This window comes from Diprion similis, chromosome 8 (assembly GCF_021155765.1).
Source record: "Diprion similis isolate iyDipSimi1 chromosome 8, iyDipSimi1.1, whole genome shotgun sequence".
Taxonomy (NCBI): domain Eukaryota; kingdom Metazoa; phylum Arthropoda; class Insecta; order Hymenoptera; family Diprionidae; genus Diprion; species Diprion similis.
In genome coordinates, this window is record NC_060112.1 from 2,026,361 (window position 1) to 3,135,435 (window position 1,109,075).

The window sequence follows — 1,109,075 nt, forward strand, 5'->3', positions numbered from 1 at the left end:
GGAGGAGCATAAATCTTGAATCTTGTTGGCCTACTCCCGCTCTTGCTGCTGCCACTACTTGCGAGCAGAGCGAACGCGTTAGAGCACAGGGACTCTCAACCGGAGGCCGATACCTTGGTTTGGTCGCCACCCACACCTTCCTCCGCCATCCATTCCTACGCTACACCTAGTGTCTGCAAATCTTACTCCCTTCCTCTTACTCTATCTTTCTCTCTTCTCTGCTGCACAGACCGAACCTTAGCGGTCGCCGACCCGGGATCCAGATTCTTCGAGGCACAGTTCCATACTGCCGAGCAGCCTGGTGTGGATCTTCTCATGTTATCTTCTGCTCTCGTCTTTCTTCCCGTGAAACATACTCGTGCCGCATCAGGATCTTCCACAGAATCAACCCGAAACCTCATCTCCGGGTATCAGGAAGGAATCCCCAGAGAAATTGGAAACGAACATCGGACCCCATGTAATAGTTGACCGATTCATGTGCGCAGTGAGTAATCAATCGAGCACGCAAAAGTCACGTGCTGCTGAATCCCCGAAATGTTTTTGATGTACCGTGTTTTTGCCTGGGAAAACAATTGGTTAATAGTTGTAGATCATTCTAGAACTTGAGATGAATCGGATTAATAACTGGCTGAGTTCCAACCAGTGGTGATAATAAATTCCGTGAATGAAATCTTGACTGCGAAACTTCTTTTTCCTCTTGCTTTTCAGATGTGAAGAAACGGATGAATGCACCGAGGTTTTACGAGTTTCGGTCTTCAGGCACTCGAGCTGAGCCAGACGTCGTTGAGCTCGCCAAGCGTCGGACTGATTATGTCGTCGAGGAACGCGGAGATACATCTCTGGTTTGATTGCTCGGAGAGTTTGACAAAAGTGGGGAAAAATAACGTCAACAAACAACCGCATGACGCCTCGGCGTCAGATGAGAATCTCTGCACCATGCGCAGTATGTAGGTACGTACCATCCATACATATAAACACCTCGTATCTCCGCGTGATCTGAACCTCAAAAAAACCGAGATACTCGTTCTTCTCTTCTTCTGCAGTATGAGAAACCCACGTTGTATACAGCACGCATAAGCTACGTGTTCAAGATCAGTTTCTCAGATTTTTGTAACCCGCTTGCTCGCTTGCTCACGGCTCTTGGCCACTGTTTGACCCTCCGAATGGACCACGAACGCGTGAAATTTCGTCAAAATCAACCTTCTCCTATCATCGCTTTTACTACATCCGTTACTACATTACACCACCGATTGTGAGTAAAAAAATAAAGAGCGTCACCAATCTACTCGTAGTTCTTGGTCGTGATAGGTTAATTTTACGGTGTTGAACTGTATCTTTGTGCAAGTTCTGTAGCTTCTACTATTGCTGCTGCTGCATCATCTCGATGGACCGAGAAAGAGCGATTCTCACCGCAAGTGTAGCTTGAGGATGAAACCGATCGACGGACGGTTTTGCGTAGGAGGAGAAGAGGGACGATATGGGGAAACCCCTGAGAATTCCACGCGATCACTTCTGTCCGTTGTTTTCTCAATGCCTTGGTGCAATGTGCACAAATACAACGGCTCTCGAGAGCACACCAATACCTTCAGTTGAAGACCGATAAAGATTGCTCGGAGAGCCACTTATATAAGAATACCAGTATCCCGTCTGTTATTTCATTCGGAGAAACTGTAAGTTTCCTGCGCAACTATATATAAGGATTTGGTACCATCCTGACACGAAAAATATATTTGAAACACAGAAGGATATTGAAGAGCTGACGCACACGCTACCTGTCACGGAGACTCAATGCTAAAATTTAGATTTACAAAATGGTATTACGACGTCGGCGTTGAGCAGGTTAGCGAACTCGACTTGCAATGCCTATTGAGGGAGAAAAAACGCCGCTGCTGCATAAATCCGGAGTTAATTCCGAAACCACAAAGAAGATAAAATTTGCTCAACGGGCGGGAACTTTTGTAAGAAAGATTTTGAAACATCCGCAGATAGTGATGAGTATGCCTGTTAAAACGGGAAGAATTTTCTTCTTTTTCTCTTTATTATATTCTTCATTATTTTTACCGCGCATCCTCTCGTCGCGTCGACGGTTGCCTTATTAAAAGATGACGTAATCCGCAAAGTGTTAAAAGCCCAGAATGGCGGCTTAGTTGTCGCATAATCTTGTCGACTGTGTAACGTATATGCACGTATGGGTGTACATTTTATACATACGTTTACATAAAAGCCTGACTAACACACACAACGAATCCAGCGAGCGAACGAAGAAGAGACTCGAACCAATTTGTGTCAGTGGTATATGCTTCTTTGTGTTAATGCCCTGTCTTCGGTAGATACATAATGCACGTGTATACCTATACATGTGCATACTTCTGCGTGGCGGAAGTGGGCTTGGCCTACTTTGGTACCGGCCACAAAGAACCCAACTCCTTGTGCCTTGCTCGGAGGTCACGGAAGATAATCCCACGACTCTCGACGGCGTCGACGACGACGATGGCCCTCTCTTTCTCTCTCTCTCTTTTTCTCTCTCTCGTTCTATGTAGGAATAGGAATAGCTAGGATATGTACATTACCACCGTGTTTAGTTATTTACTTGTTTATTTGCTCATCCTCAGTCTCGTCCGTGCGCGCTTCTTCATGGGCACTTCAGACCGTTTACAAATCGGTTAAGTAAACTAAACTCGTCACTTCAGTCTCTGTTCCTGCGGATGCTTTGGGGGCCATCAGCTCGTTTGGAGAACAAGATTCTCGGTGGACTCTAAAAGCGTCCTTCCGCCGAACATATACTCGTCCGGAAACTTCCAATCCATTTATCCATCCATTTATTCCAGGAGTGCAAATGACGAATGACACTGCGACGTCGGGCGGGAATCGAAAGCACTGATCGTTGATATTTCCGGAGAGTCGAAAAGCTCGCTCTTTTTATTCTTCACACAATCGCGGTTGCATTGTGTCAGTTTTTCCAAGGCGCAGTTGGCCCCTCTTTCTCCTCGTCCTGCTGCAGCAGCACCACCTCGTAATAACCAGGTGCGTGGGTGCGTGGGTGCGCGTGCACCGGGCATCTGCGTTAATAACGGAAGTTTCGAGGCCACTATATGGGAAAGACATTTGTACATAGGTGCGCACACCCGTCTCTCGTGGCCTCGAAATTGTCGCGAGCAAACATCGCCTATAGGTAATCCTAGCGTTGCAGTTAACTGGGCTTAGGTTATACATACACCATGTGCTGAAATTCAAGTTTCGAGTTTTTTTTTATCTTAGAAAGCAACACACGTAGAAGTAATACGGATAATGTGTGTAATTTAAGATCCTGTAAATTATTAATAAATTTGCTATTCTCTCGGTGGTTCTCGTGACGTAAACTCGACGCGGTTGGGTATTTCAAGGAATAATACACACAAGTTTCGGCAGGAATGCGTGCTCGCGTTTCCTTTCCCCGTGTATACATGTATATCGGTATGTATGTATGTATATATGTATTATGAATAAATATACCCGGCTTGAAAACCTTTGCCCGTGTAGCAAATCTATGTGTAGTGCTAAAAGCACGAAACGCCTCTGCGTAACCGAAATTTAAATCCGTGTTAAAGGAACACGTCTGTTCGTATGCATATTGCAATGTGTTCAACTCAAGACGCTTACGCGAACCGAAAACCCTGAAGGGGAGAATTCATCTCAAGAATCCAACTTCTTCGTCAGAACGGCTTCCGTATTTTACGCGAATGAAGTACAATAACTCCAACTTCCATGTCACCTACATTAGATTTTACTCGATGAATCATGAATAAAAAATGAAATTGAGCAGCACATTATTAGTCCAACGATATCAGTTGTGCATTTCTTGCTATAAGGAGGCCAACTGGAACAACTTACTAGCAAAACTGGTCAGGTTCAGGGTGGTTTGTACAGTACCACGATAATCATGGCCCCGTTTTGGACTATGACCCGGGATAAGAGAAGGGCTCAGAGATGATTGAATCGGTTATTCCGGTGCCCCAGGACCGAATCCAGGCGCAGGGTCGGGGGTAACTAGAGACGGCAGGCGTTTGTGAGCGAGACGAGAGGCCCGAGGTAAGACGGAGATACCACAACTACAGAGAGGAGCAAACCTCGGTCGTGCCGAAGCGAAGCCTCTGCAGTGTCAGTGACCGGAGTATGACCCCTGGCTCAGGATCCCCGTGCACCACCGAAGCTCGAGCAGGCAACGTCGTCGGTTCGACTCACTTCTGTCGGTCGGTTCCTTGCTCGTTCCTCCTCTTCTCTATTCTTCTCGTCTCTTTTTTCCCTTCACCTTTCCCTTCGGCCCTCTCGAACCACCGCAATAACCGCGGCGCAACGCAGTTGTCGTTGTCTCTGGTGTCACGTCTAGCTGGACCCAAGGAGCTCAACTGGTGATGATGCGGTGCTCCTTCGGGGTCGATTCCTCCACTTGCGGTTGTTGCGCCGAGTCAACGCGAGCCGCGACTGTCGTCCTTTCGCTCGAGGACTCGCCTCCTAACTCTCTAGTCCTCTTTTGGGTTACCGTACTCTACTAGGATCTTGAACCTAAACACGACGGTTCAACGTCGTTATCGCGTTGTTGTAGTTTTAGATGATTTCATGTGGCAGATAAGTTTTCATTATTTTTTATACAGCTACGGATGGCAGACTTCATCATTCGTCAATGAAGACAAGATAAAACCGTTCAAGAATATGATCAAATTCATTTCGGATTGATCCTCTGTGTCCCTCTTCTGATATTGAATGTATTGTTTATTGATCGAGGTATACGCGTCGCATGGCCTGTAACTGTGGTACTACTCAGAATTGAACACTGTTCGAGTGTATTGGGCAATACCGCAAAACCCCGAGCAGTAACAGTAGCAGTAGCAATTAGTATACAGAATGAGTCTACTTATTTACTGTTTTTGTTATGTGTTACAGATCAATAGCCTCGTTCTTAGGCGGGGGAATCAAAGAGGATGAAAACGTGGAGCAGCCCTGAATGTGATTCTACAATACGGTTGCTGGGAAACTGGAAAGTTCTGCACCTAGAAACCTGAATCTTATCGCGTATTTTTATATCTTTGTATTTTTTATCTGTATCTCGAGGGTAGAGAGATTCGATCGATCGATTGATAGATACCACAGTTAGGCCTGAATCCTTGCTCTGCCCGTGATTTTAACAACTGGGTGAGCAAAGTTTCAGGTGTGTCTGCGGTGTTTTAATCCTCACAGATTTGATCGTTGCGCAGATTTTAATAGTGTATGAATCTCGACAATGGAGAAAAGGGAAATAAAAAGAGTAGCCGTGATACCGAAGGACTGGAGAACAGGATACTAGACAGTTTATATCGCCCGGTGTACAAGCTGCACGTTATCCAGAGCCAGCCAACCGACCAACCGAGTTTCAAATCGGGTAGCGGAACAGAACGGAAACGACTTCCTAGACAATTGGGCTCCGTCGGGATCGCTGGAGCATGTAACGTTCTTCCGGTGCCATAATCGACTAAACACAGCTGAGGGCGACAGGTCAAGGAGAGACGGCCATCAACTGGCTCGATGAAACAACTGTACACTCCTCGAAGTGCACACCACCGAACCGTAAAACTGTGAACCGTGAAAACGATTGACGGGGGCTGGAGGAGGGTGAAATCGAAAGGCTTCGCAGGCCGCAGACGGTTGTTCCGTATCAGTATTCGAAAATTTTCATCATGCCTGTTGCGACAGAGTTTCAGTCCTCAGGTTCTAGTTGCCACAAGCGTTCCAACATAATGGAAAACAAAAAGATGGCGTGGCGAAGCAGGCGAACGATGGGCGGTAGCGGCGTTGCAGCGGACCGTGAATAAGGGAATCGAGTAAAATGAAATTTGGCGGAAACGGAACTCAGCCAGTGCAGAAAAAGTGGCGACGAGGAGGAGGGACACCTCTTCAGTCAGTCACTCAGTATGACTGTCTGTGTCTCTCTGTCTCTGCCTGCCTGTCTCTTCGAGCGCGTTACAAAGAGATTGTACGCTGTACTCTAGTTGCTAGATCCTGCAATGTCGCTATTACGTGTTCACCGGATAAATTGGATGACATCAGTTGCTACACACACACACATATATGTATATATATCTGTATATATTTGTATATATACATACATACAGACATACAACGACGAACAGAAGCCGAGAACTGTCTTTCACCGCGTCGCATCACACAACATTCGATTTTTACTCTTACGCCTGAAATTTGCTTTTGACCTGGTAGCAAGGCTCTTGTTTTTTGAGAATATAATAAAGGTGAGCAAAGTTTCAGGTGTGTGAGTTCATCGAGGTCGACGATTCTTCAACGTTATACGCTCTTGATTCGATCTGTTAACCGATCAACTCTTTTCTCCTTGTCTTCGGTATTCTTATTCTCCTTTCTCTTGTTCACCCCATAGGATTTTTTGTCACGAATATATCAGTACATTGTACACAGACATACACGGGTTATGAGATAAAATTTACGGAATCATGACATCCCGAACAGCCGTAGTGGTCGGTCTAAATAAATCATAAGCAAATTACCGCAATTGACCGATGTACTCATGTGGGCGGGGACACGGTGACGAGCTGCTCCGGTTACCGTGCAATATAATGGAATTCTTGGAGAACGTTTATTACTCATGATGTTCGGTCATAGATAGCTATAAAATATGGATGACAAGGAGGGAAGCCTGTGTTATTATATACTTGTATGCGAATGGTTCGTATCATCATTTGTTCATCCCTGATTTATCCCAATTCTTTCAGTTATCGTGTTCTGCACAGCACCGTCCGTCAACTGTTGACGAAATTCAACACCTACTGTACCCTTGTTTCACCCAGTTGCTATATCAGATGATATACACATCACCGGAGGACGGAGACGCAGAGGGTTGCTGAGAAGCGGGGCGTCTCCTTTTTGCAAGACATAAATTGCTTAGGGACTTCATACATGCGAATTGTCGACTATTGTGGTACCCATACTGTAACGGTAGCCTTGTTGTAGAAGGCGCAGGATATAACGATAGATAGATACATACATAATTGAATAATAGAACTGAGCTAGCATAAGGACGATATGTACTATAGTCATGTAATACCACGCAAATAAACTGATGGGATTCCCGATACTATTTTTTATGATTCCGTGAAGTATACTTCGTATGAAAATCGGTCGTAACGTAGGACATCGTATGATAGTGACGAGTTAACGAATAATGCTTGAAAATTCGACAATGAATGATTGTAACATGCTTGACTTAGAGTTCCTATAAAACATATTTTGTAGGTGTTTTGTAGGGACTTTAGCTTGACTGATTCACAAGCGTCTCGCAGCGGAAAATTTCAAAACATTTTAAAACTATACCCTAATCCTTCATACAATCAATTTATTGCAACACGATCAAGTACGACCCTGTTTCCCAGCTGTTTATCCTCGAATATTTTAGACATGTATTTTTGGTATTCCTGAGTGTCAAATTAGTCAAGCGAGAGTTTCAAATCGCAGAACAAGTAGAGCTACCCGCTTTGAATTATATTGAATAATTTTTATGCAGATTTTCAGAAAATAACTTAACGAAATAAACTTAAACTTAACCCTTTTGTGTTTTTCAGTCCACTTTCCGCGGTATATGAAAAATACTGAAATTAAAATTTTTAGAGATTCCATATCGTACTAATTTTGCAAGAGGAATCGATTGCGCGTATTCTAAACTCGCAACGAACAGCCGAACCGTAATTACAGCCAAAAAACGGTCAATTTCTTTATTATTTTTTCAGCTGTGGATCCTACGATGTTTTTCATACCTTTCTGAATTTCTTGGGGTTTAATTAGTTTGAAAAGGTTGATTGAAGGGGATTTTCAAACGAAGAGTTATTGGTTCGGTAAAGAAAGGAAAAAAATCACTATTTCTTAATTTTACAATAATTTTTAAGGAACTAAGATTTCGAAATATGAGTGCGTTTTGTTTTATTACGGTTATTGTTTTGTTTTATTAGTCAATTTCAGACCTTTCCAAAGTCGCGAAATAACGGGTTTTCCTCAGCATACATCGTTACGATAAAGTTACTAACTTCAATTGAAGTTTAACACGATTTCGCACAACTTACTCCTGAATACATTCGGAAAAATAGGTATCCGAAGCAAAGCACAGAGCTAGTTCAATTCATATGTCCGAAATAGACAGCAACGAGTAAAGATGCGTGAATCCAACAGCCGGCAAATAGAAGTAACATGTGGCATTCCACAAGGAACCATTTTATCTGCGTTACTATTTATATTTTATTTTATACTACGACGATACACTAAGACTCAACATACTATCCAGGATAATCTTATACGCAGATGACACAGTCTGGAGAAAAACGACAAATTCGTAGGAAGAGGCACACTTAAAAGTTACCGGACTGAAGACAATTTTGCTGAAATAAAGTTCCTTGTTTTCAGTTAAAGTTAAAGTTAAGGTTTTCTCGTTAAAAAATTCAGAATTTCATGATCTTCTACGACGAAACGTAAGTAACGTTGGGTAGTTTGTATGACCAAAAGCTCAAGAAATTTTGCACATACAATAAATAAATATGGATTTAAAAACACATAGTATTTCGTCGTTTGGCACAAATAACTAGAAATTAGCTGTAGAAAGATAGCTTAGCTGAATTTACGAAGCACAGTTCAAGTTTGAAAACAATTTATAAAAAAAAGTCCGTTTTTTCCTATGTTCCATCATAATTCCATGATTTTTCCCTGACTTTTCTCGATAGACGAAATGAGATATCAACATGGACTGGAATTTAGCGGGGGAAAAAATAGCAAGAACTGGAGTGGAGAACAAAGAGACTTAACTACACAACTGCAACCAGACAAACCTTATAAAACTACCAATGTATTTCAGTAAATAGAGCCACAGAACAAAAATACTAGGGATGAAACTCCAGGGATTTTTAATAAACAGATGACATGGATTACCCGAATAACACGTACTGTAAAACAAACTCAAAAACTTATATCATTTAGTGATAAATACATAAGCCGCATAGTCAACGAAACCAGAAGAGAACTCTACCATGCTATTGCATAGTCTATCATACAATAACTCTGCATGGGGAAGCACGTACGTATAAAGAACCTATACCAACCGAATCAAGCACAGTAGGTCTGATGAAACCTGCACTCAACTTGGACCGAAGTTACCGAACAGATAAACTGTACAAAGAAAACAAAATATTCAACATACACCAGCATTATCTGAAAGATATAGCGATCAAGCTTCATAAAAATTCAAATGAGATCTAAGAAAGAACAAAAAGACACGAATATCAAATAAGAACCATGACAGCTGGAGCTCTACAGATCGATCGAGCTTACACTACACATGGTGAACGTGAAGAGAAAATCATCGCAAGTTAAATATATACACGGCCTATTACTATCTATCTACCCCCCCCCCCCCCACCTCACCGCGCGGAAATTACAGAATTTCTGTAGGGCCACCATGTCAATGAGATGAGAAAAAAAATAATAGTAAAATGAATGAAATAAAAACGTACAGACCACACAGTGTCATACAATGTTTTAAATACTCAAAGAGAGGGTTTTAAGGATTAGAAAAATTTTAGAAATCATATGATTTCAGTTTTTTAATTTTCGTTTGTTAAGGAATAGTGTTTTGTTCATGATCCATGCTGTGATTTTTTCATTTTTTTTATGTCGTCAACTTTTTCACCTTTCATGTCATCTGCTTTAGTACAATCACACCACGGTGTATCAGTTTTGTTACAATTTAATGATATCTTTAACACAGTTATTGTAGGTGTTCCCGCAATCGTAAGTTCGGTGACGTCAACCAATTCATAGGACACATCCTTGAGGCCAGTTCGTCGATCCCGTCTGCGAGTAACTTCACGTTGATTGTAACACTTGGTCATGTCTCGTTTTTTCCTATTCCTATCGTGTATATGTCTATAACGGAAAATTGACAGAAAACAACAATATAAACCTGAACAAACACATTACAATTTGTTAATCGTTGAACTATTACTCAGTAAAATGTTAAATTTCATTATGTGCGGGTTCTAATCGTCCAGCATGTAAAAATAATTGTCAATTACCGTCTTTATATGAAAATAAGACGCATCTGAATATAAGATGCACCCCGTTTTTAAATAGGGTCATTTTAGGAAACACATCCTTACACTATAAGACCGGCGTTGTGTCAAATAAGCATCATCCATAATGCAAGTTGCCGATATTCACTATTCTACACAACACAGATATAATTTTTTCATCACTGAAGTAGATTTTCAAGTTGAAAGTGCACAGTTGATACACTGATCGTTGTGCTCTAGATGAAAAAAAACTATTTGATGCTGTATTTCTATAGTTTTCACTAAATTATTGCTATACTTTCATACCCACCCGTTATCTCTAGCTGTTTCAAGCCCTCCAAAGCGTTAAAGCGCACCTTCTAACATTTTATTACGATTTCTGGCATTTTTATCCCCGCATAAGATGCACCCACATTTTGAGCGATTAGAACAGCGAAAGAAAGATGCTTCTGATTTACGTATAAATACAATACTTTATGAAGAAACGTACTTAAATGTGTTGTGCGTTCCGGTAGTTACATTTTCTGGCCGGCCAATGTTCAAACCAGCTTCTTTCAGTCTCACGTAAAATTCGTCGTCTTCCAGACCCCAACCCCAGTATTTGTTTGACATTCCATTGACTTGTACAAAATGTTCTCTAAAAGAAAAATTGTGGCTACTGTGTAATTATAAGCTGATCATCTCGTTTACAGCAAGTTTTCATGCAACAGATCGTTTCATTGTCAGAAATACATATATAGGATATAAATTAATAATCTCCAAGAACAAGTATTTGAAGTCTGTAACATAAATTGCTCACCTATTTACTAGTAAAATACCACCAACAAAAGTAGGATAATGGTATCGGGGATGGAGGTCAGGCGAGGCGATGTGGTAAGGTCCTTGTGCTGGGTAATGATACAGCAGTTCATCGGTCATGGGTAACAAGTCAACATCATGCATCGCTATATAATCAAAGTCTTTTTGTACTTCCAGGAAACCTGCATTAATGAGCGATGCTCTATTGAACCTATAGTTATCAATCTGAAATTATAATTAAATTATTGTAAACAATGAGTAAAGAGAACTGTCATTCAAAGAGGAAGCTGTTTCAGTAATTGTAAGGCTACACCTTACAAAAGAAGCATGAAAATACGGACAAATATTAATACCTGATTCACTATAAATATATGATACCGAATGTTCTGTTTACTAAGAAACTTATGCATGTGAGGGACAAAAGTGAGCAATTCATCAAAGCGATCCCTGAATGGCACGAGTATAGCCAGACGATGCTTGCCACTTTTGATTTCATTTGTTCGCCAAACTTGCCTGATTCGTCTGGAAGGTGAATCTTGGATATCGCATTTGCATTCATCTGGAATAAGATGACAAAAGTATACTCAATGAACCAAGGCAATTGTTAATTATATTATGCATTTCATATATATTATAAATTAATCAGAAAACTCTGGATTCCGCATTTCCCTTGAATAAAAGATATACGGGATCTTAGTATTTAACAAAAAAATGAAGATTTTATGCAGGACTGCGAAGCTCGAGCGTGCAAAAACTAAAGAATGCTTTTGGAGGATTGTGAGGTGAAAAAACAATAGCACACATCACAAAGAATTGTCCTTGCTATAGATGTTTCCTTTATTATAACCTAACTATAAGATACGAATTCGGACCACAGCAATTGTAGCAATGTTATGAATGAAAATAAATGACACTAGTATTATTCTTACCTAAGCTAATTGGTGTAATACCGATTATGCAAGATACGACGAAGGTGATTAATATGCATAGGAACAGGTACCGAACTTTGGGATTCTTGCAAAAAGCCTTCATTCCGTCAATGCTACCTTCGTATGTACAGAAATGGTCACAAAAATTTCAAACCAATATCCTTTCAACAGATTCACCGGAAAAACAAGACATCTTTGGAGTCGCTTGTCATTCTTGACATCCCTGTTGTCAACCCGCGGCTCACGTTTAACGTAAAAAAATTATTTTAGCTGCTTTAAACGAGCCATTACAGGTCGGTTGCATTCGCAAATCCACACAATCTGCACTCATGGTGTATACCGTACGAGCGTAGAGCCCTCGGGTGTTCGACAGGAACCTGAAAGAGTTGAAAAACTTTGAGAGAGTTCACGTTCGTGCTTTTTGTGTCCCCCTTACTCATCTCTACTATACATTCTTGGTCCACCGCAGACGATAAAACATGTGTTCCAAAACTAGTCTAAAAACTCCTTAGACAGAGGCAGAGCTAGCCGTGAACTTGGCAACGCAAAAGAGATAAAAGATGGTTGAAAGCACTGGAAGCTAATTTTGGAACGCATCGATACTTGGGCCATCTACGACGAAACAGGTTTTTGGAACTAATTTTCAAGGAAAATGTAGGTTGGTAAGTGACTTAATAGGTATTCGACCATATTTGACGTTGACTGAAAATGTATAAAGACTGCTAGACTAATGAGACTTTACGTAAGCGAAAATGCACGAGATAAATTCATTGTTAAGCGACGCCTTCGACGTCATGCAGTTCAGGTCGGTAAGCGGTCGGTATGTAAAGACGACAAAAACTAACGTTACCATCACATGTGACCAGATAGATAATGTAGTGTCGGATATTGTTATGACTATGAAGTGATCACCGATTTAAATTTTCTTCTATCGTCATATAGACGCCATATACCCCCCACAACTGTGCAAATTCATTTCAGCCAAATTCAGCAATGTTGATCGAACTAAATCTCAGTCGCATCGACGAAAAAAATCTTGGTGGAAGACGCGCATAATATTGTATATAGGTATACACATTTGACTGTTGACATCGGTTCTTGATAAAAACAATAGCAACATATCCGAAGGACTTATGATTAAGAGATGAAATTATAATATATAAATTATAATAATAGTTACTTATACGTAACTTATGTACTTATAAGTCTAAGATAGATGACTCATATTTTCATCGCCAGCAAAAAGGGGGCTGATACAGAAAATCAATTTTTTTTTAATTCAATTTACGTTTAAATTTCGAGGCTTATTTAGTCAGTGCGTTTTAATCGCAAACTGAGATTTTTTAAACAAAAATAGTATTTGCACATATTTATTTGAAATTAAGAAATGCACGATCTTTGTGAATACATGAGTCCATGCTGCAACAAAACCCGGTAAACTTTGGGCAATCATTATAACAAAAGTAATAGATAAATAAATTTCAAAATAATCTGAGTATTTTTTCACCTGTATTATCACTTGATTGATTGGTGAAATCGGCTGCTGAGTTTTAAATACGAGATTGTTCAGAAATTCATTAGTTAAATGGCCCGGAGAATTACTCATATTTTTCCGCTTTACTATACACCTGAGGCAGCCTCCTCCCAGTATTCGCTATTAGGACATTCGAGTTTGAGAATATGTAGTCCCGACAAAGTTGATACAATTTTACTCGGAATTTTACCAATTTTCCGATAACCCCTAATAATAATATTACCCAGAGGATACAATTTTGTAATAATTTCAATGCCTGAATTTTGCGTGTGGAATAGTGAACTATTATCATCAAGAAACTTTTTGTAACAGGAATCCCCATACTGACTAGTAATTTGCGGAGGCCTCGTCAACTTTGACGATATTTTTTAGTCGGAATTATAGGAAACGCTAGTAACTTTGTGAAGTTATTCATGACAAAAATGTTAGCTTTTCCCATTTTTACCAAGAAATATCGTCAAAGCGCACGAAGTATCCACAAATTACCATTCAAGACGGAAGTTTTGGTTACAAAAAGTTTCTCCGTACAGCAATAATAATATAATTAGGATGTTCGTCGTTAACGACGAAAGTTGAAAATTTACCGAATGTTTTCATGTTGAAAAGGTCATATTTAGAAATTAATATTATTATGAATAAACGTCAATGAAAACCATTCATTGACCAATTCGGCAGACAAATATTAGGTAAATGTTGAAAGTCCGAAAGATGGAAGTTACAGTATCAATCCAATTGTTGGAACATGTAGTTCAAGTATACACAGACAAAAAGTCAGATTGATAAATAGTAGATATACAAATAAGGTTTCGCCGATGCAAAGTAAATCAAAATTGAACGGACTTCAATGCACATCAATCCCTCGTTCCACTCATGAAACTGTTTTGAGAAGTGTGAGATACTTGGGCTAGTTTCTGTTTTTCCTTCATCTTTGAGCGCCCATTGCGAAAAGCAATAGATATTTTAATCGGAGAGCAAAGAAGAATCACAGGGAGTTTGGAATTCTTCTTCGGGCCTAATTAAAATTTCTTGTTCATAAAGATGGATGCAAGAAATACTTTCAATGATACAACTGGGTTAATATTACAGAATTCAGGGCTCTTATAAATTATAAAGAGAAATATAATTGAATCCTCAATTTCCATTTGTATTGAATGTGATTTGATAGGAAAGGTTGTAGGATCTTTCGGGAATTCCAGTAGTGTTCTACTTCCAACAATCCATTGATCTTTTTTGACAAAAGATTCTGACGTTACTATGTCACCGCCAATAGGTTGAAACCTTTGTCATTGATTTTTTTTTAAATTTGTGACGTCGCCACTCATTGGAGACCAACGTGGAAAATTCATAAAAATCAAAGCCTTTGTTCTAGAAATTATACATTGTTGAGCTGATGCGGTTCAAAATTTTGAAGAACTTCGAAGCTTGCGTCGAAAACCAAGTCACCGGAAGTTTAAAATGAAGCTATCAGACGAAGCTGAAAATTTGAAACAATGAATTAAAAATTAACATGGTTTAGTTCATTAAAATTTTATTAATAAGTACTGCACATATAAAATACTTGTCTCCTACGGAAGATTTTTTCATATTGAGTCAAGGAAGAACTCTGAAGTGCAAGAATGACGAAAATGCACCAGAAATAAGGTATTTGACCTTCATACAAAAGCAATCGAATATATGTACATTAGACTGTATTAAAAAAATTGACTATTTTTTTTTTTAATGGTATACTGAAAATATTGTTCAAGATGACGAAAAATAAATACCATAAAAATTTCAGATTTTAATATTGATATTTAGAGGTGCCTTATCGCGATTTTCTACTTTCCATAAGAATAACATGGCAAAAATGGTTCTTGCTCCTTGCGATTTTTATAAATAGATAACAACGCGTCGTACAGAAAAATCATAAGCATGTTTTTGTAGGAAATTGAACGTTCTACAAAAAAGGTCTCTTGTCATTTTACGATAAATCTATTTTTTCAAAAATTATTTCAGGTTAAACATCAACAAAGGACCTCAAATAACTTTTGAAGGAGTAGATTTATCGTTAAATGACAACAGACCTTTTTTGTAGAACGTTCAATTTCCTACAAAAACGTGTTTATGAATTTTTTGTACGACGCGTCGTTATCTAGTTATAAAAATCGCATGGAGCAAGAACCATTTTTGCCATGTTATTCTTATGGAAAGTAGAAAATCGCGATGAGGCACCTCTAAATATCAATATTAAAATCTAAAATTTTTATGGTATTTCTGTTTCGTCGTCTTGAACAATATTTTCAGTATACCATTAAAAAAAAAATAGTCAATTTTTTTGATACAGTCTAATGTACATACTGTTTCTGTGTGTACATTCGCTGTTTTGAATTAAAAAATGTAGAGTAATTGTAATTGTACGAACTTGCTCATTGAAGAATTGGAAATAATTCTGAATTAAATTTTTCTAACTATCAAAATGAATAACTGATTCTTTATTCAATGTTTCGAATCAAGAGAATAGAAACAAATTCCCATTTGAATTATTCGAATTTAAAAATGAAACTTGTTCTGAAAATTGAAAATAATTCCCACTTCGATTTCTTGGAGTACAAAAAAAGAATCACTCATCAAATTTTTTGCCTATCATCGCTGATCTGTACTCTCTATGTAAAAAAGATTTTGGGCTTGTCAAATTTATAGATTTATAAATAAATAGATTCCTAATTCTAATTGTGTTTTAAGGGCATTGAACTGATTCCGACGAGCGGCTGTCGAACTCACAGGTTGAACTAGACCTTGAATGGACGAACGTCGTCTACGAGTAATTACACGTCACACTTTTGCATTTCTTTTTGTCTGTCACTTTGATTCTATTCGTCAACTTGTTAAATTGTTACACACAGACACCCAACACTTACCCTAGAATTAAGGCATATTAAATACTGTACTGGAATGAGTCTGAAACTGTGTGGCTATGATTATTTGATGTTTTTTCCTACCTCTGTGAAAATTCTGTGTAGATTGGATGTATTTCAGACGTTACTCTTGATCCGTTATTCTCAACGATTCCAGATCATGTGCAATCGATTCCTCTCGCAAAGTTACGTCGATGTAGTACATCGAAGAATTGATTTACCTATTCTTTAAAATCGGCCACATTTCAGCTGGGAAGATTGAAAACTTTAGCCCTCCTTTTTTTAGAACGGAGAGCTTTTCATTTCAGAATCGAATCGAACGACCCTTTCTAGACTAATTGAACCCCAAGGCTTGCAAAACAGGTATTTGGAGCATCGTGGGACCAACCCCATGAAAAATACGAATAAAATATGCAGAAATTTATTGAGATGTAATACCCATTTTATTCCAGCCATTCCAAGTTAAATAATATTATAGGTAATAATAAGATATCGTACATATCGTATCCGTCAGAGCTGCGTGGCACCTGTATGCAGGCAACGACTTGAACTGAGCCCACACATCACAATAATAACTATCGGATGCACCATTTTTCATATTCTGCTTATGCACTGTATATGGCAGTCGTTTTTCTTGGACAGTAGTCAGACATCTTACATAATGTTCGTTTATTGTATTACATTTTGTGGCTTGAACTCCAATACTAATGAAAAGATAATAGTAATTATATCAATTAGTATAATATTCTTAAAATAGTTCATAGAATACATCGGTAATAGTGCAAAGTATTAGTATAACATATTATAACCACACTATTCGAATAATGGTAGTGAAGTAGTATACACTGACACTTGAACACTTGTACTAGAACTAAGACATAATGAATAAACTGTTACTGAACCCTTGTACATATGAGATCCTGATTTTTTTCTTCCATTTTTTGGAATACCCGAGAAGTTTTCGTCTCGAAATTGATTTGTATGACCCTTTCTCGATTATTTGGACGCCCAGGAACTCGGAAAACACAAGAAGAAGAGCGTAGGACCGACAGCAGAGAAATTACGACGCCAAAACCAGCAGCAAAAAAATGTGAAAATTCATCTTTCGTTTTTCGGCTGTAACTTTTGATCCGTTGCTCGCTGCGCATTCGGACTGCGCTCAATCGATTTCTCTCGCAAAATTACGTAGGAATAGTGCCTGAAAGAATTTATTGCAGCACTTTTCAGAATCGTCGAAATTTTCGCAAAAAATCCAAAGGGGTTAGCCTTACTTTTTTGGTCATTTTTGGAGTCGAGAAGTTTTCGTCTCCGAATCGATTTGTATGACCCTTTCTAGATTATTTGGACGCCCAGGAACTCAGAAAACACGAGAAAAAGAGCGTAGGACCAGCAGCAGAGGAATTACGACGCCAAAACCAGCAACAAAAAAATGGTGAAAATGCGTCTTTCGTTTTTCGGCTGTAACTTTTGATCCGTTGCTCGCTGCGCATTCGGACTGCGCTCAATCGATTTCTCTCGCAAAATTACGTAGGAATAGTGCCTGAAAGAATTTATTGCAGCACTTTTCAGAATCGTTGAAATTTTCGCAAAAAATCCAAAGGGGTTAGCCTTACTTTTTTGGTCATTTTTGGAGCCGAGAACTTTTCGTCTCGGAATTCATTTGTATGACCCTTTCTAGATTATTTGGACGCCCAGGAACTCAGAAAACACAAAAAAAAAGAGCGTAGGACCAACAGCAGAGAAATTACGACGCCAAAACCAGCAGCAAAAAAATGGTGAAAATGCGTCTTTCGTTTTTCAGCTGTAACTTTTGATCCGTTGCTCGCTGCGCATTCGGACTGCGCTCAATCGATTTCTCTCGCAAAATTACGTAGGAATAGTGCCTGAAAGAATTTATTGCAGCACTTTTCAGGATCGTTGAAATTTTCGCAAAAAATCCAAAGGGGTTAGCCTTACTTTTTTGGTCATTTTTGGAGCTGAGAACTTTTCGTCTCGGAATCGATTTGTATGACCCTTTCTAGATTATCTGGACGCCCAGGAACTCGGAAAACACAAGAAGAAGAGCGTACGACCAACAGCAGAGAAATTACGACGCCAAAACCAGCACCAAAACAATGGTGAAAATGCGTCTTTCGTTTTTCGGCTGTAACTTTTGATCCGTTGCTCGCTGCGCATTCGGACTGCGCTCAATCGATTTCTCTCGCAAAATTAGGTAGGAATAGTGCCTGAAAGAATTTATTGCAGCACTTTTCAGAATCGTCGAAATTTTCGCAAAAAATCCAAAGGGGTTAGCCTTACTTCATTGGTCATTTTTGGAGCCGAGAAGTTTTCGTCTCCGAATCGATTTGTATGACCCTTTCTAGATTATTTGGACGCCCAGGAACTCAGAAAACACAAGAAAAAGAGCGTAGGACCAGCAGCAGAGGAATTACGACGCCAAAACCAGCAACAAAAAAATGGTGAAAATGCGTCTTTCGTTTTTCGGCTGTAACTTTTGATCCGTTGCTCGCTGCGCATTCGGACAGCGCTCAATCGATTTCTCTCGCAAAATTACGTAGGAATAGTGCCTGAAAGAATTTATTGCAGCACTTTTCAGAATCGTTGAAATTTTCGCAAAAAATCCAAAGGGGTTAGCCTTACTTCTTTGGTCATTTTTGGAGTCGAGAAGTTTTCGTCTCCGAATCGATTCGTATGACCCTTTCCAGATTATTTGGACACCCAGGAACTAAGAAAACACAAGAAAAAGAGCGTAGGACCAACAGCAGAGGAATGACGACGCCAAAACCAGCAGCAAAAAAATGGTGAAAATGCGTCTTTCGTTTTGCGGCTGTAACTTTTGATCCGTTGCTCGCTGCGCATTCGGACAGCGCTCAATCGATTTCTCTCGCAAAATTACGTAGGAATAGTGCCTGAAGGAATTTATTGCAGCACTTTTCAGAATCGTTGAAATTTTCGCAAAAAATCCAAAGGGGTTAGCCTTACTTTTTTGGTCATTTTTGGAGACGAGAAGTTTTCGTCTCGGAATCGATTTGTATGACCCTTTCTCGATTATTTGGACGCCCAGGAACTCGGAAAACACAAGAAGAAGAGCGTAGGACCGACAGCAGAGAAATTACGACGCCAAAACCAGCAGCAAAAAAATGGTGAAAATTCATCTTTCGTTTTTCGGCTGTAACTTTTGATCCGTTGCTCGCTGCGCATTCGGACTGCGCTCAATCGATTTCTCTCGCAAAATTACGTAGGAATAGTGCCTGAAAGAATTTATTGCAGCACTTTTCAGAATCATCGAAATTTTCGAAAAAAATCCAAAGGGGTTAGCCCTACTTTTTTGGTCATTTTTGGAGCCGAGAAGTTTTCGTCTCCGAATCGATTTGTATGACCCTTTCTAGATTATTTGGACGCCCAGGAATTCAGAAAACACAAGAAGAAGAGCGTAGGACCAGCAGCAGAAGAATTACGACGCCAAAACCAGCAACAAAAAAATGGTGAAAATGCGCCTTTCGTTTTTCGGCTGTAACTTTTGATCCGTTGCTCGCTGGGCATTCGGACAGCGCTCAATCGATTTCTCTCGCAAAATTACGTAGGAATAGTGCCTGAAAGAATTCATTGCAGCACTTTTCAGAATCGTTGAAATTTTCGCAAAAAATCCGAAGGGGTTAGCCTTACTTTTTCGGTCATTTTTGGAGCCGAGAACTTTTCGTCTCGGAATCGATTTGTATGATCCTTTCTTGATTATTTGGACGCCCAGGAACTCGGAAAACACAAGAAGAAGAGCGTAGGACCGACAGCAGAGAAATTACGACGCCAAAACCAGCACCAAAAAAATGGTGAAAATGCGTCTTTCGTATTCCGGCTGTTACTTTTGATCCGTTGCTCGCTGCGCATTCGGACTGCGCTCAATCGATTTCTCTCGCAAAATTACGTAGGAATAGTGCCTGAAAGAATTTATTGCAGCACTTTTCAGAATCGTCGAAATTTTCGCAAAAAATCCAAAGGGGTTAGCCTTACTTTTTTGGTCATTTTTGGAGCCGAGAAGTTTTCGTCTCTGAATCGATTTGTATGACCCTTTCTAGATTATTTGGACGCCCAGGAACTCAGAAAACACAAGAAAAAGGCGTAGGACCAGCAGCAGAGGAATTACGACGCCAAAACCAGCAACAAAAAAATGGTGAAAATGCGTCTTTCGTTTTTCGGCTGTAACTTTTGATCCGTTGCTCGCTGCGCATTCGGACTGCGCTCAATCGATTCCTCTCGCAAAATTACGTAGGAATAGTGCCTGAAAAAATTTTTTGCAGCACTTTTCAGAATCGTCGAAATTTTCGCAAAAAATCCAAAGGGGTTAGCCTTACTTTTTTGGTCATTTTTGGAGTCGAGAAGTTTTCGTCTCCGAATCGATTTGTATGACCCTTTCTAGATTATCTGGACGCCCAGGAACTCGGAAAACACAAGAAGAAGAGCGTAGGACCGACAGCAGAGAAATTACGACGCCAAAACCAGCACCAAAAAAATGGTGAAAATGCGTCTTTCGTATTCCGGCTGTTACTTTTGATCCGTTGCTCGCTGCGCATTCGGACTGCGCTCAATCGATTTCTCTCGCAAAATTACGTAGGAATAGTGCCTGAAAGAATTTATTGCAGCACTTTTCAGAATCGTCGAAATTTTCGCAAAAAATCCAAAGGGGTTAGCCTTACTTTTTTGGTCATTTTTGGAGCCGAGAACTTTTCGTCTCGGAATCGATTTGTATGACCCTTTCTAGATTATCTGGACGCCCAGGAACTCGGAAAACACAAGAAGAAGAGCGTACGACCAACAGCAGAGAAATTACGACGCCAACCCAGCAGCAAAAAAATGGTGAAAATTCATCTTCCGTTTTTCGGCTGTAACTTTTGATCCGTTGCTCGCTGCGCATTCGGACTGCGCTCAATCGATTTCTCTCGCAAAATTACGTAGGAATAGTGCCTGAAAGAATTTATTGCAGCACTTTTCAGAATCGTTGAAATTTTCGCAAAAAATCCAAAGGGGTTAGCCTTACTTCTTTGGTCATTTTTGGAGTCGAGAAGTTTTCGTCTCCGAATCGATTCGTATGACCCTTTCTAGATTATTTGGACGCCCAGGAACTCAGAAAACACGAGAAAAAGAGCGTAGGACCAGCAGCAGAGGAATTACGACGCCAAAACCAGCAACAAAAAAATGGTGAAAATGCGTCTTTCGTTTTTCGGCTGTAACTTTTGATCCGTTGCTCGCTGCGCATTCGGACAGCGCTCAATCGATTTCTCTCGCAAAATTACGTAGGAATAGTGCCTGAAAGAATTTATTGCAGCACTTTTCAGAATCGTTGAAATTTTCGCAAAAAATCCAAAGGGGTTAGCCTTACTTTTTTGGTCATTTTTGGAGCCGAGAACTTTTCGTCTCGGAATCGATTTGTATGACCCTTTCTAGATTATCTGGACGCCCAGGAACTCGGAAAACACAAGAAGAAGAGCGTACGACCAACAGCAGAGAAATTACGACGCCAAAACCAGCACCAAAAAAATGGTGAAAATGCGTCTTTCGTTTTTCGGCTATAACTTTTGATCCGTTGCTCGCTGCGCATTCGGACTGCGCTCAATCGATTCCTCTCGCAAAATTACGTAGGAATAGTGCCTGAAAGAATTTTTTGCAGCACTTTTCAGAATCGTCGAAATTTTCGCAAAAAATCCAAAGGGGTTAGCCTTACTTTTTTGGTCATTTTTGGAGTCGAGAAGTTTTCGTCTCCGAATCGATTTGTATGACCCTTTCTAGATTATTTGGACGCCCAGGAACTCAGAAAACACGAGAAAAAGAGCGTAGGACCAGCAGCAGAGGAATTACGACGCCAAAACCAGCAACAAAGAAATGGTGAAAATGCGTCTTTCGTTTTTCGGCTGTAACTTTTGATCCGTTGCTCGCTGCGCATTCGGACTGCGCTCAATCGATTTCTCTCGCAAAATTACGTAGGAATAGTGCCTGAAAGAAGTTATTGCAGCACTTTTCAGAATCGTCGAAATTTTCGCAAAAAATCCAAAGGGGTTAGCCTTACTTTTTTGGTCATTTTTGGAGCCGAGAAGTTTTCGTCTCCGAATCGATTTGTATGACCCTTTCTAGATTATTTGGACGCCCAGGAACTCAGAAAACACGAGAAAAAGAGCGTAGGACCAGCAGCAGAGGAATTACGACGCCAAAACCAGCAACAAAAAAATGGTGAAATTGCGTCTTTCGTTTTTCGGCTGTAACTTTTGATCCGTTGCTCGCTGCGCATTCGGACAGCGCTCAATCGATTTCTCTCGCAAAATTACGTAGGAATAGTGCCTGAAAGAATTCATTGCAGCACTTTTCAGAATCGTTGAAATTTTCGCAAAAAATCCGAAGGGGTTAGCCTTACTTTTTCGGTCATTTTTGGAGCCGAGAACTTTTCGTCTCGGAATCGATTTGTATGATCCTTTCTTGATTATTTGGACGCCCAGGAACTCGGAAAACACAAGAAGAAGAGCGTAGGACCGACAGCAGAGAAATTACGACGCCAAAACCAGCACCAAAAAAATGGTGAAGATGCGTCTTTCGTATTCCGGCTGTTACTTTTGATCCGTTGCTCGCTGCGCATTCGGACTGCGCTCAATCGATTTCTCTCGCAAAATTACGTAGGAATAGTGCCTGAAAGAACTTATTGCAGCACTTTTCAGAATCGTCGAAATTTTCGCAAAAAATCCAAAGGGGTTAGCCTTACTTTTTTGGTCATTTTTGGAGCCGAGAAGTTTTCGTCTCTGAATCGATTTGTATGACCCTTTCTAGATTATTTGGACGCCCAGGAACTCAGAAAACACGAGAAAAAGAGCGTAGGACCAGCAGCAGAGGAATTACGACGCCAAAACCAGCAACAAAAAAATGGTGAAAATGCGTCTTTCGTTTTTCGGCTGTAACTTTTGATCCGTTGCTCGCTGCGCATTCGGACTGCGCTCAATCGATTCCTCTCGCAAAATTACGTAGGAATAGTGCCTGAAAAAATTTATTGCAGCACTTTTCAGAATCGTCGAAATTTTCGCAAAAAATCCAAAGGGGTTAGCCTTACTTTTTCGGTCATTTTTGGAGCCGAGAACTTTTCGTCTCGGAATCGATTTGTATGATCCTTTCTTGATTATTTGGACGCCCAGGAACTCGGAAAACACAAGAAGAAGAGCGTAGGACCGACAGCAGAGAAATTACGACGCCAAAACCAGCACCAAAAAAATGGTGAAGATGCGTCTTTCGTATTCCGGCTGTTACTTTTGATCCGTTGCTCGCTGCGCATTCGGACTGCGCTCAATCGATTTCTCTCGCAAAATTACGTAGGAATAGTGCCTGAAAGAACTTATTGCAGCACTTTTCAGAATCGTCGAAATTTTCGCAAAAAATCCAAAGGGGTTAGCCTTACTTTTTTGGTCATTTTTGGAGCCGAGAAGTTTTCGTCTCTGAATCGATTTGTATGACCCTTTCTAGATTATCTGGACGCCCAGGAACTCGGAAAACACAAGAAGAAGAGCGTAGGACCGACAGCAGAGAAATTACGACGCCAAAACCAGCACCAAAAAAATGGTGAAAATGCGTCTTTCGTATTCCGGCTGTTACTTTTGATCCGTTGCTCGCTGCGCATTCGGACTGCGCTCAATCGATTTCTCTCGCAAAATTACGTAGGAATAGTGCCTGAAAGAATTTTTTGCAGCACTTTTCAGAATCGTCGAAATTTTCGCAAAAAATCCAAAGGGGTTAGCCTTACTTTTTTGGTCATTTTTGGAGTCGAGAAGTTTTCGTCTCCGAATCGATTTGTATGACCCTTTCTAGATTATCTGGACGCCCAGGAACTCGGAAAACACAAGAAGAAGAGCGTAGGACCGACAGCAGAGAAATTACGACGCCAAAACCAGCACCAAAAAAATGGTGAAAATGCGTCTTTCGGATTCCGGCTGTTACTTTTGATCCGTTGCTCGCTGCGCATTCGGACTGCGCTCAATCGATTTCTCTCGCAAAATTACGTAGGAATAGTGCCTGAAAGAATTTATTGCAGCACTTTTCAGAATCGTCGAAATTTTCGCAAAAAATCCAAAGGGGTTAGCCTTACTTTTTTGGTCATTTTTGGAGCCGAGAAGTTTTCGTCTCTGAATCGATTTGTATGACCCTTTCTAGATTATTTGGACGCCCAGGAACTCAGAAAACACAAGAAAAAGAGCGTAGGACCAGCAGCAGAGGAATTACGACGCCAAAACCAGCAACAAAAAAATGGTGAAAATGCGTCTTTCGTTTTTCGGCTGTAACTTTTGATCCGTTGCTCGCTGCGCATTCGGACTGCGCTCAATCGATTCCTCTCGCAAAATTACGTAGGAATAGTGCCTGAAAGAATTTTTTGCAGCACTTTTCAGAATCGTCGAAATTTTCGCAAAAAATCCAAAGGGGTTAGCCTTACTTTTTTGGTCATTTTTGGAGTCGAGAAGTTTTCGTCTCCGAATCGATTTGTATGACCCTTTCTAGATTATTTGGACGCCCAGGAACTCAGAAAACACGAGAAAAAGAGCGTAGGACCAGCAGCAGAGGAATTACGACGCCAAAACCAGCAACAAAGAAATGGTGAAAATGCGTCTTTCGTTTTTCGGCTGTAACTTTTGATCCGTTGCTCGCTGCGCATTCGGACTGCGCTCAATCGATTTCTCTCGCAAAATTACGTAGGAATAGTGCCTGAAAGAAGTTATTGCAGCACTTTTCAGAATCGTCGAAATTTTCGCAAAAAATCCAAAGGGGTTAGCCTTACTTTTTTAGTCATTTTTGGAGCCGAGAAGTTTTCGTCTCCGAATCGATTTGTATGACCCTTTCTAGATTGTTTGGACGCCCAGGAACTCAGAAAACACGAGAAAAAGAGCGTAGGACCAGCAGCAGAGGAATTACGACGCCAAAACCAGCAACAAAAAAATGGTGAAATTGCGTCTTTCGTTTTTCGGCTGTAACTTTTGATCCGTTGCTCGCTGCGCATTCGGACAGCGCTCAATCGATTTCTCTCGCAAAATTACGTAGGAATAGTGCCTGAAAGAATTTATTGCAGCACTTTTCAGAATCGTTGAAATTTTCGCAAAAAATCCAAAGGGGTTAGCCTTACTTTTTTGGTCATTTTTGGAGCCGAGAACTTTTCGTCTCGGAATCGATTTGTATGACCCTTTCTAGATTATTTGGACGCCCAGGAACTCGGAAAACACAAGAAGAAGAGCGTAGGACCGACAGCAGAGAAATTACGACGCCAAAACCAGCAGCAAAAAAATGGTGAAAATTCATCTTTCGTTTTTCGGCTGTAACTTTTGATCCGTTGCTCGCTGCGCATTCGGACTGCGCTCAATCGATTTCTCTCGCAAAATTACGTAGGAATAGTGCCTGAAAGAATTTATTGCAGCACTTTTCAGAATCGTCGAAATTTTCGCAAAGATCCAAAGGGGTTAGCCTTACTTCATTGGTCATTTTTGGAGCCGAGAAGTTTTCGTCCCCGAATCGATTTGTATGACCCTTTCTAGATTATTTGGACGCCCAGGAACTCAGAAAACACAAGAAAAAGAGCGTAGGACCAGCAGCAGAGGAATTACGACGCCAAAACCAGCAACAAAAAAATGGTGAAAATGCGTCTTTCGTTTTTCGGCTGTAACTTTTGATCCGTTGCTCGCTGCGCATTCGGACAGCGCTCAATCGATTTCTCTCGCAAAATTACGTAGGAATAGTGCCTGAAAGAATTTATTGCAGCACTTTTCAGAATCGTTGAAATTTTCGCAAAAAATCCAAAGGGGTTAGCCTTACTTCTTTGGTCATTTTTGGAGTCGAGAAGTTTTCGTCTCCGAATCGATTCGTATGACCCTTTCTAGATTATTTGGACGCCCAGGAACTCAGAAAACACGAGAAAAAGAGCGTAGGACCAGCAGCAGAGGAATTACGACGCCAAAACCAGCAACAAAAAAATGGTGAAAATGCGTCTTTCGTTTTTCGGCTGTAACTTTTGATCCGTTGCTCGCTGCGCATTCGGACAGCGCTTAATCGATTTCTCTCGCAAAATTACGTAGGAATAGTGCCTGAAAGAATTTATTGCAGCACTTTTCAGAATCGTTGAAATTTTCGCAAAAAATCCAAAGGGGTTAGCCTTACTTTTTTGGTCATTTTTGGAGCCGAGAACTTTTCGTCTCGGAATCGATTTGTATGACCCTTTCTAGATTATCTGGACGCCCAGGAACTCGGAAAACACAAGAAGAAGAGCGTACGACCAACAGCAGAGAAATTACGACGCCAAAACCAGCACCAAAAAAATGGTGAAAATGCGTCTTTCGTTTTTCGGCTATAACTTTTGATCCGTTGCTCGCTGCGCATTCGGACTGCGCTCAATCGATTTCTCTCGCAAACTTACGTAGGAATAGTGCCTGAAAGAATTTATTGCAGCACTTTTCAGAATCGTCGAAATTTTCGCAAAAAATCCAAAGGGGTTAGCCTTACTTCTTTGGTCATTTTTGGAGTCGAGAAGTTTTCGTCTCCGAATCGATTCGTATGACCCTTTCTAGATTATTTGGACGCCCAGGAACTCAGAAAACACGAGAAAAAGAGCGTAGGACCAGCAGCAGAGGAATTACGACGCCAAAACCAGCAACAAAAAAATGGTGAAAATGCGTCTTTCGTTTTTCGGCTGTAACTTTTGATCCGTTGCTCGCTGCGCATTCGGACAGCGCTCAATCGATTTCTCTCGCAAAATTACGTAGGAATAGTGCCTGAAAGAATTTATTGCAGCACTTTTCAGAATCGTTGAAATTTTCGCAAAAAATCCAAAGGGGTTAGCCTTACTTTTTTGGTCATTTTTGGAGCCGAGAACTTTTCGCCTCGGAATCGATTTGTATGACCCTTTTTAGATTATTTGGACGCCCAGGATTTCAGAAAACACAAAAAAAAGAGCGTAGGACCAACAGCAGAGGAATTACGACGCCAAAACCAGCAGCAAAGAAATAGTGAAAATGCGTCTTTCGTTTTTCGGCTGTAACTTTTGATCCGTTGTCCGCTGCGCATTCGGACAGCGCTCAATCGATTTCTCTCGCAAAATTACGTAGGAATAGTGCCTGAAAGACTTCATTGCAGCACTTTTCAGAATCGTCGAAATTTTCGCAAAAAATCCAAAGGGGTTAGCCTTACTTTTTTGGTCATTTTTGGAGCCGAGAAGTTTTCGTCTCGGAATCGATTTGTATGACCCTTTCCAGATTATTTGGACACCCAGGAACTAAGAAAACACAAGAAAAAGAGCGTAGGACCAACAGCAGAGAAATGACAACGCCAAAACCAGCAGCAAAAAAATGGTGAAAATGCGTCTTTCGTTTTGCGGCTGTAACTTTTGATCCGTTGCTCGCTGCGCATTCGGACAGCGCTCAATCGATTTCTCTCGCAAAATTACGTAGGAATAGTGCCTGAAGGAATTTATTGCAGCACTTTTCAGAATCGTTGAAATTTTCGCAAAAAATCCAAAGGGGTTAGCCTTACTTTTTTGGTCATTTTTGGAGACGAGAAGTTTTCGTCTCGGAATCGATTTGTATGACCCTTTCTCGATTATTTGGACGCCCAGGAACTCGGAAAACACAAGAAGAAGAGCGTAGGACCGACAGCAGAGAAATTACGACGCCAAAACCAGCAGCAAAAAAATGGTGAAAATGCGTCTTTCGTATTCCGGCTGTTACTTTTGATCCGTTGCTCGCTGCGCATTCGGACTGCGCTCAATCGATTTCTCTCGCAAAATTACGTAGGAATAGTGCCTGAAAGAATTTATTGCAGCACTTTTCAGAATCGTCGAAATTTTCGCAAAAAATCCAAAGGGGTTAGCCTTACTTTTTTGGTCATTTTTGGAGTCGAGAAGTTTTCGTCTCCGAATCGATTTGTATGACCCTTTCTAGATTATTTGGACGCCCAGGAACTCAGAAAACACAAGAAAAAGAGCGTAGGACCAGCAGCAGAGGAATTACGACGCCAAAACCAGCAACAAAAAAATGGTGAAAATGCGTCTTTCGTTTTTCGGCTGTAACTTTTGATCCGTTGCTCGCTGCGCATTCGGACAGCGCTCAATCGATTTCTCTCGCAAAATTACGTAGGAATAGTGCCTGAAAGAATTTATTGCAGCACTTTTCAGAATCGTTGAAATTTTCGCAAAAAATCCAAAGGGGTTAGCCTTACTTTTTTGGTCATTTTTGGAGCCGAGAACTTTCCGTCTCGGAATCGATTTGTATAACCCTTTCTAGATTATTTGGACGCCCAGGAACTCAGAAAACACAAAAAAAAGAGCGTAGGACCAACAGCAGAGGAATTACGACGCCAAAACCAGCAGCAAAAAAATGGTGAAAATGCGTCTTTCGTTTTTCGGCTGTAACTTTTGATCCGTTGCTCGCTGGGCATTCGGACAGCGCTCAATCGATTTCTCTCGCAAAATTACGTAGGAATAGTGCCTGAAAGAATTTATTGCAGCACTTTTCAGAATCGTTGAAATTTTCGCAAAAAATCCAAAGGGGTTAGCCTTACTTTTTTGGTCATTTTTGGAGCCGAGAACTTTTCGTCTCGGAATCGATTTGTATGACCCTTTCTAGATTATCTGGACGCCCAGGAACTCGGAAAACACAAGAAGAAGAGCGTACGACCAACAGCAGAGAAATTACGACGCCAACCCAGCAGCAAAAAAATGGTGAAAATTCATCTTCCGTTTTTCGGCTGTAACTTTTGATCCGTTGCTCGCTGCGCATTCGGACTGCGCTCAATCGATTTCTCTCGCAAAATTACGTAGGAATAGTGCCTGAAAGAATTTATTGCAGCACTTTTCAGAATCGTTGAAATATTCGCAAAAAATCCAAAGGGGTTAGCCTTACTTTTTTGGTCATTTTTGGAGCCGAGAACTGTTCGTCTCGGAATCGATTTGTATGACCCTTTCTAGATTATTTGGACGCCCAGGAACTCGGAAAACACAAGAAGAAGAGCGTAGGACCGACAGCAGAGAAATTACGACGCCAAAACCAGCAGCAAAAAAATGGTGAAAATTCATCTTTCGTTTTTCGGCTGTAACTTTTGATCCGTTGCTCGCTGCGCATTCGGACTGCGCTCAATCGATTTCTCTCGCAAAATTACGTAGGAATAGTGCCTGAAAGAATTTATTGCAGCACTTTTCAGAATCGTCGAAATTTTCGCAAAGATCCAAAGGGGTTAGCCTTACTTCATTGGTCATTTTTGGAGCCGAGAAGTTTTCGTCCCCGAATGGATTTGTATGACCCTTTCTAGATTATTTGGACGCCCAGGAACTCAGAAAACACAAGAAAAAGAGCGTAGGACCAGCAGCAGAGGAATTACGACGCCAAAACCAGCAACAAAAAAATGGTGAAAATGCGTCTTTCGTTTTTCGGCTGTAACTTTTGATCCGTTGCTCGCTGCGCATTCGGACAGCGCTCAATCGATTTCTCTCGCAAAATTACGTAGGAATAGTGCCTGAAAGAATTTATTGCAGCACTTTTCAGAATCGTTGAAATTTTCGCAAAAAATCCAAAGGGGTTAGCCTTACTTCTTTGGTCATTTTTGGAGTCGAGAAGTTTTCGTCTCCGAATCGATTCGTATGACCCTTTCTAGATTATTTGGACGCCCAGGAACTCAGAAAACACGAGAAAAAGAGCGTAGGACCAGCAGCAGAGGAATTACGACGCCAAAACCAGCAACAAAAAAATGGTGAAAATGCGTCTTTCGTTTTTCGGCTGTAACTTTTGATCCGTTGCTCGCTGCGCATTCGGACAGCGCTCAATCGATTTCTCTCGCAAAATTACGTAGGAATAGTGCCTGAAAGAATTTATTGCAGCACTTTTCAGAATCGTTGAAATTTTCGCAAAAAATCCAAAGGGGTTAGCCTTACTTTTTTGGTCATTTTTGGAGCCGAGAACTTTTCGCCTCGGAATCGATTTGTATGACCCTTTTTAGATTATTTGGACGCCCAGGATTTCAGAAAACACAAAAAAAAGAGCGTAGGACCAACAGCAGAGGAATTACGACGCCAAAACCAGCAGCAAAGAAATGGTGAAAATGCGTCTTTCGTTTTTCGGCTGTAACTTTTGATCCGTTGCTCGCTGCGCATTCGGACTGCGCTCAATCGATTTCTCTCGCAAAATTACGTAGGAATAGTGCCTGAAAGAATTTATTGCAGCACTTTTCAGAATCGTCGAAATTTTCGCAAAGATCCAAAGGGGTTAGCCTTACTTCATTGGTCATTTTTGGAGCCGAGAAGTTTTCGTCCCCGAATCGATTTGTATGACCCTTTCTAGATTATTTGGACGCCCAGGAACTCAGAAAACACAAGAAAAAGAGCGTAGGACCAGCAGCAGAGGAATTACGACGCCAAAACCAGCAACAAAAAAATGGTGAAAATGCGTCTTTCGTTTTTCGGCTGTAACTTTTGATCCGTTGCTCGCTGCGCATTCGGACAGCGCTCAATCGATTTCTCTCGCAAAATTACGTAGGAATAGTGCCTGAAAGAATTTATTGCAGCACTTTTCAGAATCGTTGAAATTTTCGCAAAAAATCCAAAGGGGTTAGCCTTACTTCTTTGGTCATTTTTGGAGTCGAGAAGTTTTCGTCTCCGAATCGATTCGTATGACCCTTTCTAGATTATTTGGACGCCCAGGAACTCAGAAAACACGAGAAAAAGAGCGTAGGACCAGCAGCAGAGGAATTACGACGCCAAAACCAGCAACAAGAAAATGGTGAAAATGCGTCTTTCGTTTTTCGGCTGTAACTTTTGATCCGTTGCTCGCTGCGCATTCGGACAGCGCTTAATCGATTTCTCTCGCAAAATTACGTAGGAATAGTGCCTGAAAGAATTTATTGCAGCACTTTTCAGAATCGTTGAAATTTTCGCAAAAAATCCAAAGGGGTTAGCCTTACTTTTTTGGTCATTTTTGGAGCCGAGAACTTTTCGTCTCGGAATCGATTTGTATGACCCTTTCTAGATTATCTGGACGCCCAGGAACTCGGAAAACACAAGAAGAAGAGCGTACGACCAACAGCAGAGAAATTACGACGCCAAAACCAGCACCAAAAAAATGGTGAAAATGCGTCTTTCGTTTTTCGGCTATAACTTTTGATCCGTTGCTCGCTGCGCATTCGGACTGCGCTCAATCGATTTCTCTCGCAAACTTACGTAGGAATAGTGCCTGAAAGAATTTATTGCAGCACTTTTCAGAATCGTCGAAATTTTCGCAAAAAATCCAAAGGGGTTAGCCTTACTTCTTTGGTCATTTTTGGAGTCGAGAAGTTTTCGTCTCCGAATCGATTCGTATGACCCTTTCTAGATTATTTGGACGCCCAGGAACTCAGAAAACACGAGAAAAAGAGCGTAGGACCAGCAGCAGAGGAATTACGACGCCAAAACCAGCAACAAAAAAATGGTGAAAATGCGTCTTTCGTTTTTCGGCTGTAACTTTTGATCCGTTGCTCGCTGCGCATTCGGACAGCGCTCAATCGATTTCTCTCGCAAAATTACGTAGGAATAGTGCCTGAAAGAATTTATTGCAGCACTTTTCAGAATCGTTGAAATTTTCGCAAAAAATCCAAAGGGGTTAGCCTTACTTTTTTGGTCATTTTTGGAGCCGAGAACTTTTCGCCTCGGAATCGATTTGTATGACCCTTTTTAGATTATTTGGACGCCCAGGATTTCAGAAAACACAAAAAAAAGAGCGTAGGACCAACAGCAGAGGAATTACGACGCCAAAACCAGCAGCAAAGAAATGGTGAAAATGCGTCTTTCGTTTTTCGGCTGTAACTTTTGATCCGTTGTCCGCTGCGCATTCGGACAGCGCTCAATCGATTTCTTTCGCAAAATTACGTAGGAATAGTGCCTGAAAGACTTCATTGCAGCACTTTTCAGAATCGTCGAAATTTTCGCAAAAAATCCAAAGGGGTTAGCCTTACTTTTTTGGTCATTTTTGGAGCCGAGAAGTTTTCGTCTCGGAATCGATTTGTATGACCCTTTCCAGATTATTTGGACACCCAGGAACTAAGAAAACACAAGAAAAAGAGCGTAGGACCAACAGCAGAGAAATGACAACGCCAAAACCAGCAGCAAAAAAATGGTGAAAATGCGTCTTTCGTTTTGCGGCTGTAACTTTTGATCCGTTGCTCGCTGCGCATTCGGACAGCGCTCAATCGATTTCTCTCGCAAAATTACGTAGGAATAGTGCCTGAAGGAATTTATTGCAGCACTTTTCAGAATCGTTGAAATTTTCGCAAAAAATCCAAAGGGGTTAGCCTTACTTCTTTGGTCATTTTTGGAGTCGAGAAGTTTTCGTCTCCGAATCGATTCGTATGACCCTTTCTAGATTATTTGGACGCCCAGGAACTCAGAAAACACGAGAAAAAGAGCGTAGGACCAGCAGCAGAGGAATTACGACGCCAAAACCAGCAACAAAAAAATGGTGAAAATGCGTCTTTCGTTTTTCGGCTGTAACTTTTGATCCGTTGCTCGCTGCGCATTCGGACAGCGCTTAATCGATTTCTCTCGCAAAATTACGTACGAATAGTGCCTGAAAGAATTTATTGCAGCACTTTTCAGAATCGTTGAAATTTTCGCAAAAAATCCAAAGGGGTGAGCCTTACTTTTTTGGTCATTTTTGGAGCCGAGAACTTTTCGTCTCGGAATCGATTTGTATGACCCTTTCTAGATTATCTGGACGCCCAGGAACTCGGAAAACACAAGAAGAAGAGCGTACGACCAACAGCAGAGAAATTACGACGCCAAAACCAGCACCAAAAAAATGGTGAAAATGCGTCTTTCGTTTTTCGGCTATAACTTTTGATCCGTTGCTCGCTGCGCATTCGGACTGCGCTCAATCGATTTCTCTCGCAAACTTACGTAGGAATAGTGCCTGAAAGAATTTATTGCAGCACTTTTCAGAATCGTCGAAATTTTCGCAAAAAATCCAAAGGGGTTAGCCTTACTTCTTTGGTCATTTTTGGAGTCGAGAAGTTTTCGTCTCCGAATCGATTCGTATGACCCTTTCTAGATTATTTGGACGCCCAGGAACTCAGAAAACACGAGAAAAAGAGCGTAGGACCAGCAGCAGAGGAATTACGACGCCAAAACCAGCAACAAAAAAATGGTGAAAATGCGTCTTTCGTTTTTCGGCTGTAACTTTTGATCCGTTGCTCGCTGCGCATTCGGACAGCGCTCAATCGATTTCTCTCGCAAAATTACGTAGGAATAGTGCCTGAAAGAATTTATTGCAGCACTTTTCAGAATCGTTGAAATTTTCGCAAAAAATCCAAAGGGGTTAGCCTTACTTTTTTGGTCATTTTTGGAGCCGAGAACTTTTCGCCTCGGAATCGATTTGTATGACCCTTTTTAGATTATTTGGACGCCCAGGATTTCAGAAAACACAAAAAAAAGAGCGTAGGACCAACAGCAGAGGAATTACGACGCCAAAACCAGCAGCAAAGAAATGGTGAAAATGCGTCTTTCGTTTTTCGGCTGTAACTTTTGATCCGTTGTCCGCTGCGCATTCGGACAGCGCTCAATCGATTTCTCTCGCAAAATTACGTAGGAATAGTGCCTGAAAGACTTCATTGCAGCACTTTTCAGAATCGTCGAAATTTTCGCAAAAAATCCAAAGGGGTTAGCCTTACTTTTTTGGTCATTTTTGGAGCCGAGAAGTTTTCGTCTCGGAATCGATTTGTATGACCCTTTCCAGATTATTTGGACACCCAGGAACTAAGAAAACACAAGAAAAAGAGCGTAGGACCAACAGCAGAGAAATGACAACGCCAAAACCAGCAGCAAAAAAATGGTGAAAATGCGTCTTTCGTTTTGCGGCTGTAACTTTTGATCCGTTGCTCGCTGCGCATTCGGACAGCGCTCAATCGATTTCTCTCGCAAAATTACGTAGGAATAGTGCCTGAAGGAATTTATTGCAGCACTTTTCAGAATCGTTGAAATTTTCGCAAAAAATCCAAAGGGGTTAGCCTTACTTTTTTGGTCATTTTTGGAGACGAGAAGTTTTCGTCTCGGAATCGATTTGTATGACCCTTTCTCGATTATTTGGACGCCCAGGAACTCGGAAAACACAAGAAGAAGAGCGTAGGACCGACAGCAGAGAAATTACGACGCCAAAACCAGCAGCAAAAAAATGGTGAAAATGCGTCTTTCGTATTCCGGCTGTTACTTTTGATCCGTTGCTCGCTGCGCATTCGGACTGCGCTCAATCGATTTCTCTCGCAAAATTACGTAGGAATAGTGCCTGAAAGAATTTATTGCAGCACTTTTCAGAATCGTCGAAATTTTCGCAAAAAATCCAAAGGGGTTAGCCTTACTTTTTTGGTCATTTTTGGAGTCGAGAAGTTTTCGTCTCCGAATCGATTTGTATGACCCTTTCTAGATTATTTGGACGCCCAGGAACTCAGAAAACACAAGAAAAAGAGCGTAGGACCAGCAGCAGAGGAATTACGACGCCAAAACCAGCAACAAAAAAATGGTGAAAATGCGTCTTTCGTTTTTCGGCTGTAACTTTTGATCCGTTGCTCGCTGCGCATTCGGACAGCGCTCAATCGATTTCTCTCGCAAAATTACGTAGGAATAGTGCCTGAAAGAATTTATTGCAGCACTTTTCAGAATCGTTGAAATTTTCGCAAAAAATCCAAAGGGGTTAGCCTTACTTTTTTGGTCATTTTTGGAGCCGAGAACTTTCCGTCTCGGAATCGATTTGTATAACCCTTTCTAGATTATTTGGACGCCCAGGAACTCAGAAAACACAAAAAAAAAGAGCGTAGGACCAACAGCAGAGGAATTACGACGCCAAAACCAGCAGCAAAAAAATGGTGAAAATGCGTCTTTCGTTTTTCGGCTGTAACTTTTGATCCGTTGCTCGCTGGGCATTCGGACAGCGCTCAATCGATTTCTCTCGCAAAATTACGTAGGAATAGTGCCTGAAAGAATTTATTGCAGCACTTTTCAGAATCGTTGAAATTTTCGCAAAAAATCCAAAGGGGTTAGCCTTACTTTTTTGGTCATTTTTGGAGCCGAGAACTTTTCGTCTCGGAATCGATTTGTATGACCCTTTCTAGATTATCTGGACGCCCAGGAACTCGGAAAACACAAGAAGAAGAGCGTACGACCAACAGCAGAGAAATTACGACGCCAACCCAGCAGCAAAAAAATGGTGAAAATTCATCTTCCGTTTTTCGGCTGTAACTTTTGATCCGTTGCTCGCTGCGCATTCGGACTGCGCTCAATCGATTTCTCTCGCAAAATTACGTAGGAATAGTGCCTGAAAGAATTTATTGCAGCACTTTTCAGAATCGTTGAAATATTCGCAAAAAATCCAAAGGGGTTAGCCTTACTTTTTTGGTCATTTTTGGAGCCGAGAACTGTTCGTCTCGGAATCGATTTGTATGACCCTTTCTAGATTATTTGGACGCCCAGGAACTCGGAAAACACAAGAAGAAGAGCGTAGGACCGACAGCAGAGAAATTACGACGCCAAAACCAGCAGCAAAAAAATGGTGAAAATTCATCTTTCGTTTTTCGGCTGTAACTTTTGATCCGTTGCTCGCTGCGCATTCGGACTGCGCTCAATCGATTTCTCTCGCAAAATTACGTAGGAATAGTGCCTGAAAGAATTTATTGCAGCACTTTTCAGAATCGTCGAAATTTTCGCAAAGATCCAAAGGGGTTAGCCTTACTTCATTGGTCATTTTTGGAGCCGAGAAGTTTTCGTCCCCGAATGGATTTGTATGACCCTTTCTAGATTATTTGGACGCCCAGGAACTCAGAAAACACAAGAAAAAGAGCGTAGGACCAGCAGCAGAGGAATTACGACGCCAAAACCAGCAACAAAAAAATGGTGAAAATGCGTCTTTCGTTTTTCGGCTGTAACTTTTGATCCGTTGCTCGCTGCGCATTCGGACAGCGCTCAATCGATTTCTCTCGCAAAATTACGTAGGAATAGTGCCTGAAAGAATTTATTGCAGCACTTTTCAGAATCGTTGAAATTTTCGCAAAAAATCCAAAGGGGTTAGCCTTACTTCTTTGGTCATTTTTGGAGTCGAGAAGTTTTCGTCTCCGAATCGATTCGTATGACCCTTTCTAGATTATTTGGACGCCCAGGAACTCAGAAAACACGAGAAAAAGAGCGTACGACCAACAGCAGAGAAATTACGACGCCAACCCAGCAGCAAAAAAATGGTGAAAATTCATCTTCCGTTTTTCGGCTGTAACTTTTGATCCGTTGCTCGCTGCGCATTCGGACTGCGCTCAATCGATTTCTCTCGCAAAATTACGTAGGAATAGTGCCTGAAAGAATTTATTGCAGCACTTTTCAGAATCGTTGAAATATTCGCAAAAAATCCAAAGGGGTTAGCCTTACTTTTTTGGTCATTTTTGGAGCCGAGAACTGTTCGTCTCGGAATCGATTTGTATGACCCTTTCTAGATTATTTGGACGCCCAGGAACTCGGAAAACACAAGAAGAAGAGCGTAGGACCGACAGCAGAGAAATTACGACGCCAAAACCAGCAGCAAAAAAATGGTGAAAATTCATCTTTCGTTTTTCGGCTGTAACTTTTGATCCGTTGCTCGCTGCGCATTCGGACTGCGCTCAATCGATTTCTCTCGCAAAATTACGTAGGAATAGTGCCTGAAAGAATTTATTGCAGCACTTTTCAGAATCGTCGAAATTTTCGCAAAGATCCAAAGGGGTTAGCCTTACTTCATTGGTCATTTTTGGAGCCGAGAAGTTTTCGTCCCCGAATCGATTTGTATGACCCTTTCTAGATTATTTGGACGCCCAGGAACTCAGAAAACACAAGAAAAAGAGCGTAGGACCAGCAGCAGAGGAATTACGACGCCAAAACCAGCAACAAAAAAATGGTGAAAATGCGTCTTTCGTTTTTCGGCTGTAACTTTTGATCCGTTGCTCGCTGCGCATTCGGACAGCGCTCAATCGATTTCTCTCGCAAAATTACGTAGGAATAGTGCCTGAAAGAATTTATTGCAGCACTTTTCAGAATCGTTGAAATTTTCGCAAAAAATCCAAAGGGGTTAGCCTTACTTCTTTGGTCATTTTTGGAGTCGAGAAGTTTTCGTCTCCGAATCGATTCGTATGACCCTTTCTAGATTATTTGGACGCCCAGGAACTCAGAAAACACGAGAAAAAGAGCGTAGGACCAGCAGCAGAGGAATTACGACGCCAAAACCAGCAACAAAAAAATGGTGAAAATGCGTCTTTCGTTTTTCGGCTGTAACTTTTGATCCGTTGCTCGCTGCGCATTCGGACAGCGCTTAATCGATTTCTCTCGCAAAATTACGTAGGAATAGTGCCTGAAAGAATTTATTGCAGCACTTTTCAGAATCGTTGAAATTTTCGCAAAAAATCCAAAGGGGTTAGCCTTACTTTTTTGGTCATTTTTGGAGCCGAGAACTTTTCGTCTCGGAATCGATTTGTATGACCCTTTCTAGATTATCTGGACGCCCAGGAACTCGGAAAACACAAGAAGAAGAGCGTACGACCAACAGCAGAGAAATTACGACGCCAAAACCAGCACCAAAAAAATGGTGAAAATGCGTCTTTCGTTTTTCGGCTATAACTTTTGATCCGTTGCTCGCTGCGCATTCGGACTGCGCTCAATCGATTTCTCTCGCAAACTTACGTAGGAATAGTGCCTGAAAGAATTTATTGCAGCACTTTTCAGAATCGTCGAAATTTTCGCAAAAAATCCAAAGGGGTTAGCCTTACTTCTTTGGTCATTTTTGGAGTCGAGAAGTTTTCGTCTCCGAATCGATTCGTATGACCCTTTCTAGATTATTTGGACGCCCAGGAACTCAGAAAACACGAGAAAAAGAGCGTAGGACCAGCAGCAGAGGAATTACGACGCCAAAACCAGCAACAAAAAAATGGTGAAAATGCGTCTTTCGTTTTTCGGCTGTAACTTTTGATCCGTTGCTCGCTGCGCATTCGGACAGCGCTCAATCGATTTCTCTCGCAAAATTACGTAGGAATAGTGCCTGAAAGAATTTATTGCAGCACTTTTCAGAATCGTTGAAATTTTCGCAAAAAATCCAAAGGGGTTAGCCTTACTTTTTTGGTCATTTTTGGAGCCGAGAACTTTTCGCCTCGGAATCGATTTGTATGACCCTTTTTAGATTATTTGGACGCCCAGGATTTCAGAAAACACAAAAAAAAGAGCGTAGGACCAACAGCAGAGGAATTACGACGCCAAAACCAGCAGCAAAGAAATGGTGAAAATGCGTCTTTCGTTTTTCGGCTGTAACTTTTGATCCGTTGTCCGCTGCGCATTCGGACAGCGCTCAATCGATTTCTCTCGCAAAATTACGTAGGAATAGTGCCTGAAAGACTTCATTGCAGCACTTTTCAGAATCGTCGAAATTTTCGCAAAAAATCCAAAGGGGTTAGCCTTACTTTTTTGGTCATTTTTGGAGCCGAGAAGTTTTCGTCTCGGAATCGATTTGTATGACCCTTTCCAGATTATTTGGACACCCAGGAACTAAGAAAACACAAGAAAAAGAGCGTAGGACCAACAGCAGAGAAATGACAACGCCAAAACCAGCAGCAAAAAAATGGTGAAAATGCGTCTTTCGTTTTGCGGCTGTAACTTTTGATCCGTTGCTCGCTGCGCATTCGGACAGCGCTCAATCGATTTCTCTCGCAAAATTACGTAGGAATAGTGCCTGAAGGAATTTATTGCAGCACTTTTCAGAATCGTTGAAATTTTCGCAAAAAATCCAAAGGGGTTAGCCTTACTTTTTTGGTCATTTTTGGAGACGAGAAGTTTTCGTCTCGGAATCGATTTGTATGACCCTTTCTCGATTATTTGGACGCCCAGGAACTCGGAAAACACAAGAAGAAGAGCGTAGGACCGACAGCAGAGAAATTACGACGCCAAAACCAGCAGCAAAAAAATGGTGAAAATGCGTCTTTCGTATTCCGGCTGTTACTTTTGATCCGTTGCTCGCTGCGCATTCGGACTGCGCTCAATCGATTTCTCTCGCAAAATTACGTAGGAATAGTGCCTGAAAGAATTTATTGCAGCACTTTTCAGAATCGTCGAAATTTTCGCAAAAAATCCAAAGGGGTTAGCCTTACTTTTTTGGTCATTTTGGAGTCGAGAAGTTTTCGTCTCCGAATCGATTTGTATGACCCTTTCTAGATTATTTGGACGCCCAGGAACTCAGAAAACACAAGAAAAAGAGCGTAGGACCAGCAGCAGAGGAATTACGACGCCAAAACCAGCAACAAAAAAATGGTGAAAATGCGTCTTTCGTTTTTCGGCTGTAACTTTTGATCCGTTGCTCGCTGCGCATTCGGACAGCGCTCAATCGATTTCTCTCGCAAAATTACGTAGGAATAGTGCCTGAAAGAATTTATTGCAGCACTTTTCAGAATCGTTGAAATTTTCGCAAAAAATCCAAAGGGGTTAGCCTTACTTTTTTGGTCATTTTTGGAGCCGAGAACTTTCCGTCTCGGAATCGATTTGTATAACCCTTTCTAGATTATTTGGACGCCCAGGAACTCAGAAAACACAAAAAAAAGAGCGTAGGACCAACAGCAGAGGAATTACGACGCCAAAACCAGCAGCAAAAAAATGGTGAAAATGCGTCTTTCGTTTTTCGGCTGTAACTTTTGATCCGTTGCTCGCTGGGCATTCGGACAGCGCTCAATCGATTTCTCTCGCAAAATTACGTAGGAATAGTGCCTGAAAGAATTTATTGCAGCACTTTTCAGAATCGTTGAAATTTTCGCAAAAAATCCAAAGGGGTTAGCCTTACTTTTTTGGTCATTTTTGGAGCCGAGAAGTTTTCGTCCCCGAATCGATTTGTATGACCCTTTCTAGATTATTTGGACGCCCAGGAACTCAGAAAACACAAGAAAAAGAGCGTAGGACCAGCAGCAGAGGAATTACGACGCCAAAACCAGCAACAAAAAAATGGTGAAAATGCGTCTTTCGTTTTTCGGCTGTAACTTTTGATCCGTTGCTCGCTGCGCATTCGGACAGCGCTCAATCGATTTCTCTCGCAAAATTACGTAGGAATAGTGCCTGAAAGAATTTATTGCAGCACTTTTCAGAATCGTTGAAATTTTCGCAAAAAATCCAAAGGGGTTAGCCTTACTTTTTTGGTCATTTTTGGAGCCGAGAACTTTCCGTCTCGGAATCGATTTGTATAACCCTTTCTAGATTATTTGGACGCCCAGGAACTCAGAAAACACAAAAAAAAGAGCGTAGGACCAACAGCAGAGGAATTACGACGCCAAAACCAGCAGCAAAGAAATGGTGAAAATGCGTCTTTCGTTTTTCGGCTGTAACTTTTGATCCGTTGTCCGCTGCGCATTCGGACAGCGCTCAATCGATTTCTCTCGCAAAATTACGTAGGAATAGTGCCTGAAAGACTTCATTGCAGCACTTTTCAGAATCGTCGAAATTTTCGCAAAAAATCCAAAGGGGTTAGCCTTACTTTTTTGGTCATTTTTGGAGCCGAGAAGTTTTCGTCTCGGAATCGATTTGTATGACCCTTTCCAGATTATTTGGACACCCAGGAACTAAGAAAACACAAGAAAAAGAGCGTAGGACCAACAGCAGAGAAATGACAACGCCAAAACCAGCAGCAAAAAAATGGTGAAAATGCGTCTTTCGTTTTGCGGCTGTAACTTTTGATCCGTTGCTCGCTGCGCATTCGGACAGCGCTCAATCGATTTCTCTCGCAAAATTACGTAGGAATAGTGCCTGAAGGAATTTATTGCAGCACTTTTCAGAATCGTTGAAATTTTCGCAAAAAATCCAAAGGGGTTAGCCTTACTTCATTGGTCATTTTTGGAGCCGAGAAGTTTTCGTCCCCGAATCGATTTGTATGACCCTTTCTAGATTATTTGGACGCCCAGGAACTCAGAAAACACAAGAAAAAGAGCGTAGGACCAGCAGCAGAGGAATTACGACGCCAAAACCAGCAACAAAAAAATGGTGAAAATGCGTCTTTCGTTTTTCGGCTGTAACTTTTGATCCGTTGCTCGCTGCGCATTCGGACAGCGCTCAATCGATTTCTCTCGCAAAATTACGTAGGAATAGTGCCTGAAAGGATTTATTGCAGCACTTTTCAGAATCGTCGAAATTTTCGCAAAAAATCCAAAGGGGTTAGCCTTACTTTTTTGGTCATTTTTGGAGCCGAGAAGTTTTCGTCTCTGAATCGATTTGTATGACCCTTTCTAGATTATTTGGACGCCCAGGAACTCAGAAAACACAAGAAAAAGAGCGTAGGACCAGCAGCAGAGGAATTACGACGCCAAAACCAGCAACAAAAAAATGGTGAAAATGCGTCTTTCGTTTTTCGGCTGTAACTTTTGATTCGTTGCTCGCTGCGCATTCGGACTGCGCTCAATCGATTCCTCTCGCAAAATTACGTAGGAATAGTGCCTGAAAAAATTTTTTGCAGCACTTTTCAGAATCGTCGAAATTTTCGCAAAAAATCCAAAGGGGTTAGCCTTACTTTTTTGGTCATTTTTGGAGTCGAGAAGTTTTCGTCTCCGAATCGATTTGTATGACCCTTTCTAGATTATCTGGACGCCCAGGAACTCGGAAAACACAAGAAGAAGAGCGTAGGACCGACAGCAGAGAAATTACGACGCCAAAACCAGCACCAAAAAAATGGTGAAAATGCGTCTTTCGTATTCCGGCTGTTACTTTTGATCCGTTGCTCGCTGCGGATTCGGACAGCGCTCAATCGATTTCTCTCGCAAAATTACGTAGGAATAGTGCCTGAAAGAATTTATTGCAGCACTTTTCAGAATCGTTGAAATTTTCGCAAAAAATCCAAAGGGGTTAGCCTTACTTTTTTGGTCATTTTTGGAGCCGAGAACTTTCCGTCTCGGAATCGATTTGTATAACCCTTTCTAGATTATTTGGACGCCCAGGAACTCAGAAAACACAAAAAAAAGAGCGTAGGACCAACAGCAGAGGAATTACGACGCCAAAACCAGCAGCAAAAAAATGGTGAAAATGCGTCTTTCGTTTTTCGGCTGTAACTTTTGATCCGTTGCTCGCTGGGCATTCGGACAGCGCTCAATCGATTTCTCTCGCAAAATTACGTAGGAATAGTGCCTGAAAGAATTTATTGCAGCACTTTTCAGAATCGTTGAAATTTTCGCAAAAAATCCAAAGGGGTTAGCCTTACTTTTTTGGTCATTTTTGGAGCCGAGAACTTTTCGTCTCGGAATCGATTTGTATGACCCTTTCTAGATTATTTGGACGCCCAGGAACTCAGAAAACACAAGAAAAAGAGCGTAGGACCAGCAGCAGAGGAATTACGACGCCAAAACCAGCAACAAAAAAATGGTGAAAATGCGTCTTTCGTTTTTCGGCTGTAACTTTTGATCCGTTGCTCGCTGCGCATTCGGACAGCGCTCAATCGATTTCTCTCGCAAAATTACGTAGGAATAGTGCCTGAAAGAATTTATTGCAGCACTTTTCAGAATCATTGAAATTTTCGCAAAAAATCCAAAGGGGTTAGCCTTACTTTTTGGTCATTTTTGAAGCTGAGAACTTTTTGTCTCGGAATCGATTTGTATGACCCTTTCTAGATTATCTGGACGCCCAGGAACTCGGAAAACACAAGAAGAAGAGCGTACGACCAACAGCAGAGAAATTACGACGCCAAAACCAGCACCAAAACAATGGTGAAAATGCGTCTTTCGTTTTTCGGCTGTAACTTTTGATCCGTTGCTCGCTGCGCATTCGGACTGCGCTCAATCGATTTCTCTCGCAAAATTAGGTAGGAATAGTGCCTGAAAGAATTTATTGCAGCACTTTTCAGAATCGTCGAAATTTTCGCAAAAAATCCAAAGGGGTTAGCCTTACTTCATTGGTCATTTTTGGAGCCGAGAAGTTTTCGTCCCCGAATCGATTTGTATGACCCTTTCTAGATTATTTGGACGCCCAGGAACTCAGAAAACACAAGAAAAAGAGCGTAGGACCAGCAGCAGAGGAATTACGACGCCAAAACCAGCAACAAAAAAATGGTGAAAATGCGTCTTTCGTTTTTCGGCTGTAACTTTTGATCCGTTGCTCGCTGCGCATTCGGACAGCGCTCAATCGATTTCTCTCGCAAAATTACGTAGGAATAGTGCCTGAAAGAATTTATTGCAGCACTTTTCAGAATCGTCGAAATTTTCGCAAAAAATCCAAAGGGGTTAGCCTTACTTTTTTGGTCATTTTTGGAGCCGAGAAGTTTTCGTCCCCGAATCGATTTGTATGACCCTTTCTAGATTATTTGGACGCCCAGGAACTCAGAAAACACAAGAAAAAGAGCGTAGGACCAGCAGCAGAGGAATTACGACGCCAAAACCAGCAACAAAAAAATGGTGAAAATGCGTCTTTCGTTTTTCGGCTGTAACTTTTGATCCGTTGCTCGCTGCGCATTCGGACAGCGCTCAATCGATTTCTCTCGCAAAATTACGTAGGAATAGTGCCTGAAAGAATTTATTGCAGCACTTTTCAGAATCGTCGAAATTTTCGCAAAAAATCCAAAGGGGTTAGCCTTACTTTTTTGGTCATTTTTGGAGCCGAGAAGTTTTCGTCCCCGAATCGATTTGTATGACCCTTTCTAGATTATTTGGACGCCCAGGAACTCAGAAAACACAAGAAAAAGAGCGTAGGACCAGCAGCAGAGGAATTACGACGCCAAAACCAGCAACAAAAAAATGGTGAAAATGCGTCTTTCGTTTTTCGGCTGTAACTTTTGATCCGTTGCTCGCTGCGCATTCGGACAGCGCTCAATCGATTTCTCTCGCAAAATTACGTAGGAATAGTGCCTGAAAGAATTTATTGCAGCACTTTTCAGAATCGTTGAAATTTTCGCAAAAAATCCAAAGGGGTTAGCCTTACTTTTTTGGTCATTTTTGGAGCCGAGAACTTTCCGTCTCGGAATCGATTTGTATAACCCTTTCTAGATTATTTGGACGCCCAGGAACTCAGAAAACACAAAAAAAAGAGCGTAGGACCATCAGCAGAGGAATTACGACGCCAAAACCAGCAGCAAAAAAATGGTGAAAATGCGTCTTTCGTTTTTCGGCTGTAACTTTTGATCCGTTGCTCGCTGGGCATTCGGACAGCGCTCAATCGATTTCTCTCGCAAAATTACGTAGGAATAGTGCCTGAAAGAATTTATTGCAGCACTTTTCAGAATCGTTGAAATATTCGCAAAAAATCCAAAGGGGTTAGCCTTACTTTTTTGGTCATTTTTGGAGCCGAGAACTGTTCGTCTCGGAATCGATTTGTATGACCCTTTCTAGATTATTTGGACGCCCAGGAACTCGGAAAACACAAGAAGAAGAGCGTAGGACCGACAGCAGAGAAATTACGACGCCAAAACCAGCAGCAAAAAAATGGTGAAAATTCATCTTTCGTTTTTCGGCTGTAACTTTTGATCCGTTGCTCGCTGCGCATTCGGACTGCGCTCAATCGATTTCTCTCGCAAAATTACGTAGGAATAGTGCCTGAAAGAATTTATTGCAGCACTTTTCAGAATCGTCGAAATTTTCGCAAAAAATCCAAAGGGGTTAGCCCTACTTTTTTGGTCATTTTTGGAGCCGAGAAGTTTTCGTCTCCGAATCGATTTGTATGACCCTTTCTAGATTATTTGGACGCCCAGGAATTCAGAAAACACAAGAAAAAGAGCGTAGGACCAGCAGCAGAAGAATTACGACGCCAATACCAGCAACAAAAAAATGGTGAAAATGCGTCTTTCGTTCTTCGGCTGTAACTTTCGATCCGTTGCTCGCTGCGCATTCGGACAGCGCTCAAACGATTTCTCTCGCAAAATTACGTAGGAATAGTGCCTGAAAGAATTTATTGCAGCACTTTTCAGAATCGTTGAAATTTTCGCAAAAAATCCAAAGGGGTTAGCCTTACTTCATTGGTCATTTTTGGAGCCGAGAAGTTTTCGTCCCCGAATCGATTTGTATGACCCTTTCTAGATTATTTGGACGCCCAGGAACTCAGAAAACACAAGAAAAAGAGCGTAGGACCAGCAGCAGAGGAATTACGACGCCAAAACCAGCAACAAAAAAATGGTGAAAATGCGTCTTTCGTTTTTCGGCTGTAACTTTTGATCCGTTGCTCGCTGCGCATTCGGACAGCGCTCAATCGATTTCTCTCGCAAAATTACGTAGGAATAGTGCCTGAAAGGATTTATTGCAGCACTTTTCAGAATCGTCGAAATTTTCGCAAAAAATCCAAAGGGGTTAGCCTTACTTTTTTGGTCATTTTTGGAGCCGAGAAGTTTTCGTCTCTGAATCGATTTGTATGACCCTTTCTAGATTATTTGGACGCCCAGGAACTCAGAAAACACAAGAAAAAGAGCGTAGGACCAGCAGCAGAGGAATTACGACGCCAAAACCAGCAACAAAAAAATGGTGAAAATGCGTCTTTCGTTTTTCGGCTGTAACTTTTGATTCGTTGCTCGCTGCGCATTCGGACTGCGCTCAATCGATTCCTCTCGCAAAATTACGTAGGAATAGTGCCTGAAAAAATTTTTTGCAGCACTTTTCAGAATCGTCGAAATTTTCGCAAAAAATCCAAAGGGGTTAGCCTTACTTTTTTGGTCATTTTTGGAGTCGAGAAGTTTTCGTCTCCGAATCGATTTGTATGACCCTTTCTAGATTATCTGGACGCCCAGGAACTCGGAAAACACAAGAAGAAGAGCGTAGGACCGACAGCAGAGAAATTACGACGCCAAAACCAGCACCAAAAAAATGGTGAAAATGCGTCTTTCGTATTCCGGCTGTTACTTTTGATCCGTTGCTCGCTGCGGATTCGGACAGCGCTCAATCGATTTCTCTCGCAAAATTACGTAGGAATAGTGCCTGAAAGAATTTATTGCAGCACTTTTCAGAATCGTTGAAATTTTCGCAAAAAATCCAAAGGGGTTAGCCTTACTTTTTTGGTCATTTTTGGAGCCGAGAACTTTCCGTCTCGGAATCGATTTGTATAACCCTTTCTAGATTATTTGGACGCCCAGGAACTCAGAAAACACAAAAAAAAGAGCGTAGGACCAACAGCAGAGGAATTACGACGCCAAAACCAGCAGCAAAAAAATGGTGAAAATGCGTCTTTCGTTTTTCGGCTGTAACTTTTGATCCGTTGCTCGCTGGGCATTCGGACAGCGCTCAATCGATTTCTCTCGCAAAATTACGTAGGAATAGTGCCTGAAAGAATTTATTGCAGCACTTTTCAGAATCGTTGAAATTTTCGCAAAAAATCCAAAGGGGTTAGCCTTACTTTTTTGGTCATTTTTGGAGCCGAGAACTTTTCGTCTCGGAATCGATTTGTATGACCCTTTCTAGATTATTTGGACGCCCAGGAACTCAGAAAACACAAGAAAAAGAGCGTAGGACCAGCAGCAGAGGAATTACGACGCCAAAACCAGCAACAAAAAAATGGTGAAAATGCGTCTTTCGTTTTTCGGCTGTAACTTTTGATCCGTTGCTCGCTGCGCATTCGGACAGCGCTCAATCGATTTCTCTCGCAAAATTACGTAGGAATAGTGCCTGAAAGAATTTATTGCAGCACTTTTCAGAATCATTGAAATTTTCGCAAAAAATCCAAAGGGGTTAGCCTTACTTTTTGGTCATTTTTGAAGCTGAGAACTTTTTGTCTCGGAATCGATTTGTATGACCCTTTCTAGATTATCTGGACGCCCAGGAACTCGGAAAACACAAGAAGAAGAGCGTACGACCAACAGCAGAGAAATTACGACGCCAAAACCAGCACCAAAACAATGGTGAAAATGCGTCTTTCGTTTTTCGGCTGTAACTTTTGATCCGTTGCTCGCTGCGCATTCGGACTGCGCTCAATCGATTTCTCTCGCAAAATTAGGTAGGAATAGTGCCTGAAAGAATTTATTGCAGCACTTTTCAGAATCGTCGAAATTTTCGCAAAAAATCCAAAGGGGTTAGCCTTACTTCATTGGTCATTTTTGGAGCCGAGAAGTTTTCGTCCCCGAATCGATTTGTATGACCCTTTCTAGATTATTTGGACGCCCAGGAACTCAGAAAACACAAGAAAAAGAGCGTAGGACCAGCAGCAGAGGAATTACGACGCCAAAACCAGCAACAAAAAAATGGTGAAAATGCGTCTTTCGTTTTTCGGCTGTAACTTTTGATCCGTTGCTCGCTGCGCATTCGGACAGCGCTCAATCGATTTCTCTCGCAAAATTACGTAGGAATAGTGCCTGAAAGAATTTATTGCAGCACTTTTCAGAATCGTCGAAATTTTCGCAAAAAATCCAAAGGGGTTAGCCTTACTTTTTTGGTCATTTTTGGAGCCGAGAAGTTTTCGTCCCCGAATCGATTTGTATGACCCTTTCTAGATTATTTGGACGCCCAGGAACTCAGAAAACACAAGAAAAAGAGCGTAGGACCAGCAGCAGAGGAATTACGACGCCAAAACCAGCAACAAAAAAATGGTGAAAATGCGTCTTTCGTTTTTCGGCTATAACTTTTGATCCGTTGCTCGCTGCGCATTCGGACTGCGCTCAATCGATTTCTCTCGCAAAATTACGTAGGAATAGTGCCTGAAAGAATTTATTGCAGCACTTTTCAGAATCGTCGAAATTTTCGCAAAAAATCCAAAGGGGTTAGCCTTACTTTTTTGGTCATTTTTGGAGCCGAGAAGTTTTCGTCCCCGAATCGATTTGTATGACCCTTTCTAGATTATTTGGACGCCCAGGAACTCAGAAAACACAAGAAAAAGAGCGTAGGACCAGCAGCAGAGGAATTACGACGCCAAAACCAGCAACAAAAAAATGGTGAAAATGCGTCTTTCGTTTTTCGGCTGTAACTTTTGATCCGTTGCTCGCTGCGCATTCGGACAGCGCTCAATCGATTTCTCTCGCAAAATTACGTAGGAATAGTGCCTGAAAGAATTTATTGCAGCACTTTTCAGAATCGTCGAAATTTTCGCAAAAAATCCAAAGGGGTTAGCCTTACTTTTTTGGTCATTTTTGGAGCCGAGAAGTTTTCGTCCCCGAATCGATTTGTATGACCCTTTCTAGATTATTTGGACGCCCAGGAACTCAGAAAACACAAGAAAAAGAGCGTAGGACCAGCAGCAGAGGAATTACGACGCCAAAACCAGCAACAAAAAAATGGTGAAAATGCGTCTTTCGTTTTTCGGCTGTAACTTTTGATCCGTTGCTCGCTGCGCATTCGGACTGCGCTCAATCGATTTCTCTCGCAAAATTACGTAGGAATAGTGCCTGAAAGAATTTATTGCAGCACTTTTCAGAATCGTCGAAATTTTCGCAAAAAATCCAAAGGGGTTAGCCTTACTTTTTTGGTCATTTTTGGAGCCGAGAAGTTTTCGTCCCCGAATCGATTTGTATGACCCTTTCTAGATTATTTGGACGCCCAGGAACTCAGAAAACACAAGAAAAAGAGCGTAGGACCAGCAGCAGAGGAATTACGACGCCAAAACCAGCAACAAAAAAATGGTGAAAATGCGTCTTTCGTTTTTCGGCTGTAACTTTTGATCCGTTGCTCGCTGCGCATTCGGACAGCGCTCAATCGATTTCTCTCGCAAAATTACGTAGGAATAGTGCCTGAAAGAATTTATTGCAGCACTTTTCAGAATCGTCGAAATTTTCGCAAAAAATCCAAAGGGGTTAGCCTTACTTTTTTGGTCATTTTTGGAGCCGAGAAGTTTTCGTCCCCGAATCGATTTGTATGACCCTTTCTAGATTATTTGGACGCCCAGGAACTCAGAAAACACAAGAAAAAGAGCGTAGGACCAGCAGCAGAGGAATTACGACGCCAAAACCAGCAACAAAAAAATGGTGAAAATGCGTCTTTCGTTTTTCGGCTGTAACTTTTGATCCGTTGCTCGCTGCGCATTCGGACAGCGCTCAATCGATTTCTCTCGCAAAATTACGTAGGAATAGTGCCTGAAAGAATTTATTGCAGCACTTTTCAGAATCGTTGAAATTTTCGCAAAAAATCCAAAGGGGTTAGCCTTACTTTTTTGGTCATTTTTGGAGCCGAGAACTTTCCGTCTCGGAATCGATTTGTATAACCCTTTCTAGATTATTTGGACGCCCAGGAACTCAGAAAACACAAAAAAAAGAGCGTAGGACCAACAGCAGAGGAATTACGACGCCAAAACCAGCAGCAAAAAAATGGTGAAAATGCGTCTTTCGTTTTTCGGCTGTAACTTTTGATCCGTTGCTCGCTGGGCATTCGGACAGCGCTCAATCGATTTCTCTCGCAAAATTACGTAGGAATAGTGCCTGAAAGAATTTATTGCAGCACTTTTCAGAATCGTTGAAATATTCGCAAAAAATCCAAAGGGGTTAGCCTTACTTTTTTGGTCATTTTTGGAGCCGAGAACTGTTCGTCTCGGAATCGATTTGTATGACCCTTTCTAGATTATTTGGACGCCCAGGAACTCGGAAAACACAAGAAGAAGAGCGTAGGACCGACAGCAGAGAAATTACGACGCCAAAACCAGCAGCAAAAAAATGGTGAAAATTCATCTTTCGTTTTTCGGCTGTAACTTTTGATCCGTTGCTCGCTGCGCATTCGGACTGCGCTCAATCGATTTCTCTCGCAAAATTACGTAGGAATAGTGCCTGAAAGAATTTATTGCAGCACTTTTCAGAATCGTCGAAATTTTCGCAAAAAATCCAAAGGGGTTAGCCCTACTTTTTTGGTCATTTTTGGAGCCGAGAAGTTTTCGTCTCCGAATCGATTTGTATGACCCTTTCTAGATTATTTGGACGCCCAGGAATTCAGAAAACACAAGAAAAAGAGCGTAGGACCAGCAGCAGAAGAATTACGACGCCAATACCAGCAACAAAAAAATGGTGAAAATGCGTCTTTCGTTCTTCGGCTGTAACTTTCGATCCGTTGCTCGCTGCGCATTCGGACAGCGCTCAAACGATTTCTCTCGCAAAATTACGTAGGAATAGTGCCTGAAAGAATTTATTGCAGCACTTTTCAGAATCGTTGAAATTTTCGCAAAAAATCCAAAGGGGTTAGCCTTACTTCATTGGTCATTTTTGGAGCCGAGAAGTTTTCGTCCCCGAATCGATTTGTATGACCCTTTCTAGATTATTTGGACGCCCAGGAACTCAGAAAACACAAGAAAAAGAGCGTAGGACCAGCAGCAGAGGAATTACGACGCCAAAACCAGCAACAAAAAAATGGTGAAAATGCGTCTTTCGTTTTTCGGCTGTAACTTTTGATCCGTTGCTCGCTGCGCATTCGGACAGCGCTCAATCGATTTCTCTCGCAAAATTACGTAGGAATAGTGCCTGAAAGGATTTATTGCAGCACTTTTCAGAATCGTCGAAATTTTCGCAAAAAATCCAAAGGGGTTAGCCTTACTTTTTTGGTCATTTTTAGAGCCGAGAAGTTTTCGTCTCTGAATCGATTTGTATGACCCTTTCTAGATTATTTGGACGCCCAGGAACTCAGAAAACACAAGAAAAAGAGCGTAGGACCAGCAGCAGAGGAATTACGACGCCAAAACCAGCAACAAAAAAATGGTGAAAATGCGTCTTTCGTTTTTCGGCTGTAACTTTTGATTCGTTGCTCGCTGCGCATTCGGACTGCGCTCAATCGATTCCTCTCGCAAAATTACGTAGGAATAGTGCCTGAAAAAATTTTTTGCAGCACTTTTCAGAATCGTCGAAATTTTCGCAAAAAATCCAAAGGGGTTAGCCTTACTTTTTTGGTCATTTTTGGAGTCGAGAAGTTTTCGTCTCCGAATCGATTTGTATGACCCTTTCTAGATTATCTGGACGCCCAGGAACTCGGAAAACACAAGAAGAAGAGCGTAGGACCGACAGCAGAGAAATTACGACGCCAAAACCAGCACCAAAAAAATGGTGAAAATGCGTCTTTCGTATTCCGGCTGTTACTTTTGATCCGTTGCTCGCTGCGGATTCGGACAGCGCTCAATCGATTTCTCTCGCAAAATTACGTAGGAATAGTGCCTGAAAGAATTTATTGCAGCACTTTTCAGAATCGTTGAAATTTTCGCAAAAAATCCAAAGGGGTTAGCCTTACTTTTTTGGTCATTTTTGGAGCCGAGAACTTTCCGTCTCGGAATCGATTTGTATAACCCTTTCTAGATTATTTGGACGCCCAGGAACTCAGAAAACACAAAAAAAAGAGCGTAGGACCAACAGCAGAGGAATTACGACGCCAAAACCAGCAGCAAAAAAATGGTGAAAATGCGTCTTTCGTTTTTCGGCTGTAACTTTTGATCCGTTGCTCGCTGGGCATTCGGACAGCGCTCAATCGATTTCTCTCGCAAAATTACGTAGGAATAGTGCCTGAAAGAATTTATTGCAGCACTTTTCAGAATCGTTGAAATTTTCGCAAAAAATCCAAAGGGGTTAGCCTTACTTTTTTGGTCATTTTTGGAGCCGAGAACTTTTCGTCTCGGAATCGATTTGTATGACCCTTTCTAGATTATTTGGACGCCCAGGAACTCAGAAAACACAAGAAAAAGAGCGTAGGACCAGCAGCAGAGGAATTACGACGCCAAAACCAGCAACAAAAAAATGGTGAAAATGCGTCTTTCGTTTTTCGGCTGTAACTTTTGATCCGTTGCTCGCTGCGCATTCGGACAGCGCTCAATCGATTTCTCTCGCAAAATTACGTAGGAATAGTGCCTGAAAGAATTTATTGCAGCACTTTTCAGAATCATTGAAATTTTCGCAAAAAATCCAAAGGGGTTAGCCTTACTTTTTGGTCATTTTTGAAGCTGAGAACTTTTTGTCTCGGAATCGATTTGTATGACCCTTTCTAGATTATCTGGACGCCCAGGAACTCGGAAAACACAAGAAGAAGAGCGTACGACCAACAGCAGAGAAATTACGACGCCAAAACCAGCACCAAAACAATGGTGAAAATGCGTCTTTCGTTTTTCGGCTGTAACTTTTGATCCGTTGCTCGCTGCGCATTCGGACTGCGCTCAATCGATTTCTCTCGCAAAATTAGGTAGGAATAGTGCCTGAAAGAATTTATTGCAGCACTTTTCAGAATCGTCGAAATTTTCGCAAAAAATCCAAAGGGGTTAGCCTTACTTCATTGGTCATTTTTGGAGCCGAGAAGTTTTCGTCCCCGAATCGATTTGTATGACCCTTTCTAGATTATTTGGACGCCCAGGAACTCAGAAAACACAAGAAAAAGAGCGTAGGACCAGCAGCAGAGGAATTACGACGCCAAAACCAGCAACAAAAAAATGGTGAAAATGCGTCTTTCGTTTTTCGGCTGTAACTTTTGATCCGTTGCTCGCTGCGCATTCGGACAGCGCTCAATCGATTTCTCTCGCAAAATTACGTAGGAATAGTGCCTGAAAGAATTTATTGCAGCACTTTTCAGAATCGTCGAAATTTTCGCAAAAAATCCAAAGGGGTTAGCCTTACTTTTTTGGTCATTTTTGGAGCCGAGAAGTTTTCGTCCCCGAATCGATTTGTATGACCCTTTCTAGATTATTTGGACGCCCAGGAACTCAGAAAACACAAGAAAAAGAGCGTAGGACCAGCAGCAGAGGAATTACGACGCCAAAACCAGCAACAAAAAAATGGTGAAAATGCGTCTTTCGTTTTTCGGCTGTAACTTTTGATCCGTTGCTCGCTGCGCATTCGGACTGCGCTCAATCGATTTCTCTCGCAAAATTACGTAGGAATAGTGCCTGAAAGAATTTATTGCAGCACTTTTCAGAATCGTCGAAATTTTCGCAAAAAATCCAAAGGGGTTAGCCTTACTTTTTTGGTCATTTTTGGAGCCGAGAAGTTTTCGTCCCCGAATCGATTTGTATGACCCTTTCTAGATTATTTGGACGCCCAGGAACTCAGAAAACACAAGAAAAAGAGCGTAGGACCAGCAGCAGAGGAATTACGACGCCAAAACCAGCAACAAAAAAATGGTGAAAATGCGTCTTTCGTTTTTCGGCTGTAACTTTTGATCCGTTGCTCGCTGCGCATTCGGACAGCGCTCAATCGATTTCTCTCGCAAAATTACGTAGGAATAGTGCCTGAAAGAATTTATTGCAGCACTTTTCAGAATCGTTGAAATTTTCGCAAAAAATCCAAAGGGGTTAGCCTTACTTTTTTGGTCATTTTTGGAGCCGAGAACTTTCCGTCTCGGAATCGATTTGTATAACCCTTTCTAGATTATTTGGACGCCCAGGAACTCAGAAAACACAAAAAAAAGAGCGTAGGACCAACAGCAGAGGAATTACGACGCCAAAACCAGCAGCAAAAAAATGGTGAAAATGCGTCTTTCGTTTTTCGGCTGTAACTTTTGATCCGTTGCTCGCTGGGCATTCGGACAGCGCTCAATCGATTTCTCTCGCAAAATTACGTAGGAATAGTGCCTGAAAGAATTTATTGCAGCACTTTTCAGAATCGTTGAAATTTTCGCAAAAAATCCAAAGGGGTTAGCCTTACTTTTTTGGTCATTTTTGGAGCCGAGAACTGTTCGTCTCGGAATCGATTTGTATGACCCTTTCTAGATTATTTGGACGCCCAGGAACTCGGAAAACACAAGAAGAAGAGCGTAGGACCGACAGCAGAGAAATTACGACGCCAAAACCAGCAGCAAAAAAATGGTGAAAATTCATCTTTCGTTTTTCGGCTGTAACTTTTGATCCGTTGCTCGCTGCGCATTCGGACTGCGCTCAATCGATTTCTCTCGCAAAATTACGTAGGAATAGTGCCTGAAAGAATTTATTGCAGCACTTTTCAGAATCGTCGAAATTTTCGCAAAAAATCCAAAGGGGTTAGCCCTACTTTTTTGGTCATTTTTGGAGCCGAGAAGTTTTCGTCTCCGAATCGATTTGTATGACCCTTTCTAGATTATTTGGACGCCCAGGAATTCAGAAAACACAAGAAAAAGAGCGTAGGACCAGCAGCAGAAGAATTACGACGCCAATACCAGCAACAAAAAAATGGTGAAAATGCGTCTTTCGTTCTTCGGCTGTAACTTTCGATCCGTTGCTCGCTGCGCATTCGGACAGCGCTCAAACGATTTCTCTCGCAAAATTACGTAGGAATAGTGCCTGAAAGAATTTATTGCAGCACTTTTCAGAATCGTTGAAATTTTCGCAAAAAATCCAAAGGGGTTAGCCTTACTTCATTGGTCATTTTTGGAGCCGAGAAGTTTTCGTCCCCGAATCGATTTGTATGACCCTTTCTAGATTATTTGGACGCCCAGGAACTCAGAAAACACAAGAAAAAGAGCGTAGGACCAGCAGCAGAGGAATTACGACGCCAAAACCAGCAACAAAAAAATGGTGAAAATGCGTCTTTCGTTTTTCGGCTGTAACTTTTGATCCGTTGCTCGCTGCGCATTCGGACAGCGCTCAATCGATTTCTCTCGCAAAATTACGTAGGAATAGTGCCTGAAAGAATTTATTGCAGCACTTTTCAGAATCGTCGAAATTTTCGCAAAAAATCCAAAGGGGTTAGCCTTACTTTTTTGGTCATTTTTGGAGCCGAGAAGTTTTCGTCTCTGAATCGATTTGTATGACCCTTTCTAGATTATTTGGACGCCCAGGAACTCAGAAAACACAAGAAAAAGAGCGTAGGACCAGCAGCAGAGGAATTACGACGCCAAAACCAGCAACAAAAAAATGGTGAAAATGCGTCTTTCGTTTTTCGGCTGTAACTTTTGATTCGTTGCTCGCTGCGCATTCGGACTGCGCTCAATCGATTCCTCTCGCAAAATTACGTAGGAATAGTGCCTGAAAAAATTTTTTGCAGCACTTTTCAGAATCGTCGAAATTTTCGCAAAAAATCCAAAGGGGTTAGCCTTACTTTTTTGGTCATTTTTGGAGTCGAGAAGTTTTCGTCTCCGAATCGATTTGTATGACCCTTTCTAGATTATCTGGACGCCCAGGAACTCGGAAAACACAAGAAGAAGAGCGTAGGACCGACAGCAGAGAAATTACGACGCCAAAACCAGCACCAAAAAAATGGTGAAAATGCGTCTTTCGTATTCCGGCTGTTACTTTTGATCCGTTGCTCGCTGCGCATTCGGACAGCGCTCAATCGATTTCTCTCGCAAAATTACGTAGGAATAGTGCCTGAAAGAATTTATTGCAGCACTTTTCAGAATCGTTGAAATTTTCGCAAAAAATCCAAAGGGGTTAGCCTTACTTTTTTGGTCATTTTTGGAGCCGAGAACTTTCCGTCTCGGAATCGATTTGTATAACCCTTTCTAGATTATTTGGACGCCCAGGAACTCAGAAAACACAAAAAAAAGAGCGTAGGACCAACAGCAGAGGAATTACGACGCCAAAACCAGCAGCAAAAAAATGGTGAAAATGCGTCTTTCGTTTTTCGGCTGTAACTTTTGATCCGTTGCTCGCTGGGCATTCGGACAGCGCTCAATCGATTTCTCTCGCAAAATTACGTAGGAATAGTGCCTGAAAGAATTTATTGCAGCACTTTTCAGAATCGTTGAAATTTTCGCAAAAAATCCAAAGGGGTTAGCCTTACTTTTTTGGTCATTTTTGGAGCCGAGAACTTTTCGTCTCGGAATCGATTTGTATGACCCTTTCTAGATTATCTGGACGCCCAGGAACTCGGAAAACACAAGAAGAAGAGCGTACGACCAACAGCAGAGAAATTACGACGCCAACCCAGCAGCAAAAAAATGGTGAAAATTCATCTTCCGTTTTTCGGCTGTAACTTTTGATCCGTTGCTCGCTGCGCATTCGGACTGCGCTCAATCGATTTCTCTCGCAAAATTACGTAGGAATAGTGCCTGAAAGAATTTATTGCAGCACTTTTCAGAATCGTTGAAATATTCGCAAAAAATCCAAAGGGGTTAGCCTTACTTTTTTGGTCATTTTTGGAGCCGAGAACTGTTCGTCTCGGAATCGATTTGTATGACCCTTTCTAGATTATTTGGACGCCCAGGAACTCGGAAAACACAAGAAGAAGAGCGTAGGACCGACAGCAGAGAAATTACGACGCCAAAACCAGCAGCAAAAAAATGGTGAAAATTCATCTTTCGTTTTTCGGCTGTAACTTTTGATCCGTTGCTCGCTGCGCATTCGGACTGCGCTCAATCGATTTCTCTCGCAAAATTACGTAGGAATAGTGCCTGAAAGAATTTATTGCAGCACTTTTCAGAATCGTCGAAATTTTCGCAAAAAATCCAAAGGGGTTAGCCCTACTTTTTTGGTCATTTTTGGAGCCGAGAAGTTTTCGTCCCCGAATCGATTTGTATGACCCTTTCTAGATTATTTGGACGCCCAGGAACTCAGAAAACACAAGAAAAAGAGCGTAGGACCAGCAGCAGAGGAATTACGACGCCAAAACCAGCAACAAAAAAATGGTGAAAATGCGTCTTTCGTTTTTCGGCTGTAACTTTTGATCCGTTGCTCGCTGCGCATTCGGACAGCGCTCAATCGATTTCTCTCGCAAAATTACGTAGGAATAGTGCCTGAAAGAATTTATTGCAGCACTTTTCAAAATCGTTGAAATTTTCGCAAAAAATCCAAAGGGGTTAGCCTTACTTTTTTGGTCATTTTTGGAGCCGAGAACTTTCCGTCTCGGAATCGATTTGTATAACCCTTTCTAGATTATTTGGACGCCCAGGAACTCAGAAAACACAAAAAAAAGAGCGTAGGACCAACAGCAGAGGAATTACGACGCCAAAACCAGCAGCAAAAAAATGGTGAAAATGCGTCTTTCGTTTTTCGGCTGTAACTTTTGATCCGTTGCTCGCTGGGCATTCGGACAGCGCTCAATCGATTTCTCTCGCAAAATTACGTAGGAATAGTGCCTGAAAGAATTTATTGCAGCACTTCTCAGAATCGTTGAAATTTTCGCAAAAAATCCAAAGGGGTTAGCCTTACTTTTTTGGTCATGTTTGGAGCCGAGAACTTTTCGTCTCGGAATCGATTTGTATGACCCTTTCTAGATTATTTGGACGCCCAGGAACTCAGAAAACACAAGAAAAAGAGCGTAGGACCAGCAGCAGAGGAATTACGACGCCAAAACCAGCAACAAAAAAATGGTGAAAATGCGTCTTTCGTTTTTCGGCTGTAACTTTTGATCCGTTGCTCGCTGCGCATTCGGACAGCGCTCAATCCATTTCTCTCGCAAAATTACGTAGGAATAGTGCCTGAAAGAATTTATTGCAGCACTTTTCAGAATCATTGAAATTTTCGCAAAAAATCCAAAGGGGTTAGCCTTACTTTTTGGTCATTTTTGAAGCTGAGAACTTTTTGTCTCGGAATCGATTTGTATGACCCTTTCTAGATTATCTGGACGCCCAGGAACTCGGAAAACACAAGAAGAAGAGCGTACGACCAACAGCAGAGAAATTACGACGCCAAAACCAGCACCAAAACAATGGTGAAAATGCGTCTTTTGTTTTTCGGCTGTAACTTTTGATCCGTTGCTCGCTGCGCATTCGGACTGCGCTCAATCGATTTCTCTCGCAAAATTAGGTAGGAATAGTGCCTGAAAGAATTTATTGCAGCACTTTTCAGAATCGACGAAATTTTCGCAAAAAATCCAAAGGGGTTAGCCTTACTTCATTGGTCATTTTTGGAGCCGAGAAGTTTTCGTCCCCGAATCGATTTGTATGACCCTTTCTAGATTATTTGGACGCCCAGGAACTCAGAAAACACAAGAAAAAGAGCGTAGGACCAGCAGCAGAGGAATTACGACGCCAAAACCAGCAACAAAAAAATGGTGAAAATGCGTCTTTCGTTTTTCGGCTGTAACTTTTGATCCGTTGCTCGCTGCGCATTCGGACAGCGCTCAATCGATTTCTCTCGCAAAATTACGTAGGAATAGTGCCTGAAAGAATTTATTGCAGCACTTTTCAGAATCGTTGAAATTTTCGCAAAAAATCCAAAGGGGTTAGCCTTACTTTTTTGGTCATTTTTGGAGCCGAGAACTTTCCGTCTCGGAATCGATTTGTATAACCCTTTCTAGATTATTTGGACGCCCAGGAACTCAGAAAACACAAAAAAAAGAGCGTAGGACCAACAGCAGAGGAATTACGACGCCAAAACCAGCAGCAAAAAAATGGTGAAAATGCGTCTTTCGTTTTTCGGCTGTAACTTTTGATCCGTTGCTCGCTGGGCATTCGGACAGCGCTCAATCGATTTCTCTCGCAAAATTACGTAGGAATAGTGCCTGAAAGAATTTATTGCAGCACTTTTCAGAATCGTTGAAATTTTCGCAAAAAATCCAAAGGGGTTAGCCTTACTTTTTTGGTCATTTTTGGAGCCGAGAACTTTTCGTCTCGGAATCGATTTGTATGACCCTTTCTAGATTATCTGGACGCCCAGGAACTCGGAAAACACAAGAAGAAGAGCGTACGACCAACAGCAGAGAAATTACGACGCCAAAACCAGCACCAAAAAAATTGTGAAAATGCGTCTTTCGTTTTTCGGCTATAACTTTTGATCCGTTGCTCGCTGCGCATTCGGACTGCGCTCAATCGATTTCTCTCGCAAAATTAGGTAGGAATAGTGCCTGAAAGAATTTATTGCAGCACTTTTCAGAATCGTCGAAATTTTCGCAAAAAATCCAAAGGGGTTAGCCTTACTTCATTGGTCATTTTTGGAGCCGAGAAGTTTTCGTCTCCGAATCGATTTGTATGACCCTTTCTAGATTATTTGGACGCCCAGGAACTCAGAAAACACGAGAAAAAGAGCGTAGGACCAGCAGCAGAGGAATTACGACGCCAAAACCAGCAACAAAAAAATGGTGAAAATGCGTCTTTCGTTTTTCGGCTGTAACTTTTGATCCGTTGCTCGCTGCGCATTCGGACAGCGCTCAATCGATTTCTCTCGCAAAATTACGTAGAAATAGTGCCTGAAAGAATTTATTGCAGCACTTTTCAGAATCGTTGAAATTTTCGCAAAAAATCCGAAGGGGTTAGCCCTACTTTTTTGGTCATTTTTGGAGCCGAGAAGTTTTCGTCTCCGAATCGATTTGTATGACCCTTTCTAGATTATTTGGACGCCCAGGAATTCAGAAAACACAAGAAAAAGAGCGTAGGACCAGCAGCAGAAGAATTACGACGCCAAAACCAGCAACAAAAAAATGGTGAAAATGCGTCTTTCGTTTTTCGGCTGTAACTTTTGATCCGTTGCTCGCTGGGCATTCGGACAGCGCTCAATCGATTTCTCTCGCAAAATTACGTAGGAATAGTGCCTGAAAGAATTCATTGCAGCACTTTTCAGAATCGTTGAAATTTTCGCAAAAAATCCGAAGGGGTTAGCCTTTTTTTTTCGGTCATTTTTGGAGCCGAGAACTTTTCGTCTCGGAATCAATTTGTATGATCCTTTCTTGATTATTTGGACGCCCAGGAACTCGGAAAACACAAGAAGAAGAGCGTAGGACCGACAGCAGAGAAATTACGACGCCAAAACCAGCACCAAAAAAATTGTGAAAATGCGTCTTTCGTATTCCGGCTGTTACTTTTGATCCGTTGCTCGCTGCGCATTCGGACTGCGCTCAATCGATTTCTCTCGCAAAATTACGTAGGAATAGTGCCTGAAAGAATTTATTGCAGCACTTTTCAGAATCGTCGAAATTTTCGCAAAAAATCCAAAGGGGTTAGCCTTACTTTTTTGGTCATTTTTGGAGCCGAGAAGTTTTCGTCTCTGAATCGATTTGTATGACCCTTTCTAGATTATTTGGACGCCCAGGAACTCAGAAAACACAAGAAAAAGAGCGTAGGACCAGCAGCAGAGGAATTACGACGCCAAAACCAGCAACAAAAAAATAGTGAAAATGCGTCTTTCGTTTTTCGGCTGTAACTTTTGATCCGTTGCTCGCTGCGCATTCGGACAGCGCTCAATCGATTTCTCTCGCAAAATTACGTAGGAATAGTGCCTGAAAGAATTTATTGCAGCACTTTTCAGAATCGTTGAAATTTTCGCGAAAAATCCAAAGGGGTTAGCCTTACTTTTTTGGTCATTTTTGGAGCCGAGAACTTTTCGTCTCGGAATCGATTTGTATGACCCTTTCTAGATTATTTGGACGCCCAGGAACTCAGAAAACACAAAAAAAAGAGCGTAGGACCAACAGCAGAGGAATTACGACGCCAAAACCAGCAGCAAAAAAATGGTGAAAATGCGTCTTTCGTTTTTCAGCTGTAACTTTTGATCCGTTGCTCGCTGCGCATTCGGACAGCGCTCAATCGATTTCTCTCGCAAAATTACGTAGGAATAGTGCCTGAAAGAATTCATTGCAGCACTTTTCAGAATCGTTGAAATTTTCGCAAAAAATCCAAAGGGGTTAGCCTTACTTTTTTGGTCATTTTTGGAGCCGAGAACTTTTCCTCTCGGAATTGATTTGTATGACCCTTTCTAGATTATTTGGACGCCCAGGAACTCAGAAAACACAAAAAAAAGAGCGTAGGACCAACAGCAGAGGAATTACGACGCCAAAACCAGCAGCAAAAAAATGGTGAAAATGCGTCTTTCGTTTTTCGGCTGTAACTTTTGATCCGTTGCTTGCTGCGCATTCGGACTGCGCTCAATCGATTTCTCTCGCAAAATTACGTAGGAATAGTGCCTGAAAGAATTTATTGCAGCACTTTTCAGAATCGTCGAAATTTTCGCAAACAATCCAAAGGGGTTAGCCTTACTTTGTTGGTCATTTTTGGAGCCGAGAGTCCGAGAGCCATTTTTGTCCTGTGAGAAAAAGATTTTTTCTAGTCTATTTCAGCACTTTAAAGACGCATGAATAGACAACAACCATATTTTAACATTTCAACAATTTAGAAGAAAAATATGGTTTGTTAAGTACGTCAATATTATGCAGAAGGTAAGATAATTTCTTTTACCTATTTTTCTTCACGTCTCCAAAAAGTTGTATTACTGAAAGACAATGTCAACAGCTTATCAAAATGTAAAATAAATTCACAAGACTTTCATTCTTCATTCCATTCTATTTGCAACGAACTCATAATAATTAATTTCTCTTAATTAAAACCCAAAGAAAATTTTTGGGATAAACTCAGAAAATATGTCCAGCATTCTACATATTTTTAACGTACTTTTAACAAAGAGAAAAGTGTTTCAGAATTTTCCGGATGTTTTTAACAGTTGAAACATTGAATTTCTTCATTCCATAATTTCAAAAGTGCTCAAGAAAATAACAAAAAAAATTTCATAGGATTCTTGAAACGATCGGAACTGAAAATGAGGTAGTTCAAAATTTTTCGACATATTTGCAGCCTAAAGTTGTCTTTTTATAGAACTTTGAAAAAATAAAATGATCGAGCATCTTAGAGATGCTACTTTCGCCTTTAAAATATCTGATATATTCAGGTAAATATAAACGATACACGTTCATGTATTTAATTGACATTAATTTTTCCGTCGTATAATTTTGGCGTACATAATTATTGTGCGAGATTTTCTCAACTTATGAATTTCGTAATTACGACGCTGTGTTAGCGACATTTTGTACACGATAGTTGTTGGTTATGAAGAACTTCCTTTACCGGCGTGGTCAGTTACTTGGTTGATAATACATGAAACTGTTGATCCAAACCTGTCTAGACCCGCAAAACTGTTACGAAAAATAACCCAGGACTGTAACTTTATTAAGATGCACCCACGTTTTTAGAGGTTAGGAGGACTAGAAAGGCAAAAAAAGGTGATTTGTGGCAGACACTGAAATAGTTCAGCATCAGGTAGAAAAAAGCAGCTTGTCGCAAGCACTGCATTTTTCCGTGCCAATGGCAGGGCTCAGCTTCGCTTGTCGCTGAAATAAAATCTAGCCTTGAGTCCCGAAAGTCTGACACTTGAGTGAGACTTGACTTCGTGGGTCACTGATATATATATTAACTTCGACTCTCATCAGGTCTCATAGTCTCATAGTTCATACTCTCGTTCTCTCAGGTATTATTGGGGTATCGGTGGCTTCGCTCGCGCGACACGTGCGTGCAGCTGCGTGGAGCCTGGTGGAGCCTAGGAAAACATGAAAAAATTCTTGCGTAATAAACTGAGAAATTACGTTGACTGTTGTACTAATTTAAAAATAAATATTCTCTCCGATACCGATGATAGTAGCTAGATAAATTCCTCGCGAAATGGATTGCGACGGCAGACTGTTCTTAGCGGTAAGATATGTACTGTCCCCACCTTCGTAGGTATAATGCTTGAGATATACTTCAGAAGCTGATTAATGCATAGCAGATTCTTTATAGAGGTTCAATTTCCGTAAAAAAAAATACCAAATTAAAAGAAAAAGGAAAAATAAAAAACCAAACACGCGGGACACCTCGATCTAATTTTTTTAAACAATGTTTTCAACGACATTCTCGCACCACTTCCGCTCTTTGTAACCTACAAATAGCGCATTTCGGTACCTAGTATGTAATTAGTTCATATACTTGCTGTTATAGTTTTTTGATTTCTTTTTTTTCCCCCTTATTCAGGATAAATTTGTGGACACTGACAACAACGACGACGATGATGATAATGATGATGATGATGATGATGATAATGACGAGGAGATTGAGAGAGATCTAGAGGACAAATTATACGCTGCTGTGTTTCATTCCAACGATGTATCATCATCTATGAGCAAAGACATTCCAGCATATAGCCGTGTCACTTCTTTGACAGACGGGATCACATCGTGGAAAAGTAGTTCTGGTGAAAGTAACAATTCCGCGAAGACGAAGCAGACCTCACGTACGAATTTATTTGAAGCACCAAACTCTGCGGAAATACGTAACACCAGTTCTGGAGGTTCCTGTGAAAATGTGTCTTATAAACGTGCCCAACCCACAATCCGTTATGAATGTATTTCATCTAAAGAGAATAGTGAATTGAGTTCTAGAGATGAATCCAGAGTCGGTGCGCTCATTGTTAATCATATAAATTTCAAGAATTCAAACCTGACCATTCAGAGTAATAAAGCTAAGCCCTGTATTGACATTGATGACAATGAATTAGTGACTATTAAGCACCGCAAAGGAATAAGTGCTGCAGATTTGTACGGGAGTGATGAAACAATTTCTGTATTGAGCAACACAGACAAGGAGAAAAAATCGCTTCAATCAAAGGTTGCGACAAACCAGAAAGCTTCTCCTAAGAAAAACCCTTACTGCAACGAATTAAACGCCGGAGGTTCACCCAGCAAGTTGTGGAAGCAAAGTGATACAGCCGACAAAGCTGATACTTGGGGTATTTCTTCTCTGCATACTTGATTTTTAAACAAACAATTAAAAAATTTTCCCATAATTAGCAATCCCGAAAATTCCTGCTTTGACAATTAATAGATTAGCTTATTTCGTGCTTTTAGCTTTATTAGAATTGAATTACAATTAAGCCAGATTTTTTTACAGCTACCATCCAATTTCCTGATACAGCGGCAAATGCATCACCCAAAGACCCGGTTGAATCATCGAATGTTAAAGCTGAAGATAAGGTTGAAAAGACTGAATCCGCAGAAACTCAGCCTCAAAATGATTTAACTTCTACTGCAGAGAAAGAATCTGATAGATCGGCGAATATATACCCTGAAGACGAGATTGGGGATGATGCTAAGATGGAGCATGAAGCTTCATGCTCCTCCTCCTTCAGAGATTGCTCATCAACTGTACCCTCCAGCAGTACTTCAAGCAAGGATGAGTCAAAAACGGATGGACATCTTGACGAAGCTCAGAATATAGGAAATGAATGGAGTAGCGTGATAACAATTGACGATTCAGAGGATTCGATTTGCGAAGTTCCTGTCCCACCAAAACCTCAGCCTCCCACAATTAATTTGGATGATTCCAATAGCTCAACATCCTATAATAGTGATAGTGGCTCACATAAAATATCAAGGAAAAACCAGAAAAAACGCCACAAGAGGGCTATGTCTAAATCTATCACTAGTAGTCAGAGTGCAGGATGCACAGAATTAACTGAAGCTAGAAAAGAGGTATCTATAGCACAAAAAGAAACTGAGAGGAGCGAGAAAATCTGTTCCTCAGATTCCTCTATGTCTGATAGTGACGACAGCATGACCGAAAGTGAGGAAGAACACTGGGGCATCATTGCTGGAGATCAAATGAACAAAGATCAACCTACTCGCATTTTCAGTAGTGATACCAGAATGTCTGAGACTGTTGAAGAGTCGACTATGGATGTCCAGCAAGAAAGCAGCAGCCATCCAATTCTTGCTCACAGAGATGGAAATAGTGCAATCGTATCTGAAGAGCAGGAAACACAAGATGGAAATTATCTAGACGAATTATTATCACGATATTTAGAAACTAGCAAGAGAATAGGTACAGACACATCGTCATCAGTGAACTCAGCTACTCTGGAAAAGGAATCTGGTGGTGTAAGAGAATTGTCATCACTGAGGGCACAAACGTTATCCACACCTAATGAGAAGAAGAAAAATTCTGAGTATAGTCAGGATCTAATTAGTGATGATTTGCTAATAATTAATGTAGCAGAACACGAAATAACTCAAATATTATCTAGTCCTGTAGCAAATCGAGAACCACAAACATCGACAGGAACACCGGAGAGTAGAAAGAGACCTATGATAGATAGACGAAAAAAATCTAAACAACTAAATTCCCCAAAAAAAGCTAGAAACTCTAACGAACCTGTCGAGTCGACTTCTTCCTCTACCAAATCTCCGAAAGAGAATAAGGAGAATACAAAAAAACACAGAAACTGTGCTGCCGATTATTTTTTCACACCTATGAATTCCGAGATGACAGATTATTACAACAAGGCAGACGGGTCTGAAAACTTTAACATTGATGATGTTAGAAAACAAATGCCCAGTAAGTTGGGGTGAATTTATTTTAATATAGTTACCAATTTCTTAGATTCAAGTGCTTCCAAGCATTATATGCTCTTATTCTCAATTAACTTTCATTGGCAAGTGCTGTAAAATTCAGTATTCTGAATAATTTTACAGATTGTATGGAAAAAGTGTAATTATATTTGTGAAATCAAATTTATATGAACAGGAGACCCTCGATATTGGGCCATTTCCGATGAGGACTTGCTCAACTACCGGCAACGAGGCTCAAGATATTGGACGCGATTGAAATGCAGGAACTGTAGAGGCAGTGATCACACTACTAGCGACTGTACATCAAAAAGAAAAATCCCGTGCTGTCACATGTGTGGTATCTCAGGCCACAGAGAACCGAGATGTCCACACAAAATGTGTCTTGGTGTAAGTTAATATTAGAATTTAGTTATTCGGATAGTTTTCAGAGAACATCTCAGAACAGATCTTCAGTGGTTGAGTAAAGATAGCAGTAACATAATTTATGCTTTCAGTGTGGCAAAAAACAACTGACCTACATGCAAATCTGCAACGAATGCAAAAGAGCTTGGTGCAACGGTTGTCGGTCCTATGGACATATGGAAGATAGATGCCCAGATCATTGGCGACGATATCACCTCACAGTAAGTTTGGATTATCTTACTTTTCAAAGGCAGCATCATCTAGTAGATTAGAACAGTAAAAGAATTTGTATCTCAGCAAGAGGATTTCTTGCAATAGAATATTCTATAAGTACATGTATAATTGATTGTTTCATTGCAGACAAGCCTGAAAAATGTGAAGACAAACCTGAGTGCCACCAACGTAATGAAACCTTCACACCAACTTAGCTGCTGCAATTGTGCTAAACGTGGTCATGATTCTGCAACATGTAAAAATTACCGTTGGTCACGACACTTTCCTACTCCGTCATATGTAACCAATTACAGTACAGGACCTGCTTACGCAGACCACGTTGTTTTCGAGGATGTAAGCTCTGATTTCAATACTGAAGATCCATCCACACCAGTTCAAACACTCGCAGATACTGACGTACGCGTTCGCAACACAGACTTGCCAAGGAGTCAGAAAAAACGGAAACAAGATAAAGTGCCTCAAGAAAATTTAAGGACGGATATTGTTGACGAACGTATTGACAAGTCAAGAAAACAGTCAAAAGACCATAGCAAATCCAATGTAGAGAAGTCTCATAAAAGTACTGAACTTATGCCGATGAATTCTAAGACCACACACGAAAAGGAAACACTCCTGAGGCTCGAATCTGAACTTTTAAATGATAGTTTTACACAAGCATCAGATTTAAGTAAATCTGTAGAGTCATTATCTACTGATCAGTGCAAAGATTTGGTAGAATCAGATTTAAGTCGTCAATTTTTGCACAATTTAATCACACAGTTTCCTGTGATATTGGTAGTTGAACGTTTCGGAAGAGAAGAAGTTGTCATGACCATTACTGGAACAGAGAAACTTCCTGGTGCGTTAAAACCAATTATCATGGATTGGTTGAGTTGGCCAGTTGACGAAAGAAGCAGATTTGTAGACCTAAATTTACCAAAGACCAAGAAAGCACTGATAGATTTGTTGTGGTGCAAGTTAAATGAATTGGAACAAGATCTAGGTGATCCAATTGAAATATTCAGGAATGTAAAATCGTTGAAAGACCGATTACAGAGTATGCAACAGCAATTACCAACTGGGAAAATAGTTGCCTCGTCAAAACGTGTGAATGTTGTCTCGGAATTGGCGAAGTCACAGTGCAAGCTTAATATGATTTTAGTTGGGCAATCTAAAACAAAAAAATCCGAGAAGAGTTGCAGATATTTAAGGCAAGCTCTACGCAGTATGCAAGAGAACGATAATACAAATCATGTCAGCGCCCACAGTAGTGACAGTATGCAACAGATCGATAATCAAAATCATGTAAAGGCCTCAATGTATCTTCAAATTGTCCATCATTACAACAAAATATTTGCAGCATACACACCACCTAACATTTCACATTTGCTCAGTCACTATAAGCAAAAACAGAAAAGTGGTCAAGTAATATTAAAGAAGAGAAAAGAGAAAAAGAAGAAAAAAAAATCCAAAATGAAAATGCAACCAGATTATAGAAATTACATTATGTCACTTAACAGAGTAAATCAGGACCATGATATCAATTCCACATCGTCGGCTGGCTCCAACGTTTTATTCGCTGCAAGTAATCAAATCTCACCAAAAGGTGTAAACAGTAGCAGAGAGGGTAAATGCACTACTGTTAACAGAAATGTCAACTGCAACATTGAAGTTCAGTTGCAAGCCTCGAGTACGGATGTTAATAAGACCAATCGCGATCTGGAGCGCAACTTCCCACAACCTCTGCCTCTGTTGATACACAATCAGAACAGTATGGAGAAAAATTATTATAATCTGAAGTACAACTTTGACAATATTTCGGCTACAAAAAAACAAGGAGGACGCACAAGAGTTCCGGAAAGTGTCCAACATGCCTATTCCATAAACAATGTAGATCGCAGTTTGCAGAACCGCATTGAAAATAATTTCAGGAGAACATCGAAGGGAATTGATCGAACCGATACATTACAAAGGAGTGGATCATCGAAGGCAACAGAAAATGAGTTTTCAGATATTCCTGAAGTTAGTTTTCAGGGAAACTTGTCGTCCGAAAGGAACAGATGGCAAGACAGCTATGCTCTCCGTAAAAACTCTATCCAGGATAATTTTATATCTGACAGGCAATCTGAAACATCTGAATATGTTTTTATAAACAATACTCACGATTTCCCAAATATTGAGTATGACAGACCCAATGCACACACTACTTCAAGCCTTGCTATGTATAACCATTCGTTAGACACAGCTATTAATGAAAGTCCTGGTTTTACTACTGAAACTGAAAGACATAAAGTTAATAAGAAAGATAGAAAGAAGAAACCGAGTCCTGATGGAAAATTGCCTCTGTACTTGCAGAAACGTGTTGCAAGAAAAGTGGAGAAATATATAAACTCCGAACACCCCAGCATTGCCCAAAAAGCCAGAGAGCTGCAACACAAACTTGGACAGAAATCTCTCACGTTGCACTGCACATTAGACTTTGAAAGATTGATCAGACGTCAATTAGAAAAAAATGACCACTTGTTGTCAAAAAGATATTAGTAACTGCTACTAATCACAAGTACAATTATTCCCTTTTTTTTTCTTTTTATTTTTGCACAAAGTAATTTTTTATTAAGTAATCGCACCGTACATTTTTCATACCGTTATAAGTGGATTACACAACAAATGTGTTATTTTACTTACTCTGTACGTACGCAAATGTGCAATTAGCGATAAGATGTTTTTTTCTTTTTTTTTTTCGTTATCACTTTTGTACATGAGAAATGTATAAGAAAGTTCTGTGATTGGGAATTTAGCAGTTTTACGTTACAAATTATATTTCATATACAATTACTATTGACAAGATGATCACTAGTTGGTAGGGAATTTCTTGTTCACCTTTTCACGAGAAAACTGGTTAAAACACTGTTAAAGAATGTATATAAATACATAAAGTGTAAGCAATAAAAACCAACAAACTATTTTAATTTGTAATGCGTCTTCAATCTGTGTTTATTGTTAATTACCTTTATAAGCATCCCATTTTTATCGACAGAGTAAATAAGAACAAACCAAAAAAAAAGTCAAACACGTGCATTCGGGTATGGTTTGTTCTGGGTTTGTTTCACACGCTAACTGATGGAGCTAACCTCACAGTAGTGGCTGAAAGTTAGTTTTATACTGCGAATAATTAAACAACACCAAATGGAAGCGTTAGCGAAAGGTGCGGAGGGCAAACATCTTGACGAAATTGTCACGATAGTAGACATGAGCCCTTCGAAATGGAAACGTAGACGTGATGACGTGAGATCGTTGAGGTTAAGCAAGAGAGGTAAATATCCAGGCAAGGCCCCAGTGGCCAAGGAGAAGGTAGAAAAGTACAGCAGAGGGCCGGGGATAAATTTGAAATCGAAACGCGGTAGAATTCGTACTAAAGTCCATAGGGATCGTTTGGAAAAAAAGGAACGTGCCATAGAATACTCGGCCGAACAGGCAGCGCGTACAGAATTGCTTCTGACCGAGGCGCAAGGGTTCCTGGAAGCTGATGCTGGGGAAACTACGACCCAGTATACACAGGGTCAGATTGTAGAGAATGTCGATATCACTAGTGCGTCTAAACAATTCAATCTTAATCTGGACTTTGGCCCCTATCGTCTTCGATACACACGGAACGGAAGACACCTCATTCTCGGAGGCAAACTGGGTCACGTAGCAGCCTTCGATTGGGTGACCAAGACTCTGGCATGCGAGATGAATGTTATGGAGTCCGTGCACGATGTCGCGTGGCTCCACATTGAAACGATGTTTGCTGTTGCCCAGAAACAGTGGGTTCATATTTACGATAACCAGGGAATTGAAATTCATTGTTTAAAGAATATGAACAAGGTTACACGGCTTGAGTTTCTTCCATACCATTTTCTTCTGGCAAGTGCCTCCGAAGAGGGATATCTTGCCTGGCTCGACGTATCCATTGGAAAAATGATATCGCGCTATAATACAAAACTTGGAAATTTATCGGTAAGTCTGAAATCAAGGAAGAATGAATTTGGATACATGAATACTTGACATGATTATGAATTTCCGTTTCAGATAATGACACAAAACCCCAGCAATGCTATTTTGTGCATCGGACATGCAAAAGGTGTAGTCACTATGTGGTCCCCAAATACAAGAGAACCGGTGGCCAAAATGCTATGTCACAGGCAGGCCATTGCCGCGTGTGCAATTCATCCCCACGGCACTTACATGGCAACTAGCTGCCCGGATCGTAGTTTAAAAATTTGGGATGTACGCAAGTTATCCGGCCCTCTGCATACTCTTGTATTACGCTCTGCAGCTCAGGAGTTGTCCTACAGCCAGAAAGGGTTGTTGTCTGTTGCATCCGGCAATATAGTGGAAGTTTACAAGTAATTATAGAAACGATTTAATGAACCGAGGTGTAGATAGAATATTCTACCGTATCATAACGATGTCATGTCTGTTTTAGAGACTGGGTTGAGAATGGAAAACCATATTTGCGCCATAAAAGTTCTTGGGGAATCACAGGGCAACAATTTTGCCCATATGAAGATGTCTTGGGCATAGCTACAGCCAAAGGGTTTCAATCTCTTCTTGTTCCTGGAAGTGCCGAAGCCAACTTTGATGCTCTTGAGAGTAATCCGTTCCAGACAAAGAGCCAACGCCGCGAGGCTGAAGTGAAAGCACTTTTGGACAAAATTCAACCAGAATTAATTACCCTTGATTCATCCGCAGTTGCTGACGTTGATCTTCCTACAATGAGAGACAAATTCGAAGCAAAGAAGAAACTTCTGGTAGGCAAAAGAAAAAAATTTTTAGAATACATCTAGACTAAAATTCAGTAGATAACGGACTTGATTGTATTAAATTGTGTACGGATTCTTTCAGCACTTAAAGCCAAAAAGGATTAACTTTGAACCACGGAAGACAAAGGCTAAAGGAAAGGGTGGAACAGCCAAGATTATCAAAACTAAGAAGATACTGAAAGATCTAAGTCGGCGGGTATGTGCAATTTTCATTGTTTAACAACTTGCTATTATCATTTTTATCACTGTTAGTCATGAGTTCAATTTAAGACTCGCTAAATGACGCTAATCATTAGATTATCTTATGCACCTTGTATGTGCCATTGAAAGCGTGGTTACTTATCTTCCAATAATCTCCAAAATGGCGATAAAAATTATGATTTCGGTAATCAGTGATGATAAATTTCATTCATAGTAACTTATACACGTTACTCATAATTATAATAGACTCACTTCTCTAATGGATAAGTATTCAAAATTGATTTAAAAAAATCCAGCATATGTGCTTACCATTAATAATTTATTTACTCTCCTTCACCTTAGGAGACAGTCAAGACGATCCATGAAGATCAAGCACTTAGACGTGTAGCAAATAAGCCATTGACAGGAAAAAACCATGGAGTTCTAGACAGATTTTTACCTAAAACAATGCAGAATACTAATTAATATATATACGTTATGTATAGACTGTTTTTATTCATATAGTCATTTTTTGACAATACCTTGGCATTTAATAAATAACTACCACACTACAGATCCAAGCATTCAACATTTGGTGATTTTAATTTCTATGTTATAATACCAAGTAAATTCTCACTTTATCTCAAAATCGCAATGGTTTTTGATCTGGGATGAATACCTGATAAGAATAATATTACCGTTGTATCAATTTAATAACCCAGTAGTTTAAGACAACCTTATCTAAATTCCGGCACAGCCATAATATGATACGTTTTCCGGAGAGATTTTTTTTTCATGTTTCATGTCTATACTATACAGATAAATTGACTCTTATCGAATCATACGTTGCTGTCAATCAACGTATGTTGATAAGTGTTAGGAAGTAAAAGTTCCCGCATCACACTTAGAGACCACAAACGGGGAATTCCTAAAAACAATAATGCGCATATAATAGGGATTTCAGTTGCTCATATAATGCTGAGGTTTCATGTGGTTCAAGTTACTGCTGCGTATATTTTAATTCAATACATTTTCAGCATATCCTCTAAAGAATTTGCTATTTATTAAACTCAATTAAAAATTGATAAAATTGTTTACTTCCGGTGATTCATACTTCGCTGCTAAATCTCATCTTATCAGATTAACGCGTTATCAGTACAAGTGTTACCTGTTACTGAAAGCATATGGTGCCCAAGTATTCGTTAGTATCTTGAACCAAGAGCCTGAAACCATTGCGGAAGAGATAATATGCAGACCTAAACACTTAATGCGTAAAGGAATGAAATTTCTTATAACATTGACGAGTTTTGTACAGAAAGTAAATAAAGTCAGAACAATAACGTCTATTTGAAGTACTGTATAAAGTGCAAACAATGGTCGACAAACATGGTACGTATGCTTATTGTCTCATTGTATAGAAACGTGAGTCACCCCACAGACTGCATTGAATTCTCGTGTCAAAAATGTCTTGTACATGTAGAGTTTTGTGTGGATTACCAAAAAAGGATCACACCAGATCGAACAATCCACAATTGTTTTCAAATTTTGAACAAACAACTTCTGCATAGTGCTCACTGCCAATGTAATGTGTATACTTTGTTATTAAGAGAAGCTGTTAATAAGATTATTTGAGTGGCACGACGCATTGTCAAAATGGGTAAGCGCCAAAACTATTGTAACGAGTTTGTCAACTAGATGACTGTTTGAAATGTAAAAGGCCCAATATTGATTCAAGTACATAAATTACCAATTTCAGGTGATAGGATGCAGTACGATCCAAAATATCGGGGACCTTTGAAGGGCAGATCATGCACAGATTGCTTTTGCTTGGTTATCTTCTTGGCATTTGTGATAGGATGGGCGGGTATTGGATATTACGGTATGCAGTTTTGAATCACCACAAGGAACCAGTACATTTTTTTTACATCCATGTGATTATATATAATTAAAGGTAGCTTTGAAAAATACTGATAAAATTATTTATAATTCCAGCGTATACTTACGGAGATATTGATACGTTGGTGTACCCAACTGATAGTGAAGGAAGAATATGTGGTAGGGATCCAGATGTCGCGGACAGACCATTCCTGGTATTTTTTGATCTGACAAAATGTGTAGCGGTCACGTCTGTGACCCAAGGATGCGATACGCCACAAGTATGCGTGCCGCAGTGTCCGACAGATAATTTTGTGTGGGAGCTAAATTCGACACTTTTGGCGAATAACTTGACTGCATTAAGAAACGCAATGATATGCAAGATTGAAATTAATTTGGATATAGCGACGGCAGAACAACTGAGTACCTACGTTTCAAACGACGTCTGTGCTCAGTGGTATCTGACCAGTACTTCTGTTACTGATCGTTGTATTCCAAACGGAATTCCCGAACAGTTTGTTAATTTTACAATGACTGTAGCTGACCTAGAAGAAGCGTCCACGTATATCCAGTTGCTGGTTCAGGTTGAAGAAATTGTGCAAGACATCTACAAAGATATCATAGCAACCGGGTGCGGAAATATATACTTGTTTACTCACCATGAAGTGTTAATAGCTCTGAAAATTTGAAATTTAATTTTCATTACGTACTTTGTCATTTATAGGTGGACCATTGCATCGATCCTTGGTATCAGCGCTGTCATATCTCTGATCTACATAATATTACTGCGCTGGTTGGCGACTCCTGTTATTTTCGTATCAATCGTTGGGCTCTGCTTGCTACTTGGATATAGCACTTACCAGTTTTACGTATTGTATGCAGCCGAAGACTCTACTTTTTGGTTGGTACTTACGATAATCTGTGCCATAATCCTAGCTATAGTTCTGCTGATAGCAATCTGTCTTCGCAACAGAATACGACTGGCCTGTAAGCTGATCGGAGAAGCCAGCAAGTAAGTCACAAACTGAATACAGGGTGACCCAGTACCCGCGAACCACCGGGCACTGACGTATTCCTTGCAAAGAAATAAGACTGAAAATACTCTTGACAACTTTTTTTCAAAGCAACGGTTTTTGAGTTAGTGAACTTCAAACGGCTCTAACTCAAATACCGTTGCTTTAACAAAAAATTGTCAAGAGCAATTTTAGTCTAATTTTTTTAGTCTGGGTCACCCTGTATACATACATCTAATATGTCTGTTTAATTGTTAATTTCAGGCAGTAACATCGTTTCTCTATCCCATTTTACAGAGCAGTAACCAGCACTACTTCAACACTAATATTCCCAGTTGTTCCGTGGGTTATAGAAATTCTAGTAGTAGTATACGCGATACTTGCCGCGATATACTTGATATCAATAAAAGTACAAACCTACTCTGTGAAACTTGGTGGCAACTGTTCTTGTCCCGAAGATTTGGGTTATACTAACGGTACGACTTGTGACCAGACAACGTTCAATGAAAGTTGCACAGAAAACGAGGGTTTCTGTATATCCGGTGGATGTTACTTGAACACCACAAGCAGACCATGGTTCTCGAATTACTTGCACGCTTACAACATCGTTGCAGTATTATGGATGGTTTTCTTTGCCGCAGCTTTTGGAGAAATGGCATTGGCTGGAACTTTTGCTACTTGGTACTGGACCTTCAAAAAGTCCAAAGTACCTTTCTTCACACTAACCAGCAGCTGCTGGCGAACAGTCAGGTACGGTAACACTCCGCAATGGTTGGACTAACTTGATATGTCTAAACATGAATTACTCTATACAGTATTTTATCTTTCCCTTTCAAATCTCAGATATCACTTGGGCACCTTGGCAGTTGGATCCCTAATCATAACAATTTGCCGGTTGATAAGATGGGTGTTGGAATGGATTGATGTAAAGCTGAAGCAATACGACAATGAAGTTGTAAGATTCCTTGTAAAATGTATGAAATGTTGCTTCTGGTTGCTGGAGAAGTTCCTTAAATTCATCAATAGAAATGCATACATAATGTGTGCAGTACACGGAAAAGGTTTTTGTGCCTCAGCAAAAAATGCCTTCAATCTGCTCATGAGGAATATTTTGCGAGTCTTTGTCCTCGACAAGGTATGCATGTAGTAAAATGTAGATTAAATTTGTTTGATCTCCGTGACTTCACCAATTGGCGTTGCTAATCACTCCACTTTGACGACAGATTACAGATTTGCTGCTCCTGATAGGAAAGATATTAGTCACTGGTGGTATGGCTTGGGGAACCTGGTGGTACACGAAAAATTATTTGATAGTCACTTATTGGTACGTCCCAGTGGTTCTGGTCGGCGTAGGAACCTACTTGGTAGCATCAGTATTCTTCAGTGTATATTCTACAGCAGTTGACACTCTGTTTCTCTGCTTCCTTGAGGACTGCGAGCGCAATGACGGAACACCTGAAAAGCCTTACTACATGAACAAAGGTCTGCTGAAGATTTTACGTAAATGATAGATTACAATTTCTGTGCTTTTGAATGAAAAACGCATAGTCCCAAATTGGAGAAGAACAATTTTCATTGTTACTTTTTCCTATTTATTCGGTTTAACAAAAAACGCGTTCCTATGAATGATTGTGATTTAGCTTTTAAAATCGAAGTGACTATAAGTACGTGTATGAGTTATATATGTATACACCAACAGTTTTACGATGTCAGAGATACAAGTTTATAGCGCTGGAAGATAGAAAAAAAAAAGAATTGCATTAGTGACAATTTATGTGTTGTAAATAAAAAATTACGTACCTTCCAATTTTCATCTACTTTCAATCCCATAGACAATTTCAACTATTGACTAGACTACCATGTAGCAGATTTTGAATGTATTGATAACAAACGCACCTGAGCTGACCATATTTTATTAACCAGATTAAAATGCCATTAAATAAATATTAGGCTACTGCCTTAAAAAAAATCTCACGCCTCTACACGTTAATATTTCTGAACAACTGAGAAGCTGCTAGTTAGATTATGATAAGACTCATCTTTATATAATTGAAAATAATAACCAAACATTGTTAAATTTTTGCCAACATTAAAAATAGCGCATCTCTTGGTCACGTTGAATTGCTGGATAAATGGAATAGACGTGTTACAAATACAGATAGCAAGAATACTCAGTTTTCCAAATAACAGTTTCTATGTAGTATATAGCGTATATTCAGAATGATTATGACGCAGAAGCATGTGGATAACCGCGAGCTAAACATTATGACTACTTAGCTGTCTAAAAAAGCATCATCATCCGTATATAATTAATTCTGGAAAAGAGTCCGCGTGAATTCGATATAATCGAGAGCTCCCGTAATTGGTCGCTCCGTCTTTGGATCGACGTAAGATTTCATACGGGCGACACAGTAATCTGCCATTTCCTTTGTGAGGTTCTGTAATAAACATAGAACAAAGATGTATTAGTTCATCGTTAATAATTGATGAAAAAATCAGTATATGCAACGTTAATTTACTAACTGCATAAAGTTCCTCTTTTGTAACGTATGGCCGATCAGCTGCGGTGATAGCTCTGAAAGCATTCTCTATTTCTTCTGAGCTTTGAACGTTTTCTGTTTCCTTGCTGATCATGAACGCCATGTATTCCTGCAAGGAAACGTAACCATCCCTGTTTGGGTCGACGATATCTGCAAAAGTCAAAATGGTAATGTTACGATACAGTGCAGTCTTCAATTTGCCAGTGATTCGAGGAGTAACTGAAAGTGAACAAAATCAGTGTCAAATGTAGCAGATACAGTGAATTTACTACTTAAACTGACCGAGAATGTTTTCGAATTCAGGATCTGGTTGACCTTCTTCGACCATAGGTAAATCATAACCGAGAGCTCTGAGACAGGACTTAAACTCTTGCTGGTTGAGCCGTCCGCTTTTATCTTTATCAAAGTGCTTGAACATCATTGAGAATTCCTTAAGAGCATCCTCAGATACTCCCGATTGATTGCGGGCTTGAATTTGTTGCTCCAAATTGTGTTGCATACGCATTCCCAATTGATCCAACTGATCCCATTGTTGTGCAAGGCCTACAGTACTGTGTTCTGTATATCGGTTATCAAGAATCAGATGTTCCTCTAATATTGCACCGAGGTCTTCTATCTTTTTTAGGTCTTGTCTTCGAGCCCTCACTTCTTGAGCCTTGCGCTATAATTGTAATTTGAATGATTAATTGATTTGTTTAATTCTCAAAACCATAAATACAACGGTAAACTATACTTCAATTACAGTTATAACATGATGGATTACATTCATCCTACCTTGGTTGCTTCCAGCTGTTGCTCCAGTGATCCTGAGCCCTCCATCATCGATGTTCTGTAGAAGAAGAATGAAAGAATTTTCTATTGTAAGAAATCAAGTAGATTTAAAGAAATAAAAAATAGGAAGAAGCACGATTATTTCGGCAAAATTACCTAGTCTCAGCTAACCACTGATGGAAAGCGTTGGCATGCTTTGCAAACTCTTTTCTGAGCTTGTCATTTTCTTCCTGACGTTGGGCTTCTTTGGCCAATTCAACATCGCGCTCTTTGATTATTTTCTGTAAGTTGCGCCAGGTGTCTTCAAGGGCTTCCATTGTAAACCAGGTGTAGGGATTTGGACCGACATTGAAACTCTTTATCTGCCTGTCAAGTGCAGCCAAAGCCTGGAAGTCAGCTTCAGCAGACGAAAGGCTAGCTTGAAATTGGGCATGAGCCTCGCGAAGGGCACGAATCTCTTCAATGCTGTTACAACGTACAGGATCAGTGAGATCCTCCTCAGCATTTTCGAACCAGGAATTGAAGGCTGACGCCTTCTTGGCAAAAGTAAGATAGAGCTCTTCTATCTGACGGAATTGGTCCTGCATGCGCAGAAGCCGTTGTTTCCTGGCGTCTGAATCGGCAAGAAGTTTTTGCCACCTGGCGATGACATCGGCATGACGTTTTTGAATGCTGGGTGTTTGTTCATGGGCTGAATCCACAAGCCTATCCTTGAGGGTAGCGATGTTTTGGATTCCCTCATGTTCGAAAGCGTGTAGACCTGCATCAAAGGTTTCCTGTTTGGTCAGTAAAGTTTGTACAGTTGATAAATCTCTGCCAAATTCCTCGGAACGCACGTGCGTTTCCTTGTCAGCGATCCACGATTCCACAACATCCGCCTTCCACATGAATTGCAGGTATGCAGAATTGTCATTCAATCGCGCCTTTCGTCTGGCTGCCAGGGCGGACAGCTGATCCAATTTGTTACGGAGCTGAGAACACCTCTGGCTGATGGAATCGGCTCGGTGATTACCAGCTTCGACCAGTGCTGCTCCGGCGTCACAAATATCTTTGCAGCGTTCTCCGTGTGCTGCAAAATCGGTTTCGAATGCGTCGTGCTTCTTCAGCAATCCCTGAACAGCAGCCATTGTGTCGCCATAATCTTCCACAGAGAGGAGCTGTTGTTTCTCCGTGATCCAAGCCTCCTCTTCCTCAACCTTGGCCAGGAATTGTTGATAGGTGAGTGACTCGTCGAGCTTTTGACCCCTGGTCGCAGCCAATTGCTTCAGCTCTGCCCAAGCTTGATTGAGAAGTTTCAGACGCTGCTCTATTTCCGGAACTCCCAAGTTTGATACGTCCATCAGTTTTTCTCCAGCTTCCTGAACAGCCTGAATAGCTGGTTCATGGCTGCCAAGTTCTGCTTCTAGACGCTTGTGCTTCTTCTTTAAATTTTGCACACCCGTTAAGTCACGACCATAATCATCCGAACCAACGAGTAATTTCTTTTCTTTGATCCACGATTCTTCGTCGGCAATGTCGCGGAAGAACTGATGGAGAGTGTTAGCCTCATTGAGTCTGGCTTGCCGGTGTGCGGCCAGATTTCTTATACGCTCGTAGCGTTCATTTATGCTCTGACGTTTCTCCTGAATACCAGCAGCGTCAAACTGTCCACTCTCAATCAAGGAATCGGCCTGACCATTCATGTCCTTTATTCTCTCTTCGTGAGCTTGAATATCTGCTTCTACCAACTGATGTTTCTTCATAAGATTTTGCACAGATGCTAGATCTTTGCCAGCATCTTCGGAAGTCAGTAAACTCTCAACTTCTCCAAGCCAGAAGTCTAGATCTTTCACCGCAGCAATGTACGTCCTCTGTTTGTTAGCCTCTTTTAGTTTCAAAGACTTCTCAGTCGTCTTTTGGGTCAAGTACTCCCACTGATCTGCAATAGAAGCAAGTCTAGCCTGTACAGCATCTTCTGAACCTGCGCACTGATGTTTGTCTATCAGGTTAGTGCCCATAGCCAAGACGGACTGAATTCTGTCGGCATTGGCAGCAAGCTCAGCTTCAAACGCTTGGTGCTTTTGATGTTTGGATTGAATATTAGCAGGATCTTTGTAATTCTCTTCAGTAGCGAGTTGAAGCTTTTCAGCGATCCAATTTTCCATCTCGTCGGCATCCCTGGAGAATTGTTGCAATGTCTGAGATTCACCCAATTTAGATCTTTTTTCAATAAGCGCATCTTTCAAATGCTTCCAACGATCCAAAACCTGGCGACGTCTTTCGTCAATTGGCTTGGCGGCGTAATGTTCCGCAGCTATTAATTGATCGGCAAGCGTTTGCAAGGCCGCGATTTTTTCTTCGTGAGCATTGATAGCCTTGTCAAAGTCTTCGTGTTTTTTAATCAGAGCTTCGACGTTATCACCACTGTCTACAGCATCCGCACTACCTAAGAAGGCCTCCCTAGCGCTCATCCAATTTTCAGCCTGCTCGCAATCTCGGCAGAAAAGTTGGAGTTCCAAATTCTGATCAAGCTGCATGCGGCGCTGGATCCATGCTTTCTCAAGTTCTTGACGAGCCTCCGCCATTGCTTCTAGTTTTTCCTGAATTTCGACACTGGCATAGTGACTCGACTGCAGCAGCTGCTGTCCAAAAAGTTCAAAAGCTTGGAAGGTACCAGCACGAGCATCGATTTCAGTGCGATGTTCCTAAAAAATTTTTCCTGTGTTATTTACAACCGCAACAAATTTGAAATATCAATCGCAGCTTTAACACGTGATTGCACCAAAAGCAAGTGGGCAGCCAAATTCATATTATAAAATGATTAAGCAAAAAATTAATAAGCACCACTCTCATTCTCAAAGAGCTAACAAACTACATATTCTGTTACACTGGATTTTTTAAGAAAAAATTGTTTTTCACATAATATTATTATACTCTGACAATATGCGTGATATTTAAAATTCCCGAAATACAAAAAAGTTTAAAAATGTTACACCTGTCATTTGCTTGGTTGAAAAAACAGATAATTGTCTATCACTTGGAGAATATTGTTACTTTGCGCAACTGTGGTGGCACTGTTACAATTAAAAAATTCTCAGCAATGACTTGTGGTGTAGATACACATACCAGTAGCTATACATTGTATACATGATTGAGACAAGATTAGAAATGACAAGGCAAGCGCAGTTGATCTGATTTATGATACACATATTAATAGTCTAAATTTCGTTAGTTAATAATGGACTCGGAAAACATGTTACAGAATTATTTCCATGCTTAAACGCTTGGATACCTCTGGAAGGATGCCGTAACGCGCATCTATCTCTGCCCTGTGGCTCTACAATTTGAATGATTTATGAATATCAAATATATTATAACATCTAAACTCCAGAAAGGTATTGATGCCAATTACATACCTGATGACGTTCCAGCAGTGCTTCGGCCCCAGTCACGTCACCAGCGAGTTCCTCAGATGCCACCAGTCCCATCATCGAGTTTATCCAAGCCATCAAATCTCGGTAGTCGCTTAGGAATCTCTGCAAATCATAAGAGTCCAATAGTTTTTCCTTTCTACTATTAGCTTTGGCCGTCAGCTGTGTCCATTCCTCGTTGATTTCTTTCTGTTTGGCATAGGTTTGTTCTGCGGTATCAGGATGCGACTGCATCAATCGATTGGCTATTTCATCAAGCTGCCTTATTTTATCACCAAGAGCAGCCAGGTCACGTTCAAGACCCTCGTGTTTTCGTTGGAGAGCTTGAACGCTGCGAAGATCCTTTCCAAGGTCATCGTTGTTCAATGCAGCATCCTTCTCGCGAATCCAATCTTTCGTTTCGTCAACATCACGGTGGAATCGTTGAACTTCGTGAGCAGAGCCCAACTGACTGGCTCTCTCCGCAGTCAGGGTTTGAAGACTGGTCCACTTTTCGTTCAAATCTTGTATTTGGGTTTGAATTTTGAGAGCAGCTTCGGTTTGTCCAAGACTCATCAGTTGAACGGCGATTTCATTCATCTCAGCCAATCGGACTTCGTTTGCCTTAAGATCTGCCTGGAAGTCGTCGAATTTCTTTTGCATTACTTCAACTTGCTCCAAGTCTTCGCCAACATCTTGAACCTGGGCATGATTTTCCTTTGCCTTGATCCAAGTGGCTAATTCCGCTGCTTCTCTGACGAGTACGTACGCTTTGGCGGTTTCGTTCAGTTTATTCTGACGCTCGTGAGCCAAATACAATAAGTCATCATACTGAGCTTGAATTTGAGCCTGCCTAGCCGCAATTGAGCTCTGCTCTCTGGCAAGATTTTGCTGAGAGGCACTCAGACCAGCCTCAGGCTCGACCCGTTTCACATAAGCAGCTGGGACGAAGCCTTGCCTATCGTTCACCTCGACTTTCCACCAATCTTTATTATTGGAATTGAGAAGCGTAAGAGTATCGCCTTTCTTCATAGAGACTTCCCTTGGTGATTTTTCTGCATAATCGTAAAGAGCGACTACGCATTCTTTGCCAGCTATGTCTATAGTCGGTGTTTCCTGCTGTCTGCATGCAGCCGCCTGCTCTCTCAGGGCGCCGATAGTGCTGGCAAAAGCCTCCAAATCGCTGACAAGGGCTTCGTGCTTTTTGAGCAAAGCTTCCGAGCTATCTTCATCTTTGCCATAATCGGTGTTCAAAACGATCGGACGTTTCTCTTTCATCCATGATTCCGCCTCATTTGCATCGGCAAAGTACTGATGCGCTTGCAGGGAGTCGTCTAAATCTGTTTTGCGCTGACGAGCCTTTTCTTTTAATTGTCCCCAGTGATCGTCGAGAGCTGCCAGCCTCTGGCTAATTTCTTCTGCTGCAAAATGTCCATCGTTACGCATTTTTGCTCCTGATTGGCAAACAGCAGCTACTCTGGGCTCATGATTATTTACTTCCGCCAGAACGGCCTGATGTTTTTTCTGTAAATTTTGCACACCAATGAGATCTCGGCCACGGTTAGTACTTGCTGCGACAGGCTCTTTCTCCCTGATCCATGCTTCCTCATCCTCAATGTCTCGGAACAATTGCTGCACTTGAAGGGAGTCAAGAAGTCGCTGTTTCCTAATGCTCATCGGTCTTTGCAGCGCGGCATATCGGCCCACAAGTTGATCTTGCTTTGTTTTAATATTATCCGCATCGAAATGTCCTGAACTAACAAATTGTTGCGCAGCTTGAGCAATGCCTTCAATACGATCGGCATGGGAACCAACGTCAGCTTCAAGCAGCGCGTGTTTCTTCTGAAGATTTTGCACACTTGTTAAATCTTTACCGTAATCTTCGGACATGAGTTGGCCCTCAACTTCAGACAACCACAACTCAACATCTTCAACGGTACGATTGAACTGCTGCTGCTGTGCAGCCTCTTGCAATTTAGATCCCTTTTTGTCAGTTGCTTGAACAAGACTGTCCCAAAGGCCACTGATTTCGTCAAGACGTGCGCGAATGCGATCACTGGCATAATGTTCTTCGTCAATCAACTTTTGCCCTGTGCTAAGAATTTCCTCCATGCGCGTGTTGTTTGCGTTCAACTCCTGCTCGAAATTTTGATGTTTCTGTACTTTGCCATTCAAATTTGTTGGGTCTAAGTAGCTGTCGTCAGTGGCGAATTTGAGTTTTTCATTCACCCAACCCTTGGTTTCGTCGCAATCTCTCTCAAACTGTTGTAGTGTGTAAGCATCAGCCAAACGCTGTCTTCTCTGAGCAGATTTATCCAGAAGGGCACCTCGCCGCTCGAGCAACAGCTGCCGACGTTGGAATACATCTTCAGCCGCGTAATGATCGCCCTCGATAAGTTTACGGGCAAAGTCATCCAGCACTTTGATTTTTTCATCCTGAGCAGCCAGAGACTTGTTAAAGTCATCGTGTTTTTTGATCAGAGCTTCGACACTGTCCAGAGAATCTCCAAGGTCTTCGTTAGCCAGGAATGCTTCCTGCTTTGCCATCCAGGCATCAGCCTGCTCCGTGTCCCGATAAAATAGCTGCAAGTCCATGCATTGCTCATACAGAATGCGACGTTTTTCCCAAAGATCTAACAGGGACTTCTTATCCTCTGCAAGAGACTCCAACTTCCTGGCTACCTCATCTGCTGCATAATGTTTCCTATCAAGAAGTTGTTGACCAGCGCGAGCAGTCGAGTCAAAACTGTCCTTCCGTGCGTCAATTTCTCCCTTGTGTTCCTGGTGCCGCTCTAGCAGCGCCTCTGCTCCCGCAACGTCTTTGGCAAGCTCGTCAGCAGATATAATGGCTCGCATATCGTTCATCCATGAAACAAGATCCCTGTAGTCGGTCAAGAATCGATGAAGGTAGTAGGACTCGTCCAACTTAGATCTTCGTTCTTTTGCCTTAGCTGTCAAGCTCTCCCAGAGCTGCAATATTTCCGCATGTTTTGATTGGATTTGCTGGGAATGATCAGCCTGGTGAATAGCAGCTAGCCGATCCGCTTCGGCACCGAGAGTGGCCACCTTGTCCTCCAGAGCAGCTAAATCGCGCTCGATTCCCTCATGCTTGCGCTGAAGTGTCTGAACGCTAGCCAAATCGCGGCCAAAATCATCAGAGGACAGAACAACATCCTTCTCCGCGATCCATGCCATAGTTTCGTCGGCGTCTCGGTTAAATCTCTGTATCTCATGGGCGCCGAATAATTTTTCCTGCCTGAGAATAGCGAGCTGCTTCAACCTCTGCCAAGACTCATTTAGCTCTTCCTTTCTACGAAGAATAGTGTCACGCTCAGGATGCCCATCCAGTAGAAGCTTATCAGCGAGCTCGTTGACCTCTGTTACTCTGTACTCTTGGCTAGCCATATCTTTCTGAAACTCGTCAAATTTCCTCTGGAGAACTTCCACATGCTCTAAGTCATGCCCAAACTCGTCTGTAGTGACAAAAGCTTCCTTGTCGTGGATCCAGAACATGACCTCATCACAGTGACGAAGAAACTGCACAAGAACGAGAGCTTGTTGAAGTTTCAGTCCCTTGTCAGCCAAACGAGACAGAAGCAGTTCCCAAAGTCGATGCAGTTCCTCTGATATTACAAAAATTACAGGTAAGTATTGAGAAATGAACACAGGGTGATTGTTATATTTGGGAAAGAAATGACAGTCAACTGATAATCTATTCTTACCAAGCCTCTTGAGAATAACGTCAGAGGAGAAATGATGCTGAGCTATCATCTCTGAGCCTGTGTTGTCTAGCAATACGATGGCATTGGAATGCGCAGCTACCTCAGCTTCGAACGCTTGATGTTTCTGAATCTTAGCTTGAAGATTCGTCGGGTCTTTGTAACTCTCGTCAGAAGCGGCCTGGAGCTTCTCGTAAATCCATCCCTCGAGTTCGTCCGCATCTCGCTTAAAATACTGGAGGAAAAAATACGCAAAGTACCTGTCAGTGTAAGCTTTCAATCAAGAATCGAAGAACTAGTTTAACTTGTTTCAGCGATTATTTGGAAATAAATGTAAGCCGAAAATACACGTTAGATCGGCCAAATTTCCGCCTGTCAAAAGGCCCGGAAACACCCACATACACATACACGAGCACCAAAGTGCATACCTGAAAGCGACGGGAGTCCTCAAGTTTGTCGCGCTTCAAACGAGCTTCGGATTTAAAATTAGCGTAGCGTCCAAGGACCTGATCTCTCCGCTCCTGTATGTCGGCAGGATTTTCAAGGATCTTAATTTCCTTGGGTGTTATTTGATCCATGATTGATACTTTGTGCACGGTAGTTATCCACCAAAATGGCCGCGGGGTGTGGCAGTGGGCCGAATAGTGTTCGAAATATCGAACGGACTGTCAGCACCGTTGTTTTTTCGGTTAATTATCGTTTCCCACACCAACTCTAAAATCTAATTTTCAAACGGTTACTTTACAGTTCACAATTGTGCACTCTAAACGGTAACAAAACAACACACCCTGCTCAGAATTACTTCACCAAAATTCTCCTTTGGGACGTTCGTCGTCGTTGATTCCACGTTCGATACTATACTAACTGTACGCGAGTGCGGAAGAGCGACGGCTGTCCGTAAGTGTCATGGTGTAAGAAAACAGGGTGTGTTCTTGCGCATCGACTGCCGCTCCGGCCATTGAGAATGTGCCAGTACATGACGTCATTCACATTCAACTACAATAGTCGTGACGTCACCTACGGCCTATCACGTGACTTTGCTACTGCGCATCTCCGTTTAGAGCACACCTTGTTTCCCTACTCCTTGGTAATGGTAACTCGTGTAGTCACCAGGTGTTCCATAACTCCGCGTTGCGCTGTCCGCTCGATGATTTCCGTTGAAGCGTGGGTTCTAATTGGCTAGCGAGTCGACGATTATCCAGTTAAAAACCTGCGCGATATATTTAAGTGAATATGTTTCAGCCCACATGAAATAATGGGTCAATAGGCCCCGTATAAATAGGAATTACGTCATATTGCATATAAGATTAACTGTACACATACATACACTGTTTCCCGGTAGTTGTAATCGAGTTTGAGCCCGCAATGTGTAATCTCTCTCACATTTACTTATCAGTCAACGCTTATTGGTGGTATCGTTAGCGTGGTGAGCGTTAAATAGTCGCTATCGCGATGATTCAATATTATAAAATGTATACCGTATGTTGTATACAATGTATACTTACACAGTCGCTCTCCGATAAGGTTTCACAATGTTTTTACCGCGAATTTTCTATTTTCGAAAAAATGTAAATAATAGTACAATGAAATATAATTTTTTGTTGAAATATACTTGATAATTTCTGAGTATGTTATTATGATACAGTATTCATTTATTAAATTTCACCTACAAACAACGAATCACAGAACGTTACATTATAGTTCCTTAACACGTAAATTAATTTATCCATACTTAATTATATATTACAAGTAAATATAATCATATCCTTATTACAGTAAAATCTTAATTTTCTAAAATATCATCATCATATCATCACCATCATCTTTATCATCACCACTGTCACCATAATCATCAGCATCACCATCATAGTGTAGTCAAATGGTTATGTTATAATATAAATTTACTTTCCCTGAAAATAAGAGATTTGAAAAATTTGTATTATTTAATTTTAGTGTCCATTCATTGTTTATAAGTATGTGTTATTATGTATAGTAGTATAATAGGTACTTGCTTCTGTTTGTTGTACTGTAATTTCCACGGTATATAAGTAGTAGTAAATTTCTATTTATCTATTTATTTCAGTGTTTTTCAATTTTCTCTACAGGCACGTAAGACTGAAAATTAAGAGAGGAGCGAAAATTTATAAACGACCGTATAATTTATGTAACATGAATAACAAATGGCAAATTAAGTACCAAAAACAAATTTATGTAAAAACGACATATTAAAGGTTGCTATTATATTTTTCTATTTTTGTCAGAAGGCAACTCGTCAATTTTTTCTATATTTTTTTTCATTCATTGAAGGCAATCATTTTTGTATCATCTGTCACAGTTTTGTATATCTGAGTCCCGATGCATAGAAAGTGTACAATATAAATACGCAACACTACATCAGAGAATATGTGTAGTACGTACGACCAGAATCACATGCATGTATGTACACTGTACGTAACATTTACCAGCTGCAAACCTTTTCCTTTTCATTACAACTTGATCAACCCGTCAATTAACATGTCAAACGCACGGGACTGTTCAGGCATTACTGGCAGCACAGGTTTACTGTATTTGTATTATTCGTTTCATTTTTTTTCTGTAATTTTTTCTTTGTTTGTGTTTATTTTTTTTGTGATATTTTCATTTTCATTTGAATCTATCTTTTCAACTGTACTGTTATAGTGAAATGTGCAGGGTCGTTTAAATTTATCAAGTTTGTTTCGCAGAACCCTATATTTTATATTCAGTATAATTGATTTGCAAAATTCCAGTACATGTTTCAACGTATAGATATATGATTAATTCTTAAACAATATTCTTTATATATATATTTATATATATATATATATATATATATATATATATATATATATATATAGACGTGTGTGTATATACAAAACTTAAAATTAAGGTGATATATTCCGTATGCTCGATTCATACCTGGGGGCGACAATAAGTTGAATTTTACTCTGGATATTTCAATGTTATCAGAATCATCATTATTATGATCATTATTCAGTATTACTATTAATATTTTTACTATTAATATTATCATTACCATTATTACTATTATTATTGTTTTTTTTTTTTATTATTATTACACCCTGGGCTAAAGCTTGGTAATTTTCTTTCGCAGTTTTCAATTAAACTTTGCACCAACTTTTGCACAATGCGTGCAGGTCGTTTAACCGGTCATTCTTGTATCTTATATATTCGTCTACTAAATTTTTTAATGAGATTCTTATCAACGAGAGACAAAACTAAAAATAAAAGGAAAATAAAAACGCGAAAATCGGGCAAAGTTTAAATTTACCTTGTTAGAAAATCATACTTCTTCGTTGCAATTCAGATTCATACACAATGCACAGTTGCCATCTACTACGTAACATACAATATACCTATACTCATATATATAATAATATATATTTAAATATTGTAATAAGTTTTAATATATAGATATATATGTATTTATATATGCAATGGTATACTTTGTATATATACAGAGATAGACAAGACACATATTTCTTGTTGATTTCCTTGAAACAAATTTTTGTTTTCATCTTCCTCTTCGTTCTTTATCTTTGATAATTTCTATTATGTGTGTGTATATATATACACATACATACATATAATATACTATATCATTTTAAACGCTATATAGTTGTTTTTTTCTTCTAAATAACATTGTTGGACCTCTTGTGTGTATAGCCAGCACCATATTCACGTCGATTAAACGGACCTCAGCAGTTTTTTTCTCATTTGTGTAAGCAGTCGCGCGTTGTCACCGTCATTATTAAAAAAATATATATAATATCCCCCTTCCTCCCTGAGCTCGCTCCATCAAAACTTTAACACTCCTTCTATAAACCATTTCACAGCCCTTATATTTCGTTTCATTTAAACTTTCCGTTTTAACAATTTTTTTTTTTCTTTTTTTTTTTTATCATTTTTAATCAAGTATATTATATAATCATCTAAATATACAATAATAAATAATTTACCATTTTTCAAATGTACAATTGTTGGTTAGTTATTATTTTTTTTTTTTTGTTGCTGTTTGTTTTGTTCTGTTTCGTTTTAACTTCATCCTCATCGTATATACGTTAAGTAATTTGTCCTTTACTACATAATACACAATCTTTATATTTCCGACCATTCAACTATTATATAATAATTATTATTAGATATTACTATTACAATAATAATTATTATTATTAGTATAATACAATAACTAAATTTTGTACAAATTTAAAAAATTCTAACCAATATATAAACTACTAATTTATACATATACATATACCAGGGTACGTGGATTCTCGTTTCTGTGTCTTGGCGTACATATATATAAACAATGTAGATATATAATATAATATTACGTAAAATTTAAAAGGTATAATAAAAAATGTTACCGCTTTGTCATTATTATTATATCAATCATATACAATATTCATGCGTGTTTATATATGTATAATATATATAATAACAGAGTCAGGGGGATGATTTAGATTATCTGAGGAATATGCCAAGCGGGCGGCAATTCCGATTCCGACCGACGAGGCGGCGATGAGCTCGTAGACGAGTCAAGTAGATCAGCCGTTTCTGGATTTCTCTCGTCTTTCATACGGTCATTGTCTTGTAACAATAATCTCGCCCGTAATATTCGCTGCATTTTAATCCTATCGTTGTGATATTTGCCAAGGTTTCGCCAGGGCGAGGCCTGATCTCACGCCCCCGTACAATCGATCTCAACAATGTCCTTAGGAACGTCGACGAACTGGTAGACCAGCCGTTGACCGTCGACCTTGGCGAGTATGCCCCTCTGATAATAGTACCGAAGGGCGCGTCCCATTGTCTCGTAATTCATGTCCGGTTTATTCTTGTGCAATCCCCACAGCCTCGACACCGCCTTGCTGTCGACGAGCTTGAAGACTCCCCGATCCCTGTTCGTCCACTTTATGTAACGCGGACAGTATTCTCGATCCTGCAACAGCTTGAGTAAAAACTCCCAGAGGTAGGTCGTCGAGCCCTCCCTCGATTTCCGCTTCACCGCCGTCCCGCCTTCGCCGCCCTGCCGGGGCTTCTTCAGCTTGCTTTTCTTCGGCCGCGGCTGAAAGCCCAACTCCAGGAGGTAAAGATCGTCCGAAACCGAACTCGTCGCCGCCTGGATAACGCTCGTCGGAACGCCTCCCGGTCCTCGCGGTGGACTCGGCGTGCAGGGTGTCGCAAACTGTCCTCCACCTCCGTACATCGAACTCACGTAGTTGCTGTAACTCTCGGACACTGGAAAACGACAAAGGAAATACCAAAAACTTTAGTCGTATTATTTTACACCAGATACTTACAATTATATTATATCCATAATATTATATGTATAATATATCGGGAGAATTCGTGGTGGAAATGTCAGATGGGTAATTTAAAAAATATGTTAAATCCACGCTGCGGTACTCATATTATTACCGATCAACGTCTCGTTCGTTTTTCAAGATCGAAGGAATTCGTCACTTTCTCCGATCTGCATTTACCGCGAAACAAATGTCGATCGGTAAAATGTTCGACCGATTCCTCCGTCAATTGTTCGTAAAATGTACATTTTCGATAGAAAAAGTTGCATGAATTTTGTTCAACCGACGATTCGGAATTCGATTCTCGTCTGCGTTGCGATACAACTATAAAAATATTGTATAAGAACATATCGGCAGAAGGTAGAAAAAGATTTATAAGAAGAGAAAAAAAGAAGCTCGAATATTATCAAGAGTCTGCAAGGGTGACTGACGGACACGAAGATAGCACCTGATACATAAATCGGTTTGGCAATACGCGTACAACATATAACAGTATACGTGTATATAATTCAGGGGATAATAATTGCGGTCAGCTGTATCACAGCGAGAGGTTATCACACTCTCACTTGAGTGTAAGACGTTTAAAAATTTGCTCAAGTGGTAAAAAAATATGCATGAATTAACGCTTCCGCGCTGGCATTGGCACGGCTCGAAGCGACTATCTTCTATACTCGTCTTATTTTGTCTCTCGTCTTTATATTTCGCGTAGTCTTTCGCTACCACCTCATCATTCCCCTTCTCCATATCTTATCTGCAGCCGCATTGCAAGAAGACATAATGCGAGCAAACGTGTCGTTGCTGATCCTTACACACTAGCGTAAATCAAGTATGCGGATGCATGGTTGGACATTCTATGCAACTGGTGTGCGTAACCAGATTGCTAACAGAGCTCTATAATACATGTTTCGTCTGCGTTCCCGTTCGGTTTCAGAGGTGGCGCTAGGCGTTCGTTTGCACTAGCCCAGACTATTCTCCCTGAGCTATTGTACTGAGCACGAGACTGTATGCATTTATTTATTTTTATTATTTTCAACCACAGCATCAGTTCAAAGAAAATGATACAATTAATTTTCATGAAAAAGTAATCAAACACGTCACTTTTGCGTTTGCTTGGCATACGAAATTCGTTAATTTATCCCAAAACGGGGATTCCGTAAAAAAATTGATGGAACCGATCATTGTACTGAAAAAGATTGATACACAAAAAAAATAAATGTCACTGATAGGCTATCGATGTTGATTGATCACTGTAATTTTTAAAGTTAATTTTTTTGTTGTTTCATACAAATTACGACGCGTGTAATATATGATTGTTCACATTACGGAGAGAATAAATCGTGCAACGTTGGGTATACAGCTGAGTATACTATACCAGGTACACATATAGTGTTGTCGAGTGGGATAATTATTTTCGCACGTAGGTATTAATACACGTTGTATATGTGCATCGTGCCCGACTTGAGAAGCGCGGTTGAGTGCGTAATCATTTTTTTTTTTTTTTTGTCAACAACTTGAGACCGTGCAAATATGAAAAAAGAGGCCAGGGAGGAATGGACTAAGACGTTATGCATACATGCATTAAAACAGAAACACACGACGACGAGGGAGGCAGAGAGAGAGAGATAGAGAGAGAGAGATGAATAGATAAATAGATAGACGGATAGATAAATGGATGATTTTATTCTTGTCCATAACAATATTGGATAATGTCACCATATTATATACGAGTTTATATGCATTATGTGGTGATCAATAGAAAAGAAAACAATAACAAAAATTAACACAAAGCAAGGCAAAATCTTAAAACTAACTTAAAACTAAAACTAGCCTAACGAAAGGGTGCTCGAGAAAATCGAACAGATACTGCCGAAGGGAACGCTTAAAGCTCGAGTACAAACGGATTTCGCGAAGGCCAGGAAGAAGCGAGTACCACAGGTACAGAGCCAAGCCCGCGAAGAGAAGAAAGAAAGAGAGAGAGAGGGGGGGGGGGAGACTTTATCTTTCTAATAATCACCTATATACCTATAAAACCGTGTACCTTGTATACCATGTAACGAGGAAAAAAATATATGTTGAGGTCGTCGCGTGTGCTACATATATGACGTAATTACGATAAACTGAAATAACATCTTGATCTTAAAAGCCGCGTCGTAACAGTGTTAAGGAGTGCCTCTCGTGTTTTCTCGTTCCTGATTAGGTACGCCTAATTTCCCTCACCTTGTTAACTGACATAAACAAGCGATCCTCCAGCTTCAGCACCCAAGCCACTATACATACTCTCACTTTCAGTACACGAGCGTATCATAGTTGCAACACGTGACACGCGTACTGGTGAATTTCACATGTTGAATTCGCGGTACCCAGAGACATTCGTCGAAGATAAAACTACCACAGAAGTAATCCTGCCATCGCTTTAGTCGTGCTGAAGTATCGCACGATATTCAAATAGTTCCCAAGACAATCGTATAACCGAAATAAAATCGCAAACGAGTAGCGAAAAGGCGGCCATGTTGATTTTGTCCTCAAATATTGTGATAACTTAGTCGAATCTTTATTTTTGCGATCTCCATCATCCCATACGAGTAGGTACTTATAAAATTTACTGGTGTTAAAAAATAAATCTTCTCTCCCGAAGATAATCGACTTTATTCATTCGTTTCGTTATTTAATTACCACCCTCCACAACATAACTTATCTCTATTTCTGCCCCCAGAGATCACTATAGTCGCAAGTGGCTTTGGAAGTAGAATCGTATATAATGGTTTGTAGAGCTCCAAGCAGCAACGAAGCTACTGGACAAGGCATCATCATCACCGTCTCTCACACACACACACACACGCACACACACACAGCCAACACAGGCAGGCAGCAGGCAGAAAGTCAGACAGGGGCGCGATGCACCGACCTCGTGCAGTTCTCTTCGTGCCGTCGATGCATGTGTGTATTTTACGTGCTGCTGGGCGGGCAGAGAGGAGAGCCTTTCCTCGCTCTCCGCTCACGCCTGCACCAGCAACTGCATGCAGCAGTGCAGCGGCAGCCAGCAGCCTGTAGTATGATAGAGGACTGACCCGAGCCAAGGTTGTTCCACTGACGTCACTAGCTAGTAGTGCATAATGGGCACCTGGACAGAGTCTGTATTCCGCACGTATAATATAAGCGGTATATGCTGTACGTATAAAGGCTTCGCGAGTTGTCCTGCAATAACAGGAAGTTGCAATTCAAGTATCTATCGAGTATGCAGAATTAAGAGACAGTTCACTTCCGGGAATATTCAGAAGCGATATGGAAAGTCGGGCGTAACGAAGAAGGAAGAAGAGGAGAGAGAAAAAAAAACGGATAAAATGCACCACAAATTACACGTCTGTCATCTCTTTTTTCCAGCTTCATTATGAATTCAAGTTTTATTATTTCAAAAGACATGATAATGCAAGCGGCAGTGTCTCTGCAATAATTTATATCACGTCTATAAAGAGGAGGCACAAAAATATTTCCGCGAGGCCACCGTTAATCGAAATTTCCTCTTCCCCCTTCGACAGGCCTTCTATTTATACGTGTGTATGTGTAGGTGTGTCTGTGTGTGTGTGAGAGTGTATATATACACATAATATAACATTATAACGAGACTAATCGTCGTCCCTCTCACGATCCAACAACGATGTTTACGTTTCCTATGACTAGTCGTAGATGAGTCAATGCCTGTACTATTATACCCCTTCTTGGCGTCTAGCTCGATATGAGAGTGAGAGTGCGAGTGAGAGTGAGAGCGAGAGTGAGAGTAAGAGTGGTGGATGCTGACCTATACTGCGCGACTCGATTGCGCTCACTCTCGTAGGAGGTTGCATACCGTTCATCGGGTGATTTTCGCGCGTGGATGTAAAACGGGTATACATAAAAATAATTCGACAAGACCGATCTGTAAGTTGAAATCAGAGATAAAAGAATGAAATGACGATCCATCCTATCGCATATCATGGAATATGGTGGCAGCTAATGAATAACACGGACGATGAACCAGGCCCGCCTCGTTCTCGCTCACCCGTTTAATACGCGATATACCAGATTCTTCTCGGCTCAATTCTCGCGTCCCCGTCGCCGTCGCGACGGCGAGACCCTCTTCTGTTCGCTATACTTGTACTTCCGGCGGGCGCGGCGGCGGCGGTAGCGGCGGCGGTGGCGGATAGCTAGCGCGAAATTTCTCACAAAATAAACGAACTCTCGAGACCCGCGGCTTATACCCCCTCGTTGGATATTTTTAACTATCAGCTTGTTATACCATTTCGACTTTGCAAACTTCCTGCTGCTGCTGCTGCTGCTGCTACTGCTGCTACTCGTGATGCCCGAATATACTGTGGCTACACGTACTGGGAAAAGAGAGAAAGAGAGGGAGCGGGAGGAATCGGAACGTATCCACCCCATATTCCTCATACAGTTTCATTTTCTGTTTCATTTTTGAAATATTAATATCTGTCGTCTGTAGCCTAGTAATTATTACAATTTTAACCCTCTTGTGAACAAAGAAAAGAAAAACTTCATTATATGAACAAAAGTTAGTAGCATATGTTATTCATTTTATCCTCATTTTATCTCTACGGTTGATCATGAATGCGGTTCGCGGTGCACGCATTGCAATCCGTTTGTATCCTCCTTTATTCACAGTATCGTTGGATGGTCCATAGTGGTGCAGTTAAACTATTCCGAAACTTTAAGCAAAAATCCACCTCACTGCGATAATCGAATAGTGTATTATATGCGAAAGTGATTACTGCATGGACACTCTTGTATGTCATACAAAAGTTTATAATGATAATGTATTTATCATGTATCTATATATATGTGTATATATACATATATACACACAAGTTACGAAAGTTAGTAGCTGATAATCACGTTACTCGGTGCACGTAAACATAGATAGACGATAGACGAGTAGTAGAGCACGTAGGTTGACGGCGAGTGCAGCTCACCTGAATTTTTCAGATGTGACCCGTAACACTGTCTATTGTCCCCGGCTAAAAATATACCGAACACACATGTGTACGTATACATTTATACAATATATATGTATGATTATTTAAATATATACAGTATCTCTGTCGATACATGCGTATGTATGATACATGTAGAAAATCAAAGGAATGGAAAAAGAGAAAAGACAACAGACATTCGACGAAATGAAAACAAAGTGGTTTAATATCGAAAATAAAGGGAGAAAGAAAAAACGCTGCATTGTTGCGGATCATCCTGCATCCATATCGTTTGATTATACAAATTTTGTCGAAATTTGAACGAGGGGAGAAAGAGTGTATTACAAGTCGATAAAGGCCGGCATTGCTTGCAGGGGAAGAAGAGAACACACGGACGTACCTACACATATATGTATAATATATTACGTATACTTGTATGCGTACATAATGCAAGATGCATATGTACTACATTATACGATACGAGACATGCGTGATTGCGAAACAGCGTTGAGGGGGTCAACGTTCAAGGATAATATTGCGACTCTTTCTATCAGAGCGAATCGTAGCGATCGGCAAAGTTTCACTGCCGTGAGCCGAGCCGAGCCGAGCCGAGACAAGAGGACGAGGACGAAGGCGATGACGACGACGACGATGATGATAAGGATGATGATGATGAAGAAAAGTGGCAGGCGAGGGGTTGACGGAATGACGTGTCGATTCGCATTGCGAGCAAAGCTTATCGGGTTATTTACATACACGCACGCGCATTGGCCAATGCACGGAAATTGGCCTGCAGCTTCGTTATTGCACCTACAACATTACACATTATAATAGTTGGTATTATATGCACCGCACGTACGTATGTGTACATCGAAAAGGAAGAGAATCGGCGTATAACATTAGCCATGTGTATATATACATAGCACATAATAACATAGTGATGGGAATTACAATCGCGTTTGTTATAGAAACGAAAGTGAGAATAATAGTATATCCACCGCGCGATGCGGTGCACTGGCCGAGAGACATGCATGCACATGATGCACTTGGCCTAGGCAATGAGGAGATTCCGTCGTATTGGCCTGGGGCGTACAGGCGCGCACAATAAACCCCCCCCCCCTCCCGCCCCCCACCAGACTATAAATAATAAATATGAGTTTAGATTTAACTGCACTCGGAGCCGAGTCGCACAGCTCGGAGATGCACTCCGGAGGAAGAGAGCCCTGGGAGACCGCGAGGAGGGGGGGGGGGGGGGGGGGGAGACAGAGGAAGGGGGGGAAGTTGACCTTCAGCCGCGGCGGGAAAGTCAGGCAGTCACTGACCGACAGACTCTCGACTTAACTGCTCTATCCTCTGCCTCCTCGCCGTCTCCTCTGCACACTTCTCTTCTCTTCTCTTCTCTTCTCTCTTCGTGTTGCTCGCACTGCCTGCTGCAGCTCGCCGCTGCTTAGCCGCCCCCCCCCCCCCCCCCCCGCCGCCGTCTCGCCACATCTGCGCATATAACGCGTACATGCATGCACTCTCACTGTTACTCTTTCTTCTTCTCTAAATTTCTTTCTCTCTCTCTCCCTCTCTCGCGGTCCTCATCCTCGTTAACTCTCTCTCCTCATCTTATTTCGTAGGAGGGTATACCCTACTGCCTTGGGCACTATCTTTAACCCTGCAGCGCCGGCATCGCGGCTCAACTGCGACGACTCGATTCGGTCTCCTCTGCACTCATGCACAACGTCGCATTATGCACTCTTCTTTCTATATTATCGCGGATTTTAACACCGATATATGATCATGTTAGTACATTATACACATACACATGGATATATCCGTTAGGTTGCTTCGGAAGACGATTTGCCGTGTACGGAAACGGCCGCCACGATAATATTGACAATACAATATCATCCGTTGTGAAATTTCTTCTTGTCGTTAATTCAATGTAGAGCAAAGAATCCTTTTGCTCTCACCATCTCTCCCTCTCTCTCTCTCTGTAATATAACGGATGACCGTGTAAACCCGCTTCAGACACAAAGGAAATTGAGAAGTATGACAATACGTTTTTCCTCACATATTACATCCATCGCATGAAGATGTGAAAAACGCGGGGTTATAAAGCAGAGAAAGGGAACAAGCTATGAACCTACAAAACTGTAATGTGATATTATACTTTATCGAGATTATTATACGTGAAAACGAATTTCTTACATACCTAAATGACAACCATTATTGAGTATGACTCACATCCCTCTATGCATTTATATAAATCGAATATTCATATTCCAAGTATCGCTGCACTATTAAACCGTCCATCCCCACGGGGTAAAGAAGAGAAATTGTTCGAACAAAATACGGAAGAGTATAACAAGCATATTATAGCAAGAAACTAAACGAACTCATAAACGCGAGATGAGAAAACGTCGTGCAAAGCTACAGTATACGTACAATAACGTACCAGATTCCGGCCTCACCCACTTCCGCATCGCGCGCGAGCATATACATACGACATAACGCGCCGATGAATACACCATATATAACGCTATGGGCAAGTACGCATGCGTGTACGTGTGTATAACGCATCATCTCCCGGCGCAATTAGCTTGTTATAAAATAGATATCGTGTACGTGTATAATACGCATCCAAGTTAACGTTCTCTATAGACAATGTATGCGGAAGCGCGCGAGTACACGCTGTGCGCATAGGCAAACGACGAGAGATGTGTGTGTGTGTGTGTGTGTGTGTGTGCGTGTGTGCATCAGCAAAAGTGACATGATTACTTTCTCCGATAGCGTTGCAGCAGCCAAGACAGCCAGCCATTGCAGCATTACTGCTCTACTCAACGAACCCCTTCCACTCCACTCCACTCCATTCCATTCCATTCCATTCCATCCCATTTCATTCCACTCCACTTCACCCCTATTCTATCCTCTCCCCTCCCCATTCGGAGCCAACTCTTGACTAGGTCTAGGATAGCATTCTGGGTCTAGGTTGGATCGGCATACCAGTGCGGCGGTAGATTATACGCACGACGTCGTTGTCGTCATGCATCGGGTGGACGAACCAGTGCGTTAGCGGCTCGACGCACGCTGCAAGGCTGCATAAGAAGAAGAAGAAGAAGAAGAAGAAGAAGACTAGGGTGTACAAGAAGTACAACAAAAAGCCGTTGCGGAGCGGCGCAGCGATCGCTTCGAGAATTATATTTAGAAAATTTGGTGCGCTTCGCGACGGCCTACTACTGCAGGTCGCGATCTCGCCTCCTCTTCTCCTTCCTCCCCTTCTTCTTCTTCTTCTCCTCGTTCTTCTTATTCTTCTTCTCTTCTACCCAAGACCACGCGCAAGAAGCGATCAAGTGCGGCAGCAGCAGCAGCATCAACAACATCAGCAGCAAGCCGTGCGTTATAGGTATACTATTTTCGCTTGCAGTTTTTCAGCACGGAACGAACGAGGATTGCAAAGAGCTAAACTCCTCTTCCTCTGTGCCCCACATAAACGCTTGTCTGCCCGCCTCTGTCGCTCGGCGCGCGGGGAGCCGGAAACGAGTTATTTTGTACCCGCACACGCACACAGACAAACCGCCCCGCAGCGCAACCCTCTTTATCAAGTATACGTTATAATAATGTACACAGCTTGTATCTATAAAGATGAACATCGTATGTATGTACAATTGTACATACACCCTTCCATATTATACATGTATTGGGAATGAAAGTATCTTCTATCGTATAACTATCTTATCTGATTAAATTGTTGCATCGATACCAGTTTTATATGAATCTCCGATTCTATTCGCTGACTGATTTTTTTGTTATTATTTATATCCGATGAGCGTGCGCGAATGATTGCAGTGAGGTGTATAAGTATACAATACCAACGAAAGCACATGATACTCTCTTCGGCATTTCGAAATGCGAATAAGAAAACGATAAGACATAAATCGTTTCAGCGCAGCCATAACACGTCGCGCCCCCCGCATGATGCAGATATTGTTATATGTTTTCGCAAATTCCTTATATCACGTTACAACAAACTGCACCAAGTGTAAAACATGTTATCTTCTGTTTGTATGTACAAAGTCATACATATATGCGCAGAATCCTTGAAAATACGCTCTCCGTATCGTGCTGTCTGAGGGGTAAGCCAATAGTATAATATAAAACTATACCTAATCGTGGTGTCGAAGAGCGGAAAAGAAACGAATTTACACACACACACACACACACACATTTTGAGAAGCTAAAAAGACAGCAAGAGATAAAGAAAGGGAGAAGTAGACTGCAGAGTGAAAAAATTGGACCAAAGAAGATGAGGAAAGAAAGAGAGAGGAATAAAGAAAAAAATAAACCCAAGATCGTGATGTGTGTATGTGTAACAGTTTGCAAATGCACCGGTAGCACACCACTGGGGATATTTATAACCTCCTACATGAATGTCAGTAATAAGTAGATACGTATAACAGAGCGCTGCGTGCATACCTATACGGTGCGCAGAACTCTTGTAATCCTTGCTATCATCGACCGCATATACATATACCTATACAGCTAGACGTACCGGTATAACATTAACAACAGCAACAACAACAATAATAATAATTATAATTACGATATTCAAACGACGGAGGCTTTATTCACGTACAACAGGAAGGGAAACGCAGGTTGCGCACGCACGCAACAAAAAACATTCGCTCGATTCTACGTAAGTATGTATATATATGTGCATGCGTATATCTAACTAGCGCGTTGGCTCTCGTCTCGCGCGAGTCGTTGCAGCAGCAGCAGCAGCAACATTGCAAGATGACGCATTCCGTCTGTATAGGTATAAAAGCCAATGCATACGGATATGGGGCAGGCAAGCAGGCAAGCAAGCAGGCAGGCAGGCAGGCAGGCAAGCAACAGGCAGCGAGAGACGTTGGATGGGGGATGGGGAAGGAGGGTGAACGACGAAGAGCTGCATCGTCGAGAGTAACGGCGGAGGCGGGGCGAGGAGGAAGGGGGGAGGGACAGACGGGGTGAATTGCCGCCGACAAGGCCACTGCATTATACGTACCTCCGCCTCGCCTTGTCTCCTCTCTCCTCTCCTCCCGCCCTCTTTCCGTAAGCCGCGATACCAGCCACCTTCCATCTCCTCCCTAACCTGCTGCACCGCGCGACAAACGCATCGAGCGAGAGTAAGAGCGAGAGCGAGAGCGAGAGCGAGAGCGAGAGCGAGATAGAGATTGGGGGGGGGGTTCACACGGACACAAGGCGCCTTACACACAACGGAATGCAACCACCCTAACGACTAATACATCCTTTACTCCTAAGCTTGACGCAGTAGGTACGCGGCGATTCTCGCCTCTTTCCTTATTCTTCCCTGCTGCATACCGCACATGATATAATATTAACCTGTGCTAGGTATATTCAACTACCATGCAGAATCTCTTCTTCGCACTGTTTCGATAAGTTTGCACGAATTGAGTTTCACCGCAATTACAGTAATCCGTTGCACGTGTGTGGTTGTGAGACTTGAAACAGGAAGAACATCAAATACGCAACTGTATGTACAATAATGTAAATACATTACGGCAGCAATTACCTATACATTCCTTTGTTAAATTGAATTTAATTTAATTGTCGCTCTATACTGTATAATAAAGACTTTCGGTAATCCAATCGTCCGATTATTTTTTTTTGTTCATTAAATCATAACTGCATAGACGATATTGCATCGTAAGAAATGACCACGAACTGCATGATAGATACAGCAACGCCGATGTAACTGTACACACGCCTGCAGTGATTCTGAAACAGTCGATACTTTGGGCCAAGACGGTTACGTTGTCGCTGGATAATTTCAACCCGCAGCGCCATCGGTGGGGACGTGAAACAGGCTCAATTTTCGTTAACATAACATTGTTCGTATTCTTGGGCATTCTTGGGTTAGATTCGACGGTTATGCTATCTTTAAGAGGAATGAAACCGTTTCGCGGCGATGGCGCTGCGGACTGAAATTATCCATTACCAACGTAATCGACTTGCCCAACAAGTTAGCCGTTTCGGAATCACTGCGGGCGTGGATGATGATACTATCACTTACTGTTACATACATTGTAAGATGAAGGAAGATATTTATCCTATTGATGATAACGGACATTTCCGTATGCGGCACGACGGTTGAGAACCGCGGGAGAAGAGTTTTGTAGATACTCGGCTGCATTGGACACAGTTTACACCTATCTACGAGTATATTTCTACGTTTTTTCTCTATTTTGACATCACCCGATGTAATAATAATAATAAAAAAAAAATAAAAAAAAAGAACGGCAGCATTCATAGCAACAGTAACAATAACAACAACGGATACGTGTATAATGGTATTTATTAATTTTCATTTTTCTAAATTATCGTCATTGATTTTACTTCACAGGCACGGTCGGGTAGGGCGAAAACGACGCCATTTCAGCGCTGATGCTGATGTTCGCGACCCGCGATAATACGTATAGGTTGTAGCAAAGTACACAATACCTCTACTACTACCACTATTACTACTACTACTACTACTACTACTACTACTACTACTACAGTAAAATCTACTTGCCGACGAGCGGCCGACGCGTCGACGGTAGGGGGCAGAGACCCAGGAAGGACGCGGATACTGCTGCTTCTTATCTACCTATATATGCGTTCACGCTGCCGCGTGACTCTGTGCAACGCTCCGCAGACAATATACAAACAAACAAGCAAGAAGCAAGAAGCAAGCAAGGCAAACGGATATATACATAGGTAGACACGCACACACTAAATGTTGTTGATCCCTTATGTACAAGCCCTTAGATTCATTCTGACACATTCAAGGTCATCAGTATAATCTGCTGCCACTCGTTTAGCATGGAAAACAAATGCCATCGGTGGCCTATAATATCTCAGAATCAATTTAAGAGTCCGCAAATATAATGTACGCGAAAGTCTGAAGGAATTATATATACATATATATATATATATATGTACATACTTTCTATCCATTTATTAATTTTCAAGCGATAACCCCCCCCCCCCCCCCCACCCCTCTCCTTCCGCGAGCAAAGATGAAAATCGTCGTCAAGTTTTCAGGAGGAGAAAAAAACCGTTCAGTACCGTGCAAAGCATGTTTATTATACCGTTCGATATACATGTAACGGCGCATTTGTCTGTTTTTTTTTTCTTTTCTTTCTTCCTGTCCTTACTCCCTCTTTTTATCAGCCCGGATGGTGGAAGCGGCGGTGCCGCAAGTCAAAGGCTACCAGTTCACACGTGCAATGCAACGTGGTTATAATATGCAGTGTACATTGTTTATGAATAGACAGACAGAGTGTGCGCAGCGCGATCGCAATACATAATAACGAGAAAATGATGCAATACTGTGCAAAAAGATCCTAAGTGGAAACGTCTGAGAAAGTGAGATATTTATGAAATATAAATGAGACGGCAACAAAAATAAGAACCGGCATAACGACAATACGCGACTTCTCAAACCTATGCAGTATACCATATACCTGTTATACATGTATACAAAATACATAATACCGGGTGATCGAGGAGAACGCAGTATTTTACGTAAACGACGGGAAAGAAGAAAACGCTAATTTACGAGTGGGATCTTCCTATATCATAAAATGTCCTCACGACATCAGAGCCTGGTTTTTGGCGTCATTTTATCACCACATAACCTAAGTTCTTAAATTTATCTAATCGAGGCAAATCGTAATTATTGGTATTTCAAATTATTCATGTCACGTGAATTAATGAAACATAATCAATAATATATCTGTTCCACCATCCACACGCGGAAAAAACACGGTCAACGGTCAGATGTCAGCCTGTTTGCATTAGTTAAATGTTTTTCCACCAGATGACAATCCCAGTATACCTAATGATGAAAAGAATGCTGCACAATTTCGTTCAATATATACCGGCAACTCGACTTGTTATAATCGAGTAAAGCGAGTGTGTAGAGAGTGTGAATGCATAAAATGGTCACATGTAACATATACCTATGTCCATCGGTATAACGCAACACCATGTGTAATAAAAACCACTCCTAACCTAGCCCAACGCAATTAAATCATAGACATGCAGGAAGTTGATACTGCACAAACACATATTTACACATACGCATATTATAAGATGAGTACGATATATTTATAGTTTCATTTATCAGTTAATAAATAAATGAACATAATAATATTAATGAAGCGGGGCATCGCGGTCTCACTGCTTATACTCTATTATAATAAAGCGTTACGCACACGCCCATTAATGTGAACGAATCATATATCGGCATACAAGGAACGTTTTCTCTTTTGATTAGAATCACTTCGTTTTTCAACAACGATATTTCGAGCAGCCCTCGCGTTTCACCGGTGTAAAAAGTCATTGCACTCTTTCTTATGTACATACATACACCTACGTAACTTGTTGCCGCAGCATGTGCAGCAGGGTAATTGAAAAACGGTCTGGAAAACAACATGTTATCATAGCTGTATGCGCGTGATGTGTAGTTTAGTTAGGTTAGGTTGGGTTAGTCGCCGAGGTGATTCATCTTTCGTTAAATAACATTACTCGCACCTGCAACGCTAATATTTTCTACGATAAAACATTAACCGAGAAAAAAATACGACGATAAGTCTCTACAAGAATCGCATTCGATTATTATCCTGCAACAAATCTAAGATGTTGAAATAGTCTCGACCATTTGCTGCAGGACGAAAATAGTCTCCAAAATTCCCATCTCATGAAATTCTGCAATGTAACGTACTCGGGATTACACAGAGTATCCGTATATATACATATCTCCATCGAACGCGTTAAAATTTTTCAATGAAAAAAAAATTGTTATAAATATTTATAGAAAAGACGGAAATCCATCACACATTTCTTCACGCTTTACGACCGATTTAAGGATATATTAAACGTACGATTATAAATACACCTGGATTAACTTCAGTTGCACTTTCAAACTTTCGTTGTATCGTATTTCCGTCCTCATTTCCCGTTTCATGCAATATGCTTGCGCAACGAAAACCCGGCGAATCCAGTATATGTATAGAAATGCGGTGTGAGCAATTGTGCTGCGCGAGAGAGGTGCTCGAATTGAAAATAAAACGTCCATGACGATGATGATGATGATGAGGAAGAAGAGAAGGAGGAGGAGGCGAAGCTCGAATCCCCCCCCCCCTGCCCTTCCCTCACTTTTCCTTTCCTTTCCTTTCCTTTCCTCTCCGCTTCGCTACTATTCTATCGCGCTTCCCGCGGCGCGCGGTGTCTAGGACTAGGACTAGGACGACGACTAGGTCTAGGTCTAGGTCTAGGTCTAGGTCTAGGTCGCCGAAGCGGTGGGGAGGCTGAGGGCGTGGCCCGTTATCCCCTGCTTAGCGGCGGCTCGGCTCACTTCCCGTCCACACTTTCTTCTTCTTCTTCTTCTTCTTCTTCTTCTTCTTCTTCTTCTTCTTCTTTTGCTTCTTATTCTTCGAGTGGCGATGCGCGCGAAATAAACCGGCGACGAGCGCCTCTCTTGAGCTTCCTTTTTCACACACACACACGCATGCAATACCCTAATCTTTATTATACGGAATACGCACGCAACGCGATGTCGCAATTTTTTTTTCAACATAGATAAAATCAAATCAAACTAGATTCGGGAGTTATAATTTTTTTCATATTTATCCAACTATTATAAGTGTTTGTTATACGCGATATTTTAAACATGTATAAAAACGAATTTGGAGGGGACATTCGTACGTGTACTAACTCTTCCGTTTCATCGAGTGATTAGCGAATTTTCAAGATAAAAAGAAAAGAATAACGATACAGGAAATATTACGAAAATTTTCATTTCTATATACAATAAAATTTCGTATCAACCTTCTTCCAAACATCAAAACTTTCCTGCCTGAGAAAATCTTAGTTTTTGAATTTCGTTACATCACACGTACAAAATTACACCAATCACTCACATATTTATAACGCAATTCCGTACGCATTTATAATAACGTAAAAACCAAAGAAATAAAATAAATAAATCAGTCAAATATACCCGGAATGTAACATTTTTGCGAGCCTGACTATAACGATTTCTATACTGTTTATTCTGCTGCAGTGATGAAATTTCTCTCTATAAAATTCCTGTAGCTCAGATATGTATCATGTGAGGATGTATAAATACGTATTATCCGTATCGTCGTTGACCCAGTGGGTAGTGGGTATTCCTATACATACCTCACAGATCCACGCCCATAAACACACGCACGCACACACGCACACAAACAGCTGTACAGGGATTTGTTGTAAAGTGAAGTAGAAAAAAAGAAAGAAAAAGAAATAGAGAAAAAACTATTATTTTTAAACTGTCCAATCATCGTATAACCGGTGCACGTCGGTATGAGAATATAACGCGCACACATTTACAGTCCGTACATATTTATACCTGCGGTATCCAAATAAGAAACGAGATATACGAAGTTTAAACCCGTCCGAGTTTATTTATTTAATTTTTTTTTCTTTTCTTCTCCATTTCCTCCCTCTTTCACTTTTTCACCCCGCGTTTCCATAAAACGACAAATTTCATTGTCTGCAGTGATTGTATTTCTGATAACACACATAAACAATGTGCTGGTGTAATTAAATATAGCAAAATGATGGGAAAAAAAATAAAAAAATCTCGCCCCCTTACCGAATACAACATATAATCCAAAGCGAAATTCACTCATGTGTATAATAATAACAATTATACAACTACGAAGGATTCAAGCTAAATGTATTAATATGCAAGATTTGATACTCGGCCTGATTGGAGGTATAAGAAACAAATGACATTTTTTCGACATGACAAAACGCGATCCGTTTTAATATTATCATACGCGTTACAGCCGCTGCTGTGTATACATTATATATGTAACCATCCAATAAAACACACGGTATTTGTATTCTATCATCGACTAGAAAATCGCTAGACAAATTTTATTTCTATCCATATAGATACCTGCACCTATAGAGTTGTCAGCGTACAGCTAACGCACAGTTTCGCCGTTCGATTAGTAACCGCGAAAGAATAAAACAATAATAATATTATAATATCTTATTGCGCAAGCATCTGCACTAGCGGCACCTCGTGCGCAGATTTCACTTTTTCAAGGTGTGATATTGGTCAATTTTCTTTGGTCAGAGGCCGCGGCTACGATCCTTCGACGGTAACGACACAACGTAGGTAAAAGTTTATTATGGTTAAGAATTTTCGTAACACGTTTCGAAAAAACAGTTATACGATTTTTTTATAACGTATAATTAACATAAAAATGTCACGCTCTGCTTGTATGCCGAATTATAAATATCGATTCAATATTATCATTCATTTTCTACGTAGTATGTTCAGGCATTTTTTCAGAAGGTACTGCAATTAACAAAGAATTATAATACATCTATATTGTGTTGAAAGTGATTGTTGATTGCTGGCCAGTCGTTGCAAGAAAATCTAATATACATCATCATCATCATCGTTAATAGTATAATCAGCAGCAATAGCATCAGCAGCGTGGTAAAATTTTTTTCCATTTTTTCACCAATCATCGTGACGTAGTGTGCAGTTATATATATAGGCAAGCAGAGAGTATAATTATATAAATATAAAGATTATAAACCTGTGTAAGTGACACAGAAAGACATAGATTCGAACGGACGCAGAGACGCGGAGATGCGGAGATGCGGCGTTGTAGAAGAGAAAAACCGTGTGGCGTTGAGCCATGAGTCTTATTCTCGCGGCAATTTAAACTTTAGGTTACATAGGTATACGAGTAGGTATCTACAACTAAAGTCGGCTGACGCCGCGTCTCTTGCTTGCGACTCTTTAAAAATACACCGGCGAAATACTTGATCTAGGGCAACCAGGACATCCATTTCTATCCCTCTCTCTTCTCTTCTCTTCTCTTCTCTTCTCTTCTCTTCTGTTCGCGACCGTCACGCCATTGGCAGCAACAACCGCGAGAAGTCACATTTATTTATTTTTATTTTTTTCAAACAAATTCCCTCCACCCCTTTCTTTTTTCTCGCTCTTTCTCTATTTTTTCTAGCTCGTTGCCGTGTCTCCTTCTCTCTCACTCTCTCTTTTTTTTTTTTTTTTTTTGTTTTTTTTTGTTCAACACATACGTACTGTATCAATGCATCGCGTTTATATCGGTACGGGAAAACACACCGCAAGCTTGTGCCAGAAAAAAAAGAAACACGTAATGTTAAACGGCATGTATAGTGCGGAAATAAGTATAGGTCATGTATTCGTACTTGTGCTTGTCTTTTTCTTATTCTTCTTCGTCGCATTTTTCTTGCCTCCCCTCCCCTAATTTTCTGTTCCATAATTCACTCTGTCTCAGTTTCTCTCGTTCGTTCGTTCGTTCGTTCGTTCGTTCGTTCGTTGACATTAAAGATCGCATTAATATACAAAAGCTTTTCCAAAGCTTATACAGAATTTTTATACGTATACTAGGGTGGTCGTTAAATAGAAGATCATAATGGATGGTCATAAATAGGCTCGAAAAATGTCGAAAAAAAATTGCTTTCCAATTTTTTCAGATTTCTATTCTCAGCCTTTCGTCTCCCTGGGTGTTTTAATCTAGCATCTTATTTTACAATAATTTCTCAAGCTACACAACGTCGTGTTTTATATATATATATATATATTTTTTTTTTTAATCTTCTTTGAATTTCGAATCGTCGTTATATTCGATTGCACAGAAAGATGTGTAAGAATTTCCAGGATTCCAGTGATCAAGAATTAAATACAACAACGAAAAAAAAAGCCCAGCAGGGAGACTCAGGTCTTGAAATAAAAATTTGGGAAAAATTAGATTCGTTTTTTCTTTATTGTACATTTAAATCTCCAATCTACGACCATCAACATTGGAATTCCAAAAAAAAAACAAAAAAAAAAAAACATTTACCGACCACCCTAAGGTGTATACCTCTATATGTGTAATTAAACGTAGGTACTTGTGAACATGTGATGTTAACACGTAAACACTTGTGTATACGCAAGGCAATTATACTATGTTATCCATCGACAAGATATTAGAAAAAAAAAAAAGAAGAAGCAAGTCTTTGATTCGAAGAAAGAATAATATCAAAAATCAGAAAAAAAGATCGATGAATCATAATATGTATCGTAGAACATGCGATACACAAGATATAACTACGTGTATTAAAATTGCATACGGGTATCATCAGAAAAAGAAAGAGAGAAAGAGAGAGAGAGAGAAAGTAAAGTGTAAACGTGCCCGTTGCGAGGATTGTATAATAATTACCGTGACTAGGTACGTGAGTGGCTGTAGCCGAGTTGCGTCACAATGATTTTGTAATTTGTATACCTGTACAATATAAATTGAAGGTATAAGGGGGAAGCGGCGAGTCTCCACCGGACTTTCCCCACTTTGCACTGACGGTTGTACGACCGCAACGCGGACGTGCGAACGAATATATCCGTAGGCCTGTGAAAAGTTGCCGTTTTTGCTTTTATCGTTGATATTTTTTTTTCTTTTCTTTTCGTTTCCTTCTTATAAGAGGATCAAATTATTTTTCTTCCCAACTATAATGAATTTCGGACGAAAAATTCACCATCGAGAGGGTTATAATTATTATAGGTACCCTTATAGACATCAATAATTTAACCTGAATTTGGAGAAAATATTGAAAACTGCAAAATTCTATACAAACAAATGAGGCATTCCACCTCAAACCGACCCAAATCTGACTCTAACGATCCGGGATTTTTTGTCTCATTTTTAAATATGGTTTGCAAGAAAAAAAAAAGAAACATCTTGCACCGAGTCTGATTTTAATGCTCCCAAAAACACGAAAATCCAATTATCGAATCCAAGGCCCTAATCGATTGTCTTCAAATTTTTTCTCACAAATTCTTATTGATAGTTATAAAACAAAAATTTTGAGGCCACGATGAAAATGGGCAAAATTTTGGTACAGAAGCTACACACGAAACTAAGTATTTAAAAAGTTAAATTTAAGAAATACAAGTTTATATTTCATTCCTTTTTTTCTCCCTATATACTTATGTATAACGATCGGTCATATAGCGACGGAAGTTGACAGTTTTTCGCAATTACACGATACCAAACTGACTTAGTAATAATGTTGTTACACACACACAAGTTGCATGACAATATACAACACTGTGCAACTATATATAGTGAGCTGCTGAGCTCGTTTGAAGTATCACTAAGTGAAAGGGAACCCGTTGCAAGTTTACGATATAATATAATATAATATATATATATATATATATATGAATATGTGTGCCTGTGCATGCATACACATATTTGTAAAGCAACAGATAGACGCAGACACAGACACAATTCTGTTTCTGCTGCTGCTGCTGCTGCTGCTGCTGCTGCTACTGCTGGTGTATGGTAGACGGTGAATACAATTCCACAATACCGGTGGCAAACGGAGATTGAAAATATCGCCGGCGAGTCGCTCGTGACCCAGTTACAACTTGTGGTACAGGTGTACAGTATACTAAGACGATCATCTTGCATGATGATGATGATGATGATGATGATGATGATGATGATGATGATGATGATGAGAGTTTGTTACCTACTACATGTACTTGTGTACACCTATAAGAAAAGTCGACTATGTACTCTCGACGTCCCAGATTTACTTCCTGCAAAACGCGTTGCATGCAGTTTTCTTTTCTTTTCTTTTCTCTTCTTTCCTCCGTGCATTGCGCCACGAGACAATGCGTACTATAATAAGCAACTGGCAACCGGTCACGTGTTCTCTCCGATGTAAATAAAGATAGAAATACCGAGAAGAGAAAAAGAAAAACACTTCAAATCCATTTACATTCGTATGTTTTCGGAATTTCGGGGTAGAAAAAAAAAAAAAAAAAAAAAAAAAACTGGTTCCAGTCTATTACACTGATAAATCACAGACAAATCACTGGTACATTGATGATAATAAATAATGTTTAAACTAGCTTTGGAAAAGATTCTCTTCAACATAGATCATCTGGAAAAAAATCTATCCACTGAATCTGAGAACCGTTACTATATTCCGAACAGCAGGTTGAATGATATTGATATTTCGCATGATCGATACAACAACAACAACAACAACAACAACAACAACAACAACGCAGGTACCACGAATCCGAGCTTAAAACATACCGCACAAACACACCGTATATAAAGGTAAAAGATAACTCACGTGTCGGTGGTTGGCGGTAGTGAATATGCTGTAAACTTTGGTGCTGATGATGATGATGGTGGTGGTGATGGTGGCCGGGCGGTGGTCCCATCGCCGGTCCCATGCCGTGATTATTACCAGCATGGTGGTGATGAGGAGGGCTACTTCTGTGCGGATGGTGATAGCTGGCCGGGGCGTGTTGGTGATGGGGATGCTGGTAAGAGGGCGTAAGGAAACCGCCGGCAGTCGTCTGGTAGACGCCCGGACTGTGACACGCTGACCGTCCCAGAGCTGCGTTCAAAATTCAAGTTTCGACAATGCGGAATGCGATATGCGGTTAAATAGACTATGAATTACACAGAGTAGAGAAAGAAATTCAATTTCAGACTGCCGAATTCCCAGCATCTTCTTCTTCTTCTTGTTGTTCTTCTTCTTAGTCTCGCAGCATAAAAATTGTTTCATCGACTTACCTGTCGTCAAGTGGGAGTGATGAGAAGCCAGCGTAGATTGCAGCGCCGAGTTTGGATTCAGACGCGCCTTGAGCAACATATTAGCGTCGTCGTTCCCACCCGATGATGTGCTGGATTCGACATCACTGACACCGCTGTCAGCCGGACTCGCCGGCAGTGATCCACCGCCTGTGAGAACAGAAGAATAAAACTTTTTCTTAATCGTTGTTTTATTATTTTTCATTTTCTCAACCCCTCTGTTACAGCCGAATGATTCTTACAAGTAAATCCTTATTCTCGATGTCAAACGTTAAGTAGGTACACCGTAATTGATTGAGAAATAAAAAATGAAATGGAATTATTTCATACAGGTTAAAATATTTAAATATGGTTAAATAAGAGATATATGTATACAGTTTGAAAAGAAAATAGTAATACTTATATAATGAATGTATATATATGCGAGAAAGCAAAGCTGCATCGCATCGCGGTCAATATTCTGTGCACAGGATGGAGATAAAAAATATTGTTCCAAGTACTGTATGCGTATAAATTACGCTGAACAACATGGTGCAAAACATCAATTTATAGAATAATTGCTCGAAGCCAATTACGGATAAGGTAATATTAAAAACCACGTATACCACTTCCGAGAATCCCAGTTCTAGAATAACGAGAGTGGAAATATTATACAGGAAGAAGAAAACATAACGAGTGAACGAGTAAACGCAAACTGGTTGTTGTTGTTAGTATTAAAACCGCGATGATCGAGAAAAATTATGATTTAGTATATCAGTTGTGTCGCTAGAGGATTTGAATTGAAATTTAAAAAAAAAACATCACAATACCGTCTATTTATCAAAATGTAATATATGTATATGTATGTGTGGGTGATTATACACATACGAACACCAAATAAGTGGGAATGGAAAAGAAAAAGTCCCGCAACATGGTTGAGCTATAAAAGAATAGAATCGGATTTGACTAAGGAAAATTTAATTTTGTTGCAATGACTGTAAAATTCTACGATAAAATGAATATCGTTATACCGGAGTGGCTAAAAAAAAAAAAGTTTAGTTTTCCTATAATAATGATAAATATAATGATAAATTGTACATTTTCCGGTTACTAATTGTAAGTATCGATATTAAAAAAATATATTTCTCCGCAATACTTGACTATATTCCATTGAAAATAATCCTTCAAACATAATCGATTCGTAGTACGTGAAAAGAATGAAATCATCGTAAATTAAATCAAGTAAATCATCGTTAATTTTCTAGCTAAAACCGTGATGTCTTCCAGCCTTAGTCATGGTAGAGTGAAAAGACGGTCAGAAGAGAACATAAGAGGAGCAAAGAAAAAAAACCGTCAACAACAACAACAGAACTACGAATGCATGAGGATAACTAACCAGGGGTGTTCGTCGTGGCGAGCGATCCATTCGAATAGGGTTGCTGTCCCATCTGTCCATGGGCAGTGGTTAAATGACGAGCATACCCGTTCTGTAATCCAGCAATACCATGCTGCTGGGGATGCTGAGAAAGTATGTCGTGAAGTAGTCTCGCACCGGTTGTCGAGCCGGGTTCCGCCTTGATGCTGGCCAATCCAAGGACCTCTTTATCCCCAGTGTCGTGTGCCGGTTGAAGTTCCCTCGTGTCGACTGAAACGAGAAAAACATTGGCGAACCGTTAGCACATTTTTGGTTAATTTTTATTACAATAGTTACACGATTCCGAATGAAAAATGCAACCTCTAGCAAAGAAGTTGAAGTAGAGAAATAAATTTTACAAATTACATATGTGGCATGCCCGTAAACTGCCTGGTTTTTTTTTTTTTTTTTTTTTTTGGCAAGGATAAAGATTTCAGGACGAACTGAAGGCGAGCCGGAAGCGAGTACTGAAATTATCCGAGCCAAAAAACGGTTTACGGGCATGCCACGTACAATATTTTTTACGATATGGGCATTGAAAAGCAAAACGAAGAGTGAGGTTATGTCGCGATCTGTTCGACGAAGCTACTTTATAAGGCAGTTTGGTATGCGCACTTCGAACTGCGCATCAAAACTACGGAATAAAGACTTTATTCCGCAACTTTGTTCGCTGCCGTATAAAGCGTCACTTTACGGAACGATAATTACCACAAAAAGTGGACTTTTCAATGCCTATGCCGTAAAAAGATATATTTATTTCGTTTAATCTACTTGTGGAACCCTATAATTCTCAGAGTGTAATTACGGGTACACATCGATCGCATACAAATGCAAGTTATTTCTTTGTATGTAACAACTGTTTCTTGTTAAATCATTGTCGTTTATTTCATTATAAAGATACAAGAAGAAGAAAAGAATACCCAAACGTTAAAAAACCGTCAACTATAAAGAGCAAATAAATTGGTTCAATATGATTATCCGATGATACGTCCGTGTGACATTTGACACCTGCGAGCACCTGTCTTTTGGTAGAAAAAAAGTTATTTTCTAAATATTGTTACAACTAAGAGAGTAGTTGAAGAAACGCTTCGTTTCGCTATAAGCGGTTGTGAGTACCGATTCGTTTGTATGTGTGCGTACGAAGTAAGCGTACATATATTACAGCTGCAATCCAACGCAGCGTCGCGTCGCGTCGCGTCGACGAGTCTCGTGTAGAGGAAGTGAAAGCCCAACGCTTGCGATTCTCCTTGACCCACTCACGTACATACAATCCTCTTTTTAATGCAATAATTCTCCCTTCCTTAGACTCGCTGTTCTAGCTTGTGTTGTTGTTCTTATACATAGAGAGGCCGGAATTCCCGGTGGCTGGTGCTTAAAAACGCGTCAGTTTCATTGAGCAATGTCATTCTATCTCTTTTTTCTTGTATCTCTCTTCCTCCCTATTCGTTAGTCCATCTTTGCCCAAATTTGCCAAATTTTTATGTCAAGAGAATAAATCGTAGCGATAAAAGAACGACGAAGGTTAAAAAAAAAAAGCTTTCTTCGATCCGTAAGAAAAAAAAAAAAATATAATTTAACAACACGATAGTATCATCTCACCGTAATTTCGTCAGTATAATCAAGTGTTGAAAATTGTGAGGATTATGGTGTGTTGATACTAGCCGCTGAATCACGAAAAATTCTCAAACGTATAAGTGATTTTCACCGCAAAAACCACTCCGACAATCGACGACGGTTCAACATTTCTGATAAACCATAAAGATAAGCTTTCGTTGAAACTTTTCCCTTGAATCATATATCGTTTTATCAGATAAATTTTCCTGCAATTAACGCGTCATTTTGTATCTGATCACGCTCGACGTCATAATCGGTTATGCCTATATACAAAACGAAGTATATCAGATTTCTTGTACAAGGATGAGAAAAAAAAAAATATATATATATATATTTACAACATATCCGCATCGTTTCTTCCTTACTTCCACAAATTTCAAATCGATTCGAGAAGTGAAAAAGAATCGAAGAAAGTACAAAGGCGAAAGGGTAAGAAAAAAAAAGTGACCAAAAGAAATAAATAAAAAGTAACTCCAGTTACGTCAAGTCCACGACATTCGGAAATATCACATAATATACGCCTGCGGCAAAATGTTGCGCCACTTCTCCTCTTGTTCTTTCGCTCTCTCTCTCTCTCTTTCGTTTTCTTTATAAAGCAAGACCGACTTCCTTCGCCAGGATGGTTTCAACGTTGCGTTATTATAATAACCACAGAATAGATCATTTCGATCACATTCCGATCGATATCCCGCTGCACGTATCTATACAAGCGTTGCTAATCGCGCTTGTAAGTTTCCGGTTTCAAAATTCCAGGAAGTACGGGATCAGTGTGAGTAGAGGGTATAAAAAAAAAAAGAAAAAGTAAAGAAAAAAAAAAGACCAGAATTCGGGGAAAAAGTGAGAGTGAGATGACACATCTTTTTCCTTTTCTTCGTCTTCGAGGTTCCCTGGGTGTTCCTCTTCCACGTCCGCGTTATCGATCGATCCAGAGCTACGCCGACCCATCACCCATCACCCATCACCCAGACCTAGCCAACCGGCTCGCCAGAGACTTTATGCACATGTTATATCGACACGCGCGGTTTTCACTCTATTTCTAACTCCCCGGTTATGAAAATGTTCGATTTACGTTCGCGAATAAGCGACAATTGTTTTTCCTACACCTTCCGATACTTTCTTCGGAAAACCTTATCATGCATACCTGTATACAATATCTTAATGTCCATATAAGTTGCCACATTTTTTCCCCATCGATATTGCATTAAGGATTTAGATACTATTATATTCCTAGATGGATTTTAAATATATAAAAAGAATAGAAAAAAATTAAATTAAAAACAAAATTGAACTATAATATACGTGCAACGTTCATTTGTACATTCGCATTGTGTAAGTTAAAGCGAAACTTACATGCGGATTAATTTCTATTTATCATCTCTTATGTATACATAAATTATTGTTATTATTATTATTATTATTATTATTATTTTTATTGCTCCTATTATAGAATCAAGAATAATTTTTCGTTCGCGAGTATAACGGTGCAAATCTTTACTAAATGCATTATATTAAAAAATTTCTACAAGAAAATAGAAACATTCAACTATGTATTATATATACCTACACACATATGTATAACATGTATACATGTACATATTAACCGCACTAATAAACATCAAGTTTAAACGTGACGAGAGTAATTACAATACATAGATATACAGTTTTCCTTCAACCTATATTAGATTTTCTATTTTCCTTCTTCAAAGTTTCACCGAACACTACGTACGTATCGGTACTAATTCGAAAATCAAAAAATAATATATAGCTAATTTTGATGTATAGCTTGTAAAAAAAATTGTCATACATCGATTAACCCTCACATAACCGGAAAAAAAATTAAAAAAAAAAACAATGCGAAGGTCCGGGTAAGGTTCAACTGTATTACGGCCGTACATATAATAAGTAATAATAATAATAATAATAATAATAATGTATTGCTATAATTCGATCGAAACATGAGCAATAACACGTGTAATTATTTTCCCAAAAAAAACGTAACATAACGGGACGAGACGAGACGAGACGAAACAAAAGGCAAGGAAAGCGATGGGAAGGAAAAGAAAGGAAAATAAATGAAAATAAAGGAAACGTCGCCGTTGCCGGGTCACATGAAAGCCTTGCGCACTGTATCCGGGGGCAATCAAGGCAAGGCAAGGCAAGGCAAGGCAAGCCAAGCCAAGCCAAGCCAGCAGTCGACAGGCAGCAGACAGATCGCGTCGACGATCTTGTACATAGCGTGCGGATGTACCTACTATACGAGTATGTATATACCTAAGTCTGCGTCTGTGCGTGTAGACACACGCGCGCACGCACGTACGCACACGCGCACGGAATACCTGCCTGGCAACAACCCCCTAGCACTCGGTGAGTATAACGATACGAGAGAACATGACCAACGCGAGGGAAAAGCGGGTGCTGCTGCCCCCATCGGTGGTCCCCGTGTTTTTTGTATCATTCCACTTCATTTCATACCATTTCATTACATTTCATTTCGTTCCTATCTCTTATTATTTATACTCTTTAATAATATTCACGTCTATACGGGAATTCGATTTTTCACAATTTTGTCATTTTTTATTACTTTTTATTTGTTTTTATTTATTTTAACTTTTCTCTCTTCAATTTTCCAACCAGCTTTGATAAATAAAATTATTAGTGTATATAACGTAAGGTATGATATATACCAAACTGAATATAAAGATCCATCGTTTTACCTATACATGCGTTTAATCGAGTCGAATAAACACTTGTCTTGCAGCTGATTTTTTTTTCTTTCTTTTTTTGTTTTTTATCTTATTTATTTGTTTATTTATTTTATTTCCCTTCAATGTTTTCAAATATGGTGTACGTATAGTTTCGCTTAGTGTGTGCGTGTGTCTGTGTGTGCGTGCGTGCGTGCACGTGGCACGAATTTAGAGAAAGAACAAAAAACGAATGCAAAGAGAGAGAGAGAGAGAGAGAGAGAGAGAGAGAGAGAGAGAGAGAGAGAAAAGACTCGTTTCTTTATTTTGTTATTCTAGTTACACTCGCGGGTATGAAAATACGTATAAATATATATATATATATATGAAAATATTGTATTGTATTGATACATACGTACGTGTTTATAGATCATACAGAAAACGACATACGTGTATGTGTATTATATTATATTATATTATATGCATGTACGAGACATTTAAATAGAATGAACGGAGAGAGAAAGAGAGAGAGAGAGAGAGAGAGAGAGGAATAACGAGCGAGCAACGCAGCCAAGGGTAGGTGGTAGGAAAGGGCTGACCTTGGCCGACCTTGAATCACGTCGACGACTCGCGCGCAGGAGAGAAACGACGAGGTGAAGGAGGGCACGTCTAGTCGCATCGACCGAAACGCCGAGTCGCTTCCACTTCCACCCCCACCCCCACCCCCACCCCCGGCCGACGAATTTTGATCCACCCAGTGCTTTTCCAGACTTCCGTTTCGCTCGCCCAGCAGACACAAGATACACTATACCTATATATATATATATGTATATATATATATATATATATATAGGTATAGTGTATTTTGTATATATATATATATATATAAATCATATATTTATATTTAGTGACGCACGGAAAAGTTGCACAAATGTGAGGCATTCGTGTGTTTTAAGTGATTACCCTGACATGCTTGTGAGAAAATTTCAATTTTCTACAAGCTTCAATTTGTATGTCGTTGCATGTATGTGCTTGGATGTGATTTTAATTTTTAAAGTGCGAAATTAAAAACTGAATCCTTGTTATTATACATTTTTCATCTTAATTTTTTTTTTTATCGGTTTTCTCATCATTAATAATTAATAAATGTTTAGCAATATTCGATAACTCTTTGAGGCACACTTCATTGCGCTGACAATGAGTCAACTTTTATAATAAGATAGTTGTTTTTTGTTTTAATCATTGTTTTCGGAATCACTGATTACGAATCTGAAATCAGAGTTTCAAAATTCAAGATGTTGGATCCAATATGTTGGACAAAAATTTTAAATCTGATCGAATACGGTTAGAAAAAAAGAAAACTTCTTTCAAAATCTGCTTTCAGATTCGTAATCAGTGACCCTGGAAACTTCTAATTTATGTAAAACACGTATACGTGTAGAAGGGTAACTAACGTTCTCGGCAATGAATTATTCCTTCAATCTTCACGATTTTTTTTCAAACAATTGGTTTCTAAAAAAAAAAAAAAAAAAATGAAAAAAAAAAACAATTTACATTACATCGCAATAATTGCACTCAATTGTTGAAAACCAATCGTTACCCGGTATGATAAATGGCAAATAAAAAAATGAAAAAAAAAAAAAATGGCAAAGCAATACGTTAAAAAGTTGTCTAAATATATAAAAAAGAAAAAAAAAAAAAGAAATAAAAATGTGGATATAAAATAGATGGTAAGAAAACTAGCCACTATGACTCAAAGGGTTTAATACCAGCCCACTTCCGGCGAACTATACTAACTGCCTGGCGCTAACGCAGCCGATGCGACGTTCGAGTCATCGCTGAGCGCATAGAATATATAGACTATAGAAAAAGTTAGCCGGAAATGGGAAGACATTAATGAAATATTATCCGTACGTTCTTTGTGGTCTAAAAAAAAAAAAAAAAGCATGATTCAAAGATGGGGGAGGGGGATAGAAAAGGCGTTAGAAAATCTTTAACGTCACGTTTACAAGTATGTATAGTAGTAGGTATAGGTCTGGGTTAGATGGATATAGGTATGTAGGTACGCGTACGTACGAGTATAATAGAAAACTTGCCGATTATAAGAGAAACTATCGACGTTCTAGTTTATATGGTGTTTAATGCATACGAGAGTAACGGGGGGAAAGCATTTCATATCGTGTGCAGTATATAATTTCTATAAAAAAAGAGACAGACGATATGGTCTCGGGTATGGTACGTGCATTACCAACAGGTTACACGCGACGACACAATATTATACTATTTATTTATACATATATATATATATATTTGTAACGCTCATTACAGACGACATCGAGAACAAGAAGTTGTTAAGAGACGCCATGAGAAGACCTGATTGACATAAAATGATAGAAAATAAGAACCGCGTCTCTCCTTTTCTACACCATCGTATTCCATTGTTTCGAAAAGGAAGAAGAAGAAGAAGAAGAAGAAAAAAAAAAAAAAAAAACTTGAAGGGAAAAATATAAATACTGATAAGACGTGTTGAAATTCTATAATAGAATTTTCAGTTGTGTCTGTTTATCGCAGTAACGCTGATTGATGAAAAGAAGAATGAAAATAAATAAATTATCAAAAATTTCTTCATACAATGGTATTTCTTTACCTCCCTCCCTCCCTCCATATTACTATCATCATTCTCATGACATATTATAACGTCTATATATCGCGTATTTCGTTAATATTGCAAAATCTTTCACACATGTAAAATAATTATACGACACACACACAGAGATAGAGAGAGAGAGAGACAGAATACGTATTGCAATGCGTAATACTCGCGATGTGTGAAGTAAGGTCAGGCATTTCGGCGATTCGGTCGACTCGACTTTCTCGCAAGGCTCTTAGCAAGCAAACGAGCGAGCGAGCGAGCGAGCAAAGTAGCCGCAAATAAAGTGAGAATACACAACCTGGGCGTGTATAATAAAATTCGATTGCACAATTACATTAGTTCTGGGCAAGCACGGCGTGCACTCTCTCTTTCTATCTGACGTCACGTTGTCGGCTGGTCAACGGCGGCACGGATGAACGAGCATTTATTACAACGACGGCGCGAATGAATAGCAATGCGGACCGGAATTCGTACCAACTCATGCCCGAGGTGTAGGAAAATCGCGAAAATCGCAAAATTCGCATTAAGTTCTACTGCTCGATCGATCGATCGATGCGTCATATTATATTGGCCAAATTATTATCATTATTAATAAAGTTAAAAAAAATTTTCGCTATGCAAAAAGGATAAATAAGTAGATAAAAAAGAAAGGACATTCGCAATTAATTATAAACAAGAAACAAGAAGAAAAAAAACAAACCTCTACACCTCTCCCTACGTTTACATATACGTATATATATATATTACAATTATGCAAACAACAATAATAATCCGTATATGCACTTTCGATTTCTGGCAAAGGATGCGGAGGAGAAGAGGAATGAGAAGAATAAGAAAATAAAAAGAAAAAGAGGAGGAAGGGAAAGGAAGGGAAGGGGGTCGTTCGAACACACCGACATGACAGGAAAGAATACGTCGAGTAGAACGTAAACGTGGAGTGCAGCCGCGAAGCGGCGGCGTCGTGTGACCCACTTTTACGCTTCGAAATCGAGAGTGAATACGTCTCTCCTACACACTCTACCTACCTACCTACCAACCTACCTACCTACTACCCATAAGCTTGCGTTAAGCCAAACATCCATCAGCAGGTTAGAATTTCGTGTGTGGAAATGTTTGTGGCTGCGAGCGTTTGTTATTATACAATAAAATATTATCCAAGTATAATATATTCATGGATGTTGTTATTATTGTTATTATTATTGTAAAAGAAGAAACGTAGGTGGAGGAGGAGGAGAAGTGGCGTTACAATGGAAAATAGAACGTACAAGAAGAATAAGAATGAGAATAATGGGAATGAAGAGAGTAAGGATAAAAAAAAAAGGAAGGAAGGAAGGGGGAAAAAAAGAAGAAAAAAGGAAAAGAAAAGTGCAGGGATGAAAAGGAAGGCGGACAAGCTTGCGGCACCGTTGCAGCCATGACCCAGAAATATCGAAGGCATCGTTTTCAATGGAAATCATCGGGTGAGGAGAGAGAGAGAAAGAGAGAGAGAGAGAGAGAGAGACACGTTAGTACCTATATATTGTAAAATATTATATACTAACGCAAACTTCAGAAAGCGCATACGCACAGTTATAAAGCAGTTAAGTAGCAGCTCCGAAACGGAAATCTGTTTTCCGGCACGCCTAGTACGATTGTAATTCGAACGTTTGAAAGTTCGTTGTTGCAATAATAAGATATTACCAACCGATAAACAATAAAAGGGAGAATTATTTTGGGAAAGAAATTGATAAGGAAATCGCAACTCGGAGAAAACGTTTGACTTTTCTTCTTCATCTTCTTCTCAAAAAAAAAAAAAAAATCAATTTGTAGACGCATTTTGTAGAAAATATTATCACGGAAACACAATATTTCCTTCTAAATACCAAATTAAATCAAATGATTTTTACAAAATTGCAAAAATAAAAAAAAAATTTTTTTTTTTTTTTATTTATTAAAACATAAATTATAAAAACGAAATTTCGCTTTCAATTTAACCAATTCAATGAACTCATACTTTTTCCATCGCGTTATCAAAATATTGAATACCCTCTTGTACATTCGACTGATGAATTCGCTTCATTCAATTTACTAAATCCGCTCGGTGAATAAAGGTTCACGCAAAATTCACGCAATCGCACCATAATCTATGGGATTATTCTAATTTCTGATCGCGACTGTGAGCGGTTCTACCCTTTCGACGTATCGTCGTAGGATAAAATAAAATCTATCGGACTAACTGGACTGCATCAGCATCGCCATCATCGTTACACGAATAAGGTGAACGGCAAGGAAAAAAATAATCCCGAGGGTCGAAGCTGTGGTACCGTTACGCCCTCCTCGCCCCCTTCGCACCCCTTATACCGAGCACATCAGCAACATAGTTGGAATCCCTAGGACCTGGTTATCCTAGTCGAGCAGCGTCAGCAAGGTGGTTCGCTTTTTTTTTTTTTTCTTTTTTTTAATATATATATATATATAACGCATCCTGACCCGTTATATTCAAGTGTGTATGAGTGCGTGCGTGCGTGAGTGAATGGATTGATGGAAATCTTTTTTCTAACGGTATGCGAGAAGAAGAAAAACCAACGAAAGGATCGTTGCAGCAGGTATAATAATGCCAGATTAGGAGGAAAAAAAAAACTTGGGGCATTATGTTATATTATATTACAACGGAGACAGATGAAGAGAGAGAAAGAGAGAAAGAGAGAGAAGCTTCGGATTCCACCCCCCCCCCCCCCGCAGATGGTTGGTCATAGATTTTTTTTTTATTCAAAAATTTTTTTATCCTCTTTCTCACTTCGTCGGTTCACTCTTCTTGCCCCCCCCCCCCCCCCTCCCCCGCCCCTGTATCGTCGCCTCTATATATCCCCGTCAAGCCCGAATATCGTGAAAATACATATTGCATAGGCTTAATAATATTTTCTATCATTCATTTGATTAAATGGAAAAATCGATTCTGCATACCCAATAATAATTTCTCAACTGTATTCGATTTATACGTAAATCTTTCGTTTAATAAAAATAAGTAAATGATTTTCACGATGTCGCGTATAATCGCCAACAAAAAATGGTAGTGAAAGGGTGATAAAAAAGCGACAAAAAATTCCTGTAAAACACAAGCGCACACATATATATATATATATATATATATATATATCTATACACATAATATGTAGGCATATACCGGCGTGCGATAACAGCGTGTAACAGAATGACGACACAGTCATTGGCCATAGGATAGGTAGATTGATGCCCGTCTCTCTCGATGAGTTATATACACACCCGTATGACTATGTATCCACGTAAATACGCCTTGCCGACTATGTAGGTCAGGGCTCGCGCATCGAGCGCGTCCGGGTCTTCCTCCTCGCTGCACGACGAGACGAGACGAGACGAGACGAGACGAGACGAGACGAGACGAAATATAGAGGTGGGTAAGGTAGGTAGTATTTTATGAACGTGTATTAACCACCTCACACGCAACACGCTGCTGCTGCTGCTGCTGCTGCTGGTGCATTAATTGAAGAATTTTATCCTCTTTTTTTCTTTCACGTACTTTTTATTTGCAAATAATTGAAAACAATTATTATTTTTTTTTTTTCTTTATCTTTATCTTTATATTCGCTGACAAACGTTTCTCGTTCACTTTCAGCATATATGCGTATGTAATATATGTGTGTGTTGTACAAGGTATATAGATCGGCTGACCCGGTGACGTTGTGCACAAGATATATAAACGCGTCCGTGCCAATGCTCTACAAACCGAACGAGGCACAAGGACGGACTACCCTAGATTTTTCCCTCTGAAGCAAATTGAACTGCATTGTAAATGCATGTATGCATACGTTATGTATATATACATATATATATATATATACTATACACGTAATTGAAACGAAACTACGTGTGTAATTGTGTTACGGAACAGTTATTGAAGATATATGTCAATAAAAGTTTGATAATAACGATAAGCATATATATATATATATATATATCAATAAATGGATAATTAATTTGAAGCCTCATAAAAGGAGGAAAAGAAAAAACAAAGTTTAATAAAGGATAAGAATAGAAAGAGAAAGAGAAAGAGTAAGAATTCATACTTGTCGTCAAAGGATGCGAGGATTATATATACAGTATGTATGTACGACTGCATACACGACGACGACGACGACGACGACGACGGACGGACGGAAAGAGGGAATCTTAAAGAGGAGGGAGGGAGGGAGGGAGGGACACAGGAAGCGAGTCCTTCCTTCCGCGCCGGGATAATATCCTGAATCGTAATGAGGTAAAACGCCGCGATCATTCCCCGAATCATTAGTTATTTAAATAAGTCTCTAGACGTCGCCGTGGTTTGTTGGAAAAGATAGAAAAGCGGGGGAGAAGGTACGTTAGTTAAATACAACGATGACTCCGAGGCTTTTATGCCGGAGTCATGTATACATATATAATACACGTATTATATATACTTATTATGCGGATACCGGGAAGCGCATAGATTCCACAAAGCTACGGTTTAAAAATAAACAAGTAAGTTCATCATCATCATCATTATTATTTTCATCCCCAATACATCAAATCCTTCCAAATTGCTGCAAGTGTAATTGAAACACTATATTATTGTATAATAACAACAACCACAACGATGACAATCATAAAACGATTTATATCGACGATTATTTCTCTTCCACTTCTTTCTCAATTCCATTCAATAAACTTTGTCCTATCATAATCAAAAAACAGGTGTAATTATACAGTTGAAAGAGTGTCAACGAGAAAAAAAAAAAAAAAAACAGCGAAAATAGGAAAACATGAAAGAAAAAGAAAAGAAAAATCGTACATACATCTGCGACAGAGTTAAAACGGCATTGTGTGTGTATAATTATGTAAATAAAAAGTAAAAGTGAACCGGTAACCCGGCGACGTGTGAATCAGTGAGTAAGTGTCTGGGCTGGCGATGCGAATGAGTCTCTCCATCAAAGCCATTAGTTTGCATTGAAACTGCACACATTGGTGAATTCATTATTTTCCAACGATTTTTGTCCATCTATATAGCATTACTTTTCCCCGATTCGCTCTTCCATACTTATATTATTACACAGGTTATGTACTCAGCTAAACGGGAATTGACCCGAGTCATCGGAAAGTTCTGCACCACGTGTGTCACGTCGGATAAAAATATTTGCAAATAAATTTACACAATTGTTTTCCGAGACGGCGGTGCAATACGGTGATAATGATATATCGAGAAAAAGAAGAAATGAGAATGTGAAAGAGAGAGTGTGTGGGAAATGAGACCAGACAATCGTAAAAACACGACGTGTACCGCCTTCTTCGTCGCATTCCCAAGAGAGGTAAACGATCTTTGATAAACACCCGGGGGACGACGACGTAAATAACAAAAGGGAGGAGAAGAAAGTAAGTAAGTAAGAAGCTAATGAAATGAAAAGAGTAGAGAAAAAGTCAAACGGACTTACGTATGACGCAGAGAGCTGCTGCGAAATCGGTGAGAAAAAATCGAATAATCCAAATAAAGAAAATTAGGAATACATATATATATATATATATATATACATACGACTAAAATGAATAGTCAAGTAAATACTGTACATGTATATAAGACAAAGTGTATAAATCTAAATAATATATACGCAAAGATAGAAACGAAAAGCACAACTTACAATATATATATATATATATACACACCGTATTACTCTTGATCTTTTCTAGCGAGGAGAAGAAAAGCAAAAAAATAATAAAAGGGAAAAGGGAAAGAGAAAAAAAAGGTCAAGGTACCGTTTTGGGTCCCTCCGTGCAGACGGACCGAGAGACGCGAGGTATGCCGCCCAATTTTCTATGCATCTATGCTCAATCCTTTCTTTTCTCTTTCCATCCAAATCTTTCCATTCCCCTTTCTTTCGTTCTTTCGTACTTTCTTTTTTTTTCGAAATTTTTTTCTTTCGCTCATTTACGACAGGCGGCTACCGTCTGACTTCCAGCTCGGTTTACCCCTTTACCTTCTATATATACAAATAAATAGATACATATATGTATGTATATATGTATACACAACAGATACATACGCGCGTTACATGTATATTCAAAGTTCGGTTATGCCTATAGCATATATTCACCTTCGTCGTCGCTGCTGCTGCATACATGTTACATACATACATACACACGTAGTACGACTGAGTAAGAACTTTCAACCTCGCCCCCACCGACTGCAACGACTTCCGGTACTAAAATCATCGTCCAATTTCCTCTTTCCCTCGATATTATACGTACGTGTATAATGTAATCTAGTGACGGTGATTAGGACCAGGAATAGGAAAAAAAAAAACCTTAAGTTCTTGAAATTTTTCAGTATCAAACGCGTCACCGAGCTTTCGTCAAGAGAGACGAAATAACGAAAACAAAAAAAGAATAACAAAAAATTTCAGAAAATAATAGCAGAGTAGTGTTTTCCCACGAATTTTCATACCTCGCAACGAAACTTCGGTGTAAAAGGAGAGAGAAGACGAAAAAAAAAAAAAAAAAAATTTGACAAGCTATAACACGTAATCGATGTTAAAAAAAAAGAGGATAAAAAGAAGTACAAGTTGTTTGAATCCCATGAAGTTGAGAAACAACGATGGTTCCTATCAAGAAAAAAAAGTATCATTTCTACCCATGCAATATACATTATTAAACGTTTAATCTTATGTACTTTTATGTATACATAAATACCTACATATATATTCGTACATATTGTACGGAGGGGAGGGGGGAGGAGACCTTTTGACGTTAAAAGAAAAAAAAAAAATCACCAAGGTAATTCGTCTCACATGTACATTATAAGTAGGCATGCGTATTGCAGTCTATATATATACATGGGTGTGTGTGTGTGTGCGTAAAATAGTGTGCAGTGTGACTAAATTGGTAAATGGCGAGGTGAAAACTTGGTCGAATTTTCTTTTTCCGTAGCCTCCTTGAAAGATTAAACTTCTCTCGAAACTTTCTCTTCCCTTTTTCTTTCGCTCAATTCGCAAAGCGCTTCTTCCTCGCACTGTTGCGCTAAAATTTGTGTACTCAAACCATGCATGCAAGTAATGTACACGACACACACACACACGCAATCGTGTGTATTGTACAAGTAGATATACAGTAGGGTAGTACATATATGTATACTACACAGAGTGGCGTACAACAGGTCTGGCTGTGTAGCAGCCTTGACGCTCCCCCCCCTCCATCCCGAAATTGGTCATTCCGTTTTCAACGGGAATTTGGAAAAGTGAAAAGTGAACGACGACCCAGAGGGTTCCGGGTTTTGTCCCTCGTTCGTCCCGCACTTTCACCCCCTTTCTCCGTCAACTGACCGTCTCGCTATTTCCGTTTCTTTTTCAAATTCACATTGTCATTCTTCTTGGGAGGTCGACGCGTAGCCGAAGAATAATAATAAGAATAAGAATGAGGTGAGAGAGAGAAAAAAAAAAAAAAAAAAAAAAAAAACAAGCATAAGGGAAAAGAAATCGAAAGGGTTAAACGTCAAAGAGAATCGCAGAGTTACAAATATTAGGAACAAGTGCGGAGAGAAAAAAAAAAACGGACCACGAAAAAACGGAGAGAAGTCGTATAATGTAAGGGTGTTTTTTATAGCAAAAATCCGAAGAATGTAATTTATATAAGTGTATATAACGTATTATGTATACCCCCTCCCTCTCTCTCGCGAGACGTCGAACCCTTGATCCACATATACGAGGTGTTTAGCAGTGGCCGACCGGCAACAGGAGCTTCAAGATAGACGTCGGAGACGAAAAAAGATTTTTAATTTTAGCGGGGTTGAGGCAGGTCAAACTCTGCAATGTCGCAAGATTTATCAACGGAATATAATTGCTGGTCAAATGCGAGTCTGTGTGTATTATATATACGAGATGTGTGTACTTCTGTATGTAGAGAAAGAGAAAGAATAAAGTGGGTTGGATGGGAAACGAGGAAGAGCGAGAGAGAGAGAGAGAAAGAGAGAATGAAGAAGAGAGAGGATGAAAATGAGACGCGACGAGAAGCAAACGCTGCGACGACGGGGTCCGCGACAAACAAGATAAAATACAGATTGTGCGCAACAAGCGAATAAAAAAAAAATAAGGTATATTGTATATACGTATATTATAAATACTGTACGTAACGGAAAATAGAATATGGGAAGGTTAAGAGCGATGGGTGGATAGAAAGAAGAAGTTTGAGAGAGAGAGAGAGAGAGAAAGAAAGAAAAGAGAGAAAATCCCTGATCTAATCGTTTCGGTGGAATATTCTGTTTTTCTCTCTCTCCCTCTTTCTCCTTTTTCCATCTTTTTCCTACCTCCACAGACAATTTCGACTCGACTCGTCTTTTCCCGGTGTTCACATATACATATATATATATATACACACACACGCGCGTATACATATATACATACATATATATATATATAGACGTACGTATATGTATATTAATAGGTATGTACAAATGTGTGCTCCTCTCTCTTTCTCCGCGTACACAGTATTGCTGGTACTAGTATTGGGTCTCGACCTTCGCAAGGTGCCTTGCGTAATATTTTTATCTCCGAAATTACATCCTCGCTTTCTGCTCGCTTTAACTCGCACGCTCTTATTCGTTCGGCCCAATGGCTGCGGTATCCATATACATACACGATACATATATATATATATATATATATATATATATATTCGACATACGTCCATATAACATGCATGAGAATCATTTTATATTTTCTGTAAACGTAACATTATACTACATACATACAACTGTTGTTACACTATATACGTACACATTATGCTACTTATAAATCATTTTTATGTTGTGAAAAATTCGGCGAGAAAATTAATAAGAATATAAACGAAACAACACCCAAGTTTTCCACCCCCCATACCCCTCCGCCCCTCATCATTTCACCTAATATTACACGTACGTTATAATATGTATTATATATATATATATATATATATATATATTACACAACGGTATTTGTCGCGATAATGCAAAGAGCGTAGAAATCATTATTACATACACAAAGCGTTTAAATCTCACCCTCTAAAGAATTTCGGCACAGTTTCGTGATCTCACAAAGTTCTATGTTAATATTAATAATAATAATTTTGCGAACGTGATTGCGTTTCATTCTTTTTCTTCGTTTCTTCCTCCTTCCTCCGTACAATAATAATCTTTTATTGGGGGGGGGGGGGGGGGGGGGGGGGGGGTAAAATCGGCGAGGGTAGAGAGAGATTAAGAAACGCGTGTCACGTTTTATCTTATCCAAATTAGACCCGACTCTCGACCCTCCTTACAGATTTCTTTTCCTCAACAATACGACGTGGCCGAAACAAACCTGAAGGAGGCTGAAGAAAGTTTATTTCAATATGATAAGTTTCAGTTGCTCTGTTAAATTTTCGTTTTCTTATATTTTTTTATACGACAAATTTTTGTACTGACCGTACGTCTCATACCTACCCTTAAAAGTTATCGTTTTACATTCTTATATACAAACGAATCGAGCAATTAAAGTCCAACCATTCAATTTCTGTTCTCAAGACGCGACAAAAGATCTCGACGAATAATGTCCGCGATGATATGTAAAAAGTAAAAAGTAAAAAAAGAAAAACGATAACGCCGTACATTTATTTTTCTTTATATTTATTATCGGGGTGGAAAAATCAATGTAAAACATCAGGTAAGGATAAAGAAAGAAAGAAAGAAAGAAAGAAAGAAAGAGAGAGAGAGAGAGACTCACGGTATCGCCTCATGAGGTTCTTCTTGTAGGGTTTCGTGCCTGGAGGCCTGGACCTCGACCTGGTACCGGTGGAGTTCTTCTGGTTATTGTCGGAGCAGGAATCGTCCGAGTCCTCGGAGCAGGTCCTTTCGCCCTGAGACGAATATTCGGCGGCATTGCCCTGGAGTCTGAGGGCGGCCGATTCGTCGACGTCTTTGACTTCCGGTTCGAAGAGGTCGGCCGGCTCTTGATCGTTTTCGAACTCCGGATAGTCGCCAACCCTGACGCTCAGGTCGAGCGGCTGGTCCTCGAGCATCGCGGCGATGCTTCTCTCGGCAATAGTAGTTCTCGCAAAAATTCACCGGATAATCGCGCCCGCGAGTTCCGATTCTTTCCTCTCGTTTCTTTCTTGTTTCCTCTTCTTCTTCCTTCCCCCCCCCCCCCCACGTCTATTCGTCGCTACACACGCGATTCATGTTCCTCCTTGTTGAACACTCTCCTCTTCCTTGCTACCGTTTATGGTGCGACTATTTGTACCTATCTTTTGTCTATCTACCTATCTATCTATCTATCTACCTATCTATCTATGTATCTATCTATCTACCTTACCGCACACCCGCTGCACAAACATCCACACACACATTTGGACGATTGACGAGATAGAAACAACACCGCATGACGAACGGGAAACATTCGAATGAAAAAATTTGTTATATATCTTTACGATTTGTCAAACGAAAATTTCTAAAGTCGTGGATAATATATTGTACGTATAAGTGACACTGATATATCACAACACTTGTTTATCTTTTAGTTTTTTAGTCGTTGTCGTTGTTTTTTTTTTCTTCAAAAAAATTTCCTCCTCATCGAAGCTTGGTCGACATATGCGTACGTATAAGTATACGTATTCTCTCTCTCTTTCTGTGTATGTATATATATGATACTCGTTTGACTGTTGCAGCAGCACGTGGAGACCTCCGGTCCGTTTTTCTCAATTCTCCCGTCGGCACGTCGACGGTGTAAAATTCTTCGTCACGTGGGCGTTCTCCGTTCTTTCGGTGTTTATATTATTCGCCGTACTCGCCTTCACCACGAACGCGGGCAACGAATAAACAAACAAACAACAAACAAACAACAAGAACAACGAGATGACTGGTTTAATCTCTCGCTGTGTAATTTCAACAATTTCACTTTTAACTCCTCCAATAATCCGCCCTCGTCGATCAACGACAGGTATATTATTACGGTAACATAAAAACCCACCAACAACATCAACACCAACAGCAACAACAACAGACACAAAACTATATCTTTCTCTCGGCGCGTCGCCCCCCTCCGTTTATCTCGATTCAACCTTTTCTTCCATTGACCTCAATACCCCGAACACAGACCACAGTGTTTTTCTTAAATTTTCCTTCTCGTATATATCTCGTTACAATATAACGATACGAACGAACAGAGCGCTCTTCGATCGACCGAGATAAAACAAAGCAACAACGAAACGAAACTGATCACAAGGCGGTCAAATCGATCGGCCGGCCTTCGTTTCTGACGACCGAAGAATCGCGATTGGCGAGAGATGCTTCGCGTTAAAATAAAACGTGTCCCTGCGCTTATGACTCGCTCTTTCCGCCGTCCGTTTCGACTCGGTATGTATCTCTCTGAAGCCTGCGAAGCGGTTGCCGGTGGCACACTGACTGAGTCGCGACCTGGGACTTCGGGTCGGTCGGCCCGCTAGGCTTGCGCCGCGCCATAGACGATGCGAAACCAAGAGGCGAATCATTCGGGCGTTTCCGGCGCTCTTCGCGCCCCCACCGCCCGACCGGCTAGACAGTAGACACCTAGAGCCGAGAGCCGAGAGACGGAAAGCGATGCTTACCCTACCGCAACATCGCCCGTTCCAATTGAAAGGAAGCTATTTTCCGTCTATTGGGATAGGACAACCGCCCCCCTACGCCCCCGTCCGCCCCTCACGACGCCGCGAATCGAGCCCTCAGCCTCGGTAGGCGCGATGCGTGCGTGATGGATTGTATCCCTATCGGCATAGACTATGTTGCGAGCGATTGCGGTACGCGTACGGTTTACTCGTCATTGTTTCGCTGCCCAGCGTAACGATATACCGAGCATTCCAAGATCTGCCAGGTGCGTCGACGATGATGATAACCGAAACTAGGTTAACGTCGCGTCGGGTCGGCTTAAGGTTCTTTCCGGTCGGTTTACAGTCGGCCCGAAAAATTCTACCGAAACACGACGCGAAGGTTTTGTTTTTTTTTTTTTTTTTTTTCCAAAAACACCTCCGAGTTCAATCTTTATACATCGCGTTACTGATGCCAAACTGGGGTTCCAAATGAAATTACACTATCGAACTGATTTTTTTTCTTTTTTGATTCCAAAGCACGATTCATTTTATTCACAATTTTCATTTCTTTAGTTCAATTATCGCATAATTAACGATAGATAAACTTACGATTCAGTAATATTCAGTCATTATTCTTATGCAAAATCTATCAACTTACAACGATTTGCAGAGGATTTCTTTCGAATTTATAAGAAACAAAAAATTTTACAATAATGTGATATCACCTATTGCTTATTACAATTATGTGTTTACGTATAGCTCTAAAACTTGGTGTTTTAAAAATATTTTTTTCATATCACAAAGATTTTTTTTTTTTCTTTGTTAGATTTAACTATGTGATTGATTAGTTTCGTGGATACTATTTAAAGATTTGTTTCCCCACGATTATTTGTTTCTTTTTCAACGCGATAATGCGCACGTAAAGTACAAGTTCGATACACCTGTATACATATCTATAAAACACCGTCTATACAGCTTGTTATATTTAAAGACTTTCGGCTCGCTATTATACGGATCGATAATTTCAAGCTCATGGAATCCGGTTGTAGAGCAGCAACATTATAACGTGCAAAAATCGGAGCTCGACTCGCGTATAACCTGCACGCGCGAAATCTTTATAATCTTATCGCAAAATCCGCGGTTCCATGATACTATGATGATGTACTAACATGTGCATAATTGTAATACGTGTACCTTATATATACACACAAAATCCGCAAAGGGGAATTCCTCGGCTGCCTTAGTCTCTGAAAAATTAGATTTCAACGTCTCGCAGAAAAAAATATGATTAACAGCTGATCAACACGCCACTGTCTCCTGCTATATTCATTTCTATACCCTACACATGTAGAGACGTACATATATTATACAATTGGGCGTGTGTTTGTCTAAATGTTTTTCTTTATTCCAGTTTCACATACGCATACTTATGCATATATTTATTATACGTAGTAGACACATACATACGATTTAAACCACGCGCGGTTTGTTTCATCTCGTTTACCAGGCGACTTCATCGCTTGTGAATAGATATATATACATATATGTATAAACCGCGTCGAGATAGAAAACCCCATATTTCTTATCAGAACCTGGAAACACCCTGGATACAAACGTAAGATGATGTCTTCAGTCTCGACCGTCACGTATAAGCATCAAGTATGTATAATAAGTCATGCCACCGTACAAAAGCGTTACAGAAATCCCACCGTCAATTAAATAACAATAAACGTATAATTAATACCCTAAATTACGTAAATACCAGAAGAAAATCAGATCCTGTATCAGAAAAGCAATTTTTACACACCGACGATTTGTACATTGTTACCGATTATAAGCTCGGTTACAGAGAAGTGAATTAAATAACGAAAAAAGGTGTGAAAAATAATGAATCAAAACTGAAAAGGGTCGCCAAAATTTAAGCCCGATACAAGCAATGCTTACAAATGCCACGAGCAAAATTGCAGCTATTTCTACAATTTCGCGTTTTCTTAATTGCATTTGTACGAATATGCACTTACAAAGAAATGTGTATTGTGTCGTATACCACGGGCAGTGGTTATATGGAACGAGGAAGAAAGTGCAGCAGCATGACTGACTGAAAGGCGAAGGAAAGGACGCAGTCACTGCAATTCTAGGCGTAATGTGCGTGTCTGCAGGCTGCATCGCAGCTTTTCTCTCTCCTTTCTCTCTCTCTCTCTCTCTCTATCTCTCCAATATCTCTCTCTACCGGGTTCATCAATTTACCGCATGCCGCAATAAGAATTATTCGATCAGACGGCAAATTTGATTCGATTATGCGACATGATTCCCCAAAGCTATAATAATGCAATAATTCATACATATAATCCCGAAAGTCTGAACACTCAAAATCCCGTTACAGGACTCGTTTAAGTGTTATTATTATTATTATTATTATTGTCGTTGTTGTTGTTGTTATTGTCATTACGACCATCTCGGATATATTAGCCGACGATTCAGGCCGCGACAAACACTTATAACTTTTCCTGAGATGAACAACAACGTGGTTTCTCTAATCTTTCTCTCCCCTTCCTTTCTTCGCCTTCTCAAATTATATTATACATCCGTATTATTTCCTTTTTGGCTATATAATAATAAAGAGAGCACGTATAGTTAGACAGTAAGTAGCTACGAAGAAAATTTCATTTCTGCGCTACCACCGTCAACAACTTGACTTCAATTAGGTTTCAACGTGAGGTATTATAGAACAGAAAATAGGATTTCATAGGAATATACGGACAAAATAACTATTTTATCATTACTACGTTATAGATATTGGTATTCTTGTTGCGGTCGTCATTGAACCTGTGATGGGAATTGTTATTATTTTTTTTACTATCCATTTTGTTTATAACAACAGTTACACATGTACGCGCACGTGATGTCCGTGTACATATTATATATACTTATGTACAATAACTTGCACACCATAACCGTGCCAAGGCGGAAAAATTTATCTATCACGCGAATATTTGCATAGAATGTTATGCCACGTATAATAATAAATGACGAACAAGGCCGCGTGAGAGGAAATTTACAAAGCATTAGCTATACTTCTTATACTATTATTTATACCGTTCAATTTTCCCAATGATTATATTGAGTTTTGTTTTTCTTTCTATACTCATATAATCACGTCTCTTTTCTTTAAACTATGCAGAAAATCACTATAATTATACAACGATCAATTATTCACGTTTATTACATCTATAATGTTTACTTGCACGGAAACACTGCACTGTTTCGGATGAAATTATTGACAAAACAAAAGATTAAGCTGATAATATGTATGTAAATATATATATACCGATTTCGTTAGTTTTAAATAATTATAATAATCTTTGCCTCGTAGATGAATATAATATGCATATATATCTATATCTACTTATCGTTACAACATACAGGACAATGATGAGCAATCGTTCCCTTTATGATCGTCGCATTTATTATACCTATGTACCCCGCACGGTTTACGATATAAAACTATTATATATATACATTACATATATATGTCGCGTATTTATTACACCTACGTTAAAGTCATCGCATCGTATAAAATATACCTCGAAATATACATATAACAGCCACGCGCGATATGAAAAATTTCTAATTAATAATAAGCAATACATTCCTACTGTATGTATAATTCTTTTCATGTTTTCTTAGAAAAAAAAATTTCGTGCGATTTTTCTGTATGATTATAAATTAGTTCAGCGGTAAAATAATGATAAAGAAATGAGAAAAAGCAAATCTAGTATATAAATTGTATAATAGTAGTAGTAGTAGTAACACCGGACACAGGATGCGTTTTTCATTATTTCATATGCATGCATAAACATCATAGGTACACTCTCACACCCACTCACACACACACATATACATGCATAGATACATATATGTGCTATAATAATAAATACAGTAAGATCCGTGAAGTGCAGTCTACCGAACGCATGCAGTTGCCGTCGCCGTCTCGTTCTTGGTTCGTCGTTTAGTCGGGTTTGAAACTATATAAAGGGGGAAGTCAGAGTCCGAGTCGCGCGGGTGCAGCAGGGGGGGGAGGGGGGGGCGCAGTCCTTGGAGAGTTCGCTGCACCGGCTTTTGCCCCCCCCCCCCCCTTCGCCCTCTTCGTTAGCCGCCACTCTTCCTTCTTCTTTCCCGCCGGCGTTGCAGCAGCAGCAGCAGCAGCAGCAGCAGGCGTCTCAGACGCCGGCCACTATGCAACTGTACACATACATATATGTATGCCTCTATATCTATGTATCTCATAGATACATAAGTTGCTGATCGGTATTTCCTTGTGTAGGTATATCATAAACTGCTACATGGTATGTAGAATAAACTACAGCGCGTATATCGGCATCGCGAACTCACATTATTTACGTCTAGTGTTATGTATGTATGTGTATGTATATACAGATACATATATATATATATATATATATATATATATATATATATATATATATGACGTGCAGCAGGAGGTTTATGATTATAAATGAATCTGTATAACTGCAATGCAACGATTTGTAGCATTTGGACTTCGCATCGTTTACTTTTTCTTTTTGTTTTACCTGAGGTAATTGGGTAGATGTACAAGCATATTCCTGAACTGACATTCTAATAAGATCAGTCAGAGTGGAGATATCTCTTATACCTCCGCATCAAACATTACAGAAAAAGGTTTGTGTCTTAGCTGTCGTGTCGGTAAAACGTCGGTATAGGAATCTGTGTTCTGAACTCGTCTGTATATACATATATATTACTGAAATAGCAACGTTAAAATGCGTGTTAAAAGTGCGACGGAATTTTTCGGAGACATCATCCTAACCTTAAAGTGTTCATAAAAAACATCATATCGGATAGTTCGATCCTTTTGGTGCAACTGTGAAAATTTTCCCAATTTCGGTGAGTGATAACCGATCTGTAAATTTTTTTTAAAAGTCCCTCTACTTTTTGCCAAAGTAAGGCATCCATTGCCGAATTTTCATCCTGATCGCTTGAGCGGTAAAGAAGTTTTGGCTCGCCGCGTTCTCGAGGTTTACAACGCGACTTCATAAGCACCTTAAGGGTGGTATATATATAGAGTCCCATATATACATATACAATATACACATGCCGTATATGCATATATATGTATATTATATCGTAATCACAGATCCAACCTAGGCTAACTATACCGCGCGTTATTGTACAGCATGTCACGATGATGATGATTAAGGGGTCGCGTGACGTCACTTGTTAACACCGGCGCGGCGTGCGTGCTTACGATGGACGCGCAGAGTTGATGCAGGAACGCGAGCTGATTGTCAGCCGATAATTGTGCAGAGAATGCGGCGAGTATGCTATACACATGATGTATAATGGAAAACATATATGGAGCTTTCCACGTGAAATCAGACAAAATTTCGTAAATATTGAATATGTAATTTTATCACAGGAACTAGCCGATGAATTACTCTCGATAGTCGATTATTTCACATAACGAGCACTTTTTTTTTTTGGAAAATGAAGTCGGAAATATGATACAACGGTGGTTTGAAAGTGCAACTGAAATTATTCGAGTTATATTTACTTGGAGCAATATTCCATGGACACAATAGCAAGATTAAAAAAAAAAAAAAAAAAAAAAAAAAAAAAAAAAAAAAAAATTTCAGTTATCAATAGCACGATTATACACGATGACTTTGAAAAGATCCAATTACCAAATAATTTCTGTAATTAAAAAATCCCATCGTTCGAAGAACTTCAATAAACTTATGAGACCAATCATATTATTCGTGAATGAATTCTCTTCAAATATACAAAATCAGATTCAGTATAACAATGGAAAGTATATTTTTTAACTAAGCATTGCAGAATCACCGTTAATCGCAAAAAATAATTTCTTCAATCAAATTGTTTTTTGTTTTTCGACTTGCAGTGAAGAAATAAGATTTTTTTTCTTTTCATCGATAGAAAAATATCAAGTTTTCACCGTAACATCTTCCAAGAGATCTGCAATAAATTATTTCCCCCCTTGTAATCGGCAATGAAACAAATGTTTTTTCTCACACTTTCGAACGTTAGTCACGTGGTATTTCCGCAGCGTTTCCACCTCTCCGAACTGACTGTACTGTACTGTACTGTACAGATATATAGGTTCGGTAGATCGTTAAGGCATCGCGCGGTGCGGATAAGCGCGATTCGAGAAAGTGTAAATAGCACAGAGACGCCTTCGCGCCGATCTCCGGTGCACGTGCGTTCTACGTTACAAGTCTCTGTGTGGACGTAATACGGCTAGCCATGGCCTAGATAGAACGCGGCGGCGTGCCGGTTTGCACCCAGTGCAGTCTGCCGGTGCATCAGCGCGACGATAAGCTCGCGCTAAAACCACAGGCTTCCTATGCAGCCGGTAAAAGGGTGAAGAAAACACGCTGCATACCCACTTTAACAATTATATTCACCGGCTGCATCGACACGCATATACCTATATATATATATGTTAGCTGTAATATTCTTTTCTCCGTTTAACAAGTGAAACTTGGAAGTCACCCCCACCCCCACCCCCACCCCCTTGTAGCCGGCAAGTAACCAATTAACACACGCGTCACTCACTTTTTGCACTAACATACACGTATAAACAAATTCTGTACGTCGATTATCTGAATTCCTGATTAATTATCGTGCCCCCCCCCCCCCCCTTTTTTTTTTAAATCATTTTTGGTGAGTAGTTTTTAATTGTTATTCCACCTAGTTTCATAGACTTCTAATTCCAGATTTACCTCTTATGTTATGAACATTATAACGCATCATTTACGGCCGATTGGTTTTTTTTTTTTTTTCTTAATAATATATTCAACGTATGTATAAGATGATGCAACAAAATCGCTGATATGAGGTAATATAAGGGGCCAAGTGGTGTATATATATATATATATATATATATATATATATATATATATATATACATACACACAAACACACACACACACCCATGCAGGCGTATGTATACATATAAGGTGGACAATGTGACGTCAGTATTAACGAATCGGCCTAAAACGCCTGTGTATTACACAAGCCAAGAACTATATATATATATATATATATATATATATATATATATACAATTTCTCATATCATATCCTTAGTTCTGTAGACTGCGTATATGACAATATATGCACCTATGGATGTCAGATAAGTGGCATCGATTATATATAAATACACATACACCCCATCATGGAAAGCCGTACTTTAAAATGCAAAGAAATTTCTATGAAACGCATTGATATCGTAACACAATGAAAAGTGAAAAACAATCAAGGAGTTTCAAAGTGTATAATTACCTATAAGAAAAAGATCGATGTGTAAATAATCGTTAATCGGCGCTAATAAACGATGATCGACACATGTATGATAAATTTTTTGTACCACGATGTTGGTTTTTGATTTGTTTTTGTTTCTGTTTTTGTTTTTATCTCATTCAGTCTCGTGGTGAGAAAATAAGTTTGGAAAATCGAGCGTATACTACACGATGATGGGTATATAAATGAGAAAGTTAGAAAATCAGCCTTAAACAGCGTGTTTACAGCGAAATTACAACTCGCTAAAGAATCTCGAACTTGCGAAACGGCGTCGCTGCATGATCGTTGCAGACGAGAATCCAAGTCCAGGCTACTGACAGTGCAGTACGATGCACATGCAGAGATGATAGGTGCACCGACTACTCGTTGAAACGACGATCGGGGCTGCGATGCACAAATATGTGTGTCAAGGCGCGACCTGGATTTTCCTCCTTCTAGTTCTCTCTCTCTCTCTCCCTCCCCCTCCACCCTCGCGGTTTATATTATATACATATATATGTATACATACATGCGCACGGGCACACACACACACATGAATATATAAAATATAACGCATGTGCAACGAGTTACATATTATTTCTCCACGGCATAATGTTTGGTACATTGTACGATATAGACATGATATAGACATATATATGTAGGTATAAATGCTACAGGGATTTCTCGCATAAGAATCAATTATATATCTGTACAATTATTTATACGTACGATTAGATTTCTTGTTATAAATGGATTTTACCCCCCCCCCCCCCCCCCCGACGCGCCCTTCGCTCGCCAAATTTCTCTACGTGCGGCTATACATATTATATCTATACATCTCCGTTGGAAAATTATAATGCGCATTGTTTCCGGTTTGTAAGGAAATACGGTTGTTATTTATCCAAGTGAAAGACACCTGATGTTTAGATAATGATGACGACTAACCGACGGAAAATTTTCATCATCGCTATGTGTTATCGTTATTGTACAATACATACTGTAACATTGTAAGTGTGTATATACCTATATTATTATTATATATAACATGAGAACGATGCACAGTTCTATAATAATAATAAAATCTGTGTATTATAAAATTTATAAGGGAGAAAAGAAATTTCTGTATATAGACGGAGAAATGGAGAAAGCAAAAGAGAGAGAGAGAGAGAGAGAGAGAGGGAGATAGAAGTAAAGTGAAGTTAACTGGTATCGAGGGATAGATCATACACCGATCGTGTTTAGTAAATAAATTTGTGTTACAAGAGCGCATTGATCTAGTAGTTAGTTACCTTAATGTGCTGATCGTATGGTAGTCGAATTTTTTCATTATTAAGATTATCGTAACTACCCGTTACGTGAAAATCATACAAGACAATAAGGAATTTAATGCGAATAACCTTTGCTAAGTTACATAAATATCCACCCTTTCGGAAGTAGGTATAATTATAAATGCAATATATAACACACATATTATAAGCTATACAAATCGCATGGAATCGTAACGTTATATCGACAGAATTCGATAATAAAATAATGTAATAAATTTATGCAATCCAAGATTACAGGTACAGTACCCGTAATATATGTATATACAATAATAGAACACAGTTACATATATAAATATAAGAATAAATATTCATATTTAAATAATATGACCGGAAATAAAATGAACGATGAATTAAAATGAATGAGAAAAACAACAATTATATTCGATGAATAATAATTAAAAAAAAAAAAAAAAAAACACCATCATCAATTGTGCGTATCGTGTGAATCAAATTATCCCTTTGAAATTATTCTTTGGTATAAAAAAAACGAGATTAAAAAAAAAAAAAAAAAAAACAAAAAAAAAATAAATTTACCTTTCAAAGGGAAAAAAATAATATTCTCATTTCGTACGTCATGTAGACGATTTCTCGCATTCTACCTGTCTTCCATATGTATAATTACATGTAATAAGGTGTAAAAGATATGGCGGTCCAATTGTCGCAGGTTAAATAAAAGAAAGAGGAAGAGAGTGAGAGAGAGAGAGAGGGAGGGAGGATAGACGAGGACCCGGCACAAAGCCGGTTGTATTGATTAAAGTGCGTAGGTGCTGACCTACCCCTACCAGACATTTGGCGTCCTTCCACGACCTTCTGCAGGCGCGTCGACGTCCTACCCCAACCAAACTCGGCGCGGAGCCATTCGTCCCGACAACCCCTAGGCAACTCCCCCCCCCCCTCCCGTTCCCCCTTTTGCGTCGTCCTCCCATGCCGAAGTGAGGATCGGTGTCTAGACTCACCCCCACCCCCTCCCCCACCCCCGACCCGACTAACCCAGGCAAAAACTCACTTTCGCTATTCGTCCTCTGCGTGACTGTGTTGAGTGTACGAGAGAATGCGGCGACGCCTCCTCATCCTCCTCCTCCTCCTCCTGTTCTCATAATTTGCAACGCCATTGGGGAAGACTGTCGACCCGGTACCTCCTCGTCGTTACCCACCCTGTTCAACCCCCTCAATGTCAGTGACATTCGTCCAGAGGTTAAGCCGCGCTCTTGACGTGACATCCACATTATTATATACACACGTACTGTATATATGTATACATTTCTATACAATATGCGTATGTGCGAATTTATTTTGTATAAATATATATATATATATGTATATATATATGGTATACGTGTGCAAGGAAAAATAATTTCGATCCAACTGTATTGTGTTTTTCAATCGATCGATGATCGTTCTATAAATTATACATATTAGCAATGAATATTGAATTATTTTTAACGATCAAGTTATGCAGACACACACACATATACATAGTACAACTACAGTCGATGAATAGTATAGAATGTGTCATACTTTTATGTGTGTTTCAGTTCGAAGTTATAGAATTTATTTGCATTTTTTTCTTTATTTTTCTTCTTCTTCTTCTTCTTATTCTTCGTTTCTTTATTCAAACGAATTCTAAAAAAAAATTCAATAAAACGACTGTTTTTTCGATGTTGGCACCTTAATGAGAAAATTGAAAAAATGAATCAGTGAGATTGTATAAATAGAATTTAAATATATTAATTTAACTTGTGCAATAAATGCAATTAATAGTACAAAGTGATACTATTATAGTGTTTTCCTTTTTTTTTTTTTATATCCTACTTTATATTTCTTAGTTAGTCAGTTTTTCAATTCTTTTATTTCATATCATCCGGACTAACGCACAGATAATTGTATTTACTCTGTAAGAATTAGCGTATATATATATATCAGTGAATATTCTTCATACTTCTGAAATAAATTCAAATTTTGGAACGTACAAATATACATATGAATATATATATATATATGATAAATGGCTTAATCAATAATACCGCAAATATACCTATACATATAGTATACATATATATATACACTATAAACTGGACATACGGTGTAATCAATATCATTTTATACTCGGTTTCCTCTATCTCTCGACTTTTTTATCATTCGTTTCTTGATAATGAGCCTTTTTTTTTTGTTTTTGGTCGGTTCATTTTTTAAATACATTTATGTCACGATTATATGTCTCCCGGTGATGCGTTGATCAATTTCGCGCATACGTACATATACATACATACATACATACATATAACACATAATTTTTATTCAAAATTATTTCACACATTTAATGGAATATGAATAAACATCGTATGAAGACTTTCGCGGGGCTCAGGTCAAACGAGCCATCATCGATAATTATATTTCAGGGCAACGTGCAACGCTGACCACGGCAGCGCATAAATCTGCAGAATTCGTCGTCCAATTTATTCGGACATCGTTAATTTTATTTTATTTCGTTGTTTTTGTTTGTTTCTTTCTTTCTTTCTCTCTTTCTCGTTCATTATTCTTATCACCACGCATTACAGGCCTTTTTGCACGTACGCTTGATTATCAGTGAAGACAATGTATTTATATACATATATACATACATATATGTATGTATATATGTATACTGCCGTTGCTGCCTTTACGAATATATAAATGTATGTATATATAATTTTCTACAATTGTCAGCTATACGATGTGTATAAAAAGAAAGCAAATTTTTCAACAATGTTAGAAATGAAAAATACTTTCGAGCCAAAAATTTTATATCTTAATTGTTTCACGCACAATTATCATCAACAAGTAATTTGAATCTGCGGAGAATAAAATTCCGTAAGAAATGAAAATACAAATAATTCTACGGTTGTCGATTGTTATACAAATTTTTTTTTTCATTTCCTATACATACATACCACGATATACACATACATACACAAGCATGCAGCATATAAGGTACAATAATTGATACAATTCCTCTTTTGTGTTAAAATTTTATACAAATCATAATGATGACACAATTACTCTTTAATCGGAATTTCAAAAGCCGTGGAATTTCGGTGAGAATTTCTTTTTCTTTTTCCTTCTCTTTTTTCTTTCCCCCCAATTTCCACCCGTCGAAGACAAATTCGAGGACCAAACCTACGTCTGCCAACATACGTGGAACAACATATAGATAAAAAATGATCAACCCCCAACCACCCCTTTTCAGTATTCACCCAAGCCTCGCTAACATCCTGCATTTATAATTCCGCCTCTCTCTCTCTCTCGCTCTCTCTCTCTCTCTCTCTCTTCCTCTCTCTTCGGCGAGACGCTGATAGAAGAACAGCTGTCCAGGTGGGTGGGGTCAGGTTTAGGGGTCGCGGTCGAGGTCGACATCGGTTTCGTCGTTGCGGAGTGGGAGGCAAATTCTACATACATATACATGTATATCTATATATATAGTATATAAATATATATGTATATCGTCCGAGGCGTGCCGAGGTTGGGGCTGGATTGCAGACAGGGCGTGGCCGTCCTTGAACCTGCCTGCTTATCGACCGAAGCCGTCTAATTTCCCGAGCCTCCCCCCCGCCTCCGCCCCCGCCCCCGCCCCCGACCCCCGTCATGCTGGCGTCCCGGCGGCGCCGCGTCCTGACCCCCCGACTACGGTTAAGGTAGGTTAGGCTGGGACTCCCGCCTTCGAATTTTACACCTCATCCCCCGTCCCCCGCAATATCGCAAGTTGCAGCAACTTGTCATCGTGCAGGAATATGTTTTGCCGATTGTAGGTTATTTTTTTTTGATTTCTTCTTTCTTTTTTATGTTTGGGCAGAGAGTGGAAAGGGTGGGGTGGGAGGGGGGAGGGGGGGAGGGGGGGGTCGACAAAAAGAGGAAATTTATTAATTTATCAGTTTAAAATTCAATGGTTACAAAAAGTTATCATCATCATCATCATCATCATCGTTACCGTTATGACCATCGTTATATGATCGATTAGTTGCGCGATGAGAAATTTTTTTTTTTTATATTTTACATATTTTCATTATCAGCGTGTCACGTGATCGTGTAGCATTCGCTTTTGGCAAAATTTCGTCATCGATTTCAGGTATTTTTATTTCTCATGTTAGTTGTATTTTTATATAATAAGGTATTTGAGAAAACAATAACACTTGCGATTGTTCACTGTGGAATGATTAATATGAAGTTCGTTTAGGTCAATAGAAAGATTTGCTTTCTATAAAAAGCAAAAAAATAATTTATTCACGATTATTAATGAGTTTAAAAAAAAATTATTTACAAAATTGACAAATCAACTGAACGTGATCTTCCACATGACCTAGAACGCGCATCATCTTTTGCCAGAACCTCTATTTTAACCATATTTTAACCCATAACCATATTTTTATGGGGGTGCCACGCGGTGGTAAATCGCAAATCATTTTTTTCTAAAACACCCTAGTATACATATAATATGCAATGTATAGACCGCAGATTCGCAGATTAATATTGTTCTTTATGTCATTAATAAGTCTGATTTCAATTTTTCAAACACATATTACATAGGTATATTATAATATACACAATAGGTGTACCGTGCATGCACGGTATCTCTTTCTATAATCTGCAATATGTAATAATATATCATTTTCGTTTTTTACAAGTCAATTCTTGTATTTAAATATTATTGCATCTATCTCTTCTAACGCATCTTCGCAAAACATTGAATTAACAGCTTGACAACTGGCAAATTATTCGATTTTTCATATTATAAAATCGAATGCGAGTACTAAAATAATCATCAGTTTTGAAAATCTATTTTTTATCACGCATGATCACATGTAATTCGGAAAATATTCCTATATAAATTATCTGATATAATTCTAAGTTCTACTTATAAATTTCAATGTAAAATAGGAGTAAAAATCGTCTCATCTTTTGGCAAAGACGAAAGAAAAGGAAAAAAAAAGTGTAGAAAGTAAAATGTCCCCCCCCCCCCCCCCCCCACCCTCTCTCACTCTCTCGCCGCCGCGGCGTACGATGGACAAGGGCGCGGCGAAGGTGAAAGCGAGGGTTTCCTTCGATCGGGTCTCGATATCCTGGGGGTTGGGAGAGTCGCGGCGGGGGGGGGGGGGGGGGGGGGGCACGTCTCGACGGACGACGGAACGACAAGGAGGCGAGGAGGTCGCCGCCTCTTCCGCAGGAACCTCGAAACGACGAGGAACTTGACATAATGATATAGTCAAGGATATTATCACAGAGAAAAAGAGAGAGAGAGAGAGAGAGAGAGAGAGAGTAGAAGAACTGATTTTACTCAAAACCGTAGCAAGTGGGTGACAACATGTCGAAATTTTTGGTCAAAACAGCCCCCCCCCTCCCCCCCCCCTCCCGAAAAAAAATCAGCTCTTTTATTTTCTACGTAAAATGATCGGAAAGAATTTTATCCAATTTGAAGTAAAAATTTGATTGCTTCTGCACCTCTTTCGTTCTGGTTTTATGTACCTAAACTAATTTTTGCATCGCTATATACATTATAAATGGTATAATATGCACAGTCTCTGATAACTGTATGTTAGCCACAGATTGAAAGAAATTTTTTTCTAGATACCTAATTTGGCTAAGTATAAATTTGTATCGGATAAATAAAAATTTTCCTTCTCGTTTCGTGCAAAGAGCTGTTTTTTTTTTTCTTCTTTCGCGTTTTTTTTTTTTTTTTTTTTTTTTCCATACAACAATTCATAATTTTTAAACGGTACTTTCTTTGGTGTACTCTCTTTTTTCTACCCCCCCCCCCCCCCCCCTTTTCATTCTATCCATCAAAAATTCTTGTACGTACGTACGTACGTACGTATGTATGTACGTATCTACCTACGTATACATATATCAAGCACATATATTACATGATAACGTAAAAGTGCTGAACAGGTTAGTTAATCATATATAGACGTAAAAAATCTCCAACTATCCTTCTGTCTATCTATCTATCTATCTATCTATCTATCTACCTGCCTGCCTGCGGTACATACATACATGCATATACATGAGCGTTGTTATAGCATATCAGACAGACTACAGTAATTGTTCCAGGACGTCCCGGTTTTCGGGGCGAATTCCTCTAGACGTTTGGGGTGGGTTGGACCGAGGGTGTCATGTCGCGCAATAAGATGCGCGCGATCGACGCGACGCGTCGCGACGCGGAGTTTCGGGTTTTGGGGCTTTTTCGGGGTTTGGGGGGTTAGTAGAGAACGTTATATACGTATAGTACGATTCGGGCGGACGCGTAGCCATGGAGACTGCCGGGTTTGCGGCTACGGCGCTCGATAGGTTGTATTATACACACACATAACACACAGAAACGTTTATACATACAATTTACTACATAGATACACGCCTGGAGCTTCACGGTCAAGGTTATACGCCTTCATACACCCGAATTAAACGACGACGACGAGGACGAGGAGGAGGAGGAGAGGATCTTTGTCTTATTGTTAAATAATAATAGACGACTCATCGAAGGGTTTTCCTCTGGTACTTCGAGCACAGCCACAGCCACACGTTGTTGAGCAGTGCCTCTGATTCTTCCGTTATACATACGTAATATACATATATTTTAAGGTATACTTAGGCCGTCGCAAAACCCTGTTTCCATGCGGGTTCCTCCCTCCCCCCCGCTGCCTCTAACCCACCCTTACTTTCCTGCCTGCCTACCTGCCTGCCTGCCTGCCTGCCTGCCTGACTATTTATTCACAGAATTCGCGAATCGCGAACGAAAATTGACATTATAAAAACAGACAAGTTTCATTAAAAAGCATATTTTCCGGGTCTGACGTAATTTCGAAAATACACACACACACACACACACACACATGTTAATACGACGACAATTTATGTATTTGTCGTAAGAAACTTAATGATTCGATACAATCGTTTACTGCTGGATCAGTGGTACAACAACAACAACAACAACAACAACAACAGCGAAGAACTGTCCTCATTTTTTTCCTAATAAAATGATAAATATTAAATTTCCGAAAACTTTACAACGGATCTTTTCCTACAGAATAGCCCCCGGGGGGGGGGGGGGGGGGGGGGGGGCTTTTTTTTTATAATATAAGTGTATATATATTACAGTAATAACCGACGTTTTCTTTAAAGAAAAAACACATAAAAATTCGACTGCTCGGCGATGGAGCGTGTTATAAAGTTATAGGAAAAATTCGGGGATTTAAGCAGATTTTTTAATACATATATACATACACACACATGCACGCGCGCGAGCGCATATATGTAGTTATATGCATACACAAGGTAGGATAGAAAGTGCGCGCCAACCGACGGAGAATTTCGTTCGAAATGTGTTTCCTGAGAAACGGATGTATGTATATATATAAACACATATTGTTATATGTTACATAACGTAGGATATAATTGTAAGTGAAATTAAATGTATAAAATACGTTTCCGGTTTCCGTACTGCACGTCTTCGTTGCCGTTACTCGTTTCAACTTTTGAATCGTCACTTCATCGAATTGTCGATACCTTGAAAACGTTTGAATTTATTTATTAATATATTTATTTTTGTTTGTTTTTAATTATAACTGCCTATCCCGTTTTCTTACTATTTTATTTTCAATAACCGTAACGATGTTACGGATGATTCATTGAGAAAATTATTTTCAAACTGTATTCCTTTAAAATGCATTTTATCGTATTTATTATCTCTGCATATATAAGTATAAATCAAAATCGTACGTCGATTATTTGCCTCTTGAATGTGATAATAATAATACGCAGCATTATACATAAATACCGTATAATTTACACCGACCTAACATTTTCATCATCGTGTAAATCGGATGATTTTCATTACAATGATATGATACATGATTGAATTCTTTGATTATACGTATACATGATACGATCTAGCCTTTATCTCGTAATCCGAGAAAAACAATACCCGACTTAAACATATATGTAACCATAGAAATAAGAAATAGGCAAAGAAGAAGAATAAGAAAAAATACCCAATTATACTAAACTCAATTGTAAATCCGACTCAAAGTTAAATAAAAGGAGTAAAAATCAATAAGAACGGAAACTTTTTTCAAAGAAGAAAAAAAAAAGATGAAAAAGAAAAACAAATCGATAAATAATCATAAAAATAAAAATAAAAAAACTGCAAGAAACGTATCACCGAGAAGTACCTACACTAAAATCGAACTTTATAAAAATTGTACTCAATTGTATACTATTTAATACATGCATAGTCATTATTAAATATACAGCTTATTATGCATCTTAAATAAACATTTGTGTACATAAATTATGTATAAAAGGCGTTAAATATTATATGTAACTCATGTATAACAACAACCGCGGTATAATCGCGTTCTTTTAATCTTGTAACACATTATCTGAGCACTGTGGCGTTCTACTCTATATATATAATATAATATAATAATAAAAACAATAATATAAATATATACACTTATATATGAAAAATTCGGTCCGTCTCTAGGGTTGCATTATATGTACGGGAGAATTGAAGGTGTGGGGTGTTTTCCGCAGCCGCCACCGCCGCCACCGCCGCCGCCGCCGCCACCCCCGCGAGATCGTAAAGACAGAGCTGCTGGCGGCGGGGAATTCTGACCGTGACCTTGGCGCAGGGGTTATTGAGCGCTGGGGGACTTTCACTGCTTTCTCCCCGCGCGCGCCGTGAGTCTAGACGCTTTCCTACCCCTCCCTCCATCCCTCGCTCCCCACCCCCGGTGTATAAACTCATCCGCGAAGGGGCGGCGGCGGCGGCAGCCTTGCTTATACTGCGTCGCATCGAGGTAACGCCACCTCTACCCCCGACGAGTAGGTAAAAAATAAAAAATTCAAAAAATAACGTTACAAAGACCAGGGTATGAGGGTGGCGCAGTTGTAATATAGTCGACGTCTGGGTCAAAATCCCCACCGACGACAGAGGCAAGGGGATGGTGATGCGAAAATTCCGTGCTCGCCGCGACCGGAAAGCTGCGGGTCGTTATATGAAATTCGAAGACAGAGAGAGAGAGAAAGAGAGGATGAGGCAATCGCGCCGACACCTTCTCGTTGAACCGATATCACATACGTGTGTATATTTTTCTTTCTTTCTTTTTTTTTTTTTTTTTTTAATTTATTGATTCATCTTTCTTCTTTTTTTTTTCCCCCGCCACACCATCATTTTTCAGGTCAAATCTTGACATTCGTGCCGAGATGCAGAATATAACGAGTTTTCGTCACGGAAATTTTATACACAGGGGTCGAAACTGTAACGGCTAGCTGCTCAAAATCGATACAACATTGCGTTGATAAATTTTAACTGAATTTCGAAAAAACTGAGGGTGCGCGCGACGGGCGGCAGAAGAGGGGGGGGGGATAAAAAAAAAGAAAAGAGTTACGGAAATATCTTCAAAATCGTACGGAAGAAGATGGAAGAAGATGAAAAAAAAAAAAAAAATCAAAAATAACTTTTCAAGGAAACAATTAAATTACCAAAAAGGTGAAAAGGTGACGATGAACAGGGGAAGAAAAAAAAATTGTTGAATCATTTCCGGAGAATTGAAGTGAAAGAAAAGGAACCGGGACTGTCCTATATATACTACCCCTATACAATACATAACATTTTTCAATATTCAAACGACTCGACTACGATCCTTGGGCCTTGCAATTGCACGGCTAATAACTATAGAGAATAATGAAATCGAAAGGGAAGCAACAAGAAAAAAAAAGAAAGAAAAATGAAAACATAACAAAATGGGAGGAAAAATTTGATAAAACCGAGCGAAAAATGACGACCGCGTAGCAAATCTACCTATATACATATATACATATATATATACACACACATATAAGTAGTGTATATGCATGTATGTATATATATATATACACATATACAATATATATATCTACGTATTATTCGAGGGTGCGTTGCTCGGCACAAAATTTCCCGCCGCCGCCGCCGCCAATCGATCGATGGATGGTCTGCCCCAGACGACCTTCCCACCCCCGCCTCTACGGCTGCTCCCAGGCGTAATAAACGGGGAGGTAGAGGCGGAGGCGGAGGCGGAGGCGGAGGTGGCGTCGCGACGCGTCCTCGTCCTCGTCCTTGTCCTCGGCGTTTCTTCCTTCCCACACTGCCCTACCTCACTCTCTCCGGACAGCGGCTCTGACGAAGCCCCTGCCGCCGCTTTTCCTACCCTCCCCCGCCCCCTTCGCCCGCTTTCCACTCCCTTCTAGCCCCGCTACCCTTATCCGTCTGCTACAAGCCGCTGTACAAAAAAGCCATTTCTCAATTTTCCCGTGAAAATGTGTGTATGTATGGATGTATGAATATGTGCCGTGTGGATATATATGTATATATATTAGGGTGGCGCAAAAAAAACCGAGTTTTTTTTTTTTTTTTTGAGTCTCGTGTGACAAAATGTTAGTTTTTTATGTTTTAAAAGCCCACTTCAAAGGACAGCTCAAAAAAAAAATTTTCAGAGGTCGCTCCAAATTTTAAAAAATGTTAAAAAATTAAATTAAAAAAATTATATTTTCAGTATTTTGTTCGATTTTTAATTCACGTCATGGTGTATTGTTAACGATTCTTTGTTACTAAATTGAAGAAAAAAAATTTATGAAATTTTAATATCAATATTAAAAGGTCGCTCGAAAAGATCTAAAAAATGCACCGAAAAATTGAAAAAAAATTATGGGCGACCTTTCAAAATTTAAATTTTGAACTGAAACTTTCGGAAACTTATTTTTTGTTGTGTCGGTCGAAAAAAAATCGATTTTTTACGATTTCTTGAGTTCTAAAAAATGTGGAGCGACCTCTTAAAAATTTTCTTTTATATATGGCATAGGTGTATATGAATTTGGAAAGTTTTTTGTTTTTTTCTTTTCCACTTTTCCAACCCTTCGTCACTCTTGTCGAATAATAGCGTTCGCGGTTTCTACAAAACAAATTCGTGAGACATGGTGAGGATGAAATTAATGTTTGGAACCACAAGAAATAACGGAAAATGAATAACAACGATGGATTTTCAAATAATGCTGGAAATTCAAAATATAAAATCACAATATAGAAATGTCAGAATTCTGCCGTATCGTTCGTGTATTCATTACCGACAACGTGAATTCGGACTGAGAATTTCACATAATATTCTGGCTTCAGAGATTTTTACCATTCTATACGCTTTAAAAATTCCATAAAATGGAATATTGCGCGTTTTATGAAATTCGTACATACATATATTTTCAAAGTAGAAAATCAAACGAGCGCGATCTTCTACGTAACGTAGAATGCTAATCTTTTCATAGAATTTTCCTTTTAACCTAAATAAACTTTTTAGGGGTGTGCCACGGTGAATAAATTGCAAATTATTTTTTACCGAAACACCCAAAAATATATAACACTGGTCAACAGTGGTTTTAGAAAGACTTGATGTCAACGACGCTAGGAGTAAGTGTAACTTTTCGAAACTGATTAATTATTCATTTTGTCAACATTTTATCCGACATCCTACCCTAAAGTTTATCAAAAAAATACTTCTGTCTTTGTTTTGTTGGTTATTAGAACGGTTATTATTTCTAAACTATGGAAGATGGTGGCATGAGTTAGGGGTGGGGGTGTTGGTGGTTATGTTAGGTATTTAAATTAGTATTTAAAAGTATTCGAATCTTATCCCCCGAACCCGTAGCATCATCTTCCATAATTTATATAAAAATAATAACCGTTGTAACAACCTACCCCTGTTACTTCTAGTCCCGGTAACCCCTACAAGCAAGCGCACCCCTATTATCCGCATCACGAGGTTCGATCTTTGCGAGCGCAGAATTACCAAAGACAATAACTTGATTTACCTATTATAATAATTTTCCAACGAATTATCCATCATTATTATTATTACAGCTGTTTATCTGCCCCCCCCCCCACCTCTCTCTCTCTCTTCCCGCCCATCCGTCACGATGCGATCGCTCTTCTGAATTTTTCATCGTCCTTCTTCATCCATACAACCGGCATGCATTTCGCTACCTCAACGGCTACGTATTTGAAGATTGTTTTAATGTATTCGCATACATACACACGACATATTGCGAATATCAAGCGTATATAATAGATAGATAGATGGATGGATGGATGGATGGATGGATGGATAGAACAAGGGAATGAAGCTGCTTGCATGAGCAATCGAGTTTTCGAATTATCATGTCTGAGTAGCGAATATATGTGTGTTGTTTTTTTTCCCGTAATTACTCTTCTTCCTTCTCTTATTTATTTCATTCTTTTCTTCTTGACGTTAAGGCATATTACGTTCGTGCATAACGCGTTTGTAATGTTAAAATTGGCCGCGAAATTTACATTACATTATACAATATCACAGAATTAATTTTCACAATTATCCCGCAACAGTACCTCACCAGCCTTCAATATTACAACAATACTTTACAAACAATAATATGAAATATATTTGACTGCTGGGATCGGTAAAATAAATAAATAAAAAAAGAAGAAGAAGAATATTATTATACCCCGATGATTTTCGACAAAAATTTTTCACAGAATTGACACTAATTTTCCTACATATCAAACCTGAATATACATAAGCTGGGCGAATTTAACGTAATTACGGACAGACTGTTGAAAAATGTTTCATCGTAAATAAATCTGGGATGAAAAAAACCTTTTTTTTCAAATATTTTCAATTTTTCATGATGGAATAAACAACATGACGTATTGAAAGAAAAAAAAAACATACCCTAAAAATCAGTAAATAAATTTTCTTAAGGAAGACTGGAGTAAAAATTTAACAAATCAAAACAGTAAGAAGGAATAAATCGGATAGAAAGGAAAAATTTTGAAAAAAAACATTGTTTGAACTTTTTTTTTTTAACATCCACCCTAATATACATATATATAATATTATATATATAGACCGAAATGAGGATATATTATAGGTATATATAATATCGTATACAACACTCAGGGGTTGATCGAATATATCTAAATATTACGCAATCAACTTCCCATGCTAACGTTATGCAGCTAATTGGTTTTCCTAGTAATTTTATGAATATCTCGAATCCGTAACGGTTCGATTATTAGACTGACGTTAAATAGCTATTATTGTACATAACGAAGGAGAAAATACATTTCGGAGGTATAAATTTAAAAATTCAATCTGGTGTACTACGTTCCAAACATCATTTGTTGGAACTGTGTTTTTTAATCTAGAAAATAATTTTTAAGAACTATTGATATATGTTTTGCATATATGTATCGTATTGTCGTTTTCGTAAACAAACTCGACACCCTGTTTATTACGTGTTTTTTTTTCAATTTCTTCAGACAGACCTTTTGAATATGATACCACATAGGAGTAAGTTTTAAATACAGATAAATTATTTACTCGTGATTCCTCAAATTTGCCACATTTGTATAATTTGTCTACTCTGTAGATTGCTTGTAAATGCTTGATGAATTAAGACGGATATTCGTTTCGTTCTTAAAGTATCGAAAATCAATTCCAAATTTTCCTCAAACTTATCACGAGACTCTTTGTAAAGACTAAAGAATGTTGTTAAGAAAACTGTAAATAATTACCTGACCAGATTGGTTTTCTACACCGAGAAAATTCAGTGAGTTTTTAACCTCCGTTCCATACGTGAACTCTAATTTGGGGTGAAATTTATATGAAATTTGTGAAGCAAGTTATCTATATTTGCAATTAGTACCGAAATTATAATGTCGTCAACGTATCTTTGGAAAATTTTGACAAATACTACTATAATAAAAATTTTTCTGGAAGGAATTGTTTTTGATAATTTCAAAAACGAAAAACTCGATACCAACGAAATTTCACCTTAAAGCTACTAGTTTCATTATTTCAAACAGCAATTATTATTACTCTTGAATCGATTAGACAGAATTGATATCGTATTTTTTTTACAAAGTAAAACATACGCAAGAGTGTATTGAATGAAGAATTAAAGATATGAGAATATATATATATGGAATCGTGACAATTCAATCCCTTGAAAGGAAAAGCCACGTGCGCGTTTAGCGTTTCATTATAATTACAACAAACCTCGCGTCGTGACTATAGATACATACGTATAATGCAGGAAGTGTCTGACCTACATGTATTCCCTCACTTTAGAGATTAGCGAGTAATTCGCAGGCATGAAATGTAGGTCAAGAGATCGTTCGTCGGTGGTTAATTGCCGCTGTTGCCTGAATTATGAAAAAAAAAAAAAAAAAAAAAAGGAACGAGCTTCTGCTTCTTCCGTTGCAGGAATTCGCCATTACATCTGATTAAACACTAAACACATTAAACAAAAGTGTCCGCGAGAATTTTTAGCAAACGAAAGAATGAGACGATTGAAAGGAAGAAAAAGAGAAAGAGGATGAAAAAAAAATTGGAACGCATCGCGTGCCGACGACGACTCGACCGTATTTTACTTCGCGATTGTTCGCGAATTCCTCGCTGATTGTGTAGAGAGTTGTTGCGTCACTTTTTCGCGTTATAGGTACATACGTGTCGATCGGGCCGATCGAAAGAATATACACGTAATAATGATTGATCGAAGTCATCAATACAAGCCTCAATTCAGATCGATGATAAAACGATTCGATTGCTATCGAGTGAAAATCAGATCTGGATCATAATTTTGAAGAGGATGAATTCTACGTTGTTGAAAGTTAGGAACGTCATAAAGTGCATAACGAAAGGTCGATGTATATAATGACTGAATTTCAGACAATCAATTGGCAAAAAATATTACTCATTTTAGCCAGATTTTTCCATTCGAATTATAAATTTTGCGTCTAATAAGACTAAAAATGAGAAACAAAAAAGAAAGAAAGAAACAATTTAATCAACAGCAGCAAAGATTATAAAATTTTTTGTATAATTTTATCAAAGTCCTTTGTATCCAGTATCCCAAATAAGTACCAACCTAATTCAAACTGAACGTCTAATTTCTAAACTATATCCTTTTTTTTTTCCTGCATATAAAATTATGCGATTTGTCAAAATTTCTATAAATTTATCCACATACAGATATTCGTCTACATTCAACAATTAATTATTGCAGACTGTCGACTTTTCGATCAAATGTGAGAACGAAATAAAAACCAACGAAACCCATTGAGATAAATAATTTCACCAAGAATGTCCGGAAGCGACATGAGAGTTTTTCTCTCTCTAGGTTGAAGAAATGAAAGGATGGATGTGCTCGAGTCTGAAGTGAGCGCATAGTGAGAATGCGTGCACAGGAAGTCTGTTTCGTGTCAGGAACGTGTTGCCGCGATATTCAAGCAGCAACAGCAGCAGCAGCAGCCGTCTATTTATCCCTTATTTCGCCCCTTCGACTCTTGCAGTGTTTAAACACATATTTATACTAATACGCCAACCAACGAACGAACCGACCGTCTTGAAAACAAGACACACACTCTCTCTCTCTCTCTTTCTCTCTTCCGAGGGTGTGAAAAACCCTCTTATATATATATATATAGGTACTTGACTTGGCTCGACAAAAATCCTGTTGTGGCTGATTTTTTCTATCTCTTTTTCTCTTTCCTTTCGAACAGGAAATTCCCCATTATCTATATGCACCTCTTAGTTTCTGCCTCTTCCTCTCTTCTCTCGCCTGTTTTATTTCTGTTTTTTTTTTCTGTTTTTTTTTTCACGCACAGATTATCGGTTCGTCCCGCCCAGTTTGCAACTCATCATTTCTTATCTCCAATTATACGTTATATATGTTACCCCTCTTTCTGTATTCAACTTGATTTTATCTCATATTATTATATGTATTACATATATGTATATATATATATATATGGATTATTCCTAACTACACCATATTACGTACATCCACTTTTGCAACTTCCTCGTTTTATTCCATATTTATCAATATTAATCTTCTTCATAACAAACACACACACACACACACACACACACACACACACACACACACACACACACACACACACACACGCACACACGCACGCACACAAACGCACACGTATAGATTACATGATTACTCTGCGCGGTTATAATTATCTCCTTGTTATTTTGAAATATTACATATTATATATTCCGATGAAGATTAATATAGATAAATATGTAATAAAACGAGGAAGTTGCAAAAGTGAATATATACGATACACATATATATATATATGTATATATATAAAATTAAACAATCAATTAAAATCTCGATTAATCGATTAATCGCACAGCCCTAGAAAAAAGGTATATCTATGAATGTACGTTCAAAATGCTAGAAAGAGAGATAGTGAGAGAGAGAGAGAGAGAGACAGAGACAAGAGTGTGGGGAACACTTTGAACGACAAGGGCTCAAGAAATTAGGGGACGCGGGAATTGAACTTTGTCGGATACAAATACTGGCTAACCTAATTCACCCGGAACGTCTTAAAAGCTTACATCGACGTCGACGGTCGATTTGTTAATTATGTATTGGTAAGTTCCTTAGAGGCGATGCGTATGAAAAGAAATTCTTTTGCTCGCTGATGAGAGAGAGAGAGAGAGAGAGAGAGAGAGAGAGAGAGAGAGAGAGAGAGAGAGAGAGAGAGAGAGAGAGAGAGAGAGAGAGAGAGAGAGAGAGAGAGAGAGAGATACAGGTATAGTATATCTGGTATATAACGTATATAATACATTGCGAAATTGTTTACCTGTCGCGATTCACACTGCGCGGATAGACGCACGGATACGAATGCATTAAGCTCAAGGATAATATACATCTGACCGCTTACATTTTGTACGCATACCTATTAGGTATATAAATATATATATATGTTACGCTCGTACATGTGATGAGTTGTGTTTGATGAGAAAAAAAAAAAAAAAAAAAATTAAAAAAATTACACCTATATAACAGATTTAGAAAAATGTTCGTCAAGTTTCAGCGAAAACGATTTTCTTTTGTCGAATGTAACTTCGGTTGTTAGCGAATATAGTAAGTAATTACATACGTATATGTATATATACACGTAAATAATTACAGAGTAATGTGCTACAATTTAACGCGCATGCGATATACAATCCGTGAATGACTGTTTTCCAGGATGACCAACCTGGTCAGAAATTTAGACCAGAGTTCACCGTGATGTGTTTAACCTAAAATATTTGGACAGTTGTCGGTATTGAACACAACTACAAACGACAACAGTCAGAATTTTCTTTGAGGTTACGTTTACGAAGGTTGGTCGCTCTGGCAAACAATCGTTCTCGGATCGTAGAGCGTGCGCATTAAAAAATTTTCAGCAGACAACGGAGCATGCAGTCATTGCGAATTTACTCCGTAAATATTACATTCATATATAATTCGTTCATTCGACCACTAAGAGATAAAAAAAAAATAAAAAGAAAGAAAGTAAAGAAACGTAAGAAAGATGTCACAAAATCCAATCGCGATGATACCTATAAACGAAACGCGAAAGAAAGAATCCAGAAAGCAACAATTACGCGTATAGAACTAGGGATGATGGTTGGTCGGTCAAGCTTAATGAATTGAAAAAATACTCATCGAGTATAAAATATACGTGAGGCATAAAAAAGTAAAAGAAAAAGAAAAAAAAAACGAAAAGTATAGAAACTGTAGAGAAGGAGGATGCGTAACGTAACCGCGTAAAAGTGTGCAGCGATCATCTGATTAGACATTATATGACTGTGAAATAGGTTCGACTTACAACGTTGAAAATATGATAGGCATGAGGTTGGCTGTACTCAAAGTGAGAGAGCTCGGTGCATAATAATCGTGTTTGGTATAGTAGGGGGGTGTTATGCGGGACTGTGGGCAAGGAAGTGGAGGAGGATCAAGAGGACGAGGAGGAGGAGGAGGAGGAGGAGGAGGAGGTGGAAGAGGAGGAGGGAGGGGAAGGGGTTTTCGAGCGTTGCGGGTTACATGTACCTACGCGGCGCAACAGTTTTAGCCCGAAGTGTTACGTCAGTGAAAGTGTTATGCGAATGTGGGACGAGGATAACCTGTAGCCCCTGTCTCCACGTTCGGTATTACAGGTTAGCACAGCGTCTATGTATACGATTTTCAACAAACAAACGCGAACGCACACGTAAAATACTTATCTTAACTGTGTAATATACCTGATACAGGAATTCATATATGTATGTATGTATGTATGTATGTATGTATGTACGTAACGTTATGCGATCAACGAGCCTTTTAACTCGGCTCTGATAGGCCGCTCGCTCCTCTCCGCGGAAGGATGTATGCACACATACGTGCGCAAAACTCGGGTATACTATACTATACGCCAAATATGGAAATGAAGGAGAGGTTGTCGGGAGGGGGGGAGGCATAAAAGAGGAAGAAAAAACAAACGAATACCAACGCACCTATAATGTATAATATTAATTTCTATCGTGATTCTGACATATATACTTTTTTCATATTTTCTTATCATCTTTCAATTTCATAAAATATCAAAACTAATCAGGTATATATATATATATATATATATATATATATATATATGTTACAAATATTTTTATACAAGAAAAACGAGAATTAATATGGTATACGTATAGGTTGTATATATTATATATTATATCGTGAAAATTTTTAAATCCCGATTGAAAAAATCGTTTGTTCGTTTCAGCTAGAGAGTAAAACAAGAACAAAATGAAAAAAATAAAAAAAAGTAATAAACGGAGAAAAGAGTTAATTTTAGTACAGGATTTCTTATAAAATAATAACAAGAATAAGAATAATAACTACCGAAAGCAACGTGTTTTTTTTTTTTTTTTCTTTTTCTTTTTCTTTCTATCTCCATTCTGATCCTAAACGTGACCCTATTTCACATATTATTGTACGGAATGTATGTTATATGTACACAAAAGCGAAGCACAGATGTTCGACGACGTTTTTCAACGATCGTTCGAGTCTGCGAGAATCGCGACCGTTTGAGTATGCAAAAAAAGAAGAAAAAAGAAGAAGAAAGAAAAACGAAGGGAAAAGTAAAAATGAGGCCGTTCGATTACGAAGCGAGGTATTGAAACATTAAAGTTGACGTCATTATATATTAAACGAGTATGTGTAATTACAGGGGGGAAACTATATATGCGCAGACACGTGATTTTCACGCCTGAAACGAATGCATTCTACTTGCAATATATTTAATCATTTTTCTCTGATACAAATATATTGAGATAAAGTATTAATCCGTAGGAGTGGTTAGCGTGTAAATTTTTTTGTTTTTTGGCTTCTTCTCATTAATATTATTATTGAGATTGTTATTATTTTTTTACTTATTTTGACGCGAAATTGCAGATAATTTTTATAACTATATTATGTATATATATATATAAGATAGCAGTATATAGATTTTCGTAAATTCACGTTATTCGCGATTGACAAGAATGCAACAGAGTGATGCACACGATTGTGATACCGATCGATAAAAACAAAACAAAAAAAAAAAAAACGAAACCCCCATTATAATTATATACCGATGTTTATAGAAAAATTTTCATTGTACATATCGTGATTATATAGTTTATATTATATAACGAAAAGTACGGCTACTAAATTGGCGTTATAATGTCGCGCGCGGTTTCTAGAAGCAGGAACCAAGGACGGCTCGAACGTTATAGAGCGAAAAACCGCGATCGATCGTCACCCGCGTTTCCAAGAGTCTGCTAATATCCTTATAGTTTAAAACGACCAGCTGGACGTTATTAATTCGCCATTCATACATCCGAGTGTGTAAAATACAAATCTTATTGAATGAAAATGGAATTTAAAAAAAAAAAAAAAACAGAAACAAAAGCGGGAGAAAAACTTGACCGATAATGAGACAACGTTTGAGGGTGAAGCAGAGAAAAAAATACATTAACAAGTAGGGGGGGGGGGGGGGTCTAGATTCCAGAAAAAACCAAACCGGACGCGTTAAAAATACTTGAAATAAAAAAATTTAAAAAAAACGTTATAGGTACAACGTGACATTTTTCTTTCTCATCTTTTCGGCCAATCTCGGTGTTCCTGCGTAAATCTATTATTGTACGAATACATGTAGACACACGGATGTGCGTATAATGCGTATGGATAGGTTTAGGATTCCCCGGAGCTCGTGGTACGATAACAGCGCTTTCGAAAACTGCCTTGCATTGGAGTGACGAGGGACGACAGGTGTAGGGCTTGGAAGAAGAGGTTTGCTTCTATCCTTCATTCGACGTCGCGAGACCGCGGAGGGTTGACGAAAAGAGGCAAGAGAAACCGAGAGACGAGAAATAATAATGATAAGTTTGAAGAAAAAAGAAGAAGAAAAAAGTAAAAAAAAATTTAAGGAAGACACAAAACGAGAGAGAAAGATATTGTAAATGAAAATAAACCGTTAAAAGGGAAGAAGACATAGTGAGACAGAGAGAGAGAGAAATGGAACGGAGGCGAAGGAAAATAGAATAAAAAAGAAAAGCAACACCCTCCCCGTCTCAACGTTTTCGCCCTTATTCCAGCACCAAACATAACATAATAACCCAGATATAGGTATGTAAATATATCTATACACGCGTGTATATGAATCGTGTATGTATGTGTGTATGTAAGTATGTATATGCATGCACATAAGCCGCCCGCTGCAGCTTGCATCGAAACACGTGCAGCAGGCGCGACTCTCTGCAGGGAGGTTTTTGAAAATATACACAAACGCGATATTTGGATTGTTTATATTATAGACTTCCAGGGCGGCCGACCCTTTGCCGCTTTTTTCATCCCGCCGTCTCGATTGCCTGCGACTGACTGACTGACTGACTGACTTGCTTGCTTGCTTGCTTGACTGACTTGACTGCAGTCTGTCTATACAAAGAGTATAAAAGCTTTGCTCCAGCAGCAGCAGCAGCAGCAGCAGTAGCAGCCTGAAAGATGTTCTCAAATATTTTCTTTTCTCGTCGTTTTGGAAAACGAAATTCAAAGTTCAAGTTTGGCCAGCATTTTTATATATCTTATAACAAATCTTTGGCTTTACAACTTTTACATACAAAGCTTAATGTACCTACACATATTTTTTAATAAGGGGATGTTTGTGCGACTTCAGACGTTATATTCCATTAGGGTGGTCCTTAGTAGAGTTCTTTTTTAATTTTCATCCTCCCAGAGGGGGCTGAAAACCTTTCAAGTTGATAAAAAAAAAATTGCCTGAAGATTTGAAATAACATGGTAAAAACTTGATTTTGCTCTTCGGTAGTAATGGAAAATACAATTCAATATATTTTATCATATAGTTATTAATTTCGTAGCTATACTTGACAAAACGATAGTTTTATATTTGAATTAAACTTTGAACGTTAATAATTAACATATAAATGCTTTCATCAACGAATCTTATACGTCTGAGCTTTTTAAATAGCGTTCAATTCTCTATAAAAGTATATATTTTCCATTACCATCTTAGAGTTCATATAGACAGCTTAAATTTTCAGGAAATTCTTTTTTATCGATTTTAAAGCATCTCCTCGGGAGCATATAAATTAAAAAACGACCCTATAAGTCCCACCCTAATATTACATAGTAGAAAAAAGACGGGACGGTTTCAGATATAACAACAGACACCTTGGACGTATGAAATAAAAGGACGACAAGTAGCAAAGTGAAAATCGCTACCTGCCGACTAACTATACTCACATCGATCTCGTCTTACGGTCAAGTTTTTTAAACTTTTTTTTCTTTTCGGTTTGGAACAAACAACAAGCACGTATAACGATCGCAAAGACAAATATCAGATATAATCATAAAACAATCTGCAACGATATTAAGAGAAATGCGAAGAGTAAAAAAAAGAAAATGACAAACAAAAGAGAGAGAGAGAGAGAGAGAAAGATTTTAAGCGGATGTCGCAGGGCAGGTTAGAGGTAAATCGGTAAAACCATCAGCCGGGAGTCCCTGACCTGATTGCAGAAAATGTCAACACCTCACTCGCAGCTCGCTGCTGTTGCCGCTGCCTTCTGTGTGTAACGCTTTTACGGTAGTCGGATAACCGCCGAGCTAACTATCATATATACGCAATCATCCGTGTCTAGTGTATTTTTTTTCTCTCTCTCTCTATCTCTCTCTATCTCTCTCATCATACCTATATACTAAAAGGATTAATTTCCTTTTCCTATTCATACAATGAAAACAAAAAAACACAAATCGGCGTTCAAATACCGCAGTCTAGCGGCGACGATAGATTTCCGGTATCGTAAAACTCCTTCCGCTTGATATCGACTCAATGTTGAACAAAATTCAACGTTCGATTCGTAACGAAGGAAAAAGAAACAAAAAAAAAAAAAAAAACCAAATATCGTTCTCAAAAAGACCGATTAAAATTCGTCTTTTTTTTTTTTTCATTACATAATGGATTACCATTATTTATATTTCCTTTTTCGACGGATTTTCGAACTTCCGCGAAAGCGAAATTCATTATATGTATATATATATATATATATATATATATATATGTCCTTTTTTTCAATTATAGTTGCTGATTCTCGTCATTTTTTTTTTTTTTTTTACTTCTCTCTCTCTCTCATCGCCGAAAAATTTCAACTACCGCTTGTATCTCGGTTACGAAGGGGAATGGAAGTTGTGCCATCCCGGCGTGATCGTTGAAACAGCTTTCGAGCGTTCCGAAAACGCGTTATTATACGTTTGCGCTGCTACCGCGGTGATGTGGCAAGACGAGGAAGACGATTGCTCAACAACTATATAACTATAATATAAACCCAAAGAACGCGGCTATATGACAAGCATTGCGCATGTAATAAATAGTTTCGCACTTCTTTTCTACATAAATATGTTTGCTTTGCATCTTGTGTGCGTGCCCCCTCCCCCCTCCCCATGCCACCCTTCGCGCAGCGCTGTTTTATAAAATTTTCAACATACTTTAAAGAACTTCTCCCTGAAATCAGTTATTACAATTCTGGCATAATATATTCGAGAGTGTAGATAAAAAAATAAAATTAATAACAAACGAAAGAAAAAAAAACAAATCAAAATCAAAACAAACGAAATCGTAATTTGGATTATTAATTATAATCCTTAAATATATGATACGATATTGTCGATAGTTTCGCATTGTTTTTTTTTTCTTTACTTCTTTTTTTTTTTCAAGCGTGCACAAACACCTGTTCATCCTTTTCCTCTTTCTCGCCGGTTTTTTTTCCCCAACCACATTTTTTTTACACCTCGTTTTTGCTTTATTCCTGTCACCGTCTGCAAGAGTGGAGCTATTTTCGTATAACACTTATTAGGGGATTTATGTGAGGGTGCCCGAGGGTTCGCTTCTGTATAAGCCTAAGGGCAGGTCAAGGGAAAGGGTCGTGCCTCGGAGCGGTGTCTGGCTGCACATATGTATGAACACAAACGATGTATGTAATAGCGGTCTAGGAAACGAAACGGCAAGTGCATGGTATTCGACCCCAGTGAGGCAGTGATACCGAGAGACAGCGAGACAGCTGGACCCAGCGTGAGAAGGAAGAAGAAAGACCCCCGTAGAAACAGAGAACGAGTAAATAAAGTGTTAACAAAGGTGAAAATGTATACAGAGATTTCCGGGCGAATTCCCCGTCAACCAAATGGTTGAAGGAGGGGGGGGGGCAAAAACGAAAGAAAGAGGTTAAGGGTTTACATATTTAATACCACGGTGATATAAACGAGTCTATACGAAGACAATAATAATTATTAGCAAGTCTATATTATAGAAAGCTCAAATCTTATCGCTTGTATAATTTTTCATAAATACACACAAACGTTGAATATCTCGTGTCGTCTGTATTACTTCTCTATAAAATAAACTCAACGTAATTATACATATGCAATATACAATGTAAGATGTATTATAACATTGTTAAGCATGTATTGCATGCGTAGTATGGATAGTAAAGACGGGATTAACGAGGAATCAATTGAACGGTAAAGAGAAAAATTCCTTGCAAAGGAATAAACCGAAAATGGGCAATTGAAAATTCCCTCGGTCAAATGTAGGCTCCCAAAAGGGAAGCGTCAGAGCTCTGAGTCTGTAACGCGAATCGTTTATACCTACACGGTGTGCAGACTATATTATACCGATGCCATAAGCTTATAACACCGAGAGCGCGTTACGACACGGTTGTAAATTACAAGAATTGGGCCACGCACATATTGCCGCCGTGCTGCCGTGTCTTTCATCGCACGTTATAATGTACACGTTGGTCCGGTTACGTATGTGCCGTAGGTATTGCCCTGCGCCTATGTGTACGTTTGTGTACGCTTAGTATCAACTATTCGCCTACAGCGACAGCGACAGCGCGACAGCGGCAATAGAAATGGGTACATAGTAGATGGAATAACAGCGAGAGAATAATATATAATAAAAAAAAAAAAGAAAAAAAATAAATTGCTAGACTATACAGCGCCCACCAAGTCGCAGCGAGAATTATACATGTTGTGTATACCTATATCTTTCAAGTACACGGAACGCGTCTATACGCAATTATTATTGCTAACGCGGATGTGTGGTCGCAATTCAAGCGCGCTTGAGGGGCCTTGGCCGGTTTTCCCTTTCGAAGTTTCGAATCAACCGTATGTAAAACCACGCTATACCTATATATGCTTCAAGCGAGACGTGCGGTACCGCTAGTTTGCGCTGTGCATGTTGCGGCAGGCAACTCTCCCCAACGCAACCCGCTGATCGATTTCACGATCGGTAAAAAGAACTCAGATTACAGTTTGTCGCAGGTATTTTCTCTTATCTCCGTCAAATATGAGTTTCGCAGAATGAAGCTTGGTCGGTATGAGTTGAGTCGATAATGCAGGAAGATAACCTACTCGTCGCCGGTATTGACGAGTTCTCGTTATCGGCGAAGGGTAAGAGAGACTCTCAACCGCCCGTCGGTAACGCAAAGATCAAATGGTAACAATAATGTCGTGGTTCCTACCTTTACTCGTCTCGGGCTGTATGTGCTCAGTTTTAATCTCTGCTCTCGCCGCGTGCGCTATGGAGGTCGGTAAGCTCTGAGAAGAGGGTGCTGCCAGTTTTTCTATGGAAATAATAATACTAATAATGTATAAAACAAAGAAACGGAAATAAGTAAATATATCGCGATATTCAGAACTATACGAATTGACGCGAATTGAAAAATATTAATAAACAAATAAACTGTAACGATATAGCCTTGTTCTCACCTGCCAGTAAGGGATTAGCAGCGGCAATGTTGTACCTCTGTCTTCTGTAGGAATTAATAGGTGTGGTGGTGGAAGTTGGTTGACTGGCCTCGGCTAGGTCAGCTTGCAATTCCCTCAAAAACGTGTCCAGGGTGTCAAAGGGCTCCTCGCCCGCTACGCCAGACATTTCTTCGCCCTCATCTGACGGCCCCGAAGGCGCACCCGGAGCTCCAACAAGAACGCTCAACTCCATCGCCGAGAATTCGTCGGTTTGTCCGGCCCCGTTCTCCTATTTCAGGCCCAAAAGAAAATAAGAGAATGATATAGACAGTGTTTACCGATCGAGTAAATAGTCGCTTGTTTTCACTCTCAATCAAAGCCTTCTTGGTAAAAGTATCTCTTGTGCGAGAATGACGCCAGAAAACATAATTCATACATTTTCTAACGTCATTTGTTGAGAAAAACAGAAAATTTACTCGATTAAATTCGTTGCTCAAAAATGTATTTAGTTATCCTCTTAAAATTGAACTTCTTTTGCCCACCACGAGCAACGGGGAAAAGTGAAGAAAAAAAGGGTGCCAAAGAAGCGAAAGATAGCGAATCGGGGAATGGCTTGGTTTGGACATATATTGACCTGAAGACACTGGGTGAGATCTACCATCTTCCCGTCGTTGTCAGGGCACCAAAGTAACTCGTCGTCTATAAATGGCATCGTATTCTCCTCTTTGGGTATGAGGGATGTGGTTAGCGTAAGAGATTGCGATACGGGGACCGGCATTAGGACCCGTACCTGGCGGTGGGGCCTGACTAGCCACCCCTTCGCCTCCTAACATCCAAAACCACCTTCGATCCGCCCCCAACCTTCTCCGTCCGACACGCCACGTGGCAGATTTACCCCCTTCAGGCGATTCCCGTCTTCCTGAAACAAACAATCGAAGAAAACAAATGAAAGCTGGCCAAAAAGGTAATCCATGAGACTCCGATCGCGGCCGGTGAGAAGAAACCCGCTCTTCCTTATCGACCAGACTTACAAAAAAAAAAAAAAAAGAAATATCATCTTAATCAAATGGGCGCTCATTGGTGATGAAGAAATCGGACCAATTATAGACAAAAGAAAAAATCGGCGTGTAATTATACTTATATTATTGTAACCTTACAAACCAATAGAGGAAAAGTTGTTAAAACGACAAGTTTCTGATCGAGGGAGATAAAAATTAAAAGATAGCGGCACAACGGTCGTCGAGTTGGCATTTTCATGAAAGTGAAAACGTCTTACGCTTACGCGGTCGCAACGGATCGGTGTTGGTAGTTACAACGAGTATAAGCAAGAGTAGAAACAGCAAGCAGCCTGTCTCCGGTGAAAACTTTCTTTCTTGTCGATTCACTTCCTCGGCGATTCTCGTAACTCGTACCTACGATCGCCGATGCTGCTGTGCAGCAGAGCAGCAGCAGCAGCAGCAGCATTATTATAAGGTAGAAGGTAGAGAAATGCACAGCATCGGTTCGGTTTACGTAATTCACCGAGAAAATACAGTTAGAAGGAAAGTTTTCTCCGGAGGTTAACATCCTCCGACGCAATTTTCCTCCTTTCGCTACGCTTCCGCTTCGTTGATACGTTTCGTAACGTTTCCCTCGTTCTCCCGCGGCCGACTTCAACTCGCTCGGTGGGTAAAGAGGATCGCGCTATTTCTCGCAGCAGCTGCTCCGCGCTGTTAAAAATCCTTTCACCATGCCGTCAAGACTTCGACATCAAAGATGGAGACCGGCAGTTCGTCGTCGGACGATTCGTTGGACGCTTCAAGTGCCAAATTCGACCCGTTGAAGGCCCTCTACTCCTCGAAATTGCGGCTCCCTGTGCCCGGCGCAAAAATCTACGACAACCTGGGAAGCTACGAGTCCAACGCGAGGGGTCAACCGTGCCGAAATTCAAGAGTCAGTAACGCATCTTCGTACATTCCTCGTTCGATTGTCACCACTCCCTCACCCACGTGCGTCTCTGCGTCTTGTTTTGTTTCTCCCGACTGCGATTCTTTTCTTTCTGCCCCCCCCCCCCCCCCCACCCGCCGCCCTATGTCGTCGCTAATGAATGCTTGTTCAGGGACCCGGTAGCAAGAAAAATGCGGAACAACTCGCCGGAGCTACATCGAAGCGCAGATTTCTTCCTCATCAAGGTAATTCGATTCATATTTATCGCATAGTTTATACGTAGACACGGATTAGGTTAGGTTGATTTTCAGCACGCGATGCCCCGAGGTTCGCTCCGTCGACGCGAGATGGCGGCGATATCGGTTCAGCCGCGTTTTGTTAGCGCGGGAAAATATAAACGGAGAATAGAATTTCTGCGGGATATCAATGAAAGATCATTTCGAAATCGGTGAAAGATCGTTTCGTACTTAATTTGAAAGCCATAACTCACATGTGGTTAACGACGTATAAATAGTATAATAGCACGTATTTATTCAAACACGATATACGCAATGTTTATTATGCATGTCTGTTACGATAACCGGAGTAATTGTCATAACTTGTTTACGGGGTCTGATTAGTTTACAGAGGTGTATGTGTGCGTGTGTGTGTGCAATTTCGTGCGATGGTAACGCACAAAAGAAAATTATATGTTGTAGAAAATCTATAATACATAGAAAAGAAAACGGAATAGTTATTAGGCATTATCGTTACGCATTCGTCAAACAAACAAGGAACAAAATTTAAAAAAAAATTAAAAAAAAAAAACAGACGTGGGGTAATTTATTCGCGTCGTTGCGACAAGTGAATGATTATATAATTTATGTAGGTATAGAGAATTTTGAAATTACAATAGATTATGCTTATATCATTCTGAGACCAGTTGCCTACGACAATTCATTTGAAGAAAAAAAAAGACAAACTTGCTTGCGACTAATGGTGTAATTGATGTTAATTTGCAAAGAGAACGTGGCAACAAGTATGAATGAAACTTGGTCACTTTGCATCTCCCCTCCGCCCCAAAATCTTCTTCATATCAGTCTCAAAAACGTCTTGTTCAGCAGCAACAAATCAATCTTTCTATGCAGTGATTGGGGTTAAAATATTGTTTTAAAAAATTTTCGTATTCCCTGATTTTGTCGATCGTACACATGTCACTGTATACCTATAAGGAACGTGAATAGAATACAAGTTTAAATTGAAAAAATACCTGGGATCATGTATGTATGTATGCGTTAATATATGTATTCAAAATAGCCTATATTTTACACGTGAAAGCGCGTGTCCGCAGGGGTGGGAGAGCCAGTGGGGGTAAAAAGGGGGATCCGCGGCGAATGGCCGGGGGTGGGTTGGGTGTAATATATAGGTGGCGACGTGTGTGCGGAGTGCAGCACTTGTTGCGCCCGGACGTCGACCCTAGTCTCAACCAGCGGTTCGTCTCCTCTCCTCTCCTCTCCTCTCCTCTCGACTCGGACACAACGGCCAACAGACCCTCATGCCGGGTGCAGGCAAAGTACATCCGCGATATGCAACTTGCGAAATCGCAGATATTTGCGTGAGAGATTATCGAGAAAGTAAGTAAATGAATTCAAAAAAAGTGTTCGTTTGTTTGTTTGTTTTTTCTTTTTTTTTTTTTTTTTCTTTTTACCTTGCGAATTATCAATTATATAGCGTGATTACTGACGATAATCAACTGTTAGAAAGTATGTTTTCTTTTTTCTTTTCCTTTTCTCTATCCTTTCATTATCAGAGTCTTTTGTCACATAAGCAATCGCCCGATACAAGATTTAAAGTACTAAATATCTAGTCCATTCAAAAATTTGATTGTTTCAAAGTTTTGAAATTAAGACTGACCTCGTGCGACATCCGTCGTGTTTTATCGATAGTTTGTAATTTTTATTCTGGTCATGTTTTGTAAAGGACTACCATCCTCCTCCTCCTATTCCTATTCCTATTCCTCAAATCCAAGTCTCGACACTTTCTACACGGTTTATATTATTCTTTTCGACTACTTTTACACTTTACAACCGCGTGGTGTGCAGCGCGGTTGGATTGCAGGAGGTCAGGTTAGGATAGGCTAAGCTAGCCTGCAGTAGGTTACGTGCGTAACATCCATACCCTGCACGTTTACATATTTACCACGATAGGGTGAACATACAAAGTATGTAAATGAACAGGGAGGGGTATACATATAATATATAGAAACTAACGTAACTCCTACACATCGAACACCCAGTACTGCAATAAATATGCTATACATATCACCTGAACTGCACGGGATCAACGACAGAAAATATTATGTATACATAACAGGACTCTGTTAACCTAAACTTCGAAAGGATAAGGAAGAATGAAATTATTATTTTATGAAAACAATAATCAATGTCCGTATAAATTTTCAAACTTGACCGTGAATATTTTTCTTCGCTAATATTCTTTCTTTCGCCTCGACACTAAGTTGCACTAATTTTTAACGCTACTACATTTTTTAATCCTTCATAAATTATATACGTGTGTATAAACTTCGAAAGTAAGTTGTAAAAAAAAAATTGTTTATATATACGACTCCGCGGAATGTCTAACTGTCTGATATTCATTCCCATAAAAATTGTAGACATAATAAGAAAACGAAATGATTGATCCTTTTTTTTTTTTTTTTTTTTCTTCTTTCATACAAAACGTACTATACATATATCTACATATGTACATCATATACTGCATATAGGGAGTGAACTGTCCGTCCCAGACCGCGAGCGCAAAGCAACCGAGGGAGGATCGAGAAGATTATAACGGAACATTTGATAGAGCTCGCGCTATGCATATACTATACATAAATATATACATACATACCTACATTTATATACATATATATATTACGCAGCTTACCCTGTGAGACTGGACAATATACTACAACATATGGTATATTCATTTAATTAGATTGAAATAAACTGTAATTTATTTTATAGTTATATGCAGGTATAATAATAATCAAACATATATACATATAGGGTATAGAATATATATATATGTATACTGCGAAGCGTAGGATGAAAGAAAAATTGCGGCTCGATACTCGTACGGATAAGGTTGTTTGACTCGCGTGCCGTAAACCTCAAGTCTCGTCAGAAAAACCACTTATCCATACTAGTTACGAATTGTACTATTTCTAGGTGCTCTCTATTGGCTGAAAATTCTTCCGGTATTTACACATATCACGTAAGTTAAGAATTTTCTTATCTTCTTCTTTTAGGCCTACTTTCTTTTCACCCATGCAGTACAATTCTTTGGATATTCTTCAAGTATTAATGTTATTATTATTATTATCATCATTGTTACTAAAATTTTCGATTTATTTGTAGTGAAAAAAATTAAGGAAGAAAATCACACTTCTATTTTATATATATATATATATATATCTCAATTATAAAATTGAACCAATTAACGATAAAAACAAAACTCTGAATCACGTGACCGTATATAATCTGACTTTAGTAAATAAGTGATAAGAAAATAATTTACAGCGAATACTTGTCGAGATTTTTTTTAAATTTGTTTTTCTTTTCATTACTGGATAAAATACGAGTCGCGGATATCTGATTAAATTTGTCAAGAGCGTTATCGGTCATGCATCCGTGGATTTAGAGAAGGACACCCGTTACATGGAACGATCCAATTCCCGCGCGCGTGGTGCAGGCAAAGGAAGGCAAGGCAAAGGCATGGCAAGCCGGCTCCTCCTCGACCTATCCCAACGCCAGCAGATGTCTCTCTTTCTCTCCCTCTTTCTTTCTCTTTCTCTTCCTCTTCTTCTCTCTCTCTCTCTCTCTCTCTCTCTCTTTCTCTATCTCTGACTCTCTCGTGTATATTATAAATGTGTTTTCCCGTGGATCACCGCGTACCTACTAAATAAACGTATCAACGAACGTTCATATTTCCTTCTGCCTCCAATTTCGACCTAGATATTAATTATTTAGCCATCAAAAAAAAAAAATTAGTAAATAAACAAACAAATAAATTAAATAAAAAAATAAAATAAAAAAATCCCCATCCCCATCGGAGCGAGAAAACAAAACAAAAATTATTGCTCAATCTTCTCTCACTCTCTTCTTCCCATCGCTTTTCAGGTTTCGATTCGGTATACATCGGTCTCGCGCGTGTGCAGAAAAAAAAATGAACAACAAGAAGAAAAAAAAGAAAAGAAAAGAAAAGAAAAGGGAAAAAGGGCCGGGCAGCGCATAATCTCGCCTCGTCCCGGGCGAAACTAACAGTACAATTCCGCGCTGCTCGCGTTCGCGCGATCTCTCGCGGAAATTTGCGGAGCCGCATCGTATGCAACGTAATACATATATATATATATATATATATATATATATATATATAATACCTACGTATACACGTGCGCACGCGTGTGTGTGTGTATATGCATACGAATACACGTAGCATCTTCCTTCTCTCTGTTGGTTGCTTATACGTATACGTATAGGTATGCACGCGTGTATTTGCACGGCAGAAACAGCAGCAGCAGCAGCAGCAGCAGGAGGCAGAGAGACTCTCCTCGGGAGCGGTGGCCGGTCGGCCGTTGAACTCAGGGCGACTCAACCTGGGGATCGTCCTCATGATCGTCTAACGTCTCCCGCTGCTGTTGCTGATGCTGATGCTGATACTGATGCTGCTGATGCTGTTGCTGTTGGTGTTGCGTGTGAGGCAGTATTGCGGAAAAAGCCTTACCTACATCGTTGCATTGTAAATGGATATACATATACGAGTGTAAAAAAATTTCATCAGGTTTACTGCACTTTCGTACCAAATACGAAAAAAAAAAGAAAAGAAAAGAAAAGAAACGAAACAAAAACACACACACATACACACACGCGTATATTTCATTATTTAATCTGTCTTGAAACTCGAACCGCTTATCATCGTCGTCGGTCAACAAAAATCGCAACGTTCTTGCAATTTTTTTTTTTTTTTAATTGCATTTCGTTGCATTCTTCGTTTCCTTCTTCTTTTTTTTAATCTTTTTTTTTTTTCTTACCACAGCCGTATCGTTTATAGGTATTATCGATATGGGTGAGCAAAAAATAGGAAGAAAAAAGTTTAGAAAGAAAAAAAAAAAATAAAAACGACAAACGACGTGTTCAAACTTTCAACCGGACATATTCGATCCGTAACAATTACATAAAACGGTATATCCGAACTTTGACCCGTTAGGTATATATGTATATACTTGAGAAAAAATATACATATAATCCCTCAGTCACAGTCTCGAAGATGCGTAAGCACCGCGAAGCATGATCGAAAATAGAATAATAATAAAAAAAAAGCTGCTGCGCTAAATGACATCCTGCACGATTTAATAATTTTTTCTTATGACTGCGGAATCCGGTATTTTGCTGTTATAAATTACACATATTATATACATTATATTATATATAATCATCGCGCGTATTATAACGTATAATGTATTATAATTATAAACATACGACGACGAGGAAAAGGAAAGTATTTGCAGTGAACTTTTTTTTTCCCCCCCACTTCTTGTTAAATATATATTTAATAAGCATTTTCTCATTCTTCATCTCCTCTGTTTAAAAAAAAAAAAAAAAAAAAAAAAAAAATATCGCACGCACGCGGATCAAAACTCATCGTCGGCTGATATAATTGTCCGCATCAAATGTTTATGCATCCAAGAGAGAGAGAGAGAGAGAGAGAGAGAGAGAAATAAAAACAAGATGTTTCTTGCGATCAATTCCACGCCATCGTTCGAACATTTAAAAACACATTACTGTACGTATGTATGTACGAATGAATGTGTCATACATGTAGTATATACATATGCAACACACACACACACACACACACAAGTGACGGGCAAATTATCGAGATAAATTATATACACACCGCCGCCGGTGAGATTTTGGCGATGATTTTATATTCGACTGTCTTATTATATTATCGTTATCATTGTCTTTATCATTATTATTATTATACACTGTCTCCAGCATAGCGCCCTGAATTTTGCCTACATTAATACCTCATAAATGTATATATGGTATCCACGCTTGAGTCAACAGTATTTAGTCACGTATTTATACAAGTTTTTCTTATACATATATCCATATACATATATATAGTATATCTATACAGTACGGTATAATATTTGAATACAGGAGTCCTATACGTAAATTGCATTTTTTTTCTTGAAAATCTGACGAGAGAAGAAGAGAATCACGAAAAAAAAGCAACAGAAAATACAAAATAAATAAATACTCAAATAATTAAAGTTAAATAAAACTGTATAAAAGAAAGGAAAATAGTGAAAAAAAAAAAAAAAAAAAAAAACGAAAGGCAAACGACGATAGTGAAAGCAATCCCCCCCCCCCCCCCCCAGCCCCGATGCATGTAAGGTACGTTTGTAGGTACATACGTACAAAGTAACACGGCACTACAGAAAATAGGAAAAAAGTGGAGGTAGGCTAGTAAACTCGCCGTAGAGGGGGAAAATCGCCAAATGAAAGTTATCGGAGAAAGCCCTCCATTACAGTGTAGCCTATATATGCACTTTGTGTAGGTATGTATATATACGTGTGTATGTATTATAGCCACACAGGTATGTGTACATTGCAGAGATTGTAGCTTTGCTGCAACTGTAATTGAACGTTGAAAAGTAGTAAATCATTATTATTAAATTTAAAACGAAAAAAATAAATAAAAATCAGATCAAACTGTCAATAAAGGAGAAAAACAAAATCTGACAGTTCGCGAAAATTGATATAGTTATATATATATATATATACATATATATATATAATTATATTCACAATACATATATTTATTGATATCTTGTCTATTTATCTATCGATCTGTTAATCTCAGTATCTTTTTCCCTTATATTTCCTCGTATTACATACTTTTTTAGAGCCGGTGCCGGGCAGGAGATATCGAAATAAGGAGCGCGGGGGCGCTGCCGCCGAGAATCTCGAAGGAAGGAATGTCCTGACCAGGATGAAGGGCTCTCTAGGCCCGTTAGAAATGCTTGTGCGATGCATGGAGCAAAGAACCCGAGTCAAGGTGCGTATCGTTATATTACATGTATCGTAGATACGGTCGCGAGCATGGCGTTGAACTGAAAGATCAAAAATCCAGGTATAACGCAACCAGAAAACGCTATTAAACGCAGAAATTTAAAAACGTTCAACTCGCATATGTAAGTGGATTTTAAGTGTTGCAAAAAATAATGAAAAAAAATACCTTCCCTCGGCCCAGTTATAAAACTTTTAAAAAATTACCAATTTCAATTATTATCCGAAAGAATAACGTCAGAAATATCGCATTTTATTGATCTATTCATTCATGTTCGGTCATTCTGACAAAATAAACTTTATTGACAAAATCAAATACCTTGTACGTATAAGGGGTCGTTCATTAATTACGTAAGAATCTCAACGGGGGAGGGGGAATTTAAAAATCTTAAAGACCTTAAGACCTATCTCAGGGGCAGGGGGAGGGGGTAAAAGTTATTCTTACGTAATATTTTACAAGTCGGAATGCGCATGATAGACATTTTCCATTGCAAAAAAATGTTAGTACAGCAACGGTCTCAGTAAATAAAAATCGCACAGAAAATTAGAGGGCAGTTCCAAAAACTGGAAAAAAATTTCTATTTAGACGTTCTAAAAACTGTGAGATATAGTTTTTCATTTTTAATATACAATTTCACTTACACATTGTTATTTGTAAAAAAAATTTTATTTCATAATAAGTTTTTAAAATCGTAAATGTGTTCATATTTACACACTTTGAAGCTTATAAATGAAAACTATCGAAATAATTATCTTTTATGAAATAAAAATCTTTATAATTTACGTCAAATTATGAGTATTGGTACAACTGATCCTCTTCTAACGACATTTAACTGTAAAGGTAAACTGTAAGTAAAATCTTACGTAAGAAGTGGGAGGGGAAGTTCAAGAAATCTTATGTGTTCTTACATGGGGGCAGGGGGGGGGGGGGTGAAAATGGCTAAAATCGTCCTTACATAATTAATGAATGGCCCCTAATGCATATATTAAATTTTTTAAGAACTTTATTTCAACACAGACGAATCCTCGTGTATGTACGTCGGATGAGATTTCCAAAATTATATGGTTACAAATATGCATTATACATAGTTTACACAACGTGTATAATATACTAAAATTACATACGTGCCGTTGTTATATAACAACAACAACAACAACAACAACAACAACAACAACAACAACAATAATCCAGCGAATCCTCTCCCGAAGCCTGAACCACCCTGTACTCGTACAACCTAACGTTAAGTTGCCGCCCCTCCGCCCCCTTAAACTCAACAACAGCCTACGCGACGTCGCGTCGTCGACGACGTTTCGCAGCGATACGACGACGCAGTGACACAGTTTCGCGTATAAGCGCGTGCAGCCCTTCGGAGAGCCTCGCGGTGTGCGTACACACGTATAATATTATACCTAAGTTAGGAGGATGGAAAAGGAGGGCGGCAAGGGGGCGGGATGGGTGAAAAGGGTCAACATACGGCGTCATGGTAACGCCTCCCACCCCCTCCATCACCGCCCCGATTCGCAACCCGTCGAGCGCAAGGTCATACTTCTCCTTCCCTCCTTCGGAACACCACGTGCTGCACGATGTCCCACCCACCCCCACCTGCCCGCCTCCCGAAAACAAGACGACAAAGAAAAAAGAAAAAAAAAAAAAAAAGGAAAGTGCGAAAAAAGGACTCTCTTCTTCTCGCCCTTTGCGGGCTTCGGCTGCGCGCCGCAAGGCCGCGCTTCTCAATAATAACCACTTCTTCCCTAAATTCCCCGCCCTTCGCGCCCCACTCTAGGGACGGACGCGGGATCAGGAAGAAGAAGAAGCAGAAGAAGAAGAAGAAACAACAGCAGCAGCAGCAGGGGTGCCGATGAGGGCGGAAAGCACATCCCTACCTCTCCTTAGCTCTACTTTCTTTCCCAACCTATATGTATAATAGAGACCAACGGCGCGTGCGCGTAAATCGATATATATATATATATATATATATATATATACGTATACATACATGAACAATTAATTGATCTGCAGTTGCGCTTTCGCGGGCTCTTCGGTATGAACAATAATACGGATAATGAATATATTGGCAAACAATTTTTTTTCTGCGTTTAGTTGTTATTCATGTACGCAGTCGTGAGTAGACCCTTCCTCATTGGCGAGATGATATATTTTTGACTGTCACTTGTCGACCGTTCGATTCTAGGGAATTTTTATCCTCGTCAGCAGGGGTTTGCTTCAGGCTGTGAGAATGGATGTCAATAAATTAAAATTATAGTGGGTCTTATAAAAATGTTTAGGGTGCGTTTCGAAATTATATCCCATTGCTGTAAACAATTTTTTATATCTTTTGCGCAGCTCGGTTAGTCACTAGCTCTTCCTCTGTCCTAGGGAGTTTTTAATGTTGCTAGCTTGTTTCCGCGAGATGGTGTCGAATGGACCAGCTCGTAGCGCGCGCGATTCAACTTGCTAAATTCTGATTGGCTGACATCCATTCTTACAGTCTAAAGCAAACCTTCGCCGGCGAGAACAAATTCCCTAGATCGACAGGTTGACAAACGACAGTCAACCATAACGTCTCATTTATTAAGAACGTCCGGATCCCGACGGTCATTGTCATTCAATACACATCGGTCACTCCGCCGCCTACCATTCTAGTAACATTTTTACACGAAGTTGGCTACGCCTGTAGACTAGACGAGTTGGGATTTTCGTCAAACATATCCTTTCAAGAGAACCTCTCGGTATAAATATTCTCTCCACCGTTTCTCTACCGTATTGAAATTATTCTTTCACAGGTATACACGAGGGGAGCATGCAGTATTCGCGGATACGTCTTAGCATACGTCGCCGCCTTTGACAAGCACTGGAATCTCGCGCTTGAGGATTGCCTCGAAGTGTGGACGCGCAAGGTTAAGAGAAAAGCCCCGGCACTCGGTAAAGTAACATTTCTACGCGACAATCAGAAAATCATTCCTCGTCAAAATTCCTCCGGCTGTTTGATAACAATTATAACTAGCAATTATTCGGTATGTGTTATACCTATTGATTCACAATTATTTTACATTTTTTCGGCAGTAAATTCTTATTCGGTTTTCTCCCCTTTCGTCATTTGGTTGCGTTATATTCTGTTCTCCCCCCCCCCCCCCCTCCTCCCCCCCTCCCCATTACACGTATATATCGCGGCGAGTGTATACTGCGTGTAAATCATTCGAGTTATATCTATGCAGAAAATTTTCGTCTGTTATGATCAATTGAATTGTGCAGGTATACATATAAGTATATATTTAATCGCGATGTATCATGCGATATCATATAGATACAAGATATACATGCGCACGAGTAAACACACAATATGTATAATATAGTGTTCACATTGCAACTACGCACACGCATATATCTATTTATATATATAAATATAAATATATATATATATATATATACGTGGGTGCATATTGTATACGAGCAAGTTTCTCTTATCTGATGATACCTTCCTCGTGCAGCCTGCATGTTGCGATATACAACATACGCACGCACACAATATTATTTATATATTACGTAGAATACATGCAATCGTCATACGCGTATATGTGTATTTTAAGTTTCTACATTAATCTGCACGACCTCGGCCAATATCCGCGATGCAATATACTTATCTCGCGCCTGCGTGTACATATACATATGTATACAACTATACATATATATATATATATATCCCAAATAATAGCGATAGCGCTCATAGTTAGCAACGAGGCAAGTTTTCTATTCCCTCTTTCATGTATTTTGAAAATTTTAGACATCTTGTAGATTTTTTCATTATATATTCTGTTTGGAAGAAAAAAAATTTTTTTTTTTTTTTTTTTTTATATTAAAAGAAAAAATATTCTAGATAAAGGCCATTTGCTCCGGAATATAATTTTTTTTTTTTTTGTTTTTTTCTTTCCTTTTTCGTCATACATATTCATAGATAATCAATACAAGTAAGATTAAGGGATGGAGAGTGATTTAGAAAGAGAGAAAAGAAATTTAATTTTTGTGTTTTTTTCTTCTTTCTTAAATTATAGCAAAATAACGATGAATTTCTCTGAGAGAGAGACAGACCAAAACGACTTGTACCCGGTGTTCAAAAGCCATAAAAAAATAATTAGCGGCTTGGGGGTCGGTCGTGCTTCACGTTTCCCTTATACATACGTTACACGTATAATGCATCTTGTTCCGTTATGCGCGCACGCGCGCGCGCACACACACACACACACACACACACGATACAAGGTATATTGAAACTCATGTGCGACATGTGTGAAAATAGGTTGGGGGAAGGGGTGGGGGGCGGCTCAGAGACGGAAATTGTGGGTCCGGGTTCGGATCCAGGTTTTAGGTTATACGGGGTTTGAGGTTAAAGCCAGAGGTCGGCCTTGGCAACGTTCCGGGGGCAGTGGTAAGGTGGGTGAAGAGGGTGAAGAGGGCGGAACGGGGGATTGGGGGGGGGGGAGGGGGAGGCGTCATTCGTTCGATACGCCCGCCCGCCCGCCCGTCAGTCCACGTGCCCTATATATCCCAAGATGATCTTTCGCTCGATCTTCTACAATACAACACACTTTTATGAATAGCGGTTTGTTCATTTATTTTTTTATATTATTATTGTTATTGTTGTTATTATTATTATTATTATTATTTTTTTTTTGTCCATTAAATTTTCAAGAACATTAACATCACTCAATTAAGTGTTATTTATTATACACAGATTATTATATGCATGCAAGTAAAGGTATATGTATATATATCGCATAAACGGCTTGTAATATGAATAATAAAAACAACAACAACAACAACAACAATCACAATAATCACAACGACAATGACAATAATCTCAATATTTGTTTCAAACGTTTCCGTACGTGTACTAGAACGGACGAAAAAAGAAAAAAAATTAAAAAGAAGAAGAAGAACAAAAAAAATAACACCAGGAATAGAAGTGAAAGAGAGAGAGAAAAAAAGAAAAAAGAAAAAAAAAAAGGTGTTCAAACAAAAATGTCAGGGTTGGGCAGTAGGGCGAACGAGGCGTGGAGCAAAGCACCGCCGCGGGTGGCTGCTGCTGGATGCAGGGCGTTGTACCCGCGCCGCGGCGTCGATGTAGTGAGTTCAGGGTTAGTTGGCCTAGTGGCGTACTTTGGCGAGCGAAAGGGGGCGGGGGGCGGGGGGAGAAGGAGGAGGAGGAGGAGGCTCTTTTTGGGAGGGAGGGGATGAGGGCGAGGCAGGGGCGAGAAATAGACGGCCTTGAAGGGTGCCCGCCGGAGAGGATCGATGGCGTGGGCGCAACGGGGAAAACGAGGGGCGGGGGGAAGATAGGGGGATGGAGGGAGGAGGCGCTTGCACGTGTTCCATACAACACTGTACGAAACGCCCTGCCGCGCACCTTCGAAGGGACGAGGAAGCCCTGCCAGGAGTTGTACTCTATCTGCACACACACGCACACACGCAGGCACACAGATACATACATTTATCTCTATATAGGTAAAATTCGCGATTGTCACACACTATTGTACGTATAGGTGTAAGAAATATTTATATTTCCCCGCGTGGTTTTTTCGGCGAATGATGAAAATTTGAAAGGTTGGAGGGAAAGAATGATCATGATAATAATAATAATAATAATAATAATAATAGTAAACATCGTACACGAAAAATTATACGACCGATCGTTTGTGGGGTGTAATTATTGACATTTGTTTGGACATTATTCCATTCTGTTGTTGTTGTTTTTTTCTTTCTTTTCTTCTTTTTTTTTTTTTTTTTTTTTGCGCATCGTATTACATCAAAGGAACTGAATATGCATGTTTTTACAAGAGTTAATAGAATGGGTGTAGTTTTTCAATATTTGCTCTTTTTATTTCCATCCGTCACGCGTGTAAACTATTAAAGGTCAAAGTTTACGTAAGCTGTTGATTATTTGAAATTTATTGAAACTAATTATACAATTATTATTTTGTGTATTTTATGGCATATATATATATATATATTAGATTTTATGACGTGGATATACGGTATATATAATTTAATGTTATATATGTATGTATACACACATTCAATATAAAACCTAGAACAAGTAGTTGAACGATTTATAGAAAGTCGGTTGAGGTCAGTTCAAGTCAAGTGTCAAATAATTTCAAGTGTTTTTCTTACGCAAGTCAAACTCTCAAAAGTTTTTCAGCCTCGACAGCGATTACACGCCTCCCCCCCCCCCCCCTCCCTCCCTCCCTCCTTCCTTCTTTCTAATTATGTGAAAAATGACGAGCGTGCGTGTGTCTTTAAAAAAGTAAATCATAATAAAGTAGCAATAATAATGATAATCACTGCACCGCATCGATCCCTCGATTTTGTCATTTTAAATTATTATTATACATTATATATACACAATATGCACATACGACATGTGCAGTAATTTGTATTATTAGAATCAAATCATCGCTTCGCATGCATTCGTGCATTGCAAAATTAAGTAATATTTTCTCGTTAGGTTTTAAATATCAAATGATAAAGAAGTGAAAAAAAAAAAAGTTTGAAAAAAAGTGTAATAATTAAATAAATTTGAAAAAAATGTCACGACGTTTCGTGTATATTAGTATTGTACATTATTCACTACGTGAATATAAATAAATATATCGTCATTTTGTTCGTGTAAACTACAGGTACTCCTGCCGACTTGGATCAACGTCGCAGATCTGAGGCGAGGAAAATCGATGACGAATCATACCGGAGTACAATTATAAGTAAAACTGTGGTTAAGGAATCCAACGGTAAAACTGAGACCCTGGAACGACACGTTCCGCAGTTAATGATCAGGGGTGAACAAATCGCTATAATCGTAAAGATCGATTAAATAAATATCTGCATTGTATACATATATATATATATACACTTCCTTCCAATTTATTGCGCGTAATAATTCGATAAAAATAACAATAATCGATCTGAATTGGTAGACGCGCGGAAACTTAAAAGACAAAAAATGACCGGATACCACGGTGTTGTAAAAAATTCATGAATAAAATAAAAATAATAACAAAGAAATTGTGAAAGTAAATCCCTCCCCCCTCTCCCCCCCCCCCCCCCCCCCATCCCTTCACCCCCCATCAAACTGTAATAGGTGTATAAATAATTTTCTTTTTTCTTCTCCCCTGCAATCACGACGATAATAATTCCTCTGTATCGTGTTGCTGTTGTTGTTATAGAAGTAAAAATAAAAAAATTATAATCCGGTCAAAAATTGTACACGTATTACATTATACGTATATGTAAAACGATTTTGAAATGATAAGACAAAAAATTATTCACCTCCTTTTTGTCACCCCCAAAAATATATGTATTTATAATTTTATATTTATATATATATATATATATATAAATATAAAATTTATTCGGAATGATTTCGAGTGCATGATTAAAAATTGATGTGCAGTAGTGCAGGATTACTCTATCCACACTTATATATATATTAACGTCGGTCGGTCGGTGAAAGCCTCGAGAGTATATAAGCGACCAGAGAATTGCGGGATCCGCTCGCTGCTCACTTTCCCTCTCTGGAGAAAGTTGCGCGAAGCTGTAGAGATGCGTGTGCATATATACATACCTGTGCATACATACATATATATATATAGATATATATATACACGATACGATAGTAAATAGTTACAACCTGCACCACACGCACACACACACACACACACACACACAGACGCGCCATGCAATCTGAGAACCTGCCGCTGATGTTTCCACTGACACAAGGCACTAGAAGAATCAAGGCGAGTTCAACAGCTAATTACTAATTATAGCCTCGATCCATCTCTCTGATATGCACAAAACGTTCTCGAAGTCCTTCTCCTTCTCCTTCTCCTATACTAACTTTTATGTAGAAAATTAGACGCAAAGGTCAACGCCCTCTCGTAACACAACACATATATGATATGTATGTATGTATGTATGTATGTATGTGTATAACCATAACCTAGCCCACCATAATTGTGCATATATATGATACCTATACAGTGCAGGAATAATTTTTACGCCTAATTTGTCGAAAATATCTGCAATAAACAATTCTTTGTTTATACACCCAAACATACAGAATTTTATTTTCAACTTGATAAAAAATCAAATCTATAATATTTGGCTAATAAAAGTTTTCTAATAAATACGCATATAGGTATGTTACAAAAAATTCGAAAATATATATCTCACGTACGGTTAAACTCGATTTCGATATATACATCTAACAAATACCCATACAAACTATAAGTACATGGAGACTGTGTGTATATAACGATGACATAGGTGTAATAATAACGCATTATACTCATATGATAAGAAAAGCAAAGGAAGTAAGTAAGTAAGTAAGTAAGTAAGTAAGTAAGTAAGTAAAGAAAGAAAGAAGAAACGCGCTTGCACATCGTATTCCGAAGGCGAAAGGTTTAAAATAAATTCCTAAATGTCCCTGACGACGTTCGTACGTAGGTATACTGTATACGTACCTACCTACGATCTCGCGGAATTAACCACATACTATCACTGAAAAAGTATAGACGACAAGGTACGCAAATCGAAGGTGTTAGTACTGTACACACGCATACGTACACATATTAACACACAAACACAGACACAGACACACGCGAGTAAATCTCTCGAGAATTTGCACTTCCTAGTCGTATAGAGATCCATATATACACCTATACAGTATGATAATTAACACGTGTATATTCATTATTCAATGCTCATGCATTAAACGTAATAAATGCACGTACGTACGTACGTACATGTTATACTTGCGAATAGATGTGTGCGCCTGTTGCAATCTTAAATACAGCAGGATCGCAAGATCGGTTGACTCATGCCGGGCCTTCGCCGGTTAAAAGGGCCTTGGTTCGTGCCCCGGGCAAGGCGAGGAGATCTCTGTCTCATTATTTTGCCTTTATATTGCTGTATGTATACATATACCTACGAGTATACCAAAGCGCGGTACGGTATGATCTGAGTATACAATAATACGCTCGGATCTTGAAGAATATAACAATATTACATATGTTTTACGTATTATCCGTCTCTCTTTCTCTCTCTCTCTCTCTCTCACTCTCGGTGTGTAAATGCGTGTGTGGGAGGGGGCAGCTGTGCATACATATTACACACATACGTACGTACGTACATTACACATGCACAGTGTGAAGGAATTTTTCCAATGATTAATTACACGTGTACAATGTTGTATACTCGAGGTATGTATCGTATATGTATATAGATACGTGGAAATGATGAGAAGAGAGAAGAAAATAAAAATTTGATTTCCGAGAATGTAAAAAATTATAGCGTAAAGACGAGTGATTAAAATCGAGTGTTAACATATTATTATTTTTTTTTTTTTGCAAGTTTTTACAGAGGTCGTACTAACATAAGAAAGATCTAGAGAGAAAGAGAGGGAAACCGAAAACAAAGACTCGACCTTCGCGCTATTGTAACAGAAACATTTTATATACAATATGAATATATATATATATATATGTAAGTGTAAATTAAGTTGTGAGATGCACGCATCAAGTTTGCGAGCGCGTGAGCTCGAAGTATATAAAAATGATGTAATAAAATCCTTATAGAAAGCTTCGACTTATACGGTATATATAATAATAATAATAATAATAACAATAATAACAATAATATTGCCAACACTAGATACATATATTGGGACGAAATATAAATCCAGGCTGATTCGAATGCATGTATACGGAAGTAAGAACCGAATGAAAAACTAAGAAAGAAAAAGAGAGTGAGATATAAAGTGTGGAATTACAGGTACGTCGGAATTATAATTTTTGTCCTCCGTCGCGTTGCGTGGATTAAAATTGTACCTATACAATATAGAGAAGAGAAGAGAAGAGAAGAGGAGGAGCATTGCGATTGCAGGAAGAGAGGTTATGTAGAGAAAGATAGAGAAAGGGAGCACGCATGGCAGCAGGACGTGCGATTCCGCGACTTCGACCTCGGGCGCAGCCTTCCGCTATTCCGCTTCGAGCAATCCTCATATATATATATATATATATATATACATATACATATACATGTATATTGTTAAATTACATACATGGAAATAAAACAGCATTCGCAATGCGTGCACAGGAATTGCATTAGTAACGGCGTTGTTACGCGCGGGAAGAGGGAAACAAAATTTGAAAAAAGAAGGAAAAAAAAAAAAGAATTCAAAGAAATCTCACGATTTATATCCATAATATATTGTATAGTTTTTATTTTTCTTCAAATACAGGGGAAAAAAAAACAAAAAAAAAAAAAAACGCGCCCCTAATATATCTCCAATTCCAAAGTAGATACGAGAAAGTTTTACCGTCGTTATATATGATAACGATTACGTGCCGGGTGTAAAAGATTTTTTCGTTTCTTTTTTCTCTCTCTCTTTCTCCCTCTCTCCACCATCCGACAAGCTTCAGTAAAAGAAATCAATTCGAATAATAATTAATTCGGTGTGATTACCCTGTCGTGGTTTTATGTATATTTATGTATATATATATATGTATATAGAGATAGCGCGATCGGTGAGTGTTTACGAGTTGTTTAATGTTTTCGTCAAATTTTCATCTTCTCTATCCAGCGTGTCAAAGTTGGAGATGAAGAGTTAAGGAAAAAAAAAAGGAAAAAGAAAAAACTCACTCAGGATCAAGATCATCGTTTCAACAATACAATATTTAAAGTTTAAGAAATCGTTGTATATCCATACAATTATTACAGTCAGAATATATTACGCCCTATACGTATTACGCATAACTTGAATAAGTCTCGTTATTAAAATCCTGAAGCGCGATCGAACGATGACGATTTTCTCCCACACACATGTTCCTATAATATACATATATATATATACGTATAATGTATGTACACAATTTGAAACTCGTTCAGTTTTGCATTAAGTATATTGTAATGTAGTTTGTATACGGCTAATCGAGAGAGAGAGAGAGGAGGAGAGAGACAAGGGGGGAGATGTGGTGCGGAGAGGAGAGAGAAAGAGAGACACGCCGTGATCGTAATGATCGTTAGCCGCGTTATTATCCGTCCGGAGAGTCAAGGTCCTGTCCTAATTTGGGTTCACGGACCCACCACCAGCGGTTAGGTTAGCAAGAGCAAAAGTAGCAAAAGCAGCAAAAGCAGCAAAAGCTTGTAGAGCTTGGCCGGCATGGCACGCCGAACGCCGCCGCCATGCCGTAGTATAGTTATATATGCTATATAGTTATAGGTTCGATCCCCGCAAGTGTTTGTTAGTTATTTTAAGGTCATTTACTTTTACCACGGGGCTTCGCATCTCAAGGCCTGAAAATCATTCGCGTTGTATGTTTAATACACACGCTGCTGCTGCTTCATCTATCTCTCTCTCTCTCTCTATGTCGTCTAGCTCTCTTGTACTATTATAACACCTAGCACTATATACATACTGTACTACTATAAGTATTATAATATATAATTATTATATTCCGACATTCACACTTTTCTCCAACACCGGTGTAAACCTTTCGCATATGTGTGTCCAAAAAATTTATATTGCCAAAATATTCATATCACAAAGCGCGGTAAAGCCTTCGTCGCGTTTTTCCTATCATCTTTTTCTTATTGTCGTTAGATTTTCCTCGATTTTTCAATTTTTCTATTAGTTTTCAATACTAGTATCTGCGCGTACGCTCGTCAATATACCGAGATGATTTTCCCGCGCGTTTATGACCGTGTCTTGACCCAATATCGTCGAAGGTGACGGATCGACGAGAGAAAATGAGAGATACAGAGACGAGAGCCGACGCGACGGTTCCTTTAGCCGGTAGCCGCGACCCTCGGCGCCCTGCCTGCCCTCGAGAGAAAAAGGAGGGCTCGCCCTTAGGACGTGATGCGCGTATAACGCGACGTCTCTCTCTCTCTCTCTCTCTCTCTCTCTCTCTCTCTGTGCACAGTCTCTATGTGTCGTACATATTTACTACGTGCGACGGTGGTTTCGGCCCTGGGTCCCCGGGCCCCCCGGGCCCGCGGCGAAGGCCGCTACTCGACGTAACCAACTAACAAGCGAGAGTGACCGACGACCGCCATTATTATAGCCATCGACACCGAGTTGTAAGAAGCGTTTTTTTTTTTCCTCTGTTTTTCGCGCCTTCTAACCGATCCTTTTTGTTTTTGGTTTTTCTTGGTGCATATATGTATGTAGGCATGTTTAATGAATGTGCATCTGTATGCGTGTGTTTGTAAACATGTAAATAGATATAAATGATTTTGAAGTAAATATTTCCGCAAGAGATGTGCGATTGATCCTCTTTTTTCTTTTTTTTTTTTTTTCTTTTTTTTTTTATTCTTTCTCTCTTTTTTGATCAATCGTTCAACAATAGGTAAACTATTTATCCATCCGAATCCAGACAGATACGGAAACGATTGTGTGTTGAAAATATAACGTAGTTATTACAGAATCGACTCGCGCTAGATATATAGAAAACGATTACTATATCAAATTTCTCATATTATTCAACGTATGCTGTGTAAGAAAAATAATTGTTTAGAATTGTTACGGTTGAGATGTTACACGGTTATATTGATATTCGAAAGGAACGCGGCGCGTATGCGTTTTATTTTGGTAATCTATCGAAAAAAACCAAAAACAAACGGAAGTTCAGAAGCAGAAATAAAGAAAAAAAAACAATAGAGAGATTGTTACGAAAAACGGTAATACGTGTCTAAAGACATTCAGTTCGAAACATGAGTAATTAATTCTATTTGTTCTACATTCAGACCAGAAATGCATGTACAATAATAAATTTCCATTTCCACGATTCCTTAAAAATTTAAATATATGAATATTTTCGCAACACACATATATATATATATATATGATCGTTAATATGTAATAATAAAAGGTGAAGAGCGTTTGTAACTATGGTTTTGTTTTTTTTTTTCACATCAATTTGAAGAAACGATGGAAAGACAAAGATCAAATTTATAACACATATACAAATTTTTCAGTATTTTAAATATAGACGTATGTATGAATAAAAGAATGTTAAAGAAATTTCTTCGCAAACCGCAGAAAACTATGTATAAGAGAAATGAGACAATAAATCCGCGGAAATATAACATGCTAATTGAATTTACAATGATAATGAGTTCAACAACCGCGATAGGCGATTAAATTCTCAGATACCGAAATTTCTTTGCATGTATAGATTTTTTTTTCTTCAAATTCTTTTTATTTTCAATACGTATAATGTTTGTATGTTGATACTTGATAACTTTATTTACCTTGACAGATGAGAAAGAGAAATTTCGAAAAATCCTGCAGAAGTGCAGCAGCAGCAAATTGATTGTTGTTGATCAAATTTCAGGAATCTCGCACTGTTTGTTACTACCATTATTACTACTACTACTACTATTATTATTATTATTATTATTATTATAGTCAAATCAGTAGTACAATATAAGCAGATCTGATCCACTGAAGAAGCGTTTACGGCAGGTGCAGGTGAAGGCAAATCGCTTCAAGAACGTTAACGCAACTCACTGCAAGTGTAAGAATCTTGATCCAGAAAATGAGCGAATGCGTGTATTCGATTTGTTATAGTTATTGTAACGAAAAACGGCGAAGATCGACAGACGCGTCTGTCAACAATAACAATATCAATAATATCAATAATAACAACAACAACGACAACAAGGCTGGGTTGCAATATCAATTGTTAATAATGAAAAAGAAAATTTGTATACGGTAATTATATTATAGTCGTATGTTTGTAATATTTTATTGTTACATATACGTATGAGTATATATATATATATATATATATATATGTTTGATAACAAGACTGTTGTGCGGCAGTTGCACAAAGAGTGAGAAAATAAACAAACAAACAAACAGACCGAACGAATTGCAGCTGATTTGTCAAAACATTGATGACCGATAAATGATCGTTGTGCATAAACAAACGTTAAAGAGTCTCGCTTAAGGGGGGACACCTCGACGTATACGTCTTCTGAATACCTCAAACGCGAAAAGGGGTCTTAAAAGTCCCATTCTATACCCAATTCTGATCAAAAACACTCCGAAAAATTTTCATTTGACTCAGAAATAAAGAAATCGCAGAAATTCTACGAAATCGGAATAGTAAATCCGTAGAATTTCATGCAATTTCTTGCAACAAATGAAACTGCATTCGAGTATTTTTCTTCAGAATTGTGTATATACATATAATAGGACTTGTGTATACATAAACGCGGTCATTAGACGATTTATTTCGGTTACATGCACCCAACTGTTTCGTCATTTTTTAAATCTGCATCGAGATACGCGGTAGTTTTAAAACAAGATCCGACCAATTAACAGATCGATTCACGCCGTATAACTTTTTTCCAGAGAGGCAATGTTACATTAAATTAAATTTAAATTTAAATTTAGAAAAAAAAAAAAAAAAAACAAACAAACAAGATAATTCAGAGATGGAATGGAATGTGAAAATCAAGTGCTGAAAGAAAAAAAAAACAAAACACAGAAGTAAAAGACTCTACCTTAAAATAAAGATCGGTGTCACTGATCCTCTGTAGAAATCACGCAGACCTGGACATTATCAGGTAATTTCCTCTTCGTGTGATCGTGTTGCACAAAATAACAAGTGTAATTATATATTACATATATACAAATGTGTATATATGTAAAAGATATCAGTAGTTTTACCGCGCACAGCACGAATCGTTCGTTCGTTCGGTTTTATACGTAAACAGTTAGAAAGGTCCGAACGAGAACGAAAACGAAAACGAAAACGGATGTATAAAAGAAACACTTTCGATATACCTAATCAGCCGTCCGACTGATCGGCAGTTCTTTTTCTCACAGACGACGAGGTTTCTTGTCATTCAATATTTTCCTCCGCTGATCCGAATTCCCGCTTCGCGATGACGAAGGTGTATGTGTATATAGAGGGTGAGAGAGAATCTCTTCCTTTCTTCTTAGGGTTAGACGGCGTAGGAGGTTCGAGTGTAGATCCTTATACGTGGGTCGATCGTTCAATCCTCACTTAAATCATTGCCGACAAATACATTTGCGTCAATCAACACGTCTTCGATCCTCTCCGGTATTTTTCAATTTACACACACGCGCACACTCACACATATATACATATGTCACGAGAAATTTTTCAAAATTACACTCTTGTCCTTTATTTCTCTTTCTTTCTTTTCTTTTCTATTCTTCCGTCAAATCAACCTTACAAATCGAAAGCACGATTAAACAAACATCGAACGATATGAATAAGAAGAAGTGCAATCGGCTGTCGTGCAATGTATTATACGTACATACAACGAGTCAGTTGTCAAACGTACACAACACGGGACGTATGTAAACATATGTAAATGCAATGTACAACAGTCTTAATACGCGATACAACACTGCGCGTTGTGAATAAATATATAGTACTTATATATAGTACCATATACATACATACACATACAAATATATATATATATATATGACGAAGGGAACGATATTATTATACCGCGCGATTCGTGCGTGCAAGTCTCTCTATGACACGCAATATGTACAATGAAACTCCATATGACACGACAACGTACGATACATATGTTTAAACTCCAATAATATATATAGATATACACGTGTGTGTGTGATATACACATGCACATACATATACGTATCAAAGAGTTTTCGTGCAGAGACGACGACGACGACGACGAAGCGACGCGACGCGCGAAACCCGTTCGTGTCTTGATGTTTTGAACCGCGAATGAAGACTGAGCATTCGGAGCCAAGTAAACTCTTGGCTTGCCTAGGTCTCTCTCTCTCTCTCTCTCTCTCTTTCGCTCTCTCGAGTCGTCCGGCTTGCCCGCCTCTGCGCGCCTAGAGCTTCGACTCTGTGCAGAATACACACACACGAATATACTAACCGAACAAACGACGAACGTACAACCAGCAACAACGACGCCTAGACTAACAGCTAGCCTAGGTTAGAATTGCGATCGCTCTTTCTCTTTCCCCCCTCCCGATCTCCCCATCACCCCCTCTCTCTCTCTTTCTCTCTCTCTCTCTTCTACGATCTATCTCCATCTCCTTCCTACTCCCGCGCTCGCCGACCGCACAGCGATGATGTTATACCGTATACCGCATATTCGGGGCCAGGAAGGGAGTCGCGAGGAGGGCGAGGGCGGGGGGGGGGGGAGGCGCTGTAAGGCCACAGCCACGGTCACTAGCTCCGCACGCGCACATTCAAACTCGTAAACCCGACTTATATCACATCACCCGAAGGCGACATCTATATACATATACAATATACATACTCGTTAATAGCAGGCTGCTGCTGTTGCTGTTGCACTTGCCGGATCTTTATTCAATTATTTCTAATATTATATTTGTATATTTATGTATTTTTATACATATTATTTATATTAAATTGCCGAATATATATAATACACGAAAAACGACTGTGCGGACATCATAATGTTAATCCACAGATAGAATATTGTATACGTGGTAAAATTAGTATTATACACGTGTAAATCATGTACAAAATAATCATATACAATAATATATATAATTTATATTCACGACGATGATAGTTTCCGCTTATGATACTACATGCATTATTATTAAGAGGTGACGAAAAGAAGGAGCGAGAAAGATTTTGAACCAAAAAAAAAAAGAGAAAAAAAAACAAACAAAAAAAAACGGCAATTAAAATTTTTACGGTGAAAATATGACTGTAAAAAAAAAAAAAAAAAGAGGGATCACAACCCGTGAGCGAATGGTTAATCCGTGAACCATATTATATTCTTTTTCTTCTACTATACTATATATATTATACACGCATACTTTGACGCAGAAACTGCATACGTATGTATATATATATGGTGACTATAATTGTATTGTATAACAATTTTCTGTTACTGGTATTTAATATGATGTCGTTTGTCTGGGTATATATTTTACTGTGATGCGGTGCTCGTGTGTGTCTGTGACTGCATATGTGTGTGTGTGATGAGATTACGTGTTATATTTATATAGGTGCAGAAACGTGGAAAACTTAGACAAATACCAATCCTCGCGTGTTCGATACATACATACACATATATGATCATACTGGTCGTACACGACGTGAAACGTAACGTAACGTATCTTAACGTAACGTAAAGTAACATAACGTAACGTGTAACGTAAAGAAATTGTGCAACCGCGTGTGCCGCAGACGGGACGAATATCGATGCAGTAGGTATACATATATATATAATATACATTGTGTATATATATATATTATACCGCATATAGCGTCGTTACAATATAAGTATGCATACATACACTGGAAGCACAATACATACGTCATACGATTGGACGAACGATCGTTGCAACGTGAAATTTATATAACAATACGTTATATAGTACGCGAATAAACAAAAAATGAATAAAAATAAATATAAATAAATCAATAAATACAATACAATAAATGGTACCGTAATCAACGCATATATACATACATATACACAGTATATAGATATGTATAAATAATAAGTGATTTGGAAAAAATGTGTAACATAACAATACTGCAATAAAATAACGACGCGACGATTATAATTCCTACGTTTTGTCGTATACCTATACAAAGGAAAGAAACGAAACTTGCACCCCGTGTGTATACCTATGTATACACCTAATATATTTACGTATGACAAGTATATGACTATAATAAACTCTAAGCTTAAAAAAGAAAAAATGTAATATCGGCTAATTCATTTCAATTTGCACGAATAATTTTAGCGCAAGGTGATTCAAGTTGTTTCAACGCTCGATCTTCTTACCGCCCGGTGATCTACAATAAACTAACAGCGAATCCTCCGACGCAACGCAACGCAACGCAACGCAACGCGACGCAACGCAACGCAAAACGCGCGCCGCTACGAATCGACCTTGTGACGTCACCGCGAGCCTGCATTTACATAGTCAGTTCCGCGTGTCGACGCGAGGACGCGGCGGTTACACTCTGCTCCGTCGTACACGCACCGATGATTCGTTTCATCGAAATCCCTCTCAGCTCGATCCTCGGAACACCGATCTGCAGCCTCGTGAAAGGATTTGTCAGACGGTTCGTGTCGATTAGGTTAGGTCAGGTCGTAGATGGCTAGTTCGTGCGATGAAAGGAAAAATGATTTATTATCGATCGGTAGGAAAAATTTTGAAAGATTAACCATTGATCCGATAAATTACATACAGACACGAGTTGATGATCGTTTGAATTTTACTTTCACCGATTTCGAAATACGTACTTCGATAATCGGATGATCATAGTTTCAGTCGTCTCATAGAACTTTGATCGTATAATAATTAAATTAGTTTATACATACGAGTATAATATACATAACTGCATTTCGAATTCTTTCGAGTCTATTTTTGTGTGTTATTACTTGTCTTTCTTTCTTATACATATACACGTATTCACAAGTTTCTTACATTATTATCTCTCTATTCCAATGCACAATTACAATACATAAAGAGAGAATAAAATCTACACAGAACAGTTATCCTGAACGAAGGAAAAAAAAAGGTTATATATTATATAAGAAAAAACAAAATAATAATAACAACAACGTCAATAATAATAACTATATATATAGATATGAAGGTATCAATGTGCCGAATTTATATCTGCTTTCCATTTTTTGCTGTCACGTATGCATCACATGATACGATCTTTTTTTTTTTTACTGTTCAAAATTCGGAATTTTTTGTGTTTTGTTTTTGCATTTAGACTAGTACAATCTATTTATTTAAATAATATCTGGACGTACGAAAACCAGTTTTAACTGATAGAAAGATAAAGAAAGACATCGTCTAACGTTATTTTCACACCAATGCATGCCCCTGTACAACTCTCGTTGTGATTTCATGTCGCGCGCAGTACGAAAAGAAAAAAAAAAACCACAAAATAATTAGGATTATACTGGTAGATAGATTTTTTTTTTCAATAAATATTGTTGCTATCATTGCTATCACACGGGTATAATCACAATGAAAATAATTAAAGAACAAAATTTGATCAAGTTTAATCTAATTTGAAAAAAAAAACGTCATACGTTTCTACGTTAAATTTCAATTGTAATTATATTATTCCATTATTTGTTTTAATTTTCTATAAATTGTTTGATTGTGAGACGGATTTGATTCGTTCTTCGGTTCCTTAGTTAGTGAGAAAAAAAAATCCGATATGTAAAATCGTAGTGATTAACATCCCGTTGAAATTGTGTTTCAACAAGAAATACTTCGAAAATACGTTATTTTTAAACGATCTGTGCAGGGGAATTCATTTGCGAATAAAATCAGTTATTGCACAATTAAATCGGAGAATCGGTATGGATTTTTAAAACTGCATTTTATAGTAAAATTTGACAATCATTATTTTAACACGTTCTCTCGTTAATTAAATATAACTTATGTTATATACATGAGCTTTGCAGTAACATTATAATTGATTCAAAGCTCCGTTTCATCACGTATTTTTGATTGCAACACTTTATATCGTCCCAACTGTGAACCCTATACATCCTCAATACCCATCGGCCCAGATAAAAACACAGTCCCCATGCACATCGCCTTCGTTATAAAGATTCATGTACATTCTACCATCAAACCTTTTATTATGTGTATGACTGCACAGAATTTAGGCGAAGGATCGTTCGTTCCCGATATCTATGGTCATACGTTATGGTATAAGTTAAACGTGCAACACACGTATGCACATATATACAATAGTAAATACGAATCGGTGTGGTGCCGAAGGGCCTTTTCGGGGCCCAATGCCGCGAGAATCGCATCTTTCACTCTCTCTCTCTCTCTATCACTCCCCACCAAGTTACGAAGTAAAGGAAAAGGAGGGAGGGCCGATAGGGCCGCTAAAACTGAACAGTAGAAAAAATTATACGACTTACATTAGGCATGCATACGATTTTCGGCAACGAATCCGGTGGCTCTTGAAGCAGGATGGAAAGGGAAAGGGGAAAATGGAAGGGGAGATCATTTTTATCCGAGGCGAACGCGCAGTCAAGGCCCAGGCAATGACTTGCCGTGACATATATAGAGTCCGTAGGCCCACGCAAGCACCGCGCACCGATTTTATTCGACATCGCTACCTAAATCCGATATGTATAGGTGATGATGGTACGTAAATAACATACAAGTATAGCCTGTATGTCGGTCATAAAATTGAGAGGCAAATTAAATCGTGTGTATAAACAACAATCAGCTGTTACTCTTCAAGTGAGTTTATGCAATAGGCTTTACCGATTATCACCGATTATAACGAGCATTTTATATAACCATAGAAAATCCATGATACATTTTTCGAATCATTCATACACGCGTACACTGGATACCATAGCTGCGATATTGTTAATATTTGACTCATAATTACTGTAGTCGTGGGTCAGGTGAAGGGGGAAACGGCGACTGAAGTACCTTGTAATGAATTGGTAAGTTTGAAAATTTTTTCCGTGCCAAAACGCGTCATAACAGGAGGTCAGCCGGGCATTGAACACCCGGACTTGATTAGTTATAATCCTTCACCGATAACAGATTTCTTACATCACGTTTATAACCCGAGCAGTGTGTGTGTGTTTTTTTTTTCTTTCTACTTTTATCGGTCCCCTAGAAGTATTCATAATTATAACTATTATAACGCGATTCAATGCCGATCAGTGACACTAGCGAAGGTTCGGACCTCGCGTCCATTTATCTTTCAATCGCAATGAACTTATAATTATGTACCTAGATTTTATCGACGTGATACCGAGTGTAATCGGTGGAGAGCTTGTGAGATTATGGTCGATTATATGGTCTTATTGACATTGATTCATGCCGAAGGAATGACTGGTCCTTCAATTTTTCATGTAATATTCGTTTTTTTCATTTCATTTTATTGTATTTTTTATCGGTGTATGTGAGATATTCACCGTTAAAAATCTCAAAAATTTGATGAGGAAACTAGAGTTTTTTTATTCTTACAAGTCAATTGAAATTGGTATAATAATAACCGGCCGCACAAATATATAATTTTTTTCAATGATTTTTGATCGATACAGACGTATATTAAAGAATATTTTTCTTTTTTTTTTTTTTAAGTTGCTTATAAGCAAGTCTAGCAATTCTAAACGTGGGATCCGATCTCAACCCTCTCGAATCTTCTCGCAATTTTTTGAGCTGAAAATTCTCATCGCAAAACAGCATCCGAAATTTTCTAGATCTTTTTCATACGAAAAATTTCACAGAAATCATGAGACATGACGTAATCAATGTAAAATTCATTTCTCAAGAGTATTCTCGCTTAATCACTCTGTAAAATGTAAGTAATCGCGAAATACGTAATCAATGATGTCAATTTTGTTCCGATGAGAGATCTCTTGGTGAATCTATTACAACGAAAAGCTCAAAGCAACGATTTTTATGCCATACATATATTCTATCACTTTGGTTTTTTTCCCACAGTTTAGATTAGAATCGCATTTCCTTATTTCCCGTCGTCTCGATGAAAAAAGTTCAACGAAATTCCACACGACAACAACAACAACAACAACCACAACAAACCTTATGGAAATGAAATCAGTCTGATATAAATCGACGATTTATCAATATTCGAAACTTTAATAACGAGTGTAATATATTTAAACAAGCTAGACGAGTGCGTCAGAATATCGGCTGTTAAAAAACGAAAACTGATAAAATAGAAAAAAAAAAAACAAGAAGAACCGAAGTAAATGACCGGCAAAGTTGCCCTTTCGATTCCGTTCGCGTGTATGCGCATACTTATCTATACCTATATATGTAATATGTATAATGGAAACATGTGATCGAGGATACGTGAAATCTGAGGAGATAAAAATCACTGGCACCCTTGGACGAGTTCATGACTCGGTCGGTACCCCGGCTGCAGGTATGATGTAAACAACCTTGGCTTGACGGGATTCAAAAGGCGAAGAGAATTGGCAGATAAGTAACTTACTATTGTAAGAGAAGGAGTGCCGACCTACGCAAACAAGAGCCGTGGTAGGTATGACGTTCGGGGCGTAGGATTCGTCGGGTGTTAACGCACGTTTAGTGGGCCAGTGTCAGTCATCGACACCGGCTATATCATAAGGCCGAATCGGAGTTCGGAGGCCCAGCGAGGACTCAGGGGCCAGTGCCCACTATTCGGGCCAATGTTACCGGAGGCAAGGTTGCACCCGAGACGACGCAGACGACGTTAACCAACAGTCGAATTACACATCGACCCAAAACCCCCGACGAACGTGCCTATAACGCAAGAAATCCGCTCCCTTTCGCAACTATCGTATTTACATGCGCACATCTATATATTGCGTCATGTATGCCCATTCAATACCTGCTGCGACGAGACACGAACCGTCGTTGATTTCGAGAAATTGGAAATTTTATGAAAAAAATCTATCTACATGTTTGTTTGTTTTTGTTTATTTATCACTCATAAACGTCGTAGATTGTGTATATATATATACAATGTAGACGACAGTGTTATCTGCAACCGAGAATCCGTTGCGCAGGTTTCACTACTTTCCACTTTTCTCAACAGATTCATTTGAACATCTCAAGGTACTTGGATTCGGTGAACATCTCAAGTAGGTATGCAACATACTGTGCAAATGATTCAGATTCATTTACGTATATATGTATACCATATATCTGTACTATATGATGAACCGGTACTAAACTTATTGCAATATCGATGGTGAATGAAAGTGTTCGCAAGATTTTTATACAACGTATCTAACTATACGAGTTATACGAAATTTTGCTCGAAAGATTTTCTCTCTTCGATCATTATTTCACTGATTTCTATTCCACATTCAAAATAACTATCACTGTATAATAATATTATTTATAGTATAAAACTGAGAGTAAAATTTTTACGGTACATATAACATACATAAATAGCGAATGATTTTATTTTCTCTGTAAGCAAAAACTGTTGTATTATACATCACTGTGTAAAATAAATACAATAGACATTTCTTTCGCCAATTAAAGAAAGAAAGAGACACAACTAATATTTTTTAAGAAAAATAAAAAGATGTCTACGTCAATTGAGATAAAAAAAAAGAGTCGTTAAATTATATACAATCAACTGCAGTGATATGTAAGGTATATATACAATATCCGATTTCCGAGAAGGCGAAAATCTGAGAGGCCCCGCGCTGCTGCAGCGCAAGTTGCGTGTAGCTAGTAGTTATACGTATGTACATACATATAGGTATACATAGACATAACGACGGTACAGGCGTTGCTCCTTTCTATTCTTGAAGCAGAGGTTATACAGCTTGTGCACGGATCAGCATCGGCGGCGTAACCTAGCCTAGCCACACTCTACGACATCGGAGAAAGCTAACTAAGCCACTTTCTCGTACAATACAACCAACCGCAGTCGCAGCAAGCGAGCAGCAGCAGTTTTGCAGTTTGCACGACGGTGCAACAGCGAGTCCGCGTTTATGCGGATCAACTGTAGGAATACAAATCTAGACACTGTATGTATATGGATAGACAAGTGTGTACTGTACGATAAAATTGACACAAAACTCAATCAGTTAGTTGGTTACTTATAGTCGTGGCCGATTCAAGATTTAAGAGAGATGGGGACAAAAAAAAAAACTTCGCATACCTAGTAATCTAACGGAAACAATAGCGTACGATATAAAACGTGGAATCTAGTCGTTACAGTTAATTTAACTTTGTTTTCTCGTAGAAAATGGACAGTAAATCGAATATATTCAATGGGATTGCAGGCATAACGATATATAGCAATGAAAATTTCAGAAACGCAAAGCGCATCAGCGGATGGAAGATGAATAGTAAAAAGAAAAAAAAAAAAAACAGTTTACAATAGTATCCCGCAACTAATCTATCGCGTCGGGTTGATGAGTTGTGCAATAGTTAGGCGCGATTCCCTGCTGCTGGCCGAAAGCTGAAAGGTTCGCCCGCCGCATGTTCCGGGGTGGCAAGTCCGTCGGTCCGTCGTGACGTTGCGGCCGGTGCAATAGCCTGTGACGTCACTGGTTGGTTGTGTTTGATGACGTGTGGTCACCCGCGGTCATTGCACTGCACCGGCTCGGCTCACCCATCCACCTAGCTAGCCAGCCAGTCAGTCTTACCCCGGCGCTGTGCTGAGCAGTGTTGCACCGCTGCTGCTGCTGCCGCTGCTGCTGCTGCGCTTCTTCTTTTCGTAATTCCTTCTTTCCTCTTCCTCTTCCATGCCTCATTCCGCCGTGCGGTTAAACTCACAGTTCGCACACAACCCGCCCGACTTTACTGCGTGGCGGTGCGCATACGCGCAGGCGCTGACTGACTGGTTGGCCTCTTTTCACCGCACCTTCTGACTCTCGTCCGATTCCAGAGTTCTTCCAAGTACCGTACTACGGATTAATGAAACGTGCAGGGTTCCTTCTTCTTTTCTGTCTGATTGATTGTTGCTCAATTGAATCTCGCATGAACGTGCAGCATGCACGAATTAGTAGAACACCTATGTGAAGCAGGAGAAGGCGTTACTCGACGACCGACTGGACTTCGTTAACGGAAACGTCCGGATCATTCGGGACTCGAGTGAGGCAAAATCAAAGAGCCGTTTTGAGGCCGGGGGTGAGGAACGGCGAAGCTTGAAAGGGGGGGAGGCGAGTCGCTCGGCGGTCAGAGACCTCGCAGGGCCGTCGTCGACGCGGGGAAGCCCGGTTCGGGTCGTCGTCTCGTCCTATTCTCCTGCTGCAGGAGAAGAGGATCTCGGGAACGTTGTCAGGCTCCGCGGAAAACCTCGCAGATGTAATGACAATAGACGTGTTTATTACCGCTGTAACATCCACCGGATAGTAATTTTGGTGGTCTTCGCTGCATCTTCTTTACCTTTTTTCTTCTACTCGTACCACGAGATGATTTTCTTCGCAACCATCCCTCCTCCCCTCTCTTTTCGGACGGATTGATTCGTGTTTTCCACAAGCTATAGCCTAGCTTTGTTTTCCGCATTGCGAACACGTGCTTTATCGATTCATTCATGTATTTCACTCTCGCAAACAGGGAAAGAATGTGCCTATCATTATATACAGAAAGTGAGAATCATGGCTGATTGCTGATAGCTAATTTGGCTATTTTACTTGATGTATGACATGTTATAGCAAGAGTTCAATACTTTATCATATCATTGCTGTTATATTAGGGAATGGTTTTGACTCACCGATGGGCTTTATATTCAAAACACATAATGAAATCCTTCGATCGATGAGGCAAGGTTGGCGGATGATGGTAGGGTGTGAAGTGCAGTATACGCCAAGAGAAGAAGAAGATGTATCGCGAACTGTTGGAAATCCGTCACACTGTATATTATAGCACAAAACCTGCACACACAAATAGCAAACACACGTTAACTCACTAACTCACACTGTTATGCTCTTCAACGTTTTGCATTATATCATCATAATCATTATCCAGAATCAAGATCGACGTTCGTCGATACAGCGTATAGCATGCACAGAGTACATGTAATGTTTATATCGGTCAATATTTGTTTTCGGATATGGAAGAATGCTTTGCGATCTTTCTTAAGGTATAAGGCGTAGAATATTTGTTTTGACTTGTAACGACCAAAGCAACTCGGCTTGTCTCGGCACAACGGAAAATTGTCACGCGTGGCATTACAGTTCTGCTGGTCTCATCGTGTCGGGTCAAAAAACGGTCAAACGCAGACAAGATTGTTTTGTTTACGCGTTATATCCCGCACAATCGTTCGCGGCGATAGAAAAACGCATATCAAAAGAAAAAGAAGGAACAAATGAGAGACCACGTTTTAAAAAGCGAAAGAACGACGAGGCGCTCGTTCGATCTGTAATTTCCACGTGGTGCGGACGCCGACGGGATGCGACTGGCGAATACGCGAGTTTCGTTGTCCGCGCGCGACTGACTTCACGTCGAACGAGGAACGGTGGCCCAGGTTTCGCTTCCCAGTTTCTCCACCCGAGTGAATTCTCCCTCCTCCCTCGCCTCTCCCGCTCACCCGCGCTCTCTCAACCCTCGCCCACGGAGCACGCACCCTTCGACACGCTGCGAATAAGACGAAGAAGACAGAAGAGCCGCGAGGCTGCGCTGCGTATGCGCGAGTCGAGCCGCGTGAAGTGCAGCGCGTAACAATATTATTCATCCTACTTTCCCTGCTCTCTGCTGCGTGTACTGCGTGTATTGCGTGTACGCGTACCGCATGCACTCGTTGCTCTCTCTAGCTAGCCCTCTTCATTTTTATCACACGCACCTACATCTGCCGCCTGTTCCTCCTTCTCCCCGCTTCCAACGTCTTTTGAGGCAGGTTAGGGCGCCTAGCATTAGCCGCTAGGTATCCCGAGGTATCGACGAGGTCCGCGCTCTCCGCGGACTGCATGCTGCCATTAATCCGTGCAACTTCTTCGTATCTTGCGTTCGTTCTTTATCGAGTTGCGGAGCATGTCGGGACAAAACTGACATTTTCGTTGTATAAGTAAAAATTCATGTATATACACGCGAAACTTCACTCTATCTTATATGCAAAGAGCAACTGCCGCTTTCTTTTGTTTCTTCACTCTCGTCTTCAGATTCCGCATGACACTGGTTTTTTTTTATGAACCCATTGAACCGGGAGTACAAAGTTTATCTAGGGCACGGAAATCGCAAGGATAGTGGATAGAAGAAAACTTCGCCTTCGTATGCAATTTCCTTCTTTATCTCACCGGCTAATGACACTTCTGTTGTAAAGTAGAAACCTACTTTTCATTTTTTACCTATACCGGAAACCGCATCCTATCCAACGATATTTGAATCAATTGTTTCCGATCTTAAAATTGATAATTGGACATTCAATGATGATGTTGTACTGAACGAACGAACGCCGGGGTAAAACGCACGAGACATGTGACAAAATAGATAATCGGTGGGGGTTTGCGCCCAGAACTGGCGTTTTTTTTATCCGTTTCTCTCGTTATTTATTCATACACGTAAGATATTTTTTTATCTGCATCCTGGGTCGTTTGTGTTATTAATAGATTTTTACTACACCTCCGTACATCAAGCCAATGAGGCCCATAGACCATGTGGATATATGATTTCGTAAACATCCCTTGCTCGGGGTTCGGGTAATCCTAGAAGTACTCAAGTTTCGCCGATGATTTTCCCCTGCAAGCTCGCGACCCTCATTCGTATTTAAAGTAGTAACTGCACGGACTGAAGCTGCTCTTCGGCCCTTCGGAGCATCGGGAGCAGTTTCGAGGCTGCCTCTCGGATAAAAAATAAAATGGTCAAATTTTCACGAAGAGAGCGGGAAGAGAGCGGGAAGAGAGCTCGGCTCGATCGCGAGATCCGCACGTTCCTTTGAGGAGTCCGTCGGCTGCCGTTGCGTCGGCTTTTCGCTGTGTTAGGCGGTTACTCGCGCCGGTTGTGTCTTGGCGTTCGTTCACCCTGGCGGGGGCACCAACCTGGCTTTAGCTTTACTTCGCTTACTGCCTCGCAGAGGTACATGCATACCTCTATATAAACTCCTCTCCATACCTACGTACACTCGGCATACCCAGCCGTACGTTTCTCTACAGGGTGTTCGCCAAAGTATACGATAACGAACAACAATTGTTATACGCGCGGTGAATTTGCGTTGCCTACACACGCGCATACGCATATACATATATTATACGCGTCGAAATTCATGTCTAGCATTTCTTTATCAACGATGGTGACGTTTTACGGTAATTATATTGTATACCGTCGAAAGTCGAAGAACGATGAAAGCCCGATTATCTTTTACTCGCGGAGAAAGTTTACCACGAGGAAGTTTCCGACCTCCCCTTCATCCCACCACGTCACGATGCAGCAGCCGTAGGGAATGTGATTGTTTGTGCGAGAAAGAAGTCAAGATAATAAAAATAAATTGCAGGCTATATGGCAGTAGTCGAATCGTTACATACGTACTTTCGTTCGTTTAATTTTTGTAATTTTTGGTCGGTCTCTATTGTATTCTTAAAGATGAAAGAGATTTTCCGCGGTACTACTAGTTGGCCAGCACTGGGTCAATGGGGTCGTGACCTGCGTCCGTTAGAGCAGCAGTTACGTAATCGGAGGTGCTCGAATAACTGTTTTAACACTCACCATTGTGGTGTTGTGCTGTGCTCTGCTGTTCCACGGTCAAAACGGCGCTGTTACCCACAGACTCGTCGCAGCCGTTCGCTCGGTATCTTCACGTACGATCTCTGCGGCAAGTTTACAGGCTCATGCATGCATGCGTACAGATGACGCGTTGTATTGTCGAAAGCCGCGGCATTCCTACTGCGCCGGTAAGGTAGAGACCTGTAAAAATTTCAGGAACACATCAGGGTAAGTCTGAACAAAAATCTCTGAAACTATTTCTTACTCTAAATGAGACAGAAAGTGCAACAAAAATGTCGTTTTAATCCTTCTTACAGTTAATTGTACAGCTAAACGTTTCTTTACATCTTAATTTATTGTCTCAGAGGCAGATTCTAGGTGTAGTGAAGGGTGCGTGCGTTGACCATTCTGATGGAAACAGGATGTGCCTGGATATCAGGACTGGGCCCAGGACTAGCTCGCTGCTGTTGATGGGAGTAGCTGACTTCCATGTCAATCTCGTCTAGTTCTTCTTCCTCCTCCTCATGGGTGTCGGACTCCTCCTCCTCTTCTCCTTCGCCCTCCTCTTCTTCCTCCTCTTCTTCTTCGCCTTCGGATCCGCGGAACTGGAACAAAAAAGTAGTTCACATTTACGGCATTGTTTTCTTTCCTTTCCACTAACAGTGCAAATGGAAATTCATGACAGTCGTAGTAATTACAAAAAGGTTATGTTATGTTACGTTTGATTACATACATCACTAGCTGACTTTCCGATCGGAATCTGATTCCAGCGTTCGGCTTGTATACTGTCCATCTGAAATTAAATAAGACATCTTGTAATATGTCATGCAAATTCTCTGGGCAATGTGCCGGGTTTTTATTTACACAACAACGTAAATACCCATGATTGATGCTCAGTTTCTAATGCAATAACCTCACTCTCGTCGTCGCAGGGTTTGTCTGCGTCGAACCACAGAGGATCAATAGCTCTGGGTTGTAAATCAGGCCATAGCGGCATGAATGACATGTTTTGAAAAATTGAAGGTACAGTGAACAGCCCTGTCGATCTCCGCGACGCGACAGTTGCTGATTATATTTGTTATTATAACCTCAAAAACACTGTGGGTGAATTTTTTGACGTTTCTAGCATTTCTACTTGCCGAGATGTCAACCTTCTTCACGACGCTCCACGAACTATTCGGAAACCAGATTGCGCAGTCGAATGGACATACGCGGGTGTTCGGAAACACGCGATTTTACGGACTGAACGAGGCCGCGAACCACTCGACGAAGTCAGCCGCGACTCGCGAATCGAACATGTCAATGACGGTGACCTGAACCTAACCAAACCCAGCCTAACCCAACCTAACCTCGAAAGCAGACGACTCGTCCGACTCGTCGTGTCAGCGGGCAGCTTGTGATTTTTGGCACGTAAACACGGCGAGGATTAATCAACAGAATTGCACTACTTATGGGTAACGAGAAGAGCGCCCTGGGCGGGCTGGAGATCGACGAAAAGGCCGTCGAGATCACGGACTTTTGGCTACATCACAGCGCCAGCTTGAGTGAACCATGTCAGCAAACGTTATCAGTATTTGTCAGCGAGCCATCATTGCACTCAGGTGCGAATTTCGGCAAGCCGTCACCCCTGGAGAAAGCTGCTAAGGTGGGAGCATGCGACAACGATTTTAGAAAAAAATTTCAATTGCAGGCAATCTTGATCAAGGCGACACTGTAATTTGCAATTTCTAGGTGCACGTGCAACCGTCGTATAACATATGTTTACCATGAGCGCAAAGAACAGTTGAGGAATTACAGTGAGCAAATTATGATCGACACAATTTTCTTTCAGCACCTCATGCTGCATCGTCATCCCTGTATATTGAAATACGTTGCATCCTGGCACAAGGGTAGCAAATTCTTCCTGGCAACGGAGGAAGTCAAGCCACTTGTCCAGGTGATAGGAATGCAAACTACACTGCAGATTTGCATTGGACTGCACAACATCTTACGTGCCCTGATTTTCCTCCACGAAAAAGCGCTCGCTTCTCACAACAATGTTTCTAACAGCGCCATTTATGTCACACCTGATGGATTCTGGAAATTAGGGGGGCTGGAATATTTATGCCGATTCACCGAACTGACTCCTGCTTATTTACAAAAAACTAGAAACTACAGATATGAAAAGGCAATATCGCCCGAGGAGGATGGTGGAAAATCTGCCGTTCTCATGGAGCCTTCTGCCATCGATCAGTTCGCATTTGGAGTATTGGCAGAGGAGGTCTTGAGACAGAAAAGCGACGGTAAGCTTTTGCAATCTTGCGGAAAAATTCATCCAGCGTTATTTCAGTTTTGGATAAAATTCTGTTTTTTTTCTTTGCACAAAAGAAGATGTCCCTGCCCTGGCAGAATTCAAGGAGTTATCAAAGAAGCATTTGCAAAATGCCGATCCGACATTGAGAACCAAACTCTCGTCCGTCCTAGTTCACCCGTTCTTCACACATGAATTTATAACAATACACAGTTTCCTCATGGAATTACCATTGAAAAGCGATACAGAGAAGCAAGATTTTTTCTCGTAAGTTTGCCCACAGCAAAACGAGTTCCTTTTCGAATATTCTAGGCTCTAATCAACGCATTTGCTTTTTTTTTTTTTACAGAAATCTGGTGGTCCAATTGAAAAAATTTCCAGAAAAAATCGTCGCTGAACAACTTGGTGTATTGCTCCTCTCTAGAATGGTTCTCCTCGATTCTACTGCCCAATCTAAACTGCTACCATTCGTTTTGACGCCAAAAGGTGAGAGCGGAATGATCCAAGCTCATGCATCGTCAGAGATAGTGTAGTTAATATTTGAATCACATTTTAGTTACAGATGACAATAACGAGTCAGATCTCCTCTTCACGCTCTCAACGTTCAAGAGATACCTGATACCGAAACTTCTGCAGATGTTTTGCGTACGCGATGCCCAAATCAGACTTCTGCTTCTATCCCACTTCAATTCTTTCGTTACTGCGTTTCAGCTAGACGAACTGAAACAACACGTTTTACCGGAACTGCTGGTCGGTATTAAAGACACAGACGACCATTTAGTCAGCACGACACTGAGAGCCCTGGCCGATCTCATTCCCCTGTTGGGTTCGGCAACTGTAATTGGTGGAAATAGGGGGAAACTGTTCACAGACGGACGGCCAAAGAAGGCCCCCAGACTAAAAGAGGCTAAAGTACGACCAGCAGCAACGAACGGTGTGAGTGTGCCCGATGTTTTGTTGCAAACCAAAATGGCAGTCCTGGAATTACCGGAAAGACCGTCTCCGGACGGCGGAGAGGATCGAAACGATTTGAACTCCACTTCTCACGACGAAGACGGAAACTGGTCAGACTGGGACGCTCAGGAATCCGCCAACCCAGGAGCGAATCCTAGCGAACTAAGAGTTGCTGAAGACGACGAGAATCCGTTGGAAACGACAACGCAGGAAGCAACGAGAGCACATTCCAAAGACTCGGCATCTGTTAGAGCGGAAACCCCAAAATACTCAAAGAAATCGATGATTTCCGATATATCAGAGCTGGATATAAAGAACTCGAAACCTATGCACATACCGAAGGAAGAGATCGACTTTTTTACTGACATGGAACCTGTGATTAAAAAAACTCAAGTTCTGCATATAGATGAAAGTGCGGCGGTAGCGTCGAACAGTATGTTCGATGTAAAAGCGGTCGAAGTAGCACTTGACGAAGGTAACGGTGATGACGGGTGGGGAGACGATTTGAATGATTGGGGAGCAGAGGACGCGCCTCACACGAGGAATTAACGGTCACGCAAATAGATAGATACATACCTAAAATTTTCCTGCTCTTTCTCTTTTCCTTTTTTATATCTGTACATTCGAATTTTCCTGGTGAAGGATAATGCAGTATAATATAATTTTAAGTCATGTACATACATGTAATTGTTAAATCACAACTATGCCATATGGAAGACTTTTGAGATTGTCATTGTAATTCATTTATATCGCAAAAATTCTTGTATCCGCGATTGCGTTATTATCGAAGACCTGATTATTTCATTTAACTTACATCGGGCCATCGAGTTTGTCGTGGTGGGGGGTTAAATGCCAGTCGGTAAACGAAGTGAACGAAGATATCGGCTGGACTTTGGTCGGTAACGCCACGCTCTCTTCTCTCCGTTGCGAGAGATAAGCTAGATGAAATATTTCTGACGGTATTTCAGTCAACCATGCCGGCATTGTAGAATTCATACTAACGGCTGCTCGTGCCAGATGTTGGTAGCTTGTGACGATGAAGGACTCTTGCGTTATTGGACAGCAAAAAATAAAACCGGAAACTGTAATAGACACTAATATTTATCGAACGCAGCTCGATTAGAAACCAAGGTTTGTTCAACCGAGATCCAATTTCTTCGAAGTTAATCAAAGCTTAAATTAAGATCAGCATATCTCAAAACCCTACAGAAAAAATTGAACGCCGTTTAAACTATCGGAGGAAGCGAACAACAGCCGACATTTAGACACCGAATATTGAATACATCCGATGGACTAAAGAAATTAAATGAATATCCGAGAACTCGATTGAAACGAAAATTTCTCAGATGTTGAAAAGTTATGCTATAGTCGTGTTGCGGTAGACATAAGCTCCGCATTGAGTGTTTACTCATAATCAGTTCATAACGCTATAAAGATTTTTTAGGTCATGGTCGTATTCATGGAATAAGGTTGTTACTGATGCTGTAGTGGAGAAGAAAAATTCTATATGTACTGCGTGACCTTGAATTACACATCCCACTTGATTTAATTTTAACATATACTGCCGTATAAATATGTACACTGGAGTTTCCGTTTGCCGTAATCGGTCTGGAAATGGGATTCCACGTTACTCTTCCACATTTGACGCAGTTTGGTTTCAATCGAGTGTCGTATTCAATGTTCGGTATCCAATATCGCTGTTGTCTAATCGATCTGTGTCCAATCAATCTTGTGCCCAATCAAGCTTCCAAATTTTTTGGTGTCCAATAACCCTGGTGTCCTATGAGGTGGTGTCCAAACGGGCAATTCACAAAATGTCGACCAATCGACCCGAGTACAAAGACTAGGGGGTCGTCAAAGTAATGCAGGATTTGGCTCGATTTCGGGTTACAAAGAATGAAAATCAAACCGGATGATTTTTCATCTGAAACGCGTCGCGGTGTCAGTTAACCGCGGTGAATTATGCACCTCACAAATCCCATCACGCAGCGAAGTATAGATTATGATATAAGGTGTAATATTCGTAGCCAATTTGCTCATTTCCTTCGTTTTGAACACGACAAGTACAAACGGCACGAAGAAAACGCGAAGATTTGGCGATTATAATTTAGCGGTAAGCTATCAAGATCGCAGTGGCTAAATCGTTAGTCTATTGTTTATACTTATAGAGGCCACCTAAGCCTAAGTATGTAAGGAGCGTCATAACCTTATCTTATTTAGTCGGTTTGTTCATACATGGAATTGATGGATATTTACACTCACCATTATCTTCCTACTGTGGGAAAATTGCCATGCAGTTTAATCATGCTAATCGAAATCGTACCTTGATAGTCCAGAGAATAGGAGAATCGATCTACATTAAATAATGTAATTTGCGGGATACTGTAATTTGTTAAAGGGGTGTAATCTGAGCATAATACCAGAATTGAGGGATTCCCCGATCGTCGGTCGTGCCACTATCACGAGAAACGCAATTAATTCGATATCTCGAGAACGGTTCATTTTAGGCAAAAACTATGCAAATCTTTCTGCTTCTAAATTAAATTTCCTAAATTTTTTAACTGAAACATTTTTTTCTAACATCAATATTTTCCCAGTTATTTTCGTTCGAAATGCATAAACTTCACTATTTTCGTCTTTTTTTTTCGCCGTAACCGTTCTTTCCGTAACCGTTCACTTTTATCGAATCTTATTTATTATTAAACTCATATATCATTCAATTATCTACATCTTTTGTCTAATACTTTTTTGCTACTAACCATACTTTTGTAGTTATTGCTTAGTTTGTTGATCGATCTCCGCACCATCAACGCGATATATCAGTGTGTATTCAGTATTGAGAAAAAAAATATTTAAGTATTAATAGATGATTATTTATTAGTCAACTTACCTGTATAAAAAAGTAAATCGATTGAATAACTCCATCCGAGACCGCCATTTTTTCTTCAAAATTGTTTAAATATTATATTTTTCCGATTTTGGTATTTTTATTACATTCAGCAAAATAATAATTCAATTAAGGATCAGAAAGGGAAGGAAATTAATAATTAAAATTGTTTCACAAATTTATTAATCAGAAATAAGCCAATTAAAATTTCAAATTAATCCCAAGAGGTGGATGGATGAGATTCCTCTTATGTTGTTTTGAATTCATAACCCACGCGCCATAATATATGCTTCGGGAAACTTATGATTCTGCGCCGTATCGAAGGCAATTTTGTTACAACAACACTATAATCATAAGAGCCTAATTATAGGCAATATGTGTCGTCTTATCGAGTATTGAAAAACATTGATTCAATACGCCGAACTATAAATTTGAAAATCGATAATATGAAATACGAGATCCTGCAACTAGTTGAGAATGTATTTATTCGTATTTTCAATCTAACTAAAAAGATATTGTTTGTATTCTACACCGGAATCTCAACAACTCATGTGATGAAGATATGTATTCCATATGGAATACAAATGCGAATATTTGTCTGTACTGAACTTCTTTGTAATATCTTGTAGGTGTTGAATAAAGCTTGTACTCGTTTGTCAAGACAGCCACGTATGATCCTAGGATCTAAACGGCTGCATTAGCTCTCTGAATTTGGAATCATGCTTTGGTAGTGATGGACAATAAATCAAAGGCGAGGAAAGGGTTCGGGGTTGGATGAATGAAAATCAAAGATTCATATTCTATCATATTCATCGAAGCATGGTACGCATACCGTATCTGCCTACCATCTTTTGGAAACAGGTGAATAATTTGGCCAAGCCCTTTGCGAGCCTGGCAGGCCGGCGAAAGGATCAAAAGCATGCAAATACACGCTTCAGCAAGCCCAAAACAGCCGGTAAATTGACTTCTATATGAGTTACAGAGATATTTGAATAACTTACAAAGATGGGTTTCACGAGTGGGTTCATAAATTTATTTATTTATATACAAACGATCATTATACATGTTGCAGATTAATTTCCACTCCGGTGAAACTCAATTTTGTGTATACCAATTCTGCAACGGCATTTAGCCGTAATTTGTTTGAACAAAGCGTGGCCGGATAATTCTCGTCTATGTATAATCAACAGACGTTTTTGAACTTAATTTCCTTGAAGTATACTATAAAGCGATACAGCGACCACGAGGGCGATCGATAGTCGAGAATTAGCTCAGATTCCATTTCATCAAGCTAAACGCAAAATTGTGCGATGGTAGTAAAACGAAATATTTACCCCGTGGTAGCGAGAATAACGCGATATGTCAAAAAAAATTCGACGAGAGCTGTGCAAATCCTCTTGTCACAATTCTCAGCAGCGTTTTTCTGAGTGAATAATCTTGTTTTTCGGGGATGCGCGAGTGTCACTCCTTCAATTTTATTGTTATTTCTTATCTTTGTTTATTTTTGTAAAGCCCAGTGGCCCCTTTTTGGTTTAAGGTTAAACCTAGATTTTTCGTCCACCCTAGGTAAGCGTGGCTTTCGGATATTGAATTTCCGTAAACGAGGTGCGTATAAAGCGCGCGTGACCCGCGGACACATGTGGAGTGTGCGTGCCTGACGCCGGGAAGCAGGGCTTTACATCCGTTTCTTCATTTTTCATTTTTTCTTCCTCTATTTTTGCATATATAAAACTAGTACTAATATAGACCTCAAATTATCTCTTCCTCCTCTTCTTTATTTACTTTATTCTTCTCCTTTCCAATATCTAGAATCGGGGATATTGCGTTAAATTGCCGAGCAGTGAACCCAACAAAGCTTCAACATGGAATATTTAATGGTTCCGGTCTGATATTTCAAGTAACGGGAGAAATATCTTTTGAAAGGCTATTACTTTATACCAAAACCGTACATTTCATTCTGCATCGGTATTTCCCGATCAAGGGGATCGGTAGGATCTCCCGCCAACGATGTAACGCGTAGCTACAGTATATGTATATGCGTCACAAATGTAAGGTAATCTATGCAGACTCCTCTGTCACATCTTTCGATGCAAAAATTTTATTATAAAATTGGGAAAAGAAAGATAAGAGGGGTCAGGACTCGGAGGGCGTCCAAGGCGAGGGGGAGAAGTGGCTCGTTTAAATTTCGAAGAGGCTGCGAGGACAGTCGGCAGGCACGCACGGGCTATTTGGTCGCTAAGCGAAATGAAATTCCTAAGGTGGAGATCGTGGGGTGGCGGGGAGTCGAGGGGCGGCGAGTGAGCAACACCAAAGGTACAAAAAAGCATTATTATTTTTTCTTTTCCTTTCTTATGGCCGACCGAAGATACGTGGCTACCGCCGCGCCCAAACTCGGTTCGAATTACAACGCACCCTCTCAATAGGGCCACTCTTAATTAGGGCTGCTTCCCCACTGCAATGATTCTGTCATTTCTATTACCACATAAACAAACTTGTTCCCATTTAACACACAGTATTTCATGTAAAACGTTTACATGATTAATTTTGTATGAAGAAAATAACGGTTGTGTTTATCAAATATTAATACACAAGTATTTTTCCAGGCTAAAATAAAATGAAATGGGTGTCTAACCGATGTAAACGAGTAATCTGTGCGTGAATGAGAAGCTGGCCCTACTAATTGTGAGAGAGTTTGCAATTTTTTCGTGACACAATGCTCGCGCAAAGGTATCTGGTGAGGGGCTCAGATTCCTAAAAATCGTTTCCCCTATTGTACTGTTACAGCCCTATTGAAAGAGTGCACTGTAATTGGAAATTTGTACACGGTTTGCTGGAGGCGATACATACGGTGGAATCACGTACGCTATGATTTCAAGTATGCAGCCAAATCGGAATTCTTCCGGCATCGAGGAACACGGCCATGCGGGTTAGAAGCTCTTTAAGGTCATGTAGCAGTTCTACCCTTACCGATTGAGCAAACTCACCCGTTTTCTTCATGTATTAAGTTGACAAATAAACTGAAAGAGTTCAAATTTTGATGGTGTACCGCTCTTTTGTTGTGGAATTCAGGAAAGTTTCTCATATCCCGAAAATCGTGAGATCATCTTTTATTTACGAAATTACTGTATTTTCTATCTCTCGTGTAAGGACCTCTTTATTCCATGAAAACAGTTTCACTCCTGATTCTTTCCGGAATTGCGCAAAGTATCTCAACTATGCATTTTTCGGCACCTGAATTACGGGAAATATGGAAATAGTAACACGTGTCAAAGACCACACATTTCATTGACGGTTTTGGGAAGATGAGTAACTTTCCGTCCATTTCTTTATTTAATACAGGAAGAAAAAGGGTGAGTTTGCTCAGTCGGTAACGGTAGGACTGCTACATGACCTTAGGCTTCCGAGGTTTCAGAACTCAGGCATATGTTACCAGGTATAATAAGTTTTAATCGCGAGTCAAAAAACCCGCGACGCCGTTGAGCCGTATGAACGTTACACCGCGGGGCAGGTGGGTAGATTATACAGCGGTGAATGACGCCGCGAGTAAGTACACAAAGCCTGTTGATAATGGCACGTATGTTTGCAAAGCGGTAAAAGCAATACTCGCACGCAATGCCGCGAGCATCCCGATGAATGTACCAGCACATGTGGTCTCCCCTATTTCTATAGATATATCCTCCTGAGTGCTGCGACCGTTCCTTTCGCGTTTACTCGCTTCTCGATACCGTCACTATACTTCTCCTGATAATGATGATGACGATGACGATCATGACGACGACGACGACGACGACGATGATGATGATGATGATGATGATAATAATGATGATGACAATGACGATGATTACGTTCACCATGATGAGTGCATTGCTGCCTGCCTAACCGCACGTAAACCACCGCGTCAATTTCAATTAACACCGACGCCGCCATCGTCGTCCACGTATCCGTATTGATACTCTCCGCATTCTACAGCATACCTGAAATCCTGCGAACCTTGATCCCTGCATTGACGCATCGCTGTGGCTGCAGTGAAAAACTGCATTTGCAAGGTAACGCCAGTTCATGGTGTTATTTAGAAAAACTTCAAATCACTCTTCTGACTGATATAATATATTGCCAGATAGATCAGATCGGAAGTATTATATCTGGCAAATTTTCGTAACGATGAGATTGAAAAGAATATGCAAAACTGCTCGAATTCCAGTATATTGAGAATAAGCTGGGACAAGGGGCAGAGTGCATGATGGCTAGATATAAATTTTCACTGTTTTCACTTCGTTGAATCCAAGGCGCGATACATGACGATACCCTGTTTTCTAATCTGCAGTGTAAGCACGTGGGGTGTACGCTGCAGCAGTTCATGATGAGTCTGTAATCAGTTTGTTATTCGCTGTCTGGACCTATATAGATACGCGGGTATATTGTACAAGCTTTTATTGACGTCGCGACGAAGTCACTTACAATATGACTATATACCTATTCAACTTGCAGCAGTTGACGATACGACTAATGAAAGAAGATGAAGACCAAGAAGAAGAATAAGAATAATAAAAAGAAGTGGAGATAAAAAGAAAATGAGATTGATTAAGACTGAAAAGGAATTTTCTCAATTTACAATCTGGCCTCACCCTCGGCGAGAATAACCATCTCGTGCTCCGTAACGGAATTATTCGAAGAATCAAAGCCCCAAGTGCGCCGCGTTGTTCGAACGACCTCGGCCTGCGTCATAAAACTTGAACCAATCACGACACCCGAAAGCAAGGCTCAAGTTTATTCCGATGCGTCTGGGGGCTGATTCATGTGACGAAATTTGGGGTAGCTTATTGAAACACGGTTTATATTTGCAGTGGGGGTTCGATGTCGAATATTATAATGCAACAGCGGTACCTTTCCAGGCGGTTGAATTTCAATTTCAATCGAGGAATAAAAACCGCAAGTGCAAGGTCCCAGGAAGGAGAAACCGTTTTCCGCACTCTTCGGTATCATCCGAAGAAATAGAAAAAAGGCAATGCAAAAAATCGGGACCGAGATTTGGTGTGCTTCGAGTGGTCGGAGAGTCGTTTCTGGCGGCGTGCAGGCGTGAAGAGCCGGGCGAAGCGATAGGGTGGCGATAACGGGCGTCCAGACGAACGCGTTGAATCCATTAACGGCGGACGGCAATAATGGGTTTACTCTTTGGCGAAAGTGGGTGCAAGCGGAGCCGCCGTGCATCCATCCATCCATCCATCCATCCATCCATCCATCCATCCATCCACCTATCCAGCCATCCGGGTTATAGCGCTTGTTGATCCGGCGATAGATAGGATAGGCGGGGGAAGATAGCAGGTGTATTAACTTTCGTAGCGGGCAGCAAGCCGCGTGGCTCATCGAGAAGTAGGAAGCGGTTGGAATGCGAAATTTATCGCTGGACGGAAGTCTTCGCGCGAAGACTAATTGAAGAGTTTAATGGAGTTGAGACCCGAGGATCGCGAGGATTTGCAATTAATCGCGACCTTAACACTAATTGCTTACTGTCGGGCAGCGAAGGGCGAGTTTCGCGTATCGATTTTGCGATGTGGGATTCGCTCCATTAAGGCCCGCGGGCACGGCGCGACTCCCATTGGCCGGTCGATACCCCGCATCTGAATAGTGTCGCATTTTACTGCGGATGTAGGGGGGTGGGGGTAAAAAAAACATAAATATAGCTGGCCATCTTTCCGCGGTTCAATAAAACAACCTAACGAGCCCTTCGTCGCCAGATGCCGACCCTGGAGCCGACTCGTTTTAATCAACATTTGATTGACGCGCCACCCTCCCGCCAAGTTGTTGCTCATCCATTACTTCGTTTACCGCGAAACCCGGGCGCCCCGTTCTGACGTGTTTTTTTTTCACTGGCGTTATTTCCACCCCGCTCTCTCTCTTTCTCTCTTTCGCCAGCTTTATCACACTAAAATCACAAATCACTCCACGGCTCTGCCAAACTGATCGTTTGCTCGCTGCCCGCATACGTGATTGATTCAAAAATACGGCTCGAGTATCGCACCCCTCTGCGGCTACTCTCTCATTCTCCTGGTCTCTTGGCAGGATATTCGAATAGGCTTTCAAAGGCGGTCGAGATTTCAGCTGAAACAAGAGGCACGGATGTAAAAACACGTCGGGTCGGCAGAAAAATAATAGCGAAAGAATATAACGGTGAAAAAAATCAATGTTCACGAATTGTGCACAAAATTGCAGCGTTGATTTTACTTCGATGATGTAAAGTAATAAAAATTATGTCGTTTCTGGGAAACGCTTCACGGAACTAGCATAGATTTTCGCCGAGATGATATCAGCGCATCCTGGAATGTTCAGCTGGACCTCGAACCACAGACGACGCAATTAATCGATCCTACGAAGCACTTGTCACTCAAGAGAGTTGCGAGTCGATAGAATAACATGCAGCACGTTGGGTTCACTTGTCAGCGTTTATCGTGGTAAATTTCCTGATACACGTATAATAATAAGATTTTCACACAGCCTCGAGATTTCCCTCCAAGGATTTTGGTAAAGCTTTTATTGATACGGTAAGTTATAAACCGCGGTGAGATATTCGGATAAAAAAACTCCGACTACAAGCCTCTATAAAGATCGGTAAAAAAAAAAAGCTACGAGGTATGAAACGAGGGGAGGTTTCGATTTGAAAATAATTCGGTGGGCCAGACGGGGCGATAAAACGCGGATCATATAATGCGAAAACGAACGGTGATCCTCCAGAGCATCGATGCAGTTTACACATCGTCCGTTCGCCATTTTTCCGCGGACGATTCGACGCCGGGTTTTATCGTTGGCGGGATCGCGTTGTTTTCGTTCCTGTCTGCGGATCGTAAACAGTTCCATCCCTTTGCCCCGTCCAGAAAAAAGGGTAATTTGCAGGGGATCGGGGGTTCCGATGGTTCGCGGTGGGTGCGGAAAATGGTCCTCGGAAGTTGAAAATTGGAGGGTATAGCGTGTTTCCTAGGGGGGGGTGAAAAGGCGGCGAGGGACTCGAATCTCGTTCAGGAACGGAGAGTGACGAGAACAAACCTTGGCGCAGTTTTCAGTTTGCGCCAAACAAACGGGCCCCCCATAAAGGTCGTTAGAAGCGTGCGCTTTAAATTGCATCGTCTATGCCACCCCCTTGCGATTTTTTGATTTTTCGGGGATTTTTCACCCGGTGGAAAAGTCGACCGATGGCATCCCGGGTTTATCGATTCCCATCCCTCCGTGTGCACCGATACCAGCGACTCGCCGTCTCCGAGAGACGAGAAACCCATTTGTTCCCACTAATCCCGTTCCCCGAGCTGCTCTCTCTATCATCCAGTTTAAGTATCATTGTGACACCGGACACCTGCCGCCGCCATCGTCGACGCGGTTTCGGGGAGCGATGCTGGCTTATCTTCGGGGGAACATTTTCGAAACTTGAAGAGTGCAGAGTTACAATTCCGCCCCCTCCCTCCACCCTATTAAAACGTTATCTTTATATATTATATTATTATATATATTATCTTTATATATATGAGGCATTCCACGCCAACTCAGTAAACGGTTGACTATGACATTTTTTAATTTCACCAAGGATTTTTTCTACGTTAGTACGGTAACCCCTGAAATGCTTTAATAAGAAATTTCAATTTTTTTCAGTCACTCGTTTCTTTATCCTATCATTTTTTGAACCTATCCCAAAAACACACCTCAAATTGATTTTTATGAAACAAGAAAAAAAAAAACGTTTGGTTTCCGAAATCAAACATTTTCACGTAAGATTCAGAGTGGGATCTCGTTTTTTTTCCATTTTCTTAATTGCTTTTTCTATTTTTTTGATCGTTTTTTTCTATTTTCATACCTGTTAAAAATCTACTATAAAAATTTTGAATCAAATCGCGAGTATTTCTTAAAACCAGAGAAGTAATAAAAAAATAAGTAATCAAATCGGAGATGCGGTATGTATTATAAAAGATTTGTAACAAGTATGAGAAGGGAAAAAACGATTAAAAATACAGAAAAAATCATTTAAATAAATTTAAAAATCGAGGTCCCACTCTGAATCTTGCGTGAAAATGTTTCATTTCGGAAACCAAATGTTTTTTTTTCTTGTTTCATAAAATTCACCGGGTAAAGACGAGTGACTGAAAATTTTTGAAATTTTTTTCAAAAGTTTTTCAGGGACCGTACTAACGTTGGAAAAATTCTTGATGAAATTAAAAAATTTCATGGTCAACCATTTACTGATTTGGCATGGAATGCACCGTATATAAAGTTATACCGTTCCGCGTGGGGAAAACGCAGTAACGAAGTTATGCTTAGCATTTTACAAGGTATAACGGAGAGAGGAGATTCGTTACGAAGTCCCTTTTCCCTCCCGCAAAGAATATTGTATAATAACTTGGACAAAGATTAATTCAATTGCTCACCCGAATCTCAACAATTGTCACAACTTACTTGTGCAATAAGCATTAACTACGCATTTACCCTTTTGTCTGGATATAAAAAGATTCTTTCAAGGATTATTTTTACAACGGACAGATTGTGTGTACAACGTTTTCTCCTTTTCTTATCATATCTTACCCCAAATTTCGTGTATTTTTCATTTTTGTTATACCGTTCGGTTGTATAAAAAATCTGTCGATAAAAGGAACGTAATTATATGCAATGTTGTATACATGTAGACACGGTGATGATAACTGCGACATACAGGCATGGGTTTTACTTATTTACATGCAACGTGGATATTTAAGAGTGTTTAGCGATCGCCGCGAGCGCGTTGCAAATTCCAGGGATCAACGATGGGAAAAATATATTCTGGGTAAAAGGTATTAAGAAGGTACGTACGAGAAAATGTTTGGGAAATTTTTCCACACAAATAATAAAAATAAAATCACGCGAAAAAAGAGGATAGAGATAGATTGAACTAAGAAATTGCCAGCATGAATTTCAGCTTAAAAGCTCAACTACTCTGCAGGATTCCAGATACCTTGTGAGGAAATTTCCTCTTCGCGCCGATATGTGTAACACATGCACTGCCATTTTCCTTATTTACGATTTGTTTTATTTATCTTCTCTTCTGCCTTTTCCGACCTCTATACACAAACATTTTTCGATGTATTACAATATTCTACACACACATGCACACACACATACGCACAGGTAGACGCCGTTATACGACTGTCGTTTGCGCACAAGTTTACACGCGCACTGTTGAAAAACGCGAGTCTGCGATCATGGTGTGAAAATGGTAACAGTTTCTAAAATTCTGTGCGAAATCTGCGAAGAAAAAGTTATACGGGGAAAAGAGTAAAACATAAAAAAAAAAAATAATAATCAGTAGCGAATTGCGAGAAACGAGATTTTCAACAGTGCCAAGTATTATGTCACATAATCGTGCAGGTCGTCGTTACATCATCGTATAATCGCGGATATACTTTACATCGTTTCGCCCGTATAATCCTGTGGGTAATTATAATAATGCCACACAGGGAGAGATGGGGGCTAAATCTCTTCGTTATGCCGCTCTTGTTGTCTTCATCAGGGATGCCGTGCCGGATGGAGAGATGGTGAATCGAGCTGAGCAGAGTCGGGTTGTGGGTACGTGACAAATCCGGGACCGAGATCCGCACCGTCGGCATCGTTTTGGGTTGGGGGCGAGCCGAACCCCGTTGAGATCTCCTGCAGCCGTCGCCCGCCGAGATCGAGAGGGCAGGTTGCCTCGACGACGTCCCCAGCGGTCCCGTCAACGCCTGGAAAAGTTTCCAAAGCAACCCTTGCATTTACAGTTCGGGTATGTATACTCTCGGGAGAGTGGGATTTGCCCCCTGCGCAACCCCGTTGATTATAATCTACCCGGTTTCAGCCCGCCACTTCTCAAATCCCGTCACTGTCCTCACCCGAATTTCCAAACCCCCGAACCCTGGTGCTTCGGTATATTTTGCAGAGGGTGGCTGGTTGTGTGAATACCTATATATCAAGTAACCTGCAGTCAGAAGAAATCTCGACGACTATGTACTGACATTTCCTGCCATTTCGTATATTTCAACAGGTAACCGTTGATTAGCGCGCGGCTGAGAAAATGGGACCAAGAGATGGTTCTCCGAAATTTACTCGCGCAACGTCGTTAGGTACATATTATTTCTTGGAAACTTCCCTCCCGCTGATTATATAACTGGGGGCTAAATATACGACGTGTAAAGTTGAAAAACGGTCGCGGTGTGTCACTGCGGATTCGCTCAGGCACTTGGAAAATTCATTTAATTCCCCGCGCGAAGCTGTGGCAAAAAGTTCAAGTTTAGTCAGTCTGTTCAAATTATCTGAAGTTCCTATATTTTCATCTTCTTTTTCTTTCTCGTTAAACAGAGCCTTCAAACAAAAGTTTCACAATTATAGGAATGATAACGAAGGGAAATGTTTTTCTTCTCTTCTCTTTCTAAGTTATTATATTCAACTTTGACAAACTCTAGTCACTAATCTCAAGAGTCTTCTCTTTCCATAAATCAGATGCAGCCCCAGCCACTCCGTGATATACCGGTTTATTTCGAGGTAATTTAATACCGGGGAAATCTGCTTACATTTATGAAATTCAAAGTACTTTTACTAAACTCCGCCTGCATCCCGGCAACCGAGAGTACATTCCGGCGATCAGTAAGCTGGAAAAACGCAGGCGATTTTGATAAAGACGTAGTGTAAATTGCATAAATGCAGGCGGTTTTAGCCTGAATTAAATTTTCCACATTACATTTCCGCGAGATAACCCAGTTTGTCTATTTTCGTAAGAAAAAGTCTCGTTCGCGATTCCTGGGAGTTTCTGGAAGGATATTATTCGACTTGCCGTCTCTCACCTTGTTTTTCAGTGAATTCCTACAACGCGTCCTCAGCGATGTCACGAAGGGCGACAGAGCGTCGTTCGTCCTTGGGGTCGGACAAGGAGCTTGTGGAGCGGTCGAGGACGACGAGTTCACACCCCGTGGCGTTGGTATCAGGAACGCGAAGAAGCGTCTCCTCTTGGATGGCCTCCACGCCGATTCCGACGCCGTTTCCGTCAACGTCAGCCTCACCGTCGCAGGTTCGTTCGGTCCGAAGTCCACCGACGGATTTCCCGTTGGGATTTCGCCCTTCGTAGGCGCGTCTGAAGCACGGAATCACCTGGTGCAGATAGGTGCCATTCTATTGAGTTTTCTATCCCAATTTCTAGTATCCTTTTTTTTGGAAGGGGTGGGGGAGGGGAGGGAGCGGTCGTTCTATCGCAGGGGTTTTACATGCGCTGAAAGTCGGGAGAGAGCCACCCTCTAATCGGGTCAAACTCCGGACGAAATCACCTAGGATTACCACGGCACCGCTCGTTGTGGTCGCCGAAGTCGCGGTGAAAACCCCAAGGCAAAGTGGATTGTCTTGAATCAAATTTTGCAATTTATCTATGAATATACGAATACACGTCTAATTTAAAGGAAAATTTGCAAATAATAATGGTTATCATTTTTATCCGACTCATCGATTTGCGAATATTTCAGAAGAGTATAATCAATGTTATTCGTCGAACTTTGCGCTACTCCCGCGTCTTTGTTCGCCGGAGAAAATTAATATCCTGAGTTCCCTGCACAGGCGGGGCCTAAAACTGTTTGCGAAGAATTTATTGACCCAAAGTCACGGAAGTATTATTCGAACCTCTCTAATAACGAATACCCTCTGTATCGTGCACGGGTGGAAAGTTATATTGGATTATATACACAGATTCATTATCCCGCGTTAAAGGAGAGACGGTTCTAATACTATATTATATTACCTAATCCTACACTACAAATACATAAAACCTCTTGGCAGGCTGTTGCTAATTAATTTTCCATTCAACCAGTGTGAAACGGTTATTTCTATCTTGGTGATAAGGGCTTTCTTTGTTTTCTGTCTTATTGAAAAATAGCTACCCGTTACTTCCGGGCTCTTACACCTAATTCCGATATCCCAGAAGTTCTAATTTTTCTCTTCTTTCCGTCGTCCGAAAGAATTTTGATAGCGAAATTCCAGAGCAAACTATTCTTGCCATAATCCCGTTTCACATAAGAGGTAAGTAGAAAACGAACGAGGGCTAATCCCGAGTGTAGAGTAGAAAAAGAATTTTAGGCGAATAAGCAACAAGCTATTTTATTTCTAGAACGACGTTTTTTTTTTTCTTGCCGAATTTTGAACGAGTTATGAGCGGACATCTGCGTGACCCTTTTATTTTCACTCTCCGTCGAAATTACCCACATCTGATACACGATTCGCCCTTACATCCGCGGGAGTTTACGGCGCGATTCTTCGGCGCTAAGACAATCCGAATTCCGAAGGAATTACCGTCGGGACGACCTGAAACCGAATCTGAAACCGTAGTCTGAAAGGATTTACGTCACCCCATGGAGAGGGGAAGCCGCAACGCTGGCTCGTAAGGAATGAGGAATACGGACTAGGTTCGTGCGACATCTGGTCCCGGATATAGACGCGTATAGCCGTATCCGTTCGCTCGATTTGTCGGCACCCCTCGCAAATCCATTTCGCGCAACTGCTCGTAGATAGCGACTTTTTCACGAGCGTAGGCAGGCAGGCAGGCAGTCATTCGCTTGTCCGTAACTCAACGTCGTTGTACGCAATGTGTACTCTATGGGGTATAGCTGCATCTGTATTTCTCGGCTTGTCCCTCGAGGGAAGAGGTGGAGAACGATGAGAAAATGAAAACGAAGACAAAGAAGAAAGAAAAACTTTCGGTAAAAGTAATCAAGAAAGACACGGGGACGATCCGTTGACGTTATTATTTCGCAGGCGGGAAAATTAAGTCCATATAAAGGGCTACCAGCTCAACTTCAATCATCCATTGGCACTCGCCCCTGGGTTTTTTTTTTTTTTTTTTTTTTTTCTATCTCTCTTTGTCTTCATTCCGATTGTATTTCGAAAGCCTTCCATATACAACTATAATAAATATAACGAACAGATAACTACGATTCCCACGTTTTTAACGATGGCGAGAATCACCGTCGCTAACAAGAAAGAGACACACGTATACCTGCTTGAACTCCTTGCGAAAGTTTTCGTTTAGCCAGGCGTAGAGGAAGGGATTGTAGCACGTGCTGCTCATGGCGAGGCAGTGCGTCATGAAGAAGCAGAGCCTGTAGTACGACCAGTCCGTGACGGGTAAGTAGAAGTCGTTCAGGACGTTCACGATGTTGAGTGGAAGCCAGGAGACGCCGAAGATCGAGACCATGGCGATGAGCATGCGGTTGGTGCGCCTTTTCCGCTCCTTGTCGGCCTCTTCGCGTCGGCTGGTCTTGGAGCCGGGTTTAGCCTTGGCGCGGTCGTTTAGCCTGACGGATACGCAGACGTAGCAGTAGGCGATGACGAAGAACGGTAGCACGAATTGGAGAATCGACGTGAGGCTGCTGAAGACCATCCTGAAGTCTTCGCCGGGCCAGTTCTCCTCGCAGAGTTTGTATCCTCCTTTGTCCTCCTGCAGCTGCATATACATGCCGTATGGGAGGGTGAGGCCCAGGGCGACCACCCAGATCCCGGCGATGATGGCGAGGCAGGCCTCTACCCGCATCCGCGGCCGGAATGGGTAGATTATCACGGAGAAACGATCGACAGCGATACCGGTCAGAGTCAGGGTGCTTATGTAGATGCTGGCGCCCTGGGCGTAAGGCACCAGGTGGCAGAGCGTGTTTCCGAACACCCATCCACCGAGGAAGGTGTAGAGGGGGGTGAAAGGCACGGCCAGGATGCAGAGGAGGACGTCGCTCAGCGCCAGGTTCGTTATGAAGAGGTTCGTCACCGTTTGCATCTGCCGGTTTCGCGCCACCACGAAACACACTAAAGCGTTTCCGCACAAACCCAGGACGAATATGTTCCCGTAGAGGATGCAGAACGCCGCCTGGACTCCCGCGTTCCCCGTTAAGTCCCAGTCCGGGTACTCGAAACTCGTACCGTTACCGTTTACCACCTCCGAAGCGTTCTCCATCCTGCCGAGGACACTACCGATCCTGCAGCTTCGCGATGACGTCAAGACCCCAGTTGCAGATTATCTGCCTTGCACCAATGCATACTCGGACCAGATTATTCAACCACTCTGCTGCTACTAATGCTGCCGCAACTCTTTACCATTCACTGAAACAAATTTTCCTTACTCCATGTTGTTCTGGTACCTGCACCGCGTATCTTCACACGATTTCTTTCTCCTTTTTTGCGTAATATCTTGAAATTTCTTCCTCATTCAAGATTATACTGCGTTTCTTCCGTTTCTACAATGTCTTATACTGTTGTTACTTTATACACAGATATACGACGTTTACACTAAAGTTTTTTATACCTCGTTACGATTCATTTCACTGTGCTGTGTTTGACTGTTCTTGAAATTCTTTTCTTTTGTTTTCAATACTTCACAACTTGATTTATCAACTTTCAGGGAGGGAAAGGGGAAATGCAAAAGCGAGCAATAAGAGCAAAGAATGCTGCCGTAGTAATTCAGTTACTCTCTTCTTCTTGAAAGAGTAACTCGAGTCGTAATCACCCAATTAATTAACCGTCCGTTTCCGAAGGATAGTTGTATACATGTATATCTGTGTACATGTATACACTATACATACAACACCGTTTTCTGGAGGAATGAAAAAGCACGCGGCAACTTGTCAGTGTCAAGGTGTTTAATGCTCGCGTCTTGTGCCTGGCCTATGAGGCGAGGTACAAGGAAAGAGGGAGAAACGAAAGAAAAGAAGAGCAAACAGAGGAAGGGAGAAAAAAAAGGGTTTCAGTATTTTAATTAAAATTTATTGCCGCGTATACCGCTGCAAGACTGATTGAAGTATTCTCAAAACATTTCCAAGCGACCCGCCCGACCAATCAACGTTTCATTTGATTTTTTCCCCATATCTTTTCCTGATCTCTCATAATCTCCTTCTTACTCGTCTCATTGTTACGACCGTTTTTACATCGTTATTCACAACTTTCGGGTCTCGAAGCCTGTAGCGAAATTTTCCCTTATTAGACAATCGGTGGAAGCACAGGAGCGATTTGGCGGATTAAAAAGTCTAAATAACCGCCGAACCCTTAAGCCCGGAGTTTAAGGCCTCGACGAAAACTTTCCCTATAACTTTTCACCGAAAACTTTGAATTGGGAACGCGTTTCGATAGGAATAAACGAGGGTATAACAAGAGGCGAGAAAAAATCGGAAATCAATCATCGTGCGAAAGTTGTAAAATAACAAAAGGAGATGTGGACAAGGGACGGGGTGAGAGGATAAACACGGGTGGGGGTTAAAAAGTTCAATGGTAACACAATAGAAAGATCCCGAGATGGAATTTTTGAAGAGGTGAGTACCTGACTCATGAAAATTCGAAATGTAGAACGACGAAAAATGTAGAAAAGTCAAAACGTCAAAAAGTAAGACACAATAGGTATAGTCTCACCGGGAATTCGGATAATTTGATTTTTTGGTTTCATAAACAGGTTCGGGTATTCTATATTTTGAATTTGAACTTTCTATACTTTTCATTTCAACTCTTTGAAATCTTGGAAACCAGAATTTTCGTATCTCGGAAAACACGATATTGGAACCCTTCGATTTGTTAAACTTTCTAAATTTCTTACCTCCGTCTCAATAGTTTACCAGAATTTCTAACAATAAGCTCCGTACTTGAAACCGACAAACCACCGTGGTTCGATTATTTTTTCTTTATACGACTCGAATTCTTTCCACCACACCTCATTAATGGTGACCGCAAGAGTTCCAAAATTTTGGTGAAACTTTTCTAAAAAAAAAAAAAAAAAAAAACCAAAAAGAAAATGTTTACGATTATGATAAGGTCTGATGAAAGTAGAGCTGATGCGTGTATAGCGTTGCTGTTAAATCCAAGCCGTTTTATTACACAGCTGACGAATAGAGCGCGATGCCTCCGTGCCGGCGGTTTTAAAACCGGCGTGTAGGTGGTTATTATAGGCGCGAGTTAAGCCCCGGGTAATAACTCGGGCGGCGGTCGAAGGGAAAATTCGGTGGGTTGATTTGACCCGCCAACGCGGCAGTGGAAATCAGTTTTTCGGATGGGCAAAGCCTGCGAGGCTGGACGGATTACGTAATCGGCGACAAGATAAATATTTAGGGAAGGTCCGCGGAGCCGGCGTAATCGTGGTACTTGTCAGCGTCCGGCACGCGGTCGGCGGTCCGCGGCCGCAGTTTATCGCCTCAATCGCTGCCGTTCAAAACTGCAGAACCCACCCCCACCCCCGCCGCCTCGGGTTGTGTTCCAACTATTTACTCCAGCTCCGCTTTAATCGCCTCCCTGCGAAGCTGGTTCGTCGCTTCGCCCGATATTTCAAAGCCAAAAAACTACCATTTTCCATCAAAGAACCGCGCTTGTCGGTCCGCGACCACTCCGCTTTGCGCAAACGACCCCCGTTATTGCCCAAAGTATCGGAGGCCCGCCATCTGGTGACGGAACGTAAACTGCTTCACGTATTTAAAAATAAAAGTCGCATTACGTCCCGTGTTTCGTCATGGGTGTATTCCATTTCGGAAAATTAAGCTCTGATGGCCTGCACGAAGCTTATGCACCTCCGGTATCTGTGCAATTCTTCCGAAATGATCAGCTGATTGCTCGGCCCGACGCCATACTGCTTTCCTAGGCTCATGCCGCATGTGCTGGAATTTTAATCACGTTTTATTAAATTGCACACCTCCGAGAGTACTTTTCTTGTTCTGCATTTTGCCAAGCGATTTCATACGGGTTTTCCAAGAATTTAAGGCTACCTTAAAACAAAAAAAACATGCGGTAAGGAATTGCGGTATAGACAATCTTGAAATTTATAAGCTAGCCTCGAAATTCCAGAAGCATGGCTATCAACAAGGAGGATGAAGTATTCTGGCGATATGGATTTTAAGAAGGGAGGCATGTATAAGAGACGTTCGACGTTCTGTAATGGCGGCGGTATATCGAGGTATAATGTTTGAGCTTTTCACTCGGTGATGAATGCAAAAAGGTAGAGCTGGGTAGGTGTAGAGAGGGTGGAAAGCGTCGGTGTGTGAAATCTGAAAATTCTCAGGGAATTTGAAATCGTTCGCGCGATGCCCCACGGTGCGCACACCACCGGGTACTTACAGGATGTCAGCCGTCGCGCGTAGCCGATATCCTTGCCAAATAACTCGAATACGAATACGAATATCTCTGTGGATATGTATGCGCCTAAGAAATAATCGCTGTGCGCGTATCTTACTCAGAGGCAAATAAGACCTACGAGAAAGAAATATCTCCTCGGCCCCTCGACTCGTCGCGAAGTAAAAGGTACGACGGAATTTTCCTTTGCAAGTCCTGTCGGCGATTTTTACTTGCTGGAGATTAAGAAAATTGTTCGATGTAATATAAACACGCGTATATAGTTGGTTTAGTATAAAAGAATGAGAATATAAAAATAAGAGGAATACACGAGACGGATTGTTCGCGTACTGTTATTGAATAAATTTTGATAACATACATATTATGTATATGTATGTATTCATGAGACTGCATCAGTCGCGGCGAAACCGAGAATAGGGGAAATCATGGGAATCGAGTGGAAGAAAGGAGGCATGATTTTAATGGCACGTCCCTTTCTCGTTTCACCCGAAAGCGACCAACCTTTAACCTCGAGCGTTTATTTGATGAACCGTTTTTTTGTTTTGCTTTTTTTTCTCTTTCAGACGAAACATCACTCGGTATTTCCTTGCAAATTTTCTTTCCCTGGACCAGTTGTTCGTTTGCCAATTTCTCCCAAGCTTATAAAGCGTCAACGCTCGATTCAATTTAGTTCTTAGAAATAGATAATTGAATAGATAATCGAAAATGCAGACTTGTGTCAGGCTAACAATAAAAGTGTCACAAGAGTGGAACTAATTATTTCTATTCATAAGAAAAGATTCTCGAAAATATGGATCTAACGATTTAATCTCTAATTTTGAAGAGTGATATTTTTGTTGTAAAAATCGGTAAATTTTTACGCAACAAAAATAATTGAATTTACAAATATGTAGTGACTCTGATACAGGAATTGCGGAAAGAAAATTATCGAATGTAACTTCCAAGTGTGTATAACTAAAGTATATAATGCGAGTTGCTAATGTTCTTCTCTGCATTCGTGGATAAATTTTTAGATCGAAACTGGTATAAAATAAAATAAACTCGATGGTAAAAAAAAGTTTGATTAAGTGTCTGCGATTGTCTAAATTACTCAGTAGTCGTTAATGTTTTGGTTCGAATTGTACGAGCAGACAAAGCAGGCACCCGCACGAAAGGGAAAGAAATCTAAAAGCCTGGAGGGCGTTTCCGAGCCGAGGCAATGACGCGGAAAGCAAAGAAAAACGGAAAAAACAACCTTATGGACAAGATCAGGGACGGGAGGAGGGTTTGACGTAGATCGACTAGGCACGGAATTGCGCTCCATTGGCGCACATATTACCGGGCAAACATTGTATACTTCAATTACACGGGCGACGGTGGTGCGCAAGGCATACCTACGTACACATATAGACGCAGAATGTTTGAGCGCACCGAGGCTTGAATTACGACAATGAATTCACTCGAACAAGTAACCAATAACCTGAAATTACTATCCCGAAGTCGACCGGCTGTACGGTCACTGTGTACACCCATTAAGCGCGAGCGGCTGTGTGCACACAAGCATGATCGCCAGTTGAGGGTGAATCGGTCTCACCCTCGGAATTAAAAGTTAAAAAAACCAGTGTGAAAAATCTCTCGCAGTGTTCTTTGAGCCAATGATGATGAACTTGGATGAAACAACGTCCCTGTTAGGCGAATATAGAATCGAATCTGAGCAACTTGGAATAACACAAGCTGAGACATCAACAATTTGAAAACAGGTTTCATAATCAAAACGTTAAAAATAATTAAACTCTGGTGTTTTTTTTTTTTCTTTCTTTCTTTCTTCTTGCTTACCATATTTATAATTTTGCAAATAAGTATATGTTTAGAGTAGAAAAAAAATAGATTTGTACAATTACATCTACAAGTTATACAGTCTCTACTGTGATGATGAATTTCTTGGATATTTTTCAGGCAATTCGTGGAGATCTGCAGTCCAATGAGGAAAATGAAAGCGTAAGAAGTCTAAGCGGATAAAAGGTATCAGCGTTTAATTATCTTGAACATTTTGATTATACAAGAGCTTACATAAGGCCGCGAATCAATTGGTACCACGTGCCTAAATCTCTGCGTCGGCGAGTGATTAGGAGAACGAGACTCTGTCGAGTATCTTGTTGCAAGTTGACCCGTTGGCGAGCGCTTTTCGCGGGAAAATTATTCGGGAACGAATTGTCATATGAAATACACGTGTGTACCGTTGGAAATGATTTTATTGTCGATTTCGTCATGTGAATTATACCCGAGACCACTCAAGTTCCCGTTACCATGAATTTCACTCGAAGGAACAGAGATTTTTCGACAATTTTTTCATCGCTCCGGGTGAAATTCGATACAAATAACAGCGAATCGATGGCTCAACCAAGGTAAAATAAAAACAGGCAGTTGTAAATGTAAAAAACAATTTCCTTTTGATAGAATGAAGAAAAAAACTTGTAAACTCCAATTTTCAAACAGTAGGTATTTAATGATCTTTTTAGCGGCAAATATACATCATTCCTCTAATTTTAATGAAACGAAAAGTTAATTTTGACAGCAAATTTATTCTGTACAAGCTGTTAAATACAGACTTGTTCGTTTGCTGAAGAAACACGGTATTTAACGACGAGTTCACAAATGAAATGAGTTATTACTCGTCGTCATTAGAGGCTCTTCGTATTAGAAAAATCCAACAATCAAGCAGAACACGATTAACGAACCGGATTCGGCGAAATCGTCTACAGTTAAACCCCTTAAACCCTCGCTTGATAATTTTTCATTTTGACTTTTCGCTGACATACTTTCTCTCTACAGTTTGTGCTCGTCGCCGGGTGTCTGGTTATAAATATTAATGAACAAAGTCGGTACTCTGTTTCCCTTACTCCCTCTTTCTCATTCTCACCTTCCCTTTCTCTGTAACACTCTCCCTTCTGCTTACTTTATAAACCAATGACAAGGGTGTGCTGCGTATACATCGATTAATCTTAGTCAAATTTAAACGCGCGATAAGAATGCAATATCGAGTTTAAATTAGCGATGAACACAATATGCGCTATTATACAAATCAAAAATCAAATCCTCACATTTTTATCCTGAGTTGTTTTCACGCGTTCATTTACAGTGTTATTAGAATAATTTGAAGAAAAGGAAGACCGCGCGTCAAGTACGATGATAAAACATACAGTACAAAACGGGAAAACAGAGAAGGAGAAAGAAAAAGAGAGAAGAATGCAAAATTTAAGTTGCAAGAAATGGGGGAATAAGAATGAAACCGTTTTCGGGAACAAATCGGTGACCGGGTTTTGAAAACGCGACACGGCGTGCACCCGGCGTGCAGGCTCGCTAAACTTTGACGCGCCGATATTGGTGCGCGACTGGATTCGAAGAATTGCGAAACAACCGCGGATCCCAAGATCCTCTCTCGCGTTTTCCAACCGCGCAAGCGTCTCTCCGCCAGTTTGCGGGGTATAATTTACCCGGCACATGACATGCATACTCCTCTATACTGCGATAGCCAGTCTATCGCCGATAAATATACCTATCTACCTGCCTACATCCCCCCCCCCCCCCCCCTCCGTAAATTTACATCGGCTCCGTTCCCACCAGGTGAAACGATTTATCAAACGATTTACTCGGCGCCCTTTTTTATAGAATCTTTAAGTAAAAAAAAAATAACTAAAAAATGGGACACACCAATCCCCTCGGTATTGACACTATAGGATTCGACGGAACACAATTCCGATTCCTTCTCAACACGCCGGGGGCTAGATATTGATCTATAATAAGAGAGGATGAAAGTTATTTACGGTGTATCTAAGTACAACTTATTTGATATCGTGAATAATAATTGAAAATAAAATCGAGGAAGTTTTTTCACTCTTATTTAAACTTGGTAAGATTTTTTTCTCCCCAGTATTGAAACACGTTTAATTAACGGTGAAACGAAAGGATCTAGCGGTGAATTAGTCACGTATAGCGTAAATAAATTCATGCAGTGTTTAATGTTGGTAGAATTTTGTTAATTTTACACAAAGTCTTGGGTTCGACGAGTGAAAATGTGATTAGTAATTTGTTGAAAAGGATTGAACGATTGAGAGATAATGAACGCACATGTCATACATACTTTGCCACGTTTCAAGAGGCAGATTTGATTCTGAAGAGGATCACACTGAGTTAGAAGAGAGGGAGCATCGTGTGACGTTGTGCGCACGACGGATGTAAGCGCCGACTGTCGAATGCCGACGGAATGAAGGAAAAGCCGAGCGTTCATTAATTGCGAGTCTGTCGATATGCCTCGGGGGTGGCGATCCCTTTAATTTCGAAGCAATCAGATCGAACGGATCCCTCCGTGACTAGAGTACCAATTACTTGTTGATTAATAGAGAATACGGGGGAGGACAAAGACATAAAGGCGGAATTGATCACGGCAACGAGCTCGTTGTTGTTAAGACGCCGAGGCGAGTATTAAGCGTAGAGATTAGCCTACCCCGAGAGACCCGCGGGTCATCCTTGTCCGGTTTACTCGCGGATTTGAAATTTCCATTAAATTCCATTGTCGGAACGTCGTGCTATCACTCTCTGTCGGCTTTCGGGCACAATGTGTTCCGGATTTGCCTGAAAAATCGAGCACGCTTTATTTCAATTACAAGTTAGAATACTCTCTCGATAAAAAGAATCGAACAAGAATTTAAAAAGAAAAATTGAATAAATAAAAAACCCAAACTTTATTGCCTGAAATACGTAGAAGGAATATCATTTGACGTGACGTGAATGTTATATGACGTAAAAGTTGAACTATTCCTGCAGTTATTTTGAAATATGAAAAATAACGATCGATTTTCAAATTCGACTGTCAAATATTTCACAAATATTGCTTTTCTTTTTTTTACTCAGAGTTATAGCCTTACGCAAGAATCATATAATATTGTTGGTTCATTTCAGGGAATTTTCTCTCCACGAATAACTTATTGATAGGTGTGATATCCTGTTTGTTCGCTGTTAACGTCGAAAAGACAGAGTGCTTATCTACCTACCAACCATCATTAACTTGATGGCTTTTGATCGCTAGCCAAAATCCCTGAAGCTCGAAGTCGTTATAACGCCGTTTGTGTATACACAGAGCAGAATTTAGTTTGGGTAAAAGAAATAAATAAAAATAAAAGAAAAAAAAACAAATCCGAAACGATTCGGTAAAGTTGTAAAAAAGGCATATACATATTTAGGAAACTGTGTGTAATTCATACGCGAGTATATTCGGAAAACCGATGACTCATTTCACATCTGCACGCGCTGTCTCTGCAGTCTGCTTTTACGTTCCTTCTCCATTCTAACGGCTTCGTGCCAGTGATCAACGGCCAATTTGTCCATACCGTGTGACATCGACATCAATCTAGCGAGAACCATTAGCGAATGCAGATCCTCCGCCGATGTACTTTTGTCCAACTGACGCATTTCAACGAAATCATTTTGGATTACCTGCGAAATTAGAAAAAATCGTGTTTTACTCATCAAATGCTTCTTTTATCCTATACACCCCGTGCAAAACTCACATCTCCTATGCTATCCTCGGTTTCGATTTCGATTTCTCGTCGCCTCGATACCCTCAACCAGCTTCGAATGTTATTTATTCTGGTTTCATCCCTCAAGTACTGCCTGACTGCTTCCAGAGTTTCTGAATAGAGACTCTCACTGTCTGAATTCTTTTCCAACACGATTTGCCTATTACACTGAAATTCGTAAAGATGGAAAAACAAAATAAGATGTTGACTGACAATTGCACAAGATATCCTTTATACGTAACTGGGACTGGACAGTCCATACAAAACAACCGTACACGAAAGTACGAAGTAGGTTTTAGTTTTTGCTATTACCAGAAATATGACTTTCCTGTGAGAATGAAATTAAATATCATTTATTGAATCAGCTGCCCACCTGGCACTTGAGTGAAAAAAATGTTCTGGAGACTATGGAGATGTGTGAAATGTCAAGATACTTACGGGAATCATAGATTTTGATTCCGACAGTATGAGAACGGGTATGTCAGTCGGAAAATCCATTGTGTAATACTTGAAGTCATATGTGACCTTCTGGAAATTAATCAAAGTGGAGAAAGCTTCATAATTTTTCCTCCCGTTTGCTGAAACCTGACCGTTGGTCAACTTTGTTTCATCTAATACAAGATGCGTATTATCGCTGAGTTGCAATACCCCGCTAGTCAATCTGTTACAATCGTAGTCTTTTCTGAAACAATATGAACAATGAGTCCCGATAATCATAAATCGTCCAATATAAAATTGTTGATGTAATTTGAGTACCAATACATAAATGAATAAATAGATAACGGACTAATTATAAGTTCCCCTGGGGAAAGTACACGTACTTGGGCTGCAGATTCAGGTTGTTAAGTTCATCCAACGTCATGCCAATGAGGTGACTTTTCGGGAGCAACAATGATAATATTCCATAAAAATCTTCTGGAAAAGTTTTGCACCTTTCGAGAGGAAAATTCGTTATGTTCAACGGAAATGCGCCGAGGGAGAGAAAGTCCCGTCTCAAATAGCTGTGGAAATAAATAATAATGTTCTATAACGTCAGCTTGATTTCCGCTCGGCTAGCTGAAGTAGAATACGTATTTTAAATTGTAAATACACAACTAAGATAATTTATGATTTAACTATAATTTTTAACATGAAATTAAAAACTGCCAACTACTTACATGGAAGATATTAGGTGGCATATAACATATTCGGCTGCTAAAGTGTCTCCGAATAGAATCTGACTCAACACTAGCTTCAGGTCACTCCGTGTGGTGGCGGGAAAGGTCGAATTGCCCTGGATAGCATGTGGAATCTCCTCCTTGGACACATCCTTGATGTCGATTGCATGCAATCGAGGTATCAACGACACAGGTGGATTGTGGGATTGGAATTCTATGTCATCCATCAACTTGTCTGGATCGTGAGCGATGCTCAAAGCTGGGTCTAAGGACATGAAGCCTACAATGTCGATGATCTGGTTCAATTTGAACGACGTTTCATCGTATATCTGTAAAATTAAAAGAGTGTCATAGGTATTTCGAATTCTAACTAAGTAAACTTTTCAGCTAGACTGGATCAGCCTCTCCACTAAAAAGAATGTAAATTTCAAAAAGATATTCAAGTGAATTCTGCAAACTTGAATTATCAAGAAAGATAAAACAAGTAAACAATTAATTGTAGAACATTGCAGTACAGACACACCTTCACAATGCAGGCTATTCCATCATCATTGGGAAGTGGAAAGTTCATTGCATGTTCCCTGGACAGCAAGCGTGGTTCGCCCTCACCTGGGCTCAGGGTTGTTTGTGTGTGTTTTTTGCTACTGATTTCTGCACATTCCATTTCTTCAGATTCCAGTGAACGCTTGGTGGCAGTATTAGTTGAGACTTGAGGTGCAATTTCGCACACTGTACGCTGTTCCTTTGCCCAGCTGTTGACGCCGGGAACTGATATAACAAAACATGTCTGCCGCTCAGCATTGATATTCTCTTTGGAGTCAACGATAACAGTTTCTCCTGGCTGGTAGAGAAACAAACAAGTAAATGAATACAACGAAGATGCAAATCAATGCAGCTTGCGTCAAAATGACTTTCAGTACTATAGCAACAGGCAGCTTTGAAAATACTACAAAAAAAGTATATTTATTTGTAGGCAGTATTATACACAAAGCGAACAACACTTGTAGCCGCTCGCACCTGTAACTGCATATCATTATTTGCTGTAGGCCAACGTTTTACTACCATCGCAGCCAACAAAGAGGTCGACAGTACGGCGACGCTTTAACTCACAGCAGAAATATCAGGTACCTATGACGTTACATGAGATTTCTGCCGATTGTAAAGCACACAAGGCCACATGAAATATGGAGATCTGATGATGGTACGTACCAAGGAGTCCAGCATATCTCTGTACCTGCCACGGCAGGTCGTCGTTTCGTTAGTGGCGACATTTCGAATTTGAAAATGATCGAGGTAGTACTCAGGATTGTAAGTGTCCTGAATCATTCCTCGGAACCTGGCCAATTGTTTATCTCTAAACGAGTGTAAGGGTAGGGAGTTAAGGGATGGCACCGACAGCCGATCAGCAGTTTCACCGAGTACAAGGCGACACTTTGCTTCATTTGCCAAAAAAAAATCCGGGGTCCAGTTGACGATATCATTAGCTGGTGGGTAAAAGCCGTGACAATGATTAGACGGGGTGCTTAGGGTTGAATCGGTAGAATTCTCATCAGATTTTAACGCCGTTTTTCATAAATGGGTTAGGATAGAATCGTTGCTAAAATTTGCGCAGTACACTCACCGGTCATGCTGACTTCTTCGATCGAATGTTATTCGATGCGTTAAAGTTTCCAGACGAATAAATAAAGGTAAATAATACCCAATGCAGTAGTTTGCTGTTGTATGAAGTTTGCCACTGCCAATCCTTCCACCGTCTTTTGTCGTGCTTGACTACTTTTGGCGCCAACTGGGAAAAAAGCCCGATATTCACATTTCCGTGTATACTTATCCCCCGTGATTCGACGCCCTCTGGAACAGAAGTTTTAGAACTAATTTTTCGGTGGGAAACGAATGTCGGTAACCTGCTCATGTTTACTCTTTTTACTGACTGTAAATGACACTATTGATGGCACGATACGACGTTTGTGAATAGGTTACCGACATGCTTCTGTCTACGTAAATTAGTTCCAAAAATTTGGTCAAAAGTCGCTTTGGTATCGCTGCACAGGCGTCGTTGCAACAGCGCTACTTTCAAATATACTCACGGAATTTTGGGACGCCAAGAAGTTCAAACGTAGCGTTCAGTCAACGTTAACAGTGAGTACCTATGTAAAGATGATTTTAAATAGCGAGAGAAATGAGAGTGGAATGAGCGCGATACAACACTTTCATTTGAACCGTTTCAATGCTACTTTGCTGAATACTGCTACACCCACAAAATGAAGAAATAATGAAATCCAAAGTAAAAATTAGTTGAAAAGTAGTTGATGAATTTCACAGTTCAAAATAAATTTACAATGAAAAAAATCGTTTATCGCAAAATCAGCATTCCTTGAATTGTTGTGTCCTGAATATTTATTATTCTTACACCATGAGGAAAGCGTAGTATTGCCATTGGGCACATAATTGAAAATGGTCGTCGTATTCCGTGCAACGAGTCAATGGTGGAAATATAGCGGAGTCGAGTCGATTCGACGTTGACGTAAAAAGAGACCAAAAAAGCCTGACTTTTGAGAATTTTTTTCTTAGACAAAGAAACGTATCCTTATAAAACTTTTAAGGGTGCTCATTTAGTTATATTTTAAATATTCATAATTCCAGGTTGTAGTAACAATTTCCACTAAAATCTCGCAGTTACAAATTTTTCAAATTGAAAATTGTTACTTTTGTAACAAAATATATACCGAGAATATAGTGAAGACAAACGTATAATAATAGGGAAACAAACTGTCTTACAAACAAGGATTAGAGTTGACGGAAACTGATACTTCAATACTTTATAGTGCGTATGGAATCGCGACACCCTGGGATGTCCCTAGTTTAGGCAGACTGAATCCCAGTCAATACATATGTCAACGTGTCCCAAATATAGTAAAGAATTTCAAACTTTATAACAACCTACTGTACTTAAAAGAATCAAATTCGCGCCTCGCTAATTTATAATTTCAAAAATTACACGACAGCAATTTCCGTCGGTCAAGAAGGAGTATCGAATTACCATTCGGCAAGTCCGCCGCCATGGTGCACACTGTATAGCCTAGAATAGAAACTTAGTGTATAGGATGGACATGTGTATGTAGTGTTACCTGTATATACGACCGTAGCCATGACAACGTAGTAAATGTAGTACAAAGTTGGGTCAGATACCTACCCACCACCCAGTTTATGAGAATATATTCGTGTCGAGGTGAAATTATTATGAAATATTAAATGTCGACTCGAAGGGGGTTGTATGTTTCTCTCTGCTGGACGTTATTGAATTGCGTTCTCTGCGATTGACTGTCACGTTATGGCTTCAGTAAGTTCAAAACTTGTTAAACCTTCATCCAATTTTACAGAAAGTAATTTTGACATTGACACATCTTAAGGATTGCAGGTGCATTCAATAATTATAATTTCTTTTCGTTCTCACTGATATACTTGCTTGATATTTAATGATTTCTTTATCCAAGTTGTTCACTTCTTAGTAAATGTTAACAAGAATCACACATTTTGCCTATGTGAATACAACTGAGGAGGAACAATGCGAAACTAGAATACATTGGACGTCTTTTACTTTAGATGGAGAATCACTGTTGTAACGACGGCCTCCCATAATTCTATCAGAAAATTCAACGTCTGCATCGCTATCTCGATCGGCTGGTACATCTCCTGATTATAATATCGTCCAAATCCTTCGGGCGCAAATGAAGATGAATCGGTACATTACGTTACATCAGTTAGGAGATGGAACGTATGGATCCGTTGTACTTGGTCAGAGAATTGATACGGGTGAGAAGGTCGCAATAAAAAGGATGAAAAGAAAGTATTATTCTTGGGAAGAAGCTATGAATCTACGGGAAGTCAAGGTATCAAGTGATATTTCTGCTACATCAGTTTGTCTTTTTATTGTTCTCCACGTTGACCTCTCCGGCAATAATTTAATGTTTTTTTCACACATAGTCGCTGAAAAAACTCAGTCATGCAAACGTAGTTAAACTGAAGGAAGTGATAAGAGAGAACGATGTTTTGTATTTTGTGTTTGAATACATGAAGGAGAATCTGTATCAATTAATGAAAGATAGGTAGGTGTTTATCTTCCTAAGGAGGATTCGTTTACAGATTGATCTCCATTTATATAGTTCAGCTTAATGACATCGCTAACACGATTGATCAATTTACAATAACAGGGAGAAACTTTTTCCTGAACCTGTGATCAGAAACATGGTATATCAGGTATTGCAGGGTTTGGCTTTTATGCACAAACACGGCTTCTTTCATCGCGACATGAAACCTGAAAATCTGCTCTGCATGGGGCCAGAACTGATAAAAATTGCGGACTTTGGTTTGGCGAGAGAAATTAGATCAAGACCGCCTTATACAGATTACGTTTCTACCAGATGGTGAGTAGGGATGATTATGTCGTCGTGCGAAAACTGATCTTTCCTTACTTCGATTTCTTCCTTCGTTACGTGTACTTGCGAAAACAGTACGAACTGTCAAAAATCAACATCAATTATCTCTCCAAGTTCTGACGGCACTGTAATGTAATTTATTCTAGGTATAGAGCGCCAGAAGTTCTGTTGCACTCTACTAATTATAATAGCCCCATAGATATTTGGGCCGTCGGTTGTATAATGGCTGAACTGTACACGTTCAGGCCATTATTCCCTGGTAATAGTGAGATTGATGAGATATTTAAAATCTGTTCTGTCATTGGCACACCAAACAAGGTACTCAGGCAATTGTTGTTTTATATTTGGTCAAAGTGAGAAGCAGTGTTGCATCTTCGAATTAATTTTCACAACTGATTGTATCTATAGGATGATTGGCCTGAAGGTTACCAGCTGGCTGCTGCCATGAATTTCAAATTTCCAAACTTTAGTCCTACCCCATTAAGCAAGTTGATACCAAACGCCAGTCAGGAATCTGTCACACTTATGGAAGACATGATGAGGTGGAATCCGATTCAAAGACCAACTGCGCAGCAATCTTTGAGGTATAGAATAGAGATTCCGTGTCACTTAAGCTCTTATGTTCGGCTAAACCCACCTTATATTGTCTACTGCGTATCTCGTAGGTATCGTTACTTCCAAGTCGGCGGACCACGACAAGTCAGCAGTAAAAAAATGGCCGTAGGATCACAACGTGAACTTGTTATGAACAAGGTGAATCTGCCCGCCTCAATAATCACTTCAAACGGAACTTACAATCAACCGGATATGATCAGTACTGTTGTTCAGACTAGGTACAGTTGCCAATTCGCATGAGCAGTTTTTGAATTTATAATAAACCATGATTATATTGAATTATGTCGTCCGTAGGTTGCAGGAAAAAGTACAGGTTCAGCAACCTGTAATGCCGTTATACACTCGCAATAACAATACCAATAACAACATTAATAATAGTACTAACAATTCCAATCGGAAACAAGAAAAAAATATGGTAATATGGGACGATGACGAGTTTGCTGAACTTTTAGGGTGAGTTTTTTGATTACTATCTAACCACAGAAACTAAATCTTCACATTCTTCCGCATCAGCCAGATGTATTACATGTCCTAATCGTGCTTTGAAATTTATGGAAATATTATTGAATACAGTGGAAAAATTCTACCGGATAACATGAACGCTAAGCTGCTACCGGATCGAGTCTACAAGGAGAATCGAACTAATTGGAATTCCACCTATTCGAACAATGTTCAAGAAAACGTTAAACAGACAAATGCCAGGTGGACTCAGCCAGCATGGACCGAGTCATTGCCTGCCCAGAATTGGACTCGCGTTCAACCGAACCTTAAGAACTCTTCAAGAAAGGTCTCGGCGAAGCAACACTACCTTGGCGTAGCTCGGTACATCGCAGGACAGAGCACTGCCCTGCCATCCAGGTATACTGCAGCATTTAGAACCCGCTGCAACATCCTCCCGGCACTTGTCATCACCTTGGTTATTAGTTGTTTATTCTTTTTTCGTCAGAGCGCATGTTTATGTTTTCTTCAGCAGATTGTAATAGAAACTGCACGAGTCTTGAAAGCAACCAATGAAATATTATTCATGAAAGTTATTACTGATGTTCAAATTGTTGTCGATATATTAGGTGAACCGCTCATTGGAATATCTCCGATTTTTCTTCAACTAGGAATCGCAATCGCTCATCTTTTTCGCTCTGTCACCTGTTGCTTTACTTCACGGGTGTTCATCCTCCATCCTGCATATTTTCTTATCGGCACAATTCGCCACTCTTTACTACTAGTTGCACGGTTTTTTTGGCACAGTTTGCTGCGATTCTCTGCTTTTATTATCGATACAAAGTACATCGGACATGGGCAATTTTGTAACGATCAGCAAGCAGAAATTTCTTCTCGGAATTCTCAAGTACCTACTGAACTAGAGTTGAACTTTGAGTGCAAAAAACAGCTTCTGATCGAGTTGACTGCAATATCTCTTACTATCGTTTTGACAACCTTAATAGCCGTTAATAAATCCTATATTTTAAAAAAAATTTATAATACCCTTAAGACCTTTTAGTCAGGGCGTTACATCATTTTTGTAGTTCTAGTTTTACAAACTTTGTATCACGTTTATTTTCAACTAGATGCAATAGGATAAACCAAACAGCGTTTTTACCGATCGGACAGCAAAATGAAAAATTCACTTGTCATTCAGCGACGGCAGCACAGAAAGAATTTTCACACGGGCATAAGACATATAATTCGTAATAGTATCGTCATAGATCGAGAAACTGGTTGAAATGTGGAAAAAAAGTTGATTTTCTTAAACTATGAGCTGTCAAATCGAGTTCAAAAATGGGCTCCTGGGCATCGGACTCGCATGTTTACCGCATCATTGAAGTTTTATGGTCCCCAATGTTCGCATATCAACCTTAGTCCATTCTATGCCACTGTAGAAAGTAAACATCCAAAAATCATTATTTTTATAATTCTGCGTAAAGAATAGCGTAAATTACGGATCTGCATGCCGTTGTAATTCACGGCTTCGTGATAACAGATCTGGGTACGTATGTACCACAGTGATCTTTGGCCAATGTAACGATGGGAATCTAGATACATTCACCCCTCGTGAGATGGCGTGTGTATCGGGTTCTGTAAGCGTTTCGACTCAGGGCTGACATCGGTCGAGGCAGCCTTCGGATATGTATTCATTCTAGCGTTACATTGGCACGAGGGATGCGGCCCTGATTCGAAACGCCACTAGGGCCCAATACCTGCGCCATCTAGCGAGAGATCAATATATCTACATACCCATCGTTACAGATCACCATGGTACGTGCCCAGATCTGTTGTCGCGAAGCCGCGAATTACCACGGGATGCAGATCTGTAATTTAGGCTTCTAGTGACGCAAAATAACAAACGATAATTGTGTCGTTTACTTTCTACGGCGCAATGGAATGGCCTGAGGTTGATTCGCGAAAACCGGAGTTGATGGAAACTTCTATAATGCGATAAACATGTGAGTCCGATGCGTCCGATGCCCAGACGGCCATTTTTAGACTCGATTTGACAGTTCATAATTGAGGAAAACGAACTTTTTTTCACATTTTCTCCACCTAAGACGACGCTATTAAGCGTTATTCGTCGAATGCCTGTGCGAAAATCGGTTCTGTGATTCTGTCGCGGAATGAGTGAATTTTTCATTTTGTTGTTCAGTCGGTAAAAACGCCGTTTGCTCCATCTTATTGCATCCGTTGACGTTTTTATACTTTTTCAATTGTTTACACGCTTGTATCGTACTTCAGTTTCATCGTTGTTGAAGAATTTTTTTTTTAGTGCACTCTTACTCATTCGTTGTTATTAATCTTCTCAGCATTGCTCACATCGCAAAAGCCCATCCATGTTATACTCACAGAACTTTACTGCATTGTATTAAAAATTCTATCCCAATAAAATTCCATTCCACCTCCGATGCCCCTTGTTCATTTTATTCCTATAGACTTAATATCTGACAGATATATTGTTCTTCTGAAATTTTTTAGAAATGGAGATGCGGATGTTAACCGAGCAAGAATTACACTGAACGGGTCAGTTCCTCCTCCTGTTCCTAATCCTACGGAAAATATCGAGGAGAAAATTGACTCGATATGGGGATCTCAGGAAAATATTGACACTCAGGCGAAACAACATTACTTGGCGAGAAGTCGATATGTCGCTGGCCAAAGTACCCGAATGCCATACCCAAGCGTTTATGGTACGTCGCAAATTGGTGGTACAGGTGAGTTGCTTTTTCATCTCTATTTTTTTCCAAGGATAGCGAGCGGCAACGGTTTCATTAATTTGGGTAGCCTCAGAAGAGAGGGGTCGATTGAAAAGTAAAACTTACAGTACTTCTGTGCTTCCTGTCCAGCACTTCAGTTGATCTTTATTAACTTTTGTCTTGATGATGTTTCTTAAAAATTTCAGTCATACCAACTAACAAACCGTCGCCTCTTCAGGCGAATCTGTTCGGAAGCGTTTTGAACGCGAGATCTAGCGGAGTTCATGGGAGAACAGACTGGGCTGCAAAATACTTGAACTAACGAGGGTCAGAAGAATAAAACAATAGAGAATAGGGTAGACAATAGAATATAGGCTAGTCTATAGGATAGAAGAATATAGATTAGATTAGCTATGTATGTAACCAACTGTGATAGGATGTGTTTTTCGTTCATTTTCATTCCTTTGCTATTTTATCTTCGTCAAGTTCTTACTTTTCATGAAACTAGTAACTGTACATTTATGGTATGTATCATTTATTAGTTATGCGTATGGTAGATGCGTGTCTGTGCGTGCAAGCGTAATTTCTCCTATATCAATGATTTCTATCGACAGGAAATCGTGCTAGTCAGTGAAATTTTTTTTTCGTTAATCCAAAACGACTGTAACTGGTTGTCTGTCTATACGAAGAGTATATAATCAAATTTAGTACGTACAATTTTAGATCGATATATATATATTCGAGTAGCCACAAGTAAGATGATCGCACGAACGCGACATATTGACACTGGGAGAAAATTTAATATATTTTTGGGAGAACATTATCGAACTTCGTCTTTCAGACGGTTATTATACGCTCCAAACGTTATAACTATACTTAGATCCGTCCAAATTTTCATGTTAAAAATTTCATAACAAAAAGTTGCCGCTGTGAGAAATGCTGAAGTTTTATCACGCTCAAATTTTAACAACATGAGCTTGATTTTTTTTTATAATAGGTGCAACTGAATTAACATGTTCCCAAATAAAACCGCGATTAATTGTATTCAGATATCTTCACATTTTATTCGTTTAATATTCCACAAATTTTTCATTCAAAATATGGAAGGTATTAGTTACGAATGAGGTAAATATCAAAGAATCGAAGGGCGGCTGCTACAAACATTAACTAATGAAATCTATCGTACATTTGTGTATACACGATAAAATATAATATTAAGTATTAAATTTTTCACTTCCCGCGTCTTCGCTCGCTCGTTTCTTTTTTGTCCTCGGCTCTGCACAATCAAGAATAATCCGCCATTTTTCCTCGCTCTTTTGACCGTTTCGAATTGTAATTGTTCAAAATTACGTGATTTTATGGTAGTTTGTTGAAGAGGAGAGAGAAAGAGAAAGATAAACAGATAGATAGATCATATTTATTTTGCGTTAGTTCACAGCTGTGGGGCAAAAATGAAAGACAAGTAACAATATTAATGCGCTTGTTTAAATGAATTACATAAATTGTTAAAATGTGTGAAAATACATCGAATTCAGCGCTTGATAATCTAACAATAACAAGAGAAATGACGACATTGATAAAACGATGCTCGAGATAAAATTATCCCAAAAGTCGATGAATTTTGGCATAACTGCAATGAATAAGAACGGTGAAAAATAGTGATACCATTACCAATATACATAACGTAAATTAGAATCGCAAATCAAAGAGAAATGAAAATTATGTTCGTGTGGAAAAATCATTGGGCAACGACAACGTGGGGAGAGAGATAGATAAAAAAAAATAGATGTATTTATTGATGTCTATGGTAATGCTAGACAATATAGCCACAGATCGTTAGAATACGTTGCTCTATGACAAGAAGAGATAGATAGTACACTTTTGAGATAAAGCATTCGAGAGGGAGAGAGAAAGAGGGAGGCGGCGTGAGATGATGAAGGAAACGCGAAGCAGGAAGGAAAAAAATAGAATTTTTCAGAATTTTGCAAAGGTTTTGAACCAAAATTCGTTGGAAAAATAACGAGCACGTGTAATCGCAATACGCCCTACTCTATGCAACCCGTGAATCACGTGACGATACATTTAATAATTAAAAATCGTTCCGTACGGTGGCGCTCACCAGCTTGGTGACAGTTTCAAGAACTACTTTTGCCGCAAATAATCAGCCGTGGCGGCAGCTAATTCAAATTCTGCCCTGGTCTTTATCTTTTAATTAAATTCTCATTGTCACATCCTAATTTGGAATTAATTGCTGTTTACTGATTGCTATTTACGAAGCCAGTGCGAGTCCTTTTCTTTTACTAAAGTATAATTAAGTTCAAAGTAAAATCGGCAGAGGACACTTGGTGAAATTATTTTTAAAAAATTGAAAACTAATTTTTACGATTTTCATTACCGACGAGCTTTCACGAATCGAGCAGAATATTAATTTCCAATAAATATATATCAGATGGACAGAAATGATTGAAATCTTGACAGTCACTACCGATTCTAAAATTTTACTCTACTCTCACATCGACGTCCCTTAATAAAATTCACTCAACTTTAGAGAGGCTGATTATAAAAGGCTTAACTCTAGCGTGACGATCATAATTCAAGGAACTTTACGGACCTCGATGATAAGGCAGTTAACTCCTGTGTATAAACATAGAATATAATTGTTTTATCGTCGGGGTCCGTAGGGTTACTTTAATTATAATCGTTACGCCAAAGTTAGGTCTTTTATAATCAGCCTCTCTAAAGTTGAGTCAATTTTATTAGTGCAAGTCGATATGGACTGTAAAGCGCTGCTCTGATTCCTTCTGAAATTGCGTCTGTGTACAGTCGGTATGAAAGAAAAATCGAGAATGACAAGAATCGAAATCGAACAAACGCGCGTATTACACAAACATAAACGTGTAACTGATGGGCTTTTCACAAGAAGGTGAGATAAAAAAGAAATGCAAAAATATTTATACCAGCCATTTTTTTACAATATCTTTATTGGTGTTTCAATAATACAAAACAAAAAATCAAAAAATCAAAAATACAAAAATCACAGGATTCACAGGATGGTAAAGTGGGAGCTACAAAAAAAAAGCGCGTTCTGGTCGACATGTTTTTGACTCGTGTAGTGTTCCGAAACAAAAAATCCAAAGAAATTCTTTATTGGTAAAGACGTCTCAATAAATCAAAGCACCAAAAGTGAAAAAAAAGGTTTTTGTGCCGCTGTGTTTTGACCTTTTCGAATTTGAAAAAAATAGCAACAAATTTTTTTTTTAATTCCCTACTTCCAACCATAGAGAGATATACAAAGAACATTTCCACCAAATTTTAAGTAAATCGGTTTATCAGAACTTGAGATATGTCAACCGTATCGAAAAAAGTAGTTTCGAGAAAAACGCGATTAGAGATTCGTTCCGGCCGAACCGGTTTCATTGTTGCGTCAGAAAAATAACTGTAACTCCGAAAATAATTTAAATTTCCAAAAATCCTCTTAGATAATTATTCTTGAAGATCTAAATTTTGAAAATATGGAGAAAAAAAATCAATTTTTTCAAATTCCAGACCAGAATACCCTTTTAAGTCGAACGAAATATTCTGTCAAAATATGAGGGATTTGCGTTTTGTGGAAGATCGTGCTCATTTGATTTTTCACTTTTTTTACATTACTTAAATGCAAAGTTTTTCGGGGGTTCCACGGTGGTAAATGGCAAATAATTTTTTTCCGACACACCCTAGTACAATATTACACACTTTGACGCGTATCTGCAGCGTGGGAATCCAAATCCACCGTCGTTTAATATACATGCTTAAATATGTATTAGATTCGGGAAGGGGTTGTGGACGGATCCACGGCAAAGGTGGCCAGCGTGCAATCGTTGAACGCGTTGCGCACCGACTCTCATGCATTCATACATACATACATACATACACACCCTATACATATGTATAGTGCAGAGAGACGCGTAGAGAAAGCGTTGAAAACTACAACTGGCAAATGCAGAGCGTCGAAACCCCACCCACGAAATCCTCGTACCCTCCTCCCTTTGCGTTGGGTATATACATACAGCAATCATGTAGTTGCCGCCGAGGTCGTCTAGCCCTCGTCTAGTCTAGCCGCGTTCCGTTTTTGTTTTGTCTAGCCGGTCGCCATGTTTGGTGCACCGCTCCGGCTGGGAATGACCTATACCACTGATGCTGCTGCACTCGACGTCTCTGTGTCGGCAGAGACGTACGTGTATGTGTGCGTCCGATGTGCCCCTTTCTCCCTTACCACACTCCCTGAATATCTCCCGCAATTTCCCCTCTTCTATCTCTCAGGAAGGGAGAACCCGGCGACATGAGGTGCAGAGGAGGAGGGAAAGTTTGGAATGAGATAGAAGAACGGGGTGTGGGAATGAAATTGCGACATTCGTTTTCATCGTTTACCGTTTACCGTTCACCCGTGACGAAATGATAAGCGCAGGGTTAAAATCAGCCATTACACTTCACTTTTGTGATATTCAATATACATTCAGAGAAAACTTTTTGATTTTTTTGGAAAAGGTCTATTTGTAGACGCATTTTGTAGAAAATTTTCTCGCGGTGACACAATATTTTGGTACTGTATGGGTACTTATAAATACGAAGTCGCGATTTTTATTTAGGTAATTTAATAGAATAATACTTTTTTATGGTACTATCAAAATGTTGAATACATTCTGGTAAGTTCAACTAAATTGCTTCACACAATTCACTAATTCTATTCCATGGATAAAGATTTGTAAAACTTACGAAATCGTACTAATTGATTGACAATGAAACAATCATTTTTCAATCTTTACAAAATAATATCACTGTGTAGATCTGATTTCGCAATCGCAACAGATTCTATGGGATTTTGGTATCAAAACTTTTCTTAGATATTACTGAGAACATTTTGTTTTCCGCCCACTATCAACAATCAACTAAACTTGTTCGTTGTATGAAAATAACGTTTGATCGAAAGTATATATAAACCCTTCGTTATCAGGAACAAATTTTGGCCATTACGGTGAAATTTTTTTCTTTCTGGAATATCAAGTTTTAACCAAATGGAAGTAGGTAGATAAAGTCGCTCGACAAAGAGCTTGGAAAAGCTGCGTGATAAGAGCGATAACGGGCATCGTTCTCGTATAGATACAGCGAGATTTTAAAGAGGCAAAATGATCCTGCGACGCAATTAACGCGCCATTTTCAACTCTCGAAACCAGAAGGACCTCGAGAGTACAAGTATCTTCACGGCATGAAAATGCACACGTTGCATGTACCTACGCAAGCCGTGGTCACCTAATAACCGTAACGCGCCTGCCTAACGAAAGCTGACATTGAAATGACGCGGCAAGGGGAGGGAAGGGGGCTACCAGACGGCCAGGGGACGCCCGACGTCACGCGGCAACCTCCGTCGTCGCGACACCCGATGCAGTTGATCCGATGCAGAAACCCACCCGGTCCGCCCTCCACGCCCCCACGCCCCCACGTCGTCTCTGTACAGACTCCAGTCGCACTCGCCTCCTCTGCAATGCAATGCACTCGATGGATGCAGGAGGAGGTGAAGGAGGAGGAGGAGGAGGAGGAGGAGAGTCTAGGTACGTACCTAACGCTGGTGTACTACCCATACTCGTGCAACTTGTTCTGCCGCACACCCTCTCATCAAATCATTCCCAAGGTTCTGCGAACGACGAGATCCTCCACCGTCTAGACTGCACCGAGTTCCATGCATCGACGTTTCACCAATGATTATATACTTTTACGCGTTCATTACACGCTATGCGCGTGATGTGCAGTCGTCGTTTGATCGAAAAGCACCTTCACCGCTTGACATTTATACCGTAGTTCGTGAAAAATTCTATTTTTCGACCTCTTTTTTTGAGGATATATTTAGTATTCTTTAGAGGTAAATACTTGCGTTGTTTTAAGTTCTTGGGTTATTTTTGTCCCGCTATACGGTGATGAACGAATACAGACGGAATCCGTTGTTTACAGTTTACCATCGAGTGAACTAATTCTCTGCGATAATCGTGGCTCTCTTATTTTACAATATTACTGATATGAAAGATCAATTATATATCTGGTTTCATGAATGGTTTCATTTGTGATTCATAAGAAATCTGTTGAGTTAATTCAAGATAATTCTCCGCCAGTTTTACTACGAAGGCGAAAAGAGTTACTCTTCAGTTTGCATATTCATACAGAAGATTCGAGTCGATTATTATACATGCTGATATTGCGTATTCACATAATAGGTATAACCAAAGCTTTTAAGACCTTTTATACGCATCTTCTTGTGCATTGTATACATCGCGTTATATATACTAGATACAGTATACCATCGATTAACGAACGTTCAGTGCACACAGTATAATCTCTTCGAAGGTCTGGATAATGTATGAAAGGGGGACGCGATTATCTCTGTAGCAGGCAGCAGCAGCACCGGAGTATGTAGCATCAATACCTATATACGTATATCTTTCTCGTGCGGCAGCCGCGGCGGCATTTAACTGTAAACTGCGCGGCGTTGAATTCACTCTTCAGTCTCTACAGTGTTATACTCTAGCCACATTAAATCACAGGTATACGTGCCTTGCACTGAAAATATCGTGGACTCTGAGGACTTTTCGTCGGACCGTTGTACGAGTTGCATCTTCATTGTTTCCTAACTTCGATCCGGTCTACTTTTTTACCTATCGTAAAATGTCGCGAATTTCTTTGGGTTCCGTGAGTTTTCATTACAGTCGAGTGATGTATTGAATCCTCAACTGTACCTACCACCTGCGATACTTCGGCGTTCGTAATCGTCGTTTCTCTCTCCCAATTCGAGTCAGAAACGACGCCGCAAACGAAAGGCGGGAGACGAGCGTCTTCTCTGGAGTCCCTCGCCCGCAGCAGCAGCCAGTCTAGACCGACTCGACTCAACTCTAAGACTCGACTTCTCCACCAGTCACTCGATAAAAAGCATCGCCGCTTCTCGCTTTTCTGTTGCTCCTCGCCTGCACGAATGCAGCACGATGCGCCTTGCAAGAGAGCCGCGCTTCCACCTCCACATGCACGTGCACATGCACATGCACGCATGCCGCTCAACCTCGTCCTTCACTCTACCTACTGCATACCTACCAGAACCACGCACGTCTCTTTAGCCGAGGTGCAAACCCGCCTATCTAGCCACGCAACACCTTTATGCCTCAGAAGTGTCTTCTTACGTCTGCACTTGCCGCCCTCTTCGACTCTTATGCAATTCTATTCGAGTGCGTACCGTGTAAACTACGTCTCAGTCATTTCCGTACGCAATTTTTACCACTTGAAGGTCTTAAACCGCTCTTGTCCTGCACGGCGCAATATTTCCGCGGTATGGATACGGCGTAATATCGATGGGGGGCAGGGACAGAGAATTTGCGCGTCATTTTCCAACCTCGTCGGAGGGGAAGCGTAGCTGATGTATTTCACATTATCTAAATGCATGAGTCATATTTGGCAAATTTTATGTTCAGAATGTATTGTACGTTTCTTTCCACGATGAAATATGCTGTTCAGATTCTGTATATGTAATCACCGGTAAAAATGTATTTCGAATATTCCTACGTTGACCAACAAATTTGGTGATTTTATAATCATCTTGAACGAGGACAATTTTGGAAAAATCGCAACTTGATTACTATTCTATTTCAAATGACTACACGGTTAGAAAAAAAAATTCCCAGCAGGTCTACTGAAACTTTTCGCTTGATTTAACCATTTTTGAATGTAAGTAAACAAAAAGTATAAATTACAAATTAAATGTTGATTAAGGTGATTCAAAATAAAGAAAATAAAATTTTTTTTCGTTGAAACAGGCTGAAAAGTTTCATTTAGGTATAAAAGTAAGCCTGTAAAAATTTAAATTCTTAATATTAATCTTAAGATGCTCCGCATCGCACTTTTCTATTTTCCATAAAAATAACACGGAAAAAATGGATTTTGTTCTTTCTGATTTTTATGACTAGCCAACGACGCGACGTACAGAAAATTCATAGACATATTTTGGTAGAAAATTGAATGGTCTAGAAAAAAGATCTCCTGTCATTTTTTTTGATAAATCTACTCTTTCAAAAGTTATAAGGGTCAATTTTTATTCATAAGAATAACGCGGGAAAAATGGTTTTTGCTCCTTCCAATTTTGATAACTAGATAACGATGCGTTATGCAGAAAATTCATGGATACAGTTTTGTAGCGAATTGAACGCTCTACAAAGAAGGTCTGTTGTCATTTTTTGATAAATCTAATTCTTCAAAAGTTATAGGGGGTCAATTTTTAACCCTAGATAACTTTTGAAAGAGTAGATTTATCGAAAAATGACAAGAAACCTTTTTTATAGAGCGTTCAATTTTCTACCAAAACATGTCTATGAATTTTCTGTACAACGCGTCGTTGGCTAGTTACACAAATCAGATGAAGCAAAAACCATTTTTCCCGTGTTATTCTTATGGAAAATAGAAAAGTGCGATGCGGAGCATCTTAGTATTAATATTAAGAGCTCAAATTTTTACAGGCTTACTTTTATACCTAAATAAAACTTTCAAGCCTGTTTCTGCAAAACAAAAAATTATTTTTTTATTTTGAATCACAATAAATTGTTGATACAACTTAAATGTTAAAATTTTAAAAAATTGTGTCACATTTACTAACAGATATGTAAAAAATAACACAAATTTTAAGTGGACTTGTAGGGACATTATGTTTAGTCAAATTTTTTTATCAGGTATGACCAACGAACGAGTTTCAGTCAGACACTGAAATCAGTTTCTTTCGCGTCGGTCTGAAAGAATCTACAGTACAAGCTGCTTCGTGAGAAAATAATCACAATAACCTCTGCTGTGTTTGTAATAAATTCTCACTATTCGGATGGATATAAACGCAAGCGTAACAGATGATTATAAGTAGATAGACTCACTCTGCACCTTACATAGGCATCGTTTTGTACACGTATAAACACAACGTCGAGGATCTTATCGTCGGAGTTCTTATAATAAGTATCAGCTGGCAATACTACATATTTATATAAACAGTGCTATCGAGTGATGAATGCTAGAAGAGACGATGAAATGAAATTATATACAAGACACTACGTTGGGACAGGTCATCGTTTGCACGTGGATCTATCGTGTCGCTTAGTTACGTTGCATCGTACAAGTGTTCAATTTCTGTTCAGAATTAGGGTTCAAAATGCACTGCAATAAGTCAGATCGTCTTATCGTCAGCTCGATCCCCGCCATTACGAACCCTGAAAAAGATAACCTTCATCTCAATAGCAATTTTGCATCATCTTATCCACGGACGTAAAACCGTAGTCCGTAATTGTACCGCGCTGAGGGAAACGTCGAGCTCGAAAGAAAGAACAGAACGCTCGTCCGTGATACTGAACCCTTCCAGTCACACATTTTTCAGTTTTTGGGGTCGCTGATCACAAATGTCAATCGAAGTTACAATTTGATCATTTCTGAATCCGTCATGGCGGATCCAATATGACGGATGTAAAATCGAAAAAACTATCAAAATGCAATGATTCTGGCTGAAACTTGTTACTCGAGCGTTATTGGGGTTATATTAAGTAACACAGATCATTTGTAATTGTAAATAAACTCTGACAAGGTTATGGTTTGGAAAATTTTTAGGTGGAACGCTGAGCATTCCACGTGCTGTGATTAAAAGGGTTAAAATCTCGATGTGCCGATGTGAAGATGGGTGGACGATCGAGCCACCACTGAATTCAGTTGCTTGCAATAAATCCGCCTGAAATACAAAGAGAGTTGAGGCCGATCGTGAGTCACCTAAAATCCGCCCCGGGTTCCGCAGCGATCGGCCCTCATCGTTAGAGCTCCATGCTCCACTGTTGCATGCTGCACTTGCCGCTGCACTACGGCCCTACGCCAATGGGCCGAATGCGCCACCCGCCGCCGCTGCCCCCCTGGACCGTCTGAGCGGTGTCTAGCCGGCACCCCCTTGACCCCCGACCCTGCACCCCCTCCTCACTCGGCGGGGGTGCAGCAGCCAGTCTAGCCAGACAGAGTCATCGGGTGGCTCGCTGGCGAGAGAGCGAGAGAGAGAGAGAGAGAGAGAGAGAGAGAGAAAGAGAGATACATTGCCGCTACCGCCGAGTGCCTAGGTGTGTATAAACGGACGGATGTGGGTGTGTAACCACCCTGGCGGTACGTGGGCAGTGCTATAGCGACGGATTTGAACACCCCGTGCAGACACGATGCAGCAGCCCTTGTTGCACCACGTTGTCAATGAGAGAAAAACTTCATTGTTTATAATAGTAGTCTGATAAAATGAGGTTTGAATGAGGAAATTTGGTTAACTGGTGAAAAATGTCATGATCAAGGTCCTAATTGTATCAGAAAATTTATAGACGTCTATTGAAACGAAGAATGATGTAATCAACATGAACTTCTTGTGTTATATCTGTGGAAGATTACGTGGTGGAATTTTGGTTTATCGTTGCCAGGTGATAACGTTTCGAGTAGGTATATTGGTGGAATTGCACAGTAGATTTATCGTGATTATTATTGTTTTTACTACACTTATTGATTTTCTAGAAATAATTTTATTGGGACAACAAACATCTGTTTTTTTGTATTTTTATCACCACATTTTTAACTTCCCGTTTCTCTGTTCTCAGGATCGAGAACGAGTTACCGGATTTTAATGATTGAGACAATCGACGCTGTTTTTCCAAACTTAGAGCTGATTAAATTTTCGCTTTGACGGGTTCAGTACTTTTCAAATCATCTAAATAACAAGATTCCAAAAAATAAAATACAAATGATATCTTGAGAATGAAGGAACGAATTCGATTGAAAATTTATATCACAAGGTTTTTTCGGTCGCTGATCACGAATTTGCCATTGTGCTTCTAAAGTTCGAATAAGATGAAGACATCATTATTTTTATTATTATAATTATAATTATTTTAGCTCGTTGCGAGTTTGAAAATCGAAAGTTCAAACGCTGGATCATGGTCAACACAAACCCGCCTGTTTTATTTAAATAACGCCTCAGATTGTTGCATCAACATGAAATTACTATCGCAATTAGTACAACGAAATATACATTTTTTCCGCAACCATCACTTGAAAACAGAGTTAAACGTAGAATTGTTTAGATTTTGAGAAAAAAAATTTCCAAACAATAGTAACAGCGTAAAGTTTATCGACTGATATCAAGGGCTTCTCGATTTTTCATCATGCTTCTTTCGTCACACAACGAGCGTGTTTAGTGAATTTCTTTATCGTGATCAGAAAACGTCGTCCAGAGTATAATGGCGGTTGAAAATTTTTATCATCAGCGAGGTAATCGTCAAGGGAAAATATCTTTCTTTCTCGAAATAGTAAAAACTGCAAAGATTCACGTATCAAATCTTATCCTAATAAGAACAAAGATTATAAGAAATATTCCACGGTTATATATTCTAATTTCCTTCGTACCTGTATGTGACGTGGTTTTCACGAATCCATCTGAAGTGTTAAAATTGGAACGTCAAGTGCGCTTCACTTAAAATCTGAATCTGACGTGACGATAACACAACGCATGTTATACCTATACTAATAACACCAATTCGCGTAAAAAGTGTAACGTATAATAGCGTGACGGCTGGCAGTTAACACTCGAACCACTATCCGAGTAGACGTGTTTCAACTAGGCGATAGGGATAGGCAAGCATATATGGTGTTGAGGCAGGACCGAGCAGATGGTCTTATATAGTCGTTAAGTTCCAACTAGTATGCATACACATTAGGGTGGCGCAAAAAAACCGACTATTTTTTTTTTTTGAGTCTCGTGTGACAAAATGTTAGTTTTTGATATTTTAAGAGCCCACTCCAAAGGACAGTTAAAAAAAAGTTTTTGAGAGGTCGCTCCACATTTTTTAAAACGTCAAAAATCGTCAAAAATCGATTTTTTGGGGATTTTTTTTCTCGTTACGGTATAATTTTATAGATGAAAAAATATAAGTTTCCGAAAGTTTCAGTTCAAAATTTGAATTTTGAAAGGTCGCTCATAATTTTTTTTCAGTTTTTTGGTGCATTTCTTTAGATCTTTTCGAGCGACCTTTTAATATTCATTTTAAAATTTCATAAATTTTTTTTCTTTAATTTAGTAAGAAAGAATCGATAACAATACACCACGACATGAATTAAAAATCAAACAAAATACTGAAAATATAATGTTTTTAATTTAATTTTTTGACGATTTTTGTAATTTAAAAAAATTTAGAGCGACCTCTTAAAATTTTTGTTTTTGAGCTGTCCTTTGGAGTGGACTCTTAAAACATCAAAAACTAACATTTTGTCACACGAGACTCGAAGAAAAAAAATAGTCGGTTTTTTCACGCCACCCTAATACACATAGTTATGTCCATACATTCTACGCCTACACGTTTCCGAAAAATGACTGCATAAGTCTCGGAACTGCAAGGCGATGCGTCAAACGCTGATGAGGAACGAAGCAATCTGTATCTACGTTAGCTTGCCGACGAATACTCAACTGCAGGTATAATAATGTTCAGGAGAACCAAGAGGAAGTAGTATAGGAGCGAAAATCTGGATCCGCAGCAGCGAATCGCGTATGCAGCATACCGCTCTGCCATATCATACGCACATGTACATACGTATGCATGTGTAAGAAGAGAAAAAGAAACGTAAGGCGACCCGCCTGCTTGTGTGCATCGTCGCGTTGGCTGCACTCTCTGCTTCTTATGCCCCGTAATATAGGACATGTGTATGTCGTTTGTGTGTACAAAATTCTCTGAGCACTGCAGAGAGGCAGATGGTTGTCCCAGGTCAGTAATCGATAAAAACTTATTCTTCCTGAGCAATATGCGGCATGCAAGGGGAAGTGTTGTTGTTATTATGGTGGCCCTTCTGGCCTCGGGCTCCTGCTTGATACTCGCGATGGTGGTGCAGCTGTGCATTTCATATTACCTACCAGGCTCCGTACTCACTGCCTGTTCGAATGCTGCTTCTGCTGTTGCTACTGCTACTGCTGCTGTACGGCGGCTTAAGAGGCTTATGCTGTACATCGGTGTTTGCCTATGTATGTGTATGTATATGTGTATGTGTCGCGAGCCGCCGGTCGCCGGTCGTACGTATGTATACGTGCTGCAGGCAGTGCAGGGTGAACTCAACTGCATATCGATTCGAGGCTGCAGGGCAACCAGTCGTAGAAACCTTCTACGCAACTAGCCGGACTAGCTCGACTATCCCTTTGTACACTATCACCATGGACTCCGAGGAGAAGATTGAAATCTCCATGAATCAGCTGTAACCGGATCGCCGAGATGTAGATATATCCGTCGAAAGACTAAGTGGCAGAGTTATTATACTACCTACTCTCAAAACAAGAGTGCGGCAGGTGCATGACGCAGATCGCGGGATGAACGTTTTTCAATCTCCTCTCGAGTCCATCCCAAAATAAGGATGAGGACGAGGCTGAAGAGGAGGAGAAGTGACGAGTCCTTGGCAGGCGACAGACCCGGAGAACTACGCTGCGGCAGGAATCGGCAGCGCGGAGTCCTGAGGAGCGCCCGTATTCCGCGGCAGAGATCCTGCGGCGCGGCGAGGAAAAAGTCACGGGGAGTTACCCTCCTTGTCTGGGCTCCGTCTGGCTCGGCTTGGCTCGGCTTGGCTTGGCCGGCCAGGGCGACACCGGCAGGGTTAAGGGGAGCCACCACGACTACCGCGACTACCCGTGACGTTACGTCTAGACGCCCCCACCGAGGCGACGGCTCTCCTGCGACTCCGAATATCGTCGACGTATGTACGCCTGCTCTATGCCCCCGATGCCCGCGGAATAAACCGGCCACGCGCGTTACGTCCCATCGGCGAAAAGTCCTTCGTCTCTCCTGCGGATTAAATTAAACGCTAGGGTGTCCGACCAGGATGGATGTCATTTTTTTTTTTTTACCTTAACCAATTTTTTCCCCTTTCTTTTATGTTTTTGTCCGTGTGTGTCTGTTTATTTTTCGTTTTCTGAGCACGCAAAGGCGTCGTTACTCTCCTCACCCCCCCTCCCGCTTGTATCATGCTGCTCGTGAAACAATCCTGACTTTTGGAGAAATTTTTATAAGCCAATCGAGAGTCATTCTTTCGTTCATGCCGGGTATTGTATAATATATATGTTCGTACGCGTTGAAGCTGAGAATTATTATCAACTCTGGTTAAATGATATACATTATACATTTTATTAGAACTATTAATCTGACACAAGAATTGTTTTCCCCTGCCGACAGAATAGACGAATTATTAACAACTATTTTCTATTATTAGATGTTATCAATTGAATGGAAGATATGTACAGAATTTAATAGAATTTCGTGGAAATTAACTAAAATTCAATAATTGCGCGTCAGCTATAGTAATTTAATGAGTATTCAACTAGTTAATTATTTATAAATATTAACAGTGATTTTGAAAGGGACCTTTTTTAAAATTCTTTAAGAAATTCTCAATAATTGTATTTTCTATTCCAAACATTTGAAAACTCATGGGCTTATGGTGGGTTGATTTTTTCGTCATTTTTTTTTTTTTTTAACACTTAATTTTTTTGATCAACCAAAACATTGTTTAAACTATCTGAAAATTCCTAAAAAATTCTCAAAACTTCCATTTGTCACTTAGAATATTTCCAGACCGGTTTCATAATTAAGTTGATAAAAGAAATTGACTGTTCCAAAAGAATAGACAAAAATTGTTCCATAATGGAACCGGCTTAGAAATGTTCTAAGTGAAAAATGAAATTGTGAATTATCAGACCGTTCAAAGAATATTTTATTTGTTCAAAAAAATTGAAAGTACTGAAAAAGATGGAAGAAGAACTGGCCTATCATGAGTGCGGTCTTGAAGTATTTGAAAAAGAAAATACAGTTTCTGCGAATTTTTTGAGAATTTTAAAAAAGGCCCATTTCAAAATCACTTCAAATATCTGGTCGAATTCGTATCGGCATGGAATTCCCCATATACACTGCGCATCATTTTATACCTCTCAACAGATGACTTTTTGGCGTTTTACAAATCTACCTCCTCAGGTATGATACGTTGTTATACGTACACCAATCAATCATAGAAACCTGAACTGCCTGAGCTAGGAAATTTTCCGCCCATTCACTGCAGTGTGTAAATAACAAAGGTCAACAAGAAAAAAAATTTTTTTTCAAGTTTATATTTAAACGAATAAATTTTGATTCTATACATCGAATATATACTGACTAAAATCTTCATTCGTTATACTCATAAAGTTTGCTCTTGTCTTTTTTACCTTAATAAATAAATCTCGAAGTTTTTTGTTGATGCAGGTGTAAGCAGCATAATAAAACTATTTTATTTTTATTTATTTTTTTACTTTTTTTATCATATACGTGGAAGAAATCAAAACCGATGTTGACCGATGTAATCGCGAATGATATATCCACGTATTACCTGTTGAAATATTTCGTCCTCTTTTCGTAGTAAGTATCGACGTAAATTAATGATTGCTAAATTACTGCCAGCAATCTTCATCGATCCTGATCAATAATTACATCAGTTATCAGTAAACTATATGTACAGACACCGCAGGTAGGTTGAATACGGAACGCGAAATGAATATCGTCGATAAATAGTGCCGATATGCAATTACAACGTATAACAACCTATAACCGCAGAAACGCAGCAACTTTCTCCGCGTTTTCTTCCGCGTGAATGTGCAATGAGGATCGATTTTGATCGAGGGCCGAATCGGCGTGCGTGAGAGCGGGATAACCGCGGAATGGCTGTGCGCACCACATGCAGGCAGCAGCGGACGATGCTGCCGATATGCAAATGATTCGGGCAAGTGCAGCGGGCTGCTACGACATTGGGTGCAACCTGTCTGCTCGCAGTCTGAGGAGGGGGTAAGGGGTGGAGGGGGGCTCCCGTCTAGACTCAACCCCCTTGCCCCGTTCCCTGGGCCGCGACTCCCCCGCAGACAAGCCAACCAACGAACCAACCAAACTGTTCAAGTGAACTGCTCGGCTTCTATACCGCCGCTGCAACCCCGAGCGCCTCCCCATCGCACTCGCGTCGCCCCTAAAAAGTTAAAATACTCCGTTCCAACTCCCCAAACGCCCGCTGCGATTTTATTATTACTATTTCTAGTAGACACCTTTTTTTAAACCCTGTATACGGATTTATTTCTCGATCTAACGCGCCTCCGTATCTCTTCTTCTTCTTCGTCTTCTCGTTCTCCAACACCACTATACTGCGTACTCTGGGTTTATAGTATATTTATGTATAACTGTAATGCCTGCACTGCATAAGACTTTGTTTGTATTGTGTATAATGTAGATGTGTATATGTATACGAATGTTCTTCTTGTCTTCTTTCATCCCGTCATTCTTTATCCCATCGTTAGTCACCTGCTTTTACAAGCCAGATAATTTCGGGCTTTTGTCCAGACTGTTGCTTTCTTCTTGCTTTTCGAACACTTTTTTTTTCGCATTCTTTATTCTGTAACCAATTTCTCGGTCTTGATAGTCTTATTTAGGTACGACGAATTGTCGCAAAATAGCCAGTCTACGTCGATACTTGAATTTTAGAAAACAAGAAGTAAACGGTGAGGAAGACAAAAAAGCACGACTATCATCGCATTTGACGCAATGAAGAAATTTTAACAAATTAAACCCTGGCTGCAAGCCGATTATTTTCTTTTCTTTCTCGTGGACTGAATCTTGCGATCAGTTTTTTAAATCGTTACTTCTCCACCGATAGGGTGAATCGTGAAATTTTTTACCGCCATGTCTGCTTAATTAAAAGTGATTATTCTATGCCTGCGTGCATGCTATAGATTCCAATGAAAACTCGAGCGTGCACGCTGCTGCAATGGCAACATGGCGTCGCTTATACCTACCAACTCAACGGAAAATAACCTATGTATGTATACTCCGGTTGCGACGCAGAGTTCGAACCGATCGATTCCAATTTCAAATTGCAGCTCTCGTTACATTCTCGAGTCGCAAGCCCGACGCAGGCTATACGCTCAAGGTGATCTCGTCGAGCGTCCAAAGGTCAGGTTCGTAAGAAACGCACGCGTTGCATCCCGACGCCTGACTCTATCCCTCCCCCAATCCTTACACAGCTATTGGCTTTGACGTATTGTAGACGTAAGGTTCGTCGAATGTCAATGGCTAATCGGCCGAAGGAAAAGTGAGAGATTTTCTGCGATCGCGTTGTCCTCAGCGGACGTTTTCAGTCACTCCAGACGGACTAGGCGTCAAATTGAGCCGCGCCATCGGGCCGATCAGGTTGCACCGCGGCTCGAGTGAGTGCATGTGGCCATAAAGTTATCAACTATAGCTGGAGGAGACGGTGCACCGACGGTGCGGCTTAATAACGCGAGATAAGAGAGCACGGTTAAAAAGTTGGACCCTGTATACCGCAGGACACCGGTCGGGCGATGATGACGATCATCGCGAGGTCAACGAACCCGTGTATTATAACGCTGCTGGTGACCAAAGGTGACGACGTCGCACGATACTAGACCAACATCCAGACGCCGGCCAGACGGTCGGCTGCACTCACGTGCATCGCTCGACTCGTGTGCTTTCAGCTTTCTTTGTGTGCACGGCTCGTCGCACGTAGGTACCTCATTCTTCTCTTCGACTTCTGCCAGCTATCAGCGATTGGTATATTACTGTCGAACGCAATCGTGCGAACTCGCTGAAAAAAACGGTATTATAGACACGAACTTTCAAACTGCAATGGGTAGGTAGGTATAGTGTATACATATACGTATCGCTTACGTGCATGCTGAAGGTCTGACAATCGGTAAGAAAAATTAGACAAAATGAAGCTCCGAAAATTTTGACTCAATTGTTATATTCAATTTCAAAAGTCGGAGAAATCTTCACTATTTTTTCATTCGATGATCAGCTGTTATTGAAAAACAAAAGAAAAAACCGTCATGATTTCCTAATACGACTCATTGAAGAATTTATTTACAAATAAACCGAGCTATTGTTCGTAATAATCGGCCAAGCGATGTGAACTTTTCGCTGAACGATTTGTATAACAACGTGAATCATCCGGTTGTTTTAACATTTTTTCCTCTATCACGGAAACGTAATCCGTTTTCCTCGGTTAAATGCAACTTATACGCGGATTAACTTCGGTGACACTTAATTTCAAACCTTCAGGTTTATCGAGTGTTTTTTTCAACGCAATAATTTCCTGTCGGTTACGATGAGTCCAGAGTCGAATTCGAAAACAACAAACCAGCGTCAGACGGCTGTCCTAGGTCTGTGACACGCGATACGGCGCGATATGTATGTACATACATACATACATACAGCTCATGCCGATTACATACACGTGCACGTGGGAGTAAGCTAATAACAAGCATGCGAAGAAGGGAGTATGCAACCTCTCTCCGTGTCTTGCACTCCGAGAGTGCTGCAGCGACAGGGTCGTTGACCGCCTATCGTTAATGTAACGCTGTCCACATTATCCATGTTTGTGTTTATTTTTATTTACGGTTCTACTCTTTGCAACAACGCTTCCATATCGCGTGTTAAAATACAACAATGAGTCGATACTGGAGATCAGTTTCCATCCTGCAGATATCCGGATACACTGCGTATGAGGTATAATGCATGAAAACTGTACGGAAAGGCGGAGAATTACAGATACATAGACTTGAGTCTTCAAGTTTTAGTCTACCATTCCAAGTCGCGTATGGATTTTTTTTTATCGTACTACGTTTCTTTTCTTTGCTCGTTTACCGCAGGTGCATTAACGAAATGTATTATAATTGCCATCACGTACTGCCGCAGTTATTATTATACGCATCGCGCGCGTCGGTCGTCAGGTGAAGGAAAAAGTCTTCCAAAGAGAGAAAACGCCAAGAAGGGGGGAGGACAATACATCAAGTTTGCATAAGTTTTTCGTTGATCTATGAATTCATCGTTAGAGGGTGCAGGAGTACCGCAGACAACCTTGGAACACCCTCTCAAGTCTAAAGGTACCGCGTAACGAGCCGCGGAGGCCTATGTACTGGTGTATATAACTCTGTGAAAAAGACAGACAGACGAGGCAGTTCGCAAGAAATCCATCCTCGTATCTTAGATTTTCCGTTTGATCTCTATAGTCCCCAGACTTGTGCTATAGAAATATAGAAACGACAGTGTTACGTGTAACAGCTGAATACACCGTGAAAAATGTACTCACATCCTGCGTTATAAGTTCGCGAGATACTTTGGTTGCATAATTGTACCCACCTAGTCCGATTGCATGTAGAGCCTTAGGATAATTACACACATGTAAGGTCCATGCTGTATAAATGCTTTAGTCTGGGTCCTAGTCGCATATAAGTAAGTAAAGAACGGACGTCGTGCAGCGAATTTCATTCAATTATATTCATTGCTTCTGCCGTATGGGATGTAAATTGTCTTTTTAATGTATCCATGCCCTCAAGGGACAAATACAGCCTGAACCTACGTTGTGACCGGTATAGTAAATCGTTTGTCTGCACAACGTACCGACGAAAGACCTTTTCTTATTCAGGAGCATAGGTATTCGGTTTTTCTCGCATTTTCTTCTTCTTCGCCCGCTGTGTATAGGATTGATAAACACCAGATATAGAAACGGCGATTGAATAAATTATAGTATCCGAAGTATATACCGAAATGACTTTAAAGAAAAGTTGTAAAATCTTTGGAGTAAACCCTGAAGTTGAAACTCTTCAAATCCATAAATCTTCGTACAACGACTCGATGATTCGTTCCAAGCTCATCGTTTATACCTCAGCTTACTCGAGAGTTAAGGATTTCTCCTGGAACAGAACATCACTCTTGTCCGTTGATCGAGGAACGAGAGAAAGAGACACTCATCGTCATCGTGACCATAACCATAACCATAACTATAATCATAATCATAAGGACCAAAGAACAACACACAATAATTCTAACAGACCGGGTAAGTAGGATTAGTGCCCTTTGTGTACATTTCGAAACGGGTTCGAGTAGTTTTGCAGGGGGCGCGAAGTGCGCATTGTACATAACATCCACGGACCCGAGTCCAACTACAGTTTGTCAATTGCGGTAGGTAAACGACGGGGTCGTTAATACTCCCCCCCCCCCCTCCCCTCTCCTCCTCCGCTCGGGATTAATCCTACGCTGCACTGCAGTGCCACCAAACCAGCAAACCCGAGTACTACAGCCATATCCAACTCGCCGACATTGGAGGTTATGCCTAGTTGGTTTTCACGCAGTAAACGAGGAACCGTCCTCATTTCTTTGCACGAAAGCGTGGTACATACTGGGGCTGTCGCCGCTACTCTCGTCGTCCAATGGTCATTCGTCCGTTCGAATCGTCGACGGACGGAAGTTAGAGCGAGAGTTTTCGACGTCGCGTTGACGCGCCCCCCTCGACCCCGTCGGTCAGTCGTCGCCCGTCGCCCGTCGCCCGTCGGCAGGCAGCAGCAGCAGCAGCAGCAGCACCACCACCGCGGCGGCGGTCGAAGGAAGCTGGCAGGTCGGTGCGAGGCGAGCTGATCCCAGTATGGCCGTCTCCGGCTCGTCGCGGCGGGCGCGTCTACCGATTGATGCGCGAACGGTGAGCTGCGCCACGAAGCTGGGACAGGAAGCTCGGCTCTCGTTGTAACGCGATTGATATTCGCGTGATTGTCGTTGTCTTCTTCGCGCGGATATATCGGCAACGCGGAACGATACGGAAACACCGACACGCTCGAACCGCGCACGCTGCCCTTTTTCTTACCCCTTCCTCCCCCCCACCGCGACGCACGCCGCGACAAACGACGTCTCGCCTTCTTTCTATCTTCCATGCATTCGCCTCATCGCATCGTGTCATAGTTTACCCAGTTCGTTTCGCTTCTGTCGCCGCTGGCTCTCTCCCTCTCTCTTACTTTCTTCTCGTATACCGTACACGTGTTATGCTTTTCTTGGTGTGATACTAGGCAGTGCTGCTACCGCTGCTGGTGCCGCTGCTGCCGCCAACCGTATGTCGCCGGTTTCATTCAAATATAGAACGCCTCGCGGGCGCGTGCCTGGCGCATTTTTATCTCCTTCGTCGACTTAAAACAGAGAGAATTAGTCCCCGGGGCATAGAGAATTTTTATATATACATACATATGTTGAACCTTATCCGATCCGATAATACAATTTGGCATAGACTATGACTAAGCCGACGTCGGCGACCTAAACTCGACTTACACCGATATATATATATAGATATATATATATATTTTTTTTAGTATATACATATATATATTTACAACTATCTTCAGGGGTTTCGTAACCTCGTACCTGTATACCATAATTCACCGACGATTGGATTATTATACTTGTGATTTATACTTTGATACTTGCGTTGCTTTGTTTCCCTTCTTCCACGTCGTCTCGCTTGTCCCTAATTTATTATTATCGGGCTAGAGGAAGCTAGGACACGCCTGCACAAGTAGTCGAGATTCGAACATACCTAGAACTAAACCGCGGACGAACTTAACCTCGAAATGAATAATATCGAACACGTTTTCGTATCATTAAAGTTACGCCGAACAGCCAAACGAAGCGGAAACTAGCAGCCAGAATTAGCACCCAAACGTTGTATGTAATGTTCATTCGAATAAACCAGTGAAGATCGAAAATGAAGATTTTGTGAAATATCTTGAATTTCCAAAAGGTTTAACACGTTTGGCTGTCAACAACACGGTTGGCTGTTAGCGTCAGCTTCGTAAGAGCAGAGTTCGTTCTTTCTTTTTATCACGCGAACGAACCCCTCGATCCTACTTCCTGTACCCTACATACGATATTATACATATGTAATTTATGTATATACTCTTTCATCTTCTTTGATTATACCATTCCTCTATTCGCTTACCACCCCTCCACCTCACCTCTATCCGCAATTTCCCCTATCCTTCCACCCTCCCTCCTCACCCTCGCCTATACTCTCGATCGTAGGTCCGAATACCCTTTTCCCCTTCCCTCTTGCTGCAGATGTTGTTGCTGAAACAGTATCGAGGAACACTGGCCGCTGGATAAAACTAGGAGACAAAAAAACAGGCAGAGAAAAAGAGGGACGAAGTGAAGTTTAGAAAGTTAGAGGGCTGACGCGGAAAGGACGGGGAAGCGTTTGAAGAGGCGGTGAAAATCGTTGCTCTATCAATGCCCACGGGGCAATAGTCGCCTGCCGAACGTCGATCGATCGATCGATCAACCATCGATCTTCTCGAGAATAATGCGGATATTGTCGACCAACTACTGGTAAGACCATGACAATGTTTTCATGATTCGTTTCTTCGTTTTGCTTATTAATTCACGCGTGTTAAACACTTTGTGTGAAGTTGATTTCCTTTTTACATCATCTTATAGGATATGTTGCGTGAAGTTGAAATATGGAAGAAATGATAACTACGGAAAAAGGGAGAAGAGGGAAATTTTTTGTAGCATTGAAACTTTCAGCGAGGTGCAAGAAACAAAGCAAGAAAGAAAGAAACGAAGAAACTTGTGACGTGTATGATAAACGAGCAGAGAGACTCGATTTTCTGTCAACAACGATCGTTTTGTCATGCATGGTTGCAGGATTTGAATTTCAATTACTGAAAATAGAACATGAAAACAATAGTACGTAACTATTATTATCAATTCTTCATGGCAGTCACTAAACGCACTTAGAAATTAGTTAAATGGAACAGGGAAGAAAAATATCGTTTCAACCCTTTGAGAAGCAGTGGGACGTATACGTCTCACCTGTTTGGTCTCAGAGTTTTTTTTCACATTTCTAATATATTTTTGCACTTTTTAAATGCACGTAAACACTTTTCAGATTCATGGCTGCCTAAGTCATTAAAGTTTCATGCAAAATTGTAATAATTTATAGACAGCTGAGGCTCTGAAATTTTTTTTACGTATATTCCATACACAGTTTTATGATATATATATATATACGCTAATTTAAAAAAACAAAAAACTTCCTATCGAATTTAAGGGGTAATAACACCTGGTGTACTCAACATCAAGGGTCATTTTCTCCAATTTATCTAGGAAAAATGAATCAATATTTTTTAATTTTGTGTTTTATACCAGTTAATACAAGTCTTAAAGTACAAGAAAATAGTTTTTCTTTAATCATTTCATTTTTCAATCATCTATTCTTTAATCATGTATGTTTGTTAAAATTAATATTTCTAAAAAATCCTACTTACTTTACTAGATTTTGCCATCTTTTTTTTGAAATCCTTTTCGTTTTTTGTTCTACATTGAAAATTGCGACTTGCAGTTGATCGCCCGTAGAAAAAAAAATTTACTGTTATCAACCACTCCACCGCCATTTTGTATTAAAATAATAAAAATAAAAAATTGTCTTGTATTTCAAGCCTTATATTAACATTTACGAAAAACAAAATTAAAAAATAACAATTCATTTCTCTTAGATCAATTGTAGAAAATTACCCTTGATTTCATGTACACGAGATGTTGTTACACCTCAAAAAGCATCTTCTGCTCCACGCAGTATTTTAAATCAAAGAACAATTTGTTTGTGGAGTGGAGGGGTAAAAAACAATGTCGTCGAAGGGGAGGGGGGGGGGGGGGGGGCACTTGGCCATTCCACTCCATTTCGTCTCACTTCAATTCACACAAGATACAGCGTACATTGTATCAGCGAGCTTGTGTAAAGAACGAAACTATTTGAAACGCGAGGGCTTCACGCCTTTGTATTTAGCGTCGAATTCGTTTGTTTTTTTCATATGTTTTCTTATTTCAACGTGTATTTTAGATCATGCACGCTCCTTATACTTTCACGGAGATCTAAGGCTGTGTTGATAGTTGACGGGGATGGAAAACAACCAATTAGATATGTACATAGGTATATGTGTACATATATGCCGGACTCGGCTAGGCATTTTTAGGGGGGAAAATCTTATTTTAGATCTTGCACCGAGACGGTGCTCAAAAGGGAGAAGTTGTGGCGCGAAGAGGTTAGGAGCGGGAACGGCAAGGGTGGTTACCTCCTTATAAGCTGCACCACAGACTAACACCTTGTAATTGTATTTATACGAACCGACGGGATGTCGGCGGGAAAATAATGCGTCTTACTTAATCCCACGTCGGAGAAAAATGTTTCGGGGATGGGGAGAAGGGGAATAAAAAAAAAAACAACACGAGGAACGACGACGCTCTATATAAGAGCTCTTGCAGGAATTATAATGTGAAAAAACTATGCCAAGTGTGTCGGGGAAATCGTTATTTTTCTCGGTTTCTTTAACTCCAGGAAATAAATCGAACGAATTTAAAGTTTCATTTTATATATTTGCAGATCGCATCTTTGAATGCCACGGTCGAATTAGCCTTTGAAAGTTATCGAGATGGATATGTATTGCATAAATCATAATAATTTTCTTAATTTTTTTATCATCTTTTGAAATTTTTATCCAATTTAACAGTAATGTTGGGGTATTTGAAATTTTCAGTAGCAAAATACAGATCCGCGTTATATTTTCGCTGTCGTACATTCCCGCTGTAAAGTAAATAATTAAAGTAATTGTAAAATATTACAGATTTTTTTTCTCCTTCTTGCTAAACACGTTGATATTTATTTTTCAGATGGTTCATTCCGAGAAGAAAAAAGAAGCAGGAGAAGGAAAAGGAAAAGGAGGAAGGAGGAGGCGGATGGTAGTGTGTTAGTCCGAACCGTCGTTCACAAACAAACTTACCCTGCAGAAAGAAACGGCACCGCGTCTTGAAGAAGAACTGCAGAGAAAAAGAAAGAAGACTACCAAGAATAAAGAAGAAAAACGGCGAATAAAAAGATTGCCGAAGAAATTCCACCGACGTCGTTGTTCCTCTTGCAATAAGCGCCATCCACACACGTACACATTCGCACACACAGCATACGCGAATCGCCTACAAGCCGAGAGAATGCAAAGGAAAGTACCTCGGATACGTCGCGACCTGGAGGGTGAGCGGGGGCGTCGACGACGCGGATCCGCACTGCCACGATGATCCGGACAGTAGCTCGGTGCTGCTGTTGCTGCTAGAATCGTCCGCACGTTTGTCAATCCTTCCCTTGTAATCGAGCAGTGAGTCAGTAGTCTCGTCTCGTCTCGTCTCGTCTCATTTCATCACGTCTCGTCTCCTTTACCGCGAGTTTTGCGAGCGACACTTTCGGCGGAACGGCGAAAATCCCGTCCGAGGAACAGCGAGAAGGAGGGACAGCTGGACTGGACGGTCCCGCGAATTGCGGTGGGACGGCGCCCCGGGGGCGGTGCGGGGGGTGCGGGGGCCGCCACGGGGACGGGAGTGCACCAGGGGTTTCCGCCGACCTCGCTGACCGCCTTCCTCGGCCTCGCCGCCCTGGTCGCGGTCGTCGTTCTGATAACAGCGAGCAGAGTCTGCACCGATGATCGGGTCCAGGACGCGGAGCGGCGCGGCTCGTCGGCATCGTCGTCGTCTACGCACGCTCGTCGGGATGGAACCGCCGATTCCGCGACCCTGACCGAAGGCCAGCTCCACCGATTTCGGGGCGAGAGGCGGTGGCTGGTTTTGAGGAGGAGGACGAGGAGCGGAATCATTCGTCTTCCTCACCGCAGATTCGGACCTCAAGAGGATCAGGAGGAGGCAAAGAGGAGAAGGAAGAGGAAGAAGAAGAAGAACGAGGATCACAACTGCTTTCGAGATCGCGATCGGAAAGGGGAAAACGCTGCGACGACAGTGTCCGGTGTTCGGGGTTTCATAGGTGATCGTGCTCTTGGTGGTGATAGTGGTGCTTATAGTGCCGCCGCTGCTGATGGCGAGTCGACTACAGTAGCCGGGCCGATGTCACCTAGGTCGAATAGCGAAGAACCATCGGGTACCGAGGACGACGACGAGATAGTTTATCAGAAAGGGTCACCACGACGCAAGGAGGAAAACGAGACCGAGGACATCGCGCCTACCCAGCTACCTCCATCACAGACAAACCATTCCTCTATGGAATCACGTGAGTTTCAATTCACTGTGCATGCATACTATATATCTATATCATGTATAAAAACAAAAAAGCAGTCTATTTTGGCTCTTGGGAGTCGGTCAGTTGGGTTTTATATTGTTTCTCGACGATACTGGGAAGAGGACAATAACAATAGTCGATTTCGCGGTGTTTACTTCTTCTTTCTTCCGAATGCTGTCCTTCGGTTTTCTTCCTTGCCGCGGCGATGCGTGGTTTGCGGGTCTTGGGACACAATAAGGAGAAGAGATACTCCCCAGGAGAACCATTATCCGGCAGCGCACACGTGTACATATGTATACGTATATGCATGATACGGAGTCTCGGTGCATAAACACACAATTTTTATTATACTCCCTGTGCTGAGAGAGTGGCGAGGGTCAGCCAAGGAAGGGCGGGTTAACGTCCTTTCGTTTATTCTCCTCCGCCTGCCTGCCTTCCCGTCGTCGTGCTGTTGCCACAGTGCACTGCACTGCTGCTGGTCTTCCACACCGCGAATAAATGTGCGGAGCTCTTTTGCAACTCGACTCACGGTGTATATATCGCCACCACTGCGATTATACGCATAAAATCCTGCTGATGTGTATTGAACGCACACTTTTCAAGCGGACAGGTATCGTTCGAGTACACTTTTCAATTGATTATTCAACGGGTGAAGAATAATAAAAAATGAGAGGGAAGAGAGAGGATGATGCAGACGAGGACACGGTGATGTGTAGGTAGGCCTCCAACAGTCAAATATATATATATACACTGTACGATACTCTCTAGGGTATTTCGTTTTGAAGGAAAATTGTTTTTGTTTCTTGCGAACACGTCAAAGGACGTATCCTCGCGGCAGGATACTTCTTTAATCCAACAAGTCTTACAGGCGGGGGCTAAAAATAGATCGTGTTGATTAGAAATGAAACTCCCAGAATTTATTGATCGTACATACATACAAACCCGCATCGTAAACTTGAATTTGTTATCTCGTTTCTCTTCATCATGTTCTCCATAATTGTATATTACACGCCTCCTTGAACTCGCACGTTTCAGATAGAATTTTCGCATTGGAATCTGGTCGATTAAATATACAATATGGTTTACCAACAATGTTACATATTTTGTGCACATTGGATTTCAATCTCTCTCATTTTTCTCGGTGAATGCAACTGCCGCAATGGATATGTACAGTAATGTTCACTAATAAATCGGACTTCCGGTTAACTTGTTTTTGGTCCGAAACCTCTACGAATTATGTGTCAATGACTGGCGATACAGTCGACGCGGACACGCGACGTGAGATATTGGGAGTCATTGCCACAAATATTCGTACAGAATCAAACTCGCATTTTGTTTCGGACCGAAAAGATGTTAGCCGGAAGCCCAAGGAATTAAGGGGACACTTAGAGGAATTTTAGAAAATTCCTGGATATTTTAGTTAATTTTTTTTCTTATACAGGAAAAGTTTAAAATTTTTTAGAGGTTTAAAAAAGTGAAAATCCATTTCGCCCAAGGTTTCTCACTTGATATTTGTAGCACATCATACAGATTTTTCTGGCATAATCAACTTGCAAATGCTGACAAATTGTCATAGGATTTTTTCAAAAATTTACAAGAATTTAAAAAATCGAAAATCGGTTCACGCCTCTTTGATGCACATTACTTTACATGGAGTAAGTACATAGTCTTGATAGCAGATGGCAGTCCCAGTTGTTTGTAGCCTTCTAATCGCGTTTGTATCGTAGATACGTACATACATAAAACTACGCGATCGTAAAAGCTAGAATATTGCTTTCCACTGGAAACGCAACGCGGCTACAGTGAAGGAATATCAATCATTGGTTAAGAAAATAGAGACAATTCAAAGAAAAAACTTTTCCAGGTTGTACCAGACTTTCATCTGACCGCATAAATCTGAATATTCGACAATCCAGCTTGGTATCAATTCGGATTAAATAGTTCAGATTTATCCGGTTCACTAATATCATTTACAGGCGTCCATTTCCTCGATCGTTTTTATTTATTTACCTATTTTTTTTTTTTATTTGCCTCATCTGTAAAAAACAAATTGTCCGTTTCATCTGCTGAAATATTTCATTGTCATCTTTCAGCTGCCTAATACTTTATCGATTTGATATCACGTTGAAGAATAGATTGTAAATAATTACCAGGCAATATGAGAATGTTCACTACATTGTACGAGAGAGTGTCATGTCGGTGGCAGAAGGAATTGAAGCCAAGCGTCCAGGCTAGAAGTGAGTGTCTGCCACTCTATGTCGGCGGTGCCTCGCCGTGTCAGTTACCTTGGCTGAAGTAGGTCGTGTGTAGTGGCGACAGGCGATGCAGTCAAGCAACAGCAGCAGCAACAGCAGCAGCAACAGCGACTAGCCGAGAAGCAGGCAAACCTCTCTCAGGCGAGTGAGCCACACGGTTTAGTCACATTTCATCACCCATTCCATAGGTACCGTCCATATTCTCGTTGCGTAAGCGGATGGTTAGGAGGAAGAACTGGTGGAGGAGTTGAACGCCGCGTAGCTATTCGCGCCGAGGAACAATACCTGCGAACTTACTTTATACGTCCAGTATAAACCAAGGAACAAAAGTACAAGTCGGCGAATAGCTATCCCCAAGTTTTCATCTAGACAAGATGAGGAAAGGAAAATGTTACAGGAGTAATTACTTCGGTTTTAGTACCCTGGATGCTAGTGGGTGAGGGAGAAAACACCATTTTTACACTACAACTCACGCTGCTGACGATGAGGGTACGATAGGGACCGCTCATAAAGAAATGGGGTGCGGGATGATTTTCCGCACGGGTTGGAACTCACCGTTGTTGAATAAAGAGGAACGCCTCGGCTGCGAGGGCTGTGTCAGAGGGAAAGTGGTGCCAAGTGCAGAGCACTGGGCCATCGACTATTCGAGGAAGCCTACGACCCCTCGACGACCAGCCTCGCTCAATACGCCCCACGCGTGGCGTCGTCGTCGTTGTCGTCGTCGTCGTCCTCGTCCTCGTCGCACCCCTGGCTATATTCGCAAGTTTGAGGTGTTGAAACTAAACGCGGAAGAAAAGCTGCAGTTGGTCTTGTCGTTTTAGTCTCCTTTCTACCCTCCGAAGTCGGCTTACTAGTTAACCGTTTCCCTTTTTCTCTTCTTCTCTGTTTCTTTTCGTTTGATTCGAAGGATTCAGGTTGAGGTCGTACTCTGCAGTGACGGGCAAATCGGTCATATTATAGACCAGACTTACCTAATACACTTATACTTTTTTTTTTACCTTACCTGTCATTAGCCAAGTGACCAAGCGCATGCAGAGTCGGTATGACGGAAAAAAATTTCGTTCACATATGCAGGTTATAACCATTGTCTGATTTCTTTCGACGATATGCAGAGTGACGATCAATGACGTAAACTTTCTAGGCATAACAAGATCGAGCGGACCGCGGCTCTCGGCGACGTCCGAATTTTTATGTATGTACATACATAAATACATATCATGCATCTGAGACATATATGCATGTAGTGGAACGGAGGAACGGTATTATTTGAGCGCATTCATTCGTTCATTTCGTCATCTCTCGACGCTTGACTGTGTGTCTGTGCAATGCCGAATGTCTAGCGAGGTGTCTGGTACGCACGGTAATCCTTGAATGAAACGAAGACCTATTTTTAAAAGAGATCACACGAATAAACAACAAGGCTCTTCGGTGCTGAAGGAATTTGAAAGTTGGCGTCGTTTAAAGCGACATCTCCTCACCGCAACCTCTATTCTACATACCGCCATTCCGTTGCGGACCAGCTCGATCTTATTTTTCGACATACGTACCTACATCTTACATACCTACACGTAGGTATTTACTCGTGTAGGACGCACTTGACATATGCGTTTTACCGGTCGAACGGTTTATTTGTTATTTTACACTCCGTAGAAAGTTTCTCTTTCGATTAACGATCCGTACAGTTCAGAAATTATGATTTCTATTCCTAATTTCATCACGGCATATTGTGAGCACAAATTACAGTCATTGGTTAAACGACAACGTTGCACATACATATATATTAGGGTGGCGAAAAAAAACCGACGGTTTTTTTTTTTTAATTCTCGTGTGACAAAATGTTAGTTTTTGATGTTTTAAGAGCCCACTCCAAAAGACAGCTAAAAAAAAATTTCAAGAGGTCGTTCCAAATTTTTTAAAATGTCAAAAATCATCAAAAAATTATATTAAAAAGAATTATATTTTCAGTATTTTGTTTGATTTTTAATTCCTGTCGTGGTGTATTGTTATCGATTCTTTCTTACTAAATAGAAGAAAAAAAATTTATGGAATTTTAATATGAATATTAAAAGGGTCGCTCGAAAAGATCTAAAGAAATGCACCAAAAAATTGAAAAAAAAATTATGAGCGTCCTTTCAAAATTCAAATTTTGAACTGAAACTTTCGGAAAGTTATTTTTTTTTGTCTATAAAATTATACCGTAACGAGAAAAAAAAAACGACTTTTGACGATTTCTGACGTTTTAAAAAATGTGGAGCGACCTCTCAAAAAATTTTTTTTGAACTGTCCTTTGGAGTGGGCTCTTAAAACATCAAAAACTAACATTTTTGTCACACGAGACTCAAAAAAAAAAATTGTCGGTTTTTTTGCGCCACCCTAATATATATATATATATATATATTTATATATGCATAATACCCGGTATGCGAATTAGCTGTAGTTGGCAATCGCGAGGCGACTCGGCAACAACGGCATGACGACAAAGATAAGGAGAGAAGAATGTTGAACTGGTGCAGCAGTAGCTCTGCGTTTGCAAAAAACACGACTCTGTATTTCTAAATATAGTTCGACATCGAACGGTTATCGGTTCAGACAACGCTCGATGCGGTCAATGAAATCGGTTCACGAACGTATAATAATTGCGTCCATAAAAACAACGCGAATTCTGTTAAATCAAACGGTGTTACTCACACGATCGAGACGTTCGCAACCTTACCGACGATCCGATTGTACATATATACATCATTATCATTTTAATCAACGCGTAACTTGTGATTTCTGTGCACGTTATGATCGGGCTGCCTCGCGTTATTGTTCACGGACTTAAAATGACGGTGCGGGCGTTCCGTAAAGCTTTCTATCATCCTGCACACCGTCTGCGGGGTCTAAGACCTCTCCTAGGCGATTCTGTGAAGCTCATATTTCTCGTATTTCTTTTTCTCATCTTCGCTAGTAACAAGTATGAAAGGCACTTTACTTTAGCGTTTTTATTCGTCACATGTAAGTTTACTTCTCCGCATTTCGTCCTCGTCCTCGTTCTCGTCCTCGTCCTCGTCCTCGTCCTCGTCCTCAGCAACCAGATTCGGTCAGCACGTCGTTTCATAAATCACTATTACTGCATGATACTAAGCCTCGTATCCTGCGGTCGGTTAGTTTCGACACACGTTCATGCTGTTAAATAAGCGATCATTCTATTCTCTTAATTCTCTTACCTTTTTCCAATATTTTTCATGCCTTCCCATTCATCTTTGGATAAAAAAATTCTAGGAAATATTGAATTTTTTTTTTTTTTGTGGTTTAACGGCGCCGGTCGTTTATTTGCATATGCTCGACGTCAAGCGGAACATTTACAATTAGCAGCTGCTGATACGGGGGCTATCATCAATTTTATGTAACAAAACCACCGCACGTATAACGCAGTGCAGGACGTGACGCATTTCTGCCTATCTAATGTACATACGTAACAGAGAGGGGAGCCTTGAACTAGCCACGGCTATTAGGCACCAACAACGGCCACAGTATACGCGAACATCACGTATGTTTATATCCAGTCGCGAATGTATTATATGGCATGAGTTACGCTGCTCAATACCCGCAATTCTACCCAACCTAATCCAATCCAGCCTTGCCCATCTTCGTTGAAGCGAATCTCGCTACCAAGTACAGAATTCACATTCGTACAGTGAGAGAAATTTTTATTTTCATCTCTCACCATATTTTCATGTAACTGTAACTAGAAAATCTAGAATCTATTACTATTCTATTCTTTTTTCTAAATTTTTGATCACTGTCACTATTTTTTCTTGTAAGTGTTGCGAAAATTTGATGTTCATGTAACAATAAAATGACGTTAAGGTGTTATTTAACCCTAATTGGTTACTTGGGGTGAATATCACATGAAATATTTTTTAAACTTCTCCCAGAGTCCCTTGATACCTTGAATTTGCCGGTGTTTAGAAATATTTAACAATCAATTTTGGTTAGGAAAACTGAAAAAGCTTGCAATCCGAGATCCTTAAATAATACTTGAATATTTTTCTTAGAATTTTAGAACTCATTCACTCACAGGATATCACTTTTTTGGAGATGGGGTGAATTTCACCCTGTGTGACCGTTATGAGATTATACCAAAGTGTGACCAATTACGGTTAGCTAAAAAAATAAAGTGAACCAAGCAAACTGATTTTACTTTGCGGTTACAAGGCGATATAGTATCGACAACTAAAATTGCAAAACATAATTACTTGTAACTCGTTTTCTCGTAATCGCAACAATATTCTGACATCCGTTGTACAACGATACCTATTGCACTAAAATTTCTCAATAAATCTAACAAATGAAATTTTTCACAGTGTAAGACTTGATTTTTTTTCCTTCTTTCATTACTATTTCGTGTATACCTCCATAATAACGGGTTTTTTAGTCGCTATAGCACGATAGTGACTATGTTGATTGTAGGCGGATGGAATACAGCTATACAGGGTGAGTCAATTTAAACGCCAATAATGGGAGGAGCTCAGTTGCGTTGATCAAAACAAGGTTCGAAATCTACATGCAGGTAACCATTGTAAACGGAAAACAATAATGAAGATATGATAACAAAGAAAAGACGAGAGCACGAAATGTCGACAATTAGGTTCTACTTGTCTTCTTGTCATATCGTGACTTTATTTCTCATTACCCCTGAATACCTGTATATAGACTTCGAACCTTACTTTGACATCGACACAACTGAGCCTCTTCCATTCTCGGTGTTTCAATACACACACCCTGTATCACACATGAGATTTTATATTTTGTACGCAGAGCGCAACTACAGTAGTATAACTACTGTACCTAAAGAACGTGCCCGGACGTCCAAGATGAAATTATATATATATATATATATACGATGTATCAATTATTCGCGAGAATAAATTTTTAGAAAGTTAAATACGAACACTTTTTATGACTTGATAAATCAACGATGGATCCGGGAAACAAACCTGGCATCTAAGGATGCTTTGCCGGAGACTTACTCAATGACTTGCTAAAACAATACACAATTTTTTACAAAGTGAAGACAGGCGAACTATTTATTTAATTTTCAAGAAACCGAGTCGTCATATTCAAATATGGTTATCAGGATAGGAGATATTGAATCGATCAATCGAATTATCACCACCTTGTGAGATATGGGCTGTGTGACGAACGTTTCTGCTGCTTTTGACGGCGCCTCGTGTCCTGCTTTTGACTGGCGCGTGAGTCAGGTACCAGCAGGGCACGTGGATTCGAGGATGAATCCTTGTAGGATCGATTTCTCTACCTCGATATTATTCCACTCGTACAGTGTAGTAGAAGATTTTGACTGGAATATGTAAGGAATTAAACGAAAGAAAATTAGGAAAATTTTTTATTTTCATCACCTTTAGTGACACACTAAAAGTATTGGTTTCGGTCGAAAATCACTCTTTCTAATTTCAACGAATCTTTACGTTTGTGAACCTGTAGAATTTGAAAACAAGATTTTTAGAAAATTGTCTGTCTGTCAGATCTGTCCGACAAACTGTCCCGCAATGATCTCGGAAACAGCTAAACAGCTAAAAATTTGAAACTCACAGGATTTTAAAATCAAATGATGGGCACCAAAAATTTTATCTCCTGTTTTATGATGTTTAATTTGCACTTAAAATTCTACCGGAAATGAATCGATTCTCATTGTCTAACCGACAAACCTATACCTTTTCTTCTTTATTACTATTTCTAAGTAGATAATTACGTTTTTCCTAGTTTTAATATCTATTTTTTTTTCTAAATGTATGAAATTTATTCTACCCAATTTTTCTTTCAAATTTTTTCATTTGGCTACCAAGTCCTTTCAGTTTCAGATTTTTTACTCGACCATTTTTCTGTTCTGAAAAACTGTTTTCCTGTCTTGTTTTTTCTGTGTACCCATGTAACATGTTCGATCTTTTGAATCGATTTCCTTCTTCTCTATGCACAATAGAACAGAAAGAAGAAGAAAACTAAATGTACGCTTCAGATGGTCACAAACATTGCACATGCATGTCACACACTCTTGGCAACACGCGGATAGAAGACAGAGAGGCACGCGCGTTGTAATTACGCACGGATATCCTTCTTCTTTTTGCATGCTCCGCTGCCTTTATTCTTCGGAGTTTTTCAGTTTTCCCCTGTTTCGTTGCATCCTAGAATACCAATTTTCCAAACTTTAAATTCCATTGTTCACTCACAATTACTCAACAATTTGTGTAAATAAAGAAAACAGAATATTTAAAACTTGGCAATCAGATATTTCGTAAATTATTACACTCTCGCGTCTGCAGGTATTCAACTTTTCACACAATCTCCAATTTTATAATGTATACTCAACAATCGTTAAACGCACGGCATATGTATGTAGTATGTGTGTAATCTGCAAGCAAACAAGAAGCGACAGATAACTCGCACGTGTCAGCAATCGATGTTTATAATATGATGTATAATATGACGTGTCTGTACTGTAGTGTGTATCCACATAGTCGCAGCATGGCACAAGCTCGGCCTCCCGATATACTGAATAGTTTGGCCAAAAGTCGTGTATGTATACATATATTGTATATGCATATATATATATATATATATATATATATACACACACACCGAACAGTCAATGACATTCTATGTGTACATTGTATGTTATACGTTATATACTCCTGGTACGTTCAACTTTTAACGCACATACCGCGTGCCATCCATCTTGTATGACGATATATAGATATATATATATATATATATATATATATACACGTACATGCACACATACGCAGGCGTGTAAAACCGGTAAAGAGGGTCGTTCGACGTCACTCCTCTCCTCTCCTCTCATCTTCTCGTCGAAATTCATCCATCCCCCCTCCTATTCTCTTTATTCCGCGTATTTTCGCACGTGTGCAATCAGTTATTGAAATATTACACACATACACGTGTGTTTACATGCAGTAATAATTATATTACACGTATACACGTCTAATTCTCTCGGTTTACACGGAATTAAGTTATGTCTACGATTCTTCTTTCGTATACATATACATGTATAAGTACTGTAAGTGACCTTGCGATTCGAGGTTATTTTCATTTATTTACTTATTTATTTTTTATTTTTTCTTGCACCTCGTCATGAATTTCTGCTTCATTTTGTACGTGTATGTATATGTATCGTGGATTTTATGATATAATATTGCCGCTATACAATCATTGTACATAATGTATTTGATATGCGTATACGTATATGTACGTACGTACACGCGTGTACTTCGGTATGCTGCAAGCATGCGACACGTTTTCCCCGCTGATATCGTGACGCAAGGCACGTATATTATGTATATGTATACAGTTTCTTCGTATAACAACTTGCGGCACCGTTTGTCGCCAACAATAAGCCGCTGTGTTGTTTTGTCTACTCTATCGGCTGGCTTCTCCCCTTTTTTTTTCCCCCCGACAAAGTTGTCACCGTGTATTCTCGATGTTTCGATAATTTTTTTTATACCGCAAATAGAAAAAGCAATTCAGGAAAGAGGGAAAAAAAAAAAAAAGTAAAATTAAAAAATTTGGTGAAAACTTACTTTACAATTATGTTAAAGTATATAGAACAAGGAGGAATGTGATATTAATAAATTCGAACAAACTTCTTATCTTATCTATCCTCGTTCACTGTATGGCTGGGAAATTTAAAAAAAAAAAAGAAGAAAAAAAAACCATTCTTTCGTAATAAAAGCCGGACGTTCCGCGACACTTATCTGTAACACTTATGTGTATACGTACTGTTTAATAATTAATGTCGATACGGCGACAAGGTGTTGTCCTTGTAACGAGTAAGTAAGTCGACCAGTCACTCAGTTATCGTAGCAATAGCGTTTATAAAATATCTGAGGCTGGAAAGTAAGTAAAAAAAATTGAAACAACAAAAAAAAAAACCACACGCCACTGATAATCGTTGTTCTGTAAAAATTCGGCATGGTTTTTTTCTTGAGTATAATCAAGGCAGGCGCAGAATAAGAACGGTCGTAATGAAAGTAAAAAGAGTGATAAATAAAGGGAATGAGAAAAATGAAAAGGAGGAAGGAAAAATCTCGCCGCAAATTCAGAGGGAGGGAGGGAGGTAGGGAGAAGTGAAAGAAAGGGCGTCAGGTGGTGAAAAGGAAGGGGATTATTGTAAGAGGAAGCGACAGGAGGCAACCCTGTGTGTAAGTATAGGAATACTCACTCACCCGTTTTATACAGTGCTTTGGTAGAGACGGAGACGCGGAAAAAGTTGCTCGGCTTCACCCAGAGGGGGGAGAAAGCAGAGCCGCCGTGCACGAGAGGAGAGAAGACGGGCCGGTTTTGGTGGGAGGCTCAAGGCCGACATGATGCAGACGCGAGAACCGAGTGTGCCTATTTTTAGCGCTTCCTACTATTGTGCAAAGTTGCCAGAGTCTGTCAACTGTCTAGGTCCTCCCTCTCCACCTCCTCCTCCACCTCCGCCACCTTCTCCTCATCACGCCGATGATGCGGTGCCGCGATTTTGCCCACTCATCCGTAATTTATAAATTCTTTTGCCCCGCGCTCGGTTCTTCCACCTCCACCTCCTCTTCCTCCTCCTTTTTATTCTCTACCATCTTCTGCCTTTACTCGTAACCACCACACGCGGAAAAATATCGCTGCAAAAAACCGCTGCTATACTATTACTGTACAATAATTTACACGTGTGCAATCTGGCAGAGCTACGCAATGTCTTGTAACCATGAGTTGGATGTATTACTAACGCTGTTATAATACCTCGACGTTTCGGCAACGACGCTCGTTGTCGCTGAGCAAATTTATGTGTCAAGTGCAGAACCTAGTCTTGAGATATGCTGTAATACAATACAGTAAGATTATCCGGACACTGGTTCAAAAAATACATTTTTAGTACTAAAAAATTTGGAACAGCCGTTCGCCAATTGACAATAGACGACTATATAAAGACCAAAGTAGTAAAATAATCATTCGGTATTTGACAGTCGTTCAATATGTATTTTGTATATATTATTATAAATTCCGTAATCCCAACTTTCGATTGTCCACATGATACATGCGAAGTTTGGCAAAAGTTTCCTAAAGCTGGAAAAGACTGCAGATTCGGTCGAAGGTTAAAGGCGTGTACGAGTATTTCTGTCATCATCGTAATCATAATCGTTTTCTTAGTCTGCTGGAGACGATCATCATTCCTCGTTACAATTCGTCGCGATGCACTTAGACCGATGCCACATGGCCCCATCCAAATGACCATGGCGTCTCTACGTTGACCAAGGACGCTCTTTTCGTGTGCGTGATCATCGCCTTGTCGTCGTAACCAGCGAGTCGCAACAGCAGCAGCGGCAGCAGCATCAGCGGCGACTGTAACGTTACTTTATCTCAATTTAGTATTATTCCGCGGATTTGCACTGGGCGCAGTGCCGCTTCGAAACACACAAGCCTGGATCCAGTCCATCCTCCACCCACACGACTGAACGTTATATAAATTGAAGAATAATAGCTTCGAGCGCGCATTTGTCTGTAGCAGTCTGACCATGATTCACTAATCCCTCTGCGATTTATAGGGGATTTATGTATCATCCGAGATCACACATTTGTTCTGGATGTTAATTACTCATTCGCTTGACTTGGACAAGCAAGAAGCGAAATTTCGTCAACTCGTTTCGCTGGCTCTTTTTTCAGAACCATAACGATCCGATGCTTACTCGTCCCATTATGCGCCTTTGCTACATATCCTCCGCTCCATATTGCAGCGAGAATGATACGATTTAAGGACCGAGAAGGAGCTTCATTTGTCATCGGTATAAAATAACTCGAGTCCGTTATACGTACCTTAGAAAGAGAAACTTTTACTCCTATTCTCTGGGGTGATAATTTAGACGAAAAGAGGACTGGCCTGCGGGCCAGATTGCAGGAGCATCGTCATCAGCGAACAGGTTTGCAGTGTTGCCCACTTGAATCGCAGCTTAAGCTGTCGCCGTAGCAACCGACGTGACGTCATTGCTCGGGTCTGTTTTAACCGGGGAGGCTTCTCCTCCCGAGTTGCCACCGGTGTCTCTCGGGGTCGCGTACTCGGCATATCTCTTGCCTCCTCCGCACCCCTCGAGCCTCGAAATGTTGTTGAATTCGCGGTTATTTCTCCTACACCCAAGTAAAAGTCCAATCCGGACTTTAGGTAGAAAGCATGTCTGCTACGTGAGAACGACAACGATTGCCAGCTATTGGAGTCATCCGATCCTGGACTCGAGCGCTAGCTGTCCTTGATTGTCATTAAGAAGTATGTAACATATAGCCCGAAGCTCTAGTCATCGACACGTGCCGTCCGGACGGTGGCGGTTTGCACATTACTCAAGTGTAGGGTACACTACGTGACGAATGGCAGTCTCGAATGTGGTTGGTTACGCAACTCGCGGACTGTCTGCAACAGCACCGCTCTGCCACTGCTCGTACGTAATAATAATAGGTCTCTCATAATCACCGAATGCGTCGCCTCGCCTCGCCTCGCTTCGCGTCGCGTGGCGTGGCGTGGCGTGGCGTGGCGTGACGTTGGCCAGCCGTGTTGGGTACCAGTGGATGCAGAATCAGTGCAGGTAGGAGGAGGTACGTTAAGCGGCGCAGCTGCATCACCAAACGTCAGCAAGCACTCGGCGCGAAGATGTAGGTGACGAGAAGTTTACGGACTCGTGACTTTCCCAGTGTAACTAGTAGATAACTACTTTCGCCGGTCCCTCATCCTCGACTTTGCCCACCGCTCCGTGTCCTCAAGCCAATTCATCAACCCGACACGCACACACCAGACCATGGAGAGTACGCCGCCACTCACAATCAGCATTCCCTACAATACCGGCAGACCGGCCTCGACAATTCGGACACGTGTTTGACCCGCGTCGCGTGGCATGACGTGGCGTGACCCACCATGAACGAACGAACGACCGACCGTCGCGTCTTGGGTCTTCAGTCCGGGTTCTTCAAAGCGACGAACGAACGGAAAGGATGACGGGGATTACGAGAGGACCGTGGAGAATTCCCAGCCTTTTGTTTTCATCGACAATGCTTTCAGGCTATCTCTCTCTCTCTCTCGCTCTCTCTCTCTTTCTCCTTCTCTTTCTCATATTGTCGGCTTGGCTCGGCTCGACTACGGCGTGGGCCTCCTAGCTCCAGGGGTCTCCGGGTCTGGTCTGGTCTAGTCTCTCCTGCCCCCCATGGACTCTCCTTCGATTTCCTCTGTAGGTCACGGTATAGGTCGAACGGCTGGATTATCCATGTTTTCACAATTCTGCGTTAGTTAGGCTAGGAAAGTTTTTTCCATTCTTCGAATACGGCTAATTAAGACTGATCGACTGCTGTGAAAGACGAGCCAGTCACCTTTTGTTTCAAAGACTATAAAATTGTTTTGTCTTTCTCTCGATCTTTCGCTAATTGATACCCACTGTGATAATATTCTCTCTTCGATCAGTTCTTGTTAGTCCCTAGACATTCATTTTTAACCAATGTATAAAATTTCAATGTATACTTCGAATTACGAAATACGGATTGATTAATTATCTCACGAATTAAACTTTATACGTAAGATGATTTCAATGCAGATTTTCAACCAATTCTTATAGATTCATGACATTCTCTATACGCACGAACAACGTAACAAATAAGCATTTCTCTTTTCTGAAATAAGCGTTTAGAATGATTTCTCGAGATGATTTTATAATCGGGGTTGTTTACCTCCCGAAATTGTTCATCGGCTCCGTCGTAACCTGACGCGGGTTTCGTTGAAAGAAAGAAGGAAGGAAGGCACGCGCCAGTTGCTCCCTTCCCCTGTCTTGTAGTTAAGCAAGGTAATTTCCATTCCTAGGGCTGTGCAGCGGTGTTTATAATCCCCCTGTGGGAAAAATGGAACCTGGGCCCCGTGGGCTTCCGTTGTGCGGTATTTTATTCTCTTTTTCTTCTCCTCGTCTCTCTCCTTTTTCTTTCTTCACCTTGGCGGTATACATATACCTGCAGATATAACCACGGTGACACAGAATCAGACGCGGTGGCTCAGCGATCCGGGGATGCAGGGAAGAAGAACATAAAAACAACAAGACAGCGAGCGGTCACTCGCAGTCCGTGATATGGCAAAAGAGGAAGAAGAAGAAGAAGAAGAAGAAGAAGAAGAAGAAGAAGACGAAGAAGACGAAGAAGAGAGCAGAACTTTGTAGAGGATCAACGGAGAAATAAGGCGAACTCGGTGCGGTAGGTGGCTACGGCCTCAAGTCCCGCTCACGCTCCTTCCTCTCCTCCTTCTCCTCCTCCTCTACCGAAGACGACGACGACGAGGGGCCCATAGCGTGTTTTTGTCCCCCGTCTGGGCCCTCCTGATGCTCATCGTTTTTTGTCTGGTGTACCCGCGTGCGCCGCCGACGATGCGATGCCGCGATTCCGACGACGATGAAGACCCCTTACATTGCAGCGTCGATACACGGAACTGGCAGCTCCTGCTGTTGCTGTTGCTGTTGCTGTTACTGTTGCAGCAGCAGCACCTGTCCGAAGCAAGAGATTTTAGTCATCGCCTGAAGTATGCACATCGAATCACCGCATTGACGCGAGGTCAAGCAGTTATATGCGCCAGAAATCGACTGCCATGCACGTTTCTTCGTCGAAGTGAGTCTAAAATTTACTAACCTTCCAAACGCGCACTTGTACCATACATCTCGAAAATACTAAAACCGAAAGTTGTATCCGATCATTATTTGCGATCAGAGAAACACGCCGTACCTATACTTGCAAGGGTAACGGATACAGAAGACAGTTGGGACAAATTATACGTTCCATTTCCTGCTCCGGTAACTAAAATACTCGCATCCTGTACAGTCGAAAAGAATTCCACAATCGATTCGAAACTCCGCCTCGAAGTCACAGAGTTCATTCATATAGAAAGTGTAGAGAAATCAGAGTGTCGTATCTCGTTGTGCTTTATCCTGCGACAATATCCTGAACTACCACACCTGTGGCTAATGACCATTACCATACGCCGGATAAACGTAAAAAGTCTTTGATCGTTCTTGTGGCACGTTTCTCCTCCTCGCTACGTGCATACGATATATATAGGTATACCCTGTAAGTACAGTCCATGCACTGGACACTGTGCAGCCGCCACCGCGGCAACAGCAGCACGGCTGCAACGCGCTCTTTATTCAACTTCATTTTATTTTCATTCGAAAGTCGCCGCCACCGCACGATGCCTGAGGACCTGGTGAGCATGTGTATGTGTGCGATGCGTCCGTACCTACCTCCTTACCTGCAACGGACCGCAGGTGTCTCTTCTTCTCCTTCTCCTTCTCCTTCTCCTCCTCCTGCAACAGGACGACGCTGACACGTGTGCACGTCATACCTGCTGCTGCGCCGGTCCTGTAACTATAACCACCCCAAACCCTTCCTCACTTTGGTACGGACGAAATTCTGCACAGTGGGTCCGTCCTGGTCCTGATGACAGAGTGCAGGACAGGATATCATGGGAGCTAAATCGGCAAATTTAAAAATAGAAAGACGACAAAGAGAATGACTCAAATTTAAACGCTTTGTTGGTATTCAATTGCCTTGTTCACTTGCATTATATGCGTATGCAACGGAGAAAGAATAACACTGCGGTAGCTGTCTTCACTTGTTTTTACTCTCCGTTTTGCGGTGTACCTACTGGCGTACCTTGTACCAGTCGGGTTATTGTCCTGGTTTCGATCTCACTGATGCGGATTCAAGAAACATGTGTCGAATCGAACTAGTCGTTTCTATCGAATGTTTTTACGCCACGGTATTTTCCTGCCCGCCGATCGGTGTTTTCAAGTTTTTAGAGCATAACGACTAGGTTGAAATACTCGTACAATGTTTGGACGAAATCCTGAACTCCGAAAGAGCGGTTCACTCAACGATCATCGACGAACGGTACGGGCATGATTCACATGTGTGAGCTAGTGTAAATACACACGCTCACACGCTGACGAAGACGTGTAAAAGAAAACAAAATTCCTAGACCGTGACTCGACAGGAGAGTGAGTCGTGGCTTAGCTGCGCAGGCTTTTCCTTATACTCTTGTTTTGTTGTTTTCCTCCTCCCCGTGGCTCTGCCTCGGTACGTAACCACGTCACAGGGTATAACGACCGTCTCCTCAATAACCCATATTAAAAATCAATCATCACGCACCGCGAAGAAAACGATGTCCACCGAACGGATGCGACAACCACACCTGCATAAGGACATCTAATGACCATTTTACAACCGGTATAGCCTGCATTCTGGACGCATACACTTCGTCGCGTCGTTAGTCCCGATCAGTATTATATAACGTAATTTTCACAGGAAGATAAAGAATAATCAAGTACCTTGCAGGCATACCGGCAACATAAAAAGCGTAAAAGTTGGCCAGACCATGACGGTAAACAAACACGATCTATCTTCTTTCGATCGCCGCCACAACAACAGCGTCTGCGTTCGTCTCTACCGTCTGGCTAATTCAGGCTGCCTCTCAACTTGACCACGTGCCATAATCCAAATAACCCTCAATAAGCCAGCCTCCGTCTCATTATCATTTGCATGTCTTCTATCCCCGCCGTCATTGTATTTGAGTACCTGTTGTACGGATACAATCCGTATTATGCGCGCGTGCGTCATTAGTATGCGACATGGGAACCTACCTGCCTTCCAACGATACTGCAGTGACCGAGTTTCCTAGAGTAGAACGAAGTCCGCTTACTTATTTTGCACACTTGCACCGCGACCGTCGTCTTATGACTGACTCTCCGCATTGCCGTGTCCCGCGTTTGTTGTTGCTAGTATTTTCGATCATCTCTACTGCCTCCACACTCGTCGTCGTATAGATATCACTAGTAACAACGTGAACGTACATCCATAAATTATACCTTGTAAAGTGTAAACCCGGCGGCGTGCGGGTGCGGGTGCAGACAGGCAACCGGGGTACAACGCGACGTACCTACGTAGAACCTGCGTCACATCCTCATCGTTGATCACACACAGCCTAATTGCACCCATGCACGGCAGTCGGTCTGTTGATTCGACGAGCGAGTATAGGACTGAGTGCTGCTGACCCACTTCTCTATAATAACACGACGCCAAAATGATGCGTTAATATGTATCCAAGCGCACATTGATTCGCAACGTGTTTTCCGCTACGTCGGTTATACAATTACAATAATCATTCTTTGTTGGCACCGTACGTTGTTCCCATTACGGTCTTGCGTTATAACTGCAACTATAGTGACTCGATGTACGCAACAAGAAATCTATGTATTTATCAGGATAAACCACAAAACAATATGACAATGACAAGATGGGTGTTACACGTGTGTTCGCAGTGAGCCGTAGCGGGTATATTCTGTCCATCGTACTCGTTCTGGCGGTGGGGGGGATAGTTGGAGTACTGGCCACGGTGTCTCACCACTTCCATCGCCGGCATCAACGTCGCCTACCCGAAGCCCCCGGGGCTCCCGACGACGCACTCTCGACGACCGACGATCGCTACCAACCGCCGTCCGATCGACAACTTCACCATTCCGCCACGCCGGTGAGTGTTCGAACAACAACTTTGCCCTACCCCTGCATCGTAGACGAGATCGTAGATCAACAAGGCGATATGAAGTCTCCGCAGTCGGGGGTAATTTATCTCTTACATAACAACAATGTAATGTCGTAACAATTGCTGCGTGCACTTTAGTCCGGACCATTGCCTCCCACGTGCCTGCTGCAGGTTGCACCGGTGTAAACGAGCGAGCTGCTTGTTCACAATTGGTGAACCATGTATCATCGTATCGGCATGTAACGTACGAGGTATAATTATACTCATACGGTCATTGCACCGACGCTGTGCGTTGCATATGTAGTCTTGCGAAAATCGACGGGGTGCGGGATTACAAATAAAGAAGAAAACGAAAAAAAGAATAAACAATACAATGTACACAATTGCAGGTATAATCAAATAAATATATGTCTCAGGTGGAAGACTTGAGGCTGGATAAGTAAGTGACGGGTATATGTAAGGAGAAAAATATTGTATTGTTGTAAGCAGGAGAGGGAAAATAATCTTCGTTACACGCTGGGTAGATGATACAGGCGTAAACAATGCAACCAACCGACTTGACTAACGAACCAACGCGTTGCAGTATCTCTATTGCTTATATTTACTCACTTGGTTGCGACTTGTCATATGTATTTATGTATTTATATTATATTATGTATGCGTGCGCCTATACGTAGAAGCAAAACACTAGATGCGTGCATGCACAATAAGCAATGAAACGAACGATACCTACCGGTGTTGTGCCGATTAGACTGTCACCGTCTGCATGCATCGTCACATGCTCCGTTCTCCTTACTTTTCAGCCTCCGCCTCGGGTCCTCTGCCCGCGGTCTCTCCTCTCCTCTCCTCTCCTCTCCTCTCCTCTCCTCTCCTCTCCTCCGCCACGTTCACCAGACATAATATTTACTTCTTGGTGGAGCGAGAGAAAGAGAGAGTTGCTCGCGCCCACGCGCCGACCGCCATTTTGGATCGGGAAGGTCGGCCCGAAGGTCCGACACCGGACAACGTGGGCTAAGCTCTCCACCAACCTGTCTCCCTTTTCGTTACTTCCTTCCGCCTGTCTCTTCGTTTCATGTACTTCCTTGCCTGCCGTTTGTTTATACTTTATACATACTTACTTCCTCTGTCTGTCAGTCTGGCAGTTCAGGAATCTTTTCAGTTGTTGTGTAGATATGCGGTATTTGGATCATTATTTGTAAAATTGTTCCAACTAACTTTGGATACTTGTTAAAAAGTTCATAAACGTTAGGAATATGCAACACTTAAGGGGTAACCGGGGGGTTAATCACTCTTAAAATTTTGGTGTATACTTTTGTACCGGAAATCTTGTGAAATCTCTTGAAATTTTCTGAAATCTTCTGTAATTTTGGAAATCTCATGAAATTTTCTGAGATCATATGAAATCTTTTGAAATCCCCGAAATTTTGTTTTCAAAAAATACTTCGAAATCGCATGAAGTTTCGTGCAATCTATTGAGATCCCTGCGGTTATTTGAAATCTTTTGAAATCTCTGAAATCTTTGAAATCCCATGAAGTCTCTTGTAATCTTCTGAAACCTTATGAAATCATCGGAAATCTTTTAAAATCTTTTGAAATCCCTGAAATATTTTCAAATATTTGTAATCCGGAAATTAGGTGTACATCAAATCGACGAGCGATTAATTCCTCAGGGGTAACATCAGTGTAAAGAACCCCAAAAAATCACAATTTTTCTTGTCGGATGGAAGAAAAGGTAATAAGATATTTAAGAAAGTTATTAGGCATGTATTTAAGTATAATAATAAAAAAAAAATTACCATCAACAAATATTCAAAAATGACATGCGGCACGCAGTGTAAAAAAAAAACAAAAGAAAAAAATTAATCACTCAATCTACATATTAATAGCTACAAAAATGCGTAGAGGATTTTCGATAAGTTGATTTAAACATTATCTATTAAAAAATAAGTGCTCTTTCGTTGCTCGAAAATTAACATTTTCATTCAAATACTCGCCCATTACACAAAAATCAATATTTTAAAAATCCCCTATGCGTTTCTATATCTATTAATATGTAGATTAAGTGACTTCTTTCTTTTCCATATTCAAATTGTACACTGCGTGCCGCAGAATTCAACATGTCTCGCGAGAATGGCTCCAGTGTCGCCATTTTTTTTTTTTTAAATACTTGTTGATAATAATTTTTTTTATCATTATACTTTAATATATGCTTAGTAACTTTCTTAAATATTATTGTCTTTTTAACTTTTCCTCCATAAAAAAAAAACCCCCAAAAAAAAAAAAATCGTTAAAAAAGCGCTTTTCTTTTGTTCTTAAAGAGACCTTACATCTCAAGTTACTCGAAAGTCATTTACCTATTTCAATCGTAACACAAAATGCAGGAGAAATTCGTTACGTATTATTACATAATATACTAACAATAATTATTCTATTTCATAATACTCCGAGTAAAAAAACCCATATATCTGATCTATGGTTGCAACAAGGCACAATATACACAGTGGAAAAAACATGGAATAAACCTGACAACCGTGAGCACGTGATCGTTATGTCTCTGCCGCATGTAACATGATGGATAGATGGATGGATGGATGGATGGATGGATGTATGTAATCCTTTCCGACTCGGCAGACGCGATTTTGATAAAAATCATACCCCCGCGAGGGGTTGGCATCCTCCACGTGTTGTATATATTTATACACCCTCACCCCCCCCCCCCCCCTCTCCTCCCCCCCGCCCTTCATCCCCGCGTCGTCACTCCTGCACGAGTCGAAAGGCTAGAGGTTGGCTGCCAGGTTGGGCGATGGGGATGTCGGGTTGGGGGGAGTTCGCGAACAGCTTTTTTTTCTTTCCATTTTCGGGCGTCGCTGTCTGGGTCGCCTTTAAAGAGGACGGCCCCAGACGGACCGCGACAACACCGACGGAGAATCCGCTCGAGCACGTGCGACGACGACCTTCTCGTTACACAGATACACCTACATATATATACATCTATACATGTACAAGGTATACACACACGGTATCTTGTTGTACGTACAGAAAATTTTGCACAGGATTTGAATTTAAACTTCATCACCTAAATCCTGTTCTCATGCTGTTGTTTTTTTCTTCTTCTTTTTTGGTTTTCTAGTCTCTTGAATGAAACGATTTTATATGGTATACATTACTATCGTTACATCATATCTCCTGAAATTTATATACACGTATCGCACCTTTGTTTTTTTTCTTTTTTTTTTTTTTATATTCTTTTCCGTCACGAACGATATGCAATTATACACACCGAGAGAAATATTGAAAAAATGCGTATATACATATATGTATGTACGTACGTATGTATAGATTATGCAACTACTCCTGCAGCTTGTCCCTGGTGATCGCATTGTGACCTTGGCATTGAAGCGCGAAATTCGACCGATTTAACCATCGTCTCTATATATATATATACATATATATACTTACACACAACGGCAGTCACCCTCTCTCTTTCTCTCTGCGTATGCGAGAGGGATAATTTCTGTACAGACTCGAGCCTGGGGTTGGAGTTGGAGTTGGAGTTCGAGTTGGAGTTGGGGTGGCTCGACGGCGCTTCTCCTCTCTGTGTGCGTCAGTTATACCCGGCACGTGGCGCTTTATCGCTAGGCTGTACATATGTATTACGTATATAGGTATAACGGACTGACGACGCGGCGGGAGGAGAAACGGACTTGCCGAGGGTTAGGCGTCTATATCTATGTGTGTGTGTGTGTGTACCTATATACATAGGGGCGATTCGGCTCTGCCTATGCAAAGCTTTATACATATAATCAGATGCCCAAATTTTGATTTTCCTGTAGACAGTTTTGGTTACATACGATGTAGCAAGGGATAGCGTGGTGCCAAGGGTAGAAAATCACGAAACTTTCTATAGTTTTTCTCTTGGATTTGATATGTATATAACTATATGGGGTACATTTCCTGTTGTCCGAACCAGAAATTTGATTACACTTGTTTTTTTCGGGCGGGGTGGGGCGGGGGGGGGGGGGGGGCTGAGAGCGTGTTCGTGTGTTCAAAAACAAAAGTATGGTGCTTCCGAACTTTGGATATATATTTCAGGATAGCAACAATCTAAAGAGAAGAAATGTCTTATTGTGTGGAAACGTGTTTTTCCTGCGTCGTGTCTGACAATGAGATGCTTCATAGGTTCTTTTATTTTTCATCCACTTCTTCTCGGTTTGTTTTTCTTACCGTGAGAAAATAGTTACAAAAAAAATGAAAAAATATATACAGAAAAGAAAAAATTATCGAATGAAAAATTAACTTCGCTAACGAATGTTGTTATGAAAATACAATTATTCGACGATCACGATTTTACACTCCGGACGTGTCACATTAGGTTTCAACGCGTTGATTATTATAAAACTGCTTGCGAAAAAATTGTACTTTCACTTTGTCTGTTATAAATTGCATCTATAAGCTTATATATATATATATATATATATATATATATATATATATATATATATATATATATATATATATATGAAATAGGAAAAGAGAATCTGGAGAGAGAAAGATAGAGAGAGAGTGTCTATATTTTACAATACATATAGATATATGTATACCTATACAGTGCAGCGCAATTTATTATTACATACGCTTATGTCATAACAAACAGGTTATATTCAACTTCAAGAGAACATCTGCACATGTATATTGTATATTTGTTCATAACTTATACACTACATACACGAAAGTATGAGCATTATACACGGTTAATATCACCTATTCAAACTTTTCACGTTCCAACTTCAACATATGTTCATTGCGCAATAATTTCATTATCATTCATCTAATTTTCAATAATGCGCACATTTCGATCCTCTTTATCTATCTATCTATCTATCTATCTGTCTGTCTATTCATCTATCTACGTCTTTTGGATTCGGCACGTTTGTTCGCCCCCAACGATGAGTTCCGTTATTGCATTACTATTATTATTATTATTATTATTATTATCACAACAATACACAGTTTTTCGCGGTCGTCGACGCTAATCCTCGTAGTAGAATTCGTTACATGTATAATATGTATAGATATTATACATGTATGGATGCGTGTGTGTGTGTGTGTGTGTACAGTTATAATATGGTAACATAGCTGTTGCCGGTGGATTGCTCGTGCTGCATATAGCTTTGTTTTCCGTTAATGAATCAGCCTTGACGCTCTCCGATAAGATCGGCCGATAACAAGCGAGCATTCAATCCCTCTCGCCTCTCTCTGTCCTCTCGGTTTTAAAGTCTAGACGGTTACGTAATCTCTAAAGAAGGCGTTGATTAGACCTTCGCTTACGTAGTCACAGTATAAGTATATAACGTATTTATATATATAATATATGTATGTGTATACTTATCGGACGTACGTAGGTATATATGCGCACACAACAGGCGGTTGGCTATGGGTACATAATGTGTATGTACCAGGTAACGGCTTACCGAAATTACCAAGCGGGATTCCCATTCCGTATATATTATACGTAGATACGCGTTTAAAGCTTTTACGTACATCGACGGAAAATACTCACATACGCATGTGTATACATTAGGGTGTTGAAGAATTTTTGCCCCCTCCCCCCCCCCACCGTCCGCCCATCGAATCAACTTCAAATAATTTGAAAACAATTGGATAATTTTTTCAGATCTTTACCTCCACTCTGGGATAGTCCGCTTTGTGATCGAAGTTTTTTATGGAAATAATATGGGAAAAAGTTGTTTCATCGGTATATATTTTGTTACAAGAGTAATAATATTTTTTTGAAAATATGTTTTAGGCGGCATTAGTGATACTATGTGTAAAAAAAAAATTCACGACAACAGCATCCTGTCCTTTGTTGATGTTTGACCTCAAATAACTTTTGAAAGAGTAGATTTATCGTAAAATGACAAGAGACCTTTTTTGTAGAACTTTCAATTTCCTACAAAGACATGTTTATGAATTTTCTATACGACGCGTCGTTATCTAGTTATAAAAATCGCAAGGAACAAGAACCATTTTTGTCATGTTATTCTTATGGAAAGTAGAAAATCGCGATGAGGGACATCTTGAAATTAAAATTAAGAGCTCCCATTTTAACAGGCGCCTTTTTTCGGTATCCTGAACAATATTTTCTGTATATATTATACATGTAATAAAACGTACTTATACAAATTTACGTATGCATATAAGCGATAAAAACTCACACGTGGCGCAATATTCGGTACATCGACTGTAGGTTGGTTTTTTTCTCACCACCTACTCTCACCTATTTTTATTTCTTTTTGTTTTGTTTAGTCGCTCACTCGTGCAAACTTTCTTACCAACATTATTCATCATTTTTGCATCTATGCATATGAACATTGAAGTGTGTAAAAAAACTTCCGTTACACGAATAAAACTTCCTTCTGTATGGTTGGTGGATAATTCGATATCACACTTCTTCCCTTCGAATCAACGATTTCTTTGACCTTCTTATTCCGATGCATTTGGGAACGTGTGTCAATCTGAATAATGCTAAATCGTATGTAGTATGAAAAATCGATTTTCAAAGAAGAGAAAATATAGAGCGTTTAATTTTTTCGCTGTAGTATAATAATACAAGAATATTTAATTATTATAGAATCTAGTTACATTGAATTATTTTATTTTCTTCTCATTTTTTCTCAACAATCGTACACAATCAATTATATTTTAATCCCGGATGTGTTTCAACACCGCTGCCTTAATGCTGTGTTGCTGCTGCAACAAGCAAGCGGAGTCCCGGACATGACGCGGTTGACTCGTCTGGCCGAGTTCCGCCCGATATTTATCCCCGAGTGCATTTTCAATTGCGCCTTGGTTTTCCACCTCTCTTCGCAGAACCATGCGATCGGGCACAATCCGTAGCTCCTCGTTGATCAAACTCTGGCCATTGCAACGCGTATCTGGAAATATAGGAAAAATAATGTTAATTATTTTCACGTACTAACCGTCGGCTTACGTTAAACGTGATATTTGGTACATAAATGATCGATCGATCGATAAATCGATACATAATATATATATATCGGTAAAAAAGAATGTCTGCAGTGTTGTATTTTTTTTTTTTTTTTTTTTTTTCACCTCTTTGCTGATACTTGATCGGTTCGAATAAATACAATATGTGTAACTCGTATAATATCTGATCGTTATCTGTGGTTATGTGGGGTGTGAAAGTTTGAAAAAGCGTTGAAATAAAAACCGTGATGAAACAGAGCTTTGAATTATAGTTTCACCGATGCTAATCGACTTTCATTCGACTATACATATACATAAAAGAGTCCCTGTGATGGAGGAGAAGAAATTCAATTACGTCTTAGAAATCTCATTATTCTGATAATTTTTAAACCGAAGAGCAATAGCTGATTTTATTCGCGAATTAATAAAATGAGCCATTTTTCAATTGTACGACTATTTTATTGAAAAAATAGTGGAATAATCTGACGTGATTTTTCTAACGTTGTTATCAACAAGGTGTTTAAAATCGAAATTCAGAAGTCGGAACGGTTTCGTCTGGATCACAAGGAGACTTTCTCAAATCAGATTCGACTCTTGAGGTTTAACTTTCGTTTTGCTACGTTTTTAACTCGACAAGTTTTCGAACTGACGTGAGTATACGTCTGGCAGATCCTTAAAAAGGAGGATGAGAAAACGAGGACTTCTACAACGAGACCGATCGTGAATGAGCACAAGCAAGCATCGCCGACACGTCAGAGAGAATATAGCCGGTCTCCCCCGCGCGCACGTGTGTTTTCCTACTTGTTATGTCGATGAGTCAACATTGGCGGCGCGTCTCCTAGACGGCGGCCAGACGTCCCGTATATGTATGTATGCACGTATGTGTGTACATACAACGTAAACCGCGTTTCGTCTCTGTTGCTTGCCTGCCTGCCTGCCTGCCTGCCTGCCTGCGGCGTCTGAGGTCACTAGACTGGCTCTCCGATTATGCTTATTAGACAATTTTTAATTACGGATGACGAGAGTGAGCGCAGCCTCAGGTGCCTGACCCGCCGCCTGCTGTTTCCATTTCCCCGATCGATCATGCAGGCTCGAGTTTTATTCGCAATTTCGTACCTACAGTTCAATATCCTAACATGATGTTTTTATTACAATCAAGTAATTTTCGCAAACATTCACTTTTATTTGCAACGTCGTTTCTTATATTCCATCTTATATACTTACGTGAGTAATCATAGATTAGTCGAAAATCGTTGATTGCGGTTATGATGTATTGCACTAATAACACTTGTGTGAACTACGCCGAATATGAAGGCCGTGCTTAAGTTTGTGGGTATGTGGAAAATCACGGAATTAAACCTGACCGTAATAACTGTTTGGTATATGTATACCCGTAATTAATACAATTGTTATCACATATCATGTTATCCAAATGTCTCGGGGGATTTTTATTTTTAACACAATATCATACTTTCTTTTTTTTCTTCCTTTTTTTTTCGTTGTTTTTGTTGCTTTTTCGTATATATATATATTCTCTGTTTTCGCACGCGTCAAGATATTGAAAAAGAAAAGAAATATATGAATACGATTTGATGAACAAATTAATGAAAGACAAAATAAGTGTATTCCAAATTTTCACATTCCAATAATATAATAACCTTTCATTATGTATAGTGCGAATTCATAACGACAGAATGATCCGTCGTCTGCTATAGTTTGATGCGCATGCGCTACAATCGGAGAGCAGTTGTTTGCCAGGGTGACCAACCGTCATAAATTTCGACGATATTTCACCGCGATGTATCTAACCTTAAAAATTTTGACAGCTATCGGTGATTGATTACAACTGCTAGTGACAACTGTAAAAAAATTTTTGTGTAAAGTTCACGACGGTTGGTCATCCTGGCAAACAACTGCTCTTCGATTGTTGTAACGCACGCGCATTAAACTATAGCTGATGACGGACCGTTTCGTTTTTAATAATTCACACTGTATATTTGTTAGTAATTATCGACAGCTAATAATATAGATATACACGGTATATCTACTCTTAGGGAAAAAAAAAATTTATACGAAAGTAAGAACAGAAGATCGACGTGTTATTTTAATATTCCGTATGTTTTTCAATCCAATTTTATCATTCGCATTCATACGTATATTTCAATTCTTGCATTATTATCTTATCTTCCTCTTCTTTCTTATAACGCAATTATACACGTGCGATGTAAACACGCATACGCACACATAAAGTCACGCATGCATGCAAATTGTATCGTATAATAATAAGTCATGTATAAATTTTTCTCCCCGTTTGAAAAATTCTCACCCGGCCTTGAAGCTGTAATACATATAACCTGCCATTATATCTATCTCTTTAAATTTGCTCATCGTTTTTTCTCCCTTCGCGCTGGAATCACAGTCATGCCAGACGCTATTATGTATATCACATACACTATATAAACACTATCTATTAATCTCTAGTATCTGTACATGTATATACATATAGTGGTATATAACATACTAATTTAACACCTTCATATACATATATATTAGGGTGGCCCAAAAACACCGACTATTTTTTTTTTTTTTTTGAGTCTCGTGTGACAAAATGTTAGTTTTTGAGGTTTTAAGAGCCCACTCCAAAGGACAGCTCGAAAAAAAAATTTTAAGAGTTCGCTCCAAGTTTAAAAAAATGTCAAAAATCGTCAAAAAATTAAATTAAAAAAATTACATTTTCAGTATTTTGTTTGATGTTTAATTCATGTCGTGGTGTATTGTTATCGATTCTTTCTTACTAAATTAAAGAAAAATAATGTATGAAATTTTAATATAAATATTAAAAGGTCGCTCGAAAGATCTAAAGAAATGCACCAAAAAGTTGAAAAAAAATTATGAGCGACCTTTGAAAATTCAAATTTTGAACTGAAACTTTCGGAAACTTATCTTTCTTTTGTCTATAAAATTATACCGTAACGAGAAAAAAATTTAAAAAAAAAATCGATTTTTGACGATTTCTGAAGTTTTTAAAAATGTGGAGCGACCTCTTAAAAATTTTTTTTCAACTGTCCTTTGGAGTGGGCTCTTAAAACATCAAAAACTAACATTTTGTCACACGAGACTCAAAAATAAAAGTCGTTTTTTTTTGTGCCACCCTAATATATATAATATATATATATATACATATATTTAATATTTGATGTAGTATATAGTATGTATACAGATTAATAGATAGTGTTTGTGTATGTACATACGTGTGCCTCTGTGTATATAAATCCTTCGGTCGATCGATCGGCGGGAAATTGTTGCTTCAACTGGACTCGACTCGGCGTCCTTCCGTCATCCACCTGCAGAACGTCTTCGTCGGTGACGGCTGACGTTTGCACTGCAAGATGCAGCCCAGTGACGACGAGGACCCGAGAAGAGATGCAACATGGCAACAACTGCAACAACTGCAACACAGAGGAATATTATACGTACGCAATAACCTGTGAATGTATATATGTACGAAGCATGCACAGTCCTACACGGGCGTAGGAGACGATCGCATAAATTGGACCGCTCCAAGAGCAACCAAGAGCAACCAAGAGCAACCAACGCGAGGAGAGGAGGTCGGTCACCCCGCTATTCGCACACAACACAACACAACACGAGACACGACTCTCCCGGGCTGTACTCTCTTTTTTCAGAAGAAAGAGATGAAGGAGAAGAAGGAGAAGGAGAAAGAAAGCCGCGAGGCGTAATGGGGGGCCGTACGGCGGCATGAGGTGAAAAGAAATACGGACGGCGGGAAAGGGGGGCGGAAAAAGGAGAAAACACGACCGTCGGCTGACCGGTGTCTGTCTGTAACCCACCGACCCCCGTCCTCATGGCTTTGCCTGCTTTGCGCTCTTCGGTACTTACTTCGGCCGCTGCACATCGCTCGAGGTGCAAACTTGAGGAGAGAGTAAGAGAGAGAATTTATCTTCCAGGGTATAACACCTGTAACCATTGAAATTGTAAATATTGACGATGATTTGTAAAAGAGAAGAATATAAATTATACAATTACTGATCGGAGAGTATAATTTAGCTATAGTTTTGTCAATGTCGCTCCATTGATACGAGAAAATTGTTAAACCAAAGACGAAGATTTACGTATGGTACAGATTTGTTTATCCCTTCTTTAGTTGTTTTAAATTCAACGTCTTTCTGTCTGTCTGTCTCTCCGTATGTTGGCTTATAACTCGAAAACTATACTCAACCGATTTTTATTTCTTACTTTTCTGTGGATAGCTAGAATGTCTGGTTAGTTTTTAGGCTATATTTTGTTACAACCAGATCAATATTTGTCAGACAAATCGGAAGGGGATCATCACACGCTTATGCAAACGCTGAGGTTCAAGAGTTTTTCAAGGTCTCGATGAGCTCTACTAAAAAGTACACGAGAGCATATGGAGAAAACTATGTCTATAATAGTTTTTCTACAAGATGCATTTAAAAATATTTTAGTTACCACGCTGCGTACAGGGTGTTTATATTAACTCTGGACATACTTCTAGGGTGTGTACAGTTCGTAGTGTAATGAATCAGATGTGATCAATTTCGACCCAATATTTTATTCGGCCCTGAAGAACAGTACAAAGTTCTCGTGTGAAATGAAGAAAATAGATAAGCTTTAAAAAACGATAAACAATTTAAAGAATAACAAAACAATTTTCTGTATTTAGGAATATGGAGAATTTCACGACTTCAAACTGATCAATCACACTCGGTGTTCAAAGTGTCCGACACCTTAAAGAAGGCACTCCATGAAACTTTTGGTTGTTTTCCATAAGTTTTTTAAATTCTATTTACAAGCAATGGAAATTGTTTTTTTACATTTTTATTATCAAGTTTATCATTTTGTTGATTTCACACGAATTCTGTATACTGTTCTCCACACACTCTGAATAAAATGACCTGACCTGACTCAACTTTCTTGCCCCTTATTTTTTGACACTTGATTCTAATGGGAAATTTAATTCTTGGCAACTACTCGGTCTGCCCGTTACGTTTTCAGCCCCTGCGGAACCTACCCTAATATCTAATTTTAAATCCTATATAATCCATCGCAACTGACCTGCCTACGTTGTAAAGGAACCAGTAACATGTTGCAAGTGTTGTTTTGCGAAGTTGAAAAAAAATTTTCCACAACTGTGATCACTTTGCGGTGCAGTATATGACACAGGTATGTACGTACATATACGTCACTACGTATATCATCCACGTGTGTAACTCATTCGGAAATAACCGCGCGTTGAGTCAACAACAGCGGGCTTTATGTATTGTTTTCACATTCATTCAACCCCCCCCCCCCCCCTCCCCCCCTTATGCGCGAATAAAAACCACCGCGTGTCGCGTACATGATCATCGTATAATACACCGTTTCGAGTATTTTATACCTACACTGCAGTGCAGTCGCGGGTGGCGAACGATGACGGTGATTTCTTTTGTCAAATTGCCAAAAGGCTGCAGGTCCGTTCATATGATACGAATGATACGTTAAACGTAGGTGTAGGTAGATATGTATATATTTATATATATGAGTTCGACTACGGATTGGTGCGAAAATTTAATTCACGACTTTTCTAATTGTCATTCTCTCTGCATGTATAGCTATATATATGGTATACACGGGTGTATTCATTTTATATAGCTTTTGTAATTAAACCTTGTCTAGCGTATAAACTGCGATGTAATTTCTGTTTACACCCGTTTTTATTCTTCCGTATGTTGTTATTGTCGTCGAGATTAAATTATACAATCATGCCGCCGCCGCTGGAAACGCGCAATTATACTTGTAGGTGTACACCTTATCATAATAACGTTGGACAGTAGAAGTTAAAAAATTCAATCTCAACATCGCAGGAATTATTTGCCTCCGCGCACAGTCAATTACACGTAGAAATGAAGGTGAAACAAAGATATAGGACAACGAACACTGAAATAAAATCCTAATCACAAGCATCTGGAATTTAAGAAAAGTCATCAAGTATCATGATTTTTTTCTATTCTACTATAACGAAATACTTATCGTTAACTTTTGCCGTGAAATGAGGAAAAATATACCAACGTTGTGAGAATTAAATAATGCAGTAACACAATCTAGAATAACTTTATTTTAATCAGAGATATTAAAAATCTTTGGTCGCGATCTTGTGTGCAACCGTTGTAACCCGTATCGGATAAATTAGACAACTTGTTGAGAATTGCTGTGTAATTAGGATTTTACAATGCTCACAATTAAGAAATGGCTTATCTTTAATGTGAAAATATGAAAAGACTTTGTTCTTATGTTTTTGCACAGCAGATACAACGTTTAATATTGCCACTTTGGAGATTATAAGCTCTAGTTTTTTACTCGCAGTGTTAATGCATACTGTGTGCTAGATAAAAATTGACTCTCCTACTGTTTTTCCAATGTTTCATGCGAGATTTTATGCTCGGACTTTAAAAAAGAATAATACAACACTGTCTAGAAAATAAACCTTGTCATATATATATAAGCAAATATAATTACAGAAGTGATCGTGAATGTTTCTCGCGACCAAAGCTGTTACGTAGTATCAATAAATAATAGCGAAGTATCCGTTGATGTGCTAGTGCACGCTGCGATTTTCGTATCCCCGATACACAACAATCAGTTCCAAATAGCCACTAACCAGATGTATTTTCCTCAAGATAAGATGTCGGCAATTATTTGATATATACGGTATCGCTTTTCGAATCTCGAGATTCTTGATGAAAAAAAAAGCAGTCAACATATACATAGGTTTATAATTTTCTTTCCTTAATTATCAAGCCAGGTAAGAAAGAAATGTATCCACTATAAAATGCAGGAATTTAATGTGCTCACCAAGTACCTAGCTCTTGGAATGATGTTTCGATATCACCACAGTGTTGTCGATAAACGTGTGAAGTGCGCTGCGCTAGCAACTATTTTTCTCAACAAATGTAAATTTCTCATATCCTGTGCAAGATACAATGTAAACTATAAATCCTTGGTACGAGTATTATATATCGACTTAAGAGTTGATTCGGTCGACTGAATCGAAAGTCCAAAGCGAAGGACTTGCATGTGTCAAACTATATACGGTGCGCAGGACCTGGACGCCGAAAACCACGGCGCGGATGACCTGGATGTGTCAATCCAAGGAGCACAGGATTACGTTTTGTTAGGTGTAACGACCGATAGTGGCGCTACGTCCGCGCTCACAAGCGGCCATCTTTGGGTCTCGGGCGGCCATTTTTATGCAGTTTTATCAATTTCTCATTCAAAAATACCGGCTGATCACGCGTTCTGATTTACTCCAAAACCAATAGGAGATAAGTTTTCGACGGCACTTACTATTTTTTTAAATTCGGATGTCAATATGCATAACCGTTCGATACATAATGAGGTTCCAAGCAGCGTCCTGCGCCTCAAGATTTCAACAATTTTTTCCGTTCGAGTGCATCTTCGGATTCACTTCAAAATCAACGAAGGGCGAGGTTTCGATGGCATCGACCCTTCTTTTAAATTTCACCTCAATGTGTGTAACCGTTTGTCACTTATCGAGGTCCCAAGCCTAGGGGCCCACCCAGAGTCGGAGAAGAAAAAGATTTTTCATTTTACATCAACTTTGGCTGTTAATAAAATTAAAATTAGGGGACAGATTTCAATGTAATTTATACGTCAAAATCATATGGGCAAGATTTTTCGATCTTATGAGTTTCGTTGGAAATTATTCACTCAGCCCGGAGATATGACAGCCTGATTCGGAGCAAATCTTTATTGGAAATCATATTAGACAAGGTTTTCCTTATGGAGGAGGGGGGGTTACAGGCTACATTAAAAAAGACAATTTTCCTCTTAACCATTTACTATTATTATTGTTGTTATTGCTGTTTTTGTTATACCGTTTACTGCCCAATATAAATGCCCGGGTATATTGTCAATGCAGAGAGAGTTTATGCAAAATTAATATAGGCCATGTATAGCATCGAATATCCTCAAATGTGTCACGCGTCGTCCTCCTTCGTTCTGGCTGTGAAAGTCCTTGCTGTAAAAGGAAAATGTAAATGAATGTAAGAGAAAACAAATAATGAAAAACTAAAAATCCCGACGATTTCTGCATTGCAGGACGTGACGTAAAACTCTAAAAAGACCGGTACTAATCGTATTTGCGACAATCACGCACCCACTTTGGGGTCAGTCCCAGTTTTTGTTCTTTTGTGTCACTCGACCCCCCTTCCCCTCCTCTGTTTCTGTACCTGCACCGTTCAACCTCCAAGTATCACGAAATTTCGGGAACAATCGACACGGGAAATTGACACCGAAGCGACGACGACGACGATTCACCGCGACAGTGACAGTCATAACAAAATTATTATTTGCATTCTGAGTTAAACCGTGTGAACGAAACGGAATTTTTATTCTTATCAATATTATCATTATTCTCATTATGCCTGGGTCGAGTAATTTTATGACATAAATTAATTCTTCACCGAGTTCGTATTTTCGTATTGTTTGAATATCGTATCGAAAAAAAATTTATTTCGACTTACTTTTTACACAGTGCATACATACATGTAGCTTTCGATTTAGACTCGTGTGTATAATAACATGCGGTATAATGCATTATATGTATAATATATATGTATGTAGATATAATAAACAGGGTCACGGTGGTCATTGACATACGACGACGATCACAAGTTTTGCCTCTGACAAACGCCACGTGTAATTAATGTCCCGGTTTCGTCGCAGGATGGTATAACTGTTTATGATATATAGGTATATACATATTATATTCAACATCGTCCATATACCCAGCCGATACCCACTGATTGGCTTAAGTCGAGCGGAAAGACCGTCCGTGTCTCTTCTTCCTCCTACCTTCAAGCTTCCTTATCCCTTAGTACATCCCATATTGCAATATACCTTGTAGAGAAAGATTAGATTGGATCAGATCAAGATTTAGGTTAGAAATTTGGCCATATTTTATTACGATTACCATTCTGTACTTGAATTATGATCCAAATTGTCATCAGACTTTCAATTGATACCCTCCAATTCAGTCTAAATTATGATATACATATTTTCAACTGATTTTTGATTTTATCAGTTTTTCAAAAATAATATTGAATAATAATAATAAGAAAAAAAAAAGACCAAAACAAAACAAAAACGTAAAAGTAACAAAATCACCTGGAATTTCTGGCGGTTTGATAAAGCCAAGATTAAAAATTTCGACAATTGTCGTATCATTGCAAATCAATCCGCTCGTATAATGCTAAAATAAATTATCATACCCATGATATTGTTGTTCTTCTGTTTTTTTATTCTAATTTTTATCATCCTTTTTGTAGTTTTTCTCATCGAGGCCGGTCGGTAGAGTATCGGCTGCACGATGTGAATTTCGTTATACTTTATATCCGCGCGCGTTGCTCACTTCGCGTTCATTGCTGCGTTCGTTCGGATGCGCGTGATATAAATTCTCAATTTCTCCGCCGCGATGTTCGCGACGTACGGCCTTCGATCAAATCGTATACAAAGCACTGTACAACACGTTGTCTCTCTGACACAAAGAGTCGCAATTAAACTGCGAGCCGAGACGAATAAAGGAAGAAACTCTCTTATCATATTTCTTACATCTCGTTATACTCCGTTGACTCTATCCATTATACTGCGCGTATACTTACGGGACACATTTTGAATCGCGCGCCATCCTCCCCCCCATCTTACCCTGCCATGCATGTGAAAAAGAGACCTCCAGCGGTACGAAGTACTTCAAACTTATACCTTATACCTGTAATGTAGCACGGTGGCAGGATCTCATCGTAATCTTCGCGTCACTGACCGCTTAAACGGGACCGGCAAGTGCTTATACAAATTCAGTCAGTCCCTGAAGATCAGTGCAAAGCTGTTGCAATAGCAACAGCAACAGCAACAGCAACAGCAACAGCAGCAGCAGCGTAGGTACTTGCAAAGACGGCTTATTGAAGGCCTTCGGCCGCAGGCGAGGCCCGTTCCTGTTTCTATCTCTCTATGGCTTTCTTGGTCACTTTTTTCCGCTGAACCGCAAATCGCACGTACGCCACGTACGTACTCTACAGTCGCGATAAATACGGGCACGTAATGCGTGCTTACATACTTACTTACTTACTTGATGAAAGTAGGTATTATACGTACATGCATGCTGTACGAAACACGAGCCTGTTTCACATATTTTATGCATAATTCACCGATATACATTTGAGGAGACTGTATATAACGCGTGTAAACGCGATTGCGAATTATAGCTAAACTTTGCACCCACGATGTACCGATGAAATTCGTAATTCACGATGTACGTACACGTGTCGTGAAGACTTTAACGCGCGTTCTATGATCCGTGCCAAATCGATGCAGGGCCAAGCAGGAGTCCCCCCCCTTCTAGCAGCTGCACGTTATCGATGACTGCAGTATGTATAATATTATAATACATATTATACTGAAATTTCGTCGTGTGCTGTGCGTATCACGAGGATATCCATCGGTACTATCTCTCTGCAGACTCTATATCATAAAGAATGACTAATCGTAAAGAACTGCAGTTGCAGAAGAGGAGAAAACCGGAAGAGAAATAGACATGGTTTTACGGTATACTACACTGTTAAATATTTACTATATACAAAAGTGTGTATGAAGAAAAAATTTGGTGTTTCAAAAAGAATTGCTCAGCATACTTATCAAGCTTTCAGTAAAACCTTATTTTACTTGATTTGGGTGGGAAGAGGGAAAAGCATATTTTTTATTTAATAAATTATGTAAGAAATGTGAGAATCATATTTGTAAATTCAATATACATACATTTGATGTACGGTATTTGGAATTTACTCAACATACTGCTGTAAACTTACGTGATACATGTACAAAGAAATTCGATTACAATCTGTTAAAATTAAATATATACCCTGGCAAAAGTAATTAATATACATCTCTTATTAATTTTGTTCTGCGATTTCGAATATCCCATAACTGGATTTGAAAATCTTCCGTGTTTGGACTCTGAAATCTGTAGTCAGATTTTGAAGTTCCCGAACCTGATTTCTAAAATCACGCAGAAGAATTTTTGTTCTACTTTATAGAGTACATTAAACGTACTGTTTTTAAAAAATTTTACAAAACAATTTTCGAAAATTCTACAATTTTCTTATGAATCGAGTCAAGTTTTGCCGGTACAAATTTTATACAAAATCCTTAACAATATCAGTTTTCAGTACAAACCAAAGAATTACAATGTAAATTTTGGAATGAGTAATCAAATTTTCCATTTCAGACAATTACGCTGTTATAACATTAATCAAAACCCTTTATTCATCTACTTTTTCACATTACACAGTTTTAGTTTAAATACATTTACCATAAACTTACTAAACTCGTAAAGTAAGTTCAACAAACTGCGATTCAAAATTCCTGTATCGAATTCGCAAACTATAATTCGAATAATTATATTCAAGTTTACTACATTCATCGCACTAAATTTCCATAATATTGTAATAAATTTCATAATTCTGGTTTTCAAATTACTTACCATATTACTTACAATAAATTCACAATACCGTATCCAAATAATGCCCTCTCTACATGTTAAGCAAATTTATAACACAAATTTTTAACCATATGTATACCCATACATGTATACCAATGTAACGAGTTGGTAGTAAACAAGATGCGCAGAGAGAGATTGGTAGAAAAAAATGTTACGAGTGAATCTTGCAGAGGAGTAGAGGCAGGCAGTAAAAAAAAATTAAAAAAAAAAAAAAGAAGAAAAAAAACTGATCATTAGGTACCTACGAACAAGGAATCGCGCCTTATCACGTTCTTCCAGCGTCTCTGTCGGCTCGGTATTCTCAAAGATTCCAGCTAGCCGCCGCCGCACGCCGCGCCGGCTGGTTTTCCACCGCGGTGAGAAACTTCGTCGACGACGATGACGACGATGACGTCGACGACGACGATGAAGAGACGCGGGGCCGGCCCTCGCTCTCGGCCCTGAGATATGATAGCCCGGTTATCAAGCTCTGCTCCCTCCCTCCCACCCTCCCTCTCTCTCTTTCTCTCTCTCCTTCTCCCGCGCCGCGACGCTGCGCGTCTTTCTCCCTCTCACTCTTTCTCTCTGCCCCCGCCCACCGCCCGACAACGGATCTAACGCCCCCTCCATACTCCAGCCCCGGCAACCTCCTGTCTAGACGGTGCACACACACACACACGTGTGCTCGTCGAGCGAACGAGATAGAGAGAGAGAGAACGAGAGGGGGGAGAACGATGACGACGACGCGGTGGCGTGACGGCGTGGTGTTGCGACGGGTTTACGTACGTGTGGCCCCGGGGCTACGCTTCTGTGTTGGTGCACGTGTCCACGAAACTGAGAATGTGTTGGATTGTCTGTGCACTACGGTTTGGCGGCGGTTCACGGCGGCGGGACGCTCGTTGAGGGGCGGCGGGGGGGGGGGGGGGGGGGGGGGTGGACCGTCTGCCTTAGAGCTAGCGCCGTAAGTAGAGCGGCGACCGCCATTCACGTGCGATTTCTTTCCCTGTGTCCTATATGTGTATATACTATACACATGCATCTGTGTATACATATATATATATATATACATGTAGCTATCTTGTATGTAGATTTGTCTACATTTATACATCCATGTGTAATACGCGTACACACACACACACACACACACATAGACATACTTATTTAATGTTACAGGATGATTCACATGCCATATACATGTATATGTGTATAGATTTGTTTCTTATTTATTTTCTTTCAAATGAAATTTTTTATGCTTATGCGGGCAGCAATCAAAGCTCGATTTTTGTTGAAAGGATTATATGTATTGCGTTAACTGTTAGGATCAATGTTTCTCGACTTTAAAAAACTCTGTCACCCCTCGTCTCCATTACGTATCATTCGCGATCAACCACCACGCGCATTTCCCCAACCCCGCATATTTTTTTCATGCATATTCCCATTGATGCGCTTTCTTCCTGTTTCGTCGGTGATTGATTAAGCCAATATATTAACTGGGTGATCACAGACCTGGAAAACCTGGAAATGTCAGGGAATTAAAAAAGGGTCATGAAAAATTTGGAATTGTCAGGGGATTTTTAATTTGGACATGGAAAAAATTGAAGATGTCACTTTTTTATCATGGGAATTGGAAATGATTTTTTGAGGTAATAAGTTCACTTTTTTTCATCGAGAAAACAAATTGGCTCAAAGTAACTTTTTTTTTACATCATATTTTTTCTTTAATCCGAATTGAATTTTAACCGAATGTGAAGTTATTAAGCTGAATGATTTAGGTTTTAGTAACTTACTAGAACTGGTAAAATATCAGGGCAAACTAGGTTGTAGGTCCTGGAAAAATTTGGGAATGTCATAGAATTGTTTTTTCCAAAAATTTCTGACCACCCTGATTAAGGACGTCTCAGAATGATGTCGAAAGGGGTTGAACCGACGAACGATTGTCGTCATTGTTTTCCGTCCAAATTCTCGACCCGACCTATTACTTTCTCTCCGTTTATCCATCTCTCATCATCTCACATCAGTATAAGTACTTATTCTTCGGTTCGCGATAATTTTTGGACGACGAAGGAAAGTCAAGCGAAGCGTAAGATAAGGGGTTCGGAAGGGCTTTTGTCCGTATTACACATACAGGCTACAATTAAAAAAGTAATCACACACCAGAACAACAAACTGCAAGAAAGAGTATGGTGTCTACTAGTCCCAATTTTTGCGTCTCGTCCTACGTACGCTCCTGCGAGTTTGTACCCTCGGATATACTTCACCTAACCAGCCGTCTCGTCCATGAAACGTCCGTGCTGCCTGCTCTCTCCATCTCTCTTTACCCGTACAGGCATACACATTCGTGCATACCTACCTCCTATACCTACATGTATGCAAACGCTCGACGTACCGCGTCTGCGTGATGATGGCTCCTCGGGGTTCTTCGCCGCCGCGTCTGCGTGTCTCGGGGAATACGACGACGACGCGAACGACGGCGTAACCCTCCGTCGGCGAGCCTGTGGAGGGGGTTCGTGGGGCGACGAGTACGCGTGCGGAGGGGGGCGGTTGGCTGGGGGGGGGGGGGGGGGGGGGGGGCGATAGTGCTGCTGCTGTCTCCGGCCGGCGGCCGAAGAGACGCGTTCAGTCAGCCGCTGGACTCGACGAGTTCTAGACCTGTGGAGGCGGCGCGCGATCGGTCCAAAAAAGAAAATTAATATATCTACGTACACGTATGTTTTAATACGATAAAATGAAATATCGGGAAAGAATGTATATTGTTGTACGAATATGCAGTTTATAGTAGATGAAGGGTTGACGAGTGTTGTGATTAAAAAACTTGACCTTTTTTGGGAAATTGAAGGAAACTGTAGTGTTTAAGGAGAACGAGTCTACGATATACGGGGAATTGGTTTTACAGTTTGGTTTTTATATTCTTCTCTTAATGTTTCGGGGTGAGAAAGAAAGTAAGATAGATAGATAAAACTCACTCACTCATTCGAATATAGGAGATAGAGAGGAAAAGTATGTACGCGAGTGGGATCGTCAGTGATGATGATTGATAATCTTGTAAGAGAAAAATTAAATTGAAAGAAGTACAAAGTGATGACGATCTCTTGATCGTCGACCTTAATAGTAGTTTTGTTCGTAACAACGCGGTGGTTGTAAATTTGTTCGTCGGGTGCGGACGAAAGGAGATATCTACGTCGAGGAGGAAAAGCGTCACGACGGTTGTTTGACAGCTGGAGTATCTGCCGCAAGAATAGAAGAGGAAAGAAGGAAGAGGGAAGACAGGAGTAGTGCGAGAGAGGCTCGCTACGTTAGCCGGTTGACAGTCGGTTGTACCTCGGCTACCTTTTCTTCCATAAATTCGGACGGCAACCTGGCGGCGAAGTTCAAATGAAGCTGCGGCGACGCTGCATGCAGACGCTAGGCGTCTCTGTCAAACAATTGAGGAGAAAACTGATCGAGCTTACGTCTCGGATACTTCACGTCCAGGCTGCTAAGTCACGCGACATGGCCCTTGTGGTAGGTTCGAAATGCCCACGTCTTTATATCTCTGTTTTTGTTTCTCCGTTTGTCTGTAAACAATTGTTCCGTCTTGCGAAACGATTCCTGAAGAAAATTCAGGGATCTATCGAATTGAGTGAGATTTAAGAAAAATGAGAACCGCTGCACTCTGGCCTGAATATCTACGATCATAGCCTAGCTGATACAGAGATTCTAGAGTAGCGCGGTAGAATTATGAAAGTCCGGCGAGAGGCCGTTGCAGAGGAGGGACGAAGCGCACCGGGGTTCTCGCCGCCGGTACAACTTCCGCCTCTCTTCTTCTTCTTCTTCTTCTTCGTCTTCGTCTTCGTCTTCGTCTTCGACTTCTTTCGTCGTGTCCCGGAATTCCGTGGAACGCGCGAGCTTTCACTCGCGTCGCGTCGCCTCGCATGCGTGCATTCATGCGTGACCGCATCGTTCTCCAACCTGATACGTCACGCACGCGCATCTTTTCATTTTTATCTTATTCTTGTTACAGCTGCGATGCTTTGCTTATTTTTCGTTTCTCTTATCTTTTTTTTTTTCTTTCTTCAATCTCAATTTAAGAGCAGAAGTTGGATTACTTTTACAGAGCACACACACACATGGAAACTTTCTATATCATTCTTTGAATAACACTGAATGTATGTATACAGTGTATCGCAGAAAGTTGAAGCTAATTGCTGCGACGGCAATTGTAAATTGCGCCATCGTCTGGGTTTCTGCAAATCGTATCCGATTACATGTTATATGTAGTGATATTTTTTTTTTTTTTTTCTTTTTTTTTTTCAACAACAGACTCTGAAACTATACAGACCATGGAAATCTTTATATGTCTGGGGAATTTTTGTAAAGAATTTGAAAGCTCAACGATATTGTTGAGTATAATCTTGATTTACGTGGCAACTGAAAGTATAATTCATTCTCTTACACGCACCTTGTCCTAATCCTTTCGACTATCTAGAAACTTTGAGATTCTTTTTCTTAAACAAGTTTCGGTTATTAGTGTTCAGTTCTTGTTGCGGTTCAAGGAAAGAAGTCTTTTAGAGGTGATGAAAAAAAAGAAAGAATCAAATCACGTCTACGAGGTGAAAGAAAAATGTTATTACAGTGTATTTTTTTTTTCATTCAATCTATACCAGTAAACAATGAAAAATCTCGATTTTGAAACTGATTACTTAAATACTATCAAAAGAAAAAAGGCGAGAAATTAAAATTGAACAATTTAAAACACACTGGGCTCATCGTTATACTCTTTGTTGCATTGTTAATGTTTTTGTTCTTTCCTCATCTCTTTCAGAGCCCATCTCTTCGCCACCACTCCTTCTTCATACGCAGGCATATTTATAACCGCGTTGTCTATTCGTTCGACACGGTCAATGTTTGGCTATGTTGTAACACGTTCGCCACCTGTTGACTCTGCTCACGCGCCGATTCGCCGCCCAACCGAATGAACGAACCAAAGGGGGGTTTGCTCCGGCGTTACGCAACCCCCCCCAAAAGCCGTCTATCGTGCGTAACTTTTTTTTATGTAAAAAAAAAAGGCCGTTTTTCATCTATATTGTTTTTCTATTATCTTCTTGCTCAGGTTTTTGCCCCCCCCCCCCCCCCCCCCCCCCATTTTGCGCATCGCAATGTATGCCTGTATTATCGTATACGTGAATGAATATGCTTACAGATTTTTCTGTAATATTGATTTACAATATTTCGGAAATTTTCAACTTTCCGGCGACGTATATCAGTTACATGCTGTTGTAAGGATTGATGCATGTGTCCGGTAGTCTCGTTGAGAAAAGGGTGGAGGTATGCACGGTGTAAGACCTAGAGAAAGTAGAGAAAGAAAAACGGGGCGGCGGTGGGTGAGGCTTGCGAGTTTGGCTGATTGTGAGAGACCGTACGTTTAACATACCTACCGTATGTATTGTAGGGAAGGAAAGAAGGCCTTGAGGAGGCTCTGGTGCCGTGGTGTTCCAGATTTATCAAGACACAGACTAAGCAAACGGTAACAAACTGTACAAACACCAGTTGGCCCCGTCTAACGACGACACGTGCGTCAATTGCCGGCGCTCGCCGCCTTCGCCGCTTTTGCTTCGACATATACATATACATATACACATATGTATATGTATATACAATCTATACATGCCTGCCTGTGTATATTTTCTTTTCTTCTTTCCACCCCCCCCCCCCCTCCCCTTCGCCAGACGATCTCGTCGCTCGTATATGCATGCATGCGTTTATATAAAATTCATTTTGTAAACAACAACAACAAGAAGAACGGCAACAAAGTTATTATCCTAGGTAGGTTTGTTTTTCTAACAAACTATAAATTACATACTAACTGTATACGCGTAGTTGCGTAGTTGTCTAGTAGGATCTTTTTACCTTTTTTCCGTGCCTTCGCGCCGTATCCTGTCTTATGTATGTACATACATATGTATGTAATATAAAGCGATTTACGATGCGGGAGCAGAGCTGTCAAATGTGGGTGGTATTATATACGTATATATTATATGTATATTGTTACGGACCATAGATGCCCCATAGTTTTACGAATACGTGTATGTATATCCATTAAGAGTTTTCAATATTTTTTCTATACCTCTCAATATTATATAAATACCTACACTTGTACAAGATTGTACCCTCGCGACGATTTTTCTTCCTGTCTGGCTATACACAGATTTTCCTTGGAGTACATCCACGCGTTTTGTACTTTGATACATACAGGTATGGGTATAAACGTGTGCAGCGGAAGACTATAGCATTAAGGAAAAAAACAACAACAACAACAAAAAAAAAAGAAAGAAAGAAAGAAATGAGAAAATGATAACAAGTAAAAGAAACTAATGAAAAAAGGAAGGGGGAGAGAGAAAAAATAAAATGAAAGATCTTATCGTATAACAAAAGTCTGCGATAGCATGTGTATAGAGAACGTAATGTTATTAAGTGCCGGGGTGGTTATGGCTTTGAAGATAATATCAAAATAAAAAATGTAAAATAATAAAAGTCGCTCAATTCAATTTCATCCCTCACGTAGTATTTCGTGCTTATATGTATATATATATCAGCTTCTTCCCGCATCGTTCAACATCTCAAAGAATATAATACCACGTAGCATGTGTAATTCCTACGCACAATAAGGTCACGCGTCGTTTTTGATGAAACGCAACTGTAAGTTATTGACTGGAGCATAGACTGCAGAGTTAAGAGGTCGAGACGAGAAACGGACACCAAGACGAGATCTTCTCTAGTTGCGCATCACGGCGACGGCCCGGCCGTTGTGTCGCTTATTTTACTCAAATGAAGAGTAGGAGGAGCTGGGAGGCTTTGTGATAAAGACCTACCGTATTTTATTGCCGTGTTATACCTACGTTATTATAGGCACAATATGCGTTGGACACATAAATGTTGTACATATTATTCTGATCTCGTGTGCAATACAAAAGAGGCTAATTGTATTATGTCTAACTGAATCTTCCTCAATTTTATATTAAAGGATTGAAAATTATCTTACATCCTTTTCTCATTGGCTTTAAGTCGCAGTTCCCGTCGGGACGCTTCCAACGAGCCGAAGATCGCCAAAATCGGTTGAAACTAGTTGCTAATTGACTAGCGCGAATAGAGCGAGTAACGCTGGTATTTGGCTTGAAACGACGATATCTGCGGATCGGCTTAACCGAAATGAACGCGCGACGACTCGTTGGGTTCGCCTTGATGTCGGAAACGGTAAAATCGACGTCGTGACCATTTTAATTTTTCCAAATTCAAAAACTGTTGCCCGCTTTTAAAGGCACAACAGCTCACTTAACGTTATTATCCGTTGAAAAAAACCATTATATATATTATATACATATATATATATATATATATATATATATATATATATATATATGTATACACGTACACGGATTGCTCACGCAGTACGTTATGTCTATGGCTCATCCGCGTGTCAAGAGGTCGCGCAATTACTCAGCGCTTGTTGTTTTATTCTTTTACTTTTTAGCTATTCATTATTCACTGCACATTTACTGTATATGCATTAGATCCTTGGCCGACAGTCATTGACGAACATTGCAATGGCGACCGGAACACGAGTAACTGACGTGTGTTGTACAGATATATGTATATAATATATACATATATGTATAATACATAGATATACATTTCATTGCACGCTGAAGAGAATAAATCGGTAATCGATGATAAACAACGAATCACGTGAAACGCGAACTTCTCTAGCGTGTTCTCGTCTCTCTTGCTGATTGTTCAAAACGGTTTAGATTAGAGATAGTTAATTATCATGCTGTGACTACCGGATCAGGAGATAACGAAAGATTTTTGCTCACACTCGGAACTCTGTCATCGTTTATACACATCTATGGGTATATATAAATATATATTATACATGAGCGATTCAGAATATCTAATGTACATCTCGATGGCGTTCGTACATCGCACAACTCGATAATAAAAAATTCACTCCGAACGAAGGAACGAACGAATGAATGAATGACGAATGAATGAATGAATGAATGAATAAATGATGCTCGTCTATTACGGGACGGCCGTCTCATCCTTGGATAAGATGCAGCAGATGCATCAAAGGCCAACATCGCCGGAACTAAACCGAACTCTATACGGTTGCGTTGCGACCTGGCCGATCAATAAGTACAGTCCCGTTGCTGCTTGTCCTGCTGCACTTAATTTCCCTTTTTCTCGCGCCACGCGGTCCCCCCTGCTGTTTTTAATACCTACTACTACTGCACAACGCTGCAGGATGAATGATGAAATCTTACATGCACGAACCAGGGGTGTCGCTGCGCTTGGATGATGCATGGATCGGGAGCCTCTGACGCACCCTGCAGTGCTAGAGTCGGTTGTATATTTTCCTGACCCCATCGCTAGTCGCTCTCAAACCGGCGTTATGGGGTCGACGAGAGATGCTGCGCTTTCCCTCTCTTTTTTCCCTGCGGATAAAAGGGAAGCGCGGCGGTGAATCACAGACCGTGAATCAGAATTTTGTCAACTTCTGTTACCCCCCCCCCCCCCCCCCCTCTCCTGTGCATGCAATCCTCGGAAACTCTCTCGGATCAATCCGTGATTTTTCCACTATTCGAGCAGGAGAAGAAATCCACCCTTTGAACACTTTCTTCGGAGGATAGATATCATATTCATGTCTTTTATAGTCACAGATAATAGCGAGTTTGAAGTCTTTGAGGTTCCAGCTTCATGGTGCAAGCCACTGGTCAGAGAAAAGCGGGAATTCTATGGCGGTCTGGTGGAACGGTAAAGAATACAGCCTTTTCCACCATCAGAAATTCTTAGAATAATTAGTTTTTCACGTGCTCAGTTCTATGACCATTAAATAAATCTTGAAAATGTTTTTAAAAACGTATTGATTCAGAGGTTTGTTTGTTAAATAATCGAAATGACGTTATTGATTCGAATTTTAGTCAGAGAGAAAACTGAAGGAATTTATTAGACTAATTTTACTGGCCATCATGAAATCACGCGCGGGTGGCGTTCGCTGCTAATCCTTTCGTCAAGTATTTGGTGTGAAAAATGCATTCGGCATGTAAGGCTGTTAAATCGCTCAGTTGTTGACGTGGTTGGCTTTCAATTTTCGGGGTCTTTGACCTCCTCCCCTGTGTGAAAAAGTATAAGAGAACAGAGCTCTGCGTCTCCGCGCGTTATTGCTAGTTGGACAAACAGATATTGTTATACATGTCGAGTCGAGGGAGAGAGTGAGAGAGAGAGAGAGAGTGTTTTTCGAAAAAGATTTATGAAACATGTATGTATGTATGTATTTCTGCAACTCTTATATTGTTCGTACGTAATTCCGTCGCAGCCATGCGGTATAAAGGAGAGACGAGAGGTATGTAATCTGTTTGGAGCCTTCTTTCTTTTAGAGATTGCATTTGCAGTTATAGAGTTGCGAGTGTTGGGCCTTAGAGTGAGTTAGTGAGTTAGCCGGGAGATAGCGAAGTCGGTATCTGCTTGCACGGACAGTTCTCATCGCTTGTGTAGACTGCTACAGGCCCGTCTGTATTTATCGTTATGCCTGTGTGTTATCCGTTATCGTAGCCAGACGTTATAACGACAGCAACGGGGCAGACTAGTTGGACGACCACAATGACCGGTGAAACAAGCTTAAATAAAAACTAATCACGATCCACCGCTTCTTTTTCTTTTACTTATTTTACTTCTTTTCTATTCTATTATTACCACTCTTATTAGTATTCTTCATTTTACGCCACGATTCCCATGCTGCTTGCTCTTGACGCGTGCAGACCACTTATATTATACATCGCGAAACGGATAGTCAAAACACACCGCAATATCTCTCTGTATAACGTTTGTTAAATGCGTGTTGTCGTCTTTTTCGACGGACAGAGACCTCCATTGATAACCCTGGAATTTATTACAGCTATGGATAGATAGATGGATGGATGGATGTGTGCATGCATGTGTTGTGTTTTTGCAACCGATTCTCTCTTTTTTTCTCTTTCACCCACTTTTCGCAATCGGTCTTCAAGAGTTCAGGTACCCCTTATGCGTGACGCACGCCGCCTACTGAACGTGTATCTCATGAACGATATCCAACTTTCAAATGCCTACATTTTATTATATTATAGTCTTGCAGCGGTTACTAATCAGTAATATTAACGCCCTCCTCCTCCTATACATATAATCTACACATTCTTATCATCTACGCACGCCAAAGTGCGTATAGTATAAATATGAGGAGATCGCAGATCCACGATTACTTATCATACATGTGTACATAGTTATATCGGGTCCTCGGAAAAGTAAATATTAGAAAGAATGAACGCCTAATTCTTACATTACACTTCTGGTCTCTCAATCAGTTTTTCATTCTTGCGATTATCGATCTCTCAAGTATATCATTATATTCCAGATGCTGTCGGTTAGCGGTGGAATGGAGGTGGGAAGCGGTGGTCGAGGAGGTCGCGGTGGGCTCGGGGGAAGCCTCCAGGAGGATGGACCGACCTCTGGAGTCGAAAACGACGTCGTCGCCGCGACGAAGGATCGGGCGGTCAGGGCGAGCAGCGTACGCCAGGATCTGGCCCTGGACCTTCCGCCCCGGTTGCAGCTACCCGACGGCGAGGAACGACCTTACGGAGCGCACGCCGGACTCCATCTTCGCGACCCTGAGCAGGTGAGGAATCGCAGGTTGTTGAAACTATCAGAGACGTTTGGGTTTTTCTTTATTATTGTGTGTGTGTGTGTATTGGTGTGTCTCATTTCTAATTCTGCGACGTCGGCTTGTTTCAGGAGAGTGAGATTTACCAGAAGTGCGTTAGGCCGCCGCCAAATCGGACAGTATTTGACAGTGAGAGTCCGCCTGCTTACAGGAGTCAGGCGGCCCTGCTTGACGCCCCGGACAGAATAGTGCGGTGTCACAGTGCCGGCAGTTCACTCCTCAAAGTATTCAGAAAGTTCCCAAACTCCGGTAGTTCGACGCCCTCGGTTATCGTGCCGAGAAGGCCAACCCTTTCCAGCTACTCAGAGTCGAGTAGTAATCTGAGTAATTTGTCTAGTCTTACGGTAGTGCCGTGCGAAACTGACGAAACTCATCAACACGTCTGATCCTTGGCGGTTGTGTGCTCGCGCACGATTACTTCTTGCCTGGGTTTAAGTAAACTTTTTTACTACGTTGTTGTCGCCTCGCCGTCGATGATAATTATACCGCCGACGCGGCTACGCTTGGCTTAGTTGTTCCTAATTATTTGCGTTTCAACGATCGACGATTATCGCGAAACGACGGCTGCAAGAGAGGGCGGAAATTAATGAATAAAAGGCTGACTACCAATCGACTCCCATCACAGAATAATAATTAAAGGATTATCACACTCCGGGAGAATGATTTCCTCATGTGAGAGGAACACACTGAGAAAAGAAGAAGATAGAAAGCAGAAAAAGGAACGAGATTTCTGAAATTTTTATTCTCTTCCTTTCATCCCTTCGACGTAAGTCGGGGAGGAAAATGAGACCGGGAAAAAAATTTTACACGACCACGAGGCAAGATTGTAATAGCTGGATGTGAGATTTTTTTTTTCTTTATTGGATAAATTCATTATGTGCACATGTATGTAATATCGAGATAACCAAGGTGCAGGTGTAAAAGACTGTTAAATGACGCTAAGCCGAGGATGCAGATGAATTAATGATAATTATGAAAATTTTATTCTTGATTCCTTATATTAGGGAATTCATAATGATAATGATAATGATAATAATGATAATAATAATAACAATAATAATAGTCGTAGTAATAATAATTATTATTGTAATAGTAATTACGTGTGGTGAACGAAAGGGAGAGAAAGAGAGAGGGAGAGGGAGAGAGAGACAGAAAGTAAGGTAATAATAGTAAAGCCTAAGTTCACTCTGACAGAGTCAAACTTATAGTATATATTATTATATATAGCAATATATATATAAATATAAAGTAATCGATTTTTTTCTCCATATTTCTCAACGTCCAGTATCGTTGCATATTTTCTTATATTTACTAAAACAATGCTAAATAATAGAAAGAAATACATTACATACATTCATGCATACATTAAACCTATAAAAATGTATTACCTATTTCGTTACGATTAATTAACAACATTACGAACCGGTTTTAAATCTCGTTTTGTTAGTAGTAGATTTTTCTTTCTCTTTCCTTTCATTTCTTCTATATTTCTCTTTACATTGAAACTGTTTGCCAATGGTTATAACGAATGAAAATTGACAAGGAGAAAATGAAAAAGAAAAGAGTAATGAAAAATTGAGAAATGGAACTTACGAGATGGTATTATGAGTTAGAAAAGTGTCGAACGGTAGCAAAGAACTGAGGGAGACGAAAGGGGTTCGACATTCTTTTTACATTTGTTTTTCCTTTACACATTGCAATCCAGATACTCTGCCGACGCGTATTACGAGTTGTTGGGGCGTACGTTAATAGCTTAAATACACATGAGAGGCCAGTCTATTAATATAGATCTCAAACGAGTCCAAAGTTACGTTAGAGAAAACGGGATAGAGAGAGAGAGAGAGTGAGAGAGTGAGAGAGTGAGAGAGTGAGAGAGCGAGCGGGAGGGGGGAGGGTGGGAGGGAGGGAGAAGATTGTATTAATTAAACAAAGAAATGAGTCAAAGAGAGATAATAAAATTGAAATCTACGACACTGTAAATAGATATAATTATTGATGGATGGGTTTTGACTGACGCGCGGTATTTCTGCTGTCACCATAGCTCAGCCTGTGATCTTTGGTTACTCCTACCTGAAAAGGGAAGAAGTAGGGTGAGAGTGCGGATGTGAATGAGAGGCATTATGTCGGAAGAAAAAAACACATTCGATGATCGAATCTGTCAATTTTGTTAATCACGCATACAAGATTGAAAAGAAAACGAAACTATGACTAAATTCGCGGTGTAACGGATGACGGATGAGAACGTGCTTGGACGATTGTCGAAATACTCTGGCGTTAAAGTTTTTGTTTCCACTGAAATTAACGAATTTCAGACAAAATAAGAGAAATTGAACAAAGGCGTAAATAATTGAAAAACTAAATAAATTGAATAAAGAATTAGAAAAAAATTGTTGATTGGCAATGCAGTCGTAGTTTATCAAACATATATATATATATATATACACACATGTGCGTATGTATATATATGTATATATGTATAGCAGAAATTACGATATCGATTTTCACTCGTGAATATTTGAATACGTGTGCAGAGAAACGTACGAGAATAAATTGAACTTATAAGTAAATAATAATGTTAATAATAATGATAATAATAATAACAACATTAATAGTTATAATGAAAATAATAGTGATTACATTACGAAAAATGTTGCGAATGTGCCCGCGAGCGAAATATTAACGAAAGGAAGTCATTTTGTTTAGGAGTAAGATAGGCGAGAACAAAAAGGTGAGAATAAAACAAATAGAATGGAAAATAAGGAAAGAGCCAGCGAAGTACTCTAGAGAAAGTGGAGGGGGGAGGGGGGGTGCGAGCAAGGGAAATGAAATGAGGAAATCTATGTAGTGCCAAGGCATCTAAAAAGAAAAATATTGTAAATATTAAGCTAGGTAGTTCAATATCAATATAATTCTCCAATGAAAAAAAAAGAATATGTATGCGCGTATACATATATACATACACGCATATGTGTATGTGTATACAAGCTGATACGTATACAATAAACTGATAAAACGAAAGAAGAAAAAAAAAAAAAAAGAAAAAAGAAAAAGTGAATCAACAGAATACAAGGAATGAATAAATAAAGACGAATGACGACAAACGATGAATGCACCAAACCAGACAGAGTTGCTGCGAAATATAAACACAAAAACACATTCTGAAGCTGGATGTTAGATATTTACGGTCTACGGAATATTATACAAAATACAACGTCAGAGTTGATTGAACTTTTCTTTATTTTTTTCTTCTTTCGTTTTTGGTCTCTTTTATCTGTTTTCTAATATCTCATAGCGTACAATTCGCTCACGAATTGTTGTTTATTTCTTTAATTATTTACTACACCTGAAGACGAAGTAATTGCTGTCTATAATTCCATCAGACACAGATTACCATTATTCACTTTACCACCTTGCTTCTTGACATTCTGATGAAATATCCTGCTACCTTCATAATTATTATTATTAATAACGTTATTATTATTATTCTTATTACTGTTGGTAATAAAAATAGTAATTTTACCATTATTTTTTTTTAATGGGCAATATTATAATTATAATTATTATTATTACTATTACTACTATTATTATTACTATTATTATTACGAAAGCATAGGCCACAGTTCAAATCAAACGGACTAACTATGTCTTGACAAAGATGAATTTGAAATGGATAAATGAGTAAATAAATAAATAAATAAATAAATAAAACTGACTGATCGATAGACGCGTTTGTAAGTCTTTTTCTTTCGTTTTTTTCACGCTAAAAGGGTCTTCTCTACCTAGTATTTCTTGTTACTGTTGCCGGGTATAAATTATTGCATACAAATAGAAAAAGTAAAATAAGCAGGTGGATCAAGAAGGGAAAAATAAAACATACATCTGATATATCGACATCACTTATTTTATTATTATTTAATTGTTTTGTTTGTATTATTTTTATTTTTTTTTTGTTTTTACTTGTACAAGAATCACACGATCAATCACGAGGCTTCCAAATACCAAACATATGAACATCGGATGATAAAAATTTCGATATTCATATAACATTGACGTGGATTTGTGAAAGAGAAAATTAGTGAAAAAAAAGTAATTCTCCTTTCTATTTTGACTCTCATTTCCTCCGTGTAAGAAAAATGTAGAATCATCTCTTTCTTGTCACTCGTAATTGATTGTGAAATTTTAATACATAACAGAATCGGAATAAAAAATGAACGGAAATAAAAGTTGATACTATACATTTTACAGTTGTAATGGTCACGTTTCGTTATCAGCAGCACCATTATTATTTTTAACTACCATCACCGCTTCTTGTATTTGACATTACGATTTTTTTTTTTTTTTGTGTAAATAACGTTAGAAATATCATCGTCATCACCATCACCATCACCATCACCATCAGCATCACCATCACCATCATCATCATCATTGTTGTAAGTTGTTGTTGTTGCTGCTATTATTAATTATTATTAATTATTATTAGTTATAATTATTATTGTTATTGTTATTATTACAAATACTACTTGTAATTCGAAACTGTGAGTACATGTTACGTGGCGCGATATCAGCAGGCATAGTTTGCTACGATGAAGAAACATAGTTATTGTGTAATATGTCCTCAAAGCGAAATTGGAGCGACAATTTTCGTTCTCGTGTCTTGCGTCTTTGGGGATAAATAATTGACGCAACTTGTTACAGTTTTCATTAATCAACCAATTTCTTTGGTTATACAATTAAAATATCCACTTAATTCGATCGAAGAAGGAAAAGATGGTGTTTCAGGCGATTAATGGCGTTCGAAACGAGTTGTACATATAGCGGCTTGGTTATAAATTTTTGACGCAAAGGGTACGAAGAATTGCCTTAATGTCTGTAATGAAAAAAGAGATAAGGAAAGTCTTGACCCTCGTAAAATGTAGTTGAGGAAAAATTAAAAGAATACCAGACTGGCGTTTTGGCGAGACAAGTTTTCTCAAGTTATAGATTTACGATAGTGATAGTTGAAATGAAAATATTGACTATCGTAAGTGTAATAATGATTATTACAATAATTATACTGATAATATGATACATTTGATATAATAACGATAACAAAAATAATGATAATGAAGTACGCATAATCCACGGGAAAATAGTAGCGGCTGAAATTTTTTATAATAGGAAAAATTCTCTCGTTATTGCGCAGGAATATTATAATTATATATATATATCCACGCATATGTGTCTATATATACAAATCTAATATTCGATCATAGTTATGATTTTATAATTAAAGTACTAAGAAACAAAATAGTAAGGGTAATAATAATAATAACACTAGTAGAAATACAAATCTGTAAAAATTATCTTACGACGTGGGACAGCGGCTATCTACTTGTGATCGAGATATTTCCGATACTATTGTGATTCCCCCAAAGAGGGGGAGAGACAGAAGTAATTAAGTGAAGATTACAAATAAAAATAAAGAAAAACGAAGACGTGTTCCAAATTTCCAAAGCGAACTCTCGTATTAAGTGGCGTGTAACTGGAATAGAAAAACTAGGATAAAGAAAGAAAAAAAAATCTGTTATCTTATAATAAATAAATATTAGAGGTGAATAATTGAACCGTTGAAATGATGATGATTCGCAACTATTATATAATTCTTATTGAATGCAGTATATATTATATATATACACGAAGGGAGGGAGAAAGAGAGAGAGAGAGAGAGAGAGAAAATATATACACAACATGTATATACTGATTAATCAATTAATTTCCGTTGTCTTCGCAGCTTTGAGAAAGAGAAGAGAAAAGAAAAAAAACGAAGAGGTTCTATTCACTCGTATAATCTTCCATTTTTTTTTTCTTCTTCGTTCTCTTTCATGGATACCCTATATCTGACTGCCGACTGATATCGTTTTTTTTTTTTAAGAATATAGGCACACACACACACACACACACACCCATTTGTGTGTATATTATATATTTAAATATAAGTATGTATGTACTAAGTTGTATCCTATATCGTTGCACAGACTCGCGCAGAACTGATGTAAAAAATACCTATACGCATAAGTGGAGCTGAGATTAGAAAGAATTGACAAAAATATTTATAAAACAAGGGGATGAAAAAAATCAAAATCCATACCGCCGCTTGCAACTTATCCATCACTCTAACTTACATATTTATTTATTTATTTATTCATTTGCTTGTCTACTTCTTACCTCCCGCAGCAACAAAAAAGGACAACTTCTTCCTTACTTTCTTTGAAACTATTCCGCTCTCTGATGTTTAATGGCTTTTGATAATCTGATGATTGATTCATTAAACTTGAACTTATACGCACCACGTAGTTATATTAATTAATCGATGAATTAATAAATGGATAAATAAAAAAAAAAAAAAAAATGAAAAAAAAACGCGCGTGTCTACGTATATAAAATATTGTGTACATATATTTGAATGAAATGATGATGGCCATTTGCTTGATAAATTATGGCGTGGAAGAAATTTCTTTCTTATCCGAAAACCCCTCCTGGAGTCCCTTTATACGTATAATAATATAAAAAAAAAAGTAAATAAAGAGATTAAAAACATGAAAAAGTCATATATTAGTGGCAGGCTGCAACGTTTTCACAGAAAAAAAACATATTTTGAAATTTATTATTATTCGGTGTATAATTATAACGACAATTATATTAATATCATGCAGTTTTCTACAAAATAAAGAAAACCACATTTGAAACGAGTATTATTATCGTCGTTATCATCATTATTACTGCTCATATTGTTACGACAAGTTATTTTATCATTCAACTTTTTTTATAAGCCTTCATACTGTGTAATAATTTATAAACGGTAATTTGAGGAAAATAACTTCCACAACAAAAACCATTTCGATATGGGTTATTGAATCGACCGCGCCTGATAGTTCGAGTTCATGCCTTCAGATGTCAGGCCTGGAACTTCTGTATTTTAGCGCCTCTCGTATTCGTCTGCGTAACTAACTTTTTCAGACCCATCGGTAATCGCGCGATGCGTCCAAGTTCAAATTCCCAGTAGTTCATAGAGCCACCGCTATTGTGCGCGCGAATTATTTGAAAATTTAAAATCCAATTTCTCGAAAATTTTTCTCTGCATTATTCTGAAAATAGGAACATGAGGCTCAATCGCAACGGATTTTTCAGTAATTATTTTCAATATCAAACTGGACATATTTCTTTGAATCCTTAGTCCGGTTGAAGGTTGTTTTTTTTTTCTCCCTAGGTATCGAGACCATGTTTTTATTTTTTATAAACACCTGACGACCTGGCCGCTTGACAGGAACAGTGCGAATAATTTCGTTCCACTTTCCCCGTTCGCGCAGAATGTAATATTGGTACATAAATATGTATAAACTTATAATTTACATTATATATTTACATCGTTTCGGCTATTATTAAAATGAACATTCAGCTTATTATTGGAACCACGCGTACAGAATTTTATACATTATACTGAACACGGAGGAATGGGATAGCGAAAACTATAGTTTTTCAATCAAATTCATCCACAGTTTTCAAAGTACCTGAGTTCAACGCACATTCGCTTATTATCAAGGGATTTAAGGGGCAAGTTTACGCCCGATATCATTATCTAGCTCATTTTTATACCAAAACACGCGAGTTTACATAACATGCACTTTCTCTCCTTGTCATGTTTTTTTGTTCCCTTTCTCTTTTGGAAACCTATATTTCAGGTAACAGAAGCGTCACGAATAAGGGTTGGTTAGACTCTACCATCTGAATCCCAACTAACTTGAATGACATAATCGAGGCTTAATTAACAAACACGTAGAAGTGGCCGGAATCAAGATGGCGGCGATGATTGCGATCAGCTGATCGCTTTAGATTACTCATATTATGAATATCAGGGTATAAAAAGATTCGGACGATTCTCCGCTGTCTACAATCGAGTTCGGATACTCTGAGAAGCTAGACGAGAAGTAACAACCAGAGATAAAAAGAACACGCGCTATTCGGTAAAAGGCGGTAGCACAGCTGGCTAAAGAGTCGTACAATATAAACTTGAACAGATATATCCCTGAGAAGTATAATATTCGGCAATTAGGAACCGCGTCGTATACGGCGAAATGGACGAGCGGTGTAAACGACGGATGGATGGCCGGACGCCTTGCAGTGACGGTTGAAGCCTCAATTTCTTCAAGAAATGTTCACGTCAAGTCGAGCTCCACGGAACCAGCGCGCTCGTAAAGTCCTTTGATTTACGTCCGAACAATTTCAGATTACCCATGTCGCCTGACTACCTGACAGTTACGAGCTTCGGTTCAAGCGTCGTTTAACGGCTGCATGTTTCAACTACTAATTCGGTTTCGACGCTCCCGATTGATCCTTCTTCTCAATTTCATTTCCTAAGTAGAAAATCGAAGAAGCGGAGATGAAGCCAAAGAAGAACAAGACGAAACGCAGAGGACAAGTTGAAGCTTGGTCGAGGATCCAACGATAAGTACAATTATTACGGTTCAACTTTCTACTCGCTCGCCGCGCAGCTTCCACTGCATTCATAATCATATTGCTCTTCCAGAGATGAGGATCACCCTGCGTGTATAAGTGCAGCACCAGCGGCACAGCTGTTTCCCTCATGACGGATCGCGTCCGCTTGTATCCACTTTGTAAGAGTCTCAAACGCTCGCTACAAAGTAATCCTGTTTATTATTTATTAGCCTGAACGCGTTTGAGGTCAGCTTCAACGTTGGAACGTGTACAGCGTTCACCTATAACAAACTTATTTTACGTGTGCCACAGATTTTGTTCTTCTCTACTATAGATTATCACTGTAATCCTACAAGAAGATCTTGGATTCGGCTTTCATATTTCTCCTCTGTGTAGGTACATATCGCGTCGACCGATTCTAATACTTCGTTCTTCTCATCTTTACACATAATCACACGATACACTGTGCCTCTGTACTTATCTTCAGAGGATTTTCGAGTCGAGCACAGGTCACGTCGATTTCATGTAGCGAGGTAATAATTGTGTGTTTTTATTTCTAGTATTGCTCGTATATATTTGAAATATTTAGAGATTTAGAGGAGTTGGTGATTATTATTTTATTCTATCGACAAAACGTGACGCGATCTCTGTTTGTTATTGCGGCGAAAACGTTTGTTTATGCATTTCGGGTAATTGGCCAGATGCTGCAGGTTCGCAATGACACGCCATTGCACACCAAAGACGACGATGACGATGATTTCGCACAACTGCCTCTAAAATATCGAGGCAAAATGCGTTTCATGTGTACGTTATGTATGCGCAGCTTATTTCATACGCATCTCACACCTATGTAACGCGATTTTCTCTCCCTGAACTATTTTTGTCGCGAAGGAAGTTTAGCCTACTTTGATCTCGCTTCCCTCTCTCTCTCTCGTTTTCTCTCTCTCCTCGATTATTTGAGACCACGGAAGGGGAACGGAACCGACGGCGGGTCTGGTTTAGATTATAATATCTTGATATATGTATAGTTCTCGACGATTTAATTCGACGGATTTTGCCTTTGTGCTATGAGCCAAACCTGCACTGCAGTCTGAATTCAATTTTTCGAATTTTTATCACTTCAGAAAACCGAATTTCTTGGCAAAATTCAATGCGACACGCTTATACGTAGTGTATGTACCTGTGAGTTTCGCCGAAATTATATTAACGAGGTACGAACTTCCGGCTTTGGTTTCGATTTTGGCCTCCGCGGTATCCAATCCGCGAGGCTGGAGAGCTACTCGCCTTGGCTTTTCTCCAGGCCCGCTTGTTTTTACCCGGAATAAATATTATCCCTGAATCGGAGGGCGTTCCCGTTTGCTGAATTATGTCAGTCGTGTCTAAAACCGTATCTCCACCATCCACTAGACCTCATATCGTCATAACTTATCTAACGTCGTGGTATATACCTACCGTTTTTTAGCAATCGTTATAAGTTGAGGGAGTGTCTTTTATTTTTGTAAAGCGTTTGCAGATAATTGGGTTTGATTTTTAATTTGGCTTTAAACAGCCAACTTCGTACCAAATTTTATGTCAAAACAGAAAAATTTCGACTAGATTGTTCGCTACTGTTTTTATGTCAAGTTTGAAAAATTTAATCTTATAAATACAAGCCAAACAATGCACCTCGACGAACGAGGAAAAGGAAAAATACTTTTTAAATTATTCCAGATAGCTTATCTAACCGTTAGAGATTATTACACAGCAATGCAGGAGATAACGTTTCAACGTTTCAAATAACCGTGAATATAATACGTTATTTACTGAAAATAGCCTCTGTACAATAACATAAGAGAAAAATTAAAACAGCAAATTACATCACGTCAGAAAATTACGCTGGCCATAATCTTTACCGCAAATCGAGGTATTATACGTACATCGACGCGATTTTGAACCGGAAACGAACGACGGGGTTTCCGGAATTTGGGCGGCAGTGGTGGCGGAGGGGGGGAGTAAAAGGCTTTTTCGCGGGTTGTCGCGTTTTATAAATTAATCGAAATAGATCTGCACAGTACAGCGGGAAAAGGAAACGGGACGACCGACGGCCGCAACGGCGAACGGAAGGAAGAAACAAGGAAAGAAGGAGCGGCCGGCGCTTGCGCCGCGACGTCGACGTCGACGTCGACGTAGCCCCTCGTCGACGCCCACGATTCTGATCGTGAATGAACGAAACGGAGTCAGTTCGCATCCAGGCGTTAACTATCGACGGCGGTACGTCCCGGTGAGCACTTCCCGAGGGAGAGGATATCAGCCGCCGTTCACCGATCTTTCACCTTCGACCATGCGGCTCTTGCGATCCTCAAGCGACCTACCGATCATCCGATAGTCCTGCGGTATCATCGGGAGGATCACGCCCACGTGGTTTCCGGCAGTAAATCGGAAAAGACAAAACGATCGCTGTCAGGATATTTGCCGTGATTGATTTTCGAAGTATTATACTTATCATCATTTTTTTTTCACAAAACACACGGTAGGCGGTTCGCTTTTGTCATTATATGTATATTCTTAATTACGATCAAGATTGTATCGATGAACGCGCGATTTTTATTGACTCGTTCTCGTGAGTCGATGACTTTCTTTTTTTGTTCTGTTCTTTGTTTGCTCCTGATTTTTGTTTTTTTAATTCGTGTTTGTGTGTGTCTGTATTGATTTGTTTTAATCTTCTTACAAGCCTTTCTTCTTCCTACATTTTTTGCTTTTATCGAATACGATGTGGACAGAATTTTTCAACCGCGTTTGAAAAGCGCCGACCGATCTTCAGCCGATTTCTCTTACTCTAACCGCTGTCTGTGAACGCACGATTTGCAGAAAAAAAATATGAAACAGTAACATAAACAATTCACACGTATCAATGTGATTTCAACGAAAACACTCGCATAGCTCAGCTTTTTTTACCATACTTGTAACAAATGTTTCATATAAAAGAAGAGGAGAAAAACAAGGGTTTCATTCACCTACGTGTTTCGACAGTCATATACGTGGTATAAGGAACTGTTATGTAGGGCGATGAAAAAAAATTAACACCATTAACAACGACAGATAAAATTATTCCAATCTCAATGAAAGTGTGTTCCTATAGCTTCACACTTTCAAATTTGCATGAATAAATTGTTCTTATGTATCACCTAACCTTGGGTACATATGTGTAATATGTAATGATTAACATCGGTCTTTTCTGTATAACTTGAGGAAAAAATAAAAACAATAATAATAACAATTACTCTGGGATTATCGTATGCCATCTGTAGATCTGCATTTCCGTGACGATTTTTTGTTCAGTAGTATAGAATTAACTATGTAATTTACACTTGCTATGAAGAGCAACATTTTTAAGCTCATTCTTATAGTTGTTATCATCAATTCAGCAACTTGTTGCAAAAATCTGGTTAACAAGTTGTTGAACGACACGTGGAGTGGCGTGTCTATTGAATTATAGTTCGGAGAGGGAAATTTTCTTAAGATATAATGTAGAATCCTTGCGTCAGGAAAAGAACGATTATAGTTTTACACTGTGACAGGTCTGTCGGCTATAATAACGCGCGTGATTCGAGTTAAATCCGCGCTTCGAATTACCGTTTACTCGCAATATGTTTGCCGTTGTTTATTCGTTTCGCAAGTCGGGCTGGTTTTCTCTGCAGCATCCGTACCTCGACGTTTGTTTGCCTTGGAACATACCGCACTGATCGTCACTCATTCCCGCATCCCGCTTGTTTGCTTAGGGATATATAGGTATTCGCGGCAGCCGCGTACGTACAGTAGAAAATTAAAATACAAGATTTACAAACAATGCATCGCGACTTTAAAATCCTCTGCCATAATATTCCGCAATGGAAATTCATGGGATTCGTTACCATGAACTCTGGATCGCGAAAACGGAACTTTTGTTTTGCACGGTTGCAGATGCCTCCACATACTTGCACCGCAAGCATTTATACGCCATAAAGTCATACGTATGCCGGGTATAAAATATGAGTTAGTCTTACATAAGCGGCAGGCTTAATATAGCCAACACTTGCTGGACCTAAGCCACGATATTCGTATACATTTCATGTACAACCGCCCGCGCTTCGCCGGCCAGAAAACAGATGCGCTCGGCGCAGGAGAATTGCACCATGATTCAGAAAGCCGGAGTTAAAATTCAGAGATTGGGTGGAAAATGGAAGCAATGGTAAGTCGAGCAAAGCTCCGTGACCGCAGAACCTTGAATTTCCTCAGAATCATCACTGAATATTATACTCTTCGACTATTTATCAGCTGTAGGGTTTATCCAGACTTTCGGTTACCTTACGGAAATCCGCTGTTTCGAAAATAATCGCAGGTGTTAGTATGCGAAGTTCATGCATCGTTGCATCTTTTATCTCGTGACACGTCGTGCACAAAATCACGCGACCATTTCTTGGCCCGGACTCTGTGTCCAAAGGGTTAGACTGATTCTAGCCAATATTAATAATTCCGTATACCTTTATTATTAGAATCACCACATCCGTCCACCTGCTCTCTCGCACTGCGGTAACGACCGAATTAAACGGCCACGCACCTACCGCCGACACTGGGTTTTAGGTGGGTTGAACCTCACCGAAAGCTCCCATTTGGGATTCGATGTGGTCGAAGAAAGCTTCAAAAAACTCGAATCACTAGTTCGGTTCACGCTCTCCACTAGTCAAGATCAATTATACTTGTTGACTCTGGTCCCCGTTTTTTCCCTCTTCATTTCTAACGGATTTCCCACCTTTCAGGCGAGGTAACGAAACGTATCATCGGCGATGCAACGGGGCCCAAACTTGAAAAAGACGCCGAATGATATGGTGGTGGAGTGTTGGCCGAGGGTGTGTCTTTTTCCGCTTTGCTGCCGCTGAGTTGGAGACCGCCAGCAAAGGGGAACAGGCCGACTCTCCCGCACGAAATTGCCAAACTAATGAAACGAACAAGAACACCGGCGACTGGACATCTATTGAAGATTGCAATCAGCAGAGCAGATTTGAACCATTTGTGTACTATATCAAAGCATGCAAATTAGTCGGCTCCTTTTCGTCACGAGATAATTGAAGCCAGTACCGTTACCGTATAAGTCAAACGTGGTAAAGGAAGCAGAATCACTATTTTACAATTTCACGATATCTTTGACAGAGTTAAAATTGACTTTGCAAAATATACCGGGTTATTTCCGTAACGTATCGTAAATTCGTGGATTCCGTTTTCCCTACTTCTTCCCTTTTTCCTCGCTCCTGTCGAACCCTTAACACGATATAGTCTACCGATAATTCCCGCGATCTATTATTAACCCGAAAGTATTTTGGTCGTTTGTGCCTCTCTCATTTCTACCCGCCACTTCAACTCACTACATCCTCCCATCATGCATGCCGGTGCAGTAAGTGGGCTTGATCCCTTCTGCAGTTGAAAGTTTGAAACGCGTTCCGTGTCAGCTGATACTCGAAGTAGTTCCGGGACCACCCGCTCAATTTCGATGATTCATTAACGCCTCGAGTGTCTCTCAGTGATTCGGCTAAAATCGCTTTCACGAACTCATAGAATGTACGCTTCTTACCCTTTGATAAAGGAACCGAAGTCCTGCACACCGAACGTTACAGTCGAAGATGAGAACAAACGGGGTTCGAGTACGTAGCGTCAACATGACAATGTCCTTTTTGGAAAGTCCCTTTAGTTCATAACATCAGGATTGTCCAAGATTCAATAACCCGTAATCTAGCATCAACAAAAATATTGTATACTTACACCCCTAATTATAGGCAAATCAGGGCACACATCCACTCTGAGCAGCTCAAATCTTCGTGGATTTGCCTATAATTAGGGGTCCTATAGCGTGCATGACTGAAATAAACTGGCATATTTTGCAAAGTCAACTTCTTCAAAGATATCCTTAATTTGGAAAATAGTGACTCTGCTTCCATCCACGTTACTGGCTTCAATTATCTCATGACGAAAAGGAGCTGACTAATTCCCTCTTTATCTCAGAAGGATTTGACCGTTCGTACCTAAAATCTACCCTCGACGTTGGAAATTTCGAGCGGTATATAAATTCGGCATACTTTGGTTGATCGGCATGACGAGTGCGAAGTCTCGTTTCGTTCTTCGGGGCAGTAAATATGGCTGCGACGGCCCCGGTTTCTGTGTCATTCGACTGCATGGAGACGGCATTCACGCGTCGGAGTTATACAGGCGTGTTACACACACCGGAACGTATATCCAAAACTGTTTAACAACCCGCTAACTAACGCCGACCGTATACCTCGCTGCCCATTTATATTTAACTTTAACTTTATTACCGAAACTCTGCATAGGCTCGTTGTATTTCATGGTGTTGTACGTGTATGTGTGTGGCTACGGATCGCCGAGCAGAGTTAGGAGCTGTCGGCTATTAAAATCGTTTCATCGTCGTCGAAAATTTCTTATGAATTATTGTACCTGTATCAAGTCGCATCCGTTCTAGTTAGTAGCTGCAGGAGGACGTGCAATCGTGACGGTTTGCTCTCTGCAAAGCAGGATTTTTTTCAATTTTCCTCTGGTTCTTCGGACGAAAAATAGACAACCCGAATCACCTCGTCGGTTACGCGGAACAATCTTTACACCGCGGGCTTGTACAAACAGACGCGATTTCTTCACGATATAGCAGATTGATTATAAATCTTTCATAACCGCGGAGTTTTAAATATTTCTCATTCACGGTAATAAATTTTCACCCTCACGTTTCATATGCCTCGCCAGAAACACCACGCGGTTCTAGGTGTCTGGATAAATTAATCGACCTCTTAAATTAAACAACGTTACATCGTTCTTCTGTATCCACGCACGCGTTACACGTAACGATCATGACGATGAAAATTTGACCGGTTGACTCGATTTTCGAGCTGATAGAAAAATTTTCACAAAATTATACTATCGACGATGAGAAATATTTGAAAAATATAAATTTCTTATTGCTTTCGTTTTTTTCTTTTTCAGAGAAATGTCGTGTCTGTTTTTCGTTCTTCGATCCTCTTATTTGCGACTGCAAGTGCTACAGCCTTTGATGGTTCAGACCGCCGACCGGCTGCTGCAGTTATACTTATACATGCATGCTGCAACCGTAATATCGAGACTCGTGTCGCTCTCGGCGATTTATGACTAATCGTTAGCCAGTCAGCTTGTGTTTTCCACCGTCTAGTGCGTGACAAGGGGTACGTGCCTCCTTTGTCAGCCGATGTATCAGGTCGAAATTAGCACTATATGCGACGTTACATATTGGCCACAACGTTCCGTTTAGTTTCGTGTTTAGTTACCAAATCCCGTGTTGCGCCGTTTGTGTCTTTCTATTTCTCTCCATCCTCGTTCAGGCTATTTCGAGTCAAGTCAGTCCGCAGTTTGCTCGCCAGTCCGTAAACCAAATCGTAAACTTTCCTACATGGCAATGTGACGCTTACGCCTCCGCTCATTCCTTCCTTCCCCTGCACCTTCACTGTACAAATTTAACGTGTAAAACGTGTGCAGTACGTGACACCCTGCCATTACGGACTTTTGCACCCTGTAGTCTCAACCGTCGTGAAGTCTCTCTAATGGATTAGAACGGTTCACCAGTACAACTGCCTTATTTACCAGTAATAGTAGTATAACTGTGTACACCAAGGGAAAGGATTAGTTGAGTCAAGTGATATTGATAATCGCTTGATTCAACTAAATGCGGCGACCACAATACATTTACTTAATTCAACAAAATACTTTTGTGGTATAAAATACTTTTGTTGAATTAAGTAAATATATCTCAAATAATCCTTTCCCTCCGTGTGTGTATGTATCGGCAATACATGATATGATGTTAATTATTTGGTCTAGGTTGGAAAGAACGAAGCTTCGTCATGGTCAGCTCGCTGGCAGGCATGTGCCACGATGAATCTTATTTCTCGTTTTCTTCTTCTCTCCCGAAGACGTTAGATTATATTTTTTCATCAGTTTCTTAACTTCCAGACCGTGAGGCTCGGCTGCAGGGATATATTTCACCGGGCGCAATCTGTTTGGTGTTAACTGGCTGGTAGAGGTCTTTCGACGCCACGGCTTCCCGGCGCCGCGACGCATGTGCCGCAAGGACTCCCTCGCACCAAAGAACTCGAAGACCGCGAACGGAAGCGGACGGAACGGAACGACCGCGACGTTGGTTCGTTCGTTCGTTCGTGTGGGTCCTATTTTTGGATCAGGAGAGGTAATATTTCTGTTGGCAGTAGGTTTCTACAGCGCGGAACCAAGAATAGAAAAGAACACGTTAGAGTTCTAGTCTCTGTACGATTACCATGAGCATGACTATGCTGCAGGATCGTCGCGAAGGATGTCCTACCGGTACGCATAACTCTTCGTGATCCTTTCATGCTACAGGTTTTTCACATCGGTGAGCTTAAATACCAAACGATGAAGCTGACGCTTGTTTTTTACGAATGATAAATACGTATTGTTATATGATCGTCTCAGGGGAAACGACGAATGGAAACGTGAAAGTAGTTTATCCGACACCGATGTATAAATAACCGTGGCTGAAGGATCGCAAAACAGCTGGACCTTGAGTGTGGATTGGATGATCCAGTTCTCCAAGGTAACCGCGGTTTGTGATTCGGGAACTTTGAAGGGTTGAGATGAAAGATCCGAGCGAAACCGCAAGAGTGTAAAACGCAGAGACCGAGGTAACGGGAACGAAGGGTAATAAAATTCTAACGACCATTTTCTTATTTGACGATCCTGATGTTATCAGATGGAATTTCCCGTTATTATATACGAGGGAATTTTTTTGCCCACCAGCTCGAACTTACATCCGCAGAGTCTGCCGGCTCCAAATCTCGAACACAACGTACACGAATCGTATATCGTGTAAATATTCGTGTAAAAATTGACGTAGCGTTTGTTGATCAAGTCACACGGTTATATGTTTTATCTCCGGCTGAAAGACCCCTTTCATAGCTAACCGCAGAGACGGAAAGGAAAGAGACGAAAAATTGAAAGAAAGAAGATGAAGTAGAGGCCAAGGGGAAAAAACTCTTTCGTATAATCACAGTGACAGCCAAAGTCCAAGATCTATGATATGTAGCGTAGAGGTTCTCTAAATATCTCTCCTTCTTGTTGTGGAGCGAGGACTGGCACTTGAGGAGCGATACAGTAAATGACCATGGTACCATAATTCTTAACCAGAAATACAAAAGTGTACCAACCATTCCTCTTCTACTTCTTCTTCTTTGAGGGTAAAGATGAATAAAGCGTTGCATGATCGCCGAGTGCGTGTAATATTCCGAATATCTTGGGGTCGTGTAATTATAATGTTACGCTCTGGAAATGTGCAGCAGCTGCAGCCCGTTAATTTCCCAGAATTATGAGAGACAATAACTCGCACTGACAATATAGCACTGCGATTTACGTATATGTATCTTGTTCTTGTAGAATACCGAATATAAAGGACCGACGGTAAACATCGGCGGCATGTTGCAACCTCACAGTTTGCAACAAAGTCCGTTATAATTTAGTACCGAGAAATTAAATCAACCGTATCCCCCCCCCCCCCCCCCCCCCGCGCTTCTCGAGGTCGTGTACTTGGCAATCCAGGCTGTTCCGTTCTTGATGTGCAGTGCATTATGCAGGTCCTCTGAAAGCTTAGAAGTCCATAGTTCATGATTCATGCCAAGAAGAAGACTGCAGGACAACGCGGCTTCGATGATGAATGAAATTTCGGGTGACTGTTTACGGGTGTCTCGGATTTATGGATGTGCTAAACGATCACTCTCATCAGCCGTCGAGAAGGTGTATGTATGTACAATGATGGAGTGGAATTCGATGATCGAAACTCGTACAGCTGGTTCTGGGTGTTGAGATGAGTGGAGGATTTGGCGCCGAGGCTTGTGATATGATTTATAGTCCAATCGCTTAACACATCGATGAACTACGAACGTTTATGCATCCTGTACACTGTACGTGTTTTCCGTGTGTAGATGATTTTCGCCTTCATGTATGCGGACATGTAAACGGCGGTGAAACTTCTTCTGGCCACAAATTTAAATAAAATTATGTAGACGCGATGCTGGTGGGGGAATTGGGAGGGGAATGCGTTGACGTAACTAGTCCGCGTCTTTGGACGACGATCGTTAAATTCAAATCAAAAGTCTAATTTACGAGTTCTAAAATTATTACATCATTGAAGTTCGCCTTGGCTTGCCGTGCAATTTTTCACGTCATTCATACACCGGTGTCTGGCATCTTCCGGAAAATTAACGGGAACTTCTCCATCTGGTGTTGTTCAGTTTCTATTGTTATCGGACCATGCTTTGCAAAACGTAATCTGCACTCATCGCGAATTCCTGCGGACTTTATAAGTTTAGGGATAGACGAAGTTTGTACAAAAATACAGCTCAATGGTTACACTATTATTTTTTTTCAGCTTTCTATTTCTGAAATGTGCTGTATGCCCAGACGATTAATTTGGTAAAGTCGACTTGAATGTACATTGGCGCAGGAATCTTCACTTAAACTTTCATATATCGCAACATACATCAAATGCCAAATATTTTGGCAAAGAGTTTGATTTTAAATAGGATTTTTTAACACAAATATTTGATTTTCGTTTACCTACGCCTTATTTCAATTTGTCAAAGTGGGCACCTTTTGACCTCTTCAATCGTGCCAACTAAGATGGAATTGAAAGATGAAAAACAGAAGTGAAAAATTATTGGTCACATTATATTATAGAAAATCCCACCAGACGCAGAAAAATGTTATCCCGTATAATCTATTATATGCATAAACCAGCTCGAAACTTCCGTAGCATAATTTTAACCGGCGTTCGGCAGCATCTGGTCACCGATACTTAAATTAGCTGATCCCAGCGAGAAAGATCTGTTGGTATTATCAGTATACCTAGGAATGAGAAAAAGATGGATGGACCGCGTATATGCAGCTATTTCTTGGCCTGTGTAAACACATTCGCTCCACGCCGCTGTTCTTTTTCGTTTAGACTAACACTCAGGCAGATTCTTTTCTTATTTTCTTCTTTTTTTCTCCTCGCGATGTCACGTAATTTGTCCCAAAGAAAGTAAAGCACGTTTTAGTACGTACCTATATACGGAAATATAATTGTATAAAGTAAGATATAACTGATAAAGCAGAGGAAAACAATTAAGTACTGTAGGAATTAAACTCAACGAAGAAGATAATTCAAGGGCTAAAAGATAATTTACATACTGATTGCAGTTGATAATTGCAAATAAAAAGATCAGATCAGAGGTCAAGTGACGAATAATGTGAGCGGCTAGCTTTTGATCCTCCGGCTGCACATAAATGTATATATAGGTATAATAATGTATCAATTTGTGGGGTGCTTAACTGAAGAGTGCCGCTTTACAACTCGGACTTCAGGTGTGCTACAAGTGAATTCTCAGGTGAAAGAAGATATTAAATAAAGCGTTGAAAGATATTAATTTTCCTTTTACTTTTTTTCCTCTTACCAACGTGACGATTTATTTCAACGAATTTGCAAGGAATGTCCGAGGCATTTTTCACCGCTTCTTAGCCAGCATGTGTAGCATAACACTTACACGATCGGCAAGCAGGTTTCTATTTGAAAGGCAGTTAATTTATTCAATCGGAATTTTAGAATCGCGCACGTATAATACGTTTACTTTATGTACATGCCAATGGAGCGGCTATCCGATACCACGAATTCTGTGTATGTATATATGTATATATATGATGCACAAGCGTACATCTGACCCGAAGAAGAATTTTCTGAAAACAGTTGTAGTTCTATAAATAATCGGATTGTATCAAAGAATCTTTGGAAATGATAGAACGATATTGTACTTAGGCTTCGGTTTTGTTTTTTATTATAGGCAATGGCGTTATTATTCGGCCTGCAATCTTCGTGGAAGGTCACATAAAAACGGAAGACGAGTCTTGAGGTGAGCTTACACGGAATTTGTTCATATTTCGCAGTCCGCTTAAATAAGCTCTCGGTAAGTGCGTCAGAGCTGGCGACCGCGGCCGCGTATTTGAAAACGTTCTCGTAATATGCTTATAGCTGAATCATCCGGCACTTTTTTAGCTCGCCTAGGATATACATTAATGTATACGGGTATAATAAACGCGGCATGGCTGTAATCAAGCTTCGCTTTTCATCTGCTTTTCGACCGTCCGAGTGCAGGATGCGAGTGACGATACATTGCGAAATTATTGCGAATTTCAGCAGTTTTATCTCTTATCACAAAACCCGTCTGCCCTTCACTTTCCTCCCCGTTCATACGAGCACTTCTTCACTCGACCTGCGTTCTGCACGGTCTCAAGGGCTTTTATACCATACGAACATGCATGCAATGAGATGTGGCGAGACAGGATTGAAACAATATGACGGCCTTAAGTATGAAAGATACTTAAGTCACGAGGATTACTGCACTCTTACGTGATTCATAAATGCCGGAGTTTATGAGTTTCGTGGACCACACGCGTCGAAGAAAATGAGTTCCTGGTTATACGTGGGATTAGGAATGCAGTCTAATCCTCGAGACTTTGTCGCGCTTTCGGTGTGACGATTTGTCGACGATGTCTTTGAACGATTTTTTTCTCTCCTTCAGATGATTGATATTTTTGTATAATATATTATGTACGCGGATTATCACATCCCTTTGTAATTTTAATTTTTCTTGGTCGACTGAAAAGATTTCACGGATCTTTTACTCGTGAGTGGGACGCATGATGTGTGCATGTGTGTAACATTTATAACGCGGTCCTCGATGGTTGACCGGAAATACAGAATATTATACATGTAAATTTATGACTGACGCCTGCGAGATTTTTCTAGCAAATAATGTTATTTTGATCGTTGGTCAGGAACCGATTATAACCGTGAATCGGAGAGTTTAGAACTGTGTTTCATTTGATATGAGACGAAAAAAAACTAAACGATATTAGATACGGCACTGTGCATATGATTTAGGAAATTCACGACTTACTATATCACATAACCCGCATGAAAATTTCATCGCAAATTGGATGTGGAGCAAAAGAGTTGAAACAGAAGAAATTCGTGTTCTTTTAACAAAAACGAGAATTCACGAGCGGTGAAATGTTTCGATAATATCCGGCGCATATCTGCAGGCTCCTGATCGTTGACATGTTACAAAATCTCTAGAAGAGCGAAAAAAGGTAAGCAGGGACAAGAAGGTAAATCAAAAAATGTAAAAAAAAAATAAAAATAATATTCAGATGCTCCGCCTTTCGTACCCGTAAACATCAATCAATCAACAACCTTTAGTTGGAAGAAATCGGATAAGCAGATATCTGCATCAAGCAATATCGTCAAATGCATATGAGGCATAAATACAACAACCGTGAGTCGGCAGTAATATATTCAACGGTCTGAATACCCTCATTGTTCATTAATCGGTATTTATTCTGGAAACTGCAGTTCTGTCATGTCTGCTTCGACGATCGCATTAACGCGTCGCGCAAACTGGTACCGCGTCGCGACGCCACGGGCCGATACCTAGAAAGAAAGGGGGATAGGAGGACTGCAGGTTCATCATCAGTCGAGCACTGAGCGATCCGCGAGACGGTTGCCTAGGTGCAGCGGATCGCGAGAGCTCGATCGATAAGAGTGCTCGCGTACTGTTAAGTAAGCGGGAAACGCAGTCGGTAAGTGGCAGCAAGTGTGAGGCTGTGAGGCGTTACGCTAGATGGAGTGTCAGTGTTTCAAGATGGCCGACCGTAAGTGCGCGATGCGCGCGCATACACCTCGCCATTGAAAATAGTCACTTCCGTTATTGTACTGGGCACACACAGTTGGTAAAGTAAGATGGACGCGGATGAGTGTTGTGCGTAGTGGTGTGTTGCGTGTTTATTTACGACGTAAATCGTTGAAGCTCGTCGCCGTTTGACACAGTTACGAAAAACGTTCGCTTAACGGATCGAGGAAAATTGGCAAGGAATGCTCTGAGTCACGGTAATAACGCTCTGGTTTTAATTGCGGTATTATAACCTACGCTTGCTGCCAGTTTGTGGCACGGCGTCAGAGCGTGACGCGGAGTAGCTGCTACGCTGCTTGTTTATTGACGGTCTTGCTCTTCATCTCCCCCCCCCCCCCCCCTCCGCCGTTAATTTTCATCATCGTTCTTAACTCGAACTGCTCAGTCACTCTACCTGTTTAATCTTACGTCGCTGTCAAATGTGTGTATTTTAACGTTTACGTAGAAAACAGGGCTCGAATTTTCCAGAACGTGGCGCCAGATTCGTTCGCGCTGGATGCGCACGATGTAAACAAGCGTCGGAACTCCACTCCAGAAAAACGTATGTCCTCCCCTCCATCTCACTCCCAATGTCGTAGTAAACACAACGCGGTTTTGAATGCATCAACGGTATTGTTTCAGAAGATACAACCCTGTAGACGATGGTCGACGAAGTGTTACCAGCTAGCTTGGAGAGGCTGGAAATTGATCGAGATTCCGTTAATTCTTCTCGGTGAGTTTTATTAGGTATTCTTCCTATTTCTTTTTCTCCTCTCTCTCTCTATTCCTCAAGACTTGATTCCTCGTTGGTTCCTATTTTTATACTCCATGTTTCCTCTTCTCTTCCCCTCTCTGCTCACTCTCTGCTGTTGGCAAACAGAAGCTGCCCCCCTCTTTATCGTTGACCGAAATACTTGACTTGAACATTCGAATACTTGACCACTTCTTGATAGCAATAGACTGTAGCACAAATGGATGAAAATCATTTTTGTTTAAGCACTCGATTCGGGGTATAATGACTATTATTGAGCATCGCTTTTACATTTCAAGGCTTTTTGCCAAGAACTATGAGTCACCGATCTGTATTTGGTGACTGGTTTGGTCCACCTTATTTCTGTTTATTTTTCTCATTTTCATTACATTTAGTTGAAACCGGAGGTGTTGGTTGTTTGAAAACTTGTCTATCACGATTTTTAAACCATGTTAAGTTTTACACTAACTTCTGACAAATATCAGGATTTTTGTTCACGCATCAGGTTGCGCGATTAAATCTTAAAAATGTTTTAGAATAAGATCAATTCATCTGACAATATTGAAAATGTTTTAATAAAAGATCACAGCAAATCATTTTGGAAAACAATAAATTCTACTGATTATTGGACATTTTCCCATTTGAATGCTTATTAGTATTGACAAACTTACATAACAATACACCTAGCTATGGATATGACATATTAGTAGTAATATTATTAATATTAACTATACTATTTGTAACAATGTTGTAGCGTGACTGAAATAAACCTAAATATAAGTACAATACACTTAAAATTCAAATCAACTGCCAGTTGCTTGTGAAATAGTATGAAAAACTGAATGATACGGAGTATCTATAAAAAAAAATACGGAGTATATATAAAAAAAATTAAAATCTGCTTTAATCCTGATAAGTAAATACATTTTTGTTGCAGTGTAAAACCAACGGATAAAACGAAGCCAACGAATCCATTTCGAATAACGAGTAAAGGTATTAGGTCTGATACCAGTTATTTATTCTCTCGAAGATCAATGCCTAGCTGCAGACCAACGACATCGTTATCGTCAATATCTGCAATAAATCCAAGGGGTGTTAAAAGTACAACAAATTTCAAACCGGGTAAACATGAGAAAGTGTTAGACAAGCCTAACAAGAAAACAAATTCTATAATTAAGGAAGCGGTCTTAAAATTAAATAACCCAAGTTCAAATAGAGTGAGTTCGATTTACTTGAGCGAAAATTTCGTCAGTGCATTGCGGGAAGAGGTCCACAATGGAAGTATTTGTAGTAGTAAAAATTGTAAAACATTTGGTCGAGGCTCTGTTACTAAGGACTTTAAGGCTCTGAACATCAGCTCAAGAGAACTTAGACTTTTTAAAGACGATGCCAGAATTGACGACAACTTTCGCGCAAGCATCTTTCGACGTACGAGAAGCAACACCATGCCCAGCCTGAAGAGAGAACCCGGTCCTGGTGGGGGCAGCCCTTCACCTACTGGACAAAACGACACACAAAATTCCCCAGGATCAAATCAGAACTCGAGTTCTAGCACTTGTTCAATACAAGCCAGAATATCACCACCGCCTTGCGATGTAACAATTGATGAGTTAGCCAGCTACTTTGACGAATTTGTTCATATTCCAAAGAAGATGTCACACATGGCCGAGATGATGTACATTTAACAAATCTTATTCAGAAAGATTTTGGTCAGAATTATATTGCCGATCGAATGAGGGAGGGTAAATAATACGTGGAGGAGGCGGAGAGATTTATAATAGAGTATAATTTGAACTCAAAATTAAATGGCTGTTTCTGAGTTGATTTTTTTCTCAGCAGCGGCAAACGGGCAGTCTATTCTTGGTAATAGCGATCAATTGATTGATCAATCACTACTGTTTAATACTATGTATTTACTATTGTATTATGATAACTATGATTTTGGTACACCTTAAATTATTTTTCAAATTACGTTATACTGATACTATTATTATAGAGAAAAATTGGGAAATTTTGTTTTTAATCTATGCAGTCATATAATATATTTTTCTTCTCCTTTTTTTTTTTTTGTTGGAATCAATTTATTCTTATGATATCTTGATCCAGTGGTTGAACGAGAAATATGGTACAAAAATGAATAAAGAAATGAACGATTAAATGAAACTCACAAAACTTCTTGATCATTTCATTATTTATGATACTTAATATATGTTTCTTTTTTTTGTCTGCAGTTTTACAATAATTATGTTTACCTAATAGTAGTAGTAGTAGTAGTAGTACATAAAGTAATAATTTAAATAATTAATGGTAATAAGCTTTGGTACATGAGCTATCTATGACGATGTTATATCTACTACTGTTATTATTATTATCATCACGCGAGAATGATTTCATTTTTAAATCCGTCGATAGTAATGATAATACTAATAACACTAGCTCTTTTAATATTATTCGTAATAGTAAGAACAAACACAGAGATCATAATCTTCAGTCGAAAAAAAAATAATTCAATTTCCTTTGTCTTCTCTAGACACATTTAATTATTAATTAAGTACAGTTCATTAACGAAGAATAAATAACATATTTGAAAATTATGTTTTCGCATATGAATTCGGGAATTGTATATTACGATACAAGTGCGCGAAGTATGTGATTCTGGCACTCGTGTAGTTTGCCGGCCGAGCGTAGCGAGGGTGATAAAAAACGAGTGCAAGGGTCACATACGTATTTTATTTTTTGTAACACCTGTATAGTTTTTTAAGTGTAGGGAAATAGGTTGCTTCGCACGTACTTTTCGGTGTGCGAAATCGAACTTCCCATACAGGTGTTGCAAAAAAGAAAAGTTACATATGTATTAATGGAAAAAAAGGATCATTCAAGTTTACAATTTTTCTCTCTCTTTTTATCAAAAACTAATGGCAGTAAGTGTGCTTTTGGTTCTGGTTAACAAACTTCCTTAAAATCTGTTTTTCTGTTATTTCTTCTTTCACAGAATCGATTGAATCCATTCGGGAAGAAAATTTACGTTTTCCTCTTGTTTTCAGTCCAAAGATTATCGCGAAGTTTTTTTTAACTCAAATATACATATATGCTGATCAAAAAATGTAAGTGTACATCAGGATAGTGCAATTTACGTGTGTGTGTGGGTATATATATATATATAGTATATATATATATATTTTATATACAATTGGAGAGTATATTAAAAAAAAAAGATTAGTATAGTAGTAAGTAATTTCTGGACTTCTCTTTCTTCTATAATAGTATTGTCGTTCTTCGCTACGTCGAAAATGGATGTTTCGATACGTTATTTATTATTAACGCCGAGGTTTCTTCTGCTGTCTTCGTTCTCGTTTTTAGGTAACGTGAGTACGTCTTTCGTTTCCATCGTATGCGTACGCGAGATGTGAACTTTTTTTTTTTTGTTCTGTTCTCATTAGGTCCACCCTCGTATTTATAACCTAACATTACTATTATTTTTCTTGTTATGGTACTCATGCATAATCTAATTAATTAACATGCAATCTTATAAACTTTACTATACTATTTATTTATCCGTTTTTGTTTTAGTTTTCTTCTCAGTTACTTTTCGTTCTCCAATGCATTGCTGGTGCAAGAACAAGAAATATAAGTTACTGTTACATCACATACATAACAATTTACAACTATACGGCGTTTGAGTAACATGAAAACCGAAAAAAAATCTTACTATACTATATTTGAAAATACTTATGCATTTGAAAACATTTTGTTTTTTTTTTCAGTTTCTTTTTTTTCACGAGAGAGACAACATCGGAAAAATTCTTAGTATAACACGGTATTATAATTAATATTTGGTCAGTACAAAACGCTCATAGAAAAATGTATTTGGACGTATATTATCATGTACGCTCTATGTCCTACCTTTTAACACTAAATTCTCTTTGTTTCTCTCTCTTTCGCCCTTTTCCGTAAAACAATTTCGCGAATACGTATTTCGTTCTTTAAATTACAATTACATTATTTATACTACTATAGTATGTAAACATCATTTTACAGGTAAATATTATTTCTATAACCTTAAACACTTCATCGATTATACATCTACTACTGTAATATTCGTGTTATATACTATAGGAGCATTTCAGAATATTCATCGCGATCATCCATGTTACTTTTATTATAATTATTATTATTTCGTCCATTTATAAAAGATACTAATATAGTAAATTTTGTTCACTAAAGCTTCAACTGCTGTTCAAACGGTTTACTCTAAGAACGGTGTTTTCCTTTTCTTTTTCTTTGGAATCTTCATTTTTAGATTCTTTACACCTTTGCTAATTTCACCACAATGAACTTGTTTTGGTTTTCCGTTTTTTCTGCTTTATTTTGTACGATGAACATTAATGACTTACATTATTTTATATTACGTGCCTATCGTTTTGAATCCTATAATTTAGATTCAGCATAATTATTATATCTTCATTCTCTTCATTCAAATACCGCTATCGTATAAAATTTCTTATCTTAGTTTTTCGTTTTTCTCAGATCATTAAAAGCAGTGATACACGGCTCGATCACTCTGAAGAAGAAAATTATCACTCGCATATCATTGCGGAGAGATTTGCCAAGAAAGCTGGAGCAACGAAAAATAAAATACTTTGAGTCAAAGATTCAACACTCGCGTTAATGCGGTTACTTAAAATGCTCCGCGTCACAAAATATCAAGCCATGACGATTACTTTTAGTCACAATCTATTTGTCATCGGTCTGTGCTCTCGAAATATGCTAAAATTATTCAAGTAACATAATTATCTCTACAAATCCATCATGGTGCACGATTTTACAAAACATGTAGCTATTATTTGTCTTCATTATCTTGGTTTTGTTTGCTTTTTTCTAAAAATTATATATTCCATCAACCGGAGTTTGGAAATCAAACAAACTGCGCAGGCTGCCTTGAAATTTGTGACAAATATTTTTCTTCATAAACGTGTACCACCCAAATTCTTCATCTGCAGAGTTTTCACATTTCGCACAGAACTAAACAGTTATTTTCATTGCTATTATCATCAGTTCTACTTTATGATGTATGCACAAGATTTATTACGTCATACGAGGCGAATTATATTTTTCCAATCGAATCACTTGCAAATGTCATGCGGCGCGATTAATCCGTCTATTTTTCGTCATCTTCTTCACTTTCAAACACCGTTTCTATCGATGCATTGAAAGAATAGTGTTCAACGTTTTGTCGAACATATAAATAAACGAAGCTCGCTCAGCAGTAGATTCCGTAAAATTCCATGGCGCAGTTAATGTGCGCCGGGTGATAGTGTCCCCTTGGAATCATGTGGCTCTGCATGTGGTGGTGGGCCGTGTATCAGTCCGTTGGCGGTTCTAGATACGGTATTTCACTCGTAACATTGAACGATTCGAAATAGTGATTGAGGTATTCAAAGGTCGGTCGTTTCTCCGGACTCGCGTCCCAGCACTGCAGCATCAGGGTGTATATGCTGTCCGGTAGCGGGTGATTCGCCGGTTTTGGCATCCTGTAACCCTTCTCAACGTGCTCGACGACCTCCCGGCCGTGCATACCTGCGATAAAACGTATCACTGATTAACCGAGAAGAGAAAAAGAGAGATAGAGAGAGGTGACAATCGTTCATTTGACTTACCCGGATAGGGCACTTGGCCGTAGGTGAAGAGTTCGTTGAGCAAAATTCCGTAGGACCAGACGTCGCTCTTTATGCTGAACCTGGCGTATATTATAGCCTCAGGAGCGGTCCATTTTACTGGAAATTTGCTGCCCTGTTTAGGACAGTACTCGTTGTCCTTGATCACCCTTGCCAGACCAAAGTCGCATATTTTCGCCTTGTTCTTTTCGCCTATAAGGACGTTTCGCGCGGCCAAGTCCCTGTGAATCAGCTGTTTGCTTTCGAGGTATTCCATGCCCGAGGCGACCTGCGACGCGATGTATATTAGGTCCTCGAACTGCATGTATCTGCCGTCCCCGGTCCTCAGGAAGTCGAGTAAGCTACCGTTGCACATGTACTCTTGGACTATGTATATCGGCTCCTCCTTCGAACAGACTGCGTACAAGGCGACTAGGTGTCTGTGCCTAAGGTGTTTCATTATAGCTGCCTCCTGCAAAAATGCCTCAGAGGACATTGTTCCCTCGCGCAACGTCTTCACCGCCACTTCTATCTGGTTTCGCCATTTTCCGTAATACACTTCGCCGAAGTTACCGTGTCCCAGCTTGTTTATAAGCTGTATTTGGTTCCTGTTTATCTCCCATTTGTCACGTAACTCCGGTCCTAGGTCCCACATGTCCGGCAACGGTTTTGGACACGGTTTCGCCAGCACGTGACAAAGTCCCAGCGCGTTTTCTGAATAGCATCAGACAAGAAATGTTACAAAACCAATAACCATTTTTCAGGATGTTATATATCGAGGCACTTCTCACTTACTGCTGTACGCCATTACGAGGGCTGGTAGAGTGGCGAAAGTTTGATTAGTCGCTATATAAAATCCACCATTGTCCAGGGGTTTGATTTTGTAGTGTTTCACATGATGCCCGCGTCCCTCTTCCCAATCCTTTACTGAAAGACTGTATCCTCTTGGCGTGTGTTCGCTCGGTCTAACAAGGAAAGTACCCCGTGGATTTTCGTCGACGAGAAGTAATTTCCCGGCCTCCTTCCTCGATACGTTGTCGAAGAACCAACTGTTCGATAAATATGTCATATTCATTATGTGTGAATAAAACACGATATTAATTGCTACCTAGTTTGACAGCGAATAATTCGTGACCAAGCAGTGAGAAAAAAAAATACCCGAATGCTGTCATTTTCTCTAATAGATTAAAAACGTTATCAAATTTATAACATTCAGTAAACATTACATATCCGCATGTGTCTACCACACATAATCAAGTCCAAAGTTCTGAAACACTCTCTTGTGTGTAATGAATGGTATAGTGCTTACGGAAATTCGAGAACAATGGAGACAACTGTTTATATATTAATATTAAGTTGAATCTTTTTCGGTTTATTTTACGTGTTAAATATACGTATATAGTTTCCCTTCCTTTGCAATGTCTATCAAAAAGTCCTTATATTTTTTATACTCACTCCTCGCTTTCGACGGAACGTTCGACGGCGACGAAATTCCACGGTATCAATCCCTCGTGGAGGGTAGTCAGGTGAAGTACTTTCCACCAATCCGGTTCCGTGTCATCCAACACCTCCATCCTGTCGCCCTTCACAAAACTGACGTCGGTGCTTTCCCTCGCCGCATAATTGTATAATGCTACCACGATTTTGTTCGATCTTTGCGAATGTACTGCAGTGCAATGGAATAAATACAGAGCATTGAACGAATAAGTCATCGGTACACGGGAGAAATTATTTGAATCTTTTGTTACAGACAATAACAACGACAACGAGGCATTGACTAAGAATAGAGTTTGTACAACGATAAACATGCTTCCATGCTTAAATTTGTTTGCAAAATATAGATAAATTGAAAAGAATCCTGAACTATGCATATTCGCACACGGATAAAATCCACTTGACCGATGTTTAGACCGAAGTCTGTTAGATTAGCAACGATGCTCTAATTTGATATCCAAAATAATGATCGTATTGAGGGAGGAAGAGAATAAGCAAAAATTATCATTAACTCATTGTCAGTGTAACGAAATGAAGCCTATTTCGATTTGTACGAATCGGTTCGAATGGCGTATTTTTTTTTTCACGAGTTCATACTATACCGGGTGTCCTATTTTAATGTAACACCTGATTTATCTCGAAAAATACTGCTTTGATCGAATATTAAGTAGAATAAAACTTTGGGTGGTACATTAAAATGTGACACCCGGTATAACTCTTCGTCATTTATGATCTAGCAGTGCCGGATGGAAGATCGATTTCACGTCTCAGTTGGCAAGAAATTGGAAAAACCGAGATGCCAGTGATTTGAGTCGGTTAATTGCAAGTTAGCATCGTCCCGATACGATCAGCTGATAAGACACAACGACGATACGAATAACGATAAAAATTCAGTATTTTAAATGAAATGCGTCGTATCAATCTATTAATAACTAAAATTACATTGACGTCAATGAGGATGAAACAATAAGGATACTAATAATAATAACGGAAATAATAAGTTACACACATGCAACTGAAAAAGACGGGGAAGATAATTCACGCAGATGAATCGATTTTGGGATTAAAATCGGAGGCTCACAGGGTGTCTGTCTCGGGCGAATAATATCAACTCTGGTCTGAGGGCAGCGCCGATTTGGATCTTCCGAGTATCTCTTGTCGAGGGAACTTCCGTTGCTGTGCGCCGAGTTGAGGCCAATTTCCGATTTCTTGTAACCTGATCGAACATAGAGTGCGTGCGTGTTTTATTGAAGAAAAAAGTATTTGTGTCTAATATACATTCATATATATCTATGTATTGAGGTAAAATGGGGAGTTATTATTATTATTATTTGATATCCGTTACCGATTGGCTGAGGCTCTTGCCTCTTGCTGCAACATTTCCCCATTGTTACCGTTGATTCGCGGCACCGCAGATAAGAAAAACAGCTACAGCTTTCCTCCTTCCTTGGTGATAACGATTCGATGGCTAGCAGTTTATTGTGCGGATGATGTGATATATCTTCATGATTACGATTTGACTTTTTCTTTTTTATATTCTTCTTCGTTCCGTTTTCTGCCTTTTTTGCCTTACGGGTTAAAAAATATTCCCATATGCACAACAACCTTTCGCAAATTCTCGATATGTATAGATCAATCCCGAGGATGGCGTGTGAAGGCCGTTCCACCAGCATTCAGTTTACCCTCGGGACCCGCGCATCTGTAGGGAAAATAGAAAATTCTAGTAAATTTAGAGCTACAATATGAGGTTTTTGTACAATTATTCATGGTTTCGGATGAATTCGATTTTATTCTCTTTCCGCGCAGTTCATTGCATCAACTAAAAAGATGATTTTGCTAGTTTCGAACATCTCTAAATTATTCATTCGCTAGAACTTTCACGCTGTTCTGTCAATGATTTCGAGCATTTTCCCTGGCCGAAGATTCGTTTCCCTGTCAAAGTCGAAAACTCGCCTTCGGAGAACAGCGAGGAGAATGGCCGACCCGTGGAGGATGCGAGGGGTGAGCTGCAGGTTTAGGGTTAGTCGAACGTTATTACCGCATGCGCGCAAATATCGGGGTGCACAGAATTCCTAGCTTCGAACCCCCGCTTTCCCTAATCCACATCGTTGCACGCAGTGAACTGCTGTTTAGTTATCCGTATGCCTGTAATATTTTGTGCAGACGATTCTGCACAAGACTAATGATGAATTCTCTGTTATTGTCAATAACTTGATAATATATTCATTATAAATTCTATCACTTTGAGTTGAAGATTTTTGTAAGTTCAGCGTACAAAATTATTGTCGCTGATTTTTGAAAAAGATGGTAAAAATATTCTACATATACATTATTCGCAACACGGGAAAAAGATTTTTTGTTGACTCCCTCAAATAACATTCTTCAGTTTAATCGAGTAGAATAATCCCATTTTATGCATATTTACCGAACAATCTTACACGTAAACGATTACTGAACTGATCAGCATTACTTTTTGCTTTATTCCAGTCAGAAAACCGCTAGGTTGAATGAATTGATGAATTGATTTTTACCAATTACGCATTGCCATCTTGCTTTAACGAATAGGTATCTCTTCCCTCTTCAGTGTTTTTTTACCGCGCCCAAAACGGAAACCAGAATCGGGGATCTGTGGGCACTTTGTACACACAATGTCGCGTGACTCGCATATTGAACGTGAGTACTTTTTTTTTCCTTTCCTTACTGGTATATATCAACATGTACGTGTGTGCATGTGCATGTGTGTGTATTATACATACTGAAAACCGTTTGTCGTAAACTTGTTGGTATAACTCAATTTTTGGTTGATATTTATTTTACTCCAGCTCTCTCTCTCTCTCTCTCTCTCTCTCTCTCTCTCTCTCTCTCTACAGTGTTCGTGGAAGTGGTCTAGAATAAGATACTTGATTGGGAATTTTTCAGTTTTTCGTTTGATATTTAAATTTTTCCCAATAATAGGCGAGGCATAAATGCCTATCCTGAAATTTCGATTCAATATGGTATCAACGGTCGAATAGTCCAGACTTTATGCATTAGATTTATTCCTTAATTTTTATGATTTACTGACACAATGAAGCGAGAAACGTGCTGGGCTGGGTTTACAACATCCGGTTATTGCACTTCTCCACGGAGGATACATACATTCATCAACACTCGCATATACACTGTGCACATAATGTACATCCATTTGCCTCAATCTGTCTTGTTGCACGTTTCCCTTATATTTTCTGTTTCCCGTGAAAAGTAATTGAAATGCTGGAGAACATTTTTTATTCCCTACTGGAAGTCACGTAGATTTTGTCGACGAGTGTATATGATTCTAAATTAAATCGATCCTTTGATCTTGTTAAATTCGACCTTCGCAACAGAAGATGCAGTTATGATATACTGGCAGTGCAACTGCAAGAGAAATTATTGGAGAAATATATTAGGTTTAACGAATTCATAATATGAAACCGGCTGATGAATGCTGTAGCTCAGTTACGCTGCATCTCGTGACGTGTGCACGTGGTGCATATCATTTTAGAGATGTATCGTTCTGCAACGGACATTACGAAATGCAGTCTGCGTACACAAGATTCCTTTTTTATTCACCTCTTCGTTTTCTTCTTGGTTTTTTCTTTTCTTACCGTGTCTTTTCTTTTTAACACTTGTTGTACACGGTGCAGGTGTTGCTGCTGCGGTTAAAATACAACGCGAGGAGAATCTTTACGATCGGATATTATTTATGTGCTTGTGTATTGTACGTATGTTTGCCGTGACGAACTTTGAATAGACGGGAATAATTTTCAATAATTTCTTTTATTGAAATAAAAGGAAATCTTGAAGTATTTTTCTATTATTGTATAAACCTCTCGAATTAAATACAACTTTTCATTTCGACTTTTTTTTTAAATGTTTAACCGTCAACGCAAGGTTATTACTGCAGAATTACTGTGTGATTGCCAGTCTTCATGCTGTGCAAAGACATGCGCGACACACAAAAGTAGTCGAAGCTGAAGTAGTCTCCGAATTGCGAAAATAGATTTGAACCGTCAGCGTTGTTACGTGCAAAAAGAAAAGAGAAATGAAAATGACGAACCAAATGAAAGTAAAACTTAACCGTCTTACCGTATGGCTGTAAATAGGTTCCACCTTAGGAGCCTAAATCCTAATATATAATACCGGTGAATAGCAGCATCGTTTCATGCTGGGCCTAATCAGTCGATCGTTAAATTAATTCTTAATTAAAGGTTGTAAGATAAATTGAAACGTTCGTTATTATTCATATATTCTTTTTGTCAACTTGTCAATTGTATATTCTATACGTATACAATCCTACTGACGATAATAATGCTGCATATGAAAATCGGAGAATTTCCTATCACTTAACGGTGGAACTATATTATCGTATGAGTGTTCGTTTACCGCCGGCGTCGAATGTAACCGGATCATTTCATGTGCCCTGTAACGCAGATTTGTACACCTACGTTGGAACCGAGATGCGCGATCTTATAATGGGAAAAAACACGTTATATACCATTTGCCAACGAAAAAGAAGAAAAGATGCGTAAAAAACTCGTCTAGACGGCTCTGTTGTTTCGAACGATCCTGTTATACACCCTACTCAGCCCTGTCCGATGTGTGATGTGCTTTTATACATATAACCACCCAATGCGCCTTCTATAACACAATGCCTACCCTCCTACTCGCGATATTTTAATGCCGATAAGGTAATGGAGCATTAGGCGTACGCTGAATGTCGGCAAAAAAAAGAAAGAAAGTACGAATGATTGAGGGGGGAGATTTTTCCAAACGCTGTAAAGGCACAAAGCTTTTGAGAACGAGTTGCCGGATTTCAATAATTCTGGTCCCAATCAACGCGGCTTTTTGAAACATAGAACTGATTAGATTTTTGCTTTGATTGGTTCAGCACTTTTCCAATTATTTAAACAAAAAATTTCAAAAAAACAAAAATTATATCTTAACAATGGATGATTGGATTTGAATGAAAATTGATGCCATCAGATTTTTTGGGTCGCTAATCACGAATCTAAGGATAGATTTGCTGAATTTAAATTTGACGTATTCAATACGTTTCAAATGTTTTTACAATAGTGGTAACCATTCATTGTCACATAATTCGTATAAAATCGAACTCGCATTTTGTTGAGGACTGAGAACAAGTTTGCCGGGAGGTCAAAGCAGTAAAGAATATTCCTGTATTCTGAGGTACTTTTTCTATCTTGCTGTTGTTGTTGTTGTTATTATTTTAATCTGAATCATATATCAAACTCCGATCCAGTGAAATATAAGTAAAATATCGAACAGAAAAATGATGAAAAGGAAAAAAAAACAAAGAAAACAATATCCAAGAGATGGTTGCCGGTAAAAGTGGGCCAGTTAACAAGGAGAACCCCATATACGTGACACACAACACAAACACATACACACACACACATTTTCGAGTACCTATGTACGGATATACGTGCTATAAATAACGTAGTACCCTCTCGTCTCCCCCGTGGAACTCTCTAAACAAGATCTTGAAGAAATGCTTCACCTCTATGTATACATATATACTCGTACATACTTTATATATTACAGCTTCGAATGTAGCCCTGTAGACAAGGGCGCGCGGTTACAAAGTTCAGGTAAGAGAGCGAAAAGATCGGGCCACAAAGGTGCAACTACTTTCGTCATTTTCCAGATGAGTGCGAGGAAAAGTAAGAGGGTAAAGAACCAAGGCCTTTTCGACACGCTTCAGTTTCTTTAACTTGAAATTTTTTTTTATTAAAGTAATAAATGTTAAAAGCACTATCAGCATAGGGTGCCATTTTACTCTTGATCAACTCTTATAATTAGCCAGGAAAAGTCTCATTCTCACCTAGTAAGGCTCGATTGTTTGAGAACAGTACAGCGAGGGCAGGGAGGGGAGGCTTTTTGTCGCAGGTGCATAGAAAGGTGTGAATTTTGCCTATGCACCTGGCAACCTAACAGAGAGGGCCATTGAAGCTGCTGCGCTTCAAGGAAGCGAAACAATTGCTGATAACGCCGCCACTACTGCACGAAAACGCGAGTTCCTGAACAACTGGCATATCTTTCCGCTTATCTCCACCTCTAGGTAAGTGCATTTCACCCAATATGCATCGGAAGAGATCCCTTGTGAAATTCTGAGGCGAAAGTACCTTTGCGCGGATGACGAGCGACGCTCGATTTCCGAGATATACGCGGTTTCATATCCGACGAATCGCCGCGCTGCAATGTCAGCTGATCGAACAGCTGACCGGTCGCCGATTGGCCGGAACTAAAACTCGTACAAGTCGAGAACCGTTCATCGTGCGAGGTTCGCGCAAACGGTGTTCAGGCTCAGAGTTTTGCGGCGAATCTTCGGAGCTCCTTTTATCGAAGGTGAAAATTCGTTCATTCTCTGAGGAATTGCCTGCACACGTGTCGGCCAGATGCTTCGAGCAAAGCACTCAAAGTTGCGAGGGGCGGACGGACGAGCTCCGTGTGCGTCAGAGTGACAGAGAGGATGAGGAGACGGAGAGAGAGCACGACCAGGAACCGACCCCCGTGCGTCGCTGACAATCAGACACCCACCCACTTACGTTGTGCGTACAGGAGTCGTGTTGACGCGCGCTACAGCTAACTAGTATTATTACTCTTGAACTGGGCACGTAGACGTTATACGTCGAGAATTTCGACTTGAAAAATCAATAGTGACTAGGGTTACTGATTCCGAGAAATGCGGGGATACTGCAACCCCAACGACGTCTTCGGTGTTCTTTGAACTCTAAACCCTACGATTTGTCCAATAATTGTGTTTTATTTACAACACGAACTTATTAAATTATTTGTATTACAGTTATACATGAAATCTATAAGATTTGGACGAGGAAAAGATAACGCATATCTTTACGTCCATTACGATATTATGCATGTCGCAAAAAAAAAAAAAAAAAACGTCGCTACCGCAGAAATGTGGGTTAAAACCGAAAAACAACCAGGGGAAGTACGAGCGTTGAATACCGCGGCGACCGTCTTACGTCAGAATTGTTTATTTCTGTCCCATATCGATCGGTGCAACGATGAACTTATACGTCGGTGTTTCTTCTCGTATACACGACCCTTATAGCTGTATACTTTGGATCGACAAGGCAGAACCAATGGACGTTGAAAAGCCGGGCAAAGCAAAGTAAAGTAAAGGAAAGTAAAGCAAAGTTAAAGCAAGCCGAGGTGCATATCGGGCGCACAAAGGCCCGTAGATTTTCCCCATAAGGGGAACTCTCACTCTCTCCTTCTCTTTCTCTTTCTCGGTATAATTCGCTTCTCCTCTTTGCCCCTTGCGTAGGGTGAAAGAAAAAATCAATATCTGCATACGCGGGCCATGTCTGACCATTATAACGCGTGTATTTATCACACGTTATGTATGGACGTGCGTTTCGAAATTCCATACTCAATTTGATTTTCCTTTTACCGCCTTATCTTCTATCGCCAGAGATTATATTTACCCGGTCTTATCATACTATACGTGCTCGATTCCGCCGATTGTACACCGCGAATGGCACGGGATAGCGCGATCGCTCATTTGCTACGCAATATTCTAACGAAGCTAAAGCTAGCAGCCAGAATTAACAGCCAAATGTTCTAATGCTTATATTTACATTTTTCCATTTCCACAAAGTTTAACGCTCTTAGCTGCTAACTATGGCTGCTATCTTCAGCTTCATAATATTCTAATCGATCAGACTTCATCTAAAACCAAGTCCGTTTTGCGGTTCATTCGTGACGTCGACGTTGCAATTCTATTCGTTATTCAGACAATTTACAATTGATGCCAGTGCGCAGTATCCATCGATCATTTTTGTTTCTGTGATCATCGAGGTTGTTTTCCATCTTACACTTTTCTCTTTCAACGATCGCCGACCTTGTAAGAATCGGCATGAATGGAAAATCCGATATCGGTATACTTTTACACCAACTGAATTACGTAGTATGCAAATATAATATTTATCTTGAAACGCAGGTATTAATATAACGATTGAATTGCTCATTTGCTTGATAATTATCGGAATGCACCTCCTCAATATGAATTGAGAAATTGAACGAAGGATTTCTTCAAGTACATATACCGTGTCTAACTAATTCTGCAACGCTGCGAGCGTGACACAGTCGTGATTATCAGTGTTATTATTTGCATGAAGCGTGCCTGGTGTATATTCTATTACAGTACCGAAAAATATCAAAGAAGGATACATTATCTCCAGAGAAAATAATATTCCCGCACGCAATCTAACCGTTGGCAGTGTGTTGCGGTGATAAAATTAGCATTTCCTCATTCTCTTCTTCGCGTCATCGTAGTCGCTCCTTTAGATATAGGAAGTGAGAGTGAGAGAGAAAGAGGAAAAAAGGAGAGGGGAAAGAAACAAAGAAGGGCAAACAACTATTTAACGTGCGTAATTGTCACGACGTTTATTCACATGGCTTTTATACAAAAATCCAATTACTTTTTCAGTGACGCTCAGGTTGCATAAATATAATACTGCATGGCGGCAACTTTATTCTTTTTTCTTTTATGTTATTTCCCAATTACGCAATATACAATTGTTTTGACGAAGGCAAATAATAATGATCCATTTTTTTCAAATCTTATGATTTTCATCCCTGGACGTTGCATGTCTTATGTATGGGAAACTCGTCACTATCCTTGCAGAGAGCACGACCGTACAAAAAGGATTGCTGAGAGGCCAGCCAATCCTGAACTTGGCAATATCCAAGGGGGGTCGTGAACTCTATCAAGACATCTCACATGTGTCGTCGTGTGTCTATGTAATTTTCTTTTTTCTTTACTCATCACGCCGTTATTTGTTTTTTATACTTGTTTCTCACATTTATCAAGCGAGGATAATATCCTGCATCTAGAGAGTAAAATACGGTTGAGGGAAAAAGATGCAAACAAAGAAACCCTAACGTACGAACAATTTATCAACCTTGCGCGTGTCGTTGCACGTAAATTGTTCATACAAGTCAAATAATAGCTTAAAAAGCGACTACCCGGAGACGTCGGTCGCCCATAATGCACGTATGGAGAAGTTAGGACTGGCTACAGTTGTCAACTCTATATAAACACTTTATTCCGTGTTCGATAAATGACCGTCTTTTGTTTACAACGGCGATTGTTCCAACAATTGACGTTCAATTTGAATTCGAGATAAAAACTAGAGTTTATCTTATATCTAATTGTAAACAGACGTGCACACGCGTATTTTTACCTGAATTTTCGGAGCATGTCTTCGCGTAATCCGGTTTCGGTACTATCGACGAATTTTGGGTCTGGCTTAAACTGACTAATCAGCACGTACCCTTAACATACACACGCACTCCGGTAATATCGGAAGAGAATCATTATGCGATTATCATCATTCACCGTGTAACACTCACTCACTTTACACAACGTTCGAACTGTAACTGACAGCTAGTCCAGAGTCCTCCAGGCCGCCCACAGCTTGGCCACCACGCTCCTCCCCCCCATTCTCCTGCTCTATCGAAAATCCACCCGAGGGTGCTTTGAGCTTTAGAATTTAGGGTGCCGTTCCATGACAACGACAGTTTGACTGATCATGGAACGACGGAACGAAACAAACAAAAGTTACTAGATTCCGAATTTCGTTGATTGTTATGCCGTCAGGTTTTGCACGGGTTTGACGGAACCAGCATTCTGTTGCACTTCGTTAGAACTTTGGTGAGCATAATTTTTTTTATGTCAAAGCGGTGAGTTTCTAGTATCTACCAAAGGCATCTACTAGTAATTTCAACATGGCTAAATGCATGACTTTCCAATCAATATATTTTTTTCATTACTAATTTCAAAATTCGAAATAATGAACAATAAAATGATGAACATACATATGGAGTTTTGAAGTTCCGTTTCGTATATACATGCTTGTTTATGACCCATGTGATAAATTTCGAACGGAATGAGTGCAAATTTCTGTTATTTCGCTTAATTCATTCATCAAATAATTGACGTACTTTCACATAGAAACAACCTACATACTCACTTCAGTGATTCAGTGTACATACATACGTAATTGAAATACAAAGGTATGAAAGTAACACTTTTTCGCCTGGTACTATTGAAAAGGTCGTGAATTAATTCTCGAGAACAAGCATTTGTAGTCAGAGTAGGGGAACCGAGATTTTGAGAAATGTATTCCGCTCACAGCCCGTAAGCGACTTTATCGAGTGACTGCAATATATTTAATTCTTAGAAATAGCGCAAATTTGCATCGATTCCGTTCCCTCGTTCCGTTCGAAATTTGCCACATGGGACCTTAGGCCATATATTGTATATCACGGTCTTACATACAAGACCGTACTGTATATGCTCTAATTGTAAACATGGGACATAGGGCAAATTAGCGTACGGAACGGAATTTTCAAAGTAACTAGATTTCGTTCCGTTGTTCCGTGATCAGTCGATCCGTCGTTGACATGGGACAGCACCCTTACGCTCTTGCGCAGCTAGCGCGCCGTCAGGAAGGAAGACTGCCATCCCCTCCTCACTTGCTTGCGCTGCCCTGCGGTGTCGATTGTGGCCATTCGACGTCTTCCATTTTGTGTCGCCGGAGAGGAGTCTGTGGAGCGAGAAGGTGCACGCTTACGTCTTTCGTGTATCCAATTTAGTAGCGCCCTCTGATGGGAAAGAGCTTTTTGGAACTATTTTCGAGGTGCTTGGACGGTAAATGCATGTCGGCAACTGACTAATACTCTGCGGCATTTAGCCTCAAGAAAGCAGTGAATGATGCAGAGCATATATTTACTTTAGTAAAATACGATTGTAATGGACAAAACTGAACAAATAACAAACATTAACGATTGATCTGATTACAGTGTGAAAAAATAATTGAGATACTTTGTAAGCTGAATATTTATTCCCAAATATTGTCCATCAGTTACTAGTATATTTCCCACGAAGGACTGAATCTGGGCTATCGCTAAGTGTTAAGCAATAGCAACAGTGTTATAAAATAATAAACCAATACGAATTAGTGTTACCGCTGTTTCTTCATTCAGAAAATCAATTTGAGAAAGATCTCCAGAAATGATGTTGGGATCGCGTCAATTTGATATGTTAAAAGTCAAATGGAGCCCACAATACGTTGATTTGTTAACCGAACGGTAGATATCATTAAACTCTCAAAAACTACTCATTTTCATTAGTTAAATACTGATGAGCTGTAGTCTTGTGCATTACAATTTCAAACTTATATAAATTAAACTAAAACTGATGCTTCAACATTTGTATACACAGCGCGCATGGCATCGTGATAAATTGAGGTTTCCCTAGTTTACTCAGAATGAATCCCGTTAAATATTTAAATCGGTGTTTTAGAATGAGCGATGAATTTCCATCTTTAGAACAATCTACCGTGTTATATAGAAAATGCTATTCACGTCTTTGTTAATTCGTAATACAAATAAGAAACCGTTTCATAAATGCTGTAACTCTCAAAATGCGTTCCGTGTTTATCCATCGATATAACAGCTCTGAGCGTCACTTTATCCGAATACAACTGTCAACAATTTATCTGACCTAATCTCAGAAAAACAGTCTCAAAATGAACCGGCCGTTCCATTCAGAACTTCATTTAACACGTGCTCTACAAATTGTTAGTCATTCACCATCAGTGTCTTCAATATCATAATATTCGAGTATATTCTTTTCCATTTTCGCCATCCACAAAGGTGGTTTGAATTGTCCTGAGATGACAGTCTGTAGAATCTGCTCTAAAATTGATCATTGTTCTAAAGAAATTTTTTTTCTATCTCTACAACCGGAATTTCGTGTAATTTTATCAAAGAATGACTGCGGCACTCTAACAATACCCATAGAGCTCATGCGCATCGCATTAGCACATTATTGTGTAAGTCTGGTACAATTGGTTTATCTGTGGTGTAAATCCAGATTCGATTTTGAGCGTACAAAGTCTCTAAATCATTTATTTGTGCGGTAACAGCATCAATTGTTAACGTTTGTGATTTATTCGGTTTTTAGTACCACAGCGGCACTTCGCCATGATATCATATTCTGTATTATCCACTGTTCGCAACAGTAAGTAGGGTAGAGCACGGGTAGATAGTCAATGTACGTACGCATACCATCCAGTTACGTCGATAATTAGTTGCAAGAATCCAAAGAGGATTAGGCGCGAGTAATGCGAGCATAGACTTTCTCAGACTCCTCTCTAATTCATGGCTACGAACTTCGGTTAACTGTCGGTAAAAAAGAAGCCTATTAGATCTCTCGTATTCGTGATCAGCACGTCAAAATTTAATGCTCGTAAAACTGAGTCACTGTGATCTTATGAATTTTGTCGTTTCGTCTGATTAAAAACCATCACACACCTGTCCTTGTGTGAATATTTTTAGAGAGAAAATGCAAAAGCGTGCAAGTCCCACTTGTCCACGGTGGAAGGATTACAACATCCACCACGCGCTTGTCGTAATTCCTTGATGTAGTCAGTGTAGAGTCGGTACTACAAAACACGGAGCGAGGGTGGCGCCGCGAGTGGTTTGACCAATAACTAGACTTGTCGTAGGCAGCAACGCCTGCGCGGAGTTGCACTGCTGTACATACGTGACGCCGTGTCCTGTTGAGTGAACCGCGCTAAGCCCGCGGTGTCCGTGTGTGGTGTCGGGATTTGTAGTTCGGTATAATTGGTAAATAAACATCGAAAATGTCCACAGCACCGCACAGCAAGAAGCGGGTCTGCTACTACTACGACAGTGAGTATTTCGATACTTTTTATACTTTCATTACGGCTACGCGATCACCGTTTTCTCCGTAGAACCCGTGTTGTCAAACTGTTCTTTGGAGTCCCCGCTATAATGTACCCAAGATCCTCGCAGCATTTCGCTATTCTGTATTTGACTTTGCTAATCAAGCCTCGGATCTCGACGATACTCTCCTGTTTTGGTGAATCTTCGCTCCGTGAAGCATCAGGATGCATCAATACCAGTTTAAAGTCACTTTGAGGCTAGATCGACGGTTTTTCGAACGATAACGCGAGAAACCCACTGGCCGCACGCCGCTGACCGTAGTTTATGCAGGAAGTCACATATCGGCCATTCCTACGGTTCAACGGTACTCGCATTCGCGGGTCTCTCGGTTGCTTCATTCCCTTTTATTGCAGTCGTCCTGTGTATCAACTGAAAATTATTTCTTTCAGGCCTTAACACTCGAACCCATTGGCTAGCGATATTTTTTTATCCACTTTTAACTTATTGATGCATTCATTTTTCCCCCCATCCCAAATAGGTGACATTGGAAACTATTACTATGGACAAGGACATCCCATGAAACCGCATCGCATAAGGATGACCCATAATTTGTTACTTAATTATGGATTGTACAGAAAGATGGAAATTTATGTAAGATATTTTTCCAAGATTCATTCACTATTATCCAAACTTCAATTGTCAGGAAAAATCATCTTTATCCATTGTGTCTTTGTTTTCATATACTTGATGCTCAGCGACCACACAAAGCTACTGCCGATGAAATGACCAAGTTTCACAGCGATGAGTATATCAGGTTCCTCAGATCCATCAGGCCAGACAATATGTCTGAATACAACAAACAAATGCAACGCTGTAAGGACTCTTTATATATTCAACTGAATCTGCATTGCTTTTTAGAAATATTTATTTCGCGTGTAAAGTAAGCTAACCCATGCATTATCTCCAATGTCCAGTATTAATGAGTTATCTTTTTTCTTGCAAGAAGTGCTAATTACAATTGTATAAATAATATAAAATAGTATCTTATATTTTTAATTTCTCATTTTAGTAATGCATCGGTTCACTTTCCTCATGTGATTTTCTCCCAAAAATTAATCTAAATGGATTCAAAATAATTGATGTATAAATGATGCTCATTGCAAATTGTAGCCTCCATATTTTCCCTTTTTAGTGCCATTGACAGCTTGTGTTAAATCTTTTTTTGATTACGGGTCTCAACATTCAATTACATTCTAATTTTTATTTGAGCCAAGCATAAAATAAAAAACAATACAATTTGAAGGGATAAGAAACAAAATTATTAGCTTCTATTTATTTATACTATCTAAATTCTTTAATTCTTTCATTTTCAAAGCAAATATTTTTTTAATGAGCATTTTGTTTGTTGAGTATTAGTTCCTTGTCTTAAGAACTATGAAGTGACGATAATTTCAATTTCTTTTCATCTAGTCAATGTTGGCGAAGATTGTCCAGTCTTTGATGGTTTGTACGAGTTCTGCCAGTTATCGGCAGGAGGCTCAGTAGCGGCTGCGGTCAAGCTGAATAAACAGGCATCAGAAATTTGTATAAATTGGGGAGGCGGGTTGCATCACGCCAAGAAAAGCGAGGCCTCTGGTTTTTGCTATGTCAATGACATTGTCCTCGGTATTTTAGAATTGCTTAAGTATCACCAGAGAGTATTGTACATTGACATAGATGTTCACCACGGCGACGGCGTTGAAGAAGCCTTTTACACAACTGATAGAGTAATGACAGTCTCGTTTCACAAATATGGAGAATATTTCCCTGGCACTGGTGACCTTCGAGATATTGGTGCTGGAAAGGTAATTAGATATTTAGATGTCTTAAAGATTACCGGCTGAATTCATGTTCCCCAAAAATAAGTTGAACAGTAATTTTTCATTCATAAATGATTTATTTTCACTTCAAGGGTAAATACTACGCAGTCAATATTCCTCTGAGGGATGGAATGGACGATGAAAGTTACGAATCGATATTTGTCCCAATAATATCCAAAGTTATGGAGACGTTTCAACCATCCGCAGTTGTTTTGCAATGTGGTGCTGATTCGTTAACAGGTAATTGAAATGTTTGGAGTTTGGTAAATCTGGTTAAGAAACAACGCTTTATTACTGAACATTTAATGTGACTACGATTCGATTTCAGGCGACAGACTTGGCTGTTTCAATTTGACGGTCAGAGGACATGGCAAATGCGTCGAGTTTGTTAAGAAGTACAATTTACCGTTCCTCATGGTAGGCGGCGGTGGATACACCATTCGTAACGTTTCTAGGTGTTGGACATATGAAACGTCAGTGGCTCTGGGATCGGAAATAGCGAATGAACTGCCCTACAATGATTACTTTGAATATTTCGGTCCCGACTTCAAACTGCATATAAGCCCCTCTAATATGGCGAATCAGAATACACCTGAATATCTGGAGAAAATCAAGTAATTGAAATCATTTTATCATCGATTAACTGCTACCATTGTTTTTCAAAGTCAGACGCTCAATTCTCATAAACGAATTTTTATCACAGAACGAGATTATTCGAAAATTTGAGGATGCTACCTCACGCACCAGGAGTTCAAGTTCAGGCCATTCCTGAAGACGGCGCCGTTGTCGAGGACTCTGAAGCCGACGAGAAAGTTAACCCAGACGAAAGACTGCCACAGAGAGATTTAGACAAACGAATACAGCACGAAAATGAGTATAGCGATAGCGAAGACGAGGGAGACGGTGGCAGGAGGGACAACAGATCGTTCAAGGTAAAATTTGGCTTAGACGTACCAAAATAGAATCATTTATTTTGTAGAAAATGGGTAGATCCAGAATGCGTCATCTGAGCGTCTAACGAATTTGACAAATTTTTTTTTCAGGGTTCCAGAAAAAGGCCGCGACTTGAGAAAGGGCAAGAAAGCGGAGATTCCGATTTGAAAAAAGAAGATGATATCAAATCAGAGATAAAAGGTAAGCAGCTGCTCTAACTTTGTGAAGATTCATATATTCTACTGTTAGTTTTATTTCCTGCACGTGAACTCTACATCGCGGAAGCTGATGCATTTCTTATTCACTGTTTCCCAGATAATGAGAAGGATGACAAAGCCAATGTAACGAGTGAAGAGGCGAAGAAAGACGGAGGTGTGAATCCCTGATAAGAAAATCCGCTTGGTTAAGTGAATGATTGAATATCTATCTAACTCAAGTCTCCATAGGTTAGGAATCAGAATTGGAAAGAGCAAAAGAAGAAGTAAAGAAACGAGAAAAAAGAAATGTAAATCTAAAACTGAAAGACTGCGAAGTAAAATGTGAGACGTAACATGACAACGTAACATTTTACTTCGTGTTTTTTTTCCTCTTTCACATAAAAAGTGTACAAACCATTTACCAACAGTGGTTGTACATGATTTTAATGATATTCCTGCCATTTATGGTAGAGGTATTCAAGTTCTGTATGTATGAATGTTTACCACCACGTAATATTGTGTTTTAAAGTCGGACACTACGAGGTCGGTGAAATGGAATGATAAAAGAAAACTAATTATGTCCTGAACAAGTCAAGATCATTTATAGATTTAGATACACATATATTTCTAACAGTCTGTCCACACGTCAGCTTCTTAAATATGCAACAAATTAATGACGAAATATACATATTCGAGTCTTTCAAATTTCTCCGTTTTAAACTGTGATCGATTATAGTGGTACTGACATGGATCGTACGTACGGCTTGAAAAAAGGAAGGTAAAATAACAACATTATTTGAAGAAAGGTTATTTTGTAGGTATACATTTAATATAATTGCAAATCTCGCTCCCGTGTCATTTCGTCTAAAGCAGGATCAGTACAGTGAAAAATGCCGACTACCAAAAAATTTGTGAAGAAAAATCGGGCTATTTTCATTTCAAGGTTGCTTTTTGGTGTAATAAAATTTTATGAATTTGCCATACATGTTAGGATACACGATTTTCAATTATTATCGATTTAATTACGATACTACTAATTCTATGAACGGTAGTTAATTGACATGCAACAAAATTTCTTGAGCGATCCCTTATCAAAAAATGAAATATCAAATCTGAACAAATTTAAACGATACTCATTTCTTTGGTATTTAATTTACTGTAAAATCGTGCTGCTTGTGAAGATCAAATTACACGTATGACGTTTTGTTTCTCGTCAACTTGAGAAACATACCAAAAGTGGAGGGACATTAATAAGTCTACTAAAAGTTCTGCACGTTTTTCGAGAATTGGTTCCGATTTTTTTTATCGTTTCTTAGTCGTTTTACTGCTTAAAAATTAGGTGATAATAATTATTTGAATTGATATATCAGAAATTTCCATTTGTAAACTAGTTTTTTGTATAATTGAATTTGGTCGTTTGTCTGCATACCAATTAAAATCATTTGTGATTGAGTCATCTCATTACTTGGCTAAAGCGCGCAATCAATAGTGAATAATACTATAAATTACTATACAAGAATTTCTTTGCTTCCTATAACTGTACATAGTATAGTAGATCAACCTGATATGAAGAACAATATAAATTTACGCAATAATGTGTCTCCTATGCGTAAAGGTATATTATTTTTCTGGAACTGAGAGAAGAGAAATGAAGAAAGGATGATAATTTTGTTTTATTCAATTAAAAAATATAAGTACGTAGATGACGATGATGTGCTTAGATGATCTCTGCTTGCAAGTAAATTAAATGTTTCCTTAGACTAAGTCAATTACAATTACAGACAGCACTACGATGACCGCAATCTCGTTATTCTTGCAATTGTAATTATCATTTGGCGTCAGTAAAAAATCAAAGTCTCAACGAAAACAAGGAATATGGAATTATCATAGCTATGTAAAAAGAAGAAAGAGTTTCTAGTATCATTTGTCTCGTTGTACTATGCATCTCACAGATATATTTCTCGTAAAAATCTGTGAAGGAATCGTTTTTCATTTCCCAAATGAAATTTGTCGTTTACAACTTACAGCTGTTTAAAAATGGCCAAATCGTTAGGATTTGATGGCTCAGAATAATGTAGTTGGTTGTTCGTTATGCACTCGGCAGCTGTCCTGAATCATCAGATGCTAACGGATTCGCCAATTTGAAATTCACAAACGACAAATTTCCTATCAATAGGCAAACAACGTTTCAGTCGCGGGTTTTTATGAGGAACTGATTGATCGCCTACAAGGTGATAGTTCTGGGTCACCCTGTATATTTCTTATTGTCAAGCTGCTACTATCCTAGTTTTGAGGCGATTTTTGGAGAGTGTTCGGTATAGGTGACTACATTCACCAACGTATACTAAACAGCAATGGACGTCGCGTAATCTATGTATGGTGCACTTTGGTGTATCATATACCAGGTGGTAGCAGAAATCGCCCTCCATGAGACCGAATAGATATTTTGACGATTTGGGTATCTGGCCCTCTGACCTCTTCAGAATAAAATACAATTACTACCTTTATGTGAAAAGAAAAATGAATTTGATGTAATATGAAAAAAAATTTCTTGGATACGAATTGACTATGTTTATTTGTATTCAAGTGTAAACAACATACACGAATGTTTTTGAATATTTATAATAAAAAACTTCAGAAAATCGATTTTTTTTTTAAATTCAACCCATAGTCTTTGACTTAGCACTTAGACATAGCTGAGATAAGCAGTAGGGATGAACTTCTTTTGGAAACCAGCATTATTGGATACAAGATTTACTGGACTTGGCCCTGATTGGACACCAGCGGTATTCCATGCACGCCCCAATCGCGTCGGACCCCAAAGATTGGATAGATATACTTAGATGCTCGATTAAAACCTGAATTGTCAGACGTGGAAAAGCAGTGCTGAAATCGCATTTTCAGACTTCACAGATAATTATCTTTCGTTTTCCACAATTAGTCTGGAAATGAGACTTCAGCATTTATGGTGGCTATTAAAACAGTGAAACAATTGCCTGACTTTCCCTGACTAAAATGCTGGGCTGTGTTAACATGTAATAATGCCAATAAGAATAATTAATTAATGACGCTGGGAATTGATCGGTATTTAAAAGTATGGTCACAATCTATTTAATAGAGACGGAAAGTAATTTATATGCATCCGAGCTTAAGCACAAAAATATTTTTTTTGATTATTTTGTCATAGGAACGTTTTTGTGAAACGAAAATATTGATACCTTCCATCTGATCTTGAACTCTGTAAAATCTGAAGATAAGTTAAATAAAATGAAACAAGAAATTAACATATGAAACACTTTCTTGCAAAAATTGAAATAACCTGAATTTCGATAATCCTTTCGTGCTACAAGATAACTAAATCCTGTCCCAAAGTGGGGGATGTCGTACGACCTACAATGCAATCCGATCAAGGATTTTTGTGGATTACGGCAAAGATTCTTGGTATATTTGTGAATCGGTTGATTGTATTTAACCACGACAAAGTTTTGAACTATAGCAGGTCGACGCTTGGAAATGTACAATTCAACTAATTCCAATTGGATCTTGTACGTAAACAGGAAGTCCTTTCGAGCAAGCAAGCAGGCATGCATGCAGACACAAAACATCAACATAAAAATAATCAATCAGTCCCTGTTTTTGAGCGAGCTCCTCGACTCAGATGTTTTACTGGTACCACAAGCAGTTTCACGCTGAAATTTTGACGATTCCCTGAATTCTAACTAAAAGTAGCACCTATGCCAGTGATCGCATGCCCTCTCAAGCAAGCACGCATGAATTAAAACACACAGAATCAACATAAACGTCAGTCCATTAATCACACCTTGTTTAAAGCGGTGTCCTCTGCCAAAAGTTACAGATAAAACCCCAAAGATTGCCTTCATATGTTCTTTGCTGCTGCTCCTTTACTCTCTTTGGCGTTGTTTTTGCGTCCATTTAGTCTAGATAGGGGAGTAAAAATCGATTCTGGGACAAAACGTTTTTTGCCTCAAAAGTCACGAAGACAGGAAGGCTAGCCCCTTTGGATTTTTGGCGAAAATTTCGACGATTCTAGAAAGAGCTGTAATGTAGTCTTGAAGGCACTATTCCGTCGTAATTTTGCGAGAGGAATCGATTAAGCGCAGTCCCAATACGCTGCGAGCAACGCATCAAAAGTTACAGCCGAAAAACTGAAAATTCTCATCGTCATTTCTCTGCTGTTGGTACGACGCTCTTTTCCATGTGTTTTCTGAGTTCCTGGGGGTCCAATTACCCTGGAGATGGTCATACAAATCGATTCCAAAACGAAAAATTTTCGGCTCCGAAAATAAGTAAAAAAGTAAGGCTAACCCCTTTGGATTTTTGGCGAAAATTTCGACGATTCTAAAAAGAGCTGAAATGAATTCTTAGAGGCACTGTTCCGACGTAATTTTGCGAGAGGAATCGATTGAGCGCAGTCCCAATACGCTGCGAGCAACGCATCAAAAGTTACAGCCAAAAAACTAAAAATTTTCATAGTCATTTCTCTGCTGTTGGTCCGACGCTCTTTTTCATGTGTTTTCTGAGTTCCTGGGGGTCCTATTACCCTAAAGATGGTCACACAAATCGATTGCAAAACGAAAAATTTTCGACTCCGTAAATGAGCAAAAAAGTAAGGCTAACCCCTTTGGATATTTGGCAAAAATTTCGACGATTCTAAAAAGAGCTGAAATAAATACTTGATGGCACTATTCCGACGTAATTTTGCGGGAGGAATCGATTGAGCGCAGTCCCAATATGGTGCGAGCAACGCATCAAAAGTTACAGCCGAAAAACTGAGAATTCTCATCGTCATTTCTCTGCTGTTGGTCCGACGCTCTTTTTCATGTGTTTTCTGAGTTCCTGGGGGTCCAATTACCCAGGAGATGGTCATACAAATCGATTCCAAAACGAAAAATTTTCGGCTCCGAAAATAAGCAAAAAAGTAAGGCTAACCCCTTTGGATTTTTGGCAGAAATTTCGACGATTCTAAAAAGAGCTGAAATGAATTCTTGAAGGCACTATTCCGACGTAATTTTGCGAGAGAAATCGAATAAGCGCAGTCCCAATACGCTGCGAGCAACGCATCAAAAGTTACAGCCGAAAAACTAAAAATTCTCATCGTCATTTCTCTGCTGTTGGTCCGACGCTCTTTTTCATGTGTTTTCTGAGTTCCTGGGGGTCCAATTGACCAGGAGACGGTCATACAAATCGATTCCAAAACAAAAAATTTTCGGCTCCGAAAATAAGCAGAAAAGTAAGGCTAACCCCTTTGGATTTTTGGCGGAAATTTCGACGATTCTGAAAAGAGCTGAAATGAATTCTTGAAGGCACTATTCCGACGTAATTTTGCGAGAGAAATCGAATAAGCGCAGTCCCAATACGCTGCGAGCAACGCATCAAAAGTCACAGCCAAAAAACTAAAAATTTTCATCATAATTTCTGTGCTGTTGGTCCGACGCTCTTTTTTATGTGTTATCTCAGTTCCTGGGGGTCCAATTACCCTGGAGATGGTCACACAAATCGATTCCAAAACGAAAAATTTTCGGCTCCGAAAATAAGTAAAAAAGTAAGGCTAACCCCTTTGGATTTTTGGCGAAAATTTCGACGATTCTAAAAAGAGCTGAAATGAATTCTTAGAGGCACTGTTCCGACGTAATTTTGCGAGAGGAATCGATTGAGCGCAGTCCCAATACGCTGCGAGCAACGCATCAAAAGTTACAGCCAAAAAACTAAAAATTTTCATAGTCATTTCTCTGCTGTTGGTCCGACGCTCTTTTTCATGTGTTTTCTGAGTTCCTGGGGGTCCTATTACCCTAAAGATGGTCACACAAATCGATTGCAAAACGAAAAATTTTCGACTCCGTAAATGAGCAAAAAAGTAAGGCTAACCCCTTTGGATATTTGGCAAAAATTTCGACGATTCTAAAAAGAGCTGAGATGAATACTTGATGGCACTATTCCGACGTAATTTTGCGGGAGGAATCGATTGAGCGCAGTCCCAATATGCTGCGAGCAACGCATCAAAAGTTACAGCCGAAAAACTGAAAATTCTCATCGTCATTTCTCTGCTGTTGGTCCGACGCTCTTTTTCATGTGTTTTCTGAGTTCCTGGGGGTCCAATTACCCAGGAGATGGTCATACAAATCGATTCCAAAACGAAAAATTTTCGGCTCCGAAAATAAGCAAAAAAGTAAGGCTAACCCCTTTGGATTTTTGGCGGAAATTTCGACGATTCTAAAAAGAGCTGAAATGAATTCTTGAAGGCACTATTCCGACGTAATTTTGCGAGAGAAGTCGAATAAGCGCAGTCCCAATACGCTGCGAGCAACGCATCAAAAGTTACAGCCGAAAAACTAAAAATTCTCATCGTCATTTCTCTGCTGTTGGTCCGACGCTCTTTTTCATGTGTTTTCTGAGTTCCTGGGGGTCCAATTGACCAGGAGATGGTCATACAAATCGATTCCAAAACGAAAAATTTTCGGCTCCGAAAATAAGCAGAAAAGTAAGGCTAACCCCTTTGGATTTTTGGCGGAAATTTCGACGATGCTGAAAAGAGCTGAAATGAATTCTTGAAGGCACTATTCCGACGTAATTTTGCGAGAGAAATCGAATAAGCGCAGTCCCAATACGCTGCGAGCAACGCATCAAAAGTCACAGCCAAAAAACTAAAAATTTTCATCATAATTTCTGTGCTGTTGGTCCGACGCTCTTTTTTATGTGTTATCTCAGTTCCTGGGGGTCCAATTACCCTGGAGATGGTCACACAAATCGATTCCAAAACGAAAAATTTTCGGCTCCGAAAATAAGTAAAAAAGTAAGGCTAACCCCTTTGGATTTTTGGCGAAAATTTCGACGATTCTAAAAAGAGCTGAAATGAATTCTTAGAGGCACTGTTCCGACGTAATTTTGCGAGAGGAATCGATTGAGCGCAGTCCCAATACGCTGCGAGCAACGCATCAAAAGTTACAGCCAAAAAACTAAAAATTTTCATAGTCATTTCTCTGCTGTTGGTCCGACGCTCTTTTTCATGTGTTTTCTGAGTTCCTGGGGGTCCTATTACCCTAAAGATGGTCACACAAATCGATTGCAAAACGAAAAATTTTCGACTCCGTAAATGAGCAAAAAAGTAAGGCTAACCCCTTTGGATATTTGGCAAAAATTTCGACGATTCTAAAAAGAGCTGAGATGAATACTTGATGGCACTATTCCGACGTAATTTTGCGGGAGGAATCGATTGAGCGCAGTCCCAATATGCTGCGAGCAACGCATCAAAAGTTACAGCCGAAAAACTGAAAATTCTCATCGTCATTTCTCTGCTGTTGGTCCGACGCTCTTTTTCATGTGTTTTCTGAGTTCCTGGGGGTCCAATTACCCAGGAGATGGTCATATAAATCGATTCCAAAACGAAAAATTTTCGGCTCCGAAAATAAGCAAAAAAGTAAGGCTAACCCCTTTGGATTTTTGGCGGAAATTTCGACGATTCTAAAAAGAGCTGAAATGAATTCTTGAAGGCACTATTCCGACGTAATTTTGCGAGAGAAATCGAATAAGCGCAGTCCCAATACGCTGCGAGCAACGCATCAAAAGTTACAGCCGAAAAACTAAAAATTCTCATCGTCATTTCTCTGCTGTTGGTCCGACGCTCTTTTTCATGTGTTTTCTGAGTTCCTGGGGGTCCAATTGACCAGGAGATGGTCATACAAATCGATTCCAAGACGAAAAATTTTCGGCTCCGAAAAAAAGCAAAAAAGTAAGGCTAACCCCTTTGGATTTTTGGCGGAAATTTCGACGATTCTGAAAAGAGCTGAAATGAATTCTTGAAGGCACTGTTCCGACGTAATTTTGCGAGAGAAATCGAATAAGCGCAGTCCCAATACGCTGCGAGCAACGCATCAAAAGTTACAGCCAAAAAACTAAAAATTTTCATAGTCATTTCTCTGCTGTTGGTCCGACGCTCTTTTTCATGTGTTTTTTGAGTTCCTGGGGGTCCTATTACCCTGAAGATGGTCACACGAATCGATTGCAAAACGAAAAATTTTCGACTCCGTAAATGAGCAAAAAAGTAAGGCTAACCCCTTTGGATTTTTGGTAAAAATTTCGACGATTCTAAAAAGAGCTGAAATGAATACTTGATGGCACTATTCCGACGTAATTTTGCGGGAGGAATCGATTAGGCGCAGTCCCAATACGCTGCGAGCAACGCATCAAAAGTTACAGCCGAAAAACTGAAAATTCTCATCGTCATTTCTCTGCTGTTGGTCCGACGCTCTTTTTCATGTGTTTTCTGAGTTCCTGGGAGTCCAATTGACCAGGAGATGGTCATACGGATCGATTCCAAAACGAAAAATTTTCGGCTCCGAAAATGAGCAAAAAAGTAAGGCTAACCCCTTTGGATTTTTAGCGGAAATTTCGACGATTCTAAAAAGAGCTGAAATGAATTCTTGAAGGCACTATTCCGACGTAATTCAGCGAGAGAAATCGAATAAGCGCAGTCCCAATACGCTGCGAGCAACGCATCAAAAGTTACAGCCGAAAAACAAAAAATTTTCATCATAATTTCTGTGCTGTTTGTCCGACGCTCTTTTTTATGTGTTTTCTGAGTTCCTGGGGGTCCAATTGACCAGGAGATGGTCATACGAATCGATTCCAAATCGAAAAATTTTCGGCTCCGAAAATAAGCAAAAAAGTAAGGCTAACCCCTTTGGATTCTTGGCGGAAATTTCGACGATTCTAAAAAGAGCTGAAATGAATTCTTGAAGGCACTATTCCGACGTAATTTTGCGAGAGAAATCGAATAAGCGCAGTCCCAATACGCTGCGAGCAACGCATCGTAAGTCACAGCCAAAAAACTAAAAATTTACATCGTAATTTCTCTGCTGTCGGTCCGACGGTCTTTTTCATGTGTTTTCCGAGTTGCTGGGCGTCCAATTACCCAGGAGATGGTCATACAAATCGATTCCAAAACGAAGAGATTTAGGTTCCAAAAATAAGCAAAAAAGTAAGGCTAACCCCTTTGGATTTTTGGCAGAAATTTCGACGATTCTGAAAAGAGCTCTAATGAATTCTTGAAGGCACTATTCCGACGTAATTTTGCGAGAGAAATCGAATAAGCGCAGTCCCAATACGCTGCGAGCAACGCATCAAAAGTTACAGCCAAAAAACAAAAGATTTTCATCATAATTTCTGTGCTGTTGGTCCGACGCTCTATTTTATGTGTTATCTCAGTTCCTGGGGGTTCAATTACCCTAAAGATGGTCATACAAATCGATTCCAAAACGAAAAATTTTCGGCTCCGAAAATATGCAAAAAAGTAAGGCTAACCCCTTTGGAATTTTGGCAAAAATTTCGTCGAATCTAAAAAGAGCTGAAATGAATTCTTGAAGGCACTATTCCGACGTAATTTTGCGGGAGGAATCGATTAAGCACAGTCCCAATACGCTGCGAGCAACGCATCAAAAGTTACAGCCGAAAAACTAAAAATTCTCATCGTCATTTCTCTGCTGTTGGTCCGACGCTCTTTTTCATGTGTTTTCTGAGTTCCTGGGGGTCCAATTACCCAGGAGAAGGTCATACAAATCGATTCCGAAACGAAAAATTTTCGGCTCCGAAAATAAGCAAAAAAGTAAGGCTAACCCCTTTGGATTTTTGGCGGAAATTTCGACGATTCTAAAAAGAGCTGAAATGAATTCTTGAAGGCACTATTCCGACGTAATTTTGCGAGAGAAATCGAATAAGCGCAGTCCCAATACGCTGCGAGCAACGCATCAAAAGTCACAGCCAAAAAACTAAAAATTTTCATCATAATTTCTGTGCTGTCGGTCCGACGCTCTTTTTTATGTGTTATCTCAGTTCCTGGGGGTCCAATTACCCTGGAGATGGTCACACAAATCGATTCCAAAACGAAAAATTTTCGGCTCCGAAAATGAGCAGAAAAGTAAGGCTAACCCCTTTGGATGTTTGGCAAAAATTTCGTCGATTCTAAAAAGAGCTGAAATGAATTCTTGAAGGCACTGTTCCGACGTAATTTTGCGAGAGGAATCGATTGAGCGCAGTCCCAATACGCTGCGAGCAACGCATCAAAAGTTACAGCCGAAAAACTAAAAATTCTCATCGTCATTTCTCTGCTGTTGGTCCGACGATCTTTTTCATGTGTTTTCTGAGTTCCTGGGGGTCCAATTGACCAGGAGATGGTCATACGAATCGATTCCGAAACGAAAAATTTTCGGCTCCGAAAATAAGCAAAAAAGTAAGGCTAACCCCTTTGGATTTTTGGCGGAAATTTCGACGATTCTAAAAAGAGCTGAAATGAATTCTTGAAGGCACCATTCCGACGTAATTTAGCGAGAGAAATCGAATAAGCGCAGTCCCAATACGCTGTGAGCAACGCATCAAAAGTTACAGCCAAAAAACAAAAAATTTTCATCATAATTTCTGTGCTGTTGGTCCGACGCTCTTTTTTATGTGTTATCTCAGTTCCTGGGGGTCCAATTACCCTGGAGATGGTCACACAAATCGATTCCAAAACGAAAAATTTTCGGCTCCGAAAATAAGTAAAAAAGTAAGGCTAACCCCTTTGGATTTTTGGCGAAAATTTCGACGATTCTAAAAAGAGCTGAAATGAATTCTTAAAGGCACTATTCCGACGTAATTTAGCGAGAGAAATCGAATAAGCGCAGTCCCAATACGCTGCGAGCAACGCATCAAAAGTTACAGCCAAAAAACAAAAAATTTTCATCATAATTTCTGTGCTGTTGGTCCGACGCTCTTTTTTATGTGTTATCTCAGTTCCTGGGGGTCCAATTACCCTGGAGATGGTCACACAAATCGATTCCAAAACGAAAAATTTTCGGCTCCGAAAATAAGTAAAAAAGTAAGGCTAACTCCTTTGGATTTTTAGCGAAAATTTCGACGATTCTAAAAAGAGCTGAAATGAATTCTTGGAGGCACTGTTCCGACGTAATTTTGCGAGAGAAATCGAATAAGCGCGGTCCCAATACGCTGCGAGCAACGCATCAAAAGTTACAGCCAAAAAACAAAAAATTTTCATCATAATTTCTGTGCTGTTGGTCCGACGCTCTTTTTTATGTGTTATCTCAGTTCCTGGGGGTACAATTACCCTGAAGATGGTCACACAAATCGAATCCAAAACGAAAACCTTTCGGCTCCGAAAATAAGTAAAAAAGTAAGGCTAACCCCTTTGGATTTTTGGCGAAAATTTCGACGATTCTAAAAAGAGCTGAAATGAATTCTTGGAGGCACTGTTCCGACGTAATTTTGCGAGAGAAATCGAATAAGCGCAGTCCCAATACGCTGCGAGCAACGCATCAAAAGTTACAGCCAAAAAACTAAAAATTTTCATAGTCATTTCTCTGCTGTTGGTCCGACGCTCTTTTTCATGTGTTTTTTGAGTTCCTGGGGGTCCTATTACCCTGAAGATGGTCACACGAATCGATTGCAAAACGAAAAATTTTCGACTCCGTAAATGAGCAAAAAAGTAAGGCTAACCCCTTTGGATTTTTGGCAAAAATTTCGACGATTCTAAAAAGAGCTGAAATGAATACTTGATGGCACTATTCCGACGTAATTTTGCGGGAGGAATCGATTGAGCGCAGTCCCAATACGCTGCGAGCAACGCATCAAAAGTTACAGCCGAAAAACTAAAAATTCTCATCGTCATTTCTCTGCTGTTGGTCCGACGATCTTTTTCATGTGTTTTCTGAGTTCCTGGGGGTCCAATTGACCAGGAGATGGTCAAACGAATCGATTCCAAAACGAAAAATTTTCGGCTCCGAAAATAAGCAAAAAAGTAAGGCTAACCCCTTTGGATTTTTGGCGGAAATTTCGACGATTCTAAAAAGAGCCGAAATGAATTCTTGAAGGCACTATTCCGACGTAATTTTGCGGAAGGAATCGATTAGGCGCAGTCCCAATACGCTGCGAGCAACGCATCAAAAGTTACAGCCGAAAAACTGAAAATTCTCATCGTCATTTCTCTGCTGTTGGTCCGACGCTCTTTTTCATGTGTTTCCTGAGTTCCTGGAAGTCCAATTGACCAGGAGATGGTCATACGAATCGATTCCAAAACGAAAAATTTTCGGCTCCGAAAATAAGCGAAAAAGTAAGGCTAACCCCTTTGGATTTTTGGCGGAAATTTCGACGATTCTGAAGAGAGCTGAAATGAATTCTTGAAGGCACTATTCCGACGTAATTTTGCGGGAGGAATCGATAAGGCGCAGTCCCAATACGCTGCGAGCAACGCATCAAAAGTTACAGCCGAAAAACTGAAAATACTCATCGTCATTTCTCTGCTGTTGGTCCGACGCTCTTTTTCATGTGTTTTCTGAGTTCCTGGGGGTCCAATTACCCAGGAGAAGGTCATACAAATCGATTCGAAAACGAAAAATTTTCGGCTCCGAAAATAAGTAAAAAAGTAAGGCTAACCCCTTTGGATTTTTGGCGGAAATTTCGACGATTCTAAAAAGAGCTGAAATGAATTCTTGAAGGCACCATTCCGACGTAATTTAGCGAGAGAAATCGAATAAGCGCAGTCCCAATACGCTGTGAGCAACGCATCAAAAGTTACAGCCAAAAAACAAAAAATTTTCATCATAATTTCTGTGCTGTTGGTCCGACGCTCTTTTTTATGTGTTATCTCAGTTCCTGGGGGTCCAATTACCCTGGAGATGGTCACACAAATCGATTCCAAAACGAAAAATTTTCGGCTCCGAAAATAAGTAAAAAAGTAAGGCTAACCCCTTTGGATTTTTGGCGAAAATTTCGACGATTCTAAAAAGAGCTGAAATGAATTCTTAAAGGCACTATTCCGACGTAATTTAGCGAGAGAAATCGAATAAGCGCAGTCCCAATACGCTGCGAGCAACGCATCAAAAGTTACAGCCAAAAAACAAAAAATTTTCATCATAATTTCTGTGCTGTTGGTCCGACGCTCTTTTTTATGTGTTATCTCAGTTCCTGGGGGTCCAATTACCCTGGAGATGGTCACACAAATCGATTCCAAAACGAAAAATTTTCGGCTCCGAAAATAAGTAAAAAAGTAAGGCTAACTCCTTTGGATTTTTGGCGAAAATTTCGACGATTCTAAAAAGAGCTGAAATGAATTCTTGGAGGCACTGTTCCGACGTAATTTTGCGAGAGAAATCGAATAAGCGCGGTCCCAATACGCTGCGAGCAACGCATCAAAAGTTACAGCCAAAAAACAAAAAATTTTCATCATAATTTCTGTGCTGTTGGTCCGACGCTCTTTTTTATGTGTTATCTCAGTTCCTGGGGGTACAATTACCCTGAAGATGGTCACACAAATCGAATCCAAAACGAAAACCTTTCGGCTCCGAAAATAAGTAAAAAAGTAAGGCTAACCCCTTTGGATTTTTGGCGAAAATTTCGACGATTCTAAAAAGAGCTGAAATGAATTCTTGGAGGCACTGTTCCGACGTAATTTTGCGAGAGAAATCGAATAAGCGCAGTCCCAATACGCTGCGAGCAACGCATCAAAAGTTACAGCCAAAAAACTAAAAATTTTCATAGTCATTTCTCTGCTGTTGGTCCGACGCTCTTTTTCATGTGTTTTTTGAGTTCCTGGGGGTCCTATTACCCTGAAGATGGTCACACGAATCGATTGCAAAACGAAAAATTTTCGACTCCGTAAATGAGCAAAAAAGTAAGGCTAACCCCTTTGGATTTTTGGCAAAAATTTCGACGATTCTAAAAAGAGCTGAAATGAATACTTGATGGCACTATTCCGACGTAATTTTGCGGGAGGAATCGATTGAGCGCAGTCCCAATACGCTGCGAGCAACGCATCAAAAGTTACAGCCGAAAAACTAAAAATTCTCATCGTCATTTCTCTACTGTTGGTCCGACGATCTTTTTCATGTGTTTTCTGAGTTCCTGGGGGTCCAATTGACCAGGAGATGGTCAAACGAATCGATTCCAAAACGAAAAATTTTCGGCTCCGAAAATAAGCAAAAAAGTAAGGCTAACCCCTTTGGATTTTTGGCGGAAATTTCGACGATTCTAAAAAGAGCCGAAATGAATTCTTGAAGGCACTATTCCGACGTAATTTTGCGGAAGGAATCGATTAGGCGCAGTCCCAATACGCTGCGAGCAACGCATCAAAAGTTACAGCCGAAAAACTGAAAATTCTCATCGTCATTTCTCTGCTGTTGGTCCGACGCTCTTTTTCATGTGTTTCCTGAGTTCCTGGAAGTCCAATTGACCAGGAGATGGTCATACGAATCGATTCCAAAACGAAAAATTTTCGGCTCCGAAAATAAGCGAAAAAGTAAGGCTAACCCCTTTGGATTTTTGGCGGAAATTTCGACGATTCTGAAGAGAGCTGAAATGAATTCTTGAAGGCACTATTCCGACGTAATTTTGCGGGAGGAATCGATAAGGCGCAGTCCCAATACGCTGCGAGCAACGCATCAAAAGTTACAGCCGAAAAACTGAAAATACTCATCGTCATTTCTCTGCTGTTGGTCCGACGCTCTTTTTCATGTGTTTTCTGAGTTCCTGGGGGTCCAATTACCCAGGAGAAGGTCATACAAATCGATTCGAAAACGAAAAATTTTCGGCTCCGAAAATAAGTAAAAAAGTAAGGCTAACCCCTCTGGATTTTTGGCAAAAATTTCGACGATTCTAAAAAGAGCTAAAATGAATTCTTGAAGGCACTACTCCGACGTAATTTTGCGAGAGAAATCGAATAAGCGCAGTCCCAATACGCTGCGAGCAACGCATCAAAAGTCACAGCCAAAAAACTAAAAATTTTCATCATAATTTCTGTGCTGTTGGTCCGACGCTCTTTTTTATTTGTTATCTCAGTTCCTGGGGGTCCAATTACCCTGGAGATGGTCACACAAATTGATTCCAAAACGAAAAATTTTCGGCTCCGAAAATAAGTAAAAAAGTAAGGCTAACCCCTTTGGATTTTTGGCGAAAATTTCGACGATTCTAAACAGAGCTGAAATGAATTCTTAGAGGCACTGTTCCGACGTAATTTTGCGAGAGGAATCGATTGAGCGCAGTCCCAATACGCTGCGAGCATCGCATCAAAAGTTACAGCCGAAAAACTGAAAATTCTCATCGTCATTTCTCTGCTGTTGGTCCGACGCTCTTTTTCATGTGTTTTCTGAGTTCCTGGGGGTCCAATTACCCAGGAGAAGGTCATACTAATCGATTCCAAAACGAAAAATTTTCGGCTCCGAAAATAAGTAAAAAAGTAAGGCTAACCCCTTTGGATTTTTGGCAAAAATTTCGACGATTCTAAAAATAGCTGAAATGAATTCTTGAAGGCACTATTCCGACGTAATTTTGCGAGAGAAATCGAATAATCGCAGTCCCAATACGCTGCGAGCAACGCATCAAAAGTTACAGCCAAAAAACAAAAAATTCTCATCGTCATTTCTCTGCTGTTGGTCCGACGCTTTTTTTCATGTGTTTTCTAAGTTCCTGGGGGTCCAATTGACCAGGAGATGGTTATACGAATCGATTCCAAAACGAAAAATTTTCGGCTCCGAAAATAAGCAAAAAAGTAAGGCTAACCCCTTTGGATTCTTGGCGGAAATTTCGACGATTCTAAAAAGAGCTGAAATAAATTCTTGAAGGCACTATTCCGACGTAATTTTGCGGGAGGAATCGATAAGGCGCAGTCCCAATACGCTGCGAGCAACGCATTAAAAGTTACAGCCGAAAAACTGAAAATTCTCATCGTCATTTCTCTGCTGTTGGTCCGACGCTCTTTTTCATGTGTTTTCTGAGTTCCTGGGGGTCCAATTACCCAGGAGAAGGTCATACAAATCGATTCCAAAACGAAAAATTTTCGGCTCCGAAAATAAGTAAAAAAGTAAGGCTAACCCCTTTGGATTTTTGGCAAAAATTTCGACGATTCTAAAAAGAGCTGAAATGAATTCTTGAAGGCACTATTCCGACGTAATTTTGCGAGAGAAATCGAATAAGCGCAGTCCCAATACGCTGCGAGCAACGCATCAAAAGTTACAGCCGAAAAACTAAAAATTCTCATCGTCATTTCTCTGCTGTTGGTCCGACGCTCTTTTTCATGTGTTTTCTGAGTTCCTGGGGGTCCAATTACCCAGGTGATGGTCATACAAATCGATTCCGAAACGAAAAATTTTCGGCTCCGAAAATAAGCAAAAAAGTAAGGTGTTACGCCCCGACGTACCGCCTAGGCGAACCTTTTGTTCAATCGTACATAGCGACCAAAGACGGCTTATTTCAATAAAACATCTTGAACATTTGTGAATAAGCTGCAGCGCAATAAACAGCGCTAAAATAACAGATTGTCTAAACAGGGGATTTCCACCGCTCTTAGAGGAAGCAACGCAGAGCCTCAGTATTAGTTTTAGTTTAGGGTTATTTAGCGGTACCAAGAACCTAAATTGAAGTGCGGACATGAAACGCAGTGGCACTCAGCCCAAAAGTATCTTCTTTTTCTAAATCAAAATTATAATTATTAATAATTAGGCTAAACCGATTATACAATATGTACCAAGTTAAAATAGGCTATTTATTAAGATGTCTGCTCGAATGTGTGAGAATTACACCTACATATCTTTTGCTCATAGTTATAGTATGTAACCGACGAGATTGAGAATCGTCGGAACACCGTCTTAACACTCGAGTCGGACCCGGAAAAACCCTGACCATGCCGATTCTGGCACCGGGAGGTCGCCCTTGCACCCCATTGGCTGATTACCGTTGTACTTAGTTGGACCGAGGGTTCTTGGACCGTCAGGCCCAAGAAACAATGTCTTTCGTCTGTCAAGTCGCGTGGTGCGTGGACGTCAACCCGGGTCAGCCCTTCTGGTCGATAGTAGTGTTCGGAAAATCTTCGTTGTGACCGGCCTAAAGTACCAAGCTGATTCGTCATCTTAAAGCTTTCAATTTGTTCTGTGAATTGCAAAGACTTTCTATCACCTAACTTCATTTCTTTCCTGTTTCTGTACTAACTCTCTTATTTTCACGAATAGACATTTTTATGATATTCATTTCCTTAAATTTAAAATCAAATTAAGCTCCGCCCTGATTCTCAAGAATCAGGTAAAGTTTAAGTGTTTGACTAAAATAATTAATAGTAACTTCACGACAAACCATATTAATAATCCACCAAATAACTTCTACGAAACCCGAATACTCGTCTACATCTTGAGGTGAGGCTCTGCTCCAGTTACCAACGACACGATCCGACGGCTCTCAATCTCGTCGTCACCAACATCAAAAGATAAGTCAATTCGAGCAGCGTTCACCAACACTTTTCAAATTCTTGTTTTTACCAAATCATCAAAATTATCTTTCAATTAAACACCAAGAGTTGGTGGTGAGCTTTTCTTGCCATCTTCGAGACGCATGTTGTTTTCTAAGAACCTTCATAAGAAACAATATTAGATTTGGAGCCTAGTTGTGGAAAATATCCTTTGGGTATTCCGAGAGTGATTCTCCAATCTTCAGCTCGGCCCCAGCATCTAAGCCACTTCAACATTGTAATTAACCACGAATTTTCATAACGTGATTTCATAAAACTTGTTTGCATTGACCGGCGGAAGCACGTATACAAAGTCTTTTACACAAGGTTGTCGTCCGTGTGCTCCTGCACATCCCGAGAGCGATTCTCCGGACACGACCTTGTTGGTTTTATTAGAAGGACGTAAGGTTGTCGTCCGTGTGCTCCTGCACATCCCGAGAGTGATTCTCCCGACTCAACCTCAACGGCTATTTTCTAAATTATCAGAAACACTTCTAGTGACGGGTGCTTCCGCGGGCCAATCCAATTGGCACGTTAGTTTACCAATCTCATAAATATAGAAAGAAAGAATGATACAAAAATTTAAAAGACCATATAGTATTAATACGCGTTCAATATAGATGTTCTTGGTACAAGCTTCTATTTTGTTTCATTTCCGTAACCATTTAAGAATCCGAATTGTCCGTCTTCTCAAAATTTAATCGTTAATATAACCTTTGTTCCTTGTTATCAATTTACCAATTACATTTACCTATCGTTTGAATTATACATATTCTCTTTTACCAGTTAACTCAAAATCACCATTTATTTTGAACGACGACCTTCCCCAATTTTAGAATTAGCCTCAACCTATTTAAACAAAGCTCACAGCCCTGTATAGGACTAAAGTAACACGATCCTACAAATACCGGCGTACCGAAAGGTAGGTCCTTCTTAGTTTTAATTTTTATTCAGCGCTGTTACGTGGGTGCATAATTGATTATTATCTTTAATAGTCATAAACTTCCATCGCTCTCCACACGTTCACCCTCCCACGTAACAAAGGCTAACCCCTTTGGATTTTTGGCGGAAATTTCGACGATTCTAAAAAGAGCTGAAATGAATTCTTGAAGGCACTATTCCGACGTAATTTTGCGAGAGAAATCGAATAAGCGCAGTCCCAATACGCTGCGAGCAACGCATCAAAAGTCACAGCCAAAAAACTAAAAATTTTCATCATAATTTCTGTGCTGTCGGTCCGACGCTCTTTTTTATGTGTTATCTCAGTTCCTGGGGGTCCAATTACCCTGGAGATGGTCACACAAATCGATTCCAAAACGAAAAATTTTCGGCTCCGAAAATGAGCAGAAAAGTAAGGCTAACCCCTTTGGATGTTTGGCAAAAATTTCGTCGATTCTAAAAAGAGCTGAAATGAATTCTTGAAGGCACTGTTCCGACGTAATTTTGCGAGAGGAATCGATTGAGCGCAGTCCCAATACGCTGCGAGCAACGCATCAAAAGTTACAGCCGAAAAACTAAAAATTCTCATCGTCATTTCTCTGCTGTTGGTCCGACGATCTTTTTCATGTGTTTTCTGAGTTCCTGGGGGTCCAATTGACCAGGAGATGGTCATACGAATCGATTCCGAAACCAAAAATTTTCGGCTCCGAAAATAAGCAAAAAAGTAAGGCTAACCCCTTTGGATTTTTGGCGGAAATTTCGACGATTCTAAAAAAAGCTGAAATGAATTCTTGAAGGCACTATTCCGACGTAATTTAGCGAGAGAAATCGAATAAGCGCAGTCCCAATACGCTGCGAGCAACGCATCAAAAGTTACAGCCAAAAAACAAAAAATTTTCATCATAATTTCTGTGCTGTTGGTCCGACGCTCTTTTTTATGTGTTATCTCAGTTCCTGGGGGTCCAATTACCCTGGAGATGGTCACACAAATCGATTCCAAAACGAAAAATTTTCGGCTCCGAAAATAAGTAAAAAAGTAAGGCTAACCCCTTTGGATTTTTGGCGAAAATTTCGACGATTCTAAAAAGAGCTGAAATGAATTCTTAAAGGCACTATTCCGACGTAATTTAGCGAGAGAAATCGAATAAGCGCAGTCCCAATACGCTGCGAGCAACGCATCAAAAGTTACAGCCAAAAAACAAAAAATTTTCATCATAATTTCTGTGCTGTTGGTCCGACGCTCTTTTTTATGTGTTATCTCAGTTCCTGGGGGTCCAATTACCCTGGAGATGGTCACACAAATCGATTCCAAAACGAAAAATTTTCGGCTCCGAAAATAAGTAAAAAAGTAAGGCTAACCCCTTTGGATTTTTGGCGAAAATTTCGACGATTCTAAAAAGAGCTGAAATGAATTCTTGGAGGCACTGTTCCGACGTAATTTTGCGAGAGAAATCGAATAAGCGCAGTCCCAATACGCTGCGAGCAACGCATCAAAAGTTACAGCCAAAAAACTAAAAATTTTCATAGTCATTTCTCTGCTGTTGGTCCGACGCTCTTTTTCATGTGTTTTTTGAGTTCCTGGGGGTCCTATTACCCTGAAGATGGTCACACGAATCGATTGCAAAACGAAAAATTTTCGACTCCGTAAATGAGCAAAAAAGTAAGGCTAACCCCTTTGGATTTTTGGCAAAAATTTCGACGATTCTAAAAAGAGCTGAAATGAATACTTGATGGCACTATTCCGACGTAATTTTGCGGGAGGAATCGATTGAGCGCAGTCCCAATACGCTGCGAGCAACGCATCAAAAGTTACAGCCGAAAAACTGAAAATTCTCATCGTCATTTCTCTGCTGTTGGTCCGACGATCTTTTTCATGTGTTTTCTGAGTTCCTGAGGGTCCAATTGACCAGGAGATGGTCAAACGAATCGATTCCAAAACGAAAAATTTTCGGCTCCGAAAATAAGCAAAAAAGTAAGGCTAACCCCTTTGGATTTTTGGCGGAAATTTCGACGATTCTAAAAAGAGCTGAAATGAATTCTTGAAGGCACTATTCCGACGTAATTTTGCGGAAGGAATCGATTAGGCGCAGTCCCAATACGCTGCGAGCAACGCATCAAAAGTTACAGCCGAAAAACTGAAAATTCTCATCGTCATTTCTCTGCTGTTGGTCCGACGCTCTTTTTCATGTGTTTTCTGAGTTCCTGGGAGTCCAATTGACCAGGAGATGGTCATACGAATCGATTCCAAAACGAAAAATTTTCGGCTCCGAAAATAAGCGAAAAAGTAAGGCTAACCCCTTTGGATTTTTGGCGGAAATTTCGACGATTCTGAAGAGAGCTGAAATGAATTCTTGAAGGCACTATTCCGACGTAATTTTGCGGGAGGAATCGATAAGGCGCAGTCCCAATACGCTGCGAGCAACGCATCAAAAGTTACAGCCGAAAAACTGAAAATACTCATCGTCATTTCTCTGCTGTTGGTCCGACGCTCTTTTTCATGTGTTTTCTGAGTTCCTGGGGGTCCAATTACCCAGGAGAAGGTCATACAAATCGATTCGAAAACGAAAAATTTTCGGCTCCGAAAATAAGTAAAAAAGTAAGGCTAACCCCTTTGGATTTTTGGCAAAAATTTCGACGATTCTAAAAAGAGCTAAAATGAATTCTTGAAGGCACTACTCCGACGTAATTTTGCGAGAGAAATCGAATAAGCGCAGTCCCAATACGCTGCGAGCAACGCATCGTATGTCACAGCCAAAAAACTAAAAATTTACTTCGTAATTTCTCTGCTGTTGGTCCGACGCTCTTTTCCATGTGTTTTCTCAGTTCCTGGGGGTCCAATTACCCTGGAGATAGTCACACAAATCGATTCCAAAACCTAACATTTTCGGCTCCGAAAATGAGCAAAAAAGTCAGGCTAACCCCTTTGGATTTTTGGCGAAAATTTCGACGATTCTAAAGAGAGCTGAAATGAATTCTTGAAGGCACTGTTCCGACGTAATTTTGCGAGAGGAATCGATTGAGCGCAGTCCCAATACGCTGCGAGCAACGCATCAAAAGTTACAGCCAAAAAACAAAAAATTCTCATCGTCATTTCTCTGCTGTTGGTCCGACGCTCTTTTTCATGTGTTTTCTGAGTTCCTGGGGGTCCAATTGACCAGGAGATGGTCATACGAATCGATTCCAAAACGAAAAATTTTCGGCTCCGAAAATAAGCAAAAAAGTAAGGCTAACCCCTTTGGATTTTTGGCGGAAATTTCGACGATTCTAAAAAGAGCTGAAATGAATTCTTGAAGGCACTATTCCGACGTAATTTCGCGAGAGAAATCGAATGAGCGCAGTCCCAATACGCTGCGAGCAACGCATCAAAAGTTACAGCCAAAAAATAAAAAATTTTCATCATAATTTCTGTGCTGTTGGTCCGACGCTCTTTTTTATGTGTTATCTCAGTTCCTGGGGGTCCAAATACCCTGGAGATGGTCACACAAATCGATTCCAAAACGAAAAATTTTCGGCTCCGAAAATGAGCAGAAAAGTAAGGCTAACCCCTTTGGATTTTTGGCAAAAATTTCGTCGATTCTAAATAGAGCTGAAATGAATACTTAATTGCACTATTCCGACGTAATTTTGCGGGAGGAATCGATTGAGCGCAGTCCCAATACGCTGCGAGCAACGCATCAAAAGTTACAGCCGAAAAACTGAAAATTCTCATCGTCATTTCTCTGCTGTTGGTCCGACGCTCTTTTTCATGTGTTTTCTGAGTTCCTGGGGGTCCAATTACCCAGGAGAAGGTCATACAAATCGATTCCAAAACGAAAAATTTTCGGCCCCGAAAATAAGTAAAAAAGTAAGGCTAACCCCTGTTACGTGGGAGGGTGAACGTGTGGAGAGCGATGGAAGTTTATGACTATTAAAGATAATAATCAATTATGCACCCACGTAACAGCGCTGAATAAAAATTAAAACTAAGAAGGACCTACCTTTCGGTACGCCGGTATTTGTAGGATCGTGTTACTTTAGTCCTATACAGGGCTGTGAGCTTTGTTTAAATAGGTTGAGGCTAATTCTAAAATTGGGGAAGGTCGTCGTTCAAAATAAATGGTGATTTTGAGTTAACTGGTAAAAGAGAATATGTATAATTCAAACGATAGGTAAATGTAATTGGTAAATTGATAACAATGAACAAAGGTTATATTAACGATTAAATTTTGAGAAGACGGACAATTCGGATTCTTAAATGGTTACGGAAATGAAGCAAAATAGAAGCTTGTACCAAGAACATCTATATTGAATGCGTATTAATACTATATGGTCTTTTAAATGCTTGTATCCTTCTTTCTTTCTATATTTATGAGATTGGTAAACTAACGTGCCAATTGGATTGGCCCGCGGAAGCACCCGTCACTAGAAGTGTTTCTGATAATTTAGAAAATAGCCGTTGAGGTTGAGTCGGGAGAATCACTCTCGGGATGTGCAGGAGCACACGGACGACAACCTTACGTCTTTCTAATAAAACCAACAAGGTCGTGTCGGGAGAATCGCTCTCGGGATGTGCAGGAGCACACGGACGACAACCTTGTGTAAAAGACTTTGTATACGTGCTTCCGCCGGTCAATGCAAACAAGTTTTATGAAATCACGTTATGAAAATTCGTGGTTAATTACAATGTTGAAGTGGCTTAGATGCTGGGGCCGAGCTGAAGATTGGAGAATCACTCTCGGAATACCCAAAGGATATTTTCCACAACTAGGCTCCAAATCTAATATTGTTTCTTATGAAGGTTCTTAGAAAACAACATGCGTCTCGAAGATGGCAAGAAAAGCTCACCACCAACTCTTGGTATTTAATTGAAAGATAATTTTGATGATTTGGTAAAAACAAGAATTTGAAAAGTGTTGGTGAACGCTGCTCGAATTGACTTATCTTTTGATGTTGGTGACGACGAGATTGAGAGCCGTCGGATCGTGTCGTTGGTAACTGGAGCAGAGCCTCACCTCAGATGTAGACGAGTATTCGGGTTTCGTAGAAGTTATTTGGTGGATTATTAATATGGTTTGTCGTGAAGTTACTATTAATTATTTTAGTCAAACACTTAAACTTTACCTGATTCTTGAGAATCAGGGCGGAGCTTAATTTGATTTTAAATTTAAGGAAATGAATATCATAAAAATGTCTATTCGTGAAAATAAGAGAGTTAGTACAGAAACAGGAAAGAAATGAAGTTAGGTGATAGAAAGTCTTTGCAATTCACAGAACAAATTGAAAGCTTTAAGATGACGAATCAGCTTGGTACTTTAGGCCGGTCACAACGAAGATTTTCCGAACACTACTATCGACCAGAAGGGCTGACCCGGGTTGACGTCCACGCACCACGCGACTTGACAGACGAAAGACATTGTTTCTTGGGCCTGACGGTCCAAGAACCCTCGGTGCAACTAAGTACAACGGTAATCAGCCAATGGGGTGCAAGGGCGACCTCCCGGTGCCAGAATCGGCATGGTCAGGGTTTTTCCGGGTCCGACTCGAGTGTTAAGACGGTGTTCCGACGATTCTCAATCTCGTCGGTTACATACTATGGTATGAGCAAAAGATATGTAGATGTAATTCTCACACATTCGAGCAGACATCTTAATAAATAGCCTATTTTAACTTGGTACATATTGTGTAATCGGTTTAGCCTAATTATTAATAATTATAATTTTGATTTAGAAAAAGAAGATACTTTTGGGCTGAGTGCCACTGCGTTTCATGTCCGCACTTCAATTTAGGTTCTTGGTACCGCTAAATAACCCTAAACTAAAACTAATACTGAGGCTCTGCGTTGCTTCCTCTAAGAGCGGTGGAAATCCCCTGTTTAGACAATCTGTTATTTTAGCGCTGTTTATTGCGCTGCAGCTTATTCACAAATGTTCAAGATGTTTTATTGAAATAAGCCGTCTTTGGTCGCTATGTACGATTGAACAAAAGGTTCGCCTAGGCGGTACGTCGGGGCGTAACATCCCTCCCCACTTAGAAAAAGTCAACGTCCTCGTTGATGTATATTAATAAAAATGAAGCATGTATACAATTGCTTAAGGTTATATCTATAAAAATCCTATAAGGTAAATATCTTATTCTATTTGACGTTTGTGTCCTATCCACGACAGAGTAGCCGGCGGCAGAATTTCTCTCGTTGATCAGCAATGCTGGTCAGCCGGTTTCTCTTGTGAATAGAGGATTCTTTAACTATAATGGGTGAGGCATTCATGGGATTTTACTTTTTGCTATCGAAGAGTTCGGGTATCGAACGGGACACATTAAGTGTTTTCTAAACATTTTGGAGTCGTCCAGTAAGATTGTGATTGCGAGGATCTCGTGAATTGTGCGGCCCTATTTTTTTCTTTTCGGCGGTGGATTATACTTTCGGTGATCGGTTAGGCTAATTAGCCGAAACGTTGTTATTGTTTCCTACTTGTCGTGCGTGTCATTTCTACGGTGAGGTTGCTGTTAATGTTTCTGAAGGATTCAGTTGGCGTGAGACTGACTCTCGGTAATCAGTTGAACTGATTAGCCAATTTTCCCCATCACATGAACATGTCTATAAATTTTAAATTAAATATGCATATTTTCATCAGCATTCGGCGCTACTGGAAATCAGGTGTATTGTGTCCTCTGGCTGGTGATCGAGGTCTGCAGCATTTGCTCGTAGAGAAGGCTTAGGTTTTAGTAGCCTTCTGGTGGATCCAGTAATATGTAGCCCACTGATACTCGTGGTGGTCCACCTCCGTAGGTGTAGGGTGAGTACCTTGGCAGCGGATCCTCATCGATGTTGGTTGACGAGCAGACATTTTGGCAGTACTTTGAAGTGCTGCGGTGTATCGGCAACCGGATCGACATCCCTTTTATGTGCCCGTAGGTTTCCGTCACCTCAGGAGCGTGATGTTTCCCTGGGTTTCTTTGGAAAAGGTTCAGTCTGGACTCGAACAGCTTGTAGACTGCATACAGCCACTCGTACTCGCCTTTTCTCCTGTTAATTTTTGTAAAATTTTTCAGCAGATTGCCATTTCACATAAGTGTTTGCCGGAATTCCAATGGTCATATTTACTAATGTACTGTAGTTTTTGATTTCAATTTGGGAAGGGAGGAATTTCGAAAGAAAGGACGGGTTTTGAGGTTAACGTCATACTGGGTATTTGGGAAATTTCTGAATGGCCTCTAAGAGCGGATGGAGTTCAACGGTGAACGTTCATCCTAGATGTCAACTTCAAACTTAGAGCTAGTTACAGATGCGTATCCCTCGTTGCGGTTGGTCACGCCCCAGCCGATGGCGTTAATCTTAAAACTATTTAAAATTAAAGAATCTACGCATATTTTATATGAAAATTTCTTCGGATTGTTTCCGCAGGTCTTTTCGCATTGTACTCGCTTCTGGGCTCATCTGTGTCACCTCGGTTTCCACATGACCTTCCTCGTTACTGGTTCCGAAAATGAGTGCTCTTCATCTATTCTGCATGTTCTGACTCCTTTTATCCATTCAACAAGCCAATTCGAGTTTGTCTACATGTTTTACAAATCTCTCACCATTATTACCTTCCAACACCACGCTATTGTTTTCCAAGACCTTTATGATTTTATATGGACCCTGGTATCGCTTGCTAAACTTCCCTTTCCTAGCCTCTATCTGAACGCGTACCATGTCCCCTGGCTTACCTTTAAAAGGATGTACTTTCCTGTCGTAATACATTTTCGACCTTTGCTTTGCCTGTATCAAATTATTAGCAGCTATAGTTTGCATTTCTTTCATTCTAATCATTAGATCATTGAGATAAGAGTTGTACGTTGGAGGATACTCGTTTGTCTCGAATGAGTTTGGACAGCGCGCTGTTCTTCCGAAAACCAATTCATACGGTGTAAAATTTGTGGCTTCATGAACTGCCGTATTATATGAAAACATCGCGAATTGAACTAGCTCATCCCAATCGTTGAATTCGTTTATGTAATGTTTGATATACTCAGTCAAAACTATGTGGCTGCGTTCTAAAGCGCCATTAGATTGCGGGCGATAACTTGATGTAGTTATGTGTTTAATTTTAAAAGCATCAGCTAATTTCTGTAATAAACCATTTACGAAACTTGTTCCTCTGTCTGTCAAAATTATTTTCGGTGTCCCGAATTGCAAAATCAAATGTTTCACCATCGCGTGAGCTACGGTTTCGGCTCTAATATTAGGCAAAGGCACGGCGATGCAGAATTTGGTCAAGTTATCTTGCATAGTTAAAATATGTTTATTACCATTAGTCGTCTGTGGTAATGGGCCTACAGTGTCGAGTGAAATTTTCTCGAACGGCTCTGATGGAGTGTCCGTTATCAACATTGGCTCCCTAGTTCTTACTCGAACCAATTTCTGTTCTTGACAACTTCCGCATTTTCTAATGAAATTGCTAATATCGTCACGCATTCGTGGCCAATAAAACCTTTCCCTAATCCTGCGGTACGTCTTTGTCATTCCCTTATGTCCTCCGATCACTCCCGCGTGTAATTCCGCTATTATCTCAGATCTAATATCTGCTGGAGGTACACTACATGTTCCAGTACAGATGGTAATGTCTACGTTTTCGTTTTCAAAAGTGTCTAGTAATAAGTTTGGCCAGATATCTGTTGGTAGTTCGTCGGTCGTGTCTCCTGATTTTGAAATTCTGAAAGTTTTGATTTCCAGATCAGACAATATCCTTTTCAAATTTTCCAGTGCTAGTTTTACATTCTGTAATTCAATTTTATCAAAGTATTTCTTTTTGATCACAAGGCTAAATACTCTGTACTTTCCTTGCGTTGTTACAATAATCTGCCCTAACTTTGGTTTCGCATCGCGTTGTTTGTCGGGGTTTATAATCTCTAAATCACCTAGCAGTCTGCTAATTGGTGTTGCTAATTCTGAATCTATGGAAGTGAAATGGACATAATTATCTTTTACGTATGTTAAATTCTCTCTACTTAGTGAAATTTTTCCTCGATTAGTGCGGGTTGCAGCTGGTAAATTTGAATGTTGTCTCACCTCTAGGTCTGGTGGTATCTTTTCAGTAACTTTGATCCTGTTTGATATATTGGAACTTCCTAACTCTGGTTGTAAGCGTCTTGGCGTCTTAGTGACCTTATTCTGTATTAAAATATCCCCTGTCTCATTCGATTCTGGTATCATACTTAAAGGATACGGAGTCGAGAGTGCTATTGGTCGGGGAACAACTAAAGGTGTTGGTATAGTCGATTTTTGAAAAGGTCGAGTGACTAAAGATTCATTCAAATTACTCTGACTGGTCCCAGTCTTGTCAGCCTCGTCGCTACTGCCTTTATTACTTCTTACTCGTTCTATAAATCTCTCAATTTTGTTATTTAAAATTTCGTCATCTGTCTCGTCGAGTTCGTCTAGTACTTCGCGAGCTAATTCCTCTAAATTTTCGCCTTCCGATATAGAACCTGGTAGTTCTATGCCTTCCTCATCTACATTATTTATGATACTCCTCTCATGTAATGTTTTGTCAAAACGGTCAAAAGATTTCCGTAACTCTGCTGGGTCTATCAGTGGTCTTCTGACCCTACATTCTCGTTCTATTGGCAGAAATACATCGTCATCTGACTCGTTATCTATCCGTGTAGACTTCAATTCGATTGCTATATTTTCGGGCTCTAAATCAGATTCATCGTCCGCGTCAGTATTTGCGTCTGTCTGTAAGTCAATTTGTTCCTGTTCTACCGCGTCTCGCGATGTGGTCGCTTGTTCTGACCTTAAACTCGGTAGTACACTACGTTGTTTCCGGTAGGCCGGCGGTTCGGAGGATTCATCATCTGATGAATCTGTCGAATCAGCCTCCGGTATCAGATTTAGATTTTCCCTAATTCCTGTTGTTGTCTTCGCCCGCGATCGCGTTCTTGATGCAATCGCATCTGTACCTGGGTCAACTATCTTTTGATATTCGTACCTTGGCTGAAACGTGTCGTCAGCTGATTTTCTGGTTTTGCTAGATGAGCTTGATGCAATAGTTGGTCGATTACCTTTCGCTGAGGAAACTGATTTCGCAATTGGTCTTTTAAATTTTGACGATGGTAATTTTGTAGGATTCGAGTCAATTGGTAAAATCCGCCATTGATTATGTTTCGGCTTAGGTCTAATAACTGGTAACGGGTTGGTAATAGCAAATATCGTTTTAAGACTTTGGTTTTCTATCAAGGCTAAATTTGTACAGGCATAAATTTTAATTCCTGTTCCTCCGAAAATATATCGTAGCATGATTCTCACCTTGTGCCATTCCAGTTTATCCAAACCGCAACCCATTCTAGGTATCCTAATTGACTTTACTGTATCGTCTTCTAAAATTTTCCGGAAATTTACCAAACTACGGTACAAGTCTTCGTAAGCAGGTTTATCCCAAAAGTTTAATTTAGTCATAATGTAATAAATTTTGTGTTCCGGTAATTCTAATTTTGCTACTGAGTGTAAATCGGCTTGACTAATGAGATGATCCGGTACACCGTACCGTTTTCGGAAGTCGGCTGCAATGCCGGCTTTCATGTCTAGATCCGCTGAAACTGTATGCGCGTAATTGTCGAGTTTGTCGAAAACACTCTCGTCTATTTCTATAATGTCTGGATTTTTAATATCTGCTGTTTTAATAATTTTTAAGTAGTCTGAATATTTTGGAAAATCATCTATTGATTTGACTATAAAATCACTACTGTCACTATCGTTATCGGTTGAGTCCGACATTTGGTTGTTTTCATCGGTGTCGGGAACTGGATTTCGCGAAAGCGCATCCGCGTTGACATTCAATCGTCCAGCTTTGTGATTAAATTCATAATCATAATTTCTAAGTTTAAGCCTCCATCGTACTAATCTTTGTCCCGGATCTTTATAATTGTCGATCCATTTTAATGGTTCATGATCACTGAAAAGTTGGAATTTTCGGCCATAAAGGTAAGGTCGAAATTGGTTAACAGCATATACGACTGCGAGACATTCTTTTTCAGTTGTAAAATAATTTCGTTCTGCCTTGTTCAGAGCACGAGACAGGTAGGCGACAGGCATATCATAGCCCTCGACTTCCTGACTCAAAACTGCTCCAATGGCATAGTCAGATGCATCAGTAGTCAGAGTGAAAGGTTTATCAAAATTTGGATACTGCAAAATTGGTTGTTGACATAAAGATTTTCTAAGGATTTTAAAGCTTTTCTTTTGATCTTTTCCCCAATTAAAAGGTGTTTCCTTTTTCAAAAGTTCAGTGAGTGGCTTAGCTTTAGCCGCAAAGTCTTTTATGAAGCGCCTGTAATAGCCAGCGAGTCCAAGAAATTCTCTAATATTTTTCTGAGTTTTGGGTGTTGGAAAATTTCGAACTGCAATTATTTTCTTCGGGTCCGGTTTAACTCCCGATCTGCTAATTATGTGGCCTAGATATGCGACCTCGGTTTTCAAAAATTCACACTTATCCGGTTGTAAAGTTAATTTTGCTTCTTTTAATTTATTGAATAATCGTCGGACCTTTTTACCGTGTTCCTCCAGATTCTTCGCGTAAACCACTATGTCGTCCAAATAAACGAAAACTTCGACGCCTTGCAATCCGCGTAATGTTTGGTCCATTAACCGTTGAAATGTCGCTGGCGCATTTTTCAACCCTTCCGGCATTCTAACGTATTCGTAATGACCGTTTGGTGTTGTGAACGCGGTCTTGGCTCTATCGCGTGGATCCATTTCAATTTGTTGGAAACCGCTAGCAAGATCAAAGGTTGAAAAATACTGCGCCTCACCGAGATGATCTAAGATATCGGTAATGTTCGGCAATGGATACGCGTCTCCGATGGTCTTTTCATTTAATTTTCGAAAGTCTATCACCATGCGCCATCTTGGTTTTCCCGCTGAGTCTGGTTTCTTCGGTACAATCCACACAGGTGAATTATACGGCGAGTTTGAAGGAACTATTATTCCGTTATCGATTTTGACTTTAATTTGATTTTCTATTTCAGTTTTATGAACTGGAGGAAAACGATACTGTCGCGTGTTGATTGGAATATCATCTGTAGTAGGTATTTGATGTTTAATACCGGGTGTAAATTTTAATTTATCCCCGGGTAGATGGAATAGTTCCGGAAATTCCTCAATGATATCTAACACGTGTTCGTGTTCCTCTTTGTTTAAATGACCTAAATGTAATTTTGATTGAATTTCCTCAAATCGGTTGGTCGTTACAGGCTCAATGCTTAACTCATCTGAACTAGAATCAAAATATTCACGTTCTTCAGGAAAATTATGATATTCAAAAGGGGTCAATTCCTGTGGTGGAATCTCTATTTCGATATCCTTGTCAAGAGTATTTATCGCCAGGACATGGCACGCGCCATCCTGAACCGAGACGGCAGCCTCACCAATGTATACGCCTTCGATGGTTTCTATGCGTGGTAAATAGGCTTCGTTTCTGCCGCAGCTGATGACGTCAATGCCAATGGCTTGTTTCGTTCTCGCTTTAATTTTGTAAAATCTTTTCCGCGGTTTTGTTTCTAAATCAGAGTCTGAATCGTGCTCATGTCCAATGAATCGAATCGGTTTTATCGGCGCTGTTTCCATGACTATCGTATTGTGTGTAAATGAAATTTCTGCCTTTCGTTCACGCAAAAAATCTTTTCCCAAGATTCCGTCACAAGGTAATGGAAATGTGGAACGTACCACGTGAATTTTACTTGGATAATTTTGAATTGTTAAATTCGCAACTCCTAAGGTTTCGATTTCTTCAGTTGTTATTCCCGTGATAATTGAAATTTCGTCGGTGCAAATCAACACGTCAGGATGTAAAATCTTTGCCTTTATTAAACTGATATCTGCGCCAGTGTCGATTAAGAATTCGCCTGAGTGATTTTTTAATTCTGGAGCTGTTATTCGAATTAACGGCGATTCTCGATTTGGTCCGCACGAGTAGACTCTCCGGACGGCGGTTCTGCAAACCGTACCGTCGGCTGACGCTTGGGCATCGCGCTCCTCGCCGTCGCGTCGGTTCGGTGAGTCGCGTTGGAGTTTAAATTCTCATCATTTCTTCGCGGAGATGGTGATCGCGCTCTGTTATTTGAATGGTTGTCATCATATGCACGCGAGAAGGAGTTTGGTGAATTCGGTCGGTAATTATTCCGATTTTCCGAGCTTGGTCTGATGTTTTCGGCCCACCTTCCAGTTGGCGATATCGATCTAGACGATGAAGTTAATACTGGTCGCTGAATAAACGGGGATGAATTGGGCATCGCTGGTATGTACCCATGAGGTGATACACAAGGGCAACCCATCGGTGGATACACGTGAGGTGGTGTTTGGTAGTAAAACGGTTGTTCATATCGAGTATTCGAATTATATTGGGGTGGGTAAAACCCATGTGCCGCGGGTGCATAAAAACCATGTGGCGCGGGTCGGTAATACCCACGCGGTTCCGGCGATGACCTCCCGCTGGCGCTTGTCGTCGGGTACCTGCTATTTACTACGCTCGGCGACGGGCTCCTCACACGTGTTTCCCTATCCTCTGAAACCGGGTAATTCGAATATCTACGGTGCCTGTCATATACATCATATGGGACGGGGGAAACCGGTCGAGTAAATTGCACTCTTTGGGTTTCTTCCGAAGGGATTATCCCTTGCTCTATCCGCATTTCCGTTTTACTAGCTAATTCGTGTGCCTCTTCCAGGGTTTTCACTCGTCCCTCTACGTACCTGAAGATATTTAACGGTAATCCCCGCATGTATGCGTCTAAACCGCTTTCCTTCAGAGATTTTATTATTCCTTCTAGTTCCGGTGAAGGATATCTATCTTCTAGCGATAGTCGAGCTCCATGTACAAGTATATTGAGGCGGTCGTAAAAATCACTAACGTTCTCGTCGCGTTTCATCCTCAATGATAAGATTTCCTGCTGATAATAAGCGAATGTTTTATTCGCGGCGAAACGGTTTTTCAGATGTTTAGTTAATTCATCGATTGTATTGAATTTCTTCCCGTAAGTGCTATCTCGCGCTCTACCTTGTAATTTGGATAAAACGGCCTTTACGTACGCGGTTTCTGAATTCGGCGGGACGTATACCGACCCGTTGTGTACGTCTTGAAGGAAATCTTTCAACGGAATGTTCTTCCCGTCGAAAATGGGAATATTAGCGGTGCTCTGTTGTAACGCGAAACATTCTGCCATAGACGTCATCATCATGCTACTTGCGTCTAAGCCTGATACATTAGATCGGTCCGCGCTCTGATTCGGCATTTTGTATCGTTATTTAATAAAGTGATAGTTTATTTACACAAGAAATGTGCGCTATTTTTAGCAAAAATTCAGCACACAGATGAATACACAATTGACCAATGGAAATTCGGCAATGTACGATAACAGGGTATACAATATATATATATGTATATACGATGGTACAATTTATAAATTACAGGTTTTCAATGCACAATATCTTACAAATCAAATATGCCTTAAAAAGAAAGGAAGATACGTTTCTTATCAATCGTTTGACCAATTTCCAAAGGGGTTTCAAAAATTCAAAAATTCAAAATCTCAAAAATAATTTTTTTTTATTTAAACAAATCTCAGCTTAAGCAACAGTATCCCACCGCTGCCACCAAAACAGGATGTTACGTGGGAGGGTGAACGTGTGGAGAGCGATGGAAGTTTATGACTATTAAAGATAATAATCAATTATGCACCCACGTAACAGCGCTGAATAAAAATTAAAACTAAGAAGGACCTACCTTTCGGTACGCCGGTATTTGTAGGATCGTGTTACTTTAGTCCTATACAGGGCTGTGAGCTTTGTTTAAATAGGTTGAGGCTAATTCTAAAATTGGGGAAGGTCGTCGTTCAAAATAAATGGTGATTTTGAGTTAACTGGTAAAAGAGAATATGTATAATTCAAACGATAGGTAAATGTAATTGGTAAATTGATAACAATGAACAAAGGTTATATTAACGATTAAATTTTGAGAAGACGGACAATTCGGATTCTTAAATGGTTACGGAAATGAAGCAAAATAGAAGCTTGTACCAAGAACATCTATATTGAATGCGTATTAATACTATATGGTCTTTTAAATGCTTGTATCCTTCTTTCTTTCTATATTTATGAGATTGGTAAACTAACGTGCCAATTGGATTGGCCCGCGGAAGCACCCGTCACTAGAAGTGTTTCTGATAATTTAGAAAATAGCCGTTGAGGTTGAGTCGGGAGAATCACTCTCGGGATGTGCAGGAGCACACGGACGACAACCTTACGTCTTTCTAATAAAACCAACAAGGTCGTGTCGGGAGAATCGCTCTCGGGATGTGCAGGAGCACACGGACGACAACCTTGTGTGAAAGACTTTGTATACGTGCTTCCGCCGGTCAATGCAAACAAGTTTTATGAAATCACGTTATGAAAATTCGTGGTTAATTACAATGTTGAAGTGGCTTAGATGCTGGGGCCGAGCTGAAGATTGGAGAATCACTCTCGGAATACCCAAAGGATATTTTCCACAACTAGGCTCCAAATCTAATATTGTTTCTTATGAAGGTTCTTAGAAAACAACATGCGTCTCGAAGATGGCAAGAAAAGCTCACCACCAACTCTTGGTATTTAATTGAAAGATAATTTTGATGATTTGGTAAAAACAAGAATTTGAAAAGTGTTGGTGAACGCTGCTCGAATTGACTTATCTTTTGATGTTGGTGACGACGAGATTGAGAGCCGTCGGATCGTGTCGTTGGTAACTGGAGCAGAGCCTCACCTCAGATGTAGACGAGTATTCGGGTTTCGTAGAAGTTATTTGGTGGATTATTAATATGGTTTGTCGTGAAGTTACTATTAATTATTTTAGTCAAACACTTAAACTTTACCTGATTCTTGAGAATCAGGGCGGAGCTTAATTTGATTTTAAATTTAAGGAAATGAATATCATAAAAATGTCTATTCGTGAAAATAAGAGAGTTAGTACAGAAACAGGAAAGAAATGAAGTTAGGTGATAGAAAGTCTTTGCAATTCACAGAACAAATTGAAAGCTTTAAGATGACGAATCAGCTTGGTACTTTAGGCCGGTCACAACGAAGATTTTCCGAACACTACTATCGACCAGAAGGGCTGACCCGGGTTGACGTCCACGCACCACGCGACTTGACAGACGAAAGACATTGTTTCTTGGGCCTGACGGTCCAAGAACCCTCGGTGCAACTAAGTACAACGGTAATCAGCCAATGGGGTGCAAGGGCGACCTCCCGGTGCCAGAATCGGCATGGTCAGGGTTTTTCCGGGTCCGACTCGAGTGTTAAGACGGTGTTCCGACGATTCTCAATCTCGTCGGTTACATACTATGGTATGAGCAAAAGATATGTAGATGTAATTCTCACACATTCGAGCAGACATCTTAATAAATAGCCTATTTTAACTTGGTACATATTGTGTAATCGGTTTAGCCTAATTATTAATAATTATAATTTTGATTTAGAAAAAGAAGATACTTTTGGGCTGAGTGCCACTGCGTTTCATGTCCGCACTTCAATTTAGGTTCTTGGTACCGCTAAATAACCCTAAACTAAAACTAATACTGAGGCTCTGCGTTGCTTCCTCTAAGAGCGGTGGAAATCCCCTGTTTAGACAATCTGTTATTTTAGCGCTGTTTATTGCGCTGCAGCTTATTCACAAATGTTCAAGATGTTTTATTGAAATAAGCCGTCTTTGGTCGCTATGTACGATTGAACAAAAGGTTCGCCTAGGCGGTACGTCGGGGCGTAACACCCCTTTGGATTTTTGGCAAAAATTTCGACGATTCTAGAAAGAGCTGAAATGAATTCTTGAAGGCACTATTCCGACGTAATTTTGCGAGAGAAATCGAATAAGCGCAGTCCCAATACGCTGCGAGCAACGCATCAAAAGTCACAGCCAAAAAACTAAAAATTTACATCGTAATTTCTCTGCTGTAGGTCCGACGCTTTTTTTCATGTGTTTTCTGAGTTCCTGGGGGTCCAATTACCCAGGAGAAGGTCATACAAATCGATTCGAAAACGAAAAATTTTCGGCTCCGAAAATAAGTAAAAAAGTAAGGCTAACCCCTTTGGATTTTTGGCAAAAATTTCGACGATTCTAAAAAGAGCTAAAATGAATTCTTGAAGGCACTACTCCGACGTAATTTTGCGGGAGGAATCGATAAGGCGCAGTCCCAATACGCTGCGAGCAACGCATCAAAAGTTACAGCCGAAAAACTGAAAATACTCATCGTCATTTCTCTGCTGTTGGTCCGACGCTCTTTTTCATGTGTTTTCTGAGTTCCTGGGGGTCCAATTACCCAGGAGAAGGTCATACAAATCGATTCGAAAACGAAAAATTTTCGGCTCTGAAAATAAGTAAAAAAGTAAGGCTAACCCCTTTGGATTTTTGGCAAAAATTTCGACGATTCTAAAAAGAGCTAAAATGAATTCTTGAAGGCACTACTCCGACGTAATTTTGCGAGAGAAATCGAATAAGCGCAGTCCCAATACGCTGCGAGCAACGCATCAAAAGTTACAGCCAAAAAACTAAAAATTTTCATAGTCATTTCTCTGCTGTTGGTCCGACGCTCTTTTTCATGTGTTTTTTGAGTTCCTGGGGGTCCTATTACCCTGAAGATGGTCACACGAATCGATTGCAAAACGAAAAATTTTCGACTCCGTAAATGAGCAAAAAAGTAAGGCTAACCCCTTTGGATTTTTGGCAAAAATTTCGACGATTCTAAAAAGAGCTGAAATGAATACTTGATGGCACTATTCCGACGTAATTTTGCGGGAGGAATCGATTGAGCGCAGTCCCAATACGCTGCGAGCAACGCATCAAAAGTTACAGCCGAAAAACTAAAAATTCTCATCGTCATTTCTCTGCTGTTGGTCCGACGATCTTTTTCATGTGTTTTCTGAGTTCCTGGGGGTCCAATTGACCAGAAGATGGTCAAACGAATCGATTTCAAAACGAAAAATTTTCGGCTCTGAAAATAAGCAAAAAAGTAAGGCTAACCCCTTTGGATTTTTGGCGGAAATTTCGACGATTCTAAAAAGAGCTGAAATGAATTCTTGAAGGCACTATTCCGACGTAATTTTGCGGAAGGAATCGATTAGGCGCAGTCCCAATACGCTGCGAGCAACGCATCAAAAGTTACAGCCGAAAAACTGAAAATTCTCATCGTCATTTCTCTGCTGTTGGTCCGACGCTCTTTTTCATGTGTTTTCTGAGTTCCTGGAAGTCCAATTGACCAGGAGATGGTCATACGAATCGATTCCAAAACGAAAAATTTTCGGCTCCGAAAATAAGCGAAAAAGTAAGGCTAACCCCTTTGGATTTTTGGCGGAAATTTCGACGATTCTGAAGAGAGCTGAAATGAATTCTCGAAGGCACTATTCCGACGTGATTTTGCGGGAGGAATCGATAAGGCGCAGTCCCAATACGCTGCGAGCAACGCATCAAAAGTTACAGCCGAAAAACTGAAAATACTCATCGTCATTTCTCTGCTGTTGGTCCGACGCTCTTTTTCATGTGTTTTCTGAGTTCCTGGGGGTCCAATTACCCAGGAGAAGGTCATACAAATCGATTCGAAAACGAAAAATTTTCGGCTCCGAAAATAAGTAAAAAAGTAAGGCTAACCCCTCTGGATTTTTGGCAAAAATTTCGACGATTCTAAAAAGAGCTAAAATGAATTCTTGAAGGCACTACTCCGACGTAATTTTGCGAGAGAAATCGAATAAGCGCAGTCCCAATACGCTGCGAGCAACGCATCAAAAGTCACAGCCAAAAAACTAAAAATTTTCATCATAATTTCTGTGCTGTTGGTCCGACGCTCTTTTTTATTTGTTATCTCAGTTCCTGGGGGTCCAATTACCCTGGAGATGGTCACACAAATCGATTCCAAAACGAAAAATTTTCGGCTCCGAAAATAAGTAAAAAAGTAAGGCTAACCCCTTTGGATTTTTGGCGAAAATTTCGACGATTCTAAAAAGAGCTGAAATGAATTCTTAGAGGCACTGTTCCGACGTAATTTTGCGAGAGGAATCGATTGAGCGCAGTCCCAATACGCTGCGAGCATCGCATCAAAAGTTACAGCCGAAAAACTGAAAATTCTCATCGTCATTTCTCTGCTGTTGGTCCGACGCTCTTTTTCATGTGTTTTCTGAGTTCCTGGGGGTCCAATTACCCAGGAGAAGGTCATACTAATCGATTCCAAAACGAAAAATTTTCAGCTCCGAAAATAAGTAAAAAAGTAAGGCTAACCCCTTTGGATTTTTGGCAAAAATTTCGACGATTCTAAAAATAGCTGAAAAGAATTCTTGAAGGCACTATTCCGACGTAATTTTGCGAGAGAAATCGAATAATCGCAGTCCCAATACGCTGCGAGCAACGCATCAAAAGTTACAGCCAAAAAACAAAAAATTCTCATCGTCATTTCTCTGCTGTTGGTCCGACGCTCTTTTTCATGTGTTTTCTAAGTTCCTGGGGGTCCAATTGACCAGGAGATGGTCATACGAATCGATTCCAAAACGAAAAATTTTCGGCTCCGAAAATAAGCAAAAAAGTAAGGCTAACCCCTTTGGATTTTTGGCAAAAATTTCGACGATTCTAAAAAGAGCTGAAATGAATTCTTGAAGGCACTATTCCGACGTAATTTTGCGAGAGAAATCGAATAAGCGCAGTCCCAATACGCTGCGAGCAACGCATCAAAAGTTACAGCCGAAAAACTAAAAATTCTCATCGTCATTTCTCTGCTGTTGGTCCGACGCTCTTTTTCATGTGTTTTCTGAGTTCCTGGGGGTCCAATTACCCAGGTGATGGTCATACAAATCGATTCCGAAACGAAAAATTTTCGGCTCCGAAAATAAGCAAAAAAGTAAGGCTAACCCCTTTGGATTTTTGGCGGAAATTTCGACGATTCTAAAAAGAGCTGAAATGAATTCTTGAAGGCACTATTCCGACGTAATTTTGCGAGAGAAATCGAATAAGCGCAGTCCCAATACGCTGCGAGCAACGCATCAAAAGTCACAGCCAAAAAACTAAAAATTTTCATCATAATTTCTGTGCTGTCGGTCCGACGCTCTTTTTTATGTGTTATCTCAGTTCCTGGGGGTCCAATTACCCTGGAGATGGTCACACAAATCGATTCCAAAACGAAAAATTTTCGGCTCCGAAAATGAGCAGAAAAGTAAGGCTAACCCCTTTGGATGTTTGGCAAAAATTTCGTCGATTCTAAAAAGAGCTGAAATGAATTCTTGAAGGCACTGTTCCGACGTAATTTTGCGAGAGGAATCGATTGAGCGCAGTCCCAATACGCTGCGAGCAACGCATCAAAAGTTACAGCCAAAAAACAAAAAATTCTCATCGTCATTTCTCTGCTGTTGGTCCGACGCTCTTTTTCATGTGTTTTCTAAGTTCCTGGGGGTCCAATTGACCAGGAGATGGTCATACGAATCGATTCCAAAACGAAAAATTTTCGGCTCCGAAAATAAGTAAAAAAGTAAGGCTAACCCCTTTGGATTTTTGGCAAAAATTTCGACGATTCTAAAAAGAGCTGAAATGAATTCTTGAAGGCACTATTCCGACGTAATTTTGCGAGAGAAATCGAATAAGCGCAGTCCCAATACGCTGCGAGCAACGCATCAAAAGTTACAGCCGAAAAACTAAAAATTCTCATCGTCATTTCTCTGCTGTTGGTCCGACGCTCTTTTTCATGTGTTTTCTGAGTTCCTGGGGGTCCAATTACCCAGGTGATGGTCATACAAATCGATTCCGAAACGAAAAATTTTCGGCTCCGAAAATAAGCAAAAAAGTAAGGCTAACCCCTTTGGATTTTTGGCGGAAATTTCGACGATTCTAAAAAGAGCTGAAATGAATTCTTGAAGGCACTATTCCGACGTAATTTTGCGAGAGAAATCGAATAAGCGCAGTCCCAATACGCTGCGAGCAACGCATCAAAAGTCACAGCCAAAAAACTAAAAATTTTCATCATAATTTCTGTGCTGTCGGTCCGACGCTCTTTTTTATGTGTTATCTCAGTTCCTGGGGGTCCAATTACCCTGGAGATGGTCACACAAATCGATTCCAAAACGAAAAATTTTCGGCTCCGAAAATGAGCAGAAAAGTAAGGCTAACCCCTTTGGATGTTTGGCAAAAATTTCGTCGATTCTAAAAAGAGCTGAAATGAATTCTTGAAGGCACTGTTCCGACGTAATTTTGCGAGAGGAATCGATTGAGCGCAGTCCCAATACGCTGCGAGCAACGCATCAAAAGTTACAGCCGAAAAACTAAAAATTCTCATCGTCATTTCTCTGCTGTTGGTCCGACGATCTTTTTCATGTGTTTTCTGAGTTCCTGGGGGTCCAATTGACCAGGAGATGGTCATACGAATCGATTCCGAAACGAAAAATTTTCGGCTCCGAAAATAAGCAAAAAAGTAAGGCTAACCCCTTTGGATTTTTGGCGGAAATTTCGACGATTCTAAAAAAAGCTGAAATGAATTCTTGAAGGCACTATTCCGACGTAATTTAGCGAGAGAAATCGAATAAGCGCAGTCCCAATACGCTGCGAGCAACGCATCAAAAGTTACAGCCAAAAAACAAAAAATTTTCATCATAATTTCTGTGCTGTTGGTCCGACGCTCTTTTTTATGTGTTATCTCAGTTCCTGGGGGTCCAATTACCCTGGAGATGGTCACACAAATCGATTCCAAAACGAAAAATTTTCGGCTCCGAAAATAAGTAAAAAAGTAAGGCTAACCCCTTTGGATTTTTGGCGAAAATTTCGACGATTCTAAAAAGAGCTGAAATGAATTCTTAAAGGCACTATTCCGACGTAATTTAGCGAGAGAAATCGAATAAGCGCAGTCCCAATACGCTGCGAGCAACGCATCAAAAGTTACAGCCAAAAAACAAAAAATTTTCATCATAATTTCTGTGCTGTTGGTCCGACGCTCTTTTTTATGTGTTATCTCAGTTCCTGGGGGTCCAATTACCCTGGAGATGGTCACACAAATCGATTCCAAAACGAAAAATTTTCAGCTCCGAAAATAAGTAAAAAAGTAAGGCTAACCCCTTTGGATTTTTGGCGAAAATTTCGACGATTCTAAAAAGAGCTGAAATGAATTCTTGGAGGCACTGTTCCGACGTAATTTTGCGAGAGAAATCGAATAAGCGCAGTCCCAATACGCTGCGAGCAACGCATCAAAAGTTACAGCCAAAAAACTAAAAATTTTCATAGTCATTTCTCTGCTGTTGGTCCGACGCTCTTTTTCATGTGTTTTTTGAGTTCCTGGGGGTCCTATTACCCTGAAGATGGTCACACGTATCGATTGCAAAACGAAAAATTTTCGACTCCGTAAATGAGCAAAAAAGTAAGGCTAACCCCTTTGGATTTTTGGCAAAAATTTCGACGATTCTAAAAAGAGCTGAAATGAATACTTGATGGCACTATTCCGACGTAATTTTGCGGGAGGAATCGATCGAGCGCAGTCCCAATACGCTGCGAGCAACGCATCAAAAGTTACAGCCGAAAAACTAAAAATTCTCATCGTCATTTCTCTGCTGTTGGTCCGACGATCTTTTTCATGTGTTTTCTGAGTTCCTGAGGGTCCAATTGACCAGGAGATGGTCAAACGAATCGATTCCAAAACGAAAAATTTTCGGCTCCGAAAATAAGCAAAAAAGTAAGGCTAACCCCTTTGGATTTTTGGCGGAAATTTCGACGATTCTAAAAAGAGCTGAAATGAATTCTTGAAGGCACTATTCCGACGTAATTTTGCGGAAGGAATCGATTAGGCGCAGTCCCAATACGCTGCGAGCAACGCATCAAAAGTTACAGCCGAAAAACTGAAAATTCTCATCGTCATTTCTCTGCTGTTGGTCCGACGCTCTTTTTCATGTGTTTTCTGAGTTCCTGGGAGTCCAATTGACCAGGAGATGGTCATACGAATCGATTCCAAAACGAAAAATTTTCGGCTCCGAAAATAAGCGAAAAAGTAAGGCTAACCCCTTTGGATTTTTGGCGGAAATTTCGACGATTCTGAAGAGAGCTGAAATGAATTCTTGAAGGCACTATTCCGACGTAATTTTGCGGGAGGAATCGATAAGGCGCAGTCCCAATACGCTGCGAGCAACGCATCAAAAGTTACAGCCGAAAAACTGAAAATACTCATCGTCATTTCTCTGCTGTTGGTCCGACGCTCTTTTTCATGTGTTTTCTGAGTTCCTGGGGGTCCAATTACCCAGGAGAAGGTCAAACAAATCGATTCGAAAACGAAAAATTTTCGGCTCCGAAAATAAGTAAAAAAGTAAGGCTAACCCCTTTGGATTTTTGGCAAAAATTTCGACGATTCTAAAAAGAGCTAAAATGAATTCTTGAAGGCACTACTCCGACGTAATTTTGCGAGAGAAATCGAATAAGCGCAGTCCCAATACGCTGCGAGCAACGCATCGTATGTCACAGCCAAAAAACTAAAAATTTACATCGTAATTTCTCTGCTGTTGGTCCGACGCTCTTTTCCATGTGTTTTCTCAGTTCCTGGGGGTCCAATTACCCTGGAGATAGTCACACAAATCGATTCCAAAACCTAACATTTTCGGCTCCGAAAATGAGCAAAAAAGTCAGGCTAACCCCTTTGGATTTTTGGCGAAAATTTCGACGATTCTAAAGAGAGCTGAAATGAATTCTTGAAGGCACTGTTCCGACGTAATTTTGCGAGAGGAATCGATTGAGCGCAGTCCCAATACGCTGCGAGCAACGCATCAAAAGTTACAGCCAAAAAACAAAAAATTCTCATCGTCATTTCTCTGCTGTTGGTCCGACGCTCTTTTTCATGTGTTTTCTGAGTTCCTGGGGGTCCAATTGACCAGGAGATGGTCATACGAATCGATTCCAAAACGAAAAATTTTCGGCTCCGAAAATAAGCAAAAAAGTAAGGCTAACCCCTTTGGATTTTTGGCGGAAATTTCGACGATTCTAAAAAGAGCTGAAATGAATTCTTGAAGGCACTATTCCGACGTAATTTCGCGAGAGAAATCGAATGAGCGCAGTCCCAATACGCTGCGAGCAACGCATCAAAAGTTACAGCCAAAAAATAAAAAATTTTCATCATAATTTCTGTGCTGTTGGTCCGACGCTCTTTTTTATGTGTTATCTCAGTTCCTGGGGGTCCAAATACCCTGGAGATGGTCACACAAATCGATTCCAAAACGAAAAATTTTCGGCTCCGAAAATGAGCAGAAAAGTAAGGCTAACCCCTTTGGATTTTTGGCAAAAATTTCGTCGATTCTAAATAGAGCTGAAATGAATACTTAATTGCACTATTCCGACGTAATTTTGCGGGAGGAATCGATTGAGCGCAGTCCCAATACGCTGCGAGCAACGCATCAAAAGTTACAGCCGAAAAACTGAAAATTCTCATCGTCATTTCTCTGCTGTTGGTCCGACGCTCTTTTTCATGTGTTTTCTGAGTTCCTGGGGGTCCAATTACCCAGGAGAAGGTCATACAAATCGATTCCAAAACGAAAAATTTTCGGCTCCGAAAATAAGTAAAAAAGTAAGGCTAACCCCTTTGGATTTTTGGCAAAAATTTCGACGATTCTAGAAAGATCTGAAATGAATTCTTGAAGGCACTATTCCGACGTAATTTTGCGAGAGAAATCGAATAAGCGCAGTCCCAATACGCTGCGAGCAACGCATCAAAAGTCACAGCCAAAAAACTAAAAATTTACATCGTAATTTCTCTGCTGTAGGTCCGACGCTTTTTTTCATGTGTTTTCTGAGTTCCTGGGGGTCCAATTACCCAGGAGAAGGTCATACAAATCGATTCGAAAACGAAAAATTTTCGGCTCCGAAAATAAGTAAAAAAGTAAGGCTAACCCCTTTGGATTTTTGGCAAAAATTTCGACGATTCTAAAAAGAGCTAAAATGAATTCTTGAAGGCACTACTCCGACGTAATTTTGCGGGAGGAATCGATAAGGCGCAGTCCCAATACGCTGCGAGCAACGCATCAAAAGTTACAGCCGAAAAACTGAAAATACTCATCGTCATTTCTCTGCTGTTGGTCCGACGCTCTTTTTCATGTGTTTTCTGAGTTCCTGGGGGTCCAATTACCCAGGAGAAGGTCATACAAATCGATTCGAAAACGAAAAATTTTCGGCTCTGAAAATAAGTAAAAAAGTAAGGCTAACCCCTTTGGATTTTTGGCAAAAATTTCGACGATTCTAAAAAGAGCTAAAGTGAATTCTTGAAGGCACTACTCCGACGTAATTTTGCGAGAGAAATCGAATAAGCGCAGTCCCAATACGCTGCGAGCAACGCATCGTATGTCACAGCCAAAAAACTGAAAATTTACATCGTAATTTCTCTGCTGTTGGTCCGACGCTCTTTTCCATGTGTTTTCTCAGTTCCTGGGGGTCCAATTACCCTGGAGATAGTCACACAAATCGATTCCAAAACCTAACATTTTCGGCTCCGAAAATGAGCAAAAAAGTCAGGCTAACCCCTTTGGATTTTTGGCGAAAATTTCGACGATTCTAAAGAGAGCTGAAATGAATTCTTGAAGGCACTGTTCCGACGTAATTTTGCGAGAGGAATCGATTGAGCGCAGTCCCAATACGCTGCGAGCAACGCATCAAAAGTTACAGCCAAAAAACAAAAAATTCTCATCGTCATTTCTCTGCTGTTGGTCCGACGCTCTTTTTCATGTGTTTTCTGAGTTCCTGGGGGTCCAATTGACCAGGAGATGGTCATACGAATCGATTCCAAAACGAAAAATTTTCGGCTCCGAAAATAAGCAAAAAAGTAAGGCTAACCCCTTTGGATTTTTGGCGGAAATTTCGACGATTCTAAAAAGAGCTGAAATGAATTCTTGAAGGCACTATTCCGACGTAATTTCGCGAGAGAAATCGAATGAGCGCAGTCCCAATACGCTGCGAGCAACGCATCAAAAGTTACAGCCAAAAAATAAAAAATTTTCATCATAATTTCTGTGCTGTTGGTCCGACGCTCTTTTTTATGTGTTATCTCAGTTCCTGGGGGTCCAAATACCCTGGAGATGGTCACACAAATCGATTCCAAAACGAAAAATTTTCGGCTCCGAAAATGAGCAGAAAAGTAAGGCTAACCCCTTTGGATTTTTGGCAAAAATTTCGTCGATTCTAAATAGAGCTGAAATGAATACTTAATTGCACTATTCCGACGTAATTTTGCGGGAGGAATCGATTGAGCGCAGTCCCAATACGCTGCGAGCAACGCATCAAAAGTTACAGCCGAAAAACTGAAAATTCTCATCGTCATTTCTCTGCTGTTGGTCCGACGCTCTTTTTCATGTGTTTTCTGAGTTCCTGGGGGTCCAATTACCCAGGAGAAGGTCATACAAATCGATTCCAAAACGAAAAATTTTCGGCTCCGAAAATAAGTAAAAAAGTAAGGCTAACCCCTTTGGATTTTTGGCAAAAATTTCGACGATTCTAGAAAGAGCTGAAATGAATTCTTGAAGGCACTATTCCGACGTAATTTTGCGAGAGAAATCGAATAAGCGCAGTCCCAATACGCTGCGAGCAACGCATCAAAAGTCACAGCCAAAAAACTAAAAATTTACATCGTAATTTCTCTGCTGTAGGTCCGACGCTTTTTTTCATGTGTTTTCTGAGTTCCTGGGGGTCCAATTACCCAGGAGAAGGTCATACAAATCGATTCGAAAACGGAAAATTTTCGGCTCCGAAAATAAGTAAAAAAGTAAGGCTAACCCCTTTGGATTTTTGGCAAAAATTTCGACGATTCTAAAAAGAGCTAAAATGAATTCTTGAAGGCACTACTCCGACGTAATTTTGCGGGAGGAATCGATAAGGCGCAGTCCCAATACGCTGCGAGCAACGCATCAAAAGTTACAGCCGAAAAACTGAAAATACTCATCGTCATTTCTCTGCTGTTGGTCCGACGCTCTTTTTCATGTGTTTTCTGAGTTCCTGGGGGTCCAATTACCCAGGAGAAGGTCATACAAATCGATTCGAAAACGAAAAATTTTCGGCTCTGAAAATAAGTAAAAAAGTAAGGCTAACCCCTTTGGATTTTTGGCAAAAATTTCGACGATTCTAAAAAGAGCTAAAATGAATTCTTGAAGGCACTACTCCGACGTAATTTTGCGAGAGAAATCGAATAAGCGCAGTCCCAATACGCTGCGAGCAACGCATCAAAAGTTACAGCCAAAAAACTAAAAATTTTCATAGTCATTTCTCTGCTGTTGGTCCGACGCTCTTTTTCATGTGTTTTTTGAGTTCCTGGGGGTCCTATTACCCTGAAGATGGTCACACGAATCGATTGCAGAACGAAAAATTTTCGACTCCGTAAATGAGCAAAAAAGTAAGGCTAACCCCTTTGGATTTTTGGCAAAAATTTCGACGATTCTAAAAAGAGCTGAAATGAATACTTGATGGCACTATTCCGACGTAATTTTGCGGGAGGAATCGATTGAGCGCAGTCCCAATACGCTGCGAGCAACGCATCAAAAGTGACAGCCGAAAAACTAAAAATTCTCATCGTCATTTCTCTGCTGTTGGTCCGACGATCTTTTTCATGTGTTTTCTGAGTTCCTGGGGGTCCAATTGACCAGGAGATGGTCAAACGAATCGATTCCAAAACGAAAAATTTTCGGCTCCGAAAATAAGCAAAAAAGTAAGGCTAACCCCTTTGGATTTTTGGCGGAAATTTCGACGATTCTAAAAAGAGCTGAAATGAATTCTTGAAGGCACTATTCCGACGTAATTTTGCGGAAGGAATCGATTAGGCGCAGTCCCAATACGCTGCGAGCAACGCATCAAAAGTTACAGCCGAAAAACTGAAAATTCTCATCGTCATTTCTCTGCTGTTGGTCCGACGCTCTTTTTCATGTGTTTTCTGAGTTCCTGGAAGTCCAATTGACCAGGAGATGGTCATACGAATCGATTCCAAAACGAAAAATTTTCGGCTCCGAAAATAAGCGAAAAAGTAAGGCTAACCCCTTTGGATTTTTGGCGGAAATTTCGACGATTCTGAAGAGAGCTGAAATGAATTCTTGAAGGCACTATTCCGACGTAATTTTGCGGGAGGAATCGATAAGGCGCAGTCCCAATACGCTGCGAGCAACGCATCAAAAGTTACAGCCGAAAAACTGAAAATACTCATCGTCATTTCTCTGCTGTTGGTCCGACGCTCTTTTTCATGTGTTTTCTGAGTTCGGGGGGGTCCAATTACCCAGGAGAAGGTCATACAAATCGATTCGAAAACGAAAAATTTTCGGCTCCGAAAATAAGTAAAAAAGTAAGGCTAACCCCTCTGGATTTTTGGCAAAAATTTCGACGATTCTAAAAAGAGCTAAAATGAATTCTTGAAGGCACTACTCCGACGTAATTTTGCGAGAGAAATCGAATAAGCGCAGTCCCAATACGCTGCGAGCAACGCATCAAAAGTCACAGCCAAAAAACTAAAAATTTTCATCATAATTTCTGTGCTGTTGGTCCGACGCTCTTTTTTATTTGTTATCTCAGTTCCTGGGGGTCCAATTACCCTGGAGATGGTCACACAAATCGATTCCAAAACGAAAAATTTTCGGCTCCGAAAATAAGTAAAAAAGTAAGGCTAACCCCTTTGGATTTTTGGCGAAAATTTCGACGATTCTAAAAAGAGCTGAAATGAATTCTTAGAGGCACTGTTCCGACGTAATTTTGCGAGAGGAATCGATTGAGCGCAGTCCCAATACGCTGCGAGCATCGCATCAAAAGTTACAGCCGAAAAACTGAAAATTCTCATCGTCATTTCTCTGCTGTTGGTCCGACGCTCTTTTTCATGTGTTTTCTGAGTTCCTGGGGGTCCAATTACCCAGGAGAAGGTCATACTAATCGATTCCAAAACGAAAAATTTTCAGCTCCGAAAATAAGTAAAAAAGTAAGGCTAACCCCTTTGGATTTTTGGCAAAAATTTCGACGATTCTAAAAATAGCTGAAAAGAATTCTTGAAGGCACTATTCCGACGTAATTTTGCGAGAGAAATCGAATAATCGCAGTCCCAATACGCTGCGAGCAACGCATCAAAAGTTACAGCCAAAAAACAAAAAATTCTCATCGTCATTTCTCTGCTGTTGGTCCGACGCTCTTTTTCATGTGTTTTCTAAGTTCCTGGGGGTCCAATTGACCAGGAGATGGTCATACGAATCGATTCCAAAACGAAAAATTTTCGGCTCCGAAAATAAGCAAAAAAGTAAGGCTAACCCCTTTGGATTCTTGGCGGAAATTTCGACGATTCTAAAAAGAGCTGAAATAAATTCTTGAAGGCACTATTCCGACGTAATTTTGCGGGAGGAATCGATAAGGCGCAGTCCCAATACGCTGCGAGCAACGCATTAAAAGTTACAGCCGAAAAACTGAAAATTCTCATCGTCATTTCTCTGCTGTTGGTCCGACGCTCTTTTTCATGTGTTTTCTGAGTTCCTGGGGGTCCAATTACCCAGGAGAAGGTCATACAAATCGATTCCAAAACGAAAAATTTTCGGCTCCGAAAATAAGTAAAAAAGTAAGGCTAACCCCTTTGGATTTTTGGCAAAAATTTCGACGATTCTAAAAAGAGCTGAAATGAATTCTTGAAGGCACTATTCCGACGTAATTTTGCGAGAGAAATCGAATAAGCGCAGTCCCAATACGCTGCGAGCAACGCATCAAAAGTTACAGCCGAAAAACTAAAAATTCTCATCGTCATTTCTCTGCTGTTGGTCCGACGCTCTTTTTCATGTGTTTTCTGAGTTCCTGGGGGTCCAATTACCCAGGTGATGGTCATACAAATCGATTCCGAAACGAAAAATTTTCGGCTCCGAAAATAAGCAAAAAAGTAAGGCTAACCCCTTTGGATTTTTGGCGGAAATTTCGACGATTCTAAAAAGAGCTGAAATGAATTCTTGAAGGCACTATTCCGACGTAATTTTGCGAGAGAAATCGAATAAGCGCAGTCCCAATACGCTGCGAGCAACGCATCAAAAGTCACAGCCAAAAAACTAAAAATTTTCATCATAATTTCTGTGCTGTCGGTCCGACGCTCTTTTTTATGTGTTATCTCAGTTCCTGGGGGTCCAATTACCCTGGAGATGGTCACACAAATCGATTCCAAAACGAAAAATTTTCGGCTCCGAAAATGAGCAGAAAAGTAAGGCTAACCCCTTTGGATGTTTGGCAAAAATTTCGTCGATTCTAAAAAGAGCTGAAATGAATTCTTGAAGGCACTGTTCCGACGTAATTTTGCGAGAGGAATCGATTGAGCGCAGTCCCAATACGCTGCGAGCAACGCATCAAAAGTTACAGCCGAAAAACTAAAAATTCTCATCGTCATTTCTCTGCTGTTGGTCCGACGATCTTTTTCATGTGTTTTCTGAGTTCCTGGGGGTCCAATTGACCAGGAGATGGTCATACGAATCGATTCCGAAACGAAAAATTTTCGGCTCCGAAAATAAGCAAAAAAGTAAGGCTAACCCCTTTGGATTTTTGGCGGAAATTTCGACGATTCTAAAAAAAGCTGAAATGAATTCTTGAAGGCACTATTCCGACGTAATTTAGCGAGAGAAATCGAATAAGCGCAGTCCCAATACGCTGCGAGCAACGCATCAAAAGTTACAGCCAAAAAACAAAAAATTTTCATCATAATTTCTGTGCTGTTGGTCCGACGCTCTTTTTTATGTGTTATCTCAGTTCCTGGGGGTCCAATTACCCTGGAGATGGTCACACAAATCGATTCCAAAACGAAAAATTTTCGGCTCCGAAAATAAGTAAAAAAGTAAGGCTAACCCCTTTGGATTTTTGGCGAAAATTTCGACGATTCTAAAAAGAGCTGAAATGAATTCTTAAAGGCACTATTCCGACGTAATTTAGCGAGAGAAATCGAATAAGCGCAGTCCCAATACGCTGCGAGCAACGCATCAAAAGTTACAGCCAAAAAACAAAAAATTTTCATCATAATTTCTGTGCTGTTGGTCCGACGCTCTTTTTTATGTGTTATCTCAGTTCCTGGGGGTCCAATTACCCTGGAGATGGTCACACAAATCGATTCCAAAACGAAAAATTTTCAGCTCCGAAAATAAGTAAAAAAGTAAGGCTAACCCCTTTGGATTTTTGGCGAAAATTTCGACGATTCTAAAAAGAGCTGAAATGAATTCTTGGAGGCACTGTTCCGACGTAATTTTGCGAGAGAAATCGAATAAGCGCAGTCCCAATACGCTGCGAGCAACGCATCAAAAGTTACAGCCAAAAAACTAAAAATTTTCATAGTCATTTCTCTGCTGTTGGTCCGACGCTCTTTTTCATGTGTTTTTTGAGTTCCTGGGGGTCCTATTACCCTGAAGATGGTCACACGTATCGATTGCAAAACGAAAAATTTTCGACTCCGTAAATGAGCAAAAAAGTAAGGCTAACCCCTTTGGATTTTTGGCAAAAATTTCGACGATTCTAAAAAGAGCTGAAATGAATACTTGATGGCACTATTCCGACGTAATTTTGCGGGAGGAATCGATCGAGCGCAGTCCCAATACGCTGCGAGCAACGCATCAAAAGTTACAGCCGAAAAACTAAAAATTCTCATCGTCATTTCTCTGCTGTTGGTCCGACGATCTTTTTCATGTGTTTTCTGAGTTCCTGAGGGTCCAATTGACCAGGAGATGGTCAAACGAATCGATTCCAAAACGAAAAATTTTCGGCTCCGAAAATAAGCAAAAAAGTAAGGCTAACCCCTTTGGATTTTTGGCGGAAATTTCGACGATTCTAAAAAGAGCTGAAATGAATTCTTGAAGGCACTATTCCGACGTAATTTTGCGGAAGGAATCGATTAGGCGCAGTCCCAATACGCTGCGAGCAACGCATCAAAAGTTACAGCCGAAAAACTGAAAATTCTCATCGTCATTTCTCTGCTGTTGGTCCGACGCTCTTTTTCATGTGTTTTCTGAGTTCCTGGGAGTCCAATTGACCAGGAGATGGTCATACGAATCGATTCCAAAACGAAAAATTTTCGGCTCCGAAAATAAGCGAAAAAGTAAGGCTAACCCCTTTGGATTTTTGGCGGAAATTTCGACGATTCTGAAGAGAGCTGAAATGAATTCTTGAAGGCACTATTCCGACGTAATTTTGCGGGAGGAATCGATAAGGCGCAGTCCCAATACGCTGCGAGCAACGCATCAAAAGTTACAGCCGAAAAACTGAAAATACTCATCGTCATTTCTCTGCTGTTGGTCCGACGCTCTTTTTCATGTGTTTTCTGAGTTCCTGGGGGTCCAATTACCCAGGAGAAGGTCAAACAAATCGATTCGAAAACGAAAAATTTTCGGCTCCGAAAATAAGTAAAAAAGTAAGGCTAACCCCTTTGGATTTTTGGCAAAAATTTCGACGATTCTAAAAAGAGCTAAAATGAATTCTTGAAGGCACTACTCCGACGTAATTTTGCGAGAGAAATCGAATAAGCGCAGTCCCAATACGCTGCGAGCAACGCATCGTATGTCACAGCCAAAAAACTAAAAATTTACATCGTAATTTCTCTGCTGTTGGTCCGACGCTCTTTTCCATGTGTTTTCTCAGTTCCTGGGGGTCCAATTACCCTGGAGATAGTCACACAAATCGATTCCAAAACCTAACATTTTCGGCTCCGAAAATGAGCAAAAAAGTCAGGCTAACCCCTTTGGATTTTTGGCGAAAATTTCGACGATTCTAAAGAGAGCTGAAATGAATTCTTGAAGGCACTGTTCCGACGTAATTTTGCGAGAGGAATCGATTGAGCGCAGTCCCAATACGCTGCGAGCAACGCATCAAAAGTTACAGCCAAAAAACAAAAAATTCTCATCGTCATTTCTCTGCTGTTGGTCCGACGCTCTTTTTCATGTGTTTTCTGAGTTCCTGGGGGTCCAATTGACCAGGAGATGGTCATACGAATCGATTCCAAAACGAAAAATTTTCGGCTCCGAAAATAAGCAAAAAAGTAAGGCTAACCCCTTTGGATTTTTGGCGGAAATTTCGACGATTCTAAAAAGAGCTGAAATGAATTCTTGAAGGCACTATTCCGACGTAATTTCGCGAGAGAAATCGAATGAGCGCAGTCCCAATACGCTGCGAGCAACGCATCAAAAGTTACAGCCAAAAAATAAAAAATTTTCATCATAATTTCTGTGCTGTTGGTCCGACGCTCTTTTTTATGTGTTATCTCAGTTCCTGGGGGTCCAAATACCCTGGAGATGGTCACACAAATCGATTCCAAAACGAAAAATTTTCGGCTCCGAAAATGAGCAGAAAAGTAAGGCTAACCCCTTTGGATTTTTGGCAAAAATTTCGTCGATTCTAAATAGAGCTGAAATGAATACTCAATTGCACTATTCCGACGTAATTTTGCGGGAGGAATCGATTGAGCGCAGTCCCAATACGCTGCGAGCAACGCATCAAAAGTTACAGCCGAAAAACTGAAAATTCTCATCGTCATTTCTCTGCTGTTGGTCCGACGCTCTTTTTCATGTGTTTTCTGAGTTCCTGGGGGTCCAATTACCCAGGAGAAGGTCATACAAATCGATTCCAAAACGAAAAATTTTCGGCTCCGAAAATAAGTAAAAAAGTAAGGCTAACCCCTTTGGATTTTTGGCAAAAATTTCGACGATTCTAGAAAGAGCTGAAATGAATTCTTGAAGGCACTATTCCGACGTAATTTTGCGAGAGAAATCGAATAAGCGCAGTCCCAATACGCTGCGAGCAACGCATCAAAAGTCACAGCCAAAAAACTAAAAATTTACATCGTAATTTCTCTGCTGTAGGTCCGACGCTTTTTTTCATGTGTTTTCTGAGTTCCTGGGGGTCCAATTACCCAGGAGAAGGTCATACAAATCGATTCGAAAACGAAAAATTTTCGGCTCCGAAAATAAGTAAAAAAGTAAGGCTAACCCCTTTGGATTTTTGGCAAAAATTTCGACGATTCTAAAAAGAGCTAAAATGAATTCTTGAAGGCACTACTCCGACGTAATTTTGCGGGAGGAATCGATAAGGCGCAGTCCCAATACGCTGCGAGCAACGCATCAAAAGTTACAGCCGAAAAACTGAAAATACTCATCGTCATTTCTCTGCTGTTGGTCCGACGCTCTTTTTCATGTGTTTCCTGAGTTCCTGGGGGTCCAATTACCCAGGAGAAGGTCATACAAATCGATTCGAAAACGAAAAATTTTCGGCTCTGAAAATAAGTAAAAAAGTAAGGCTAACCCCTTTGGATTTTTGGCAAAAATTTCGACGATTCTAAAAAGAGCTAAAATGAATTCTTGAAGGCACTACTCCGACGTAATTTTGCGAGAGAAATCGAATAAGCGCAGTCCCAATACGCTGCGAGCAACGCATCGTATGTCACAGCCAAAAAACTAAAAATTTACATCGTAATTTCTCTGCTGTTGGTCCGACGCTCTTTTCCATGTGTTTTCTCAGTTCCTGGGGGTCCAATTACCCTGGAGATAGTCACACAAATCGATTCCAAAACCTAACATTTTCGGCTCCGAAAATGAGCAAAAAAGTCAGGCTAACCCCTTTGGATTTTTGGCGGAAATTTCGACGATTCTAAAAAGAGCTGAAATGAATTCTTGAAGGCACTATTCCGACGTAATTTTGCGAGAGAAATCGAATGAGCGCAGTCCCAATACGCTGCGAGCAACGCATCAAAAGTTACAGCCAAAAAATAAAAAATTTTCATCATAATTTCTGTGCTGTTGGTCCGACGCTCTTTTTTATGTGTTATCTCAGTTCCTGGGGGTCCAAATACCCTGGAGATGGTCACACAAATCGATTCCAAAACGAAAAATTTTCGGCTCCGAAAATGAGCAGAAAAGTAAGGCTAACCCCTTTGGATTTTTGGCAAAAATTTCGTCGATTCTAAATAGAGCTGAAATGAATACTTAATTGCACTATTCCGACGTAATTTTGCGGGAGGAATCGATTAAGCGCAGTCCCAATACGCTGCGAGCAACGCATCAAAAGTTACAGCCGAAAAACTGAAAATTCTCATCGTCGTTTCTCTGCTGTTGGTCCGACGCTCTTTTTCATGTGTTTTCTGAGTTTCTGGGGGTCCAATTACCCAGGAGAAGGTCATACAAATCGATTCCAAAACGAAAAATTTTCGGCTTCGAAAATAAGTAAAAAAGTAAGGCTAACCCCTTTGGATTTTTGGCAAAAATTTCGTCGATTCTAAAAAGAGCTGAAATGAATTCTTGAAGGCACTATTCCGACGTAATTTTGCGAGAGAAATCGAATAAGCGCAGTCCCAATACGCTGCGAGCAACGCATCAAAAGTCACAGCTAAAAAACTAAAAATTTTCATCGTCATTTCTCTGCTGTTGGTCCGACGCTCTTTTTCATGTGTTTTCTGAGTTGCTGGGGGTCCAATTACCCAGGAGATGGTCATACAAATCGATTCCAAAACGAAAAATTTTCGGCTCCGAAAATATGCAGAAAAGTAAGGCTAACCCCTTTGGAATTTTGGCAAAAATTTCGTCGATTCTAAAAAGAGCTGAAATGAATACTTGATGGCACTATTTCGACGTAATTTTGCGGGAGGAATCGATTAGGCGCAGTCCCAATACGCTGCGAGCAACGCATCAAAAGTTACAGCCGAAAAACTGAAAATTCTTATCGTCATTTCTCTGCTGTTGGTCCGACGCTCTTTTTCATGTGTTTTCTGAGTTCCTGGGGGTCCAATTACCCAGGAGAAGGTCATACAAATCGATTCCAAAACGAAAAATTTTCGGCTCCGAAAATAAGTAAAAAAGTAAGGCTAACCCCTTTGGATTTTTGGCAAAAATTTCGACGATTCTAAAAAGAGCTGAAATGAATTCTTGAAGGCACTATTCCGACGTAATTTTGCGAGAGAAATCGAATAAGCGCAGTCCCAATACGCTGCGAGCAACGCATCAAAAGTCACAGCCAAAAAACTAAAAATTTACATCGTAATTTCTCTGCTGTAGGTCCGACGCTTTTTTTTATGTGTTTTCTGAGTTCCTGGGGGTCCAATTACCCTGGAGATAGTCACACAAATCGATTCCAAAACCTAACATTTTCGGCTCCGAAAATGAGCAAAAAAGTCAGGCTAACCCCTTTGGATTTTTGGCGAAAATTTCGACGATTCTAAAGAGAGCTGAAATGAATTCTTGAAGGCACTGTTCCGACGTAATTTTGCGAGAGGAATCGATGGAGCGCAGTCCCAATACGCTGCGAGCAACGCATCAAAAGTTACAGCCAAAAAACAAAAAATTCTCATCGTCATTTCTCTGCTGTTGGTCCGACGCTCTTTTTCATGTGTTTCCTGAGTTCCCGGGGGTCCAATTGACCAGGAGATGGTCATACGAATCGATTCCAAATCGAAAAATTTTCGGCTCCGAAAATAAGCAAAAAAGTAAGGCTAACCCCTTTGGATTTTTGGCGGAAATTTCGACGATTCTAAAAAGAGCTGAAATGAATTCTTGAAGGCACTATTCCGACGTAATTTTGCGAGAGAAATCGAATGAGCGCAGTCCCAATACGCTGCGAGCAACGCATCAAAAGTTACAGCCAAAAAATAAAAAATTTTCATCATAATTTCTGTGCTGTTGGTCCGACGCTCTTTTTTATGTGTTATCTCAGTTCCTGGGGGTCCAAATACCCTGGAGATGGTCACACAAATCGATTCCAAAACGAAAAATTTTCGGCTCCGAGAATGAGCAGAAAAGTAAGGCTAACCCCTTTGGATTTTTGGCAAAAATTTCGTCGATTCTAAATAGAGCTGAAATGAATACTTAATTGCACTATTCCGACGTAATTTTGCGGGAGGAATCGATTAAGCGCAGTCCCAATACGCTGCGAGCAACGCATCAAAAGTTACAGCCGAAAAACTGAAAATTCTCATCGTCATTTCTCTGCTGTTGGTCCGACGCTCTTTTTCATGTGTTTTCTGAGTTCCTGGGGGTCCAATTACCCAGGAGAAGGTCATACAAATCGATTCCAAAACGAAAAATTTTCGGCTCCGAAAATAAGTAAAAAAGTAAGGCTAACCCCTTTGGATTTTTGGCAAAAATTTCGACGATTCTACAAAGAGCTGAAATGAATTCTTGAAGGCACTATTCCGACGTAATTTTGCGAGAGAAATCGAATAAGCGCAGTCCCAATACGCTGCGAGCAACGCATCAAAAGTCACAGCCAAAAAACTAAAAATTTACATCGTAATTTCTCTGCTGTAGGTCCGACGCTTTTTTTCATGTGTTTTCTGAGTTCCTGGGGGTCCAATTACCCAGGAAATGGTCATACAAATCGATTCCAAAACGAAAAATTTTCGGTTCTAAAAATAAGCAAAAAAGTAAGGCTAACCCCTTTGGATTTTTGGCAGAAATTTCGACGATTCTGAAAAGAGCTGAAATGAATTCTTGAAGGCACTATTCCGACGTAATTTTGCGAGAGAAATCGAATAAGCGCAGTCCCAATACGCTGCGAGCAACGCATCAAAAGTTACAGCCGAAAAACTGAAAATTCTCATCGTCATTTCTCTGCTGTTGGTCCGACGCTCTTTTTCATGTGTTTTCTGAGTTCCTGGGGGTCCAATTACCCAGGAGAAGGTCATACAAATCGATTCCAAAACGAAAAATTTTCGGCTCCGAAAATAAGTAAAAAAGTAAGGCTAACCCCTTTGGATTTTTGGCAAAAATTTCGACGATTCTAAAAAGAGCTGAAATGAATTCTTGAAGGCACTATTCCGACGTAATTTTGCGAGAGAAATCGAATAAGCGCAGTCCCAATACGCTGCGAGCAACGCATCAAAAGTCACAGCCAAAAAACTAAAAATTCTCATCGTCATTTCTCTGCTGTTGGTCCGACGCTCTTTTTTATGTGTTTTCTGAGTTCCTGGGGGTCCAATTGACCAGGAGATGGTCATACAAATCGATTCCAAAACGAAAAATTTTCGGTTCCAAAAATAAGCAAAAAAGTAAGGCTAACCCCTTTGGATTTTTGGCAGAAATTTCGACGATTCTGAACAGAGCTGAAATGAATTCTTGAAGGCACTATTCCGACGTAATTTTGCGAGAGAAATCGAATAAGCGCAGTCCCAATACGCTGCGAGCAACGCATCAAAAGTCACAGCTAAAAAACTAAAAATTTTCATCCTCATTTCTCTGCTGTTGGTCCGACGCTCTTTTTCATGTGTTTTCTGAGTTGCTGGGGGTCCAATTACCCAGGAGATGGTCATACAAATCGATTCCAAAACGAAAAATTTTCGGCTCCGAAAATATGCAGAAAAGTAAGGCTAACCCCTTTGGAATTTTGGCAAAAATTTCGTCGATTCTAAAAAGAGCTGAAATGAATACTTGATGGCACTATTTCGACGTAATTTTGCGGGAGGAATCGATTAGGCGCAGTCCCAATACGCTGCGAGCAACGCATCAAAAGTTACAGCCGAAAAACTGAAAATTCTCATCGTCATTTCTCTGCTGTTGGTCCGACGCTCTTTTTCATGTGTTTTCTGAGTTCCTGGGGGTCCAATTACCCAGGAGAAGGTCATACAAATCGATTCCAAAACGAAAAATTTTCGGCTCCGAAAATAAGTAAAAAAGTAAGGCTAACCCCTTTGGATTTTTGGCGGAAATTTCGACGATTCTAAAAAGAGCTGAAATGAATTCTTGAAGGCACCATTCCGACGTAATTTTGCGAGAGAAATCGAATAAGCGCAGTCCCAATACGCTGCGAGCAACGCATCAAAAGTTACAGCCAAAAAACAAAAAATTTTCATCATAATTTCTGTGCTGTTGGTCCGACGCTCTTTTTTATGTGTTATCTCAGTTCCTGGGGGTCCAATTACCCTGGAGATGGTCACACAAATCGATTCCAAAACGAAAAATTTTCGGCTCCGAAAATGAGCAGAAAAGTAAGGCTAACCCCTTTGGATTTTTGGCAAAAATTTCGTCGATTCTAAAAAGAGCTGAAATGAATACTTGATGGCACTATTCCGACGTAATTTCGCGGGAGGAATCGATTAAGCGCAGTCCCAATACGCTGCGAGCAACGCATCAAAAGTTACAGCCGAAAAACTGAAAATTCTCATCGTCATTTCTTTGCTGTTGGTCGGACGGTCTTTTTCATGTGTTTTCCGAGTTGCTGGGGGTCCAATTACCCAGGAGATGGTCATACAAATCGATTCCAAAACGAAAAATTTTCGGTTCCAAAAATAAGCAAAAAAGTAAGGCTAACCCCTTTGGATTTTTGGCAGAAATTTCGACGATTCTGAAAAGAGCTGAAATGAATTCTTGAAGGCACTATTCCGACGTAATTTTGCGAGAGAAATCGAATAAGCGCAGTCCCAATACGCTGCGAGCAACGCATCAAAAGTTACAGCCGAAAAACTGAAAGTTCTCATCGTCGTTTCTCTGCTGTTGGTCCGACGATCTTTTTCATGTGTTTTTTGAGTTCCTGGGGGTCCGATTACCCTGAAGATGGTCATACAAATCGATTCCAAAACGAAAAATTTTCGGCTTCGAAAATGAGCAAAAAAGTAAGGCTAATCCCTTTGGATTTTTGGCGAAAATTTCGACGATTCTATCAAGAGCTGAAATGAATTCTTGAAGGCACCATGCCGACGTAATTTTCCGAGAGAAATCGATTAAACGCAGTTCCAATACGCTGCGAGCAGCGCATCAAAAGTTACATCACAAAAACCAACGATCTAATTTGTCAGTCTTACTACTGCTGGTCCATTTTTCGTAATTTCTCTACGGTTTCTCCTACGCTTTCTATCTCTCGTTTTCTGAGTTTCTGGGGGTATATTTATGAGCAAAGGGTGATACGATTCGATTTCCAGACGAAAGATTTTCGAGCCAAAAAAAAGTTAGCCGAACCCCTATAGATTTTTGGTAAAAGTTTCGACGATTTGGAAAAGTGCTAAAAACCATTTTCGGATGCACTATTCTGACGTAATTTCGCGACAGAAATCGATTGAATGAAGTTTCGATACGCTGCGAGAATCGCATCAAACGTCACAGCAGACAAACCCAAGACCTCATTTTAGCGAAAAATTTCATAATGCTTAGAAGTGCTGGAAACAAATTCTCGAAGCACTTTTTCGACCAAATAGTGTGAGAGGATTTGATTGCGCTTATTGTTAGTCTGAATATGCTGCGAATATCGGATTAAAAGTTGCTCACAGAAAACACCCAATTCGTATCGAATTTTCGGAAGGAAGAGGCAGCAAAATGGTAAATCAATAGCCACAAAGTTTCTGTTTTATTTTAGTTCTAGTTTATTCAATAATCCCTAATTCTAGTACAATTATTCCCGGCTCAGCGTATAGTATTTCAACAAGTTGTCACATAGTATTGAAGACAAAATCAAAGAGAATATTATGAAGGAGACCTGTCATATACATTAGTTCAAAACGAAATACAAAATCTCTTGCATGAGGTTTTCTTTTTATGTAGTTCGTCAGTATAGCTCAAGTTCTGTTCTACCAAAGGATGCAACGTATCTCAGCAGCATACGATTCGTATCATATTATACTGTTACTATTTTATGTAAACTATGTTTGAATTCATAATAAATGAATTCGCTGACATGATCTGTTTTTTTTCACCTCTTGGTCACACGCCATTTTAAATGCCTTTCTCGATATCCTTGGCTATTTCCCTGTTCCTTGTCCTCTCCTGTCTTTGATGTATTTTTGCACTCCAGAGGGTCCAGATAGTCTAGAAAGGTTCGTAGAAATAGATACCGAGACAAGTTTTTACTGCGATTATCACGACAAAAGTAAGGCCAAACCCTTCGGATTCTTGGTCAACATTTCGACAACCTCGAAAAATGCTTAATAAAATTTTCTGATGCACCGTATCGACGTAATTTTACGTGAAGAATCGATTGCGCACAGTCCGAATATGCTGGGAGTAACGGATCAAAAGTTGCAACAAAAAATCCAAAGATTTCCTTCGTAATATGATTGCTGCTGGTTCCATGCTTTTCTTGATGTCGTTTTTTTTGTTCCTGCGGGTTCAATCAGTTTATAAAGTGTCGTACAACTTGATGTCGAACAAAAACAAAATTAAAAATTATCAAAAGTCACATGAGGATTCGTTTATTATATGAGGATGGAGAAATACAATACATGTCAGATTAAGCAGAATTCAAAAAATTATATAAGAGATAGTTATGACGGTGGTTCGTCAGTTTACTTTGATTTTCCGCATGCGTACACTTGTTACGTACCTATGCAGGTTACAATGTGTATCATATTATATTTTTACTGTTATATGTAACCTTGATTGAAATGTATAAGTTGATAAATTTTCTTGTATTTTCTAAGTATTTTGTCAGCTGTTCCTACCATGCTTTGAATGCCTTTTTTGCAGTCCTTGGTGTTGAATGAGTCTAGAAATGGTCGTTTGAATCGATTCTGAGACTAAAATTTTGTGGCTCGATAAAATGAAGGTAAACCCCTTTGAATTTTTTCAGTCAAATTTTCGTAGATATGAAAAAATGCTGAAATTCATTTATTTAAACGCCATATCGTCGTCAATCTACGAGAGTAATCCGTTGCGCGTAGTCTCGACTCACTGCGAAGAACGGATCAGGAGTGTCACGCGAAAAACGTAAAACGTCTATTACTTTCTACGTATTGTCCCCAACTACGTCAACCTAGCTTCCGATATTGGAATGATTTTTTTTTTGTCGGTGGTACTCATTTGTTCCCCGTTTACACCGATTCGTCCCCTGTCATCCGAGCCCTGTTGTATCATGCAGGAGTTCCTGGAGTTTTTTAACCCACGGTTGATCAATATTTACTTGTTCAGCATGCTGAACGATACATTCTCAGTATCAATGCTAGATAAAGACATTGAATTGCCTAGCACACGACCACGTCCAGTCCTGTAATGGAAGTTCAATTCATAATGTATATTCCCTGTATGGTTCAAGGTTGAGCTTATTTACAATGCCAACGTGTCGACTTATTTCACTTCTGCACAGTCTACGAGTTTGTGCAAAAATCTGTTTTCTCATTGCCGTATGTATTCAACTGTCTGTGTATTCTTCACGTCGCGAATTGTCGTTGGAAATGGATCTACGAATATTGTGACGTTACTTGATGAAATGAAATCAACAGCATACAGTAGGGTTCGCCCCACAGCAGTCAGCTCAAAGCTCGAAGTTTCCCATCTGCTCAACCACACATTTTTCTGAAATTATACTATCGCAGGTTTCCAAGAACATATTTTTAACTATGATATCTCGCTTTAGGTTTACTCAAGATTCCCGTGGGACACTGCTTATAAGATACTGGCTTAATGTTGAACTACAGTTTTCGGTACGAATTAGTGTGAACGATGTGCACAATCCTCTTAATGCCCTAATGTCATTCTACCACATGTCTTATAAGAGTCTATTGACATGTTTATGTCTTTCACTTGAAGTGATGTGATAAAATCTTGACATTAGTCCACCGTATGACTATCCTTCTCATTATGAATAACACATGGAACACCAAGAGCTTCTCCGCTGAATACTTGGTGTCTCATCAATTGTCAGTAAGGAACACATATTGTGGTTTGCCACACTGCGACGAGGCAATTGGCAGCCAGGCCGGTTACCAATTGCACTGTTCTATATACTTACTGTACCGGCTCCGACGACTTCAACTTTCCCTCTGTTTTGTGTAGTACGTAAGGATATGTTCTGACCTGTTGTATATGTATTGTAGGTCTAATCAGATACAGTACGACAAACCAAGTTGACTGTAGCACCTGGATTTATATTTCTGTTTCTCTTCGTGACCTCCAAGCCATGAAGGATAAACAATTATTAATAAATTAATCAAGTGTCAATTTATTTTAATTGCCCTACCCCCTCATAACTCAACCTGGTCGACTCTGAGCATCCGGCTAGAGGGGGTTGCAATCGCCACTGAAGGGTAATCTGACCGACCAGGACTGGTACTTCGTTACAAACTTGAAAACTTGAAAAGCAAAAGACAAGTCGATATCTCATCGGACCCGAAAGACATATCGAGAAATCCGCAAAAACACTGTTCAAGAATCAGGAGTTTGGTCTGGGAGTTATGGGCATATTTTGTAGGGCTACAATAATTAGTCTTATACCATAAGAAGTTTTTCAACAAGCGACGTGTTATACTAATAAACAAAGTCGCTAAAAACTTTCCATCGATCGTAGAACATCGATATTCTAACCTCGTCAATTCTTGATTAGAATAAATACATGTTAGATACGGTGCGTAAATATTATATTTTGCAGAATTTTCTAGCATCGAGTAAATATTCTTACATCACTCGCTGTTTACCCGTGATCTTTGAAATATTTACAAAATATTTTCAGATGTACAACATATATACGTTACGTGTAATGAAGTATAACTTTTTAAAGATATATAATCCAAAAATTACATAACTATTATTCCTTACAATATTTATAGGTACTTTCCTCTCACTACATTCGTCGTTTTAATTGCTTGTCAAACAAATCAGTCCAGTACCGCTAATCCAGGGACAAAACTGACTCGATGGACAATCTGTTCGCAGTACTGTTTTTAAATTTCGGACATCCCTGATAGCTCACCGGATTTCTAAATATCCTCTGTGTTTCGGAAAAAAATATCGGTGACACGTTGACGATTGGTCGCTTCGTTCGGTCTGGCAGAATGACATGCAATCGAAGTAAACGGGTTTTCAATACAGACATTCAGATGAATCAATACATTTATTCATCATGTATCATTCAAGACATAAATGAAGAAAATTTTCTGTTTAGAAATACAAGATCATTAACGTTCACTCACCTTTTTGACGGTCCTCTGATTTTCGATCTGGACTACAATTTCCCTTCTCGTGAATCATCTGTCGAAGGAAACGCGAGTACGTTAACCAACATAATTTTAATAAGTTCAGGAAATATTTGAAATTAGTTCGTAAATTTACAGTAAATTATAAATTTTTAAAGAAAAACTTGAGTTTTATACTCCTTGACCATTGTCGTTATTGCTGTTATAAGGAGAACTGAATCACAATGACAAGATTGGAATACCAAAAAATATGTGTTAGAATCATGATTAATCAGAAAAGTTAAAAAGAAGCCCAGAGAATTTACTCGGTTAAACAACGAAATGAAGATTAACCGATAAAATTAATTTTAATTGGGATGTTATAGCATGTGTTATTGCATAGAATCTCGTAAAATTGTGAATGATTCCAATTAGTAACAAACAGTTTTTAGTTCTACGTAAATAATACTGCACATTGACCAAGCCAGTTTGTTGTAAAAAAAATATACATATATTTCGAAATAAACAATCGACTTTCAGTGATGGAATTTAATTTCTATGTTTCTTTACGTCTTTCTTCATTACTGAAACATTGATATAACAAATTTCGCCCGTGAAAATTAACATGCTATAAAATACCATTTGCTTTAGTATTTATTCCTGAATTGTTATTCTTACATTAAATATAAGCGAATTAATAACAACATCATATTTCGGATCAAGGCACATGAAGACTAGACGTATACATGATAATACCTGTACACGCACAAACAACAGCGATTCGGATAAAGCGATGAATCTATTACATGTTTAGACTTGCAAGATTCATCGCTTTTACTTTATACACACAATTATTATTGATTTACATGGTTACTAATTGCGAAATCATATTAACTTTTAAGCTCAGCCGTGAAAAATAATTCCTATTATAGGCACTACCCGATGTGTGCGAAATAGCCTAATAACATGCTTGAAAATATTTTTGTATCATGTATATACCGCAACAATTTCATAGGTAGGTATAATATGTACGTAATTGTTTAAATTACATATTATCAAATGTACAATTACAATAATATCAACAATAATGATAATAGTAATAATATTAAGTAGGTAATCCAAAATGATAATAAATCATATTTACTTGAGCTGTGATGTGACTTAAGCAATTGCACCCCGTAGCTAGAATTGATAAGGTGTTTTTGGTGCTTCTGAATTTGAAATAGGGTCTAACGGTATCACATTTTCTTCAATTTTCATCCTCGACCAACGACTGATCTGAAAAATTGCCGTTGCCAGCCTCGGTTGAGTTTTAAATACAAAATCTCATCGCGTCGCACAAAGTGAAAATATTTATTCACTCCCCCCTCCCGTTATACACTATAGCCTTAAATATAAAAATCCCATTATTTTCACGGTTGAATGTTGTTTTTTTTTTTGTCCTGCTATCGAATGCAGTTATACCGAAAAGGATAAATTTCGACTAAAAATTTGTCCGTTACATTTGTGTCGAACACATTATATTGGATAATTGGAAAAAACATATAAAAAAAAATATGTACCCCTGCTTTCAACTTCATCGCAAGAAATGAAAATAAAAAATAATACGTAAGTAAAAACTAACTTATGAATATGAAGGCTGAGCTAAATACACAATATTCTAATTTTATTGTTATTTCACATATATTGTTATCAACACTTGAAGCAGGTTAATCTGGTTCTAACTGTTTAGCGTGTAAAGCATTTGATATTTTGAAGAAATGCGAGTCAAGTGTTAAATAAAATAAAAGGAAATAGAAAATCACTTCCACGATGTAACTGTTCGATAAACCAGCTGAAAAATCTGTGTAACATTTAAATGAAGAGAAAATATAAAAATAAAAACCTCAATTACACTGTAAATTGAAGCTGACAGGTCTTCGTTGTACGTGAATATTTTCGTTGTTGTTATTCGCCCGAATTTGCTTGTTGATAGAATCGAGTTTCCGATTTTTCGCCGAGACGTACTCGGTCTGAATTTCATTGATACCAGTGACGGAAAAATTCGTCTCTAACATCTTCATTTCCGGATATAATATGTCGTTAGTTTCGAAACGCTGGTCAGTTTCAGCGCCGGCAGTAATAAAACTTTCCTCGTTATTTGCTGCACGATCGCAAAATGATTTTCTAACCGCTGACGAGTTTCTTACCGGTGCTGGTCGCACTAGAATATCATCGTCTGGAATGCTGTTTCCACTTCCGTTGGTACTGCTGCTGGTGGTGCTGCTGATGTCTTCGGTGTCTTCCTCTTCTTGTTCCTCTTCGCATTCTTCCAGTTCCGGTTCCTCCCTGAGATCTTCCATCGACTGATCGTAAAGAAAAGAAAAACAAATCAAGAATTCCTCAACGAAAGCTGCAATATTTGTTCATTATTATGCAACCTCGGGATAAATGAGTTTACATACGTATAATATATAATCAACAATCGGCATAAACGCAGATTTTCATCATTATACTCATAAACTCTTAATTATCTCTGGGGTCTCATAATAATTACCCATACAAAATTATCATTTTTTTTATGTTCTGCGACGGGCACGCGGCAATAGAATAGTTGTTTTAAGTTCGGAAAGTATTATATCCGAATCTAATTTTCATACTTCATATTCGTGCATTAGAATAATTAAGTAAATATTACACTCTTGCAGAGCATGCACATTAATTTGCGTCGCTTGTTTTATCTCCAATTCTTTTGCTACAAGTCTAAGAATGAAACGTATATAAAAAAATATCTCTATCTTCAGAATTGCATAAATTTTCTTTAATGTAAAAATAACGAGCTGGCTAATAAGTAACAAAATTAAAATCCAGATGATGTCAAACGGTGGTTTTATAGATTTTTTATCCGTGAGAAATTATAACTGTTCTCACTTGTATATGTATTTCAATATATATATTTATATGATTCGCTCTCTATTCTGGACGGTCTTCAACGCGTAGCAATTTAAGTACTTGAGAACAATAATAATAACCGTAGTACAATAACAGCTATAATACAGTAATAATAATAATAAAGTAGGAAAAGTTAACGTGCATACATACATTAACATACAAGCAAATACGCGTAAGCCTTGCAAGCGATAATAATATAATTTGAAATTATAAAAAATTAGTGTTTACGAATGGATTTGGTTTCGGAGATTTAAAGACCGGGGCGGTATTTACCCCGAGCAGTTCTTTCTTCTCGTGTTCCTCGTCTGCTGCAAATAAATAAATCAAAAGAATAAAAAATGTTGAATCATCGAAAACAGAAAAAGAGAAGAAGAGGAAGAATGCAATGAAATCACCTTTGAAATGCGTTTTCTTGTCGTGCAATAGGTCGATTTTCGTATCGACATTTGGCATGGTTTTATAATCCTTTGTCGCCAATGACTTTGCGTGATGTGTACCGTTGGATTTTTTCTCATCCTCCGCTTCCACGGTTATAAAACCTACGCTTTTCATGGCTGTCGAGGCGGGAGGGACAGCCGGAACATCATAGGAATCGCCTTGCCACCTTGATTGCGAATTAGTTGGAATATCCTCGGCGTCTCTGGCCCTGTTCTGTCTATCTTTATGGGCGCTTCGACAAACCCCGTAAATACAGCCCATCACCGCAGCAGCAAGGATAATGCACAGCGCTATAAAGACGTAAGTCCCGGCTCCCTGTTCCTTCTTCGTTTCGTCCGAGCGCTGGGATTTGTAGACAACGCGATCCGGGGGTTCCTCGACCCAAGCTTTATCTCGACCCTTAACATCATGAATTACAAACTTAGTTACTAATTTTTTTTCATTTTTTATTCTAGATTATTTCAAACAAACTTTTACCGCGTCTTTGGACAATTTGTAGGGCATTTTCACTATAATAATTATGAGCTACGAGCGGACTGCGGTAATAGTAGATTATGTAACAAGGGAATAATTCACTTTTATTCCTGTGTTACATGTAGGACTTTATTCCCGATTCAAGTCTGGTCACATTATTGACTCAAGAGTGTTCTCCTTTTATGTGTAAGAGTAATCTATCAGTCAGAAAATTGTAATATTATTGAAGGTTTATAAAAATACAGAGAAATGTAGTACAAAATGGAAAAGTGAGAGAGAAATCCAGAAAAACTGAAAAACTGAAAGACTGATTTGCGGGAAATATGACCTCATATTTTCCGAAAATTCAAATTAACGGGAAATGTGATCATATTTCCCGCAAATGTGGGAGAAAGTGCTGCTTTTTCCAACAGAAGAGAGAAAAGAAGTCAAGAGGAAATAATATGCCACTTTCGTCCCGCTTTTCAGGTAATAAATAATAAGCGAACATTACGGTGAAATTTTCCCGGAACAGGCATGAAAAAGTCACTTTTTGATACCTGTTTTTGATAAGTAAAGTGTCACTTTATATGGTGAACACCGGAACTACCTTATAAAGTCTTTATTTCGAAGTTCGCGCAGTTCTAAATGCGCATTAAAACTGCCATATAATTGGCTAAAGCTATTTATGTGGCTTACCCGTAAACCGCCTGTTTTTTTGGCAAGGATAAATTTCCTGATTTCAGGACGAGCTGAAGGCGAGCCGAATGCCAGCCGGAAGCGAGTACTGAAATTATCCGAGCCAAAAAACGGTTTACGGGCATGCTACATACAAATTTTTTTACGGTATGGGCATTGAAAAGCAAAACGAAGAGTGAGGTTATGTCGCGATCTGTTCGACGACGCTACTTTATTCGGCAGGTTGGGATGCGCACTTCGAACTGCGCATCAAAACTGCGGTATAAAGACTTTATTCCGCAACTTTGTTCGTTGCCGTATAAAGCGTCACTTTACGGAACGAAAATTGCCACAAAAAGTGGACTTTTCAATGCCCATGCCGTAAAAAGATAATTAGTCACAACTAAAGATACTTTATATGTCAGTTCTGACTTCTGTTGCGTGGGCTGCGACGCTTGGATCTCAACTGGCGTCTAAGTGACTTTTTATTCTTTGCCGGAAAAAATATAGTATGTAATTATTATCCTTGCCTAAAAACATCTAGTTTACGGATATGCCACATAATGTTACTATTTGACACTAATTGAAATGAATTTTAATTGAAGTCAATCTTTTCAAATCTCTTTGCAAATCAACTGATGACTTCATTCATTTAATCGACTTGATTTAACTTGACCGATATCTGTTCTGAATTCCGATTTTTTTCAAGCCTATAATGTTTCAGTAAATTCTGCTCGGGATAGAATATGCAGCTTAAGGAAATCAAGGACTTCCAGGACAATACCGAGGCCATTATAAATTCGTAAGTAAGTAATGTGTAGAATTACCACGCTATCGTTCCTTGGGGGTTCGAGTCCTCTGGGTTGTACGTGAAAAGCGGCGCACTGAGCGCTTCGAACACCAGCTGGCATTGTGGCCCTGACAGTATCGCTACCAGTTTTGGTGAACAGCATATATTCCTCGAGTGGTTTCATAACAGCGCCACCATTTATCGACACAACGACATCTGTAAAATAACAAACAATATTAATATACACCTTTAAAAAAATCCGTTATGGATTTGCTATGGATCAAGAAAATTGATTCTGTAGTAGTGGCGCATTTTGGTCACTTCAACACCGTGGATTCTTTTAGTGTACACTGAGTTAGATATTTGTATCTAGAAGAAGTTTGAAATCTTCGCTTAATCAACGGGGCTTTCGACTTACTGCTAAGACAGCCAGTGTATCCCTTGTAAGCGGTGAATCTGGGATCTGTGGTGTTCAAACCGCCCAATTGTATCTCGTTTGATCCCCCAGGATTGTCTAGGTTTGAGTCATTGTCCGCGGCGAAACTCAAAATTGGATTTGACAACAGAATCGCCTCCCTGTCGATCTATTGAGGAATATTCACATTAAAAAGACAAGGATAACCTCAATTATTTGTACGGCCTTATTTCTTCAACATTCCAATTCAAATGGAATGGAAATGGAAATAAGACATTGACCAACGAACCAGCAACGTTGTCGTGTTATTATTTCTCTCGTAGTAAACACTGTGCCTTGCGCCGTTTAAAAAGTTTCTGTCATTGATGCGAACAGCGTAAGCAGAGCCTTCTCTGTCCTCTTCAAATATCAGGTGACCCTCGGATGTTAGAGCAACGAGTAAATAGTAGCTTCTTCTAAACATAAATTAAGTGAATCCAAGTTTTAATAGCGGAACGAGAAACCTCTGAATTACAGACTGTCCACTCACTTGTTTTCAGTCTGCAGAAGCAGCAGTGCCATAGTTCTTTGCCTCAAATCATTGCTCGAGAACGCCAATTGTATTTTCACCTGATTCACTTCACCGTCCAGGTCAAACTCCCTCTGAACAACGCTTTCGCCGCTGAATTCGGCACCCTTTTCTGAAAAAAAAAACAATTTCGTGACCAAAGAAAAGCAGTGAAAGCAATATCAGTTGTAACTCAAACAATCACCATACAAGTTTAAACGAAAGGTTACCCACCTTCGGCGCAATTCTCCCCAAAATACGAGGTGTGCTCGCAATTACAGGAAGACTCCTGTCTCCTGAAATCCTCTGTGCATATACCGAGGTTCTTGCAGGGTGCAGCGTCGCATTTCATGTGACAATTCGGTATTAAGCCTTTACTACCTTCTTGGTAAGCCTCACTCGCCAATTGTGGCAAAGGGACCAAATACTCGCCGATCCTCAGACCCCGGAGACAGCCAACGTATCCCTGGATCGCCTCACCCTTTTTACCAACTCTGAGTAAATTGTCAGGATCAAAACCGCCGAGGTTCACCTGACCGAATAACGACAATTTTTAGACTCCTTAAGGTTGCCAAAAGCGGAAAACGATCAGACAGCCTCACTTTGTGGTTTAAAATCACCTGAAAATAGCTGGTCGGTGGAGCCGGCGGCCTTTGGGGCGCGAGAACCTCTTTCTCAGGATTTATCCAAGGCTTGTTAGAGTACGAGTTCAGCAAAATTGGAACCGCGTCGAGAGTAACGGTGGCTTCATTAACATGAACAGTCGTGTTCTTTTCCGTTCTGATGATGGCTATTTGCACCGAATCGCCGGTACTAGCGCCTAAAAAACAAATCAGTACTAGCGTTGAACTTCTGAGAAAGGATAAACGACTGAAATTCCAAGATACTGTCATCCTCACCTGGATAATCGACGGTAATGTTTTTTATTTCATTACCAGAATTGAAAAGATATACGATACTGGTCCCGTTCAAAATGTAAAGATGCAAGAAATTGTTCAAATGATCATTTGCATATAGAATTAGGGAATTCGCATCGTACGTCCTAATGTTGATCAATATATTTTCCAAAAACATTCCCTTCAGCAGAAGCTTCTCTTCGTCATCTTCGTTACCGATATAATTTTTCTTCACTACAGCCTCCGGTGACGTGAATGTCAGTGCCTCGTTATTTATGTCTGTAATAAAACGATTACACGTACAGAAATGAATTCTTTGAGATTTTCTGTCACTCAACTTCCACCGAAACTTACTCGTTTCGCAATAAGTTCCCAAGTGTGCCCATCTATTTTTACAAACGCATTCAAAGTTGCTCCAAAGTTCGACGCATCTGGCACCATTTTGACATTTGTTCGGCTGACAGGAAGGCTTGCAGTCCTTAATTATTTCGGAAAGATGAACGGACATGTAGCTGTGTATGTCTAAAATTTCACCATTTACAACCAAACCACGAAAGCATCCGATAAGCCCCTGTCTTACGGAAGAGGTTTTAAGGTGTTCACTGAAAACAGGAGTACAATCATATTCTGCAATGTTTTCTTTATCCACTTTTCAACAATTCCTTTCCATACAAAAGTCACCTACGCGGTCGCACCACCGATAAACATGGACCCTTCGAAAGGTCCAAACTCCTCCTCGGACAGTAAATCGACCATTTCGGAATCGGTGTTGATCATAAACCTGACATGATAGTCGTTATAATCAATCCAAATCTTTTGCCATTCTCCGTTGTTGAGTTTCCTCCGGCTCTTGACCTCGATTTCACGACACTGTCCAGTGTTCAATGTGAAATTGAACGTCAATAGGTAGTCCGAAGTCAGAGCCACCATGAAAGACGGATAGTTGCTCCTTATCGGTGGCTGATAGAGTAGGATTGCCTTTTCACCTGTCGTTCGAAAACTGAAGGCTATGTCACCTTTTCGCCAACCTGGTACTTCGATGTAAGACTGCGACGTTGTGAAGGTAACGACATACTTCTGTGTGTCTATAAGATTTCAATTTCACGTTACCCTTATCCATTATAAGTTAGACTGTAATAACAACTCAATCCACTCACTTGTTTCGACACACTCCAAGGGCCCCAGAGTAATTCTACCGCGAGCATCAACGTCCAAGTCACTTTGCTGGAGAAAGACCAATTCAGTAATTCCCAAAGATTCGGGAGTCTCATAGTAACCTTCATCGGAAAGCCATTTACCAGCAGAAACGTCACAATTGCAACTGAGTTTTGGATTAACACATGTTCTGTTCACTGTTGAAATGTGAGGAAAAAAATGAATAACAAAAAACAACGTACTGTTACTCGAAATGATCAATGCATTCAAACTCACTTCCGCAAGGACAAGAGCCGCGGCTAACATTGCCAATGTAGTCGACAGTGACGCCTTTCGACCCCCGAAACCAAGTAGCACTGTGCAGTTCAACGGGAGCCTTGTAACAATCGTACTTGAGGTACTGACTACAGTACAACGAGTGAGATATCAACTCCTGTAGCATTTCGGCTGTGAATTCCCGGTACTTAATGCTGTACGAGAAGTCTTCCTTTTGGTCAATGGACCTGACGTCGACTTGAGAGGGAAGATTATGCTCGACGATGGTCTTCGTCGAGTCTTCAATGGACTGAAATTCGCACTTGACAAGTGCCGGGGGGAATCGACCGTTTCCGTCGATGTCGATTCGGTACACATCGTCCTTGGTGTAGCCGAGAAGGGCTAATTCCTCGCAAGTTTTTCGATACTCGGCTGAAAGGATATGATAATAAGATAAATAACGATACGGGAATGAACACGATTACATTAAGTCCGATTTGACTCGTAGTCGATTTTTTCATTTCATTACCAAAATGGCAGTTTGTCCCTCTGTAACCGGTCTCTTTGCAGTCGCAAGTGATTCTGTCCTCTTCTACCGAACATTTGCCGCCGTGTTCGCACCTGTTCGGCCTTTTGCATGGATCCACAAATTGACAATTATCCAATGCAACCTCACCAATGACTCTCTCAGTGTTGACAACGTGCCTTGGTTCTATCCGGTAATCATTCACTCTGATTTCCCTCATGCAACCGACCAATCCTGCGGTGATAAAAATATTAGATAATCGAATACAAGCTTTGAAAAAAAATTTGCCGAACGAGATATACGTACCCATGTTGGTTTTACCACTGCCGATAATAACCCTGTCACCGAGTTCAAATTCCATGGCAAAAAGTTTACTCTTTTTGTTCCTGTAATCAACCTGTAAGCTCAACTCTCCTTTGGTGTAATTCAGTTCAACGGCATGCCACGATGTATTATGAGGTGGAAAATGTACCGACGTTATGTGGGTGATATTTTTTTTCACGTCTGGGACGAGCTCAAAACGTATTTCATCGTTCACCAAACGAACCTACAAATTATAATTACGTAATTGTGAAAAGAAAGATATGTCACAATGTTACACACGGATACGAAACTGCGCATCTGATAATTTACCTCCCAGTAGCCAATTCCGTCGACATTCTTGGTATCACTAGACGCCAGGACGGCCAGAGGCTTCGAGCTCTTAAAGTCGAAATTCAGCTTCAAGGAGTTCGACACAGTATTCGGCCACCAAATGTGGCTTCCAGCGAAGGGATACGTTATCGGTATCACCTCGACGTCAGCCTCATAGTACTCTGGTTCCAATATCCCGATGTAATGGACCATCGGGTTCGACCGTTTCAGTTCATATATGATGGACTTGTCGTTGAAGAAAACGTACTTCAACGAGCCTACGCAAGAGCCAGGGGTAAATCGTAGGTTAACGCAATGAGAAAAGAAATTAAAGATATAAATTCACCAGTAAGTACCTGCAAAGTTATTGTGAGAAACGAGTCCCTTTTTCTTGTGGAGCTCAGGTCCCCCGCCGATGTAAATTTCGGGATCAATGATCATGTTGTAATTCTCCCCGGGCACTTCAAGCACCTTCGACTCGTCGTTAAGACTTACAAATACCAAAGCTCCATTGTGGTATATGGTCAAATTGTTCCAGTGGTTCGACGTGACGTAGTCGCCCATAACCGTCTGTATCTTTGAATCGTGGCCGAAATCCAACTCGATGTTGACTGATCGGTTCTTTATCGATGCCGCAACGTAATGAGCGGTTCCCTCGATCTCTCCGGACGCGTAAAACAACGCCGAGTCGTCCCATCTCGTCTGTACACAAAGGATGAGAAACAAGAAATGAATTTGTGAATTAGTTGTCCGTCGTGTACTTCGAACGATACACTTAACATACCTTGAACGCGAGACTAATCCTGTTCACGGAGGAATGTACCCGATCCTTCCAATCATATACTCGAAAAGAAACGAAGGACGAGCCTCTCAGTGTGAGAATGGTCGCAGCTAGAAAAAAAGCAAGATATTTTTAAGTGTTATAGGTGCAGTAAAAATGAACCGTCGCATCTACGTTAATTCGCTGAATCGCTCTTACTGTAAACGTCGCATCTTTCCCCTTCGTATTTCGTCCCGAAACAGTCGCAAGTCAAGCTGTTATAGTGATTTACACACTGACTACCAACGAAACAGAGATTCTCCCGTGTTCTGCACCTGGATTTTCGAAATGTCGATTAAATCGTAAATTAACTGACCAACAATCTTACATTATACATAATCAGTGTGTTCCACTTGTCTTACTTGTCCACACAACCCTCCTTGACGTTCTCGTGCTTTGTGGCAATCAGAGGTCTTATGGGGAGCAAATCGCTCGCTGATTTGCCGGAACTCAATACCATGTCTCTGATACACCCGACAAACGATTCAATTATATATTTCACACCGTGAAGCTTTTCCTCCGAGCTCAAACCTGCAGTAAAACAAACACTTAAACTGCAGTTCGAAAATTCTCACCTGCACTGAAAAGAACCAACCAATAATAAGTACCTCCAATCAGGACGACAGAAGCCAACTCTTCGGAGACTCCGTAATTGACTTCGGCTTCGAGGACCTCGAGATTTGTTTCCTCCTGCGTCTCATCGACTCTGGCGATGAGTTTGGCCCCGTGAACATCGATCCTTACTAAAACACTGTGCCACTCGTCTCTGTTGAGACCTTCGCCAACAGTAAGGCTAGTCGACTTCTTTCCAAACACGTGAACCACCTTGAGCTGGCCCTTTTCGACAATCACGTACAACGCGTAAGGGTCCAGACTATCCGGCCGGTCCTTGACACTGTGATAGACGAGTAAGCCGTGGGGTAATTTCGTTCGAAATTTGAACGATATTTCACGACACAGCCTGCAGAAATGATCAAATTTTTTTTAAGGAAACTCTCAACCGCCAGATGAGTAACGAAATTTTGAACTAACTGCAGGTGGACTAACCTTAACTGAAAAGTTTTGATACCACTTCCATCGATCTGAATGAATGTGTTGTTCTGGGCGAACATGAAAGTCTTCTCGTGACCAGATTCCATAAAGGTAAGTTCCTGTGGCGATAAGAAAACGAATCGTTAGAGACAACGATCAAAGCGTCGCACTTTCAATTCATGCATACCTTTCCTCTCTTGTGCTTCGGGACAGGTGGCTTCGTGGGTTTCGGTGGTGAGAAAGTCGGCGGTGGGATTTTCTTGGTGGTCGGCGGAGGCGCGGCGGTGGTCGTAGTGCTGGTGGTGACGAAGACACTGCCCTTGGTGACCATGTAGGGTGGCAGAGTATCTGCAACAGGATACAAAAGTCCTTTACAACTAAAATCTGGTTCTTGCATGCCGTAAACCGAAACCTAAATCACTCACGATCCGGACCGCCGACGCAGTGGTGAAGACATTCGACTTCCGAGTCGAATCTGTTCTCGTTGCCGAGACAACCGCCGTAGATAAAGGTCCTGCACTTCCCCCTGGCCTTGTTGAAGGTCCATTTGTGCACGTAGTACTTGCAGGGCCCGGGTTCCGTGCCAACGAGACAGCGATCTGGGAGTGTCCGCTTTGCGATTGCAGTTGTGGCTTCGCTTACCTCGATCAGTTCGGACTCCGCAGGGTCAGGCACGCTTCCGGAAGCGAGCAAGGATGGGTCGAGGATGAGGAGGACCCCCAGGACGCCCAGGAGCCTCAATATGGGCGACAACATCGTGATTCATCCGTTGAATTTCGGGTGAATCGACTGATTGACGCGTGCTGAAAACAGCGGAGAATGAGAACGTTTTGAAGGATCTGCCCCAACTGCAGTGTCCCGATGATCAGGGACAACGGAGACCGGTTTCAACAAAGGATTTTCACCGTACGTCGGCCGCACGCGCGGCGGGAAGTCGTAAATTGTAAGATATTACGGAAACTATTAATAATTCATTGGCGGTAGCCACCCGCTGCTCCCTAGGAGTATAAGGTACACAAAGATTTTTATCTTCCATGGGTATGGGGTGTCTGATCCTTTCTTTCAACCTTTCGCAGCAACTTGGATACACCTCTATCCATTTGTATTCTTCAGGACGGAGGGACACCTGCGCACGTGCGGTATTTCCGGTACGTTACATCTGCATAAAACATATACCCGGTAATAAGTGTTTCCACAAAACTCTGAATAACTCGCGGCGTTTACACTTGAAAGTTTGAGACTTCATTCTGGTCGTTCAACAGTTATATTCACATCCTAGAAGCATCGAGATACACAACGTCGCACAATTGAAATTGGAGAATAAGAAAAGAATTACAGTCATAATAATAATTCTTTAACTATCAATTTGAACGACGATTTTCTCAAACTACCTACAGTGGAAACAAGAGAAGAGGGTACTTAGACCTTGGCTAGCATGGCTTGTAACATCATCGTCATTGACATGACTAATTCAGCTTCCTGAGGCAATTGCAGCGCGGAGTTGGAAACGCCGTCCGTCGCACTCTTCTTTAGGTGGTTTTGCGTAAGACACACCCCTTAACAATGAGTCTGCAAGATTTCTTTGCAGAGAATTACATACGAATCGTTGACTGACTGTCGATTATCTATCCTAATGCGACCATCAGTTAAAAATCTACACAGACAATTGGAGGAAAACGAAAAGAACACACCGACGATTCGTAGAATCAAATTTGTCCGGACAATCATTCAAGAGATTTTATTTTCCGTTTTCTTGAAACTGGAATACAAGGCGATGAGGTTGCACTCGGCGTTTAAGGCGTCAATTGATGCCCACTTGTACGAGACGCGTCTCATCCGCGGAAGTGCCAACGAATATATAGTATATAAACCCGTTTAATTCGTTTAGCTTGAGACGTTCCTCTCGGCCATCTTCCATACTCTTGGTGTATTATTATATTATACAATACACATGCATATTTCTCAGTTGCCGGAGGACGAGTCAGTTAAACGATTTCCTCAATGATGAGTGTGATCTGGTGACGTCATATACCGGGCAAAATGATAATGCAGTGCATCGTCTTGTCGGAGGAAGATATTGGCCGTATGACCAGACCTTGATTCGGGTCTTGAAGAATTCGTTGAAGTCAATTCGTAGGGTGAGTATAAAAACGCAGTGCAAAGGGGATTCCTTGAACTGTTTCATCTGCTACGATTTACACGTCAAACTGTGTGACAATTACCGAAAACAGTTGTCCGGGAAATTTTGTGACAACCTTATAAAAATGATCCTCGACCGCGTTTGTTGCCATCTATTCGCAACATACAAGGTACTGCAGGAATGCAACACAGAGTCATAAATCTAGTTTGAATATACTTTCGCGTCTCTTCGCTAATCAAGATTTCTATTATACCTATCACTGTCCAACCACGCGACCATGTCAAGGCACGGTTGATGTTACATAGAGCGCGTTGAGGAGGTACAAATCCACCCGCAACAGTGTCATATGAGCAAAAGGGTTTTTCACCAGAGGTCATTACACAGAAATGATGTTGAAATAATAATGAGAAATTAAAAATTCTAATCAGAAGCCAATTACACATAATAGTGCCTGTCAAGTTTCACCCACGGTAGCCAAGTCGCGGTACCGCATGAAAGATGCTGAAAACCGTGCAGGAAAAACCAGCCGGAGAACAAATCTCGGTGTAAGAGAGCTTTAGCGCCGTGTATCCAGCAGATCAGATCGCGGCGATGCAGAAGTAGGATGTGACGTCAGCGCGCGCTTAGACGTCGAAAAGGGGGGAATAGGAGACAATCAATTGTCTTCACTGACGCTCCTGCCGGCGGCTCTGCACACATCTGCAGACCGGTGGATCACGAGCACAAATTCATTCGTACATATTGGCCTGCACACACTTGAAGAACAACTCGTGACGGGTCGCCGGTTGTTGCCGTTGCCATTGTCGTCTGCAGGTCGCATTGGCCGCTGTCAATGCTGCATGACTTTCGAGCCGCTGATCTCGCCACTGGTTACAAACTCGCAGCAGTGTAACCGAACAACGTGCTGATCAGCACTGCATCATCATACAGTAAAACGCACCTACTCACATGATCGCAGGCAGTACTTCGCGACCAACGAGCGTTGATCATGACGAGCTGGCTCTCGCAACATCCACATCACTCACTCTCACTCGCTCTTTCTCTCATTCCCATATCTGAGTCCCTGTTCATAGTTTATTGACATTTATTGTAATCGTTGTATTTTTGACCAGACGGCTAATTCGTTCTAATGTAATTTTTCCGCTGCAGTCGAATTGTCGCGCTGTATACACAATACGCACGAGGTCCTAGAACTCTTCTTTCCCCTTTCTCTCACTGCCCGTGATACCGAGTCTTCAATTCGATTTCACCCCCCTCTGTTATTGATATGATTCTCTTTGCTATCGCGTTGTGTTAGCTTGGATTTGATTTCGACCATCGTTACAGATACAGGTGTTACTTCCATTCTCACGTTCGCGCGGTATTGGATTTACTATGCGGTCGCTAAACCGATTAGATGACCTCCGATTCTTAAAGTACCGGCCCAACTACATAAGCAGAATAAGGTAACGCTCGGCTATTTACCGCGTCTAAAACCGTAATATGCGGATTTTCGTGGTACGGAACAAGTCGATATATCGAACAGGTAATTAGCTACGTATGGTTTGAAACCTGCAACTAAACGATTTATGCCTATTATTTATTTATGTAATTCAATTTCTACGTTTATAGGTGTACATCATAACAGAGATTAAATATTATCGCATTCATACACTCTATATTATTTTGTTTATTGTCAATGTTTTTGCATTTTCTTGCTTCCTTGGCACCTTTTATTTGTCATTTTGTACAAGTTTTACAATGAACGTGAAAAATTAATGGATTTGATGAAATCGAAACAAATAATCTCAAGCCGTGAAATGAGTTATAGCAGTTTTCGGTTTCATCGGGTCAAATAATATGCATTTGAAAAACTTCAAATATTATGACAACGGTTCCCAGTGGCTTACTATCTTTTGGAATCGAAACTGAAACAAGCTTTCTTTCTATGGAAATTCGATGTGTCTATGATCATTGTATCATTTCTTTCTCTTGTCACTTGCACCGTAACTCATTGGCACATTGAATTTGCTTAGAAAGGAAACTCGGTCCAGTTTTGATTTCAAAAAAATAGTGAGCCACTGGGAACCTATCGATGAACATTACTGTACCGATTACACGTTAGAAAATATCAAAAGTAATCGAAATCTGGAATAAATTTAATTAAAATTAGTGTCAATTTACTCGTAACACGATGTTAAAAACAGCGACCCAGCATAGCGATAAGAACGAAAAATAAAAAATAATTGCTGCAACTAGCCAGTTAGCTCATACGCTGCACGTGAACAATTAGAATCGTTTAGCGATCGTGACCGTGAATGACAAACATTGCTAACAATACCTGAACAATTACGTGATGCAGGTAGCTTGAATCCACGCCACACATACGGTATAAAATGATCGTACAATACTTACAATAGTCTACTCCTAGACCCGGCATCAGATTACACTGGTTTAATCGCGCGGTCAGATTGCGTTTTTACCGCTACAGTTTCAGGTGTCGCAAAACTAAAACGCGTTGTCCGTTGTTTATATAATTTCTTGAAATTTTATCTCGAAGATTAACACCAACGAGGAAAAAAAGATTGACCTGAGACTGTAGGTGTTGAGTGAATAAAATATTTCGGACACCGGGATGAAAAACACGAAAATGAAGATGAATTGGTGATAAAAAAAATTCGAAAAATGTTAAACCGAGTAGAATACTCATTCACACCCATATAGACGAGGATATTTCACGTCGCGCTTCGACTGCACGAGGTTGGCCCGGTTAATCTCCGAGGCGCCGCGGCATGCTGCATGCACGCCCACGACTGACAGACTGACCATCACTCCTGCTCATCTCCGTAGTTCAAATCTATTCCTTGTTGCCTCCTGGTCGAGATCCCCGTCGCCCCCGCCCAACTACCGCGCAACCTCGAATCCATCAACTCGTGCGCGGTTTTGTTCGAACCTCGATTCTAGCACCAATATTACACCCAGCACCAACAGTGATCTAATCACCCGCCCACCCATCCATCCATTCATCCACCCATCCATCCAACCATCGAATCAATCAGCTCCCCTGAACATGACCGTCGCATGCAGAGTGGATACAAAAAAAAAAGATGTATTCATATTGCACCATGTTATAAGTTATCAGTCTACAGAAACTTGTTCACCGGCACCCCACACATTATATTTCTAATCAGATCATAGATATTATTGCATTGAAAGAGTTTTTAGGCGAAGAGAGAAATGAGGGATAAGATAAATTAAAAGTTATGAGAAATTGTTACTAGCGCAACGCTGGATTCGAACAAAATACTTGCGACCGGTTTACAAAAATTTTTATTTCGAGTTTTGAGAAAAGAAAAATCATATTCTACGTGCAACGATTTGGTTTACCAAGCATGCGTCGAGCTTGGATAATATGCATTGTCGGAAAGAATAATCAATGGTTTGTGAAACCGTGAGAATTCGGTTGAAGAATGAAAAACCGATCGATATTATAAGCATTCGAGCGACATCAGTAATTACAGAAATTTGAAATTCATCACGTGATATAAGTACATTAAGCAGTTAATATTCGGTACAACTGCAGCCGATGCTTAGATGTGTGAAATGATTTTTGATTAGCTATCAAATTACGAATAGTTTGAGAAATTTGTTATCGTACGAGATGGATGGATCGATGAATTACACTCTTCGGTGAATAGAAACGACGAACTACTGCGGGCCTCAATGCGAGAGTCTGTTAATCAGTCGAACTCATTAGGAATGTTAAGACTAGCTAATTACCATCAATTAACATCACTTGTTAGAAAAACTCTCCTCGTGGAGGCGTAAGATAGTTAGAAGATTTTATAATCGTTGCTAAAATATTTGCCCCATATAATACGATTGCCTGCTTGGCGAACGACGTAGCTACTAAAATATCGTGAAAACAGTTTAACGAAACGAAATTAACAAACTCGTTGCAAGAATCAGTTTTTCACGATTATTCAGATGTTTAAACTTTCTCATTTTATGACCACGTACAGTTGATCAAAAATCTCGCATGAACAAAGAAACATGTACTTTAAATTTTTACGGAAAAATCGATTTGTAAAGATTGTTGTTTTTTCAGTTACGTAGATTGGAATGAAAATAACGAAAAAATGTCAGACAATTTATGGACGGAATCGATTCTCGTTCGCGAACTAGATAACATAGATCTGTAACGTTCTATTGTTACAATTTTAGAACAAAAGGTACATACCTATTCTTAAACAAATTCAAAATTCTTAACTCCTAAATGCAAGCAAGTGCGATGCATTGCGCCGTCCTGCCTGCAACCCAACTAACGTAGCTGAACGTTCAGGCAACTTGATACGAAGAAAATTTCTTCCTTACCAATAATCGATAATGAATGAGCAAGGATAACATCAGAATTACAGAATTCATACAGATATATTACGAAGAAATTTATAAAACTCGTACTGTGTCAAATAGCCGTAATAATAAATAATAAAATTCATAGATAGTCACAATAATAGTACAGGCGTGACAATACTATGATAATAATTGACACTGTAATTGAAGGTAAATAACACGTTAAGGGGAAGGTTCAGTGCTCTTCATAGCTATGGAAAATACCGGTCCTATAGTAGGAGGATTATGATTATTTTTGTTTATGTATCATTGGCGATCGCGAAGGACCTACTATAGAAGCCGAAAATTAAAATCAAATCTATGACAGTTCCACACCTACTATCTTTCGCGTAAATGAAGGTATCATCTAATCCAGGGGAATTTTTTAGATAGTAAATTTCCTTGTACTTCTTGTTTCATACATAATTTCGCATGAAAAAAGTACCCCACAGTTGTAGGGGTACAATATATCAGTGATATACCTATACCACTTTATTTTGAAACGAGATTCAAACTACCAAGAAGGTCGAGGCACTCGAGATTTCAAAATAAGTAGGGCATAATGCATCAACTTTTGTTGCAATACGTATAAGTTACCAAATGAAGAATTAAAGTATCAATCACTAGGGAAAAATTCGGCATTCGATAATAAATACCTCACAATTGTATTTTATGGACGTGTATCCAGACGATAGATGTGATACACAATTCGCAATCTGAGACGCAAACTCAAACGAAGGTAAGACGTGTAAAACTCAACCTAAATAAGTTCAGGGTGCTCTAATTTTGATAACTCGTTTGTTCTTCGGTCTGCACGCCTGTGTCATTCACTAATTAGTTTAATGGAAATTCCGTGACAAAGAGTGAACATTAGCAACAACACTGATCAAGGTACGTGACAAACCCTGAGCAATATGATCTGAATTCTGGACTGCCAAATCGGGCCAAATCTCGACGGCTCGAAAAAGCCGGGTGAATGGAACAGTCTGAAGTTGACTGAATTGCCGCGCCCGCGGTGTTAGGCGGTTTGAATACTCAAAAAAAACATACAACTTTCTTAATCTCTTACGAGCCACTAACGAGTTTATAAGTCTTAAATATGCAAGAAAATGAATTGAAAATCAAAGGAAACTCTTTTCTCAGAATATCAACATAGTATTCAAATAACCAACATAATAATATTTGATAATACTGCATACCGACAGAGCGTGTAGCTACGCCGGCAATACAGAACACTATTCTTAATCGTCGAATCAACTGATCTCTACGCTGCTCGACGAGATTCAACTGTGGGAACTGTGGATACAACAGGGATACAACTCCCTTTATTAGAGCGTATTCGACGTGTGTTCTAACCACATGTATCCACAACACGCGGTTTGTGGGAGGTTAACCTCAGCTTTTTCAGCTTTGAAAATAACCACGTGGTCCGATTGATTAGTATTTGATTGTTTTTTTAATAAGTGAAGCACGTTCGACACTTTGCATAAATGATACAAAATAGATGCATAATATAGTAAATACCAGTTAATAGATTATGACAATTACGTGTGACATGGACGCGGCGAACGAAGATAGCGAACACGTTTCGAAGAAAATCAAAAAGAAAAATCGTTCATCTGAATGTTCAGAAATGAAAACAGACACAGAAAAATACTACGAACAAAGCGTGAGCTCCTCAAAAGTAAATGGTATCGTCAAAAAGATTAAAAAAGCGAACAAACGGAAGGCCGAAACAATCGACGACGCAAAAAATCCCAGTAATGGTCTGCTTGAAGAGACCAAGCAAACCGAACAATCAACTTTGGATACAGGTTCTAAAAAAGTCAGACTCGAAAATGAGAGTGGCAAAGGTATTCCGCAAAAGAAATTTCTTTCCTTAACAAAAAGAAAACAATGAGTCGAGAAAGGACTTAAAAATTATTTATCAGAAATTACTTTAATTTGAACTTCCATGACTATAGAGAACGACGAGACTGGTGAGGATGAAACAGGCAAGACGTCAAATATTACAGATAAAGAAGCAAGTCAGATAACCGGAAAGTCATTGAGAGCAGGTTTCAACTCTGCGGATAGTATTATCCTGCTTAAAAAGTTTGTGGCAATTTGCAATGATAAAAAGAAGCACGATTTGGCAATGCAGTATTTGAACGCAGGTGGAAGTCCACTGGAAATTCTCAAACTCTTGGATACTGCGGATAAAAAGTCCCTAAGCAATGCAACAACTGTTTTCTCAGCGATGGAAATAGTCGTTATAAAGTAGGATGTCAATTCCAAAGTTTCAATCACTTATAATATCTTTAAAAACATGTAACTTAATTACCAATCCCTGTTTCAGGATCTTGGAAAAGTATCCTCAGTATCATTCAAGTGCCGCAGAAGCTTGCAGGCATTTGTTAAATTCTCACCTTGCCTCTATACATTCGATGCTCTCCAGTCAGAGCAATGCCAAACAGCGAAGAGTCGTTTTACGCCTGCTAACTGCAGTTGTGTCTCTGGGTGGTAGCCTACCTCGAGAATTGCTTGGGCACCTTTCTTTGCACACCCAAGTACTGGACACACTTTCGAGCCACACCCAACCATCGGACCCACAGAGTGTTCGAACCAGCTTCGTTCATTTTATTCTGTCATTTCTCATAGAAGGAAACTTGTCTGTAGTTAGGGCATTGCTCGAAAAACGTGGAGTTTTATCCAGCATTTTTCCAGGACTGATATATGATAGTCACCACTTGGTCAACCTCGTTCTAACTACAATCAAGTCTTACGTTCTTGAGAATCCAGGAATCAGTAAAACCATAAAACTCCACACTTTCTCCACTCCGGTGATCCAGAACCTAGTCTCCCTCTATAATTGGAAAGGGCCGACAAACTGGCCAGGGAAGAATAGAAAAAAAAACATGGAAGAATCTTCAGGTCACACAAATCCTGAGGAAAAAAAAGTGCGTGCTGTAATTGTATAATACAAAACTAAACACAAATAATACACAATCATAGTTCTTTACTCTGCTCACAGGTGGTCGTCGAAGTGGTTCACGAATTTTTATCAATACTACTAACATCCAACAAGTTTGGTATAATATTTCACGATCGTTCACTGGGCACATCTGGTCAAAAAAACAATCAATTGGCAAATACTATACTTCAGAGTTTAGATCGTCCGTGGGAGCATGAAAAGCCTGCAGACTTAGTTGTGAAAATTTTAGTCGCATGTCCTGATCTGATCAGATCTCAGCTTGTCTACACCGAACCTTATTTGGAGCCAGTTGCATCGAAAAAGTGGGTTCTAGTCATGGAATTTATTCAGAAGGTAAGCTCCAGACTGTCCAATCCTCTTTCTTATATTCTAAGTTCGAACAATTTTGTCATTTTGTCTCGTCATGTTTCATTTCAGGTCATCGGTTCGCTGGATCCCAACTTGTGCATTAAACCATGTTTGCCAGAACTGACTATATCACAGTTATTTTCTGCGCTGACAACTCTCACAGCACCGTTGATTATCTTGAAAAATGCTATTACCCCATCCATTGATCACGATAATGCTTTGATACGACAAACTTCGGTAGTCCTGCTCTCCGTCATGCTTGGGCAATTAAATAATTTCATGAATACCATACGAAATGACAGCATTTATTGCTTAGACGCAACAAAGATACAACATTTAGTTACTGACTACATTATGAAGGTGATAATACGTTATCTAACTATTTGGAAGTTCCTAAACATGTTGTGTGTACACCCAATCATTACCAATTGATTTTCAGAACATTCCTAGTCTTGATTCTGTCTTAACTGGTTGGAACAAGGCACTGTTGCTGGACAAAGAACACGAGGAAGATTCTGCTGCCGAGGCAGTTTCTGTACCAGCTCGTAAAGAGAGTCTTACAACAATTTTGAACCTACTTTTAATGTACAGAGATGTTTGCCCCCAGTTGTTGGAAACTAGCTCCATTTCAAATTCAACCATCGATTCGACTACGCTTCTGACAGGATTAAACACGTTGGAAAACGTAGATGAAGATGAATTAGGCAACATGAAAGTAAAAGCGTTACAATTTTTACTAGCACTGGATTCTTCCGCATTCTCTCCAGACAAGGTAGCATTTTATACTTATCCTCCTGCCTGTATTACGAACTTGAAAATTCAAATCCCGCCTTCAAATGTTAATGCAAATTTATCCAGGAATTATTTGGCCAAGCAATTCCATTTTTGATCTCACTTCTTGACGATGATCAAAAGTCCAAGGAGGTAATTTCTGACACAAGAATTGCGGTGAGTATGCTTTTGGATACTTGCGGGGTTTTTGAAGGCTGCAGTTACCAAGCGGATATATGGATAAACAGTTCATTGGGATTGGAAAGTGCGGAAGAAAGATCCGAAGTTGCTAATTGGCTTGTTGAAGTCATAAGGAAAACTGCGAAAAATACAAATAAATATGTCGAGTGGATTACAAAAGCCGAAGAGGTAGTGGGTGAACAACTCTATAGCAGTACAACAATCGAAGATATATTTGCAGGTAATAGCACAACTGCAAAACCGTCCCTGTTATACAAAACAAGTTGAAATTTTGTATTTTTGCAGACCTGTTGGAACGCGATATAGAAATCGGCAGAAACAAAACTGCAAGGCTACTACCCTCGGTATCTATAAGCCCACTACTTCCGGCCGCATTCGAAAGTGTGATAAGTGATGGAAGAAATCTTTTACTGCAGTATTTATCCCGAGTTACGATACACACATTGCATTGCCAAGTTACCCCAAATACGCTGATACATTTGGCACAAGAGGTCCAAGAATTAGCTTCACTGTCGTACCTCTCTAGCTGGATACCAAATGCTGAACATGCTTATGTGAAAAAGCCGTTCAGTTCGAAAAGTATAATTTCCAGAATTAGCAAAGCACTGATAACAGACAATAAAATTGACGTGAATAAAATATTTCACGGTAATCGGAAGGTCGTTTTCAAAGTTGTAGATGAAGAATTCAGTCTTGAACATTCAATGAGTCCCGAAGAAGTTCTTTCTTTGTTCAGGCTAACTGTTTTCTATTTCACACGATTAATACAGGAGGAAAAGTTCACAAACGAATTGATTTACAACGTTAATGTTCTTTTCACATCTTTGCTGCATATTGCTATGGACATTGAAAATGCTACAGAGGGTTCCGATAATCTTTCCAAAGAATGCTGTAAATGGATATTCGCTCATCCAATTATCCTCCAGTTTTTTTCACCTCTATACAAACGAAAGAACCTCGTTGAAAAGTATATTACAGAAATGACTGCGCAGGTTTCTTTAGCTGTGATCGATTTGTTCGGCGAGCAGAAAATCTCGGATATGATCGTCCCCTTCAAAGACAAATTTATGACAAAGCTACTAGCTGCGGCAAAGAAATGCCGGAGCGATGGACGCGTCAAAGATTCCTCAAGCGTGATACAATTAATTGGAATACTACAACTGAACATGAATGATATTGTAGAAATTTTAACAGTCCTGATTGAATTAGAGGTAGACAAACTTCTTTCAACAGATAAAAATCATCTATCAACGTGGGGCTTGTTGATCCCGAAATTATTAACAATGATGGCAACGAACAGAAACATTGATAGCAACACACAATCTGTCACCCTAGAAAAATCTATGATAGAAAAGATTTGCCAACGTACGATTCAGTTAAGTTCGTGTAAGGTCCAAGAATTCGAATTATGGATCGACAGTCTTCTATCTCACTTACAAAGATTTCCGCACAATATTGCTGGGGTTGATAAAAGTTGGTTGAATTTCTAACTGTCATTGATATCACATAGATTGACTTTAACGCATAATTAACATCGATTAAAACTGTTACTTCATAAAATTTCAGATTTCTTCTTGTCCCTCGTCAAGGATAAGATGAGCTCTTCTGCAATAAATCTTGCGTCGTTTCTCATAAACAGGAATACAAAATTCATTCCTGTTTACGTGAAGTACGCTTTGCACAACGATAACGTATTGAAAACAAGAGAAGCTGTATTTCCGATTCTATCTAGCATGCAAGATCATGAAGTGCAGCCGCAGTTCTTCATAAAATTACGAGACCTGTACAAAGATGAAATTTTCGGTTGGTTTTCTAATCCCAACACTGTAGATACTTGCATTAAGAAAAATATAACAGCTGCTGTTCGACTGATTGATACTACTATTGGTAAGTAATGGGAAAATAAATAAATAAATAAATAAATAAAAGAACAGTTACATCATTAATAAATTGGAGAATAATTTTCTACAGATCCAAAAACATGTGACAATACTTGCGAAATGATTCTGTCGAATGGGGACAAATTGTTGGAGGTCGATACAAGTTACATCCAGCTACTAAAAATCATTTTCACAAAGGCTGGAGATGTTGAGAATGCCGAAAATAATCGTTTGGTTGATTTTGCTCAAATATTGATTCACATAACAGTATCGGCATTGAAAAAAGAGAGTAAGAACACACAAAAGCACAACAGCTTATGTCAGACTCTACTGGACATTCTGAATTTGGTTCAAAACAAAGAAAACAATTCACGTTTTCACGAGATAAGAAAGAATCATTCCTGGCCACAGTTCACAAGATTTTCCTTAAAACTTGGATTGAAATCACTCAAGGAGAATAACGCAAAATTTCAGCTACTCAAAAGTTTAGTCAGACTATCTGATCTTGTGTACGAGGATAACTGCGATGACGAATACATCAAAACCTTGTTCGAAATGACCACCTCCCATTCAGAGTTCATCAACGTCATGCTCGGCCACTCGCCGATCAAAAGTAAGCCGCCTAATCCAAGAAAATCTGCAACAATAGACGAAAATTATTCTGGTTGATAATATTGTTCCGTTTCAGGAGATTTGATCGAACTGCTTCTTACCTTGGTTCGTAAAAATAACTCCTTGATGATATCAACACACATTCCGCTTTACCTAGGCGCATATAACGCGACGTTGAGTGAAACTGACCAACTGATATTAGAAGTAAGAAATTAGTAGTCAAGTAAGAAAGTAAATCTTTCTTCCCGACTTCAAATGTTCCAGAATAATCCTCAGTAATTCTTTGCATTTAGCTCCTGCAATACTACGAAAGACATAATGTCAAACTAACGGACTATCGTCCCTACCTTTGGGGCAACGCTGCTGCTTCACATTACAGCGTTAAAAGTGGAGCAGATACTGCATTGTGGAGACAACCATCAACTTCCCAAGTATTGGATTTATTCTTACCAGAAATTGTTAATAACACGGTGAAAAATTACCCAGTCAACAGAAAGCTGGAGATGGTAAATTTTTTCGTAATTGACATATTAATTTATACTGACTTAATGTAATTAACACTGTTTCTTTCTTCGCAAATTTCAGAGCTCTGAATTACACACCTCACAGTCAATTTATGATCCAGCGTTTTACTTGCCACTGCTCTGTTACTTATTGTCAGATAACAGTGTGGTCGCTTGTCATAAAATCACTCAGAGTGGTGCATTAGCTTTAGCCTTGTCAGCCTGCGGAAGTACAGATAGTCAGACACGTTTAGCAGCTTTTACTGTTATATCCAGATTCTACTACCACTTAGAAGCTACAAAGTAAGTTTTAATACAATTAGGTAATTCTCATTGCTTTTAAGGTGGTAAACTTTTACATTTGGTTGTTAAACTTTCTGTTTACCACCAAATTTCCTAAATCTAACTAATCATTTCCTCATTTCCTCCTTTTTTATTCCACAGTTCGAAAGAAAAATTACTATGGATGCATTTCATTGACATTTTTCGAAAAGGTATATCTTCTGCAGAGCTAGAGCTTAAAAATGTTCAAATTTCTTGTTTGGTAACAACGTTTATGGCCAGAACTTCGCTGGTCGCTACTCAACCTTTGAACCCTTTGTATTCGTCATTGCAAAAGTTCCTCATGGCAAAACCTTCCTTGGATTTGGCAACGATACCAGAATTTTTACAACTCTTTCACAGTTCAGAGATTGACCACAAATTGCATAGATTCTGGATTTTGGAAGTAGTTCGTGATGGACTGAAAACTACAATTGATGCAGAGCTGGCATTCAAATGCGTTTTGTTTAAAATGCTCCTCGATTTCTATAACTGCTCATTGGCTGACCGTCAAGCACAAGTAAATATTGATGCATTTGCAATATAAATGAGCTCTGAACCGAGACAAGATGGTTTAATTTTTTTCCTTCGTCTTTCAGATTCTTATTCTACAAGTAATTAAATCTGCAGTCAAAATTCCAAACACAGCAGTGCTGCTTGTTACCGGTTATGGCTTGCTGCCCTGGCTTCATGACATAATATATTCATCAGATGTAAATGATACAGAATTTGTGACAATTTTCATAGAAGTGACACTCAATCTTTACGATTCATTGGTAAAGTCTAACGAGAAAAATGAGGACGTGTATTTCATGTTCTTACGAACAATGATGAATTTCAAGAGCATGTTGTCTAGAAGTACAAACATTGAATCCTATAAAAATTATGTTAGTACTATGGAAAAAATTGTTTCCTACAAGCCGAATGATTTTTGCAAAATTTTGTCGTCTAAATTCATGACAGCCTTGGTGCAGCTTTCGAAAACAATCTTAGGCGAAGTCAACGAATGTGAAGATATATTACAACACGGTTCCAAGTTTGCCAATAAAACTTTACGCTTACACTGCCGAGATAACCACTCTACTTCTGACGGTAATGATATTACTTTAGCGAAAAACAGTCTCCTAAAATTACTTTTCACATGGTATTCCGTTAAAGAAATTTAACTACTACCTAAAACAAATTAGGTACATTGCAAAGCGTTCGACGACAATTTTGTAAATATTATTATTATTGTTCGTTCTTTCTTTGTAAAAATACAATGTACATATATATCAGTTTCCTATACGACTGCTAAACATTTATTTACCATATTCACATATTCCTCCAGTTACTCCAGTCCCAGTTGCGTTGCGGTTGTAACTTACAAGAAAATTTTCTTTCACGTGCAGCGGCAAATTGTTACGTATAACTATATTCATTCCAGTGGAACTTTGTCACCATTGCATTTTAAAAGTTCAAGATCTGATGATAGGCAATTAATCATGCTAAAGTATCAGCCGTGGTTCGTCTCCGCAGAACGGCAGAAGTATTTTAAAATATTATTCGGAATTTTTCACCAACTTTCAATGTTTCATGTAAATTATTAACTAGCAAGTGACCAGATACGGTCAAATAATCTTGTCCATTTCTATCGACGTTGGTGCCTTTTATACTCCTCATCCTCTGTACAACTCTTTTAGCAGTCTAAACTATTAAACGAAATCTAAATCGCATCTCGTGTAGTGTCGGCTGCTCGCCCTTCGTCTGTCCAACTGGCGTTCTATCAATTTCTTGATTTCACTGATTATAAATACACTGGAGGTGAGCGTCACTAGAAATAATATATCTGAAAGCAATCAGATAATAAGGTGATGAAGAACTGAAATTTTCAGCAATGTAATCTAGGAATATAGTTAACAGTTTCAAATTCATATTATTCGATTTAAAGCAGCCGATTTACCTTTCAACGTTAGCGCTTCTGTCTGAAAGACTTGCTGCAGTGGGGGAAAGTAGATGACCAACATCTGACCAATAACAGACAGCGAAACAGCAAGAAGAAACATTCTGTTGCTAAACAAGCCAATGGTGAATATCGACTTTGTCTGTAAGAAGTAAATTATACAGTGTTTAGTGTGCTTCTAAATTACGCTCAATGATTTCTATACTAACATAAAACATTTTCCATTAGACATGTATAAATATTGATGATTAATAATAGACACAATTAATTTACCTGAGACCGGCAGCTCAGTGCATTGAACATATCGAAGAAAACGAAGCAGGTAAAAGTCATTGTCGTATCTCTGGCGGTTATACCTCCAGACACCATCTGCATGATAGAGAAATACAGTCATATTTAGCGGCCAATTGCAAGATGCAGAGACGACTAGCATATCTTTGTATCCGAGCACTTTTGCAGAAAATACTTGCCTCACGGTTATAAACCCATAAAGTTCCCAGAATGATAATTAGTGCTGAAAGTAGGACGTTTACAATTAGGCTTCGATTGATCATCGGTTCCTTTGTGTCCCGAGGTTTTTGTTTAAGCACATCCTTGTCCACTGGTTCAACTCCAAGACTATAAACATTTGTAGAGCGGATGTGAAAATAACTGAGAATGCACACTGTTCAAATAAGCTGCTTCCAAATTCGAGAATTTCAGATACCTTTGAGCCGGCGGACCATCCATGATAATATTGATCCACAAAATCTGCATGGCGTTCAAGGGATTTGGAATTCCCATCAACGTCGCTAAGGCGATCAACGACAGTGCCGCAATACTTGTACTCAACTGAAATCTCACAAAGTTACGAATATTGTAAAATATTCCTTTCCCCTCCTCTATCGCCGCTCTGTAACACAGAAAAGGTCAAATAAATAAAAGGGAGAAATTGCTGAAGAACAAACCAAAGCCAAACAACTCAAAAGACTCACATAATTGTATGAAAATCATCGTCGACTAAAATCATATCCGCAGCTTCTTTACAGACGTCGGTACCATTCTTTCCCATTGCGATGCCAATGTCTGCCTTTTTCAATGCCACTCCATCGTTCACTCCGTCTCCAGTCATCCCGACGATATTTCCGTTCCTCTGCAACGCCTTTACTATGCACAATTTGTGTTTCGGCGTAACACGATAGAACACGCTCACATTGTTTATCATTTGTTCCAGCTGATGTTCTCCGATACTGTCTATCTCGTCCCCGGACATGAGCTGCATGTGGATTGTGTCCAAGCCGATCATATCAGCTGAGGGAAGATAGAAAAACCCCGTGATTTTGGCATCTGACGGCATTCTAGACTATTCCTAAGACTTACCAATAGCCGAAGCAGTCTCCTTCGCATCACCTGTTACCATCTTGACATTGACGCCACTGTTCAACAGCATGGTTATAGATTCTCTGACTTGGGACCTTGGTGGATCGCAAATCCCCACAAGTCCAACATAGATGAGATCCTGTAGCGAACTGCCGCGAGCCAAGCCCATAACTAAAAAGAAGAAGTTTTCAAATAAGTTTTCGAATAAACTTTGCAACATTCTGCAAAGATTATAATTGTGTGACAAAAGTGGCAAACCTCGTAAGCCTTTCCTTCCAATGTCGTAAGCCTCGGTTAGAATTTCTTGCTCCTTCTTCTGATTGAGAGAATATAGCTGACCGTTTGCCGAATACTTTGTACATTGTGGCAGAATTCTTTCTATCGCACCCTTGACGAAGAATATTTCCTCTTTGTTCTGTGATACGGTGAGTTTAGAAATACCGGAATGTAAGTAACTGTGCGGACTTGTCTCTGTTTCATTGAATTAAACTTGTAATCTTGTTGCATACTCACAGCACTGTACTTTGTGGCGCATTTTACTGCCATCATTTTCTGCTCAGAAGAGAATGGATACTCCTGGAGTTTGAGATACTTATCGACTATGCCATACATTTTGTTCTTCATCGCGACAGCTATCAAAGCACCTTCTGTTGGTTGACCAAGAAGGACATCATTCTGAATGACTGCATTGTTACAGACACATCCAACCTAATACAAAGATTGCAAAGAAACGTATTACTTGAAGGTAATTTGCTGAGATGTTCAAATATACTCATTAAGTATTAGTATTATTCTTGTTATTGCTGAACCATTCACCTCAAGCATTGTGTAAATAGAAGAACGAGCAAGTTCAACATTGTCACACTTTTGTACATTTATTTCTCCCTGATCGTTGTAGCCTGTCCCACTGACATCGGCTGCGTATCCTTCCGAAGTCAATAAAGTCGTCACAGTCATCTCGTTCTTTGTTATTGTGCCAGTTTTATCGGAGCATATTACATTGACGCAACCTGAAATTAGGACAATGTTAGAGTGACCATTAAAATCGAGGGATAATGTTTAGATGGAAAACACTTGGTGTCAAGTACCGAGTGTCTCGACGGTAGGAAGTTTCTTGACGATTACTTTCCGCTTTGCCATTCTCATTACACCCAGTGCCAGTGTCACGGTTACAACAATAGGAAGGCCCTCGGGTATCGCTGCGACAGCCAAACTAACGCTAATTGTGAACATCTCAAGCAGCGGTTTTCCCTGGATCCAGCCGATCAACATTATTATACCGATGATACAAAAAGAGTAAAAAGACAGTTGAGTGCCGAGAATGTCCATACTTCGCTGCAGAGGCGTTTTCGGAGCCTCCTCAGCCTGCATCATCGCAAATACTTCGCCAAACTCGCTTTTCTCCCCGGTATTGACAACGATGCCCTGGAAAAATGTGGTTTGCACATGAAAAAACTGCAAAGGCAAAATTTGAAAAATCTCAAATTAGTGTGGTTTTTATTGCAAGATTAACTTCATACCTTGCCATTTCCGCAACGCACCAGTGTTCCCATGAACGCAATGTTTTTCTTGACGCTGTGTCCATTTGTTTTTAACAAAGGTGCAATGTTCTTTTGAGCAGGTTCAGTTTCGCCTGTAAAACTACTTTCGTCTATTGCTAAATCGATCGCTTCAAATATTCTAATGTCTGCTGGCACTCTGTCGCCGATATTTAAATGCACTATATCACCAGGTACCAAGTTTCTGGCAAGAAAAGTTTGCAGGTGTCCTTCACGCAAGCTGAAAGTGTTAAACAGTGCGTAAGATTGCGCATGCATGAGAGAAAAAAAAACGAACGATTAGAAGTTACAAATTAATACTCACCAATGGCACGTAGGTGGCACTAATTTATTTAATTCTTCTAGTGACTTTTCTGATCTATATTCCTGAACAAATGCTACCGTCACTACTATGACAATGGCCTGTAAACAAAAGAGATATATCAGGACATATTGACGCCTCTTATGAAAACTAGCACGTTTCAGTTATTCCTGCAAAATCCATCATGTTTCGATTAGTGCAATAATTTCTCTGAAAAGTGCGTTTTTTCGCGTCAAAATAAATTTATAAATATCCTCAATATTGTGTTGTCGATGCAGATCTTAGAAAAACAAATACTTTTTTTACAGTTTCTTTAGATGTTTTAAATTTGTTCCAGATTTTTTATAAACATAATTATCAATTAGTCTCATTATATTGATACCAAGTAGTCCAAACCTAAACTTTGTGTAATTTTTCTACAAGAGTGTAACAACTATTGTATCTTGTTGGAGATGACTAAGTCAATCTTTTTGGATTTTTATACCCAGCAATTACACTACACTCTTACTAATCTGTATTAAAACGTGTTAGTCTTCACGGTTAATGTCGAAACTTGGTAGTTTTCGCTGTGAAAATCATAGTACGCTAGTTTTTGTAAGACATCTGAAACGTGCTACTTCTCATAAGAGCTGCCGATATGTAGAATCGCTGTCCAAAGAATGCCAACAAATTCAGTTTGCAATAATTACAGGACTAATGCAAAATTAAGTATACTTACCACTGTAATACTGATAGCATCGTCAAACTGTTTCATACAAACACTGACAAAGGCAGATCCGAGTAATAGGAGAATCAACGGGTTTTTGAACTGCAATAAAAAATTTCATCAAGATATTATTTTCACACTATTAAGGTTTAGACTATTTTTATTTATGATTACAACTGTGAAAGAAACTCAACGAAATTTAAAAATATCAAGAGAGCGTTCTTATTTATTACTTCCATGTCGTTTCAACCTCGAAAAAACATTCTGCCGCAACGAGCTTGTAATTTTGTTTCTCGGACAAAGCTTCTGTTTTAAACACAGTATCTACAAAACTAACATCGTTTTTAAAATTTTATTTCTTTTAACTCCTCACCTGCTCAATGTACTTTTTCCAAGTAGGTTCTTCTTCGCGTACGATCAATTCGTTGTATCCCGTAAGCTGCATGCGCAGTTCTGCCTCACGCCACCACAATCCGCTCCGTGTATCGACTCGCAACTTTACTGCAACTTCCTCCGCACCTAAGCTGGCAGCTTCGGCTGTTGAGAGCCACATATCCGTGTCCAGGTCTTCTATCTGAATAAAAACAATAATACGCAAGGTGTTGGATGGTTGAATTTATAACTTAACAGATGAAATTTACATTCGATGAAAAAAGAAGGAATAAATATTATTACAATGTGTCTTGACATCTTGATCAACTCCACCCGACGTTTGCTCATTATTTTGAAAAGCTGTTGTAATAGTGAAACTCAACGGCCTTTGCGGCGTGCTAACAAATTTTGTGGCGATCTAAACAATTCCACACTGTCGATAATAAAGTGTGTAAATAAAAGATTTAACTTTATAGTGAGTAAGCCTGTCCTTATAGTTGTGTATTGATTAACCTTTGAACTATTTGTGATTGAAGATAATTCAAGAAATGCATTAGACACACGTACCATCGTTGACAGACAACTTGTCCCACTACGGATATTAATACTTGATATAACAATAAATTGACTTGTTACACTTTTGGGCATGCATGAATTTCGCGCAGATGGAAATTCATGATCGACTGTGGCTCAATTGGACAATGCTAAATGCTAGACAGATTGGATAATCTTGTTGATAAGATGTATATACTTTGATAAGATTCGTCAATATATTACTGAAAATTATAAAAATAAAAGGAACACAAAGATCAATTAAGAGTCGTGCGTGATCAATGAATGATTGCGGATTACAATTACGCGCCACTTGTTCGTGATTACCTATCAAAACGTGATTTGATTGCACGTTTCTATTCGTATTGATATCTCATTCTTTTTTCTTTTGCAACGTGTGATAAGCAACACTGAAACGAAATCTGTGATTTCGTATCTCGCTTATGAAATTTCAAAATTTGCTCCTGCCTGATAGAAAATGAAAGAAAGAACACTATTGGAAACAAAGCAATAAAAAAATCAAGCAATGCTTCTTACACGGATTATAAAATTATACCGACTGTATTACCTTGTTCGTCATGATAATTCTCCAGTACTTTAACGAAATGAATATTCGCGGAAAGTAGCATTACAATACGTTCACCAATGCTAAAGTGAGAATCGAATGTTGGCAGGTAATTTGGGAGCAACTGTTTTGTGACGTTTTAGCCAACAAACTCTTCTCTCCTATTCTCTCTCAAAGAGCGAAGAGCATCGCCAAGCGGCGACGTCGGTAGAAAATCCGTCTTCATCACCGCTCTAAAATACCATACCCACATACGTATGTTCCATACGTCCACAATGTGTGTAAAAAGAAAAAGAAAAAAAAAGAACATCGAGAAAACGAAGACTGTGTTCAATGGCCAGTAGGTAACTGTTATTTGCCAGGACAGGTATTCAGCGGCGAATTCACGTGTGTACATATACAGAGGTGTGCAGGCACGCAGAAAAAATGAAAAACCAACTAAAAATTAACAGTCTGTAACAGATGTGCCTAGTTGTTGGTATAGAATAATAAAAAAATACGTATAACCCCCTGACGTGTCTCGTACCACGTGGCGTTACGATGAGGTCACGCGACAATTATCACGATCGATAGTGTTTGTTTCGTGAAAACTGTAAGTAGGCAATCTTCGCGTTCGATTGGGTTTACTTAACAAGGCGCGCCTGAAAAACAACATTGGAAGACATGTTGAAATTTGCGTCGATATTGAACTACTGCACGCTCAAGACTAATGGCCCTAATGTCGACATGACATTACTCTCCTCAGAATTATTTACCGAATGCATAATATCCTCCGATAAGGGATCTTATCGGTGATCTTTGGTCACGTTACCAAAAAACCCGTACATGACGTTCACGCACCTCGCGTGCGTCCCTGGGCTGTCAAATTTGACTTGAACGACAGTCCGACAATCCAAGCTCAGTTGTCAAACCGGTGAAATTGACGAACAGGATAATGGCGGGGGAATTATCGCAGGTGACTAACGTGCGGTTTTAATCGAGCCTTCTGTTTCCTGAATCAGCGGTATCTCGTAACGATGTAAATTCGACTGTGGTCGATGCAAGCGTGCATCGGCACCCGGTGACGGTTATCAGCATGTTTGCGCAGCCACGGGGCGGGGCAACGAAAGTCTTGCGAAATATTCGTACCACTGGATTTAGTTACTAAACGAATCGCTAAGAGCGCCACTAACCATGACATGCGGAGCAGTCTGCAGGCTAATGATTGCTAATGATAGTCGTTTGTTATCGGCGCGAAATACAAATTTTTTCAAAGTTACGAATCAGTTTTATGCTATTGTAACACAAATGTAACACACAAAAGAGTGATGAATAATTCTTGATAAAAGTATCGAAATTTTCAATCGTATTGCGATATTTACCCTCCACCCCTTTGACTTCGCAGAGTAAATTTTCCATGTTGGAACAAGATTTGAATTGAGTTTCAAAAAATCGCAGTGTTCTACATATGCGTGTATGCGGATGAATTCTCTCTTCTCTTACCAATTATTTCAATTAACAGTATTTTGTCGTACATTTTTTTAATCATTTCTTCTCATTAGTATATTATATGCCGGTGCAAACTCACAATTATTTGATTATTCATTGATGCTAAACTTTACATATTTCATAAACGATACTGAAATGAGACGTACTAATATAGATGAAATATTTCCAGAATTAATGGAAGCCTACTGTCGAAGGAAGACAAACAAGTCATGTGAGTCTACCGGATAAAAAAAAAAAGTTTCAAACGTTTCGTTTCGAGGAAACAACCTTGAATAACATGCAAACACCACATATGTATGTAGTATGTATAGGTAGATACAATGTTTGTTTAATGGCACTAACAGATGATCCAATAAATTTTGCTGAATAAAATTCAAATATACAACACTGTATAATTAACTTACAATAACAATTTTCAATACGAATCAAGAAGATACGCTCATATTGATGTCCGTTCAAAAGCTGCTACTACTACTAATTACAATATTAGTTAATGCATCAAAAATTTATTAATATGCAAATTACTGCATTGTTAATTCATTCATACAATACACCATAAAAACCAGCGTAAGAGTAAAACATTTACTATATTATTTGAATGGGGAGGGGTATAAGATTCTCTATTGTAAGATGAGACTTCTTCATTTCGCTCGATACATGTGAAACAGAAGAAATCATGTATTGGAAAGTATAATGCCATACAAGAATAATCATAACATTATAATGGAATAATTCACGAAACGTGAAATGCATTTCGAGACACTTGGCCTTCATAGTTTTTTTTATGAATATATTTTTTTCTTTCTTTCACTTTTTATCTTTCCTCCTATATATCCTATTATTTATACTCTTTATATATACATACATGCATGCACATATAAAGGGCGTTCCACGCCAACTCAACCAACGTCGGACCCTCACCGTTTCTGATTTTGTTCAAACATTTTTATGCCATTGTACCAACTCCAAAACAGTACTCTGAATTTTGTCGATTTTTTTGAGTGAATTTGTTCGACTTATGCTTTTCAAAACCAATATGTGCTTGGCTGTAATTTAAAAATCTTATGAAATTCTCAATAATCTTGTGTCAGATATTAAAATTTTTAAGCCAAGACCCAAAGTAGACCAGCACTCCCTTCTTATTTTTAACAACTTTTTTTCGGTAGGAAGATTAGAAAAAACCTACATGGAACAGTCAGTTTTCTATGGGCGGTTACTCAAACATTTGCATACGTAATACCGGATATTTGAGAATTGTTTCAGATTTTTTCAAACTGATTAATTATTAACAATTTTATCATCTCGACAAAACACTCTTTTGTAAAAATCTGGAGTAATTCTTAAAAATCTTCGGTTATGTATTAAAATGTTTGAGCAGCAGCCCACAAAAGACTCACAATTGCTTTAGCATTTTTTTCAATTCTGTTTTTCTCTAAAAAATTCAAAAAAGAGTAGAAGCAAATGCTGTCCCACTCTGGGTCTAGGCTTAAAAATTTAAATATCTGACACAAGATTTTTGAGAAATTTTTCAGATTTTTAAATTATACCAAAAACATGTTGGTATTCAGAAATCATAAGTCAAACAAATATTGAAGGAAAAATTAAAAAACAAACTTAAGACTACTATTTTGGAGTTGAGACGATTACATAAATTTTTTTTGAATAAAATGAAAAATGATGAGGTTGCGACATTGGTTGAGTTGGTGTGGAATAGAAATGCAACTAAGCTAAAAATAATCAACGCTTCGATTAATCAAATCCAAAATAATAATCGAACACGACGCAATTGATCGGTAAAAATTCATAGATTATTTTGTATTTTTTTGAAACGGTGCATATGAAACCAAATTTTCGTAAATTTGACAATTTATAGATTCATTCAAAATATTTTTTCAATTTCAGGTGAAAATATTCATTTATCTTTCACCTATTTTATGAAATATGTACTTAGTAAGTAAGACAATGATAATAACTAATACTTTAATCACATAAATTGATATTGTATTGCATCGTTCATGGGAGTAAAAAATCAAAAACCGATTGTGAGGAAAAATAATGGAGTCGGTCGATTAATCGAGTTTGAAAAATAATCGATTATACTCGATTAACCGGGAAAAATAATCGATTATTTTTCGTCATTCTTAGCGTGGAATGGTCCACATATACCCATATCTATTGTATCTATTTTTTTCTACTTCTTTCCTCATCATCTTTTTAGTAAACATATCAGTTGATAGCTAAGAAAATTTACAAATTGTAACAAATATATAAAGATATTATATATTACATATATACGTCATATAATATGAATATAAGATGCATCATAATTTATACATTATTAAATGATGAATTTGGTAACAAGTAAATAAGTAAATCTACATGATTGGAGTCATTTTTTTACATTTTTTTATGAATATCTCGAAATTCGTTTACATTTTTTAAACTCATCCCAATAAATGTCTGTCTCTACAATTCTGTATTGCGTATTTTTCTTTTCACTAGCTTTGTCCATACGGTTTAGAAATGTTTGCATAAATAATTGGCACCAACGTCTCAGAAATCATTCTGTGAACAATTTTATTTAATGTACTATTTAGCCGTTCGCAAACCAGTTTCCACTCCATTGACACAGTTATTTCAAGAACACATACAACACAATTCGAGACATAGTTAATACCTTGATCGACCTTTGTATACACACTGGTACATAGGTATGTGTGCTTTGTTTTCGCAATATTTTCATTTGTCTGGAGTTTACAGAGTCTGTAGACAAATAGTATGTGTGTGATAAATTTCAGCTGACGATAAAAACATGACTAACGTCAGATTGATCAAGAAAAATCAATATCCATAACGACAATGGAGAATGGTATTTATTGATAAACATAAAAGAGAAAAATGAAAAACATTAACTTAAATCATAACGACAGTGAAGAAATCAATTTCTATATATTAATCTGTCTGTACACAAGTCTGTGCTCCATTCATATTATTTTATATCCCCCTAAAAACCTAATTTTATCCTTTGTGCCCTTTATTTATTGATTAAATCATTTATTTATTTGTTAGTTGATTTACGTGTATTTTCTTTAAATTTTTTTAATCCCCTCAATAACAAAATCCTTTTACTGAACCGGAACGCAAATCCCCTAACAATTATCACACAATTCATACATATACATATACTTTTTTGTTTTTATTCTTTCAAACAAGACGTGCTAAGATTTAGTAACACTGACGCCAAAAGCCTTTGTCAGTTACATTCGGTAAATTGAATTACTCAAATTTTACACACGATGACCACAAAATCTATTTGAAAATACTCTCTGAAGTGCATCCCCCTGTAAATCCAAGAGTGCACAAAAGACTTGGATGATTCGATGTAATTGAAATTTAATGTATCGGATACATACAAGCATTTCCATATTGTATGCATGTAAACCTGATTCAATAAACCGAAAAATAAGATAAATTTTACCTGGCTAAAAATCAAGTTTTTATTTTACCAAACCTGATAAACACTGTTTGTTTTTGTAATTCCGCACAATCAAATTACGCATGCGGTTGGCTCTAAATACAGCTTTATGCACCAAACAAAAACCGAATATCTTCTCTAACATTTCCGGGATTGCTAGGTTTCGTCAACTTGTGGTCACCATTCGATTAACAATACCGCGAAGCACGACCTTTTTGTATGCGCGCGATTAACACGCTTAAGCGTAAGACTTTTTAAGATGCGAATTAATTAAAGTAAGCCGTCAACGATTTAGAAGAATTATTCTACAAGTTGATGAAAATTGTCGGTTTCAATGTTCTATATAACTAGGTAGAACACACTCACACGATACCACTGTAAAATGCTTCACATAGGTACATTATCAATCAATCGACTAATGCTAAACTTGTGTCAGTCACATTTCTGTTCTTCTACTTCGTTCCCATAACAAGTATTATCGTAAACGTTGATCACATAATATAAATTGCATTGTCAGAACTGCGTCACAGTTTTATTTTCGATATATTACATCTCAGTAGATTGTTCGTCAAGCGAATCGTAAGTTGAACTTTAAAAGAAAAAAAAAAAAAAACGAATTTGAGAGACTAGGTCGGACAAGGGCGTAACATCGCAAAAGTGAAATGCAATTTTCAAGATCCACGCAATCCGCTTCATTGACTAGAAATGCGTGTTGAATATACATCATTTATTAGGTTCCTTGGAATGTGTCACTTTAAAATGAGCCAGCATTCAAGATCTTCGCAATCCTTTTCACCATAGAAATGAAAACACTAAGCACAATGAATGTTTAGCAAATTTTGAAAATGTTTTTAGCAAACTTAAACTAAATTTATCCTTTTCTATTTTCCACAACGAGGAAGTCAATTACAGAAACACTTAATTTTTAATACCTTAGCTAGAATATGCAATAAAAACATGGAGAAAAAATCACACAAATAACAATAACGAAAAACAATTATAAATCATAATTAGGACATTGTTAGCAATCCATGTCAACAAGTGTTCCTTTTTAAAAACATTAGGCAATTTGACTCTCCTTTTATCCTATAACAGCGCATTCCATGAATATATGTAAAATGTTCGTTTTTTCCCGATTTTTATGAACTAGTTATACGAAGAATAAAAAAAACATCACGAAGTCAAGCTATGTCAATATTTCAATATCCCCTTATCTCTACTGATATCTCAGCTTTGATTCCGAGAAATTCGCAACTTTACATACCGAGTATTTATCTATTATCACGACAAAGGTTATTTTCATCATTTTTGAGCCCTGAAATAAAAATCACTTGAAAAGAATAATAGAAAAATCTAATCTAGAAATTTTCGCGTTATGCCCTCGTTTGAACCAGTGTCTCAATTTATAATTGATAATACGTCTATGTATATTAGGTACTTAAATATTAATAACTACAATCATTCGTCAGTGCAACGACTGTTTGTTGTCAATTTTATCCAGGTATATTCAGAGTAAGTGGCATGACATACTTTTCGTCGTATAAGTACAGTTTTCTTCTTTTCTTTTCAATCCTTTTTTTTCTTCTCTCGTTAGTAATATCAATTTTTCTCCAATTCATATATATATATTCGTTGTCATCACTCAAAACTTGTATGATTATTATTATATACACACACAATTATCGGATTACTTGAAAACAGAGTAAAAAAAAAATTTTTTTTAACCATATCCCTTACATTGATTTTGTGACCCACCTAAAGTCAAGTCAAGTCAAGATCTACACCTCCCAAGATTACTAAGTTCAAAAATCTTGGAAACTTTAAGTTGCCAAGAAGAATGAAAGACTATAATAGTTTTTTCTTTTTAATTCACCCGCATAACGTTCGAGGGATAAATTCAACAATCGCTTTGGGTTGAGAAAATTTTTGATTTACAAATTCAGGCTGGCGCGTCTTCTGGTACACCTTCTTCCTGTTCAAGACGCGACGAACCACACACGCGACACTTGCAACACACTATACAAGGTGCGGCCAACAACAGCAATGGCGATGCTACGAGTAACAGAAGACCAAATCCGGCAAATATTCCAATCACTTGAGTCCGATGCCAAATAACAGAGGCACGTGAATGACCGAGTTTATTTTTACACGGTCCTTTGTCGTAATGGCGCAAAAGGAAGTCGTCCTGCAACATTGATATGAAATATATTTTATCGAAATATCATATTTTCTTTGTTTTTTTATTTATATTAGACGGAATTTTGCCCACTCACAAGTAAAAAAAAAAAAAAATTGTTTAAAAATAAAGAAAAACAATATATAAAACCGATTCCTGGTTTAATTTTCGTCTGTAACAAAACATATTCTTCTTTTATCCCTAGGTAATCCAATTTGAATTATTGCGGTTGTCAGCAACGCAGCTGAGTTGTAAGCCTGTGCTTGAGAAGCCTTATTTATTTGAGATTTAAAATATAATCTCAAAGGCGAAGTATGACCTAGATAATTCGTGACGAATTTTGCTATTCGCAAAATGACAAATAAACAAGTCTAGCGTGTGTCATTTTATCATAATTATGTATCAACCTGCTTCGAGCGATGAGAAAATATAGACTCACATCCAACGAGGCTAAGCAGTACCAACAGAATACGTGCTTGCATCGTTTGCACATCATCTGGGCACATCCCTCGTCTTTTTCGATAGGTACGGAACACATTGGGCAGCATTTTATACGCTCGTTGTCTATTGGTATTCCAGGCGGCACTTCGGGACAAGGTCCGTTGTGCCATGGCTCACGACAGAGCGAACAAAAGTCGGTCGAACAGCTGGGACAGTGAACGGGACCCAGTAGAACTGCGCCGCCATCTTCGTTACCAATAGAACACACTGTTTCGCACCCTGGACTTGGGCACCAGGCTCGCCCCTTGTCCACGGAAACATCTGCAAGATTTATAGACCGCGTTAGTATCAAGCTTGACGAAAGATAGCGAGCAGATTTCGAAATTTTATTGTTGTACTATATTTTTACCCCTGTTAAGTCGAAACCTATGATGCTTTTCCAACAGCTCAGGCGTTACTAGATCTTTGATCTCCGATAGCGAGAGAATTCCTCCACGTTCACATTGTGCGTCTGGACAACTTATTTCGTAAGCACCTTCGTTAATCTCGAATTCGGCGTATGACTGCATGCACTGTAGGTGAAAAAAGGAATATTGTTATCTATTTCAGGAAACTTACTGTACGTGGTTTACGAATATTCTAAAATTACTTTAATCCAACAGTGTCCTCTATCAGATTTCCTGTCTATTTGGGTATTTCACAATACTGAGAGAATCTTTCTGGAAAGAGGATAATTGATTTGAGGTGAATTAAGATTCTCTAAATAGATTCTCCCTGATTCTGAATAGAATCGTCAGAACTGGCTCTTACCAATTTTAAGAAACAATAATTATAAAACTGTCATGCAGTGGTTTTCGTTATTGCTATTCAAGTAAGAAATTCAAACAAATTATGGAGAACTAAATAAATTCAGAATCATATACATCAGAACTGAGCAATTGCGACCAGTGTTGTGAAGTATCTAGAGACAAGTACTTTATTTTTGTATGTAGGTACTTTACTCAGCAAGTACCTTGTACCTGACATGTATATTTTAAGAGTATCTGTACCCATTTATAGGTACCCGTAAGGTACTTGAATTGCATAGAAATTTTGCAATAGAGCATTCGTTCAGCGTCAAAAGATAGATATTAACTCCAACGAGAAAAAAAGTTATTTGATGACATGTTCAAACGTCTACTTTTCTTAAATATTTCAATTTGATAACTAATAATTTGTATAAGCCATGTAAATGCAGTACTATATAAGTGTACAATTTCTTCACGTCACTCTTACTCAGGGATAGAACAAAAAAGCAGCTTTAGCTCAAAACTGCAGGAAAAGAGGGAGAACTCAGGTTTTTCAGTAAAATACGTTTTGTGAAATGTAAAATTTACTCTAAAAACAATGAAGACAACTGTGCGCTGACTAAAATTCGCTACATTTGTAATAAAAAATACAGTTGATATGGGTATTTTTTTTTTCCTATGGTTTAGAATAAAATCTGCTCTTTTGTCCTACACGTGTACTCAAAGTAAATAATAAAGTAACTAATTACGTGTATATAGGAACATTTTGAGTATCTGTATCTGTACCTAGGTATTAGTCTTAAAATATATTTTACAACACTGATTGAGACTCAATTTCAATTTTTCAATTGAAATACATCAGCAGAAAATAATTTCATTAGAGCCCCGGTTTAGCTGAAGTAACGTGTTATTGACTTTAGCTTTATAATCATGAGTAAGCAAGAGAAGTATAAAAAAAAAAAAAAAAAAAAAAGAGAAGGAAACATATTCAATTCCTTGAACGAAAATAGGTTTCTAATTATCATAATGAATTATTTCACAGAATTGAATTTATGAATTAATTTACAATTCTAAGAAAACTGCTGCTTATTTATTTATCACCCTGAATAAATTTCACATGTTTCTCTCAACTTCAAGACATAATCATATGCACTCTCTTTCCATGACTTTAAAAATTGTGTAAGATTGTCTGTTTTTGATCATTAAGAGTAAATTTTTAGGATTTGTTCACTGAATTTTTGGCCACATTGTACCTGATATGTAATAAGGGTATAAACCGTTGATATAAAATAAATGAATAAATAAATAAATATAAAATTGATAAAAAAAAAATCTGCAAAAACATTTCCAGATCTACTTTACATTGTATATTCTTAAGCAACATTATTGCAAAGTGAATATTTATAGTGAATAAACAAGTAGGCTCTATTCCTAGAGAATTTCATAAGTATTGATAAAAAAAACATACAAAATTAATAGATCAAATGACAAACTCACATCCTTGCAGTAGGAACAGCCGCAGCTTTCGATCCTAGTCGTATCCGTTGTTGGAACATCGACGAGACACAGCTTACAGCGGAGTTTTCCAGCTGCGATAGACTGGGATGAGGCAGGAACGAAGTTGCCAGCGGCAAGGCTATACCGTGAACTCGAAGCGAGGGAAAGCAGGCTGGAGCACCGCGAGCAAACTCTACTGCGGTTTACAGGACGGCCTTCGAGAGCGAGAGTACTGAGACCGACGGTGGTTTCACACTTGCGTAAAACTCCGGGACCGAGATTTACCCAACTACCTTTGGCCTCGAGGCTTGCGCAGCTTTCGGGTCTGAGCAGAGGCGTGTTTGCGCCGCCAGGAAGAAGTGGCTTTTCGACGGGAGCTAGACTCAGGGAACTCGACTCTTTGCCAAGGAGGGCGAGCCTGATACCAGAGAACTTGTCTGACTTGTCAACCTTCTTTTGATCGGGAACATTTTTCAGTGGAGTTATCGACGTCACAGAACTTGTCGCAGCTCCCATCTCTATCTGAGGAGCTCGTCGTACGACGAGTGATCTAAGACTAGGCATTTCAATTTCTACAAGACCTTCAACCTCGGCGATGCCGTGAGTTTTTCGTTTTCTGATTCCATAAGCCACAATTCAAAGTTTCCGGCTCCTTATTTGTCAAGGTTAAATGAAAAAGCTCCCGTTTCCTTTCCAGTGGACAATTCTTGGCCCGTCGAAGACGACACGTGAACTTTCAGGTGGCAAATATCTGACCCCAACGCGTAGTCACGTCTCGTCTGTTTATCTCAAATCAACACACTCGGGTACGAATTTCTTGGAAGTATTTTTTTCTCGCTGGATTCAGGTGGTTTTGTCCTTCTCTTTGGTTATTTGTACAGCCTGCTACCGAAGTAAATAAGGTATCTTGATTTTTGTATAGCAGGAATAGTTATTTTTTCCAAACGGTAATCGGCAGTGATGGTTCAGATAAACAAGACTACTGTGGCTATTGTCACCTTTCTACGTATCTTCGACAATAATAACAAAGCGATCATCTTTCAAATAGACGAAAAGATATTAACGGCCGTTTAAGGTTGTACGAAAAAAACATGGGTTGAAAAAATGAAGTGAAAAAAATTGAAATAATATTCTAGATCTAAAACTCTGGTTGAATAGAGGTAAATAAATGTATTCCAAATAATTTGACCCTCCTATTTTTCCTTTACGCACCTTCTCGCCAAAAATACACACGTAGAATGGATCGGTTTTAGTATCGGTTTAACTCCTCGACGGAACGATCGTGGCGACAACAACATATGCGCTTGGAATTTCGATCGCCATTATTGGCAAAATATGCACGACGATCCATAAAAAGCAGCTAGTCGATCATAACAAGGCGAACGACGCTGTTTGTCGAGCACGGTCTCTGACGCTTTTTCCGGGCTCGGTTTTAACCAGGTAGTAGCAACAGCAGCAGCAGCAGCAGCATCGCCGCCGTCCGGAGGCAGAGCAATTCTTTTCGATAAACACGAGTCGAACGTAGTCCGATGCAGTCGAGAACTTTCACTATTCAGAAAAACAAACCGTCGACGAGAGACGGTGGCAGTTCGGAGGTCTAATTACTCTTTGAGACTTGATTAACCGATTATTCAGGATCGGGTTTTTGGGCCTTTGGCTAAATCACGCCCGCAGCCAACCGAAATACTTCTTATCGCGACACTCGCATACTTCCGTTTCACAGCGATCATCACACACACTGCATTGCACGCATGTACACATCAATTCGCCTCGGATTCAACGGCAGACTTTCCCTCCCCGCATTTGACGGAATCGTTACGTTACGTCCAGCTCTCAGATTCGACAACTCCTCAGGGTTGTTTGTTTTGACGTAACGTGTGCTTCTAGGGACGCAACCTCGCCCGACCAGCTAAGTATTCATGCAAAAGTATCTACGCGTAGTGCTGCCTCTGCAAGGCGCTGATTGAAATCGCGGATGAATAATAAATCTCATCACTTTTCCAACCGATGAACTTGAACCTGTGTAGACGAACGTCGAGTTTCGAAGTCTACGGTCGCTTATATCTCTCCTTTCTTGTTTTTTTCGCGCCGCCCGTCTTGGCCGCTCCTCAAGATCGGCGCTCGCGTCGCTATGGAGATAAACCACGTGACGACCCACGTGGTCCTAGGGAATTTTCGACTTCTATCTGTCAAATGGATTATTGCACAATGCTGCACACTTTCAATCGCACCTGTTGGCCCTGTTTTTGCGATTCACTTCAATACCCGATTGTCTCAGGCAAGCCGACAGATCGTAGCAGCCTTTCGAGAAAGTGATTATCGCTCTCAGCGCGTTCAACACTTGCTATTCGGTCGAGTTGTTCCCCGTTTCAGAAGACTCCATTCTCTCCAAAGTTTATATTCAATGTCAAAGTGACAGTCCCTAGGAGGTCTTCCCACGGGTTAATTGCCTTATTTATCAAATTCACAGACGAGGACGAGTCGCTTGTTTATTTTTAGATTCAACATGGTTAGCTCTTATCTAGTGATTCAGACGTTATCTAGCCTCGCTATCGGATCGAATATCATAACTTGAGATCCCGTATCAACTGATAAGTTTCCTCGTAAGCTGAGGCTACAAAAAACAAAAAAAAACGACGAATCAGAAAGGTAAGGAATAATTTTTTCACGTATTTATGACTAACTAATTCTTTATCCAGTCCAACAAACATAGCTACCCACAGGATTTTTTCCCTTATCTCCTAAACAAATGAGCAGAGATCTATATACCCCCAATTAACGATTCAAGTGATGTGTACAACATACTTTCTTATTTTTCAGGTGTAGCACCCAAGAGTATAATTACCCAGTTGACGTCATGCTGGATATAAGAAATCATAAACTTTTACAAAAAGAAACAATATTCATTGGGCAACGATGAACTGCATTTTGGAACAAACTTTTCAGAAGCTAAAATTGAGAAGATTACAGGGACAACTTTTAAAAATTGTAGGTTTAGAAAAAAAATCCATATTCTAATTACACAAATATTTTTTATACACGAGTTCCATCACACACAATTTATCCATCTCACTTTTGAATACTCCAGATTCGTTTAAATAATTTTTTACAACCATTTTATTCTCTGCTGCTCCCGCAGTGAATTGCAAATGTACCGAGACACTGACTTTTCATCTTTGTTACAGCCTTGATAAAGGCTGATAAATAGAAAATAGGAAATACGCATTAATGGACAATACGAAATGCCCACGAAATTATTTTCCTCACACAAAATCAGGGATTGAGACGGATTCAACGGAAGAGAGATATGCTGGGATTCAAAAGCCGCATCCCCCTCCATGTGGAAAGATACGTCAGGGCGACATTGTATACATACAGAATCCACTGTTCAACAACTTCTTTAACAATGGTTTAACAGAGTTCAAAGACACTTCTGGTAGCTGTGAATATTATTCAACAAATCGTACTGCGAACACGAATCACGAGCGTAATTATCACCACAAATTGTACTCTCAGGATTGTAACTTCCAGAAATTTCAACATCACAAATGCGACGGTGCGCGAATTCATCCAAGCCATAAAACTCGCAAAAGTAGGACAAAAGCAAGGGCTAAAACAAGAAGAGATATGTTGATAAATGAAAGTTCGGACGACGATTACTGCTCTGTAAACTCTTCGTACGACGTGCAATTAGCGGGAAACAGAAATTCTTTAAATATGAATGACGCGCACAACAGAAGAAGTCGTTCCGCGAGAACAGAAAGATATCTTCGCCGGTTGTCCAAGGATGAAAATTACTATGACAATGAATTTTGCACGGCAAAGATTAATTCCCCCAAAAGATTTCACGACGGTAAAACGGCTTCCGGAAAATGGGAAAGTCAAGTTTCTGCCTATTCGAATAATCCTGACGAATACAACCCTAACTTGTTTTATTTCAACCACAATGACTCAGTATTGAATAATCCCATTTACAATTCATCCCGAGCAGATTCTCCAATATTTCACCGCAGGCCCAGATCACAGACGGGTCGAACAGAGTTTACCGAAAATCATGCTTGCGATGGGAGTTTTAAACACAGCAGAACGCGTTGTTCTGATCCTGGCACCGACGCTCTTCTGACTTACAAAAATAATAAATTGCCACGCCCGCTCGACCACCTCCAATATGTTGAGCCACAAATACTCAATTACAAACAGTCAACTCAGATTCCGCAGCTAAATAAACTCGCAGCTGCTCAACGGGTTAAACGTTCCAATTCGTTTCAAAGCGAACCTTCGAAAGAGTATAAAACAAGCAATGATACTTGGCTAACAATGGGTATAAAACCAAACGCTGAAACTGGTAAATTGGGTAATAGCATTTCAAGAATTGAACAGAAGTGTATCGATTCAATCCTACCGCCAGTATCGCCAAAGCCTGTTCCTACACCAAGATACACAGCGTTAGATTTCCAGCGTAGAATAATGTCGCTGCCAAAAGAAACAAGCAAACTTACAGCGAGCAATACGAAAATACCGCAAATGGCGGATTTGTCAGAGTTGTACAACTCCAGTTCCGCCAATCTGTTGTCGGACACTGATAAAGATAAACAGACTGTTAAAAAACGAAGTTCGAAAGATTTGGGCAAGGAATTATCGGAACTGGAAAAAATGTACGACAGTCTTCGCCTCAGCGATGATAATTTGCTGGAAAGAGCCGAGGAGCGTTGCATGGAAGAGTTCAGCCAAAAGGGACAATCTCAATCCTCAGCCACCGAGAATGCCAAGTATCTCTCGAGTAGTTCGTCGTTCGAATCACTAAACTTGGAGGATGGTGCAGCGGGAGAAAAGTATTCCCAGCAGTCCAGCGAACCACACGTTGTTAACGACGATATGGCATATAGAAAAATGCAGTCCAAAAAAATGCCTGCACTGTCGGAAACCCAGAATTCTCTGTCGCAGATAAGCTATCTACTTGCGTCGTCGGCTCTGATACTTGACAAGACCGATTGTCCGGATGATATGATTAAATTAACCAAAGAAGAACCAAATATAACAAAAGATGACATGGTTTACCGAAATTTACATTACGCGAACAACGTCCTCAAGGTGGTCGAGCCTCAGCCACCGTTCGGAATACCTCTGAGGCCAGCAACTCCGTCCACTAATAGCAACTACTTGTGTTCTTCACCGGTGACTGTGAAAAGTCCTCTGTTGAAGTACGTGCCTCAGAGCGAGCCAAATCTGATAACGGATGACCTGGCATTCAGAAATCTTCGGAAAGATGCTCCAAAGGCAGCTACACCGCAACCTGAGGAAGATAATAAGAACGAATTGAATGTTTTCGTCTTCAAGACAGATATGGATAAAAGATCCAAGGACGACCAGTTCTTTAGGAAGAAAAAGAAAGCCGTAAGATCGCTGTCCGCCAATTTATACGGTTTGATAAAAGAAGTAAATAATTTAGATTTGAATGTTATGTAATCAAATACATAATTATTATACATATAATCCATTAAAGATGGAATATTTGCAGCTGCTTTTAGCGTGTTACCAATAATACAGTTTGTATGTGTAAATTTCGATTTTTCAATTACATGACATAAATGAAACAAAGTAGCTGTAATCAGACTATATTTTTGCCAAAGAAATATTTCACGTGGAGAATAAAGAATGTTTGATCAAATTTATCAACTTATTCAACAAATAGAATAAAGAATAAAATTCGTTCAAGTTTTAAAGAGTTACGATGAATAGGTATTAGCAGAGGAGTTGCTTTCAAGTAAATATATTGTTGCGTTATGCTCAGCTTTTATTAGGGTGCCAGAAATCGACGTTTTTAGTAATCAGTGCCTTGTATTATTTTTGTTTCATCTATAAAAAATGATTACAAGTCTCGAATGATTATTTAAGGAACATAAAGTTCTTAAAAAAAAATTATATTATATATATATATATATATATACATACTGTTTATATAAATACATAATATATTGTTAACTATATTTTCTAATTGTATTTAGGCAATGATTGATAATGACAAAAAAATAAATAAAAACAAACTGAATATGGCATGTTACATTACCTTGTTATTTTTCCTTCACTTATATTTTAAATATGCATGTTTCTGCAAAATAATAACAACACCAAATGAGAATAACTTCATTTCTGATGTGCAGCATTTATTTTCAAACTGTGAATCGGTGTCATAATTTGAAGTACGCAACATCTTTTTTCAACCCAAAAACTTTCATACCTGTACTCTTGGTTTTTCAAAATTAACAATCGTGTTTTGAATTTATCAATAAGGAAAAAAAATTTACTCAACACTCACAATGAAAAGGACCCAGAATAAACGATCAGGTTCAGGATTACCGAGAGGTGTGAGCTTGAAAAAACCGTTTGACTTTTGCTGTGACGTCAAGAATCAAGACTTGGACACTCGGTATGACAGGAGACAGCCACCGTTCAAGTCGTCACTGGAAAACATATTTTTAAACGGTGGAGGACCAGACTTGAAACTGCGAATTCAGGATATTGGCAAACCTCCATATCCGATTCGCAGAGAGGGTCGAAAGACATTGATCGGGGCCCCGATGGGTGAGTGTAACAGATGTCGAGGCCCGTTGAAATGGTACCTCGAAGATGAAATATCTCTTGCACGCGACTTACTAGCTCACGACCGACAAACCAAGTACAATGCAGATGCTAACAAGCACGTTAAGATCGCTTTGGAAAAAGGTAAGTTTTTGATAAACTCGTTATAAATCTAGGCACTATTTAATAAACAGCGTATTTTTCCCTCCAGCAAGAAGAAAAAAGAAACTAATGAAGAAACAGAGGCAAAAGAAGGTGAACTAGGATGGAGTATGTGACGTGATATAGAGGATTTGGAGGTACTCGAGATTATTTTGTAATTCTCACGATTCTTTACAATCTTGACCGATCGATACATCGAATTCTTATTTCCAATGCTATGGATCTCAGGAATTTTATATAAGCGTTTGTTCTTTTCTTATCCATAAACAACGAAATAGATGAGCAATAAAATTTTTCAAACCTTCTTTTACGCCTTAGTAATATATTCTCTCGATGTAAAATTGCCACATAAAACAAACTGGAAACAAAAATATATATCTATAGCATGTGATCACAAATTTTTTGTCCACAACATATCCTGTGTTGTCTGTTGATATAATATAATATAATACAATACAGCCAAACATTCTCTCCTTTGAGAAAGCGTTCTTGGATACAATAAGTATATAATAGCATTGTTAAGTGTAAATATTTCTCAACAAGAAAGCTTTGATGCAATTGAGAAAAAAAAATAAAAGTTACAGAATGAAGAAAAATAACGATAGTACAAAAAATACCAAATGAACCGGCAACAGAAAAGAATAACGGATGACTATTAAGAAAACAATTAGATACTGCGAAATAAACTGTGTAATGGCAAACACAAGTGTATTGCCATAATTAGTCATCGTCACACAGAGGAACTTTTAATATATCACATTAACATATCATTACAGAACAACAGAATTCAGCGGTTTATTTGCACAAGTTCATTGTGTGAATACTGCCGCTGCAGCTTCTGAATGAGTATGTAAATATATACCACAGCAGTCACAGAGAAAGTCAAAAGATATGAATTTATAATATATGTGTATATATATTTATGTGTTGTGCGGAGCCATAAATTTCACTGTCGATGCGATTCTATACTACATCAATTCTGAAATTTTGTTTTTCCTCTTTATATCATTCTGTACATTTACAAGATATTGGGCCAACTTTCTATAAGTGAAAAGTATACCTGAACGTCAACAGAATATATTTTTGTTTTCTGCAATCAAATATTGTAAAAAAAAAAATGTTTTATTAACAATGTTGTTTTCTCTAAAGTTTGTGCAAAGCAAGTTTGAAAAAACTAGACTGTGCAAAAAAAAAAAAGAAAAAACTTTTTGGCACAATTTATCGCTGCGTAATGTACCACCCAACACTTCGAAATTTCGGAAGGCACAAAGTATTTAAATTTAACAAAAATTGTTTGGAAGAAATAAAAAAGAAATACAAAGTTATAATCCAATTGTTAAAAATTAGGACATGCTAAGATTAGCTTAATTACACCTGATCGAGGACTAATTGCATCACTATATGTTCTTAAAATATTAAAGATAACGCATAATTCTAACAATGGCATACACATAAAAAAAATTTCACTTCGATCAAATGTTACATCACTAGAAAACAGCTTTGAATACTTGTAAGTTAAAAAGTACTAACTATAACCGAAAATAAGTCTGTTGAATTAATAAAAATATATTAATGAAGCGGGTACACACTTAAAAAAGGAACATATTTTTAAAGTGTATGTATGCACCTCTTTAAAATTGTTACCAATTTTTTTTTTTTACTTTCTCAAATTCCTTTTACATAGAACAATCACATGAAAATAAAACTTTCTTTGATAATGTAGTTTTTTTTTATCTCTTCTAACAATATTATTCTTTTATATACATTTATATATATATATATGTATATAGGATTTATAAAAACAAACAAAACTAATGTGTATTTTAATAAGAAAAAATCACGGCGAAAATCTTACTTCCGAAATAAAAACGAAAATGTAATTACATCAATATTTCTTTATCCCGTTTGGTTAACAGTATTATTTTTATTATTATATTATTTTTATTCAACGTGAAATTAGAAAACAAGAAATTATTGGATCAGCAACAAGAAATCTTTGGCATCTGTTGCAAAGAGTGTCTGTAACACAGTTTACTACAGTATTATTACTGCTTAACATATTAATCGTCAATTATCCTTATGTTAATTAATAGAATAGAAATTTATAATAAGTATCATTGCTAATAGCTATGCATTGAACTCATCGTACAATGTCTTAACAATATGCAGACCTTTCCTTTCATTAATATAATATTATTATTATTATTATTCGTTATTTTCATACAAGTTCGCGCTCCGTCTGTAACTGGGAAATATTATGTAAGCTATAATCTGTACTTAGGAATGTTGTTCTCTACTTCGACGGTAAGTATTTCATCTTGTTCATCGAAATCCGATAAGTTTTCTTGCAGATTCACAACGCCAGCCAGCAACTTCTCAGAGTGAGGAGTCTTCGGAGTTACTGGTCGATTTTGTTCGATGCTCGGAGATTCGCCTCTGGATATACTTCCAGGTACAATTTTGTCCTCCAACAGAGTTTTTCCGGGTGTAACCGGAGCAGTTTCCTCTTGCACTTCAACTTTTTTCACAGCGGAAACAGCATCTACTATTTCTTGATGTAGAGAATCTACCGATTCAGCCCTGCTCAGATCATTCCCTTTGTTGATACTACCGGGTACAATTTTGTCATCCGTACAACTCGATCGACGTTGGCTGAGCATGCTCACAGGAATATCGTCCTCCATTGATCCCCTTGATACACTCCCAGGAACAATTTTGTCAATCTTTGGCGTTTTCTTAGGTGTAACGATGTCGCTGTCCATTGAGGCGTCATGGGTTGGTTGTGCTTGCTCCTCTATCTCTGCAGGAACTGATTCAGCTTCGGTTATCCTATCAGGTACACTTTCCTCACCTGTTTCCTCGATAACAGCATCGTTCTGTTCTTCTTTCACCTTACGATATTCTACAGTTCCATTGATTACTGCCTCTTCAGTTACTTGACTTTCTGTTATCGTTACCTCAGAACTACTTTCCACAATGCTACTGGGTAAAACAGGTGCGTCGAAATGATCTACTTCTAGATTAGCCGAGCTTTTTGTAACGTCAACAGTATCTTCGGTTTCAGCATTTGCCTCGCGTTCTTCTAAATTGGGATCAAGTTTAGGTGCCAGTAAGTTGGAACTAAACTGCTCTGTTTTTTCTTCTGTGGTTAAAGCTGTTGATTTTTCTTCTTCCTCCAATATTTCGCTTTTAACAGTAACGCTGCTCGTATCGGTAATTTGTTCAATCTTTAAGGCATCTGAACTATCGGTCAGAGCAGGTGCTGAGGCTTTAGGGACATCAAAAATATCAACTGGAGGTTGTTGAGCTTCGCGAACATCGGCTTGAATATTTTCTACTTCCAATGCAATGGATTTATCAGTCTGAGGCTGTTCAATCTCGCTGAGATCTTTTGAGCCATTAATCGGAACATCCTGAGCTTCGTTACTGTCGGAAGTAACAGCAGTTTCTAATTTATCAGTCTGAATTATCTCACCTTGGCAGGTATCACGATTAATCTGAACTTCGTCAGCCTCTATCTTACAACTAATACTTTCCTCCTTGATCACTTCATTTCCATTTTCTAGAGTTTTGATCATTTCTACCTCATTCTCTTTTTTTTCGCTGGTGTGGATCACCTTCGCAGTTTCAGAATCAGTAAATATCGTTTTGATAATTTGTACCTCGTCTTGATCATTTTCGATGTTTTTGTCTGTCTTTGCCGCTTCAGTGTCAGTAATTACAGATTCGATAATCTCTACATAGTTCCGATCTCCAGAGTCAGTAACCTCACTTTTATCTTTTTCTGTAGTTTCGATTACCTTGGCAATTTCAGAATCAGTAGTTGCCTTGTTTTCGCTGCAAACTTTTTTGGTGCACAACGGCTTCAAGATATTCACAACATCATTGCCTTCTAATTGGAGGGAAATTAGCGTCGGATCGTTATTATCAAGCAGCTCAAACTGGAACATCGTGACGCCATCCGCCACTAATTCATTGAACTTTTCGCAAGCCTCTTTAGACCAGCTCTCGACGTCATTTGGTAATGCAAGAGTGCATCTGGTGGCCAGGCTAGGGATTTTGGCAACATCTTCCGGCAGTATCCTCAGTTCCGTGGTCAGGGCAGAATTGCCGTAATCAAAGTACAGCACAGTGGTGCCGACTCCTTCGCTGTGAGACAATATTTTCGACCTGTACCATTCGCCGTCGTCTGGGAATTTGGCCGCGCAAATGGTTCCTTTGTCAAAAGTGTTCAATGGCAATAAGCTCTGCGCGTCGAGTAGACGCCCAGCCATAATCTCCAGCTCGATGATACTGCTCTCGGCCTGAGTCCAAAACTCTGACGGCGAATTAACATGACTGACAACAACATTCGGTGAATTTTCCTCACCCAGCGGTGGAAGTCGTTCGTCTATCACAGGCAGGACTTCGCAGTATTGAGTCAACTGATCGGCCACATTTACACCATCTAGACTTAGGTTTACAACCGAAGTTTCGCCCTCTTCTACCACGTCGAGTAAAAATATCGTCGCACCGTCAGCGGCGAGTTCGACAAATTTTTCACTGGCGTTGGCTGACCACTCCTTGACTCCCGATGGCAACTTCAAACAGCATTTTCTGGACAATGGTGGAACCGCTGCCAGGTCTTCGGGGATCGTTCTAATCTCCGTCGACACGGCTGAATTTCCATAATCGATGTAAAGTACCTGAGTACCGACTGGACCGTGCGACTTGACGCGAGCTCTGTACCACAATTCGTCATCAGGAAATTTGGCTACGCATAAACTTCCCTCAACGATGTCTTCGAGCTTTGGAAACATTTCTGCAACGATGAACCTGTCAGTCATTGTCTCAAGATCAGACACAGACTTCTCTTCCTGGACCCAAAATTCACTTGGCGAATTTACGTGGCTTACAAACGCGGATCTAGGATCGAGTTCCAGGTCAATAATCTCGTCGATAAGATCCTCAGCGTTGTGAACCATGATCGCGTGGCCCTCGTTTACCAACGCATCACCAATGCTCTTGTCATCGACAAACAATTCAACTCGCCGTGGTACACTGTCTGCAATGATCAACGCTGTGATAGGAGAATCTGTGGTCGTGGCCATAGTTTCGAACATTTCACAACTCGCCGTGCTCCAGTCTTCAGAGCCAGTTGGAATTAGGTCGAGCCTTGATTTGAGACCGTACTTCTTGACGCTCTTCAAGTTTTGCGGCAGCTCTTTAATGTTGCTCGAATTGCTGTCCACGACATCGGTGTTACCGTAGTCTATAAATCGTACTGTTGTTATGTCCTCGTCCGCGTCCAACACTTCTGCTCGGTACCACATACTGTCGACGGAGTAGAGTGCCGCACACAGAGTACCCTCTTCGGGTATGCCAGCAAGGGATGAAAAATTTGGCGCTGCAAGCTGCAAATTTGCCTGCATCGCTTCTATCGCATCAATTTCTTCGTGTCTTTGAAGCCAAAATTGCGCTGGTGAATCTGAGTGCGACAAGAAAACTTTGTACTTGTTGCCAACGATCATTTCCGGTATCTCTTGTTGCTTCGGTTCGGTTTTCTTGAATTCTGCAACCATTCCTTGTTCGGACAGTACTTGACTTATCTTCTTGTCGTTCTCAGTGAGTTCGACAATCCATTCTTTTCCCACGTTGTAGAAATTCGCCGTGAACTCCTTGTCGTCCAAATGTTGATGAAGCAACGTTTTCTGCTCTTCTTCATTGCCTTTCAGACTGACGATCAGAGATACATTAATGGCCATTTGATGTGGAACATAAAATTCTGGCTCAAGGGTTTTTATTCTGTTGCACGGAACTTCTTCGCAGTTTCCGTAGTCGATAAATCTAACGAGAACGTCGGTGTCTTTTACACTTTCTACCATCGCTCTGTACCAGTTGTTGTCTTTTGATTTGACTACACATAATTTACCAACTTCAGGAACCAGCTGCGTACCAGAGACTGAGTAATGTTCGTACAACGAGCCCAACACCTCGACAATATTGTCCAAATCGGTTGATCTCTGCAGCCATATACTTTCAGCGTTGTCGATGTGCATTACCCACACTTTGTGTGTCGATGCGAAAACGGGTAACGGACATACAGGGACGATGCTATTGTCTGAGTCTGCCTCGAGTATCTTGATCTTTTGGCCTGATAAGTCGTACAACTGCACTGCGAATCTACAGCAACGAAGAGTTAAATTTGGTTATAAGATTAAAAGAAGAAATTCGAAGAAAAAGTACCAGAATATTATTAACAAATGTACCGATTTTTTACAATTTCTTTACCTCTGGTTATTTACGCTGTTTATACAAACGATCAATTGTTTTCCTTCAAATGACTTTTTCAGCTTTTCATCAATCTGCGATGTAGGAGTCACGTTAGGAAGATAGCACTCCGCCAGACGGTCAGCGTTTGTAGAACTCTGTAATTCACAACTCTCATTAATATCAATCTGAAATTTACATCTACTACGTTTCACCATTTTTTATTTTGTACGCATTTTATTTTCTTTAATATTCACCACAGCGCCCCATACCTTGAGGTTGTCTACTGCTTGGTGCGACTCAATCGATGGCGGAAGTTGGATGTAAAACTTTGCAGCTCCTTGAACGTTGCAAACCTTCGTTCGAATCGTTTGTCCACTCCACAATGCCAGATCTTCTTTGACTACACCAGGAATAAGTTCGCATCGTTCAGTCGATGTAACTGCAAATAGGAAGTTAATTTACAGGAGGTCAAAGTATTGCCACACTTTTTTTTTCAACGGTTCAAAGGTAAGTATGCCTCTCACCATTATTGACGGCTGTTTTTTCAGTGACACGGTTGGCATCGATAGCAAGACCTGCGGTAATCATAGATTCCGCAAGGTCCCTTCCCCTGTTATTCAGGGATATCAAATATTTGCCCTCCTTGGTTCCATGGAATGTACACTTGAATTTATCCGCGTCGAAATATTTATCGATTTCGTGCTTGTTTGCCTTAGACCAGTCGATTCCGCTCGCCGGTAGGATATTGTTAAGGGTGCAATGCATAGCTTGCTTAGGAAGTTTGGCAAACCTTTGTTCTACTGGATATATTTTGCATGGATCTACCATTGCGCAATTTCCAAAATCAATGTATTGCACTATGTGACCACGCAATTTATTTAGTTCCTTTATCTCTGCTCGGTACAGAGCTCCGTCATCAGAGAAAAATGCTATCACCGGGGCCCCAACCTGTAAAAGATTCGAAAGAATTTTTATTCTATGACTAACCAACGTTCAAACGAAACTCAATCGTAATGATTGAAAAAAAAAACAAGTTGTACCTGCAGGGTACTCTTGATAGGCTGTTGATCGACATAAGCATCTTGTATCTCGTTCATCATGTTCCTAAACTCCAACTGCTTGCTAAGTATCTGGCAGTAAAAATTGTTCGGATTAACGAACCATGTGACGACAACGTCGACTTGATACCCCGCAGCGAAGGATTCATCGTTCCACTTTTGACTTGCTGAAATGTATTGCGGCGTAACACGAGCTGGCTTTCTTCTGTCGTTTCGAGTTTTTTTCTTAGCATCTGTTTTAGCCTGTTGCAAGTCTAGATTACCACAGAATTGTTGGTTCACGTATTTCGGTTCCAAGCCATTGTCTCCGGTGCATTTGAGTAGTACTTCGTAAACTTCGTTAGACTGCAAAACGAACTCAGCTTCCAACGGAATTCCTTCCGCAGATTGAACAAAAGCGTCAATCTCTTCGTCTGACCACGTTGTTTTCGTTGCACCGAACAGCTTGCAATGCACCGCCTGTACGGATAATTTTGCAAGATCTGGTTGAAGCTCCTTGATTTTGTCATGTTCGACTGTCTCTGTGTTGCCGTAATCTATAAAATGGACACTGGCACTGTCTGCATTGTTTGTCTGAACGACAGCTCGGTACCATTTAGAATCGCTGGAATACTGAGCCACGCAACATAGTCCTTGCTGTAAATCCAAACGCTTGACAATTTTCCCGCCTTTATTGTACATTTGGGCTATTTTCTCCATAACTGTGTCAAGTTCCACATTGTCTGGACACAACTGAACATAAAAATCCGTTGGACTGTTCGTGTAGATTACTTCCACATCTTTTACAGCACCAACGGTTATATTTGGGGGTGGAATTTTGAGCTTCTGTCCTCTGGGCGTATCTTTGACAGGAGAAGTTGGAGACATAGAATTCCAGGAGCTTGATTTATTGGCCTGCAGGAAAATTGACAATTTGTTATTCGCACACAAATAATACCACAATCTTAAAATATTAAGGGAAACATTCAACAGTATCGTTGTATAAGAGTATATTTGCAAAATGAGGTTGAAGTTAGTAACGTTATTGTAACAATGCATGTTTATTCCTGACTAAGCCATTATGTTAACATGTTCAACCTGAAAGTGGCATATTTTTTCCTCTCAACTTTTACGGGAAAAAAGTCTACGTAAATATTAATAGAATACGTTACAAATTGATGTGCAACATCTTAGCTTTTGGTATGTGGAATTTGGTGGGAAAAATTTCATGAATGTGACGAAAATATGTAACAAGAAGTAGGGAGAAGCGCATGCTATTAAATTTACTATCATATGTTTCTTGGGTGCAGTCTACAGTTAAAACTTGTGCTGCAGCATGTTAGCGAGTACCACAAACACCAACATTTTCATAACGTTTCAAAAGAAAAAGAGAGAGAAAGAAAGAGAGTTCCTTCTATAAATACCAGACAATTATTTTTCATGTATTTCTGAGTTTTTTTTTTATTTTTATTTCATTCTATTTCTAGAACAGTATATTTTTAAAATGTATGAATTTTTGAAAGTTAAATTTTCTGTTAAACTATGTTCTCAATTTTGCACCCAATATTGCGAAAGATATATCGAGTACCTATTTTCACTTCAATAAGGTGGCGAGAGTTGAGTCGGAAATAAAGTCCTATATGTAACACAGGAATAAAAGTTGACTTAATTCCAGTGTTATATTATATGTACTATTATTATGGTGTCCGTTATTTTGGTCATTTTGGAATTTTCTTGATTTCCCCACAAAATTGTGTACATATCGAAAAAAAAAAACATCTGTAAAAATAAAAACTTTCTGATAACAATAATATGCGCCAGCGGATTATTGAAATTTCAAATGTAGGCTACATTGAAATTTTTGATGTTTTTCAGCTATCATTTTTTTTTCGACATTGATAACTTCGAAATGCAGAAAATTGTTTTACAACAAAATCATGGCTACTTTAAAATGGTTTCATCGCAGCATCCACTTGGTTCAAAGGTGCTATAGATTGTCAAACCAAGTTTACCCGATTACATGAGCATAAACTTAGGCTTTGGAAGACTACTAGCTCTGCATCTAGCCTCATCCAAAGCTCCACGATGAACTCATCGAACCAATTTGAACTAGTGTAATGATTCTGATTGATTTACTTTACATACAATACTTTTACTTAGCTATAAACTTATGGCTATCAAACATGTGAACATAATATTTATTCCCTATGTTATACAAATTGAATCAGTGTCCAAAAAATTTTCTTAGCACTGTAGATTCTCTTAGCAGTAAAAGATGGTGCATCAGCTTGCACACGTTTACTTTTTTTCAAGTGAACTTGGTGTGATCGGTGACCACCGACTCTAATTTAAAATTCTAATCATCCACCTCTGCGTGTTAATGTTATCCGAATTTTTTTTTTATATAATATGAACTTATTTTTTTGGGGGAAATCGTTAAAATACCAAAATGACCAAAATAACGGATATCCCAGTCTTTATACAGAAAACGTTGTTAGTTTACAGCTTTAAGATTTTCAAGAATTCTGTGAACATAATAACAGAGCAAAACTATATGCTCATATTTTAGAATCTTGACTATAACACTTCAAAGTCATTCTAGAATTGCAAAACAGTGATAATTTTTCCCATCATTTTGTTGCATCAATGTTACCAATTTGAATCTCATTTTCCTACACACATAGTTGAAATCAATTGGTTAATAAATTTTATTCTTACCTTAGGACTCTTCCAGGATGAGTTGGACGAATTTCTATCCCTTGATCGAAATCCGGTACTCTGATTGCCTGTGAAAAATTAATGAAATAAGAAATCGGTTTTTTTTTTCTTAAATCTACGAACCCAGAATATTTCGGAAGATCAATTTTACCCACTTTTAGTACTACTTCTGTCACTTTCGCCGTCGCTCCACTTTCCACTTGGCGGATTCCTCTCTCCACCTCTGCGCAACCCTCTGTCTCCTCTTCCTTTAATGCCTCTGGATCCTTTGTTGCCCCGTCGACTGCTACCCCTCGACGAATTGTCTGAATCTCTATCACTAAAACTATCATCTTTGCCAAGATTTTTTTCAAACCTATTATCATCCCTCGGATTCCCGTCTCTTGAACCGAATTTACCTCCCCTGCCTCTTCGTGATCCGCTGTTGTCATTTCTATCGAACCTGTTTGCACCACCTGGTTCATTTCTGTTGAAATGGTTATTCCGCGTTTCGTTCTGATGCAATCGATCATCTCCGTTGTGTCGATTGCTGTCTCGCTGCCTTTGCTCATTCTCGACATCTTTAACGATTTTATTCGACGTTTTTTCATGATTGTTTTGGTCGAATTGTGGCCTCCTGGATTTGCCGCTCCGTTCGCCGCTTCTCATGTCTTGGCCCCATGTGTCCGATTTACCGCTTTTGCCCCATTTGCTGTTACGATCGTCACTGTGAACACATAGCAATTTTAGTTATAAAAATTCTACAGTCTGAAGAAATCTTTACCCGAATATACACAAAAATTGATATTTTCAATGCAATTCAAAACTTACCTTTGATAGTTAGATTCCAAACTTTGCGACGAGTTTACGACCTGCTCCCTGCCTATGTGCGCGTTATTTGACGAACTCATTGCTCTTCTTGGTGGGCTTGGAACTTTTATTTGAGAAGCGATGCTGGCCATTGGAGCAACGGTACAATCGTACAAGTCTACGAGAGTACCGTTAGGAAGAACATCGATTACTTCCATCGCCAGTTTCTTTTCCAGAACAAGCAACTCGAACTGATCAGCAAGTTCCTGATTGAGGGGTGTTGACTGAAAACCATTTAGTACGCAGCTGATGGCCTGTGCTCTCAAGTTAACAACCAAATCATCGTGTATTTTTCGTAATGTAGACGCAGCTACTGTCTCTTGATTTCCATAATCCACATAGAGCACGGTCACTTGTTCTCCATTAATATTTAAAATCTGCGCTCTGTACCTGTAACAAGCAATAAGCAAAATTTACGTTTACGTACAAGCAATTAAATTATATTTAAAATTAAACAAATGAGCACCAACCATTGTTTATCTTCGATATATGAAGCGCAACACGGTCTACCAACTTGAAGAGCTTTTGCGTCAAGTGGCGGAGCTTTCGAGGCATATTCAGCCAAACACGCCATGATGGAATTAAGCGACTTGATGCCACTGTCGAGTTGCACGAAGAACTTTGTGCATGATTCGACGAAAGAGACGTGAATCATGTCCTTGAATCCCTGCTTAAGCACAGGAGGTTCTTGATAAACAACAGGAGCGGAGCTAGCGAAAGTTTTTTTCAAAACATCCCTGATATTAACTCCGTTATCGTACAAATCTCCGTACTGTATCAGTGGAGGTCCTTCTGGTGGCCGGACATGAAGCACCAGTGGTTTTCCAGTGACAATTTTCTTGAAGTAATCCTTGACCTCGTCAGTAATGATCAGCTCCTTAAGGCCGCTCAGGGTGAATCTGATGGAGAGGACCTTGGGCTGTATGAACTGAGGCGGCAGTTGAAAAATGTCCGAATAAGACAAAACCTCTGTGTGTCCAAAGTCGACATAGAAAAGCTTGCATTTCTGTTCCATAACCGACATTACCACCGCCCTGCAGAGAACTCCCTCCAGTGAATAACGACCCAGACAAACCGATCCGGGTAACGGTGGTTCTTGCAGAGGCGCAGTAGGATGGTTATTCACATCAGCCATCAGCTGTGTGAGGATTTGTGCTGTGCTTTTTACCTGAACCGAGAATTTCATCGGTCCGTCCTCAACAAATGACACATAAACGTCGTGCATGGAACCGACATCCAAAACTCGCGACTTGAAGACTAGGGCCTCAGGGGCAGGAGAAGGCACAGGCGCAGGCACAGGTGGCATCCGGTGTTGCGGGCTTCGCCAGTCCTCCTGAACGGGAGGATTCGATCTGGGTGACAACTCAGTGTATGTCTTCTGCTGTGGCCTAGACAAATAATTTTGGCTCATAGGTGGCGCCACAGACTCTCTAGGCATCTGAGGGACGCGTCGTTGTGTCGTTTTCTGATGTGCTGCAAACATGTCCTGAATCGTTACAGAAACGGCTAATTCTTTGCTCACCAATAGCGCGCCGAAGTCCTCGTTGTTATAGAAAAGCTTAAGCAGTCTGTTTGAGCCGACAACAGAGTGCAGAATTCCCTTAAGGTCAGCGTAGCGGAGAGTCTGCTTTATCGACTCTATTGTTTCACTCTCCCAGGTTCCGTTGATGGGAAGGATGTGGGCCAGCACGAAGTCCAGAGCTAGCGGAGGCAGTGCGTGCAGAGACACGACGCTCGGTATATTGTCGAGCAGTCTTATAGCTGTGGGCGGCAGGACCTCATAGTTCCCGTAGTCGATGAAATGGACCAGGACGTTGCCGTTGGGCTGCACGTTGCATATTTTTGCACGGTAATAGCCCTCATTCTGGAACCTAGCACAGCATATCATGTTCGACGCCAGAGGGTAGTTGGGATTTGGAAGCGCTAAGCCTTGGTCGAACTTCTCGCTCAATGGGAGAATCATTCGCTCGACGCACGTGGCCGCATTTCGGTCGATCTGACCCCATATCTTGAGCAGCGGTCCATCGGTTTCAACGTGCGTTACGAACAGTCCGAGTTCGGAATTCTGCGCCATTGCTGTCATGTTTGCTCGCTCAAGTCGCGACCGCTGGCCGACGCTCGATTTTCTCAAACACACCACACGCGTGGAATTTCGTGTTTTTCTGTTTCCTTGTCGAGCGTTTTTTTCTTTCTTGATTTTATGGTACGATTTTTTTCTCACCAAAAATTATGCACCCGATTTACTCTGTTGCCTCCTGTAGGCTTTCTATCTGACCATCGACACGAGGCCTCATTCACATCGTGGATACTGAGATTCAAATTTTTCTTTCTAATTCAAGCCGAATTGTCTCCTCGTAATAGCGTACGTGTATGAATGAACCGTCTTGGGTGTGCGGCACTTGTCACAAAGAAATTCGTACACAGACACAGGTATGACCGGGCTGTCGGATCTTGGCATATTGCAAAAAACGGTTTTCTACCAGCGTAATGGGGCTACGCGCTAGTTGGGAGATGGAAGAGGCAACAACTCGACCAATAGCAGCGAATGGCTATATCATCAAATATATTCGAATGTTCGATTGTCCGCTCCGTACCCTATGCGCACCACCACTACCGCCGAATAAAAAGTGCATAAACCTCGGAGAATACTTTCACGGCGGTTGATGGACGAGTGGATTGTTTTTCCTACACCTTTTTCTCACTACGATCACGTATCAAGGCACAATGCTAACGGGATTCGATACAAAACTTAATCTTCACTTCTTCGAGCAACAAAAAGGATAATGTACGCTGGCACTAACCACGAATGATGAGTTAGATGTAGATTGGAACACTGATATTCTGAGCTTATAGAGATAGACTGCGCGGTCTGTGCTCCGCGCTGAAGCTGTAATTAGAGAGAGAGAGAGAAAGAGCACAGTTGAGCCAGACCTCTCTGTTGCACGATGGGAAGAGTGGCGATTGTTTTCCCCACCAAGTCACTGCTTAGAGTGAAAGGACCGGCGCCAACTGTTGCTCTCTCTTTCGAATTAGGACTTTAGCTAGGTGAGCTATACACAGATCGCGCGTTGACCGAAGATGTATGTTTATATTCTGGCTTTTCAATCACGTCAGGGCAAAACTATTCTGCGAATGATTCAAATTCGAATTTTTTTTTGTCATGCACTTGTGTCAACACTCTTAACAATTTACTAATTAGATAATGGGCCTTGGCTGAGGATATGAAAAGACCTTTAGCCCTGATATTTTGATATATTTCGCTAATATTTCGTCCGATTAGGCGGGTCGTAGTGAGTCCTGGGGTAGTTTTCTTGAGTATCATTCACAATTAACATAGTGCAGTCGTAGTTCAGTGCGGATGTTTGGAAATACGAATACCATGCGAGCGTTCACAACCGATTCGTACAGTGGTAAACCGCTTACTGTGAACGCTCGCATGGTTTTCGTGTTTCCAAACTTCTGCACTGTATTACCACTATCCCTACCACTGTACTTCCACTACACGTACTGTACTAAGTCAATTGTAAATAATACTTTACTTTGAACTTAACTCAGGGGTATGGGATCCCAATTTAGAATCGAGTTGGCATAGTAGAATACTGCAATTTCCTCACGTCCCCATCAGATCCGCTTACCGGGCTCTTACCCACGGAGCAAAATCCATAAGGTCGGTATCACTCCCCTTAGTCAACGTAGTGGGTCCGTTTCTGCCTGTTTCCTCCGACACAGTATAGTCCGCTTTCAATTTTTTCTGTATTGTTTGAAGGTAGGTTGAACTTAGTTTAAACTTCGATTCAGTGTTTTAAATCGGAGTAACTCAAAATCAATTTTAAAATGTCGGTCACAGTCGGGTTCCGGAACGCATCTCGGGCGCGTTCATCGCATGTCATTAAGAACACGGAGTTAAAAATAGTTCATATAATAATCACAGAGGGCAGTAGGATCGCGACACTGCAGCAGACGTTGGCGATTTCGGAGTTCCTTTTTTACTCTCTTTCCACCCCAGAGAGGTGAGTGTCGTGTCGTACTGGGAGCGAATAATCCGTAATTTGGTAACAAGGTGCTGTTAATAGGATAAAATTTTGTATTATAGAGGCAAGATCATAGTTCCCGAAGGCAAGATGTGGTCCTCATTGATGGAAACCGTCAAAAAGAACCCTTTCGGCTCTCCTTTCATCACAGCTGACTGCCAGGCTCAGCGCGAGGATGGCCAAGCCCTTGTCAAAGGCCGATATATCGCCGCCGCCAACGCGGCAGAAGGCGGTGAGTTGTATTAAAATAAATAGTAAGCATGTTTTCACAGCATTTTGCCCCTCCAAGCTTCACCGTTTACCGCGCTCTTCTGTCAAGAAATTCACCCGGTGGTTCCCGACGTCTGACTGTCGCATTGAAGGCTGCAACCACATCGATTGAGCGGTTCTTTTGTCGGTTAAAAAACTCACATTTTGTGTTGGAATAGTTTTTCTGTGGTATATTTTCTTAAAAAGTTTTCTTCTCTTTACTCGAAGCAAGTTTCATTTTACAACCGTCCTCCTCCACGACCCTGAAGCGTGCAATCGAGGACAAACGGTTGCATAATGGCGACCATTTTGTTGCGAGAATCTTTCAGAGCCAGGGCCTTGGATAAGCATAAAAATACACTTGTCTTTTTGTAATTACATTTAGAATAGACCTGAATTTAAGGATCTATATTTAAATTGGCACGCAATCGATTGTTTGTCAATAGGACGATCCTTGAACTCGTTCTAGATTTAAATTTTCATTGTACCGTATACGTTACGTGCGTACCGGTTGGCTAATTCGATTATTCTTTTTACAGGCATTTTGCCCGACATGTATTCGATCAGTAGACTAACACGTACTGGACAATTAAAATCACGTGAACAGTAACTTTCGCATGATCAATCGGCTGATTCTGTCATGCGAATTTTTTTAAAGCGTTATTTTCGCATCACTTTCGGTTATTTCCGCAAAATAAAAAATAACGCACATCAATTGTTTAACCTGTATATTACGCAAGCCTTACATGTAGATTTTTGTAATCTGCAGTGAGATTTGTTAAATGTAATTCCGACCGTAAGTGATTAGCCCAAGGATTTATGAAACAGATTAATTACAGTAACTGATTTACTTCTGGCTAAAGCTGCTTCAATTTTTTACTTATTAAATTAATTTTCTTTCCACCAGACATTATTGTTTTCTAAATCTGAGATGAAATATATGATGACAGTTGAGAAATTGGTTCATCTGACCCTTAATCCATAGTTCAATTTATCTAAGTGCATCCCTTAGGGACAACAATCCATAGTTTTGGAAATTTCATTGCCTGAATGATTGTTGCTACATTTTATCAATTATAACATTTTTCTTTACATATTATGTAATACATTGGTTCTCAATTGAATGGAGTGCAAGTCAAACACATTAAATTAATGATAATTGGAACGTACCTGGCTTTGATTAGGAGTCAGAAATATACTTCAGGAGAATTTTCTTTCATAAAAATTATACCTTGCAACTTTTACAGACAGCTGCGAATTTGGCTCCAACCAATACTTCGCGCTATGCGGGCTTGGAGGCATCTTGTCCTGCGGTCTTACCCACACTATGGTTACCCCCCTTGATCTGGTCAAGTGCCGTATTCAAGTAGACCCTGCAAAATACAAGTCCGTCTTCAATGGATTCAAGGTAAGCCAAACACTTTCACAAAAATTTATTATTTGTCGATCCTCTGTAAATATTTATGCAAAAAATGTAAAATGTAAGCAATATATCAATTTGTAATATTCGACAGGTATCTCTGCAAGAGGGTGGCGTCAGAGCCCTGGGAAAAGGATGGGCTCCGACTTTCTTCGGATATTCCATGCAAGGAATGTTCAAGTTCGGTCTCTACGAAGTCTTCAAAGTTTACTATTCGAATCTAATCGGAGATGAACTTTCCTATGAATACAGAACAACACTATACCTCATATCATCCGCATCTGCAGAATTCTTTGCTGACATTGCTCTGGCTCCTATGGAGGCTGCCAAGGTTATCCTCAATGATATATTTATTTCCTGCCTCCTCTTGAAATCCTGTGACACATAAGATTTTGTTCAGATAACATAACCAAGATTGGAATGTTCGCAATCTATACCCAGATTTTCTCTCCCCCTCCTCAAGAGTCACGATCTTTTCCTAACAAGTGAGTCCGACTCTGCCACCATTTTCCCACAATTCTATAAATACTACTGTTCTAATGAAATTTTCTTCTTTCTACATATTTAGGTCAGGATTCAAACTATGCCTGGATACGCAAATACTCTGCGCGAAGCGCTGCCTAAGATGCACGCCGACGAAGGTCTTGGAGGCTTCTACAAGGGTTTGGTGCCACTTTGGCTCCGCCAGATCCCCTACACCATGATGAAGTTTGCCTGCTTCGAACGTACCGTCGAATTACTGTACAAGCACGTCGTGCCCAAGCCGCGTGTGGACTGCACCAAGGGTGAACAGCTCGTCGTAACCTTCGCTGCTGGTTACATTGCCGGTGTCTTCTGTGCCGTTGTATCTCACCCCGCTGACTCGGTGCGTAATTTTTGATAAATTCGGTTATTCTTGAAGAGATTTTCAGTCAGAATTGTTGGCAATCAAATCCTTGTCAATTGTTTCAATAGGTTGTGTCCAAGTTGAACCAAGAGAAAGGAGCCACAGCTGTTGACGTTGTGAAGAAACTTGGTTGGGGCGGATTATGGAAAGGATTGGCACCCAGGATTGTCATGATCGGTACTTTGACGGCTGCCCAGTGGTTTATCTACGACGCAGTCAAGGTATGGCTGCGCATGCCACGTCCACCACCACCAGAGATGCCAGAGTCGCTGAAGAAGAAGTATGGCGTCGCTTAAGTGTCAAACGAACAAAGTAAGACAAAGAAGAGAAAAAAAGAATAAGTGAAGAATAAGTAATTAACTATGCATAGAAGATGAAGCTAGACCAATTCAATTCAATTATTATAACCAGTCACGGTTTGATACTGTTATTGTGTCTGGTGAATTTTATCAATACTCTCATACCACGACTCATTACTGTTAACGGGTTTCTATCCATCGCTATATTCGTGGATCTTTCACTAAAAATGCCCAACATCGCAATAAAAAAAAAACCAGAACGATACAGGCTACCCATTGATTGTACTGTTCAGTATTTGTAGCCATGAAAGTAGTGAAATTACATGACTAATAACTGTGTAAATTATTATAACTACGCGATAACGAACCAAGTTGTCATGCAATCATTGCTGCTTTGTAAATAGGGTGATCGCTAGAAAATAAATTACTAGGTTCATCGTATAAACATGTTTTAATCTTTCTTTCCACTTCCTTACAAATATACCCATATAATAATTCGCTTCATCGTATAACATGTCATAATCATTTAGCTAATCCAATCACAATTATTCACATTTAAGTATCAAACCATAATCCTGTTACAGCCATGTTTCTATCCACCATCTCCTCTTATACGCGCATTTTTAAATTAGTCGGCTCAGCGCAAAATGTTGACTGATTATGAAACCTCACGCATCGCTTATCAGTAAACCTTAACTAAAGAATCTTGAGACGAGTTACAATACATTGTTATCACAATGCTTATCATTAGGAACTCCCTCAATTTTATACTGTCGCAAATTTGTACAGCAATTCATATATAATTGAGTTTGACGGTATAAGTCTTTACTGAAATATTACGAATCAAAACTCTGTGTCTCCTTCAACTGGTTGGAATCAAGGAATGTAATTGAGTTCACTTCACGATTAAATGTCATAATTTCGTGGAACAGATTCAACAATAATATAAAAATGGTAATTTTGGACATAATTTCTTTTATGAGCACCAATCAAATTACTGGCACAACTTCACATCGATTGTAAATTTAAGGTAACTGCAGTAATCACATTTCAACTGGTTGAAAAATCGATAAATATCGTATGTTTTTTTTGCTGCATCTCAGTATCATTAATTACAGCGAATAAGAACTAAGTACTTGTGTTCGTTGCATAGCAAACGCGTTTTGAAAATTTTCTAAAATAGTATTCACCAAGTAACAAAGAAGTATAAATAGTAGAATACGAATCAAGTATTTGCTAATATTGTCGGATGATCTACCGTAAAAAAATATATTTACATCACGACATGTTATCGTATGAACGGTGGTATACCTAGCAATGAATTACAAATAACGTATAAAAATATACATCTCTTAACGAGCATAGAAAACCTAATAATAATTCGAATAGGCCGAAATATGAGTTGGTTACGACAAGTTGATGATTTTTCGTGAAGCATCAATCTATCACTGTGTACTCGTCTTTCGGCTAAATACTCGTTGCATTTTTAAATAGCGTAGCAATTTGTGTAACGTAACACTCTGCGCTAACAAGAAATATTGCTAGATAGTATACTAGAAGACCGAAATTCTACAAGAAATCTTGATATTTACGAGACTTTTTTTTTCTATTTCTTTAGTGTCTGTTCAAAGCAAATATGTTCGGAACTTTTGAACGCGCTCATAGCATAAGAGATAATAATTTGTTGAATAGCTATGTTGTATTCTTCTGTCATTTGAACAATTCGTGTTGAGTGAAAGTAACAGCGTCGTGCACACCGACAAAAATTTTAAAACTTGGCTCCTTGTTCTGAAATTGATCACATTTTACTATCTGTTCAAAAACGGGACCCGAGCAGCCAGCTAGATATACGGGAATCTCTATTTTCTCAAACTCTGTAGTGAGAAATCTGAGTGTATTTATACCACTGGGATCGATGTAACTCAGAGCGCTTAAATCTAGTATAATACACCTGAGAGCTTCTTTATCCTCACTACCAAGAGGATCGGGATACAATCCTTTTTTAGCGAGTTTTCTTCTCTCTTCCACCACCTCGCGCGGTACGACTCCCACTAGTTTGAATAATTCCGACTTCAAATGTCCGGAATTGGCAAAATTCAAACCACCGCAGTAGTGGAAAATTTTTATTCCACAGAGCTCCGTTGTCTGTAATTGAAAAATGAATTTGAAGTAAAATGAGTCGTGGGTGTTCGTATTTTTGCCAAATCTTTGACAGCTTGACTTACACCCTTGAATCGTCGCAAATCCAAGTACAAATCTGTGTTTGGAATGTGACCCAAGAGGCATGTGTATGGCTTGATGGATTGCACAAATATGCTTGTCAATGAAACAAGCAATCCGACGACTAGACCAATGTCAATATTTACGAGGACAACCGCAAGGAAAGTGACAATCCAAACAGCAGCATCCAGTTTACTTAGTTTCCAAAATTTCTTCAATTCACATGCTTGTAAAAGCATTCCCTTGAGTGCTACCTGAAAGTTAAACACATTCCGTAAGATTTCTTGCAATATTCTTAATGCTTATGATTCATAATCTATCAAGTGATACCTACAACAATAATCGATGCGAGTACGCATCTGGGTAAAGGTTCAAAAAAAGGTCCGATCCAGAGAAGAATCGTCAATAATATTCCACATGACACAATACTGGCGAGTTGGCTTTTTCCACCAGTTGTCTGCTGTATCAATGATCGACTGAGGGAGGCAGTGACTGGCATGCAGGAAAAAAAAGATCCAACGATATTACTGCTCCCCTATAACCAAATGTGGTGCGTGGTATTGAATTTTAATCTCTGTACGTAATTAAAAAATATCGAATAGATGCTGAATCATGCGCGAATCAAATTTCAATCATATCTCGCAAATTAAAAATTTCACCATTGCTAAGAGCTCTTGATTGGAATTCACTTCGTAGTTTAACTTCTGTGCAAATATCAATGCCATTGACATCGTTATAGTATACGAGACCATGGTTATCGCAATACTCTCGAATGCTATTGCAGGCAGTAAAGAGAAACTGGGAGGCTTCGGTATCGGCAGTCTGTAAAATGATGCATTTATTTTCGCGTTATTTACACGCATTTTCTGGAAATTATTCATCAAATTAGTTGAATTTCATTTTTATACAAACCCTGTAGGAATGTCACCAACAGTTCGGATGTTGTAGACCTCTGGTAGATTGCCGTAATTAGATATTAAAGTGCCAGTAACAACAGCCACTAATTCAATCGGTATCGGTATGCTGCATCTTTTAGCAATATATGGCTGTAAGTCATCAAATTTTATACTTTTTATGAACATTTCATGAAAAGGTGCAATAGACAAAATGTAATTTAGCTGAGACTTGTACCCACCTTGATTATTTCATTGTTAAAAACCATGATTATTATCGCAACTGTAGAGATTATAGCAGCAGCTATATTCACATTTGGTAGTTCGTTGAAAATATCTATGCAAGACTGAAAATGAATTTTTTTTTAAATCCAGATTATAGGGTAGAAATAAAAGGAAAGAAAGCAAAGATAAAACAAATCTATACTTAATTAATTAGGACTTACGAATATTAATTTGAACATTGACTTTTGCTTGGGCAGCTGTAAGCCAAGGAGATCTTTTATTTGAGATATAAGTACCCAGACAGCAGCGCCAGTAGTGAAACCATTCACCAGAGTCTCACTGAGTAAGGTGCTGATTATGCCTAGTCTGAATAAGTACATTGCCAGCTGAAAACCCCCGAATAAAGTAGATTTATAAATTGCAACGTACGATTCACGTCTTGTATTTAACGTATTTTAAAGAATTACTCACCTGAAGTATTCCCACCATAAAAGTGACGGTTGTAGCCACCTCGATAGGAGTGTAAGTAACCACTGGTACATCCGATGCTAACGTAGGGTTTGTCACATTTGATTGAGCCAATGCATCTGGAAAAGTGGCATGAGCGGTGACCGCCTTCCCCGTCATCAGACAAACAACAGCGAACGTACCTGATTTTCAGAGAGTGACTTGGTCAGAGGAGGATTTCAATGGTAGCGTTGGTAAAGTTTCGATTGAGGTATTCCCATCTCACTGCAGTAAAAAAAAGTCTCTATCTCAGAAGGAAAATTTTGAGAAGAAGAGTGAGAAAGAAATGGACTTGGCGTTGATCGATTCGAGATAATTGTGCTAATGTCATGTTTACCCATTGAAACGTGCTTCGAAGTTCCTAAGAAAAAGTAAACTAATACTGGGAAGAAAGCCATGTATATGCCTACGACCGGTGGTACGTTTCCAAGCAGAGCGTACGCCATTCCCTGGGGTATGTGCATGATGGCGACAGTCAAACCGGAGATCAGATCGGAGCAGATGTCTTTTTTCCATTCGTAATTTCTGAGCCAATTTAGCGCCGGTATTGTGGAAGTAATGCATGACCCACAGCTTTTCGATTTCACAGACTCTTTTGCGTTCCTAACAACTGTAGTGAAAAAAACGACAATGCAGTTATCACTCTATAAAAATTCTTTTCACAAGTAATAATTGCTTTGAATAATAATAACAGCTGACAGATGACTTGCCAGTGTTGCGTTTTTTTGCTCCTCATTCACTCAACAAATTGCTTTTCTAAATTGGGCTATCAGCGCTGGTCTAAATACTCACACGAATTCTTCGGCCTCTCGTAGTGGTAAGCTCTGTTCAAAGCGTCTTGTTCATAGAGTGGTCTTTCGACTTGTAGCTGCCTCAGCACTTCGTCTTCCTTATCCATGCTTCCTGTTGAATTTGCAAAAGACAAACGATTAATTTGTGGAAAAAATTAAGAGGGCTGTTAAGATCTTTTAAAAAACAGTATCCAGGTTTTGAAATTCTGTCGCCGAGCTTTTGACGACAATCTCAATACTCTGCCTGTGGATAATCAAAAACTAAATTTCTATGTAATTCGCTGTATTGCGGGATCTATAATCAAACCGATTGATAGATAAGTAATAATCTGATGTGAAAGCAGCTACATAATCATGGGTAGTGTTTGGTTGCTTATCTTTTTCATTCTACCGCCTCGGTTACATGTCGAGCATTAACGTTTGCTCAAAGAAAGTTACGTAATTTGTGTCCACAAAAGATTGAGACTGCATATACGTAATATTGTTGATGCGGATTAGGTGGATTTGAATCGAGGGCTTTTATCATTGTCCACGCTTTCTATTCTCAACTAAGACCGCAAGGTTGTTACATTTTACAGTAAACAGTGAGGGTATAATCAGAATGGCTAAGACTAGCTGGAATAACGATTCAAAAGAAATGTAATCAGATTCTATAAAACTATTTGTATTGATGCTAGAAGAGAGAGAAAAACAATTATAAAGGATGTTTTCACCAGATATTTTTAGTTTTATTTCCAAATTGTGCGTTTCGTGACTTTTGCAAATTCAGCCGCTGGCCAAGCGTCAACAGAAAAATATTCCGCGTTGCAAATTTTAATGTCATTTAACATTTCGTTCTTCAAGAATTCGAAGGGGGGAAATTCCTGGCGATTACACATAACCTTGTGGCGTACGTGAGACAGAAGTGAGACGGAACTATAATAATACACGTGAACTTGGTTTTGAGTTGCGAGAGAGAAATTCAAACTGACAAACAGCTATGCAGCACATAGAATCTATTCACCTATCCTTATATTCGTAATTGTGGTTTATTTCACACCGCGAGTACCGCGGATCATTTACCGTCAATTCGCCAAAGAACTTACAGAATACAGATTCCGTAATACTGAACTGCTGAAAAAAGTGTTTGACACGTAAATTTCAACCTTGTAATTTATTTTTATCCACCTTTCCGATAGTTCAGGTGTTCTACAATTATTTTCTTCAGCTTTTTGCAATGACATTGGATTCATCTATCATTGGCTAAATTGTGAACTGAATCTATGTTCTAGGAAACGGATTACAGAGAAAATATTATCTTTGGCTAAATTGTAAACTGAATCCTGTGTTCTAGAAAACAGATTATTACAGAAATCAATTGACGCACGCATTAGGCACGCGGGATTCGGTGTACACTTGATTAATAACATCAAAGTGCGGTGACCCGATGACATTGTAGCATAGAATTCATTTTACCAGATGTCCTTTGTTGTATTGCATTTTAGTATAATATGTATGTACAACATAACATCAATGCATAAGAATGTAAGAAAAGAATAAAACTCATCCAGTTATGTGACCTACTCATCGTAACGTGATGTTCAAAAGTGAAGAACACGTGCAGCTGTTAAATTAATTTTCCTGCTCTAGATCGTAAACTTATGTGTTTACCGAGTTTGGGGGATTCACTTCATTTACCGCCTATATTCATTACGCATCAACACTGATCACAGTGCGCGTCACCACTTACGAAATAGAAAACGATTTTTTATGTTGATCAGTTGTTCGAACCATCATCAATACAGGCGGAATAGAGGACTGTAAATTAAGTCTGTTTGTAGCAAAGTCAACATCTTTTCTTATGATACTCGTAGCTTCTTGCTAATTTCAATTTAGTTGAAACTTGAATGGCACGTATATAGTCGCCTTTGTTTGCTGCACGAGCTGAATTAGCGACTTGAAAGCACGTTTCGCAATACCAACTTTATACGTCTATCCATACTACATACATCATAAGGATCAGTAAGCACTGCCGAAAAATAATTTCTTTACAGCATTCACACTTCAGGCATCAATAGCTCAGAATTTGTATACAAAATGAGAAGATCAAAGAAATTGAAATGGAGTTGTCACGCGGTATTGTGTCGATACGTACGAGTACATCATATAAAATCTTACAAAGTTCCGCGTACTGCAATCATGGGGTATAAACGTTTATTACAGCCGTTGGTAAAGCTTAAATCAACTAAATAAATATTAATTTATGCATGCAATTAGTGTGTTAACGGAAATGCGTATTAGAGAGCGAATTAATTCAAGCATCATGCAGCAAATTATAGAATGGTTAATTTTCGTCCAAAAATTCTTGTGCGTATTAAATAAATAATTACAACGCTTATGTAATAGTAAATCATACGATTCTGGTAAATCTTAACAATAATAATTGTTATTACCTTCTGCACTGTAACTTTTGATATACCGCATATAGGAACGTATTATTCACCTGGATGCAACGATGTCCTTTATAATTTTTTTTGTCTATCAGCGTGTATATTACACGTATTGTTTTCTTGTGTATCGAGACAAATATTATAATGATAATTATCTACAATTTTTGAATACTACTAAGAGTTGTAATTACAATTATCGACTCAAATTATAATACTGAACGTTATAATCCGATCTCACGACTCAGGATTGATCAATTATTGTTACCGCAGCGATGTATTACAAAATGACCAAAGCCGCTGCTGCTGATATCTCATTACCACGCACTACCACCACAGGCACAGCGACTTCTGAAGCCTGCACCGTTTAGCTGCCAGTTTTATTTACAAAGACCCCACACGTACACAAGCACGTTGACTGAAGGTTGACTTATAGGCTCATACGAGTGCTGTGTCGATAACACACGTCGTTGACCATTCGCTACTCAATTCTGCCGCAGCTCCTCATTTATACCACGAATAATTATTACCGCCGTTCTTCCCAATTGCCGCGGTTCTTTCCATTTCTTTGTATACATGATTATTTATTAATACCTGTAACACAGCACAATTTTCAATAAACTTTTTCCACACATTTGTTGTGCATGCATTAATTGAACCGCGTGCGTACATTTGTTATATATATTATATAAGTATACTTGTATTGCCTGCTGTCGGCATAGACATCGTGGTATACAGATTAATAACGCGGAAGAGACGTCCAAACAATACACTCAAACCCATTAACACAACTATCTAATAAACCTTATCAAACTTTATTCCTACAAATTATCAATACGTCAGGATTAGTTATATGCTTGTACTAATTATTTCTAGCAGATCTGACGAAAAGATTATAACAAGTGGTGTACTGCTTAATCTCGTTACATATTGTATCGTTCCAAATTTTGAATCACATACGGCGAATAATCGATCACATTCTCACTGCCTCGTTTTCCAGGCTTTTAGTATCTTATTTTTATCGTAACTCCTCGGTACATATAGGTATATTGCACAGTCGTGAAATAATTCTCACAAACTGATGCATCAACGCAGTGAGCGCTATCGCAGGCAGCCAAAGTTATCGAGACGTGTGGCAAGTTGCCTTGGTTTAGGCTCTATTTGCCAGGATCACATGTTATGCGATTAGTTCGTCACGGGCGTAATACTAACATTAGTGGATTAAACTGTAATGACTGCAAAAATCAGGCACGAATGGCATGAACGAGCGAATGGATGAATACGAACTGAATTATTCTTATCTTAACAACAGATTACGTTAAGAACGAGAAGATTATCACAATTCTTTTTGAACATTTGTTTTGTACTAATGTGTCATTAGTCGATACGTGCTTAGAGAAATGCATGACAGGCTTTCGAGAGGTTATGTAATAGTTAATTAATTTTGAATCACCGGAGAGCCAGGATGACAGGATAGTGCAATACTTTCATCTATAAGAAAATATTCGCCACTCCCAAGTACCGTATATTATTAATATTTTATGTAATTCATTCCCATTACTAGAAGCCAAATTTTATATTTTTCGCACCTAACCTCAAAGCTTTCACGGTAACTTTATGTGTCAGTTTTGCATAGACGAAGAACATTCCACTTATCTGGAAAAACGAGATATGAATATGAATACTATTTTTAAATTTGACGTTAACTTTTTTCTCTTACGCTACAGGTATTCGTTAAAATATAATCATGTCAAATGATAAAAACACCCCAGTAACCAAGCCCGGAGATGGTTTAAGATCATTGCGAAGTACCATGCTATTCAGAGCCATAAACTATGAGCTTTATGTAAAACCGGTGCGTTTACTTATAGTAACATATTATTCATCACAAAGATATATTCCAATTTATTTCAAACGGCAGAGAAGGGGTTTTGGTCAAAGGTTGATTCTCACCATACATTTTTGCTGTGTTTGGTATTCACTCGGTACACTCAAATCTTCAGATACTATTTAAAACAATGTATTTCACGATACGTGTTCAAGGCCTTCAGTGACTTCTGCAGTGCTGATTTACAGATTTATTTGAATGCAAAATGTAAGATTTTAGTTCCTTGTTAAATGGAACAGCACTGAAGTATGTGTCATGTATCATGCTAAGTACTTGGCTGAAGCAATCGCCACTTGCACTGTTCGGACGATTGAACGTCTGTTTGCTCAAGTCAATGTATACTCTTGATAACCTTATTGATAAAACCAGGATTATCATCAATATATGATGCTGTTTGAATGAAAATTGCACCAACAGTTTCACACGAAATTGTTTCTCGGTGTCTCAGTATATCTTGTGATACTTTATTCGAATAACTATTTAAGCACGAAATATTGTAATTTCAGAATGCTGTAATAATGGCACTGGGTGTTCTGGCTATGACTGGATGTGCCGGGTATATTTTTTACATGCGCAGCAAGTATGAGGAAATGGGCTATTACTCGGCAATTGAAGAAGATGGCAAAGAAACGTTTAAGAAAAGGAAATCAAAATGGGACGATTAAAAACTTAGTAATTTATTTTCTTTTTTTTTCTGTAGGTTCTTGCCGACGCTTTTAACTGTAATATTTACTATACTTCAAGGAACTAGATATAGATTTGAAGATATTTATTTTTGGGCAATTTTCGTTTATAAATAAATATGTAATATATAGACTTTATTTATTCTATGTGGGTTTATGTATATCATTAGCCGCATCTTATTCATGATCTGTAATTATCATCTACAGTCTACAGTCCGTTGTTGAACGGAATAATACATTTTTTTCAAATAACATTTGTAAAGCATTTTAATAACTTATTTTCCTCTTGTTTATATCACCCGATAGTAAGACTGCGAGGAAATATTAATTACAAAATTGAAGAGTATAACAATTAAATGCAACAATCAAATATAGACACAATTTTTGGTTGGTGTTTTAAAGCTACGTAACCATCTTCTTGTTTCTTTTTTATGGAGCTAAAAATGCGACTGAGGTATAAAATACATATTTTCTCTAAGTTTACGTCTTATAGTTGACCTTAAAAATTTTCCTTCAATACGATGAGAGGCTGGGTTTTGAACTGTTCAAATATGTTACCAGATATGAATGAAATTTTACTTCAAACATACCCTTCAGATAATTATCTTTATAGTAAGAGTAGAAAAATTCATACCAAATTCGTTGCAAACTAATTCTGAACACCTCGATGGTTTGTACTATATTCTGAATGATGATTTCTATCAGGTGAAAAATCGTATCGATTTTAGAGTTGCATGTTTTGAGTTGAGTTCTCTTTTTCTCCTTTTTCGACACGCATGTAATAAATGAGTTCAAGAATACTTTACATCCGTATCTCTGTTGCGTCTATCGGTTCCGTATTTAAATTTGCAATATCAAACGTTTTGAAATTTCTTCATATAATCTCTGAGCATGTCGGTAAGTGAAGGAGTAAATGTTTTTAATGATCAACATCTGGTTTCTTACGCTGTAGGGAATCGTAGCACGGTATCATGTATAGCCTTTGCTACATAATCCAGGTTATTCTCATTAAGTCCGCACATGTTAATCCGTCCGCTACGTAACAAGTAAATATGATAGTGGTCCATAATGTGCTCAACTTGACGTTCTGGAAAATATAATTATTCGCTTCAACAAATTGAAACTCATTACTCATCTTATGTTTTCACGATCAATTGTATAATACTTGCCATTCAATCCAGTATACGAAAACATTCCAATCTGCTTTATGACGTGCTCCCAAGTTCCGGGGGTTCCCAATCTCTGCAATCTCTCGTACAGACCTGTTCGCATATCCTTTATCCTTCCTGACATCAAGCGAATATGGCTTTTCCTATTTATTCGAGTAAATAATTATTAATAAATAGAGACGTTGATGTAAAATACTTTGTATGACACATCAGAGTCCCACAAAGTTACACTTTCAAATTTCCTTGTGGACTGCTGAACTTGTTACCATTGCTCAAAGAGGTCCGGGTCATTGAGCACAGTCCCAACGACACGTGCACCATGGTTTGGTGGGTTACTGTACATTCCTCGAACGATAAGAGTCAGCTGAGATTTTACCTCAGCGACTTCTTTGATGCTCGACATGACAACAACCAAGTTTCCAACTCTCTCGTTGTAAAGGCCAAAATTTTTAGCAAAACTCTGCGTGCATAGCATCTCCATACCTCGGTCGACAAAGATTTTTACAGCAACTGCGTCTCGCTCCAAATCGCCACTCGCAAAGCCCTGAAATGACAAACTCAGAATGAAAAGTTTCAGATGAAGTGAAATATGCAGATCAAACGTGACGTGAATAAACAATAGCGATACCTGATATGCGCAGTCAAAAACTGGGAACAGTTTTCTTTCCTCAACAACGTCAGCAATGCGCCGCCATTCGTCTGGTGTTGGATCACAACCAGTTGGGTTGTGAGCACAGGCGTGTAAAATGACGACAGCATTTTCCGGAGCATCTTTTAAGTCGGCGAGCAGACCCTCGATGTCTACTCCTCGAGTTACCGGATCCCAGTAGCGATATTCGCGTATGTTCTTGAAGCCGCCATTGGAAAATACCAATTTGTGGTTTTCTGTGATTGTGAATGATGAAATTGATTTATTTAATTATTTATTCAATTATTGGTTGCTACTTCTGGTTTTTTGTGATCTTGAATAATAAAATTAATTTATATTTTGGTCACCCCAAGTTGGCTTGCTGCAGTAGAATGTGTCCAAATGGAGGATTCGAGAAAGGAATTCAGCTGCCAGACGCAAGGCCCCGGTACCAGAAAGCGTTTGGACTCCGAAGGCACGGCCTTCCAGAAAAGGTGCGGAATCTGGGCCCAGAAGAATTCTAGTCGCAGCCTGGCTAAATGAATCTAATCCCAACACAGGCAAATACTCGTGGTTTTGCGTCTCATCGGTAGCCAACTTGCTTTCAACTTGACGAACAACCGGCAGTACCCAAGGCTTACCTTCGTTGGTACGATATGCTAAAATTATAAAAATAGAACGATCACAAAATTTTATTTTGTACAAAAAAAAAAAAAGAAGATATTCAACTTCTTATTAGTATTCTGTTCGACGAGTGTAAAAACAGTTGCCAAGATGATTCTAAAAGTAGAAAAGTAGCTTACTATTCTTACATCAGACCATATTTTTTTTATGCCAGAAGCATAGTTCATATTTTACTGAAATTACATTGCAATGTTTTCATCTCAGTGAATGAAATTTTTCAATTGCTACTACATTAAGCGGATAAGCAGATAATTTTTGTTTTTTGATAAAGTCCAGGTTTCGCAGCTCATCTAATTTCCAACTGATCACGCAATCACATGCTACACAGTATATAAAAACATCTAACGATACAGATAAATCCAAGATTATATTTCTTTATGACAGTTACGTAATCCCGGTTATGAACTTCAAAGTCTTATCTGTAATAAAACGTCTAATCATCGAAAGAATATTGATATTACAGTAGTTAGATTAATCTGAGCAAAAGTTTCGAATGTTAATGGTGTAATCCATCTCCACGAAAAAGAAAGCATTCCAGATGCAGTTGGAGAAATTTTGTGAAATTTTTCATTTTATCAAAGCTCTGAAACTTTTTTCATCGTTTGTAGATCGGCTGAGCAGCCTGCCTGATACAAAGATTAATGTTTATTGCATCGCAAGGACAATGTGTGTACAGCTGGGTAAATTACATAATGTGAAGTATATTGGTATTAGCAAAGGTCAGTCAAGGGTAAACATTAAATATCTATAACACATGACTTTGCGTAGGTGATTTCTGAGTGATTGGTTGAATTAAATGACAAGCGATAATCGTAGCCTTGTGATTTTTAAGCGATTAATTAATGTTTTTGAATTTAAACTTGAAAAGTTCAATTGACATTGAGGAGTTGACCGATGTGGTGGAAATTGAAGATCAAACCTATAGCTTGAACTAGTTCAATTTGATTAAATTCTGGATTAGACATACCGCCAACAGTCAAATTCACTTTCGGTTCATGCGGGTCGTTCTGGAAGGCCTTCGAAAGGGCAAAGACTTCGATAGGAGGTCCTAGTTTGACGTCGGCAAATCTGCTCGGCATTTTGTTAGCTGTGTTTGATCTGAAATAAAGAGATCAATATTGATACTTGCGTCGATATTACTGATACCACAATCGCGGATTTTATCCTTATATGTAATTTTTTTCCTATATATCGTTTAACTTCGATAACTTACTGGCTGATGGTTTGACGGACAACGACGACAACCGGATGACGTTAATTCTCACGCAGAACGAGAACCGTGAACGGCGATGTTATACTCAACAAAGTGGCACCAGTCCCTGAAATCAGGAAATACGTAATACTTTGGAGATAATCGCAACTGTAGATACCGCGCGGCGATACAATCGTATTTTTACGTAATCTGGAACTCCCTACTTCCAACGTCACGAAGCGCATGGTTCCGGTTTTCAAGGTATTCTCTTCTTTTTTTTTTTAATGTCAATCTCTTTATAGCAATTTTTATCTCGGGACAATATTTACTGTGTCGTTATCATCGCGCTCACTCACTTGTCAGACTTCCGTCAACATTCAGTATAATTCTTAAATTTTGATAATTATTATATTTTTCGTACATGAATTTGAGAGAAAAAATATGGTCATTTCCAGTAAAACAACGTACTTTTTCAGTGTGATTTAAATCGGTACACGTCAGTCCTTTTTAGCGCAATGTTTTCTTATGATTGTCGATCAGATCAAAATGCGTATATTAACGCATGCATGATGTAAGTCACGTGACATCGGTTTTCAAACAGCGCGGGAACGAATACATGAATCGCATTTTTATACTTCGACTCAACTGTTCTGATATTTGGTATCAATCAATCGATGCGCGAGTTTCTTCCGTTGTAGCCAACGTATTCTGCATACGTTTAAGTGCATACTGTATGCACCGTATCGTATGATCTTAAAGCAAGACAAGTGAATAATCGGGGCGGAATTCGCATCGTCATATCTGTTGAAAAAATTGTGCAAGAATTGAGACTCAAGAATGCAATACCGATTGAAAGAACCGATTTGTATTTTCATCAATGAGTATATCCATCTTCAATCAGAATTCTAACACGTTTAATAATCATTTGAAGAATCATTCATGTCGTGTATTATCAGTCGAGTAGGTAGCCATAGAGTAAAGAGATACCAAGAACGTGAGCCGGGTGTCTCCTGTCAGCCAATCGGTGTTCATGGAATTTGTCGACCGGGGAAAAGCATAAATGATTCCTAAGTAGGTGTGTAGGTATATCGGTTCAGTAATGCGTACGTAGCCCGTTTTCATAAGAAACATCGACCCAAATTAATGCTGTAGATGTACTTTACGAATAAAATCGCATGACATGTCTCAACGGCTGGAATTAAGTAAACATTTCTTTATAACTATTGGAATATAGGATTGATAATTTCTCCTCTCAGCTTCTTCCGATTATATTTGACAGCCAGAGGTGGGGGTGTTTGACGCCATATTGGCAACTTGTGACTTTTGAGAGACAGACAGCCGAGTATAATAAAAAAATAACCAAACTTTACCCAGCGTACGTCGAAAAATAATGCCTTGGAGTGTGTTTGATTGATTTCATCACCTATCGCCAATCGACCATCGATATCTTCACGGTATTAAACCGTCCCCACGACTTCGCGAGTCTGAGTAAAAATGGTGAGTCTCTGTTAATACAACACGGCACTTTCCATGTTGTTGGTTAACGATTGCTTTACTCGTTCACTCGATGCATTCGCTGACTAGGTCAAATATTACCGACAACTTTATCTTCATCTGTTTCATTTGCTTGTTTTTCAACTGTTCAGAGTTTCTTTGGGTTTGGGCAATCTGCCGAGATTGAAATCATTCTAGATGGTCACGACACTAGGAAAACAGCAGACATCAAATCTGAAGATGGAAAAAAAGAACGTCACCTGCTCTATTACGATGGTGAAACAGTGTCTGGAAAGGTAATGAACCGATTCGATTACTGTTCAAAAGTTTCTATACTAAATCTCAAGAAATAAAATCTTATATGCCATTGTATTAGGTTTTCTATAATATCAACGGTCAAGTCGGTTCGCACCTATTATTATGCAGATAAGCTCAATTAAAAATAATCAGGTTTCAAATATTACATCAATAAACAGTTATCAATATTTGAAATTTTACATTTTTGCGTTCCTCCATTTGAACATGTGCGTGTATCTTCGTTCCAGATAAACGTGAGCCTTAGGAAAGCTGGGAAGCTTGAACACCAGGGTGTAAAGGTTGAGTTCATTGGGCAAATTGAGTTGTATTATGATAGGGGTAATCATCACGAATTTACGAGCCTTGTTAAAGAGCTGGCCAGAGCAGGGGAGCTTACGCACAACACCGTTTATTCATTTGAATTTGCCAATGTTGAAAAGCCATTTGAAAGTTATACGGGATCCAACGTCAGGCTACGATATTTTCTCAGAGTGACTATTGTCCGGAGGTTAAGCGACATTGTCAAAGAATCTGAACTTGTTGTACACACCCTTAGCTCTTATCCTGACATGAATAATCCGATAAAAATGGAAGTTGGAATTGAGGATTGCTTACACATTGAATTTGAATATAACAAAAGCAAGTGAGTACTGGACCAATATTGTTCTTTATATTCTTTTTGGATTCTGTGGAACCTAATTCACTCTTCTTCAATTATAACACGATAATCTGTTGTCTTATCACAATTTGTTTATTCATTTTACAGGTACCATCTGAAGGATGTGATAGTTGGGAAAATATATTTTTTGCTAGTCAGAATAAAGATCAAACACATGGAGATAGCAATTATAAAAAGAGAAATCACTGGCTCTGGTAACTATAACGTTGAGAGTTAAATTTTTACAGTAGACTTTTTGTCATCGAATTGCAAATCATTCGCTTTTCATACATTGGGCAGTTTAGTCATCCTTTATCAGCATGGTTGGATACGCCCACCATGACAAGCTGACAGTGTCTTATAAACAATTGTTCATCACTTTCAACGTCCACTGAATTTAAATTTGATCACAAACCATACGATATGCTCAAATTTCCCTTTTGCAATGCTATACAATAAAGAGGAAGTGAAATATTCTTACCTGTTTGAAAAAAATTGTATGCATTACGTTTTCCTATCATTTGGCATGTTGTTGCTTTCTCGCATGTTAAAATTGAAAGTAAAATTTTGTGTTTGTAATGTTGACACGCTGGTTATTACATAACATGCTTAAGTCATAACTAGAATATATATTCGCAGGGCCACACACATTCACTGAGAATGAAACAATAGCCAAGTACGAAATCATGGACGGTGCACCTGTAAGAGGGGAGTCTATACCCATCCGAGTATTTCTTGCTGGGTACGACCTCGCTCCAACGATGCGTGACATTAATAAAAAGTTCAGTGTCAAATATTACCTGAACCTGGTTTTAATGGACGAAGAAGATCGCCGATACTTCAAGCAGCAGGTTCAATGCCAAAACATAATTCCGTTTAGAAATAATCACCACTAGTGACGTTTTTTTCAGTGATTATATCAAGTCCCGAGTATTTTTGGGATGTGGTGATTTTCAAAGCAGGATAGATGCTGATATTTCCCTGAAAAATATGTTTCGATAATTATTGCAGGAAATAACGTTATGGCGAAAAGGTGAGAAAAGCCGTAAATCGCAATCTGCCTCACCGCATATGCCCTCGCATCTGGTTTCTGCGGAAACAGGCTTTCCGCAAGGCGTTGCTCCGAATGGACCTCCGTCCGGTGGGTCTGGCCCAGAGGCTGCACACAGTATTAGCGGTACAGAAGAGATCCAAGCTCCAATCGAAGGAATGACACGAGAGGAAGGTGATGGAGAAGGAGAAAAAGAAACAAGCCCGGAAAACAATTGAATATTTTCTTCAGGTCTTTGAGGCATAGAAAAATTCTGTTGATAATTAAGAATTAATCGACGTGGAGTAAGGCGAAAGAAATTAAGAGGGAGGAAGAAAATCAGAGAAAATGTGGCAGAGGAAGAGAGAGAGGTAGATAGAGAGAGAAATAGAAATAGACAGAGATATTCAAGATTACTAGAGAGAGAAAGTTGTTTCAACGAATCGATAAACGGCAAAGCCATTGAGTTGTCAAAACTCGGTGAAAAAAAAGAAAGGAAAATCTAAAGATTCAGCTAACGAAATATTCTTGCCCTCCGGTAATTTTGCACCTGAACCGATTGTTTCATACCTACAACAATATTGCCATCAGTAGTATACAACTTATCAGCAAGCCGCGTTCAGTCAGCGGCACAATTAGTGGAACACCTTTCCAGAAGAACTACTACGACTGGTCGTTCGAATATATCATTTTATAACGTTATGTTATATTACTGGGAAAAAAAAAAAAAAAAAAAAAAAACAGAAAATGCTGACCCAAGAATTAAGTTAACCGCATAATATTACTTATAATATAAGAGTCTCAAACTTGTTTCTTTAGTTCTCTGTGTCTTCGATTTCTCGTTTTTCATATTTCTTGTTAATTTGTTGTTGACCAAAAAGAAAAAGAAAAAAAATAATATGTGAAGAAAACAAGGAAATTAATTAATTAATTACGAACCATTATTATTCTAATTGTCAAATATTGTATATATATATAATTATATGATATGCAACCAGTTGTATATTTTATTGTCATAAAAATAATTATATTATAATGAAGATATACCGGTTTAACGTTGTCAATGAAGTTACCCTTGAATATTTATTCTTTTATTAAATCCCAAAAGTTTAGTTGATAAATATCTTATTTCCGTTAATTATTTCTTTTATTACTGCACAAATTGCGTGGTTGTTTCGTTGCCGTGCGTGTATATTTTTTTTCGTTTTTTATGTATCTGCTAATTACTATCTTACCGACGGACGTCGTCTTGAAGCGGAGCTTCGCGAACTATCGAAACGCGACATGCGATGTTTCTAGTAACCTATAAATTTGACAGTTGTATGTTGCAAAAAAGGATTGAAATAATTATTTAAAATAATACAGCAGATATTAAAAAATGTCCGCTTATTTTTTTTACACTCTGTTTTACTTTTTGATGTCAGGATGCATCGTTTACCCACCGACGGAATTTGTCTCTGCTGGATTAACGATAAGAAATATATTTGCCAATTGGCTAGGTAGCGAAAACGAATTTTTCATACAGTACCACATAAAAAGAAGCGTCATAACCTTATTCGTCCACTGTATGCTACCATTCGGTACGTTGCACTGAGCTATTCATGCCAAAATGTAGATACGATAACGGAAAAAAATAAGAAAGTTGACAAAACAAAACCACACTACATCGAATGCTACTCCAATTTTTGAATCAACATTCTCATTTTCTTCCATTCTTTCCAAGAAGTTCCATTCATCACTTACCAACAGAAAGAACAACCCTTTAGAAATCTTGAAATTTTTATTTTACAGGGTACATCCTTGGACTAGCTGTATTTGGTCACATAGACCTGGCGCAAGTTTTACTTGGAAATGTGAACTTATTTTGGTTTACGATAACCACAAGTGCTACGCTCGTTCCACTTTACGTGTTGTTTTTAATTGTATCTTGGGCCCTGCTGGGAAGTAATTGGTCTACGCATCCGATCGCTAAGGCCCTCTCGGTTTACTCTAACGATAATAATACCTGGATAACAGTAGCATCAAATATAAACATAGAATATAGAAGGTCAGAGATATGCAGCTGCGTTATTAGACACCGATTATCTACCCTCAAACTTGGCACTGACTCAACTTTTTACAGGATAGATAAAATAGTAATTGACACAAACAGCGTTACTCAGGTCGTCGTAACAGACAACTGGATAATCAAAGTTACTCCATATAAACTGGATGTTGCCCATCAGAGTGACACTGCTTTGGTGTTAAATCGGAGCGACACGCATGTTATGTCGCACACGTCTCGGGGAGAAGTTCAGTATGTTAACATAGAGGTGAAGTATAATGTTGATTCAAGTCCAAGTCGGTCTTACGACAACCTTTAAGACATAAATAACATATAATACTTCTTTCCCAACAGGTAAAGCCCACCCGACCGAGATCTCGTTCATTCAACATCAGACTAAATGCCCTGGACTTCAAAGACTTGCAGGATAAGGTCTCTAGGCCGATCGTCGTGTTGCAAAATGTTACGTTCCATAGAACTCTACTGGACAGGTTCATAGACACGTTCAAAGAACAGGTCGCGCAAAATCCTCATTATGAGACTGCGCAGGTATATGGCTATTGTACTTTGATGAATCATGAAACAATGTCCTCTAACACATGAATTCTTAAGGAGATTTGAGCTAGCTAAGGCCAAAATTATAATCTCAATAATGTATTGACAGTGTGCAAACCAAATGTGCAGATTGCTCATTCAATTTTTTTACAGGAGCTAGAACAATGCATCGGCTGTATGCAGGTGACATCGAATGTAAAGCTGAATAAGCTGTGTGGTGACATTACGGAAGAACGAGGCCCTGATGCCTGTGTTACATGTTTTTGTCGACCTATGTGGTGCATAGACTGTATGGCAAAATGGTAGGTTTCTCATAGTCGTTTCCGTTTAACCAGCGGAGAGATTGAAAGCCGGATTAAAAATGACCAAAAATTGATATTTTTTTTTACCACATTCTTAGGTTTGCTTCAAGACAGGATGAGAACTCACCTGAGACCTGGTTGTCTTCAAAATGCACATGCCCGGTTTGTAGAGCGAGGTTTTGTCTCCTGGATGTATGTTTGATACCCATTTCAAATAATTGATTTTCATCGCATTTTTACGTGCAATAAATAGCTAATTATTAATTCAAAGTTTATTACATATACTACATGATTTGTAACGTTTTCATTTACTGAAGATTAGAAGATACTTTTTCTAAGGGTTCATAGTAATCATGACAGTGTCATAGATGACATATATTTTTTAAACGAAGGATCTAAGTACCTGTATAATTATTCGAATACAGTGAATAGGTGAACCGTGATTATATTTTCAAATTTAGAAACTTGAAATAACCAAGTCTTTTTCAATTTTTCTTATTTTATATTCTTATATCGAATAGCTCTCACTTCACAGTCAAATTGTAATGTATTCAACCTAAATTACAATAAGTAATAGCGAATATTAGAGATGCATTACGTTTTTGTAGCTCGCCAAATCAATGACACTAATTTTTTTTTTAATCTTTGAATTACCCTACTCAAAATTCTTAAGCAACAGGGTTTATCACTTTTGTATACTCAGGAATTCTGCAAATGCTTTTAACGGGCGTTTTGTCAAGCTTAAAATATCGTATGATACAGTGTAAGATTAAGATCTGTACCTATGTGCACGATATACATATATATAAAAATATATATAATTAATAAATACGTGATATTTGATAATAGTTTGTTGCATTTCTTTTGAGGCAATAACCGTATAATAGTTGATAGACTATTGAAATTCAATAAATTTAATGTTGTCATACCTATATCTTATCGTTATTGTTTATACTTTTTTCTTTGGCCGATTTCTTTCTGTCCATTTCCGAATCCAGTTTATTTGCTACGTTAGTTGCTGGTTGTTCCTGAGATGGAGAACTAAAGGTGTCATTTTTTATTTCAACCCTGTTTTTATTCTTTTGTCTAAATCTTCCAGAGTTTGATACTGATAATCGACGATTGCCACTGTGCTCATCAATCTGAGCTGTTATCTCTACTTGATTCTTATTACCAAACAAATCGGTCAAGAACTTTCTGGCTGACATTTTGTTCTTTATTTTTTATGTATTTATTTTTTTTGCGGGGCCAATCAACTCTTCCGTCAATATCTGTGGTATAAAAAAAATTAATAATTGACGTACTTTTGCTAGCCAGTTTATTTCTTACATTCAGATCACACAAAATTCATTCAAACAAATAATTCCTTTTCAAAAGCAGTTCTATTATTTTTCGCAATTATCCTTCTTGCTTCCATTGCACAGTAATGTTGAAATTCTTCTTATCTAATCTAATCTAATCTTCTGATAGTGTACATTGGCATATAAAATATATACATAATGTAAAGTTGAGCGAATTGCACTCAAATCAGAACACATAAATTTTTGTTGGTAACTTACCTGCAGTTTGCTTTATCACTGAAAGGCAGCTCTGCCTTTGCTAGTTCCCCAATATTTGGTACTGATGAGACGATAGTTAATCCCATTAGCTTTTTGAAACAGAAATCAGAAATCAGAGCTTGCCTTACTTGATAGCCTTGGATAAAGTTGAAATTCCTTATTGCATAAAGAGTTTAGTCAGAATTATCAAATTTTTAAATTCCTTACGCAACGATTGAGTTATTTCTGCAATAGGTGTTTAATTTTGTGCCATTTGATTCCATTGAATAATGTCAAAACGATGTACTTTTATCGCCTGCACAAATATAGATTTTTCTTTTCACTGCGTTTTCTTCTTCTGATATGTTCTCATGTCGTTTAGAATGAAATTACCATGTTCCCATACTCAGAGGGTCGGTTGCTAAAACAGGAACAATCTTACTATGCTCCATTCTAAAGTGTGTTGTTTCATAGGACTGAGAGAAATTTCGAAACAGTAGTCACAATTCAATCGGTTATATGATACTGCCGATCTAAGGGCTATTAACAAAAATTGTGTCAATAATCAGCATCTTATCAATCCCGTTGAATTGATTATTTCAATGATAAAGTGTTAATGTGAGATAGTACTTCAGTGAGGTATTGAAAATGATACCGTATCCCATACCCAAGATGGAAATTGTTAAATAACATCATGCCAACGATTATCAATGATCTTATTTATTCTCAGTTTTGACAATTCATAAATACTAATCAGAAAATAATTTTTTCTATTTTCGTTTTGTCATTTTGTCTTTCTTTGTTGCGTTATAAATCACATCCGTACCTAAGTTAGGATATTCAACAGACAATCTTGGCTACACGTATAATCGATCAATTAGCAACTGTAAGAATTTGTTCGATCGATCCAATCAGTATTGATTATGACGTTCCAGTCCGCAACACAGACGAAAATAAAATTGGAAGTTTAAGAATACGTACGCCGATGAAAATTAGAAATACTGACAACATACCGAATGCTTAATATACAAATAATATGATAAAATCAGTTTCAGCCCTGGTGGAGGATATCGATTACTCAGCGACACAATCGCCTAGAAATCTTCTCTTCAAATGACCATAAGTCGCGGGGCGATATTCATAGCCATTAATTCCTGGAATAGTAGTTTTGCCGCGTAGGGCAGACGGATTTGTGAAATTTGCGTCTTGTTCTTGCACCCTTTGCACTCGAACGTGTTGTTTCTAAGATTGGCAATTGCGATTAATCCGCAGATATTACAGATATGAATTCTGTATGGGTCCGACACTTCGAAGAGACGCTCGCGAAGGAATTGTGCCGCGCCGTGAGAAATTTGACAGTCACGTTCCATCTCCCCGAATCGAAGTCCACCATCCCTGTATGTGTGAATATCGAAAACAATCGTAGATAAGTGAGGAATAAATATTGGGAGGAATACTTTTTAAACATTCGAGGCAGTGCTCAGTTAAAACTCACCTCGCCCTACCCTCCATAGGCTGTCTGACCAAGATTTGTACAGGCCCTCTGGCTCTGCTGTGAATCTTGTCGTCCACCATATGCTTCAAACGCTGATAATAAGTAGGTCCGAGGAAGACTTGTGCATTTATTTTACGACCTGTGTGTCCATTGTACATAACTTCGTTACCTCTGAGCTGATATCCGTATTCTTGAAGGAGCGTGGAGATTTTTTGCACGTTTACGGCATCATTGAAGGGCGTTGCATCGCCGATTTCACCTGCAGAAATTAATTTTTTCAATCTGTTGGAACATGGATACACGATAGATAAACCGATGATAATATAACTCCTTTACCTTTATTTGCCGATACTTTTCCTTGGATGCATTCAATCAAGTGACCAATTGTCATACGCGATGGAATGGCGTGAGGATTAATGATGATGTCTGGTGTTAATCCCTCGCACGAAAACGGCATGTCCTCTTGCCTGTACTGAATTCCACAAGTACCTTTCTGCCCGTGACGAGAGGCGAATTTGTCACCGATCTGCGGTATCCGGACGCTGCGCACTCGGATTTTACAGAACTTGTAGCCCTCGCTGTTCAACGTCAGCATGACTTGATCAACGATTCCAGTTTCACTGTTTCGCAAAAAGGTTGACGCATCTCTTTTCGTAAATCGTTTTGTCGTGCTGTCGAGCTGCGATTAAATAATCAAGCAATCAAAAAAAGTCAATTTCCAGTGGTTATAACCAACCTTAACAAGGAATTGCCATACAAACCTCGTCGTCTGTTTCAGGGAGTGTAATAGTCTTGCCAATGACGACGTCGTCGCCAGACACTCGAATTCCCGGTGCAATAATCCCGTCGTCGTCCAATTTGTCATAAATCGCATTTCTCATTCCTTGACAGGTTTGTCTCGTCGGTTTCTCAAACTGTTCCTCTTGGTCTCCAATTCTCTTAGACTCGGAATCTTTGTAAGAACGGTAGAAAACGGATCTGAAAAATCCTCTTTCCACTGCACTGGCATTCAAGATAACACTGTCCTCCTGATTGTATCCTGTGTAACAGAGGATAGCCACAATACTGTTTATTCCAGCAGGTAGCTCTCTGAACCGTAAATATTCCATCGATCTTGTTGTCACCAACGGTTTGTGAGGATAGTATAAAACGTGTGCCAAGGTATCCATCCGGACGTGGAAATTCGTAATGTAAACACCCATAGCTTGTTTACCCATAGCGCTCTGAAAAATGGAATGGGACATAAAAAAAAAGTCAGTCTGCATTTATCCAGACAGCAGAAAATTAAATGTTGTCGAAATAATGTCTTATGATCCATTTTTTGATACATCAAAGTCGATAAAAAGAAATCTTCAAGGACGAAAAATTAGTCATAAGTCATCTTTCAATCGTTTTTTTGACGACATTTGGTTTTGCACTGTCTGGGACAGGTGTGCAAATTTGTTACTCCCAACAAATAACCGACACTTACTTGATACGTGTTTCTGGGACTCTGATTGTGATCAGGAAATGGAATGATGGAAGCACAGACCCCAAGAATCATAGCAGGGTGAATTTCACAGTGAGTGTAAGTTGTGCAGTACGCATACTCTTTCTCTTGTCTAAGATCCTCTGGCGATATTGCGATCATCACAGTCTCCTCTTCTAGCGTATCGATGTACTCGACAACTCCGCTGGCAACCAACACTTGCCACCTACATTAAAGGTAATCACACAATCGTTGTAATATGAAACGAGAGAGGATGAGAACTTTTTTCTGGAGAAAAAGAAGACTCACCCGTAGTTGGTGTACTCTCTTTCCTTGAGCATGTCGATGTGGCGTTTTTTCAGCAGTAACGTTTGATTCTCAACGATTAAAAGCGGCCTGCAAATTCGCCCAGCATCTGTGTAAATCCTAATCTCTCGGTCTCTGATATCTCTGATCATGGATACTTCAGAGACGATGATGTCCATCTGTCTTCTCAGTTTTCTCAACGTGGCCATGAGCTGTTCCGGATCTCTGTGTATTCCGACCCAGCAACCGTTGACGAAAATTTTCGTTGCATCGGCAATCGCGCTGGGAGCTATTTCCTCAAGATTTTCCATCGACCATTCCTCCAAGAATTCAAGAATTGGCGATGGTTGTGATCCAACGCTGATGTACGCCATCAGAGCCAGATTCTTGACCAAACCAACAGCTGCACCTTCTGGCGTCTCTGCAGGACACAACATTCCCCATAAAGTATTGTGCAGCTGACGTGGTTTTGCCAGTTTCCCATCTCTGCCAATAGGCGAATTTACTCTCCTCAAATGGGACAAAGTAGAGGCAAAAGTGAGCCTGTTCAACACCTGGGAAACACCGGCTCTTGCTTGATGAGCCTTTTTCTGATCTCCCCAGTTCCCTGTTGCCAGTGAGTATCTCAAACCATCCGTAATTATCTTAGTCTTGATGGCTAGCTCCAGGTTGAAGTCTTTCCCCCTGTCGATAAACTTTTGTGCGTACATTCTCACCTCCTTCATGAGATTCTTAAACAGCCCTCTGAACAAAAATGCTAACAGTGGTCCAGCCAGATCCAGTCTTTTGTTTCCATAGTGATCTCGATCGTCGAGTTCCCTTCTGCCCAGCGAGGCTGAGAGTAGCCTGTGTACCATGTATCCCAAGAAATAGGCTTTTTTTGTTTCACAGAAATCGCTTATGCCCACATGGGGCAGCATTTCTTTTTGCAATATCTCCCTCGCGTACTTTATACGCTTTTCCTTCGTCACTCCAGGTCTCGCACCCCTTGTGCCAATGAAATTCAGAGCTACGTTCTGTTCTTGTATAACGAACGCTTCATCCAGCGACGGTTTTACCATTTCCATCATTTCAGGATCATCGAAATCGTATATAATATGCTCGAGAATGTCGCGGTCTGCCACAAACCCTAAAGCTCTGAACACAATCATTATTGGTATTTCTTGCTTTATGTACGGAAGTATGGCTATTATTCTCTGTCCGATGGCCGATTTTTTAATACTCTGTAAAAGATACCACATCGTTATTGACACAAGCCTTTCTTACTTCCACGAATGTACTGTCACAATAAAAAAATGAACTCACAGCACCACTTTTTGCCATCATGTTTACCCACAGAGTTGACGTCGGCCGAGAGCTGTGCTCCAGACAGGATCGAATCTCTGCTTTGTAGGCGTACTTTCCGTCCTTCATACTAAACACATACACTGTGTTTGTGGCCATTTTTTCTTGCGCAATGAGGACCTAATATCAGAGTTCGTTATTGTTTAATCTTCAGGGTCTTGATAGTCATCAACACTTAGAGAATGGTGAGAAATATTGTAGACGCACCTTTTCAGAACCATTTATGATAAAATATCCACCTGGATCCAAAGGGCATTCGTTTAATTCTGTTAAATCACGATCTGTCAGACCAGAAAGTAGACAGTAAGTTGATCTCAACATGATGGGAATCTTTCCGATAAAAGTCTTCTGATGTTGCGTTTCTAAAATTAAATTAAATTTTTGCTATACTTTATCCTTTTCAAGCCACTGAGTAGGCTGCTCACAGTTAGATCGTAGCTGAGCCTTACCTATTGGGTCCTCTCCATCTTTGACAACAGTTTTGGTAATATCAACGTAAAGGGGTGCGGAATAAGTGAGATTTCTCAGTCTAGCTTCATTGGGCATCATGGGTGACGGGGCTCCATCTTTTTCCCAATGTGTCGGTTTGGACAAATAGATTTGTTCAAATTTGAGCAGGTGTCTAACGGGATTCTCAATTTCTCCCGATGTGTGCTGCGCTTCAGCCTGCAGGTCGATTTGAGGCGAATCCTCGACTATCCTTTGTACAGACATTTGTATAAACTCGTCAAAACTGTCCAGCTGCTGACGCACCAGACCCTTTTCGTCAAAGTACGTGTTTATCACTATCCAGCAGGCTTCTTGCCATAGTTCTGTTGAGATCTCCTCCACGTCTTCATCGTCGTATTGATCTGAGGTAATATTCAAATTTATTAGACTATTGGCACATCTTGAAGATCGAAAAGTTTTGACGGAGCAACAAATAAGTTATACTTTACAAATAAAAATAGCAGTTTTTGCATTATTGAGATAATTCTTAATCGTGGTAAAACTGCGTAAGACATGATTTAATTAGAATCGACAATTATTCGAGGAATACAGTAGTCTTTTTCGAAATTAAAAGCAAATAATTATAACTATTTTAAGGTTATGTTCTACAGTCGTATTCTGTTCACTCTCGTTATTTTTCTAATATCTTCTTAAACCACAAGAGTAGTGAAAATTCGGTGTTATAAAGTCACAATACGCCTAGAAATATATCACTCACCGTCTTCCAATGCGTACATCTTCTCAGGTTGTTGATTATGCACTAAATTCACAACAAATACTCCGGACGTCGCAAATTAAACAAGGTTACCGCGACGTCTGCGACACTAAATTGCGCCGGCTGCCAATCCGCGCCGACCACTGAATGCAGATGGAATGATGGCGCCACCTAGAAGGGAAAATTGGAACTACATCAGAGAGATTGAAAAAATTTATCAGCTGTGACCAATAAATCTCATCTACAAAATTGAAGATCGACTGCTCGTTGAGGACTGCCGCCGCGCGTTGCTAAATAAATTTATTACAATTAAGAGAGAAAATGGCGTTGAGCCCGCAAACTAAACAGAAAATATCCATCGTCATCGAAGTGACGAAGGTTGTTTTTCATTGGGGATTTATTCCGGGAGTTCTCTTTTTAGGTTAGTATTCTCGTCGTATGGTTTTCAATTTGCTTCTATGCTGCTAGATACACACACGTGAAAGACAGCCAAAATAATTGTTCGACCAATGTAATCGCTACAATTAAAGTTTCTAATTAAATTATTTCTCCAGGGTTTAAGAAAGGCGCAGATCCTGGAATGCCGCCTCTCTCGGTAATGAGGTAAGTTTTTCTCAAAGAATTATACAAATCGAAACTTGAACTATAAGTAGAATGTTCTGTTGATAATCCTTGCCTCATTCTTTCAGCCTACTCTGGCAGTAGCACCATTTACTCACAACTTTACTGAATCATCTCCAAAAATTCCTCTTAATTATCAATTCATATGTATAATGTTGTACCCATAATGTTGACACACAAATGAATACTATAAATTGTAAATTCTGATAGAAGTAAATGTTTAATTGATATTCTTTGCCACATTACATTCACATCTTTAAATCGACTTGTAAGTCAATTCCGATCACAGAAATAAAAAACAAAGAACATGTTTGTTCCGTTAATTACGGAATTCATTTAATAATCCACAATGATAATACTAATTATGCAATAAAATTAATATTTCTTCATCGAAACTGTTATTCATAAACATGTGTAATCAGGTGATCTTTGGATCTTGGACCATTCATCGTAACATTATCGTTTATTTTAGACAATCAAAAGAGATTCCACCCTTGTTTATTTCGTTTATTCAATTTGATGCCAGTCCTTAAGAGAATTTAGTTCAAGTCATTATGGAAGATCCCTCAAAGTTCGACGTTCCTAGGGTTGTTCATGTATCTGTAAGATTTGACACGTCGCAACAGCTCTTCATTTGGATAATTGGAAAAATTAAGAATAACAAATTACTTCAAGTGTAAAGAAATACTGTGTTTTAACAAAAGAAAACAGCAGCGTAAAGACCAACCTTTACTTCACGTTTGGCATCACTTCTGAGTATGGTGGAGGAGGATCTGTGCATATTCTATCGTCATTAACCACCTCGAAAGCAGGCTATAACATACAAAAGCCTTTAGTACAGTTGACTGCAATTTAAGTCTACTTGCAAACTGAATATCGGGACTGTCACTTTGCAATGCGTCATCTGGTAGCAAAAAAACTAAACTAATGCAACCAGGCTGACAGTTGACCGTTGGCCATATTTTTCCGCCTGTGGATAGTAGAATGGGTATTTTATTGATTATGTTTAATTAATTTATGTGGCATGGGTAATTTGAAACCCCGAGAATTACGATTTGCCTTCATTAAAATTAGAAACTCAGGTTATGTGGTGATAAAATGGCGTCGACAACCAGGCTGACGTCATGAGGACATTTCCCAATAATAATAACTTGCCAGGTAATTTTATTTCTATAAAAAAAAAAGAAAGGAATAAAAATAAAAGATGCTTACCAGATTGCTCGTAGACTCAGCATCCTTTGCAAAGCATCTATAAATACCTATAAACTGGAATACAGGATGTCTGGTACGGCATAAATATCGGCACATGAACAGCATACTGCAGCATAAGAACAGCAGAGCCAAGGCAAAGCAGACTAAAATTCTAATTGATAGTGTAAAATAAAAAACGGGTATAAAATTTAAGAAAATCCAAGTGAGACAAGAGAATAGATTCAGAATTTACTCACGTTAAATTGAATACCACATCATTATTGCTGCAACAAATGTTCTCTCCGCAGCAATACTGCCATGATTGGCATATATTCCATTCACAGTAGTTTGCAGATGTCTGAAAATGGGAATTCACAATAACAATAAAATTATACACAGCTTGTGTTAGATAGGCTGAAAAAGTGTAATTATAGAATGAGAGAATAAGTAATGCACTACGCGAACTTAAATTAACCTCAAAATTATAGCCGACAATATAGTTATTGAACTGTAATCTATTTTTTGCTATAGAACGCTGTGTCGGTCGTGAATTGATATTTACCAATTTTATTGACGAAACGAATAGTAGCACTAGAACAACAAGTGCGTTTGACAAGAACTCCATTTCCCGTTGTCCTTTTTGCTATTGTGTATAACCAGATATAACACCCCGCGTAACACGTAGAAAGAAATAACAATAAAACGAAGAAAAAAAAAATCTTAATACCAATTACGTGCTGCAGGAAATTAGTGAAAAGTCTAGACAGCCAGTTAAAATAATACACGGAACAAAGAAGACGATATGAAATGTAAACAATGATCAAATTGTTTCAACTACGACAACGCATGTCAATTGAATGAGATGTGATTATTCTAATTGGATCAATTATGACAGCTTTTCGCAATTCTTGACGCGCGATCAACGTCAAGTGAGCTTGTGCAAACATTGACGAGCTCCCAGGTGACTGTCAATTTGACGTGGCTCGACATGTGTTACATATATACATAATACATATGCCAGCCGCCATTGCGCAATTTCAACGATTCTTTATTTTCCTTAAAACTCTGTGATTAATGGATCAAGCTTACACCGCTTATTACGGATTCACTTTTCACATTACTCACCATTCAAACATTCTGATTAGTTTGCAAAGTTCAATCAACCAATCAGAGTACTTGGATGGTGAGAAATGTGAGAAGTGAAAAACTGTTAATAAGCTCCCTGGTCTTGCAACGACGTTGGTGGGAGTACAAAACAAGGGTCTTTACTGTAAACTATATTTAATTTACGCATGCAGTAAATAAAACTACATGTTTTTCACTAGCAAAAATATAATCAAGTAATTAATGCAATTATTTTAAGATGAAAATGCACTGGGTCTCACTGTACAGTAATATTTATTAATACCGTAACTTTCAGGCTAACTTGTTTGCGGTCCGGAATAAAATACGACTGATTCTATACGAATTAGGCCGGATTTTCACGGGCAGCGGACTACTAGCGCCACAGTGCGGCGGTCACATTTGTCGAGTGGTATTTATCATGAAGTAAGTCGACCCTATGGAGGGTAGAGAGAAAGAGGCCCCACTCAGCGCTTCTTACGTGAAGCTAGCTGCGGCCGAAATTTTGCCAAATAATAGTTTTAATTCTTGTCGACAGCACCGCTGGTGCAGATAATTTTCGGACTTGTAATTCAAAGTGGGAGTAACACTGTGTTCTTATATACATACATATACCTATATATATATATCGAGAAAAGTGTTGCGGGCACCACGTAGCGGCAAAAAGATGAGTTACTATTTTCTCGAGTTTTGGCATCACGTGTAGCGCCGAGTTGAGCCTCCTTCTCCCTACCCTTCATAGTCAACCCCCTGGGTTGCTAGTTGCTATTCTCGTTCCGTAGGGGCGGCCATTTTGAAATTTAACAGAGAGCGTGACGTAGCGGCCTCCTTCTCTCTCTTGATTTGAGCCCCAGGCGCAACCTCGAGATTTGAAAATCAATAAATGGGGTACATTGTTGTGGGCACATGATGAGAGCCGAGGGGAGTTGGGAGTCATGTCAAAACACAGCGTAAAATACAATATATCGTTTTTAAATTGACAAATATAATATATTATAGGAGCGCGGTTATAAATGGTTTGAATTATAAATATGTGGCTCAGCAGTCGAAGAAAGCTAGCAATATTAGCTGCGTTATCAGAGTTTTTCATCCACGTAAGACTAGACTACCAAAAATTTTTAATGGTCTTTGTTTCCTGGAACATATTTTAGCATTGCATGGTATAATTACATGCACAAACGAATGAAAAAAAAAAAACGACTACAGCTCTTTCTCTCCCTTTTTTAGGCAGAAGCAAAATACTGTGCCTTTGAAATACACGGCGAGCCAAAATACTATGTGTGAGTTAAGCTGCTTCAAATTCACTATCGTTTACTCTTTTTACTACTCAAAGGGGCACCATGCAAATTACTTTTCTATTAATTTAAAGGAAACATTAACTTTGATGAATAATAACGGTGATCTAAAATTATTTCTCATTACAGGTGTCCCAGAACTGAATACTGCTGCAATTTTGGATGCTGTGTATCCCCAGGTTTCCAAATCTATCATCTTTGGTATTATTGGTGGGTCTCGTTTCCTTGTTTAAATTTAAATGGCAAATGGCAATTGAAGCTAAGAAACTAATTTCACTTGGTTTTCTGGCCAGGCTTTTGGTCATAATTATGTTTTTGGTATGCTCCGGAGGTGGATGGTGGTACCGCTACTGGTTGCAAGGAAGATACAGGCCGTCAACGTCGACGCTTCCACTGAGAACGCCAAGTTCAAGGGCTCAGAACGCACCGAGGGGACCCACATGCCGCGCGCAGCAGGCCAGAGTAACTTACAATCCAGCTCGCAATACCGTCCTATTACACCGTATGTGGAAAGGTGAACTATATATTGAAGAAACTTTTTTTTCGCTGTAAATCACCTATTTGAAATCCTGCTGGGGACACAATAATAACACATGACCAGAGTATCTCGCTTGTTATCTTGTAGCCATAAGCAAGCAGCCATGCTATGTGGAAAACCGAAATTAACTTGCCTTTTGTTGTTAGTTTGATTGAAAATGCTCAATTTGTTTATCGAACAGGTCCCCAAAGAAATGCAACACCTCCAGCTTACAACGGCGCAGCAGCGAGCTCGGCTCAGTTTCAAAATACAAACGTTGTGTTGAACGAGAACAACTGCCCGTACTACGAACTGTATGGCCCTCCACCTAGCTACGAGACTGTGATCGCTCAAACTCGGGGTAAAGTAACGAGCCCCTCTACGGCAATGGAGAACCCAAGACCAAACGTGCAAAGCTCTAATATGCAAAACCAGAATGCGATGCATTGTTTTTCACATAATTATAGCAGCCTGCCAACAAGAGCGCATCTCGACAACAATGTTGTTGAGCGACGAAATAGTTGCGGCTCGAATATAGAAGAGGGGGACAATTACGTAGAGAGCTTTAGCTACAAGAAATTTGTACAGAAATATGATGCCCAGCAGTCGCTAAGGCGAGGAGGTACGAATTTGCCCGTTGAAAGCTATTCGAATCAGGAAAGTACGACCTGCAGAACGAGGCTCCAAAATATTCCAAACAAAATGCTGCCCTTCTACGTAGCAGAAAGCATGCAACAGTTGCACGACGGAGAAGTCAAATCTAGTCAAAATAATTGCGTCACTAACAGTTCCTCGCAAAATAATTATTCCGAAGCCTGCACCAGCAGTCAGTTTGGACAAGTTACTGCGATTAGTCAGGGAATTAGAAATATACGATCGATTCAAGATTCCGAAGCGATCGATGAAATGGACAATCCAAAATTGAAGAGACTGGGAATGGAAGAAATTGAAACTGAAAAGTCCAGCGATGAAAATCACATGAGACTCGAATCGCATGTCTCTAGAATCCCTGAAATGCTTACGTATTCGAAGATTGACGCCTCAAGGGTAAAGTGTGATCAAGGTCAAAGTAGTTCCTTGAATCGTAGGTCCGGAGGTTTTTCTCAGTGGGGAGCAACTAGCGAAAGTTACAGAGAAACTAATCTTGAGGATCATAAACGAATGGAAAGATTGAGTTACATGAAAATTGATATTGACCGCGCAAAATCAACAACTAATTCAAAGAGTAAGAACTTTTTCTCCGACTGTGAAGAATGTGAGGCACAAAATGGCGGAAGTACTTTTCACCTAAATCCATCCAACAATGTGATATTACCTTCTCCTAATCCTAATATTCAAATTAATTCTTCACCTCCGATAAATGTTATCGAAAACTATCAACACTACCCTCCAACGTCGTTGTCGCCACCTGCACAAAGGTCAAACACGAGCACAAATTTTGAAAGTGAAAACAAATTAGGCAGATCAAAGTCGCTCGACTAAGCGTTACATATATGTATATATATATATACACATACACATACATACATATATATATAGTATAATTAGTATAATATATAATGATATTATACATAATTGAGATATGACAATTCATATTTTTTAAATATAAACATATTTTCAGTCTAATTTGGGCAAAATCAATTATTATCGCTAACATTACATTATTTTTATCCAGGATATTCAAACACAGTAATACCAGATATTTTTTATTCACCTCCAACTATCGTATTTAACTGTATACATTCTGCTTTCATCGTTACACTGATTTCTATATGCATATAAGTATTGCGCCAAATAAACTGAAAACATGCGAGGCTTTCGGATTGAAGAAAATAGTAAAACAAAATAAAATATAATCAGGTGGATAAAATAGAATTACTATAGTTATACTGAACTTGGAGACTTTAACGGAGACGCTGTCTCTCCATCCATTGATATGATCTTGAAGATTTGCTGTTTTTTCAAATATAGAAATAACGCCGAGTTCGAATTTTAGAGATAATAATAATAATAATTAGTCATGGAAGATGGTTTCAAGGACAGAAATTTTTTTTTCTGTTAAAATATTTTGTTTTAATTGATCACGTTATATCGATAGCATTTAGTTCAATAGTGACTATCTATTACGTATTTTATTTATACAAATAAAATGCAGAATAAAAAAAAAAAAAAAAAAAAATCACGCAGAAGAATAAATGACATTGATACTGATCAGCCAATTTTGAACCAAGAGAAGTAAATGAAGTATTTTTCATATGGGTATGAAATAACACTGGTCCAAGAATGAATAATAGTAATAATGTGCCAATAGAATCGAAAATTGTTATAAATAATTAACAGACGACATTGTTCAAAAACAAATGATGAAAATGAAAAAAAAAATCTTCTCCTTACTGAACCAATACGAAGAAAGTTATGAATCGGTGAGAGTAATAATAATATACATATATACTACATATGCAACTATTTTTTGTATCAAATTCTTAATTAATATTATGAAAGACTCTCGAATATATATATATATAGATATATATATATATATATATAGTATATATATATAATATAGATATATAGGCTAAAAACCAAAAGCATTATATGTAAAATATAATTATTGTATTTAAATTATCACAATTATTATGGAATTCAATATGTACATCCGCATATTAATTGAAATATGCTTCGTCTAGAAACTAATTTATACATGTATATGATTAAATACGTCCTTTTTATGTACAACGTACAATGATTCTGTAACAGAGAGAATTAAAATACCACTGTATAATATTGTACCTAATGTAAAGAAAACAGAACAAAAAGAAGACGAAAAAAAAACCCGTTCTGATGCAATAAAAACTCGAAATATTTATTCACAACTCAACAATCAGTTCAATGTCAACATTTAATTAAATTCCCAGATAATAATATTGAATGAAATTCATACAACTTTGCTTTTCCAGCATTTCATGGAATTCTTTTATTAACTTTCTGAAATAGCATATCGATAGAAGATTAGATTGCTCAATTATTGTCTTGAAAGACGAAAAAAAAAGTCACTTAGCTAAAATATAATCTGTGAAAGACACCCTTGAAATATATTTCTTTCGGACTAATGATGTGGCACTTATCTGCAGGCAAAGAAACGAAACAAAATCATACAGAGAGAAGATTGGATCATCGAGTATATTGAGAAATTCCATCATAATTCAAGTTCGTAATTTTCTGTTTCCCTTTCTTTGTTATTTTAAATATAGAAAAAGAATTCTCTCTCCATTATGACCATACATGTATGTATCCCAGCGTAAAGAAGGGAGTGTACATCATTTACAGTTTGCTGGAGCAGCAGCAGCTTACTTGGTACTTGATAAGAAATTTCAGTGATTATCATTTTTTTTTGTCTTTTTTATTTTTTTAGCAAATGAGTAATAAATAAATAAATAAATAAATAAGTAAACGACTAAACAATAGCGTTGACATCAAAGGTGGTGTAGATTTTATTTCTCCTTGTGGAATGATAGAGGAAGATGGCTGCACAGCTAGAGTGTGAAGCTAAGGCTGAAGTGAAAATCAATATCGACATTAGTAGAGGGGGAAACTTCCCTTTGAATACTGTCAAAGCATACCTGTTAGATGCAGTCAATTTTATCCGAGACTTGAAAGCAAAATGCCTTAGTTCTAAAAAAAACAAAAAAGCTATGCAAAGTTCCTTAGTACCTAAATATCGACTAGGAATATAATTAACTATTAATTTATATGCTTGAATGCGTATGTTTATATATGACATATATATATACATATTATATGCATATATGTGGTGCTGCGATATTGATAACATAATATAGATTCTTCTTGGGAAAATTACAACATGTCAGTAAAGGTGAGTAGGAATTCACACATTAGGGAAAAAAAAACTCAGTCGTAAACGGTGTTAAATAAAAAGCTATTGTAAATATAGTCTCTACTATCTTTGAACGATTTTAGACTAGGAATGCGGTATTTTTTATTTCTCTCTCTTTCTCTCTCTCATTTTTATTGACACCCGCTCATCGATAGTTTCATACTAACAGTTTATTTGCCAACAAATTTGTAACGATCTTCATAGTGATATAACATTACGAACAACAGTAGTATAACACGTTTGGTTTTCCAATAAAAGAGAAATAAACCTTTCCTCTGCTGTTTACACGTACTTTGAATTACACATTGATCAATGAATGTGTAACGCCAAGTGTATTATTAAAGTGGTACATTACATATTGTTGGAATCTTGATGAAGAGTAATTGACGTGCAATTTGTTAAGCAAAAAAAATAAATTATAACTATTGGCACAAGTCTGCCAGTAAGATCTGTTGTTTTATAATGAAATTTTTTACCTTTGCTAAATTCCTGAGAGTATAAATATTGTAATACATCAATAGAAAAATGATAATAGTGGCAATTATACGAACAACATTATTCCGTAGATGAATGTACGGTAATTACCACATATGTGTTAAATTGGTAAACGGTTTTGGAATAGAGAAAAGCATTTTTCGAACCAACCTATTATTTCGGTTCTATGAATTTATGCAATACAGACACAGAACACGGCGTGTTATTTGGTCTCAGAGACTGAAAGTGCCACAAGAGTTAAGTGCTTGCATCCTGTTACCAGATACAAACTAGACCTATTGTTTTCTCCACGTGTAGTCAGTCAGCTAGTTAGTTGGTACAATTCAAAGTCCTGGTATTCAAATGAAGCAGTGTTAAAGAGAAATCAAATCCTTTTGGCATACTTAGATAGTATAATCACGGGTCAGAATTTCCACAGGCTGGTCAACGTCAAAACTGGCTATTTTTAACTACGTATAAAAATAGAATCTACAATTTCAACTTCTAAAGGCGAGCAGCATCATACAGTTTTCAGTTGAACAGTTAGAGAAATTAAAAAAAAAACCTATACGTCAATTGTTATACACATCTGTACAGACAATAGTTTTGTATGGAATTTCTTACGAGTTTCTTTTTATACGCGATATCATTTCTGACGCATGAATAATAAATTTAATTGATTGTTAGAGTTTTGTAATCTACGATAGAAATAGATTTAAAGATCGTTGAATTCGGTATAAATTTTGACAAAAAGTGAGTAAATCAAAAAGTTTTAAATATTATTTAAGAGTACTTTTCTCATTTGTCTAAAAGAACCAGAATTCCAACATATTTCATGCATTGCAGCTTATTCTGTTTTTTGCGATCTTATTATTATTAGGAACATCTGATAGTGATGTTTATTATTCTGTTGGCCATTAATTTTACCCATGACTTGTTTAGATGACCTTACCCCACTGTGTACATCACAGTAGCCTTCCCTATATTTTTCTTATCTTTCTCTGCTCAGTTATCAGATCCAGGAAAGAACTGGGCATATAATCGTGTTCATAATTTTACCGGCCTATGATTTTATAGATATATACATACATACATACATGCATATATTATATATATATAGGTATAACATATTTCCTGGATTAATCGGTGTGCACGTCTCTGATTTCACGGATGTCTTGGAGTAAATACTGTATCTCCGATCAATCGCAAGTTACCCACACATATCTGCAGATTATCGTTACATACATATGAGTTTTACAACCAACACTTGAGATGTGACTGACTCGCTCAGAAAGAACAGAGCACAGCACTCAGTGTGCATTCAGCATTTGAACTGGAATGATAAAGTGTGTTACTTTTACAGCCATTAAAGATTGGCTTTGTTTACAGTAAAAAGTGGTAGATAAAAAGATAAATAAGTAAATAAATTACAGGGTCTACTGAAATTATCCATAATTAAGAACTGGTGAACACATGTTAGAGTGGATATTTGATATTAAATCCCTATTCGATTGCCCAAAGGGACATACAATGCGGGGCACTTATATTGTTTACGTGTTATTCATTCTGGTTTCTTTCAATTTCATCAATAAATAGATGGCATTGAATTTGAATGAAATTATTTACCGAGTTTTATATTATTGAGTCAGTATAAGAAGTATAAATTAAGACTATTGTTCAATGTTTTATCAAAGATCTAAACAGTAGATTACTACCATTTTGAGTAAAATATAAAAACTGTTCATGAGTACATACACAATACATGGGTATTTATTGCGGAATATCATTTCTTAACACTTCACTGTATCACCAATCGTTTGTTTTTTAGATGACTAGATATAAGCAAGCTGAATTTGAAGATGAAGACAGCAGTAGTATTGGCTCCGTCGCTCTCAACAGCGAAGGTATCAGTACGTCGGCTACCCACATAAGATATCACACAGTAAGTTGCAAAGAAAAGAACTAATTAAACATCTCGAGAAAATGATTAAGATCCTACGTTGATCAAATTTTTCACCTCTACTACAAACTTGTAGTTAATCGAATAATGAAACTGTACCACTGTTACACACAGTCAGGTGTTATACAGGGCACTACGCTATGGAGGGCTCGAAGCACGATGGAGAAATGTCTTGTTATTACGTGTGTGGCTTTGTTGTTCACGGTAATAGTAATGTCGATTGTGATAAGCAGTAAAAGTGGCTGGGATAATGCCCAGATTTTAAACGTCACATCGCACGGCGACAGTAAGTAATTTTGAATCCTATGGAAAAATAATACTAATAAAAGAATTAAGCCGATGCTATACTAACATTGTAATACTTTACAGACGGTTCGCATTGCCTGACCGAGCACTGCGTAGTCGTGGCTTCGTCAATAATAAACAGTATGGACAAGGCAGTGAATCCGTGCGATGATTTTTACGAATACGCGTGCGGAGGCTGGATAAAACAGAATCCAATTCCAAACGGCAAGGGTACATGGGGTACGTTTGACAAATTAGAACAGAAGAATCAGCTGGTGGTAAAAAATGTTCTAGGTAAGTGAACCACATGGGTAAAAATTTGTCTACTCATATGTCGTTGAAAGTATTGTTTTCTTATTTTTCTACATCGAGCAGAAAAACCGTTGTCGGCAATCAAGTCCAAGGCTGAGATAAAGGCTAAGCTATACTACATGTCTTGCATGGACGCTAACGAGACCATCGAAGCCTTGGGCGCCAAGCCCATGCTCACTTTGCTCGAAGCTATCGGCGGGTGGAACATATCTGGAAAGTTTAACGTATCTACTTGGTCGCTCCAAAACCGTATGCACATACTTCAGAACAAGTATAACATGGGCGGATTATTTTCGTGGTCGGTAAACGAGGATGACAAAAACAGTAGTAGACACATAATACAGGTGAGGCATAATTTTGAAAATCAATGACTATGAGTGCTTGTAATTGTAAAGTCTGAACGTTTTTCTTCATCGTTTGTCCCCAGATCGATCAGGGAGGACTGACTCTACCAACGACGGACAATTACCTGAACAAAACAGAGAATGCCAAGGTGCTGGCTGAGTATTTGGAGTACATGACCAAGGTGATGATTCTTTTAATTGTCCTAGAAATGAAGCGATCAATTCTTTTAGAGAAAACAGACTTTCAACTTGTTCTCATTTTTTTTTTTTTTTTCAAGATCGGAATGTTGCTTGGCGGAGAAGAAAATTCGACGCGGAAACAGATGCAGGATATAATTGATTTCGAAACAAAATTGGCAGAGATCACAATACCTCAAGCAGAGAGACGAGACGAAGAAAAGTTGTATAATTTAATGCCGTTGAGTGAATTGCAACATCAGGCTCCATTTGTAAGTGGCGAATCCTTAATAAGAAATATTTGAGAAATCGCATAACTCAGGCAAGTATAGAAATAATATCGATATGCTTTCGATAGGATCGACTTTTGTTAGTAGGCTAATAGCCACATAATATTATTACAAATCTCGATATCTCCAGTATCGTGTTCCAGAGATTAAATCTCGCTTTACTCTTCACGTTTCAGATGCAGTGGGTTGAGTATTTCAACTACGCCATGCGACTAGTCAGCAAGAAGCTGAACAACAAAGTAATGATAGTAAATTTTGCCCCGGAGTATTTTACCAATTTGACCAAGATCATCGAAGAGTACAACAAGAGTGAGGAGGGAAAAGTGTGAGTACACTCAAGACATGAATTTTCTATCAAACGACTAGAGAATTGGAAGGTTGTGTCTTTGTACCTTTATGCAGATGAAAAAGAAAATTAATACTTGAATCTTCCTATAGCATATTGAATAATTACTTGATTTGGCAAACTGTGCGATCATTAACGGCGTACTTGTCAAAGCCATTCCGAGATGCTTATAAGGGATTGAAAAAGGCCTTGATTGGATCTGAAGGAGGAGATGAACCATGGCGCTATTGTGTGAGCGACACTAATAATGTAATGGGTTTTGCCATTGGAGCAATGTTCGTTCGCGAGGTATTTCACGGACAGAGTAAGCTTAGAGTAAGTAGCCTCAACAAATGAAGATGTTCTGCGTTTGTGCGAAGGATTTTGAAAATAATGAATTTTTTTATCACAGGCTGAGGGAATGATAGATGAGATTCGTCGCGCTTTTACGGAGAATCTGAAAAACCACGAGTGGATGGACGCGGAGACTAGAAAATCTGCAGAAGAAAAAGCAAACGCAATTACAGACATGATCGGATTTCCCGACTTCATTTTGAACCCCAATGAATTGGACGATCGCTACAAAGACTTGTCAATAAAAGTCAACGAGTACTTTACAAACAATATCAGGGTTAATCAGTACAACTTGAAGAGGAATTTGGAGAAACTGGATCAACCTGTGAACAAGACCAGCTGGATTATGACGCCGCCAACCGTCAATGCCTACTACACCCCAACTAAAAATCAAATCGTATTTCCGGCTGGGATTCTGCAGAGTCCTTTTTACGATATTAAAAATCCGAAAAGCCTAAACTTTGGGGGAATCGGTGTTGTCATGGGACATGAACTTACGCACGCTTTTGACGATCAAGGTAAGAAACTTCTGAGAAGATTTTATAGCGAATTGTCCGGATAATCGCGTCACGTGAAAAATCGAGAAACTAAGATAAACAATAATTCTGTATCATTTGTTAGGTAGAGAATATGACTTGCATGGCAACCTTCACAAATGGTGGAACAATGCGACTATCGATAGATTCAAAACCAGAACAGAATGCCTTGTCGACCAGTACAATAAATTCGAAATAAAAGGAAGACATATTGACGGAAGACAAACACTTGGTAATTTCATGTAAAAATTATATCTCTTCTGTCGAGTCATTCGGCAGTGAAATTCTTCCCAGATTCTAAAGCTCTGATCTCTGTTCAGGCGAAAATATAGCGGATAATGGAGGACTGACTGCAGCGTACCACGCTTATCTAAAAACCCCAAAAGACTACAAGGATCACCTGCATTTACCAGGCCTTAATCTGACTCATCGGCAACTATTTTTTGTCAGCTTTGCTCAGGTTTGTGTGAACAGTTTGAATATTTCCGTGAAATAACTTAAGAATCAACCATACTAGTCATAGTAATTAAAAAGTATTTATAAAAAATTTCACAAAAACATCACTCCTTACGTAAAAATGTTTGGCGGAATATAATATCCAGCAATGTTAGGTTTGAATTATCATATAATACTCGAAAATGCCCGCCAGAATGATGCGAGTATGGTTGACTCTCAAAAATACTAATATTTTTCAAATACATGAAATTATGTTACCGTGCCTTCTAGTCTTTGCTTCCCGCTAATCCTGAACTACTCTCGCAGGTTTGGTGTTCGGCAGTAACATCTGAGGCTGTAGGTCTGCAGATAGAGAAGGACTCACACTGTACATCGAAGTACAGAGTCGTCGGGCCTTTGTCAAACTCGCCAGAGTTTGCGACAGAGTTCAATTGTCCTAAAGGTTCAAAAATGAATCCCATTGATAAATGCGAGATATGGTAAAGAGAAGAAAATTGGACATAAAATACTGCAGTCAAGTTAGTCTATCGCATGTAACAAAGTCACAGGTTTGTTACAAAGAGTTGACCGATTGTTTCCTAATCCTATTCGTACGGAAGCTACTCGAGAGTTTTCGATATGGGAAAGAGAAAAAACCGGAACAATAAACACAGGTAACATTGCGATTGTTATATGAATTGCTTATTCCAATGGTCCATTAACAGCATAACTTCTTTAAATCATCTTATACGCTGACAATGAGTTATAAATTCAGCTAATTTGTCCATGTGCCGTTGCTAGTTTGAATCATTTCAAATATCAGGGAAGCAGGGGACATACATTTTATGTATTTACAATGTCCATGCTAACTAAGCAGCCTATATGTGTTTTAATGTTTCGTTACTTTTAACTATAAACAAAACAACTAATCGTTCATTTTTTATTGTTATCCGTTAAATTCAAGTAACTGACGATTGTATGTTGACCTAAAAGTAAAACGGAAAAGTGAGAAGAGATAACCAAAGCGCTTTTTGTTCAAATATTTGATCAAATTTAGGAATAATTATACCTCCATACTAGATAATATTTAATTTAATATAAGAGAAGGACAAAATGAGTCGGGAGTCAAAACGAAAAAAAAACAAACATCTTTTAATAGTTGTTAGCAAGTATGCTTTAATTTTCAGCTTTAGCAGGCATGCTAGAGCTGCAGAAATATATGTATGTACATTACATGAGTAGATAGCCATGATTTTTGTAAAATTGAAGGAAAAAAAAAAGAAAACCAAAATCGAATCAAACATACCAAAGGAAAATGAGAAGTTTTTGTTTATTTTCTTTTTTGTCGTTTTAATGGTACTAGATTGTTATTAAGTGACGTCCATATCTATAATATATTATTCGGTGATGCTAATAAAGAATGAATATATGATTGAAAATAAAAAAATAAAATTGAACACATTTTTATTTCAATTTTTCGCTTTTTTGTATGATAAGTAAATCAGACAGGTTCAAAAGTTATAAACATACTTTGAACACACGAGTATAAGAATCCGTGAAAAGTCTTGAGAAATTATTTGGAGGACAAGTCTTTTACCCATAATTCATATTTCGAGATAAGACATGCCGAAACGAATGATGATATGAAATGGTCGCAAGATATTTTTCCTTCTTCACTAGTTCATTCGGGAATTTTATTCTTGAGATAAAGACGTTGTGCTATACGATATAGTTCTGAAAAAACTAGAATTCAAATTATTATCATGCACGAAAATTTGTAAAGTTACAAATATAATCAAACTCAAATATTGCATAACTTGTGGCATGACATTGAAAGGAACTCTTCTATCTTTACTTAATTCGAGACTTTTAAATCTAGTACAAGGTCAAGGCGTAATGAAGACCAGACATTTTTAAAATTCTGTATTATATGTTTTACTTTATCATTTGAGGAGAATTAATACTTTTGTATAGTGTTAGCTGAGATTGTATAACTAATCTGAACAGTCGCGAAGGGGAAAAAAAGAAAACGAAAGAAATGTTGAGTTTACGAGCTTTATCCGCGAGCAGATATACATACCTAAATATACACATATAAAATATGGTGAAGGTAATGTGTCTTGAATAAACTAGCAAACATTGTATCTAATATCCATGAATATCGGAAAAATTCAATATCTGCAAATCAGGTGGAATAAAAATTCCACTTATAACTGTTTACACACGGACGCGTGCGCCTGCTAGTTACATGTCTCAAGATAAAAACATATCGCTGAAATTTGATTTAAAAGAAAACTTGGTTAACCGAACGCAAATTCCACATTTATGTATTCTCGGCAGCTAACTCCAACTAAACAATTTGTATTAACCCTGTGCAAACTTTACATTAGGCATTCGTTGTTTACTTAATGCTTAATATGCGATTATTGTTTAGTTTGTGACGATTAGTATAGTTGAACATGTATTTCGACCCAAATATTTATGCCTTTGTTACATACACCATATGCACATCGCTGTTATACGGAAATATCATAAGTATTGACGTAAAACATAGGTTCGGAAAATAATTATCAATTTTGACAGCAAACATCGCTTTGAAATGGTATATCGAACAAAAGACCAAACCAAGTGCAGTAAAAAAAAAAAAAAAACCCAATATGTATGGTTTCAAATTCTGATACAATTTATACATCATTATTATTATTGTATGTACTTATTGTATTTTAAATTGCAAGAAAAAAAATATATATTTACTTACGTTTAATGCAATCATAATTGAAGGGACACAGAAGGATAATCAAAAGAAACTTTTGACGTAATGTATAATCACACCGCACTCATGCCTGCATTTGCATAGCAGTGGCGTGACATGAGAGAAAATAGTCTACCGGCAGATAATTAATATTTAGTGTCCGACCGTATATTGGATATTTGGTTATAGTAATCAGACTCAAATAATAAACTTAAGAATCGGTTTTATCCTCTCTGCAACCTCAAATTCATTTTGTGTAAATCTATAAAATTGATTGTGAAGTTTTGAAGTGGTGCTAGTCGATTTAACATGACGATTCAAGATGGGAAAAATAATAGTGCGAAACAAATTATTAAACACATACGTTCATACATGTATAAATAATTACCCATATTATTTACATTAAAAAAAAATTGCTTCTGTTACTCCATCCAATGCATAGACTTAATTCAATGCTTCTGCGGCGATCTTAAACAATAACGCAAACAATTTCCCAACCTGCCAACATGTGTCAACTTTTCGCGCCATTTGATAATTGAAACCACGGATTGAAACATACGTCCTTGATTATATGCTCTAAGATTGAAACCATGGGATGGTGGACATCGTGGTCAACGGAGTATGGAACGAAGCTGTGCTTAGAGCATGTCTATATGCTTCAAGTCCACAGTGACGCAATATGTATGTTACATTTCGGAATACGCTCCATAGCAAAGTGTCGGATTTCGGCACGCGTGACTTTCTACACATCTTTTGGTTCTATGCATGGAGCGTATAGAAAGGCTCAATTTTTATCATATTTTTATGCTTGGTAGGAGACATATCTAAAGGCCGGTTCAGAATATCCGTACTAAGTTCACATTAAACTTAGTATCAATCTTATGTATTCCCTAATTGCATTCAGAGTTTGACCAATTTTGAACGCGCCGTCCATTGGACATCCATTAGAGGGTGCCCTTCTATAAGCTTCATAGTTCTATGCACGATGTCTGTTCCGATTTTAGGTTATGTTAGATCAGGTTAGAGTTACTGGGATTATTCAACGGTGTATTCGCTATTCTATCCATCCCGGTCCAATGATTAATTTTGCACGATCGTTGATCACGAGGCAGCTTATAATTTCGTCAAAATGTAGTAAAAGGCATGCTGGACACAGTAAATGGTCGAATATAAAACACGATAAAGCTATTATCGATGCAAAACGTGCTTTAAACTTCCACAAGTTACGTCGACTGATGTTCGTAGCGATAGCAGGTAACAAATAGCAATTATCGACTTATTTACAACTATAATTCAGAAAGATCATTGTTCATGTTCTGTCTGTCCTAAAAATTATACGAAATCAACAATGATTCACAATTGTTTCAATTTTACAGAAGCTAACAATAATGCTGATCCATCCACAAACTCTAGACTAGCACAAATTATAGAAACAGCTAAAAAAGCTGCAATGCCTGCAGCGACCATAAACAACGTGCTAAAGACAGCTACCGCAGCTAAAACATTAACAACGCATGGACGGGTCGATCTCCGGGGCCCATCAGGCGCTGTAATTCTGGTTGAATACGCATGCGACAATGCTATACAATTTAAAATGAGCATAAATACATTGCTAAGGAAATTTGGGTAACGTCACAGCATCTAATTGTACTTGAATTTGGAATTAATCTCAAGATTTGAAAAAACTGAATATGAAGTTGACCTTCAAGAATCAACGGATGTTCTATTTGTAACATAGTTGGTCAACAACCGATCCAGGTGTCGCGCATTTATTTGATTACAAGGGAGTAATAACAACCGAAATTCAAGGGGATCTGGGATTGGCGACAGATCACGCAATTCAGGTAGATGCCGAGGATGTACAAGAGGTCGAGCACAATGATATTAAGGAATACAAGGTGAGTGATTGATCGAAAAAAGTGAGTAAAGTAAAGTGGCGAGGCTTGAATGATGTTCTATTCAGAATTTGTATCCTTCAGTTTTACTGTGAACCCAACGTATTGTTCAACGTGAAACAACGACTGTTGGATATGAATTACAAAGTGAAATCTGCAGAGGCGCTATATATTCCACGAACACTAGTCAACTTGAGCGACAGTGAATTATCAATAGCCATTGGACTATGCGAAAAACTCGAGGCTAATGAAGACGTTGTTAGATTACACGATAACATAGCATAGTAAATTGTTACTTGTTATTTTAGAACTGTATCTTGTACTATACATTAGTTTCCTTGTTGCGATTTTCACACTTGTATACTTATTCTCGTATGTAATTTCAATCACCTATGAGGAGTTTAATTCATTTCTATCGATGAATCCATACTTTACTATATTTTAATTTTTGATAAATTTGTTTTTAGATTTATCAATTATTATAAACAAACTTGTGCCAGCGAAATATGTACAGATTTAAATTGACTGTGAAAATAGCAATCATGAATAGTTTAAAATTCAAAAAACTATGATGTAAATATTGGTAATAATAAATTAATCCCCCCCCCCCCTTCCTCTGAACTCTCAATAATTCACGTTATTAAATTAATTAACATTTTTCTTGTACACATCGCTTTATATCCTCAAAATCAGTGCCATAACCTGGCATTTCATTGATATTCGACCCTGAGAATAACAAAGTGGGTGCTTTGGCAAAGAGTGATTTGAATATTTTTCTTGACTTACTACCTTTCTTGTCCCACAAAGCCGGTGGTGTTGATTTAACAGAAAGGTCTCTATTCTGCACAAAGTTTTCTGCATCCTCTGTAGCACTTGGCTTCTCCACTTTACACCTCTTCGGAGATTTGGCAAAGTTTCCACCGTCAACACTTTTTCTTTTCGCGGGACCACTGTTGTTGGTAATATCGGCTTGATCGTTTCCATTGAGCGTCACAACCGTGCCGTTTTGTTCCTCTTCGGCATTTAGTTTTACCTTCTTTTTATTCTTTCTTTTTACATTGGTAATGTCGATTGTTTCTATCTGAATATCAGAGTTTTCTTGTTCTCCATTGGCGCTTTCAATATCTTCACTCTTCTCCTTTTTATGCCTCCTTTTCTTCTTCCTCCTTGACATTTCTGTGTGAATTGTAATCTCCACTTCCTCTTGTTTCCCCTTCTGTTTCTTTTTATCGGACTTAGTTGTATCCAGAGACTCTTCTGGAACAACGACTTCCTGATGAGTGTCGATTGTCTTGTTTTCAGCATATTTTTTTCGCTTATCCTTCTTTTTTATTTCTCCAGTGTCCTCGCTTAGTTCAGAGTTGGCCTCAACATTAGAATTCTTTTTCGACTTCTTGCTTTTCCTGAGAATACCTTCATCAAGCAAGACAGCTTCACCTATTTCAGATTCACCTAGTTGACTACCACCTTCATCGGCAGCTTCTTCAATTGTTTCTAAATTCGATGCCCTGCGATTTTTTTTCCGTTTCGACTTTTTGGTTTTCCTTTCGTTCATTTCATTGTCGTTCACTTCCTCGCTGAACACTTCAACGTCCAAAGCTTCGTTTATGAAACCTGCAAACTCGTTACTGGAAACAGATTCATTCGCCACAGAAGATTGCTTTAACTTCTTTTTCAGCTTACTGTTGTCAACTTCAAATTTGTCCAATTTTCCTTTGCCCTTTCGTTTCTTTTTACAGACATCTGTACTGTACTCAACTTTTTCGTTAAAAGTTACACGCTTCTTTCTGCTATTTTCGTCGGACAGATCAAGCGCATCATTATCTAGTCCAAGTTCGACGCGTGAGATCTCAAATTCTGCCCCGTTACTCTTATTAGATGTAAGATCGGTCAGATCTAATGCAGGGTTCACAAAACCTTCATTAGAGCAGTCAACTGGGCTCTTTTCAACTTTACTTTTGCTTTTCTGCAGGTCCAAGCATGGATTATCATAAGCAAAATCTACTTTCTTCTTTTTTGAGTCGTTCGTTGACTCGGAATAGCCCAAATCCAGCCCCTCGTTGGTGAATGCAAGTGCAGAAACAGCAGTATCACAGTTTTCTTTAGTAGAACTGTATCCAAACCCCAATTTGGCTTCACATTCATCACTTTCAGAATCATTTCTGTTGTCACGACTGCTTGAATTTTTTCCCTTCATAAAACTAGGCAACTTATTTTTAAAATACTCGTCTATGTTGCCACCTTTTATAGTCAGAACACCACCCCTGTTATCTTTGGCTCCTGCGACCTCTTCTGTCACTTCTTCCACTTTCTCAGGTTTCGAGATCTCCGTTGTATCTTTGAGATCCTTTTTACCAAATATATTAGCCAGATCCTTAGAACTGTACTTCTTGACGTCTTTACCACGGGTGAACTTGTGGTAGCTGAAAATAGGAAATAATTTAAACCCAATGCAAAAACCTCGTGGTTTTTTTGTAAAATAAATGTAAGAGCGACTAAATAATAAACTCTTACTGCACACGAGCTTTGCTTTGCTTGGATTTCAATTCCAAAGACTCGACGCCTTCTGTATTTATTTCGGTACTAATTGAATTCTGCTCCTGCAGTTGGGATAGGAAATTATTGAAGTCTGCTTGATGCTGGGTCCACTGATCTCCTGAGTCTTTGAAGCCGATACCTTGATTCAAAGCAAGTTACAGTCAATCGCTCACGCTGGTCAAATGGAAGGTGTTCTCACTTACGTAAAATTAAGTCACAGACTCACCTGACTGATCGTTCTTGTAACTGATTTTAACGTGCTCCGTCATTCCCTGCTCGTTAGCTCCTAGTCCTTTGCCACTTGACCAACCCATTTTCTCTAACATTTTTTGCCCAAATTTGGTTGAGTCTGGTTTTGCGTTGATATATAGAATGGAAAGAAAGGAAATGGATTAACAGACTTGGAAAGCAGAACCAAATTGGCTTTCATTTTGTGAGGTGTAACATTTTTGAAGAAAATTGTATGTATTCGCACAAACAAAGCAAAAGAATATCGGTGATACGTGAAATGAAAATGAATCCAACAACCTGTAGCTGTGTTAGTTCAGTTAGGCTCGTTTTGGAGAATTACGTTGATCACAAGCACTAAGATTCAAATGCCCAGAAGAATTTATAGGATTCAATAGTAAAACGCCGTGAGAAAGGTTTTCGTTTCATGCGAGTGTGCAAAAGATGGTTTATGATTACCGTCGCTCCATTGTTTGCCTCGTGGATTCAATGTCCATTTCTGTTTACGACGTGGTTCTGCTAGCATTGCCATTTTTTATCGTTCAATTGAACAGACGAGTCGATCAAATTTCACTTCTGCGGATTCAAATTCACATTAAAATTCAGAAGCGAGTAACGTTTTATTTGCGAAATACAGGGAGCCGAACCAAGTCGATTCGCGCCATAAGCCATTCCATCCCATGAGATACATTTGAGGTTATGTTCTGTAGTGGCATGCGACCATGAACCAGTAGGAAATGGTAGAGAAGAGGCATCACCAGTGGACAACTGCGATAAAATTTGTCCACAGTTTGAGGTAACGTAAGAAGAATTGTCTGAATGGGATTTGAGCGCCTCTTATGGAAAAGTGATATTTTCGCTTTAAAATCTAAAAAAAGAAGAGCGGCGATCGTAACCTATAAACCTTTTTGCTATAGCATACTTCGTAAATTCGTAAAATGCGCATTAGAAGTGGAAATCGAGCAATCGTTTTTTCAAACCCGAAGAAAAGGTGGCAAACAGCGAATCGTAAGATCATAGGTGGAAGAACTCGCTATACGAGTTTACACCGCAAGGGGCGCTTAATCCACGACAAGTTCTCTTACGTCCTCAAGGTCCTCAAAAACTGGACCAACTTTTTGACCGAGCGATGTTTGAGATTTCAGTGCTTGTTTCCTTCCTCCTACTTCCCTCTTACTTCATGGTTGCGACCATCGCGTCGCCATTTCGAAGCGGGAAATCGAAATCCGTTAAAAGGTTTAAAAGACGATAATTCTCGTTTGAGCTAGCTGAGAAGGTAGAATATTATTCAATTCATGTGTCTAACTGGTGTTTATTAATAATAATATTGTTGAAACTACAGTCAGAACTTATTACATGATAGTTTCTTTTAAATCGAAGTTTTACATAGAAGTCAGAAGTAAAGAATAGCTTTTTCGATTTGGAACGAGAGGTGTTCACTTTTGATAAATATTATTATTTATAATAGTCTCGTGTGTCCTGAATCGATTGCCCTGAATAACTAAAGCTTTTTCATTTTAATTTTTATACACACTACGTGTGTGTTTGTGTGTGTGTGTGTTGTACATATTATGCATAACTTCTTTGTATTTATATACGCACGATAAAGAGATACAATTTTCATGCTATATATACACGTCTATCGTTAAGGTTCTTTTATTCCTATTCAATTATAGAGCTTTCAGATTAACATTTTTCTTCTTACTGATATTTAGTGCAATGTATCCGTAAAACGACACACTTGATGCATAGTCTCACGCGTGCATATGTATACATATAAACATATACCTATATGTATATATACCTGCATATGCATTGTATAGTATAATTGTGACATAATAATTTGCTATCTAATTCGATTAAGTAATTATATATTTATTATTTATATCGTTATACGAAAAACAGTATGATTCCTCTTTTTTCTTAGATGCTGATAGAAATTTTAGAAAGTTATATTTACCTATATTTACACCTATGAATGTGGCTTGAAATTTTTTTTCAACTTAATAAAGGAAGGAGATTTTTTTCTCTTCTCAACGCACCATTGTAACAATTTTCATTCATTTTTGGAATGATTTTTCCCACTTTTTAAGATTTCACATTTATCTGCAAAATCATACTTGTTTTTCTGTATTATAGTAATATATCCATTGCATTGTATAACATGGTTTCTCAGACTAAGCTATATTCATATTCATTCTTTTTTTCCTTTCTGAATATACTATTCTACGAAGATTTAAAATTATTTACAGATTGTTACTTGCAGTATTGTTTTTTGAATACATATTTTTTTTCTTGTATTCCTTCATATTAGAAATAGGTATATGTATACATATTCTTTGTCACAAGTATCGCAATATTGCAGGTTCGTTTATTTTGCCATCTTTAAGATCTATGTTGTAATACGTAACGACGTGTTATTTGCAATTGCGTGTTTCGATTTTTTTTTTTCACATTCCAATTTCTCTTAAAATTTTTATTTCTGACCCTGTAGAATAACGATTAAAACGCTAGTGACTTTTTTTGCTCCAATTATAATTTCATATATTTCTCCACTATTTGAATTCTCTTTTCAGTTTTTATTTAATCGATACTATTTTATTATTTTTTTATTTTTTTTTTTTCCCAATTTTCTGTACTATTCTATTCTTCGATTATTATTACTTTTTTTCTTTTTCCTTTTTAAATCCTGTATTCTTCTTCATCATCGCTTTGTTTTCACTTATTACGAAATAATAAAAAAATGTCTCAGTTCTCTTGTTTCTTTAATGCTCTAAAAATTTGTACTCAAAATTGTTCTTTTTTTGTGTACCTGTCGTTTCATATGGTCATCGCATAACAATGATAATAATAATAATAATACCAATAACTTCATCGACATCACTTTGTGAATTATAAAAATAGAAATGTATTTTAATTTTTTACATATTCCTTTTTTTTCTTTTTTTTTTTAAATTTTTTCAATTTTCACTTTTTTTATTTCGCCTGCGCCCAAACTTAAGAAATTAACAGAAGCTTCCTTTGTGGCATATATTGAATTTTGCTTCCACATCGTGATTAGCATATTTTATTGAAGACATAAATATTAATGTACGAATGAATTTATGCGTTTATAGCATAATATCGACTATCAATCAGAGCGCTTATCATACAAAAAGGAAAACAGTAAAAATATAAGAAGTATTCAAAGACAACGTCTTATGATAATAATTCCATTAAATGACAGTTATTAATAACAAAGCTTTAAAATTTTTTCATATTACAAAATATTCAATAAATTTTCCAAGTTTTCACATATAGCGATATACACTTGATAATTTTGTCAATAAAACGTGAGCCCAGTACTACGCATATCGAACGATGAAGATTGCGAGAATTATACACGATTCTTAACTCTTATTTTTTTTTTTCTTTTTCCTTTTTCATAGAAAAACCTACAACTTATGATTTGCTTATACAATACAGAATCTCTATGTATCTAATGAACGTTATAGTACGTGTAAAAAACAATGCTGTTGCATAGTATATGATACGAATAAACGTCGGAAATTTGCCTTTGTGAATAATTTGATTTGAAATAGAAGCGGTGACAAAAAAATTTTCACACCCTAATAAGGTTGTAACGAAATTTTTAACGATAAAGAAATATATGCAGTGGTTGAAACAAGTCAGGTGTCGATTAGTTATCACTACTTTTCGACTGGATAGACAATAACAAGACTGGCTATCCCATGAATCGAGAAGGATAAATGTATTGAAATTTTTTTTCATTCTGCTTTTGCCTATTACCGACGACGCGCGCCTGGGTTTGAACAGATAAGTTGCTCTGTCAAATTACGATAATGTAGAGACGAAAATAGAAGCGCTGCGGGCAGGCAGTTCAAAGTATTATGCAGAAATATTCTAATAAGATAGGACAGGTAAAAACAAAATAAGAATTCATAGCTATCAGGAAAAGGTGTTGAAAAGAAAACTGATTTACAATTTCGAAATAAAAGAATAGCAACAAGAATTTATGTTTAAACTAAATGCAATGTATTTTCTATCGATAAACATTTTAATGTTTGTTTTCTTGTCTCAAGGAATAAAAAAACAATTTGTATAATCTTGCTTCTACGAGATCACAAAATTCACGACTCATGTATTTATATCCAGACATACAGATGTGTATAAAGATTTGACAGGATGTCTAGCGGTTTAGCGATACAATGTTCCCTGAGAATTCCAAGCTTTAGCCGTTTCTACTCAACGAGTTTAAGTGAATTGTAGAACGTTGACGATTAAACATATAAAAACTGGCTACTGTATTCTACATCGCGATCGTTTTATACGAACGTGAATAATTCCATAAAGTGGAAAAGAAAGTTTGTAAATTCTAAAAATCGCACAACAATTCTCTGAAATTTCCAGAAAATATCTCTGAACGCTAGACTCCCTGATATAAATTTATCAATAATTCTTACCTGACTAAAGAGTAATAAAACAGACAAAAAAACGTCAAAGGTTTAGCAATCCTTATACTTGTACGTGCTGTTGACGTTTCATGCAATGATTGTAGCTGAATGCATGCGTTGTGTGTATGCATACGAAAATGCCTGGGCATTTTATAATACTTAGCCCATAGCACATATACGTGTGGTTTGTGTGATTTTAATATTACAGTATACACTAGTATATCAACAGTAGCTATAAATTTTCAGGTAATCGGCGAATGTTACTGGATATTGCGGTTTACTTTCACGATTTTATCATCAATTGAATTAGAACATTGTAGAAAAATTTTCACAAGAATTTTATGGAAAAGACGCTTTCGTACGGTCCCTGCACAGCAGAGAGCTTATTTATTCATTTATATATGTTTCCTCAAAATAAACACAACCGTTTCGTAATAGAGATCTTTCTTTATCCTTCTAATCCGTGAAAAAAAAAAAATAACATAAAAATAGTAACGGAACTATCCTATATTATCAGCATTCTATGTAAATATATATTCCACAAATATCTCTGTTGCGTTTTAAATTCAATTAGGTGTTTATTGCACACAATAAGCAATTTTTATGGACATAAAATTGCCTCTGACGATATAGAATTAGTACATTCTTTTAAATTTTCTATCCGCAAATAAAAAAAATCAGTATCTTAATATGTATGAAAGATAATAATCTATTGATGATATTACATCAATGTATGAGATATGCATTCTATGTATAAATTTTATACATAAAAAAAATCTGTATATTGTTAATGAAAATATAAGTGTTTAGATCCATTGTGGTGAAGACTTACAGGCTCTTTTGGAGCCTAAAAAAAAACATCAAATCGACTCAACTTAAGTGTACAGAGTATGTTTGTCGTTTTAGACTATATTCACAGTGTGAGAATTCCTTAAACAGATCAACAATCGTAATTGTTTTGTAGACGATAGACGATAAAAGCACCTGTGAATACGGCCAACGAAACTCTCTAAAAAAATAGTATATAGGTTACATAACCTGAGGATAATAAAAATGTATTTTCTTACTTTTCTTAACAACCGAAACCCTCATCGTCACATGAGTCGAGTTAATCGGGTGGCAAGAAACTGAAAAGTCTGAACTGCTCCCTGATATGCGGCCTAACGTCATCTCCCTGCAATTGACAAAGTAAAAATTGTTTTAAACAAACAAAAACATCGATTATGTATGAATCTATGCCATAAAAAAAAAGCCAAATTGTGATAAATAAATATAACGACTTACCAAATTCACTAAATTTTCTAAAAATGGTAACAACTTCATCAACTCGCTGTCAGAACGATCAGCAAACCAGCTTTCTATTGGAATACCATTCTCTAGCTGTAAATAATCGGGCCAAAGTTATTACGAATTTGTTACAATCTTATTGCTCGGAAGCTCTGTAATAGGCGGGATAAATGTTTGACTAACCTGATAGCCGAAGGCCTGCGGACTGTTGTCGATAATAACTGTTTTTGAGAGATCTCTGCCCAGAATGGAGAGATCCTTGATGTAGTTCCCGTTGACACAGACGCAATGTTCTCTGAAGAGACGATATTTAATTAATCTTCTCGTCGGGTCTAAAAGATTCATCAATTTATTCGCGTAGACCCGTTTGCTCGCGGTGAAAAGTATCACTTCGTATAGCGAAGACACGTGCTCGAGGAATTCCCTGAAAAACGGTCTTGTTCTGACGAAAACCGTGTAAGTTATTTCTTGAAATACAACTGGAAAACGGAAAGCCGCGTCGGTCAGTTCCTGAAGACTGCAGTGAACGAGTGTCTCATCCTGCGAGATGGAAAGGCGTTTGTTAGATAAGCAACAGGATTGAAATAAGCAGCGCGAAAACTTTCTTCGCAACGAAACTCACCAGATCGAGAACTAGACTGAACTCTGGGCTGCTTCTGGTCTTCAACGGCAGTGCTGGACATCTGGCCCTCATCGCTGGCGTCAGAGGTGGCAAATGTTTGATGAACAAGTACGGATCGAAGGGTTCCCAGTCCTCTTGTGCCTGGGCGACCATATTTTCGACCCCGCAGCTTTCAACGATTTCTTCATTTCCGACTTCCATGTATTTCACATCTTGATAATCCCTGTCAACGTCCTCAGAATCGTACTTGGTGTTCAGTTGGTCGTTGGCGTCTGACGAACGGTTCGAATTCCGCGAATACACATCAGCCAAACTTCCATACTTAGATGTGGGGAAATCTTGGGCGCTCTCGTACTTCGAGGAGTCGCTGCCAGTGTTTGAAAACTGGTATTTACACTCCTCGCTGCTGTTCTCGTTGCCGTCGATGTAGGTGTACTTCGTCGTCGGAAAGTATCTCTCCGTCTGATAAGAAATTCTGTTGCTGTATATCGGCGTCGAATGAATTATATTGTTGTAGTAATCGACGGACGACTCACTGCTCGGGCATATCTCCGGGTATCCGCAGTGCAACGTTAATATGTCTGGAATAAAAGATGATAACAGATGACGGGACAAGTTTGAGATGTAAATTTGTCAATTATCAGAAAGAGTTTTCAGCGACCGAACAGTTATCGAATGTAAACACTAACCATGAGCTCTATTGCTCTCCTCGCTCAATAAGCAGGACAAATCAGGATGCGGAGCCTCAGTCGGCGGTGGCATGAGCTCGGCAAGAGCAACTACACTTGGTGTGGAAGGTTTGTCATCCTGAGGCGGTGTTGGCGGACAAATTGGAATTTCTCCATTAAAAGTTGGTGTTGAATAGACCGTGGACGATATGAGATTCCAGTTTTCTTTCGATTCTTCGGATACTTTGGACACTTTTGCGCTCTTCGGTGGCTGTAGGATAAATTTTCATTCACAGAATAAAAGATCAACTCAAGTATGACGTAGAGTTAAATAACAGAATCATTTGAGGGGGTGGTGAACTTCGGGAATTCGACTCGACGATCGATTACTCAATCGATTGGGGTTTGTTGTAATTAAAAGTATGCAAATGGAGTTTTGTTGACATATTTTTAATACTGAAATCAATCAATGAGAAGCATTGGTATTGACAATAACGTTAAGCAATTAGCTGAATGATATGTTTTATGATTTCCATAATATCTCGAAAAGAGCTGAAACGATTTACTTCAAATTAGGTGCGAGTATTCTCGGATCATTTATCTTCTTTGCGACGATTTCACTACTTTTTCATATATCATATTTATTTGTCAATGAAAAAAACGATTCGATTAAATTGTCGATATACAATTGAATTTCATCTTCAAATGTTTACCATTTTGTGGGAAGAGAAAAAAAAATAAAACTATAACTTTGAATTGTGACAAAGAGGATAAACTATCCAAGAAAACAATTTTTAAATTTGAAGTAAATCAGCTGCACCGTTTTCAAGATCTTCGTAGATACTGGAAAAGATGTACACAGCGAATAATTGATTGTCAAAATGAAGATACAAAAAATTTACCAATTTTGTCAATCCTCTCAAAAGATACTCACAATTATCGAATCCTTTGGCGGGACGCGATGTAAAGGCGTTGAAGTGACCATTGTACGCTTTATACACTTCCGCCTTCGAGGTCCTCTCTCTCGCCTGATCGGAGGTGATTTAGCAAAGTGTAAAACGTTCTCTCTGCATGCCTGGACAAATTAGAAGGAGAGTAAATTAAAAGTTGAAAAAAGTTTGTTAATTGGTACAATACGCCATGGAGAATAATGTAATTTCCCACCTCCTTTAAAAGATTTGGCGATCTTCGTCTCCATCTGGTCAATCTACCGCATCTGCTCGACGTGTGTACTCGCTGATTACTGTTTGTTATCGCTGGAATCTTTCTCACCGCTCCCGACTGAACTCTGCTGCCAGTTACTTTTGAACTTGTAGCTCCAGCCGCCCCCAACCTACCTCGAAGTCTTCGACCAACGTGTTCGCTTCGGAGCCACATCCTCGCCGAATCTTCAAACTTTCTAAAAGTAAAAGTGTTCCCAGATATAGCTTCCAAACTTGTTGGTGATCAAGAAATGACGAAAATTATTGCATAAGTAAAGGGACTCACATTGTTGAAAATATTTTTTCAATAAATTCTCCAATTCTACCAAAGAAATCCATCAAGAAATAGATTTAGTTTCTTTTATAAAGTCTATCAATGATTGAATTTTACAGTGAAATTCATTTTTTTTTTTCACACACAGATACAAATCGATATGAATACACTTTTTGAATTATTATCATACACATATTTTAATTTACGTTAAAAAATTTTTCTCATAAATATGAATTATGGCCAAATTTGAGCATCTGTCAATTGAAAATTTGTTTACAGAAACGAATTGACAGCGGAACACTGTCATCTGTTCGCATGATATCCAAACCGGGGAATTATCGATAGCAATAGAATGGCAAGAGTGCCGTCTCGACTGACATAAATTAAAACCGAAGAAAATCAGGATAATAATCAACAAATTGGGAATAAATAAAACATTGAAAATTCATGAACATTAGATTGTATATTGTGTCGGAAATATAGGGTACAAGGTTGTTTGCAATGGAAACAACCTTGAATAAAGTTGGCAATGTTAAAGTTAAAATCTCGTAACATTGAATCAAAAAATCATCGTATGGCAATTTTAGAACGACTCTTAAGATGCCGAGTTTCCAAAATATGCATGTATTTTGATCCATCACGGTTTACTAAATTTTAGGATTATCCTAGAGTTGGGATGTATTAATTTTTCCTGAAAATGGTGCATCGTTATATCGACGTTGCAATCTTCGACCTAGTTTTAATGTCGGATGATGAAAGATGGGAAGCAGGAAATTAGGAAACAGCAATGGAGGGAGGGCAGGCCGCTCATTACTGACACTATTTCCCCTTAGCAACAGCCACCCTCAGACCCTAAAAGCCGGCACCTCCTACCCCCACCACTCGCCCACGCTCTCGAGATATTGATTGCTCTCAACACTGTTGGTGGCCCCTGCTGTTCCCCCATCCAACTCTGTGCCGTTCTTTACTTGATAGACAGAAGAGATGAATGGATAGAATCCACATGGATTATGAGATTGGAGTTAGCGACGTTAGGGTAAAACAGCATAGTTTCTTATTTTAAAATACCCCTAAAAGAGTTGAATTCCCATGCTTTATTATGGTTTAAGGTAATTTCATCAACTCTAAAGTTATATCATCGTTAAAAACTTGGACTATTCAACATGGTATTTGAGTATGCTTCAAATCAAGGAAATATTTTGCTAATTCAAGACGGTCTCTGTTGAAAGGATTAATTGAATTGTTCAAAAAGATGGCATGTAAATAGGAACGGTTTGTCGATTTAAGATTAGGATTATTTGTTGGAAATTTAGAACCGCATTTATTAGAAATTTTGCCAGTTGTTGGAGGATTAAAAGATGGCAGTTTGAGAAAGGATCTGGCCTCGTAATCACTGGCTACTTTACTGAGCGAGAACGGAAATGACAAGGCTTAATAAACGTGCTTGGTTCGACATAATAGCATCATGTGACAAGCGTCGTTAATACAAAAATTACACACGAATTACATTTGAATTACTCTCAGAGCTAGAACGATCTTCTGCAATGTTATATTGGACTAAAATTCTATTGTTTGAATGACAATGAATTTTGTAATTACGTGTTGAGTCATTATCCGCTATATGAATAATCAGTTTATGACACATTAAGGTAGAAGTAAAACTGTAAATAGTTTATAAAATGCTGGAAAATGTTATACTTTAAATCCAAAGGATGAGAATAACTTTTGTTTATAAAATACGTAAAATGTTTATAACATCAAACAGATTGTTTTGTAAACGTTTGTGAACTCTTTTCAACAGCGTATATATAAAAATTTTAAGCTTTGTCGAAATAAAATTGGTTTTTATTATTTTTTTATTTTTCAAAATACGTATTCAGCGAATAAATTGAAGCTTGAAAGACACGACGGATCGCCGTTTGGAAGGCTCCAGGTTTTAGCGCCAAATTAATTGACGTTTTCAGAGTACGAAGATCTATTTATAGACACCTGCGCTTCTGGCATGTGTGTATCTAGAAGTGTAGAAGAGTCAGGAAAAAGCGTCGAGGCTGTTGGTGTTCAGCGCGGTTTGCTCGCTGGGTATACGGTATAAAATAATTGCGTGTAAAAATAACGCGCGTTGGATCACCTAAAGCATGAAGAACTTCGAGAACCTTAACCGGTTCAAACCGAGGGGACAATTAACGTTTACGATAACGAACAAAAAGAGCGGCAAGGCAAGTTGCGTAGGGAAAGTTCGTTGTGTCATGAATGAAGTTTTCAGATATTTATCCTATTTCTCGAACGTGCATTGAACGTATAAACTATCGCATATAATACGATGCTGAAATATCGATTGAACCCCGTTTGCAATGCGGAAAATTTTAGAATTGGGGAATTGGGCAAAAGTCGACACTGCCGCTGCAGTTGCTTGATGATTTTTATGGGGAATAATATTGGCGGCGAATCGAATGTTCCGATAATTCGATTACAACGGCGTGCGGCTGCCTCCGCAGAGCTTGGGATCAACCGACGGATATTTTCGGCAATGATATTCGCCGAATAACGAATCCGGCGTAAGCAAACCTCATTTCCGATCGAAGATTTGAATGTCGCGTTCCACAAATTGTTTTTATCTGTGTGGAAGGGAGTTTGGAACGTATGTAAGAGGCGCGTTGTGTCTAGCAGTTACTATGCGTCCCCAATAGCCGCGAGAGAATCAAATTGTTGTATGGAAAAAAAAACAACATAAAAACGTTGATAAATAAACAATAACAGCGGGACGCTGAGCGCTTACCATATTCCGGAAATCATCGACACTACTGTCACTCCTGATAAACTCGTTGTTTCACCAAATATCGAGGGTATTTATTCAAACCGTTTCTAGCGTTCACGTTTCATTCCTCAAATACTAAAAACAAACATGGCGACGGCGTCACTCGAAAATACTACGAGGTAGCGGCGTGATGTTTTCAAGAAATATATTCACCCAGACTTCGATTTACTCGATGAAAATTTATCTTTTATTTTATTTGTCGTAAATTCACTTCTATGCTTTGTGCGCAAAACCTCCTTGTATTTATTGCCCTATTTATAAGCAGGCCTAGCCGACTTCAGTCACACTTCCGTTTACAATAGCGCCATCTTGTCTCACGGTATTGAGACTCTGATTTCGTCATCCATGAATTGCCTACCCCTTCTTCGACCCAAATGAATTGCCTTACGTTATGTAACACAAAACATTTATATACGCCAAAGTTCGGTGAAATAATTTATCATAATAATTGTAGCGGCACAGTTATTGAGTAATTTCTATTTTACGGTACGCAGACTATTTTCTTTTTCTTCATTTCGTTGATCTTGCATCTTTATATAAAATTCCTACTCAATGTGGAAACAGACACTCGTTGAATCCTTAATTAACTCAATGCGAAATTAAATATGAGATTTTCATCGATCGTTCTCCTTAATTTATTATCATTGTAGATTATGTAATGCTACTTATTCGCAACTTCCCACTGATAATGCGTATGATGAATCGAATTTCACAAGTATATGCCTGGACGTTTAGTCTCCGCTGATTCTAGGTGGAAATAAAGTTTGCTAGATACATAAGTATAACAAGTATACATATGTATTTACGGTGGAGCAGTTCTTATATAAAAATAAAAATATAAATATATATAATTTATATTTATCTCCTGTCCGTTTTTCCAACTCCTCTTTTCCCGGCGAACAAATGTTTGGGCATCTTTGTCCCGATAAATCGATCGGCTTCTCCTTTCAATCCCTTCTTGCCCACTTTCTTCGCCACTGCTTTGTGTGCTATGTTTTTTAACTTCATTTTCATCTGTGATAGAGAAACATACGGTGTGTATTTAAACCGAAGAGACAAAAAAAATGACTTAACTTAAAAACTGAAGCCTCAGCACTTACAACATTATCCTTAATTCCCATATCGTTACGAGCTGGTCTAGAACTGCTACGTGCTCTAGACTGAGACTCGGATTGAAGTCGCATTCTTTTAGCGGCAGGCTGTGATTGGGATCTTGTTCTCTTTCTAGTCCTGGTGAAGTTTGCCTGTCGAATGGGAAATGATTACATAACAATAAAATGTTGATTACTTTTTATCTAAATCAATTCTTTCTTATATTTCATATTCATACACCTTTTGGTCGAATATGCCAACTTACATTTTCTGTGCCCTCCATATCAACACCCAAGTCTTCCATTTGGTCACGCAGCTTGGTGACGGAACGATCTCGCACTTTCGAGCCAGCTGTACGAGGCATAACAGGCTTAGTGGATGCCTTTGCGATTCGCGCTTCATCTTTCATGATGGCTTTGCGGTCCCGAATTTGTTTCGCCAAGTCACGAATCTCTCGCATAGTTTCGCTCAATTCCGGAATCTTGGCATCATAAACGCCCGCCTCTTCTCGTAGGTTTTCTTCTTGCTCCAGAGCGTTCAATTTCTGCGCACAACAAAATAGGGATAATAATAATGAGAATTTGATTTGCAGCATTATTTTCCGCTTCCTACGATCGATTCATTCCATTGTTACCTCAAAAATGTCTGGGTCTATGTAGTCTGCTACGTTGTGGCCCTCCCAGAGCTCGGGAATAATGTCGTACTTCTGGTCCCCTTCAATGTCGTAATTTTTCTTCAAATCCAACACGTAATCATCGCCCATTTCCTCCTCGATCTCACGCTCCAGTTTCCTCTTTCTTTCGGTCTTTGCAGCTGCCAATTCTTTCTTCTTGAGAATGCTTTCGGGAATGCAGGGCGGCCTTGCTTTCTGGTCTCTAGTAGTTGGCTGGGCTACGTGTAACCGATTCAGGACAGATTCCATCTATTGAACAAACATGATGAGCAAAAATCGAGAGAAATTCAATTTTACAGTTATTATTTTACAACTTTACCTTCTTTGTTCTCATTTTCAGCTCAACTCTGTGAGCCAAAAGCCGATCACAGGCCTGAGTTTTTACTTCCATGACCCCGTAGTCAGTAATTGTACTCATTTCAATTACCGGAAGGTCAGGATCGTCCTCAAAAGGCTTTAGAGTTTCACGTTTCTCTTCCGGCAGTTCCTCCAGTCGAAGGACGTCAACTTTATTCAGCACGATCATCAGTGGTTTGTTTGTGAACAACGGTTTGATGGACTCGAATAGCTTTACCTACATGGGTTATCAAATTGAAGTTACAAATGCGCATGAAGTTGCAGTCAGTGATATTTTATTTTGAATAAATTACCTGCTCCTCCAATGAATGGCCACATTGCTCAGATATATCGACAAAATACAAAACTGCAGCACGTAAATGAGCAAGTGCCGTTACCGCTTGCATTTCTATAACATTTCTTTCTTCTAATGGATGATCCAGAATTCCGGGTGTGTCTACAACTTGCCAGCGCAGATACTTATAATCTGTGTGTCCAACGTACAGTGATTTTGTCGTAAACGCGTAAGGCTGCACCTCAACGTCTGCTCGAGTGATCTGTTGATCAAATCAATCAATGTCTTAAAATCTGTTGCTTCAAAATTAGCGATAATTAGGCACATTTACTCACTATATTACGAAGTTATTCACCTTATTTATGAAGCTGCTTTTACCGACATTGGGAAAACCGCAAATGATGATTGTGCGAGTGTACGGATCGATGCTTGGCAGTCGAGCCAAGTGCTGACGAACTTGTTCAAGGTAAGTTAAATTTGCAGCTTGTCTTTTCATTATCGTGGCCATTCGACCCAGCGCAGCTTTCTTCAGTTGTTTACAACGATACAGCGAGTCTCCATACTTCAAGAGACGCACATAGTCTTTTGCAACGCTACAAAAATTAGACACGTCAAATTTAAATACTGATAAGTTCTTCACTTTGTGCGAGTTTGAAAGGAGCAACTGTGAAAAAAGAATTAAATCGAATTATGAAAAAGAAGCTTAATTACTTGTCGATCAAGTGGCGAGCAGTGTTAATCTGTCCCAGAGCCAGTTTGTAGTGATCCTTGTCGTATAAAACGTTCATAAGATCAGCATAGAAAGGATGAACATCGTCGAGTTTTGGAAACTCTTGAATAATTTGACTCATACGATCGTGGAAATTTTGCTGGGTGAATTTCACCTTGCGTGTATAAAATGCGCGGATTCTTGATATTTTGTAGTTCTTGTGTATAACGGTTGGCGTCTTGCGCTGTGTCTTGGACAAGATGATATCGATGAAGTCCTGCAAAATATCAGACGAGATGACATTATTAACGTTCGAAAAAATAGCCGTGCTAACATATAGTTAACCTAAAAAATACGGGGGACAAATTTTCGAAACTTCTGAATCAGCGAGTCGAAGAGTCGAATTACAAATATGCGGATTGTTATACGAGGTTTATTGTACAGTACAGAGAAAGAATGAAATCTGTGTTTCTGACTCGAGATCAGAATCGAACGTGTCTTTTAGACTAGGTTAAGATTCGACGATCAATCGAGTATCTGCTCACCTTGGCTGTCGGGACAACCGCGATCTTTTTGAAATTATACAGAGCCATTTTTGCGGATGAATTGTCACTTCGGTGACAATAAATATTTGAAAAATATTGCCAATTTTACTGGGAGTCCGTCACGCACGTGCTGCACGACGTTCCCGAAGAGAAAGACAGGATCGCGCCATCTGTTGGATGATGAATCAACTAAATTACCAACATTAGGGGAAAAAAAAAAACAATCTAAAAAACAGATGCAAAACAACAATGAAACGAATCTCCCTATAACAGCGGTGGCGTCGCTAATCGGCAGTGGAGAAACACGGAACTAATTTTAAAGAATTCAAACCAATCGTTACCACCCGGGAATTGCAAAATGCAAGTGAACCGCGTCATTTGACTGATAATGATAAGAATGAATAAGAAGACGCGACGAGCTACGCAAGCCAGTGTGCGGCAGGGATTTGGCCGAGTAACGTAAGTCATTGCGTTGAGGAAAAACAAATGTTCCGTAAAAATAGCTGTATTGTTACGCGCCTGAGATTTTTGTCAAGAAAATATCACAATGAGGCGTCGATTATCGGCAACGAACAAGACACCGGTTCCCCGGTGTATCAGGTCAGTGATCGAACATTAGTGTTCGTTTCGGTATCATAAATTATGTGTGCTTACCCGGCAGTATACATAACGTGACTGTTATCTACAAAGCTTTCGCAACTCACCTCTGATTTGAATATCTTATTTGTACTGTTCGAATTTATGTCCAACGTTCTGTGAACTTTTAGTTCAGCGGAGTTTTAATTTATTATTTAAATCAACATTGTCACAAACCGCTTGTCACTTCTTCAAAATTCATGATGATCGTTGGGTCATTTATATCTGTAACTAATTCTTAACATATTGCTTTTCAAATATTTAAATAGATCCTCGGAAGTTATGTATAACTAAGTAGCATTTAATGTCAATTTTAAAATTACAGGAAAACTACAGCCAGATGAAAACCCTCGTTGATCAGCTGCGGGCTACTGTAGCAAAAGTAGTTCAAGGCGGAGGCGAAAAAGCGAGAGCCCGTCATGTTAAACTAGGGAAATTGTTGCCAAGGGAAAGGGTCGACACTCTCCTCGATAAGGGTTCCGCTTTCCTAGAACTATCCCAGCTAGCCGGTTATCAAATGTATGGAAAAGACGAAGTCCCAGCGGGTGGACTTATCACAGGAATTGGAAAAATAGAAGGGTAAACTCCTATTCTTTAGGCCTGAGATTGTCAAAGGCTTTGCGATAATTTAGATTTTTCGATTCGCAGTATCGGGTTATTTATTAGACGTAAGGTTTTTAGTTTTAATTTGGAAAATCCTATTGTCGTCTTTTTGTAGACACAACTGCGTCATAATTGCGAATGATGCGACGGTCAAGGGCGGTTCATACTATCCTATAACTGTGAAGAAACATTTGCGTGCTCAGGAAATAGCGCAGGAAAACGAGTTGCCATGCATCTACTTGGTGGACAGTGGAGGAGCGAACTTGCCGCACCAGGCGGAGGTATTTCCAGACAGGGATCACTTTGGTAGATTTTTTTACAACCAAGCTAACATGAGCGCTCGTGGTATAGCTCAAATCGCAGTTGTTATGGGAAGCTGCACTGCCGGCGGAGCCTACATTCCTGCCATGTCCGATGAGAACATAATCAGCAAAAATGGCACTATTTTCTTGGCAGGACCTCCGCTCGTCAAAGCTTCTACTGGGGAAGACGTTACCGCGGAAAATCTGGGTGGAGCAGATCTGCACTGTCGGTATGATTGAGAAAGGTTTTATAACAGAGGCGTAATTTTTCTTGTAAAATATTGATGAGATCTACATCGAAATGGACATGTCTTCGTATGGTGGAAAGACTATTTGTTGTTTTTCATAGAATTGAATACCGTACTGCATGTTATTAATATACCTCATCGATTGTTTTCAGCACTTCCGGGGTTACTGACCACTATGCGATCGACGATCCTCACGCATTGTACTTGGCTCGACGCATGGTGAAGAATCTGAATCGTCAAAAATGTTCGGCTGTTACGTTCGAGAAGGATTTTTCTGCACCTATTTACCCAGCTGAAGAAATCTATGGTATCGTCGGAGCTAATTTGAAGCGACCTTACGACGTTAGAGAAGTTATAGCACGGATAGTTGATGGCTCAGAGTTTGACGAATTCAAAGAACAGTATGGAGAAACTTTGGTCACCGGTTTTGCAAGGTTGCATGGTTGCCCGATTGGAATCGTTGCTAACAATGGTATACTGTTCTCTGAAAGCGCACTAAAAGGTGCTCATTTTGTGCAGCTGTGCGCACAGAGAAAGATACCCTTGATATTTCTCCAGAATATTACTGGTACATATTTAGAGTACCTACGTTTATTCAATTGTAATTCATAAGGTTCACTTTATTGCTTTTGTCATATTGTATCGTCCAGGGTTTATGGTGGGAAAAGATGCCGAATCCGGTGGCATAGCCAAAAATGGTGCAAAACTGGTGACTGCAGTGGCGTGTGCTCAAGTTCCCAAGATCACCTTGATCATAGGAGGATCGTACGGTGCTGGAAATTATGGTAAGCTGCTCGTTTTCGTTTCTGGGTAAATCTAAAACTAAGAATTTGCTATATATTTTAGGTATGTGCGGTCGGGCTTTTGCCCCAAGGTTTATGTACTCCTGGCCTAATGCTAGGATATCTGTAATGGGAGGAGAACAAGCAGCCGGAGTTTTGGTTCAAATTACAAAAAATCAGCGAGTTCGAGAGGGAAAGCAAGTTAGTATATAACTTGGTTTTCAAGTTTGTTTTCAATTCTCTTGGTCTTGGGTTTTGAAAGAACACTTATATTGGCTTTTTTTAGTGGACTCAAGAGGAGGAAGACAAGTTAAAGAATCCGATAATTGAACAGTTTGAGGCAGAAGGCAATCCCTACTATTCTAGCGCCAGGTTAATTTATAATTAGTTTTTCTATGAATGAGACCAAAATTGTCCGAGTTTACTGAACAGTACACATTGTAATTAACTCCATGTTTATTTCTAATTAGACTCTGGGATGACGGGGTGATTGATCCAGTCGATACTCGCGCGGTGCTGGCATTGAGTTTGGCAGCAGCATTGAACGCGCCGATTTCAGACAGCACCTTCGGCATTTTCCGGATGTAAATCGACGGGGATCGATGTACTTATTTTGAGCCATCGTAAAAAGATTTTTTATATATTTATAACAAGGATCTACAGCCTGTGACAGGAATCATGTAACATAGATATATTTTTCTAAAGAATTGGCAGTTGGGGTAAGGAATCTACATATATGTATACGAGTAAATGCTTGTATGTAAGTATGAAAATATAACAAAGTAATATCATGAATTCTACGAATTTACTATTGCGAATTCGTAAAACCCATGCCATCAGAACATTTCAATGCACTTGAGTGTCTTAATGTTCAGAATTGCGTATAAAATGTGGTTGTCAAGCCCTTTTTCGCTTTTGAAGTACGTGGACATTGATATTTGGAGATCAGGGCCCCTCTTAACCAGTGTGATTCTGTGGGCATAACTTTTCTACCCTATCAAAAGAGGAGTTCTTTTTATTTCTTGTCAATGCAATTTATTCTAATCAAGGACAAATACCACTCATAGTAAAGTTGCACCAGGTGGTGGCTCCAGAAAAACTGTGAACGTAACACTATAGTACATGATTTCTGATCTCATGAGTCGTGCTTTTGTAATCTATGACGTGATTTCTTATACATCTTATAGAAATTACAAGACAAATCATGTAATAAATTATATGCTGAATTTATACACAACTTCATACGATTCAAGGCATGAACATTTGAACATTCTCTCTGTTCAGTTTAAATATTCAGAACAAAAAGTAATCATAAATTACATTTATTGACTATTTTTTAATACGTTTAAATTTATCTCATCTCATCGTTTAATATACGTTTCCGTACTTTTCTATTCCAGAAGTGTGCAGGATAAAGTTCGGGTATTTTGAACAATGTTTTGTGGCAAATACCTGAATTACCGACACGCGCGTCAGTCAATCAATTAGTAATCATTATCGCGTCAAGATGGCGCTCGTGTGAAATTCAAATCAATTTCAAGCTGGATAAGTTACTCTTCCGGGAAAAACAATTGATGAACGATCGTCCCACCATTTTGACGATTTGTTGTCAACGGTCGAACGAATCCCAATTGATCTTGTGCCGTACGGAAGGAAATGCGTGTTTATTGTGAAGAAAATATCTTCCGTCATCACCAGCTGAGCTTTCTCTGTTTAATTACGGCTTCAGCTCGGTTCACAGACGACGCAGTTTATCTCTGTAAGTCCACCTATGTCATTACGCATATAAACTAGACGAGTTGCAATTGTTAAACAAACTTTCTAATTGTAAGTAAGAACTCTGGGTATATACGAATACATCTTTCTGCTGATTTTTATTGAAGCAACTTGTTATTTTACATCTGATGTGTAATAATTATACTGACGTATCAATCATCGATGGTACGTATTACTCGATATTATTATTTTATATGTATAGTACGTTAGTTAGCTCCGTGTTTCTATAGTTTCACGGCATAATATAAGCTTAAACTCTTCGTCGTTCTACGACTAGCTGTTTGGCTATTACCTCGAAATTCTCCGTTTGCAAAAGCCAGTTTCATCCCTTTTATCGTTTTTATTGTTATTATTATTATTATTATTATTATTATTATTATTATTATTGTCATTTCCCATATACCTAGCTACATATTTATAACTATACGAGTAGTCACCTTATACAGTTTAATTTTCATTGTCATTATTATTCGATTCTAATTTCTTCTTCTTCTTCTTATTATTATTAATAATATTAATATACATATATGTATGCTATATATATACGTATATAATACCCCTAGGAAACAATTAATTGGCAGTTACATAACGGAGAATTTATATGTATTATATTGTCGTCGTTGTATTTCATACAACAACAATACATATATATCGAATATCTATTTCGTTTTTTTTTTCTTTCTCTTTTTCTTTTTATTACAATTATAATCATAATTATTATTACTAATTCTCCATGATCGCGCATTTTATTATTTAGTTACTTACTTATTTTTTTTTTTTAAATTCTTTATGTTTCTAAATTTGGATAGGTATACCTTGTACAAGAATAAATACCGATTAAATATTTTTTCAATTCACGATAACGAATATTCGGTATGACGATTTATATCTACTTATTCAGGTGTAAACACACAATACAATCGTTTGTTATTATATCACTATTTATTCGTTGTGCTTCGTTTTTTCTTGCGTTGCGTTGCGTTGTGTTACTATTACGTATTATTAATGTCCGTGTTTTCATTTTTATTACATATCGACGTTTATACCATCAGAGGCGACGGACTTTTAATATCCTGATATTTCAAAGAAATTACTTTCAATTACGTATTACAGTTTTTGAATTTAACATATCAATATTATCGATTCTCATTGCGATAATAATGATAACAATGCACGATCCTAGCTAGTTATTGTTTTTGTTGTTATTATTATTATTATTATTATTATTATTCACTTTTTTTCTGGCCTATTGTTAGTAGCAGTTGTTTAGCTGCATATTATATTATAAAGGAATTCATTAATATAGGCTTTAATAGGTTTAGTATCGTAGGTATTCAATTGTTATTATTAATACGTATCGTTATTATATATATACCTATAAAGAAATTATTAATTAATTAAATATCTATATATAATATATATTGTATTTAAGAATAATAATATATTAGTATCACATGAAATTGTCCCACGTTTCGCGATGGAATAAATTTTTTCTCTCTTTCGTTAATTACTTGTCGGTTAAATTTCGTTTTTTTCTCTATACTATATTATATTTGATTTGGAAATTTGAGAAACATCGGCTATTCGATTTGAATTCGAAGAAAACGTAAAGTACGTGAACTGTAATAATCTCCTTAATGTAAAGACTGATGTACTCAAAGTACAGATGAATAAATGCATACCGATTTGTACGAGGAAAAAAAAAAAAAAAAGAAAATAATAACAAAAAAACAATTCGTTTTCAAAATTTATTTATTCTGCGTCGAGAGTAGCGTAGTGGGACAAATCAAATTTTGATTCCAAGAAAGGCTCGCCCGTGGTTTCATTCTTTCGTTATACATAAAAAAAATATAATGTTTAACAATAAAGAGTCTAAAAAAAAAGTCTCTATACAGAGTATAAGACGGAAATAAAAAAAAAAACCGTTACGGGACACATTAAATTGCAATGCGCGCCGTATAATGAAACAAATTTTCCGATCAAGCGACGATAATTGTTGTTATTATTATTATTATTATTACAATTATTATTATTATTATTATTATTATTTTAACGCGCAATAAATTTGCAATTAATGGAGGTCGATGAGAAAAAAAAAAAAAATTAAAAAAATTAAGTTTTAAAACCGTGGATAAATAAATCCTTCGAAATTTTTTTTTCTTTCTTTTCTATTTTCATTTAGAAAGTTAAATTTTTTTCCGTAGAAACTTCTATAAAATATTTTTCTTCTTCTTTCGTCTCTCGTGCAACGTTTTATCGATTCAACGATCTTCTCTTATATTTATCGTTTATGATAGAGCTCACGCGAATGGATCAGATTAATATACAGAATAAGACGAATAAAATACTAGCTGATTTTAAATATCCCGACGCAGTAATTGAAAAAGCGGCGTTCACCGTCGCTGCAGTCTCCATTTCCACAACCTTGTATTCATACTGTTCGCGAATCTCGTTTTTTGGATGTACAGCTGCAGCCGATTCCGCTGATCCAGGCCGTTCCGCCGTTTCTTGGGACGCAGTAACGTTGTTACCTTTCAAAACAAACGCCAGCAATGCTGTAGGAAAACAAAAATTATCATACGATTAATAAGAAAAAGAATTCTTTTTATTACGATACGTGCGAGCGCGTTTTTGTTTTTTTTTTTTTTTTTCCCCTCTTCTTCGTTTTCCTTCAAATCAATTTCAAAGAAAAATTTTTATTCATTGTATACCTACACGTGTATATCCATATCTAAAATATATTTAAAAATATTTTTCACTACAGTTGATAAAATTATTGAAGAAAAAACAAAAAGAAAAAACGGTTCTATCGTTAGATATCATTAACGGTATACATAATATATGTATATATAAATATATATATGGGTATAAATGATTCGAGTTTTGGAACGATCGTTGTAATGAATTCTCGGCGGTGACTATAATTATAATAATGATAGAACCGCGTTACATGACGTATATATGTCGATCTGTATCGTATACATGTGTATACCTATAGACACCGTTTGAAATTTAGTACCTCATTAGTCATTATTACCGCTGCACTGATATACCTACCATAACTTGTTTAGTCCGCTTACTTTATACCCGCGGGGTGTTTTATTTGTTTCTTCTTTTTTTATTTATTTATTTATTTTTTTTTTTTTGTCAGGCTTTTGGGAGGTTCGTTTTATTTCATTTGATGCCAGTTAAACAGTTCGAGAAGAAAAAGACGAAGATCCAATACCAAATAGATAGCATCTAGTCGTCTACATTTTGTTACTTCTCTTGATTATTTTTCTCTAACTAGTTTTTGTTTTTGGTTGTTTTATTGTTCTTCACTTCGTTTTAATTATACATTCGTATACGGGACGTTGCAAAATGAGAAAATCAGTCAAGTGTTAAGTCTCAGTTTGATATTGTGGATTCGAGGTTTGCGTTACGTATAAATATCGGTTTTTAATTTTTTCGTATCATCTGACTCATGAAGGTCATAATAACTAGACATGACTTTAGAATATATTTTTATATAACTTTTTTTTTTGATTTTTTAAACAATTCTGAGTCTAACAGTGTAAGATCAGAATTGATATCATTATTTTAGAACAAGTATTATCGATTTTTTAAACTAAATCTTGAACTAACTTTCAGTTTCAAACATTTCGTCAATTTTTAAAAAATCGGTAGCTCATTGACACGAAAATTTCGATCCTCAAGGAATAACTGTACGCAAAACTGAAAAAAAAAAAAAATAACTGAAACCTGACTGATTTTTTTTATTTTGAAGTCTCCCGTACATTCATATCTGAATCTAAACTTATTTTCTTGTTACAACGCTACGCGAACCGTTGATAAATTTTCACATTCTTTTTAACATTAGCGATTGTGTGTGTCTGTGTTTTTTTTTTTCTTTTATTTTAAATCGAAAAGACAAAACGAATGATATCTTACCTTTTTCAACCTCAGTGCCTTCTTCAAAGTCGACTTTTATGAACGTCGACATCGTCACCTCGAACAGATTATTCTTGTCACCGTTAGGAGGCGAAACCGAGCGCCGTTTTCTGCCATATCCGAGCCGCCCGTTGCTGCATTCGATCTTCAACGATACAGGCACAATAAAAAATGGAATGATGGAATGGATTAACACCCACAATTTTGTGAGTTCTTGAGTAAGGACTTCAATTCATTACAATATGAGAATTACTACTCACCCCCTCGCATTTGTCAACGCAAACGTTTACCGTCCCTCGAAATTGCACGTAAGTACTTTCCGGAAATTTGAAAGCTCGAAATTTCGCCGTCAAAAAGTCACCGTCGACAGTGTCGAAGTTATCGAACAGATAAGGATCTACCGAACACCTGTGTTACAATCGTGCAGACACGCCAAAATTAGAGAGAGAATCGTTGTGTATATCGTTACATGCCATGTGACCTTACGATCAGAGAATTTTTGAAATTTCAACTTTTTCCTGAGAAAATCGATCGAAATAGATCGATCAACGCTGTTCGCAAACTAGATAATTATTGATGTTCTCATTACCCGTTGAAGATGATGGTTTCCTCCTGAGTTCTCATGTCCGATACTTGCATGTAAGTTGTCAGAATTCCGTATGTCGGAGCAGAGATCGTGTCCAGATAGATCTCCATCTGCAAGGGAGTTCCCGGACTGACGTGAAGTTCGCCGGTAACCAGATTGCCGCCCTGACGAACACCAACGCTGAGAGTTGGCGTCGGTGCCGTTCCCAGGACGTCTTCGATCGTCCCGATGACCCTTGATAATGGATGAGGAAGAGAATATAATAGAATGCAATTACAAGGATCGAGATAATCCTACGATTATTATTTATCATCCCCGCTTTGTCGAGAGAGGAGAAACTCACTCGGACTCTTCGAAATCGTCGGGTAAACTTCTACGGTGTAAAATCGTTCGATTCGGCGTCAAGTTCAGGCCGGATTTCACCGATTTAAGAGGTACTGTCACTTCGGTGATTCCGCATTTAACGGTGAACGTGTGCTTGCTCGAATCGGTTGGTTCCTCCACGATTATTCTGTGATAGTAGACCTTCTTCCCCTGCGATCAGAACAACAGACACACGTGATCGCTTCCTTTGAAATTGTTGGTTCGAGAACTGTCGTCGGTTGCATCATTCATTATTGCATCAACTATTATCTCTACGTTACCGTCATTTTATTTAAAACCCTCGTCAGACCGCAGCGTAACATTTCCTCGGGGATGAGCGATAATTTGAAAGTGGCAACCCCATCGCTCAACTTCGGTTTGCAAGCTTCATCTGTGATTGGACGTGAAAAAATAATGCGAGTATAGACAGAGTCAGAGAGTTGGAGAGATTCCATCGAGAGTATAGTCAGCGTGTTTTTTTACCTGGATAGTTCTTCAGATTCTCGAGGTAAATCGTCGCCTGTGGGCTGCTACGCGTTACGTCGACCTCCATCCTGTCCTTGAAGCATCGCACTTTACTCTGTACTGTAAAAAGTGGAAGAAGAAGAGAACACTTGAGAAACTGATCCACCATGATAACTGCACTGCATTGTATTCTGGGCGGGTAACTTTCTGGTCCGAACTCTCGTCACGAAAGTTTCACCATTTTTTTTTGTATATGAAAATCTCGTGTCGACATGTTCGTTTACGTCGAATCTCCGAAATCGCTGAACCGATTTTAATGAAATTTTGTGAATGTGTATTGCTTGGTCCAACTTGAGAGATGAGACAGTTCTTATTCCGATAACTGACCCTCGATATTTTTTCTATTGCAAATTTAAGGACTTTTTATAGGACAAAGTGTTGTAATTCATTTACAAGTTCCACAAGTTTCCTTTGTTATCTAGGTTGTGTAAGTATTCGATAACGAAATCAAAACGTTTCCAAGATGCTATAATTTATTCCACGTCACGCGTGAAAAACGTGCGTGTTCAGTTTTTTGCGTATCTATCATTATTTTGAGCTGAGCGACAGCCATGCGTGGTCTGGATTGCTAATATGATTATAGCTTGTACACTTGGGGTTCGGATTAAGGTCGTTTACCCTGAGGACCGATCTACCTCAAGATCGAAGGATCAAAGAGAAAGATCCAACCCCAGAGATCAAAAGTCACCCTGCGGCACGGCAGTTACCAGAAGAGAAGAAGGAGAAGGGGACTGTACGTTTGCAAGGAATGGGCGAACCCACCAATGAAAGTCTTACGAATGGTGCACACCGTCTCCTGTAGGTACACATGTGTACTCTTACATACATGGGTACCATATACCTAATAAACTTAATACAACGTATGCAAGACTGAGGAAGCAGAAGCATCAGGATGACGTTAAGCTGCCGCAGCATTCCTTTATACGTACATACATTACACATCTCATAACTCCTCGTGTCCGATGACTTATACATGCTTGTTTACGACTCTTTGGCTTACTTGGTTTACGTACATCCATGCATACCTGTTTATGTAAAGAATTCTCTCCTCCTTAGCTCTTTATATCGCTGACGAAGCAACGCTAAGTTCTATTCGCATTTAGGTATGTACAGTCTGAAACTGCTTAATCAAGGTCTTCGCAATGGCTGTAGCACAATAACAGGCTGTTGTACCAAAAAGAAATACCGGAATTGGATGACTCAAATTTGAGGTTTTACGCGTAGGTGGAAGTGGAGATTCCGAACTCACGGTGATCATGCTTACATGTCCTTTTTCAGACTTGGGTCAGTTGATATTTAGAAAGCTCTACAAGCCATGGTCGCTGTAACCAGAACCCAAGGATCGTCAATCATTATCGCGATGATCCGAATACCGCGATTAATCCGTAATTTCAAGGGTTTTTATCACTTTTCAATCATACTTCAGACAGGATGAATGGTGTTCAGGTATATAACCCTAAATACAAGCTCACGGTTTTATTCCTCTTCTTTTCAAGCTTCATTGTGCGATCTGTTACACGCTATTCACGGTTTACTAATCCACTTGACCAACCAACCAAGAAGGCGAGTCTGCAGGCGTCAGATTCGACCAACGAGACGATCTTTTGAAGTTTCTGCCGCTGTGCGGTGAAAGTTGCTCTCCAACCAGACGTTAACTTCACGTATGCCTCCTTCCCACACGAGTTTCTACATAGATAAGTACACTCTCCTATACTTTCTGAATTCACGCCGCCTAGTGTCACGTACATAAGCGTCCACACGCGGATTCTCATTGTTGTATGTATCCACCGGGCCCCTTAGCTACGTCCAAATCGTGTGATTTCAAGTCTGCCCACTCGATTGTCGCAGTGAAGTAAAGGGTCCTTCTGACCATTCTATTCCTTATAGATGTGCAGCAAAAGTGGCTTACAAATTTCATCAGCCACGAATAACGTGTCCATAAGGCACGTGATGCACGCAGACTTGTGATCAATGATCCATCGTTGCCAAATTGTGTTGGAAACAGTAGGTGTAACGAATGAATGCTGTTCATGGTCCCGCTTCTGTTTTCTCATTATACAAGCCATCTTCTTCTTATTCTTGGATTTTCCAACATCATTCGATACGGATGATACGTAGATAATATAGTATTTAAAGCATGAGATCAACTCGTGCGGTCCATACAGCAGGCGGATGCTTTTATGGTACTTCTTCTCCTCCTCCTTCTTCTTTTTCATCAAGACGATTCTTTTTTTCTCCTCTCTTCTTCTTGCCATTTACCGATGATCGTACAACACACTGCCAATGGTGTCCGCTGCACTGCTGTAAGTTATAACGCGTAAAGTCTGCAGCTCTCTTAGAGCTCAATGCAGCATGCCGTTGATGTCGATGTGCCGAGAAGATGCTGCTGATGCTTGAACCCGACTTCCGGGCCATTGATTATCCTTCGCCAACTGCAGAAACGAGATGCAGCCTCCGGCTATTAAACCTGTGCTATATGTGCACATACGTATGTATCTACATACATATCTGCGTGTACATAAAGCGTTACCCAACCAGTTTGACACGAGACAAGGAATTCGGCGAACCTCGAATCTGCTCTTCGTGTTTTTCAATCCTCCGATGGTTGTTAAAATAACAACCCAATGGAATTCAACATTATGTTTTTATTTATAGTATAAAAAGCTATACACTACACATTCGATTACCTTGTTCCCACAACTGTACATCGATGCACATTGCGATGTAGAGTATAACCATTGTGTGTGTAACATACATCATATGTGCACATAAGGATGTACGGAATATTTAATCTTTGCCGGTGAAGAATATATTTTCCGCTGGGTTAGTCTCGTTATCTGATTTCTGGATCCTTGGGCAACCAACCAACGAACCAACGAACCAACCATCCACTCTCCTCGTCTCTAGTTTATTACACCTGTTGCACATATCCGTCTACGTATCCACAACGCACCGAGTGTTTGGATTTCACATTAACTTCTATGCATAATCTTCTCTCTCCCATTGAACGTAACAACAACTTACATATTGTGGAGTAAGATTGTGATTCTTCTTTTAAAATATCAAAATACCATGCACGTATGCATACACCAGCGTTTATGTACGGTAAAATACCCGCCGGACGTCGCCAAATCCCACGTTCTACCGAAGGAGGAAGAAAAAAAAAAGAGAGAATGAATCAGAAAAATTGAACCCCGAGCCTCCTCACATGGGCGTCACACTAGGGACGTTCATACCTGGACAGGGTATATACATAACGTAACACACGTATAATTATGTATGCATTACATACCCAGACAGGAACCAAGATGTGTAATATGGTTATACCTATGTGCTTACAGTAGGTATACAACACGAAGCAACGGTTCTTTTACGAAACACGTACAATGTACATGTACTTGTAGGTGGATATGTGTGGGTGTGTGTGTTTATATACTTTCTACTCATACGTTAAACACGTTCGTTGGGTTTTCCATGCGTGGCATGCGTGCGATGTGGCCGCTAAACGAACCTTCGTTAAGTTATTTTACAATATTGTCCATCCATTTCGTTTGAAAATCACTACATCACGTCATTATACATATATATATATATGCAATAATGTATATACACATGAATATGATCTGCGCAATGCAATATAGTACAAGCGCAGTATCGATAATAGTTGTTGCATCGAATATATTATGTTAAAACATACAGTGTACAAAATCTTACAAACAATTATCATTATTATAATACATGATTTATCGAGTTGTTTAAAAATCCCTATTTAACATTGCTGCATATGTATATATACATAATATAACGTATAACGTTTTTGTGATTTTTTTTTCTTATATTTACTCTCCAAGTGGTGAACGTTACTGCTTATATTTGCAGAGAGATTAACTGTATAATTAATATATATCTACTGTGATGTATACGCGTAGATAGATAGTGATATTGCCAATATACATTTTATATATATATTCACATTCACATGTAGTAGATGAAGAAGAAGACGAAGAGAAGCATAAAGATCAGTAACGGTACTTTTGGTGCTTCTATAAATAATACCTATCTGTGGACACATATTATATTTCACATACACACACACAGATATGTATATAGGTACAAGTACATAGTTTTAACCTCCGATGTGAGGCATCATTTGGGTACATCATGGGTGGACACATTATGTACGTAAGGTAATTGTCACGTATGTACATGGAGTCTCTCTATTCAGACACACTTTGCTGTGTTTCCGCAGACTTTGAGTACAAGAAAAAAAAAATGTTAAACTTTGAGATAAATTTTTTCATTAATATTATTTCGATTGTCAAGCTACCTTTAAAAATACAGTAAAACCAGATATCTAAGAAATTGATGAGTTTTACTTCAATTTTCGAGATTATCGTCTTATATATTTAGTATTTGCAGTTCTTGTACTGCTCGATTAAATTTCGCTTTGTCTTATCTCATTCACTTACTATTATTGTTATTGTTATTGTTATTGTTATTGTTATTATACTCAGCTAGCCAGCCAGACAGACAGCCAGTCGTTATTATAATACCTGGAGCTGTAATGGCGCCCCGTGATTTCCCTTTCACGTGTACATTACATATCCACCACACGTGTTATCTTCCTCCTCTTCCCCCTCCTCCTCCTCCTCCTCCTCATCATCATGATGCATATTATATACATCATACACTACATATCAGACATGCAGGCATTTGTCATACATATGTATATATGATACGCTCGTACCTATGTATGTCCCACACGATCTAGGTACTGCAAACACTGTAGTAATTCGCATAACGTAATGGGTCGGTCTAACAGAATTGCATGGATGGTCATCTAATCGTTCTTCCTTCCGTTTCATGACCATCTTCTCTATATTATGTCTAGAAATACGTCAGTTGGTATATACAGTATACACGTATGCTCTATACTGTTCAGATATATATATATATATATATATATATAACGTCTTTCATACGTCTATTAACGACCAATTCTTCAAATTCCATTTCATCATCGTGCAATCTTCTGACGATAATTATCGTGATAGTGATTATAACATTCTCGATCATCTCGTTCTTTCTCAACCAAATCGCTCTTGTTATCAAAGGAAAAAGTCACGTTTTTATATTTGGTTTATCATCGTCAAGACGTTAGGTCAATTCGCTTTATCCAATCGTCCAACATCATGTCAGAAGTGTAGAGACATACGTATCACGCGAACGCCGATGGCTATTTTAAGAGATATTTCGCCGCCTATGGATTTCAAGGAAGAATCCTTGAACGGTCATACATATGTGTGTGTATACGTGTGTTGAAACACCAGCAGATCAGGTTTTCTCCAGTACGAGTCATCGGCCAAAGTTGCGCTCGGCGCGATGGGCTCGTCTTTTCTTTTTTATTCCCTCTTCTTCTTCATCTTCTTCTTCTTCTTATTATTATTATTATTATTATCGGTAAGCTAGAGTTTCTTCTTCTTCGTCATCGTCGAAGAGGCGGATCCTTCGTACATCCGTAAAGTTGAAAATTTATTATTTATTAGCCGTGTAATGATTCGATACATGAAACGAAGTGTGTATCGTCTGTTCGATATCAACGTTCACTAAAAAATATCTCCATATATCCAAGTCCACGTGTTTTAAATGCAAAAATGGTTCAACAGCCCCATTCTATAAACAATTTTGGACAAAAAGACTGTAACAAATTTTCATTCGATGCAACAATAAAGAAATGGCACGAAAACTACGAAATCGCAATAGTAAATTCCTAGTTTTCTGCATCAAATAAAAATGAATGAGAGTCTTATTGTTCAGAATTGTGTATAAAATAGGGCTGTTAAGTTCAAAATCGTCAAAAAATTAAATTACAAAAATTATATTTTCAGTATTTTGTTTGATTTTTAATTCATGTCCTGGTGTATTGTTATCGATTCTTTCGTACTAAATTAAACAAAAAAAATTTATGAAATTTTAATATGAATATTAAAAGGTCGCTCGAAAAGATCTAAAGAAATGGACCAAAAAATTGAAAAAAAATTATTAGCGACCTTTCAAAATTCAAATTTTGAACTGAAACTTTCGGAAACTTATTTTTTTTTTGTCTATAAAATTGTACCGTACAGAGAAAAAAAATTTAAAAAAAAAAATCGATTTTTGACAATTTCTGACGTTTTAAAAAATATGGAGCGACCTCTTGAAATTTTATTTTTGAACTGTCCTTTGGAGTGGGCTCTTAAAACATCAAAAACTAACATTTTGTCACACGAGACTCAAATAAAAAAAATATTCGTTTTTTTTTGGTGCCACCCAAATATATATATATATAATATATATATACACACACTAAAAATAAATACATAAAATCGCATAAATGAGAAAAAACAGGATCTACTGTACCGCACATCGACCATACAATGTATATCGTAATAAACGAAGAGCGCGTCTTGCTGTATAGACGGTTAATTAATTACGTATACAGGCCCGCGTTGCATGGAAGACTAATTATTTCTGTCACGGTAATAAGCCGGCTATAACCCAACCTAACCCAACCTGACGTCTAACCCTAAGCCAACATATAGTCGAGTGGATTAGGCTTGCATTGTTATAACACAACCGAGGTAGAAAAAAGAAATTTTCAATTTTTTTTTCTTAATCATATCGTTTTGTTCGTTCAATTTTTTTTTTGCCATTATAAATTTTATACTGTTTTTTCTCATCCTGTTTCTCACGATATATACTGTCAGCTCGACGGTTTTGCATTGTTTTATTTCATGCATGTTGCATTTTTTTTCCTGTTTATACATGCTTATCGGTTATTAAGTTTACATACTTACACTATAGTCTAAAGTCGAAATGCAACGAGGAAGTGAAGAAATTAATTGAGGAAAGAAAAGGATAAAGGAGCACGTGTGACTCTGATCCTGAACCTGTTTCTCAAGTCTTTTAACTGTCGTTTTTCTCATCAATTTACGCACTAATTAACTACGCGTCTATATATAATATAACTATGTACTCGCAGATTCGACGTATACTTTTATAAATACATTAATAATTAATCAATTGGAAATCGTGTTTCAATATATTCCTGTGATTAGCAGTATATATATATATATATATATAAAAAGGAAGACGAATAAAAAATAATTAAAAATAAGAAGAAATTTTTCTTTTTATAAATATTCAACGATTTTTATTGGTATATTAACTAACGTATGTGATATATCTACAATACTTATATAATTTCACGTAATTGCGTCATGATTCGAATTATTCGAGCGTGTGTACTTTCGAAAATTAAAACCATTATAAAAATAACGATGATACTGTTAAAAATAGGAGAAAATACTGGAAATTGACGAACGTATTAAACAATGTAAAAAAAAAATGCCGTTTTTACGTTAAAATCCAATAAAGATCGTCTGAATTAACGTACATCTCAACGAAAGCAATAGTTGACTTAAACTTTTTATACAATAATATACCTACAGGTATACATTGTATGTATATATATATATATGTATATTGCGCTTACCATTTCCAGATGCAAAATTCGCGATGACGCAAATCCAAATGGCAATTCGATAAATCATATTTGCGTTCATGATTCACACTTTAATATATATTATAATTCAATGCACACTATTTTAACAAAAATTATAATATTATTACACGCGTTACACGTATCGGAAGAAAATTAATAACATATAAAAGAAATCGATGATCTTTCCTATAGTTAATAACACGGATAATAAATAATATATCAATAAACCGTGTTAAATACGTAAAAAATTCGTATAAACAATAAAAATATTATTAAACTTTGATCGGTGCGAACGAAGACTATAGTTATTGCGATTTACGATTTTACGACGTGTGAAACGAGATTTTGTTAACGTGTGAAGAAAAAAAAGAATGATTCGAAACAATTATTTATATAACAATTTAAATATTCGCGAGCTTACGTGTTTTTATTTTTGTTGACTTTATTTTTTTTTTTTTAATTTCGTTGCGTTTTTTTATCTTCTTGTTCTTCGTCAAATATTTTTTTTATCGACGATCAACCGACGATCATTTATTTTCAATTAAATTATTATACATTATATTAATATAAACAAGGATATTCAAGGTTCCTCGTTTTTGTATATATACGTGTGTACATTATTATCACGTGATATATTATATTTACATAGATACACGAAGTAATGTAATATTATAATCGATACGCGTATATTGTTTTATTTATTTATTTACTTATTCTTTATTAATATTTTATTTTATCTTGCTTTTTTACTAAAAAAAAAAAAAAAACAAAAAAAAACACAAAATAAAATATTTGTCAAATATCTTTCTTTTATCCCGTGTCGTGCAGCGCGTGCGCGACATCCGCGGTTAGTAAGGAGAGAATACAACTGCGGTGGCAACGTCTGGTGGAATATGGCGAAGGGGGGGGGGGGGAGGGGGGGGAGAAGGTAGCTTGAGGTTGAGAGAGGAGGGGGGAGTGACAAGGACGAGAAAAAAAAATCCACCTTTTTCAACATCTTTCTATCTCTCTCCCTCTTCTCTCCTCTCCTCTCCTCTCCTCTCCTCTCCTCTCCTCTCCTCTCCTCTCCTCTCCCCACCTCTGACAATTTCCTTAATCCCTTCCCTTTCAACACAGAGAACACGGATATATACCTCTATGCAGCTATATAATTAAGGCATGTCTGCCTGACAAGCAGTTTTACGTTCCGTCTGTAGATGATATCCTTCGAAAAATTTCTTTTGTCAACCTACGCATGGTATAGTCGTCGCTGTCGTAGTTTCGGTATTGAGAAAAAAAGAAAGAAAGAAAGAAAAAAACATCTTTTCTTTCACTTTTCTATCACAATTCTTGTGTGTGTTTTTATTTATTTTCTTTTTTTTTTTTCATTGTTTTTTTTTTTTTTTTTTAATTCTTTCTTCTTTTTTTTTTCATTCCAAACCTTCAAGTATTACACTACAGTTGGACGCAATGATATGTACCTTCATGTTTTATTTTTTACACAGGTACATGGACGCTCTAACCATGTTTGTGGATTTATTTTTTATGCATTGCATATATATATATATTTGTTATAGAACGCGTGGGCACTGCGGATGTATGTATTATATATATATATATATATGTATATATATATATGCGCGTCGTCGTCGGACATTTATGGGCCTCTTGTCACGAGGGTGGAAGGGGTGCGAGGGGCGATGGAGAAGGGGAATGGGCCTTAAATGGCAGGCTACGTAGGAAGCTCTCTCTTACACATACATACATACATACATATGTTTATATATATATATATATATGTACATATATATCTATACTGGAATCAGACCAATGGCCGGGCTTGGGAACGGGCTCGTTTCTCGTTGTCGAATCTTAAATTTCATCGATATGCACACGAATGTTTCCCATTTTTGTCAATCATCATTATCGGTACCTATATACTATACTTTTTTAATGACTTTGAGCGAGCCTCGGAATATTATATGAAATGTTTTAAAATTTTTTAATTTATTTATTACAAGATTTAACGCAACAGATAGCTTTTATTGGATATACGTATTTCTAAGTCGTTTCATATGCGTGAAACGCGGTTTATGCGGTCTCAGAACCTCGAACTCTTGTAATCATGAATTTCTTATTCGATCTAATTTGACAGTTTTTTTATTGAATAAAAAATGTTTGTAGATTTTTTTTTTATCGTCATCGAAATACCTGTACCCGTTATAAATTGATCGAGATATGAATTATTAATGACAGTACATTTTTCCGCGCTTTTAACAAATCCTAACTTTGAATAAAAAAAAAAAATAATAATAATAAAAAAAAAAAATAAGATACCGACGCTAAAGAGTAGGATTTTATTTTTCGAACAGACAAGTTAAACTTGATTCCCTTTTTTTTTGACTTTGAAATATTAAAGGTTATTTTTCGTCAAGTATGACTATATAATTCAATGTTTTATTTTTCTTCTTTCAATATCATTAAGTCGAGAGTGGAAGTGGAATTTTGAAGAGATGAATCGGTACGAAATGTCTCGAAATGTTTCTCGAATAACATATAATTTTAAACTAATTAAATTATACATTAATTAAATAACTTGAAAATTATTTTTTCTTTACTTGCATAAAAAGTGTCGTTTTTTACAAAATTCAAGCACATGGAATCGAAAATCCAGCTCCATTCACGTCTGATAAATTCAGACATCATTGTCAAAAGTTTGCAAAATTCTTTTCGGTTGAATATAATTAACTTCTTCGTAACAGTCACTGAAAGAATCTGTTTCATCGACTATCTTTTCTATGTTATAAAGTGTTTCGTACACTACAAATGAATACAAAGCACATCCATTACTCCAATGCATCAGACTTCTTTGTATTTCTTTCTGTCTCTTCTTCCTTTATCTTCAGTCTCTCTGCATCATTATACGATATGCACGTGAATGTACGACATGATTACTTGCATTACACGGTCTCTGATGTTCTGGGTTACACCTTGATGTATGGTACATTCACGTACGTGATTATACATACATTAGTTAGATCCCACGCGAGTAAATTGTGCGAAGAATTTGTCGTGTTGCTTATAAGAATAGTTTTCTTCTTCCTCTTTCGACATATACACGACGTTGTTTCATGCACCGAGCAATGTTTATATGCATCTGTAAGATCATGGTGTGACCAAAGTTTGTTGGATATTAGTGCAGCAGACTCGCAACTTCCTTGAGACAATATTGCATTTTTCATTTTCTATTTTCTGCAATTTCTTCTTCTATATAAGGAACCAATTATGACAAATTAATATAAGTTTTACGTCAAACCGTGTATAATAATAATCATCCTTTGATCCATATACTCGCGCATGTATAACATTCGTGTTCTATACATGCTTGCAGGATACGGTCTATCCGATCTGACGACTTACAATTAGACGTGTATTGCGTGTGTGATCTAGTTCTCACTATATCATTAGACTTGGTTATACTTATCACGGTATACATGCATGTTCGGCGCGGATATGTTATAGAAGTAGAACAAGAAGACGAAGAAGAAGAAGAAGATGGGAAGAAAGGTTTTACCGCATATAATTATAATATCATGCCTTCGATATAAGTACGTATTTAGCTACGCGAAAGGCGTGTATAAATGGTGTGTCTTGCAAAGGATTATTAAAGTCGATTTGAATATTGGCGAAACGATCAGAAAATAAACGAAACAACTGTAATTAAGTGCAAGTTATTAGCTGATTCGTATAATATCCTTTCGTGAAAAGACCACTAGATTCGATTTTTTTTTAACAAGAAAATATAGACTTAAAAATATACGTACGTATATATATTACGAATATACATATATATAGCACGAAAAAACAATTATAAATATACATATAACATCGTCAGTCTGGTGTAACTATATTTTGTATATACCTATGTACATATAAATAATTTTTTTTCGCTCACTCTTTCCACTTATCTAGGCAAAACAAATATAAAGTATTTTCTCCGTATACATATATATATAAACGAAGAAATATCTTAACTTCTATGTATTATTATTATTGTATGTATATGTATATTACACGATATGATAAATACACGATGTAACGTATTATAAATTATTTACACAGTTTCTGTGTGCAGTGATGTTAAAAATTGTCGTGCAGAATATTATTAACAAGTGAAGATACGAGTAGAGAGGCAAGTTGTATGAATAACGTGAGTCGGTTTTTTATTCTTCCGATTTCTCTTCGTCGAAAGATGTATGATTACTTTAGTAATTGTGCACAAACGCGATTCATGGTAAACGTACAAAAGCAAAGCAGGTTACTAGAGTGAAAAATCTTAGATAGAATAAGGAAAGTGCCGAACCGGAGTTCATAACGAAGTTAGGGTTGTTTTTGTCGAGAAATCGGCACTGCGATTTTCGGAAATGCTTCACGTTACCGATCGAGTCTCGGGCTAAAACGCACATCTCTAATTTCCTCGAGGACGATTCCGGAAGATCTCGTATCGTTAACGATCTCTCTATGTACACGACGTCCTTTTCGAATATCGGCTTTATCGGCGCCGATTTTTCAACCGCATTCTCCTCTGTTCTCCCGGCCTCCCTTACCACGACGTAAAAGTCCCCGATGTCATCCCGCGAGGAAACGAACCACGTCACCTTCCACGAATTATCCTCTTCGTTGCTGCGCAATTAGGATGGAGAAAAAATTTGGTCGTAAAATCGTTCGCGTCATTTTTATTTTATATATTTTTTAAAAGTTTTTTTGACGTCTTTCAATTACTCACTAATTCACGCTACGGTACTTGACGTCCGGTGTTACGTCGAAATCCGGATTGTCCTGCACTTCTCGTTCTCCGCAAACCATCAGGTCCTCCGTTACTGCGACCACCGATTTATTCGCAAGAAAATATGGACTCGAACATTTTGGCTCCGTCCATGATTCCGGAATTTCAGTTAGCGTTGACAGCCATCGACGCAATGGTCTCACGTAACAGTCGCAGTGAAGCGGATTACCTACAATGAATGGTTGATGATAAGTTTGTGGACAGAAGTTGAACAAGGAACCCTTAAATGTGTCCTAGACAGAACATAACCTAAAGTTGTTGAAAATATGTCTTAAGCGCCATCTTATGACGTCTGCAAGGCTCCAAAGGACGTCTTCTAGGTATGAAGGTATCTTTTGGACATAAAAGGGTCTTTTAAGCGTCATAAAATGGCGCATAGGACATCCATTGGATGGTTTTGGACCACTTTAAGGTTTGTATTGTCCGAAGTGTAATTTCAAAAGTCATGATCATGTGTTTTGTTCGACGAAAATTGTCTCTGTAGAGCAACGATCGGTACTGCAAGAGACAATGATTGAGAACCGTTGATTTACACTCACCACCGTAGCGAAGATCCGTGCCGTTTTTTATTATCTTCAACAGCTCGATGTTGAAGCTTCCAAATTCATTGCCCCGCAGGTCGAGTACCCTCAAGTGTTTCATCGGTATTATTTTGTCCAGAGGAATGGACGCCAAGTGGTTGTCGTTTAGGTATACTTCGCTCAAATTCGCTGGATCCTGGAACACGTTTGGCCCCGAGATGTCGCCCAAATCGTTGTAGGATAGGTCCAGATACTCGAGGGAGGTTAGGTTTCCGATTACATCTGAAAAAACGGTGGTGTTGGGAAAAAGGTATTCAAGTAATTGTTGGAAAGAGATCGGTAAAAAAACCACTCCGTCTAAAATGCCAAAACATAACCTAAATCGAATCATCTTTTCATCCTAATGTTCTCACATTTTCTGATCTCGTTGATGTTGTTGTGGCTCAAATTCAGCCGCTTCACTTTTTTCGTGCCTATCGTCAGGTCGAAGGTCATTACCGGCATCGTGTTGTAAGACAGATCGATTTCTCTAAGTCTGTACGGAATCCAAGGATCGTTAGGGAACATTTTTCGCGTTATGAACGATATCCTGTTGTGGCTGAGGTTTATCTTCTCCAGCGACAGACAGTCGTCGAGGAGGCCGTTCGTTTTGTTGTCCAATTTATCAAGCTGGTTCTTCGACAGGTCCAAACTCCGCAGAGACACGAGTCCCTGAAAGGCTCCATTCGGTATGTGGCTTATCGCGTTGTCGGATAAATTCAAGGTAAGGAGCTGCAGCAGACCTTCGAATGCTCGCAGGCTCACGTTCGCTATTTTGTTGTTCGACAGGTTCAACTCAAACACTATCGGCAATCTACCAAACGCCGCTTTGTCCAACGAGGTTAAATGGTTCCCCTTAATTAAAAAGCGAAAGTTCTATGAGTCTTTGTTTCTTGTTTTTGTCCGAAAGTGCGTTCTTTTTCATATTTATCAGGTACACAGTCCAGTCGAAGGCGTGTCGAAGCATAAAAATGGAGAAACCGAGGCTTGGAACCAGTGACTGATTTAGGTTCAAGGGGGCGATTGTGCAATTTTACTTTTCACATATCCCATCATCCATGCATTCTGATTGGTTGACTAAACTTTGCTTGGATGGTGGAAAATGTGAAAAGTAAAATTACATAATCTCGACCGTTCATCAGTTGTATCAGATAAACGTCGACTTGGTATTGAAAACACGAGAAAACTTTTTCACTGGCAATAAAAAAAATTAGTAACAGTATACCTAAAAAGATGTCGATACAAGTAATTCTAAAATCTTCATGAAAATCTGTTGTTTTTTTTGTCTTCTTTTTCTATATTGACGTGACATTGTTCTGAGTTAACTCAACTCGATCAATCTCAGTTGCACTTGAACAGTCTTCAGTCCGCGATTTTTTGCTTCGATGTCGTTTCTACTGGGCTTTACACCTGCCGAATAGTCAACTTTTCAGTCCTTTTGAATTACCTGCATATAGAGATATTGCAAACTACTCAGACTACCCAGCGCGGCCTGCGGTGGTTTAGTCATGTTGTTTTCGACGAGGTGCAAGGATCGCAGGGTTAACAAAGTGGCGAAACTACCGTGCTGGAGATTGTCGGCTAACCGATTTCTCGAGAGATCCAAAGACAGCAGGGAATTCATCGACGGCCATACTTCGGTCGTTGGTATCTCCTCAAGTTCATTCTCCGAGAAGTCCAGGTGACCCAGTGATATCGGTAGCTGGAATATCTTTGTCAACGAGTTGTTCTTCACCGTTAGAGTCCTGAAATGGAGTGTAAAAATGATCAACTCATTTTCTTTTCACCGATTACTATCCAATAATGAACAATCGATATCGCCTCCCGTGAAAAATGTACCCACCTACAACTGGCAAGTTTGGACAAACTGCCTCTCGAAATGTCGTCAAGCTTGTTGTAGCTCATGTCGAGATCAAGGAGAGTCGGAAGGGTTCCGAAAGTCGAGGGTTTGATCTTCTGCAGTGAATTGTGGGACAGGTTTAGGAATCGGAGACTGAACAGTGTCTGGAATATTCCATTTTGTATCTCGGATATGTTGTTGTACGATAGGTCGATAGTGTGTAGCTCGTACAACTTGGGAAATGTTTGTCTCGGTACCGAGTGCATGGAGTTGTGAGATACGTTAAGTATCTGAAGACCGCTCATGTTGTGCAGCGGAACCTGAACAATTAGGGGAACAGTTAGTGTCCTGATATCGATCGTAAAAATTCTAATCTACTATCGACACTAACCTGATTCAGCTCCGTGAACATGTTGTAACTCAACTGCAACTCCAGAGCGTAAGTCGAGCTGTCGAACGCGTGTTTTGATATGTTTTCCAGCAGGTTGTGACTCAGGTCAAGCGTTATGTTTGCACAGTTCACAAATGCCTCTGGTTCTATGCTCGATATTTGGTTGTAGGAGAGATTTACACGCGCCAAGTAGAGGTCCTTGAACGATTGCTTTTCTATCAGTGTCACCTCGTTTTCCGATACGTCCAGTACCTGTAACAACGATCATCATCGTGAAGACTAACCCGAACTGACTTTTGACGTGTTTAGTTGAGGAGTTTCAGACTTTACTCTCCACGGGAGAAATTGTTTGAGTTGAAAAATGATTGAACCAGGGTTTGAAAAGTTGAACGTAGGGTTAAGGTTGGTTACCAAAGAGTCTGTTTTTGCGTGCATATCGAGAAGAGATACTTTCAATAGAATCGAACTCATATTTCTGGAGTATGATTATATCTAAGCCTTGAACTATGTTCCCTGAAAAATGATCCCTGTAGTTGAAATGACAATTAAGTCGTTCAGAATTACGATTTTTCAATCACCTCAGCGTACTGGAGTTGATTAAACATCTGGAAGTCGATTTTCTTTATCGAATTTCGGGCCAAATCTATCGTGCCGATTCGAGTAACCGATCCAAAAGTTCCACGACCCACATCGCCGATGTTGTTATCGCTCAAGTAGAGCCGCCGCATGAATCTCAAGCCTCTAAACGTGTTCGCGTCCAATTTTTTGATCATGTTGTGACTGAGATTCACAACTTGGAGGAGAGAATTCCTGGAGAAAGTTGCTCTGGAAAAATCATAGACAAAAAGTAAAATTATTAGATATACACTGTATCCATAGTTAAAGGATTTTTCGGTTTCAGAACCAAGTATGGAGATCAAATATGGTTGATAAGAAGTGCTTTTTCATTAAAAAAAAACTTTTTTTATGATCTCGTTACTGTGGATGGCCTTACTTTTTGAGTTCCGGTATCGCGTTTCGGGACAGATTGCAGAAGTTCAGCTTCGTCAGGTCGGCCAGATTCGACGGATCCAATTTTGAGATCAAGTTGTCCGAAATGTCGAGCCAATCAACCTCTCGCAACCCGCGGAATTGGTTACGCTTCAGCTCTTTTATTTTGTTCCCGTGCAGATCGACGCTCTTCACCTTCCTCAGAGGAGCCAAAGCCTCGACAGGCAGAGAGGAGAGTGTACCTTTTCAAAATTATAAGAGTTCAAAGTTCATTTTAACGTTGACGTTCTATAAGTCTAAGAAAAATGTTAACATGTAAGAAAAAATCATGCTTTCTTAAACTTTTGTCGCACTATCGATTTCTGGGTGACTTAAGGAGGAAACAAGGAAAGTATCCCGGGTCGATCGCTGTGATTTGATTACTTTTTGTAATATGTTATAGTATTCTGTCATTGAACAGTTTAAGGGGGTGAAACCACTCTCCAAACTAAGGCATGTCAAGGGAGGATTTAGCGGTTTTATGTTGTTTTTTGATTGAGAAAATAATATTTTTCATCTCTAGTTACAAGGAAACTTTTGCAGCTGGAATTGACTAAAAAATATTATCTTCTTGTGGGTGAAACTGCCAAATCGCCTTTTGACATGCCTCACTTTCGAGGGTGGTTTCACACCCTTAAAGTGTTTGATGGTAGACGAAAAAAATACGTTCCGCTTAGTTTTTCGTCTACTATAAAATATTACAAAAAGAATGAAATCGGAGAGATTGACCTGGGATACCTTCCTTGTTAGTCAATTTTGAATCGTTCAATTTGTTCCTCTCGCGATTTTGTATTATCGAAATCGAATTATTTAGAATGGTTTTTCCATTGTGAGATGATTATTGTCGACTGGTTTTTAGGGGCGCTTTTGTTTGAGAGTCGGAATATTGAATCGACTTGATGGTAGTCGTTTCCGACTAATCGAACCCTCAGAGATTCAATCACGGCATTTGGAACATCGTGCGATCAACTCTGCTGTGAAAATACAACGAAATTTGAGTGTTGCGCATTGATTACCGTTCGTAATGGAGATTTTTTCGATTTTCCCGGCCGCCATGCTGCCGGTGAAGCTGTCCTTCGGTAACTCGCTCATTTCGTGACCGTCGATGTTGAGTATCGTTAAATTCCCCAAAATCGAGAATGCTTCCTTTGGAAATTTCTGCAATCTCGTTCTCACCAAGTGTAATTCCTGCAGTGTTCTGTTCACCCCCAAAAAACTGTGCTCGTCTATCAGTCTCAGCGGCGTGTCAACGAATCTCAAAATCCGCACTTTTAGCGGGTATAAAGCTGGACCGTACATTCGACCTTGAAATTCAAAAACACTCGTATAAACAACAAAAAATTCTCGTTTGCACATGTCTTATATCATGTATATAAACAGTAATACTCATTAAAGCTTTTCCCATACGGCTAACTTATTTGCGATCCGAAACAAAATGCGAGTCTACATTCTATACGAATTTTGTCTTAAAGTGCTTATAAAGACGCGTTGTGCACCTCGAAAATGCGGGGATGCAAGACTTCTATACCGGTCAAGCGATCAGAGTGAAACTTGAGCAATTAAAGCCTCATTTTGGCAAAAAGTGGAGCGTTTTTTTACTTTTTCATAATTTGGAAAAGAATTTTACAGGTTGGTTACCACCCACAGAAATTGACCAAATTTTCACAGTTGCATGGAATGGATCAAACTATCCGGTATGATGCCACTCGGCGGTGATGAAACACACATTTTTAGCCCAGTTCCATGAGATTTGATGGTGAAATGACGAAATGGCAGCTGATCTGGTTTTCGATTACGAAGAATACCAAAATCTCTTTTTGGCGACACTTGTTACCGATCTTTCACGCCTGCCGGTAATTTTTTACCGACATTACACGCATACATTACCGGCATGCGCGTAATGTCGATAACAAATGTCGCCAAAATGAGATTTCGGTGTACTTCGTAATCGAAAACCAGATCAGCTGCCATTTCGTCATTTCACCATCAAATCTCATAGGACTGGGCTAAAAATGTGTGTTTCATCACCGCCAAGTGGCATCATACCGGATAGTTCAATCCATTCCGTGCAACTGTGAAAATTTGGCCAATTTCTGTGGGTGGTAACCAATCTGTAAAATTTTTTTCCAACTTTTGAAAAAGTAAAAAGACGCTCCACTTTTTGCCAAAATGAGGCGTTTTGCATCCCCGCGTTTTCGAAGTGTACAACGTGTCTTTATAAGCACCTTAATGGCTGGCGATGTAGCCGACGCGACGTGAGAGATTGTGAGTCATTGTCACTTAACTCGTTTAGAATCGAACTCGCGTTTTGTTTTGGACCACAAACAAGTTAGCCGATAAGGAAAGGTGTTAATGAACATCACTGCAGACATTATTATTCGCATAAATAAATTTCGTGCGTACCGTGCGGACTTACCGATATTGCATTTGTTCAGAACGAGTTCTTCGATCGGCAGATTTTCGTGGGATAAATTTATCAGCCCGAGACTCAGGCTGGCTAAGTTCGCGTTTTCGCATTTCGCGTAAATTCCATTATCGCTACCTCGGATGCAGATGCATGGCTGAAACAGAATCTGACGTTCCGGGCACCGAAAACGCGGACCGGGCGGTATGTAGACGCTGGAAATCCATCGTGACGTAGCCAGGATTACAAAAATCACGTGAATAATTTTGTTGATAGGCATTTCTGGAAATAACGAAAAGGGTAAATAAATTGTTAAAAAAAAACAAAAACAAAAACCTATTACATTCATAAAACGGTTATTTCAAATCGGTTTCTTTCGATTTTCCGATTCATACTGTTCTGTATAGGTACTTAATTATATTCAGAGGAGGGAGAAAGTCATTTGAATCATCCCGAAATTGAGTTCAGTTTTTACTTCACCTTCGCCGACGTTTAAAGATTCAAAAAACGATTTTCAGATTCTGATAAAAATTTCTTTGTCCGTCGATATTTAAGTGGAAAACGGATCGACCGATTCAGGTGAAATTTGGCAATTATGAATCGGTTAAATTCAACTTACAAAACCGGTCACTTTTTTCATCTTGTAAAAATGAAAATTTCTTGCTTTAAAATTAGCTAAATATTTTCGGTAATATATCTAGTATTTGCACTAACATTACGGACGACAATAATTACAAAATCGTATCTGATGATGATTAGAGTGTCTTTGTATTACGTTTATGCCATGCATACTACTGTTATAGATTATTTCCATCATATTCTTCTTCAGGTTTTGCTCGCCCACATACCGCGTGGGCAAAACGATGTCTCATCGCGGATCGTGTGGGTGTATAAAACATTATATATATATACATATATCTAGGCATTTCATAGTTATCATCTAGTATGGGTAGGCAGGTATATACGACAGGTGAATAATCCCTGCAGCATGGAAAGCATTGGAGGTCGTCATTTGCCAGAAGTTCGTTGTGACTGAATTTCAACACCTCTATTCGCTGTACTCATATTTATTCTTCACCTTATACGAATAATATACGTGGATGTAGAGTAATCTGCATTTTATATGTCGCGTTACTAATGCCAAAAGGGCGTATAAAAAAAAAAATCTTTTCCTCCAATCAACTTAAAAACGTGTATACTGTATAAATCTATGGAAAAGATGTAAGAAAATTTTTTTTTTAGATACCCCCTTTTTGGCTTTGAGGAAAAAAAATTCTTAAAGTCAAAAGGGCGTATCATTTTTTTTTTCAACTTATTATCAATATTATGTCAAAACACGAAAAAAATCACACAAGTGGTCAAAATAATGATTCCATAACTTAATCTCTTTGAAAAAATATTTATTCAAATGACCACTCTGGTGATTTTTTTCGTGTTTCACCTAATATTGATAATAAGTTGAAAAAAAAAAACGATACGCCCCTTTGGCTTTGAGAATTTTTTTTCTTAAAGGCAAAATGTCATATCTTATAAACAAAAATTCTTTCATCTTTTCCATAGATTATACATTAAACACATTTTTCAGTTGATTGGAGAAAAAAAACACTTTTTGATACGCCCTTTTGGTTCTGCATAGCAGATATATAGATTTTTATGGGGCGTTTCACGCCAATCGGACGGTTTGAAAAAGTTTGATTTTTCATTGCCTCAATTTTTTTAATACTTTTTAGTACCCCTCAAAAGAGCCTTTGTGGTAAATTTTTTTTTAAGTACTTGTTAAAAAAATATCAAATTTTCAAAAAAATCGCTTTTTTTTTTGTTGTTAGTTTTTTGTCCATAACTTTCTTGAAAATAGTTCAAATTCAAGTTTTCTTCTTATTAAATTCTCTGTACATTACGACGTGCATGAAGAAAGTATTTTATAAATAGGTAAATAATTTCACATTACTTACTTATTAGAGAAAAACAGTTTGATTTTACACACACGCACACATACACACAGATGCATTATATACCTGCAGAAGGAGAATCATGTAAGGATATAGATATGTATACATAAATATAAATTTAGTCGAACGATATATTTGCATCACGATACCTTTAAATATAAACATATGATAACGTAACGGGATTTATACACGAGTATATATAATATAATTATAAGTCGGATCAGACGATGAAAAACAATATATACATATATATCTATATGTACATGTGTGTATATGTATATATGGGGCATTCCACGTCAAACTAACGGCTCATCGCCGGTCTGACCCTCTTGGGATTCTGATGTGAAATAGGTTTTTCTGTTTGTTTCGTTAAAAAATGATACTTTTAATTTTTCGAAATTTTTCCACCATTTTGTAAAAGTATGGCGACATCATGAAGTGAGGAAACATCCTTGACGGATATTTTTTAAATCGTTGAAATTTTTTTCAAAATCAGGGACTTGTGAAAACATCTTTTCGTCATGATTAGAAAATGGGAAGCGAATGCTAAATATTTTTATATTTATTTTACTTTTGGAGAGAATTTTTGTTTTAAAAAAAGTACAAAATTTTTTTCATTCATTTTTAATCATAGTTTCCTGCAATAAAAAATAAGGCAAGAGGAAGCTTCGTTCGTTCTGGTATAGAATTCGATATTCTTTTTGTTTCAAGAGTAAAACGAAGGAAACGATGCTTAATTCGAAAAAAAATAAAAAAAAATAACAGAAACTCGATCAACAGAAACCTTAAATAAAACGCATCATTTATTTAGGGAATTTGCTTACGTAGTTATTTTACTTACGTAATTTCTCTAAACCAATGATGTATTTTCTTCAAGGTTCCTGTTGATTGAATTTTTATTATTTTTCTTCGAATTAACCATCGTTTCCTTTATTATACTCTTTAACGCAAAAGAAAATCAAATCTTATCACGAGGAGGTTTCGTTTTTGTTTTTTCATTTTTCACTAGAAGATTTGAAATAAATGAGAAAGCAAATGATTTTTTTTCAAATTAATAAAAAAAAAAAAAAAAAAAAAATACAGCATTCTTATCCGAATTTCGAATCATGACTAAACGATGCGTTTTCGAGTCCCTCATATTACGAAAAAACGTTCATCGATTTTAAAAATATCCGTTTTCATGTCAACGATAAATGGCGGACAAATTTAAAAATATTACTGGTATTATTTTTAATCTATACAAATAAAAAAATATATTGGATATCGGAATCCGTTGCTTTGACGGGGAATGCCCTATATATAACGTAATCTTTACGCTTCTACTTTTTTGCACCGATGGTTTTTTTCTACCGCGTATTTATTCGGACCTTCGCACCTACGCTCCTATGATTCTAAGCTCTGTATACCTGTAGATGTATTATAATTTCTCGATACAGCTTCATCTATGTGTTTACATGGACAGGTCTGATTGTGAATTAGATATGCAGACTCTGCTGCTGCACGCCAACGTGTCGATGGCCTAAACTTGCAATGCATGATGCATATAATAACGGTTGAATTTGATCTACGACTTCGTTTCTAGTTTGCTGATTTACACTTGAACGAAAAAAATTTTTCTACTTTTTTTACATCTTTGCATAAGATTGAAAAACTATTTAATGTATTAAAAAATATATACATGTACGAACACACGTACACATGTATAATACAGTGTATAAAAATTTTCTAAACTCGTTATTAAACCATTCAATTACTGTATCTATACCGATTGTATAGGTTCACGTCAATTATAGTAATTACAGTGCGTGAATTTGTTAACTTTTGTTCTAATTATCGGGCATTGTTTAAATTTTTACCGGGTAAAACTAGACAACTGGATCACTGTGCCATTGCATCGTGTTATAATAACCCAGATGATGAAAAGAACGGTGAAATCTGAAGCGTGAGATTCTCCACATTTGTTAGGTTCATCGAGTCGTTTTCTATTCACAATTTTTAACCTGGACTTATGATGGTCCACAAAAAAATGTCGCATTGGACATAACTCGGAAAACCAGTTCTGTTCCAAACTTGAAATTTTCAGGACTGTTTAGGGATGCAATGAAGTATAATATAATATACGTGAAAATTTTTAAGGATTTTGAGTCGACAGAAAAAAGTTATAGCTATTTAAAAAAAAGCGTTTTTGACGATATGTCAGTCAAATGGAAGCGATCAAGCAAAAATAGAGCATATATCATCAGAATATACCTCAACGAAAAATATAATCCGTCAACCATCGTTCTATTTTCAAAAATGTAGATTTGAGACCCTTTGAAAAATAAGGAAAATTTTATTAAAATAGCAATCCAGTTGAGCGCTCCCAGCTAAGCTGGATATAAGTTTGAACTGACTAACTATTTTTTACTTGAAAATAAAAGCCTGACATAGAAGGATACGATTTAGTTGGAATCTCCAAATCACATATAAGCTGAGACATAAATTTTTGAAAATGACTGAAAAATCGACTTTTTTCAAACTTCAAAAAATTCTTTAGCGTCTGGATTTGGGCGTATCGAGATCAACTCTTCAGGATCATCTTTTTTCTGACCTACTTTCGAAAAAAAATCAGCACCCAAATCCCAATCGTGACCCACTCCCGCAACTTTTTGGAGAAAAGTGATGGATCTACCCATGTATACATATATATATATGCATATGACGCACGTATTCATTCTTTAGCGACTCAACAGGATCCAGAGACATATTTTTAGAATTTTCTTACGATGACTGGCTCGCTTAATGCAGCAGCCGCAAGTCGTCCTTCGAAGTTTCAAGATCGGGATTCAGGAATCAGGATTCAGTATTTACGCCTTTATATAGTCTGTACGAATTTTATTCAACAACCTGAAGCACCATAAAAATTATTTATTTATATTCAATTCATTATTCGAACAATTGAAGTTGAAAAAAGAGAATTGAATTGAAGAAAATTTCAAAATTCCGTCATTTTTTTTAATGTTTCGAATTTCATTCAACACCCTGAAGCACCATAAAAATTATTTATTTATATTCAATCCATTACTTGAACAATTAAAGTTAAAAAAAGAAAATCGAATTGAAAAAAATATCAAAATTTCGTCATTCTTTTAAATGTTTATCATCGAATTTGCATAATTCTGCTTCAGATGATATATAGTGACAAGTGTACTTTTTCAAAACCCCTTTGTTTTTTTTTGTTTTTTGTTTTTGTTTTTTCAAATACTCGAAAGTTGAAGTATCGTGTCACCCAGATTTAAATATATAGAGTTAACTTCAGGCGGCCATACCAACGAAATTAACCATAAAAAACAAGTAACAAAATTTTTCGTACTACTTAATAACTTCCTCCGTTTTACGTGTAAAAATTTTGAATAAATTGTACTGTGAAAAAAACAAAACAAAAACAAACAAACAAACAAATTATTAAGAAAAATCATTGAGATGTAAGACTTCGTCTTTATATTATACGAGATCACGCACGGAACGAACAAGTATAATCAATTCCATAAAAAAATATTAATCGAATGTTCCCGCCAAGTGCGTAGCTCTTGTTTTGTTTTTTACTCTATCAGTTTTTGCGAGTTCGTGAATTTTTTTAAATTTCACATATTTTTGACTAGATTTATAATATCCGGGGAGCAGTGTCGTCGCAAGGTGTTCAACTTTCACCTCGAGAACCGTAGGAGCGGGAAGAATAGTTATAGTTACATATAATTATGTATATATGGGACATTCCACGCCAATTCGACCTGGGTTTTAATCTTGACCTCTCAGATTTGGCGCGCGATTTTTTCTTTGATGGTTCTCACTTTAAAAGGTACTTGGTTTTTATTGTCGTTTTTTTCGACTCGATTTAAATTTTCCACAATTTTTAGAAACGATTTTATCGACCCAACAAAATTAAGAATTTGAAAAAATTCTGAAATATCCTGCGTCAGATATAAAAATTTTTAAGCTTGCAACCTTTTTCCGAAAAAAAAAAAAAAAACAACTTTCAAAAAATTATAAACATAATTGATTTTACTACGGATGGTAGCTGAAACATTTTTTCTATGTCGCATCGGATTTTTGAAATTTTTTTCAAATTTCTCGCAAGAAAGTTTTTCTTCCTCTTCGCTTTACTGTTACAAAAAAAATTGCAAATCGTTAAATGGTTCCGAAAAACCTGAAAAAATGTTCAAATTTTTAACTTTGGCTGATCGATAAAATCGTTACTAAAAATTGTAGAAAATTCAAATTGAATTGAAAAAAAAAACAAGAAAAACCACGTACCAAGGGTAAACCCCAGGTCAAATTGGCGTGGAATGCCCCATTATATCGGAATTAATTTGTTCCTCGTCATTCAAAATGTGTATATAACTACATCATGTATCATTGTTATATACGCTTACATGTGTATAGATATTACAAACCATAATTCGGTATTTCGTCAAAAGTGTCAACTTGACATAACGCTACTTTTTACAGTAAATAAAATCTGACGGTAAAGCATAATATATGTATACATATATGTACATAATAACTGTTCGTCGTTGAGGTTAGCGTTTAGAAAATTGATTTTTAACTTTGCAAAGTATCTAAGTGTTACACACAAAAAAAAAAGGAAAAAGAAGAAACAAAAAAAAAAAAAACACGGATGTACAAGATATAATGTGCATGATTTGCGGCTATAAACATTAATTACAATTCGTTTAATTTGACGGAAAAAAAAGACAAGCAAACAAATAAGAAACAAAAAATCGTCGATGTTTCTATTTTAATTGATATAGTAAGGCGTTTTAGCTCATAATAATTAGCGTACGTATCGGTTAATTACGATTATAATAAATGGAAGAATTTGGCTTGCCTGTTCAAGCATCGGAATCTCTGGAGACTTCGTCGCGATTTCCATGTAGGTAATATTATTATACGATGATTCATCATCGCGAATTTTCTAATTACAGATTTTCGAACGTTAGAATTATTTCAATTCATTATTTCAATTATAATTTTCCTTCTTGTTCAATATCAGGCATACGTGCCGAAATTAAATATCACAAAAGTTTTTCCAATCATCTGATAATATGCATATAATTTATAAATTTTTTATAGTTATGTAATAAAAATCCAGGTAATTTAATTAACTTTATGTTTCTATAAGAATTTCAATCGTTTCTCTAACAATTACCCGAGCTCACGCAGGTTTCGTCTAAGTATTTGTAAAGAAAATCGTTAAAAATATGTTTTACCCGGATACTAATCAATTCGTTCAATTCGACTGTATAATATTTAATATCTGAAGAAAAAAATCTGATATTCTCTCAACCAATTATTACACAGGTATATGTATAATAATAATTTTTATTAATTCTTGTGTATTAGAAATAGAAGAAAACAAAAAATAATAATAAAAAAAAAAAAAAAAAAAAAAAAGATCTTCAGAGTTTATTTTCGAAACTTTATGAATCAATCATCACTATCAAATCATTTATGAAATTTTTTCGAACATCAAATGCTATGTTTATCGGTACGAAGAAGTTAATGACACACACACACACACACACACGATTAAATATAAAGAATTATATTTACCTGTAAAATGATTCTTCTTTTTACATTCAATATTCAATCTAAGGTATATACATATGTATGTATATAGTTTTTAAAAAAATCGACTACAGGGTCAAACGAGCTGCTGCAGCTGGTAGTAGTTCGTCTCTTTTATCGCGCACATGTTTCGGCACCTGATATCACCGCGCATGTCTCGATCGTTCGTTATTTACTGAGATGGCGTTGAATGAAAAAACCAGCCTGTCTAGTTGACTCCTGAAATTTCCAAGTCTAGAATCTAACACAGCGAGACTCCGTGCGGTCCGGTGGGACCTCGAAAGACTGGCGTGAAAGTAAGGTTGTGCAGCGGTTAACCAGCGGGGAAATCGTTCATTCCGTAATGGAGAATGAACATTATAATGCCCTCCAAAGCGTAAATTTGATTGGATGGCCTGAGGCCTGCGGTGTAGCAAATGAGAATTAACGTAATTTCAAAACATTTACTTAGCAATTTCGTGTTATGCCATGATGATCCTTTCGATTTGCCTCTTATTTCCTTGCTTCAATTTTGCGCTTGAACGTTGCGAGTCAAGTCAGATCATGTCTTACCGACGGAGCGTTATTTTTTTTCTGTCTTACCCATGGCCGGTAAAACAGATCTTGATCCTAGTTAGCGAGAAAAGAAATCCTCTATCGGTTACACATGCGAATTGAATTGCGGACTGGTGCAGGAGGTTCATGGATACAAAATTATGTAAACGATTATTTAAGTAATATGTTCTTATTCTCATTTTATACATATATATATATATATATATATATATATATATATATATATATAAATATGGTGTGTCTTTTCTTCTCGATTGATCGCGTACAATTGTTGTTGTTGTTGTTGTTGTTTTTTTTTTTTTTTTTTTTTTTTGTATATTATACATACATCGTGAAATATTGTTATTATTATTAAAATTTACAAATGACGAAGAAAATCTTTCTAAATATATTTTAAAGCTGATATAAATTATATTTAATACATACCAATAATAATAGCGATGATGATGATGATGATGATTATGATAGTAACAATAACAATAATACTAATAACAATAAAGGTTATAAATTAACGCTGATATAGATATGTACAATTTGCGTTAGAAAAAATTCTCGTGGAATGTTGATGACTGTATCAGGATTCTTTTCATTTTGCAAAATTAGTTATAGGTATAAATCGTTTATACCTCTTGCGTGACAATTATCGGCTGCTGATATTTCAGAGATCAGATCGAATTTTTTCTTGCAATTATTCGTACAGTAAATTCAGGATTTATTCTTCAGCACAAGTTTCTTTTTTTTCCTTATTCTTTTCTATTTTCGATAATTATAAGTTGATACTCCTCATCGTCATCATCATCATCATTATTGTATAATTGTATTAACAATTTTTTCTTCCTCTTAAAAATATATATTTATGTATATATTTTCATATACAGGGTGGTCTCTTTTAATCGCTCTAGACAAATATTTTGAAAACTAGAATAGATAAAAGATAAAGTTTTTATACAAAACCTGAACGATTTCGAGCGGATAAGATATTGTCGACGTGGTGTTTGGCTTGTGAATTGCGCCAGTTTCGACATTTTTTTGTGAGTACATCGTGATTTTTTTATTCGAAACACGTATTTTGATTGTGACTAGTTGACAGCAGGTTCGAAGAGACATTCAAAAATATAAAAAAAAAAAAAAGGAAAAGAAAAAAACGTTTACTTTTTTACAATTTTCAAAATTTTCAGAAACTGAAATACTCGGTGGTTTTTTTAAAAACTGGTTCAGTATTTCAATTTTTGAACATCGAGGTAAGATTAAAAAAAAAAAATTTCTTACAACTTTTTTACGTCCTCCAGACCCCAAATTTTTTCCCATGCTCTTACAGTTTGATTACCTTATACCCAGAATCCCCTTCTTATCTTCACCTCGCTGCCTCGGTTTCCATACCGTATCAGCGAAATGCTCCCTCTAATCCTAAACTGCAACTATCAAGTCTTTTGCACTCTTTCCGCCAATACATTAACACTCTCAAGTCATCTTTCATTCGGCCAACATTTCTCCTCCACATCATCTCATTATACTCTCCATATATTTTACAATAAATCAATTATATACTCAAACATTCAACGTCTCGACACAAGTTCCTCTCGTTTCTTTCTATCCTTCGTACGACCGCGAAGTCCATGGATTATGAACTCAAAATAGATCGTAATAAGATCACGTGTAGATGCGATCATCGATACTCGCTCTTCGTGATCACAATTATCCATCCCGTAACAATATTGCAAGATGAAATAAAAAAAAATATTTTCACATTTTTGAATCAGTCTTCGAACCTTCAATCAGCCTGTCATACTCAAAATATCTGTTCCCTGGCTAAAAACACGAGGTACTCGAAAAATCAGGAAAGTCGTTGTAATCCACGAACCAACGTATATATCGGCGTTATTTTTCCCTTCGAAATTCTTCAAGTTCTGAATTAAACTTTTTCTCATATCTCTACTAGTTTCGGAGATATTTGACTGGAGCGAGAAAAGATCACCCAGTATATTATATATATATATATATATATACATATATATTTAATATTATATGGATATCGTTGTTTCTTTTTACTTAAGAATTATATCTAGCGGATACAGCTTACCTTACAATTATTGTTCCCTGACTTATAAACTAATATTATTTCCTTACTTATACATATACTTACTTATTTTTTTCACTTAAATTATTATCTATTAATTGTTGTATGCAGGGTACAGGCAATATTTATATTAGTTTTTATTATTACTATTCTCATCATTATTAACGGTATTACACGGTAATCGTTATTTCACAAATATTATACATTCTATACAATAACGATTACGTCGAAAACTAGAATTTATTTGTTCGTTCGCTTCAAATAATAATTACCTGTACCTATACACACACACACACACACACACACGCGCACATTACGTATTTTATATTTGCGTATACACACAATACGTTATAAACAAATAATTTCTGGCACAACCGTGTTTATGTTAGGATTTAAATATTTATCAGATGTATATTCGATAGTTATCTACCGTTATTTGACATAAAAAATTCTCTATCGAGATACTTTATATTCTTCATATTATTATATATCCTGATCATTCTATTATTTTACATACAATATCTATCCTCAAACTCGGTTGTTTCTAGTCAAAAGAAATAAAACTAAAAATAGAAACATTTAGTGAATAAAACACATAGACAAATCAGTGAATACAAGTTGAATAATTTACAAAGAAAGAATTTAACAAGAAAAAATGCATTTCAAAAAGCAAATTCTGGCTCTCTAAACGATTGTTTGTATTTTGTTTCGTCACTTCAACTTTCTCATTCACTATATTCATGAAAAATTATACATTCAATGAAACGAACTTCAAAAGGCAGAGAAGAACAAATTGATAAGTAAATGATCATGATATATAAATAATTAGTGAATAGTAGTGGGATTTTATATTTTGTTGTAGACTAGATACAAGATACGATTTAACGATTGAAAGGCGATAAAAAAAAGCCCTAAAAATTAGAGAAACAAAAAAAAAAAAAAAAAAGCAAAATAAAAAGCAAATCGACACTTATATAATACCGATTGTTACATTGCATTTTTATATCAATATCTTTACCTTTACTTGGCATTATATGTATAATAGCTGTTCACCGGTTTGTTTGATTCGAAAGAAAAAAAAAAACTTCCCAATCATACAATTTCTCACACTTACACTACAATAGACACGTCTGCATAGCAGTATACAGTATACAAACTGGACAATTATATGCCGACACCATATACATCAATCAATCAATCAATCAATTAATCAATCTGTAAACCTAAATAAAGCTGTGTAAAGCTGCAGCATAATTTGAGCACCGATGTTATAATTAAAAACGAAAAACGACGATAACAATAATCATAGTGGTAATTATTTTTACAATTCGTTTATAATCATCGTAATCGTCGTTCTCGTTTATCTTACTAATTCTACCTGTATACACCGCGTTGTATAAGGGACATCAATCGTTATTCTTGTGAATTTTCAACAATTTTATGTGCATTGTTGAACCGTATTAAATTATTGTGCGTCTATATAAATTATAATCGCACCGTTTTTAAACGTAGGTTGATTTTTATTATAGGTATTATATATATATATATATTTAAATATATAGGAGAGTATGCTATATCACAATTGCTTGGTTTACACTATGTATATTGTATATGCGTATAATATTAGGATTGTTAAACCTTGTATTTTTCATACCTTCTCGTGGTGATTGTGCGGTGGAGATATTTCGCTGTCGTCATCCTGCGTCACGGAATTTGTAACCGAGTTTATTGTTATTTGGGTTTTTGAATCCGAGGGCACTTCAACACCACCTAAAGTTGAATCCGATCCATGGATCCCCGTCTCGGTGCCGTGAACCGGAATTATACCCGAGTTCGCGTCCTCGATCGCTTTTCGTAGCTAAGCAGGAACGAACAACAATATTTTTAAAATTCATCCGGTCATTCGGAAGGTCTCGAAAAGCCAAAAAGTGAAAGACACAGATTCATTATTATTGTCAATGGTTTTTACATAATATCATAAAATTATAATCCCTGTCCGTAACTTATGATCCCTGTCGGTAATTATGATTCCTGTCGGTAATTATAATCCCCGTCGGTAATTACGATCCTCGTCGGTAATGTAGAAAAAAAGTTGAACCGTGAATTCTGATGAAAACACAAGTGGAAACTCACCTCTTTCAAAGCCACCACACCGACCAGCCGTCCAATCGCCGTTACGTACGCGTGGTTAACGCCCACCATGCTGAACAGGCTGTGAACCTTGAGCAACGAGGTTCGCTCGACGAGTTGAAAAGGCGCGGGGTCAATGTGACATCGTGAGAAGTCAACCTCGAGCGCCATTTCGCTTTCTTCCCACTGTTTTTGGTCCTCCGCCGACATGTCGATCACCCTCTCGCGTGGCTGAAACATCATTGCCATTGTCAAAAATTTTCCGCATTTTATAACGTATTCATTTTACAAGACAAATTGGGTGCCGATTGAATATATGAGCTCATTTGATCAGCGTGAGCTCGTGCTATCTTTCCTTCTTTCGAAGACAGGCATCGATTCATTTTTTTTTCAATATTGGATTTTGCCTACCAGCTGAACCTTCTTCGATGTATTGGGACTCGGTGAGAACTGGGTATGCAGGTGGGAAGGCACGTTCAACACATCGATGCTGCCCTGTCTGTTCGCATTCACACTTCCGCCAGAGCCCATTTCTGGATCGGGGTCAACGTCTTGCAGGGTTGCTGATTTCCGGAAAATGGCCTCGAACGCCAGTCGGATTCTGAATATAAAACCATTATTACAGAACGTTGAGACCGATGATGCATATAGCTCTGTACTTCTGATCTTCCATTACAATATATCTCTATTTTTGGATCTCAATTCTTTATACACTGTGTACTTGATAAACTTTGTCTCTTACCTGCTTTCAGCTCCCGTTACCGTCGTGTATGGCGTCACTGCCGGACTTACCAAAGGGCTGAAACCCTTCAGAGTGAACGAGTGCGTCTTCTTAAGGATCGACTTCTTCGGCTGGGATCCGAATATCGGTGAGTGGAAGGCGTGCTGCATAGTGTTATGGATTAGAGACTGAGAGAAATTTGATCTCGTTGACAGTGTGTTGTCTTTTAGAAAGTTATTGTAAAATCGGTATCATGATCTAATGACAATTGAATATTGTTCCAATCGCAAGATGACCTACGAGGTTGAACTTCGTGATGTTGATTGAAGAAAAATTGTTCTGACAACGAATGCAGTCAACCATCATTATAATCAAATTAGGATTCAACTGATTCAAAGTCATACTAAATACGTTTACTTTTCAATACTTCATTACCAACTTCATGACACTCACCGCGTCATTTCCGGTAGTTGTGAGATCGCTGGCGCTCTGGCGTTGAAGTTTGAGAATATCGGGCGCTGGAATTACTTCGAATCTCGAAGGCCTCCGGGTTCTCTCCTGTTCTCTAAGCTGTCGTTCCATTTCCTCTCTAGCTCGTTCCTCCGCTTCCTTTTGCCACTTCTGAGCAACCTGAAGCCTCCGTTCTCGACCGATGTGCTTCTCTATCAGCTTGATCAGCTCCAACCTCTGGATGGAGCCAAGAAGTATCATCGAGCCCGGGTTATCCGCAAGCGGAAACCCTCGCAGCTTTCGGTTCTCCTTTAGTATATCCTTTAGCTTTTGATAGGTGATTCCGTGCCAGATGTACTTCACGTCACGGACCATAAAGTCCTCGACGTAGACGTTGTACATTCCTGCGAAAGTATGAGAAAATGTCGCGTTCTTTATCCGAAACTTGATTGAAGATTCAATTCGCGTTAGCGATTCGTACCTGAACTCGATGGCAACAAGTCGGGTAAGTAGGGCAGCTTCTTTATTAGTATTATACTGTCGTATATGCTCGGCTGCAAGAGCGCCGCTATAGCGTTGCTTATCAGTACCGCGATCATTATTGGCACTATATGCGTTATCTGACCGGTCATTTCGATCACTATTACGCTCACTGATATGGTGTGCGTTACCGCACCGGAAAAGGCCGCTGCTCCAACGGTCGCGTAGCCTCCTATATAACAAAACACATGATTGTAAATTGGCGGAGTTAGAGACGCTATGTTATAAAGAATTGCCCGAAGGAATAGAGAGCGAGAGTGACTAGCAGAGCGCAAATAACGAGGTTGCAGTCAACGTTATGAATCAACAAAGGCGGAGTTAAACAAACTTCATTGGCTCCATGCACAGCCATGAAAAAGTAATATAATACGTTTGCCTGGCGCAAATGGTCTTCTTTACATGCAGTGCGGCGGTCATTCAACAAGGTTGAATTGACCAATTAAGCGATTCGTATATTGCAATGGGTCCACTGAAATTAGGTAGTTCCACAATTACTCCTGGCTTATGGGCCGGCGATATGGAAGTTTGATTACCGAGGGGAAGAGAAAACGGCGATTTACTTACCGGGTGTAATTGCGTTACTAATACCGCCGTATCTGACGCCGGTGGGGAACCAAAGAGCCATCCCTTCTCCGACGGCTCGACCAAGTGCTGCTCCGATTTTGAAAACTGGTATGAATATACCCGAAGGAACTGGTACGGTTGAACTTATTATGGAGAATATGAACTGCAAAACGACATGATCAATGAATGTTGAAAATGTCAAATTTTTCAGCGGATGATTGACTCGACTTATTTTTTATCGGTATCTTCCACCAGAGAGAGAGAGTTTGTTGTCACCTTCATGTTTTTACGGGTTTAACACTCACAGTGAAGGCGACGTAGCTGAAGAGACCAACAAAGACGTCTGTGTATACGGATGACCAGTGCTGAAGGACGTTCATCTCCAGAACCGTCAAGTCCGTCTTCGTCCACGTGAAGTTTACGAACAATCCAAGCACCTGTTCGTGGGTCGTTAAATCTCCTGCCATGAACTGACCCAAGCCCAATGGAAACGAAATCGTTGCTACCAAGAGGGTGACGATTCCGGGATACAAAAACCGGCTGAAAATTAAAGCATGCTAGAGTTTGAAGAAACGAAATAAAAGAGAAGAATGAAGTAAAATCTCTCACTTTTTCTGAAGGAACCTGTTCATACTCTTGTTCTTCCGCATGAATATGACGTACTGCCTGTGAAGCCATACGTAAAAAGCACCGCCAAGACCGCTTCCCACACCGATAAGAGCGAAAACGAATAACTCTTGGGGATCGAAGGGGAACTCGGCGGTAAAATTTGTCGGAAACATGGCGGTGATGGTTTCTTCCTTGTTCAGCCAAACGGCGAGCAGTCTGAAGGTGGTCGCACCGCAAACCGCGGCGAAAAAACCTCGCCAGTAATTCCTCACGGCGAAGTAAACCGTCGTTACTTCGATGCTGAAGAGGACACCACCTATTGGTGCGGCAAAACAGGCTGCCACACCAACGGCACAAGCCGCAGCCAGCATCTCGCAATTTCGACTTTCGTTTTCGTAGATACCCTGAAAACTCGTGACCAGCTTTGACAACAGTGTTGCCACTATGCTCGCTATGTGCACGAATGGACCTTCTTTGCCCAACGGCAAACCCGAACCCAGCGTTGCCGTTAATCCGATCACCTTCGCCACCAACGTTCGGAACGTCAGGTACTCCTTCAACGCCACTCCTCGTAGGATCGTTTTCATCTCCGGGATCCCTGATCCTATGCTCTGCGGTGCTACGATGTGCACGAAACCTGCGCTGAAGAGGATCAGGCACACCGGAAGTGACACCCATGCTAGGTACTGCAGTGCCGGCTGTGTCGTCAGGTCTTGGTATAGCCATATCCTCGCTGTAATTTTACCAGTTTTAATAGCGTCTTCAAAGGTGTGTCGGAACGAAATATTCAGGGTCAGAAAACCACGATTGGTGCCAGTCATTTTTAGTGTCAGGTACTTCCGTTTCAACGTTTTTCGTCTCTTTATACTTCGTCAGAGGTAATCTAACTTGATGGATCTTGGTGCACTTTTTTCTTTTGTTTTAGTCATTGCTTCGACTGAACTGTACATCTGATGTATGTATCCTCGAGAGATCAAGCAAAAAGTGTCATGACTGAACGTTTCGATGACCACGAATAGAGAATATAAGTAGTACTTTACCATTAACCATGGCCATAACGACAAGCACGAGGTTAATGTTAATAACGTGAACGTAACAAAATCGATACTTTATATAAAAACGTAAGTTGTCCATACCGTTGTTGCAAAGTGAAATGCCCTTGTCCATAGCATGGCTTAGAATGGCCATGATGACGCCGAGGAGAGCGAGGAAAACCCAATCCTCGCCTAAACGGGCCCCCGTGTGTTTCCATGTGAACGCAAGCACGGCTAACAGTTTTCTACATATCGGTCCTCGCTTTTTAGACTTCCTCAGTTCGTGGGTACGGTCCTTGTCCAATTTCCGTCTGGCTCTGTCGTGCAATCGAAGTCTTCTTGCTTCTTCTTTTGCGTATTCACCCAGGTCCTTCGTGTAACGTCCATACATCTGCGAATTTTTGTTTATTAGTTACTACATAAGACAATTGTTCACCATCAATTTTCGTTTCACATTTACATCATTATCTTCACCGTTCACTTCATCAACACATTTTTATTTTATATTATAATATTGTCTATACGTTTCGAATTTCTTCGTTTGACCAGCGAACTGCATGTTCTCTTTTTCTCAACTTGTTACGAGTATTCTTTTATACTAGGCATTCCATGCGATTGGTGCGGGATGATAATCTTCTTGATGATAACGAAGGTGATGATGATGATGAGCATGATTTTTCTTTAGTTAATATTTATTTTCCGAGAATTATACAATTATAATATTATGGATATTTGTATACCGGATACCCCATTAAGCAAATGTTGCGCAACTGACTCAGGGTTCGATCAGAATTCTATGTACAGTGTTTGTGGTACAAGGTACTATGTATCAACCGTTCAGAGACGTTGTTTTTTGCCTTATTTTCCTTTTTTTGCGTTGCCGTGCTTCTTCTCTTGTGCAGATACGACTGACAATTAACGGTCGTAACGCGTTTCGTATACCTATACGCATTTGATAATGGATTTGTAATTCTCTTATTTATATACATATATGTACGTAAGTGAATATAATGCATGTACGAATGTAATTATGCAGATATAGAGTTCTTGTTGTTGTAGTTATTTTTTTCTTATATCTCGAATTGGTTTTAAAAGATTAAGAAAAGAAGAAGGAAAACAGAAGAAAAATCGTTTCCTCGACGTCATGAATCGCAAATTTTTGATCTTCGTAGTTTTCTAACGATTCGACAGCTTCTCTCTTTTTCGATAAACAAATGAGTGAGAAAATATGCGCCAAATCATCGGCAACCCGCAGTTCACGCATGCGCCTCAACGTCGTCTAAATGCAGGCGTCGATTACTGCTTGCAGCGGTTTTTTTGTTTCGAGATGTAGACTTTGTTTTCCTTTCGCATACGTTGTTTTGACGTCGTCTGGTTTATTTCTTACTCTCTTTGTTTTATTCTAACACGTGACGAATGATGAATGCAGAAGTGCAAGTAACTGCATAATCGTACAACCGACAATAAGATTCACGCGATCTCAGATATTGATAATAATATCCAGGTGTGCAGTAAACAATTCCCAGCATATATATATAAATGAAAATTCATTAATTATTTATCTATTTATATTGAACTGCATCGAAACACCTGTAAGATTAATTGATGAGATGGGACGTGGCGAAAAATACTATCTTCGAAGAAAGAGAGAGAGAAAGAGAGAGGGAGAAAAAAGAAGAAATTCAAAGAATTGCTAAACGTAATCAATAGTCATGATGTATGAGATTTCTCTCTCTCTCTCTCTCTCTTCTTTTCTCTGCTTTGTCCCGATGAATTACATCATAAACTTACAACGTATTCATCGTTGCAGACGAAATATGCTCTGTTGTTTAAGACTGCAACTGCCGGCATCAACATTCAAATCGATAGAAGAAGTAATTTCTGTTTGATAAAGTGCGTGGAGAAACAGCATCAGCATCAACAGCACGTAAAACGGCATGGAAAAGAGTGTTTTTATTATTTAAAAAATGTTCAAAATATCCTTTCGTTTTGTTATTTTTTTTTTTTTTTTTTGTTCTCGTATTATTTTTTCTTATCTTCAAATCAGGTCACAAACGAAGCGCGTCGTTTGAACGATCGGTGAAGGTTGATCGACGAATTTTCATCGAATAAGAACATTTTTTTTTCTTTCCTTTTCTGCTTTAAAACGGTGTTTTTTTTTTTTTTTCTTTCTTTCTTTCTTTCTTTCTCCTCCCTCTTTATTAAAACTTTTCAACAACGCGGTGCAGAAATTTGTCGCGTCTCGTTTTTAGGCGAAGAGAGTTAAGTTACAACGCGGCCAAGACTTTTAGACGACTAATGCGTTAAATTTAGATGAGCAAGCTTGCTTGTTGTAATATAGAGTCCGCCGATCACGCGCGATAATAGTGCGGTATTGTTGTATTACACATACATATATATATATATACACATTTCAATGTTTACCTACAGGTATTGTTGGCAACTGTGACAAAATTCTCTATCTTTCTCCTTCGCGTTTTTCTTTGTTTAAATTTTTCTCTCTAATTATAATAGATTTAGATTATAATTTTTTCTTTATCACGTTATTAAAATAATCACTATTATTATTGTTATTCTTTTACGCATCATCGTTGTTATTATTATTGAAATCGATATCGATATCAGTTCTGGTAATAATTATAAAACAATCGTTTCTTTTATTATCCATTCAGCATTACAAACGTCAAGTAAGATTGTAAAAAATAAAGCGGTAAAAATTTTGAGAAAAAAAACAATATATGAACCATAATTTTTTATTCGCAAAATGAATCATTATCCCGCGAAATTTATATCTTAACAATCGGTTCGAAGATTGTAGAAAAAAACATTTTATCGTACAATATATATATAACTACACATGTGCATACATTATATTATATTAACATACTGCATATACCTGCGTGATCGTATCACGTCGAGGGCATTGACTGCATTTTTGTATAACCTATGTATGCACCTGAAACACGTCATCCGTCACGTGTATTATGTACTATTATTATGTAATACAAAACGCGTCTGTGTCTAATATCCGTATATTAGATATTAATTATTGATACTTTTATTTCATCCTTATTTTCACTCTCACGATTGCCTATTTTTTTTTTTTCTCTACGAATATACAGTGTATTCGCGTTTTGTTGTTTCCCAAACTAGATATCAAGTAGTCGTTTAATTTAATACATTCTATATTGTTCTACTATTGTTTTTGTTATCATTATTATAATATCTCAACTTTTTTTTTATTGATTTATTTATTCATCTATCATTATTATTATTATTATTATTATTATTAATCGTATAAATTTATTTCTCGTCACGTCACGTTACGTTACTCGAATTCATATAACGGGGGACATGAAATATGATAATTTTTTCCCAAAATGCAGCATAACAACTTCCGTTCACGTATGCTTCCGGTACTGCAGCAACTCGCGAACTAAAGCTTTGCTTTTTGACTGACGTTTGATAGATAGATCATGAGTATGGTTCTCCGTTTTACTATACTGTACATAGATATGTGTATACGTACATATATATATATATATACATCATGATGTACCATTTGCCACGCGTTTAATACCGACAACGAAAGTTTGGCAACGAGCTGAGTTTTCTCGTCAGATCAGAAGAGGCGAGGTGAGGTTGTATTAAGTAGCGACTTATACTACTTCTCAAGGAGCTCACATCGTGCATACCATTCGTGTGGATAAATATAAACTCGACCAAACGTCGATCTATAAACTCATAATAATTCCTATAAGGTGAATTTTCATCGTATTTTATTATAGTTTGCAAAAATAAGGATAAGTAGAATGCGTGAAAATTCTACAATTTTGAGACTCACTGATCGGCCACGATTTACCATTTTATACAAAAAAAAAAAAAAACACCACAATTATATTCTTCATTTTCGAATTCAAACGTTTTCTCTGACTCTTTGAAGTGGTTTTTTTTTTTTTTTTTTTTTTAGTCTTCTTTTTTTCAGAACATTGTTCTCTACTCTGTTCTCTACCGATGACAAATCCATCTTGAGGTAAATCCTCGCAAACTGAGTGACGAAAATACATTTTTCGACATTTCCGGTTTTACTGTATTAAGCTGAGAGGCTAAAAAAAAAATATTTTTCATTCTTCTTTGGATTTACGTTTCCTTTTTTTTTTTTTTTTTTTTTTCTATCACCTCTCCTGTGGCAAAAACAGACATTCCGGAATATATTCTGAATGTTTTAAACTTCAGGAATGATAGTCGGATCATTATTTAATCGGTGCAATTCATATTTCGGGGATCTCGTATTTTCTCAATATACGTTCTGCACAATTAGTATAAAATTTATTATTTTCATCCCACTCTAAAAAGTTTACTTATTCATGCAAAAAAAAAATAAATAAATAAAAAAAAAAAAGTTCCAAATTATTTTTATGCCATTTCGTACGTAGTTGTGTGTGTGTGTGTGTGTGTTTTTTTTTTTTTTAATTTATTTACAGTTTTCGAGGATCCATCATTTCACACGATATTCGCGAAGATGCAGTTCTTTTTTTCTCTATCAAAAAAAATTGATGTCGGATTGAATGTTTTCTTCTATTCGGACAACAGTGAGCAGTGAAAATTCGAATGCAAAGTATGTAATCAAAAACGGAGATAAAATTGATGATAATAACGATATTTCACCAGAATGATAATTAATAAATCAACACCTTTACGCACATTTAAATACGTATCTATATACGTATAAATACATAATATGTATGTAAATATTAGGAGTATTTGAGTTGTTTCATTCGGCGAGGTTATAAAAATAAAACTTTAAAAAAAAGGCGGAGTTTCACGATCAGAACAGGTCCGATGAATGAGTTTATTTCTTACCTACATGCCTATCCTAACTATTATGACGAGCCATATGGGAGGGGGGAAAAGATTAAAAAAACATACATCAAGTATAACAACAAATCCGAAGATCAAGGTGATCAGGATTTAACCATTTTATGGCTAATTCGTTGTAAGGTTATACACGCATATGTACTATATATATATAGGTATGCATGTACGAGTCTTGTTGTATCCTCGTACAATTAGGTTACAAACGTTTCCTCCTTTCGTACGATTCGAATGCGATTATAATTGTTAAATTGACAAAAAAAAAAAAAAAAATTAACAACAGACTTATGAATGTGTTTATAATATATATATATATATATGTATGTATATGTATGGGGTATTCCACGCCAAATCAATCAGTGTTAAGCCTCGACCATCACAAAATCATATCATGTTTTTTTCTAACATTCTACTCATTCTTTTTTTAATCAACCCTTTATTTTTTTTATAAATATTTGATGTCGATCGCAAAAAAATTCTCAATCATCCGGTGAATGACGCAAAACACCTCTCCGTTGAGGAAAACGTGGGCAGATTTTCTTATCCTATTTTTCTTTTTTTTTAACAGAATTTTTCGATCTCAATTCATTCGATTTAAATTTATTTATTTATTTCTCTTTTTTCATCGATTCATATACTGCAGTAATCGAAGATCAATCTAACGTCGTTCGTTATCTATAATCTATAGTATATTATAAGAATATACGTTCACTATACATATTTATGTAATGTAAATGGTAATCACGTGATTTTCGGAATTCTCCCCGCATCGACTATTTTTTATTCAGAATCACGCATCCGGTAGTTGAAGTAAGATTGAATAAAAAGCCTGTTAAAATATGAGCACTTAATATTGATATTCACGTGTCCCTCATCCGAATTATGTATCCATTTTCTATTCGTTTAAGGTGGAAAAAAATTTTCACTGTTACTTTCAAATTTCATAATTTAGCAACGGTTCAACATACAGGAATACAAAAGACTTACTTTTGTAGAGAATTGAATGTTTTACAAAGAAAGGTTCTTAGTATTCATACGATGAATCTATTCGTTCAAAAGTTATTCAATGTTGAAGTTGAATTTTTTTTCACGTAAAATAGTTACGAGAAAATCGAAAAATAACCAGATGAAAAAAAAACAAAAAAAAAAAAAACAAAAACGCTATGTTGGCAATAATTATGTTCGAAGATCTTACATTGATTTCCAGCTCATTTTTGTAGAAGTTTTACCTTTTTTAACATAAAAAATTATCATTAAAACATTCTTTAGTTCTGCTTCTTAAATTCTGATCAACTAATCTCTCGTTTTATCTAATTAAAAACGATTATTTTATATTGAATACTTTAAATTAATTGCAATAAATTTTTAAAGGATTCTTATTAACGTAACAAAAGAACGATTTTTTTTTTAAAAACTATTTTTTTTTATATTCAATTTCGCAAGTAATTCAAAACTCTAGACAAATCACGCCAAAAGCTAGAAACCCCGGAAAATCTAAGCTGATGCAAATTCTTGGGTTAATAATTTGCTCAGCTAAAATTTTTTGTTTAATTTTTTTTTATTACTTGTTGTATATAATATAATATATGGAGCATTCCAAGCCAAATCAGTAAACGATTCACCGTGACATTTTTGTATTTTAATTAAATATTTTTCCAACGTTAGTATTTCCTCCGAAAACCTTCTCAAAAAGAGTTTCAAATTTTTTTCAATCACTCGCCTTTACCCTACGAATTTTCAAACCTGTCTAGAGATACCCAAATTAATTTTTATGAACCTGTACAAACAAAAAAAAAAAAAAAAAAAACAACATTCCGTTTTCGAAATGAAATATTTCCACACAAGAATCGGACTTTTTTCTATTCTTTATATCGTACTTTCTATTTTCATACTTGTTCGAAATCTATTACAAAAGCTTTTGCATAGATTGTAACTGTGTTTCGAGGCTAGAAAAAAGGGTTGAAAAATCAGTAATCAATTCGGAAATGCGTTAGGTATTATACTAGATCTGAAACGAGTATGAAAATAGAAAGGAAGATTAAAAAAAGCGACTAATTGTCACTCTACGTTTTGAAAATATGAAAACTCCATTTTTGAAAAATAAGAATTTATAAGAGAAAGAGTAAAACCGACGAGGAAATTATGTTACGGTATTATTAGAATTGAAAAACGAAAACCGAAAATGGATGATAATTCGGGAAGTTATTTTCCACGTATAATACGTTTTAATATCTATATCTATTATCTATATATATATATATATATATAGATATATATATATATATATATACAATATATGTATAAAAATAATTTTTGGCTCGACACGTTTTGCAACGGAAAAATTTGTGGTATTTCTATTCTTCCTTCTGACGTTCTTTTTTTCTCTCTTTGTTGCTTTTTTTTCCTTCTTCTTCTTCTTCTTCTTCTTCTTCTTTCTCAATGTCGCAATGAAATTTCAATTTCCTCGCGCGCGCATTGTATAGTTGAGTCAACGATAATTTTGTATCTCTATTCTGTATCACACAATTCCGACCTAAGTATATTTTTGTACGATGTCAAAGGAGTAAACAAAGAAAAAATAAAATGGAGTAAAAATTGAAACATTGCATACAAAAATTCGAAAAATTTAGGTGGTAATTTTTTTTTTTTTTCTCTCCTCTCCCTCGTTTCCGAAACTCCCTGACTTTTTTTGTTCCACACGAGATGAGAGTCATGTTTCAAAGAGGGGAAAAAAAAAAAAAAAAAAAAAAAAAAAAAAAAAAAAAAAAAATTGGCAAAACGGAAGCCATTCAAACCTCATCGTCAACGAAGGTTAGATAATTGAAAACAAAAAAAAATTTCAAAGTGTACGTATAATGCCGTTTGCGAAAAATCAAAGCTTCGCTTTAGCGACGGACTCCAACTGTGTACACATTTGTAATAATTTAATATACGACGAGACGTTGCTTTTTTGGCCAGACGCCAGTGCTTGACGTTTTTGTGTGTGTGCTCGATGGATATATCATATCTACATTGATTTTAAATATAGAATTTTCACAGACGTCCCGTAAACTTTCGCCTTGTTGTTATAATATTATAATATTTATATACTTTATACGAAATACTTAATTAATTCACACAAGCCGAATAATTTACTCGTCTCGTGAAACTTTGCCGTTATATATGTATAATAGGGGGGGGGGGGGCGGTTTAAAAAAAAAGTTCAGGCTTCATCTTGAAAGATCACGAGTTGACCTTGAAAAAAAAAAAAAGATCCTCAAAGTTTCAACGCTCTGTATTTCACTATTAAAGAAGTGTCGGCAGATTTTCAAAGTATTTTTTTTTATTATCATCTATTCGTTTTCTTTATAAAATAACATTTCATTTTTTATCGACCCCGATTTTTTTCAATTTTATAACGATTCCAAAATAAACAAAAAAAAAAAAAAAAAAAAAGGGGGGGGGAATAAAAAAATTAAACTGTGAACAAATAAGTCTGGCATCAAAAATACTTTTCGAAAGTTGAAAATAAAAAATGGGAAAATATTTGAGAGAAAAAGTATTTTTGATTGCATATTTATTTGTTTACCGCGCAAGAAACTGTGACGTCACTAAACCGAAATAACGTCACCGTTGAGACGAGAATCGAGGCCACCCTCTCAAATATTTGGGCAAAACATTTTTTTTGTTCGTTTTCTGCTCAATTATCGTCAATTTCATGTATTTATTTATTTATTTTCAGGCCAATGTGAGATATCTGGAGAATAATGGGCAAGCCAAAGAAATTGGGTGGAAAAATTTTCAAAATTTTCTTTCATCGTTGTGACTTACATTATATAAATATTAAAAAAAATTATTTTACATCATGGTCATGCTAGTAAATTATTAATTCCAGATCATGCGGTTGTTATAAAATTTATTACAGATAATTATTTTTGTAAAACTGGATTGCATGTCAAGAAGTGGGAAGGAAAAAGCAGAACTTTTTTTCACTTTCATTTATTTCATGCTGATAAATAATTGGTACGTCATACATCCTATTGCATGCGATATTTATTTTTTAATTTGAAGAGTCTTTTCTTTCTTTCTTTCTTTTTTATTATCGGTAATAATTACGAGCGAAGCACTCTGCCAATAAATCGGTTTTCGAATATATCATGCATAGAAAAATTCAAACAGACTTGCAAAATAGTTGCAGTTATTGAATTAATACTGTCCTTTGTAATTATTCTTCTTGTTTTTCATTGTTTCAACTAAAGCCATTCCGTAGTTATATATTATATATATATATATATATATTATAGTTTTTTGATAATTCATATTATCTTACAAAAGTGTTAATGTAGTCGAAGGCGTCGAATTCCTGTTGCTCTTCTTCGGGATTTGGCGGAGGACATGGGTAGAAAGCCTGAGATGGCCTGCGGGTTCAATTTTAACGGTTACAAAATCTTACATACACAATTATACGTCAGAGAAAGCATTAGAGGAAAGTTTATTTATAACTAATAGTGGTTGAAACGAAAAAAAAAATAAATAAATAAAAATCAAAATAAAAATAATAAACAAATCGCGCGTTTGAGTTGTAATAATAGTCTCTGTGAAAATAATTCTACCGATCGCTATAATTTCTATGTATATATACGGTATAATAACAGATTCAGAATAAAAGGGTTTTTTCAAAAATTTTTTTTAATAAGTTTTAACTGTAAATATTGATATAGGCTTTATTGGGCTTAATAAGTACACTCACGAATTACATAAAAAAAATTTTTTATTGATTTTAATCAATTTTTATACATGAAAATCGTAGGTGAAAATCAGGCTAAAAAAAGGTAAGTCTGAAACCAAAAGGTCGAACGGTTTTAAATTCAGCATGTTAAATGCCTTGAAATGAATCATACGTTTCTTTAAATTTTGATTTGGACTATATTTTTTTGCAAAAAATGGCAAAAAAAGCGGTCATTTTCAAATTTTTCGATAAATGATCGCCATTTTGTTAATTATTCAAATATCAAAAATCGTATGATTCATTCCAAGGCCATTAACGTGCTGAATCTAAAAACATTCGATTTTTTGGTTTCAGGTTAACATTCTCCGAGAAATCATCAACACCTTTTTTCAGATTGATTTTCAACTACGATTTTCGTGTATAAAAAGTGATTAAAATCAATATATAAAATTCTTTCATGTAATTCGAGAGTGTATTTACTAAGCCTAACAAAGCCTTTATCAATATTTACAGTTAAAACTTCTCAAAAAAATTCTTGAAAAAACCCTTTTTCTGTTCGTCAGTTGGATAGTCCACTTAATTTTTGCGTTCAACGTTTATTGCTGTATGAAAAATATTTCGGTCGTTATAGTTACCAGGAAATTCTATTCAAATATGAGTATCGTTATAAGTATAACGGTTGGAATAACAAAAGAAAATTTGGTACAATATAACTGTGCCAGAGGCTAATCAAACATTAAATCACTGTTTGTTAATTGACTAATTTTTTTCAAGTCAAATCATCAAATAAGACATGAAAATGATGCAATTTATTACCGCGCACGAACATCGAATTAGATATAATGTATCGCAATAGTATAATAATGGAGTATAAACTGCACGATCAATTGGGATCCGACGAACGGTAAGATTGTACGAAATTTCCTCGGCGCAGAATCAAATTTGATTAGAGGTTACACCTGAAAACGGCTCATTTTTAGGTTATGCGACTCCGATAGTTTCGTTTCACCTGTGAGGATGGTTCTTTCTGTTTCCCTTTAGCTTAGCCATGAGTCTTGTGAACTCTTCCCACTCCTTGTCGACTTCCTCTTCGCTGCCCTCAGGCTGAGTCTGAAGAAGCTCGATGTTCCCGGTCTGATTCGCCATTTTGAACGCGTTTCCTTTTCCCCAACTTTATTCACTGTCTCAAATCTCTTTCGGCCACGAACTTATTTCGCAGCTGTAGGTTACCATGAAAATACACGAAGCGTTCTTCGATATCATCACCCGACGAGCATCACCGTCACACGTCATCCTCTCCTGGTCGATTGTTATCCTCGCTTTTTCCATCTCACGGAATTATTCCACTCCGCAATATGTCTTCCTTTGTCATTCACAAGTTTATTCGTCGAATCGGCAACCGATCGGTCTTCGAGTAGCCGCAGCGAATAGCTTTTCCTCATACCGATAAACGACGATCTTCATTACCGACGTTCTTTTCCGTCTCGAAGTCGGCATTTCGCAGGCTCACATCATAGTCTCAGACTTTTGGACTAAAGCCGGAATCACGATGAACTTAACGGAACGTTACTTAACGTAACGAAAATTAACGGAAGTAGAAACACTAGTAGGGATCGACCATACGTAGTCCTTCAAGAAAGTTGTGTCCTGTTCTATGCCGGATTGTTTTCTTAAAAATATGACGAACTCACCGGCATTTTTATATGATGAGTAAAACAAAACATGTCATTTCAAAATACCCGCGTCATCACTATACTTATTGAAAATCCTGCTGTACTACGTCCACACCGTTCTAGTTCCGTTTATTCTCGTTCCTTTTCGTCCCTTTAAGTTCATCGTGATTCCAGCTTTAAGAACCCGAACAGCACAAAGCTTAAAGTCGTCGAAAAGACGTCTAGAGGATGTCTTACGCGCCATTTTCTGGCTTTCAAAAGATATCTTCATGCCTAGAAGACGTCCTTGGTGCCTTTGTGGACATCAGAAAATAACGCGTAAGACATCCTTTTGACGACTTCAAGTTTTTTACTGTCTTGAAAGGAATAATACAGGAAAGAACACACGCACTCTCGACTATCGACACATTTCACCCCTTGAAATATTCTCGCAATATGGCTACACGACAAGCTGAGATACGTACACCAGAAGCACTCACTCCCCGGTCACCGCGGCCTGAAAAGCTGATGCAGAAGCTCGGCTCGACCAGCGGCAGCTACTCGTCAGCCAATTTACAAATTAGCCACACCAGCTACTCTCCGGCAATGTGTGCACCGTGCATGTACACGAGTTTTAAACTCCGCACATGCTCCGTTCACACCGACACAAAAATAATGCCTGCAACTGCTTCCATCCGCAGCTACTGATCAGCAGTTCTTCCTTTCTTTCCTCTCGTCCAGCCTGCATGTCGTTCGCTCATTTCTAACCTAATCATCTTTGCATCTCGCTACAATTCAGCACTTTGAGTTCTCGTCAAGAAGTTCCTATCGTCAAAAGCTTGAACATGCTGTATATACTCTCATCTGACTAATTGAATCGACATTTTTAGGTACAGTACAAACTTGTACAGTAATGTTCATCAATGCCTCCAGCTTCCGGCTAACTTGTTCTCCGTCTGAAACAAAACGCGACTTCGATTCTATACGGATTATCTGACAATTACTCTCAATCTCTCACGTCGGATGCATCGACAGTCATTGTCATATAATTCGTATAGAATCGAAGTCGCGTTTTGTTGAGAACCGAAAACAATTGTTAGCCGATGGAAAGGGACGGCGTTAAATACGTGACAGAACTTGAATGTAATCCATGGTTGAAAACACGTTTGAAATATGTCTCAAGAAGCCAACTTTCAAACGTCTTTTTGACTAATTGAAGCCTCGCATTGCTCGGAGTGTTTCTAGAAATTCGATGTATAAAAAAATCGTTTTCTTGATGTCTGCAGACTTGTTGCTGGTGGAAACTTTACGTCGTGATTCAATTCCCTTGAGGTATGGTGCCTGTGGTTATATAATCAGGTATAAGACGCTGGGCACGAAAAGACGAAGTCGGATAATTTATTAGCGTCGTCAGGATGGCGGCGCTGATCGGGTTGAGTACTTTTAACTCGGACTGTACCGACTCTGGCTGGTTGACTGCGGCTGGTTTATAATGGACTATTTCCCCTAGCTTTGCTCGTAGGAAGTCACCTTCAAAGTCACGGATCCTGTAGTTGCAGCGATGAAAACCCGTCCGCTTCGCGCTTTTGCTAATTCGTTAATCAGACCAGCGCCATTATGTATTATTATATTCCCTTCGTCATCTGGTTTTGATTTGAATAATTCTAATCGCACGAGTTTGACCTGACAGTCGAAATTTTTGTCGTCGTTCTGACGAGCCGTTGATTGTAATCACGAAATTCACGGAAACGTAAAAATAAAAAAATGCAAAAGTGTTTTACGAAAAGTCACTACGAATTTTCACTAAAACAGGCTCAACGTACGTGCTACTCTATCTTTTTATTGATCCACAAAAAGAGATCTGTGTCTAGAATTCACTCTTAGTAAATCATAGATGATTTTTATTTTTGTCAATTTTTATACAAAAATAATAGCCTGAATTTAAAACTTTTATTCACCTGTTTAATAGGCACCAAAAACACAAGTTATATTTTGTGAAATCAGTGTCGATTGCATGTAATATTGTATTAATGCATCGTTTCAAAATGCAGTCATAATATCAGAAATCATGAGGCTAAAATAGTAAAATTAGTAACGTTATTGGAATGACTTACGTATCGGAAAAATTACATAATTATAGCAAGGCAAAATAAATCCATATTTTGAAAACTTGGTTTCTTCAAAGTTACTACAATATTACAAGAAAGTAATTTCCCCCCAACATTTCGTTACGTTGACGTTACTAACTTCAGCCTGATCAGAAATCAATCCCAATTGCAGATTTTTATAGATCAGTTTCAATCCTTTTCCCTATTCAATTTGTCAGAACTTAGTCAAGTGGTTTATTCTAAGCATCTGTTATTCTTGACTCGTTCTTCTTCACACTTTTCAAACAGACTGTATAAATCGTTTAGATCATTTAATCGTACCTCTTTCATCCAGTATTGAGACGCAGTGACGGTTCCTCTTTTCTCCGGATTCCCGACAATGATGTATTCCTTTTTACTTTTCGTTTTAAACATTTTTCTTGTTTTTTTGTTTTTTTCTTCCCCCTTAAATCGTTTCTTCAAATTCTTGTTATTAAAAAATCGACATAAAATTTTAACATCAATAAACAAACTATTTTTAAAACTTACACACGCGTTTCGTCAATTTTCCATTCAATCGCATACAAAATTATCCCCAAATTCGAATAAACTTTCACCGAATAGTACTTCGATTAGAATTGCATATTATATTATATTATTATTAAAGTGTTTATTTGTTCTCCTCAGGCCCAATAATGGAGAAGAAAAATTTTCACTTAAAAACTCGTTCGCAGTTTATTATATATACTTTATTTTATTCAATCGCGATCCGGCAAAGCGCACAAATAACTTATCACACAACCGTAAATCGATATCATTGGAAATGCAATAAAGAAGAAAACTGCAATCTCTATATATCTATACATATATTTATATTCTCGCACATGTGATTAATGAAAATTTTTTATTCGTGCGGACAGAGAGCTGCACGTTTTTATAAATTATGCTATTATCTAGACAAATTACTCTTCATATATATACACCTACAATACGAAGTATGTGAGCTGCAATAATAAATATCAGTCTTGTTAACGTCTTGGGATTTACCTCCCCCACCCCATCCGGATCGCAGGGTTTTACACTTGTCCTGCAGGATTTTGTAATACGCGACAAATACCACGCTCTGGGCTCTTACGATTTTCCGTCATCAGCTTCGACATGTGGAGCATCTAGCTTTGCATATTGCATTGCAAGCATCGACGTCGCAGGTATTTCCAAACCGCGTATAAATATAACCACGATATTTACGGTCATTCGATTTTTTTTTTGACGAAACCCCGAATTTATGTAACCCGAGCCTGCGTTTACGGTCGAAAATTATTAATCTTATAATAAGAATAAATAATTAATTCTCGCTTCTACTTCCTGTCGATGAAAACAATTACAAAAAAAATTGAAAACTTTATCAATGATTCAATTCTTAAATTTCTTTCCATTCATATCCTCGATATCTTTAATTAATTAATTAATTAATTAACTAATTAATTTACAAATTTTATACACAGATTTAACTATAAATGTATATTAGAAAAAAATTGCGATCTAACCAACCGCGCGAAAAATACTGAAGACTTTTAAAGATCGCTCAACTGATATAAGCGTATAACTAAGTCTTTTCTTTAAACACGATCGTAAATAATTCCTCAAAATTATATTTACAAAAGTCAGCGTGATATTTGAATTTTATATGATTGTTGTATGTACCTATATTTTATTCCCATAATTATACAACCTAATTAACAAACGGTTTAAGATCATACCGCCGGTTTACTTTGATACATCCGCCGACTGTTGTGTAAATTATTGCATTTGCACTACGTTATCAACTGATTAGAATCTGCAGGGTCGCTGAATTTTCAACGCGATTTATTGAGATTTTGTACGTCGTCATGAATCATGAGTGGGATGATCCACAAAAAAAAAAAAAAAAAAAGAAATAGCAAAATGGTTCATTTTATTCGAAAGACTACAAGGGTCAATAAAATTAAAAATAAAACTTCTTGAGTTTGTATTTGAATAAATAAATTATCATTCTATACATCGAATAATAATCAACATCTTCGTTTGTTACTTGTAAAGTTTGCTTTTGTCTTTTTTTACTCTTATAAATAGAACCGGTCAACACAAATTTTCATTCTGGTTTCTAGATGTCAAATTTTGATTTCTTTCACGTGACTAATGAAAGAAAAAATAGTTTCATTTGATGAAGTTTGGTTTTTTTGAGAAACCGGAACGATATTTTCGATTTTAAGAAAAATTACAAAAAAAAAAAAAAAAAAGAAGAAGCAAAAAAACCAAAATAACAAATCAAAAAAGTAGAAAAAAATCAAGTTTATCGCAAACTAGTATGTATACGTACGTTAATAAAATAACGTTAATAATTATATATATATATACATGTATACATCCGTATTGGTACAATACGTGAAATGCAGATGACAAACAGGAAACGCACAATGACTGAACGAACGATGGCTGCAGCAGTCTAGTGATAACAAACGGCTTGGGGAGCTCTCTTCGAAAATTCAATCAGCACATAAGTGGGAACAGAGAATATTACACCGTAAGCACACACAACGTATGTATATATAGAAGAAGAGACACCGCGTGCGATAATGATGATGATGATGATGATGATGATGATGATGATGGTCAGTAGACTCGAAGTGATGCAGATACGCAAGCCGATGCATGCATGGGAATGTATCGTTCTCCTCTTTTTCCCACCCTTTATTCTTCGTCATTTTTCCATTGATGTATATAAATTGAACAACGAGCAACAAATAATCAACAAGATGCACGTCTGTGATATTACATATATCATATTACATATATATTATGTGTATATTGCGTACAATCTACTAATACAAAGATGCAGATGCACTCTTCTGATGCACGCTGTAGTTTATACAAGTTGAATTATACGCTTGCATTATTTCCTTACGTAGATTTCTTCCTTTTCCATATTATTTCTATTCATTATACTTGTATAATAATGTAAATTAATTATTATTATTTTTTTTTTTTTCTTTTTTTCTATCCATTTTTACAACGATGACGATTTCATCTCGTCTATATATGTATACATATATCGGTTTTTTTCACCCTCTTTTTTGAATATTTAGACAAACTTTTTTTCCTTTCCTTTCTCTTTTTCTTGATAAATTTACATTGTAAGTCGCTACGTAAGTTATTGAAATATTTTTCATTTATTTTTACGTTAACACTTTAACGGAATTGATGAAATGAGTTGAGAGTAAAATGTTTGGAAAAAAAAATTTCCGTACAAAAATAACGGATCATGCATATACCATGTATAGAGATCTGCCAAGCAATTTCCGTTCATCGATGTACGAGTCTTAACATGTCAACAGTGATTTTAATCAAATTATTATGTATTCGCTGATATTTCTATTCATATATGTATTACAGTAATCGATAATTATCTCTTCTATATTTAAACGCGAAATTTGAATGAAAAAAGAAAAGAAAGAAATAACATGTTGACACAGGTGTTACCTGTCAAACAGGAAATGAAACGTACTTTATATGACAAGTATATCAAATCAAATTAAAACCAACGAACCCTCTTAACACCTGTGATTCATTATAGATATCAATTAACTAACGTCAAGATTTTCATCTTTGCATAACTATATCGCGTAATAATAGGATTATTTTTATAACTTTTCAAAAGTTATTCTTCTTATTATTATTATTATTATTATTATCATACTCAATACACTTAGGGTAAAATGCTCGCATCATCGATTCGATCTATCTTTATTACACACGTGTAGCGGTCATGATCGGAAGTATAACAGATGCACAAACTGGAATGATATCGATCATAGAAGTACAAAAAATAATAACTATTACGACATCTTGCGTAGGTTATAAATTATGTATTTTTGTACACGCATGGTTTCTTTTTTTTTTTTTTTTTTTTTTTTTTCTGTTTCAAAAACGTCAGTCGCGGAGCAAACTTCGTTCACGTTTATTAATTAACTTGTTACGTCATCGGACAATTTGGTCGCAAATCATGAAAATTCTATCATTGAACTATAGAAGAATTGGTGCAGAGACTGAATTTCGATTGTCAATTTTCAAGTTTTAATTCTGATTACCGATCAATTGATAATTAATTTAATTAATTTCTCGGAAATGGCTGAGAAGTGCATCTTACTATTTGCACCTCTGTTATACTTCTGGTCATTAACTATACGTGTAATAAAAATGGATCGAATCGGTGATGCAAGCATCGTACCCCCCCACCCCTTGCATGTTAGATTTAGAACGTAAGACGATTTTTATTTTTTCATTCTTTAGAATTATTCTTATTTTTTTATTCGAACCCCTTGTACAATAACAGTAACAATATAAGCGTTAGATAATTATCTAACGAGTATATAATGTATATATGTACTTAACCTGGATCCAAATGATCGTTATATTTACAGTCATTGCACACCTATAATAATAAAATAAGGCGAGGCACACAATGATTGTTTGTTAATTTGTGTTTGATAATGTGGAACCTCGAAGCTCTGATAAACACGTAAAATATAAAGGTGTGATACCTACTCTGTGACGTCACTATACGCGGTTAGATCACTAAATTTTAAATGAGAATTTGATAAACAATAGAGAAGCGACTAGTCGGAAAATTCTATAAATGTTGCTTGAATAATCGAATTAAAGTTAAAGTTAGGAAAATTCGATCTTAGTACTTTTTTATAGAGCGTGAAATTTCCTCTAAAAATTTGTATTTTTATATCTTATAAGTCAAGCCGTTTGCAAGAAAGAAAATTAAAATTTTTTCCGATTTTCTTTACGTGTTATTTAAATGGAAAGTAAAATATAGGAACCTCTAAATTTATATTATTATTAAGAGCGCATATTTGGATGAGATATGCTATTTGAGATGCTCGAACAAAATTTTGACACGCGTGAAAAAAAGAAAAAATTTTTGTTATTGGCATATTCTATAATATATCCTGACCCTCTAGGATCTGTTCCGTTATTTTTTATTTTATTCAACCTACAGAAAAGCGTACTGCAATTTTTTTTCAGATTTTTCGAACCAGCCGATCTCTCGAAAAAAATGAATGAACCCGATTTTCGAAAAAAAAGCACCCAACTTGAAAATTTTCAAAAAATTCACAAAAATTCTGTGTCACGGAACAAAAATCTTGAGCCATAAAATGTAGTGGAAATATTTTTTTTTATTACCTTATTCAATGTTATATCTTTTTCAGAATTTATATATATCGTTCGTTCCACGTCAAACCGTACAATTTTCGGTAAAAATTCAAATCAATTACTCCGATTTCTTTTTAATTTCACAGACGCATTCTACTAATGAAATAATGGAACATATATTTGGCGAAAAAAATTTGCGATCTTAAGATACGCGTGGTTGCAAATTTCAGGAAATTACAAAAAACGTCGCGCATGCGAACATTCAAACTGCTGTATCTTCGAATCCATTGGTCGTGAAAAAAAATGCAAGCGATAGCTTTTAAAGATCTTGAGTCATTCTATGCAGTGATATATTTCAAATTTGCGTTTGACGTTATTAAATAATTATTAATTTGTTTATAAATTTCATTTACTATTTTCATCATCGACTCACCAACTCAAAATTTTGAAAAAAATATCATCGTCTTCCCAATTCAATTCTGAAGAAACGCTCAAAATTTGCAATTGGAGTTCGAATGGGGTCAATTTTTTTTTATTACTTGAAAAAAGTGGGCATGTCGCACGGTCGACTGTCGTCAGCACAAAGTACGTTTATAAGTACACAGGGACTTTTTTTTTTTATTTTTCTATATTTATTTATTTTATTTTATTTTATTTAATTTCTATTTTTTGCACACATTTGCAACAGTCGACTGAATAGCTAATGATCTAATTTTTACTTCAATTTTGTTGTTTTCGTTTGGAATAAATAAATGGTGCAATAAAGTTTCTCGAAACGCTTTTGGAGTCCTTGGGCTTTCGTTTCATAATCATCAAGACAAAAGAATTCGGTATTAATATTTTTCATATTTTCGTTGACCCACGTGAAAAAATTGAAATGATTATTGATTGAGTCGTTTATATTTTGCAAACTTGCTCTTGCAACTAATCTTTTGAATTCATTTGTTGATTGGGAAGACGATGATACTTTTTTCGAAATTTTGAGTTGGTGAGTTGATAATGAAAATAGTAAATGAAATTTATAAACAAAATAATTATTATTTAATAGCGTCAAACGCGAATTTGAAATATATCACTGCATAAAATGATTCAAGATCTTCAAAATCGATCTCTTGAATTTTTTTTTTCACGACCAACGAATTCGAAGATACAGTAGCTTGAATATTCGCATGCGCGACGCTTTTGTGATTTCCAGCAATTTTCAATTCCGACACATTCTTAGCATATATTTTATTGTTAGAATAATAATATTAAAAAAATCTGTAACAGCAAGATTTAAGTGGGCATGAGGCATCCTAAAAAATGTAAATAACAATAATAATAATAATAATAATAATAACAACAACACCGATTTATCCATACTTTATCCAAAAAACGTAAAAAGAAATTCTGTTTCTTTTCACAGCTCCTTTAATTTATTACAATAATTATTTGATCTTCGTAATATTCGCGAGACAAAAAACGCGGGAAATTCAAATTATGATATATCACGGTTACAATTATTCGCGGATCGTCCGTTACATAATTATATTAAAAAAAACTCTACATATGTAGGGCATAATGTATTAATTATGTTGTTGTTACGTCTCGCAAGATGCTTATGCACACACACGTAAAAAATATGTATGTATATATGTATATATATATATATATATTTATAAATATATATCATAATCGTCATCACGCGACAAATGCAGTAAACACTGTTCTGGGTTATCGCGTTAATGACCCGAAAGAAAGAGATTGACACAAGGGATCGATTATACGTATATGTAATACGCGTGGATCAAAGTCTTCGACGAAACATATTTTTGCGGGGGTTCGGACGCAAGTTATAAAATATTAATATATGTATAAATTTATACATCTTGATATACTTGAATAATAATCACAATAATAAATTTTACAAATAATAAAATTCTCCAATTTCATTATTATCTTATAATAATATTCGTATGTTTTAATAGAAAAAAAAATATGAAAACAGTTATATCGTCTCCAGGCTCATCTTATCTTTTCATATTATACAATAAAGTTACATATATATACATATATATATATATATATATATATAGCTAAGTTTCATTTTAAACTTAGTCAAGTTTATTAGACGAACAGCGAACAGCTTTAAAACGTGATATAATACTGCCGAGAAGCCTGATGTTTCTCGTTTGATTTTACAATTAGTATAATATATTTTATTATCGTAAGCCTACGTGCAGGTATTATGCACAAGTGCACAAGTCTGTGAAAATTTTTCAAACAAACAATAACAATTATTAGTTTCCCGTCGCGTCGAGACATCTTTAAAAAGTGATGTAATTTATTTTACAGACTTTGTTTGTTTTTATTTTATATTAAATTTCTTTAAAACAACGAATTTTATCATCACTTTATAAACAATTTCGATGTATTTTGAGCAAGTTTGTGTAAAAAAAAAAAAAAAAAAAAAAAAAAAAAGATCACTTACCAATAATCTTAAAATAATTCCTCTTCGACTGTCTTTTTTTTTTTTTTTTTTTGCTTTGCATTATTTTTTTCATTCGGTCCTCTTTTGTTTTTGGAATATTTATAAGCTTAGCCATCGGAAGACGAAAAACAAGTCGCTGACACGTAGAGAAGACGGGAATACAAATAAATGTATGGTTCATTTCTAGAAACGAATGTACGTATATGGAATAAGCATGTTTATATTTATTTAAACAAATGTAAAGAAGGAATAATTAACACGATAAAAATTTGCACAATTTGTCTACCGACGGTTGGGAATTTTTTCTCGCATTACCATTTTTTTTTTTTTTTATCATTACCACGTTTTATATAATACATACTTGTGTATGCACAATGTATACAATATATATTATATATATATGGGGCATTCCATGCCAATTTGACCTGAATTTTACCCTTGACCTGTAAGATTTGGCGCACGATTTTTTCTATGATTGTTCGCACTTTGAAAGATACTCCGTTTTTTTTTTTTGTCAACTCAATTTTAATTTTCTACAATTTTATTATATACGTAACAATTAATTATCCTTTTCTTTTTCTTATCGTCTTTGCTGGTAGGATTTATTTATTCGGACAATAAATCGCGTTTCTGTGATAAACTTATGTCATCAATTCATCATCTCATTGAAAAACTTTCTGCGGTTTTATCGTCTCTCATTTTATTTTACGTCGCGATATATATAAGTAATAATAATCGCTTTTGCCTCTTTCGCTCATGCAAAATGTTTGTAATAGTTGACGTTCTCATGATTTGCTTGAGTCAAAAATCGATACGTTTTTCAACGTATAATCATCGCTGCTGTCGTCTCGAAGACTTGAAGCAGCAGTATTGATATCCTTTAATTTTCATAGAAAAAAGAGAAGGGGAAGTTGTTACAATCAGTTGAAAAAAGAAAAGTTGATTCGTCATCAGATCTCCACATTTTAAGATCTAGAATATCAATTCTGCCCATTTTCGGATAGACATCCGTCTGATGTTTGTCCGTCTATTTGACGTTATATCGATAACGAAGAAACGGATTCAAGTGATCTTGATCCCAATCGATTGAGCTTTGCTTTATTTAGAACTGATTAGCTTCTCAGTCTGATCGGTCCAGCAATTTTTGATATATTAGAATAAGTGTATAAAAAAACAAATAAAAATGATAACATCTTCGAGATGAATCGACAGATTTTCATGATTTTGATCTTAATCGACGCGGCTTTTTTTTAGCTTCGAATGGATCAACTTTTCGATTTCAATCGTCTAGTCGATTCCGAGTTATCAAAACTTTCGATGACTCGCATAGTTATAAATAATATTTTTAGATAGCGACTTCGAATCATATCCGAGCGGAAAGTTCTTAGATTGGTCCATCAATGTCAACCAAATTTTACCAAATTTTTGTTAGTTTTAAAGTAAAAACTTTTATTTTTCAGAAAACATTAACATTCTCATACATGTATGTACACATATTTTTATATATATATATATATATATATATATATATATATATTCATGTGTCGATATAACAATATTTCAACAATTACGGTACGACCGTATTTTCTTTTTATCATTTACCGTCTGCTTAGACAATGACAGTTTTGTACGCGGTTAAAATTACAATATAATATAAGCCATTTGAAAACTTAACAAAATCACGTGATGACATATGCATACATGTATATATATATATATATATATTTTTCTTTACGTGTAAATTAGTACCTTTTTATTTCTTTAACAATTTATAATTTCTTAGATAATAGAACACGTGGAGCTGCACAAGCATATATTTGTGTAACAATATAATTAGGAGATATTTAGTCGTTAAAAAAAACAATCAGCAAATAACAAAGGTATTCAAGATAAACGGAAATATCATTAGGTAACAAAAGAATAATGCATTCTTTGCGTTATTCTCTTATGACATATTATATTCAACACAATTGTTTGAAAAGAGGAAGATTGGGTGTACACAATGGTTGAAAAATTTTCGATTATTATTGTTATTCTTTTATTTTATTTTATTTTAACTTTTTTATTTTGTGTAAAGACTTTTTTAAATTTCTGTTACATATAATGTCAATAATGTAAAGTAGATTCGTATACAATCGATTCTGCAATGTGTAGAGCATATCTCGGAAAAATTTCCCGTTCAAATCGTACGGACAAGATATAAAGATAGCAGCCATTCGAAAAGCGATGTTTCTCGATTTACCGAAGGCATTATGAAAGTAAAAAAAAAAGTAAACTATCCAAAGTCAGTAAAAGAATTTAAGAGAAGAAAAACGCTTACTCACAACATGAAAAATTGTACAAGAGATGAGACACGTACGATCAGTCATCGTTTTGAGTTCTCTTCTCCACGAGCCTCATAGCTTGGACTCCCAATTTTTCGGCGAACAATTTCGAGGCCCTAATCTGATTATCGTGATAAGTGATTCCGCCGTCGAGATCGACTTTCCGCATGTGGGCCCGCTCCGGATCGCCGGGTATCAAAACGGGCAAGTCACCGGTGGTTGGAAGACACCTCAACTGTCCCACCAAATCGGTAAGACGGTCCTTGGAACCGGGACCAAAACCGTCGGGATCGATGGCGAGGAAGCAGTGTCCCAAATCGGCTACAGCGTCGCCAGAACTTGAGTCCCACTTTCTTATATTAGGCCCGAATTTACTGCCGGCTAGTATACCGCAGAGAACCTCGACCATCAGGCCCATTCCGTAACCTTTGTAACCAGAGTTCCGCTCCTCGCCACCGAGTGGCATGAGGCAGGCGGTCTTGACGGCTTCAGCCGCGTCGACGGTCGGTTTTCCATCCGGACCGAGGGCCCAACCCTCGGGAATCGGCTCACCCTTACGGGCTGCAAGTTCCATTTTACCAACGGCAACGCAGGTCGTCGCCATGTCCAAGACGAAGTCGTCATTCGACTCCGAACCCCGAACCCCCAACGATATGGGGTTCGTTCCAAGCGCCGCGACTCGACTTCGTGTTGGTGCCATCAGAGGACTCGTGTTCGTGCACGAGAAGCCGATCAGGTTATCCGACATCGCCATCAGCGAGTAGTACCCCGCTATTCCGTAGTGGTTCGAACCTCGACACGTCACCATTCCTATTCCGTACTCCTTAGCCTTCTTCATCGCCAACTCCATGCAGTACTTACCGGTGACTTGCCCGAAACCGTTCATCCCATCCACCGTTGCTACTGCCTGAAGATTTATCGGAAGGGGGTTAGTTGGTTGATTTTGAGCAGTTGAGATGCTTTGAAATTCCGAGAGACTTGACTTCATTCTCAAGTTACTTGCAATCGTTTCAAGACAGAGTTGACTTAGAGTCAACGGAATTCGTTTGAAAGGTGGTTATAAAGACGCGTTGTACACCTCGAAAACGCGGGGATGCAAAACTCCTACACCGCTCAAAGCGATCAGAGTGAAATTCGGGCAGTTGATGCCTTATTTTGGCAACGATTGGAGCGACTTTTTACTTTTTCAAAATTTGGAAAAAAAATTTATAGATTAGTTACCACCCACAAAAATTGACTAAATTTTCACCGTTGCACTGAATGGATCGAAATGTCCGGTATGATGCCACTCGCCGGTGATGAAACACACATTTTGAGCACAGTTCCATGAAATTTGATGGTGAAATGACGAAATAGCAGCTGATCTAGTTTTCGATTATGAAGAACACCGAAATCTCATTTTGGCGACATTTGTTACCGACCTTTCACGCATGTCGGTAATTTTTTACCGACATTACACGCATACATAACCGGCATGCGCGTGATGTCGATAACAAATGTCGCCAAAATGAGATTTCGGTGTTCTTCATAATCGAAAACTAGATCAGCTGCCATTTCGTCATTTCACCATCAAATTTCATGGAACTGTGCTCAAAATGTGTGTTTCATCACCGGCGAGTGGCATCATACCGGACAGTTCAATCCATTCAGCGCAACTGTGAAAAATTGGCCAATTTCTGTGGGTGGTAAACAATCTGTAAATTTTTTTTCCAAATTTTGAAAAAGTAAAAAGTCGCTCCACTCTTTGCCAAAGTAAGGCATCAACTGCCCAAGTTTCACTCTGATCGCTTGAGCGGTATAGGAATTTTATATCGCCGCGTTTTCGAGGTGTACAACGCGTCTTTATAAGCACCTTAAGTCGTTTGAACTCACTTCAGGTCTACTGATATTATTTCAATTCTTTTCAAGCCACTATAATCATCTGAAGTTTTGAGTTCACAAAATCTTGACTATATAATCGAAGTCAGTTGAACTCAACTGACTTGATTTGAATCCATGAACTCTTGGATTCAATTAAACTACTACGAGTTCACGAAGTTCAAGTAATTTGAGATTAATCGCAGTCATTGGAACTCACAAGTATTCAAACTCATCGAGTTCGCGAAGCTTTGACATTTCAAAGTCAATTGAATCGAATTGAATTCATCCGAGCTCAATGAAGTTTCTAAATCAACTGCTCGATTAATACTCGCATGACGAACCCCTCGGAACCCCAAATCACGAAAGAAGCTCAAAAAGCGAAAATCGTGAGACGTCATGACGCCCATAGGGAATGGCGTAATTGGACTCACCTTGAAGTCGGTTATTATTCGAGGTTTAGCCTTGGGATCGGTTAACTTTTTCGTCACATCTTGAACGTACATCTCCATACGGTTCATGCCATGGCTAAAGTGGCCCCTATAATCGGCCGTGAACAAATGTTCACCTACGGTTATGGCGTCCTCTTTACTGGCCCCGACCTTCACCAGTGAATCGGCGATGTACCGAATGACCTCTTCCTTCGGTGCCACCATGATCTTCGATTTCTCGTTCTCCTTGAGCGACAACGACATAGCTAACGCCGAGTTTTCACAGGTTTGCGAAGTCGTCCGTCCCAAATTATCTATCACTTGGTTGATTCTCTTCGGAAGTTTGGAAAGCAGTGCTCTCCCGACTTTCATGACCCACAATATCCAACTTGTTTGTTCAGCCAACTTCACGCTTGTCTTGTCCAAACTTTCTTTGTCTGTACACAATCAACTTCTCTCCGTCTGTCTATCGTACTGTCTTACACGACTATTCATGTACGATCGGAGAGAAAAAGAGAGAGAGAGAGAGAGAGAGAGAGTTTTGATAATGTCAAAGAGATTAATCTGCATATTCTGACACTTGACCAGTCTCTCTATATCATTTCGAGCACGAAGATAACCGGAGACCAATTTAAGATTATTCTTTAACTACCGCCTACCGCTGACAACCAATGCTTCTTAAACACTTTCAACGGTTAAATCATCCCACCATAATTCCTGTCTTCTTTTACCATGTATCCGGTCATCATCCGAGTAAACTTGAGTCAGTTATGCTTTCGTCTGCACTTGACCTTCCATTTCGTAACTTTTAACAATAAGTATCAATAAACGATCCTTGGCTCTTCCTAGCTTTCCGATGAATCGGTGGTATTTGAGACAGTACCATTCACGCGTGCTACCTCTTTTTCTTTCTCTTTCTCTCTCTCTATTTCAGTATCTGTCTATATCTCCCTATTTTCCTCTCTTCCTACTACTACGTGAGCAGTCAGTTGATCAGCTTACGTAACGCTTCTTCACGACGGTGGTAGAACCGAGCTGCCCATTCAAACCAATGGCAACCGCCAAACTCTGTCAAAGTATAATGTGAGAATGTATATGGATGTGAAGCAGTGTTTTAATGCCGAAGTGTGTTGTTGATGTAACAATGATGACCACGTTTGAAAAATAACGCTGCATACCGTGCATTTATTCAGATGTCCAGAGTGTTATGTTTGTAAAACTTGTAATGTGTACAGATCTCTGGTCAATATATAATGCGAGATAAAACCTTGATTATGGCGTTCATGTCTACAGGTAAGGTGAGTGTACCAGTTATTGATACGTCTAACGCTTTTATTTTTACAAAATTATAAATTGACGATAGAAATTGTGAATTTCTTGATAACTAAAACCAATTCCTAAGTGGTTAGACTCTACAAATTTAATTTTTTAACCAAGGATCAAACAGATACAACCAGAAAAGGTCGATAATTGGGCCAGGGGCAATAACTGGGTACATTTACCTTAAACGTGTTCAAGTGTGTCTTATCGTTAAACTCGATGATATCGGACTGCAAAGTTTGTTTTCATAAACGGTTATGGATTTAGAAGCATTGATATAAATGAATATACATTAATTCATATTTTTAGAAAAATCTTAACAACTGCGTCTAGTGTGCCAGTCTAGTTTACCCATAAACGCTGAAAATGATTGGAAAACTTTAGAGAAACGTAAATAGAAAAAGGAAGAATTTATTTATATTAATTTTACTCAGATCGTTTGTTATTACTGCAGCAGTATTTTCCATCTCGTGATAGGTGTGTAAAAAAAAACTATGAGTATATGTATAATGTAGTACGTACGTTTAGAGGTATACATATATACATATACACATATATATATATATATATATATATATATGTATATGAGATCTTCCGTATTTTCGTATATTCTTCCGATTCTCGTTTTTCAACGGGATAAAATCTGTATCTTTTTTCTTATTGTTTTTTTAACTCTTTTTCACTCGTACACGCGAATATTGTCAAATTTTCTACTAGATATCTCGCGTGTCGTCTCTCTGCCTGGATCGACTACGCAGCAGGTTGTTACTTACTGATTGTGAGATGTGTGGAATTACGACGGTTAGCGCTGCCGCTCTCGTGGCAACGGTTCAGCTTTATGAGCGCCAAATACACAGGCAAATTACATGTATGTATAGGTATGTATACACATATCATCCTCGTATCTGCCTGATCACCGAGGATTTGACAACTTACTTCTACACGTAGGTGTATTGCTGGTTATTTTATATCTATATATGCATGATAATATTATACGTTAATTATAACCATGCGAATTGTCATGTATTATAGACACACGTTATACATATACACAGAGAGGCATAATCCAGGTATGCATACGTGGGATACTCAGACGACTGCAATGCGTACTTGTAAGTATATACTTGCGATTAGATGTTAGATTATTTCTCTAAAAGTGAGAAATAGAGTTGGAGAGGGAGGGAGGAAAAATTTTTATTACCGACGAAAGTAGGTGAGAGAAAAAAAATCTCCTAGTATTTCATAAATTTATCATATTTTTTTTTTTCATTCGTCCTACATATATTATTTTTTGAACCTACATATTCTTATTCTATTTTACAAATCGTTACATCGGTATAAAATATTGTATCCATCCATTAATATTATTATTATTATTATTATCACTATACCACGCTCAAAAACAATTCTAAAATAATTTGCACATGAGGATGAAGAAGTGAGAGAGAAAGAAAGAGGAAAAAAATTATCCGCTGGAAATTATACAATAAATTAACAACGAGTCAAAGATATTTAGTATTACTGGAGTTCCTCTATCGGTGAAACGATGCGTTCGCCTTGTTGAAGCAACCGGAGTTACAGCTCTCATTGCATCTTGAGCATCGTATCCCGCCACGGCCGTTTCAAAAGTTGTAAAAACAAATGATGTTCGACGTTTTAGGATTACCGTATAAGAATATTCTCCAAAGATGATTGTGGCAGAATACGATGCTCGATCTGAAATGAGAGCTGTAACTCCGGTTGCTTGAATAAGGCGCAGGCATCGTTCCGCAGAAGCTTACAGTATATACATACAATATGTGTTGTAGGTATATACAGATGAATATAAAAAGGGTACAAATTGTATTCTATAAATATTTTTATTGAATTTTGATACTTTTTTTATTCCAGCACACTTTTCCTTACATCTTAATTTTCTGTCACACGTGATTATAGGGTTACGTAATTATCCATATGTGTATATCTTTTTTTTACATATACCTACCTTCATCTCGATGACTTCTTTTTTTTTTTTATACCCACGAGGTAAATGTGCACACGTGTATAACATTGTTATACGTATTGTAAATCGATGCTATATACACATACGACAATATACAATTAAATTCTATTTTTTCATGTACGTATGTACTGTAATAAACAAGCGGCGATGGGCACACAAGCAAACACACAAGCTCGACGCGAAGGCTGTTTAAACGCTTTGGAATGAGTCCAATTATTATCTCGTCGCGAAAGTGGTGAAGTGGTGTAAGGCATAAGGCTTTTTTGTGTTTGTGTGTGTGTGTGTGTGTGTGTATCTGTATATAAAACTCGTTGGACGATTTATTCTTACTTCGTTCACTTTTTCAAATTGTTCCCACTTTTATCCTTATCCTTATTGATCTCGTCACGACTTAATTATTCTTTTTTCACGTTTTATTTTCTCCCTTTTGCTACTCTAATATTAATTTAAATACGACTCACTGTCACTATCTCTCTCTCTCTCTCTCTCTCTCTCTTTTCTTTTTCTCTTTCTTACTCGTTGTTAGCATAATATTTCAAAACGAAATCACGTGCAATTCGCGATTCGATTAACGTAATATTTGGTTCACTGAATAATAACTGGTACACATCAATAAGAAATTATAATCTGAGTTAGATTAAAAAAATAATATACAATCAGGCAGCGAAATTGCAGAATATAAGTTTAGTACCGTTGCCGCAATCCTATCAATCAGTAGGAGGAGAAAAAAAAAAGAGAGAAGAATAAGAAAAAAAAAAACCAACAACATTATCGGTAAAAAATCGTTAATTTCCTGGGTTTTTACTTGAAAATAAATAATTCAAGAGACGTCTCATGTGTAAATGGCCGCGTGACTCGTTTCTTGTTTCTCCTGTATAAAGTATTACACAAAATAGAGGAATTTCAGTGGCAACAGTTAAATGAAAAAAAAACTCATTGATATTTGAATATACTAATGAAACGTTTTTTTCTTTTTTGCTGTATGTAAATATATATATATATATATATATCAGCGAATCATCGCAAATCGATCAAAATATTTTATGATGAATCCCTGCAGTTTATTCCCACACGACGAACGCCGCGATTCCGCAATTCGCGCATCCTAATTATCGTACTCGTTCGAAATGGCATTTATAGCTCATCAGGTGTGTGTCACATATGTATGTATGTGTGCGTGTATATACATATATAATATATATCACACATACATACGTATTGCGTCCCCGAGACGCTGATTCTTAACTATAAATATCTCTCTATACAGAGGTAGAAGTGTATATATATATATATATATATATATATATATATCATATGTGTGTGTGTGTCTCAACATCGCCGAATACGTTGACACTGATATTATAATACGCATAGTACGTAGATGACATTGCGCAACGTAGAATTTCAGTAGCTGCAATCTTATGCACATATGATATATATGAATACATTGAGTGTATTTTTGTATTATGGGTATGTCACGTGAAATTCTGCATGCATTCAGGAATTGACAAATGATCCAGGGAGAGAGAAATTAAATGAGAGAAGAGGAAGCGCAGAGGTATAATTCAACTTAAAGCGAAGAAATAGTTTTTAAAAACCTGCACTCTTGAATTGTGGAATGTGTTTTTTTTACAAAAATTTATTCACGACATCGTTAAATATCGAAGCAATGGCTGGCTATGAGCTAATCGAAAAATGAACGGATCAACGATCGGTTTTTTTTTTTCACAAAAATTTCTCCTTGAAACGAGGCTGCCCCTTGACAGGCAACCAGCTTCTCGCCTGGTAAGGTGGCGAAAATTGGGTTGCCTGACGTTAGGCTGAATCTGTCTTCCGCCTTCCTGAGTTTTAAGCTTATATTTTGACGCTTTTTCGTCGCTTTTATCTCTAACAATGAAACAATTCTTAAAAAAAAAAAAAAACCGGTTGAACGGTTTTGTTTCAATTGACCGTTTCATCGCACTATGTATTATATATTAGACTGTATCAAAAAAATCGACTATTTTTTTTCTAAATTTAAGTAGATAAGATGCTGTCCAAGTTTCAGCTCTTAATATTAATATTCAGAGGTGTTTAATCGCGATTTTCTATTTCCTATTCAAATAAAAGATGAAAATTTTTTTTTTTTTTTTAACTTTAGAATTATATAACTCGTCAACGCATTAGTGTACCAATAAGACCCGAACGCCTTTTCGTAGGGAATTGAACGCTCCACAAAAAACGTCGATAATGATTTTTTGATAAATCTACTCTTTCAAAAGTTATTTAAGATCGAAAGGTATGTAAGGACGAAATCGTCTTGATTATTACTGTGCAATCTATTTACGTAATGTATAATAATCGACTTTGGGATGACTTCTTAACTTCCTTTTCTTTTTGTCCGCGTAAGATCTTGATCAATCATTGTGCACGATCAGAAATATACTGCATAATCAGGCTCTAATAAAATATATGTGAACATATGCATATATTATGTGAATGTAACGTGTTTCATGCAGTTCATAAATTTATAACAATCATCTACATCCAATTCGAATGTTAATTATACGCATAAAATATAATTTTTATTGTTGTATGTTATTGTACCTGGAGTTTATCGGGATATAACTTATTATATATAGTGTACCTACAGATATATATTGTACATACATAACGTAGCATTTGATGTATATATACACTACATGTATACACACCTATATATTATCTATAAAAGTTTGACAGTGCTTTCGGCAAAGCGATAGTCGGTCAGCTAGGCATACATACGCTAATCAATGATGCGGATTTGGATTATCTTAATACATATAATACATACGCTTTACTTACATAGTGTCACACGGTATGTATTAGAAGATTATACGCTCTGCTCGAGGCGACTTTATACATGGATTCAGGACCGTAAATTCATCATCGATATTACCGATGTCGATCGTTATACGAGATGAAGATTATTATACACATATGCATACATACATACATACATACATACATACATACATATACTTGTGTTTATTGTATGTTATTACACGTACATCTGTATATAAAAATTACTATTTCAGGCGTGCAAAAACGTTACGTTGATTTTACAATAATGAAAGGAAGAAAGAGTAAGAAGAGATATTTTGCAACGCGAAAAAAAGTTTTATATTTTATCGCGGTATAATCGACGCGCTCTGAAGACTGATGAATTGAATGATCGAATTTTTTATATACCTAATACATAATACACCGTATCATCGTTCGGAATAATGATTTTTCACGCAACTTGCACAGCTTGTACGGCATAACGATGAGCGATTTATGCGTATACCTATATATACATACACATATATATGTATATATGAGGGTGATGAATGCAATAATCAACTTTGATTTCTGCGGTATTTACTAATCATGTCTTACAACTCGCGTAGAGGTGAAACGACGGATCATGCGTAATGAAACGTGGATGCCTGCGTGCAGTGAATATTTTCTGCATAATTAGTTTATTCATTTTAAAAAACTTGTCACGCTGATCGTCTTATTCGTTATAATATGCAGCCATTATTATTAAGATTCTTCGTTGGCCGTTTGTTAATGAATTATATATTTTGTCCTCTTCATTTTTACCATTCTCAGAATCTTTACATATATATATATACATATAATACTGTATATTAGAAATATTGAATAACAACTAGTGAGTAAGAATTTTTCAATATTTTTTCAAGAAACATCTTATCTGCACAGTTATATATAGGTATCCAAAGTAATTAACTCTACGGATAAGATGATTCTTGAAAAAATATTTAAAAATTCTTACTCACTGATGAAAAAATTTCAAAAACTTGCAGAGAAATGAAAATTCAAAGTCGTGCTGTATAAAGTTCGCTGGTCAAATAGATTTATAAAAATTTGCATCAATGCTGACGAATAATAATTTCCTCCTGCATGCATTTCCGTGAGGAACGGAGAGGGCAGAAATTTCCATTATTCATTCCTTCTTTTTTCTTTTTGCTTTTGCTTGCGTTACACAAATATATAATTAATATATATAAAAAAATATTAATTAATAATTAGGCATCCCGGTATCGATTTAAAAATTTTGCTTCCTCTTTATTTATTTTTATATAATAACAATACTCAACGTAAGTTTTATCGTTACTCACCAAAGTGTTCTGGTATCCCAGCCCGTATTCCTCGTCCAATTCACGAAGTGCCGACGCCATGATTCTGACCTTTGACGATTTTTCTAACTCGATTCTCGACGATTTGATTTTTGTTTACTTTTTTTTTCGTTTTAATTTTCACTCTATCGTATCGTAGATTTTCCTTCACTTCTACTTTCTTTCGTTCGGATTATATATTTTTATGCTTATACACATATTGCTATATTATTCGTAATTTAGCAAATAATCACGCGTGTGCAATTTATTCGTTATAATTATCGATTTATTCATTTGACAATCAGAATTCTCAACAATTTCACGCATCACTCAATGATGGTATTGGTCATTTTTCTTGTGCCATATTTGTTTAATATAATTACTCTAATAACGATAATAATATAGATTTTTTTCTTTGAACCAGCAAAAAAAAATTCATCATTATATTTAACAATATATGAAAAAGATTTCGATATTGTTGTTTCACACTTCACCCTTTTATTGTTTGCTTTACTTCGATTTGATAACCTTCACTTTAACACAGTTTATATAATATTTCTTGTACGATGATGGATTATATCTGCAGTGTACATACATGTTATGCAAAATTAACAATCTGTAATGCAGTCGTCCGGAAAATTGATTATTACTTATAAATAATAACCCGACGATCAATGATTCAAAATTTTGTCAAGTTAAGAATATTCTTTCCTTTTTTTTTTTTTTTTTTTTTTTATTTTTTTTTTTACTTTTCCTTCTCTTCTTCTATTCCAATTTTTGATCCAATTTTAAAATTCTTCTCCGTACAATATTACGCGACGCGTGTACGTGTTTTTTATTTTTTTTTATAAATATAAATGTAAAACCAAAATGATATTGGATATTACGCATCGGAATATCAATATAATATTATACTTCACACACTTTTCGTTTATATATGGAAAATATATTCGATAATAGGAAAACTGTATAAGAGAGAAAGTGAATGAAATTTATTTTAACAAATAATTTACGCGCGCTTTTTTTTTTTTTTTTTCTCTCATTATAATCACTGTCTCTCTCTCTCTATCTATCTATCTCTCTCTCGGTTGTATATCTCGCATATAATCAGCGCGTATCACAAAGCCGGTTAAATAAAATCAAAAGAAATAAAGTAAAAACTTGACACTCGCAATAACTGTAGAAATAACGTATTCGCGCGTAATTTCGTCTCTTTCGTATACATATATATATATGTATATGTATATTGTATGTACATACATAGATATACAAAGGATGGGTCGTGTATTTTCGGTCCTACGGCCGTCGGCGTCTGACCGGTTGGACGGTCGCGAGTCGACTGATAGTCAAACGTGTGAATGAACAGCTGAGATTTTGTGGAGTAGTTTGTCGTGGAGTAGAAATATTAAGAAGCGAACTTTACGCGTCTAACAAACATGTTCAGCATACGTGCACACAGAAGCAGGTGAAGCGTACGCGCGCGAACACACATCATCATCATCATCATCATCATCATCATCGGTATCGTCTGAAGCTACCGATGTGTGTAGGTCTACTATTATTATATATATATACATCTATAGATATTCGATTCGCCGATTCGAAGGGGGGAGAGGAGGAGGCAGGGTCCTCGGTTCTCGGGTGTCTTCGTTTCTTTACGGAAAACCAACAAATTACGAAACTTGTGCGTATTTTCGCATGTGAATTCATCAATTCATCCATCCATCCATCCATCCATCCATCCATCTATCCGTCCGTGTACCTTGTGTGCGTACATTATTCTTCGCAACGACTGGCCTCGCCTTACTGATAAACAATTTACCAGTGCATGCAACTTGCATGTGTGTATTATGGGTATGTGAGTGTAAACTGAGCAACGCATAATGCATTTTATGTATCCATGTTGCAGGTATACGATTACAATTTCCTACTTGCTTCCAGTCTGCGAAGAGTGTGTGGAATGAAAGGAATAAGGAGAGGAATAAGAAGCAGGGGAGGAAAAAGGAAACCTGAACTGTTTACTCGGCGATTCTTAGGTGTATGTACCTGTGGTGTACGAGATGTTTAATGTTTACATACACCGTCTTCACCGCTGATCCTTCGATGGGATATGCAAAGCAATTTTCATGCACAAATTATATATATATATATATATGTATGTATACACTTATAGCTGGTTACTTATGTCATGTGTTAGAATCGAAAATAATCACGCATCGTCGTATAAGTTACACATTGTATAATGTTGCTTGAAAGTGAAACAAGACTATTGTAAATACGTGTTTCGGCATCGTTACGTATTTATGGATGTGTATAATGACGGGGTAAATCGTCCGTCTAACGGTAAGTCAGCCTTGCCAAAGATAAGCGTGACAAGTACGCTATTGTGTACGAGCGATAGGTATACACCAATATCACTCGCGGATAATTTTCATTTTTATTTGTAGATAAGCATTATATTTAGGTATACGGTACTCGATTTCAAGGATTCTATTATTGGCACATCGATCGTTGATCATTTTCTTTAATTTTATTTCGGACAATCCTAACAAATAATTCGAATCTCATTTACCGCTCGGTTATTTGAAAACCGCTTCCCGCTCTGTGATTCGCTTGTGTCGCGTGACGTCACGCAGGCGCGGTGCGTTTGGCGGTTGACTCTGAAAGGGCTTCGAAATTCAAATACTTATAAGAATTTCCTCGGGCCGGTCGGTGAAGAAATTTCTTTTCACTTTGGGACGTGCGTTTGAAGGAATATAAATGATAAAAAACAATCAATTTTACTGCCTGGAAGAAACAACAGCAGACAAAAGTCAGAATTGGATAATTTTCGTGACAGATTTTGTCTGCTCTGCGGTGACAATGACAGAGACGTTGAGGTTGATAAAATTGCGATAAGAAAACCTCTTGTAGTGAAGTGAGCTCAATAGTATGCATGACGATACGAAATATAAATACATAAGAATTTACAACGCCTACTGTACAGAATTGATTAGCAGTCACATGCTGCTTTTGATCCTATAATCCAATCTCATAAGCAACGAGCATAACGTGTGGAATTTAACCCGCATATCACATAATTTAGTTGAAGTATGTGAACCGAAAATCGGGGGAATGAATAGACAAGATCGGAAAATTAACGCGAGAAAAATATCGGCGATTTCAGTTACGTATCGCAATAGATGATTAAGTAAATAAACGAATATATCTATGAGAAAAAGTACTTTAAAAACTGGTACGACTATACATTCTTATCTGCATGAATAATATACATGTTATATGTATATACATGAACATAACTGAGAGAGTTTAAATTTTTATCTGATAAAACATACAGTATAAATCAAAAGGAATTAAGGTGACGATTTTTTTTGATTTTATATTTCCTAAATATTTTCTTCTGTAAGATTTCTCGTCGACGAAAAGTTTGAGAAATAAATTATTTAAAAAATTTAAATAAATTATATTTGAATATCGAATGGGAGGTGATAAACTATACTTTGAAAAACGAAATAGCAGTAACGAGTAGTAATAATCGATAGAATTGGGAAATAAAATTAGAAAGGAATAAAGAGAAACTGACGCAGACTTAAAGAATACAAATTTTATATTTTATATCTTTATATATATATATATATATAGTATATGTGCGTGTGTGTGTAGATGTATTTAAAATTATACATTTATATATATTAAATTGATTTAATGGGTATGCAATGTATACATATGTATATAGATATGTAAATTTTGCAATGAGACAGTGCAGTTTATGAACAATCCGTAGCACGCAAAACTACATCGCCTAATGTCTTTTAATCTGATATATGTAATACGCGAAGAAATGTTTTCACTTTCATTCTTCGTCTCAGCAACTTTACGTAATACGTTTATACCTTTTACACATACCTTTTATTTATTTCATAAATGAATTTTGTCGCGTTTTTCCTTTCATTTTTTCGATATTTCAAGATCATTAAACAGGAAGAAAAACGCCTACATTGACTGCTCTGCCTCGTGTTATAATCTTTTAATACAATTTTCTGCTTTTATCAGTTAAAATACTTGCCGTTTAGTAATTTCAATTTATTTATTTCTTTTCCTTGTAAATGTTTTTCTTTTTATTCTTACAGTTAGTTATTATCAGTTACTTTCTCTATACGTTTATCATTCCAAACTCCAGGCCAACCTTACATTATATTATATTATAATAATTATCTAAACTTAACTCTTTTCATGTATCGTAAATTGTTATACACATTTACCAACGTCTTCTTCCTCGTCGATTTTCATCTTCTTCTTCTCGTCACTCGTCAACCTTTTCTCCTCTAATTTCCAGATGGCTTTGTGTCACTGCTCGACGATGGAATCAATGAAGCTGATGAGAAGAAGAGAAAAAAAACATCGATCAAATATATCAATAGTACTATGCGACAAACCGTAAGTAGCATTTATAGTAACATTGTGCATATTCTAGAAGTTCTCAGATGCATAGAAACAAACTGCAAAATATTCATTACATTAAATTGGCATGACCAAGCTATTTTAAAATATATTTCACTCGAAGTTTTACTGCAGCGTCTTAAAATCGTCTGAAGATGTCATCCGAACAACTTTGAATGTCGTAAATAACAGAGTTTATTACAAAAAAGTGCTAATTCAATGATTTGAAAACAAATATTTAGTAACAATTTCAGGTATTCATCGCTTGAGTTTCAACACGATGAAAGTCTAGATTCATTTGCGAACAAAATTACAATATCAAAAGTACTTCTCACCGATAATGATGATCAATATGAGGACGGCGATTATGCCGATGATGATCATCATCTTTAAATTTTTCCACCAATACTTTCTCTTCAGTTTCCCGGCTTGTTGTTCGAATTGTGCGGCACCCTGCTGAAGAGCATCGGCTCTGTTGTCAAGCTCTGAGAGTTTCTGATCGCGTTCAAGAACCTTTTCAACGTTGACTTTCATTATGCCAACAACCTCGTCGACCTTTGCCTGCGTGTCCTGCATTTTTTTGGTCGTTGATGCCTGCTGCGGCGTTCTCGGACCGCCCAAGTCACCCTCACCTGAATAACCGCCGCCATCCATATTTCTAGATAAGAGAAAAGAAAGAGAACGACACCGTCAATGAACCAATAATACAGACAGACGATGATTGTTGTTCTTGACAAAACGTCAAAGGACTTGTTATTGTAAGCCGCAGAATGTGCATCTGTGTCAAGATTGTGCCTGCGAAAAGGTAAATTTATCAGACGTCACGAAATTTCTGCAGATACTGAAATTAAGTAGATAAAATGATCGATTTCCCTCTTTAAAAAGTTTTTTTTCTTGAAATTTGAAAGTCGCTGCAGCAGCTGCCGATTTATGCCGTCGCGTCGATTTTCAGAATCTTTCACGATTTCGATGACGTACGAACGATTGACGTGTCGTCGCTCCGATGTTTGGTTATAAAAATGTCGATAAAAGGAGTGAAGAAGTATGGCTAGGTGATGTTTTTTTTTTTTCATCTTTTCTACACCGTTACCGTGTAAATTCTCATTTTTCTGTTCTATTTGCAAAATATACTTGTGGTATAATATAAATATATAAATATATAAATATAAATATACTCACGTGCAGAGTTTTGTGTTGAAGGTTTATTGCGATAGCGAAAATTTGATCGAATCTGTCGTTTTCACACGTGTGTTAACGGTAGTTTGCTATTTGACGCGGATAAAGGATCCAAAAATTAATCGCGTAATGTATACTCAACGTGATAAGGGGTTTAATTTTTTTTCTGATTTTTTTTCTATATCTTTCATCGCCCAGACACTAATCACCTTTGGCAATGGACAATTTTCTTCAACCCGACATTCAACAGATGAATAACATGACGTTTGCACAGACACATATGCACGCAGGGACAGACTTACCGACCGAGCGAATCGCAGCGCCACCATATTACAACACTGTCTAAACTTAGCGGTGAAAATTTGAACTACGTTGACATGGCGACGCCCAAAAAGAACCGACCGACAGGTGATGCAGATATCGATGATGTCATCGTTTTATTTAAAATCACAAGACAGTTCACAAAATAAAAAACAAGCCAAGGAGAGACAATAGATTTTACACCTAACACTTAAGTAATACGTCTTTTTTTGTTTTCGAAGAAGAGAACTATAATCGCGTAAACACTTTTGTACATTAATTATATTCTCATTTCATTTCCTTCTTTTCTGTTCTAATTGCGATACAAGGTCTTTTACGGATAAAAAGTCCATTAGGTTCTGATACCTGGTTGATTTATGTATATGGAATAATCGCAGACTGTTTATTATTTACAGATAGAACCAGTGATTAATCATTCAGTCCTAAAAGAAAAAACAAAACGATCGTAACCCACTCAATGGACAATGAATTACCGTCACGCTGTAAATTATACGGCTGTTATAATTTTATTGAATATTTAGCGCTAGCAGAAAATACGAGAAACATTTTGCCATTTTTTGATGATTAATCAGCCTTGAAAAGAATTTTTCTATCATTTTCCCCCATCATTAATTCACTTGTTAAAAATATTTAGTTTATAAGTTTTGAAAATCCCACGTGACGATTTGCAACTTTTTCACTTATTCGCTGCAAGTGACATCTTTGAGATAATTCGTGCTGCGAAGACTTATCACGAGAATACAACTCGACCAATTGCCGGTAACGTAGGAAATCATGCTCGGAAGAAAAAGTTGAATTTAAAATTTTACATTGATTCGAATGTCCAAATTTTTCGCGTGCTCGATGAATGAATATGCCTTCCAAAACATGAACACGAAAAAGCTTTAAAACAAATTTAACGTCATTGTATATCTTACCATGTTTCCGTTTCATCCTGCAGGCAAAAATTCGGCCACTGTTAGAATTTCCCATCGCTCTATTTTTAAGTTGGCGATGAAGTTCCATTCCTCGCGACGATACAGACAATTTAAAAAAATTCGTACAAAAATTTATCCAACCGAACACCTTGCAAGATTTTCGTATATTCACAGTTACGACAAAACTCTGTAGCAACACGGCCTACGTAAGGAAACAAAAATAATAATAATCCGGAAACCTTATATTCGAATAAAACATGTACAACCATGTATACATGCAGCGATACGTCATAGGCCACAAGTCTCGACCACACTAGACACACGAATATCACGAGCAGAAGAATTTTCACTCGGAATAAAAAGAGAAAAGCAGAAAGAATATTAAAAAAAAAAACTCCCGTATATGTAGCTGCATTAACATGGGCGGTGCAAATTATTGACTGAAAACGTGGCGCAAGCGCTTTTCAGCGACGCGTTGAATCGAACCTCGTCCCTCGATTCGATTTTACACAAAAGAATAAACCAGCGTTGTTGTAATTTTTTATATCTCTCAGTTTCCCAGTGAGACACAATCCCCATTGCTGAAACAAATCGAAAAATTTCGGTATTGATTAGCAATATTCGATTTCGAGCGCAAGTATTGATTTCAAAAACGAATTACGTCGCTCCGCGCGTTTCGAGCTCCTTTGAAATTCGAACGCCATTCCAAATTCGATTCTCGATTACCAGCGAGATTGTTTCGCAACTTCGATACCCGTATCGCCGGGGGTTGCTCAACGAAGCTTCGGCCGTGCGTACAAGGGGCACGATTTTATTCAGGAAAATTTATCAATACCAGAGGGCTAGGGGAGCGGAGCGAGTTTGGTGGCGGCAGCAGCAGCAGCAGCAGCAGCGGCAGCAGCAGTACCACCAGTAGCAGTGGCACCATCCTCAGTGTAACAAGGATCCTCCGCCTTTTCTCTTCCCCGAAGAGACTGTCTGTCGGTCTGTCCGTCCGTCCGTTTGCTCGATCATAAAGTTCGAAAGAGAAAACCGAGCAGGAGAGCAAAAAAATCAATTGTTTCTCTCTAGTAATACACCGCGGATTTCCGGCTAACTAGATATCATGTGAGTATATACCTATATGAATAGGCGTATGTGTATGGACACTATTTTCAAAGATAGCCCAACTAATCGTTATATTCACTGTGTATTATCACGCCTTAGTGTACCTTTATTATTCATCATGAGTATAAGCATCGTAATCCCCGAGCAAATCGGACGACTTACCGTTACACCGTGTATCGAATTCCACAATTTATTGTTACATCCAATACGCGAAAATACAAAACTCGTTCTATATTAAATATTTACCGCGATTCGTGTACAAACGCATTGTCGCATACCGATTTTTCGTTTCTGTTTTGAATTTTTTTATATGTATATATACGTATATTCTATAAATTGTCGATTCATATTTTTCACATTCTTCCGTCTCCTCCCCCTCCCCCCTTAATTATTGCTTTACAATTAAACGATATTTGATCTTTTTGTTTTTTGCATAATTCGTTGATTTCAATCAGAATTTCAATCAGCAGGTGATTATAATATATTTTCATATTTTATTGAGGTGCGAGTTCGACGTTAATAATATTCGAAATTTAGTGGAATATTAAAAATTTCTTTTCGTTATTATCCATCAGGCGCTGTTGCAAACGCGAGTTTAGGGCGTAATTTCTAACCGTCCTATTTCTCGAATCGATTTTGTCTTATATACTGTATACCTGCTCTCAATCGCCTTCCCTACCTGACATCTACTTCCACGAGCTTGCAACGCCACACCGCGCTGCTGCTGTATAAGCTTTACAAAGGAATATATTCTCCTTCGATCGGCACAACGCGACCACGTTTCACTCTTTGAATAACGTACCGCAATATTAATAAAAAATATCATAAACGGATCAAACACGTAAACGATATTTCATATTTATACAGGTTAATTTTTCTATCGCTGCACGGATTTCAGTTTCGTACTGCCATTTATTTTTAAACCACCATTTTTTTCTCTTGTTTAAATCTATTACGCTTTTTTTTTTAGGTAAATCTATCAATAATAGTAATATTTTTAGTAACAACATGGTTTTATATTCACAGTTTCGTATTATTTTACTTAATGTTGAATTCACAACTGTAATCGATGTTCTTATTTTTTATTATGCAACTTAGCATTCAATAAGGGTGATTATATTAATCGTTTAGGACTATATCAGTACAAAATTGTTCGACCGTGTGGTGTGATGCATGCCGGTCGTTTCTCTATTCAAATAATAATCAATGAAGGATAAAATACGTTTTCTTCCTTCCTCTTTCTCTCTCCATCTATTTGTCTCTCTCTCTCTCTCTCTCTCCCTCTCGCGCAATACATTGTAATAATCAACGTTTCACAGATCGTTATATTTTTCTGTTCTATGTCTGATATCTGCTTGTACAATACCAGTAACAAAAGTTTTCATTTTGTTTTCTTCCTTTGCAGAGTACAATTTTTATGTACACAATATTTGAAAGAATTCAACAGTGAACACATTTTTCCTGCACAAATTTTATTTTTTATTCAGTTCGCCAATAACTTTATCGGTAGCGTTATATCGTTACTTTAATATATCTACATCATAGTGTAATAATTTTAGTATTATACAAATATAAAGTACACGTAAAATTGAAGTTATCAGGGCTAAAGACTATACTTTATAAAGTTAACTGCATTTTTATCACGCTTTCATCAACTTTTTATTTCATTACTATCATTGACTTCCATGTTTACAATCAATTCTGAATCTTAAATAAATACAGAGTAAACGATGTTTTCAGTTTCGTTTTGTTTCGTTCAGTTTCGTGCGTTCTCTTGTAGTACCTATTTTTTTCCGTTCCTCGTTCGTTCGTCGCCTCAGGGGTTAAAACGTAACGGTATGATCATCGAACGGGTGCCGGGTGGCCTACGGGTGAACTTTGCCCTTTAAAACTAGCAAACCAGCAGCCACCGGCAGCAGAAGCAGTGCAAGCTTTTACCCGGAGCACAGCGAGGAGCTGCGACCCTGGCAATCCAGTGTGTGGGTGTAGGGTTTGTAGAATGGATATGTATATAGGTATGAAGGAATATACATATACATACAATACGTGTCACATGTGTATAACTATGTAATACCTACGTGGGTGTTTCTGGACTGCATCTATATGTATACATATGTAGACAAAGACAAATTATACCATAAATGCATATGGTGAATAATGAAAGTTTCATTTTACCATGCATCATGCTATTATTATTAATTTTATTTTCTTCTCCATATCATTATTATTATATACTTGCGTAAGTTTTTTTTTATTTGATCGATAATAAAGTGTCATTTGAAGGGAAAAAATTATATCTTAATGCAAAACGTATACGAAAACGATAAAACAGAAAGAAAAAGTTTTGTAGAAAATTAAATCATAGCTTTTAACGCCAATGTTTATTACATGTTTTGGGACATTTTTTTCATATTGGTAACAGATCAAGGGAAAAAAAGACAAATAATGCATTGCAATACGGTATTTACACGACAGATAATAATACTTATATATGATATGATAAATGATAATACTTTTTGATCTCGAAATTTTTTATGTTGATCTGAGTGTTTCTTTGTTGTTATTTTTTTTTTTATTTATTTATAACAAGATAGTAAGAATAAAATGATTTCGAAGACACTTCTGAAAGTACCGGATGCAAATGCAATCATGCAATTTCAGTATTGTTCAGAGTACTTGTGATATATCTGATGCTATGGATGTATAGATATTAAACATAATACATATCGCTCACTTGCAAGGTTTCCACATAAATATAGTCATATTAAATCGGGAGGGAGTATCATATGCAGGATATTCGTATACACGTATGATTAAAAAAAAAAAAAGATGTAGATCATCAATAATTGTCTTTGCTAACTCTGACTCGATCACGATTAAAGTCATAAGCTAAATGAACTTGTGAGCTGCAATTTCAATAATAATGCGTGCAAGATTGTGTTCTTCTTCTTCTTCACTCTCTCTCTCTCTCTCTCTCTCTCTGTTGCTCTCTTTTTCCCTTTCTCTTTCTACCAAGAATTGATCCGTAATGTATCGCGTTCGAGGGGATGAGGCTTGAGAGAATCGGAACTCTACCGCCGTCATCTTATACAATTGTTTTCCGAATATAAAAAAAATAATAATGAAATAAAACTATACGTGTTCTAAGTAAAGTTTAATTTGTTATATTTATCAGACAAATGGGTAACTATTTAGTGTAAAAAATACAATTGCCGATATTACATTCTGAATTTGTTATGTGGTACCAAAATCCAATCATCAAGATAGTTACAGGAAAATATGATACCATCAGTAACTATAATGAACAAAACTCATCTGCATTTCGTGACGAGAACTATACATACATACATTTTTTTTTTACGTGATAAGAAATGAAAGTATAGTTATGGACTGTTATAATAGTAACCAGGCTAGAAATTCCTAGCGGTGATTGTTACTTGTTGGCTGGGATCTCATCCTTTTTCAATTATCTTTACTTTAAAAAAATTTGCTCGTCATTCAAGATACCCTTATTTAATATTTTCTAAAGTTGTTGCATTGCGGTTTTAATTATAACAATGCGTGACGATTAATTTCAGGGCAAGCGAAGGCGGTCTTGGGCCGGATGCGGCGGCGGGTGCCGGAGGCGATGGAATCGTCGGGGGCCCCAGAACTCCCCAACAAATTGCCTCGTCCAAAAGGCTGCAGCAGACGCAGGCACAGGTTGACGAGGTTGTCGATATAATGAAAACAAACGTCGAGAAGGTCTTGGAGCGTGATCAAAAATTATCGGAACTCGACGATCGGGCTGGTAATTATTGTCAAAATAATTTGATTCTCGTTACATAGGTATAAAAAAAAGAGAAGGTAATTGTATTGACAATCGTCATCGTTAATATCGACAGTTATTTCGTGGAAGTATCGCAGCCTGGACAATATTTTAAGGTTGAGTAAATTACGCCTGCATTCATGCAATTCAAAGTACATTTTAACAAAATCCGCCTGCACTTATGCAATTCAAGGTACATTCTAACAACATCCGCCTGCATTTCTGCAATTCAGGGTACATTCTACCGATTTTTTGTACACCGTACCGTGATAATGAATTGCATAAATACAGGCGGATTTTGGTAAGAATCATTTCGACACCGAATTGCATGGGTGCAGGCGGATTTACTCACGAGTAGCGGTCTTTCAGTATTGGTCAAACCTCGGATCTGCGGGATCGGTTCTGACGTAGATTTGAGGTTAAAGTAGAATTAAGAAATTTAAATTTTTTCGAACAAATTTATGCGTATTTTTATTTACTTATTTATTTTATTTTATAATATTAATGAAGAACTGGAGAAGAATTTTCCGCCTAATTTATTATACCCTATGTTTTGTTTTTATTTCAGACGCTTTGCAGCAAGGCGCATCACAGTTTGAACAACAGGCAGGAAAATTGAAGAGGAAGTTCTGGCTACAAAATTTAAAGGTATATTAATATTCACGAATAGTATTTCTTGTGTATTCATAATCCATTCTTGGGGTGCTCTTGCTATCGATTAAAAAACTAATTATCGTAAATAATATATCCTGTAAGATCGAGAACTGTCGAACGATTGGCTAAAATAAGACGGTGATTTTATCACTGAAACTGCAGCAGATTGAATGGAATATATAATTGACGTTTGTTCTTTTCTCTATTTTACAGATGATGATTATAATCGGAGTCATTGGTCTCATCATACTAGCCATCATCGTTGGTAAGTGACGATAAAAAAAGCAGAATAAATATTTATTATTTTTAAACATACAACAATTTCAACAGTTTATCACAAAACATGTTGCATATCTTAAGCAAATAGATTGAAATAGCATCGCAAAATACTGAACTACAATGTGTGTATGTAATGTTTTGGGGGAAAATGAAAAGATAACAACATCAACAAAAAAATTGCGAATGTAATAATGTAGTTGTTGTATGATTTATACATTCCGCGTCGATTCAAATATCACATGTATACCAGTTGTTGCACAATATACATAAATCATGTGTAAATTTCTATGCATATACATACATTATATACGAATCATCTATACGTAAATATGTCTTATAAATGTTGCCTATTGTCGTGATACAATTCATATATACACACATAGACTTGAAATTTTAAACAGACACACATAGATTGCGATAAGGTCACGTCAGTTCGATTATGAAGTATGAGAATCACATTCTACTGTATTCTTTCTCTCCTAGTCATAAAATTTTTTTATTGACGCAATTATTCAGTAATAGTACTATTACAAACTCAATTACGGTGTAATAATGGACAGTAAAGTATTGAAAGTTTGACATAATGTATGGTATTACAATCCATCGAGCACAATTATAGTTACAATAATAATTACGTCATCGAAACAGATAATTAAAAATTTTGAAATTTCACTAACAAGTGCATATTTCTGTGTTTTCCGTCTAGCGAACTTCATGTAGGCGGGCTGATTGACGGACGATAATGTGTGTGAGTGAGACTGCAGGTAGTTCTCGCGATCTTGTGTCTTGATGTAGGAATTTATATTTGATTAAAACGTACAAAAAGAAAGCAAGAAAAATACGTACCAAAGAATGAACAGTTAACAAATGTTCAGTACAATAAATTATACAGTGCTTCAGTTTTTTTTTCCAACTTTTTTTCTTCAATCTTTCACTTTCGTTGTCATTCGATTTTTTATTTGATTTCATTTCAATTTTTCTTATTTACTATATAGGTGTGCATATATCTACATATATACATAAAAATTATGTGTTCGTTGGAAAGCATTTTTCTGTATACATTGATGGTGATCGTATTATGCATAATCATTGTTCCTAATGCCGTTACCATATACATATATATATATATATAATCGTGTATTAGTTTGATCTTCGTAATGTTTAGGGGTTGCGCTGATGCTGACTGTCGCTGTGTTTTACACGTGTGTGTTAATTACTTTACGTACTACTCCAACTGCCACTACCAAATTACTACTTCTTCTAGTATCACGTCTGTACTGATTTACTCGTTTCAAAGCTTTCCTCAACTTGTTTCCCTTCTATTACCCATAATACGTATTCACATCGATACATAAAAACAAGAACAAAATTATGGAACATATTTCACAAGTATTAAAAGGGAGCGATTTATAACCATTTAGGAACAGAAACAATCACAACTTGCTCTTATTAAACTCAATCTTTTACAATCGAAGAGCAATTTCTTGTTCTCACGTTCTGCTAACGCAAGCGGTTGTCTTCACCTACAAAAATGGCATTCGTATACATATAAATACTCTGTTTTGAATGGTATACGTAATAGGTATGTGTCTGTCTATAAGTGTCGTGTGTTTGTGTATGTTGGGCATAAGTATGTGGTAACTACTAATTTTTTCCGTCAACTTGGTCCCAGGTGATGACAATACGCCTGGGCCACGATCTTCAAACTTCTGTTATCACATAATACTATAACTCCTGGAGTCTTGTTAAACTCTCCGATATCGTACGATGAGGCGATAGCTCGGAAAAGAAGGCCTCAAACGTATATTAAATTTTTTTTTTTTTCGTATGCAGCTCCCACTTTTTCCCCCATACGAGAAGTATTTCAACGATCTTCTACAATAATACAGAACGGCTGATGCATTTTATATACTATATACACGAAATGTATGTACACTCGCTGCATAAATATCTGCCAGACGATAGTTCGGTGAGACCCATTTGGATTGGCAACCCTGAGGCCACTGATAGCGCCCCCAAACGGATTTAGGTTGAAGTTTCATTTAATAAATATTTCCGTAACGGGTGTACGTACGGTAATCTATTACAGGTTCGCCACTGCAATCATTTTACAGCTGTGAGGTCTAATATTGTTATAAGTTTCCACAATTTTCTATAGTAATGTTACATCTTCGGAAAAACTAATGAGCCGCACAATTGTTTCGTCTACACTTTCTCAAACACACACACACTCACATAAACACAAATACACCGCAAAGACAAGATACCTCTGCATGATCTTTCTCTACTGCAAAAAAAAAAAAAAAAAAAAACATACTTATACCTCCTCGAACACAATTATAATCGCTCTTCAATATTCTCAATTCTTAGTTAAATGAATTTTTCTAATAAATTATTACATAACTTACTATTCATAATTTATAAGCTATAAATCTTTTTACATCGCACCTTTTATACCGTCTTATAAACTGAATAATCCCAAGTTGGGACAATTTCTGCGCATGTGCTTTTTGCATGGCTTGTTTAATAACATTTATATAACATAGATTTCTCTGACTAGTGTAATTTTCCACTACCTTTATTTCGTTACTGTTATCATCGTTTATACCAATACAATTTGTTCTTTATATTTGCAATTCATTACTTTTTTATCCTCTTCTTTAAAGCGAACGGATATTGATATATATATGGTTATTGTCCATTCTTGAGAAATGCATGGGCTGATGATCAGAATATAGCGTTGATTATGTACAATATCATCTGTGAATATCCTGAATTGTTTGAAAGTGAGTTTCAAGATTCAAAAACGTAGAAATTTTCTATCTTCTGATGCAATTTTGTCAAGACTGTTAGATAAACACAAATAGTATTTTTCTGAGGGCAAGCAATAGGAGTGCCATTTGCATTTATTTTATCGTTGACTCAAATTCTATACAACTTCATTTTACAATTTCTACAACTTTATCCTTCCAAACTGTGTGATTCTAGGGAGACAACAAATGATTAATTAAAATATTTGTAGACTGTCTATGAAACAGTTTTTAATTCATCAGGACTAATTGTAACTTATATACAGTGACAATAATTTAACGATGAGACAATCTTTCTATAATTTGTATAAATTGTATCAATTTCATACAAACGAGGTTAACTTATAGCCAGTCAATATTGATATGTATTGAAGCATGGCAAATTATATTTGTACGTTTAGAACACTATAATGATTATATTACTGATTATAGTAACACGCACGAAGTAGAATCTGAGATTGGATATCGAATCTATAAAGAACTATTATCCTAAATATGTATAATCAGTTTCCTAGGCTGACATGATTAAAATACATTATAGAAATTTGCATGCCTCGTTTTTGAGAAAAACAAAGAATGAGAGAAAATAACATATGTTACGTAGATACTTTTAATATTCGTCTGTTTTTTCTTTGTTTTAAAAATTGTTCCATGTCTTTTGATAATGATGTATAAACGATTTGAAAATCAATTATTTTCAGCGAGCACCACGGGTGGAAGCGATTCACAAAAATAATTTTGATACGCCAAATACTGTTCAGGCGTCAACAGGCATCGCTGGTCGCAATTGATATGATATATAATTTAAGTCGAAGCCAATTTAAGGAAAACAAATTAAAAGCAAAAACACAAACATGAACAAAAAGAAATTGATTTTGTTCAGGTAAATCAAGGTATAATATACATACATCAATAGTATACCATATGTGCTATACGTTCTTGGGTTTTTCGACACACTTCAACTAAAGTGCGTGACACGCAGGGTCCAGATCGATTTTCTATAATAATTATTAAAGTCAGGATTTTTTTGGTAAATATATTATGCGATGGGTATATAATCGTGAAGAAGTTTTGAAAAATAGAGGGTATAAAAAATAAATTTGAGAAGAAGAAAAGTTTTGCATGCATAAATGTAGGGCTGAAAGAATCGTAATCGTAATCGTCTCCATGTATATTGAAAAATGTTAGAAACCATTGAGATCAAGTAAAAATCGAAGCAAAGAAATTACTATTAAATGCAAAACTGAAACAATGATTTCGATTTTTATGTATTAGTAATCATTCTTCAAACTTAACTATACAATCTTTCTCTCTTATTTTCTGTTTTTTTCCTTGTTCTTTGGCAACATGTGAAAATTGAACTAAATAATGAACAAGCCAGTTAATTGTATACATACGAATAAAAAAACTGTACATGCATAGAAATAATGTTGAGAAAAAAATGAAACAATAATGCGACGAATATTATATACCCTACACATATTATATATGTATACATATACGAGTATAGTTATTACATGAAATGTTTACATCGGCGTGTGGTTTAGATAATATGACAGCAGCACATTTTCAAAACGAAAACTATATATGTATAAAACTATATATATATAATGAAGTCGTTGCTTATATATAAAGAAAGAAAATACACTATTATATGATAGATATATAGATTACTGCAGTCCGTGTGTGATTATTTATTAACAAATTAGGTAATTGTCATCGAGTATACATATATAGAGAACAAGAAAATTCATTGTCATTGCGTGATCGATCGATAACATATAATAATAATAATAGTAACGGTCGTTACAATGTAATATGCATACTGGGACATTACATGGATGCGCAATATAAGCGCCCCTGATTATAGGCAATTCAGGTTATACGTATGTACACTCTGAGCAGAGCTTCGAGTTTCATTCAGTTGTTCGAAGTGTTTTGAATTTTGAATTAAAGCCACTAGCGCGCGACTGACGTCGTAATCGTGCGCATCCACGTAATGTCCAGATGTATCGACGACATGGAGGATGTCACTGTTGAAAAGAATTCAATTTATTTGAACGAATTCCTTCTATTTTTTTATTTCTTATAGGTACAGCGTTGAAAAATTGACAATTTTTTTCTGAAAAGTCAATTCAGTTCCATTGTATATCGAATTAAAAGAGTTGGTAAAATATTCCGAATACATACCGGGACCAGGTCCTAACGAAATCCAAAAATAGTCTCTAAATACAATTCAAAAACTGGGAAAACTGGTCTCAATTAGTTTTAATATTTATAATGTCAACTGTATAATGATATCAGCAGAATAAATTTCATTCTTTTGTTCTGTATATCAACGAAAGAATGACTATAATGAATTCAGAGTTACGATCATTTGAACAATCATATACACGTTCGTACGTGAAAAGATCCAGAATTTGGAAGAAACGAAGAGAAATGAAGAAATACATCTATGTAGTATAATCTCGATCTGATAAGAATCGAGCTGTGTCGTACAATATGTTTATAATATATTATATATATATATATTTACGTCTAATATATTATAAAATATATTATTATAATACGTTAGCAAACGTAGGATTTTTTCCCTCCTTCTGTTTTAGAGCGATGTATTAAACCGTTGCCATTATTTGTACGTCTGCACGTGTATCTAAAATCGGGATTCACTTATACAATTAGATATAATTGCAGTAAGGCATACATTATAAACTGCAGCTGCTTTTCCATGAACATATGATAGCTATAAATAAAACGACTTGTGTGATATACATAATATTATACATGGCATAAAAGAAGGAAAGAAAAAAAGGAAATTATCACGAGGTGTTGGTACATGTTTCTTATAATTATTAATTATATCTGTCGACCGTTAGCTACATACATACGGACTCAGGTATATACCTGATTTATTATTATATACACATATATATACCTATACAGGGTGAGTTGCTAACGACTGCATGATCCGTCGTCTGCTACAAAGAGCGGTTGTTTCCAGGGCAACCAACCGTCATAAATTTAAACGATTAGTTCGCCGCAATGAATGTAACCTCAAAAATTTTGACAACTGTTGATATTTTTGAGGTCATTTTTATGACGGCTGGGCACTCTGGGAAACAACAGGTCTCGGATCTTTACCAGACGATGGATTATGCAGTTCATAGCAATTTACTCTGTGTACATATATTGGCAAACATAAGTGTACACGCATGTTTATGGGACAAAAATAACAGTAGTATCAATATGGCTGCTTTAAAACCTTTACAGTATACATATATGTATATATATGTATACACACGCACACACACATATATATATATATATATATATATATATATATATATATATATATATACATGTATAAATTAAGTATGGACTACAGTATAATAACGTATCAATGACAACAGCTGGATCATTTGAAATACGTAGGTAATCCATTAACGAATGAATTATAGGTAACGATCGAACGTCAGAATCTTTTCAAACTTCTATTATTATTATACTGTATACAGCTCTATTGCAGTCTTCATAGAATATATTATTGCGGAGTAAGTTAATTGTATGCGAGTAATTATTGTACTATAACAAAATTATAATATTATTACCGCTACATGCCGATGAAGAGGATCCAAAATTAACGTACATGTACCTGTAAGAAATATTGAGTAACGTATATAATTGAAAGGTAAGACAATCAATTACGAAGAAAAAATTTTCTCCGCCTGTTGCACGAATCGCTTATATTATATAAAATTTATTGTACAAAAGCACGTATCTATTATTCATACTCTATACTTATTACGAAACTCTTACAATTCTATTTCAGTCCCTTCTTCCACACTAGTTCGCACATACAATTATAATAATTACGTGTTCAGTAATAAAACTTTACTGGCGAAAAAAAGTCAAATCGTTTTTGAGATTTTGTGAATAAAATTTTTGTCGATTTTTTTAGCGGGTCTCTTTGAAACCTGTATAATTTTATATTCATCATTACAACTAGCTTTGAAAATTGTGATAATTATATCAGTAATCGACATTCCATACATAAGCTTGATTTTCACATTCTTCTTCTAATTCAAAAATATGAATTCACAATTTGGTAAACTTATTTCAACTGTAGACGAAGTTTTTTTGGATCGAATCAACTTCCTAATCCTAATTAGAGAAGAATTCTTTGAATAGATACAAGTCTGTAGAACTTGATGTAATATATAATTTTCAAAGGACCCCGCAAAATCATTATGGAAATCGGCTCTCGGTTGAATTAGCTGGATCTTCAGTATGTTGTAGTACATACTCATCATCGCGATCAAAAGTTCTCATGTACACAACTCCCAAAAATCAGTAGTTTTCGAGATGAATGAAAGGGAGGTGAATGGATTCTTTTATATCTATGAATTACGTGATTTTTACGAATTACAAAGCTTCAAGCGGAACTTGAAATCAAATATATCACGCAAAAAGTGCACAGCCGATACGCAGGACTCCGCAGACGCGTGAAAAACAGTACAAGCCGATTATTGCGAGAATCAGAGGGTCGTTTCTTGACGCGAAATCTGACGTTGCACCTTCATCCATGACATGAAATCAATCACAGCTTCCTGCCTATCCTTGAGAATCAACAGCAGTTTTTTAAGTGATTTGTTTGATTTTGAGTCTCCTTGAAGTTTTATAATCCATGAAAATCACGAAATCCATAGATGTCAAAAAATCTTGACACATTTGTTCCGAAGCCCGCAACTTGGAAACCACTGATTTTCAGGACTTGTGTTCCATGAGAACTTTTGATCGAGAGAATATATATACTATAATATACTGAAAATCCACCCAATTTCCATAAGGATTCTGCGTCCTTCTGGATCCTGTAATAATTTTTAGTTTGCGTGATTATACAGTATGCACAAACCGAAGTTAAAGCTCCATTATAATTATTCAATAGCATTTTAGTAGACAGACTCATCTATGATGCGAAAATCTATTCAGCGCACATTGACAGCTGATACTCGTAACGGTCAATAGTAATAACAAAACGTCGACTACACTATATATACACACACACACACACACACACACACGTACACAATATTCGTACATAATTAATTGCAACCCAGATCGAGTTGAAACCCTCTTTTTACCAGTTTTCTATCACTAAAACTTCATCGTACGCAATTCAAAGACAAAACACAATTAATCGTACCGATAATACACACTTTCAATTTAATTACACTACATAATAATATGTGTACCTGAATGTAATGTTTTTGTTAAATTTCTTTTATCGTACTGTGGAACAAAAAAAATATCAACAATCCTTGTGTGTGTAAAAATAGGGGCTGTGTTAGAATTATCCCTACATGAGAATGATCGTACAAAATACCGATACGATATACTATCTGTCTGTGAATATATAAGTGTATGACCACGTGTGCTTATAATTGTCGATTATTTATACAATTATCGTCGGTTTTATTTTAGGTAACTTTATGTCGTCGATTCTTTTTATTATTATATTATTTTCTATTGATTTATTAAGTTCTAATTTATTTACATTTTCAATGTCATTTAAATCGTTATACGAACAGAACGATAAATTGATTTGTCAGTGTGTGTTAATTATGTATATTATTATATATATATACATATATAATTGTTTACTCGTAACCCCGGATAATTATTGTTGTTTTAGAAGACCACAATGACATATATTATTTAGTGTTTGCAATACTATTACTTTAAATATCCCTAATTATTGTGTAAATAATTTATACAATATCCTGTGGCACATGAAATATCTTTAGCCCCATACGATCTATATTACAACAGCTTGGTGAATTTTCATCTTTTCTCCACATTTGACTAACAATATGATTTCTAAAATCTTTAAATATTCCATAAAATTCTTCCGTTTAAATTTCTTTTTCTCAATCACAGTCAGGCTTTGCAAAAAAAAAAAAATCGCAAATCTTATGATCATATCGTACCGCTGGCTGTGAATACTATTTTTTCGCCTTTCGCCTAGCAGTACCTCAACAAAAATAGGAAGAATAAAAAAAAAGGGCAAAAATTTGTGTAAAAACGCAAAGAAATAATAAGCAGCAATTCATATGATTTGAAGAATTGATTGATAACGTTCGCTTTTTCTTGGTGAAATTTTTCAGCAAAATTCATGCCGGACAGTGCGCCGCCCGTTCAACAACAACCCTATCCTTACATGCTGCAGCCACAAGCAATTCCACCATCTGGTTCAGCGGGAGCTCCTGCAGCTGGTGCGGCTGCGGCATCTCCTTCAGGATCTCAGGCCGGAGCTGCCACGCTAGTCGGGACACTGAGCGGTGCTCACAATATCATGTAAGATTAAGTTGTATGTGGAGCACATATACTTACAACGCTGGAGATTCTTATACTTTATTAGAAAAATATTATGATTTTCATCGAATGCGGGGAATGAAAATTTGGTCCATTTATTTTGAGACACAGTCACGTTCCTTCTGTGCGTTATTCGCAAATCGCAAATTTTCTGTGACAAGCTTGATCTGTGAGTGTATGATAAATTTTAGAAACGACTTACTATCTTATTGGAAGATACATTCCTGACATTTAAGTTTAACCAAAGTTGTATATTTTACACGATTGCTATTCTATGTTTGTATTATGAGTACATAATTTTCCATCACTTTCTCTATCGTTATTTTCTTCGATTTTAGAATGATTTCATTCAATCTAGCAGAATAACTCATGCACGTGCATCCATCTAGATGCGATTGTAGAAATGGTGATTATTGCCGTTATTTTACTAATATCATTATCGACAATTGAGATATGTGAGAATGGGTAAGGACGAGGGATTTCAATTTTCTTTGAACATTGACTTGAAACTAATTTTGAGATATACGCGAGACGTTGTTGAAAAACGCGATATTACAAAATGTCAATAAAACAATATAATAAAATTAATTAGCAACACTGTATTACATGCATATTATATTATACATACATACATCTGTGTATACTATCGCTGAATATAATGAGTAATCCTGTAAAGATTTAGTAATGAAGAATAATGAGAGGAAATTGGTTTGACATTGATTCCTTATATATACGCCGTCGATATATGTTGTTAGAAAAATATGATATTGTGAGTGACTATAGCTGTGGGGCACGGTATTAATTTTGAATATATAATAACAATATATTTTAAAGTTTTCTTATTATTAATAATATTGTAGAATGTAAATTTTTGATGGACAGCGACATATAATAATTATTATATGCAAATGTCATTGTAGTAAAGCCTGTAATTAATGATATTATATATAATAGTGTTATACATACACATATTTTGGAGTGTTGTTCATTTTCTCGAGTTTTTGCATAATATTACATATTAATATAATATATACAAATCTAGTTTTCAGTCATTTGAATACATTCAATTATTATTGTAACTATGGGATTATCTTTATTATCATATTATAAGATATTGTGTAATCCAATTACCACTGAGCAGGCCTATATATATATATTATGCATTTGAACACCCAAATAATGCTTAAAAACACTCTGATACCACTATATGAATCATCACTGCAAAGTATAGTAATAATAATTATACTTGAAAATATGAAAAATATGGTCACGTATGTAATATGATATTAATTTGTTAAGAGAGAATATTATAATAATATTTGAAATGTTGATTAAATGGAATTACGCTGTAATTATACATACTTCTATGAAATTAGGGACTATAAATTATGCTATTTTAATGTTTACTTTAATTCGACGAAAAGTTACGATTATAAATAATTAAAACGCTGCGATCTTGTAACTCGATTCATTCTGATTGTACAATTTGAAAAGAGATAATAATCACGAACTACTGAATTTTCAATTTAAAATTACAACGCTCTATACGGCAAATTGATTTTCGCTTTCATATTATCTTGCATATTTATATCTAGTAAGCGTTATATTGTTAAATACAGTTAACCAATATTTATTATTGTAAAAAAAAGAAAAGAAAAGGAAATGAATGTAACTTACTCAGACTAATGTTAAGTAACATGAAATGTATACTATAAGCGCTAATAGAATTCCATTATATTGTAAATCAGACGTAAACAATAATAAAATTGTAAAAAGGAAATTATCGACGGATCGCAGGAGATTCAATTTTTCCTTTGTCACATTTTTCATCTCTCATCCACCTTCATACGTACATTTCAATTTATATTGTTTTATTATTCCGGCTATCCTTTCAATTTCTCACCGCGGTATTCCTGAACATTCGTTATATGTTTAACGGGCGTAATTGTGTAACAGCCATATATGTAATGTAACGGCCCGGTGTAATCTTGTTTTTATTGTTGTTGACTGTTAAATTTACGTTAGCTACACGTTTCATAAGATAACAAAAATTAAAATAAAAGACTATAACAGGCCGTTATGCAATTACGCCCGCTAAACATATAACGGGCGTTCGTGAATACCGCGGTCAGTGTATCATATCAATTAATAAAATAAAATAATTATATTCAGTTACTTGATTTGTTTATTATAAAGGTGTATGTATAGTAGAAAAAATATGTGAGAACCGAATAAGTGTAAACAGGAAATGATCTATATACTCAGCGTCGTACTCGGCTAGCATGATGAGCAGACCCTGATTCTGACTTAATTTTCAGTCGTGAAAAGAAGATTTTCTACTGAAAACTGCCGTCTGATTGGTCTAGATGGCGTTCATCGCCGTTTTCACGAGTGGAAAATAAATTAGAATTAGGGTCCCGATAGTTTCTAGTCAGTAATTCAGTATTGCTCCGAACGACGGGCTGGCAAGATGTAAGTGTTGTAGGATAATGATGTGTCTATGCATAAATTCACATATAGTGTGGTATTACGAGAGTGTATGGCTATCAGCATGTCGATTTGGATAACTTGCGTAATGAAATTAACTTGTTGTTAACTATGAAGCTAGAGCAAGTCTATACGGACTAGGGGAGACTCCGGCGTGGCTATGTAGCCCGCGGGATAGATTATAGATAATGGTAGCGACCGTTTATGCTTAGGATAAACTACACCGATGTTGTTTACTATTTTTGAATGGCTATAGATTGTCAAAAAACTGGACTTAAAGTTGAGTGCAGTATACTTTATGTTTACGAATGTCCACTGAAATGCCACGTGTAAGGGAATTCGACTGGACAACCCCTTTGTCCCCGCATTTATGTGCCGAATGACCGTTATCGTGTGGTGACAGTTAGACTGACTAATCGCGATCGCATACTTGACTGACTCGCATAACTGACTATTAGCCCACATAATTAGCCTATTTGCAAATTATTGCCTTTTCGTCTTGACTGCTCGCAGTCAACTGTAAACCTAATCGTAGTTGACATCGAGTGTTGCCTTTACCATGGCATTTTAGAGAACATTCGCGCACTCTTCATAATGTGCCTATTCCCAGTTGACTTGAAATAGTTGACTGAGAATTTCTGTCGATATTAAGTCAACTAACAGCCAACAGTGTGATACCTGGGAGGGAGACATTGAGTTTTATGTAGCGCGTCTTTTCGTGGATATACACCACGAGGATCCCAAATTATAGGCAATTCAAGGTACTGGTTTACTCTGATCAACTCCGAGTTTCGCCTGATTGACATCAGCCGCGCGCCACTGAACTATAATACAAATCAAAAACTCACTGACCGTAGTGCAGGAAGTTCCACTGTGCTGCAGTGGTAAGTTTATGGTACGGGAGCCCAACGAATACCGTAAAAGTCATCTCGTACAAACACTTACCCTTACCGACTGAGCAAACTCACCGTTTTACCTCTTGTATTAAATCAACAAATGAACGAGACGAGTTCAAATTACTTCGATGCATCCCTCTTTTGTAACTGAATTCAGTAAAGTTACTCACATCCCGAAAATCTTTCAAAAAAATGTGTGATTCTTTGACGTGTGTTACTATTTCCACGTTTCCTGCAATTTAGAGGCCAAAAAGTGTACAGTTGAGATACTTCCCGCAATTCCGGAAACAATGAGGAGTGAAATAGGCCATCGTAAGACTGTTTTCCTGCAATATTAAGGTCGCTAAACGAAAACCAGGTATTACAATAATTTTGCAAATAAAAGATGCTTTAAGCTAGAGTTAAGTTACATTGCGCTTGCGTTATAGAAATAAAAATATACTCCTATCCCTATCGCACAGGGAGACACTAGATCCCTACTAGATTGCAGCGTTTCTGCTGGCCTAGCGAGGAACTGTTGAACACAGCATCAAGAGGTGCGTTCCGAATCTAACTCGTAGCGCTAAAAACTTCACAAGACAAAGGCAGAGCTACCTACGCACTGGGCAGAGCAAAAGAGATAAAAGATTAATATACTTGAGGGTTCTTGATTTCGGGCCTCGCCGTACGTAATTTTATTGGCCGGGTTCTGCACTCGTGTTTCCACTCTAGGCTCGTATAGTTTCGGTCGACGGTGGCGCCGCAGCTGTTCACGGCCGCGTGCTTCTTTTACTCTCCGTAGAGACGTAAACATGGCTCCGGTAAGTTTTTGATCCGTCTCGAAACTACGTATTATGTATGATAAGTTGAGTGTTGGTTAAAAATAAATATCAAATATAAAAGAGAGATACTAATATTGATGTATCTTCACCTGTGGTGAGAAGAATCTGTAACGATTCCTGAAATAAAATCGGATTCTGTCACGGAACTCTGACCCGGTGACGATCCGTCATCACACGCATCTGGTCGCCTGCACCATGCTCTCAGTTTTTTTTGTAGGACTCTCGGGCTTTAATGGCATATCACTGCTCTCATTAATCCCAACTAATCTAAAATTGTATTTTACAGGTTGTACCGAAGAAGGCCCCAGGGCTAGCTGCGAAAAAGCAGAACCTGCGTGGCAAGGGCCAAAAGAAAAAGAAGGTCTCTTTAAAGTTTACAATCGACTGCACACACCCTGTCGAAGACAACATCATGGATGTTGCTAACTTCGTAAGTTGTATTACGTTTATTCCCTATTCATTGTTCATTTGTCTAATGCTCTGTGACATAGCCTAGTACTGTCTGATCATAACCTCCGAAACCTTGGACCGTAATGCTTTCGCAGGCTATGGACAGTACCTATAATATTTTGTTCCGCAACTTCCTTGTATATATATATTTGTCAAAGTAGTTGTATTGCTTTATGCGTGACAATAGATACTGTATCAGCTGTAATTTTTACGTTTTTACTCAAACGAGATTTGCCTCAACGATTTGAAGAAATCTCGGCATCCTGCAATTCAGTATACATTGCAAATACTCTGCTCTTGGTCACAGATGCTTTCAAATTTTGCATAGCATGTAGTGTCTCTGAGCAAGTCTGATATCATTATTTCTATAATTTCAGGAGAAGTATCTTCACGAGCGAATCAAGGTTAATGGCAAAACTGGAAACTTTGGCAACAATGTAAATTTGGAGCGCAACAAGATGAAACTCTCTGTTAACAGTGATGTTCCATTCTCCAAGAGGTGTGTTACCGCCGTGTATTTCATGGTTTGAATGTACATACCTCATCTATTGCTGCAAAAAAGTGTTTTTATGCAATGGATGTGGCACTGATTGCATGTGAATAATTCTGTATTTGATAATTAGATACTACATCAAACGATTGTTTACTGCTCCTTAGGCTAAACTCTGTGTGGATACCGATATTTGCACTAATTTGGAAACGTTGTTTTTTTTCAGGTACTTGAAATACCTAACTAAGAAGTACCTTAAGAAGAATAAATTGCGTGACTGGCTTCGCGTCGTTTCAAAAGACAAGGATACCTATGAACTGAGGTACTTCCAGATAAACAGCCAAGAAGATGACGACGAGGATGATGCCGAATAAACGAAATTGTTTACATCTATTTGCTCTTATTAACGGTCTTTACCAACATCTGTACATAAATATTGTTCAAATAATAAATACCGTTAATACGCAAGTCCTAAATCTATAGCTGCTAATGTTCTGATGTCTAGGAGACTCTTGCATCCTCCAACTGAAGGTCTATTCGACCCGTTACATTGGCCAACTGGTGATGCCGGTATTTTAAATTAAAATTAGCAAAACGTGGCTAAAAAATCAATATCCATATTCATCGAATCGAGTTGAGCAGGGATTGGCGATCCATCGTGCCCCGAGTACAGTGCGAAAATGTTGCAAACTTGCAACGTCATTCGTCATCGCGGGACGGCGTAGTAATACATGCCGTATTCCTGCATAAACTAAATGCTTTATAAACGGAGACCAACAAAGAATAGTGAAAGTTATTATAAATATTGTTGACATTAATTTTCAGCAATGGTCTATTCACGCCCAAATAAGATGGATAAGATTTTTATCGATTTTACGGCTGGTGGGGGGGGGCTACTTTATTCCGCGTAGTGAAGTAGCAGTCCAGTCCGAGCGGCGTTCAGCGTTCAGTTGACGCACGGCAATTGTTGTGACAGATAGTGGTCCAGTCGTAAAAGCAGTTTCAGTCGTCTCCATTCGAAATCTATTGGGAAAAATATTTTGTTTGTATCGATAAAATTAAAAAATGAAGTTCCAATACAAGGAGGAGCATCCATTCGAGAAAAGGAAGGCAGAGGGCGAGAAAATCAGGCGAAAATACCCTGACCGTGTTCCCGTAAGTTTTGTGAAAATAAATTCCTGTCCCAAGTAAAGGACCTTGTGTCTATCTACATTGACTTTCAACGTGTCTATACGTTATTTTGAATATAGTCAGCTGCTAACCCAGGAAAGACATTTGTCACCGTTACGTAAAAAGAAGTCGCGAACCCAACTATGGCAACGTAACTTGCGAGCCATAATGACGCGGAATTATTTTCCAACGATCGCGCTCACTCCTCACACTGACTACTGTCTGCTGGTTATTATATCTATTCTTTGTAGGGACGGCGCGTTTTGCTTGCCATTTATGCAATCCGGTTGATGCCAGATACACACGATGTCCAAGGTCGATGCCTTGGGCACACATTCGCTGAGAGGCTATTCTGCGTCGTATTTTTGGAACACTTGGCATTTTTCATCATCATTCCTCTTTGTTTTTCCGTACTGTCTCTAGACTCTTCCTGTTTTTTGAACAATATGTTTCAACCACCGCCCAACTCTTCGTGTAATACGAGTACCAACTGTTCATTCTGAATATCTATTATCGATTACCGTGTTGAAATTACGCGCAATGATGTATGCAGTACAACGTCTGCAGATTTTCAGTTTCGTCGTTTTATATTCATTGCCGCGCTTGCGATCTACGTAAGTATTCTTATGCATTATTATAGCAAAAAGAAGAAAGAGAGTAAGAGCTGAGGGACAAAAATCAGTCGCGTCATTTTCCAGAGCTCTAATAATGTTGTTCCTATTGCGGTTATACCGTAGTATATTAGTCAATGCGTCGATAAACAATGCGATTTTTAGCCACAATATTAATTCATACGATCTCTGATAAGATAAAACGGGAGTCAGTACGTACATAACAACTGCGTATATCAAACTAGTTTCTTAATGGTGCAACTTACCGTTTCAATATCTTGCTATTATCGTTTTTACAGAATATGTATATTTATGTTAGGTTGATATAACCGTGCAATTTAGTATATATGCAGGCTGTTATAATAATGTAATCCTTTGTGCCAAAAATCACTAACCGTATGAAAATATATGACATCTACCAGCTTGGATTTACTTTTTTTCTACATTTATTTTTGTCTTAAGTTTCGTGTATGTATATCAAATATATCATTGTGTAAGCTTCAAACGTCCACTAATATTTAAAACGATAAGCTAGTCATGCTCTATTCATGGTAATTTTTTCTTGGAAGCTGCCTGTAATTCGATTATTCTTTATTTATTCTTTGTGAGATTTTTACCTAAAAAAGAGAGCTATGAATGTCTTTTGTTGTTTTTTAATGAAATCATAGAATGGCATTACTGAACAGCTCTGTGCGAATGCTAATTTTCTATAAACACATTTTCTGTTCGTTGAAACTAGGTTATCGTTGAGAAAGCTCCCAAGGCCAGGATCGGTGACCTGGATAAAAAGAAGTACCTTGTACCTTCCGACTTGACAGTCGGACAGTTTTACTTCCTGATTCGCAAGCGTATTCATCTGCGTCCCGAAGATGCCCTCTTCTTCTTTGTCAACAACGTCATTCCACCTACCAGTGCGACAATGGGGACTCTCTACCAGGTAAACTGGCCTGTAAAACTCTAGACTTCAACTTTGCAAAAAAATGACCAATTTTTTTTTCATTTAACATGCATTATTATGCAATTCATTTACCATGTTTCAATACGTGTCGAGGTGCATATATTTTACTACATCGTGCCATATAAATTTTCAGGAGCACCACGAAGAGGATTTCTTTCTCTACATAGCGTACAGCGATGAGAATGTCTATGGAAATTAGAGGGAATTAATAGTAAACCATATGACCCACCTACTGCTACAAGTATATGGATGAAATTTGATTTAAATTAAACAATTGAAACTTACCATCTTTGACATAGTCTACATTTGTAGAGGCTTTAAAGAGAAGGTTTAGAAAAAAAAAGAAACCATACGCGATGAAAAAAAAAAAAAAAATTAAAAAAAGTATGATGATGAGAATCTTATTGTATTTCTGTATCAACTGATTAAAACTGACCAGAGAATCTAAATAATTTGTAATTGATTTGTGTAAATTTTATTATATTTTAATCAATTTTTGTGACTTGAATTTTCATTTTGTATAATTTTTTCGTCACTTGTTTATGAAGTGATGTTAACCCTTAGCTGACGCACCGAGGTATGAGAATTCCTCACCCAATTTAGTTACGATTTTAGCTATTTCAAGTTTCCAGAATGATGAATTTCGCACCTTCTACTCTTAGTTTGAGGCGACAGTGCATCGTGATTTATTTACTAAAATATATTGCTTCAACTTTCAAAATAAGTACCTTGTTATCAGCAATGGCTATCAAACGATTTTTCTACTCGTACTAAACGTAGTATATCTTAAGTATATTAAGTATTCGATTTTTTTGGAATTACCAATTTTTTTTTCGCAAAATGACCTGTACCATGTTTCAAAAGATAGTTTGAAGGCTTTCTGGTAATTTCTGAAAATTAAATTAACCAGTTGTTTAGTTGTGATATGCATTATAGTGGTTGAGGTTTTGAGTGCCCCAGTATGCCAATTATGTTATTTGGTGATGTGTGCCAGTTAAGGGTTAAAAATCATCGGAACGAAGTTATGCAAATTTTTGTTCAAACGTTAAATATTTGAAGCTGCTGAATGAATTGAAAGTCTGGAAAATAACGTACAGCCAAATTATGTACTGATGAAATGCAACTATAATAATGTCTACAAATTTTACTATCTAATTATTATTCAAAATATCGGTGTTTAACTCAGAGATTATTGTTATTGTTATATCACTCAATGATCATTGTTGGAAGAGATAGAAAAAAAAAACATACGATTCAACCTTCATGTGATATAATTTTTTCGTTTATAGACTTAGACTATCGTATATAGTTTAATTTACCCTAAGTGATATTTAATTAATTAAAGAAAAATAAATAACAAACAAAAATAAACAAAAACTAAGCTTAACTGTTAAGGTGAAGAGAAAATTTTTGTAAGGGCTGGTCGTGGGCCATTAAAAAAAATATATAAAACTGCACGAGCCTCTTATATTTGTCTCCTTATTCGATGATCGACACTATGGAGTAGTTTGATGTGGAGAAACAACTTGAACCACAGAGTCTATTTCATCGTGGGCGGGTTTTCGAACTCTAGGATGAAAAATTATTCGATTGTTTTACTGGGTTGTGATTAGATTTTTATTCACCCAAAAAGTTAACAGTAACTACAAATGGTATATAGACGGATTGCGGGTAGCTTTAATTAATTCTTGAACAGATCTTAGATTTTTAATTAATTTACGTATTACAATACACTATTCGACATATTATCATCATACTAAGTAGTACATTATCCCTACCTATTTATTCATTATTACAAATTTCAGACTACAAGAAATACATGATCACAATGTGTTTATTTTTTCACTCCGTGTAACGTACAAATGATTAATAGAAAAGGCAGAATTACAGTATAATCAGATCATAATTTTCCGTTAGTTGATTTAAATACGCACGCAAGATATTCACTTTAATCATTTTTATTCGGTTTCTTGAAATTACTCGTTACTAAAATACAAAATCTTCCTCTATATACAGATGTAGTCTTTTACAGTCTATCACGTGCATATACCATAGACATCATATCATATACATATATATTCTATAATAAATTTTATAGACAAATATTTGACTTTATATAAATGGTATTTGGTATGAGACATTCGATTGATTATATTCAAATAGTACAAACAATCGAAGGTGCTTTCGTCAAATATACATGCATCAGTATAACGTTGCATTCAATTTGTACAAAATCTTGGTCGCAGCATGTTTCACATATTCAAATACATATTTTCCCTTTCAATTTTATCATGCAAAATCAGCATTGTTGGGTACCGGCTGCGACATATCTTCGTACTCCTGCCTTCCAAAACCTATTGAAACAAAAATTAAATGCACATTAAATAATTGTCGATTGCTATTTTGTACTTGGTGGAAATTTTGCTGGTATTACTGGTTCATTGAAGTAACTTCTTTATCTAGACATATAGTTAATTTTACTGTATAAATTTCTAAGCTGAAACAGAAACGTCAGGTGTGGACTACTTACCCAAGGCTGGACTAGGTGCAAACATAGTAGACAGAGGGCCTCCTCTGGCTCGACCAATCTGAAGTAGCGAATAGCTAGACACGACTCGTATAATCAAATTGAGGATCATCATGGCTGCATAAAATTTGCCCCATCCATCTACAAGGTGTTGCGATCATATTGAAACATCTTCTGCTTGGGTAGGGTTTATAGGAGAAACTATTTTTTTTCTACATCATTATTCTGCATGAATTAGTTTGTTAGTATCAAGCTGAATATTCATTTGGTTTTTTTTGTTTCTGTTCTTTTCAATATTGTCGGCAACTTACTGTCTGGAAAGCACGTCGAGAGAGCAATTACGTCGAAGAATATCGACAATACATTAATGAACAGTGCCTGGAACAAAATGCCATTTCAGAAGTGTTTTTACATTAGTTTCTTACAGTTTGAAATACTATTCATTTATGAGGTACAATGTTTCTCAGACATATATTTCAAAACGACTGTACTGGAATGGTTTTAATTTCTTGATAGCACACAGAGATTCATACTTACAAATTGTATCGGTTCATCTGATTCCAAATTGTGTATTGCCCACAGAAGGCAGAGAAAGAATAACAGATTGTAAAACATCAACGATCCTGGGTACCAATTGCCTTGAAGTCCCCTACACATTTGATAATTATATAAACTAACTTACACATCTATCTTATCTAGGAAATGGTTTAAAGGCAACAAGTCATCCAGAATATTAGGCGAATTCTTTTGCAAGTAATTTTTCAGTTCACATGGATTTGGATGGGTATTCTTTGTCATTGATATTCTTGATGAAGCCACACAACGAAACTAAGATATGACCACTAAGGTGAGCTAAAATAAGGCATTGATTTTTTTTTTTTATTCCCTTACCAAGTAACGAAGAACAAATGCACAGCGAAGATGATCTGAAAGTACAAGTGTAATACGGATAAGTTGGCAACTCATACATAGAATGATAGAACGATGAGAAGCTGTCAATAGCGTATTTTGTTTTACTATCACTCACATGCTCACTCGAATACAGTAGCAGTTACAATTAGTAAAAAGGACATGTGATGTTTTTATTATTACGTAGTACTAGGTATGATATTTACCTTGAGAGGATAATGCGTTATGCTGGATATGTTAGGCATCTTGTACGATCTCTAATAAAACTATGGTGAAAATTACGCCTCTATTGAATGGGCGGCGGCTTGGTACCAAAATCGAATGCAATGAAGAAACATAAACGAAAATGAAACGTCAAATGCGAGGCTGACGAATTTTCTCAGTGGCGTTAACTATGTAATAATCCAGACTGTCGACCGCTGTTTAAAATCTAGCTTGCATTGGCTTGCACAATCAGATTGTAATGGATTGTGGAACTCGTTGCGGCGTTGGTGCAACCAACTTCCGTGATTACCGACTGACATTAACAATCTGTAAATATTCATGTCGATAACTCATAAATGAAAAATCAGCCTCGTGATAACGGTAACTTATTTATTTCCACTAGCCATGTAGTACGTGAAGACGTGAATAGATAGAATTTGGTGATCATTAGAACACGTTGGAGAAATTGGGATATTTTTTGTTCATTAAAGTGATCGAACAGTCGGAACGAACGCTGTCGGGTCCCTTAACATGCAACACGGGCGGATCTAAGGGAAGCGGCATTCCATACATGTGATTTTCGATTATCCTTTCTCCGAGTGCGCTAATCGTCGCGCCGTAAATCGAATCGCCAGTTCTGTTAAAGGATTAGAGATTGTTATTGCAATTGTGTAACTGTGAAGACATTATCATTATTAATGTCCACTATTTATTTTGAGATAATTATGTCTATTCACCTGACTCCGAGTATCTGCCGCTCTTCTTCCTTCGGCTCCAAATTGTCTTTCGGCTTTTCTTTTTTCGTCAGTTTCGAAAGCAACTCTGGACCCGCAAGTTCACGAGGGTTTCGATAAGATATTTTATGTATCGTTTCTGGTATTACCCAACCTTCTGGCAGGGCAACGCGGGGTCTGTCACCCCCGGTGCGTTTAGCCGTCAATGATAAGTAGTTGTCTGAAAAATTGCGATATGGAAAGGTGGGTAGAGATTATCCGTCATGAGCGAACAGAGCTGTGTTAAAATATATCTCCGCACATCTTTTACCTAGATCTGCTGAGTAGTCTACTTGGTACACAGATTTTAAAAGTATTTTTGCCCGCTGTTCGATCAAATTCTCGTCCGGAGCTTGTTCTGGTAATACTTTTCTTAACGTCGGATGCATGCGTTTCACCTGGACGGTGTTCAAATTATGTGAGTAAAACTATCGTACGGGAGACGCGAAATCTATGTATTATCACTAGTAGCTGATAATTCAGACCCGCCATCGATATATCAATGATTTACGCGCAGACTTGACAGACTGAATAAGTGCGTGTAATGCACGGTCGAAGTGTAGTTGTTGATGATTGTATTTGCGCGTGATAAACGACGGCTTACTTTGTCCAAATTTGCTCTGATATCTTCTGATCGCTCGCAGGGTTCTAGATTGGCATTTTTCCTCGAAGTATAAAGGTGTTCTTTAAATGGGCCATTTAGCGGGTTCAGAGGATAAGGGTACTCAGATGGTTGCAGACGCGGTGGAGGTCGCCTCCCTCTCTTCGGGTGGAAGTCTTTTCTGTACACGGTAACGAAGTCGCGATTCTCTTCATCTGCCTCCAAAATCATTGTGACATACGTTGAACTCCAAATTTATCCTGATAATTCTTTCATTCAATTTGCGATAGTTTTGGGAAGTATTGAGATTGACATTTCAAGATATGAATAAAATGAGCAAATGGTTCAAAGAATATGTAAAGTCTCTCATGGTTTTACAAAACATTTGAAATCCAATGACCCCGCGATACCGCGCAATTAATGAACGCCGCCCGTCAATATTAGGCGGTCTAATCGCGAGCCCTTCGCGGATTGGACCGTCAAAAACAACCCGCGATGCAGTGAAATAGTATACTCGGAACTCTGAGATTCCCGTATGTTGTTACAATAAAGTTTATAGAATGCAAGAAATGATATACTATAAGACTTTAATAAGTTTACATAATATTGGTACTTGTAGAAAATATTCGAAGTTGAAATTTAGCAAAGAAGAAACAAGATTCTGTTTTAAAGTTTCGCGTGACTACATGGCTCGAGATCTAGACGAGAAGTGAGACGATTTAATCCAACAGTCGACAAGCTCGATGATCCAGGAATCTTCTGCGCATGCATTTAGAGCCCTTTGTGCATGGGATGCACCACCAGGATGGCAGGCTTCCGCCGGGTCATTCTCATTTTTGTCTGGGACTTGAATTTCTGCCGGCTCGGATATCTGGTATCACCCTGCTGGTCGACGAGCGCATCCCTCGACAATATTCCCTTGTCTTTTCTTTTTGGACGGCAAAACATGTTATCCGTCAGTGCATACACCCGATACTCGTTATCTTAAGTATTGTTTCTCAGTTATTTGAGATTCCGTAATTTCGCAAGTGTCCATCAAGAATCAGGTGTACGTTCTGGAATCTGAGATCTGCTAACGAACGACCAACGAATGTTGATTATTGAGACCTCACCCGTTGCTGGCTCAGCCTTTCTTAATAAGGTTTTGATTATCATATTATTGATGATATTTAATATTATATTTCTATAGGTTAATAGATGAGACAGTTGTACCTGTCTCTGGTCGCGTTGTATTCTGAGTATTTGAGAATTAGGACAATTCCCAGTTCGCCTAGGCGTTTCAAGGTGCGTATATGAGTTAGATTTGTGTAGTAGATTGACCAGTTTATGAGGTTTTACAATTAATCTAACTAATGGTTCCGGATATCCAAGATTAATATATTACATGAATCTGTGAACTGAATTTATTATTCGAGGTCTTTATCTAATGATACTCAATATTCCTTATTATGTTGTAGGTAAGTCCTTGCAAAAATGGGTCCTTCCCGGGTGAACTGTTTAGTGAATTGCTTATCCACAGAAGTCTACTTGACATGTGTGCTGAACTGCCTGACCTAGATAGTCTAGGCACTGCCTTCTCTCGTGTTATCCTTATGTCTGCTTATGCCTAATGGAAACAATACAATTGTTCAGAGATGTGATTATTGTTTGTGTTCGTACGTATGATAGATACGTGCATCATGCGTGATAGTATCGTATATATGAAACATTCATGAAATGATTGTGATACTAGACATATTATGTTATTTGTGAACGGATGGGCACGACAAGTCGTTTACTGGAGTACGGTGTCTTTTCGAGAAAGGCGTCTCACAAAACCATTGGATGAATGGTGGAAACTTCTGGCATTTAGGACTGGGGTTGAATTGCGTCATTAATGCACCATATCGAAGTGAATGTGCATACGAATAGTGCGAGTATTTCGACAACTTTGGGAAGTGCTGCAGTTGTTTCTTTAGGACATTATTTCGCGGGTATTTTGCGGAAGAAATCGATTGCTCGCAGTCCAAATGCGCTGCGAGCAACGGATCAAGAGTGACAGCCAAAAAATGAAAGTCGTATTTGCTCAATTTTTCTGCTGCTGGTCTTTGCGTCGTAATTTCTCTGCTGTTGGTCCTACGCTTTTTTTGTTGTGTTTTCTGAGTTCCTGGGCGTCCAATTAATCCGGAAAGGGTCATACGAATCGATTCCGAGACAAAAAATTCTCAGCTACAAAAATGACCAAAAAAAATAGGCTAACCCCTTTGGATTTTTTGCAAAAATTTCGACGATTCTGAAAAGTGCTGCAATTATTTCTTTAGGAATCTATTCCGACGTAATTTTAGGTGAAAAATCGATTGAGCGCGGTCCCAATACGCTGCAAACAACGGATCAAAAGTTACAGCAAAAAAACTGCAGACTTTCATCGTCATTTCTCTGCTGTTGGTCCTACGCTTTTTTTAAAGTGTTTTTTGAGTTCTTGGGGTTCCTATTAGCCAAGAAACGGTAATACAAATCAATTCGGAGACTTGAAATTTTCAGCTCTAAAAATCGCAAAAAAAGTAAGGCTAACCCCTTTGGATTTTTGGCGGAAATTTCGATGACTTTGAGAAGGGCTGCAACGGATTCTTTAGGGCTCTATTCCGACATAATTTCGCGAGAGAAATCGATTGAGCGAAGTCCCGAAACGCTGCGAGCAACGGATCAAAAGTTACAGCAAAAAAACTGCAGACTTTCGTCGTCATTTCTCTGCTGTTGGTCCTACGCTTTTTTGAATGTGTTTTTTGAGTTCTTGGGGTTCCTATTAGCCAAGAAACGGCGATACAAATCAATTCGGAGACTTGAAATTTTCAGCTCTAAAAATCGCAAAAAAAGTAAGGCTAACCCCTTTGGATTTTTGGCGAAAATTTCGATGACTTTGACAAGTGCTGCAATCAATTCTTTTGGGCGCTATTACGACGTAATTTTGCGAGAGAAATCGATTGAGCGCAGTCCCAATACGCTGCGAGCAACGAATCAAAAGTTACAGCCAAAATACTGCAGATTTTCATCGTCATTTCTCTGCTGTTGGTCCTACGCTTTTCTAAATGTGTTTTCTGAGTTCCTGGGGTTCCAATTGGCCTAGGAACGGTCGTACAAATCAATTCGGAGACCAAAAATTTTCGACTCTAAAAATCGTAAAACAAAGTAAGGTTAACCCCTTTGAATTTTTGGCGAAATTTCCGACGACTTTGTAAAATGCTGCAATTAATTCTTGAGGGGCACTATTCCGACGTAATTTTGCGAGAGAAATCGATTAAGCGCAGTCTCAATGCGCTGCGAGCAACGGATCAAAGGTTACAGCCAGAAAACTGCAGATTTTCATCGTCATTTCTCTGCTGTTGGTCCTACGCGTTTCTAAATGTGTTTTTTGAGTTCCTGGGGTTTCAATTAGCCAAGGAACGGTCGTACAAATCAATTCGAAGACCAAAAATTTTCGACTCCAAAAATCGCAAAAAAAGGAAGGTTAACCCCTTTGGATTTTTGGCGAAAATTACGACGACTTGAAGAAGTGCTGCAATTATCTCTTCAGGGCACTTTTCCGACGTCATTTTGCGAGAGAAATCGATTGAGCGCAGTCCCAATACGCTGCGAGCAACGGATCAAAAGTTACAGCCAAAAAACTGCAGATTTTCATCGTCATTTCTCTACTGTTGGTCCTACGCTGTTCTAAATGTGTTTTTTGAGTTTCCGGGGTTCCAATTGGCCTAGGAACGGTCGTACAAATCAATTTGAAGACCAAAAATTTTCGACTCCAAAAATCGCAAAAAAAGGAAGGTTAACCCCTTTGGATTTTTGGCGAAAATTACGACGACTTTGGAAAGTGCTGCAATTATCTCATCAGGGCACTATTCCGACGTCATTTTGCGAGAGAAATCGATTGAGCGCAGTCCCAATACGCTGCGAGCAACGGATCAGAAGTTACAGCCAAAAAACTGCAGATTTTCATCGTCATTTCTCTGCTGTTGGTCCTACGCTGTTTTAAATGTGTTTTTTGAGTTCCTGGGGTTCCAATTAGCCAAGCAACGGTGGTACAAATCACTTCGGAGATCAAAAATGTTCGACTCCAAAAATCGTAAAAAAAAAGTAAGGTTAACCCCTTCGGATTTTTGGCGAAAATTTCGACTACTTTGAAAAGTGCTGCGATTAATTCTTTAGGGCGCTATTCCGACGTAATTTTGCGAGAGAAACCGATTGAGCGCAGTCCCAATACGCTGCGAGCAACGGATCAAAAGTTACAGCCAAAAAACTGCAGATTTTCATCGTCATTTCTCTGCTGTTGGTCCTACGCTTTTCTAAATGTGTTTTTTGAGTTTCCAGGGTTCCAATCGGCCAAGGAACGGTCGTACAAATCAATTCAGAGACCAAAAATTTTCGACTCTAAAAATCGTAAAGAAAAGGAAGGTTAACCCCTTTGAATTTTTGGCGAAAATTTCGACGACTTGAAAAAGTGCTGCAATTATCTCTTCAGGGCACTTTTCCGGAGTCATTTTGCGAGAGGAATCGATTGAGCGCAGTCCCAATACGCTGCGAGCAACGAATCAAAAGTTACAGCCAAAAAACTGCAGATTTTCATCGTCATTTCTCTGCTGTTGGTCCTACGCTTTTCTAAATGTGTTTTTCGAGTTCCTGGGGTTCCAATTGGCTTAGGAACGGTCGTACGAATCAATTTGAGGACCAAAAATTTTTGACTCCAGAAATCGCCAAGAAAGTAAGGTTAACCCCTTTGGATTTTTGGCAAAAATTTCGACTACTTTGAAAAGTGCTGCGATTAATTCTTTAGGGCGCTATTCCGACACAATTTTGCGAGAGAAATCGATTGAGCGCAGTCCCAATACGCTGCGAGCAACGGATCAAAAGTTACAGCCAAAAAACTGCAGATTTTCATCGTCATTTCTCTGCTGTTGGTCCTACGCTGTTTTAAAGGTGTTTTTTGAGTTCCTGGGGTTCCAATTGGCTTAGGAACGGTCGTACAAATCAATTTGAAGACCAAAAATTTTCGACTCCAGAAATCGCCAAGAAAGGAAGGTTAACCCCTTTGGATTTTTGGCGAAAATTACGACGACTTTGGAAAGTGCTGCAATTATCTCATCAGGGCACTATTCCGACGTCATTTTGCGAGAGAAATCGATTGAGCGCAGTCCCAATACGCTGCGAGCAACGGATCAAAAGTTACAGCCAAAAAACTGCAGATTTTCATCGTCATTTCTCTGCTGTTGGTCCTACGCTGTTTTAAATGTGTTTTTTGAGTTCCTGGGGTTCCAATTAGCCAAGCAACGGTCGTACAAATCACTTCGGAGATCAAAAATTTTCGACTCTAAAAATCGTAAAAAAAAAAGTAAGGTTAACCTCTTTGGATTTTCGGCGAAAATTTCGACTACTTTGAAAAATGCTGCAATTGATTCTTTAGGGCACTATTCCGACGTAATTTTGCGAGAGAAATCGATTAAGCGCAGTCCCAATACGCTGCGAGCAACGGATCAAAAGTTACAGCCAATAAACTGCGGATTTTCATCGTCATTTCTCTGCTGTTAGTCCTACGCTTTTCTAAATGTGTTTTTTGAGTTCCTGGGGTTCCAATTGGCCTAGGAACGATCGTACAAATCAATTCGGAGACCAAAAATTTTCGACTCACAAAATCGCAAAAAAAAGTAAGGTTAACCCCTTTGAATTTTTGGCGAATATTTCGACGACTTTGAAAAATGCTGCAATTAATCCTTTAGGTCACTATTCCGACGTAATTTTGCGAGAGAAATCGATGAGGCGCAGTCCCAATACGCTGCGAGCAACGGATCAAAAGTTACAGCCAAAAAACTGCAGATTTTCATCGTCATTTCTCTGCTGTTGGTCCTACGCTTCTCTAAATGTGTTTTTTGAGTTCCTGGGGTTCCAATTGGCCTAGGAACGGTCGTACCAATCAATTTGAAGACCAAAAGTTTTCGACTCCAAAAATCGCAAAAAAAGGAAGGTTAACCCCTTTGGATTTTTGGCGAAAATTACGACGACTTTGGAAAGTGCTGCAATTATCTCATCAGGGCACTATTCCGACGTCATTTTGCGAGAGAGATCGATTGAGCGCAGTCCCAATACGCTGCGAGCAACGGATCAAAAGTTACAGCCAAAAAACTGCAGATTTTCATCGTCATTTCTCTGCTGTTGGTCCTACGCTGTTTTAAATGTGTTTTTTGAGTTCCTGGGGTTCCAATTAGCCAAGCAACGGTCGTACAAATCACTTCGGAGATCGAAAATTTTCGACTCCTAAAATCGTAAAAAAAAAGTAAGGTTAACCACTTTGGATTTTTGGCGAAAATTTCGACTACTTTGAAAAGTGCTGCGATTAATTTTTTAGGGCGCTATTCCGACACAATTTTGCGAGAGAAATCGATTGAGCGCTGTCCCAATACGCTGCGAGCAACGGATCAAAAGTTACAGCCAAAAAACTGCAGATTTTCATCGTCATTTCTCTGCTGTTGGTCCTACGCTTTTCTAAATGTGTTTTTTGAGTTCCTGGGGTTTCAATTAGCCAAGGAACGGTCGTACAAATCAATTCGAAGACCAAAAATTTTCGACTCCAAAAATCGCAAAAAAAGGAAGGTTAACCCCTTTGGATTTTTGGCGAAAATTACGACGACTTGAAAAAGTGCTGCAATTATCTCTTCAGGGCACTTTTCCGACGTCATTTTGAGAGAGAAATCGATTGAGCGCAGTCCCAATACGCTGCGAGCAACGGATCAAAAGTTACAGCCAAAAAACTGCAGATTTTCATCGTCATTTCTCTGCTGTTGGTCCTACGCTGTTTCAAATGTGTTTTTTGAGTTCCTGGGGTTCCAATTAGCCAAGCAACGGTCGTACAAATCACTTCGGAGATCAAAAATTTTCGACTCCAAAAATCGTAAAAAAAAAGTAAGGTTAACCCCTTTGGATTTTTGGCGAAAATTTCGACTACTTTGAAAAGTGCTGCGATTAATTCTTTAGGGCGCTATTCCGACGTAATTTTGCGAGAGAAATCGATTGAGCGCAGTCCCAATACGCTGCGAGCAACGGATCAAAAGTTACAGCCAAAAAACTGCAGATTTTCATCGTCATTTCTCTGCTGTTGGTCCTACGCTTCTCTAAATGTGTTTTTTGAGTTCCTGGGGTTCCAATTGGCCTGGGAACGGTCGTACAAATCAATTTGAAGACCAAAAATTTTCGACTTCAAAAATCGCAAAAAAAGGAAGGTTAACCCCTTCGGATTTTTGGCGAAAATTACGACGACTTTGGAAAGTGCTGCTATTATCCTATCAGGGCTCTATTCCGACGTCATTTTGCGAGAGAAATCGATTGAGCGCAGTCCTAATACGCTGCGAGCAACGGATCAAAAGTTACAGCCAAAAAACTGCAGATTTTCATCGTCATTTCTCTGCTGTTGGTCCTACGCTGTTTTAAATGTGTTTTTTGAGTTCCTGGGGTTCCAATTAGCCAAGCAACGGTCGTACAAATCACTTCGGAGATCAAAAATTTTCGACTCTAAAAATCGTAAAAAAAAGGAAGGTTAACCCCTTTGAATTTTTGGCGAAAATTTCGACGACTTTGAAAAATGCTGCAAATAATTCTTTAGGGCACTATTCCGACGTAATTTTGCGAGAGAAATCGATTCAGCGCAGTCCCAATACGCTGCGAGCAACGGATCAAAAGTTACAGCCAAAAAACTGCAGATTCTCATCGTCATTTCTCTGCTGTTGGTCCTACGCTGTTTTAAAGGTGTTTTTTGAGTTCCTGGGGTTCCAATTAGCCAAGCAACGGTCGTACAAATCACTTCGGAGATCAAAAATTTTCGACTCTAAAAATCGTAAAAAAAAAGTAAGGTTAACCCCTTTGGATTTTTGGCGAAAATTTCGACTACTTTGAAAAGTGCTGCAATTAATTCTTTAGGGCGCTATTCCGACGTAATTTTGCGAGAGAAATCGATTGAGCGCAGTCCCAATACGCTGCGAGCAACGGATCAAAAGTTACAGCCAAAAAACTGCAGATTTTCATCGTCATTTCTCTGCTGTTGGTCTTACGCTTTTCTAAATGTGTTTTTTGAGTTCCTGGGGTTCCAATTAGCCAAGCAACGGTCGTACAAATCACTTCGGAGATCAAAAATTTTCGACTCCAAAAATCGTAAAAAAAAAGTAAGGTTAACCCCTTTGGATTTTTGGCGAAAATTTCGACTACTTTGAAAAGTGCTGCGATTAATTCTTTAGGGCGCTATTCCGACGTAATTTTGCGAGAGAAATCGATTGAGCGCAGTCCCAATACGCTGCGAGCAACGGATCAAAAGTTACAGCCAAAAAACTGCAGATTTTCATCGTCATTTCTCTGCTGTTGGTCCTACGCTGTTTTAAATGTGTTTTTTGAGTTCCTGGGGTTCCAATTAGCCAAGCAACGGTCGTACAAATCACTTCGGAGATCAAAAATTTTCGACTCCAAGAATCGTAAAAAAAAAAGTAAGGTTAACCCCTTTTGATTTTTGGCGAAAATTACGACGACTTTAAAAAGTGCTGCAATTATCTCTTCACGGCACCATTCCGACGTAATTTTGCGAGAGAAATCGATTGAGCGCAGTCCCAATACGCTGCGAGCAACGGATCAAAAGTTACAGCCAAAAAACTGCAGATTTTCATCGTCATTTCTCTGCTGTTGGTCCTACGCTTTTCTAAATGTGTTTTTTGAGTTCCTGGGGTTCCAATTGGCCTAGGAACGGTCGTACAAATCAATTCGGAGACCAAAAATTTTCGACTCCAAAAATCGCAAAAAAAAGTAAGGTTAACCCCTTTGAATTTTTGGCGAATATTTCGACGACTTTGAAAAATGCTGCAATTAATTCTTTAGGGCACTTTTCCGACGTAATTTTGCGAGAGAAATCGATTAAGCGCAGTCCCAATACGCTGCGAGCAACGGATCAAAAGATACAGCCAAAAAACTGCAGATTTTCATCGTCATTTCTCTGCTGTTGGTCCTACGCTGTTTTAAATGTGTTTTTTGAGTTCCTGGGGTTCCAATTAGCCAAGCAACGATCGTACAAATCACTTCGGAGATCAAAAATTTTCGACTCCAAAAATCGTAAAAAAAAAAGTAAGGTTAACCTCTTTGGATTTTTGGCGAAAATTTCGACTACTTTGAAAAATGCTGCAATTCATTCTTTAGGGCACTATTCCGACGTAATTTTGCGAGAGAAATCGATTAAGCGCAGTCCCAATACGCTGCGAGCAACGGATCAAAAGATACAGCCAAAAAACTGCAGATTTTCATCGTCATTTCTCTGCTGTTGGTCCTACGCTTCTCTAAATGTGTTTTTTGAGTTCCTGGGGTTCCAATTGGCCTAGGAACGGTCGTACGAATCAATTTGAAGACCAAAAGTTTTCGACTCCAAAAATCGCAAAAAAAGGAAGGTTAACCCCTTTGGATTTTTGGCGAAAATTACGACGACTTTGGAAAGTGCTGCAATTATCTCATCAGGGCACTATTCCGACGTCATTTTGCGAGAGAGATCGATTGAGCGCAGTCCCAATACGCTGCGAGCAACGGATCAAAAGTTACAGCCAAAAAACTGCAGATTTTCATCGTCATTTCTCTGCTGTTGGTCCTACGCTGTTTTAAATGTGTTTTTTGAGTTCCTGGGGTTCCAATTAGCCAAGCAACGGTCGTACAAATCACTTCGGAGATCAAAAATTTTCGACTCTAAAAATCGTAAAAAAAAAGGAAGGTTAACCCCTTTGAATTTTTGGCGAAAATTTCGACGACTTTGAAAAATGCTGCAAATAATTCTTCAGGGCACTATTCCGACGTAATTTTGCGAGAGAAATCGATTCAGCGCAGTCCCAATACGCTGCGAGCAACGGATCAAAAGTTACAGCCAAAAAACTGCAGATTTTCATCGTCATTTCTCTGCTGTTGGTCCTACGCTGTTTTAAAGGTGTTTTTTGAGTTCCTGGGGTTCCAATTAGCCAAGCAACGGTCGTACAAATCACTTCGGAGATCAAAAGTTTTCGACTCTAAAAATCGTAAAAAAAAAGTAAGGTTAACCCCTTTGGATTTTTGGCGAAAATTTCGACTACTTTGAAAAAAGCTGCAATTAATTCTTTAGGGCACTATTCCGACGTAATTTTGCGAGAGAAATCGATTAAGCGCAGTCCCAATACGCTGCGAGCAACGGATCAAAAGTTACAGCCAAAAAACTGCAGATTTTCATCGTCATTTCTCTGCTGTTAGTCCTACGCTTTTCTAAATGTGTTTTTTGAGTTCCTGGGGTTCCAATTGGCCTAGGAACGATCGTACAAATCAATTCGGAGACCAAAAATTTTCGACTCACAAAATCGCAAAAAAAAGTAAGGTTAACCCCTTTGAATTTTTGGCGAATATTTCGACGACTTTGAAAAATGCTGCAATTGATTCTTTAGGGCACTATTCCGACGTCATTTTGCGAGAGAAATCGATCGAGCGCAGTCCCAATACGCTGCGAGCAACGGATCAAAAGTTACAGCCAAAAAACTGCAGATTTTCATCGTCATTTCTCTGCTGTTGGTCCTACGCTGTTTTAAATGTGTTTTTTGAGTTCCTGGGGTTCCAATTAGCCAAGCAACGGTCGTACAAATCACTTCGGAGATCAAAAATTTTCGACTCCAAAAATCGTAAAAAAAAAGTAAGGTTAACCCCTTTGGATTTTTGGCGAAAATTTCGACTACTTTGAAAAGTGCTGCGATTAATTCTTTAGGGCGCTATTCCGACGTAATTTTGCGAGAGAAATCGATTGAGCGCAGTCCCAATACGCTGCGAGCAACGGATCAAAAGTTACAGCCAAAAAACTGCAGATTTTCATCGTCATTTCTCTGCTGTTGGTCCTACGCTGTTTTAAATGTGTTTTTTGAGTTCCTGGTGTTCCAATTAGCCAAGCAACGGTCGTACAAATCACTACGGAGATCAAAAATTTTCGACTCCAAAAATCGTAAAAAAAAAAGTAAGGTTAACCTCTTTGGATTTTTGGCGAATATTTCGACGACTTTGAAAAATGCTGCAATTAATTCTTTAGGGCACTATTCCGACGTAATTTTGCGAGAGAAATCGATTAAGCGCAGTCCCAATACGCTGCGAGCAACGGATCAAAAGTTACAGCCAAAAAACTGCAGATTTTCATCGTCATTTCTCTGCTGTTGGTCCTACGCTTCTCTAAATGTGTTTTTTGAGTTCCTGGGGTTCCAATTGGCCTAGGAACGGTCGTACAAATCAATTTAAAGACCAAAAATTTTCGACTCCAAAAATCGCAAAAAAAGGAAGGTTAACCCCTTTGGATTTTTGGCGAAAATTACGACGACTTTGGAAAGTGCTGCAATTATCTCATCAGGGCACTATTCCGACGTCATTTTGCGAGAGAGATCGATTGAGCGCAGTCCCAATACGCTGCGAGCAACGGATCAAAAGTTACAGCCAAAAAACTGCAGATTTTCATCGTCATTTCTCTGCTGTTGGTCCTACGCTGTTTTAAATGTGTTTTTTGAGTTCCTGGGGTTCCAATTAGCCAAGCAACGGTCGTACAAATCACTTCGGAGATCGAAAATTTTCGACTCTTAAAATCGTAAAAAAAAAGTAAGGTTAACCACTTTGGATTTTTGGCGAAAATTCCGACTACTTTGAAAAGTGCTGCGATTAATTTTTTAGGGCGCTATTCCGACACAATTTTGCGAGGGAAATCGATTGAGCGCAGTCCCAATACGCTGCGAGCAACGGATCAAAAGTTACAGCCAAAAAACTGCAGATTTTCATCGTCATTTCTCTGCTGTTGGTCCTACGCTTTTCTAAATGTGTTTTTCGAGTTCCTGGGGTTCCAATTGGCTTAGGAACGGTCGTACGAATCAATTTGAAGACCAAAAATTTTTGACTCCAGAAATCGCCAAGAAAGTAAGGTCAACCCCTTTGGATTTTTGGCGAAAATTTCGACTACTTTGAAAAGTGCTGCGATTAATTCTTTAGGGCGCTATTCCGACACAATTTTGCGAGAGAAATCGATTGAGCGCAGTCCCAATACGCTGCGAGCAACGGATCAAAAGTTACAGCCAAAAAACTGCAGATTTTCATCGTCATTTCTCTGCTGTTGGTCCTACGCTTTTCTAAATGTGTTTTTCGAGTTCCTGGGGTTCCAATTGGCTTAGGAACGGTCGTACGAATCAATTTGAAGACCAAAAATTTTCGACTCCAGAAATCGCCAAGAAAGTAAGGTTAACCCCTTTGGATTTTTGGCGAAAATTTCGACTACTTTGAAAAGTGCTGCGATTAATTCTTTAGATAGCTATTCCGACACAATTTTGCGAGAGAAATCGATTGAGCGCAGTCCCAATACGCTGCGAGCAACGGATCAAAAGTTACAGCCAAAAAACTGCAGATTTTCATCGTCATTTCTCTGCTGTTGGTCCTACGCTGTTTTAAAGGTGTTTTTTGAGTTCCTGGGGTTCTCATTGGCTTAGGAACGGTCGTACAAATCAATTTGAAGACCAAAAATTTTCGACTCCAGAAATCGCCAAGAAAGGAAGGTTAACCCCTTTGGATTTTTGGCGAAAATTACGACGACTTTGGAAAGTGCTGCAATTATCTCATCAGGGCACTATTCCGACGTCATTTTGCGAGAGAAATCGATTGAGCGCAGTCCCAATACGCCGCGAGCAACGGATCAAAAGTTACAGCCAAAAAACTGCAGATTTTCATCGTCATTTCTCTGCTGTTGGTCCTACGCTGTTTTAAATGTGTTTTTTGAGTTCCTGGGGTTCCAATTAGCCAAGCAGCGGTCGTACAAATCACTTCGGAGATCAAAAATTTTCGACTCCAAAAATCGTAAAAAAAAAAGTAAGGTTAACTTCTTTGGATTTTTGGCGAAAATTTCGACTACTTTGAAAAATGCTGCAATTAATTCTTTAGGGCACTATTCCGACGTAATTTTGCGAGAGAAATCGATTAAGCGCAGTCCCAATACGCTGCGAGCAACGGATCAAAAGTTACAGCCAATAAACTGCAGATTTTCATCGTCATTTCTCTGCTGTTAGTCCTACGCTTTTCTAAATGTGTTTTTTGAGTTCCTGGGGTTCCAATTGGCCTAGGAACGATCGTACAAATCAATTCGGAGACCAAAAATTTTCGACTCACAAAATCGCAAAAAAAAGTAAGGTTAACCCCTTTGAATTTTTGGCGAATATTTCGACGACTTTGAAAAATGCTGCAATTAATCCTTTAGGTCACTATTCCGACGTAATTTTGCGAGAGAAATCGATTAAGCGCAGTCCCAATACGCTGCGAGCAACGGATCAAAAGTTACAGCCAAAAAACTGCAGATTTTCATCGTCATTTCTCTGCTGTTGGTCCTACGCTTCTCTAAATATGTTTTTTGAGTTCCTGGGGTTCCAATTGGCCTAGGAACGGTCGTACAAATCAATTTGAAGACCAAAAATTTTCGACTCCAAAAATCGCAAAAAAAGGAAGGTTAACCCCTTTGGATTTTTGGCGAAAATTACGACGACTTTGGAAAGTGCTGCAATTATCTCATCAGGGCACTATTCCGACGTCATTTTGCGAGAGAGATCGATTGAGCGCAGTCCCAATACGCTGCGAGCAACGGATCAGAAGTTACAGCCAAAAAACTGCAGATTTTCATCGTCATTTCTCTGCTGTTGGTCCTACGCTGTTTTAAATGTGTTTTTTGAGTTCCTGGGGTTCCAATTAGCCAAGCAACGGTCGTACAAATCACTTCGGAGATCGAAAATTTTCGACTCTTAAAATCGTAAAAAAAAAGTAAGGTTAACCACTTTGGATTTTTGGCGAAAATTCCGACTACTTTGAAAAGTGCTGCGATTAATTTTTTAGGGCGCTATTCCGACACAATTTTGCGAGAGAAATCGATTGAGCGCAGTCCCAATACGCTGCGAGCAACGGATCAAAAGTTACAGCCAAAAAACTGCAGATTTTCATCGTCATTTCTCTGCTGTTGGTCCTACGCTTTTCTAAATGTGTTTTTTGAGTTTCCGGGGTTCCAATTGGCCTAGGAACGGTCGTACAAATCAATTCGGAGACCAAAAATTTTCGACTCTAAAAATCGTAAAAAAAAAGGAAGGTTAACCCCTTTGAATTTTTGGCAAATATTTCGACGACTTTGAAAAATGCTGCAATTAATTCTTTAGGGCACTATTCCGACGTAATTTTGCGAGAGAAATCGATTAAGCGCAGTCCCAATACGCTGCGAGCAACGGATCAAAAGTTACAGCCAAAAAACTGCAGATTTTCATCGTCATTTCTCTGCTGTTGGTCCTACGCTTTTCTAAATGTGTTTTTCGAGTTCCTGGGGTTCCAATTGGCTTAGGAACGGTCGTACGAATCAATTTGAAGACCAAAAATTTTTGACTCCAGAAATCGCCAAGAAAGTAAGGTCAACCCCTTTGGATTTTTGGCGAAAATTTCGACTACTTTGAAAAGTGCTGCGATTAATTCTTTAGGGCGCTATTCCGACACAATTTTGCGAGAGAAATCGATTGAGCGCAGTCCCAATACGCTGCGAGCAACGGATCAAAAGTTACAGCCAAAAAACTGCAGATTTTCATCGTCATTTCTCTGCTGTTGGTCCTACGCTTTTCTAAATGTGTTTTTCGAGTTCCTGGGGTTCCAATTGGCTTAGGAACGGTCGTACGAATCAATTTGAAGACCAAAAATTTTCGACTCCAGAAATCGCCAAGAAAGTAAGGTTAACCCCTTTGGATTTTTGGCGAAAATTTCGACTACTTTGAAAAGTGCTGCGATTAATTCTTTAGGGCGCTATTCCGACACAATTTTGCGAGAGAAATTGATTGAGCGCAGTCCCAATACGCTGCGAGCAACGGATCAAAAGTTACAGCCAAAAAACTGCAGATTTTCATCGTCATTTCTCTGCTGTTGGTCCTACGCTGTTTTAAATGTGTTTTTTGAGTTCCTGGGGTTCCAATTAGCCAAGCAGCGGTCGTACAAATCACTTCGGAGATCAAAAATTTTCGACTCCAAAAATCGTAAAAAAAAAAGTAAGGTTAACTTCTTTGGATTTTTGGCGAAAATTTCGACTACTTTGAAAAATGCTGCAATTAATTCTTTAGGGCACTATTCCGACGTAATTTTGCGAGAGAAATCGATTAAGCGCAGTCCCAATACGCTGCGAGCAACGGATCAAAAGTTACAGCCAATAAACTGCAGATTTTCATCGTCATTTCTCTGCTGTTAGTCCTACGCTTTTCTAAATGTGTTTTTTGAGTTCCTGGGGTTCCAATTGGCCTAGGAACGATCGTACAAATCAATTCGGAGACCAAAAATTTTCAACTCACAAAATCGCAAAAAAAAGTAAGGTTAACCCCTTTGAATTTTTGGCGAATATTTCGACGACTTTGAAAAATGCTGCAATTAATCCTTTAGGTCACTATTCCGACGTAATTTTGCGAGAGAAATCGATTGAGCGCAGTCCCAATACGCTGCGAGCAACGGATCAAAAGTTACAGCCAAAAAACTGCAGATTTTCATCGTCATTTCTCTGCTGTTGGTCCTACGCTTCTCTAAATATGTTTTTTGAGTTCCTGGGGTTCCAATTGGCCTAGGAACGGTCGTACAAATCAATTTGAAGACCAAAAATTTTCGACTCCAAAAATCGCAAAAAAAGGAAGGTTAACCCCTTTGGATTTTTGGCGAAAATTACGACGACTTTGGAAAGTGCTGCAATTATCTCATCAGGGCACTATTCCGACGTCATTTTGCGAGAGAGATCGATTGAGCGCAGTCCCAATACGCTGCGAGCAACGGATCAAAAGTTACAGCCAAAAAACTGCAGATTTTCATCGTCATTTCTCTGCTGTTGGTCCTACGCTGTTTTAAATGTGTTTTTTGAGTTCCTGGGGTTCCAATTAGCCAAGCAACGGTCGTACAAATCACTTCGGAGATCGAAAATTTTCGACTCCTAAAATCGTAAAAAAAAAGTAAGGTTAACCACTTCGGATTTTTGGCGAAAATTTCGACTACTTTGAAAAGTGCTGCGATTAATTTTTTAGGGCGCCATTCCGACACAATTTTGCGAGAGAAATCGATTGAGCGCAGTCCCAATACGCTGCGAGCAACGGATCAAAAGTTACAGCCAAAAAACTGCAGATTTTCATCGTCATTTCTCTGCTGTTGGTCCTACGCTTTTCTAAATGTGTTTTTCGAGTTTCCGGGGTTCCAATTGGCCTAGGAACGGTCGTACAAATCAATTTGAAGACCAAAAATTTTCGACTCCAAAAATCGCAAAAAAAGGAAGGTTAACCCCTTTGGATTTTTGGCGAAAATTACGACGACTTTGGAAAGTGCTGCTATTATCTTATCAGGGCTTTATTCCGACGTAATTTAGCGAGAGAAATCGATTGAGCGCAGTCCCAATACGCTGCAAGCAACGGATCAAAAGTTACAGCCAAAAAACGTAGATTTTCATCGTCATTTCTCTGCTGTTAGTCCTACGCTTTTCTAAATGTGTTTTTTGAGTTCCTGGGGTCCCAATTGGCCTAGGAACGGTCGTACAAATCAATTCGGAGACCAAAAATTTTTGACTCCAAAAATCGCAAAAAAAAGTAATGTTAACCCCTTTGAATTTTTGGCGAACATTTCGACGACTTTGAAAAATGCTGCAATTAATTCTTTAGGGCACTTTTCCGACGTAATTTTGCGAGAGAAATCGATTAAGCGCAGTCCCAATACGCTGCGAGCAACGGATCAAAAGTTACAGCCAAAAAACTGCAGATTTTCATCGTCATTTCTCTTCTGTTGGTCCTACGCTGTTTTAAAGGTGTTTTTTGAGTTCCTGGGGTTCCAATTGGCTTAGGAACGGTCGTACAAATCAATTTGAAGACCAAAAATTTTCGACTCCAAAAATCGCAAAAAAAGGAAGGTTAACCCCTTTGGATTTTTGGCGAAAATTACGACGACTTTGGAAAGTGCTGCAATTATCTCATCAGGGCACTATTCCGACGTCATTTTGCGAGAGAGATCGATTGAGCGCAGTCCCAATACGCTGCGAGCAACGGATCAAAAGTTACAGCCAAAAAACTGCAGATTTTCATCGTCATTTCTCTGCTGTTGGTCCTACGCTGTTTTAAATGTGTTTTTTGAGTTCCTGGGGTTCCAATTAGCCAAGCAACGGTCGTACAAATCACTTCGGAGATCGAAAATTTTCGACTCTTAAAATCGTAAAAAAAAAGTAAGGTTAACCACTTTGGATTTTTGGCGAAAATTCCGACCACTTTGAAAAGTGCTGCGATTAATTTTTTAGGGCGCTATTCCGACACAATTTTGCGAGAGAAATCGATTGAGCGCAGTCCCAATACGCTGCGAGCAACGGATCAAAAGTTACAGCCAAAAAACTGCAGATTTTCATCGTCATTTCTCTGCTGTTGGTCCTACGCTTTTCTAAATGTGTTTTTTGAGTTTCCGGGGTTCCAATTGGCCTAGGAACGGTCGTACAAATCAATTCGGAGACCAAAAATTTTCGACTCTAAAAATCGTAAAAAAAAGGAAGGTTAACCCCTTTGAATTTTTGGCGAATATTTCGACGACTTTGAAAAATGCTGCAATTAATTCTTTAGGGCACTATTCCGACGTAATTTTGCGAGAGAAATCGATTAAGCGCAGTCCCAATACGCTGCGAGCAACGGATCAAAAGTTACAGCCAAAAAACTGCAGATTTTCATCGTCATTTCTCTGCTGTTGGTCCTACGCTTCTCTAAATATGTTTTTTGAGTTCCTGGGGTTCCAATTGGCCTAGGAACGCTCGTACAAATCAATTTGAAGACCAAAAATTTTCGACTCCAAAAATCGCAAAAAAAGGAAGGTTAACCCCTTTGGATTTTTGGCGAAAATTACGACGACTTTGGAAAGTGCTGCAATTATCTCATCAGGGCACTATTCCGACGTCATTTTGCGAGAGAGATCGATTGAGCGCAGTCCCAATACGCTGCGAGCAACGGATCAAAAGTTACAGCCAAAAAACTGCAGATTTTCATCGTCATTTCTCTGCTGTTGGTCCTACGCTGTTTTAAATGTGTTTTTTGAGTTCCTGGGGTTCCAATTAGCCAAGCAACGGTCGTACAAATCACTTCGGAGATCGAAAATTTTCGACTCCTAAAATCGTAAAAAAAAAGTAAGGTTAACCACTTCGGATTTTTGGCGAAAATTTCGACTACTTTGAAAAGTGCTGCGATTAATTTTTTAGGGCGCCATTCCGACACAATTTTGCGAGAGAAATCGATTGAGCGCAGTCCCAATACGCTGCGAGCAACGGATCAAAAGTTACAGCCAAAAAACTGCAGATTTTCATCGTCATTTCTCTGCTGTTGGTCCTACGCTTTTCTAAATGTGTTTTTTGAGTTTCCGGGGTTCCAATTGGCCTAGGAACGGTCGTACAAATCAATTCGGAGACCAAAAATTTTCGACTCTAAAAATCGTAAAAAAAAGGAAGGTTAACCCCTTTGAATTTTTGGCGAATATTTCGACGACTTTGAAAAATGCTGCAATTAATTCTTTAGGGCACTATTCCGACGTAATTTTGCGAGAGAAATCGATTAAGCGCAGTCCCAATACGCTGCGAGCAACGGATCAAAAGTTACAGCCAAAAAACTGCAGATTTTCATCGTCATTTCTCTGCTGTTGGTCCTACGCTTTTCTAAATGTGTTTTTTGAGTTTCCGGGGTTCCAATTGGCCTAGGAACGGTCGTACAAATCAATTCGGAGACCAAAAATTTTCGACTCTAAAAATCGTAAAAAAAAGGAAGGTTAACCCCTTTGAATTTTTGGCGAATATTTCGACGACTTTGAAAAATGCTGCAATTAATTCTTTAGGGCACTATTCCGACGTAATTTTGCGAGAGAAATCGATTAAGCGCAGTCCCAATACGCTGCGAGCAACGGATCAAAAGTTACAGCCAAAAAACTGCAGATTTTCATCGTCATTTCTCTGCTGTTGGTCCTACGCTTCTCTAAATGTGTTTTTTGACTTCCTGGGGTTCCAATTGGCCTAGGAACGGTCGTACAAATCAATTTGAAGACCAAAAATTTTCGACTCCAAAAATCGCAAAAAAAGGAAGGTTAACCCCTTTGGATTTTTGGCGAAAATTACGACGACTTTGGAAAGTGCTGCAATTATCTCATCAGGGCACTATTCCGACTTCATTTTGCGAGAGAAATCGATTGAGCGCAGTCCCAATACGCTGCGAGCAACGGATCAAAAGTTACAGCCAAAAAACTGCAGATTTTCATCGTCATTTCTCTGCTGTTGGTCCTACGCTGTTTTAAATGTGTTTTTTGAGTTCCTGGGGTCCCAATTGGCCTAGGAACGGTCGTACAAATCAATTCGGAGACCAAAAATTTTTGACTCCAAAAATCGCAAAAAAAAGTAATGTTAACCCCTTTGAATTTTTGGCGAACATTTCGACGACTTTGAAAAATGCTGCAATTAATTCTTTAGGGCACTTTTCCGACGTAATTTTGCGAGAGAAATCGATTAAGCGCAGTCCCAATACGCTGCGAGCAACGGATCAAAAGTTACAGCCAAAAAACTGCAGATTTTCATCGTCATTTCTCTGCTGTTGGTCCTACGCTGTTTTAAAGGTGTTTTTTGAGTTCCTGGGGTTCCAATTGGCTTAGGAACGGTCGTACAAATCAATTTGAAGACCAAAAATTTTCGACTCCAAAAATCGCAAAAAAAGGAAGGTTAACCCCTTTGGATTTTTGGCGAAAATTACGACGACTTTGGAAAGTGCTGCAATTATCTCATCAGGGCACTATTCCGACGTCATTTTGCGAGAGAGATCGATTGAGCGCAGTCCCAATACGCTGCGAGCAACGGATCAAAAGTTACAGCCAAAAAACTGCAGATTTTCATCGTCATTTCTCTGCTGTTGGTCCTACGCTGTTTTAAATGTGTTTTTTGAGTTCCTGGGGTTCCAATTAGCCAAGCAACGGTCGTACAAATCACTTCGGAGATCGAAAATTTTCGACTCTTAAAATCGTAAAAAAAAAGTAAGGTTAACCACTTTGGATTTTTGGCGAAAATTCCGACCACTTTGAAAAGTGCTGCGATTAATTTTTTAGGGCGCTATTCCGACACAATTTTGCGAGAGAAATCGATTGAGCGCAGTCCCAATACGCTGCGAGCAACGGATCAAAAGTTACAGCCAAAAAACTGCAGATTTTCATCGTCATTTCTCTGCTGTTGGTCCTACGCTTTTCTAAATGTGTTTTTTGAGTTTCCGGGGTTCCAATTGGCCTAGGAACGGTCGTACAAATCAATTCGGAGACCAAAAATTTTCGACTCTAAAAATCGTAAAAAAAAGGAAGGTTAACCCCTTTGAATTTTTGGCGAATATTTCGACGACTTTGAAAAATGCTGCAATTAATTCTTTAGGGCACTATTCCGACGTAATTTTGCGAGAGAAATCGATTAAGCGCAGTCCCAATACGCTGCGAGCAACGGATCAAAAGTTACAGCCAAAAAACTGCAGATTTTCATCGTCATTTCTCTGCTGTTGGTCCTACGCTTCTCTAAATATGTTTTTTGAGTTCCTGGGGTTCCAATTGGCCTAGGAACGCTCGTACAAATCAATTTGAAGACCAAAAATTTTCGACTCCAAAAATCGCAAAAAAAGGAAGGTTAACCCCTTTGGATTTTTGGCGAAAATTACGACGACTTTGGAAAGTGCTGCAATTATCTCATCAGGGCACTATTCCGACGTCATTTTGCGAGAGAGATCGATTGAGCGCAGTCCCAATACGCTGCGAGCAACGGATCAAAAGTTACAGCCAAAAAACTGCAGATTTTCATCGTCATTTCTCTGCTGTTGGTCCTACGCTGTTTTAAATGTGTTTTTTGAGTTCCTGGGGTTCCAATTAGCCAAGCAACGGTCGTACAAATCACTTCGGAGATCGAAAATTTTCGACTCCTAAAATCGTAAAAAAAAAGTAAGGTTAACCACTTCGGATTTTTGGCGAAAATTTCGACTACTTTGAAAAGTGCTGCGATTAATTTTTTAGGGCGCCATTCCGACACAATTTTGCGAGAGAAATCGATTGAGCGCAGTCCCAATACGCTGCGAGCAACGGATCAAAAGTTACAGCCAAAAAACTGCAGATTTTCATCGTCATTTCTCTGCTGTTGGTCCTACGCTTTTTTAAATGTGTTTTTCGAGTTTCCGGGGTTCCAATTGGCCTAGGAACGGTCGTACAAATCAATTTGAAGACCAAAAATTTTCGACTCCAAAAATCGCAAAAAAAGGAAGGTTAACCCCTTTGGATTTTTGGCGAAAATTACGACGACTTTGGAAAGTGCTGCTATTATCTTATCGGGGCTTTATTCCGACGTAATTTAGCGAGAGAAATCGATTGAGCGCAGTCCCAATACGCTGCAAGCAACGGATCAAAAGTTACAGCCAAAAAACGTAGATTTTCATCGTCATTTCTCTGCTGTTAGTCCTACGCTTTTCTAAATGTGTTTTTTGAGTTCCTGGGGTCCCAATTGGCCTAGGAACGGTCGTACAAATCAATTCGGAGACCAAAAATTTTTGACTCCAAAAATCGCAAAAAAAAGTAATGTTAACCCCTTTGAATTTTTGGCGAACATTTCGACGACTTTGAAAAATGCTGCAGTTAATTCTTTAGGGCACTTTTCCGACGTAATTTCGCGAGAGAAATCGATTAAGCGCAGTCCTAATACGCTGCGAGCAACGGATCAAAAGTTACAGCCAAAAAACTGCAGATTTTCATCGTCATTTCTCTGCTGTTGGTCCTACGCTGTTTTGAAGGTGTTTTTTGAGTTCCTGGGGTTCCAATTGGCTTAGGAACGGTCGTACAAATCAATTTGAAGACCAAAAATTTTCGACTCCAAAAATCGCAAAAAAAGGAAGGTTAACCCCTTTGGATTTTTGGCGAAAATTACGACGACTTTGGGAAGTGCTGCAATTATCTCATCAGGAAACTATTCCGACGTCATTTTGCGAGAGAGATCGATTGAACGCAGTCCCAATACGCTGCGAGCAACGGATCAAAAGTTACAGCCAAAAAACTGCAGATTTTCATCGTCATTTCTCTGCTGTTGGTCCTACGCTGTTTTAAATGTGTTTTTTGAGTTCCTGGGGTTCCAATTAGCCAAGCAACGGTCGTACAAATCACTTCGGAGATCGAAAATTTTCGACTCTTAAAATCGTAAAAAAAAAGTAAGGTTAACCACTTTGGATTTTTGGCGAAAATTCCGACCACTTTGAAAAGTGCTGCGATTAATTTTTTAGGGCGCTATTCCGACACAATTTTGCGAGAGAAATCGATTGAGCGCAGTCCCAATACGCTGCGAGCAACGGATCAAAAGTTACAGCCAAAAAACTGCAGATTTTCATCGTCATTTCTCTGCTGTTGGTCCTACGCTTTTCTAAATGTGTTTTTTGAGTTTCCGGGGTTCCAATTGGCCTAGGAACGGTCGTACAAATCAATTCGGAGACCAAAAATTTTCGACTCTAAAAATCGTAAAAAAAAGGAAGGTTAACCCCTTTGAATTTTTGGCGAATATTTCGACGACTTTGAAAAATGCTGCAATTAATTCTTTAGGGCACTATTCCGACGTAATTTTGCGAGAGAAATCGATTAAGCGCAGTCCCAATACGCTGCGAGCAACGGATCAAAAGTTACAGCCAAAAAACTGCAGATTTTCATCGTCATTTCTCTGCTGTTGGTCCTACGCTTTTCTAAATGTGTTTTTTGAGTTTCCGGGGTTCCAATTGGCCTAGGAACGGTCGTACAAATCAATTCGGAGACCAAAAATTTTCGACTCTAAAAATCGTAAAAAAAAGGAAGGTTAACCCCTTTGAATTTTTGGCGAATATTTCGACGACTTTGAAAAATGCTGCAATTAATTCTTTAGGGCACTATTCCGACGTAATTTTGCGAGAGAAATCGATTAAGCGCAGTCCCAATACGCTGCGAGCAACGGATCAAAAGTTACAGCCAAAAAACTGCAGATTTTCATCGTCATTTCTCTGCTGTTGGTCCTACGCTTCTCTAAATGTGTTTTTTGACTTCCTGGGGTTCCAATTGGCCTAGGAACGGTCGTACAAATCAATTTGAAGACCAAAAATTTTCGACTCCAAAAATCGCAAAAAAAGGAAGGTTAACCCCTTTGGATTTTTGGCGAAAATTACGACGACTTTGGAAAGTGCTGCAATTATCTCATCAGGGCACTATTCCGACGTCATTTTGCGAGAGAAATCGATTGAGCGCAGTCCCAATACGCTGCGAGCAACGGATCAAAAGTTACAGCCAAAAAACTGCAGATTTTCATCGTCATTTCTCTGCTGTTGGTCCTACGCTGTTTTAAATGTGTTTTTTGAGTTCCTGGGGTTCCAATTAGCCAAGCAACGGTCGTACAAATCACTTCGGAGATCAAAAATTTTCGACTCCAAAAATCGTAAAAAAAAAGTAAGGTTAACCCCTTTGGATTTTTGGCGAAAATTTCGACTACTTTGAAAAGTGCTGCGATTAATTCTTTAGGGCGCTATTCCGACGTAATTTTGCGAGAGAAATCGATTGAGCGCAGTCCCAATACGCTGCGAGCAACGGATCAAAAGTTACAGCCAAAAAACTGCAGATTTTCATCGTCATTTCTCTGCTGTTGGTCCTACGCTGTTTTAAATGTGTTTTTTGAGTTCCTGGGGTTCCAATTAGCCAAGCAACGGTCGTACAAATCACTTCGGAGATCAAAAATTTTCGACTCCAAAAATCGTAAAAAAAAAAGTAAGGTTAACCTCTTTGGATTTTTGGCGAAAATTTCGACTACTTTGAAAAATGCTGCAATTAATTCTTTAGGGCACTATTCCGACGTAATTTTGCGAGAGAAATCGATTAAGCGCAGTCCCAATACGCTGCGAGCAACGGATCAAAAGTTACAGCCAAAAAACTGCAGATTTTCATCGTCATTTCTCTGCTGTTAGTCCTACGCTTTTCTAAATGTGTTATTTGAGTTCCTGGGGTTCCAATTGGCCTAGGAACGATCGTACAAATCAATTCGGAGACCAAAAATTTTCGACTCACAAAATCGCAAAAAAAAGTAAGGTTAACCCCTTTGAATTTTTGGCGAATATTTCGACGACTTTGAAAAATGCTGCAATTAATTCTTTAGGGCACTATTCCGACGTAATTTTGCGAGAGAAATCGATTAAGCGCAGTCCCAATACGCTGCGAGCAACGGATCAAAAGTTACAGCCAAAAAACTGCAGATTTTCATCGTCATTTCTCTGCTGTTGGTCCTACGCTTTTCTAAATGTGTTTTTCGAGTTCCTGGGGTTCCAATTGGCTTAGGAACGGTCGTACGAATCAATTTGAAGACCAAAAATTTTTGACTCCAGAAATCGCCAAGAAAGTAAGGTCAACCCCTTTGGATTTTTGGCGAAAATTTCGACTACTTTGAAAAGTGCTGCGATTGATTCTTTAGGGCGCTATTCCGACACAATTTTGCGAGAAAAATCGATTGAGCGCAGTCCCAATACGCTGCGAGCAACGGATCAAAAGTTACAGCCAAAAAACTGCAGATTTTCATCGTCATTTCTCTGCTGTTGGTCCTACGCTTTTCTGAATGTGTTTTTCGAGTTCCTGGGGTTCCAATTGGCTTAGGAACGGTCGTACGAATCAATTTGAAGACCAAAAATTTTCGACTCCAGAAATCGCCAAGAAAGTAAGGTTAACCCCTTTGGATTTTTGGCGAAAATTTCGACTACTTTGAAAAGTGCTGCGATTAATTCTTTAGGGCGCTATTCCGACACAATTTTGCGAGACACATCGATTGAGCGCAGTCCCAATACGCTGCGAGCAACGGATCAAAAGTTACAGCCAAAAAACTGCAGATTTTCATCGTCATTTCTCTGCTGTTGGTCCTACGCTGTTTTAAAGGTGTTTTTTGAGTTCCTGGGGTTCTCATTGGCTTAGGAACGGTCGTACAAATCAATTTGAAGACCAAAAATTTTCGACTCCAGAAATCGCCAAGAAAGGAAGGTTAACCCCTTTGGATTTTTGGCGAAAATTACGACGACTTTGGAAAGTGCTGCAATTATCTCATCGGGGCACTATTCCGACGTCATTTCGCGAGAGAAATCGATTGAGCGCAGTCCCAATACGCTGCGAGCAACGGATCGAAAGTTACAGCCAAAAAACTGCAGATTTTCATCGTCATTTCTCTGCTGTTGGTCCTACGCTGTTTTAAATGTGTTTTTTGAGTTCCTGGGGTTCCAATTAGCCAAGCAGCGGTCGTACAAATCACTTCGGAGATCAAAAATTTTCGACTCCAAAAATCGTAAAAAAAAAAGTAAGGTTAACTTCTTTGGATTTTTGGCGAAAATTTCGACTACTTTGAAAAATGCTGCAATTAATTCTTTAGGGCACTATTCCGACGTAATTTTGCGAGAGAAATCGATTAAGCGCAGTCCCAATACGCTGCGAGCAACGGATCAAAAGTTACAGCCAATAAACTGCAGATTTTCATCGTCATTTCTCTGCTGTTAGTCCCACGCTTTTCTAAATGTGTTTTTTGAGTTCCTGGGGTTCCAATTGGCCTAGGAACGATCGTACAAATCAATTCGGAGACCAAAAATTTTCGACTCACCAAATCGCAAAAAAAAGTAAGGTTAACCCCTTTGAATTTTTGGCGAATATTTCGACGACTTTGAAAAATGCTGCAATTAATCCTTTAGGTCACTATTCCGACGTAATTTTGCGAGAGAAATCGATTAAGCGCAGTCCCAATACGCTGCGAGCAACGGATCAAAAGTTACAGCCAAAAAACTGCAGATTTTCATCGTCATTTCTCTGCTGTTGGTCCTACGCTTCTCTAAATATGTTTTTTGAGTTCCTGGGGTTCCAATTGGCCTAGGAACGCTCGTACAAATCAATTTGAAGACCAAAAATTTTCGACTCCAAAAATCGCAAAAAAAGGAAGGTTAACCCCTTTGGATTTTTGGCGAAAATTACGACGACTTTGGAAAGTGCTGCAATTATCTCATCAGGGCACTATTCCGACGTCATTTTGCGAGAGAGATCGATTGAGCGCAGTCCCAATACGCTGCGAGCAACGGATCAAAAGTTACAGCCAAAAAACTGCAGATTTTCATCGTCATTTCTCTGCTGTTGGTCCTACGCTGTTTTAAATGTGTTTTTTGAGTTCCTGGGGTTCCAATTAGCCAAGCAACGGTCGTACAAATCACTTCGGAGATCGAAAATTTTCGACTCCTAAAATCGTAAAAAAAAAGTAAGGTTAACCACTTCGGATTTTTGGCGAAAATTTCGACTACTTTGAAAAGTGCTGCGATTGATTTTTTAGGGCGCCATTCCGACACAATTTTGCGAGAGAAATCGATTGAGCGCAGTCCCAATACGCTGCGAGCAACGGATCAAAAGTTACAGCAAAAAAACTGCAGATTTTCATCGTCATTTCTCTGCTGTTGGTCCTACGCTTTTCTAAATGTGTTTTTCGAGTTTCCGGGGTTCCAATTGGCCTAGGAACGGTCGTACAAATCAATTTGAAGACCAAAAATTTTCGACTCCAAAAATCGCAAAAAAAGGAAGGTTAACCCCTTTGGATTTTTGGCGAAAATTACGACGACTTTGGAAAGTGCTGCTATTATCTTATCAGGGCTTTATTCCGACGTAATTTAGCGAGAGAAATCGATTGAGCGCAGTCCCAATACGCTGCAAGCAACGGATCAAAAGTTACAGCCAAAAAACGTAGATTTTCATCGTCATTTCTCTGCTGTTAGTCCTACGCTTTTCTAAATGTGTTTTTTGAGTTCCTGGGGTCCCAATTGGCCTAGGAACGGTCGTACAAATCAATTCGGAGACCAAAAATTTTTGACTCCAAAAATCGCAAAAAAAAGTAATGTTAACCCCTTTGAATTTTTGGCGAACATTTCGACGACTTTGAAAAATGCTGCAATTAATTCTTTAGGGCACTTTTCCGACGTAATTTTGCGAGAGAAATCGATTAAGCGCAGTCCCAATACGCTGCGAGCAACGGATCAAAAGTTACAGCCAAAAAACTGCAGATTTTCATCGTCATTTCTCTGCTGTTGGTCCTACGCTTTTCTAAATGTGTTTTTCGAGTTCCTGGGGTTCCACTCGGCTTAGGAACGGTCGTACGAATCAATTTGAAGACCAAAAATTTTTGACTCCAGAAATCGCCAAGAAAGTAAGGTCAACCCCTTTGGATTTTTGGCGAAAATTTCGACTACTTTGAAAAGTGCTGCGATTAATTCTTTAGGGCGCTATTCTGACACAATTTTGCGAGAGAAATCGATTGAGCGCAGTCCCAATACGCTGCGAGCAACGGATCAAAAGTTACAGCCAAAAAACTGCAGATTTTCATCGTCATTTCTCTGCTGTTGGTCCTACGCTTTTATAAATGTGTTTTTTGAGTTCCTGGGGTTCCAATTCCCCAAGGAACGGTCGTACAAATCAATTCGGAGACCAAAAATTTTCGAATATAAAAATCGCAAAAGAAGGAAGGTTAACCCCTTTGGATTTTTGGCGAAAATTACGACGACTTTAAAAAGTGCTGCAATTATCTCTTCAGGGCACTATTCCGACGTAATTTTGCGAGAGAAATCGATTGAGCACAGTCCCAATACGCTGCGAGCAACGGATCAAAAGTTACAGCCAAAAAACTGCAGATTTTCATCGTCATTTCTCTGCTGTTGGTCCTACGCTTTTCTAAATGTGTTTTTCGAGTTCCTGGGGTTCCACTCGGCTTAGGAACGGTCGTACGAATCAATTTGAAGACCAAAAATTTTTGACTCCAGAAATCGCCAAGAAAGTAAGGTCAACCCCTTTGGATTTTTGGCGAAAATTTCGACTACTTTGAAAAGTGCTGCGATTAATTCTTTAGGGCGCTATTCCGACACAATTTTGCGAGAGAAATCGATTGAGCGCAGTCCCAATACGCTGCGAGCAACGGATCAAAAGTTACAGCCAAAAAACTGCAGATTTTCATCGTCATTTCTCTGCTGTTGGTCCTACGCTTTTCTAAATGTGTTTTTTGAGTTCCTGGGGTTCCAATTCCCCAAGGAACGGTCGTACAAATCAATTCGGAGACCAAAAATTTTCGAATATAAAAATCGCAAAAGAAGGAAGGTTAACCCCTTTGGATTTTTGGCGAAAATTACGACGACTTTAAAAAGTGCTGCAATTATCTCTTCAGGGCACTATTCCGACGTAATTTTGCGAGAGAAATCGATTGAGCACAGTCCCAATACGCTGCGAGCAACGGATCAAAAGTTACAGCCAAAAAACTGCAGATTTTCATCGTCATTTCTCTGCTGTTGGTCCTACGCTTCTCTAAATGTGTTTTTTGAGTTCCTGGGGTTCCAATTGGCCTAGGAACGGTCGTACAAATCAATTTGAAGACCAAAAATTTTCGACTCCAAAAATCGCAAAAAAAGGAAGGTTAACCCCTTTGGATTTTTGGCGAAAATTACGACGACTTTGGAAAGTGCTGCAATTATCTCATCAGGGCACTATTCCGACGTCATTTTGCGAGAGAGATCGATTGAGCGCAGTCCCAATACGCTGCGAGCAACGGATCAAAAGTTACAGCCAAAAAACTGCAGATTTTCATCGTCATTTCTCTGCTGTTGGTCCTACGCTGTTTTAAATGTGTTTTTTGAGTTCCTGGGGTTCCAATTAGCCAAGCAACGGTCGTACAAATCACTTCGGAGATCGAAAATTTTTGACTCCAGAAATCGCCAAGAAAGTAAGGTCAACCCCTTTGGATTTTTGGCGAAAATTTCGACTACTTTGAAAAGTGCTGCGATTAATTCTTTAGGGCGCTATTCCGACGTAATTTTGCGAGAGAAATCGATTGAGCGCAGTCCCAATACGCTGCGAGCAACGGATCAAAAGTTACAGCCAAAAAACTGCAGATTTTCATCGTCATTTCTCTGCTGTTGGTCCTACGCTTTTCTAAATGTGTTTTTTGAGTTCCTGGGGTTCCAATTCCCCGAGGAACGGTCGTACAAATCAATTCGGAGACCAAAAATTTTCGAGTATAAAAATCGCAAAAGAAGGAAGGTTAACCCCTTTGGATTTTTGGCGAAAATTACGATGACTTTAAAAAGTGCTGCAATTATCTCTTCAGGGCACTATTCCGACGTAATTTTGCGAGAGAAATCGATTGAGCACAGTCCCAATACGCTGCGAGCAACGGATCAAAAGTTACAGCCAAAAAACTGCAGATTTTCATCGTCATTTCTCTGCTGTTGGTCCTACGCTTCTCTAAATGTGTTTTTTGAGTTCCTGGGGTTCCAATTGGCCTAGGAACGGTCGTACAAATCAATTTGAAGACCAAAAATTTTCGACTCCAGAAATCGCAAAAAAAGGAAGGTTAACCCCTTTGGATTTTTGGCGAAAATTACGACGACTTTGGAAAGTGCTGCAATTATCTCATCAGGGCACTATTCCGACGTCATTTTGCGAGAGAGATCGATTGAGCGCAGTCCCAATACGCTGCGAGCAACGGATCAAAAGTTACAGCCAAAAAACTGCAGATTTTCATCGTCATTTCTCTGCTGTTGGTCCTACGCTGTTTTAAATGTGTTTTTTGAGTTCCTGGGGTTCCAATTAGCCAAGCAACGGTCGTACAAATCACTTCGGAGATCGAAAATTTTCGACTCTTAAAATCGTAAAAAAAAAGTAAGGTTAACCACTTTGAATTTTTGGCGAAAATTCCGACGACTTTGAAAAATGCTGCAATTAATTCTTTAGGGCACTATTCCGACGTAATTTTGCGAGAGAAATCGATTAAGCGCAGTCCCAATACGCTGCGAGCAACGGATCAAAAGTTACAGCCAAAAAACTGCAGATTTTCATCGTCATTTCTCTGCTGTTGGTCCTACGCTTTTCTAAATGTGTTTTTCGAGTTCCTGGGGTTCCACTCGGCTTAGGAACGGTCGTACGAATCAATTTGAAGACCAAAAATTTTTGACTCCAGAAATCGCCAAGAAAGTAAGGTCAACCCCTTTGGATTTTTGGCGAAAATTTCGACTACTTTGAAAAGTGCTGCGATTAATTCTTTAGGGCGCTATTCCGACACAATTTTGCGAGAGAAATCGATTGAGCGCAGTCCCAATACGCTGCGAGCAACGGATCAAAAGTTACAGCCAAAAAACTGCAGATTTTCATCGTCATTTCTCTGCTGTTGGTCCTACGCTTTTCTAAATGTGTTTTTTGAGTTCCTGGGGTTCCAATTCCCCAAGGAACGGTCGTACAAATCAATTCGGAGACCAAAAATTTTCGAATATAAAAATCGCAAAAGAAGGAAGGTTAACCCCTTTGGATTTTTGGCGAAAATTACGACGACTTTAAAAAGTGCTGCAATTATCTCTTCAGGGCACTATTCCGACGTAATTTTGCGAGAGAAATCGATTGAGCACAGTCCCAATACGCTGCGAGCAACGGATCAAAAGTTACAGCCAAAAAACTGCAGATTTTCATCGTCATTTCTCTGCTGTTGGTCCTACGCTTCTCTAAATGTGTTTTTTGAGTTCCTGGGGTTCCAATTGGCCTAGGAACGGTCGTACAAATCAATTTGAAGACCAAAAATTTTCGACTCCAAAAATCGCAAAAAAAGGAAGGTTAACCCCTTTGGATTTTTGGCGAAAATTACGACGACTTTGGAAAGTGCTGCAATTATCTCATCAGGGCACTATTCCGACGTCATTTTGCGAGAGAGATCGATTGAGCGCAGTCCCAATACGCTGCGAGCAACGGATCAAAAGTTACAGCCAAAAAACTGCAGATTTTCATCGTCATTTCTCTGCTGTTGGTCCTACGCTGTTTTAAATGTGTTTTTTGAGTTCCTGGGGTTCCAATTAGCCAAGCAACGGTCGTACAAATCACTTCGGAGATCGAAAATTTTTGACTCCAGAAATCGCCAAGAAAGTAAGGTCAACCCCTTTGGATTTTTGGCGAAAATTTCGACTACTTTGAAAAGTGCTGCGATTAATTCTTTAGGGCGCTATTCCGACACAATTTTGCGAGAGAAATCGATTGAGCGCAGTCCCAATACGCTGCGAGCAACGGATCAAAAGTTACAGCCAAAAAACTGCAGATTTTCATCGTCATTTCTCTGCTGTTGGTCCTACGCTTTTCTAAATGTGTTTTTTGAGTTCCTGGGGTTCCAATTCCCCAAGGAACGGTCGTACAAATCAATTCGGAGACCAAAAATTTTCGAATATAAAAATCGCAAAAGAAGGAAGGTTAACCCCTTTGGATTTTTGGCGAAAATTACGACGACTTCAAAAAGTGCTGCAATTATCTCTTCAGGGCACTATTCCGACGTAATTTCGCGAGAGAAATCGATTGAGCACAGTCCCAATACGCTGCGAGCAACGGATCAAAAGTTACAGCCAAAAAACTGCAGATTTTCATCGTCATTTCTCTGCTGTTGGTCCTACGCTTCTCTAAATGTGTTTTTTGAGTTCCTGGGGTTCCAATTGGCCTAGGAACGGTCGTACAAATCAATTTGAAGACCAAAAATTTTCGACTCCAGAAATCGCAAAAAAAGGAAGGTTAACCCCTTTGGATTTTTGGCGAAAATTACGACGACTCTGGAAAGTGCTGCAATTATCTCATCAGGGCACTATTCCGACGTCATTTTGCGAGAGAGATCGATTGAGCGCAGTCCCAATACGCTGCGAGCAACGGATCAAAAGTTACAGCCAAAAAACTGCAGATTTTCATCGTCATTTCTCTGCTGTTGGTCCTACGCTGTTTTAAATGTGTTTTTTGAGTTCCTGGGGTTCCAATTAGCCAAGCAACGGTCGTACAAATCACTTCGGAGATCGAAAATTTTCGACTCCTAAAATCGTAAAAAAAAAGTAAGGTTAACCACTTCGGATTTTTGGCGAAAATTTCGACTACTTTGAAAAGTGCTGCGATTAATTTTTCAGGGCGCCATTCCGACACAATTTTGCGAGAGAAATTGATTGAGCGCAGTCCCAATACGCTGCGAGCAACGGATCAAAAGTTACAGCCAAAAAACTGCAGATTTTCATCGTCATTTCTCTGCTGTTGGTCCTACGCTTTTCTAAATGTGTTTTTCGAGTTTCCGGGGTTCCAATTGGCCTAGGAACGGTCGTACAAATCAATTTGAAGACCAAAAATTTTCGACTCCAAAAATCGCAAAAAAAGGAAGGTTAACCCCTTTGGATTTTTGGCGAAAATTACGACGACTTTGGAAAGTGCTGCTATTATCTTATCAGGGCTCTATTCCGACGTTATTTTGCGAGAGAAATCGATTGAGCGCAGTCCTAATACGCTGCGAGCAACGGATCAAAAGTTACAGCCAAAAAACTGCAGATTTTCATCGTCATTTCTCTGCTGTTGGTCCTACGCTGTTTTAAATGTGTTTTTTGAGTTCCTGGGGTTCCAATTAGCCAAGCAACGGTCGTACAAATCACTTCGGAGATCAAAAATTTTCGACTCCAAGAATCGTAAAAAAAAAAGTAAGGTTAACCCCTTTTGATTTTTGGCGAAAATTACGACGACTTTAAAAAGTGCTGCAATTATCTCTTCACGGCACCATTCCGACGTAATTTTGCGAGAGAAATCGATTGAGCGCAGTCCCAATACGCTGCGAGCAACGGATCAAAAGTTACAGCCAAAAAACTGCAGATTTTCATCGTCATTTCTCTGCTGTTGGTCCTACGCTTTTCTAAATGTGTTTTTTGAGTTCCTGGGGTTCCAATTCCCCAAGGAACGGTCGTACAAATCAATTCGGAGACCAAAAATTTTCGAATATAAAAATCGCAAAAGAAGGAAGGTTAACCCCTTTGGATTTTTGGCGAAAATTACGACGACTTTAAAAAGTGCTGCAATTATCTCTTCAGGGCACTATTCCGACGTAATTTTGCGAGAGAAATCGATTGAGCACAGTCCCAATACGCTGCGAGCAACGGATCAAAAGTTACAGCCAAAAAACTGCAGATTTTCATCGTCATTTCTCTGCTGTTGGTCCTACGCTTTTCTAAATGTGTTTTTCGAGTTCCTGGGGTTCCACTCGGCTTAGGAACGGTCGTACGAATCAATTTGAAGACCAAAAATTTTTGACTCCAGAAATCGCCAAGAAAGTAAGGTCAACCCCTTTGGATTTTTGGCGAAAATTTCGACTACTTTGAAAAGTGCTGCGATTAATTCTTTAGGGCGCTATTCCGACACAATTTTGCGAGAGAAATCGATTGAGCGCAGTCCCAATACGCTGCGAGCAACGGATCAAAAGTTACAGCCAAAAAACTGCAGATTTTCATCGTCATTTCTCTGCTGTTGGTCCTACGCTTTTCTAAATGTGTTTTTTGAGTTCCTGGGGTTCCAATTCCCCAAGGAACGGTCGTACAAATCAATTCGGAGACCAAAAATTTTCGAATATAAAAATCGCAAAAGAAGGAAGGTTAACCCCTTTGGATTTTTGGCGAAAATTACGACGACTTTAAAAAGTGCTGCAATTATCTCTTCAGGGCACTATTCCGACGTAATTTTGCGAGAGAAATCGATTGAGCACAGTCCCAATACGCTGCGAGCAACGGATCAAAAGTTACAGCCAAAAAACTGCAGATTTTCATCGTCATTTCTCTGCTGTTGGTCCTACGCTTCTCTAAATGTGTTTTTTGAGTTCCTGGGGTTCCAATTGGCCTAGGAACGGTCGTACAAATCAATTTGAAGACCAAAAATTTTCGACTCCAAAAATCGCAAAAAAAGGAAGGTTAACCCCTTTGGATTTTTGGCGAAAATTACGACGACTTTGGAAAGTGCTGCAATTATCTCATCAGGGCACTATTCCGACGTCATTTTGCGAGAGAGATCGATTGAGCGCAGTCCCAATACGCTGCGAGCAACGGATCAAAAGTTACAGCCAAAAAACTGCAGATTTTCATCGTCATTTCTCTGCTGTTGGTCCTACGCTGTTTTAAATGTGTTTTTTGAGTTCCTGGGGTTCCAATTAGCCAAGCAACGGTCGTACAAATCACTTCGGAGATCGAAAATTTTTGACTCCAGAAATCGCCAAGAAAGTAAGGTCAACCCCTTTGGATTTTTGGCGAAAATTTCGACTACTTTGAAAAGTGCTGCGATTAATTCTTTAGGGCGCTATTCCGACGTAATTTTGCGAGAGAAATCGATTGAGCGCAGTCCCAATACGCTGCGAGCAACGGATCAAAAGTTACAGCCAAAAAACTGCAGATTTTCATCGTCATTTCTCTGCTGTTGGTCCTACGCTTTTCTAAATGTGTTTTTTGAGTTCCTGGGGTTCCAATTCCCCAAGGAACGGTCGTACAAATCAATTCGGAGACCAAAAATTTTCGAATATAAAAATCGCAAAAGAAGGAAGGTTAACCCCTTTGGATTTTTGGCGAAAATTACGATGACTTTAAAAAGTGCTGCAATTATCTCTTCAGGGCACTATTCCGACGTAATTTTGCGAGAGAAATCGATTGAGCACAGTCCCAATACGCTGCGAGCAACGGATCAAAAGTTACAGCCAAAAAACTGCAGATTTTCATCGTCATTTCTCTGCTGTTGGTCCTACGCTTCTCTAAATGTGTTTTTTGAGTTCCTGGGGTTCCAATTGGCCTAGGAACGGTCGTACAAATCAATTTGAAGACCAAAAATTTTCGACTCCAGAAATCGCAAAAAAAGGAAGGTTAACCCCTTTGGATTTTTGGCGAAAATTACGACGACTTTGGAAAGTGCTGCAATTATCTCATCAGGGCACTATTCCGACGTCATTTTGCGAGAGAGATCGATTGAGCGCAGTCCCAATACGCTGCGAGCAACGGATCAAAAGTTACAGCCAAAAAACTGCAGATTTTCATCGTCATTTCTCTGCTGTTGGTCCTACGCTGTTTTAAATGTGTTTTTTGAGTTCCTGGGGTTCCAATTAGCCAAGCAACGGTCGTACAAATCACTTCGGAGATCGAAAATTTTCGACTCCTCAAATCGTAAAAAAAAAGTAAGGTTAACCACTTTGAATTTTTGGCGAAAATTCCGACGACTTTGAAAAATGCTGCAATTAATTCTTTAGGGCACTATTCCGACGTAATTTTGCGAGAGAAATCGATTAAGCGCAGTCCCAATACGCTGCGAGCAACGGATCAAAAGTTACAGCCAAAAAACTGCAGATTTTCATCGTCATTTCTCTGCTGTTGGTCCTACGCTTTTCTAAATGTGTTTTTCGAGTTCCTGGGGTTCCACTCGGCTTAGGAACGGTCGTACGAATCAATTTGAAGACCAAAAATTTTTGACTCCAGAAATCGCCAAGAAAGTAAGGTCAACCCCTTTGGATTTTTGGCGAAAATTTCGACTACTTTGAAAAGTGCTGCGATTAATTCTTTAGGGCGCTATTCCGACACAATTTTGCGAGAGAAATCGATTGAGCGCAGTCCCAATACGCTGCGAGCAACGGATCAAAAGTTACAGCCAAAAAACTGCAGATTTTCATCGTCATTTCTCTGCTGTTGGTCCTACGCTTTTCTAAATGTGTTTTTTGAGTTCCTGGGGTTCCAATTCCCCAAGGAACGGTCGTACAAATCAATTCGGAGACCAAAAATTTTCGAATATAAAAATCGCAAAAGAAGGAAGGTTAACCCCTTTGGATTTTTGGCGAAAATTACGACGACTTTAAAAAGTGCTGCAATTATCTCTTCAGGGCACTATTCCGACGTAATTTTGCGAGAGAAATCGATTGAGCACAGTCCCAATACGCTGCGAGCAACGGATCAAAAGTTACAGCCAAAAAACTGCAGATTTTCATCGTCATTTCTCTGCTGTTGGTCCTACGCTTCTCTAAATGTGTTTTTTGAGTTCCTGGGGTTCCAATTGGCCTAGGAACGGTCGTACAAATCAATTTGAAGACCAAAAATTTTCGACTCCAAAAATCGCAAAAAAAGGAAGGTTAACCCCTTTGGATTTTTGGCGAAAATTACGACGACTTTGGAAAGTGCTGCAATTATCTCATCAGGGCACTATTCCGACGTCATTTTGCGAGAGAGATCGATTGAGCGCAGTCCCAATACGCTGCGAGCAACGGATCAAAAGTTACAGCCAAAAAACTGCAGATTTTCATCGTCATTTCTCTGCTGTTGGTCCTACGCTGTTTTAAATGTGTTTTTTGAGTTCCTGGGGTTCCAATTAGCCAAGCAACGGTCGTACAAATCACTTCGGAGATCGAAAATTTTTGACTCCAGAAATCGCCAAGAAAGTAAGGTCAACCCCTTTGGATTTTTGGCGAAAATTTCGACTACTTTGAAAAGTGCTGCGATTAATTCTTTAGGGCGCTATTCCGACGTAATTTTGCGAGAGAAATCGATTGAGCGCAGTCCCAATACGCTGCGAGCAACGGATCAAAAGTTACAGCCAAAAAACTGCAGATTTTCATCGTCATTTCTCTGCTGTTGGTCCTACGCTTTTCTAAATGTGTTTTTTGAGTTCCTGGGGTTCCAATTCCCCAAGGAACGGTCGTACAAATCAATTCGGAGACCAAAAATTTTCGAATATAAAAATCGCAAAAGAAGGAAGGTTAACCCCTTTGGATTTTTGGCGAAAATTACGACGACTTTAAAAAGTGCTGCAATTATCTCTTCAGGGCACTATTCCGACGTAATTTTGCGAGAGAAATCGATTGAGCACAGTCCCAATACGCTGCGAGCAACGGATCAAAAGTTACAGCCAAAAAACTGCAGATTTTCATCGTCATTTCTCTGCTGTTGGTCCTACGCTTCTCTAAATGTGTTTTTTGAGTTCCTGGGGTTCCAATTGGCCTAGGAACGGTCGTACAAATCAATTTGAAGACCAAAAATTTTCGACTCCAGAAATCGCAAAAAAAGGAAGGTTAACCCCTTTGGATTTTTGGCGAAAATTACGACGACTTTGGAAAGTGCTGCAATTATCTCATCAGGGCACTATTCCGACGTCATTTTGCGAGAGAGATCGATTGAGCGCAGTCCCAATACGCTGCGAGCAACGGATCAAAAGTTACAGCCAAAAAACTGCAGATTTTCATCGTCATTTCTCTGCTGTTGGTCCTACGCTGTTTTAAATGTGTTTTTTGAGTTCCTGGGGTTCCAATTAGCCAAGCAACGGTCGTACAAATCACTTCGGAGATCGAAAATTTTCGACTCCTAAAATCGTAAAAAAAAAGTAAGGTTAACCACTTCGGATTTTTGGCGAAAATTTCGACTACTTTGAAAAGTGCTGCGATTAATTTTTTAGGGCGCCATTCCGACACAATTTTGCGAGAGAAATTGATTGAGCGCAGTCCCAATACGCTGCGAGCAACGGATCAAAAGTTACAGCCAAAAAACTGCAGATTTTCATCGTCATTTCTCTGCTGTTGGTCCTACGCTTTTCTAAATGTGTTTTTCGAGTTTCCGGGGTTCCAATTGGCCTAGGAACGGTCGTACAAATCAATTTGAAGACCAAAAATTTTCGACTCCAAAAATCGCAAAAAAAGGAAGGTTAACCCCTTTGGATTTTTGGCGAAAATTACGACGACTTTGGAAAGTGCTGCTATTATCTTATCAGGGCTCTATTCCGACGTTATTTTGCGAGAGAAATCGATTGAGCGCAGTCCTAATACGCTGCGAGCAACGGATCAAAAGTTACAGCCAAAAAACTGCAGATTTTCATCGTCATTTCTCTGCTGTTGGTCCTACGCTGTTTTAAATGTGTTTTTTGAGTTCCTGGGGTTCCAATTAGCCAAGCAACGGTCGTACAAATCACTTCGGAGATCAAAAATTTTCGACTCCAAGAATCGTAAAAAAAAAAGTAAGGTTAACCCCTTTTGATTTTTGGCGAAAATTACGACGACTTTAAAAAGTGCTGCAATTATCTCTTCACGGCACCATTCCGACGTAATTTTGCGAGAGAAATCGATTGAGCGCAGTCCCAATACGCTGCGAGCAACGGATCAAAAGTTACAGCCAAAAAACTGCAGATTTTCATCGTCATTTCTCTGCTGTTGGTCCTACGCTTTTCTAAATGTGTTTTTTGAGTTCCTGGGGTTCCAATTCCCCAAGGAACGGTCGTACAAATCAATTCGGAGACCAAAAATTTTCGAATATAAAAATCGCAAAAGAAGGAAGGTTAACCCCTTTGGATTTTTGGCGAAAATTACGACGACTTTAAAAAGTGCTGCAATTATCTCTTCAGGGCACTATTCCGACGTAATTTTGCGAGAGAAATCGATTGAGCACAGTCCCAATACGCTGCGAGCAACGGATCAAAAGTTACAGCCAAAAAACTGCAGATTTTCATCGTCATTTTTCTGTTGTTGGTCCTACGCTGTTTTAAATGTGTTTTTTGAGTTCCTGGGGTTCCAATTAGCCAAGCAACGGTCGTACAAATCACTTCGGAGATCAAAAATTTTCGACTCCAAGAATCGTAAAAAAAAAAGTAAGGTTAACCCCTTTTGATTTTTGGCGAAAATTACGACGACTTTAAAAAGTGCTGCAATTATCTCTTCACGGCACCATTCCGACGTAATTTTGCGAGAGAAATCGATTGAGCGCAGTCCCAATACGCTGCGAGCAACGGATCAAAAGTTACAGCCAAAAAACTGCAGATTTCCATTGTCATTTCTCTGCTGTCGGTCCTACGCCTTTTTCAATGCGTGTTTCGAGTTACTGGGGTTCCGATTAGCCAAGAAACGGTCATACAAATTAATTCGGAGACCTGAAATTTTCAGCTCCAAAAATCGCAAATAAGTGAGGCTAACCCCTTTGGATTTTTGGCGAAAATTTTGACGACTTCGAAAGATGCTGCAAATAATTTCTTAGGGTACTATACCGACGTAATTTTGCGATAGAAATCGATTGATCGCATTTCGAATGCGCTGCGAGCAACGGATCAAGAGTTACAGTCAAAAAACGAGAGACGTATTTTCTCAATTTTTCTGCTGCTGGTCTTTGCGTCGCCATTTCTCTGCCGTTGGTTCTGCGCTTTTTTTGTTGTGTTTTATGAGTTCCTGGGCGTCCAATTAATCTAGAAAGAGTCATACAAATGGATACCGAGACGAAAAATTCTCGGCTCCAAAAATGACTAAAAAAGTAACGCTAACCTCTTTGGATTTCTGGCAAAAATTTTGACGATTCTGAAAAGTGCTGCAATAAATTCTTTCAGGCACCATTCCGACGTAATTTCGCGAGAGAAATCGATTAAGCGCAGTCCGATAACGTTGCGAGCAACGGACCAAAAGTTACAGTGAAAAAACCAAGGATCAGTCTTGTCACTTCTGCTACTGCTGGTCTCTCCTTCGTTCTTCTTCTGCTGTTGGTCTTACGCTCTTTATGGTGCATTCTTCTCGTTCGTTGGGACCCGATCAGTTCGAAAAGTGCCACACAAATCAATTTGTAGACAAACGATTTTTGGCCCGAAAAAAAGTCAGGCCTCCCGAATTCTCTGGCAAATATCTTGAGCATTCGGAATTACCTTGATGCCCTATATTCTTGTCATTTTGCCAATGGTATCGATTGCCCGCAGTCCGAATACGCTACGAGCAACAGATCAAAAGTTACACCTGAAATGCATGAAATATGCGACGTGTACTTGGAAGGGTGGGAAGAAAAATTACAAATTGCCAATCGAAAGTTACAGTTCATTTAATATGCCCTATTAATAGTACAAGGTTTGTTAGTCGATATACAGTAATTCAATAAGGCGACAAACCGAATTAGAGTGAAAGACAAAGAGAAATGCACTCATATGTACAAAGATCACATAAGAAATCTAATGATTATATGGGGACGTAGGTGTGTAGTATACTTTGTCTCAAGCAGAATGTGAAAAATACTGTGTCAGATAGTCACTATCATAGTTTCAACGTAATATAGCTTCAGTTTCGCCCCGAGGACTGGTGGAACATACTTCTGCCAGGATAGATACATGATAAATGATTCGTACTGTCTGTATTTTATGTAACCTGTATTAAAATGAATAAAAAAATGCATTTCAACCGCTTCCTTTTATATTTCCATAACTGTTGGTCCGTAACTGTTATTGATCTAGATCAGTTTTTCGTACATTTGAGAGTCCAATTAACCTAGAGAGGATCATACAAATCTAGTCTAAGACGAAATATTATTTTAATAAAAAAAAATTTTAAATTAGGTTGTTCCTTTCGGATTTTTGATCGAAATTTTTCGATTCCGAAAAGTACTATAAACAATTTTCCGTTCCACTTCATCGAAATAATTGAGCGCGAGACATATATTGCGCGCAGTCTGAATACGCTGCGAGCAACGGATCGAAAGTTGCAGGCTAAAAAACAAAAGATTTTCTTCGGAAATTCTCTGCTACTGATCCTACGCACTTTTTGATGTCTTTTCTGCGTATCTGGATTTCCAATCATACATAATATGTACCCCAACCTATGTGAAATGATATATATATATATAAAATAACGTACGAGTTAAACTGTGTGCATTATTTTATTTAACAAAAAAATAGCATTCTAACTAACATTGATGTATTAATGAAATCTTACATTGAAAGGATTGCAGCAACCTTCCACTGCAATAAACTTAGAGGCTCTTTCGACATTGCTGCAATATATCTGCAATGTCGCATGTAATATTACAAATGTTGCAGATTACGACACTACAATGTTGCTGCTATAATGATTGCTATACGGGTATGACTGATCCATTTTGATAATATCCGAAATCAAAAGCGATTTTGAAAAACAACGGAGATGAAATCTGCATGTATGCCATATTGACGTATCTTTACAGATTATCAAAAGGTGCACATGAGCGGATCCACGTCACTTCACTCAAAAAAAAAACCGTCAAGTCACGGATCTTTGCGCCATTTGAAATATCCGTAGTATTATGTGAAAAAAAAAAAACAATTTCAAGGATTTTGAAATTTTTTCAAAAATGGCCGAGTTCGAGCTATGTAAAGTTTTGTATATCACTGTTGCACTGCTATGTTTGAAAATTCATATCTCCGAAAGTATACATCGGAGCGGACTGATCCTACAATCGTGCTGTTCGTAAAGGAATGCGCTTCGATAAAAAAAAATTTGTTTGGGAAAAAAAAATTTCTTTCAATATTTTTTTACCGTGTCTTTTTTTGATTTCGCTGCCATTTCCGCGGGACTAACAACAATTCATGGAGATAATTTTTTTCGGATACCTGTATCCTTCCTCTTTAATCGAAAAAAAAAAAATTGATGGAGAAGTTACTAGGGCCGGAGAAAAAAAATGAAACGTCTCGTCGCGCGTCACCGCGCGCGCCGATCACGGCAGCGCTACTCCCGCGAACTCGGTGTGTTGCGTATATTATATTATACCTCTAACACACTTTCCTCCTCCGCCACACTTCTTTCTGCACGAGCGGTAGCTATCGCCAGCAGCATATGCGATGGGGCTTTCCATCCATTATCGTCCACGTTTGACCTCAACATTTTTTCCTTAATCAATTTTTTTTGATACGTTGTAGTACTATATTAAAAGATGATCTGTGATTGTGAAATTTTCTTTAGCAAACGGTTTTTTTTTAAGTAAATAAGTATATTGGTCATTGAAATTAGATTTAGAAAACTACATTTTTTATTTCGGTTTATAACAACATTAACAAATGACAGATTTTCTTCCATTGTTAAGAATGAATATAGAATGTGAAACTAATAATATATTATTGGTGGAGACTATTTCATCTTTAAGAACAAGCATGAAATTTTGAACTAATAAAACTTATAGATGAAAAACAATTAAATAAAAAATGACTTGCACGTGATTCTCTAAAAATGTTGATGCAAGATTTTAAATTATACATGATTAAAATTTAGCATGTTTGTTTCGATTTTTATTTATGCTAGTTTTAGTATGTATATTACTTAAAAACATCTCACATCGTTAACACAGTAATGAATATTGAGTACTGCATGTTTTGATTTGCAGCTTCTGTTTGTGTATGTATGTTTGTGTACATTTTTTCGTGTATTTTCTCGATCCTTATGTTCCCTTTCTAATAGGAACTGATTGTTTTTTAGGTAAGCCTAGATCGTTTGATAAGTAGAACAAAATGTACCTGCAAGGCTGGTTTATCGGTTTGAGGTTGCAAACATGTAGCAGCGGTCTGCATTTTCATAAATAATGAATGCTCGCAATCAAAAACTGATCAGCCGCAATGTTGGAATCGGCCTAGTCTCAGCCAAGTTGATAAATGTAAAAAAGGTTGCACTATTGTTAAAATGTTTCCAGATAAGGAACAATTGATTGATTGTAACGCGACGTATACATTTAACGACGTCCAAAATGTACCGCATGAGATGGAAAATTCTTTGTTTGGCCAATACTTGGAATATGAAACAGCTATTGAACCGCTAAGAAAAACTGCGAGAGAGGAAGAGAAAAAAAGAAAAGAACGGGCATATAATATTGTGGATCAAATTTATAGCTTACAAGAATCGAGACGCGATTATAGGTACTACGAAATTTCGTCAGTCGATGATTTGAAGATGCGACTGAAAAAATCTACGTGCCCTCGTGAATTGCAATCGAAGTACGAAGAAAATATTGTAGCAAACAGGAGTGAGTGTTTGACTATTAGCGTATTATCTGAAGGTCAATTAGATTGCGTCCAATGGTTTGAAGAAAGAGCAAAACGAATTACATGCTCCAACAAAGCTCACCGTACAAAAACGAGGCGAGAGGCATTCGAATCTTTGGCGACACAATTCGAAAAGACTAAATTTGATGGCAAAATGACAGAAGCTATGAAATATGGTCTTGAAATAGAGCCGGATGCAAGAAAGTCTTTTGAAGAGCAAACTGGATTGAAAGTCAATTTAGTAGGGTTAAATATAATATACGCAACACACCGAGTTCGCGGGAGTAGCGCTGCCGTGATCGGCGCGCGCGGTGACGCGCGACGAGACGTTTCATTTTTTTTCTCCGGCCCTAGTAACTTCTCCATCAATTTTTTTTTTTAGGATTAAAGAGGAAGGATACAGGTATCCGAAAAAAATTGTCTCCATGAATTGTTGTTAGTCCCACGGAAATGGCAGCGAAATCAAAAAAAGAAACGGTAAAAAAATATTGAAAGAAATTTTTTTTTTCCCAAATAAATTTTTTTTTATCGAAGCGCATTCCTTTACGAACAGCACGATTGCAGGATCAGTCCGCTCCGATGTATACTTTCGGAGATATGAATTTTCAAACATAGCAGTGCAACAGTGATATACAAAACTTTACATAGCTCGAACTCGGCCATTTTTGAAAAAATTTCAAAATCCTTGAAACTGTTTTTTTTTTCACATAATACTACGGATATTTCAAATGGCGCAAAGATCCGTGACTTGACGGTTTTTTTTTGAGTGAAGTGACGTGGATCCGCTGACATAGTCCATTCCGTTTCATGAATTTCATCCGGATTCGTTGGGGAAAGTAGCTGCTAATCTCTTGTAATGTAAATAAAACTTCGTACCAATAAAATACAAAGGCTAACACTGTACGTGGCTGGAGCCAAAATCAGTTTCTGCCTGTGCTGTTCCAATTTCTTCTCTTGAGACAAAGTAATTGCCCATAGTCTTGAATCGTGAAAATCAGCAAATCAGAGGGCGCTACAAAAAGCAATCCTCGTTTTTTTTTAAATTTTCTTGTTCGTTGGTCCTGCGATGCATGTTTTTAACATCTTTTCTAAAACCAATGGGCCCCAATTCGTCTGGAAAGAATAAATTAAATTGATCTTGAAACGAAAAGTTTTAAGATCGAAAGAAAAGAAAGGGTAACTCTTTGGATTTTTCGGAACATTTTAGCAAATTATAAAGAGTGCTGGAAATAATTTATTCAGACGCTAAACCGATGTAATTTAGGGAGAGAAGTTGATCGGCCGTAGTCTAAAGTCGCTAAGGGCGATAGATTAAACGTTACAGCCAAAAAATTGAAAATTTCAGCGTACCTTTGCAGCTGTTGATTTTTCGAACTTCTCGACGACTTTGCCGAATTTTCATTGACCCAATCGACAGAACAAAGCTCTTTTTGATCAGATCGGAGATGGTTTCGTTATATCTAACAGATTTTTCACCAGTGTCAGACTAGGGATATAAAAAAATTCTAATCTTAGTTTGATTTATTCCATCATTCTTTACTCGTGTTGAAATTATGATATTCGTTGGAAGGTCTTTACGCGATAGTTATTACAAAAGAATGTAAATTTTTCTTGTCTAATTTCAGGCAAAAAGCTTTCCAGATACAGTTTTGATTCTGCTATTACTGTTTTTTTTTTGTGTGTTTTTAGATATGCCCCAAGTGTCACATCCCCACTGTCCTCTGCACCTAGATATTAGGTACACTCTATAGTTAACTGTGAGTCGTTTCCCGCCTTTCTTTACTTCGTACGTTTTATTTCTTTCAGCCACTTGTGTAGATTTTTCAGGCTACTTTTATATTAAATCGCTTGCGCAGTTTGTTCTTCTTCCGTCCTTCACTGTAAACGAAGTAATCTTAACGATAATCTGCGTATGCCGCCTTGTATACGTCCGTTAGAGGAAACTTTTAAATATTTGTTGGATACGGAATAAATGCTCCCGCCGATATGACATCTGGCGCGCACGTGCAGTGCAATAAACCACATATGAACAGATATTTGTATTGGGTGGTTAGGCGTACAATATAATAAGTATAAAAAAAAAAAAGATAAGAGGAAATTCTTACCAACACCCGTGAGAAGATTGGTATTGGACGTAACTGTCCCACTACCCTAGGCCCACGTGGTAGAAATGTATGAACAAATTAAAAGACACGAAACATTCTTAGTATTTTAAATCGCTTGCGCAGTTTGTTCTTCTTCCGTCCTTCACTGTAAACGAAGTAATCTTAACGATAATCTGCGTATGCCGCCTTGTATACGTCCGTTAGAGGAAACTTTTAAATATTTGTTGGATATGGAATAAATGCTCCCGCCGATATGACATCTGGCGCGCACGTGCAGTGCAATAAACCACATATGAACAGATATTTGTATTGGGTGGTTAGGCGTACAATATAATAAGTATAAAAAAAAAAAAAGATAAGAGGAAATTCTTACCAACACCCGTGAGAAGATTGGTATTGGACGTAACTGTCCCACTACCCTAGGCCCACGTGGTAGAAATGTATGAACAAATTAAAAGACACGAAACATTTTTTGCCTCTCCTTGATTAATCTCACTTTCTGGAAATTGTGGGGAGCCAATAAAGGAGTTCGCCAAAGTTTTTCAAACTCTACGGGATACTTTGTTAAATAACAGACGTCACTTCAAAACGAGCCTGCAGCCGAATCACTTCAATTTATTTGTGATGAATTAGTGCAATTCTCCAAAGTTCTCTCGGTTTTGTTAAGCGTGTAATTTGCCAGAATATTGTCTTGTGATATTTTTTCCTACTTCGTATTTTGTTCTGGTTAAAGTGTATCATTTCGTTTAAAACTAGTTACGTTTAAATTTTTTTTATGTTAAACCAAATATCTTAGTTAACATTTTGCTACTGTGTTTTAAATCTAATCATTTCATTCAATAAATATTTTGCTCTTGTGTTCTGAACTCTGACTTCGTAAATAATTAATTTAATCACGTATCCTAATAAAGTTCATAAAAGACATTCTCAAATCTCCCGCTGAGCACGCAGAGCTGCCCACAGCCCGAGGCATCAAGCTCGATGAAAGGTAAGTAGCACCGTTTTATTACAAAATTCAGCGTTCGTTTCAGGTAATCGTTGTATAATAATTTTTGAGTACCATTATCTTCGAATCAAACCACGTAGCCAGTTGGTGTTTCCGTGCACAAATAATGGTCAGTCCAAACACATCCCATAACACAAGAACATCAGGCTATGGTTTTCCGTCGTTCATTACTGATGGTGCTAAATCTCGAAATCGGAAGCAGACCTCCAGTATTTATATTCTTAGTATTTTTAGACACAGCATCTGAATGCAAATTGTGAGTCAATGATCAAAATTTGCCAGTCTTACAGCCAAAAATCGAACAGCAACAATATAGAAGCGGATATAGCGAATATAGTTCGCACATTAACATTGTAGAAAATTGAGTAGCTTGTGCAAATGATTACCTGTTGTTGATTCCTCGCAAAATTCTAATCCGTGATAGTGAGCATCTGATTTTTTCCGAGTCGGTGCATCAGCAGATGGAAGCAAATTCTATTCCGATCAGCGTGACAAATTGCTAGAAATTTTCATAGGTGCAGCAGTAAGGTGTATAGAATTTACGCCTATGCTACGGCTCCCAGGCTATTTAACATGCTACCACGTGTGTCGGATTCCCTTCCAAAAGCGCGTTAGGCGCGTTTCGTGATCGAAACGCCTAATCTCAAGCAACCAGGGTAACATCACACCAATGCGCCTAATTACAAAGGACCTACGCATACATAGTCAAACCGCTTAATTACAACCGACGCATAGTGCGTTGCGTAGAGTAAGTAGTTTTTTTTGCCTAATGGAAGACAAATTTTCGTACAAGGTTGCGCGTTCTGCCAGTTGACGTTACAGCAAGTCATACACATGCACACGTACAAAACACAACATAACCTCAACTACAGCGTTGATAAACGCATAAACAAACATGATGCGTCCACATCGCGTTGACTCGCATCGTCTCACGAATTTGATAAAATGTTCAATTATTCGGTTAAGGGCTGTAAGAATCACGGTGGGACTTACTGAGGTAAAAGCATTCGTATTTCCACTATGCATGAACTGAAGAATTCATTCAACGTTTCATGTGCCACATTCTCATTTACCTCGGAATTTTTTTAACGATTTTGAATTGACCGCTCATTGTGACGTCACTGGCGACACTTTTCTATTGGTTCGTTAAATAAACTGCGCTGTAGGACACCTAACTCCATACATTATAAGTCAACCCCAGTAACATAATTCGGAGCGCCTGATCAGGAACGTAATTTAGATTGTTTTCTTCAGAAAGACTTACATCAATTAATTTACAGAGTGAATTGCTAACGATTGCATGGACCATCGTCGGTTAACATTAAATGAGCATGCGCTACAATCCGAAAGCAGTTGTTTGCCAGGGTTACCAACTATACCAATGTATTTTTCTGAGGGAAATCGACTGTGTGTAGTCTCAAGTCACTAAGATTTTAACGTTTCTCAAGAGAAAAATACGCTAGAACCAATGTATGCAGAGAATATATTCTAGAAAATGTACTCTCGAGTTTCCGTGGTCAACTGTTGCCAAATTATAGCCGAAAATCGAAAGAATCTTTATATTAAAAAATTGGCTTTTCCAATTGTTCAACAGTGCTGTTTTTTTAATTCCTAAGTTCCTAATTAGAGGTGTGTTCTTCTACAAAAAATTTCATAATCATTTGAAAACTCGAAAAATGAAAAGTTAGAAAATTGCTTAGATCTGTTCGTATGTAACATGCAAACCAATTTTTGTTATTTTTGTACAACTCTCGTAATCGAAACGACCAATGGTAAATTACATCTAATTTATCTATATTCTAAATGAAAATGATTATTTCAGGCGCTAAATATAACCGCAATGCAATATTCGATCAGTAATTATTCATCCTACTGTATAATATAACATCCCCCAATATCATCGCATCACCACACAGTATTCTTATGTAACACTGCAGTTCGTTATTACATGTAATTTTTGTCTCCATCATTGGCGGCACCTGGGATTTGCCGGATATTGTTTCTGTAGTCGTCTAACGACGCTCTGATATATCCTCGAGTTCCTCCTTTCGTAGGGACGCCTCCAGGCCTCTCTGCGGCTGTCGATACTCGTCGGACGTCGCTTGACTCCCGGTGCATGAACGAGAAAGGCACCATCGAGAACGACGAGACGGTAACTCAAAAGACACATCTCCAGCATCTGTTAATAACGCGAAACAGACAGATATATTATTGCGACGGTTCGACACTGTAATTAATTTCCAAATTGATTCACCTGCGCCATTTTGTCCTGCCGCCCTTCCCACGACATATCCTCGGTATAAAGCGGATCTTCGCGTGTACCGATGTACATCGGCTCCCACCTGTGATGCGGAAACTCCCTTCTGGTTACGACGGAGGGTCTAACCCTGCCGGGGTCGGGCCTTAGCATCCACCTCGTCAGGCCCGGAAATTTCTGGCAATGAGCGCAGACGAACCTGTGAAAGTACCCAGCGACACCGGCTCTGGCTGCCATGAGTAGTTCGTGCTTGGTGTTGGGTGGTTTCTCGTTGGCCTCGACCTCGAACGCAGGAACGACGAACACAACGCCGACCCTGGGCGGACGTCCGCGAACCATTTCGACAAAGCCTGAGGCGAGATTCTCGCTGGGAAGCAGCTCGATATCGGAGACGAGGACCCTGGGGGTGCGGGCGTTGCTCCTGGCGACGTTCCGGGCGACATTAACGGGGTACATCATGTTCCTGGATTTTCGCTCGGTCTCGGACTCCCGTAGCTGGATGTCCGAGGCCGCGCAGTCGCCTGGTGCCTGGACCCTGGGCCTTAGAGCTGGCGGTCTACCCGCGGGAAATATCAGCTGCACCGTTACCTTCGCCATCCCCGGCTCGCAACCGCAGGCCCTCTCGAGCAGGGCGACGGCCAGCCCGGCGTCTAGGCCAGGAGCGAAAACGGCCAGGCTGATGGGGCCCTCCCACCTCCTCGCGAGCTCTACCACGGCGTAGACCTGCTCGGCGGTAGCATGGGTGCAGAGAGTGACCGGGGGCGCCTCGGCGCCGGCGGGGCCCCTCAGGACCCCCGACAGGACCCGGTAAGGCCCCTTTTCTCCGGCCTCCGGGGACCAGGCGACATCGGCCGAGGTGTAGGACAACGAGTGCGGGAGGCCGTGGGCCCATTCGCAGAAACTCTGGTTCCGCGGCCTCCTTCCGGCCATGTAGACACCCGCCGCGTAGACTAGACCCAACTCTTGTATCTGTTCGGTTATCGCGACGGGCTGTTTAGCCCGGGCCGTTTTTTCCGACCAAACGAGGACCGAGCTTCCGCGGGAGGCTAGGAGGTGGGCGAATGTCACAACGGCGACGAGACCGGCAGCGAAAACCGCGATCCGACGCCCCCGGCGCAAACCCGAGACCATGAGGACCCCTGGAAAAGGGCAGGGCCTTACCGAAAGCCGGGACCGATTCGCACGCCTGGTCTTGTTGTGCAGGTCGCAAAGATTACAAAACTCGAACACAGCACTGCGCCGTTAACGCACCCCCGAACTCCGTCCTAGGCCTGGCAGCTTCACCCTGACGAAAGACGATCGATGCGAGACGGCCAGGGCCGTATTACGGTTCGCTTCGTGATTTTCTTCTTTTTTTTTTCTTTTTTTTACCCTCAGAGATGCATCGGCTCCTGTTTATTCTTGGACTACCCGTACATCGTGGGGAAGGCTGAAGAGATTCGTGATATTGTCGAAGAAGGTCGTAGGTTTTTTTTTCTCTAGGTGCATGCTGAACTGTGAGGAAAGCAAAGGATTATAAAATGTAAAAATTAATTGACATATTGCACAAGTTCAGGTATGTTGCGGTTAAAATATAAAGTCTCTTCGTCACTCCCTTTCCTGGAGAGTTTTTTTCCCGGTCAATTGTCGTTTAAAAATTCATGGCTATAATTGTAACGATAACCGACCAGTCAAGCAGCCACAAGTGAATTCTCCAATTACTCAACGTACATTACTGTACACGGTTATATTGAGGCATGCAACCTCGTAGCATCAATTTATTATAGAGATAAATTGCGTCCCCGATCGAAATGACGTTATATATATAGGTATACTAGGTATATCTATATCTATGTATAAACTACATCATATCCTGGCGACTGCAACGTGGCAGCTGAAAACTGACTGCAAAAACACTAACGCTTTTCCTTCCGCTCTATACTCTATCTACATACGTTAAGTATCCATAGTACTACCACTAGTAAGTATGCAATATATTCTTACTTTACCACTTTGCAGTATCTTTCTTCCTCTGTATATTGTTGATAATTAGCGTTGTCTAAGACTGCGCTTGATATGAGAAGAAATAAATTGTCTACATATTCCTGATCATGTCACACACACAGATGTATACGTATGTGTGTATATGTGTATTTGTTTTTTACGAACCAATCACCGAATTTCCATGTCAGAGAAACAAGTAAAATGAATCAAGTAAGAGGATATCTCGGCTTTTACCGTCTACGTCACGGGGTGGCTGGCCGGCGCCTTGTCAAGTCTTCATTGATTGCATTCTGCAGCTAATTTTAGCGCAACCTGAGAGGGGATCAGGAGAGGGTTGTTTGGGGGCAGAAAGAGAGTGAGGAACTGCAGTCCTTTGCTGCGGGTTCATACGCGGCGGAATAATTCATAATCGCGAAGTGCCGCAGGATGATCAGAGGCATATTCATTACACCATGCAGTCATCGTGGATCGGTCTCACGATTGAACATCAGATTACCAGTGTAGCTGTTTGTTTCATTACAATTACGCCAAGGTAATTAGTTAAATAATTTATCAAAGTTAGGAGTTTGGCAATTGTGATTTAGGGTGATACTGTGTCATCATCGAGAACAAGCGGCTTTAGGCTGGCCATGAGCCAGCTCTTGAACTTCCCGTATTCACACCGCAGCCCAGGTTCCAAGTTCACAAAGAAAAAATAATAATAATATCCAATTCGAATTTCGAACTACAAATTCAGATTTGTGGTTAACGATATAAAAGTTCTCAGGTACCACATTACATGAAAATATGGTTATTTATTTTATTTTCAACTACTATAGTGAATCCACTATTACAAATTTTGGAAGTCTGACTTTGGATTCGTTATCGGTGACCCAAAAAACCTCCGCTTACTGATTTCGAGCAAAATGCGAATTTGTGCAAATTTTTTTCCACCATATTCGAATTTAGTTATGTGAATAATTCAGAAAGTTCTGTACCGGTTAAAGTCCAAATCTTATCAGCTCTAAGTTTGGAAAAGTCACGTCGATTGAAACCAATATCATTGTAATGTATCATTGGACAAGAAATTGATCATACAGATACATTCGTACATTCATACATACATAGATACGTCTATCCGAAAATGGTCGCAGGTGATTCTTTAGATCTTGAAATGTCGAGATCTAGTGAAATCTCAACTTTTAATAACTCCTTTTTTTCTCTGAAAACAGAAAAACGAGAAGTTGGAAAAACTGCTGTTGCCGTTTAATCGAGATGTTATATTAAATGAGGGGAAATATAGGTTATAAATATACGAAAGCGCAGTTACGCAAATATTATACAGTAAAATCGGAAGTCCAAACCGCGTAACGATATAAGCGCCGACCGATTTCCACAATAACCAGCGTCGAACATTGTGCGTTATCAATTATCGCGGATTAACAGCAAAATGAATTTCAAAAGCGCAGTTACGCAAAAATTAAACACTAAAGTCAGAAGTCAAAACCGCATTAAGTGACGATACAAGCGTCGACCGCTTTCCGCAATCAGGAGCCTCGGACGAAACACGCGCCCGTCTTAATTAACGCCTCTACACTAATAACCGCGGGTATCTATTTTTGTACATATTTCATCTTTACGGACGGCCAGTTAAATCTTACGTATTCCTTTTTTTATTTACATTATGTAGATTATATATTTATGTTCAGATATAAGTTCGAGGTCAGCGAGTCGTACAGAATTTTTTTTTCGAACTATAGCCTATAGTCGAAACTTATTTCTGTAAATATATGTATATCCGCATTTAAAGGCATAATACGGTATATTGGAAAATGTCCTCATGACGTCAGAGCCTGGTTGTCGACGCCATTTTGCCACCACATAACCTAAGTTTTCAACTTTAATGGAGATAAATCATGATTCTTGGGTATTCAAGTTACTCTTGTTAGATAAATTAGTTAAAAGTAATCAATAATGACCCTGTTCTACTATCAACACGCGAAAAACACAGTCAACCGTTAGCTGTCAGCCCGGTTGCATTAGTTTGATTCTTTCTGACCAGATGACGCGTCGCAAAATGACAATCCCAATGCCTATTGCTGCAGGAACTTTTCGCGAGACTCTACTGAGTCTCTGCTGAATTTTCATACACTCATCAACACAATATTGGGCGCACGTACCAGCGTATTTTTGCTCGTAGACCCACGCAAAATGAATAAAAAACAGTGTATAGGTATTCATGTATACACCTAAACAAATTACTGCATATACATATAAGCAATGTACGTTTACTTATCTTATTTAACCGTCACGTGTGAACGAGTCGAGTTTGTAAATCCAGTTGGATTATCGTAGATTTGAAACCTTACGTGGTAAATACATAGGTGTATATATATAGGTATATGAATACCCATTACGCGTAACTTTGCATTCATAATCGCGTATTGAGAGGTTTACAAGGAGAATAGCAGACCTCCGCATCACAGATTCTGTTGAAACTTCTGTGGGTATTTCTTTGGCCCAAAATACGGAGCTTCTGACCTGTAGTTGCATCCATTGGGCCATCCTTCGGTCGATTTACAATTAAAATTATGCTGTCGAAAATTCGCAATGTTCACTTTACTACGGTTCTGAAATGATAATCTATCCACTTAGACTTAAATCTATAAGAACTCGTCATCGAAACTTGAACAGAGGATAATGAAAATTGATATTTCAGGACAAAATATACAATAGGTTTCGTTCAATAAGGCATTACACTAATTTAAATACTAATATAATCAATTTCAAGCGGGATGGAGAACGGCCAATCGATAAAACTATCTCTCAGCGGCTTGATATTTAAACGAAAAAAATACACTTAGAAGTTTCAGCAGGACCCGTGATCCGAAGGTCTGAGACTCTCGTTGCTTGTGCGAAGAATTTTTGCGAATAGTATTGTAGATGAGATAGTAAACATCTACTCTGTCGTGAATAACTTTCGAAACCAGTATTCTCAAGTGTTCTTTTTTTTTTAATTTGTATTCATTGTATACTACTAGAAATGAGTCGATACGCATCATATTCATTCGAACTTCAGTTTTGCTATACAAGTTTCCAGATTAGTGTGAAATAATTCCAAAATGTCATAGTGTGACATCAATTATACCTTGGTTAAAATCTTTTTAATTATATATAGTACCGTTTTTCGGACCAGCACAAATTGGTATGATAAGCTGCTGTATTATATGTATATGGGGCATTCCAGCTGAACTCGGCCCACTTCTGACTTCATGTCATCGGATTCAGTTGTAAGTTTATTTCGGAATTCCATTAGCCGATGAGAAGACTCCTAATATTTTTCAGAATTTTCAAATCATACAGTTTCAAGATATGATTTTTTTTTCAAATCGCCTTTGAAAATACGATTTGAAAAAAATAATAAATCGAAACCGTTCGATTTGAAAAATCTGAAAAAATCAAGTCTTCGTATGGAGTAATAGAATTTGGAAAGGAATTGAAAACTGGATCCGAAAACATGAGGTTAAAAGTGGGTCGAGTTCAGCTGAAATGCCCCATATACATACTTGCCTGAATTTCGTGTATACATGAAACTGTCGGTGCTAATTTGATGCAAAAAATAAGCTCAGCTCTGAATTAAAATTATTTTTAAAGTCATTGACGCATACATGATATATATAACTAGAGTGTTTAAAAAAAATCAACTATGTTTTTCCAAAGAACATTGAATAATCGTCACAGTATCCCTAAACAAAAGCTCTGGTAAAATATGAGTCTATATGAGAATATTATTACTATTTAAAGGTGGCGAGTCTCAATTTTCATTTCCACTTAAATCAAATCCGAAAAATTTATTCTGAACTTTAGAATTTTGTTAGTCGTAAACGAATCACTGCATAATAATAAGCAACATAGATTTCTGCAGGAAATTGAACGCTCAATAAATAAGGTCTGAATGAAGATTTGCGTAAGGCGAGCCGTTTCCAAGTTATCAAGCCTCAACCATTGAACTGTTCAAAATAATGATGTAATAATATAACGATAATATAATATAAAAATAATAATGAAATAATGATGTAATATTATTTTGAACAGTTCAATGCTTGAGGCTTTATAACTTCGAAACTGCTCGCCTTGCGCAAATCTTCATTTAGACCTTTTTTATGGAACCTTCAATTTCCTGAAGAAATCTATATTGTTTATTATTATACAGTGATTCGATTCCGAGTAATAAAATTCCAAAGGTCAGAAAAAAAATTTCCAAAGTTATTTAAATAGAAATAGAAAATTGAAAATCGCCACCTTTAAATAATAATATTGAGCACTCATATGTTAACAGGGTCTTTATTTAGGGATACTCTGATAATTTTTCAACGTTATTTGAAAAAAAATAGTCGATTTTTGTTGAAACACTCTAATATATATGTATAAAGGATAAAGGGTTAAATAGGGGGGAGGTTGGCGACGGAAAGAAGAACCTTTCTGGATTCCTGACACGGCGGCACAGCGGCGAGACATCTTTATAATACATATAAATGTATATACCGTCAGTTACGTAATTTATGTAATGTCATTGCGAGCATACGTATCTGCACGTGTTACTCTACGATAAAAGAGTCTATATATAAAATAGATGTGTAAAGAGAAGGGGGAGGAAGAGGAGATAAAAATGGAAAAGGGAGAATCGTTAATATGGTCAAGTGTAATGTGATCTAGATATAGGCATATGTGCATGTACACATACTTACAATATGTGTCTGGCGTAATTACATGTGACAGGGAGATCGGATATACCTCCTGTAGGTGAGACCAACCAACCTGGGCAACAAGTCAGCGAGGTCACATGATGTGATACTTGCACGCAACATACACAAGTATAATTTTTGATTACCAAAGTGGCGAAGCGCCGGTGAATACATTATATGCGTACATACCTGTGTGTGTGTGTGTGTGTGTGTGTGTGTGCCATGGGGTACACGCCTGATACATTATATACTTGTCTCAAACATGGATCAATTTTCCATTTACAATGTGAATTGCATCGTGCCAAAAGGATAATTGGCATATTATCGCCTGTATTCGTTATCTGTTCGACCTTTGTACATTTAGCTTCGACATTTCGCGTCTTAGCTAGCATATTCAGTTTAAAATTAGCGTATAGCTGATTTCAAAACATCATATTATATACACCAATCGATAAAAAATAAAGTAACGAATAATTAATGAAATCGAGAATAATAGTTATTTTCCAAATGAGCGGAAATATTAATAAGATTCTAGTTAGGTCGCGTATTTCATTGCACCGGTCAAATTTTGAAACATTAACGAATCAAAACTAATATGGCCGCCGCTAACCCGTACGCTTGAGATTTAATTTTATCTCTACGATTATTTTTATCATTCAAAAATCATTGAACTTCATTTCACGCCAAACACTCGAACGGCAAGAATAGTTTAGCATTGACATTCACCACCGATCACGCTTCAAAATGGTAGAATTCATCATGCGAAAAATTCGCCCGCCAAGACTAAATTTTCTTAAAATATCTGTATTCAACGGCATTAATGGACCCCGTACCTGCACACACTGGCTTCGCCACATTATAACATTAAAATCTTATTATAAGTCAGTTTAGTTTAGTAATAACAATAACTAACCAGACACACACATTCATGTATAGGTTTACACACAATATTGGAGGCCTGCTGCAGAATACCAGCTGTGTAAACAACAAGTTGCGCATACAGTATTTATACTCATATATATCGCAAAAATTCCCCAAAATATATAGTTTGATATTATGATATTGATATACTATATATACATACTAAGTTTAGCTTTTAAATAAAATTTTCGTCACGCGGGTTTGATAACAAAACGGTTAGTCTAAAGTTAAAAGTCTGTTCCCGTATTTATAAAAAATTTAAATACAACACAGTATAGCATTGCAGCAGAATGTTACATGAATATTTCAAATAACAAGCTAATCGACGTATAAAAATGATAATTTGGATCGAAAGGTTAAATACGTTAAACGACAAGAATGCGCATATAATGTTATAATACACCTAAAAAGAGAAAAGTTGAAGGGGTAAATGAACGGAATGATCTATCATAATACGATACGAACGAATTGGATAATCTGCCAAAATTCTACAGGTAGATTGACCCACGCAGAGGTGGGGGACCGGGGCTGATCGTTAAGCGGCGAACACGACGTCATGGAGGTGCCAAGGTTCCCCCGACCAGCACCGAATCTCGCAAGTACAGTGACCGAGGAGCTCGACGTGACATCGGTGCTTGCGGCAGTGTCTCCCGAGACTCCGGCGTCGCGACGCCGACATGCAATCGTCCGCGGAGGAGTGCGTCTCCCACGTGGTGGTGCAAGTGCAGGTGCAGGTGGAGGTAGAGCAGCAGCGGAACGTAGAGGCGCTTATTTCCGAGGGTCTAGGTGTTTCGTCAAAAACTTGGTCCACCCGCGCGACAAGCGCTCGTCACGTTTCGCATCCCGGCAACGGGTCACAGAATTCCGCCTAAGGATGATGACGGAGCGTCGCGATGACGATCACGACTCCGACGACGACGTCGTTTGTGCCGTCGGTATGCCTTGTTGTAAAATATACTTGAACATTTTTACGTGTTACGTACTGATCTATAGGTTTGCGTATTACAACGATGTTGCGGAGAACGGTGTAACATGTATTGTTATTATTATACATCTACGTAATATCTGCAGGCTAGAAAATCCGTTAACCAAACAGTGTGGTGTACCTACTAGTAGATACACTATATAATAACACATAGGCGTACATTCATTAGGGATACTCTGACGAAAGTATTATATATGATACCTACCTCGAACACATATCTAAAAGAATAGTGCGATTATCTCAGGTGAGAAGTATTTACAGTTTTTACCCGTGAATTGTAACAATTTATAATAGCTTCGATTCAAAAAGTCGCGTACATACCATAACAACAATGATGATGATGATGATGATGATAACAATGATAATCACAACAAAGGTGACAAAAACATTCTTTTAGTCAATTCTAATGCGCATATTATATTTACGTACGTTATACGGGGTATATGTACGAGTACATACATAGGAAAAAATGAACAAGCGATGAATCGCGAATGTGAACCGAATGCAAGCGAGCGTTTATAATACACTCTGTCGTACTGCTGCTTAAACATTACATAGGTACATCCTGCAATGAATTATCGAAAAAGTCAATGTTCGCAGGCATAGTTCAATTCTAGATTCCCATACATATATATCCATGCAAGTATAACCAATCGATTTCGGTACATATTACAGGCACGCGCGGTGTTATCAACATGTCACGGAAAAATATACGATCGCGTGCAAGGGTCGCATTTTATACATCATTTATATGTATAAAGTATATATACACATATACTTGTGTAAGATACATAAGTTATTGGGCATGGACGGGTAGAAAAATGACCTTTGACCTGAATTAGATGGCAGATACTGACATTAGTCAAATATTATCCTACGACGTATATGCCGGACAATTATAACTTATCCATCCGTGACCCTACGGTATTTAGTTCTATACTTTTACGTATAGCATGATATCAGTGTATTTTCTTTTATTTCTTTCATTATAAAGTTCTGCGCTCATGGTTTCAATGATTATCGCCAAAATTTTTTGCGTGGTTTCGCTAAATAAACTAATTAATATAAATAATAATAATAATAGTCGGTGTGATTATTATCCGATTAACATCGCCGTGATATTATTGGGTGAAGGTCGGGGCTTGTTGTGGCTGACCTCCGCGGTTACACGTCTGACGCACGTGGTCGCGTCTGTGCAGTTTTGAAGAAAATTTATATGTGTATAAACGTTATAAGCATATGCGTGTATCCGGTTTTACAGCTTCCGGAGTTACGTTTGTTCCGGTGAAATTCAATCACACGTACAATGTGTATGTACTCACACAAAGGCTAACTATATATATACGCATATCGTAATATGCAAGTACAATTACTTGGCAGTTATATTATTACACGCTTGTCGACAAGTCTTTTTTCTCCAACGCCATTTTCATCAACATTATTAATTCCTGTATTGTGTGCATTATACGCGGTGTAGCATTACATGAAAGAGGTGTAATTATTGCAAATAAAGGAGACGTATTTAGGGTATATTATTCCCATGCAGACTCACATATGCGTATATAATTCGCATATTATAAACGTCGAAACAAGTGTGTGTGTGTGTGTGTGTGGAAAATTTTCAATCATTTCACATCCTGTATCTTATTACACATGCGCATGGCTTCTTACGAGTGATATAAATCCCCATATAATATTCATTAGTGGAGTTAGTTTTCCGATTTGATTGAACGTCCGTATAATAAAAATCGACACCTACGGATAAATTACATCCGGTCTCTCGCCGTGCGATGATAACGAACTCCGCTGCAAGTCAATGTATCTATCTACCTGCTACCGTTGCGAAAACCCCTTGTATTAATTGAGAACGACAGCTCTGCTTCTAGCATAACATTAACCCACCTAAAAATCAATAACGACATTCATGTATCATCGCACAAATTCTCGTACTCATTTACTATACGTATAATATTTGCATAGATAATGCGTTACACACGTATATAATCTACAGCCATCATTGTCGGAGCCGCGGCGCTTTTGAACGCTGTACAGTTATTAAATATACATATATTACGATGCAGATGTAGGCGCTATATACCGGGAATCACTTTAAAATAGACTACTCGGGAATACTATAGCTTTGATCGTCTGCACCGAATGAATCACTACAAAGAAGTTCAGGTTGCGTGGGGATATTTCCTGGAATCAATTCCGATCACTGGCCGCACGATTCCCGCAGGAACGTGTGATGAAAATGTTGATCCGCGAAAAGTGAATAAGTTATATTCTGTACAACGCTTTCAATGTAGGAGGCGCGTTTTTGACTCATTTTTAACAGGAACTGGGGAATTGGCTCAGACTTCTTATACATGCAGTAGACACTTCATAGAGCCGGCGACGAAAATTTTCTCGCAGTAGTAACAACCGCCTCGACCCGCAAACCGTGTCGCGATTCGCGCCTCCTCCTACGTTAGAAACGTTGTACAGATTATAAGAGCCTGCAGCCAGCAACCGATGTAATTGTGTCTATTACTGTGTTACGGTATACGCGATACTCAGCGGTGGCATTGTACCCTGGCAAAACGCGGACACACTCAGTCTACATTTACACCGGAATTCAAGGCGTCGTGTAAGGTAGGAGGACGTCTATGTCCCCGTGTGCTCTGTATTTATTATTTCTGTCAATTGTAAAAAAAGGAAAAGACGGTTAGTTGTTTTCGTTCGAATCGTTAAGTTTAAACGTGTGTAACGCTTTGTTTAACGCGCGGTGTAAACCGTGCGGCTTTTAGAGAATTCTAGATTTCTGTATAACATCGCAATCGCTATACGATTTATTATACTATATTTATTATACCTATGATCACAACACGGACGTAATCGTGATATGATTTATTTTGTCAAAGGCCCACAGCGACCTCCGATGGGTGTAAGTAATTCACCGAAGATAGATCGCAGCATGCAGAACGGCGATGCGGAAGCTCGTCATCAAGGGCATCAGGAATTGTCCCCCGCTGCCTCGAGATCAACGGGGGTTCAAACATGCCCGACGATTCCGTACCGCCTGCGGATGTTTCCTTCCCTTCAAGACCCGCCTTTACTCGTACGAGATTCCGCCGAGAATCCAAAAGAATCGTCAAAAATATGCAAGCATTTGAGACTTCTCGGGCGGATGACCCTCTGCCAGTTTGGTAAGAAATCTGTCGTGTTTGTTAATTCACGCAAACGAGAAAAAGATATAAGAAGACGATAGCTATTGCGGAATTCACAGAATATCAGAATTTTTTTTTATACGTTTATACATAGACCGTTGGTATTTGGAGTTGATTAATTATTCTCAGATAATTTATTCAAATGAAAGCGATTTATTCCTTTTTTTTTTGCAACAGCTATATCTCGACAGTTAATAACCCCGAACTTCTCTTATGTAATTTATCTTATGTACCCTTATATAAACGAATTATGAACACTTTTATACAAATTCCCTAATCATGAAAAAATGTTCAAGAAGTTTATTTAACTCAATTCTGCTTGATACTGTTTGTTATTAATTTTAATATATGCCACCCAGTAAACAATACCGAATTGAGAAAACGGGATTTAGAATAATCCATTATACAGTACCATTCCAATCCCGATGTGGCAAAGATTCGAATTACCTAGTTTATATTCTTTAAAGTTGCAAATCTTTGACTCTGTCCGATAAATATAGATCGTTCCAATTCGAATTAATGTGGATAGAAATCGTCTTGTATTCGATTGCAGGCCACACAATGTATATTTTAAACGAATAACGACTACTCAGTGGAATAACAACTGTTTCAAACTAACGTTGTACACGAATTCGTAATTCCGGAAAATTAAAATTCAAATATACAGCATTCCTAACCAGTTTCAAATTACTGGAAAAAACGTCGATGTTTCAACGACTTCAAAATTAATCTATACACATATCACGTTGCATTAACATATTTCAGAACACTGAAATTCTGTACCAACAGCGTGAAAATAAATTAAAAATGGTCGAATAGTGGACGTGCCGAAATACAGGTGTTACATATATTTACTTTTCATCCCGGAAACAACATTCAACGCTTGTCTAACAACGAACGTGAACTCGTCTTTCAGGTTTAGCATGGCTTTTGAGCCTTTGGGCGATCGCAGGAGCGGCGGCATTTTACAGCACCGAGGGTCCTCGTGAACGAGAACAAGTTGCTGACTTGGCGGCAAAGCAAAGGGGGCTGGCGATCAGTTTAGCCACCGAACTGCGTCAAGTTAAAGCCGAGGAACCGATTTGGGTCAGCACCGTTCAAAGCTACTTTCTCAAACACGAAAACCTTCTCCTGGGCGCCGTGAGCTCTGGATACGGGGAAAGCGGCGGTGGTGGAGGCCAGGTTTGGACGTTTCCCGGGTGTTTCCTCTTCGCCGTTTCCCTGCTGACTACCTTGGGTGGGTTTCGTCATCTTCCGATTTTCCATTTCTACCGATTCCGCAATGCGATAATCCTCGATGCAACTAGCCGTTGTCTTTTCTGGAAGGCAAACTCGTTAGTTGAAATTTAACGATTTCAAAATTCGTTTTACTATAAAACAACCGAAGTCCTAAAATTTTATGTAATATGTGTCACACATTATATGAGTAAAAACGGGACTTTAATTAGTTTTGGGGTGGTTAATTCAGGTATATATACAAGGCGTTCCGTGTAACATATCACGACGTTGAACCACGTATATTACAGAAGACCTTAGCGTGCCAACTAACGAACTGCTGCACCTTGATTCTTTCGATCTCGCAATCAGTCAGTGTATTATAAATAGAAACGGGAAATTTCGAGGACTCACCTCGCGTGCTTTAAGCTCGGGGAAGGAGGGATGCGAAACCTTATTGTCACAATGACTAACCGCAGGGAGCTGCGAGGAATTCAACATCGAGCGTAATAATTCCGTCCGGAAATCCCGCGTTGCGAGCGATTTGAAATCACAATTTTTTTTTTTTTCTTTCATTTTATTCTAAGCCTGATTTGAGAGAAACTTGGAAGGTTCGAGGCAACACTGAATACATTCACCTTCATCAACATTTATATTATTTCCATCAAATTTTCACAGGATTCGGCGCTCCGGTGCCCCGAACAACGCCAGGACGAACAGTCGCGGTTTTATTCGCAGCGATCGGAATCCCGGCCCACTTCCTGCTCATCCTGAACACGGGGATTTTCCTGGCTGTACGTCTGCAGAGTTTTGCAGTGCGGCGAAAACAGCAGGGAGGAAATAGCGAAGACAAAGAGGCCGTCGTTCATCTGGAATACACGACTATTCCTCGTTGGGTGAAGATCGTTCCCTTCGCTTGCATAGGTGAATATAATGATGATGGCGCTTGAAAGACGCGAGTGGTCCATTAATGTTCAGTTCATAAAGTGTGAAATGAAAAAATACTCTGTTCCAGGCGGATACTATCTAATCGGCATATTATGCTTCGGGGTTGGAAGGTTGCGACCGCTGGCGGCGAGCCTGTTATTTCCCTTGGATTTTACCGCCGCTGGTGGTTTGGCAACGACTTCCGGTCCAGTCAGAATCGCCTATGCGATTTACCTCGAGGGCGCGGTTACGATTGCGGCCGTGGCTGTGGCCATACTCCAAGTATCGGCTACTCAGAGCCTTACAAATATCGGCTTGAAATACGGCCTCCTCACGAACACGTAGCGAATACACAAGTTTACGGTGTGCGTTCAATTTTACTCGACGCTACCAAGCGTATATTAATATTTCCTCAACAGCAGTAGCAGCAGCAGAAGTCCTTGTTAATGATATGAAAAAGAAAAGAAAATAATGAGAACCTATTCCAAAAGTAACGAATCTATAAGATGTTAATCGCGTTTAGTCTGAGTTCTGTTGCGGAACCTGCAGATCACTTAATTAAACTCTGATTCCAAGATAAAGTTTATTATTTTGTGAACTCGGATAAAGGAAAGAGATGATAATGAGAATTCTGAGAAAGAAATGTACATGAATTATTAAACTGCCGGTTTAAGTAAGCTTCTGAAAATTGCAAGGTTTCTTGGCACAACTCGGCAGCGCATAAATTGATAAATAGTGGATGTATGAAAATAACGAACGGATGAATAGATGAATGAAAGAAATCACGTTACCTATATTATACATATACGAGTATGTGCGGATGTAGTATATAAGCGGTAGAAATGTATACTTTTTTTCTTTATAAGTATGTAAAAGCGAGAAGATCCAGCCAAAAGTTGATCATTCCCTTTGATTAAGAGAGTTTGCAAGCTATCTGTAGAAAATCAATTCGTCGAAAGGTTACCGAAGTACAACAAATCACTATAATAATATCGTCTAAAGAAGTGATGCATATCAGTTGAATTCAAATGCCACAAAAATTTAGCACGAGCTAGAGTTATTATAATATGCATAACTTTGCAGTACTGATAATAACCGATATGCTAACGAAGAAAAAAAACAGAACAAAAACAAGAACCAAATCTTTGGAAGAAATATAATTTCTATTTCATGTAACGAAGACTTTTTTGTTTTTTGGTTCCCTTTTATGTTTCACTACTGCAAAGAAATTTTTCTACGCCACATAACATGTGTATGGTAGGTGTACCTAGATGTATAATAGATTACTCGATGTTGTATCATTGATCGCTACTCCTCCCCTTCCCACACAAGTGTGATACATAGATATTTTATATTATAAAATAATAAACTTACCTGAGTGCTTTTTATATAACTATTATTAAATATAACTTATATGCACATGTACGTGTGTATTTCCGTACATATATTTTACCGTGAATGTTGATAGTATGTAAAACAGATGATAGAAAAATATAGAAAAAAAGAAATACCTATTGTACAATTATTATACGTTATTTACGTACTTTACATGCAAGAAATGAATAATAAAATTATTTATCACCGTTAACTGGCTGTTATTTTTGCCATTCTTTTTTTTTTCTCGTCATGTAGATTAATGTTCATCAATACTTTGGGCTTCCAGCTAACTTGTTTCTAGTCCAAAACAAAATGCGTGATAATCACATAATTCGTACAGAATCGAGCTGATATTTTGTTTCGGACCGAAAACAAGTTAGCCGGAAACACAAAGCATTAATGAACATTACTGTACCTCTAAATTGAAAACGTTAGGAAGGGTACAAAAATTAACTCAACCCAATACAAACAATTCCCAATTTGTAAGGTAACTTGATGAATTTATTATTTATCATTATCATTCAACTATCGATGGATGCGTCAATAAACTACTATTATTTCCTTGCTTTTATTCTTTTAATACGGTTGTTCTATACACCGCACTTCTGAGATACTTTGAATTGCTAATTGTTTCTTGGACATGAATAAGCTTCATGATTGATTGAAAGATCTTGAGAATTCATTAATTATTTTTTCCCATTATACAAGTTTGTCTGTGTATATGTGATTTATTATATGTGATATACATATATGTAAAATTAAGAGCATTCGTAAACCGGAAGAATGCGTAATATGATAGAAGGCAATTTTGTCAAATATCATTATTTCAAGCTAATCGCCAGGAAGAAAAACTAAATAAGGACGAAACTGTAATCAAGCAATTATGCCTGATAAGTGTTCCTTTTTTTTCTTTGCCACTAGTGTCACTGTAACTCGATTGTTTGATCGTCATGCTTTCAGCACCAACGATAAATAAGTCTTCTCAAAATACTTCCAATTTAAAGAAGAAGAAGAAGCGACATCTTTATCAGAATATATACAAAGAAGTGTAACAAATTTATTTTCTAACAACTACATTACCAGAACTTCAGAGAGAATACAATCCGTGGTGTTCTTTCTTCTTCCTCTAGTTCTGTTTTTTCTAATAAACATTTTACTTTAGCTCACGGCAGTTTATGTCTTCTCGCTTGCACGTCGCTGTTGCAGTCCTCCTTGTCTTTATCATTCGGAACGTTGTCCTCCTCATATTTGGAATTAATTTTTGTTGCTGCCTCCTCCGTTCGACTTGACGCTGTAACTTGAGGCTTGTCTCCAGGTCCATCCACTACAGATGAAACTATTTTATCGTTGACCGGTCGATTGCCTAATGCCATGCGGATGCTCTCCATTAAATCTAGAGGACCGGTGGTGCACTGCTTCGAACCTTCAACAATAATTGGTCATTTTATTTTAGAAATGAAACCACAAGAGGGTTAGAAACGGTTCATTTCCCAAAAATAGAACAAACCAGAAAGAGAAAGTATTCCACTTCACTCACCTATGCCTATGATCTTTAGCCGAATATAGCCTTCTTAATTTTGCCAAGAATCCCGTCACTTTCCTGATTTTGATACTGTTCTTTCGCTTGAGTTTTCGCCTCGGAACCTGCCATGCTCTCGCGCGATTGTCCTAAAAGAATATTAAATCGTGCTTTATATCTTTGAAGATTATAACTTTTCTTCTTCTCTAATCTTATCGATTGATAAAAAAATTTTTTTCATAAAGGAATCAATAAAGTACCAAAACAAAACGCGATGTTATTATAGTTAAATTTTTAGTGCAGCTCAATCGATTATGAATTATATTTGCCTTTTTTTATTCCCTCATTTTTATCAGATGAAAGGTGTATATTTTAGGGAATATTTATATAATATTTATAATGAAGCATTTTATCTTATTGAAACCAATACCAATAAAACGATGAGGCGACAATTGTAATGACTATTTATTTTTATTTCTCTTCTCTTTTCAATGCAGACAGGTACACGAGGAAAAACTCAAGCGACACTTAACTACAGTGTATATCACAGTAAAGCATATATATTTATATATAGCAACTACGATCGCATTGACAATCATAGTAATGAGACATTGACATTGTGTTCTGAAACTCTGGATTTGCTCTTTCGTTGAGAATTTCTGTATACATTACACAGTCTTAACCCAATGTCTGTTTAAGCTCAAGAATTATTTCACCAAAACCAATTGTGGATCGTTAAGAAATTCAGAACTTTTTACGACAGAATCATTGCAAGCAATATAATTTCGTTAAACACTGTCAAGTTAGACACCAGATCAGTCTTAATATATTCCGTCTTTTTGGGAACTTATTGATATATAATCATGCACTATGGTGTGAAAAACAAATATTGTATTCAGTTCGCAAAATCACGAACCGAATTAGGTACTGTCTTGTTTTTTCTTACCATCCTTTTTGAACGTGATTCCGTATATGGTGCCAGGTGTGCCAGTTTCCAACTCTGCGTAAGCCTGAAGCAGTGCCTTTTGTTTCTGATCCAGATTCGATGGAACGGATATTTTTATATCTACATAGTGATCGCCGTATCCCATACTGTTAACTTTCTTCAAACCTTTCCCACTTAGGCGTATTCTCGTGTGGGAAGAAGTGCCAGGGCGTATTTGTATCGTCTGATCCTCATAAACACCTTCAACTCTTATCGTACCACCGAGAACTGCCTGAGCCAATGATATTTCGGCACTTGTATGGACGTCTGGACCCTCGCGACGGAAATACTTTGACTTCTCGACCCGGAATGTTATAAAGACCTCTTTGTTGCCCACCGCCATTCTCACTGTTTGACCATCTTCAACGCCAGCCGGCACTGGGACTGTGACTTTTTTACGTTGCACCTGAAAAAGTTCCATCAGTGAGAAAGATGAACGTCTTTCTCAGTTCTCATTATTGAAAGTTACCGAGAAAAATTCAAATTACCGTTTGACCCTTCCCTTCGCATTCACCGCATGGATACTTGATGTACATTCTGGATCCCTGGCAGAAGCGACAAGTCGATCTCATCACAAATGGACCTGTACTTATTGTTTCCATTCCAGTTCCGTTGCAGTGTTGACAGCGCACTGCCTTTGTTCCTAGCTCGCAGCGAGTTCCGGAACATTTAGGACACGTATCCACAACGTTTAAGTTCACATCTTTGTTAACACCGCGAGCAGCTTGGGAAAATGTCAGGTTCATGATGACCTAGGAAACGTATAAACATAGTACAGGCATAAATTTTGTGATTTAAATATTGAAAGTTTACTTGTTGGGAATGTGAGTAAAGAATAAGTACAGTAAAATGCAAATTAAACTAAGCGTTAAAAAAACACGCAATGTCCAAGTTCAATTGCAAAAAGAGTCGAATTTATAACAAGCGATTTACTACCTCTTGCGATGCTCCAAAGCCAAAGTTGCTCTCAGCAAAATCCTCATACTCGTTGAACCCTCCGGTCTGAAATCCAGCTTCACCGAATATTTTTCTAAACAGTTCTTCAGGATTGACGCTCGATCTGAATTGCCAGTTTTGGCCAAAGTCCTGAGCTCCTTGGCGCTGTCCACCACCTCCCATGCCCATCTGTTCGGAAGTGGCACCCCAAGTATCGAACTCCTTTCTTTTAGTCTCATCGCTGAGCACTTCGTAGGCTTCGGATACCTCCTGAAATTTTTTTCCAGCATTGGGATCCCCCTTGTTGGTATCGGGATGATACTTTTTGGCGAGTTCATAGTACGCCTTTTTGATATCCTTCTGAGAGGCGTTTTTCGGCACACCTAATATCTCGTAGTAATTCCGCTTCGCCGAAAGCTTGTAGGTAGTGTGAATACCGCGGCGAGGAAGCAGCGTCGATTTGGCTTGTATATCTGCAAAAGGAACGTTGGATAGAAAATGAGATGACCACAAGTGCGTGGAGATTATTTAAGGTTATGAACGACGGTCGTCTAGAAGAGGCTGAAACCGGTCGTGAGAACCACAGACCAGAGTGAAAGCCTTTCGTTCAGTTAAACAAATTTCTGCCAAGCAATCAGGTGAATTTAGAACGAGACGATGTCGTGAAACTGAAGGGGACATGATGTAATCTAGAAATGTCTATGGTATGCGGTGCGTTACGTTTTTCGTATTTCCGATGACTCCACAACTCGACACCAAGCGCCGAGGCCGAGAAAAGACGCCGACAGGTGTTGCATTGTTGCAAGGTGATCGATGTCAGATTATTCAACTTATTACAACCGATTAAAGAGATACTTTTCGGCCGAAGAATTACCGCAAGACCTTTGGTCGTGGCCATCTTTGATATCCAGGGACATGCGGGCGACTGTCACGTGACCACTAAAATACAAGAACACTCTAAGACCGATCGAATGTTCCACAAATTTCTCAATCAACGTCTACAGCTGCAATATGCGATAGCTGTGATATTTTTTCATCCATTTAGGTCATTTAGGTGTACTTTATCGACTACGCGGCATTATTACATACTTTTGCATCAAAGACACGTGTTTTTTGCCGATTAAAATCAATAAAGTTGGCGAAATTGGGGATCTTCAGACGAATTTAGTCCAGCCATATATCGATATCTCGCAATCGGATGCGATAATTCAGCTATGATTGAGCCAACTTCGGGTGACTCACAATTGTGTTGCTCCCATTTCCTTTGAGGTTATTTCCATACGTAGGACATTAATTTCTTCAATTCTAATTGGCATAATAAAGGGCATCCGTAATCATGGCGTAAGTATATTTTATATCACCGCCATAAAATCGCACGATTCATATTGCTAAATTTCTTTTGATTCCACCTTAAAAATTCGAATAATTGACAGAGCTGGTCACACACGCTGCTGACAAACATCTGTTTAGGAAGTATCACACCAATGACAGATTATAATAAAAGCTTCTATCAAATGTAATTTGAAATTACGAATGATTTCAGATCGAAAGTCACGTTCAAGATCACTCTCACGTCTGATCCAAAGCTACCTTTCAAAGTGTAAGTATAAAACACAATTTTCAAACAAAGAAGAGACAGAAGAATTGTATATTCATTTCAGACACCGTATTCAGACTGGTAATTCTGAGAAAAAAAAATCTTTTTTCATTTCGTTTTGTTGAACAGATGATGCGGAGGCATTTACTCTCCAAAGAGCAACGGAATTTGGCCTATGAATTCAGACATAAAATTTATCCTACTAATGATGAGCTACCAAAATAACGCGTCAGAGACTCAGTTTATACAGATATTGAAAGCGATCGATAGGTACTTGATTATAATAGAAAGCCAGAGTCTTGCGGCACTGGCAAATACCGAAAGCGTGTCACAAATATTTAGCTACGCACTATTCGTCGAGGCAACGATAGTCGAAGCAGAAAAAGAAAACAAGCTAGACATATTTGAGAAGCATTTACGAGACTGGTGGAAGAGCGAAAATCGCAATTACTTTTACCCGTGTTCAATTCTAAAAAAAGCCTGCGACAAACTTCTCGAAGTTTACATGAAAAGCACTGTTGTTTCCACATCCATAGTCGATCAGATGATAGATCTGTACATACAGTCATGCGGAAAGCCCAGACTCGCTCAATTTATCGAACAATTATTAACTGAATCAGTTTCCAACAATGCTGTGATAGATTTATTGCAGGAATTGGGTGTAGATATTTCGAATATTGACGATGATGCTATGATTGAATCGTGGGAGGATTTGACGGGCCAAGGTAAACAGAAACAGGTCTTAGAATGCGTCGAGAGAATGTTGAAAGACGGTTTCATGCCTAAGCTCGTTAGAATTTTTTTGGAACTAACCGAGACCAGCGGTGTCAAAAAGATACTCGCAAATTGTTTTGTATCGAAATTAAACACTAACGATGTAGAATTCACTCTAAGTTTTTTGGATCTCGAAACGGAACTACTTTACAAAATCCTCATCAAAGACTCGGACTTTCGAACCAGCTTCGTAGATGCTATATTTTATTTCGGTAGAAGTATGACGCACGATGCCGATTCTTGGGTATCTAAAAATCTGTTCAAACACAACGATCTTGTGAGTTTTATGAAAATTTTGCTAAATGGTCCTTCTACGATTCGTCGATACGTCAATGAGACGCTAAACTTTGCTAAAAACGGTCCAATGCCCAACGTTTGGCAGGATATACAGCCATGATGATTGGTCATCCTTACAACGGTACACTAGGTATTAGCTAGTTGAATACTGTATAGTTATATTACATGTAAAACACTGTGTGTTCAACTCTAATCTGTACAAATCATTTTTTCAAAGACACTATTAAACTTTTTTACGTAATACCTAAACTTTAAAAAATTCATTTTTCATCTTTTGACAATCATCCACAATTGCAGTACATCATCATGCGATGACAAGATGAGCCCAAATTACTTAAAGCTCACCTTTAATTGACTATAAAGAAAAAAAAAAAATTCCTTGCTTTTTACAGACTTAGCGTTCCAGACAACACACCATTCACCGCAGTACTGAAATTTGCTGCCGAGGAATTCAAGGTAGCACCGGCGACGTCAGCAATCATTACTGACGACGGTGTAGGAATCAATCCACAGCAAACAGCGGGTAAAAATTATTTCTAAAGAAATTTTTTTAGTTTATCTTTCGATCGTACTCATAGTAATGGTTAATGAATTTTCAGGTAACGTCTTTTTGAAACACGGCTCCGAACTGAGGCTCATACCGAGAGACAGAGTGGGCAACCAATGCAGTTGATTCTGATAATCCATACATTTCTCTGTTTTATTTTTCCTTCCTTTTGCATTTTCTGAAAAAAATGAACTAAATGATAATATATTATTGATTTGTAAATGTTGAACGTTGAAATTGATTTTCAATAATAATGATAACAACGATATCTATGCTTTCCTACATACTGCATTATTGGCCTTTTTTATTCCATTTTTTTACCCAAAACTCGGAATCTAGATATGTATATATACATGCGATAGCACAAGACGAAAATACCTTGCAGGGGAAAAAGGATGTTGAATAACTTGACATGGCGAAATAAGCTCTCATGATTGCACATTTCAAAATTTCACCCTGTGAGGCTCGCTGGAAAGAAAGACAACAAATTGAAGAAATCCTTGAACAGGGGTGCTATTTTGTAACGTGGCTCCTGAAGGCATTCGGTAGAAATGTTTTATAGATGAAATACATTTAAAGATACAAGGTCGATACAAAGGTACATCACTACACGACAAATTACAGTATACACGACGGATGCCATTCGCAGCACAGAATACCAAAGAAAAGTTTCAATATAAAGTGTTGTTCGTTCCTTTTTTCCAACAGTAAGTTAATAAATAATAATAATAATTTTTTTTTTAATGTCGCATTGATAAAATTTGAAATTCTGTGTTGGGAATAACGCTACACTGCTGTATCTCATTGGAAATTTAATCACTCGGGTCTAAATTGTTCATAAATACTAATGAAGACAACGGAACAGCAGAAAAAGAAAGTGAACAAATGAATGAATCACAGTACAATAATGATTATTGAACTAGGCTTACGTGATAGAAAAATAATATTAAAATATCTTAATATCATTCCTGTCACAACCAACCTAAACTTGTTAAATATTTTGATGCTATTGCGATTAAATAAAGTGTAGCTAATAATATGGACGCAAGGGGTGCAGAAATCGAAAAGGATTTATAAGTTGCACACTCGTAAGTGGGAAACATCCGACGCAAATAAGCAGTCAGAATAAAATTGAGGGACGTAACAAAAGCACAGGAATTAATGTCAGAACAATTTCGTTATTATTAATTATCTGCATCCCCAGTAATTTCTGCTCGTCTCTAAATGTATAATAACTTTATATAATTTTGGCTAATAATTTCATGTTGATTTTCACCTTTTTACAATTTAACGAATTAGTCTTTCTTCTTTGCTTTTTTTTTGTTTTTTTTTTTTTGTTTTTTGTTTTTTGCAAACATATTTTCTCTTAAGAACGAAATGAATGCAACTGAGTGCGAATATCAATATAAAGCTGTTTGTAAATATTTATAATAATATCATTGATTGGAATGGCTTTTAAAAGTTGAGCTGATTTTTCTTTTGTTTGTTAAACTTTCAATGGTGTTTGACTTTTTTCTCTCCTTCAAAGTGAAATGACGTCTTTTTGGCACCTTTGTTGGTCTTTCAAATATTTGATGTTACATATGTATATACTATGTGCCCGTTGGCTTTGTTATCATCAGTAAATCGCATATGAAATGATTATTCAATAATGATTTTTCATTATTCTTCAGCTGCAAACCTAAGTGCATTCATCACTCGCGTAAGTACAAGAAAGAAAAATGGACAAGCAATTTTTATATGTGACGAAAGTTTTGATTGCATAATAATTTTCATTTGTGACTTACTGTTAATCAAGATCTACCACAGGGAGGGACATAGCACCGTGTATAATAAATTATTACATACTGTTCACAGTATATGTTTATGTATGCATATACATACATATATATGTATAAATATATATGCATACATATACATATGTAGTATATACATATATATATGTATATATACTACATAATTAAAAAACTTATTACGCTGCAAATGCGTAATTTTTTTTGCTACTCAAAAAAATACGCTGGCTGATGCCGGAAAACTGTAAATTTTTTTTCCCATCGCATAACATGGAAATGGAATGAAAAATGAATTCACAATAATCACATATGCATCAAATGCATGTATAAAATGGAAATTCTTATCATGTTTATTATGTATCATGTATTTATGTATGTATGTATGTATGTATGTATGTATCGTGTATCATTACTTAGGCTACTTTAAGGTTTAAGTTTCAAAGCCTTGAGGAGGCTCATGTATGTTTTTTTTTTTTTTTTTTGTATTTATTTTTTAACCATTAGTTTAATTATTATTAATCGAGTCTTATTACGTACCCAGAATATACCGTATGAAATGCTGTATTAGGTATACTTATATGTATGTATTTAGTATAATACTTGGTGCATAATATACGTATTTTTTTGGTTTTTTATTTTCTTGTCTTTTGCTTTCAGTTATTTTCATGTATGCTATATAAAACTCATTACACGCGAGCTCCGTGCTATCGGTGAAATTTTTTTTATTATGTTCCACTATCTGCCATATGTATGATATCGAATGTCACGGATAATTACATTTATCTTTATTCTCAACTTGATTGTTTCAATTCATTCCATTACTAACGGTCAGCCGAAGTTAATTAATCAATCTAAAATTCAAATCGGCTTCATTAAAGATCTTTATTTAGGATAATAAACTAATGATCTGTCATGGAATGTGTATTTTCAGTGAACTATGAGAAAGGAAAATATGAAAAAAAATTCGTTGACAATTGAAAACAAATACGGAAAAACAAATAATAACGATATTAATTAGTAGCAGTAAAATTTGGTATAGAAAATTCGTTCTTCTATTGAAATACCTTAGGGGCAGTCTGCAGTCTTGTATTAATAGTTTGTCTATAAATTATCATCTTCAATAGAAACTTTCAAGAAATACTGAAAGAAAAGGTTGATGTATTTTTCATTATTTCACTGTTTTTTCTGCTTCTTTTAATATAGCATAGTATTGGTCAGTTTCTACATTCGGTGAGCAATATTAATCTTAAATCTAAATGCGTTCTGTTTTCTTTGTTTTTCTTTTTTTTGTTTTTTTTTTTCACCTTCGTATTCAGACCTTGAATGAAATTCATATTTCATTCTGAAACCTTTTAACCATATGTTACCGCTTAGGTCCACTCAATTCTCTTATGGTATATATTCTTAGCATAGCCTTCGATAAACCTAAGCTAATTATTCAATTTTAGTTATGATTAATTATACTAATAATACAATGCTAGCGAGAAAAAAAAATTCGAGTAAAATTAGAACTAAAACCACCCCGGACTAGAGCTACAATCACGCATCCTCCAATGCTAAGTGAAAAAAGAACCTAATTACTGCCGTGTCGTTACTTGTCATGTGTATAGTATAATGCGATGAACTTAAAGTCATTTATCAAAAAATTTACAATTATAATTCGCTAAAATCTTGGACATTTGCAAGTATCAATTGCGCACCGTTCAATGTACAAAGCAAAAAAGAGAAAAGAAAGAAAACTAGAGTTTTCAAGCAAAAATGAAAATATAAAGACAACACCGGAATTTAAATTTCGAATTAGATACTTATAGCACCTTTATCTTCATTCATATCTTTCGTATTATTATTCTTGCTTTTTAAAAATTTCTTCTTTTCTTTAATTGCAAATCATAGAATACATATTTCTAACAATAAGACAATGTCGTAACTGATATGAAAATCTCTAAAAATTATTTATCCCAACATTACATCGATACTCTGTTAGTAAGTATTTAATATAAATTGATGTCCAAGGAAAATGATTGATAGGCACGAAAAAAAAAAAGAAAGAGAGAAAAAAAATTACTGGTTTGATCAGTCACGAGTGATGCGGATAAGAAAATATTAAGTATGAAATGAAAAACATTTGTGTATATCAGATGTATATCAGATGTATATCTGATATACATGGTATATATATACACATGTATTAAATCTATATAAATCACCGTTAGAACTTGGGAAGTATATGTCATTTATGGTTTGGGAGTATCTAGCGAGAACAAAAGCTATTGGGGAATTTTAATTTTATAATCTAGAACACGCATACACGTCATTATTTCCATGCATTCATCGGCGTTGTCTATTTGATTATTAACATGTATTTATGTATGTATTATTATAATTGTTGCGCGAATCAGCTACACCAATTGTGCGAATCTTAATGAATCATCAGCTCAATTATTATTGTTGTTGATGTTATTATTCTTTCTCTACTGCAACATTACTTTATGACTGCGTTTTTTATTCCTTATATTCCTTTTCTTCCTCTCTTATTTTAAGTTACCTACCACTTTGCCACGAGCGCGCCTCATTCACTCGTCCTGAAAAATGAAAGCACATAACAAATGTATTGGCTTGTAAGGTACTTTGACAACATATGTGCAGCTTAATAAAATATGTACGCTTGTAAATTTATAATGAAAAAGAACAGAAAGAGAACTAACAAATTCATATCTAAACAAGCTTTTGTGCAAAAAGATAGGAAAGAAATCTAGACGGCACTCCAAGGCTTCATGTAATCAAATGATAGTCAATTCATCCAATGAAACTACGCAACTACCGGGACCATCTCTAGAAACTAAACAGGAACTGCGCATGCGCCAAATGATTCAATTTCATTGGTCAGCAAAATTGCCCCGCGGAGTAATTTTCGTCAGCTAACCAAGGCGACCAACGTACACGAAATGTGACAAGACTCTGAATATTTCGCGCGTAAAGTAGCGTATTGAGGTTATGTTGATATTTATTCCTACTTATCGTGAATTTTCTAAGAAAAGTGTCATTCAGCAATACCGTAGTTGATATTAGCAGATATTTAATCGACACAATAAAGGCGTCAATGGAGAAACAAATATCAAAAGCTACAGAAATTGGATCAGTTATTTATTGAAAGAAGAAAACTGAAATCAAATGTGGAACGTCATCAACGAGTGGGAGTCTAGACAAACTGAGGCAGGTAAGTAAAAATATTGTTTATTTCAAACAGATTCTTTATTTACATAAAATTAAGAATAAATGGATTGTTGAAACCCAGTAGAAGGTTGCTCCAGAGTAGATTTGTTACAGTGCAGTGCTCCGGAAGCCAGTAATCAGTGCCAATGAACATGAAATATCAAAATAAAATCAGTAACAAGGAATAAAAGAAATAGTGTATCTTGAAACACAAAGCTTAGGAGTACAAAAAGTAGCAATTCGTTTTTCTGTCGCAATTTATTGAAAATTAGTGGTATTCAAAACAATTAGAAGCGCTTGTCTGATGATAATATCTTTTAATATTTTCAGGTGGGAAACAAACATCATCGAAGCGAGACTAAAGTTGTCAGGCGTTGAAGCGTGTAAGTAAATTTCTGATACTATGATATTTGCATATTACAATATTTTCACATGTATTCAATGATAAAATTCGTTTGTTCTGACAGACTTGAAGTTTCAAGTTTGGATAATAGGATGAAAATCATACCTTACCTGATGGTCAAAACGTTTTGGTGGGTAGGACCCTAATTTCTCGATTGGTGCCACCGTTCCAACCATCGAACCTGGTTGTTCCGTTGTTCCATTAGACAACAGGTATCCGAAGGAATTTCTCCTGGTCATCGCCACCTTCTGAACATCAGTCGTGGCAAAATTGAAGAGCACGACACACTACAGATCATGGTGTTTGAATATTCCATCATTTTAGATCTATCGAGCCAATAGTAATAAGTTTGTTATTCAACAATTGCTGCTAACTAATTTTACAGAGCAATCATTCCGTGCACCATTGTAATCCAAGCAGTATTATTGGCCCGCATTATTTTTCAAATTTTATTTTCGGCAGTTTTGATATTTTATTTTTCACTCTCTTGGTATTCAATTCAGATGAATAGTGTTTCAAGTGTTAAATCAGATTCCAAGGATGAATTTTGATGTGTAAACTGAACCAATCTCAATCTAAAAATGTTGGATAACTTCAGTTGAAAATGTCTTTAAAGTCAATATTAATCGACAGTATCATCTGACTAGCTAGTTGCAGCTATCATCCGTGCTTGAGCCTCGTTCAACCCCAGCAAGGTCTAAGGAATGCATTCACTTACTAGTACACATTACAAATGATCACTTTGTCTACAATAGGACTTACTTGCTGGCTAACTTTTTTATGATGAATCTTTATCAGGGAGTCATCCGGTAACTTATTGAAAGCTTGAAACCAGATTCAATTTTATACTCTTACAATGGTCCTTCATTGAAACTGAGAGTTTGTGAATCTCCATTTATTACAATTAATTCTGCATCCCATGTTAACACTGTTCGAAACAAAAAATCTCATCCTAAGATTGGAAATGGAATCTGCAATGCAAAAGTTATCTAGTGGCACAAGTTAAAAACAAAGAACCTTATAACGGTTTCTGCGACAGAGGGATTCCTTCCGGATATTCATGTTACTGGATGATGTTCGGAGCACTATGAACAAGATATTGTATTGGATTTAGGTTTAAGTAAATATTTTCATGAACTTCAGTGAAAATTAGATATTCATTTGTTTCAAAGGAACAAGGGGTACAATGTTGAATCCGATAAGTCAATATTTTCATATGAATGTTCTGAACATTACTCTAAAACATGATTATCCTTAAAGTTAATTACTGAGGCACATTTTGAAAATGTTGATTTTTAACTTGTGTCACAGAATGTTTCTGAGTTTTACTCTTCGGATTAGATTTCTTTAGATTAGATTTGAAATTGAAAGAAACCGTAAGATCTACAACTTCCTTTTCCAACCAACAAAAGTGGCCGATGATCTCTGCATGTGTCACGAATTGAATGGGAAGAGAAGACATCAGCTAACAGCAGAGATGCTATTATTTTGGCTGTATTTTCTGTTGAAAGAAAAAAATTTCATTGTTATTCTTAATGTATGAAGTAATGAAAATGATTGAATAAATTGTCCCCACCTACCTGCTTCGTTTCTTCCAAGCACCCAACATTTGAACAGATTTCTTGTTTCAATCGAATAGGACGAATTTTCAAAGAGCATCAGCATTAAATTCCGACCGTTCTTTGAACAATCTATTTTCAATAACAAATGCTTCCCAAGTCTTCCCGAGTGACTATCTCAATGACTTGAGATTCTAACCTCAAAAATGCATGTGAACTACATCCCCGACAGAAACAGAGTTTGACAGCAGGGTCTCGGGGTGGCCAGACTGCACGGACGGCGGATTTAAATTCGCGCAGGCGCAGTTCCTGTTTAGTTTCTAGAGATGGTCCCGGTATACATTGAATGAAGGAACAACAGTGCACGGCATAGCAAATAAAATTGTTAATCAGTTTTCATCCAATTAGGAATAGATCAAAGGTGAGAACAATAACAAAATTAATATAAAAATTCTATGTCTACTGCTAAAAATGATGATAACGATATTCACAATAATGTTGATAATTTTAAATAAAGTCTTTTATGAAAAAGCACCTACCCATTCGCGTTCGTCGACTCCTTCCATGTGATCTTGCTCCAAAGAACGGTGTACAATATCTCCCATAACGTTGCTCACTGACTTTTGAATCTACCATAACACATTTCACACGCAATACTAATGAAATAGAACCACCTTTTTTTTAATTCTAACGCATATTTCAATGAAATTGGAATTCAACAAAAATTTCCAACTGGTGAAGATACATTAAAATGTGTGCAATTCTAAAGTTTCATAGTTTGTTCAAATTTTTTTCTATTACTAGGTCAGCTAACGAGGCTTCTTAATATTCAGTCGAAACTCCCTCGCTGATATATTCATATTCAGACATTTTACAGATAAGAGAAAAAATTCTAATTCTTGCGTTTTTAAAAGTGAATATGTACTATGCGTGATTAATGGCTAGAAAAGAAAACGGAGGAAAAAAGAGAGAGGGAGAAAGCGAGAAAGCTATCTTTGAAATAACTGGGATACACATAGAATATAAATCATTACAGTGACCAAGATTTTGAACAAAATTAATCAATTAAGCTACACTGAAATTCTCCCAACAACTGATAACATGCGTACTAAATTATTATAATTTGATCAACTATACAAATGATAAATCTGATGCATACCTCTTCTTGTTTTGCCTTCGTTTGGCCAGCCAGGTCTGGATTCCATCCCAGTCTATTGAATGGTTGCGTCGCACCGACAAATGGTGTTGTAGCGGCTGTTGACTGCTTCGCAGATACCGGAGCAGTGACGACACCTTGTCCCTGACTTTCGGTCACTATTTTGAAGGAAAGCATGGGAAAAAAGAAGAGTCGGAATAAAAAGCAGTGATCATTTTACATTGTGTGAAGGTAGGGCAATGTTCCTAGAAAAATTTCAACTAAACAACGCTACTCACAGCTGTCCATTCCTGGAGGTTTCAGACTGATTCTGGGCGCTTGTTTGTTAGCTCTACCAAACCATTCAGCTGCACTGACTGTCGGACTCCACGTGACTCTTGTAGGAGGGAATAAGTCATCTTGGAACAACTCGCTCTGTTCATGGTGCAAAAATGTTAAGGCGATCGTAAAGATGATGTGTCTAATAGTATTTTTCGATAGAATAAGGAGACGGGTAAACCGAATTTTACCTTTATACGAGGCACAGTGAAGCTAAGAGGCTCTATTGTATTGTTGGTTAGTCTAAGAGCAGCTGCAAACTCGACAATTGTCACATCGCATCGATTTTTAGGCAGAAACGACAATCCTTGATGTAAACTTGCACAGCGATGGTGACTCAGTGGGCAGCAGTAGGGAGCTTCTTCTGTTACCTCAAAAGCGTATATCGTTGAATCACCCTGAAGAATGATGAAACGAATATTAGCATACAGTTTTGTCGCCTGTTAAACCCTAGTGTCATAATAATCAACAAGAATATACACGTTCTACTAACCCGACCAGTTAAAAACAAAGTAGAACTGTCCTCGTCGTAATATGGCATCAATATGGCTGGCGACACGTCGAGACCGACTGTATTCAGTGGCGAATTGAGATTGTCCGCCTTGAAGACGATTATCTGTCGTTCAGAGACCCTGGGAAATAATCATTTTAGCGTAGTGAAAAAATTAGAACTGGAAAGAAAGATATTTGAAAAACACACATGGACTAAAATAATTCACTCGAGTAGAAAATTTCAGTGTTAATCTGCAGATAGCATGAAAATTTGTTGCAACAGCTCAAATTTTGCAAGTTTAACTAACGGGTTTGCGGTATTGGGAAGTCCGCTTGGCTGTAGGTGCAAAATCTTTGCTATCAAAATTTTTGCTTCACCAGCTCAAATTTTCACGGTCACTAAATTTTGCTGGTCTAGCAAATGATTTTTTCTCCGTGTAGCAAAGATGCTGCAACTGTCGATGCAATGAACGAATTCACCTACTTGTCAAAGCCCATGACGACTAGAAATCTTCCATCTAGGGCCCACACGACTCTAGCGCCTCTTGTTCCAACCGGTCCTTTGCCTTCTCTGATCGGAGTGTCTCCATCCCTTGGTTTATAAACGCGCAGTTTACCGTCCTTGCAGGCACTGGCTAAATACTGACCACACGGCGACCAAGCCAGACTGAATATTTGGTCTGTGTGACCAGTCAGAGTTATTTTGGCGACCGCAGACTCGCCAGACTGAAGGGGAGTCAGGTCCCAAATTTTCACAGTCATATCGTACGAGGCTGACGCGAGAACATTCGAAGCCAGAGGGTGAAATTTGATCAAGTAGATTTTGTCCGCGTGAGCTTCAATCATTGAGCGGGGCTCGTTCGTTGGCTCTTCAAGCCCGGTCGGAGGGATCTCCCACAATCTTATCATTCCATCGTCACATGCTGTACAGAATTCGATAGGAGAAGTTATTGTTGTTGACTAAATAAATCAGAGGTCAAGTAGCAGTTGAAAACGTAAGCATATCTCACCGACGGCAAGTTGTTGATTATTGAAAGGATCCCATTGAAAGTCCATAATTGTTGCGCCATGAACAAGTGCTGGCATTACTCCATCTGCCAATCGACCCGTTTTCTTGAGTTCCAAAACTGCTATTTTGCCACCCGGTCCACTCAACGGAACAGCAACTCGGTCAGGATTAGCTATACATTAAAGATAACAAATGTCACGAGAATATTCGCTCGCAGTTCATTCTAAATAACGCAGGTGGATTCAGTTTACCATGAAAACCGTCGCATTCTCCAGATATTTGACGACTGATGTTTCTTATGTTCTCAATGTGAGTCGATTTGTGACCAGGGGTTCCTTTCAAATGTCTGAATTTCGATACTCGTCCTGAAAAGTGAAAAATATTTCTGTTGCTTTAGATGCTCGAATTCTAATGTAGTTTTCGACCCAGCATATAAACTCACCGAACACAGTGGAAGTTCTTTTGGGTGTTGGCGTCGTCACGGGCTCAGGTTTCTCAAGCCGAGGATCCATACTCTGCTGTCTCAACACTGGGATGATTTTCTTGACTTCGTCTTCTTTGATCACATCGCTTTTCGCCTTGAAAGAATCCCGCCTTCTTAGAGGAGTCGGAGAACCCATTGCCTTTTCAGCCAAGTTACCGTCGGTAACAGAGACCGAACGACTTTCATATAGCCTCCGCCTTTCTGCGATGGAATTTCTATTGACGCTACCGCGCTCAAAGTTGCCCGACTCTTCGTTCTCTGGTGACTCGTCCTTAACTTTAGTCTCAAATAATTTACGCCTTTCGGCTGTACTCGGAGTTTTTGGTTTGTAACTGGAATCGCTGGAATTGGCATCCTCTTCCATTGAACTGCAGTCGCTTTTGCCATTTTCCGACTCTTTGACCTGCTCGTTTTCAGACGTCGGAGATTTGTCAGCATCGGTATTGCTGTCTGCCGAACAGCCGATGTCAGTTGGATGACCATTACTCTCAGTGTTCGGGGCCACCGGAACAGAGAAGACTTTGTCAAAGGAGAATTCTTGGCTTCCGGATTTTGCTTGAAACGGTTTTGGGCCAAGGCGTGGCTGTGATAAAAAAGAAGTGTATCCATTTTATGCAATGTCAAATCAAGGGCAAATATCAATACAATCAAATAAATGATACCGAGAAAAAAATATAAAAAAAGAATGTATAGAAGCATTGAAGGGTACAAACAATGATATGAAAGGTGGATGGGTGGAAGGATTGAAAAGAATAAACAGAACTCACACGCACATGGTAACAAACATACACATTTTTTATAAACTATATATAATATGCTAATACTATATGTATTGCTGCGACGCCGTTATAAGAGAATGAAAAAATAGGCCAAGAAAACACAATAATTTCATTGGCAATGCGTAGAAATGAAGAAAAAATAAGCGACTTTGTGGTAATTATTTTCACATACCAAGGCGTAAAAGTAATAATTATCATCATAACATTTCTCTATCTTTATGGAATAAACACACCTATTCGAGTGGGTTAAAAATAAAGGATTGTCAACCATTGGATGTTTTCCTAAATAGAATTTACAACAGAAATGATCGAACCACTTTTCGGAAACAATCATTCAGCTAAATCTGACCTTATATCCTCCGACAGCGTTAGGATTTACTGGCGTAACTACGCATCCAGGATTCGGCGTTGTACGAGGCCTAGCGACCGGCTTTGGATCTTCCTCAGAAATACTGTTAGCCCTTGACGCTCTTGGCAGTGGTTTTGGGGGTACAGTTTGGCTGCCGTTTTGTATCTTTGACTCTTCATCCTCAATGTCGGTCTGTATTATCTCCTCGCATTGTCTTATATCAATATCAATTTTTTTGTCATTTTCTTGCACGACGGACTGTAATTTGGCGTAGCCCTTTGGTGCTGTGATGGTAATAGTCTGGCTAGACTTTGGCTGTTCGACTTGTATTTCTTGATGATTTTCTTTCAGCGTTGTTAAGTTTCCTTTGTGTACCTAAAGGTACCGCAAGTTCCACAATGAAATATCTTGCCTCAGAATACAAATTTTTCGAGCTATCCTAATCTATGAGCACCAACTTCTGCACTTCAAACTACAAATATTCTACTACGTTATTGTTTTCATATTTGAACAGTCGAAAGCCACAGTGAAAACCAAAATCTTAGACAGCAATGAGAAATCAAGCGACATTGGTAACTAACCAATTAATGATTTATTGCGTAAAATTTATAGTATATACATTACAATATTATATTACATGTCTATCTACTATGCTGTTGGAATCGTACTAGACATTTGCATGAATTAAGCAAGGTGATCGTTAATACTGCATGAAGATCACTCTCTTGTTGAAAAGATTAAATAAATAAAAAAATAAAAATAAGGACCCGAGAAATAAACAAGTACACGAATATTTCAAAAACTTTCATTTTTACTTACGCAAAACAACACGGATCTACAGACATCAACAGTCAGTTATGACAGATGCATTGCAAAACAGGGATAGATGACGGCTAAATACATAAATTAAAAATAAATATACACATTCGGGAATCTGAAAAAACGTTAAAGAAACACATGTGTATGTATACATATAATATATTTGATATATATATATCAAATGTATACAAAAGTAGTGAAAAGAAGAAAAAAAAAAAAAAAAACACATACGCATACTTATAGTTACAGGCGAAATAAATTATAACTCAACTACAAAGAAATAAATATGAAATAAAATAAACACGTATTTTCATTCTCATCGATTCTCATAAATTAAAGATTCTGGGGCTATGTAATGTATCAATTTCAGTCATTGACTACTTGAGTACTTTTGACTTGATTCGCTCGATAATTGTTCACATGCCACAGCCGCAGATTTATTTCACGAGAAAGCCATTCACACAACAACGTTACCTATGAGTATTTAAATTTCTAATGCAATCACGCACAAAGGTACAATGAACAATATACAGGGCAGGATAGATACGGGTGTATAGAATCAAGTGTGTGTGGTCTATTGGAGGCCAAACCGTCATGATATCATCTAACAACTGATTACCACTATTCTAGAGTTATATACAATTTTTTGGATCAAAATATTGCAGTTTTGTGCCTAAAAATAATGACGATAATAATGATGCTGCAAAAATGAAATTGACGATGCAGAAGAAATGTACGGATCAATGGAGGGGAAATAGGTGAAGTAGATATTATATACAATGTTCGCAACATAATGAGTGAACAAATGAAACTCTGCGAGGCAGATTAAAGATGTGCATAATTTATACAGATCCAAATTTTGTTTAAATTGCAATATATGCGTGTCGCGACGGTTTTGTCGGAAATTAAGGTGTACTTTACAACGTACCGTTACAGGATCCTCGCCCTTTTCCCTTTTCGAAGGATCAAGCGACATTTTTGGCACCGGGGCATCGTGTCCTTTGATCCAAGCTGCCGCTGTATTCTGTGCGACACAACCAGCTGTTTCAGGATATATATCGGCATGAAAATCCCTGTAAGTCTGAAAGAATAAAATTGGTATCGATCATGAAAAATTGCACATGCTTTGTCATCAGTTTTTTTTTTTTGTAAACAAGATCGCGATTTAGAAAATAGCTCCAACGAATAATTTGATACATACTTTTCTTGGCACTTGATACATTATCGGTATAACCATGTTAGATGTCAGCTGCAAGAGTCTGTTAACTTCAGCCTGCATTACGTTTAGAGCTCTTTTTGGCACAAGACAACCACCCTTTGTCTGTTCTCCGCTATGTCTGATCCCCTCGACTAAATGTGGCTCCCTTTCTGTCACCTCCATGTACAAAATTGTTGTGTCACCTTTCCCAGCTAGGAAAAGCATGTTCGTGTCAGGGTCGAACAGAGGCATGAGTATTCTGTAATTAGCAAACAATTGATGACATTCCGAATTAAAACACTGACATAAAAGAGTGCGAATGGAGAATGTGTCCCTAATTTTCAATCTGGTAAAAGCGAACAACTTACTTGATGAGTTGAAAACGTGTCTAAATCTGTGACCGAATTAGGTCAATGAAATTATTATGAAAATTAAAACTGGGATTACAATGAAATAAAAATGCTCACCCTGTGCTGCAGTCGAGTTCCAGTGTTTTAACTGGTTCGCTCAAGTTCCTCAGATCTCTGATGTAAACTTGACGCAGTCTCGCGGAATCAAATCCCGTAGTCAATATTCTGTCCTTGTCACCGAGCCACACAATTCTTGAGTCTTTAATGCTCTGATGACTAGGCGATGTGTTGACGATGCATCTAGATGATCGAGGATCGATGATTCTGACCTGTTTGTCTTTGCAGGATGTTGCCAACAGCTTGCCATCCTGTTTCCAGCTAAGGGACTGAATCACTTCTGCATGTTCGTTGTTGGCTGTGGAGAAGAGAATATTTTTTTATTTAACGAAGAAAGAAAAACGAAAAAAAACCAAGCTCAGCAAAATAAACGAGAGTATCAATGACTCACAAAATAATTCCTGTTGAGAGATAACATCCCAAAGTGAAAGGTTCGTGTAGGACACTGTAGTGAGGAGATACTCGGCTGTCGGGTGCCACCGCACAGCCTCAACTCTTCTCTGCCTGTGAGAGAACGTACATTCAGGATTGCACAGGGATTCTTCAATCCCAGCTTCAGGAATGTGCCACAGCTTCACCTACGATATGTTGAAAACAATGAGATACGGTTCATTGCTTTTGATGTTTGGATTTACTCAAGGACTCATCTGGTGTAAAAGGTTCCGAAAAACGGCACAACCAGACTTTACTACTTTAAATCTTTTGGTTTTCACATCTCTTAGTTGAATAAAATTTCACGTACAAGACAATCTTGCGATCCGGTCGCTAGCAGCCCGTCATGAAAGGGTGAGAAATCCATGTCTGTGACAGTATCGGTGTGTGCGTGTAGCAGAGGCATGGTTTTACTCTTTCTTCCACAGTCGTCGAGTGGAAGAACAGCGAGACTAGATCCTGAAACGTTCATTTCTTATGTTAAATTTCGACACTTGTGATCATTTGACATTTTTGTTCTCTAAGTATGGAGCATTGACATTTTGGAGAACGTCAATTCAATGGAGATAAAAGTATCCCGTGCTGATATCATGTGCCTAATACGTAATACTTGATATACATATAAACGAGAAGACGTAATACCGGAAACAAAAGATATAGTTATCAGTGGCAGACAATGGAGCGTGGATATATTCAGTGCATCGAATATCATGTATTAGAAAAGAGAATCTGAACCAAGTCTTACCGTTATGGTCGACATTGAACGCCATGAAGGCTGCAGATGCGGCAATATTATTTCCATAGGTCTGATAAGATCCGACGGAAATATCCCTGATACAGGCTTCAGGTTTCGGCACAACCGGCGCAGCATTTTTGTACTTTGAAGCTTTAAATCGCCAAGCCATGTTTTTTCAACTGCTGCTTACGCTACTCTGTGCTCCCCTAATGATTGTTCACTTAACTCATGTAATCTGAAAAAAGAGTTATAAAAATACCAAGAACTATAATTTATTTCTTTTGACAAGAATGAATAAGTGTAATAATAATTAAATGAATAAATAAATAAATTTTGTTGTACCGGAGTTTTCGAATATTTATGAACAATTTAATTCGATCTGTTTTTATGAGTTTCCGACGCTTTAGCCGCAGGGCGAAAAAAAAAAAGGCAAACGTAAATTTCGAGACGAATAAGTTCGTTTTAGTTTCTCTGTTACGATAAGTGTATAAATCGAAGTTTTGTATGACGAATAGCTGTTCGAAAACGATAATCAATTGACAGGATGCCAGAGATAGAGATGGGGAGAGAGAGAGAAGGAAAGTGAAACAGAAAAAAGTGATATAAAAAAAAAGAAACAACGAATGATCGGAAACTTTGCATGTGTGCGCTTATGCAAATTAAGTAAGGCCCGTATGACTAATTTTGGGGGTGAGATACACCCCACCCTTGATACCGGGCTAGAGCGGAGAAGCAGCGATACGCGGTATGCAGTCGAATAGATAAATATACGCGGTGTGGAATGGTTCCTTTTGTGTGAATTGAGCCGAGGTAATGATCGGATACATACAATTTTAGGGCCTCGTAAGATCGTTTTATACTCACAAAAGATGAGCGTCCGTCTTTCTTGATCGCGGGATGTGGAGCCGCACTGTGTTCTTTATCCCTTGATATTATTTGTAGTAAAAACACGTATAAACACCCAGCAGTTAGCAGCGTCTCGTCGTTGACAGCCGGAAACGGGAAACCTCCCCTTTTCGACTGCTAGCTCCGTCTTACTCGCACTCGTTTCGACCTCGAACTTGGAATACCTGGCTCTGTCCTCTTCTCGCAAGTTATTTGCCCGCCCCACCCTTGCTGACAGCCTAATCCTACCGCAGCGCCTCTCGCGGAGATTCCGAAATTGTCAGCAAGGCTCTGTCGGTAAAGACGTGAGGCTGCTGGGTCATTGTTCGTGATTGTTGGCGATTTAAAAAACGAGCGGGAAAATTCGAATACACGTTTATTTAAGTTCATTGTTTACGAATTAGTACAGGTAGATAAAAAGTAGAGATGAAAAGGATCGCGTAGATTTAAACTATGTGTATATCAGAAGAGTATCTTCATTCCTTTAAAAGAACCAACTGCAGGAGGGGCATCACTTTCAAGGAAGACAGGTCGGCCAGAACTGCCTATATATTTTTCATTCAAAACTGTTATTTATTATACCTATTATACCTGTTCAAAGTATGCAAATACCCAGTGAAATGATCATTACCTCAATATTAATGAGCGTGTTGACTTGCATTAAATTTTCTTTCCTAAAACTCAGTATCGTAACGGCAAGCAGAGCCACAATTTCCAAAGAGTCATACCCAAGGATTAAGTCCCACAAGTAGAGAAGTTGCTCGGGTGGTAAATGTCCGCTGAATCCTCTCATTAACCATTTGAAGACTACTTTGATTCTGGCAAGTGAAGAAAAATAGTATTTGCAATTGTAATTTAGAACGCAAGAAAATTTTTTGACGTCGACTCACGGCTGTATATGAATGTTCCTAAAATGTGCCCACAATTGCGGCTCGTGGCACTGAAGCAACCTTTCAAAAAGTAGACAGAGTGCCACTATTCCCTGTTCGTGACTGGAAACAGTGTGCAGTCTAAACCAGTAGCGGAGATAAAATGCTCTGAAGGTGTAATACATTGCGCATGGATTATCATACAGGTAGCAGAAAGGAGTCGCTAAAAATATGAAATTCATTTTCTTTTTAAATTGTCATGAACAATGAATCAGGTAAACCATTCAAAGGATCTTACCATACATTGTAAACCCGTGAAAGGGTATAACTCCGCTGGGAGGAAATACTAGAGTATTTTCAAGTGTCGCTGGTTTTCCTTGGAGGACCGCATGTATCACTTGGCCGCCAGCACTTCGGTCTGTTGTAACCGGTGCTAGAACTTCGGAGTCTCTTGAAAAGCATAGCATTGTCTTGTACAGAACATCTTCGAAGACAAAATACTGGTCGTCGTTGCTTGCCGTTAATTGAACATCCTACAAATTAAAGAGAATTCAAGGACTGAAAAGACGAAATCTAGGGGCATGATTACGGTACACAGAGTTTGCTCTAAGTTTATTAACCTTAATTATCAATTTATCAACCATTATGTCGTACTGCAATACCAACGACTTGAGTTCCTCATAGTAATCCTCATCCTGTGTGAAAAAATACATCATTTACTTTTTGAATTGAACGGTTTTTCACTCTTTTTCGTTTTATACTGTACATTTTCTTTGACTATGGAGCCAAGCACAAGGGACCACAGCTTTCCACGAATAGCTCGTGGTGCTCCTCTTTTAAGAAATTCTTGAGCAATTGGGGCATGATTAGATGCAAGAACTCTTTCGCCTAGTGCCGTTCTTTCAGCTTCTAGATTAGGATAGTTTCCCATAGCCGTCATGTGTGGATTAACTCCGAGCAGCGGAACACCGTGCGAAAGCTCTGGATACATGGCTCTCTGGCAGAATAATGAATGATAAATTTTAAAAAACAGATTGAATTAAACGAACGAATGACAGTATTTCAACTTGCTGATATTTTTTGATCACAATTATTATCCTCGAAAGTTATCTCTTGGTAAATACTAACCAATTGAGACAGAGTTTTTACGCGAATCTGTATATGACTGAATTCCCAGTTAGGTTCCCCTCTGAAGTTGCATGCCGTGTAACGTTTATTGAAGAATCATAATTATTTTATTTTTCCATATTCGTTTGTAAGTATTATTTAACTAGTTTCATCGGTTGCCCAAGATACTCACGGTTGTTTTTTAAACGTTGGATCACGAACCATAAACAAAACTTCCAAGAAATCTTTCGGTGCATATAGTGGCCTGTACTGTGATAAATCTGTAAAGAAAAAAGGAAATACCTGGCAAGCAGTTTTTCACCAAAATGATAAGTGGACAATCAAAAATGGGGAAACAGTCTCGCTTACCAATATCGTACGTGCTCAATTCATCCCATTTCTCAGCCAACTCGTCTTTGTCCATGTTCAATCTGATTCGAGCGAGGGGAACATTCAATTCATTGCACATGGAGTTTAAAGACTTTTGAATTCTACGCTCCCATTGTATTTGTGCTCTCTTCAGGTAGCTGAGATCCGCTTCCAGCATTGGCATAAGGGGCTCTGGCTCTCGTTGCAAAGGTCCCTAAATAAATGCAATAAGAACATTATTGACATAATTTTATGGATACTGAGGTGAGGGCTTACGTGTGTTCTTGCCCAATGAAATACTGTATTTCGAAGCTCCGTTTCCAGTCCATTGCTCTTCAATGCATCTACAAGCGTGTTCTTAAAGTCCTCTTTTCGCACGGCTCTGGAGGCAACAAGTCTCTGCAATGAAAATTATTGTGATAGAAGAGATTGATGCGAATTTAAATAAGGGCAAAAGCTCCTCTCGAACAAAAAATCGTCAAATACAATTCCTCTATCAAGACGCACCGCGGCTTACCTGAATTTCGTTATATAAATTTTTGTAGTTTGTCATGCTCTGTATATCGTCGGTTAATTTGTTCGCAGTTTTTTGAAGTTCAATCTCTTTTGCACTCTCCATATTTTTTTTGTTGCTATACAATGAATATACGCGTCAATTTACCGACGTAATCGGGGTGCGAAGGTGAAGTGAGGTTGAAGCGCGCCGTCAAAATCAGCGCCATTTGTAAACAAATTTTTCCCGCTTGATTCTGATTCGCCTATGATACTGTCGTGTGTATAATGTATATAGATATTCGTGAACGCATGTGTCACGTATACGTATGCTACGTCTGAATGCCTGCATGTGCGAATACTCATTCTTCCCGCGAATTTCCTGTATGTCATACATTACTGACTGTATACTAGTTGAATTTTGGCATAGAATTGTAGATAAGATGTACCGCCATTCGCGAGAAAACCGTGCGAATGATGGAAACCGATAAAAGCTGCACCTAATTGAAATCATCTGTGCACTTATAGAATCGAATATTCGCCTACACCTATGCATGGGGGAGGTATATAGGTATACTCGTCAAAATAATATTGAAAATGAATTGTGTTGATGCACCTTACACGATGTATTCATACATACGTGACGTGCAATGAAGGAAAACAAACGAAATATAATACGTCCGCGTCGGATGAACGAAATACATTGTTGAAAAAGTTAATGAAAAGGCCGTGGCTTGGGAAGTCAGATAAACTAGGAGAGCCGTTCGATTTTGTATGATCCATACGCGCAATTGCAATAAGACCTAAAAAGTACGTCGTCGAGTCTCCAATCCCGAAATCGAGGCAGGCAGAGAAACCTGGCAGCGGCGCAAGGCCAGCCAACCAGCACAAAAATGGTGGCGCCGTACATCGAATTTTGAACAGCAGAATGCCACATTTTCGTTGAAATATCGTTATTATTTCACCGAGAATATTATGGATCTGAAACAGTCGATATCAACCGCGATGCAGGCGATAATAAACAAATCAAAGGGTTAGTATTAAACGTTGTCGAAAGGAAAACAATATCCTTCGGATCTACTCGTCAAGCTAAACTAACCTTAATTCCAGTGACACTTAAGGGAGAATATCAGCTCGTAGTTCCCGATCTTTCGGAATTGTCCGAAGAAGAGGCGCATTTTTACAATCTAATGTTCGGCGATGGTGAGAACACGAACACACTAAATGTTTCTACTCAACCGCCTCAGGCTCTCGACGTTACAAAAGCATCGCGATACAGCGCTCGCAATCCTTCATTTTTTCGAAATTCCGAATCCTTTGCTCTTGAAGCTTTAAAGAACTTGACAAGTCTTGAAAAATCAATACACCCATATTACCTAGCTCGTTATTAATTGGCAGAAATATTACCCCAACCTGATTTTAGCGAGGCTAATTTCCTTTCAGACGTCGCCTCTGTACGTCATCGAAAGCTTCACTGTACAGCGTGCGACATTCACATTGGATCTGCACCCGCAAGTGCTTGTAACATGTACGCACATCCTGTGCTCCGTACTCTACTCTGCGCCGCCTGCCGTGACTTTTATGGAGATGGAAAGTTTGAACAAGGTGAAACTTCTGCTAGTTTGGCCCAATATTTTCAATGAAATAGCGATTCATTCCTCACTAGATATCTGAAGTATTAAAAGAATCTCAGTTATTTTCAAACAGCTAATTGTTTTTACAATTATTCATTGTTTCATGTAACTTTTTCAGGGGAAGATGCAACGGATATGTTCTGTCGATGGTGTGCCAATGGCGGCAATCTGTACTGCTGCTCGTACTGCAGCAACACAATCTGCAATAAGTGTATCAAGCGAAACTTTGATCCACTTATGCGAATCAAGATAGAGGGAGAAGAAAAGTGGAAATGCTTTGTTTGCGACCCGACGGATGTTTACACCCTGAGGGCTGTATGCTGGGCTTTATTACACCACATTCAAACCGTAACGAGGTAATACTTGGTTGAATTTTAGCTTAGCATATTATTCAGCAAAAGTACAGCTCCGACGAATGTTTATTTTCATTGTCATCATTGGTTTCAGAATACTGCGAAATGACAAAGTAATGAGCGAGGATGAATTGATGGAGAAGATGTTGTTGGATGAGGCAAAATGCTGCATGCGCAAACGCAAAGGTAAACGTCGCAGAATGACAAGCGATTTGGAAGAGGATGACGAAACGTTCTATCCTGAACTGGAGGAAATATCTTTGTCGCTCAGACGGAGAATGCACAGAAAGTCGCCTCGCTTTTCGTCGATTACAAACGGCAAGCAAGTCAGGCAGACGATCAATACTCAAAGTCCGGTAAAAAATCCAAGTGAAACTGTCGATTTTGACGATGATGACGTACCGCTACCCATGATACCCTGCGTTCAATCCATGGTTGAAGGCGACAGCAGCAGTGAAACGCTCATCGATACCCTGAATCCAGATCCCACTATACCAGAGCTACCATCGACTGGTCACTGTCCCGCACCGCCACTTCAAATTAATCCTATACCGACGGCCAATTTGCTCAAGCCAACGTTACCCCCGCTTTCGCCCATAAGAAATAGCTACGTCAATCGTAAACGTCCGAGAACCTTACAGCCAATTTTACCCGAACCTAACTCTAGAATTAAAATGCTTATGGTTGGAAACTCAATCACGTCATGCCCGCCTACAAGTGTTCATACCATTGAATACAGTTCGCTGCCGCTCAGAGCTCCGCCTATTCAGCCACAAGTTCCTATGGTCACGATACCGACGACATCGAAGAATTATAAACCGCCAATGCCACGTATTTTAGGAAAAAAATCAGACTCCATCACGTCTAGACTTTCGAATAATGAGAACGATGGGGACAACAAAGCTGAAACAGTTATTGAAATCGACAGCGATTCAGATGACTCTACAATCGGGCAAGGAAATGGTAACGACATTCCGACAAGACAAAATCGTGAACTTCTCAAAGACAAGCTTATTCGGAAGATTAACAACAAAGTTGAAGCAGAGATGGATCTTTGTACCGAACAAGTGAAAGCTTTATTCAAAATGATTAGTTGGGAATTGAAGAAAGTACCGTTGTCAGGTCTATCGGAATCTAATAAGCTGAGGGCTATGCGTATTAAAACGAGACGATTTCATCACGCAATTTCCAAAGCTATTACCGTACTATCCAATATAAATGATCAGGTCATAAACAAGTATGATAATTGGAGAAAAACAACGCTCGAGCAAACTAAACAGCCCAGCTGCGAAAACGTTAAGGGAAAAGAAAATGAAGCTAAAAAACATGTCACAATACCACTGGATATGATCTGTACAAATTCGGAATCAGAATCAGATGACGTCGATGAATATGAGTCTGATGATATGCATATACCGGAGAAAATAAAGTGTATTAAATCATTCCAAGAAAGAGACACAATTGATGTGGCGATTGGTGATCCGGTTAAAACGGCGGACAAATCTGTTCAAGCGTTTGACATCGTTGAAAGAGATTATGAGAAATGCATAGGACATTCTGTGCTTACCAAAGTCGAGTATGATCCGGTGGATGGGTCTGAAATATTAAAGCCAGTCGTTGTACCCGCCGAGTATGACGGTAAATTTGAGGAACAATTTATATTCTATTTGCAGCATAGGGAAGATAACGAGATTTTAACGGAGGACGATAAAGGTTTACCGGACCCGAACGAAACGCCATTAAAAGATTTAATAGAAGCCAATTCACCGTTCGTTCTAGAAATGCTAGAGAGCATAGATTCTCCGTTACAAAATGGCGTGAATAACGGCGAAAGTAAAACCGGTGCCTCTGAGACGAGCGATGAATCCGGAAAAGAAAACAAAGAACAGGGCAAGTCAACTCATTTGATCAAAGAATTGGCAAAGCTTGTTACAGAATTGTCTGAGGATTTAAAAACTAGTAGAAATAATGATACTTTAGCCAAGAAACATTCGGAGCATGGTAAAAAGGACAGGCGAAAACAGAGTTTTAGTCGGATCGATAATGAGAAAGAAATAGATATTGCTGTACAGGCTCTAATCGAAGAAGACGAACGAAGTGGGAGTAGCAGTAATGACGACGAGGTTGTTTCGCGCCACGTAAGACAACTTAAAACATCGACTATTGTTGCCAGTGAAGACGAGTGTACCATCATTGACTAGAAATTTTTTGTTTTCTCAATCATTGTCACAGATTAACGCAGAGAGCCAGGTCACTGTACCAATTTTGTGAACGGTTCTAGATGTAGCACAAACAAGCAATCAATCATGAGTTTTTCATCAGTAAATTCTCGAAAATTCTCAATTGTTCTAGGTTGATTCGATTTCGTGTGAATGGTTATAAAACTTAATTTAAATAATTCATGATCAAAAACTATTGATTTATATCGCCTTATATTTGCACCATAAAGTATATTTATTCTGGTATAGCGCAGAGATGTAAATACCACACGAATTATAATTACATTGTCCAAAATACTTTGCATTTCATCTTAATTTTTCTTCTACATTATTCTGGTTTCCATTGGTTTGTGTAATGTCTTGCATTCGCATCTTATAATAACAAAAAAAAGCAATTTACTTTGACTATTTAAATGGTCAAAGACTTTGCCATCTATCTGCATCAAAAAATAAATTTAATAACAAACATGAGATATTAATATCAAGTTCGTTATAGTCATGCGTGCTTACGATAAATGAAATTTGTTCCCTACTATTTTTTTAGTTAGTTTAAACCAAACTTTGAGTTCCTCATCGAGAGTTGTATAGATAAAGCTAGCAAACGCTGCCACCGTTTTTTCTTTACTTCATCTTCGATTTATATTAATAATAATTGGATATAATCAATGGTTTACTGTGATAATATTTTGCAGGTAATTCATCATTCCACTTATCTCTGTCAATTTTACCGGCAGCTAAGAATCTGTATGTCCGAATACAAAAATGGCGCTTTTTACATTTCGACATTTTCACGGTAAAACGTGTTTCTCTGTCTGCCTTAATCTGTGACTCAAAAAGGACAAAAAAATTCTTTCATGGAACTTCATTCACCAATTGTCTGACAACACCCAGTTTTACAATTATATAGCTGGATCTAACTATTTTAAGTACATACACCTATGTATATATTTACACACACATTTTGCCATCTTAACAATTCATTGAAATTGTTACATTGTCATTTTTTCGTTTTATTAAATATTAAGTAAGTTTATAAACAGTTGGTGTTAGCCGAATTTAACAAGAATAAAAATCTCTTTTCTAAAGCTTGAGGGTTTTCTTTCTATTGATTCTGTTCGATTCTACCAATATACTAGTGTGATCTGTGATGTGACGCACTGAATGTTTGTTGTAAAATGAAAAACGACACTTACATCATTCTCTCTTCTTTCTTGTGTATAAAACAATTAATGTAGTCTTGAAATGGAAAAAGAAATATTGATACCTGTTCAATAATGAATGATGTGATTAATTATTCAGTATTAAATGTATTGCTAAGAAATTAGATTTTTGAGACCATTCTGCCACATGCTTTAGTCAATTTCTTGTTTTTACATTTAAATCACTTCTTTGTTCTTTTATTTCATTGATCTGTGAATAGAGCATCCGATTTAAAAGCACCAACATGTTGTGAAAGTTGTTTTTTAGGAAACGATCAGGTTAACAGATTTTTATTGTAAATAAGTAATATCTGCACATGATTTATACTGGCAGTTTTTAACTTCCACAATAATGAAATGATATGAAGATGAATAAGAAGGTAAAAATGAAAAAAAAACCTAACGTTAATTGTGATTATTATTGTATTCAGCGATATTAATAAATAATGAACTACACAGAGAGAAAAATCAAGCTTTGAAACGATGAACCTTCATGCTTTCGGACCTTGTAATTTTTACATGCTTTCAAAGCATGAATTTGACGAGTTTAACCGGTAAATTCATCGTTTAAAAGCAAGACTCTATTCACGGGCTAGAAGGAGGAGATCCATGCTTTAGCCGTATGGAATTCGTGGTCCGAAAGCATGGAGTCTATGGTTTGAACGCTCGGAATGATTCAAGCCTCCAAACCATGAACTCCACCGCTTGAAACTGTGAATCTCGAGCGTTCCCCCTCCCTGCTCTAGCGGCTTATTAATTTTAACACTCGAGACCAAGAGATTCACAGTTTAGAACCGTGAAAGTCTTGCTTTCGGATCGTGAGCTACTGCAAGCTTCTGCCCGGTGGTATTCATGGTCCTAAACGACGAGGTTCTTGCTGCAAAAGCATGAGTTTCATGCGTTTCGAGCAGAACACCGTCCAAGCTTTAGAAGGTTGAATTCATCCTTTAAAAGGATGGTCTTTCCAAGCCTTCAAAGCTTGACATGTTTCCATCGTTTCAAAGCTTGATTTTTCTCTCCGTGCAGAAAAGAAAACAAATTAGACAAATTGATAATAATGATAAAAATTTCAGTTTCAACTGACGAAAAAACTGTTATATAAATAATCTTTTTTGTATTTGGTTGCTATATAACATGGTAGTCAATAACTTTAATAGAAAGTTGTTACCAAAAATATTTTCAGGGTATAAAAAAATTAACACAGACTATAATACTCGTACATTAAATTTGTTAGCTGTACAAGCGTGATCCCCATCTTCGGATAATTACGAATATAATAAATTTTAATACACTGCAGTTGCTATAGATAGTTTGCGATCTACCTTAAATGTTTTGAAACTAAATTATTCAAAAATAATTTGTCACAACAGTTGATATAGTTTTTCATTCACACAAATGTGTAAGTAAAAACCGTGATATTCTAAAAGAAAAAAAATAAACACATAATAATACCATCAGATTTCGTCTCATGAAAGTGAAAAACAATAAACAAGAGTATTATTCATTTTTCACAGAATATCATCGCAATACAATAGAAAATTTTCTTCTCTGAAACAGGTACTAGTTATATATATTATCAAGTAATATGCATAACTAACACCATATAGACAAAAAACATTATATTAGTAATGTGCCATGAAGAATTATTTACTGCTCAGTTAATTCTGTCCTATTTTAAACTGAGATATTAGACGGAAAAGAATCTTAACTGTAAGTTGCATATAATCGTTGAAACGAGACAAGGTTATCTAGGTTCGCAATTTTTTTCATAAATAATATAATTATTATTATGATAATTATTCTTATTCATGTAACAAAAAATATTTGATTACAAAAAAGAAACTTCTCCATTCTTGTTGGGAGCGAAGAACTTTTAAACTTGGAACATTTTTCACAGTAAAAAAAAAGAATATTCAATCATTATCTAATCAATGAAGTTGCGTATAATTGGTTATTCGTTCGTACGTATAAATTGCACAATAAAGCTGATGCAGTCACAGAGAGAGCATACCTACTATAATTTGAAACAAATGCTTTGCAAGGAGAAGTTGTTTTTTCGATTAAAGTGAATCAAATTACTCCTCTAGGACTCTCAAATCATCATATTCGTATAATACTGAATACTATACGTGCATATGAAATATCCCTTTACCAGCCGTTACACGTAGCTGTTTTAAAAAAATGGATGCGTAACATAGAAACAATTGATATGTAGTTGTGGATATGTGTAAAAGCCACATTATAATTAAGCACCGTGGTTGACAAGTAAAAAAAAATAAAGATAAAGTAACAATCCTTTTCCTAGTACCGAAACTGTCCTTTCCTGCCTCTGCCGTTGTGATATACTCTCAAGGGTGTGTAATTGCCGTTACCATTCATCGCTGAAATCGTAAGAAGCATAATCAGTCTGTCTTGAAGTACAGGCAAAGAAGAAATATCAATGATCCTAACTACGCTACCCACCTTCCATTATAGTTGGTGGCTGACGAGGTCCCTGAGTGCTTTGCGCGTGGCATTTAGGCCTTATCAATGCGTGATACCAGATGAAGTATTTCAACGCAATTATCGCTGCCGCAACTGCCATACACTTGTAGACGAATCGAAGTGAGTCAACGTTTCTCTCCCCCACGTCGACGTACGCGCTTATAACTGCCCCGATGCATCGACCTGTAAATTGGTAAAAAATAAAATATCCTCCAATTGATTTAAGTACGTTTCCGTGGTGCAAACTCACCTATGCAAAAATGGGCAATCACAGGCAAAGCTTGAGCGGTAACGGTCAGATGACGTGGAACCAAGTGTCTGAGATAAAGAATCGCTGTCACCCACATGATTCCAAGTGTGAACAGCTCCAACACCTCAGAGGCAAGGGACCACCATGGATCTCCAGACACTCGACTCAAGCCGGTAAATCTGGTATTGAATAATGCGAATGATAATATCTTTCTGAAAATGGTTTATTTCCATGTTTTCTGATCTCTTGCTCGTATCTATACCTGACGATGTAAATAGTAAACGCTGTAATTAGCAGATTGCTGTGTCCACAGTAATCGACGAGGTGTTCAGATTTCCAGAGGAAAATCACAGCTGGCAAAGCACCGATGGTCAGGCAGATGCCAATCAACACTACGTCGGCATTCAGCTGTTCGAGATGCCTGCAGGTATGAGAATTTACAATCGTTAGTCGCAGAGCGGTGCTCATGGTTAAATTTCAAATTACCAAGGTAGATAGGTATCCATGGCGCTCCAGAATATCCCCATTATCACCAGAACAAACAGCAAGGCTGCAGTTTCGCCGCCATATCTCTTGATGGCGCTCATCGGCAGGGCAAGCATTCCGCTCCTGGTGTGCCACCACCATTCCGGAGGGCTGAGAGGCATGCCATTAGCAAAAACAGCAATCAGAGCTGATATTACCATGAGTGCCACAAATATTTCAATGGGTATTGAAAAGGATGGCTTAGCTCCTTCGACCAGAGTCGTCAAATAGCCCGTCAATGGGCCAAATATGGCAAAGCCGAGGGATCCGAAGGCCAGTTGTCGGCCGACGTCGCCGCGGCCACAGGACGTCTCACGAGTCGCAATGACCACAGCTGCGTCCAGAAGAGCTACCGCAGTCGTTGGAAACACGTCAGCGATGGATCGCACCACCAAATAACTCCAAAACGTGTGATCCGGGTCGCCAATTATCTGCTGACATTCCGCCTGGGCCAAAACGCTGTCTGCAAACAACAAAGAAAGTGTCTCAGAGAGATATTTCCATTTTTGGCAGACGTTGAATAATTTCTCAGAGTAAAAAGAATTCAAACACAGCAACACTGTCGTCTGAAATAATAATCTGATGCAGAGGTATATTCTGTTTACCTGACATATTGTACGGCTCATAAAGATCACAGTCAATGCTGCAGCTCTTGTTCAATTCCAACATCTCCGCTTTGAGTTGCTTAGGTATCCTGCAAGAGAATTGATCGCTCAAAGGATAGGCACACCGCTCTGATGTCTCGTCGGGATTTCTCGCCTGCTGAAGTGTAGCGTATATGGTAACGTTGCCCGAGGACGTTGTGTACACGTGGCAAATGTCGAACCCATCCTTCTTGACGCAGAGATGCGGTGGCTCAATTGGCGGCTTTCTCTCATAGTCAGATTTCGAGGGATTCTGAATATCCTTCAAGACATATTATCGTTATACACTAACTTGATGCAGAGCTTGAAAACATATGATAAAGACAAAAAAAAAAAAGGGAAAGAAAAACCTACTAACCAGAAAGAGTTGTTCATTCTCTTCGATGGGAATGACAGACAGGTCACCACTGCTCTCGCCTTGATCGAAGTAATCCATGTTGAGGGGCTTCGGAGAGTTGACGTCGTCTTGAACGAGGGGCTTAGAATCGATTGGTTTGCACCGGTAGTCGCAGTTGGTGAGTCGAATGGGTCCGGGTTTGATTTCGGGCCATTCGTAGCAGGTCGCTGAGAGCTTACACCTGTCCTTGAATATAATGGCTCCAGATTCGTTGCACGAAAATTTCACCTGGGGATTTCTTTCCTGGGGTATTGTCAGCCTCTCGACTCTGGGTATCGCCATTAGTGCAGCATAAAATATAGCACCGAGTATGCAAGTCACTGCTATCATTACTCGAAGGTATTTTCCTGTCGATGCTCTGTTGTTGGAACCCTGTCGACCAGCCCACTTGTCTGCCAATGGACCAGCCACCAAAGGGCCTATCATCGCCACTATCGGCGAAACGATTGAAACTATTTTAGCCTCTTCGTAGGTCAGACCTGTGGCAAGCATGTGCAGCGGTAGAAAAGGGAAAAGGCAGCCCATACCTGAGGAGTAAAAAATGTTTCATTTTTCAGTTTGTCATAATTTGTCAATCACTTATCGAATATATGATAACAATGATAACAATAATTGTATTTAAGTTACTATCGTCAAACTATTGAACTATTAAGTAAATTTCTAGTCAATATACTTGATATGCAACTCAGACAAAACAAAGCTAAAACACTTTCAAATTCCATTTACCTCACAATATTTTATTACAGTCTCTGTCAATTTGGTTTTGACCAGTTTTCAACAAACACATGGACTAATTGAACATTTATGTTAACAATTTGTACTCTGGAAACGAGGTATCGAAAGAAGGTTTTCTTTTAAGTAGATGATTCGTATTGTGTAACACAAACATCTTAATTTCGTTTTTTTTTTTTATATTTGAATTATTATTGTTTATTCTTGCATGGGCATCGATCGTTGATAAAGAAGTAAATAAATAAATAAACCAAAAGTAAAAAATAAAAAGAGTACATAAAAATTTGGGAGATAAATGATCAAAAACACTAGATTAACATTCATTTTTGTGATTATTAGTATATGGCAGATAATAAAGTAAGTGAATTACAAAAGGGGCTTAGAAACAGGCAAATGTCTGAAAATTTTTTGCAAGTTCCATTCTGCCTAGCTTTATGTACTATAATTTTCTCTTTGGATAAATTTGAATTTGAATTTGAATAAATAAATAATAATTACCTCCGAAGAAGCAGAACATAAGGCATTTCAGGGACAATAGATTAACGTTGACCAACTCCTTTCGTATAATATTTTTTCCTTCCATGGTGCTAATTTTATTCTCTTCTCACGATCAAGTTAAAGTTTTTTTTTTTTTTTTTTTTTTATTTATGCTTCACTAATCCCTGTTTTTTGCGCAGCTACACTGTAAAAGTGCTAGTCAGCGATGATAGAAAGAGCTGGTTATCAGGCCGAAGATTTGCATTGATGTACTCTCAAGTAGTCGATGAGCAATTCTTCTTTCCATTCCGTTTATCTCCTGGCCTGCAGTAAGTGCTCTATGTCTACAATAATACGACGATCCATAATTATGATCCAAGTTGAGCCACTCTCCTATAAAAAAAAAGATGGAAACGTTTAATTAAAATTATACATATATATGTGAAGTAATACTGCAGGTATGTATATAATACATTGACAGACGAGTTAAGCTTGCTGTAGGTGTAATTGAAAAATCTACGACATCCGTAATTACATAGCCGGGTATATAAAGGTATAGGTATTACAAGATCATTGCGTATTACATGTATAAAAATAGCCACATCTCTCGATCTATTGTCATTGTTAGATAGCAAAAATATATCTATATTCTTTCTATTCTCGATTAGTTTATGAAATCGAGGACACGCGGAACTGTCTTCGTATTTTACTGTAAGAGAGCCGCGCGCAACTCGTTGGCGGCACAACACCTATTGGATAAATACATGCATGTAACACGTTCTATAACGGGTCTGCAGAGTGACGTAGTGTTTACATTAGAATACTCTGAACCTTTAGTGAAATGCAGCGTCAAGCGAGCGATTGCAGCGCCTAATTCTTACAGTTCATTATTCTCTTGATCGACGGGATTCTAATACTGCACCGATAGAAAAAAATATTTATCTGTTGTAATCGCTATGACGATACCAATAATATAAGTGCGACAGTAGATATCGTAGGCGTTTAATGTTAAATGAAAAAAAAGTCAACGATTTGGTTGAAACGTAACCGGTTAATATACAACGTAATTAATAATTGAGCGGTTACAATTGTTGTGAGAGACAGATTTGAATCGAGAGTCCCGCCACGCTGCCCGGCGTACGATCGGCGTGGCGGGAGAAAAGACTGGTTTAAAATTGTGACATGACGTCATCGACCAGCTTGTTTCACGCTCGATCTATACATCGTTTCACGAGACGTTCGTAAGACGTGCGGTAAAATTATTTCGCTACATCACAATACATTATATTTGTTGAAATAAAAACGAAACTTATAACGAATACTTGCTTTCTTGCATAAAATTATTTTATATTGGTACCAATGTAACGCGGGACTGTATTTAAAATTTAGGATATTTTCAACATGATTTCACGTGAATAATTTTTTTCAGTATTTTACTGGGGAATAATTGGGATCTTTTTTTTTTTTCTTTTTATTTCAATTACAATTTAGAATCGATTTACGAAATTTTTTTGTAAAATAATCGTGAATAAATGAGGTTATATTTTGTGACTTATTCAATTATCAATTGATACACCTATGATAATTAATTGTCGGTCTTAGCTGTCCAGAGCGTACTTTCTGACACCATCAGAAAACAGTTTCAGGGAACAATATTCGTGCCATGAAATCGCTTCTTTTCACTATCGCTAATAGCTGGAAATAATTAGTCGCGGTTATTTGTCTCGTTGCACGGTTTTCTTTTCCTCTGTACTTTCATTTCTGTTTCTTTTCTTTCTTCTACTTTCTTTTCATATACCACGAAGCATAATCAACGATCATCTGCAGGTCGTTCAAGAGCCCTGCTTGTAAACCGAACAAATATGTGTTTCCATTGTTTATGGCAGCTAAGCTTGTAATATTACACCTATATGTATATCTTTCGTATTTTTCCTTGTAAACGAAAAACTTTCAAAAAATAATTCTTACAATCGACGCCTGCACAGATCGTTTCACCGCAGAGTGTGACAAACCCGTATAATATCATCGGCACAACCGGCCAACCTTGGTTCAAATGCCGCCAACCCATAGCGAACAGTCAGTCCCACTTATCTATCTATACGTATAGGCATCACGTATGCATACATAGAAGGGTGATTTCTGACTTCGTTTCTTTTTCTCGCCAATTACGTCACCGTTCAGACGCAGGTCAAGTATACACATACCTATACATATAAGTAAGTAGGTGTACTGCGAGCTGCCATTACGTCATCACACGATCCTCTAAAGTTCAAGTTCCAAAAAATCGCGAGATCGCCCGCATTTTTATGTAATATACAAAATATACATAATAGATATACATGGTGTATATATTATACGGTATACAACGATAAATCGACAAATTTTGGATAAATATATGTTATACGAGCAGCACTGTGTCTAAAAATAGACAGTTGCTCAATGCATATTAACACGCATCGCTCGAAACCACGACTCGCGCGTATTATGATATACAGGTAAAATTCCGCTCGTAAATGAAAGAAAACTGCAAAAAAGAGCAAAAAAGAAAAAAAAGAAAAATATTTAAATAAAATCCAACCGGTTTTTACGTTCCTCGACGATGCGTGCATACGTATTAATCAAAAATTTATGCTGCAGACGTATTTTTTATTGTTTGATATAACTAAGTACTTTCACACGTTATTATTTCTGTTATTCTAAAATATGGAAATATACATATAAAGAGATACTTTCAGAAATCACGCACACACACAGACTTACCTGTACAAGTTATCGTAATGACATAATTATTATATTATAATCGTATTATGAAAGTTTTGAACATTCGACTGCTTCAAAAAACCTCCCGTGCAAAAAATTGTATCCTCTTCATTTACAATCTTATGAGTAATATAATATTGATGATTGTTTGACATCTAGACTCAACTTCAAAATACGTTATAATGTTTCAAGATCTACTTCACAATCAAATCTGCCTTTCTTTGAAACCAATGCCTCCCTATAATTAAGCCAGAGATGTATGAAATTAGTAAACATTAATAAATGGATTATCGACTTTTTTCCAACTTAGGAAAAATTCGTTCATGAAGATCATAACTACGAATCTTGATAAGATCAAATTAAAAGATTGAATCTATTTAGTTAGTATTTTTTTTTGTTTTTTTTTCTTCAGACTTTTGTTCATTTTCTGCCCGTCGTGTTACGTTACGCATAGATAGATTATTATTTATCCTGTCTTTACTTCTGTTAGGTTCTTTACTTGTATTGCATACGTAAATAAATGAATGAATATTCAGAGCGAGAAACCTGCAAAGCAAAGAAAGAAACGCCGAGGACGATGTCATAAAACAATTACATGTATAGGATCGAATATAATCGCGCGTGCGCGCGCTTTCATTACTAGCTAAAATTATTATACATAATATGAAGAGTTGTGACCCACATAACTATAACAAACAACAGAGCCAAGCCCGCGTGTGGTAGAAAAATTAGGTCAATTAATAACACGCGCATTGGATTATACGACCCCGAGGAATCCTTATGGATACTGGATTTTCAGTGTATGATATAGTACACATCCTCCTGATCGAAATTTCAAAAAGTGCACAGCCGATTCGCAGAGACTTCGCACACGCGTGAAAAACAAGACAAGCCGATTATTGCAAGAGTCAGAGGGTCGTTTCTTCACGCGAAATCTGACGTTGCACCTCCATCACAGCTTCCTGCCTATCCTTGAGAATCAAAAGCAGTTTTTTAAGTGATTTTTTTGATTTCAAGTCCCCTCAAAGCGTTATAATCCATGAAAATCACGAAACCCATAGATGTCAATAAATCTGAACACCTTTCTTCCGCAGCCTGTATCTCGGAACTGTTGGAAGTTAATCATTTTTGAGATTTGTGTCCGTGAGAACTTTTGATCGAGACTTAATTATTTTACACAGAACAGCTCCGACAGTATATAAATTAGCACCAGTTCTATTTATAGAATACATTCAATGCTTTTTCAAATTCACGTTTAAGAAAAAAAATCATTTTACACCTGATATGCAGTTTTTACACTATTGTAAGCTGATTAATTGGTCTAAAATTAATCGATTTACACGCATATTTATTGAAGAGGTTTCCCAATTACCGGAATTACATGAGAGACGCTAAAAGGTCATCACTTTTTATTTTCTCACGACAGGATTTGCCCATTCATTCTGCAGAATTTGATCTAACGGTTTCGACCGACAATCGTCGGACACGTAATATTTTCAAGACTGATAACAGCTTGTAATCCAAGCGGAAATACAACCCGCATGTATAATAGCTTCGGGGATACAAGGGGTTGAATTTAATCTTGTTAATTTCGGCGGAAGTCACGTCTAGTGATCTCGTTCAAAGAGACTTGATTCTTGTTTCTTTCTCTTTCTTTGCCGTCAGACTGTCACAATTGCTACTGATTGAATACTCTACTTGCTTTGCAAGCTGAAAACACTCCTGACAATTGGATAGAAACTAAAGAAAACAAAATTTTTTTTTTCAAAAAATGTAGAAGTATCCATGCGTAGAATTGTAAAAATTCTGACCACTCAATATTATTTCGATATTGTATACTTTATACCATTCAGCGTATTTTCCCTCTTGCAATTCGACTTTCAGTAAATCTTCCATTTTGCATTTTTCAAAATAGGATATTCCATGACTCTTCAACTGTCCAATTATCTTTCTGCAAAATCTTTTACCTCCGTCTCTAATTCTGAACATTCCGTATTGTTACAATTCACAAACACCCTGCATATGCGGCTACACGCACGTCTGTTGTACTGCGAGCTTTTTTTACCCATTCCGGAAGCCACGTTTCGGACACGCGAGCACCTGCAGGTCAGCCAGGCATAACGTTAGTGGCTACAATCTTCCCGCAGGCTTATCGGGATCTCGGTGTAATCACAGGTGTACCATAGATATACGTATACCTAGACGCACACATCTATAACTTAAACTCTACTTTTTTTCTTCCTGCTGCATTATTATATTATATTCAACCTATACTTCTATACTTCTTTTTCATCTTACACAGCTCAATTCACCTTCACCTGCACATTGTATATGTATATATTCTACAACTAGGGTACGCATGTAATATACGTGTACCTGAACGTCGACGTACAAAAAGCATCGCAAGAGAGTTCCTTCGTCTCTGATAACCGGTTGCCTGATCCACTCGAACCGTGCAACGCGGCTCGTCTTAAACCAAAACGTAAATCGTAATTCCTACAACGCGACTCGTATACACGCTGCACGTGTATCCATGAATGTATACACACACACACACATACCTATGACTGTACAACGGAACTCTGTTGCTGCTGCTCGATGTTTAAGACCCGTGTATCCGAAGAGAAATACTTGCTGATCTGAGGTAAACACATATTATGCGTTTTTAAGAATTATTTTTTCCTGTCTACGTATATTTATAATGTCCCGATCTATGTATATATCAATCAAGAAAATTTATGTACATTTCATAATGATAATAATAATATGTTTTCCAAACGGTAGATCCAAAAATGGAAAGAAATAGAGAAAAACGACATTTTGAGATCCGCACGAGCGTGCAAAAACCCCGGAAAGTTGTTGTATATAAAGTCCCATATAAGACCGATCAATACAGCTAATCCTGAACCTCTAATAGGCATGCACTGTATATAATCGTATCACCTTATACCTGTGCCGACTTCCGTTACCTTACGCTATTTAACAGGTATGTACGTGCATACTTACAGGTACATGTGTAGATCGGCTGAAATAATTCTACCTGAGAGATGGAAAGAGAAAGAAAGACTCATACTGCACTCTGACCGCAATGTTAAATGCATATCATGCGGGTAAGGCGCTTCTTTCGGCCGTACGTGAAACGTGCCTGTATATCGTATAAGGTGCGATTTTGTACAGTCTTCGTCGTCGTCGTTTCCTGACTAGAAATTAATATTATGTATAGGTGAAATATCTTTCGCGAGCGGAAGAGGAAGCGGCTACCACGTGTTGAGCGTACCTCATGATCGACGTACATACGTATTTAATCCTATAGATATACATAATAATAATATACCATTTCAAATAAACAAAAGTCGAAAATACTCTTTCGTTAAACTATATCGTTAGTCACATATTCGTTATATCGTTTCGTTAGAAGCGTAAAACTGTCTAAAGTATTGTACGTATATCTATGAAGATATAGGTACAAAATGGAAGAGAGAACCGCGCGGATTCTGACCCGAGCTGTTTTGGGATCGAAAATATATGGCTGTGACATCTGGTGGCAAAACAATGCGTTACTCCCAATGGGCCATATTTAGTTTCAAAAGATTTTTTTCATCGGATTTTTCGCGATGTATCGATTCCTTGCCACATAACTAAAGCTTCACAGCTTGCACTGAGTTTTCTGTACTTCCGTATTCGCGTAATTGACCTAAAATACTGTGCTGATAGCCTAGTTCTCGCCGCCATATTGCTTAGCCACACCCCCATTTTCGTTCCCATTTGTAATTGTTCGAATTCTAGAATCGCTGCATGCACGTTTAGTCTTTTCCTTGACTCGGCTCAATATTCTCAAGCCTGCAGAGCATTTTGTGTGAACTAGCGAAATCTGTTCGGTAAGCTTCTCTTTTAACTAAAAAATATGGAATGTCGCCATTTGCACCCAATAATCAAATCTACTATATTACGATTCACAATACAGAGTCGTGAGCTACGCAAGGTAAACTACTTGTATTTTGTATCGGGATTTTATAACCCCAAGACATGCAATATGGTACTAAAATTATAAAGTTCTCAAGTTATTCAAATGTATAATAATATCCTTTACATTAACGATCGATCGAAAATTCTTCCAGCAGTTAGTTCTTACCGACTGAGTAAAATGTCACATATTTTGACTATTATCAAAGCCCATGCATTACTGATGAGAAAACACCACGGTCCGCGTGATTCTACATGCACTACCGAATACAAATATCAAAAAAAAAAAAAATTTGGTTTACGTAATCATAATGCCAAAAAATGTATTCTTATAATTGAATTACCACTTATCTTCATACACTTATTTTCGATTAAAACCAAAAAGTGTTGGAATAGTTTTATTCGGTATGGCATCTAGAATCGCGCTGACTTTATTATTTTCGCATCATTGCCGCGCAGACTTTGATAACACTATGCGACACTAAAAAAATCACTAATATCTCGAATAGTTATTCGTATTAGGTATACCTAGTAAACAAAAGAAAACGTATTTATATTTAGATATCACGTCTCAAAACCACGGTTTTTACACACAGGCTGGAAACTCATTTCCTCGGCAACTAAAAGTCACCAGATTTTCATGGAAAAATTAAATTTATGCTGAATGCTTATCATAAACTAGGACGCAACATTTCGTTGAAAAACCATTTTCTACACTCCCACTTGAGTTTTCATTTTCCCGAGAACATGCGGTCGGTAATAAGCGATGAATACGGGGAACCTTTCATCGGAAAATAGCAGTTTGAAAAGCGTTATCAAGGTACATACCATTCATGCCTGCAAACTAACATTGGTACCTTCGGAGGGATACTGTAATCACTGACTACAAGAGGAAAGCTAATCGTTCAAAAGAATATAAGTTGTTTAGCGATAAATAAAGTTTTGTATTGCATATTTATATAATTTCTAAAAAATCAATAATTGTTTTCCACTATCAAACCTGAAGTGATGTGAAAATTTTTTTTATGAACCTCAATTGACTTTGAACCGATAAAATCATAATTACATACTGTAAATCTCGAGAAAAAAGAGTATTTAATTTGTTGCGTAGTATAATAGTCAAAATAGGGTGACATTTTCCTCAGTCGGTAAAGACTATCTGCTGCGTCGTCTTAATTTTCAATTTTTCCCGTTATTATTATGTATAATAAAGGGGAAAATGTAAGGAAAAGTGGTTCGAAGAAGTTCTCACAGTGCACAGAGAAGGGGGACAAAAATGCATTCCTGTACAACAATTTATTGTAAATTTCTGTATACAATATTACATTCTACGCGATGTTGCAGCCAAAAAGACACATCTATAATTTAAGCTATTAATGTCGATGACTGAATAGTGTATAGTTAATAAATACGGGAGGAGGACTACATCACGGTTTCAACAACGACGCTCCAGACTCAAAGTGACGTAATTCGTACCAAATGCATCACACGTGAGTACGAATATAATAATAACTGTATATTTCCATCAATTCAGGTGAACATCAGTCACTCATCGAAAATATACAGCAGTACGAATAATCTATGCAGGGTTTTTGACCGTTTACTCAGTTCTCGGATTTTTCCACTATGGCTAATGAGATGAGAAAAAAGTAAACAAAAGCAAAACAAATACAAAAAAAAAAATAAATAAAAATAAAGAAACCCTAAAGTGGAACAAAAGTCAGCGTACTATAGGTATTTGAGATCGTCGCGGAGCTCCAGAACCGTTCAAGCAAGGAGAAAGGATCGGCTTAAGCGAATAGCGGGCGATGATCAGACCTTGCAGTTGTTTTAATCCGCATCGCGCTCTGCATTAACGCATTCACAGCCACTATACGTAATATTAGAACATACAATAAAGGCTTCAATTCTCTCCTCGTTAATTCATGGGCTACACGTATAGAGAGGCGTTGCACACATGTGTATGCATGAAGGCAAGTATCGCCGAGTTAACGACTCGAAAATTACACTCAACGTCACATATGCGTGATAATGTGTAAGTAAGTAAGTAAGTAAGTAAGTACCTATAGCCTTACGCACGCTGTTGCGCGTAAGCTGTTGCATATAACGTAGGCTCTTTAAAAGTATGCTCTATGATTGTACATAAGTTATAATAACAGTTAGCCAGCCGTATGAGTAGTGCTGCCTTTTTAATGCAGCCTAAACGGTCGTTCTTTGATGACAGTTTACAACTTGATTAATAAATAATTAACCCTGCTGAATGTATTTGTAATTAGACGGATCCCAAGCCGAGTGGATCGCATCGTGCGTATCAATGAGACGTAATAATGAATGAATGCAAAGAAATTACCCGCGTTTAATATGCGGCGTAGATTTCGCGTGCATGAATGATAATGATCGTATTGTGCGTATAACAATTATGTTGATTTACTCACCGGCTTTCAATCAATGTTCGGCGAAGAAAGTGCAGCTGTGTGAATATTTGATTGTATCGTCGTATAATCGGGATGATCGAAGTTTTGAGGCCAGATCTCTCCAGGTGTAAATACAATTAGCACCACATGTAGCAGACTAATCGAACAGAAAAAGAAAGAAAGAAACGGCACGTTTGTGTACACTTATAATCCTTAGAGTCGATACTTGTTTGCGTTGTAAATTTTTTTCACATAATTACGATACAACACTGTGTTTGGCAAATAAATCCCTTTCCACCACTCGTACTATACCTCCACTGCATATCTAACAAAATATACGAATTAGCAATCACGACTAGGTGACCCGCATGTGCGTAATGCTTTCGAAATCTTTTGCCGATCACAGAGCGCGAACTTCTCGCGATGGCGTTCGGCGCTTGACTGAACTCCACAGACAACTTTGTAGGCTCAGCTCGGCGAGTGATTCGGCGATGCTCATTTGTTCAAATTCCTGCTCGCCTGGCGGCAGCTTTCACGCATCACGTTCTGCGACAACGGTTGCGTCTCATTCGGCGCTAATAATTGGCTGCGCCGCTATTTTCTCCCGGGATTATTTAAACGTTACGGTCGATAAATCGATCGAAAAAATTGTTTCATTTCGAACCGATTAAATGAATTTACTCCAGCGAAATGTATGTACCAAATTGTATGTTTGTCGGATAAAATTGGTTTAGTGATGTAAGATTCTATTTATCGATAAGAAAAAAAGAACTAAAACAAAAAAAAAAGAAAAAAAAGACAGAAACGAGGAAATACTTTTATTCTTTTTGTATTTCCGTTTTCGTTCATGATTGTTAAACTGCACGTGGTATTTAGACCTCGGCGGCGTAGTGTATGTACATACATACATCAACAAAGATTTCTTCGCGGCATTTATATTCTGTGACTTGGATATAATCATAAGACGCAACATTTATATACATGTGTAAATGTGTAATTGTTTCAAATGTCATGACATTTATTGTGTGTACCCGGAATATATACCTAATATTAAGTAACCGTTTGTTGTATAAATAAAATTATTGTATATACCTATAATGTATAAGACTCAATTCCTCCATGCTACCATCAATTTCATACTCGTCATAATTTTGACCCTGTTCCGCGCTCTACGATTCGATATGGTGTTCTGAAAAAATTCCACAATTAGGTGCATTAAAGTAAGAAAAAGCAAAATGTAGCAAATAAGTGTAATAAATGAAAAGATCATCATCATCATATCACAATTGCATACAAACATTTCATACGCGGAATCAAAAATAGTGAAAGATCATATGCATATGATTTTTCATTGTTACTATTATAATACCCCGAAAATGCGTTTCCCGGTGACCCTTATCGCTGATGACGGTTTTATCTTTCTCCATTTTTTGTTCAATTCTACAGCAATCTCAATACTGTCTCCTAAAAACAATACATCGGCATGTATTTATATAACAATTATCTACGCCGACAGCATAAGATAACATGCATTTTGATAAATCATTTAAATATATCCTTATACGTAGTTGGGACAGATCTAGCGAATTCTAATAACGCATTTACCATTTGCAGTCACTGGGTAGATCTTGTTCGATAATGTAAACGGCTGCTCGACTTGATTGAATATTTTGAAATCGACCGCTGTTGAATTCAGCGGTGTCCCATTGGCGAGAGAAGTTTCCAGCTCGTTTAGCAAAACAACCCATCTAGGCTTGTAGTAATCAGCAACAACTCCTGACCACTGTTTGTTCGCGTAATCTCGAATTTCGCCTCTCGGACCCCAGAGAGTGATCTGATTTCTAGCATTGAACTCGTACAGTTTTTTCTCCTTTTCATCAGTCGCTAGAGACTTTGCATCCTGAAGCCACGTGCCCAACAAGAAGTCCTTATTCGATGCCAATATTCTTTCCAGATCGTCAAACAGTTCAGCGAATAGCTTGGAGTTTTCCCTACGAAGTTAGGAAACAAATTTATGCTAATTGTGGCTACGATTGTGTAAGATTTGTATTTTTCTGTCTTACGACATGCATTTACCGAAGCTGAGAGATATTCTTGTGCTTCACGGCAGTTAGTATGTTCAGGTACAACGTGTTCGCGCTGAGTTGCAGTGCCTGCCTAGTCACATCGACTACGTCGTGTTGATAGAAAGTATTATTTCTACGACCGTGTCTAGCTTTCACTATATCATCCCATGCAGATAACACTATTTCAGTATCGTACCATGTCTGCGGTAAGAAAAAAGTTTCAATCAAGTAAATCAACCGAATTTCTTGACGGTGCACAAAACCTTATTCTCATAGCCACGCCAGCAAATCGTGTCTTCTACTAACCCAAGGGCTAATTTTAAGACTGGGATGTCTCGTGATCGTGTATTTTCCACGAATTCTTTCCAGACCACTAAAACTGTAGACTGATACCCTTAATTTCTGCCACGCCTGCACCGCGTATTCGTTCCAAACGCCGTACCTCCTGGCAGCGTACCTCTCGAACCTTAAGGTGAGGAAATACTGTCATAATATTGCAGTGGACTGATTTCCAAAGCTTGCTTACCAAGCATTAAGATCAGCAGGATTTCGAAGATAAGCCATCTCGTTCATCAAATCGTACATGACGTAGTTTTGGTTAATGCCTTCTGGTGCCAATCCTGTTCCGATCATTGTACTGTTCTTCATATTTCTTCCTTCGAATACTCGCTGTGATGATAAAGTAATTTAAAAAATCCGTGTTATGTACGCGGGATATAAAAATGAATTCACTCGCCTGATTAATTATCTCGGCGGATCCAAATAGTCCAAGAGTACCACCAAAATTGTGAAGCATACACCAAATGAACGGTTGCCCGTAATATGAACTCAGTCTTTTGTACTGCGGAAATTGTTCCGACTGAAGATCCAGCACAATCAACTTTCCCTGAGAAAATTATCAGACATTATTACGCAGCATTTCAGACATGATTGAACTATTTCAGCATGATAGATAGCTAAGCTAAAACTGAAATTGTTCATTAAATTCATAATGTCAGGAATGCATGAATTACCACGTTCTTTTAGAGGTAGTTATTAACGAGCAAATTCAAAGAAAAATGAATTCCCATAAGCTGTTTGACTTTTTTGGTACTGGAGGAAATAACCTGCGACAAATAATGAAATATTTATACACTCACTATGGGAACGGCCGTTAGAAAAGCTTCTACTCTTGCATTTGTCCAAAAAGGTAATTCGTGCAGGAACAACCAACCTTGTAAGATCCTTAAAAAAAATTCAACAATTATCAAACGAGGAGATGAATGACTTGTATAAAATATTAGAAACCTGCAATTAGACATACGAAATTAAGCGCAACAAACCATATGCCTTCTGGATCGACGTCAGTAATAGTCGAGTAAATTGAGCGACTGATTCCACTCAGAAAATCAAGATCACTTTTTGGCGGCTCGTTCTCGTTGAAGGTATCACAGTTATAGACGTGATCTGTACCAAATTCTTGAATGTACTGTAACGATTAAATTTTCTCTACGTCAATTAAATTTCGAATAGTTAATTATTTCTTGAACAGTTCTGCTTGCTATTTGCTAATTACCTCAGATAGGAACATAGATCCGACCGTTCTAAACAGCGGGTCACTTGGCAGTAGTAAAAAGGGACTGAAAATGTACACATCAAATTGATTTAACACATTCTGATACGTGAAATATTCTCAGATTTTTAATACAGTAAGCATTAAGTAAGCTAAAATTCTAATTTTAAATTTAAAAAAGCATTCAATTTTCTCTCACCAACAGTATTTTTCGTTGAATCTATTCCATGGCCCAAACTCAGTAAAATTTGCAGTAGGAAAGCGGTGGCTAAATGCTCTCGGCACTTGTCCTGAGAAGGCGGGTAGCACAGGAATGATTCCAAGCTCTCGCATTCTATTTAAAATCTTGTGCTGAAGCTCGACTGTATGTTTGTGCCACGCAGAAGTCAGCGGTCCGCCCCAGCCACGTATGTTTCCCATTCTGGCCCTGCAATCGTAGGGACAACGGTTTGGCAAGACTGTGATTAGTTCTGTTGAAAAAACTATCATGCAATTTTATCTCATTACCAAGGGAGAAACGCCGGTCCTCCAAAATGTTCATCAATATCGTGTCTCGTCAGATTCAATTTAGTGTAAACTCGTTCCCAGATCGCTTCTTGAGCATGAAAAGCCAGTGCTAAGTTTATCCCGTTCAATGCCATCCAGTCGATGTGTTTCTCCCATTTCGGCCAATCCCACCATGCGGTGCTGTAGCCGGCTGTACATACGTTTTGGTAGTAGCGGAAACTGGAAAGTGTATAATGGAAACAGACTCTAATGTGTGCTCGTGCTTCGTTAAACTTTTGCGCATTGCATACTGTCTATGTTTTACCGATCGTTGGAAGTAATTTTTATGTCGACATCAGGAAGAGAGTTTGGCAACTTGACATGCGATTCTTCCCATGCAATGTGGGCATTGCAAAAATTCTTTACATAATAGTGGAAGCCCCAAACCGCAGCGACTCCGGTTGTTCCAATAATCTCGATTTGACCCAAGGTATTCTTGAATACCTGTTATAATCGTGTTTAACGTGCATTATTGCACAGCATTTTCATTTGTATCGGGATGAGAATAAAAGAATATTTGAAAGAAAATTATATCTACGTGAAAAGTGTCTTTTCCGACAGGTCCAATACTGGGATCGACAGAAACGGGGAATAATTTGTACGCATCCCCTAAAAGCCTTCGTATTACTTCCTTTGCCGCTTCAGCCTGTACATCTGGCGGTGTGCGGGGTTTAAGGTGACCCAAAGTGTGCTGGAATGCTATTTCAGAAATCATTAGCTCAAACGCATATTTTCATAACGCAAGTTAATTTCTAAAGCTGCACAAGCCTACGGTAAGCGATCCTTGACTTTGCTGAACCGTTTAAGAGTAAAATTGCCAAATGAATTAATTTTTCACCAACGAAATCTTACCGTCATGTTTTATCCTTTCGTAACTGTGAACGGCGGTCACGTTGTTTGATAAATAATATAAACAGGCCAGCCATATTATCCACATGTTAGAACGGCAAGATCACTTGCGCTACTGTAGAGGAAAGTTTTTATCTCTCATCCGGTTCATCATTGTGAGACTCCCCACTCTCTTGACTCTGATAGTTGCACTTGATTGTCACTTACTGCTGACCCTTGCCTCAATTATCTACTGCCAGATTAAGTTACCACGGTAAATAATATAGGTGGAGTTTATGAATAAAATGAACTGTAGTGATACGTACATATATTATATACTCTTATCTCACTTATAAGTCACTAGCAATTGACTTGCCTTTATTTGTGTTGTAACATATCTTTCTCTTCTCTTATTAATTCTTAAGTTGAATATAAATAGTTTCGTTTCGGTCCTAAGGATCTTTATATTTCTATTACCAATAACTTATAATGCCGCAGGTCAGACTCACGAGTCGAGAGTTTAGTGAATCATTGTGCTGTTGCGACTCCTAACGTAGTATTGTAAATCGTCAAAATAAGTTGAAATAAGGTACAAGATTTCTGATAAATAATTCAAAATTTAGGACAATCCATTGCTGGTGAAGTTATGATTATTCACTGTAGTTTCTTGATCCAGAAAGCGTTGCAATTCATATTTCTGCTCCCCAGACCTAACAGATCTATTCGTTTTCACAAATTTCTCAGACGAGGTTTGATTGATGTAAACATCGTCTCCAACTTTAACGCTCCCAATTTGGTAAATACCGCAGTAAATCCCCATCGTCGGTGCTTTGCCTTCCACCTGGACTCTTTGTGGGTTTCTTTGGCCTCTGAAACTGTGATCATTAACACGTTCAGTATCTGCTTTAAATCTCAGCGCTGCTTGTAGGTATCACAGGATGATATTCTAAATGTAATTGACCTCAAATATGGCTTGACATTTCTTATCACAACGCTCTCGCCGATTTTAATCCAGTCCCAGTTGTCCTCCGCGAAAGGTTCGGGTCCTGCTATAACGATGTTTGGTCTAAACTGTAACGCGAGACCTGGACGGTCCATCTTTTGATTAAGCTCGTGGACTGAGGATTCGGACATCACCATGTAGCTCGCTAAATCTGACGAAAGGCCCTAAACAAAAAAAAACAAGTATTATTTCAGATTTTTATACAACATTTTTTTGTAATCTTACAGCGCCTGTGTTCTTCAGAGTGGCGTAGACTTCGTCAAAATTTTCCCATGGCTCCTGTTCTGCACTATCGATATTCGTTTTTCCAACAGCACAGCCTAATCTAAGACCGTTATTGGTCCCAGTTAAAAACCTGTTGCAAAAATACTGACTCAATATTTCTTAGCTCGAAGAAAATTACTCTCTTCTAAATAAAATATACTTAGATATCCATTTGGCCACTTCGGAACCACAGTCAAGGCACTGGAGGGTTCCACCCCACCACAGCAAGCAAGGAGCTGGAGTCGAGACGCTTTTGACAGTGCTTTCCGGCACCTTGAACGTCACGGAAGGCATCCCAACTGCCTCTAGTTTCACATGGGCTGTGTCAACAGCACTTAGGGTCACCAAGATTAACGTGGGATAATTTCTGCTTGTTCTGAACTCGCCGGTTTCTTCATTATAGACGAGGAACATTCTAGAAAAAAGTTTGAGTAAAAGCAGACAAAATCATCAAGATTGTCGATTTCTCGAATTAAAAAATGAAATTCGACTTTCGAAGTGACCTGCAAGCGTATACCTGTCTCTTAGCAAGAAATATCTGTCATCGATGCTCATACTGATGCCATAATCAGTGAAAACGGAGTCTTTCAAGTATTTTCCACGGCCCGATTTCAATGGATAAATAAACAGTTCGTTCACGTGTCCTATTTTTCTCCATTCTTTGGGTATAATCTGTTGTAGCGTATCGTTTTTGGTGGTCTTTGCCGGTACACTTTCCGATCGATCATTGCTTGTGGTTTCAATCGGTTCGGAAATCAGTTCTCCATTGACAGAACTATCCTGTTCTGACTTAGTCTGCTTAGTGTTTCGCCGCTTTACCCAATATACAATTGTCAACACTGCCGTTGCCCCGCACATTATTATAATGGATGTTTTACTCAATTGGATATTCATTTTTTGTATATTGCGTATTGATTAGATTTGAAAAATTCTATCCTCAGTGACGAATTACGTACCTGTCACTTTTGATCTATTCATCCGCCGTTTTAAGAGAGAAACATTACATCATGCAGATATCAGTCATATACACTCTAAAGAGTAAACATCGCTTTACACGTTACTTAGAGCGCTGCTCGCACAGCTTACATAAGCAAAGATGTAACATATTCAATTCAATTCAATCACTGATCACCGATCACTCATCAATTAACTTTAATATATCCAATAACCATTTAGACTGAATGTATCGCGCACAGTTATCAGGATTTACATAATAACTCAAGTAATTAGCAGAGGTTGCATGTACGAGTATCCAAATGTGAGGCGTTATTCCCAGAGGCAGAAGTGTAGGTGTAATATATATTCTCTTATCTGCCGCTCTGTAAAGCAGATAACAACCGGTGTTAACATCACCCGCAGCTACCAGAGGCACAGATTTGACACAGGTAACAAGGAGCCCACCACGACCACAAGGAAACAATGGACGTTCCGTCGACAGATAATTATGATAATTTAATGAGATAGTAATATATCAGTGACGTAACTATTGCAAAGTATGTACGTAGGAACAATGTTCTATCTTAAGCTGAAGCTTATCGAATGTAGAGATAGTACCTCTTTTGTTTTATTAATAAATAATCTATGTCTGTGATAAAGATTATACTGTAATCAAGGTGCATCTATCAGTTTATGCAACTCCTGCATTACATGTAGATAATAATTTTATAAATAAAGTATAAAAACACTGTACAGTTGCTGTTCACTATCCGATATAAACTTTATCTCCCAGTTTAATTTGGCCTGGCTTACGAATTCCTGCGTAGACACCCATTGCCGGTGCGTTGCCCTCAACTTTACGTTTCCTTTCTTCCGTAATCAGTCTGTACCTGAATCAAAGCGTCATTGTTATCAGTTTTTGGATTAGAATATTCTCGTACGAGCTATACATACTCCTGTAATTTCTTCAAAATTCTTCGCTCAGGCACTGGTACTGCAGTTTTTGGATCAAAGTTGATCAGTGTGCATCTGCAATTCAATAAATTGTCATGTTTATTGAAATTTTTACTGATTTGAAATTGTCACAATAATTTTCCTTGATCGTTTACCTCGTACACGGTTTCACATTCCTGAATACTGCATCTTTGCCAATCTTGATCCAGTCCCAGTCATCTTCAACGTACGCTTTGGTCCCCTCGACAACGATATTAGGACGAAAATTGAGCGGTGATACATCGGCAGGCAATCTTTTGTTCAGGTCTTCTAGCGAGGCTTGATTGAATATCAAGTAGCTGCAGATGTCTGAAAAAATTCCCTGCAAAAAGGTCAAATTTGTTCGATTTTACACACAGATATAGAACTGTGGTTCCACAATTGCTTGTCAATGATCGATTACCAGATCTTCGTTCTTCATTTTCTTGTAAACTCTGGCCAACGACTTCATGGGTTCTGAATTCACACTACGTTTCGAACGCATACCCAGACCCAGTCTAAGAGTGAAATCTTCTTCGGTGCAGTACTGTGATATCCACTTCGCAGCTTCAGCCCCGCAGTCAACGCACTGCTGACGTTCGCCTTGGTGGAGAGTACACTCAACCAATTGTGGATTTTCGATTAAAGTTTTTATTCTTAACGGACTCATATCCGGTGCTTCAAGCTTAATTTCTTTCTCGTTTACAGCAGTAACAGTAATCAGAAGCAGCCTCGGATAGTTCTTGGCATTGCGTTGTTCCTTGTTATCCCCTTTGTATACCAAAAGACCCCTTGAAAAAAAAAACGTCAATACAGAATTAGCAAAGTTTTTGCACGAACACACGCATGAATGAGTCAAGTTTATAGCAGATTACCTATCCTTGAGGGAGACTTTATTTTCTTCGTGATAAATCAGGCCAGTTTCTGTGCACTCGGCTTCTTCGACCTCCATGGCTTGCCCAGATTTTAATGGATAAATCCAGAGATCACCAACCGTTCCAATTTCCACCCATTTGTCAGGTATCCTATTCTTTCGTTTCGCATACCTACAAGTTTTATCATCCTTTCAATACATCCATATACACATCGAACTGTCTAGATTAAATTAATTTTTTTTCTCTCTCGGTGCGAATGAATTCGATATTTGTAGACTCACTGGTACCATGTCGTTGCTGCGATTAAAGCAGCTGTTGTACCTGCACCTAGAAACACTATAGTTTCTTTTGTAATTACAGTCATTTAGTAAAGAATTAGAAAATTTCCAGGTATATTATTCAACTATGAACTGCGAACACTTCAAAACAGAGTGATAGAATGAAGAGCTGGATGTTTGGCTCACACTAGCTTACCACAATCTATTCAGAATGTTGAGTTTGATTACTTGCCAGCAGGGAGCTCAGACGTATGTGTATAAATATGACTGTAATGGTGACCTGAGATAGGAATATCTTACATGGTATTAATGTGTGCGTACATATTTTTGGGCCATAGCACTTAACGTATTCAATCGGACAAGTGCAACTGATTCAGCCCGACGATGGCTGCAGGGCTTACGATTAGTTTTTATAAAGTCAACGAATGAGATTTAGATGCAAAAATGACAACTACTTCAATTTACCCGTCGCATAAATAATTGTAAAGAATGTTTTATAAAAATTTCACTCAGGTGATACAGTTATACAGAAATATTTCATTAATGGTAATCTTAAATTACAATTCAACGTCCCACAGACTCGCTTTATTGGGGTTTTCGATTAGAAACAGCATTTTCTGGGGGTAAGTTTTTTAGTAAAGGCAGCAGTCCACCGATTGACGGTATGTAGAGTTCCGGACACAGGTGTTCCTCTTTCAGCACTTCTTCCAAGCTGGTCACACCAGAGCTGACAAAAAGTTTTTTGAAACCACACAACTTGGCAAATCCCATGTCCTGTTGAATACTGTAGCGAAAGAAAACAACAATAAAACAATTGGTTACTTATAAATGTTGAATTACTTCCTTCTTTTCCCTGTTTCACTTACGTGTCGCCCACGAATATGCAGCGTTTGGGATCAGCAATGGAACAGTTCTTATAAACGTACTGCTTCAGTAGTTTACTGGGTTTTCCGGTCAACGTGGGTTCTCTTCCGCTGAACTCTGTGACTATGTCCGTGAAGACTTTTGTACCTATATGATAATCGACCCAGAATTGCTTTTAAATTTTGTCTCCTGCATCGATAAAGCAAATAGACAACTAACAAGTTTTCTTACCAAGCAATGGGTGCTCAGCTCCCACTGCGACTTTGTTGTCCAGTGCCGCAGCAATGTAAAGGCAGTCGTCTCGTCTCAGTGATACTATCGACCGCATAATTTTCATCCAGCTGTAGTTAGGCTCAAAGTCATGAATAATAGCTTTAATAGACGGAACATCTTGCAAAGCTTTTACTACTTCTGCCAAATCCTCCTTGACAGAGTCAGGCTGCAATACGACAGATTTATGCAATCAGAAATTGATCAGTGAGAAGAAGAAAGTACATTCTGAAGGTTTTTCGAGCGAATCTTTGTATCGATTTACCTCTGGCGGTGCAACCTTTATTCCATTTTCCCTCAAGACATTTTTGAAGGGTTCAGTCCCGATAACGTATGCTTCTCCTTTGAAATCGATAGATTTCAAGTACCAGACGACAACGAGTGAAGGAATGATTATTTGTTCCTGAAAGTGAAATATAGAGTTAGAAAGAAAATTACCGCGTAACAATAGCACAAATACCTTTTTTGCTGGAAATCCCTGAGTGTGCAGTTTCTTCAAAAAATCTTTCATGGACAGAGTGCTATTGTTTGATACGAAGTAAATATTCTTTCCCATGTCTTGTAGTTCTTTCAGAGTGGCTAATGCACCTGGAATAGGAGTGTGACAATTCCAGAGGACACCTGCAAATATGAATGATAAAATTATTTTGCTGCATCAATAATTGCTAAAAAAAAGAAAATAATAAGCTGTAAGATCACCATCGCAATCCGATAAAATTGTGTCGAAGGAATCAAGAAAGTTGTACAATTGCTGTGTGGTAAATTGTCGTAGATCCTGCGGTTTCTTTATGCTCCTGAAAACATTAATCGTATTTCATTAAGCAAAGTCCATACTGAACGTAAGACTATAAAGACTTTTGCTATTGCTGATGAAAGTATGACTACAAACTGAGTAACCTATTTTTATTACCCGCTGCTTTGGAGGGAGAGTTCGGCCAAGTCTGACATGGTGTAAAAGTGGAGAGTAGATTGCTTCAACTGATCTGAGGCCTGACGTGCTTCAGAGTTATATAGCGGAGACCCGGGTCAGGGTGGTGGGACCAGCTTTTCCATAAAGGTGTACTGTGACTAAACACCTTTTTTCTCTTATCTACACTTGTTCATGGAACATCAGTGCCTGTAATAAATACATCAGAATATTTGAAAGACTGAAACGGTTGAAATAGAACTGTTCGTCTAAGACATTAGTCTAAAAGTTTTATGTATTGCCATTTTCTTCTGGCTCAGAGCTATCAATTGTTAGATTTACCATGTTAAAGTGACGACGATTAGTCAATAAGCATGTCAAAGACACAAACAGTTTTAATCCTGATTTTTATTACAACTATCCAGAAAGCCTGGGCACTGGGTAATTTTAAATTCAGACATTATTTGTGGGCAAAGAAAATCAGGACGTGAATCTTCTCTAATCTCTTACATCAATTGTCGCACTGAGACTTGCTTACATGTACCTGCTTACCAACGATACATCAGTGCTCCGTAAAAGAATAATTTACCAAGTATTCAGCATTGTTAGTATATTTCCGACGTTTATGTATATTTTTCGAGTGACTAGAAGTCGGCGGACTGAGCATACGGAATACCAAAGATCAGAGGAAGCTATTTCACCGAAATGATGAAAATGATGCAAGCTTTTTTTATCTAGACTCCGGGAGAGCTATCAAGTCGTAAACGACGTGAATTTGCTCTTTTTCTCTATCTCCGGTTGTATAACAGTATTAAATATAAAAAAACGTGAATCAAAACTTGTCTACCACGTTTTCAGTTCGTTAACGCACGTGTGATTCTCTTTCGTATATTTGTCAAATCCAGGTAAATACGCTACTGCTTCCAAACTTATCTATTTTTATTATCTACTAAACTTATGGAGAGATACTTAAAACTTTTACTGTATACCCTGTCTAGAAAGTCTGATAAGACATTAAAGAACAATACAGACTAGGAATTGAAAATGCGATAAAAAACGTTGGTTGTGTGTTTTTACCTTACCTTTTCTATTCTAATTCCATGCGAATCCTAATAACAACTTATCACTGAAACTTTCATTAGCTCGCGCATGTATTATTTTGTAGATAAAGATTCAAAACGTTCTTTTCTCTCTTAAGCAAGGATTCATCGACTGTAGGAGACCAGTAATCTGGCTTCTTCTCATTTTTGCAGGTCTCCCTTAGCGAAATGGCGACTAATAAATAAATCAAAAATTGCCTCTAAGCAATTTCAAACTGAGAACTGACTGGTATGTCATTTTGGTACAGGATATGTAGCAGGTGGATATTTTGTGAATGATCTGCTTGGATGACATGTGGATTTATCGGTATTTATGGCGTAGAATCACCGCTGACACCTTGGGGTTAATAGAATTTCAATTTATTAAGTTCCCTAGCCATCAATGTCTTGATTCTCATTTACAAAGTTATCATCATATAATAATTATAATATATCAATTAATAATATTATATCATATAATCATCGTCATTATATCATAATCATCATTATGATCATCATTGTCGTCATCATATCATCATAATATCCCAAGTATTTATCGTAGTAATAATGACAAATTAATGATATATATATATACATATATATATTTGTGTACATATATATATATATATATACATGTCAGATTTTTTGTTGGTTTTTTTTTCAAAATTTTTTTTCTTTATTCATTTATTTTAAATTAAATATGTAATGCATTTGTATCATTCCTGACTAGAAATCAATGTATACTTATACAATTATCTCTGATTAGTTGTAAATAAAAGCTATATATATATATATATATATAATGTATAAAACATATACGTTAAGCAGTTGGACGTATCGTGTACGCGTTTTATAATTAATAAAGACGAGGAGAACAAAATGTTAAATGAAAATAATAATAATAAAAACTTGGAAAATACTGCGCCTGTACGGTTTTCTTATTCCGTTTTGTTTTCTTTCAACCTTCTTTACTCATTTTAAAATTCCATACGATATTTATCTATAACTGTTAGCTCCGTAGAGAACAGAGATGTGTTTCCATATTCTCGTAAATAAAATTTTATAGAACCGATGTATATATTCGGTACAATGTAAGTTTGTAAAAATGGGAACGGTTCAAAATTGAACCGACGAAAGGCTCTTCCCCTGACGTGGCCAAATTTGAATTGAAGTCATCGTAAAGCTAAAGAAAACTTGTTTAGATGGTGGCAGAAAAGTACGTTACGATAAAAATGAACCATGTTTCTTTTTTCAATCGCAATTTCAATTTTCATAGTCTTATTATTGTCTCGTCACTGACACCGCTAATACAATCGATTCTCCAGATTGAAGAAACAAAACGTAGACCTTGCAATGTTTTTCATACTAACTCAGTTTTGAATTTGGCGAAAAAAAGCTAATCTATAAAATTGCGTAGACTCGATTTTGACTGTGTGAAACTGACTGCTGAAATACTTGGTTTGGAACATGTTTGTCTTCTCCCAGATACAACACAGAACACAGATTATACATCGTTGCAATGATATTCTATTATCAAAGCTTGAACGACAAAACGGCATTGTGTCAAAATGTAAATATATTTATGTATGGATATGGGCAAGATATTAGCATCAGCGAGGATCGGCCCGCATTCATTCGTCCCCATTCACTTGGTAATGTAATAACACCCTAAAGTCACACTGACAAAGAAATGGAAAAATAAGGTATAGAATTATAATAAGTACAGTAGGATATATATATATATTCATATATATATTTCATATATATGAAAAATATATATATATATATATATGAAGAAGGAAAAAAAAAAGGAAAACCTTTATAAAAAGAAGGAAAATAATTGAAGCATAATGTGAAAATTGATCAAGGAAATGTTACTACTTGTAAACAGCTCTGAAGGAACCACGGTCCACGAATTAACATATAGTATTCTTTCATTTATATTTGTAATTAAACCAGTATATATGTATACATATGTATATGCCGTATGTACTCAACGCGATGTATGTGTTTATTGTTCAACAATTGAATAATGTTTATAACAAGCTATATACTATTCCTTCGAACGTTAGTTTCGAATTGATTCAGATTTCTATTTTCCTGTTCTATACAGATTGCAGCAATTTTCTGGGCGAATTTTTCATACTATTTTGTTACATTGGTTACCTAAAATTCACCGATACTCGTAAATATATAAATAGATCAATAAAAGCACACAAAATTATTTCACTCCTAATTGTTAACTACAAGAATGTTTTTTTTTTTTTTGAACCAACTTCTTATAATTAAATAACTCGATTAATTCTTGTTCAATGTTATTGGTACGATGATAAGAAGTTGATAATTTGTTTTGAATACAAAAGATGTGATTAAAAATAGGGTTTAAATGATTTCCAGAGAAATTAGCAGAAAAGTAACAGACAAGTGTCAGAATGTATTGATGAGACAATTTTTTTTTCTCTTTTCGTTTTTACAAATAACATACTAAATTAAATTATATTTATACCCAGCAAATTTGATTTATGCGTTTTTTTTTTTACAATTTCAAAAATCTTTACGCTAGATATAAATAAAGTTTATTCTGGCAACACTACCTGAATCAATCGTAATGTACTATTTAGCATATCGACAATACATTCACCGTGTTTTTTATATATTTATATAATATATAAATATATATAACGTATATAATTTATATAATATATATATATATATATATATATATATATATATATATAGACACACACACACAGTATTATTTTCCCCATTTTTTTCGGTAACACAGGGTTTTTTCCCTTACTTTTTTCTCCCTCTCCCTTTTTTTTTAACTTTGAACAAGCTTAAACTGTGATTATGTGTGGCCGATAAACAAAGCATCTATAGTAGTAGTTAGAACAGTATTAAAGAGTTATGCAGCGTGAGTTATTAGCTATTACATATTTTCTTTGACAGTCATATTGGATAAGAAACGCATCGTCTTGGCTGCGTATTTTTTTTTTCTGCGCAGCTGATCTATACATCAATATGTTACTGAATTGTTAAAACAGCGTTAGTTCATGACGAGAGTTTTTGAATTTGTCATGTATATCTGTATGTTGTGATTTCTGATTTTTGTGGCATGAAATATCCCTTTCCATCGGACTTCGAAATTATGTCGTCATGTTACGTTGCCTTCAGTCCGGACTCGCGTTTCTCATCCTCGCAATATATGAGTATAGTAATACATGCGGAGTAGTTGTTTTAGTTACCACTATTATACTGTTATTATTTTTAGCAGTTGCTATTTATTATCCATTTATGTATTTATTTATTTATTTATTCTTTTATTTATTTGTTTATTTCTCATATTTACTGTAGGAAGGCATGGTTATTTTAAACGCTATAGTAGCGGTATAGGTACATTTAAAACATTTTTAGTTTCTCAACAATTATAGGTACTGTACTTATTTATCGGTGATTCGCGACCGTGGCCCTGCCCTCTGTTACCCATGTTTACTCCAACCAGGCAACATTTCCATACCTATATATGTATATATGTATATATATATATAATCTAATTATATATAATATGTAGTTAATATCGTTACTCAATGATTCTTTGTGCCAAGTATATTATTATTGTTATTATTATTATTATTATTATTATTATTATTATTATTATTATTATTATTATTATTATTATTATTATTATTATTATTATTATTATCATTATCATTATCATTATTATTATTATTATTATTATTATTATTATTATTATTATTATTATTATTATTATTATTATTATTATTATTATTATTATTATTATTATTATTATTATTATTATTATTATTATTATTATTATTATTATTATTATTATCGTTATCATTATCATTATTATTATTACTGTTAGTATTATTATTATGATTATTATTATTGTTATTATTGTTATTGGTATGATTATTATTATTGTTATTGTTATTGTTATTATTGTTATTGGTATGATTATTATTATTGTTATTGTTATTGTTATTGTTGTTGTTGTTATTATTATTATTATTATTATTATTATTATTATTATTATTATTATTATTATTATTATTATTATTATTATTATTATTATTATTATTATTATTATTATTATTATTATTATTATTATTATTATTATTATTATTATTATTATTATTATTATTATTATTATTATTATTATTATTATTATTATTATTATTATTATTATTATTATTATTATGCTTATTATTATTATGCTTATTATTATTATGCTTATTATTATTATTAATATTTCGATATTTCATTATATTATTTACTTTTATTATCATTATTATTATTGTTATAATTTTTTTGTTTTTTTTCCTCATTTTTTTTTTCTTCCATTTCATATAATATATTATTATCTATTTTTTTCTCTCCTCTATATTATATCAATTACCTACTCTGCGTAATTTAGGTCATCGAATTATGAATTTATTCATCAAAAATTGAAACAAAAAACAAACGCAATGATTTGCATTTTCGGAATATTTAACGCCTTGTCTAATAATTCAGCGAAACATTGGGAATAAAAATTCAGCAATCTTTCGACGACGCAAGTCTCTTGCTTGTCTTGTTCTTTAACCCCCATCTTGAGACGCATTCATAACTAGCAATTCATTTTTTTTCTTTGTTTAAATTATTATTATTATTATTATTATTATTATTATTATTATTATTATTATTATTATTATTATTATTATTATTATTATTATGCTTATTATTATTATGCTTATTATTATTATGCTTATTATTATTATGCTTATGATATTGATAGTATAATAATATGTATAGTAGCAATATATTATTATTCGTTATTATTTGTATGATGTATAATAATTGTTTTGTTCCTATGTCCTTATTCAATGGTTTTAAGAGTGTATGCAGAGTATTGGATTAAAATAATTATGTAGTACAAAGATACCGCTTCAAATGCATAACTGAATTAATAGTAATTTAAACATTGAAGGAACAAGGAAAGAAATTTAATATTATTCTGAGTAAACATATTTACCAGCTATCGCAAATTTAGGATAAAATTATACTTTTGTACGGAGACAATTAAAGAAGATATCTTTCGTACTACAAAATCGGTAATCACGATTTTTTCGGAGTGGTTTTTTTTTTTCTTTCAATCAGTTGAAATTTGGGTCATTTTTTTATCTGGTTCATCTTGATATTCGGTACACAGTTACATTCTCACCATCTCTTCGATTCTGTATCAGCGCGATCAAGTTCAACTTTTACTAAATTATTATTATTACTATAATTATTATTTAATTCATAGTCATCTCTATTATTTGTTTTATTAATTCGTTAATTTTATGCTATAATAATTATAATCGTTATTACATGTATTTATATATATGTATATATATGTGTATATTATATATATATATATATACACATATACATATACATATATATAAATAAATAAGTGTATATTTATGTATGTGTATATATAACTATATACATTATAGCATCAGCAACTTAGCACACATTCAACACTCATTCGAGCTCTTTAGGGTATAAGCGCTCTGCGTTTTTCTTTCTTCATTTTCTTTCTGTTGTTTTTTTTTGTTTTTTTTTGTTTTTGTTTTTTTTTTGTTTTAATATTTTTTTTTTACGAGTTACGCTTGCCAAGCGGCTCGTGAGGAACTACGTTTTTCGCATATACACAATACGTATATTTATAGTATATCAATACAGGAAATAACAGATAAAGTGACGTATTCGTCGGGCTAATTTTGTGGGTTGAAAAAAGGTTTTTTTTTTGTTCTTACAAAGAAAAAGTAAGGAAAAAAAATTGTACACAATGATAAAGAATGAAGCAACTTTGAATCGAATTCTTTGAAACTTATCGAATTTCGTTGGTGATATTACATTGTGTTTGACTGACACTTGTATTATATATATTTCTTAGCCGGTAGAAAAGCATCATGTTTTTTTGTTAAATCCTATAATAACTTCATGTCGTCATTGTATTATAATCTATATTTTATTTATTATTTATTTATTCATTTAATATGTATTAATCAATACCCTATTATACTTTGTTCTGTATATAATCATGTTCAATATAATTCTGGTATTCTTGTGAGTTTATTTTATTTCTTTTACTTCTGTCCAAAACATGTCGTCGTCCCATTCAAAGTGATTTATCGATTCATTATTTAGTTGATTTATAGTACACGTTTCATATTTTTCTTTTTTTTTTTTCTTTCTAAATTACACTTTCAAAATAATATTGCCCTAGAAATTTGAATCATCGGAGAATCGTTAAGTCATTGCCGCAGATTTATGCATGCAGAGATGAGATTGCCTAACTGTCGTGCAATTTTTTTCTACCTCTTAAACCGGCGTTTAGATCTAAGTACCAAGTTGTAATCCAAACAGAATTAATTTATTTTTCGCTTGAATTGTTACCCGTATCGTTCGCCTTCATCCAGATACTAATTATTTTACTCGCTATCGTTGAATAAATATTTGCCTTTTTCAACAGTGATAAGAGATCACTACAGTGAAAAACTGTTATTCTATTTGTTCTCTCGACGATTTTGTGTCCCGGTTTCTCCAATTTCTTTCGATACTAGTTGTTGAGCTGCTCCTGGAAAAGCAATAAGAGCTTGAATTTCGACAAATTTTACACATTCAACGGCACAATTTTGTCTCTGTTTGTTACTTTCTTCCTAATTGAAGAAGAAGTGAAAAAAAAAATGACGCGATATTTTCATCGCAAGAACATACAAAATGAAAGGGACAAAAATAGTCAAAAAAATAAACGAAACGCGGAATGAGAAACGAGAAGATAGAGAAAAAATTCTAAATCAATGTTAACAATTATGTCTAAATTATAAGCAGTTTTTACGATAAATTATTGCACATTGAACAAATGATTAAACCTGGTAAATTTCTCTGTTGTGCTATAACGATGCAGATAAGCCATTAGCCTGGAGATATCGTTCACTTTGATTAAGTTTTTATGATTTTTTATTCATTTTACTTTTCATTTAAATTACCTAGGTATATTTACTTGTATATGTATAACGCCTAATTAGTAAAGGAGGAATGTACTTGGTGGTTGCGTAGTTGAGCAAGGATAAGAATTGAGCAAGCTTAACGTATTCATTTGTAATTTACAAAGCTCGTTTGTAATACTAATAATTATTACCACCCAATTGGCTGTTACCTATTACAATTACAACAGTGATTTGAAAATAATCTTTACTTCAAATTTACACCGAAAATCTGTGCCTGCGTTGTTGTGTTTCATTTGTCAGTTTTGTTGTGTTCGCGATTCGAACGACCAGGAATAAATGGCAACATACTCTATTTCTCCAGCTGTCACTATCTACCTGCGTGAGTAATACATTAATTGTTATTCAATATTATATAACATTTATATTTTAAGCTATAACGCCGAAGTTAAAATTTTATCTTCCTTTCGCCAGGTTTGTGAATAAAATATATAAATAAAAAAATCTTTAAGCGGAGGACACATTTTTTCACATGTATACATGTACAGGTATATAACGCTTTCGTTTTACTCAATTCTTAAATCCGCCCAACAATCACGCGCACTCACGCACCACGCACACACAGACGCATAGGACAATCAGAGCGTAATGCAGTAGCACATATATATATATGTATGTATAGTGGCTAGAGATTTGAGTAGGAGAGATTTCATTTAATTTGATTTAATTGCTAGAGAGGCCTGCGACGTATTTAATTTCATTTATCTTTAGTACGATACGCATAAACGACACATTTGTACCGCGTATATAAATACCAACGTTCAGAACCTCCCAGCCGTGGAATGCTGCCTGACGATATTTAAACTTATAGAGGTTCAAGTCGCTCCGCCTCTTTTGGCTGTCGACCTCCGACGCGTTGTTGACTTTGGGGACGAGTAAGCCGTCGCCGGCGCTGAGAAACTCTGTACTAAATGCTTGGCAGCGCTCTGCCGACCTTTGTTCTTACGATTATTGTTGTTGTTGTTATGATTATTATTATTGTTGTTGTTATTATTATTATACGCACTACTAACACCGCCACTATTACCCCGATAATCAACGGGCATTTTACCATCGATATCACCACTTTTAGTAAAAAGCAAAGAGTTCTGAGCTCTGGCAGGTGGTGATAATAAATCTTTGCCACCCCCCAGGTTGACCGCTGGTAGCGCTGCTTCCGATGTACCAAATGACGCAGTCCTCGACACACCCAGTATGCTAGAGCTGCGAAGCTCTCCCGCCCGCTGGCCGATATCATCACCAGCACAGTGGTAATCGTAACTGCAGCATAACTGCCCATCCTGCGAAAGTAAATTTCCCAGTTTAATCATTGCTGGCGACACCTCTGCATTTACTTCGTTACCAATCGCTCCTACGGAAAATCTTGTCTTCGTTATGGTTTTCTGAGTCAAGATGTCAAGAATCTTTATATTCATCAATCGTCACAGAAGTACAAAAATTATGAATGGACATTACATTTTAGTTGCTCAGATTACAGCACAAGAGCGGTTGAAATTTAACCAGCTTTGCTCTTTTTTCGGCGTGGTTGAAATTTTCAACATTTCTTAAGATTTGAAGCATTGTTCGTTTCCTTTACGAAAACTTTTATTCGTTTCTTCTTTCGCCTAGACAATACGAAGACAAAACTTTCCGCTGTCTAAAAAATCTCACTTGACGAAGCATATGGTAAATAATTCATTGTTTCGTTTGTACAGAGTTGAATCGATGATAATCATTAATTACATAAATATCTAACGAGACTGTAATTTTATTTGCAATACATTAATGTATCACATACAAATGAAAACTTTGCTCTTCTCGGAAATCAGTATTTTAGAATAGACGGTATGACAAGCTTGTGGTTTTTCTCAAGATTTGATTTGTCGTCGAATAGATCATAGATTTAATTAAGAATTAGGAAGGCAAACACATTACCTCTCAGCAGAGTCGTTCTTCATTCAGATACATAAGCTCCGAACTAACACGGGGGACGGAGGGGTGGTTTGTAAATTACTAGTACATATAGGTACCATAATTAAGATCCACACACATTCATATAAAAATCATGCGGATATACGAAACAAAACAATGAATTATTATGATATGTCTTCAGTCTATAGGTAGATTCTACTACGCTAGCTACACTATAGCGACTTCGATGGGATTTTTCTATCGATATTTTTATTTTATGTCACTTACAATTCGTAATCGACCTAATGATTTATTCATTCTCTTTTTTCAATTCTTCGCTTTGAATTTTGCGGTAAATACAATGAACAGTAACATGAGGTAATTTTTGTTCATTATTTTCGATTATTTAGCAAACATAAACCTAGTTTTTCAGATATATATATATATATATATGTATTTCAGAATACAATCCCAGATCGGCCGCTATAGTTTCAATGATAAGGAGTAAAAAGTTCCTAGTGCTTCTATATATGCATAGATTTCATATGCAAAGAATATCAGAAATGGTGCAAAATAGGCTGAGATATCCCAAAAAGAGAAACAAAAAATTCAAATAACTGTGTCAAGATGCTGTAAATGTGAAGATGTGTTTATCGTCAAAAATTTAATTGGTTCTTTTGTATTCATTCTTCTTCTTTTTTTTTTATCAACTCGAAGGTATATAATTCGTAAGGGCGTATATGAAATAGAAAGAGCATGCGTCGTGATCGTGCACAGTGACCGCGCATGTAAAGAGCACTTGATTCAACAATCGTATATCATAGAATTGTGAACAGATTTAAATGTAAGTGGTATGAAAAGTGATGCACATATATTTGATGAATTACTTTTGCAGTGAATATAAGTGACCTGTATTTTATCATGGTAAATAATTAAAATTTTTTGATACACCAAATTTTACACCAACAATCCGCAGCGCAAGCTGTGCAAAAAATTTCGATATCCAAATTATGGATGAAAATACAAGCCACGTGCTAAATTTTTCTCTTTAATTTAAACATAACTGAGCAAAACTGAAAGAGAACAGAAGAAGAAAAAACAAAAAATATTGAGATATAAAGAAATTGTTTAAATAATGACAAATGCAACGTGATTGAATTTTTTTTTTTTTTCCCAATAATGAAAATGATCATAAGAGAATTGTGATAATAAGAGAAAGATTAGTAAATAAGTAGTTAAGAGTAGTAAGATTAAAAGGTAGGTAAGGTGAGGTAGAGTGACGTGATTACCGATGCACACAACACGCGCTATTGCTCACCAATTGGGCGCAGTACGGCACCTGCAAGGATACCCAGTGTTAGGCTGTTAGTCTCAAGCTAGGCATGTTAGCATGTTAGGTATTGATGTCGCTATAATTTCTTTCATTTTTCTTTCTTTTCCACTTTCATTTCATTACTTTACTCTTCGTCTTTTCTATTTGGTATTTACTCCGCATTCGCACTAGCCATCATTCTATTGCGCGCAAACAAATAGACAGTGTTTGTTAATTATTTAATCCTTTGATAGACGTATAAATCCATAGACAAAAATGTTACACGTATAATACTTTGTGCGTCGCAGTCATCTACTGTTTTTTTCCACCAATTGGTGAACGCATTAAATCGTGCAAGTTGTATGATCCTGACTGTATTACGAATCTTTTACTCATTTCCAACAACAATACCGATCGATTTCTTTCGCAAAAATATTTCAAAGCAAGTATCAGTTTTTACTTCAGCAAATAAATATTATACGTGTTGGTTTGTTGCCAGGATGTAAAATTTTCAACAGAGAACTTGTACCAATTCGCGAAGCTGAATTTAATTGCACGATCCATAAGACACAGGTTCGTAATATAGTTGTTAATTTTGTTTCTTCTGCTAATTTTTCTGAAAAATATCTCATTTGATTTCTTTGAAGTTCACATCGATTCATTACTTATACATAGTAATGATTAGTAGTGGCTCAATATTTTTATAGGCGCATTAGAATGGTGATATATTTTTGTGAGTGATAGAGTTCAAAGTATGTATTATGTACGAATGATCCATGCAGGGCCGACCCGAAGCAAATATATAGTCACAGTGTGACATTGTTGTAAAAGCTATAAAATAAGCAATAGCTAGCAATAAATATACTTTTTCAATAAATTCTCGCAGGCAGCGTTTATTTGCGTCATTATGGTTTAGCTAAAATCGATTTATACGTATACGTATACGTTATGACTTACAAAAAAATCAAGCATAAAACACACAATCTCAAAGTTTTACATCCGTTGTGAGATAAATAGGAGAACAATATTTGCAATTTTTTCTTTTTTGCTCAAGCTCGAGGTAAAAAAAAGCCATGAGGTGGTTAGAAAAATTAGTTAAAAACGGAAAAAATAACGTATTCAACAAGAGGTGGATATTCATATTTTGTGTTTCTTTTTTTCACATGGAATTGAGTTAATTCATTAAGAGAATCGTTCTGTAATGGCGCAATATAAACACTGCCAGTCGCGCAGGCAACATAAAAAATCAGACTAGCTTAGGGACGCCCCTGTATTGTGGCTAATTAATAAGTCAACGCTAATATGCTAACACAATATTATATTCATCTAATGACAAATGTAAAATCTAGCGGTAGCAATCTTGCACACACCGATTATGCAACATAAAATGAAAGAAATGATATCATGTATACATGTATAATAATAATAGAAAATAACAATAACGATAATATTAATAATTCAATAAAAAATGTATAAGACGTATATGTATATGTATATATTAGATAATAATCATAATAACAATAACAATAGTAATAATATGCATCCCACTAAGCAAAAGGCAATATGCTTTTTTCTTTTCTTCTTTTTTTCCCATAAGTTATTTCTTTTTTCATTATATATTTACTAACCTTGCATATACTTATAATATTGCTAAGTCTTTGATAAATCGAGGTTGTACTCCATACATTCATAACAGATTTATAATGTAATATTTATAGTGACAAATTATATTCGGTTTTTCCATCTACACATATAGGTATACCTATGTATCGCATATTATGTTTCTTGTATGGGAAATTAAATGCATGTTGTATGTACATGTATGTATACTATATGCATGTGTGTGTGTGTGTGTGTCCGTGTGTGTATGAAAAATTATAATATTGTTGGTATTACAAAAGTAAAGCAAAAGTAACGAAAGACTGTAGGATTTTGACGCATATTCTCTCCCTTTATTTCTCAGTCATTGTTAATAAAAGAAAGGAAGAGCGATTAAAAATGACAAAAAAAAACTTGAATTTGAAGCGTCAATGGGATAATGTATGCATATAGTGTATAAAATGAATAGAAATAAATGTGTACGGGAAATTACTAGCTAAAATTATTGTATATGAATTTTAAAAGAACCTCTTTCGCCTATGCACATATGTATACATTGTATAATGTACCTATATAAAGTATGTATAATGTATATCCTAAAATACAAACAGGTGGAATGTAGAAAAATGGAGTTATATATATTGGAAGGGTGTATACAATGTATATAGAAATTTCGGGATTCGCAACTTAAACATGTTTCCTTACCTTGCACTCGCACGTTGTGCATTTGTCGTGCGGATCTTGCCACGAGCTGCTACTCTCATGCATTATACCCGCGTAACTGCACGGCTGAGGATGACTAGATATAAGGGAAGTCCCATTGTTTGATAATTCTCTGGCGCAAGGGTCATCCTCGCATCTAGGACAACAGTCGCCGTCCTCGGTAACAGGATTGGAACACGTCACAGGTGGACATTCCATTTCCCAGCAGTCTATTTCTCCGTTCTGTACAAAATAAATTTTACCACATCGTCCATGTAAAGTTAACGACATACGATAACGATTGGATCTTTTCATACATCTCAAGTCAGGTTGACCAGAATTTCATACACAATTCATTATGAAAGTATACACGAGTTCATTGATGAAAAAGTTAGTGAATTTTAAGAATTTATATTGTGACAATCAATTGTTAAATTTGATTGGAGTTTGATTTTTTTCAAAAGTACGTTAATTGAATTTCGTTAACATTTTTTTTTCAATCAGGAACAATTAATAGGAAGCATTCTTTTTGACAACAACACCAATATGTTTAACGGTGTCCAAGATATCTTAAAAACGGCTAAAACGTTGTACTTGAAATTTAGAGATATTATCTTTAGATAGTTTTACAAAATGGCGACTATTTGAAGTTGAAATTCAATTTTTCGACGAAAATTAAGGACTTTTGTTAATGTAATTAACAAAACAAATATAAACTATGAACTATTCCGTTATATAAGCCGTTTTTGAGATATTGCAGATTTTGTAAGAGATGTCACTGAAACGATTTACATTATAGTTAATAAAAATGCTTCTAATTTATTGAATCTAATAAAAAAAAATATGAAAATTAAGCCCAATCTGTATAATTTATTAGGAAAATAAAGTGCAATTGAATTGAATAATTGGCTAACGAGATGTAATTAGTTCCCAGAAATTCACCCACGTTTTCAGCCATTTTGTTAACAATAACGAAGAGAAAATATGTCTTACCAAACACTCGCAAGTTTGACACTGATATATCCACCTTTCACCGCTCCTAAATATAAGATGATAGAGATCCTGATGTCTGCACGATGCCAAAGGATCGCACTGTGGGCAGCACTTGTCTCTCTGGCTCGCAGTATCACTACAGTTACAAGTGGGATCTCTACAAGTGATAACGCCATCGAGGCAGGTGCATCGCCTGCAGGGATACCCAGCAGGGACGACCGTTTTCCCGTTCTCAATTTCCTTTTCCTCGAACATGCAGCCTGTTTAAGAAAGAAAAACAAACGATGAAGAATAGTATATTTCCCGGGAGTATCAATCAATTGACAAACTAATTCAATTTTTGGAAATATCGTCAGGTATGATCAAAATCTTTTGTCGTTAATGTACTTTTTTTTTACAGAATTGTCTTTCCATTATGCTGAAAAACTGTTTCCTGCTGCATTATCTTATTCGTTTCACAGTAATCTGCATGAAACTTTTCACAAACCTTGTATAAACTGTGTCGGCGTGCTTCGAAAATATTGAATTATTAATTTTTATTTCGTTAGAAAAATTCATGCTCGTCATTTAACTATAAAGTCCTATAAATTTCAGACCTCGTTATTAACACGTTTCCGAAATCATCGCGAAATTTTTTTTAGGAAAGATAGACAGACCGACACTTTTCTAAAAATCTGGTTTGTGAATATCGGAGGTCCAAAAATATGAAGATTCATATGAACACAAGAAAAAGTAATCTTGAAACTGAATACTTTCAATATAAGTGATGCTAAGTGGATAAAAAAAAGAACCGAAGCACGTGGATGGAAAACCATCACAATGAAAACTTTCGTATACGCATCTTCAAACATACGTAGTTTAACTTACTCAGTTTACAATCCGGCCCGCGTTCTGGGGGACAGGCACACATGTAACCGCCGATAGTGTTGACGCACTGAGAGCTGGGATGACAGGTGTGTTTTAGGCCATTGGTCTGATCGTTGCATTCGTCGATATCCTGACACTGAGTGCCCTGCGTGGTGTCGTGGAAGGCGCTATGATAGCCGGGCTTGCATCGGCAATAGTACCACCCCTGCATGTTGTAGCAGGTCGAAGAATGATGACATCTGTGAAGATCGCTGGCGCACTCGTCGAGGTCAAGTTCACAGCTTGAGCCAACGTAGCCTCGTCTGCAGGAGCATTTTCCAGGCGCAACGCACTCTCCGCCGTTCTGACAAGGTCGGTCGCAGACCGCTGTGGATTAGAAACGAATGAGTATCGATGAGAATTAAAGCTTTCAAAGACATTTTATTGGGCTTCCACTATCGATTTACAGCCACTCAGAGATATTTGTTTGTTTATTACTCACGTGTACACGTGTTTCCATCTCCTTTATATCCGTCCCGACACACGCAGTGATAACTACCCACCGTGTTTATGCACATCGCGTTTTCGTGGCATTTGTGATTGCCCGTTGAGCATTCGTCGAGTTCAGCGCAATTGTACTTATCTACTCTACGATATCCTTGCAAACATTCGCAAATGTATGACCCGTTGGTGTTGACGCATTTGGTATTGGCGTTGCAGTGATGACCGTTGAAGCCCCCTTGGTGTTTGCACTCGTCGACGTCTAGAAACGAATGTAACTAATAATTAGTAATATTGCTAAGCTAGTTTTGCACAGATTCACTTACATATGCCCATTATTGCCATGTGAGAATATTTTGTTAAATCTGAGATGGACAATCAGTGTTGTACATTATCTAGCGAATTCTACCTAAGACAATCATCTTAGATAAATTCAACTTATATCTTATCCTTTGGAGATAATGTAAGTAAGGTTCATCTTTCGCCTTCATCTACATCTAAATCTAAATCTACTGTTCGTGTTAATTTGTTTTTTCACGGAATAAATATGAAATAAACTAATTACTGAGTAAGCATAAATAACACCATACAGAATAAAAATATTTCGGTTTAATATTGTGTAAATAAATAATTCAACAAAAACGTCTCTTTCAAATCAGTTCTTTTCGCATTTTGGAACACTGAAAAAAGAATTATTCGAGTGGATCAAATATTTTTTTAACTTTGCACAGAAATGTTTGACAAATTAATAATTCTTTTTTCTGCGTGTGGTGAAATTTCTCGTTTTCGTCGTAACATCTTCAAATATTTAGATGAAAATGAGGATAGTTTATCCTCTTTTGTGGAGATAATTGGATGAGAAACATCATATCGGCATGAAATTAATTGTATAAACAAATAGTATTATGTCCATCTATAATATATCAATACTCATTAACTTGTACAACACTGGATCTAGTATTAGTAGAACAATGAGAGGAAGAAGAAGAAGGATAAGGAAAAAAACATATTTTGATAGATACCGTGACAATTACGTCCGTCTCCTTGATAACCAGCGTTACACTGACAGGCGTACGTTGTCTGAAGATTCAAGCAAGACGCGTTGACGTGACAATTATGCTTTTGAGCGCAGTAATTCACCCCTGTGTTAGTCGATTAGAAAAGCATTGTTAACATTAAGAAGATGACATGTGATGTTAGTCGCCTTGTGACAAGACACAAAAATCATACGCATAATTAGTAGGCGAGTTTGTTAGGATGAAAAATTTCAGATTAAAAACGAACGAGTTATTAACAAAAATAACGAAACAACGAGTTTCACTTACCTGGGCAAAACTTGCAGCATTCATCCGCGACGCTGATTTGCTCGCTAGGCGGACACTTCAAAGAGGGACAGACTTTTTCGGGCGGTGTTGACTTACAGGTGAGGACACCGTCGTTACACACGCAGAGGGAACAGGGTTTTGGTGCAAACTTGTCACCGTGGTCGTAAAGAACCCCGTCCCGATAGCATTGTTCTGCGGAGAAAGGAATTAAGAGATGATATCCGTCCGGCGATTATTTGCTTGCAAAAATTACGTGGCTTGGCGTTAATTGCGTAATGCGCAATGCTTCCGAAAGACGAGCACGCAGCGTTTGGAACTCTAATTCGGTTACTTACTGCGACAATCCGGACAGCATTTACCCTCGGGTATGTAGGGGTTTTTGCATGGGGCAGGCGGACACCATTCCGGTTCGCATTCGATCTTCCCGTGAGTGCAGGAACACTTTAGACAGCCTTTCTTCCAGTTAAGTCCGTCTTCGTGAAGAGTTCCGTTTGCTCTGCAAGATTTTTGGCACTCGCACTCCTCCACTTTGCTTATCCTACCTTCGGCCGCTGTTAACTGAAAACAGCACGAGATGTCGATCGCTTCTTTGTAAATTTTTTAATTTCTCTAAATTATGTGTACACGTTCCAACAGATTGTTTAGAATCGGTTTTTCGTTCCCGGAATATGTCTCATTACAAAACAGTATTTGTTTGAATCAACGAGAAAAGTGTTTTTTCTTTTTTCGTACTTTGCGAAATCAAACGAGACTTTGTTTACTTTGAAGACATTTCGGCAATAAAAAACAAAAAAAAATTGTTCTGTAATAAATAACTTTTTTCTCTAGATGTGTGTGTACTGATTCTTTTCAAGGATTTTCCTGCCGTCGCTTTACCTTTTGCGTCAGCTCGTTTAGGTTCTGCATAAGTTGTTCGACCGTGTTTTGGAGCATGGAAAATTGGCCACAGGTTGGACAGGAAGAGTCAAGCTGCGGACACTGTGACAGATATCCGTGGGGACCTGGGATAAGCTTGACGTCTTGTAAAGCACCCTGTCGACAGATAATTTACAAAGATTCTGTGGTTAGCTGTGATTTAAATTTTTCCTTTATGAAATGGGAATGTAAAAATAAATGAAGAAGAAGAAGAATAAAAGTAAATGAGTTTTAGAATAAAAATTGTACAGCTTATATGTATAAGAGAGAAGGTGAATAAATGTCAAAACATATTTTTCTGCACACTAAGGACTAATTTTTTTTTTTTTAATATCGTTTCGGGTAAAAAATGGACGATAATTTGATGTGAATGAGAAATACGTGCACGGCTTTTTCTTTGATACGATTCTGGATAATCTGGAATTCAAGAGGATTTACAAACTCTTCTCCAAGGATCTTATTTCTGCTTCAGCAACTCCTGCATTCAATCTCGCGGCATCAGAAAGAAGAAGCAGCTGTTTTATTCCCACGAAAAGTTTTTAAGCCTACACGATCTGCAGTAGCAAATGGAATCGAGAAGTGAAAAAAGGGAAAAGAAATTAAATGAGAAAACTTCGAAATCTTGTGATCCGTGTGGGAAAATATACAGCTGTGCAGTCTGGAAAAATTTCAATGTTCATAATAAAACATCGTGAGAGAAATTCATGCGCATAAATTACAAGAATATAGAAGAAATATTAAACAACAAACACAAGGAATGAAAATCGAATTTCCACAGAGAAGATTTACATCAGAAGTCGGGATGCGATTAACTCTCCCGATAAATTCTTCCGTCCTTCGGCGTAATTTCGTTACTCAAACTCCACAGATGGGGGAAAATTGAGTTACTTAGGGTAAAATGCTGCTGCTGCTGCTACTGCTTTCGCTGCACCCTAAACGTTTATTAGATCATCGTAAAATACAAGCCTCGAATTGAATGCGTTGACAAAAAGGTGTAAATAAGATTAAAGAATACTGAATAACTTATAGCTGCGCGTAAATATACACGTGAGCCAAATTACACGGAAACAGGAAAGTAGTTAATTTTGAAACCACAAAATGTTACAACGTGTGATTATCAAGGTTTGTTTCCTTATTTTCAGTCTTTCCATGAATCGGAATAAAACAATTACACCTAAGACTAAAGTTCGCGTGAAAAATATTCCATTTTTTGCCTAAGACTTACACCGCGAAACTGAGAAAAGAAAGATAATAACAAGACCCCTCATATATAGAGATTAATCGATCTTCAAAAACGAATAAGAACCTTCTCCACTATACAGGATGATTTGGCAACATTTTCTGCAACCCATCACCCTCAGAGCTGCCGTATCCAGGTTAGCCCCCCCCCCTCCCCCCCCCTCCCCCCGCCCCGTTGGCTAATGTTTTATTCAATTTCTTGGCTCTACCCAACGATTGCATGGAGATGAAAAACGCGGAATAAAAAATCTCTCCCTTATCTAAGTCGTTGGTGCAGCAGCAGCAGCAGCAGCAGCAGCAGCGGACGCGATGCACCCTAAATCGCGCACTTATTACGCGAGATTGGGGGAGCAGAGCTTACAGAAAGTGCTTTTCGATGTGTTTTCCATATCGACTGGCGCAGGCTTTCCCGCATTATATTTTATACATACAAACGAGTAATTCTCACCGCGATTTGCACAAAGCTTTAATCGTGCATTTCATTTCTATGGGTTGAGTGCTCAGCAATTTTCACTGAAATTTTCTCTCAGCGTGCGTAATCGATATATGTAGGGGAGGGTGGGGCAAAGTGGGTCCCCTGAATTTTTTTAAATAACAAGGAATAAAACTAACCACATGAACTCAAATTATTAAATATGAATTATTCGCAAATCATAATTACTCTAAACATTTTATACTGATTTTAGGCATTATTTTCTTAAGGGGCCCATTCCTCGCATATTTATTGACATCTTATTCGCCTTGGTATTTCCTCTCGTTCACTAATTACCTTGAACAAGAAATGCTTGGCGCTTCGTTGCCCGACCCAGAGCTGAAGCTGAGGTATCGTGAAGTTGGTATCCGGAGGCCCGGGTCGCAGCAAACGCCTGTAGAGCGGATGACAATCGACCAAAAGCTCAACCTGGGATCCGCTTATGCTGAGGGCGACCCGATGCCAGGCGCCATCGGCTAATCGGAATGGAAACGCCTCGACATGAACGGCTCCGTCCCTCCTGGAAAGATAGTGGAGCCGAAGTTCGTCCTTCCGACCGCTGCTCTGCAGCTCCAGATACCTGATGACATCACGATTCGAAATTAAAAAGAGGATATTTTATTAAGCGTTAACCGTAACAGTTCCTTTTTCCAACAAATGGAATATTTGGTTTGAAAGAAAAATTATTCCTTCGATATAAATATTTCACCTGATATATCTATGACATCCCACAATTTCAGGTTAGCATTATCGAGGAAAACATTGTTTTTCTACGATATTCGACCTGCAAATTCGAATTTATAGGCACATAATCAAAATGGCCGTTGTTAAGCCACACACTTGAAATTTTATTTCAACTCTAAACTGATTTTCAGAGCTCGTTGGATATCAAATATTATTTTCTATCAAATAATATGACAGCAAGAACTGCTGGAGTACAATTTCACCGTTGATTAAATTTTAATAACTGTGAATTTATCCCGTGAAAATCACTTGTACTACGTGTGTATATTACATATGGCAAAAAAAATAAAAAAAAAAAATATGATTGGATCTTAACTTGTCGTTGATGGTTTTCGTAATTAAACAGAGATGTAGAGACAGAAAGCAATTTTGTGCGATTTTTTTCTTCGAATTCAATGATTTTCTGCCAACTTATTGTATATATACATACACAATTGCATAGGTGTAATATCAGGTGTGTACGATTCGTTTTTGTTTTTTCTATATAGTTTTGTTTACATTGGCACAAACAAACCTGTTGTTCCCGTGTGAAAAGGCGATTATTGTACCGGAATTGGCCTCTTCCTGACGAAGAGCTGCAGCTACCGTGAACTCCGGAACCTGCCGAAGAACTGCCGCAGCTCTTTGAAATCCCGCTTCGCTAACCCGAAGCTCTCTGTCGTCACCTGAAATCGTAAAAAATCAACAAAATTAGAATACAATAAAATAGATAACAATGTTAATAACAAAACAATAATAATAATAATAATTAAAAAAAAAAAAAGAACACACCATACAGTCTGCGATAAAACATGGAGTACACGCGCGATATACATTTTGTTTTATTATACGTGTTTCTGTTCCTATTCGCCATCACTTCCTTACCCATAATATTATACATATACATATATGTATACAATGAAAGCATGCGAGAGGAATGTGCAATGCCGATAAGAGAATATTGTTGAAGATAATTGGAAATTTTCCGCGTGATAGAACTGCGAATACAAAAGGACAGGTTATCGATGTAGTATTATACCTCTAAAGCTGTATGAAGCTTCACGAATTTTCACAAAGGTATATATGTATATGTAATATGTATATATACTATGTAATATATATGCCGTATGAATATTAGAAAATTCTCTTCTCTTCTCGCATTTTTATTATTCCCTTTCATTTTTTTTTTTTTCTTTTTTTTTTTTTACTTCCCTTCGAATACCATGCTGCGTTATATGTATAGAAAAATAAATCTCGCTCGATTTAATCTTCTTCTTATCTTTCTTATACCCTGGGTGTTCCTTTTTCTCTTTTTTACATAGTATATACGGGGTACATCTATCCAACGAACGAAACCCATACCCATATGACATTATTCGGTTATCCCTTAAAGGAGATCTAATCTCTATCTATGTATACATACATATACGTATATCCACACACACACACACACACACACACGCACACGTCTGTATGAGGTATAAGTGTATAAGATTCTAGAATATAAGCGTTCAGGTTTATCGATCCTAATCCCGATGTTATACATATAGGTATGTGAAATACATATATAGAAAATTTGAAAGCTGTGCACGGCACATTTGTATCCCTTCATCGTGTGTTTTTTTCCTTTCCTTTTATATTGGTAAACTATGTGCGATATGAATTGTTCGAACCGAGATAGAAAAATTATAAATCGGAGAGTTTATTTCTTATATATAGTAAGAGTATAAGAGAAATAAACTGAAATGTAGAAACAGGTATGCATTTGTACACACATGAACGTACGGATGGAATGGATAAATACTGTAACGCTAGGCAATATCTAGATTCTAGATCATTCGCATGATCGACTCTGCAATATCAGTTATAAAGTTATACTGTATATATATACAGTATTTCCACAGCTGCATCGCAAACAACACGTGTTATTCGACCCCTTGTACACCGAGTACAAATACTGGATTGCAGACAGGAATAGTATGAAGAGCCAATATGTATAAAGACTGCGAGGGTGTAAGTGGAATAATAGAAAAAGGACGAGAAGGAGGATGGACGAAATAACAGAAACAAGAGGACACACGTGGGAGACACACGAAAACAACGATATTAAAAGTCAGAGAGGTAGGGGGAAAGAATTGTCAAATAACAAGTATGACAACACTTTTGGACACATGAAAGAGGAAGAAGAATGAAGTGCAATGAAGTGCAATGATCTGCGATGCCCATACATATGGATATGTAAAGTGTACATGCGTGTATGCTGGGCGGATCCGTGACCCTCTGAAGGAGGAGGAGGAGGAGGAGTTGGAACGACGTGTTAAACCAACAATGGTATAGATAATGATCCCGAGGGAGCTGGTTAGCGAGGTTCGCTGCCCAATGGCGATGGTCCATTTCCGGGGTCGGTGGGCCTGCCTGCCTGCTGCAGGTATGCGTAATACTGTTCACCCTGGATGACAAATCCGCCCTCCAATTCCGAGAGGCATGGTGTCTAATAAGAAGACGGTCTCTGCACGCAATTTGATTTAGTGACCAGGGGGTGGAAAGCCGGCGGCGATTTGACCAACCGGAAATAAGAGATGAGAGAGGGTGGCATTGTCGTTTCTCGTGAAATGAGAAAATAGAGAGACTCGCCTCGCCTGACTGGCAGCTGCTTTTTCCTAACGAACGTTCGAAATTTTATCAATAGATGATCGTTTATTCACGTTGCAGACGGCGCAGCAGTACTTAGATAAATAAACTTAGAGAAACAAATAACGTTGCTATACGAACCGATTTTATGCAATTTTTCTTTAAAATCGTTTTATTCATTTTTTTCAACAGCTACAATGTTGTCTTTGGTTCAAAAATTGGTACAAAGAAATGCCGATAGATATACGAAAGACGAAAAAAAAGATCTAAGGAATTTTTCTTAGCAAATTTTTTCGACGATAAAGTAATTCATATTTATTATACCTGCAATGTTATGTGCGCGATGTGATGTGGAATTGTATGTAATGTATTTTTATGACGATCACAACGGGAAGACGCGACAGTGAAATTATGACAACGCCCCGTGTAATGCATTGTATATATGTAGAGCAAATTTAATTAAACGACAAAAATCGTTGGCAAGAAAATCTTCAAATCGCATAAACATTTTTTTCCTCCTTTTCTCGTCTTTTTAATTGTGAATTCCTTTTACAACATACAAGATAAGTTATTCAAGCGCAATCGGAAAGAGAACAAATTATAGATAAAATAATTGAGGTTATGTAGAAAAGCGATGTCGCGAATTTATATTACACGGAGGCGCTTCGATAATAATAGTTGAATACGAAGAGCAAGCGAATGATCAATATTTTAATGAAATAACGCGACAGGATGTTATTTATTCGAAAAAGAGAGATGAAAAATGACTAGAGAATTTTTTTCCACCCTTGTAGAACTGCAAGGTGAATCCCTGGCAGAGTATCTCAAAGAAAGATATTAAGTTGAGGCTGTAAGTTCAGGCGATACTATATCTATTAAACGTAAATTAGATTATTTCGTTAGTACCGATATAAGGTAAAAATTTAATTTGATCAAGTCATCGTTACTGTAGTCATTATAGATAATTAACGAAAGAGCCTTCGATAAGAATGAACATTCAATTTCCAACTTGAGTATCAGCGTGTGGCCTCAGAGCGACGTTTCAGCGTTGATTGTCTGACCATAACGAGGCGGAACTACTGGCAAATTATGAGTCTGATAGTTGTGTTGCTCGTTTTCAGGCGCAACACAACTGAACCATGACAGTTTTGTTGCCGGCATGCAGGCGCAGCAGAATTAGACCGTGATAATCGTGTTGCTCGTTTGCAGGCGTAGTAAAATTCGAAAATCACCCAACGATAAGAGTTTGAATATATCTGCGTGTGAATGTGTTTTATTGTGCAGTAATATTCATTAATCCTTTAACCTTCCAGTTAACTTGTTTTTGGTCCGAAACAAAATGCGTGACAATGACTGGTGATGTAGCTGACATGAGAGAATGGGATGCATTGTCACATAATTCGTATAGAATCGAAGTCGCATTTTGTTTCGGACCCGAAAAAATTTAGAAAAATTGAATATTAATTACTACACGCCTATCATTACTCGAAAAATTATATTTCACCATGATTTACAACGCGGTTTAAATTTGAAGAACACAAACATCTATATGTAATATAATTGAAAAGCTTGATCTCGATTCCGCAATAATTCGCTCAACTATAATTATGTTATAACAGTTGAAACTGAACACGGGAGATGTTTTTTTTTTTTTTTTTTTTTTTTTTATCTTATGATTTCACAAAGAAAACAAGTACAAGAAGATTAAATACAAAAATATTCTGTACATTTCAATAAACGAAAGAAAGTAAAAACGACTATATATATGTGTAATACGTAATGGAATACGTAAAAAAATTATGTAATCGTATATAATCTTGATGAAAGTAAAAAAGTAGTCGAAAGAAGAGGAGGAGGGCGGGAGGGAGGAAGAGAGGTAACGAGGACGTTGACCTTCACCGTTCATCCCGCAGCCCCTGCCGCCGGCCACACGGCAAATATAATATCACGTGTCTCACGAAACACGTTACCTATTTATCTATTATTACCAACCAACCATTACGCGCACAATATACATAATATATAATGTATAGAGGTATACTTATACACACGTTATACATTGGGGAATTTTCACGTTTTATCTTCATGTCATTTTATTATTCGCATTCCCGGAATTTGTGAAATTTTTTCGTCCTACCCCGAAGGGGAGAGTAAAAGGAGAAAAATAAAAAAGTGACACCACACATCGCGTGCATCGCAAAACTTATACTATATATGTACATATATTATAGAAGTATATAAGTTATTGGCAACGATTGGCAACAAGAGATGAAGAAAAAACGAAGAAATAAGAGAACGTGAAAAAAATGTTAAATCAGAATCACTTCAAAGCTTGCGTGTAATTAAAAATTTCATTTAAGATAAAGTAACGTTGAAAAAAAATGACGTGATACACAAAAATTTTCAAAAATTGTCACACTGAAGCTAATCTGTACATAACTACTATCATTCTACTAAGATAGCTAGAAAAAATAAAAATAAAAACGGAATTCGCATACTGCCAACATTAGATAACTCACTGTCATATTGTTCTAAAAAAATGTTTTTAGTCCAGTGTTGTTCCTAGAAACTTTCGAGCCGGCTGGATTGATCGAAATCTATACTATATAAAGGATAAGATACGTTTTGATAATCACTCACCTTGCAGATAGTAAGCGGGTTTGATGGTGACCAATCCTTGAGTCCGACTGACGCCTTGTCGCGTTGTGTTGTGAAGTTGTAATATGGTGAGTAGATCTATGCTGCCTGCACCTACACCTGCACCGGCGTTAATCACAGATCCATCAACGTTAGCCGTTGCACCTTTGTTAGATAATCCGGATCTGGTTGACGCAGCGAGACCAAGACCGGAAGGAGAAGAGGACGATGACGATGAAGAAGAAGAAGAAGAAGAAGAAAAAGAAGAAGAAGAAGAAGTAACACTCGCCTCGCTCGACGACAAACCGGAAACTGTCGAACAGAGAAGCAATGAACAAATTAGGTTTCACGAATCGATTATAAAAAATGTATAAAAAATTTACAGACTATATAGAAATTTGTTTTTGGAGGTTGTACATCACCAAGTTACTTCATTCTGGAGTATGCCGGTGGTACATCAAAAAACATTAGATAATTATATTTTTCGCGTGCCAATTCGGCCGTTAAAAGGGTGAAAATAAACCCCAAAATTAACCGGTCAAAAAAATAAATAATAAATAAATAAAGCATGGAAGTCCCGAAGTTAGAAACACTGCGCACATTATCGTCTGTTGATGTAACAGAACAACGTCCAATTGGTTCTAACAGAAAATTTGAAGGCGTTATAGAAGAATCGTAAAAAATCTATTTTTAAGGGATAATCTTTTAGGAAAGTTTTTACCCTTTAAGCGTCTGAATCAGTGTACAAAATAAATACGTGCCGAATATATTCGAACGTAACACACCATATCATAGAATAAATAAAATCAGCGAGGTAGGTACACCTTAATTTATGAGTGAAACTCGTAATGGCATAAACACATGACATACGTATGTACAATTTTTAAAATTATAACACAGAAAAATAGTAGTTTCCAATTGATACTACACTCTGCGATTCGATGCAGTGACGTACTTTATACTCGCTTATACTCAGTTGAAATCACGCTCGATCTCTTTTACTAATAGATTTGTGGTTCATTTTATGACACTGCAGAGTTGGCAGAGCCTGCAGTCGTGGTAATGTTTGCCGAGTTTTCGGAGCTCAGGATTGTTACACAATGAGCTGGCTAGACGCGTGGACTCAACTGTGTAACCATAGAGACTAAAACCACCTCAAATTAGCCTCTGACGCAACGACTCGACTACCCCTGAAATAATGGTCAACTCTCATCCTGTGGACTCTAGTCCTTGTTACTTAATGTTCAATTTATACAAGTTACAAATGTAGACGCATACATTTAGAACCTAAAAAGCACGAGCTAAGGGAGGCAACCAGTTTAGGTGTCGGAAATTTTGGTGTTTTTTGTGAATTTTTTTTAACAGTGAAGGAATAATCAGAATTTGTTTAAACTTGATGGATATTTTATTTATGTTTTGAAGTACACTTTGTAATTTTTTCAAGTCATTTCCGCCGGAAATAGTGGAGCTAGAAGATGAACGATCGCCATTCGAGTTTTTTGTTGGTGGGTATTCCTGACGTCACAATTTTTAACTGTAATTATTACAATTTTTTTTTTTCTTGCGTTAACAACATATTTCTTAAGAATATGAACCTAACTCTGGGATGATATTATTATTGAAAATATTTTTTTTAATGCAAAAAAGGTGAAAAAACATGGTATGAAAACATGACATTGTGTTCAAACACATCAGAAACATGCAATTTTCAACTTCTTGATCACAATTAGGTTCATATTCTTAGGAAATGTTGTTAATGAAAAAAAAAAAAAAATTCTAATGATTACAAATGAAAATTGTGACTTCAGGAATGTCTACCAGCAAAAAACTCGGATGGTGATCGGATGGTCCATGGACAGCAGATTCTAGCTTCACTATTTCCGTCGGAAATGACTTGAAAAAAATTACAAAGTGTACTTCAAAACATGAATAAAATATCCTCCAAGTTTCATCATATTCTGATTATTCCTTCCTTGTTAAAAAAAATTCACGAAAAACACGAAAATTTCGGTCTCCTAAACTGATTGCCCCTTTAAAAGGATCGAAGAGGAATAAACTGAAGATCCGTCCAGTAAAAACAGTGTCCAATAAACGAGTGACGAAATAAATCAGCAAAGGATGTGTTTTGTAAACCGATGTTATGTTTCAAAATATATTCATGTCATCGGAGAATCCATGATTAGAGACGAATAATTGGGAGAATCCAATAACGAATAATATGAGCTATGTTTGTACGCATTGAAGTTGTACAAACAATACGAATTTGGCGATAAGAAAAGGTACTCGGTAGTGTAAGTCAAGAGCTAAATTAGTTCAATCGCAAGATTCAAAGCTTTACATGTTTTTTCATACCACAGAGAGAGGTTTTTTTTATAAACTCACCAAAGCTCGATTTAGTTTATATCCGTACTATATCTAAAGATCACTATTCCCCAATTCTTCTCATATTGTTATTTTACATTATTATTTAGTGCACATTTACTTATTTGTATACTCTATTTGCAAACCACATTCGATGACAATCGATCAGACATCACTTGAATTCGTATGAAACCACTTAGAATCAGCATGAAACCGCTTGAAACCATTTCGAAACTGTTTAAAACTCGTTTAAATTAGCCTGAACATGTTTGCAAGAATTTTGAAACCATTTTAAATAACTTAAAAATCATATGAAACTACTTGAAATTAGTTTGAAGCCACCTTTGAAATCATTAGTAGTGATTTTGAAACCGTTCGTCATCACTTAAAACATCTTAGAAATCGTTTTGAAACTAGTTGCAACCAGTTTCAAACAGCTTGCTACAGCATTCGAATCCGTTGGTAATAATTTTCAAAGAGTCCGAAAATACTTAAAATGATTTAAAACTCCTTGCGGTCAGTTTGAAATAGGTTCGAATCGTTTTAAAACCGTTGGATACCGTTTGTGACTTGATCGGAATAACTGGAAAGGACTCAAAAATGGTTTAAAACTCCTTGCGGTCAGTTTGAAATAGGTTCAAATCGTTTTAAAACCGTTGGATACCGTTTGTGACTTGATGGGAATAACTCGAAACGACTCAAAAATGATTCAAAACACCTTGAAGTCAGTTTGAAATAGGTTCGAATAGTTTTAAAATCATTGCATACCGTTTGTGACTTGATCGAAATAACTTGAAACGACTCAAAAATGATTAAAAACTCCTTGAAGTCAATTTGAAATAGGTTCGAATCGTTTTAAAATCGTTGGATACAGTTTCCGACTTGATCCGTGTGTGCAAATCGCCTCTTGTTAGGTACATACATACATGATAACGTATGCAAACAAGAGAGCATAAGCATAATGGCATAAAGTGAACAGGGTGTAACCGGTGAGCCGAAGGCGAAAGCAAATTCTGCCAACTACAACGTATCTCTAGACGCGTAAGTCGGTGAATTAGCCTCCCTCGTTCTATATATAGGGCGTCGTCGGTCGGACAGGGCTAGCCAGACGACGTCGGCTAGGTGGCAGACAGCCGGGCGTCGAGACGCTGACTATCGAACCGGGGAGCTAGGCAGCTAGTGTCACAGCACGACGAGTCTCGGTGCCCCTCTTCCAGAGTCTGGTTAGTCTCGCGGTTAATCGGGATTCTCTGAGTCTTCCTGCCTCTTCGGCAAACTCTTACGCTACATCCGATCGGTCCGGAGTTTCGGCCACGGTCATGGATGTCGTGTTTTTAACCATTTGAGGAGGGTGGTTGGCCAAAAACAAAATTTTTTTATTAATTTTTCCACAAGAAATAGTCGTAGATTGGATATTTATACCTGATAAATATTATATTCGTAGTCGCGAAGAGCTTTATTAAAAAATACTAGAAATACAAACACATGTATATATACGAAATAGAAATTAGATATCAATGTTTCGGTACGAGTAAATTATTCAACAATTTATTCGAAAGACTGTTTTCTACAAATATACAGAATCGGTGCGATATTGTAAAATGAAATTTTTCAAGGTGACAAAATGGTAAGAAAAATTAATCATGTCGGTGAATTTGTGGAAAATAATGTTCAAAATATATAACTATCGTAAGTAGAGATTTTAAGAATTTTCAAGTAATTTGAACTGAAATCTATCGACATTCTACGTTTTCGTTTATAACTGCGGTAATTTCTGTTTTTTCTTTTTTTTTTTTTTTTTTTTTTTCATTTCAATGAATTTCAAAGAGATCTTTGCAGCTTAGGAACGTATAACAATTTGACAAATACTCGATGTACGACTATCTTGTAATAAAATTAATAAAACGTGTACAGATGATTTACCAGTTCAGAAAAATGATCGATGATCTATGAATATATGCGTGTAATCATAATATGCACGTATATACCTATAAGTATAGAACGAATAGATGGAAGAAATTTGGTACGGCGACGTCGCGTAATAAAGTTTATAGCCTTCCCCTCCTCCTTCCTTCTCTTCTCGCCGACCGTCGGAATAAAACTTTTATTACGTAACTCATAATCAATATGTAAAAACATGCGGCAATCGCAGCCCCAGAGCTCAATATTAGTTGTTCCGTTGGCTTATACATATAGGTATAGAAGTTGTAAGTGTATTTAATTGTAAGCTGTCTATAAGTATAACGTTTGGTCATCAGCTATTAACGTTAAAGAGCTCTTTTCACTTTGTCACGGTATCGCATCATTTTTGCATAGTTTTTGCATTATATATATATATATATATATATACGACACGTGTTGCTTGACTGGTCGACGAATAACACATAAGAAGATCGAAAAAAGTTTGCAAAAAATTAGGCTACAAGCCTTATGAACAACGACGATAATATCGCATGGAATAACACACAGCGGAAAACAGGTTTTATAAAAAGCGATCGTTAAGTCTGCGCCATGCGTTGTAAAAATAATTCAACAACTGGTATAAAATTTTAAAAAATTCTATTATTTTCCAACGAAATTCTTACAACAACCAGACCGGATGGGGAAATTAAATTCTTTTTGAAAAATTTTGCCAACTTTCGCTGAACCGAGTTTGTTAATTAATCAGGTAAGATGATAGATGAATCGCCGGATAAAAAATTTATTCTAATCCAAGCACATCTCGCAGAGATAATAATAACAATAATATATACAAAACAAAAGCAATACTCACTGACGTTGACGGGGGAGTTTCTTCCTAATCGGTATAAAAAGTTGGGCAGTTCTTTATCGTTGAGTTCGTAGTCGTGTTCGAGCTTTGAGAGGCCCTTTTTTATGGGATACCTTTCGAGGAGCGCCGGCATTATAACGGCGACAAGATCCTCGGTAAGAAAACTAAACGCAAGTGTAATGATAAGAATTACTTGCACCCTCATCACCCGGTAAAAACCACTTTAATAACGTGTTATATATATATATAATATATATATATACGTATAGATCGGTTAACAGTTTGTAATCAAATAGGATCGTAATTAGTATTTCGAACACATTGAAAAAAGCGAGAGCATGATACAACTTTTTTGCCGCAGCAGAGCTCTTCACTGTCACATTCCTGCGAACTGACTGGCGACGCCGATGAAACGTGATTCAGAAATTTTTCTGCACACTGACAATGAGTTGAAGGTTCGAACGTTAATTTTTTTTTTTTTTTTTTTTTTTATTTCTCTCTCTTTTCTTACGTTCAACTTCGTTCGTTCTTTCCTTCTTCTTCTTCTTCTCCTCCTTCTTCTTCTTCTTCTTCTTCTTCTTCTCTTTTCCCCTGCACACTACTGCATCGTAAACGAAAAATCCGATCTCAGACCAACTTACAGCGTAATGACATCTGCTTTTTTAGGTATATACATACATACACTTATATCATATGTATTATATATATATATATATAACATTCAAGGTAAGCAAACTCTCACCCACGCGCCACATTATTAAAATATATAATTACACTGCAGATTTCCTATTTATTCGTATTCTTCTATTTCTTTTTCTCCTTCTTTGTCGTTTCATTCTATTCAATTTTCATTTCTTTCTCTATTTCAACCTCTGCACGCAACGTTCCCACATAATTAGTTATGCCATGTCATTGAAATAACGTATAATATATATATATATATATATATGTATCTATTTGACACTCGATAACCGTGAGAAGAGTAGTTTCCGTTTACTGAACCTCGGTCAGTTTGTTCGCCTTTCTTATCCAGGCTTTCAGGTGGGGAAAAAGATGAAGAAAAAAAAAAAAGAAGAAAAAAAAAACTGAAAACTTACAAACCACGCGCAGCAGCATTTACGCAAATTTTAGCGTACGTTCGCGAATATTATTTTTATTTTTTTTTTTTTTCAAATTATTTTTCCTTTCTTTCTTTTCAAAATACATATAATATTCGTATCGTATAGAGTTCTGATTACTGCGCGATTAATTATCGCTTCACAGACACGGGTCATCGACTTTTTTTTTTTTTATACAGGATTTCTTCTCCTCGCTTTGTTTGTAATCATAACACTTGAAGATGAGATTCAAGAGAGAAAATTCTTGATTTACCTAATGCGTAAGATGATTACTTATCTTCTTACACGTACATAATGTGTATAAATTTCAAAATCATTTCTTGCACTTCCTCAATCTTCACACGTAATGTTTATACTATTTATAATATGTATACCTGCCTAGTACACCTCAAATACCTTTGCTTCTTATTTATACATATAAACGTAATAAAATCGTTGACATTTCATGATGTGTCGCAGTATATATATATATATATATATATATATATCTATAATAATAAGGTTATTTGCGCAAACGACCAAGACAATCTATATCTATATCTATATATGACATTTTGCGAAAGTGCAAGAGCAACAATAACGAAAAGAATCTTAAATACTTTTGTTTCATTTTATAATACAGAAATTTCGAGCCATTTTTTTTTTATAACAATAATTGTAAAATCTATTTTCAGATATCAACCTACGCTATATATACTTGACTTCAAGTATAAGTGTAAATTTCTGTATGATTGGTTGTTTTTTTTTTGTTCTGTTTTTTTTTTTTTTCTGAAGAGTCGGAGGGTCGCGACTTGACACACACTAACGCACTGAAATTCACGTTGACATCCGAGTGTGGATATATTTGCAGGTTACGTTGAAATAAATAGCATTCTTCACGGGGAGTGTTAATATTTTGTGCAAATATTGATGCAAGGCCGCCTAACAACGGTGTATAACTTATACACACAAAAGTATATGATACGTATACTGTATATATGTATATGTGTATAGTATAGTAGAAGAAGAAGAGGAGGAGAAAGAGGAGGAGAAGGAGGAGAGGAGATATTCTATTTTCTTTTCTTTGTCTTTTGGTACTTTTTGCGGTTTTTTTTTATCTTCTCCTTTTCCTTTTTACATATCTTTGGTTTAGATTAGATTGTATTTCGTTGTTCTTGAAGCCGACAAGTTGTATTATCATTATTATACGACATCGGATTTCACCCAAAAAGTGTCTAAATTTCATTTCGATTCCATCCGAAAAGTATGAAGAGAAAAAATATATATAATCGAAAATGAGAAATTAATTACCAAATTCTGAACTACATAAAATGAGGATTTCGCGTAGCCTCTTTTTTCTCCTTTTATTCATTTCTCATTCATCGTCGTGTATATCGTCAAAAACGATGATGTTCGTTTAGGATGAAAAAAAAAGAAAGACGGTAAAAAAAAAAAAAAATCACTTGGTTTAAACATTTTCGAGTTAATTTTCTTTGGAAGAAAATTAAACAAATAAATAAATAACGCAAGGATTGGTACAATCAAAACTAAAAATTTCTCTTCAAGATAGCAAATAATGATCAATAATACGTGAGTGAAGCTCAAGGTTGTAGTTTCTTATCACAAGGTGATTTCTCTCCGTCTCTCTCTCTCTCTCTCTCTCTCTCTCTCTCTCTCACTCTCTCTCTTTCTCTCTGAGGAGGGGAAGCAAAGTTTTATCGCGCTGAGCCAACATCGTTCATTTGAGAAATGAAGAAGTAAAGAAGTAAAGAAGGAAATAAGGAAAGATTGTAGAGATTTGAGGAGTCTCATGTTCCGCTGCGTATGGATGCGGCCAAAGGAGATTATATGCATGGTGTTTATAATAGGAGAGCGTTTTTACACTTTATTTGACATCGATAAACTACTCGGCCGCTGAACATTATCTTATGTACAGAAAGGAAGAGAAGAGAAGAGAAGAGAAGAGAAGAGAAGAAAAGAGAAAAAAAAAGACTGAGTTACGCACACAAGCAACGCGTTTAAAAGGAAGAACAAAAATGATGTGCAGCTTCGGCTCAGACTGCAGGTGGTTTTCTACCTTTCACAAGCCTCGTCTCACAGAGAAATCCCGAATTCTTTTTTTTTTTCTTTCTTTTTCTCTAACTTATCAACGGGAAAAAAGTTGAAAAAATGAAAACAACAAAACGAAAAGCAAAAAACTAGGACGATTTTTTTTTTCTCCGAGTATACAATTAGCATAATTAGCCTAAGTACACGTGACTCGAGTCTGCATGAAAGTCCGATTGTAGTTGTTGATAGACGTGATTGTATAATAAATGGATGAAAAAGAAGATGAAAATGATGAAGAATAAGAAAAATAAGAAGAAGAAAAACATCTTCGAAAGCATGAAATTGCTACACACGCAGATTTTTATCCAAATTATGGCAATCTTCTTGGACGCGACGACGGGAGCCGAAGAGCGATGAAAGGTTAAGTATTTTGACCTCAAAATCAGGGTCGAACCGCGTACCATCAACCCCGGCATCAGCATCAGCGGGGCGTGTTATTATAAATATTATACTCAAGGACACATTTAAACGTTTCAGGCAGTCAAACGAGATATGCGGTATAGAAATCATACTGCCAATAATAATAATGATGAGGATGAGGATGATGATGGCGAGAAATGAATAAGTAAATGAATCACCCTCTTCTCAACGTCCGTGCGCAGCGCTTAATTATAATATCGTATATTATATCTATTATATTACACATATCTATAGTATATATAATAGATAGCATATATATTACGTATGTATACTAATACTTCGGTATAAACATTTGTTCTCTCTTTTCAGACGCGGGTCTTCGAACTCGGGTCAGAACTGGACTGCAGACTGCACAAGTGCATCGAGAGGGTGTAAAGAAGAAGAAGAAGAAGAAGAAGAAGAAGAAGAAGATGATGATGATGATGATGAAAAAGAGAATTAAAATACGTGCACGGAGGTTCATGATCGTTGCAGAATGTCAGAGTAACAAGAGGAATGAATGAATGAATATGAGGAAATTATTTGAAAAACTTAATCCTGCGTTATCCGGAAGAGGGATATCGAAGAAGAACGAATATGAGATTCTAATTTTATTCTTAGTCTGTAATGTTTTATTAGAAACAGCATACATGATAGATGAATAAAGATGCGTTAAAACGGAGCTTCGAGGTGAAGAACTGTATAAAGGGTTCGGTGCCAGAGTAGCCTAACCCAAATTATCCATAAGCCTGATTTTACCTATCCTAAGCCATTTAAAACGAGCCTTATGAGCAATGTGGGTTAGGCTACATAAGGGTGCAGCTGATTGAAAAATGAGAAATAGAAGATGAAGAAGAAGAAGAAGGAAAAGAAGAAGATGGACCAGAAGAAGGAAGAGCAGTTTCTCGATGCGTTAGAGAGAAACACATGAGCCTTATGGGCAATGAGAGTTAGGCTACTCCGGTACTGAAGCCTTGACATAAGGGTGAAGCAGATTGAAAAATGAGAAATATAAGATGAAGAAGAAGAAGAAGAAGAAGAAGGAGGAGGAGGAGGAGTGCGTTAGAGAGAAACATTCACATACACTTGCAACCAGAGACAGCGTCGTCGAATAGAGAGTGAATTGAAATTTGGCAAGATTGTCGCCGCGTGTTTTTTCCAGGAAGGGGTGCAGGGGGCAATTCAGCAACGTCGTCGTTGCCGATTGCATTATCAAGGGTGGCATTATTCCACGTATAAATTGATATTCTTTACTGGTCCAAGCTGATGTAACACACCGAGATACAAACACACGAGCAAACGTACACGTACAAATGTAAACACCATGCACGCGTGATATTACGTTCTATTCTCTACACTCGACATCACACACACACACACACACACTTAAATATGGTATACCAATAGGTATACAAACTCTTATCGCGGATAAGTCAGAGAGGAGAAAGAGGAGGAGGAGAAGGAGAAGGAGAAGGAGAAAGAAGAGAAACTCTCGGCGCGGATATGAGAAAGAAGAGCGAAGGGAAGGGAAAATACGAGCACCGTCTCACGGTTTTCCACCCTTCTCCGAACCTCCGCCACTTCCTATATATACATATATATACACTTTTATACATATACTTCAGGGGATGTCGGCGCCGTCTTTAGGGAACGACGACTACAAGGCGCCGAGACGCCGCAGCATCCATCCAGGAAATGATAATGGTACAGGCTGTATAAGCCGGTGCCGTTTTACTGTCTCAAAACTATATATATATATATATATACACATTGCAGTATATGGTACAATACACTAAAGGATAATAAGCGTTTACTATGTTATTGATTATTATTTTACAGGACGGTTGTACGCTTCGTTTTGTCAGATCTTGTTTTCGAAAAAGTAAAAACATATGATGTGGATTTGTGGATACGTAGCCTATAATTTGGTGTCAATTCATCACCGTCTGATATTGAATTTCCGAATTGACGACAAAAATTGTTCCGTATGGGTGGGTACGGTACCTACTCCACAGCAGTGAATTTTCGTCAATTTTAATACCGCATGTACCATTATTTGCAGTGTATACATGCAGAAACTATATGAAATGATTAAATAAAAACCTGAAAGAAAGATGAGAAAAAAAAGATCACCTAATTACTGGTCGATACCATCGAAAGCACGTGTCCAAAAGCTTAAACTTTCATTTAGGTCCATCAAACTGACACAATCGAATGAATACAATAACAGAAAAGTGTAGTAATTTGGTGCTCGTTTGTTGCTTGAAAGTAACGCTATCGCCAAATTCGCTGATGTGTAAATATTTTTGAAGATGGTTCTTAGTTCACTTGTGGTTCTGTTCATTTGGTTGTGTCATTCGAGACTCTATTATCAAAGTAGTGTCGAAGGTATCGATAAGCGATGAAGTCAAAAACGGCGAGTTTGGCAACACCCGGTTCAGTTGAAAATAAGATGTAAGAAAAATCACAGTTCACTTGGGTTCTCGATTGATTTCCAAGCTCGAATCAATGTCGATGAAAAAACGTGAACCGGACCTTCGAAACACAAGCAAGGACAAAATACAGGACACTTGGTAAAAAGGTTATAACTCATAACTCTTCTGTCACCGACATATAACAGCTTGAAAATGGGGGAAAGGGTAGAACGTCCGCAGGCTTGGTATGTACGAAATACCGCGAACCTCATCGACCATCCATAACTGGCTGCCAAAGGCAGGTGATTGCCTGGTATCGTATTGCACTTGGACCCCGCACAGCGTGATGGCCATGTGGTTGTTACGGGTTGTTGGAGACAGGCGATGATCACGCGTGGTTCGTTTAACGTATGGGTTTACACACATGACGCACGCATGCTTTGACTAAAAGGCCAACAACGTCTTGTCGGAGGCAAACTCCAACCCCTTGTGCATTCGGCAGTCCATTCTGGTATAAATCGTACGTGAAGGGTGCGAGGAGCGCGTTATTATACGTAGCTACGTCGTCTATTCGGTCCTTTTCTATTCATACGTTATACTTTACGTGTAGAAGTCTTGTGCCAAGTTTGAAGAGCAGAAGAAGAAGAAACATAATCTAGAGATTCACCTTCAAAACTAAAACTGTAGACTTGCAATGCAACATAGGCAACAAAGTGTTCTATTTCAACCATTGAGGTTGAATGGTGGATGAAACCAAAGAGGATAGGATAGGATTGGATTGGATGAAACTTAGTGAGTCACTGTACCGAAGTCGGGGGAAACTATTCCTTGCAAAGTTCTGCGATGAATCAGAAATTGTCTGCCGACTGTGGATTACAAGGTATATAAACTACACGGGGATGAGAATAAATTGGTGTGATATTGAATCTCTGGAAGCAATGCTCTCCTCTCCTCACTTCTTGTTTTATTCTGCACCCTATGGTCAACTCCCTAGGGGGTTGCTAATTGTGCAGGAACTTTGTACCGAGATTCCATTAGGCAGAGGGAGAAGAGTAATAATAATATCCCCCAAGGAATACGCTCCTCAACTCCACAGGCATGAGGACTCCTGGGGTGCGATCATGATTCCCCCTGTCCATCATTACCGGATAAATTCATGAAGAAATTGTGAAAATAAACTACTTTCGCACAAATGTTTTCTTTCAATCTCATATAAACAGAGATGTATTGTATTGTGCAATTTTCTTGTATTTTCGAGTTATATACATGACGTACCAATTACACAAGGACATAAATTGGACGACCATTAAGCCTCGTAATTTCGAGCCAGTTGGGGGAAAATGCTGGGAGCTTCAGCCACGACTCTCTTTCTCGCATTACATAACTTATTGTTATGGCTCTGTTGGTACGTATCTACGTATTCATGTACATATGCGCACCCGTGTATGTAGAGACATTTGTAATACCGAAAGTGCCAAAGGCTGCTACTGCCACTGCTGTTCCGTTCCCGTTTTCCGCGACGAGTTGAGCCAACAAAAGCACCACCACCCTTATTCTCCTTCCTTTTCACATCCCCATTCCAGTCCATTCCATGCCTTCCTAACCTCTTATCCGCAGGCAGAAAGCAAGCGATATATACTTTGACCGCGCGGAGGATTAATTTCAACAGCGGGAATAAGAAAAATTAGAAAAGAAACAACGAAATACGAAAGATTACGAATCAGTGAAAGACAATTGTCCGACATCGGAAGCTTTTTGTATTGCTCTGTAATCATTTTGTACCATGTGCTTAGATATTCTTCTCATCTTCTTTCTAATTTATTATTTTCTTTCCATTTATCCTGCGCGTTGTAAGTATAACATGTTGCAAAGTAATTCGTATTATAGATATTTAAATAATATACATCTACAATATCAAGTGAGAAAAAATTATATACAATACAGAGCATAATAACTCTCGATCGAAAGTTTTCTCATACACAATATAATAATACACAATATCCAACAAAAAGAAACACGCAAGTTTACCAGTAAAGAAATGATATAATTATAATACTATTCAAAGATTACGATCAGACCACGCGATCGGTGTTACTATACATATCTATAATATCATAAAGTGTGACTAACTAAACTCTAACCCATAAAAAAAATCTCTAGTAAACAGTAAATAAGTTACGCAATTTCTTTATACACGAACAACATCCACACACATGTAACCAATTATTATATCCAACACAATCGCGTTATTACACTGTAGTTAGCAGCTTTTAATCTCTCCCATTTTTCTCTCTATCTCATTCTCTCTTTCTCTCCCTTTTACTAAAGTTTCTACAGTTTATGTAAATCTTTATAATACAGCGTCGTTACATCATAGAGTGCACTGTTATTATAACACCGATACTCGATTGATTTGAAAACGCAATCGGCACCGACAATAAGAGACGAGGAGAGAGAGAGAGGGGGGGTATAGAAAGAGAGAGGTGGTCATAATTCGTAATCGGGACACAGTAGCCCGCTTGTAATAGCTATAATTATTATTGCCCGATGCTTGACGTTCCGCAAGAGCAGTTGTAACGCCCAAGAGAGTTTCACGTGGATAAAACTTTTTATCAACCAGGTACTGGCTACTGGGCTATTGCACTCGGCGACTTACGAAGCGGGCTGGTATGACGTTACATTCGCACTCTCAATTATTTACCCGATATATCCAATTCCACCTCTTTCTATCCCGAAATACGTACCGTAACGTAACAATTGGACAAGTTGCTCAACCCCGTTTGTTTTCCGCAGGACCCCCAGACACGCACCTATATAAAGTAGGCTCCTATCCGACATGATCGTCACAATTCATTAAGTCGCTACACAGTAATATCATACGATTGATCGCTAGTGATAATTCGGTGATATTTTAGAACCCGAGAACATGACGTCCAAGGTAAAGATTCTGATACCGTTTCTTTCTTAATCAAATGATTTCGCCTCGTTTTCATCACACGACAAACAAAGGGTTGAAAAAAGTGTCGCTGAAACTTATCCACATATCGGGAAAAGAAATCGCTTTAATTCTACAATCCTTGTTGAATTGTTACGAACAACAGTTTGTTTCAAACGTAAATGAATTCTAACGAATCATTATAACTGTCATAATTTCAACTTGACACTCCTTTGTTCTATAACAAACATATATTTTGTTTCATTGCACTATTTTGGTCTGATTATAAGTCCCACAAGCCCCCGTTCATGAAACTCATGATCTAAAAATCACGAGTTCTAGTTTTGACGTGAAAAAAAAGAAAAATGGTTTAAATCAAAATTAAAACCGTTTCAAGTCAGTATAAATATCCAATATCCATTCCTGTGCGATAACTTGAGACATATTGTCTTATCCTTCCATTCGCAGATGATTCTTGTAGCGGCGGTGGCGATAATAGGAACACTTATGTCAGTGGATGACGCATCGTGTCACAAGGCGCATTCGCACCAGCATTTCCATGGTCCTGTGGTAGGACCACACCATGAAGTATCATGGAAGGGAAAGCACGGTCACCACCACGTCGACTACGTCGCCCACCCGAAATACGACTTCGGATACGGAGTGGAGGACCACCACACCAAGGATTTCCACAGTCAAAAGGAGCACCGAGACGGAAAGAACGTCGCGGGTGAATATTCACTTCACGAGCCGGGTGGCAACGTGAGAACGGTGAAATACCACGCCGACAAGAGTGGATTCCACGCTGTGGTCCACAACAGTAATGGCAACGACCACTCCGGAGGTGGACACGGTCACCATCACCACTAGGAATTGGAACCTGATAGAAAATTAAGACGACGATGAGCCGAATCGCATCGTCGTCAATAAACTCCGGCTATTCGTATTATAATGTAAATATACCGCGTTGTTGATTGTTTTTTTTTCTCTTTTACTGTATATAAATCGTTATATTGTACAATGTACTATGCATGTGCATGTGCAATTTTTACCATCGAGATCAATATAGATGATTGATCAATAAATTGTTATCGTTTTTTTCCTTCTCTGAGATGAATGTATTATTTTTTTCAACCCCCCCAAATTTTTTCTTATTATATGCACGTGTGAATATAATTTGAGTTCTTTCTATTTTCGATCTAAAGTAAGTTGTTAACAGTGTTAATGATTAATATAATAAGTTTCAGAGATATAGAAGAAAATTGGCTGATCCTGTGTGCCAGGCATAGCTTGTGCACACTTGAATCGAGAAGAAACCGGAAGTTGAGCGTTCAGCGTTGAACACACCCTTCTTTAGTGGGCAGGGAACCCCCGTTCAATACTTTCTTATATCTATAAACGAATGTCTAGTATATAATGTCGTGACGTTCCTTCGTTCGTTGCGTAAACGGCGAAATACCGAATCTCTCCTTACACATGTCCTTTGACGAAGCATCTTTCTTCACGTTGCAAAAATTTTATAGAAAAGTATATATCAGGGTGGTCCTTGTTTGGGGTTGGACAAAATTTGGATGCGTTTGTCCTAAAGATTGGCTCTAAATTATTGAAAAGAGAAGAACTGTGCAAAAAATCACTCTCATCGTGATCTTTTGTGATAATCCCAGTTTCGATTTTTTATTATCGTGTTCTCGGTATTAAAAAAAATCTAGAACTTGTTTCGTTATTACGCTTTAAATAATTATATTTGATAGTGATAATCATTTTCTTAATATATCACGATTTGTTCTTGCTTGACGTATTTTTTGGATGGTGTTTGAATGATTTTCATTGCTAAGTATATTTAATAATAACTGGAATTTTTACAATTGAATTTTTGCGAATTACACCATAAAGGTATATTTAATTCATTTTGTGCTTTTTTTTTCAGGAGATTAATTGTTCTGCTGCTACTGCCTGAATCACCAGAATAAAAGAAATTTCATTCCTTTATAGTTACTAGAAAACCATAATAATACGCGTTTCTGAACAATATTCTATGTGAGACAGTCCCCGTGTTTTGTAACTCACCATTCACGATCCAGTTGCAACTTTTTCAGGTGTTAATAGGACCTTCAAACCAGCCTTCTGATTGTTCGTTTGCTTTTTGCATTCTCAAAAATATTTCAAATGTTGCATATTCCATATCAATTTCATAAAGATCTGTCCCACCTTGAGATCATTTCTTCTCTATTTATTCGAGCAGTTTCTTCCAAGGCATGTGATAGTCCATTTCATCCACTGACAATGAGTTGACTGATTACTATCTTTCGTTTGTATTAATAAAGTGGTGAACGGAACTTGTTCAAATTTCTTTATTGCAAAATTAGGAAAATTCATTCACATCCGGCGAATTGTTGACAATAGTTCTCATTTTAGCATCCATCGGTGAGATACTTTCAACCAAAAGTAAATCACAATCTCAAATGAAGTGAATTATTCTAAATCGTAGTCTCTGATGTTTCATTTTACTCTTTATTACTTCTAGAATGGTAAAAGTACCTCACATATGAATATTATTGCCCCTTAAGCCCGTTATAGACGAAAGTAGTAATACATTGTTGAGAAGGACAAACTTTTCAGCATAATTTTTTGCACTTTAATATCTTTCGAAAATTCTGAAGAAGCAATGCACTGCCAAAATTTGAACCACATCCATCAATTAATACTAATGTAATATAAGACGCAGCCGTCTCGGTTGATAAAGAAGGACTATGATATACCCTTGAGAATTGAATCTTCGTGTAAATCGACAAAAATTTTAAACGCGTGACTGTCAAAAGCAGAGTCACAGAAAAATTTAGAATAATCGTTTTGAAAGCAAGCGATCGTCCGATAATCCATTGCTCGTTATCAAGGGAGTTTAGCTATCACAGCCTGTATTTTGAAAAATAGTTTGTGTTTTTTTTTTTTTTTTTTTTTTCTTTTGCGCCGCTCATTGAGGAACTCTGAGCCTCGCGTAAATGTAAAATAATTAATGAATTTCAATTTTTCTACAAATTTTTCACTCAATGATAAGCCATTGATTATTGAACGCAGAAAATCGGAATTATTCCAAAAATGCTTTGTTAAAAACTTTCCATGATTCTTAAGAAGTTCATAAGCTTATCGATCATGATTTCCTATTACAGCAGTGAGTGAAAATACTGAATAGACTAAAAAAAATTACCAAACAAAGTATTGCCTATAAGTATACGAGTGATGAGGATACATGAGAGAAAAATGTGGTGAATGCATCGTTGTGTAGATCCTCGACCTTGATTTATGGTCTGATTTCCACAAAATATGATAGTTTCGACCATTTATATAGTTGCAGTGACGTTTTTCATGCTTTATATTCACCTTACTTCCGGGGAATAAACGGTTTTTATACGATTAAATAAATTTATGAGAAATCATATCTCGAATTTAGCCTGATAAAATCATACGATCGTTTATAATTTTATAAAATATTACCCAAATTTACGAAATTATATAAAATCGTTTAGTATGATTCTACAAAATTTAATAAATTTTTATAAAATTATTTAAATTTATTTAAACTTACATAAACGTTGTCAGTTCATAATTCACAGAATTTTCAGTAATAAAAATTCTTTCGTATACGTAAATTTGAAGCCTAGTTCTCTCTAGGCGGAAACAGTTTTTCGAGGAGTAGGTGCTCAGGGTTTGCATCTAAAAATTGAGAAACCTGATATCCTGTCAGCTCATAATTCACTGCACATTGTACCGTCAAGGATTTCTCAAACATGTTGATTTTAAGTCTAATTCAGGGTTTTCAAGGATGGGTCGTTGGGGGTTGTAGGTATCAATTTCAAACAAGTATATCCGAAGAGCTCATAAATGTCTCGTCATTTTCCAAGTATCGATTTTTTGTTTGTTTTTTGCCAAAGTGGAGGAGGTGTGGAAGGGAGGGGGGGGGGTCTACGTACTTGAAGGTATAAATGCCGTTTCCTCTACTCTTCGACAACAACATTAATAAGAATTATCCAAACAACAATAACAACAACAATCAAGAGATGATTATGATGATGATGACGATGATTCTCGGTAATTTTCCCAATTTGTGAAAAAAAATTGTCTTTTTCCCATTCCATTCGTCATGTGAAATACACCGTTGCTTACAACGAAATCAACGACGATTGTATTGTTATATTATTAATAATCATCCTCACGATATCTGTTTAAATTATGTGAAACTTATCAGTACCGATCGTAGAGTATGTGTGAAGGCTGAGAGTGTCATACGACCGACCAATCGAACTTTGAGTTACGAATTGCGAGAGAAGAGATAGGTGCTTAGCTGGTTATCGGCACTTTGTGCTAGCTAGCGACTAACGATCGCGTGGCACGTGCCGTAAGCTCCGAAATTCTCGAATAGCTAGCTTGCACATTGAACAGCCTGAATATTTAAAGATCTATCGAGTATACAGTCATGTCGAAAACAATATCCAGGCGAGAGAATAATAATGGAATAAATAACGAATAAGTACGATTGAGGTTAATCGAGTAAACGGATTAACGGAAAATAACTGATAAAAAGCTCTGCAGTTATCAGAGACTTTTTAGAGATCATTTAAATCTGTTCTACCTTCCTTAGCAGTGAAAAAAACTTTGTCGTAGATCCAATTTCAATAAATTATATCGATGGTTTTGTTTGAATTTATTAATTGATACGGTCAACAGCTTTTTCGTGCCAAGAGAGATCGATAGTTTTTGGATAGAAATGAGGATCAGACATCAATTCACTTGCTGGATCTAAGACTCTGTTACTCAGATTTTTCGTCTTGCCAAATTTTCGACCAGACTGTACATCTGATAAAAGTTTAACAAGTCTTGTTAAGGAACTTCCAAGTCAAGGATCCACCTTCTATTCCCCCGGTAATTGACGTACGGACGGCGAAAGAGGATCATTAATATTCAATCAATGATCGGCGGAGTAATCTCAGACTCCAGCAGCAGAGAGGCCATCAGGGTAAACGCGGGACTGGAAATGGTTCAACTCTTATCTCAGATATTTCTGTCATTACCGGCAGCAGCCGCTGAAATATCCTAACCAAAAAGTTTCGGTTCCAGGTCGAAGGAACTAGTGCTGTGCAATTCATCGGTTAATCGTTTTTCTAATTAATCGATTGATCGACAATTTTGATTAATCGATTTTCGGGTTAATTAATCGACGGTTTCGATTCACATACCGATTGACGTGAAGAATTATTGTGAGGCAACTTCGATTAATCGAAAAAACAATGTATCGAAACCGTCGATTAATCGATTAGTCGAAAAAACAATGAATCGAAACCATCGATCAACCGAATAATTAGAGGAAAGATTAACCGAAATCGTCGATTAATCGATTAATTGAAAAAACAATGAATCGAAACCGTCGATTAATCGATTAATCGAAAAAACAAGGAATCGAAACCATCGATTAACGATTAATTGGAGGAAAGATTAACCGAAATCGTCGATTAATCGATCGATCGAAAGAACGAGTAATGCAAAAACTCGATTAATCGAAGGACAAAATCGATCAACCGCACAGAACTAGAAGTAACTCTGAATGTAAGCGCATTATTGCTGCATCAAGTTGTTGGCTGACCATACACGGACCGATATCACTGCGCACTGAGAGGATACGCCATGCTCCTACTACTTATTATCAGCTACTGCGGTGGAAATTTTCGTATCAGATCCTGAATGGCGATCAAGAAGAGGGCGAACATCGACCATGACGTGATTTTCACAAGATGAAAAAAGAAGAAAGATAACCGGGATGCTGGTTACCCGAGGTAGCTAAGTTAACGGATGAACGACGTTTAAAAGAACGTTTCACGGCATGCGGAATGAAGTGATGTAAAAAACGGTTTGAATGCCTCAGAAGCCTATAAACATGGTATGGTAATCGCTTGGTTCGTCATAATCTTAAATGTCTTGCAACGAGACTGACAATCGTACTTTTCCTATTAGTATAATAATGACGAAATTACTGGGATGAGCTTGTTTTTCAACGTCTGTCTGTTATCCGTTTCATAATTCATAAAAGTTTATTTCTACCCACCGGCATTATCATCCTGCAATAATCATACACAGATATCTATCCATATACGACAAAAACGATGTTAAGGTTAAAGACGTCAATACATTTATCCGCCTAACCTAAGTAACGTCCAAGACGGTTGTCCAGCCGAGTATAGACGAGCAATCAATACTTTTCACTGATGGAATTGATCAATACTCTAGTATAGTTCCAGCGTTACACGTGCCTTTCCTCAAAGCAATTAGGACAGCAATAGCAAGGATGAAGTTGAATTATTTCTTCCCACTTTCTTCGTTTCGGTTCGTCATTTTGCGGTAGCTTCTGATCCAATTATCGTGCCGAATATACAGACTTTTTTTCTTTCTTCTGCGGTACATCAGTATCTAATTCCTTAAATTTCTCAAGTCATAAACGTATATAGAGTCAACAAACAAATTGGTGGGACAAATATTCCTCTCGAGAGACACCGAGAAATGGACGAAACACATTCGTACTCTACAGGAATGTGAAAATCTTGTCTGTAGGCCGTGACAGAGAAGTGAGGGCCGCCATATTGTCTGGCCACCCCGCATTGCGCCAGTGAACTCGGAGAACCACGACCAACCCCGGCCCCAACCCCAACCCCAACCCCCCCTCAACCACAACCACCATCCATCCCCCCTTCGACCCTCGACGAGTTTATATATTACCAGCTAACTACCATCCATCCCTACATGCATTGAATTTCATGTGCTGAATCTACAATCTACACGATCTCCTTCACAGGATTCGTCTTTGGTGAAAAATCTGTATACAAAGTGCCTCGTTTATTTCAGTAATGTTACTGGGACCACCTTTCGACAGTTTCGTAACTTACGATACAAACCATCCACAACGTTTTCCTGCACGGTCCTGCTTTAATCCTCTCCAATTCTTCTCCCGTAACAATGTATGGTTTAACTATCGATACTGTAACAGATGTATGGATCATGGAAAATCGTTGAAACGAAAGAGATTTGGGTGTACAGCCAATGCTTGTTCATATTGTATGAACACACTTCGATAGAAAGCCGGTTATAAAAGTGAACCGATGCACACGATTTGAAGACCGGAGAGTTCTCATCTCTCTCTCTCTCCCTTTTTAAAGTAATCCATTTATCAGCGTCATCATCCAATGCTCGCGAAATTGAGAAGGAGGGAGTCAGAACTTCCGAATGTGGCTGCTGCTGGCTGCTGGTGAAGAGTAAACAAGTGTGTAGAAACTACACAATAGATCCTCTTATATATAATTGTTCAAACCCTTCGTTCTGCCGGCAGTCGGCTGACTGGTTGTGCATTTAGCTGCCGCATCCTGGCTTTTGTGTTTCGCACATAATATACACCCATACAGCTGCAGCGTGACACGATCATCATGCAAACTGCGATCCACTGACGTCGAGAGGAAAATATGTGTGCGGTGAGAATGGATGCAGGTTGCGAGAGGTCTTTGCAACCTCCATTAAGTATTACGGTTACTCTTTCTCTTCAAAATACAGTAGTCTTCAAGTATTGAGGACTTCTTTATGCTCTCGATGTGATTTTTGATGACTTATGTTAACCTCGAATCAAGGTTGAGGTCAATTTTTCATCATGATATTGAATTTCCTTCAGTATATATATAAACTTCGCCACATTGATTGAAGTAACATGTTGAGGTAACTTTAAAAACACGACTTTGAAGTAGTTTACGTTACAAAACTTTATTCTGTAGCACAGTTTACCGATGAATTTCAGAGAGCTCCGACCTCATACTTGTTAGGAATCTTCATCTCGACTCAGCAACCGCAAGCAGGCCTTTAAGTCTGGTGGTAAGATAATTGGGAAATGGCTGCAGCACGCTTATGCCATGATCCATCCGCATCACGCAGACAGTCGGCTTGCCCAGTCAGTTCACCGCGCCGGTAACGTTCGAGCATTTTGTTGTTGAGGGTCTTCACCTTTCTTAGTTCGGTCGTCTTTCTTTCCTTCTTCCTCCTTCTTTTCTTTTCTGCTCTCTGGTCTCTGGTCTCAATCTGCTTAGACAGTTTGTAACTTCTCTCTTCACGTACCATTTTCTTCTTTCCATTCTGAAAAACGTTCTTTTCCTTCCACTAATTCATGCTCGTATAGTAAATTCTCCTTGTCTATTTTCTTTTCCTTATTCTTAAATATTTCTCGTAGTGGAATAGGAGTAAGAGTAAGAGGACGTGGAGGAGGAGGCTGATGTGGAAAAGAAGAAGCGAGCGAGCCCGACCCCAGCACATCGTCCATTCCATTCCATTCTACCGGGAGCAAATTGATTTTCTTGGCTTAAAGAGGAGGGTTCGGTTTCCGAGGTTGGAGAACAGACATTCAACCCCGGCAGGCGAGTCGCTCTCCAGCAACGTCCGCAGGAAGAAAGGCTCGGGGCGTCGAATATCGAGGGTTGAAGGTGAGTCGGTAACCTTTAATAAAGCCTCCAACCTAAGCAGGCAACATCAGCCAAGAATCTTTGAGATTAAAGCCTGTCTTTCCTCTTTAGCCTCCTCGTCCTCCTCCTTCACCTTCTCCGCCTTCTCCAATTCGCCAGCACCATTTCCTCCACGGCTTTGGATTAAAAGACAAGATCTGTTAGCGGAGGCGATTGAATCCGAGGATATTGAGAGAAAGAGAGAAGAATTTCTCATCTCTCTTCAGAATTCATTATAATATACCTACATTGTTAAAATTTTTAATCTTCAACTAGATCAATTTCACGTTTTTGAAAATCTATGCAGGTGAAAACAGAGAACGAGAAAAAGAGAATGAAAGAGAAAAAAACGTATGAATGTGGGTGTATAAATCCGCGCACCGCAACACTCCATCCCCCCTAGTTTCTACATCATCCATCAAGCGAGGTTTTGGTTTACTTTTAGCTACACATGCATACATACATATGGCCATGATAGCATACGTATACAGAAGTAGAGAGAAAACACCTCCGGAATTAACTCTCGCAGTTTTACGATCCATCCATAAACCAACGTTCTTGTTTCGTGTTTATTACACGTCACCCTCCCCTCCTCTTCCGCCACCTCTCTTACCTCTCTTACTTGCACAGGCACACAACATTTCTTCGACTCTTCTTAACTCATTTAAACAACTTCTCAGCTGTAATGAATCCGAACAAAACTCTGCACCAGGCTAACCCTCGTCTATAATTAGAAGAAAAAAATACCGTATGCCGAAAAGCATGGGGAAAGAAAAAGAAAGTCAAAGAAACAACACACAGAATTAAACAGCCAACTTATAATTCATCGCCGTGACTACCGCTTTCTTTCCTAATTACCATGCGTAGGTATAGTTGCATAATAATATCTAAACGCGCCTAATAATATACAATATCATGACAAGTGTATACCTTACTGTATACCGTGATCTACAACATCCATAAAATTATAATACACAAGTTCTAAATCCATCATTGTTATAGGAAGACAAACGATATAATTTATAAAATTGAAAATCAGTGAAAGAAGAGAAAACTCGAGACGGTTTCGCAAGTCGATTATATCGATTCGATTTATGACTCGTTTTAATTCTGACCCTTTTTACCAATTACTATGTAAACTGTAAAGATTCGATTCGTACCTTTGATCTCCACCCACAACTGCTGTCTATATACACCGTTATGTATGACAATATAGAACCAAATTCGGTCAATTGTTACTATATAAGTCGCGAAACGCGTTTGGTATATACTATAACGCTATATCATACCGCACCATAACACCGTGACGCAGGTGCTGGATGTGAAATACATATGCGTAGAGTAAACGTAGGCTTGTAACATCGAAAACGAGTGCAGCATTGCGCACGTCCTTTCACCTGCGCAACCCCTGCTGGTGCTCCCCGTTTTCCCATTCCCCCTATTGTTTTTCACCCATGGCTCCAACCTCTTCGTAATTACGCTTATAATCAGTACCATAACTCTCGTATTTCGCCCTTAGCGTATGTAAATGTAAATGTAAATGTAAATGTAAATGTAAATGTAAATCTAACAGATCATTTCTCTTCTCATCTTTACATGATGCAAGTGTTATGAATTTGAATTCATAAGCGCAGTGGATCAGGACACTTTCGATCTATGTAGTTACATGGAATATAGATAATATAGATATACTAGGTATTATTGTAAAATCCATAATGAAGAGGAGCCAATGAGGATATAATTTTAAACATACCTATGTACTAAAGGTTCCAAATAGCCAAACGGACCGTAACCTGTAAATCGATTTGTACCTTGACAACGATGACTTACAAAATGCCCAAAAAAAAAAAAAAAAAAAAAAAAAAAAAAAAAAACAAAAAAAAAAAAAAAAACCCGGCGTCAAGTCTACCCCGTAACTCATGAAGCGGGAAAACTGAAGTAGAAAAAAATAAACGTGCAGCCGTGCAAGAGGGTTTTCAGGAGGCAGGCACTCGCTCATTCCAACCGCGGTGTCACTCTCTCGTTATAATACCGCTCCACTGTTATTGGACGATGCAGGCACGTGTCCCTTGCTTACGGTGCAGCACGAGGTGCGTGCAGTGCGTGTAAAAAGCACTTAAGCTCGCGGAGAGTCTCTTCTTACTAGTATATAGGACGTATAATAAAGAAAGGAAGGAAGGAAGGAACCTGCAGCTAAAGAGGTCTTCCAACCAACCCCCGGGTCTTGTTTTTTCCACTTCGACGACCCCCGTCGACGACGGACGAACGAACACCGGCGTCATGTGGCAACTGGACGAGGAACGCGTGTCTACCTGCCGGCTGCCTCATACATGCACACACACGTAATACCTATGCAGGCTATTATTTTGGTGTTCTTGGTTACGATGCGCACGATTTTATAACGTTGGAACTATACTACCTCGATGGTGTTTCATCTTTCCGTCGATACTTCCCTCAGGCAAGTCTCATTAGGTTTTTAATTCTACTTTGAACATACGTTTGGTAAGTTTTCAATTTCGATCGTGTCGATCCTTCGAGAATGATTCTTTCGTGCAATAGAACATGGGTATGGTTGTGGATAATATTGCACGGAAGACAGTACCTGCAATAGTTATTTATGTGGCATGCCCGTAAACCGCCTGTTTTTTTTGGCAAGGATAAAGATTTCAGGACGAGCTGAAGGCGAGCCGGAAGCGAACCGGAAACGAGTACTGAAATTATCCGAGCCAAAAAACGGTTTACGGGCATGCCACATACAATATTTTTTACGCTATGGGCATTGAAAAGCAAAACGAAGAGTGAGGTTATGTCGCGATCTGTTCGACGAAGCTACTTTATAAGGCAGTTTGGGATGCGCACTTCGAACTGCGCGTCAAAACTGCGGAATAAAGACTTTATTCCGCAACTTTGTTTGCTGCCGTATAAAGTGTCACTTTACGGAATGAAAACTGCCACAAAAAGTGGACTTTTCAATGCCCATGCCGTAAAAAGAGTATTAGTAGTGTCTGTTATTTCGCTAAAATTCAAACGTTCAATTTATTACATATCTTGTACACAAATGGATCTTGAACTCGTTTCAACAGCAGTATAGCATGGAGTGTGGTAAAGTGGTACGCCGATGTGGATCGAAAAGTGTAGTAAAGCACGTTTTGGTGAAATTCCAGGTCGCCGCCTAGTTGGCAGTGTAACAACGACGCGAGTGCAGCCTGAAAATGGTGAAGAGAAGAATAAAAAAGTAAATAAAAAGAAGAGAATTGACGATACCTAAGGCAGTAGTGCGGCCAAAAATTCGAGGAGATGGAGTAGCGGAGAATATATGATAGTGCTGTTGAAAAACAGGGAGGAAATTAAAAAAAAATCCATCTGCACCATAAAAACGAGGGTAATAAAACTTGAGGCTAGACTATATTAACCCTTTGAGTCATAGTGGTAAGTATTCTTATCACATATTTTTTTTTTTTGCGGTTTTTTGCTATTTCTGATGGTATTCTATATTAGCTTGTCAATATTCTAGAGTAACTATTGCGATACAATGTAAATTATTATTGCTAGAAATAAATTGATTCAGGAAAATCGTGAGTATTTAAGGAATAATTCATTGCCGAGAAAGTCACCCCTTTAATAATTAAAACATGCACATGGTTTACATAAATTATAAATTTCTGGGGTTTCTGATCATGAATCTGAAATCGGATTTCAAAAGTTCAAGATGGCGGGTCCAATATGGCGGACGAAAATTTCAAATTCCATCGAATCCGGAGAAAAAACTCTGTTCTAGAGTTTTTGGGATTGCTGATTATCACTGATTTAAATCAAATTTTAAAAACTCAGTATGGCAAATCCAATCAGCGAATCCGAAAACTTTTGCACAGAGTTTTTGCCCCGATTTAATTAAATTTGAAACTCGTCCGCCATATTGGATACACCATCTTCAATTTTTAAATCGTATTTCAGATTCGATCATGTTATAAAAATTGACTTGGCACAATAATGTGTGACTCAAGGAGTTAAGGAGACTTAGAGTTAAGGAATTTATTCGAATTTTCAGGATCCGTTTATTTAGTATCGATAAGTAATGTCTTTGAATTTGAAGTTTTTCGACCATTTCGTTTTTGAGAAATTTTTGTAGTCAAGGTCGGGTCTTCCTTCAGGCTCTTATAGGAATCATAAACAAAAGTGTAGTAAACGGGGTGAAAAAGTTAACAGCGGCGGTAAGAAATTGAAAAAAGTATCGAGTATCGTATAACGAAGCATTCTGAATAAGTAAGTGAAAACAAACGAACATTCGGCAATCCTAAAGGTTAGTTTGCACCATCGTTTCGAATCTGCGCAGGTCTCATTCTATTGCGCACGCGCCGTGAAATGCGTGATCAAGTACACAGCAAGGGTGACAACTCTAGAAGCTACACACACTGTTTCCAACTTTCCATAAAATGAAATATTCACGGTTGGTTGCCATGAAATTTCATAGTATCGCTAGATAATTGGACAATATGAACATACGAATCGCTGTAAAGGAGTAATGTGGTTTCTTTGTTCTCAACGCATTGATTCTTGTTACGAAACTTCGTCCAAGGAAGTTGGTACTGGTTAGACCCTTAAGTGTATAAACATAGATTCCTAACCTCTCTAATATAATACGCAGAGTAGATGGTGACAAATTCTGGTTACGTCGCCGTGCTGGTTCCTTATGAAAAATCGTGATCAGAGAAAGAGAAAGAGAAAAAGAAGAATAAGAAGAAGAAGATATTTCAATAGCGAAGCAAAAAGAAAAAACAAAAAAAAAATTGCTGAAACCAGAAGCAATAAGCAAAGACAGAAAATAATAAAAAGTAAAAGAGAAAAACTACGACCCAGTTAAACCCTTAACAACACGTACCTACAAGCTGCACTGCAGCACGTACCCCGAGGCTCTCGTCGTTTCTATGCAGACCTCTGATTTTCACATTCGAGAAAGTATACCTATACATACGTACACCCATATACCACAGTATCTTGTTACCTATGTACAAATCGTTGATTGTGCTTGGAGATTGAATAAATCGCAAAAAATTAGAGAAAAAACAACACGTTCTTTGCTTCGTTTTTTTTTTTTTTTTTTTTTATTCGAATCTGTGCAAAGCGGAACAATTTGCCTCCGATTGTATTACTGCTCTTTTGAACGATCATCTGAAAAGGGGGAGAGGCAGTTCTTCTTGAGCCGACTATCGATCAGCATTCGTCGTTTATCCGGGAACGAACGAACGAACGAATCAACCAACCAGGCAGCCAGTCATAGGATCAGGATAGGAATAATAAAAAGGTCGAATCGCGTATTTGGGTCAATTTGATTGTAGTTTGATATCGATTGCACCCCCGTCAAACTGTGCAGCGCAGCGCACACCCCACCACGATTATAGACACATATTGAATCGTTTGGTACATCATCATTGTGTTTCGTTATATACCAACTACATCGTGAATATTGAAAAGGATTTACAATTGGTCTGACTAAAAATTTGCCAAACTATGAAAAGCAAAAAAAATCATTCTTAGGGTCGGATAATAAGAGGGTCATTTGAAAGGGTGGTAGTCAAAACTTGGAAGGGTCAATATTTCGAAATTTCAAACATGCGAAAATAAAATAACGATAGATCAATTGTTCGAAATCTTGAATCGCTGGTAAGTAATCATTCTGATCGGTGACATTTTCAAAAATCAAGATTTCGAACAATTCATCTATCGTTATTTTATTTTCGCACGTTTGAAATTTCGATATATCAGCCATTCGAAATATTGATCCTTCCAGGTTTTGATCCCCACCCAATGAATACTAGTTTGTTTTTTTTTTTCGTTATTTTTTTTTTTTTAACTCTAAAGATATTTGTAAAAATGTTTCAATGTCCGTGTATCACTGAAAAGACTTATATAAATATTAACCTTGAAAAGTGAAACACGGGGTCTTTCGTGCTCGCGTCGATTTCTTGTTACGAGTATATTTTGTAAAGAAAAATCCGTGAGGTTTTCTCCCCTCTGTGAGAAGGGGTGAAAAAAAAATTTGTTCTTTAACCTCAACGAACTTTCCTGAAGTTTTTCAAAATTTTTCCACCTTTTTCAGTGGCCAAAATAAAGACAAAACGCGAAAGATCCCAAAGTTTCAATTTAAGTATACTGAATACCACGTTTCGCTTTAACGGTTTATGCAATAAATAACTGAAGAATAAGAATGGAAGGAAATTAGAAAAAAAAAAAAAAAAAAAAAAAAAAAAACAGTACACTGTGGTAGTGAAAAATGACTAATTGAAATGTGGGGTGTGAAACTGACCACGTGCCGGTTCACCCTGGGAGAAAAAGATGGGGAGGGGCGGGGGGGGGGGGGGCCAGTCAGAAATACAATATCATCAAATTAGCCGTGTAACGAGAATGCGCGTAACCTAATAGCGTCCAATTATACGCGGGGTGTTTTTTTTTTTTTTTTTTTTTTTTTTCTGACCCTCATCAGCGTTATCCTTTTCCTTGCGTTGTAGTTGTTTTCGTTTTTGTTCCCATTTTTTTTTTCGTCATTTTTTCATACCGTTTTTAGTAGTGGTTCCGATGTCACAACACGGCTGGAGTAAGCGCGTTCGGTATATAATAGAAGCTTGAAGAGAGAAAGAGAAGCATTTACGGTTCCTTTGAAGTGTGTTCGTGTGTGTGTGTGTGTGTGGGTGTGTGCGTATGTGTGAATAACGTGTATATTATAAGAAGTATGTGTGTATGTATGACATATAAGTGCTGCTTCATGAGGAGAAGCGGTGAACTTTAAACGTCCAGCACCAACGATGAAAGTTAATGACACCGTGAACGAGAATTGGAAGAAGCGGTGTCTTCATCGATAATATTAATGACGACGACGACGACGAAGACGACGACGACGAAAGCCATAATAAAAAGAAGAAGAAGGAAAATAAAAAGGTACAAAAATACGAGGGGTAATTTAAACCTACCCCGCAACTTTAACCTTGCACTTCCGGTCTATATATATGGGTGTGTTTTACCTATCCCTGTACCTATTCTTTGTCTTTTTCTTCTTCTTCTTATTTTTCTACTTTTAGAATAAAAAGCATCGCTGTTACGTTGTAACCGACGTATACACCTATACAATTTTTCTACTTCACTGATCCCCGTCTAATTAGAACGGTCGGATAATTGTACTGATCAATTAATCAGCCGACTAACGAGGGGTGAAACCATTCTCCCTCTCTCGTCATTAATACATTATATTCTATATATATATATATATATTATGTAGAAAACCACGTACAAAAGTTCGACCTCGTTAAAGCTTCGGATTTTTTTTTTTTAATTTCTACCGTTGTTTTAATTATTATTATTATTATTATTATTGTTGTTGTTGTTGTTGTTGTTGTTGTCATTGTATAATTTAGAAATAATATTTATAGGAAAGCAATTGTGTAAAAGAAATCGTTCAATGTGAAGAAAAAAATTTGCATGTAATTCTGCCAAATGAAGATAGTGAAACAAACAGAAAAAAAAAAAACAGCTAGTGTATGAGTTGTGTGCCAGAAAAATATCTCAAGGATCATAAAATTCTTAAATTTCAAACTCTATTATACCTATATACATATATATTATATATACATATATTTATGACTAGGTATTATTATGATTATTCAGTTTTTTGAGTAAATTGACCTGGAAGAAATATTTGCGCAATAATAATAATAATAATAATAATGATAGTTATAATAATAATAATAATAATAATAATAATAATAATACGCACGCCAATCGTCGAGACAATGTTATATACTATAAGTATGAATTTCACACTATATGTATGTAATATACATGCCTATATATATATATATATATATATACATATAGGTATATATAAACGGTAGACACGTTACGACGGTGAAATTATTTATCCCGGGATTTGCAATATATTTTTTGTTCAATTTTTTCTTTTTTTTTTTCTTTTTTTTTATTCGTTTCCTCTCACATCTTTTTGTTTTGTATTCCTCCTGTTTTCAAACATACCGTTGTAATAAACTAGAACAGTTTATCACTCATGGTGGGTATATAAATCTGTAAATATAACATGCGACGCTGTGCGGTGGATGCGATGCTGCAGTCTCAGAATCAAAAGTCTGCTGAAGTCAGGATACAAGTACAAGAGTATGTATAAGCGACAATGTCTGCACATCCGACGAGACTCGAGGAAAATGAAATATTCTGGCAATGATCCAAACAACGGTAGTCAAATATCGTCGAGAGGTCGTTATATAGTTAGATTATATATATATATATATATATATATATATAGTATAAAGGTAGATAGTTAACGTTGATAACCTATACGTTGTCATATACTGTACAAAAATATAGACGTATACGTGGAAAGCTGGAAAAAGGATTCAGGCCGAAGGGATATTTTTTCTAGTTTTCTTTTTCCTTTTTTTTTCCTTTATTTTTTGTTACTCCGTATAACAATTCCTGATTAATCCGATCAGTTAGCAAACTGTAAAAACAATCGTGCCAAAAAAACGTGCGAACATGACGGGATTGCACGAGATGAAAAAAGTGTCGGAATAAAAACATGATATTTAAAAGTTTATATATAGGAAAGTTTGACCGAAGCATATACGATAATTAGGATAAATTTGGTTACAAAATGTAGAAGATAAAAAAGAACGCCTTTTTTTATACGGTATAAAACTGCTTTAAAACATTGAATTTTAACATTTTAACACTCAGGGTGGCTACAAATTTTTGAAAAAAAAAAAAAAATAATATTAATAAAACCTAAATCGTTCCAGCTTATTAACTCTTTATTTCGTTGAAATTGAATTCGAATTGAAAAGAAAATTGTAATGTAGACAAAAGTTTAAGTTTAAGGCAATTTGTTTTCTCGACGAACAAAAAAAAAAAATGATTTGGACTTGTTACCTCGAACAATTATTACTAATTCCCACGATAGAAAATTTATATTTTCAGTTTTTTCCACGGCCATATATGCACATTAAAGATCCTCCGACAATTCCAGGTTTCCAGGTTTTCCAAGCGTCCGGCTACCCTGGAGACTCTTATGTAACAACTGACCAAATTAACTAGGTATTACGTATTAGTGAATCGTTACTAAGGTTTTTTTCATTAGTAAATTACTATACAAATATTCTACACAATTATGGGTTTACCTTTATTTCAACCGCGTTGGACAAGCACAAAAGAAACCTGTCACGAACGATTACGTATATATCGAGGTAAAATTTACTTTATAATGTATAAAACAAGCTAATTTTTTCATTATAACCTAACAAACTGCCTAATGGTATATAAATTTTTTACTGAGAAAAAACAACCAAAGTTAATAGTTGAAAAAATATTCTGCATCGAGATGATTAATCGCAACAAATCGTTATTGCAGAATAATCCTCCGAAACGATAAATTAAAAAAAAAGAATAATTTTTTATTAGTTTGATACGCAGTGAAAAATGTATAACGCACGGGTGTAAAACAACAATATAATATAAGTATAGTTGTAATATTTATGTCGACAATACCTACGTAAAGCAGAAATGTGATCTGAAGTGTCGCAAAATTTAACGACAGTTAAACTCGCTCGTTAAATATTTAAAATCGTTTTCTCGCAGTCGCAAAAGCTATAATAATAATAATAATAATAATAATAATAATAATAATAATAATAATAATAATAATGTGAAAATATAAGAGCCTGATCCTGCATACGGCATTCGGTAGAGTAATAACAACAATAAGAAGGATATAATATACGAATACAGAGGACATTTTGACGCGTAAAGAAAGGATGCAGTAACGACGTCATGTTTTTACTGCACCACAAAATCTGCTCTATTGAATTGAAGAAAAGTTAGAGGTATACCTGTAACAATAAGTCAAGATTTGGTCTAACGTAAAGAAAGAAAAAGAAACGTAACCTGATATGGATGAAACGTCGCATTGCATTGTCGATACAACCAGGTAATAAAACAAAATGATTTACGGCGAATGAATGAAATAAATAATAGAAAACTTAAGTAAGAATATTCTCATAAATATATAACCCACTGAATATATAATAATATAACTGCTGCAGAGATTTTTCGCAATAGAGTTGATTTTTTTCTCCTTACATGCAATTTATGTGAATGAAATTTTTGCAAACTCACGAGGAAAAAAGAAAAATACAAAAACAAAGAATTCAATAATAATTATTCTTGTCATCATCATCATCATCATCATCATCATCATCATCATCATCATCATCATCATGGTTATGTCAAGTATGTGTGATATACGTCAATATATTCTACATAGATATTTTAGTACTTATTTTCTGCACATGTTCTATTTTTTCAACACCTTCATTCATCACTCCAGTGTATATATATATATATATATATATACATATATATATACACATATTTATGTACATTTGAAATATATACATACATATATTGTATGTAGGTATATGTATAGGTGTGTATGTATACGTCTGCCAGTCTGACTACAAGCTAGAGGCTATAAATCTGCTGCTGGTGCTTCTGTTTCTGTTTGTGTATAATTGCCACTTAAGAGCCTGCAATAGCTGTGCCTATACAACACACGAGGACGCCGCGCATGCGTTTCTAAATTTAAATCTCGTGCCAAAGTTGGGCAATTGCCGCTGCGTGATACGATGAGACAATTTTCTCCGTGAGAAGAGTTTTTCCATATTATTTTTTTTTTTTTTTTTTTTTTGTTTTCCTTATTATTACCAATCCCCTTTCATTGTAAGAATATTTTTTTTTTTTATTGTTTTTTTTTTTTTTATTGTAAATTTTTATGTTCGTTATAATTATGCACTTTTTTCACATTGGCAAATAATAATTTCAATTAATTCTATATATATATATGTGTGTGTGTACAAGTTTGCTCTTTCTTTCCGCAGCGTACAATTTTTTTTTTTTTTTTTTTTTTTTTCTCAAACAAAAGTATAAAATTATTTTCCAACGAAACTGTTTTCTCCGATTATATGGAAATTCTGACGCTTGTATATTTGGATGGGGCGGCGGTCTGCAGGTCGCGCGTCTACAGCAATTAGAACTTTCTTTCAAGTGAACCGTGCATCGCTGCAGCACAAAGCAAAAGAGAGAGAGAGAGAGAGAGAGAGAAAGAGAGAAAGAGGGGGGGGGGGAAGCTACAGAGCGATTGAAAGACGAGTGACCGCAAAATGCAGCCCGGCGACGTTTCGTGATATTCTTAGCATTTCTCACTGGCCAGGAGATTCATCCGCGGAGATGAGAGATCATAACAATATATTCTCTCAGGCATGCACATGCAAACATACATCATTGTTATTGAAAATAGTTCAATTTTATATTTTACGACTACGGAAATCCCTCCCCCCCCTCACCCCCTCACCCCTCCCGTCGTCTTTATAAAACACGTTATTATACGGTAATTATTTAATCGCTATCGATAACACGAATGAGTTCTTTACTTGGCTGCACTCACTTCAAATCACAGACCTGACGGAAAAAATTGAAGAAAAATGATAAAAAAATATTATAGAAAAAAACAAGAATCGGAAGAAAAATGAGCGAAATAACAAGGGTAAGAATAAGAATGAACTGAGGAATCGATTGGTTCCGTTGAGGCTTCAGCTATGATGGGATGGATGGTTAGGATGCTATATACATAATATACGTATAGTTTTAGCATATAACCTGCACCGCGACCAGCGGCTCAGTTCGGTAAGTATTGGGTTTCGGTAATTCGGAGACGTATACCCTCTGCAACATGTTAGTCGATCGTTTTTCCCTTCCCCCATCCTCTTCTTTCGTTTCCATCTACTTTACTTTAATACTCAATGAGGTTGGTTCCCTAACGATTGGACACTTTTTATCAACTTTATTACGAGATAGTCGTTCGCTAAATAGTTATTGAAATGGAATTATAAATAAAAGCTTGAACATCGATAACAGTAGGCATAGTGGTTAGAGTGGAAAAAGTGTAAGTGGTGAGAAAAATTTGAAATGGTGGGAATAGTGAAAAAAGTGGAAATAGTGGTCATGGTGGAAATATTTTGAATAGTGGGATTAGTTAAGAAAACTGGGATTGATGGTGAGAGTCGAAATAGTGGGTATAGTGGTGATAGTGGAAATATCTTTAAAAGTGGGAATAACGGTTATAGTAGAAATAGTTTGAATAGTGCGAATGGTGGGGATGGTGGAAACAGTCTAAATAGTGGGAATAGTGGTGATAGTGGAAATATCTTTAAAAGTGGGAATTACGGTGATAGTAGAAACAGTTGGAATGGTGGGAATGGTCGTAATAGTATAAATAGTCTAAATAGCGGGAATAGTGGTGATAGTGGACATAGTCTGAATGGTGGGAATAGTGGTGATAGTAGAAATATCTTAAAAAGTGGGAATAACGGTGATAGTAGAAACAATTTGAATGGTGGGAATGGTCGTAATAGTGGGCATAGTCTAAATAGTGGGAATAGTGAAAAGGCCGAAATTGTGATCGCAGTGGGAACAATGGTGATAGTAGAAATAGTGGCCACAGTGAGAATGGTGGGAATAGTAAAAATACTGGGAATATTAGTAAAAGTGAAGATAGTGATAATAGTAAAAATAGTGCTAACAAGCATTCACTCATTTTTTCCTGACTTCCCCTGTTGAAATAATGATATTCCCATAAGTAAGTAAAAAATTCAAACTGATAACGACGATTCGAGATGTCCACTAAACAAATCTCCGAACCAATCAGCATTCAAAAACACGATTACGATCAATTCAATGCGGTAAAGGAACCGAAAACGTATAAGAAAATTCTTGCTATATTAAAATTCTGCTTTTCCATAGGAAGATGCTTGCTTTGTTCTTTCTCCTTCTCTTCACCGCCGCACAATTCCCTGGCTTATCCTTGACTTCCCTAATCTTTTTTCAAATTACATGATTTTTCCTCGACCATCAGCCACTTTGTTAAATAGTGGTAATCGTTCCAAATATTTTACGAGCAAATACCCCTCGTATCAGGGACATAATATAAGGTTTACAACTTCGTAATCCCTCTTCGTTTAATATGCACCTGATATGTACGTATAAGTGGAGCTGTATATTAGGTGGAGGGTCATTATAGTTGTAACCAGCTGTTACGCACTTAGGTATATGTATATACAGGTATACCTTGTTACATTCTGCGTTTGTCACATACTCGTGAACGAAATTCAGAATCATAATGTCGAACCAATGAATGTCAATCAGTCGCAACACATTATTCGTGATACGTATCATCACGTGGTTAGAGATGATTTTTTTCAGAGAATAGCTATTTATGTGGCACGCCCGTAAACCGCCTGTTTTTTTGGCAAGGATAAAGATTTCAGGACGAGCTGAAGGCGAGCCGGAAGCAAGCCGGAAACGAGTACTGAAATTATCCGAGCCAAAAAACGGTTTACGGGCATGCCACATACAATATTTTTTACGCTATGGGCATTGAAAAGCAAAACGAAGAGTGAGGTTATGTCGCGATCTGTTCGACGAAGCTACTTTATAAGGCAGTGTGGGATGCGCACTTCGAACTGCGCGTCAAAACTGCGGAATAAAGACTTTATTCCGCAACTTTGTTCGCTGCCGTATAAAGCGTCACTTTACGGTACGAAAACTGCCACAAAAAGTGGACTTTTCAATGCACATGCCGTAAATAGAAAATTTTCCCGTTTCTTTTCTTGTATTATCAAAAGTCAGTTAGAGTTTTGTTCCGTTGCTTTCGAATCTTGCTACATCGACTGTGAGCTCCGATTCTGATGAACTTTGATTTAGAAAAACCTCATCGATCAAGATATTCGGGAGACGAAAGAGTCGATCAAACACTACAAAGACAAGCTGCATGACACTTGAAAATGTCCGAAAGTGACATATTCATGAGAATAAAGTTAGTAACGTTGCTATGACGATGCGTGTTTAGGATACATCGTTACTTCGAACCTTTCTGAGTGTCTAAAATTTGGTAACCCAACTACTCGAAAGTCATTCCAGTTTATTTGATTATAAGTATGTTTGTTACGTTAACGTTACCACCTTCATCCTGATATAAAATATTCTCAGGCTAATCGTAGAACCGTCTAGATGAAGTAAAAACTTATAACAAAAGAAATGTAGAGTAAAATGGTAATGAAAAATAACGATCATTTTCGTAATATCAGCATCACGCATGTAGAATGCGAGTGAACGATGATAGAATATGACAGTCATCGTAGAGGAACTACAGAGTCTTGTAGCTGTTATACATATGTATATATAAATATAATATATATAGTGGCGAAATGATGATACAGAGAGACGCACGGTGAGAGCCAAGTGGATAGAGATAAATGGCTAAAAGAGCAAAGCCGCCTTTTCCTAGCTGTCGCCCATCACTTAGCCGTCCGTCGACCGTGAGCCGAGACTTGTGATGCTGATGCTGATGCTGGACCACAGCGAAGAGAAGTAGCGTCGTACGAAGAGTGCCGGACGCGAAACAGAAATACTCGACGACTACACGCTGCTCTTGCGGCCTATTTCGGTGTCTCGCCTCTTTATCTTCATCCTCCTCCTCCTCCTCCTCCTCCTCTTGTCTAATCCCTCTCTGCTTCTATATTCCGCCAATCTTATTATTCTTATTCTTTTGTCGAGACCTCTTTTTCCTCTCTCTCTCTCTCTCTCTCTCTCTCTTCGTTAGAGGGTATAAAAAAAAATTTGAAAAAAAAAAAATAAATTCTACATGTCAAACCTACCAGCATGACGATTAAATTCACGAAATAATTGGCTAGAAATATATCTGCACATATTAGCGTGACTAAAGGTAAAATAGTGAAAATTATCTGCAGAATTGCTTTTATATAAATATATATTTTTTACGCACTGTAATAATTTTTACATATATAATATATGAAAATTGCGATTAAATATCACAACCGAAGTTTTTACGAATTCGAAATATCTCTTTTGTAGATAAAAAAAAGATCTATATATTATCAACGGATCATTATTTTATAAATACAAAACAATTACGATATATATATGGGGCATTCCACGTCAATTCGACAAGGGTCTGACCCTCACCCTCTCGAATCTGAGTCTTAATGACCGGAGGTGTTTCGTTAGCCTAAAATAACATCTCCAAATTTTTCTCAGATTTTTACCAAGCCCCCTGACCCCTTAAGACGATATTTTGGAAAACGGTCAATCGGACATTTTTGAAAATTATGAAAAAAATCACATAAATTCTGTAGGCAAAAAGAAAAATATCCCAACCAAAATCGAAGTGGGCAGGCAAAACGGTAATTTTTTATCAATTTTTTTACTGAATAATTTTTTTTTTTTCAGTGATTTCGATTTTTTTCGCATTTTTCAGGATCCAATATATTTTATTGATTATGTAGATTATACAGGAAAATATATTGAGTCCTGAAAAATGCGAAAAAATCGAAATTACTGAAAAAAAAAATTATTCAGTAAAAAAATTGATAAAAAATTACCGTTTTGCCTGCCCACTTCGACTTTGGTTGGGATATTTTTCTTTTTGCCTACAGAATTTATGTGATTATTTCATAATTTTCAAAAATGTCGGATTGACCGTTTTCCAAAATATCATCTTATGGGGTCAGGGGGCTTGATAAAAATCTGAGAAAAATTTGGAGATGTTATTTTAGGCTAACGAAACACCTCCGGTCATTAAGACTCAGATTCGAGAGGGTGAGGGTCAGACCCTTGTCGAATTGACGTGGAATACCCCATATGTATTAATCTATAATTTACAAATCAACGAATTATTGCAGTAGGTCTTAATTTCTGGATTGGGAGAATAAAACGAGGGGATGAGAAAGAGGAAGCGTCGAGAGGCGTCTTCTCCGAGGCACGAGGTGCACGAGACTGCACGATCAGAAGACACGCGACAAGAAGACGACACACGGAATAGTCGCCAACGATGAGCTGCATGGATGTTGTCGTTTAAAGAAGTAGAGAGAGAAAGAGAAAGAGAAAGAGAAAGAGAAAGAGAGGCGTAACCGGGACGCGACGCGTCTCGTCGGCGACGATTATACATGTACATGCACACACATGTGTACACACACACACACACACACACACGCATACATTATAAAGCAGAGACGTTGTTATTTTCGTTAGAAAATAACTATAAAAATAGAACAGCGCCGATGCGTCTGCCGAAGGACAGATTAAGGTGAAAATCACTTTAAATCGGGCGAGAGAGAAAGAGTGGAAGGGAGAAAGGGAAAGAGAGAGAGAGAGAGAGAAAGTAAAGTTACTCCCCCCCCCCCCCCCCTAGCTGGTTTGCCTGTAACAATATTAATTAACGCGACGTGATAGTTGAGTCGTAATAAATGTCGCAAATATGTATTCTCTAACAATTGACGAAAGAGGAGGAAACGAAGAGGAATGAAAAACAAAAAAATATTCATCGTCAAAGAGATCCCGCAAAAATTAAGGATCTTCCGTGACCCGTGGATAGGAAAAAAAATCGTTTGATACGAAAGACGAAAAATTGTTACTAATTCTTTAAAATATATGTACATACAATAAAACACCAGGAGAATACGTGAATCGCAGGTATTGCTTTGTTAAAAAAAAAAAAATCTCTCCATTTATAGGTAAAGATTTTTCATTTTTAAATAATTATGATTGTACTGTTACTTATCAATGAGTTTAATGCAATTATATATATCGAATCGTTGTATTTTAACGATACCTATAACTATATAATATAACTTATCATATATGTACCTGCAAAAAGCCTGCAAATGAACTTTCATTCATGTTAAACCGAGTCGAATGGTATACATGTATACACATAAGTACATATATATGTAGACAATGTAACAATACGTTGGAAATATATATATATATATATACAATATGCATATATTTTTCGTTGATATCGAAGTCCGTTAAGACGAATATTGCTGTAGTTAAGAAATGAAGTTTATAGCTATGTAGAGTGTATACCTGCGTAAATACATAGACATTAAATTATGTGTATAATATTTATACCGCGGTCTGGTTCGATATCCTAGTCCATCAAGATTGAGGCTCTCGTAAAAAACTAAGTATATATGTATATACAACAAACATCAATAATCCGAACGAGTGTTAAATTGAAAACACGTGATTCCGTGTTATCGATTAGCGCGATTGCGTGATCCGCAAGCTGTGTGCATGCGAAAAACTAATTGTGCATAAACTGAATGTTGTATGCATAAACATGTTGTCACTGATATTTATTATACGATATAACGTATATAAATTGATATGCGCGGTATAGATATTAAAAGAAGAATCACTAGATTGATAAAACGATTGATGATCAATCAGCACCTAAGATAATATTATTAAAATATGTACTTTATAAATATATCCACCTTAGCAACAGCTACTAATAAATTCAGTCATCCACATGTCCGCCGTAACAGCGTTTGAGAGTTGTGGAAGCGTCGAATAATGAGAGACATCGGATGATTTTTTAAAAGACCAGAAGTAAAGGCAGACGGAGGGGGGGGGGAGGGGGGGGAGGAGGGAACGAATAATGAAATAGATGAGAAATATATTACAAAACCATAAAAAAAAAACACACACACACACACACAACAATCATTATAAACTCCTCACGCCACTTAATTGTTATATACTCCGATATGACAATTAATGTGAGAGACTTTATAAATCGTATTAAATAAGACGTGTGTGTACAATAACAACACTGTAAGCGATCGAAGGAAAATGTAACCACAATAAGCAGAAATGCTCTTGTAAATTTTCAGCCAAGTATTAATGAATAGAAATAACGATCATTGAAATAATGTGATACATGTGTATTACAACTACGACAAACGTAGGTACAACAATGTCTCTGCTGAGATAATATACACGCAAATGACGTAATCCAATAACTTGTATTCGAACGACGATAGTGTCAGGCGATTAGCATTATAACGGTTTATGATCGTATTTAATTATACACACACGTCACCTGATCATCCTCATCGTCGTCGTTTGTCAGCACACACACACACACAAACACACAAACATGCATGTGCAAAAAGTTCCGAACGTAGGTAATTCATAATTTGATCGATAATTCTGTGCTAATATATTATATAATATGTAAAAAAATATGCGAGAAAAATTTTCCAGTATAAAACAGATTTTTTTCCAGAAAATTTTAAGTCCAATACTTGGCGAAAAAATTTGCGAAGATGAAGGGGAAAAAAAAAGACAGCGTTAACGCCAATTTTCAGAAACTGGTATAGATACGAGGAACGGTGGAAGAAGGGCCGTCGCTTGGCCTTCGGGGGTTCGTCGAGTCCCGTTGTCGGTGGTGGTGGTGGTGGTGGTGGTGGGAGTTCGAGGGTGATTGGGGCCGATCGATGAACCCCCGACCTCCCTCCACCCCCAACCTCCGCCTTTTCCTCTATTCCTCTTTCCCTGCAGGGCCTCGCCAGGGGCAAACCAGACCTACTTGTATACCGATAGGTAGGATACGGACAATGTGCAGGACGAAGGAGTAGACTGGAGGGATGTGAGGAGCACAATGAACAGAATTATCTAGAAAAGTACATCCCGTGAGTGAAATCCACAGCTCAAATGGTTCTAAGCTTCCATGAGCTCTGCTCGAGAGTCAATTTTCTACGAGGAAACATCCAACGACCACTTTCCAAACGAAGACAACCTGATTCGATGTACCTAAACCCAGGATCTGCAGTTATTGTACACCGATTGCTTCCCAGTGAAACGGTCGTCACTGCTTCAGATCTGACTTTTTGAACCCGTTCACCGGTATAAACGTTAGGTAGAGTTTACTTGTCTAGTACGTGTTAATAAAAAGTCAACGCCCTCGGGCCGACCGGACACCGTAAGGCATAAGGCATAAGGCATGGAAGAGAGATAGAGAGAGGGAGAGAGTGAAGTGTGTAGGAGTTATAGACCACCGTCACACCTCCTCCAGCAACGAGGGTTGAAGTCCTCCTACCGCACCACTCCTACAACCTCGATTATTGCGCACCTTTGCAAGACCACCAACGATCATCACGGGCGGTAGCAGCAGCTGCACACGAGGCGTTTGCGCAGTGTGTCGAATTGCATTGTAGTACCGATACTTTGAAGCCAGATTGATAGACGGTGGTAGTCTATGTGCGCGAGGTGCAACTATGGAGGGTAGAGGTGCTTACGCAGAAGCATCTCGTATGGGTTTTCAACTTCAAAAGTGTCCACCAATAAGCGATGGATGGTCATTCAACAAGTCACTAGAATGGTGGGGCAGATAAGCAATCAAGGTTCAATCTGAACTTGGCGGTGAAACTTTTGCTTGTCAGCAGTACCATCTTAGTTATACTTCATTTCATGGACACTTTTGTGTACACGAAGGTAGTCCTCCTTGGTTCTACCCTCCGTAGGTGCAACCCACCAAGCATCGCAGCAGCAACGTGGTGTCGGTCTACCACCACCGCGAAAAAAGTTCACCCTCGGTAAGCAAGCGACAAGAGTCTGTTCCCCCGCTTGCATAATGCAGCCCGGGCTAGTCGGTCGCCTCCTTCTACCTCCTACCTCCAACCTCCTCATCCACCCTCTTCCCCAATACTTTGCGCCCATTAGCTTCATACTGTAACGTTGTTGTCGTCGTACAGTCTGCAGGTATAATAGTACGGACACATACAAACACACGCGTGATACCTTTGTGTGTGACTTTATTGCACACTGAACATGGTTGGTCTCTGTGTTTATGTAACGTGATGCAAGGGTGCAGGCTGTGTCTATTTTATACAGTCATCAGGGCGGTAACCGTACACATAATATCGCGCTGAATGCTTTCATCCTCTCTGTATGGACACATATGGGGACACTAGACAGTATCTTCTTCTCATGCTGTACATATGAGATGTCTTTTATAGGTACTTTACCGTTCCGTTCTTTCTCTTTCGTCTTAATTCAAATCTTGTGTATTATAATAATGACAATCTGACGATAGTGCGGATTTGAGCGATATATATGTATGTAAGAGTAGATTTCACGACGGAGGGTGTGTAACTTAAAAGTTATTTATTGTGCTGTATATATTGATGACGTTCAAAGGAAGAAGAATTTGTAAGAGATATTGCAGTACAGTTTGTCTGCACGTGAACTTTTTGACTACAAAATTTGTTGACAGCGTGGAATAATAATATGTCACAGTATAAGAAGATACTGAAGGTATTGGGGTTCAGGTACGTTATATTAGGTATGCGTGTGACACTAAATCGATACGATTCGGTTCGATATCGAGAACAGTTTATACTACATCATAGGAATATAGGTATAATGAATCGTTAGATTGGCAATGAGAATATGAATGTTACGGCAAAGGGAATATATTATTAAATATATTATAATCGCTGATTTTGAGATATTAATCAGGGTAGTGAAATCTGTATAATTCTTATAAACTATAAGAATAATTCAGGTAAAGGAAAATCGGATCTCGAAAGCAATTGAATATATATCATATGTATATATATACCGGGGGAAATTGGATAAAAAAGAAATACTCAGACGTGGTGCGTCATTAATGAAATTGGTTATCAAAGGGTAATTGAAAAAAAGAAAAGAAAATGAACGGAAGAAGCGATGTAATAGTATCGCTGATCGTGCCTCGTGTCATTCGTGAGGCAGGTCACATATCGGAAACCCGTCCCTCGTTCATTGTCGCTTTTAATTAGGATAGGTATCTGCCTACATAACGTATCTGCATACATACGTACAGTGCTATACGTATTATGTGTATAGCTATTATATCTTCATCTCGCAATTTGTGTAGTTATACAGACTCCCTATATTACTTGTGGAAAAAGAGAATATCCGGTAAATTGAATCACGTGCCAAAGATGTAAAAGTTGACTGGCAAAAAAAAAAAAAAAAATTCATCTTCATTCATTGGTTCCATCATTCATGCAGGTTTAGGTGTAGAATTCAGTTTTTGGAACGGTGTGAAGGTGATCTGATATAGCCTTGAACTTCTTCAAGATCAGTATGTAGTTAAGAATTTGAAAACGTTGACGATTATCCGCTGTCACCGTCTCGTAAACGCGTGTATGGGTAAATAACAAAGTGTGAAAAGGTGCGGCGACGGCGACGTTGATGCTCTTAAGCGATGCAGATAGGAAAACGAGTGGAATGAAGCGTCGATCGGCCGCGAGCACATGGCAAGAGCCGTGAACCGGCAACGACGGCGGCATCAGCATAGCAGAAGAGAAGAGTGAGCGAGAGAGATAAAGAGTGGAAAAATAGAGGGAGAGAGAGAGAAGAGGTGGCATAGTCACTGCCCGTGACACCAGCTGTCAGGCTGATGCCTCTGCCACCTTAAATATAGATTGCTGTACTCTAACCAACCATCCAACCATCTACCCATCCATTCGTGAATAATTCACAAATCATCCACCTTTCGGGCATATTTATATTCATGAATTTATTTTAACAAGTTTAAGACAAGGAGAAACAAGCCTGCAAGCACGTGAAAATTGATCGGGTTTTATCGAGTATTCAAGTCACTAGTCAAGGCTTTCGCCGTATTACTAGACGCAAACTATATCAATCACACATTTTCGGAAAACTACGGTGATACACGGCAATGGAGAGCAGAGGAAGTGAAACTAGTTTCCTGATTAACGTTGCTATAAAATTTTTCCAGATAACTGTAATAATGAAGGAGGAAGTTAAGGATTGACCTTTTGTCGTCATCAGCAGCGTCATCCTAATATCAGTGAACCTGCACACACATGATACGTGACGAAGGGAGAGATGAGAAGAAGGCAAAATGTGGCGAAAATAAAATAGAGAATACAAAACCAAACGACCCTCTATAATGCCAAACACCACAGAGGAGTAGTATAAATCAAACAACAAAGAAAAGATAAAGAAGAAAGAAGGAAATGAAAAAAAATTATAGTGTACGTAGTCCGTGTATACATGACAGTTGGCAAAAATCTGAAACTCATGATCCAATAGATCGTTACTCTGGACGTTTTTTTTACCGATTTTATTTCTATAGAGCAGTATCATCGCGAAAATCCAAAAAATTTCCGCAGGATAGCTACGAAAAAGGGGGAAGAAAAAGGGGGATTAGGGGTGGAGGGGATCAGAAAACGCAGGGAGAAAAATGGGAGGAGGGTAGCAGCAGCGTGGGAATTGAACAAGGTGTTTTCCCGTGTACAACACACATGCATAGATACGCGGTGCTGTAAGGTATGGTGTATAATGCTCGAGGAAAGAGGAGAAAGTGCCGGTGCGTGGAGGGCGCGTGTGTTGCGCTTGGTACGAAATAACATCGTGATGGAACACCGGCAACCCACCGCATTGTGATGATGTGGTGCTGCAGGGGTGAGTGAGCGTAACGCCATGAACGCACATGCCGTCCCTGGTCCGAAGCCCCGAAAAACCCCCGTACAAGTAATTCTTACCCACAGCGTCGTACCCCTGACACTGTGTCTACACGGCCAAGCGAAGCACGTTGCAGACCAATATCTTACGATCTAGGTAAGCACATTTGTTACCCCTGTATCGCGCGCAGCACCGTTTTTACGGGGAAAAAAGAGAACGAGGTTAGAATTACACCAGGAAACAAGAAGAAGAAGAAGAAGAAGAAGGTGGAATCACCAGAAAACCTAAAGGTCTACTACACCGTCTATACGCCAACGACGTTGCTGGGTCGATTTGGATTCCATGATTCAATAGTCTAGAATTTCTAGTTTCTACCAGTGAGTAAGAAGATTAGGGGTTTGATTGGGGTACAAATTATTTGAACAACGGTTCACCTTTACTTTGTCTGTTACATGAACCGTTTATCATTTCTCTTCAGACCTTGATGTAAGAGGACTATCAATGGCTTGATGAGAAAACCACACGATGAGTATATTCCATGGTTATTTCTTAATGGTATTTGTCAGTCTCGATGTAAGTTTTGCAACATTTAGAAAGAAATGCTTCCAAGTTGAACCAGGAAACTAATAGTACGGATTGATCGACTTTAAGAAGACCAATCTGGAACCACAGGCTAGGAAGGTTAAGGAAACTATCAAGCATGCAAGGAAAGTGTAGCCATAAGTGGTAAGTCACGTATGTTTTCCATGGTTCGAGTGAAAACGTCAGATCGTTAAATCGTTGCGGATGTCAAAATTGGACACCAAAGGGCGTAACACACCACAAAAGCTGCGAAGATCACACGATGAGTTTGAAAATCGGTACTATTCCCCTGTTCAAATATGTATACAGTACCTAGAGAATAAAGTCTAGACATTTTGATGCGTGTACTTTCTGGTAACATTAAAAGGTTAACAACGGATTGGATTAATTAAACAATCAGATTATCCGCATACAAGTTACACTTCGTACTCTCACTGCGTGATCGGTATCTCAAAAGATCATACGGAGTACATAATAGTAGAAGTAGAAGAGTGTGATTAATTTGATTCGAGAAAGACTGCGTCACACACAAGAAGAATCTAGATCAGCCATAACGATCCTATAATAAAACAACCATACGTGTGATTGAAAATCCTACCTGGATGTGTAACCAGTGCCAAGGAAAGAGCGGCGATAGCAATGACGAGAAAGGCTTTGTCGATCTTAGTGTAAGATCGTCGATGATGACTAGAGTCTCTTCTTCTCCGCCAACTGTTTTGACCACGTCCGGTGAACCTCAGTGATGCAGACGAGTGTGGCTGGGTGCTCCTCGGGGATGACGACGACGCCGTGTCCTCGGCAGGGCGTTGCGAGGACTGCAATCGCGGAGGATCGCGTTCTTCGAGGAGGAGGAAGCGGGTTCGGGCCCGGTCATGGGGCCCGTTCATGGCCTGGGTATCGGCCAGCGTGGGCTGCTCCTCAGGTCAGCGTCTCCTCAGATCCACAGGACCAATTCCCTCGACTGTTCCTGCCTGCAGCTGCTGGACCGACGGCGACCACCGCGGCAGCATCACACTGGAATAGTCTTAAATTATCTTCCTTCCTTCCTTCTTTCCTTCTCCCTGCCTATCCTTCCACTTCCTCTGTTTCTCCAAAGCTTCTCTCTTCGAGGTTCCGGGTTATTACAGGTTCAGGAGATGAAGTTGAAGAATTGATTATTCCATTAAGTTGATGATGTTGTTTTAGTATTTAGAAACGTCATTCACTCATCTTTTTCTATTCTTTTCTTCTTATTAATCTACGTGGATAAACGTTTCTCTCTTCACTTATCCTCCTCGATTCTTTGATTGATGATGAAATTTTTATCCCCCGTTTCGCGAGAGTTAAAACGAGGTTAATTTTTCCTTTTTCACCGTTTTTGCACACTTTTCTTCGTCTTTGACTATTTAGCACAACACTTCAGCCTCTGATTTCTCTCTCGGATTATATATATCACGTGAGGAAAGAAGAGATTCTGATACTTTTTGGAGCTTACACTGTTGAATAACCTTGATTGAAACACCACATCGTCCAATGGTCTATTATAAACGTTCTACATACGTGTCCGTGTGTGTGTGTTGAGGAGAGAAGAAACTGACACAATTTATTTTTATACTTTTATACACACCACCTGCACAGTCCCCGAATCACGCTATTCGTATATTACACGTCTACACACGTACGTGTAATGTATATATACGTAGTATGAGGTTGTAAATTTTTTCAATAAAACTACTGCATTTTGATTTGATCATATGCAACAGTCACTGCACTTTAGTGTACGAATGTAGAATGATTTAGACCGTCGATGTGGTCAATTCTTTATACGCGTATGATTTTTATGTATTTGATATATACGTGTAGGTATATATAACGTTTACCGCATGGCATGGATCGTCAGATTTACTTACACCAACGACTGGCATTATTTATTTCACACTTTCGTGTCGATATCGATTTTTCCTCTCCTTCTTCTTTTGCACATCGACGACGATTACCACCGTCCAATCGTATTAGAAATTTATAATTTTCATCTATGGAATTGTTTCAGTGTTAATCCTGATCTCCGCAACTCTCGTTCCCACATCTGTTTGCTCATATTATGGCATTTTTATTATTATACATTATAATAACACACTTGTGTCTCACGAATGAGGAATAATTTCTGCGGAACGAATTAATGAACCGTGAATAAAAATATTGGAAAAATAAAAAACAAGAAAAAAATAAAACAACGCACGCACACGCACGAAAACTGAAAATCTGCGCGCACCTAAAATTACATTTTTCGCTTCTTCTCTCTCTCTATCTCTCCTTCTCTCTCTATCTTCCTCCCTCTGTTCCTCTTTCTCGAATACTCGATTTTTATCACTTGCAAGAATTGCTCTCTTTATTTCTTTACTTTATATACTGTTATTTCGTGCTTCTCATTTTCCCTCTTCAGTTCTCAGTGATAATACATTCTTGTAGAATGAGAAAAAATGGGCTATCAACAAACGATCAGAAATCGGTTGATAGAATTTTGAGAGAGAAGTTGAAAAAAAAGGAGAGAAGTCAAATTTCTCCACCCTCCCCCCCTTTTCAAGTCTATCCTTTTAATCTTGTATTTTAATTTTTTCCAAATATTTTGCCCTTCAAGTTTATTATCATCGATTATTGTAATGGACGGATCACATATCAATACCCGAATTTAATAAACAATTTTCAGTCTCTCTCTCTCTCTTTCTCTCTCTCTCTCTCTGTCTTCTCTTGTCTTTTTCAAATCACTGAGAATAAGAAAAGAAAGAAAAAGAAACACATGCACTTATTCTGGTCACTCTATTTTTTTTTTTTTTCTCTCTCTCTTATCATTTTCAAATTCGTTACGTTTTATTATGATTCTTATTATTATTATTAATATCATTAGTACTACTATTATACCGTATTGTTCCTGTCGGCGTGTGGAAAAACGAGTTTTTTCAAATGATAAGATACAAAGAGAGAGAGAGAGAGAGAGAGAGAGAGAGAACGATTTTCGAGAAATAAGAATATTGAATACGCGAATCAAGTAAAAGAAAAGTATAATCGATGAAGCTCATACGATATGCAGTGTGTAATCCCTGCAGACGAGGTAAGTAAACGACGGTAAGCAATATAAATTATTGTGATGATTATTATAACAATTATTACAACGTTATACACGCGTAGAATATGATTAAATGTATCAAGTTCATATACACATATCTATGCACATATATAGTTTCGTTGAATATTTCACGAAATCACGATTTATGATTTATTATCTGTACGATGATAATAATAATATTATTAATAATAATGATAATAACGTGAGGAAGACGATGAAAAAATTAATTAATAAAGCGATCGGTTCGATTCAAATCATTCAAATATATTTATGATGAAAAATTGATTATACTTTCTTTCAATATTATAGTAATAATATAGTAATGATAATAACACGATTAACGATATTCAACCGCGTTTAGTTTGTACTTTTTTTTTCGCATTCATCCAATTCTCATCTTTTTCATTCGACGTGTGTATATATTTATACAATAACAGTGATTGTTAATATTATTATTGGTTTATTTATCTTGTTTCTTCTTTCATTTATTTATTTATTTATTTATTTTTTCATTAATCAACTAAACATACGTCAATATCGACATCCGTTATCGTATAATTATAACAATTATAACTGTTGTCATTTAGAAAGGAAAAAAAAAAAAGGATTTTAAACGTCATTTATTTCAATTCAGTTTAAAATAAATGTTATCCAAGCGAATAATGCTGTTTAAATTATTTATTTTATTATATTTATATCCGTTATTGAAAAATTTATCAATTGCCGTTTTCGTCGTTATTTATTGCAGGCAATAAACCCAACGTTAGGTATATATAATATTGAAGTAATGAATCGAGATTTACCGCCCCGGATGACAATATCATCATCGTATAAAACAACAGTCGACATTCATATTTAAAAACGAAAGTATATAATTAACGATGATATGAAAAAATTTAGCAAAAGGTTTATCTCGTTTCCAGGGGGTTGAAAGGCTTGGAGTGTTGGGGGTGTGGGTGGGTGGATGGATGGGTGGGTATAAGAGGGGTGGTATTTGGTGGTGACGGTGACGTTGGCGAAGGTGGAACGTTCCTGAACAATACGTAGATGTAGATGTAGATGTATATTCAATATCAGTGATATTCAATGTTAATTAATTAATACCCGGCGACGGAACGGCAGCAGCGGCTGCGTTAGCGGCTGCGGCGGCTGCGACGACGGCGACGGCGACGACGACGACGACGACGACGAACGAGCAGCCCGTAACTTGCATGGGCTGTTTGTTAGGGAGCTCATCGGAGACTGGCTCTCCTCGCAACTCCGAACCGAGGTTCTGCTGCTGCTGCTGCTGCTGCTGCTGCTGCTAGCGGCCAGGTTTGCCCGAACGGCGGCCGGCCAAACTCGTCGTCGTCGTCGTCGACGTCGTGCCTGCGTGAGTGCGTGCGGCGTGCGTGCGTGCGTGCGTGCGTGCGTGCGTTGGTTTACGTAAGCGTCGCGTGTGCGCATTCATTCGACTGTGTCTGTGCGCGTGTGAAACACCACGCCTCCCCGTTTGCCTGTGTTTCTTGGGTGAGTGGGGAGGGGGAAGGGGTGGGGGGTGAATCGTGCGCAGCCACCTTCGCGCCGACGTCGACGTCGACGGCCTACGACGGCTATAGGACTATGACTACGACTACGACTACGACTACGACTACGACTACGACTACGACTATGAGGACGACTACGACTATGAGGACGACGACGACTATAAGCCGACGGAGTACGACCACGGCGACGACTCAAAGGCCCCGCGAGGAGCAGCAAATCGATGTGAAACGACGTCTCGCGGAAAACTCTCCGCTCTCAATTTTACTCTATCTATCTATCTATCTATCTATATGTACGTCTATATGTCTATCTGCCTATTTGACTATCTGTATATATCTATTTATCTAGCTATCTGTCTGTCCGTCTATCTAACTATCTACTTATCTATCTATCTATCTGTCTGTCCGTTTATCTGTCTGTCTGTCCGCCCGTCTGTCTATCTGACTATGTATCTATCTATCTATCTATCTATCTATCTATCAGGAAGTGCAGTTTTCGTGACCATGTGGTTTGGTAGATATCAGAAATTTCGTCGTGATTGAAATTTCGGAAGTGATCTTCCTCCCGTCATGTCGAGTATACAACACGGCAAACGCGTAGGGATGTCACTAATTGAAAGAATATGCCTGAAGATGATTGGCCGTGGCCTTTCGAAACGTTGCAATTTTTTAAATAAAGATTATTTCTATACTGACCATTATTCGACGAAATTTCTGATATCTATCTATCTATCTATCTATCTACCTATCTATCCATCCATCTATCTATCTAATTATCTATCTATCTGTCTGTCTGTCTATCTAACTATCTATCTCTCTGCCCGTCTGTCCACCTAACTATCTATTTATCTATCTATCTATCTATCTATTTGTCTGTCTGTCCAACTATGTATTTATGTATCTATCTATCTATCTATCCATCCATTTTTTGGTACTGTATTTTTATTATTCTTTAGACGACTTACAAAAAAAAATTTATGTAAAAACAAGAAAAATTGAAAATCTTATGCGCCTCTGATTATCGACGTGAAAAAAGGGTTGCGGCTATTGACGGGATTCCAATACTCCTATTCATCTCAAATAAAAATGAAAGCAAGTTTCTTTATCAATAAGAATGTCGTTATGGCAGGTACTAAATAGGAGGAAAATTTTTTTTTAATGGCAACTGCATGAAGGAAAAGATCATGTTTCACAGTTTTTAATCTTTTAAAGTGGTGGTAATAATAACTTCGCAATGTCCGTGTTAGGGACGATAGAGGGATATACATACTGAAGGTCCATACCAAATTTGAAGTCAATCTGTGAAATAGAACTTGGGATTTTATGTTAACCAGATTGAAAAATGTAGTTTGGAGAAAAAAATGTTTAAAATTTGGACGTTGAGTTCTGTATCAGATGATACAGAAATTCTTCTTCCCCTTAATCCGCGATTCTTGGGGCATATAGGAGGTCTTCTGCCACATTCGCAGCTTACTCGTAGGCTTATCTTTATAGCTTTGAACTCCGCTCGTGACTCAAGTGCTCATAAATTTCACAATTTTCAGAAAATCGACATCAGCTTTGGGCCCAAATATTGTTAAAAGATAGATATGTCAAATTTCTTAATTAAAATACCCTCTTAATACCGAGTTTTACGTTTTTCAAGTGACTAAAAATTCGAATTCGAATACTCGGCGATAAAATTTTTAGATGAAAATAGACATTTTCCAAGACTCGTTTCAACCTAACGTTTTACTAAAAAATATTCACTTTTTTCATTATAATTATTAAAAAATTAAACGTCAGATGTTTCCATCGTAAGTTAAAATAGTCCAATTTGGCGTTAAGTTCAATTTTGCTTAAACTCAAATGCCGAATACATTCCCTAAAATTTCCCGGTTTTCCACATTTCCCTGACAGCTATAGACACCCTATCTATGTGATTTTTTAAATAAGTTTCAAAAATTAAGGCCGTTAAGGAGGTTTCAGACCGTACTCAAATGGACGTGGAATGCCCTGCATATACCAAATAGTATTTCTCTAAGGCTGTTGTATTCCAAAATATGTATCTATAAAAAACAAATAACTTTTCCAGATGTTCGACATGACTTTTTAAATTTCCTCATAATTTTTTACAATTACATTTTAACAAAAATCCCTTAATTGCAATATTTTTCCAAATCTCATTTTTTCATTTTAGCCTGCGTCTTAAACTTACGAATAAAACGAATCTACTCGATGTAGTTTGACTGGGGAAAACCTGGAATTCCGAAAGATATCTTTCAGCAGTACTGCAGTGTAAAGTTAGACGCGATATTAATTAACCGCAAAGATTATTTATTCATATCATTCTCCTGTACGTACATATATACAAATATGTCTAATAAGCAAAATATTATAATAACATGTGGCGTGATTAAACGACAAAAGTAACATAATTTTTCCGCTTTGCAATTAATTATACTTCATAAAACATTCTAAATATCCGTTTCGTCGGTGACGACAAAAACTTAAGTCAAATCAAATTTCAAATAATGAATAAGAGAACCGTACAAGAAAGTACGAAAGAGAATTTTTAAATTTGATAAAAACAAAGATAAGTAAAAAAACAAAAACTTCACTATTTATATCATATAACAATACGATGTACAATTGTACATACTATATATATATAAGAAAGAAAAAGAACTTGTGACGATGAGAAATCGACACGGAAATAGATACAGAGGAAGAGAAGATACAATAAGTCCAGAAAGAGTGACTCTCGGTGAAAGATCAAAGAATATTCTATATGATATAAATATATATTTATATATTTGTAATGTACATACAATAAGCGGAATTTGTACTTTGTGCAGCTGTGCAGCATCATGTGCAGTGCAAAGATGAAATAGAATGACTCGAATCCTTAATTCGAACGACAAAATGTTATCGTATAGAAACACCCATCTCTCTCTCTCTCTCTCTCTCCCTCTCTCTCGGTTATAATAAACCTTACCGTATAAATGTAAGATAAACTACAGTATGTAATACATATCTGCAATAATATATGAAAAAATAAGAGAATCACGATACCTGATACTTGCATGAAATGAATTTGTCAACGTTTCTCGTATTATGGGGAAATAAAAAACACTGAAGAAAAAAAAATTTACAAAAAAAAACAGTATTGATAACGACTTGTTGAAGTGAAAATTGAAAAGAAGAGAAAGAAAAAGAATTTACGATAAAAACGGTGTATATATATTAGACTGTATCAAAAAAATTGACTATTTTTTTTTTTTAATGGTATACTGAAAATATTGTTCAAGGTGACGAAAAGGAAATACCATAAAAATTTCAGATTTCAATATTGATATTTAGATGTGCCTCATCGCGATTTTCTACTTTCCGTAAGAATAACATGGCAAAAATGGTTCTTGCTCCTTGCGATTTTTATAACTAGATAACGACGCGTCGTACAGAAAATTCATGAACATGTTTTTGTAGGAAATTGAACGTTCTACAAAAAAGGTCTGTTGTCATTTTACGATAAATCTATTTTTTCAAAAGTTATGAGAGGTCAAACATCAGCAAAGAACCTCAAATAACTTTTGAAGGAGTAGACTTATCGTAAAATGACAACAGACCTTTTTTGTAGAACGTTCAATTTCCTACAGAAACATGTTTATGAATTTTCTGTACGACGCGTCGTTATCTAGTTATAAAAATCGCAAGGAGCAAGAACCATTTTTGCCATGTTATTCTCATGGAAAGTAGAAAATCGCGATGAGGCACATCTAAATATCAATATTAAAATCTGAAATTTTTATGGTATTTCTTTTTCGTCATCTTGAACAATATTTTCAGTATACCATTAAAAAAAAAAAAATAGTCAATTTTTTTGATACAGTCTAATATATATACATATATATATACCTACGTTCGCCAATTCATTCCATTCTCTTTTCCTCTCTATCGCATATCCATATATGTCACGTGTAATAATTCTGCGACGTGGAAGATGGTAGAACGCAAAAAAAAGAAGAGAAGGAGTCTAACGACGCGTTTCCAAGGTGGGGTTGCACGTTTTCGTCTCTGCACCTGGATTTTGGTCGCGCGTCGATCGCCTCGTGTGGGCACCAGGTGGTTATCCATGTACAGAAGTAATACACCATATATTTAAACGTATAACTTTCCGCCTTTTTACACATTTTAAAGCCAAGTCGATGAATCGTGCTTACCTTTTCTTAAATAGAGAAAGTAGAAAGAATAAAAGAAGAAAAATAATGAAAATGAAAACACATTCCAAAATTTCCACGCAATGCACAAATATTATGCAATTATTACATCGAACTGTATAATATTAATATATTATTGTTATTATACACCTCGTGAACCAAACATCTGAGCTATGCAATCGTTGAATTGTACACACGAAACACGGAGAAACTATTTAATAATAATCGCATAACTGTCTCCGAGTTATTTGAATGCGAGAATATTAGGGACAATTAATTACAGAAGATTAATTAATTCGTTAAGCGAGATTAGATTCCTCTCCAGGTATTTTCGTTTGGCAAACTCGGTTTCAGCCCTCTATCCCCTTGTCAAATCCTCCATTGTCCGAACGTGTGATATTGTATTAACACAGCGTCTTCTGTAGAATTCCTTTTGAATTCCACATCAAACAACATCGCCAAGTTTATACATACGGGGTATTCCACGCCAATTTGAGCAGTGTTAAGCCTCGACCATCTCAAAATCATTCCATGTTTTTTCCTAACATTCTACTCGATAAAAAACGCGACCTGAATTGTTTTCAAAATTTCTTTTATTAATCCATTTATTTTTTATAAATATTTGAAGTCGATTGCAAATACCCGTTTTTAAAAATATGAAAAAATTCTCAAAAATTCAGTTACTGACACTTTTTTTTTTTTTTTTTTTACCACCTAATTCGGAATTTTTTAATTTTTAAACCCAAAATTAACACAGGATCAAATCGTAAGCGTTAATTAAATGACAATTTATTTGTAAATGTTCGGTTTCAGCAATTCGATGATGCGCTTACGATTTGATCCTGATTTAATTTTGAGTTTATAAATTTAAAAATTCCGAATTAGGTGTTAAAAAAAAATTGTCAACAACTGAATTTTTGAGAATTTTTTCGGATTTTGAAAAATGGGCATTCGCAATCGACTTCCCTCGACCAATCATTTTCCCTCGCCATTTTTAATTTGTTTAATTTTTTTAATGCGATTCCTCGAACTCAAAAAAGCACTCCTGAATTTTTTCAGATTTTTTTCAGGTTTCTTACGAATATTCAAATCTAACCAGGAATTGGCATTTTTTTGAAATTCTAAAAAATCACCACGTTTCAACGTTCTGAAAATTCTCAAGAAAATGCGTCAAAACATTCAGTGTTGAACACAGGATTTTTGGTAATTTTTTTTTGAAAATTTTTAGAACATTCAAACAAGACTTGAAGATTTGTTCGTTCAATATGTTTCAAGTGCTAAAGAAACCGAAAAAATCATCCCTTCGCGAGCTGATACCAAAATGATCGGAATTAAAAACTGAGAGTTTTGACAACTTTTTTAGATTTAAAAAAAGAAAACTGCAAATTTTTAGATAAGTTTAAATAATCATTTGAAAATTAACGGTTGTAGGAAAAAATCTGAAAAAATTCGGAAGACTTTTTCAGATCGGAGAAACGTATAAGAAATCCTAAAGCAAATCAAAAATGGTGAGGGAAAGTCATTGGTCGAATTGACATAGAATATCGGAAATATTATACTTCACACAAATAGCCTAATAATTGCGAAAATTTCGAACTTTTTTTATTTTTGTTTTTATTCTGATACAAATTCTTATGAGCATAGAAAAATAATCTATAATATATTATTTACAGACTTGATAAATATTGTACAAGGGCATCATCATTATCGCATCGTGACACGACACGCGCCATGCTGCAGAATTAGCGGTAGGTAGGTAGGTAAGTAAAAAGGTAAGAATTTCTTCCTGCGGGCAGCACGTGCAGCACAGTATAAACGAGAACTTAGAAGGCAAGGAAGTAGAGGAAAAAGTAGAGGAAAAGAGAAATATCACAATTTACGATGGCTGTCGGTCTGCGTCTCGGGGCGGATAAGAATTTAGACGCATAAAAAAAAGGAGGAACGGAAGTCGGTATAACATTTTTTTCCGCATTCAATTTTTCCTCTGAATGTATATCATATTATATGATATTATATATAGTCGAGATTAAAACGTAATATCAATATAATTATTGACGTTTTTATTTATAAGATTATACTTGCGTGAGAAATAAAAGGAGGGAAAATGCGTGTATATATATATATATATATATATATGTCCGTACAGTAGAACGAATGTAAAAAGATATTGGTTCTAAAAACGAATGTGTGCAATAAAATGAAATGCGAATATTTTGCATTTATACAAAATGATGCGGTCTTTATTACATGAATATTATGTATGGGTATGTATATATAATATATATGTTGTGACTTAGTTTTACAAGAAATTAAAAAGGTTCTCCGAATAACAAAGCAAAATACAGTGAAGCGCAGAAAATACGGGGAAAATCGTATGTTCAAAGAAAATGGGTATTCTCAAGTTAATGTCCAGAGGAATAAGACTATTTTTACAATAACAACGGTTGGCGCAGCAGCCGAATAATTTATTTATTTGTAACATGTATTTATCTTGAAAAGGTAATCTATAAACACGTTTAATAAGGGCATACATATAATAATAATGATAATAATAATAATAATAATAAGAACGTTACACATTCAGGCCGGAGGATAAGACAACGAGACGTGAGATGATAAAACAAAGATGAATACAGAAATAAAATAAGAGAAGAAATAATTTGGTATGCAGTTTATAGCTTTTCCCTTCTATCGAATTTATATAAATCGTACAATGGAAATCGTATGTAAAGCAAAATTGAAAAAGAAAAAAAAAACAACACTCACAATTATACATGATAAGAAACCAAAAAACAAACAAACGCAAAGCTGACAGTACAAGGATCGATTGCTATTGATCGTTACCGAGAAATTTTCAATCGCAAACAAAACCGATATTATACGTATAATATAGGTATAAGGATGATGAATAATATAATTGGTACGGTGGAAAAAGAAGAAACAGAACAAGTATTTTTCTCCTCTGACTATGGAACCGATACTTTCTTTCGGCGACGTATTTTATACATAAATATATATATATATAATATTAGACTGTATCAAAAAAATTGACTATTTTTTTTTTTAATGGTATACTGAAAATATTGTTCAAGGTGACGAAAAAGAAATACCATAAAAATTTCAGATTTCAATATTGATATTTAGATGTGCCTCATCGCGATTTTCTACTTTCCATAAGAATAACATGGCAAAAATGGTTCTTGCTCCTTGCGATTTTTATAACTAGATAACGACGCGTCGTACACAAAATTCATGAACATGTTTTTGTAGGAAATTGAACGTTCTACAAAAAAAGTCTCTTGTCATTTTACGATAAATCTACTCCTTCAAAAGTTATTTGAGGTTCTTTGCTGATGTTTGACCTCAAATAACTTTTGAAAAAATAGATTTATCGTAAAATGACAAAAGACCTTTTTTGTAGAACGTTCAATTTCCTACAAAAACGTGTTTATGAATTTTGTGTACGACGCGTCGTTATCTAGTTATAAAAATCGCAAGGAGCAAGAACCATTTTTGCCATGTTATTCTTACGGAAAGTAGAAAATCGCGATGAGGCACATCTAAATATCAATATTAAAATCTGAAATTTTTATGGTATTTCTTTTTCGTCATCTTGAACAATATTTTCAGTATACCATTAAAAAAAAAGTCAATTTTTTTGATACAGTCTAATATATATATATATATGTATATATAAACCACATTTCCAGCTTCTCGCGCGTATAATAAAGAATTCAAAACATCTAGCGGGTGTCACGCGCGCGCGTGTGTGTGCATATATAAAACGATGTCTAGATATCACACACGGAGATCTGTCCGTCTGTCTGATGTCTAGTGGACAGGGATGGTGAGTAGCGTGTATTTTTAGCCATCGCAAAAGAAGAAAATGCGAACGAAACGCGAAGCACCCTTAATGCAACGTTAGCACGAAAGAATCCCTTCCATACAGTTTATTTCCTTCTCTATCACATAAGTAAACTTTATATTCATATACAATATATGATATATGATCTATATATTACGTCATCATCGTCAAAGCTTTTTCCTTCGTTCACGTCACGTGGACGCATGATTTTTCGTACACGTTATACCCGTGTAGGTATGAAAAAATATTCAATGTGGGATGCGAGAAAAAATCGCAATTATTATTGAAAACTGCAAGCGTGGAAAATGTATAAGCTTAATTTCATACTCTCTTGTGTTGACAGAATTTTCTGATCTGAACCATTCGTTTCTTATTACCGATCATAATGTAATAAATCTAATGAATTCTCAACGTATAGATGCAGAAACGACAACGAAAAACAGAACTTCGAACAATCGAACAACAACAACAACAACAACAAGAAGCATCGGGTCACGGCGTAACGAACAATTGAATGGAAGAATTCTCCCTCATCGCTTTAACTAAACGTTCACGATTCTGTTCAATGGAAATGAGTAAAAGAAGTGAAAAGGGAATGAGGGGAGATCGTTGGTCCGCTAATTTGTAGACGAGAATCATCTTGACTTACATTCTTTCGCGATATTTATTCATACGTATGTACATACATCTTCATCTAATTGAAGATACACACGAGCGTCGCGCTATTCGTTCGTCGAGAGGTAAAAGACAATTAACCAATCCGCTGGGAATAACATTTTTGTAACCGCCTTTTTTGTCGCACAGACAATTTATTGTTGTATCTCTTTAACGGATGATATATTCAGCCACGAACAGTTCAGTGACGCAAACATGCGTGTATTCATACACCTCTACACACCTTTTACCGCGTCGATATAACGATAATTCAATTATCCACGCATTCGTTTGTTTCAAAGACTCTGAACTACGTCAACGAATGAAAAACACTCCGACAACAGCTGAGTATGTATCTGTACGATGTTTCGTGTTTTTTGCACTGGCTTATAGACAAAACCAAGGTACGAAGCTCAAGCGGTAAAACACCTAATAACTGTCGATCTATGAGAACCGTATTCATAATCGAATTGGTATCATCATCATCATCATCGTGTTCTCATATTGCGATATAAACGGTAAAATTTCTCGGTAGAAAACTATATATACCTGTATAAATGTCACGTTGACTCTTTCTGCACCCAGCTGCAAGCCATTGTAAGGCTAATTGCTCTCGGCACCGATGAAAGCGCTGATTGCATTGCGAGGTAAACATACACGGACACACACAAAACTCTTTTCTGGCAAGTATACCTAGTTCGGTTCACAATCATCACGCCTGTATTTGCCAAGTTGATCCGAGCCGAACGATACTTTTCACGGAATGTGCGAAAGAGAACAAAGTCGAGTTCACGATTAAACACAGCTTGCAACCGTTCCATTGTTTGCCGTGCTTCACACAACTCGGACTATGGAATGTGTGTAACGTGCGTATAATACACACTCACAAATGGCCCGTCGACACCTCTAATTGGAGGTAAACATCGTTGCGAATGCTGCTGCTTCATCGGGAAAACAGATGCAGGGGGATGGCCAAAAGTAAATAAACACCAGATCGCGTCGGTCGAAACAAACTACGATCGTCGTTTTCACCACTGGTAACGATCGTTAACTGACTAAAGTACCGCCCTCGCCATTGGTCGAGTCTTATTATATTTAACGAACGCGATTAAGCATCGGTGTTTGTACACTTACCGTTTACCCGTTCAACTCACGAACAAACTCGACTATCGGATTCAGAATCAATCATGGCGGGCGGTGCACATGTTTATAGTATTGCGCGATGCTCAACTGTCTTGAATCTCATATCGTGGTCCTGAAGGGCGAAGAACTGCGCGGTCGGTAAAGGAGTTCGAACAGTTGCGATTTCTACTCGCAAACCGTTGTTCAGCTCATGGTTAAATTCGACGATCGAATTCAAAATTAATCATGGTGGCAAATGCACGCGTATATATTATTTATTACGCAATGCCCGACTATCTCGATTCTCAGCCCGCGGTCCGGAAGGGCGAAGTATTGCGCGGTCGGTAAGGAAGTTCGGATATTTGCGACTTCTACGCGCGAAGCATTTGTATTTTCAAATTGCAAATCGTCGTTTCCGCGATCTTCACGAGATAACTACCGGCATCTATCATTTTTCGACGTTCGTTGAGATTTTATAGTAATTTGGCGTCGTGAATATACATCTGTGTATCCAATTACACGGAGAAAGTGGAAACTTTTCTATTTCAGCCGTACGTTTCATTTTTTTTCACTCTACAGCTTCCAGGAAATCCTGACAAAGAAGAATTCTGCGAACGCCTACATGTATTCATAGAATTGTAGTCGCTCCTGAGATCGCTTTTAAATCTTACAAAAATTCGAACGATGTGCATGTCGGGAGGTTCTATTTTCAAGTACGTAACAAAATTTGCATGTATACTGTATCGTATATACAATGACCCGCGAATACGGGTATCGCGGGCCAATATTGAAGCCAGACTGACCCGCTGGCTGCGAAATAATTCACTCCGTTCCACATATATATATCTTATATATGTATACATTACATATACCTACAATATGAATTACGCGTACATACAGAATGCCGGAGGGCTAACTTCATTTCGCTATTCAGAGTCTAGGCATCCCATGCAGGCCCAGAAGTACATGTATATATGTATGTATAGTATGCTCCAAGCTGTCTATGCGCATTATATCTTTGCCCTGAAGATTTGGCACGCACTTTATCTAATGGATCATTGAACTTTTATGACGCAACGTGCGGCAGCAATACACAAGGGTTTTTCGTACAATATTACTCGCCCGCACTCGTGGGAGTAAATCAATGTCTCATGTTCTCCTAGAATTTCGGTGTTACGCAAGCTCCGTTTTCCTCATATATGCAGACTGCAAAATGATGAGAAAATAAGAATACTGTGCACTCTCCAAATTTAATTGGACCGTTTCCCGACTTCGTACTCGATTGCTATCCCCCACTGCCTGGCTCAAATTTATCTTCGAGACAGAATTCTCTCAATAGGGCCACACAGCAAATGTAACGGTTTTGTCATTTCTTTTACCAAATAATCAAATTTATTACCATTCAAACACACAATATTTCATACAAAACGTTTACACAAATCACTATGTAAAAAAAAAGAAAACGGATATGTTAATAAAATCTTGGCACTTGAGTATTTTTCCAGGTTAAAATAAAATGTTATGGGAGTTTACTCGACGTTAACAATGTATCCGCGCTTGCATGAAAGGCTGGCCCTATATAATGAGAGAGTTTGCGACTTTGTCGTAACGCGACGCTCGCGCGAAAATAGCTGGTATTTGTAAATTTCGACTGGCTCATTCTCCAAATCGGTTACAAATAATTCAAAAATAATTCCCGCAATTTTTCAGATTTTTACCTCAATTTTAGGCGGTGCCGGCAGAGGGTCGATTTTTCAAGGGAAAACCCTTTTCAAGGGAATAGTAAACCTAGCAGAAGGATGCAAAATGCAACGTGGCGGACAAACAGCCCAAAAGTCATTCGGTATTAGCATATTGGATCCACCATTTTGAATTTCGAAATTCGAAGTCCAGATCAGCAACCTAAAAGACCTGTCATATCAAATTTCATCGAAATCGGTTTGGTAGATTTACTATCCTCTTGAAAAGAGTTAAATGGAGAAATCAACCCTCTGACGGTACGGTTTAGAATTGAGATAAAAATCTGAAAAAATTAGGTATATATTTTTTAATTATTTGGAGCCGATTCGGGGTCTGAAAAAGTCGAAATTCAAGAATGACCTTTTCAAGTACCACCCTAAATTTTACAAGTTTGTATATCTAATATAAGTCCATTACAGAAGAAGAGACCGAAGAAATCCAAGAAAACTAACTGATTAGTCATTCTCGAGTCGTGACTAATTGAAATTAATATCAAAAACCTAAAATGCAGTCATACTGCATCCATCCGGCGAATACGTGGCATGTAATAATTCCCAATTCACGTTCAGTCCGTTGTACATATAAACGAGTGTACCTTAAGGTATTAAAGTAATTGGGTGGTTAGCCGCACGCGACGCATTCGAATTCGTCAATCCCTCTGCTCGCTCTTTCGCTCATTGCAAAAGAAAGCAAATTGCCATCGTCCCGTCTGCGCGGGCTTCTGGGGGAATTATTTTGGCACCCCATTCGCCTTAAGGGTGGTCTATACGGCTATTATTTTCACCGACTTGATGCAGTTAGGTCCGATGCAGTATACCGTATGCATGCACGATAGGCGCGGATCCGTTGGTCACCCGATAAATGACTCACTCTCCTCGAGGAGTATATCTACCTATGTACCTCCGCCCTCCGCCCTCCGCCCTTTCCCGTATCGCGTACTCCCATAATAAATACCGTTTGCAGTACATAACCCTGGCACATGCACGGCATTCATGAATTGCTTCATTCAGCCCCTAACGCAGAAGGAAAGAAAAGGAAAGCGGAGGGCTGAGGGGAAGGAAGAAACGGAGCTGGGATGGGGTGGCGGGAGCCTCAGAGGCGGTCGGTCACTGCGCTTACAACCATGAAAAATCAATGAGTCGTAGTATTTCGTCTCTTAGTACGGCGCCTCGTGGTCTCACGATCAGCTATAATGCATCGCGTGCATAAACCTCGAAATCGCACACACACACACACACACACAAGAATCATTAAAACTTTTCTCTCACTTCGTGTGTTCGTGTGTGCGATTATCCACGGCGTAATGTGTTACACACACACACGTGATATAAAACGAGATAGAACATTCGCGCGTAAAATATAGATGTATGTATGTGTGTATGTAGGGTGTTTCGGAAAAAAGCAATTTACGACTTTCCACCATGACAACCCCTAAACAGTTTGCTTAGGTTAAAAGAAAGCTTCTGTCAAAAAATGAGCGTTTTACGTTATATGTGAAAGATCGCGCTTACTTGACTTTTCACTTGCACACATTTTTTTTTAATTTATGAAGTATGGTGAACGAAATTTTTTTTTTTATGCTTACGTTTTTCTAACGTTACAAACGAGATCCACTCCTATAATATTAAGTCTCCAGTGGATTGTATGGGGAATGTAACCGACGACTTTTTTATTATTTAACGTATGTAATCGGAAAGGCACGTAAGAAGAGAAAAATGGATAGAGAAAGAGAGACAGCCAGAAAAGTAAACTCGAGTTGGACGAAGAGGCGTATGTTATGTGTGTACAATACGTACATGTACACGTAGAGATGCATACACGTATGTATGTGTGTGCCTGTCGTGAAGATCAATACTTACTAAACACTATTCGACGAATCCAACTTTATGCCTAGATTACGTTTTCTTGTAATTAGCCAATTTTTGTCCACAAGTTGGTGTGTAACTTAAGTCGAAAACCGATAATAGTACGTTATGCAACAAGGGAATAAAGACGAAGATTATATCACCCAAGGGAATAAACGACTTTTATTTCTGCATTCCATATAGAACTCTATTGCCGACTCAGCTCTGACCAAATTGATGACTTAAAAGTTTTTTCCTTTCACGTGTAAGTGTGATTGTTTTATTAGCCTGGAAGCTATAACGTTATTCAAAATTCACAAGAATACAGAAAGAAATGGTTCAAAGTTAAAAAAAAAAAAGAGGAAACCAGAAAAACTATGCAACTCATTAGCGGGAGGAAAGTACTACTTTTCCGCAAACTCTTAGCTTATGATGTAGCATTCTTTTCAAATTACCGTTACCAGGGAAAAAAGGAAGTTATTAGAATCACCCCGAAAATGAAAAGTTGAGATTTAACTAGATCTCGACGTTTCGAGATCCAAATAATCACTCACGACCCTTTTCGCATGGACGTCTGTATGTACATACAAGGTACCTGCGGGTAGTAAGGCCTAGCTAAGGTATACTTGTTAATAATAATCATTATTTAAGTACATTTTTTATGAGATATAAAAGAAGAGTGGTAACTTGTATACCATAAACAAAAACTATATTAAACATTTTTTAAAACCTTGCCAGTAGGCCTTATTTTACTATGGTAGAATAAATAAGGCCTACGGCTTTAACATACTTAAATAAACAAACTATACGTAGTATATTTAGTATTTGAGATCAATAATCGCACGAATGCAGCAAGTAGACTTAAGATTCTTATAAAAAAGTATTAACTCATTCACTTTTTTGGACACTAAAGTCAACAATCTTGATTTTCGTTTCTTAGTTAGAATTTTCACGAGATATACTGCATATTAAATAATTGTCAAGTATACGAAATAGGGTTAAGATTTTCTGTCAAATCGATTGTCACTATTAATTTTGTACAGTTATTACGAGTAAATCGAAAAAAACTTATTTTCTGCAAGATGTCTAAAACATCTCAAAATCATTCAAAAAGTGTTCTTTTTTTACTCGAATAAAGGCATTTTGAGTCAATATTTTCATTTAAAGTGAACGAGTTAATTGCTCGGACAGCTGACACCAGGTCTTTTTCTGACCACGCTGCTTGTTTAGGAGTCATCAGGATCGAGGTACTAAAAGTAACGATCAATCAATTAGTAATAAATATGAGTAATACTTACTTACATTCGCAATATCTTAAAAGCAATTTAAAATACATTATAAAACAAACAAGAAAAACAAATTGAAAAAAAACATTTAGACCACGATACGTTATTCAAATATTTAAAATCATCGAAGCACGTATTAATAAAGATACAAACTATGATTTTAGAATCCTAAGTGTGATATTGCAGAAAATACTTACGATTTATTTGAACCGATTTTTATCATGCGATATATAGGACGCAACACTGTTGTTAGTGTGATCTCGAGAACGAGTTATCGGAGTTCAATAATTTTTCTCTGAATCGACACGACTTTTCCAAACGGAGAACTGATTATATTTTGGCTTTGATTCGTACGGTACTTTTTTATATATTTAAGTAACAAAATTCGAAAAAATAAAGCAAGAATGATGACATCACGAGAATGAATGAATGGGTTCAAATAAACATTGGTACTGTACAGGTTTTGTGAGTCGCTGATCACGAATCTCACGGAGTCAAATTTGCGAAATTAAAATTGGATGCATTCAACGTAGTGAAAAAAAAACTAAAAACTTTTGGATTTTCATGAAAATTGGTACTCAAAGTTTTGTTGGTAGGCTGATCACGAACTGAGGTAGGATTTTCGAAATCCAAAATGGCTAATTCAATATGGTGGGTAAAAAAATCTGAAAATATTTGCTTTTGGTAGAAATTAGTAGGCGAAGGTTTTTTATATTACCAATAACGAATCCAAGGTCAGACCTCCAAAACTGTAATGATGTATCCATTATAGTGGTTGAAACAAAAAAAAGTTATCATATTTTCATGTAATCTAGCACCTCAAAGCTTTTAAATCATTAAGTACGAATCTGAATTTGTAGTTCGAAATTCAAATTGGATATTAATATTATATTTTCTCTATGAACTTGGAACCTGCAGTGTGAAAACGGGGCGTTCGGAGGTGGCTGACGACGGCCCAAAGCCGCTTGTTTCAACAGAAATTGGGTAATGAAGTTCTCTTTCTCTCTTCACCCTCGATCATTGAGTAGGGATTAAAAAACAAATTTGAAGGCACTATGACAGTTCATTGCAAACTATATTCCGCACTTTCCATCCGATCAGTCCATTAATTTCTTGTTTTTGTGTTCAAAAGAAATCAGCATTGTATACTTATATGCGTAGAAACAACATCAGTCTGTTTTATTCAGAGAAATATGAACTGTACAAAATTGATTAATCATTGTTATTATTAATATTATTGTTTAATTTAGGGGGGGGGGGGGAGTATATGTGTTCTTTCTTTGCCTTTTACATCTGTAAAACAACATTCCTTCTGAAGTTCGGTATTTTCTAAACCCAATTGATCACACTTGAATCTACGAGATCAGTTTCTTTCGACAGATTCAATCAGGGCGGCATGTGTATTCGTGTAATCAAGGCAGATTCTCGCGCTGTTTCCTATCAACGTAGGAAAAAAGTAATGATAATAATAGATCGATGAATACCCTAACTCACACAACTAAATTTTAGCTAGCAAGTTAGCAAATTAATGTTAGCAAATAGGTCGGCTCTCATTCGTTAGCAGTTAAAATAATTGGTCAACTATGACAAGTTATTCACTGTTATTGTGATTATTGTGCTTAAACCCTCAAGTCTTCTCCTTTTCTTTTGTTTCTTTCAATAACCAAATCCCCAGACCATTGTAATTTTACTAAAATATAGTATATATATATTATACAATTAATATATGTATATACCATGCCTTAGAGACGCCGTACATAAATCCTTGTCACCTAAGGTTGACACTTTGTCGCAATGATACAATCATGGCGTGTTACAATCGAAATATGTTCGAACTTATTCAAAGAAATCAGCAACCTCTGCCAGCTCACGAACTCGAGCCTGTTCGTGTGCCCAACGATCTTCCGCTAGTCGTTCACTGACAACCCACTTGTCATGATAAACTCTTTGACCGCAACCAGGACACTTTTTCCCTCCTGTAAAGAAACGCGGTAGTTGTTTCATTATTTTTATCAAAGTAAATGTACCAGAGAGAATCACAAGAGAAAAACTTTGGAAATACCGTGAAATGGAGGAGTTTTCATATACGTTATGAGGCATTGCTGATGGAACAAATGGCTGCAGTACAGCCTTTCGACGTGCAAATCTGCCGTCTCGTCGGTTACGGCATCCTCTGGATTCTGAGGAAGACAAGCATCTCTGCAGAGCTGACAATGCTGGTTTGGAAGTGTCTTGGCAGATCTTAATAACAGATAAGATATGCTGTTTGTAAAAAAAGCTGATCGAGACATTCGAGTGCGAGAAAACTACTTAGATATAATAATACTGAAACGCTGGATTTCTGGAGAGAGATAGCTTGGATGTGAATTGCTGTCTCTCTTGCATCGGTGCCATCTTTCACAAAGTTTGTACACCGAAGATCAGTGCCTGTTTCGCACGTATTTCCTTTTGTAAATCAGTGACATTACATTTTTGCTTAGACTGTCCCACGCATGCGCAGTGGCTAGTAGAAAGAGACAATACTTTACCTCCGAGTTATCTCTATCTCTCTGGAACCCTCACCATCGCAGCGAGTATTCCAGTATTATTACATTTCAGTGGAGGAAACTAGATTAAAGAAGATATTTCATAAATACCCTGAGTTATCTATTTACCTTATGAGAAAAGATACAACTTTGCAGAGAGAGGGCGAAGGTTTGAACAGCGGTTGATTAGGGAGTTTCTTTAACGGCGGTTCGACGCATCTTCTGCCTAGTTCTCTGCCCTGCCCTACTAAATGACGGGTGAAAACAGGTGGGAAGTTAGTGTCGATTTCTTCCAAACTGAAATAAGGAAACGTCAAGAAGCGACGAGAAATAAGAAATATAGGAAATTATTATCTAATATCCCAAGCTTACCTGACTGAAATTTCGGGATAATTGTCAGGGACCAATATTTTAGTCTTAAAATAATAAAGTCCTTGATAAACCTTCAAATTGATACAGGAACTCTTCTGTTTTAACTGCAGTTTGTCACGTTCTCCAAGAAGCTTTTTCAATGCAGATATTTCGTCGTAACAACAGCAGAGTGAATTTTCATGGATAAAATTGCTGACGAACTTTAAAACTGGCAGAACCTAATAAATCAGTTTGCATTTAGTAAAATTCGGTATGAACCGCTGCGAGTGGTTATTATAAGATGAAAATGAATGCCTTGTCAAAATAAATCACCTGAGCTTTTCCCAAGATTTTTTTACATTCCTGTTCGCACACGTTGGTCAAGCCAGCCAGCAGATTTTCGGACAAAGTTTTACTCTTCAATTCAATCAGCAATGGAGTTTTGGGATAATTTTCGGGAAATTGAGCGCATACGATGATTTTCTTAAATGACGTCTTCCTGCAAAATGTTTCGACGTTCATGCAAAGGATGACAAAGCTGATTTGAAATAACCGAAGTCTCAGAGTTGGCAGATTCTTACGTTATTTCGATCCGAACCATAGTTTGGAAGCAGGACACAATTCGGCTACCTTCGACCACATTGTGACAAAGTTTGGAGACCTCTTGCAATTCATCCTCAATAAATCTCATGGAAGTCGTCTTGAGTAATAAACTAAGGCTATGGATTCAGGACGGTCAGGACTTTGAGCAGAATGTAACTGAAGCCATTCAAAGCATCATCGGGCTGCGTTAAGACTGGCGGGAATAAAGAAAATAGTAAGGTCACGTTTTTATTCAACCGAAAAGTGAAACGGTACGGGTAGCAAAAAGTTTTAAACGTCTCGAGAATCGTTCGAGCTTACAGCGAAGCAGCGTAAGCATAACCTCGAAAGGTCGCAGAAGTTTTGTTTACGTAATAATGTAGGCGAGACGCAAAGACCGGTTTTTATGCTTACCGAAGTCCTTGAAAGCTCAGGAAGCGATTGCTGTGCCTCGATAAAATACGGAAAACCCGGCAGACGGCTAGAAATCAAATTCTATAGTTCCACCCAAGGCAACGCGACTCTTGCCAGCAGTTTCCAAGTCCACTATTTACCAGCAGACGACAAAACGGAGATTGCCATGATTTTCCGCGAGAGGCGCTGCGCTACTGGAAACAAACGGCGGGACTTTCGTTCAAATTGTTTCGGGTAAATAGAGCATAAAACTTCTTTGAAACAGAGTAAATTTATAGTAAACAATTAATATACAATAGTTGTGGCTGTACCTTATGAGTAATTCTTTTTTCTTTAAACTATTAGCAAGCAAACTGTATATAAATTAATATACGTAAAGGCACAGAAATGTACAAACAGCCTTTCCTTCTGCTTCGAAGTGCTTGCGACTAAATTATTTGATACTTGACATCTAGAATAAGGTTCTTCTGTAGTTTAACTAGCTTCAAACTGTCTCGCATTATTATCATTATTGTTGTTATTCACACTTATTACTGAACTTAAGTTTTCATTTAGCTCGAAAACTGTAACGGCTTGTAAGTTTTTAAAATATCGCGAGGCTCCTGACCACTCAACACTGAGTGAGAAAAAGATTTGGGTAAAACCTCAAAGACTCTATAGAATCGTCTCTGCACGCTTTTCCGTGTCTCTCTGTGGCGATCAGTCTCTCGCGTGCTAGCAGAATTGATATTCCTGCAGACTGAGCGAGCTCCTCGACAGTTATCGATCCCTTCTCTTCCAGCTGAACAGAAAAATACTATGAGTGTATGTGAACGGGCGATGAATACCAAAAAATTTGTATAAAAAATTTCACTAAGTACCAATGCTTCCACAGATTCAACAATGACAGTCTCGTTATGAGATTCCAGCTGCAGAACCATCACTCCGCTCTCAAAAGTTCTGAGAATAACTGGCAATCGAAGTGGAACCAATTGTCTGCTTGCATTCAGCACATCCTCCGGAGACAAAAGTTCCAGACCTCTTGCTCTATTCACTCTACAATAAACGTCGGTCAGTGCCATCATGCCACCAACTTCCTGAAAAAGAGAATAAATAAACAAAAAGTGCAGGTGTGAAGTCAAGATCAGTTCAGCCAGTTCTAAACTCTGCCTACCTTCAGTGGCTCCTCTAATATTTGTGCCAACTCTCTAGCTAACTGTCTGAAATACTCGTTACTGCTCTTGTACGCGTCTCTCGTGACAGGGTCGTCTATACCTAAGCTCATAAGGTAAGACTTGAATCTAACCGTTTCATCCTCGGTTATATCACCTTGTTTTTCCTGAAAAACAGATTGGATGTCAGTGAGTCTCTCACGCCGCAACAGAACGAGTGAACAAAATTTCTACCAACCCGTATTTTGTTGGATATGGTCTTTGAAATGGAGACCATATCCTTGGCCATCCCCATAAGTTTTTGAAGGTCCTGAAAGGCCATTGATATGCTTTCATCGGTGGCTTTCTGTCGCTCCTGAAGGCTTCGTTCTATCCCAACAATTCCAGTCCTTGTTTTGATCATCGGCAATTGTCGCGGACTGCTTGACTCAGTGCTGGAGGTAGGCGATTGAGGAATGGGAACAGAGGTAACAAGTTCCCAAGCCCGCTTTGTAACCGCATCAGCGATGTAGCTGATAAAATTGGGATCTACTCCCTCTTTGAAAGATAGCTTGACATGATTGTTAGCGCTGTAATTAATAGGACCAGGCATCTTGTCTGAAATATGATTGATTGCAGAGTAGTTTGACGAGCCAGTAATGCGATGTATGTGAATATCTGAATGAATTACCAACAGCAGCTTCGGCCAGATGTAAAACGATTTTTTTACTCCGACCAAAAGAGAACGGACCGGGGGTTTCCTCCTCGAAGTATACGATATATCGTAGAGAAAGGGACAGGCAGGTAAGACCCCTCGGAATTTCGCCCGGCCGACCCCACAGGATTCTGTAATTTGTCAGGACCAGTTCACCGCCCTCAAATGACGTCTGTCAAAAGATAAATTTCGGCAGGTTATGTTGTGTTTGCTTCGAGGTGTCCCGACTTGACCGTTTACCTTCGTGTCTCCATCGTAAAGCTTCACAGCCTTTTCACGTTTGAGGAACTCCTCGTTGGCCTGAAGCCGAGCTTCGGCGTATTCGAATCTGTTCATCGTTACTAGAAATCTTGCCCAGCCCGCGGTTCAGTCGTCAGTTTCAGGTTGGGCTAAGTTAAGTTTGCTTCATACGCTTCATACGCTTCATACCATCGACACTTTCACACCACCGTCAGCTGTTCAATTTTTCCTCCGACAGTTGGCGCCACTGTCAATGATCTCGAATATCGGGCCGTTGACTGAGATCGAGCTTTGAGTATCGATATATTGATACTGTTCAACGATGAAATACATTTTTGAATGTGTGTATGCCTTTACATTGGCCTCGGCCTCTAGTACGATTTATTTTTGTTTTTATAAGGTGTATGTATATAGGTATGTAGTTATGTAGTACATACATGTATAAAACTGAGCAGTTGGGAAAAACATCGGCTTATAGCCGTGTGCGTATTTCTATAGGCCTAGTACATCCAACTAGATGTTAAGTCAGCTCTGTTCACATGAAGAATATCAATTACATATTTGTTTCGCATCGCATACGTCATTTATACTGCAATATTGCACTATAGTACAGTACGATTTATATACATAGGGTTACACGGTGACACACTGTTACACAGCATAAGAATTTTAATGAAAATACGAAGGTGAACTCAATTTGCACCAACTTCCGGGTACAGCCTCTTAAGCTCAGCCCATCTCCAGAGATGTAATGATAATGATTATCTAACCAGATTGACCAGTCAGGCATAATTTCATTCAGGGATCGGAGTATACCGGGTATACATGTATAATTTATCTATCCGTTTCTGCGGAATTGTAATACATGCGGTTATCTATGTGTATTAAGAATTCTGGCAACGAGATAAAGTTAACGGTTGTCATCCTGGCGCGGTTCACATTTTATTGTTAGGCCATGACGCACACCTGAATCGTAAAAATGTAGATTCGTTTCCTGGGTTTAGGAATACAGCCCACTTAAACGTTGAGCCAGTTGGATGTATTATCATAGCTATATTTAGCGTTTGAGACCCAAGCTGCTACTACAAATTGTTATTATATGAAAAAGTACAGTCTAGATATATCTGTACATGCCAGCTGTAAACTATATTGTAATATCGAAATGATTATGTGACTGTGAATTACAATCAATACGCGTTACAATTTAACCTGACTAATTATCATCTGATTGTCATCATACCCGCAAGTCTACATACCTACACGACAATTAATAGGGAAGAAAAATCTCTTCCTCGTGCGTCTGTATAGTATTAACGACCTCGGTATGTTTGCGTCGATTGATCACCGCTTACTGCTATTCGCGGAAAAAAACAAACGACGATGTAGGTATGGTTTATTTGAAAAGAAAGTTTCAGGCCTAAAACAAATTTACTATACAAGTTACTTAACGATTGTTGTTTCACCCTGCCTGAATAATCAGTGTTATCGTATAGATGTAGGCTTCATACAGGAACTCGACAATTGAACCTTGTCGGCTACAGGGATCAGCCGACAAACCGGAAACGAGAACGTCATAGGCCGGATAAACCTCGTATGCACGCGGATGAATCCATGTCGTAATTGTTTCTCGTAATCGTGACGAAAACAGTGAGAGGCGAAAAAATTACAGACCTATCTTACCGACCGAGCGACTCGGCGCGCTCGACTTTTGTCTCACTCAATACAGTGACTGCAGTCAGCTGTCAGCGGCCGTGGAGTGCGGAGTTTGTGAGTCGCGCGGTGCGAGAAAAAAAGCACATGGTGTGTATCGCGGCTTCGCTCGTCGTCCTATAAGTGTGTGATAACGGAATTGAAGTAGAATTATTTGGTGCCGCAAAGGATTCTACGAGCATTTCCTCTCACCAATTGTGGCCTCACAATACGTGCACATTGCACCGCGTGAATGCATGTCGGAATTCCCGCAACGCACAACCTCCTCCCCTTTCTAATTCTCCACCCCTCTGACGGACTGCATTGATTCTATAGTTTAAATCGTTCGAGTGCTGTAATTGCAACGCTGCATAGCCGATTGTGTTGCCTTCTTGATTCAGGTAGCGTATAAAACTTTAAGAATTCTTTTGTCCGTCAAACATCGCGTGTCGGAAAAAAAGCACCTTCCTTTGTTCGTAATCCCGCGAAAGGGAGAAAAAACAAAAGAAACTCGTGAGACGGTACAAGCCGCGAAATTGAAAAATTAAATTACCTACTTATACCGGCTGTCGCGAAACGAAAATTTTTCTGTTTGTTCTTATACTTCAAGCACTTCTTGTACCGATACGAATTCTTGAAACTCTTAGAATAATTTTACGGCCACGATCCGACTTTCTATTTTTCATTTTTTTCCCATTTCTATTTGTTTTTCAGGTATACACTGACGCTCATTATTATGCCAAGATACGACAAGATGTCATTATTACCTGAGTTGTTTTTATTGTCCATAGACGAGGAGCCAAAAATTATCATTATTACCGCTACCAGGCAGTGATAATAATTTTAGTGGTGTGGTGAAAAGAAAACTGTCAAAGTAAGGTGTATATATAATACTTGAAAAAAAATCTAGACAATAATAAGACACGGTCTATTAAATTAACGAGGGACGTTATTTTGAAATCCTTAAACTAACAATACGCACGAGCAAAGAAGAATAAATTATTATGCAACAGGCAGCACGATAAGTTGGCAGAGGAGGTATACATACATACATACACCAGTTGGCCTTCAACTCGGTTTTTTGTACCTCAGCATCGTCGGCGTCTTCGTAACCGGAACATTCAACTGCTGGATGAGTATGCATCAATCGATACATTGCCATTAATGCTGACCGTTGACCATTGTCACTGTTGTCTGCATTCTACATCGTCCTCGATTAACAATTTAATCCTCGCCGCGAGCCGCCACAGAGATCAAAAGGATCTGAAAAATGACAAAACTAGTTGACGGCTAATTACAGAGGCAATCTGTTCCGCAAGAAGGTACCTGAATAGCACGTTGGGACACTTCGTCATTACCTTCTTCTCCTTCGTTTTCCGTTCAATTTCAAACCGTCAAAAGTGCCAAGATGACTGTCACCTACACAGCGGAGGTCGCAACCTGTCGCGGATTTGGATGCTTCATCAAGCTTTTGCTCAGGTAACTTAAATTATCAAATATTTTCTTAATTTTATTCCCATTCCCATGAATAGCGAAACAAATGTCTTGTCTCTATATTTCAGATCGTTTCACTGTCTCAGGACAGAAAACGACGGATTCCATACCTGCAACTTCCTTCCTTCCTTTAGATATCGTATTCCTGTCCTTGAATTCTTGTGACCTTGATACAAATACGCAGGTACCATTTTTTTTTATCATTAATTAGCCAAGAATGTCGCTTCTTATCATGCCGCGCGGTTTCTTTCCTAATAGCTTAGCTGTGTTATACATAGTTCCTGGCTTGTAATCCCGGTTCATGATGAAAAGCTGATAATGGACAATGTCAGAATGAAATTTTTTTGTTCCTCCACGATTTATAGGTGTAATAATAGCATGTAGTTACAACCACTTTCCGTGAAAATGATAAAAGCTGCTATCCAAAGATATTAGTCACTTCTTATGTAATTTCTTATTTTGTTATTACAAACAATCTGTTAGTTATTTTTATTTCTCTCGATTTGTCATCGTCATATTAGTCACACTTCATTCACATCGGAATTCAACCCATGTTCTTCGAAATTTTGATCTACTCAAATATAACAAGTCAAGTATAAAATTTATGAGACTGTATAGATTAATAAGATTCTATCACCAATTGTCACAAGCATGTAATATCATTTTAGCAATCGTAAAAAATTTATTGTTTGTGTGTATTTTTTTATATTTGTAATATATATTTTTATATATCTAATAGGTATATGTGTGTGTATATTTTTTTTTCTTGCTCAGAGATATGACAACAAAACAATTGTTAATTGACTTTCCTTTTTCCCTGATGAAAATTCTGTTTGAAAGTATTAGAATTAGAAAGAAAAAATTATGCATTTCAAATTTGAACATGAATTTGCCTTGTCAATCAGAATTCAGCCACTTCCTTAAACTTTCCAGAACTGAATTATATCCAGCGGTGAAAAATAAAAATTTACAACAGAATTCGTTTCTGTATCGTTCCACTAAGATATCTCATTTTTTTTCAGAATTTTATTAAACCTATATCAGAAGTTATACGAATATTTTATTCGGTAGATATGTAATATTTTTCAAGTTTAATACTTCGCATTAATAGCTGTCGAACTTATATATTTTTTTTCATGACATTTGAAATCATTCTTGAAACATAAATATTCCTTTTCCTGACAAAAAATTAATTTTAAGTAGCATATATAATTAGAAATGAGAACGAAAATGGAATGCATCTTTTTTTGACTACTCAAGCTTCACTTTCTCAACTAGAAAAAATAGTTAAATAAAGGGACAGTCTTCAATATAACTTTTAAAATAAATGCTGGAACTAATAACAAAACCCAACCCACAAAAAAAAATTCATAAATGAAACTTTAGTTATAAATTTTTGGAAATATTTGTCCACTGAAATGGAGAATCGATCTGATCAAGTTAAAAAATTGATTTCAAACATCTCCTCTGGTATGTTGGTAAAAAATTATGAATATTCTTAGCGTTGAAACCATATTGATTCGAGCTTTTGAGACTCTTGATGAACTTATCAGATAATCTATGAATGGCATCTGTTTAAACACGCAGTGCTTGATGGATCGAGATAAGTGTGAACAAATGGGTCAGTTTATAAGAATTAATCTAATACTCGGAATTCCCAATTGCAGCATGTAAAGGTTTTATCGATGGCAGATTGTGAATGAATGACTCGTAGCTGCGACTGCCGGTGCAAAATCCATTTGCAATCAGTCTGAATTTTTTATTATCCACCTTTCAAGAATCACCGTATCTTGAGCTAGTCATTCCATGCCAGCACAGTTGTTTTTCGCTATAAAAGATGACTCCCATAACTTTCTCCGAGTCGGAATAACTGATCAATAATCAACTTCTAGGAAGGTCATCGTGCAATGTCTGTCGAGTGCCGTATTTATTTACCCAATTAATTATTAGAAATCATAATTTAACAATCTTTGACTATCATTGTCAGTCATTCGACATTTAGATATGGACATACAATAATTTACTTGTTGTCATTACTTTAGTCGCAGTGTTTTCATTCTCTTTTGAACAAGAACGTTTATCACGGCTTACTAATTTCTCAACAGTGCATACATGATGCAACAGGTAAACGTGATGCGTGTTCTGGTATCACCAATATACAGTATTTATTCATGAGTCTAAAGTTAGCAACGTTATTGTAATGATTTACGTTTTGGAATAATCGTTATTTCCCAATTTTAGAAACGTCTGAAATGCAGTAAATTGTAATAAGGCAAAAGAAATCCATATTTGGAAAACTTGGTCTCTTCAAACTTACTACATTATTATGAAATAGTGATTTTTTCCCTCAAGGTTTCGTTACACTGATGTTACTAACTTCAAACTCATATTTATTCGACAGTAAATCCCAGTTTACTTTGCATGTCGTATGGTTATTTGAACCATGTCAGTATCCAATGATAACGATATCATCGTTTTCTCTCAATTACTTTAAAAGCGTTGTCTGTTTTGTTTGAGTGAAAAACGAAAAAATCCAACCAGTAGAGATCGTAATGTTTTAATCGAAAGTTGACTATTCAAATCGAGTCCTCATTCAAGCGAAAGAATTCTTCCCAAACAATTCTGCCAGTATTCTCCTTTTGAATGAAAGCAATTTTATACTACTTTCTTCTCTTCTTTTAGAATGTTTTACAAAAATTTTATAATCCTTCTTACTAGTGATAATAATAATTGATGTAATGACTATAAATAATATTTCTTCATACGATACTGTTATTTACGTCTGTAAAGTCAATTGATAACTGTTGGATTCAAATTTCTCGTGGACTTCAACTATCCGGGACACTTTTAGTTTAATTTTTTCCCACTTGATCGAGCTCTTGTTTAACTGGTACATTTTTTATCTTCCACAAGATCAAAATGACCACATTACAACACCACTTAATTGAAAGTTTCAAACAAGATAAGCGATCCTTGGCGGCTGTTGGCGATGCAATATGAAAGCTATTTTCCGTAATCTTACCTGTGAGTCAAGTGTCTAGCAAAAAACCGGCATAAAAAGATTACCCAAAACCGATTAGCAGTATTGTAAAGAAGATTGTAAATAAGGCAATAGGCTATCGAGTCCAAAGTTCAAAGGTCGCACAATTTGTACGCTTGCTATGTGAATTTTATTTCTGACAATGTATTGGCGGAAAAAACAATTCATTGTTTGAAAATGACTTTTTTTTTTAAATAGACACATTCCGAGCAATTATTTATAACACCGTTAATTACGTGTCTAATCAAAACGCCCATTGCTGGTGATAACTTTTTATTGCCTGTAGTTGATATAAAAATGTAATCAAAGAATGGGTAGAGTTTTTTCTTTTTACTTCTGCTTCTATCGTCGAGAATAGAATCTTTCTGATAGCCTCGTTCCTGTCGTTTCAATTTTAAACTTGTGGATTCTGTTTTATTACAGTCTCGACTCACATAACCGGATACACACAGCGGGACTGATAAGTAGTTTATCTCGATCAACTCATCATTGTCAAAGATAGGACTGTACGCATCGAGGCGTGTGCTAGACATCGTCACTGATCATTTCACAATCTAGTCCCGTTCTTATACTTAACACTTGACGTTACAGAGGTTTGTTATTTTTTCAAATTAACACCTCACCCAATAAAGACAGACATGCGGTGTACGACGTCAACATATTCTTACCAATCTCTAATTCCTTGTTATAAGCACGTGCATGAAATTTGTGAAAATCGTTGTTTCATTTTTCATGTATTAGATGGCGAGCCAGCGTTTACAAATTGGTGTGGTTCGACTTGGCTGCTTTTTTAATGCTCAACTATGCTATCACGGGCATACATCGTTTTCTCCTGGATGATGTGCAAAAAGGACACTTTAAGGCAGTTGTCGAGTATTGCAAAGCTTACAGCGACAAGATTCCTCTGTCTTTTGTACTCGGTTTCTACGTCAGTATCGTCATGACCAGGTGGTGGAATCAGTACATGATTATTCCTTGGCCCGACTCTATCGCAGTTTTTGTTTCTGCTACTATTCACGGCCAGGATGAACGCGGAAGACTTATGCGGCGTACCATTGTGAGGTACGGTAACCAGGTAGACGATAATTAATTACCGAAACTAACAAGCGGTATGGTTAAGATGGTCTTTATACTGGTTTTAAGATATATTAAATTTTCTGTTTAGGATATACCCAAGTCATAGTCCAGTCAAAGAGCTGTCCAGGTAGAAATAAGACGTAAACAAGATTTGAAAGTGCAACCTAAGTTAATCAAGTTGAATTTTGTTGAAACGATGTTACCATCATACAGAAGAAATTAAAAAAGCATGAATTTCAACTATAATTGAATATCACAATTATCGCATCATTTGACCGATTTCAATGAACTAGAGCTGATTTTGTCCTTGAATGAATTCTCTACAAATCAACGTAAGTCATATTTTCTAATTCACTTATCAGTTTATCGATAAAACTTGATGAGTGAAATAATTATAACTGATGAATAGTAAACAAAAAAAAAAAAAAAAAACTCAAACGTTATCAAATATCTGACTTTGTAAATTTTTAGAGAATTCATTTACAAACGAAACGAGCCCTAGTTCATTACAATCAGTAAAACGACGCAATTTTTACATTATAGAAACAATTCAGCAATTTGAGCTCTTCAAAGTCATCAATAATTGTGGTATCGTCACTGTAATTTATGGTTTTCTAATTTTTTTTATATTGATGGATTATTGTTTGAATCAAATTCAGCTCAATCAACTTCAGTTTGACTTTCAAACCTTTTTCACATGACAATTGTGCCTGGACGGTTTTTTCACTTGACTCTACGTTTGGTTTTTTTTTTGAACATGAGATGATTTATTTCTTTATATATTTACTTATTTATGATTTATTTACGGGTTGCCCCTTTACTGATAACGAGAGAATATAACACAACGATCAGTCCCAATTACATTTCGTATATCAAAGTTGCTCTACTTTACTCTTTCTTTCAGATATGTCTGCGTTTGCTTGACTTTAGTGCTTACCAACATATCGCCCAGAGTTAAAAAGCGATTTCCAACATTGGAACACTTCGTTGACGCCGGTTTACTGCTGGAAAATGAATTGTCGATATTCCAAAGCCTGAACGCCAAGTTCCCAAAGCCTGGTAAACACTGGCTACCCATAGTATGGGCCTCGAGCATCGTTACTCGTGCTCGAAAAGAGGGCAGAGTGCGTGACGATTTTGCAGTGAAAACTTTGATCGATGAGTTAAATAAGTTTCGGGGAAACGCCGGAAGGCTCATACACTACGACATGATCAGCGTGCCTCTGGTCTACACTCAAGTCGTCACGCTGGCAGTTTACTCATACTTTTTGACCTGCATCATGGGAAGGCAATGGACAGGTGATTTATCGGCGGAAGCAATCGACTTGTATTTTCCCTTTTTTACGACTCTCGAATTTCTATTCTACATGGGCTGGTTGAAAGTGGCAGAAACATTGATAAATCCTTTCGGCGAGGATGACGACGACTTCGAAGTTAACTGGATAATAGACAGAAATTTACAGGTAATATTACCTGATTTTAAACGTCGTTCGGTTCAAGTTATGGGACTGAATCGCCAAATTTTTCATTCACATCAAATTACAGGTCAGCTATCTGATCGTCGACGAAATGCATCATGAACATCCAGAGCTTATTCGGGATCAATATTGGGACGAAGTATTTCCAATGGAATTGCCTTACACAGCGGCTGCCCAGCCTTTCCGAGAAGAACATCCCGAGTCTTCAACCGCTGGTATTCAACTCTCCGCTGCTCAACAAGAATTGCAGCCATCATCGGTCAGGATTGAAGATCTGGCACCGGAGTACAATTCCAAATTTCACAATGATCTAGCAGACGATGCTGCATCGGGTATACACTTTACCGCAGGTGGAAAAATGTCAAGGTAATCTCGTCTCTGCTATTTAACGGAAGATTTTTTTCGCTTTCATCAATTTGAACGAAATTTATGAAATTACGGAAACGATTCAGTTTCAAAATAGTTTGGAGTGTAATATTATTGCACAGTTTAAATTCAAATGTTTATAATTCAATAATCACTCATTGTTTGTCTCCTCCTTTTTTTATTTTGCACACTCCACTTACGCAGCCCAAACTGGCTGATGGATTATTTTTACAACGGATTGTAAGTTGTTTTCTTGCAAAAAAAAAAACTTAATGCACTGTAAATCAATGTTGTATTGTTACGTTGGCTAACGTTTGATCATGTTTCATGGAATTATTATCTGCTCTTAATTTTCATTTTATATAATTTGTTCGAACAATATAACGCATGTAATTGGCAGTTCTCTAGGCTGAGTAACAATTTTTATACAATTATTGGAAACTTAAATTCTGAGTTAAAAACATCAGATAGATTTTCGAATTAATCTTCTTCAGTTTGGAACGCCTTGATGTCGATAGAAATATTATACTTCTGTACTAAATTACTATTGTTGTGCGTCTGTGTATATACGGTGTAAATTGACCAAACAGATACAGCTTTGTATCAAAAAAGAAGAAAAATTTATTCCATTTCTTCCTTTTCTTTATTTTCAATTACTTCACCCACACAGAAGTGGAAGCAGGGTCAGTACCAGAGAGCGCAGATTTAGCGGGGGCTCAACACCTAGTAATATTGGCGGTTCGCTCACGAGGGTAAACAGCGTAACTAACGTCCTACGGAGGCTTTTCAGTAGAGAGGATAGACCCGACGGTAATAAAACAAACGACGATACCAGGGCACCAGGAAAAATACCAAATTCAAACTCTGCAGCTTCTTTACAGCAGTCTCGATACGCCGGTATGAAACAATTTTTCATCCTACCAAAATGCTTGAAGATCCCAACTAAATAAAGTTCAACTAATGACTAATCGATGGCTGTTGCTCCTAGGTGGCGGATCGATGAGAATCGGAGTGATTGAGGAGGTTGACGAACAGATGACCATGACGTCGATGCGACCGGAGACTAGACCTCATGTGCAAAGCATTTTCCCACAGGGAGCACCACCTCCTTCTGCTCCTATGAACGTTCCGGGAACAGTTTCCCCAATCAATGGTCGAAATGGTGGTGAAATTCTGTCAACCAGCGCACCTGCTGCCGCAATCAGACTTCCCAGTGCGCCGAGGTATCGAATTAAACTTATTCCCATAATCCGACATGATAAAGGTCAGTTCCGTTATCTTTAGTCCCTTCCATTTTCAGAACCCAACGCAGTACACAATCGGCTCGATCAAGTGCTCACTTCGAGTCTGCACCGGGCTTTGAGATGGGACCTGTCAACGATATGGATAATATTAGCATGAGTAGTACAAGTACGATGAATTCGGACGACGAATTTTTAAAGCTCAAAACTGAAAGGGAGAAACAACGGCGGGATAAAGCGGTTTTAAAGCTTGCCCGAAGCATTAGCGCCCAGACGCAGATAAATCACGCAGGAAATCTTAATGCGAGTGATTCAGAGGCTCTTTTAACGGAGCTCGCGCAAACCTCTCGTATTTCGATTAGGCCTAGGAACGATAACTACACCGATCACGTTTAGCGCCTGAAATAATTTAGGTGAATTCTTTTCTCTTTCTTTCTCTTCGTCTATACTGTATTACATTTCATCGTAGGTGCGTTAAACGATCTGCACTTCAAGTGGAATTCTCCCACTATCGATAGTTAACAGTGATGACACGGAATTCATGAGGTGTGTGGATTTCCGTCGACTAATGTTTTTTCGTACGACACTAGCGCTTTTTTAAAAGTCTTTTTGTCATGTATATTACCGTCGTAAAGACACACTTGTCACTGCTCAATATTTGAGACACGTATTACATTCCCGTAATACATAATGTTGTTACTATATGACGAAATCAGTATAAAAAGAATTGTTTTAAATATATACTCTATGGTAAGCAATTCCATGCAAAGTCGAACTGTACTTAGAGAATTTTTATAGTGAGTAACGTTTATTATTCAATTCACAACATGTTTTGTTGTTTTTTGCTATTTTCTTTTTTTTTTATGCAACGAGACGCGATAATTTTATCGCACTTGTAAATATTAGTTGAAATTCAACAAATTTAGTATCTTGTATAATTTTATCTAGACCTAGGTATTTAGAATTTAGTAATTCAAGTTTGTATTTAAAAATCAACACGAGTTAGAGAAGCTTCAATGATCGGTTAAACTAGTTAGATTATTTTAATTATTTGATTGATAACTTTAGATGCTAAACTAAATCGAATAATACCTGGGTTGTGGTCGGCTAAGTTTATTATATTTTCTTTGATTTTACTACGCATATTATTTATATCCACGAGTGACGAGATATATGAAACGTCGTTGACGTATTATTTATTATTACTAATATTATTATTGTTGTTGTGTTTATTTTTATTATTTTTAAAGAACAAACAAGCGGTCATAGGCTAACGGTGCTGTAGGTTTTTTTTCGTTCGTTACATATCGTATTTTGCGATAAATATTTATAAACACATGAAAAACTTGAAACGATACAGATCCTTCGATATGGTCAAAGTATTATCTTATATCTACTAATGTGTTTTTCGAATCATTCGCTGTTGAAGACAATTGTCTGAAGATGATAACACTCATAATAATAAACCGCCAATCTTGTGTGGCGTAGTTCCTCGTATTATTATTGTTATGAGTGTTGTTATTGTTTTCTTTTCATTTTTTGTGAAATGGCGAGAGATAATAATAGATAAGAGAATAGATAGACATCAAAGTTAATCATTCGGTAATCAAGAATTGTAACCAGAATAACGCTTCCTTGCACTCGGAATCCAGTTTACGAAAATTAATGAAAGTGAAATTCGCCTACGCACTTTTTTATTGCGCCGTACAAATATTTAGGAAGTTTAAAATACATATTATACCGTTGTACTGAAATTACGAAAAAAAAGGAACAACATTTTACCTGCACAGTGCAATTTTACTAGCCACGTATTTAAGTACGAAATAAATAAATTATTTAAGCCTTATTATGTCACATATAGGCATATTTTCGGGTGCCTTTACGCTGTGCCTGCGTTTTTAATACGGAAAGTTTTAGGTGACCCATTAGCTTGTTATTCACGCTATGCTCAAATTCACGCAATGCTCAAATTTCAAAAACTTATACTTACATATATTCTCTAAGAAGTATTGAAATCTGCTAACATTCCGACAATAATATGTTTTCTCCACATTTATATAACGAAATCGCAAATTTCTCTTCGTAATATGTTGGGTAGTAATATATTTATATTACGTATATTCAATACCCTTTGCTACGATATTGTACTTAAGTAATTATCTATAACATAGATAACCTAATTAAGGTCTGGAAATTTGAAGGAAAAAGAGCGTATATTAGACCAGTCACTGACTATAGTATCCAATTAATTATACGTATTTTTGTTTGTTTTTCAATTCTATGAAATCTGTATTGTTCTGTTGCAACGATGCGTTAAATACAGAATGATGCGGCTAGCTTAAGCTATATATAATAGGAAACAAGTACTGAACGAATATAAACTATTTTTTATTGGTTGTTCTGTACGTAAAACATTGTCATTTAAGATAGGCTCGCTGTCTCGTTATATGGTTCAAATTTATCTTGTATGTTAATACTTTTAATTATTAATTCTCGATTGCCATCCAAAGATTCCAAGGATTGGATAATTGGTGCTTGACTTGTGCGCTGGGTTACACGTCAGTTATCATTGTTTTACCAGTATTATGGTTTTGCAACAAATAACCTATGTCAAATCGCATCTATATGTGTAATAAGCAATAAGGGTTTCTTTAAATTTTAAAAGACGATCAAAAATTTTTTGTAAGGTTTCGGAAGTTGAGGTATATTACAAAAATCTTCGAAGAACGTGTTTTATTCATAATGAAGACAGATGAAAAGAATAAAAGATAATAATAATTATTAAAAATTGTAGTTATTAAATAGATAGCAATTTTGGAAATGTTGAAAAAATTAGTAATTTCTTCAAGTAAATAAAAAATAAATTTGAAGTGATTTTTCCTAATTGCGATTTATCAGTCTAATTTTGATAATTCAACAAACCTATCGTTGTTGCAATAATCTTTGTACGTGTGTTCGAGCTTTAGTTTCAAATCTGTATATTTTTTGGTGAAGAATTCAATGTATTCCGGATGCATAGGATCGACTTCCATGAACAGCAAACCTCTGGGAATCAATGCTTTTGACGCATACTTCAGGACTGCTTTTATCAAGTTTAAACCATCCTTACCTCCGTCTAAAGCCCTGAGATCCTCATATCTGTTGAAAATAAATTAAAAACAGAAAGATCATTTAGAATGGGACGTCAGTTCAATTTCTATTCATCGACAAGTTAAATCACGTCAAAGATCACACAATGAATTCTTTACATTTTTATTTCTGGTGCTAATTCCATTAATTTTTCAGTCGGTATGTATGGCGGATTGCTGACGATTATATCGAACTGCTGCTTGTCAAAATCAATACCATGATCAGAGTCATTCAGAGATTTAATTGTACCGTTCTCCCTAAGAGCTGCGTTTACGATTCTCAACTTCTCCTGCAGTCCTAAAATCTCAGCATTCTGTCTGGTCAATTCGCAAGCGTATAAACTTTTGTCTACAGACGTGCACTGAATCTAAAAATGAATTAAAAGGTAAGTTGGTACATTTGACATGGAGATAATCAATCGATGACCATTAGAAATCCGACAACAGGGCTGCAAACAGAAAACTTTCTCTGCAACAGATGAAAAGGGTAACTTTTCGACTTGAAAAAGTGTTTGTAATAAACCAGATATTAAATAAATGGAATTGCAAAGAACGGGGAAAAACGAATTAAGAAGTGAGACTTTATTGCCTGTGATGTTGCCATTTGGTTGCTCGCGTGAACCAAAGCTAAAGAGATAGCTCCAGAGCCGCAGCCGATATCCAGTACTATGTAATGACTATTCTTAGCTTCCGCCATTCTCTTGAGCACGACGTCAACAAGAATTTCGGTTTCTGGTCGTGGTATGAAGATGGGAGGGACTAGTTTCAGCGTAATATCTCTGAAGTCCCATTCACCGATGATATATTGCACAGGCATTCTGAAAAATTATGTGGACTGCTGAAAAACATGCGGCATTGAATAAAGTTAAACATGAAATATTGCATGAACAAGAACTGCGCACCTTGACATTCTGCATTGACAAAGGGATTGAAGCTTGATTATTTGGTCTGGGGACAGCCGCTGTTCCGGCGCATCAGCCAAGTCCATTATCTGAATAAGGTGTTGGTACTGTAGGGCTGGATGTCAGATTCTTTCTTAGAATACAAGAGATACACCCCCCTTATGGTCTATGAAGAAATCTGGGATTACAAATTTTAAAAGCGGTTCTCCTCTCATTTTACTTTGATGTTATGTCTGATCCCGGTTTGCAATTACAGACTGATAGATCATAGATTCTTAGGTCTGCTGATGCATTGCGTTAGTGTAAATATCCCCCTTAATGGTGTCAAAAGTTTTTTATGATCATAATTTTCTATGAATCTTAGGCATACCTTTTTCGAGCCGAGTACGTGAGCGAGAATATGTTCGATTGATTCAACAGGTTCCGAAATACCCTCATTTTCAAACCGGTGACTCCAGTGTTTGATTATTTCACAAATTGTATCAGGCTCACCCTCGTTGATTCTTGTGCTAAGATATTTCAGCCCATTTGTCAACTCTTTTCTCCTTATCTTCACGGTATGGGTTTTGCAACCTGATAACATCGGCCCCCTACAAATTCGCAACATTTTTAATGTCATCATTGTTTTCAATAATGTAAATTTTAACAAACTTCTTTTCTCCTCTACGGCTTATATCACACACAGGCGCATGAATATAATTTAACTCGGTTGTCGCCAGATGACGCCAATTCCGTATTTACATGATAAGGTATTGACGCCTACGAGACCTTACAAAATTTTTTTATGTGATATCCAAGTTGCGGCTCAACCGGCGTATTAAAAAAATCAATCAACTGAAATTCGGGATGCAGGTAAGGATGCATAGACACTGAAGGAGATAATTAGGTGTGCAGATGGAAAATTCCATTAGTATCGTCAGATAGAATGTCGAAAAATAATTGACACGTATTTTTTCTTATTTTAATTCAACGTTCCCTAACAAAGATATAGCAGTTTGAAATTGACGCGCAACGCACAATGTGCTTAGATATAGATATACTACAATGTGAAAAATGTGTAACATTATGACGTCACGCGGGATTCGATTTACTATATCTTTGTTAATAAAAATTGAATTGAAAAAAGAAAAAACATGTGTAAATTACTTTTCGACATTCTATCTGACGATATTAATGAAATTTTTCATTTGCACATCTAATTTTTTTTCGAAACTGTCGCTAGAATGCATTTGGATTTCAACTTAACTAAAAATTTCGGATACAAGCTGATCCAATGGAGTTATTGAATTATGAATCAATTATTTCTGATCTACAGCATCGAATAGTTTTCAAGTATCGTTTATATGGAAGAACAATTATAGTATATTCTGTTTCGATAGGTTTTGGCGCAGGGCTTTCATGAAACTCGCAAGATCTGACGATATAAACAGAGAGGCAATAATCTGGGTAGATGAATTATCAATCCAGCATGAATCCGCTTTAACCACTATACTACGAATTAAAAATGTAAAAATTTAAGGTTGATTGTAAGCATATTATATATATACACATGCACACACATATATATATAGAGGGATGATATTAGCTGCGCAATTAGAGCACCACTTCATCATATGTTACATCGAATTATGTGCGTTTAATAAAGAAATACATTTATCATTCTTGTTACCATTTTTATCATCGCGCGAATATGTATAAAAGGAAAGAGTGACCTTGATAGTAGCGGTTTCGACACTGATATGATCTCGTAATTATTTATAGTGGAGCGTGTGTGTAAGAAAACTGTGAACCTATAACGAAAGCGAAGTCGATGACAGAGTTCGATAATACTCTCCTCTGAGGTTCTTTGCTCATAAAGGGAGTCAACCATAGCTTCTCGAGGCTCACGTGTCAGTCGCCGAGTGACCGTCAACAAAACGAGATCATTTTGTTCCTCTACATATTAATACATACAAGTACATTAATTTTATCAAATTTATCATCACCAGCGCGTGGATTTAATTTCGTTGTACACGTGAATTGAGTATAACGTGCCATCTAACTTCTGCACACTCGTTTAGTTTCCTCTCTTTGCATTGAATCAAAGTTTGACAACAAGAGAATTTCAAAGAAGTTGACTCTCAATTCTTTCTTGGATTACAATCATTCGTATTGGAATTATTAATTTTATCGTAGACGATTTTTTTTATTCACTTTTTAATTTCTTTAAGTAATTGTACAAAATTCATCACACATTATCTGTTTTCTACCGCGTTAGGCTCTGGTGAATATACAGAACGCCGTGAGAGATTTGTCTGAGCGATGGCGTGCCCCATGAGAAACGGAGGAGGGTCAGTAGAATTAAAAGTTTATACTAGACATAATAATTAGAGATTGTAGTACGTGACATGATGAATGAAAATTCTTAAACATAATTTTGGGCAATGAATCAGACGAAAGAAGGCTTACATTTCGTTAAATAAATCATTTCAATTGCTCGACGTCACGTAAAAGCACAGAAACGTTTCACAACGAAACGTATTCGCACTTTTATACTGCTGCGAGATAACCCGGAGAAAAACAAGTATGTTGCTATCTAATTCTGGTCCTCGCGACTTGTTCATAGGTCAAGTACGATAAACTGATAGCTTATTCGAGTCAGTGACAGTGGGGTAGTAAATTTTTAATTAAACACTATTTTCGTCTCGTTCTTTCCTGCCGCAATGAAAATTACAAATTTCGTTACTATTTCGTCAGATTATCACTTAACGGGTCATCAGGTCGTATGGTTCTGTGTTCACATCATTAGACTGATGACAATTTAGGCTTAAGCTTAAATTCGCGAGCACCTTGCGCAATACGAATTACGTATAATATTTACTAATCTCTGCAGCGATGATACGAGTCAGGATGGTGATCAATTGACCGAAGGTCCGGGTATGCTTTACGGCGAATACCTTCGCCTGGATAAAATACTATCGGCGCAAAGGATGCTGAGCTCGCAATATGGCGAGGAAGGCGTACACGACGAGCATCTGTTTATCGTAACCCACCAAGGTCAGCAATTCATTGTGAAGTTTTACACGACGATAGTTGTTTTGCATAATAGCGCTCTTACAGAGATGCAAAAGCTTGCCTTGACCCTTTAAGGTAATCCGATTACGTTAACAAGTACAGCAATGAATAGTATGACAATTATTGTTACAGCATACGAGCTGTGGTTCAAGCAAATCATCTTCGAACTTGACTCTGTCCGTGCCTTATTCAACACTGAGGTGAAAATTGGCAGGCACAAATTTTTAAACATTTTTACCGCTTCCCATCTCTCATTCTTCGTTTTCTATGAGAAATTCGTCAATTTCAGGGTCTTGACGAATCGAGAACGCTCGAAATATTGAAGAGGCTGAACCGAATCGTCCTGATACTAAAAGTGAGTCTGCAGCTTTATAATTAAAATATAATCCACGTAATTTCACTCACACGTGTGCTTTCCGATGGTGCGACACGGAACGATATGTGTATGAAAATATATAAGCAGATAAAACGATGGCCAGAGGTAAATAAGGAAATAGCTTTACACGCACAATTTTTGTGCTCTGGCTAGCTGAAAGTTAATTGGCTTTTCTTTCGCGTTGGAATCCAGCCTAAGCGACTAGGCGTGATTGTTTTAGGTAAATCACACGAATATCGAAGCAAACGAAAGTTCGCAAGAGCTGTTAAAATTTCGTGATAATGAGTGAAATAGAATTATTTTTGGCCGCTACATTTTCCACTGATATTTTGGCTGAACATCTAATGCTCTGAGATGATAAATTAGACATTGCGTACAGCAGTTAAAACGTGAAACATGTCGAGTCTGAAATACGTACGGAATGCGGAAATAGAAAAACATAAATGTGCGAAATCGCCCGGGTGACAATGACAGTGGTATTACACCGGAGGGTGAACGACCTGCTCCGTGTTCACGGCTGGGGTAATCCAATTATCAATGTATACACGTGCGAGTATAACGATGATCAAGGAAGTATTAGATTTCACGCTACATTTAGGATTTCGAGTGTATATAGGACGTAGGATCAGTCGTACCTGGCGCGTGTAGCGAAGGTATCTGGGTCAAGCTCGCGATTTTTTGCATCACGATACATTACACGCATATGCGATGTTATTATTATTTTACGGATCCGACCTCGTAGCGCGTTCCCGATATCATTTACCACCTCGTGGATTAAATATTGGTTAAATAACTTCTCAGATATGATTCTCCCTCTCTTCCTATGTGTAAATATTGTACAGCATCGATATATTATGTACTTGAACGCAATGAACTGTTGTAGACATTTTCATCCGATATACACACATATTTCATCGCATTGTATTTGTATGGGTAATATGCACGAATTCACAATAACAATATATTGTGTAAGCTGGGTCCCCGAGAAGTTCGCATAACGCATAATCGTCAGGCCAGCCTCAACTTCTCTCGCGGTCTTACAACATTCTCCGTGGATTCCGTGAAACACATAACACATATGTATATAGTTAGACGCGTATTTCATGTTATCCTGCACCTGCAATATCATGCTTATATTTTACTCTGCAGAGTCATGCACACGTAACCAGGGTGAAATTTTTTTCTTCGGCCCGTTTTCTTCGGATCGAAAATCCCTTACCGTCGTCACGGCCAGTGTCGAGTTCCCGCTCGTCGTCTCGACTTACAGACCTCAAGCCTATCCTAGTGTGTATACATTCATCCCATTTGTCCAACCTGCCCGCGACTACAAACTCACGGTTTTCTCACATCCCAGCATATCCGAACCGGTACGATTATATTATTCTATTTGGTGAGAAGTCAGAGCCTTGATTGCGTTTATGGTTACAGAAATCGTGCAAAGTAACCGTGTGAATTTAAATTGACGCCAGACCTAACCGAGACGATTGACCTCGTTTTAAGACCCGCTTTCAGAAAAACGCATAAGAATTCCCCGATTATTCCGTTAGCTTCGCTTTTCAAATAACCGCAATTCTCCGACCTGCTACCTGATCATATTTTTGCCCAAGTTAATTGTGTGCCAAGGTACACGATATACGTGACGTGTGTAAGCATGCCCGTGAATGAGCTCCGTGATACAAGAGGGTCTCCGCTTACCATGAGAAGCCAAAGAAATCCTCTCGCACTCTAGTCTAGTCTAGTTCTTCGGATCGATAGTGTCAATCCTCGTTAAACGAAAAAAATAAGAATAAATACAAATCAGGTCTTTCGATCCGGGCGGAAGTTAAGGTACCCAGAGTTTTCTATGAAACTCGCGCGCTCGACGCCAGTAAATAGGCAATTCGAATACCTTGGAATGCGAAATGTAGCGTCGGTTGCCTATCTGCCGGCGTCGAGTGCGCGTGGTTCATTAAAAATCCCGAGTATATCAACCGAAAGGGATGAGAGAGAATCGAAAAATCGGTTTCAGCTGCTCGTGGACCAGGTGATGATCCTGGAGACAATGACACCTCTGGACTTTATGGCTTTCCGCGACTACCTCTGCCCCGCTTCCGGTTTCCAGTCGCTCCAGTTTCGCTTGCTCGAGAACAAGCTCGGCCTGCTTCAGGAGCACAGAGTAAAGTACAACCAGAGCTACGCCAGGGTATTCGGCAGAGATCCCGCGGCTATGACAGCCCTTGGCCTCGCGGAGAACGAACCGAGTCTGAGCTGCCTGGTCCAACGATGGCTGGAACGCACGCCTGGACTTGAACCCCACAATTTTGACTTCTGGGGAAAGTACACCAGAGCGGTTGAAGGGATGCTGGCCGAGCAGGAGGCTTCCGCCAAGGTGAGAGGCTTGTCTATTCGGTTCAATCGCGCCCTGCGTTGCGGAACGTGATGTCATATCGAAAATACATTTGCATCCGAAAACATTTGACTTGCTACTGAGCGTTAGAGTACATCAAGGGTCAAACCCAATGTTTCCAGCATGGTACTGAAAATTTCAAACTATCCAATAAATCCTGCGAAGGAAGCGACCAAACCAACAGATAATGTATACGCAGCTTTTACCAGGGATTAGGTGCAGTTGCATAAGGTGTAAAAGCAAATAGAAGATAACTAAAGGTAAAAGTTGAAAGGCGGGATAAAAAGAAACGAGGAACTGTACGATCCTGTGTCAGTTAACGTGTCTCGGTGGCATTGGATATACACCCACTCACCGACTGTCGACTACATAACGTAACTCAAGTTTGCGACGTCGGTTTCTGCGGTCAACCGCACCTGTCGCCGTAATAATAATTAAATCGAAGGGACAAGAGAAGCGGATATTGTCATAACGAGAGTTCTATTTGCTAGGCACGGAGATTCGTTTCAAATAAATCGGTATACATTGTACGTCTGTTGCATAATTCTAAGATCCAAATTCAATTATGGTTCGCGGTGAGTAATATCGGACGATTTTCTAGTTGTTGTTTTTGAATGATCATATTTTGAATCGAATTATTATACAAAGGCGGAGAAGAGCGAGCAAGTGAGAAACCATCGGCTCTCTGACGTCTCTTCGCGGAGGGCGGTCTTCGAGACGATATTAAACGAGGCGCTTCACGACGCTCTTGTGTCAAGAGGAGAGCGGAGATTCACTCACGCGGCGCTACAGGGCGCTGTTATGATAACGCTGTACAGGGACGAGCCTCGATTTAGTCAGCCTCACCAGATCCTCACGCTGCTCATGGACATCGATTCCTTGATCACGAAATGGCGATGTAAAAAATTGAAAAATTGATTACTCTTTGGATTTAGTCATATTCTATCTTGCTGAAACATTTCACGAGCAAGTTCTTTTATCCAGATAATCACGTCATCATGGTGCAGAGGATGATTGGCTCCCAGCAGCTCGGCACCGGTGGTTCTTCTGGTTATCAGTACCTGCGGTCCACACTGAGGTAAGATGTGCTGTTCTTTTTTTTCTCGCGGTTACTGAAGAGATATGAGTAAAAATTACATTCAAATTCCAGCGATCGTTACAAGGTGTTTTTGGATCTTTTCAATCTGTCAACGTTTTTGATTCCTCGAAATCTCATCCCGCCGTTGAGCAGGGACATGAAGGCAAAGCTCTCGGGCGCGTGGGGATGCTGGGGACCCGATGATGATCAAAATAATCTAGAAAGTTCAGCCGAAGCTTCTATGTAGACTATAATTCACGCATCCGAATGATATGCGATTTGCTTCATGTCAACACCGGAAAGGGGGATAAATGAAGAGTCAAGTTTTACGTTCATGAGACGTAGTAAAGTTATTATAATAATTCTGGCAATAATTCAACACATCTACTTATAAGTGTGTCACAAGATTGTATCGCTCTGTTTCCTAATCACAAACACCTAAATCGAGCTATCAGAGCAAACATTCTGACTTAGACGTTCACATTTGATGGCTAAAGGATAATATTGTGTAAATAGTTTCGTATGTTATTTTATTTATCATACACCCGATTTATTGAAGAGATCAAATTTTTATTCGAACATATTCGTCAGTACTGAATCACAGGTTTTACATTTTTAATGATATTGGTGTACTTTAGCAGATTACGTGTCTAGTTGTAGATTTGAGCGGGAATAATAAGAATGATGGTAACGTTCTCGTTTTGAGTCTATATTTTCTTAATTTTCACGATAGAAATTGAAGTTATTTTGAGTTTTTAGCTTCCTACCCATCCGGCATTTGAATACTTTCTGTATAACTAGTAATATGCTTGATTTTAAACGTATAATCGACGAGTTAATTAATTTTAATATGTAGATAATTTCCTAGCAACAGTGGTACGCTAATACTGTCGTACGTATGCGAACGTACTTATATTAAGAGACCTGTGTTACTTATTGAAGTTATTAATTATTGCGAATACTATACACATGTACCTATATTTATAAAATTAAAAAAAGATAAACATATAACGTGCATACTATCGATGTGCCTGTGTTGCATATTAAAACGTTACTCGCGTAAAACTACACATAAGTAAAGTTTTTTCCTCATTTCACACATTAAATTTTGAACAAACGAATTGCAGCCACAGCGTATTTCATAAAAACAGTATGTTGCATGAAAACATACGTAATATGAGTATAAAAAGGAAGAGCCACGCGACTTTTCTCATCTACGCGACATCCAATGACGATACTTGATTGGCGATACCTGCGAACAGAATTCAACAGTGCAATAAATCCGCGACCAATGGTTGAAAAACAAAAGAGAGAAAAAAAATACCAAATAGAAAAGTAATCTCTCACCGCAAAGATTACCGTAAGCTGCGAGGTACAGGTAACCATTTTCGCCAAAATTCTCACCCCAAGAATTTCTGACAATGTAAAAAGGTACGGAGGTGCTCAAATCGTAGCCAACGATCTGAACCGCGTGATTCAGACTCTTGAACCCGCCGTCACAGTGGAATTGAATTACACCTCCCAGATAGTTTTGCCACGATAAAGCATTCACCGCTGCAGCAACTGGACCATGGCTGACAAGGATTTCCATCAACGATTCTTCGGCGTCTACGTAACTGGCGGTAAAAGAAAAAGCCATACTTCCAGAATTCCGAGCAATTAGAACACCTAAGCGATGTTTTTTAGAGTTTCGAATGAGTAAACGGGTGGCATGCAGTTCAGGCGTATACGTACTTGTCGCACGTGAAATCCATAATCTGCACGCCAAATGTCCCAGCGGATGACGAATCTTCCCTGAAAAACAGATTAATATTGATATTGCAAAGAGGATCATTTATTTCAATTAATACATCGACGTGGTCATTTTATACTTCTTCAATTGGCAAGTGTCCGTTCTCCACGTCATCGGGTACGCGGGTTCCTCCTGGATTTTGACCCGCGTTGCCGTCAACCACATCAACAGACTGCAAATATCACCGCCGTTGCAACCGAAGTTACTATTTCCGGCGCAATCAATCATCTGATAATGAAAACAACGCATCAGTTTCTCGTGAACAATGTGTTGGTATATTTCAGTCCATACTGCTGCATTTTATACCTCTTGAACACTGAGTGCGTGCAACGTGCCATTTTTGATCGCAAACATCGTTTCGGCTACTTCAACGGTGCTGAATGCCCAGCAAGCACCACAATTCATTTGGTTTCGAATCGGCGTCACGAATCCGGTTTCTCTCCAGTCGAATTTTACTGGTAACCCGGTGGTAGATCGCCGCAATCTGTTCTTCTCACTGCTGCCGTCTCGATCTTTAGTATTATCCCGATTGTGCCGGTGCGAGTGATGATGTGAGTGATGGAGATGCCGCATTCCTCGAGAGGATAAATCAGGGCGTAAATAAGAGTTCGCAAACTCGTCCTCGGACATGTCGGAAAATTCTGTAACCCCGTATCGAGCACTTTCTTTCGATGTTCGCTTGGCGTTCATCTCCTCAATGTGTCGGAGGGATTGCTAATTTTATTCAAACAAAACAATTGAAATCGCTAATGTAACATTGTCTGTTAATTATAATTTATCGTGATATCATTCAGACTCTGACGCATAGAAGCCTCAGCCTTGTGACGGTAGCGGCATAAATAAGATGCGTATAAATTTTATCGCAACGGTTATAACGTTATACGTAAATATTTGTGAACAAAAATGACAAGTGAGCGATAAAGCCGCAGACTTAGATAAAGCAGCCGCGGAAAGCCTCACAAATATGTCTACACGTGTTACAGCGTGAGCGATAATTGGCTTCAGAATATGGCGCGAAATCTAACACAGTGCTCATTTGAATTGAATCAATTTGGAGGTAATCAGATTGTAGACAGTCAACGCCACCTACCTGAAACTTGCGAAATCTTTCGTCGTACTCTGCAGGTGATCTTGTATAAGGTTTCTTAAATTTTTCAACATAAGTCTTGAACAATTTTAGGTCGTTTTCGGTGTTGTCGGGCTCGATCTTGATCGGTATTGCCAGGAAGCACAGACTCACGACCCCGATTGTGGTTATCACCGTTTTCCACTCCATGACAATTGGCATGAAAAATTTTACATTACAGATTTACACAGCTTTATTATATCAACAAAGTACACTACCCTGTTTCTAACCTATATCAACAATCCGGAGTATACGTGCAAGCGACAACTAAATATACCTCCCGAGAAAATGTATTGTTATCTAATTACTGAGGTGCCTCCTGCTTATAATGACTATTCTTTTATTCAATTAATCCCCACCGCAACTGCGGCCTGACCTAGCCTCTCTGTTCTTCTTATGCGGGATGCCTTATCGTGTCGCCACGATGATGCACACGCACCCCGCACACTCGGCACATATTACTTATGTGATTTGTAAACACATAGGTGTGTAGTTACATACGAAGCTTTCACATTTCATCCATTCTCTTATCTTCGCTCCTGCTGATAGACAAAAGTGCAATTACACGTGCAAAGCCAACTGACTGTCGTCAGGCGTAGCAGTGAATCTACGCCTGATAGTGGCAATCCTCTGCGCTTGCTGCACAATAAAACAACTGTATTATTGAATATTGAAATTACAAAGAAAATTTTTGTACAAACTTGTACCTTACAGCTTGAATAATTTAAACTATCCTTACATACATATAATTTTTCCCTCTTCAACGAATCATCTCATCATGTCTGAGCGTTGAATGGGCTTAAAAAAGACGCTGATTTGATTGCGAGTTGCGCGGTCGAGTCCCATTTCCGTTTCCAGTCGGAGGGCCCTTCAGTTTTCCGTCTCCTTTCTCGTAACAGCGCTAATCATGGCAGCCCGTTCGATTTCGAAGAAGAGGAAGGTTAGTTCGTTTTAACGGCTTTTACCGCATTTATCAAAGAAATATCGCAACCACGGTAAAACGCGAACATTTCCCCACGACATTTTCTTGCTAAACCTGCGAATCGCCAAGGTTTGCATATCGGATCGCTCGGATGCTTTCAGCTGTCGCCTATTCCTTACCAAAGCGGTTATCCCGCTCCTGTCACTTGTGTGTCGGAAATAACAAAACAGTTGTAATGCATTCCTGTGACACTCATTCTTTTGACAACTGCGAATCGCACGCCAATTTTTACCGATTAATTATGCTAAAGTCACGCAGATTTTTGTAGGTTAGGTTAAGGTTAGGTTTGAACAGTAAACACAGTTCGCCCCTTACAATACTCCAGTTGTTGATTTTTCGATTCGTCATTTCCACGCCAAAATTATGTGAAATATTCTCTGTCTTCCACTCTGAACTAATTTTACTTTTCATTGCAGTTTGTAGGAGACGGAGTCTTCAAAGCTGAGCTCAATGAGTTTCTGACTCGTGAACTCGCAGAGGATGGCTACTCAGGTGTTGAAGTGCGTGTCACCCCAACTCGCACGGAAATCATCATCATGGCTACACGTACCCAGAATGTCCTAGGAGAGAAAGGACGCCGGATAAGAGAGCTGACCTCCGTAGTCCAGAAGAGGTTCAATTTCAAGGAACACAGCGTCGAACTCTACGCTGAGAAGGTAGCAACCCGTGGTCTTTGCGCCATTGCACAGGCCGAATCTCTGCGTTACAAACTTATCGGAGGACTGGCTGTCAGACGGTAAGGATTTTAAACAATATCACTCCTAGTGTTTGTACGTTTGTCTATTGGAGATTCAATACTTATAACTGTTTTTTTTTCAAATAAAGTGCGTGTTACGGAGTACTTCGTTTTATTATGGAGTCTGGTGCTAAAGGATGCGAGGTTGTCGTGAGCGGAAAACTTCGTGGACAGCGTGCAAAGTCCATGAAATTCGTCGATGGACTTATGATCCACTCTGGAGAGCCAACAAATGACTACGTTGACACAGCAACCCGGCATGTGCTTCTCAGACAAGGTAAATTTGCAATTTTACCGTTTCTATTTGAATAACATTGAGTGAAATAGATTACAATAATGACGTGACTATCAAATGTTTTTCAACATTATATTTTACTACTTCTCTGCGTTTGAACATATTGCGTGATAATTGTAACTGTTATCTTGATTACAGGGGTTTTGGGAATTAAAGTGAAAATTATGCTTCCTTGGGACCCCAACGGTAAGACTGGACCCAAGAAACCTCTTCCGGACAATGTGTCGGTCGTAGAGCCAAAGGAAGAAACTCTTCCCACTTATCCATCCTCCGATGTTAAAGTGGCCAAACCGGATGCTCCCCCAGTTGCACCAATTCCTGTATAATTCCGCAGATCTTAAAATTAAAACTTTTTGAAAGATCAATCGCTTTCTCAGTTAATCACAATTTTCCCTTCCCTGGCGAGATCTCTGTGCTGACTGTAAAAGTGGACTGAAGAGAGAAAGACGCATAAATTATTACATTTGACTTTTATTAACTGTTGGAAAAAAGTACAAATTATTAGAATAGGTAGGACAATTTTTGTTTCCGAATATTATTTTTTACTGCATCTTTCCTTGGATACATTTTTGCGTATTGTGTTTAATCCGAATTTTCGATTTTCGCCATCGTTACTCATCACCATACAATTTTCCATGAACTTCTAGATTTGCATCTCTCACCTCCGCACAATTGATTGAACGTCATGTTCGATGGAAAACCTATTATTTCTCTATCTTCTTGGATTCGGAAAGTGAATGTCGATTCATGCGTTCCTATGAAGTACCTGGACGTGATTAAGAACATTGATTAGTTCTGTGGTCAGTAAAAATTAATAGAAACTTACCTCGCCTTTGAACAAATTATTTGATCTATAATAGCAACACCCCCATCTTTATACAACTTTTTAACAGTATCTGATGGTGTGTATCTTGTTACTGTATACATATGCAGCAGTGATTTAAGCTCATTGTATTCTAGAGAAAGAAAAATATCGTATAACATATGATATTTTCACAAATAGTTGTAGCGATTTTAAGAAGATATTCATACCGTTATTCTCTGCATCTGTGGCTACAAAAATCGACTGTAAATTTAGTTCCTCCATTTTGCTACTCAACTGAGATGCTGCATTCTTTATTGTCGGTACAGAACCTGCGCGGCCTGTTAAAAAATCGCGTCTTCTAAGGTGCACGCATAGATATGGTCCTCCCAACGCATTTCTTTTGCTCTATGAAAAATAAAAAACATATTCGTTTTTATCACTTTACAGTGTTTCACGGCAAAAGAAATGAAATTAAATTGACGGATTATTTTTTTCTGAATCTATTACTTTCTCCTTGGTCCAGTCCGCAGGCAGATCTGTCTTGTCCTTAGTGTCATTTGAATTTAAATATCTCTGCCTGAAATCATCAGCGATCTCATAGAGAGCGGAATTATATCTCATGCTGCGTCTTGCTGCCCAGTATTCTTTTGTACCGTAAGAATCATGAAGGGGAATCTCCATGTGGTCGAACATCACAGAGCTGGAACATGAATCAATTTAGTTATTATTTCCTTTCATTTTATCAGACTTCCGATAAAATTTCTACCTGTAAATATCAGGATAGAGATTTTCCTCAAGACCAGACATAGTGCCATGATAAACTAGGCACTTTACTTCGTTAGCAGTGATATTTGAGTAGCCCCAAAACTTTGAGCCGTAGTTGCCAGAGCTAGAGGCTTGGTACTTTCTCAACGCATCAGGGGTACAGTTGATGAGCTGATTTTTATCATCAAAGTTACCAGTCTCAAACATTTTTTCATCATTTTGTAAAATGTAGACACGATCTATCGCCAAGGTTTTGCTGTCCGGTGAGTATTCTGTAAATAAAGAGGGTGTTGTTACAGTTCTTTGTTTTGCCAATCTTAGCTTGCCAAGTAGATACCTTTGATGAATTCGTGCATCTCTATCACTGGTACATATTTCTGCAAACTCTTCAAGTCGAAGAACGTACTCCATGGTATCTGCTTCTGGGGACCAATGTCCGTGCTTCTCCAATGGTACAAATTCCCTGCATAATCATTGTTACAAAGTGTTAGAAATCTCTTTATTTTGGGGTCGATTCATGCATTAAATTTTTTTCGATTATGATAGTAATAGGAGCGGTTACCCCACGGTGGCAGGACAAGGTGCCACTGATAGCGCTTTTTACTTTTCTGTGACAAGTTTCTAACAAAGATCGATGTTCGGAGGTAGACGTCACGCCTGAGGTTGAATCCTTCGGGGGGATTCACATCGTACAATATGTACCTGAAAATAATTCATTCGTTTCGTTGAGTGAGTGCAACGGTGGGTTGATGTCAATGAAACTTGAAGGTCCTCATGCGTTAAAATCGGAAAAGCTAGGTTAGGTTAAACCTCTTGCTCGTGAATTCGGTGTGCCTAGAGCAGTTTTCATCATCTAAGTCATATCCATTTGTCTTTGCACAAAATTCTGGCGCTTGCGCAACGGTCTCGTGAGTCAAGTCTGTTGAAATTAACAAAAGAAAGTACAAAATATCCCAGGCGACCATTGCAAATTCTGAAACAATAAAACATGAGGCGGAGGGGAAGGGGATGAATAAATTATCGAGATTATACGCAAGATGCGCATGGGGTACGCCGTGCGGCCGACGGTGGCGCTGCAAACTGAATATGCCTAACCAACATAATCCACTCAGGCAAAACTTCATCCGTTGACTGGGAATGTTTGACCGTCTCTGGATTAATGCCAGCATCTGTAACGTGAGGTTGAAATTGTGTATAAGCTCGATGTTATTTATCAAAAAAACTCAACATCGTTGATTGACCCGGGGATCTTTCGTTTTTTGGCTGTAAATCTTGATCCGTTGCTCGCAGCGTATTCGGAGTACGCGCAGTCGGTTCCGCTTGCAGGCTTACGTCGATGTGGTGAGTGAAAAATTTGGTCACGGCATTTTTCAAATCGACGCAATTTCCGCGAATATCCAAGGGGTATAGCCTTGCTTTTTTTGAAGCAGATAATCTTTCGTCTCAGAATCCATTCGTGTCACCTAGTTTCTACTGATTACAACCACAGAAACTCAGAAAACACAACAAAAAAAGCGAAGGACCTATAGCAGAGAAATTACGACGCAAAGACCAGCAGCTTGAAAATTGAGAGAATACATCTTTCGTTTTTTGGCTGTAACTCTTGATGTGTTGCTCGCAGCGCATTCGGACTGCGATCAATCGATTTCTCTCGCAAAATTACGTCGGAATAGAGCATGGAAGAATTCATTGCGGCACTTTTCAGAATCGTCGAAATTTTCGCTGAAAAACCAAAGGGGTTAGCCTTACTTTTTTGGTCATTTTTGGAGCTGAGTATTTTTTCGTCTCGAAATCGATTTGGATGACCCTTTCTAGATGAATTGGACGCCCAGGAACTCAGAAAACACATCAATAAAAGCGTAGGACCAACAGCAGAGAAATTACGACGCAAAGACCAGCAGCAAAAAAATTGAGAAAATACGTCTCTCGTTTTTTGGCTGTTACTCTTGATGTGTTGCTCGCAGCGCATTCGAACTGCGATCAATTGATTTCTCTCGCAAAATTACGTCGAAATAGAGCATGGAAGAATTCATTGCAGCACTTTTCAGAATCGTCGAAATTCTCGCAAAAAAACCAAAGGGGTTAGCCTTACTTTTTTGGTCATTTTTGAAGCCGAGAATTTTTCGTCTCGGAATCTATTCGTATGACCCTGCCTAGATTCATTGGACGCTCAGGAACTCAGAAAACACAACAAAAAAAGCGAAGGACCTATAGCAGAGAAATTACGACGCAAAGACCAGCAGCATAAAAATTGAGAGAATACATCTTTCGTTTTTTGGCTGTAACTCTTAATGTGTTGCTCGCAGCGCATTCGGACTGCGATCAATCGATTTCTCTCGCAAAATAACGTCGGAATAGTGCATGGAAGAATTCATTGCAGCACTTTTCAGAATCGTCGAAATTTTCGCGAAAAAACCAAAGGGGTTAGCCTTACTTTTTTGGTCATTTTCGGAGCCGAGAATTTTTCGTCTCGGAATCGATTTGCATGACCCTTTTTAGATTAATTGGACGCCCAGGAACTCAGAAAACACAACAAAAAAAGGGAAGGACCAACAGCAGAGAAATTACGACGCAAAGAACAGCAGCATAAAAATTGAAAAAATACGTCTCTCGTTTTTTGGCTGTAACTCTTGATCTGTTGCCCGCAGCGCATTCGGACTGCGATCAATCGATTTCTCTCGCAAAATTACGTCGAAATAAAGCGTGGAAGAATTCATTGCAGCACTTTTCAGAATCGTCGAAATTTTCGCAGAAAATCCAAAGGGGTTAGCCTTACTTTTTTGGTCATTTTTGGAGCTGAGAATTTTTCGTCTCGAAATCGATTGTTGTGACCCTTTCTAGATTAATTGGACGCCCAGGAACTCAGAAAACACATCAAAAAAAGCGTAGGACCAACAGCAGAGAAATTACGACGCAAAGAACAGCAGCATAAAAATTGAGAAAATACGTCTCTCGTTTTTTGGCTGTAACTCTTGATCTGTTGCCCGCAGCGCATTCGGACTGCGATCAATCGATTTCTCTCGCAAAATTACGTCGGAATAGAGCGTGGAAAAATTCATTGCAGCACTTTTCAGAATCGTCGAAATTTTCGCAAAAAAACCAAAGGGGTTAGCCTTACTTTTTTGGTCATTTTTGGAGCCGAGAATTTTTCGTCTCGGAATCTATTCGTATGACCCTGCCTAGATTCATTGAACGCTCAGGAACTCAGAAAACACAACAAAAAAAGCGAAGGACCTATAGCAGAGAAATGACGACGCAAAGACCAGCAGCATAAAAATTGAGAGAATACATCTTTCGTTTTTTGGCTGTAACTCTTGATGTGTTGCTCGCAGCGCATTCAGACTGCGATCAATCGATTTCTTTCGCAAAATAACGTCGGAATAGAGCATGGAAGAATTCATTGCAGCACTTTTCAGAATCGTCAAAATTTTCGCCAAAAACCAAAGGGGTTAGCCTTACTTTTTTGGTCATTTTTGGAGCCGAGAATTTTTCGTCTCGGAATCGATTGTTGTGACCCTTTCTAGATTAATTGGAGGCCCAGGAACTCAGAAAACACATCAAAAAAAGCGTAGGACCAACAGCAGAGAAATTACGACGCAAAAAAAAGCAGCATAAAAATTGAGAAAATACGTCTCTCGTTTTTTGGCTGTAACTCTTGATCTGTTGCCCGCAGCGCATTCGGACTGCGATCAATCGATTTCTCTCGCAAAATTACGTCGGAATAGAGCGTGGAAAAATTCATTGCAGCACTTTTCAGAATCGTCGAAATTTTCGCGGAAAATCCAAAGGGGTTAGCCTTACTTTTTTGGTCATTTTTGGGGCCGAGAATTTTTCGTCTCGGAATCGATTTTTGTGTCCCTTTCTAGATTAATTGGACGCCCAGGAACTCAGAAAACACACCAAAAAAAGCGTAGGACAAACAGCAGAGAAATTACGACGCAAAGACCAGCAGCAAAAAAATTGAGAGAATACATCTTTCGTTTTTTGGCTGTAACTCTTGATGTGTTGCTCGCAGCGCATTCGGACTGCGATCAATCGATTTCTCTCGCAAAATTACGTCGGAATAGAGCGTGGAAGAATTCATTGCAGCACTTTTCAGAATCGTCGAAATTCTCGCAAAAAAACCAAAGGGGTTAGCCTTACTTTTTTGGTCATTTTTGGAGCCGAGAATTTTTCGTCTCAGAATCTATTCGTATGACCCTGCCTAGATTCGTTGGACGCTCAGGAACTCAGAAAACACAACAAAAAAAGCGAGGGACCTATAGCAGAGAAATTACGACGCAAAGACCAGCAGCATAAAAATTGAGAGAATACATCCTTCGTTTTTTGGCTGTAACTCTTGATGTGTTGCCCGCAGCGCATTCGGACTGCGATCAATCGATTTCTCTCGCAAAATTACGTCGGAATAGAGCGTGAAAGAATTCATTGCAGCACTTTTCAGAATTTTCGAAATTTTCGCAGGAAATCCAAAGGGGTTAGCCTTACTTTTTTGGTCATTTTTGGAGCTGAGAATTTTTCGTCTCGGAATCGATTGTTGTGACCCTTTCTAGATTAATTGGACGCCCAGGAACTCAGAAAACACATCAAAAAAAGCGTAGGACCAACAGCAGAGAAATTACGACGCAAAGAACAGCAGCATAAAAATTGAGAAAATACGTCTCTCGTTTTTTGGCTGTAACTCTTGATCTGTTGCCCGCAGCGCATTCGGACTGCGATCAATCGATTTCTCTCGCAAAATTACGTCGGAATAGAGCGTGGAAAAATTCATTGCAGCACTTTTCAGAATCGTCGAAATTTTCGCAAACAACCAAAGGGGTTAGCCTTACTTTTTTGGTCATTTTTGGAGCCGAGAATTTTTCGTCTCGGAATCTATTCGTATGACCCTGCCTAGATTCATTGAACGCTCAGGAACTCAGAAAACACAAAAAAAAAAGCGAAGGACCTATAGCAGAGAAATGACGACGCAAAGACCAGCAGCATAAAAATTGAGAGAATACATCTTTCGTTTTTTGGCTGTAACTCTTGATGTGTTGCTCGCAGCGCATTCGGACTGCGATCAATCGATTTCTTTCGCAAAATAACGTCGGAATAGAGCATGGAAGAATTCATTGCAGCACTTTTCAGAATCGTCAAAATTTTCGCCAAAAACCAAAGGGGTTAGCCTTACTTTTTTGGTCATTTTTGGAGCCGAGAATTTTTCGTCTCGGAATCGATTGTTGTGACCCTCTCTAGATTAATTGGAGGCCCAGGAACTCAGAAAACACATCAAAAAAAGCGTAGGACCAACAGCAGAGAAATTACGACGCAAAGAAAAGCAGCATAAAAATTGAGAAAATACGTCTCTCGTTTTTTGGCTGTAACTCTTGATCTGTTGCCCGCAGCGCATTCGGACTGCGATCAATCGATTTCTCTCGCAAAATTACGTCGGAATAGAGCGTGGAAAAATTCATTGCAGCACTTTTCAGAATCGTCGAAATTTTCGCAGAAAATCCAAAGGGGTTAGCCTTACTTTTTTGGTCATTTTTGGGGCAGAGAATTTTTCGTCTCGGAATCGATTTTTGTGACCCTTTCTAGATTAATTGGACGCCCAGGAACTCAGAAAACACACCAAAAAAAGCGTAGGACAAACAGCAGAGAAATTACGACGCAAAGACCAGCAGCAAAAAAATTGAGAGAATACATCTTTCGTTTTTTGGCTGTAACTCTTGATGTGTTGCTCGCAGCGCATTCGGACTGCGATCAATCGATTTCTTTCGCAAAATTACGTCGGAATAGAGCGTGGAAGAATTCATTGCAGCACTTTTCAGAATCGTCAAAATTTTCGCAAAAGGGTTAGCCTTACTTTTTGGGTCATTTTTGGAGCCGAGAATTTTTCGTCTCAGAATCTATTCGTATGACCCTGCCTAGATTCATTGGTCGCTCAGGAACTCAGAAAACACAACAAAAAAAGCGAAGGACCTATAGCAGAGAAATTACGACGCAAAGACCAGCAGCATGAAAATTGAGAAAATACATCTTTCGTTTTTTGGCTGTAACTCTTGTTGTGTTGCCCGCAGCGCATTCGGACTGCGATCAATCGATTTCTCTCGCAAAATTACGTCGGAATAGAGCGTGGAAGAATTCATTGCAGCACTTTTCAGAATCGTCGAAATTTTCGCAGAAAATCCAAAGGGGTTAGCCTTACTTTTTGGGTCATTTTTGGAGCCGAGAATTTTTCGTCTCAGAATCTATTCGTATGACCCTGCCTAGATTCATTGGACGCTCAGGAACTCAGAAAACACAACAAAAAAAGCGAAGGACCTATAGCAGAGAAATTACGACGCAAAGAACAGCAGCATAAAAATTGAAAAAATACGTCTCTCGTTTTTTGGCTGTAACTCTTGATCTGTTGCCCGCAGCGCATTCGGACTGCGATCAATCGTTTTCTCTCGCAAAATTACGTCGGAATAGAGCGTGGAAGAATTCATTGCAGCACTTTTCAGAATCGTCGAAATTTTCGCAGAAAATCCAAAGGGGTTAGCCTTACTTTTTTGGTCAGTTTTGGAGCCGAGAATTTTTCGTCTCGGAATCGATTTTTGTGACCCTTTCTAGATTAATTGGACGCCCAGGAACTCAGAAAACACATCAAAAAAAGCGTAGGACCAACAGCAGAGAAATTACGACGCGAAGAACAGCAGCATAAAAGTTGAGAAAATACGTCTCTCGTTTTTTGGCTGTAACTCTTGATCTGTTGCCCGCAGCGCATTCGGACTGCGATCAATCGATTTCTCTCGCGAAATTACGTCGGAATAAAGCGTGGAAAAATTCATTGCAGCACTTTTCAGAATCGTCAAAAGTTTCGCAAAAAACCAAAGGGGTTAGCCTTACTTTTTTGGTCATTTTTGGAGCCGAGAATTTTTCGTCTCGGAATCGATTTTTGTGACCCTTTCTAGATTAATTGGACGCCCAGGAACTCAGAAAACACATCAAAAGAAGCGTAGGACCAACAGCAGAGAAATTACGACGCAAAGACCAGCAGCAAAAAAATTGAGAAAATACATCTCTCGTTTTTTGGCTGTAACTCTTGATGTGTTGCTCGCAGCGCATTCGGACTGCGATCAATCGATTTCTTTTGCAAAATTACGTCGGAATAGAGCCGGAAGAATTCATTGCAGCACTTTTCAGAATCGTCAAAATTTTCGCAAAAAATCCAAAGGGGTTAGCCTTACTTTTTTGGTCATTTTTGGAGCTGAGAATTTTTCGTCTCAGAATCGGGTTGTAAGACCCTTTCTGGATTAATTGGACGCCCAGGAACTCAGAAAACACATCAAAAAAAGCGTAGGACCAACAGCAGAGAAATTACGACGCAAAGAACAGCAGCATAAAAATTGAGAAAATACGTCTCTCGTTTTTTGGCTGTAACTCTTGATCTGTTGCCCGCAGCGCATTCGGACTGCGATCAATCGATTTCTCTCGCAAAATCACGTCGGAATAGAGCGTGGAAGAATTCATTGCAGCACTTTTCAGAATCGTCGAAATTTTCGCAGAAAATCCAAAGGGGTTAGCCTTACTTTTTGGGTCATTTTTGGAGCCGAGAATTTTTCGTCTCAGAATCTATTCGTATGACCCTGCCTAGATTCATTGGACGCTCAGGAACTCAGAAAACACAACAAAAAAAGCGAAGGACCTATAGCAGAGAAATTACGACGCAAAGAACAGCAGCATAAAAATTGAGAAAATACGTCTCTCGTTTTTTGGCTGTAACTCTTGATCTGTTGCCCGCAGCGCATTCGGACTGCGATCAATCGATTTCTCTCGCAAAATCACGTCGGAATAGAGCGTGGAAGAATTCATTGCAGCACTTTTCAGAATCGTCGAAATTTTCGCAGAAAATCCAAAGGGGTTAGCCTTACTTTTTGGGTCATTTTTGGAGCCGAGAATTTTTCGTCTCAGAATCTATTCGTATGACCCTGCCTAGATTCATTGGACGCTCAGGAACTCAGAAAACACAACAAAAAAAGCGAAGGACCTATAGCAGAGAAATTACGACGCAAAGAACAGCAGCATAAAAATTGAAAAAATACGTCTCTCGTTTTTTGGCTGTAACTCTTGATCTGTTGCCCGCAGCGCATTCGGACTGCGATCAATCGTTTTCTCTCGCAAAATTACGTCGGAATAGAGCGTGGAAGAATTCATTGCAGCACTTTTCAGAATCGTCGAAATTTTCGCAGAAAATCCAAAGGGGTTAGCCTTACTTTTTTGGTCAGTTTTGGAGCCGAGAATTTTTCGTCTCGGAATCGATTTTTGTGACCCTTTCTAGATTAATTGGACGCCCAGGAACTCAGAAAACACATCAAAAAAAGCGTAGGACCAACAGCAGAGAAATTACGACGCGAAGAACAGCAGCATAAAAGTTGAGAAAATACGTCTCTCGTTTTTTGGCTGTAACTCTTGATCTGTTGCCCGCAGCGCATTCGGACTGCGATCAATCGATTTCTCTCGCAAAATTACGTCGGAATAGAGCGTGGAAGAATTCATTGCAGCACTTTTCAGAATCGTCAAAATTTTCGCAGAAAATCCGAAGGGGTTAGCCTTACTTTCTTGGTCATTTTTGGAGCCGAGAATTTTTCGTCTCGGAATCGATTTTTGTGACCCTTTCTAGATTAATTGGACGCCCAGGAACTCAGAAAACACATCAAAAAAAGCGTAGGACCAACAGCAGAGAAATTACGACGCAAAGAACAGCAGCATAAAAATTGAGAAAATACGTCTCTCGTTTTTTGGCTGTAACTCTTGATCTGTTGCCCGCAGCGCATTCGGACTGCGATCAATCGATTTCTCTCGCAAAATTACGTCGGAATAGAGCGTGGAAGAATTCATTGCAGCACTTTTCAGAATCGTCGAAATTTTCGCAGAAAATCCAAAGGGGTTAGCCTTACTTTTTGGGTCATTTTTGGAGCCGAGAATTTTTCGTCTCAGAATCTATTCGTATGACCCTGCCTAGATTCATTGGACGCTCAGGAACTCAGAAAACACAACAAAAAAAGCGAAGGACCTATAGCAGAGAAATTACGACGCAAAGAACAGCAGCATAAAAATTGAAAAAATACGTCTCTCGTTTTTTGGCTGTAACTCTTGATCTGTTGCCCGCAGCGCATTCGGACTGCGATCAATCGTTTTCTCTCGCAAAATTACGTCGGAATAGAGCGTGGAAGAATTCATTGCAGCACTTTTCAGAATCGTCGAAATTTTCGCAGAAAATCCAAAGGGGTTAGCCTTACTTTTTTGGTCAGTTTTGGAGCCGAGAATTTTTCGTCTCGGAATCGATTTTTGTGACCCTTTCTAGATTAATTGGACGCCCAGGAACTCAGAAAACACATCAAAAAAAGCGTAGGACCAACAGCAGAGAAATTACGACGCGAAGAACAGCAGCATAAAAGTTGAGAAAATACGTCTCTCGTTTTTTGGCTGTAACTCTTGATCTGTTGCCCGCAGCGCATTCGGACTGCGATCAATCGATTTCTCTCGCAAAATTACGTCGGAATAGAGCGTGGAAGAATTCATTGCAGCACTTTTCAGAATCGTCAAAATTTTCGCAGAAAATCCGAAGGGGTTAGCCTTACTTTCTTGGTCATTTTTGGAGCCGAGAATTTTTCGTCTCGGAATCGATTTTTGTGACCCTTTCTAGATTAATTGGACGCCCAGGAACTCAGAAAACACATCAAAAAAAGCGTAGGACCAACAGCAGAGAAATTACGACGCAAAGAACAGCAGCATAAAAATTGAGAAAATACGTCTCTCGTTTTTTGGCTGTAACTCTTGATCTGTTGCCCGCAGCGCATTCGGACTGCGATCAATCGATTTCTCTCGCAAAATTACGTCGGAATAGAGCGTGGAAGAATTCATTGCAGCACTTTTCAGAATCGTCGAAATTTTCGCAGAAAATCCAAAGGGGTTAGCCTTACTTTTTGGGTCATTTTTGGAGCCGAGAATTTTTCGTCTCAGAATCTATTCGTATGACCCTGCCTAGATTCATTGGACGCTCAGGAACTCAGAAAACACAACAAAAAAAGCGAAGGACCTATAGCAGAGAAATTACGACGCAAAGAACAGCAGCATAAAAATTGAAAAAATACGTCTCTCGTTTTTTGGCTGTAACTCTTGATCTGTTGCCCGCAGCGCATTCGGACTGCGATCAATCGTTTTCTCTCGCAAAATTACGTCGGAATAGAGCGTGGAAGAATTCATTGCAGCACTTCTCAGAATCGTCGAAATTTTCGCAGAAAATCCAAAGGGGTTAGCCTTACTTTTTTGGTCAGTTTTGGAGCCGAGAATTTTTCGTCTCGGAATCGATTTTTGTGACCCTTTCTAGATTAATTGGACGCCCAGGAACTCAGAAAACACATCAAAAAAAGCGTAGGACCAACAGCAGAGAAATTACGACGCGAAGAACAGCAGCATAAAAGTTGAGAAAATACGTCTCTCGTTTTTTGGCTGTAACTCTTGATCTGTTGCCCGCAGCGCATTCGGACTGCGATCAATCGATTTCTCTCGCAAAATTACGTCGGAATAGAGCGTGGAAGAATTCATTGCAGCACTTTTCAGAATCGTCGAAATTTTCGCAGAAAATCCAAAGGGGTTAGCCTTACTTTTTGGGTCATTTTTGGAGCCGAGAATTTTTCGTCTCAGAATCTATTCGTATGACCCTGCCTAGATTCATTGGACGCTCAGGAACTCAGAAAACACAACAAAAAAAGCGAAGGACCTATAGCAGAGAAATTACGACGCAAAGAACAGCAGCATAAAAATTGAAAAAATACGTCTCTCGTTTTTTGGCTGTAACTCTTGATCTGTTGCCCGCAGCGCATTCGGACTGCGATCAATCGTTTTCTCTCGCAAAATTACGTCGGAATAGAGCGTGGAAGAATTCATTGCAGCACTTTTCAGAATCGTCGAAATTTTCGCAGAAAATCCAAAGGGGTTAGCCTTACTTTTTTGGTCAGTTTTGGAGCCGAGAATTTTTCGTCTCGGAATCGATTTTTGTGACCCTTTCTAGATTAATTGGACGCCCAGGAACTCAGAAAACACATCAAAAAAAGCGTAGGACCAACAGCAGAGAAATTACGACGCGAAGAACAGCAGCATAAAAGTTGAGAAAATACGTCTCTCGTTTTTTGGCTGTAACTCTTGATCTGTTGCCCGCAGCGCATTCGGACTGCGATCAATCGATTTCTCTCGCGAAATTACGTCGGAATAAAGCGTGGAAAAATTCATTGCAGCACTTTTCAGAATCGTCGAAATTTTCGCAGAAAATCCAAAGGGGTTAGCCTTACTTTTTGGGTCATTTTTGGAGCCGAGAATTTTTCGTTTCAGAATCTATTCGTATGACCCTGCCTAGATTCATTGGACGCTCAGGAACTCAGAAAACACAACAAAAAAAGCGAAGGACCTATAGCAGAGAAATTACGACGCAAAGACCAGCAGCATAAAAATTGAGAGAATACATCCTTCGTTTTTTGGCTGTAACTCTTGATGTGTTGCTCGCAGCGCATTCGGACTGCGATCAATCGATTTCTCTCGCGAAATTACGTCGGAATAGAGCGTGAAAGAATTCATTGCAGCACTTTTCAGAATCGTCGAAATTTTCGCAAAAAATCCACAGGGGTTAGCCTTACTTTTTTGGTCATTTTTGGGGCCGAGAATTTTTCGTCTCGGAATCGATTTTTGTGACCCTTTCTAGAATAATTGGACGCCCAGGAACTCAGAAAACACACCAAAAAAAGCGTAGGACCAACAGCAGAGAAATTACGACGCAAAGACCAGCAGCAAAAAAATTGAGAGAATACATCTTTCGTTTTTTCGCTGTAACTCTTGATCTGTTGCTCGCAGCGCATTCGGACTGCGATCAATCGATTTCTTTCGCAAAATAACGTCGGAATAGAGCATGGAAGAATTCATTGCAGCACTTTTCAGAATCGTCAAAAGTTTCGCAAAAAACCAAAGGGGTTAGCCTTACTTTTTTGGTCATTTTTGGAGCCGAGAATTTTTCGTCTCGGAATCGATTTTTGTGACCCTTTCTAGATTAATTGGACGCCCAGGAACTCAGAAAACACATCAAAAAAAGCGTAGGACCAACAGCAGAGAAATTACGACGCAAAGAACAGCAGCATAAAAATTGAGAAAATACGTCTCTCGTTTTTTGGCTGTAACTCTTGATCTGTTGCCCGCAGCGCATTCGGACTGCGATCAATCGATTTCTCTCGCAAAATTACGTCGGAATAGAGCGTGGAAGAATTCATTGCAGCACTTTTCAGAATCGTCAAAATTTTCGCAGAAAATCCGAAGGGGTTAGCCTTACTTTCTTGGTCATTTTTGGAGCCGAGAATTTTTCGTCTCGGAATCGATTTTTGTGACCCTTTCTAGATTAATTGGACGCCCAGGAACTCAGAAAACACATCAAAAAAAGCGTAGGACCAACAGCAGAGAAATTACGACGCAAAGAACAGCAGCATCAAAATTGAGAAAATACGTCTCTCGTTTTTTGGCTGTAACTCTTGATCTGTTGCCCGCAGCGCATTCGGACTGCGATCAATCGATTTCTCTCGCAAAATTACGTCGGAATAGAGCGTGGAAGAATTTATTGCAGCACTTTTCAGAATCGTCAAAATTTTCGCAGAAAATCCAAAGGGGTTAGCCTTACTTTCTTGGTCATTTTTGGAGCCGAGAATTTTTCGTCTCGGAATCGATTTTTGTGACCCTTTCTAGATTAATTGGACGCCCAGGAACTCATAAAACACATCAAAAAAGCGTAGGACCAACAGCAGAGAAATTACGACGCAAAGAACAGCAGCATAAAAATTGAGACAATACGTCTCTCGTTTTTTGGCTGTAACTCTTGATCTGTTGCCCGCAGCGCATTCGGACTGCGATCAATCGATTTCTCTCGCAAAATTACGTCGGAATAGAGCGTGGAAGAATTCATTGCAGCACTTTTCAGAATCGTCAAAATTTTCGCAGAATATCCAAAGGGGTTAGCCTTACTTTTTTGGTCATTTTTGGAGCCGAGAATTTTTCGTCTCGGAATCGATTTGAGTGACCCTTTCTAGATGAATTGGACGCCCAGGAACTCAGAAAACACATCAAAAAAAGCGTAGGACCAACAGCAGAGAAATTACGACGCAAAGAACAGCAGCATAAAAATTGAGAAAATACGTCTCTCGTTTTTTGGCTGTAACTCTTGATCTGTTGCCCGCAGCGCATTCGGACTGCGATCAATCGATTTCTCTCGCAAAATCACGTCGGAATAGAGCGTGGAAGAATTCATTGCAGCACTTTTCAGAATCGTCGAAATTTACGCAGAAAATCCAAAGGGGTTAGCCTTACTTTTTGGGTCATTTTTGGAGCCGAGAATTTTTCGTCTCAGAATCTATTCGTATGACCCTGCCTAGATTCATTGGACGCTCAGGAACTCAGAAAACACAACAAAAAAAGCGAAGGACCTATAGCAGAGAAATTACGACGCAAAGACCAGCAGCATAAAAATTGAGAGAATACATCTTTCGTTTTTTGGCTGTAACTCTAGATCTGTTGCCCGCAGCGCATTCGGACTGCGATCAATCGATTTCTCTCGCAAAATTACGTCGGAATAGAGCGTGGAAGAATTCATTGCAGCACTTTTCAGAATCGTCAAAATTTTCGCAGAAAATCCAAAGGGGTTAGCCTTACTTTCTTGGTCATTTTTGGAGCCGAGAATTTTTCGTCTCGGAATCGATTTTTGTGACCCTTTCTAGATTAATTGGACGCCCAGGAACTCAGAAAACACATCAAAAAAAGCGTAGGACCAACAGCAGAGAAATTACGACGCAAAGAACAGCAGCATGAAAATTGAGAAAATACGTCTCTCGTTTTTTGGCTGTAACTCTTGATCTGTTGCCCGCAGCGCATTCGGACTGCGATCAATCGATTTCTCTCGCAAAATTACGTCGGAATAGAGCGTGGAAGAATTCATTGCAGCACTTTTCAGAATCGTCAAAATTTTCGCAGAAAATCCGAAGGGGTTAGCCTTACTTTCTTGGTCATTTTCGGAGCCGAGAATTTTTCGTCTCGGAATCGATTTTTGTGACCCTTTCTAGATTAATTGGACGCCCAGGAACTCAGAAAACACATCAAAAAAAGCGTAGGACCAACAGCAGAGAAATTACGACGCAAAGAACAGCAGCATAAAAATTGAGAAAATACGTCTCTCGTTTTTTGGCTGTAACTCTTGATCTGTTGCCCGCAGCGCATTCGGACTGCGATCAATCGTTTTCTCTCGCAAAATTACGTCGGAATAGAGCGTGGAAGAATTCATTGCAGCACTTCTCAGAATCGTCGAAATTTACGCAGAAATCCCAAAGGGGTTAGCCTCACTTTTTGGGTCATTTTTGGAGCCGAGAATTTTTCGTCTCAGAATCTATTCGTATGACCCTGCCTAGATTCATTGGACGCTCAGGAACTCAGAAAACACATCAAAAAAAGCGTAGGACCAACAGCAGAGAAATTACGACGCAAAGAACAGCAGCATAAAAATTGAGAAAATACGTCTCTCGTTTTTTGGCTGTAACTCTTGATCTGTTGCCCGCAGCGCATTCGGACTGCGATCAATCGATTTCTCTCGCAAAATTACGTCGGGATAGAGCGTGGAAGAATTCATTGCAGCACTTTCCAGAATCGTCAAAATTTTCGCAGGAAATCCGAAGGGGTTAGCCTTACTTTCTTGGTCATTTTTGGAGCCCAGAATTTTTCGTCTCGGAATCGATTTTTGTGACCCTTTCTAGATTAATTGGACGCCCAGGAACTCAGAAAACACATCAAAAAAAGCGTAGGACCAACAGCAGAGAAATTACGACGCAAAGAACAGCAGCATAAAAATTGAGAAAATACGTCTCTCGTTTTTTGGCTGTAACTCTTGATCTGTTGCCCGCAGCGCATTCGGACTGCGATCAATCGATTTCTCTCGCAAAATTACGTCGGAATAGAGCGTGGAAGAATTCATTGCAGCACTTTCCAGAATCGTCAAAATTTTCGCAGAAAATCCGAAGGGGTTAGCCTTACTTTCTTGGTCATTTTTGGAGCCCAGAATTTTTCGTCTCGGAATCGATTTTTGTGACCCTTTCTAGATTAATTGGACGCCCAGGAACTCAGAAAACACATCAAAAAAAGCGTAGGACCAACAGCAGAGAAATTACGACGCAAAGAACAGCAGCATAAAAATTGAGAAAATACGTCTCTCGTTTTTTGGCTGTAACTTTTGATCCGTTGCTCGCAGCGTATCCGGACTGCGATCAATCGAGTTTTCTCGAGAAAATACGACTGAATAGTGCATGATAGAATCGTCAGCAGCATTTTCCAAAATCGTTGAAATTTTTGGCAAAAATCCAAAGGGGTTAGCCTTACCTTGTTTTCAGAGCCAAAAATCTTTTGTCTCAGTATCTATCAGTTTGAGATTTTTCTAACACATTACAACCCCGGGAACTCAGAAAACGCAGCAAAATTAGCGTCGGACCAACAGCTGAGCAATGATGGAGGAAAGACCAGCAGCAAAGATTTTCCGAAAAGGATGCTTCGTTTTCCAGCTGTAACTCTTGATTCGCTCCTCGCGGCCTATTTGGAGTGCGCACAATCGGTTCTTTTCGCAAAATCACGACTATATAGTGTTTTCAAGAATTGATCCCATCACTTTCCAATCGTTCAACATTTGCGCCGAAAATCCAAAGGGTTTAGCCGTACTTTTTTTCGGAGCAAAAAATCTTCTGTCCCAAAATCCATTCGTAAGACCTCCTTCCAACTAATCACAAACCCAGGAACTCGGAAAACGCAGCAAAAGGAGTTTTAGATCAGCAGCAGAGAAAAGATGGAGGAAAGCCCAGGAGCAGATATATCACGAAACGCTTTTCGTTTCTAGAGTCTAACACTTGATCTGTTCCTCGCAGCCTCTTTGGAGTCCGCGCAATCGGATATGCTCATAAAACTTCGTACATACACATAGTGTGTGAAAGAATTGATTTTCACGTTTTTTTAATCTTTGATTTATGCCATGAGCAACACAGAAAGACATGAAAATAGCAATGGACTGACCTTGGCGGAAATATGACGAAAGTGCATCGCATGTCGTTTATTGACTTATTTCAATCCGTGTTACTTCTAACAATACAATATTATACACATCGTATTCGGCGGAGGTGCATTGCACCTTCGCGTATGGCGAAACCTAATATGTACTCACAAACTTCATTCATTACCATCTCTTATATATACTACTCTTCATACGCTGCTCAAGGTAACATTTATCGTACACCTCCATTCCAAGATAGTAGTCAGTTTTGTATTTGTCAAGTAATGTTCCACGGTTTTTTGTATTAGTTTCACGTACTTCGTCAGTATCGAGCAACTTGCCCACGTATTACACACTGACACCCGAACACTTGTTCTAGGATTAGGGCGTAATAAACATACTGAAACTGAAGCGAAACGAAACTTCCTAGCTATGAATTCGTTATTTCCCTTTTCCAAGTGTTCAATAACCGGCTGAAAATTTCATGTTCTTTGGCCGTTTCTATCAATCTGTAGTCTGTAGCGAGTCGAGATTGCGCAAACGATTCCTCTTGCAAAATTACGTACACATAGTGCATCAGGGGATCGATTCCAGCAGCATCCAAATTCGTCCAAATTTTCACCACAAATCCGAAGGTGTCAACATCAATCTGTTGAGCAAAAATTTTTTTAGACTCCAATCCTCTACGCAGGGAACGGACAGTCAGAAAAAGAATCAGTATCAATCGGAAAAAATGGTTTAAATTGATATCAATTATTCATTTTTAACGTTAATGAAAACACTCTTGATGAGTGTGAAATTGTTACTCGTAAGAAATCGGTCTTGAGGTTTACTGATTGTTGTAATGGATATTTTTAGAGTAATTGGAACTTGGAAAATAAATAATGGAGTCAGTATTAATAAAGAGTGAGTTATAAATTGGCTTGTTATAATATGGAAGAAAAGTATACTTGTGAGAAGTGAAATAAATATACGTACTTGCAGAAAACGCTGCGTTCAACGTACTTCCATCGAAGAGAAAAGTGTTCTAGAATTTTTCGAATATCCTAAAAACATGAGACATTGAATTTTCGTAATTTATTATTTTAAAACTGCCCAACATATCAAAAATTTCTTCATTGAAACGTTCTTGAAAAGATGGAAACTAAAAATGAAGTGGTTCAAAATTTTTTCAAAATATTTGCATCTGAAAGTTGACATCGTAAAAAACTTTTAAAAAATTACTTGAGCATCTTGGAGATGCTACTGTCACCTATAAAAGGTCTGATACATTCAGGTGAATATAAATGATACACATCCGTGTATTCGATCGACATTTATTATTTCTGCTGCGGGATTTTCTCAACTTTTCAATTTCACAATGGCGACGATGTGTTACCAACGTTTAGCACGCTATGGTTGTTGGTTATGAAGAACTTCTTTTACCGACGTGGTTAGTTCCTTGGTCATACTCTTTGCCTTGGTCGATAATACTTAAAGCTGCTAATACCTCCAGACCCGCCCAGACCATAGAACTCCAGACCCGCTAAAATGTTACAAAAAATAACTTTAGGGTTGATTCTCAGTCAACAGATGAGGCGAATTCCTCTCTACTCATAAACATGCAAGATAATGTAGTTTCCAATTTTACCGACCAGAATAATTTGCACCATTCTATTATCGTTCATTCTCAGTTGGTTGGTAAAGAGGCGGCTTGCCAAGAGGCGAAAAAAATATTTCTATCTTCGAAAAACAGAAGCGCATGCTGTATGTACAGTACATACATAAATATCGTGCACGCGAAGATCGGTCGCTTGGTAAATCATACGAGTAATAAAAGAAAATAAATTAAAACTAAGAACTAAAATAAAATGGATGCGTCGCCGAATTCTTATTCCCGAAAAATGCACAATTCGTACGAAGACGAGGAGGAGAGAATGCACTTTCTCCGCATAGTATCGGCCTTTAAATACTACAGGTAAATTATTCTTGAACTGTTAAGAGTTGGACCGCTTTGCTCTCGCTGGGGATTGAATACCGAGCGGCGACATAACCTATCACTGCCTTTTTCCCCACTTACTCCGGAACGTATTTTTAGTCCGATGAGCCATTCTGACTCTCGGTGTTTTCGCAACCAGCAGGAAACTGCCGGCATGCGATCACCGGAGTTTGATTTCGGAATACTTTGCGACTGTCAATACTTCGCACGGTTCTTGTCAACAACCCTTTTCTCAACAGCATGAGAATTTTCGTTCTCTTTACAGACCCCATTCTCTACAACGGGTGAAGAAAACGGAAACCTACTTCATGTCTCTGCCTGGTCATCATCAGAAGCTACTCTCCAAGTACAGAGAACAACTCCAAGAGATAAAAAGATGCATTGAGAACAATGACCACATTATTAAACTCATCATCAAAGATGTCACTCATATTTTTGAAAACGTCAGTCCGACGACTGCTCAAACCGAGAGTGTAAGAAACGTTTTTCATCGTTTGGTGCATCACCATACCTTCGACTTTTATCTTTGCATCTTAGATCAATTTTTACAATTAACCCAATCCGAATGTCGTGCGTCGCTGGAGACCGGAGCCGTTTTTCTATTGTGCCATTTCTCAGAATTCAAGTAAGGGAAAAATACCAATTCGCGCTGTAAAAAAATTTTGGTCAGCTGGAACCCTACGTGTGGTCATGGTGTGCCCTTGAAGTAGAAGTATTCAAGAGTTTTCAGAAATTTTATCAAATTTTTTCATTGCAAAATATGTGTTCTAACATGCTTAGTGTCTTTAGCGACCCACGATCTCCTGAACAGGGACCGACAAAGCAACACCCTGATCGGGTTAAGGATTCCCCAATATTGACATTTGCGTCGGCGACAGTTCTTCGTTTTGCAACGTATATCCAATATGTTGTACATAATTCATATTCTGTGTTTCTTTATTTCACGAAGTTCACAAGAGCAATGACAAATGATTGCCATTTAGAAAAAGAAGGCTCACAAATACATAGTATATACCTTGAGTCTTAATTCTCTGTAGTAGATCTGGAAAATATGTTCCGTATATATTATATATACTCTTTGGAACTTCAATTAATTATTGCTCGCCACAGAAGTGGTTAACTTGAAAAAATTGCATTGAACCTCGTTGAATCTCAACGATTAATTTTCACAGAAATATATTCTATTGTACGAAACATAGGTAGGTCTGATTCTAGACGCCAAATCCTCGACCAGTCATGGCTGACCAGGAAAAAGTACAAGCGACAATAAAGCAGCTGGTTAGAGACTGGAGCGAAGAGGGTGCCCAAGAAAGACTGTCCTGTTATCAACCTATCATAGATGAAATACTCCAACAGTTTCCCCCTGATTTTTGGTAAAGGAAATTGATTCGCTTAATGGAAGGTAGTCTTGGTCAAAGGTTCTTTGTCCTAGACCAAAACATTATAATTTACAAATTGAATCTAACTTACTGGATGTATTTTCAGTGTACCGTCAGAAGTGCAAGTCCTAGTACCTGGCGCAGGGCTCGGAAGACTTGCATACGAAATAGCCAGACGAGGATACACGTGTCAAGGAAATGAATTTTCTCTCTTCATGCTGTTCGCTTCACATTTTGTCCTGAACAAGTGAGTAGGAATAAGTGTGGATTATTTAATATGATAGTGGATTCATATGCTTATTTAATAATCGTAACCTGTTGGGATAATAAATTTTTATCATTGTTTTGTAGATGCAGGGGAACAAACACGTACCAGGTTCATCCCTGGGTTCATCAATACATGAACAACCTCAAGCCCGAGCATCAAACGCACGCAGTTTCATTTCCCGACGTAAATCCTAGCGATCTTCCCGAAAATGCACAGTTTTCCATGGCTGCGGGTGATTTTTTGGAGGTAGATAATCTGTCTTGATTTATTACCTGTATAATCGTTTAACAGCCACTTTAGTTCCTCTAATTCTAATTGATTCGTTCCAGGTGTACACAGAGGATAATCACTGGGACTGTGTGGCGACTTGCTTTTTCATTGACTGTGCGAACAACGTAGTACAATTCATCGAAACAATTTATAAAATTCTGAAGCCTGGCGGAGTTTGGATAAACTTGGGGCCGCTATTGTACCACTTCAGCGATATACCGATGGAAGATTCGATAGAACCGAGCTACGAGGCTGTCCGCGAGGTTATAGTGGGCCTTGGATTTCGGATGGAGGTCGAGATCCTTTACATATCGTCTCTTATAAAATTCATTTTCCCAGACTGGGTTCTGTTGAGTAATGTTTAATTCACAATTTGTTTTTACAGAGAGAGGATACCCACGTAAAAACCCGTTATGCGCAGAACACGAACAGCATGCTGCAGTACGAGTACAACAGCGTGTATTTCGTCTGCAGAAAACCTAAGCCAAATTCGTCATCGGATTTAAATAATCATATTAATGGTTCGGAATCTAACGGTTCGCAGGAGCAGGAAAATTAAATGCCAGAGCTTACGGGTTTTTCCGCGTATGTTGTTGGATAAATTGGACATTCTGCGAGGCTGAAAAAAAGTAAAAAGAAATGAAAGAAATACCTGTAGGAATTACCGCGCTGATTACGTGTTGTTGACTGGCGCTCAATTAAAGCGGTTGTACAGTTGGATCAAAGACACTTTTGCCAAATTGATACTATAGGCTCTGAAAGGTCACCATTTATTTTTACATTAGAGAAAATTATGGAGAGGCGTAGAGTTGGAGAAACAAATAAAATACAGTAAAATAAAGGAATGAAATCAGTCGACTTGGTATTCGAGACCCTGGGGACGTTCAAACTTTGAATGAATCAATTGTACGTACAATGTTGTATTAATTGGAAGAAAGAAACGTTAGAATTTTATTAGTTGTGTTCATATAATGTGTATAAGAAAAGCGTTTCAAACACTTCGTTCAGAAATACAAAAGCATATATATCATGAGTGAATTTTCTACATGATTCGTTGATAAGTACGATTTACAGAAAATTTCAGTCATACTTTAAGTACAAATGAATTGCACTCTTCGCAGTTGCAAGGTAAATGATCAGAGTACATCGCACATGTTATTTTTTGTTTCGAAATCCAACACTGTTGACATTATTTTTATTGTTGTTACTACATATAAAACAAATACGTGTTATATTGCATCATCAATAGATCATAAGCGCATTCCTGACTGAATACTTCTCCCAATTATATATGTCCTTATGAAATTAGTAAATAGTTGACCAATTTTTAATGTGAAATGAAATACGGACATTTTCGAAGCGAAAATGTCTCACAATTGATTTTGCTAACAAGCATGAATAAATATAATTGCTATATTACTTTAAAACTTGCTATTGAGGAAAAAACAAAAGAAAAACTATCCTAGTTGACAGTATAAATAAGGTGATTGATATCTGTGATTGGCTAAAGCTGTTAATTAAGATCAACTTCAGTACCTTTCATATTTCGTCTTATCGCGTGAAATGCATTCTAAGGTTTGGAGTTGAAGCATATACGTTACCTTGGGTTTAGAAACACCCTTTTGCGATATAGAATAATCTTCCATGTTTAATGTTTATAGATTTACGCAGCTTTAACGGACAAAAATAAAAATAATGAAATATTGTAACATAAATGCGTGAGTAGATAGATGTATTATATGTTTATAACACTACCACTGGTAAAACCGAACCATAAGTCGTACGCAAAAATTGTATGCAAGGTCTTACCTTATCACTTAGTTGGGTGGAATTTGTATCGTCCATTGAAAAGATACCACAGGCATGACACAGCAGGTATCTCAGACACATGTAAATTTCATTTCAAATGATTACTATGAGTTGAGGAAATCCTTGATATAAGTTAAACCTTAATATAAGTATAAAATGAAACACAGACAACTCGATTATTAAAATATATTAATAGTGCCTTTTCAATGCTTGGAAAATATGTGTATGTCAATTATTTTGTACTGATCGATTATTCAATTCAATCAGTGCATGTATAACGAATTTTTTGTTCTTTTCCTCTTTCATTACACACGTGTGTAATAATATTGACAAGCTAATCATAGTAATAAATATGTATTTCACTGTGAATCAAAGTACCAAATTAAACTCGTGTACATATAAAATTCAATTAGACATAAGTATATGTAAAAGTACTTGGAACTAATATGTAAAATATAATTGTAGAGCGTCCATAATGTTCTACAATATAATTTTTTTAGTAAAAAAAATTGTCGCTAAAATTCTATATCACGTCCTCAATCGATCCATACTCTGTAAGCTATTCATTCCATTCTTGAGTCATAAAATATATAGTACAAAAATATACCTACAAACTTTTATTCAAATATTGTACAAATAAAGGTGCTATTTGACTAGGCTCGCTTTGCTGCATTTTACTGTAGGTCAAGAACTGCCTCCTGAGTCTGGTCAACTGCGGTCCAGTTCCACAACGATTGACTGTCAATCCGTGACCTGGGATTTTTATGTTACTTTCAATACCAAGAGTTTGCTTTGCCGATAAAATGGCCTGAAAAATGAGAGCATAGGTATAAAAATGTGTTACATTCTTAGTAAATAATCAACGAGTAATAACTTACGCTAACAATTTCCTGTGTTACTTTGTCTAACTCATACAAATAATTGGTAGATGAAAGAGGAGGCTGAAATAATAAATATTGTACGTATTACAATTCACTGATATGTTTGAAATTGTTAGTCTTTTTGAAAATTTCAAATACTTACGCACTGAGTGCTCATGTTTGGTTTTGGAGCCTTTACGTTATACAGAGCAGAGTAGATTTCCTCGTTTTTCAATTCATCTTCTGGAGATACAGCAAATAAGGGAGAATCCCAACGATTTCTGCTATCTGGTGCCTCATACCTTAATCAAATAATGCAGGGAGAATGAGTAAAGAGATTTGCAAATTGAATCAGGATGTGCATCGTGCAAAGTAAACTACTTGCCTAGCTACTAGAGCATCGAATATTTCTCTAGTATATCTATGCTCCTGGTCTTGCTGATTGTTCAACATCCAAGCGTGCTCGGCGGGGATTTCACAGTGGATAGTGCACTGAGGGGTTTTGTAAAGTTTCGACATGCAGTGCAATTCGTATCGATATCCCTTTATGTAGTTACTGCCATCCAGAATCAAGGTGTCGTTTGGATTCAGTCGCCTTTGCACCTCAGACTTGAGATCACCACGGATGCTTTTCTCCTTCCGCGAGTCTGTACATTGGTAAAAACATAATGTTTTAATTTTTTAAACAGCAGACGAAGAGTGGAATACACCGAAGTAAACGGGCAGCTGCTTACCTGCGTAGAAAGTATTCTTGTCGTAACCAGCCTTCACTATTGCATCTAATTCACTAACTATTTCAACTTTCTTTCTATGATTTTTTTCCAAGTATTCCTTGAGCTCTAAGGCTCTTGAAGATTTTCCGCTCGACGGTATCCCCGTCATCACTATCAACGGCATTTCTACTTTTGAACTTGCTGGTGTTATCACTTTAAACCATGCGTACCATAACCTATAATAAACGCGATAAAGAATTGGTCTACGTTATCGACTGAGCGAACTCTATGCCTACAGCGAATGGAGAAAAAAGATACGACAGAAGATTACAATGGATGTTCTATTTATTTATAACGAAGCATTTTTCGATGCGCGGACAATATATCCATGCATGTAAGAATACGTAGTATAACATAAAATGGTAAAGATTCAATATTAGTCTTTTATAATGTCCGGCGACGTGATTTCGCAAGGTGAAAAAAATTTTCGTATAGCATTTTTCGATGCGCGGACAATATATCCATGCATGTAAGAATACGTAGTATAACGTAAAATGGTAAAGATTTAATATTAGTCTTTTATAATGTCCGGCGATGTGATTTCGCAAGGTGAAAAAAATTTTCGTACTATAATTCATAGTCACATTTTAGCCGGCGTGAATTAAATTTGGTATGATTTAAATTTTCAGAGTAATTATACAAAAAATTCATCGTATCTTTGGATAAGATCTAATACACGTGATGTGTCTCATTCAGATCATCGCGAATAATATTCGCGACAGCACGTGTCAATGGGAATGTCGAATTCCGGTGCAAAGTCGCGTTCCAATCATCCGTGTTTAGAGAAAATATCATTGCGCCACCGAATCCTGAAGATCGTATCCAGTTCGCCTGAAGAAAAGAGGAAACAAGTTTAGAGATTAAACGAAAGTTAACACAAGAAATCAATGTACTTACTTTTTTTTTCATCACTAATCGAGTTCACTCACCTTTGTAGTGACGCTAAGAATATCGTCATACGATATCCATTCTGTGTCCTTGTAGGCATACGGCACTTGACTTGAGTTTTCAAAGACACGCGTGGCCGAATTATTAAGGAAACTGCAGATTGTTGGATATGATGCAAAGCCGCTGTAACCCAGCAAGCCATATCCACTGCAAGGGGCTTGCAGTCCGTGATTTTCAGCGTTTTCTAATTTAAACGAATGTCCGTACGTGGGTATGCCAACGACAATTTTATTTCGAGGCATTCCTTTTTCCACCCAGTAATTCGCTGAATAATTCACATTCATGGTGGCAAACAAACCGGCATCCTTCCGGTTCCGATAAAGCGGGGCGTTGAGACCGGTGAAGGGCAATTCAGGAGCATAGAAATGATAATCGTAGGCCATTAAATTAATAAAGTCCACATGCCTGGAAAATAAGAATTGAATGTTTTCAAATATTCCAGATCATAAAAGTTCTGGGCACAACATATGAGTTTGAATATGATTATGCTCACTCTGCTATCTCAGGTACATTGTAGCATTGGTCTATCATAGCTTCAGATGCAGCAACTGCTACGGATAAAACTAATTTGTGTTTTCTCCTAGTACATGCCCTCTTCAACTCGTATAACAGCTGGACAAAGTGGATCCTTTGACGACCATCAGCATCTAGCCATGCTGGGAATTCCCAGTCGATATCAAGACCGTCGAGCTGCAGAGATTTGGCTGCTGCTAATACTGACCTAATGAATCTGTAAATAGACAGGTAAACAGTTGAGGCACAATTGGCTGCATAGATCAATTTGAAAGAAAAACATTCGTTTATGCACAAAAATCAGTCATACTTTTTCCTATTTGCATGGTTTCGGACCATCACTGGAAATCCAGTCGATATTTCATTCATACCGGCGACGCTGATCATAACCTTCAGCTGTGGATTGTTGCTCTTCAATTTGACGACATCTTTGTAAATTTTCTCATTTCCACCGAGGTTGACGGTACAGTTGACGACACTGGCAAATCCGATTATGACATGAGTGCAGAGGTTTGGATCGACGCTTGAAACACTTAGATGTGTCGTTGTGTCGTTCCCTGGTATTGTTAAGTAGCAAACAACCTTGCCACTGAAAGATTTCAAGGAAATTAAACGAGGTCTCAAAGAAGGTAAAAAGGCAGAATTGAATTACAATTAACTTCAAACCTGCTCAACGAGGATGCTGCGTATTTCTCGTTTTCCAGCCATGAAGGCGTGAAGAGAATCTGAACGTCGATTTGTAAGAGGATAGCAGTCAAGAATATCCCGCCAAAGAATATCAGCGCTACGAAGAAGATGACTGGTTTGGTATAATTTCTGCAGACATCAAAATCACCATGACTTATTACCTGTATCGCGTTAGATTTAATTTTTGTTCATTTTTAGTCAACGTATCATTACTATGGATGTGTAATTATTGACTACTCACTGCATAATGAGTCCGTTTTTCAATCCTTTTCATTCACATAATTCAATAGGTTATTGGAGACTCAACAATAATAGGTTCATCATCGACACGTATGTCGTAAGTCGTGTCTTCATACTTGCTCATAGCGGAAAAATGTTGCTCATTGTTTGGTCAACAGTTGTAATGATTGTATAAATGCGCGTTATGCATGAGGTGCAGTACGAACTTTGATCCATTTTCCTATTAGATATGATTTACACTGAAATACTGAATATGTATGCATAATAGGTATAGGTATACGTAGATATAGAGGGCCATACTGATGAATTGACTCCGTCGGTAAGAAAGTGAAATTCTAGTCTTTGTTGGCGTCTAATTTAAAAACTCTCCGAAGAAGTTCATGTCTTTATTAAATTTGTTACTCCATTTCTTATTTTATTGTTACTATTATTATTATTATATGTAATAATTTCATCGCTTATATGATTAGCTATTCTGAAATTGAGATCAAATAGAAATATTTTAGGTTACAATACTAGTATATTGCCTAAAAAACAAACTTTACAGATATATTTCTATTTTAGCTTACTGCTCCTCTTCTCATATTCGCAAATCGCCGATTTACGTCTAACGTACCATCTTACTACTATACCTGTGTATTCGCAAGGTTTCATTATTACCGTATCTACATTTGTTTAGTTACTTTGCAAATGTATCCGACAGTATTTGCACTTGTAAAATTCAAAAAAAAATATACAGTAACAATATGGAAAGAGTAAAAATAATCTGGAAGCAAAAGTTTAGTATGTATTCTACGCTATGAATATCAGGGATTCCACCCCATACCGATTTACGTCTGACTCTCACCATCGGTGTTGCTTTTTATTTTTGAATGTGGTGTAGTGTGTACAAAAAAAAAAGTCTCGCCGTGTTTTAGATTTATTTTTTACCAAGGATTTGATGTTCACTGCTCTCAAAAACACGCAAATGTGATTTTCGAATGAATAGCTCCAATCGATTGGCTTCAACTTTTTCTATTGAATTCTTTATTAAAAAACGAAACTTTTGAGACCAAGATGGAAGTGGGTGAGCTTATTCGTTTAGAAGCTACAAGCGAAACAAATAATTAAAAAGTGGGGATGATCGAGTTAAATATAAATTCAAAAAACACATATTTATATTCTATTTGATTTTTCCTATTTTTGCGATATTGTTTAGAAGCTACAGGTGAAACAAGTAATTGAAAAGTGAGTAAAAACGAATAAAGTATAAATTTGTGTTATTTTAAATTCATTTTTAATTCAAATTTTTCCACTTTTTGATTAATTGTTTAGACTGTAGCTTATAAATCAAGTGAAATCGTAAACGAAGTGAAATCTTCAATTTTTAACAAAGTATTCAGGAGAAAAATTTGAAGCCAAACGATTGGAGCTATTCATGCGAAAATTGGATTTTCGTATTTTTGAGAGCAGTAAGGATCAAATCCGTGGTCAAATAAACCTAACACTCGGTGAAAAGTGTTTTTTTTTGTAGATTTCACACCATGCTTAAGAAGAAAAACAATACCTGATGGTGAGAGTCAGACGTAGGTTGGTTTGGGGCGGAATGCCTCAAATATATATGTGTAACATAACTTTGCAGGCATTCTTTTTAATCTGTATTTGTTAATTTCATTTATTGACTTTATAGCAACAGTGCACGTATGTCAAAATTATAAAAATACAGTTTGCGCTTCAGGATTATTCTAAATGTGATGATTTTTTTTCATACCGACGCCGATATACGTATTGTTCCAACACCTATTCTTGATAAATTTTTTCTCAATTACTTATTTCAATTTGATCAAATGATTAACATTATATTAAATACATATTTATACCTATTTGCGTTCATTGTTTAAAGCGAATTGAAATATTATTCGTAAAATCTGGAAAGGAACTTATTGCTAGACAATAAATGTTGATAAAGTCTTTTGCGATCCATCATTTTAATATCCTATAATTTCTATTTGTTCTTTTTATCTTCGCTGACACAGGCTGCAGTAACTGATCAAATTTGTATTATTATTCCTTGGTATCAAAATTCGCCAACATTTCTGAACCAATTGCTTGTAGAAGTGTCTCTTGAAAGTGTCATTATTTTCTATTTATAATATTTTTCTTATTATGTAATAAAGAGAAATGATGTCAAATTTTATGCTAACAAACTCGCAGCCTGTGACAGTGCGCAACAGGGTTTTCGATTTATTCCTGCTTTTTATTGTTATTCCCATGTGAATTTTGAACAAACTACGATATTGGTATGTTAAACGGTACAGTTCATTTTGTTATGGTCATCCTTCTCTATTATGACTAACTTTCGGATGGATAAAGTCGCAATGACGCTCACTGGTTAGTTTCATAACATAGTTATTACTCGAAGCTACGTATTTCATAGCAACTAAATAATATGATATATAATACAATATAAACGGTATGTGTAATGACTAAAAGCTAAAACAGTCTCCACTCTAAGTGCTGAACGCTGTGATTTGAGTAGCAAAGTCTTTTTCTTGTGTTTTTATCTCGTTTTCAATCCAGTCAAATTGTCATGTGATGTGATTACATCATCCAAGACCATACGCATAAAACATATAAATATAAATATACGTGTGTGTGTGTGTGTATACACACACTTTCTATTTACGATATATATATATATATATATATATATATATATATCATACATAGAAAGTTCGTTACTAAAAAACCTCGATATGTAACCGTCCCTAAGATTAAGTAAAACATAAGAATATGTATATTAATATTGCCTCGGACCACATAGTCTCTCTCGCTCACCCTCTTTTTCCTTCTTACGTTAGCTACATCATCAAATCTTGCACATCATTGTGTGAATTAAATCTACCCATTTTCAAATTTTCTCCCTTTAATCCTAAATGTTAAAATTACCTGTATATGCACGATAATTATCTAAAATCGATGCTGTAGTTACACAATAATAATGATATAATGATAATGATGATGATGATGATAATGATGATATTAATTATAACAACCATAATCATAAGCTAATGAGCTAAGTTATCTCTTCAGCTTTGCTTAAACCGTGATATGTAAAATCAAACAATAATTTGTATCTAAACGCAGCACTCGTCATTTTCCCTTCTCTTTCTATTTTTCATTTGTTTTATCGTCAGATTTCAATTTTGATAAAACTGATGATATAATTGAACTACTTAACAATACAATGTACCTCTAGTTCAAGTGCACAACAGCCAACGAATTAGATAATCTTGTTTTTTCGTGGATATCAAAGTCTTTTTTCAGAAATTTCCTCATCTTCAAAAGATCACAATCATTATCATGCAATTTGTTTACATGTAACTATAAACAAAAATTGAAATAAAAATACCATTTTGTTATTATAATAACCACCTTTCCACTCTCTCTGAATCTTCATCCATTATGAAATAACAATTTGATATGAAACAACAATTCACTAACCACAATGGGACGTACGCATTTAAAAAAGTCACCGATTCAAATTCTAATTCATAAATGAACCGGCTACTTTTAATTTGCCATTCGCTTTCTTTTTTTTTTCTTTTTTAATTATTCGGCTAATATTTTAATAAACATACATTATCAATGTCTGTGTATATATAACAACTCTCAACAATCTACGACAACGGGAATTAGATAATAACTTCATTGACTCGTCTCTACACGTTATCATTCATTGATCGAATAGTCGTAGAGGTGTTAATTCTAGTATAACAAGTTAAAAGCAGCGTGCACGGTGTTATATTGTTCAAAATTGCATTTTCCATTATGCTTTATCGTTAGTAGCAATATTTGGCGTAAGTCAAGTAGGTCAGGACATAATTTTTAACTTCAATGAATAATCTTTTCTGCCATTTGCTATAAATATACTAAATTCAAGTCATTTTAATAGTTTCATAATACGCGGGGGTTCAAGCTTGTAGAATATTTTTGTATTATACAATTTTAAATTTACGGATTCTTTTTTTCATTAAAACCTGTCAGTGACTATAAAGATCGGCGAGAGTGCCTTTCTTTTTTTCACAATCAATTTTTGTACCATAGCTGAAACACTTATTCGCTGGACAACTTTTCTTGTGAATTTTGCGGATTCGTTTACAGCAGCACCAAATCAGCGGTGAGTATTTGTCAACATCGAACTATAATACACGTATAAAGTACCGTTGATTGTTATTTGACGCTAAAAATGTAATTAAATTATGTAGATATTCGTACCTAGAAGCTTTTTTGTTGTTTGAAGACAAAAAAGAAGAAAAAAAAACAAACTCACAAATCAAACGACAATTAGAGATTCACACACGCAGACATGCACATACAAGCAAACATACTTTCTTCACTGGTAGACATATACAATTTGTTTAAAAAGTCGTCAATCAGGTACCGAACCCACATATTATTTCGTTATGACTTAACTTTTTTCGTCTCTTTTCTTTTACAAAAAGACAGTATGGGTTTGCGGTAGCTTGAAGGTAGCTATACTTCCAATGAACAATGCCGTTGCTGTCAGAAGTGCTGGCGCAATTAGCGGTGCACCAATCAGAGTCTGGTAAGTAGCTGTGCCTATCAAGCCCGATAATCGTATGCCGGCTGTCATGAAGCCAAAACCGGTACACCTTGAAACAACAAAGAGTGTTTCAATATTTTTCTTCTGGATTTGACAATGAAATGGAGGAACCGATTTTAGGGATGTAGCGAATATACAGCCTAGTTGCAGAGCTGTCGAGGCAGTAATATGACGAAGGGAAAGTTTGAAAGATCAAATGGAGTTATTCAAAAGGAATTTAGTTGACATATAATTCCTCTGGCATAGGAAAAAAATCAAAAATTTCAGGTACAATAGCACAATGATTGGTGAGTTTGAAGAGATCGCATTATTGAATTATTTCTACAACGACAAGATCGCATCGTTTAACCTATTATAACAAAATAGGGCTTACTTCATTTTTAAATGAATTCTCTACAAATTTGCAGATTCAGATTTTGGATAACGGTGGAGTATTTTTTTATCATAAGGCATTTAGCTAACTGTTCTACACTTGTTATGACTTTAATAATCACTTGTTTTTGATCAACTTAAATGATAAATAGGAAAAACCTGACAGACTGTTGGTTTATAAAGAATTCATTCATAATCGAAATCAGCGCTGGATAATTAACATCGGTCAAATGGTACAATTTCTAAATTGTCAAAATGATTCAATAACGTGAACTCTTTAAATTCATCAATAATTGTGCTATTGCAGCTGAAATTGTCAGGTTGCAAAATTTTTTTTTATCAAGTCAATATTGCGACAAAATAATTTATATATAATAATAATAATTCAATTAACTTCAGTTGTATACTTTCAAACCTTCGTAACATCATTTGACTGGCCTGCAAATGTTTGATACATACTTATAATGTGCAATAACTCACCTTAGATGCGTAGGGAAGCTCTCGACTGTAGCCAAGGTCAGTGAGGTCCAGGCGACTGCAAAAACCACAATAAATCCTCCCTCGAAGCCAAGAATTGCCAAGCTGTTTGTGCCCACAAGCATGAGAGAGAGTGCAGCCATAGACGACAGGAACAATGATATGCCTGTGAAAATGAAACGTTTGTTTGTGAAAAGTTAACATGAGTAGGAAAGAAGACGAAACGCATGAAAGAGATGAAAGAAATCCCACCAATCATCATCGGCCGTTGGACAATGGTCAGCGCAAACCCAGCCAGAGCTGCCGCAGGGACGAAGGCCAACTGCGCCACGAGGTGGCCGTGCAGCGCCTCCTCAATGTATATGTTGTAGTCTAAGTCGAGACTTGGGCACGGACCGCTAAGGCTTAGCTCCGTGTTATTCTCCAATTTACATCTAATGAAGACTTGTGCCGACAGATCCGTGTCCACGAATCTGATTTTCAAACATTGTAAAGAAAAGTTGAGACATAAACTTCGAGTTGTGAAAAAAAAAATGTTATTCGTAGAATTAGAAAGTAGCAAAACGGAGTCAATCGATCGACCAACTCTATACTTACTTTGAGTCTACGATTGTACTGTCGGTGAAATGAGTTTTGCTAGATTTAATGCTGCTAAATTCGACGTTTTGAAACGTACAGTTGTCAAAATCGACGTGGCTGAATATCATTTTTGTGAATCTGAAAATTTGATGGTATCAGATGTTTGTAAAACGTTTTTTGAATTATTTTTTACTAGCTAGATGATAAGATTCAGTGATGAGGATAGTAGAGATATTTGAACAACAGAAATAAAATTTCAACCACTTACTTGCAGTTGATAAATTTAGAGTTTTTGTATTGAAGATTTTCCAAAGACCCATTAAAAACTTGTCCATTGTGAGTCTTGTCGGCATAGTGTATCGTCTGAGCTTCGTATTCTGTCGCTCTAAGAAGTTTCAAATATTCAGGACACCATGCCATCAGACCATAGAGGCTGTTGTGAAAGACAAAGTACAATGTTAATGAAAAATCAATGGGTGAATTTCTACATGCGTAAGAAACATGTTTCTACAGTTTTATGCAGATAGGAAAGAAAAAAAGAAAAGGATCCCTACCCAAATGCGGCAGCTATCCAAATGATGAGTAGAACGATTGTGATACGTAGATGAGGAGGTGAGAATAGCTGCAGAAAAGAGTTCCAAAACTGTAACGAAAATAGAAAAATATATTAAAAAAATAAATTTAATAAGTAAATTTAATAAGTAAATCGTTATTGATTGAATCGTTTATCTTATTAATCATTTATGATTCGTTATCTGTTTTCATACAAAGACACCCAGTCTGTTTTTTTTCATAACTTTAAAGCAATGAGTTAGTTTTCGAAAACTTGTCACACGCTAAACACATTGAAAACCGATTAATACACATCGTGTAAGATTGTTTGAGTTGCAAAATAATTAAATATCTATCTTGATGGTAGTGTCATAAAAAGAAGTATCCAGAAAGCACAGTGGAAAAGTTTGCTATGTACCAACCATTTCAATGGAGTACAAAATATCAGCTAAAACACTGGCGTGTGTGGCTGGTGAAGGCGGAGACAATCCTCTGGGCCGCTTGCTCGGCAATTCCAATTCTGAGAGCTGATACTGAGCACCTGTTCCGCCTTTCCGAGCGTTATTCTTTTTGTATATTCTCTGCAAAGGCACAGGATGCGTGAGAAAAAAGTCAAATAGGTAAATTCTGGGGCTTTGACCAGGAGCAAAAGGAAAAACACTGCTCACCTGGTACACCATCATTGCCTCGACGTCTCTTCCCGCCTCGACAAGGTAGCGTGGACTTTCCGGCAAAAATACAAGCCCAATTGTTGCACTAAGTGCAGGAAGGCAACAAAGCAGAAGAAATCTATGCCAGGCACTAAAGTGCTCCTTGTTCTCGAGAACTACCATTTCCCCTGTCGTCGGCACAACGGCCCAGGCCAAAAGCGCCGCATAAACACCACCCAGAGCTCCGGCGCCAACTAGAGCACCGGTCCAACAGCCTCTGCTGGACCTAGGACAGCATTCTGCGAGGTACGCGAAAGCCAAAGGAAGTGCTCCACCAACGCTGTTTAATTACATCCAAATATTATTAATGGTTGAAGAATTGCAATGGATTTGTTTATGCCTGTTCTCTTTTTTTTGAATAAGCTTTCAGCTCACCCAATTGCAGAGCAGAATCTAGCGGTCATGAAAGTGCCGTATGTTGGCATAAAGGTAGCGACGCCGCTGAACAGAGCATGTACTGCCATTGCGGAAAGCAGCGCTCTCCGTCTTCCCAACCTGTCACCTAGTCCTCCCCAGCATAATCCCCCAAGGGCAAGACCGACCAAAGTTATATTGCCTGAAATCCGTCGGTGAGGTGAGATTTAAGAGATGAGGAGCATCGACAAGTTGAGCGAAAATGATAAGGATTTTGTGGTCGAGATTGAAACAAGGTAAAGTAAAAAGTCTGAATATATTGTTACCAAGCCATCCTTTTTCATTGTCTTCTATGCAGAGCTCGACTTCGGCGCTGGGTAGGATGTAGGGTACTACGAAGAACTCGACGGTGTCTGCGGCGAGACTCAAACCGGCACACAGTGCGACTAATGCTTGAAAGGAACCGACACCAGCCTGAAAACACATACGTATATTAAATCGAAGGTTTTTAGTAGAGAACTCGAGTCGAACATGAACCATAGAATAATCAATGACTGATTTTTTATTATTGCAAGTCGTTTGGGATCTGCGTTTCCGAATTTTGAAATTAATTCATTTTAATCTGACAACAAAGAAAATTGACGGACAGGTCTTGACTGAAAAAATGCAAAGAATCAATCGACTCCGTACGGTTATTTGCCAGGAAGATAAAATTAACCGCAGATGTAGAAATTGGCCGTGAGGGGTTGGCAGGCTGGCAACACAGCTTCAACCCCCCTAGACAAAACAAAACATAACCTGACGTCCGTCTCAACGGATCTGAGGTGCGAATGAGTCAACGAATGAATGCGAGATGCCTTGGGGGGCGGAATATTTACGGTCGCGTCTTCCGGGATGTCGGGAAATTCGCGAGAGCTGCACTTGAGGGAAGTCATCGAGTTTTCGAGGCCCGGTGGCACGTCCATCGTCGAACAAAACTGTTAGGTCAGGAATTTTATAATAAAAAGAAACCAGCACAAAACCCGTCCGCACATCTTGCCGCTGGCTGCTGGCTGCTGTTAGCTCAAGTCAAGACCGGTCGCGCCGACTCGAGGCAGACGATTCAGCGCATATCTGGCAGCTCAAACAGAGAGGCGGCTGCAAGGGTCGACGATCCCCGCGATCTTCGCGGGGTTCGAGCAGTCTAATTACACCCAGAAACCGGAGTTTCTTGACCTGTGCCGTTACGCGGGTCAAAATCCGACCCCGCGACGCCTGGCTAGCGATTTTTGTCGTCTGGGATCTGCATTCATCGATCGCATTTCTTATTTCTAGCCTGTTTTCCCTGCTGCGCACTCGTTCATCGGGGTTTTTAAATTTTCATCGAATAAAACGCGCACTGATTATTTAAACTTTTGAATAATCAAACGCGCGCATGGTTTGGTCGGCAACTGGTGGTGCACGTGTGAGTTGCTAGAAATCGATATGCAGGCGCTGCACTGATTACAAATTATCTGTACTTAGATTTTTTTCTTATTATTTGCAATCTGTTGCTCTTCTGTCTACTTTTCATAGATTCTAAGAATACAGATAGAATTAACAAGTTATTCCATCATCGTCGATGTCACACGTTTTCTGAGCAAAATAATCGACTGTGCATAGAAGCAGAGATTTCGAACGATTATAGGTATGAAATTGTCGGGGAATTAGTCTCCGGCTGCGTTTTAACAATCAGCTGAGTAAATCCATCGTTAGTTCACGACAGAGGACTGAGTCGTATATTAATGAGCGACGTCGATTCCGTTTCAGGCTTGCATCGCGATTTCACGGCTGAGCGTTACGGTCGTTACGTATGCGCTAAAATAATCACCGTCTAGTTCAACGGATCGTACGTACACATATCAGAGGTGCAAAGTGCCAGCACGAAATGCGATTGGAAAAAGCATTGTACCATTTCAAAATGTGTTAGGAAAAGATGCTACCACAAATTGCGATTGGGAAAGTTAAGTTCCAAGCATATTAAAAAATCCTTAATTGTATTTAAAAGGCCTAGGTAAACCCCGTTTAGACACCAGTCGATCAGGCACTAGAGTTATTTGACACCAAAAATAATGGAAAGCCTCGTTGGACACCAGCGGTGTCGTGGAGGTGGACTACATGGGGCCCCAAAGATTTAATAAATATATAAATGCTTGATTAAAACCAAATTTGTCAAAAAATGGGACCGCAGCGTTTCTTTTACACGTCTGACAATTTTGGTTTCGATCGGGCATTTATAAATTTAATCAATCTTTGTGGCCTGATGGGGATGTGTTCGCAAAACCACTCGTATCCAATCAGGCTGTGTCCAATAATTCTCTGTGTCCGATTGGGCAGTGTCCCAAAGGGCTGGTGTCCAATACGGCTTCCGATTATTTTTGATATCCAATAACGTCAGTGTCCAATCGGCTGGTGTCCGAACGGGTTTTTGCCCTCTAAAAAAACTAGAATCATGTATTTCTGCACCTTGGATCGATGAAAAACCGTGAAACTGGAAAGTATTCGAATTGAGAATTTGAGATATATAGCGTGTTTACGCGTCTGATACATCGGTGTATCTAGTACAATCGACGCGTATATATTTCTGAGAGGTTTTTTTTTTTTTAAGAAACTTGCTGCTCAACGCCAGCAGACAGGAAACTCAGTCTGCATTTTGAACAATATAGCTTATTCGGTTGCTTATCAGCCTGTGTTCAGCGAGGAGTTTCAAAGAAAACACCGAGTACATGCAATTGGCTCGTTTCCGATTATAATTACTGGCTCGAGTTCTAAAATAGCTATGTGATCACTTCAGTGTTCATTCATACAATATTCCCACTTGTCCACGACTGACGCACGTCGTTACGCGCGAATCTAATCGCGCGTATGATATAACGATGACTTACCTGCTTGATAGCGTCCTCATGAAATTGTGCGAGGAGGGTCGCGTCGGCGGTGGAATCGATCAGGTCGTGTTCAGCGGGGTCAGCCGATGCAGGAGTTACACCTGCGGCAGCGGCGACGGCGGCACTGCCTGGACCCTGGGAAGACATCTCCTCGGTATACAATAATCCGGCTCTAATTGTAACGGAGCGGTGACCACCGGTTGCAGGATGTTGATGAGCCGACGGTGCGGTTCCTACCGAACCCACTGACCCCTGGACAGATCCCACAACGGATCCCGTGCTCCCGCCGCTCCCCGCAAGCCACAGTAAGCTCTCCTCCTCGGACGAGGGCATCACTGCCACAAACCATCTGCGTAATATACATGCATCGTCGCTATTACCTAGTTGTAATAACCCTCCGGCAACTATACAGATTATATCGTTGCTGTATGATGGGTCTGCGGAATTGATCTAAACGTGTGTGCGGCTGCATGCAGACTGATATTATTACACGGTATACGTATAACGACGATTCAGACGTTATGAGATGCGTCGATGTTTCGCCTGATTAATCTATAGTTTTGGTCATTATATAATCTTCCTGACTATTTTACAATTTTTTACTATTCTCAAAAAATATAGTTATAAATAAAAGATTCGCGTGAAATTTATATAAGGGCAAATGAAGGTGAACTGATGATTTAGAAAGGGCAGAATGTATTCTCAGTTGCCGAAATGCAGGCGGATTTCGTTAAAATGTAACCTGAGATGCATAAATGTAGGGGCATTTACGCTAACAAATTATTAACACGACTCATGGGAAATTTCCACGAAATAATCCTTCTGCAAGAAGGCAGGGAATGATCGCGTCTTAATCTCCGGTTTGAAGAGAGTTTATCTCAGTTTGTAAGACCGATCTAATTATAATCCCCAGCTAATTAACGAATTGAGAACGACGAATAATTAGTGGCCGTGGTTCACCAGCCCGACAATTGATTGGCAATTTCTGTGTAGGTACACTCTTTTTTCGCCACAACACGAATTGCGCACCCATTTATAATATTACAACATGTCGATCCGCATCGGGGCGACGACAGGTGTGTATAAACGCCAATTACACCGGGCGACGATTGTGCACTCGAATAAGTGTGTCATTAAGCGATGAAATAATTAGCGCGTATTATTAGCACGTCATGTATCATCTGCTGCAGGTATAATTTATGATACACGGTGTCTAAAATCAACGCTGCGTTATCAGCGAGTTTACTTCTTGCGAAATCACGGTCACTATGTATATACACAGGTGTATATATATGTGTGTATATATGTGTATATACACAGGTGTATGCTGATATATTTACAGTGTGCGGTGCGTGAACTACGCATTATAATAATATATGGAATAAGGTCAAATCGCATACTACAACGTGATTCCGGCCGAGTATAAGTAGTGCAGTTCAGCTGCATGCTGGCTGAAAGACGAGTAGATTGATAGGTAAGTGAGGCAGAAGATAGAGAATAAGAGAAATGAATATGCCTAGAGGGGAAACAAAATTAGCGAGTGGGCATGTTTGTGTATTCCAATGAAATATTTGCGCATTACTTTTTGATTTTCGTATTCTTACCTGGTTTAAAGAACTTTGCATAAATGCTATCAACAGATATCTTAATCGGGAACCAACGATTATCCTCTGCAAACTGACCGCAGCGAACTTTCGACGCGAACCCGATATCTTGTAATTATTATGTATGAATGTATGCAGCTTACAGCGCGAGGCGTGTTACAATTATGTAAAGGTTGATGCAAATTTTAAGTAAAAAATGTAAGAAAGTAATTAATAATGAAATGTAATATCAGTTTTGCGGGTAAATGCAGCGACGAGTTGAAGTGTGTTTATTGTTCTACTTGCTTTGCATAATGATATAATCACTAGATTCCGATCACGTAACACGCGTTATATTCTTTATTATCGATTATGTTCATCGCTATACGTATACTCACGCAACATTTCACTCTATCTCAGTGTACGAAATTATTATAATATTGAACGCGAAATATATACGTTGTACTTCATATACATATATAGATACGTATACATATATTCGCTTGTTGGAAGGTATGCCGCGTTTTTAAACGTTGTATTAAAAACTATGCGTCGAGTTTGAAAAATAGCTGTGTGTATAAATAGGCGGATTTTCTCGTTTCGGAAATTGTCCAAAAGTCAATACTTAACATTTTTTTAATCTGTTTTACGCAATTCCCAAATTTCCACGTTTCTATATGGTTGACGAGTTTTATCAATAGATTCGCTACCGGGATAACAATAATAATCACAAAGACGATGATAAAATTAATATGTAAAGTTAAAAACAAACGTATTGTAAAACGCTGCGATGTAATAAAACGTGCCGGGTACAAAGATGATAACAGATTTACGCCGTTATATTATATACACTGAACGTTACAGAGTTAACTGAAACTGAACTTGAACTTCCTGCTAATCACAGGTTGCGTCAGAGTTATGTAGTTCCTACTCTTACAATTGCGCCACTTAATTTAAAAAAAATTAACTTATTCAATCGATTTTTTGTGTACTCACTATGGCGAACTATGAATATAAATTATACGTGATACGCAGCACCCAAATAGCACTGTGTGTTTTGTCATAGATTATATTTTTTGATCTTTTCTCCTTCGACGATGAATTATGCGATACGATATGTATATATATTTACTGTTAAATCCGATATGTTTTAAGTGATTTTTGAGAGCCTAACTGTGATCACTACCCGACGAAATACGATATGAAAGAGATCACGGTGTCCGGGTGGCATTTTAACGTATTTAGAATATTTTCGTTCGGTTTTGGCAAACCGATTTTTAGATTATCATATTTTTGCAAATGGATAAAATGAAAGAAAACTTGTCCTGTATTATTATTATTATTTCTTGTTGTTTGTTGGTTTTTTTTGGCAAAGGTACTGAAAATGGTAGGAAACACTCGCGTATTATCGATCTGAAACCCCCGTCGGCTATACTAAACACGGAGAAAACAGTCGTTCCTTCGTCGACGATGTTTGGACGAGGAATGATATTCGACGCTTTTCTGCACCGCTCGGCGCTCTCGTCACAGTCCCGCTGCCGCCTGAAAATCGATAATTTAGTTATCAAGCTCTGACATACTGCACATGTACGGCATTTGTGCGAGACAAGAATCTCGCCTGGACGAAGGCGCTTCAATTAGTACCGCGAGCGAAGAGACGAGGAATTCCAAATTTTTTCCGTGCCGAAGTCTTACACTCTCGTCTGAATTCTCTTCCTGCGCAACTCGCTTCCCGCGAAAAATTTCGAACTTCGAACGTTGCTGAAAAACAAATTTCCTGAGTTCTAAACTCGTCTACAATGCAACATCGCGGTGAGAATATCGCCTACACGATTCTGGGGGAGAAACAAAGTCGGGAGCGAGTCTTGTTTGCTAATTGATGAGGACGGATACCGTAATTATAGTAGGTAGCGGGGACCGGGCGAGAGATAAGAAATTGCGCAGTCAAGATGCTCGCTGCACACGCATCGTGCAGTCATCGTTTCCTTCCATATTATCAAAGCCGCGATTCCGCACCTGCGACGTGAATTTTCCGCCCTCTTTTCCCCGCGCCCTGTAGACTTCAACTTGCGTATGTATTTACGGATGAATCGGTACGGTCACGTTGCAGCTGCATAATCAGCTCCTCGGAGAAGATAAATCGAAATATATTTACACAGTATACAAGCAGGGTGAGTGAGTGATATCGGAGCTATGAAGACAAGTTGATAAGATCTGTGGAATGCCTGTAGTATATCTTATATTTATACTGGGAATTTATATAACGGTTATTTTCATTCCATTTTTCGAAATTATTTGAAAATACCTTGCTAATCCAGCATTTCATCCGCTTTTTCTGTGGCCCTTTGTTTCCTCCTTATATATCCGGAAAGGAAGGAAACGCGATCAATGTTGAACAGCAGTCTTTGGATCTTTCGTTCCTCCAGAAGGCGGAGGAAGTTTTGCTTGGTTTTACTTTTTATCAGTGTCTAGTCATTTTTACGAATACGCATTAATGTGCCACTAGTTTCGGTCGTTGCTCTTCTGATCGTCGTCGTCGTCGTCGCGTTTGCAAAGATAAGGGAAAGCACTTGTCACACTGTATTTCTGCCGCTCGTATTTCGCCTGAATCTCAAGGCGAATGGAAGATTTGAAGACACTTTAGACGGCTGAAAAACGTGAAACTTAGCGCCAAAAGTGATTTCAGTAAACTGACATGAAATTTCTCTGCTTCTTCGAAGCTTATTGCCGAAATTCAGAGCCGAAGGTCTCGCCGAGTAGATTAGATAATAACTAGTTCGTATAATCACTCATTTCTTCAGAGACGCGATAAGGGGGAATAAAAGCGGAAGAAAGACGCTCTTGGCCAAAAAATACGTGCCCGTAAGCTTCGGTGGCGCTCGTTACTCAGCCGTTAGTAAACAAAGCCGATCGTAAAACTCCGGGGGTCTGTGACTACACACGGCGGCGATCCGTCGGGAGCAGATACTCGGCTAACAATGAGCGTTTGCACAGGCTGTGCGGCTGCCACGCGATGACTGAGCACGTGTGGGACTTGGGACAATTGATATACATATATGTAGTCCAAAGTCTGTCCTCCGCCGCGCGTTGTTACATCGCCACCCGGTAACAGAGGGCAAATTTGTTTAAGTTGATTGCTGCGCGGTTCGCTGCACAGACAATGAGAAAATTTGAATATACACGTCTATTATTACCCGTATCTTAATTGTTATTATTTTTCGTTCTTTCCATTTATCTTATAACAAAATTGAGTATACAATCGTTCGTGCTGTTATCTCTCGCACTTTGATGAACAAGTTTTTCGTCGAACACTCAAGGTATACCGCAACGAATCGTGCGTATCAAGTCGTGTTTTACCGTTATTCGTAATGTAATATTTTCTCATTTTATTGACTTCGGTTGTTGTACACCTTCGGATGCACCGACACTACTTATGTTTTCATGAATAATAAAACGGTTACGCCCCTATTTTTTCTCTCTTCCTCTTTAACTCGAAAGAATTAAAATTGATATATTAATTACCTAAATTAAAGTATTACACAAAGTTGGATCCGTACTAGTCAGAGTCGCTATTGACCTTCTCCTGTTCGTTGGATCCGTACTAGTCAGAGTCGCTATCGGCCTACTCCTGTTGATTGAATCCGTACTAGTTGGAGTTGATATCGGCCTACTCCTGTTCATGGGATCCGTACTAGTCGGAGTCACTATTGGCCTGCTCTTGTTCCGCCGCCTCCATTTCTTCCAGCTTCATTCTTGCCACCAACTCTTTGGCTGGATTGAACATGCCGTTTGTTTGTACGTTACAAATGAAACACCTCGTGCTCTTTTTGTATTGCTGAAGGGCACATTTTTCGCAGAAGTAATGTTTGCACCTGAAAAAGTGATTGAAACCTCATTTAGAAATTTCTCTTGCATTGAGAAAGATTTACGGAAAATTTGTTTTTCATTGTTGAATTAGAACTCAGACTACATAATTTGACAAACTTTGTGACGATCGGATCGGTGAATCTGTTCCTGCATATGAAGCATTTGAACGGCAGATCGTCGCCATCACTGTCTATTTCGTACTTCTTGTCATCCTCGTCACCACTGTTGTCATATTCACCGCTGGCTGCCTCTCTCTCTAACTGCCAGCCCAATTTGTAGTCGGATCTGTCGTGGAGAAACTTGCAGCTGTCTGGGAATAATAATAATAATAATGATAATAATAACAAAAACAATCTTTATTAATTACAATTATGTTTGTAAACGTAGGGGAGTAAAGCACGTTGGCAGTCACAAATGGAAAAGCCCACATTCGCACGAGGGACAATGGAAACTGCCGAAAACGTTGTCCGGGTGTAGCCGGACCCGAGTCCAGATCACCAACCCGTAACTCAGTGTCGAGAATAGAAGAGATTGCCTTAAAGGCGACGATTTAGTGCAATTCATGTGATTGAACAACCCTTTTAATGTAGTTTGGTAAAGAGTAAAAAGTTCTTTGAAACTGCACAGAATGAAAAATCTGTTTCCCTTCTCACCTCCAAATCCACAGAACCCCGTTTCCTTGTAATCTTTACAGATATCTGGTTGATAATCCCATCTTACAGTGGCTCGAAGATTTGCTGGTGCTCTGATGGGCCCTTTGCGCACCATTCCACTGGACGCGTTGCCTGCTGCAGTGTCCTTTTTCTTGTAATACTGAGCATAATTGTTCATGCCGCGGTATACTTTGTCATCTTCTTTGCCCTCCAACTCCTGCAATAGAAAAGTTGATGAAAAAGTGACCGAAAAAGGATGCTTCAAGATTTCAAAGACAATTAGAACACCTTCTGAATCATATATTACGTCGGTATAAGCAAAGAGATTTGAATGACATGCTTAATTACAAAGCAGGAGACCAAAAATTTGGCCAGATTTCAGACTGTAACAAGCAAAATTGCTTGTAGTCACGTTACCTCGTTGATTTTTTGAGCCTTTTCAAACAGAGCTTGGGCATCTCTGTCTAATTCTGTTTCTGTTTCCAGAATGGCAGTTGCTCCTTGATCGCTGGGCCCTGCGGGCATCACATTCCTTTTGCTTTTATAGGAAACAGTGACGCTGTCATCTTCGCCTTCCTCGTCATTTTCACCTGGCATGGATCGTCGCCTTTTCATGCTCGTCTACATAAATCGAAACAGTGATTGGTTGTTAGAGTTTTAGACTTATCGTAATATTAACGTCGTTGATGAACATGGGGAAGATGACAAATGAAATGACATGGGAAAGAAAAATCTGTAAAAGCACCATTTCTTACACTTTGCCTCATAGGATTTTGAACGTCGGTCTTTTTTTCTTTTTTGACAATCGTGACTTCTTCATCTTCGCTGTCGCCTGTAAATGATCCGTTGTTTTATTTCGATAACAACATATTGAGAGTTAACCTATGACGCGTGGTCTGATACGAAAATCTCGTCTCAAACCGTCGAATGATCAAAACTCATTTTTAATTAACGAGCACACTGTTGGTTAGTGTCATCTCACCATTTTCTCCTACAATTTCTTTCCGTTTCCTGGCTGCGTTGTTGCGGATTTTTCGCTTCTTGAACAAAAACGTGCAATTTGGCTTTTCTGACGCCTCGTCTTCTGCCATGTTTGTTTTGCTACGATGAATACAAGGCGAGGCGCGTCTGTCGTGCGTCAACGCTAGGGACTCTAGTCAACGCTATCAGTAACACGATCTGCAAAGAATTCTTCGATCACATCGCTCGGTAAAATCGTAAATGCAACGTGAAAGGAATTCTTCTTATACGGTAGTCGGAAAAGCGAGATTCTGATGGTTCGGTCATGCGTTGGTTCCTTGGTTCATTTCCGTCATTCCTGGTTCGACGTTAACGATCGGCGGTTGTTTTTGGACAATTCCAATTTCTTCATGGCGAGTGGCGTTGACTAAAGCTTTATGCATCTGCATGAATTCGTCAGAGAACAGCGCCTGATGCACCGATGGAATAAACTAAGTAATGCGATCAACGTTACCGACGGATGCTACTCAATTTTCCGAAACTACTGCCGATCTTTCCGCAGTCGATCATGCGTTGGTTCAGTTCCGTCATTCCTGGTTCGACGTGAACGATTGGCGATTATTTTTGGACGATTCCAATTTCTTCATGGCGAGTGGCATTGGCTGAGGCTTTGCGCATCTGAATTCGTCAGAGAACAGCGCCTGATGCACCGATGGAATAAACTAAGTAATGCGATCAACGTTACCGACGGATGATACTCAATTTTCCGAAACGACTGCCGATCTTTCCGCAGTCGTAACCACTGCTCAGGCAATAATCTGGGCGAAAGTGTTGTGTTTAGATCTGTGAATTGTAAACATTTAACCGTGTCAGCCTGCCGAGTGCAGAGAAGTTCTCGTTTTTTAAACCCAATAAGTTGAGATAAAATTCTCCCTGCGCTGTGAATTTTTTCACCATTAGTATACGAAATTCTGTCGCATTTTAGTTGACGTTATTTCTTCGTGATTGGATTGCGATTTTTATTCATAATTTTTTCACTAACGATTATCGCACCGCACGCATCCGTCATAACCTAAAGGTTTATTTAATCGTCCGTACAAACGAATGAATGTTATAAAACTAATCGCAGTATTAACAGGTTAAAAATTTTCTAATCGTTATCTTTCGATAGTGAAAGAAATAAAACTCAGAAAGAAACAGGAAAAATTATGAGCAAAAAACAGAACATGGCTATAGATTTCCACGACAATATGATACTGCTAACCAGAAAGTATCTGAAGAGGAAAATCATGTGTCCAGAAACAAAGTTCAGGCATCATGTCAAGGAGCGAGTACATATTCTGGATTTGTTAAAAAGGACTGTTGAAAACGGTGAAAGCAATTCGGCCTTATTGATCGGCCCCAGAGGTTGTGGAAAAACAACGGTAAGATATGCCCAAGAATATGTATGCAAATATCGGAGACTAAAAGACAAAAGAGTAGCGTAAAGTAGCATGTAAATCTTCTTAAAATATTTCTTTCATTGAATTCAGCTCGTCAACAGCGTCCTGAAGGAATTGTCTTCATTAAAATCGTTCAAAGACGAAGCGCTCGTCGTGAACTTGCACGGTTTAGTTCATACCGACGATCGTCTTGCGCTCAAAGACACCACACGTCAGATGCAGCTGGAAAACGCAGTTGGTGACAAAGTGTTTGGCACGTTCGCAGAGAACTTGAGCTTCCTACTGGAATGTCTCAAGTCTGGAGACAAGACTCGATCAAAACCTGTAATTTTTATCCTGGATGAGTTCGACCTGTTTTGCGCCCACCGAAACCAGACTCTGCTCTATAATTTGTTCGACGTAGCGCAATCGGCACAGGTGAGAATCACACAAGGCAAAAATTGATAGTTATTTATACCCCTCATTGTCCTTTATTTTTTCCAGTCCCCGATATGCGTGCTCGGACTCACCTGCAGGCTTGACGTTATCGAGCTTTTGGAGAAGCGTGTAAAGTCCAGGTTCTCACACAGACAGATATTTCTTTTTCCGGGCGATACATCTGGCTCAGATCAACCCACCTCTGCTTTTGACGATCGCCTCAAGTTGTTCCAGCACCTCCTTAGCCTGCCTGACGACGAAAATGTAAACGAGACCGATCAGCAGTATGAGGATTGTAAAATAAATCCGCAGTTCGGCGCCAGATGGAACGAGTACATAAAAAGTCTGACCGAAAACATAACTATGGTCAATTTTTTGAAGAGAATGTACCAGCTGGACGTCAGCGAGAGGAGTTTCAGAAACTTTTTGGCCCTTGTTATATCGTCGCTGTCCGAGAAACATCCGAAATTAGAAGTGAACGATTTCGTCGAGGCTAACAAGTTCTTCAATCAGGACGACAAGGTTCTCACCCTTCAAGGGTTGTCTGTTCTAGAATTGTGCCTGGTGAGAATTTCACCTTCGAACAAAAGAACGCGCGTCTGTTCGCATCTCCCGATTTTATCCACCTCTCTTTGCAGATTATCGCCATGAAACATCAGACCGAAATATACGACGACGAGCCGTTGAATTTCGAAATGGTTTTGAACAGATACGTTAAGTTCGCCAATCAGAATTCGTCCATTCAAACAGTCCAGCGACCTGTGATCATGAAGGCTTTTGAACACATCAAGGTGAGCATCAATGTACCAATTATATTCCCATTATTGATAACGGATAATTGAAATTGCAGAATTTGGAGCTGATTCAGCCAGTTGGAGGGCCGAACACCCGAGTTGAGAAAGAGCATCAGCTCTATAAGTTTTCACTCGGCTGGCAGCAGATAGCCGATGCCGTTAAAAATTATCCCGAGCTTCCAACTGAAGTTTCCCAATGGGCGGTTAGCAGTTTACAATAGAAAATCCGTGCATCTAACTCACTTTAACGAAACGCGTTAAAGCTGCGCAGTTCTTCGACAATAGGATTGTTGTTTTGTTTTATTTTACATTTTTTACATCCTCGTATTTAACGACGTTCCCGTTACCAGTATTCATAGGGTTTTACGTACAACCCCTATTATTGTATTCGATAGGTAAAAATGAAACGTACGTAGAGTTTCTAGTTCTATAAATATATTCAATTACGTTGGTTATCATACTTTAAAATGGTAGAATAATTGTGTAGCCAATATTTTATTATTATTAGGTAGTACTACTGTAAAGTCTAGGCGAAAGAATGAATCGCGCGATTAACAGATCTCGTCTCTTGATTATCTGATTGTATTATTTATCTCTTACGTACATGTATTTTACAAGTTAAAGGCTTTAATTTATTTATTTACACTATTTATTTGTATTTCGGAAAACACGAGCAAGAAAGAAAAACATAATGTTAAAGGAAACTAGAGAAGGCAGAACAAAGAGTAAAAAAAAAAAAAAATAAATAAACTTATGTGGATTGTACATTTACTCGGTAATAACACTTGTTTGTATTTCTATTTATACAAAAGTTTCTATGATATAAATTTATACACTCAAAAACGATGTAAAGTGGAAATCTTGTCTTGTTTTTACGTGTTTACTTATTTCTTTCATTACACCTCGTTGTTACTCAATCCACGACAACTTTGGTGTCTCTTCGCTCTTTAATGATTTTTTTAAAAGATCCTTCACCCCGGATTGTATTCGGTTGTTTTTCAAACCGGTCACTTTTCCTGGACTGCGTGCCATCAACTTTTTCAGTTTTTGGGCTCTCTGGCTACGATTGTATCTGTCCAAGTACGATTCATGCCCTGTTGAATCAAGTCGATAAATTTTCACCAACTCCCTCCCTTCAATGCAACACAATAAAAAATATCAAACCTGGGTTGAATCCCATTCGCAAAACATTCTCCAGTTGAATTTCATCCGGGAATGGCCGAAGCGCGGAGACCGCTCTGCTCACTCCCACCTGAAAATGAAGTTGAAACACGTTCGTTGAAAAATTCACACGTGCGAAATCACCACGTATTTACCCACCTGCATGTGTCTTACTCTGTGCTCGACCAAATCCGCACCCAGCAATTCGTCGTGCGTGCTCATTCTGATCGGTAGCACCTTGTCGATCATCTGTAATTACGGTCAAGTTCAAATTTCGAACCACTTCCATCCGTCTTCACACATGCTTACCCACAACAGAATAACCGACGATAGAAAACTCCAGCTGGCTAGACAAAGCACGGACAAGCTTTGAACCCCGAGTAGATACCATCCCCCACCTTAATTAAGGCAATCAGCAAATCGGTGTTATTAGAAATTTTGATAATCCCCGTATATTTGGATGCGGTTATATCATAATTTTTTTAGTTGATGAATATTATACTCGGAGTTGTTTATACATGATTGGAATCGACCTCCGCATCATGGACAAAGTTCAATTCGTTCTCTTGGCTTGTGTGAAAAAATTTTCATCCTACTTCACACGAATAATTGTGACATCTTGATCAATTGACGCATTCATAACGTACCTTTGAACAGGCCTCTTCGGCCGTTCGTCGTTGTCAATGGTCGAGGATTGTCCGCAAACAAACCAATCGCCAGTACTCCCCAAACTCCACTAGCTCCTACTTAAATAGAGTTTATACAGTTCGTTTTATTCAAAATTCATTGTAACTAAGGGAGGATAAAGGAACCTAAACCATTAAGGATCAATGGTCCGTAACGGGGAAATCAAAAGTCAGGGAAAGAGAGAGAGAAAATCGTTGAAAAAATCTCCAGCAATCTTATTGATTCAAATGAAAATGAACGTGAATATGAAACAACATCTCTAAGCAGGTTTTTTCTCTCTCGCCAAGTTTTGATTCAGACCACCAGTCTTTTACCCTTCATCGTAGCTTAAATTCACCGTGAACTGCAAAAGCACCAACAGGATCGTCTATGCCCAGTTTGTCCAAAGCAGGCATCACGATGCAGGCTATAAACCCGCCGATTGATCCGACTACCAACGCTTCCCATGCTTGGAAGAGGAAACACCCGCCTGTATTCGAATAATTATACACGGCCGAATTAAGTGATTCTATATCGAACAAGACGCGATGTTGAAATGATGAGGCATATCAAGACTCAATGAATGCATGAAGAAAAATTGATTCATCAGTGCTGAGGAACAACTTTACGAACCATAACGTACTGAATGAAAATTCACCTGTCACTGCGACCAGCGCTCCAAGGATGCCGTTAATCTGACTCAAAATGTCGATCCCGTTCGGGCCCATCAAGCTGAACCCAAACCCGATCAAGCCGCCACCCATGCTTGCCATCATCGTAGAGACGGCAGCTCTGGCCGCGTACTTCCACCGATCGCCACTTACGCCGTAAGTGCTTCCGCTGTTGAACGCCAGCCAACCCCACCTTGGAAGAATTCAATGCATGGGTGCATCATAATAGAAGTAAAAAGGACTGGAATCACTTGCAAATCAGTGAAACCCTTTAATATTGGAAATGATTTTGGAATCAGTGAAAAGTCAAAGGACTTTGAGGGTTCGCTGGAAACCCTTGGAAGTCAAGCTAGCCTTCAATATTGTAAGTCATTTGGAATATCACAAGACGATCTCCAAGTGATTTCCAATTTATTAGCTTCTCGGGTTTTACCAGAGGACGAACATTCCCATAACAGCGTTGACCGGGCAACCTGGTGGAAGAGGGTTCAACCCGTTGTCGTATCGGCCAAGTCTTGGTCCCAGCATCATGGCACCGGCTAGAGCTGCAACGGAAAGAGACTTGAGCTAAGGAATGGAAGGGATAATGGGTGACATGTGCCTCGTCTGCATCATCGACTTGCCGGAAATTCCACCGACCAGGTGAACCGGCCCTGATCCGGCAATGTCGACAACCCCCATTTGCTTCAGGAATCCATGATCGCCCCACACCCAGCCGGCGGGGATGCAGTAGACGATGGTGTTTAGGAAAGAAAAGAGGCTGTAGGCCTTGAAGTTGCACCTGAAATGCTCTTATTAATGAATTGAGGAAGTTACAAACTTAACAGTCGGATATGAAATTGTAAATCAAAGAAACTGTAGTGAGTTGAGTATCGTTCGAAAAATCACTTGAAATCATACGATAGTGCTGAAGAACATCATATTCATGCTATTTTATCGTTTGCATTATATTAATTCCACGACTTCCAGTTTACCAAGTGATTTCCATTGATCGTCAATTCTTTCTTAGCGTTCTGAGTGATGTTGTGACTTACTGTGATTCTATCAATCCGGTAATCAGAGAAATGCGTCTAGAACGCTGAGAAATCATTGGAAATCAATGGGAACCATTTGGTACACTGGTCAATCAACGAGAGCACATCATGAGACAGAAGTGAATAAAAAGCACTGTAAGTCGACGTTAATGAATTGGAACCCAGCATTGGATTGCCAAGCTAAAGCTGAACCACCATAACACAACGCGCGGTTACCGCTCAGCCATGGCACCGCTGACGATGGTTGTGGCAGTGGTAGCAAAGCTGAGCTGAAAGAGAAACGCGGCGCAGGTTGAGCCCATGAGTTCATCATCGATGCTCGGATCGATAAGGAACCCGCCGATCCCAATGAAGGGGTTGACGGGCTGAGCCTTTCCGAAGCTCATCCCAAAGCCGAAGAGCCAGTAAGTGAGTCCGCCCAGGACGATGTCGACGACGTTCTTCATCATGATGTTGACTTCGTTTTTAAGCGACACGCAACCGGACTCGAGCATTCCGAACCCTGGAAAAGGTGGTATTGTATCTCGTGTAATACCGTGTAAAAAAAGTCCAGTAGAGGTTACACAGTCCTCGATTATTTTCACTTGTGACCATAACCGAAAAGTATGGTATATTCCAGAGCTGTAACAAGAATATCCGGTACGATCTATCTGATTGTGGTCACTCGCACTACACTTTCTTGCAAATAATAGCGATAGTTTGATTTTGGTGGAGTACCAAACCGATTTTACATAGTCAACTAAACAAATAGACTTGATGTGAAGCTAACGAGTAAATGTAAGAACTGACAACTATGTAATTACTTGTACCGCAGGTAGTTCTTACGATTTCCATTTTGCCGGAGTCTTCCACTAAAGACGGTGACGCATAGAATTTCCCAGACTTACCTGTCTGCATAGTGAATATGATGAAGGAGGAGCTGACGATCCATATCGTGTCCTCCTTTGATATGTTGTAGATCGAGCTCGAGTATCTGAGATCGGTGATCTCGAGTCTTTGCACGTCGCTTATAGCTAATACGGATTGATTTTTGAGGTAAAAATTGTTGTAAGGAGCCTCAGAGTTGGTTGATTCCTCCATGTCGGCTGCCTAAAAGTCGAAAACCTGTGTATAGACGTGAACTAACGTAAATGGTATCTTTACCTAGCGAACGTAGACTTGGATCGTATCCTAACTGCAGCTGATTGTGGGCGCAAACACAGATCAAAGAAATTTAATCGGAGAAAAACAAGTACATTATTTACCATCGATTCTCCTTACCTATTCTTTTTCTGCAAATCAATGTGCCGTACGACGATCGTTTAAGTCGTTTGCAGGACATAGAAAGAAAGAGAGAGAGAGAGAGAGAGAGAGAGAGAAAAAACAAGTAAAAAAAGAAAAAGAGAGAAGAAAAAATAGGAAGGTCAAATCTGGGGTTAATATAATATCAATGTTATATTATGCAAAGGAGGAATGGACGTGTATTACGCTATTACTAAAAAAATTTCAGACCATATAGAAACCGAAAAATATGTAATAAACATATTTATATGCAATATATGAAAATTTATACATATATAATATGATGTCATCGTAGTGTCAATACATATACATATACATATCTACATATATGTATGTATGTACATAATTATATTCATCCTGTATACATATATAATATGTATACATATGTATATATATATTGTATTCAGATTACATTATGAATTAAATATGTGATATATTATACTTAATAAGAGAGCCTGCAATTGCCGTGCAACGCATAATATATAATTATGCCGCGCTCGGAAAGAAATCTATTATTTTTAATATGATAAGCTTACTTTGTATGTAATATATTATAATAAGGTACATAATAATATAATTTATATTTTAGCAATATAAAAACAGCGGTGACTTTTCGTAATAGGTATGTATAGCGATAAGAATTTGATCGACGTGTTTTAATAACAATACTAACAATAATAACAACAGCAACAACAACAACAACAACAACAATAATAATAATAACAATGTAATCGTGAATTACATATTCTATTCAATATTTCATTTATTTAATTGTATCATTATATTTTCTTTTCGTCGTTTGTTTATAACGTGATTTATTCATTTTTAGTACGTGTGTAAAGGTCATAATTATTTATTTGAATAGCAACATTTAACGGTTCTCGTGTTAATAATGGTTTATTAGTTATCGATTATCCCTATCATTTTTATTATTACGATTATTATTATTATTATTATTATTATTATCAAACGCGTAATACAAGCGTTCAATCGAACTTGAAAAATATTTTGTGTGTGTGTGTGTTTTATACTATCTCGAGATTAATTTTAAATCATCTCATTTCCTTATTACATGTTTTATTTAATTATATTTATTTATTACGCAAACAACCGATTTTCGTCTACCCTGTGCAAATTCAAATTTTAATTGTAAAATATCGTTAATATTTATTGTAATTATGTAATACAGAAGCTGAAGATTTAATCAGCGTATTTGCATTACTTTGTTATATACTACTATATACGCATATTGAAAAAAAAAAAATTATAATAAAAAGAAAAGTGCATATACGTTATGAGGAGACGAAGGTTTGCATTATGGCGAGGCGTGCGAGGCTGTGATTTCACACAGAAGTAAAAATGCGCGGATTTTGTAATCAAAATGTGAAAAAAAAAAGAAACAAATAAAGACATAATGATAAAATCGGAGTGAAAATTTTTGCAAATCTTTCTTTTATTTTAGAATACAACTCGACGACAATTATTCTTTATTTTATTTTTTTCTCACGTTCAAAATATAGGGCAAAAAGAAGTTGAAATTTCCTCCATATTTCTTCTCCGATATCTCGAAGGATATAACTATATTAAACGGACGTGTTGATATTTATTTTTTATCAATATTCTTTCAATCGTTTTCATTCTTCCTTTCTTTTTCTTCACATTTTGCAATTGCAAAATTATTCATAGTGTATACTCGTATGTATGTACACTGTGCGTCTTTTTCTCATGAAATTTATGATTATTAATTAATTGGTATTACACATACATTGTATTGTACCACAGCTTGTGAAATTACCACAGCTATATTGTATATTATATGACGTACAGCAATTGTACATGAGTAGGTAATTTTTGTTGTTATTTATTTTTTTTTTTTTCACTTTCACTTTCTATTTCACCAGCCCGGTAAAGAAAAGCTCAATTATTTGCCACTCTTTTAAATTTTTCCTTACTTTTCAATTTCAATAGTTTCCTTCGCTATTTTCACCATTCGTTAAAATGTTTATAGATTTTTTTTTTTATTTCATTTTCGAAAATTTTCTTCGTAAAGTGAGAAACTATGCAGAGAATTATGTTGTTAATTATAAATAGGCAGAATTATCTATCATAACACGTGGCGTGGATTCTATCCTATGTAGGTATATATGATATTTTGTTTCAATTACTTTGACGATGATGATAATAATAACAATAACAACAACAAGAACAACAACGACAACAACAACAAAAATAAATAATAATAGTAATAATAATAACTTGCTTATGGTGAGTACAAATAGCCTAAAATATCTATTCATGTTTACGTATATTAGAGTGTTTAAAAAAAATCGGCTATTTTTTTTTGAAGAACATTGAAGAATCGTCGAGTATTCCTTAACAAAGGCCCTGTTAAAATATGAGCCCTTAATATTATTATTCAACGATGCCGATTCTCAATTTACTATTTCCATTTAAATAGCATGAGAAAATTTTCTTCGGAATCTTATTGCTCGTAAACGAATCACTATACAATAATAAAGAAGATGAATTTTTGTATGTTATGAAGCCTCAACCATTGAAGTGTTCAAAATAATATTACGTCATTATTTCGAACACTTCAATGCTTGAGGTTTCATAATTTCGAAACGGCTCGCCTTACGCAAATCTTCATTCAGACCTTTTTTATGGAGCATTCAATTTCCTGCAAAAATCTATGTTGCTTATTATTGTACAGTGATTTGTTTGCGAGTAATAAAATTCCAAAGTTCAGAAAAAAATTTTCTCATGTTATTTAAATGGAAATAAAAAATTGAGGATCGCCACCTTCAAATAATAATATTAAGGGCTTATATTTTAACAGGGTCTTTGTTTAGGGATACTCTAACGATTTTTCAATGTTCTATGAAAAAAAATAGGCGATATTTTTCAAACACTCTAATGTAATTGTAAGAAATGAGCACCGTCCGCGAACATATGTGTAATACCTGTCTAATAATAATGATAATGACTAACTAACAATCTCTATTGTTATTGTACAAGTACAGGATCAGCTACTTTAAAACGTATAGTTTTATACTATTCGTTATATCCGGTGACAAGGAGACAAGGAGAAAAAGAAAATAGATTATAAGGGCGGATGTGAGCGCGACTTGAGAGGAAATAAGTGAAAAAAGGAATACGAAAAATTGGATATTCTGCTTCAATAACAATTTTTTCACAGATTGGTGTTATCGTTATTGTTATATATTCATTCATTTCATTTGTTCAACACTCAAGTTTCGTGTTTTATTACATGTACACGTATGACGACTTGTCCGTCGTCTGTTACAACGTAATGCATATGCGCAACAATCAGAGATCAATTGTTTACCATGATGACCAATCGTCATGAACGAATCTACGAAAATGTTGGTAGTTGTAGCTGGCAAGTATGCTCAACACCGACAGCTGTCAAAATTTTTATGGTTATATACGTCATGGCGAACTGTGGTCTAAATTTATGGCGGTTGGTCACCCTGGAAAACAACTCAGGGTGTCCAGTTATTTGTGGAAATGTAATTTCCTGAAAATTCGAAGTTTTCCAGACAAGAATTATTATTTATTTAGTTTGTTCTCATGTAAACAATAAATGAAAAATACAATAGCCATATGAACAAGAATATTTTACATTTGACTAAAGCACAGCTCATTGTGAGACGAATTTGTAAGAATTCGCTAGCACGTTCAATTTTTAATAAATCAGGGCTTGTTCGTGACCATTGTGCCTGAAAGTTGAAAGAAAATATTTTTTTCTCACCAAATGGCTAAATTTTTATGAACCAAGGATGAAAATTAGTATATTCCAGATACGACAAGAAATTCCCTAAGATTTCCAGGTTGTTTCTAGGGCATATAAAATTCCCTGAGAATTTCCCGATTCCATAATTTCCATGAATACTGGATACCCTGAAACTGCTCCCAGATTGTGGCGCATGCGCATCAAAAATTTGATAAATATCATTTCTTACATTACATGCGTATTATGCGTATAACGTATAAGAAATTGTACGCGTATACGCGTAATGACGAATGAAAATCAATGTTATTAGACGTAAAAATTCTCGGCGCGTAATATCGATAACGTTGCATAATATGTAGTATAATATAATACCACGTCGATTATTTATCTCATCGTATTTCGTATTCCATTTTCTTTGCAAACTTGCTTGATTCTATTCCCATTTCAATATATTTTTCTACTCGATAAATTTTTTTTGTCCTGTGACTCTTGGTTTTTTCTATCTGTACATTTTGTTTAAAATTGTAGCAAGTTGAAAGAAGAAAAAATAATATTCTACATAACAATTAACATACAGCGTGAAAAAATTTCGTTCCCTTCTTATTAATGTTATCATTATTACTGTTGTTGTAGTTGTTATTGTTCTTGTTATAATAATTATTATTCATGCTTATGCGCTTGCAAGAGCGAATTTTATTCTATGCTAATACGCGATTGTTTATGTCAAAATATACATATATACCTATATGTATTATTACGATCGAATTCCGTTACTTTCCTATACTTTGTAATTATTATTATTATTATTCTTATTATTATTCTTATTCTTATTGTTATTATTATGTACGTATAATTACATACTGCGTATGTTTTAACTGTGTATTTATTACCATTATTATTACTATTGTTGCATTAGTTGCTCTCTTATTATGATTATTATTATTATTATTATTATTATTATTATTATTACTATTATTATCATCGTCATCATCGTTATCGTCATCACAATCATCGTTATATTGCTTGATAATCGTTTCAACCGACTCTGTGTTATAGATATGAATACATGTAAGCATTTGAGGAAAAGAAGTAGATAATTTGCATATACATATATAAATATATATTGAACACTGCAATGTTCTTAATATTACGATTCGGTAAGAATAATAACAATAATAATAACAATGATAACGACAATAATACCTCACAGACGCGTAAATGCTATTATTATTATTACTTGAAAGTTTTATCATGTGTATGTAATTTCGTAATTTAATCATGGCATATCAGTGACATCCGAAATATCGTATGTATAATAGCTGTATACATATATGCGAATAGGTTAGGGTGTCCCTTATTTGGGATGTTGACGAATTTTTGCCGCCCCACCCCCTAAATCAATTTCAAACAATTACAAAACAATTGCTTAATTTTTTCAGATTCTTACCTCAACTCTAAGATAGACCGCTTTGTGGTCGATGTTTCTTATGGAAATAACATGGGAAAAACTTTTTTCTCAGTATATATTTTATTGTAAAAGTAATAATGTTAAAAAAAATTTGTAACCGTGAGGTTTTAGTCAGCATTAGCGCTACTGTCTGGGAAAAAATTCACATAATCATCTCACGCAATCTCGACGAATTGCACACCCTTGAAATCTGACTTTTTTTTTTATTTAGAGGAAGTGCAATTCGTCTAGATTTGCTGGTATCGTGATGTAAATTTTTTTACAGATAGTATCACGAATGCCCACTAAAACCTCGCAGTTACAGATTTAAAAAAAAATATTATTACTCTAGCAACAAAATATATGCCGAGGAAACAGGTTTTTCCCATATTATTTCCATAAGAAACTTCGATCACAAAGCGGACTATACCAGAGTTGAGGTAGAAATCTGAAAAAATTAGGCAAATGTTTTCAAATTATTTGAAGTTGATTTGGAGGGTGCAGGGGGGTGGCAAAAATTCGTCAATACCCTAAATAATGGACACTCTAGTATAGGTACTAGGCCTAAAGCTGCGCAGGCAATTCCGTATATTAATAATGAAATGACGGTGTTTATTTATTCATTTTATTTCTTTTCTTAAAAAGTTTTGTATCGACGTCTTTCCATAATTAGAAGAAGGAATAAATAATTAAAAACAATGCATAGAACGCGATATGTTGAATATTAACCCAAAGTCTTCGAAGATTCGGAAAATTCGTGTATACATATATATGTATATCCAGGCTTACAGCTAAAATAAAGGATTTTCTTTGTTTCTGAATATTTCTGATTTTACGGAAAGACGAGGAGGAGAGGACGTCTCATTAATATTCTCAATGTTTGATAATCAACCGTCAATTCGGACCGATAGAAAAGCTTGTGATATCCTATTTGTCCAATTCTGGAAATATTTTTGTATGCAACATGATGACAATAATTACAATTAAAGGGCGGTAACAATTTTATGCAATGTAGTTTATTTTCGTCTAAGTATTATAAATTTTTCGATGCCGCAGCTATAGGTGTATTATATCATGTATATTACGTACGTACTATCATATATGATATATTATAATTTTAATACTAGGGCAAATCGTGTCTTATTCGAAGAGATTGATCAGCAGTGATTTTCGGAATTTCTCCCCGTGGGTCATTTCGTAAAATTTATAAACGCACAATTTATGTGATGTGTATATGGCACCGTTTTAGGATTAAGTTATTTTCGTTTTTCGTGTTGTTTTTTTTTTTGTCTTTTTTTTGTTTAATTTTTTTGAATTTTTTTTTTTCATCTATTCATTTCAATTTCATCGTCGTTTTCGCTCAAGTTCGTTTTTTTTTTTTTTTTTTCTTTCTTTCCCTCAATTTCAAAGAAGAAAAACCAGAAGCGGATAAATGGATAAATTAATGTATATATTTATCTTTTATGTATTATAATATAATAGATGAAATTTCTATATTTATATATCATGTTTCTTATGTAAAGTGCAAATATGGTGGAAAAATTAGAAAATTAAATAACTCCTAAAAAAGTGCCACTTCAATGCGTATAACGTTATATGTAATTAATATAATTATTATTATTATTATATTACATTACGTATGTATTCCTATTTGATTCCATTTTAATAACTGTTTATAATAATTCTCAACTGATAGATTTTTCCTTTCGTTCTTTTTCTGACGTGATAATCTGTCCTACTTTCCGATCTAGAATAATGATAATATCGATAAAAATAATCACAATAATAGGTAAAAGTGTAAACGAAAATTATTTAAACCAAATCTTCCGATTTCGTCGTGATAAGACTTTTTTCGCGTCTGTTACCATTCTTTTCTTTTTTTACTCCATTGCATGCGTGTATATATGTATATACATATATATATATATACATATACATATAATAATAATTCTGTACAAATGTATATGTATAACAAGATGATTTATACAGTTAACTTGTATAATAAAAATTCATTCTTTGATAACAAGGCGAATCAACGCGAATATTAATAATAATAATAAAAATAATTATAATGATCATAATAAAACAACATTAATAACCGTACTGTCGTATAACAATATCGGATGAAATTTGCCAATTATAGTAACATGTATGTATATATTTCCATGGTAATCAATCCCGCTGATAATTAATTTCTTTTTCCCTATATATATGTATATATACCCTTCTGTTTTGTTTTTTTTCCCCCTCGAATTTTATAATTCTTGATGAATGATTACATTACACGTTACAATATGTTGGTTAATCGTTCACGCGTGACTTGCAACTATTCGTCATCATCATCAGGTACACTGGACGATGTTCGTATAATCATAATCATAATCGTCATCGTTATCATAATTAATTCTATACTGAATGGCGAATTTTTCGACGATCTCAAATCCATTGGACTATATAGATATATATAAAACAATGCTTGAAAAAAAAAAAAAAAAAATTCACCTTGGTTACAACAAACCGTGTGCAGTTTTAAAAATATTTTTTACCAATAAATCGATTAGTTGGCAAAAATTTTCCGATATTTTTATTTTTCCCCGCTTGTTCGCAATTCGTAATTCATTAATTATAATCACGTCTTAACTCCCGTGATCCTGGTCCAACTCGTCGAGGGATTCGAGCCTCGCTATTGGTGCCTCGTTTATCGCAAATTCCCAGGACATGTCTTCACTGGTTTGCCGCGAGGATTCCGGCCGCTGAATAAGCGCGTGACTCTCGACACCCGGCGTCGTCGACGATCTCTGACCGGAAACCGCCTCGCCTGATACTTCCTTCCGGCTCTCACTGCTTCTCGGCCTTTGCTGCTGCTGATTTGGTCTCGACTGATCGCCACAGCTCCATGGATCCTCGGATCCCGCTCCAAGATCAGTTTCCGACCGTTTGTTGAACGAGCTGTAACTACCGCGGGTTAAACACGCGAGGTAAGATTGCGACGTTTGGATTGATCGGCCCAAGATCTATAATAGTAGATATATAAAGCCGGTTCTGGATACAGATTCCTGCGTCGACATTTTACCGACACTTAGCCAAGACACAAATCTTTTTCTACACAGTTTAACGGTGAGAGCTATCCCCACTCCGATTGATCTTATCGATCATCGGATCATTTAGTTATCTGACGTTATCGAATATAACGATAATTTCGTTGTTCTACCTTGCCTTTCTCGACATTCTGAAAAAGGGTTTGCGTCTTCGCTAAATGCCGGTAAAATTTTAGTAAAGGAATCTGTATCCAAAGCCAGTCTTGTATATTCACGTACATTTTGATCGCTTCTATCACGAGATTGTCGAACATTGTGCTATATTTATTGAATCAGTGTTTTCCGAAGATCTATCAATTTGAAATTAAATCGAGAGATCTTTTTTTGTTGCGGTTTAGTGTGTAGTCCTTCACGTTTTTAATTTTTCTTTTATGCTAAAAGTGATTGAAAAATATTGTTCCGCAGGTACGAAATGAAAATTGGTTGCTTAGTTGTAACTAGAAAATCTATTATCTGTTACTATCTATTTTTATTATGGTTACTGTTGCTACATTTTCTTATAAGTGTTGCGAAAGCTTGATATTCACGGTCAAATAATCAGTTGAATAATAAAAGTGCTGTAAACCAAACAAACTGATTTTGCCTTTCAATTACCAGAAAATATATACTAATGACAAGTATAATCGCAAAAAATAGTTACGGTTGTACCTTATTTCCTTGCGTATAATTGCAACAGTGTTCAAACAGTTGTTGCAACAAAATCTATTTTGCTGAAGTTTTCTAGTAACTATAGAAAATTAAATTTTTCTCGTTGTACGAAGATTTGAAATACCGGCATTATAAACAAAAGCTTGAAAATCGATGCTTCGTTTCGAATCGCTTTAAAATTGCTAAAAATGTAGAAGAATTCTATTTTTTATTACGTTAGCATCGTTAAATGTTTCATTTCACAAAATTGTATCTATATTTGTTTCACAAATGTGAGAATATTAGATTAGAGACGAATCGAACCATCGCAGAATGAAATCGAATGAATATGATCTGTTAGATCGTCAGCAATTTTGGACCGATCTGAAATAAGTATCGACTTCCAAGCTTCTGTTTATAAGCTCAGTATTTTTCATGTTTCTATTCTTAAAGAGATCTTTGTCGCTTAATAGAGATCATAAAAAATTTACAATTACATAATGTAAGACTGTCTCGCGATAAAATCAATAAAAACGATCGATTTTTGGTCAAACAACCTCCAAAACAGGTATTTTCATATAAATGTAATTCACCTAAATACAAAATTGTCTACCATTACCAAACATATCCCAACAAATTGTGGTAGCAAAAATGTTGCTTTTCTTCATTCAAAGAAATACCATTTTTTCAAATTTACACGGATGGTGGAGGGGGGGGGGGCAGATGTAGTCGGAAGTATAATTCCAGTATTATTTGAATAAACAATTAATAAATTTCAGACACTATACACATATATCTGTTTTCCCCATCAATCTGCATCCGACCTTGCTGGATTAGTTTTTTTTTTACCTCGAAAGGTTGAATTGAATGGATTTCCTAGCGGTTTTTTGGGGCTTTCAACGTCGTAAAAGTAATTCGAAACTCACCCGGTCCTGAACTCGCCTCGCCTGAAGGCTGCTGGCTGGCTGTGCCAGGCAGACGGCTGATGATGGGCCTGTTGGACGGTGGCTGGGACTGCTAGGTCGACGGGTTGGCTTTGGGACCTCGTCGGTCCTGGTCTACCGTTCAGGGCGGACTGCAGAGCCGAAGCCAACGCCGAGCTTTCCGACGTTACCGTCAAGCGCGACGTGCCCGATGACGCGAAGGTCGGCTCTCGGGTTGGCGGCCTGAAAAATGGGTCCGTTGTTTTGAAGTGACGCGCTTTTTTAGGCTTTTTTTTCTTTTTGTTTATTCTCAAGATATTTAAATTTCATAAATTTTTTTTTGCATGTTTTGCAGTCTAGCTTGTTACAAGAATTATTGTTACTCTATTATACCGGCTGTTTTATTTCCGTGAACGTGATTCCTCAACTCCGTGGAATAGTTTGGTTTTATTTAACGAGAGAGAAAAATAAAAAGAGCGCACAACAATTGGGTGGCGCAAGAGCCGATGCGTATCGTACGCGGACCGACTCACTTCTGATCTACTCGACTGATAACAGCTCGCTTTTATTACCATCAAAACACTAGCGCCATCTGTCAGCTCGTAATGGTTTACCGAATCAATCTAGTGAGTGCTTGAGGCTTCTTGTCTCACTATCGCGCTCACATATACATATATTTTTCATTGTTTATTCTGCAAAAAATTATTCCACATAAAATTATGAAGAAAGTACGAAATATGAAGTTTTTCTTTGAATCGGATGAAGCTTGTTTGTCTCTCATCCTGCACCTGGTCCTGCACGATCATCTCACATATTATGTTAGCTTATAACTCCAGAACTACCGAACCGATTTTAATTATTTTTTTTTCTCTCGATAATTTTGGAGATGCAACGATATTTGCAAGCTAAGTTCGGACGGGATCACACTTATGCAAACTCTGTCAACAAGAGTTGGCAAGGTCTCGATGAGCTCCAAAAAAATTCCGTGACGGGCTGCTACTATGAAACTAAATTGGTTTCCAGGAATGAAGAATCACGTAAATATCTTTTCTCCGATCGTGCGATTATACGAAATATTAATTACTATATATGCGTACGATACGGAGCTTCTATTATGACAATTGTCTATTTATTTAACGAATAAATTCTAAAAGCAATATTAGGTTTTAAACGGATAATATTATCCGTATTTAATTAATGATACACTAGATGGGTAAGAAGCACAAAAGCATACTACGATACCTACGTATAAATAAAATGGTAAAGGAAAGACACACGAAGAGAGGAAAACGGCATATTTGATCGATATTTGCATGGCGGTGATTGATGGCTAAATGACAATCGCGATGTGTGCGGATTTGTTCGCGAAGCAACGCGAGCTGTCATTTTTTGGCTTGACGATTGCATGACTGACGTGACCCGCAGAGAATTGTAAATTACGCGTTCATTGATAAATTATTTTTTTACATATATAATAAAAATAGGATAGAAACCATAAGCAAAGGAATGTAAATTCACTCGGGTATTTGGTATATTTAAAAAAGTAATTAATATTTATTTCGTCTTATATATAATACAAACGCATGAATTAACCTTGGCAAAAATTTGTCGCGTGATGAAGTAATTTCCGCCTCAATGTTTGAGTGTGAAAAATAAAAACTAAATAACATCGTTTTAGAGGCAAAAAATTGATAATTCAACTGTGTCATGGAAAGACGAGGAAGTAACACGAAAAACGAAATTAACGACAACCGAGAAGCGAGGAAAGCCACGAATTCTGCTCGCGGTGTGAGACACAGGTGAAAATTGGCGTAGTTAATGGGGTATTCTGGTCTAGAAATTTGAAGAAATCGATTTTTTTTCTCCATATTTTCAAAGTTTAGATCCTTGAGAATAAGCCTCAGAGAGAAATTTTGGAAATTCAAACTATTTTCAGAGTTACAGTTATTTTTGCGACGCGCTAACTAAACCGGTCCGGCTGGAACGAATCTTTAACCGCTTTTTTCTCGAAACCACTTTTTTCGATACGGTTGTCATGATATTTGCTGTTCTGATGGACTGATTTATTTGAAATTTGGTGGAAATGTTCTTTGTATATCCCTCTATGATTGGAAGCACAGATTGAAAAAAAACAATTTGTTACTGTTTTGAAAATATTCGAAAAGGTCAAAAAACAGGGGCACCAAAAAATTTTTTTTTCAAATGGTCGGCATTTTGTGAAGGCTACAAGAGTCAAAAACATGTCGACCAGGACGCATCATTTTTTTGTAGCCTCCACTTTACCACCCTGTAACTTTTTGTATTTCTTGTTAAAAAAAAATGGATGGTAAAAATGTTTTTTATTTCGTTTTTATCTTACTTAGAAAAATGCCTAAAATTTAACCCTCCGGACCAGAATACCCCCGTAACGAAATCGAAACTAAAATAAACTTACGGTCAGGTTGGAAATATTTTTCTAGTCAGACGATTGTAGGGAATTAATTTTTGGCCAACATCAGCTGTTTTGTTCATAGAAATCGGGCAAATTGCACAGACTTTTTACGTAGGTACAAGAAAAAAAAACTTGATACGAATTAACTCACGTCCTCACCTGACCGTGCGTTCCTAACGAGCCAATAACGTCTTGTCCTATTCTTTTCTACAATAATATTATGCAAGTCAGATCTCAGGAGAACAAGGATCGAAAGGCGGCTAATAATCCGCCGGCTTCGTCGGTCGAAAAACGAAACCACGAGGAGGGCAGTGAATGTGAAACGAATCGCGAAAATCGGCGCATGATGCGTCGGCGCGTAGAAGCAAATTCAATTGGCAAAAGTTCCGACGTAGCGAATCGATCGTCGAAGCGGGTTTCCAGCCGAAATCGACGTCGCCGTGCCAATCGAAAATCGACGAAAAAAAACGGCCGAAGACGACGTCGCGAGGCGAAAGAGGTGAAATTTTTTTTTTTATTTATTTGATTATTTTGATGAGATTGCTTTTACTACAATTAAATAACGGTTCAAGAGAATAGTTCATGAAATATTTCAAACCAAGAACTGGCGTCTATATAGAGTGGACGATATAGTGAAAAACAATGAAATAGTAAGAAATGGCGACAAAGTCGTAAAAAAAGGTTCCAAAAAATTTAGAAAATGAATTTATTTTTTTCATAGTATCGACTCGCAGACGAACTATGGAAAAAATTCATGAAACTAATTTCAACATTGACTTGTTATCGTTAAAATTAATAGAAGAGATTTTTTTTTTTTTTTGTTTTTTTGACAATTTTGGCATCATCTTCAGGGGAGATGCAGTGGATTCTCTTGAAATTTTTATATCGAAAAACAGGGATCTAATATTTTTTTTCCAAAGATCCTAGGAATATCCGAAGCGTCGAAGGCGATCGCGAATCGAACTCCAAGACGACGAACCACGAGATCATCCTGCGCCATTGTGCCCCATTTCAAATCGAGCAAGGCCTCGGTGCCGGCTGTTCCGAAACGCGTTTTTAAGGCCCTGCATATGCTTCGTCACGAGAAATTCTTGCGAGCCGTTTCCCGCTACATTAAACCAGCGAATTCACTGTCGGGCAAGAATTAAAGTGTAACGGGTGTTACGTCGTATCGAGATATTGTGTAGTTCGATCGTTAAATTATTAGCAATCTTAATTATACTTGTGTAAAAAAAAAAAAAAAATTCATGTACTCGTTGTGATTACATAATTATTATGACATTTATCCTGTAAATTATATATATATATATTATAAATACATCTCTAGAATCTCTACAGTGATTTTGTACGGAAAACGGAGCGTTATGACGAGCAGGAATGGCGACGCGAAAATGTTTAGATACAATAAGTATGAGCAATATTATAATTATAAATAAAGTACAACTAATGAACGTCACCTTTTCAACTTGTCCAATTTATCCAAAACAAAAGACGCCGATATCAAATGCAACTGATCCAGAGATTTGGAAAGAAAGCTTATCCGGGACAGAAGAAAAACTGTGGGTCTTTTTTTTCTTCTTCTTATTATTCTTCGTCTTCGATTCAGAGATAAGATGAACAAAAAAAAATTGTAAAATCAAACATGCGATGACGATGATGATGATGATGATGACGATAGTGATGATTATAGAAATCGTGATCAAGGTTTATTAAATAACACGTAATGAATAGTAAAACCATAGAGCGTAATATGAGGTTGAAAATTGTAAAGTTAATGCAGCGATTTAAGGTTAGAAAAAATCTTTAATTGTCGACTGGAGGGATTCCGAAATTCTGTGTAAAAAAAAAAAAAAAAAAAAAACTAAAAACACAGATAACGCAAATTCATCAATTTGAGAATATACAGTTATTTTTTAGTTACAGAATAACGTTCCTAACTTCAACCTCGAGAATGATTTCTCTTCTGCAGAGTTTTCACAATCTGTCAAAAATGCGATGTATAATTTTCAATGTAAGACAATCTGACATCGAACCTCATTATCGACCCAAAAATTTGGACAATTTTGGTCAGTTTGACCACCGCCGTTATTCCCAGTGTAGAAAAATAGATCCCTGATCAATGAATTCGAAATAGACGTTATTCTCTCCTACCTGAACAAACTGTGCGAGGTACTGGGCTGGATTTTCCCATGTCCATTGCCGTAGCTGGTCGAAGTAGGAATGCTCGGAGGTTGCGGTTCGCTCGCCGATCTCTGGACGAGAGCCGGCGCTCTACCGGTCGATTTTATCGTCATCGCAGGCGCGGTTCCGGGCATCATTTCGATGCTCGAACTCTCCCGCGAGGAGTTGAGGGTTTGCTGGAGGAGGGCCAGGATCAGCCTCACGTCCCCAGCCATCGAGTGCTCTAAGGACGTAACTTGACGGGTGAGTTGATCTATCCTGGCGTTTATCTCGTCCAGTGGCCGGCCCGGACCACTTTGGAATTCACCTGCGGAGCATAGAGGCATTTAAGCGATTGGCTTTTTTCACTCCGGTGTTGCAGGTTTGCAGCTTTCTTTGATGTCATTGGGTGCAAAGAACTTGAGAGTGATAACTGTTCGAGTGATGTCTCTTAACGAGGTGTGTTGGTATAGGTATGTTGCATTGTGAGATGGTTTTAATGTTCCGTGGCATTATTATGAAAACTTGTATACTTGGTTGAGCAGAAAATGGCGATGATTTTGCGAGGGGTTCTACCACTAGTCAATCTACTAGTCGTGAATCTTGTCGTACGAAAGCGTTTGAAACTCGTGTTTCTGAGATCTTTGGTGCTTTTCTCGTCAGATATAAAGCAAGGTGTGCAGTGAACCAGCCCCCCCCCCCTTGCGAAATCTGGTCGTAAAATAAATCTAGTTAAGTAGCAGCAGAACTGTACCGTGCGAGTGTGGATGCTGGGGCGGTGATGGGGTCGTGTAGTGACTAGAAGTGGTTGATGCTGGATGGGCGGCGGTGTGACTGAGGCAGCTTTCGCCGGCAGCCGAGCTTCGTCTCGCGGGTCTAGTCAGGGGCGTAGTAACTGCGGAAGAGAGTGAACAATGAGCTACTGCAAGCTGCTTATCGTTAGCAAGTTAGCTTAGCGAGAGAAAGAGAAGAAGAAGAAGAAGAAGAAGGTCAGGAAGGGTCGGTATGGGACCAGGAATGAGGAGTCTTCGTCACCGTCGCGACGGTCGGGTGCTTTTCTCCCTTCTTGGTACGTCGATGGTCATCAATGCATGGAGATGAGGATGCGAGTGATTGGATATGTTTGACGATGCACGGGCGGTGACGAGGTGATGATGGCAGCCCGTTAATGACGGTTGTATATCAATGCATGGACGTACCTTGCTTCGCGAGGTAGTCGTGGCTCGTCAGTGGCTGGAGATGTATCTTGTGCTGGCGAAGGTCCGGTATGCTGCGCTTGAGATGGGTTAGCATGCCTGAACAACCAGGTTACAAGGTGTTAACAAACCGGGAGATGATAAAACCGAAACTCAAGTCATTCAGTATTAACAGCGCGTGGGAAAGTGTGTGCAATTTGTTAAGATGTGAGCAATTGTTGAGTTTAATTACCTTAACAGATGAAATAGGCTTAAAAAATTATAAAGCAAGTGTGAAAGCGACTTGAGAACACACGATTTATTCGTGTTGCGCTGTGGCATGCATAGAACGACAAAAAGTCTGTCAATAAGCATGGTAAAAAGTAATAAGAAAGATGAAGAGAATCCATATAAATCACATTTTCCAAATGCAATCCATCGTCTGTTGAGTTTTCAATTAATGTCAGAATATTACTTTAACAATATACATTTTCCTTGTAATAAGAAAAGGCGCCTTTTCTCTTGTTATTTTTTCAATACCCTTATTCCTAAATAGAAACGCCAAATACTGTAAGGAACTGTATTCTCTCAATCATACCCTCTTCGACAAAGAACGTCAGTTTGGTGTCCCTCTGATTTCGTTGAGACTCATGTATGTCGTAGAACATTGAAAACTAAAAGACACGTTTTTTTTATCTGCGGAAAAACTGTTTAGAGGGGTGAAACCGGCCCCCAAAGATGGGCACTCAACGGGGTGATTTCTTGACGCGCTTCATGTATTTGAATGAAACCATCACTGGAATAAAACTTCAGCTTTAGTCTCATTCAACTCCATGAAGCGCGTCAAGAAATCACCCCGTTGAGTGCCCATCTTTGGGGGCCGTTTTCACCCCTCTAAACAGTTTTTCCGCAGAAAAAAACACGAGTCTTTTAATTTTCAATGTTCTACGACATACATGAGTCTCAACGAATTCAGAGGGGGGCACCAAACTAATGTTCCTTCTAAGTCGCAACAGCAATCGATCGCTTTTGTCTGGTGTGACGTTATATCTTTTCACATCTTTGTCACGACGACATTGCAGACGATGATTTGTGTACGCGTGTAAGTTTCGTATCATTTAAGAGTGCAGCAGTGCTGTTACGGCGTAATACGTACCTCTTCGTTATCATATCGTGAATTTGCGTCATGCGTGCAGCGAAATTTTTTCGGAGACTATAATCAGGCGAGTATAACAATTGTTTGGAAAGGAGGAAGCGGGTGACAGAGACGGTGCATGGATTCACTTATAATCCTTCTCTCATAGATCGACATTCATATCATTGTCCACAGTCCCGAGATATCGAGATGAAGCATCAGCAGTAGTAGAGTGCTTTTAATCAGGCTGACAATAATCATCAGGATTGCAGTGTAACTGTTGTATAGCATCGTGCAAATACCATACCAGACCATTCATTCGTGTCGAGCCAAACAAAACTGGGAGTGAGGATGAGACGAGAACCAAAACCGTGAAATGAACAGAGTCGTTAATCTACATGTAAGCACATAATGTACATAATAGACACGAATGCAAAGTATGCAACACCAACGATTTATGGTGTGAAATGCACCATGAACGAACTTTCGAAAAGGTATAATAATACGAATACCGACATGACGTGGCGATTATCAGTCGATGTACTGACCGGTTATCGAATTCAGGGTAGAACTCCGCTGTTTCGGCTCGTCGAATTCGAGGTTTAGGGGCGTCACGTCTTGCCCGGCTTTGTCGGTGCTGAACTCCAGGATCCCGTGACCGCTGCCTCTGTCACTGTGGCAATGAAAAATTGTTGTCCATGTCACCCTTCGTCTCACTTTTTTGCATGTTTTTACTTACTATTCTTCCTGGTCGTCCTGCAGCGAGTCCTGACGCCCCGTGGGAACCAGGTTTGATCCCGGCGGCGCTCCTCCGCCACCTCCTGGACCTCGACGGTACCTCGGAGGCCGAAAAGCGAATCGCCTCGCGTCGACGTCCACGTCGGTTGGCGTGCTGACCGGAAATCGAGCCGACATTGGATCCACTCCAGCTTGTTCCTCCTGTTTGTAAACAAGTGTTATTAGGCCGGTTATTCCACGATTCGCATTCTGTACTTTAACTCTAAACACGTCACACAACATTAACAACACCAGATGTAACTGGAATTGTCCAGCAGTCGTTCAACGAATAAACGAGTCTCTGGTACACCCGGAACTTCGAGGGAATTTGAATGTCATCATTCGTTTAACACCCTGATTAGCTATCGCAATGAGCTTACGATTAGAAAACAATACTCACATCACGCATGTTGAACGTGATTTCAAGGTTGGTGCTGAAGTGGTTTGCGAACTCCGGATAGAGCGCCAGGACATCGAGCAGATCGTCTCGATGTATCTTGTGGAGGTCACAGTAGGTCAGGGCGCGTACGTTGCAGGATGACTTTCCGACGGTTGGGTAAATGCATGGATTCTCGCCGAATATGTCGTCCTTGCCGAGGATCGCCATGACTATGTCGTCCTTCAGTATCTCGATGCTACCTCGCGATATGAAGTAGAGCGAGGTGAGCACGTCTCCTCGGTGAACAAGCGTGTCTCCTGGAGGTGCGTGCGTGGTTTTGAACTTCAGGGACAAGGCTCTGGAAAGTTTATAAATATTTTTTTTGTGGTGAAAAGTCCACTTCTTGTGCGGTAAAAGTCGGTATAGTTAAAACAATAGAAAGAAACCATCCATTGCAAAAATATCCAGCAATGATAGTTGCTCCAGTAACAGTGAATTATCTCTATCATGAATCAAATAGGAGGTAAAACATTTTCTCAAAGTCGATGGTGCTAAGTCTTGACTTCATGCGTGGCACGTATTTGCTCGTAATAATTTATATCGCATAGTTGAGACATCCTTTCATCCGTGTATCCACCAAGAACGTGAATAACATTTCCATAGATCTTAGCAATCGGTATTCGTCTCCGTTCCTGATCTTTTATTCAGACCACGGGTTTCGCTTGTCAAGACTTAAACTCACCTGAGACAGCCTTGACTCGCTCCTTCGAATGCTGTGCAATTGCTGAGCAGGTTCCTGTTCAAATGAAGGCAAATGTCCGCCTGTAAACACTCGGGGAACCCCTTCAGCACGCTGTTCATGTCGATGCCGTTCGTGTAGGTCCAGGCATGCTGGAAGTACTCCTCGAGCCTTTGCCGAAGAGGGTTGGGTATCTGGTGGAACTTTATGAACTCTCTCACCCTCAGCATCTGCGTGTGGTACCGAGCCGTCCCGCTGTAGAGCCTCTGGATAATCGCCGAAACGTTTCCGAATATACTCGCGTACATCAGAGCTGAAATTCGAGGATGTTGATCGATGGTATGACTTAAGGTGCTTATCAAGACGCGTTGTACACCTCGAAAACGCGGGGATGCAAAACTCCTATACCGCTCAAGCGATCAGAGTGAAACTTAGGCAATTAATGCCTCATTTTGGCAAAAAGTGGAGCATCTTTTTACTTTTTCAAAATTTGGAACAAAATTTTACAGATTGGTTACCACCCACAGAAATTGGCCAAATTTTCACAGTTGCACTGAATGGATCGAACTATCCGGTATGATGCCACTCGGCGGTGATGAAACACACATTTTGAGCACAGTTCCATGAAATTTGATGGTGAAATGACGAAATAGCAGCTGATCTGGTTTTCGATTATGAAGAACACCGAAATCTCATTTTGGCGATATTTGTTACCGATCTTTCACGCATGCCGGTAATTTTTTACCGACATTACACGCATACATTAACGGCAGGCGCGTAATGTAATTTTTTGGAAAAATTAAAAAGATGCTCCACTTTTTATCAAAATAAGGCATTAATTGCCGAAGTTTCACTCTGATCGCTTGAGCGCTACAGGAGTTTTGAATCCCCGCGTTTTCGATGTGTACAACGCGTCTTTACAAGCACCTTAAACGCCGCGGAATCGTGACTGTACATGACAATAACATAAATGGTTTCTTGGTTTTAGGGTCACTTCAGGTTCACATGTATGCGTGACACTGAATTTGTTCGGGTTCCGAAGAGATAATCTACGTCAAGATGATATTATAGTTATAAATTGTTCCTTCCTTGTTTCCGTCCGCATTTCTGTCTACGAAGCTATATGTATAATGTAGATAATATTATAGGGTTGTAGGTGAGGCTGCGGGATGATTTATGACTTCTAATTTGTTTTCCGTTATATCTTTTCTTTTTTAACATTTAATCTCTCGCCGCTCCCTCATTTTAAAACTGTGTGGGTAAACATATTATACAAAAATGCTCATCGATCGCTGCAGACATACAAAATCCTGAAACTCCAACTCACATCCTATCAGCATTACGATTATGGTGAATATTTTTTCGGCGTCCGTATTTGGCGCGACGTTTCCAAAACCGACCGAAGTCAAGCTGCTGAACGTGAAGTACAACGCTGTCACGTATCGGCTCTGTAAAAGAAAGAAAAAAAAAGAAATTATAACAACGGTTCAACTTCAAGCTCACAATGTTGACTGTCATACTCAACCATTTACCTTTATACTCGGACCGCCAGTGTCATTTAAGTGATAAAATTGGTGGGTGTCATTCGCCAGTATATCCAGCCAGCCAACTTTACTTTTAAGCGATGACCTCTCCGCGTTTCCGATGGCGTACCTGAAAACGGATTCGATCTCAAAATATTCGATTTTTGGTAAATTTCGAAAAACGAGACCTGTACCAATTTTTTTTTTTTTGTTGTTTATAATATTCGTTCACATAACTTTATAGGTTGATTGGCCAAGAATAGTAGTTCTGATTTGTATGTTTTCAATGAGGTTCCCGTACCTCATGTAAAATGTCGCTTATTTTGACTATTACCCACGCTTACGCATCACTAATGTTAAAAAGCCACTGACAGTTTCGAATACGACAAGGAATATCTGAAATAAGTTTTACTTCACGCAAGAATAATGCCAGAAATTGTATTCCTGCAATTCAGTTATCACTTATTGTAGGAATATATTTCCTGGCGCTATCCTAATACGAAATAAACAAGTTTATGGATGATTTTGTCCTACATCGCGTGTAGAATATCGCTGTCTGTAGCTTTTTTGCGTTAGTGATGCGTAAGCGTGTTAGGTAACAGTGAAAATAAGTGACGATTCGCTCGGTCGGTAAAGACTGACTTATAGCATCCTCTTAAGGATAAAATAATTCATCAAATACTCAAGAGTATTTACGACTATTTTGTTACACAAAGATATTAATTTAAAAGCACCGATTTTTGGCCAATCAACGTCATTTAGCACATTTCTTTCTGCATCCCTCGTTTTTCCAACAAGCTTATTCGGACAAGAAGAAAATATGTAAATCAACGAATAACGGAAAACAATTTCCTTCTCACCAGATGCAGGCAAGCCAGTGAGCAATGAGAGCGAACGATGCCATTAGGAGAAGAAGCACCGCAGCGCCATATTCGCTGTAACGATCGATCTTCCTTGCCACCCTTACTAATCGTAACAATCTGGCAGCTTTTAACAAACCAATCAGAGTAGTCGTCTGCAATAAAATGGTAAGATTTCCCGTTTTTGGTAATGCTTTTTTCCTTGCTCCATTTATATTTGATAATTTTTTTTTTTTTTTTTTTTTTCTTCATATCAATTGATTTGTTTATCTGTCTGACCTGGTCTCATATTTCCTTTCTATTTTTACGCACTTTTCCAATCTCGATTCCCGGATGTATTTTACACGTCTATAATGAATAATGGCGTTAATATTTTTTTGAGATCTCAGAGGATCGATTGAATGTATTTCGCGTTGAAACAATGACAATGAAAATCATTTTTTATCCTTCGTTTGGAAAAAAATTTCAAATCGTTCCGTTCTTTCGCGTTTTATAATTTTTAACACCGTCTTTTTCGACAAGTGAAGATGATAAGAAATCGAACGAATCGAAAAGTTGACGAGAGACGTGTTTGCAGAATCACGCGATAATTCGCAACGCGTTCGCGGTCGTTAGAATAAATGAAAAATGAGGGTAAAGTGAAGGAAGAAATTGTTCTTTTCACTAAATCGAATTAAAACGATTACGAGATTGAAATACATCGCGCGCGATTTACGTTGTTGAATTGATTGCAGGTATATGTTTCTTTTTTTTTTTTTTTTTTTTTTCTAGGATTCGGTGATGAAGGTATAGAAATAGATGTGCGGGAACTCGCCGAATTATAAATATGACGATGCATGATATACAAATGTGCGATAAATATTTCTTTTTTTCTTCGATGATTTTTTTTCTCTATGAGACGAATGATTTTCTACATTGTCTAAGGGAAAGTGAAACGATGAATGAATGAATGAATGAATGAATGAATGAATGAATTAATGAAGAGTGAATGATGAATCAATGGCATAGTGAATGAATATTCGTATATCTATATGATATATACATACTGTACATATATTGTACCTACTACATTATGTATAGGTATATACAACGAATTACAAGCATGCATTGCGTGTTTTTTTTATCGTGGCATTACCAAATATATAAAACAGAATTGAAAAAGAGAAACAAAGAACAGAAGGCTGAATAAACATAAAGATAAAAAAAAAATATGTATCAATAACGATAATAAGAAGAACAGGAAGGAAGAATAGAAATATTCTCACAAATGACTCAAACCTCGAGATTTTCTTTAGGTCATATGACATAAATCGAAAGGCAATAAAAATTAGAGAAAAAAAAAAAAATATATATATTTATTGAAAAGAAATTAAGAAAACTGGTAGCAAGATATCAAGTTTAATATCAAAATTGTGTGATGTACTGGATCATACGTGTGACGAGAAAATAATTATTAAATTAAAAAAACAAAACCGTAAAAGAAAGTAGAAAAAAAAAAAAAAAAGTAAATAACCGAATACAATTTATTATAGGCAAGGGTAAAAGTATAATATATGGTGAAATAATAATATCGATAATAATAATAGTAATAATAATAATAATAATATATTATTATTATATATACGTATATACGTATTACGTATAAGCGATATATATAAGCCCAAAAATGATGTAAGGTATAGTGAATGTTGCATGGCAAAGCGATCGCATTTGTGCGAAAAAACACACGCGCACGCAAATGCACACACTAAAGAGAAATAAAAAGCGGAAATTGGAGAAACGATATAAATTTAAGAAACAAAATTTATTTAAAATAAATCAGTGAGTAGAAAATGAAAATGAAATTTTAATGTGCACACACACACACGCACACACGCACACAATTGCATACGAAGCTTGCAACGTAAGCGTATACGATACGACAACAGTAATAATAATAATAATAATAATAATAATAATAATAATAATAATGATAGTTATAGTAATAATGGAACAAAAATTATAGTATGTGATAATAATTGCAAAAAAAACAAAATGAAGTGAATATTAAAAAATAAGAGTGAGTATGTACCATATTCATATATATATATATGATATATTATATATATATATAAAGTATGTTACGCAATCAGGTGTTCAGAAAAGTGACGCGTATAATATATTGAGAATGGAAGAAAAAAAAAAAATCGGTTGTTATTTCTGTTATTATTATTATTGTTGTTGTTGTTGTTGTTGCGATTATTATTATTATTATCATCATTATCATTATTGTTGGTTTTGTTGTTGTTGTTATTGTTATTATCATCGTTAGATGTTACTACATAAATGCAAAGAAATCGCTAGAGAAAGAAAAAAATAAATGTATTAAAGAAAAAAAAAAGAAAAAAAAATCATAAGATATCGGTGATAAAAAACCGATCGAATCAATTAATAATTATTATTAATATTGTAAAAAAAAAAAAATTTAGACAAATTTAAAAAGCTTACGTACAATTTGAACCTCGCGCTGTACTCTTTCCGGACTTGTGTTTTTTTATTGTACATATCAGGGTATTCGTGTGAAGTTTGTACGTATGTTATTTATACTGTTCATACTGATCGTATATTATGTTTCTCTTCTCTTTTTCGGTCTTCGTATAACGTGCGTTCTCGTTTGTTTGTACGTTTTTCTGTTCTAAGTTTTGTTGTGTGTGTGTGTGTGTGTGTGTACATGGGTTTGTGAGTAACGTGTAGTAAGAGTATATGGATTTGAAATATTTTTGGAAAATTTACTTAGCGTCGTTGAAAGTCTTGAACGAACAAAAAAAAAAAAAAAAAAAAAAAAACACACAAACAAAAAAAAACTGCAATCTATAATTAGAATTTACTTATTTTTTTTTTTTTTCATATTTTTTCTCTCCATGGTCAATTCATGCGCAACATCGTCGAACTTCTTTTAAGATTCTACTCGATATAACGAGCAGAATTTCATTAATTCCCTCATTTTTTCAACGCCTCGTATATATAGAGATGTATAAAGATCTTTTTCTCTGGAGGGTTTGAACGCGATCAGTTCGTAATGATTATTGAAAATAACGAATATTTTTTAATTGTTTTTCACAATTTTTTTTTTTTACATTACATTCAGTATATAAATATTTGCACAATTTTTAGTGTCGATCGATTAATCGAAGGACAGTTAATTGATTAACTGTAAGTAATCATACGACCACGAGAGTTGAATCGGAAGACAAAGTAACCTTTTAAAATCATTGTGAAATTTTTTTTTTTTATCGTCATATTATGCGGGCATTGCGTATTTAAATAAGGGCAGGTATGTCAATCGTAAACGACGTATTACGTGTCATATCTTACAGGTATTATTGTTGTGTGCTGATTAAACAATTATAAGTGAAAATGATTTTGCGCTTTTTTTTTTTTTTTCTTGAAATAAGGCGTTCTGTTGTGCAATGTTTTTTTTTTCTTTTTTTTTTTTTTTTTTAAACGACTTGATCTCATCTGTTGTATGAATTTTTTTCAACACCGGAATCATATACAAACCATGCTGCAGATCGCCACCACACACGCGATAATTATAATAATCAATTAGGTTAATAATTGTAATATATCTTTAACCGTTAATAATTGAAAAGAAAAAAAAGGTAAGAAAAAAGAGAAGAAAAAAAAAAAAAAAATTATCAAGTTTCTTCTCGCCCTGGTCAATATTTCGTTTTTACATTTTACATTTGATCTCTGAGTAAATGAAAGTAAGGAAAAAGAAAAAAGAAAAGACAAACACACCACGAAAAAAAGAAAACGAAAAACCAAAACAATCTATTCTATTTATCTATATACAGAGTGATTATCTAACGACCGAACGGTCTGTCGTCTGCTAGATTGGAATGCGCACGCGCTAAAATTGGAGAGCAGTTGTTTTTCTCAGAGTGGCCAACCGTCATAAATTCAGGTGAAAAGTTGCCGCGATATATGAAACGTGACAAATTTTTACAGCTGTCCGTATCGAGCACAACTACCAGCGAGAAGTGTGAAAATTTTTAAAGTTACCTTCGTGACGGTTGGTCACCCTGGCAAACAACTGCTCCTGGATTTTAGCGCATGCGCATTACATTGTGCCAGACAACGGACCACTCGGCCGTTAGATAATCACTCTGTATATGCCTATGTAAGTATGGATACGTTTATACGTGTATAAAATACCAATTTCATGTAGATGGTTGTTTTTTTTTTCAAAATTTGCCGATTTTTCAAAAATTGGACTTTGCGATGGTATAGAAAATCGATGAAAATATCGACGAGAAAAAAAAATAAAAAAAAAAAAAAAAAAAAAAAAAAAATGAAAGAGCGTTTTCAGTAAAAATCCAATCCAATCCGTCGTTTGTGTTAAAGAAATCCTATATTGTATAATAATGCATATTTTAATCGTGTGGTCATGCAAATAACATGGCAAATACGTGATTGCAAAAAATCGAGGAAAGAAAGAAAATCATAGAAAGAAAGGTTCAGCTTTCAGTTCATCGCGCAGGATAAAAGAAAACGAGAAAAACTCGAAAAAATTTGCCAAAAATTGGCAATTCGATTCTGATATTAAGCATGTTACAATAAATACGTATTTTTACGTATATTTTATACGTGTATACAATATGTATATGTAGAGTATGTATATGTATATATATATATATATATATATACATATATATATATATATATTAATTTGTTAACAATTTCTATATATCGTTGTGTAATATCTCGTGTTTTAAAGTTATAGGTATGTACAGATATTGTCAATACCTACGTTTGAACCCCTCGGTCTTTGACGTTGGTAATTCGCAGTCGAGTGAGACATACCTGCCCCCCCGTAAAGCGCGTCCTCGTTAGAATTCTTAAAAGAAGTTTATAACAGGCGAAATTATAAGGAGGAGAAAACGGCAATAATAACAATAATAATGACGATTATAATAACAACAACAATATTTAACATATAGGAATAAACGAAACAATATATCATGTATATACTATATCTGTATATATATATATAATGCAATATAACGATGTTAATGAAAAATTTTCAAACAAAATGGAATAATAATTGCAAGATAAGAGAAAAATACAACTTCGTATATATTATATCTGTTCGATCGTGTCGAGTATGTATACGTTGACGTACGTAAACTGGCATATGTATATATGTATATATATATATATATATATACATATTCGTATATTATATGAATATACATTGATATAATATAATATAATAACAGTAATAATATAGAATTGGATAATAGAATATAATAAAACGTGGGTGTACAGTGTAATTGTGTGAGTGTGTGTGATTGATAAAAATTGCCTTTTGTCAAAAAACTGTGCAAAATAGTATATTGATATGTAAGCAAATACATATATATACACATATACATACATATATACGTATATAGAAGTATGCGTGTATATGTATACATACATATGTATATATATATATATATAAATATATATATAGAATAGGAAAAAGTTGTTCGCTAAACATTGTCTTGGAATCTGCGTTGTGATTTCTGCTGACTAACCTCATCCTTGTCCAAGCCGAGCTACGGAAAACCACTAATGTTAAATTTTCGTCACTTTTTGTTTTCACTTTTGTTAAATTTGTATTTGCAATTTTTTCTTTCTTTCTTTTTTTTTTTTTTTTTTTTCATATTTTTGTTTCTTTGCAATTATTTAATTTTATTTCGTATATTCGGTAAGTAATTTTCGATTTGCTTTTTCTTTTTTCCTTCTCGTTTGTTTGGGATATCAAATTTTCATCATCAATTTGCTCCGGTCTCTTGTTCGTTTCTTTTCTCATTCTCTCTTTCTTTCACTTCTCCTTCTTTTTTTTTCTGCGCTCGCGGATTTCTATTCTTTTTTACCTTTTTTTTTTTATACTTGACATGTTACATTTGACACGGTATTTTGAACATCTTATGTAAAGACAAAAAAAAAAAAAAAAAAGCGTGATTGTTTTTCAGTACAATATATCGTTTATAAATACGTTTTGCAAATTTTCAATGGTTTTCGAGAAAGAAGGGAAAAAAACAACGAAATTTTTTGCTATTAATCGCCGATTCTTAATGAACGGAATTGTCTTTTACAAACAAAAATAAAAACAGATCGTTATAAATTTTACAAATTGTTGAATTCATTTATTATCGACGTTATATAAGTATTCGAAGGAGAGATGAAATCGTTTTCATGTTACAATAATATTTTGAACGAAATAGAGAAAGAGAGAAAGATGAAGAAAAAATGCAAAAATAAAAAATAGAATGACGTGTACGAATGAAATAATACGATAATATTATAAATGAATTAATGAATTTCAGTACGAATATTTATAAAGTTCTAGGATATTACTGCGACATTATTAAATTTGTATTAATACCATGTTATATAATGTTTTACAGATATACGTACAAAATTAAAATGAAGTACAAAATTTCTTTTCCTTTCTCTCTCTTTCTCGTGCGTTATTATAAAATTTCTTTTTTCCTTCCTCCGAATTCTTCACTTTTATTTAACTTCATTCTCTTCTGTTTTGACGATTTTTTTTTTTTTCTTTTTGTTCCTTTTTTTCTCTCTCATCGCTTCGGTAAACAACTATTATTATATCTTCCAGTATTTATCTACAGGTACGACAATATTAGTAGCAGTAGTAGTAATAATAATAATAATGATAATAATGATAATAATAATGATAATGATAATAATAATAACAACAATATAACAGCAACAATAGTGACAATAACAATTAATAATAATATAAATAATCTATCACGGGAAACACAAATCAGACAAAATATAAAGACAATTTTCGGAGCAGAGAGCATTGACGATACGACAAAAAAAAAAATGAATTTGTTTTTTTCAAACAATTGTTCAATGATGCGGAATATTTCATATTTGAATCGGAACTGCGACATTCATATTTAAATGAATGAAAATTTGAAGAAAATAAAAAATAACACTGCTATCGATGATTAAACTAATGATGAGGTTTATTGTTGAATACGAGGAAGAATAAAGACGACTGACGAAAGGAAGGAAAGAAAAGAAATTATTCCCTCATTTACATATATATATATACATATATAGACATATACATATATATATATATATATATATGCCTATAGACAGTATATAATGTTGTACACTCGTCCGGTAATTAATTTAGTATTCACTTTTCTCATTGAAACTATTAATCTCTAAGAAGTAGACGAAGACCAAGAAGGAGAAGAACAAGAAGAAGAATACGAACAAGGAGATTAATTATAAGATATAATAACGAATACGAGAATAAACGAAAGGAAAGAAAAAAAAAAGAAAACAACAACTAAGCGCCAATTCTGGTAAATATATATATTATTGTGATATTATAGACACATTTCCGATTTGACGTCTCGTTTATGTGGTAGTAAGAACAAAATATAATTAGAAAGGTACTAAAAAAAAAATTAAAAAAAAAAAAAAAAACAAAAAAAAAACAGAGTAGTAATGATAATACGATAATTCGAATAATAATGTGAAAATAGTATAACAAACTTAGGGTCTAACATCGATTATATAACGACGCATACGTACGTAACGTCGGATGAAAATTCGACAATTTCTTTCAGTGAAAAATTAAAAAAATTTTCGCCAACTTTTTATCACAGGAAGTTTCAGTATATTTTAGTCGTCTAGAAGAAGGTAAATAGAGAGAAAAGAAATGCGAGTTTTCATCCGACGAGGCACGCGCGATAGGGAGGGATAAAAGATATACCGAAGAAGAAGACGGAGAAGAAGAAGAAGAAGAAGAAGATTGTAAAATATATGTAAAACAGATTCAAAAAAAAAAAAATTAAACGAAAGGGAAAAATGATGTGCGGGTTAAACGCGTCGAGTACGCCCGTAAAATTTTTTAAATTATTCACAGTATCGTTTTTTTCCTCGTTTTTTCTTTTGCAAAGTTTTTCATGTACTTTCCGTTTCTCATGTAATTCATTAATACATATATTGATTGGATTTTTCGTAATTATACTTATGCTTATACTGATAAAATGTATTATCTTTGCTTTGAATCTTACCTCGTCCGTATTTGTGCCGAAGAATAGGAGGTCGAACGGTATCGCGGCGACCAGGTCGATTATGAACCAACCCTTTAGGTAGTGCACGGCGATTTTGCCAGGGTGCGAGACAACCTCGTCGTTCCTATTAACGAACGTTGTCCGAAAGTTTATCAGTATGTCGACGATGAAGGTGACGTCGACTGCGGGTGAAAAAGAGAAATCCAGGAAAAAAAATGAGAAAAAAAAAACAGAAAAACGATCGGAATATCATTCGACGTCGCAGATTATAAATCACCCTTAACTCTATTATCTCTTATGTATATATAATATATATATGTATAACATAGATTTATACTCGACTGTAAACTATATCTTTTCAATTTTCAACACCAAATTTCCTACAATTATACAGGATGTCTCAGCTCCAAGTGACCAAACTGATAGGGGTTATAGAGTAGCTCGAACTGAGTAAATTAACTCAAAGAACATTTGGTCTCCGAAGTCGCATTCGCGAGATACGATCGGTTAAAAAGTCTCGCTAAGCGCCGGCATATAGGCAACCGAGCACACTCAGCGCCGGCATGTAGGCAACCGAGTACACAGCAGGCAACGGTTAGCGGTCTTGTTGATGCGCGATTGTCTACTGATGCGAAATATAACGCTTTCAAATTCGCAAATTTCCAACGAAAACTTTCTTGACATTGAATTTCAAACTCAACAAATCAGGACCTGCGAAAGAAATAGCCTTGTCATTTATGCACGTTGAGCTGTGTACTCGGTTGCCTACATGCCGGCGCTTAGTGTGCTCGATTGCCTACATGCCGGCGCTTAGCGGGATCCTTTTAACCGGTCATATCTCGCGAACGCGACTTCGGAAACCATATGTTCTTTGGGTTAATTTACTCAGTTCGACGTCCTCTTTAACCCCTATTAGTTTGGTCACTTGGAGCCGAGACACGCGTATACCTACTTTGCTCGGTGGTTGACGAAAAGTAGATTTCTTGCACTTAAAATCGTGCATCATGATCTTGCTTAACTTATAAGTCGCCCATGTTTCTCTTATGCACGTGAGGAATACACGGTTCAAGTTTCGTGCGAATAAAAGAGGTGCCTTTTGTGTACGAGCTTAGAAGATAATTGTTGTATCATCGGGGTCTGTAGAGTTACTTTGATTATAATTGTCACGCCAAAGTTAAGTCTTATCTAATTTTTCTAATCAGTCTCTAGAAAGTTGAGTCAATGTTATTGGTGGCCATCGTTTTCTACTTTTCGTCGACCAGTCGAGCCTCCCCCCTCAGACTTCATAATTTCATTTTACGTAAAACCGAGTTCTCACCGATCAGGTCGATCACGACGATGGGGTTGCTCGTGTAGTTTTTGCTCTTCTTTGTGTAGTCGGGCTCGGAAAGCAAGAAGGCAGCAACGTACGGCGTGAATATAGCCGTGTACATCACGAGGAGAAGTATCAACCAGTCCCACACCGCCTTGAACGGTGAGTAATGGAGTATCGTCCATTTGTGGATGCGGGGCGACTGTAATTTGTACTCCGGAAGTACGTCGGCACCGAGGGAGAGCACCTAAAACAAAAATGAAGAATGATCGACACTTCGTCCCTTTTCAGTCGCGTCGGCCCGCCTGCCGATCTCAGTAAGCCAAAAACCGCGCCTTTCCAACCACGTGTGGAAAAGTTCCTTACCATTGCACCTCAACGACTGTTGTAATTTGCTGTTTCAGAACCCGTTCGAATTCCTAGTGAAATAGTGGAAACAGCGTCTAAAATCTAACTTCCGCAAGGGTAAAGGACTGCGGTTGTACTCTATGCAATATTAGACATTACCTGATGCACCCTACATCGGAGCTCAGGTATAATTCTGAGGGTGCAAATTAATTCTCTTGGAGATAAAAAAACATTTCCAAGTAAATTATATATTCGGAAGAAAACGAACGGTTCGTTTGGCGAATCGATTCTCCGTCCGTGGAAGAAAACGGACACATACCGGTGTGAGTGTGCAAAGTATGCTATATCCAACGGTATCCATACAGTCAGAGGTATAACGATCAGAATGCGAAATCGATCTTCGTCTATAAGTTTACATCGGTGTTACACCGCGCGTATGGACAGGTGGAGATATTTATAGAGACGAAGATACAATGGTGCGGATAATTTACGAGTCATTTTCAAACTGAGGAGGGTAATAAAAACGCGTTCAGCAGACGCTTTTCTCTTTTCCTGCCGAAAGCTTCTGCGCCGTATAACGTAAGTGAACTTCTTATATTCTCAGAGCTCGCAGACGAAAAACATGTGTCGAGATAGAATTCTCAGCGTGTGGCAAAGCTCTGGTTCTCGATGTGCGAGGCTAGACGAATCGAGATTGCAGAGGCGAACCAAAGCGGGTTAAAGAACACGCGAAAGAGAATCCCGACCCTTCAACGGGGCGGCTAAACTCGTACTGAAAGCCGAAGGGTGCAGCCTTGTAATCATATTCCAAACCGACAGTCAGGATCCGCCCTTCCCCATTTCGTTTTGCAAGTATAATGGAGTAGAAGGAGTAACAGGAACCATCATCCGATCGCGTATGATCGTGTTTCAAAAACATACGATAATTTCCATGACCGATGCGAAACGCGGAGTCATTCGACCATGGCCTCTTTATACCATGGAGAACGCGCTTGGGTTTATCGATACGCGTTGCCCATCATGGTAATTAGAGTCATTACCGTGGACAGCGCGGAGTTGAAGGGCTGTTTCTTTCTGCCACGACGCCGTAGGCAGTACCGAGCGATCTTCTTCCACATTATCGGTACCGGAAGTGGTCACTCGATGATCGGTTCATCTTCGATGGTGGTACCGAAGGTCGCACGAAGGGCAGGACTAAACACTGTGCACGAAACGCTGGAATGACGCTGCACTCTCTCTCTTTCCGGTCAACTCTCCATTCTACAATGCTGCGCACGTGCACTGTACCAGGATTTACGGTATGCACTCTATTTACGGATCCAGCGTTGGTCCAAGAGGAGAGGAGAGGAGAGGAGAGACACGTGGGCGTGTGCACGGTGCACCAAACGCGCAGAGACTAAACAGCGCTGGTGCAGCGCCGCGAGGCCTTCCGAATAATCGGAAAGAGCTGGCCGACGCTGTCGGCGAACGACTGGGCCAAGATGAGGCATAAAAATCGGAAATAGTCACTGCCGGCAACGGCCGACCGTCCAAAACTGATCCGAATTGATGTACCACTCCGCACCGCCACGTGCTGCACGCTGAGTTAAGGATGGATCGGCTGGACCGTCTGCGTGGAAAGTTTGGAGGAGGGAACAAAGACTTTCGTGAAAAACATCGCTACTCGATAAAAGCTACGATAGCTGACAACAACTTGAGAAGACGTCTGATTATTATCACAACCTTCGAAACCGTCGAAACTCTGGTATTTTTCAACCGATTTTTCACGTTTTTTATCTCGTTATGGACATCGTAAAGATGTCCGGAGATCGGTTGAAAAAAAATTGGCAAACAGTGTGTATTCAGAAAAGTGTGTTTAATGTTCATCAGATAATTTGTGGGCATCTGGTTGCCGAGGAAAATAGGCCCGGAAGAGTTAGAATCGGATGAAAAACAGCGGAGTTTAATCATTTCAAAGGTTGTAATTGAAGGTGAAACCTTTTCTTGAAATGTTAATAAAATTAGCTGATTTTCTTTGAATTTCCGCAGTTTTATTTCTATTGCATAGTAACAGCGTTGTTTCAATTCGCGTTCGCCATAGTCATCGGCGCAAACAACATTACGCTGGACATTTTGCGAGTGGCTTTTTCGCATCTTCTAACTTTTGACAGAGACGGTCGGGCGGATTCATCCGTAACTACTGTAACGAATACACAGGCGAGAGCCGCGATCCGACGTACCTATATACTGTGTATTTACTCAAGGAAGAATCAATACACTATCCTGTGTTGAATGCTTTCGATGATAATTCTCTGCTTCGACTATAAACCGAAACTGACTCGCTCAAGACTCTTGGATTAACTGCAGAGAACATCGGATTAACGGTTGTAAGCGTTTAAACGACGCCTTCGATCATCGCGACAACTTTTCCATCATCCTCAAATATCCCAAATTTCATTCTCGAATCAAGGTAACGATCCGGGTAGTCATTTCCGAGCTTGAACGCGAATTTTTGGGTAACGGCTTGATTGATCGAAACTATACTTTTGCATAACATAAGCTTCTATAGAATCAGATATCAATTACGCGCTTTTTTACTATCTGCAGAATTAAATTCCGACCTTATAGATTGAGATTTTTATAGTTATTGTTACTACACAGTTCTTTAAATATTTTCGTTCTTCACCATTGGTGGAAAATATCGTAATTATGGGTGCAGAATAAAAACGATTTTCATCATAACTGTGGTTGGGAAATCTACTGTGTCTTGGACGTTCTTTTTTAATAGAGTCTTCGCATTCTTCTTCTGAATATTTCGAAAATTTGATTTAGAAGGTGGAAGGAACAGTGAAGTGATTGTAGTCTGAAATCGTTACTCAACTGTAGTCAGAACTTCCAAAAATATCTAGTGTATTGAGAAACTGAATTATGTACTATTGAGATTGGCGAAAAAATAAGTATCTTTTCTACCGACATTTAAATTTAAAAAAAAACACAAAATTCCTCCAAGCTCCGGTAATTTCGGGAGGCGCTCATCCGTTTAGCGAATTGTATTGATAATGATAGGTATGTAAATGCCTGAACTGACGCTCCGCCGCATTTTCTGTGTTCAACTCGTTTCGTTGTTAATTTTCCTTTTTCGACTTGAACGAGTTTCTCATTTCAACATTCCAAGAATATGTAAAATATTGTGAAACGTAACATGATTTCAAGGAAAACTTGTGGGATCAGTGAAGCGAAAAGGATCAGTATTCGGCAGCTGCTTCATTGAAATTCGATGTTATAACTAATTATCATCTTCGCCTTGCCTTTCAACTTACTGAAACGACTTAATTAACATGTTAACGATCAACAACCTGTCTTGGTCCTCTTGTTACCGTTCAACCCTTTCACCTTTCATCCCTTCTTGCCTTTCACCCGAGTTATACAATCTTTCCCGATGTATTCGCGAATCCTATGGTTCGGTATCAGGATGTCCAGTTATTTGTGAAAACGTAATTCTCTGAGAATTCCAAGTTTTCCAAACAAAAATCATTATTTATCCAGTTTGTTCTCATGGAAACAATAAATGAAAAATACAACCTGAGTATACAATTAAGCACATGTATTACCGATCTGAGAGCCTGATTTTAAATCTGAACAATTGTCGATACCGTTTCCTCGAGTCACCAAATCGTGGTTGTTCAAATGTACTGTCAGCGTTTTATTTGTTGAAGGTACGATCGATTTTCAAGGAAAATGTAAAGAAACAATAAAAAAAATTGTACAAACGAGAGGTCAAAAAAGTAGCAGATTTGTTCGATTTTACTCCACGATGTTGCAGGCTTACAGTTAGATTACAAAAATGTTTGTTTTAACTGTCAATTCAATATTGCTATTTGTTGATTGAAATGGATATGTTGCGCAGCAATTTTGAAAAATTAAATACTCAACGACAAAATCGTGCTACAAAAGGAATCTCCTAGTGGGATTGTATTTTTTTATTTATTATTCTTTTAGTCTTCATGAAAACTGAAAAATTAATTGATGCATAAGGGTGTAACTGCAAAAAATATTATTGTTATTCCTGTCATTCCGATAATTGATGACTTGGATAATCGACGTACAGAAAATCGACATCCTCGCTGTACAATTTTTAGTTTCAATTTTTTATGCGTTTGAGTAGTTTTTAAAGCGGTGGCAGAAACAAAAATGGCGGTTACCACCTTTTGTTTTGATTTCTTTTTCACTTATACTCATGAATGGTAAAAGGTTGTATCTACCTAACGTACGACCTTTTCTCTTTGCCTTTTGAAACGCTTGATTTTAAATAAATTATGCGTTTTGATGATTTTCAGAACTCATGGCGAGGAAGAAATATTGATACATGGTTTATATATGGGTTAAAAAAGTTGAAGTGTAGAGACTCGTGTAAAAACTGCGAAGAAATGATATTTCAGATTTCGAAAATCCATTTACGGGGGCACCTCTGACTAGAATTTTTTGAAAATTGATTTTTTTTTATTCGCGTTTCTGAAAGTTTCAAGTATGAAGAATATTGTGTGTAAATTGCATGACAAGATTCGAAGAGTTGTACAAATTGTGGCTGATTCACCGAACTTTAAACTCGATTATCTCGAAACTTCCTTTTCAGAGTCCGTGCCTAGGATATCTCGAAAACGACAGGACCAACTTTTACTAAATTTGGACACCATGTTTTTCTACACTTTGTTTCGTTCACTGCGTACGGTTTTTTTTCGATTCAATCATTTATTTTTTTAGGAACCAAAAAAGGTATTCAATTTAGGCCGAAAAACGAACGTTAGAGTTGAGACGTTTACCGTTTCGTCAAAAATAAATTTTTTTTTAAATAAAACAGCGCAATATGGTATACTTCAAAATCCCGTAGGAATTTTTTGTTTTAGATCAACCGACTGTTTAAAACAGGTTTTACACCAATCACTGTATTAACATCGCAACGAATGGATAAATTTCGATGAAAAAATTACCGAATAGACCTTGATGTATAAACTTTGAAATTAAAAAAAAACACAAAAAAAAAACGGATGGAATCGAATAAACAGTTTTTGAGATAAAAATTCCCGAAATTCGCCTACTTTTCTAGCCATCTAGTTGGATGTGCCCCCTTAATATTATATTATAAGACACTTTAAGGGAGCGGAGGTTGTTCCCATATTTATAAGGATGGTGATGATAAGAAGGTGAATAATTACCGACCAGTATTTCTAATTTCTAATACCGCCAAGGTGTTTCAGAGGTTTGTTTATGATAGACTGTGTCATTTTGTCAATGGCAATTACTCTTCACTCTAAAAATCAATTTAATTTACTATTTTTTCTAATCTTTTCTAAGTACCGAAATAAACTATTTCAAACTAATCTACAGACCCAAGAGAGTAACAATAAATTTATTCAGATTTTTCAAATCACAATTGCATTGAAAAAATACTATAGATCCACCTTACCGACGGAGTCAGTGATATTTCACCTTACCGACGTAAGGTTAAACAGAAATGAAGCAAGTAATATATTCTTCTCAAAAGCTCGTCTCATTTCCCACAAGATTCCATATGAAATGAAAATGCGAAACGGCGTTCACACGATTCTCTCCCTCGACCCCCGTTAAAAAAGAAAACCAAAATCCACCGCCAAAAATATCGTTGAGTCAAATATCGGCCGACTACCTCTTTCCTGATGGCCCCCTTGACCGGAACGGTTTGAATCGGCGGCCCGTTTTCAACGAGGAGGCTCTTGGTGCTGCCACCCCTGACCCTGACGCTGCTCCAGCGTTGCCTGGGGGCGAGTTCGGCGATCCTCTCGCCACGTTCGCCATCGCGAAGCGAGCCGCCGCCCTTGGCCCTGAGGGCGCCAAGGATTACGGGGGCGGTGGGGGCGGCCGGGGCGACTGGGACCTGCAGCTGGCCCAGAAGGTGCTCGGACATGGCCCTGGGCGACTTGAGGCAGGCCATATTGGAATCCTGGCGGCGGCACGGGGGCGGCGATTCTAACTGATCCAGCAGCCTCGTTGACGCCGAGGAATAATTACCGCCGCGGGCATTTGAACCGTAGCCTGGACCCCGGAGCAGAAGCTGTTTACGTCGTATCACCACCGGCGGCGGAAGCCGTCCGAAAATCGTCGACGTGACCCGCCCCCCTCCCCCGACCGCCGCCACTTCCTCCTCTTCCTCCTCCGTCGATAAAGAGGACGACGATGATATCGAGCGGGATCTCGACTGCAGTCGGGACCTGACTGTTTTCTTTAGGAAGTCAATTTTGGATGATTTTCTTTCTTTCTTTATTTATTTTTTTTATTTTGTGTATTACGTCGGTTTGGTTTTTTTTTTTTTTTTTTTATTATTAAAAATTCTCTTCCAGCAAACCTTATTTTTCACTCACGAATTTATTAAATAATCTCCCACCTATTCAGCGTCCTTCGCTTTCTCTGTCGATAAAGAGGGCGAGGATATCGAGCGCGATCTCGATTACGGTTGGGAATTCACGTTTTTTCCTTGCAAGTCTAACTTGAATGAGGTTGTTTGTTTTTATTTTCCTTTCTTTCGATTCGTATTTTGTGCGTTTTTTGCTTTCAATTTTCGTTTTCGAAATTCTTTTCCCGGCAAGCCTTATGTTTCACTTACGACTTTATTAATTCCCACCTACTTCGCCTCCGTCGGTAAAGAGGATGACGAGAATATTAAATGGAAACTCTCTTGGTTGAATTTTTTTTCTTTCTTCGTTTTATATTTGATGTAATTTTTATTTCTAATTTCTCGTTCAGTTAAACCTCTTTTTCACTCACGATGTTAATTTTATCATAAAGATATAATTTTCGTAAGGAATTTCGTATTCTACCGTTGTTTTAGTTTCGGTTTATCTTTTTCGTTATCATCCACACACTCGTCCGTATCATTTAACGCGTTCTAGTATACGGAAATAATTAGAACGAAGTTCTTATTCTTTCGAAGCGTTTTTTTTTTAATTTGTTTATTTATTTTTTAAGCTGTTGTAGTTTCCGTATCGTGCAATATCAATGTATTTGATATTGTTGTTGGTATTATTATTATTATTATTATTATTATTATTATTCATATTACAGTATTTTATATTAATTATAAACGTGTTTAAATTTATCACTTTACGTAAATAAAACTCATTCTAAAACTCGTTTTTCTGACATGTATAGAATTGTTAAGGTATTACACATTTCGTCGATTACACAACCGCGATAAAATTTTCCCGATGAATATTTCTCTCTCCTTTTCTCTCTCATCATACTTTTAAAACGCTGTCGTAGACATCACATGTATTATGCACAATAGCTTTTTCGCTAATTAACCCATTTCTACCTATACACGGCCATGTACATACGTATGTACTACATACCATTTATCATATATGCATAGGTATTGTGATAAATTATTTGTACGAGCGTGTGTGCGTTCCTTTGTAATAATAATTATAATTGTTCTTTCCTTTGTTTTTAGTGTCAAGCGTTTTATCACAGATCGCGGATGACGAAGAATTTTATCGTATTTACTTATCTATTTATTTATTCATTCATTTTTTCCACGTATATTTGTATATGGAATACTTGTCTTGGCAGAGTGAAAATAAATAAAAACTTCTCGGTGTTGTAGATAAATTACAGAGATGTTAAAAAATATTTTTGAATTGTGTCTGCACGCGGATATCAGAATATAACAAAATGAAAAGAACAATTTTTTTTTTTGTTCTTTTTATATTATATGCATATATGGTATATTATTACGTGAAATATATATAGGTATTAGGTATCATCAGGTACGCAAATGTACAATACAAAGAGTACCGTACATGTATAATAATTTAATGAGATTGTACGTCGTAATTACGTGTGCCTTCGCAACATTCATTTTTTAGTTTGTTTGTTTGTTTGTTCTCAGTTTCTTTTTTCTTCCTTTTGGCTATCGAAAAAAACGAAAGAAAAACGAGAGGTCAAGTATTCGAAAATTCATGACAATAATTTTACAATATTGTATAGAAAATAAGGGCAATTATTGGATGGAACACGCGGTATTATTTATATAGGTATATATTTAATACGTGGTCAGTCGGGTTCTTGGTTATTCATTTATTCATTTTATTCATTCGTGGATATATTAATTTTTCATTTTTTTTTTTTTTACATATATGTATGTATATGTACGTATAGAACAGATTTGTATCTTTTTGTATAATATTATATATTGGTTTAATAATACGCGAATATATTGACATTGATTGATTTAACTTTCTTCGAATTACATCAGTCTATATATGCAACGATTATTGATTAAGTAATTTATGAATTTAACGAAATTTTCTTATTTCTCTTATTTAAAGTATAATAATAGCAAAGTGAATTTTACAAATCCTTCACTTTCCCGTTAACTTCTCTTTCATTATCATTGATAATAATTTTATTTTTTATATATATTCACGTTTTATTTATGTAACATAAGCTCGAGTGACTTAATCATTTATAAAGTACTATTTATAGTACATTATGCTTAGACAATATAACGTAGATAGACATTTTCGTGTGACTTTTACTTGAGTGTATGTGTATAATTTTCTCAACGTTATAAACTCGCTCAATTATAAACTAATTTATTCCCTTGTGGGTCGGTAGAAAAAAAGATGAAATTTATTAAAATAATTTTTACGGTAAGCAATATTGAGTTCGAATTGAGTTACAAGAGGGGAGGGAAAAATAAGAATAAGAATAAATTGTGGATATAGAAAAAAAGTGAAAAGATACTCTCGTGTAAAACGCGACACGGTTTTTTCTACTTCTGAGTATGTACATTTGCACGTAAATATATGTCAGTATATATAGTGAAAAACGTTGAATCAATACGGAGCCTTTAACCTTTCTTGTTGGTCTTATGGTACATGGAATATAGATGGGATCATTTATACATTCCAGTACATTACACCAATGTATCAATACACACGGTATAAAATCGAATTCGGTAAGTCGATACTCTTGTGCTTGACAAGTCTCGACGACTTGATGGTGTCTCTATGAATGGGAGGGAGAAAAGAAATCATAAAAAAGAACAAAAAAAAAAAAAAAAAACGAAAAAACCTAACAAGAACTCCGGTAAAAAGGAAACTCTATTTCACTATCGCTATATAATTTCTGTTTATATTTTACATCTATTTATGTGTATATATATATATATATATATATATATATACTTTGTGCTTCGTGTTATATACTCGTGTCGTCGCAATACCGCGAGATAATGATCCCCTCCTGGCGTTTGGTTCGTTTTTTTTTTTTCTTTCTATTTATTTGTTTATTTGTTTATTGTTATTTTATATTCTTTTTTACTCCGTTTCTTCGATTATCATACGGTTTAGTTTCCGTTTTACTTTCCTTTCCCTGTTACTTGACTCTCTCAAAGAACGGGATCATTGGTGCAGGTTTTTTCTTTCTGCCTTTTTCCCTTTTGTTTTCTGCATTTTTAATTTCGATTATCGTTTTAACTTTATAATTTACTCTCACTTTTGGCACTGTATTAATTGCGTTGCGATTTTTGGTTGTAATAACGTTGTGATAATACTTCTCAACTAGCTATGGAGTAATAAAAAAAAAATGGACTACGTATTAATATTTATCGTCGTCGTTTTTTTTTTTTTTTTTTTTTTTTTTCAATTTTTAACCTTAGTTTATTCGATAATTTTACTTATCAATTCATTTCTGTATTCTACAACTTCATCACGTATATATAAGTTTCTTCACCATCTGACACATCGTTTCGATAATATTTCATCGTCCACTTTACACTATCCGTTATACGTGTACATATTTTTCTTTCCTCTTATACACGTGTATGTCAATATTTTCTAAAAAGAATCGTCAATTGCGTTAGACAGAATAAAACGTTTCGCAGAGTCGCCGGTAGAAAAGAAGCGATGAAATGGAATCTTTAATGTGAAAATAAGTGGTGGATTTTCAGTCACATCACTCGTGAAATTATGATGTCGATAAATAATAGAAACAAAGAAAAAAGGAAAGAAAAAATATCAAACTTTGCCTCGCAGTCGATATCACTGAATTAATAACAATAATCAATCCAGACGATATTCGTGCAGCGAGGCGATCCGCGATGAAAAATTTGTAGATAAAACAAGAAAGAAAAGAACAGAAAAAAAGAATAACAAATGTGCACACAATACGAGAAACAGAAAGAAGAATTTGTTAACACAGTGACGAACAATGAAAGAATGGTGAAAAAAAAAAAAAAAACTGTTTCATTATTTATTTATGTTTTTATACTAAAGTCGAGATATACTCGGTGCAACGTTTAACTAGACAATCTCACTGCGTCATAATCGGATATAAAAGAAGATAAAAAAAAATTGACGAAAGAAAAGAAGAGTAAAAACAAAAAAAAATGGAAACAAAAAAAAATTGCCTCGTACAGAAAAATGAAAATCGACGATTTGGAATGAAGAAAAAAAAAAAAAACGAAAACTATATGTATTTCAATATGATCGGTGCAATGCGTAGCGGTTTAATCCGAAAATGCAATTTTGTTCACGTTCGATAATCACGAGAGGGTGAAAAAAACAAAAAACAAAAAAAAAAAATTCTCGCGCTAAAGGGTGATCCGCGAGGTTACGTTTAAGGGTACGCTCCGCTCTGCTTTAGGCGCTTGGTACGACGGACGAGCAGAAGTTGTTACAACCAACTGCGACGCTCCTCTCTCAACGGCGAAACGAACGATCAGAAGCTGACAGAGAGAGGGAGAGAGAGGGAGGGAGGGAGGGAGAGTGCTAGAAAAGAGAGGGGGGAGGGGGAAGGGGTAGAATATTCCTCGCACACCTGTACAACCCCCGGGTATTGATTGTTCTTCCTGCGCTGGCGCCATGACTCGTGTTGTGACCCCCCCCCCCCCCCTCCCCTCTCTCTGTTCGCCCTCCTTTCCCCTCTCGAGCCTTCTGCATCCCCCGGAGATTCGAGGGGTCGCGAGTGTCTAGTGCCGCGAATTACAGACTACAGAGCGCACGGTCTGTAGATTCTGGGTTTGTTTTTATTTCCATTTTTGCGGTTGGTTGTTTCTTATTTTTTTTTGTCTTCTTCGTCGTCAACGCCTAACCTCATTTCTAGGTTAATTTTTATTCACCTTCTAATGTATATCTCGCTCCGGCTTCCCCGGTTTTATCCGTTTAACTTATAGCTCATACGTAACGTATGTGTATATATATGTATATACTATATATGTATGTATGTCATGCAGACCCACGGACCCACTGAAATAAAGTTATACGACCCTCGACCTCTCGCGGGACTATCTTGAAACTGAAATGCGCTAAGTTGAGCTGCGCATCGTGCAGCAATTAACGCGCGCGATTCGCCCAGCTCTACTTATCTGCACACTTCGGTGTTTCCTGGGGCGGGAATGCGGAGGTAGAAATTCTGGCTTATATGTTCACACACGTGTAGGTCTTATATGTACTGCAGCGAGAGTTGATATTGAATGTATGTACATGTATACATATGTATGCATGTGTAACACAGGTTGTACCGCTCCCTGAAGGAGAAACTAGGGGAGAACTGGCTGAGGGAAAATGAAAAGTTGAGGGGAAAAAAGCTCATCGGATTATTGTATGCACGGTGCAGGATGCGTTCTTGAACGTTCCAGGGATTTAAAGTATAATATTAACGCTTTGGAATGATGATATAATATGTTTAACTCTTTGATTCGTACATTTTTTAAATCAATATTTTGCTTTGAATTTTGTTACTCGGGAGTTTTTTGGGTTGCTGATCGCAAATATGAAGTCAGCATTTATGAATCCTGGTGAAAGGGTGGACTAGTATTATTCCCGACTCGATAATTCGAACCTAAGATATTCTAACCTGAAATTTTTACGGTGGGATGCTAAGCATTCCACTGTGACTGGATAGTCTAGTCGAAATAGGTCTGAATTCAAAATGCTCGGCTGCAGTTTGGGTGCATTTTGCTTTATGAAGATTTTTGACCTTTGGGAACTCAAATCTGGAGTCATTTTTGAGCTGCATAGCCGAGGTTTCGAGAAAACAGCCAAATTTTACCTTTTTTTGCATTTTCCTCAAAAACTGCTGTCGATACATGAAAAATGACTTGACCATCGTGTAGAGCGGAAAATTCTACATCGAATTATGTTCTCATATGTCGAAAACAGGGTCGAATTAACAAAAGAAAACAGAAGTTATTTCATCAAAATTCTCCAGATCCCGTCGATAAGTAGAATTTCATTTTTCTTAATTTGTTAATCCGACTCCATTGCCGACATGTGAGAACATAATTCAATGTAGAATCTTCTGCTCTACACGATGGTCAAGTCATTTTTCATCTATAGACAGCAGTTTTTGAGGAAAATGCAAAAAACGTGAATTTTTCCTGTTTTCTCGAAACCACAGGTATGCAGCTCAAAAATGCCTGCAGATTTGAGTTCCTGAAAACAGCCTGTGTACCAAAATCTAGTCACGAGCCGTATATTTTGAATGCAGACTTATTGTGACTGGACTATGAAAGGGTTAAATTGAGCCATACATCACACTTGAATTTCATTTCAGGTTAATAGTATTACATTGTATCATGTATCGTGTTTGATAAGGCACACAATTATCGTATGTATACCAACCTCTCGATAAGACCGCCGACCCTACGAGAAAAAAAGAGAGAGACTACAAGAAAAAAAACTAAAGACACACGTTTTTTACGTCGTATATATCTGTAGAACACGTGTGACGTGGCATAAATTGTGACGTCATGGAAACGTTTGAAATTGAAACTTGGCCTCCTCTATTGAACACTTACATAACCCAGATAACAAAGGATGTTTGAGTCTGGTGTCAGGTGTTTAGTACAGATGTCGATAGATTGACTCACAGCGCCGTCTATTAAAAACTTACGGAACTTATAAATGAATCACAACCCCTTGTCCTATAAAATCTCCTTAAATTTGCAATAAAAAATATTGAGGGTCGCTTATCAGGATGAAAACTATCTTATCTCTCAAGTTGGACCAAGCAATACACATTTAACGTGACATGAACATCGTGACACAGTTTTTTTATATTGTATAAAGATAAAGGTACGGGGATGTAGAGAGATCGTGTAATGTGCGCGTGTTTTGGTTTTCTTTGATGTTTTCTAATTCAATATACCCACATATTATTATTTGCACTGAAGCTGTTTTCCGGTAAACAACTCAATTTTTTCCTTATTAATATAGCTGTTCGCTGGAGGGTAGAAACATGTGGACCGGCGATTGAAGGAAATGCAATATTGGCGCTACTATATGTATATATATATATATATACATACATGTACAGTATGTTCATTGATATATATTTATACGTATAACGAGAACCCTAAGGCTTGTGTACGTAAAAACAGAGGAAACAAAGAAGCTGGAGAAGGAGATGAAATATATCCTAACCGCGTTTATAAGAAGGAAAAACAAAAAAGCTTTCACGATTCTATAAGGAAAATAACTTTTCCCTTATTTTTTCCGCTGTATTTTGTATTTTCATTTCAATCCAATATTCTAATCAACGATGGAAAAACATTTATTCGGCTTTTACAATATGAAAATTTTACTCACTGCATTTAATATTATATTAAATATGTAATAAAAGGGAAAATGAAAGCAGATATTTTTCAAAATCTGAAAAGATTTCGGATTCGATCGGTACTCTAGTTTTCAAGTTATTCAAATGTAATCATTTTTTTTAAATCGAATGATATCTCAAAACCAAATCAACCGATTTTCATAATTACTGTCTCAATGGACGGGACTCTTAACTGAAAAATTAATAGATTTTAGATTCGATCGGTTCTGCGATTTTCGAGTTATTCGAATAACAAATAAAAAGAAAAAAAAAAATGGAACTGTGAAAATTTGGCTAATTTCTGTGGGTGATAACCAATGTGTAAAATTTTTTCCCAAATTTTGAAAAAGTAAAAAGACGATCCACTTTTTGCCAACATAAGGCATCAACTGCCCAAGTTTCACTCTGATCGCTTGATCGGTATACGAGTTTTGCATCTTCGCATTTTCGAGGTGTACAACGCGTCTTTATAACCACCTTAACCTCTAGGACTTAAAAGTGGTCATTTCTGTACAGCTTTCATGTACTGTCACAAAAAACACAGCGAATAGATCTGACATTTCGCGATTCTAACCTCAATTTCATGCTTCGTAAACAAACGCGTAACATGTTTTTGTCTTATAAAGTATCCTGTGCAACATGGAGGCAACGGTCTTTTCGCCTCGCGTATTTGAAATATTACAAACTTACGCTCGGTACGAAAAGACCGCGTTTGCCTCCTTAATTGTTATACAATATACCATTTTTCCGTACTCTACAAAAACCACAGACCAGCAGAAGACTTCCTGTTATAAATCGTACGAGGAGCTTGAAAAAAGGAGTGAAAAAATGAAAAAAAAAAAAAAAAAAGAAAAACGGGGAATCGGCAGGATCGTCGACCCTCACCTGCTCGGCCCGCGGCTTCGTCTTCTCGTCCTGCTCCTTGGTGAGGTCCTCGACCAGTTCGTGGAGCAGTCGTATGTCCTGGGGGCTGCAAGGGGAGCGCGGATCCCCCGCGACCCCCGCCCCTATAGTGCGGGGCGCCAGATCCGGGTCCGCGTCCCCCGGCCCTGGGGGGCAGACGCGGTCGCCCTGCGGCGGCGCTGCGAGTTCCCGAGATCCCGCCGCTGTTCCCGCCTCCGAAATCCTCCCCGCCTTCCTCGTCCCACCCCAAACGTCGCGGCCCCCGAAAACCTCGGTCACCTTCTTATCCTCCCTCTCATTATCGTACATTTAGTGCATTCGAAATTTATCATCCACGGATCCGCCGACGAATCGCCGATTTTTTCACTTTTTTCACTAATCTTTTATATATATATATATATATATATAATAATTTTTTTTCTCCCGGGAACGTGTGATTTTTTTTTTTTTTTTTTTTTTTTTTTTTTTTTTTTTTTTTTTTTTTTTTTTTTTTTTTTTTTTTTTTTTTACAAAATTAAGCCGCTTCTCGCATCGTTATTGTCTTTTGTATAATTTCAATGTTTTTTTTTTACTTTCTCTTTTATTTATGCCTCGCTTTTCTTCCACTCAAACTTTTTTTTCAACCATCTATTCATTTTTTTGCAATAAAATTATCGGTTATGTGTTATTTATATTTATTTATAGTTTTGTCTAATCGATTCATGCATTTTTTTTTTTTTTTTCTTCTTCTTTTTTCTTTCACACTGATTTCCTCTAATTTATATCGAATAACTCTTCGCTTCTTTTCGGTTTCAGTCTATAATAACCATCTTTAACGTCGATGATTTCTTATCATCCTGCGACGATTTAATAACTTTATCACCAATTTCGCGTTGGCAGAATATTATCTACGGTGAGTGACAAATTATAAAACCATTATATATCATACTATACGAATTTATTTTTACCATCATTATTATTATTATTATTATTATTATTATTATTATTATTATCAATGGTGTTATCGTTTCTTATACAGAGCAAATAGATTTTCATCAATTGTAAATCTTTATGTATAATTCTTAATGCTAATAATCAATTCGAGCGCAATTGTTTTCAAAAATTTCTCTAATATATGCATAAATTGATTCGATCCCGTATTTCTAAATAATAAGAAAAATAATAATAATAATGTCCAGAGCGATCAAACCGTTTTAGGGAAAGAAAAATTTTGTACAGGGACCAATATCTTAGAACGCCTTCTATATAGGATACAATTGATCCGTGAAATATCTTTTAATTATTGAACTTGGCGACAATTATTTAATAGCCAAAAAAAAATACATATATGTATATATATTTGAGCCAAATAAAGACGCTATAAAATTCTTCTTTATCTTTAGCTTTGCAAAAACAGTGATCGCTGATCTTCGAATTTGAATACCGAATAAGTAAATCGTAGTCAAAATTCATGGCACAATATTCTCATAAAATCAGCAGTGAGATGAAACTCGAAAAAAAAAAAAAATAATAAAACGTATATAAATTTTTCACGCGTAAAACGACGATAATAAATATTCGATATAAATCTATAAGCGAGTTGAGAAAAAGAAACGTGATCGACGACATGTGAAAATGAGAAAAGAAAGAAAAAAAAAAAACTGCTAAGCTGCGTGACAGTTTCGAGCTTTTAATAATAATAATAATAATAATAATAATAATAATAGTAAGATGTAGAGGAGGCACACGATCCGCTTCCACCTAATTCGCGACGTATGCGAAATATGTGACGAGAAGACGTGCGTGTGTCCGTTGCCAATGTAAGAAGGTGGAAGTGAACGACGCGACGGTGTATTCTATCGATTCGCATTACGTTCCCAGCTTTGCAGCCAACCTCCCCGCAAGTCGTTCCGTACCGTCATTTGCAGCCCCGATTACAGCTCTTTATACATATATATGTAACGTTCTTTCTCTCTTTCTCCCTCCCTCCCCTATATGTATAAGAAAGTCCCCGTTTTTCACAGTTCGTTGATATAATTACGGCGTGGATCGCTTCGTCATTTTTAATCGAGTGACCAAAATCGTTTGCATCTCTTTTTTTTTTTTCTTTCGTTTCTTTTCTTTTCTTTTTTTATTCCCTCGGATTTTTTCGATGACTCCTAATTCATTCGAACGTTATTTCATACCTTCGTTTTCCTTATCGTAGCCGAATTATTGTTCTTACAAATATTTAGCGTATATATATATATAATTATATCGTTGTAACGAAAGAAGAAGATATATGGAAAGGAAGATAAAAAAAAAAAAAAAAAACCTAAATTTTCTAACAAACTCAACGACCTCGCTAGCGTGCATTAAACTATGATTATTTTAATATATATATATATATATATATATATAAGAATAAATACCGAATGAAGATTAAAAAAAAAATTATCCTTATTTAATAAAAATTAATGCGGAATCGCACTGCAGTGGTTAATTAAAAAATGAGCTTATCAAAAATTATCCATGAAATTTTGTACAGCTGCATGTAGAGAGATACTTTTTTTTTTTTTTTTTCGTTATAATTTCTTTCCATTGAATTCAGCCTCGTCGCCATTTTATTATCTATATGTGTCACCGAGATATTTTGTTAAATGAAAATTTTTCTTTACTTTCCATTTTTTCTCTCCCTCTTATTTCCTCACCCTTTTTAGCAACACGTCGATACATGAAAAACGAAAAAAAATAATACCGTCGTACAAAGAACGTTCGGTTATAAAAAAAAAATCAACAAAAAAAATCTCGTCCACGATTTTCAGGTATTTTTTTTTTTTTCTTTCTTTCATAGATTACCTAATTGTTAGCAGTTTTGTTTGATTTACTTTTTTTTCTAGCTTTTTTTGTAATCGTTGATTTGATCTATCTTATTCTTCTTACTCGAGCTCTTATTATATTCTTCCAAATATATACGTACGTACGACACGTATGATAAGTGTATAAATTGATTCGCTTTCTCTCTAATTTTCATTTAACAAATTCATGAAATATTTATCGAACAAATAGGTACAAAGATGAAATATTTCGTGGTAGGCGACGTTCCGCGGTGCATTTTGGCAGTAGGTTATACAAATTTGCGGGCTCGGCGGCGTGTCTGTATGGATGTGTGTGTGTGTGTGTGTGTGTATATATATATATATACAATATGTAGCACGTTTGTTTCTTCGTCGTGGGTTATACTATAAATAATTATTTATTATTGTTGTTATTATTTCCGTGGGACGGAGGAACGTGAAACGTATCGTCGTCGTCTGCCGGAAAACGGTGCAACTTAAAATGTGCAAATTTGTATTCGTTATCATGATTATTATCATCATCGTCGTCATTATTATTATTATTATTTTCATTATTATTATACATAGTTTCTCGTCAGAATGAAAATACCTTTCATTTCATACATAATCCAATTCCGCAATACGTGTTTCTAAAAAGAATTCGAAAGATCTTATCATCATTATTATTATCATTATCATTATTGTTATAATGTCTATATTATTTGCTCCAATTCGTCACAAATATAAAATTAAAATTTTACAATATATTATCGTATACTCGATGGATGAGAAACAAAAAAAAAAAAAAAAAAGTAGACAACGAAAACAATTCACAAAAATGCGGCGTAAATAAATTGACAAAAAAAAAAAATATGTATATATATATTTGTTTTTTTTTAAATAATTAATTCTTTCCAGCTACACGTTTATTCTTATTCGTTTGTTTATTCGTAGATTATTTACCTGTAAAAATTTTACAATATCGTTCAACTTTGCGTTATACATATATATATATACATACAAGATATAAATAAATATATATATATATAATATATATATATATATATATATAAATATATTGTTATTTAGTTTTGAATCTTTTATTATTTCGAAATACCGAGGAACGTCGTTACTCGCACGCGGGTTATTTATTTAAACGTAAGACGCGACGAGGAGCGAATGTAATATCGGGACGAGAGAATGAAAAGAGGCAAGTGTGAGCCGCCGACGAGACACACTGCGACACTAACCGTGGCGACGGCAGCGCCATCGACAATTTTCTACCAGAACTGAATCCCCACCCCCGCAGCCCCTTCTCGAGGCGACGAACTGCAGTGCATTACATGCCGTATATACAGGGCGTTCCGTGCCAATCACCCATTCCGTCGGTTCACCGCGATCCCTCGGTCGTTGTTTTATTTATTATTATTATTATTACTAGTTTTTTTTTTTTCTCTTTTTTATTATTGTCTCTTTCCGAACATTTGAAAAATCGCCCGGGTAATCGATAATCTGCACTCGCGTGTTTTTCGTTACTCTACCGTATCGTTTTTCTTTTTTCTTTTCTTCTATTTCTTTGTCCATTCCTCGCGTTTTTTTTTCTTTTTTCACCCTTTTTGGCAATGTACCAACGGCATTTGGCAAGCTTACCTCTCAAGTATCGAACCATTTTTCTACCGCGCACACAGCTCGTTGTTGCTATTCCTTTTTATGCTACTCTTATAGTTTTTCAACGTACTTTATACATGTTGTATTGAAAATTTGATAATAGTGTTGAAAAAAGTAATGAGGGCGAACGGCGATTGGGGAATCATTGAAATTAGATTGACGACGTTGCGTGTAACGTGTGTGTAAGAAGAAGCCATGAAAGACCATGAAGCGTTTTCTTCTCTCTCTCTCTCTTTCACGCCTCTCTCTTCCTTTATTTTTTCTTTCTTTATTTCTAGCTTCCCATCCTAGAGGATTTGTACTGTCGGATTGTTCGCATTCATTCGTTTACCGACGGAAGTTAATCCCGGATATGCGAACCGACAGTTTGACGGCCGTCACGTCATTATATTATAACATGAGTTACGTGTTACATAATATATCTATATTGGTTATAACCCATATCGACCTTAAGGCAATCAGATCTAGTCGGTTTCGATGTGTTATCACAAATTGATCTAGTTTTGCAGATGCTGTATATTTTTACAATATTGTATATTATCGTAAAAAAAATTTCACGATTATCGCAAAATATATTCTATTAATTATTCGAATTAAGTTAATCGCGAATGCAACGAGGTATATTCGTTTAGAGGAATAAAAAAAACTTGAGAATATTGGATGAAGAGGTTAAAATTTCTTTTTAAATGCTATTAATCACTCGTTTTTTTTTTTTTTTTTTTTTTTTTTTTTGATTATTCATAATTGTGAAGCCATCGATTCGATTTATATACCCATACATAATAATTATATGATATGTGTGTAGAAAAAGTAAAATCAACAAAATTTTTCTTCCATCGGAAAAACTGAGCATTTGTTGTTGAGGGAAAAATGTTAATTTGTATTCGGAATCGCGATTACCGCATTCATTCTATACATCGTGTGACTATAATTATGATTATTATAGGCAGATTGGAATGTTGGTACTAACCTGAGCGACCTTTTCCCCCATGTTAGGCGTGTGCATTGCTCCCTGGAAGAATTTCGCCGAGCCGTTATCTTGCAGGGAGAACTGGAACGAGATATAATTATGTAGGTTAATAAAAACTGTTATATATACAGAAATAACCCGGTTAATAATAGTAAGGAATTTGATCGCGTGCTGTAATTTATTATACCTATACCAAGAATAATTCGATAATTTATATTAACTTTTTTGACAATTACATGTATAATATTATAAGAGTAATAAATTATTTCGCTGTTTAGGTTTATTTACCTTGTGCTTGATAGAATCAGGTCCCATTTGACTTAGCGAAGGTGATTTCCGGTCCCTTGAAGTCCGCCATTTTTGAAGATCGCTTTCAGACGCTACGCCGGGAAATATCTTGGAGTGTTTTGTGGCTGGAAAATATTCATAGATAATAAAGGTGGATAAATGGAACCAAGTATTAACAAACGTTTCGCAGAAACGAGCGAGAGACAAAAAAAAAAAAAAAAAAGTAACATATGTAAATAAAACTTGAGATTTTTATTCTCTTCTCTGTATAAAATTTGCACGTTTTTATTTTCTTTTATCTCTTCTTCTAATCAAGTATTACATATAAAGTCAGTTTTCTAATTTTTTATACATGTATAATCGTTCGTTAATTCAGGCCCGAATTTTGAATTCCAATTAGCTTTAAATTGTTGTAGGTAACAATGATTTTTCGATATATCATTGACAGCTAATTTCATCGAATAGATACAGGAAAAATTGGAGAAACTTTTAATAAAGATCGTAAAATATTCTTGATCATTATAGTTCATTCATAACTGTAATTTAATATTATTTTTATTATATCAAATTCCAGCCTGAATTAAACTTATAGATTTATTATAGGTACAATCTAGAAGCGCTATAACTGCAAGTGAAATTGTATATGTATAGTTGATACATAACGCAGTTCAATTGTACATAATATAATAAATCGGCACTAGAAGCTCTAAACCTGTGAAAAGAATTTTTGGAACGGTAATAACAAAAAGGAAAAAGAAAAAAAAAACGCAAAACCAAGTAAATCAATGAAATGAGAAACGTGTCACGAACAGTATATAACGTCACTCGATATACTCTCGTCTATATTAATAATTCAGCCACTACTAATTACACGATGTTGTATTAGATATTTGATGATTAATATGATTATAATAATAATAGTAATACAGGCATTGTAATAATAGTGATGATAATAGTATTAGCGAGGTTGATGATTTGTACAATGATCAGTGCGAATTGAAATCGATTCGTAATAATTTCATTTCAAACTTCTTCACATCCTTGGGTATAAAATTATCGTTTACGTTATTATATACCTCCTGGCTCGTTTCTTTTGGAATTATATAAAATTCCTGGACACTTCTCATCTCTTCGTATGCATGAATTGTAAATTTGTAGCAGAATTCAATGTTCTATTTGCACGTCTTTTTATAGAACATCATAATCGATATTCTTTCCCCTGCATTTTTCTTTATCGATTTTTTATTACCAATATATTCATTAGAATTATTGAATTTTTCCACCATCGTTAATTGCGTTATTATAACTTCAACACGACTCGGGTTAAAATTGATAAAATTATATTCTTTTTCATATTTTTCTTTTCAATTCATATCTTTTGTATCTGACATTTGCATGGTCAATATACCGTGGATATGCAATCAGGTCCGTGGAGAATAAAAAATTGGCACTTTAGTGGACCGTGCGAGAAATACATCGACATCGTTGAAACGAAAAAGGATTCTGCATGAAGAATATAACACGTATGTATATTAGATACATGTATATGTGGACATCTCTGCGGTGCCAGCATCTCTCTCTCTCTCTCTCTCTCTCTCTTCCCCTCTCTCTTCGTTTCTCTCTTGATCGTGACGATAAATGTGTCACGGCGTAATATAAAAGTGATAAAAGTGAGGAAGGTAGGAAGGAATGCAGAATTATAGCATAACATGCCGCCTCCGGGTTGAGGAACCGTGAATTGTCGTTGATGGTATAGTATAGATGGTATAGAATTTGAAAACAAAAATTCATTCTTAACGTACTATAGCATAATATAGGTGCGGCCAAAAACGCATCAACTACTGTGCTCTTTGAAAATTCATGTATAAGTATAAGGTATCTGCGTTATTGATAGTATAATATGCTAACGGGTGTAAGTGTGAGTAGAGATTATGGGAAGAGAAACGCAAAAAAATTATCGCAAATCGTTAGGTTAAGATTCAGGCAAAAACCCATCACTGCACTCTGTCTCTATCGCTCTACCGTTTTCCGTACCGCTAATGTTGTAAATTACTGCTACTACTTGGCATATTTTTTCCCCATTAATTTTTTCACCCACTCTACGTTCTAGCGGGTAAGAAGACGATTCCAACGACACCAGACACGATGCCAGTCCGATAATTCATGCTTAAGTTATCGCGTCTTGAAATAAAACAACGGCCATTGTTCGATTGACCGTTGAGCGCTAGCAGCCGATTTTTAACATCGAGGGCAAATATTTCCGCGGCGAGTTGACGGAACGACGAGTTGTTTGGTGTCGTTGGAATCGGCTCGATCCCCTCTACAGATTCGACGTAACGGAGGAATGAATTTCCGTTGAAAAAAATCTGAAACTGATGGAAAAATAGGTTGCATACAGTTTCACATCTCTGAATAATATTAAATTCAATCCGCGTTCGCTCAGTAGCGTGAATACAACGGCGATCGATTCGAACGGGGAAAACTGCGTGTCTGTTCGACGAGTGTGTGAGTGTGTCAGGCCAGAGTGAAAGTGGAAACAAAATGGCCATAAAAGCTTGTGGTGTGGCGTGTCGTACGTGTATCCGTGAGTGTATAAATATCGTTTGAAAGATATTTACACACACAGAGAAACGCGCACACGTACTCACATACAGTTGCATTCGCAGATAAATACTGGAATCTCAAAGCTTTCGGGTCGCGTATATATATAATATATCGTGTATACAAGAATCGAGGTATGTAAGCTATGAAAGCGATTTGTCAGGCTTGATTGACTAATAAATTATATATACTTGTATACTATAAAAATAAGAATTTATCGTTTTGTTAGTCAGAACTGCAGCGTCAAGCTCGGTGTGTAATAGTGGTAGCTTATCATTATTATACATCATTATATGACGATAATAACAGCAATAATAATGATGATAATAATGATTGAAATTAATAATAGTATAAATCGGTCAGTATAGTAAACGGTATGCAATACTTCGAGTTGTATATATTTTATATACGTATAACAAATATATACGAGCTCGTGTTTTTTCCTTCAAAGCTTTACCTTCGGCCAAGTTATCGAGGGTCGCCGGTCGTCGTTCGAGGGCCACGTTCTCGCTCCCTCGACCCGTTACTAAAATATTATATTTAACACCTCATTTTTCACTCAGAAAATTCATTTTCATTTAATTGATTTTCAATTTTTAATCTAAGATAATAAATATAATAACAATACACTGTACCATGGATTCTTTACTTTGGCCATTTCTTTCGCCGTTGTTGTTGTTGTTGTTGTTGTTGTTCAGTTTTGTTTTTCTTTCTTTTCTTTTCAAACTCTCTAAACTTTCGTTCTACCATTTCTTAATTAACGACTAACTGTATTTTGTTTCCTCACTTCTATCTCTCCAAAAAGAAAAAAGCACAAGAAAAACTTGCTCTTGGTATTACTTAATTAAAACACGTAATTATTAAGTGTTTGGTAATACATATTACGTCTATATACCCTCACGCATGTATTTTATTTAAAAATATGCATTGGTACACACAAACGCGAAGATTTTTCTACACGCATACGATGGTTTGAAATAAAATACGGTTGAGGAAAGAAGGGAAAAATAGGCGGGGCGGAGGGGGTGAAATCGGAATTTAGGGGATTCTATTGAATGCGGTAAACAAGTATGTGGCATACTTATGTACGCAGATTAATGTAGAATGAGGTGATCTTTCCGAGAAGCATACTTACAGACGCTGCAGGTTAGACTCCGGCATGGCGTTCTCCCGGCTTCCGGTTTCACCATCCTTCGTGATATGGCGTCGAGACTTGCCGCGTGGGAAACGCTCCTCGACGGGCCTTCCGCGGCTCCGGATGACGAGTTTCCCGTATCGTCCCACATCCCGGACTTCTGGGAAACCTGATAGAGAAATTGGAGTTGTGTTGGTTAAAAAAACGCCGAGGTACGTCGATTTGAAAAAGGTAGTAAAGTAGAATGGTGACGTAATGAAAGTGTCGACGTTATCAATTTTTCAAATACACGAAAATGTGATTCGTTGTGATTTCAAAATGTAGAAGGGTTAAATGTTGCGAGAATCCAAAGTGTAGAATCCTCAGATATTTGATATTTGACCAAATTTAATTCTGCCTTTACTATGGCCATTCTATATTTTCGCGTTCTACGTTTTTACTCCAATTTTCCTACTTTTGCATATCACTGCATTTATTTCGACGATTCTAACATCTGGCGTTCTATACACTTTTGTTCGAATCTTTACAGTTTTGTGTATTTCTAGATTTGTTTTTCAACATTGTACACACTGGTATTCTATAATTTTACTCGAATTTTTGTATTATTCTACATTTTCCCTTTTGGCTCTCTATGTCTTCATCGTTATCAGATTTTCTCAATTTTTATTAATTCGATATGGCAAACCTTGATCGTTTGGCGATTCTACTTTTTGGGCTAGGCAAAAAAAATGTAAAAAAATGATCAGACAACAGAAGAACAGTAATATCGAATTTTCAACAACACGGAAATCTAATCCATTTTACAATTTCAAAATGTGGACAATTCGAAGCAAAGAAAATCCGAAATGATGTAGAAATATCTGTGTCAAAAAAAAAAAGCCAAAACACAGTAGAACCGTCAGAAAGAACAAAGATATCGTCAGACAAAAGACATATTTTTGATAATTCTACACTTCGGTTTTCTACAGGCATCTCTTACACGTTTCTCCACTTCAACATTTCTATTTCATCCTTTTCCATATTGTAAAATTAAAAAAAAAAAAACAAAAAAAAAAACAGTTTTTCGCATTCTTGAAATTCGACACGCTCACTCATCCCTTTTCCAAAACAGTTCTACATTTTCAACCCTGCACCCTTCTACTTTTCATACTTAACATGTCGGGGCGAACAAGTTTAAACTCACGTCACTCACGCCCTCTGGACTCGCTATTGGCGCCGTTCCGGTTCCGGTTCCGGTTCCACCGGGCCTTCCGTACCCCCCGTGACCGACCGACGTCGTCCCCGTCGTTCCCGTCGTCGGCGTCGGCGTCGTGACGCTCGTCGCCGTATTTCCGCACCCGTTTCCCGATCCTGCGGCGCCTCCTTGCACCTGATGCTGATGCGGGTGATGATGCAGGACCGCCGAAGGTGGCGGGGTTCCCGTTCTTGCTCCCGAACCCCCCCAGGAGTCCATCATCGTCGGGGAGCCGCGCGTCAGGGGACTGAAAAAATATTTGGATTATTACATTGCGGTATTGACCCGTCGAGCATGCAATATAGATACAGCGCAGGTCAATGCCTATTTACAATTTGTAATTAATCATAAGATTTGAGTGCATCTTTCTTTAGCACAAAATAAGAATATGTAATTTGTATTTTAAGCGCTCCGAATTACTGGATGTAATTAGAAAATGGGATTTTTTACAGTACGTCTGAAAATTATAATCGTAATCTGTAATTACAATTTGTAAGAAAAATTATATGTATATATATATAAATTTTTATTGTAATTTATAATCTGAAATTGTGATTTGTAGTTTGTAGTTTGGAATGTGCGATTCATAAATTGTAATTTGTAATTTGAAACTGTCTAATAACAATTTTTAGCAATCGCTTGGTTAGAGTTTAATATTACAGTCTAGCCAAAAAAGTATCAAAAGAAAATGAGAAAAATAAGTGATTGTTTGAGTTGACAAGTTTTAAGAGTAAAAGTCCGTCTTTTCGGTGACAGTAGAAAAATTGAAGAACCGTAACTTTTTATCCAAATACATCGGTAATAAATAATTTCAGACGAGTTACAGTAACGAGAAGTTTTTTCTTGGTGTCAAATTCGTACAGATTTATAGTTCACCAATTTCAATAAATAATTGTACTTTCAATGAACATTTACAAATCAGATCAGAAAAACGAATATTTAGATCACGAAGCATTCATTTGTTGTACTTAAACGCAAGTTCTATATCGATTTTTCCTACATTACTATTTCGGCCACGTATAAAAAGATGAATAGAAACTCAAGATCAGGGAATCGATTGTATAAGATAGCTACACAAATACAATCAATCCAATCAAGCTGAATCAGCGTCCACGATTCATCGAAAATGGATTCACGGTAAGATTTTTCTTCTCTCCGATTAACCAAAAAAGCAGAATATTTGTTTGGACAAAAACTGTATCCACGATACGCAAGAAGAAAAAGATTTCGGTCGTTTTTCCGTATCACTTCGATCTAATGGAACCTGACGAACATTCCATCTAAAAAATTGTTCAATCTCATCGTTAATTTCGCAACCATTTTGTCTGCATATTGTTTTTTTTTACGGACAGTATTGCACCCAATGCATCGAATCCACTGTACAATTCCTTCCTCCATTTGAGTTAGGTTAGGTTAGGTTAGGTTAGGTTAGGTTAGACGTCAAGTCCTCGTCTGTAGATATTAAGCACGTTCCACATGCCGCGAGCCGATCTAACGGGGACAATAGAGAGATCCGGGTCTAAATATCTAGGCGCCGTGTAACACGTGTCTATAGACGTTTCGCCCAGCCGAGTTGAATGTGCAGGGTATCCACATACGAATGCACGTATGTATTAACCACGGACCTACAACCTACGGCTGTCCTCGGTCTAGATTTTACCACGATGAAGTTTTTCCCTTCCCCGTACAGCCTTCCTCTGCACCGCGTGCACCAGAGTGAGTTCTGGCTTGCCATGCACCCTGAGGATTTCAATCACCCTAAACAATCAGGCATGTATACATAGAAAATGAAGAAAAATGGAAACGAAACGGTAGTGCTTCGAAGACATGTATCCGCGAGTAATGCAGCCCGAGTATTCCGTGAAACTGACCGTTCGACGCCACCGGATAGGCAACCGGACCTACACCTCGTACACCAACATTACCGGAATGCAGCTCTAAATATTCGGAATATTCTTTTATACGAAGAGTGGTAACGACGACGAGAAAAATTAGAATATAACCTATAAGAACGACACGGAAATATGGGAAAAATTGATTTGATTATATGCCGGAAGTTTTCGGTGAAACTTGTCGCTCGACGCCTGCCTCACAGCAACCGAACCTACACCTCGTACACCAGCATTACCGGAATGCAGCTCCGGTTGCCTGTGGATCAGGCGTCGAGCGACAAGTTTCACCGAAAACTTCCGGCATATAATCAAATCAATTTTTCCCATATTGCCGTGTCGTTCTTATCGTTGGTTACATTCTACTTCTTCTTGTCGTCGTTATCACTCTTCGTATAAAAGGATATTGATATTGGCTGCAGGGGAGATTTGGGGTAACGACGAGTGCGTGTTATAGCGAATCGGGATCAAGGTCAGGAACAAGGTCGCCGAGGGGGTGGAGAACCGAGCAACTAACCACCCTCCTCTCCTCTGCCCTGCTGCAGGCAAACAATTCAGTATAATTTATCACGACTTCGTTAGTATATGCGTATCCATGTACTTCATATACGTACATTCTGATACTTCTGGCCTTCATGTATTCACCTGTATATACATTTTACATTCATACATGTAAAATGCACATCGGGTCGAATCGCTGAATCCAAGTTTAGGGTATAATAAGATTATCACAGCCGTGCAGTGTTTTATTCCATACATACAAACACGTAGAAAAGAATTAGTCTTGTAGAGCACTTTACTTTTACTTCCTTCTTCACGATATTTTTTCGATTGTTTCCTACCGTTTCCTTTTTTTCTTTTCTATATAATATGTTTCCGCGTTAAATTTTCGCGACTAAATTCGACTTAAAAAATAAATTGAGCCATTACAAAATTCACCTCGATCGACTTGGTGCGGGTGAAAAAAATCGAATGAAAACCCAAAGAAAAAAAAACACCAGGACAGTTTGTTTTTTTATTCTCTTAACTCTTTGATCATTTTCACCGAAATTTTTGTCCTCATTGTTCTAATACTGCTGTTAAAAATAATAATACAAATAGTAATGATAATAATAATAATAATAATAATAATAATACATGTCGTCGTCATTTCGTCGAATAAAAATTAAACTTCGGAGTTTAATTATCCATGCATAATACGGGTGTAACAACAGGCATCATGGGATAAAATGAAACGGGGGTTAGAGGGTAGAAATGCGTTGTTTGTGAAATAATCAATAGTTGGGGCAAAGAGCTGCAGAGCGCGAGGTCAGGCTCGCGCTAGTGGAGTGTGTCAGTGTTGGGTCAGACTGGCTGCTAGTCTCTCTCTCTCTCTCTCTCTCTCCCTCTCTCTCTGTCTACTCCCAGCTTTCCCGTTGTCTGCCCAGGGATCGATAAACTCCCTGCCGCTACACCAACCCCAAATACATGTATTATACACATGTGTAATTATAAATGTGGTTTTCACTTAAGTTTGCTGTTTTTTGTTTCATTATTAATTTTCCTCTTCATTCTTTTCGGCGTTGACGGGTTTTTGCGGATATGATAACTGTTGTTCAATAAATAACGTAAATAACTCAACTTGTGTAGAATAATAATAATGAAAAAAGGGTAAGAATAACTCGTGTTAATTCACGTACGAGTTTCGACTTTTCGTTTCTTTTTTTTTTTTTTTTTTAATTCTCGACGTTTCTTTTATACGTTATTGTATTATTGTATTATTTTTTTCTACCGAATAAATTTCCCACACCTTTAACTAAGTATTTCGCTAATAAATTCTTGTGTTTGCATGGCATTAATTCGCTTAACTACATGCAGCAAAATTCCTCATCTTCAATTCCATATCTTTTTTTCCCCTGCTCATTCAGCAATTCATATTACATTTATTATCGCCATCTTTATCATCATCGCTTTTGTCGTAGTTACCCAGAATCTACTATGAACAAAGAACATAATACACTCCGAGGTACAGATTATAAACAACTAATAATTCGCGTTTAATATTACACACGTATTATACCTATAGCGTGCATAATAACGGCATAGGCTTAATACATGCATATTATAAATATATATTCGTTGTACACCTACTTCCAGAGCGATGAGCAAGGATTTTTGGTTTTTTGGAATACATCCAAGATCAGCCCCGCAGGCAACACGTGTTTAATCGCTGACATCAGACGACTTTTGCCGCAAGCTGCAGAGAGTTCAACCGTAATACCTACTGTACACTGTACGTTATGATACATACCCGTGCCTACACTCATATATAACATAATAATGCACCTATGTAAAACGTTGTACGCGCCCATCTATCCATCGATATATCGAACCGGTTATGTAAGTCTTGTAGTTTCTTGTAAATAATTTTTTCCGCTCTTCTTCTTCTCTATTCTGTGACGTGTGTGTGTGTTTGTGTTCGTGTGTGTGTGTGTGTGTGGGCGCATTTCTCGAATCGTTACTTTTCGCGAAAAGCTCGCATTGACTCACTAGCACATGTTATACGTATAAATGTATGTTGTATACATGTATATATAGGTATGTACACATATACGTATACAATGTGTGTATATTAGAGCCTGCTGCACGAAAACAGCACGCAAATTATCCCATAATGTCGTACACTGTTGGTACTAATGTGTGCGTATATTTTTTGTTTCAACGCTAGCAAACGTGTTTCGTCTTTTTTTTATTTTGCTATTTTTTTTTCCTTGATATTTTGCCACGCTTCTTTTCTTCCATCGTGAATTTCTTTTTGTTCCTTCTCTTTATCTCGCTCGCTCTATCAACAATCGGTTCTTTCTCACAACTACTATATAACGTCGTCATGTTTGCAAAAACTATGGTAATAATAACGACTATAAAGCAGATCGCGTTGTTGGTTGTTTCTTTTTTCTTTTTTGTCTATTAATTTTTCAGTCAAAACACAACAAAGGAAACGGAGCATAAAAAAATCTGTGTAGAAATTGTTTTTTTTTTTTACGCGTGGAACATCTTATCGCTCGGTGTGTAGCATTTGGTGGGACTAGTTTTCTCCAATGCGACGGAAATGTGTAACCGGAAGTAGGAAGAAGTGGGTGCTATTGAATATATTCAATTTAGTATGATATGATTCTTCGACGCGGCCTGTAGTTGGCGCTTGTGCTGCAGCGTGTTAGCTGGAGTCCCGAGTAAACAGATTTCGGTCAACCGCCGCCATCTTGGCCGCCATATTCTGACGAACCAAAATTGTGGAAAGTTTTAAACACACATAAGTAAGTAGAAACGTTGGAAACTTGATAAACAAAAACATTACCAGCTAATATTGTAATACGATTATCATATAACTAAACATCGACGTTTCGATCTACTTATATGTGTTTAAAACTTCTCACAATTTTGGTTCGTCGGCAAATGGCGGCCAAGATGGAGCCGATTGACCGAAACCTGTTTTGTAGAGACTGATGTTGGCGAGGACGGTGAACATCAACATTTTCATAAGGTTTGAAAAGAGAGAGAGAGAGAGAGAGAAAGAGAAAGGGAGAAAGAGAAGGAAAACACAGGTAACGACCGTTCGTTCTGCTAACCTTATTTCTTTTCTAAATACGTTGAGAAATAATCACTTCAATCAATGTATTAATAAAAATTTAATACTTTTAAGAAAATTTTACTCGTATGTGATAGTTGAAAAAAAAGAATTCCGTTAAATTTGAAAATAGCGTATTTTCAACAGATTTTTATCAATTAAACGTGTCTCACGTGAGATCCAACGGCCATCCCAGCCTGAAAATTTGGATTCCCGATTGAAAAAATCTCGGCTTTCACATGAAAGACTCAAAAATAAGATAAATTTTGGCAGCGCGTGAGAAATAGCGGTTGATTTTTTGTCTAAAAACGTGTTTTTGAGGTTGATGTTAAAAAGTTATCCAAAAATGAATAATACATTCAAAAAGGATGAGAGGTTTTCTCATAAGACACATATTTTTTCCCAATTTTTTTATGCCAGTAACGATACGAAAATAATTCGCGTTTAAACCTCAGTTAGGTCAAAATGATAAACTTTGATGTAGCATTTCTCGCGAATGGTAAGTCGTAGAAGGTTAAAACTTGCTGAAGTTTCCAATCTTAGTACATACTAAAAGAGAATAAATTTTCAGACCGATCAATTTGTTGACGTTGATAATTGATGGATCGGCCTATATATTTTGGGTATATTACCTTTTCTTAAATTTTCATCATGTAAATTATCAGGGTGTCACATTAGGGTGTTTCGAAAAAAAAAAAATTTCATTTCCCATCGGGTCACACCTGTACGGTTTAGGTAAAAACAAAAATTCTTGCAAAAGATTGGCATTGTCGATTTGATTTTTAATATTTTTCCCCCTTTTTATCGAATTTATGATAGATAATAAAAAACATTTTCACACTCGGATTTCAATTTTTCATTCAATATTTACACATTTCCCATTACAATGTAATTAGGAGGTAATTAAGCTTAATAAAATTATCAATGATATTAAGAGTTAATTGCTTAATATTTCGTTAAACGTTTCTTATGTCTTTTAATTGAATAATAATCAGAAAATTCGTTAGACGTCCCAATTAAATATCAACTAAAGAGTTAAAATTCCAGGAGCATTTCATTTAAAACACAAACTGCTCCACCGGCCGTTCTAAGCACAAAAAAAAATGTTTACTAACAATTATCCGTAAAAAATAAACTATTTCACGTGTGGCCAGTTAGAAAATCCAATTTTTTTATTTTTTTTCGAAACACCCTAATGTCTCATGGACATGAAACCACCCTGTCTGATGGACGCCTCTTAAGGGGATGCAGGCAGATAGACAGACGGCTCTTGTGTATTACGGCGTCTGCGTACAAGCGTTTCGCGTGCAGTCGTCTCGGCCTTGGATGGCCTTGCAACGATTAACCTCTTCCCGTCTACAAGGGGCTGAGACTGAAGGGGGATGGATAGAAATTAAGGAAGGGGTGAGAAAGACCCACAGAACTCCTGTACAAATCCCGTAACATGCCAGCAACCACCCTGCAGCCATTTTCAGGGTATTAAAACGATATGTCTGACGGTTGTGGAGAAGATCGAGAAAGTTTTTGAATAAAAAAAGAGTCCCTTAATTGGGTCTTAAAACTCTTTTATAACTAATATATTCAGTGAAATTTTCATTGAAATTATGGTATATTTTTATTACATACCAGGTTAATTTTAATGACGGTGAATAAATTTTTTGTTCAAGAATATCGTTGTTTGGATTATTATTATTATTGTGGTTGTTATTATTAATTTTATTACTGGTATGTTGTATCGCAATAATCTGAATTATTCTGAAACGTTTTTAGTGAAGTTCTTTTTAGTAATTGTTGCTTTTTTTTTCCAACATTCGCGCCAAGGAAAATGAAAAACATAATAAATCGGCATTATTTATACTATATTTTAAACGTTGTTACCACTTACCTACACAAAAGTGAGGATATTTAACTTGAATAGAATTTACAGCGTTGATATGTTAAAACATTTTGCGATTAACGTTGATTCAAAACCGGGTTGATTGATTGATTTATTGATTCGTTCGTTTATTCGTTCGTTGATTTATTCGTTTATTTACTCTCGCTAATTGTACATGTCTATAGATGACATTTTAACAGAGAGTCGGTATTGGAATGAATTTACTGCAGCGGCAGCTTGAACAGCTGCTTCTGCTTCTGAAGACGCGGTATCGAATTCTGTATAAAACCAATTCCTCAATGTCGCAAACATATTTTTTTCCATCCCTCGTGCAGATACACAACGCAAAGATCGGATCGTATATCACTCGCAGATGTATTCGATGCAGCTCGTGTCTACGTACGTTATACATGTATACATGTATGTATGTATGTATTTACATATCTATATACGTATAACTTGTATAATAATCTACGATATATACGTATATGCCTCTACGTAGACTTGTTTACCAAGATTCCCCAAGTACGTAGACATCTACGTAGACATTAGGTGCACGATATTATAACCTGTTCAATACATTTGTTAAATTTATATAAATTGTTAATGTATTTACTGCACACATGGCAGGAATAAAATGAAAGAAAGGAAAATAGGTAAGTTGCAAAAGGAGGAAATCGATCGCGTTTTTTTATTAAAGAAAAATGAAAAGAGAGAGAGAGAGAGAGAGAGAGAGAGAGAGAGAAAAGTTTCTTCCGTGTGTTCGGTTTTCCTTGATCGTTCAATAGATGGTAAAATCTATTTTTGAATACCGATTTATACGGAGTTTTATATACTAGATATTCGAGTCGATATTGTTAGTTTAGATTTCAGTCAGTAAGAAGTAATGATTTCCTCCAGTAAAGTGAGAGAGAAAGTCAGCGAATTTTTTCGACTATTGTTAGTGACCAGTCTAAAAATTGTACGATTTAAAAAACAATTGACCCCCACCGAATTATAATCTATAAATCGCACATCGCTGTATAGTACATAACATAATATACATTTATACACATTCGTTATAAAAAAAAAAAAATCCGAGCGGAATAGTTCAATTTTTGATAAACAATAAATTCAAATTAAAAAAAAAAAAAAAAAAAAAAAAAAACAAACAAATGAAGAAAGAAAAAAAAAAACATCTCCGTGTACCGAATTCGAGGATTTCAAGCTTTCAGAGATGTAATTTATATTAAGGCTTGTATAAGAATGAAAAAAATTACTCACCAATTTTCCGAGGCCTCCTCGTCGAGGGCGTGAGAGTCGGCGAGTCTCCTCGGTTGAAGGGTTGCCGATGTTCTTTGGCGTCCAAGAACTCGGGGTGGTCCGACGACTCCGGTCCTCGATAATCCGGCCCGGAACGATGCTCGCGCCCTGTCGACTGCTCCCGTCACCCATCATTGCATTCGATTATTAGTACAACAAAAGTTAGTAGGTAGAACAGAAATCTATCTTAGCCCGGCTGCTTTCAGTTAGTCGGTTATTTTATTATGCATATGCTACAATACTGATGACGCTTTTCTATATTTTTTTCTTTTTTTTTCATCGTTTTTTACACCGAGAATGTGATTTTTTTTTCCCGTGATTATCTTACGGCCGAATTGTTCGTCGAATGCTACGGTGTGATGCGCATGCGCTAAGTTGTTTGCCAGGGTGACCAACCGCTGTGAAGCTAACCTCAAAAATTTTCACAGTTGTCGCTGGCCGTTGCGTTCAATAAGGACAGCTGAGAAATTTTTTTAGGTTACATACAACGCGGTGAAACGTTATCTGAGTTTATGACGGTTTGTCAGCCTGTTCTACAATTTTTACGCATGCGCGTTTAAGTTCACTCTGTAGGTAAACGAATGACCGTTGTTATAATGATTGGATTTTTTTCTCTCAATTTTTCTTTTCGGTTTTCTTTCCTGCTGTTTTGTTTGCAGTATTGTTAACGAACGTTAGATGTAAATAACGTGTGATAATTGAGGAAACAAAAGTACAAACTTGTAACGCAAATCATTGATTTGAAATTTGCAAAAAATGAAAGTAAAACGAATCATTGAAAAAAAAGAAATGATAAATTTTTATTTCTCAGTTTCTTCTGGCTCGATTTCAGATTTTTACTTTTTTGCTAAAAGTATGACAATATATTATAAATTGCACGTTGAAGAGAAGAATAAAAATAGGTATATTCGGAAGGAAAAGATTAATGAGAGGAAAAAACGACGACGACGACGACGACGACGATGATGATGATGATGATGATGATGATAATCATAATAATACGGGGACTCACATCGAGTAACGAGGCGATTGTTGGCGTGACTTGGCAGCGGAATGGCGGGTGGTTGAGACGGCTGAGCTGAGAGGTCCTCGAAGTTTATTATTTGCAGACAAATATCGTCTACCTCGCTCCTTATCAAGGCAATCACCTCGCTGCAGAGGAACTTTGTTCCTGTTGAATTTTACAAAAATTAATAACATAATACGTACATTCATTAATAGTAATAAACGATAATTATAATTATACATTGAGCGAAAATATTGCTTTATCATTGTAGAATTGAAATGGTAAGGGTGAATTAAAAAAAATATCAGCGTTGTAGTAATAATAATGAAAAAATTAATGTTTATACAATTACGGTAAGAGTATAAATTGAATTTTTTTCTCAGGATAAAAATGAAAAATGATAAATAAAAAAATTTTATCCTCCAATCGATCTCTGTCTACAACTATCTTCAATCTCGACGAAAAGACAACTTTTTGAAAGAGAAAAAAAACAAAAAAAAAAAAAAGAAAAAAAAAAGAATGTCTCAAAATATTTCTTCGTCTAGTTTTTGCTGTCACTTAAGCAGGCCACGCATAGATATGTGGAGGCGATCGTTTTATTTTTAAATTCCATTTTTCTTTCCTTTTATTCATTTATCTTTCGACAGCACTCGACCTCGACCTCCGGCTAAATGCGAGCCGCGAAACCTCGAAGAAAAAGGAAGGGTCGAATCGCTTAGAAATAAGCCGCGGCGATAAAGCTCGTGCAGCAGCTGCAAAAGTTCCGATATCAAGATTCCGATACGCGATTATGATAGCCAACCCGTGTTGGTGTATACCTATAGTTACAGTTTTCGCCACTATGCCTTACACAGCGTGTTATAATATCGCCATCGGACGTTGTTGTTATTGCTGTTTTTATTTTCTCCTCTCGGCTCTGACTGTATAATTATTCCACAATACTCAATCTTTGTACTTTCTTCTTTATTTTTCGTTATATACTTGACAATAGTTGAGCTCGAAATTGTTGAAACTTAACTTTTTGGCGTGTTTATTCGAAGGTTGAATGTAATTTCTTTTCTTTTTCTTCTCCACGCTTATAATTACAGCTGTAGTTTTATACTTTGTTAAATATTTCTGCAATCTTTTTTCCACTATAAAATCAAGGTATGCACGCATCTTTTTTTTTCCCCCCCTAATTTTCCTCTATAAACTCGAAATTACAGACAAAAACTTGGCGGTTAAATATTTATTATAGGTATAATTTTTCGAGGTTGTTTTTTGTTTTTTTCACAGAGAGAAGGAGAGAAAAGTAGAGAGAGAGAGAGAAGAACGGGAAAGAGGAGAAAATCAATCGAGTATTATTGATTATATATTTATTTATTTGTTCAAGCTTTACCGATCCGATTATTAATTATTAGTAGTCAAATATTTCACCAGAATTCAGATCACGTGACATCGATTATCTCTCAAAACAAAAAAAAAAAAACAAAAAAATCTTTACTTTCCGAAGTGGCGTCCCTTGCAAAGTTTTTCCACGTATTCAAAGATAGATCCTGGAAAAAGATGAGTCGTCGTTTGATTTTTCACTGTCTTTAACGTTTTTTCTTTTTTTTTTTTTTTACAATTTATATGGAAACCTATTTTCTTAAATTAAACGGTCGTATTAAATTATGATTATTTTCTGTGATTGAATAAAGCGTTTCTCAACCGAAGACTTATCGTTAGTGTTACAAGTGCGAGTTCTATTAACGGCGTTAATTGATATTCCGATTGATGTCGGCAATAGAAAAAAAAATTTTATTCACCGGTCTCCACAACTTGAGACAAAAAAAAAAAATAAAAAATAAAAAATTTGTTTAAAAATGAAAAATCAAATCAGGCGTAACCCTTCACGTAACGTCCTAGAACGCTATTTTTTTTCCCACAATATTTCTTTCAACCAAAACAAACTTTTCAGGGGTTGCCACGTTGGTAAAATGGAAAATTATTTTTTTCCGAAACAGCCTAACAAACATAAAAAATTTTCACCGGGTGAAAATTAGTCATTGAATTGATGAAACATGTTGGAAAAAAAAAAAAAGAGTAGAAGAAGAACAGAGAATAGATGAATAACGACAATTTGGATAGAACAACCATTCACAACTGTTTTTCCTTTTTTTTTTTTCTTTTCTTTTCTTTTAAATTCAAATCAAAATCCAATGGTTATAAGAATAAGAAGAAAAAGAGTGTAATAGGAGAGAGAAAAACCGACCAGCCTGCACGACTCAATTCGCCTCTAGTTTGTCCGTTCGATCGACCCGGTCCAACTATAAGTAAAGTGTCATAGTATGCAGAGTAGTGAAGGCGCCGTTTCTCTCTCCTCTCCTCTCCTCTCCTCTGTTCTCCTCTCCTCTCCACTGCTCTCCTCTCTGCACATCACTGGGGGCATTGTTCGTCGATGACGTAGCGAATGCCGCAGCGGGGTGGGGAGGGGTGGGTGGGGGGGGGGGGGGCGACGTTTCGCTGTGACGTCACAAGTTCGCACAGTGACCGAGCTTGCGCTAATCTTTGACAGATGAAAAGAATAAATAAATAAAAAATTAAAAAAAAAAACTTTGCTTGAGTTTTTACTTTGATATTATATCAATGATATGTGTTATGAATGTGATATTAGTCATTGCTTTTTTGTCTGTCTAATTACGTTAAATCTAATACGAGGTTAGATTGTAGACGCGGCATAATTATGGGTGGAATTTGTAAAATTATTAATTTATAATCCTGATCCGGTATGATTTTTTTTTTTTTTTTTTTTTTTTTATTTAGTAAAGATAAAATGTTTCAGAAAGAAACTTTAAACAAATTAGGGCTTAAAGGTATCGTATTTTTATTTCAAATTACATTTGCATATTTTTATTAATAATCTCGCGAATTCGCGTCATAGATTTCAAACGTGTTTCGAAAATTGTTGTTGAGAGCAATAATTCACCGAAGAGTAAATTCGCTTCGCAGACACTCGATTCGAATCTGTTACTACATTTGTTTATCTAACGGTAAATCAAAAATTCAACGATTCCAAACCGAAAGAAAAAGAAAAAGTATTTCGCAGCCAGTGCAAATTCGCCCATAAAAGAGAATTATATGTTTTCAAAGTGTAAAATGATCGTAATCAGGCGAATCAGTCGATAAATTTTCATTGTGAAAAAAAATTGAATTCGAAATAATTGCGGATATTTTCGATGAGAAGAAGAAAAAAAAAAATACAAGTAAATATTAATTAAAAATGTAATAATTTACTCGTAAATAATTTTCACATACACACCCGCAAAATTAATTAACTACAATATTCATATATAGTTAATAACATTCGCTTGCTATAAATAAACTGCATTAGGTACACCGTAGATAAGTTTGTTTTTTTTTTTTTTTTTTTTTTAATTTACAGTTGCGTGGTATTTGATATTGTTAGTAAAAAATAAAGAAAAATACCCGTCCGCACAATCGTATAATGACGGTTAATTTTGGCGAATCGAGGGTTTGGGCACTGCGAATTATACCTACGTACCTAGGTACCATCGTTGCCCAGATATATAGTATATTATTAGACTGACAATCAGGATAGGAACGCGGAGGCGACGTGTGTACCCGACTTAATCCGGACGTTGCAGAACTCGCAAAAAGATCCGAGCTCTTTGCTGAATGCATCCCCGCAACGGAGTGACGCGACGCATTGCGTAATTCCAACAAAATTACGTATTACGTGTGCAACAAAATTTTAGGCGTTGCATTTTTTTTTTTTATCTTCAGTTTCGTTTGTTGTGGTTTTTTTCACTTTTGTTTTTATACGGGATCTAAATTTTTAAATAGCATCTTATCTACAGTTTTCTCACGCGATATAAAATAATCTTTACTGTTTTATGAATATCATTTTTATCAACTATCTGTCAAATTATGTATTATTTTTATACACTGTACGAAGATCTCTTTGAGAAAAGAGGAGAAAAAAAACCAACGAAAGATAGAAAATATTAGAGTTATAAACAAAAGCTTGGATAATATGTATCGATACTTTGTTTAAAATTGTTAAATACTCAGTAGATATTCGGTCGGTTTCATTCTAATGATGGCTAAATTTTAATAGTTGAAGAACGATTTTCTATAAATTTATGAACTGGATTTTCATTTTTTTTTTCAGTGTGTAGGTCATGAATTCAATATTTCGACATTCGGTGATCACGATCAGTATCGTTGCGATGTTTGTGAAATTAAATATTCAACGATGTAGACATGATGACGATGAAAAAAAGCGTTTAAGTAAGTTTGTAATTATTTAGAAATTTTATCCATCACACTAGGTCCGTCATCTCAATTTTTCAAAATCTTTCATCAGATTTGTAATCGCGAATATCAAAATCTCTTTCATACAGTATTTCGTCTAAATTCAATAAAATTTGAATTTTGTCTTCCACATTGGGTCAGCCATCTTGAATTTTCAAAATTTAATATCAGAATCGTAATGACCACCCCTAAAAGCCATTCATACAGTTATTCGTCTAGGTTCAATCAAATTTGAAATTGAGTTATTCATATTTCATCCGCCATCTTGAATCTTTTAAATCTATTATCAGAATTGTAATCACCGGCCCCATAAACCCTTACACACAGTTTTTCTTCCGTATTTAATCAAATATTCAATTTTACCAACCACCCTAAATACGCCATCTTGAATTCCGGCACTCTGATATCAGATTCGTAATCATTAACCTCAAAAACGCCAAGGTAACTATATCCTAACGGAAGTTGACTTATAAAAACGACGCGTGACCCACAGGGTTAACCTCCTCGACACAGGTTCCCAACACTCTGGTAATTAAAAAGGAAAAATTAGAGACTCTGACCATCTTTCTTGTAGTAAAGTATTTCGAAGTGTTTCTCGACGCCGGCAGCCAAGGCGTCTCGGAGGGCGGCGACCGCGTGCGGTGACGTCATAGGTCCGTGAAGAAACTCGCAGACCGCCAGCCTCTGCATCACCTCCGCACGGGAGAATCCCGTCAGGCGACAAAAACCGTCCGAACAATAAATTATGTGGCATAATCCTTGGTGAGCGTTCGCCACGAGGAAACTGCGATCTGCAATCATTTAAAAAACCATCGTCATTTTCGGATTTTATCCTTAACGCCCTTTTCACCGCATCGTTTTCCTCAAAGCACCTTTCTCCTTATAAAAAATCATTTTGAGTTTCTCATACCACGTCATTCTTGACAAATTCATAAATGTATAAACAATATGTTGTATCTGAATTAATTGTATCATTAGTGCGTGTTGCGTGAAAAAAAAATCCAAAGAATAAAAAAGTATCGTGCGAGAAGAAAAAACGTTTTCTACTTTAATCACCGTTTTCTATATTTGATTGTACCAATTTTTCCTCTTTATTCTTCAATCTAATGTTTCATTCCCCCCCCCCCCTCTCTCTCTCTCTCTCTCTCTCTCTCTCTACAAAGAAAAAGAAACGAAAAATACTTAAGAAAACTTAACAAAAATACTGCATACCTCACATGGTGTGCATCTTATTAAACGATGGGGTATATTATATTCATAGATCGAATGACAAGCGATTGCAATGATTTCAAAGGACTTCAAGCAATTTCAAGGGATTTCATACAATTTAAGAAACTTCCAAAAATTACGTAACGCACTCGAAGAGGGGAGGGGGTCAACGAATTCGTTTATCAAATCGTCGTTACGTAACGCTATTTTTTTTTTGTTGAACAATAAATTTTATATCTTATCAATAATTAGCTTTGAATAAAAGGAAAAAAAAAAAAAAAAAAAAAAAAAAACCGGGTCACTAATGAAAAGTGTCATGTCACATTGAGGGAAGGGTGAGGGGGTTCAAATTTTCACGTTACGTAATTTTTGGAAGCTCCCTTAATGCGATATAACGTGAATTCAAAGTGATTTCAAATCATTTTAACTGATTTCAACTGATTGTAAGTTCAAGTGATTTCAGGTGACCATAAAGTGACTGCTTTTCAAAGTAGTTTACGATTTCATTAAGTGAATACACGTCCGATCTTATACGGTTTCAAAAAATTTTAAGCAATTTTAAGCGATTATAATTGATTTCAAGTGATTTCACACGATTTGAAGCGATTACAAGTGATTTTGAGTGATTTCAAAGTCATAGCTTTCGGAAGTGGTTTGCGGTTTCAACAACTGAATACATCCTCGATCTTCACGATTGATTAGTACACTAAAACATTTTTGAGTGATGTTACACCAATAAATGTCACCTCAATATAATCAAAGATCCCTTATACCTATTTTTTTGCTTCTTCTGTTAAGCAATAGTTTTTCGAGTTTACATATTAACTCTTCATTTCAGGCATATGATGACCATAACGTTCCCAGGACTTGTATTTTTTTCTCCGTTACTACAAGAGAAAATTGCCGTTGTTGCCTATTTAGTACCTCTCAGAATCTTCCAAAAAAAACCATTTCCCATATTGGTTCGCTATTTTGGTCATTTATTTCACAGCCATAAGTCATTAAACTTCGTCGGGGTCTCCACGAACCCCACGCACCTTCCGGTGTTACTGATTATGGTGTACAACGGGAATAAATATTATCTGTCGTACAGAACTAAAATGTAGGGTCGTTTCTTTTTTTTTTTGGTTTCAACTTAAATTAAACGGAGATGATATTAATGATGTAAAGTTGAGAATTTATAAATACTTAATAAGTTCGTTTCTCCCATTAAATGCAATTTTTCGTTGGTCGAAAAAAGTGATTTTCTAAGTCTATAAAAATTTCATTTATTCACGTCATGGATCATTTTGTTTGTATATATATTCGTCTTGGAAACTGTGTTGAGAAAGAATTATAATTATGCAAATGAATTGTTTATTTTTATTTTTTTTTTATAACTTCCATGGTGATCAAATTTTCAGATTTTTCCGACTTCTGGCATGAAATATTGTTCATTGAGAATTAGCAATGGATTTGAAACGTGCAACCCGTAAATCTTTACTACCAGGTGAATGAAAAATAAAATTTTCAGCATAAAACTTGTTTTCCTTCGTTTGCAGATAAAAATATTGCCATTACCAAAATGCGGTCTCGGAAAACCCACAGTTTTATTGGCTATACGAAAGACCCGACGTGACAGACGAAGGGCTAATTATCCAAGCCACATTTTTGTTGCTCGATAATTTACAAAAAAATTCTAAACGTAAAATAGGTAAAAGTGAGAGAGAAAAAAAAAGAAATCACTCGCTCGTTTTTTCTTCTTCTTTATTTCTTTCCTGTTCACCTCTGTACCAAGACTCGCTATTCAACCGAAGAAATCAAAAACCTCGAATAATTTCAAAATCTGTTCTCAAAAAATATCTTGAGAACATGTATTGTATATATATATATATATATATATATATATGTATACCATATACTACACAGGCACCGCGATAAAAATAAAAGTCGAAAAAACGAGCGAAAAAAAATAAAAAAACTAAAAAAAAGAGCAAAAATTCCTTACTAAACAGGGTCGATTAGGTTATGGTCAGGGGGTAAGGGAGAGGAAGGTAGGGTGCCGGCCTTGTCGCAGTTGTCATCTGTCGTGTGCGCGGGACGACAGTCCCTCTGATGCTAATTTTATCGAGTCTATATATAAACAAGCGCGAACCCGACCAACCAGCCGGCTTTCTGGCCCGTGACCTCCTTATTATCCCCAACGTTGCCCCAGCCCTGGACGCCCCCCCCCCACCCCCCTCCCAATCGGCAATTAATTTTCCATGTTCCGATCCGCGGCCCCACAGGGAGTTTGATTTTTCTCACGCGGTATTAATGTTAGGTATATCATGTATGTACTTGTGTTATATATATATATATATATATATATATACAATATATATATATAAGATGTATATACCACATGTTTATGTTTATACACAGGTCTCTTCGCTATAACTGTCACTCGTGTATACATATACGTATATGTAGTTCGTACAGATCTCATCAGATATTTTTTCACGAATTTAAAATTCAATCGGTGTTATCGTTATTATTGTTAATATTATTATTATTATTATTATTATTATTATTATTATTATTATTATTATGACTATTTTTTAACGATCAAGAATTTATAAAACAATTTCCCTCCCAGTGATTTTCCCTTTGGTTTTCTTTTTCTTGTTACTTAATTCTTCGTTTCGTCGACGATGGGGAAGTTTTTTTTTTTTTGATTTTTTCCTTTCGCACGATCGGATGCAGGGAATTTCTTCCGGGGGGGGGGGGGGGGAAGAAGAAAGGGGAGAAAAAAAGACAGAAACTAAAAACCAACCAGCACCACCGAGCGTTAATACTCGACGATTAATTCACCCGCACGGAAGAATCTCGAGTCTCAAGTTTGACCGATGTTGGCGTTAAGTGCGGCCAGGTTGAACAAAATGGGAGAAAAACAAAAATTAAAGTAGAATGGGTTGAAATCCGAAAGATTGAACATGGAAAAAAAAAAAAAAAAATTTGAAATAAAAAAAAAAAAAAACAGTTGTACGAAGCAAACGACCGAGATTGAAATTTTGAATCAATGTGGAAATAAGCAAGAAAAAATTTGATCAAAGGGTTAGAATACTGTATAAGTATTAAGTAATACATTATTATTTCTTGAAACGGGACGGGGTTGGTAATTATTTGTACATGTATGCGTGTATGCACGTGTGTACTATACGGGGAAGAAGAGGGTTGAGAACGAGTCGTGTAGTATTAAACCTTCCTGGAAAACAACGTGCATCTACAGAGTGGATACAAATTTTTGGGAAACAAATTCCATGATATTTCCAGTTTTTCCAGGACCTAAAACCTAGTTTTCACTGACATTTTCCAAACTCTAGGAAGTTACTAAAATCTAAATCGTTCAGCTGATTAACTATATATTATAGGAAAAATATATCGTACAAAAAAGTCGGTTTGAGCGAAGTTGTATTCTCGACGAAAGAAAGTAAGCTTATAGCCTGAAAAAAAAATTATTTCTAATTCCCATAATAGAAAAATGACTTTATCAGTTTTTTTCATGACCAAATTAAAAATCCTCTGACAATTTCACGTTTTTCGAGACCCCTTTTGAATCCCCTGACATTTCCAAGTTTTCCAGATTTTCCAGACGTGTGGCCACCCTGATCTATTCGACAGAGAGCTCGAGCTGCGAGTCTGAATTGTACATTTGGCCACAAACATTATTAGACGGTTAATTTTTACGACGAGTTAGCTACGTTAGCAATGCGAAATCAATCTGCAGATTTTCTTTCCCTGAACATGAGCTGTTGCTTGTTCGTATTTTTGTACTAGTTTCGACGGTTATAGGTTATGTTATGTGCACAACGATTGAGCCTGTTTCGCGGTCAGCCGGTGGTGGCGCTGCGGACTGATTTTGCATTGCCAACGTAACCGACGCGTCGATAAAATTAGCCTTCACAGAACCACTACGACCAACTGTACGTATGTATGTACAATAATATTCATCCGCTTTGTTTTCGGTCCAAAACATGATGCGAGTTTCAATTCTATACGAATTATGTGACAATAACTGGCGATGCAGCCAACGTGAGAAAACAATGAAATGAAACAATACTGGAAGGATCGGTTAGTTGCATGGTTAGAGAGAGAGAGAGAGAGAGAGAAAAGTTATTTCTCTCGCATCGGTACAGTCTTGCAAAAAGGCTCCTGTACACTCTTTTCGCGCGGATTTTCTGCTGTAAACCAGTGATATTAAATATTTGTTTAGACTCTCCGACGCGTGCGCAGTAAATAGTAGACAAAGAGAACACTTTCCTTCGATACTATCTCTCTCTCTCTCTCCAGAAGCCCCACCACCGCAGTGATCGTTCTAGTATTATTATATTTCAGTGTTCTTTTACATTGGCTGCACTGCCAATCATTGTCACACAATTCGTATAGAATCGAACTCGCATTTTTTTTTTAGAACCGAAAAAGAAGTTAGCCGGAAGCGAAAGGCAACTTTACGTATCCCGAGTTTTTATTTAATTCTTTCTTTTTCTGTCCTAAGTATCGTTAATTCGGCGCATCTGCGGTACGACATATGCGGTCTTGTATGTGCATACATATATACAATTGGTATGTGTATGTGTACGGTATTGTAGATAAAACCTTGCCGGAAATATTCCACTAATCCAATTTGTACTAACGTGTCCCTGCCCTGCCAAATGTATAACGCAATAAAATAAAAAGGGCGACAAGTGCGGAACTTTAACTTTTATCTTTTTTTTTTTTTTTTGTTTGGATAACGTTTGTTTTTTTCTCAAGGCTTGCGATATTATCATATATTCGCATTAATTTGATTCAAATAAATTATATCGTCGGTGATGTTTTTTTTTCCTCTCTCTTTAATATTCTCCACGTCATTCAATTGTTTCCTTTTTTTCTTTCTCGATATGATCAAATTTATTCTGCAAATTGATTCTTCCTTTTTTTTCCTCTCCCCCTCACACTCTATTTAGCCTTCTCCATCTGAATTCAGCCCTGGCTTTAATAAACCTCTTTATCAATCAATCAATCTCACTCTAACTATCTATCTATTCATCTCTCTTTCACTGTACAACAACACCTGCATTTTGTGTTTGCAATTTAATCCGAAGTGGTTTTTTTCGTTTTGTTTCGTTCTTTCTTTTTATTTTTTTTTTTTTTACGTAAAGCGCGCGTGATCCGCGATTGCGTGCAGAGCGAGTTAAAGGAGAAAAAAGAGGGGAAAGAGTAATATAAACGTTATGGAATATAATAATAATTAATGAAAAGTAAAGTATTGTTGGAAATTAATGAAATTAATAAGTATTTGCTGTACGTAGGTAAGTGTATGTAACATGTATATATGTATATATATATATATATACAATAAATATGTGGGTATACATATATGCGTATGCCTATATTAAAATCTCAAAAATTAACAAGCAAGAGTGGTTTATACATTATAAATACCTACATAATTCACATTACTACATATTTTGTTGTATATATATTCGTTTACAGCGATGCAGCGGTTCTGCAGCGGTTTTGCGGGCTGCTCGATAATGCGCATACACAGGTATATAACATATGAATACACCTTTATATATATACATATATGTATATATATATATATATATATATATACATATATGTATATATATATATATATATATAAGCCGAAGTCTAACACATTCCGTTGCATCGTATCTACCTATACTGTATATTATACATACATATATATATATATATATATACTCCACAAGGGGGTACAATAATGTCGAAGATTTAGGACATGCATCATACAATTCATCTATGTAAGTATGTATCTATGTGTGTATTGTATATGCAGACACACAATATATAATATATATGTTTAGTGGAGGTGTATGTAGCTACATTGTTATATATATAATTATATACGTATGTAAGCATTATTATAGATGGAAAGAGCCGCATTATATGTATAATACAGCAATATATGAAAGACGCGTCGCGGATTAGAAGCCTGCAATCTTTGACGCGTGCAGATCGTTATGACAGCGAATTATGGCTGTATGTGTATGCGAGTCTGTAATATTTTTCATACGTAAGTTGTGTATTATACACGTATGTATGTACATTATACCAACGTTTGAAACATTCCGCAATGCTGATGCTGATGATCGTTCGATTTTCATTGTACTTTTTTACACCTTATATTGTATATTATTATAATATGATGATTATGTATTTAAAAAACGAAAGTAAAAAAGTAACTACTGTCATGATTATTAGTATTTTTGTCGTTGTTATTATTGATGTAAACCTTTTTCCGTTTATCTTTATTATTGTTTCTGATGTCTCCTTTTTCTGAAGTCTATTGAAACTAATTTTTTGTCAAATTTTACATTCATATTTATTGTTAAAGACTTACAAAATAATGTTCTTGTGTGTAAAACTCATTGATTTCAATTTTTTCTACGAAGTTTTGCGATTTAAAGAAATATTTTTTATACTTTAAGTAAGTAAATTAACTTTAAGCTACTCGTATTAACGATTTTTGTAACATTACTTTTCTTTCGTTTTGACATTTTTCCCATTAAAAACTTTCCATTAATTTTTGTTTGTGCTAAAATATTGTTCATAATATTTATTTTAAGATTCTGTTTATGAAAAATTCGTATTTTCCTGATAAAGATATACAATGTTTGCAATAATAAAATATCGAGAAGATATTAGATGAAGGAAAATGCGATGTTCTGGATTTGCAGAAATTTTTCTTTCGATTTTGTTACTCAGTTTTGGAAGGTTATAATTTGTCAAGAGAACGTCAGGAGAAGAGTAAATTTCTAGACCGAAAGTCCATTGGAACGGTGATATTCAATATCGGCCCGAAACAAAACGCGAGTTCCATTCTAGACGAATTATGTGACAATGATTGGCGATGCAGCGGACGCGACGTGAGAGATTGGAAGTCATGTATAACTAATATTCATTAATGCTTAACCTTACGGCTAACTTGTTTTCGGCCCGAAACAAAATGCGAGTTCGATTCTATACGAATTGTGTGACAATGGCTGGTGATGCAGTTGACGTGAGAGATTTGGAGTCATATATAACTAATATTCATTAATGCTTAACCTTACGGCTAACTTGTTTTCGGCCCGAAACAAAATGCGAGTTCGATTCTATACAAATTGTGTGACAATGACTGGCGATGCAGTTGACGTGAGAGATTTGGAGTCATATATAACTAATATTCATTAATGCTTAACCTTATGGCTAACTTGTTTTTGGCCTGAAACAAAACGCGAGTTCGATTCTATAAGAATCGCGTGACGGTAACAGTACAAATCATATAGAATGGAAGTCGCATTTTATTTCGGACCGAAAACAAGTTAGCCGGCAGATTGAGACATTAACGAATGTTACTGTACAATAAATTCTTCTCGCTTATAAACTTTTTGCTTTTGTTTAAAATGATTGAAATTTTATATAATAAACCATACATTTTTCAAGTTAAAAAAATTTTCTTTAAATTTTGTTTATAAAAAAAAAAACTGAAATTCATTATTCGTTATTACAATTCCATAACTTCTAAACAAAGGCTAAAACCATTTTGAAAAGAGTATTAAAAGTTTTGGCTCGAGACACAGAATTTCACGTAAAAATATGAAACTTTAAAATAGATTATTTTTTTGTGAATCGACATTTTCAATTTATTGTGTTTACACCTATCTACGCCATAACTGCGGAAAAATCAGAAAGTTTATTCAAATGGGTAAGATAAATAGCAATAACTTTTTGGTATACATTTAGGCCTACAACCCTCCAATTTTGAAATAGGATCGTAGAAAAAAAAAAAAATGTCAAACCAAAAAAATCGAAATTCATTTTATATAAAAAAATCTATAACAACTAACAAAAATTTCTTGCGGTGGGTTAAATACCACAATAAAACAAAGGGGAAATACAAGATGGCGAAGGTCGATGGTGAACCCGTTCGAGTTGCCGTGGACTTTCCCCGTATAAACACCAATAGAGATCGAATAAAATTGAAATAGCGAAAAATCGAGAGAGAGGGAAAGATAGATACGGACGTCATAGTCGTCGCGATATGGTCGCGCGATTAATCGGGATTACATCAGCTCTGCGGATAGGTATATAGGTATACAGATAAATACAGTACGTATGTATATATGTGCATACATAACGCCGGTCACATACGACCATCTGTATAATAGGCGTTTATACATCATACCTAAACACACGTAAATGAGAACGGTGGATCATGTACGTATAATTTAACGATCGGAATTCGGTTGTGTGTGTGTGTGTGTTTAGTTTAAATTTTCTTGGTCACAATCCTTTTTTCAATCACTACATTATGTTTATTTTGACCTTTCAGTTTTGGCGAGAGATTTTTTCTATGATTGTTCTCTTTTTCAACGGTACTCGATTTTTTTTTTTGACTCGATTAGAATTTTCTACAATTTTCAAAGATTCTAAAAAATCCTGCGTCAGATTTCAAAATTTTCAAGCGTGGACCCTGAGTACTCCGATATTCTCTTTTTACTGTTTTCATGCTTTTTGCGGGAAAAAAACGTTAAAAACATTACAAGCGAAAGTCATTTTACTATGAATGGTTGCTGAAACATTTTTTCATTTCATTTAATTTTGGTCGACAGATACAATCGTTTTCAAAAATTGTAGAAAATTTAAATTGAGTCAAGAAAAAAACGGAGTATCTTTCAAAGTGAGAACAATCATAGAAAAAATCGCGCGTTAAATATGGAGGAAGTGACTCCTAGATTTCACTTCGAATGCCCCATATATATACCCATATAAGTCCGTAAGGTGTACACATAAATATTAATAAAAAATACTGTACATCAATAATTGGTAATGACATCTGAATTGTATTTTCCTACCTCTTTAAGGTTTCGCTTAAATTTTTTTTTCAGTATTTCACAAATTTTTCGACTCGCATCTTGAAAACAAAAGTTAAAAAACGAACTGCCCTAATGTGTATGCATATATCGTGAGAATAAAAAGAATGAATTGATTATATATGTATTGGGGGTTTTTGCAGAAAAAAATAATTAGCGATTTTCCACCGTGGCAACCCCTAAAAAGTTAATTTTATGTCAAATACATAGATTCTGTTAAAAGATACGGGTTTTACGTTATGTGGAAGATCGCGTTCAGTTGATTTTTCATTCTGACACATTTTTTTTTTTTTCAAATTCAAGAAGAATCGTAAATAATTTTTTTCTCATTGATTCCATCAATTCAAATATCAATTTACGTCACTAAGAAGACCCACACTTGTAATATTAAGTCTCCACTTGATGTTTAAGAAGTTTATTAAGTCTGACTATCTTATCATTATTAATTTAATCTTATAAAATAGTTAGTCTTTAATATGAACTTTTAGTTCAGGAGAATAAGATTCCCGGTTCATGTATTGTTGTTTTATGGATCGTGATCTTTGGGTTGAATAGAAATGTCAGGAAAGAAATAGTAATTGAAAATGCTACAACGTGAAAAGAGATGAGAAAAATTAAATGAACGCGATCTTCCACGTAACGTAGATCGCTCATCAATATCAATATTAAAATCTGAAATTTTTATGGTATTTCTTTTTCGTCATCTTGAACAATATTTTCAGTATACCATTAAAAAAAAAAAAAAATAGTCAATTTTTTTGATACAGTCTAATGTATATAGATATTTACCATGGGTGTCGAATTTCCTGATGATAGTTTCGATGATCGTTGTCCTAGGAGCGACGTGTCCTCGACGAACCGGCATCTCAGATGATATAATATTTCTCGACTACTTCCCAAACCAGATTAGCCAAAATTTTAAAATTTGGCGATATTTCATGGATTTTTAGATGAGAAGAGAATCGGAGGATAACGAAATATCGCCTTCACCCGCGCACCTTATATTTCCTTTCTCTTTTCTTTCCTTCTTTTGCACGTAAAACTTTTATTAAACTGCACACCGCGCACTTTTTTTTTCACTTTTTCTTTTTCTTTGTTACTTTACTTTCCTCGTTTCATAATTTATTACACAGACTGCACTTCGTGTGCAAGCAACGTTCAGCAATGAGAACATTTGTGTATTTGTATATATATATAATATATATGGTGTAATATTATGCAATTTTTGTTGTTTTAATTGTTGTTGTTGTTGTTGTTGTTGTTATTATTATTATTTATTACTAATGTATACAAATTTAATTTAACGGTAGAAAAGCACAGCACGAGTTGAGCGTATATAATATGTATATACATATTTATTATTTATATGTATATATATATATATGTATGCATATATATATACATATATAAATATTTATAAAAGAGAGAAAGAAAGGAAAAACATTATATAATTCATATATTATATGATATATGTATATATATTTGTAATAAACGATGAAGAAAATATGGCAGGAAAAGAAAATAGAGTGAAATTTTATTTATTTACTTATTCATCTTGTCTACAACTATTGTTACTTGTTTTTTTTTTTTTTGTTCTTGTCCTCCTTCACGTTTCTTCGAACGATTGACGAATCGAATGATATATCCTTACAGCTTCAATTATATAATATTTCGGTTTTCACCCTCAGAGTAATGTTTTATTTTATTATACATACATATATATATATATATGTATAAGTGATTTTTATGTATCAATTATTTGTTACGTACGTATTTCTTATTGTTACAATCATTGTCATTATGATTATCATACTAATTCGATCTCGGAAAAAATTCAGGCCGATTGTTTTTTTTTTTTTCTTTTTTTTTTTCTAACTCGTTCGTTTTCCCCTTTCGATTGCAGTTCTATAAGTTTATTATTGATTATCTTTCTCCCTTCCTACTTCTGTCTTTGTTATAACAATACTATATATATATATATATAGATAGTTGTTTTCTCAATTCTACAATATAAGGCCGTTTTATTGTTTATAAGCGCAGATGTTTCAAAATTTTTAGCAGTGTATATTATTATTATTATAACTATAAGTATTTCACTTCTAAACTATAATACGCTAATTATTCATACTAAATCGATATATTTTTTCTTCCTCTCCAAGCATCGATATTGGATTGTAGCGCATATTTATTTTTATTATTATTAGGTCAAATTTTTCTTATTCTTCTTCCTCTTTTTCTTCGTCTTTTTATTTTCGTCTCACCCCCTTTCAAACCATCAACGCTATTATATCCCGTTATTCGTTATTATTATTATTATTGTTTTTGTTATTTTTGTTCTTACTATTATTATTAGTATCTTTATTACTATTAGATTGATTCGAGAAGAAAAAAAAAATTATAAATTCAAGCGTATTTTCATGTAAACGTAAGTTATGTGTTACAAGTATAAGTTAAAAAACATCGCGCAAAATTCCGAATTGTTTTATTGTATATATATATATAGTGTTTTCTCCTTTCGTTGAAGAATCGATGTAGTATTTATATCTTTCGTTTATCGTTCTTTGGTTGTTTTTTTTTGTTTCTTTTATACTCGTTTCTGTCTGTGCCTCAATACTTGTTCTTTCAATTTTCGTTCATTTGCTTTATTATTATTATTATTATTATTATTATTAATGTTATTATTGTTGTTGTACCACTCATGCAGGCCCTTCAGTTTTCACAGCACGTTTCAAAATGACACTGCAACGTATGACAATTATTATTATTATTATTATTATCGATTTTACTTTTTATACGTGAAAACTGCAAGTATAAATTGAAAAAAATAAAAAGTCAGGGAAAAAAGACCGCACATGCATATCCATCGGTGGGCAAAATTATTTTTGCACAAAAAATCCGTTTCGTCCACTGATTCTATTTCCTTTTTTCTCTCTCTCTCTCTTTCTCCCCCTCCCTCTGCCCCCCTCCTCGCTCTCTCTCTCTCTCTCTCTCCCTTTCTCTCACTTTCACTCTCTATTTTTTTTTTTTTTTTTTTTATCGTTGGTTATTTTGTTTTTGTTTTTCCATTTTCAATATACTCTTCTCGGGTCTTTAAAATGGAAAAATTGAAATTTTAAATATCGCACTGAACGTAAACGCAGCTTGTAGCTTTGTACTGTTCGTTGTTCTAACTATGTACTTATATGTATAGTCAGTCACCTGTGTTATACATACACACGAGGGATGACGTATAATATAGTTGATTGTAATTAAAACGAATCACCACCACCACCACCACAATGTCGACCCTTTTCCAACTGTAATTACCATACAATGTGTATAAATTATTCAAACCAATGCAGAATTCGCGTAACTGCAACGCGTCATGCGAATATACCTATAAATCGCGTGATTCAATTATCCACATTCTGGCTTTCTTCTTTCTTTATTCTTAACTATCGTATTTTATACGTTCCATTTTTTACAACAAGGATAACAAGGAAGTAATTTTCAAAATTCCAACCGATCCTTCAGCGCAGATCCTTCCTTCTTTATCCCCCAGTGGGGGGTGGCATTCACCTCACTTCCGGGGGAGAATCACTTCTTATTATCCTCGGCTTCGGCGCCGATTTACCCTCCTGTTTTCCTCCTCCTCCTCCACCTCCTCCTCCTCCTCCTCCTCCTCCTCCTTCGGATCCTCTTTGCCAAGAATCCCGCGTTTGCCGTTCGACGTACGGATTTAGCAGCGTGACAAAAATAATATAACGACAAGATTTTTTCGCAACGTTGTAGGAAAAAGACCACGACGTTGACGATACTTTTTCTGCAATTCCACTATCGTCAATTTGCTTTATCAGTATTATTGTTATTATTATTATTATTATTATTATTATTATTATTATTATTATTAGAATTAGAATTATCAATCCCCCAGGAATCAACGATTTTTTAACGATCGATCTTTTCTTACACCTCAGCTCTGCGCGCGGATATTTTTCGAAACTGCGAATATTATTATTGTTATCAATATTTATGCATTTATAATAGTTATCATCGTTCGATTTTTTTACACAAATTGCCTGATTGCCTTTCTGTAGTTTTATTAAGTATTCAATTGATAACATTTCCACTACAGGCGAGATGTGTGTGTTTTTTTTATTGCTTTTTTTCGCTAAAACTTCTTTTTTTTTTTTTTTTTACACATCACCCACCAACCTTTGCAACGCTGTGATAAATCAGCGTTTTGTGAAATTTGCTCTGTTTGTTTGTTTGTTTGTGATTTTTTTTTTTTCGTTAAATTTTTCGCCAAATCATTATTATTATTATTATTGTTATTATTATTATTATTTAGTCCAGTTTCTTCCCTTTTTTCTACTTCCTTCAAAATCTCACCCAACTTTGATAATTATATATTAAATTTACACAACGTATAATGAAAATCTTTTTCTCCATCATTTATTATTATCTTCCTTGTCGAATTATTGTAATATTTTTACTAACTCGCGATCTTATTAACCAACATCGTTCTGTTTCATACAAAGTTAATTATTATTACATACCGACGTTTTTCTCGCCACGTTTTTTTTTTTTTTTTTTTTTTTTTTTATATAATTTTCTTATTCTTCCTCACACCTCCTCCTCTCTCTCTCTCTCTCTCTCTCTCTTTATGCAATCATTTATATTGATCGAGAAGAAGTTGTTCGCGCGGCTCAAAGTTCTCATATACTTATATATATGCGTAATACGTGTAATACGTATATACATATATACGTATGTATGTATTATAGATATTTTATACACGTCGCTTGCACGGAACAATTAGAGAAAGAAGAAAAGTGAGTATGAAAGTGGATAAAATGAAGACACCATTGGAGAATTAGGAATATCTTTCATGTGTATATAATAAAAGTTCTCTAATATTACAATACATTTTTTTATCCAAACGTCGCACTAATTATGCTTAACAACACTTGGTTTTCAACTGTTTTTTTGTTTTTTTGTCTGTTTTTTAATCATTCATTAATTTTCAATCTCGTCAAGGCACTTTTAGCATGTATATAATTACACATGATACATATGTAACATATACAGACGTATGTATATGTATATATATATATGTATATAATATTTTACTTCTCTATCAAGTTTTACTTTTTCTTTTGAAACCTCGCGCGGGTGCGGAAAAAAAAGATAGGAATAATAAAAAAATAAAACGTCAGAAGCGCGGCTGCTGCGGCAGTAGTTAAAACCGCACGAAAGCCGCGTGAGTCTTCCAGAGTTTTTTTCCTTTTAGTTTTTATTTTATTTTTTTAATTAAAAAACAAAAAAAAAAAAAAACAGTTTTTCTCTTTTATCGTTTCACTTCCGTCTTTTTCTTCTTCTTCTTCTTCTTCTTCTTCTTCTTCTTCACGTATTACACGCGTACATACATATGTGTATGGATTTTTATGTGCCAAGGTGCGTACTTGCAGCCGTCTTCCTCTGCGTAGCCTTTCTACCACCGTCACTACCCTCCTCCTCCTCCTTCTCCTCCTTCTCCTCCTCCTCTTCGCTCTCAACTATTTACACCTTCACTATCGATTGTCCTCCGGTCTTCCGTTTCATCGCCGTGTAAGCACGCATGTATTGTATATACACACGTGCTTGTGTGTGTGTGTGTTTTTTTTTATTATTATTTATTTATTTATTTTTTTTTTATTTCGTTTATTTCCCGAGTACCAATGCGGATCTTTATTATAACATTTTTTTTTCGCTCTTCCTTCCTTCTTTTTGCCTTCTCCCTTTTCTTCTTCTTCTTATTCTTCTTCTTCTAAACAACGCACACCCACTATTCACACGTCATTATAACATAGGTATGTCAGGCGTTATTTTGTTTAACTTTTTTTTTCTTCATTCGTGTGTTCTTTTTTTTTTTTTTTTTTTTTATTCTTGCTACTTTATTTTTTCCCGATCATCAAATCGCAACGATTTATCAAAACTTTTTAATTATCCGCAATTGAGATGTCCAGTTTGTAGACCAATTTTTGCATTACATTGTCACTTTTTTTTTTTATCATCTGAAATTCGCCGAGATTGAGAATGGAAAGGAATTAGAAGAAACGTGGGATTTTTAAGTATATTCTAAATATGTGTGTAATATATACATACATATGTATATATATATATATATATATATATATATATATAATGTTACACACGTATTGTGATAAATAAATATCGATCTTTTTCCTACGTTATATATTTTTCAAAAGAATTTTATCTTACGAAAAGAAAAAAAAAAAAAAAAAAAAAAAAAAAGAAAATCAAAAAATTTCTTTTCCTTTCTCAATTATTAATTGTATTATTTATACACCTCAATATTCTGCAACAAAATGCGGTTCTCACTCTTACTCTCTTACTCTCTCTCTCTCTCTCTCTCTATCTCTCTCTTGCACACTTTAAAATTCATCCCGGGCTCGAGATTATCGTAAGAATTTCAATCAACGACACACAATTAGTGATGAAATATTTATATAACCAATATTTCTATTTCTATTTATCTCTATCTCTAACTCTCTCCATTTCTCTATCTCTCTATCTTTCACTATTTTCCTCGGTTAAATATATACACATACAATACATAGTATACGTTTATCAGAGAACCGGCTGACCGGCCAGAAAGAACTCGTTCGATCGCTATGCGCCGTTTAAATACCCGCAGGTATACCTTATTCGCACAGAAATTCGAGCACGTTATTACATAGAGTTTCCCGGGGATAATCGCGATGCAAACGGCAACGGATCGACGCCAGCGACGTTTTAAGGGTGATCCATAAAACTTATACGATGACAATGTAAATGACGATTGCCGCATGACGGTTATCCATCCACGTATAACGGCATGTATACCCGATGAAAGCTGCACGCGGCGGATGAAAAACGATCAGAGATAAAATAAACGCGATTTACAATTACCTCGCGCATTGTGATCCGAAAAATTTTCCGCCACTTTTCTTAACGTCCGTTTAAAAAAAAAAAAAAAAACGATGTCTCTCTTAATTTATTTCGTTGGGAGCAAAAAGAGAAAAAAAAAAGAAAAATAAAAGTATAAAAAAACGAGTTTTAAAGTAAAAAAGGGATTAGAGAGCGGAAGAAAAAAAACGAATAAGGAATAAAGAATGAAACAAACAAAATAATAATGATAATAATAATAAAATAATAACGAAGAAAATAATCGTACACGCGAAAAGAATTTTATTCGTCGTCAAAGAATTTCAACACATCAAATCGAATCATCGTTCAATATACATTATAGTATATACATATATATTATAAATTGAGCGGAAGAATCGATGCAACCAACGATTTCGCAACGTGCGTGATGATAATAACTATACATACATTTTGATATTCTTGTGTTGTGTTTTTTCTCGTTGTTTGTGTGTGAGAAAGAAAACAAAAAAACGAAAAAGGAATATAAAGCGGAGAGAGAGAGAGAGAGTGAGAGAGAGAGAGAGAGTGACAGCCGACAAAAATTGACAACGAGAACGCATTAGAGAATGAAAAAAAAAAACAAAAGAAAAAAAAACAAAAAAAAACCAACAACAACCTATCGAAATAATTCGTATACTTTATATTTAATTGAATCCGGCCAATTGTTGCAGCGTTGCGTAGTTTTATTGTATAGTATGTATATATACATATATATGTACACATATATGTATGCAAGTATTAAATTTCTTAATATATACAAGTTTAAAACTATGCAACGAACTATGATATGTATATAATTATTTAAATGATAACGACGACGTTTTTGATTCTTATTCTTTTTTTCTTTATCAAAAATTATTATTATTACACATGATATCGTGCAGCGCAGACAGACGTGCAATAATCGCGCATTTGGCGGGCGGGCTGACACTGCGGCCGTTTCGGTCGGGGTGGAACTGAAAATACGGTCCGGTACGCTCTCCGAGACCCGATCCCTCTCTCTTTTCATCACTCTCTCTCTCTCTCTCTCTCTCTCTCTCTCTCTCTCTCTCTCTCTCTCTCTCTTTCACTCTCTCCGCAGTGCCGCAAACCACGCGCGCTCTCTCTTCGTCTCTCTTCGAATATACGTCCCATGTGTGTGTATGTGTGTACGAATACCTACGCCAACGACCGGCGACGCCGACGTCGCGGCGCCTGCGTCGACGTCCAAAAAGTCGCGCCGACGCCGAGCGTCGTCGTGAGAAATCCGCCCGCGCCCATCTCCGCTGCCTCGACGCGATTAGCTCGACGATTCCGTTGATTCGTTGGTTTCCCGTCGTTGAAATTTATATCGCATGTATATATCTGACCTGACCGCAGCGGTATTGTTGCTTTTATTTTTTGCAACTTTTGTTCTTTTTCACCTTTTTTAATGTTCGTAGGATTTTTCCTTTCTTTTTGTAATATAGAAAAAACGTTTTACACCCGTTTTGAAAAAAAAATTTTACAATTTTACAATTCACGGCGAAAGTAATGAAATGATTCGTTGATTCGAATAATAATTATATAGCAGTTTTAAATACATTGAATATGGAAATTGTATTCTTTTGATTGACTTTTCTTTCGTTTAATCAAACTAAATTTCTTTTCCAATGTTTGATAAAATCCATACTATAGATATATATCTGTTTTCTGTGTTTCTTTAATAGTCACGTTTTTTTTTTTTTTTTTTCTTCAGTCCCATTTGCTGGATTTTTATGTATAATCGTAAACTATACTCTGCAATTTTTCTGAATATATTCATAAAAGAGAAAAGAAAATTAAGAAATATCAATTTATTAACAAAAGGTTTATAGATGTTATTGGTTTATAAAAATTGTTAAAATCAATACGTGTATTGTTCGTTTTTCACTTCACGATGAGTTATTGGTTTATTTAGAAAACTATTTCTTCCAAATTCACTGAAACAGATTGTTGCGTTTGTTTTTCACGATAGTCAATTCAATATTATTACTTTTTCGATCTAAATCGCAATATCACGCCGAGTCTCGGGGGATTAAATATTCCACTATACCAGCGTGATTAAGAAAATTTCCGAAATAGTATCTCACTGCTGTATTTTCGAAAATAGTCTCCTCTGTAAAATGACTCATCGCAGAGTGAAATTGAACAATTGTACAGTTTAAAGTGACCTAATAGTAGAGAGGAAATGATTTCGGTGTTTGCAAATTCGAAACCTTTATTTACTCCGAAATATCTTCTTCAGAATATAATTTACAATTGCCATTTGTTACAAAAAAAAAAAAAGGTTAAAAAATTCGTTTTTCGATACCTGGTTCTCAATTTTTCGCTTTAAAATTTGATTCCAAAGTCGAATCGTAATATAATTGCGCTTTTCATACAAATGTATACGTAATAAATGAGAATGGCAATACGCAGCAGACGAATTTCATCAAAGAAATTCTGAACCAGAGTTCCGTAGGTATAATAAGAATTCCTCCCTCTAAATTACGTCGCCCCACCGTCATAATTCACTTTGGATTCTTAATTCCGAGTTATTTGGTAATTTAAATTCTTAATAATATATGCCGAATGGTAACTAATCACGCTGTCGTAGATTATTTCGAATATTGGCATATTTTTTTTTTTTTTTTCGTTATTATACAGCCTTCACAATTTGAAAACACAAATATTGCTCTAGTAGAGTGTAACATAGAAAAGCGTTAAGTATTTTAAACGTCACAATTTTTGTTGGCTTGCCTGTGCCTGCCGTGAGTGAAACGAATTAGCTCCGCTGCAGACTTCCACGAACTCAGTTTACTCATATACCTACGCAAATTGGCAGCGGGCCACTTGCAGAGGCTTTGTAAAAATTGATAATCCCTGGGATTTGTGTTTTTCTCCTTTGTCCCCCCCCCCCCCCCCCCCCCCCCCCCCCGCCCCTTATTCCTCTCTCACTCTCTCTCTTACAAGTCTGAAATTTTGCAATTTATCAAAACTTTGATCGGCAATTATCACCGAATCACAGACGATCGTTCGGCGAATTTGATTCCAAGGATTTTTCCGCTGTCAATAATTGACTCCGCGGGAATGATAGATTTATTGAGATTCCGATAGTATTCGTCGATCCCGCGAATAAAACAGACGCGCTAACCGGTCTTCGCTTTATCAGCCGCCTTGCCTGTTTGCAGAGCTTTTAGCTCGCGGAAGATAGAAGAACACGGCTCTTTGTGCGCGTGTGAATCCATCATAAAATTCGCAAACGCGTCGGGTACGCAATTGCTTTTATTATACGCGCGCAATAAATCAAACAAGTAGCATGCATACCGTTGGGATAAGGGGATTTCAATCGCATTCGGAGATATGTGTGATTAAAATCAAAGCTCTGCAGATTTCATTGAGTCACGGTGACATCCGAACGTTGTACACACGAGACTCACTTAATTTTATTTCATCCTCCGCACGTATTTCTGTGCAGGCTTACAACACGCTCGGTTCCTTTTTACGTTTTGAAACTGCGCAATGCGGTTCTGTGCTGTACGCGTCAATTTTTCGGCCACCTGTCGCATTTTGGACGAATTAAACTCTGAGATGAAATTGGTCCTTCAGACTAATATTCGCGGGATGGTAGGTTTATTGTCGGTAAGTGATCTACTTATATTTACTCTGCTTACTGACAGTAGATAACTTACCGACGCACTTTTGTCACTGAAAACTAGTTCTGAAATCCTCGCTAGAGGGTATGGCGTCGGTTTTCGTTTTGCCGCGCAGGCGTCGCTGCAGCGCTAACTTCAGAGTACTCGAGGAATTCTGGGACGGCGAAGAGTTCGAACCTGCTCGGATCACATTCCGCATTCCAAATTTATGCGAATTTGTGCTCAATTTAATGGTTTTCCGTAACTAATTCGATCAGCGGAGCTAGCCTTGGTGAGTGATCGTCAGATAAACAGTTTAACGTCATCAAGAGTTTCGTTTTCACGCGGTATGCATATACCTGCGACTGATTTTTTTCTACTACTCCATAGTTATTTCACTGATAAACAAATGACGATTGTGATTTGACCGTTACGTTCTTTCACCGCGGACCCACGCGGAGTCTAAATTAGTAAATATTTTTTATATATTCATAGGAAAATAACATGTTTAGTGTAGTATTCACTCTGGAACGTTCTGTTTTCGTTCTGTCACTATAATTCCGGGTGTAAGAAGTGATATAAGATTGCTATAACGAATGTTTAGTCGTATTTTTCCGAAACCCTCGACTGTTTTTCTTCATACTGCCTGTGAAATCGCTCCTTCTACGTGCGCATGAATTGTGCCATAGAAACAACAAATAAAAACCCTCCGGTATTGTATAATCGTTCTAATTTTCAGCTGGTATGTGCTGAAAAGACATGACATACTTCCGAAAGTTGAAAATCAGCGAACTCTACGATGTCGAAGATTATCGCCAACGCAGCTTGTGACGCCTTGGGCTCGACAAAATGAGCTGATTTTACTGATCCTACGTTCTGGAAACATCGAACTGTTGAAGTATCGAGAGGCCAGGCTCTTTGTCCGTGATTCCATACTTAAAAAAATGGTAAAAACTTTCATTGAGACGATTTATTGAGAAGTCGATAATTCGGTTTTAAGCTTGACTTCACACCATTTGCAATCTTATTACCACCAAATTTTTAAATATCTTTTTTCCTCGCAGGCGGCGAATCTCGCTTACACTTTTGCTGCAGGCAACCCGACACGCGAGCTTCGCCGTAACGAATTTTGGAAAGTATTATTTTCATGATAGGGAAAAATAATCAAACGCAATATCAAATTCCACAGTTGTATTGCTAGAAGTGCACGCTTTCTACTCGTGACCTCTGTTGAAAAATGCCTTGTTGATGAACCGACTTGTATTATATTATTAGCGAGTCTGCCTCCGTGGCCTTTTGCCTATCTCTAATGATTTAGTTTGTATCCAATTTGGCTTTCAAACTTTTTTGTGTTTCAGTTCCCGCTTCCAAGCATCCAATTTTCAATTTCAAACACGTATCCGTCGATAGTTCTTTACCTCGAAAACTTTTTCTCTTCGTCGGCCCTTCTAGTAGTTAAACAATGAGTATTCATCGAAGAACATGTCCTAACTGACTGGCGAGGAAATAACATAATTATTTAATATCTGGCCTGATTACCGCAGTCAACAAAAGCTTGTCTATTATCGGATTAATCATCAGAACCTCATAAAATTTAATTGTTAATTAGATAGGTATCGGAAAATTCGAATTATAAGACTACGATTCGTGAGTAAAAATTTTACGAGTGTTATGCCCGTAGAGAAACCATGAATACGTTGTTATACTGTGATTAGCTCAAAATTGAAATAAACATTGTTGTAATTTTTTCCGCTATCGAACTGTTCTGACCAGAATTGAAACAGTTTGGAGTAATAAATTCGATATGATTCACCTGACAGTTTCTAGTCTTCGACATATTCTTCATTCGTTGGTTCCAAAGACACCTTGTATCAAAGGCATTACACTTCACTGTTTAAGAAATTCGCCAATGCTGCTTGGTACTTAAGTTGTTAGATCTTTCGCATCAGGTCAAGCAGTACAAGCCTTTAATTGTACTTCCCAGTGGCTTAGGTCTCATTTTGAAATTGTATCGTACATCTTGCAATTACAAATTAGCAATTGTTTAACACTAACGCCTGTAAATCGTCAACAAATTGAAACGGTTTTGAATGCTGTTTAAATTAATTTTGAAGTTACCTTGTTGACTAAATAATCTGGTATCTAAATTGATTACAGAAATAAATTGCACCTAAAATTGATGCTGGTTACTCAAGGATGCCTGAATACAGTGGCTGTAGGAACAAATATTGAAAATCAGAATACAAAAGCTGAACAGGTCAGAACGTTATGAAAGGAAAGAAAATGATACAGATAATTCTGGACAGTACTATCCTACTACTTTTCACTGCAAAAAAGTTACCTATTTTGGAAAAGTGACAGTAAATTTTCAATGCTGCATATTTCGATTTCGAAGTTGCATTAATAACGAAATATTCTGATATCTTACTTGGTTACAGAAACAAACAGCAACAATGTTGATCGACATCAATGATTATCTGCATTGAAAGAACCTGCCAATAAACTTAAAAAAAAAAACATCATGTGGCAGCTGAAGAGATCAATTTGTTACAGAATTGGAACGACAGGTATGAGAGATATTCACAACTTGTCATAATTATGAACCAGATTAAAATAATGCATGTGTTGAATACGGATTATGAAAATGAAATATTAACAAATTCTTGTGGTTTTTCACTTAATTACAAAATTAGCTATAAGTATAATAATAATTTGAATAAGTAAAAATGTCGATTTCCTTTTTACATCACTTCGAAAGCTATGAGGGATGGACTAATGAAACGATTGGAGCAATTAGCTGCAGGTCGATATATAATTAGTAGCAATTTGGAGCAGTGCCGATTTCGTTTATATTCAATTTTCTTGTAAACTGGGCTGGCGTAATTAATAAAAATTATAGAGAAATTAAGAGGAATTAAGGAGCAATCATTTGGTACCGGTTTTTTTTTAATTTGAACGTCACGAGCCAACTTCACATAGCTCACTGTCTTTTGGGCGACTCTGCTTCCTCGGTGATGCAGAACTTGGATAGACTCGCACAGCGATCAATAAGTCACTTTGGAAATGCATTCTCTCCATAATTATATTTATACAATTTTGAAATTCATCGCAATGGTAAATCTTTCAAGGGAAAATAATATATATTCGTAAACACATTCCATAATTTATTTACTTATAAATATTTTACAATTTATTAATCGGCGTAACCCGTAATTGACTATCAAACAGTAACTGCAATTGTAATCAATTGAATTCGAACAGCCTCACCGACTGAAGCCTTACTCAAGAAATAATTCGGACCATTTATAGTTCGGGGATCAACCGGACAGTCACGCCAGACGACGAATAGGGTGTAGTACGGTGAGACGGCGTGGCACTAAGCGGGTCTTCAACGACTTTTTCTCGGCGCTGTTCGATTCTTATCGTGACGTTTGCGAGAAGCTCCGCGAGATGAGTCGATAGTCGAAGTATAAATCTTGGTGGTTCCAAGAAACCGAAAACCATTACTGACGCTTTTCATATAAAACATCGAAAGCGTTCACGCAATCTAAAATTAACAACAAAATCGTAGTTTGACTGCTCTGTTTACTTGCGCTCTTCGAAGGGGTTCGCGGGAAATTTGAAATTTTCATTATCATGCTGAGAACACTGTGCTTGACTCTTGATAGACTTAACGATTAGCAGCAACTCCGACCTTGTTAGCTGCGAATTTATTCCCGGTATTAAGTGATTTTCATGACGCAGGGGGCGAATGAACGGGACTAACTAGTTGGGTTCCCAGAGTGGAGTTACATTTTTTCGCAATGCGAAATAATTTCCGCAAATTTCTTTGATACTGAGTTATGGGTGCTATGATAAACGAAAATATGGCGCTGTAACATCTGGTAGCAGAATAATGCGTTACTCCAAGTGGACCGTATTCAGTTTTGAAAGACCTTTTTTATTGTATTTTCTTGCGTACATCAATTCCTTGCAAAATAACTGAAGACAATCCCAATCGTCTCTGGATTTGTCGTTCCAAACCGATGATTCAAATCCGGGGTCTTACATAGAAGTTTGGCAACTCGGCTATTTTTAAGCGTGGGGATTGTGATGGTAGTGTGACCGAACTGTGCTCCTTGTTTGTCCACTAGCTGCGCTGTTATACTAGGTTCTGCAGTATAAATATACGTGTATAGGAGCCACAGTTGCAGAGACCTTCAAAGCAACCCCTTCTGACTCTAACTTGACTCTAACTTGATTAGCTTGTTCGAAGGTTGCTCTGCTCCAAGTGGCGGAAATGAGCACTACCGCTTTGCTACATTTGAGTACTCCGCACCGTCCCCACCCTACGAGTTTTCAGACCCGCATTGAAGACTGTGTTCAAATCATGGCATGTCCATGGTTCAAATCTAATAGTGATTCGCAAACCACAACCACTGACAGAAGAATTCAAAGGCAGTTAACCCCGGGCAAATTTTCGCGACCAGTACTCTGTAGGTAAGTCGGCAAGTGGGCCATACGAATTCGTGTTACCGATCCGGTAATTTCTTTACCGGCGGAAGCCGTTTAACAGCACGTAATCCCACCAAACTCCCGTCAGGACAACCGTCTCCAACAGTCTTCAGTCAACGCCCTGTCCCTCGGCGTCGATTCCCTCGGTGTAAACCTTGTGTAAACGCGCCCTCCGACGCAATTCGAATATTCGCGGGCGCGTGGCGCTGCGCTCGCATCTCGGGTGTGACGTCAACCGGGCTTGGGGGGAAGCCGAGGTCAGCCGAAGGTTGCCGAGCGTCGGCCCGGGGTCGACGAGAGTGTCGGCAAGGAGCCCCGCCCTGCTTGCCGCGCGCCTCGGTTGGCCGCCCCCCTCCGCCGGCCATTACAGCGCCCCACCAGCGAACGCGAGAAGCAGGCAGCAGCAGCGAGGCAGCAAAGCAGCAGCTAAGCAGCTCCGTGGCCGTCGGCGAGCCCCTCGATGAAAAGAACTGTACGGTGGTGAGGATCATCCAGTGAACGTTGCAGTTCGTTCGAGCGTGATAAAGAGAGCTAAAACAGGCCGTCAAGCAGCGGCCAGACGATTTTAACGCCGCGAGATCGCGGCCGAACGTGTTTGTCCGACGCATCGCCCGGGCGAACAGCCCAGGGGATTCAGGGGAGTGGTTCGTTCCTCAGTGCCCGGTGTCCGCGACTGGTCCGCGGTACGTGGAACGCGACGCAGTGTAATTCGTGCGGATAGCGGCAGGTGCGCGGACCGCTGCCATTGCGAGCAAGACGAAGAACTAGGAGCGGCAGCTCGTCGAGTGTGAATCGTGCGGTGAGCGGACAGAGTGAGCGGGATTGTCGGGAGACGGGGCTTCATGTATACGAGCCGGTCATCGTAGCTCGATTGTTCTTCTTCTCGGTCTTCGCGTATCGTCATCGCAGTTTCTATAGCCGACCAACGGAACGCCGGAACACGTCCGATTATCCAGGCGAAACGCGGAGTGAGAGAGAAAGAGAGAGAGAGAGAGCGAGAGAGAGAGAAAGAAAGGGAGGCGGAGTGCGAGGTGTTCGATATCTACCGAAGGTGAACGTCGAATCGACCTAAGGAAGGGCTCAGGGATCGAACGGAGAAACAAGCCGGACCCAACGACCGAGAAACCAGGTACGATATCTACACTTTGACAGCATCCATCCCCCCTCCCTGGCGATATTTTATTATTCCGGTACCTTGGGTTCATCGCCAGGCTCCCCCCCCCCCTACACCACCTCCCTTTTCAAAGCATGTATGGATCCGATCGGGTCTCTTCTCGCTCGAAAACCACCATCTCCGATCCGCATCTATTACTATTCCTCGTCGACTTTTAGATACCTCGCTTGTTATCGCCTTCAACTATAGCTGCCATGAGAAAGAGGTGATAAGGAGAGGGCGAGAGTTAGGCGTTTTGCTTGGCGATAGGGGATCAAACATGGCGGCGGTTATACACTAGCGGCGAGTCTCGTCGAGGCAGCGGTGTTTCACTAAACGACAAAGTCGTCTCTTTTTCGAAAGAGAAATGCCAAGGAAACTGAGAGTGGATCATATTTGACGGTTGAAATTTGGGAAATTTATGCAGTATGTGATATCGAGGATCCTTCACGCGGTCGGCGAAATCCTCCTCCTCCTTCTCCTCCTCCTCCTCCTCCTCCTCCTCGTACTCCTCGTCTTCTTCCTTCTCCCCTCGTCATGATATTTTCGTGGCTGATTCAACGCCCCGAACACAAAACACACACACACACACACACACGTACTCTGCCACTGATGTAGAACGCGTTGCGAGGAGGCCGGTTTACGTTAAACACGAGCAGTGTGCATGCATGTTATTGGAGGTACATACATCTTCTATCATCGGTGATCGTATTCGTCGGTACGATTGACCCCGAATTGATTGAACCCTCGAGGCGGATGATAGCGGCGAAATTTCTGATTTACAGAATTTAAAACATTGTACAGATGAGGAGAGGAGCCGTAAGATTTGCACTTGACATGATGATAATACGTGAAAACTTATGTGAAATGTCTCGGTCAATTATCGTAAAACCGGAATTTAGTTTTTGCATGTAGAATTCGTTGGTCAGTTTAGTTATATTTTCATTTCTCACCTTGTTGATATTGTCCATCGGTATCGTCTGGAAAAATCAGCGTTTTAGGAATAAATAATTACGTGTTAAAGTTTCGTTCGCAAAAGATCACTCTTCTTGGTTACAATATTAAAATAAAGAAAATTCGTTCGTGAGATTGAATCGTTATTCCAAAAATCTGTTCATTCATGTAATCTATGTGTATAATCGAGAATGTTGAAAACGACACGATATTATGAACCTCCAGATACGTGGAACCTAAACGTAGAACAATTAGCTCAGAGACGTTAGTTTACTACTTTTTCGCTTCTTTCATTCCACCGTCGTCGTCGTCGTCGTCGTCGTTGTCGTTGCGAACCAACGATGCTATACGGTTTTAATTGAAAGCAAAAGGGAGAACGAAGGAAGTGACTTATCATCGGTGTGTAGCGTTATTTTTTTTTTTCCGCTCCCTTGCCTCCCACCATATTTTCTTGTTGCTCGTATGTTCCGCTGTTTTTTCAGTCTTCTTTTTCTTCTTCGTCATCGTTCGTTTTCATTACCGCAATTTCTCTTTTCTCTCTCTTTATATGCACACATATATACTTATATATATATATATCACCCTTTTCTCTATTACTCGATCGCAATATGGAAACCGCAGAGAAGTCAGTCGGCACAATGTTTAAAGTATGTTCTCAGGGAGTTATAGACCTGCGTACATACATTACACCAGCTCTCTGGTATATAGTTGCTGCTTTGTTACGCAGGAAATTACAAGTTACGAAGCACCGTTCGCGGCGCTCTTTGTATGTACAGTCAGGTCAGAAATCCTCTCTTTATACTCCTCGTCGAGGAACGACGACGAGCCTTTATACCCACCCGGCAAATTTCGCTTCTCTAATTCCATTCTTAATTATTCTTATCGTTCGCGTTTACCTTCAGAGATCTTTTTTTTTTTTTTTTTTTTTCTGATCCTTGAAAATTTATTGCACGCTAATGCATATCGCGGTTAACATTCGATATGTATGTTAGTACACGGAGTACGTCGAGTAGTTGCTCAGGAATAAGTTCACACTCATATACACACACACACACACACATACATAGATATCTACGTGCGCGCAATCATGTAAGTGTTCGGTGTGGAATAATTGATTATACAATTTATTGGCCAATTTATCACATGCCGCACTCTAATAATCCTTCATGATGCACAGTGTATACTGTAATCACGGTTTGTCGTCCGTATATGCATAACGTGTTCGGTTTTTTCTTCTTCTTCTTCTTCTTCTTCTTCTTCTTATAATTTTTCTACATCTGCGGTGTGCAGTAACGTAATATATATATTAATTTATAAAAGTTTTTCACGTTGACAATCATCGATCGCCGAGATGTAGTGAGTTTACTTTACGATTAATAAAACACCGCATTTTTACACCAAAGTTCATATATATATCTATACAGTTTTCTTAATTATTCTTCTTATTGAATGTATACTCTGACGATGAGTTGCAAAGTTTTCTAGAAATCCAATACGTGTGATAATATAATCGAGTAGACAGACGCAGACGGCGTGGTGCACATACATTAGTAATAAGGTAACGAACGAGAGAAAGATGAAAATAGAACAGAAAAGCAGTATATATATATTACACAATAATATTTCAATAAAAACAATAATCATACATGGAAATAACGACGGTAGCAACAAACACTTCGCTTCCTTTATTCAAGTGTGTGTCATAAACTTTACGCTACAAAAAAGAAAAAAGAAAAAAGAAAGAAGAAAAAATTGCGGAGTTCAGAACTAAAGTCATCGTAGCCGATGAAGAAGAATTTATTTCTACATATTACTTTAATTCAATAAGTATATGCAGATATATTCTCTTTTGTCTATGCTCGATGTTGTAAATTCTTTTGAGGCATAACAATTGATTATTTCTTACCGACACAATTTCCGTTCTCATGCATAATACTTATTGTTAAATGTCAAGTTGGGAGTAACGGTGACAAGTAGTAGACACACAAATCGTTATTTGGGAAGGAAAAAAGGAGCTCGGGGCAGGGGCGGGGGGGGGGGGGGGGGGGGGGATTTGTTGAAATAATTATATTCAATTATATGAATTCTTCTTTTTTTTGTTTTTTTTTTGTTTTTTTGTTACGCATTATTATTATTAATAATTGAAGTCTGACCGTTCATTGCGCCGAGTGTTTATCGCGAAGGAAAGTCGAAGGGTAGCTAGTTATGAAATAAAATAGGTGAGGGGGCACCTGTGCGAAAATCGGCGCGGCGTGTTCTTGCCATCCGGAGGATAAAACTAGGTGCAGCGTGCATTCGGGTGAGTAGGGGATAAGAAAAGTGTAGAATGATATCAAAGTTCTCAAGGGGGGAAAAAAAAAAAAAAAAAAAACGGTAAAATTTGCAATTTTATACAATTTTAGAATGTAGAAAGTCGTGAATTGTAAGAAAGGTGAACGTGATTTAGAAAATTCATCTCAACGTGTGTATAATAGAATGTTGAGTTTATTGTATGCAATTTTTGAAATTAATGAGAAAATATAGCAAGTAAATGTATATATAATATATAAAATGAATATAATAAGAAAATAAAATAAATAAAATCAGATAACTGAAGGATCTTACAGTGCCGAATTGAAAAAAAAAAAAAAAAAAAAAAAAAAAATGTGTATTTGTTTGACAGAATTTTGACAATACGAGGGAGTATTTGGTCACATTTGGTTAAGTGACTAGCGATTGCAAGATTTCAATGACTTGACGCGTTTCTTAATAATTTATGAGGCTGAAGTTAGTAACGTTAACGTAACGAAATATCATTAAAAAAATTATTATTATTATACAATTTTAGTATGACTTTCAAGGAGTTGGTTTAAATACCAAAATGAGACTATCTTTTGTTTCTTATGGTTTACTACGTTTCGGAAATTCCTAAAAGTTCGAAGTAATGATTTTTTATAAACAAGCATCCTTACAGCAACGTCAATAACTTCATTCTTGTAATAATTTCATTCAATTTCATGCGATTTCAAACGATTTTTGTATCGAAAATTTCGATTCAGGGATTTCGAGCAACTTCAACCGCGATTCGAAACGATTTCATTCGATTTCTGGTCAAATTCTATACGATTTGTGCTCGCGTATCGAACGATCTTAGCGATTTTTAATGACTTCTAACCGATATCTCAAAAAAATCGCTTCGCGCAAAGTAGTTCGCAATTTTGAACAAGGAGTGAATAGTCACTAGTAAAATTAAACAAAAATTCGAACGCAGGAAGGTTAAAGTATAAAAAAAACAATACAATAATTTTTCGTATTCTACCCTCGATTATGCATATAGAAAATTTTTTCAACAAACTTAACGACTTTATAAAAGCTACAGTGTTAAAAAAAAAATATATATATATATATATATATATATATATATATTGCGAAAAGAATACAGATTCGTCCTGTTTCCTTAAATATTAAACATTGCGCGCTTGTTTTTCTTTATCATTTATCCGATCGTCTCAATCAAAAGCCGAATTTTCGCGTAATACCTATTAAAATCATGTATAATGAAAATCTCAACAAATGTTAACACTTTTTTTTTTTTTTTTTTTTAATTTTCAACTTTTCATCATATACCCTCCAATAATCTCGCCACAAAAATTTTCACCCTCTCTCGCTCTCGCACACACACACACACACACACACACACACACACACACACACACACCGAATAACCATACAACCATATACATAACCATATTGGAAAGATTTACTACGTGACGAGATCGACGTAACAATGGTGGTTGTTTGTTAGTCGTCGTCGTCGTCGTCGTCGTCGTCGTCGTCGTCGTGGTTGCGCCCCGGCAATTTTAGTTGTAAAATTCGACGCTCAAATATCTACACCGGCGTTGCTTTAAGGGCGAGGTGGGGTTGGAGGTGGAGGTTGGAGGTGGAGGCGCTGCCGTAGTTTCTCTCCCCATATAGCGTCGCGTCTCCGCGTAATTCGCCGGTTCGCCCTGCGCTCCCCCCCCCCCCCCCCCTCCCCCCTCCCCCCTTGCCTCGTGCCTCCGGACATTCCCTCCCTCCGACGTCGGTTCCAGCGCGCGCCGCGCAAACGTTCCGACGTCGTCCTCGTCGTCGTTCCCGTCGTCGGCTCGCTCTGACTCGCTGGGTGTGGTCTGGCTTCGTTCGTTAGTCCGTCGGTTAAAACCGTTTCGCTGTTGATTATTATTCTTTCTCTTCGTCATTGTCGTCATTGTCGTCATTGTCGTCATTGTCGTCGTCGTCGATGATGATGCTTGTAAAGAAAACTTGGATAATTGTGTAGTCGATAGGAGAGGAAGAAGCTTTCGATTAAATATTACGAAAATCTAAGAAAATAGAAAAACGAAAGAAAAAAAGAAAAAAGTAACGAAAGAGAAAATAAGACTGAGGATATTATAAAAACGAAATGACAATGAAAATTATTTGTACTTGTTATCGATGATAAGAACAACGGTAACAACAACAATAATTATCCATAACATTAACTGTTGTGCACATGTGGAACAACAACAACAACAACAATAATAATAATAATAATAATATTAATAATAAAAACAACAGAAAAGAGATAACGTTGTTCGTGGACACAATACAGTTTATATATACGTGTAAAACGTAATCGAGAAACAGATATATAGAGAGAGACTATGATAGAAGGAAAGTGAAGGGTAGTTATTATTATATATATATATACAGAAGCTGCAAGACATAATATTATATATTATATACGCGTTAAACGGATAGCAAATGATATAATTTTAACACGCGAGTAAGGTTTAGTAAAGGAAAATCTCGTGCACTGTGAAAATAATTGTATTCTTGAGATGTTGAGTGGAGGGGGTGGGTGAATATTAATATGCACGATATACGTAAATAATTAAATAAATAAATATTTATGTACGCCTGTATGTTGTATAATATTTAATATATGTGTGTTTAAATTGTGAAGGAATTACGGGGATTTTTCATCTCTCGTTGTTAAACAATATTCAGTTATTACCGTCGTCGATCCTGTGTGTTTTAATTATTCGTGATTGATTCTGTGAAAGTGAAAAAGAATTCGAGTATAGTCAAGTGTGATGCGGTGCCGAGAGGGAAAGAAGAGATGGTATAGAGATGATAGAGATAAATAGAGAGAAAGTGAGATATATATATATGTATATACATATATATTGGTATAGCAGTGCTTGACGGAGGATCATATATATCATATATATATATATATATATATATATATGTATTTTGCTATAAGCCGATAATGAGAAGATCCTCCTCGCGGTATCGATTACAACGCGCTGATGCTGATGCTGATGCTGATGTTTTTACTCTTGACGCTCGAGTTTCGGACTGTGTACGATTTTAGAAAATTTATCACACATGCGAATACATATGTGTGTGTAACAATAAGAGAAAATTGGTACGATATTTAGATTATTGATCGATCTTAAATAAAGTTGTGTAAATTTGTATTTCATCATCGTATTTTCATCTTCTTTTTGGAGTATAATTTTTAAGAAGTGCAGTTTTTGTCTTCCGGATAAGTGTACGATTGATATATATATATATATATATATTAGACTGTATCAAAAAAATGAACTATTTTTTGTTTTTTTTTATGGTATACTGAAAATATTGTTCAAAATGACGAAAAAGAAATACCATAAAAATTTCAGATTTTAATATTGATATCCTTTGTTGATGTTTGACCTCAAATAACTTTTGAAAAAATAGATTTATCGTAAAATGACACGAGACCTTTTTTGTAGAACGTTTAATTTCCTACAAAAACATGTTTATGAATTTTCTGTACGACGCGTCGTTATCTAGTTATAAAAATCGCAAGGAGCAAGAACCATTTTTGCCATGTTATTCTTATGGAAAGTAGAAAATCGCGATGAGGCATCTCTAAATATCAATATTAAAATCTGAAATTTTTATGGTATTTCTTTTTCGTCATCTTGAACAATATTTTCAGTATACCATAAAAAAAAAAAAAAAAAAAAAAATAGTCAATTTTTTTGATACAGTCTAATATATATACTTTGACATCAATCTAACGATTTTTTATACCGCAGCTGAGAAGTGTACAGGAGTGCTAAGATAGAAGAAAAATGTATAATTAATAGTGACAGAAGTGTGTGTGGGTGGATGTGTGTGATTTTTTTTTTGGATACGTGACAAATAGAAAGCTCGAGGTGAAAATTGAAAGAATAGTATCTCGCAATTCTTTTCACATGTATTGTCACAGTTGTCAATGTTGTTTGGACCAATAATCCAGGATCTCTTGTTTATAATTGTTACTTCGTTCAGTCGTTGGAATATCATTTCACACACACGCGCGCGAAGAACAAGCCGAAGAAGAAGAAGAAGAGATAAGAAGAGGAAATATCATAAGTGCATGGAAGTATTCTAGGAAACTCACGAGGCATTGACGTTGTTACATTTCCTTGTCAGACTTGATCAGACAGAGGAAAAAAAATAAGAATAAAGAAAAAAAGAAAGAAAGAAAGAAAGAAAGATACGTAAAGAGAGAATATATATATGTGTACACGTAAAACACACTATTGACGACACAAATCTACCTACGTTGCTAGGTTTTTTTTCTGTAGAAATAATATATAAAGAAGTTATTGCATAGGTATATATATTATATTCTTTATTCTCCTTTTCTTTCTCTCTCTTTCTCTCTCTTTCTCTCGAAATGACGAATAGATGCCTGAATCGCGTCTCTGCAGGCAGATGACGTTTTGACATAACGATTGTATCGTCGTTGTTCAGCAGCAGTTACGCGAAGCGTAAGTTAATAATAATCGGTATATATTTATGTCTGATGATACACTCTATGTGTGTGTGTGTATATATATATATATATATATTTGACTCGGATACTTCAACTTTTGCACGATACAACTATTATTTAATTATCACGATGAATAACGTTGCAACGAACAAGGATCAAGACATGAAAAATATCATTGTGTCTGTTGACTCGTTCTTTTTTTTTTTACTTTTCTGTTGTTCCTCAACTTTTATTTCCTCTCTCTACGACTCGTTTCACTGTCCAATGAAATTCATGCAGTTTCTTTCCTCTTCTCTGTCTCAATGAACTCCTTCGATAACAACTCGGTACAGGGAAAGAAGTGGAAAACGATCTTTTCATTCTCTATAAGCATGAAACAGAATCATTGTATTCAATTGACAAGGAATGACGGAATTGCTATGAATTAGTTAATTCAATTATCTATAACGATTGTTATTGTAGGGGAAAAGTAAAAGAAAACTCAAATTTGATAAAAAAAAGAAAAAGAAAGAAAAGAAATAAAAGAAACCGAGCAAACAAGTATCGGACTACCATGATAACGATTTGTTGTATTTTTTTCAGGGAGGAGGAGGCGGAGGAGGAGGAATTGTGGAGGGCAAAGAAGGCGATCCGCAGGTGGATAAGAAGAGGACGAGGACGACGACGAGCAGGGAGAGACGGAAGATTTGAAAGTACAAGTCAAGCTGGCGCGCGGTGCTGGCATCTCGGAGATCCGTAGTTTGCGTTAGGATAGGAGGAGGGCCGCAGGTTTCAGGTGGAGTTGAAACAGTAACGCCGAAAACCGGAGGAGGATCATCGAGTTCGGTGTCCTTATTGCCGTCAATCGAATCCTTTCACAACGTTAGTCTAATAGTCCCAACAACAACAAAAACAACAACAACAACAACAACATCATCATTGTCGTCGTTGATAGTAGTAACAGCAATAAGAACAAGACCATCGTCAGGAAAGAAAGAGGAGAAGACGAAGAGAAAGAAGAAGGAGGAGGCGGTGGTGGTGGAGGATAGTAAATATCGTATCGAGAGGATCTGGGGCGAGAGGAGGAAGAGGAAGAGGAAGAGGTAACGAGGAGAGGAGGGACGACGACGGACCCCTGCAGGCCTGGACATCAGGTCCCCCTCCCCCCCCCCCGAACCCCTCCCTCTATTAAACCCCCCGTTCCCCTCCCCCCCCCCCGGCCTCGCTCTTTCACCCTCCCTCCCTCCCGCCCCTACACACCCTTAACCCATCGCAACCCCTTCCGCAGCTGGGAGAAAAGCCGACGACGGTCTGTTTTTCGATAGAGAAACGGGGTACGAAAACGCATCATGAACGAACTCGATAGTCTTCGCCAGGAGGCGGAGACGCTCAAGAATGCGATCAGGGTGAGAGTTTTTCTTTTATACATTGTGGGTTTTTTTTTTTTTTTATGTGTTAAAGTGTGTTTGTCTTTTCATTATTTGGCGATAATATGTAGGCATTGTAAGGAGAGAGAGAGAGTTTTTTTTTTAGGTGAAAATAGGCACGAAGTTAGAGTAACAACGTGTTTTTTTTTTCGATAGCGATGGAAATAATTTGGGACGAATGACTTTTTGATCTTTGCTGCTTTGGTGTAAAATTTGCTCAAGGTTTTATTACGATTTTTTTTTTTTTTTTTTTTTTTTTTTTTTTTTTTTTTTTTTTTTTTTTTTTTTTTTACAAGTATATGTTTGGCGGAATTTAATTTTGGGATAATTTTGTTTTTCTTGTTGCGATTGTTGATCGAAATGATTTTTTTTTTAAATTTTTTCGAGTTTTTATGGAAAATTGTCACGAGACTGAATTTTGGTAATTGTAACGTATCGATAATAATTATTATTATTCACCTTTTACGGTTTTTAAGGTTTACTAAATTTTGGCTCGTTATAAAGTTGGAGAATAACGATTTTTTTTTTTTCTGAGGATGCATCATTACGATAATGTTACAAAGTTCGGTTTGATAAGTGATCATGTTCTTTGGTGGAATTTAGGCTAATGTCGTCGATCACATGTATATGTATAGGAAAAAAAATTATAATTTGGAAATTATTTTAAACGTAAGTTTTCCAAAGCAGAAATGGAAATTTGACCGCGCAATTTGAATCTAGTTGAAAGAATATTTCCATAACGCAGGATGTGCTTTTTTTTTTTTTAATTTGTTTTCATCTTTTCAATCATTAATTTCAATTACTATTATACCGTTCTTGACGACTTTGCAGCGGTGAAATATTTCTACGATCGCATTTTTTTAACGATCTTATGACGAACTGTCTAGGGGCTATTTTTATTCATAAAAATAATTTCTCTACAAATCTATAAAAACAGATTTTGGATAACTGTGGAGTATCATTATTTTTTTTCTTTTTTTTTTTTACAAAGTCATTGGTTTACTATTCGTCACTTGTTGTAATAATTTCACACTAATCGTTGTTCTTTCGTCAATCGAAAAGCCAAATGGAAATAAATATGAGTTTGTTGTTGTTTGTAGAGAATTTGTTTTGCGAATTGAAGAAAATCTGACCTGGTTCATTAAATTTGATCGGACGATGCGTGTTTTTTACAAGCAAAAATGATACAGGAACGTCATATCTTCTGTCGGATATCGAACTTTCAACCAATTTAATCGACAATTCCAATAAAAATGGATCGTCATACGAACGTTACGAACTTTGACCTCATGTATCGCCATGAAGTTTAAGGTGTATTGAAAATAGTTGAAAACAAACTTAAAATATTATATTCACATTCCGCAAGGTAAACTTTTTCTAATGGTTATTCCAAAGTTATTTTTTCGAAATTCAATTTCGTGTGTTTTTATACGTCATTTTATGTACGCTATTGCTATGTTTCTAACTTCGCGCGCAAAATATTCATCATGTGGTAACGTTTCGTTGAATACTGTACCGAGAGTTAGTCTGTATTATTCCTGTCATTATCATATTCGTTTCTGGCAGTTCTCAGACACCGAGCGAATCTGTCTCAATTAAACATTACGACGTATAATTTAGGTCGACGAGTGTTTAACACGATTCTAGTCATTCTAGTATTGTACATTTGCAATAATATGAATAATGACGAGCAGTTTTTCAACTCGATGCAACAAACGAGATGAGGAAAAAGAAAGGATTAGGAAGAGGGCAAACTGAACTAATACGGATAGGCGTGTGGGTCACATAGAAACGGTTCCGAATCATTCTCATTTTTTAAACATTTTCTAATTTATCTGATAAACAATGCTAAAACGAGACTTGGAAATTCTTAAAATAGAACTTTGGTGTGTGATATACGTATGTACATACATGCGTCTCTTTTTTTCTTCTTCGTTCTCCTTCGCCTTCGGTTTTATAATCTGTGTTTTTTTTTTTTTTTTGCTTGGTTTTTTTTTCTTCGATTTTTTCTTTATTGTAATTTTGTAGTGTCGCGAAATTCAACCTTGTGTTGAATTTCAAAGTGAATAATCTTAAATAGATAATTGAAAAGAGATGAAAAAAAAATACACCCGAATACCAGATTTTGTTTTTTCAATTCGTATTATCTGTTATAAATATATTCTTATATACACGCTGCTTTATATATGATTGACGAGCCAGCGATAAATTATTGTTGTTCTAGGTCGTTGAATTGGTTTTAGACGTTTGCTATTTGTTGTACATATGTAGATGTCATGTAGGTTGTATGCATGTGGTATTTAAGTGAGAGAGATAGAGAGATAGAGAGAGGAGTGGGAAAAAGTAGGCCAAATCTATTAAACGGAAAAAGAAGAGACAAGCTGTAAATGAAGATCAAAAAGACGAGGCGAAAATAAAGAGAGAGAGAGAGAGAGACGCAAAATATTGAGATTAAAATAAAAACGTTTTCGTTCTGCAATAATAAAGTTATATAATTTATTGATTCTTATATTTTTATTATTTTTGATCTCTCTCTCTCTCTCTCACTCTCACTCTCACTCTCACTCTCTCTCTCGTTCTGGTTTTCGTTCTTCTATGAATTTACATATCAAATCACATATTTAGTTACGAGATATTATTTTTTCTTTCCTACACCTGAATTTAATAGAAAGTTTCAAACATTCTTTGGTTGGGTCGATATTTAAACGGTACTTTACAGTAATCTTATAATAATAATAACAATAAAAATGACGAGGGTAACAATATCCTGGTTTTATTCACGGAATGTACGACACTTAGGAGTCGAATCGTTCGTTCGACCACTGGAAGTTGAGGTTTTCATTATAACGTGAATAATCGACTCGATTTCTAATTCAATTAGTATATAATATACATTACATCTATATGTAATACACAAATGTCGAATTATTTATATCTGATGTAGTTTTTTCACTTTCATTCTTCTTTTTTTGTCATTTTATACAACTGATTTGATGCATACGTTTATGTATAATTTATATACAATACATATGAAATCGGGGAATGGAGACGATGAATTAGGAAAGAAAGAAACGTGAATAATGTAATGAAGTACGCACGGACAAACTGTTATCGATAAGAAAAATTTACAAGATATTAAGGCTTTTAGTTTCAATATTACCTGCATAGCTGTACAGATTTTAAACTTTTTATTTTTCACAATATTACCCAAAAAAGTATAGAGGTTTTGGGTATGATCGAAACAAAAATGATTGTAGTTATTCGTTGTTATTTCTTTTTTTTTGTTTTTTTTTTCCATTTCATAGCTATAGCCAGAAAATTAGCATATGCGTGTTACCGATTCACATAGAGACATGTATTATGTATACAAATATTTGTTACAACTATTTTAATGCTTTGATAATGCGGTGGCAACGTCTATAGAAATCAATGTTGATACGCGTTTCCCTTTTTTTCTATTAACCTTTTGTTAATGTCATTGTGGTAAATATTGTTACCACATATTTCTTTGCGGTTTATTGCTGTTCCTGATAGTATACTAATGAATTATTATTTTTAGAAAGAAATTGACTGGAAAAAATCGTGAAAATTGAAGGGATAATTGATTGCTGAGAAAGTTATCCCATATGACATATACATATATTATACATGTTTTAGATAAATTATAAGTTTTTCCGATCGTTGATTACGAATCTGAAATCAGAAGTTTAAAAATTCAAGATGGCGGATCCAATATCGTGGACGAAAATTTCGAATTCGATTGAATTCGGAGTAAAAACTCTGTTCAGGAGTTTTTGGGTCACTGATTACAATTCTGAAATCAGATTTTGCAATTTCAGTATTCCGTACCCAATCAGTGACCCCGAAAACTCCTGCTTAAAGTTTTTTTATTCACCGTATTTGATGAAATTTGAAATTTTCCTCCGCCATATTCAATTAGTTATCGTTTCTTTTTGAAATCTGATTTCTGATTCGAAATTACCGACCCAAAAACCCACAGATTAAAATCTTGTTTTAAAAATTGACTCGGCAAAACAACGTATGATTCAAAGGGTTATTAAACCAACTAAACAAAATTTTTAATCATTAAAAAAGACACAAGATCGATTAAAAATGTGTCATCGATTATCATAATTATCGCGTAATGCATCGAATGATGTTTTTTCGAAAAAAAAACAACAAAAAACAAAAACAAACAAAAAACAAACAATAATAATCAGAATTCGGAGCAGATAACTGTGTAAAAATTGAATTTCTTTTCAGCTTGTATAACGATGTATCAAAGCTTCTGTCGTCTAGGGCGCGGCACAGACGACAACGACGACAACGACGACGACGACGACGACGAGGAGGATTCTCGGTTTCTCTTTGACTTTGGCTTTAGGTTCCTTTCCTGCCTGCCTGCCTGCCTGCCTGCCTGCCTGCCTGCCTGCGTCGTCGTCGCCGTCGCCGTCGCCGTCGCGTGTCCGATCAATACACGTTGTACAACCCCTCTCTTTCTCGCTCCCACGCCCTGTTTTAAATCTCGTGTTACATACAGTATATATACGTCACTACCTTATACCAATCTACCTACCCGGTGTTCCTGAACCATCTCCTCTTTGTCGTCGTTTTCCTATCGTCTTCTCGTCTTTCCGTTATGCCCTTTGGACACCTTCTTCTTGGTGTTGTTCTCTCTTCTTTTTTTCCCCCTTTTTTTTTTGTACTGTTTTTTTTTCTCTCTCTCTCTTTCTCTTTTCTAATCACTTCCCTGTCACTCTTCGCATTCCAAAACCACGCTTTTTTTTTTTTCGGTAGGTGTACAGATGCGCAGCAAAATATTCGCGAAATTTTGTACATTTTATGTGTATATTATGTAACGTATTATACAAATGATGCGTGTAATAATCCTTTCTGCTGTATGTATACGGTTACATTATGCATATGATACCGACGTGTATGTATACATGTACATAGCGGAGCACTCGTGCGTTTTTGAATGGATTGCAGATGTATTTTTTAAACGAGATAAGCACCAAAGGAAAAAACAAAATAATTAAAGTTTCCCTGAAAATGGGAGGGAAATTGGAGAGATAAATTTTTCTTCTTCGTTCTTCTCTGTCGTTCTACTATCTTGTTGAAGATTTGTTTTTTTTTTTTTTTTTTTTTTTTTTTACTTCCATCTCCTCTGATTAAACGTTCTTTTATTTGTATGTTAGAAAATATAATTTACCAGTGATTTTGACATTGAAACGAATGTGGTTGTTTATGAAAAAATTCAGGCCAATTTTTTTTAGATCTTATCTATAACAATAATAATTGCACACAGTAGTCATTATTACATGTTGAATTAATTTGTGTGATTTTATAATCGTTCAATCATTTTACATTTTCACTATTGAAATGAATTTTTCTTCACTTGGGATTATAAACGATTCGATGATTCCTGGTAAAAACAGAAAATACCTATCGCATAAATTTCAAGCAATGTATAAGCGATTTTATTATACAAATCTACAATTATGTTGTGAAATTGAATTTCGTATTCAAGTATTGTGCTTTTTTAAATACTGATCAATTTCATTTCTTTAAATTTTATATCATTGCTGCGCAGGATGCTAGGAAGGCGGCATGCGACACAAGTCTTTCCCAGGCGACGTCGGGCATGGAACCAATTGGGCGGATACAGATGCGAACGAGACGCACACTTCGTGGTCACTTGGCAAAGATTTACGCTATGCACTGGGGCAGCGACTCCAGGTATTACCCACTGTAACGTTCTTCCCTGTTTGAAAATTGTTGTTTTTCTTCCTGACTACGACGAAGCTTGCGGTTCTCGCAAAAAAGATGTAATTGGAAAGATCAAAAAAAAAAAAAAAAAAAAAAAAAGAAGATGACGGTGTTCACAAAACATTTTCTAAAATATATCTTGTATTTGTATTTGTTTCATTTTTTCATCTTCTTCCTAATAAGAATCGTTCTCTTGGTATTTTATTCTACGTTTCTTTTATACATTTTGTCATTATCGATTAACCGATGCGAATGATTGATCGATTGCATTGCATTCCGAAGGATTGCATTGGCCATAGCAACAACTGCTACTACTACATTTGACGTGATCATTGTTAGTAGGAACCTAGTATCTGCGTCCCAGGATGGCAAACTGATCGTCTGGGACAGCTACACGACCAACAAGGTCCACGCCATACCGCTCCGCTCTTCGTGGGTAATGACATGCGCCTACGCACCGTCGGGCAGTTACGTCGCTTGCGGTGGCCTCGACAATATATGCTCCATTTATAGTCTCAAAACAAGGGAAGGCAACGTCCGGGTAAGCAGAGAGCTGCCCGGTCACACTGGATATTTGTCGTGCTGCCGGTTCCTCGACGACAATCAAATCGTCACTAGCTCAGGCGATATGTCATGGTGAGTCGATTTGTCATACGTATTTCATTTCATTTTTCTTTCACACAGCGTACGAGTTGAGAAAACAAACTACTCGGGTCCATCGACAAGCTATGATAATTGATCGAATCAAACTGAGAGATGTGTAATTTGATAAGTATTGAAGAGACTAATATGCTTTTTTCTATTTTATTTGATAGCGCGTTGTGGGATATTGAGACTGGTCAACAGTGCACATCGTTCATCGGTCACACAGGTGACGTTATGTCGCTGTCGCTTGCGCCGGACATGCGCACATTTGTATCGGGTGCTTGCGACGCGAGCGCCAAGCTATGGGACATTCGCGAGGGTTCTTGCAAGCAGACTTTCCCGGGTCACGAGAGTGACATTAACGCCGTTACGGTGAGTGGTGGTTGTTTTTTGCCAATATGAAAATAGAACAGGAAACATCAGGCGATGAGGAAGTTGCGAAAATAAAGAGAGAGAGAAGAATCCAACAAACTGAAAGACAGACGAAAAATCTTGTTTCCAGTTCTTCCCTAACGGCTACGCGTTCGCAACTGGTTCGGACGACGCTACGTGCAGACTGTTCGACATAAGGGCGGACCAAGAACTTGCTATGTACAGCCACGATAATATTATCTGCGGCATAACTAGTGTGGCTTTTAGCAAGTCGGGCAGGCTCCTTCTAGCCGGTTACGATGACTTCAATTGCAACGTCTGGGACTCGATGAAGAGCGAACGCGCCGGTAAGTTTATTTTATAAACAAATGACCGAGTTTATCCATTGTTCGTATATCTTTATTCGCTTTATTATCTCTTACGCAGCTTGTCGTTTATGTCCTGAAATTTCACATGTAATTCATTTTTGTCTTATTTTCTTTTTTCCCCCACCTTTTTTTCTTTTTTTTTAACCACTATTCGAACATGCTCTCCGTGCTTGGCGTGACGAAAAACGAAAGGAATCCTGGCTGGACACGACAACCGTGTATCCTGTCTTGGCGTAACGGAGGACGGTATGGCGGTGGCGACGGGCTCATGGGACTCTTTCCTTCGCATATGGAACTAACTTGAGGCTTCTTTCAAGCCGAAGACGTTGATTCAAAGAACCAAACGCACCAGCCAATCCGCATACAGCATCAGTATCAAGTACCACCACTTGACCAACGGCGATCAGTACGGCTACGATCTTTCTCAAGATCAAGATAGTCGGTATCAGGATCGCGATGACGATCGGGACAAGTTCGCGGTATCAGCTACTAATACTAATAATACTATTACCGCTGTTACTACTACTACTACTACTACTACTGCTACTATTACTACTACTACTACTACTATTACTATTACCACTACTGCTATTACTACTACTACTACCACTACTCCTACCACGACGACGCATAATGATGATAATAATGAAAAAAAATTTAAAGACGATACAAAAAAATTGGTACATTATCAGCTAGATATGAATGAAACTTCTACTACTACTTCTACTACTACTAATACTAATACTAATACTAATACTAATACTTATACTTCCACTGCTAACTCTATATTCCACAATAAACCGGAGTTGAAGTTGATCAGGAACTTGGGACATCGTCAAAGTATTAAATGTAATAGTAAGAACGATAATTTTGGTTGTGGTGGTAAAGATAATTGTATTGTGCGGAAACGACATGAACAACAAGAACATCAACAACATCAAGAACAAGAAGAACAAGAAATACGAGAACAACCTAGTAGCCTAGTCGTCGATTTTAAATTGCGTAGATATATTAACAACGCCAGAGTTATTACAAATGACGCCAAGGTAAACCACGAGTACCAACGTTTCTAGTTTATATTATATAGTTTAAAAATATGGGGAAAGAGGAGTTGAAAAATGAACAAAAGCTGCCGACCCCCTTTTCTTACTTTCCCATATGGAACTTGAAGAAGACCATAGGAGAATTGATATAGTAGACAGGTCTGAAAATTGACTTGACGTTGAAAAGAAAAGAAGAGGAAATTCCCTTTCCCAGTCTCTTTGTGTAATGGAAAAAGTAATCTCGAGAAACCAAGTGAAAAGAATGAATAAATTAAATGAAACACACGGTATCCTCCCTCGCATAAATCCGCCATGCACCTTGTCCCAACATTAAAAGCAACACATGATATGAAAATTTATAATTATTAATTATTATATATACGTACGTATCGATAAAACGACGATTTGTCTCTCATTGTCGATGTTAATCATTTGTCACAGAAGTCGTCCCACATCCTCTGCCCTTTTTCCTCTGTTCCCGTTCCTCCGAAGGGTTGGAAATCATTCAAGCATACGCAAGCGTGAAAGAATAAGAGGAAAAAAAAATTCCAACTTTATATCTTGAAAATCACGGTGTTGTGGGTCGATAATTCGATAATATACGCCAGAGAAGAGAAAAAGAAAATACTTGAACGTCACAAATAAAATTAAGTATAGAGGAGGAAGTAAAAGAAGGAAAAACGATGGGGAATAACGGTTTAAAGAGGAAAAATAAACGGATGGTAGAACGAAGATAATATTTAGACCAATTGCTGCCGCGAATTATGCGATAATTTTTCCTTGTGTCAATTCGTTTGGTGTATTTTTTTTTTTTTTTTTTTTTTTTTTTAACTCTTTTCTTATTCAGTGAGAAGCAAGATAGAGGGAGAGAGAAAAAGGAAGAGAAGTTGATTAGGAAATTGTTAGGCTCGGGAAATCACGGGAATCAGGAAATTTCTAACATGCAGAATTATTATACGGGAATCGCGTGATATTTTAGAATTTGAAATTTGTTTTATATTGACTGTGAGAAGATCTCTACATTTTTTTTCTCCACTCTCGCGTGCATCGTACGCAGAGAATGCTGAGAAATAGAAATGAGAAAAATTGCGATATGTGGGACGGAGAAAAATTGATGGATGATTATCAAAGACAAAGGCGATGATGAGAGTGAGGAGAAAAACGTGTAAGATGCGAAATTGTTGCTAATATCCAAAAATAACAAGAATATGTTTAAGAAAAAAGAGTGAACGTTGAGCCCTGGAAAGGTATCTGATATGTACGAGTTATTCTTTATATCTGCACATGTATTTAACTTACACGCGGTAAATTTTTACGGACGCACAAATTACGGGCACACTGGCGCACACGTTTCAATGAAAACGCTAATGTGAAAGAAGAAGACAATGATGATTGAGAATAAGAAAAACTAATAAATGGAAAGGATAGAAAGAAAACACAATTATTTATAAGATAATTAAATCAAACACACACTTATACATGAAACAAAAAGCGGAGAAAAACAACAAAAACAACTACAAATAGTAAAGTAATAAATGAAAAAAAACCGCGGCACAAAATGAATAGCTCAATGGCGTTTGTGGTACAAGAAGATATAAAACAAAAGGGGAAAAAATAAAAGAGATGATTATATAATTGAAATTGATCACGCGCGTTGTGTATGATGTGAAACACGTATATAATTATAATTATTCACATAAAACTACATATAATTACTATAATTACTATTATTATCATTATTATTATTATTATTATTACTATTATTATTACTATTATTATTATTATACAACTATAGTTAACTAAACTGTAATGCAACGTAACGTGTAACGTGTAACGTGTAACGTGTAACGTAAGAGACCTACCTGTTTTCCTCTGTACTCTATATAATATATACATATATATATATATTACAATACAATATGATACAAAAAGAAGGAGAGAAAAGAGAAAAGTTGAAGAAAATTAAAGGATCCATCCAAAATAGATAGAAGAAGAAAGAAAAAAAAAAAAGTTAAAAACCCGGAGGGGAAAAAGTTGAAGAAAAAAAAAATATGGAAATTACAGCGGTGGAAAAAGAACGAAATCAATTTGGAATTCTTATACAATATATATATATATATATATATATATTGATATATAAATATATACATAATATTGAAGAACAAGATTGTTGAAGAGTGAAAAGATAAAAAAAAGTGATGAAGATGAGACGAAAAAAGTAGAGAATGATGATAATAATGGGAAAAAATAATGTGTATCCCTTACCGCCCCGTCATCTGAAAATCTTATTTTCTCTCCCCCCCCCGTTTGCGCCCTCTCCTCGTCAACACCGCCATTTTTATATCCCGAAAATTAACGCCCACGCCCAGGTACATGTTCATAAACACTTATACATATAAAAATACGCATACGCTGTATTATGATAATTTCTTATATTTCTATTTCCTATTTATTTGTATAGTTATTCGTTGTATACTTTATATAGCCATAGGCAGTCCGGAAATTTAACCGAACGGATAAAGAATCAGAAAAGAAAGAAAGAAAGAAAGAAAGAAAGAAAGAAAGAAAGGTATCGAATAAAAATTCCGGACTGTCCAAATATGCCAATCAAATCCTTGTAACTGAATCAAAGGTGTTATCAATATGATTATATTATTAGTTGAAATTATTCTATTATCTCTTTCTTTATTTAATTGTAAGTAAACGACCTTTCCTTCGATTTTAATTATTGATTATTATCATTATTAGTTTTATCGTTGCGACTTGTATGCATACACCCCCCCCCCCTCCCCCCGCCCCCGCCCCGCGCGCTCGTACAAATACAAAATTGAAAAAAAAAAAGCAACAACAAACAGACAAAAAGAAAAAGAAAGAAGACGAAGAAAAGAAACCCGGATACAAATCGGTTTAAACTAATGAAGGAATCTCAAACGTTTGTCTTTTGTTGTATAATTTTTTTTTTTTTTTTTTCTCATTTTCTCAACGTTTATATAATTCGCATCGTATAGGGGGTCAAATTATTAATAAATGTTTTCAATAAAACTTCATTATTATTACTATTAATATTATTATTATTAATATACGCATATATTATCATGTATGTATAGGTATTATTGTGTATACACGTATGAATAGGAGATCGAAGACGAAATGAATGTGTGTGCTTTGTCGGAAGATTCTTTTTGTCCGTTTTTTTTCCTCATCTTTCCGTTTTTGTCTTTCGAATCGTTACCGTATATAGATTTATACACACACAAAAAACTAAAACGCTTAAATTGATTGAAGAACAAAACAAATAAAATGAATTATAAATATCCCAATACCCTAAATACATATATATATATGTATACCTACATATTTAATATACATCATACAGACGAATATTGTGTATAATCTCTAGACGAATAATAATAATAATAATAATAATAACAACAACAACAACAATGGTAGTAATGGAAATGTAACGAGTAAATTTTTATTTTGTAGTTGTTTGCAAAAATTGTCATCATCTTAGTCATTGTCATTGTTTTAAAATTATTATTATTCTTTTTATTATTATTATCGTTACTATTCTGAGATTCTTCTGTTTTAACTCATCGTTTCGAAATAGGACCCATTAATCCAAAACGTGTTTTTAACGAATCTTGGGTTTTGAACGGTTGTTAGAAGAAGCGGAAATAAGAAAAAAAAAAATCAATTGAAAATACTAACGAAAACAACAAAACAACCGAACGTACCAAGAATTTGGCAGAGAAGAAATTGTGAAGCTGGGAAAAAGTTGACGGAAAAAAAGGGAAAAGAAAAATAGCATTATTTCTAATCTGTAATTATTGATGACGGAGGCGTTTGATAGCAAAAGAGCAACAACAAATTGCGAACAAAAAAAATAAAATAAAATAAGTAAAAGAAAAATATGACTAAAATGAAATTGATGCAACAATGATGCGGCGAGAAAAAAGAAAAAGAAAAAAAATTCACGAACGATGGTGAAGTAAAGACGAAAGAAGGGGTGGAAAATTAGTAAGTTAGGGGGAAAAATAATAATTTCATCCAAAAATAACGCAAACCGATTCAATTCTTATACAGAACAATGTGTGTGCGCGCGTTAGTGTTCAAGATCAGTACTGATTCTTCGATATTAAACACCAGTAATCGCATATTTTGATGTTTCTCGATCTTGCCTGCGGCATGTATGTATAATAACGACAGGCTCGTCGTTTTCCGTATTTTTTTTTTCAACTTTTATCGAGCTCAAATGATACGTTGAAAGGTGGTAATACTAGTGCGATAATAATGGTGATGACGATGATGATGATGATAATAATAATAATAATAATAATAATAATAATAATAATAGTAACGATAAAGAACATTTTCAACAACAACGTGTAAGTGTATTCACTTGAAAGATATAACTTGTCAGTAATGTATCAATATAACTTTTATAGGGAAGAAATTTTAACTGCGTAAAGGAAAAAAAACAACGTAAGAAACGTTGAGGAGTAGTGATGAAAATTTTTGGAATTGCTCAGATTTCTTGAGAATTTTTACTATCGTTATTATAATTATTGTTATTATTGTTGAAGGTAAAATTTTTCTTAATTTCTCTTTAACTCTTGCATAATTTCTAATCAAACTTAAATTGCGAATTGCAATGAAGAAAAACGAAATTACCTCTTGAAAGAAGAAGAAGAAAAAAAAAAATTCGATGCTTTATAATAAACTTTATATATAATATTGAAATGTAATGTTAATCGATCGTTTGAAAAATTTTAAATCAGCTAAATTCAGCATCAGATTAAATTTAATTTGTCTATTCTTTTTTTCTCTCTTCTATTTTCATTTCTTTTCAAATTTAGTCGTCCTGTTGTCTAACCATTTCAGGTGAAAGAAAGAAAGAAAGAAAGAAAGAAAGAAAGAAAGAAAGAAAAAAATAAAACCATTTCATTCGTAATTTAGAAAAGTTATCATCATTATTGTACTACGTGAATAAATAAATACATACATACGTTAGAATATCTCATGCATATATACAATACGTGCACACACATAATTAATGAAAATAACAATTCGTTCACTTACTGATTAACAAATAAAGAAATGAAAAAAAAAAAAAAAAAAAACAATTCGAATTATCTCTCTAGTCATACGTCTCTAGTCGTATACGTACGTGTATGATAATATATTTATCGTGTTGAAATAAGAAGTACAGATAAAAAAAAAAAAAAAAAAAAAAAAAAAAAAAAAAAAAAAATGGGAAGAAAAGAAGAGGAAACTTTATGATTAATAGAAATTAGCGTTAATTAGTTAGTATATACAATCATTATCATTATAGAATTAATTCATCGTTTTTTTTACCCAACAAATCGTCACCAATGAAGATGACCGCAGGAACATTTTTTCTAATCTACTTTATATCGAGAAAAAACTGCCTAAACGAGAAAAAAAAAAACAAACAAACAAAAAATAAATACGCGGAAAATTAAAAATACTTTTACCGACAGCTGTAAGTATTTAGTGAAATTAAATAGAGAAGAACGCAAAGTATAGAAGTTAAGTGAAACGAAAAAAAGTGGTTAGAAAAAGAAAAAGAAAGAAAAATTTCTATTCCCATTAATCACAATCGTCATTTTTTACTTATCCAATTTGTCGTTGTTCTTTTATCAGTTAGCCGGTATGAAAAAAGGATCGAAAGTACAGCAAAATCTCTGAATATTTTCAATAGCGTTATTAATATCATTAATATTTTCGTTTTCACACCTTCATCGTCTGGTACTAACGTGGACCTTGAATTTCTTTCAATTCGATTTGATCCTGCGAGAAATTAGGTATATCCTATACGATATAATTACATATATACACCGCATTTGCATAATGTATAATTAATTATATGCTGCAGTCTCGTATCTATATCTTATACATACATATATATATATATAAACATAACATCATAAAATTACTACTATTATTATTGTTATGCGTACGCTATACTATAAACATTATAGATATCCAGATGAAATAGATAAATAAGCATAAATGACGCGTTTACCCATCATTAAATTATTATTATTATCATTGTTAATATTATACGTGTATTATGATTATTATTATTATTATACATTCATTGTTATACACATATTTATACAGCATAATAATAACTATTTATAAACTGGTATAATATAAATATATGATGGGTCCTATTTCAATCAAAAGGATGACGTATAAGTGCTGTAATTATTTGAAGGAACGGGAAACGGGAGCATAAAGAATGTTATACATGTAATATCAGTAACAATAATTTCGGGTTTTCTACGCTTGTTGTTATTTTTATTATTATAAATTGTAACGTCGCTGTCACGATCGTTATCATTTTTTTTTTGTAATCCGAGGAGTCGCGGAATTCAAGTCACGGATTTGCGCCTGTCATACGGGCTGATGTGGAAATTATCTTTACTACTATTTTTATTGTTATTATTATTATTATTATTATTCCTCCATCTAAGCTCACGGCTACAGAGAGATTCTATCAGGGATTAAACGTGTGTGTATGTGTGTGTATGTGTATTCGTGAGGCGAAAGGGAGAAAAGAAGAAACGATTAGAAATATGAGAAGTTTTTTTAGTTTTTTTTTCTGTCATTTTAATTCTGGCTAATTTGGAAAAAAAAAAAAAAGAAAAATTCTTCTCTCGCATAACATCATTTTGTTACAATATGTCCAAATGTTTCGTTTTCCATTCATTTAGGCGATTCGTTCAAATTAAATAAAAAAAGGTATACATATGCTGTAGATTAAGCGTGTAATACAGTATATTATACGTGTCATGTATACATGAGATGATGCAGTATGTGACAAGGAAGAGGATAGGATAGATAAGAAGACGATGGTGAAATAGAATGAAAAAAACAAAATCGCCCGGGAGGGGGCATTTGCAAAACTTCCTTTCGAATGAAAATTTTTTTAACAAAAATATAATGTGAACAATGATCAAAATAAAAAAATAAGACAAAAAAAAACAACACAAACTATAATAATATTAATAACAATAATAATGGTGATAATGATATTTTAAATATTGATATTCTCGCGGTAATGATAATATTGTTAATTGATTACGAGAGGAGAGTAAAACACACCGAAAAGAAATAAAAGAAAGGTACAAAAAAATAAAAATAATGACGCGTTACTTGTAAAACGTTGCTGCAGTGGGGCCGTAATTTTTTCGTATAAGGAATACGAAAGGAATATATTTATTGAAAGAAAATCCTTTCTTAAATAACGGCGAGATAGACATTTTTTATCACCTGCAATTATTAGTTAATGGGTGATGTTCACCGATTCTCTGATCAGCAATCGTGAGCGTGGCTCGATTACATGTACATACTTTGAGGTATATGTAATAACGATATAAATAAACAATAAATGTTGCAACAAAGAAAAAAGCAAAAAGATAGAAAAATGTTTCTCATGTTGCAGATAATATTGGTAACGAAAATTGGAGAGATGTCTTTCTACGTTTTCTTTTATTTTTCTTTTTTTTTTCCCCCCCCCCCCCCTTCACATCGGTAACCATAATTTATGAACTCTACTCCATATACCTTGATACATACATACATGAATATACGTATAATATATAGATTCGTCGTGCAATTTGAAACTGTTGAAGTATATTGGGACATATGAGTACATATATATATATATATATATATACATAAACACGCACACACACACACACCCATGTACGTGTATGAAATTGAAAAATAATAAATTGTGTGATCGGTATAAGAAACAATATTGCACTGCAATAATAATAATAATAATAATAATAATAATAATAATAATAATAATGATAATGGTAATAATAATACATATTGTTTGTATACATGAATGTATAAGTATGACGATACGCCAATGCTACACATACATTCGTTACACTACATGTATATTATGTTTGTAACTTTTTATTATATATGTAGTAAGAAGAGTCAGAAGTGAAAATTAAATTAACAATCACGTCGCCGCCGTATACAGGATGAAGAATTTGAAAAAAAAGGGGGGGGGGGGGATCCGAAAAGAGAATAGAAAAGGAAAGAAGAAGAAACGAGTGGATTATACAATTGATTAAAAATTCATCTTAATACATTATACAATAATCAGAATACTAATACGGTTTAATTATATGTATATGAAATTAGGCTATAGAAATACCTACGTATAATAATCATTATTGTATACTGTATAACGTGATCGTGCGAATTATTATTTTACGCCTGCATTGGGACGTACAATTTATGTATATTATAATATTAATATTACATACTGCATACAGCTGTAGAGGATTTAAAATAATATACGTTAAATACTATAATAATAATAACAACAACAACAACAACAACAACAACAATAATAACAGCAACAACAATAATAATAAAAATAATAATGATAATTTAAATTACTATACTTATATGTACAACTAATTTACTCCCCTCCCCTCTTCCTCCGCGCTCCGCCGTCTTACGGATGCGAGTATATATATAAAAGAAATCGCGCATCGCTTAACGGTGGCCGAGTCTATGTGTAATAATAATAATAATAATAATGATAATAATAATAATAATGCTATTGATAATATGGGTTGTTTATAACAATAATAAGATTAAGGCAAATAAAATAATAATACAATTGAAAAATTCGTTCCAAGAACGATATTATTATACCTATATTTATACCACTAAACTACTATACATTTATAACATATATAGATACATATATATATATATATATATATATATCTGTCTGTATACGCATACTGCTATATGTATGTACGCGATGCACTGTTTTTTTTCGTCAAAAACCCTTCATCTTCGATCGGATGTGTGTGCGTGCGTGCGTGCAAGCGTGTGTGTGTGTGTGTCTATATATATTGTGTATGTATGTATGTACGCAAACATAAGTATATGCATAGACACACACGTAGGTAGTTATATGTGTTTCGCATATACATATGACCTATAATCACGTCAATTCTCGGAGTTGACGGAAAAAGAAAAATAAAGTTTAAATAATAGATGTATGCATAATTTATAAGTATGTGTATGCACACCCAATATGTTAAGTATACCTGCATTCATATATATATATATATATTTATATGTACAACGTATAATATACTGATATACAGAGGGCTCAGGGCTCGGCCACTCCCTACGTAATATATTCAGGCTTTGATTCTCTTTCTCATGTGCACAGCGAGGGAACTGCGGGGAATCTATAATTTATTTAATAAATGCTGCGCGGATTGATGGTATACAAACTATTATTATATGTGAAAAGTGGCGGGGGAAAAAAAAAAAAAAAAGAAAGAAAGAAAAAACTGCTGGCATTAAGTAAATATAATAAACAGAGAAAAGGAGAAAAAAATGACAAAAAAAAAAAATGACAAAAAAGGAAAAAAAAAAGACTATGAGTAAATAAATAAAAAATTAAAATGAAACAAACAAATCTATACACAACATTAATATATCTCTAGTATTTATTATTATTATATGTAGTAATTAGCATATTATTGTTATTGTATACGTACGTACATAAAAACTATCGATCGTGTGTATTAAATCTTATCATATCGTATATCAATTATAGATACATACGTACAAATATATTATGTATTATACACATATACGAGCAACGATCGAGAATATTTATTATCGATTGTTGAACATCGCGAATCGACACTTTTGTCATATGACGATGTTACTTATTATTATTATTATTATTATTATTATTATTATTATTATTATTATTATTATTATTATTATTATTATTATTATTATTATTATTATTATTATTATTATCATTATCATCATTATTATTATTATTATTATTATTATTATTATTATTATTATTAGGTGTAATTTTGCGCTCGATCATGATTAAATTTCCTATAATAGATGATAACTTGATATCGCTATTATTACTATTACGTTATTAATTACTTTAAATTTGTCGCGAACGAACGTTGCAGGTCACAAAACTTCCCGACAATTGAATCAGCATGCTCGTGAAACGTGCATGTATGTATAATACATATATATATATATATATATATATATATATATATATATATATATATATATCTATATATGTTTGTACATCCGTATCATTAATAATAATAGTAATAACAATGATAAAGATGATAATAACAGCACAAGAAAGGTCGATGCACAACGCTAATCACGTAAAGCCATAATATAAATTAATAAGTATTACGCGTATGATAAAAATTTATGAAGAATCAAGAGATCGAGAAAACACATACGTATGGGCACATATGTATCTATACCAATGTATAATGTAGAGATACCAAATTTATAAAATCTTATAATATACATATTATATGTATTATCTTAAAGAGGTGAATGAAGAAACAAGGAAGTGAAAGAAGAACGGGATTGTTATTATTATTATTACCATCATCGTATCGTCATCGGATGATCGCGCGCCTAATGATATAGAGGACGTATGCGCCGTTACACGACATTTTACCTTTTACCTTTTTAAAGGTAGAATGGTAATTTTTTTTCCCCTCTCTTTGTACCTTCTTACGTGAAAAACATTAAAATGTTTTTCAAAAGGCTGAAGTTGAAAAATAAATGAATTAACGGTAAAAGGTTGCAAGTACCGTCGGTTATGCCTTTTTATCGCGAACTTTATAAAAAATAATCACGTTCGCTGATGGTTTAAGGTTGCATGCGCCCACATACGACCTTATACTACGTGTAATAATAGAAGGGCAGTATATAATTTTTTTTTCATCACAAGAATAATATTGGTAATTAACTGTAGAAAGTCGTAAGTACCGGTAGTTACACCATTTCAGTGTTAACCGTACAATAAAAATATCATTCAAACTAAAGGTATACAAGGTCGTATCTTTTTCTTTCAAATCACGAAATAATTTTCGGTACGCAAAGATACATCAATTTCATGAAATAATTTTAGAATTCCGACCAAAATCGAGAAATCTTTACTTTTTAGAGGTTTTTAAAGTCGAAACGTTCCTGTGCACCGTGGAAAGCGTTTATTTAATTTATTTTCCAATACTTTTTACCACTCTTTAGTTTTCCATTTCCTAGATTATACCCTGCTAGACGGATCGTTCTATTTTGCTCTCACTCTCTAAGACGCGTCGTAGTTCTCAGCATCCGTCTAAATTCGGTTATCGATCTTCATCAACTCTCGGTCTTCGAGTATATAAGGGAGCTCTCTTCTGGATCGAACCTCCAGTTGTCGATCAGCTTTCAGCAAAACTATTACGGACCAACGTTCAGCTAAATATAGCTAAATAGCTAAATTAGGAATTTCTCCATCGGGATGCTATCTTCTTTCAATCGGTTCATATAGTCTTATATTGGGTACAGTATGTACATAAGGTTTCATTTTGCATTCAATGATTATCGCAAAGTGAATAATACAAATACTCTAATGAGTATTTAGAGACAACTTACCCTGCCACATCACCGGTAGATCAACTTACTAAAAGTTATTTATTCTCTCTTAATTCAGCATTACATTTCATAAACTTACTTCTCAACAGTGTCTGCAGCTAATCCTGACTCCAATCACTAAAACCAGATCTTCGTGCTACTTTAAACAGTTGGCAAAGAAAAAAAATATATATATACGTCCGTTACGACCTTATACAGTTACGTTCAATATAATTTTTTAAAAGATCTACTTTAAATCGATAGATCTTTATGTTTCATTTTTGAGTTTTAGCGTCATTTACGAGAATATACCATTTATAAATGTAATGATTAAAAATATATTTTTGGTGCCGAAAACGCGCATCTGCCAAACATAAAGCTTTTCACTTTTATTGATTGTTTCACTTAGTTTTAGGATAAACATGCGTTTTGAGTGCTTTTGTAGTGAAAAAAATAATTATACGACCCTTTACCATGAAATTCTCCTTTTTGACGCATACGTCCATGTACCATTATACACACGATATATTTATGGTCGGGGTGTGGGCGTGTATATCAAAAACCTAACAAAAACAGACTTAAATCAAAGGGTATGAAAATTACAGGCACATTGATACCACAAAATGACGTAATGATAATAATAATAATAATAATAATAATAATAACAACAGTAATGAAATTAATTTTGTAAATGTGAGTCTGTCTACATAATAGGTATAATATGTATAATATCGTACACGACGTCCTGAATTTTACCTTCGCTAGAGTTTTTCTAACAGCGAAAACGATCCGTGCGCCTGATTCAGCAACCGGACTTACAGCTCACGTTCAGGTATCGTTTGTTTTGACAACGTTTGGTATACGGGATACGATGCTCAACTTGAACATGAGCTGTAAGTCGGGTTCCCTGAATCAGGCGCAGGAATCGTTTTGCTGTTATAAAAACTCACGGTATAGGTGTATAACGGAACTCATTTCGATAACAATAAAAAAGAGAATGAAAGAGATTGAAAAAAAATTTTTTTTCAAATACATTAAATACGGGAAAAAATGTTACGATCCTTGATTGCTTGAAAAATTCTTGAAACGAATGGTACACGTTCATTTTGCTTGGTTCGTTTTCTTTCTTCATCGTCGTGAAATGACATATTGAAAGAAAAATTAAAATGACAGATTTAACAAACAACAAGTGGAACGAAGTACTTAGGGTATGTAATGCATAACTTCATGTATCTATGTACGACGCACGTACTTCTTCGGCCTTTTACATTATTCGTCTATATGTACGTAAAAATTTTTAGCGGCAGTTCAGTGGAAATTTTATCTTTCCCAAACTGCTGTGACATTTACAGCTCGCTGTAAAATCCAATCTTACATGCTAGATAAAAAGTTGAGAGTGCGGGGAGGTATGAAAAATGGTGTATACTGATATAGTGTTTGCAATCGTTAGTTTAATAAATAGCTCATTCATGTGATGAATAATTATTACACTCAAGTAAATTGTAGCCTTTTGAAAAATTACTAGCAAGAAAAAAAAAATAACATACAAACAAACAAACAAGAGTAAAAACAACAAATTAATATTAGAACACTTGTCTCTGACCAATGATATACATACAATTATAAATTTATAAAAATCGATGATGAAAAAAAATAGGAAACTTAAACATAATAACGCAGAGTACAACGTTTAATTATAGCAATTCTCTTGTTGGGATGTCATTTGAATTGTCTCCCCGTGCAGCTGTCGTGAAAAGCACCCGATTAATGCAATTAATTTCTAATTCATCTCATCAGTTAATCGATTCATTATCTTTCCTGTATAGGACGCGGGGATAACTTCGGCCTGTCTTCATTTACTCGCACCATCCTACGTCATACACACGTCTGCATTATTACAGGGTTGTTTTTGTATTGCAAAGTATCGATGCGTTCGAATGCTCGCCAAAGTAGGTCCGTGCCGATCCTGGGATTATTATTCGCTGCTTTCCTGAAGGGCGACGAGCATCTCTAAAGTCTTGGTGACTTTCCTGGCTATAACATGACTGCAGTCTTCGACCTCGTTTTGCTGGACGATTTTGGCCTTGTCCTTTTCCTTGTCCTCGGCTTCATCCCCGTCCTTTTGCCCCGACGACCTCTGCTGAACACCGTCCCCGAAATCCTCGTCTTCGTCCCGCAGCCTCGGCTTCAACTCTTCGATCAACGGCGATGCTTCGACCCTTGAAACGTCCTCCTCGTCATCATCGGTTCCCAACATCTCGAACTTCCTCTCGCAACCCAAAAGCCTGTCCTGCTCGCTCATCGCAGCCTCAGTTTCCCGGTGATCCTCCTCCGTGAAGCCACGGAACTGACGGGTTGTTTGTATGCTAGCTGCAGCTGCATCCTGCATCTCGACGAAGATGAAAGGTTCGTTAAAATTTACCCTAAGACTCTTTTTCACGTGTCTCTAGATTGATATTGGCAATTGTTCTGGCTTAGGTGCAGAGAGAATTGATAAGAGATGATGCGGAAACGGTGATACAAGTGGTTGCAGCTGTACGTTATTGGGTTGGGTAATATATACTTTTACGGTCATTTTTCACGTGACGTAACTCATTCGTTCATCGAAAAGCTAAACTAGAAATAATTAAAACTATTTGACGGTTCGTTTTATGGATCGATAGAAAAAAAATTGTCCTCACGATGAAGTGATTGCACTGAAATCTGATTCGACGAACGATAGATTGTGTCCAGCGGAAAATGGACATGGAAACATAACACGACCCGAAAACATTGGAGCTTCATTACTTATACCACGGTTTCACCGTACTGTACAAGTGATAAAATTTCAGAATAAGACCCCCGTAGTCCCACTAACACAGTAAAACGAATTGCATATTCATCGGTTGACATTGTCGCGACGAAACTGTTATACCTGTACAGGGACATTAGGCATACGGTGAATAAGTCATGGGCACTGTGAACTAAGTGCCGAGCCGTTCTAGATCGGCGTATCACTGTCCATTCCCATACAAAATATATATGACCTCCCCAAATGTGCAGGCTTGCATTTTAACCTACCTCAGCGTAGTCGTAGGCGTGAAAGTCTTGCGCCGGCATTTTACCCCGAGCCATGGCTTCTCTGGACGTGTCCATCAGGGCGTTTGCCGATTTTCTGGCTCGCTCTCTTTGCTCGGGGGTTTTCGGCGCGTTCACGTTCCTCGTGATTCTCGCCCTCAGTGCGGCATCCATGTCGGGGAATTCGGCCTCCTCAGAAAGACTCGTCACGCAGTCACCGTCACCGGAATATCGACTTGATATCCGCTGATCGGCAGATTCCACGTTTGTTTCCCTCGTTTCTAACGGCGTGAGACATTCGTTTGTTTCTAAGATACTTGCGGCCGATTTCAGGCCGTCCAATTCGTCCCTGAAATCCTCGCGTCCCTCCAGCGAGAGCTTTTCCCCGGTTTCCCGGATCAGTGTCGATATGCAGCTGTCCAACAATGGCGACGGCTTCGCCGTTTGCCTCCGGGTTTCACTCACGACGTGTCTTCTGCACCTTTCCGCCACGCTTTCCAAGCTTTCGTTAGCTCCTCGCGGGACCTCCGGGTCTCCGCCTCCAGCCTCCACGATCAGTAACTTCTTTCGGCTGACTTCAGGGCCCTCGATTTCATGTGCACGTTTACCGCCCCCCACCTGCTTCACCTGGCAGTAATTGGGGGCCGGATCTTCCGGCCCCCTGACCGCCAGCGAGCCCATCGCTGAAGTCAGAGACTCTTCTTCCCGTTGCTTCAGGATCTTCCTTACCCTCTGCTTCCGCTCCTTGGTGTTCCACCATCGTCCCGTTTCTTCCCGAGACTTCGAATCATCCGTTACTTCAATCAGTTTATTTTCACCCCCCCAGCATCTGACCACTTCTCCATTTTTGTAGACGATACCGTTTTCTTCTGTGAACTTCCTCATGTCTTCGCAGAAATCTTTCATCTCTTCTCGCACTGAACTCAGCTGCGAGCTAATGTGATTTTCTGATGTTGACAGTGGTTCCTCAGACGATTCATCGTCCTCGGTGGTAACTGGAAGATCAGATCAAAATCTGAGGATACAACATCACAGTACATATAATAGTTTTTTTTTTAGTCCTATTGTACCATTTCTCATATCTTCAACCAGAACGGAGTCCTTCTTTGCAGGTTCGGAAGAACTGGCAATGCTGTTACCACCCTGAATCGTCTGCAGAATCTCCTTTCCTAAATCGGTGCCGACGACACAGTCAGGACCTGGTGAACGAGCTTGGTCTACTCTGTGCGTCCTGTTATCTAGGACACGTCGGGCCAACCGTTTCCTTTCCAGGTCACCCGCAACGTGTTCTTTTATCTCCGTCATATCTTCAATTAGCCTCGGAGATTTTCCTGGTGCACGAATCTGCAGGTAAATTTATTTATTTCGTTGTATCTTTGATTATTTCGAAGGAGTTTAGGTGTTCAGCATCCACAGCTGACCTCTGCTTTCCACGGTAAAAGAAGCTCCTTGATCTGTTCATCCGAAGCTTTCCTTTCAGAGTTTTCCAATAAAGCTTGACTTCCTGATCTCTGGGACTCGTTCACTTCCGAAAAATCATTGACGCAAGTATCCTTTTCATATTCGTTTTCATTGTCACTCGACGAAGACGGAGACGAAGACGGAGACGAAGACGAAGTCGAAGACACTGACTTCACTCTGTTTTCCACCTCCAGCTGGAAAAACAACGTGGATTCAAAATTACTGGTGAGTATAATATTGACTTGCGTCTTTGTCAGGTTTGTACATTTTAACGACTCACTAGTTCCGATGAAACTCTGCAATCGGTACAGCTTTTGGCTGCCTCGACGTTTTCCGATTGTTCCTTTTCCTCCTTTTCAGCAGCTGCCACTGCCTCGAAGTGCTTCTTTCGGTTCAGCAAAGCTAACGGTTCGAAGTGCAATTCCCAAAATTCAAATCACCATTTCTCATCTCTGCGTCGAAATTACAAGTTACCTGTAACACTATCGTTGATCTTTTTCTGCTCCGCCTGGATCCACCGGTTCCTTTCGGCAATTTCCTCCTCCGGTCCACCGCGCATCCTAAATAAAATAAAAATCGGCTTTACTGATAATCCACTCAGATTTGCGCTGCTGAACTTACCAAGCTTCGGCGCAAGCTCGATCCCGCGGAAATACCGGGCGGTCGTCGAGGTAAGTTAACTTCTTACATTTCAGGGTCATAGTTTTTCGGTACATTTTTATAGACTTTATAACCGGGTTTCCGGTCAGCGTGACCACTCGAAGGCTCTTCATCGCTCCGAGAACCTGTATGGATAACGAGAATCACGGTTAAACGATAAAACGATCGAGTGTCGAAAGCTTAACACTCGCCTCGACGACGTCGAAGGACTCGATCCGATTGTGTGACAAGTCAAGGATAGTGACGTGGTTCAAATCTTTAAGGTGCTCGAAGTCTGCTGTCTCGCGGAGGTAGTTGTGGGATAGATGAAGCGTCTTCAGGTTCTTCAAGCTGTCTGAAAGGTAAAACGGTCGGGAATTGAACAAAGTTGTCGAACGTTCGACGGGAATCCGACTCACCGAGGTTCTCGATCATTCTTATGCTGTTGTGAGCAAGATTCAGAGTGTCCAGTTTCGGTAGGCACTCCAAATTCTCGATTTTGCTGATCAAATTGTGGTGCAGGAAGAGACACCTCAGCTCACTCTGGTTATCGAGATTCGCTATCTCCCGGATACCGTTGCTCTCAAGCCACAAGCACTTTAGGCCAGTGTAACGTTCAAGACTCTCAATGAACGAAAACCCTGATGAAACGTTGTTTTTTATATCAATCTTGTGCTAAACAGTATCTAATGACAGTGACTGTCAATATTTCATCTCACCTTTGTAGTGGAGGTAGAGTACGTCGTTGAGATAAGGGGTCTGGTACAAATTGTTTTCCTTGCAATGCTTAAGGATAAATTCCTCGGTCATTCTAAGGACAGAGTTGAAACAGTTTCCGTTAGAACAATCTGCGTGATGGAATCGGCATTGTTAAGTCACCTTGTGCCGTGCTTCTTCTCGTCGTAATCGTACGTTTTTCCTTTGATAAAATTTTCCGGAGGTTTCCTCATCAGGTCCTCGTATATCGATTCTTCGGAATCGGAACCGTCCGATCGAACGCTATTCAAATCGATGCAAATCGCGTTTCCCCGGGCGATTTTTTCTGCTACAAATTCCTCCTTTTTCATTTCACCGGTTTTGGACTCCTCCGGTTTCTCCACGTCCCTCAATCTTCTCAATTTCTCCACTGCCTCCGATTTTGTAAACGGCATCTCAAGCTCACCGTCGTTACAAACTTCTTCCAACGAATCGTCCGAGCTGTTGTTCATCACCCGCTCCAATTCGTCATCCTCCACGTGTAAGTCGACCTTGATGGCGTCCAGGGCCTCCTCCCGTTCCTGATCGATCCTCCTCTTCGCCTCTGCGATTTCCACCAACTTTTGCGCCACGTCACCTTCGTCCTGCGTCCCGCTATCTTCTGTCATTTTTGATAATTCGATCAGACTGGTCTCCGCTTCCTTGGATATCACCACGTTCGCTTTGTCCACCTCCTCCGAGATGTCTCTCAGACTCTCCAAGATCTTGTCCGGGTCATCCTTACCCGCATCTCCCAACCTTTTCGATAACTCTTTCTCGATGTCGCTGAGGTCATTGAAGCGGGGTTCTATCGCCTCGATCTGGACATGAATTGTTTTATTAGTTTTAGGGTAGAAGTTGAAGGATTGTAACGTGATCTGAATTATCCGGAACAATGGTCCTGGTATACATATAACTATAAACCCCGCGAATGTATAGGGAACACGTATCTTCTTTACACTAATTTTACACTGATTGTAATTGTGCGTTTCGTAGTCGATATGAAAGTTAAAGTTTCAGTTAAAATTGTATTCGTCAGTCAGCGAAAATGTGCCATTATTACTGTTAAAACTCTGTAAAAAAATCACCCCAAGGACATTCGTTCCCTTCACTTGACCATGTGGTCCTTACCCTGAATGCTTATTTCAAAGATTTTGAAAACCCACCGATTCTTGCTCGCTTTCTGACTCGCGAGTTTCCACTTCAGCCGTCTGACTCATGGGACGAAGTCTGACTAGTCAATGAAAAGTGATCGATTACAGAAAGCTCATGAATTGCAGCGAACAGCAGATGCGGATGCTGGACACCTTCGTTTTGGCTGTTTATACCCTCGTTAAAAACACGGCGACAGCGTAAATTTGACAAGCAACTTTCGCCATAGGGTCACAAGTCGTGACGTTACTGATCCACGAATAAAACAGAGGACTGTTACCGTGGCGACGCGTTTCGGTTATATTCTTCACAACGCGGTCGTTTGGTCGATCGAATCGAGTGAGTCATATTATACGCGTGCATTTGGTGCAACTTGTCAGTATCACGGGATCAATAAATGCTGATAGCACCTGAGGTCGAGCAGTCGGTCTGTACCTTATACGTGGTTTATACTTGGAAATTTGAAATTGATTGGATTCTCGATTCCTTTTTGACTTCAAGATCTGACAATGATGGACCAGTCCATGTACGCCGGTCGGCCAGACTGTCTCCGGGTTTTTAACAGGTCGCATTTCAATGCTCGGCTGGTTTAAAGGAATCGGTTAGAATCTTCCGATTCCTCATTCAAAGTGGATTTAAATCCGATACCGCCCCCGAAGATTTGGCACGCGTTGCTCGCCGCGTCCTGAATAGGAAAACTAAACGGAGGCCACCCACCATTCGCGCATGACACACGATTTGATTTTCAAAGTAGCCCTCTGCAGCTCTGCCGTATTGTGTGCTATGCCTGCCTGCCTGAATCCTGAAGATGGCGCATATCTCATCACTTACATAATCGATTTCTGATCAAAATCTATTCGCCAAAGTTAAAGGGGGCTCCTCGGTCACGCTCGACCATATTGCACAGTACGTTGTATATCATCTCGGCATTTAAATGCCCTCGAATACACCGTATAATCGGCATTTGTACCTGTTGGTAAGGAAGAAAAAAAGGAAAATAAATTAGAATAACATCGCTCTTATTGTCGTCTCAAATGTTTGAGAACAATTCAAAGGATCAAATCCAGTCACCATCATCGTCTACACATTTTACGAATCCTGCTCATCTGATCCGCATCGTTGCGTCGGTTTAACGAAAAACAGAACCTTTTATTACGGGGCTTGCAGATGGATGCTGCTCTGCGAGGTCAGGGTCATGGATCAAGAAGCGTCTCGTTCAGCTATAGTTGAATAATCAGCGCCGATCTGTTACTGACGAATATCAGGATGGGATTTAGCGATTCAGGTTCTCCACTTTGCCGTTGTGTATTCGCATGGAATATACAGTTGCTCCCGCAAAAACGGGGCCTCGATATTCACCCAGGTCACCGTCTGACGTGTCGCGCGTTTCCCGTTTCGCGCATCGAATTGCGCAAAGCGGCTACGCGGTTCGCCCTAAAAATTTCAATACCAAAAATCCGGACTGATTTACTCGCCCGTGTTCACCCGTTACGAAATTTGCAAATTGACGCATTGCCGAGGCTTCTCACCTTCCTGGCTGTAATCTTCGCACATCCGTGATATACGTGGTGGCGGAATAAGAGGATGATACATCAGTTCTGACGCGGAAAGGCAGTCGATCGAAATGATGCTTTTATACCCACACCTACAACTGTAACTCGACTGAGATTTTTCTGTCTCTCATCTTTTGACAAACATCCGCTCACCCGATCGCTTGTGGTTTTTAAATTGCAAATTAGCAAGATGTATATATATATATATATAAATATATATATGTATATATATATATATACCTGGGCGTGTATCGCACATCTTCAGATCCGACCCAATTATAATATTCAATACACCTGCGAGGGAGAGACTATAATCTCGACATCCGCGTGTAACCGGACTATATTTCCGTATAAATTCCCATCGCTTTTTACAGAAAAAAATCGCTACATGTATCGTGGCTGTCGAAAATTGACTCGAATGTTGGGAAATTTTCATTTACGCACCGTTCCAATCCCCGTATCACGATCCCCTGTCGATTTGTCACCCGTGCCGATTTTCGAACGAATCTATAAACTATAGATCTAGATTCCGATCACGGTGAAATTCAATTGTAAACGCTTTTTCCGAGGCTCAATTAAGTGTGGAAATGAAAAATTCCGTTAACATCGTCAGATAGAACGTCGAAAAATAATTGAGACTCTTTTTTTCCCTTTTCAATTCAATGTTTATTGACAAAGATATAACAAGTCGAATTTCACCGCGTGACGTCATAATGTCACACATTTTTTTACATTGTAGTATATATATTAGGGTGGCGTAAAAAAACCGACATTTTTTTTTTTTTTTTTTTTTTTTTTTGAGTCTCGTGTGACAAAATGTTAGTTTTTCATGTTTTAAGAGCCCACTCCAAAGGACAGCTCAAAAAAAATTTTTAAGAGATCGCTCCAAATTTTTTAAAATGTCAAAAATCGTCAAAAAATTAAATTAAAAAAATTATATTTTCAGTATTTTGTTTGATTTTTAATTCATGTCGTGGTGTATTGTTATCGATTCTTTCTTACTAAATAAAAGAAAAAAAATTGATGAAATTTCAATATGAATATTAAAAGGTCGCTCGAAAAGATCTAAAAAAATGCACCAAAAAATTGAAAAAAAATTATGAGCGACCTTTAAAAATTCAAATTTTGAACTGAAACTTTCGGAAACTTATTTTTTTTTTGTCTATAAAATTATACCGTAACGAGAAAAAAAAACTTAAAAAAAAAAAAATCGATTTTTGACGATTTCTGACGTTTTAAAAAATGTGAAGCGACCTCTTAAAATTTTTTTTGCGAACTGTCTTTTGGAGTGGAATCCTAAAACATCAAAAACTAACATTTTGTCACACGAGATTCAAAAAAAAAAAAAAACAGTCGGTTTTTTTGCGCCACCGTAATGTATATATATATATATATATATATATATATATCCAAGAACAATGTGACGTCACCTGTCAATTTCAAACTGCTATATCCTTTGTTGGGGAAAGTTGAATTGAAAAAGGAAAAAATACTTTGAATTATTTTTAGATATTCTATCTGACGATACTATCTAATGGAATTTTCCATTTCCACAACTAATTCGGAGCGAGCCTATCGCACTAAACACCTGCGTTTTATGCAATGTATAATGCAAATGTGTGTACTGCAGCCATGCTCGCACTGTGTTTATTTGCGTAAGCGTGTGTGCGTCGGTTTTGCACTTTGAACTTGGATTTGGGTTCCTATTTAAATGAACTGTAAATACTCACGATGACCTAGCCTTCCGCTTTCCCCAAACCTGCTGTCTACTGCATTCGGAATTTCCTCGCCCTTGTGACTCTAATTGTCTATTCATACTTGCATACTTTATACTTACTTACTTACCTACTGACAAACGAACCGAAAGACGAATCAAAAGGCAAATCAGCTGGCACTCCGATGTCCCTTATGCCTGTCTATTTTCTTTTTATATACCCATACATATCGGTATATGTATAGATGCACCGTGCATCCGGTATCCGATTTCCATGTCCTCGAGGCTTCTTCGTTGATTTTCTTCGCTCGCTTCACTCGCTTCACTTGCTTCGCTACTGCACCTCGTGGTTCTGCATAGATTTTCCTATTTATTCAAATTTCAGGAAAAATGAGGCGCTGGTTGGATCGCTCAACTTATAGTCCAAGAACTCGGGACAAAAACGGCATGAGTTTTGTAATGGCTCATATTTCAATGTTTGATATGAAGTGGTATTAAGGGTGTACGTTAGGCTGTCCCTTATTTAGGGTGTTGACGAATTTTTGTTGCCCCACCCTTCAAATCAATTTCAAATAATTCGAAAACAATTGCCTAATTTTTTCAGATCGTTACCTCAACTCTGGGATAGTTCGCTTTGTGATCGAAGTTTCTTATAGAAATAATATCGGAAAAACCTGTTTCCTCAGCATATAATTTGTTGCAAGAGTAATAATATTTTTTTTTAATCTGTAACTGCGAGGTTTTAGTGGGCATTAGTGATTTTATCTGTAAAAAAAATTACATCACGATACCAGCGTATCTAGACGAATTGCACTTCCTCTAAATAAAAAAAAAGTCAGATTTCGAGGGTGTGCAATTCGTTGAGATTGCGTGAGATGATTATGTGAATTTTTTCCCAGACAGTAGCATTAATGCTGACTTAAACCTCACGGTTACAAATTTTTTTTAACATTATTACCTTTACAATAAAATATATACTGAGAAAAAAAGTTTTTCCCATGTTATTTCCATAAGAAACTTCGACCACAAAGCGGACTATCTTAGAGTTGAGGTAAAAATCTGAAAAAATTGAGTGATTGTTATCTAAATAGTACAAAAAACGTGAGAAAGTGAGAAAGAAATAATTTTTCAAATTTCATTGGTTCGAAGGAAATGAATTGTCAACGCTTGTGAGAGACGTGATAATTCAATCGAATGAAAATGAATGTGAATTTAAATTGCGAGACTTTATTTGTTCAAACGATCACGTTAATTTAAATAAATTTTGCTTTTAGTGTTATTTGCACATATTTTGTTTATAGTAACAAATTATTTCTTTATCGATTCTAAGCTTCAGTTTGATCAAGGAGACGACATCGATAAAACGAATTCAAACACAGACGATCAGTCTGATGAAGAAAGCGATGCCTATTTCATTTGAATATTTCAAATTTACGTAATATTTTTTGTAGTCTTTTATTAAAGGAATGTTTTTCCATTAGCATAATTTGATTTCATAAAAAAAGAAATTTAAGTACAAGTATATCCTTACGCACTCGATATCCGCACTTTGAGCCACTGGTGATTACGTCTGTTCAATTAAATTCAGGTCTGGCTATTTTTTCTAAAATTATATACAATAATTAAGTAATCAGCTAACTTTTCAGAAAATTCACTGTAAAGAAGCTGCGATCAACCGTAAGAAAAATTCCCATTTCAGTCGAAACAAAAATAAGCGTTAAAACCGAGGACAAAACTTGAAACGCATTAACTTTAAAAGCGTTTATCTCAAAACTACATCTTTCAACTTGGTTAACGTAAAATCTCGAAGTCTATCGAACCGATTGACTTGAAATTTGGCACGAATCTTCAGTATACATCCCTCTATAGCGCCTGACACAGACATTGCGAAATTATTATTACAACTATTTAGAAAAAAATTGAAAAGTATCGAAAAAATAATAGGAAACATAATTTATTTTACCTTCAAACAATCGCCTTTTTCATATTTTTTTGTTTTTCTTTTCTTGGCTTACTATTCGAGAAAGCTCGTTGTTTTTCTGTTCCGGATGGATGGGAGTTTTTTCAACTTTAATTTTTTAAGCGCCAATAAAAATTCTGTGAAGATGTATATTTTTTTTTTTTTTTTATATCAAGCCCGAAATGCAGACTTCTAGACCAGCACACACCCTTAGTACTACTTCATATTAAAAAGCTCAGACTCTGACGGTTCTTCGCATGCGCATCGATGCGTCAGGAATATCGAATAGAAATAGGTCTACGAGACGGATTCTTCACCAGTTCCCTCGCACACAGATTCGCAAATCCGGTCTGCCGGAAGTCGAAGACTTTAGGAATCCGACAATTACAATCGTGAAAATTGTCCGCGCGTTAACAGTCCAATCTTATCGACTGAGCTTCGGCGTCGAAAACGATTATTCGTTATTCAGCTTAAATTTATAATTATTGTCGAATTGCCGACGATGTCAGCGACGAGTCGTCGTCGGTGGATGAAGGGAAACGTCGTCGCGGTGTCGGGACGCGTGCAGGTTGCCCGGAATAATAAGAGTAATGATATTCCTAGGTAAAGTGCATCACGTTTAATTCAATCAAATGCACGCTTACTCCTGATGTGCCCGAGGTCATTGTTGCTGGGTATAAGAAATGATCAGTTCGCCTCCTCGCTACGTTCGATTTGATTCGATTCGAATCGACTCGACTCGGATATGACTCGTACGCGTCCGCTATAGAAGCGCCGCAGGAAGTCAAAATGCTATTCTAATTTATGTGGAAAGTCCACTTATACAGGTACAATTTATATTGTTACAACGCTCTATCGGCATTGAATCAATGAAATATGAGATATATATGAATCGTAAGTCTCAGGGACAGTATTCATTTCAATGTCAATTATTTATAAATTTCCCTCAAGCACACATCGCGACACGCTGTGCTCGGCCCTTAGATTTCCATCCCGAGGCATTCAGGCCAGGATTGACCCCAGCAAATGCAGCTCCGCACGCCGGTAGAAATCGCCTAACACCATGCGACGCGGAATTATCATTTCGCGAGATGATCAGCATCACTTTAGAAAGTACAACGAGTCTATCGAGGATCTTGCACTTTGTATGTACCCTGCGTGTATTTATATGCAAGCATATCGCTTTAGTATATTATTATTATCACGTTCAAGGTGAGATCTTTCTTCATTCCCTACATCTTTCATTCCACGAGCTGCAATTTTCTTTCGATCCGTTACTCGAATCCACCATTATTCAACTTCGCACAACTTTAACAACCTTATTCTCTACATCCATGATTTTTCGTCGACTGTAGCTGATCGCAATTAGTCAATACAGTCTGTGTCATTAAGATGAAAAATCGATGATTGGCGAGTGCCTGATAAATCTAAAAAAAAAAAAAAATCCTCCGTATCTGTAGCCTACATGATTGCACGATACAGAGTCGTGCGAAAAAGTTGCGATGTGCAGGGATGACGCGGTTGAATTTCATCTTCCATCATACACACACACACACACACACACACATATATATATATATATATTTATTTCGATCGACGCGTCGTCTCGAGCAGCTTCCGCTTGCGTTTTCATATACGTATTACGTCGCCATTGCATTGCGCGGGTCGGATCCAGATAGATCTTCCATGTCCAAACCTTTAGGTATATCTATATATCGTTCACACATGCATACGCACAGCTATATTTATATGTATATATATATATATATATATATACATATGTGTGTGTGTATTGGAAATATTAGGTTAGAATTCCGTAAACAGTGCATTACAATACGATACACACGCAGATATTTAATATTGTAATGCATTGTTTACGGAATTCTAACCGTATTTAAATATATATATGCGTATCCTTCTCCGCGCGCTGCATACTTATAGCTGTACCTAACGTAGCTACTTTGGTATATGCACTGTTTGAAATTCGATCCCGTACGCAAGATATAACTGGTATTGTACCATCAAATATTGAACGAAATATTTACCTTCATTATTTTCACACCTTTCTGTCATTTTAGAATATCTGTAACGAACGCCCCGTATGTTACTATTTTTTCAGGCTATTAAAATTCTGCTCAATTTCACCGTTATTCTCAACAATTTTCAGTTCGAATCGTATTATAATATATTCACAAACATGCTGAAATTCAACGCTCAACAGACTTTTGTTTCTTTTATTTTTTATAGATTACAAAAGACAATTAACTATGCAGAGAAAGGAGATGAAAATATTTTGGCAAAGTGAAAAATAGACTCAAATTTTCTTTTCTCTATAACGTGTTTGGTCCAAGGGTCAGGAAAAAAAATTCACTCTTTCTATTCGAACAGCATAATCAGAATTCGATTGAATCGAAGATCTGTGCGTTTTTTTTTTTTTTTTTTTTTTTTTTCTTTTACGCTTTTCTTTCTTCTTTTGACGACTGAAAATTACAGTTATTTCTAATCTCTTTCTATACCTTCGCTATAATGAGATTCTCGCGTAACGGTACATTGTTTTTATCAAATTCAACCCAGATCGATGAAATGGCGTAGTTGCATCTTTTAATACCGTTGATCGTCCAATAATACCGTTCTAAAACTCCCCGATAGGGAGAGGGAAAGAAAAAATAGCAAAAAAAAAAAAAAACAACTTCGGGGAAATTCCGCCGTGAAGAAAGCCACTGTCGTATTCGCATGTTTATGCTTAGTGATGTTGATCCTTGTTTCTTTGTATCTCTTATCACGATCGCAGGACGCCTGTTTATCAATTTGGACCGTTTTACTTTCACGGGAATTCCCCATTTTTTTTTCGTAGAAACGTCACAAAGTTATCGAGGACACAGTTGCGAGTTTAATTTTTCATGGAACTGTTATTTTCAAAGACTATTTACCGATTATACTTACTTGAATAATGCACGAATAATGCAAATACTCGCGATATAATTTCCAAACCGTTGCGCAGATTTCCGCGTACTGCTAAACTTTATATAGCTAGTCATATTCAATAATCATTCGTATATATTATCACATTGGTACAATTTCTCCGTATGACGCCAGCTGTTACAAGCATTGCGTATAATTCTCAGCTGTCATATTACGTAATAAGTAATGGCTGAATTTATAGGCTGAAAATTATAGGTAATAAATATTACATTACATCTTTTCCACATTATATATTATAGCTATTATAGCTAAAATAAGGAGAAGAAAAAAATACGAACAGAATATTGTAAATCATTTTTACTAACTGTAATTGGGACTGTGAAATTTATTCATGCAACATCTGTCAGATTTCTATTTCGTTGAATATAGAAAACGTTGAAAAAATTCGAGAAAATTCGAATCAATCGAAAAAGAAGTGACCACGGAAAGAGCTAGGGGTGAGCGATAAATAACGGTTCGATTGAAATTCTGATTCATCCACATCAGCATCCGCACGCGATGTTCCGTAATCTTATTTTTTATATATATATATATATGCATACACACGCATTTATTCAACTAGCTTTAGGGTACATGGATAGATACACATACATATACAATTGAATGCTTCTGCAGGCGAGTATAACATGCAGCAATAATAAAATACCACGTACAATAAATTCTCTCGGAATTTTCCAAGAACTGGCTTAAATATAGTTCGGACTGTACGATAAAATAATTTTTTGGTTTTCTCTGTACGATCACTTGCTATATGATTTTTTTAATATAAATGTGAAACATACAGGTATGCAGTTATATACATATATACATGGATGTGTGTACGTATTAAAGAACAGTATGATACATCGCTATATATATGTATGTATGTATATACATATATATATATATATATATATATATATATATATAACAAGATAAATTCGTCGTGAAAAGAAGAAATTACCATTGTAAAAAACACGGCTGGATACCTACCCAGATACAAATCTTTTCGATACCTAAGAATAGCGGTACTTTCTTTTGCTTCTGTGACAACGACGCCTTCATTTTAGCAGTGCAAACAATTTTTACTGGTACATACATACGTATGTTGTACATATGTATATATACATTCGTATAATGCTCATGGGCTCGCGGATATCATTGCTAAAAATGATCCAGGTTCCAGCCTGGAATCGATTTCGCGTTATTGCGACACGTGCGGATATAAAGTGTATAGGAAATTCTTTCAAGTTGTGTGTGTGTGTGTCCTTCGGTGGTATTTTTCTATACCGGCCAGTTCAATAATACTTTACGCAAAGACTTTTAGGAATTGTATTATAAAAATGTACTTCTTATTACAAAAGATCATAGGGCAAGGTAATATAGAAAGAGTTGCAACTTGGTGGCATATTTATTCTACCGCCAGAGGACGACACTGCGTTTTACAGATGAGATATTACGAGCAGTGATGTATCTTTTGTGTCAGATATGTAGATGAGAAATTCAGTAAAGCGGTACGCAGAGACCGATTAGATACCTATATCGCGTTACTCATGCCAAAAGAGCGTATCAAAAAAGTTTTTTCTCTAATCAACTTAAAAATTTGTATAATGTATAAATTTATCAATTTTTTCCATAGATTTTTACATTATACACCATTTTAAGTTAGTAATTCGAGAAAAAATATTTTTGATACGCCCTTTTGGTTCTGCAGAGCATATATTTAAAGAACGTATATTTTGAGATGCGTGCTTTTGGCATTAGTAACGCGATATGGATAGATCGTGGGACGCGTGCCGAAAACCGAGAGTTCGAATTTCTTGGCGGGAAGACTTTTTCTCCTTTCAATTTTTTCACATCGAATTTAGAACTTTAATGCCATGTCCTTCTGTGTTCTACCGATGAACAAAAGAAAAAAAAACATTAAGACGACGAATTAATTCTGATTCTGATAATATAATTGTCTGATTATCATTCCTCATTCCATCGTGCATTCAACGTATGCGTGCAGAGTGAATTCTTAACGACTGCATGATCTGTCGTCTGCTAAAATTTAACGCACACGTACGACAATCCAAGAGTGACTGTTTGCCAGGGTTACTAACCTTCAAAATTTTGCAATTTTTCGGCGTTGAGCACAACTGCATGCCAGCGACAACTGTAAAAATTTTTTAGGTTAATTTTTTGACGGTTGGTCGCCACAGCAAACAGTCTCTCGTGGATTATAGCGCGTGGGCATTAAACTTTAGCAGACGACAGATCATGCAGTCGTTAGGTATTCACTCTGTGTACATGAGCAAGTGTATCAATTCTAGACGTCGGATTCAGCCTCACCCATCAGATTTTCTCGCAATTTTTTATTTATATATCCTTATAGTTTTTGTTTTGTTTCATTTTTTTTTGCTTCCTGTTGCCACTATGTAATTCTTTTCAAAAATAGGTATTTTTGGTTAAAAAATCTCAGCTCTCCAGGTGAATAATTTTTTTTTTATTTATCATTGTGAAAAGCTCTTAAAATTGAGCTTAAAATCTAAAAAGCTGTCTTTTTGTTGTTACGTATATTTTGAAAATTTTTTTTCAATATTTTTTTCGAGAAGATTAGAACATTTTACACGTAATTTTCAAGGTGGGATCTCGATAAACACACGAGAAATGAATTAATAAACAAAAATTGAAGAAAATTTTCAATCCATTTTATGCCTTCAATAATTTTTTTCCACCTTTTTTTCTTTCTTATTCTCTTTACTTTTTCACTTCTTTCTCTCGTTCTACTATAGGTGCGTTCCGAAACTAGCTCCCAGTGTTGTAAATCATGTTTTACCTCTTTTGCTAGTTCGGAGTAGCTCCTGCTCCTGTTCTAAAGAGTTTTTAACGTTGCTAGGTAGTTTCGGAACGCACCCACAGTAGAATGAAAGAAAGAAGTGAGATCGGAAAAAGAAGGAAAAAATAATAATTATTATAAATAAGTTTTCTTCAATTTTTGTTTATCAATTCATTTCTCGTATGTTTATCGAGAGATCCCACCTGGAAAATGACGAGTGTCATGTAAAATTTTCTCAGCTTTTCGAGAAAAACATTGAAAAGATTTAAAAAAATCGGGCACCGTCAAAAAACAGTTCTTCAGATTTTAAGCTCAATCTTAAAAGCTTTTCACAAGCATAAACGAGAAAAAAATTCTCTTTTGCAAGGCGGAGATTTTATTGCACAAAAATCCTATTTAAAAAAAAAAAAAAAAATTTACATAGAATACCTTATACAATAACATTGCAAATAACAGGAAAAAAAATCTAAAAAATGTTGGAATGCTGTTTTTCGATTAGAACTTTGGGCTCAAAAAATTGCGAGAAGTTCTGAGGGGACGAAGCCGGGTCCGAAGTCTAGAATTGATAGACTTCCTCGCACGTAGTGCTGTACTCCACTTATTTTGCTGTGCACAATGCAGCGTTACAGTCGTCAAGCGAATTGCGTCAATGGTGATGTATATTTTAGGCGTTATACCAACACCCATTTATCGCTTACACTTTACACCTTCTACCCTGTAGGTATAATGTACTACGTACGTGTCGCTGATCGGCGTTTAGGTCTATTCGTGGTTCACCATACGACCAGCATTCAGGTCACTTAAAACCAGATTTTTTTCGAATGGGCTTTCGGTCCTCGCTTTCCTTGATATTTTATCAATTTGTCTTGAATTTTTTCACCATCACCATCGGAGAATTTTCAATTCGTTTACATCGTTAATCATAAGTCAAAGGAAAACTAGGATTATGGAAGTCAGACTAATAATAATAAGAATAATGGCAATAATCGTTTAGTTCAGCAATCCAAAGAAACATGCGAAAAAAGACAAAAACTTATGTAGAATTTTATGTAACTATCAAAACCGTAGATATTCTTGTGGTACGAAAAAAAGCTTACGACAAAAAAAAAAAAAAAAAACAGAAAGTGGTTTAAAATAGAAATTTGAGTGAATCCATGAGACGGGATCAATCATATTGGCAAATGCTAAAACTTGAATGCTCCGTTACATGTACCCCAGCTCTTATACCGCGGCGTTCTCCAAGAGCTTCCAGCATCGATATCTTGCTTGCAATATCTGTACCTCAGTAGTAACGTTCTCCGCATACAAGTACCCTGATTCTCTAATTCCGCGTACAACTGCCTGCGTGTGTAGCAATAGTTTATTTTTTTTATTACAATCATGCTCCTCGCGATCAATATAATCTTTACAAAAGAATAACAAAGATACATCTGTAAAGGTATATATGTATATACATATATAGGCATGAAGACAATTTTGTCTAATTTAAATGATAGGAAATTCAACGAATCTATTTGAAGGATTTAACATCGTTCTTTTCACCTAAAAATAGCAATGATTATCATTGGATCAGTGAGATTAAAATGAATTTATATATATAAATATATATATATATATATATATATATATATATATATATATATATATATATATATATGTTGATCAACGATGAGAAAAAAAATTTATGTATTGTATGCAAAAATGAGAGGAAGTATACATATACAAATTCATTTTGATCTCACTGATGTGATGATAATCACTGCTATATTTAGGTGAAAAGAACAGTGTGAATTCCTTCAAATAGATTCGTCGATTTTTCTAGCATTTGAATTAGATAAAACTGTTTGTATATGTGTACCCAAGCCAGAGAGTACGGAAAAGGAATAAGAAAAAAAAAAAAAAAAAAAAAAAAAAACTATGTGTAAAAAAACGGAAACGAAACATAAAAACGTCCTATTTAAAAAAGTCAACGAGAATATTCTCGCAGGTGAAAGTAGTTCACAAGACCGAGACACATATATATATATATATATATATCTAACTCACATATTGCGTTATTATGCACCGTATTCACTAATTCACATATACCTATACTGGGGTTGGGGAGACGAAAATTAATGCGTCAATTGCTTTTTCTTGCAGCCGTGCCTTAAGCAAAGAATGTATAAGAAAAACGAGAATTCAAAATCAAAGAAAAAACAGTATCTGCTGCAGACTGTGTTACATTCGTGCAAAGCTGCTGATCATCGTCGTTGATCGTTGCATTATGGCACGTGCGGCAGTGGGCGATGTTTGATTATAATTTCTAATATCCGTTAGACGAATGGTGCAGCTAACGGTTTCTCTCTCTCGTGTGTGTGTATGTGTGTTTGTCTTTCTTTCTGTGCTTCCAGTTTTACCCGGAATCCGTTAGCAAAATTTTCATACAACTGTTTTTCTTTTTCTTTTAACTATAGAATTCTGTATCAGTTTTTAGGTATAAATTGTTACTTTATTATTTTTTACACCCTATACTGTGATTTGACGCATTTGACTCACAGTCTCGAATGTTCTCTCTGCAGTTTTCACTTTAATGTAAAGAAGGAGAAAAAAGTTGGTGTAATATAAAATGGCATATATGTGTATAATATAATTCGATCGGATCGGGTTTAATGGTGATTATTTATTCATACGCAAACGCAGGTTGTTTCTCAAATTTACAAATGAAATAAGGATTATGTAATGGCCTACACTCGTGGTTGCATTTCTACATATTGATATCGTCACTGACGAGGGACCATCAGGAGTAAGAGGTCCACGCATTAGCCTGCATTCGCGTCCAGGCCAGCTCGGTCACTCCGATTAGGTATGTGGGCCAGTGAAAATTTATTTCTTTTCTGATCGACGAAAAGTAATGTCTATATATGTATACAAAAAACCCAGGCTTATACACACACCGTTTATACAACCGCGGGTCCGCGGGTGTAAATGCAGTCTCTACACGCGTTATATCATTGTATATGGGTTAAGCTTGTCCCCGATCTTGCACCCCGATTTTATCATGGTATATTCTAGCAGCAAGCCGATACTCGATGACCGCACGATCTCGTTCTCTTGCAAAAATTAATCTCACCACAATCGCGAAAAACTATCCAAGACGAAAAAGGTGAATACCGATCATGCACACGTTTAATTTGCGCATGATTGGCAAGTGCCGAGAAGTGAGGAAAAGTGAAGGGAAGGTGTCGGGTTCAATAGTATCCTACAATATGTTCCTGCTTCCTTCGTATTCTTATATTACTTTTTATTCGCCGTGGATTCTGTGTGTAGTTGAATCCCTTACCGATGTGAAACTCTCTTCAATTCTTGCCATTTCACTCGAGTTAATACGCTCCCTTTCCGTTTTCACGTTTCTTCTATTTCCTGAATTCTATGATGAAGGTTCGATTTTTCTTCCAAAAAAAATCGGACCATTGTTTGTCCTTCTTTTCGGTATTCACTTTGCAATTTGCAAATCACAGCTAGAGGATTTGAGTGAGGAAATACGCAATTCTAGAAAATATCGCTCATGCTACAGTTTGCCGATCATATCGTTCCAACATCGTAACGTTTAATAATCGCTGATCGAATGATCCATAGCCTCGTTGTCCTGGAGAGCTTATAGGCATTAGATCGGGACTCGAGATTGTCGAAGCATCAGATCAACGCTAAAGGTTCCAAGAAACCACGACGGCTCCGAGAAGCGACGCAATCACATTTCCAGTATGCAGAAGAACTCCGAAAGTGGAACTCTTTATGCTATATATATAGTAAAACTGTCGGCTGATGTTGTTATGTACGTGTTCTTTACACACCCAAGCATTTTTCGTACAATGAAATTCAGACTTTTTCTATTTAGCTCTCGATTCCATCCGCGACGAAATTCTTCAAAGTATAAAGTTCAGGAATGGATTGGAAAGTCGGTCGAATCAAAGGAACCTTTAAGGATCCTACTAATAATTCATCGATCCTCGGGGATTTGACAGTTGAGAGCAATGGGGCAGTTAGACGGCATTGTACGGGCACGCGGCACTGGTACCGCAATATTCATTATTCAGTAGATCTACGAGAAGTAACTCAATGGTTCAAGGTTGCATCCCGATACTGAGATCGAGAGCTACCGTATTCAATGTATAACCACTGTCCAGCGATTTCGTGTGTGTGGGGCTAGAAACGAGGGCTATCACAGCACAAAAGAAAAGACATAGAAAGGGAGTTTGAGAGACAGAGAGAGAGAGAGAGAGAGAAAACAACACCTCGATGACTAGTACTCCGGGAGGTTTAAAGCCAGAATCCATATCCAGACTAGACTGGCAAGTTGAAAAATGTGGGAGTGTAAGAAATGATCGCGGAGAAGCTATATTCGAATCTGAAAAGGAATCGATAAGTTATCTCCGGATATACTATACATATAAAAATGGAGTTTGTTTTTAAATATAAACCCCGAGTGACGCGCGGACAATGATCGATCACCGTTCTTGTTTCAATGCAGATATCATTCTATGCGCTGCTGCTGCACCTACTTAACTGCCGCAGGTGACGTGTTTCCACGCACGTAAGTATAAAGTTCCATTATCCAAGCCTTAGGAAATTCTAATGCGCAACACAGTCCAGCCGAGTCCTTTCGAGTCCAGATCTGATTCACAGTTTATGGTGTTTGGTCCTCCGATCCACCGAAATCACCCTGACATGACATTAAAAAACGTTCGTAGCCAGAGAAAGATGGAGTCAGTGTCAGTCGTTTGAGTAGGTGGTAAAATTTGAATGGGAAAACACGTTCCCGTTATTGAACTTCCTCGTCAAGCTGTGACTGTCCAAAGCCCTACATAGAGAAAGAGAGTGCAGTAAACGGTGGTGATGGACTGCGGACCAGCCTGCTTGGGTGAGCGCCGAGGCGAAGCAGATAAGCTTTTCATAAATAAAAGATCGAAAGCTCCCATGCTGGGAGTGGAGTTGGTATCTAGTCCACCCACCATCGTTTCACGACACGACATCGTGTCTACCTTCGTCGTTGCAAAGAAATTTGGAAACGACGAGCTGCAGGACCCTGTAAAGACGGATCCTTCGAAGGTGCGGGTGAATCGTCGAGGCGTATTGCCGATGCAGACCGTATGGTAGCTGCTGCCCATGGACATACCTTGCTGGTAGCCTGCCTGAAAGAACGAACGAAAGAACGAAAAGGCAGTCATCCAAAAACCTGAGAACCACCTCGATCCCAATCTATGCTGATGTCGTATTGATACATAAGCAGGGGTCAACCCATGTATAATAAAATTCCGACTTGCATAGATATCGGGGCGAAACGATCACACAACCTCGTATATGGGCAACGGCACGTGTGTATTCTTTGTCGATTATCCGGAACGAACGACTGTAAGGATTTGCGGGGAAAAGCCGCAGGCGGAATCTGCTAGGTCTCTCGGAGTTTTCGCTGACGCGAAGAAGAGCCGCGATTCGATTCCATTATTCATTCAATTTTCGGTTCCTTTTCTTGTCGATCTGCCGATCGGCTGATTCCCTCGATTCTGGTTGGACCAGTTCTGGCCGCTTTTGATGTTCTGGTAGCTCGATCAGCTAGAGGAGAATTGATGAATAAATCCCGAAAGAATGATCCTCTTCAATTTTTCTACTACGAGCTGAGTACCGAGTGCGCCGGAGGGATTTGCAAGAGTCATTGAACGACCCAGCGCACGCCTTTATCAGTCCTCAATCGTAAATCGTAACTCGCGAGCGAGTGAACGAGCGAGCGAGCGAGCTACGATTTCGCGGAAGAATGAAACAGACATTGGTTCGTCGAAACTCGGTTGCAATTGTTCCGTGCCATTGCCTGAATACAGTTAATCTTCTAACCGATGAAAATGAATCACGGTAATACACGATCCATGATCTTCATTCTGCGCTGTATGCTGTAATAAACTTGTGGGGGTTGTTTTCAATGACGGCTTCGATACCGAATAACAACTCATTTACGTACATGATTCCATGGCCAAACGGATGCTACAGGTATACCTGTACACAATGTGCGCAAACACTCGATAGTTTGCATGATATTTATAAAACACAATCCGAGCTATCAGCTCATATATTGAGCTACCGCTCAAAAACATACCTCGGAATAAACAACTAGGTAGTATTACCAATCTGTGTCTCTCTCTTCCATGGATTCGCCAATATACAACTGCGCAGCCGACTGTTACAGCTAGTCTAGGCGTATCCTGGCCACTACAAAACCTCGTATAGCCATACGAATTACTCTCCAAGGATTTTTTCACCGAGGTTACAAGCACAGTAGTCCGCCAGTCAGTTTACACACGCTTTCATATCCTTCATCGCACAGTGCCAATTTCTCTATCGTCGTAATTTTGACGATCCGATTCAATCGACCCTTGGAG

At 38.1% G+C, this 1,109,075-nt stretch overlaps 80 protein-coding genes and 2 long non-coding RNA genes across 162 annotated transcripts; 36 read left to right on the plus strand and 46 right to left on the minus strand.

Moving 5' to 3' along the window:
- Nucleotides 1-9,552: 9,552 nt before the first annotated feature.
- On the minus strand, nucleotides 9,553-12,169 carry LOC124409310 (beta-1,4-galactosyltransferase 7). Of its 3 annotated transcripts, none has more exons than XM_046886850.1 (5): nucleotides 11,819-12,169; nucleotides 11,243-11,448; nucleotides 10,891-11,114; nucleotides 10,582-10,746; nucleotides 9,553-9,945 (listed from the first exon to the last, which is right to left on the minus strand). In XM_046886850.1, exons 1-5 carry the CDS (start codon nucleotides 11,919-11,921, stop codon nucleotides 9,657-9,659), a joined length of 987 nt encoding a protein of 328 aa, XP_046742806.1. In that variant the 5' UTR covers nucleotides 11,922-12,169; the 3' UTR covers nucleotides 9,553-9,656. The 3 variants fall into 3 exon arrangements, with proteins under 3 accessions (XP_046742806.1, XP_046742805.1, XP_046742807.1); XM_046886849.1 differs by having other exon boundaries at nucleotides 10,582-10,749; XM_046886851.1 differs by having other exon boundaries at nucleotides 10,582-10,728; nucleotides 11,819-12,163.
- Nucleotides 12,170-62,182: 50,013 nt separating this feature from the next.
- LOC124408655 lies at nucleotides 62,183-68,694 on the plus strand. Of its 3 annotated transcripts, XM_046885758.1 has the most exons (7): nucleotides 62,183-62,419; nucleotides 62,738-63,491; nucleotides 63,653-64,691; nucleotides 64,785-65,095; nucleotides 65,285-65,496; nucleotides 65,604-65,732; nucleotides 65,872-68,694. In XM_046885758.1, the coding sequence occupies exons 1-7, from the start codon at nucleotides 62,390-62,392 to the stop codon at nucleotides 68,263-68,265; spliced, it is 4,869 nt and encodes a 1,622-aa protein (XP_046741714.1). In that variant the 5' UTR covers nucleotides 62,183-62,389; the 3' UTR covers nucleotides 68,266-68,694. The 3 variants fall into 3 exon arrangements, with proteins under 3 accessions (XP_046741714.1, XP_046741712.1, XP_046741713.1); XM_046885756.1 differs by having other exon boundaries at nucleotides 63,653-65,095; XM_046885757.1 differs by having other exon boundaries at nucleotides 62,738-63,443; nucleotides 63,653-65,095.
- A 119-nt stretch (nucleotides 68,695-68,813) lies between these two features.
- LOC124408656 (WD repeat-containing protein 46) lies at nucleotides 68,814-71,247 on the plus strand. The gene is made up of 5 exons (XM_046885760.1): nucleotides 68,814-69,723; nucleotides 69,796-70,112; nucleotides 70,193-70,517; nucleotides 70,612-70,725; nucleotides 71,073-71,247. Exons 1-5 carry the CDS (start codon nucleotides 68,911-68,913, stop codon nucleotides 71,193-71,195), a joined length of 1,692 nt encoding a protein of 563 aa, XP_046741716.1. The 5' UTR covers nucleotides 68,814-68,910; the 3' UTR covers nucleotides 71,196-71,247.
- Nucleotides 71,248-71,729: 482 nt separating this feature from the next.
- On the plus strand, nucleotides 71,730-75,404 carry LOC124409700 (choline transporter-like 2). The gene is made up of 7 exons (XM_046887483.1): nucleotides 71,730-72,098; nucleotides 72,466-72,588; nucleotides 72,702-73,215; nucleotides 73,309-73,596; nucleotides 73,895-74,347; nucleotides 74,441-74,732; nucleotides 74,821-75,404. Exons 1-7 carry the CDS (start codon nucleotides 72,083-72,085, stop codon nucleotides 75,103-75,105), a joined length of 1,971 nt encoding a protein of 656 aa, XP_046743439.1. The 5' UTR covers nucleotides 71,730-72,082; the 3' UTR covers nucleotides 75,106-75,404.
- A 90-nt stretch (nucleotides 75,405-75,494) lies between these two features.
- LOC124409698 (spectrin alpha chain) lies at nucleotides 75,495-84,881 on the minus strand. 2 transcript variants are annotated; one of them, XM_046887481.1, is made up of 9 exons: nucleotides 84,445-84,881; nucleotides 84,020-84,251; nucleotides 80,304-83,920; nucleotides 80,180-80,224; nucleotides 77,065-79,592; nucleotides 76,912-76,966; nucleotides 76,420-76,798; nucleotides 76,121-76,287; nucleotides 75,495-76,035 (listed from the first exon to the last, which is right to left on the minus strand). In XM_046887481.1, the coding sequence occupies exons 1-9, from the start codon at nucleotides 84,592-84,594 to the stop codon at nucleotides 75,907-75,909; spliced, it is 7,302 nt and encodes a 2,433-aa protein (XP_046743437.1). In that variant the 5' UTR covers nucleotides 84,595-84,881; the 3' UTR covers nucleotides 75,495-75,906. The 2 variants fall into 2 exon arrangements, with proteins under 2 accessions (XP_046743437.1, XP_046743438.1); XM_046887482.1 differs by lacking the exon at nucleotides 80,180-80,224.
- Nucleotides 84,882-87,616: 2,735 nt separating this feature from the next.
- On the minus strand, nucleotides 87,617-201,182 carry LOC124408973 (ecdysone-induced protein 74EF). 5 transcript variants are annotated; one of them, XM_046886337.1, is made up of 9 exons: nucleotides 201,005-201,182; nucleotides 198,081-198,240; nucleotides 164,396-164,680; nucleotides 163,783-164,050; nucleotides 163,536-163,637; nucleotides 111,378-111,626; nucleotides 109,985-110,152; nucleotides 109,536-109,805; nucleotides 87,617-89,293 (listed from the first exon to the last, which is right to left on the minus strand). In XM_046886337.1, exons 3-9 carry the CDS (start codon nucleotides 164,537-164,539, stop codon nucleotides 88,737-88,739), a joined length of 1,758 nt encoding a protein of 585 aa, XP_046742293.1. In that variant the 5' UTR covers nucleotides 164,540-164,680; nucleotides 198,081-198,240; nucleotides 201,005-201,182; the 3' UTR covers nucleotides 87,617-88,736. The 5 variants fall into 5 exon arrangements, with proteins under 5 accessions (XP_046742293.1, XP_046742294.1, XP_046742295.1 ...); XM_046886338.1 differs by lacking the exon at nucleotides 198,081-198,240; XM_046886339.1 differs by lacking the exons at nucleotides 198,081-198,240; nucleotides 201,005-201,182 and adding an exon at nucleotides 187,372-187,648 and having other exon boundaries at nucleotides 164,420-164,680.
- Nucleotides 165,487-180,461, plus strand: LOC124408974 (U7 snRNA-associated Sm-like protein LSm11). Its single transcript, XM_046886341.1, has 6 exons — nucleotides 165,487-165,693; nucleotides 165,860-165,932; nucleotides 172,643-172,794; nucleotides 175,590-175,728; nucleotides 179,481-179,672; nucleotides 180,427-180,461. The coding sequence occupies exons 1-5, from the start codon at nucleotides 165,517-165,519 to the stop codon at nucleotides 179,669-179,671; spliced, it is 732 nt and encodes a 243-aa protein (XP_046742297.1). The 5' UTR covers nucleotides 165,487-165,516; the 3' UTR covers nucleotide 179,672; nucleotides 180,427-180,461.
- Nucleotides 201,183-201,284: 102 nt separating the features above from the next.
- LOC124408529 (anaphase-promoting complex subunit 15-like) lies at nucleotides 201,285-202,276 on the minus strand. Its single transcript, XM_046885506.1, has 3 exons — nucleotides 201,882-202,276; nucleotides 201,735-201,794; nucleotides 201,285-201,606 (listed from the first exon to the last, which is right to left on the minus strand). Exons 1-3 carry the CDS (start codon nucleotides 202,005-202,007, stop codon nucleotides 201,376-201,378), a joined length of 417 nt encoding a protein of 138 aa, XP_046741462.1. The 5' UTR covers nucleotides 202,008-202,276; the 3' UTR covers nucleotides 201,285-201,375.
- Nucleotides 202,277-202,337: 61 nt separating this feature from the next.
- Nucleotides 202,338-205,048, plus strand: LOC124409244 (protein-associating with the carboxyl-terminal domain of ezrin). Its single transcript, XM_046886748.1, has 5 exons — nucleotides 202,338-202,646; nucleotides 202,833-203,283; nucleotides 203,369-203,558; nucleotides 203,641-203,777; nucleotides 203,848-205,048. The coding sequence occupies exons 1-5, from the start codon at nucleotides 202,452-202,454 to the stop codon at nucleotides 204,792-204,794; spliced, it is 1,920 nt and encodes a 639-aa protein (XP_046742704.1). The 5' UTR covers nucleotides 202,338-202,451; the 3' UTR covers nucleotides 204,795-205,048.
- Nucleotides 205,049-216,740: 11,692 nt separating this feature from the next.
- LOC124408887 (prolactin-releasing peptide receptor-like) lies at nucleotides 216,741-221,299 on the minus strand. Of its 2 annotated transcripts, none has more exons than XM_046886161.1 (3): nucleotides 220,148-221,299; nucleotides 217,956-218,259; nucleotides 216,741-216,860 (listed from the first exon to the last, which is right to left on the minus strand). In XM_046886161.1, the coding sequence occupies exons 1-2, from the start codon at nucleotides 221,093-221,095 to the stop codon at nucleotides 217,975-217,977; spliced, it is 1,233 nt and encodes a 410-aa protein (XP_046742117.1). In that variant the 5' UTR covers nucleotides 221,096-221,299; the 3' UTR covers nucleotides 216,741-216,860; nucleotides 217,956-217,974. The 2 variants fall into 2 exon arrangements, with proteins under 2 accessions (XP_046742117.1, XP_046742119.1); XM_046886163.1 differs by lacking the exon at nucleotides 216,741-216,860 and adding an exon at nucleotides 217,101-217,385.
- Nucleotides 221,300-229,453: 8,154 nt separating this feature from the next.
- On the minus strand, nucleotides 229,454-232,792 carry LOC124408886 (mini-chromosome maintenance complex-binding protein). Of its 2 annotated transcripts, XM_046886159.1 has the most exons (8): nucleotides 232,575-232,790; nucleotides 232,163-232,437; nucleotides 231,477-231,794; nucleotides 230,954-231,282; nucleotides 230,618-230,797; nucleotides 230,235-230,478; nucleotides 229,788-229,964; nucleotides 229,454-229,713 (listed from the first exon to the last, which is right to left on the minus strand). In XM_046886159.1, exons 1-8 carry the CDS (start codon nucleotides 232,579-232,581, stop codon nucleotides 229,513-229,515), a joined length of 1,731 nt encoding a protein of 576 aa, XP_046742115.1. In that variant the 5' UTR covers nucleotides 232,582-232,790; the 3' UTR covers nucleotides 229,454-229,512. The 2 variants fall into 2 exon arrangements, with proteins under 2 accessions (XP_046742115.1, XP_046742116.1); XM_046886160.1 differs by lacking the exon at nucleotides 229,454-229,713 and having other exon boundaries at nucleotides 229,790-229,956; nucleotides 232,575-232,792.
- A 1,268-nt stretch (nucleotides 232,793-234,060) lies between these two features.
- On the plus strand, nucleotides 234,061-240,427 carry LOC124409174 (serine/threonine-protein kinase dyf-5). Of its 2 annotated transcripts, XM_046886598.1 has the most exons (11): nucleotides 234,061-234,290; nucleotides 234,554-234,840; nucleotides 234,935-235,056; nucleotides 235,162-235,374; nucleotides 235,533-235,704; nucleotides 235,795-235,970; nucleotides 236,052-236,219; nucleotides 236,296-236,454; nucleotides 236,575-236,859; nucleotides 238,966-239,201; nucleotides 239,390-240,427. In XM_046886598.1, the coding sequence occupies exons 2-11, from the start codon at nucleotides 234,679-234,681 to the stop codon at nucleotides 239,503-239,505; spliced, it is 1,809 nt and encodes a 602-aa protein (XP_046742554.1). In that variant the 5' UTR covers nucleotides 234,061-234,290; nucleotides 234,554-234,678; the 3' UTR covers nucleotides 239,506-240,427. The 2 variants fall into 2 exon arrangements, with proteins under 2 accessions (XP_046742554.1, XP_046742555.1); XM_046886599.1 differs by lacking the exon at nucleotides 236,296-236,454.
- Nucleotides 240,428-259,718: 19,291 nt separating this feature from the next.
- LOC124409915 lies at nucleotides 259,719-263,897 on the plus strand. Its single transcript, XR_006929552.1, has 3 exons — nucleotides 259,719-259,778; nucleotides 261,146-261,448; nucleotides 263,789-263,897. It is a non-coding gene; the product is annotated as an uncharacterized LOC124409915 (long non-coding RNA).
- A 375-nt stretch (nucleotides 263,898-264,272) lies between these two features.
- Nucleotides 264,273-314,689, plus strand: LOC124409913. 2 transcript variants are annotated; one of them, XM_046887867.1, is made up of 5 exons: nucleotides 264,273-265,163; nucleotides 282,802-283,010; nucleotides 312,005-312,265; nucleotides 312,382-314,161; nucleotides 314,220-314,689. In XM_046887867.1, exons 1-4 carry the CDS (start codon nucleotides 265,001-265,003, stop codon nucleotides 312,694-312,696), a joined length of 948 nt encoding a protein of 315 aa, XP_046743823.1. In that variant the 5' UTR covers nucleotides 264,273-265,000; the 3' UTR covers nucleotides 312,697-314,161; nucleotides 314,220-314,689. The 2 variants fall into 2 exon arrangements, with proteins under 2 accessions (XP_046743823.1, XP_046743824.1); XM_046887868.1 differs by having other exon boundaries at nucleotides 314,223-314,689.
- A 6,203-nt stretch (nucleotides 314,690-320,892) lies between these two features.
- Nucleotides 320,893-323,147, plus strand: LOC124408483. Its single transcript, XM_046885431.1, has 2 exons — nucleotides 320,893-320,988; nucleotides 322,834-323,147. Exons 1-2 carry the CDS (start codon nucleotides 320,931-320,933, stop codon nucleotides 323,145-323,147), a joined length of 372 nt encoding a protein of 123 aa, XP_046741387.1. The 5' UTR covers nucleotides 320,893-320,930.
- An 11,206-nt stretch (nucleotides 323,148-334,353) lies between these two features.
- LOC124409914 lies at nucleotides 334,354-337,323 on the plus strand. Of its 3 annotated transcripts, none has more exons than XM_046887870.1 (3): nucleotides 334,354-334,468; nucleotides 335,200-335,290; nucleotides 336,246-337,323. In XM_046887870.1, the coding sequence occupies exons 2-3, from the start codon at nucleotides 335,220-335,222 to the stop codon at nucleotides 336,991-336,993; spliced, it is 819 nt and encodes a 272-aa protein (XP_046743826.1). In that variant the 5' UTR covers nucleotides 334,354-334,468; nucleotides 335,200-335,219; the 3' UTR covers nucleotides 336,994-337,323. The 3 variants fall into 3 exon arrangements, with proteins under 3 accessions (XP_046743826.1, XP_046743827.1, XP_046743825.1); XM_046887871.1 differs by lacking the exon at nucleotides 334,354-334,468 and adding an exon at nucleotides 334,585-334,770 and having other exon boundaries at nucleotides 335,193-335,290; XM_046887869.1 differs by lacking the exon at nucleotides 334,354-334,468 and adding an exon at nucleotides 334,586-334,774 and having other exon boundaries at nucleotides 335,203-335,290.
- A 1,555-nt stretch (nucleotides 337,324-338,878) lies between these two features.
- Nucleotides 338,879-351,948, minus strand: LOC124409912 (tyrosine-protein kinase Src64B). 2 transcript variants are annotated; one of them, XM_046887866.1, is made up of 7 exons: nucleotides 351,708-351,948; nucleotides 343,802-344,155; nucleotides 343,538-343,672; nucleotides 342,418-342,628; nucleotides 341,758-342,011; nucleotides 340,966-341,676; nucleotides 338,879-340,885 (listed from the first exon to the last, which is right to left on the minus strand). In XM_046887866.1, the coding sequence occupies exons 2-7, from the start codon at nucleotides 344,127-344,129 to the stop codon at nucleotides 340,671-340,673; spliced, it is 1,854 nt and encodes a 617-aa protein (XP_046743822.1). In that variant the 5' UTR covers nucleotides 344,130-344,155; nucleotides 351,708-351,948; the 3' UTR covers nucleotides 338,879-340,670. The 2 variants fall into 2 exon arrangements, with proteins under 2 accessions (XP_046743822.1, XP_046743821.1); XM_046887865.1 differs by having other exon boundaries at nucleotides 343,466-343,672.
- Nucleotides 351,949-355,070: 3,122 nt separating this feature from the next.
- LOC124408787 (histone deacetylase HDAC1) lies at nucleotides 355,071-360,722 on the plus strand. Its single transcript, XM_046885977.1, has 9 exons — nucleotides 355,071-355,224; nucleotides 355,757-355,869; nucleotides 355,974-356,091; nucleotides 356,689-357,062; nucleotides 357,170-357,317; nucleotides 357,406-357,691; nucleotides 357,781-358,009; nucleotides 358,121-358,211; nucleotides 358,326-360,722. Exons 1-9 carry the CDS (start codon nucleotides 355,176-355,178, stop codon nucleotides 358,394-358,396), a joined length of 1,479 nt encoding a protein of 492 aa, XP_046741933.1. The 5' UTR covers nucleotides 355,071-355,175; the 3' UTR covers nucleotides 358,397-360,722.
- A 58,842-nt stretch (nucleotides 360,723-419,564) lies between these two features.
- On the minus strand, nucleotides 419,565-436,693 carry LOC124408642. 12 transcript variants are annotated; one of them, XR_006929455.1, is made up of 29 exons: nucleotides 436,310-436,693; nucleotides 432,201-432,578; nucleotides 431,963-432,123; nucleotides 431,791-431,894; nucleotides 431,352-431,704; nucleotides 431,106-431,274; nucleotides 430,903-431,018; nucleotides 430,708-430,814; nucleotides 430,280-430,625; nucleotides 429,924-430,201; nucleotides 429,597-429,837; nucleotides 429,294-429,524; nucleotides 428,786-429,196; nucleotides 428,512-428,706; nucleotides 428,040-428,439; nucleotides 427,709-427,956; nucleotides 427,358-427,633; nucleotides 427,079-427,278; nucleotides 426,693-426,990; nucleotides 426,441-426,591; nucleotides 426,201-426,366; nucleotides 425,915-426,080; nucleotides 425,534-425,712; nucleotides 423,533-423,974; nucleotides 423,366-423,445; nucleotides 422,396-422,551; nucleotides 421,351-421,484; nucleotides 420,225-420,282; nucleotides 419,976-420,022 (listed from the first exon to the last, which is right to left on the minus strand). XR_006929455.1 is itself a non-coding variant. In XM_046885738.1 (28 exons), exons 2-28 carry the CDS (start codon nucleotides 432,529-432,531, stop codon nucleotides 420,012-420,014), a joined length of 5,874 nt encoding a protein of 1,957 aa, XP_046741694.1. In that variant the 5' UTR covers nucleotides 432,532-432,578; nucleotides 436,310-436,693; the 3' UTR covers nucleotides 419,565-420,011. The 12 variants fall into 12 exon arrangements, 9 of the variants coding, with proteins under 9 accessions (XP_046741694.1, XP_046741692.1, XP_046741687.1 ...); XR_006929454.1 differs by having other exon boundaries at nucleotides 419,999-420,078; XM_046885738.1 differs by lacking the exon at nucleotides 421,351-421,484 and having other exon boundaries at nucleotides 419,565-420,022.
- Nucleotides 436,694-439,700: 3,007 nt separating this feature from the next.
- LOC124408453 (nucleolar pre-ribosomal-associated protein 1) lies at nucleotides 439,701-447,183 on the plus strand. Its single transcript, XM_046885365.1, has 15 exons — nucleotides 439,701-440,139; nucleotides 440,251-440,545; nucleotides 440,625-441,225; nucleotides 441,300-441,593; nucleotides 441,678-441,968; nucleotides 442,048-442,380; nucleotides 442,467-442,800; nucleotides 442,866-444,053; nucleotides 444,147-444,467; nucleotides 444,552-445,073; nucleotides 445,149-445,276; nucleotides 445,366-445,578; nucleotides 445,658-445,878; nucleotides 446,020-446,416; nucleotides 446,496-447,183. The coding sequence occupies exons 1-15, from the start codon at nucleotides 439,824-439,826 to the stop codon at nucleotides 447,060-447,062; spliced, it is 6,021 nt and encodes a 2,006-aa protein (XP_046741321.1). The 5' UTR covers nucleotides 439,701-439,823; the 3' UTR covers nucleotides 447,063-447,183.
- Nucleotides 447,140-452,917, minus strand: LOC124408454 (calcium-transporting ATPase type 2C member 1). The gene is made up of 16 exons (XM_046885366.1): nucleotides 452,703-452,917; nucleotides 452,137-452,337; nucleotides 451,776-451,865; nucleotides 451,061-451,158; nucleotides 450,718-450,976; nucleotides 450,286-450,622; nucleotides 450,014-450,207; nucleotides 449,711-449,905; nucleotides 449,456-449,612; nucleotides 449,198-449,368; nucleotides 448,813-449,128; nucleotides 448,545-448,730; nucleotides 448,309-448,456; nucleotides 448,112-448,207; nucleotides 447,839-447,980; nucleotides 447,140-447,724 (listed from the first exon to the last, which is right to left on the minus strand). Exons 1-16 carry the CDS (start codon nucleotides 452,781-452,783, stop codon nucleotides 447,591-447,593), a joined length of 2,805 nt encoding a protein of 934 aa, XP_046741322.1. The 5' UTR covers nucleotides 452,784-452,917; the 3' UTR covers nucleotides 447,140-447,590.
- A 4,918-nt stretch (nucleotides 452,918-457,835) lies between these two features.
- LOC124409661 (E3 ubiquitin-protein ligase RNF144A-like) lies at nucleotides 457,836-464,199 on the minus strand. Its single transcript, XM_046887431.1, has 4 exons — nucleotides 463,118-464,199; nucleotides 461,242-461,404; nucleotides 460,831-461,153; nucleotides 457,836-460,400 (listed from the first exon to the last, which is right to left on the minus strand). The coding sequence occupies exons 1-4, from the start codon at nucleotides 463,679-463,681 to the stop codon at nucleotides 460,155-460,157; spliced, it is 1,296 nt and encodes a 431-aa protein (XP_046743387.1). The 5' UTR covers nucleotides 463,682-464,199; the 3' UTR covers nucleotides 457,836-460,154.
- A 1,098-nt stretch (nucleotides 464,200-465,297) lies between these two features.
- On the plus strand, nucleotides 465,298-468,925 carry LOC124409656. Its single transcript, XM_046887419.1, has 3 exons — nucleotides 465,298-465,766; nucleotides 465,938-466,105; nucleotides 466,303-468,925. The coding sequence occupies exon 3, from the start codon at nucleotides 466,346-466,348 to the stop codon at nucleotides 468,581-468,583; it is 2,238 nt and encodes a 745-aa protein (XP_046743375.1). The 5' UTR covers nucleotides 465,298-465,766; nucleotides 465,938-466,105; nucleotides 466,303-466,345; the 3' UTR covers nucleotides 468,584-468,925.
- Nucleotides 468,926-469,357: 432 nt separating this feature from the next.
- Nucleotides 469,358-471,442, plus strand: LOC124409668. The gene is made up of 2 exons (XM_046887439.1): nucleotides 469,358-469,840; nucleotides 469,908-471,442. The coding sequence occupies exons 1-2, from the start codon at nucleotides 469,435-469,437 to the stop codon at nucleotides 469,958-469,960; spliced, it is 459 nt and encodes a 152-aa protein (XP_046743395.1). The 5' UTR covers nucleotides 469,358-469,434; the 3' UTR covers nucleotides 469,961-471,442.
- A 272-nt stretch (nucleotides 471,443-471,714) lies between these two features.
- LOC124409652 (maternal protein tudor) lies at nucleotides 471,715-482,944 on the minus strand. The gene is made up of 9 exons (XM_046887409.1): nucleotides 481,185-482,944; nucleotides 480,676-481,104; nucleotides 480,021-480,571; nucleotides 479,866-479,933; nucleotides 477,151-478,062; nucleotides 476,635-477,058; nucleotides 476,380-476,549; nucleotides 476,129-476,265; nucleotides 471,715-476,020 (listed from the first exon to the last, which is right to left on the minus strand). The coding sequence occupies exons 1-9, from the start codon at nucleotides 482,795-482,797 to the stop codon at nucleotides 472,123-472,125; spliced, it is 8,202 nt and encodes a 2,733-aa protein (XP_046743365.1). The 5' UTR covers nucleotides 482,798-482,944; the 3' UTR covers nucleotides 471,715-472,122.
- Nucleotides 482,945-484,807: 1,863 nt separating this feature from the next.
- LOC124409666 (phosphate carrier protein, mitochondrial) lies at nucleotides 484,808-487,627 on the plus strand. The gene is made up of 5 exons (XM_046887437.1): nucleotides 484,808-484,977; nucleotides 486,242-486,402; nucleotides 486,509-486,745; nucleotides 486,983-487,279; nucleotides 487,369-487,627. Exons 1-5 carry the CDS (start codon nucleotides 484,836-484,838, stop codon nucleotides 487,594-487,596), a joined length of 1,065 nt encoding a protein of 354 aa, XP_046743393.1. The 5' UTR covers nucleotides 484,808-484,835; the 3' UTR covers nucleotides 487,597-487,627.
- A 404-nt stretch (nucleotides 487,628-488,031) lies between these two features.
- Nucleotides 488,032-496,937, minus strand: LOC124409658 (solute carrier family 26 member 6-like). Of its 7 annotated transcripts, none has more exons than XM_046887424.1 (11): nucleotides 496,615-496,937; nucleotides 492,237-492,347; nucleotides 491,782-492,054; nucleotides 491,409-491,587; nucleotides 491,159-491,323; nucleotides 490,955-491,059; nucleotides 490,732-490,865; nucleotides 490,479-490,641; nucleotides 490,154-490,354; nucleotides 489,825-490,073; nucleotides 488,032-489,744 (listed from the first exon to the last, which is right to left on the minus strand). In XM_046887424.1, the coding sequence occupies exons 1-11, from the start codon at nucleotides 496,619-496,621 to the stop codon at nucleotides 489,310-489,312; spliced, it is 2,022 nt and encodes a 673-aa protein (XP_046743380.1). In that variant the 5' UTR covers nucleotides 496,622-496,937; the 3' UTR covers nucleotides 488,032-489,309. The 7 variants fall into 7 exon arrangements, with proteins under 7 accessions (XP_046743380.1, XP_046743379.1, XP_046743381.1 ...); XM_046887423.1 differs by lacking the exon at nucleotides 496,615-496,937 and adding an exon at nucleotides 494,668-494,882; XM_046887425.1 differs by lacking the exon at nucleotides 496,615-496,937 and adding an exon at nucleotides 493,239-493,318.
- Nucleotides 495,894-497,930, plus strand: LOC124409670 (small integral membrane protein 8). Of its 3 annotated transcripts, none has more exons than XM_046887444.1 (3): nucleotides 495,894-495,909; nucleotides 496,389-496,516; nucleotides 497,056-497,930. In XM_046887444.1, exons 2-3 carry the CDS (start codon nucleotides 496,409-496,411, stop codon nucleotides 497,212-497,214), a joined length of 267 nt encoding a protein of 88 aa, XP_046743400.1. In that variant the 5' UTR covers nucleotides 495,894-495,909; nucleotides 496,389-496,408; the 3' UTR covers nucleotides 497,215-497,930. The 3 variants fall into 3 exon arrangements, with proteins under 3 accessions (XP_046743400.1, XP_046743398.1, XP_046743399.1); XM_046887442.1 differs by having other exon boundaries at nucleotides 495,896-496,270; XM_046887443.1 differs by having other exon boundaries at nucleotides 495,896-496,179.
- LOC124409662 (aspartate aminotransferase, cytoplasmic) lies at nucleotides 497,306-501,115 on the minus strand. The gene is made up of 8 exons (XM_046887432.1): nucleotides 501,097-501,115; nucleotides 500,927-501,032; nucleotides 500,681-500,811; nucleotides 499,398-499,688; nucleotides 499,030-499,286; nucleotides 498,668-498,945; nucleotides 498,402-498,544; nucleotides 497,306-498,319 (listed from the first exon to the last, which is right to left on the minus strand). Exons 3-8 carry the CDS (start codon nucleotides 500,790-500,792, stop codon nucleotides 498,174-498,176), a joined length of 1,227 nt encoding a protein of 408 aa, XP_046743388.1. The 5' UTR covers nucleotides 500,793-500,811; nucleotides 500,927-501,032; nucleotides 501,097-501,115; the 3' UTR covers nucleotides 497,306-498,173.
- Nucleotides 500,975-505,099, plus strand: LOC124409664 (vacuolar protein sorting-associated protein 26B-like). 2 transcript variants are annotated; one of them, XM_046887434.1, is made up of 7 exons: nucleotides 500,975-501,166; nucleotides 502,185-502,402; nucleotides 502,552-502,695; nucleotides 502,945-503,339; nucleotides 503,463-503,569; nucleotides 503,994-504,205; nucleotides 504,366-505,099. In XM_046887434.1, exons 2-7 carry the CDS (start codon nucleotides 502,400-502,402, stop codon nucleotides 504,621-504,623), a joined length of 1,119 nt encoding a protein of 372 aa, XP_046743390.1. In that variant the 5' UTR covers nucleotides 500,975-501,166; nucleotides 502,185-502,399; the 3' UTR covers nucleotides 504,624-505,099. The 2 variants fall into 2 exon arrangements, with proteins under 2 accessions (XP_046743390.1, XP_046743389.1); XM_046887433.1 differs by lacking the exon at nucleotides 500,975-501,166 and having other exon boundaries at nucleotides 501,987-502,402.
- Nucleotides 505,100-505,548: 449 nt separating this feature from the next.
- LOC124409665 (E3 ubiquitin-protein ligase TM129) lies at nucleotides 505,549-508,131 on the plus strand. 2 transcript variants are annotated; one of them, XM_046887436.1, is made up of 6 exons: nucleotides 505,549-505,964; nucleotides 506,176-506,431; nucleotides 506,507-506,701; nucleotides 506,788-506,977; nucleotides 507,137-507,285; nucleotides 507,384-508,131. In XM_046887436.1, exons 1-6 carry the CDS (start codon nucleotides 505,763-505,765, stop codon nucleotides 507,505-507,507), a joined length of 1,116 nt encoding a protein of 371 aa, XP_046743392.1. In that variant the 5' UTR covers nucleotides 505,549-505,762; the 3' UTR covers nucleotides 507,508-508,131. The 2 variants fall into 2 exon arrangements, with proteins under 2 accessions (XP_046743392.1, XP_046743391.1); XM_046887435.1 differs by having other exon boundaries at nucleotides 505,551-505,964; nucleotides 506,507-506,696; nucleotides 506,783-506,977.
- Nucleotides 508,132-509,811: 1,680 nt separating this feature from the next.
- Nucleotides 509,812-514,735, minus strand: LOC124409653 (DNA-directed RNA polymerase II subunit RPB2). The gene is made up of 11 exons (XM_046887410.1): nucleotides 514,644-514,735; nucleotides 513,886-514,287; nucleotides 513,644-513,798; nucleotides 513,398-513,556; nucleotides 512,096-513,315; nucleotides 511,790-512,012; nucleotides 511,080-511,541; nucleotides 510,655-510,997; nucleotides 510,319-510,577; nucleotides 509,900-510,218; nucleotides 509,812-509,849 (listed from the first exon to the last, which is right to left on the minus strand). Exons 1-10 carry the CDS (start codon nucleotides 514,660-514,662, stop codon nucleotides 509,933-509,935), a joined length of 3,528 nt encoding a protein of 1,175 aa, XP_046743366.1. The 5' UTR covers nucleotides 514,663-514,735; the 3' UTR covers nucleotides 509,812-509,849; nucleotides 509,900-509,932.
- Nucleotides 514,736-515,580: 845 nt separating this feature from the next.
- LOC124409669 lies at nucleotides 515,581-517,338 on the minus strand. 2 transcript variants are annotated; one of them, XM_046887441.1, is made up of 5 exons: nucleotides 517,015-517,338; nucleotides 516,710-516,810; nucleotides 516,474-516,624; nucleotides 515,989-516,074; nucleotides 515,581-515,889 (listed from the first exon to the last, which is right to left on the minus strand). In XM_046887441.1, the coding sequence occupies exons 1-4, from the start codon at nucleotides 517,075-517,077 to the stop codon at nucleotides 515,991-515,993; spliced, it is 399 nt and encodes a 132-aa protein (XP_046743397.1). In that variant the 5' UTR covers nucleotides 517,078-517,338; the 3' UTR covers nucleotides 515,581-515,889; nucleotides 515,989-515,990. The 2 variants fall into 2 exon arrangements, with proteins under 2 accessions (XP_046743397.1, XP_046743396.1); XM_046887440.1 differs by having other exon boundaries at nucleotides 515,581-515,861; nucleotides 517,015-517,336.
- A 1,051-nt stretch (nucleotides 517,339-518,389) lies between these two features.
- On the plus strand, nucleotides 518,390-520,890 carry LOC124409660. Of its 2 annotated transcripts, none has more exons than XM_046887430.1 (5): nucleotides 518,390-518,668; nucleotides 518,802-518,854; nucleotides 518,999-519,079; nucleotides 519,163-519,371; nucleotides 519,589-520,890. In XM_046887430.1, exons 1-5 carry the CDS (start codon nucleotides 518,606-518,608, stop codon nucleotides 520,866-520,868), a joined length of 1,686 nt encoding a protein of 561 aa, XP_046743386.1. In that variant the 5' UTR covers nucleotides 518,390-518,605; the 3' UTR covers nucleotides 520,869-520,890. The 2 variants fall into 2 exon arrangements, with proteins under 2 accessions (XP_046743386.1, XP_046743385.1); XM_046887429.1 differs by having other exon boundaries at nucleotides 518,391-518,668; nucleotides 519,163-519,383.
- Nucleotides 520,891-522,721: 1,831 nt separating this feature from the next.
- On the plus strand, nucleotides 522,722-530,042 carry LOC124409655 (endothelin-converting enzyme homolog). 8 transcript variants are annotated; one of them, XM_046887416.1, is made up of 13 exons: nucleotides 522,722-522,740; nucleotides 525,584-525,697; nucleotides 525,830-526,001; nucleotides 526,085-526,294; nucleotides 526,376-526,656; nucleotides 526,740-526,838; nucleotides 526,935-527,105; nucleotides 527,300-527,448; nucleotides 527,562-527,784; nucleotides 527,861-528,320; nucleotides 528,424-528,570; nucleotides 528,659-528,798; nucleotides 529,101-530,042. In XM_046887416.1, exons 2-13 carry the CDS (start codon nucleotides 525,584-525,586, stop codon nucleotides 529,275-529,277), a joined length of 2,343 nt encoding a protein of 780 aa, XP_046743372.1. In that variant the 5' UTR covers nucleotides 522,722-522,740; the 3' UTR covers nucleotides 529,278-530,042. The 8 variants fall into 8 exon arrangements, with proteins under 8 accessions (XP_046743372.1, XP_046743374.1, XP_046743369.1 ...); XM_046887418.1 differs by lacking the exon at nucleotides 522,722-522,740 and adding an exon at nucleotides 522,883-523,260 and having other exon boundaries at nucleotides 525,845-526,001; XM_046887413.1 differs by lacking the exon at nucleotides 522,722-522,740 and adding an exon at nucleotides 522,884-523,260.
- A 2,460-nt stretch (nucleotides 530,043-532,502) lies between these two features.
- LOC124409667 (probable transcriptional regulatory protein PERMA_0079) lies at nucleotides 532,503-533,705 on the plus strand. Its single transcript, XM_046887438.1, has 4 exons — nucleotides 532,503-532,779; nucleotides 532,902-533,151; nucleotides 533,264-533,423; nucleotides 533,505-533,705. Exons 1-4 carry the CDS (start codon nucleotides 532,533-532,535, stop codon nucleotides 533,703-533,705), a joined length of 858 nt encoding a protein of 285 aa, XP_046743394.1. The 5' UTR covers nucleotides 532,503-532,532.
- Nucleotides 533,510-536,859, minus strand: LOC124409657 (G patch domain-containing protein 4). Its single transcript, XM_046887420.1, has 4 exons — nucleotides 536,646-536,859; nucleotides 536,185-536,307; nucleotides 535,935-536,097; nucleotides 533,510-535,843 (listed from the first exon to the last, which is right to left on the minus strand). Exons 1-4 carry the CDS (start codon nucleotides 536,716-536,718, stop codon nucleotides 534,070-534,072), a joined length of 2,133 nt encoding a protein of 710 aa, XP_046743376.1. The 5' UTR covers nucleotides 536,719-536,859; the 3' UTR covers nucleotides 533,510-534,069.
- Nucleotides 536,860-540,590: 3,731 nt separating this feature from the next.
- LOC124408939 (mitochondrial import inner membrane translocase subunit TIM50-like) lies at nucleotides 540,591-548,015 on the minus strand. Of its 2 annotated transcripts, XM_046886272.1 has the most exons (9): nucleotides 547,470-548,015; nucleotides 544,382-544,616; nucleotides 544,152-544,292; nucleotides 543,239-543,488; nucleotides 542,550-543,130; nucleotides 542,111-542,467; nucleotides 541,925-542,020; nucleotides 541,708-541,814; nucleotides 540,591-541,649 (listed from the first exon to the last, which is right to left on the minus strand). In XM_046886272.1, exons 2-8 carry the CDS (start codon nucleotides 544,592-544,594, stop codon nucleotides 541,749-541,751), a joined length of 1,704 nt encoding a protein of 567 aa, XP_046742228.1. In that variant the 5' UTR covers nucleotides 544,595-544,616; nucleotides 547,470-548,015; the 3' UTR covers nucleotides 540,591-541,649; nucleotides 541,708-541,748. The 2 variants fall into 2 exon arrangements, with proteins under 2 accessions (XP_046742228.1, XP_046742227.1); XM_046886271.1 differs by having other exon boundaries at nucleotides 540,591-541,814.
- A 269-nt stretch (nucleotides 548,016-548,284) lies between these two features.
- LOC124408938 (nucleolar GTP-binding protein 1) lies at nucleotides 548,285-551,319 on the minus strand. Its single transcript, XM_046886270.1, has 9 exons — nucleotides 551,159-551,319; nucleotides 550,616-550,890; nucleotides 550,260-550,497; nucleotides 549,924-550,166; nucleotides 549,593-549,847; nucleotides 549,235-549,522; nucleotides 548,866-549,144; nucleotides 548,609-548,752; nucleotides 548,285-548,522 (listed from the first exon to the last, which is right to left on the minus strand). The coding sequence occupies exons 1-9, from the start codon at nucleotides 551,204-551,206 to the stop codon at nucleotides 548,367-548,369; spliced, it is 1,926 nt and encodes a 641-aa protein (XP_046742226.1). The 5' UTR covers nucleotides 551,207-551,319; the 3' UTR covers nucleotides 548,285-548,366.
- On the plus strand, nucleotides 550,906-892,392 carry LOC124408937 (bestrophin-4). 4 transcript variants are annotated; one of them, XM_046886267.1, is made up of 10 exons: nucleotides 550,906-550,923; nucleotides 598,060-598,069; nucleotides 867,645-867,653; nucleotides 883,241-883,947; nucleotides 887,744-888,064; nucleotides 888,984-889,542; nucleotides 889,625-889,923; nucleotides 890,594-890,820; nucleotides 890,912-891,146; nucleotides 891,224-892,392. In XM_046886267.1, the coding sequence occupies exons 4-10, from the start codon at nucleotides 883,877-883,879 to the stop codon at nucleotides 891,558-891,560; spliced, it is 2,049 nt and encodes a 682-aa protein (XP_046742223.1). In that variant the 5' UTR covers nucleotides 550,906-550,923; nucleotides 598,060-598,069; nucleotides 867,645-867,653; nucleotides 883,241-883,876; the 3' UTR covers nucleotides 891,561-892,392. The 4 variants fall into 4 exon arrangements, with proteins under 4 accessions (XP_046742223.1, XP_046742224.1, XP_046742222.1 ...); XM_046886268.1 differs by lacking the exons at nucleotides 550,906-550,923; nucleotides 598,060-598,069; nucleotides 867,645-867,653 and adding exons at nucleotides 882,497-882,869; nucleotides 887,426-887,595 and having other exon boundaries at nucleotides 883,183-883,947; XM_046886266.1 differs by lacking the exons at nucleotides 550,906-550,923; nucleotides 598,060-598,069; nucleotides 867,645-867,653 and adding an exon at nucleotides 882,497-882,869 and having other exon boundaries at nucleotides 883,183-883,947.
- On the plus strand, nucleotides 551,515-554,548 carry LOC124408940 (methylcrotonoyl-CoA carboxylase beta chain, mitochondrial). The gene is made up of 8 exons (XM_046886274.1): nucleotides 551,515-551,758; nucleotides 552,120-552,373; nucleotides 552,513-552,929; nucleotides 553,100-553,515; nucleotides 553,598-553,732; nucleotides 553,794-553,930; nucleotides 554,016-554,101; nucleotides 554,200-554,548. Exons 1-8 carry the CDS (start codon nucleotides 551,645-551,647, stop codon nucleotides 554,315-554,317), a joined length of 1,677 nt encoding a protein of 558 aa, XP_046742230.1. The 5' UTR covers nucleotides 551,515-551,644; the 3' UTR covers nucleotides 554,318-554,548.
- LOC124408946 lies at nucleotides 557,725-568,619 on the minus strand. Its single transcript, XM_046886285.1, has 8 exons — nucleotides 568,444-568,619; nucleotides 560,868-560,969; nucleotides 560,666-560,775; nucleotides 560,365-560,555; nucleotides 560,025-560,255; nucleotides 559,696-559,843; nucleotides 559,436-559,580; nucleotides 557,725-558,060 (listed from the first exon to the last, which is right to left on the minus strand). Exons 1-8 carry the CDS (start codon nucleotides 568,511-568,513, stop codon nucleotides 557,819-557,821), a joined length of 1,239 nt encoding a protein of 412 aa, XP_046742241.1. The 5' UTR covers nucleotides 568,514-568,619; the 3' UTR covers nucleotides 557,725-557,818.
- LOC124408932 (chaoptin) lies at nucleotides 572,699-587,352 on the minus strand. Its single transcript, XM_046886257.1, has 12 exons — nucleotides 587,043-587,352; nucleotides 579,514-579,783; nucleotides 578,114-578,401; nucleotides 577,063-577,300; nucleotides 576,647-576,893; nucleotides 576,069-576,320; nucleotides 575,681-575,997; nucleotides 575,285-575,582; nucleotides 574,212-574,692; nucleotides 573,817-574,080; nucleotides 573,218-573,446; nucleotides 572,699-573,114 (listed from the first exon to the last, which is right to left on the minus strand). Exons 2-12 carry the CDS (start codon nucleotides 579,779-579,781, stop codon nucleotides 572,721-572,723), a joined length of 3,276 nt encoding a protein of 1,091 aa, XP_046742213.1. The 5' UTR covers nucleotides 579,782-579,783; nucleotides 587,043-587,352; the 3' UTR covers nucleotides 572,699-572,720.
- On the minus strand, nucleotides 589,980-629,142 carry LOC124408933 (chloride channel protein 2). Of its 4 annotated transcripts, XM_046886258.1 has the most exons (12): nucleotides 606,330-606,730; nucleotides 604,922-605,009; nucleotides 595,840-596,128; nucleotides 594,704-595,436; nucleotides 594,400-594,634; nucleotides 594,095-594,257; nucleotides 593,472-593,702; nucleotides 592,994-593,394; nucleotides 592,562-592,704; nucleotides 592,231-592,420; nucleotides 591,823-592,050; nucleotides 589,980-591,547 (listed from the first exon to the last, which is right to left on the minus strand). In XM_046886258.1, the coding sequence occupies exons 1-12, from the start codon at nucleotides 606,464-606,466 to the stop codon at nucleotides 591,338-591,340; spliced, it is 3,048 nt and encodes a 1,015-aa protein (XP_046742214.1). In that variant the 5' UTR covers nucleotides 606,467-606,730; the 3' UTR covers nucleotides 589,980-591,337. The 4 variants fall into 4 exon arrangements, with proteins under 4 accessions (XP_046742214.1, XP_046742216.1, XP_046742217.1 ...); XM_046886260.1 differs by lacking the exons at nucleotides 604,922-605,009; nucleotides 606,330-606,730 and adding an exon at nucleotides 628,811-629,142; XM_046886261.1 differs by lacking the exons at nucleotides 604,922-605,009; nucleotides 606,330-606,730 and adding an exon at nucleotides 609,402-609,465.
- On the minus strand, nucleotides 618,268-622,199 carry LOC124408947 (uncharacterized oxidoreductase YjmC). The gene is made up of 2 exons (XM_046886286.1): nucleotides 621,347-622,199; nucleotides 618,268-619,962 (listed from the first exon to the last, which is right to left on the minus strand). The coding sequence occupies exons 1-2, from the start codon at nucleotides 621,713-621,715 to the stop codon at nucleotides 619,093-619,095; spliced, it is 1,239 nt and encodes a 412-aa protein (XP_046742242.1). The 5' UTR covers nucleotides 621,716-622,199; the 3' UTR covers nucleotides 618,268-619,092.
- On the minus strand, nucleotides 632,765-635,751 carry LOC124408960 (synaptobrevin-1-like). Of its 4 annotated transcripts, none has more exons than XM_046886305.1 (3): nucleotides 635,662-635,751; nucleotides 633,583-633,905; nucleotides 632,765-633,182 (listed from the first exon to the last, which is right to left on the minus strand). In XM_046886305.1, the coding sequence occupies exons 2-3, from the start codon at nucleotides 633,899-633,901 to the stop codon at nucleotides 633,133-633,135; spliced, it is 369 nt and encodes a 122-aa protein (XP_046742261.1). In that variant the 5' UTR covers nucleotides 633,902-633,905; nucleotides 635,662-635,751; the 3' UTR covers nucleotides 632,765-633,132. The 4 variants fall into 4 exon arrangements, with proteins under 4 accessions (XP_046742261.1, XP_046742258.1, XP_046742259.1 ...); XM_046886302.1 differs by lacking the exon at nucleotides 635,662-635,751 and adding an exon at nucleotides 634,633-634,742; XM_046886303.1 differs by lacking the exon at nucleotides 635,662-635,751 and adding an exon at nucleotides 634,427-634,705.
- Nucleotides 636,455-651,395, plus strand: LOC124408958 (vesicle-associated membrane protein 2-like). Its single transcript, XM_046886299.1, has 5 exons — nucleotides 636,455-636,768; nucleotides 640,347-640,558; nucleotides 641,145-641,224; nucleotides 641,444-641,495; nucleotides 650,487-651,395. Coding segments are annotated over exons 1-5 (540 nt in total). The 5' UTR covers nucleotides 636,455-636,766; the 3' UTR covers nucleotides 650,681-651,395.
- On the plus strand, nucleotides 654,789-656,309 carry LOC124408961 (60S ribosomal protein L22-like). Its single transcript, XM_046886306.1, has 4 exons — nucleotides 654,789-654,877; nucleotides 655,185-655,328; nucleotides 655,726-655,847; nucleotides 656,065-656,309. The coding sequence occupies exons 1-4, from the start codon at nucleotides 654,869-654,871 to the stop codon at nucleotides 656,210-656,212; spliced, it is 423 nt and encodes a 140-aa protein (XP_046742262.1). The 5' UTR covers nucleotides 654,789-654,868; the 3' UTR covers nucleotides 656,213-656,309.
- On the plus strand, nucleotides 656,775-659,008 carry LOC124408963 (gamma-aminobutyric acid receptor-associated protein). Its single transcript, XM_046886308.1, has 3 exons — nucleotides 656,775-656,993; nucleotides 658,359-658,556; nucleotides 658,711-659,008. Exons 1-3 carry the CDS (start codon nucleotides 656,904-656,906, stop codon nucleotides 658,774-658,776), a joined length of 354 nt encoding a protein of 117 aa, XP_046742264.1. The 5' UTR covers nucleotides 656,775-656,903; the 3' UTR covers nucleotides 658,777-659,008.
- On the minus strand, nucleotides 660,548-662,402 carry LOC124408959. Of its 2 annotated transcripts, none has more exons than XR_006929481.1 (6): nucleotides 662,220-662,402; nucleotides 661,996-662,030; nucleotides 661,642-661,753; nucleotides 661,416-661,482; nucleotides 661,047-661,245; nucleotides 660,548-660,931 (listed from the first exon to the last, which is right to left on the minus strand). XR_006929481.1 is itself a non-coding variant. In XM_046886300.1 (6 exons), exons 1-6 carry the CDS (start codon nucleotides 662,256-662,258, stop codon nucleotides 660,867-660,869), a joined length of 456 nt encoding a protein of 151 aa, XP_046742256.1. In that variant the 5' UTR covers nucleotides 662,259-662,399; the 3' UTR covers nucleotides 660,548-660,866. The 2 variants fall into 2 exon arrangements, 1 of the variants encoding a protein (XP_046742256.1); XM_046886300.1 differs by having other exon boundaries at nucleotides 661,108-661,245; nucleotides 662,220-662,399.
- On the minus strand, nucleotides 711,091-712,997 carry LOC124408944 (beta-1,4-glucuronyltransferase 1-like). Its single transcript, XM_046886281.1, has 2 exons — nucleotides 711,635-712,997; nucleotides 711,091-711,559 (listed from the first exon to the last, which is right to left on the minus strand). The coding sequence occupies exons 1-2, from the start codon at nucleotides 712,766-712,768 to the stop codon at nucleotides 711,347-711,349; spliced, it is 1,347 nt and encodes a 448-aa protein (XP_046742237.1). The 5' UTR covers nucleotides 712,769-712,997; the 3' UTR covers nucleotides 711,091-711,346.
- LOC124408943 lies at nucleotides 719,782-733,985 on the plus strand. 2 transcript variants are annotated; one of them, XR_006929479.1, is made up of 6 exons: nucleotides 719,784-720,200; nucleotides 723,154-723,438; nucleotides 724,376-724,696; nucleotides 725,353-725,598; nucleotides 725,690-726,445; nucleotides 733,973-733,985. XR_006929479.1 is itself a non-coding variant. In XM_046886280.1 (5 exons), exons 1-5 carry the CDS (start codon nucleotides 719,822-719,824, stop codon nucleotides 725,944-725,946), a joined length of 1,488 nt encoding a protein of 495 aa, XP_046742236.1. In that variant the 5' UTR covers nucleotides 719,782-719,821; the 3' UTR covers nucleotides 725,947-727,187. The 2 variants fall into 2 exon arrangements, 1 of the variants encoding a protein (XP_046742236.1); XM_046886280.1 differs by lacking the exon at nucleotides 733,973-733,985 and having other exon boundaries at nucleotides 719,782-720,200; nucleotides 725,690-727,187.
- On the minus strand, nucleotides 727,999-731,453 carry LOC124408941 (protein tumorous imaginal discs, mitochondrial). Of its 2 annotated transcripts, XM_046886276.1 has the most exons (6): nucleotides 731,139-731,453; nucleotides 730,419-730,891; nucleotides 729,971-730,234; nucleotides 729,444-729,888; nucleotides 728,516-728,646; nucleotides 728,260-728,401 (listed from the first exon to the last, which is right to left on the minus strand). In XM_046886276.1, exons 1-5 carry the CDS (start codon nucleotides 731,314-731,316, stop codon nucleotides 728,531-728,533), a joined length of 1,476 nt encoding a protein of 491 aa, XP_046742232.1. In that variant the 5' UTR covers nucleotides 731,317-731,453; the 3' UTR covers nucleotides 728,260-728,401; nucleotides 728,516-728,530. The 2 variants fall into 2 exon arrangements, with proteins under 2 accessions (XP_046742231.1, XP_046742232.1); XM_046886275.1 differs by lacking the exon at nucleotides 728,516-728,646 and having other exon boundaries at nucleotides 727,999-728,401; nucleotides 731,139-731,452.
- On the plus strand, nucleotides 731,603-733,841 carry LOC124408964 (ubiquitin-fold modifier 1). The gene is made up of 4 exons (XM_046886309.1): nucleotides 731,603-731,759; nucleotides 731,962-732,018; nucleotides 733,479-733,609; nucleotides 733,686-733,841. Exons 1-4 carry the CDS (start codon nucleotides 731,755-731,757, stop codon nucleotides 733,757-733,759), a joined length of 267 nt encoding a protein of 88 aa, XP_046742265.1. The 5' UTR covers nucleotides 731,603-731,754; the 3' UTR covers nucleotides 733,760-733,841.
- LOC124408930 (coronin-7) lies at nucleotides 736,598-749,945 on the minus strand. 5 transcript variants are annotated; one of them, XM_046886248.1, is made up of 18 exons: nucleotides 749,802-749,945; nucleotides 748,850-749,075; nucleotides 748,415-748,563; nucleotides 748,064-748,250; nucleotides 747,673-747,970; nucleotides 747,209-747,464; nucleotides 746,936-747,088; nucleotides 745,189-745,563; nucleotides 744,019-744,643; nucleotides 743,828-743,941; nucleotides 743,578-743,748; nucleotides 743,052-743,490; nucleotides 742,569-742,707; nucleotides 742,267-742,473; nucleotides 742,036-742,171; nucleotides 741,761-741,915; nucleotides 741,141-741,230; nucleotides 736,598-738,008 (listed from the first exon to the last, which is right to left on the minus strand). In XM_046886248.1, the coding sequence occupies exons 2-18, from the start codon at nucleotides 749,007-749,009 to the stop codon at nucleotides 738,000-738,002; spliced, it is 3,663 nt and encodes a 1,220-aa protein (XP_046742204.1). In that variant the 5' UTR covers nucleotides 749,010-749,075; nucleotides 749,802-749,945; the 3' UTR covers nucleotides 736,598-737,999. The 5 variants fall into 5 exon arrangements, with proteins under 5 accessions (XP_046742204.1, XP_046742203.1, XP_046742202.1 ...); XM_046886247.1 differs by having other exon boundaries at nucleotides 749,705-749,945; XM_046886246.1 differs by having other exon boundaries at nucleotides 749,670-749,945.
- Nucleotides 750,110-753,440, minus strand: LOC124408942 (TBC1 domain family member 19). Of its 3 annotated transcripts, none has more exons than XM_046886278.1 (11): nucleotides 753,366-753,440; nucleotides 752,347-752,469; nucleotides 752,071-752,284; nucleotides 751,895-751,982; nucleotides 751,723-751,783; nucleotides 751,361-751,591; nucleotides 751,215-751,289; nucleotides 750,893-751,127; nucleotides 750,616-750,817; nucleotides 750,357-750,543; nucleotides 750,110-750,270 (listed from the first exon to the last, which is right to left on the minus strand). In XM_046886278.1, the coding sequence occupies exons 3-11, from the start codon at nucleotides 752,252-752,254 to the stop codon at nucleotides 750,202-750,204; spliced, it is 1,332 nt and encodes a 443-aa protein (XP_046742234.1). In that variant the 5' UTR covers nucleotides 752,255-752,284; nucleotides 752,347-752,469; nucleotides 753,366-753,440; the 3' UTR covers nucleotides 750,110-750,201. The 3 variants fall into 3 exon arrangements, with proteins under 3 accessions (XP_046742234.1, XP_046742235.1, XP_046742233.1); XM_046886279.1 differs by lacking the exon at nucleotides 753,366-753,440 and adding an exon at nucleotides 753,203-753,239; XM_046886277.1 differs by lacking the exon at nucleotides 753,366-753,440 and adding an exon at nucleotides 752,588-752,869.
- LOC124408934 lies at nucleotides 753,386-756,796 on the plus strand. Its single transcript, XM_046886262.1, has 5 exons — nucleotides 753,386-753,595; nucleotides 753,673-753,765; nucleotides 754,006-754,167; nucleotides 754,315-754,552; nucleotides 754,644-756,796. The coding sequence occupies exons 1-5, from the start codon at nucleotides 753,538-753,540 to the stop codon at nucleotides 756,748-756,750; spliced, it is 2,658 nt and encodes an 885-aa protein (XP_046742218.1). The 5' UTR covers nucleotides 753,386-753,537; the 3' UTR covers nucleotides 756,751-756,796.
- On the minus strand, nucleotides 759,806-773,058 carry LOC124408936. The gene is made up of 9 exons (XM_046886265.1): nucleotides 772,635-773,058; nucleotides 763,498-763,869; nucleotides 762,229-762,794; nucleotides 761,832-762,132; nucleotides 761,188-761,689; nucleotides 760,964-761,122; nucleotides 760,702-760,880; nucleotides 760,431-760,634; nucleotides 759,806-760,348 (listed from the first exon to the last, which is right to left on the minus strand). The coding sequence occupies exons 2-9, from the start codon at nucleotides 763,580-763,582 to the stop codon at nucleotides 760,269-760,271; spliced, it is 2,076 nt and encodes a 691-aa protein (XP_046742221.1). The 5' UTR covers nucleotides 763,583-763,869; nucleotides 772,635-773,058; the 3' UTR covers nucleotides 759,806-760,268.
- LOC124408935 (alpha-N-acetylglucosaminidase) lies at nucleotides 773,422-777,846 on the minus strand. The gene is made up of 15 exons (XM_046886263.1): nucleotides 777,630-777,846; nucleotides 777,316-777,476; nucleotides 777,043-777,221; nucleotides 776,739-776,957; nucleotides 776,431-776,658; nucleotides 776,235-776,298; nucleotides 776,002-776,147; nucleotides 775,819-775,903; nucleotides 775,416-775,565; nucleotides 775,206-775,348; nucleotides 774,986-775,145; nucleotides 774,690-774,880; nucleotides 774,219-774,604; nucleotides 773,983-774,077; nucleotides 773,422-773,802 (listed from the first exon to the last, which is right to left on the minus strand). The coding sequence occupies exons 1-15, from the start codon at nucleotides 777,712-777,714 to the stop codon at nucleotides 773,722-773,724; spliced, it is 2,373 nt and encodes a 790-aa protein (XP_046742219.1). The 5' UTR covers nucleotides 777,715-777,846; the 3' UTR covers nucleotides 773,422-773,721.
- On the minus strand, nucleotides 777,933-779,983 carry LOC124408948 (mitochondrial amidoxime reducing component 2-like). The gene is made up of 5 exons (XM_046886287.1): nucleotides 779,390-779,983; nucleotides 779,033-779,287; nucleotides 778,834-778,963; nucleotides 778,567-778,772; nucleotides 777,933-778,480 (listed from the first exon to the last, which is right to left on the minus strand). The coding sequence occupies exons 1-5, from the start codon at nucleotides 779,764-779,766 to the stop codon at nucleotides 778,225-778,227; spliced, it is 1,224 nt and encodes a 407-aa protein (XP_046742243.1). The 5' UTR covers nucleotides 779,767-779,983; the 3' UTR covers nucleotides 777,933-778,224.
- On the minus strand, nucleotides 780,119-782,242 carry LOC124408953 (mitochondrial amidoxime-reducing component 1-like). 2 transcript variants are annotated; one of them, XM_046886295.1, is made up of 6 exons: nucleotides 781,977-782,242; nucleotides 781,656-781,826; nucleotides 781,205-781,571; nucleotides 780,918-781,123; nucleotides 780,763-780,837; nucleotides 780,119-780,698 (listed from the first exon to the last, which is right to left on the minus strand). In XM_046886295.1, exons 2-6 carry the CDS (start codon nucleotides 781,730-781,732, stop codon nucleotides 780,575-780,577), a joined length of 849 nt encoding a protein of 282 aa, XP_046742251.1. In that variant the 5' UTR covers nucleotides 781,733-781,826; nucleotides 781,977-782,242; the 3' UTR covers nucleotides 780,119-780,574. The 2 variants fall into 2 exon arrangements, with proteins under 2 accessions (XP_046742251.1, XP_046742249.1); XM_046886293.1 differs by having other exon boundaries at nucleotides 781,937-782,240.
- LOC124408954 (glycerol-3-phosphate phosphatase-like) lies at nucleotides 782,360-784,201 on the minus strand. The gene is made up of 7 exons (XM_046886296.1): nucleotides 783,978-784,201; nucleotides 783,767-783,861; nucleotides 783,528-783,688; nucleotides 783,333-783,470; nucleotides 783,029-783,236; nucleotides 782,800-782,944; nucleotides 782,360-782,717 (listed from the first exon to the last, which is right to left on the minus strand). The coding sequence occupies exons 1-7, from the start codon at nucleotides 784,013-784,015 to the stop codon at nucleotides 782,519-782,521; spliced, it is 984 nt and encodes a 327-aa protein (XP_046742252.1). The 5' UTR covers nucleotides 784,016-784,201; the 3' UTR covers nucleotides 782,360-782,518.
- On the minus strand, nucleotides 791,423-856,702 carry LOC124408931 (protein kinase C-binding protein NELL1-like). 5 transcript variants are annotated; one of them, XM_046886251.1, is made up of 14 exons: nucleotides 856,082-856,702; nucleotides 809,903-810,211; nucleotides 805,167-805,317; nucleotides 804,206-804,488; nucleotides 802,159-802,314; nucleotides 801,618-801,840; nucleotides 801,283-801,474; nucleotides 800,980-801,099; nucleotides 799,959-800,219; nucleotides 799,478-799,843; nucleotides 798,611-798,870; nucleotides 797,621-797,860; nucleotides 795,323-795,343; nucleotides 791,423-793,394 (listed from the first exon to the last, which is right to left on the minus strand). In XM_046886251.1, the coding sequence occupies exons 1-14, from the start codon at nucleotides 856,368-856,370 to the stop codon at nucleotides 792,930-792,932; spliced, it is 3,336 nt and encodes a 1,111-aa protein (XP_046742207.1). In that variant the 5' UTR covers nucleotides 856,371-856,702; the 3' UTR covers nucleotides 791,423-792,929. The 5 variants fall into 5 exon arrangements, with proteins under 5 accessions (XP_046742207.1, XP_046742209.1, XP_046742210.1 ...); XM_046886253.1 differs by having other exon boundaries at nucleotides 795,294-795,343; XM_046886254.1 differs by lacking the exon at nucleotides 800,980-801,099.
- On the plus strand, nucleotides 823,883-824,866 carry LOC124408962 (cuticle protein 19-like). Its single transcript, XM_046886307.1, has 2 exons — nucleotides 823,883-823,987; nucleotides 824,453-824,866. The coding sequence occupies exons 1-2, from the start codon at nucleotides 823,976-823,978 to the stop codon at nucleotides 824,852-824,854; spliced, it is 414 nt and encodes a 137-aa protein (XP_046742263.1). The 5' UTR covers nucleotides 823,883-823,975; the 3' UTR covers nucleotides 824,855-824,866.
- LOC124408955 lies at nucleotides 876,456-878,822 on the minus strand. Of its 2 annotated transcripts, XR_006929480.1 has the most exons (8): nucleotides 878,695-878,822; nucleotides 878,280-878,494; nucleotides 878,032-878,197; nucleotides 877,720-877,937; nucleotides 877,477-877,644; nucleotides 876,885-877,063; nucleotides 876,559-876,798; nucleotides 876,464-876,492 (listed from the first exon to the last, which is right to left on the minus strand). XR_006929480.1 is itself a non-coding variant. In XM_046886297.1 (7 exons), the coding sequence occupies exons 2-7, from the start codon at nucleotides 878,387-878,389 to the stop codon at nucleotides 876,659-876,661; spliced, it is 981 nt and encodes a 326-aa protein (XP_046742253.1). In that variant the 5' UTR covers nucleotides 878,390-878,494; nucleotides 878,695-878,822; the 3' UTR covers nucleotides 876,456-876,658. The 2 variants fall into 2 exon arrangements, 1 of the variants encoding a protein (XP_046742253.1); XM_046886297.1 differs by having other exon boundaries at nucleotides 876,456-876,798.
- LOC124408950 (vacuolar protein-sorting-associated protein 36) lies at nucleotides 879,030-881,000 on the minus strand. The gene is made up of 7 exons (XM_046886289.1): nucleotides 880,986-881,000; nucleotides 880,780-880,951; nucleotides 880,516-880,711; nucleotides 880,084-880,442; nucleotides 879,848-880,012; nucleotides 879,555-879,770; nucleotides 879,030-879,475 (listed from the first exon to the last, which is right to left on the minus strand). The coding sequence occupies exons 2-7, from the start codon at nucleotides 880,873-880,875 to the stop codon at nucleotides 879,305-879,307; spliced, it is 1,203 nt and encodes a 400-aa protein (XP_046742245.1). The 5' UTR covers nucleotides 880,876-880,951; nucleotides 880,986-881,000; the 3' UTR covers nucleotides 879,030-879,304.
- Nucleotides 892,393-894,012: 1,620 nt separating the features above from the next.
- On the minus strand, nucleotides 894,013-895,893 carry LOC124408952 (MTRF1L release factor glutamine methyltransferase). The gene is given in 6 exon segments (XM_046886292.1): nucleotides 894,013-894,302; nucleotides 894,413-894,660; nucleotides 894,882-895,110; nucleotides 895,195-895,291; nucleotides 895,294-895,309; nucleotides 895,565-895,893. Coding segments are annotated over 6 exon segments (1,086 nt in total). The 5' UTR covers nucleotides 895,817-895,893; the 3' UTR covers nucleotides 894,013-894,058.
- Nucleotides 895,894-897,053: 1,160 nt separating this feature from the next.
- On the plus strand, nucleotides 897,054-902,482 carry LOC124408949 (tryptophan 2,3-dioxygenase). Its single transcript, XM_046886288.1, has 9 exons — nucleotides 897,054-897,149; nucleotides 897,452-897,524; nucleotides 898,067-898,230; nucleotides 898,381-898,448; nucleotides 898,538-898,603; nucleotides 900,633-900,992; nucleotides 901,659-901,908; nucleotides 901,995-902,088; nucleotides 902,161-902,482. The coding sequence occupies exons 2-9, from the start codon at nucleotides 897,496-897,498 to the stop codon at nucleotides 902,333-902,335; spliced, it is 1,206 nt and encodes a 401-aa protein (XP_046742244.1). The 5' UTR covers nucleotides 897,054-897,149; nucleotides 897,452-897,495; the 3' UTR covers nucleotides 902,336-902,482.
- A 186-nt stretch (nucleotides 902,483-902,668) lies between these two features.
- On the minus strand, nucleotides 902,669-905,602 carry LOC124408951 (cathepsin O-like). Its single transcript, XM_046886291.1, has 6 exons — nucleotides 904,971-905,602; nucleotides 904,187-904,594; nucleotides 903,960-904,108; nucleotides 903,823-903,882; nucleotides 903,436-903,704; nucleotides 902,669-903,340 (listed from the first exon to the last, which is right to left on the minus strand). Exons 1-6 carry the CDS (start codon nucleotides 905,166-905,168, stop codon nucleotides 903,303-903,305), a joined length of 1,122 nt encoding a protein of 373 aa, XP_046742247.1. The 5' UTR covers nucleotides 905,169-905,602; the 3' UTR covers nucleotides 902,669-903,302.
- A 196-nt stretch (nucleotides 905,603-905,798) lies between these two features.
- Nucleotides 905,799-907,384, plus strand: LOC124408956 (40S ribosomal protein S3-A). Its single transcript, XM_046886298.1, has 4 exons — nucleotides 905,799-905,946; nucleotides 906,405-906,724; nucleotides 906,814-907,001; nucleotides 907,158-907,384. The coding sequence occupies exons 1-4, from the start codon at nucleotides 905,914-905,916 to the stop codon at nucleotides 907,343-907,345; spliced, it is 729 nt and encodes a 242-aa protein (XP_046742254.1). The 5' UTR covers nucleotides 905,799-905,913; the 3' UTR covers nucleotides 907,346-907,384.
- A 144-nt stretch (nucleotides 907,385-907,528) lies between these two features.
- Nucleotides 907,529-909,766, minus strand: LOC124408945 (GDP-fucose protein O-fucosyltransferase 2). Of its 2 annotated transcripts, XM_046886283.1 has the most exons (8): nucleotides 909,400-909,569; nucleotides 909,152-909,291; nucleotides 908,927-909,052; nucleotides 908,591-908,861; nucleotides 908,332-908,524; nucleotides 908,052-908,229; nucleotides 907,846-907,975; nucleotides 907,529-907,785 (listed from the first exon to the last, which is right to left on the minus strand). In XM_046886283.1, exons 1-8 carry the CDS (start codon nucleotides 909,552-909,554, stop codon nucleotides 907,638-907,640), a joined length of 1,341 nt encoding a protein of 446 aa, XP_046742239.1. In that variant the 5' UTR covers nucleotides 909,555-909,569; the 3' UTR covers nucleotides 907,529-907,637. The 2 variants fall into 2 exon arrangements, with proteins under 2 accessions (XP_046742239.1, XP_046742240.1); XM_046886284.1 differs by lacking the exon at nucleotides 907,529-907,785 and adding an exon at nucleotides 909,685-909,766 and having other exon boundaries at nucleotides 907,917-908,229; nucleotides 909,400-909,562.
- Nucleotides 909,767-926,350: 16,584 nt separating this feature from the next.
- Nucleotides 926,351-929,994, plus strand: LOC124409029 (carnosine N-methyltransferase). The gene is made up of 7 exons (XM_046886421.1): nucleotides 926,351-926,618; nucleotides 926,905-927,112; nucleotides 927,855-928,012; nucleotides 928,125-928,265; nucleotides 928,370-928,532; nucleotides 928,616-928,849; nucleotides 928,942-929,994. Exons 1-7 carry the CDS (start codon nucleotides 926,512-926,514, stop codon nucleotides 929,113-929,115), a joined length of 1,185 nt encoding a protein of 394 aa, XP_046742377.1. The 5' UTR covers nucleotides 926,351-926,511; the 3' UTR covers nucleotides 929,116-929,994.
- Nucleotides 929,995-930,665: 671 nt separating this feature from the next.
- Nucleotides 930,666-932,185, minus strand: LOC124409030 (protein KTI12 homolog). Its single transcript, XM_046886422.1, has 5 exons — nucleotides 931,960-932,185; nucleotides 931,611-931,872; nucleotides 931,389-931,527; nucleotides 931,244-931,306; nucleotides 930,666-931,173 (listed from the first exon to the last, which is right to left on the minus strand). The coding sequence occupies exons 1-5, from the start codon at nucleotides 932,120-932,122 to the stop codon at nucleotides 930,973-930,975; spliced, it is 828 nt and encodes a 275-aa protein (XP_046742378.1). The 5' UTR covers nucleotides 932,123-932,185; the 3' UTR covers nucleotides 930,666-930,972.
- A 333-nt stretch (nucleotides 932,186-932,518) lies between these two features.
- LOC124410001 (chitinase-3-like protein 2) lies at nucleotides 932,519-934,557 on the minus strand. Of its 2 annotated transcripts, none has more exons than XM_046888076.1 (6): nucleotides 934,388-934,557; nucleotides 934,126-934,307; nucleotides 933,770-934,048; nucleotides 933,440-933,676; nucleotides 932,928-933,351; nucleotides 932,519-932,829 (listed from the first exon to the last, which is right to left on the minus strand). In XM_046888076.1, exons 1-6 carry the CDS (start codon nucleotides 934,418-934,420, stop codon nucleotides 932,668-932,670), a joined length of 1,317 nt encoding a protein of 438 aa, XP_046744032.1. In that variant the 5' UTR covers nucleotides 934,421-934,557; the 3' UTR covers nucleotides 932,519-932,667. The 2 variants fall into 2 exon arrangements, with proteins under 2 accessions (XP_046744032.1, XP_046744033.1); XM_046888077.1 differs by having other exon boundaries at nucleotides 932,521-932,829; nucleotides 934,126-934,275; nucleotides 934,388-934,544.
- Nucleotides 934,558-937,919: 3,362 nt separating this feature from the next.
- LOC124409998 (synaptic vesicle glycoprotein 2B-like) lies at nucleotides 937,920-949,663 on the minus strand. Of its 4 annotated transcripts, none has more exons than XM_046888067.1 (12): nucleotides 948,828-949,663; nucleotides 944,940-945,288; nucleotides 942,363-942,510; nucleotides 942,058-942,238; nucleotides 941,641-941,962; nucleotides 941,395-941,553; nucleotides 940,975-941,063; nucleotides 940,689-940,853; nucleotides 940,439-940,558; nucleotides 940,094-940,314; nucleotides 939,845-940,007; nucleotides 937,920-939,041 (listed from the first exon to the last, which is right to left on the minus strand). In XM_046888067.1, the coding sequence occupies exons 2-12, from the start codon at nucleotides 945,270-945,272 to the stop codon at nucleotides 938,861-938,863; spliced, it is 2,082 nt and encodes a 693-aa protein (XP_046744023.1). In that variant the 5' UTR covers nucleotides 945,273-945,288; nucleotides 948,828-949,663; the 3' UTR covers nucleotides 937,920-938,860. The 4 variants fall into 4 exon arrangements, with proteins under 4 accessions (XP_046744023.1, XP_046744024.1, XP_046744025.1 ...); XM_046888068.1 differs by lacking the exon at nucleotides 948,828-949,663 and adding an exon at nucleotides 947,519-948,241; XM_046888069.1 differs by lacking the exon at nucleotides 948,828-949,663 and adding an exon at nucleotides 946,544-947,509.
- Nucleotides 949,664-949,881: 218 nt separating this feature from the next.
- LOC124410002 (E3 ubiquitin-protein ligase RNF113A) lies at nucleotides 949,882-952,161 on the minus strand. 2 transcript variants are annotated; one of them, XM_046888078.1, is made up of 7 exons: nucleotides 952,025-952,161; nucleotides 951,798-951,874; nucleotides 951,460-951,663; nucleotides 951,043-951,259; nucleotides 950,507-950,699; nucleotides 950,235-950,394; nucleotides 949,882-950,099 (listed from the first exon to the last, which is right to left on the minus strand). In XM_046888078.1, the coding sequence occupies exons 1-7, from the start codon at nucleotides 952,131-952,133 to the stop codon at nucleotides 950,079-950,081; spliced, it is 981 nt and encodes a 326-aa protein (XP_046744034.1). In that variant the 5' UTR covers nucleotides 952,134-952,161; the 3' UTR covers nucleotides 949,882-950,078. The 2 variants fall into 2 exon arrangements, with proteins under 2 accessions (XP_046744034.1, XP_046744035.1); XM_046888079.1 differs by having other exon boundaries at nucleotides 950,097-950,144.
- Nucleotides 952,162-952,788: 627 nt separating this feature from the next.
- Nucleotides 952,789-955,329, plus strand: LOC124410000 (origin recognition complex subunit 4). Its single transcript, XM_046888075.1, has 6 exons — nucleotides 952,789-952,957; nucleotides 953,174-953,426; nucleotides 953,535-953,861; nucleotides 953,928-954,425; nucleotides 954,500-954,652; nucleotides 954,712-955,329. Exons 2-6 carry the CDS (start codon nucleotides 953,211-953,213, stop codon nucleotides 954,874-954,876), a joined length of 1,359 nt encoding a protein of 452 aa, XP_046744031.1. The 5' UTR covers nucleotides 952,789-952,957; nucleotides 953,174-953,210; the 3' UTR covers nucleotides 954,877-955,329.
- A 64-nt stretch (nucleotides 955,330-955,393) lies between these two features.
- Nucleotides 955,394-959,309, minus strand: LOC124409999 (putative ammonium transporter 2). 2 transcript variants are annotated; one of them, XM_046888074.1, is made up of 11 exons: nucleotides 959,075-959,309; nucleotides 958,404-958,689; nucleotides 957,777-957,934; nucleotides 957,587-957,698; nucleotides 957,141-957,346; nucleotides 956,841-956,972; nucleotides 956,464-956,559; nucleotides 956,126-956,214; nucleotides 955,976-956,065; nucleotides 955,820-955,907; nucleotides 955,394-955,749 (listed from the first exon to the last, which is right to left on the minus strand). In XM_046888074.1, the coding sequence occupies exons 1-11, from the start codon at nucleotides 959,265-959,267 to the stop codon at nucleotides 955,565-955,567; spliced, it is 1,635 nt and encodes a 544-aa protein (XP_046744030.1). In that variant the 5' UTR covers nucleotides 959,268-959,309; the 3' UTR covers nucleotides 955,394-955,564. The 2 variants fall into 2 exon arrangements, with proteins under 2 accessions (XP_046744030.1, XP_046744029.1); XM_046888073.1 differs by having other exon boundaries at nucleotides 956,464-956,562.
- A 7,610-nt stretch (nucleotides 959,310-966,919) lies between these two features.
- On the minus strand, nucleotides 966,920-1,040,602 carry LOC124409934 (potassium voltage-gated channel subfamily H member 7-like). Of its 2 annotated transcripts, XM_046887906.1 has the most exons (25): nucleotides 1,040,335-1,040,602; nucleotides 1,029,994-1,030,224; nucleotides 1,025,144-1,025,302; nucleotides 1,024,093-1,024,246; nucleotides 1,015,410-1,015,707; nucleotides 1,014,227-1,014,395; nucleotides 1,013,549-1,013,617; nucleotides 1,010,491-1,010,615; nucleotides 1,010,203-1,010,283; nucleotides 989,914-990,154; nucleotides 988,596-988,777; nucleotides 986,061-986,081; nucleotides 980,500-980,654; nucleotides 979,649-979,769; nucleotides 979,444-979,564; nucleotides 978,120-978,429; nucleotides 977,399-977,735; nucleotides 976,961-977,160; nucleotides 976,770-976,894; nucleotides 975,111-975,206; nucleotides 974,666-974,806; nucleotides 973,903-974,239; nucleotides 973,209-973,286; nucleotides 969,324-969,563; nucleotides 966,920-967,627 (listed from the first exon to the last, which is right to left on the minus strand). In XM_046887906.1, the coding sequence occupies exons 1-25, from the start codon at nucleotides 1,040,408-1,040,410 to the stop codon at nucleotides 967,309-967,311; spliced, it is 4,386 nt and encodes a 1,461-aa protein (XP_046743862.1). In that variant the 5' UTR covers nucleotides 1,040,411-1,040,602; the 3' UTR covers nucleotides 966,920-967,308. The 2 variants fall into 2 exon arrangements, with proteins under 2 accessions (XP_046743862.1, XP_046743863.1); XM_046887907.1 differs by lacking the exons at nucleotides 986,061-986,081; nucleotides 1,013,549-1,013,617 and adding an exon at nucleotides 985,292-985,378.
- On the plus strand, nucleotides 972,202-972,884 carry LOC124409936. The gene is made up of 2 exons (XR_006929553.1): nucleotides 972,202-972,250; nucleotides 972,672-972,884. It is a non-coding gene; the product is annotated as an uncharacterized LOC124409936 (long non-coding RNA).
- Nucleotides 1,040,603-1,064,734: 24,132 nt separating the features above from the next.
- On the plus strand, nucleotides 1,064,735-1,074,735 carry LOC124409935 (guanine nucleotide-binding protein G(I)/G(S)/G(T) subunit beta-1). 2 transcript variants are annotated; one of them, XM_046887908.1, is made up of 6 exons: nucleotides 1,064,735-1,064,910; nucleotides 1,070,525-1,070,670; nucleotides 1,071,040-1,071,336; nucleotides 1,071,516-1,071,717; nucleotides 1,071,848-1,072,064; nucleotides 1,072,278-1,074,735. In XM_046887908.1, exons 1-6 carry the CDS (start codon nucleotides 1,064,854-1,064,856, stop codon nucleotides 1,072,382-1,072,384), a joined length of 1,026 nt encoding a protein of 341 aa, XP_046743864.1. In that variant the 5' UTR covers nucleotides 1,064,735-1,064,853; the 3' UTR covers nucleotides 1,072,385-1,074,735. The 2 variants fall into 2 exon arrangements, with proteins under 2 accessions (XP_046743864.1, XP_046743865.1); XM_046887909.1 differs by having other exon boundaries at nucleotides 1,071,043-1,071,336.
- An 11,784-nt stretch (nucleotides 1,074,736-1,086,519) lies between these two features.
- On the minus strand, nucleotides 1,086,520-1,092,004 carry LOC124408508 (leucine-rich repeat and coiled-coil domain-containing protein 1-like). Its single transcript, XM_046885473.1, has 13 exons — nucleotides 1,091,937-1,092,004; nucleotides 1,091,765-1,091,822; nucleotides 1,090,649-1,091,382; nucleotides 1,090,489-1,090,580; nucleotides 1,090,189-1,090,410; nucleotides 1,089,982-1,090,124; nucleotides 1,089,752-1,089,915; nucleotides 1,089,605-1,089,690; nucleotides 1,089,411-1,089,532; nucleotides 1,089,091-1,089,324; nucleotides 1,088,740-1,089,013; nucleotides 1,087,673-1,088,664; nucleotides 1,086,520-1,086,995 (listed from the first exon to the last, which is right to left on the minus strand). The coding sequence occupies exons 1-13, from the start codon at nucleotides 1,092,002-1,092,004 to the stop codon at nucleotides 1,086,588-1,086,590; spliced, it is 3,597 nt and encodes a 1,198-aa protein (XP_046741429.1). The 3' UTR covers nucleotides 1,086,520-1,086,587.
- Between the last annotated feature and the right edge of the window lie 17,071 nt (nucleotides 1,092,005-1,109,075).

What these genes read in the sequence shown, in the direction of transcription:
- LOC124409667 (XM_046887438.1), top strand. Translation starts at nt 532,533, where the DNA reads ATGTTAGATCAGGTTAGAGTTACTGGGATTATTCAACGGTGTATTCGC. An exon ending in GATGTTCGTAGCGATAGCAG is followed by an intron (nt 532,780 to 532,901) that starts GTAACAAATAGC and finishes TCAATTTTACAG; the next exon opens with AAGCTAACAATAATGCTGAT. An exon ending in ACATTGCTAAGGAAATTTGG is followed by an intron (nt 533,152 to 533,263) that starts GTAACGTCACAG and finishes TTTGTAACATAG; the next exon opens with TTGGTCAACAACCGATCCAG.
- LOC124408930 (XM_046886248.1), bottom strand. Translation starts at nt 749,009, where the DNA reads ATGGCTTGGCGATTTAAAGCTTCAAAGTACAAAAATGCTGCGCCGGTT. An exon ending in AGGGCGAGGATCCTGTAACG is followed by an intron (nt 745,564 to 746,935) that starts GTACGTTGTAAA and finishes CGGTACCTTTAG; the next exon opens with GTACACAAAGGAAACTTAAC. An exon ending in GTCGTCATGGGCTTTGACAA is followed by an intron (nt 742,708 to 743,051) that starts GTAGGTGAATTC and finishes ATTATTTCCCAG; the next exon opens with GGTCTCTGAACGACAGATAA.
- LOC124409670 (XM_046887444.1), top strand. Translation starts at nt 496,409, where the DNA reads ATGTCAAATGATAAAAACACCCCAGTAACCAAGCCCGGAGATGGTTTA. An exon ending in ATGAGCTTTATGTAAAACCG is followed by an intron (nt 496,517 to 497,055) that starts GTGCGTTTACTT and finishes TTGTAATTTCAG; the next exon opens with AATGCTGTAATAATGGCACT.
- LOC124408655 (XM_046885756.1), top strand. Translation starts at nt 62,390, where the DNA reads ATGGATTGCGACGGCAGACTGTTCTTAGCG. An exon ending in CGACAAAGCTGATACTTGGG is followed by an intron (nt 63,492 to 63,652) that starts GTATTTCTTCTC and finishes ATTTTTTTACAG; the next exon opens with CTACCATCCAATTTCCTGAT. An exon ending in CACACAAAATGTGTCTTGGT is followed by an intron (nt 65,497 to 65,603) that starts GTAAGTTAATAT and finishes TTATGCTTTCAG; the next exon opens with TGTGGCAAAAAACAACTGAC.
- LOC124410001 (XM_046888076.1), bottom strand. Translation starts at nt 934,420, where the DNA reads ATGAAAAGGATTGAAAAACGGACTCATTATGCA. An exon ending in AACCATGCAAATAGGAAAAA is followed by an intron (nt 933,677 to 933,769) that starts GTATGACTGATT and finishes GTCTATTTACAG; the next exon opens with ATTCATTAGGTCAGTATTAG. An exon ending in TTCTTAGCGTCACTACAAAG is followed by an intron (nt 932,830 to 932,927) that starts GTGAGTGAACTC and finishes TCTTTTCTTCAG; the next exon opens with GCGAACTGGATACGATCTTC.
- LOC124408931 (XM_046886251.1), bottom strand. Translation starts at nt 856,370, where the DNA reads ATGAACGGGCCCCATGACCGGGCCCGAACCCGCTTCCTCCTCCTCGAA. An exon ending in GGCACTGGTTACACATCCAG is followed by an intron (nt 810,212 to 856,081) that starts GTAGGATTTTCA and finishes TCTGTTCGACAG; the next exon opens with TTTCCGGTTTGTCGTCGAGC. An exon ending in ACCCGCTTACTATCTGCAAG is followed by an intron (nt 805,318 to 809,902) that starts GTGAGTGATTAT and finishes TTACGATTTCAG; the next exon opens with GTGACGACAGAGAGCTTCGG.
- LOC124409655 (XM_046887411.1), top strand. Translation starts at nt 523,598, where the DNA reads ATGTGTAACGCCAAGTGTATTATTAAAGTG. An exon ending in CCCACATAAGATATCACACA is followed by an intron (nt 525,698 to 525,829) that starts GTAAGTTGCAAA and finishes TGTTACACACAG; the next exon opens with TCAGGTGTTATACAGGGCAC. An exon ending in GTAGTAGACACATAATACAG is followed by an intron (nt 526,657 to 526,739) that starts GTGAGGCATAAT and finishes GTTTGTCCCCAG; the next exon opens with ATCGATCAGGGAGGACTGAC.
- LOC124409934 (XM_046887906.1), bottom strand. Translation starts at nt 1,040,410, where the DNA reads ATGCCGGTTCGTCGAGGACACGTCGCTCCTAGGACAACGATCATCGAA. An exon ending in AATCGTAATGCTGATAGGAT is followed by an intron (nt 978,430 to 979,443) that starts GTGAGTTGGAGT and finishes CTCGAATTTCAG; the next exon opens with CTCTGATGTACGCGAGTATA. An exon ending in CGAGGCGAGTTCAGGACCGG is followed by an intron (nt 967,628 to 969,323) that starts GTGAGTTTCGAA and finishes AACCCGCGGTAG; the next exon opens with TTACAGCTCGTTCAACAAAC.
- LOC124408942 (XM_046886277.1), bottom strand. Translation starts at nt 752,689, where the DNA reads ATGGAGAGTGCAAAAGAGATTGAACTTCAAAAAACTGCGAACAAATTA. An exon ending in CCAACGTTTAAAAAACAACC is followed by an intron (nt 751,784 to 751,894) that starts GTGAGTATCTTG and finishes ATGCAACTTCAG; the next exon opens with AGGGGAACCTAACTGGGAAT. An exon ending in ACACGCTCATTAATATTGAG is followed by an intron (nt 750,271 to 750,356) that starts GTAATGATCATT and finishes AAAAATATATAG; the next exon opens with GCAGTTCTGGCCGACCTGTC.
- LOC124409310 (XM_046886849.1), bottom strand. Translation starts at nt 11,921, where the DNA reads ATGAAGGCTTTTTGCAAGAATCCCAAAGTTCGGTACCTGTTCCTATGC. An exon ending in TATTACACCAATTAGCTTAG is followed by an intron (nt 11,449 to 11,818) that starts GTAAGAATAATA and finishes ATCTTATTCCAG; the next exon opens with ATGAATGCAAATGCGATATC. An exon ending in GGAACGCACAACACATTTAA is followed by an intron (nt 9,946 to 10,581) that starts GTACGTTTCTTC and finishes TTTCCGTTATAG; the next exon opens with ACATATACACGATAGGAATA.
- LOC124409669 (XM_046887441.1), bottom strand. Translation starts at nt 517,077, where the DNA reads ATGGAGTTCTTGTCAAACGCACTTGTTGTTCTAGTGCTACTATTCGTT. An exon ending in TCGTTTCGTCAATAAAATTG is followed by an intron (nt 516,811 to 517,014) that starts GTAAATATCAAT and finishes TCCCATTTTCAG; the next exon opens with ACATCTGCAAACTACTGTGA. An exon ending in CTGAGTCTACGAGCAATCTG is followed by an intron (nt 516,075 to 516,473) that starts GTAAGCATCTTT and finishes TGTATGTTATAG; the next exon opens with CCTGCTTTCGAGGTGGTTAA.
- LOC124408938 (XM_046886270.1), bottom strand. Translation starts at nt 551,206, where the DNA reads ATGGCTCTGTATAATTTCAAAAAGATCGCGGTTGTCCCGACAGCCAAG. An exon ending in TGAAAATGAGAACAAAGAAG is followed by an intron (nt 549,523 to 549,592) that starts GTAAAGTTGTAA and finishes TTTGTTCAATAG; the next exon opens with ATGGAATCTGTCCTGAATCG. An exon ending in TAGACCCAGACATTTTTGAG is followed by an intron (nt 549,145 to 549,234) that starts GTAACAATGGAA and finishes TGTTGTGCGCAG; the next exon opens with AAATTGAACGCTCTGGAGCA.
- LOC124408944 (XM_046886281.1), bottom strand. Translation starts at nt 712,768, where the DNA reads ATGGTCTCGGGTTTGCGCCGGGGGCGTCGGATCGCGGTTTTCGCTGCC. An exon ending in GGCAGGACAAAATGGCGCAG is followed by an intron (nt 711,560 to 711,634) that starts GTGAATCAATTT and finishes CGTTATTAACAG; the next exon opens with ATGCTGGAGATGTGTCTTTT.
- LOC124409662 (XM_046887432.1), bottom strand. Translation starts at nt 500,792, where the DNA reads ATGCCGAGCAGATTTGCCGACGTCAAACTAGGACCTCCTATCGAAGTC. An exon ending in TTTTTGACTGCGCATATCAG is followed by an intron (nt 498,946 to 499,029) that starts GTATCGCTATTG and finishes TTGTCATTTCAG; the next exon opens with GGCTTTGCGAGTGGCGATTT. An exon ending in TTCGTATACTGGATTGAATG is followed by an intron (nt 498,320 to 498,401) that starts GCAAGTATTATA and finishes TATATTTTCCAG; the next exon opens with AACGTCAAGTTGAGCACATT.
- LOC124409665 (XM_046887436.1), top strand. Translation starts at nt 505,763, where the DNA reads ATGTCCGCTTATTTTTTTTACACTCTGTTTTACTTTTTGATGTCAGGA. An exon ending in ATAAACATAGAATATAGAAG is followed by an intron (nt 506,432 to 506,506) that starts GTCAGAGATATG and finishes AACTTTTTACAG; the next exon opens with GATAGATAAAATAGTAATTG. An exon ending in TATGTTAACATAGAGGTGAA is followed by an intron (nt 506,702 to 506,787) that starts GTATAATGTTGA and finishes CCAACAGGTAAA; the next exon opens with GCCCACCCGACCGAGATCTC.
- LOC124410000 (XM_046888075.1), top strand. Translation starts at nt 953,211, where the DNA reads ATGAGCAAAAAACAGAACATGGCTATAGATTTCCACGACAATATGATA. An exon ending in GAGGTTGTGGAAAAACAACG is followed by an intron (nt 953,427 to 953,534) that starts GTAAGATATGCC and finishes CATTGAATTCAG; the next exon opens with CTCGTCAACAGCGTCCTGAA. An exon ending in CTGTTCTAGAATTGTGCCTG is followed by an intron (nt 954,426 to 954,499) that starts GTGAGAATTTCA and finishes CTCTCTTTGCAG; the next exon opens with ATTATCGCCATGAAACATCA.
- LOC124408951 (XM_046886291.1), bottom strand. Translation starts at nt 905,168, where the DNA reads ATGCCAATTGTCATGGAGTGGAAAACGGTGATAACCACAATCGGGGTC. An exon ending in AAAGATTTCGCAAGTTTCAG is followed by an intron (nt 904,595 to 904,970) that starts GTAGGTGGCGTT and finishes GAATAAAATTAG; the next exon opens with CAATCCCTCCGACACATTGA. An exon ending in AGCTTACGGTAATCTTTGCG is followed by an intron (nt 903,341 to 903,435) that starts GTGAGAGATTAC and finishes TTCTGTTCGCAG; the next exon opens with GTATCGCCAATCAAGTATCG.
- LOC124409912 (XM_046887865.1), bottom strand. Translation starts at nt 344,129, where the DNA reads ATGCTGGTGGAACGGCCTTCACACGCCATCCTCGGGATTGATCTATAC. An exon ending in GCAAGAGCCTCAGCCAATCG is followed by an intron (nt 343,673 to 343,801) that starts GTAACGGATATC and finishes ATGTTCGATCAG; the next exon opens with GTTACAAGAAATCGGAAATT. An exon ending in CGGCCAAGTGCCCTATCCGG is followed by an intron (nt 340,886 to 340,965) that starts GTAAGTCAAATG and finishes GTTTTATCGCAG; the next exon opens with GTATGCACGGCCGGGAGGTC.
- LOC124408958 (XM_046886299.1), top strand. An exon ending in GGAACTCGACGATCGGGCTG is followed by an intron (nt 640,559 to 641,144) that starts GTAATTATTGTC and finishes TTTTTATTTCAG; the next exon opens with ACGCTTTGCAGCAAGGCGCA. An exon ending in CATACTAGCCATCATCGTTG is followed by an intron (nt 641,496 to 650,486) that starts GTAAGTGACGAT and finishes GAAATTTTTCAG; the next exon opens with CAAAATTCATGCCGGACAGT.
- LOC124408963 (XM_046886308.1), top strand. Translation starts at nt 656,904, where the DNA reads ATGAAGTTCCAATACAAGGAGGAGCATCCATTCGAGAAAAGGAAGGCA. An exon ending in AATACCCTGACCGTGTTCCC is followed by an intron (nt 656,994 to 658,358) that starts GTAAGTTTTGTG and finishes CGTTGAAACTAG; the next exon opens with GTTATCGTTGAGAAAGCTCC. An exon ending in CAATGGGGACTCTCTACCAG is followed by an intron (nt 658,557 to 658,710) that starts GTAAACTGGCCT and finishes ATAAATTTTCAG; the next exon opens with GAGCACCACGAAGAGGATTT.
- LOC124408947 (XM_046886286.1), bottom strand. Translation starts at nt 621,715, where the DNA reads ATGAAAGTCGGGAGAGCACTGCTTTCCAAACTTCCGAAGAGAATCAAC. An exon ending in GAATAATAACCGACTTCAAG is followed by an intron (nt 619,963 to 621,346) that starts GTGAGTCCAATT and finishes ATAAATCTTCAG; the next exon opens with GCAGTAGCAACGGTGGATGG.
- LOC124408946 (XM_046886285.1), bottom strand. Translation starts at nt 568,513, where the DNA reads ATGAACGCAAATATGATTTATCGAATTGCCATTTGGATTTGCGTCATC. An exon ending in GAATCTGAAGAACTATCCAG is followed by an intron (nt 560,776 to 560,867) that starts GTAAAAAAACAC and finishes GTCCAATCACAG; the next exon opens with ATGAAGCTTGCAAACCGAAG. An exon ending in GAAACCATCATCTTCAACGG is followed by an intron (nt 559,844 to 560,024) that starts GTAATGAGAACA and finishes ATTGTAACACAG; the next exon opens with GTGTTCGGTAGATCCTTATC.
- LOC124409244 (XM_046886748.1), top strand. Translation starts at nt 202,452, where the DNA reads ATGGGTAACGAGAAGAGCGCCCTGGGCGGGCTGGAGATCGACGAAAAG. An exon ending in GAGAAGCAAGATTTTTTCTC is followed by an intron (nt 203,559 to 203,640) that starts GTAAGTTTGCCC and finishes TTTTTTTTACAG; the next exon opens with AAATCTGGTGGTCCAATTGA. An exon ending in ATTCGTTTTGACGCCAAAAG is followed by an intron (nt 203,778 to 203,847) that starts GTGAGAGCGGAA and finishes ATCACATTTTAG; the next exon opens with TTACAGATGACAATAACGAG.
- LOC124408953 (XM_046886293.1), bottom strand. Translation starts at nt 782,019, where the DNA reads ATGACTGTAATTACAAAAGAAACTATAGTGTTTCTAGGTGCAGGTACA. An exon ending in GCAGCAACGACATGGTACCA is followed by an intron (nt 781,827 to 781,936) that starts GTGAGTCTACAA and finishes TAAAACTTGTAG; the next exon opens with GTATGCGAAACGAAAGAATA. An exon ending in AAAGTCTCCCTCAAGGATAG is followed by an intron (nt 781,572 to 781,655) that starts GTAATCTGCTAT and finishes TTTTTTTTCAAG; the next exon opens with GGGTCTTTTGGTATACAAAG.
- LOC124409666 (XM_046887437.1), top strand. Translation starts at nt 484,836, where the DNA reads ATGTGGTCCTCATTGATGGAAACCGTCAAAAAGAACCCTTTCGGCTCT. An exon ending in CGCCAACGCGGCAGAAGGCG is followed by an intron (nt 484,978 to 486,241) that starts GTGAGTTGTATT and finishes CAACTTTTACAG; the next exon opens with ACAGCTGCGAATTTGGCTCC. An exon ending in CCGTCTTCAATGGATTCAAG is followed by an intron (nt 486,403 to 486,508) that starts GTAAGCCAAACA and finishes AATATTCGACAG; the next exon opens with GTATCTCTGCAAGAGGGTGG.
- LOC124409668 (XM_046887439.1), top strand. Translation starts at nt 469,435, where the DNA reads ATGAAAAGGACCCAGAATAAACGATCAGGTTCAGGATTACCGAGAGGT. An exon ending in TAAGATCGCTTTGGAAAAAG is followed by an intron (nt 469,841 to 469,907) that starts GTAAGTTTTTGA and finishes TTTTCCCTCCAG; the next exon opens with CAAGAAGAAAAAAGAAACTA.
- LOC124408940 (XM_046886274.1), top strand. Translation starts at nt 551,645, where the DNA reads ATGTTCCGTAAAAATAGCTGTATTGTTACGCGCCTGAGATTTTTGTCA. An exon ending in GGAATTGGAAAAATAGAAGG is followed by an intron (nt 552,374 to 552,512) that starts GTAAACTCCTAT and finishes GTCTTTTTGTAG; the next exon opens with ACACAACTGCGTCATAATTG. An exon ending in CCCTACTATTCTAGCGCCAG is followed by an intron (nt 554,102 to 554,199) that starts GTTAATTTATAA and finishes ATTTCTAATTAG; the next exon opens with ACTCTGGGATGACGGGGTGA.
- LOC124408954 (XM_046886296.1), bottom strand. Translation starts at nt 784,015, where the DNA reads ATGTCAGACTTGGCCGAACTCTCCCTCCAAAGCAGCGG. An exon ending in TAAAGGTTGCACCGCCAGAG is followed by an intron (nt 783,237 to 783,332) that starts GTAAATCGATAC and finishes GTCGTATTGCAG; the next exon opens with CCTGACTCTGTCAAGGAGGA. An exon ending in AGCTGAGCACCCATTGCTTG is followed by an intron (nt 782,945 to 783,028) that starts GTAAGAAAACTT and finishes ATTATCATATAG; the next exon opens with GTACAAAAGTCTTCACGGAC.
- LOC124409999 (XM_046888073.1), bottom strand. Translation starts at nt 959,267, where the DNA reads ATGGAGGAATCAACCAACTCTGAGGCTCCTTACAACAATTTTTACCTC. An exon ending in AGCGGTGCCATGGCTGAGCG is followed by an intron (nt 957,935 to 958,403) that starts GTAACCGCGCGT and finishes AGAGCATTTCAG; the next exon opens with GTGCAACTTCAAGGCCTACA. An exon ending in AGCGCTGGTCGCAGTGACAG is followed by an intron (nt 956,973 to 957,140) that starts GTGAATTTTCAT and finishes ATTCGAATACAG; the next exon opens with GCGGGTGTTTCCTCTTCCAA.
- LOC124408960 (XM_046886302.1), bottom strand. Translation starts at nt 634,703, where the DNA reads ATGTGTCTGTGCAAACGTCATGTTATTCATCTGTTGAATGTCGGGTTG. An exon ending in AAAATTGTCCATTGCCAAAG is followed by an intron (nt 633,906 to 634,632) that starts GTGATTAGTGTC and finishes TCTCTTATCTAG; the next exon opens with AAATATGGATGGCGGCGGTT. An exon ending in CATATTGATCATCATTATCG is followed by an intron (nt 633,183 to 633,582) that starts GTGAGAAGTACT and finishes TCTTCTCATCAG; the next exon opens with CTTCATTGATTCCATCGTCG.
- LOC124408508 (XM_046885473.1), bottom strand. Translation starts at nt 1,092,004, where the DNA reads ATGACTCACTCGATTCGATCGACCAAACGACCGCGTTGTGAAGAATAT. An exon ending in GATCAACGATAGTGTTACAG is followed by an intron (nt 1,089,533 to 1,089,604) that starts GTAACTTGTAAT and finishes TCGAACCGTTAG; the next exon opens with CTTTGCTGAACCGAAAGAAG. An exon ending in TTTTACCGTGGAAAGCAGAG is followed by an intron (nt 1,089,014 to 1,089,090) that starts GTCAGCTGTGGA and finishes ATTTACCTGCAG; the next exon opens with ATTCGTGCACCAGGAAAATC.
- LOC124408483 (XM_046885431.1), top strand. Translation starts at nt 320,931, where the DNA reads ATGACGGATCGCGTCCGCTTGTATCCACTTTGTAAGAGTCTCAAACGC. An exon ending in TCTCAAACGCTCGCTACAAA is followed by an intron (nt 320,989 to 322,833) that starts GTAATCCTGTTT and finishes AGATCTGCACAG; the next exon opens with TACAGCGGGAAAAGGAAACG.
- LOC124408949 (XM_046886288.1), top strand. Translation starts at nt 897,496, where the DNA reads ATGGCGTGCCCCATGAGAAACGGAGGAGG. An exon ending in CCCATGAGAAACGGAGGAGG is followed by an intron (nt 897,525 to 898,066) that starts GTCAGTAGAATT and finishes TAATCTCTGCAG; the next exon opens with CGATGATACGAGTCAGGATG. An exon ending in CTTGATCACGAAATGGCGAT is followed by an intron (nt 901,909 to 901,994) that starts GTAAAAAATTGA and finishes TCTTTTATCCAG; the next exon opens with ATAATCACGTCATCATGGTG.
- LOC124409653 (XM_046887410.1), bottom strand. An exon ending in AGAGAGTACACCAACTACGG is followed by an intron (nt 512,013 to 512,095) that starts GTGAGTCTTCTT and finishes CCTTTAATGTAG; the next exon opens with GTGGCAAGTGTTGGTTGCCA. An exon ending in AAAAGTATCGGCAAATAAAG is followed by an intron (nt 510,578 to 510,654) that starts GTAAAGGAGTTA and finishes TAATTTCTGCAG; the next exon opens with GTGAAATCGGCGATGCAACG.
- LOC124408529 (XM_046885506.1), bottom strand. Translation starts at nt 202,007, where the DNA reads ATGTCATTCATGCCGCTATGGCCTGATTTACAACCCAGAGCTATTGAT. An exon ending in AAACTGAGCATCAATCATGG is followed by an intron (nt 201,795 to 201,881) that starts GTATTTACGTTG and finishes ATTTAATTTCAG; the next exon opens with ATGGACAGTATACAAGCCGA. An exon ending in TCGGAAAGTCAGCTAGTGAT is followed by an intron (nt 201,607 to 201,734) that starts GTATGTAATCAA and finishes TTTTTGTTCCAG; the next exon opens with TTCCGCGGATCCGAAGGCGA.
- LOC124408887 (XM_046886161.1), bottom strand. Translation starts at nt 221,095, where the DNA reads ATGGAGAACGCTTCGGAGGTGGTAAACGGTAACGGTACGAGTTTCGAG. An exon ending in TTCGCAAGGAGTTCAAGCAG is followed by an intron (nt 218,260 to 220,147) that starts GTATACGTGTGT and finishes TATCTGCACCAG; the next exon opens with GTGATTCCGTGCTTCAGACG.
- LOC124408974 (XM_046886341.1), top strand. Translation starts at nt 165,517, where the DNA reads ATGGAGACCGGCAGTTCGTCGTCGGACGATTCGTTGGACGCTTCAAGT. An exon ending in AACCGTGCCGAAATTCAAGA is followed by an intron (nt 165,694 to 165,859) that starts GTCAGTAACGCA and finishes ATGCTTGTTCAG; the next exon opens with GGACCCGGTAGCAAGAAAAA. An exon ending in GAGAAAAGCCCCGGCACTCG is followed by an intron (nt 175,729 to 179,480) that starts GTAAAGTAACAT and finishes TGTAAACTACAG; the next exon opens with GTACTCCTGCCGACTTGGAT.
- LOC124409029 (XM_046886421.1), top strand. Translation starts at nt 926,512, where the DNA reads ATGGATGCGTCGCCGAATTCTTATTCCCGAAAAATGCACAATTCGTAC. An exon ending in CAGTTTCCCCCTGATTTTTG is followed by an intron (nt 928,013 to 928,124) that starts GTAAAGGAAATT and finishes ATGTATTTTCAG; the next exon opens with TGTACCGTCAGAAGTGCAAG. An exon ending in CTGCGGGTGATTTTTTGGAG is followed by an intron (nt 928,533 to 928,615) that starts GTAGATAATCTG and finishes GATTCGTTCCAG; the next exon opens with GTGTACACAGAGGATAATCA.
- LOC124408886 (XM_046886159.1), bottom strand. An exon ending in GAATAGCCTGCATTGTGAAG is followed by an intron (nt 231,283 to 231,476) that starts GTGTGTCTGTAC and finishes TTAATTTTACAG; the next exon opens with ATATACGATGAAACGTCGTT. An exon ending in CCGAGGATAGCATAGGAGAT is followed by an intron (nt 229,714 to 229,787) that starts GTGAGTTTTGCA and finishes CTAATTTCGCAG; the next exon opens with GTAATCCAAAATGATTTCGT.
- LOC124409698 (XM_046887481.1), bottom strand. Translation starts at nt 84,594, where the DNA reads ATGGATCAAATAACACCCAAGGAAATTAAGATCCTTGAAAATCCTGCC. An exon ending in CACTGCTGGAACGTCATCAG is followed by an intron (nt 80,225 to 80,303) that starts GTATGTAATTGG and finishes TTCAAATTGTAG; the next exon opens with AGCCACAGGGCAGAGATAGA. An exon ending in TGAATTCGAAAACATTCTCG is followed by an intron (nt 76,288 to 76,419) that starts GTCAGTTTAAGT and finishes TGACTTTTGCAG; the next exon opens with ATATCGTCGACCCAAACAGG.
- LOC124408945 (XM_046886283.1), bottom strand. Translation starts at nt 909,554, where the DNA reads ATGGTCGCCTGGGATATTTTGTACTTTCTTTTGTTAATTTCAACAGAC. An exon ending in CCTTGTCCTGCCACCGTGGG is followed by an intron (nt 909,053 to 909,151) that starts GTAACCGCTCCT and finishes ATGATTATGCAG; the next exon opens with GGAATTTGTACCATTGGAGA. An exon ending in CACAGATGCAGAGAATAACG is followed by an intron (nt 907,976 to 908,051) that starts GTATGAATATCT and finishes TTCTTTCTCTAG; the next exon opens with AATACAATGAGCTTAAATCA.
- LOC124408941 (XM_046886275.1), bottom strand. Translation starts at nt 731,316, where the DNA reads ATGGCCACGACCAAAGGTCTTGCGGTAATTCTTCGGCCGAAAAGTATC. An exon ending in TCATCGGAAATACGAAAAAC is followed by an intron (nt 730,892 to 731,138) that starts GTAACGCACCGC and finishes TTCCTTTTGCAG; the next exon opens with ATATACAAGCCAAATCGACG. An exon ending in GCGAAGGGAAGGGTCAAACG is followed by an intron (nt 729,889 to 729,970) that starts GTAATTTGAATT and finishes GAACTTTTTCAG; the next exon opens with GTGCAACGTAAAAAAGTCAC.
- LOC124409660 (XM_046887429.1), top strand. Translation starts at nt 518,606, where the DNA reads ATGTGGCTCAGCAGTCGAAGAAAGCTAGCAATATTAGCTGCGTTATCA. An exon ending in GGCGAGCCAAAATACTATGT is followed by an intron (nt 518,855 to 518,998) that starts GTGAGTTAAGCT and finishes TTCTCATTACAG; the next exon opens with GTGTCCCAGAACTGAATACT. An exon ending in TATCATCTTTGGTATTATTG is followed by an intron (nt 519,080 to 519,162) that starts GTGGGTCTCGTT and finishes TTTTCTGGCCAG; the next exon opens with GCTTTTGGTCATAATTATGT.
- LOC124408936 (XM_046886265.1), bottom strand. Translation starts at nt 763,582, where the DNA reads ATGGAAGGAAAAAATATTATACGAAAGGAGTTGGTCAACGTTAATCTA. An exon ending in TTTACTATTTACATCGTCAG is followed by an intron (nt 760,881 to 760,963) that starts GTATAGATACGA and finishes ATTCAATACCAG; the next exon opens with ATTTACCGGCTTGAGTCGAG. An exon ending in GATTGCCCATTTTTGCATAG is followed by an intron (nt 760,635 to 760,701) that starts GTGAGTTTGCAC and finishes ACCAATTTACAG; the next exon opens with GTCGATGCATCGGGGCAGTT.
- LOC124408453 (XM_046885365.1), top strand. Translation starts at nt 439,824, where the DNA reads ATGACAATTACGTGTGACATGGACGCGGCGAACGAAGATAGCGAACAC. An exon ending in ATGGAAATAGTCGTTATAAA is followed by an intron (nt 440,546 to 440,624) that starts GTAGGATGTCAA and finishes TCCCTGTTTCAG; the next exon opens with GATCTTGGAAAAGTATCCTC. An exon ending in TGGCTGACCGTCAAGCACAA is followed by an intron (nt 446,417 to 446,495) that starts GTAAATATTGAT and finishes TTCGTCTTTCAG; the next exon opens with ATTCTTATTCTACAAGTAAT.
- LOC124408935 (XM_046886263.1), bottom strand. Translation starts at nt 777,714, where the DNA reads ATGTGGATAATATGGCTGGCCTGTTTATATTATTTATCAAACAACGTG. An exon ending in CGAAAGGATAAAACATGACG is followed by an intron (nt 777,477 to 777,629) that starts GTAAGATTTCGT and finishes TTTCTGAAATAG; the next exon opens with CATTCCAGCACACTTTGGGT. An exon ending in CCGCCGAGATAATTAATCAG is followed by an intron (nt 775,349 to 775,415) that starts GCGAGTGAATTC and finishes TTATCATCACAG; the next exon opens with CGAGTATTCGAAGGAAGAAA.
- LOC124408950 (XM_046886289.1), bottom strand. Translation starts at nt 880,875, where the DNA reads ATGAACAGATTCGAATACGCCGAAGCTCGGCTTCAGGCCAACGAGGAG. An exon ending in TTTACGATGGAGACACGAAG is followed by an intron (nt 880,712 to 880,779) that starts GTAAACGGTCAA and finishes ATCTTTTGACAG; the next exon opens with ACGTCATTTGAGGGCGGTGA. An exon ending in TCTGGCCGAAGCTGCTGTTG is followed by an intron (nt 880,443 to 880,515) that starts GTAATTCATTCA and finishes ATCATATTTCAG; the next exon opens with ACAAGATGCCTGGTCCTATT.
- LOC124409914 (XM_046887870.1), top strand. Translation starts at nt 335,220, where the DNA reads ATGGTCGACGAAGTGTTACCAGCTAGCTTGGAGAGGCTGGAAATTGAT. An exon ending in GATTCCGTTAATTCTTCTCG is followed by an intron (nt 335,291 to 336,245) that starts GTGAGTTTTATT and finishes TTTTTGTTGCAG; the next exon opens with TGTAAAACCAACGGATAAAA.
- LOC124408948 (XM_046886287.1), bottom strand. Translation starts at nt 779,766, where the DNA reads ATGAATATCCAATTGAGTAAAACATCCATTATAATAATGTGCGGGGCA. An exon ending in GTGGCCAAATGGATATCTAA is followed by an intron (nt 778,964 to 779,032) that starts GTATATTTTATT and finishes TTTTTGCAACAG; the next exon opens with GTTTTTAACTGGGACCAATA. An exon ending in CTCTGAAGAACACAGGCGCT is followed by an intron (nt 778,773 to 778,833) that starts GTAAGATTACAA and finishes TTTTTTGTTTAG; the next exon opens with GGCCTTTCGTCAGATTTAGC.
- LOC124408955 (XM_046886297.1), bottom strand. Translation starts at nt 878,389, where the DNA reads ATGAGATTTATTGAGGATGAATTGCAAGAGGTCTCCAAACTTTGTCAC. An exon ending in TATCCCGAAATTTCAGTCAG is followed by an intron (nt 877,645 to 877,719) that starts GTAAGCTTGGGA and finishes TCCTTATTTCAG; the next exon opens with TTTGGAAGAAATCGACACTA. An exon ending in GAAAACTCCTCCATTTCACG is followed by an intron (nt 876,799 to 876,884) that starts GTATTTCCAAAG and finishes GTTTCTTTACAG; the next exon opens with GAGGGAAAAAGTGTCCTGGT.
- LOC124409656 (XM_046887419.1), top strand. Translation starts at nt 466,346, where the DNA reads ATGGACAATACGAAATGCCCACGAAATTATTTTCCTCACACAAAATCA.
- LOC124409658 (XM_046887422.1), bottom strand. Translation starts at nt 493,225, where the DNA reads ATGTGCTGCATAGCTGTTTGTCAGTTTGAATTTCTCTCTCGCAACTCA. An exon ending in TTAACAATGAAATAATCAAG is followed by an intron (nt 490,866 to 490,954) that starts GTGGGTACAAGT and finishes GATGACTTACAG; the next exon opens with CCATATATTGCTAAAAGATG. An exon ending in ATCAAGAGCTCTTAGCAATG is followed by an intron (nt 490,355 to 490,478) that starts GTGAAATTTTTA and finishes ATTTGGTTATAG; the next exon opens with GGGAGCAGTAATATCGTTGG.
- LOC124408964 (XM_046886309.1), top strand. An exon ending in CCAAAGCTACCTTTCAAAGT is followed by an intron (nt 732,019 to 733,478) that starts GTAAGTATAAAA and finishes TGCTTTTTACAG; the next exon opens with ACTTAGCGTTCCAGACAACA. An exon ending in CAATCCACAGCAAACAGCGG is followed by an intron (nt 733,610 to 733,685) that starts GTAAAAATTATT and finishes ATGAATTTTCAG; the next exon opens with GTAACGTCTTTTTGAAACAC.
- LOC124410002 (XM_046888078.1), bottom strand. Translation starts at nt 952,133, where the DNA reads ATGGCAGAAGACGAGGCGTCAGAAAAGCCAAATTGCACGTTTTTGTTC. An exon ending in AGGCTCAAAAAATCAACGAG is followed by an intron (nt 951,260 to 951,459) that starts GTAACGTGACTA and finishes TTTCTATTGCAG; the next exon opens with GAGTTGGAGGGCAAAGAAGA. An exon ending in ACCGATCCGATCGTCACAAA is followed by an intron (nt 950,395 to 950,506) that starts GTTTGTCAAATT and finishes TCACTTTTTCAG; the next exon opens with GTGCAAACATTACTTCTGCG.
- LOC124409664 (XM_046887434.1), top strand. An exon ending in GTGAAACAGTGTCTGGAAAG is followed by an intron (nt 502,696 to 502,944) that starts GTAATGAACCGA and finishes TCTTCGTTCCAG; the next exon opens with ATAAACGTGAGCCTTAGGAA. An exon ending in AAGAGAAATCACTGGCTCTG is followed by an intron (nt 503,570 to 503,993) that starts GTAACTATAACG and finishes ATATATTCGCAG; the next exon opens with GGCCACACACATTCACTGAG.
- LOC124408973 (XM_046886338.1), bottom strand. Translation starts at nt 164,539, where the DNA reads ATGCCGGTCCCCGTATCGCAATCTCTTACGCTAACCACATCCCTCATA. An exon ending in ACAGCCCGAGACGAGTAAAG is followed by an intron (nt 111,627 to 163,535) that starts GTAGGAACCACG and finishes TTCTCGTTTCAG; the next exon opens with TCGACACGAGGGAACTTCAA. An exon ending in TCACTCCCACTTGACGACAG is followed by an intron (nt 109,806 to 109,984) that starts GTAAGTCGATGA and finishes TTTTGAACGCAG; the next exon opens with CTCTGGGACGGTCAGCGTGT.
- LOC124408932 (XM_046886257.1), bottom strand. Translation starts at nt 579,781, where the DNA reads ATGCCTATCAACAAAATTATTCACGTGATTTTTGTAATCCTGGCTACG. An exon ending in TGCAATATCTCTATATGCAG is followed by an intron (nt 574,693 to 575,284) that starts GTAATTCAAAAG and finishes TTTTTAATTAAG; the next exon opens with GGGAACCATTTAACCTCGTT. An exon ending in CACGGATCTTCGCTACGGTG is followed by an intron (nt 573,447 to 573,816) that starts GTGAGTGTAAAT and finishes CATTCATTGTAG; the next exon opens with GTAATCCGCTTCACTGCGAC.
- LOC124409935 (XM_046887908.1), top strand. Translation starts at nt 1,064,854, where the DNA reads ATGAACGAACTCGATAGTCTTCGCCAGGAGGCGGAGACGCTCAAGAAT. An exon ending in AGCTCAGGCGATATGTCATG is followed by an intron (nt 1,071,337 to 1,071,515) that starts GTGAGTCGATTT and finishes TTTATTTGATAG; the next exon opens with CGCGTTGTGGGATATTGAGA. An exon ending in GTGACATTAACGCCGTTACG is followed by an intron (nt 1,071,718 to 1,071,847) that starts GTGAGTGGTGGT and finishes TCTTGTTTCCAG; the next exon opens with TTCTTCCCTAACGGCTACGC.
- LOC124408956 (XM_046886298.1), top strand. Translation starts at nt 905,914, where the DNA reads ATGGCAGCCCGTTCGATTTCGAAGAAGAGGAAG. An exon ending in CGATTTCGAAGAAGAGGAAG is followed by an intron (nt 905,947 to 906,404) that starts GTTAGTTCGTTT and finishes TTTTCATTGCAG; the next exon opens with TTTGTAGGAGACGGAGTCTT. An exon ending in GCATGTGCTTCTCAGACAAG is followed by an intron (nt 907,002 to 907,157) that starts GTAAATTTGCAA and finishes TCTTGATTACAG; the next exon opens with GGGTTTTGGGAATTAAAGTG.
- LOC124408943 (XM_046886280.1), top strand. Translation starts at nt 719,822, where the DNA reads ATGGAGGTGCCAAGGTTCCCCCGACCAGCACCGAATCTCGCAAGTACA. An exon ending in CGACGTCGTTTGTGCCGTCG is followed by an intron (nt 720,201 to 723,153) that starts GTATGCCTTGTT and finishes ATTTTGTCAAAG; the next exon opens with GCCCACAGCGACCTCCGATG. An exon ending in CGTTCCCTTCGCTTGCATAG is followed by an intron (nt 725,599 to 725,689) that starts GTGAATATAATG and finishes ACTCTGTTCCAG; the next exon opens with GCGGATACTATCTAATCGGC.
- LOC124408959 (XM_046886300.1), bottom strand. Translation starts at nt 662,258, where the DNA reads ATGCCTAACATATCCAGCATAACGCATTATCCTCTCAAG. An exon ending in TAACGCATTATCCTCTCAAG is followed by an intron (nt 662,031 to 662,219) that starts GTAAATATCATA and finishes TTGTACTTTCAG; the next exon opens with ATCATCTTCGCTGTGCATTT. An exon ending in CTCGACGTGCTTTCCAGACA is followed by an intron (nt 661,246 to 661,415) that starts GTAAGTTGCCGA and finishes AACACCTTGTAG; the next exon opens with ATGGATGGGGCAAATTTTAT.
- LOC124409174 (XM_046886598.1), top strand. Translation starts at nt 234,679, where the DNA reads ATGAAGATGAATCGGTACATTACGTTACATCAGTTAGGAGATGGAACG. An exon ending in TATCAATTAATGAAAGATAG is followed by an intron (nt 235,057 to 235,161) that starts GTAGGTGTTTAT and finishes TTACAATAACAG; the next exon opens with GGAGAAACTTTTTCCTGAAC. An exon ending in TCATTGGCACACCAAACAAG is followed by an intron (nt 235,705 to 235,794) that starts GTACTCAGGCAA and finishes TTGTATCTATAG; the next exon opens with GATGATTGGCCTGAAGGTTA.
- LOC124408934 (XM_046886262.1), top strand. Translation starts at nt 753,538, where the DNA reads ATGGATCTGAAACAGTCGATATCAACCGCGATGCAGGCGATAATAAAC. An exon ending in GATAATAAACAAATCAAAGG is followed by an intron (nt 753,596 to 753,672) that starts GTTAGTATTAAA and finishes CCTTAATTCCAG; the next exon opens with TGACACTTAAGGGAGAATAT. An exon ending in CACATTCAAACCGTAACGAG is followed by an intron (nt 754,553 to 754,643) that starts GTAATACTTGGT and finishes CATTGGTTTCAG; the next exon opens with AATACTGCGAAATGACAAAG.
- LOC124408787 (XM_046885977.1), top strand. Translation starts at nt 355,176, where the DNA reads ATGTCCACAGCACCGCACAGCAAGAAGCGGGTCTGCTACTACTACGAC. An exon ending in TGGTGCTGATTCGTTAACAG is followed by an intron (nt 357,318 to 357,405) that starts GTAATTGAAATG and finishes ATTCGATTTCAG; the next exon opens with GCGACAGACTTGGCTGTTTC. An exon ending in GGGACAACAGATCGTTCAAG is followed by an intron (nt 358,010 to 358,120) that starts GTAAAATTTGGC and finishes TTTTTTTTTCAG; the next exon opens with GGTTCCAGAAAAAGGCCGCG.
- LOC124409700 (XM_046887483.1), top strand. An exon ending in GGCGGGTATTGGATATTACG is followed by an intron (nt 72,589 to 72,701) that starts GTATGCAGTTTT and finishes TTATAATTCCAG; the next exon opens with CGTATACTTACGGAGATATT. An exon ending in AGCTGCTGGCGAACAGTCAG is followed by an intron (nt 74,348 to 74,440) that starts GTACGGTAACAC and finishes TTCAAATCTCAG; the next exon opens with ATATCACTTGGGCACCTTGG.
- LOC124408961 (XM_046886306.1), top strand. An exon ending in TCATGGATGTTGCTAACTTC is followed by an intron (nt 655,329 to 655,725) that starts GTAAGTTGTATT and finishes CTATAATTTCAG; the next exon opens with GAGAAGTATCTTCACGAGCG. An exon ending in GATGTTCCATTCTCCAAGAG is followed by an intron (nt 655,848 to 656,064) that starts GTGTGTTACCGC and finishes GTTTTTTTTCAG; the next exon opens with GTACTTGAAATACCTAACTA.
- LOC124408937 (XM_046886267.1), top strand. Translation starts at nt 883,877, where the DNA reads ATGACTGTCACCTACACAGCGGAGGTCGCAACCTGTCGCGGATTTGGA. An exon ending in TTCATCAAGCTTTTGCTCAG is followed by an intron (nt 883,948 to 887,743) that starts GTAACTTAAATT and finishes TTCATGTATTAG; the next exon opens with ATGGCGAGCCAGCGTTTACA. An exon ending in ATGCGGCGTACCATTGTGAG is followed by an intron (nt 888,065 to 888,983) that starts GTACGGTAACCA and finishes TCTTTCTTTCAG; the next exon opens with ATATGTCTGCGTTTGCTTGA.
- LOC124408656 (XM_046885760.1), top strand. Translation starts at nt 68,911, where the DNA reads ATGGAAGCGTTAGCGAAAGGTGCGGAGGGCAAACATCTTGACGAAATT. An exon ending in CAAAACTTGGAAATTTATCG is followed by an intron (nt 69,724 to 69,795) that starts GTAAGTCTGAAA and finishes TTTCCGTTTCAG; the next exon opens with ATAATGACACAAAACCCCAG. An exon ending in TGAAAGATCTAAGTCGGCGG is followed by an intron (nt 70,726 to 71,072) that starts GTATGTGCAATT and finishes CCTTCACCTTAG; the next exon opens with GAGACAGTCAAGACGATCCA.
- LOC124409030 (XM_046886422.1), bottom strand. Translation starts at nt 932,122, where the DNA reads ATGCCGTTGATAGTGATGACGGGGATACCGTCGAGCGGAAAATCTTCA. An exon ending in TTCGATGCTCTAGTAGCTAG is followed by an intron (nt 931,528 to 931,610) that starts GCAAGTAGTTTA and finishes TATTTGATTAAG; the next exon opens with GTATGAGGCACCAGATAGCA. An exon ending in TAACACAGGAAATTGTTAGC is followed by an intron (nt 931,174 to 931,243) that starts GTAAGTTATTAC and finishes CTCATTTTTCAG; the next exon opens with GCCATTTTATCGGCAAAGCA.
- LOC124409913 (XM_046887867.1), top strand. Translation starts at nt 265,001, where the DNA reads ATGTCACCTAGGTCGAATAGCGAAGAACCATCGGGTACCGAGGACGAC. An exon ending in TTCACCATTCCGCCACGCCG is followed by an intron (nt 283,011 to 312,004) that starts GTGAGTGTTCGA and finishes ATTATATTCCAG; the next exon opens with ATGCTGTCGGTTAGCGGTGG. An exon ending in ATCTTCGCGACCCTGAGCAG is followed by an intron (nt 312,266 to 312,381) that starts GTGAGGAATCGC and finishes GGCTTGTTTCAG; the next exon opens with GAGAGTGAGATTTACCAGAA.
- LOC124409998 (XM_046888067.1), bottom strand. Translation starts at nt 945,272, where the DNA reads ATGCCCTCGTCCGAGGAGGAGAGCTTACTGTGGCTTGCGGGGAGCGGC. An exon ending in TTTTGTACTCCATTGAAATG is followed by an intron (nt 941,064 to 941,394) that starts GTTGGTACATAG and finishes TTTTCGTTACAG; the next exon opens with TTTTGGAACTCTTTTCTGCA. An exon ending in AGCTTCCCTACGCATCTAAG is followed by an intron (nt 939,042 to 939,844) that starts GTGAGTTATTGC and finishes TGTTGTTTCAAG; the next exon opens with GTGTACCGGTTTTGGCTTCA.
- LOC124408939 (XM_046886272.1), bottom strand. Translation starts at nt 544,594, where the DNA reads ATGTGGCTCCGAAGCGAACACGTTGGTCGAAGACTTCGAGGTAGGTTG. An exon ending in GGAGAGCAATAGAGCTCATG is followed by an intron (nt 543,131 to 543,238) that starts GTTAGTGTTTAC and finishes CTTTTATTCCAG; the next exon opens with ACATATTAACGTTGCACTGC. An exon ending in TAGAAAATTTAGTGAATTTG is followed by an intron (nt 541,815 to 541,924) that starts GTAAGTCGTTAT and finishes TGTCAATTGCAG; the next exon opens with GGAGATGACGTTAGGCCGCA.
- LOC124409657 (XM_046887420.1), bottom strand. Translation starts at nt 536,718, where the DNA reads ATGGCAATGCTAGCAGAACCACGTCGTAAACAGAAATGGACATTGAAT. An exon ending in AGGCAAACAATGGAGCGACG is followed by an intron (nt 536,308 to 536,645) that starts GTAATCATAAAC and finishes ACGCAAAACCAG; the next exon opens with ACTCAACCAAATTTGGGCAA. An exon ending in TTACAAGAACGATCAGTCAG is followed by an intron (nt 536,098 to 536,184) that starts GTGAGTCTGTGA and finishes CTTTGAATCAAG; the next exon opens with GTATCGGCTTCAAAGACTCA.
- LOC124408454 (XM_046885366.1), bottom strand. Translation starts at nt 452,783, where the DNA reads ATGCCCAAAAGTGTAACAAGTCAATTTATTGTTATATCAAGTATTAAT. An exon ending in GTGCCACCTACGTGCCATTG is followed by an intron (nt 450,977 to 451,060) that starts GTGAGTATTAAT and finishes TAACACTTTCAG; the next exon opens with CTTGCGTGAAGGACACCTGC. An exon ending in GCGCCACAAAGTACAGTGCT is followed by an intron (nt 449,613 to 449,710) that starts GTGAGTATGCAA and finishes ACCGTATCACAG; the next exon opens with AACAAAGAGGAAATATTCTT.
- LOC124409652 (XM_046887409.1), bottom strand. Translation starts at nt 482,797, where the DNA reads ATGACAGCAATGGCGCAGAATTCCGAACTCGGACTGTTCGTAACGCAC. An exon ending in TTGGAATCTAACTATCAAAG is followed by an intron (nt 480,572 to 480,675) that starts GTAAGTTTTGAA and finishes ATGTGTTCACAG; the next exon opens with TGACGATCGTAACAGCAAAT. An exon ending in CTATCAAGAGTACCCTGCAG is followed by an intron (nt 477,059 to 477,150) that starts GTACAACTTGTT and finishes AATCTTTTACAG; the next exon opens with GTTGGGGCCCCGGTGATAGC.
- LOC124408933 (XM_046886258.1), bottom strand. Translation starts at nt 606,466, where the DNA reads ATGGCGAATCAGACCGGGAACATCGAGCTTCTTCAGACTCAGCCTGAG. An exon ending in AGAAAGAACCATCCTCACAG is followed by an intron (nt 605,010 to 606,329) that starts GTGAAACGAAAC and finishes TTGAACCCGCAG; the next exon opens with GCCATCTCAGGCTTTCTACC. An exon ending in CTTGTTGCCATCGAGTTCAG is followed by an intron (nt 593,395 to 593,471) that starts GTACGAATCGCT and finishes ATACTTTCGCAG; the next exon opens with GAATGTACAACGTCTACGTC.
- LOC124409661 (XM_046887431.1), bottom strand. Translation starts at nt 463,681, where the DNA reads ATGCCTAGTCTTAGATCACTCGTCGTACGACGAGCTCCTCAGATAGAG. An exon ending in GCTGTTCCTACTGCAAGGAT is followed by an intron (nt 461,405 to 463,117) that starts GTGAGTTTGTCA and finishes TTTCACCTACAG; the next exon opens with TGCATGCAGTCATACGCCGA. An exon ending in TAGGTTTCGACTTAACAGGG is followed by an intron (nt 461,154 to 461,241) that starts GTAAAAATATAG and finishes TAAATCTTGCAG; the next exon opens with ATGTTTCCGTGGACAAGGGG.
- LOC124408642 (XM_046885731.1), bottom strand. Translation starts at nt 432,531, where the DNA reads ATGTTGTCGCCCATATTGAGGCTCCTGGGCGTCCTGGGGGTCCTCCTC. An exon ending in AAGGAGGGTTGTGTGGACAA is followed by an intron (nt 431,019 to 431,105) that starts GTAAGACAAGTG and finishes TCGAAAATCCAG; the next exon opens with GTGCAGAACACGGGAGAATC. An exon ending in CAGTGGTAAAACCAACATGG is followed by an intron (nt 429,525 to 429,596) that starts GTACGTATATCT and finishes TTATCACCGCAG; the next exon opens with GATTGGTCGGTTGCATGAGG.